The 1,153,433-nt window shown below is 40.8% G+C and overlaps 1 protein-coding gene, 1 non-coding gene and 1 pseudogene across 6 annotated transcripts; 1 reads left to right on the top strand and 2 right to left on the bottom strand.

The window, feature by feature from the left end:
• Positions 1-325,718: 325,718 nt before the first annotated feature.
• On the top strand, positions 325,719-955,884 carry LOC124555780 (fibulin-1-like). 5 transcript variants are annotated; one of them, XM_047129830.1, is made up of 26 exons: positions 325,719-325,799; positions 475,838-476,000; positions 504,222-504,309; positions 506,352-506,541; positions 509,722-509,869; positions 554,490-554,599; positions 564,082-564,213; positions 606,558-606,647; positions 636,154-636,303; positions 643,235-643,372; positions 653,166-653,303; positions 668,951-669,094; positions 685,482-685,671; positions 709,519-709,607; positions 756,278-756,445; positions 826,373-826,573; positions 863,521-863,652; positions 865,440-865,580; positions 874,634-874,828; positions 917,007-917,144; positions 921,583-921,737; positions 921,887-921,986; positions 927,917-928,028; positions 928,124-928,263; positions 938,093-938,222; positions 955,066-955,884. In XM_047129830.1, exons 1-26 carry the CDS (start codon positions 325,733-325,735, stop codon positions 955,466-955,468), a joined length of 3,852 nt encoding a protein of 1,283 aa, XP_046985786.1. In that variant the 5' UTR covers positions 325,719-325,732; the 3' UTR covers positions 955,469-955,884. The 5 variants fall into 5 exon arrangements, with proteins under 5 accessions (XP_046985786.1, XP_046985788.1, XP_046985789.1 ...); XM_047129832.1 differs by lacking the exon at positions 653,166-653,303; XM_047129833.1 differs by lacking the exon at positions 668,951-669,094.
• Positions 762,428-762,502, bottom strand: Trnas-uga. Its single transcript has one exon. It is a non-coding gene; the product is annotated as a tRNA-Ser (tRNA).
• Positions 844,907-845,024, bottom strand: LOC124557273 (annotated as a pseudogene).
• Positions 955,885-1,153,433: the final 197,549 nt, after the last annotated feature.

Genomic DNA, 1,153,433 nt, shown 5'->3' with positions numbered 1-1,153,433 from the left:
CGCATACAGCAGAGACAATGAACCGTTTGAATAAAACTGAAATACAAGTTTGGAAGATAAAGGTAGAAGTCGGAGCACTTATTTTCAAGTAAAAACATGAAGTGACATTTTTACTTTAGAATATTAATAACCTTTATCTTTTCCTCCTACTTTTTACCCCTAACAGCCGGCCGGAGTGGCCGTGCGGTTCTGGGCGCTACAGTCTGGAGCCGAGCGACCGCTACGGTCGCAGGTTCGAATCCTGCCTCGGGCATGGATGTGTGTGTTGTCCTTAGGTTAGTTAGGTTTAATTAGTTCTAAGTTCTAGGCGACTGATGACCTCAGAAGTTAAGTCGCATAGTGCTCAGAGCCATTTGAACCAGCCATACCCCTAACACAAAAGAAGAGGCTACTAGCAATCTGCTTCGTCTGCATAGTCAGAAACGTTTGTTGAGTAAGCGAGGGCATCTAATTTCGTTCTTTTGTTGACCATAAGAATTTCTTTCGTTTTATTTGTTGTAAGTGAGCGCATGTCTTCATCCGATCTAGATGAAAGCTCGATATGTGCAGAAAGTACAATGGCGTTTTTAACCATGGCCTTAGAAACGTATCTTGAATTATGAGAGAAATCACTACTCCCTGAAGCAAAAAGGAAGAAAGAGGAAGCAACTCAGAAAAGAATACACATATCTGAAGGTAATTTCGCCACACAAACTGACAGAAAAAAATTGCTAAAGGAAGTCAGTAACATGAAAAACAGGCTAAAAAGGAAAACGGATAGGAGCAGAACAGGAAATAAACCAATTGCTTTAAATGTTTGGGAGAAAAAGCTTTACAACCTTCCACATGAAGATGGGCATTCCACAATGAACCAGATTCCAGAAAACTTAAAACAGAAACCGGCGTATTACTAATATTTATTTTGACGCAGGTTAAACAAACTACATGCATTCTGTATGTAAAAATAAAAGTATTTTATAGTTCCTTTCTTCCAAATCGTAATTTTGAGGGCCAGTGACACTGGGACATTCACCGTCCAGATTAACAACCTGGCCTGTAGAGCACACGAAGTCATGTGGTAAAATTCAGTTCCAGTTTTTATTACTATTCGCGGAAAAAAGAAAATTTTCTCTCAATATTACTGTATCATAGCCACTATCATTCTTACTACTATTAGCAGTAGTACTACTAGTAGTAGTAGTCTCTAAAATTAAACTATGCGAAAGTTCTATTGTTTATTGCACTAATCATGTTTTATTTCAGAAATATTGCAGTACAATGAGTTTATAAGACACACACATTTGCTTATATTTATAAACTTATTGTGTTATTTATGATGCTTCATTCGTTAAGAGAAAGTCCAATTGGGTAGCTTATTATGGTTCTTACATGAGCTTAATCTGGAATATAAAAGCCATCTTTATTATATAGTATTCTTAACTGCCATAGCCAGAGTTAACTTAGGCCGTCAACATTTTATAGCCCTTTGAAAATGGAAGCTTCCGCTGTTATCTTTATAAAACACATCTATTTAGAAATATAAACACGCGTGAAGTTCTGTCGCTGTATAAATCTTTGACAAACATGTATGTTTCAAGGAACAGATGTTACACCTCTTGCTACAACGTCATCATCCTCATGTAAAGCAATTTCATATGACAGGTCACCACACTTGAAGAAAGCAAAATGTTTGCCAGAAACAGATGAGCCAAAGGTGCTCAGTGCTACAGAAATACATAATGAACTTCCTTAATGCAAAGCTGAACAGTGAAAAGAATGCGCAAGAGGAGGAAAACTAAAATAGTTTTAACATATGTACTGTTCTTACAAAATGTTAACTGGATTGCGAATCATTTTCTTCCGGACACAGGGGAAACAGGAGGTGAAGCACTATTGTCATAACGGAGGATCAAGATTTCCCTTCATTATGTAGCTGATTCAGATTCTATCGTGGCATAGAAGAAGAAATGGGGATTCATCAAACTACAATGATCAAAACAGCGAGCAATGGTGAGACTGTGGCAAACAACGACTGGCTAGAAAAATGTAAATATCTAAGTGCTACTGGTGTAAGTGATTGTACGCACCTATGAAATCAGAAACCTATGCAGTATGGCGTCGAATATAAATTGGGTTACGCTACTATAAATGAGAGGGCTACATGCAACGTAAAGGAATAGTTGACTAGTTTTGAGGCTAGCTGGTCCGGGTTAAACATGACAATCGAATATGGAAAAAGTCAAGTGTCTGGAAAGTGCTATGTGAATTTAAAAGCAATGTACTTTTTGGTGATGAATTCTATGGTCTAGAGTCATGGTTGATGACCCCATATCGTAATCCAACAGAGGAGAGTCACATATCACTCAACAAGATTATAGAGGAAAGAGAGTGTCGTGATAGAGCGTTGTTTTGTTCAACCAAAGAAGCATAATGATGCGAAACATGTACAGGATAAAGATTTTGAAGACACTCCACAGAATTTCCATAACAATGGCGATAATGAAGAGGAGCCTTTAACTGAGAGGGAAATTCTTGGGAGGGACATGAAAAACAACAACAAACTGCTGCTCTAACACAAAATGCAGAATTCTGAATTACTTTATTAATGAAAAGATACAAAACGACTGATCGTCTACAACAGGCTACTGGTAAAACGATCTAAAGAACAGTATATATATATTGAGAATATTTTCATTTTCCTCCTCTCGCGTATTGCTTTCGTTGTTTATCTGTGCATTAAGGAAATTCTTTATCATAGCTTCCTTTTCAATTTGCGTCCTCGCCGATTTCAATTGTTCCAGCAGCACTAGCTTGTGTAATTCCGTGGTACTGAGCACCTTCATCTCGCCTGTTTTTAGCAAACATTTTTCTTTCTTGACGGGTGACGGACTGTCGTATAAAGTTGGTCTAGACGGGAAGGATGGGGGGCAGAAGTATTTCTGAAATAAAACATGATTTGTGCAATGAACAATAGAACGTTAGCCAACGTTAGATTACTACAGCTACTACTGTTACTACTAATACTACTACTACTACTAATAATAATAATAATAACAATAGTGATTGTGATAGAGTAATATGGAGAGAACATTTTCTTTTTCCTCCGCAAAACAAATTTCCGCTATAATCTTTGCGAGGTTGTCGTGATTAATGTTATTTACCTGTAAAAACTGGAGCTATACCTTAGCGCGAGACTTCCTGTGCTCCACAGGCGATGGTATTAGTGTGAACTGTGCAAGTCCCAGTGTCACTGCTCCTGAAAATCACGATTAAAAAAAAACTATAAAAGACTTTCATTTTAACGTTGCAAAATGTGTATAGTTTGTTTAACCTGCATAAAAATAAATGTTTCTGTTTTAACTTACTGGAATCTGGTTTATAGCATTGGTTTATTTCCTGTTTTGTCCCTGTCCTTTTCCCTTTTCAGCCTAGTTTTCATGATACTTTCTTCAGCAACTGTTTTCTGTCAAATTCGAATAAGCATGTTACTTTCTCAGTTTCTTTCTTTTTCTTTCTTTTTGCTTCCGGAAGTTTTGATTCCTCTGGTAATTTAGGATACGTTTGTAAATCCATGGTTAAAAACACTATTGTACTTTCTGCACATGCCGAGCTTTCTTCTGAACGGATGAGGACATCTTTAATAGACAGATCACATGTGCACATATACTGCAAATAAATCGAAAAGAAGTCTTATGGTCAACAAAACAGAGAAATCAGATGCCCGCGCTTACTCAGCAAAGGTCGCTGACAATGCAGACGGAGCAGATCACTAGAGGCATTTGCTTTTGTGTTAGAAGTAAAAGATTGGAGGAAAAGGTAAAGGTTATTCATGCAATCTGAAGCAGAAGTTTCGCTTCTTCCTTTTCTTTGCAAGTAAATGCTGTGACTCCTACCTTTATCTTCCAGTCTTGTATTTTAGGTTTGTTCATATAACCCATTGTATTCCTAAATTACGAATCTTAAGCTTCAAAATTCGCAGGAAACATATTTACTTCTCTTTATTCATAAGGCCAAATGAGTTATACAGGAGAGTATGGCATTGACAATGTTTCGGGTGCTAGTCGTCGGCTATCAGGACACCCCCCAAAACATACGTTTTTCATATTAGGTGCATTGTGCTGCCACCTACTGCCAGGTACTCCATATCAGCGATCTCATAGTCAATAGACATCGTGAGAGAGTAGAATGGGGTGCTCAGAGGAACTAACGGACCTCGAACGTTGTCAGGTGATTGGGTGTCACTTGCGTCATACGTCTGTATGCAAGATTTCCACACTCCTAAACATTCCTACATCCACTGTTTCCGATGTGATAGTGAAATGGAAACGTGAAGGGACGCGTACAGAACAAAACCGTACAGGCTGACCTCGCCTGTTGACTGACAGAGACCACCGACAGTTGAAGAGGGTCGTAATGGGTAATACACAGACATCTATCCAGACAATCACACAGGATTTCCAAACTGCATCAGGATTCACTGCAAGTACTATGACAGTTAGGCGGCAGGTGAGAAAACTTGGATTTCATAGTCGAGCGGCTGCTCATAAGCCACACATCACGCCGGTAAATGCCGAATGACGCCTCGCTTGGTGTAAGGAGGGTAAACATTGGACGACTGAACAGTGAAAAATCGTTGTGTGGAGTGACGAATCGTGGCACACAACGTGGTGATCCGCTGGCAGGGTGTGGGTATGGCGAATGCCCGGTGAACGTCATCTGCCAGCGTGTGTAGCAAAATTCGAAGGAGGTGGTGTTAGGGTGTGGTCGTGTTTTTCATTAAGGGGCTTGCAACCCTTGTTTTGCATGGCACTATCACAGCACAGGCCTGCATTCATATTTTAAGCACCTTCTTGCTTCCTACTGTTGAAGAGCAATTCGGAGGTGGCGATTGCACTTTTCAACACGATCGAGCACCTCTTCATAATGCACGGCCTGTGGCGGAGCGGTAACACGACTGTAACATCCCTGTAATGGACTGGCCTGCACAGAGTCCTGACCTGAATCCTATAGAACACCTGTGGGATATTTTGGAACGCCGGCTTCGTGTCAGGCCTCGCCGACCGACATCGATACCTCTCCTCAGTGCAGCAATACATGAAGAATGGGCTGCCTTTCCCCAAGAAAGTTTCCAGCACCCGATTGAACGTATGCCTGCGAGAGTGGAAGCTGTCATCAAGGCTAAGGGTGGGCCAACACCATATTGAATTCCAGCATTACAGATGGAAGGCGCCACGAACTTGTAAGTCGTTTTCAGGCAGATGTCCGCATACTTTTGATCACATAGTATATCTGTGAACGTAGCAGTTGTTCACATCCATTGTTGTAGTCGTACGAAAACGGTATGTGACGTCATCATTACAAAAGGGACTGACGACGGGACCTTCTTCTCAGTTTGTGAGCGCGCCATGAAGCGGGAGATTTGAAAGTGATACGATCTTCAAACGGACACTGACAGAAATAATCGCTATGCCAAGAAGGAGTTGTACGACGTAAACTAAATTTGGTAGGCGTGACGGTCGAGAGCATTAGTTACCTTCGAGACTGGACGTGGTGAGTTGATGTTAGTCAAGACTGCCTGTAAGACAACAAAGACATCTTTATCAACACCTCACTGAGTTTGAACAAGGTCGTGTAATATGGCTACGAGAAGCTTGATATTCCTTCTGCGGAACTGCAGAAAGACTTGGCAGAAATGTAGACACAGTACATGATTGTTGGAGGCGGTGGTCACGAGAATGTACAGTTGCAAAAAGACGGGAATCCGAATGGCCAAATGTCGCTACTGAGAGGGAAGACGATCGTGTTCGGCGTACGGCTCTGTCACAGCAGCAACTTGAGAAGCAGTTGGCATCACAGTGACACAACAAACTGTTACAAACTGGTTACTCCAAGGGCAGCTCCGAGCCAGATATCCCGTCGCGTGCATTCCACTAACCCCAAACCACCGTAATTTGAGACTTCAGTGGTGTCAAGCGAAAGCTCATTCGAGGGTAGGGTGAGGTGCTATACCACCTACTGCACTCCCCTGACTTAAGCCCTCGTAAGTCCAACTCGATTTCTAAACTGAAGGAAACACTTCACGACATTCGCTTCGGAACTGCTACAAATTCGACGGGCAATAGACCGCGCCGCTCGAACTGTCAACGTAACTGGCACTGCTAAGAGTATCCTACGACTTCCACGTCGCTGGCGACGGGTTATACACAATGCTGGTGACTACCTTGAAGGTCAGTAAACCTTTGAAGCACGTATCTATTTTGTACGAGCTGCAAAGAAATAGTTGCCACTATCAAAGTTCCACTCTCGAATTCACTCTTCAAAAGCTATAGAGTACTTCCCGTTCACCTAGCGTCATGAAATTTGGCAGGCAGCAAGGTTTCACAGTACAAGTAAAGGAATAAACCCGAAATTTGTTAATTTGTAGTTACATGCCACGAAAAAAATATTTTGTTTGTCATTTGTTATCCAATCGTCTGGCAATATGTCTGTTAAGACCAGTTTTTCTCAGGAACGGGAAGACGTATCAAGTTAAAATTTGTAAAAGTTACTAAGGTCTATGGGCTCTTGGCGGTGTAAAAACCTTCAGCTTCTAGGTCACTGAAATCAAAAGATACGGCCATTTATGTCTTATATTTTAATACTCCTGAACCAAGAGTGGGATTAAAATTCAAGGTGAAATGTTATCAGCGTCAAGGGTGGCTGATGACATTGCTATGCTCAGTGAAAGTGAAGAAGAATTACAGCACTTTTGAATGACCAGTTTAATGAGTACAGAATATGGACTGAGAGCAAATCGAAGAAAGACGAAAGTAATGAAAAGTAGCAGACATGAGAACAACGAGAAAGTTAACATCATAACTGGTGATTACGAAGTAGATAAAGTTAAGAAATTCTGCTATCTAGTCAGTAAAATAACCAGCGACGGGCGGAGCAAAGGGACACAAAAAGCTGACTAGCACTGCCAATAAGGGCATTCCTGGCCAAGAGAAGCCTACTAGTTTCAAATATAGGTCTTAATGTGAGGAAGAAAGTTCTGAGAATGTACTTCTGGGGCACAGCATTGTATGACAATGAGACATGGACTGTAGGAAAAGCGGAACAGAAGATAACAGAAGCATGTGGTGCTACTGAATAATGTTGAAAATTAGGTGAACTGACAAGGTTAAGAAATGAGGAGGTTCTCCATAAAATCGGCGAGGAAAGGAATATATGAAAAACACTGACAAGAATAAGGGACAGGATGATAAGACATACGTCAAAACATCAAGGAATAACTTCCACGGAAGTAGAGGGAGCTGTAGAGGGTAAGAACTGTAGGGGAAGACAGAGATTTGGATACATCCAGCAAATAATTAAGGATGTAGGTTGCAAGTGCTACTCTCGGATGAAAAGGTTGGCACAGGAGAGGATTTCGTGGCGGGATGCATCAAACCAGTCAGAAGATTTATGATTCAAAAAAAACTTTTTTATGCTCACAAGCTTACTCATCAAAACCTATAGGGTAATTCTCGTTGACTTAGGATCATAAAATTTGGCAAGAAGCAAGGTCTCACAGCACAAGTAAGGAAAAAATTAAACAATTGTTAGTTTATAGCTATATCACACGAAAAAATACTTTTTTATCATTTGTTATCCGACTGTCTGTCTGTTAAGACCCCTTTTCTTAGGAATCACAATAACAATGCGAAATTACACAAAAAATTTAAACGTAAAACTTAAAAATTAAAACATTCTCGAAAGTTCTGGATTTCCTGGGCCCAATATCTTCCCGGTAACGATGTCGACAACAGGTAAAAATCGTCGAGATTCTTGATTACTGAGATGGATGTACTATAAATATACATCATTAAGTTTGTACAGAACCCTCAGTGCGCGTGTCTTACTCGCACTTACCAAATTTTTTGTTTTCTTGTTCACATCTGGTGTGTATTGTAATTTTAGTGGTGTGTATTTATGCTGCCTACAATTCTATAGTGGGTAGTTTGAAATACTGTTGCGGTCTGTTTGTAGATTCTTAGTTAATCTGTGACTTCTTCTTTTAGTACATATTTCTCGTAAGTATGTATGGTTTTACGTAGTAGTAAATAGATGTGAACTGGTCTTGGTGTGTATAGATACAAGGTGAAATGGCCACTGAACGGAAAGAGCTAGAAGGTGTGTTTTCCACGTTTGCCAGGCTTCAGGCAGCTGCTATATGTTGCGGCGACTTTGGAGCACCTATTGCTAAAAGTGCGACGCCTCTGGTGCCGCTAAAATCCGCTGAAAAGTCCATTTTCATCTGACTAGCATGTCCTAACTCAAGTATGAGCAGCAGATACTGGTAGGAACGCATATCTTTGGGTGGAAAGCTGCCCACTTTAAGCCTTAGCAGCAGTGTTTCCCAGTGTTCATAACGCATCTGAATATCTTGGCCGATGTCCATTTTCCCTCCAAGTTCGGACAGGCACAGAAGTGGGGTATATTAGTCACTGGGAGCTTTAGCGTTGGTGGGTAATGGAGCTCCTCTGGGAAATACACTCTAAGACAAAAAAAAAAAAAAATGACGCACCACGAAGGAATTATCCGAATGAGGCGGAAATCATTAGATGTGATTTACATGTACAGACAAACAAATGACTACATTTTCAGAAAAATTGGATCATTTATTCAAGAGAAAGAGCTTCACAAATTGAGCAAATCAATAATGCAGCAGTTATTCGGCTTGGAATTGATTCATACAGTTATTGGATCTCCTCCTGAGGAATATCATGCCAAATTCTGTTGAATTCGAGCGTTAGATCGTCAAAATACCGAGGTGGTTGAGGCCACTGCCCATAATGCTCCAAATGTTCTCCGTTGGGAAGAGATCCGGCGATCTTTCTGGGGATGGTAGAGTTTGGGAAGCACGAAGACAAGCAAAAGAAACTCTCGCCATGTGCGGGCGGGCATTATCTTGATGAAATATAAGCCCAGGATGGTTTACCATGAAGGGCAACAAATCGGAGAATAGAATATCGTTGGCGTAGTGCTGTACTGTAAGGGTACTGCGGATAACAACCAAAAGAATCCTGCTATGACGTGAAATGGCACCGCAGACCATCTCTCCTGGTTGTCGGGCCTTATAGCATTTGACAAGCCAGGTTGATAGCCCACCGCTGTCCGGGGCGTCTCCAGACATCACTGAAGACAATTCTACTCCAGTCAAAGAGATTGGAGGCCGAATGTGCTCGACCCTAGTGTAAACTGGCTTGTTGGTTACAGAGGTCAATGGTAGTCGGCGCAAGGGGCGCTTTGAGTTCAGCCCCTTTCTGCCAGTCGCCTGTTAATGGTCGTTGTGGTCCCTGAAGCACCAGTTGCACGTCAGATCAATGACAATGATGAACCCGGGGCTCTGAGTGCCTCTCTGACAATTGCTCGATCCCCACGTTCTGTCGTCTCTGTAGGTTAACCACTTGCTTCTTCACGATGTGTACGCGCCAACCTGCGAGGCATAGTTACTGTCCAACTAAGCACACCGAATGAAATGCCTAAAGACTTTATGCCCTGATGTCGACAAGTTCGCTGTCTGCTGTCCTTGCCAGATACGCGGTGAAATTGCTCTCCAGCGTCATCCATTCATCCATCGGCCACCAAAGTTTATAATTTTGCGTTTTACGTCGATACCTGTACGAATATCAATTAAGGGTGTTTTTTCCTTTTGAGAGAGTGCTATGGGTGCAACCGGCTGCCAATTCTAGCAAGAATGAGTATTGCTGGCTGTGTTGTGAGGCCTTTCTCGGTTAGATGCATGCAGCAGTTTACCCAGAATGGATCGCAATTCTCTGGCTTGGAGCTGACTGGCAGTTCTAAACCAGAGAGTCAGACGCTTCTGCGACGATCTCGGACGCGGATTTCTTGATATCCGCTCTCAGGTCGAAAATTGTAGGACCTACTGGAATGGGAGAATGATCTATCAAGTTACTCTCAAAAGAAATGGTCGTCGTTGCAGCTCAGGTAGAGAAAATGTTTGCGTGGTATTACTAAACTGCAGAAATATCCTGGTAAAAGGTCCCATAATTGTTCTCACTTGTTAAAGATAATAATATCTAAAAAGCATCAGGAACGGGAAGTGAGTAGAAGTGAAATCCGGAATTCGGATTGGAATATGTATCATACTGGCAAGCTAGTGCCAATGATGGCGGCGCATTTATTGCCATAAAGAACGCTATAGTCTCTATAGAATGCTTTGCGTTGGAAGGCGCCTCTGTGCAGAGGCCTTCCATGCTGCCAAGCTTAACGAAGTGTTGTTATGGACATCACTGAATAAAACTGCGTCACCACTGGAGTATCGCTGTGTGGCAGTCTGGAGGAGAGCGTCTTTCGTCGAAATGCGCTGCTCACAGCAAGAAGTTACCAGTAGGACCAAACTTCATTGGCCGCTAGGTGTTAGTAGACGGGCATGCGCAGAACGGTTCAAAACTGGGCCACATTGTGGTGTGACGTATACTGTAGTAACGTTCCTGGACTCGCATTGGAGAGGACGACGGTTCAAACCCGTGTCCGGCCATTCTGACTTAGGTTTTCCGTGATCTCCGTAAATCGCTTCAGGAAAGGGCACGGCTGACTTCCACATCCTTCCCTAACCCGGTAGAACCGATGACCTCGCTGTCCCCTCCCCCAAACTCAACCAACCAACAGATTACGGATGTGGAATTACCTGGCTGAGGGTAAGCAGGTAATCGGGTGCTTTTATAGAGCACTTCAGAGAAAACTTGGCGTAAGATTCCTATTAATACTATTGTATCTGAGGGAGACTCCAGTTTCCTAGCCATATAATTGGAGCCTCGTGCCAGAAACATGAATTTGTGTGAGATTAGTCTGAAAGTTTTTTTCCGAGAAATACTTCGAGCAGTTAATTACAGAATCAACTCGTGACGACAACGCCTTACAACGCCCAGTAACTAATAGAACGTATCTTTGCGAATCAGTTAACTAACAGGAGGAACTCTCTGACTTCAAGCACTTACAGAATAGTTGTTAACAACCAAAATCTGAACGAATTCAAAATGAGCGTAAGGAGAGCAGTTCTAGGCACGTCCAATGAGTTCTGAAGCAAAATTCTGCCAACAGATCGGACCAAAAATCCTAAGACGATTTAGACTTACGCAAAACCAATAAGCGGATATACAGACTGAGTCGCGTAAGACGTAACATCCCCTTTATTCCGTGGGCGATTGCACGTATCGGCATGCGGTTTTCGGCGAATCATAGCAGACTATGAGGCACATACGTTGGTACATGCACAATAATCACAACGTTTATATTGACCGAGATAATGAGGAGAGTACATGTTTTTTTAATGGGACGCTATACTTTTTTTTACCATCATTCGAACGCCCTGGAAAAGACGCGTATTGTGATGTGACGCATGTTGCTATTGTGATTCAAACTTTGCTTAAAAGAGGGTGGATGAGGATTTACCTACGTAGCGCAGGCCGTGCATGCTGCATAGAGCACGGCAACTCGGCCTGCGAGTCGCGCGAGGCTTGTTTACAGTCTGCAGTCGCTTCCGACCGCCTCCACCTTCAACCGTACAATATTTCCCAGTGTCTTTTAAGCGAAGTTTGAATCACAATAGCAACATGCGTTACATCGCTATACGCGTCTTTTCCAGAGCGTTCGAATGATGGCAAAAAAAGTACAGCGTCCCATTTAAAAAACATGTACTTGCCTCATTATCTCGGTCAATATAAGCGTTGTGATTATTGTGCATGTAACAACGTATGTGCCCCATAGTCCGCTGATTCGCAGAACACCGCTCGTCGATACGAGCAATCTCCCCCGGAATAATTGGGGGGGGGGGGGTGTTATGTCCAACGCGACTCAGCCTGTATATCTATTCAGTCGTCATGTGACCTTACTGGTACCGTAACGAAAAATGAATAAGAGGAGACCGAAATACTGAATTCGGTCCTGTTTTAATGCAGAAGCTCGCAATAACAATATCTCCTTTCAGTCACGACACGAACGCCGAGATAACATATTTTGAGATAAAAGATTTCGGAATATAAAAATCTACTTAAATCGCTGAACTGTAGAAAGTTGTTTGGACTGCATAAGATTCCTACAAGATTCTACAAAGACTGTGAGAAAGAAGTTGCTTCCTTTCTAGCAGCAGTTTATCGAAGTTTGCTGAAGTAACGAAGAGTACCAAGCAATTGGAAAAAGCGCAGAGCATCCCCGATTACAAGGAGGATTGTCAGATGGACGTACATAATTAAGGTTTACTGGCGTCAGTCTGTTATATAATAATGGAACATATTTTGTGCTCATCCGTGATGACCTTTTCTGGATACGAAAATGTCCCCTATGAGAACCACATACGTTCTGCAAAGAAAGATCTTGCAGAACTCAGGTCTCTATTCGTCCACGAGATCAAGAACGCTTTAGACAACGGTGCCCGAGTGGATATCGTGTTCTCCGGCTTTCGAAAGGCATATGGCACAATTCCGTACAGGAAATTAGTGAACAAAGTACGAGCTTATCCAGTATCAGCAAATTGATGTGATTAGACTGACTCGCCCGCAAACAAAACTCATCATTTCGCTCTTAACAGATCGAAAGTAACAGATGTAAACGTAATTTTGGTGCTACCCTTATGAAGATTTATGGGGCTGTTATTGTGTAAGATACATATAAATGATGTAGTGGATAACGTCGGAAGTTCTATGAGAATTTTCACGGATGATGTTGTTGTCAATAGGGAGGTCTGAAGTGCAAGTGTAAGAAGACAGTAGTGAAATGCCCAGAGGATTGACATCTGGTACGCGGACTAGCAGCTGACACTGAAAATCCTATTCATATTACATAAAAATAGGTGAAGGAAGTCATTACTCTTCGACAACGAGACAAATCACTAGAAAGAGTAACAACCGTAAAATACCCAGGAGTAACTGTCCAGAGTAACCTGAAGTTGTATGATCAGTTACAAATAGATGCAGGAATGGCAGATGCAAGGATGACATTCACTGGAAGATTATTGAACTAATTTAATTCATTTATCAGGAAGTGAATGACAAAACAGTCGTTGGAACAATTCTTGAGTTCTGCTCATCAGCCTGGGACCCTTATCAGGTTGGCTTAATAGAGAAAAGAGAAAATCCAACTAACAAAGTGACCACGCCGACTGGTCATTGCAGATTTCGTCCAGATTTGTGGAATATGCAGGGCTTGAGCAGAAGTGAAAGTGAGAGAAGTTGAAGCTCCAGATAGCCAAGCGTTAAGAAAAAAATCCCGTTTTTCTCGCGGGTCGGGCGAGGCATGGGCCATTTACGTCACCGGAATTCCCAGGCAGTCGCTGGCGCAGCGGAAAGAGTACAGAATGATAACCCGAGGATGGTGAGGTCGAGCCTTTATACGGAAACTTAATTTATTTTAAACTCCTATGTTACTTACACTGCAAATAAATCGAAGCTCAGTATTTATTAACATTTTCATATGAGGCACGAATAGGAAAAGCAAAGAAATATTGGGGTTGGAAATAAATGTACGAGAAAGAGTTGTACTTATAGCGACCACGAGGTCTCTGCAAGTAACTTTCCGAGAGAAGATTGTAATCGAAGCGTACTGGACTTGGTATTCTGTATCCGTTTGTTTTTATTTTGACCTTCGAGTACACTGCATCAAAGTACATTCCACCGTACATAACCAACTATCCTCACCAATATTTGGCGAAATGAAGCGTTACACGTGGTTTTCTGCCAAATTGTACCATGAGACATAACCTTTTATAATGTAAACCACGTTTGATTTTCTATAGAAACTTTACAACTGGAAAAATACGGTGTTTATAACGTGTACTAGATGTCTTGAAAATTATTGCTTCCCCTGTTTTTACCATGAATATCACCGCAGAACGTGCAAATCATCAACTGAAAAATAGTAAAAGTATGTAATTTTATTTACGATTTTTTCGTGTCCACCTTATAATTCCTGCCTAGAAATTTATTTGTGATATCTAAATTTTCTTTGTCTTTCCTTTTCATTCCCTTTATGAAAACATTAATAAATACATTATATTGGGAATTATTTCGGTTTATTTGTAGTGGAAGTAACGTAAAAATTGAAAATGATAAAAATCGTCCTTAGGGACTCGAACCCACGACCTTCGGATTACCGTTATTTGCTCTTTCCTCTGCGTCATGCGCAGTCTGCTATTTACGTTATCATAAATGGCTAATGCCACTCCCCATCCGCACCAAAAATACATTTTTTTTCTAAACGGTCGACCATCTGGAATTCCCACTACTACCATTGGAATTTCTGACCAAGTCTTGCGTATAACATAAATTTGGACGAAATTAGTGATGACGAGTAGGTCAACTTGTAAGACAAGCGTGTATCGTCACTGGGTCATTTAGTAAGCGTCACGGCGTTTCGGAAATGTTCAATAAACTCCAGTAACAGACCCTTCGCCATACACTTTACGGTAATTTGTGCACTATACATGTTGATTTAGATTATAACGAAGAGAAATTATTAAATAGGTTAAAGAAACCGAAAAAAACTGGTGGTACTGCTACTACACTGCACAACAGACTGAAGGATCACTTTTTCAATTTCCGTAACTGTCTCTGATTGCGAAGCATAAGTTTGAAATTTGGATCAAAGGGGTCTGCAACCTTCCTCCGTAATGGTGCAGAAACGTGGCTCCCTGCAACGTTACCCTTGGGCTCGGCGACACTTCAAATAGCAAGGTGTCGACACATCCGGAAAAAACGCCACAGCTCAGAAGTTTATGAGAGCTCTAAGGTGGGTTAATGACGTTACGTTGGCACCAGATTCCATCACAATTCTGCCGGATGCCACAGTCGACGTGTCACAAGATGAAAGGGTCGTCACAACACCTCTTATGATCATTCCACCCCTTCTTCTCATGTTTCTGCGAAGGAGGTCAGGACCACGAGAAAGCAGGCAAACCGCACCTAAGGGTTGTCGAAGGTTTGCCTAACCCTGTGTCGAAATTTGTGAAGGTCCATTTCTAATGTGCTCAACAAAGGTGCGTGGGTGGAACCGACAGTATTGGCGAGGGTTTTGCTGTTTTACTGATGCACGTGTTAACGTTGCACTCCCGTGTGATGAAGCCTCAGGAGAGCGCAAACAAGATTGCTGAAAAAACATAATTACCCTTTATTGTTTCGGATCACTTTCAAATGTCGTTGGATGGTTTTTAACGTCCCCTAATGGCTCAACCTGCACACGAGAGCGGAATTTGCGGTCGCACTGCACTGTAGAAGGGAGGGATCATGTTCAGTGGGGATGCAGCCGCACAGTCTCCTTAGAGTAGGTTTGAAACGTCTGACGTTGTCAGCAGAGTTAAAAGTTGTCAAGAACATCCTCCTGTTGCTCACCGAACTGCGAAATGTCGTTTCCGACGGCGAAATGCGTGGGAATCAACGCACCCGGGAAAGGGGTCGTTTCACTGACGCCGTTTATGACACACCCTGAGGCCTTTCCATGTCAGTTCTCAGCGGCGGTGTGTCTGAAATGGTCTCCTCTTCAGCTCATAAGAAAACCATGTGATTTCAACCCAGGGTTTCGTGTCATGACCTCCACTGCAGAGAAGTCAAAAGAAGGGGTGAAACGTGGGTAAGAGGGGCTGTGACGACCTTCTCATCGAGTGACACGTCCATGGTGGCTTTGGGCAGAAATGTGGTGAAATCTGGTGCCAATGTGACATCAGTAACCCACATTACAGCTCACGTCATATTCTGAGCTGTGGCCTTTTTTCCGCATGTGTCGACATCTTACTGTTTGAAGCGTCACCGAGCCCGAGGGAGACGCAGATCGCCACGCTTTTGCACCGCTACAGAGAAAGGTTGTAGGCACCTTTGAACCAAATTTCAAACTTTGCGTCGCATTGGCAGACAGGTGCGGGGATTCAAAAAAGTGATCCTTTAATTTTGTTGCACATTGTTCTAAACGACCACCAGCCTTCCCGTGTTTTATTATAAAAGAAAAAGCAAAGTCTTTTCCGTCTTTTCTTCTTCCTCAGTTACGCCCTACCCTGCCGGTTGTGTTCATCTCTGGCACACGTGAAGTGGAATCCCGGAGACAGACAGACTGTGTGCAAATGGGCTAATGTCCTTCATCTTGTAAGTAGCCTGTTTGTATGTTGGCAGCGCTATAGACAGTGTTAATATCGCTGTCAGCGCTCTGCGGCCTCGGCAACAGTTTCTGTGGTTGGACGGACTAACAGTTAGCGAGTGGATAGGGAAGTGTATGGACGTGGCATTTTTAGTGGCGACTCTGTGTTGGTAGGACATGCATTGTGAAGTGAGATGATATGATGTGTTTATAAGAAAATACGCAAGGAAATTTGTGATGATGGATGTTTCGTCGATAATGTTTGGGCAGTGGGATTATTGACAACTATATCATTTTTGGAACTGGGTGCCACATGAATAAGGTTAAATTTTCTAAATACATTGTTTGCTCTTCAATAAAATCTTTCTTTGGCTAACCATATGCCTCTTAGTAGTTAGAGTCTATAGTAGTTAGAATTTTTTTATTCAGCTGGCTGTAGTTGCCTCTTGCTGTAATTGCTGTAGTTCGTGTTATGAAAATTTTCTGTGGGGTAAGTGACTTATGAAAAAGAATGGGATTTGCACTGCTGGGATTCGTGATTGAAATGAGTTCAGGCAGTTAACAGAGTTGGAGGTAGTTTCAATCTTAACAATTATGTGGATGGTGTAAGATTCTGCTTATGTTACTCTCTCGACTGCCCCTAAGACTGCAGATCCACGACAGACCATTCAGGAGATGTATATCGCTGTAAGTCATCATCGTCACGCAGCGATATTTTCCTGCTCGTATTCTTCTTCTCCATTCTTACGTCACTTTAGTTACTTTTTGATTTTCTGTTTCATCTCGTCACGTTACTGTTCGTGTTGTTGTAACCAGTCCCTGCGAGATGGTGTCACAGCCTTTCTTTTCTTATTATTATAGAGACTTTTTGATTCCAGTAGAAATTCTTGTGATCTGTCTATACCGACTACATATTGCACTCCATCCCAAATGATACGTAGTTCCTTCATAGCCCCACTCGCATGATTAGATCTGTTTTGGGATGAAACCGTAAACAAGCCTTTCTGTTTATTCTGAGTCGCAGTAACATTGCTATTCTTGCAGGAGCAGTAATTTAATTTCTTATTTAGCTGTCACAGGTTGTCCTACGACTTCCTTCGACCTCTGGACGTCTTCCTTCTTCAGCCATTACTCTGTGATTTTCCTCCAAATTTGCCACATATGGTAGCCGTGCGGTCTTAGGCGCCTTGCCACGGTTCGCGCGGCTCCCCCCGTCGGAGGTTCGAGTCCTCCCTCGAACATGGGTGTGTGCGTTATCCTTAGCGTAAGTTAGTTTAAGTTAGATTAAGTAGTGTGTAAGCCTATTGACCAGTCTGGTCCCATAGGAACTTACCACAAATCTCCAAAATTTCCTCCAAATTTTATATTCTTATACTTTTTAACGAATCTCCGCACCTATTCTGTGGTGGTAGTATTAAGTTCCTATGGGACCGAACTGCTGAGGTCGTCAGTCCCTAGGCTTACACACCAGTTAATCTAACATACACTAACTTACGCTAGGGACAACACACACACCCATGCCCGAAGGCGTGAGCGCTGGAGGACTCGAACCTCAGACAGGGGGAGCCGCGCGAACCGTGAGAAGGGGCCCTAGACCACGCGGCTACTCCGTGCGGCACCACCTATTCTGTCCTATACTGATTTTTTCATTATGTAGAGTCTTTTTCAGCATACTTAAGGGAGGTAGGAAAATAAATTTTGTCTCTCGTCTAACATCAATTCCAATTATCTGGTTACCTCTTGGCTTTTTCGTGGTTCATTCTTTATTTTTATTATAGAGTCTCTCCTTCTTTCGAGCTTTGCTTTAAACACTAGCCAAACTGTCTTGCTTGCCGCCATCTGTAGTTTATTCCCTGTATTTGTAGAATGAGTTTGCTGTTGCCTTCTCATTGCACATTGGACTCCTGTTACCACCAATAGTATATCGTATCCCATTAGCCTCTTGCTTCTTTTATAGATCCTAGCTCTTACAAAATCAGGTAAAGGGCAACATCACCAAAAACAGTACTTCAAACGGACCACTCTGGGCACACTTTACGTAATGATGAGAAGTTCTTGGGTCTCCCGTAATGAGTATGACACTCTTCCAAAGGTCGTGGTATCTTAGCACTGCCACCCGACTAGAGACCCTAGAGCGTTTCACAGCATTATACACCAGGAAAATCTACAATCACTCATCCTTTGTTCAATTCTTTCTCATAAACTGTGTATCGGGTAAGTCTGGATTTTCTCCCACAGCAGTAAGGCATTAGAGGTACTGACGATGGTTAAAGCGTCAAAGCGGAAACTTCATTAGATTTTCCCTTTCTAAACCAGAACTGATTGGAGTTTATACTTGCAAGAATGTTATGAGTTTCTAATCACCCACAGAAGAGTTTTTCTTGAATCTTTCCCATTACGTTTAACATGAATACTGGCCGGTACGCCTTCGTCATTGATGGATCCTTAAACTCTCGATTTCTCATCATGGTGATCTCTCCTGTTCCCAAGTATTTTGTATTCTTTCTTGAAGTAGGCATTCGTTGTATACATGCGTGGAACTCTTCTATGTCTTAGTGCCTGTATAACATCGACTTTTATTCCGTCAGGCCCTCTTCTTCGATGTTATAATAGCGGTAGTTACTTGTTGTTCAACAAAAGGCATAACTACAAAGTTTAATTCATCTCTTGTCTCAGCTACTTCTGTCGTCCTGTCTTATTTTCACAGTTGTCGTCTAGAAGCAGCGTTCACATTAAAATCCCTGCTGAACCTAACCCCCCCCCCCCTCCTCCATCAAGATCAAAAAATGGCTCTGAGCACTATGGGACTTAACTTCTAAGGTCATCAGTCCCCTAGAACTTAGAACTACTTAAACCTAATTAATCTAAGGACATCACACACATCCATGTCCGAGGCAGGATTCGAACCTGCGACCGTAGCGGTCTCGCGGTTCCAGACTGTAGCGCCTAGAACCGCTCGGCCACTCCTGCCGACCTCCATCAAGTCCTTGTAACGGTACCCTCTCCTATTCTCTTATGTTTGTATGTTTAAGTAATTCCTTGTTTTCCAGTCTGTTGGTCCTGTAAATTAATAATCCTCTCTCTCGCTCTCTGGCACCTATTGTGTTCGAATAAAATTTTCTCTGTGGTCTTGATTTTCTATTCAGTTTTTGTATATCGCTTACACATCAGCTCGTATCAGTCGAATCCACGGCTGTCTCAACAGGACCCAGAAACATCCTTCCACGGACTGCTCTGCTCTGGTCTCCCATTGGGTTTGAAAGGAGTGTTCGGCCTTGTTATGCCACATCCTTCCTTCACATTACTTTTGGATCTCCAGCACCGTCTGAGGACAACTACCACCTTTTGTATTTTCTGAATCGCTGCTGTGATTTTTTGTACCATCTCATCAATGTAAAATCTCCCGTTCTTGTACGACGAAGGTCTAAATGAGGTCCTCGCCCTTTTTAAGTTGGGAACTCTGTTTATTGATAACCGGTGTACACAGTTTCCGAGTGCGACTTTATCTGTCAGAACAAAGTATAGAAAGTTATGGTCACTGATCGTAAGACCTTCTTCACCTGTCCATGACACTCTCTTTCTGCTGTTATCTCAATTGACTGGGGTTACGTCAAATCTTGAGAACGCACCAAGTCTGTTGTCATATGTGGGAGGTTTTAGAGTTGTAATGACTTATGTAGTAAGTTAATGGCATGTAAGCATAATTGATATGTTACGGTGGGCGTTCAATAAGTAATGCAACACATTTTTTTCCTGAAAGCAGATTGGTTTTATTCAGGGTTCAAATACACCAAGGTATTCCCCTCACTTTGGGCCACAAAGCCCTATTTTTCAACATAATCTCCGTTCAATGCGAGGGCCTTGCGCCATCTTATTGCGAGGGCCTGTGTGCTAGCATGGTAACACTCTACTGCTCGACGTCGGAGACAACTTCTTACTGCATCAGTAACCTCCCAATCATCTACATACTGCTTACCTCGGAGTGCATCCTTCTTTGAACCAAGCAGATGGAAGTCGGATGGTGCGAGATCTGGGCTGTAAGGTGGATGAGGAAGAACAGTTCAATGAAATTTTCTCAGCTCACATCGGGTGCGCAGACTTGTGCGAGCCCTTGCGTTGTCAAGGAGAAGGAGAAGTTCGTTTGCATCTGTGTGCCGCCGGCTGGCACGCGGGAGATCGGACAGGTTTGCACGACCTTTTTGCGATGATGACAGATGCCTCGCCCAACAACTTACCTCCTTTTATTCATTGCCAGGTCTCCGTAGACATTCTGCAAGCGTCTATGAATATCTACAACTCTCTGGTTTTCTGCCAAAACAATTTCAATGTCAGCTCTCTGCCTAGAACGCACCTCCGTTACGGACGCCATTTTCAAGGCTACGTACAGTGCCGTCACCTACCGGAACTTAACGAAACTATAAATGCTGAAGCGGGAGTATCCCACGATGTACAGCAACAAATTCTGAATTTTTTTCAATAGAAATTGGTCGAGAAAAAATGTATTGCATTACTTAAAGAACGCCCTCGTAAATCTCGCATCCCTAAACCTATGTCTCCTGTTTCCTTGCTGAACAGAAGTGATAATTTTGTGTTCGCATCTGTTGTTATACACTGATGGAAATGGAAAGTGTTACATCAAGATGCACCGGTCCGATATTTATCAACCTTTGTGGAGATGTTCAACACCTAACAGTATTAAGTTATTAACTTTTCATTCCATATGGATCTGAAGGCGGGGACGGGGGGGGGGGGGGGGGGGGCGACCCGCAGATAGCAATACTCTCTTGTATTCGTTATGGCATGAAGCAAACAGGCTTCAAATTTGATTTCAGTTTCCATCCATATATCTTCTGTCCCCACTGGATTTGTTCTGGTTTTATGTAACCATTCTGTTAAAATTTCCATTGCCTCTGCAACAGGGACATGCTCTCAATGAATGTCATTCATACGGTGTGAAATGTGATGTTATCCATAAGGGAGAAAACTAACGTTACTTGATATTCTGGACATTAGTAAACACCAATCAAAGAATCCGGGCCTGGTCCTTAATGACCAAACATAGTTCCGCTACTCGCCCTTATTAAAGTAGCATCATTAGCTAATAAGCTTGTTATAACTTTTCCACACCCATATACCCCTCCCTTTATTCGGACTGTTCATAACATTCATCAGTTTTCCATACGATATAGTAGCCTGTGCCATTGCTCACTTCTAGAACGTTTCTGTTTTATACACTCAAATAGTTTTAATACTTGAATATACGGTAATATTAGATCTATTTGCTCGTTCATAAAATGTCGCATATCTTTGTAGAACATTCTTTGTGTATCTATGAATTTTCGCTGAAGTTGTGTTGACTATCTATTTAGCATTAACTTATCAGACGTTGGCCCAAGAAGCCAAAAGCCTGTTCACAACTAACTAAGAAATATCGTTGTGGAACATTAATACTTTGTATTCAAGTTATTAATAAGTCTATGTCCCTCTAAGAACCGACGGAATATTTCGAAAATATCATCAAATGTTCTAACGTTGCTCAATTACCCGACATACTCAACAGGTTAGTGAAACCGAAGTCCAAAGTCACGCAACAAGTATTGTGCACATTAAAGAAAAAACTGTGTTCTCAGGATGTGATTGCCACCAAGGGCGACAAGGGGAACAGTTTAGTGTTACTTAATAAGGCAGAATGTAGTAAAAAAGTGTTTAAATTCCTCAACCCAGTAGAGTTCCCTGAGTTAGCTTATGATCTCACAGTGATATATGATGTAGAAGTGAAGTACCTTATTAAAACCTGCAAGTTCACATTTACTGATAGTGATACTAAATACCTCACAAACATGAGTGCAATAGCAATCGGGTTATATGGGTTACCTAAGCTTCACAAAGAAGGTTGCCATTAAGACCTGTATTGTCTTTAGTTTCAGCACCTGTTCATAAGTTAGCAAAAAAGTTATGTTCACTAAATAAAACAAAAACTAAATTTCAACCATTTTTTTGGAATGCCTGATTCACTTGCATTAACGAAAAAACTAAAAATGTGCCCATTCCACCCAGTGCAAAACTAGTCTCATCTGATGTTGGCAGCCTGTTTTCTAATATCCCTGTTGCAGATGCAATGGAAATATTAGCAGAATGGTTACATAAAACCAGAACAAATCTAGTGAAGACAGGAGAAATAGGAATCCAAACTGAAACATGTTTAAGGCAATTCCTACAGCCTCTGTAGAGTCAGTCGGATGGGTTAGCAAGCGGGTCCGCACTGAGTCCCTTATTAGTGATGATTATTTATGGATAATGTTTAGATAAGGAGCCCCTAAGTTCTAAAATACAATGTTATACTAGGTATGTTGATGATGTTTTGTGCTTGTCGACAGGTACCACCAGACGGTTAAATAAATTTCATCAACATTTGAATTCACACCACAGTAAAATCAAGTTTACCATAGAGTTGGGAGGAGACTCTATCAAAGTTGCAGACCTCACCATTGACATCAGTAGCCAACAACACTCATTTAAGATATAGAGGAAAGTAACCTCAACAGACACAGTAATACCAGCCAATTCCGAGCATCCCATAACACATAAACATGCGGTCTTCCACTCCATGGTGCACCACCTACTTCCTGTACCTCAAACTAAACAAGATTTCGAAAACTGACTGAAAATAAATAAGGAAATGGTATACAGTAACTGTTGTAGTCCTACACTGATTGACAATATACTCAGCAAAAGCAAGAGACAGAAGATAACAGGTCTCCTTTATCCACCTCAGTCAGCACAAAACCACACTGCTAACAAATGGCCTCCCATCGTGGTTAGGAGTTCACAGGTTATTTCCAGGAAACAAAAATCCAGAAAATATAATCCAGCTTTTTACACTATGAATACTGCTGTTCATCTTCTGTTGAACAGTAAAGATAAGATTCCACCTTTAGAACAGAGTAGAATTTATAAAATTTCCTGCAATCAAAAAATGGCTCTGAGCACTATGGGACTCAACTGCTGAGGTCATTAGTCCCCTAGAACTTAGAACTAATTGAACCTAACTAACCTAAGGACATCACACACATCCATGCCCGAGGCAGGATTCGAACCTGCGACCGTAGCGGTCTCGCGGTTCCAGACTGCAGCGCCAGAACCGCGCGGCCACTTCGGCCGGCTCCTGCAATCAGTGTGACATATTGTATGTAGGTCAGACACAGTAATACCAGCCAGTTCCCAGCATCCCGTAACACATAAACATGCAGTCTTCCACTCCATGATGCACCACCTACTACCTGTACCTCAAACCAAACCAGATTTCGAAAACTGATTGAAAATAAATAAAGAAATGGCATGCAGTAACTGTTGTAGTCCTACACTGATTGACAATATACTCAGCAAAAACCCCTACAAAAACCCTACTAGGTTGGCTGCACGTGAAAGGAGTTGGAGGTTGAAAAAGAAAGGTTCCACCTTTGCTGAGGATGCTCTGAATGAATTTCATTCATATGATGTGAAATGTGATGTTCTCCATAAAGGAATTAAAGGGAAACGACTAACATTACTTGAAATTCTGGCTATTAACAAGCACCAATCAAAGAATCCTGACCTGGTCCTTAATGACCAAACACAGTTCCATTTTTTTTTTTTTGGGGGGGGGGGGGGGTCATCAGTCTTCTGACTGGTTTTATGCGGCCCACCACGAATTCCTCCCCTATGCCAATCTCTTCATCTCAGAGTAGCACTTGCAACCTTCGTCCTCAGTTTTTGGGTGGATGTATTCCATTCTCTGTCTCCCTCTACAGTTTTTGCCTTCTACAGTTCCCTCTAATACCATGGAAGTCATTCTCTCATGTCTTAACAGATGTCCTATCATCCTATCCCTTCTCCTTATCAGTGTTTTCCACATATTCCTTTCCTCTCCAATTCTGCGCAGAGCTTCCTCATTCCTTACCTTATCAGTCCACCTAATTTTCAAAATTCGTGTGTAGTACCACATCTCAAATGCTTCGATTCTCTTCTGATCCGGTTTCCCCAAAGTTTATGTTTGACTACCATACAATGTTGTACTCCAGACTTACGTTCTCAGAAATTTCTTCGTCAAATTCAGGTCTATGTTTGATACTAGTAGACTTCTTTTGGACAGGACTGCCCTTTTTGTCATTGTTAGTCTGCTTTTGATGTCCTCCTTGCTCCGTCCGTCATTGGTTATTTTACTACCTAGGTAGCAGAATTCCTTAACTTCATCTGCTTCGTGACCATCAGACCTGGTGTTAAGTTTCTCGTTGTTCTCATTTCTGCTGCTTGTCATTCTGCTACTTCTCGTCCCCCCCCCCCCCCCCCCGCCCTATGAACCATCTTGCCGTTGGTGGGGAGGCTTGCGTGCCTCAGCGATACAGGTGGCCGTACCGTAGGTGCAACCACAACGGAGGGGTAAAACGTGTGATTCCTGAAGAGGGGCAGCAGCCTTTTTAGTAGTTGCAGGGGCATCAGTCTGGATGATTGACTGATCTGGCCTTGTAACACTAACCAAAACGGCCTTACTGTGCTGGTACTGAGAACGGCTGAAAGCAAGGAGAAACTACAGCTGTAATTTTTCGCGAGGGCATGCAGCTTTACTGTATGGTTAAATGGTGATGGCGTCCTCTTGGGTAAAATATTCCGGAGGTAAAATAGTCCCCCATTCGGATCTCCGGGCGGGGACTACTCAAGAGGACGTCGTTATCAGGAGAAAGAAAACTGGCGTTCTACGGATCGGAGCGTGGAATGTCAGATCCCTTAATCGGGCAGGTAGGTTAGAAAATTTAAAAAGGGAAATGGATAGGTTAAAGTTATATATAGTGGGAATTAGTGAAGTTCGGTGGCAGGAGGAACAAGACTTTTGGTCAGGTGAATACAGGGTTATAAATACAAAATCAAATAGGGGTAATGCAGGAGTAGGTTTAATAATGAATAAAAAAATAGGAGTGCGGGTAAGCTACTACAAACAGCATAGTGAATGAAGAAATTGATGAAATGTATGATGAGATAAAAGAAATTATTCAGGTAGTGAAGGGAGACGAAAATTTAATAGTCATGGGTGACTGGAATTAAAGAGTAGGAAAAGGGAGAGAAGGAAACATAGTAGGTGAATATGGATTGGGAGTAAGAAATGAAAGAGGAAGCCGTCTGGTAGAATTGTGCACAGAGCATAACTTAATCATAGCTAACACTTGGTTCAAGAATCATGAAAGAAGGTTGTATACATGGAAGAATCCTGGAGATACTAGAAGGTATCAGATAGATTATATAATGGTAAGACAGAGATTTAGGAACCAGGTTTTTAAACTGTAAGACATTTCCAGGGCAGATGTGGACTCTGACCACAATCTATTGGTTATGAACTGTAGATTAAAACTGAAGAAACTGCAAAAAGGTGGGAATTTAAGGAGATGGGACCCGGATAAACTGACTAAACCAGAGGTTGCACAGAGCTTCAGGGAGAGCATAAGGGAACAATTGACAGGAATGGGGGAAAGAAATACAGTAGAAGAAGAATGGGTAGCTCTGAGGGATTAAGTAGTGAAGGCAGCAGAGGATCAAGTAGGTAAAAAGACGAAGGCTAGTAGGAATCCTTGGGTAACAGAAGAAATATTGAATTTAATTGATGAAAAGAGAAAATATAAAAATGCAGTAAATGAAGCAGGCAAAAAGGAATACAAACGTCTCAAAAATGAGATCGAAAGGAAGTGCAAAATGGCTAAGCAGGGATGGCTAGAGGACAAATGTAAGGATGTAGAGGCTTATCTCACTAGGGGTAAGATAGATACTGCCTACAGGAAAATTAAAGAGACCTTTGGAGAAAAGAGAACCACTTGTATGAATATCAAGAGCTCAGATGGAAACCCAGTTCTAAGCAAAGAAGGGAAAGCAGAAAGGTGGAAGGAGTATACAGAGGGTCTCTACAAAGGCGATGTACTTGAGGACAATGTTATGGAAATGGAAGAGGATGTAGATGAAGATGAAATGGGAGATACGATACTGCGCGAAGAGTTTGACTGAGCACTGAAAGACCTGAGTCGAAACAAGGCCCCGGAGTAGACAACATTCCATTAGAACTACTGATAGCCTTGGAGTGCCAGTCATGACAAAACTCTACCATCTGGTGAGCAAGATGTATGAGACAGGCGAAATACCCTCAGATTTCAAGAAGAATATAATACTTCCAATCCCAAGGAAAGCAGGTGTTGACAGAAGTGAAAATTACCCAACTATCAGTTTAATAAGTCACAGCTACAAAATACTAACACGAATTCTTTACAGACGAATGGAAAAACTGGTAGAAGCCGACTTCGGGGAAGATCAGTTTGGATTCCGTAGAAATGTTGGAACACGTGAGGAAATACTGACCTTACGACTTATCTTAGAAGAAAGATTAAGGAAAGGCAAACCTACGTTTCTAGCATTTGTAGACTTAGAGAAAGCTTTTGAAAATGTTGACTGGAATACTCTCTTTCAAATTCTGAAGGTGGCAGGGGTAAAATACAGGGGGCGAAAGGCTATTTACGATTTGTGCAGAAACCAGATGGCAGTTATAAGAGTCGAGGGACATGAAAGGGAAGCAGTGGTTGGGAAGGGAGTGAGACAGGGTTGTAGCCAATCACCGATGTTTTTCAATCTGCATATTGAGCAAGCAGTAAAGGAAACAAAAGAAAAATTCGGAGTAGGAATTAAAATCCATGAAGAACAAATAAAAACTTTGAGGTTCGCCGTTGACATTGTATGTAATTCTGTCAGAAACAGCAAAGGACCTGGAAGAGCAGCTGAACGGAGTGGACAGTGTCTTGAAAGGAGGATATAAGATGAACATCAACAAAAGCAAAAAGAGAATAATGGAATGTAGTCTAATTAAATCGGGTGATGCTGAGGGTATTAGATTAGGAAATGAGTTGCTTAAAGTAGTAAATAGGTTTTGTTGTTTGGGGAGCAAAATAACTGATGATGATCGAAGTAGAGAGGATATAAAATGTAGACTGGTAATGGCAAGGAAAGCGTTTCGTAAGAAGAGAAATTTGTTAACATTGTGTATAGATTTAAGTGTCAGGAAGTCGTTTCTGAAAGTATTTGTATGGAGTGTAGCCATAAATGGAAGTGAAACATGGACGATAAATACTTTGGACAAGAAGAGAATAGAAGGTTTTGAAATGTGGTGCTACAGAAGAATGCTGAAGATTAGATGGGTAGATCACATAACTAACGAGGAGGTATTGAACAGAATTGGGGAAAAGAGGAGTTTGTGACACAACTTGACAAGAAGAAGGGACCGGTTGGTAGGACTTGTTCTGAGGCATCAAGGGATCACCAATTTAGCATTGGAGGGCAGCGTGGAGTGTAAAATTCGTAGAGGGAGACCAAGAGATGAATACACTAAGCAGATTCAGAAGGATGTAAGTTGCACTAAGTACTGGGAGATGAAGAAACTTGCACGGGATAGAGTAGCATGGAGAGCTGCATCAAACCAGCCTCAGGACTGAAGACCACAACAACAACAACAACAACTTGTCATTACTTTCGTCTTTCTTCGATTTACTCTCAACCCATATTTGTACTCATTAGATTGTTCATTCCGTTCAGCAGATCATCTAATTCTTCTTCACTTTCACTCAGGATAGCAATGTCAGCAGCGAATCGTATCATTGATATCCTTTCTCCCTGAATTTTAATTCCACTCCTAAATCTTTCTTTTATTTTCATCATTGCTTCTTCGATGTACAGAATGTATAGTAGAGGGGAAAGATACATCCCTGTCTTACACTCTTCTTAAGCCGAGCACTTCGTTCTTGGTCGTCCAATCTTATTATTTCCCCTTGGCTCTTTTACATGTTGCCAACGGCCTTGCCGCGGTGGTAGGACTTGTTCTGTGGCATCATGGGATCACCAATTTAGCATTGGAGGGCAGCGTGCCCGTGAGATCACCGAAGTTAAGCGCTGTTGGACTGGGATAGCACTTGGATGGGTGACCCACCGTCCTGCCGAGCGCTGTTGGCAAGCGGGGTGCATTCAGCCCTTGTGAGGCAATCTGAGGAGCTACTTGATTGAGAATTAGCGGCTCCGGTCTCGTACACTGACATACGGCCGGGAGAGCGGTGTGCTGACCACCTGCCCCTCCATATCCGCATCCGGTGACGCCTGTGGGCTGAGGATGACACGGCGGCGGTCGGTACAGTTGGGCCTTCCAATGCCTGTTCGGACGAAGTTTTTCTTATACATATTGTATATTACCCGTCTCTCCCTACTGCTGACCCATATTTTTTTCAGAATTTCGAACATCCTGCACCATTTTACATTGTCAAAGGCTTTTTCCAGATCGACAAGTGCTTTGAAGGTGTCTTCGTATTTCTTTAGTCTTGCTTCCATTATCAACCGCCTCTCTCATACCTTTACCTTTCCATAACCAAACTGATCGTCAACTAGCACATCCTCAGTTTTTTCCCCCTTCTCGGTATATTACTCTTGTCAGCAACTTACCACATGTGCAGGAGCTGTTAAGCTCTTGTCAGCTCTTGCGGTCTTCGGAATTGTGTGGATGATATTTTTTCGAAAGGCAGATGGTATGTCGCCAGACTCATACATTCTACACATCAACTAGAATAGGCGGATTATTGCCAATGATTTTAGAAATTATGATGGAATGTTGTCAATCCTTTCTGACATATTTGATCTTAAGTCTTCCAGAGCACTCTTAAATTCTGATTCTAATAATCGACCCCTATCTCTTCTAAATCAACTCCTGTTTCTTCTTATATCACATCAGACAAATCTTCCCCTCATAGAGGCTTTCAGTGTATTCTTTCCACCTGCATTTAGCAGTGTAATTCCCGTTGCACTCTTAATGTTACCACCCTTGCTTTTAACGTCACCGAAGGTTCTTTTGAATTTCGTATATGCTGGGACTGTCCTTCCGGTAATCATTTCTTTTTCGATTTCTTCACATTTTTCATGCAGCTATTTCGTCTTAGATTCCTTGCACTTCCTATTTATTTCATTCCTCAGCAACTTGTATTTCTGTATTCCTGAGTTTCCCAGAACATTAGTGTACCTCCTCCTTTTCTTCGACCAGATAAAGTATTTCTTCTGTTACCCATGGTTTCTACACAGTTACCTCCTTTCTACCTACGCTCTCCTTTCCAACTTCTGTGATAGCTCGATTTAGACATGTCCATTCCTCTTCAACTTCACTGCCTACTGAGCTATTCCTTATTACTGCATCTATAGCCTTAGAGAGCTTCAAAAGTATCTCGTCATTACTTGGTATTTCTGTATCCCACTTCTATGCGTATTGATTCTCTGTAACTAATGTCTTAAACTTCAGCCTTCACTTCATCACTACTATGTTGCGATCTGAGTCTGTATCTGCTCCAGTGTACGCCTTAAAATCCAGTATCTGATTTTGAAATCTCTGTCTGACCATGATGTAATCTAACTGAAATCTTCCCGTGTCACCCGGTCTTTTCCAAGTATATGTCCTCCTCTTGTGATTTTTGAACAGAGTATTCGCTATTACTAGCAGAAACTTGTTACAGAACTCAATTAGTCTTCCTCCTCTCTCAATCCTTGTCCCAATCCCATATTCTCCTGTAGCCTTTTCTTCTACTCCACCCCCTACAACTGCATTCCGGTCTCCCATGACTATTAAATTTTTGTCTTCCTTTACATACTATATTAGCCTTTCAATATCCTCGTGTAGCTTCTCTATCTCTTCATCTTCAACTTGCGACGTCGGCATATATACCTGAACTATCGTTGTCGGCGTTGGTTTGCTGTCGATTGTGATAAGAACAACTAAACTGTTCACAGTAACACACTCACTGCCCTACCTTCCTATTCATAACGAATCCTACTCCCGTCATACCATTTTCTGCTGCTGTTGATATTACCCTACACTCATCTGACCAGAAATCCTTCTCTTATTTACACTTCACTTCAATGACCTCTACTATATCTAGATTGAGCCTTTGCATTTCCGTTTTCAGATTTTCTAGTTTCCCTACCACGTCCAAGCTTCTGACAGTCCACGCCCCGATACGAAGAACGTTATCCTTTCGTGATTATTCAATATTTTTCTCATGGTCACCTCACACTTGTCAGTCCCCTCCCGGATATCTGAATGGTGTTCCAGAATCTTCTGCCAATGGAGAGATCATCATGACACTTTTCAATTACAGACCACATGTCTTGCAGATAAACGTTACGTGTCTTTCTTTAATTCAGTCGTTTCCATTGCTTTGTGCACCCTCATGCAGTTGATCACTGCTGATTCTTCCGCCTTTAGGGGCAGTTTCCCACCCCTAGGACAAGAGAGTGCCCTGAACCTCTGTCCGCTCCTCCGCCCTCTTTGACAAGGCCGTTGGCAGAACGAGGGTGACTTCTTATGTCGGAAGTCTTCGGCCGCCAATGCTGATTATAAATCAGAATTTAAGCAGAGGCCGTTTTGATTAGTAATCAAACATGCTACCCCTAGATCACGGGTGTACAAGTGCAACATTTCCATTACTCACCCTTATTAAAGTAGCAGTCAGCTGTTATTCCTCTCACCATTAGCTAATAATCTTGCTGTAACTGTTTCATACCTATAGTCCCCTCCCTCTATTTGGTCGGTCCATCACATACATCAGTTTTCCATATGATATAGTATCCTGGGCCATTACTCACTTGTAGAACATTTCTGTTTTATACACTCACATAATTTTAATGCTTGAATATACTGTGATAGAAGATGTATTTACTCGGTCATAAAATGTCACATATCATTGTAGCGCATTCTTTGTAGAGCTATGAATTTTCGTTTAAGTTGTGTGGATTATCAGTTTAGCATTAAGTTATCAGACAACTGCCTAAGAAGCCTAAAACCTATTCCTAACTAACTAATAGGTATTGTTGTGGAACATAAATACTTTGTACTCATTTTATTAATATGGATACATCAGTTCGCAAACGCAATAGATAATACGGAAATGTGTTAGTCTTCTGCTTATAGCGTCCAACTGTGTAATGGAGTTGTCGCTCCATTTGTGTGAACAAAAATTCAGTAAACAAGACCGTTAATCATCAAGTGAAACAAGCCTGATTCTCCTTTGTATGTAACACGATACTTGAAAGTGGGTTCATGTAGCCCACTACCAAACGGAATAGGACAGACGGAACGGCAGAAGCCCTTCAAAGAAGGAAGCCCATGAGGGTAGCAGCCCACCGCCGAATTCTATTGGACGGGAGCAAACCGACGTACCAGACTTAAAACTGTGTCGGTGACCATGCAATGAATTTGCTACAGAACTTGCATAGATTGATCAAAAGTAGTCGGAGCATATTCGCACAGAGCATACAAATATGAGTATTGCAAAAAAATGGCTCTGAGCACTATGGGACTCAACTGCTGAGGTCATTAGTCCCCTAGAACTTAGAACTAGTTAAACCTAACGAACCTAAGGACATCACAAACATCCATGCCCAAGGCAGGATTCGAACCTGCGACCGTAGCGGTCTTGCGGTTCCAGACTGCAGCGCCTTTAACCGCACGGCACTTCGGCCGGCCTATGAGTATTGCAACCAACAGAAAACAAGATATGATGTGAGAGAAGTGAAAGTGCTGAATAAACAGGCATATTTCAGTTTTGTATTAGCTGGTCTTAATTCTTAAATTGGTATCAGTTGCGTGTGTAGCACTGAGGAAGCTGCAACCTAACATCGGAACCTGTTTCTGCAGTGTATTATACCATATTCTACCCAGAAGAGTCAAAGAAACCAGTATACCTGCCTAATACCGTGTAGGGCCCCCGCAAACACACAGAAGTGCCACAACACAACGTAGCATGGACTACACAAATGTCTGAAGTAGTGCTGTAGGGAACAGACGCCACGAATCTTGCAGGGCTGTCCATAAACCCGAAAGAGTACGAGAGGGTGGAGGTCTCTTCTGAACAGCACGTTGCAAGGCATCCCAGATATGCTCAATAATGTTCATGTCTGGGGTGTTTGGTGGCCAGCGAAGGTGTTTCAACTCAGAAGAGTGTTCCTGGAGCCACTTTGTAGCAATTCGGGACGTGTGGGGTGTCGCATTGTCCTGCCAGAATTGCCCAAGTCCGTCGTAGTGCACAATGGAAATGAATGATGCATATGATCAAACAGGATGCTTACATACGTGTCACCTGTCACAGTCGTATCTAGATGTGTGAGGGGTTCCATATCAATTCCAACTGCACACGCCCCACACCATTACAGAGCCTCCACCAGCTTGAACAATCCCCTCCAGACATGGAGGTTCCGTGGATTCGTGAGGTTGTCTCCATCCACTCGCTACCGTTTGAAACGAGACTCGTCCGACCAGGCAACGTGTTTCCAGTCATCAACAGTTTAACGTCGGTGTTGACTGTCGCAGACGAGGCATAAAGCTTTGTGTCGTGCAGTCATCAAGGGTACACGAGTGGTGCTTAGGCTCCGAGCCGGCCGGGGTGGACGAGCGGTTCTAGGCGCTAAAGTCTGAATCCTGCCTCGGGCATGGGTGTGTATGATGTCCTTACGTTAGTTAGGTTTAAGTAGTTCTAAGTTATAGGGGACTGATGACCTCAGCACTTAAGTCCCATAGTGCTCAGAGTAATTTGAACCATTTTTAGGCTCCGAAAGCCAATATCGATGATATTTCGTAGAATTGTTCAAACGCTGACACTTCTTGATGGCCCCGCATTGAAATCTGCAGTAATTTGCGGAACAGTTGCACTTGTGTCACGTTGAACGGTTGTCGCTGGTCCCGTTCTTGCAGAATCTTTTACCGGCCGCTGCGATGTCGGAGATTTGATGTTTCACGGGATTCCTGATATTCACGGTACACTCGTGAAATGGTCGTACGGGAAAGCGCCCACTTCGTAACTACCTTGGAGATGCTGTGTCCAATTGTTCGTGCGCCGGCAATTACACCACTTTCAAACTCACTTAAATCTTCATAAACTGCGAGTGTAGCAACAGTGACTGATCTAACAACTGCGTGAGACACTTGTTGTCTCATATAGGTGCCGTCGATCACAGCGCCATATTCTGCCTCTTTACATATCTCTGTATTTGAATACGCATGCCCAGACCAGTTTCTTTGGTGCTACAGTGTAGACAAAATTGAGCACCAATTGAGCTACCAATTCTATCACAATATTTCATCAGCAGATTCCACCGGTCCCTTATATCTGTTGGCAAATATATTTCTTTTAGCTGAAATCTGTTTATTATCCTGGAGACAGTTTGGATGGGACATACTCTGGATATGCTTGAGAGCTATCATTAGATTATCTCACTCTTCTATTTTCTACTGCCTGATTACGTTTTCTCAATCGTTATTTATACTGACTAACACGAAAAGTGAAGCACTCAGAAGGGAACAAGGAACGACATGTAATCTCACTGTTTTCGAGGGTATGTCATGTTATCGCAGTGACTTTAAAATCGAGTCAAATTTACAGGAAACTTGCCAGTAGGAGGCCACTTATCACATGATGTTGCACTCCCCGTGGCATGGATGTATTCACTAATTCTGTTGGGAAAGGTTTCATTAAGTTGCTGTATCCTCACTTGAGGCAAGATGTTGAACTGGTCCTTGATATCCTTGATACTGGCAGTGAGACAGAATTGACATCCGACCTGGCCTTTCACATGTTGTATCACTGACACATGTGGGAATCTTCCTGGCTGCAGGAATACTTCAACATCAGCCAGACATATCTTAGACACATATGCCATGTGTGCACGAGCATTGTCCTGTTGAAAAATGACATCATGATTTTGTCACATGAGAGAATGTAGCATTTCCATGATGTACACTTCTGCCATCAGAATTCACTCAGTCAGTACTTGCAGTGGGCCAAACTCATATCCGAGGTCTCCCCACACAAACACACCCGATCATTGGAAGAGTGAGACTTCTCCCGAGGTCACTACAACATTCTCCTACGATCGTCGTCTGCAGTAGTATAGATCCATATTTCGTTGCTGAACACAATACGACGCCATTCATCAACACCCAATGCTTCCCAGTCATGGAGCTGTTCCAAATGCAGGTCTTTTTGTTGTTGTGTTAAAGGCAGCCTACATACGGTATGGTATTTTCCTAGGGAGGCTGCTGCTAGTGTCCAACCAAAGGTGTGGAATGTCACAGTAAGTTGCAGGGAATCTCATTATTTGTTCTTGGATGGCAGGTCTAGATGTGAAGAGGTTACAGTGTGCCTGGTGCACAATACTGCGATCTTCACTTGTGGCCAGACACTGTCAGTAGATTATAAATGTGTGTTCTAGCTCACTTTTCCCAAATCTTCCTCCGAATTCCCTTAGAACACCAGGATTTTTTACAATTTTGGAAAAATTCTCCAGAGCATACATTTACATTTTTGTATTCTACTGTAGGATCACAAATGGGTTTTACATCAGTTTTCGAGCATTTTCAGCAATAGTTTCGAGCACTCACATCATTAGCTCAAAGATTTTTCAAATATATATCAAATATTCCAAAGAAAACTCGTGAAAATTCAGGCATAAAATCTAGATATAAGAGTTTCATGTCATCTCCTCATTCTTAGTTCAAAAATTTTATATCATGAAAATCACTATAATCTCACTTCTTTCCTTTCTTTACATCTGAGCTTAATATTTCAATCTTCAAAAAACTGCAAATCCCGATTATTCATCAGATTCAAGTATCTTTTTGGTAAAACAGTTTTAAATTCATTATTTAGCTCCACACAATTTTTTCTCCATATTTAGTGTACATTCATTAATGTTATATAGAACATCAACTTGTAGCATATTAATTTTCATAAACAATTTATAATTGTTTAAACTGTAGTGTTTTTCAAGTAGAGGCGCCATTTATATAGAAAAAATTTAAAATTATTCACTATAAAAATAAAGGATTTGTTTAATATAAAAATGTAAATTTATTCATCACAGGAAATTAAAAAATTGCCTATTTATTTAAATTTTATTCTAATAAATTCAGGCAAAAAATAGACAACTTTTCTAAGACATCGAGTATGACTAATGTTTGGGATAATTTTAAATATGAGAATAATATTCTTGTTGAGATAAATAATAAACCGATAAAGAAACAAGTCAAGGTAATATTTGAAAGTATTATTTTAAATCATATTTAATTATAGAAGATTTGAGAAGTCTATACCATAATATTGGTATTGATTGTACTAAAAAATCTTATGGAGGTGATGTATATGAATTTGTATTATTTTAGTTACAACAAAAGATCTTTGGAAAGAAACAGAAAAGTGAAATACTCTCTTTTTCATGACTGTAAAGCGATATCAGATTATAATCATAGTTTACCTTTAAATAATTTACCAAAAATGTTGAAATATTTTATTTTTGTTTATATATTATTTCAAAAACTTTCTCACCCAGTAACTATTTTTTACGATTGAATATCTTTTGCTAGAAATGGACTCAAAAAATAACAATGAAAAATCAAAAACATAAATTTATACACTTGAAGAAATATGTAGTACATCTGTTTAATAATCTCGTTATTGATCAGTTTACAATAAATGCTGATAAATGAAAAAAAATCAGTTTTTGGTGATGAAGGTGAAGAATGCAATACAAGCTTAAAAAATATACTTTTAAAAAATTTAAAAATTAAGGAAAAATTAAAAATTCTGAGATAGTTTTCTATATCGAGCATCATATGTTAAAATCAGTTTTCCATATAAAATTATACACAAATGTGAATCAGCTGGTATTTTTTCATTAAAAGTCGTTTTTCTTGTTGCTACAGTATTTTTCCTACCTGTTATTTTTGTGACATAAATAGCAAAATTTGTAATAAAATTGTATGCATTTAAATCAGAATCTCATTTTAATTTTATAACTCATTTAAAATCAAGAAATGAATCATAAGCTTTCAGAATTATCAGGTGTATCTAAAGTCCACTTTTCTTGCAGTTATATTTCATTTCTTCCATTTTTCAAATAAAACATACGTAGTTTAACGTGGTGATACATTAATGAATCAGTTAACTGAGTACTGATTGCGATTAGTTGGAAACCCAGCAAAAATATAATGAGGCAAAACAAACTCAATTAAATTATATATAATTTGACATCTACCTCAAAATTTTTCTGTAGTTTGTTATTCATAAAAAAAATTGGTATCAGTGGATTTTTCAATATATTTTCTCATTGTTCAAACTCATAATTAGTGTCATATCTAACAATTATTCTCAGACACAATTTTTCCTTCTTCTGAGGAAGTATCTTAAGTTTCAACTCCAGAATGATCTAAAACAGGTACCTCTAAAAATAATAGCATTTGAACTCAAGCTCCAAGTAAAAATTGGAGTTAAGGCTCCTTCACATATTAATTGTTTATAATCTTTAAAAATTCACCAAAAATCTCAAGTGGACATAATATGTCCTCCATACCAATTTTATCAGGAGAGATGTAGTTAAGTGTGATAAAACTGATGGTAAAATAAATTTGTGTTGGATTCTAGAAAAAATTATTTTTTCCTTTCTTTAACTTTATAAACTCAAACAGCTTATGTACATACTTATCAATTAACTTTCTTTAGATTTTCCATCATATGTTGGATAAACATCAACATAAACATTAAACATAAATGTTGAACATAAATGAGGATGGAATCTATCGTTCTTAAACATAATCACAAATACTAAATAAATAATTATGAATGTTTTTATCCTAATTAAAAATTGTCAAAAGATGATGTGAAATTTATTTTGTTCATTCCAAAATCTGTTAAACAAGCTAAATGAACTAGAAAAAAGTTGAAGAATTAAAACAAGAATTTAAAACTGTAAGAAAAATTGAGAACAGAATTGTGAAATTGAAAAAGAAGATCAACTTCTTATTCCTGCAATTGAAAATATTTTCACCTTAATTGAAAATGATTTCTTTTTTGGTCATCAGTCTACTGACTGTTTTGATGTGGCCCGCCACGAATTCCTTTCCTGTGCTAACCTCTTCATCTCAGAGTAGCACTTGCAAACTACATCCTCAATTATTTGCTTGATGTATTCCAATCTCTGTCTTCCTCTACCGTTTTTGCCCTCTACAGCTCCCTCTAGTACCACGGAAGTCATTCCCTCATGTCTTAGCAGATGTCCTATCATCCTGTCCCTTCTCCTTATCAGTGTTTTCCACATATTCCTTTCCCCTCCGATTCTGCATAGAACCTCCTCATTCCTTACCTTATCAGTCCACCTAATCTTCAACATTCGTCTATAGCACCACATCTCAAATGCTTCGATTCTCTTCTGCTCCGATTTTCCCACAGTCCATGTTTCACTACCATACAATGCTGTACTCCAGACGTACATCCTCAGAAATTTCTTCCTCAAATTAAGGTCGGTATTTGATATTAGTAGGCTTCTCTTGGCCAGAAATGCCTTTTTTGCCATAGCGAGTCTGCTTTTGATGTCCTCCTTGCTCCGTCCGTCATTGGTTATTTTACTGCCTAGGTAGCAGAATTCCTTACCTTCATTGACTTCGTGACCATCAATCCTGATGTTAAGTTTCTCGCTGTTCTCATTTCCACTACTTCTCGTTACCTTCGTCTTTCTCTGATTTGCTCTTAAACCATACTGTGTTCTCTTTAGACTGTTCATTCCGTTCAGCAGATCATTTAATTCTTCTTCACTTTCACTCAGGATAGCAATGTCATCAGTGAATCGTATTATTGATATCCTTTCACCTTGTGTTTTAATTCCACTCCTGAACCTTTCTTTTCTTTCCATCATTGCTTCCTCGATGTACAGATTGAAGAGTAGGGGAGAAAGGCTACAGCCTTCTCTTACACCCTTCTTAATACGAGCACTTCATTCTTGATCGTCCACTCTTATTATTCCCTCTTGGTCGTTGTACATATTGTATATGACCCGTCTCTCCCTATATCTTACCCCTACTTTTTTCAGAATCTCGAACAGCTTGCACCATTTTATATTGTCAAACGCTTTTTCCAATTCGACAAATCCTATGAAAGTGTCTTGACTTTTCTTTAGCCTTGCTTCCATTATTAGCCGTAACGTCAGAATTGCCTCTCTCGTCCCTTTACTTTTCCTAAAGCCAAACTGATCGTCACCTAGCGCATTCTCAATTTTCTTTTCCATTCTTCTGTATATTATTCTTGTAAGCAGCTTCGATGCATGAGCTGTTAAGCTGATTGTGCGGTAATTCTCGCACTTGTCATCTCTTGCCGTCTTCGGAATTCTGTGGATGATGCTTTTCCGAAAGTCAGATGGTATATCGCCAGACTCATATATTCTACACACCAACGTGAATAGTCGTTTTGTTTGCCACTTCCCACAGTGATTTTAGAAATTCTGATGGAATGTTATCTATCCCTTCTGCCTTATTTGGCTGTAAGTCCTGCAAACCTCTTTAAATTCCGGTTCTAATACTGGATCCCCTATCTCTTCTAAATCGACTCCTGTTTCTTCTTCTTCTATCACATCAGACAAATCTTCACCCTCATAGAGGCTTTCAATGTATTCTTTCCACCTATCTACTCTCTCCTCTGCATTTAACAGTGGAATTTCCGTTGCACTCTTAATGTTACCACTGTTGCTTTTAATGTCACCAAAGGTTGTTTTGACTTTCCTGTATGCTGAGTCTGTCCTTCCGACAATCATATCTTTTTCGATGTCTTCACATTTTTCCTGCAGCCATTTCGTCTTAGCTTCCCTGTACTTCCTCAGCGACTCGTGTTTCTGTATTCCTGATTTTCCTGGAACATGTTTGTACTTCCTCCTTTCATTAATCAACTGAAGTATTTCTTCTGTTACCCACGGTTTCTTCGCAGCTACCTTCTTTGTACCTATGTTTTCCTTCCCAACTTCTGTGATGGCCCTTTTTAGAGATGTCCATTCCTCTTCAACTGTACTGCCTACTGCGCTATTCCTTATTGCCGTATCTATAGTGTTAGAGAACTTCAAATGTATCTCGTCATTCCTTAGTACTTCCGTATCCCACTTCTTTGCATATTGATTCTTCCTGACTAATGTCTTGAACTTCAGCCTACTCTTCATCACTACTATATTGTGATCTGAGTCTATATCTGCTCCTGGGTACGCCTTACAATCCAGTATCTGATTTCGGAATCTCTGTCTGACCATGATGTAATCTAATTGAAATCTTCCCGTATCTCCCGGCCTTTACCAAGTATACCTCCTCCTCTTGTGATTCTTGAACAGGGTATTCGCTATTACTAGCTGAAACTTGTTACAGAACTCAATTAGTCTTTCTCTTCTTTCATTCCTTGTCCCAAGTCCATATTCTCCTGTAACCTTTTCTTCTACTGCTTCCCCTACAACTGCATTCCAGTCGCCCATGACTATTAGATTTTCGTCCCCCTTTACATACTGCATTACCCTTTCAATATCCTCACGCACTTTCTCTATCTGTTCATCTTCAGCTTGCGACGTCAGCATGTATACCTGAACTATCGTTGTCGGCGTTGGTCTGCTGTCGATTCTGATTAGAACAACCCGGTCACTGAACTGTTCACAGTAACACACCCTCTGCCCTACCTTCCTATTCATAACGAATCCTACACCTGTTATACCATTTTCTGCTGCTGTTGATATTACCTGATACTCACCTGACCAGAAATCCTTGTATTCCTTCCACTTCACTTCACTGACCCCTACTATATCTAGATTGAGCCTTTGCATTTCCCTTTTCAGATTTTCTAGTTTCCCTACCACGCTCAAGCTTCTGAAATTCCACGCCCCGACTCGTAGAACATTATCCTCTCGTAGATTATTCAATCTTTTTCTCATGGTAACCTCCCCCTTGGCAGTCCCCTCCTGGAGATCCGAATGGGGGACTATTCCAGAATCTTTTGCAAATGGAGAGATCATCATGACATTTCTTCAATTACAGGCCACATGCCCTGTGGATACATGTTACGTGTCTTTAATGCAATGGTTTCCATTGCCTTCTGCATTCTCATATCGTTGATCGTTGCTGATTCTTCCGCCTTTAGGGGCAATTTCCCACCCCTAGGACAAGAGAGTGCCCTGAACCTCTATCTGCTCCTCCGCCCTCTTTGACAAGGCCGTTGGCAGAATGAGGCTGACTTCTTATGCTGGAAGTCTTCGGCCACCAATGCTGATTATTTATAAAAATTTAGGCAGTGGCAGGGACCAAAGGCGTTTTGATTATGAATCAAAGACGGTACCTCTAGACCATGGGTAGATAATACAGAAGTTGAAAACCAAAGTTATAGTTATCACTGCGAAGCATACACTCATCATTTACAAACATTCAAAGTTATACAACCAATTGATTATACATTAACCGAATCATAAATACCAATTGTATTATTTTAATATGAAGAAGATAATAAAAATCGGGAAGAATGCTAGTCAAAGACTAGATCTAATGTTAAAATAATGAATATAAATAACAGAATGATGTGACATGTAATATACGTCATATAGTACTGAAGATACAGAATTTTGATTAAAATCCGCTGGAATGTTTAAATATATTGGTAAATTACCAGTAAATTTTGATGGAGATAAGTTAACTATTGGAGAATTGGAGTATAAAGGTACAGCTGGCTTAGTTAATCATTTTCAAAAAAATAAATCTATAAATGAATTAAATATAAAATTTGAATCTTTTGCTTTACCAGGTTATGCAAATTTATTGTTTGATTATGAGCAATACATTCTGAAAAATTACAAATAAAATAAAATCAAGTAAGGGTATTAAATATAGCAATTTGGTAAAAGAAATTGTTGAAGATTATTTTCCAAAATTAAGGCACTCAAGTAGAGATTATTGAGAAAGTGAGGAAACAGGTGAAGGATCAATGAAAAATATACAGAAAAAATAGCTGAATAATTTGGATGATTGACATTAAAGATTTCATCAACAGATCAATTCTAATTCAAATAGAAGAATCAACTATAAATAAAAATTATCATATAATTATCATAAAAGTTTACCATATACATTCTTGTAAAAATGAAAAATATGATATGAGATTAGTTTATTCATTAATTAAGAATTGAAATACATCTAGCTGAGTATGATTATTGTGGTCTGACTACAAAATCAGGGTAAAGATTAACTCGTGATGATCAAGAAATAAATAAATTGGTTTATGCTTGTAAAAAACATCATGCTGGATTTTCAGATAATAAAAATTTAGAACCTGGGCATGAAGCTAATGAACAACTTAAAAAATCCAAAAAGATTGAAAGTTTGCTGAAGATGATTCAATTCCAGAAAATTTACTTGCAATGGCAGAGAAATAATGTGTGGAAAAAGAAAATTGGGACTAGAAATTAGAAACTGTTGATAATGATTGAAGGATTAAAAATTTTTAATCGAATTTCAAGCAGGTGATTTGTGGCAGCTACAGCAGTTTGACTGCATTTTACAAAATAATTGTTAAAATTTATACTATATAAATTAATAATTGAAGCATCAACCAATCTTTGCTGCTGAATGACAAAACTAAAGCTAAATCAATTAAAATTAATCTCAAGAATAAACAATCCCATAGTACTGATAATTTTTTTACTGATGCCCAAAGAAAAAAAAATTGGTGGAAATTTGCTCATAACATTTGGTATACAATTATGCAAAAAATTATTGAATATTTAAAAAGATATGAAAGACGGATCAAGTTTCAATAAACATGATAGAGGTTTTTACTGTTTTTATTACCAGCATTAGAGCAACTGTTTCATTAAATGACAGGGCAGCACCCATCGCTAAATAAGTTCATGATAAACAAAATAAGATGAAGATTTAGCAGAACAGGAAACATATAATTTAGCAGTAGAGAAGAAAGGTAAAGGAGTCATACAAATTCGAAGAAGTGATTAAGAAATATAAAAGACCATTGTCAAATTTGATACAGGAAAATGGTTAAAAACTGGTTCTTGAATATAATAGTACAATACATTCAACAATAATGGTGGAAGCTAAAGTTGTATATAACTCTCATTTAAATACAACTAAAATTTGGGACAACAATTATGAACCAAAATTTATAATAAGAAATAACGTAAGAAAATGTAAATTGAAAGGCATTTTTGGAAAGCTGCATTAGACAACAGAAATCCTTCAAACTGAATCTGGATCCTTTTGGATAGAGTCATACAAATTTAAAGCTATAAAAGAAAATTTTTGTGAGTAAGAACTACAAAAAAACGAAAAATTCTAGATGAATAACTTGTTACGTAAGTTTTGAGAAAAAAAAATTGATAAAGTGTATATTAAATGATTAGGATTTGATCATTCACATAATAGTGGGGTAGATATAGATAAAATTATTTGTGAGAGCTAAAACAGTCTTGAGAAAATTTTATAAAAAGTTTTATATATGAAAGCACAGTCTCTCAACAAAGAAATTTGCACTCTCATGATTTCTGTCTATGTTTTATTCTAATGATGATTTATTTTTCTTCATAAGCCAATTGACTGATGTTTGGGTCAGCTATTTATTTAATATGAAAGGTCATGAAATTTCTATTCTTTATGATCATTTTAAGTGAAAGCTATAGCAGTCTTGACTGTGTAGTTACAGACTAACGTACAAACTTAATTTTACCCAAAAATATTACAACAGTTGAACTAAATACAGCTATCTTTTTGTGCATCAGTACATTGTAAAATATCTTATCTCTAACTTCATCATTATTCATTTTTATTTCATTTAACAAGTCACTCTCTATGTCATAAATATGTTATACAGGGTGTATCAAAAAGAATCATCTGATTTGGCATGTCTGTATTTCTGAAACTAATGAACATAGAGAAATTAATTTTGTTTTTTGATAAACAGAAAACTCAAAAAGTTTTTTTCTTACCCTTTCATTGGTGTTCAGTATGCCCCCTTGAGATGCATGACATACGTGAATGTGGTATTTGAACTGTTCTCACACTTCAGTGAGCATGTCGTTAGTTGCAACTTCCACAGCTGCTGTTATGTGATATCCCACTTCATTCATTTTTGTTCATAATGCAGGCACATAAACAGAGTCTTTTATAAACCCCCACCAGCAACAATCATATACACTCAGGTCTGGTGACCTTGGAGGCCAGCAGTGTTAAGCTGAATCATTTGGTCCAATGTGACTGATCCTTCGTTCAGCAATCCTTTGATTTAAAAATTTTCGCTTTTCTTGATGGCTGCTGGAAAATGAAATTGTTCGAATCAGTTTTCAACTGTGGTAAAAGAAAGTTCTAAAACATATCTAGATATGTGATTCCTGTAACAATGTTCCCAGCAAAGAAAAATGGAACATACAACTTTTCTTGTGAAACTGCACAAAACACATCACATTTTGCACACCTTTATGTGGTTGTTCCATGCCCAATATTTTCACATTATGACGGTTCACATGCCAACTGAAATGGAATTTTACCTTTTCACTAAACACTAAGCATGGAAGAAAACTGTCATCCTCCAATTTGCCAAGAACAATATTGCAGGACTCCGCAAATTGTTGTTTGTCACCTTCACAAAGAGCTTGCTGTAGCTGAATTTTGTATGGCTTCATGTGTAAACACAGATGCAACATACGCCAGACGAAGATCACGGGCATGTTCACCAGTCAAGCTGCATGGCGAATGGATGTCTGTGAACTCTCGTGAAACTATGGCGAATGCATTTGATGTCTGTGTCAGACACTCAGGGACAGCTTGGCGATTTGCTTTTACACAGACAACATGTTTCTCAGAATTGGTCATGCCATCGCCTAATGTTCTGTCCTGTAGGAGGATTCACACCATACATAGTACGAAAGTCATGCAAAACAGTTATAACTGGCCCGCACCGTGCAAGACATAAAACACAAAAAGCTTTCTGCTATCTCGACACCATTTTTATTAAACTGAAAGTGGAACACTCAGCTGCTACCTTGTGGGAACCATGTAAAACTCGAGAAATGCTCTTTCCAACAGTATGTAATTCACATGCATATCTCAAATAACATAATAGTTATGATTGATACACCCTATGGAAATCTTTATCTTCTTCTCTTAACACCTGAATTAAATCATTCTTCAGTAACATGATAATAAAATAGCTTTGTACTAGTAGCATATGCTATATCATACTGCAGTATTTTCGATATTTTTATTACTCTTACATAATATTATGTTTTTTGTTTATTTCTTCCCATTCTCTTAGCAAGTTGTTTTTCTCCTTCTTCTAATTTTAATTTATTTTTAAGATTCATTGTAAGCTGTTGAGATTTATATTCTGGTGTATATTTTATAAAATCTTTCAATATTTTTTCTATATGCAAATAATATTTTATAACTTGTTTGCATTGTTTTGTATTATATGTCATTACTGTTTTCTTAAAATTACCAACTGTTATCAAAATGCAGTTCATTTGGATAAGATTATGTGGTTAATTTCATGTAGAGTATAATCATATCCTAGAGCTAATGAAAAATATTTTTTTATTTTGGTGAATGTAATTTCATTCTTTTTAAGAAACTGTGCATAATTTCTTTTATTTTATAAGTAATTTCTGGGGCTACGAACTTAGCACCTATACTTGCATAGCAAATACATATATCATTAGTACTGAAAATAATTTTTGTTCAAATAATGGACCCCAAATATCTTTGTACCAAGTTCCTATGTTTTTTACTGATAACATTATGGTTGATAGAATCAAATATATGTAGCATTGCTGTTTATTCAGATTTATTTGCAGTTCAGATACAATTCATTTGTTAAAAAATGGCTTCTTTAGAAAATTTCATGTGATAATATTAATTTTTAGACTCCATTCTTGGCATAAAATTAAACTATGTAAATAAGATTCATTAAAAAACATAGATAACATTTTAATTGTTATTAAATCTTTTACATTTTCTAAAATAGTTTTTGAGTAAATTTCTAGATTTTATTACTTCACTGTCATTAATTTTTTACACAATAAATATAAATGAAGATACTTCAACGCTTGTTGCTGATGAAATTAACACTAGCAGATGATAAGAGAAAAGCAACAAACCATGTAAATAATTTCAGTTACTTAGACATGCCAGATAACTCAAATAGTCAAGTGTGTGCCGATGTATTGAGAAAGCATTAATATTATTTCAATTAACAATTACTCTTGTATAAATGGTGCATTAAGGGAAGATGCTTTAAATTTTATGAATTTTCCTTGAAATGGTGTAAAAGACTCATTTCATAATTTGGGACAATTATGTATAAAAGGAACAAAAGAATTAGAAAATGTTGTTATAAAGATGCAAATTAAAAAGTATTAAAATTATTGGAATCAGGTTTAATTTATTACAAAATATTCTTTATTCTGTTTGATCATGATAGTAAAAACCATGATATTTTAATTGTAAACAAAAGAAATGTACTTAAACTTCAAATTGATAAATACACTCAGTGTCCAACAAAATTTGATGGAAAAGGTAATGTATTTAGGTCAAGTATTTTTTCCAGGTATTATTAATAATCCAGTGATTGACATTAATACACCAAAAATTAAACACATCTATCAGAAATATTAGTAAATGAAACTGATCACACCTTAGGGTTACAGCATGCAGATCTTTTTGGAGCAGTAATGTATCCTTATGATAATGGAACAAATTTAAATTTATCTCAAAATGACTTTGAAACATTTGAAATTTATTAAACACTACATTACAAAAAGGAGAAAATTTTACTACTGTATAAATTTTCTTTATCTTATACAACTTTATTTTATTAAATGTAAACAATCAAGCAGTCTTCAGACTGTGTCAAAAGAAGAAATTGTAAAATGTGCAAAATTGAGAAGTCAATTGATAATTTTTGTTTATATAATGAACAAAAAATAATTAACATAGATGCAGTACGTCTCTGCAGCGAGTAAGGCTGCACAATGCTTGCATATCAGTTTTATAAATCGAGCAGTTGGCTATTCTGCAAAGTATGAGATAACCTCTTTTCCTCATCCTTTATGCTATAGTTTTGTTGTTGTCCTGGTGTTAGTACTGCGTAATGCGGCAAGAGCTGTTTTACACTTTCTTTACATAAAATGTCATGTTGCGGATATAAACTATAACCAGGGAGTAATTAACGCATTTCCACATGCAAACGAAAGCTGCTGACTTGCAGTGCAGAGCAAAATCTGTGCAACTAGAATAGATCAACAGAAAATCACCTAACTTTTAACTCTCTTTGCTGTACTAAAAAATACAATAATCCACCAACACAATATTGGATTCAATGTCTTTGGTACGAGAGGTTGTGGCATTAGTACTGCTCTTGTTATGAAAGTTCTGAACACCAATTAGTAATATCTGTTAATCAGTTTTCTCTCCAATTGGAATATTTTTGCAGGTGTTTGCTCAAAGGCCCCAGAATTGTTCATCACATCAAACCTTATATCAACAATACCTGTTATACACTGAGTTTATGTACACTATCAATTTAATAAAGAAAAGGAACTGAATGGCACATATGTTTTTCTCATTCAATAATAATGAACCAATTTACCCCACTAAAAAGCACTCTTACCACATAGTCAGGCAAGGCTGCACATCTGCATTCCTTTTTTTACTATGCATGAATTCTAGTTTATATTGAACCATGGACCTTGCCGTTGGTGGGGAGGCTTGCGTGCCTCAGCGATACAGATAGCCGTACCGTAGGTGCAACCACAACGGAGGGGTATCTGTTGAGAGGCCAGACAAACGTGTGGTTCCTGAAGAGGGGCAGCAGCCTTTTCAGTAGTTGCAAGGGCAACAGTCTGGATGATTGACTGATCTGGCCTTGTAACAATAACCAAAACGGCCTTGCTGTGCTGGTACTGCGAACGGCTGGAAGCAAGGGGAAACTACAGCCGTAATTTTTCCCGAGGGCATGCAGCTTTACTGTATGATTACATGATGATGGCGTCCTCTTGGGTAAAATATTCCGGAGGTAAAATAGTCCCCCATTCGGATCTCCGGGCGGGGACTACTCAAGAGGATGTCGTTATCAGGAGAAAGAAAACTGGCGTTCTACGGATCGGAGCGTGGAATGTCAGATCCCTTAATCGGGCAGGTAGGTTAGAAAATTTAAAAAGGGAAATGGATAGGTTGAAGTTAGATATAGTGGGAATTAGTGAAGTTCGGTGGCAGGAGGATCAAGACTTCTGGTCAGGTGACTACAGGGTTATAAACACAAAATCAAATAGGGGTAATGCAGGAGTAGGTTTAATAATGAATAGGAAAATAGGAATGCGGGTAAGCTACTACAAACAGCATAGTGAACGCACTATTGTGGCCAAGATAGATACGAAGCCCACACCTACTACAGTAGTACAAGTTTATATGCCAACTAGCTCTGCAGATGACGAAGAAATTGAAGGAATGTATGATGAAATAAAAGAAATTATTCAGATTGTGAAGGGAGACGAAAATTTAATAGTCATGGGTGACTGGAATTAAAGAGTAGGAAAAGGGAGAGAAGGAAACATAGTAGGTGAATATGGATTGGGAGTAAGAAATGAAAGAGGAAGCCGTCTGGTAGAATTTTGCACAGAGCATAACTTAATCATAACTAACACTTGGTTTAAGAATCATGAAAGAAGGTTGTATACATGGAAGAACCCTGGAGATACTAAAAGGTATCAGATAGATTATATAATGGTAAGACAGAGATTTAGGAACCAGGTTTTAAATTGTAAGACATTTCCAGGGGCAGATGTGGACTCTGACCACAATCTATTGGTTATGACCTGTAGATTAAAACTGAAGAAACTGCAAAAAGGTGGGAATTTAAGGAGATGGGACCTGGATAAACTGAAAGAACCAGAGCTTGTACAGAGATTCAGGGAGAGCATAAGGGAGCAATTGACAGGAATGGGGGAAATAAATGCAGTAGAAGAAGAATGGGTAGCTTTGAGGGATGAAGTAGTGAAGGCAGCAGAGGATCAAGTAGGTAAAAAGACGAGGGCTAGTAGAAATCCTTGGGTAACAGAAGAAATATTGAATTTAATTGATGAAAGGAGAAAATATAAAAATGCAGTAAGTGAAACAGGCAAAAAGGAATACAAACGTCTCAAAAATGAGATCGCCAGGAAGTGCAAAATGGCTAAGCAGGGATGGCTAGAGGACAAATGTAAGGATGTAGAGGCCTATCTCACTAGGGGTAAGATAGATACCGCCTACAGGAAAATTAAAGAGACCTTTGGAGATCAGAGAACGACTTGTATGAATATCAAGAGCTCAGATGGAAACCCAGTTCTAAGCAAAGAAGGGAAAGCAGAAAGGTGGAAGGAGTATATAGAGGGTCTATACAAGGGCGATGTACTTGAGGACAATATTATGGAAATGGAAGAGGATGTAGATGAAGATGAAATGGGAGATACGATACTGCGTGAAGAGTTTGACAGAGCACTGAAAGACCTGAGTCGAAACAAGGCCCCCGGAGTAGACAATATTCCATTGGAACTACTGACGGCCGTGGGAGAGCCAGTCCTGACAAAACTCTACCATCTGGTGAGCAAGATGTATGAAGCAGGCGAAATACCCTCAGACTTCAAGAAGAATATAATAATTCCAATCCCGAAGAAAGCAGGTGTTGACAGATGTGAAAATTACCGAACTATCAGCTTAATAAGTCACAGCTGCAAAATACTAACACGAATTCTTTACAGACGAATGGAAAAACTAGTAGAAGCCAACCTCGGGGAAGATCAGTTTGGATTCCGTAGAAACACTGGAACACGTGAGGCAATACTGACCTTACGACTTATCTTAGAAGAAAGATTAAGGAAAGGCAAACCTACGTTTCTAGCATTTGTAGACTTAGAGAAAGCTTTTGACAATGTTGACTGGAATACTCTCTTTCAAATTCTAAAGGTGGCAGGGGTAAAATACAGGGAGCGAAAGTCTATTTACAATTTGTACAGAAACCAGATGGCAGTTATAAGAGTCGAGGGACATGAAAGGGAAGCAGTGGTTGGGAAGGGAGTAAGACAGGGTTGTAGCCTCTCCCCGATGTTGTTCAATCTGTATATTGAGCAAGCAGTACAGGAAACAAAAGAAAAATTCGGGGTAGGTATTAAAATTCATGGAGAAGAAATAAAAACTTTGAGGTTCGCCGATGACATTGTAATTCTGTCAGAGACAGCAAAGGACTTGGAAGAGCAGTTGAATGGAATGGACAGTGTCTTGAAAGGAGGATATAAGATGAACATCAACAAAAGCAAAACAAGGATAATGGAATGTAGTCTAATTAAGTCGGGTGATGCTGAGGGAATTAGATTAGGAAATGAGGCACTTAAAGTAGTAAAGGAGTTTTGCTATTTGGGGAGCAAAATAACTGATGATGGTCGAAGTAGAGAGGATATAAAATGTAGGCTGGCAATGGCAAGGAAATCGTTTCTGAAGAAGAGAAATTTGTTAACATCCAGTATTGATTTAAGTGTCAGGAAGTCATTTCTGAAAGTATTCGTATGGAGTGTAGCCATGTATGGAAGTGAAACATGGACGATAAATAGTTTGGACAAGAAGAGAATAGAAGCTTTCGAAATGTGGTGCTACAGAAGAATGCTGAAGATTAGATGGGTAGATCACATAACTAATGAGGAAGTATTGAATAGGATTGGGGAGAAGAGAAGTTTGTGGCACAACTTGACCAGAAGAAGGGATCGGTTGGTAGGACATGTTCTGAGGCATCAAGGGATCACCAATTTAGTATTGGAGGGCAGCGTGGAGGGTAAAAATCGTAGAGGGAGACCAAGAGATGAATACACTAAGCAGATTCAGAAGGATGTAGGTTGCAGTAGGTACTGGGAGATGAAAAAGCTTGCACAGGATAGAGTAGCATGGAGAGCTGCATCAAACCAGTCTCAGGACTGAAGACCACAACAACAACATTGGACATATGTCTTTCGGATTTTGTTATATTACAGGCAAAATTCACATTAAATGTCGATTAAAATTTAATTGCAATTTGTAACATTCCTTCTGAATATCGCTAATTAAACTTTAAGTGTGCTATCTTACCCGACTTTACTCTATAGGACAGTATGTATACAAAGTTTTGATAAATTTCACAAAAAATGTATAACAGTAAACAAAAATATTCATGTGAATGTAAAAATTGTGTTTAGAACATATAAAAAATAAAAATCTGACCGTAAAAATCCGATTGAACTGAATTCACTTTATTTTTATCTAACAGTTAATTAATTTTTAATAAATTTTTAAATCTCATTTTTTATTTTCCTCATTAATTTTTTTCTGTTATGAGTAATAAAGAAATCAGGTAATAAAAAATTGCTTAAGCCCAATTAAGTCAATTTAATTTTATCTTATAATTAAATTCGATAAACTAAAGTTTTAAAATAAAGAATTTAAATTTTAAAATTGAAAATAATTATTACTGTATTCACTAAGTTTAAATTAGTTTTTCAATTTGTGAGTTTTCTTCTTCTAACAAATGTTTTTCTTATAAATAGCAACCAAATATTATTTTAAAGGAAGGAATTTAGCGTGATATAGTTAATTAATTGTAGGTAGTTTAATTGCTTTTATAATTATCATAATATTAAGAGAAAAATTTGAAAGTAGTTAACCTACTTTATAGTTGAAATGATGATGAAATTTTTAAAAATAATGAAACTAAACAACTGAAAGAAATATTTCTATTTTCTGGTAATGCATTTGAGAGATAAAAAACTGAAAAGCTCATAATCAACATCTACTTAATGAAGCAATTGAAAAAATATTACAAACTATAAATTTAGGGAACAGTCTTAACTTGTTTGATCCAAAATTCTTTTTGAATCCATCAGAACCACAAATTTTAGAAATACAGAAAGAAATTTTATAGTTACATAAGGAATTAAACGTAAATTTTATACTTTATCTGATTATAACATGAAATCATCTCATTCTGAAAAAACAATGGAGAACTCATCTATGATCGATTTTAAACTCTTGGCATTTAACTATACAACCATGAATGAATGAAATTTATTGAAATGTTATAAAAATATGAAAACTAAATTATAATGCAATGTGAGCATTTCAATCTTGAGGATATGGTTAAGTTTTATATTGAATTACTGGATTAGAGTTACCACTTAATAACTATAATCTATTCAGAGTTTCATCTTGTGACGAATTAAGAGAAAAAATTAAAAAAGCTTGTTTTAAGTTGATAAATAGTGGTCAAAAGTTTTTCTCTGGTCTATGAATCCCATATTATATCCTGCAAATAAAAATACAGAGAGAGTAACAAAATATAAAAAAATTGTACTTTACATTGATCAGTAGCTTGACAGATTTAAATTTTCCACTGCACCTAAATATATTTCAAAAATCGAGATTAAAATTAACATATTTATCAATGTTTACTCACTTGATCAAAATTATCTAGTATATTTATTTAAAATAACTAAATGTAAACACGATAATCATATTAATCTATTATATGTTAAATATGAAAGTAAGTCACATTGTTCTCAGATTAAAACCTGTCACTATTAGTTTCAGCTCAGTTAACATGATGATACAGAAGTGAAATTTATTTACGATATGTGTTTATTCTAATAATTTTGACAATATAAAAATTTGATGATCACATTCCAATTTGTTTGGTTAATCATAAAAAGTTGAACTACCAGATAAAAATATATACGTAAGATTCAAAATTTTGCACTGTAGAATGAAAGTTCCATTTGTTATTTATGACGATTTGGAATATTTAATAAAAAAAAGCAATAATTGTAGACCTGATCTAGAGAAATCGTATATAGTGATATATTAAGAATGGGAATAAAGTGGTTTTTGTTATAACATTTAATATGTGTTGGACATTATAAAAATCCAGATGTGTATCCAGAAGCAAATTGGCATAACAAATTTATCGAATCTACGAAGAAAGAAGTTGAACAATGGGTAATTTATGTACTGTAACTGAAGAAATGACACTTTTAACATCTGAAGAACACTCAAAACATAATAAATCATGAACCTGTTCATTATGTAAATGTATAATTCACAAAAGAAACAAAAAGTTCGTCATCATGAAGGTTGAATTACAATTATTTGTTCATTGTGTTTGATTTTAATGTTGGGAAACGAATTGGAAGCGTTATTTGGCATTGATGTGAAAGGCATGTTATAGTTTGTTTCAAAGATTATGATTCAAGTCAGAAATCAAATTATTTAAGATATTTGGTTGCAAATAATTTATATGACTGTGACTTTTTGCCATTTGATTGTAAAAAATACATTAAATAAAAATATATGTGAATTTAGATATGCTTTTGAAGGCAATCTAAAATATAATATCCCAGAGATTTACATGATGAATATAAAGATTTACCATTAGCTCCTGAAAATAAAATTATGCCTGGAATTAAGAAAAAAATTACTAACAACTCTGAATGATAAACAACATTATGTAATCCTCTACAGCAATCTCCAGCAATATTTATCTTTTGGAATGAAGATGGCAAAAATATATAAAATTGTCTCATGAATAATTCAGTAACTGGCCAAGCTATGGAAAATATCAGAAACAGATAAAATATAAAGTTGGTTTCAGGTGGAAAAAAGTGTGAGAAGCTTATAGCAAAATCAAAGTTCAAAGAAAGAATGATCTTCATTGAAAATCGTGCCCCAATTCACACGAGAAAGACAAAAATTCTGTTCAACAAACGAATTTATATTGGAAGGAGCATACTCAATTGATCTAAGAAAGTAATGTTATCACTGCAATGTTATTAAATCAGAATATGGAGAAAAATTAAACTTCGTCATCAACATACTGTTAGTTGAATTTATAGTGTATAAACAGAAGATTTTTGTGAAGATATGAAGTAAATTCTTGATAAATTTGATACTGATGGTAACCTTAAGATAATAAATATTATATTTCATGAATAAATGAAAAAGTATTAAATAAAATAATAGATGAATGTCATGGAAAAATGATGAAAGAATTTATGGTTTGAGATCAAAAATGTGTGCTTATAATGTTGGTAATCTTGAGGAGTAAAAGTGAACAATCTGGAAAATAAAACAACTGCATTACCATATGGTCATATAAGTTTGAATTTATGTAATTAAATAATTGGTTTATGTTTTTTGTATTTATTTATTTTTTATAAAATTCATATTAAATATGTTCATTGTTACATTGAAAAATAAGTCAGTTATATGTTCTTTGACTGCTAAGCTATTGTCCCATCATAATCATCTATTAAATTTGTATTGCCTTTAACATTAACATTAATTTGAGTCACAAACATGTTTTAAATTCACAACAAAAATAAATGTATAATGTTATGACCTGGCAATGCAAATGCAAGACTATAAACAATTACTTCAAATTATGAATGACTGACCAAAATTTCAAGGTAAAATTTTTGATGTTGTTGAGGAGTATATTGCAAGATCTTCTTGCGGTCAGCATGTTAAGCTTGAGTGACTGACATCTGTCTGTTGTACATATGTTCTTGTTTGTAGTATACACACATTTCGCTTCCCAGTACCCTGCAGGATGAATACAGAGTCCACCAGAAAAATCTTTACACTCTTTGTCAGGCTCTATCAAGATATCGATATTGTCGTTTGATTTGAGTTACTAGTGTGTTGTAGTATGGTCTTTGGCTCAACAGATGTTAGTACTTTCATCTTGATATTGAAACAAGATGGCTGGAGCATGCTTGACATTTGATCAACTAAAATGTATTACGAAGTGATTTTTCAAGTTTGATAATGCTGTTGAAGTGCAACATCAGTGGAGGTGGGACTTTGAAACAGAACCATCAATCCACCTAATAATTAAATGCATCATTGACAAATTTGAATTGCATGGAACAATTTGTGATATTCACAAAGTAAGATCAGGAAACAGTGTACAGCTACAAGTTGTGCTTCACTGGCTCTCATGTTGGAAACATTTATTAATTCTCCATCTAAGTCTGCTACACACGTGAAGAGGGGTTTAGCAGTACAAGTGTATGAAGAATTTTGAAAGCTGCAAAGTGGAAAGTTTACATTCCATTATTACTGCACATGGTTAATAATGACAATCCTGATCGCTGAATTCAATTTTGCGAATGGTATCAGCAAATGGTAACATGATGAACAATTTGTGATGAAGGTAGTGTGGTGTGACGGGGCAGTATTTAAGCTGAAGGGAACTGTGAATTGGCATAACAGTGTGAACTGGACACCAGAAAATCCTCACATTTATGTGGATAAAGTGGTCCATCTACCAGGGGTTCATGTGTGGTGTGGACTATCATCTATGGGCTTAGCAGGACCCTTTTTCTTTGATACTACTGTCATTTGAGTAGTGTACCTGGAAATGTTACACACATCAATTTTGCCAGGTATACGTGCACTTTATGGAGCTGATGAAGAGGTTTACTACCAACAGGATGGGGCGCAACCACACTACCACCTAACTGTATGAGCTTTCTGCCAAGACAATTTTCCAGGGCACTGGATTGGACGAAGGGGCCCCATTGAGTTCCCTCCATGGTCGCCAGATCCAACACCTATGTAATTTTACTCGTGGGAAGTTGTGAAAGATAACTTCTATCGACGTAAACCACGCATGCTGGAGGAAATTCGCCGGGAGATTACAGAGACGTGTGTAGCGATCTCCACTCTAACATTGACTGACGTAGTTGCTGCGACTGCTCGTCGTTCTGTTACGAATTTAGCCGCCAATGGTGAACATTTAAGGTACCCATGGCTAAACTGAAGGTTGTAGAAACATGTGTGATCAATTATTAAATGTAATATGAACACGAGTAATACTTTCCATTCCTTAAACTGTGTATACATTTTTCTAGCAGACTTTGTACACTCCTGGAAACGGAAAAAAGAACACATTGACACCGGTGTGTCAGACCCACCATACTTGCTCCGGACACTGCGAGAGGGCTGTACAAGCAATGATCACACACACGGCACAGCGGACACACCAGGAACCGCGGTGTTGGCCGTCGAATGGCGCTAGCTGCGCAGCATTTGTGCACCGCCGCCGTCAGTGTCAGCCAGTTTGCCGTGGCATACGGAGCTCCATAGCAGTCTTTAACACTGGTAGCATGCCGCGACAGCGTGGACGTGAACCGTATGTGCAGTTGACGGACTTTGAGCGAGGGCGTATAGTGGGCATGCGGGAGGCCGGGTGGACGTACCGCCGAATTGCTCAACACGTGGGGCGTGAGGTCTCCACAGTACATCGATGTTGTCGCCAGTGGTCGGCGGAAGGTGCACGTGCCCGTCGACCTGGGACCGGACCGCAGCGACGCACGGATGCACGCCAAGACCGTAGGATCCTACGCAGTGCCGTAGGGGACCGCACCGCCACTTCCCAGCAAATTAGGGACACTGTTGCTCCTGGGGTATCGGCGAGGACCATTCGCAATCGTCTCCATGAAGCTGGGCTACGGTCCCGCACACCGTTAGGCCGTCTTCCACTCACGCCCCAACATCGTGCAGCCCACCTCCAGTGGTGTCGCGACAGGCGTGAATGGAGGGACGAATGGAGACGTGTCGTCTTCAGCGATGAGAGTCGCTTCTGCCTTGGTGCCAATGATGGTCGTATGCGTGTTTGGCGCCGTACAGGTGAGCGCCACAATCAGGACTACATACGACCGAGGCACACAGGGCCAACACCCGGCATCATGGTGTGGGGAGCGATCTCCTACACTGGCCGTACACCGCTGGTGATCGTCGAGGGGACACTGAATAGTGCACGGTACATCCAAACCGTCATCGAACCCATCGTTCTACCATTCCTAGACCGGCAAGGGAACTTGCTGTTCCAACAGGACAATGCACGTCCGCATGTATCCCGTGCCACCCAACGTGCTCTAGAAGGTGTAAGTCAACTACCCTGGCCAGCAAGATCTCCGGATCTGTCCCCCATTGAGCATGTTTGGGACTGGATGAAGCGTCGTCTCACGCGGTCTGCACGTCCAGCACGAACGCTGGTCCAACTGAGGCGCCAGGTGGAAATGGCATGGCAAGCCGTTCCACAGGACTACATCCAGCATCTCTACGATCGTCTCCATGGGAGAATAGCAGCCTGCATTGCTGCGAAAGGTGGATATACACTGTACTAGTGCCGACATTGTGCATGCTCTGTTGCCTGTGTCTATGTGCCTGTGGTTCTGTCAGTGTGATCATGTGATGTATCTGACCCCAGGAATGTGTCAATAAAGTTTCCCCTTCCTGGGACAATGAATTCACGGTGTTCTTATTTCAATTTCCAGGAGTGTATATGTTCCACAACTGCATAGATGAGTGGTGATACAACTTCTGCGCCTGACCGCCGACATAAATACTTGAAATGCCTTAATTTTCATATTTGGAATGCAGTACATTTGTCTTTTGAAAGATGTTCGCTTTCCAGTGAATGTACTATCTTTTTATATAGAGGAAGCCACCCATTCTTGAAGTTAATTACATCTTTAATGAATGCCATAGTAACCATGAATTAAACCAGGGAGCGTTGACTTTATTATTATCTCTTCCACAACACAAAATCGCGGTCATTTTGGAGAAAGGAATGTCCTCTCGGGGAAAAGAAGCGCTGAATTGTATCAAAACACTCTGTTTCTACAAGAAACATTCAAAACCTTATTATGATGCGATTTCTGGTTTGACCAGAGGTGCAGTTCCTTCACATCCTTCAGAATGCAATTCTGTATGTAATTTGATTTTTTTGTTGTGCTAGGTTTCATCATAGATGTAAAAACGACCTTCCCCTGATTTGGTATTACATGGAGTTTGTTGTTTCTAAAATGACCAATTCACTTATATATTCTACTTCTGTCGACCGGAATCTTGACAATGAGTATGCTTGCCCTCATGTTCCCATGGAATCTAACATAGGGGCCACATATGAGTTCCCCACAAATCTGGATATTGTACTACTCAGCCAACCAGCCAAATGGAGACCCAGAATGAGACCACTTTCGAACTCTGACAGGTGCTGATACATTGGCTCACATAAGTATGCAACAACTCTGTGCACTTCATAGTGATCACTCAACATCTGATGTTGTTCACTCCTCTTACATACCATATCAAACCTGGTAACACCACTAAATATGAAGGACACTAATGCTCTCTGGTGGTCTTTCTGCTTGTACATATAATTGATTTACAACCCATCAATGATATGTGCCTATACGAAGTTATATGGACATCTGACCATGTCTTTTGGGTACTTCAGACTTGTCAGGCAGGGTATTTGCGATAGAGTGAGGTGTTCGTCTTACTAATGTTGATTATTCCTGTTCATCTCAGCTGTATTTGCTGTTGCTGATTCGAATGTTATTTATTTTGATATACTGTACTCATTACTACACCTATCCATAAAGGAAAGATGATATTCTCATTCATTCTAAAGCTCTATGTATGTGATGCTTCAGTTTAGGTTAACAGTGAGATTTGTTTCTACATAGGTTTGCTTTGTACTTAAAGTAAAAAATAAGAAACATGAAACACAAGATTCATAATTAAATAAACACTTGTTCATCACAGTAAATGCCTTTTTTATAGCCTCTAACATTTGCTGAAATAAGAGGTGGACCATTAATCTGAATTTGTTCATTTAAGTTACGTGCATAACGTTTTTAGTATTAAGAACATTGGTATGAAAGTTATCTAGCGAAACTTGTATGAAATATTGTGTAATGGAGCTAACTAAAGTTTAGGAAACGGATAACAGTCGATTAAATTTGAATGATGACCTCTTCTGTCAAATTTAATAAAATATGCGAAATTAAATTACATTTTTTTCTTAATCCAGTTCAAATAGAGCAATCACCAAAATCACCATCATCAACTAATTCTGCATCACTAGAATCATTACATCTGTTGTATTTAGTTCCAGCTTTATGAGATTACCAAGAATATTACTTTGTTTCAGAGTATCTAAGACCGTCAGGCACATTAGCTTTTTATAAACACTAACATTTTTTTCTCTTGTAAGAGAAGTTTAGAACTTGTAGTACGGACACATTTAATGCAGAAAATTCACGAACCTATCAATGCGTGGAGATACCACCTTTGAAGAAAGTTTGTCTTGGACAATTTCTCGATCGTATTGACTGAAGAAAATGCTAGTAGTTTACCGAAAATTTCATAAGTAATATAAAACGTTTGTTGCACCTATAATTCCTAAACATATGAAAAATTTGTTTTAGTGTTATGTTAACACAAAAATAAACAAGAATGTTTTCTCCTTTTCATTCTTATCTGTAATGTATGAGTTTTCCATGTAAACATAAAATGAATTTTTAAATGAACATTTACAGGCAATATAGCAAGTAATTCATGTTCAGATAAAAAAAACAGAAATAAAAAATCTTCAAGAAAATATCCAAGAATTGTATAGTCACTGTTTTGTATTTTTATACACATATTTTGTGTTGCTCTTTCCTGCTTTCAATAGTCCTTTACTGTTCCCTCTATCTTTCAGAAAACTGAGGAATTCACTACAGCTTTCCAAAAAATTCGCTTTTGTTTCAATTTCTTGTTTACAAGATATGCACATATACAGATAGCGGTATTATCACTTATGCAAGGTATAAAAAGGCACTGCATAGGCAGAGCTGTCATTCATACTCAGGTGATTCACGTGAAAAGGTTTTTGATGTGATAGTGGCCACACAATGGGAATTAATAGACTGTGAATGCGGAAAGTTAGTTGGAGCTAGATGCATGGGACATTCCATTTAGGAAATACACTCCTGGAAATGGAAAAAAGAACACATTGACACCGGTGTGTCAGACCCACCATACTTGCTCCGGACACTGCGAGAGGGCTGTACAAGCAATGATCACACGCACGGCACAGCGGACACATCAGGAACCGCGGTGTTGGCCCTCGAATGGCGCTAGCTGCGCAGCATTTGTGCACCGCCGCCGTCAGTGTCAGCCAGTTTGCCGTGGCATACGGAGCTCCATCGCAGTCTTTAACACTGGTAGCATGCCGCGACAGCGTGGACGTGAACCGTATGTGCAGTTGACGGACTTTGAGCGATGGCGTATAGTGGGCATGCGGGAGGCTGGGTGGACGTACCGCCGAATTGCTCAACACGTGGGGCGTGAGGTCTCCACAGTACATCGATGTTGTCGCCAGTGGTCGGCGGAAGGTGCACGTGCCCGTCGACCTGGGACCGGACCGCAGCGACGCACGGATGCACGCCAAGAAGGTAGGATCCTACGCAGTGCCGTATGGGACCGCACCGCCACTTCCCAGCAAATTAGGGACACTGTTGCTCCTGGGGTATCGGCGAGGACCATTCGCAACCGTCTCCATGAAGCTGGGCTACGGTCCCGCACACCGTTAGGCCGTCTTCCGCTCACGCCCCAACATCGTGCAGCCCGCCTCCAGTGGTGTCGCGACAGGCGTGAATGGAGGGACGAATGGAGACGTGTCGTCTTCAGCGATGAGAGTCGCTTCTGCCTTGGTGCCAATGATGGTCGTATGCGTGTTTGGCGCCGTGCAGGTGAGCGCCACAATCAGGACTGCATACGACCGAGGCACACAGGGCCAACACCCGGCATCATGGTGTGGGGAGCGATCTCCTACACTGGCCGTACACCACTGGTGATCGTCGAGGGGACACTGAATAGTGCACGGTACATCCAAACCGTCATCGAACCCATCGTTCTACCATTCCTAGACCGGCAAGGGAACTTGCTGTTCCAACAGGACAATGCACGTCCGCATGTATCCCGTGCCACCCAACGTGCTCTAGAAGGTTTAAGTCAACTACCCTGGCCAGCAAGATCTCCGGATCTGTCCCCCATTGAGCATGTTTGGGACTGGATGAAGCGTCGTCTCACGCGGTCTGCACGTCCAGCACGAACGCTGGTCAAACTGAGGCGCCAGGTGGAAATGGCATGGCACGCCGTTCCACAGGACTACATCCAGCATCTCTACGATCGTCTCCATGGGAGAATAGCAGCCTGCATTGCTGCGAAAGGTGGATGTACACTGTACTAGTGCCGACATTGTGCATGCTCTGTTGCCTGTGTCTATGTGCCTGTGGTTCTGTCAGTGTGATCATGTGATGTATCTGACCCCAGGAATGTGTCAATAAAGTTTCCCCTTCCTGGGACAATGAATTCACGGTGTTCTTATTTCAATTTCCAGGAGTGTAGTTATGGAATTCAATTCTCCGAGATCCACAGTGTCACGAGTGGGCTAAGATACCATATTTAAGGCATTACCTCTCACAAAGGACAATGCAGTGGCCGATGGCCCTCACTTAACGACCGTGAGCATCCAGCTTTGCGTAGAGTTGTCAGTGCTAATAGACAAGCAACAATGTGTGAAATAACCACATAAATCAATGTGGGATGTGCGACGAAGGTATCCGTTAGGACAAGGCAGCGAAATTTGCCATTAATGGCCTATGGCTGCAGAGGACCTACTTGATTGCCTTTGCTAATAGCACATCGCCTTCAGCGCCTGTCCTTGGCTCGTGACCATATCGGCTTGAGACTAGACAACCGGAAAACCGTGGCCTGGTAATATGAGCCCCGATTTAAGCTGGTAAGAGCTGATGGTACAGCTCATGAGTGGCGCAGACCTCACGGTGCCACGGACCAAGTCGTCAGCAAGGTACTGCGAAAGCTGGTGGTGGCTCCATAATGACATGGACTGTGTCTACATGAAATGGACTGGGTCGTCTGGTCCAACTGAACCGATCACTGGCTGGAAATGGTTATGTTCAGCTATTCAGAGATAATTCGCAGCTATTCATGGACTTCATGTGCCCAACCAGCAGCTAGCCGTATCATCAGCCGACAACTGTTCGCAATTGGCTTGAAGAACATTCTGGACAATTCGAACGAATGTTCTGGCCACCCAGATCACCCTACGTGAATCCCAAGAAACAATTATCGGACATTATCGAAACGTCAGTTCGTGCAGAAAATTCCTGCACAGGCAACACTTTCGCAATTATGTACAGTTATAGAGGCAGTATGGTTCAATATATCTGCAGCGGACTTCCAAGGTCTTGTTGAGCCCATGCCACGTTGAGTTGCTGCACTACGCCGTGCAAAAGGAGGTTTGAGACGATATTAGAAGGTATCCCATGATTGTTGTCACCTCAGTGTATAACTGATCTTCAACCAGATTGAGATTCAGTTTGTTGGTAACCTTCAAAACAAGCTGCCATTGCAGATTAAAATATTCTTTTTCTTTAAGTCTAAGACTTGTAAGCAGGTTCAATACATTGTTCTTAGAAAAGTCCATTTTGGGACAACTGATTCATAAAATACGACAAGAAAGATCGTGCATCATTCGCAAAACTCATCCTCTGTGATTTTGTTATTTCTTCTAAGATTTCACGAACTTTCTTTCCTAAGAATTTATATTGTTCTCCGCTCTCTAGCCTGCGCTTAAGGGAGCTGATGGTTCTGTCCAACTCAATTGAAGTCACTGAGCTGTTTTCCAGTTTTCTAAAATCAGTTTCATACATGGGCAATATATACTTCAGGAAACTTAGACAGCATTCAGGAGGTGAATTTTCGGTTTCTTCATCATCGTGCTCCTCGTTTGATGTCACAAACTGCCAAATCAATCTTAAATAACATTCTTCGCACTCTGAAAAAAATATGATTTGATGGTGGATAAATAGTATACAATTATGTCAACTACAGCAGGTAGCGAGAGCCATCTTGTACTATCGTGTCGTAATATTTCCTTAACCTCTATCTCCACAAACTGAAAATTCTCTCTGCGTCTGAACATCTGACGCAGAGGAACCAAATTCACTGTAGATTTTGAGAACTAATGCCTCTACATGACAGTAAAATGTTGTAAAACCACGTTGTACTGTACTATTTATGACATGGCAGTTGCAGTTAGTTCTCAAAATTAATAGGCTTTTGTTTTTTGGTAAGACAAAAGCCGAATTTTTTCTGCTATAGTCAACTGGAGCATTGTCAGCAATGTATGCACTTACGAGATTCAGATGAAAGCCATTAGATTCTGTAATGTTCTTTACTGCATGAGAAATTTCTTTGCAGGTTTCTTTGGAGTCGTCGCAAAAACCTCGAGTCTTTGACGTATCTCGTGGCTAATGTCAAAGTACTGAACTGCATAAGAAAAAGTTTTTGTGTTCCCCACGGTTTCAAAGGCTGTTTCGAAATACATGGACATCTCATTTAAAATCCAGAAAACAGGTGTATTTTACTTCTGATGAAGCTATATTTAGATATACCGAAACCGTGGTCAAGAATTTTAATAAATATTTATCCTGTAACTGTTTGGCTGCTATCATTTACCGTGAAGAATTTCAACAGTTGCTGTTTCAGCCATGTTTATAATCTTGAAATTTGTACCTGCCCGGGTTTCAAAGGCTGTTTCGAAATACATGGACATCTCATTTAAAATCCTGAAAACAGGTGTATTTCACTTCTGATGAAGGTATATTTAGATATACCGAATCCGTGGTCTAGAATTCTAATAAATCTTTATCCTGCAACTGTTTGGCTGCTGTCATTTACTGTGAAGAATTTCAACAGTTGCTGTTTCAGCCATGTTGATAATGTTGAACGATAGTGATTCAACACTTGATTTTCCTTTCTTATCTAGGTTAGAGGTTCTTGCAGAAGCACAATTCTGGTTTGAAATACAGGAAGAGGGTAGACCTAGGAAACATCGGCATTATAGTTGTTAATTGTCGTAACTTTGTTGAGAAGGAACAAGAGTTCCAAGTGTTCATAGAAAGCACTGAAGCAAAATCGTTATATCTACTGATAGATAAGTTCACCTGAAATATTTAGCAAGGACGGATAAAACTGGCCGCCCCTTAAATTTCTATGTCCGGCCTTATGCACGATTTGCAAACATTGGAGATTGAAAAAGTGTCTGGAGGAAGTGTTGTCTCCTTCTGGAGCTAGGACAGTGCTGTATGAGCTCGAGGTCAGGGGATCCCCCTCTCCATGTCGCTTTTCGTCTTGTCCCTACAACCTATGTTTCGCCGTATTGCTGCTCAGTTATGTGGCTGGAAGATACGGGGAGAAACCCTCTAGGTGCAAGCACGCGTGCATGACTTTATGGTGGTGCTAAGTCATATCAATGACATTTCCTCGTTCAAGGACACATAGGATTCCTTTTGTTCCTTCTCTGGGGGCCACATTAATGAACTGAAATGCACCTTGTTACGATTGCAGGATTTTCGTCAAGTTGTCATTCCATGAGCAACGGAGTTTGCTTTCCACAAATCGTTTGGGCTTACCGTAGATCACAGTCTGATGAATATGGCTGCACTCAGTTGGTTAGAGGTGACGGATCCAATTCAAGGGGCCATTCGTGAACACGAACGCCACTTCGGATCTTAGATTCCTACATTTTCAATCAAATGTATGATGCTGCACAAATATTCCTGCACTCTGCTATGATGGCCCTCAAATTGATGGAATTATCTGTTATTTTCCTACGGAAAAGTCATATTTTTCGACTTCGGTATGAAGTGGCGGCGACGCGTCTTCCTCTTGGAGCGCTGGGACTTCCCGATATGAAAGAAAATGCTTCAATATGTTTTATACGGCGTAACGCCTGAACACGTACTCGACCTACTCATTCCATTAACATCTCGCTTATTTATATGTCTGCAACCGGCCAGACTGACTCCCCCTGCAAATGTTGGCCAGATCAGCTATAAATTGCATGAATTTTATAGTATAATAAGTTTCTGGGTGCCGTCAGTTTATCAGTGGAACACACATTACTTTTCCGTTAGGATGTACAATCATCCCCCTTCCTTTTGAAATTGCCACGCCACTGGTATCTTGGAAAACAGTGCGGTTTCACACTAGTCTTCCTGTCCTTCCAATGGAAACCGTCTCATCGTAGTGTAGGGTCATTTATAATCTGATCCCGACCAACGAATGCTTTCATTGCATTAATTTTCGTCCGACTGTTTTTTGCGACATTTCATATATTACTACATAGGCTTGTCTCTTACGGACGAGAACAGTGGCACTGGATTCGCCGACAACAGGCTTTCTTTACCCGATCATCTGAAGCTGCTGTCTCTGTTGGATTTCTTCTCTGTCCGCATTTCCCGGTTTCCTCGGACGAAGACTAATACGATCTATTCCTCCTCGGACACTACGGCCACTACGTAGTCGGGTACGACAACGATCCCTACTCCCGTATTTTTCTTCAATATAAGTTCAACGTTCACTGGAAAGGCAGAAGCCTCTACGTCGGGTACGACAATCCCGACCCCTGTGTTTTTTCTACAATAATGGTTCAACGTTCATTGGAAAGGCAGAGGCTTCCACGCTATGGTGCTTTATTTGAGAGTATATTGCACCTTGTCTTTAATTTCTAGGTATTTGATTGTTTTTGTTTTTTTTTCCCTTATTCTGGAGTCTTTCCCCATTGCATTTTTCTCACAGAAATTTTTTTTTGCTTTTGAGTCCCGGAATTTTCGAATATGTGTCTATACTGTATTATTTTCTTAGAAAAAACGGCCAGTACCATGTGAGGGACTAACATAGTGACAGGTAGGGGCTTTTTTTTGGGGGGGGGGAGGGGGAGGATGGCATGTCTCGTCTCGGGATTTGACCCCAGCCCACCTTGTCTCCATGCAGCCTAAAGACTGTGTCTGTTCTTTCCTGCCGGTACAAGTACAATCCATTTAGAAAAAAGTGGTAACTTTTGCGAAAGATAGATACAAAGTCGCTACTTCGAGTCCACACATTCCTTTATTTTTTGAAGCGCATTTCGGTTGGCTGCTAAAGCTATGAGTCTGATGGACCTCAAAGATAATTCGCTTCACTTTGAGACCCGCCAGTAACAGCAGAAACTTCTGGAAACAATTCCGGAAAACAGCTGGTGGCACCATCCGTCGAGACCAGAACAGACCAGCAACCGGCAGCCGGCCTCAAGCCACCACCAGCCTCACGTCACGTGACGTCCGACCAGGTGACTGTGGAGCGGCGCTATGAGTTTATTTATCAAGAGTCATTTTCCTGTCTTGCATCTACGTCTTTGATTTTGCATACTTGAATTTATGAATGTTGTATAAGCATTGTAAAACAGAGTAGCAAATAAAAGAGTGTAACATTTCTTAATATTGTTTTCTTTGGGTTTAGTTGAGAGGTGAAGGCCATGATGGCAGCTCGAATTCCTTGTCTTATGTGCGGGTCGAGTGCCTTCGGGTAAAACACATCAGAAAATGATTTTCTTGTTTCAAAAAAGATCTCTCTGGTATGAACGATTTTCAACGCTCAGGAAGTCTCGATAATTGGCATATGTTTGAACTGGAGCCATTTAATCGTCATACGACATTTGCGCTCAGTAGGCAAGTTCAGATGTCGGGTTTAGGAGTACTGCAGGCTCTAATTCAAAGCAACAAAAACCACACGGGTGAATATTACTGCATATTTGCTTGAATGTCATCAGTTCGCTCACTGAAGGTTCCTGGGCAATTTTGATACTGGTGACGAGTTACGATACGTTTATGTGAATTCCTTAAGAACAAATTTACGGCTAAGCCTTGCCAAAAGACACATACTCTAGCAAAGGAGAATGTCACCTGGTGACTCAAAGAGAGTATTTGCGATTCGAACATCTCTCCAGGGGTGTGTCCACTGCAACTGGTATTAGTTGCCAACAGCTGTGACACCTTTCGTTTGCAGTGTAAGAAAAACGACCGATAAAACTGCATCAAATGTTGCTACTACATTATAATGCACTTTGCTGACGTCACAAACAAACAGCCATTGCCCACGCACTTACAAAAAAAAAATGGTTCAAATGGCTCTGAGCACTATGGGACTCAACTGCTGAGGTCATTAGTCCCCTAGAACTTAGAACTAGTTAAACCTAACTAACCTAAGGACATCACAAACATCCATGCCCGAGGCAGGATTCGAACCTGCGACCGTAGCGGTCTTGCGGTTCCAGACTGCAGCGCCTTTAACCGCACGGCCACTTCGGCCGGCTACGCACTTACATGTTGTTCTGATGTTATACTCACAAATGTTTACCTTCCCCCTACCTATCGAACAACGACCAAGAAAATAACTTCCGGGACGAAAATGCAGATCAGACTTGGTTTGAAGACATCTTCAACTCATAACTAGTAGGTTTCTCCAAGTGTGCAATCGGTAAACTACCTTAACATTGTCTGACCCTCTTAGTTAGTGTGAAAGAACGTACAGGGCGTCCCAGGAGGGTTGACAAATATTCAAGGATATGATAGGAATTATCATTCGAAGCAAAAACGCCTAGTAAACATGGGCTCTAAGATGCATACATTAAGGGCTATGAGCCCTTGTTCAGCAGAAGAGATGTGCTCCACAGTAGAGAAGGTGAATAAGGGCTCATAGCACTTAACATACATTGAAGTGCTAAAGAAACTGGTATAGGCATGCATAATGAAATACGGAGATGCATGAACAGGCAGAATACGGCGCTGCGGTCAGCAACGCCTATACAGGGTGAAGCGAAATTCGCGCTCTCGGACTTCGCAGCGCGACTCCTCACATGCCAGATATATATATATATATATAAAAATGTGTCTCACAAAATTTCGTCAGGTGAGTACATCTGGCAGAAAAAGGACGTTAAAGAGTGGCAATCTGGAAACACTGTAACCACATGTAAGGTGACTACCTCTGTTAGCACATTCCAGTTTTGCTGTACAGTTGGTGCAGTGGATAGAGTTTCGGGTTAGCATACAGGAGGTCGAGGGTTCGATCTTGTGTTGGGGCGCACTGTTTTCTATTTGCTAATTTCATTCTAACATTTCATACTTTAATAAACAATGTTTCTTAGGTCAAATGTATCCTAAATTTATAACATTTTGTAATGCTGAACATAACAAATACGTTGTTAGACAAATAAGAAATAGATAGTTGAAACAAGTGATCTGTCATAGGACAGAAAAACTACAAAAACAATGTCAATTTCTCCGTGTCCGAGCCATTTCCTTGGAAATGTTCTATCCAAATACTGTCGCACATAAATTCCAGAGCGTGGAGGTGCACCATCATGTTGGAACCATGTCCTCTGCCGAACATGTAGTGGCACATCTTCCAGCGCATCAGCCAGACAGTTTGAGAGGGATGCACTCAGGCAACATGTAGGAGCCCAAAAACCAGTCGCCAAATATTTCGGCTCAGACGTTGACACCAAAGCGAACTTGATATCCACGGTCGTGAGTAACGTGCAGGTTAATCTCACACCAATGGTGGGCACTGTGCGTATTGAGGACACCCTCAAGAGTGAATGCTGCTGCATCTGACCATATTACGGTGTTTACGAAGTCATCGTTGGCTTCCTGTTGTTGTTGGAACCATTCACAGAATTGCATCCGCTGATGGTGATCTGCAGGATGCAGGTGTTGCGTGAAAGCATAATGATAGGGGTGCAGCCCATGCTAGTGCAGCACGTTAACCCTCTAACGGTAAGGTTGGGGTTGGATCCGACCCCAGCGAGTCTGTTTTGTTTATAACTCCCCACTCCCTTTTCTGAGAGCGCTGTGGTTCCAGCTACCCTACCAGTCAGTCGTCCCGAGAACGCCGAGGAGGCCACGTTATTCTGATGAGTGACCTGCAGCTACCCTCTCTATCCGAAACCTACATTACCCGCGCTCGGGTTGGATCCGACCCCACCTTACTGTTTACGTCACACTTATTAGTTTCTTTTGTGGGTAGGATTCAACCCCATATTGATGTTTATATTACATCTAAGTTTTGTTTTCTCTTCTAGTATCTTACTAAAATGGCGCATCAACTCCTTAGAACTCCTGAGGAGATATACAACGAGTTTCTCCGAAGGAGGCTGAGTCAGAGGATGGCGACAATATCGATGCAGAAAACTGCTCAGTAACCGAGGATGATGTATTATCTAATACTGATGACGAGGATGATGTATTTCATTGTGCGCCAGGAGCAGTTTGAATCTAAGAGTGAAAAAAATTATAGTCCATCTGAATATGTCACAGTAGATGAGACTCTACTGAGCTTTCGGGGTGCCTATCCATTCAAAACGTATATCCCATCGAAACCCGACAAATATGGGTTGAAAATAATGTCACTATGCGACACAATGACATTCTACTTTTTGCGTGGCATTCCATACAATGGCAAGGACAACAGAATAAAGAGGAGTCCTGGAGATTTGCCTTTACCTGCCCTGTATGTTTTGCGCCTGACGGAATCTATCAGGGGTTCTAATAGAAACATTGCAGCGGACAATTGGTTCTCCTCGCTAGAAGTGACTGGCGCCCTCCTCCAAAAGAAACTCACATTTGTAGGTGCATTGAGGAGGAACAAACCGCAAATACCACTATCAATGCTGCTTTCCGCTCCAGTAGGCTCTTCAACATTTATGTATCAGGACGACAAAACTTTGGTATCATTTACCCCAAAGAAAAAGAAAAAAGTTTTACTGATATCGTCTATGCACTTCTCTGGAGAGATAAATGAAAAATCAAATAAGCCTGAAATTGTGGAGTTCTACAATCTAACTAAAGGAGGGGTCGATGTATTAGGTATGCTTTGCCACAGCAGGACCACAAAAAGAAAATCGAGAAGATGGTCCATGCGGTACTTTTATGCTATTTTAGACATCGCTGCTATAAATAGTTTTATCATTTACAAAAGCAATAGCAAAACGGACAGCTTTTCAAATGACGCGAGAATATCATTTCTCAAAGATCTTGCGCTCTCTTTGACAGAACCTCTTATGGAAAAGAAGTTGATAACACACATCTTCCCCGTGAGCTCAGTTCGTCTATTGGAGAACTTTTAGAAAAAGAACCAATCGAATTAGACAAGCCTATCCAAGCACAGTCACTAAAGAAAATAAGATGTGATTTTTGTGACAGATCAAAAGATAGGAAGGGGAATGGTTTTTGTAGTAAGTGTAATCGTTCTATATGTGGGGAGCATAAAGTTACTATATGCCCTGGCTGTAAAGAAACTGAGATGTGATAAATTGTGCCAAATATGTATTTTCAGGGCTGTATGTGATCGTTTCCAGGATAACATTATACATCTATTATTTGTTCCTATTACACTATGTGTACAAAGACATTTTTATTGAGAACTTTATATTTCGAAACTGCTGACACTATAATTATTTTCTGCAATTAGTAAGAGATGTTTCTCATTTAGTTCCTATCTTTAGAATTTCTAAAGCACTCAAGTTCCTAGTTGATGACTGAATCTATTGATTTTTACTATGTTTTCAATAATTTTATAGAGAATATTTCTATTAAGGTATTTTTTGTGATCAAGTTCCTATTTTCTTCCATAGTACTTTATATTCTTACTTATTGACTAAAAATTTAAAAAAACTTGTTGTTATAACAAATATTATATGTGTTTAATTGATAATAAAACTTTTACGCATTATTCAATTTTTATTTTATCCAAAAAAAACCATATTTGGAGGGTGGGGTCTGATCCAACCCCAACTTACCGTTCATGTCCGGAAACTTCACCTTACCGTTAGAGGGTTAATTACCGTGCGTTGCGGGACACGCGGCTGACTTGCTATGCTACGTGTACAGGGTGATCTAAAAGTCAGTATAAATTTGAAAACTTAATAAACCACGGAATAATGTACATAGAGAGGTAAGAATTGACACACATGCTTGGAATGACATGGGGTTTTACTAGAAGCAAAAAAAAAAAAAAAAACAAAGTTCACAAACTGTCCGACAGACGGCGCGTGAAAGATTTCTTGCGCGCGTCGTTTGGTGATGACCGTGTGCTCAGCTGCCACTTTCGTCATGCTTTGCCTCCCCGGTCCCCAGACCTCAGTCCGTGCGATTATTGGATTTGGGGTTACCAGAAGTCGCAAGTGTATCGTGTTCGACTGACATCTCTGGGGATGCTGAAAGACAACATCCGACGCCAATGCCTCACCGTAACTCCAGGCATGCTTTACAGTGCCGTTCACAACATTATTCCTCGACTACAGCTATTGTTGAGAAATGAAGGTGGACATATTGAGAATTTCCTGTAAAGAACATCATCTTTGCTTTGTCTTAACTTTGTTATGCTAATTATTGCTATTCTGATCAGATGAAGTGCCATCTGTCGGACATTTTTTGAAGTTTTGTATTTTTTGGTTCTAATAAAACCCCATGTCATTCCAAACATGTGTGTCAATTTGTACCTCTCTATCTATACTATTCCGTGATTTATTCAGTTTTCAAATTTATACTGATTTTTTGATAACCCGGTACTTCACTGAGGTTCTTGGTGTGTGGCCTCCAGAATAGCTTCCTCAATAGCTGGAGTATGGCCAGTCCATGGAGGACCTCTGTCACGCGATGGTGGAAGGAGAGAACCTGACTCCCGAAGGCGCAGTTCCAGATGACAAAACACATTTTTATCTGATGGCTTCGACGAGGATATCTATCAGCATATTCACGAGCGGCAACACCAGCCCTGTTATCAGATGCACCAAGGACAGAGGCATATCCACATATTCATCGTTTGTTTATACGTCTGCCACACTGGATTAGAGGTTTACAATGAGAAAATTTTATACGTGTACGCATTGACATTGGAGTCTGCCACAGGCACATTACTCATTTCCCAATTAGTCACTGTCCGGGGCACAGCGCATACAGTATAAACGCGCCGTAAGTCCTGCGCGCTGTTCCACATACCGCTCATTGCCCCTCTGACAGATATTGTTCTGCATGATACATCCCGACACCACTAACTGTGAAACTGTGAAATTTTCGGTTTCGAATTACATTGTTTTCCTAATGGTAATAGACGTGATGTTGCCATAATCCCATACATAGAATAATAATAATAATAATAATACATTGAGATACATACTAAACATCATGTGGTTACCAGACTCATTGTTGAAAGGCATAATTAGTAGGACCATGGTGATAACACATACAAATAGTAACGGAGTTTGGACATTATTCGCAAAGCACGTTGTTAGTTCAAAATGGATCTGAGTACTATGGGACTCAACATCTGAGGTCATCAGTCCCCTAGAACTTAGAACTACTTAAACTTAACTAACCTACGGACATCGCACACATCCACGCCAGAGGCAAGATTCGAACCTGCGACCGTAGCAGTCACGCGGTTCCGGACTGAAGTGCCTAGAACCGCATGGCCACCGAGGCCGGCCACGTTGTTAGTCCTGCTGGTAACGTAAGCCAATAACGAAATGTAATGGATCTGAACGAAGCAAGAATAATAGTTGGTACTAATCTATGGGACCATTGGAGGAGAGTACAAAGAAAACTGGTTCCGCATCTAGTAGATGAAATGGTGCGAATGAATTCACGCCCATGACGTGAAAAGGGCTTCTATCAAAGTTGACCAATCTCCCATTTCTATGGTTGTAGTATGTAAGTGTAAATGTTTTCTGGAGGACCCGCTGCAATCGCTGTTGACGTTCAAGTTGCCAGGTACCGTACCACATGGACTACATTCACCAAATAAAAAACATGTGCCTCAACCAAAGATCGAACCATCGACCGCCTGTACGTTAACCCAAAACTCCATCCACTGCACTAACCGTACAGCACGACGGATATGTGCCGATAGATACAATACATGTGGTGACAGTGTTGCCAGATTGCCACTCTTTAATGTCCTTTGCTGGATGTACTCGCCGGACGAAATTTTGTAAGTGACGTTTTTTTATCGCTGGCATGTGAGGAGTGCGCGAAATTCGCTTCACCCTGTATAAGACAAGAAGAGTCTGGCGCAGTTGTTAGATCGGTTAAGTGCTGTACAATGGCAGGTTATCAAGATTTAAGTGAGTTTGAACGTGGTGCTATACTCGGCGCACGAGCGATGGGACACAGCATCTCCGCGGTAGCGATGAAGTGGGGATTTTCCCGCACGACCATTTGAAGAGTGTACCGTGAATATCAGGAATCCGGTAAAACATCAAACCTCCGACATCGCTGCGGCCGGAAGAAGATCCTGCAAGAACGGGACCAACGACGACTGAAGAGAATCGTTTAACGTGACAGAAGTGCAACCCTTACACAAGTTGCTGCAGTTTTCAATGCTGGGCCATCAACAAGTGTCAGCGTGTTAATCATTCAACGCAACAAAATCGACGCGGGCTTTCGGAGTCGAAGACCCACTCGTGTACCCTTGATCACTGCACGACACAAAGCTTTACGCCTCGCCTGGGCCCATCAACACCGATATTGGACTGTTGGTGACTGGAAACATGTTGCCTGGTCGGACGAGTCTCGTTTCAAATTGTTTCGAGCGGATGGATGTGTACGGGTATGAAGACAACCTCATGAATCCATGGACCCTGCATCTCAGCAGGAGATTGTTTAAGCTAGTGGAGGCTCTGTAATTGTGGGGGCGTGTGCAGTTGGAGTGATGTGGGACCCCTGATACGTGTAGATACGACTGTGGCCGGTGACACGTAACGTACGTCAGCATCCTGTGTGATCACCTGCATCGATTCAGGTCCATTCTGCATTCCGACGAACTTGGGCAATTCCAGCAGGACAATGCGACACCCCACACGTCCAGTATTACTACAGAGTGGCTTCAGGAACACTCTACTGAGTTTAAACACTTCTTCTGGCCATCAAACTCCCCAGACATGGACATTACTGGGCACATCTGGGATGTCTTGCAACGTGCTGTTCAGAGGAGATCTCCACCCTCTCGTACCCCTACGGATTTATGGACAACCCTGCAGGATTCATGGGGTCAATTCCCTCCAGCACTACTTCAGACATTATTCAAGTCCGTGCCACGTCGTCTTCCGGCAGTTTTGCGTTATCGTAGGGGCCTACACGATATTAGGCAGGTGCACCAGTTTCTTTGGCTCTTCAGTGTATGTGTGCTGTGTGGTCTGTGGGCCGGATTTCCAAACGAAGAGGCCTGGGTTCGATTGCTGGCCAGGTTGGAGATTTCACCTGCTCGGGGAGTGGATGTAGTGTTGTCCTTAAGTTCGTATAGTCACAGTTGATATTTCACTATTCAGATGGCTGAATAGCTATGTCCCAAAAGGCAATATATTGAATAAAAGAAAAATGTATGTGCTTTATAGCCCATGGTTAACGCACATTTTTACTTGGGTTTGGCCATGCTACCACATCCCAAAATATGGAAAACAAAGAGCTTGCAGTAGAAGAGATTTCATCCACAGTATCTAAGACATAGACATGCTCATTGCTCTTGAGGTATGCATTTTACAGCCCATGTTTACTGGACATCTTTGCTTCATGTCATATCCGTGAAAGCTCACCATTGACTGATGACCTTGCTGTTTGGTCCCTTCAACCCAAACCAACCAAAGCTCACCATTTCTCGTGAGACACCCTGTATTGTTGATAATTTCTCTGTGGTGATTACTGTTGTGTTCAATAAACTAATGGAAAACACTGTCAAAATATTCACTATACTAACACACATGAAATAGATAAACTTATTTAAAAAAAAACATAAATTATTTGAAACACGACCTGCCTATATCAGCACAAATTAGTGTGATATTACACACTTTGGGCTTCGAAACGGTCTATGTTTACGTGCTGTCATGTTCATATTCAAGAAGAATGGAATGTGGTTTTCGCAAGAAAATTGTATACTCACAGTTACCAAAAACCATGTAGGTGTAAGTGAAAGAGACATTATCAGTTGTTCAGTACTATGGAGTACTGGAAGTAGTGAGATGAAATTTGATGGAGCAGATTTCTTGGGGCTACAAATTGATTTTCGATTTCGCTGCTTGTAGCTTCGTCACAGAAGGATTAAAAATCTAGCCTATGGCGAGACTGGAACTACGAACCAAAGCAGCTTTCACTGAACAGGTGATCACATTACCGCAGAGCTAACGAACAGCTGCTGTAGTCGTCTCTGCCTTATTGATTCAGTTGTGGCTAAAACAGATAAATCGCAATGCAAGAGACGAGTTTAGTTACAATTTCCATGTGAAACAACTTTCCTGGTCTAAAATCATAAACAGGTAATGCTACATCACCCCTTAAATGAAATTCACTCTTACTGTTCAATGGAAATGTCACGAAAAATTAAGTGAATTTAACAAGATAATTCTGTGCTAAACAGAAGTAGCTCTTTGCTCACAGAGTTGCCAAACGTATTATGCCGTGTTGCCAAGATTCAATTATACTACTTACTACTGTTACTCGGCAAAGCAAACTGTTAATCTCGCCATGGTGGCAGCACTGTCGTGTTTACACCCAAGAAACAGGGGGGGGGGGGGGAGTAATATTGGCGTACACTCAAGTATTCTTACAAGTGGAGTACTGTTGCAAAATACCCATTTATCGCCACATTCACACATAAATAAATTTGCAGAAGGCGAAAATCAAATCTCAAAAATCGAATGCAATGTCTGTTGTCATGTTTACATGTTAGGTCTGAATTTACTTTGCTAACATGATCAAATATCTGTTTTTCAGTGTCACTTACGTGACATGAATGCATACGTATGTAAATCTGCTGTTCTGATTTAGTCAAATATATGAAGTCAGATTATTACCACCTTCATAGCTTTTTTTAAATAGAGAGTGGAGGATGTTCAAGAAGAGATATTTAAAAATCTTATCTATGTGAGACTGTTTTATTACTCCTGACAGATCACGTGAATTATGGAAAATAATTGCAAACTGATCGCTGGTGGAACATCATTGTAATAAAATCATTTTGGATGCTTACAATGGCTGCAAATATTCCGGCCAGGTAAAGAAAATGTGAGTAATCACTAATAAGCATTTTGCACAATGCTCTGCATACTTAAAATTAATACTGCTGTTCAAAGCAGTGGCGTAGACTGCAGGTTACGATATAATCTTGACAAGTAAAAGCCAATGGCGTTGCCATAATGGTAACAGGTTCGCATCAGATCACCAAAGTTAAGCATTGGATGGGTCACCATACGGGTCTGCCGAGTACTGTTGGCAAGCGGGGTACACACAGTCCTTGTGAGGCCAGTTGAGGTGCGATTTGATTGCGACATAGCGGCACCGGTCACGAAAACTGACAACGGCCTGGAGAGCGGTCTGCTGACCATATACACCTCTTCATCTGTGTCCGGTGACCCCTAAGGGCTGAAGAACAACATGGCAACCGGCTGGTACCGTTTGGCCTTCAAGGCCTATTTGGATGGTGTTTGCTGTTTCTTTTGACGATTAAAAGGTTGTGGGTTCGCATCGCTTCAGGTGCTTTGAAATTGTCATTTTTAAATCTTTATTAAAACGACTTGATTCATTATTTTTAAGCAGTTAATTGTATTTATTTTATTTTCAATAATTTGTTGCATCATTTAATCATTGTACTAATTTTTTATTTGTCCACCTCCTTATACATCGTTTCAAAAAGTCGATCCCACTGGCCCCCTTCTTAGTTACCTCATGATTTGTCATCAGGAAATGATTCTGGACGGGAGCGTTTGCCAGTAAGAAAAAGTGGGTACAATAAATTACAAATTAGCCTACTGCGAAGGGTAATACTGCTGCCGCCAATTTGTTTTGTTTTGTTAGTTTAGAATGTATGGCTCTGAGCACTATGGGACTTAACTTCTGAGGTCATCAGTCCCCTAGAACTTAGAACTAATTAAACCTAACCAACCTAAGGACTTCACACACATCCATGCCCGAGGCAGGATTCGAACCTGCGACCGTAGCGGTCGCGCGGTTCCAGACTGTAGCGCCTAGAACCGCTCGGCCACCACGGCCGGCGTTTAGAATGCATTTCAGCATATGCGTATCTTATTTTGCGAGATAAAGATAAAATGTGATTATTCTAAAATAAATTAAGACTTCATGATCAGCACAATCATTTTTTACTTCACTCCACCCAAAATCACTTCATCAAAATAAAGAAGAGTTTAAAAGGCAAGTAGAAACCTCGTAACTTTCGCTTTGCTGGCATTTTGATTTTTTGAGTCATCTGTATATGAGAAGCGAGTCTGGAATGAAACCCAAGTCACCGTATGCATGCACAACAATTAAACGCTGCCGACTGATGACCGTAGATGTTAAGTCCCATAGTGCTCAGAGCCATTTGAACCATTTGAAAACGCTGCCGGCACTTATATTCGACAATACTTCTCTCACAGTGTCACTTCGCCAGCATTTATTTACAGCGTAATGTGTGTGAGTCCATGTCTCCTCTCAATAAATAACCGGCAGCTTTGATACTGATACTTCATTTTTCCGTAAAAACCTACAAAAGTTTGTCCTTTTTGCAACTACAGTATGCTCTCGTTCGAACATAACAACACGCTTATTTTGGCACCTTTTAAAACCAAATCCCACAGACAAAACAATTTATCTAACAGTTTTCTTGCAAGCTTTGAGGTTCAGTTCTTTGCGACAAAATCTGTGTAATTTTTGCAAAGTTGATATTGCTTTATATTGTTCGTAATAGCGTATAAATTTCTGTCTCATAATACATGTACCCATATCGGCAATGGAATTATTTATTATGAGCAGCCCGCTTCTCCTTCTATGGCGTAGAAACTTGAATTCCAGTCTGATCGGCTTTGTGAACCTCCTTCCGTAATTTGCAGATCATCCAGTTAATCTTTGTAACATTTTAGATGCACGTTCCGCCGCCTTTCCCGCCAGCACGATGAACGCCTTCTCTTTTTCATCCTCAACGAATTTTATCACGTTAGCCACAAACCGTCGCACCTGCCCGCAAAGACTTTTCCCGCTTTCATCTTCCACGCTTGCACTGTGGTGTAACAGTAGGTACTTCTTTAACTGGAACGTGGTGGTACGTAGTCATGGGGCCACGTCAGTTTCTGATACGGCCGCATTGCCACTTCGCCTTGCCGGACAATAGCAGGGAGAACGTCTGCCTCGCTAGCTGCGCAGTCACTGCTACGGACTGCTAAGCGAAGAGGCCTGGGTTTGATTCCCGGTCGGATCAGAGATCTTCTCCGTTCGGGGACTGGATGTTGTGTTGTCCCTACTTTCGTATCGTCTTAATTGACATTCCACTACGGAGATGGCTTAATGGGTACGGCCCGTCTAACATTCTGCGTGGTGTCTGTTTTTTCTAAGTCGTGTCTCCCTACCACTTTCGCGCAACGACGCTCTGAGCGTGCTTTTTAGGGAATTGACTAGTTTGAACCTGGGACCTGTTGCTGGTAAGGAGACGACAGACCACACATGACATGTAGAGTTCAGAAGAGTTCAGTGAGACTAGCGATGATATAACCAAATACTTAATGATTTCAGCGTCAGCTCCACTGCACTCCCTGTAAAAGAATCTTAATACTAACTAAATTTAGTGGAAGGGGTTCAAGGCTTTCCTATTTTTAGTTAGCTGGTAAAATAACGTGGAAAAAGTAGTTAAGTTTACCATTGGAAATTTTATTCTACTCACAAAACATTGTTTATAAATTGCACTGTTGATAAAAGGAAATGTTTTAAAACAGGATGGAAAAAACCAACTGCGTTCAACAAAAATGTGAGCGAATATTCCCTGAATGGGTTTCCAAGTTCTACAATGGATCGAAGGATGACCTATGCCATATCACATCTATAATCTAGGTTTAAATTAAGTTTCACAAAAGAGAAAACTATCAAAATGGTCTACAGTGACCGTCAATTATCTTTAATTACTTATCTAACTTGTCGTAAATTACAGTGGCTGATGTGGCTTCTCAATAACTATATAACAGAAAAATCGTCGCGTTTCAGATTTTTACTTCAAGTGGCAAATGTGAACACCATGAGCTTTAATTGACGATCGACACTAGTATTACGCAAAAAGGGGTGTAACAGATGAGACTTCTGCAGTTCTGAGTGAAGCTTTATGCGCTGTTATGCGGCATCGCGTGCGTTCATTACCTTGTCGTTGGTTAGGCAGTGTCAGCGGGCGGCGGGTGGCGCAGCTCCATACAGAATATTTTTATGCTATTATAATTACTATTAATTTTTAATTATTTTCTTTCTTTATTTAAGTGTGAAGTTTGTTTTTTAAGAAGTTTGTTTTTTAAGGAGTTTGTTATTGAAAGTGAGGAGTCTTTCACATCGATTTTCTTAGAAATATTTTTTTTATAAATGTAGTAATAACTAAAATCTATTCCTAACACATTTTCTAAATATCATGTACAAGTAAATTTTTTTTGTTTCTAGACATTTATTTCAACATTGTTACATTAACAAATAAGAATTATTTCCAAGAATTGCTTTGACAAAAAATATACATACACAAGTATTGAGATATTATCCTAACACATGGTACAAATGCTAAAAAAAGGGAAAACATCCAACAAGATAATTTTTTATTCTTTGTTGTTATAAGGAGAAAATAAGTAAAACATAGCTACTCTTTTATTTTTATGAGGAGAAAATAAGTGGCATATAATTTTAGTGTTTATTATGCCTTACTTTTGTTCTTTATATACTGTCCATTTCAGAACTAATGACTTATTTTTATCGATAGTCTATTTTTTACTTAAGTCCATAGTCAATGACTGTTATTTTGCAGTTTATTAGCTGTCTGGTGTGCTTAACTTATTTAGTTTTTCACACGTTTCTTTTGCACAATTCCTACATCACATAATTTGATTTCACACATTCACACAATCCTATGAATGTTTAAGCACGAGGTTGGCGAATGTTTTTGCACGAAGGTGATGGACTTGAGCGAGATGGATGTGGGCAAGTATTTGATGTACAGCTTCGTTCCTTGTTGGCTTTGCAACGGTGTGTTGCTGTTGTGGAGGTCCCATAATGGAATGGCGCTGTGAGTGCAGAATCTCGTGGTTTACTGGCTTTGTATGCGTGAAAGTCATCGTTATGTGTCGCTGAAAGCGGTCGTTTTTCGTTGTGATACTTCACAGACGACTAGATTACAATAGGATAGGGATTTGGGAAGGTATGTTGTCTATTCTTCACCCATCTTCTTTCTTGGTCTCAATCTTGCGAATCTTCAACTTATGTTCTTCCTGCTTTTTCTCTGCTTCTTACTTGATTCTTGGTTCTTCTCTGGGCAGGATATGGGAATATTTATTGATAACTAGTCGCTTTGAAGTTCTCCTCTTAGTAACAGTTTGATGAATTGTTTGGACGTGTCATTTTTACTTTGTGGAAGTTTTCTTCAGTTTCGTGCATGAGTGTGCTGTTTAATAGCAGTAGTGTGACTTTTACACATATTTTTTTGCCAGTGGTGGCTTGCCCAAGCAGTCTTCTCGTCGGGCCGTTTTTTGCTCGCTCTGCTGAGTCGGGGCGTCCCGGGGTTTACGAGCAGTGAAAGTCTGGTGTTTGCTTGTCTGTCCCTTCAACAGTAGATTTACAAGTGCCCTTTGTTGGTCTCACTGTCCATTCCCTTCTCTCGACGCTTCTGCCTTGTAGGAATCATGTCTTGCTAATTACGTCCTTTCCTTTCTTGATACTTCTCTGGTTGCAACTTGTGGGTCATTGCATCTGGTTTTTTGCTGGAGTTTTTGCAATGGTTCTTACAAAAAGTTTTACTTATATTCATCTAACATATGTCTAGTACCTACATTGTTTTACGCCTTTTTCAAAAGCTTTACAAATTTCGGCACCCTTTCCATGTTACAATTCTAAGATATTTTGAGTCTTAACTTCTACAAGAATCCTCAAATTCGTTTTTATTTTATTTTTGTGTAGTGTCATGGTGTATAGCATTTTAGTATTTCATGCTGTTAGACTATCTACGCTTTATCCATTCACCTTAATCTATGGTACTATTGGTGTTATTTTTGTTTATGTTTTTATTGAAACTACTTTCTTTTTCCCACCTTCCTCTCTCTTCATTCTTCTTTCTCCTGACGATCTTATCTGCAACATAATCTTGAAATATTATGCTGATTATTTACCAGTAATAAAATTAATCTTCAAACCTTTTGATATGGTTCACATGGTGAAGTCCTAAGGTTTTGCCTGTTTTTGGGTTCATTAGTTCCACAGCATTATCATGAGCAATTCGGCTAATTATGACAGGTCCTTTGTATGCAGTGTAAAACTGATGTATTTTGTGTTTCTGTTTGCTGGAGAGATGGTGTATTTTTACAAACACTCTCTGGCCTGCTAAGAATGTTCTTTTAATTGCTGTTCTATCTCCTCTTTCTTTTCTTTTAATGGCTGCCTTTCTGATGTTGGTGAGTCCTGTTGCTATGACTTGTTTGTGTTGTCTACGTGGTACAATAGGAAATCTAACATTTTCTCTGGTTATGTTTGGGGGTTCAATATTTTTAAGTACAGTAACTGGAGGTAATAGTGTAGTGCTATGTGGCATTTCATTTATTACTTCTTGAAAATCTTTAAGGTGTATATACCGAGTGTTGTGTCTTTTGCCTGCATATAATTGGCATAAAGTGCCTATGTCCTTCATAGATCGTTGTGCTGGATTTACGCTGGATTTACGCTAGGTTTGTACTTAGATATGTAGATAGGTTTTATTTTGTGTTGTTTTAACGTGTTCTGCCATTGCACTGATTTGTATTGTGGGCCATTATCCGAAATTACTCGTTCCACTCGACCTACTTGTCTGAGAAAATCTTGTCTAAATGCTTTACTTATAGTAAGACCTGTTGCCCGTTTTAATGGTGTCAAGGTAACATATTTAGAAGTAAGTTCTCAAACGACAAATATGAAAATATATCCATTTTTTGTGTGTGGGAGGGGCCCCATCAAATCTGTTGCAGCTATTTGTTTTAATTTTTTAGGGATTATTTGAAACATAGGTGGTTTGGTTTTGAAAGTGACGTGTTTAGCCCTCATACATTTTTTGCATTCGACTAATACTGTTCTAATTCGTCTTTCCATATTAGGAAAATGGCTTGTTTGTTTTATTTTTAAAAAGCATTTCTATGGTCCAAAGTGGCCATTGCTTAAATGTGTATACCATATGTACTTATTAATTAGTTCATCTGGGATATAAATTAACCATTCATTCGTTGCAACATTTCGTCTAAAAAATAAAACATTGTTTTTTACGAGATAGTGCTGTCGAATGTCTGGAAAATCCTTACTTCTCCACTTGTGTTTGATTCCTAGTATTTCGGGATCCTTGTCCTGTAATTTGCCTATGGTTTTCAATGCTGTCGTAATGTAGTTTTCGAAAGGTACTTGTTTCATATAGTACATTGTAAACTGGTCTTCTGCTGCTCCCAAACCTATCTTACTGGATGAACCCTGTGGACATCGTGATAAAGCATCTGCTAATACAGTCGCTGGTCCTGGTATGTGTGTAATGCTGAAGTCAAATTCTTGTAGTATTAACATCCATCTGGTTAACCTCACATGAGTTAGTTTGGCGGATAACAGAAATTCTAATGCTTTGTGGTCAGTGTATACTTTTGTTTTTCTTCCGAATAGGAAGTATCGAAAACGTTGGAAGCCCCATACAATGGCCAATGCTTCCAGCTTCGTGACTGAATTGTTTTTCTCACTTTTTGTGAGTACACGACTGGCAAATGCAATTGTTCTATATGGTCTTAGCCCTGCCTGTTCGTATTCTTGGAATAAAATAACTCCTAAACCTGTTATCAGTGGCCATACAAAAATTTTGTGTTAGATCAGGATGTGCTAAAATCGGTGCTGTTGTTAGTGCGTTTTTCACTTTTAAAAATTCTTCATTGGCTTGTTGATCTCATACCCATGGCGTGTTTTTTCCAGTCAATGCACATAGGCGTGGTGTTGCGAGAGAGTCGATCCAAATGAATTTTTTATAGAATGCGGTGAGACCTAGAAATCCTCTGAGAGTTTTCTTATTATATGGAGTACAGAATTCTTTGATTGCCGTTAGTTTTTCTGGGTTGGGCGTTACCCCTTTCTCTGAAATGATGTGTCCTAGAAATCTGACCTCTCGCCTTCCAAATTTGGATTTTGTTATATTTACTGTGACCCCATTTCTCTTTCATGATCTGTAAAAACTGATTTAATGTGTCGTTGTGATGTTCCCAAGAGGGTACTGCTATAATCACATCATCAACATAACAAGTAATTTTTTGTAAAATTTCAGGACTGAGTATGGTATTAAATCCCCTAATAATCGCTGCTGATGATATGTTTAAACCAAATAGCAATCGTTTAAATTGGTAACATCTACCGAATACGATAAATGCTGTAAATTTTCTACATTCCTGGGGCCAATTCTATTTGCCAGAAACTACTCCGTACATCAATTGATGAAAGTATCTTAGCACCGTGGAAGTTTTGAATCAATTCCTCTAATTATTCTGGGCGATCTGTCTCAGTGATTATGATTGTGTTGATCTGTCTGGAATCAAGCACTAACCTGATGTTCCCATCTCGTTTTTGTACAATATGGAGCGGGCTGTTATATGTGGAGGTAGCTGGTTCAATAATATCATCATCTAACATTTTAGATATCTCCTGGAATACTTTATTCCTGTAGCTTAATGGGATTGTATAGGGTGGCACTCTAAATGGTTTGTGCTGTTTTATTTCAAACTTGTACTGAAAGTGTTTAATACTGCCAGACTTAGGTAAAAATACCTCTGCTTTATCTCGTAAAATACCCTCTAATTCTCTTTTACTGTGTTCCGAAATACCTTGAACTTCTTGCAATTTTTCGTCGATTTCTTTATGGACTTCTAACATGAGTTGAGGCGATTCCCCCTTTTGTGCATACCATTCTAATTCTTCATCCTCTTTATCTCGCATCATTCTTAATTGTTTGTTTATAACTGGTATTTCTTCTAATTTTAGCTTTTGCTCAAAGAGAAGTGTGACATTCCCGAATGTTACGCTACCTTTCCCCATATCTATTATCACTCGTCTCTCATTTAAAAAATCTGCACCTATAATCAAATCTACAGTTAGTTAGGTATAACCACGAAGTTGGCTTCGATCTTTTGACCTTGACACGAAAGAGTTAACCTTGTTTGTCTCGTAACTTCCGCAGCGTTGTTTCTAATAGGACCTCTTACTTTAATCTTACGTGTTTTCAGAACTGACAATTCCTCATTGACATTACACTGCATGAATAAATTTTCTGACATCGCGGTCAGTTCACTTCCTCTATCAGTTACAATATTGACTGGGATATGCTTTACCATAGCCTTCAAAATTGGTTGAATTTGAAAGGGTTGGTTCTGTTCTTCTTTTTCTTGCATCAACGAATCCTCCATTGAATCATACATGAGTCTTTTCAGGACTTTCCCCTGTGAATTCGAACTTTCTGTAGGATAAGCTTCGACTGCTACTTCTCTCTCTTTTATTTCCTCTTCTCTGTTTCTTCCTTCATTTACACTTTCTTCAACATCCTCTACTTTTTCCTCATCCTAGTCTATCTTCTCCTTCTTCGTCGCTACTTCCACATAATCGCATCTAAATGCTCTAATTATCGCTTCATAACTTCCTTCATTATATACGTTGAGTTGTGTGCCCACTAGTAACTTATTTTCAACTTCTGTCGACTGCGCATTATCCTCATTGAATTCGCTTTCCCTGATTTCCATCTCAAATAGCTCTGCAATGCTCATTACCTTGTCCTTTCCTCCTTCATTCGTTGTGCATGCCTCTGGTAATTCATCTTCCTCGTCAGTATTCTCCCAATTAATTTCGTCCCAACACGATATTGCTATTTTCCTGTCTTCGTTTTCATCTGGTCCCTGCGGGTTTGTTTCTTCCTTCTTCTATTCTTGTGATAAGGTATTTACTTCTCTGTTCAAGGTGCTGCAATTGTCCTGGATCGGTGCATCATTCTCTTTGGCATGGGTGCTTAGCTGTCAATTCGAACGTTTATCGGGGTTTGGTGGTCTTACCTCCACCTCTTCTATCTGTATTCTCTTTTCTTGTTCAGCTTGTTGATATTGGTTTCTTTGTTGATAATTTGTCGGTCTATTGGTTCTCCAATACCCGTTCCGGTTGTCGTTATTCCCTCTGTAATAGTTGTTGCCGTTCCTGGGTGAATTATAGTTATTGCCATATTCTCTTCTAAATCCATAACCGGTTCTTCGTTGAAATCTATTGTCGTTTCTTGGTGCGAAGTTATCACGTGGTTCGTAATTATTGTTTCTTCGTAATGTGTCTTGTGGATTTCACTGCTTTTTGCTTTCGTTTTCACGTGCGCTTCGTCTTTTTCTTGCGTCATCTTCCGAAAATATGAACTCTAGTTCCCTTAGAATACCTTTAAATGCTTCGACGTCATTGCCTCCGCGACCTATTAATGATTGCTGGTATTTCAATGGTAACTTCATCTCGCATAATTTAATCAACTCTCCGTCACTGTATGGTACATCTAAGCATTGATTTTTCTTTGCCATTACTTCGAAAAATTTTACGGGACTCTTCTCTCCTGAATTTTCAAAATATGGGTTCTGTAATAATTCGTACTTCACTCTGTTCTGTGCTTCGCTGGACGAATATCGTCAGAGAAACTTCTCTCTGAAATCTTCGTACGATCGGCATGTCGCTGCAACATTCTGGATGGTTTCTGCGACTGTTCCTGACATGTGTGCACATATAAAGTCTAATTTGTATGCTAGCGTCCAGTGTTCTAGTAATCCTACTCGGAATTGATCAATAAAAGTTCGTGGATGTAATGAGTTTCCTTCTCGAAACTGTTGAAATTTTCTGACTGTGAGGAAATGATCGTTGTCGTACTTCGTCATAGATCCATATGAAATTCGCGATTCTTCACCACTTTTGTTTCTGATCATTCCACCCGTCGTTCTTTCCGGTTGTGGTAGATCCATTGGATATTGTCCACTGTAACTTTCGCGTACCCTTGCGTAGTATCGTTGGAGTGGTACGCAATAATTTTCTTCCATCGGTTGTGAACGTGTAGCTGAATGCATTGCACTGTACTCTTCGCGACCTGGCTTTCCATTGTCACGTATTGATTCGGTATCTTGTCTGGCTAACCTTGTCGTTTCATTGCACGATCCAGACTGTCTTGAAACATACATTTGTGGTTCAGCATATGTTTGTGATGCCGTTTGTTCATCAAGAATTTTGAAACGTGTTTGTTGCGGTGCAGGCTGTCTGATTTCACGTATGTTATTTTCCGCCTGTGATTGGTGATGTGTTGGCAGAAGAGCCAACACCGTGTTGCTAGAGGAGGCCGAAATGCACGCTTTTAAGCTCACGCAGATTGGCGTGAGGTCTGGAACATTACAAGGAAATGAGAACTTAGAAAAACGGACGCAGTTGCTGTAATACTTAACTTTAATCCATAAGTGGTGTACATCGCTCTTGACGGTACATTAATATGCTCAATATAAACTGGTAATGGCGCCTTGCTGGGTTGTAGCAAATGACGTAGCTGAAGGCTATGCTAACTATCGTCTCGGCAAATGAGAGCGTATTTGTCAGTGTAGCATCGCTAGCAAAGTCGGCTGTACAACTGGGGCGAGTGCTAGTAAGTCTCTCTAGACCTGCCGTGTGGCGGCGCTCGGTCTGCAATCACTGGCAGTGGCGACACGCGGGTCCGGCGTATACTAACGGACCGCGGCCGATTTAAAGGCTACCACCTAGCAAGTGTGGTGTCTGGCGGTGACACCACAATTGGAATCGAAAATGCATGATATCTTCGTTAATTGCTTGTTTTCCGGTGCTGTTACAGATACGGATGTGGTTGGAGACTCAGTGCTTGTTCGATCCTGTTCACTGCGCTCTTCAATGGCTTGCAACAACTCTATTCGCAATTTCTGAAATTGTTGCTTCGTTTGCGCTTCTATTTTGACTATGCGGTTATCATATATTTTCAGCGCTGCTTTTGTGATACGTTTGTGTAACACACTGTTTTCAACAATTTCACGCGCTGTACCTGCTGCTTGTCTAGTAATTACGTTTATCTGTTTCTCTAGTTCCTTGTTGCTTCGTTTGCGCTTCTATTTTGACTATGCGGTTATCATATATTTTCAGCGCTGCTTTTGTGATACGTTTGTGTAACACACTGTTTTCAACAATTTCACGCGCTGTACCTGCTGCTTGTCTAGTAATTACGTTTATCTGTTTCTCTAGTTCCTTGACTTCTCCCTAGGTGTTGTTACGTAATGTTTTGATCTCGTCCTGAGTGTCATTACGCAATGTTTGTACGTGCGCTTGTACCTTGTCAATGTCTGTTCTCAATTGATTGTGACCTGTTACTAAGTTTCCTATCACTTCTCGAGATTCTTTTGCCTTGTCTTCAATATGACTTAAGTGTAACTGAATTATTTTGTTTTGTTCTTTAATCTCACGCATTTGTCTCGTGGTTTCTGCAATTTGTTTCGTGGTTTCTGAATTCTGAATTTTAATTTGGTTCGCAATGTCTTTATTTTGTCTTGTCATGGTTTCCGTCATTAATTGTAATAATTCTGGCAGACTGGTGGGTCCTATAGCGTTTTTTTCCGACGTCCTACACTCTGTGTTTACGCCCAAGTGTTGGTTTGCAACCGATTGCATTGAACTGTGCGGTGACACGTTTCTGCTCGAATTCCTTGTACTCTGTGGTGAGGGAGCTCTGATTACTTGTACTATAGGTTATATGTATTCAAGACGCAACTTAGAATCCTCATCGGCTGTCTCTACTTTCCTGCTCCTCTGTCGTATGCTGGCCTAGGTTTTCTGTGCCTTGGCGTACATTATCCTCGTTATGGTGCGTTATCTGTCCTATTTCTCGCGATACTGCATCGTCTGTTGTACTGTTCTCTATTCTCTGTCCATCTTCATGTTGGGTCTCTACCTCAATTCGGTCAAGGTCTCGATCTGCCATTGCTAATCTTTCCTAATCCCTTATTTTCTGTTTTAAAAGCAATTCACGCGCCCTACTTCGCGTCAACATGCGCTCATACGATCTCACGCGTTTCATAAACTTTTTCTTCACACGACTTGACACTTATTATACCCAAGACTGACAATCCATTCACTTACTTGTTGGGTCAGAACCAAGTTGTCAGCGATGTATCCGCCACCTGTGCGCTTGCGTTGGAGAGAAAACTTAATTCTAACAATATTAAAATTCATAACGTAATTATGCTATTGTCTCTGCTAGAATGTCTCACGTTCTATTTAATACTTTCTTACTATCTATCGCTGTAGCTACTGTTTTCGCCTGTTTATAACTTTCAAAAAAAATTTTTTTATTACGAAAATTTTTCAACAGGATATTTTTCTGACCTAGTTAGGCATGTGGTCGACCTTCAATCATGGTATTTTACCATACTGGCAGGGTCGCCATTCTCTAACATTCTGCGTGGTGTCTGTTTGTTCTAAGTCGTGTCTCCCTACCACTTTCGTGCAACGACACTCTGAGCGTGCTTTTTAGGGAATTGACTAGTTTGAACCTGGGACTCGTTGCTGGTAAGAGACGACAGACCACACATGACATGTAGAGTTGAGAAGAGTTCAGTGAGACTAGCGATGATATAACCAAATACTCAATGATTTCAGTGTCAGCTCCACTGCACTCCCTCTAAAAGAACCTTAATACTAACTAAATTTAGTGGAAGGGGTTCAAGGCTTTCCTATTTTTAGTTAGCTGGTAAAATAACATCGAAAAAGCAGTTAAGCCATTGGAAATTTTATTCTAATCACTCTACTTGGGTTTCCAAGTTCTACAATGGATCGAAGGATGACCTATGCCATATCACATCTATAATCTAGGTTTAAATTAAGTTTCACAAAAGAGAAAACTATCAAAATGGTCTACAGTGACCCTCAATTATCTTTAATTACTTATCTAACTTGTCGTAAATTACAGTGGCTGATGTGGCTTCTCAATAACTATATAACAGAAAAATCATCGCGCTTCAGATTTTAATTTACATAGCAAATATGAATACCATGAGCTTTAATTGACGATCGACACTAGTATTACACAAAAAGGGGGTGTAACAGATGAGACTTTTGCAGTTCTGAGTGAAGCTTTATGCGCTGTTATGCGGCATTGCGTGTGTTCATTACTTTGTCGTTGGTTAGGCAGTGTCAGTGGGCGGCGGGCGGCGCAGCTCCATACAGCTTGCCGTCTCGGAAGCAACTCTCTCCTAACTTCTCCTTACTACAATTTACCGACGTTGGTTTAAAAAGAACTATCTGGCTGTGTTTTCATCTGACCAATCAGGGTCTCAATGTTAACCTTAAGCTCCGCCTACAAAAATTCTGTCTATCCAATGAGAAACGTTATACTTTTCGTGGTGGGGCAATGTTTTTAACGTTTGCAACGTAACAGAGACGCGAAAAAGTCTCACGCTAAAACTTGCAGCTGGTGTGGCCCTTTTAGTGTTATTGTAAGATCTATACTGTTCTTCTGGAGCGCTCTATCTTTTAACATGGGCTGGGGGGTGGTCCTGGCGGTTGGCTGGCGACGTGGGTGTCTGTCCCTTCTCGTAGGGCCTTCTAGCTTAACACGGTTCTGCTCTCGGCTTCTGTTCGCGTTTCTCCCCTCGGAACTGCGTCTGTCTCACGGTGGGAAGGTATGAAATGCATTTAGGCATTCTTGTGTTAGTCTGTGGTATTCCATTTGCTCACTCGTTACTCGTATTACTTTGGTTAATTTAATGTAACGATTTACTCGGAGCTGTGTGACATACTGCTGGATTTGCTTATCATGTCAGGGTTTTCATGGAAGGTGTAGGATTTGCCTGACACCTTACACCCGAAAACCAATAAATTGAAACTGGAGTAGCAGAGAATACCAACCGATGAGTACCTTGCGCAGGCTAGGAAGTGCCTACACTTTACTTTGGCAAGAGGCGGTTGTTGAGGGCTGCGCTACCCAAAGTACATGGTTGTGAGTCTTACTCACATTTATGCAACTAAGTTTGGGTACAAGAGCGTTGTTGCTAATAATACTCAGATCCACCGATTGCAAAATAAACATAACAAATCAATAATTGACATCATTATTTGTGTTTTTCTGTCTTAAGCGAACTGAAAACTGAGAAGCTCATTCATCAGATGGAGTTCACAGTTTTTGAGCATTCCCGTGGTTATATTGTAAACATGATGAGTAGGGCACATTTATTTTGATCATTGCCTCGAGCATGGATGTGTGTGATGTCGTTAAGTTAGTTAGGTTTAAGTAGTTCTAAGTTCTAGGGGACTGATGACCTCAGAAGTTAAGCCCCATAAAGCTCAGAGCCATTTGAACTATTTCTAAATTCACGCATTGGCGTCGTAGCTCTGCTAATTCTCAACAGGAGGAAATACCTTATCGCCAAGACCATGTTCATTTCAGACAGAGTGATCTACGTGAAATTGGAAATTTGTGGTAAGTTCTTATGGGACCAAAGTTCTAGTCTTACACACTGCTTAATCTAACTTAAACTAACTTACGCTAAGGACAACACCCACATCCATACCCGAGGGAGAACTCGAACCTCCGACGGGACACGGGGCGGGGGGTGGAGGGGGGGGGGGGGAGGGGGAAGACGAGAAGCGCGAACCGTGGCAAGGCGCCCAAGACGGCGCGGCTGCCCCGCGCGGCAGATCTACGCGATCCTCGAGCTGAATGCTAAGATTAACCTTCAAATCATTTGTGCCTACGCATCTATTTGCACTTCAACCGATGAAGAACTAGATCTATGCAGATCTGAGAACAGCAAAAAATCAGGAGCTACATATTTTTTCTTAACATTTGACGATATTAATATGAGTGAGGACTTTCAACTCGAAACCAGAGAGGACAAATGATGATGTATATTCATATCAAGTAACTGAAAACGAACTCTCGACAGAAATTACATCAGTATTCAAACAGCTATAAAGGATTTATGTGCACTCCAGAAACAGAAGTATCCGACCTTCACTCTCGAAACACAACCGTTTACAGAAGAAAGGCGAATCACTGACAGAGAAAGGCACCCGAATACACATCCCACAACAAAAACGTAAAGAAAGTGATCGGAAGATATCAGTTGATGCAAAATATAAGACTGATGGAGGAGATCATCAAAATCAATGTGTTGATGTCAGTCAAAAGGCAAGCTTATCATCCACATCATTCGGAACGGCCAAGGAGAAGTTATTACTGAGAGGGACAAAATTATAAAAACTGTAGAGGACTTTCATAGGAAGCTCTGCGGTCAATCACTATCAAGCCAAAGCCTGCATGACGAATGACGAAGATTTGTAATGAATGTGGGATCGGAAGAACTGGGGTAGAGATGAAGAAGCACTAGTAATTATATTATTAAATGTCTCGACGAAGGGAAGATCCCAGTGTCAAGAAGAAATGCAAAACGTAACAACGCGAACATCGAAAATTACAGGCCTATTAATCTTTTATCTAGATTTAACAAATGGTTCAAATGGCTCTGAGTACTATGCGACTTAACTTCTGAGGTCATCAGTCGCCTAGAACTTAGAAATACTTAAACCTAACTAACCTAAGGACATCACACACATCCATGCCCGAGGCAGGATTCGAACCTGCGACCGTAGCGGTCGCTCGGCTCCAGACTGTAGCGCCTAGAACCGCACGGCCACTCCGGCCGGCTAGATTTAACAAGCTGCTGACAAAAATCAGTTCGAACTGCCTTAGTCAGAAATTTGATTTTTACTATCAAGTCGACCAGGCGTGATTCAGAAAAGGCTCAGTAATGTTAAGCACATCCAAGCAGTATGCGCACTAATAGAAGAATATTTATGGTATAACGTTCCTCTTTACATAGCCCTTGTAGACGCTAGAAGGCGTTCAACACCATCGAAACCTGGGCACTACTGAGGACGATGAACAGGGTCCGAATGGTCTACGGTTATACCAAATTAATTCGCTACGTTTAAGAGAATGTCACTCTACTTCTGGAAATAAAGGAGCTCATCGGTTCGTGTTCTCCCTGCCAGTAGTATAACTGAATCTTGACAACGCTGCAGAATATGTTTGGTAGTTCAGTGATCGACGAATTAATTCCTGTATTATTCTGCTAAATTCAGTTTTTATGACACTAACGTTGAATATTCTAAGCGATTTCCACTTAGGGTGTGACCTAAAGTTATCATTTTATCGTTTTGAGTCCTAGAAAGCCATTCCACGCAGAAATTTCAACTAATCTAGTCTTTTACATTGTGGTTTATGTGTCCTAGCCACCACTGCACCACTGGGACCATAAGAGAGAAACAAATAGCGCAGCTATTGGCTGACTCCGAGGTAATGGTTCAAATGGCTCTGAGCACTATGGGATTTAACATCTGGTATCATCAGTCCCCTAGAACCTAGAACTACTTAAACCTAACTAACGTAAGGACATCACACACATCCATGCCCGAAGCAGGATTCGAACCTGAGACCGTAGCGGTCGCGCGGTTCCAGACTGAAGCGCCTAGAACCGCTCGGCTACACTGGCCGGCTCCGAGGTAATGCGGTTGTCTGTAAAGTGAAGGCTGCTTTGGCTCGCGGTTCCAGTCGCGCTGAAGACAAGTTTTTTAATCGTCGTGTTAGAGAGTTACAAGCAGCCACATAGAAAATCTGTAGGGAAATCTTAAGAAAATTTCTCCATAAAAAATCGTCTCGCTACTTTGGTATCCCACAGTGTAAGGGCTTGTGATACTACACAACTCATAATAGCTCTTTCTGCTTCTGCGGACATAATGTTTGGTAACTGTGAGTAGACGATTTTATTTATGAAACACCAGGGGTCGGCCTTTGTGGCCGAGCGGTTCTAGACGCTTCAGTCTGGAACCGCGCGACCGCTACGGTCGTAGGTTCGAATCCTGCTTCGGGCATGGATGTGTGTAATGTCCTTAGGTTAGTTGGGTTTAAATGGTTCTAAGTTCTAGGGGACTAATGGCCTCAGATGTTAAGTCCCATAGGTCTCAGGGCCTTTTTTTTAAATACCAGCCGGCCGAAGTGGCCGTGCGGTTCTAGGCGCTGCAGTCTGGAACCGCGAGACCGCTACGGTCGCAGGTTCGAATGCTGTCTCGGGCATGGATGTGTGTGATGTCCTTAGGTTAGTTAGGTTTAACTAGTTCTAACTTCTAGGGGACTAATGACCTCAGAAGTTGAGTCTCATAGTGCTCAGAGCCATTTGAACCATTTTTTTAAATACCACGTTTCCATTCTACATGTGTGTGACACATGACTGCAAGTAAACAAAGACGCTTTAGAAGTCCAAAGTAAATAATATCTTACTAAGTAGTGCAGATATAGGCACACTCGGGTTAAAGATGTGTTATTAAAGTAGACGTTTCGTTTAGGGTTATACTGGAAAGCTGTATTTCATTTTTATTAGTATAGTGCATATTTTAATAGCGTTGTCCATTCGTTTATTGAACACATAAGTAAACATAATAGAGTAGTTAATGAACAATATATTCTTTCACACTACCTAAACTGGTCTAATTGGTCGTTTACCGATTCCACACCTGTATAAACCTACTGGTTCTGAGTTAAAGATGTTACCAAGCCAGGTCTTAACTGCATTTTCGTCCGGAAAGGAATTTTATTGACAGTTGTTCGATAAGGAGGATGATAGGTAAACATTTGAGTGCGTAGGATCAGAAGAATAAGTGCATGGGGGATGACTTCCCAAAGAAACTTCTGGATAATTTTCTTTGTGAAATAGGCAGAGTGAGTTCGTGTTGTAGCAATGCATGACGGAGTTTTGTCGATCGTTTATCTTACACTGCAACCGAAAGGTGCCTCAGTTGTTGGCAACAAATACCAGCTGCGATGAACATAGCCCTTTTGGAAGAGATAGAGACTCGTAACACCCTTTTTGAGCTACCACATGAAAAATATTATGTTCACAGTGTCCTTCGCTCGAATATATGTCTTTTGTCAGAGTGCAGCAGTAAATTTCTTCTTAAGAAGTTAACATAGAGGCATCGTCACCAGTAACAATATTGCATAAAGAGGAGAGGAGGGGTATGTTCAGTGAGGGAACTGATGACGTTCAAGTAAATATGCTGTAATATTCACAACTTTAGTTTTTATTTCTTTGAATTAGAGCATACAGTACTCCTAAACGCAAATTCTGAACCTTTCCTGTTGAATAGAAATGTTGCACGATGGTTAAATTGTCGCAGTTCATCACTTTTGTCAGTTACCGAGACTTTCAAAATGTTGGAAGGTCATTCAAGATAGAATGATCTTTCTTGAAACAAGGAACTCCATTTCTGACGTGTTTTCCCTGAAAGCACTCGCCCCGTATTCAATAAAAAGTATTAGAGATGCCACCGCTGCCGTCACCTCTCTATGGAACCAAAAGCGAACAATATGTTGCAAATGTTACACTTTTTCCACTTGCGGCTCTGGTTTACAACACTTACACAACGTCCATTGCAGTGACGCGTGCGCTTACTTTCAAAAGGCTGTGAGAGCAGCAATGCTATGTCGTCCACACAGGGCATTTCAGACTTGTGTGTGTGTGTGCGTGTGTGTGTGTGTATGTGAGAGAGAGAGAGAGAGAGAGAGAGAGAGAGAGAGATCTCCGTCAGAGCCCGCCTCAGTTGTGTGTGTGTGTGTGTGTGTGTGTGTGTGTGCATGTGTGTGTGGGTGAATTCCTAAGGCAACCAACTGTTGAGATCATCGGTGTCTAGACTTACACACTACTTAAACTAACTTATGCTGAGAACAACACGTACAAAAAATGGTTCAAATGGCTCTGAGCACTATGGGACTTAACAGCTGTGGTCATCAGTCCCCTAGAACTTAGAACTATTTAAACCTAACTAACCTAAGGACATCACACACATCCATGCCCGGGGCAGGATTCGAACCTACGACCGTAGCAGTCGCGCGGCTCCGGACTGCGCGCCTAGAACCGCGAGACCACCGCGGCCGGCAACAACACGCACACCCATACCCGAGGGAGGACTCGAGTCTTCGGCAGGAGGGGCCGCGCAATCCGTGACATGCCGACTCTAACCATGCTGTGACTGAACGGTTCTAGGCCCTTCAGTCTGGAACCGCGCGACCGTTACGGTCGCAGGTTCGAATCCTGCCTCGGGCATGGATGTGTGTGATGTCCTTAGGTTAGTTAGGTTTAAGTAGTTCTAGGTTCTAGGGGACTGGTGACCTCAGATGTTAAGTCCCATTGTGCTCAGAGCCATTTGGACCATTTTCATCCGAGCTGATAGACGTACAGTGTAGCACTTGGCTCAGTGACCTGTTTGTCGAATACACTAACTAACAAGACTCTTATAAAATGTTACTCAAGACCAATAATTCTGACTGCACAGACAAACTGCTAAAGCTATGTTAGCGTTTGGTTCAGCGTATGTGTGAAAGGTTTTTTTCACTTGTGAAATTGGCAAAGTCAGTGCCTGAATGTAAAACTTTTTGCAGTTCCGGTCACTGTATCACGACCCTCTATGTACTTGTTAACTTAAGTAGTAAAGTTATTGCTTTGGAGAAAAATAAAAAGGTGAAAATATACACTAGTGATAAAATCCTACTTATAAAAGTATGCTGCAATACTCGTCTCTTGGATGTAGTCGCACTGTGTTCCAAACACATCCTCCTAAGTTCTAGCATATGTCTTGTCTCACTCTCCCACCTGCTCGGAATAGCGCTGTGGTGGGGAACACGGAGCGCTGAGCAGACACGGATGCACTCGGGAAACGTGAGCGCGCTCCGGGGGAGCAGATCTTGGCCAGGCCTAATCTACGTAGGTCCGTCTGCGTAGGTGAATGGTCAGCGTAGACAGCTACCATCCAGATAACCCGATTTCGATTCCGTCAACTGCCAAGGATTTTTCCTTCGTGGGAGGACTGTTAAGGGGTACACTCAGCCTCGTGAAGCTAGTTAAGGAGCTACTCGCCGGAGCAATAGTGGCTCCACGGTCTAAAAAGTATGCAAAACGACCGGGAGAGCTGTGAGCTGACAACATGCACCTCGATACTGCATCCACATGAATATGTCAGGCAGAGGATGACAACGGCGGCCGGTAGGCACTCCTTGGGCCTTCACGGCTTGGACGAGGAGCTTGTTTTTGTTGTACGTAAACGTTTTAGGAGACGATTTGACCAGTCCTCTTTCGACTGTTAGCAGTTAACGCTATCGTTTATCCTCCAGTAAAATCATCAGGATATGAAGACGAATCGCAAAATCGTTCAGTTAAGAAATGCGTAGGGTGCGTAAAGTGGCATTTGACCACGAGCAATAAAAAGTGTGAGATCCTCCATATAGGTACTTAAAAAACCGTTAAATTTCGTTTACACGATAAATCACACAAATTTAGAGGTTGTCGATTCAACTAAATACCCAGTTATTTGAAAATGTTTCGGAAAGGCGACGCAAGGCTGCGTTTTATTGGCAAAAAACTTGTAAGATGCAACAAATCTACTAAAGAGACTGCTTATACTACTCTTGTCCGTTCTCTTCTAGTTACGCTGCACGGTCTGGAATACTTACCAGATAACACTGATCGAGGCCACCGAAAAAGTTCGAAGAAGGGCAGCTCGTTTTGTATTATCACTAAGCGGGAGAGAAAGCGCCACAGATATGGCACGCAATTTGGGCGTGCAATGATGAAAACAAAAATATTTTTACTTGCGGCGAGATTTCCTCACAAAATTTCAGTCCCCATTTTTCTCCAATGAATGCCAAACTATTTTATTGACTCCCACTTACATAGGAAGAAATGACCGCCATAATAAAATAAGAGAAATCAGAGCTCGCACAGAAAGATTTAGGCGTTTATTTTTCCCACGTGCTACTGAACAGTGGAATGGTCTAAAGATAGGCTGAAAGTGGTTGTATGAAGCCTGTGACAAGCACACTTAAGTGTGAATTGCATTGTAGCCACGTAGATATAGATGTAAATGTAGATCCAAACAGTGACTTGAAGACAGTATAGATTTCACATTTTAATGCGGAATGTTTTGGAACGAAATAGATAGAAAATTGTCTGCTAATATTTAAACTAATTTAAATCACCCATAAGTCTGAAACTTCCTGGCAGATTAAAACTGTGTGCCGGACCGAGACTCGAACTCGGGAACTTTGGCTTTCGCGAGCAAGTGCTCTACCGTCGGAGCAACCCAAGCACGACTAACGCACCGTCCTCACACCTTTACTTCCGCCCGTACCTCGTCTCCTGCCTTCCAAACTTTACAGAAGCTCTGCTGCGTTCCCATCCTCACAGCTTTACTTCCGCCAGTACCTCGTCCTGCGAACGCAGGAGAGCTTCTGTGGAAGGTAGGAGACGAGGTACTGGCGGAAGTAAAGCTGTGAGGAGGGTGTGAGAGACGTGTGTGGGTAGCTCAGATGGAGCCGGCACGGTAGCTCAGCGTGTTTGGTCAGAGGGTTAGCTGCCCTCTGTAATAAAAAAACTGACTGAATGGATCAATAACGAACTTCAACTGGCGTCAGGGGACGTCCGCCACGAACAATTGCAACGAACTATAACGAACAAAATTATATTAAAAAAGGAAGATGGTAGAGCACTTGCCCGCGAAAGGCAAAGGTCCCGAGTTCGAGTCACAGTCCGGCACACAGTTTTAACCTGCCAGGAAATTTCAAATCAGCGCACACTCCACTGCAGAGTGAAAATCTCATTCTGGAAATACTCACAAGTCTGTTTCATTCGTTCCACAGATTGTCCGGGATCCAGTGGAAATACAAGTTCTATTTTACTGAAAAGCCAAAATTACCTAACTGGCAAGCTAATGAGTTGCCTTTAAAACAAAGTATTCTTTGGGACACTGGATTCGTCGTACCATTTCACAGGGAGAGGTTAAGTATTTCCACTCAGGTGTTTATGAGATAACGTGTGATACCTGCCAGAAAAACTTCATTGGGCAGACGAATCAAACATTTATAACTTGTTGCAATGAACATACTCTTACACAAAGTAAAACTACACTAGGTACACAATTATAAACACAAAACCATGAAAGCACTGGTATCGAGAATAACATGAAAATTCTTCGTAGAGCTAACATCGGGGCGGTATCTCGATGTTCTTCAAGAGCTGGAAATTTATACCACCAATAGTAAAGCGCTTGACTAGAATCTTAATCAACAAAATAAATTTTTACGCAAAGTTTTCTTTTATTATTTATCATGACGGTCTCCAGTAAATATACAGTGACGCAGTGCCTGACGAGTTCCATCGTTGCAGCTCGAACGTGTTTACCTGTAGATCAGTGATTCCGGAACTGGGAGTACTTACTCCCTGAGGGATAAAATTAAACTATCTGGTAGGTAAAAACAAAAGGGTTTAATTTTGTTTCAGTCACGAAACTAAATTATTTTTAAGGGATCATTAATGTTATCACTATTTTATTGATATTTTGGTAATGTTTTCATAAGTTACCCATAATTACACTTTTTCCAAATAGTAGCAATAACGCATGACACAAAGCTGTAGAGATTACAGCTTGTGAAACGAATGTATGAACGTCGTCTTCCTCACATAATCCACCCGCTACACGGATAGTTTGTATTTCCAACCAAGCGTCTACGACAATAAAATTGAGACATCACACCACATATACTTAAATATATCATGAAGATGCGTTCTCTGCGTTATAGGTAGTTCCCACAATTGACCAAAAATTACTCCATTATTCACTTCGCCACAATATATGCACTATTCTCCGTGAAGAAATAATATACAGCCAGTCAGCCGCAAAATGGAAAGTTTATTTAAACCCCTCGATCATTATTTCAACGTTTATAAAAACGTCTTCTTTTAGAAGGAAACAGTGACAACCTAAACATGCTAACAGTGAAACCACGTTAATATACACGTACAATAATATCTCGTTACGAATAGAACAACAACAAAAATTCCAACTTACTGGGTTATATGTTGTGGCCGAGGAACATTGAAGTGTAGCCGAAAGGCCTCAGTAAGATAAAAAAATTCACTTCCATTATAATTAAAACATGTACAACATGGTGGTTGTCACTTAGTACTACCTCACCATTGTACATCTAGTGCACTAGCGTCGCATACGCAACACTTGGTCAAGCAAAGCTTCCGGCAAGAGATGGCACAAATAGTATACGCGATGGCGTTGCGCGATAATGAATGAGCATTATTATGCTAAACTTGTTTAGAACATGAAAATTATGACGTTAAAGACCAGATCATACTTAGCTGCGTACACATTTAAAATTAACAAAATGAAAACAAATAATACGCTACTATATGGTAAAAACAAATTACGTAAACTGTGAGATAGTGTAAAGAGAAAACTATAGCACTAAGACCACGAAAGGGAGAAGGGTGGTGGGATGCGGGGTGGATAGGGGGGAGGGGAAGATGGTTGAAACATGTATAATTTATAAATATTGTATTTCTAAAAAACTGTTAACATCAAAACCTCTAGAAATACATTTACATCGTAACACAGAAGAAGACAAGTACCATTAGCATTAACACACGAGGAAAAATGACATATCCAACTGTCATCTGGAAGATCGAGCCACTTGTCTGTTACGTTAATGAAAGTAGGCATCTGAAACTATCTTGGAAATTTCTAGTTTTAGTCGCACCTGTTCACTCGAAACGGATCCATCTTTGTAAGAAAAATGTTTAAAAATTTCTAATTCTTCTACCAGGTCAAGCCTGTACTTTCCTTATGAAAAAGTTCTAAGTCTTCTAGTCTCTGTAGTGTGTTTTGGAGAAAAAGCAGATATTCAGCAAAAGTGGAGTTGTACACATTTCCCCATCTTTACTTATCAGGTGCTCATTATATCTTACTTCGAAAGGTATCCCTGTCTGTCACGTAATAGTTACGGCAGTCATTACATGTAATTTTATAAACACCAGACTTAGTGAAACGATCTTCATGTGTTCTGATAGGACGAATTAATTTTTTTAGACCCAACAGAGAATGTAGCTCTGCAGCTATATTTCTCGTTTAACAATCTTCTTATCCTGCGTGATACATTTCCTAGAAGCGGTATAGAAATGAACTTATTACTCTCACTTCTTGTCTTCAAGTTGAACACATAACAGCTATATAAACCAACTTAGGGTCATATCCGTTGTTAATTGCAATGCGTATAATTAAGGATGTTCCTTTTTTAAGACAATCCTGCTCTAAAGCAGCGCGCACCGTGCGATATGCTGTAGAGTGGAAAAAAAGCGGTTTTGTGGATTTGTGGATGATATAAATCGGATGGGATTATGTTGCCTGCAAAAGCAGGTTTACGGAAACTATCAAAGCTGATTTTGTTCTTGCGTAACCTTAGTTTCAAATCTAAGAAATTATGTTCTCTGTTATCGTTTCATATTTCTTCTGTGAAATTAATTTTCTCATAATAGTTGTTACAAGCATGGAACTTTTGTTGTTGACCTTGTCACTATCATTAAACACCATGAGTATGTCGTCTACGTAACGAGCATAGAAAGGAATCATACTCTTTAAAAAGGGATCACTATTGAAAAAAATTTCTTCTAAGGAATTTACAAAAATATCTGTTAGAATTCCAGCTAACGGATATCCCATAGCTAAACCGAATGGTTGCTCATACAGGTTCCCATTGAACTGAAAGTAATTGTTATTCAGTATTGTCTGACTAAAGTCAATAGTTCAGATACTTGTAGCTCTGTTAATTTTTTACTACGGTTGCTGCTCCAGCCACAAACAGAATTTTAAAATAAATGAAGTAATTGACAGCGCAACATGGCGGTAACTATTTAATGGCCACTACACTGCTGTAGGGCCTACTCGTTACTACCGATACGACTATTATTTGTATTGCCGGCCGCGGTGGTCTAGCGGTTCTGGCGCTACAGTCCGGAACCGCGGGACTGCTACGGTCGCAGGTTCGAATCCTGCCTCGGGCGTGGGTGTGTGTGATGTCCTTATGTTAGTTAGGTTTAAGTAGTTCTAAATTCTAGGGGACTTATGACCTAAGATGTTGAGTCCCATGGTGCTCAGAGCCATTTGAACCATTTTTTTATTATTATTATTATTAATGTCTGTGGCCAGACAACAATGCACTGGCAGCCTCTAATCTCCCAATTTCTGTCACTTCAGAGAAAAGGAGTCTAGCAATCAAGTAAATATAGCGCACACCTCTTAAGTTAGTTAGTTATAAATGGGGGTAAAGCCTGTGGGTGTAGAAAGTGTCGCTAGAGATATGGGTGCTGCGGAGGAAATTGTTCTGTAACAAGTGTCTACCCTCAGTGTGGGTAGCTATTTTCCGTTTCTGTGCAGCAGTTGTAGGTAGCGCTCGTGATACTCTGAGAAATAAGCAGTACCAATTTGTCTTTGATTCATTAGTTCATGGTTTAAAAAAACACGTGCTAAAACTAAATATCTTTTATGTTTCGTCATTTTAAAAATGAAAGAATGCCAAGAAAATTCTTTCCCTTTATACATTTTGTTAGGTGCCAGTGTTGATGATGGTGAGAAGGGGGTTGGGGACGTGGGGTGCTGTCTAGTACCTGACTGCACTCAGGGCTCATGGTCTCACATAGGTGGCAAACCATTGCCGTAGATGTACGATGGTTAGCGCAAACTGCGGCCTGTGACGTGCATAAACACACTGGTGCCTCTCTCGTCACTCAGTATGTTATTGTATGTGGTGCACCTAGAGTCTACGCTGTGATCCCCCCGCATTGTTATGTTGCAACTCCTTTGTTAAATATTGATTTCTAAAAGTTACGACTGTTTTTGTACTCATATTACTTTTCCATTTTTGTCTTAGATTAAATTAATGGCCTTGAGCATCTTTGTTTTTCAAATGACCGAAAGTTAATCAAGCAGTGTTTTAACAAATGAAGGACTGACCAACTGCCTGTTTGCTACCGTCTCGGGTTCTTCGGCTGACGTTAGTCTGATGATTTCTCTGACGTTTTACCAGCACGAGTGGCTGGCATTGCCAAAGTTTCACCCTGCGCTGATGGTGGTGGACTGGAGCCGAACGTGCGGCAGCAGACTTTATTATGTACAGTCGTGCTCAAAAGTATCCGAACGACCTGAATTACGTTTCGCCTGAATTGCATGCAACCGACAGAACGCAGCTGTCTAGAAGGTCCTCTAATCGCTCCTTGGTACAGTCGTTTGACTATTGAAAATGGTTCCAACAAGTCACCACTAGAAAACACTTCTCTGTATCGCTATAACTCAAGATGTAAAGTAATACCACGATACTAGAAATATAAGGGATCACCTTATCACAGATAAGACTGTCCTTAAGGCTTGTAAGTTCACATTTATTGCAATAAATGACATACCTGAAATGTTACCACACTCATTATTACGTCAGATAGGTAATGCACGTAGTAAGTTCGTCGTATTCATGATTTCCTTTCAAAGTAACATACCGTACTTGTTATTTAACACAAAATAACGTTAAAAATTTAAGTTATTCACGAGCAGCTAGTTGAGAATATGTATGAACTTCAAATGACACAACGAACCGTCTCGTTCTGCATATGGTTCAAACCCAGGTCATGCAGAATAGGATTTCGTGACTGACAGAAACTAATACTCATTCCTGCTAGGCATACAGAGAGTGATATACCTTGATTTTAGACAGTATCAGTTAGCAAATATCAACTTTTAACGGACGCGAATTCCTACCCAGCATCTATTGTACCTGTTAACGAACTACGAGAGACGTTAAATATTGCTTCTTCACAAGTAACTTACTTGAAATGCCTTGAGGTAGGGCTTTGTGTTGGACAGGGATTCGAACCCAGAACCGAATCGGATTGTTATCGAAGCACAATCAACTGTGACATATCGGATTTTCTCGGCAATAACTAGATGTTTTAACTGAAATGACGAGACGAAACATTAATTTTTTCCTTCCAAGGCCTCCAACCCGGCACCTATCGCTGTTATATTCTAGGGAAAACGAACGTTAAATGTGGGTTTGTTACACCAGCAGCGACATTTGAGCATGTTTGAACTAAAAATAATATGACAAGAGTCCAGTGCTGACTGGGAATCGAACCCCACACATATCGTTGTTGACTACACACAAACAGACGTCAGCTGCCGAATTTTTCTCCACCAGCACCTCGGAATAACATCCTTGAACTTACAGTAATCTCGCAAATAATTATATGTCTCACTGGGAGTCCAAAACGTCAGATATCGTTAGTGTTGACAACGAATGAAAATGCATAAGAAAATTAAAATTATTATCCACCAACAGATAGGTGTTCTCATGCTAGAGCTTGATAATTCATAATGAAAACCTTAGTGCCGGGCCAGGATTCGAACCCATTCACGCGCAATATGTGGAGATGTTGAGGAATCTGCAGTTTTGAACAAACAACAAATTGTAGTCGAGCTGTATTGTCACGAAGGGATCAAATTCCGCGTTAAGGGCAGTCTGAGTTGCATCCCCAGTTCAGAACCAATTTTATCGGCATACAGAAGCTCAAATAAAAGATGGAATAAGTGTCCTGCGACCCTACATAGCGTTTGTTTCGTCACTAGAAATAAATAACTAGTATAAGAATGGATACTGCTGATAGTGTTTCTACATGTCGCCACTCCTGACTTTATTGTGGTTCAACCTAACGTCTACTTGGTAGAGAAGGAATATCATGTTTAATGTGAATTTCAGACCACAGTGACATTATACCTTCTTCACTTGGCGTAGCCAGAAGCAAATGGAATCTGTCTCTCCCTATCAGAAAGCTTCGGCGGAAGTTGGAATCGAACCTTCACCAACAGTATACGAGCCTATCGTCAATCCAACAGACCACCAAAGCCACTTATATGTGACCCATTTTTCTATCATAACACCGATACGGCACACTCGATGAGAATTCTGACGCACAGACTCCCTGTAGTGATTATAAGCATGTTCAGTACATTTACTTACTTGGTTGACCGAACTATGAACTAGCTGCCTCGGCTATCCAGTGCATATATTCGACTCTATTTTGTAATCACCGTAATGAAATAACGTAACTGTCACTTAGACAGAGCTGCCAACAGTGTAGGATGCAAAAATTTAAATAGGAAGTGTTCCTTTCCATTTGAGCTACTCTATTGCGCTATCTGTTTGTTGAAACCGTCGTGCAATGCAAAAGAAAAGCTTCAACTGTCTGTCTCTCAGCAGTCTAGATCCGGCCATATGCATTATCTCACAGCACTGAGGAATGCGGAAGTTCTGGAGGAACTGTTGTCAACTTCTGGAGGAGCTATATCTATGCGACACCTTGTAGCGTAACGGTAAGCGTGGCGCACTGTAGACAAGACGTCGCAAGTTCTATTACATTCGCTGCTGCATTTTTTAAAACGCAATTATGTTGTCTGCTGAAGCTATCAATTTAATGAAACTTTGAACATAATTCCCTTCACTTCTCAACCCAAAATAGTTGCATGTGGAAAAAGTGCTAACTTCTGTGACATTTTGTTCTTTTCATGTTTAATAGACGGCCAGGCAGCAGATGCATGTCGAAGTTTTTCTATTATGTATGGGGAGAGTGCATCGTGCCAAAATACGTCAGAAAAGTATTTTCTACATTAGCTGTCGTGTGGTAGTGGCATTTCCACATCTATATCTATATCTACATCTACATCTACATCTATACTCCGCAAGCCACCTGACGGTGTATGGCGGAGGGTACCTTGAGCAACTCTATCGGTTCTCCCTTCTATTCCAGTCTCGTATTGCTCGTGGAAAGAAGGATTGTCGGTATGCCTCTGTGTGGGCTCTAATCTCTTTGATTTTATACTCATGGTCTCTTCGCGAGATATACGTAGGAGGGAGCAATATACTGCTTGACTCTTCGGTGAAAGTATGTTCTCGAAACTCCAACAAAAACCCGTACCGAGCTACTGAGCGTCTCTCCTGCAGAGTCTCCACTGGAGTTTATCCATCATCTCCGTAATACTTTCACGATTACTAAATGACCCTGTAACGAAGTGCGCTGCTCTCTGTTGGATCTTCTCTATCTCTTCTATCAACCCTATCTGGTACGGATCCCACACTGCTGAGCAGTATTCAAGCAGCGGGCGAACAAGGGTACTGTAACCTACTTCCTTTGTTTTCGGATTGCATTTCCTTAGGATTCTTCCAATGAATCTCAGTCTGGCATCTGCTTTACCGACGATCAACTTTTTTATATGATCATTCCATTTTAAATCACTCCTAATGCGTACTACCAGATAATTTATGGCATTAACTGCTTCCAGTTGCTGACCTGCTATATTGTAGCTAAATGATAAGGGATCTTTCTTTCTATGTATTTGCAGCACATTACACTTGTCTACATTGAGATTCAATTGCCATTCCCTGCACCATGTGTCAATTCGCTGCAGATTCTCCTGCATTTCAGTACAATTTTCCATTGTTACAACCTCTCGATATACCACAGCATCACCCGCAAAAAGTCTCAGTGAACTTCCGATGTCATCCACAAGGTCATTTATGTATATTGTGAATAGCAACAGTCCTACGACACTCCCCTGCGGCACACCTGAAATCACTCTTACTTCGAAAGACTTAATCCATTGAGAATGACATGCAGCGTTCTGTTATCTAGGAGCTCTTCAATCCAGTCACACAATTGGTCTGATAATCCATATGCTCTTACTTTGTTCATTAAACGACTGTGGGGAACTGTATCGAATGCCTTGCGGAAGTCAAGAAACGTGGCATCTACCTGTGAACCCGTGTCTATGGCTCTCTGAGTCTCGTGGACGAATAGCGCGAGCTGGGTTTCACACGACCGTCTTTTTCGAAAACCATGCTGATTCCTACAGAGCAGATTTCTAGTCTCCAGAAATGTCATTATACTCGAACATAATACGTGTTCCAAAATTCTACAACTGATCGACCTTAGAGATATAGGTCTATAGTTCTGCACATCTGTTCGACGTCCCCTCTTGAAAACGGGGATGACCTGGGCCCTTTTCCAATCCATTGGAACGCTACGCTCTTCTAGAGACCTACGGTACACCGCTGGAAGAAGGGGGGGGGGGGGCAAGTTCCTTCGCGTACTCTGTGTAAAATCGAACTGGTATCCCATCAGGTCCAGCGGCCTCTCCTCTTTTGAGCGATTTTGATTGTTTCTCTATTCCTCTGTCGTCTATTTCGATATCTACCATTTTGTCATCTGTACGACAATCTAGAGAAGGAACTACAGTGCAGTCTTCCTTTGTGAAACAGCTTTGGAAAAAGACATTTAGTATTTCGGCGTTTAGTCTGTCATCCTCTGTTTCAGTACCATTTTGGTCTCAGAGTGTCTGGACATTTTGTTTTGATCCACCTACCGCTTTGACAGAAGACCAAAATTTCTTAGGATTTTCTGCCAAGTCAGTACATGGAACTTTACTTTCGAATTCATTGAACGCCTCTCGCATAGCCCTCCTCACACTACATTTCGCTTCGCGTAATTTTTGTTTGTCTGCAAGGCTTTGGCTATGTTTATGTTTGCTGTGAAGTTCCCTTTGCTTCATCAAACCTTGTTTGACAGAACAAGTTTTCTACATGTATGTAATCAATAAACTGCATGTGCATTGTCAGACTGTTATAGATAACATCAGAGAATTCGCATATATCGTTGATGATTAATTTCTCTCTCATGTTTAGTATTGTTTTAACAACACCATAAGAAACCTTACGAAAACTGTGCACTGTATTATAAGAAATGAAATAAAACTACCCACGATAACCTTACGACGAAAGTCTGTTTTAATAAAACTGAGTATCTGTTCAAAAGGCTCTGAGCACTATGGGACTAGTTGTGATTTCCACGTGCAACGGCTTACCTGGGCTGAAAACCGTAAATTTACAATCCTCTGTTACTCCTCAAGCGATAATACCTCAGATTATTCAATGGAAATGACAGGAAAAATCAAGTGAACTTTGACACTTAATTCCGTGCACACCAGGAAGTAACTCGTTGATCACAGTGTTGCCAAACATACCTTGCCTTGTTGCCAAATCTCTGTTACAGTACTTCTAAGGTCATCAGTCCCCTAGAACTTAGAACTACTTAAACCTAATTAACCTAAGGACATCACACACATCCATGCCTGAGGCAGGATTCGAACCTGCGACCGTAGCAGTCGCGCGGTTCCAGACTGTAGCGCCTTTAACCGCTTGGCCACTCCGGCCAGCTGAGTATCTGTACACAAGTGTGCCTCTATTGGCACGAATTACTAAAACACTACTCACTTAAATTTTGATTGGGTCTGTGTTTAGTTGGTATGCTGTGTCATACTCAACAGGTATGCAAATGTGGCATTTCATAAATAAAGCTATGTATTCCTAGAAACCCTAAAATTTCCTTGTCGACAGCGGAAAGAGGCTTTACCTGTTGTACAGCATTGTAAGTTTTTCACCATTGCACTATGAGCTGAAAGTATTTTCTTCCGATTTGCTTATCAATGTTTGATCTGACTGCTTGCAACTGTTTCACAGAAGGGATAAAAAGTTTACGGTCAGCGAGACTTGAACGGCGAATCATACAAGACGCTTTTTCACAGGTCACCACGTTAACACAGAGCTGGCGAAGCGGTATGTGTCTCAGTTTCCTATTACGAGGCCGATAGTGCGTAGAACTCGTAAACCGCTATTTAAAGGACGAGATTAGTTGTGATTTCCACGTGCAACGGCTTACCTGGGCTGAAAACCGTAAATTTACGATCCTCTGTTACTCCTCAAGCGATAATACCTCAGATTATTCAATGGAAATGACAGAAAAAATCAAGTGAACTTTGAGACTTAATTCCGTGCACACCAGGAAGTAACTCGTTGATCACAGTGTTGCCAAACATACCTTGGCTTGTTGCCAAATCTCAGTTACAGTACCAGCAGGAAGAAGACAAACCGATATGATCCTACAGCGGGCTGGGAAGTGACAATAGCTGGCGTCTCAAAGACGCGGCTGCTACGGCCTGGAATACCTAATGCGTCTGATTCGCATTTCTGTAACTAGGTTTAGGGACTGGAGCGTGGTTACTAATAATACTCAGAACTGACTGCTAACTAAGTATCAGAAATCAGTAACTCTCATAGTTGTTATTATATTTCTTACGTAAGTGTACTCAATACTAAGAAACTCGTTCACGGACGTTTTTTTGCCTCGCCGATAGTCGAGCACATCAAACAAATAAAAATAAAAAGAGAATGTGTGTGTGTGTGTGTGAGAGAGAGAGAGAGCGAGAGAAAGAGAGAGAGAAGAGAGCGAGAGAGAGTGAGATAAAAATAAAAAAGAATGAGAGAGAGGGTAAAAAATTGATGTAAGGAAATTGAATACTGGCATGTAAAGAAATCTTCATTAAAGTGACACGTTCTACATCATAACGAAATGTATTCATGATGTATGGAACAAGTATTAATCTAATCTAATCTAATCATATCATATTGCTGACTAGCCATGAAGAGTCATGAATTACCGAAATTTTCACAAATATCAGTAACCAAATCTAAACTTGAAAATAAAAGACGACAGTTTTTGTAATAAACCGGGAGTCCTATCAAGACCTTTTAATCCCTTGTTAACAAACCATGAAAGATGTCTGATACACCTCAATTCAGAAGTAACAAAGTGTGTATGCATTTAAAGATGAAGCGCATGATGTGAAGTTCTGTGACGGAGATACGAACCCAACACATAGTCGGATTGTTAACTAAGTAAAATCAAATGTTACGTATCGGTTTTTCTTACCAGCTGCTAGGTGTTTGAATATAAAGTAAGGATACAAATTTTTGTGCCTGAGTGACAATCAAACCGCACTCCCGTCGTTCTTCTTTATCGTCCACGAATATAGCTTAAGTATCAATTGCTTACTCACCAACAGTAAGATGTGTGCATGTGTGACCAGAAATTGTTGGCAACACATGAAAAGACGTTAAAAATGCACGCTAATTTTCACTAGCAGGCCGTTGTGCACGTGATAGGGCTTGAAATTAAATTATGAATATTTTTGTACTGGATCAAGTTTCGGATCCACATACTTACCCTTAGAGGAGGCCTAGAGAAGATTGCAGTCTTGGGAAAAGGAACGAAATGATTTAACTATACTGTTCCGAGAGATTCAGATTCTCGAAACAGGAGATACGAGTTCAAATCACAGTCCAGCACCAAATTATTCAACGTCTCTAGTTCAATCAAGTACTAGTAAAATAAGAGCCCTGTTCCTTTAAATGGCTATCAGTTCATCAAATAAAATAAAATTTTCTAATATAAGTAAGTTTACTGGCGACAGTATTTCTGTTTACCGTGGCTTCTGCTATGTCATTTTCCACCGTAAACCGGCTCTGCCCAGTTCAGAATGAAGGAACGTGATGTTTAATGCCGATTCTGGATTATAACATATTTCTCTTGAGGTTACCAGAGGTAAAGTAGATCTGTTTGTGCCTCTTAAAAGTAAATGCCTGAACCCACGCATTGCACTTGTGATAGTGCGTTCCACCAGACCATTGTGGCCATATTTCCCAGCCCCAGGAGTGTGCTGTAACGGATGATGCGCTTAGCTTATAAAATTAGTAACGGTGGGAAAAATGTGAGTCTTTTAAATGATTAAGTAGAAGTAAGGTTCTGACGTGGAGATTTTGCTATTCTCATGTCAGCAGGATGTAAAGACTCTTCTAGGCATCATAGCCTCGATGTGAAGCCATTTTGAAATTTTCACTAATTCAGGAAATTTCTCAGTTCGAGAAAATCCGCTGTGAAGTGTGAAGTTACCGGATAATTCGATTATTACCGTCATTATTACTAACATTTTCTTCATACCACTGCTGGAACGCATGTGCTTCATGATCATTTAAGGCCTTTTGGTCATTATGGAAGTAGTTGCCCAAGAACAGGTTCTTTCCCTGTCTACGGAGTCCTTTTCATGTTAATATCAAACATCAGAAATTACTCGTAGATCACATTAAAACTAAAGTAATTGATGAAGACTTTACCTGATAACAAAAACGCGCTGCCTTTCTTCATTTACTTGCGCCTAGAAATGGCTGTCGAATACTGGCAAACCAAAAGCCAAGGGATCTTACTGCCTTACGATATACGTCGCTGTCAGTTCTTCCATATGATTTGGTCGACGTGACCTGTTTCAAGTTGTGTATGACAGAGAATGTTTTAGACAATCAATTGTTTTCCTTTGCAATAAACAGAAAGATTTTCATTCTAAGCTATGCAAGTCCAAAATTTTCGTAATATTAGTTCAAATTTAATATTCGCTTCTATAATGTAGGAAAGTATTTCACAGTTGCAAAACCAACATCCAACTCATTGTCCTTACACTTAGTCGCTGACCATAAATTCTCGCTCAGAGTGACACCAGTTTAAGTAACCTAAAGTAGCGAAAACCGTTTGCCAGTGCTCTTTCTCACCGGAAAGTATGCAATTCACTCATTGGGCTCCGTAAGTACACTGTAACAGTAATTTCTGTGTGTATGCAATGCGTACGGATTGTAGAATTTAGTGGTGCTCTCTCTTCCACTTCTGTATACAATATGGCTGACCTAAACGGGCCCTCTATCATTACAGGCCCTGGGCGGTGCAGCATCATATTGACAACAGTAATGTGCTTATTCTGACAACCTCACTATTCGTTTTACCTTATTTTGTAATCATTTAAATAAAACAACAGGACCTTGCAATGGGAGACATTTCGCCTCCCTTTTCCTTCAGTGAAATTTGTCAGTAAGCTTTTTGCCTTCCAACCAGCGAAATGCGGCAGAGTACGGCCGGTAAACGATTCACAAACCATGATTTAGTGCCGTTAAGACGATTTATTTAAACATTGTCGTAGCTGAAGGAATTTAGTTTCTTCTTAAATCGTCTTATGCAGCAACGTTCGCAGGTATCTGAAATAGGAAAAGCTCTTTATCCAGGTACGAAGGTTGTAAAACAAACTTCCCACAGTTTGTGTCAGGTTGATCTTTTCTTCTGATAGCACTGCGTAAGTATTTTGTCTAAGAGGTATCACAAGTAGTGTTCCTGTAGCTGTGGGAATCATTGGTTGGTAACGAGTTTAACACCAATGGGTACAGTACTGCTCAATATTCAAAATGATTATCAACCTAAGTCTGCGTTCATCCACAAACTGAGGCATATTTGTAATATTGAAGCTAGACTGTGTATCTTTGTCTTCCTTGAGTGGGCATTGGAAGGCGTTTACACACACGTATGCGAGGGTAATCCCAAAGGTAATGTCTCTTAAGGGACACGCAAGTGCCAACGCAGGCACAAACGAGAGGTCCTAACTTAAATGCCAAGCAGAAACCACAGTGTTGGCTGCATGGTGACAAGATGATAAAGAGCAAGACTACGAATACGAAGGTCTCAGATTCGATCCCTCGTCAGTCCCACGATTTTTATGTGCCATTTTACACTTATTTTCCCTCGGGCAGTGTTTGTTGATGTGAAAAATGCCGAGTTGCTCTGTGGTCCGAAAGCCTCGTTAAACTGTAGGTTCCCCTATTAACTGGGTAGGTAAGTCAACACAAAGGTCGGAGGAAAGCAACGGCATACCTCCTCCAACAAGACCATGCCTATTAAAGCACTGTGGTGTTCAAACCACTCATCCGACTGATGACTGCTTTACTTTCTATGGGTTCCAAAATTAATGATCTTCGGGTTATTAACATTTTTGTGTTTTCATGCTGTAGCTTTGATACCAGTAAACGTAAGTAACTGGCCGAGCACTGTCACCGTTCGAGTTCTCAAGGTGGTAGACGACGATGCTGTCCCCCAGTTACGATCTTGGTCATGGTTATGTTTCAGTCGAATACCTCTATGTGCCTTTCTGCGTATTACAGGATATACTTTTTACACTTCGTACGCATCCAAATTGATATCTGATAGAGCTGTATTTAGCAACGTGAATCAGATATGTTTTCCGTGCAATATATCGGACAACACGTCAGTGCACCGAGATTGCGTTTGGGTATTGTGCATGGTGTAAGAAATATTTGCTTGCTTCTGAATGCGAGCTAGCTCACGAATAGACTGTCAATAACTGGAATTACGCAATAACACACTTAAAAGTTGTATTTTTGCATTATGTATCCCTATGAAAATAACTGCAAACAGGTTATATGCCTACTTGATTATTATTCGCGCATCTCGATGCTTTTCTCAAAAAATAAAAAGAAAAAGAAAGAGAGAGAGAGAGAGAGAGAGAGAGAGAGAGATAACAGAAATGTATTTCAAATATCAGCTCAGTGACGCCATGTGCGTCACGTGATGTAAAGCAAGGATAGTTGATAGGTAGTATCTCGTGGTACTAGCGCTATGTATGGCTACAGTGTTATTTCTTTTCTCTCTGCAAACAACCAGAACAGAATTCAGTAACAAAGTGGTAAGAACACCTACGCAGTGCGCCAATTAAACACTCAGCCTTTCTTGGTTATTTTGTTAATCGTCTGTAATGCAGTAAACGTCCTTGATTATCGATTTGTTATTAACACCATTGTTATTGTTATTCGTCACCTCACAACAGCTTTCCTATCACTCATTGCCGCCGATGCACGTAACGAATGGATCAGGATGAATGGAATATGGGATGTTTCGTCACGGAGAATATACACATTTATCTCGGCGTCTTGTGTTCAGGGTAACATGAAAAGCTCAATAAGAGAGGAAGACAACGGGATGCCGGTGATGCAGGCAATAACACCCGACTATTTCTGTCGACTTAACACCATGATGACAGACAAATTGGCGTCTCACTGTATTTTGATTATAATTCGTTAGCCTTCTTGCGACCTCGTTTTAATACCTCGTGGGAGCAGGCACAATATTTTGCTTTTTGAGCACTGAACAATAACACACAAAGATAGTAGATGGAAGGATACAAAGAAACAATCAGACTCGTGGATGTGGATGCAGTTCATCATTAGATGACTAAGCAAGAGGGAAACATTACAAAAGCAATGAATACGGTGGTTAGTATACATCATTTGTATAGATCTGAAGATGAAAAAGCGCAGATCTGCACAGTGCCCGCATCTACACTTTAGTTTCTGTCTTAATGGGCATAATTTTTAGTTTCTACTCTTCTGAATTTTCAAATGAATTGATAATTACGTGGTACAGAATAATAAGTTCAGCGTGTTTCTTACAGCTTCCATTCACACCAACATTTTTCTGCATTCTCTTGCAGTTCATGAAATTCTACTTGTATGATCACAAGACTGCACATAGATCCAATCGATTTCGAGGTGCAAAGTGTTTGTTATCTTACTTTTCGTGTCAGGTGGGTAAAGTTGATTTCCTAAAACTTTTTATTGTACTGAAATAATCTTTTGTCACAAAGCAACAAGGTCAGTGTTTTATTCGTATATATTTTGTGGGAAACTGTAATCGTGATGGAACATTACACACCTGAATGTTTGACACAACTGGTAGGAGAAAACGCTGCATATTAACCAAACCCCGCGCCTCCTCTCCGTATCCTCCTATGACACGAGCACGGGATTCTCCTCCTATAACGCTACAGAGCGGTTCCTAGCACAGCTAAGAATTGGCAACATCGTCACAAACATTATGCAACACTGTGATAGTGCAATCACTTCCGCGTATGGTACTGAATTGACTCGCTAAATTCACTTGATATTTCCTCTTCATTTGAATGACTCGTGCTACATAATCCTCACGTAAACTAAGACACTGAGAAAGAAAATTCAATTTCTTTGCTAAAGAAATGCTATTCTTCACATTAGTGACAACTTTTATTATCTTTCACGATGCGTTATGAGGATGAGCGACTAATACCATGATGAGAGTTGCGCACCGGCATACAGTGTGCGCGTAGCCCCGTGGTACCGCCTGTCTCTTGTGTTGCAGGGGTTTACGGATTAGTCAGTTGTAACCGGGGTAGGTGCCAGTGTATACGAGCTTTTTTTTGTGATTTATTTTGTGGAGCTGCGAATTTAAAGAAAAGTTTCTGTAACGAAATCAGACGAAAACATTCACACATCATATCCTCTTGGCAGCTCGACTCAGAAAGTTGTGTTAATGGAGATAGATCTCGGCTTTCTGACTGCCAACCTGCTTCACAAACAAGCGTCTCTGAAGAAATTCGAATCGACCGTCAACGATATGAAATTCAGTATTGTTCTTCACTTAAGAATCACATGCCAGGGTGATAAGTATGAAGGAACTGAATTGATAAGCTAACCGCAAGAAAATACTTTCAGCTCATAGTGCAATGGTGAAAAACTTACAATACTGCACAACAGGTAAAGCCTCATTCCGCTGCTGACAAGCAAATTTTGGGTTTCTAGGAATACGTAGCTTTATTTATGAAATGCCACATTTGCATACCTGTTGAGTATGGCACAGTATACCAATTAAACACAGACCCAATCGAAATTAAAGTGAGTAGTATTTTAGTATTTCGTGCCGATAGAGGCACGCTTGTGTACAGATACTCAGTTTTATTAAAACAGACTTTCGTCGTAAGGTTATCGTGGGTAGTTTTATTTCATTTCTTATAATACACTGCACAATTTTCGTAAGGTTTCTTTTGGTGTTGTTAAAACAATACTAAACATGAGAGAGAAATTAATCATCAACGATATATGCGAATTCTCTGATATTATCTATAACAGTCTGACAATGCACATGCAGTTTATTGATTACATACATGTAGAAAACTTGTTCTGAGTTAAAGCTGTCAAACAAGGTTTGATGAAGAATAAAATGCCACTACCACACGACAGCTAATGTAAAAAATACTTTTCTGACGTATTTTGGCACGATGCGCTCTCCCCATACTTAATACAGAAGCTTCGACATGCATCAGCTGCCTGGCCGTCTATTAAACATGAAAAGAACAAAATGTCACAGAAGTTAGCACTTTTTCCACATGCAACTATTTTGGGTTGAGAAGTGAAGGGAATTATGTTCAAAGTTTCATTAAATTGATAGCTTCAGCAGACAACATAATTGCGTTTTAAAAAATGCAGCAGCGAATGTAATAGAACTTGCGACGTCTTGTCTACAGTGCGCCACGCTTGCCGTTACGCTACAAGATGTCACATAGATATAACCCCTCCAGAAGTTGACAACAGTTCCTCCAGAACTTCCGCATTCCTCAGTGCTGTGAGATAATGCATATGGCCGGATCTAGACTGCTGAGAGACGGACAGTTGAAGCTTTTCTTTTGCATTGCACGACGGTTTCAACAAACAGATAGCGCAATAGAGTAGCTCAAATGGAAAGGAACACTTCCTATTTAAATTTTTGCATCCTACACTGTTGGCAGCTCTGTCTAAGTGACAGTTACGTTATTTCATTACGGTGATTACAAAATAGAGTCGAATATATGCACTGGATAGCCGAGGCAGCTAGTTCATAGTTCGGTCAACCAAGTAAGTAAATGTACTGAACATGCTTATAATCACTACAGGGAGTCTGTGCGTCAGAATTCTCATCGAGTGTGCCGTATCGGTGTTATGATAGAAAAATGGGTCACATATAAGTGGCTTTGGTGGTCTGTTGGATTGACGATAGGCTCATATACTGATGATGAACGTTCGATTCCAACTTCCGCCGAAGCTTTCCGTTAGGGAGAGACAGATTCCATTTGCTTCTGGCTACGCCAAGTGAAGAAGGTATAATGTCACTGTGGTCTGAAATTCACATTAAACATGATATTCCTTCTCTACCAAGTAGACGTTAGGTTGAACCACAATAAAGTCAGGAGTGGCGACAAGTAGAAACTCTATCAGTAGTATCCTATCTTATACTAGTTATTTATTTCTAGTGACGAAACAAACGCTATGTAGGGTCGCAGGACACCTATTCCATCTTTTATTTGAGCTTCTGTATGCCGATAAAATTGGTTCTGAACTGGGAATGCAGCTCAGACTGCCCTTAACGCGGAATTTGATCCCTTCGTGACAATACAGCTCGACTACAATATGTTGTTTGTTCAAAACTGCAGATGCCTAAACATCTCCACATATTGCGCGTGAATGGGTTCGAATCCTGGCCCGGCACTAAGGTTTTCATTATGAATTATCAAGCTCTAGCATGAGAACACCTATCTGTTGGTGGATAATAATTTTAATTTTTTTATGCATTTTCATTCGTTGTCAACACTAACGATATCTGACGTTTTGGACTCCCAGTGAGACATATAATTATTTGCGAGATTACTGTAAGTTCAAGAATGTTATTCCGAGGTGCTGGTGGAGAAAAATTCGGTAGCTGACGTCTGTTTGTGTGTAGTCAACAACGATATGTGTGGGGTTCGATTCCCAGTCAGCACTGGACTCTTGTCATATTATTTCTAGTTCAAACATGCTCAAATGTCGCTGCTGGTGTAACAAACCCACATTTAACGTTCGCTTTCTCTAGAATATAACAGTGATAGGTGCCGGGTTGGAGGCTTTGGAAGGAAAAAATTAATGTTTCGTCTCGTCATTTCAGTTAAAACATCTACTTACTGCCGAGAAAATCCGATATGTCACAGTTGATTGTGCTTCGATAACAATCCGATTCGGTTCTGGGTTCGAATCCCTGTCCAACACAGAGCTTTACCTCAAGACATTTCAAGTAAGTTCCTTGTGAAGAAGCAATATTTAACATCTCTCGATGTTCGTTAAAAGCTACAGTAGATGCTGGGTAGGAATTCGCGTCCGTTAAAAGTTGATATTTGCTAACTGATACTGTCTAAAATCGAGGTATATCACTCTCTGTATGCCTAGCAGGAATGAGTGTTAGTTTCCGTCAGTCACGAAATCTTAGTCTGCATGACCTGGGTTTGAACCATATGCAGAACGAGACGGTTCTTTGTGTCATTTGAAGTTCATACATATTCTCAACTAGCTGCTCGTGAATAACTTAAATTTTTAACGTCATTTTGTGTTAAATAACAAGTACGCTATGTTACTTTAAAGAGAAAATCATGAATACGACGAACTTACTACGTGCATTACCTATCTGACGTAATAATGAGTGTGGTAACATTTCAGGTATGTCATTTATTGCAATAAATGTGAACTTACAAGCCTTAAGGACAGTTTTATCTGTGATAAGGTGTTCCCTTATATTTCTAGTATCGTGGTACTACTTTACATCTTGAGTTATAGCGATACAGAGAAGTGTTTTCTAGTGGTGACTTGTTGGAACCATTTTCAATAGTCAAACGACTGTACCAAGGAGCGATTAGAGGACCTTCTAGACAGCTGCATTATGTGGGTTGCATGCGAATCAGGTGAAATGCAATTCAGGTCGTTCGGATACTTTTGAGCACGACTGTACATGGCGCGCCAACATCCGAGGGCTTCTCCGCGGTCATTGCCGGTGCGGTTCCTTCCTACGACAGTCGTTCGTTGGTGCACAGGAAGCCGGGATCCGTATACCTTGAGGCTTTCCTATTTCTTGCTGAAGCTATCCTCGTGTTGGTGTATTTGTACAGCTTCACTGAACAAGTGGGTGTGGCAGTTCTTCTCTACAGCCAGAATTTCCGTGTCGGTGCATTTTACTACATGGTAGATCTCACACAACGCGTGCTCTGCCACAGCCGATTTCTCCATCTGCCCCAACCCGCACTATAGTTTGTGTTCTGTAATCCTGGTGTTGATCGATCGTCCAGTCATTCCAACAGAAACTTTTCCTCATGTGGATGGCATACGGTATATTCCAGGTATTGCAAGAAGATCAAAGATTGTAGGTTTGGCGGCTTCCGTTGCAAATTATACACGTTTGAATTCCACAGAGCGGAATACAGTGACGTGCGATTGAAGAATGCTGTTTGGAGACGCATGGAACTCGACTTTGGCTCATTTAAGACCAAATAACATGTCTTACATTTACTCGAACATATATGTTTTATATATCAAACTCTTCAGAAAGCTGTGGGCTACAAAATGAACATATTTTTGAAAAGCAGATTTTTTTTATTTTTTGACGTCCTTTCTCAAACACTCGAAGGAGAGGGGGTCATCACTATTAACTTTTTGCCCGGTTCGGAAACATCGTAGATCCGGGGCTGTCCGCAAGCCACCATACGGTGTGTGGCGAAGGGTACCTTTTACCATTACTAGCCGCGTCCTTTCCTGTTCCACTCGCAAATAGAGCTAGGAAAAAAAGACTGTCTATAAGCCTCAGTTCGAGACCTAATTATCTCATCTTATCTCCGAAATGTGCGTTGGCGGCAGTAGAACCGATCAGCAATTTGCCTCACCGCCGGTTCTCGAAATTTCCGCAACAATGCGTCGTGGAGAGAGTGTCGTCTTCCCTCCAGGGATTCACATTTGAGTTCACGAAGCATCTCCGTAATACTTGCGTGCTTATCGAATCTGCCGGTAACACATCTAGCAGCACGCCTTTGAGTTGCATCGTTGTTTTCCTTTAATCCCAACTGGTGTGTCAAACACTCGAGTAGTACTGAAGAATGGGTCACAGTAGCGTTCGATATGCTATCTCCTTTGTAGAGGAACTATACTTTCCCAAAATTCTCACAATAAAACGAAGTCGAGCATTCATTTTCCCTACTACCAACCTGAAGTGTTCATTCCATCTCATATCGCTTTGCACCATTTGGCCTACATATTAAATAGATGTGACTGCGTCAAGCAGCTCACTACTAATGATGTATTCGAACATTACAGGATTGTTTTTCCTGCTCATCCACACTAACATACATTTTTCTACATTTAGAGCAAGTTCCGATTCTTCACACCAAGAGCGGTACTACCGCACTTCCTTGGTGCAGTCCCGGCGATACCCTTGTCTCTGATGAACAGTCGTCGTCTAGGACAACGAAGTGGGTTCTATTATTTAAAAAGTCTGAAGCTATTCACATACTCAGGAAGGTGATCCATATACTCGGACCTTCGTCAACAGTCTGCACTGGGCACCGTGACCAACGCCTGTTGTTGTCTGTCCATGGTTTATAGGATATTATGTGAGGAAAGGGCTACCTGAGTTTTGCACGAATGCTGCTTTCTAAATCCGTGCTGATTTTTGGACAGAAGCTTTTCTGTCACAAGGCAGTTTATTATATTATAACTCAAAATGTGTTCAAAAATCCTGCAGCCCACCGATGTGAAGGATATTGGCCTGTAATTTTGCGGGTCCGTTCTGTTACCTTTTTACGAGTATATACAGGAGTTATCTGTGCTTTCTTCCAGTCGCTTGGGATCTTGCTCACGGAGAGAGAGTCGCGATAAATGCGAGCTAAGTAAGTGGTCAATGTCAAAGAGTACTCTCTGTAAAACCGAACTCCGAACTGGGATCCATCTGGATGTTGCGAGGTGTTTGTTTTCAACTCTTAAAGTTGCTTCTCTACGCCAGGTTGCCTATATTTATGTCGTCCACGCGGGAGCCTGTGCGACGTCGGACGACGGTGAGTTTGTAAGATCTTCCTGCGTTAATTCATAAACGTGAAATTTAAAAAATCAGCTTTCCTTTTGCTGTCTTCTGTTGGCACCTAGATTAGTCGACGAGTGACCACCATTACCGACAAACTGCGTTTACCTGCAATACTAGCTACGAATAAGTTAATGCTGTTTTAATATTATTTGTAGTAGCATTGTTCGTATTATTTATAGTATTGCACTTATGAAAGCTTTTATGTTGGCACACTTCAGTCTTCTTTTTCCCAAGTTTTATCTGAAGATAATCTGTTCGTCAGACCGAAAATTAGTTCAAATGGCTCTGAGCACTATGGGACTTAACATCTGAGGTCATCAGTCCCCTAGAACTTAGAACTACTTAAACCTAACCAACCTAAGGATATCACACACATCCATGCCCGAGGCAGGATTCGAACCTGGGACCGTAGCGGTAGCGCGGTTCCACACTGACACGCCTAGAACCGCTCGGCCACACTGGCCGGCCCGAAAATTAGTGATCAAGATCGTGCTTTCGCTCATTAAACGCACCTAAATGTGGTTCACACCAGATGCCTTTAGCGAGTGGGCTTATGTAGCTGAATATCATGAAGAGCACTCTGGTGGTGACGGAAAAGCGGTGGACAGCCTGCGGAAGAAAATTGTCCACATGAACGACCCACCAAATACGGCTGGATTCCGCTGTTCGCACCCAGAGTCAATTGCCGGACACACAAACTCAACGTCAGTGATCAAAATACGAACAATTCGTATACTGTCTCAAATATTAGTCAACTCTGCTCGCAGTATATGGTGACAATCGAGGTTCACCGTGGAAGTAAAGTTGGACTGCGTGCTCTATTTACGCTAGATATTCCGACGATATTGAGCCATACTCCTGAAGAAGAGAGCAACATTAAACTAGTTAACTGATGCAGAATAAAAGAAATTATAGTGACCTCTCTGCTCGAGTGAGTGGAAAGAACCATACCCTATCTAGTGTGTCAACTAAACAACTCCAGAGGCCACAATGAGAAGTCGCCGCTACTATGCATCAGAATCATCACTCTCAGTCGCTATGGACGTAGGGCTAACGTTTCTATGGAGGAGTATAAGAATTTTAAGACGCTTATGTCAGAACACAGTGTCTGCACAATTCGCATCCTTCCGTTGCACTGCTACCGCGGACAGAACGCTGCCTTTAAAGCACACTCATTCTGGGCACGACTGGAACAGTGCAATAAGTGCAACCTTCAGCCGGGAAGGATTAAAACACTGATGAATTGGTTCATGCTTACACGGGACGATGGAAGTATCTCAGCGATGTAGATAAACAGCAGAATTTCTTCAAACAAAGCTCATAGGTGATGATATAAGAGGGGCTATTCAGAAAGTAACGTACGATCGGTCACGAAATGGAAACCGCAGTGAAAATCCAATGAAGCTGTGCATAGATGTGTTGGACAATGTCTCTAGTATGTCCGTCGATGGCATCACGTCGCTCTTTTCAGTTCTGAGGGAGCAGTGAGCACGTAAAGATGCCTAGAAAATAGTGTCTCCCACCAATCATGAGTGCCTGTGAGTGATTTCGCCTGATTTCATGCATCCCACAAAACATGCATTTCCTTCTTCATTGCAATTCTCGGCCGCACACTGCAGGGGCAATTTTGATCACGCATCATACAGCCCGGACTTGGCTCCCTCTGATTTTCATCTCTGCTCACATGAAGCGCTGGCTATGAAGACAACATTTTATCACAGAAAACAAGCTGCAGATAAGCGTAGACAATTGGCAGAAAGCAGAGGCGTGTGATTTTGACGATGAGGGTATTGGAAAGCTGGTACAATGCTATGACACATGTTTCAATCTGAGCGGTGACGTTTTTGATTTTCACTGTGGTTCCATTTCGCGACCGATCGGACTTTCCGAATAACCCTCGTACAATGCATAGAGAAATGAGAGTATTGTAGACTAAGAGGAAATCTAGAAAATACTCACACGTCAAAAGCAAACACATCACCATTACCGTACCTGGAGGTTGTGGAGGCGCTGCCAAAGCTTAAGAAGGCAGTTTGTCCTGGCGATATGCACGCCAAAATTTTGCATGATGTAAGAGAAGAGTGCTGCGTACGTCGTACAAGACAGCAACCTGCAAATCTGTAACACACTCACACCCTGCGGGTGGCCACGCTTCAGGCATTGTCCGCCACGACAGGCACACATGCTTGCAAGCCATGAAACGATCCAAACTAATTTTGCACGTTGTTAAATGTTCGAGGGAACAACATCAACAACAACATCAACACTTTTTTTGTTGTCCCAAGAGTCTCTGGCAGCCGCCGCAAGAGGCGCCAAGTTCGCTGCCAGCAGAGTGCGCCTGTTCGACACCGCTCCTACCGCGGACACTATTTTACAACGGCACTTCACATGGTCGCCAGCAGCTCGTGCCGTACCCGTGCGCCGCGACGCATCCGGCCGGCCGGCGCTCAACCACGGTTCGGTCATCCTTCGGTCAGTACCAATTGGCTAGTGCTCGAGGCTTATTCTGTGGGTGTGCTTGTTCATCAGCTCTCTGTTCTGTGCATCATCATCTCGTCGCCGTCTCCATCTCGCCGCCGTTTTGTCGCTGTTCCACACCGCCACCGTCGCCGCCGCAGTCGCTGTCGCTGCGGCTGCTGCTGCTGCCTCTGCCGTCGCCGCCGACTGCGTCACCCATCCATCAACTGCTAACTTCGCCGCCATCATGCCTTCTCCAACCACTATCATTGCTTACACCTGCCCCTCCAGTCCCCTACAACCATCACTTGGAGCACTTCCACCTTCCATCAGGCCTATCCCCCTCTCTCCCACTCCCCTCCTCTCCAGGCACACAATCCTCAGTAACACCCTCTTCAGATTCAGCACAAAGACCAGCATCATTCAGGACAAGACCAACACCTTAGCTGCCACCGCCGTACGTCGATCCTCCTGCATCTTCACCATCGACTCAGCCAGATGCTTCTGCAACAGGTTCCTGGACTGTGGTAGCTTCTTCATCCAAACCCACTTCCAAAAAGTCTCAAAACCTGTTACCCCTTGTTGTGCCCACCACTCCCTCCTCACCTAGACCCACCGGGAAGACCGCTAAACGCCTCAGCCCAGATTTCATGGAGTGCCAGGTCACCCTATCTACAACTATGACTACAGAACTTCTTACCTTCCTCCTCTCCCATCCTGACTCCAACTTTCTCAAATGCAAAACCCTCCTTCTCCCGCTACAGTCGCAGGTTCGAATCCTGCCTCGGGCATGGATGTGTGTGATGTCCTTAGGTTAGTCAGGTATAAGTAGTTCTAAGTTCTAGGGGACTGATGACCTCAGAAGTTGAGTCCCATAAAGCTCATAGCCATTTGAACCATTTTGAATCTCCTTCTCCAACTCAGAAAATATATCCCTTTCTTACCCATCACTCAGCCGGCCGCGGTGGCCGAGCGGTTCTAGGCGCTTCAGTCCGGAACCGCGCGACTGCTACTGTCGCAGGTTCGAATCCTGCCTCAGGCATGGATGTGTGTGATGTTCTTAGGTTAGTTAGGTTTAAATAGTTCTAAGTTCTAGGGGACTGATGACCTCAGATGTTAAGTCCCATAGTGCTCAGAGCCAATTTACCCATCACTCAATTTGGCCCTATAAAAGACTTTGTCCTCATCAAATCCCCTGATCCAGAACTGCACACCAAACTCCTCCAGAAGACCCGCCATGTCACTTTCGATCCCCATGCAAACCTTGCACCCTTTCCCACAACCACCCAGTCAATAATTAAATCACTGAAGACTAAGAACTCTCATGGATATGATGGAGTGCCTAGCAGAATATTAAAGTTCTGTGCTGTACAAGTTAGCCCTGTGCTTAGCCATATTTGTAATTTTTCCTTTAAGAATGGTCAGTTTCCTGAACGATTAAAGTACTCTGTAGTACAGCCGCTTTATAAAAGGGGGGAAAGGGATAATGTAGACAATTTAGACCTATTTCTATGCCATTAGTGTTTGCTAAAGTTATTGAAGAGGCTGTGTATGTAAGGATAATTGAACATTTCATATCACATACTTTGCTATCAAACGTACAGTTCGATTTTAGAAGTCGTTTAACAGCTGAAAATGCTATATCCTCCTTACTCTGTGAGTTACTGGATGGATTGAACAAATGTTTTCTAACGCTAGGCATATTTTTTGATTTAACTGTCGCGTTCGATTGTATTGATCACAAAATACTGCTCCATAATTTGGACCATTACGGAATACGAAGAGTAGCTCACAATTGGTCCACCTCTTACTTTAAGAGACAGCAAAAGGTCATTATTCATATTTACATCTACATCATACTCCGCAAGCCACCTTATGGAGGGCCGGCCGCGGTGGCCAAGCGGTTAAAGGCGCTACAGTCTGGAACCGCGCGGCCGCTACGGTCGGAGGTTCGAATCCTGCCTCGGGCATGGATGTGTGTGATGTCCTTAGGTTAGTTAGGTTTAAGTAGTTCTAAGTTCTAGGGGACTGATGACCTTAGAAGTTAAGTCCCATAGTGCTCAGAGCCATTTGAACCATTTGAACCTTATGGTGTGTAGCGGGGGGTGCTTTCGGTACTACTATCTGATCCCTCCAAACCCGTTCCACTCGCGAATAGTGTGTTGGAAGAACAATTGTCGGTAAGCCTCTGTGTTGGCTCTAATTTCTCGAATTTTCTCCGCGTAGGTCAATACGCGAGATGTATGTGATGTATAATATGTTGTCCGACTCCTCCTGAAAAGTACTGTCCCGAAATTTCAATAGTAAATCTCTCCGCCGGCCGGAGTGGCCGAGTGGTTCTAGGCGCTACAGTCTGGAACCGCGCGACCGCTACGGTCGCAGGTTCGAATCCTGCCTCAGGCATGGATGTGTGTGGTGTCCTTAGGTTAGTTAGATTTAAGTAGTTCTAAGTTCTAGGGGATTGATGACCTCAGAAGTGAAGTCCCATAGTGCTCAGAGCCATTTGAACCATTTTTGAACTTAAATTTGATAGACGTGTCGCAAGCAAAGGGCGACATACAAAATAATCAGTGTGCGATTGGCTTACCTCTTCTCACAGCCGTTTCTTCTCTGTCGTTCGCGACTGGCGTGCCGGCACTGAATTTATGCCGGAATATTCCTGGCCCCCCTCCCCTCCCCCCAAATCGGCGGGCCGTCGTCGTGTATGGAGCACGACAACGGGTGGAGGGCGGGGGGTTCCGTTTGACCGTGGATTGAACGGTACACTAATTAGGTGCTGTATGCTATTAAGTCCACCGAGTGTTCCAGATTCATTTGACGTGAACTGAGGGCCGTTGTCTGACACTATGACTTCAGGCAAAAAATAGAGGACTACGCCTGAACTGTGTAAACAGTTCTCTATGTGTCTATATCAGTGAATAGAATTAGCCGGCCGAAGTGGCCGCGCGGTTCTGGCGCTGCAGTCTGGAACCGCGAGACCACTACGGTCGCAGGTTCGAATCCTGCCTCGGGCATGGAAGTGTGTGATGTCCTTAGGTTAGTTAGGTTAAACTAGTTCTAAGTTCTAGGGGACTAATGACCTCAGCAGTTGAGTCCCATAGTGCTCAGAGCCATTTGAACAGAATTAATTCGTGCCCTCAGGTGCGTATTAGTTTTAGACGGGCGTGGGGAGCCTAACAGTTTATATGCGTTACGATTCAGGAATGTAACAGAGGCACCCATGTCCAACTGAAATTTTTCACACGCTTCCCGCTAAGATGCAAATGAACAAAGCATTTGTTGGAGTTGCGTAGCACTGAAGAAGTTGTTTTCTTGTTATTTTTTCTAATGCTTGCAGCAGGCTTTGAATACACTGCATTGATTACATGGGCTTTGGGACTAGATTTTTGTGAGTTGGCAGACTTGTAATGTTTGTTACGTTGCAAACATATGGATTGTAGGTGACCTTTCTTGCCACAAGCTTAACACTGTGCTCGTCTGAATGGGCAGTCTTGGCATTTTCGCCGTGAATAGCACCGAGGGCATGACTTAATTCTATTTGTCTGTTTAGAGAACTGTTTACGCGGCTTGGCTCATGCGGTCTGTCACTGTCTACTGGGTTGGTCATAAGCAAGAGAAGACTCTACCCAACAAATTGGTGGCTGCTCAGCCGCTACAGCACCTGAATCGTACTGATCTAGCATTTGCACTACGTGCTGAAATAATGGATCTGACTGTTTCAGAATCTGTTCTCTAAGTTTGAAATCAGTTACATTGTACACAATCGCGCCACGTAACATAACATCTGAATATAAAGCACCGCAAGCACATCTGAATTTCCATTTCCTCGTCATACTCTGGAAATCTGTTACCCACTCGCGATAAGTTTGTTCTGAGCTTTTCTAGCAACGAAAGAATTGGTACCTAGCTGCCACCGCATTTACTTATTGGTCAGAACAGTCAGTTAGAGAACCGAAAACCTGATCGTAGGAAAGTTCACTCAGAGTGGCGTTAGGGAACAATTTATGATTGAGGTGGAAGACTGCACTTCCTACCATTGACAAAAAGTAATGTAGTTTCACAGCACCTGATACTTTGTGAGCAATGATTTGGGCTTCAAACTGTTGCAAACACTCGAGCCATTCCTCTTCTTTTGCGTTAAATTGGCGAAAAGGGGATATGGCACTTGGAGTTACAGTTGTTGCATGTTGGTCGGTTGGGCGCACTGCATTTGTTGCTTGATTGATGGGTAACTGCTGGGCAGTGTTTAGAAGGGCTGCAATCTGCTGCATCTGAAACTGAAAAATCTGTCTTAGCTGCATTGTATCTATCACTAGCACTTGAGGCACCTGAGCAGGGGCTGGGAGAGGTGGGTTGCTCGTTTTGGAATAGGCAAATGCAATAAATAGATAATGCAAGCAATAAAAAGAAGCACACGACCAAAGAAAATGTCTGCAATGCCCACCTGAAAACATTGAATAGAAATAACATTATAAGAGACACTGCTAAACATGTAAACACATCACTGCAAAGAAAAGACAAGGTAGAATGAGAGCGCTACCAAAACACAAAAGCCCACGGCAAAACGAAGCAGAGACAATCTGTGGCGCCTGGTGGCTCTGGTTTCGAGGCGATAACAGGGTGTCGGTATGTTATTGGTCCTATATCGTTGGCACCATGTTATTCTTACGTCTCGTCAACATGTTGTTGGGTCTAGGAATCCAGCATACTTGGTTCGGTAGACGAACAATCAAACAACTCTTATATCCCCTTCACCTAGGGGCCGCTGAGTTGGTCAGCATGCGATTGGCTGACCTCTTCTCACGGCCATCTCTTGTCTGTCATTCCCGACTGGCGTACCAGTGCTGACTTTACATCCTAACATAGACACCAGCCCAAATCGTTTGCGCTATGGACTATCTCACACGTAAAATTCGGAAGGCTCAGTAGCTATCCTCCTTCACTGCAGTGGAGGGCCGTCGGACTTAAGATCCACTGTCTCCTTTGCTTGAAGGACTTCGCTTACAGAAGAATCACTCGCCAAAACTGGCAATGAACGAGAAACCTGGCTGACTGCCGACAGTTACATAGACTGGAAAGACAGCTCTTACGTCAGTTTCTGGAATGGCGTATGGAGACGTGAGAGGACAAGATCTTCTCCTTCTTCCTACAGACCATGAAAGAACAGAATTTGATCAAGAATTTACAGGCTGACCCCATTCATAAGCAACCGCTCCAGGGTCCCAAGGGCTTACAGACGACCCTCTCAATATGGCGGAAACGCCTGATACATCTTTTGAACAAGAGACTGCGATCTTTGAAGAATCTCTGACTGTTTCACAGAGGGAACGGGAACTTAGTATCTTCCAACTTATCGACAAAATCATCACGGTGGACGACCGCCTTCGACCGCGTTTAACGACGTCCAATGAAGTGAGGGCTATTATCAGAAAACATAATGGGAATAAGGCACCCGCTGTGGACAGGGTTATCAACCTACATCTGAAGCACTTGCCTCGTAAACCCTTGCCATTGCTCACGAGAATTTATGATGCTTGTCTCCTTACGGGAAGAGAAACCCAACCTTCCTTCTTTTCCTTTGAACGGAACCAAAGTATGGTTTCTGCAGAGAAATCGTGACATGGAACTTAAAGGTGACTAAAGCCACTTTTGCTATCTTTTTAGATGACGCTAACACCTACGAAAAAGTTTGGAAGGAGCAACTCATCCGCAGACTGCATCAGAATACATCATTTTCTGACTGTTATGGGAAGGTTGTTGCAGGTTTTCTTTTGGTTATCACTGTAGAGGATCAATTGTCTGCTTCTGGATGGTGAGTGTGGGGATTCCTCAGGGCTCAGCGTTGTTGCTGATCCTACTTAACACCTACGTTAATAGCATGCCGGCTGTTAAAGGGACCCAGATAGCACAATTTGCTGATGACACAGCCTTTGTCACCATCGGACGGCGTTTACAGGCCAATATCAGACGCCCCCAGACCAACCTGGACGCCACGGCTGCTTGCTGTACTACTAACACGACTAAGACGACCGCTATCTACTTTAGTAGAAACGCCCTTTACTTCCAGCCAGTTTGAGGTTGCATGGACAAAATGTCACTTGGAGACCGACAGTAAGGTACCTGAAGATCACCTTGGATAAACAGTTTTTCCTCCATAAACACAATGAGAAAATAACTCGTAACATTTTTTACGAGTGCTGAATGGGGCACCACAGCGAAACTTCGGCTATACAAAGCGACGGTGCTCTTCACGATCCTATATGGCAGTTCGTTCTGGTGGTTAGTCAGCGTAATTCAAATTGGCTACCCGCAGGATCTCAAAAATAAAGTCCTTAGTGGATACTGGGTGCTAGTCGATACGCTCGCACCGTCGACCTACATGCAGAACTCCGTATGGACTAGATCAAGGATGCAGTACGTAAACTGAAGATGAAATTGCACCACAAGATTGATGCTGCGCGAGACTCGATACAGAACATGCAAACACTAGGTTGGACTGATCCTCGCCCCTGGCACAGATGTAAGGTGCCACGTTCGTTGGTACAATAGCAATATGACACCATTCCACTGGCTGGAGGAATCTTACGGGCTAACATACAGGCCCTGATGAGTTGACCCAAAAGTGTATTAATAAAGTGATTCCCTGAATCTCCTCACCTTACATTTTGAAGTGGAAAGCAAAACCGGATCGGTCGTTCCGTCTCTGCTATTGAACCAGTTATTCCTTAGAGCTCTCTGAGCCATTTGTCGGCTGCATCCCTAGCCTATCAATCAGAAGCTTGCTAAGGGCAGTGACTTTACTTCTTCAGACTTTGGCCTTATGCCAGTTAAGTACTGATCGTGTAGTTAACTTCTAAACATTTCTAAGTGATAATCTGCATTGAATTTATAAACCTCCAACTTAGTGAATCGCCGGCCGAAGTGGCCGAGCGGTTCTAGGCGCTACAGTCTGGCACCGCGTGACCGCTACGGTCGCAGGTTCGAATCCTGCTTCGAGCATGGATGTGTGTGATGTCCGTAGGTTAGTTAGGTTAAAGAAGTTCTAAGTGCTAGGGGACTTATGACCTCAGCAGTTGAGTCCCATAGTGCTCAGAGCCATTTGAACCATTTGAACTTAGTGAATCTAGACTAGCACCTTTGTTACTCATCTTGTCCTTCAGTCTCTTAATCATTATTTGCTTTCCTTGTAAATAAATTGCTCCACGGAAGAACTTTTGTTTATGTTATTTTTTATTCTAATGAAACTATCCTTCACCGTTTTCCTGTACAGTGTTCTCATTGCACCCCATCTGGTGCACAAGACTTTATAAATAGATCGTCCCCTTTCTGACGGAACTGTTCAACTATTGTTAATGACTGAAAAGGGTTCTGGAATGTTGGAAAACTTCAAGATCTATCGAGATTAAGACATCCAAAGACAGGGACTCAGCGGGTTGTAGGACTATTTGCCCCATCAGTGCATTGTCTAATGCTTATGAGAGTCTCCTGTGAGATCCATTACAGAGAGATTCGGGGCCTTCACCCGAGTCATTTATTCATTTGGGAATGAAGTTCCTGTGTTAACACAATCAATCAAGAACTCCACTTACACGGCAATGGTCCAATCCGACATGTCGAAACCCACCCTGAATTCTTTTGTGTATGAAGAACACAGCAGAGGAAATACAGTGTCAAAATTTTAGCTGCTAAGACGCACTGCAAGTATTTCTTAGAAGTAGTTGTTGACGTTATTCGTTTTTGTCGCACGAAGAACAGCTAATGACAGCGCTTTGTACGGCCCTTCCTGCCAAGCGCGTGATCGGCCGTGACAAATGAGGGTAGCGCCGCGTAGTAAAAACATTCGCGGTGACAAACGCGAATCTGAAGCACCTAAACCAGACAAAAAAATGTATCATTAATGTTTTGAATAAGAGGCAGTTCATATCGACTACTAAACTGTTACATATGTACTTCTTAAAAGGTGATTAGCAGAGGAAAATAAATCAAGGCAGTGTCTGATGTTACGTTACAAACGACTTGCATCAGTTCTGACGTTAATTTATCGATATGAAATATTTCTTACACATACATCATTTTATAACAATTCCTGCAGTACAGTTCTTATGATGATTTTTGATTTATATATATTTCACTGTAGTAACAATGAGTTCCTTGTTTATTCCTCATAGTCTTCACAGCAAAGTAAAACGTCGTTTGAATGGCGAAAATAAACATTTTCCTTAAACCAGGCACTTCTGACAGAAGATAAATTAGTGCTTGCGGGCACTTCACAGTAATTACTAGCTTTATTTAAACAGAATTGTGGTGGAGTAAGAAATGGTCTTGGCCGTTGCTCTGCTCATTGTACTGCATGCTGGGCATTGAAAGCAATTCGTAACACGTGCTGATGCAAACTGATAATCCACAAATGATTCAAATTTAAGAATACTATTCTCCTGATAAATCTCAAATGATACGGAGCTGTCGAAAATTATATTGTCCGACAATTTCCTTAAAAATATTTTCCACAGTCTAAAACATTCTTTAACGAGAGTCACATTGGCTGTTCCATGAGGAATCTGAATTATATCAACAGTGTGATTTTATATATACAGAGTGAAGCAGCGCGTGAAAATTTGTACCTAGGCTGGAATTGAACCTGGGTCTTCTGCTTAGAAGACAGGTGAGTTGACCACTATGCTACCATAGCACAGAAGTGCACATAACTGCACGGATTGTCCTGCCACGCCTTCCTTCTCGATCCAAGTTCTCACTGCCATCTACTTTAAATTCCCCCTAACACAAGAGCGGAATTGCCGAGGCTCTCTACGTTCTGGAATAGCACCTCAGTATCGAACGTAAATGGGGGGTCCAGCCTGAAACCCAAGTGCAGATACATAGACAAATGAAATGACTAGTCTCCGACCGATGGTCTGGGATTATAATGAATGTCGCAAGAAGCTCATTATTTGTTCTCGGAAGGCAGGTGCAGATGTGAAGAGGTTATGATGTGGTGGGTGCACAGTATGCTGTTCCTCCCTTGTTGTTCTTAGACGTGGTCGACCTGAACCTTGACGACGAGTATGCCTGCCCTCATGTTCCCATGCACTGCCACACTCGGCCACTGTCACATCTGAATGCCACACAGAGCTGGATACTGCGCGATTCGACCATCCAGCCGAATGGAGACCCACAATGAGGTCGCTTTCGAACTCTGTCAGTTGCTGATAATACTATTTTACATGTGTACATGGCATCTCTGTGTCCTTCACAGTGATTCCTCAACTTTTGACACTGTTCACGCCCCTTGTATACCCTATCAGGCCTTGTGACGACACTACACGTGGATAAAGTTAATGCACTCTGGTAGCTGATCTACCTGTCACATAAGACTGCTAGTTTAATTACACTGGTGTCCAGAATTAAAGCAAGAAATCGCTATTTCCCCGTCCAGTGTCTAATTTACGATATAGTCATACAAACTGTCAACAGATGTTCATGCTCCCGTGTTCTGCACGGAAGATGGCAATCCGGTCAACGGACAGTCACGCCAACGATAATGTCATGGCACCTATCAAACAGGCTAGGGTTTGCCTGGTAGACCCACATCCATAATCGCTGTGTACAAAGTCACAGACACTGCAGTGTGGCACAGAGAAGACGGCTACCAGACTCTCTGAGGTGGAGGGCCGCAGGAAGAACGGAAGCAGGACAGTAGCAAACTGATGATGCCAGATGGCTTAATGTGAATCGTTCTGTTGTTTCTCGAATGTGGCGGCAGTCTGTAGAAACCGAAACTACATCCCGAAGAGCAGTGCAGGGCTGACCATGTGTGACATCAGAAACAGGGGGCCGTTATTTGGCACGACAGTACCGCTATAGCACTACACAGCAACTGGCATCGACCTTGCAGCATCCACTGGACGTGTTGTATCGAGACAAACGGCGTACAGAAGGCTTCGACAAAGTGGCCTTTATTGTCGGAAACCTGCCGTATGTGTAGCTCTGACGAGTTGAAAGGTGGATTTCATTTGTGATATTCATTTCGCAGATTATTCTGCATATTTGGAGTAGATAAACCCATATAATGGTTAATTAGTCTTATTAGGTGGATTAGAAAGAGAGATACGTGATGATTAGACACATGTCTGAAATAATACGGGCTTTGGTAATGATAATATTTAGTTGCATGCTGTAGGTGTAAGCAAAGTGGATTTGCCAGTGGAGGCGGGGAGGCGAAGGCCGGTGAGCGCCGGAAGAGCATTGTGCAGGGGCCGCGGGTCCTAGGGGGTGCGGCCGCTGACCTGCAAGCATCAAAAGGAACGCCGCCGAGTGCCAGGTGAGAGAGAGAGGGGAAATGTCGGACAGAGAGCGTCCAACGTACGCGCTGGCGCCGCCCGGTCGCGGGCTGTTTTAGCGGCAAATGGGCTGAGCTCTGATTGGGCAGTTAATAAGAAAGTGCGGGAAACGCTGAGGGTCAACGCCCGCTGTTTAAACAGAGAAATTTTTGGATAGGTGGAGAAATTGTATCACTCCACGAGGGAGATGTGGGAGGCCTTTGCAGCGTCGGGATTGGCTGATTAGAGTTTGGCGGCAAGATTGTCGCAAGAGCATCGCGCAGAGCGAGGCAGGGGAGAGCGTCTTGTGCCGTGAAAACGGACAGTCGCAAAGTTCGGTAGCTCTGAGATAGGGACTTAGATTCTGAATACTGTGCTGTGTATGATCTAGAGTCTGCAGCTACAGTAGGACATCAGCGTCCACAATAGGCATTGCATTGACTACTAGTATAATTGCAGTTGATTGCGCCTTATAGGCTGGCAGTCACCATTGAACGTAGTCAACCAGTGCACAGAGCTATCATACTGGTATTACACGTTAGTACAAGACACACTGGGCTGCGCCTTAAAGGTTGTTGAGCCAGTCTTGAAAGCGTTGTATACCATTTAGGGGAAATATAGGGCTTGTGGTATTAGCAGTTTCTGAGTAGTTTATTCTGCTCAAGATATTTGAGAGACTTATCTTAATTCAGCGACTTCGCATCTGCAGTCGTCGCCCCAGCAGTATCGACGGAGCCAGCACGCTGGTAGACGGTATCGTAAAACTTGCAGCAGCAGCAGTAAAGTTCAGAAATAGTTGTTGGATCGTGTTCTTGCCATCCACTGAGCATCCGTGCAGTTTTGCTTACGATTCGTTATTGGTTATTTGTCTTTTTGCATGTCGTTTTGTTTGTTTCTTGATGGTGGTGTCCGAAGTGCGTATTATTTCAGACACAAAAGAGATTATAGGAACGCAGTCAGATCGCATTTACCATTTGCTTATCCAGCAGCATAATTAAATCTAACTTCGCATCAACTTAACATTAAGAGCTTAGAGCCAATCTTACCAGTGTAGTATATCTAAGAACAGCGTAAAATTTGTTTAATTTGTTTTCATTCATGATTTGTTCAATATGATCTAATTTCTATCGTGAGATAATTTACAATAAACACAAGTTATTTACAATATCGCTTTTGATTCAGTAGTAGGTGGTAGTTAGCCGTCACCGTCACAATAACATACATTATTCGTGTTTAATATCGGCCACTACCCCAGTAGTGCCCCTACAGAGTCTTCACAGAAGGTAACGTCTAGAGAAGAGTCATCAACATGCCACCTGTGCGGTCGAACAGTGGGCCAATATTCTTCCCACAGATTAGTCCCGATTTTGTCTGGAGGGTGATCCTCGGCGAATTCGCATCTGGAGGGAACGTGGAACACGATTTTGGGACCAAAACACTGTTGAAAGAGATCGACATCGAGGAGGATCCATAACGGTATGGGCAGGGATTCCGTTGAACACTCGAACACCTCTTCATGAAATTGTACGGATGAACTGGCAAGGTTTAAGTGCTGTCAGGTATCGTGAGAGATCTTGGGACCTTAAGTGCCGTTGTTGTGGGATGCTGTGGGCCCAGACTTCGTACTGATGGACGATGATGCTCGAACTCATAGAGCACCGATGATTGGATTGATTTAGGGGAAGAGACCAAACAGTGAGGTCATCGATCTCATCGGATTAGGGAAGGATGTGGGCCGTGCCCTGTCAAAGGATCCATCTCGGCATTTGCCTGAAGCGAGTTAGTGAAACACAGAAAACCTAAATCAGGATGGCCGGACGCGGGATTGAGCCGTCGTCCTCCCGAATGCGAGTCCAGTGTGCTAACCACTGCGCCACCTCGCTCGGTGAGAGCACGGATGGTTGATGTTGATATTTTCTTGGAAACGAAGGATATTGTACACATGGCGTTGAATCCCATAGAGCACATCTGGGATGCTCTAGGGAGACGGATTGCATCACGTCAGCATTCATCCACCACTTTCCTAGATTTACAAGCAGCTCTGAGGAAGAATAGACATTATTGCCTCAACACGAGATTGATGAAATCATTCACGGCATGCCCCGTAGTTGTCAGGCAGGTATTGCCCGCAGTGGGCACATTAACCAGTTGTCGGAATTTGTGTGCATATCCGAAGAACATTTTTGCGCGTTGTTTCTACCTTACTATCATCTGTTTATGCAGTTTCGAGGCAAAATAAACGTAACTTTGCAAAATTTCCGTTTGTTGCTTTTGTTTTGGACACCAGTGTATTTAGATACCCACAATAGTGTGTACATGTATGAAGTCACACTGATATCTGTCCATGTTTTCTGGGCGCTTCACTTTTAATGACAGACAGTGTTTCTTTCCGGACAAGTTTTATTTTGCCCACTGCGTATAACATCATAGAAGTTAAATAATGAAAGTATGCGCGGTAAATTAGTATTCATGTTTCAGTGTAAGTGACAGTGAAGGTTATTCTTATAGTGGAGGTAATGTCATCCAGTTTCTCCACATGTTCTTGAACGTGATACCATCGAGAAAGCTTTCCGTCTACCTTTTGTCCCATGAGTTTAAAAAGGTCGATTTCACTGTCTAACCATCTTGAGACACTAAAATTCGCTTTTTCAAGAGTTTCATGTCAGAAACTGTACGTATTACGTTATGTTGCAGTTAAGCATTAATCTGTTCTCTATTCTTCCGTTACAGAATACCCTGTTAATTACAACATTTCTATTACATTCCACATCCTTCACAACACCACTTGCGTCAACTGCAAAGAGACTAGTGTTTGAGTGATCTTTTTTGTAACAGATAGTATATAGGCCTATACATCAATAAAAACAATGAACTCAGAACAAAAGCCTGTGGCACAACCCACTTTACATGTCTTTCAAACTTCTTCACTCTTGACAAAGGAGTTCACAGGTGAATAGCTGGGTCAGTGTTCAACGGGCACGATATTTCGGCAAGCAACCACGTTGCCGTCATAAGGTGCGCTGATGAACTGAAGCCTGTGGAGCCGGCGCAGTGCCCTTATGTCCCTTTCCGTCCTTCCAGTCTGTCGCTCTATTCGTGGCCAGCACGCAGCATCTCCTCCTCCACTGCTCCCGGCACCTTGTTGCTCCGTCCTAGGTTCACATCCAGGTACGCGTGCTGGCGGCACCTCTGCTATTTCTCTACCTGTCCTTAAAGTAATGTCGTTTTGGGATATCTCCTTCTTCTTAATCAGAGTAATTTCGGGTTCTCAGGTTTTACTAAGGATGTAGCCACTTGTGCTTACTCCAATTTCATATGGTTCTTTAACGATACATTCTCAGAAGTTACACGTCTGTGTCAGAACCTTAGTATAGTGGCAGACCATTCCGTGTAACTCCGATAGGAAATGTTCCGCGACTGCCAGCTTGTTAGGCTGCTGCAGTCTGTCGTGCCTTTGGTGTTCTCGTCAACGATCTTCGACAGTACGAGCCGTCTGACCTATTTATGTCTTGCCACTTTGGCAGGATATCTGACAGACCTCGGACGTCTGTAGCCCGTGGCCTTCTTTGATACTACCAAGCAGTGTCCGTGTTTTAGCTGGTGGGTAGAAGACTGTCTTCATTTGGTGTTTCTCTCCGTCCATCCCAGAGGAAATAAGGCAGCGAAAAACTTCGAAATGAAATTACAGTACCAAACTGTGACAAGGAAAGAGGTGGTTGTGGATTTCGAAGACAGCTAATACAACACCAGATAAAAAAAGAATAAACAAGAAAATAATTGTAGGCTGTGTTGTCTACATGGTCACGATGGCATTACAATGTGTGACCCGTCTAAACGCATTTTAACCATTTTAAAATACTGTGTATTATTTCAATTTGTTATTAATTCCATTTCTCCTCACAATGAAATTAATTCTAAAATTTAGCATAATTCTAATTAACCTATCACTGAAATATACTAATTAATAAACGACGTTGACACGCGTTTCACGTGTCGATTTCACTTCAGGTCGGTGTTACTTCGTCGGACGTTCTCAGTACTGATGCAGGCTGTTTAACTTCCCTATTCCTTTTGCAGCATGATTGCTTCGGTCTATCTATAATACTGCAACCTTCGTTGCTGTACTTGTAATTAATTTTGGTCAGCTAGTAATTTTATAGTCATTACGTTTGTCTTGCGTACAACTCTTCTTGATACCGATTATTTATTTTAAAATTAAAATATTAAAACGCCACAAATTAGCTGACACGTTCATTTGTTTTGGTGCATGTACACTATGTGATCAAAAGTATCCAGACACCTGGCTGAAAATGACTTACAAGTTCGTGGCATCTTCCATCTGTAATGCTGGAATTCAGTATGGTGTTGATCCACCCTTAGTCTTGATGACAGCTTCCACTCTCGCAGGCATACGATCAACCAGGTGCTGGAAGGTTTCTTGGGGAATGGCAGCCCATTGTTCACGGAGTGCTGCACTGAGGGGAGGTGAGGCCTGGTACGAAGTCGGCGTTCCATAACATTCCTAAGGTGTTCTGTGGGATTCAGGTCAAGATTCTGTGCAGGCCAGTGCATTACATGGATGTTATTGTCATGTAACCTCTCCGCCACAGGCTGTGCATTATGAACAGGTGATCGATAGTGTCGAAAGATGCAATCACCATCCCCGAATTGCTCTTCAACCGTGTGCGACGGGGCGGGGTCGGTCGTCTGCTTTCTCTCTTTCACTTATCGAAAGTCCACCTACCTCGATATGCTTCTTTCCGATGTTCCTTCACTCTGTAGTAGCAGATACGTGCTAGGCAGTGTAAAGCAGCGTTGATGAAACCACTTACCTAATACCTACCACACAGAGGCCGCGTAACTCGAGTGGAAAGTCAGTTCCTGAAAGTTCATATTTAAAAAATAGGGCGTTCGGAGGATTGCAGTCTACTTGCAGAAAGCATTTAAAATTTAGATTGAATCTGCTTTTTGTTCATAAGGAAACACATGAAATGGCTATAAAGTCCGAATTTAATATGGTAAACTTAAAAATTCACTGCCTGTACAGCAGTTTTCACTCGAAAAGCAGCCAGAGGTTGGGTTGGGTTGTTTGGGGGAGGAATCCAAACAGTGAGGTCATCGGTCTCATTGGATTAGGGAAGGAGTGGGAAGGAAGTCGGCTGTGCCCTTTCAAAGGAACCATCCCAGCATTTACCTGAAGCGCTTTAGGGAAAGGGAAATCACGGGAAACGTAAATCTGTATGGCCAGACGCGGGATTGAACCGCCGTTCTTCCGAATGCGAGTCCATTGTGCTAGCCACTGCGCCAGCGCGCTCGGTCGAAAAGCAGCCAGAATTTCTGCAAGTCCGACCCGACTAATTTTCACGATCTAACAGTCACAGCTCCACCACTCTTCGCGAGTTAAACATTCGGTCGTTTCAGTGATCTTCTTAGTAAGATGGTTCATATGGCTCGTAGCACTATGGGACTTAACTTCTGAGGTCATCAGTCCCCTAGAACTTAGAACTACTTAAACCTAACTAACCTAAGGACATCACACACATCCATGCCCGAGGCAGGATTCGAACCTGCGACCGTAGCGGTCGCGCGGTTCCAGATTGAAGCGCCTAGAGCCGCTCGGCCACTCCGGCCGGCTCTTAGTAAGAAGTGTTCGCCAAAGTATTCCGTACAGAGCACGAAATATGCCACACGGGATAGTTACTAGCCACACGGGATAGTTACTACGACCAGAAAGTTCACACGCTCATAAATCTCCAACTATTTAATTTAGAAACTCCAAACTTTCATTAAAATGTTCCTAACTCCAGTCGCTTCAGTCACGATACGTTCTAACCAAGATGAACTCACTAGTTCTTCATCTTACAGACTATTTTTACAGAACTATCTAACATGGTGTTAATCCTAGGCCGGTTAGCAAGCGACTATCTCCAGCTCCTCTACTCTCTGCCCACCTCACTATATTCGCGTGGGAACAGCTTAATTCTGATACTTGCAGTGGAGCCTCAAAAATGGTTCAAAAGGCTCTGAGCACTATGGGACAACATCTGAGGTCATCAGTCCCCTAGAACGTAAACCTAACTAACCTAAGGACATCACACACATCCATGCCCGAGGCAGGATTCGAACCTGCGACCATAGCAGCAGCGCTGTTCCAGACTGAAGTGCCTAGAACTGCTCGGCCACCGCGGCCGGCGCAGTGGATTGTGATGCAGTTTGGAATACCTGTGTGATGGTCTGGATAGATGTTTGCCTATTACACATTACGACCCTCTTCAACTGTCGGCGGTCTCTGGCAATCAACAGACGAGGTCGGCCTGTACGCTTTTGGGCCGGCTGAGGTGGCCGAGCGGTTCTAGGCGCTACAGTCTGCAACCGCGTGATGTGTGATGTTCTTAGGTTAGTTAGGTTTAAGTAGTTCTAAGTATAGGGCACTGATGACCTTAGAAGTTAAGTCTCATAGTGCTCAGAGCCATTTGAACCATTTTTTGTGCGCTTTTGTGCTGTAGGTGTCCCTTCATGTTTCCATTTCACTATAACATCGGAAACAGTGGACCTAGGGATGTTTAGGAGTGTGGAAATCTCGCGCACACACGTATGACACAAGTGACACTCAATCACTTGACCACGTTCGAAGTCCGTGAGTTCCGCGGAGCGCCCCATTCTGCTCTTTCACCATGTCTAATGACTACTGAGGTCTCTGATATGGAGTACCTGGCAGTATGTGGCAACAGAATGCACCTAATATGAAAAACGTATGTTTTTGAGGGTGTCCGGATACTTTTGATCACATAGTATATGTGACCTAGTCACTTGTTCTTGCGTCCGTTCGTACGCCTCCTCTCACAGGCAGGGTTACCGATATTGTGTAGCACGTTACAGCATGTATCGCTTATAGCGTGCCGGAAATAGCCGTTGATATACGGGGAAACTTTCGTAGGCAAACTTCTGACACATGCGCGCCTTGGAATAGGACATCCTCACTTTAAAAATTAAAATTATAACAAACGAATTATTTCTTACTAATAATTTTTAACTAGTTCGTGCTCTCGTGTATCCAGTTACCGGGCTTGCCACTGTGCAGAAAACTAGTTTATAACACACCGCCGTACAATTATTCGGCGATCAATAATTAAAGAAACGTGTCTTTAATGTTAGCTAAGTTTGCTTTATTCGCTTGTCTTAGATGTAAAATAATTTTGCAGGTAAGTCCATCAACGCGGTCTTTATCACCCTTCGTATCACCGGCTGCTTCTTTTTTAAATAAATCCGGTTGCAGAAATACGAGTTGAGTGTTATTTAGTAGCGATTTCTCTATAATATTCTAACCTGATAGCAAGAAGTACGTCTACGTTTTGTGTTTAATTGTCTCACCCGATATCCAGTAGTGTGCTTAAGGTGTGCTTCAACACAACTCAGTCTCTGCTGACAGCTCTGAGATAACATCGCTGTCCGTGTCGTGTCTGTAGACATGTCTGAGGTCTAGATCAATGTCAAAGTTCGACTAGTACCCAGTACTCGGAAAAAAATAGATATTTGCTCTCCTTGCCATTCTTTCACACTCACACTTGCTCTGTCTCTCTTTAGGTGGGCTATATACTGAACAGCCTAATGGCGAAGTTCGTTACTTTTTAAACGCGCCACCTTTTACTAGTATAGGCATTAAAATTCACGAACAGGATCCCAGCATCGTCTAAGGTCATGAATTACAGATATGTAAGACTGGCTCGTAGTTGTTTATGATGGCGGCATCGTTTCAGTCTTGACGTATTTCTGATTCCCGAAGACTTTCTCTCGTTCTAGAAGATATTGACCTGTGTGTGTGGGCGCGCGCGCTCGCGCGCGTGTGTGTGTGTGTGCGTGCGCGTGCGTACTTGTGCTAGAAAAATGGTTAAAATGGCTCTGAGCACTTAACATCTGAGGTCATCAGTCCCCTAGAACTTAGAACTACTGAAACCTAACTAACCTAAGGACATCACACACATCCATGCCCGAGGCAGGATTCGAACCTGCGACCGTAGCAGCAGCACAGTTCCGCACTAAAGCGCCTAGAACCGCTCGGCCACAGCGGCATGCACATGAACTATAAGGTGGCTTAGATTATTTAGGAACTAGTGAAATCAAGTCACGAAATCTCCTTTAATTCATTTTTGAATGTGTACAGATTGTCATGTATTTGACCCCGGTTTGCTGGCAGCTAGATAAAGCTTCTAAATTAAATACCCGCAGATTGTCGTGGACAAGTAATTTATTTGGAACGTACTCTAGCCCCTTATGTCAGACAATTTTAATTCGCCTAAAACTAATTTCGTATGGCGTACGACATCATAAAATCGAAAAAGCAGAATCTTCTTTTCGTAAAAGGTCTATGCCACATGAATACGATTATGCCCAATGCTCTGTACCAATCTTTGCGAGCAATCTCATGGCACACAACTGCAGAAAAAAGTACTTGAATCAATTTAAGTGCATTATCTAAGAAACCCTGCGATTAGTAATTGGCAGGTATTGACGAAGTGACATGATACACAAATACAGTCGATAACGACAATGAAACTTTGAATAGATGCACCTGAGATTTGCTACTGGATTTGCTTTGGCCTGTGTCATGAGAAGTACGATGACGGAGCTCGTCTTGAATGCAGCACTGACCACAAGGTACTTAAGTACGTCTAATAAACAGGGTCCGCAGAGGTCGCAAGCGCCCACTTGCAAGTGCCATCTGAGAAGAGCCTCTTCGTTCCATCTGGTTCTAACTGCTGTAATAACAACTTTATGCTTCCACCTACAAGTATTCCTCCGTTAAACTATGCAGCTGATAACGTTACGTACAAACGGTGAGGTTTTTAACACGGAGAAACTTCGTGCCTTCTATAAACTTCCGCTACAGCTTCAGTAGCGTCTCAGCTGTGCATATTACGTATAGCCGCTTGTTAATTTTCTGTAAACATCCATTTCGGAAAATGAACTGAAGCCCAGTGAATTCCCCTAACCGTCTCTGTTGCTGTTGTGGGAAATAGATAAGTATCTAACAGTGTGATAGCACGAAAATGGCACAGTGCTCACCGTATGTAGTCACCATGTAATTAATTACCGTTGTACAACGTATTTCGAAGCATAACATGTCGCCTTCAAGTACCTGCCGCCAATGACATTTGCGTTGGAATCCGTATAAGCGATGTTGTCATACTGTGTTGATATGAAGCGATTAAAATTACGAAAAGTGAGCTGTAGATTATTTGTACTTGAAGCTGAAGCAGTAACTCTGAAAAGCATGTCACAAAATTAGTAAATTACGTCATGACAGGTTATCATGTTCATTCATTTTATTCCATATTCTTATCCTACATAGTAACGGTAGAATTAATATTAAAGTGTTTATTTTCTAAGTGACCCTCCAGTGATATAACACTAAATACAAATGTTGGAACGCACGACCTTAAGAGAGATGAAAGTTACATTTTAGCATCATGTCGATGCCGACGTGATCAGAGACGGAGAAATAGGTTAGACGGAGCAGACTGAGGAGGGAAAGTAGTGCTCGTGGCCCACTTGAGGAACAGTTTCAATACTAGAGAAACAAAACAAAAAAAAATCAGAAATAATTATCTCCGGGCGGGAGATGCGCCTAGTTCAACAACTTACCCATCGATCCACATATCTCGCTCTCTGCCGTAAACAGTTATTTTACGTGTACAATCTGCCGCTCACTGTTGGAATAAATTGCTTTGTAAGAACAACGTACAAATGAAATAATAATTAAGCACACAAATACTTATTCTCATGCCATCGCAGTGATGCAATTAAAACGCAGAGTAAGAGCATTATCCATGAACAGAAATGTCTGTGCTATGCGTGAGTGTGGTGAAAACTTCAGTCATAATCACACTTGTGTTTCAAATACAAACTAATTGTGAAAACCTTTATCACAAGACAGCAGATTCGGCTATCTCTGTGGCACTATAATACGTAAGGCATAATTACTGCAGTCCTTGGTGAACATAGCTCGATTATTCTTATCCTTAGCGTTAATACCGCGCAGTACGGGGTCAACTGTACTCAAGATTGGGCAGATTTATTTTATTCAACTTAGCTGTCGGATGCTTTACTGTCGTCGCATCGTCAATTACCTAACTGAAGGAAATCATGTGCAGCGCCTATCTGTGAATTATGTAATCTTTATTCTGTGTGTGATCGTATTTTAGGCGTTCCTGTATTATATATTCTGAGGCAGAAGCTGAGGACCAGCCCAGCGTATGCCTAAACGAGCGTGGGATACCGCCTAAGAGGTGGAGTCAGGCTGGCCGATGCACCAACCAACGTCGTTAATCTGCCAAACAGAATCAATATGGGTCTGGCTCAAATTCCTACCCCTCAAGCGAGCACGTTGTTAGTTGCACCGCTATACGAGCATGCGAATCTAGTGTGCTTGTTGAGAGGGCATATTTGCAAACAGAAGTGAGCGCCCCAATTTTCAGGTACACCCTTGCGTTCCACTGTGACCTTAGGGCGGAAAAAGAACAACATTGTCTGCCAAGCTATTAAGTAAAATAATGATGTTCTGACAACGCTTCGTTGTGCATCTTCTGTCAGCAGGGATTTTAGCACTCTTAAGAAAACAAAATCAATTAAAAACTGCGTCATACAACAAAGAAACCTAACCAGGAATGTTACTCAAACAAAAGAAGAATCAAGAAACCTTTCCTTTGGTCATTCTCTTCTTTACTTTCGTACCACAAACAAAAACAGTTGTATACTCAGTGACAAATTTCACTTAAAAGTAAAACACTCATCAGCTGAAGTTTGGTTTGTATCCTGGAGGACTGAATTGAGGTTGGTCGTATTGAAGCTGGAATTTCCTTATGCCTCGACCCGCCTTGATAACCATGACATCCAAGAGAAACAGTACACCCGTAACATCGACATCCTGTGCCTAGACAAAATACTGCATGGACAAAATCATTCCATTACCAACACAGAGTATCATCTTGAACTATCTGATTAACAACGCTACATTTGAACAATCATGCTACCGAGACGAAAAGCTTAGGGCCCCCTCCCTTACACCAACAAAACAGAAAAAAAGAAAGCTAGGGAACTTCGAAGGCTTCGTTTTATTTCTTCATAGATGTAATTCACATCCCATTTCATGCTCCCCATTTAGGCTTGCATGTCTGGCGTCTTACGTGTAGCTCATTAGGGTAAGTAAATATGCTGTTCTGCTTTGCAACACGGAAATGAGACAGGCACGAAATAAACCACTATAGACCAATCACCCTCCTTTCTATAAGGTAAGAGAAACTCAGTGAAATTATCAGCAGCTGCGTAGAAAAAACCATCGATTTGAATCAAGTAAAAGAACAAGCTGCCTCTAGGATGATCATTTTCAAGTAGTGGCCTAGATTTTAAAGGGGCCCAATGACTATGCATTACCACTTTCCTTTGGATTTATCGATTTTCAGAGAGCTGTTACTGAGGGTCAACTAAATCTTGTAAACCTACTGCCGTCTTGAAAATAAGGTTAAATATGCAATCAAAATTTTGAAACAAGTTTTACCCTTATTTTCAGCCAATTTTCAGGCAAGATTCCCTGATAATGCAATCTGACTCGGAAATTTTAATGAAGACGCTGGTGCACTAGGAATTATTTGAAAAGTTTCTGAAGGGACCGGCTTAGTAAGTTTTAACCAGGAATTCTGTTGCACTAATGAATATATGTGTAATGAGCCTCTCTTGTATACGAAGCTCGTGCAAGACAATGTATTTACCTCTCTACGTTCGGAAACTAAGCATCTAGGACAAGAACTTTCAAATCCTACGAAACCATGACGAAATTTATATTGAAGCTACATAGCTCATTGAGGCACCAGCGTCCATTGGTGACACATCAGCAGGTAGCAAGTAGCCTATCTAGTATTCTGTCTGCTTTTATAGTTCACTTCTTCAGTTAGCATTGCTGGGATGGGTACGATGTGTGCATGCTGTGTGCGGACGCAGGAGGACCTGGCTGCAGTTCAGCTAACAGCTGAATGCGCTTTTGGCTACAGTCAGTCACTTTAAGGCTGCTATCTCGGAGTGTAACGGTGGCGGAGAATCTGGCGTGTCGCATGGGACACCTCAGGTGTCGTTTGTTACGTCCATAGGCTCTGCTCCCTAGGCACCTCCTAGTATATTCGACGCGGGAGCCCTAGCGTTCGGTATGTTATGGAGCCCCTTAGGCAGATAGCGTTCACGGTCGGAAAGAAAACCTATCGCATGGGTTCTGAGGTCATCCTCAATTCATATAGGAGGCTGGAGGAATTGGTGAAGGCGGCAGGCCTCATCCACGGGATGCCTCAAAAATATCACGTGATTGCCAGTGGATTGAAACACGTGAATGTGGGCTTAGTGCCTGACATAAACTTTGAAGTTATCGTGAAAGAAGACAATGTCCAACGTGATGCTGAAGTGCAGCATACATGGTTTCAGTGGGACTATTCGAAGTTATAGTAGACGTGGGCAATGTTCCACTTGGTGCTGATGTACAGCATACATGGTTTGAGTGGGACTATCTATGTGGCATGATAGTTCATCAAGAGTAAGATGATAAATGAGTAAGGCCCCTCCCATACTCCTGTCGATGCACATATGTTTGATAGGAAGACACCCTTTATCGACGTGTATGGAACTTTACATGTGAGGACTCGTGCGTTCATTTACATTATTGTAGTGCTGTGAACTTGTGTGGCATACGGTACATTACTGATCATGGCAGACAGATCGAGTCACTGGCACTCGTATGTCAGAGTGCTTTTCCATTACTTTGTAACCTATCTGCGTGATCATAGTGTACATGTGAATGCATAAGAACAGTGTATAAATTCATGTGTCCATGCAGTACCAAAATATGCTACTATCGTTCCCATAAGTATTAAATACTCAGAAGCAGAATTTAAAGAGAGAATACCTAAGCATTTTGTTGCTTCTACGAGTTTGAATGTGATAAAATGTGAATTTAATGCATGTAGAAAACAAGTATTTGCGAAAAATGGCAAATCAGAATGACTATAATTTTTAACTAGTATGATTGACGATACAGGGTTATTACAAATGATTGAAGCGATTTCACAGCTCTACAATAACTTTATTATTTGAGATATTTTCACAATGCTTTGCACACACATACAAAAACTCAAAAAGTTTTTTTAGGCATTCACAAATGTTCGATATGTGCCCCTTTAGTGATTCGGCAGACGTCAAGCCGATAATCAAGTTCCTCCCACACTCGGCGCAGCATGTCCCCATCAATGAGTTCGAAAGCATCGTTGATCCGAGCTCGCAGTTCTGGCACGTTTCTTGGTAGAGGAGGTTTAAACACTGAGTCTTTCACATAACCTCACAGAAAGAAATCGCATGGGGTTAAGTCGGGAGAGCGTGGAGGCCATGACATGAATTGCTGATCATGATCTCCACCACGACCGATCCATCGGTTTTCCAATCTCCTGTTTAAGAAATGCCGAACATCATGATGGAAGTGCGGTGGAGCACCATCCTGTTGAAAGATGAAGTCGGCGCTGTCGGTCTCCAGTTCTGGCATGAGCCAGTGAAACTTGCCCGCACGCGTTCAACCGTTTCTTCGCTCACTGCAGGCCGACCCGTTGATTTCCCCTTACAGAGGCATCCAGAAGCTTTAAACTGCGCATACCATCGCCGAATGGAGTTAGCAGTTGGTGGATCTTTGTTGAACTTCGTCCTGAAGTGTCGTTGCACTGTTATGACTGGCTGATGTGAGTGCATTTCAAGCACGACATACGCTTTCTCGGCTCCTGTCGCCATTTTGTCTCACTGCGCTCTCGAGCGCTCTGACAGCAGAAACCTGAAGTGCGGCTTCAGCCGAACAAAACTTTATGAGTTTTTCTACGTTTCTGTAGTGTGTCGTGACCACATGTCAATGAATGGAGCTACAGTGAATTTATGAAATCGCTTCAAACATTTGTAATAGCCCTGTATATACGAATATCTTTTATTATTTATTATTGGTTAAAATTTTGACACTGACCATCTGGAATCCAATGTGAGTCATACTGCACATAGCTACAGAAAGTTGTATGCAACTATTATAAACATTCACTTCAAGATCTGTAATTTAAGGAAAGGAAATAGACAATTTAACGGATATTAAAGGAAAATTCAAAACCTCAGAACCCTTAAACCGTGATACTATACTCATTAATCATCTACACTAACATCACCAACATATATTCCTCAGGAAGCCATTATTGCGGAATTCTACATCCATGACTCATGCTACCATTATTTATCTATATGTGGGTGGATCCTCCATTGCCAGAGACAGCACGCCAGGTCTCTAGGAGCGAATTTCCAGGAATTTCATACCATTCCCAAGCAGTTGTGAACCCACCACGTGTCAGCCCTGTGATGACGCCATGGTGAGCCAACGCTGTCGTCTGCTGTCCAAGTGGAGTCAGTCAGTGGAATCTGACAGATTCACCACACCAATCCCCTGCAGCCTACTCCTGCTGGAAGACCCATGTAAGTCACCAATAGCTTCGCGTTTCACGTTTCTGGTCATATATTGTCTGCTTGTGGTCGTCCTCTGCTGTAGAAATTAATTCTGACGTCGGTGAATCCTAGATATATTTATTTCTTTGCCCACTTCAGTATTATCACTTCCTACTGGGTTTCTCTTAAACTCTAAGTATTTTCTAAGTTCCCGTCCAGATATCTTATTTACCACCACATTCACCAAATGCCATTTGTCTTTACCTCTAAAACTGTTACTTTGAGTGCCAATGCCAGTTATTTGAGTCCACAAACATCATATGTAGACAGGCTGGAGACTCTAGTACAATATGCCCTGGTGTACCAGTGTCGCCAAATGCACACTTATTCGCCTGACATTTCTTTATCGTGTATAAATAATCAAGGTATAGTCAGTGACCTGTCAGGAAGTAATCCATGGATCATAAGCATTCTCTCCTTGCTGTTTGGAAATATCCCATATACGCTGCGATATGATGTGACAGTGTCCTGTGTCTCTGCCACTCAAACGCTTTCCATAATTTTAAGTCTTGTTTGGTTGTTATTTGCTGACCCATTGTTGCTCTCAACTTTGTAAGATTCCCTTTTCGAAGCCAGGAGAGAGAACCTCTATACCTGACAGAAATATCCACTGGGCACATGCCTAACACGAGTAATGGAGCCTCCACTATTGTTGTCGCATAGGCCCCTGTGAGCCTCGCAGCACGCTCCTTAGTCTTAGAACTGATCTGTATCGACTGCATCGCAGCTTATATGGCCAGAACCTGTAGGAAAATCTTACGATAGCATTGTGTATTGCGTGATGAGGGAGCCTAAGACGTTGCATAGGAATCTTAAAGTCCAAGATGCTCAGTCTTGGCAAACTGTCTGTAACTTTGGTAGCTTTCTGACATATCTGATATATATATATATATATATATATATATATATATATATATATATATGTGTCTCAAAGTTACGCTTATCGTCCAAGTGTATTCCCAAACACTTACATACCTCACTGCATCACACTGGAATTCCCCTAATTCTGAGAGAAGAATTCAGCGAGCTGAGAGGCTGCCTTTGAGCAGCAGGTAGTTAATTTTATTTGCTGCGATTTCTAATTTATTATCTGAGGACCACTTTTGCATCTGAACAAGCACATCACACCCTTTTCTTTCCAGCCTGGCCCTTGAGGTCTCTGCCACTAAAACCAGTTTGTAGCCAGCATAGACCATCGCTCCTAACACCCAAGCATTTTCAATCAGATTTCTTCGCAATGTCTCAAGGGTAAAGTCCCAGAAAAATGGTCCACATATAGATTCATGTGGACAACTCTCAATTATTCGCCTGAGTACTGCACTGGATGTTGTGCCTCAGCCCACAGTGGGCCCTTCACAGTAGTCTGGAAACCCGCTCTACACACATTTTGGGGACTGTAATTGGCTCAGGCAGCCACAAATTGTGGGTCATTACAGGCTGTCAAATGCGCCTGAAATTCATTTGATTCTCCAAACGAATCAGCGGAACACTATACTCTGCTTCCTAGACTTGTTTGGCCGGCCGGAGTGGCCGTGCGGTTCTAGGCGCTGCAGTCTGGAGCCGAGCGACCTCTACGGTCGCAGGTTCGAATCCTGCCTCTGACATGGATGAGTGTGATGTCCTTAGGTTAGTTAGGTTTAATTAGTTCTACGTTCTAGGCGACTGATGAGCTCAGAAGTTAAGTCGCATAGTGCTCAGAGCCATTTGAACCAACCTACATTTGTTTCAGTTTACGCAAGCACCACTTTAGAAACTTGCTGAGACAGTGCACCAAGAGACCATGTAAATCCCTCGAGGTGCATATCCCGATGATGTAAAGTTTCCATCCTGATCAAGAAGGGAGCCTTCCCATACAAAAATTTGGGTGTGATGGAGAGACTCAGTGAAATCACACTGCCTGTTAAAACCACATTCACACGTAGTCTTACAGGCCGTGAATTACACATTCAGAGTATGTACATGCGGTGAATATTTGGCAGGAATTCAACATCCCTAATTTAGGTGTGAATGCAAGACTTTACACAGACACATTTTTGATGAATTCCAGAGTGTATGGATGTCCACATACACGCTGGATCCTGCCTTCTATTATACCATGCCAGGGCTTTCGTGGGATGCTTTGTCAAAAAGGACATGAGTCAACATCGAACTATTGACCAATGTCGACAAATTGCTCTTTTTCAAATGCAAAATTCGTGGTGGAACTTTGCCAATGTGTCCATAGGCGTTCAAAGAAAAATAACTCATGATTGAGCAAGGAGGACGACATAGCATCCAACGATTTGAGTTACATTTTATACTTGGATGTAAACAACTTATACAAGCACACATGCAACAACCTCTGTTGATTGTAGGGTTTTGATAGCTGTTTGTTGATGAAATCACTGGAACGGGTAGATTTAAAGTTGTGGCTGCAGATTCTTTAGTACAATATGTCATGAAGACATGATGTGAACAGCAACTTGACACTTAGTCCAGAGCGACTGGTTCCATGCAGTAGTTCCATCTATAAGCTGACGACGATGCTGGGGAATAAACTGAGATGTCTAACGCACTACAGAAACATCCAGCAGTGTCTCAGTTTGGGAATGGAATTTGTTAAAGTAGCCTATGCTATTTTCTTCAGTCAGTCGTGCTGGCTGAAGGAGTATTCTGATGTTAACAGCGAAAAGAGGGCTTCCATGACGTGTGATTTCGAAAACGTTCTTTAAATTAGTGAACAAAGCAATATTCTATAGAACCATGAAGAATTTGAGAAACCATAATAATTCACGTAATAAAAAAGTGGGAGGAGGCTATGGGGCAACACATTATATCGTCAGGCCAAATTTTAAATGGGCACAATTTCCAATAAAGATTTTGTCACTCTGGAATGGCTAGGTTTTTGACGGAAATCAAAAAAGCTGTTGATGTCCGTACATGTATACTGGAACTATCTAAACTTCACATGCATCACTTTAATTATGAGTTTGTGAAGACTCAGCTTACAGAGCCAAAGTTATTTTGTGTGGATACGGATAACTTCATCTATGGGATTAAGGAGTGTGGTCCATCTGAAGCAATAAGGTGTCATCCCAACAGATGAGACATGTCTGCATTTGGGACCGATATCCCTTATGGCCTAACCCCTAAAAATGGAAAGGTTACTGATTTAATGAAAGGCGAGACGAATTGTCACAGACTGTGGAGTTTATTGGCCTCATATCAAAACTGTATCCATTATTTTTTTATGTAGAGACCAGGTTCTACAATGTTCACATGCATGTATGTTGATGAAGAATGTGAGTATTACCTTGATACTGTGTTTGACAACTGGGTTATCGTCAATAAGGTATTTAATTGGGAATATCATACATCACCTGTTAAAGCATTTAGGATGTATGGGAGTATGATCAATAGATTAAGAACTTGTATAGACATGAAAGCTGAAAAATTTGATTGCACACTCCGTAGGAGAGGGATGGTAAAAGAATACTGAACATACACATGCAAATACTGCATGTCTTGCAATGACGTGTATCACTGAATAAGTGGCAATATTAATTAGCCTTGCATGTAAATTTTAGTTTCCATCATATTTGCACACTATGTAAATTAAATATCACTTTAGTTTTGTTATTATTATTCACTTATCTCTACTTGTACTATTAAATTTATGTTTCTTTTCCAGCGTGCATAATAAAAGCCTCTGTATTGAAACAGTGGTATAAAAGAATGTTAACTGTATCAAAAATGTCTCTGTTACGTGACAATCATATCAATGGAGAATCATTTTGGAAACTTTTTAAAAAGACAGCCATGGGGAACGCGGTAATACATTCTTCTTTTTAGTATTTCAGTTTTTTTCATAGACTTAGTGTAATAAAGTATGTCTGAGTTTATATTCATTTTAAAGTACTCTTTACAAAAAAATTGTTACCAACTAGAGATGTCTTACAAAAACCCTTTAAGCAAAAGAAATACAATATGTACGTGCTGAAAGTAAACCAAAAATTAATATTTTATCATTTATATCTATATTATTATATACAAACGAAAACAGACCAGATCACATTGGCAGTTCAACTGCAGCTAATCTCTGTGGCAGGCACTTGTTGGTGATTCTTTCACTATGGTGTACAGAGTTCAAATTGTGAGACTCACACAACGTGCCTAGAGAGAGAGGGTGGAGGGCAGAGAGGACGAACACTTGATTTTCCCAGCATATTAAGTGATCCTACTGGTCTGGCTCGATGGGGAATGACAATCTTCATTTTGATCTTAGGACCAGTCTAGTGCATAGATGATTTTCATTTTACCGCCATTTTTATGTCATACAATTGGCCTAGAACAGGTGTGGGTGAAGGGCATTATCTTGACATGTGATAGGTATTAGGTGACATCGTTTCCTTGAATTTACCACACACAACTGCCCTAGACGCATGTGTGGCGACCTCGACTTAGATCGTCATCTGGGCTAGAACTGGCCTTGACACACTATTTCTGACAACAGCACTGCTCTGAACTGCGTGCATCAGCAAACTGCATCACATCGACTTACCTGACAGCCATGAATGCTACAAAGCATATCGGAAGAACGTGTGCCTAAGTGAACCAAATTCACTTATTACTGCAGCAAAACAGTTAAAAGGGACAACATACGAAGAGGAAAACCAGTATAAGTCCAAGAACATAAAGTCACATGGTTCTAAGTTCAAACAAAGGAAGCCGGCCGCTGTGGCCGAGTGGTTCTACGCGTTTCAGTCCGGAACCGAGCTGCTGCTACGGTCGCAGGTTCGAATCCTGCCTCGGGCATGGATGTGTGTGATGTCCTTAAGTTAGTTAGGTTTAAGTAGTTCTAAGTCTCGGGGACTGATGACCTCAGATGTTCTACATCTACATCTACATTTATACTCCGCAAGTCACCCAACGGTGTGTGGCGGAGGGCACTTTACGTGCCACTGTCATTACCTCCCTTTTCTGTTCCAGTCGCGTATGGTTCGCGGGAAGAACGACTGTCTGAAAGCCTCCGTGCGCGCTCGAATCTCTCTAATTTTACATTCGTGATCTCCTCGGGAGGTATAAGTAGGGGGAAGCAATATATTCGATACCTCATCCAGAAACGCACCCTTTCGAAACCTGGCGAGCAAGCTACACCGCGATGCAGAACGCCTCTCTTGCAGAGTCTGTCACTTGAGTTTGTTAAACATCTCCGTAACGCTATCACGGTTACCAAATAACCCTGTGACGAAACGCGCCGCTCTTCTTTGGGTCTTCTCTATCTCCTCCGTCAACCCGATCTGGTACGGATCCCACACTGATGAGCAATACTCAAGTATAGGTCGAACGAGTGTTTTGTAAGCCACCTCCTTTGTTGATGGACTACATTTTCTACGGATTCTCCCAATGAATCTCAACCTGGTACCCGCCTTACCAACAATTAATTTTATGTGATCATTCCACTTCAAATCATTCCGCACGCATACTCCCAGATATTTTACAGAAGTAACTGCTACCAGTGTTTGTTCCGCTATCATATAATCATACAATAAAGGATCCTTCTTTCTATGTATTCGCAATACATTACATTTGTCTATGTTAAGGGTCAGTTGCCACTCCCTGCACCAAGTGCCTATCCGCTGCAGATCTTCCTGCATTTCGCTACAATTTTCTAATGCTGCAACTTCTCTGTATACTACAGCATCATCCGCGAAAAGCCGCATGGAACTTCCGACACTATTTACTAGGTCATTTATATATATTATGAAAAGCAATGGTCCCATAACACTCCCCTGTGGCACGTCAGAGGTTACTTTAAGGTCTGTAGACGTCTCTCCATTGATAACAACATGCTGTGTTCTGTTTGCTGAAAACTCTTCAATCCAGCCACACAGCTGGTCTGATATTCCGTAGGCTCTTACTTTATTTATCAGGCGACAGTGCGGAACTGTATCGAACGCCTTCCGGAAGTCAAGGAAAATAGCATCTACCTGGGAGCCTGTATCTAATATTTTCTGGGTCTCATGAACAAATAAAGCGAGTTGGGTCTCACACGATCGCTGTTTCCGGAATCCATGTTGATTCCTACAGAGTAGATTCTGGGTTTCCAAAAACGACATGATATAAATGGCTCAAATGGCTCTGAGCACTATGGGACTTAACATCTGAGGTCATAAGTCCCCTAGAACTTAGAACTACTTAAACCTAACTAACCTAAGGACATCACACACATCCATGCCTGAGGCAGGATTCGAACCTGCGACCGTAGTGGTCCCGCGGTTCCAGGCTGAAGCGCCTAGAACCGCTCGGCGACTCCGGCAGGCAAACGACATGATACTCGAGCAAAAACATGTTCTAGAATTCTACAACAGATCGACGTCAGCGTTATAGGTCTATAGTTTTGCGCATCTGCTCGTCGGCCCTTCTTGAAGACTGGGACTACCTGTGCTTTTTTCCAATCATTTGGAACCTTCCGTTCCTCTAGAGACTTGCGGTACACGGCTGTTAGAAGGGGGGCAAGTTGTTTCGCGTACTCTGTGTAGAATCGAATTGGTATCCCGTCAGGTCCAGTGGACTTTCCTCTGTTGAGTGATTCCAGTTGCTTTTCTATTCCTTGGACACTTATTTCGATGTCAACCATTTTTTCGTTTGTACGAGGATTTAGAGAAGGAACTGCAGTGCGGTCTTCCTCTGTGAAACAGCTTTGGAAAAAGGTGTTTAGTATTTCAGCTTTACGCGTATCATCCCCTGTTTCAATACCACCATCATCCCGGAGTGTCTGGATATGCTGTTTCGAGCCACTTACTGATTTAACGTAAGACCAGAACTTCCTAGGATTTTCTGTCAAGTCGGTAAATAGAATTTTACTTTCGAATTCACTGAACGCTTCACGCATAGCCTTCTTACGCTAACTTTGACTTCGTTTAGCTTCTGTTTGTCTGAGAGGTTTTGGCTGCGTTTAAACTTGGAGTGAAGCTCTCTTTGCTTTCGCAGTAGTTTCCTAACTTTGTTGTTGAACCACGGTGGGTTTTTTCCCCACCCTCACAGTTTTACTCGGCACGTACCTGTCTAAAACGCATTTTACAATTGCCTTGAACTTTTTCCATAAACACTCAACATTGTCAGTGTCGGAACAGAAATTTTCGTTTTGATCTGTTAGGTAGTCTGAAATCTGCCTTCTATTACTCTTGCTAAACAGATAAACCTTCCTCCCTTTTTTATATTCATATTAACTTCCATATTCAGGGATGCTGCAACGGCCTTATGATCACTGATTCCCTGTTCTGCACTTGCAGAGTCGAAAAGTTCGGGTCTGTTTGTTATCAGTAGGTCCAAGATGTTATCTCCACGAGTCGGTTCTCTGTTTAATTGCTCGAGGTAATTTTCGGATAGTGCACTCAGTATAATGTCACTCGATGCTCTGTCCCTACCACCCGTCCTAAACATCTGAGTGTCCCAGTCTATACCTGGTAAATTGAAATCTCCACCTAAGACTATAACATGTTGAGAAATTTAAGTGAAATGTATTCCAAATTTTCTCTCAGTTGTTCGGCCACTAATGCTGCTGAGTCGGGAGGTCGGTAAAAGGAGCCAATTATTAACCTAGCTCGGTTGTTGAGTGTAACCTCCACCCATAATAATTCACAGGAACTATCCACTTCTACTTCACTACAGGATAAACTACTACTAACAGCGACGAACACTCCACCACCGGTTGCATGCAATCTATCCTTTCTAAACACCGTCTGTACCTTTGTAAAAATTTCGGCAGAATTTATCTCTGGCTTCAGCCATCTTTCTGTACCTATAACGATTTCAGCTTCGGTGCTTTCTATCAGCGTTGAAGTTGCGGTACTTTACCAACGCAGCTTGGACAGTTTACAATTACAATACCGATTGCTGCTTGGTCCCCGCATGTCCTGACTTTGCCCCGCACCCGTTGAGGCTGTTGCCCTTTCTGTACTTGCCCAAGGCCATCTAAACTAAAAAACCGCCCAGCCCACGCCACACAACCCCTGCTACCCATGTAGCCGCTTGTTGCGTGTGGTAGACTCCTGACCTATTCAGCGGAACCCGAAACCCCACCACCCTATGGCGCAAGTCGAGGAATCTGCAGCCCACACGGTCGCAGAACCGTCTCAGCCTCTGATTCAGACCCTCCACTCGGCTCTGTACCAAAGGTCTGCAGTCAGTCCTGTCGACGATGCTGCAGGTGGTGAGCTCTGCTTTCATCCCGCTAGCGAGACTGGCAGTCTTCACCAAATCAGATAGCCGCCGGAAGCCAGCGAGGATTTCCTCCGATCCATAGCGACACACATCATTGGTGCCGACATGAGCGACCACCTGCAGATGGGTTCACCCTGTACCCTTCATGGCATCCAGAAGGACCCTTTCCACATCTGGAATGACTCCCCCCGGTATGCACACGGAGTGCACATTGGTTTTCCTCCCCTCCCTTGCAGCCATATCCCTAAGGGGCCCCATTACGCTCCTGACGTTGGAGCTCCCAACTACCAGTAAGCCCACCCTCTGCGACCGCCCGCATCTTGCAGACTGAGGGGCAACCTCTGGAACAGGACAAGCAGCCATGTCCGGCCGAAGATCAGTATCAGCCTGAGACAGAGCCTGAAACCGGTTCGTCAGACAAACTGGAGAGGCCTTCCGTTCAGCCCTCCGGAATGTCTTTCGCCCTCTGCCACACCTCGAGATGACCTCCCACTCTACCACAGGTGAGGGATCAGCCTCAATGTGGGCAGTATACCGGGCAGCCACAGTCGTAGTCCGATTGGGGGATGCGTGGGACGAGCTGGTCGTCCCCGACAAACCCCCATCCGGACCCCCACAGTGATGCCCATTGGCAACAGCCTCAAGCTGTGTGACAGAAGCCAACACTGCCTGAAGCTGGGAGCGAAGGGATGGCAACTCAGCCTGCATCAGAACACAGCAGTTGCAGTCCCTATCCATGCTAAAAACTGTTGTGCAAAGAACGTCTGAACTAATCTACAGAGAGCACAAACAAATCGACACAAAATTTAAACGGTTATTAAAATACAAGATTGCCTAGTAAATGCAGTAATGCTGCTACTTGCGCACTGCTGACACACTGCTCGGCGGCGGAAGGAAACTACGCGATTTTACAGTATTCAAGTACTAAAACGCGTTGCTACAACTCTCAAATACTATAATACGCCCGAAATTTATGAATTAAACAATGCAAGTACCAAAAAGACGCAAAGAAATTAAGAATTAAACTATGTAACAAATAAGTGAGCTAGGAGTATACGACTTTCTGCTGCAGCTGCTTGTCCAACGGCGGCAGGGAGCACGTCCCATAGTCCTTAGAGCCATTTGAACCAAAGGGAAACCTTTAATGCAATGAAAAGACGAACTCAAATTGTGGTGGAAAGATATTCTAATATTCCAAAAGATTATTTACAGGAGACACTACCTCATTTGAAAGATTACAGTTCTTCTCAAATACTGCACACTAATCATCAATGGTGTATTTATTTAACAAGACCTAAAAAATAATAGAACGAAAGCGTTATTCCTATGTTTAGTTGACAGAGAGAGTTGAATGTCGTCACTGCTAATGAATGTATTAATTACGATTGGATATCATTATCTATTTGGACGCAGGGTTCCAAACTGATCACAAAATAATGCTCATTTTCACTACAATATTAACAAATATGCAACACGAGAATTTATTCTGTATAAATACGACTCACAACTAATACCACCTGCAAAAAACGTAAATAAAAGGCGTGAAATACAAATATTAAGCAAAACCCATGAATTTATTTCATCCAAATATATGATACAGGATGTTGAAACCGCAGATCTGCGTCACCCGTCCGAGAACTGGCTCCAGATTGTCTCCACAACACAAACACAATAGAAATTTTCACGGTGAGCACTCTGACTGGTTCCGGCAGTCATAAGTCTCTGTACTCCAAGAGATATCCCATACGTGACCACCCAGAGATAAATTCCGCACATAGCCAGGCAGTGCAGCCTGTCACAACTACTATACTTTGCACTATACTTGCCCGGAAAAGCAGAGGATAATGTAACTATTCTTGCTTCTTAAGGACTGTCAGTGAAGACTGAAACACGTTGGCTATTTACGCGAACCTTTTTTCATTCTGTACTGACTGTCCTTTAGAAGCAACGTCAATGAGAGTACAGTCAAGAACATGTACGTCAATGCTACAACTTCCTCTCAAGTTTCTCAGTGTAGTAAAATACTAAAACTGGAAAGAGGTGTACTGTTGTCAGTGGGTCTCAGTCAGGATGAAATGGAATATGGGCGTCTGAAGGGAGTTAAGGTAGCGCAGTTAAAGAAAACGCTTACATTTATTGCAGATTTGGTCTACAATGGGACCTTCCTGCGAGGATGTAGTTTCTCCATACGCCAATCACACAGGCAACAGGGTGGGTGGTCAAAAATCAATAGATGTAAAAAAGGAACACAGATCTTACAGGGGGAATGCAGAACAATATAAAGTCACTGAGGCAGGCGTGTGTTAGAATATAGACAGAGGCAGAGACAATCTACAAGAAGGAAGAACTGACAGCATGAAGGCGTCTGTCCTGGGGCAGGTCTAAATCACAAAAGAGCATAATTCAGAATTGTCTCTCTGCAGGCAGATGTGGGAGACAACAATGCCTCTCTCCCATACCTCTTGATTTGTTATTTAAGGAATACTGGGCTATGCTGCCGCTTTGTGCAAACATTGCGCTCCCCTTTGACTTTGATTCATCGATTCAGTATGCATATAGCGGTATGTTTAGTTGGCTAGTACGACAGGGTAATGACCATAAAAACTTAACAGGGTAGAAAGACAATAAAAATCAGTAAATTCTTTGACTCCATGTTGTCACTGACAACTGGGATTGTATAACCATTCTCCCTTTCGGACATCCTATGATATACGGACGAAAGAATCCTGTGGGAGACTTATAGCCAGAGTTCGATAATATTTCAATTTGCTTCACATTTAAAGCATACGAAATATAACAAATAGTTAATATAAAATAATTTTTTCTGGCCTTCACAGTACTGAGGTCTGTCAATGTGGTCTTGCAGATCTGATGACCGCTCATAAGGCATGCCTGTTGTGTGAGCTGCTAAGGACAGCAATGTCTGAAGCATTGGGTCAACTAACATGAGACAATACCTTAGCGAACATATTACAAATTAATATTGTATTTGTATACTGAGGGACAACCATAACCAATGTTTTAATTTAATTGATTTAATTAACATTAAACAAAGTGCTAAGTAATAAGGGTATAACAGAATGGAATAACATAAATGGAATAACATAAATAAAACATAAAACGTAAATAAACGTAATAACGTAAATGCCAATGCATTCAGCATGTGCATTACATAGTTATAATGTTATACATAGCTATAACGTTGTAAAAAGTGTGCTGAATTTCAAACTTCAGTTATCGAATGTTAAGTCCATAACACTTTCATATAAAAACAGAAATTCTCAGTAAAAATGCACTAATATAGTAAATCAGTTGTTCACATCATTAATATTCTGACTCCTAAAACGTAAAGATTAAATGAATAATTCTATGAAAATGTAAAAAAGTAACTGAAATGTAATTTATTTTCTCATAACATTTGCAGAAAGAAAAGCTAAGATCCATTGCAGTCAATTCCTAAAAACCTATTTCAATAAAGCTAAATACTCAAAATGAAATTAGCATGAAGTAACATAACTATTATGTTCAAGGTACCAACTCATAAGTTTAAATGAATGAAAAAAACATGTAGCCTAAATATACTCATAAAGTCTGTCAGCATCCCTTAACCACATTTACACAACTATAAATGACTGAACCGACAGTGGTAGTTACAGTAGGCATCATAAATATTCATTAATCATTCAGCTAAGAACAAAAAATTCAACTACCACTTTCAGCATTGGCTCAAAAATATGTTAATCACTCTTAACTTTCATCAGAGTTCTTGCTATAGCTGCGTAGAGAGTCCAGTTAGTGAACAGACTCATAAGTGTCAGCTGAATCCTGAATAGAACTTATGAACTTGAAAAAAACTTTTAATGCATTTCTGTCAAGTCGGAAATCAAAGTAGAAATTTCTAAAATACACATTAATAAGGGAAATGTAACATGCAAGTTAAACTTAAGTGTCAACTTAAGCGCTGATTGAAAAATAAACAATATAAGAATAGTCATTACTTATAATCCTGGGGAAAGTTTGGAAAGTTATAAAATTGTTAAATTATACATTTATACTACTATATAAAGACAAGTTAATGTTTAATATTGTTACAAAAATCTCGATAAGTAGTTGACCGATTTACTTCAGATTTTTACGCAATACTCTAATAAATGTTTGGACGGAGAAAGGCTACATGTTTTTTTTAAATATGTATTGTACATAAGAATACATATGCCATATAAAGAGGCAATGTTATCAGCACAATTCCCGATGAGTTCTTGACCAACTTACTTCAAATTTTTACATGGTATTCTAATAAACATAACTTGCATATTCTTTAAAATATATGGTATTTAAGTATATATTTACAGTCTATACTACTATATCAAGACAAGATGATGACTAATCATGTTACCAAAAATCTCGAAACACTCTTGAGCAATTTACTTTCAGCTTTCACATGGTACTCTAATAAACGTGGAGACGGACATAGGCTACATATTTTTCTAATATATTTATTTATTTTATTTATTTGTCGATTTATTTTACCTGGCAATAATATACATGGTATATAACTATATATGGGTACTGTAAAATTAAAATGATTGGTAAATTCTAGATTTTACTAGCAAAATATAACATTTACTATCAGTGTGGTAATAGTCCAAAATTTCGTATTGTATGCAAAGACTTCGAACTTTTACCAAGAGACATTTGTGAATGTTGGGATTTTCCTATGTGAATTGGTAAAACCGTATTCATTAAAAAAAGTCACTTTATTAATTATTGAAACAGTTTTCATTGATTTAAAAATTACGTTATTTAAATATTCTTGCATTCCAATATGATTATAATGAACAATATTCCATATAAAAATTAGTGAAAAATGTTATAATTGTGCATGAAAGTTATAAAAAATGTTAACTTGTGCATGTTAATTTTTGTTACAGTTAGGTAGTCTGTTGTGCCATTTACATCGAGGTGACAAAAGTCATGGTATAGCCATGTGGACATATATAGATGGCATTAGTATTGTGTACACAAGGTATAAAAGGGCAGTGGATAGGGGAGCTGCCATTTTAACTCAGGTGATTCACGTGAAAAAGTTTTTGACGTGATTCTGGCCACACGAAGGGAATTACACTGTTCGACATGGGTTCTATTTCTGATATTAAAGTATGTGCTTCTAGACCATTTTACCGTGGGAAATTCAAATATGTAAACAAAATATTGTTGCCAGGGATACTTTTTATGTAATATGCATATATATGTATATTCACAATTCATGGCAAACACAGAGATGTTATAGAGAAATACGGGTATGGTGCCGCATCCAGTAGTGATAGAACGTGATAATTTCTTGTGCAACAGCAGGTGGGAAGAATCAGACATCATTAGGTTATCCCCCGCCACACCTATGTCATTAAGACCACCTGAAACATCTCATTAACTTGAACGGCGACAGCCGGTCGCTGCCTCGGCAGTAAACCTTCATGCCTCCTAGGGGCAGGTGCATCGAGTCTACAACAGTGGTGTTAGCCGCAATTTGTGTCAGTCTTAACGAGTGGGTGTTTGGCTGACAAGTAACTGTCTGTCATATTTCCGAGCACGGTTGAATTTTTTAGTTCCTGTGTGTAAACTGATTGAGCCTGGTGCTGAAGGTAAAATGACTGCTTGTTTTTACACATCAGCGTTCCTCTAGTACCCTTCTATTAATTTAATACAGGTGTATTACCAAAGTGGTATTTTTAAATTTGCAGAAATGCCACGTCGTCGTGGATGTCGATATAAGCCGGACAACTTCTGCTACATCTGTGGGAAGTTCACTTTTGCCAGAAATAGGAAGAAAATTTCTTCAGTCATAAAGAAAGCATACAAACATTACTTTGGAGTAGAGGTAGGAGACCAAGATAAAGAATGGGCACCACATTTCTGTTGTGCTACATGTTACTGCAAACTAACTCAGTGGTGGAAAGGTAAAGAGAATGTGGCGTTGTTTGCTGTTCCCATGGTGTGGAGGGAACCTAAGGACCATGTTACTGATTGTTATTTCTGTCTACCAAAAATTCAGGGTTTTACAAACAAAAAGTCGAAGAGGCACATTGTTTACCCAGATCTGCTTTCAGCGAGAATGCCAGTGCAGCATTCCGACAACCTTCCAGTACCTTCAAGAGCACGAGGTCAAATTCCGAGTGACAGTGAAATAAGTAGTACTGAAGAAATCACAGATGATGATTCTTTATATTACTGCACAAGTGAGTCATCACCACATTTGTTAACACAGGCAAATTTAAATGATTTAGTACGTGATCTAGGACTAAGTAAACAAAAGGTGCAGCTGCTTGGTTCAAGATTACAAGAGTGTAATCTGCTGCACCAACGTACTAAAATCAGTGTGTTCAGGCACAGAGAACATTCCTTTATTTCTTATTTTTCAACTGACAAAGCACTGACATTTTGCAATGACATTGCTGGCCTGATGAAAATGCTGAACTTCACTTATATTTCACAGGCGTAGAGACTTTTCATAGATGCATCGAAAACAAGTCTGAAGGGTGTTTCGCTCCATAACAGAAATAAAGTACCCTCTGTTCCAGTAGCTTTAATTACGAATTCGTACAAAGGATGCTAAATTCATTAAAAGACAATGAACACAAATGGAAAATATGTGCAGATTTTAAGGTAATTGCTATGGCACTGGGAACTCAACAAGGCTACACAAAGTATGCCTGTTTTCTTTGCGAGTGGGATAGTTGAGACCGAAATTCTCACTACGTGAAAAAGATATGGCCTAGGTGAAGATGGAAAGTTGGCGAAAAGAATGTACAACGTGAAAGTCTGGTAGCTCCTGAATATATACTACTTCCACCGCTTCACATCAAACTTGGCCTGATGAAACAATTCGTGAAGGCCATGGATCCAACAGGCTGTGGGTTTGCATATCTAGCTACCAAATTCCCCCGTCTTTCAGCTGCAAAAATAAAGGAAGGTGTATTTGTGGGCCCACAAATCAGGGAGCTGCAGAAAGGTGCAAATTTTGAAGCATGTTTAACTGATAAAGAAAAAACTGCATGGGACTGTTTCAAGATGGTGTCAGAAAACTTCCTCGGAAGAAGAAGAGCTACTAACTACAAAGCAATGGTGAAGGATATGATCAAAGCATATCAGGATTTGGGATGCAATATGTCTTTGAAGGTACATATGATGGACTCTCATCTGGACTACTTCACAGAGAGTTGTAGTGACGTATCGGATGAACATGGGGAAAGATTCCATAAAGACATTTCTACCATAGAAAGGCGCTATGAAGGGAAGTGGGTACCTTCTATGTTAGCAGATTATTGCTGGAATATCATTCGAGAGAAGAAAGATTCACAATACAAGAGAAAAAAGTGATGTGCATTACAAGGCAGTGGCTCATTGTTTTTCAATTTTCTGTAATTTCTCATGTCAAATAAATGCTTCAAAGTGTATACATAAAGGATACTGTGTTATATGTTAGATCCCACCCTCCATTAACGTGATGAACTTATAACATCATAAAGATGTGCATTTGTTTGTTGAATTTCACCTCACGTTTGCTGCACTATATCAGAAACTGAAAAGAGAAATAAAATTGCGATTACTCATAAACTATCCCTGACAGAAAAAAACCAAAAACAGTTTTCAATTCAGCACTCAAAATACAACTAGGATCACAATATTTTTTATCAGAAATAGAAAAAAAGTTTTTTTTTGTAGAACAGTGTTATCAGACTGAACGCAGAGTAGTAGTTGGTGCTAGTCGCATGGGACATACCATTTCAGAAATCGTTAGGGAATTTAGTATTCTGAAATCCACAGTGTCATGAGTGTGCCGAGAATACCAGATTTCATGCATTACCTCTCACCATGGACAATGCACTGGCCGACGGCCTTCACTTAACGACCGAGAACAGTGGCGCTTGCATAGAGTTGTCAGTGCTAACAAACATGTAGTGCTGCGTGAAATAACCGCAGAAATCAATGTGTGAGGCACGATAAATGTATCCGTTAACACAGTGCGGCGAAATTTGGCGTTAATGGCCTATAGCAGCAGGCGACGGGTGCAAATGCCTTTGCTAACAGCACGACATCGACTGCTGCGTCTCTCCTGGGCTCGTGACCATATCGGTTGGACCATTGACGACTGGAAAATCATGGCCTGGTCAGCTGAGTTCCGACTTCAGTTGGTAAGAGCTCATGGTAGGGTTCGAGTGTGATAACACGAAGCCATGGACCCAAGTTCTTAACAAGGCACAGTGAAAGCTGGTGGGTCCATAATGGTGTGGGCTCTGTTTACATGAAACTGAAAAAGGTTATGTTCGGTTACTTGGAGACTATCTGCAGCCATTCATCGACTTCATGTTCCCAAACAACGATGGAATTTATTTGGACGACAATGTGTCATGTCACCAGGCCACAATTGTTAGCGATCGGTTTGAAGGACATTCTGGACAATTCTGGATGATTTGGCCACCCAGATCACCCAACATCAATCCCATCGAACAATTGTGGGACATAATCGAGAGCTCAGTTCATGCACAAAATCCTGCTCCGGCAACACTTTCCCAATTATGGACGGCTTTAGAGGTAGCATGGCTCAATATTTCTGCAGGTGACTTCAACGACTTGTCGAATCCATACCACACCGAGTTGCTGCACTACCTTGGGCACAAGGAGATCTGACATGATATTATGAGGTATCCCATGACTCTTGTCACCTCAGTGTAGAAGTACATACCAACGAAGCCGATTCGCACGAGTATTTTTAGTTGAACACTTTTTTCAACAATTCCAATTTTTGAACCTTTGTCCTCCAATGAAAGACGGTTTGGAAAATATTTTCTGTACACTAACTTCTTCTGCTCCTACTTCTTCGATGCTGATAAAATTTTTCTTGAAGAACTGAAATTGATTCATAGTGTACAATTACTTCAGTTAGTCAGCTTTGGTACCAAGATGATAAAATTTATCATCCTGAATATTTTATCGCCATTGCTATTACTGATTTTGCATCAGTTTTTTTTCCTGATCTGTATGTGGTACTTTAATTCTCACATTCTATCCAACTAAAGGTTTTGAAATTTTGTTACATGAGGTTGCTTTCATTTCCTTTGCTACCAATTGAAGACCTTCTTTGACAGCCTCTCAGATCAGATTCACTTCATTAACTGGAAGTTGTCAGTGTCTCGTTACAACCGCTGGCGTCTCGGTGTTAACTGTCATGAAATCCTGCATCTCTGGTGCTTCTTCACATACTACAACCGCACTTTTTACCTGTTTTCCTTCGGTTTCAGTATTTGATTCACTGGAATCTTCCCTTTCTTGTGAGTCAGACGTTGTGGTGTTTAACATTGTATCCAATTCTTCTTCAGTGTTTACATTTTTTATTACATCACGTGGAATAACAGAACAGGCATTGAACATTTTCAGTGGAATACCAAACAATACTCCACTAAACATTCAGATGGACATAGGTTATATACTTTTTTTAAACAAAAATGTACAGATTTTCCGTTAAAACCAACTGCGAGAAAGAATACTGTGTGCTGTGCAATTATGCGCTTGCGTTTTCTTTCACGCAGTCTGTTTTAACTTACGTGGCAGCCCATTTACACCGTTAGACCGGCGGTTCCAACCCTTGGGCTGCGGCCCACTACAAGCTGGTCGAGAGTCGAAGACAAGATAAAATCTCTCGGGAGCTTCAGGGATTTCACCCTCAATCGTCAAGATTAGTGAGTACAGAATGAAATAAGAGCTGAACTCTCCTGTCGCTACCCCCTACACCACTCACAAGGGAAACCTTCTCTGTTTCTTTTTTTACACAGAAAGAACACATCACAAGAAGCTGCTAAGTCGTTCCTCCAGTATTTTTTTTTTATGTTAAAAATTACTGATGTCGTGTGCCACCAGGTGGCTGGATATCTGTTCTCCTACAGATTGCACTACAGAGCTGGCGCGTTGACTTGGCTGGTTGCTATTGGCGTAAACGCGTAACATATCACAATACGATCGTAACTTGTCGAGATGTACTTTCTCGGAGACAGTTGTTCACAAGAACGACTAGCTTCAATCTGCCCATTTAATTTTAGAGACAACAAGAAGGAAGGAAGGACCGAGCGAGATGGCGCAGTGGTTAGCACACTGGACTCACATTCGGGAAGGCGACGGTTCAAACTCGCGTCCGGCTATCCAGATTTAGATTTTAGTGATCTAAGTGACAACAGGAAACCGATGTCTGAGTCGAGAACTGAGCTCGAGTCTCTCTTGAATGCGATTTGAGAGCGTTAGCCGCGATCCCATCTCCCTCAATGCCCGTGGAGATATTGCTGCACTAGTATTCACTGAGTTTTCTTCACAACTGGCTGCTAATAGTATTTGTATTTGTGCAGGTTTTTAGAACTGATATTGAGATACTGTCATTTTGCCATGTACAATAATTTTTATAACTAAGTCGTTGCAAAATAAAGACAGAGAGAAAAGAGAAAGTTGTTACTGAATATTGCGTGTAATTTTCATAGGTAAAATTTCAGAATTCATCGAAAATTCAAAAAAAATGTGTGTGACATCGTATGGGACTTAACTGCTAAGGTCATCAGTCCCTAAGCTTACACACTACTTAACCTAAATTATCCTAAGGGCAAACACACACACCCATGCCCGAGGGAGGACTCGAACCTCCGCCGGGACCAGCAGCACAGTCCATGACTGGAGCACCTTAGACCGCTCGGCTTATTTCAGTTTATATATTACTTATACACCAAAAATGAACATCAACAGTCACAACCACAAGAAACTCATTTTTTTTATGAGGTTACCTGTTTCGATCTGTTTTAGACCATCTTCAGACCAACCACCGTGATGGTAGACAGTGGTAGTGAACGGTGCAGGCGCTACGACTCCACAAGCGTTAACTGCTAACTGCTAAGTTAACGTTTGTGGAGCCGTTACGCCTGCTCCGTTCACCATCACCGTCTACCATCACGGTGGTAGGTCTGAAAACAGACCGAAACCGGTAACCTCATAAAAAAAAAAGAAGTTTCTTGAGGTTGTGAATGTTGACGTTTATTTTTAAGTAAAAGAAAGCGGTGTTCTCCAGTGAGAAATGTTCTCAAAAATTATTTATTCACTGTTACAGTTGACGTCCGGCAGCTTTGTGTATCGTTCACTGTCTTCGATAGTCTTACGCAAAACTGCAACAGAGGAAGCATTAACAGCGGTGTACTTCGCGTGCAGATACGGATTTAATGAGACTTGAAAGCTACAAAGAATGAATGGAAACTTCGTGAATGACCGTAATGACTGACGTTTTAGTGATTTTTAAATACTATTTTCTTTGTTAATTTACCTATAAAATGGCAGTCACGGCCCTGTTGCATCACTTATGTGCGTAAAACAACTTTTAGTCAGTGACTGTGTGTTGTATCTTAGCGTTGTGTCTGCTGTTAGTTATTGCTATTTCGCGTCACTATGGATGCTTGACTTCTGATGGGCTCTTGCCGTAAGACGAAGCAGCCATGTGATGAACGTACTTCTACATCAGATTCTGTAAGTAGTGAGATTGTTGGTAAGTCAATGTCGAGTCTAAGTAGTAGCAAAATAGCAAAGAAGAGTAAAACATATTTTAATAAGTACAAACCCGATTTTTTAAAACTCAGGCTTGTGTACCCCGGTGCCGAGGAAGAGCCTGTCCTGCAGTGAGTGTTTTATTTCGGAACATTATCCAACAAATGTATGAAGCTATCAAAACTTGAAACACACCTATTAACTAAACATCCTGAATGTATAACAAAGTTTCGCGATTTCTTTCAAATCAAGAAAAGAAATTTTTCTATGAGTAAGTCCATCATGCAAAAGTCTTGAGAACACAACATACTAAGTACCAGAGTTTCTTAGAGCTATCGCACTTAACTGCAAAGAAGGGTTAAATTCACCCTGTGGAAAACGAATTTACTACGCCCGCAGCAAAAGTAATAAGTGATGCTTTGTTTGATGAAGACTGTACTTACTTAATTCTTCGAAAAGTAAGTGCAGGTATAGATTGAATGTAGGTAGTGATTTGATGCAAAATTCCCCGGTTTCAATCAAAATATTGCTTGTCTTCTGCAGGACAAACTATGGAAAAACCCCATTGATTCTTTTGTAACACTGACCACTCGATTTTCAGTTTCATATAGTTGTGGCTGCTAACTGATTAGGCCTACTGTATAATTTGTTATTGGGCCTATAAGCTTTTTTTACAAAATAGGTGGTCCGCACAGCTAAAATGGTTGGGAATGGTTGCGTTAAACAAGTTGTTTCGTCCACAAATATTCTTTCTCCTTATATATAATTTTAAACAAAACTTGTATACACAACATTGGGTTGTTTTTTCCATCCTCGCAGTTTTAAGACGAAAGATGAAAGTTATATTTATGGCTTATCGACTTATGATTAGAATATTACTATGGAATCTAAACGTTCTTAAACTTTGTAATTCTACCCGTTTGCAGATTGAAACTATGCGAAATTCTGTAATTGTAGCTACTAGCCTCACAGATCCAGCAGCTGGAGAGGTCTCTCCCATATCCCTTACACCAACGTTCCAAACCGATTTACCGTTCATTTTAAGCGAATTCATTTCCCAATCAAGAGTCGTTTTCAACAACAGTAAGCTAGGCCATAGGTCACTGAGCGAGGAGAAGAGGAGAAGGAGAAGGCAGAGATGGACTGAGAGAGGGGTGAGAAGGAAGTGGAGAGAGATTGGAGGGGGAGGAGGAGATGGACAGTGAGAGGGGGAGGAAGGAGATTATGACGTTTATACAATTCCCATACATATTCAGCAACTGCGAAGCATATCCGGGTTTGTTAGTGTATATACACACATCTAAAAAAGTTTTGCATTACCTCGGTTCCGAGAGTTACGGAACCTGTACAGAAAACTGGAATAGAGATCAACATAAGCATCATTTCGGCCCTTTTTATTACTCATGAAAAACCGCACATTGCATGTTGTACCACCATACAGCGAGACCTTCATAGATGGTGGTTCAGACTGCTGTGCACACCGGTGCCTCTAATACCCAGTAGCACGTCCTCTTGCATTGATGCTCGCCTGTCTTCGTCGTGGCGTACTATCCACAAGTTCATCAAGGCACTGTTGCTCCAGATTGTCCCACTCCTCAACGGCGATTCGGCGTAGAGCCCTCAGAGTGGTTGGTGGGTCACGTTGTCCATAAACAGCCCTTTTCAATCTATCCCATGCACGTTCGATATCGTTCATGTCTGGAGAACATGCTGGTCGCTCTATTAAGGTGATGTCGTTATCCTGAAGGAAGTCATTCACAAGATGTGCACGATGGGGGCACGAATTGTTGTCCATGAAGACGAATACCTCACCAATATGTTGCCCATATGGTTCCACTATCGGTCGGAGGATGGCACTCACGTATCGTACAGCCGTTACGGCGCCTTCCATGACCACTAGCGGCGTACCTCGGCCCCACATAATGCCACCCCAAAACAGCAGGAAACCTCCACCTTGCTGTACTCGCTGGACAGTGCGTCTAAGGCGTTCAGCTTGACCGGGCTGCCTCCAAACATGTCTCCAACGATTGTCTGGTTGAAGGCATATGTGACACTCGTCGGTGAAGAGAAATATTTGTACAAGCCTATATTTATTTTTACCCTGATCAGGAGACCTCACTACCCGTGAGGCCATTTTCTAGGATGGCCTTCGGCTGTGCGTCTGAGGTATGACTTGTGAGGATCTCTTATTGAGGCTCTAATAATTATACCACAAAGCCCTATAACGACCCTGTCTAAAATCAAAGTACCTATTGGCACACCTAATACCGTTAGGCATAAAAACAAATTTTCTGTATGCCTCCCTAAACTGCCGAATTTTCAGGCGAATCGGTTGGTTGTCAGGTCTTTGAGCGAGTGTCATCTCAATTACAATGGCTGGGCGGGGCATGTTGTACGCTGGTATAACAAGACCTTTCGGTCCACGGAGGTTCGCAAGAAACAGTTGTACCTTTATGGCGATACAAATATTGGCAAGTCCACCTTAATAGAAAAAATTATTTCACGAAAGCAGCATGTTTATCTGCCGTTTTGTTCTGAATTCGGATTTGGCGGATATGATGCACGTGTTCATAATGTTATTGTTTTTGAGGAATTAGAATGGTCTAGGTGGAGGCAGTATGCTTCTATTTTGAAGCGTATTGTTGAAGAAAGACCTGTTACTGTCAATGTAAAAAAATAAACCCGGTATGGTTATAAAGCATCGCGGTCTCGTCATATTTGTATCAAACGAATTTAATATCGGTGACGAAGCTCTTATTTCACGGTTGAATGTTATTCACGCTGACTGTCACATTTTGCATTGTCGTTCTTTGAAGGCGGATCTCGATGCGTCGGACTCGTCGGATGTGGAAACCCCGGAGGAGGTCGTATGCATATCGTCGGATGAGAATGATCCGCAAGTTTCGCGCTGCACGCCCGAGGCGTTGGATACGCCGACGGACGAATCTGAGTAGACCGTATTTTGGTCGTATGTGTAGATGGCGCGCACTCGCTGTGTTGTTGAGCCCATCTGAACCGGGCTGCTTGGTGCCGTGGTTGCAAAGTTGGACCTCGCCATGGACGTCAGGAGTGAAGTTGCGCATCATGTAGCCTATTGCGCACAATTTGAGTCGTAACATGACGTTCTGTGGCTGCACGAAAAGCATTATTTAACATGGTGGCGTTGCTGTCAGGGTTCCTCCAAACCCGATCGAACCGCGGTATTAAACGTCTAGGCATGGTTGAACTACAGACAACACGACCAGTGTACCACCTTCCTGGTGTAATGACTGGAATAATCGGCTGTCGGACCCCCTCCGTCTTATAGGTGCTGCTCCTTTGGACAGATTTAGTGACATCTCTGAACAGTCAAAGGGACCGTGTCTGTGATACAATATCCACAGTCAACGCCTATCTTCAGGAGGTCTGGGAACCGGGGTGATGTGTATATATTATCCAGTTTAAACGTTGGACACAAAATATTAAAAAGTGCACAGTCCAATGAGAGAACTGGCATGCGCCATTCAGATGCATATTTCAACAAAAAACCACTTGTCGGTGAGGTGGTAGAGAGTGGATATCACGTTCGTTACACGTCACTAAGGCATGAGGGCTGCCAAAGAGAGGCTGGAGTAGGAGAAGGTACCAAATGCAATAAGCTATGGCCTATGGATCTCTGCATGACGTGAGGGGTTAAGCTGAGAGATCAGCGTTTCCAGACTGACTTTTCGAAATTCCTCCATAGCAGACATAAAAATTCCCAAAAATGATACCATTTCGGCAACTTTTCCCCAAATACCTTCAACATACCTGTTCTTTTCAACTATTATTTATAATCATCTTTTCCAGCTTGAGTGGGTGGGATTATGTGTCCAGGGTCGTAAAATTGTCGTACATATCAAGGGAATTGTAGTACATAAACTGAAATGTTTAATTTGTAAATAAAACCACGTAGCCTGACCACAAAAATAGAAATCTCCCCTAGGGCGCCACATTTGTTTTCTTCCTGATTTTTTCATTGTTCTACTCATTTACTATTAGAAATAGATATGAGAAATAGATAAGAGATCTATAACATAGCTTAATGAGGTATAATTATGGTGGCATAATTTTTCTTCTTAGGTATATACCAACACAAAACACAAATTTTCTCTGCTATGAAAATTATAGTACAGTGATCTACTATTGAAAAGGCATTGTCTTACACAGTACAACGAACGAAGTTATGTGACTTCTGCGATGGCGTAAGCTGGCGCCAGCACTCCGATCGGCAAATAGGCTGCGAGTAGATCGATAGTAGGCACCGGAGCAAGCGAGGCTATCAGGAGAGAGGCCAAAAACTGACTCGCAAACAACGCACAGCTAACGCCCTCTCGACCGCCAGTATTTAGATCGCCGCCGCGGACCAGAGGGCCCAGTATGTCATCCAGTCAGTCATCCAGTGCATCAACGAGGCGAGTTATTAGTCGCAGCCCAGTGGGAGTCACAGTCGCAGTTAGCTCAGCCTCTAGCTCAGTCAGTCAGTACCTAGCGACCACAGTAGTGTGCAATAGCGGCACTTGTACTTCACCAGCAATGAGGCTAACGTGGACTATTAAGGAAGAGCTTGTACCTCAACACCTGGACTATCTTCAGTTAAGTAGCTTCGTGGATAAGTTAATAAAGAACCATGTTAATACATTCGTGCAGTTGTGTTGTAGAAAGAGGATACCGGCCACCAAGCAATATCCTCTCCTTGCTTCCCCTGGTACAAGCCTACAGTGACAACGAGATGACACAAAAACTTCTGTTATAATTGTCGTAGTAATGCCAACACTGCTTATTATGAGATATAACGACATAAAGCAACAGTACAATCAGTATAACCATATTTATTATACCACAAGCGACATGACATCGACATCATAATGATTACTGTATACATCTTCTGATTTAAATTTGGTAAGCATTTTAGTGTTTGGCCCGAATTTATCACATTCTTCATTTTTCAAACTGTACTGCAGTCTAATTATGTGAGCATTCTGTTTCACAATTTCTTTTTTACCACCTTCATTATGGAAAACGCTCTCTCTGCACTAGCAGCGCGCGGGGTAGCCGCGCGATCTCAGGCGCCTTGCCACGGTTGCCGTTGCTCACATCGTCGGATGCTCGAGTCCTTCCTCGGGCGTGAGTGTGTGTGTTGTCCTTAGCGTAAGTTAGTTAAAATTTTAATTAAATAATGTGTAAGCCTAGGGGCCGATGACATCAGCAGTTTGGTCCCATAGGAACTTAACACAAACTTCCAAATTTCTACACTAGCATTCGAGAATGGCAGGTTCGACACTCCCATCACCCGTTTGCTCTTAGTCGAGTAATTCGTCTCTCCAGCAAAATCTTCAAAGGCCTCCATTTTGGGCCAAAATATCTCTGATGTTGAGATAACTTGGTTTCATTGCTGGAATGAGAGGACACACCATTCATGCAAAGAGCTGTCAACATTGTAAGCTCAAGAAATTCTTTAAAATATCCCGCACTTCGGGCCAGATTTTTTAGAATTGAGTTCTGAATTTCTTGAGATAGACGACAAAGAAAGAATACACACCATTCTTTTACAAACTTTAAATCGTTTTGATCCATGTCACATGTCACTTCACTGAAAATTAATCCAAAATTGATACTTTCAATATTCAACACATAATCCTTCGAACGTTGTACCTGATCTGATAACGTTTAAGCATTTTTCCAGTCGTTCCTCTGCAAAATCGTTGTCCTTAGTTTCAAACGTATTTTGTATTAGATACAAATGGAAAATAATTTGTCTCAATCGGTAACCAGGGTTTTATTTTGATGCAAATCTAAGTGATGCTTGGACCACGCCACTCGTTTTGGGTTCAGGTAACACCACAGGGTTCAAGTAACCCTGACTTACTGTACTCTCATCTGTTGTCACTGAAGAAGGACTGTCGCCGATGCCTTCAAGGAAACATAGCGAAATCACATTAATAATTAGCACTGCACATTTACTGTGATGTAGCTTCATTCCACTAAGTACCATAGATGACTTGTCCAAAGTTGGCAACAGATCTTCTAGATGGTCTACTGCTGATACTGAACGTTGCTGCGCAATGAATACCACCACTTTCAGCTCTGCTATTTATCTTTCTCTAGATACATTTGCACTATAAAATGTTGTTGATTCTGAGTTGTTGCAACCAACTTGTAAGAAGCATTTACAGGCCCAGATATTTTCAGACTTTCATGGCTACACAAGAATTTAATATGCGGTTGTTGCGTGCATTTACACAATTTGCAAAACGCTTTGGTTCCATTGCTTTTTGAGCATATGAGGCACCATGTAATAAACATTGAAATAGACGTTATTCCCCACTAACGGGCAGTTTTTACTTTATCGCCACACCAAGCAAACGGAAAGGATACACAGACGATAATACCGAAGTCCGAACCACAGACTAAACGAAGGACCACTCTGCGCCTCTCATTTCTCACCGAGAGTGAAAGAGATTTATGTGTACTTCTTTGGTCGCTCCGTGGTGCATGGTTTGCTCCGTCGGTCGGATTCATCTGGTCCTATCGTCTACAGGCACTTTAGCGATTTAGTCAAATAAATCCGTCAAAACTAAAACGAGCCCACAACGACAATGGCACACAAACCAACCGGAAGCCCAGTAATGCCAATTCAACACAAATAAAAACACAAATCGGCAACCAAACCCAACCTTGCATATTTCATCAGCCTACTCAATGACTCACTCATTATGTAGGTATCGCGATTGTATGGTTTCGTACGGTGTGATTTCGCCATACTTGAAACTGTTTATTCTAGAAATAAAATGCATCAGATCAAGAACCCGTAGAAATTTAGAAACTTAACAGAAAATTGTATTTCGGACTCCCACATAGGCTGACATTTTCGCATAATAAATAGTTTTGTTACTAGATATCTATTTTTTCACTTTCAGTTAATATACTCTAAAAATGTCAAAAACACGCAGACACAATAGCAAGCAAAACACTTACAAAACACCCACTACAAAACGTACATTCAAACCCGCAACTGTCGACAGCTGTTTCGGAACAGTGTTACCAGATGCAACACTTTCGAAATCAGGAGACAGAAATTCTAAAAAGGAGGAGATAGCAGTAAATACCAAATAGTCCATTCTCCATACTGATACTCCACTACAAAGGGTACTAGGAAAGTTTTGCAATACAGCTTTATTTATTTAATTTTTTCGATACAATTTCCGCCACATTGAAAACATCTCTCCATCCTCCGTAATCAATCCCTAAACCAGTTATCTCAAGTTTCTGTAGCAAGTAAGGCGCACATGGAAAGACGTCGTCGTGTAAACGTAACAGGGGGTGCAAATCAAAACTAGATGACAGAGACGCTAACACAAATTGTGTCAAAGCAACACAAAACTACGCGGAATAAAGTGACTGTAGAGCTAAATAGTCATCTTCGAAACCCCGTATTTACGGACACTGTTCGGCGAGAACTTCATAAAGCGAATATTCATGGACGAGCTGCTAAACCGAAACCACTAGTGACGACTACCAACGCAAAGAAGCGTAAAACATGGTGTCAGGAGCATAGATCCTGGACGGCTGATCAGTGGAAACACATCATATGGTCCAACGAGTCAACATTCGTTTACGTCTGGTGAACGCCAAAAGAAGCCTATAATCCTGACTGCTTGATTCCAACGGTTAAGCATGGAGGTGGAAGTGTGATGGTGTGGGCAGTCATATCATGGTATTCTGCTGGTCCCATCATTACTATCAAAGGCCGTGTTACAGTCAACGATTATGTGAACATTTTAAGTGATCAGGTGCACCCCCTGATCCAAATGTTGTTCCCCAACATACTTCAGGACGATAATGCACTCATTCACACAGCCAGGACAGTACAATCGTAGTATGAGGGACATGAAACTTAACTACAGCTTCTTCCTTGTGTGAGAGTGTATGTGTGTGTGTGTGTGTGTGTGTGTGTGTGTGTGTGTGTAAAATTTCATTTCACCTTCTAACTAACACTGTCTTCTCTGTTCTTCCTATCTGCCCGAAACTTCTCATTCTTTCACTTTGAGCCAGCCTATTTTCTTACGTCTACACGTTTTAAGTTTCAAATTTCTTGCTGTCGGGGTCTTGGGCATGAAGTAATGTACATTGACTTTCTGCTTGTGTGTAGTCCACATGGTCGCCAGTGGGTCAATACCGATTTCTGTGAGGTGCCTTTGGGCGTCCACCAGCCACCATATTTTGAATTGTGGGATTCCGCTGGTGATGTGGAAGATTTTCCTGGTCACGCGAGTATCAGCCATTCGAGCTGTATGGGGTAGAATTTCATACATCTTTTCCGTGTAAGTGAGGTGACCTGCACAGTCAGTGAAAACTGTTTTTCTGAGCTTTTGGGCATCTAGAGACTATCTTTAATTTTAGGTCCAAATATTTTTCTCATTACTTGTCTTTTAATTTTGTTTCTGTCTTTGACGTTGGTAATTAATGATGACGTCTCAGGAGCGTAGAGTTCTTTTGTAAGACTGTGTATTAATGACAAAGTTTGGCTTAGATGTACAGAGATTTCTTGTTGCACATATTCCAGGTAATTGTGTAGGCTTCATGCAATTTTTCTGCACATGTCTTGTTAATGAATCCTTCGTTGCTAGTGTTTCCAATAATTTCCACTACATGTTTGAAGTGTTTAACTTGTACAATTTTGTTATATTTTGTTGCAAGGGATTCCAGATTTGCAGTCTTGGAGTCTATGTATCTATGTATTGTGTTTTTTCGTAAGCAATTTGGAGTCCGGTCTTGATGGCAGTCTCATGAAGCTTCTCGATGGCGTGTCTGGCTTCCTCGGGAGTCTGGGTACTTATTGCTAGGTTATCACCAAAAACGAGGCACATAATGTTGACTCGTTTATCCTTTGTTCCCATACATACTCCACATATATTATTATTGTTATTGTTATTATTATTATTATTATTCGTACAATAAAATAGAAGTGCACACAAGAGCAATATGATGTAATAACTTGGCTTACATAGGTGCTAATGCACATGGTTTTCATTGTTCTGCTTTATGAGCAATTTCAGATACAGTTTGTCGAAATTGTTATGACAGCCACATTTTACTTATTCACATAACAGCACTATTGACAGTGAAGTTCGTAATAATGCTTATTACCTGTAGAATAGCAACAATATAAGATTATAGATAAAAATCACTCATAATTTACATGTGTCACGAATTTTTTTCCACTGAAGATTGTAAAGTGTGTTTATTATTACTCGCTGTCGGTATAAATAGCACTGTTATTTCTCTTTTTCACTGAATTTGTAATTTCAAAGGAAAAAAACCCTTGCAATTGTTTGCCATACTTCCTGTGTGCAATATTCCTCATAATGTTTTGGTAGATAACTTATTTCTTCTTTGCGGGAAATATTCTTTCTGCAGCAGCAGTAGAGAGGGGAAGACGTAGAAGGCACCAAATAATTTTGATGACTTCAGGACATACAGGTTTTGAGTCTGCATAAACTTTATTGTTCAAAGATTTCCAAAATTCCTGTACCCCAACTGCTGGGTTGTATGCGACTACGGTGCACCAGAGAAGTCGCCATTCAGTATAAAATTTCTGAAGTTCGTTGCTAGTCACAGTACTTGGAAATTGCAGCAACTTGGGCCACTGACTGGAAGCTACAATTTTTTGTAGGATCCGTACCTACAGCAACTTAACTGCGGGGTCTGCAAAGGAGTAACAGGACCAAAATTATTGGACTGCCTCAGAATAAAAATCCAAGCAACGTACCTTGGCCACATGAAAGTCTTCATTCATAACTTTCATTTCTCCAGAAGATATTTTCACTTTTGCACTGAAATACATGTCTTCTGGAGGAAGACAGATATGCATTTTCTCCAAATTTGACGACTGCAGGTGTTCAGGTTTGACATAGCAGTCAAGTGGGGTGAGCAGTGAAGAAGAAACGTTGTCTCTAAATATAAGCATCTGAGGGTCTACATTTTGCATTTCTCATTTGTTTGTTCTGTTGACAGAGAATTTGTAGAACAAATTCTAAGAACTCTAAATATAGCTTATTATAAGGCCAGTTCAGGTTTTGAATAACCATAACCGATTTCTGGAAGCAGAATGTGTGTTGAAAAGGAAATGGCCATCATATTGCTCTAACACTAGAGGAACTATCGCCTCTAAGGACAACCATTCCCACTGATTTGGATATAGCAATTTGTGCTGCTTCACCCTCATAAAATTTTGAAACTCCTGTAATATATCTATGTGCTTAGCGCATGTGTGAATGTAGTTGAATGTATCTAGAACTAGATCTTCAGGTGCCCTTGGCAGTTTTGCATACGCATAGGAGGAGCACACACTGAAAGCATAATAAATGTGTTGCTTTATGAACAAATGAGGGATATCTCTTTTCAGAAGGGTAGACAGAAAGTTGTACTTGCTCATCATGACACCAGCTCAATCGACACCGAAACATATAAAGTTTTGCTAATAGTTACAGTGCGCAATCGCTGTAACAAATAAGTATGAGAAGGCTGCTTACAGAATCACGGTTTGGTAGGATTTTGGTGCTTGGTTCCTATTTGAGCTAGGAATATGCGGTAAAAAGTTTTTGGTTTAGCCTAAACTCTATAGCCATTTGTATAGCAATTCGAACATCTGTCTTACTGTAACTATGCGAATCGATTAATTCTAATGAAACAGATTATAACTGGGATGAAATTATCTGCTGATGGCACCATTTATATGTGGTCTGTTCAGATTTTATGTCCAAAAACAATCACCTTTAAATAATTCAAGACTGGAGCGAGACTAATGGTTCAAATGTGGTCTACCCGTGCATCGGACCTTTGTCTAAGGCAAGTTTGAATCGTTTGGAAAAATCTTTGCTTGATTCGGATTTTACGTCCAAAAACAAATGATTTCTGAAAGGTTTTTCAAGCACGCCACTGCTATTCATTACACGTGAATGAATCGAATCAATCTTTGCATTATTGTAGATGACTGGATGAAGTCAAAGGAAATTTTTTCATGCTGTAAGCTATATCCGTTGTTGAGAGTTTTTTTACATGCATCATGCCTATGTTTCAAACTAGTGCGAATCTGTTCACATCTGTGGACAGATACTTGTAGCTAATGGTCGTCTTGCTGTTTTGTGATAGCTTTAACTGTTGACATGACATAAACAACATGGTTCTAAAGACAATAAAAAACCTATACCGGATCAGTTGTCGCCTGAATCAACAAAATTACATCGGTTGCCAAGCCTGGTGTTCAAATGTAAAAAACGTGATAGAGTAAAAGTTGGGAACCAAAATGAAAAATGCTCCTGTCATAAAACAAAAAAGGAGAATAGGTCCTGGGCAGAGTTAGGGATGCAAAAAAAGGTAACTAGCTCTTCGACTTATCTGACAGCTTCAAGGACATTTAAATAAATCATCTTGACACATTCACACTTTCTTACGATTTAACACTATTTCCCAAGTGCAGTGACATCTCTTAAACCCAACCCCTGTAACATGTATGATGAGGGGTGTAAGAAGAAATTCACACGAAATTATGAGATTCTAAAAATAATATTCCACATACATTTTGGAAAAGCAATTAATATGGAAAACATTAGTAAATACCTTAATTAACAAATTACCATTTGAAATGCATCTTCCAGGTTATAAATTTTGTAGTCCGGGTACAAAATTAGAAGAATGATTAGCTTAAGGTGATAAAGGTATAAATCCATTAGATGAAGCTACCTAGTAGTAAAACTAAACCAAAATCAATTAAATTGAAGTTAAATAATGAACAATTAAATGCAATTGAACCATTTTTAACTGAACAAGAAAAATGCAAAAAAGAGAAAAAATCTGGTGGAAATTTACTTATAACATTAGGTATTCCTGTTGTTAAAAAAACATTGAATATTTAGCAAAAAAGAAAGATGGTAAAGGATTAACACAACATGAAGGTGGATATCTTCCATTACTATTAGCTGCATTACCATATTTAGCAACGATTGGTTCATTAGCTGGAGGATCTGCAGCAATTGCAAAGGCAGTATTAAACAAAGATAAAAGAACTAGAAGAACAAGAAGGACATAACTTAGAAATGGAAAAAAGTTGGTAAGGATTAAAGAAAAAAATTTCTAAAAGTAATTGATAAAAGTTCTAATGCATTGAGTAATTTTGATATAGAAAAACTTACTAAGCAATTAAAAATTTAACACTTTGGTGGTGTACACATGATTGATGAATTAGTAAATAAACCATTTAAAATTGAATATGGTATAGAAAATCCTAGTTTCATTGGATTTGTTATTATAAAAATAATGATAAAAAATTTGTTTTTAACTCATTTGGTGGTAATATGCCAAAACAGCTAGTTAACTATTTAGGATCAAATGAACTATACTACAATACAGAAAAAAATACAATACTTCAATACAGAAACAAATACAAAATTTTGATTAATTAATATATGGTGCTTTATATTTATTTGTTTTACAATTACTTTGTGAGAATTATAATTTTAATGATATTTTAGATTTAATAAATGCACATTTTAGAAATAAGATACATCTAACTAAACAAACTGAACAAGTAGTAAATACACATACATTCAATTTAGAAGAAATTGAAAAAATTGAAAATAATATTAACGAACTACAATCATCAATACATCCAAAGATAACTAATGCAATTAAACCATTTCAAAAAGAATTTAATGCAATTCTTAAAGAAACTAAAATGTATACAAGACTTCTTAACGTAAATGATCCAATTGATGTAAAAGATGTAATTAACAAACAATATTTAGAAGAAGAATATGTTACAAAACCAGAATGCACAACACAATAAAGAATTATGTTACTACAAAAGACTTCGATGAACAAATAAAACAGAATAATGAAAGTCTTAAACAAAATTTAACAAGAATTGCGACACAATTCAATAATTACTTTAACAAAAAAGAAATAGAAACACTTTTCACAGGAAAAACAGATTATATAGCTAAAAACATTAAAGAGGGATATAATCTTAAAGAAAAAGTATATGATATACAAATAATTGAATTTACTTTTACAAGAGAAGATGAAGTAAAAAATTGAGATGTCGAATATAATTTCATCCTTAAAAGGATTATTGTTGTTGGTAAAAATAATAATAGATATTTAATCTTAGATAATTTTGATATAATAGTAAGTGTTGGTAATGAGGTATATGAAGTAAATGAAGACAGTCAATCAATAATAGTACTAAAATCAAATTTTATAATTGTATCATTGAAAGATTACGTTAAAACTGATCCTGTAGATGTAAATAATTTGGATTTGGTGAAATAATTTAATATCCCATAAATTTTTTATCTATACAATTGAATAATCACAATTCACATTGGTTCTTAAAGATTATCATATTTATTGTTTGAATTGTAAATAATTTACAGAAACTCATAATCCACATAGGATAACAACTACAAATGGAAGACAAAGAATGCATGGAATTCCTATAACTAGCAAACCAGAAAAAATCATTAAAAAAACTTTGTATGTGGTGAACGTTTAAATAATATTAACGAAAATAATATTCGTTAAAATATAATTAATAAATTACATAAACCAATTAGAAAGAATTTTAAAAGAAAAAACAAATAAATTTAAAAAATAAATAAAGTTTATAAATATTTATTAACAGTAATTGTTGGTTTTTTCAAAATATGCATTTGCTGGTCCTATTAAAGATAAAAATCTAAAAGTGTCATTGATGCTTTACAAAAAAATTTTATAGTTACAAAGCCAAATAATTTACAAACAGATAATAGTTAAGAATTTTACAACAAAGATATTTAAGATTTAACGAAAAAATATAACATTAATCATTATTCAACTTTTTCAAAATTAAAAGCAACTGTTTTTGAAAGATTTAACAAAACAATTTAAAAAATGTGGAAAAAATTTGCTTTACAAGGAAATTATAAATTGTTAAATTTAGTTAAAAATCTCAGTGATGAATACAATAATACAAAACATTCTACAATAAAAATGAAACAAATAGAAGTTAGTGAAAAAAATTAAAAATAAGTAACATTATATCTAATGAAAATGATAAATTTAAAAAAGTTGATAAAGTTATAATTCATAAACTTAAAAATCTTTTTGAAAAAAGATATACAGCTAATTGCTCAACGGAAACATTCGAAATTGAAGATGTTATTTATTCTAATCCAATTACATATAAATTAAAAGATATAAAAACGGAAATTTTTATGAACATGAAGTACAGAAAAAAATATCCAGATGTATATTTACTTCAAAAAGTTTAAAGAAAGGAAGGTAATAATGTTTATGGTAAATGGTTAAGTTTTAATAATAGACACAACAGCTGGATAAATAAAGGTAAAGGAATTTTAGAAAGAATTATTTTACTATTTAGTTTAACAATCTATATCTTTCTATTTTGTGTAGCTTGCTTAACAACTTTTTCATCATACTTTGCAAACATTTATTAATGAAGAAAAAACATTTATTATGTTTATGTTTATCTTTAATGTGTTTAGTAAATCTTAAAGTTAATGTTTTTTAAATGTTGATGTTTAATGTTTATGTTGTTAAGAATTTTTGCATTTTTAAACTTACTTTCATTTGGTTTTCTAGACATACCTATTGCTAAAAAACCAAATTCATCAATCAAACATTTACTACACATTTCTTTAAAATTATTGAACTTTAAATCTTCACCAACAAACTAATGGTAAATATGATTTAAATTTGTATCATCTTGTCTAAAAATATTTAAATTGTCTCTAAGTGTTATGTTGTTTTTGAATAAGATTGAACTAAGTAAAAGCAATCTCTGTCTTTGCATCTACCTCTAGTAAAATATTCTCTTACAATGTCTTGATTTTCTTGAATAACGTCATCAAATACAAGACCTCAATTATTATCACATTCATCTAATCGATTTATTTTCAATAAAACTAAAAATTTTTTCATTAATTTTGTGTTCATTTTTTTACATTGTTTTATAAATTCTTGATATTTCGGTTGTACTAAACTTTTTGAATAAACATACAAATGGTAAATTTTATTCCAGTTTAATGATTCTGCAGCTAAAATATAATTATCAATCGTTAATGTTTTTTTCCACAATCACTTGACTGATATTATTACACATCTTATCGAATTTGGTAAAAGTTTACCATGTTTGTTTTTAACTTATTTTCTGCAATTCTTACTTGTGGTTCCCAATGTGTTTTGTCCATTTATTAATAATTTTTTCATTTATTAATATTTTTTATTTATTAATAATGTTTTTCATTTATTAATAATTTTATCATTTTTTAAGAATTTTTTCTGTAGTTAATGAGTAGATTATTTCAAGTTAGTGATAAATGTTCTATATTTAGAAAGTGATTAACTGTTCCAATATGTGATAATAAAACAAATGTTTCATTAGTTTTTTTTATAGAACTTTTTTTAACACCAAATATTACAACAAAAAATAATAATCTTAATTGTGATGGAGAAACAATAGAGATACACATAGGTGAATTTAGTTTAAAAAATATAAAAAAACTAATACATTTGAAAAAACCTAATATACACATTACAGAAGACAAAATTTTAAACAGAATTGTTATTCAAAATTGATGGAAAATTGTATATGGATATAGAAGATAGTACTGGAAGTTTACTTGGTTTTAATAACCCGGTTGTCAAGCTAATGAAAAAGCTGTAGCTAAAATGATCCTAAAATAATTCCTTTTGAATTAACGAATATAAATTTTAATCTTGTTGATGGAATGTATATAAAATATAATGATCATTTCCATAAAGAAACTAACATTACTGCTGCATTTAAACAGAATGCACAGTTTGGTACACCAATAATTTATGAATCAAATTATCCTGTAAATGTTCCTATTTTTAATACAGTTCAAGTTACTATAACTGATGAAAACGATAATTTAATTGAATTTAGTGGTGCTACTGTAACAGTTATTTTAGAAATATCTTAAAAAATTTTCCTTAATAATGCATGAATAAAATTGAAAGTTGTTAGTTGTGTCCATTTCCTGTTAGTGAAAAAACTAATAATAATTTAAATGTTCCTAACAAAGATACAGAAATTGAAATATACATTGGTGATGTTTGGCTTCATCCAAATCATGCACATTTATACATGAATTTTAGTATTATTGGAAATGATGGTACAGATTACCCAACTTATGGAAAATCAAACAAAAAATTAATTGATAATTATGTAACTACATTGTTTGTCTGTATAACAATAAAAAAGGAAATAATGTGTTACCTAGAACTGAATACCCTTTTATTTCATCAACAGTTTTTCTACATCTAACTTCAACTGTTACTGACAAAATAAGTTAATAAGAACTATTCTTAATACATGAAAAATAACTAGTAAAAAAAGAAGTACTTTATCCACTGTCAGTAATTGGTGGATTTTTTAAAGATTATAAAGAAATTATGTTTGAAGGAAACTTAACTGTAGTTTTTACACATAGTTCATCTTCTGGAGAGGCAATTCTACATTGGTTTGATAAAGATGATGCTGATGTTGAAATAAAAGATACACTTCCTAAAGAAGGAAAAATTATTATAGAATCTGTGGAAATTCGTGTACCAGTTGTTAAATATGAACGAAATTACGAACTTGAACAATGTGAAAATATTTTAAAAAATCATAAAATTCCTATTTCTTTTTAATGAACTTCAAACAGAAGAAGTTGTGGGATTATCTGGTAGCAACAATTTTGAACTAGATATAACAAATTACTATAACTCTACAGAATTTGATATGCCATATTTTATTTTGATGTGTTTCAAACAAATCGTAAACATAATCAATTAGTTGAGTCATCATTATTTGATCATGTTAAACTACAGAATATATATTTACAAAATAGTAAAAATGAAGTTTACCCTCAAGAAATGTGGAATATTAATCCACCAAATGATTTTCTAAAAGCATATGATGCATTTCTAGATTTTAAAATAATTACTTTACTATAATCAGATATTGATATTAATCCATTTAGTTTTATAACTAGTTATACAATTTATGTACTAAATACGACAAATACAAAAAATATTATAACTGCACAAAGAAGAAATATGAAACTTTGTGCAACATTTAAAGATAAAATTCCAAATGATACACTTGTTTATGTAATTATGTATGGTGAAAAGAATCTTACATATGATGTACAACATAGATTACTCACTGAAAATTTTTATTAACAACATTTGCTACTAAATAAATGAATGGAAAACTTTAAAAATTTATATATAAGTGTTAACTTAATGCTTATATACACTTGTGAAACATTTTAAGAAAGATAGAAAGATACAAACTGAAAATTTAAAATTATATACTTTTTTACTAATACATTTTAATTAATTTACCTACATTCACAATCTAAAATTTTTAAAATAATGTACTTTTGTTTTAACTAATACATTTTATTATCTTAGAATCATGTAGCTAATTTTTATTATTTACTTTTGTTAACTAACATTTTTTATTTATTTACTTATGTTTACAGTGTAAATGTTTTAAAAATAACTCACTTTTGTTAAATAATATATGTTATTATTGTACAAATCGTGTTGTAAATGAAGTTATACATGAGTTGTTTATTTTAGTTAGTTGTTTTGTGTTAAAAAATAGGTATTTTAGTTAACTTTATAAAATCAGTTTACTTAATTAATATACTGATTTTTTTACTGTTTTTTTTAAATTAGTTGCCTTATTTATAAAATAAAGTATATAGTTTAAAATAGAGTTAGTGAGCCAGAACATGAAAAATTATTCTACTATTGTTTCACACGACATGGGTACTAATACTACCGCCCAAATATGTCAAGATGTTTTGATTTAAATGTCTTTGTACCTGCCAGATTTGTTGAAAAACTAGTTCCCTTCTTTTACGTCCGCAACTCTGCCCACAACATACTCATATTCACCTTTTTGTGCTAAGATATGAGCATTTTTCATTGTGGTATGATACACTGAGGTGACAGAAGTCATGGGATAGCGTCATGCACATATACAGATAGTGGTAGTATCGTGTACATAAGGCATAAGACCAGTGCAGAGGCGGAGCTGTCATTTGTACTCAGGTGTTTAAAAGTTTCGAACATGATTACGACCGCACGACGGGAATTAACGGACTTTGAATGCTGAATGGCAGTTGGAGCTATATGCATGGGACATTTCATTTCGGAAATCGTTAGGGAATTCAATATTCTGAGATCCTCAGTATGAAGAGTGTGGCGAGAATGCCAAATTTCAGGCATTACCTCCCACCATGTGTTTATGTAGCTTTGTAAGTGCTAACAATAAATAACTAAATAAACAAGTAACATTGAGTGAAATAACTGCAGAAATTTGTGTGGGACATATGATGAACGTATCCCTGAGAGCAGTGTGTCGAAATTTGGTGTCAGTTGGTTATGGCAGGAGACAACCGACGCCAGTGCCTTTGCTAACATTACGACATCACCTGCAGCGCCTCTTCTGGGTTCATGACTATATCGATTGGAGCCTAGATGACTGGAAAACTGTAGCCTGGTCAGATGAGCCCCGACTTCAGTTGGTAAGAGCTGCTGGTCGGGCTCAAGTGTGGTGCAGATCCCACAAATCCATGGACTGAGCTTGTCAACAAGGTCCTCTGTAAGCTGTTGGTGTCTCCATAATGGTGTGGGCTGTGTTTACATGGAATGGACTGGGTACTCTGGGTATCAGCTACTTGGAGACCATTTGCAGTCATTCATGGACCTCATGTTTGCAGACAACTGTGGGATTTATGGATGACAATGTGCCATGTAACTGGGCCACAAATGTTTGTTACTATTGAGACCAATTTATTCATTGAAAGAAATGAAAAATTAGTTTTGTGAATTAAATTACATAGCGTATCTTTACTTTCACCACCTGGAACATGTTTCACAATAGCAGTGGCCTTCGCTGTACTACATCTAACCTTTTTGTCAATTTGGAATCGGAAGATACTGACTTCAGTAGTGCAGGCAAATGTTCCATAATACTGGAGGATACGTTGTGCTCAGCTACAGAGGTACAGAGTCTTATTTCCGCCTCCTTAACTTTGTTGTAAACATTTGAGTCCTGGAATGAAAATGAAGTTAAAGTTTTCCGCCCCACCAGTCTTGCAGCACATTCATTAGTTTCTTCATTTCTACATCTCTATAAAGAGTAGTTTTCTATCTCGAAGAACTATGTACTTCACTTTCAAACACATTGCAATACGCAAAATTACCGCCCTTTTTACTGCATTGTAGTCAACATTTAAACTTAGTTTCGCTTTCCCACTCATTTTAGTAGTTTTGAGTGTCCTTTTACTGTTTTCCGAGCTAAGAGTGCACTTACTTCCGTGTTTAACTTTCACGAAAACAGACTATTTCATACCTTTGCACAATTAACAGCGGACTGAGGCATCTTAAGTTCAATAGTGAAACGCAGTACACCAGTAACTGTTAGCAGTATGCATCGCGATAACTGATTAAATTAGTTACATTTTCAAACTCTTCATTCATACCGTTGCAATAACTGAAGATAATTGACACCATAAGATACATCTTACCATCGCCATTACTCTATAATGCTTTGACACCCAGCTTTGCAAGCATGTCAGTCATTGTTACACAGGTTTAGGGCATAGTTTTAGCTACAAAAATACGGATACCATGTGAACAGCTTTGCTTTCTTGGAACGAATAACGAAGGGGCTACTGCAGACTTACTTTGACAACTTTAGGGGAAAATAAATGACAGACGTTTTACTTTGAGCTTAGACTGTTAAGAGTCATTATACTGTACTGCATCCGCTTCCTTAGCCGAGTGGTCAGCATATCTGACCATGCAGGGGATCCAGGTTCCATTCCTGGCCTGGTTGGAGACTTTCTCTGCTTGGGGGTTGAGTGTTGTGTTGTGCTCGTCATCATTCCACCATCAACACGTAAGTTGGCCAATGTGGTGACAACTGAAAAGATTTGCATCTCGGCGGCCGAAATTTCCCAGGAGGGGACTTCCGGCCACCAATGCCACATGATCATTTCATTTCTTCTTTTCACTCTACTTTAAGTATCTGTTTAGCTCTTGCAGTCAGCAATAGAGTGGCTTGTCGTAGACTAGGAATATATTATAAACAGACAGACAGGTGTGTTAAGTAACATCCATGGGAGGAAGAAATTTAAAGCGACCTGATTCAGCACTTGAAGCTGATAAAAGTCCCTGGGGTGAGGAATTCACAGAAGGGATGTCAAAAATTTTCTTAGTATTTCCATAAGTAAAAAATTAGTCAATTGATGTATCAGTATTCGCCAAAATAAGAATTACTTTGAAGGAACAGACACGAATGTGATTAAAAAACTGACGATCTGCCCTTTTATTTGCTTTTTAGCAGCAGAGCAGTAGAATTTTATAAAACATATAAGGAAATCTCCTGCAAAAACAGTAGATCTGACAACAAAGGTTCGGAATAAGTTACTTCTTTGTTGAATGCGAGAGAAGAGCCAGGAATGGACGTAATGCGCAACAATGAAGCCCCTACATTGTTGTAGTTAAGGTTGGAGAAATGACAACCTCTTGTCAAATGTTGGTAGAAATCACTGCTTATAATCTTTCGCGCCTACAGAATTATGAATCACGTGAACACACAACTCTTCTTAGCTCCGTAAAGGAGAATTAACATAGTTTATTGCATGGACCGACGGCACCGGCTAGCAAAGCTAAAACCCGCCGTAAATCGATATGTGCGACACCTCTATCGATATCTTGCAGCCATCGATATGAAGCTAACACCAGAGCGATAAAAGGAAAGGTTTATCTATTGATCTGAAGAGAAGGAGAGTGGCATCTAGTGAATATCTAGAAAACTAAGTTGGTGTTTTTTGAACTAAAATATCAGAGACAGCACTAGTAGTAATGTTAGGTAGCTGAAATACTTCCCTAACTTCCCTAGTACCGAACTTTCCTTCCCAAAAGTTTCCCAAAGGTTTTCATTCCACCAAAAATTCCCAAAAAATATTTTTTCTCAAAATTGCAAAAACAAGAACAATGTAGTGTCGCTGAGGGGAATGCTATAGGTCTGGAGGAAGTGGCCACGCCACCTTGTAATTCTCGTGGAACGCTGTGTTCGGGCCGGCACAGAAGTGACCTTCAAGATCTGCGCGCAGTTAGCACGTGTGTGTGGCTGAGGGACCCAGTCCTCGCTCGGGACAGTGAAACACAATCTGTTCATGTGCAGTTACAGTGCTTTCACCGTCCAATAGCATTTTCGGATATCAGTTTTGTACCTGAACTGAAAACTATTTCCTGTGAATAAATCCAGTTTGTCTTAGGGACTTACTGAGTTTCTGTGTGAAGTCGCAGCAAATACGAAATTCAAAAGGAGTTGGCCATCATCTTCAGAACTTAATATGTGCATTGGAAACACAGCAGAGACGCACAAATGTGAACAAATTTGTTAAACAAGAAAGTACTGGATGTGCTAAAGAATACTACGATTTGGATTTCAGATAAAATTTACTTGAAAACCAGGAATGGGAAAATATACAAGTAACGTTTCGAAGAAAGAGCAGAAATAATGTTTCAGAATAGGAGAGTTTGTATTTAACTGCAGAACAATGCAACAACAACTACACGAATCATTGGGAATTTCAGGTACAATTACCCATGTGCAGTACTGGAAATGTTATACAGATTCTGCGGAAAGATGGGTGTCACGTTTAATACTTTGCAACAAAGCCAAATATTCAACAATTCTGAGAGGTAGCTCGGCAGGCATAATTATGTTTTAAAACAAATAATTATCGTTTATGGCAACTCTCAGATAAGCAGCAGATTGGAAGCATGCGAAAGCAAACTTGATACAATCTTTCCAGCGACGAGAAACCATAACACGTAAAATACACTGACTGACAAACAAAATGAAGCACCCAAAGACGTGCTCGAAAGTCAATGCAAGTTTGTACACTACACACCACCACCAGGTATGTAAATGATGAGGGTTGCAACTTTCTGTGATAAGCAGCACTACCAGCAGAGTGCATTAGTATTGTTTGGGTTTAGTGTTGTTACTGGGCCTGGTACGGTATTTAAGAGCGTGAACAGCATCGGATGTTCAGTGATTACTGTGAACGACTGTGATGCCGCGTGCTTGTGTGGGACAGCATTATCAGCATGGTTCTAAGTTTTAAAGTGGCCTCATTGTGGGTATCCATTTTTCTGGCTGGTCTAATCATGCAATATCAAGGTACGTGAGGTATTCAGATAGAACAGTAGCCCACTGTTGGACTGCATGGGAATGTCAGGGCAGACATACTCGTCATCAAAGTTCGGTCGATCAAATGAGACCAACACCAGGAGGCATCGCCGTATTCTGCGCCAAGTACATCATAATCCCTTCACATCTGCACCTGACATTCGAGAACAAATAATGAACTAACTGCAACATTCTGTATCATCCCGCACCTTTCGTAGGAGACAGTCAGCAGCAGGACTGACAGTTTAATGTCACATTCCTAGGCTGCCGTTAACATGACAACACAAACGGCTGCGTTTGGAGGGAAAGACAGTTAATGGATGGCAACGCATTGTATTCAATGATGATCGCGGTTCTGCAGTACCCTGGATGATCATCATGGGAAGTATGGCGGCGATCAAGGGAGAGGTCACATTCTTCCAGTGCTTTGGAGAGGCACAGCGATGTTACTCCTTGCATAATGGAACGAATATGACTTCAGGTCACGTTTGGTAGTAACTGTGAAAAATCTGACGCCACAATGGCACGTCACGGACGTCCTGTGTCCTCGTTTGTTACCTCTTACGTGACAGTATCATTGTGACATTTTCAACAGAACCATGCTCTTCCACACATGGCATGTGTCTCTATGAACCGTCTGTGTGATTCTAAGGTACTCCGCTGGTCAGCAGAATCCCCAGATCTGTTCACGATAGAACGTGTGTGGGGCCAGCCCGGACGTCAACGCCGCCCCAGTGCGAGTATCTAATAGGGTTGTTGATAAATTATCGATATAGCGACACATCGATACTTGTACCAATAAATACCGATATATGTATATATATTTCACAAACTTCGGTAAATTCTTGATGTTGTTCTTTTGAATCTGTAGTAGATTAGAATTTTACTTTCACCGTGTAAAGAGGTCTTACGGGCAACGGCCTTGGCACAGTGGATCTACATCTACATCTACATTTATACTCCGCAAGTCACCCAACGGTGTGTGGCGGAGGGCACTTTACGTGCCACTGTCATTACCTCCAGCCGGCCACTGGTGGCCGAGCGGTTCTGGCGCTACAGTCTGGAACCGCACGACCGCTACGGTCGCAGGTTCGAATCCTGCCTCGGGCATGGGTGTGTGTGTTGTCCTTAGGTTAGTTAGGTTTAAGTAGTTTAAAGTTCTAGGGGACTTATGACCTCAGCAGTTGAGTCCCATAGTGCTCAGAGCCATTTTTTTTGTCATTACCTCCCTTTCCTGTTCCAGTCGCGTATGGTTCGCGGGAAGAACGACTGTCTGAAAGCCTCCGTGCGCGCTCTAATCTCTCTAATTTTACATTCGTGATCTCCTCGGGAGGTATAAGTAGGGGGAAGCAATATATTCGATACCTCATCCAGAAACGCACCCTCTCGAAACCCGGTTCCCGTGAGATCACCGAAGTTAATCGCTGTCGGGCTATTTCTTAGCATCGAGATTCTTCAAAAACAGATGCTCAAAATGATGAGCAAAAATCTAAATGACAAGACTGATCTTTGCGGTGGGCGGAGACGTGTGAGGGTAGATGCTGATGTAACTGGCGCTCGGCGCTACCAACAGAAACTGCAACCTTTAACTTCACCACGCAATTTTGAAATCGTTGGCTTTAGCAGAAATGAAAAAACAGGGAAATCGACATGAAGTATTCCGGACAAATCCTACATATAACGAAACCGAACGACGGACCCATCGAACGGCTTTTATTGTGCCACTTACATGCAGTTATCATTGTCAGCAGAGTGGTTATCACCCAGCGTGAACGTGCATCATTTTCCTTTCAATTCTTGCTCTAAAGAGGATAGGCAGGCTGCTAGCTTGTTGATGTACAGAATATGTAATTATAATTCAATACTTAAACTACAGCCCTAAAACCGGCAGTATATTTACAATGCCCAGCCGATATTTTTTTAGGCAGGTACATCGATAATTTTTCAGTCAATATGTCAATATATCGAACCATTTTTCCATATATCCGGAGCGTTAGTCACTTTTTTTTTAATATCGGTATATCGCACTCCCAGTATTTTTAAAAATATCAACAGTCTTAGTATCCGGCATGTCGAACCTCGCACCCATCCGTGGATTATTCGCCTTGGAGTGCCTATGGACACATTGGCAAAGTTCTCCACGAATCCCGCGCTCAAAGAAACGAAGCATATCAACATTGGCCATTAGTTCGATAATACGCATCATTTTCTTGAGCATAGTGTCCCAAGACAACCCAGGTGCTGTGTAATTAACAGGCGGGATCCAGAGCATAGGTGGTCACGCATATTCTCCGGAACTTTTCGAACACATCAGCAAGCAATCGCATATCAGTGTCCATGTAAAGTTTTGCATACTCACCGAAATTTGGGATGTTGAATTCACGCCAGACATTCACAGCATGCTCACATTCAGCACTCGTAGTGGCATCGTCTGTGAGGTTACTGAAGAATGCAGTTATGTAGGATACCTTGGTTTCGATTCAGATACTCCTACGTGAAAACACCCTCCCTGGTTACAAATTGAAACCCTGCGTCATCGGGGTATGCACCTCAAGTGATGTGCATGTCCTCTTGAGGCAAAGTTTCAACAAGTTTCTGGAATAGCGCGTGCATAAACTTAGCGAGTCCGGGAGGCAGTGCGTAATACTAGACGTCATTCGTTTGGAGATGTATTTTCGATGCTATCAGGCTCCATACCGAATTTCGCCAAGTGCTCAACTAGAAAGTGAGCGTCATACCTGCTTAAATTATGGTTGATGCGGTCATGGAAACGTTGCAGCTGTAAAGCCCATCAACCCCCCATGAGAGTTTTTCGAGCTCAGTGAGCAGCCAAATTGCATGATTATCCCTGACTAATGGTCTATGGCCGTTAAGACTCGAATCAGACAACGACACTACCTAGTAAGCAACTGCATACGGTATGTATTTCTCTGTGAAAGTTGTATGTGTGGCAGTGGGGTCGCCTTCACAGCGAGTCACAGGAACGAGGAGGTCCTCGAAGTCAGCGTACACTACAAAGAGTACCGCTCCTGGGGGTGGGGGCTCTTAAACTTGTAGAATTTATTCTTCTCAGTGGGCATCTCGACACATACCGCGTCCTGGGCTGAGCAATCTACAAGATGCTTTGCTAATAGCTTGTTAGTGGAGAAGGCATTCAGACATCTGAAGCAAAAATGCTGTTTATGTCCATGTTTACTCTCTTGGGGTGAAAGGAGTCGGGAGAAATCTTTGCCCCATACATAATGAAAATTGTGTCCATTGCAGAATAACAGCATATTCACATGTAAAATACGCTGACCTGCAGGTTTTGAAAAATGGAGGGGTCCGGCAACTTTACGTGTGAACTTACAATAGTCATCATCTTCATCATCCGGCTTGTTCTTCTTCAGTCCGCGAACGTTAACCAAAATACCCTCATTCTGCCTCTCAAATTTTGGTCTGACGTGAAGTTTCACAGAGAACTCGATACTGTCAAGGTTATAAATCCCACGAACATCAACACCCCTGCCGTATCGAGATGGGCGCTGCGGATGTTTCTTGTAATTTCTTTCACAAGCCAGGATAGACCACACAAAACAAAAGGTATCGATTTCATTTCTGACATTAATACATGCATGCTTAGCAGCTATATCGTCAGGAAGCTTGATATAGCTATATCCTCCGTTTACAGGACCGCATACATGTGTGGAGATCCAGGTGTAGTACATGGCTTAGTGCATTTCCTGAGCCTCTAATATCCATTTAAGAAAACTGACCCAGTATAACACTCAAAGTGGATTTATTGAACCATTCAACTATTGAGGTGCTCCATGATATCATGCCATTATCCCCCCACATATAGACAACACTTGTCTCCACAACACCACCGTCCTGTTTGCAGGAATTAGTGATCTCGCAACAGAGTACTGTGCTGCACTTAATGGCGGGATACCAGGGATTATGATTTTGAGGAGCTCTGTCTCTATACAATGGGAAGGCAGGCTTTAAGGAACCTAATTGGGTTCCGATACTCTCCCGTCGCGTTGTCTATTCGAGAAAAGTCCTCAGCTCGTGGTCTAATGGCTAGCGTTGCTGCCTCTGGTTCACGGGGTCCCAGATTCGATTCACAGCCGGGTTGGGGTTCTCCCTGACTGGGGAGTGGGTGCTTGTGTTGTCCTCATCATTCGTGACAGTGGCTACATTAGACTGTGTAAAAATTGGACTGCGTAAAAATTGGGACTTTGTACAGGCGCTGATGAACGCGCAGTTGAGCGCCCCACAAATCAAACATCATCATCAATTCGAGAAAACGAAATACGCTCATCAAAGGCATCCTCAATCACTGTGTAGTTTAGTTGTGGCAGGACCTGATGTCCATCACTAATAGGATGGGGGAGGGAACTGCAACTTGTCACAGATTCTTCACTATTACTAACACTACTACTACAAGTAGCTCGAAGTGTCTATCCAGTCTATGATGGTGTCAGGGATGATGGGAGGCAGGGGTGTGCACAGACCTACATTTACCTTGCATCGGCAAGGATGATCCGCATGAGGAGGCAGAGGAGAAGGCCAGTGCAAGCAGCATGGCTCTTGATCAGGAACGGCCAAGAACGTGGCACGTGTGCCCGCACGCGTGCCGAGCTTTAACACGCGTGCGGATCGCTCCCTTCTGTCGTCACACGTCCCCCACTACCACACCAGCTGACTGCGCGCGCATGCGCGGAACTACGAACACGTCGCACGCGACAGTGCATGCGCGTAAGGAACACCGCCCTGCTAGCATGTGGCTTAGTTTCATATTACGACATTTGATAATATTAAGCTCTGTACAACACATCATGTTGAGCAATACTGAATCTTTGTTGGCTGTTCGTACACCTACAGAAAAATAACAATAACGCTGGGTTTGAAACTGCATTACACCAACAATATCGTGCTTCTCACATCGTCACTCGTAAAATTCTTACAACATTTAAGCTGAGATATAGAAACAGACTTGAAAGCAGTCTACAGCATGCAGTATGATGTGGAATAAGTGATTCCAACTACATGTGAAACAAGCAAATTTTATATTCTGGAACTACTGTACAAAATTTGCAATAACTACAATTCTCAACAAACATATGACAAATACAACAAAATTATCACCATTAATTTAATTATTTTTGGTTCACTGTAGACATAATAAAGTACATATCCGGCACAAACTGACGGTACACGGACAAATGCAGACAGTTTCTCATATTTTCGTCACTCAGATTTCCACATAGTCCTGACTTATTCAGTTTCATAATCGAAATAAACCTTTCGCACACGTATGTCGATCCAAACACTGATATAACTTTTGCAACCTCATTGTGGAGACGGGGAAACTCTTCCCGAGGAAAACGTTCATAAAATTCCTGGACAGTTTTTACGTAAAAAAAATTGTCCTTTACATCTACATCTACATCTACATCTATACTCCGCGAGCCACCTTACGGTGTGTGGCGGAGGGTACTTATTGTACCACTATCTGATCCCCCCTTCCCTGTTCCATTCACGAATTGTGCGTGGGAAGAACGACTGCTTGTAAGTCTCCGTATTTGCTCTAATTTCTCGGATCTTTTCGTTGTGATCATTACGCGAGATGTATGTGGGCGTTAGTAATATGTTGCCCATCTCTTCCCGGAATGTGCTCTCTCGTAATTTCGATAATAAACCTCTCCGTATTGCGTAACGCCTTTCTTGAAGTGTCCGCCACTGGAGCTTGTTCAGCATCTCCGTAACGCTCTCGCGCTGACTAAATGTCCCCATGACGAATCGCGCTGCTTTTCGCTGGATCATGTCTATCTCTTCTATTAATCCAACCTGGTAAGGGTCCCATACTGATGAGCAATACTCAAGAATCGGACGAACAAGCGTTTTGTAAGCTACTTCTTTCGTCGATGAGTCACATTTTCTTAGAATTCTTCCTATGAATCTCAACCTGGCGCCTGCTTTTCCCACTATTTGTTTTATGTGATCATTCCACTTCAGATCGCTCCCGATAGTAACTCCTAAGTATTTTACGGTCGTTACCGCTTCCAATGATTTACCACCTATGGCATAATCGTACTGGAATGGATTTCTGCCCCTATGTATGCGCATTATATTACATTTATCTACGTTTAGGGAAAGCTGCCAGCTGTCGCACCATGCATTAATCCTCTGCAGGTCCTCCTGGAGTACGTACGAGTCTTCTGATGTTGCTACTTTCTTGTAGACAACCGTGTCATCTGCAAATAGCCTCACGGAGCTACCGATGTTGTCAACTAAGTCATTTATGTATATTGTAAACAATAAAGGTCCTATCACGCTTCCCTGCGGTACTCCCGAAATTACCTCTACATCTGCAGATTTTGAACCGTTAAGAATGACATGTTGTGTTCTTTCTTCTAGGAAATCCTGAATCCAATCACAAACCTGGTCCGATATTCCGTAAGCTCGTATTTTTTTCACTAAACGTAAGTGCGGAACCGTATCAAATGCCTTCCTGAAGTCCAGGAATACGGCATCAATCTGCTCGCCAGTGTCTACGGCACTGTGAATTTCTTGGGCAAATAGGGCGAGCTGAGTTTCACATGATCTCTGTTTGCGGAATCCATGTTGGTTATGATGAAGGAGATTTGTATTATCTAAGAACGTCATAATACGAGAACACAAAACATGTTCCATTATTCTACAACAGTTTGACGTAAGCGAAATAGGCCTATAATTATTCGCATCTGATTTATGACCCTTCTTGAAAATGGGAACGACCTGCGCTTTCTTCCAGTCGCTAGGTACTTTACGTTCTTCCAGCGATCTACGATAAATTGGTGATAGAAAGGGGGCAAGTTCTTTAGCATAATCACTGTAGAATCTTAAGGGTATCTCGTCTGGTCCGGATGCTTTTCCGCTACTAAGTGATAGCAGTTGTTTTTCAATTCCGATATCGTTTATTTCAATATTTTCCATTTTGGCGTCCGTGCGACGGCTGAAGTCAGGGACCGTGTTACGATTTTCCGCAGTGAAACAGTTTCGGAACACTGAATTCAGTATTTCTGCCTTTCTTCGGTCGTCCTCTGTTTCGGTGCCATCGTGGTCAACGAGTGACTGAATAGGGGATTTAGATCCGCTTACCGATTTTACATATGACCAAAACTTTTTAGGGTTCTTGTTTAGATTGTTTGCCAATGTTTTATGTTCGAATTCGTTGAATGCTTCTCTCATTGCTCTCTTTACGCTCTTTTTCGCTTCGTTCAGCTTTTCCTTATCAGCTATGATTCGACTACTCTTAAACCTATGATGAAGCTTTCTTTGTTTCCGTAGTACCTTTCGTACATGATTGTTATACCACGGTGGATCTTTCCCCTCGCTTTGGACCTTAGTCGGTACGAACTTATCTAAGGCGTACTGGACGATGTTTCTGAATTTTTTCCATTTTTGTTCCACATCCTCTTCCTCAGAAATGAACGTTTGATGGTGGTCACTCAGATATTCTGCGATTTGTGCCCTATCACTCTTGTTAAGCAAATATATTTTCCTTCCTTTCTTGGCATTTCTTATTACACTTGTAGTCATTGATGCAACCACTGACTTATGATCACTGATACCCTCTTCTACATTCACGGAGTCGAAAAGTTCCGGTCTATTTGTTGCTATGAGGTCTAAAACGTTAGCTTCACGAGTTGGTTCTCTAACTATCTGCTCGAAGTAATTCTCGGACAAGGCAGTCAGGATAATGTCACAAGAGTCTCTGTCCCTGGCTCCAGTTCTGATTGTGTGACTATCCCATTCTATACCTGGTAGATTGAAGTCTCCCCCTATTACAACAGTATGATCACGAAACTTCTTCACGACGTTCTGCAGGTTCTCTCTGAGGCGCTCAACTACTACGGTTGCTGATGCAGGTGGTCTATAGAAGCATCCGACTATCATATCTGACCCACCTTTGATACTTAACCCAGATTATTTCACATTCGCATTCGCTAATAACTTCACTGGATATTATTGAATTCTTTACTGCTATAAATACTCCTCCACCATTGGCGTTTATCCTATCCTTGCGGTATATATTCCATTCTGTGTCTAGGATTTCGTTACTGTTCACTTCCGGTTTTAACCAACTTTCCGTTCCTAATACTATATGCGCACTATTTCCTTCAATAAGAGATACTAATTCAGGAACCTTGCCCTGGATACTCCTGCAGTTTACCAATATTACGTTAACTTTTCCTGTTTTTGGTCTCTGAGGACGGACGTTCTTTATCAACGATGATAATGTCCTCTCTGGTAAGCCGTCAGGTATTTTATCGTTTCGCCCAAGGGGGGGTCCCTCTAACCTAAAAAACCCCCGTGTGCACGCCACACGTACTCTGCTACCCTAGTAGCTGCTTCCGGTGTGTAGTGCACGCCTGACCTGTCTAGGGGGCCCTACAGTTCTCCACCCAATAACGGAGGTCCATGAATTTGCAACCATTATAGTCGCAGAGTCGTCTGAGCCTCTGGTTTAGACCCTCCACACGGCTCCAAACCAGAGGACCGCGATCGACACTGGGCACTATGCTGCAGATATTAAGCTCAGCCTGCACTCCGCGTGCGATGCTGGTTGTCTTCACCAAATCAGCCAGCCGCCGGAAGGAACCAAGGATGGCCTCAGAACCCAAGCGGCAGGCGTCATTCGTTCCGACATGTGCTACTATCTGCAGCCGGTCACACCCAGTGCGTTCAATAGCTGCCGGAAGGGCCTCCTCCACATTACGGACGAGACCCCCCGGCAAGCACACCGAGTGCACACTGGCATTCTTCCCCGACCTACCCGCTATTTTCCTGAGGGGCTCCATAACCTGCCTAACGTTGGAGCTCCCTATAGCTATAACTTCTTGAGAAACATTATTAGGAACAAAACTGAAAGTGTCCACTGTCTTGTACACTGGCAATCTGCTCCTCCTGTATCTTCTACGACGGTACGGCATGGCTGTGTGCTTCGTGCGGCTGCCTCGAGTCGACTGAGCATGCTGCTGCCTCAGAACAGGATGTACTTCCTGCCCCCACCAGGCGCGCACAGCGCCAGCGCGCCTTATCAGTCCCGATTGCGCAATGCCTAGTTGTCCCTGGGACAAGATCAATGTGTAGTTTTCTTTAATAAGAATAAACAAGATAACAATTACTGATAAGAAATTAAATAAGATAAGAAAAGTACCATAACACGAGAAGAATAATAACAAGTATAAAAGGCTAAGAACAGAAAATACCCACCCACCATCCCCACGCCTATTACCACCCTATACACAATAGTTATTATTTAAAAAAGAAATTGTTTATTTAATTATGGACATTAATAATAAAACAAAATTGAAGTTTTTAAATTAATAAAGTTGTAATATAACGTAATAACCTAAAATGAATTTCGGACAACACGGGCTTAGTAAATCTAAAGCCCGTGTTGTTGCCCGGTCCCCTTTTTTAAGCTATAATCAACTTAGCCTTTTATACTTGTTATTATTCTTCTCGTGTTATGGTACTTTTCTTATCTTATTTAATTTCTTATCAGTAATTGTTATCTTGTTTATTCTTATTAAAGAAGACTACACATTGATCTTGCCAAAAGCCGAGAAGCGATTCTTCTTAGTGTTGTAGCTCTCTGTGGCACTCTGGGATGCACCTCTGGGGCACTCTGGGATGTTCCCTGGGACATCACACTAGTTAAATAAACTTCTGTCTGATCACTGGACTTAGAGTATTCAGCGCTGGCTGAGCGCCTCCGGCACCGCTATATATATTTACTTAGCCCATGTTGCTGGAAAATCAAACTTATCTTTAAACGGGAATTACACTGCAGATCGATCAATTCCATTTGGAAATGCACTGGAGTATTTTCAACTGAAACGGCAAAGGATCTAGAAAATAGTTCAAAAACAGATGTCAGACTGGCAGTGTCCTGAAAACGTTTAGAAAATTGTGCCTGTAGTTCTTCCAACACAGAAACGAATTCGTCAGAAGTTGCGTTCTCTCTGACTTTAGAGAGCGTAGGGCAATGGCGGTATTCACTTCCATGAGTCGTTCCTTCCACAATGCGAGTTTCTTATTAAATGCATCTACTTTTTTCATCAGATCAGAAATAAGCTGCTACTCACCTTGCAAAGTCTTATTGAGAGCGTTCAAGTGTGCAGTCAGATCAACTAAAAAGGTGAGGTCTGCAATCCATTTTGGATCTTCTAATTTTAGCTCTGCCTTTCCTTTCTCCTCCAGGAACTCAGCAATAGCGAGTCTTAAATTGAAAAATCTTTCGAGGCATGATTCTCGACTTAACCAACTTATTTCCCAGTGGTAAATAACATCTCCGTACTCTTCGTTCAGTTCCATGAGAGACTGTTGCAACTGACGGTGTACTAAGGCATGCGACTTCAAAAAATGTACTATGGTGACTACCAACTTCATCACGTACTCCAAATTTGCATACTTAGCACAAAGAGCTTCTTGGTGTACAAAACAATGAATTCCGTACAAATCTTCTGTCGATCCTGCTATTTTTTTTTACGCAACAATGCTACAAGCCCATTTTGGGCACCTCGAATTTCTGGCGCTCCAACCGTGGTGACTGAAACTAACATTTTCCAATTCAGGCCAACGGCTTCAACTGCCTCTTCAACTGCTTTTAGCAAGTCGGTACCCCTCGTTGTGTGTTTCATTGGTACTAAATCTAACCGTTCTTCCGTCACGTGCAAATTTGTGTCGACTCCACCAACATAAATCGCTAGTTGTGCTGTGTCCGAAATGTCGGTCGACTCGTCCAAAGAAATCTAGAATGCAATAAACTTGCAGACGCTATCAATTAACTGCCTGTAGACATCCGCTGTCATACCAGCTATGCGGCGAGCTATTGTCTGCTGGAAAGACTAATTTCACAAAACTTTTTTACTTCCAGGGGCGTCAAGGGTTCCGCCGCCTCAACAATACACTCCTTGATGAAATCATCATCACTGAAAGGCTTATTCGCACTTGCAGTTTTAGCGCTATTTTGTAGCTTGCTCTTAAAGACAGATCGCTACGTTCGGTTGCAGGCTAAAAAAAAGAAACAAAAATTGAGTGAACTCTAAATTCTAATTCTAACGACAAATATGTACAAATACAAACATCAGAAACACAAAGATTTGTAAGTGGTACTCGCGTTCGGTCCGTCTCGCTGCATTGCACTACGTCTTCTTAATTCCGCCAACTTGTTTCATCTATCAACCCAACTAAATCATTAAGTCCTTTGTGTGTGGTGTTACAATGCCGTTCTATTGCAAATTTGCGGTGCCCGGCGAGTATGCGACTGCATAATAGACATTGAGAATTTTCATCCTTCTCTTCGAAAAACTATTGCGATTCCCATTCAGCTCTGAAGGCTCGTGACGTTGTCACTACCCAGCCTCTTTGTGAGCGTGTGTTCCATTGCAAAAATTGGCTCTGAGCACTATGGGACTTAACATCTTAGGTCATCAGTCCCCTAGAACTTAGAACTACTTAAACCTAACTAACCTAAGGACATCACACAACACCCAGCCATCACGAGGCAGAGAAAATCCCTGACCCCGCCGGGAATCGAACCCGGGATCCCGGGCGTGGGAAGCGAGAACTGTTCCATTGCAACAACCCCTGTACAGTACTTATAAACTTACTACGAATCGCTAACAAATAGCGAGGAATAAACATGGCTGCCACTACGAATCAACTAATGCACCCTGTTGTTGTTGTTGTTGTGGTCTTCAGTCCTGAGCCTGGTTTGATGCAGCTCTCCATGCTACTCTATCCTGTGCAAGCTTCTTCATCTCCCAGTACCTACTGCAGCCTACATCCTTCTGAATCTGCTTAGTGCATTCATCTCTTGGTCTCCCTCTACGATTTTTACCCACCACGCTGCCCTCCAATGCTAAATCGGTGATCCCTCGATGTCTCAGAACATGTCCTACCAACCGATCCCTTCTTCTAGTCAAGTTGTGCCACCAGCTCCTCTTCTCCCCAATTCTATTAAATACCTCCTCATTAGTTATGTGATCTACCCATCTAATCTTCAGCATTCCTCTGTAGCACCACATTTCGATAGCTTCTATTCTCTTCTTGTCTAAACTATTTATCGCCCACGTTTCACTTCCATACATGGCTACACTCCATACAAATACTTTCAGAAACGACTTCCTGACATTTAAATCTATACTCAATGTTAACAAATTTTTCTTCTTCAGAAACTCTTTCCTTGCCATTGCCAGTCTACATTTTATATCCTCTCTACTTCGACCATCATCAGTTATTTTGCTCCCCAAATAGCAAAACTCCTTTACTACTTTAAGTGTCTCATTTCCTAATCTAATTCCCTCAGCATCACCCGACTTAATTCGACTACATTCCATTATCCTCGTTTTGCTTTTGTTGATGTTCATCTTATACCCTCCTTCCAAGACACTGTCCATTCCGTTCAACTGCTCTTCCAAGTCCTTTTCTGTCTCTGACAGAATTACAATGTCATCGGCGAATCTCAAAGTTTTTATTTCTTCTCCATGGATTTTAATACCTACTCTGAACTTTTCTTTTGTTTCCTTTATTGCTTGCTCAATATACAGATTGAATAACATCGGGGATAGGCTACAACCCAGTCTCACTCCCTTCCCAACCACTGCTTCCCTTTCATGTCCCTCAACTCTTATAACTGCCATCTGGTTGCTGTACAAATTGTAAATAACCTTTCGATCCCTGTATTTTACCCCTGCCGCCTTCAGAATTTGAAAGCGAGTATTCCAGTCAACATTGTCAAAAGCTTTCTCTAAGTCTACAAATGCTAGAAACGTAGGTTTGCCTTTCCTTAATCTTTCTTCTAAGATAAATGCACCCTATGCCGGATGATAAGATGTCGCATCGCACAGCTAGTCTAATGTCGCGCCGTGCCGAGCAGTGCCGCGAAAGGCCGAGGAAAGCCGAGTAGTGGCGAGGCGGACCGAGCCCTGGACGGCACGCGTGCAGCACATCTGTACACGCGTGCGGTTTGGCACGCCGTGGCCGTCCCTGCTCTTGATGCTCCAGCCCTGAACCGTTTTCCTGAGGGATGGGAATTCATTGCTCCTGCTGACTGATCCACGGATGCCAAAGCGGTTGTGCTGGGGCAGGACGGGAGGCGGCGGCTGCAGCCGCTGTTTCCCGTGCATCCGCCAGCGGGGCCTTACATGGTGGTGCGTGCCGCTGTGGCGGGTGCTTCACGCCCACCACAGCCCTCGGCAGTCGTGCCACAGCAAGCTCTCTGAAAGAATAACAACAATTAGACACAACATTCCAGACGCAGATCGATAATTGCAGCATTATAATCAGAGTTAGTATAAACAAGAAATAATTAGATTTCACGCTATGGGTCCACAGCGTTAGCATTTCATAAACATTATCAGGAATACGCCACACCCACTTAGGTAAGTCCTCCTCATCTAAAAGGACCAAGTCAGAATGCCTTTGTGCCTCTTCCCCAGAGGTTAATTCCTTGGCCCACTTAGGCGTTTCACACAAAATTGCCATAGACCCATCGATCTATCTCACTGAAGAAACACCAAAAAGTCGTTACTGAAATTGTCTACAACGAGATATTGATTATACATAACTACAAAGAAAAGTTCATACCAGATGGAAGTGATGACGTCTGGTCATCATCCTCGACACATACCCCTGTTAAATTATCCTCTTGCTCCATAGCAACATCTACAACAACGAAGAATATATATCTCACACAACTGCATACAATAAAAAGAATTGTCTAACAGTGATATATTACAAATGTACTTACCTTCTTGCTGCCGCTGCGTTTCAGCCTCCAGCAGCGACTCAAGCTTAGTCAGCTGCCACTGTAATGAGATCAAAACCTTTATAAACACTTGTTGTAGTTTGAATACATGAAGGGCTGTTTTCTGAACACGTCAACTATTACACACACAGAATTTGGAGCTGTACTTACGTGATGGTACACTAATCTCCTCTGCTTGCTTCTGCTGTTGACTTTCAGCATCCAGCTGCCGATCTAATGCAAGAAAATAACAATAATGTTATAAGCACTTGTTACGATATGAATACTTTAAGAGATGTTTTCTGAACATGTAAAATATCAAGCACAGAATTTGAAGATATACACTACTGGCCGTTAAATTTGCTACACCAAGAAGAAATGCAGATGATAAACGGATTTCATTGGACAAATATATTATACTAGAACTGACATGTGATTACATTTTCACACAATTTGGGTGCATAGATCTTGAGAAATCAGTACCCAGAACAACCACCTCTGCCCGAAATAACGGCCTTCATACGCCTGGGCATTGACTAAACAGAACTTGGATGGGGTCCACCGGTACAGCTGCCCATGCAGCTTCAACACGATACCACAGTTCATCAAGAGTAGTGACTGCAGTATTGTGACGAGCCAGTTGCTCGGCCACCATTGACCAGGCGTTTTCAATTGGTGAGAGATCTGGAGAATGTGCTCGCCAGGACAGCAGTCGAACATTTCCTATATCAAGAATGGCCCATAAAGGACCTGCAACATGCGGTCGTGCATTATCCTGCTGAAATGTAGGGTTTCGCAGGGATCGAATGAAGGGTAGAACCACGGGTCGTAACACATCTGAAATTTAACGTCTACTGTTCAAAGTGCCGTCAATGCGAACAAGAGGTGACCGAGACGTGTAACCAATGGCACCCCATACCATCACGCCGGGTGATACGCCAGTACGGCGATGACGAATGCACGCTTCCAACGTGCGTTCACCGCGATGTGGCCAAACACGGATGCGACCATCATGATGCTGTAAACAGAACCTGGATTCATCCGAAAAAATGACGTTTTTCCATTCGTGCACCCGGTTCGTCGTTGAGTACCGCAGCCATGGTATCCGAGCTGCTGCAAACGTCGTCGAACTGTTCGTGCAGATGGTTGTTGTCTTGAAAACGTCCCCATCTGTTCACTCAGGGATCGAGAAGTGGCTGCACGATCCTTTACAAAATGGCTCTGAGTACTATGGGACTTAACTTCTGAGGTCATCAGTCCCCTAGACTTAGAACTACTTAAACCTAACTAACCTAAGGACATCACACACATCCATGCCCGAAGCAGGATTCGAACCTGCGACCGTAGCGGTCGCGCGGCTCCAGACTGAAGCGCCTAGAACCGCTCGGCCACTACGGCCGGCGATCCTTTACAGCCATGCGGATAAGATGCCTGTCATCTCGACTGCTAGCGATACGAGGCCGTTGGGATCCAGCACGGCGTTTCGTATTACCCTCCTGAACCCAGCGATTCCATATTCTGCTAACAGTTATTGGATCTCGACCAACGCGAGCAGCAATGTCGCGATACGATAAACTGCAATCGTAATGGGCTACAATCAGACCTTTATCAAAATCGGAAACGCTATGGTACGCATTTCTCCTCGTTACACAACAACGTTTCACCAGGCAACGCCGGTCAACTGCTGTTTGTGTATGAGAAATCGGTTGGAAACTTTCGTCATGTCAGCACGTTGTAGGTGTCGCCACCGGCGCCAACCTTGTGTGAATGCTCTGAAAAGCTAATCATTTGCATATCAGAGCATCTTCTTCCTGTCGGTTAAATTTCGCGTCTGTAGCACGTCATCTTCGTGGTGTAGCAATTTTAATGGCCAGTAGTGTACTTACACGGCTGCTTCTCAACTCCCAGCTGATGCTCTAGGTCGGCCAGCATTTTGAGAATGAATGCTGCAACATCAAGAAACAGAACTTTTATAACCACTTGTTATGAAAATGTAGCACGATCTCGAAAAAATTTAATACTTTGCTGAGAAATTTTATAGCTGTCGCAATTTTTTTATAAACACTTTTAGGGTAATTGCTCCAGGTCTGGTCATTTCCCATCACCCACTAGCGTTGCTGCAGGCCGCAACAATTCTGAGACAAGCAGATAGATGGAACGTTCGGAAAGATCCTCTGTTTGCTGGCAAGTGAGTGCATGTGGTTGTAAAATAGTATACAGTTGCTATCTTTCGAAAAACACCCATTGTTCATGCTGAGACAAACAGATAGCGTGGACTTCCTTTGATCCTGCTACAGGTAGCTGGGAACCTCATCTTTTGTTCTTAGGAAGTTTATTTTCTTCGAAATCAGGCTTTGGCGTCTGACTTCCAGCAGCTGCATCCCTTGAGATACATGTTGTTGTTTTTCAGGGTACAGCTGTAGGATGAAGACGTTCACTTTCGAAAATGATTCTATTGTTCGTCTAGAGGGTGCTTGCTGCACGAGTGGGCAGAGCCCACAAGGTCGCGTGAGGCATCTGCGGCCTGGCCTAGGGCTGATCCCATGATTCCGCTGCCTCCCATCAGATACTGCGCCAAGCGGCGCGCGTGGTTACTCGTCCTGTCACTACACGAGCAACACCCCTACCTGGGCAGTTACGGAGCGCACGATGCGCTGTGCGTTCGACAGTCCATGGCCATGTGCAATGCCGTGCTGAACGTGAAATACGTAATTACGAGCGCCGTGTGTGGCAGCTTTAACCGCCACTGGGCTAGAACCAGCAGCGCAGTGAGGAGTGTCTTAACAGCAGTGTGGCCACAGTATACAACGTGATCAGATGTTAAACAAGAGTATCCCTGGCCTACGAAATGCAAATTATGTCCTCTGTAGTGCATAATTTCCCGATTTTCGATCTCTGAATTCTCTTCGATTTATACTACCTATTCTCATTTTATAAACAATTTCTACCAACAAATTCCGTTTTATAAACAATCTCCACCAGTAATTTCCATTAATATTACGTCCTCTGAATTGACAATTCAATTTCACCGCGAAACTTCGAAATCTCTGCGAAATTCGGTTTTACTGCGAAAATTCAGAATTCCCTCGAGAATTCGAAATATCCACCAATAGGTCAGATGGGGCAAGGGAATGTGGAGGGGAGGGGAGGGGAGGGGAGGGAAGGGGGAGAGGGCCGGGGCGGCAAGCAAATTTGCATAATTAAACTGATTAATTCGCATAATTAAATTGCAACGTTGCCCTATCTGCCGCTACAGCCTTGGTTGGGGGAGAGGGAGCAAATTTGGCAAGAATGCAAACAATGCTTGTATCATCTTTACCCTCCTACGAACTATGTGTGCAAGAAATCTTTCACACATGCAGAAATACAGGGCGGAGTACCATCCTACATAAAAGTTTTATCTTACAGTAGATGTTTAACAGCCAGTGTAGGGATGATGTGATTCTGTAGCATACTGACACACCTAGCACCCTCATGCAGCGTCACTGTCATGTTACAGCCGAGAGCCATCAGTTGACTTGTTTTTGTACTTGTTTTTGGTTTCAATAAAACCCTATGTCATTTCAGGCATGTGTGTCAAGTTTTACGGCTCTACCCACATTATTCCTTTGATTAGTGCATTTCCAAATATTAACAGACTTTTGGGCCACCCTGTATGTGATACTGGGCTAGAACGTAACGTAAAAGCTAAAAAGTAACGCTGAAAATCAGTTATAGTAAGACTACGATTATACAATCAACATTTCAAAAGTAAAATATTTCTAATTAGCAATGAACTCTTAGAAACTGGTAACTGAAGAAACCTTCACAACACAAGAAGTTTTCTTCAGTTATCACACACTTCAGATCGCCCCCAGACACCATGTAAGGAATATGCCAAAACTGGTTGCTGAAGTTTTGTTTTTACAGGACTGTGAGAGACGATGGCTGGAAAGAACCAAAAGAAATAAACATAAGAGGAAAAATGACCTCAAATGCTCTTGCTGCACCAGACAGAATGTCTAAAACTATGTTTCCGATGTGTCTGAAAGAGTCTGAGAGGCTTCAGCCTCAGCCCACAAGGATCACGGGCTAGCCCGCCGGGCCCACCGGCTTACTGGGCTGAATACAGCCAGCCACACCACAGATAACGGGTTATCAGGCCAGACCGCCACACCACCGAAAGACGGCTAGCAGGCCGGCCCACCAGCCTGTCTGCACACCCGCCAGCTGTGCTTATGGTATTTACCAACCCAGCCTCTCCAATGTACTGCAGATAAGGAATGATTCGAGTGCTACACGATTCCTACTACACGCAAGTGAATTCTCACATTACGGTTATCAGTGACTCCTTCCTACAAGAATGCAATAGCTTTAATTCCACCAGTCTATGTTCTGTTCGCGCTTTTGGGAAATTAAGAAATCTGATTACAAGAATCCACATAAATTAGAAAAATCTTTATTTGTTATTGTTACCACATCCACTCTTCTGATCGAATAGGTATGGATACAGTAACTAGACGTAAGTAAATAAGAACAGGTACTGCATGGAATCGTCCAATTTATTTTGTTTCATCTTTGATAACTTGCTTGGAAGAAAATCATCTTTTTTCTCAGCTTTCGCTCGTTAAAAATGAATAGGCCTCTTCAACATGGTGTAATCTAAGACATTAGCTAATTAAATAGGGTCCAAATGAGAAATTTATTACCAGTACCCAGTGGTGTAACAAGAAGCAAATAGAATTGATGATTTAGAGCCATTTTTAAGTTCAGAGGATCATCAGATTTTTTGCAGTGAAACAAAGGATATAGTTTGCGTGCAGATACTATGGATACAGAGTAGAATGTAACTACTAATAACAGTAGAATTTGAAATTGTTACCTCCCTTCTCCTATATTTTTTATTCAGGCTTCATTTCAATGTTTCATTATGTGGTAATTAGGCATGGACAATTAACATTGAGAACACCCTTTGTTGCGAAATCTAACCGTGTTGCCTAAAACGCGTCTCTTTACCTTATATGTGTCTAAGATCCTCGGAATGTAGGTGGAAAAACATTGCTTTGAAAGGATAAGAATACCTTTTATTTTACTTTCTTTTTTGGTTTTGTAAGTAACATGCGCGCCTACTCGTGGGTGCGCCAGGGCATACATACATGATCTTGCGGATGCGCCCCACCCACCAAATTTTTAGTCTGATGAGAACAAAATAAAACAAATATTTCTCATTTGCCTTTATCAAAAATTAATGAATTATTAAAACACTGAGATGGGAGTTAAAATTTCTGACCTCTAAAGCATATCTGTTTGTTTCAGATGTCTTTGTGCAAAGGCAACCAAGCAACACAATATCCCGCTGCTTGCCTATTCTCAGAATAACAGTCACACTATACTATGAATGGAGTCCCGTCTTTTCAGCTTGCTTTCATGTTTCAGTGACACGCTACAATACGTCCACTCCATTCTTCAAAACTGTTTAAAAAATCTACTTGCCAATATTGAACAATAATAAAGAATAATGCAAGATACAAGAAAGTCTGCTGTTACAGACTACGTCAATAGTTTTTTTTTTTTTTTTTTTTTTTTTTTTTTTTTTTTTTTTTTTTTACACAACAGCAGTGTGGTTTTAAGATTTCAGTGAAATTGTCTTCTCGCAGCCTGGATTGTTATCGTTTTGTTTGTTGAGGCAATGGCTTTGAAAGAGGACAAAGAGGACGCGGGAGCTTTTATTGTAGACTGGAATAAATTGAAAGGAGCGTTTGGCGTCATTGGGCGGGAGGCCCCTTACGGTGCAGGTCTTATTACATTCGACGCCACACTGGGTGACCTGCGCGCCGGCTGGGGATGAAATGATAATGAAGACAACACAACACCCAGTCCCTGAGCGGAGAAAATCCACCACCCAGCCTGGAATTAAACCAGGGCCCTTAGGACGACAATCCGTGACGCTGACCACTCAGCTATCGGGGCGGACTTACTGTAGCCCGAAGTGGTGTTACGGCAATAAGAGCTAGTACAAAGAAGATGACCTACTGACGGGATGCGTGGAGCAAAAGCTCTTCGCCGGGCAAAAATTTTCGCAGTTTTCAGATGTTGCGCGATTACTGGACGCGTGTGGAAATCTGAAACACAATATTGAGTATTATTTCTGTAAATACTCTGGAATTCGAACAGTTTCTTAGTCGCTATGGATTAATTCGTCATATGGTGTCGTCATCGTCATAGGTGGATACTACTAACACCGACAATAGTGAAAAGCATGTCCAGCCAAAAAATAAGGAACCCGAGAATGTGTCTTCTGCCCCTTTCTGCAGCACAACAGCATATCGGCAAGAAGTGTCAGCAGACCAGGGAGAGGGGGGGGGGGGGCCTTCGTGTAATGCATTTGTTCGAAGCGCATTTAGTCAGTGGCAAAAGGCACTTGAACGTTTCAGAGTTCATGAGAAATGTGCACTTCACCGTTCTTCCATGACTCTTCTGGCAACTAAAAAGCAACGTGCCAATGTGTCATCCCTTATCTCAACACGTAAATTAGCAGATATGAAGAATGCATACAAGCTATTTTAAAGATAATAACATCCCTGCAGTTTTTAAGTTTGCAACGTATAGCAGTTCGTGGTTACGCAAATGAAGCATCAAATTGTCAATAGTTTCTGCTGCTTAGAGACGAAGATGCTCCTGATTTGAAATCTTGGCTGCAGCGAACTACATATAAGTGGGTTTCTCACGATATATTGAATGAAATTGTCTAGTTATTATCAAGCGATGCACAGCAGAACATTGTGAAATCTATTGAGGTGGCACTATATTTTTCTATTATGAGACTCTCTTATGAGACTTCCAAAATATCAGGAAGGGACAACTATCCATATGTTTCAGATATGTCGATAAAAATCCTCAAGTTGAAGAAGTTTTTATTGGCTACTATGAAATAGCTTCAACAAGTTGTAGGACATTGTCTGAAGACGTCCAGGATATCGAGACATTTATCCCTGGGCGTAAAATACTGTGGTCAATGTTATAACGGCGCGAGGAATGTCAGTGGACATTTAACGGGATCGCAAAGTAGGATTACTCAGTTGGAACCGAGAGCTATATTTGTTCATTGTTCGGCTCATAATTTGAATTTGATGGTACAAGATGCGATGCAAGGTACTAGTTATGTGCAAGACTTTCTGGTGATCCTTCGCGAATTAATATCATTTGTAAGACATTCGCCAAAGAGGCTAACGGTGTTTCAATTGTTACAAGATAACAACGTAGATAGTGTTTTAAAAAACGTTCACAGACTGACTTTGCGACCATTTCGTCCTACGAGGAGCTGTGTGAGGGTACAACCACTAAGATCCTTGGAAAATAATTATGACGTTCTCTTGAAACTATTGGAAGATATGTCAGAACAAACAAGGGAAGTCGGTGAGAATTCTAGTGAAGGGGGATATATTTTTTAGCTGTGGAATGAAACATTAATGGAAGCGGAGGAATTTATCGTTGATGAATCAGTTTTGCCTAGAAAAAGGAAGACGCCAAAACGCTACGACGAAGTTAGTGATTCTCATATGTATCAAACGCCAGAGGATATGTACAGGCAAATATTTTTTGAAATAACTGATGTGGCTGTGGATTCATTAAATCGTAGATTTCACTCAAAGGTTCTGGAACTTACAGTATTTCACAACTTAAAGTTTTTGCTATTGGACAGATTGGTGCTGACCGAATCCTGCAGTTCTATGGTGCAGAGTTTGATAAAGGCAAGCTAACATTGCATAGCGACATGTTTCTAGATGTGCACAGCAGGAAGAAAGAAGAAATGAGTGGCCAACTTGTCAGACACAACAAATATTTTAAATAGAGAAAACTGTGGTCCCATGAGTGAAACGCTCACAGAATTTGTGAAGTTTGGTGGGATGATTTTAACTATAACTGTTACTTCTTGTACCTCTGAGCCGTCGTTTTGAGCTTAGACGATTGAAAACGTTTTTGCGCTCAACAGTGACACAAAAAGGATTGAATGATTTGGCAATTTTACGTGTTCATACAGAAATTACTAAACATGTTGATATTACCAAAATTGCAAACAAATTCATATGAGCAAATGACCTAAGAGGGAAAGTGTTTTATATTGAAAGTTAATATGTCAAGAGTATTGTTTGGTATGTAAAGTGAGTTATTTCGCAGTCTGTTCACAAATAAATCTTTGCATACATCTTTCTCCGGTAAATTAAAACTACCTGATTTATGAAGATTTTTCATTTTAGTTTGTATGAATTTGTTATTTTCTTTTAGTAATGTATTGATAACATCGTTGGCTCTTGCAATCACTGTACATCGCTCCAAAATCTCCGCTATGCTGCCCATGCCCGACCAGTGACTGTACATATACAGGAAGAGGTTGTCTCTAATTGGCCATCCCCCCCCCCCCCCCCCCCCCCACCAACGGAACAAATAGTATCCTTCCGAAACTTTTTATAAGTGGGCATACGCAAAGATCAGAGACAAGGCACGACGAACGTTGGAATACTGCCAGCGACGCCTGTGCTACAGTCATTAATCACTAGAAGTTCCTTTTATTGGCTTCTTCTGACATTGTTCACTCAGCCAGCCTTCAGTGCATGATTTGCTACAAATTAAAAGATACATCCAATCCCATTCATCACACACACATACATACACTTATCAGCCAGAACATTATCACCACCGATCTTCTATCGATATAAACACGTCCAGGCGTTAGCAGCGTCACCTGGTGAGAAATGACTGCTATTCACACACACACGGTGCGTGCAGCATCAGTAGGCGTGCTGTCCGTGTGTGGAACGGGAAAGGTGGGCGATCTATCTGAGTTTGACTGAGAGCAGATTATGATGGCCCAAAGGCTCGGCAAGAGCGTTTCGGAAACTGTGAGACTTGTCAGGTGTTCGAGGAGTGCTGTGGTGATTGTCTTCGACATGTGGCGAAACCAAGGTGAAACGACGTCCAGACATCGTGAGATTGGACGGCCACCTCTCATTACAGATGTCGGACGTCGAAGGCTGGGCAGACTGGTGAAACAGGACAGGTCGCGAACTGTGGCGGAAGTAACAGACTTTAATGCTGAGCGGAGAACATCTGTGTCTGAATACACAGTGCACCAAATACTACAACTACGACTGAATTAAGCACGTGACCATCGGATCTGGACGTTGGCACAGTGACAGAGTGTTGCATGGTCTGGTGAATCCTGATACTTTCATCATCATGTCGATGGGAGGGCGTGAATCCGTCGTCTCCCAGGGGAATAGCTCCTTGACAGTACTCCGGGACGGAGACAAGCTGGCGGTGGCTCCATCATGCTCTGGGAAACATTCACGTGAGCATTCATCGATCCAGTGGAGCTCGTGATACGTACCATGACGACCAAGAAGTATCGTACACTGGTTGCAGACTACGTACACCTCCTAATGACAGTTATGTTTCCCGACGGCAGAGGCATTTTTCGACAAGATAATGCGCCATGTCACATGACCAGGAGTGTGATGCGGTGATTCGAGGAACGCACTGGCGAGTTCCAATTGATATGCTGGCCCCCCAGAACGCCAGACCTTAACCGGATCGAACACATATGGGACGTGATTGGACGTGGCGTCAGAGATCATCGCCCCCTTCCCGAAATTTACTGGGAGACTTTTGTGTGTGTAGATGTGGTGTGAACTCCCTCGAGCGACTTATCAAGGCCTCATTGCTTCCATACCACGACGCGTCGCCGCTGTTATTCGTGCCAAAGGTGGACGTACCGACTATTAGGTAGGTGGTCAATGTTCTTGCTGATCAGTGTACACCAAGACGCACGTAGAATATTTACATTGGTTTATACAGAACAATTAAATCACGATGGGTTCAGCTGCCAAAAAATGATAATGTAGCTATAAAATGACACATGTGCTGCGAGTAGTGTCTTCACACTAAGCACGAAGCACTACAGCAGTACGGTTGTCGAGTGTTATCTCAGTGGCAGCTGAGAATGATGTGGTCGATGTCCTGCTCCATGCCATAATCACAAAGGGATCAGCCATTCATTTACAGCCGATAGAGGTGCAGTCGAAACCGTATGTGGTTAAAGCGAAGGCGGAGCAAGTTGACCAGGAATTTTGACTGGTACATGCCAAGGGAGCTACATAATACCTTCCCGACAGTATGCTGTTAGACGAGTAACTCTAACTGCAACGAAGAAAGTATTTGCCCTTGCTAGCTTGGCTATGTGTAATTATTGCAAATAAAACATTGTGAATTCTACACACGCAACTGTGAATCGTTGTGTTTGTTGTATAAAGATCTACCTCGTACCCACCTACTACAACTGCAGACACAACTGACATCTCTCGCCAGGACCGGATTGAGATATCCATAGCACTGAGTCATCAATGGAACTGAGAGGTACTTGACTGCAACCGAATTAATCCGTACTGAAACCAATAGGATACGAGTCCTGCATTCTTTTTCAGAACTCTATCGACAGCAGCAATTGTTATTTTTCTTCTCTTTCAGAAGGTGGAAGAAGCGCATATTAGACTTTTCTTTTCAGATTGGTGCGCCATATTTGAAAGAGTGAATTTTTTTTCTTTCGTCCTTGTTCTGTGACGCATTAGATGATCAAATACTTCAGCTACAGTGCACATTCTGTTTTTTAAATTTACTGAATACTTGCGCAAAAATGGCACTGAATGAAGAGCAATCACTCACGACGCTTATTCAGCTCCAGAGTCGTCAAATTAATGAGCAGTTAACGTGCTTTACACAACTGTTTCAAGCACAATAGAACCAGAAATTAGCACAGAAAGCGTCTAATAACGCTCAGAATTACGGAGGTCCAGTGCCACCTCCACGATTTCACCCATTCGGCGCCAAAGTAGAAAAATAGCCTGAATATAAGACGCAGCTTGAGCAGCACTTCTCTGCATACAACACTCAGGGTAAGACTCGTCTTTCACTTTTATTATCTTAAGTTGGAATTGAAACCCATAGAGTCCGTAGAAAATTATTTTCTCAAGTAGAACTACAGACTTCATCCTCTGCTGATCTAGTGAATAAAGTAGACGAATATTATGAATACCAGATACACGTGGCTGCTTTTCATTACAGTTTTTACAGAATGCGTAGAGATCGTTACTATTCCTACAAGGGTGGATAGCAGAACTTAAAGGTACCAGTAGAAACTGCAAATTTAATTGCACTTGTGAAGCATCATTTCACGACGAAATGCTTCGCGATGCCATTGTCCAAAATATAGCAGACAAAAGAAAGAAATCAACGCATCGTAATCTCTGTCTTCTTACAAGTGGCCAATGTTCAGAAAGTACAGTACTTCGCCGAGTTTGATTTTCACGCTGCAGTAGTTGCAGCTGAGAATGCTAAGTGTTCTACATGGACCCACATGTCGCAAACATTTCATGTTGCTCAGCGCCGCGAGCACAAACAATTCGCAGCACAACCGAGCGGGTGTAAAAGATCCCGCGCACCCATCATGTGTTCAGTGTATCATAACGCACAGCCCTAAACACTGCTTTTTCTGCCATTGCCATGCCGACATTGTCATAAAATCGGATACACACAGCATGTATCCTTACAGAAGAACCGTAAAGCGAATCCAATTCCATGCAGACAGCAACTGCAAAAAAATGGAAATAAACACGATTTCACAATCGGAATTTAATGGCGCTCCTTTCTGTTTTGTTTCGACTGAGTTCTGCTTCCTAGCAGAACTTAGTACAAACAGAAAGTAAATCGCACGAAACGTGACACTAAAAATGCGAAGCAAAACGTCAGTGTTGGAAAGTCAAACCAGCTCTACCCAAACATATCAAAGTCCCTTCGTGCAGTCGACCAAGATTTAAACCATGCCTGATTTTCAAGAAAGAGTACTGACACCCAAATTCCATGGCACGTCAGAAAAATTTTCATTACTTTACAAATTCTCAATCAAAACGTGAAATTTCAGCTGGATATTGGTGTTTCAGTTATTTAATTCATCAGTAAACGCACAACTTACAATGTCGAAAGAAGAGCAAAATACAAAAATACGACCAATATTTCAGTCTTGCTCTAGTTCCTACATATGGCGAATAGCCGCACTCGATTCGTTAGGTCTGAAAATTGAAGTTAATGTTCGATGGCGCCTTGGGTTATGCAAAGAATTTCAAAGCGCATATTCAGCTTACACAAGATAATGCCAAACCTAAATTTTACAGAACGCGTCCTGTACCGCACGATCTTCGAAGTAAGTATACACTGAAATGACAGGAAAGAACTGGCGGCCTGAATCCCGTTTCAGTAAGCCAATGGGCATCTCTTCTGGAGTGCAGATTTCAAAGCAGCTGCAAATGCTGAAACGCTGACAGATTCATTTCCATTCCCATTTACCAGAAATTAATGGATGCATTCAGAGGAGAAAGATATTTCTTTAAAATATATCTAGCAGATGCTTACCTGCAAATTCCTCTTGATGACGGAACCCAGAAATTCGTGATAATTAATATACATGAAACATACGTTTGTTAGACGAAGTGACGACGAATGTCCCGGCATTTCCTAATTAGCTGGGTGACATAATAATATCCCCAAAGTCACCGGAAGTACATCTCAGTAATTTGGGAGGCCTTTTCCAGGTCCTAACAAACACAGGATTGAAATGCAATCACCAAACATGCTCATTCTTAATGCAGAAACTGACTATTTCTGACATATCATTGATGTTCAGGGCGCACATCTCACCACCAAACATTTAGAGTGCACTCGGATATTACCTTCTCATAACAATGTTGAGGATTACAAGCAGTTCTTGGGAAGATTAATTATTATATAACATATATCCTAAACGCAGCTCAAATTGCGGCACCATTCCATTGCCTCAGATGTAAAATGTTCCTGTCAAATGGACTCAGGAGTGTGGCCAATCATTTTAGAAACTGAAGTATGCTTTGCTTAGTCAAGCGTGTATTATGCACTTCAATCCGAGCAATCCAGTAGTACTGGCAGTAGCTGCATCTTCATATAACAACGGTACAGTTTTATCGCACATGGTTGGCAGCACCAAGCACGCATTCACATCGAATATTTTGAACACAGCTTGCGTAAATTACTGTGAGATAGAAATTATTTATGGACTTAAAAAGTTTCATTGGTATCGTCGTGGCAGAAGCTGTTTTCTTGTCACTGATCACAAACCACTGAGTACACTATTCCATCCAGCAAAAGATGTACCAGATCGAACAACTCGAAAGCTACAGCATTGATCACTATGATACATCAGAAACAGCATGTCTTCCAATAGATCAGTCTGAATCAGAAGTCTACAGGCCTTACCCACTGATCGTTGGCGCATGGCTCAAGCAACAGAAAATTATCATTCAAAGAATTACATTCGGAAGAGTTGGACTCATAACAAGAATTCAATCTCAGATTCATTACTTCGACAATACCATGTGCAACGCGACAGTTTTACTGCGAAACACGTTGTAATTTTGTTACACTTGTCGAGTGAAGAAGCTGGAGCCCAGAGTCCCACAGTAGTACAGCATAATATTTCACATCTTTTACATAGATGACGCTGAAGTGTGGTCTATGCAAAACAACTAGCGTACCAACATTGCACCTAGCAAGGGATGAACAAACCAACTGAAGTGATGACTTCGCACTGCTACACTTGCGAGGAAAACCAAGCAGCGCCACGCGCTGACGCTACCAAGGTTGTAGAGGACACATTCACATAGATTTAGCTGGTACCTTTTCGAACACACCATGACTAATCACTGTCGACACTTACAGTAAATATGCTTTTGTCATCCCCATGACCTCTACAACCTGCGCTAACACTATCTGTCTCAAAGGAGTGCCTCAAGCTATCGTTTCAGACAATGGTCCACAGCTATAATCATTGGAGTTCCAAATATTCCTTCAACGAAACGGAACGATTCCATTCTCTCCTCAGTCGAACGGCGAAGCAGGGCGCTTTGTACGCCCTTTTGAGGCATAGATGTCTAAACTTCGTGCTTCGTACAAAAGAGGAAAATGTTCTGTTACAATGCCTATTTCGGAGAAATCTCTCGCAGAACTGTTGGATGGTCGTCCTCGTCGTACTTCAGCGCATTTGCTACACCTTAGAATGGTACTTGGGAGGCACAACGAAGTTTCACAAAAATGACAAAATCTTCTATGGAGTTTACATCAAACCACAAAACTGGGATTCAGGAATTCTCATTCACACGACCATCAAGGAAAACTACACAATTCGGAGCAAAACAGGCACTCATAGGTAGCACCAAAATCATCTTCGGTTGCGTGAGCATTTTGATCCTGTCGTAGATTTTCAGAGCCACTGAAGTTAAAAGAACATTCCACTGCTTGTAGACGACCGTTGTCGATGCCAGAAGTCCCGTCGCACGTGTTAACCAAGGACGCAACGCCACGGAAGTCGACCACTGTCCGCCCACGCCGCCGCCACCTACGCAGCAGCCGCCTCATTCGCCGCCTCAGGATCTGCCTCCGCTATTAGACTCTGCCTTCGTGGAACATCGAGATATCAAGAACGTTATCGTCGTCACCATGAACGCCAACGCTGCAGTCTCCTGTAACTGTGGGTGTGCTTCCCATTTCCTGTTTTTCAGTAGATGTTTCGGAAATTCTCAAGGCGAATGGCCGATGGTATCGTCCTGGGTAAGATATTCCGCAGGTATTCGGATATCCGGGCATGAGGAGAAACAAAACTAGCGGTCTATCGGTGGGAACGTGGAATGTTAGATCCCTTAATCGGATAGGTAGGCTAGAGAATTTAATAAGGGAAATCAAAAGATTGAAATTAGATAAAGGGGTAGTTAGTCAAGTGCGTTGGCGAGAGGAATAGGATATCTTGTATAGTAGTAGAGTATTAACAACGCAAAATCAAATAGGACCAAAACAGGAGTAAGTCCAGTAATGAATAAGAACACAGGAATGCGAGTAGCCTACGATGAACAGTCTAGCGAAGCAAGCCAAGATAGATACAAAGTCAACACCTGTAACAGTAGTGCAAGTTTAGATGCCTACTACAGAGTGTTTCACAATGTTTTGAGTGTTTCAAATTTGATTAACTCGCGGTAAAAGCAAGATACAGCGACGGTTGCGCCGTCTGTTAGTAGTGCAGAGTGAAGTTTCGTCTCATATTCAGGTATGTAATCTGTCGTACTGGTCGAAGCAACATCCTGCGTTCGCGATGGAGTGCTGTTTTCTCTACAGCGAATCTGTCGTCCTCGTGCAACGTGTCTTTACTAAGTATTTCAAGATTCAATCGCGATATCCAATTCCTGCTCGTGGAACAATATTGAATTGCGTAAGAAGCTTCCGTGCCAGTGCATCGAATTGAAAGTCAACCGGCCCTCGGAAAACCGTCCGAATTCCCGAGAACATTGAACATGTGTGTAGCAGTTATAGGGGAGCGCTCGTAGTTCATTACGAAAGCGTTTCAACAAGTCTGCGCGACATGTCACACATCCAACAAGGCCTTGCATGTTCTCCATGAAGCATTTGGTAACCGCATAATTTCCAAACTCGAGTGTCGAATGGCTACCATGCTAGCCTGATTTAAAGATGCCACACTTTTACCTATGTAGTTATTTGAAAGCGAGACTGAACCCAGAACGGCCGAGAAGCTTGCAGCAATGAAAAGATCGAAGTCACTATGAAATTTCCATAATTCCTCCAGCAGTTACGAAAGATATTTTCAAGTACTAGGTGAAACGCGTCGAGTATCACGTAGGCCGATGTAGTATTTCATAAGTAAACTTCAATAAATGTTGTAAAATGTTCAACGTTGTTTCGCGATTAGTTTGTGTTTTATTCAAATTTGAAATCGTCAGAACATTGTGAAACACCCTGTAGTTTCACAAATGAATAAGAAACTGAAAGAAAAAAGAATTTATGATAAGATGAAAGAAATTATTCAGATAGTTAAGGGAGATGAAAACTTGGTCGTGAAAGGGGGACTGAAATTTGACGGTAGCAAAAGCACGGGAATGAAAAGTACTAGGACAACATGCACTGGGTGAGCGGAATGAAAGGAAATATTGACTGCTAGTATTTTGCACTGAGCACAATTAAATAATTGCTGACTTTTGGTTTAAAAATCATAAAAGAAGATTGTATAGGTGGAAGAGACCTGGAAATAGGTTTGAAACAGATTAAATGACACTGGTCCCTGACTTTCACCTTTTATTTTTTAGAGAAACGAAAGTAGCCATGCGTTATAGAGTTAGGTGAGCTGAACACGAATACCAAGGTTAAAATTGTCTCCTTGCTCATGGTTACAATTAAACAAGGTGTTTACGTTTAATAGTCACACTTACGGGATATTGTAAGAGGCACATGAGAAGGCGTTGTGATAATAGGTCTCTGCAGTTAGTGAGTGAGTTGGACGCTTCCAGTGCAATTTGGCAAGTCTGTTCTGCACGATGACTCATGTGCACATCATCCAGTCGCTTGAGCTTTGTCGATGGTAGAAATCAGACGTGATTTTACCGGTTGTTATTCCTCTTATGTTGGTATCGTTTTTGGGGTCTACAAAATGTGAAACTTTATACTAGGAGAAGCTTTGAGAGGATATTATACCGTTATTTTTTTAGATTTTCTGTTTTCGATATAACTATTGTGAGTAGTACGTGCTGAAATATACACACATCAAAAAAGTTTTGCATCACCTCGGTTCCGAGAGTTCCGGAACCTCTACAGAAAATTGGAATAGAGATCAACATAAACATAATTTCCGCCCTTTTAATTGATCATGAAAACTACACATTGCGTGTTGTACCACCATACAGCGAGACCTTCAGAGGTGGCAGTCCAGATTGCTGTACACACCGGTACCTCCAATACTTAATTAGCACGTCCTCTTGCATTGATGCATGCCTGTATTCGTAATGGCATACTATCCACTGTTGCTCCAGATTGTCCCACTCCTCGGCGTAGATCCCTCAGAGTGCATGGTGGGGCACGTCGCCCATAAAAAGCCCTTTTCAATCTATCTCAGCCACGTTCAATAGGGTTCATGTCTGTAGCACATGCTGGCCACTCTAATCGAGAGATGTCATTATCCTGAAGGAAGTCATTCACAAGGTGTGCACAATGGGGGCGCGAATTGTCGTCCATGAAGACGAATGCCTCGCTAATATGTTGCCGATATGGATGCAATATCGGTTGGAGGATGGCGTTCACGTATCACACAGCCGTTACGGCAACTTCCATGACCACCATCGGCGTACGTCGGCCCCACATAATGCCACCCAAAAACAGCAGGAAATCTCCATCTTGCTGCACTCGCTTGTTAGTGTGTCTAAGGCGTTCAGCCTTACCGGGTTGCCTCCAAACACGTCTTTAACGATTGTCTGGTTGAAGGCATATGCGACACTCATCGGAGAAGAGAACGTGATGCCAAGCCTGAGCGGTCCACTCGGCATTTCCTGCTTGTATCTCCTCCATGTCCGAACAACATCGCTTTGGTTCACTCCGAGACGCCTGGACACTTCCCTAGTTGAGAGCGCTTTCTGGCACAAAATAACATGCGGTCCGTATCGAACCGCGGTATTGACCTCTAGGCATTCTTGAACTACAGACAACACGAGCCGTGTACCTCCTTCCTGGTGGAATGACTGGAACTTGTCGGCTGTCGGACCCCGTCCGTCTAATAGGTGCTGCTCATGCATAGTTGTTTACATCTTTGGGCGGGTTTAGTGACATCTCTGAACAGTCAAAGGGACTGTGTCTGTGATACAAGATCCACAGTCAACGTCTATCTTCAGGAGTTCTGGGAACCGGGATGATACCAAACTTTTTTTGATGTGTGTATGTGTGTGGACCTTGTGGGTGTCGTCAACTGACCGCAGCACAATGCTCTAGTTGGCTTTATTTCGTATTTTACTGTTTCATCAGAAAGTAATTGAAGTTAAAGCCACTTCTACGACTAAATCAACAACCTTTATTTTGTTTGTTAGCAGAATTACTATATTTGAAAGTGAATCTTAGGTACCAGTGAGCTAAATGTAAAACAGTCTGGTTATTTGATGTACAGTATATTAAAGTTTGTGCCATTAAGTCGTTGTATTCCAAGTAAAACGTACTGAATTTTGATGAAAGAGTTTTCTGCGATGTGGGGCACCATCTGTTATTCCAAATAATATTCAAGGAACGATTAATACAAAACACGAAATTTGATCACCTGTCGTTTTTTAAAGATTTCTCAGGAAAGGTACTCTCCACCAAACACAATTTTGAAAATGCTCATTATTGTCTTTATTACCACAGTCTACCAGAACCAGTGCTCCGACGTCGGACTTGGAGATGTAGCTGTAAAGCACGTGCCTGGAAACGGAAAGTTTGCGGGATCGAATCTTGGTCGGAACACGGATTTTTTTCGGTCTCTTTTAATATACCATTAATCTCTCAGTGATGTGAAGATTCGCTAGAAACACAAGAAGTTCAGATTCCACGTTAAATTGTAGGCCCCTTACCGCTGTTAGATAACTGGGGTAGGGTAGGGACACGCAATTCGCCGAACTGGCGCCCTATTGAAGGACTTTCTCTAGGCCATGGAGAAACATTAAATTATTATTATTATTAGCCGGCCGCTGGTGGCCGAGCGGTTCTGGCGCTACAGTCTGGAACCGCGCGACCGCTACGGTCGCAGGTTCGAATCCTGCCTCGGGCATGGATGTGTGTGTTGTCCTTAGGTTAGTTAGGTTTAAGTAGTTCTAAGTTCTAGGGGACTTATGACCTCAGCAGTTGAGTCCCATAGTGCTCAGAGCCATTTGAACCATTTTATTATTATTAACAGTAATCCGATCCAAGACTTGTTATGTCGATTCATTAGAGCTTGTTACTCTCACTGCCAGCATTCCCAGAAAACATTTTTTCCTGCACATCGCTAGTACGAAGATTCAGCAGAGTGGCCAGCGCTACAATTAATCGCTCAGTTACCTATGTGACCGTTGGAGTGGTCTGTGAGAACGGCCTGCAGTTTAGCGTGGGAGAAACAGAGGCGAAACCAGAAGTGCTAACTGATACGGATAAACAAACAGTAGAAACACAAACGTTCTGTTGGGATCTCACCGACTACAGTTCCATTCCTGGAACTCCCTCGGCCGGGTGACGCGGCCGGAGCCGCTGACTACAGCTGTTACCTTATACGATGGGTTTCTGTTCGTCACATCAAGAGTTCCAGTGAGACAGTCGTGTTACACCTGCCGTAAGCAATTCGTTGCTAGCTTCCACTAGCGCAAATTCATTGTTGTGCCTACAGCTGTAGGAGGTGGATACGAGGGAGATCTTCATACTACAAACACAGACATACAGCTGAATGTTAAAATTCACACTATGATTTCCAGTATTTACACATTGCCAGTGTGCAAAGGCAAGTACTTAATTTCTTTTGTTGCAATTAAAATTGTTCGTCTAACCGTTCACTATCGCTTCTAGTAACTAGTGATTGTAGCACAGGCGTCGCTGGCAGTCTTCCAAGGTTCGTCTTCCGTCAGATCTCTGCGAGCGTCGACATATAAAGAGTCGCAGAAGGTTACAGTATCCTCCGCTGAGGGCCTGCCCATTTGTGGCGACCTCTTTCTGCATATCTAGCGCCACCCGTCGTCTTGCGGCGAGTGACGGAGATTGCGGAATGAGCGAAGCGGCCACTTGAGACCAGCCCGGAATTTCCATGCTGGGCTGATTTAGGAGCGGCTCGACGTCAGCGTAGTATGCGGTCAGCGTAAACATTGCCGATCCTACATCTTCGCGCTTCCTCTTCAAACTTTCACACCGTTGTCTTGTAGTGTGGGTGCGGGCGACGACGCGGGGAAGGCCTGTGCTTTGTCAAAAGTGGTGGCGTTCAATGGGTGACTATGACAGATGACGCTCTCCAACCTGCGTTTGTGTTTCCTTGGAATACGTCTAGAATGCAGGCAGGATCATTGCTGGGTAAAATTTTATGTAATTATTCCTCTTCCGCGTGATTGTCAATATAATCTGGAAAAATAGCCTGTTACATTTCATTAGCGTTAGTGTTGTACTGGACTCTTTGACTCTGACAGTAATTTTCCGCCGTCACTTGGTGTGCTGTCAAATGTGCAGTTGAGTGGCAGGGACGGATCTGTCTTCTACTCCACTTAAATTTCCGTCAGTTTTGTTATTATCATTAGCTTTCTGCAACTCGGCCACACAGCCAGCACATGAGTGATGAATCTCAACCATCTTTTGGACATACTTATCATACATTGTGCTTACTTCTTGCAACCGGAAACATTTCCGAGATTGTATATTCGTTACTCGTGTGTATTCCCTTCTGCCTTTCAATTATTTACCTGAAAACGCACATCCTGCAACTGACGGCCTCCGCTTTACGAGTCGCAACGCTATCAGGAGTCAGGCCTTTTGATAACTGAACAATTTTCGGCCTCTTCGCTATGAACCCCAATTTTTTCAGCCTATCAAACGAAATGAGGCAGTCATTCTCACACCTTCTGACACGAACATGATATAACTACTCGTTCAGCTGTATTCATTAAGGTTTTCCGTGCTTTGTCTACATCATTCAAGCTATTGCAAAGGATGGTTCCTTTGATGAGACCATTGTCGATAAAAGAAAACTGATGAAGTTCCTTAATCGCAGAAAACATTCCAATTAGATTTAAACTCACTGGAGTATTTTATTGACTGAAAATTCCATATCCAAACATGTTAATAAATTTGTCTTGACCTTCATAAGTTTTACAATTGAAATCAACACAGGACAGTTAAAACTTCTACCCAAACAAGAGGAATTAGATCAGTGGTTGAGCACCATCTTCACTGAGAAAGAACTCCGAGCATCAAATTAACAACTCAAAATTTAGCCTTCGATACTAATCAACACTGTGACTCTCTCACACCCTGTCTACACATCATCGTTTAACAAAGTCTACACTAAAATTCCAATAGATGACCTGAATGAAAGAAGGAATGCTAGAGTTCACAGTCCTGTCCATGGGCACTAGAAAAGGAGCACTACGTCTTTTGGTTAAGAATAAGGAAGATATTCAACTGTGAACTGTTCAAAAGGTCCATCCTGACATTAACCTGGTGTGTCTGGGACGCCAGAGTAGCCACCGTATATCTGGTTGGTCGGATGATACCGGCACCGCCTCTGCTCATAACAGAGCTCGTCATGAGATATATAAGTCCCATACGTCCTCTCAACCCAAAATTTAGTTTTTACAACCTAATAGAAAACATTTTTCTGAGTGTGACCATTGACTAGAGTGCTCTTATAGTCAGTGTGACCACAGCAGTTTCTGTTAATACACAGGATTTAGAGTCTTTTTTTTGTGTCACGTGCCTCTACAAAGACGTGAATTATATCGGTGTATTTTACTATGTTGACAAGTATATATAGCCTTACTCTAAGTTATTGTGTAAATTTTATTGCATTTGTATTGTGTGAGCTGACATTGGGCTGTAATTTAAAGAAAAAGAAGAGAAAAAGAAAGCGTAGCAGCAGAACTTAGATTTCACCCAACGACCCATTGCGTTAGTGCTATATAGTAATTAGCCAGTAGGCATATGAGCCAACATAACCATCTTATCTCAAAGTCACTAATAAGGACTTCCGGTGTCAGGTTGCACACTTGTGCTAGTTATATTCAAGGACACCCCTCACTCTCTTCCCCTTGGGGAATCCCCAGGAATTGATCAAGATCACACAGGGGAACCCCTGTTCTACTCAGACATCTTAGGCAATTGGACTAGGTACAGGAGGGAAGTGATACTTGTCATGTCATCCTGCGTGACATAAAATTCGTGGGAAACCCCTCGCATTTCTCAGCCAATGGGAACACATTAAAATTGTAGGAAAGCCCTCCACCTCCCTCTACTACCCATACACCCCCCTCCCCTTGGACCAATAAGATTCAAACAGCCCTCCCTCTGGCTTTTGTAGCTAGAGCATTTGAGTGAGTGGCTTCATTCTTGGGCTGTGCATCATAGAAGAGAACTGGTGTGTGACTGTTTGTTAATAACAAACTAATTTTATTGCAGTTAAATTAAGTCATATCACTAAAGGTCTAGGGTATTTGTTAATAAAGAATTAAATTTTGTATTACGCGATTTTCATTATTCAAGGCACTAGCAGGAATCAAATGGGGGCAGATACGTAAGCTCCCTCATTTTCCATATTTTTCGTAAATTTCAACATTTTTTGTAATTTGCACAGTTTTACAAGTTTTGTATTATTCTTAATTTAACCATTTTTTACGTATTTTTTCCATATTTCCCACGTAAATGTGCAAAAATACATACGCTCTTATTGCAACGAATTATGTTACAACAAATACCCTGTCGCTGGGACTTTACATGTTAAACAAATACTACAATAAACACTTAAACCCCTAGTAAGTCATATATAACACTAGATTGTGCGTCATCACTCTCAATGTGTGTAAAAATGTGCGCATTATTAAAAATAAAGATGTCACTACATATTGTGCTAAATATCGGTTAATTTTACTTCGTCATAGGAAAATTCTGAGGGTTGCCGATTTCCAAATATTTACTAAATGTTAAAGAAACATCACAGCGCAATAGACAAACTCTTGATAAGCCATCACTACATTACTAGATTGTGTGACGTCATAGTGCATGTGTTAAAACGAGAGTGTTGTTAGAAATGATGACGTCACGGCAAAATCTCGGTAAATTTGTCATAGCGGAATTCTGAGGTTTACCGATTTCCAAGGTTGTCAACAAAAGATACGGTACGTGTATAAAGATCAGCACAGCGCTACAAAATTCGCACCTAGAGAGGTGTCCAATATCTCCAACCACTGCGTGTCACTCGAGGTAGATAGAACTAAGCAAGGGTATAACTCTGCAACGGAAGAATATTGTGGCGTCTGTGGGGTAGGCCACACTTCAAATGCCGACATGTAGGGAGCTTATAGTATGACCGCTACCGCGAACACTACAATTGCTGACAACCCAGCAATAGTCCAGAAATCTGCATTATTTCATCAATGTATCTTAGAGGTGAATTTCCTAGCTGCTCACAGAAAAATCACTGTTACGTAATTGAGAATTCAGGGAGGACCACCCCGCGATGGTCGTAACCTGTCGGCGGAAATATTTGTGATGATACTATAAGACTCGTAAATAACTGCTACTGCAGATAAGCCCCAAGCAATCCCCTCCTACCCCTCTTGACCAATCAAGCTCCCCAACCATCCTGCTTTCAAAACTAATGCTTATGCGTCGGTAACCCTATTTTCAGCCAAACAGCACTCCTACGTCGAATGAAGAAACTTAATTACAATTATGACATATAAACAAATATGCGCTCCAATACTATTAATATATACGACGTTGCTGTAAGACTTGTATATTAAGTACAGAAAAAATCCTAGTATTCACATTTCTATTAACACTATTTCAGCCAACCTACAGATTCCAAAAGACAAGCGCTGGACAGCTAGGACACTGCAGTATTTAAAAAAGCTATTGCTATGTAAAACTTATCTACGTATTAATAATATATGTATGCTGTAATAGTGGAAAGCCGATGTATTGCTACTAACTTGCCACAACATGATATTTATACAGATATACCCTGCAATATTATTAGTTTGTGATGATACTATAAGACTCGTAAATAACTGCTACTGCAACTCATTATGTTAAGATAATATGGCAACTGATTTCTGAAATACCTATTTTCCCACCAAATACCCACATGATAACATCAAGGCTATGTTAGCCCAGCATTACTAATATTCATCGTCTTAGTAATAAAAAAACGATGACCTAAACAGTCCAAACACAATGGGGCAAATAAAACCAATTCCACACACTAAGCGTCGATGCTCAAGCGCAGGCCCACCACCACTGCACGATCCATGCAAATCCCAGTGGCAGGTGGTGTACGGAGGACCCCCTTGGAGGAAGTGCTGATTAATGAAATGAGCGCTCCCATGTCTCTGAGAATCACAGTGTGTCTTCACTTTGACCACATACGAGCCATATAGCAGGGGGAAGTACCAGCATGTTTACAACTGCCCACTCATTGGCTCCAAGCAACCACAGGAAATCTTCCTATGTTTCAAAGATTTCCCGCCCTGTTTGTCGCTCATGGTAACTGTGGAATTCTTCATGCTGCCTCAAAGGGCATACATGCATCCCCCAGATATTCATTTCGCCACTTCTTAAAGACGCTACTCAATAGCATTACTCACGCTTCAGATAATAGACCGAGTTATGGTCTCTGGGTGTGTGACTGCCTACCATGCTATGGAGCAAAGAGGTCGCAGTACCAGGAGAGGTGATTAGAATTTAATGTCCCGTCGACAGCTAGGTCATTAGAGATGGAACAGAAGCTCGGAGTATGGAAGGACTTGGAAGGAAATCGGCTGTGGCCTGTTCAAAGGAACCATCTCGGCATTTGCCTGGAGTGATTTAGGGAAATCACAGAAAACCTAAGTCTGGAGGGTCGGTTGGTCAGTTGGTTGATTTGGGGGCCTGGACCAAACAGCCAGGTCATCGGTCCCTGGATGGACGGTCGGGGATTTGAATTGTTTCCTCCCGAATGAGAGTCAAGTGTGCTATCCACTGTGCCACCTCGCTCGGTGTCATGATACGAGCGGCATGCACTGTAGTCAGATATCTAAAACTTAGTTTTTACACGTCATCCAAGTATAAAGAATAATTCGAGTAATGACATACTACTAATGGTAGCAGAGTTTTCTCGTACACCATGAATTTAACACTATTGTACTAAAATAAAAAAATTCTGAGACATTAACGATGGCAAATCCACAGTAATTTGTGTAATGCTGAATTCCTGACTGCCATGATGGGATCACTAAATATGCGTTTTGTTTACACATGGACTAGTTAAGCTACAATTGCTGTATTACGAGGCAGGTCCATACACTAGTTCCTATGAAGAAAAACGAAGACTGAAATAAAAAAGTTGTGGTCAACCCATGCGATTTTTAACATTTCTGTCCACACTTGTTAGTGGTAAATCTTTTTTCGCTTGCAGAAATGCTATAATACACTCCTTACTAACTTAGTAAAAGGCTTTCCCAAAACCAGTAACATAATGTTAGACTTATTACCAGTAAGTTCGTTCAACACGCGAGTCGTATGTGAACCCAAAAGCGGACAATGTTCTTTTGGGGAAAACACTATTGAGTACTGACGTTTATAGCCAGTATACATTAAGGGTAAGATAAGAGAGATTATTACCCATACATAGGCATATAGATAGTAGTTTTCTTCTTCTCTCGCTCTGTTTTTGCATGTAGCACAGGGTACCATATGGTGGTTTGAGGAGTATGTATGTTCTAAAAAAAAAATTCAGACAGTCCACCCAGGTAGATAAAAACAGTAATCTACCACAGCACTTTATTTTAAACATATAAACCATATGTTATTAGTTTTTGATGTCACAATAAACCCAAGAATAGCTAGTGAAGTGGTAGGGTTCACACGGGTTCATGTTTGCCTCACTGAGAATATCTACATCATGCAGAGATCTGTCACCCTGATGCTGCTCGTAATATTGTTTATCTTCAACATCTTCTTATGGTCGCCTAGTCGCCGATTCTTGATGCTGTGGCCCCTCTATGCAGTCCACTACTGTGAAACTTCATTTCCAACTGCAGGGAGATGAGGGCTGTAAGAAGAAGCTCATATTCTCTGGCAACTAGCTACGAAATCACATTTTAAAGAACTCTTCTGTATTTAACGTTTCTCATAAACCATAATAACATCGAGTGCACAGTCCTCTCATTTATAATATGCTAATAGCCAGTCTAGACATAATAAGTCATCAAATGACAGATAACAAGTAAGAAAGAGATTATATAATATGCCTTCATTTGTTCTGGGATTTGACCCTTGCCATCAGGCCCCTTCTTCTCTGGAGTCCACAGCATTCCCAAACGGTGACTACAAAGTGTAAACGACTTCTCCTGAAAGGGTACAGTTCTAACATTCTGCGTGGTGTCTGTTTGTTCTATATAGTGTCTCCCTACCACTTTCACGCAACGACGCTCTGAGCGTGTTTTTTAGGGAATTGACTAGTTTGAACCTGGGACCTGTTGCTGGTAAGGAGACGCCAGACCACACATGACATGTAGAGTTCAGAAGAGTTCAGTGAGACTAGCGATGATATAACCAAATACTTAATGATTTCAGCGTCAGCTCCACTGTACTCCCTGTAAAAGAATCTTAATACTAACTAAATTTAGTGGAAGGGGTTCAAGGCTTTCCTACTTTTAGTTAGCTGGTAAGATAACGTCGAAAAAGCAGTTAAGTTTACCATCGGAAATTTTATTCTACTCACAAAACATTGTTTATAAATTGCACTGTTGATAAAAGGAAATGTTTTAAAACAGGATGGAAAAAACCAACTGCGTTCAACAAAAATGTGAACGAATATTCCCTGAATGGGTTTCCAAGTTCTACAATGGATCGAAGGATGACCTATGCCATATCACATCTATAATCTAGGTTTAAATTAAGTTTCACAAAAGAGAAAACTATCAAAATGGTCTACAGTGACCCTCAATTATCTTTAATTACTTATCTAACTTGTCGTAAATTACAGTGGCTGATGTGGCTTCTCAATAACTATATAACAGAAAAATCATCGCGTTTCAGATTTTTACTTCAAATGGCAAATGTGAACACCATGAGCTTTAATCGACGATCGACACTAGTATTACACAAAAAGGGGGTGAAACAGATGAGACTTCTGCAGTTCTAAGTGAAGCTTTATGCGCTGTTATGCGGCATCGCGTGCATTCATTACCTTGTCGGTGTTCGTCAGGGGGCGGCGGACAGCACAGCTCCGCTCACCTCTCCGTCTCGGAAGCAACTCTCACCTAACTTTTCCTTACTACAATTTACCGAAGTTGGTTTAAAAAAACTATCTGGCTCTGTTTTCATCTGACCAATCAGGGTCTCAATGTTAACCTTAAGCTCCGCCTACAAAAATTCTGTCTATCCAATGAGAAACGTTATACTTTTCGTGGTGGGGCAATGTTTTTAAAGTTTGCAACGTAACAGAGACGCGAAAAAGTCTCACGCTAAAACTTGCAGCTGGTGTGGTCCTTTTAGTGTTACAATAAGATCTATACTGTTCTTCTGGAGGGCTCTATCTTTTAACATGGGCTGGGGGGTGGTCCTGACGTAACAAAGACGCGAAAAAGTCTCACGCTAAAACTTGCGGCTTGAGTGGTCCTGGCGGTTAGCTGGCGAAGTGGGAGTCCGTCCCTTATCGTAGGGCCTTCCAGCTTAACACGGTTCTGCTCTCGGCTTCTGTTCTCGTTTCTCCCCTCGGAACTGCGTCTATCTCACGGTGGGAAGGTATGACATGCATTTAGGCATTCTTGTGTTAATCTGTGGTATTCCATTTGCTCACTCGTTACTCGTATTACTTTGGTTAATTTAATGTCACGATTTATTCGGAGCTATGTGACATACTACTGGATTTGCTTATCATGTCTGGGTTTTCATGGAAGGTGTTGGATTTGTCTGACACCTTACACAGTACCACCCAACATTGAAAATAGGTACAACATTCTTCGTTATTCTTGTCAGAACAACATATTTTTTCGTAATAATAACTCAATTTCACTTAATACACCGAAGCCGGATACCAGTGTAGGAAAGAATGACAATTTATTTATTTAATTGATCACATGTGCACTCATACAAAATAAATCCCTACACCCAATTTGGTGAGATCTGTGAAATGAATGAATGTATGGTCGTCTGCTAACTGCAGATAGTGAATGTGCAATATATGATCATCTTTGAGACGGTCTTTTGGTCAACTATGGTGGAACCAAAGAGATGAAATTTACCTGAGCTTTAAGCTGCCTGGAATATGGCTGACCAATACGGTAGCATGGTGCTCCCCCACCTTGGCGGAGGTGCGAGATCGGCCATGTTTCAGCACTCTGCCGCTGGATCTAGTGTTGGTAAGACCTGTCTTAGGTGTGCTCCGTAAGGACAAAAGAGTGGAGACATGGTATGCATGTGAAATACTTAAGAGTAGTTTGGAATAATAATTTCTCTATTTCAGGAACATTTGTGGGGAGAATTAAATGTCAGGCAGGTAATATTAAGGGGATCGTAGTAATCTTCGGAAGTGACCAACGGTCACAATGAAACCACGTGTAGCAATAAGTTGAAATACTTCCGAGTGCTTAAGTTAAGCTGAATTACTAGCGTGTGTACTATAAGTTGGATATATTTAAGAAATGGCGTGTGCAGGACTTGAAATTAGAGACGAGTACTTCCACGTGGTGAGTACTGTGTGAGTCTCAATCTGTGTATGAGACAAAGGATAAAGAGAAGTACTCGTCCATGGTATCAGTTGAGGACTCGCATGTGTGATGAATATGTTCTTAATATTACTTTGCGTGTTATGTTTCCGTGTGACGCTTGATTCAAACTATAATACTCTGAGAGTGAAGCAAGGTGAGTCAGCCGTCTATCCAGCAACGCCACTTGGCTTGCATTGCACAGGAAGACGTGCATATATCCTCCAGAGTTCGTAGTAGGAAAGAAAAGTTACGAAGTGGGGCAATGTCGTGTGAAACTGGGATGAATTTTAATTGAAGTGGGAAAGCTGAAAGTGATGTGATTATAACGCTGTGACTATTACTTGTTTTGTATTGTATGTTGCGAGTGTGATGTATTTCATGAAATTTAAGTATGTGTGGTTTGCATGGGAGAGTAACAAGATAGTTTCAGAGGCAGTGGGTTCTGCATGTTCCTTTTTGTACCACTCGGTCTGGAGGAAAGTTTCGTGATGATGGGTGTGAGAGTCGAAGTGTGAGATATAGCAAAAGATCCACCATCCTATCCAGAAAGTGCACTGCGGCGTTAAATAATTACGAGACCATAAGATAGAGAATCACCAATGTAAAGCCATGCCAACTGGGCGGAATTTCTCATGTGTTATTGTTGTAGGTTATAGAATTTGTGTGTTTAGGTTATAGAATTTATAGGAATAAATAAGATAGTGAAAAGAAAAAGATTGGTGGCCTTTTCCTTCGAATAGTATGTTGTCATGATACCCAGAATTTATAATGTGTGCGCCATTCATATTCAGTGCGATGGCCACGTGTTGATCAAAGCCGTTCAATAAGAAAGAAAATGTGGTACTGCCAGTGCATAGTGAACAATCAGAGTTGTGTAAATTTTTAATAGTCAGATGTGCGTTATCCGTTTCCGTTGGTTAATATTCAAACAGGAGAATAATTTGTAACTTAATTGTGAGTACTAGAGCTCATGTTACTTGATAAATAAAAAATTAATCCACTCGCTTGGCAGACCACTCATCTTGCAGGCCTGACTGCTCGATGCCACAGTATGAGCAAGGCATGTGGGTGCCTCTCACTCCATCGCAAATAAAAGCACACTGTCGTCGTCGTATTTTGTGGATGCACTGTGCTCACGTTTTGTTCTTCATACCTGCACATAAATCCAAAAAACGTGTGGACAGTGAGCCGTTCTTCCTACACAGCTAATTAAGATCATATTTCTCCATGAACATCTTTCATTGGCGTAGTAAGGTTCAAATGGCTCCGAGCACTATGGGACTTAACTTCTGAGGTCATCAGTCCCCTAGAACTTAGAACTACTTAAACCTAACTAACCTAAGGACATCACAAACATCCATGCACGAGGCAGGATTCGAACCTGCGACCTTAGCGGTCGCGCGGTTCCAGACTGCAGCGCCTAGAACCGCTCGGCCACCCCGGCCGGCGGCGTAGTAAGAAGAAGTGAGACATGTTGCTGTATTACATATCAACATGTACCACTACATATAACCCCACTAAAATGAAAGATGTCGTGTAAAACGTCTTATGTAACTAATTATAGTATTTGATAGGTTGGACCATTTAATAAGTTATTGTTGTTGCTACATCCACATGTAACGCCCTAGACTATTCTGGGTCACTACGCGTCAGGATGGGCGAGAGAAATGGTGAGGGAGCAGGCATAATCACGCCGGGGTGTACAGTGAAACAGTGATTGTATTTACGAACTTTCACCATGCTGGAGTAGCTGTGTGTCATCAGCTTCTGTTAATCAGCAGAACGAAAAAACATTTCTAAGTTGCAAAATTTTACTTTTTTTTCACTCGATGGATGAGTAGTTTCAGGTTCGATACTCATCTTCAATAATGATCGTAACACAGTTGAAAATTGCATTTCGAAAAACGTGAAAACCATATCAAAAATGTTACAGCACATACAGATAACTTCTACCAGTGAGTATATTGACAGATGTTTACTCTTGCAGCCTTATACAGCACTTCAGCCTGACTCAGGGCCGCACTATGTGCATACGAACACAACCGATCGCGGAATGCGCTGATGCCTCGATTACGCCTTGTGACAGCTTTTGTCCTGGGTAACAGTGGAACAGTGGCAGCTGCTGCAGCGCCCATGGGCTGCCAGCTGCACTCGTTATCCCCGCATCGCGCGCTTGGGTAGGTTAGCCAACGCTAGTTGTCCTGATACCGAGCAGAAATGCCCCAGTCCTTACCCCCCCCCCTCCCCCGCCCCATGGGGTAGACAGGGACGGGGGTCAAAGATATCTAGATGGCTCCAAGGGCGCAAGGGTGCGCCTCTCCAGCCAGATGAGAGACAGATAGAAGTCCAATGGGCAAAGTCGCGCAGAGGGCGGAGGCTGGCTGGACTCCCAACTCCCCGCATCAGCAAAACTTTCCACAAGTCCCATAGCCACCATGCCACAGGTATGGTGCATCTTGTGCTGGAAGTCGATGAGTTAATCAGTTGCCAATTGACTTCCATCACCAAGAGCGGCGTGGTTTCTCTGCATCTCAAAAGTCCGTCATTCTCTCTCGTTTAAGAAGCAGACAGAATGGTGACACGACTGAATGCTTTGAGTCCTTAAGCTCGATTATTTATACCCTTATAGCTATGCGTATGTTATAGTCCTGCTGGAGGGGGATAAGTAAATTTTCTTCATTGTACTTGTTCTTTTGGCTTTTCCTAGCTCGCTCTGCCCTGAGTACGGGTTGCTATGACCAGTTAAATTTGCAATGTGTGAGTTTCTTAGTAGCACTAAAGTGTTCAAGTTACAAAATACTATTTCATTCGTGATCACACTGAGTTAGCTGTTCCACGCACTCGACCACTGACCAGTATCGAAAACTCCCGTCTTCCCGAAATGTTTGGTCATAATGTCAACAATACCGTCATGCAGCTTACTCTATTAGCATTCAGTTGGGCTGGCCTTTCCTGCCTGGACGCGTGTAGGAATAAAACGTTAAAAAAATAATAATTTGGGCGCTGTAAAATTTTGGGGGACAGCAGGACTCTCCTCTTTTGCAAGATTCGTCCTGCATCTTCCAAGACGAATCTTTAATTAAAATTACTCTTAACCCTTTGTGGCCCAAGGAACCAAATTGAGTTTTGAAAATAAATAATTTTGTTTAATTACATTACAAATTATACCTAAAAATAATATGTAAAGTGAGAAAGGTACTCGAGTGTTTGCACATTTTTTTATAAGACATGGTCCAGTACAAAAAGTTCTGATGTACGGTATTCAATACGTTTTGTGGTACAAAGCAAAACAGTTTTTCACATAATTGATGCAAAGACCTACTCCACATATTTCACAACTCCATTTTGTGTGATGAGGATAAGCTGCTGTGCTACAAAGTGCACATCTATGGGATGCGTCTCTCACAGGTAAGTGTTTTGCATTATCGAAACGTTTCTCTGGTGCTGCATAGGGCTTGAAAGAGTTTTGTTTTGTTGAAAGTCTCTTTCCTCCACTGGGAGACAACTTTGTAGCTCCTATCAGACCTGTAATGACTGCAAAGCAAAACTCTTTGAGTGCCGTGGATCTGCTCTCTTGACATCTGTCGTTGAAGATCAGGTATGAGTTGACAACAGTTACATCTACGAAGTCCCACAATATACGATGCCACCACTTTTTACTTTTTCTGTCAATTTCATACATGGATTTCAACATATCCGCTTTATCCACATAACCCATATCGTTGGTGTAATTCTTGACTAATTGTGGACATGAAATTACAGCGACTGTACCATCATTGTTTTGCCGGCCGCGGTGGTCTAGCGGTTCTAGGCGCTCAGTCCGGAACCGCGCGACTGCTACGGTCGCAGGTTCGAATCCTGATTCGGGCATGGATGTGTGTGATGTCCTTAGGTTAGTTAGGTTTAAGTAGTTCTAAGTTCTAGGAGACTGATGACCACAGATGTTAAGTCCCATAGTGCTCAGAGCCATTTGAACCATCATTATTTTTCCTTGTGGCTGTTGACACGTCCTCTACACTGTGATAATTGGAGAGAAACAAGTTTTCTTGTTTATCCTTCCACAACATAGCAACAATTCCTGTCTCAGAACACTTGAACTGTAAGTCTTCCCTACCCATTGTCTTTTCACTGGTGAAATCTTTAGACATCCCAGCTCGCCCTTGTCAAACAGGTCCACATGCATACACTTCATGTTGCAGGAGGTGTTTCAACAGAGGTAAAGAAGTAAAATAATTATCGACACATACCTTGTGACCCAATCCATGTAGACTTTCAGTCATAGTTTTGACAACTATAGCACCTAATGTTTTTCTACAATATTTCCCACATTTCCAGTATATATCTCAAACTGTGAGATGAAGCCATTTTCATTTGCTTGAACCCATACTTTATACCCTCTTTTTATTGGCTTCTGGGGTAAATATTGCTTCAAACTGGAACGTCCTTTGAATCTAATCATCGATTCATCCACACTCTGGTTCTCTGTTGGTTTATAAGAATTGTGAAAAGTGGAGGAGAGGAAACTTAGAAGAGGGCGTACCTCATATAATTTGTCATAGCCTTCTTCTCCTTTCTTTGGTTGCTTGTCACCGTCATTTAGGTGAATGTTACATAGCAACCAAGAAAATCTGTTGCGTGAAAATGTTGCCGAAATGTACGTATCTCGCATTGCATAATCAGAAGACCAGTAACTGGGTCATTTCTTTATGCCCATTAGTAAATTTATTGCAAGAAATCTACGTATTTCGTCTTCATTTGTATGCACAAAATTTGGTGAGCCCCCCCTTTTTTTGCATTGCATATATATTTGTTTCATATGCTATCATTTGTAACTGCTCTGGGGCGAATAGTGTTACAAAAATGTCTGTTGGTGTTTCTTTGTCCTCTTCAATATTACAGCCTGTAGCGCCACTAAACTGTTTTGAACTTTTGGAAATTGGAAACTGTTCCCATACAACAGCAGCAACAGCTGTTTCCAGGACAGCTTGCTCAACATTTGTAGGGTCTCATTCAGTTACAGAAGATGGTACAGCTTGATCATCAAAACGAAGTCGGTTTGGTGCTTCAGAAATTTGTATTTTGCTGTCGTCACTTTCACTATCTGATATGCAAGACTCAGTATCAGTTGGTATGTCATCAAATATTTGCATCACTATTTCGGTATTCAATTCGCTTGCTTTGAATCTTCCTCTAGAAGCTATGGTCAAACACACTACACCTACAACAAAGAGCTGCCCTCACTAACCGATGTGTCACAGTGGTTTCGTAGTGAAACCACACATATTTTTTGTGTTTACGTAAAAACTATGCAAGAAATAGATCAAGCTCAAAATATTACTCTACTCTACATTGCATAACCTTTCTTAACTTACCAGAACTACGCCGGCTCAGATGATAATACAGCGGAAAACCCAATATATGTCACCTCACGATCCACAGCAGCAGCCATATCCAGCACATACTGCACAGCTGAATGCCTTTGTTGCCTTCGCCCATTGCCTGAGCCGGCAGCAAGTTGTTTGTCTTGACAACAGAGGGTAGCACACTCCAGTGCCATGGTGATTTCACGGAGCAGCCACTGACCCGCTTTTGAGACATTAAATTAAAGGTGGTCTCACTGTGAAACAAGTTTTACGCAAAGGGTTAACAAAAAAAAAAGGAAAACTCTGTGTTGTGCTGATAGCAACACCCAGCTCCAACCATGAGCTTTCCAAAATGGATTTCGACCATATCCACTATCAACATGAGCTAACCCTCAAAGTGCGGTTGGATTTTACTCCGACATGTGGAAGATTTCCCATGTCCTGCTGTTCCCTAAACCCAACAAACCCCATCTGATACCACTTCCTATTGTCCCATCTGCCTTGACTCCGTGTTCAGTAAGATCTTAGAGACCATCCTCTCCCACCATATTCACCGCCACCTTAACCAGCACCACCTCCTTCCCCCTTACCCAGTGTGGCTTCCGGCCTTACTTCTCAGCCAACGAACAGTTCCTTAACCTTACCAATCTTCTTTCTCTCCAATACAGCTCCCGTCGCTCCACGAACTTTGTTTCCCTTGACCTCCAGAACGCCTACGACCGTGTCTGGCATCCTGGGCTCCTCTCCAAACTCCAGACCTATGCTCTCCCTATCAATTTCGTCCATCTCGTAGCTTCCTTCCTCTCCTGTCGTTCCTTCTATGTCACTATCCACAGTTTCAACTCCCGTACTTTCTATCCCTCTGTCGGCGTGCCCCAAGGCTCCGTCTTTCCGCCTCTCCTCTATCTCCTGTACACTGCTGATATGCCCCAACCTCCCCTACCTGTTCATCTCCTCCAATTTGCTGATGACACCGCCTTCCTAGACCTTTATCCTACCCTTCAACGGGCCCAATGTACCTCCCAAACCCACCTTGGCCAGTTCATCCCTTGGTGCAACTAGTGGTTCCTCCATACCAACGCCTCCGAGACCTATGTGACCATCATAGGCCACACCACCTGCTCCTTCCATCTCCATGATTTCTACCTCACCATTTATGGCTGTCCTATTCACCTCATTCCTACCCTGAAATACCTTGGCCTCACCCTCAACTGCCACCTCACCAGGACCCCCATCTCCTTACCATCCAACTCAAAGACCACAACAGACTCCGCCTCCTAAAACTCCTGTCAGGCCGGACATTGGGTCTGCATCTTTCCACCATCCTTCACACCTACAAATCCCTGATCTGTTCCATCCTTTGTTATGCCAGTGTTGCCTGGATTTCCGCCCCTCCTAGGTTCTATAAAGCCCTCCTAATCCTTGAACACCAGGCACTTTGCCTCGCCTCCTGCATCCGCCTTCCAGCCCCCACGTGAATCCTCTACAAACTCATCTCTTTCTCCCACCTTCTCCTTTTCCTTGAACACATCCGCACCCTGTATATTGTCCACTGTCTCGATCCCCCTCACCGCCTGGTGTCTCCCTTGCTCTCCAGCCCCAGCCCATTTCCACACCTGTACCAATGTGTCCCGCCCTCTCTCCATCTCCACACCACACCTCCAATGCAATTTCCGGCATCCACCCCTCCTGGATGGTGAGCTTCACCCTGATGTCTACCCTTCCTACCAACTCTAACCCCTCCTTCCTCCTGCCTCCTCCTCAGGGCTTCCTCTCCTCCCCTCCCCTCTCCTGAGTGGCTTTCCCCCTTCTATGCCCCTTCCATCTCCTGTGCTCCCCTTCAGTGTCTCTGCACTCCCTCCTGCCTTGTCTTCCTTTTTCATCTCCCACCCCACCCATCTCCAGCCTCTTGGTGCATCCCCTGACGCCCCTCCTCCTTTCCTCCCGCCCCCTCCCCTGCTGCACCTTGCTCTTCCCTCCTTTTCCATCCTCTCTGGCCTCTCCCTCGGCAGGTCCCTCCTGGCAGTTTTACTCTTCGTCATGTGTGCTTCATCTCTTCATGTGGTTATAAAATGTCTTGTTGTGGAGTGTTTTTAATACTGTGGCCAACTTTTAATCAGTATGTGTGACTTCAGTGCCCTTCTGTGCTCTATGAATCGCCAACTGTGTTTTTTAACTTTATGTCTAATTTTGTGATTGTCCCCCCATTAACGTCAGTGTATTTTTACCTTCATTACCTCCCATAGCTCTGATTTTATGCCCCCCTTTCTCTCACCTTTATATGTATCATTTTCTTCTTGTTTTAGCTGTCATGTCACTCAGCTGAAGAGCGGTGGATTGTGCCACTGACTGCCCATGTGGGGCAGGGGAATGAAATCACACTAAAGAAAAATAAAAGTGCAGTCTCCAAGACCGTATTACACAATCCTTAATATAACGTTTATATAATTAATACAGAGATTCTGCTTCCATCAATCGTTCTCACGGCCTATGCTGGATAACCACTCGACTGTCAACTAATTCGTCAGTTAATTGTAGACTGTGCCTGTCTGCGTTTATTACAGAAGTAAATTATGCATATACCTGCATGCCAAAACTGGTAGCTGAAATACTTCTCGATATAACCTTGTGCTGAGTATTTTCTTGCAAATTCTGGACATGTTGTAACATTTGTTCAATTGAAATTTCCACCTAGTGTGATTCGAGAAATTTGTCTAATGAACGCAAAAGTTCATGGTTGAGGGTGGCATTAATGAAAGTTAAATACTGGGTGAGTAATATCCTTAGTGACCCTTCTGGCCAATACAACGTATTCCATGTCAATGTCATGACAGTCATACCAGTGAGTGTAGCCCGATGGCGGAAATCCTTTCCGACTATTTCACAAGCCGTACCATTGATGGTAATACCACTTCACTGCAACTCTAACTTTCTCAATCTCTCGGGTTTCCCTTTTCCTTAGCAATTTTCAACATAGCTTCTGGCGAGAAGACCGAGTACAGTCAATGCTTCCACACCTTCTGGAAGTAAGACCACGTGATTTGCTCAGTTCCTTTTTGTAACGCGTCTCATTGGTTTTCCCGAGAAACCTGCTCCCCTCAAATGTCCGCATATCAGTCTATACCGGTCTGTATGGACAGACACCAATACTCCCTTGAGTTCGCTTCTCCAAATTCGCTAAGGACATACTGATATGAGATTCTGTGTTACCTGAAGTGAACAATACCTCCTGCTTCCTTATTCGTATCCATTTCCCTTGTAAGTGTGTGGTTTGTTTTATTTTTGCTTATTCTAGAATTGAGAACAACTGTGTGAGGTAAAATGACAAGTTTACTGTCGCAATGTTTCTCACCAAATTACGGCTTTTACACAGTATTCAACTCGATAACAAAAAACAGCGCAATGGATAATACATCTTGCCAAAATCAAAAAGGGAAATAATTTTATGCACAACAATGTTAAATATTAACTCTCTGAAAGAACATTAATCCTAAGCACAATATTATGAAAGTTTAATTGGACGTTTTTTTTACAAAATTGCTCCTACACATACGTTATGATGTTGGTTAGTACTACGAAAATCGTCCGATTCCGGTCCAAAGTTCGGTACTATTTAGGCTGACAATCAAGTCTACGGTGGATGGTTGGTCAAGTGAAAAATTTGAGCGCAAGATTACTCAAGGCCGCTCGAGTTTACAGTGGACGCAAGCTGGTGAACCAATAAAGTTTACGCCTCTGCACATGGTATTTACAATAAGCTGCGACATGCTGCTGTCTGCAAGGACGCTCTCTCCCACTGAAATTCCTACAAAACTAATCTGGCCTTTGCTAAACTTTCCAGTGGAAACTTTCTCGATTCTCGTTATGCGAGAAAACATGTAATCAGCCCTAGTCTCATTATGTGCAATGTACACGCACATGGTTGGAGCAGCATGCATATTATGGTGCTCTCTCAGTTCTCGCAAGAACAGTTAACTAATTTGGCTGGTTCGTTTCTCCACAGTTGGAGCTAAACGTTGCTACAGCTAAATTTTAGCTGGAGTGCAGCCGCTGTGAACGCAGTGTCCACACAAATTTCTTCTCTGCATCGTGCTGAGCGTTAATCGTTCCGTTCTGCACTTGGGTCCAGTTCACAGAAAAAGTCCTCTCAAAAATTTCTCTCTTCTCCTACTCATGGCAGAACTGCCTCCCTCCATTTGGGTTCCTTTTTCATGTCATGGCTTCTTTTCGACCAACAGGAGCATTCCTCTTATTTTGTAGAAACTCTCTCTACCAATTGCAATGTCCCTTCTACCAAACTGCATCGAAACTTCAGCATTTTTCTCCATCCTAGTGTGTTTCCGCCTATCAGACGTTTTGTGCCCATTCTAGATACCTAAAGTATATTGACCTTTCTGTGTATCGCACACACTGGACGAAAATACGTCACTCTTTTGCTCGTATCCCACTGGAATTCCGAAATGCAGTTTACTAAAGCTTCTTCTCTGCCCTTGTGCAGTTGCTCCGCTACAGGCAGTCCTCCGGTTTGAGTCACCTGGCCCGGGGTCGCTGTCCTCATTCCTGCCACCCCTTTAAGTGGTATCAGCTTCGCTACGCCATTGTGGAGCTGGCTTTTCAAAACTAAAAGCAACTCGACTCGTGTTCCCTGTTCTACCTTCTGCTCAAAGACAGACCTTGTATAGGAATGGTGCGTTATTACCGTCGATTGACTGTCATCCCCTTTTGCATTACATATTGATAGGCAAATGTTCTCATAACTGTCGATTTACGTTAGGTGTCATCTTCACCTTATCTTTTCGATTTGTAAAGGTCTCATGTAAGGTGTAAATCTGACCATTTATTCTGCCACCTTACACCCTGTTGTCCATGGATTCGTCACCTGACGAGAAGAACCATCGATCATCCCCTCCCTCCTTCCGAAACGTGTAACTAACGACAAATGGAAGCAGAAACAACAGCAACAAAAGCTTGATAGTAACACTACAATAACAAGAGAAAAATACACATGGTAATGACATGAAAACAATAAATACTCGAACACCACACAATGCAAAACGTAGCCATAACATAAATATCAATAATAAACCTAACATGAACATAACACTGCAGGGATTCTAACAACATTACCAATTACATGTCCTCAAAGCATAAGGTATATCTTGTGCCTTGCACTGTCTAACTACTATAGGCTTCTTCTCCCTACATACTGCACCTTTGCATAGTGGGTCGCTCGCAGCTGAATGTGGTAACGTATCCACCATACCCCTAAATGGTTTTACCCGACTGACGTGAACAATAGATGTATTAATAGGAAACTGTACCTTTACGTTAACTGGTGAGATCATCTCCATGACCTGATATGGTCTGTGATATCTGGTAAAGAACTTCTTCATCTTTCTGTTTGGTGTATAGTGATTAGTGGCCAATCCCGACTGCCCTGTAAGGTACTGTGGTAGTTTGCCCATGTGCCTGTTCCGCTGTTCCTGGTGTTCCAGACCCTTCGTTATCGCATCTTGCGCGTTTCTCCATATCACCTGTATTCTTCTCGCAAACTTCTTCAGTCATTCTCAATTCGTTCCTATTTGTGTCCTTAAAACGTTAGAGGCCAGTGGAATATTTGTCCCGTACACTAACTCAAATGATGACATGATTGTTCGCGGAACGCGGAAACCACATGTACAAGATAGGTATCCCAGTAGTCGCGTCTATCATTCACGTAAAAAGCTTAGCATTTGCGAAATAATTTTATGAATTCACTTAGTCCTACCGTTAGATTCAGGGTGGAACGGACTCGTTCGTAACTTCCGAATTTGTAACACATGGCATAGCTGTTTCAAAAGCTCTGAAACGAAGTTCACACCTGGATCATCGACTAAGGCATCAGAAACTCAAAATTTCAATACCCAACTGCTAAGTAATGCCTGTGCCACAGAACCGGCCTGTTGGTCTGGAATTGCTACAGTTACTAGAAACCGTGAAAAATGTTGGATTATCGTAAGCCATAACTATTCCCTGCAGGTGTTCTGTTATATGGTTTGCAAATGTCAAGCCCAAGCATTTCAAACTGCTTCGACCCCTCTGGTAACCTGAGCAACGGAGTTTTATGCTGCGAAATATCCACTCCCTGCGTGCGTGGTACATGGTCTCTGACATGCTGATTCACGTTGCGCTTCCTATTCCTCCACCAAGCCGGCCGGGGTGGCCGAGCGGTTCTAGGCGCTACAGTCTGTAACCGCGCGACCGCTGCGGTCGTAGGTTCGAATCCTGCCCCGGGCATGGATATGTGTGATGTCCTTAGGTTAGTCAGGTTTAAGAAGTTCTAAGTTCTAGGGGACTGATGACCTCAGAAGTTAAGTTCCATAGTGCTCAGAGCTATATGAACCATTTCCTCCACCAAACCCGATCCACAACATTCCTACCTGTTGCTCGCCGGCCACCGTGACCTGACAACACATGGTCATGAGCCGTGGTAACAATTCCTTTTGAACAACTAAACGTGGTCTGAATTTCGCGACTACACAATTCCTCATGCATGATAAAGTGCGGCTGACTTAAAAGCTTGACAATCTTTATCCTCTGCCTGTGCATGCTGCCATTCGAACACACTCTTCCCAATGTATTCAACATGGGTACTTGGCGGGATAATGTGCCCGTGTTTGTGTGTTTTCTACCTGGCTTACACGCTCGTAATCAGACTCACTAAACTTGAGAGCCCAAGATGTTAGACGACTAGATGGGTCTTTTACACCAAGCAACCATTTCAATGACGCATCATCGGCCACAATTTTTAATCTTCTGACAAACAAGTAAGACCAGAAATATGTAATACCATATATGACCGCTAATATTTCCTTTTCAATTGTCGGGTAGTTACATTCCGGCTTATTTAACTGCCTCAAAGCATATGCTACTGGATGCTCCTGTCCATCAGTCATGTGGTCCAAAATATTTGCCAACTGCCTCGTTAGAAGAGTCACAAGAAATGGCGAACTCTTTTTCAAAATCTGGAAAAACCAATATGGATCCGAAACAATACCTCCTTCAATTTCTCGAATGTTAACTGACAGTCTTGTTTCCACTATTACTTTTGGCGTAACCTGTTCAAAGGTTCTGCTATTTTTGCGAAATTTTCATGTCACATATATGATCATATTGCTGTCTCTCAAATAGAATTTCAATTTTAATGTTAACGTAAGTTTGTTTGACGTTTGTGGTGACTTTCTTTTTAGGAATTTTTGCAAAGCCTCGAAGGAATAATGGCTCTCGTAATTAAAAGAATTAAAGTGTTATTTTGTAACTTACGGTCGACGCACAAGGAAACATCAGACTTCGATACTTAAAAGATACAGGTTACTGGTCTGAGAGGCCACATAATACGAGACGACGGCGCAGGCTATACCATAGACGTCGGCCCCCATCAAAGACTCTGATGTAGCTTCATTCATCCTTCTAAACAGATTTTTATTATTTCTACGTTTTGTGTAGTTACTGTGATGTTCTGTAACACACATTGATCATTTCCGTCGTCTACAACACTGTCCATGTCGGAATCTGTATTTTCAATATTATGCTCCATTTTTGCTAATTGTCTACGTGTTTTAGCCATCCCTGTACAAAAATTCTATTAATAAAATTTTATTTTGATAGCAAACGTCTAATTTTTAAACATCCTCTGCAAAGAAAATTCATTAATTGAAATTTTAAAAAAATTCTGTCCCAATATTGTTTTCATAATGGCGGCCCGCCATTTTATGAATGCTGTGGACAAATGAAGCCACCCTGTTAGAACAATGTTCTACGTTCTATTCTTATACTCTGTTGTAGTGTGAGTCTATGTTACGTGAACTTTGAAATGAAAAGTGCTGAATCAACTTCAAAATAAACTACATTTCATATAATAAAATCTACGACACATGTGCGCTCTTGCTAATGTGGTGTCGCTAAGCATTGCTGGACGTTACTTTTTCGGTTCTTCTCCTTTTAATTTTCTCATCAGATAAATTTTACTTTTCGGTTCTAGTGGTTCTACGCACATCAAGAGTTTTGTAGCATGAAACAACAAATAAAATAAACATTAGTACACAATTACAATAGTCCGGCCGCGCAAGTCGCCAATTAAAGACTGGCTTATTCGTGAAATGAGATAAATATTCGTATCATAGGTTTCAGAAGCGGTCTCTCAAATAGAATTTCAATTTCAACATTAATGTAAGTTTTCTTGACTTTTATGGTGACTTTCGTTTTAGTGATTTTTGCAGTCTCGAAGGAATAATGGCTCTTGTAATTTAAACAAGTAAAATCTTATTTTGTAACTTACGGTAGACGGACAAGGAAACATCAGACTTCAATATTTAAAAGATACAGGTTGCTGATCTGGAAGGACGCGTATTATAATATAAGACTGCCAGTAAAATGTTACTTAACGACCATTATTCCTCGTCAATTATCTTCGCACTGTTTGCTGCGAAATATTACTACACAAATACAAGTTGTTTATGACAGAAGCAATTAAGTTCGGCATACTGTCATTTTAAATGAAACACCCATACTTTTGATGACTTACTCTAGCAACTAAATAATTGTACAGCGCTTGGTAGATTACGCTAAGACGTTCCTCTGAAAAGTCTAACAGACAGAACAGAAAAATAATAATTGGAAGTCTATCTATTTTGTTTTAGAAATAAAAATTATCTGAGATATTATTTCTTACGCCTATTACACTTATATAAATTAATTCTTTGCCGCTACTCGGAGTATATATTCCATACAGAGTTTTTTTCCCTTATAAGGTCTATTAACAGTATTTACATTCCGCCTTATTTAACTGCCCCAAAGCATACATAACTGAATTCGCCTGTCCATCAATCATCTGATCCAAAATATTGCCGGCTGCCTCTTAGGAAGAATCACAAGAGAGCGTGAACTCTTTTTCAATTTCTGGAGAAACGAATATTGGATCCGAAAGCAATACCTCCTTCAATTTCTCGAACGTTGGCTGACAATCTTGTTTCTATTGAAACTTTACGTACTTTTTGAGTAACCTGTTCAGAGGTTTGGCTATTTTTGCGAAACCTTCTACGAATTTACAGAGTAGTTGCACAAAACGACGACGACACTATCTGGTTTTCCGCAGTGCTGGAAATTGTTGAATTGCTTCTGTAAGACGGGGATCTGTCTGCACACCATACTCACTAATTACATGTCCCAGATAGTTAACTCGAGATTAAGCAAAATGGCACTTGTCCAAGCTGAGCGGCAAACGTGCTGACCGTAATCTGCTAAAAACAACCGCCAGTCGTCTCACATGTCTTGGTATATCCTTTGAATAGGCAGTTACGTCATCTAAATAGACCATACAGGCCTTAGGCTTTAAGCACCTTCAAACTTCATCTAAGAACTGCTAAAAAGTAGCAGGTGCATTTTTTAAACCGAATGGAATCCGCTTGTACTGATCATGTTCGCTTGGAACAGTAAATCTGTCTTTGTCCTATCCTCAAGTGCTGCTTCTAACTGATGATAACCACCTTTTGAGGTCCATTGTAGTAAAGTAACAACATTGATCTAAGTTATCCAAAGTCCGTAATATTAGGAACTGGATAAGCATCTGAACGGCCCGTGCATTCAGAAACCTATAATCACAGGGAAACCTATATTTCTTCAACCCTTCAATGGTTTTTTTAGGAACAACAACAATATTTGTGCTCATGGACTGTCACTAAGCTCTATGACCCCATCTCGTAGTTGCTGTTCAATGAACTCCTCTATTAACAGCTGTAAATATCTCGCAATATGATACGGTTTCCTATAAAGTGGAACGCTAGAAAATTATCCTGAAGGTGGTTCGATGAACCCTCTGGCAGGCACTTAATTGTGAATTACAGAGTAATGATGTAGATGTAGATTAAACTAGTAGTTCGGTAATATTCTCAACCGTCAGCACTTGCTTTCATTGGAGTTGGAATTATTATATTCTTCGTGAAGTCTAAGCTTATATCGCCTGTCTCATACATCTTGCACATCAGATGGGATAGTTTTAACATGGATGGCTCTCCCAAGGCTGTCAGTAGTTCAGACGGAATATCGTCTACTCCCAGCCCTTGTTTCGACCTAAGTCTTTCAGCACTCTGTCAAATTCTTCTCGCAGTATCATATCTCCCATCTCATCTTCACCTACTTCTTCTTCCATTTCTAAAAACTGTCCTCACGTACATCTCCCTTGTGTGGACATTCTGTATATTCCTTCCACCTTTCGGCTTTAGCTTCTTTGCTTAGGAGTGGTTTTTCATCTGAGTTTTGATATTCAGGCAGCTGCTTCTCTTTTCTCCAAAGGCCTGCTTAATTTTCCTGTAGGCAGTATTTATCTTTTCCCTAGTGATATGTGCTTCTAAATCCTTACATTTCTCCTATAACTATTCCTGCTTAGTCATTTAGCACTTCCTGTGACTTCAGTTATTAGACGTTTTTATTACCCTTTCGCCTGATTCTTTTGCTGGATTTTTTATGTTTTCTCCTTTCATCAGTTAAATTCAATATTTCTTGTGTTAGTCAAGGATTTCTAATACGCATTGTCTTTTTACCTATTTGATCTTCTGCTGTCTTCACTATTTTATCTTTTAAAACTTCCCATTAGTCTTCCACTGTATTTCTTTCCCCTGTTCTTGTCAATCGTTTCCTAACGCTCCCTCTGAATCTCTCAACAACCTCTGGTTGTTTCAAATTATCCAGATACCACCTCCTTAATTTCCTACCTATTTGCAATTTCTTCAGTTTTAATCTGCTGATTATGACCAATAAATCATGGTCAGAGGACACATCTTCCACTGGAAATGTCTTACAATTTAAAATCTGGTTCTGAAATCTCTGTCTTACCGTTATATGATCAATCTGAAACCTCCCTGAGTCCCCAGGTCTCTTCCACATACACAACCTTCTTTCATGATTCTTAAACCAAGTGTTAGGGTTGATTAAGTTATGCTCTGTGCAAAATTCTAGCAAGCGGCTTCCTCTGCCGTTCCTTTCCTTCAGTCCATATTCTCCTAAAACTTTTCCTTATCTTGCTTTTCCTACTATCGAATGCTAGCCCCCGTCAATATTGAATTTTCGTCTTCCTTAACTATCAGAATAATTTATTTTATCTCATCGTACATTTCTTCTATCTCTTCATCATCTGCGAAGCTAGTTGCCATATAGACTTGTATTACTGTGTTGGGCATGGGCTTCGTGTCTATCTTGGCTACAATAATGCGTTCACGATGCTGTTCTTAGTAGCTTACCCTCGTTGCTATTTTCTTGGTAATTATTAAACCAACACCTGCTTTACCCGCACGTAATTTTGTATTTATAACCCTTTATTCACCTGACCATAAGTCTAGCTCCTCCTGCCACCGAATTTCACTCATTCCGAATGTGTCTAACTTAAACCTATCCATTTCCATTTTAAATTTTCTAACCTACCTGCCCGACTAAGGAATCTGGCAGTCCGCGCTCCGAACCGTTGAACGCCAGTTTTGCTTCTGCTGAAGACGACATCTTCCTGAGTGGTCATAGCCCGGAGATCCGAATGGAGAACTATTTCACCTCCAGAATATTTAACCATACAGCAGAGCTGGAGGCCCTCGGGAAAAATTACGGCTGTAGTTTCCCCTTGCTTTCACTTGTTCGCAGTACCAACAGAGCGCCGGCCGAAGTGGCCGTGCGGTTAAAGGCGCTGCAGTCTGGAACCGCAAGACCGCGACGGTCGCAGGTTCGAATCCTGCCTCGGGCATGGATGTTTGTGATGTCCTTAGGTTAGTTAGGTTTAACTAGTTCTAAGTTCTAGGGGACTAATGACCTCAGCAGTTGAGTCCCATAGTGCTCAGAGCCATTTTTTTTGAACCAACAGAGCAAGGCTGTTTTGATTGATGTTACAAGGCCAGACAAGTTATCATCCGGACTGTTGCCCCTACAACTGCTGAAAGGCTGCTGCCCCTCTTCAGGAACACCTTTGATTGACCTCTCAACAAACACCCCTCCGTCGTGGTTCACCTACGGTACGGCTGTCTGTACTGCTGAGGTACGGAAGCCTGGGAGGAGGGAGGGTGCGGGGGGGGGGGGGGGGGAGGAAATACGTATGTACGTGATTACACAACATATTCCATATATGTAATAAGTACTTCTGTACCCACTTTAGTACCTGACTTCCCATATAAAAGATATACGAAACCAAACCTTCACTTATTTGAGAGAAAAAAAATCCCACATACAAAACATACAAAAGCACTTCTTTTATAAACAGGGTGATTGAGCTGCCCTTACCGATGTCGTTTTATGCAACCCATACTGTTTTAGCTGGCCTTCAAAAATTATGCTCGAGATTTTCATATTCTCTTGCTCGGTACGCGCAAACTATTAGTTCTACAGAAAAAATGAACAGAACGTTTCTGTACGAAATTTAATTTAGTTATATTTTGTACTGGGAAACGTTTTCGCTAAAGGCCACAGTTTCTCGAGTTATTGGACAAAAATGTACAAAAGTGATCTTCAGATGAACCTGAACCCCAAACAATCACCCCTCACCAGTCAGTATGTCTAGTATGTAATTCGTGGCACTCCCTCCTACCACGGTACAAACATTTCCAACTACACGAACTATTCCCGGTAATCCATCTTTTCTGGTCTCTACTGACTGGGCTATTACGTCATCACGATAGTCGGCTATTTCGTTAACATTATTAACGTGCCAGTGATGGGAATGAAAGAAACCGACTTTTGTAAACGTTATGCTACAACTAATTACGTTGAAAATTCGATCAAAACTTAATCCCTTACGAGCACGGCAGTTCCTTTGTCGGTAGGCCTGAAAAATACAACGATTTAACTGTTTATTTTATGCATTTAAAATTCACAAAACTGTTAGGTGAAATTTACAATTTGTAAGTTCCCGACAAAGTTGGTTGTGAAATAATGCCAGTCAATGAAAACCAAACAAGGTCATATGTGGAAATAATTCATGCAACAGCAGATTTGTGATCAGTGGCAGGAGGGAGTGCCATGGACAACATACTAGAAATCATGACCGGTAGGGACTGAGTGTGGGAGTGGGAGAGCGTTTGAAGATCACTTTTTTATTTTATTTCTTTTTTTTAATAACTCGAAAATTATGGCCTCCAGCGAAAACGTATACCAGTACAAAACTGAACTGAATTAAATTTCCTGCAAAAAGATCATGTACATTTTTTCTGTAGGAGCAAGAGAAGATGCAAACCTGGCGCGTGACTTTTGAAGGCCACATTGCAGAGAGTATAAAACGACATAGGTAGCGGCAGCTGAATCGCCTTGTATAAGTGAAAGTTATACAAATACAGGTCCCTGTCTCATAATTTTGCATCATGTAGTATTTCACTTCGATCCCTGCCATAAATCTTTGCTCTGTAGAAAAGACTTATATTGTTAAACTATAATATCAAACGACGAATAAATATATTTCTTTATTTCCCAGAGGACCATATAATTTATTCTGTTATTCTTTCGAGAGAACAATTCAAATCTCTCTGAGAAAACGTAATTTATGACTGTTATTAAACTCAATTTAATATTGGATAGTGAAAGATATCAGTAGCTGAAAAGCAACAGAATAGTCGAAGAGGAAGAAGTTGCCTCATAGAAAACTAAAGAGTAAGTAACAAAGCAATTGACTCCCACCCTAGTGGTCATCACCCCACCTAATCTGCAAAATTCAGCTTCGGCCTCTCAGAACCATCATCGAGATGGCACACGCCAACCTAGTGCGTTTTGGAGCCACGTTGTAAAACGATCCCGTTGGGCCTCTTCCAAGTCATAGTCCACTGGGGTGCTGATAGCAGTCGCACATCAAACTTGCTAATATGCTGACAAGGGAACCTCCCCATCGCAGCCCCCTCAGATTTAGTTATAAGCTGGAACAGTGGATAGGCCTTGAAAAACTGAACACAGATCAATCGATAAAACAGGAAGAAGTTGTGTGGAACTACGAAAAAAAAGCAAAATATACAAACGGGGTGGTCCATGCGCAGATAGGCAACATCAAGGAGAGTATGAGCTCAGGAGTGCCGTGGTCTCGTCGTTAGCGTGAGAAGCTGCGGAACGAGAGGTTCTTGGTTCAAGTCTTCACTCGAGTGAAAAGTTTATTTTCGCAAAGTTATGATCTGTCCGTTCGTTCATTGACGTCTCTGTTCACTGTAATAAGTTTAGTGTCTGTGTTTTGCGACCGCAACGCAAAACCGTGCGATTAGTAGACGAAAGGACGTGCCTCTCCAATGGGAACCGAAAACATTTGATCGCAAGGTCATAGGTCAGCCGATTCCTCCCCAGGAAAACACGTCTGATATATTCTATACGACAGTGGTGACGGCATGTGCGTCACACAGGGCCGGCGCAAGGCACGTGCGAAACGTGCGGGCGCACGGGGCGGCACTTTCCGAGGGGTGGCAAATCTGCCTCCCCCCCTTTTTTTAGGACAAACTCAACATTCATGCCCGAGATTCGAAACCAAAACTCGGAAGGAGCGGCTTCGCGAACTGTGGCATGGCGCCTCGACTCCCTCCCGGCCGCCCCTGTTGAACAAGGGGAGGGAGGAGGACTAATTTCTTCCTCGCTACTGTGGCAGCACCGTCGTGTTTACACCTGAGGAACAGAGAGGGGGAAGCAGTCTGGCTTACGCGCCAGTATTCTTATGGGCCAGCCTGTTACGCGTCGTGCGTTTACTCCCAACTAATTTTGCAGAAGACGAAATCTTCATGACGGTTTAGATGTAAGCACATATTAAAAGCTTTGAGACTGGCCCCTCAGTGGCCGAAACCTAGGTAGACCTGAAAAGTAAAAACAAAAATTGCGAATGATGGCTGACATTTCCTACAGATTTGTTTAAATCAAATTCCACAAACGTTTTGTAAAAGTAAAAAAAAAACAAAAACGGGGGGGGGGGGGCAGGGGGCAATTTAGCAGCTCGCACGGGGCGGCACTTGGGCTTGCGCCGCCCATGGCGTCACACGACAGGAATATGTTGCCGACCCACCTAACTTGTACACTTGGCGAATGGGTAAAAAGATTCTTCTGCCATTCCGATTTAGGTTTTCCTGTGGATGTGATAATCACTCCCAAAAAAGTGGTGAAAACATAAGAGTTTGTCACATAAACTGCAACAAATGAATGCAACAGTTTCGCAGTCGCACAGTTTTCCCTGTGCTCTGTCAAAACATATGTTTTTAACGTTTTCAAATTTTTCCGTGTGTAGACCGTCAAATCCTGCATATGTCCAAGCAAATCTGAACATGTCCTGGAATTTTGGAGAGTGAAGTTGATTATGTGTGAGTGCCTGAACTTTGATAATTGTCTGAAAATAAAAAATTAAACTTTTCACTCGAGGGAAGACTTGAACCTCTCGTTTCGCAGCTGCTCGCACTAACCACGGGTCCCCGGCGCTCCTGAGCTCATACTATCATTGATGTTGCCTATCAAGCGCATGGACTACTCAGTTTGTATATTTTGCTTATTTTTTTTCATAGTTCCACACAACTTCTTCCTGTTTTCTCAATTGATCTGTGTTCAGTTTTTCAAGGCCTATCCACTGTGGCAACTTATAACTAAATCTGAGGTGGGTGCGATGGGGAGGTTCCCTTGTGAGTATGTAGAGGTCAGCCCGAGATGTGATGCCTGATACTTCCAAGGGAGAATACGGGTTGGCCTCAAGAACATTACGCAACCACGCGGTCTAAGGTGCCAAGCCATGGATTGCGCGGCCTCTCCCGCCGGAAGTTCGAGGCCTCTCTCGGGCATGGGTGTGTGTATTGTTCTTAGCATAAGTTAGTTTAAGTCAATTTGATTAGTGTGTAAGTCTAGGGACCAATGACCTCAGCAGTTTGGTCCCTTAGGAATTCACACACTTTTGAACATTACGTTCAGTATTCTTTCGCTCAGACCAGTCTGCCCAGTGTGAAAATGTTCCCGCTCGCTAAATATTGTGAAATCATCATTAATACCATGTGTATAATAATTCGTGCAGATAGATCGGTGGAGTCAAATATTATGATAACTTGTTGTTCAGCGAGTGGTGTACGAAATATGTATCATGTGGGAGACGTAGTGTCGTTTTAGTTAGTGTACACGTTGTGTAACGACTGTACTTTTATCACGGCCAATCACTAATAAGATGTATGTGTAACTATGATGAAGTGTTCATACAGTGCACTCACTAAATTACCATTGCTTCATGTCTAACTGGCTTTGTTCCTGTTGTACTGTGTATTTACTTTTTTCTGTTTTTTTGATTATATACGTATGTTTTTATTTGCAGTTATGCCTACGACTTCCATTTACACTGAGGAGACAGAAGCTATGAGATAGCGAAATGCACATATACAGATTACGGTAGTATCGCGTACACAAGATATAAAACAGTGCACTGGTGGAGGAGTCATTTGAACTCAGGTCATTCATAAGAAAAGATTTGCCACGTTATTATGGCCCACGACGTGAATTAACAGACTTAGAACGCAATTTGGTAGTTGGAGCTACACGCATGGGACAATCCGTTTGGGAAATCGTTAGGGAAGTGTCAGGAGTGTGCCGAGAAAATTAAATTTCAGGCATTATCTCTCACAATGGACAACGCACTGCCAGACGACCTTACTTAATGACCAAGATGATGATGACGATGTTTGACCTGTGGGGCACTCAACTTCGCGGTCATCAGCGCCCGTACAAAGTCCCAATTTTTACGCAGATCAATATCTACACAATCCAGTCTAGCCACTGCCACGATTGATGATGATGATGAAATGATGAGGATAATACAAACACCCATTCCCCAGGTAGAGAAAATCCCCAACACGGCCGGGAATCCAACCCGGGACCCCATGATCCAGAGACGCCAACGCTAGCCACTAGACCACGAGCTGCAGAGGTGTTTGCGTAGAGTGGTCAGTGCTAACAGACAAGCAACATCGCGTGAAGTAACTGTAGAATGTGGGACGTACGATGAATATATCCGATAGGACAGTGCGGCGAAATTTGGTGTTAATGGGCTATGTCAGCAGACCCTGGACGACTGAAAAACCGTGGCCTGGTTAGCTAAGCCCCGAATACAGTTGGTAACAGCTGATGGTAGGGTTCGAGTGAGGCGCAGGTCCCGCAACGCCATGGATCCAAGTTGCCGAGAAGGAACTGTGCAAGCTGGTTATGGCTCCATAATGGTGAGAGCCGTGTCTACGTGGAACAGACTGGTTTCTCTGGTCCAGTTAAACTGATCATTGACTAGAAGTGGCTCTGTTCGATTTCTTGGAGACAATTTGCAGCCGTTCATGCACTTCATGTTCCCAACCAACAACGTAATTTTATGGATGACAATGCGCCGTGTGACTGCGCCACAATTTTTCGCAACTGGTTTGAAGACCATTACGGACAATTCGAGCGAATGGGTTCGGCCACCCAGATCGCCCGACATGGAACCCATCGAACATTTATGGTGCACAATCGAGAGGTCAGTTCGTGCACAAAATCCTACACCGGCAACGCTTTCGCAGTTATGACGGCTATGGAGGCAGCATGGCTCAATATTTGCACGGGGGACTTGCAGCGACTTGTCACGTCGAGCTGCTGCACTACACGAGGCAAAAGGAGGTCCGACACGATATTAGCAGGTACCCCATGACTTTTGTCACATAAATGTATGTGTTCTTGCTTCTTCTTATTTCAGTTCGAAATTTGAGTATACTGTGTGTATTTACGTTCTTTTGGGATAAATACTGTGCACAGACTATTTTCAATAAGAAAGTCAACTGCATCTGCACTTGGGACAATTAATATACTTTCCGCTGCCCAATTATAAGGGCATTCCAGTAGGAGCATTAGCTATATTGTGCATTGTGTAAATGTCTTGATGGGTAACCTGGTAAATAGTAATATATTTCTAAGTTATTTTAATTTTTATACACTTTTAAAATAAATTATTGATTTTTTTTGTGTGTTTGTAAGCTAAACAGCTGACACAACTACTACTGTCTTTTCCCTCACAATGATCAAAAATGTGTTCATTTTTGTCAACTTTCATGTTTTGTGATGTATTATGACTCTTTGTGGTTTTTATGATCAACTGTATTTGGCCATGAGACTTATGTGTTATTTAAATAATAATTTTTACTGGTGTGCTTACTACATTTATAGAACTATAGAGGCAAATAGATCCATACTTTTATTTTATCTATTTTGTAATTATTGAATTATCCAAATTAAAACTAACCATGACATTTTAATGATGGATGTCTGTGCAGCTGTATTTAATCACTGTTTCGTATCTTGTTACATAGTTAAATGATTGTTGAAAGCGATTATTTCACAGATATATTTAGATCTCTTTATATGTTTACAGTGCTGGTTTGATTTCAATGAAGGGTTAGGATTCCCTTCTCAATGTGTAATAAGATAATGCAAAAAGAAATGTTTGAGCTTGCCCTTCTATTACAAGGACAACCTCTGCATATTTATTTCCCAAGGCAGAGTGTGATGAAACGGGTCAATACAATCTGTTTCATAGATGTTAAGTGCGTCTAGTACTTTAACATGCTGACAGTGTCTAGTTGCCCTCTGTCATCGCAACACGTAGCCTCTGTAGAAGGGATGAGCAACCGTGTTTACTTATTTCGATGAGCAACCGTGTTTTTTTATTTCCCCCTGCACAGTCGATTTTGATTTCCACTATACCCTTTGTGAGTGAGTAAATGTGAGATTGGGAGTATTTGGAAGTTTCCCAAGTGCGTCCAGAGTTTCATAGAGCGGTGCTATCACAGTGCCGACTTAACATGCAGATACGATATTGCAGTGAGGACGAGGAGATTAGTGTTTAACGTCCCGTCGACAACGAGGTCATTGGAGACGGAGCACAAGGTCGGATTAGGGAAGGATGGGGAAGGAAATCGGCCGTGCCCTTTCAAAGAAACCATCCCGGCATTTGTCTGGAGCAATTTAGAGAAATCACGGGAAACCTAAATCAGGATGGCCGGACGCAGGTTTGGAGCGTCGTCCTCCCGAATGAGTGTCCAGTGTACTAACCACTGCGCCACCTCGCTCGGTGATATTGCAGTGACTGTGTTGTTAGAAGTACGATGCAATCAATGTTCATTCGGACATGCATGCATGTCCGAAGGAACAGGCACTACGGATATCATGAACTGATATATATATATATATATATATATATATATATATATATATATATATATATATATAATGACTTTTGAACGCTATTAAGGTAAATACATTGTTTGTTCTCTATCAAAATCTAATATTTCATTTGCTAACTATGCCTGTCAGTAGTTAGTGCCTTCAGTAGTTAGAATCTTTTATTTAGCTGGCAGTATTGGCGCTCCCTGTACTGCAGTAGTTCGAGTAATGAAGATTTTTGTGAGGTAAGTGATTCATGAAAGGTATAGGTTATTGTTAGTCAGGGCCATTCTTTTGTAGGGATTATTAAAAGTCAGATGGCGTTGCGCTAAAAATATTGTGTGTCGGTTTAGTGTTGATCACAATAAGTAAAGAACGAAATGTCTGAGTACGTTCAGTTTTGCTCAGCTGTTTGAAAATCGAATAACGTAAGGGGTCTACCAGCACAGTAATTCAATAATTTTTCTAAGGGGACGTTTCATGTGTCGACCCTTAGGCGAGGATACCTCACTGGAATCTTCTCATTTTTTCTTGTAGTTTTTGTAATTAGTGTAGCTATTGTTTATTGCTAACTCGTAATTATAGACAGAATTTCCTTTGTAGTTGTAGTTTTTCGTTGTTGTACAGTAAAACAGTTGTGGCATGCATGTAGATTTGCACCAAGTATTTCGCAGCTGCGCTTGCAATTAACGAGATATTATTTTCAATGCTATGTTAATGTGTTTTCATATTTTGCTCTTCAAATTGTGCTTTTCTGTGTTATCGTGTGAAATATTGTGACAATAATGGCGTGTGAAAAACGTAATACTAGGCTCCAAAGTAAACTGAGAAATGACAGTTAAGACGAAAGCAGTGTGTTAGCGCCACCGTGTAATGAATTAACTAATGTTCAAAGTAGTAATTTGGTAATTGTGCACAGGGAAATGGAGCGGGCTGCAAATAATGGTGTAGACAGTGAAACAATTAGTGAACAGGGAAGCATTATCGATCGATCGGTCGGCAACAGCTCGCCTCAGGAATCCTAAATGACAGGACACAATCTCGCAAATACTGTAGATCCAGGTTTTGGGTCCTCGCCGTTTTCTCAAATAAGTCAAGACACAGTTTCTGCTTTTCAAAATGCGAATATTGCCGGTTCAAATACACTGCCGAATAGCACTGAGGAACGTGTTTCAGACACCAGTGCATTGTTATTTCAATTAATGCAACAAATGGGACAAAAGCTTCAAAAGTTAGACACAATGGAACAAAATCAGAGACAAACACAGCAAAAGTTAGACACAATGGAACAAAATCTTCAAAAGTTAGACGCAATGGAACAAAATCAAAAACAGTCACAGCAACAGCTTCAAAAGTTAGACACCACGCTTGAACAAACACGTGAAGGTCTAACTGCTGAGTTACTTAAAATCGAATCTAAATGTCAAAAAGACTGTAATGACGTAAAAACACAAATTTGTGAGCATTTTCAACCTATTTTTTCGCGTCATGCAAATGCATTACAGAATCACGAAACAGCCATAAAAGAACTGCAAACTATTGTTCATGAAAATCACAACACCTTGCAAGCTAAAATTGACTCAGTTGCATCTACTGATTCGGTTACGCAACTTGCAAAAACTCAGGAAAACTTAAAGGACACAGTAGACACGATTTCAACACAAATGGACGCTCTGAAACTTGGTTCAGAAAAACACACTGAGGAAATCAGCTCACTATCGGAGAAAGTAGCCGAACTTTCGGATCAGTTCACTAACTTATCTACAAAGGTAGATGATGATCTGAATGACACAAGACCCATAGCCTTCAATGACACAGAAGAATACGAACAAATTAGGAAATTCAAACAAAATCAGAATCAAATTAATACGCAACACAAAAGAGAAATCCGGGAAATGCAAGATCAGTTGGCACAAATAATACAAGAATTACATATTTCAGAGGAGACTCGCACTCCAACACTGGAAGAGGGACATAGAAATACGGAACAGCGACAAAATAATAACACAGGACACTTCGGAAATTATGAAAGAAATTGGCAAGGTACACCGAATTTTGAGATGGAACCGCCGAAAAGGAATAACAATGACTGATATGCGACTCGCCGATATGATTATTTTGACTATAAGCTGTTCATTACTACACGTAAATTCAAAACATTTAAGAATTCTGGCAATGACATTCATCCACAGGCATGGCTCCATCAATTCTCTCACTGTTTTCCTCCCAACTGGTCATTGGAGCACAGGTTAGAATTTATGTGTGCCTACTTAGAGAATGAACCAGCTGTAAGAATGCGATCAGTCATTCACAATTGTCACAGTGAAGGAGAATTTTATCATGCCTTCCTCTCAGCATATTGGTCTCAAGCTACACAAGACCGAGTAAAACATAGCATCATAATGATGAAACATTTCGAACAATCTGAATTTTCCAGTCTTGTCAAATATTTCGAAGACATGTTACATAAGAATCAGTACCTTTCAAATCCATACAGCCAATCAGGATTCATCCGCATTTGCTTAATCAAATTGCCTGAACATTTACGACATATAATTTTGGCGGGACGTTGCAAAGACGACATTGAAGCTTTTCAGGGACTGTTACAAGAATTGGAAATTGACACTGACAATCGCGGAACGCGAAAACAGGAGCACAACAATTACAGGTCACATCCGTCACAATTCCGCGATGGCAGAAATAATAACTGGACACGACAAGGCTATTCTTACAACGTAAATCGTAACCAAAACAGACACCACCCGTATGACAACCGTTGGCAGAGTAGTAATAATTACAGGGAAAGATCACCTCTCCGTGGGAATGACTATCACAGAGACAATCAGAGAAACAGACAATATGGGAACCAAAATAATTATTATCAAGGGAGACAGAATAACTTCAGACGCAACGGTCCACCGTGCAGTTACGACTCCGGGAGAAATTCTCCACCACATGACCGACAAAAAAGAAACTATGTAAACTACCGACTAAACGAGAGACCTGAATTTCATCAGAACTGGCGGGATTCAAACAGGGCAGGGCCCTATCGACAAGGTGAATTTATATAAGTTAGGTATCCTAATCCCAATAACGACGCGTGCCAACAAAGAGACAGACAATGACTCACTCTGCAGGCAGCCACGTGCGCCGGTTGGCTCAGAGAAAAATAACATAGACGCTAATCTTGAGAAAAATTCCAGTATTCTTTGCCGACATATACCACATGATAATTGCGGTGAAGTTGAAACTCTGTGTGCTAGGAAGAGTGAAGGATTGCACCACATTTCACATGTAAAACCGTTTATTGAGAGATAATCCGCTTTTTAACTTAGTCTTTGCTATCAAATTTTTCACTTCACGTTACTAGTATGCTTTGTCACACTTAGAAACTGTTAACATGCAGCAATGTTTTGAAGTAAACTATCCAGTCAAGAACCTAGGGAACTTATTTAGACAGTAATTACAAATGCATTGTTATAGTGAACAGACAACACAGTGTTATTGTGTGTGTACATTCTCGCTTGTTAGTTGCACGATTACGTAACGACTATAAGGCTGGCTCTGAGCACTATGGGACTCAGCATCTTAGGTCATAAGTCCCCTAGAACTTAGAACTACTTAAACCTAACTAACCTAAGGACATCACACACACCCATGCCCGAGGCAGGATTCGAACCTGCGACCGTAGCAGTCCCGCGGTTCCGGACTGCAGCGCCAGAACCGCTAGACCACCGCGGCCGGCGACTATAAGGCCTACATACTTAGAACATATACTGCTAATGAGATTTTATTGCAACATTTTGGTTTACTTGAAAAGACATTTTTCATTTGAAGTACTTTCTGTGAGATTAAAGATGACTTAGTATTTGGTTTCAGCTACACAATTACATCACGATGCTACTAAAGTGTGACACAATTTACATTGTTGCTTTTGTGCTGTATCTGTTTTATATCTGCACAGTTTTTCTGAATTCTTCTAGAAAGTAAAACATGTTTTAGTAGTATCTTTTGTGGTATAGCTACAATGAGACAGCCTGTTTCGTAGCACAACAATACATTACAGTATAGTACTTTCTTGATCACAGTAATGTACGTAATAACTACGATATCTATACGCATAGCATTTCACTTTTGTTTATGATGAGGTAAGTACATTGACTTCTGCAGAACTTAGCTTTCGGAGGATGATAATTACGACACTTCGACAGAATTATCTTACAGCAAGACGCACATTTAGCGCTAAAGGACAGGTATTTGAGTGATTAATTTTGTACTTAAAACATTTATTTTTAAAAATTTTTGAATTACAATGATACAAAGGTTTTAGGTATAATTACGTAAATCCCCAGGGGGGTACACGCTTACTTTGTGTACCATGTGTTTGGCAAGCACAAGGAGCCCTAGCTAATTTGGTATTTGCTTCTACAACTTTACACATTGGTACCATATTTCTCTAACACATAATTACACAGCTATCTGATCATTTAACTGAGAGAGACAAACATTTATTTTACTACATTAGTGACACATGTTTACACAATTACACAGTTGGCTAACTTCACACTTATGAAATTGTGTTTTGTCTGTACTTTGTGAACTGTTCATATTTTTCGGAACCATTGTGATACTATGAGAGCTTTGAATGTCGTATTTGGTATGGGATCATGATTTTAAAGTACGTTTGAGGTAGATGACACTATTGAAATGAGCAGAGAATTTTTTTTAGGTTTCGAAATTATTGCAGAGAGCTACGACGTTTTTGAGATTTGACTGAGGTGTTATGATGTTATTATTACGATGACACTGTGTATTATGCTGCTGAGGTATGTTTATGATCAATAAGCTGATGCTATATGAGGAATTTGATTATGCTATGTATTTATTATGATGAAATATTGAAGAAGTGCCGACGAATATGTTTGTGTGTAATAAAGTCAGGAATAATGAGTAGTGGTTAGGGATTCTGAATTGTGAGAACTGATGTTGGAAACCAATAAACGTACTTTAAGAGTTATGAAATGTGTGTACATGTTTGAATGTTTCACAATGCAGGCGAAAATTTTTTAGACACTGCTATATTTATAGGATTTTGTTTCTACACATTTGTAACGCATATTCTCTGTTGTTTTGGCAGAAGAGCCAACACCGTGTTACTAGAGGAGGTCGAAATGCACGAGTTTCTGCTCACGTAGGCTGTCATGAGGAGGGAAGAACTACACTGGCGTGAGGTCTGGAACATGATAAGGAATTAGAATTCAGAAAGCGGACATAATTAGTTTGATACTTAACTTTAATCCATTAATGATGAACGTCGCTCTTGACGGTACATGATTCACAATAGTATCTGTTCAGATATAGTAATTATAGTAACTGAATATGGCGCCTTGCTAGCTGGTAACAAATGACGTAGCTGAAGGCTATGCTAAACTGTCGTCTCGGCAAATGAGAGCGTATGTAGACAGTGAACTATCGCTAGCAAAGTCGGCTGTACAACTGGGGCGAGTGCTAGGGAGTCTCTGTAGGCCTGCCGTGTGGCGGCGCTCGGTCTGTAATCACTGATAGTGGCGACCCGCGGGTCCGACGTATACTAACGGACCACGGCCGATTTAAAGGCTACCACCTAGCAAGTGTGGTGTCTGGCGGTGACACCATATTCTCAACCTGCGAAATTTTTTTATATGAGACTGTCACTGCTGTCGTAAGTATTTCGGTAAGAAAGTTAAGTGACCTTCATGTAATGCGTTGTGGGCCCCCAGCTGTGCCACTGCCTGGAGAAAAAGCCATTAGATGGAGAAAAAAAGAGACCATTAACCTCGCTATTGACATTTCTTTGTAGAAAGCATCGCAAATACGAGACGCTCAAACTTGAAAACATAGGATTACACTGTGGAGCTCTTAATTTATGATATTTACTAAAGTGCCTAATGAAGTGATACGAAATATTCTTACATCTGCACACCTGATTATGACAAGTGTCTTTCTACGAGAATTGAGAGAATTTATACTGATTTATGAAATGCCACATGGCTATTGAATGATGTTTTTAGGGTTTGCTTTACATAGTTGCTTATTTCATTTGATATCTGTTTTCCAGCTGTGTTGCAGCATTGGTTTTATAAAATAAAATTAAATGAATTTGCTAATGTGAACACTTTCTGTCAACAGATCTATTAAATAATAATTTTATGATCCACATTCTTCGAAAAAGGAGCACTTGGAAAGGAAAGAACAACAAGAAGGGACTAATAACAGTAACTGCATACATAATTTTCTTTTCAAGTACTTGGTAATTTTTTTTGTAGTATAAGTTGTGGTGCACCACATTAATTACATAGACATTAAGATGTGAATAGACATTTCCATTATCTGCATTGTTGTCTTTAGTGTACTATTTTTTCTGCTTGAGCTATGTCATATTTAGGTATGAGTTATTGCATTTGCTGCTGCTGTTTGCCAGGCATAGTGCTACTGAATGTCACTTTGTATTACTCTGTTAAGCCAGTTTTACTACTGATTTATTTTTCTTGTTGCTGCACATTGGCTCATATCAGTTGTAATGTGGCATTTGCTTTGCTAATCTAGATATATTGCTGCTTGCTTTGCCAATTTCCATTTTTTTGTCATTGCTGTTTGTGTTAATTGTTTTGTGCTGCTGCATTGCCTCATCCCTTAGTATATATATCTGAACTCAGTAGATTTAAGTTAGCTTAAGAGGGGGTAGACTGTATAAGAAACTAACTGTGATGAATTGGAAGAAATGGTTTGAGAAGCTATAAGAAAATGGTTTGGCAAAAAAAAAGTAGTGTACAGAGGAGAATAACTATTTTGACAGAGGATATGAATAGAATACAGAAAGCATGCTTGGATAGGATTTTTTTGGTGGAAACAAATGTTGAAATAAGCGGAAAGATCTATGGAATGAAGTTTTGGGTTGGACTGCAGTACCAAATGTTACACTGAAAACAAACCCCGTCCTTTCCTTTTGTGTTCTTCCTGTCTTTATGTGTTTATCTGAAGAGAGTTATGTTGTAGAATTTTTCTAATACTATGTTATTTACTTTATAAAGATGTTTAGACATTATTTATTCTGTTTTGTTTTAATGCTCACGTGTGAAGTCGATGTTTCAAAAGTTATTCTGACCTTTTATGTATTTACTTATGTCATAATTCCTGTAACACTAATGTATACGTTATTTCGATTCTTTTGTAAAGCCCTTATTACCACAAATGTTATCTGTATTATTATGTTTTAATGATGTTTTCTGTACCTTTGTGATTGTATTCTCATGTTATAAAATTGTAATTGACACCAGTCCATCAAATTAAGTTACATTTCACTGCACACGTTTCTGTTGGTCATAGTATATGCACAATATATGAAAAAAAGGGACTGTTAGTGCTCGCAGGTGTGTTGATAATTCAGCAAGGGACTGGTTAACAGCACTGCTGGTTCTAAGAACGCACCAAAAAGTTTGTGAGTGCTCAAGTGGTGGTTTATATGGACTTGCTATATTGTCTGCAAGACTTCTAAGGACATACCAAAAAGTTTGTGAGTGCACAAGTGGTGGTTTATGGACTTGCTATATAGTACAAGACTCTTCGATGGTAATTGTGCACCTGCACAGTCGCAACAGATGGCTGCTCGCCGTCTCTACAAGGACTGAAGTGAGTCTGCACCTTTGATGATCCGCCAATACCATAATCTCTACCAGGACTACAGTGGGTCTGGTGTGTGATGACCTACCTACCAATATTCTTCAAAACTTCGACTGACTCTGCTGTGAGTTTGCTCTGTCTGCATGTCAAGAGTCAGCATTATCTTTCTGTTGGAAGGACAACACTACTTCTTCAAGACTGCATGGAAATCCACTACTTCCGTGTGCATTTTCTTTTACTGCTCAGACTTTGTGCATAAAATTGTAATTAATACTGTGATGAATGATCAGGACTGTCTTTATGGACTGTGAGAAAATTTTAGCTTTTGACCAACATTGTATCAATAAGTGTGTGCATTTGATTTCTTTGTTATTGTAATTATGAAACATTTTTTCAAATCTGTATTGGCCACTACCCAAAACAATTTGTAAAATTTTTTTGTGGGGAGCATGGGGGCTATGTAAGTAGGCTGTTTAGGTTTTTATGTTGGTAACGTCACCTAGCGCTCTGTATGAAAATCACTAGCTGTGCTGTATGCAGTCTGTGGCTTGTTTGCATTTTTGAAATTTGCTACTGTAGTGTTGGGCAGTTGGCTGTTAACAACGCGTAGCGTTGCGCAGTTGGAGGTGAGCTGCCAGCAGTAGTGGATGTGGGGAGAGAGATGTCGGAGTTTCGAGAGCAGATGATCTGGACGTGTGTCCATCAGAGACAGTAAATTTGTAAGACGGGACGTCATGAACTGGGATATATTGTAATGACTTTTGAACACTATTAAGGTAAATACATTGTTTGTTCTCTATAAAAATCTAATCTTTCATTTGCTAACTATGCCTGTTAGTAGTTAGTGCCTTCAGTAGTTAGAATCTTTTATTTAGCTGGCAGTATTGGCGCTCCCTGTACTGCAGTAGTTCGAGTAATGAAGATTTTTGTGAGGTAAGTGATTCATGAAAGGTATAGGTTATTGTTAGTCAGGGCCATTCTTTTGTAGGGATTATTAAAAGTCAGATGGCGTTGCGCTAAAAATATTGTGTGTCGGTTTAGTGTTGATCACAATAAGTAAAGAACGAAATGTCTGAGTACGTTCAGTTTTGCTCAGCTGTTTGAAAATCAAAAAACGTAAGGGGTCTACCGGCACAGTAATTCAATAATTTTTCTAAGGGGACGTTTCACATGTATAACTTGTAGAAAGGTACTGCTGCAACCAGAGAGGCTGGTCAGTGACATGGGGTAGAAGTCTGGTGCTGGCCGCCGTGGCCGAGCGGTTCTAGGCGCTTCAGTCCGGTACCGCGCTGCTGCTACGGTCGCAGGTTTGAATCCTGCCTCGGGCATGGATGTGTGTGATGTCCTTAGGTTAGTTAGGTTTAAGTAGTTCTAAGTCTAGGGGACTGATGACCTCAGATGTTAAGTCCCATAGTGCTTAGAGCCATTTGAACTATTTTTAGAAGTCTGGCTTTGCACGCCGCAGGTGCTCGGTTGGTAGTAGGTACCTTCCCTACTCCTTTTCCAACTGTTGACACTTTTCCATAGGGGCTTGTAAGTGTTGGACGATTTTGTTGAAGTGTCTTTTCTGGATTCGTGGACAAAGGCATTTGGTTAACTTAGTTTAAATTGAGATTATACGTAGTTAAGTCTTTTCATTTCTTGCAGAGATTAGGAAAATGTTCCGGGATCAATTATTATTCTTAATTTTCATGCATAAATTCGCATGCTAAACGTAACTTCGAGTGATTCACTTTGTGAGGTTAGGGTAGCTATTAAAGCTGTGATTTCGTGATTATAATGTTAGAGTATCATAAGCGATTCTACTTACGTTATGTTTCTATTCTTTTGTTTTTCGTGTAGTAAGTTCTAAGTGGTGTAATTTCGCGAGTTTTGGGGAAGTTTTCTTTGTAACTGATAATCTAAGTTCTGGCTGTCAACCGACCGTGTGCATAGAATTTGATCTGTTCTGGCGGCCAATTCAAGCGGTTTTATGGTCGAGTAATTTGTGAATGCGATGGCTACTTATATCTGTGGGAAATTACTGTTAGTTTCTTAGTTTTATATACTCGTCCCACTTTATGTGATGGTCTTGCGTACACCTCCCCAGAATAGACACATAGACTACCAGTCATTCTCTGAGTCTCAGTAAGTAGATATGCCGTACAACTGAAGTAGTTGGAATCCTGCATATGTCAGTACACAATCAAGTTGAATGCTTTCCACCTCCGTTCCCCCATATTGTTTCCTCAACCTTGAACATCAGATTCTGCTTGATTATATTTGTTGTTGTGTTCTTAGTATTTCGTAAAGGACTGTTCATTAAAGGATTATAGCACGATATTAATTCTTTGTTTGTGTGCATGTATTGTAGGATTGTGCCCTGTAATTATTTTCATGCTTATGTGACGATTAATAACTCACAAGTAAAATCATCTCATGCTTAATGAAGCTTCTGATAACTGACCGTACCCCTATAATTCATAACCTCTCTTCCCAAATCCAAGCTATATGAGACACCACAGTATAAATATAGGTCTTGCTCTGAGTTAAAGGGTCGTTGTGTGTTGAATAATTCGATAGGAAATCAGAATGTATCGCATGGCTCACGACGTCTTCTTCCCTCTGCCCCATACAGACTGCACATAAAGAAGAACAATAATAAGTTTGCTTATTGAGCCAGTTCTGGTTTTTGAACGTAAATTATCAGATGGGCATCCATGGCTGTGAAATGATGAGCATGAGCGAAATATGAATGACCTCAATTGGACTTAAACCTTGATATTCAAATACAACAAGTAGAAGTTGGTCATAATACACACATGTTTCATGTGGCGATCCTGGCAGGATACTTCTTACTGTGAGAACTTCCTAAGAAACAATTATATCGCAGGATGTATGATAATTTCTGTTTCGAAAATACATGTTGCTTTTAGCATGGAAGCCTACCAGCAATCAGTCTTCTCGCGAACCATTTGCAACTGCAACAGGAAAGGGGAGAAATGACAGTGGTGCACGACGTACCGCCACACACCATAAGGTGGCTTCTGGAGTATAGATGTAGATGTAGATGTAAAGTATATCCATCTCCCATCGCCATAAGAAGGAGTTTCCCATACAGTCCCAATCTTACACTGAAAATAACTAAATTGCTTAGAAGGTAATAGTACTATACTTTTCCCGTCTTCCCTCGGAACACTGACCTCTTTTGAAACATCCTCCCTACTATCCTCCTGTCTTCGAAAATCGTCATCTCGGGCTCTAGATTACAAAACTTCCCACTGAACTGCCGGGAAGACTAACATTCCGAACGAGTGACAAGCCCTATAGACAAAAATATCGTGGTTGTTGCAATATTTATATAAGCGAATTGATACTCGCCGATGCACTGTTATGTATACGTTCGGGAGTTCAGGAAGCAGCCATCACACCTAACACCTGCTTAAGGAAATTATTCTGTTAGTAGGTGAGAGTCCAATTCTTGGCTTCAAGTATCAAATAGCCTACGGAAGATCACCAAGATGATTTCTTCAAGCAAACGCAGCTATTGCTTAGTCTCCAGTGACCTCGAAGTCAACCACATTTTAAACTCTAACCATAATTCCTACAAAAACTTCTAAAGCTACTCAAAACTGCTGTGCGACCAAACTTCCTTAGAGCTGTGACAGGTGGGCTGGTACTCTGAAGGAGCGAGGTTCAAATCCTCACAAGAGCTTGATGATTTAGGTTTTCAGTAGATCTCGTGCACCGACTGAGGCAGGGATGCTTGCATTGTATAAGACAAGAACATTTTTCCTTGTCCATCATTTCCATCCGAGCTTATGCTCCGCCTCTAACGATCCATTCATCGACGGGGCGCTAAATCCCAATTATCCTTCTTTCCCCTTTTATTACGACTACAGTAAGCACTCTCACTTTTTTGGTTGATGAGTTACAGCTCAGACCGCACCATCGAAACGCAAAGACCTTTCAACAAATGTTAGTACACATACGACACAGACGCCAATTGTACAGTACCCCGCAAGCTGCCATCACTGGACATTGTGGCAGGCGGCTTGTCGATTTTAACAGGGAATAAACTAAAACAGGTTAGGATCAACTTCGGAAATAAGTACGAGGAAATCGTTGTTCCAATTATCACTTCAGACTAATGTGTCAGTAGCAGAATAAGCGACGTAGGACTTCCGAAAATCCGCAGTAGTCATTTCAAAAGCATTCGCAACATGTGAAAACAGGATTGCAATTAACAGAACGCTGATTACTGAACTCATCTTTTTCCAACATATCTTAACTACTGTCAGAAATTTGAAAAATATGTTGCAACCAATTTGGGAGAACTAGCAACTAACGAAAATACATGCGGCTATTTCGTGCAGGACAATGCTAGAGCACACACCACAAGTGCGTCATTGACGGCATTACTAGGTGTTTTTGATGGTAGGAACTATTCTATCACTATGATAGTAATACGAGGTATTTTTGATAACATGATGTGTGCTGGAGATATGCCGCCTGTGAAACTGTCGGAGCAACGCCCGGAGAGTCGTGCGGCGATGGCAGTATCAGCCCCAACCTGCCTACGTGGCCACTGCCTCCCGCGCCACATCGGAGACCGCCTGCGTCGACCTGTAGTACTGAATCACTTTCAGACGTCAAAAAAATACTGCGGCTATGTTTGCAAAATAATCTTATTACTAGGGAGTTCGACAATTCATGCAACACATTTTTTTCGCCGCCAATTCCGGTTGAAAAAATGAGGAATTCGTTGTGGGACATCGTCGAACATTCCCACGTCAGCCCCTATAGTTTCATGAATTTCCGATAGGTGGTGACACAATACGTAGCCTCTAGAATGGCGTATGTGACGGGGGTAGAGTTTCTTTTGGCGAAAAAACAGAGCGTCGCAGAAATTCTACGGAGACCTGGCAGTGAACAAAAGCAGGGTGAGTCGTTGGACGAAGCGTCTGTCACCATTGCAACAAGGCCGCGCAAACCTGTCCGATCTCCCGCGTGCCGACCGGCCGCACACAGCTGTGACTCCTGCAATGTTGGAACGTGCAGACACTCTCATTCGAGGTGATCGATGGATCACAGCCAAACACCTGGCTGCTCAGCTGAGTGTATCTATTGATAGTGCAGCAAGACGTTTCATTGAACGGAGATTACGATGAAAAATTGGATTTTGTAGTCAAAGGAGTGGCGAATAATATGGTGTATTGGAATCTTGTATAAAGCCAGCCTGCTTTCAGAAAAAAAGTTTCGCATTACTTATTGAATGCTCCTCGTTGTTTCACTTCATCACAGGTCTGTGAATTTTTTCAACTTCACGATCGTGGCTGCAGTCTTACAACTGCCTGGGGTTTTCATTTCAATACATCATCACTCACTGGTGCACGCTGTGTCTGAAATCTCGTGCCTTGCAAATGGATTGGGCGAATCTTTGAATATCAATAATATGAGTATCTAAGCTACACTCATCTCTCTCTGTACGTCTATTTCGACATATTGTAGGCCCATAACAAATTGAAAAGTATTTAGTATCATCGTTATTTCCTTTCAGGAATGCCTTCGTTGCAAATGCCAAGAAGGAGTAAACTGCTGTTGATTTATTGTTCCTTGTTGACGTTCATCAAATTACAGTATGCATCACTAGTATTCTTACAGCCTTGTACATAATATAAACAGACACACGCGTAACTACATTGAACAAAACGGAACGGGAACGAAGAAAGATTTGAGTTTAGCGTCCCAGCGACAGCCAAGTCAAAATCAAATGGTTCAAATGGCTCTGAGCACTATGGGACTTACCATCTGAGGTCATCAGTCCACTAGAACTTAGAACTACTTAAACCTAACTAACCTAAGGACATCGCACACATCCATGCCCGAGGCAGGATTCTAACCTGCGACCGTAGCGCTCGGCCATATCTGCCGGCAACCAAGTCATTAGAGATTGAGCGCAAGCTCGGATTGAGGAACAACCGTGTCCTTTTCAAAGGAACGACCGATAATTTTCCTTAGACGACTTAGTAAAACCACAGGAAATCTAAATCAGAATGAGCGGACGGGAATTTGAACCGCCATGCTCTTCAACGCCAGTTTAGCGTGTTAACCGCTGCGCCCTTTTGGTCTGTGTGAAGAAACGAGGAATATATTCTTTGTAACGTTACATGTCCTGTATGTGAAGTCTGTAAATAATAACCATTATCGCCTAACACTTATACGATAATCATCATGAGAATAGAAAAGAAGAATGAGCTCAGGCTCTTGTTCTCGCACTCTTCTGCTTAGTGTCCATGGTTCTAAAGTGTTCTGATAGCAGTCTGAGTCTTTGCGTGCTATTCTTCTGACGCACAAAGAATCATTACCCAGTAGTTAACGTATAGTACCCAAATCTGTATAGCACTTTGTGAATACTGAGCTTACAGAGCTGTGCGCCTGCTACTTTTTCCAGGACTTACTATTTATAAGTAAATAGCGGTCGCCTCCATGAAACATGTCTGGCTCTCCTTTCACTCTTCTTTTTGGCCCCGTTCTCTTTGCATTCCCGACGTGCAGAACTGCGGAATGGGTATTGCCTACTCTGTCTCCTGTTTTTACTAGGCAAGAAACCCTTCGTACTCTCTGATATACGTTCTTGCTGCCATCAATAGTCTGTTTGCTTTCTGGAATGTTCACTCGTTATCGTGTCCTCAATAAAACAGATGCATGTCTTTCACCACTGAACTTTTTCAGTAATGTGTATGTGATATCCCAGCGTAGGTCGTAAGAGATTGGGACTCGTGACCGACAAGTGTACGAATTAAAATGGTGAACAATTTTCCGACTTCCTGGTCAATATAATGTGATTTTTAAAATGGAAAATAATCAAATAGGCACTCGTGCGATTCAAATAAGCGGTATACAAACACAATTGAATTAATTACAGAATGACATAATGCTTGTTGCACAATGGACAGTCAAATGAAAACGAGACAGGAGGAGAAAAGTAAGTAAACTGTTTATTATTTGAAAATTAATCGTCACAATTGCTAATACATTTATTCCACTGTGGGACAAGACTGTCAACGCCTTCGTGGAAAAATGTTTTCGGAAACCTACGGAATCATGATTGTGTACAGGTTTTCATCTCCTCGTCCGAAGAAAATCACCGGCCACTAATGTCTTTCTTCGCGGCTTCAAAAATATGGAAATCGCATGGGGAGATATAGGGGTTGTATGGATTATGTGTAAGGAATTCCCAGTGAAAATTCTACAGCACACTCGAGACAACTTAGGCAACATGTGGGCCCCACGGGTTTTCCATATTCTTGGAACCCTGAAGAAAGACATTCATAGCCGTCCATTTGCTTCGGAAGATGTGATGCATGCCTGGGTACAATCACGGTTCCGTATGCAACCGTAACCATCTTACTATAAAGGCATTCACCGTTCTTTCCCAGAGTGAGAGAAATGTATTAACAGTTACTGTGATTACTTTTGAAATAATAAACACTTTACTTACTTTTTTCTGTCTGTTTCGTTTTAATTTTACTGCCCCTTATAGAACGATAAAAGACTAAAGACTAAAAAGGGAAATTGAAATGTTGGCAACGACATACCACTTCCCGTAGAACAATGCCTACAAAAGTACTGCTATGTGCAAATAATCCGTCGGGTTGAAAACAGATTACCTAATAGCGTGCTTCAGCCGCTATCGCCTTGATACCGGATTAGCGAGCATTCGCAGGACAGCTTATTCGTTTGGGAGCCATCCTGATCAATAAGTGCTTAAGGTCTCCCCTCAGTTTACGAATCTGGGTCCAAGACGAGCACACCTTGCTCGACGGTATCCCAAATGCGTTCAGTAGGACTTAGATCAAGTAGCCTGGCGACTATGCAGCCACCCTCATTTCGGCGGACTGCGTAGGTAAAGGAACAGGTTGCCAGAGGAATACAATACTCGAACAAACGAATGTACGTAATCGGACAGCAGGTTCCTATATCGTTCGCCGGTAGTACACCCTGGCAGATTTGTCACGATCTTCATCTCATCTCGTGTAAACATTCTCCACTGAAGAATACCCTGTTGGCAAGAGCGATACATTTCTGCATGTGATTATCGATGAAAAAGGCGTCCTATTAGAGCCATGTGATGTGCTGTGGATTCTACAGCCCCAAGCGAAAACGTTGTTCTGCACGGTATGGTTTCTCACTGGTCGTCGTGAACTGGTGAGTGAGTGCCACATTACGGCTAGTGTATGCACGAAGACTGTCATCATTACGTTTTCTGACAGCCCAACTTGTGACACGACGTCGCGGCGTCAGCCACTACAAGGCCTCACGACGTAACAGCCACGTGATAACGTGCAACTACTCTATTTCTGGTGGAAACAGAAAAACTCTTTCTCTTCGACAAACCATCTATCTGTAATTCAGTTGCTGAATGCAGAAATGTTTTAATTTATTACGTAAATCTGGATCCCATGTCCGATTTCTTTTCGAAAAGTATTGTACGGATAACTGACTGGAACAGTGCCCCTGTCATCAAATCATCAAATTTAAATTCCTTTCTTTTTTTGTTACGCCGTAACAGATCCCGCTAATGGGAAACAGAGTCTGCCCATGCGCCTGCCAAGTTTTATTTTAATTTTGCAACGAGACAATCTTCCTGTATCTGCAATCATCAGTCAGGGAAGTAACTCGTGTGCGTCACATATCGGTGGGTCGTGTAAACTTTATGGTGTGTGATTTAAATGTTTATGTGAAGGGTTTCTGATGCGCATTTAGAGAACCATCTCGACATATTCCTAGACGTATGTTAAGGTAGCCTAAAAACCACACTCAGGCTAGCGGTGTACTACACCAACTGTCGTTAAGCCGGAAAGCGCAGGTTCGATCCGGGTTTGATCACTTTCCAGTCTCTCAAGTTAGCGTGCTCTACAACAAGCTGTACGATTGGACTTCATAGAATGCTTAAATCTATTGACATTAATAATGTACAGATTGTTAACAACATTGCATAAATTCACATTCTTCTTGTGAAATGACGATTTCATAGTTCAGACGCATATTCCACGACAACATACAGTGAAGATCCAAAACATTATGACCACTGCCCACTGCGAGGTTGAGTGCTGCCTGGTAGCATTGCAGATACGTCTCGCGGTAAGGAAAGAACGTAAGCGTACAAAGACGAATGGGGACTCATTCTCACGATGATACGTACTGCAAATGAGGAATTCCACGGACGTAAGTAACTTTAACAAAGGGCAGATTCCGCGCCTGAAACGAGCATCTAGGCAACAGAGAAGCTTCAACTTTTGTGGTCCTGTCCTCCTCAGTTGCGCGTAATGCTACGGTATGTTGATGATTTTCACTTATGGACCGTCTGACAGCAACTGAATAAAACACAATTTTAGTGCCATACGCGTTTCGCCTTTATTTTCTGCAAGGCATCATCAGTGGGAGGTTGCGTAGACAGTTTCTTACATATTACGCTCCTGTTGCATTTTTGGTCTTGTTCTTCTTCCTATGAGCGCCAATTTGCTGTTTTTTCCGCATTCCACAGCACTATGCACTGAACGCTTGTTTTCATGCAATGTTTTGGTTTCATTGCATTAAAACAAGCGTTCAGTGCATAGTGCTGTGGAATGCGGAAAAAACAGCAAATTGGCGCTCATAGGAAGAAGAACAAGACCAAAAATGCAACAGGAGCGTAATATGTAAGAAACTGTCTACGCAACCTGCCACTGATGATGCCTTGCAGAAAATAAAGGCGAAACGCGTATGGCACTAAAAATTGTGTTTTATTCAGTTGCTGTCAGACGGTCCATAAGTGAAAATCATCAACATACCGTAGTAACAGAGAAGCTGCTTGGCTGTTCGTGTGCTACTAGCTTGAGTATCTATGGAAAGCGGTAGAAGGACGGCGAAACCAAGAATAGGTGACAAGCTGTTAGACGTCCACGCTCATCGCAGAACGTTGGAGGTTGGAGGCTTGTCTGCTCTGTGAAGCAGGATAGGTGCCGACGTGTGCCAGATTAGCCGATAGAGGACAATACTGGTATACGCCCAAGTGTTTCGGAGGCGACCGTTCAGCGCATATTGATGAATATGGGGCCCCGCAGCGACAGCCACACATTTCCTCGTGTTCACCCAACTACATTGTCAGTTACGATAGGAGTGAACACCGGATCGTCGAGATTGGACTATGGATCAATGGAAGTGTGTCGCTTGTCGATGGTCGTGCCTCGACACGTCATCGTCCAAGAGAAAGGCTGCTCGAAAAGTCCACCGCGCCGTACAAGTAGCCCATTGGGGTCAGTGTTATGCTGTGGGGGACATTCTCCTCTGCTTCCATGGGACCTGATGTAGAAATCGAAGGTACAATGTCACCTATGAATTACGTGAAGATTATTGCGCATACTTGCAATCCCATCTGACTGATATCTTCCCGGATGGCGATGAGATCTTCCAGCAGGAAAACTGGCGGTGTCACAAGGCTGTAACTGTGTTACAGTGGTTTGAGAAGAGTGAACTCAAATTTATATCCTGGCCACCAAATTCACCTGATCTGAATCCGCGGGAACACATCTGGGATGCTATCGTGCGCCAACTTCAAGCTCTCAATCCGCAGATCCGTAATTTACTGCAACTGTGTGACCTGTGAATATAGATCTGCTGCCACATATCTCTGGAAATCTGCCAAGGACTTGTCGAATACATGTCACGCAGAGTAGCCTGCGTATTATGTTCCCAAGGTGGACCAGTGCACTATTTAGCTGGTGATAATAGTGGTTTGGCCCATCAGTGTATATAAAGAACTATTCTATGTGGAAGTTTCTCCAGTACCCATATATTCGACAACGTATCGCACTTTTTGTGATCGATTTGTCTTGTGGCGATATGCTCTAAATTGGCATACTCGTTGTCAAAGAGGGGCTGAATCAAAAAGCATGCAGTAAATCTACATACGTTGTCTGACAAAACGTGACGCATGCAGAAGACGTGGGTGGAAGTCAATGTGACTTCTTAAACGCACCTACCATCAGCGGGTATGTAATGATTAGAGTTCAGTTCTCTGTGGCTGATGCAACGCCCACCAGAGAGCATTAGTGCTGCTCATGTTTAGTGTTGTTATCGTGCTTTGAAAGATACAAAATGGGCACTATCAGCGTCAGATGTTGAGTGACCACTGCAAAGCACACTCACATGCCGCGTACTAGTATGAGTCAGCGTTATCAGCACCTGACAAGGTTTGAAAGGGGCCTTACTGTGGGTCTCCTCTTGGCAGGCTGGTCGAAATATTCAATATCCAGATTTCCGGGGCATTCAGATGCGACAGTGGCCCGATGTTGGACTACATGGAAAACTGCGGGCAAGCGTAATCATCGTCAGAGTTCCCGGTCTACCACGATTGATCACCACAAGGGAGAATCGCTATATTGTGCACCAAGCACACCGTAATCCCTTACATCTGTGACTGCCATCCGACAGCAAGCAATGGACTCCCTGCAACGTTCTGTCGGAGATTAGCAGCAGCTGAACTAATGAATTCCTGTCCCATACGTATGCTCCCGTTAACAATACATCACAAACGGCTGCGTTTGGAGTGGGGACGCATGGATTGCTGATGAATGGCTGCGCATTGTGTTCAGTAGTGAAGCGCAGTTCTGGACTACCTCGGGCGACCATTGTCGGCAAGTATGATGGCAACCCAGAGAGAGGTTCCACTCTTCCGATGTTTTGCAGAGGCCCATTGGCGTTACTCCTGTCGTCGTGGTGACGTATGACTTCCGTTCACGACTGGCAATTATTGACGGAACGCTGACAGTACAAAGTTACGTCACGGACATCCTGCGTTGACATATGTTACCTCTCATGCGACATATCGTGGTGCCATTCCTCGACATGACAATGCTCATCCACACACGGCGCGTACCTCTGTGAACTGTCTGTGTGATGTTGACGTACTTCCGTGGTCCGCAATACCTCCAGATCTGTCCCCGCTAGATCATGTGTGGGACCACCTCGGACATCAAATCCGTCCCAGTGCCGTCATCCAGGATATCACGGACCAGTTACAACATTTGTTGGCCAGCTTACCTCAGGAAGAGGTACGATACCTTAATGATATCCTTCTCAGTCGAGTCAGTGCATGCATCAAAGTTAGAGATGGCGCATGTTACCCTGTCAAGTGGGTGTATACAGTCAAGTGCTTTGTAAATTTCGCTCGATTTTGAAATCACTTAAGGAGGAGGAGATTAGTGTTTAACGGACCGTCGACAACGAGATCATTAGAGACGGTGAAATCACTTAAATAAAATCATATACGCTCTCAGCACGTGAACTACACTGCGAACTCAATTGGTTACAGCACTGGCACGCGTAATCCACAATTTCGTACATAACTCACACGGAATCATCGCCAACTCGACCTCATGTTTTAAGGAGAAGAAAGAGCACTTGCAAGATATCGACACCAGCAATCGATCCCGCGCGAAAATTTGAGCCATAATTGTTATAGTGCACGGTTATGATCTTCTGAACGAACATGTTTTAAACTTCGCGCCCCGTTTGTTCCTCACTCGCTCCTCTCCGCTACAGCCACTGAATACCCGAACGCGTAGTGTACAGCGGAGATACAATCAGAGCCCTCCTATCCACGGAATGTTCATAGTAAGGGAAGAGTAGGGGAAGGGTCACTTCTGCCGAACTTGTTTCGAAATATTGTTCGTGAACACATTGTTTTACACGAAAACAGTACTTATATATACATATATATGCGTTAGGTAACACATGACAACGCAGGAGTTAAACTGTTCTTCACCGTGATTGGCATGATTAAATTATAGAACAGCTATGATGAAGTGGGCTTCATGATTTTCGATTTGCTATTTAAACAGTGTAGACTGGCAGTGGCAAGGAAAGCGTTTCTGAAGAAGAGAAATTTGTTGACATCGAATATAGATTTAAGTGTCAGGAAGTCATTTCTGAAAGTATTTGTATGGAGTGTGGCCATGTATGGAAGTGAAACATGGACGATGAATAGTTTGGACAAGAAGAGAATAGAAGCTTTCGAAATGTGGTGCTACAGAAGAATGCTGAAGATTAGATGGGTAGATCACATAACTAATGAGGAGGTATTGAATAGGATTGGGGAGAATAGAAGTTTGTGGCACAACTTGACTAGAAGAACGGATCGGTTGGTAGGACATGTTCTGAGGCATCAAGGGATCACGAATTTAGTATTGGAGGGCAGCGTGGAAGGTAAATATCGTAGAGGGAGACCAAGAGATGAATACACTAAGCAGTTTCAAAAGGATGTACGTTCCAGTAGGTACTGGGAGATGAAGAAGCTTGCACAGGATAGAGTAGCATGGAGAGCTGTATCAAACCAGTCTCAGAACTGAAGACCACAACCACAACATTTAATCAAGGAGAACAGCGCAACTCTTGCAAATATACTACACTTTAACAGTCTCAACTTTTCAATCCAAAGAAAATAACGCTCAACAGCGAAGTTAATAATTGGATAGCGCTACTGTACATCTATAATGACATACTCATTAATTTACACTGCATTTGTGAATAGCAACATTAAAGTGTTTAAAGCAAAGAGATCTCTGACACAGACTACAGGTCGAAACCGCACACTTTGACAGAGTGAGCAAAGCACTATCGCTTGTTTGTTCATCGACATTACGAACATGAATCTCTTAACCCACTCGGCTGCACAGTACTTGGCTCTGGGACATGGGCGTCTGCAGCAGGGCGGAGCGAGTGGCGAACAGCCGCAATGCGCCAAGTTTAAAAACTGTACCTACAGAGGGTCATAACTGCGCACTTTCATAATTAAGACGCAAATTTTCGGGCGGGACCGGCTGCTGGAGCTGATATCTTGCAAGTATGCTTTCTCTCCATAAAATATAAGGCCTTGTTGGTGATGTTTCTTTGTCAGTTAAGAAATTTTGTATTATCCATTCGATTACTAAATTTAGAGTGCCTGAATTACTCTGCTCAATAATTTTGACTGAACATTCTTAATTCCCTAAAACGTACTATGTACTATAACTCTGAAATGACCTTGAACACGAAGATTAATTGACGTCACAGCACACCAACACTTAACTTCACAAATTTAGTTTTTTAATGGATTATGAAGAACAGAAAAATGAAACTTTCACAGCACTGAAACTCATTATGAAAAATCAACTGTTGAAACAACGCCAAAATACTGCATCCCAAGCGTTGAACACACAATAACATGGAAGCAAAAGAAAATTTATTCTGATATTTAACTAATTTAGTGTCGGAATTTAAAGTAAGTTAAATAATTACTTTCAAATGAAAAAATACTAGGCAGAAGGCCTGTTACTATTCAAACGGACAGTGAGTTAGTTTAGGTTCACTTGCGAATTTTGCAAAGGAGCAATATTCTATATAATACATATTTATGATAATCAGGCATGCAAATAGGAATCTTGGAATCAGGAACCACAGCAGACAGTACCGATATAGGTCGATAATGTAGCTTACCAGACACAATATACACCACTGATGACGGATGGGCAGGGCGGGATGTGTCTTTCAATTCAAATCCCCCCCCCCCCCCTTTCACCCGTAAATACTAAATGCTGTAAGTAACAGCTAGATTCCCAGTTAGGGCAGGTATCTGCTTTACTCAACTTCGTATTTCATTTAATTGTTACCTAAACTTTGTAGTTTCCGAAATAGCAAATAAACTCAAAACAACCACATCCTTACTTGTCATAAGGATAGAAATAAGGGTTGTGTTTCTGGAATCCTTAAATCGGCAACTTCACAATAAGCGTTTGATGCCATTATGTGACTCACTGCGCGATTAAACAATGTGATTCACACGCACTTTCATCACTAATTATTAATTAATTTCAAGATTCATACATCAATCACTTGATGCAGTCACCACCTAACTCACTCTGATAGCAGAATAAATGAAAATGAGACTGTCAAATAACTAAAAATAACAATTACTGGCTAAAAATAGAAAACATTACTTAACTTACACTGTTAGGAACAAAATACTATCTAACTATCTACTTAGTGACAAAGTGCTTAGCTTAACTCATCCTCTGATTTATTTACAAAATCATATTAATGTGTCAGGACGTTGCTTCTAATAGTAACTTACAAAATTTAGGTTTTAGGTAAATTTGAATATCTCCATAATCATTGCAGGTATAGAGGTGAAACGCGTACAGAAATTAATTGTTATTCTGAGAGATTAAATAAGTCTCATCACGACTGATATACGGGAGACGACTTCATTAATTGATGGGCTGGTGTGTGATTTAAACTGATCTGCAAACCTCATACGCGAGTGACTAGGCTTGCAACGTGTAGCGTGGAAACGCGTTCTTTAGGGCATTGGGCCACTGATCTTACGAATCTTATAGACTTTTGATTGCCAGTACTTATCGCTACGTCACACGTCTTCAACGATAAATGTTGTAATTCATCTTATCAACAGTGAATGGCACGGAATAAAGAGTGAACTTCATCTAAACATGTGTACTGGATTTCCATAAATCTTCTAACTCGAACTTTTGGATGTGTGTAACATGTTTAATGCAATACGTTCACTGTTGTGATCAGGATAAAAATTAAGAAAATGGGAGAGAGACAGTTACCCATACTGAATTTAGTATGCAAAAAAGAACGCGTTCAACAAATTGAATACTCAAATTCAGCAGCTTATCACTGCCAGTTTCTCATCTCAAGGTCACTGATAAGCACTTCCAGTGTCATGTTACACAATCGGGCGACTTACATTCATGGTCATATGCCAATCCTCTGCCTCGGGGAACCACCATCAGCCCGCATCTCGTGGTCGTGCGGTAGCGTTCTCGCTTCCCACGCCCGGGTTCCCGGGTTCGATTCCCAGCGGGGTCAGGGATTTTCTCTGCCTCGTGATGGCTGGGTGTTGTGTGCTGTCCTTAGGTTAGTTAGGTTTAAGTAGTTCTAAGTTCTAGGGGACTGATGACCATAGATGTTAAGTCCCATAGTGCTCAGAGCCATTTTTTTGAACCACCATCAATTGATGAAGGGCAACCAGGACAATCCCCACATCTTTCTCGCTCTCCTCTCCTCCCCATGGAAAAACAGGATTGCTACACCAATAGAGATGCCCCACCCTCTGCCCTTTATTATTTTATGAATCCAGCTGTCCTCAGCCACCCTCATTGGAAGTCTCATCTTCATAGAGAGAGGATGACGAGGTGCCAGCAGCAGGTACCAGCCAGCGATCCAGGCACAAGAGGAATAAGACTTTTAGATTTGAAAGTAAGGATCTATTATTATTATTGTTATTAACAAATATATACAGTCGGTTACACTTCTGCTGATCGCACTGCCACAGCAGCCCACAGGTGGTCTTCCCGATTTATCGAACGTGATGTCGTTCACATATACTGCACCGCCATAGACGCAGCAGCAGTATCAGCAGCAGCCGCCGCCATCTCTGGAGTTATCACAGCTCACAGAACCCCAGGCAAGTCCCCCATAAAGAGGACTGCTGTTTGCCAGCATATATAAAGGACCGAGTAGGCGGTGCAGTGGTTAGCATACTGGACTCGGAATTCGGGAGGACAGCGGTTAAAACCTGTGTCCGGCCATCCTGGTTTAGGTTTTCCACGATTTCCCTAAATCGCTTCAGGCAAGCGCTGGAATGGTTCCTTTGAAAGGGCACAATCGACTTCCTTCCCTACTCCGATGGGATCCATGTCCTCGCTGTTTGGTCCCCTCCCCCAAATCAACCAACCATCCAACTTATATAAAGCGAATGTTTCTGGCTCTAAATGAGTGCCATCGTGAACGCTGTGGTGACTGAAGTTATTAAATGCGTGTTACGCGTCGGTGCCAGGGTTTAGAATTCATCATAGGAGCGGGAATATTTGTGTAATATGATCGGTTATATAAGTATAAAATAACGGACGAGTATGATCCACCCCATACTCCAACATCCGTTCATACGTTTGACGTCTCAACAGTTGAGGCCATGTTAGAATTAACTTAATGGGATGCAAGCATATACACCGAGGTGACAAAAATCATGATATAGCGATATGTACAGTCGTGCTCAAAAGTATCCGAACTACCTGAATTGCATTTCGCCTGATTCGCATGCAACCCACATAACGCAGCTGTCTAGCAGGTCGTCTAATCGCTCCTGGGTACAGTCGTTTGAATATTGCAAATTGTTCGAACAAGTCACCACTAGAAAACACTGCTCTGTATCGCAATAACTCAAGATGTAAAGTAATACCACGATACTAGAAATATCAGGGAACAACTTATCGCAGATAAGACTGTCCTGAAGGCTTGTAAGCTCACATTTCTTGCAATAAATGACATACCTGAAATGTTACCACTCCCTTTATTACGTCAGATAGGTAATGCACGTAGGAAGTTCGTCAAATTCACGATTTCCTCTTCAAAGTAACATACCGTACTTGCTATTTAACAATAAATGTTAAAAATTTAAGTTGTTCACGTGCAGCTAGTTGAGAATGTGTATGAACTTCAAATGACACGACGAACCGTCTCGTTCTGCATATGGATTCAAACCCAAGTTATTCAGAATAAGATTTCGTGACTGACGGAAACTAACAGACATTCCTGACTAGGCATACAGAGAGGGATATACCTCGATTTTAGACAGTATCAGTTAGAAATTATCAACTTTAATTACATAACGTAAATATTTTAACGGACGCGAATTCCTACCCAGCATCTATTGTCCCTGTTAAAGCACTACGAGAGATGTTAAATATTGCTTCTTCACAAGTAACTTACTTGAAATGCCGTGAGGTGAAGCTTTGTGTTGGACAGGGATTCGAACCCAGATCCTAATCGGATTGTTATCGAAGCACAATCAACTGTGACATATCGGATTTTCTCGGCAGTAGCTAGATGTTTTAACTGAAATGACGAGACGAAACATTAATTTTTTCCTTACCAGCACTCCAACCCGGCAACTATCGCTGTTATATTCTAGAGAAAACGAACGTTAAATACGGGTTTGTTACACTAGCAGCGACATGTGAGCATGTTTGAACTAGAAATAATATGACGAAGAGTTCAGTGCTGACTGGGAATCGAACCCCACACATATCGTTGTTGACTACACACAAACAGACGTCAGCTACCGAATTTTTCTCCACCAGCAGTTCGGAATAACATCTTTGAACTTACAGTGATCTCGCAAATAGTTATATCTACATCTACATCTACATTTATACTCCGCAAGCCACCCAACGGTGTGTGGCGGAGGGCACTTTACGTGCCACTGTCATTACCTCCCTTTCCTGTTCCTGCCGCGTATGGTTCGCGGGAAGAACGACTGTCTGAAAGCCTCCGTGCGCGCTCTAATCTCTCTAATTTTACATTCGTGATCTCCTCGGGAGGTATAAGTAGGGGGAAGCAATATATTCGATACCTCATCCAGAAACGCACCCTCTCGAAACCTGGCGAGCAAGCTACACCGCGATGCAGAGCGCCTCTCTTGCAGAGTCTGCCACTTGAGTTTGTTAAACATCTCCGTAGCGCTATCACGGTTACCAAATAACCCTGTGACGAAACGCGCCGCTCTTCTTTGGATCTTCTCTATCTCCTCCGTCAACCCGATCTGGTACGGATCCCACACTGATGAGCAATACTCAAGTATAGGTTGAACGAATGTTTTGTAAGCCACCTCCTTTGTTGAAGGACTACATATTCTAAAGACTCTCCCTATGAATCTCAACCTGGTACCCGCCTTACCAACAATTACTTTTATATGGTCGTTCCACTTCAAATTGTTCCGCACGCATATTTTACAGAAGTAACTGCTACCAGTGTTTGTTCCGCTATCTTATAATCATACAATAAAGGATCCTTCTTTCTATGTATTCGCAATACATTACATTTGTCTATGTTAAGGGTCAGTTGCCACTCCCTGCACCAAGTGCCTATCTGCTGCAGATCTTCCTGCATTTCGCTACAATTTTCTAATGCTGCAACTCCTCTGTATACTACAGCATCATCCGCGAAAAGCCGCATGGGACTTCCGACACTATCTACTAGGTCATTTATATATATTGTGAAAAGCAATGGTCCCATAACACTTCCCTGTGGCACGCCAGAGGCTACTTTAACGTCTGTAGACGTCTCTCCATTGATAACAAAATGCTGTGTTCTGTTTGCTAAAAACTCTTCAATCCAGCCACACAGCTGGTCTGATATTCCGTAGGCTCTTGCTTTGTTTATCAGGCGACAGTGCGGAACTGTATCGAACGCCTTCCGGAAGTCACAGGGAGTCAAAAACGTCAGATATCTTTAGTGTTGACAGCGAATGAAAATGCATTAAAAATCAAAATTATTATCCACCAGCAGATAGGTGTTCTCGTGCTAGAGCTTGATAATTCATAATGAAAACCATAGTGCCCGACCAAGATTGGAACCCATTCACGCACAATATGTGGAGATGTTGAGGAATTTGCAGTTTTGAACAAACAACAAATTGCAGTCGAGCTGTATTGTGACGAAGAGATCAAATTCCGCGTTAAGGGCGGTCTGAGTTGCATTCCCAGCTCAGAACTAATTTTATCGGCATACAGAAGCTCAAATAAAAGATGGAATAAGTGTCCTGTGACCCTAAATAGCATTTGTTTCGTCACTAGAAATGAATAACTAGTATAAGAAAGGATACTGGTGATAGAGTTTCTACATTTCGCCACCCCTGACTTTATTGTGGTCCTACCTAACGTCTAATTGATAGAGAAGGAATATCATGTTTAATGTGAATTTCAGACCACAATTCCATTATACCTTCTTCACTTGACGTAGCCAGAAGCGAATAGAATCTGTCTCTCCCTATCAAAAATCATTGTCGGAAGGTCGAATCGAACCGAGAGCGTCGGTACATTACCCTACCACCAATCCAACAGACCACCTAATCCTCTTCTCCGTTACTCTTTTTCCTATCTTAACACTTATGCGGCACACCCGATGAGAACTCTGACACACAGGCTCCCTGTAGTGGTTTGCAGCATGTTCAGTACAGTCATTTACTTGGTTGACCGAATCGCCATGAACTAGCTGCCTCGGCTATCCAGTGCATACATTCGACTCTCTTCTGTAATCACCGAAATAAAACAACGTAACTGCCACCTACACAGAACTGCCAACAGTGTAGGATGCAGAAATTTAAATAGGATGTGTTCCTTTCCATTTGAGCTACTCTATTGCGCTATCTGTTTGTTGAAACCGTCGTGCAGTGCAAAAGAAAAGCTGTAACTGTCTGCCCCTCAGAAGTCTAGATCCGGCCTTATGCATTCTCACATAGCACTCTGGAATGCGGCAGATCTGGAGGAAATGTTGTCCACTTCAGGAGCTGCTAACTACTAGCGTAACGGTAAGCTTCGCGCACTGTCGATAATGCGTCGCGAGTTGTATTACAGCCGCTGCTACATTTTTTAAAACGCAGTTCTGCTGTCTGCTGAAGTTATCAATTTAATGGAACTTCGAACATAATTCCCTTCACTTCTCAACCCAAAATACCCGCATGTGGAAAAAGGGCTAACTTCTGCGACATTTAGTTCTTTTCAGGTTTAATAGAGGACCAGGCAGCAGATGCATCTCGAAGCTTTTGTATTGTGTCTGGGGAGAGCGCGTCGTGCCAAAATAGTCAGAAAAGTGTTTTCTTCATTAGCTGTCGTCTGGTAGTGGCATTTTATTCTTCTCCAAACCTTGTTTGACAGCTTTAACTCAGAACAAGTTTTCTACATGCATGTAATCAATAAGCTGCATGTGCATTGACAGACTGTTATAGATAACATCAGAGAATTCGCATATATCGTTGATGATTAATTTCTCTCTCATTTTAGTATTGTTTTAACAACACTAAAAGAAACCTTACGAAAATTGTGCACTGTATTATAAGAAATGAAATAAAACTACCCACGATAACCTTACGACGAAAGTCTGTTTTAATAAAACTGAGTATCTGTACACAAGCGTGCCTCTATCCGCACGAATTAGTAAAATACTACTCACTTAGATTTCAATTGGGTCTGTGTTTAATTGGTATGCCGTGTCATACTCAACAGGTATGCAAATGTGGCATTTCATAAATAAAGTTATGTATTCCTAGAAACCCAAAAGTTGCTTGTCGGCAGCGGAAAGAGGCGTTACCCTGTTGTGCAGCATTGTAAGTTTTTCACCATGGCACTACATTCATACTTATCACCCTGGCATGTGAGTCTTAAGTGAAGAACAATACTGAATTCGTATCGTTGACGGTCGATTCGAATTTCTTCAGAGATGCTTGTATTGTGAAGCAGCTTGGCAGTCAGAAAGCCGTGATCTATGACCATTAACACAACTTACTGAGTCGAGCTGCCAAGAGGATTTGATGTGTGAAGGTTTTCTTCTGATTTCGTTACAGAATGTTTTCTGCAAATTCGCAGCTCCATAGAATAAACCACGGAAAAATGTTTGGACACGCTGGCCTTTGCCACGGTTAGAACTAGCGACTCCTTCAAGTGTTGCAACACTTTACATAGGAGGTACCACGGGGCTACGGACACACTTCTAGCAGTACGCCACTCTCATCATGGCATTGGTCTCTCAACCTCATAACGCATCGTGAACGATAATAAAAGTTGTCATTTATGTGAAGAATTGCATTCCATTATTCAAAAAATTGAATTTTCTGTCTCAGGGTCTTAATTTACATGAGGATTATACAGCACGAGTCATTCAAATGGAAAGGGAATATCAAGTAAATTAGCGAGTCAATTCAGTACCATACGCGGAAGTGATTGCACTGTCAAAGTGTTTGCCAAATGTTTGTGACGATGTTGCCAATTCTCAGCTGTGCTAGGAACAGCTCTGTAGCGTTATAGGAGGAGAGTCCCGTGCTGGTGTTATGGGAGGATACGGAGAGGAGGCACGGGGTTCGGTTAATATGCTGCGTTTTCTCCTACCAGTTGCGTTAAACATTCAGGTGTGTAATCTTCCATCACGATTACAGTTTCCCACAAAATATATACGAATAAAACACTTACCTTGTTACTTTGTTACAAAAGATTATTTCAGTACAATAAAATATCTTTGGAATCCAACTTTGCCCAGCTGTCACGAAAAGTAAGATAACAAATATTTTGTACCTCGAAATCGATTTCATCTATGTGCAGTCTTGTGATCATACAAGTAGAATTTCATGAAATGCACGAGAAAGTAGAAAAATGTTGTTGTGAATGGAAGCTGTAAGAAACACAGTTAACTGATTATTCTATACCACGTAATAATCAATTCATTTGAAAATTCAGAAGAGAAGAAACTTAAAATTATGCCCATTAAGACAGAAACTAAAGTGCAGATGCGGGCACTGTGCAGATCTGGGCTTATTCATCTTCAGATCTATTCAAATAATGTGTACTAACCAGCGTATTCATTGCTTTTGTAATGTTTCCCTCTTGTTTAGTCTTCTAATGATGAACTGGATCCACACCCATGAGTCTGATTGTTTCTTCGTATCCTTCCATCTACTATCTTTGTGTGTTATTGTTCGGTGTTCAAAAAGCAAAACATTACGCCTGCTCCCACGAGGTATTAAAACGAGGTCGCAAGAAGACTAATGAATTATAATCAAAATACAGTGAGACGCCAATTTGTCTGTCGTCATGGTGTAAGTCGACAGAAATAGTTGGGTATTATTGCCTGCATCAGCGGCGTCCCATTGTCGTCTTCTCTTATTGAGAGTTTCATGTTACCCTGAACACAAGACGCCGGGATAAATGTGTATATTCTCCGTGACGAAACATCCCACATTCCATTCATCCTGATCCATTCGTTACGTATATCTGCGGTATTGAGTGATAGGATAGCTGTTGTGAGGTGACGAATAACAATAACAATGGTAGTAATAACAAATCAATACTCAAGGATGTTTACTGCATTACAGACGATTAACAAAATAACCAAGAAAGGCTGAGTGTTTAATTGGCGCAATGCGTAGGTGTTCTTACCACTTTGTTACTGAATTCTGATCTGGTTGTTGTTTTTTTTTTTTTAAAATCTTTATTAACACAATACAATACAACTACATGAAAAATACAAAAACAACCCACCACCTCAATAATTAGTGGGTCTATGTATTATACTACTACTAAAAATACAGCAAGTTCTACTTTTTTATTGTAACTGGCTAACTTGTGGACAAGGTTAATCTATTGGACTATCCTACTATTCTGTTGTATTCTGCAGCGATTACAGGTGTGCCAGTTGGTGTTACAAACCTACTGTTTTAAGGGCTGCTCACTGAGCGAAACCCATGTGAGCGTGCCCTGGCACTGGGCTGGCCAAGTCTGTATTGTCGCTGCAGTCCCTACTTGTTAGTATTGTTAGTGTTCTAAGTCTACTACTACTACTACTAATGTAATTGGTTCTATGTCTAAGTTGAGTGCAGTTGTCGTAGCCTGGTGGGTGATGCACTCGCTGTCCTGGCCCAGTAGTGCGGCGGATTCGTCAGGGGAGACTGGGCTGCTCCGCACCCGGCGATATGGCGAGTACATCTCAGTCTATTCCGGTTCAATATCATCTTTCTTGGTTTCTTAAGAATTCTCGCAAGACTTTATGTGATACCTCGTTTGCCAATGTGTTGAGGATACTGAAGGTATCGGCACGTCGTATTAGGGCATAAGTGTCGTGATCGGGTAATTGCGCTCGCTGGTCATGCGCCACATCATCATATACCGGGCAGTCATAGATGATGTGGTCAGATGTTCCATCTTGAGCTCCACAGTCGCACGCCGGTGTAGCTCTTTTTCCAAACCGACATAGATATGTCGGATATGGTCCATGTCTCGTGAGAAAGTGCAATAGTCCCCTGCTTGGCTCGAAGTAGGTCATCCCAAGTCGCTCCTTGATATTTGGCAGCAGCTGAAAGACCCTTCTACCAGTTTCTTCATTCTCTCAAGATGTTTGCCATAACTCCTCCCCCCTTCTCTTTATAGCAGGTTTATTTCCTACTTGAACCCCCAATATGTCCCTTGTCTTATCTATCTTTCCCTTAGTGACCCAGTACCATGCGGCCTGTTCCCCTATCTTTATGTCTAACGGGCATAATCCCATTAGCACCAATAGAGCCCCCCCCCCCCCCCCCAGGTGTCGTTCTGTAGGCACCTACAGACCGCATTATCATGTTTCTTTGCACCCTTCTCACGGCCATGGCTGGCATCACCCTCGTGAGGCTGTGAGCCCAGACCCCACACGCATAACCTACTATTGATGATAGGATGCTGTTGTGATATAATTTGATGAGAGCAGGTGGCAGGTGAAATCTTTTATGACCAATGTTGATGAGGTTGTTCAGGGTTTCTATTGCGCGTAGTGTAATGGTTTCGATATGAGATGTATAGCTCCATTTTTCATCAATAATTACTCCAAGATATCGCGCTTCGCGACGCCGAAGAACTGGTGTTCCATCAATTCTTACTGTGGGATTCCTGACCAGACTGCCTTTTAAGAGAAGGTATGTTGACTTATTTGGTGCAATTTTCATTTTAGCTTGTTGACACCATTCAGCTAGTATGTTGCTTGCTCTTTCTACTTTTTGTTCGAGTTCTTCACGGCTACGGCCGCCGACCAACAGGAGGAGGTCGTCAGCGTAGCCTATCACGTCTACCACGTCCTCGCTGAGTTGTAGGTTTTCTAGCAGCGGTTCTACATTTACGTCCCAAAAGAGTGGCCCCAGTACGGAGCCCTGGGGACACCCCTTCGTAATGGTCTTGCTTATTTTGTCGCTAGGCGATGATAACCAGACCTCTCTGTCCATGCAATAGCTCCTGAGACAGCCATAGAGGGGCCCTGGGCACTCCTACTCACGCAAGCGGGAGAAGAGCGAGGGCCACCACAAGTTGTCAAAAACGCCACTGATGTCCACCATGATGCCGACCACATATTTGTACGGGGCAGAGCCACAGACCTCAGCCGCCAGGGCGATTGCGTCAGACGCCGATCGCCCCGGCCGAAAGCCGAATTGCCTGTCGCTCATCCCGCACAAAGTTCTGTGTGCGGTCAGTCTGTCAGCCAACAGCTTCTCTAACAGTTTCCCCATGATGTCTAGGAGACATATTGGTCTGTAGGACTTTGGCTCCATGGGATCTTTGTCCTTGCCCTTCTTGATAATGACCATATTTGCTCTTTTCCAGATCTTTGGGAATTTGCCAGTTCTAAGACATTCATTGTATAACCCTGTAAGAGGTGCTATTAGCTGTGGGGCGAGGAACTGTACCACCTCCGCTACTATACCATCTGGCCCTGGTGCTTTCCCCTTTTTTAGCGATTTTATTTGTGCAGCAATTTCTTCTTCAGAAAAAGGGTTCATCCACGTGTTGTTGGTGTACTCCTGCTGATCTGCCCTGCGGATTTGCTGCTGGGTCTCTGTTTCTCCATCTTCCTCATCATCTGGAAGTAGAGTCCTCAGGAGGACCTCAGCGGTCTCCCGCCAGGACTCTGTAGTTCTTCCAGCCTCTCTGAGAGTGGAGAGGACCGCTGGGGACCTTATCTTCTCCCTGACCAACTTGTAGGGTACTCCCCACGGGTCAGTTTGAAGTTGACTAAGTACATAGTCCTCCCAGCTCTTCATTCTTACCTGTTTTAGTTCTTTCTGGAATGCTTCCTTTGCTTCTCTATATTGCTGCAACCAATATTGTTTTTCCGGCCAGACGGCACATCGCTGGTAGTACCTCCTCGCCCGTCGGACAGACTGGCGCAGACGTTCGAGGTCAGCAGGCCATGGTGATGGAGAGGCCGCTACGGCCCTTCTCCTAGTCGGAACAGCGGCTTTTACCGCCCTAACCACTGATCCCACCAGTTCCTCGACGTACCTATCCACGTCCAGGTCACCCTCGGGCAATGGAGGAATACTACACTCTCGAGCCAGGCGTCCCCAGTTGGTTTTATTAAAGTTATACTGTGTTTCCCACCCCAGGTCCCAGCGGCACTCTTCCTGACTGAGTTGGAAAACGATTAGATTGTGGTCACTTGTGGTAACTTGATCTTTAACTATCCAACTTTGTATGTTGCTACTGATGTTTGATGTGGCCAGGGTGACATCAATGTTGGTCCCTAATCCGCCTCCACCTGTGTAGGTGGGGGGATTTTCTGGTTTGTTGCCCACAACAAGCTGCTGGGCCATGATAAACTCCTCAGCCTTTCCACCATTTGCATGTCTGGTGCCGCTGTGCTATAGGGGGGATTTCGCATTCATATCTGCCGTGATAATAACCTTCTTGCCTTGTAACGCCGTGGTCGTATCCGCAAGATGATCTAGGTGGTCCTCAAAATTCCTTTCGTACTGGAAATACATATTTACTATGAAAACCAGACCAAGAGGCGTCTGTAATTCCACGACGTTACAGTGGCTATTTGACAGCTGCGTTATTGTTGTTGCTCTCAGCCCTTTATTTGTGATGATTACTACTGCTTGGGGTTCTTCCCCGGTGGAAATGACTTGCCAGGAGGCTGACATGAAGGGGATTTGCCCTGCCCGAGAGTATGGTTCCTGTAGGCAGATTACGTCCAGTCTCAGCTCCTCAACTGTAGGATTGTTGGTTGCAGAGAGAAAAGAAAGGAGCCTGTAGCCATACATAGCGCTAGTACAATTGAGATATTACCTATCAACTATTTTTGCTTTACATCGCGAGACGAAAATGGCGTCACTGAGCTGATATTTGAAATACATTCCTGTTTTCTCTCTCTGCCTCTCTCTCTCTCTTTTTATTTTTACTTTTATTTTTTGAGGAAAGCATCGAGAAGCGCGGCTAATAAGCAAGTAGGCATATAACCTGTTTACAGTTATTTTCATAGGGATACATAATGCAAAAATACAACTTTTAAGTGTATTATTGCGAAATTCCAGTTATTGACAGTCTGATCGTGAGTTTGCTCGCATTCAGTGCGGTGAAACCTAACAGAGAAGCAAGCAAAGCTTAAATATTTCTTGCACCATGCGCAACACCCAAACGAAATCTCGCTGCACAGACGTGTTGTCCGATATATTGCACGGAAAACATATCTGATTCATGTTGCTGAATACAGCTCTAACAGATATCAATTTGGATGCGTACCAAGTGTATAAAAGTATATCTTGAAATACGCAGAAAGGCACATAGAGGTATTCGACTGAAACATAACCATGACCAAGATCGCAACTGGGGTCGACAGCATCGTCGTCTACCACCTTGACAACTCGAACGGTGACAATGCTCGGCCGGTTACTTACGTTTACTGGTATCAAAGCTACAGCATGAAAACACAAAAATGTTAATAACCCGAAGATCATTAATTTTGGAACCCATAGAAAGTAAAGCAGTCATCTGTCGGAAGAGTTGTTTGAACACCACAGTGCTTTAATAGGCACGGTCTTGTTGGAGGTGGTATGCCGTTGCTTTCCTCCGACCTGTGAGTTGACTTACCTAGCCAGTTAATAGGGGAACCTATAGTTTAACGTGGCTTTCGAACCACAGTGCAACTCGGGATTTATCACATCAAAAAACACTGCCCGAGGGGAAATAAGTATAAAATGGCACATAAAAAAAACGTGGGATTGACGAGGTATCAAACCTGAGACCTTTATATCCGTAGTCTTGTTCTTTATCACCTTGCCACCATGCAGCCAACACTGTGGTTTCTGCTTGCTATTAAAATTAGGATCTCCGTTTGTGCCTGCGTTGGCACTTGCGTGTCCCTTAGGAGACCTTATTTTTGGGATTACCCTCGTATACGTGTGTAAACGCCTTCCAATGCCCACTCAAGGAAGACAAGGATACACAGTCTAGCTTCAATATTACAAATACGCCTCAGTTTGTGGATGAATGAAGACTTAGGTTGATAATCATTCTGAATATTTAGCAGTACTGTACCCATTGGTGTTAAAATCGTTTACAACTAATGATTCCTACAGCTACAGGAACACTACTTGTGATACCTCTCAGACAAAATACTTACACAGTGCTGTCAGATGAAAAGATCAACCTGACACAAACTGTGGGAAGTTTGTTTTACAACCTTCTTACCTGGATAAAGAGCTTTTCCTATTTGAGATATCTGTGAACGTTGCTGCATAACACGATTTAAGAAGAAACTAAATTCCTTCAACTACGCCAATGTTTAAAGAAATCGTCTGGTTTGTGAATCGTTTACCGGTCGTACTCTGCCGCATTTCGCTGGTTGGAAGGCAAAAAGCTTACTGACAAATTTCATAGAAGGAAAAGGGGGACGAAACGTTTCCCACAGGAAGGTCATGTTGTTTTATTTAAATGATTACAAAATCAGGTAAAACGAACAGCGAAGTTGTCAGTATAAGCACATTACTGTTGTCATTATGATGTTGCACCGCCCAGGGCCTGTAATGATAAAGGTCCCGTTTAGGTCAGGCTTATTGTGTACAGAAGTGTAAGAAAGAGCACCACTAAATTCTACAATCCGTATACATTGCATACACACAGAAATTACTGTTACAGTGTACTTATGGAGCCCTATGAGTGAATTGCATATTTTTCGGTGAGAAAGAGCACTGGCAAACAGTCTTCGCTACTTTAGGTTACTTAAACTGGTGTCACTCTGAGCGAGAATTTATGGTCAGCGACTAAGTGTAAGGAGAATGAGTTGGATGTTGGTTTTGCAACTGTGAAATACTTTCCTACATTATAGAAGCGAATATTAAATTTCAACTAATATTGCGAACATTTTGGATTTGGATAGCTTAGAATGAAAATCTTTCTGTTTATTGCAAAGGAAAACAATGGATTTTCTAAAACATTCTCTGTCATACATAACATGAAACAGGCCACGTCGGCGAAATCATATCGAAGAACTGACAGCGACGTATATCGGAAGGCAGTAAGATCCCTTGGCTTTTGGTTGGGCAGTATTCGACAGCCATTTCTAGGCGCAAGTAAATGAAGAGAGGCAGCGCATCTTTGTTATCAAGTAACGTCTTCATCAATTACTTTAGTTTTAATGTGATCTACGAGTAATTGCTGATGTTTGATATTAACATGAAAAGGATTCAGTAGACAGGGAAAGAACATGTTCTTGGGCAACTACTTCTACAATGACCAAAAAGCATTAAATGATCTTCAAGCACATGGGTTAAAGCTGCGGTGTGAAGAAAATGGTAGTAATAATGACGGTAATAATCGAATTATCCGGTAACTTCACACTTCACAGTGGATTTTCTCTAACTAAGAAATTTACTGAACTAGTGAAAATTTCCAAATGGCTTCACATCGAGGCTATGATGCCTAGAAGAGTCTTTACATCCTGTTGACATGAGAATAGCGTAATCTCCACGTCAGAAGCTTGCTTCTACTTAACCATTTAATAGACTCGAATTTTTCCACCGTGACTAATTTTGTAATCTAAGCACATCATCCGTTTCAGCACACGCCTGGGGTTGGGAAATGTGACCACAATGGTCTGGTGGAACGAACTATCACAAGAACAATGCGTGGGTTCAGGCATTTACCTTTAAGAGGCACAAACAGATTTACTTTACCTCTGGTAACCTCAGGAGAAAGATGTTATAATCCAGAATACGCATTACACATAACGTTCCTTCACTACCAAATGGGCAGGGCCGGTTTCAATTGGGAAATGACATAGGTGGAGGTCATGGTCAACAGAAATACTGTCACCAGTAAACTTACTTGCATTTGAAAATTTTATTTTATTTGATGAACCGATAGCCATTTAAAGGAACAGGGCTCTTATTTTACTTGTACTTGATTGAACTAGAGACGTTGAAAAATTTGGTGCTGCACTGTGATTCGAATTCGTATCTCCTCTTTCGAGGGTCTGAATCTCTCGGAACAGTATAGTTCAATCATTTCGTTCCTTTTCCCAAGACTGCAGTATTTTCTGGGTCTCCTCCAAAGGTAACTATGTGGCTCCGGACCCTGATCCAGTACAAAATTATTCATAATTTCATTTCAAGCCCTATCACGTGCACACCCGCCTGCTAGTGAAAATTAACGTGTATTTTTAATGTCTGTTCATGTGTTGCCAACAACTTCTGGTCGAATACGCACACATCTTACTGTTGGTGAGTAAGCATTTCATACTTAAGCTATATTCGCGGACGATAAAGAAGAACGACAGCAGTGCGGTTCGATTGCGCTCAGGTACAAAAATTTGTATCCTTATTTTAGATTCAAACATCTAGCAGCTGGCAAGAAAAACCGATACGTAACATTTGATTTTACTTAGTTAACAGTCCGATTACGTGTTGGGTTCGTATCTCCGTCACAGAACTTCACATCATGCGCTTCATCTTTAAATGCATACACACTTTGTTACTTCTGAATTGAGGTGTATCAGACATCTTTCGTGGTTAGTTAACAGGGATGAAAGGGTCTTGATAGGAGTCCCGGTTTATTACAAAAACTGTCGTCTTTTATTTTCAAGTTTAGATTTAGTTACTGATATAGGCGAAAACTTCGGTAATTCATGACTGTTCATGGCTACTCATCAATATGATTAGATTAGATTAGATTAATACTTGTTCCATACATCAAGAATACGACATTTCGTAATTATGTGGAACGTGTCATTTTAATGAAAGATTTCTTTACATACCAGTATTCAATTTCTGTACAACAGTTTTTTATCCTCTCTCTCATTCGTTTTTATTTTTATCTCTCTATCTCTCTCCCTCTCTCTCTCTCTCTCTCACCCCCCCCCCCCCCCCCACACACACACTTTTTATTTTTGTTTCTTGTGCTCGACTATCGGCGAGGCACGAAAACGTCCGTGAATGAGTTTCTTAGTTTTGCGTACAGTTACGAAAGAAATATAAAAACAACAATTAGAGTTACTGATTTATGATACTTAGTTAGCGGTCAGTTGTGAGTATTATTAGAAACTACGCTCCATTCCCTAAACCTAGTTACAGAAATGCGAATCAGACGCATTACATATTCCAGGCCGTAGCAGACGCTTCTTTGAGACGCCAGATATGGTCACATCCCAGCCCGCTGTAGAATCACATCGGTTCGTCTTCTTCCTGCTGGTACTGTAACTGAGATTTGGCAACAAGCCAAGGTATGTTTGGCAACATTGTGATCGACGAGTTACTTCCTGGTGTGCACGGAATTAAGCCTCAAAGTTCACTTGATATTTCCTGTCGTTTCCATTGAATAATCAGATTTGTTATCGCTTGAGGGGTAACAAAAGATTGTAAATTTACCGTTTTCAGCACAGGAAAGCCGTTGCACGTGGAAATTGCAACCAATCTCGTCCTTTAAATAGCGGATTACGAGTACTTTAAGAGTTCTAGTCACTATTGGCCCTGTAAGAGGGAGGCACTACACATACTTCTTTGCTAGACTTGTGGTGGCGTGCTGACCCTGGGAAACGAGTCTGTTACGTTTCGCGGTTCCAGTCTCGCTAAGTGTAAGGTTTTACCCCATCTGTGAAAGAACTACAAGCAGTCAGACCAAACATCTATAAGCAAATTGCAAGAAATACTTTCAGGTCATAGTGCAATGGTGAAAAACTTACAATGCTGCACAACAGGTAACGCCTCTTTCCGCTGCTGACAAGCAACTTTTGGGTTTCTAGGAATACATAACCTTATTTATGAAATGCCACATTCTCTGATGCAACATTCTCTGATGTAATCTATAACTGTCTGACAATGCACATACAGTTTATTGATTACATACATGTAGAAAACTTGTTCTGAGTTAAAGCTGTCAAACAAGGTTTGAAGAAGAATAAAATGCCACTACCAGACGACAGCTAATGTAGAAAATACTTTTCTGACTATTTTGGCACGACGCGCTCTCCCCAGACACAATACAAAAGCTTCGAGATGCATCTGCTGCCTGGCCGTCTATTAAACCTGAAAAGAACTAAATGTCACAGAAGTTAGCCCTTTTTCCACATGCGACTATTTTGGGTTGAGAGGTGAAGGGAATTATGTTCGAAGTTCCATTAAATTGATAACTTCAGCAGACAGCAGAACTGCGTTTTAAAAAATGTAGCAGCGGCTGTAATACAACTCGCGACGCATTATCGACAGTGCGCGAAGCTTACCGTTACGCTAGTAGTTAGCAGCTTCAGAAGTCGACAACAGTTCCTCCAGATCTGCCGCATTTCACAGTGCTATGTGAGAATGCATAAGGCCGGATCTAGACTTCTGAGGGGCGGACAGTTACAGCTTTTCTTTTGCATTGCACGACGGTTTCAACAAACAGATAGCGCAATAGAGTAGCTCAAATGGAAAGGAACACATCCTATTTAAATTTCTGCATCCTACACTGTTGGCAGTTCTGTGTAGGTGGCAGTTACGTTGTTTTATTTCGGTGATTACAGAAGAGAGTCGAATGTATGCACTGGATAGCCGAGGCAGCTAGTTCATGGCGATTCGGTCAACCAAGTAAAAGACTGTACTGGACATGCTGCAAACCACTACAGGGAGCCTGTGTGTCAGAGTTCTCATCGGGTGTGCCGCATAAGTGTTAAGATAGGAAAAAGAGTAACGGAGAAGAGGATTAGGTGGTCTGTTGGATTGGTGGTAGGGTAATGTACCGACGCTCTCGGTTCGATTCGACCTTCCGACAATGATTTTTGATAGGGAGAGACAGATTCTATTCGCTTCTGGCTACGTCAAGTGAAGAAGGTATAATGGAATTGTGGTCTGAAATTCACATTAAACATGATATTCCTTCTCTATCAATTAGACGTTAGGTTGGACCACAATAAAGTCAGGGGTGGCGAAATGTAGAAACTCTATCACCAGTATCCTTTCTTATACTAGTTATTCATTTCTAGTGACGAAACAAACGCTATGTAGGGTCGCAGGACACTTATTCCATCTTTTATTTGAGCTTCTGTATGCCGATAAAGTTGATTCTGAACTGGGAATGCAACTCAGACCGCCCTTAACGCGGAATTTGATCTCTTCGTCACAATACAGCTCGACTACAATTTGTTGTTTGTTCAAAACTGCAGATTCCACAACATCTCCACATATTGTGCGTGCTTGGTCGGGCACTAACGTTTTCATTATGAATTATCAGGCTCTAGCATGAGAACACCTATCTGCTGGTGGATAATAACTTTGATTTTTAATACTTTTCATTCGTTGTCAACACTAACGATATCTGACGTTTTTGACTCCCTGTGAGATATATAACTATTTGCGAGATCACTGTAAGTTCAAAGATGTTATTCCGAGCTGCTGGAGGAGAAAAATTCGGTAGCTGACGTCTGTTTGTGTGTAGTCAACAACGATATGTGTGGGGTTCGATTCCCAGTCAGCACTGAACTCTTCGTCATATTATTTCTAGTTCAAACATGCTCACATGTCGCTGCTGGTGTAACAAACCCGTATTTAACGTTCGTTTTCTCTAGAATATAACAGCGATAGGTGCCGGGTTGGAGTGCTGGTAAGGGAAAAATTAATGTTTCGTCTCGTCATTTCAGTTAAAACATCTAGCTACTGCCGAGAAAATCCGATATGTCACAGTTGATTGTGCTTCGATAACAATCCGATTAGGTTCTGGGTTCGAATCCCTGTCCAACACAAAGCTTCAAAAAAATGGCTCTGAGCACTATGGAACTTAACATCTATGGTCATCAGTCCCCTAGAACTTAGAACTACTTAAACCTAACTAACGTAAGGACATCACACAACACCCAGCCATCACGAGGCAGAGAAAATCCCTGACCCCGCCGGGAATCGAACCCGGGAACGCGGGCGTGGGAAGCGAGAACGCTACCGCACGACCACGAGATGCGGGCCAACACAAAGCTTCACCTCACGGCATTTCAAGTAAGTTACTTGTGAAGAAGCAATATTTAACATCTCTCGTAGTGCTTTAATAGGGACAATAGATGCTGGGTAGGAATTCGCGCCCGTTCAAAATGTTTGCGTTATGTAATTTAAAGTTGATATTTGCTAACTGATACTGTCTAAAATCGAGGTATATCCCTCTCTGTATGCCTTGTCAGGGAAGACTGTTAGTTTCCGTCAGTCACGAAATCTTAGTCTGAATGACTTGGGTTTGAATCCATATGCAGAACGAGACGGTTCGTCATGTCATTTGAAGTTCATACATATTCTCAACTAGTTGCTGGTGAATAACTTCAATTTCTAATGCCATTTTGTGTTAAATAACAAGTACGGTATGTTACTTTCAAGAGGAAATCATGAATACGACGAACTTCCTACGTGCATTATCTATCTGTCGTAATAATGAGAGTGGTAACATTTCAGGTATGTCATTTATTGCAATATATGTGAGCTTACAAGCCGTCAGGACAGTCTTATCTGTGATAAGGTGTTCCCTGATATTTCTAGTATCGTGGTATTACTTTACATCTTGAGTTATTGCGATACAGAGCAGTGTTTTCTAGTGGTGACTTGTTGGAACCATTTTCAATAGTCAAATGACTGTACCAAGGAGCGATTAGAGGATCTGCTAGACAGCTGCGTTATGTGGGTTGCATGTGAATCAGGCGAAATGCAATGCAGGGCGTTTTTGAGCATGACTGTACATATACAGAGAAGTGCAGTGCATCTGTGGAGCTGTCATTTGTACTCAGGTGATTCTTGTGAAAGGGTTTCGACGTGATTACGGTCGCATGACGGAAATTAACGGACTTTGAATGTGGAATGGTAGCTGGAGCTAGACGCATGAGATATTCCATTTCGGAAATCGTTAGGGAATTCAACTGTCCGAGAAATACAGTGTCGACAGTGCGCCAAGAATAGATCAGTTCAAGCATTACCTCTCACCAAGGACAACAAAGTGGCCCATGAGATTTACTTACCGAACGAGAGCAGTGGCATTTACATAGAGTTCGCAGTGCTAACAGACAAGCAGCACTGCGAGAAATAACAACAGAAATCAATGTGCGATATACGACGAACATATCCTTTAGGACAGTGCGACGAAATTTGGCGCCAATGGGAGTAGTAGAACAAAGTATGTTTGGCTCCACTCACCATTGTTACCAAATTTATTCAAAATGGCGAATCCAAGATGGCGGCGATAGATGTGGCAACCTCGCAATGACGTCTTGGCGGGAAGTTCAAATTTTGACGGGAAGATAGGTCAATTGGGCTACCTCTACTAACCTAACCCCTTAACTCCTCCCCCTCCCCTCCCCCAGAAAATGGTTGGAAGTTTAAATTCCATCAGGACAATGCAACACACCACAGCTACCCCCACTAACCTAAGAAAATGGCGGTATGATAGCTCACTTGAGCTACCTCCCCAAAACTAAGTAATCCGAATGCCACCCCTTTCTATGAATTCGCGGGAAAAGGACTCAGCCTGTGCTGGATAAGATGGACGTAAGTCTTTATTTAAATGTTCTTTATTTAAACAATTTGAAACAGTACTGCCTGCAAGTGTGTTCACCATGAGGTCCAGAGTCCAAATGACCTAGTACATAGTACTGCCACCACAGGGCACCGTCAACTCTCATGTGAAGAAATCCAAGATGGCGGTCTGGGTTTGGGAAAATGTCGGAAAAAGGACTCAGCCTGTGTTGGATACGATGGACGTATATTTTCATTTTGCAGGCAATCCTTATTTAAACAGTTAGAGGCAGTAGCTCCATCCAGTGTTTTCACCATGAGGTCTGGAATCCAACTGACCTAGTACACAGTGCCGCCACCATAGGGCACTGTCGCCCATTCCGTGACATAATCCAAGAGGGGGTCTGGAGGGGAAAAATGGCAGGAAAAGGACTCAGCCTGTTCTGCGATGCTGGAGAGAGGAAGGAGTGTACTTTATTTATTTCGGAACAATATATTTAGGGATGGTTTTGACATAGTATATTTATTACACTGATACAAAACAAAAACCTGCAAACTAGTCGTAAATAATGCAGTACACCGATGTACAGAGATGCAAACAACTCGTAAATTACCGAAATAATGCAGTAAACAGCATATAGACATTCAAGCAACTCGTAAATTGTCAAAAAATAATGCGTTTGAAATGCTATGCAAACACGTTCACAATACTTAAACTGCCGGAAAAATGCAGTGCACAAACATTCACTGCACGTAAAAAGTGCTTTCGAACTATCATCAATCGTGACATATCAGTGGCTTCAACGCGCACACGCGTCGACGTTGCCACAAGCCACTGCCACCGCCAACAGCAGCTAGCAGGCGAAAGTCGTGTCTACAGTTAGAGTTCTCCGAGAGTTATACTGATGTCACAGAACTCCAATGTGTGCTTGCACTGCTTGCCGGCCCCTGTCCACTCGGCCAGATAGGACGCTATCACACATGCTCCCAGGAGTCGGGATGCACCAGTGAACCCCACAAAGGATGGATGCGCCCATCAGCTGCCGAGCTATGCACAGGTGTCCGTGTTGGTCCCGAAAATATCAGGCGGCGGCATCCCTTTCATACTTGATACCTGAGAAATTCCTGTCAAAATACGTGTTCACCTAGGCACCATTGCTGGCGCAATGATGCATAGCAGCAGTGCAGATCCATCACTGAGAGATGTTTGCATACCAACTAAAAGGTTCTCTTTGTTATACCCAGGTCACATATCTCTTTAAATAACAGCTAAGGCCCCCCTCTGCACACACTATAGAAATCTGTTCCAGAATAACATCGACTGCTTTCTCCCTAGCAATCCTAACAGGAGATGCGAGCTGCATCTAGCCATGCACGCATGCTTGCCTGCCTAGCACAGCTGACCCATCACTGTGAAATGTTCATCCTGCTGTCAACATACATCTCAGAAACGTTAAACGTTCTCACACCTAAAAGCCTTCATTATATCTGTGGACGCTTACAAAAACACCTTTAATCATAAAAGCGTTCTTGTTGTTTGGAAAGAGAGAACTGTCGAAGCACAGATGGGGGGGAGGGGGGTATCAGAACAACTGTGCAAACAGAATTCGAAGCACAGTCTTACAGAGAGAATAATGGCGGGAATTTTCGGTATCCTACAGCTATTAGTCTGTAGATGTCCTAATGCCACAGTGGCGGATGAGTGAAGTCATCCCCACCAGAGATGCATGGTTCGCTTCAACTTGTCTTTGAACACTTGCTCTCTCAGAACTTTCTGTAGATACCTTCCCTCCATCTTCTCCAAATTAGTTTGTAGATGCTCCTATGTCCCAGCGTGGAGGACGTCTTGTGAATGAGTGGAGCATTATGATTGGCTCTTATTGAGTTTACCCACCAAATTACCAATACCACCGGTGTCCGCCTTTTTTTCTTTTCTTTCTGGAGAAGAGACTTTCAGTGGCAAGAATTATTTTGTACAGATCACCACATTGCACTAACAATCAAACCTTGGAAAGTGCCCTAGAGATCGTCAAATATGGAAAGAGTCTTTCTCAATTACACTGCTCTACCACTGAAGATGGGAGATTGAATATTATAGCGTGAAACCGATCTCCAACCCGGCATTATATCATCATGTACTGTGTCGATGTAGTAAACATACAATTCGTATCCTGCACCATACAAAATCCACCCATTTACATAATTCGTATAGCTATCGACCGCCAGACACTCATACATATACTGCAAAGACAGACAGCATAAGCACTTGCGTCATAGGTATACTCCTCGCTGCACTAGATATTTCCTGTGAGGTCAGGCATCATCCACTCCCGATGTGTGACCAGAGCGCCCTCAGTGCATCGAAGTTACTCTCAGAACTGTTGTATAAACGCTGGGTCGGTTCCCTTCGGCACAAAGACGTTACTGTTTCTAGTTCTAACCTACTTGCTTGTTTCATTTTCTGCACCCATCTCCAGACTCTGGAATTACAAGAATATATTCAATTTCACATGTTTCGTCAGCTTATCATAACATTTTCGCTATACTTCTCGATATCAAACGCATAGCAATATCGCTTGCATACCAGTACCTCTTGCGCTACATAATTCCAGAAATATAGACTGGAAATTATTTCTCTAGCAACCCGAAACTTTAGCCAGGTGTAGTGTGCTGTAAACCATTGAGTAACTGGAATCGTATCCTGTCTTCGAAGACCTTTATGTGAAAACTCGAAAAAAATAGAGGAAACTGATATTTCCAATCACGAATACCAATGTCGGTGATATAACAGATTCCAAATCATCCCTATAATTTACAAAGTCAACTAAGGTGTTTCTCATGTCCAGAGAACTGGAAAACGTGCTTTCCACCTGTCTTTCACCTGCTAGACGCGCAAACCACAGTCGATGTTCTCCCAACTAAATAAAGGCGCAGAATGTGCAGCCTCATGTCCATATTGGATCATCTCAAATTTCATCGTTATCACAAAACCTGTCCAATACGTACTAAGCATTAGTTCGCTATTCAGCCGTCTAGCAGACGACACGGTTAAGTCAGCTACATTCCTGCATCCCAACAGGTCTCTCCATTTGGACAGCTCCTACTGTTATCCAGAAACGTGAATCATTCCCGCCACAGGCGACCGATGAAACACTGCACACACCACCGTTGAACGACATTCTACAATGAGCGAAGTATTGGAAATACACCCTGCTGACGGGTGTGGCTCTGGAAATAGAGATATCTGCACCATTCTTATGTCTTGAAGTACTCTTCCCTTTGCTATCACAGTATTCCACATCAAATCCATACCTTTCTTACGACTAGACATAGTAATTTCCTTTACACATGTTGGAACACAAACACATACTTTATAAGCCTTATGCTCAAGGTGAGCCTATCATGGATCCCCTACTACTAAGTATAATACTTCACCAATAACTGATTGCTGGTGATACGAAATAATACTGACCGAAAATCAACGCAGGGTGGACATGTCTCGTAAGATTTCTTGAGAGTGGTACCACTGTGTCTTAGAAAGAAGGACGTAATCGTCTTACAAACCGCCAGATGTTAAAAAACATGACCATATTACTATCACAAGCAGTCATGGTTTTACAGTTGCACACAAGTATCCATGTTAAAAGCTATACTGGCTTTATAAATCGAGGTATGGCATTACCTCCAAATGAAATGTTTTTTTCCAGACAAATACCGCGACACTGAATATAGATGGTGATTGTAGGAGTGTATATTATCAGACTAGCAGTGCGGTTACACGTAACCCACGATGCAACCTCGTGATAAAATTGCTGAATTTTGGAAGTGATTCAGCTAAGGAATGTGGAATGAAACCGCTATTTGCAGCTCCCTCATGCCGCCAGTAGATATTTCTCCAGTATTTGTAACGCAATTATGCAAAAGGTGCGATTTTGTTTGGCACAGGATACGAATTGTGTGTTTGCTACATTGACACGGTACGTAGTGATATATTGCCGGGTTGGAGATTGAGTTCATGTTTTAATATTCCATCCTCAGTGGCAGAGCAGTGTAACTGAGTAAGAGTCTTCCCATATTTGATGATCTGTAGGCCACTTTGCAGTGTTTGATTCTCGGTCGATATGGTGATCTGTACAAAATAGTTTTTGCCACTAAAAGTCTCTTCTCCAGAGGGAAAAGAAAAAAAAGGTGGACAGTGCTCCCACACCAGTGGTATCAGCAATTCGGCGGGTAAATTCAATAAGAGCCAGTCATAATGCCCCATTCATTCACAAGACGTCCTTCATGCTGGGGCATAGGAGCATCTACAAACTGATTTGGAGAAGATGGAGGCAAGGTATCTACAGAAAGTTCTCAGAGAGCAAGTGTTCAAAGACAAATTGAAGCAAACCATGCGTCTCTGGTGGGGATGACTTCACTCATCCGCCACTGTGGCATTAGGACATCTACAGACCAATAGCTATAGGATACCGAAAATTCCCGCCATTTTTCTCTTCTGTAAGACTGTGCTTCGAATTCTGTTTGCACAATTGTTCTGATTTCCCCCCCCCCCCCCCCCCCCCCAATCTGTGCTTTGACAGTTCTCTCTTTCCAAACAACAAGAATGCTTTTATGGTTAAAGTTGTTTTTGAGAGCGTGCACAGACATAATGAAGGCTTTTAGGTGTGAGAACGTTTAACGTTTCTGAGATGTATGTTGACAGCAGGATGAACATTTCACAGTGATGGGTCAGCTGTGCTGGGCAGGTAACTATGCGTGCATGGCTAGATGCATGTCGCATGTCCTTTTAGGATTGCGAGGGAGAAAGCACTCGATGTTATTGTGGAACAGATTTCTATAGTGTGTGCAGAGGGGGGCCTTGGCTGTTATTTACATACATATGTGACCTGGGAATAACAAAGAGAACCTTTTAGTTGGTATGCAAACATCTCTCAGTGATGGATCCACACTGCTGCTATGCATCATTGCGCCAGCAACAGTGCCTAGGTGAACACGTATTTTGACAGAAATTTCTCAGGTATCAAGTATGAAAGGGATGCCACTGCCTGATTCTTGCGGGACCCGAACGGACACCTGTACATGGCTTGGCAGCTGACGGCCGCATCCACATTTTGTGGGGGCCACTGGTGCATCCCAACTCCTGGGAGCATGTACGGTAGCGTTCTGTGCAGTCCAGTGGAGAGTGGACGAAGGGCTGTGTGTGTGCATGTGTTAGCTCTGTGATGTCAGTATTTCACTCGAAGAACTCTAACTGTAGACGCAACTTTCACCTGCTGGCTGCCATTGGCAGTGGCAATAGCTGGTGGCGGGTTCGACTCGTAAGGGAGTTGGAGCGTCTGATACATCATGCTTGATGATAGTTCAAAACCGTTTTTTTTACATACAGTGAGTGTTTGTGCACTGTATTATTTTCGGCTGTTTAAGCGTTGTGAGTGTGTTTGCATAGCGCTGCACATGCAATAGTTTTTGACAATTTATGAGTTGCTACATGTCTATACGCTGTGTACTGCACTATTTCGGTATTTTACGAGTTGTTTGTATGTCTGTACATCAGTGTACTGCATTATTTCGGTGATTTACGTGTAGTTTGCAGGTCTGTATGCTGTGTACTGTGTTATTTCGGTAATTTACGAGTTGGTTGCGTGCCTGTACATCAGTGTACTGCATTATTTACTTGTAGTCTTTAGGTCTGTAAACTATGTATTGTGACCCCAAGCAAGTCAGAGCGAGTGCATTGTATCAGTGTAATAAATATACTATGTCAAATTTGTCCTTAAATACCGAGCAAGGTGGCACAGTGTCTAGCACACTGGACTAACATTCAGGAGGAGAACGGTTCAATCCTGTGTCCGGCCATCCTGATTTAGCTTTTCTGTGATTTCCCTAAATTGCTCCAGGCAAATGCCAGGATGGTTCCTTTGAAAGGGTGTGGCTGACTTTCTTCCCTGTCCTTCCCTAATCCGATGAGACTGATTACCTCACAGTCTGGTCTCCTCCCCCAAACAACCCAACCTGTCCCTAATTAAATTGATCCTAAATAAATGAAGTACTCTCCTTCCTCTCTCCAGCAGCCTCGAAAAGGCTGAGTCCTTTTCCTGCCACTTTTCCCTCCAGACCGCCCTCTTGGATTACGTCATGGGATGGGCGACTGCGCCCTCTGGTGGCGATACTGTGTACTAGGTCAGTTGGACTCCGGACTTTGTGGTGAACACACTTGATGGCGATACTGCCTCAAATTGCTTAAATAAATACTGTTTAAATAAAGACTTATGTCCATCAATCCAGCACAGGCTGAGTCCTTTTCCCACCAGTTCCTAGGAAGAGGTGGCGGTCGGATGGAAGAAGATGCTGTGATATCAAATGATTAGCTTTTCAGAGCATTCACACGAGGTTGGCGCCGGTAGCGACACATACAACGTGCTGACATGAGAAAAGTTTCCAACCAATGCTCAGGCTTATCATCTGCATTTCTCCTTGTTGTAGCAATTTTAATGGCAAGTAGTGTATTTTCCAGCCATTTTCTTACGTTAGTGGAGGTAGCCAAGGTGTGTTGCATTGTCCTGATGGGATTTAATCTTCCCACTATTTTCTGGGGGTGGGGAGGGGGGGAAGGGATGGGATTAGGTTAGTGGAGGTAGCTGAATTGACCTATCTTCCTGCCAAAATTTGAACTTCCCATCATGACGTCATTGTACCTTGCCATATCTATCGTCACCATCTTGGATCCGCCATCCTGAATAAATTTGGCAACAGTGGAGAGTGGGGCCAAACATACTTTGTTCTATTAGTAATTGGCTATGACAGCAGACGATCGACGCGAGTGCCTTTGCTAACAAGATGACATCACCTGCAGCGCCTCTCCTGGGTTTGTGACCATATCGGTTGGACCCTAGACGTCTGCAAAAATGTGGCCTGGTCAGAAGGGTCCCGATTTTATCTGGTAAGAGCTGATCGTAGGGTTCGAGTGTAGCGCAGACTCCACGAAGGCATAGACCCAGGTTATCAAAAAGCAATGAGCAAACTGGTGGTGGTTCCATGGCTCCATAATGGTGTACAATGTGTTTCCATGGAATGGACTGAGTTCTCGGTTATGTACGGCAACTTGTAGACCATTTGTCGCCATTCATGGAGTGCATGTTCCCAAACAACGATGGAATTTTTATGGATGACTGTGCGCCATGTCACTGGGCCACAATTCTTCGCGATTGGTTTGAAGAACATTCTCGACAATTCGAGAAAATAATTTGGCCATCCAGATCGCCTGACGTGAATCCCATCGAACATTTATGGTACATGATCGAGAGGTCAGTTCGTGCACAATATCCTGCACAAGCAACACTTTAGCAATTATGGACGGTTATAGGGCATCATGGTTCAGTATTTCTGTAGGAGACTTCCAAGGGCTTGTTAAGCCAATGCCGTGTCGAGTTGCTGCACTACGCCGGGATGCCGCCAGCTATATATAAGAGTGGCTTACAACGAGGCTGTAGACTATTTGAGGAAAAATAATATTACTATTTATCAGTGCCCGTATACCCCCTACACCCAAGTGTGTGAGTGTAGAACCCGTAGAGAGTGAGTTAACTGAAGGAATTCCTATCTGGGGAATGCCACCCTATGGGTCTGTATGCCATAGTGGCCGAATTTAAGGCCTACAGGAGGCAGCTATTTTCAAAATTTTATTTTCAAAACACCACGCATAGAAACAGGATTCTTTCAGGGCTCATACCTCTGCTTCTGCTGGTGATAGAAAAGTAGGGTGAAATGTTTTGGATACCACTTGAGCTAGGCACCATTTATACACCCAACGGAATGATCGTCTTATTGCCTCTGTCCTACAGTACATGGTCAATGTATGCATATTAAACACTTCCCCCTGCTTAGACAAATGACGCAAGTAGGTTGGTTCCCTCTGCATTTGATGTTGTCTACGGTTGGCCTTTAGTGGTTTATGGAGGCACCAATAGTTCATGGATGCTTCCTTAGAAAATCCCAAAAAGTTTTTTTGCCATTTTTTCGTACCAAAAACGAGCTGCGGATTCCAAGACGAGTATGCACAGAAAATTGTCGGAATTTTACCACATATTCCTACGATCATGATCACGAACAGCCTTGAAACTTTTATGGGTGTCGTTATCCATTTCAGAGATAGAGAGGTTCAAAATTTACATTACATGTAGAAATAAAATATGTACGTAAAGTCTAGTGTGAGGTAAAACTAAAATAATAAAAACAGCAGAAAACTGCTCAAATTTTAACGTTACTTTCTCTAGGCATTTGCCTGGAATTGTCATCTACCCGTTTCCTAAAATATTTATCCGTTATCGAGAAACACTCCAAAAACGTGATTTTTTAGTACCAAAACCGAGCAGCAGATTCCAAGGCGGCTATACATACCAAATGGCTATAACAACCTTGAAAATTTTATTGATATCTTTATCCGTTTCCACGAGGCAGAGGTTCAAAATTACCCTACCTGTACACGTAAAATACCCACATGAAATCCGGTATGAAGCGAAAACGTAGTTTATAATGTGACGTAGCATGGAAATACACTCCTGGAAATTGAAATAAGAACACCGTGAATTCATTGTCCCAGGAAGGGGAAACTTTATTGACACATTCCTGGGGTCAGATACATCACATGATCACACTGACAGAACCACAGGCACATAGACACAGGCAACAGAGCATGCACAATGTCGGCACTAGTACAGTGTATATCCACATTTCGCAGCAATGCAGGCTGCTATTCTCCCATGGAGACGATCGTAGAGATGCTGGATGTAGTCCTGTGGAACGGCTTGCCATGCCATTTCCACCTGGCGCCTCAGTTGGACCAGCGTTCGTGCTGGACGTGCAGACCGCGTGAGACGACGCTTCATCCAGTCCCAAACATGCTCAATGGGGGACAAATCCGGAGATCTTGCTGGCCAGGATAGTTGACCTACACCTTCTAGAGCACGTTGGGTGGCACGGGATACATGCGGACGTGCATTGTCCTGTTGGAACAGCAAGTTCCCTTGCCGGTCTAGGAATGGTAGAACGATGGGTTCGATGACGGTTTGGATGTACCGTGCACTATTCAGTGTCCCCTCGACGATCACCAGTGGTGTACGGCCAGTGTAGGAGATCGCTCCCCACACCATGATGCCGGGTGTTGGCCCTGTGTGCCTCGGTCGTATGCAGTCCTGATTGTGGCGCTCACCTGCACGGCGCCAAACACGCATACGACCATCATTGGCACCAAGGCAGAAGCGACTCTCATCGCTGAAGACGACACGTCTCCATTCGTCCCTCCATTCACGCCTGTCGCGACACCACTGGAGGCGGGCTGCACGATGTTGGGGCGTGAGCGGAAGACGGCCTAACGGCGTTCGGGACCGTAGCCCAGCTTCATGGAGACGGTTGCGAATGGTCCTCGCCGATACTCCAGGAGCAACAGTGTCCCTAATTTGCTGGGAAGTGGCGGTGCGGTCCCCTACGGCACTGCGTAGGATCCTACGGTCTTGGCGTGCATCCGTGCGTCGCTGCGGTCCGGTCCCTGGTCGACGGGCACGTGCACCTTCCGCCGACCACTGGCGACAACATCGATGTACTGTGGAGACCTCACGCCCCACGTGTTGAGCAATTCGGCGGTACGTCCACCCGGCCTCCCGCATGCCCACTATACGCCCTCGCTCAAAGTCCGTCAACTGCACATACGGTTCACGTCCACGCTGTCGCGGCATGCTACCAGTGTTAAAGACTGCGATGGAGCTCCGTATGCCACGGCAAACTGGCTGACACTGACGGCGGCGGTGCACAAATGCTGCCCAGCTAGCGCCATTCGACGGCCAACATCGCGGTTCGTGGTGTGTCCGCTGTGCCGTGCGTGTGATCATTGCTTGTACAGCCCTCTCGCAGTGTCCGGAGCAAGTATGGTGGGTCTGACACACCGGTGTCAATGTGTTCTTTTTTTGCATTTCCAGGAGTGTATATGCTGTAAATGTTTTCCATTATCATCAAAGGGTTTTTTGGATAACCATTGGAAAAACGATACTATCGGTGCACAAAAAAGGCGAGTATTCTTCTGTTTAAGCCGGCCACGGTGGTCGTGCGGTTCTGGCGCTGCAGTCCGGAACCGCGGGACTGCTACGGTCGCAGGTTCGAATCCTGCCTCGGGCATGGGTGTGTGTGATGTCCTTAGGTTAGTTAGGTTTAAGTAGTTCTAAGTTCTAGGGGACTTATGACCTAAGATGTTGAGTCCCATAGTGCTCAGAGACATTTGAACCATCTTCTGTTTAAAAGACTCTGGCTGATAAGTGTGGTACCAGCTGCCTCTCCTTCTTTCCTCAGCACCCTTCAAAGTTTTCCCAAGAAATTTGGCAGGCGAGCATATTCACGCTTTTTTCTGCTGAGAGAGAAGCAGACAGTAAGAGTGGGAAAGAGACGGGAAAGTAATACACAGTGGAGTGGTAGAGAAATTGGCGTTATTTAAACAATACGTATGTGTAGGCCTAATCGTCTCCGACACGACCGACCTGGTGGCTGGTTCAAAAGGCACTGCTACAAAATCAGGCATTCAGGGAGTGGGCACCCCGTCCAGCCCTAACTCTCCGACGCCTGCAAGTTCACTTGCAGAAATCTGTGGGCGACTTTGCAGATAAACATTGCTAACAGTTTAAGCGCCAAGCATTCGCCTGTCCTCCCCCTTTCTCTCTGGACAATAAGAAACAAAGCTGCCCCTCCTCTTCCAACAATCACGTACTTAATATAAGACCCTACGCGTGAGCGGCATCTTTCTTCTTCTGCTCACCACAGGGAGTGGATCATTATGAAACACCAGCAACAGCAGGAATCAGCCAGAACTACCAGGTGTATTGAAGACACGTAAAACGATATAAACTATTCCACTACTATTAAAGAGTATGTGACAGTGCTAGAAAACACATAAAAAATTCGAGTAGGAGGGCAACCAATCCTTCCGTGTCCATCATATTGGTAAGGTCAGTCTGCAGGACTGACACAATGCGACGAAAGTGCTATATTCCCCCCAACATGTGGATCACAATGTGCATACCGGGAAAAATTTAGCGAAAAAATACAATCGTGCGAGCACACTGATAGTGGGCAAGATCTGGGAGTGCTGCCAGGCACAATAAAAAGACATGTAACACGAAACGAACTCTCGCAATATGAGAGTGTGACGTCACAATAAGATAGGGAGTATATAATTGCTACATACGTAGTCCTCGACTCACAGAGGTCACGGCACCTCTCTCGTGGCCTTACATCCCACTGATCTATTCTCGCGATGTCTCTCCGTAATGTACCTAAGTTCATCTTTATCACGATCATATAATTCATTGATTTTGGTTCATTATTCACCGATTGCAGCACAAAATTGACAGACTTCGACGTAAAAATTAATGGTGTCACCATAGATATCCCTGATTTCGACTCTGAATTGCTTCAGTGGCTACCTCCAATCTAACTGTATTGCTAGGGGGTCCATCGCGTTTTGTAATAAATGTAGAAACTGATAAAGAGGTGTAGCACACGTCTCAGGGAGGACGCAGACTAACGTGTATATGACGGAGCACACACGCTGTCCGATGGTATGGCATCTTTAGATCCAATGCCAAATGGAGCAGCTGTTTGCTGCAGTAGTGATGCATAACATACCCACGATGAATTTCCTTAAGGTCTCTGGCTGCGCTCTCGAATACAGCGTTCATATTCCGTGCAGCAGATGGGATAGTGCTTTGTAGTGAAACAGCCAGCCGCCTGCGGTAGGTGGGGGGCACCATAAAATAACTCTCATAACTACCTGGACATGGCACGTGCCTCCTGAATGTGCTTACGAATGGGCTGCACATTTTTTGTGTATTGAGTCGGATACTGTGGGAGTCAGCACCGATACAAACAAGGAAGGAGAGACGTTGGGAAGGCTGGTGCAGGAGTCCAAAATAAGCTGTACATTAAAGTTGAACATTAATTGAGCACTTTATTTCTAAAAAGAAAATGAAACACAACTTCTCTTTATGAAGTGACTTCCTGTGTCCCCTACTTGCAAATACTTTAGCCACTATTACTACTAGCAGAACACAGACTAAGTATCGTCTTCCTAATACTCGGTACTGATGCTCTCGAGGTCAGCGACCGAACTGGCCGACCAGCGATGGGCGGCTTGTTAAGTCAGGGTTGACAGGGGACGCTAACCTCTGTCTCCCTGGAGGTGTGGCGCTGCCCGCCCTTTCCACTGAGGGGGGAGGGAGGCAGGAAGCTGGGTGGCGTGAGGAGCTGGGAGCTACAACTGCGACCGACGCCGAGCCTCCGGCCGCGTCCCGACATCCGTCCTGCGCTCCGAGGGGAACGTCGCTCGGAAAACTTCCGGAAAGGCGCCCACCCTCTACCTGAGCTGGTCCGATGAAAAACGGAGACGAAGGCGATGACGACGACAAATGGGCCGGTTCCACGCGGGTGCCGGGACGAGCGGCGCCAAAGGGGATGGGTCAAACTCCATCGGTTCCACAGGTGGTGTCGGAGAGGCATTCAGGGGGCGGCCGCGCCGGTCGCAATATTCCGGTAAGATACGAATCTGGGGGGACAAAAAATTTGCGGAAGAATCTCGCAAACGACCAGCAGGAATCTGGTTCTGACGGCGGCACAGCAACCCAGCAGGAACCTGAATCAAGTGCCCCAATTTCGAAGAATCGTTCCTCTCTCCCAGCACCTGGTACGACCAGAAGCTCTAAAAAGAACAGAACCATTAGGCGCAAAGCGATACTTCCGGAGCGTGGGAGGCGCTGTGCGCTGCGGTGGGCGCACCAACTGGAGGAGCGTGCGGTGGCGCCTGCCACGCAGAAGCTTCGCTGGCGACAGACCGTCGTGGGGCTGGGAGGTGTACGTTGCGAGAAAGAGCAGCAGCGCCTCCTCCCGTGTGTGTGGGAGGACGTAGTTTGTTCATCTGTCGCTTGAACGTAAGCTCATATGGTTCAGCTTCTTCATTCGACTGGCGATGAAAAAGAGTACCGGCAAGGTGAGTAATACCATTGGCTGTAGTAAACTGTTCAAAGTCCTGAGCCATAAACTGTGGTCCCTTGTCTGTAACCACTACTTCAGGTAAACTTTCCAAGCAAAAAATAGATGACAAAGCCTGAATGGTACTACGCGACGCAGTCGAGTTCATGGGCACTGCAAAAGGATATTTGCTAAAAGAGTCCACAACAATAAGCCAACGAGTGTTCCAAAATGGACTAGCAATGTCAATATGCGCTCGTTGCTACGGCGATTGAGACTTTGCCCGAATTGAAAACGTTTGCGGCGGGGCCGATAGATTCTCAGCACAAACGCGATACTGTGACGTCATCTGTTCAATGTAGGCGTCCATGCCCGGGCACGTACAGTGCCGAAGCGCTGATTATTTCGTGCGTACAATTCTCCAGTGTCCCTGGTGGAGCACGTCTTTTTGAAGCACTTTAGGAATAAGTACACGCGATTGTCCAGAGTCCTTTTGCAATAAAATCACACTAGGCTGGAAGGAGAGACTATGTCGATGAGCAAAATATCGGAGCACAAAAGAATTCTGAATATTTTTCAGCGAAAGAGGCCAAGCAGTATGGATGTTGTGCACCTAGAGGTTCAAGTCAGGGTCTGCTTCTAGGGTCTGAGCAGTTTTCCTATAGTGCAGTGGAAAAGTCTGCAAAACTTCAGTGTCCTACGTACTGATACTGTGACAATAACAATGCCCAACGTTGCAGTTTCTAAGCCGTGCGCGGAGCAACAGGTTTGGACGGACGAAACAAAGACTGAAGTGGCTTATGATCCGTCACTAGATAAAACTACCGACCAAACAGATAATGGCGAAACTTTGTCACGCCATAGATAATAGCGAGCGCTTCCTTCGCTATTTGGGGATAGTTACATTGAGACTTGGTCAATAACTGGGAAGCGATAGCAATCGGCCTGTTCTGTGAACCAAATCTGTGCGAGAGCACAGCTCCGATTCCGTGCGAAGAAGCGTCCACTGCCAAAACCAAAGGATTAGCGGGATCGAAATGAACAACGAAACTGTCTCTCAATAAGGCCTTTTTAAGTTTCTGGAATGCATCTTGACATTCTTTGGTCCAAAGAAAAGGCACATTCTTCCGGCGTAAATGATGCAACGGAGCCACGATTTTGGACTCCGTTGGGTAGAAACCGGATATGATTTGTCAACTTCTCGAGTACTGACTGGAGTTGCGTCACGTTCTGCGGGGAAAATTATTTGCCGTGCAAAGTCCTTCAAAAAATAAATCAGAAAACTCCTCAATCAACTGAGCAACGCTGTCTTTTGGATTGATAACAGAAACAGAAAGTACATTGTGTTGAATACGAAGACCACACAAATCAAATCAATCTAACCCAAAAATATTTTCACAGTCTCATGAAAGCAAAATTGTAAATGTCACTGTTCTGGTGCGAGACAGCAGTAAGTTGTGTGCAGGATTTTGTCAATTGTGGCGAACCCAACTGTTCATAAGTGGCACAATTAAGCAATGTAACGGAAGCGCCAGTGTCTAACTGAAGTTGCACACAGCGTTCGGCAATGACTAAGGTCACAGTTTATTTAACGGTCGTTGTACAGCCCCTCGGTGGGGTTAAGACACTTCTTGGATTTGGTCATTACCAGCAGCGGTAGCCGGTTTGGAAAAAAGCTGCATTCGCTGAGTGAGGTGTTGCGCGCTTACGAGAGCAAACATGGGCAGAGTTCTTTTTCTGTTGCGAGCACACAGACTGTACGTAACTTGGCTTTCCACAAGCAAAGCAAGTCGCGTTCCACGAAGTGAAATATTGTCTTTTATGCGTGGAAAAGCAGCGGGGACGTGATTTCACAGCAGACACACGCGTTGACACTTATTTACACTGTCCACGGTGGGTTGGCCCATTTGCGCACTGTGGTCGGTCACAAGCCCACCACACCTATCTGTAACTTCGCATTGCACTGCAGACGGAAGCTGCATCACATGAGTCCTGATGTCCAATAATTTGTAACACTTGTTTCAAAGTAGGATCAGAATGTTTGAGAATTTGTTCATGAATCTGCCTGTGTGGCACATTGTACTCTCTGTATCATGAATCATTGCGTCACTACAATGCTGTCCACAGCTACATGAAAACGACACTGTGGTGTCAAACCTTGAAGTTCAGTGACCCACTGATAGTATGTCTGTTCTGGCTTTTTACACAATCGAAAGAACTTGGAACGAGCTGCAGCAACCTGTACCTGATCCTCGTAATACTTAGTGAGAGCAGAAACTAAATCTTCAGAAACTAGTAACTCCGGTGTACTAGTTGGTAATATCTTCTGAGCGAGGCAGTAAACTCCTGTGCCTGCCATTGACAAGAAATAAGAAAGTTTCACAGTATCTTACATTTGATGTGTAGCACAATGAGCGTTGAACTGAGCGTGGTACTCGTTGCATTTCTCTTGTTGGTAATCGAAAGCTCGGAACGGTGGAATGCACGCAGGCAGTGCCGTGGATATGGCTGGCTGTTGAGGCGGAGTCGATGCAGCAACGACTTGTCCATTAATGAGCTGCTGGACTACCATCATCAACTGCGGCATTTGATGGTTCTGAAACTGAATAACTGCATTAGACCAAAACCAGTAGCAACCAGGCGGCATACGATCAGATCGTATAGGAGGCGGGTTAGAGGCCAAACTAATGAGAGGAGCGCCGCAACAAAGTATAAGTACACTACTGGCCATTAAAATTCCTACACCACGATGATGACGTGCTACAGACGCGAAATTTAACCGACAGGAAGAAGATGCTGTGATATGCAAATGACTAGCTTTTCAGAGCATTCGCAAAACGTTGGCGCCGGTGGCGACACCTACAACGTGCTGATATGAGGAATGTTTCCAACCGATTTCTCATACACAAACAGCAGTTGACCGCCGTTGCCTGGAGAAAAGTTGTTGTGATGCCTCGTGAAAGGAGGAGAAATGCGTACCATCACGTTTCCGACTTTGATAAAGGCCGAATTGTAGCCCATCGCGACATTGCTGCTCGCGTTGGTCGAGATCCAATGACTGTTAGCAGAATATGGAATCGGTGGATTCAGGAGGGTAATACGAAACGCCGTGCTGGATCCCAACGGCCTCGTATCACTAGCAGTCAAGATGACAGGCATCTTATCCGCATGGCTGTAACGGATCGTGCAGCCACATTGGAAGCGTGTATTCATCATCGCCATACTGGCGTATCACCCGGCGTGATGGTATGGTGTGCCATTGGTTACACGTCTCGGTCACCTCTTGTTCGCATTGACAGCACTTTGAACAGTGGACGTTACATTTCAGAGGTGTTACGACCCGTGGCTCTACCCTTCATTCGATCCCTGCGAAACCCTACATTTCAGCAGGATATCCACGACCGCATGTTGTACGTCCTGTACATGCCTTTCTGGGTACAGAAAATGTTCGACTGCTGCGCTGGCCAGCCCATTCTCCACATCTCTCACCAATTGAAAATGTCTGGTCAATGGTGGCCGAGCAACTGGCTCGTCACAATACACCAGTCACTACTCTTGATGAACTGTGGTATCGTGTTGAAGCTGCACGGGCAGCTGTACTTGTACACGTCATACAAGCTCTGTTTGACTCAATGCCCAGGCGTATCAAGACCGTTATTACGGCCAGAAGTGGTTGTTATGGGTACTGATTTCTCAGGTTCTATGCACCCAAATTGCGTGAAAATGTAATCACATGTCTGTTCTAGTATAATATTGTAAGATGGCAAGAACTATGCCCCTCACATGAAGTCATTAAAGATTACCTAACTCACGTTGAGCGAACTGTAGGGCTGAACAAAAATGACTGACAAGGCACAATGCATCTTGTAGGGGGTATAGTATGGACGTATTGGAATAATTAATGTCAGGTGATGTTTTAAAGTAATTCACATGACATGAAAACTTTGTGGAAATGCATCGACTTACTGGAGGCTAGTTTACCCCAGGGAAGTGCTCAGAATTGACTGTGGCCGCCGGGGGAGTGGCTAAGGGAAGCGACAATAGGCAGCTTAGGGCGACTCAAGCTCTGAGAAAGCGGTAATGGGGCGCGGCCTCCAGCCACCTTAAGATGAGTGACAGTGAGTGGGTGGTTGACCCCGACTCCATGCTGGTGTACCGGGAAACAGACGGAGAACTTGTACGCCTGTTGATAAATGTCTGTCGTCCCGTTTTCTGTGAAACATGCAAGAAAGCCGCGCAAAGCTATGGTGGAGCGGTCAACAGAGGTCAAAATATGCGTGTCCGTGACTATAGCAACTTCATGCTGAAATCACTGTCCACAGAGTCTGAAGCAAATCAGGTGAAGAGCGACAGAATGAAATATGCCAGCCTCTGATGGGAATGTAGGACCAAGGAATTTGAAGTACTCTCCTGGGAGTCAGAATTCCGGAAAACTTGGTGTTGTGCTGACGCTAACCTTGATGGGTGGCCTGGCAGGAGCTAAATAACAGAAGTTGAGAGGAAGGGAAATTTTGTGGGAATTTGTTCACTTCCCAGAGCAGGGATTGGTTGGCGCTGGGAAGCGACGCATAATTAATGCGACTTGCGCTGCAATTGGCGTAAGTGATTTTGCTGGAGGGGAAACTGAGGTGAAGAGCGGACTGTGAGAAGTCCCCGTAGAGGTCTTCCATTCCCAGCTTGCCTAGAGTGCGGACGTGGCGTTCTTGACTCAGCTTGCCTGAGAAAGAGTGAGCATCTCTGCAGTTTAGGACTTAGCAAAGGGAACGATTGAGCTTGGAGATAGGAAGTTTTGGTTCACCTATGTACTGAGCAAGATAGCTAGGAGTGAATAGACGAGCGTAGCCTTGCAGCACCACGAGGTCGGCCAACGTCCACACAACGACGCCGCTCCGCCACACTGTATTCGGTGATATTGCGCCCGCTCCGGCCTCTGATTAATTTGTTGGATCACGTCCGGAAAGTTTCCACAAGGGTTTCACGGGCCGTGTATTGTAGAATTTTTCTCGCACTTCGCATTGCGCCTGGGTCAGTCGATAGGAATTACTTTTGAGTTATCGCCCTTTACTCCACGCAAACGCAATTTATTACCACTGCCTGATAGGAGAGTCTTGTAATGTGATGATTGAAGGTCGGGAGTTAAAATAAATTTGTGCTAATCGACTGCATCTGTTTTCAATCAAGTAGTTGAAATCCCAAGTCACTTTCTTAATTAATTTTATGTTAAAAATTTGCATCTGGTGTTCAATAGCTGAATATAACATCAATGTGCACCCCTTTTTAATTAAAAGTGATCAATTCTGAATAAATTAATGTCAACACTGCCACCGCAGTTCAATCAGGAGTCACAGGGCCATATTACTTTTTTGCGTTATCCGATATTGCGGCAGTTTTGCATTCTCTGTTGATCTGTTAGTCAATTAGTAGGGGTGAACACACACCAAAACCAGCTAAGTGACGGGTGGGGTGTTACAATATATTTGTCCAATGAATACCCGTTTATCATCTGTATTTCTTCCTGGTGTAGCAATTTTAATGGCCAATAGTGTAGTAGCAAGGCAAAAGAAACAACACAATTAGTAGTAATTTCCTCTGAAAGGAAAGAGACAAATATTAGTGACGCCGCACTGTGACGCCAGATGTTGTGTCGGCTACTGTGGGAGTCAACAGGCCATGGCACTGGAGTCGGCTTGGCTCCAACCCCTGTCGTTTTCTTTCAGAACCTCATTGACTCTGTTCGTTCACGTCTCGCAGCGTTCCGCGCCGCAAAAGGTGGTTACTCAGGACTTTGACAGGTGGTCACATTAATGTGACTGGGCTGTGCAGATATTTGTTTCAGTGGGATTGAGAAACAGCTGAAATAACTAACATTAAAAAAGACTCCATGGACCTATGGGATGCCTGTCAGGGTCTATACGGAATGTGAAGCTGACTTGGCTTCCATTTAAAGCATAAAATAGCGTAGATTCCTTGAACAAAAAACTGCCCAGTGACTGCAAAACAGCACAGGCCACAACTATCTGCAAGAGCGGAACATAAGTGATCCACAAAACTGTCGTCCAATTTTATTGATATCCATCTGTTGCAGAATCATAGAACGTATTCTGAACTCAAATACGTATAATGAGGTATTTTGCTCAGAATGTCCTCTTCCGTGGCCAAATAGCATGTGTTTCCAAAAAAATCTGGCCTCGCGCTTTTCTCATATGACATCCTGAAAGCCATAGATTAAGGCAGTTAGGTATATGCATTATTTCTTGACTTCCGAAAAGCATTTGACTCAGTACCATACCTACGCTTATAATCTAAAGTACGACCGTATGGGGAATCAAGAGAAATTTGTCGGCAGATTGACGATTCTTTGCTAGGGAGGACGCAACATGTCATGGATAGTCGTCGACAGATGTACAAGTAATTTCATACGTTCCCAAGAGAAGATACCTTTGCTGTTCATACTTCATATCATTGACCTGGCAGACAATGTTAACAGCAACCTGAGGCGTTTTGCAGATGATTCAGTTGTCTATAATGAAGTACTGTCTGAAAAAAGCTGCGCTTGATTAGATTTCAAAATGGTGCAAGGTTTGGCAATTTACTATAAATGTACAGAAATGTAAAATATAGTAACGCACGTCAAAAACGAAAACATGTAGTATCCTATTACTACAATTACTATTATTTACAACTAGTGTAAGTGAAGTCACACAAAAAGTCCCACAAAAACCTAGATGTAGCTCTTTGTATGGACAGGAAATGGAATGATCACATAGGCTCAATTGTAGGTAAGGCAGGTTGCAGACTTCAGTTCATTTGCAGGATACTAGGGAAATGTAGTGAGTTCACAAAGGAGATTACCTAAAAATCACGTGTGCACCTCATTTTAGAATACTGCTCAGATGTGTAGGTCCCATACCAGATAAAGTCCGTCCCCGGTAGCTGAGTGATCGACCGAGCGGGGTGGCGCAGTGGTTAGACACTGGACTCGCATTCGGGAGGACGACGGTTCAATCCCGCGTCCGGCCATCCTGATTTAGGTTTTCCGTGATTTCCCTAAATCGCTCCAGGCAAATGCCGGGATGGTTCCTTTCAAAGGGCACGGCCGACTTCCTTCCCCGTCCTTCCCTAATCCGATGAGACCGATGACCTCGCTGTCTGGTCTCCTTCCCCAAAACCAACCAACCAACCAACCAACCAACCAACCTAATACGGTGTAGGAAAACAGTTGGCATTCAAAACAGTCACCAGTCGTCTCGGAATGCATAAATAGAGGACTTGTATGGTTTGCAGTTCGCCGGCGGACGGCGTGGAGGTAGGACGTAGTGTGGGGTGCGCTGCGCCGTCTGTGCTTCCGCGTGGTAAGTCTTGCGCTTGCTGCGGCTTAAAACTCCTTTTATAGAACGCTTCGAGAAGTAATGAGTAGCATGCAGTGATGGCTCAACCAAGTCGAAAAGATACGTTGAAACTTACCTTTGATCCTCGATATGCCAGACCCAAGTCGTTTGAAGTAGAAAATTGGTTAGAAGAAGATGCGAAGCTCTCCTTTAATGATGTAATTGGGATCCACCTGTCGATTGTAACTTGTGTAGTGTTTGTTAAAATGCGTAGTTCCGAGTTGTGCGAGAAAATAGTTGAGTCTTCCGGAGGTGTCATGAAATTTAAGCACTCAGATGGAAACGTTGGTGAAGTCACCGTTGCACATGCTGGTTTTGGCATTCGCACAATTCGAATCTTCGAGTTACCTTTTGAGATTACAACAGACCAAATTAATGCTGTAATTTCACCCTTCGGGAAAGTGCTCAGCAACTTTGCCGAGAAATGGTCAAGCGCGCATAAATTCCCAGTACTAAATGGCGTACGTCAGCTTCGTGTAGAGTTACAAAAGCACATCCCGTCGTACATCAATGTCTGCGGATATAGAGGGATTGTAATTTATGACGACCAACCGCGAACCTGTGCCGCCTGTAACAAGCCTGGGCACGTTCGCGCAGAATGTATACAGCGGCGCGTTGCACAGCTGCCGGCCGGCGAGGCCGCCAGGCCACCGGCGATGACAACACTGCCAGGAACCTAAGCCGCCGTGGCACGCGAACGGCCGACCGTCTCCTCAGCCCCTGAATCGTGTGCAAATACAAATTCTCCAAACACTGAAATTCCAATGGACGTCAGTGCCGTCATAGCTGACGACCTACAAGAGTCCCGCCAATCTACGGAAACAGTTGAAGTTCCACCGACACAGGCACCTGCAATTGTAAAGGCAGCAGATCCGCCGGAAGCTGAAGACCGACACACCTTGCAGGAAAGCGACACTAACGTTGATACTGAAGAAAGTCCGTCGAGAGGCAATTCTCCGAAGAAAAATAAGAAACGCCGGCTGGCGCGCAAAGGTGCAGAGGAGACAGCTCCCACACTCCGACAAAAAGCGAAGGAAATAGGTAGTACCTTACGCCAACAGATCTGTAGCAACACGAAAGCGACACCAGTTTCTGTGGAGCGTTCCCCTTCTGCGCTGGAAAAACGAGACGTCCAAGGAAAGCCAACAAAGAAAGCATCCAACGACCCTCAAGAAACGAGTCACTCTCATGAAGCTTCACTCGTCCCACCCACGACGACAACCTCAACCAGCTGGGCAGACGAAAGCGACCATAACAATGCCGACGCTGAAATGACAGAAGTTTCAGAAACTCAGACAGACTGTAAGCTAGCCCCACAGGTGGCTGATTTCTTCAACGACGACGTCTCCGCGAACGAACATTCTAAAGAACAAGGACACACCGCTGAAACATTTGCTACCGGTGAATATTATTAAGATGCGTTTTAAAGCTGACGTTTGCGAGACAAAACAGAAGAATGTTTTTTAAAGTTAAATCAAGTAGAACGAAGAATGTCTGACATACAAGCATACAAAATCGCGACAGTAAACCTTAACAAGATTCACAGTTCCTTTAAACTACAGAACTTAAAAGATTTTATATATGCTTCTGACAGTGACATTGTCCTTTTACAAGAAGTGACAGACATTGAGCTTGGTAACATACCTGGCTTCAACGCCATTACAAACCCAGGGCATGGAGCGGAAATGGGCACGGCTCTGCTCACAAAGGAGGGCATAGTAGTCCAAGATGTAGTAAAACTACCAAACAGTAAAGGCATAGCGGCCACAATAAACAACATACGGCTCACTAACGTGTATGCCCCTTCAGGATCCAGTAACAGGCACCGCAGAACGGAGTTCTTTAAAGAAGAAATTGTCCCACTATTTGGAACTCGATATGATCACCTTATCCTAGGAGGAGATTTTAATTGTGTTTTGCATGCCAAAGACCAAACTCCCAATTTTAACAAGTGTACTGAACTGGAACGTATAGTTAATGACTTAAGACTAACAGACTCATGGGAACATATGCACGGTGCAGCCCCTGGCTTCACCCACGCCACAAGTCACTCGGCGAGCCGTCTCGACAGGATATATGTAACGCACAATTTGAGACACCTCATTTTGCAGTCCGAAGTATGGCCTACCGTTTTTTCAGATCATGCTGCTTACATATGCACAATCAATCTGATAAAACAAGGGACATTCAGAGGTCGAGGCACATGGAAGCTCAATGTGTCACATCTGGAAGACCATGCTTGTCAGGAGGCATTTCACAAGGTATGGAGAGAGTGTGAAAGCAAATTTAGCTCGTACAACTCTGGCACTGACTGGTGGCTGAAACATGCCAAGCCTAAAATACGGAGGTTTTTCATAAACTACTCCAAAGACAAAAACTTTTGGTACAAATCAACTATAGAATTTTACTTTCAGTGTCTAAGGGATTTGTACAAGTGAGATGCAACAGTTGTGGACAACTACGAAAGAATTAACAAAATTAAAGCAAAAATCTTAGCACTACGGCGTAAACAACTGGAAGGCTACCAAATAAGGTCGCGTGCCCAGAACATAGCCCAGCACGAGGTCACTTCCATTTATCATGTCATTCGTGAAAGCAAAAGGGCGGCTCGCAAGATACTATCTGAAATAACAACTGATGATGGAAGGAAGCTGACGAAGCAAAGAGAGATTAAAGAGGCAATCGTACAGCATTTTGAATCCTTAATGTCTAGTCAGCCGGTTGACGAACAGCTTCAAGACGAGTTAATGATTAACCTCCAGGGCAAAGTATGCCACGCGGAAGCACAAACTCTCATCTCGGAAGTGTCTGAAGAAGACGTCGAAGAAGCTATATATGGAAGCACGAAAAATAAGGCTCCAGGGGCAGATGGAATTCCGGCAGAATTTTATCGCAGATTCAGTGGCCTCATAAAAGGCAAGTTTACTCTCATCTGCAACGAACTGCTAAACCCTGAGAATGACATCCCGAAGGAATTTCGTGAGGGACTCGTAGTGCTAGTGCCAAAAACTACCAATACGAAATCTGTAAGCGCTCTGAGGCCAATTACGCTTTTAAACAGCGATTACAAAATCTTTGGCCGCATCCTCGCTCGCAGGCTGAAAACCACAATGACCAGCGTCACTGGCCCTTATCAAACAAGTGTGGGCAAAGACAGAAGAATTCTCCAGACCCTCTGTGATTACAGGGACCTAATCTCAACGGCCGACGTCTGCAAAATAAAATGTGCACTCATCTCACTCGACTTTGACAAAGCCTTCGACAGAGTTAATCATAGTTTTCTCCTTCGCACCATGGGCGCAATGGGCTTCCCACCTCTATTCATTGCGGTAGTAAGAAATACAGTAACAAACAACTCAGCCAGATTTGTCATCAATGGACACATTAGCCGCCCGATTGACGTCACCAGCTCCATTAGGCAAGGGTGTCCAGTGTCAATGGCACTCTTCGCCATCGCCATCGAGCCCCTGCTTGCCTCCCTTATGAAACATCTACAAGGACTACAAATACATGGAGAAAAGATCGTGTGCAAGGCATACGCTGATGATGTTGGCTTCCTAGTCGTGAATGGCGCTGAAGTACAGAGCGCACTACGAATAGTAACAAAATATGAACAGGCATCTGGTGCAAAACTTAATAGAACAAAGTCGGGGATTTTCAACATTGGCCGTGGAATTGGGACGCAAACGCAGGATCTGTTACGCGAGCTTGTAACCATGAAATGTCTCGGCATAGATTTTAAAAGAAATATCAAGCACACTATTGCTGCGAATTATCGAAAATTACTTAACAGCATACGCGCCTCTGTACAAGCACATAGTATTAGGAAACTCGATGAACTTCAAAAAGTAACAGTGGCAAATGTATACATCACATCCAAAGTTAATTATGTAGCACAAGTTCTGCCACCACCTGCGACTTTGTTGAAAAGCATCGCATCTGCACTAGGACACTTTGTGAGCCGCGGACGTATATTCAAAGTCAAATATGACATTCTGATGCTCCCTACGAAATGTGGTGGGTTAAATCTTACCGATGTCAACAAAAAAGCGCAAGCCTTATACCTTGCTACCACATACAAACAATGGAAAGAGCCAAGTGGTACCCTTGCTGCACATTTGTTAAACGAAATAGCTCCTGCTGACGTCAGTGCACCTATAAATGTCCAACACATACCCAACGGACTATACCACTTGAAATACTTTTTCGTAGAATACAGCTATATACAGGCAAGGATTCCTGGAAAAGACATCATGAAAGTAAAAGAACTTTATAATAACTTGCTGAAAGACAAACCCAGAAACGACGTAGAACAAAAGTATCCTTGTTATAACTGGGAAACAATATGGGAAAATATTCACTGCCGGAACTTGCCAACGTATGTCAAATCGACCTGGTACTTTGCTGTAAACAGAAAAATTACGACGAACTCTAAACTTCACTCTATTCGATTGGCCGAGTCCCCGCTCTGTGCATTATGCAAAATACCAGATACCGAAGAGCATAGATTGCTGTGTGACAGGGTAAAAGAAATATGGCTCTACATAAGACAAAAGATAGCGAGCGTCAGCAGAACTACGCCCAATGCCGTTACGACTGCTGAATTTTTAAACCCTGACGGTATACCTTACCCTAAAACAAAACGAAATGCAATTAACTGGTTGAAAGGCCAAACGATGCATTACGTCCTAACAAAAGAATCAAGCAATAGGGAGGACTTCTGGGTATACCTTACAACTGAGCACCACAAGTTGATGTGTACTAAAAAATACAAAGAAAATTACGCAAACTTTTTAACTAAAACAATCCTGTAACCATTAGAAATGCGTAATTTACATTGCACATTCAAGCATTTCGTATATTAGACGAACGATTTTTGGTTAAAGTTTGTTCTTCACGTAGCAGGAGGAGGATTTCCAACGGAAAGTAGTCAGAGAAGATCATCAGTATAGACCAATTATGCCTATGTGTATCTATTACTTTGGTTTCGGAGAAACACAGTGATGGAACTGGTATACGTCATTTATTTAGTTTCTGTTTTTCTTTCCTTTTCTTTTCACAAGAAGACACATTTATGTTAATTAAGTGTAAAATCAAGCAGAAGAAGCCTATTTTACTTCATTACCTTCTGAAAAAGGAAATTATACTTATCAGCAATAATGAGTTTGCTTCTATCCGTTTTTCCACGCACGGAGAACGAAATTTACAGATGCAGTTACATTTCCACAACAATTATGAGACTGCCTTCTCAATGGAATTTACATTTATTTTTATTCAAGCCATGTTGCAAACAAAGGCAACAGAAGGGGCATACTTCGTTCGTCGTTCAGAAGAAGCGCGTTTCCACATCATCAAGTTACATTCATTCTTAAAGGCGGAGAAGCCGGGCCGAGAAGGCAACACTTGGCGAGCGTAAAGGATGGGTTGAAGGGGAGGAAGGAGACCCAAAAAAACAAAAAAAAAAAAAAAAAAAAAAAAAAAAGTGATCAGCGCGACAGATTGTCAATCCTAACGGCCCGGGTTCGATTCACGGCTGGGTCGGAGATTTTCTCCGCTTAGGGACTGGCTGTTGTGTTGTCCTAACCATCATCATTTCATCCCCATCGACGCGCAAGTCGCCGAAGTGGCGTCAAATCGAAAGGCTTGCACTCGGCGAACGGTCTACCCGACGGGAGGCCCTAGTCACACGACATTATTATTATTATAATACCAGATAGAACTAAAATAGTATCCTGAACGTGTACAAAGAAGGTTGGCAAAAGCGATCACATGTTTGTCTCGCTGGAGATTGTCATGGAAGTTTCGAAAAATCTGAATTGGCAGACTCCTGAAGGTAGAAGCAAATTATACCACGAAAGCCTACTTACAAAATTTCAGTAAGCATTCCATATCCTGCTAAGTACCCTCTGCCACGCACATCTCAGTGATTTGTAGCATATGAATGTAAATGTAAACTGAGCATATAGCTTCTGAGGGAGTAGTAAGACTTTACAGAATTGTTCAGCTAATCCTCGACTGGTATCACAAGATTGAAAGGAAAGTGATATAAAATTGTTTGTCAGAGCTTTTTGCACTCAACAATTTGAACCATGCGGTTTCAAACGTATTTGCCGGCCGATGTGGTCGAGCGGTTCTAGGCGCTTCAGTCCGGAACCGCGCTGCTGCTACGGTCGCAGGTTCGAATCCTGCCTCGGGCATGGATGTGTGTGACGTCCTTAGGTTAGTTAGGTTTAAGTAGTTCTAAGTCTAGGTGACTGATGACCTCAGATGTTAAGTCCCATAGTGCTTAGAGCCATTTGAACCAAACATATCACAACATAACTCAGAGCAAGCGTAACAAACTAAGAAAGAAGTACTGAAGTTCCGTTCTGTAGAAATGGACCTTCCTGTAGTTCTCAAACATCTATCAGTAAAACATTTAATTATGATTCCTATGTAATGACTATCTTTCATAAAGGACATAAAATCAGGAACACAATCAAACTTAACGGAAAATTTAAAAGATAAATTCACGTTTTAATTTTCAATATTCTGTTTCGAAAGAATTCAAATGGCTCTGAGCACCATGGGACTTTACATCTGAGGTTATCAGTCCCCTAGAACTTAGAACTACTTAAACCTAACTAACCTAAAGACATCACACACATCCATGCCCGAGGCAGGATTCGAACCTGCGACCGTAGCAGTCGCGCGATTCCGGACTGAAGCGCCTAGAACCGCTCCGCTACCGAGGCCGGTTCGAAAGAATTCAGAGCTTTTTGGCATATAATATCTTAATGTTTTTTCTGTTAAATCCAAATGTTCAGTGTGAGGGATGTAGGTAAAATTTTCAAAATATCAAAGCGTACGATGCACATAAAAAGTGATAATACCTAGAATGTTCGTCTTACAACGGCAAAATACTCAGCCTGTTCTGAATGTTGAGATAGACCTGGTCGTGACTCCACTTTGTGCGAATTAATTACGAGACACTGTCACTAATAACAATAATATAGTAAACCACAATAATCACAAAAAAACCAAAACATTTATGAAAATGTCTTACGAAGAGTGCTCACAGATCTTGTGTTATACGTCATGCTATTTTGCTGCCTTTTTACTAGGGCCGCTTCGAGAATATTTTATCACTCAAGTGACTTATCATGTGGCGTCCACCCTCCCCTTTCTCTCGTACACTTTCACCAGTCTCAGTTTTCGATACTAATTACGATGCGCTCTGTATATAACTCTTGCACTTGGGCGCTCAGCCTGGCGCCCCAAGCGGCCGCTACTATGGTGATATACTCTGTATACAAATCTTACAGTTGTGATGCCTGTGGCGACCCTCTCAGCTTGGCGCCCCGAATCAACAGCTTGTGCCTGAAAGCTGCCCTGCCATTCACAGAAGGTCAAATAGAGCGGACGGCACTCCTCTTTCACTACATGGAGCCAGCAATTCAACTGAAAGGTAGACGAAGGAAAAGACAGAATGAACCCGGATGGTTAGGGATGGCCGCCAAAAACTGGTATCAAACGTCTGATATCAGTTAAGGGTTAATACAGTGGAGAACTACAGTCCAAATCCTCACCCGGGCTTAGGTTTTCTGTGGTTTCCCTAAAGCACCAAGGCAATTCCAGAATCGTTCGTTTGAAAATTACACAGCCAATGTCCTTATGCACCGTCTCTAATAACCTCGTACTAATCTTAAATCATTCGAAACGATCACCGCGAACTGAAACCGGAACTTTCCCGTAAGTAGCTAACAATGTGTTGTGTTTGAGAGGAGACTTATATTAATAACACGACAGAATGCTTAATGACAGCTGCGAGAGGAACACGAGGCGAAGAAAAATCCACGACGTTATTGGGGATCGGATGTCCAGAGCAAGACGCTCTGCCGTTGCACTAGAGAGCATGCCCTTGTCCTCAGGAAGGGACGATAAGTGGCGGGACAAAGGTCGACTTGCCGTCCGAGTGGTTGCAAAGAAAGGAGGCGAGGGTGCGCGCGCCGCAGCCGGCGGTGAATCTGGAGGGGGGTCTCGTTGGCTGGCGGCAGTCGACTGTACACTGGGACAGTCCGCTGCGCCATGGGATCGCGCGCGCTACGCTTGGCTGTCGCGGTGCTAGCTGTCGTGGCCGCCGCCGCCGCTGCCGGTACGTACAGGCATTCCCTGCATGTGTTGGATATCTTTAATGTAATGACTCTGCGGCACTACCATCCTTAACGAAAGAAGTTGGTCTGAACCCAAGCTAGTACTATTCGAGACATGGTTTTACATGAACTGACTAACCGAGCCTGATAGAGGCGGACTTAACAGCCCGCGAGAAGTCCAAACCAGGGTGCAGCTATGTATTTTTACATATGTGTATACATATCACAGGAAAAATCCGAGGAATAACTTGGGACTGATTCCCAGAACTTTACCAACATTTGCCCATTTAACGACCGATCCATATCTGAATGGAAATTCGCAGACAAAACAGAATTTCTTTTCTCACTCCTATTAGGTGACAGTTGATTGTGATTTACCTAGATTTGCACAAAACGAGGTATCGTGAGGTGACCAAATTTCCATGCTGTGTTGGTTTTTAGGTCATATATGCCGTGGCTGAAGCTCTGTCAGAATTACTGTTCGCTTTTTTGACAGTAGTGTGTGAAAAATTCTCATTTAAACAGAAAGTACATTTGTATAATAACTTGAAAAACATCCTGTATCCATTAACTCCGAACTTTCACAAACCATTTAAATAGCACACTTTCAAGTGACTCAAATGCCAATGATAATCCAGCGGTTTAACATATTATGCAACTGAACTAAAATACACAAGTAAATATTAGGGTATATTGATAATTTTTACTTATGGACCGACTGACAGCAACTGAATAAAACACAATTTTAGTGCCATACGCGTTTCGCCTTTATTTTCTGCAAGGCATCATCAGTGGCCTGGAATATGTACTTATGTTAGCTATTTAATTTACATTTTTGTCACTGTGGCTATAAGTTACAAACAGTTCTGGTGGTTGGTTGGTTGGTTTTGGGGAAGGAGACCAGACAGCGTGGTCATCGGTCTCATCGGATTAGGGAAGGATGTCGGCCCTGCCCTTTCAGAGGAACCATCCCGGCATTTGCCTGGAGTGATTTTAGGGAAATCACGGAAAACCTAAATCAGGATGGCCGGACGTGGGATTGAACCGTCGTCCTCCCGAATGCGAGTCCAGTGTCTAACCACTGTGCCACCTCGCTCGGTGGTGGTTGGTATTTCCTATTAAGTAGTAATGTTTTGAACTGTACTTACAGGTTGCGTGGACAATTTCTTATATACTACGCTCCTGTTGCATTTTTGGTGTTGTTCTTCTTCTTATGAATGCCAATTTGCGGTTTTTTTCACATTCCACGGCACTATGAACAGAACGCTTGTTTTAATGCAATGTTTTGGTTTCTGTTGCCGACTATCAAATGTTTTTGCAAAGATCGAATATTATTGCCAAACTTATGAGTGTAATTATTGAAGTATCTGTGGTCTGTTGGTGTATGCATTTGTGTGTGTGTGTGTGTTTTGGTGTGATATATTTTTTTTCTGTGTGTGTGTGTAAATATATTTTGAATTTTTATTAATTGTAAATCCATACTATAGCTAACTTTTGTGTGAATGGCCTCAGAAATCCATGCATGCCCATCACCTGTTAAGAGATCGTTAGAATTTGCAGTGGTTACGTTGCACAAAAAGAAAGTGTAACTTGTACATCAAATATTTTCTCCTAGCCAGATATCCAATAGCTTTATCGCAAGTTTGAAGGAAATTATTGTTACAATGCAAGTGTAAGCATTTAAATACATAGAGAATTATATAAAGTGGGCTAGATTAATTTTGACGCAGCGTATTAATTCGCAAAGAAAGAACCATGACACAGTATGGTTGGTAATTATTTTTTTCTATCAGAATATTGACTGAACCATGCCTTTGATAAACTGAATAATAATCCAGTGCCATCAGCCCTGTAAATTCTTCGCCGAGCGGTTCTAGGCGCTTGGGCTTACATTTCAGCAAGACGGCGAGAGTTCCTACCCCCTGTCTTCATGCTTGCCGAACCCTGCCTTGGCCAACAAGGTCGTCGGATCTCTCCCCAGTTGACAATGCTAGGAGCATGTGGGCATGGCCGTCCAACCCACCTCGGGATTTTGACGATCTAACAAACCGACTGGACAGAATATGGCGCGATTTTCTTCAGGAGGACATCCAACAACGCTATCAATCTGTGCCAAGTAGAATAACTGCTTTCATAAGGACCAGAAGTGGACCAACGAATAATTACCTTGCACAATTTTTGAAGCTTTTTCTTTTGAATAAACCGTCCAATTTCCTAAAATTGTAATCATTTGTTTGTCTGCACATGTACGTCACATCAACCGATTTCCTTCTCATTGGGATATTTTCTTCGTGGAGCATCTCTTTTTTTCGTAGAGTGTAAACTGATTTTGATAGACCTGTAGGACCTCCGTGCAGTTCTCCATTCGTTTACCGGATTCCTTTTGATTGTGTCAACCCATCATGTTTTCTGATTGTGTTTTTCTCCGGAGGATGCATGCTATTAACTTGAGGATCTGACTTTCTGCCCATAGTGCTGGGTGTAGTTTTTCCAGCCGGTCGCTGTGGTCGAGGGTTCTAGGCACTTCAGTCCGGAACCGCGCTGCTGCTACGGTCGCAGGTTCGAATCCTGCCTCGGGCATGGGTGTGTGTGATGTCCTTAGGTTAGTTAGGTTTAAGTAGTTCTAATTTTAGGGGACTGATGACCTCAGATGTTAAGTCCCATAGTATTTAGAGCCATTCGAACCATTTTTTATAGTTTTTAGTCAACAAAGATTGCGTTTCGTGACCGTTGCGTTTAGACAGGACTTCTCTTGTGAACTGGAGAACGTGTCCCATGCTTGGGTAGGTGACCTTCCAGAAATAATGCAGTACCTAGGCACTGCAATATCGTATTTATCCGCTGTCACGGGGCAAGCGACTTTCAGTTTAAAATGTCTCCCCTGTACGGGAATATACATAATGGATATCCGAGTGCAGGTTGTAGACACGTGATTGACGACGTATGGGAGTTTGGGTCCGGCACAGATTTTTATTGTCGTCATTTCATTACACAGCTGATGATTGTTCATATTTGCAATTGCGAGTATATTTCATGTCTTCCAGGATTAAATCCGTGCCGTTCCCACGGTATCCAGTCGTTATGTTGTCATGGTCTTTTTAAGTATGATATTCATTGCCTTGTGCGGTTCACATTCCAAGGTGATCCTTCTATAGGAATCCGATGAGTTCTGCGATCCTTTTTCATTGTAGACCATTTTAACTGTCGATTCTGACCATATTCTGGGGATGTCTATGACTTCTAGGCATTTGCTGTATAGGCTGTCCAGAGTTCCACAGTGTATAGCATTGTTCCTTTGCTTTTTTCAGTTGCTTGTCAGAATTCATCTGCTGTTATTCCTTCATTTTCGGTTAAGAGGATGCATTCCTCAATGTGATAATACGAGCTCCTCTTCTGAAGTTGGTTTATGAAGGGTTTTTCCCCATACTGTCGGGGAGATATTTCGGGTCGTCTGTTTTCTCCGTGGTTCCAGGCTGTGTAGGTCTTTGCTTCTGCTTCCTGATGTAATGCCTCTTTATTCATCTGGGTATACTGTTTTTTTTTCTTTTAGGAGTGTTTTACATCTTGTTCTTGTTGTATGCATGTAGCTGCGTCTCAGATTTTCGTTGTTCGCGTTTGCCTTTTACAGCTCGTTCAGTTTTTCACCCCCACGTGTCTTCTTCATAGCATTCACTGTCAAACCAGTGTTTTCTTTTTTTCTTTATGATTGAGGGGACGCTGACTGCATCAGGGATTTAGTTAGGTTCCACAGAACATCGTTAATGTTGCCTCTTTCTATTGTGTTTAGTAGTTCTTCATCGTTTATGTTTTGCACTAGTAGGTCGGAGATGAATTTTTCTTGGATTCCATCGCTGCTCCGTTTGTTTGTCACTCTTTATTGACGTGATCTGAAATTTTGCCTTTACTGGTTGGTGATTCCTTATCGGACTCCTCGTAGAATCTGCGGTGGTTGTTCAGCTTTGGAGCTTTATCTGAAGTCCCGCGGAAAAACAGAAGGTCTATGGTACTAGAGCCTTTGTGTGAAATTTAGCTTTTATTCTGAGCTTCGTTGACTGAGGTTAAAGCTTTTCTCTTCCATGAGCTCTATAAGGACCAATGTTTTGCTATTCGGTGGGTCTATTCGGCAGTTGGTATCTCTTGCCAACGGGGTTGTGTGTCTCGTTCTGGTCCAGTGCAATCATTATGATTTCTATCAGTTCGTCTGCTGAACGTTAGGATCTTAAATAGAATCCTGTGATTTGCAGGTTGTTCAACTGGCTCGGTGTTTTCTCTTGTCCCTGCGGGCTTTGCTTGTCCTAGGGCTGGGTCGTAGTAACATGTCACTCCTGATTCTCTTCCATCTGTCCCATCTTTGGTCAGTGCATGTATTGCGTAGAAATCGTTCATGTTCCAAGCTTCTCGGAGAAAGGTTTCGCAGAAGATAAGAATATCGTTGCTGAGCATCGTTTCATCGGGCAAAATACTGAGTAGGAATTTTAAGTCTTCTACGTTCCACAGCGTGATTTCGATATCAGACATGCTTTTAAAGCTAGTGATACAATTGTTTAGTTTCTCATTGTTCAGTTACGTGCACGATGATACACATTTACAGAAGACACGTCACGAGAGACTGATATCAATACACCGGAGAAATGGAACCTTTACTCACTGGCAATACAATTCACTGCTGAACAGCTGAATGAGGCGTCTACCTGGCAGCGTGAATAGCCTTTCCAGCGCCTTAGTGACGTGTTATTAAATGAGCTTCACAAGGCAAAGACATTACTGTGGTAGTTATCTCGATTCGTGACCACCAACCGCCGTCCACATTCGAGGAGGGTTGTCGGAGATGATCCCAGGGGCGCACTTCTCATTTGATGGTATCCCAAATGCGCTCAGTAAGACTGAGGTCAGGTGAGCCTCAAACCAATGTCGTGCAGTACTGGTGGAAAGGGCTGGTGTACTGATTTACTACAGTTACAAGTGGCCCGTAATATGTTTCCGGCAAACCGATGGATGCACCTGAACGAGAAGTGTGTTCATGTGTCGTTCGCCGGCAAGAGACAAAGGTAGACATATCAAGATCTCCTTTTTAATCCACGTAACATCCTTCACATGAGAATACTCTCACCATCTCCCTGAACGGTGGTCTGTTAGCATCGCCTAATGTGGTCGACGTTCTCGTACTCGTGCACGCCAACGATTACCTCTACTTATGAGTCAAAGCGATCGCTGTCCATTCATGAACGGTGCGCCATTGATGTCTGCCCTGTGAAGTGCAGTGAGCGGAAGTAAACATGGCATCTGCACCTATAGCGAAGAGGTCATCACTTTATTATTCCAACGGCAATTGACTCTGGTGGAGACAGTTTTCATCGAATAGAGCTAATCGTGGCACCCCGATGTCACGGTGGGTTGGTGACAGCTTATTATCCGATGCGCGAACTGCTGTTACGTAAATCTTTTATTCACGAACTGTATAGGAGCATTATTAGAAGGAGCTGCATCACATTTCAACATTCCTTATTAAATTCTCGAAGTGGATTGCCTCGATATGATACTCACTCTTCTCAGCTTCTCTATAAGTCAAACATATCTGTCCTCAGTTGTGCGGTCCTTCTGTGTAAACGCCAAATGTATCGTACCTGTATCATTGACACGATTCTCATTAGATGTGAAGTATGTTTCCTGAATTCGGATATATTTATGGAGGGAACTGAACATGATTAAAAAAAAGGAACGATTTTAAGTTTCCTTTGGAGTAATCTGGTAACACCACTGATCATCACTTGTGACTGTTAGCATCTGTGGTTCCGCAGTCTTCATTTACAGGCTGAGAAAAACTTTACTATAAATACTGTTATTGTGGCTTGAAGCAGTTCTCCATGCTTGTTTATTCGGTGCAAGCCTCTTCATCTCTGCATAAATACTGCTGCCTTCATCCGTCTGATCCTACTTATTGTCGCCAAGCCTTCGTCTCCCTCTACACTTTTTCCCCCGCCCCTCCCCCCTCCCACATTTCTCTCCTTTACCACACCAACGAATACTTGATGATGCTTCAGGATGTACCAGATCAACTGATCCCTTCCTTTAGCGAAGTCGTGTCATAAACATCATTTCTCCTTAATTTGGTTAAGTACTAACTCACTAGGCCTATCTATCCATCTAGTCCTCAGCATTCTTCTGTAACGACATATTTCGAATCACTATATTCTCTTCCTGACCGAACTGTTTAGAATCCACGTTTCACTTCCGTTCAAGACTACAGTCCAGACCTCTAGAAACCTTCACAAAAGACTTCTAAACACTTACTCTAATACTTGATGTTCTCAAATTTCTCCATTTCAGAAAAGCTTTTCTTGCTTTTTATGTTCGGCCACAGCAAAACCCCTCAAATACTTCTAGTGTCTCATTTCCATATCCCTTGTCCTACTTCGGTTAAAATTAATCTTATAATCTGTTTTCAAGGCTCTATCCATTCCGTTCAACTGCTCCTGGAGTTCCTTTGCTGCCTCTAACTGAATAGCAAAGTCATCAGCAGACCTTAAAGTCTTATACTTCTCTGTGAACCTTCACCTCTCTCCAAATTTCTGATTAGTTTCCTTCATTGCTTGGTCAACGTACAGACTGAATAACGCTAGGGATAGGCTAAAACCGTGTTTAACTTCCTTCTCAATTACTCCTCTCTTTCAGTTTAATTCTACATCTACATTTATACTCCGCAAGCCACTCAACGGTGTGTGGCGGAGGGCACTTTACGTGCCTCTGTCATTACCTCCCTTTTCTGTTCCAGTCGCGTATGGTTCGCGGGAAGAACGACTGTCTGAAAGCCTCCATGCGCGCTCGAATCTTTCTAATTTTACATTAGTGATCTCCTCGGGAGGTATAAGTAGGGGGAAGCAATATATTCGATACCTCATCCAGAAACGCACCCTCTCGAAACCTGGCGAGCAAGCTACACCGCGATTCGACTAGTATATCTGCTGTCTGGTTTCTGTGCATGTTGTAGATAACCTTTCGCTCCTTGTATTTTAGCCCTGCTACCGTCAAAATTTCAAATGCTATATAGTAAACATAAGTAACTTATTATGATATATAACTGCCCCCTCAGCCTCATAGTGGTCAGAGGTCCTAGCAATGTGACTATAAGTGTTATAAAAGTACTATATCATAGTGACTGCATAAAACAAAACATGGCGACTGTGATTCATAACATGTTGTACTTGCTGGAGTAAAGGACTTCAGCCATTGCACCACGGAAAAATATTATAAAAATATATTCATATCGCATTGATTAGGAGTTTTTTATTATTATTATTATAATAAGAAGGACGTGATTTCCCCGTAATTTTCTTGTCAAAGTTTTGTAACCTCGTTACAAAACAATGCACTCCTAACGATTGCGATTTTTCTACTTGGTTGACGTTAAATATTAGCAGTTTTGTCGTTGATTAACTTCTTGGTAATAGCAAGGCGTAGAGATCCTGGAAACAGCCGCAGCTAATTTTCCCTCTATCGCAGCTTGTGTTCCGTCTCTAATGAGTTGAGATGTCACAGGATTTAATTCAATTCTGTACCGCTGTGACCTTTGGACGAATTTAGAGTCGCTGCATGACGTCTGTTTAAATCTACGTCCGTCATGTTCTAAATAATAATGCCAATACTTCTACGAAGTCTTGATGATCCGTTTTAGGATGTAGTTTCGTGAAAAAATTATGTTTTCGTCAAATGTCGCTCCCGAGCGGCCATGGAAAAAACAAACACCAGTTTTTAAATAGTCAGCCACCTAATCCGCAACCATGATATGTACATTTACTACCAGTAATATTCAAACTCGTGCAAGATAACCGTATCAGCAACAAAGAAAATGTCGCGCAGAAGCCACTTTCATGAAAAAGTAGTGGACACGTGATTTATTCCTATCCACGAGTTTTTTCTCGTAATCTCAACAGTGTCTGTACCTCAGTAATTGTTGTAATTTGTACTTATTCTGCGTTTAGCCATTATAACAGCAGGGGTATTGTGTATTAAAGTGATTGGCATTGCACATCCTATAAAGTAATTCACCATGTTTCTTGTGGTATTCATGCCGAAGACTGATTCGATAGAGCTTTTTGACGCAAGTCTCTTCATCTGTGCGTAACCTTTCAGTTTTTATTTCCTCTTCTCCAACCCTAGCTGATTGCTCCATATACAGAGAGAATAAATTAATGATACGCTGCAACCCTGTATCACTTCCTTCTCAGTTACTGCCGTCCTTTCAAACTGTCTTATTTCTGTAAAAGTTGTGGCTAATCTTTCGGTCGCTGTAGTTTAACGATGCTACCTTCAGAATTCCAAATAATGTACTCCTGTCCGCATTGCCAAAAGCTTTTGCTAAAAATGTAAGTTCGCCTTCCTTCAGTCTCTTCTATATTAAGCCGTGTTGTCAGTACTGCCTCGCATGTTCCTTCATTTCTGCGGAACCCACACTGATTCTCACCCACATAGGCTTATATCAGTCTTTGTCTTAGCATTCTTTTATAAATTTTATTTGTAATATTTTGCTACCATAACTTATTTAAGTGATGGTTCGGTAATATTCACACCTCTCAGAACCTGCCTTCTTTGGAACTGCGATTATTATATTGTTCTTGAATTGTGAAGACATTTCGCCTGGCCGCGCGGAGTGTCCACGCGGTTTGAGGCGACATGTCACAAACTGCGCGGCCCATCCCGAGGGAGGTTCGAGTCATCCCTGGGGCATGGGTGCGTGTGTTGTTCTTAGCATAAGTTAGTTTAAGTGGTGTATAAATCTAGGGACCGATGACCGCAGCAGTTTGGTCCCTTAGAAATTCACACAGATTTGAACATTTCGCCTGTCTTGAGCACCAGATGGAATAGTTTTGTCATAGTTAATTCTACGAAAGATCTTAATAATTCTGAGAGAATGTCGTCTACTCCAGGTGCCTTGTTTTGGCGTAGGTCTTTCAGTGCTCTGCCAGTATCTTCTCGCACTATCACATCTCCCATCTCATCTCATCTTCATCTAATTCCTATTCCCACGTCTTAATGTTGTCCTCAAGTTTAGTTCCTTTACAGTTCAGTCAAATAGCGAAAATTGGGGAAAAACTCGTGTAGTCGCAAATTTTTGTACAGGAGTACGGGGGAGAGTAATGAATAACGAACTAAAATTCATGACCCGTTGGTTTTGAGCGTGTTAGTAGTGTGTGTGTGTGTGTGTGTGTGTGTGTGTGTGTGTGTGTGTGTGTGTGTGTTGAGGGGGAGGGGGCGTGGTTAAAGATTACTTTTTTAGGTTTTTCTCCAATATCTCGAAAACAACGGCTTTTAGCGAGAATTTTTCCCGGTACAAAATTAAACCGTATTAAACTTCGTATAAAATATCTCCTGTTCATTTATTCCCCAAAACTAATAGTTTCCGTATTGCAAGGAATGGAACAATCGCAGATTATTAAAAATAGTGTTTTAACGATATAAAATTAATGTGTATTGCTAATAACGTAGGTTAAGAACAAATATTAAATGTTTGTGCCACATCTAAGTGTAGTGGTTCCGTATTGAGGAATAAATTATGTTCTGGGGGTGTAACAGGGCGAAAAGGCGGGGTTGGAGGTTAAAAGCGTGAGGGAAAAGAGTTCGCCGGATTCTGGTCATGCACTTCCCTCCTTCTGAGATCTGCAAAATGAGGAGCTAGCAGGCAATTCCCCATTATCTGTACCGCACTACGCCACAAAAAGCAAGTAGGTTTTTCACAAAGTTATACCGACCCTTCCGCAGCTCGCCTTGTGAATCACTGGCGACGCAGTGTGCAGATATGTCCGCATGTGTGTATTTTCCACAAAGCGCGTTAACACTACGTGGTATACAGATATGAATTAATAATAATACTAATGCAAGAAACGCCTATGAACGGATCTACGTAAATCTCTGCACACTGTTCAACAGTGCTATCTATAGGGACATTGATTCTCAGTCATCACGGCAACTGTAGCGTTCTTCTAGGAAAGGCAGTTTCCCCGAGCGCTGTTGGTTTTTCCGTTTACAGATTGTACCTCCACAGCCTTTCCTGTCCAGTTCTCGCACGTGAGTAAACGAAATAACCTCGCTCAGCTAGTGTTTAAATAGTGGATTATTTTCAGTTTATTGATTAAGTATTTATTTGCAGTTGTTAAGTGAGGTATTATATAAAAAAGATCAACAGCTGGAGCTGTCAACGGTCTGCCCGGAGTGTTACATACTGTCAGTATGTATTCGACAATGTCCATTTCATTGTCTCCACCACCAATGGCTTTCCGTGATTTCCAGCTTGAGAGTAGCAAATGCATCACCCCAGCCTCAAAACTCCCAACATCAGAAACGGCCCAGAGGATTAAATTGGATCCTTCTGTAACAGAAAGAGGTCGCCTAGGTGTTATGGAACTGCAGATACTTCAAATACAAGTCACGCGATGCATTACAGCAGATTACTGTTCTACACGACATTGCAATGCCTGTGTTTTTAAGAACAACGATGCAATGTTCTGGCACTGCAGCGACTACAGACATTATGGGACACATGAAATGTATTCGCAGTTGCGAACACGAACAACCATCTGTTGCATAAGGGAATGACGACAGTGAAAATATCGAGATTTCGTGCTTTATACGAGCCGTTACTTTAACCACGTTGGCTATCCGTGTACTAAGTAGTAACGACGACATATGAAGTTTGAGCCTGGCTCTGGGTCGTGTACGGTTAGCCAAAATGTTCAAGGTGAACGCTCGTGTAAAGTGGGAAATGCGGGTTCGAATCCTGGTCCGGCACAAATTTTCATTCTCGACATTCTCTTTGACTGATGAGGTTGTGTCTATTCGCAATTGCGAACACATCTGATGGATTATTGTCCTAGATTTAAACGTAATCAGTCCTGCTCCATCAGAAACATTGATAACCATCTTGGAAGAATGTGTGGTAAACACCTCCATTCAGTGCCGTCCACTGTAGAAGTGCCAGGAATTCATGAATAGAATAGATTTATACAGTCTACTAGTAACATAATGTTAATGGGGAGAGAAGTGCACTAACTTTCCAGCCATTTATTAATTTCCCACCAGGTGACTACAACACTCCTTTATAATATGCTGCCAGCACAGCAGCAATATGCGACATTTACCAATCCAATACTTTTCCCACCAGCACTACATAGGTCACTGACAAGATGATATTTACAAATTGCGTACTTCTCGGCCATTGTTTGTAGGAATGTATTTTACAAAAACAACTGCAAATAAAAACTCACTTTATAAACTGAAAATAACTATATAAACACGAGCTCAGTAAAGTTATTTTGTCTACTTACATAATAGAACAGGATTGAAAATCCTAGGGAGATATAGTCTGTAAACTGAAAAGCGAGCACATGGGCACATGATGGTAGAAGTCGCCTTTTCCGGAAGAACGCCACATCTGTCCTGCATGATGATTAAGAATCAATTCCCCTCTAGCATTGTAGAACCGGTTCTAGGCGCTGCAGTCTGGAGCCGGGCGACCGCTACGGCCGCAGGTTCGAATCCTGCCTCGGGCATGGATGTGTGTGATGTCCTTAGGTTACTTAGGTTTAATTAGTTCTAAGTTCTAGGCGACTGATGACCTCAGAAGTTAAGTCGCATAGTGCTCAGAGCCATTTGAACCATTGTAGAACAACATGCAGAGATATACATAGATTCTGCCCATATGCGTTTTTTACGTTAGTGTTATTAATCATTCATATCTGTATTCCATGTAGTGTTAACGCACTTTGCGGAAAATAAACACCTTCGGGCATACTTGCATACTGCGTCACAGGCGACCTGCGGAACGTTCAGTAATACCGTGCTTTGTGAAACACCCTGTATCTGCTTTTTGTGATGTAATGCGGTAGAGAGAAAGGGCAACTGCGTGCTCGTTCTTCATTTAGCAGATCTATGAAGGGGGGAAGTGCATGACCACAGTCCAGCGAACTACCTTCCCTCAAGCTTCTAACCTCCACTCCTCCCTTCCCAACATGTTACAACCCCCAGAACACAATTTATCCCTTAATACGGTTCTAATGCTCGTAGATGTGGTAAACACATTTAATTTTCTTGTTAACCCACTTTATTTAACAATGAACATATTTAACAATAAACCTCAATTTGATATCTTTGTCAACAGGAAATGCATCTGCTTTTTCAAGTACTGTGTGAAAGAAAATGCGAACTGCATGAGGAGGGTACTTATGCTATTTGTAAATACGATCATACCCTCGGCGTAAGCGTAGGGAACAATAATTGTACTTAACTATGATGGCGGAATGTTGACCGTGCCCAACACGTAGAGCAGAGACTAAAGCAGCTGCCTTGTGAGATGCCAGTGGGGTCATTCTTACGTATACATGCGCATAACTAAGTCAGGCGAGTCATACTCGCCCAATCGTCTGCTTGAAAACCATTTCCAGCATTTTCACGGTTCACCTTTAGAAGGCGAAGCTTGGTGTCCAACATCAACTTTCAGAATCCCAGTTATTCCTTTCATCACAATGCCTGTTTTAAAGGTCAAGCTGCTATTTACATTGGAGAGATTCACTTCCAGACTGAAGCCCGAACATCTGGAAGGTGTAGCCTTCACATCGTTGATTTAGCCTGTTGCTTTTGCTGGATGGGTGCGGGACGGTGATGTTAGTATACGGAGAGTTTGTACCATTTCCGTGCTGTCGGCCACTGTGGCCGAGCGATTCTAGGCGCTTCAGTCTGGAACCGCGCTGCTGGTGCGGCCTCAGGTTCGAATCCTGCCTCGGGCATGGATGTGTGTGATGTCCTTAGGGTAGTTAGATTTAAGTAGTTCTAAGTCTAGGGGACTGATGACCACAGATGTTAAGTCCCATAGTGCTCAGAGCTATTTGAACCATTTTTTTGAGTGATTAACTTTGTGGGATCACAGTTTAATGTAAGGGAGAGAAAAGACATTGCAAATGTGAAATGCTGGTACATTAGTAACCGGTATAAACGCCAGAATGTTGAATGCAAGCCTGCAAAAGTGGATGCATCGCGTTGTTCAGAAGTCGGATTCGGATGTCACTTTGCGGGATGGAGCTCCAAACCTGTTGCACTAAGTCGGTCAGTACAGGGACAGTTAATGCTGGTTATGGATGACACTGGAGTTGTCGTTTGATGATGTCCCATACATGCTCGACTGGAGACAAATCTGGTGATCGAGCAGGCCATGCAACCTGTCGACCCTCTGTAGAGCATGCTGAATTACAACAGCAGTATGTGGGTGAACGTTATCCTGTTGGAAAACACCCCCTGGAATGTTGATCATGAATGGCAGCACGACAGGTCGAATCACCAGTCTGACATACCGATTTGCAGTCAGGGTGCTTGGTATAACCACGAGAGCGCTCCTGTTGTCGTACGAAATCACGCCCCAGACTTTAACTGCAGGTGCAGGTCCTGTGTGTCTAGGCCACAGACAGGTTGGTTACAGGCGTTCACCTGGCCCCCTCCTGAGCAACACGCACCATCACTGGCACCGAGGCAGAACTGGTTTTCATCAGAAAACATAACAGATCTCCAATCAGCCCTCTCATGAGCTTTAGCTTGACGCAACTAAAGTCGCAAACGGCGGTGGTTTGGGGTCTGTGGAACGCGCATTACAAGGCGCCTGACTCGGAGGTGTCCTTGAAGTAACCGACTTGTAACAGTTGTATCACTGTGGCACCAAGTGCTGCTCGAATTGCTGCTGCAGACACAATACGATGCACCACAGCCATACGCCAAAAGCGACGTTCTTCAAAATGGTTCAAATGGCTCTGAGCACTATGGGACTTAACAGCTGTGGTCATCAGGTCCTCTTGCGACCATACCTTTCCGTGATCACCGCAGCTAGCAATCGTGTACAGTGGCTACAGTCCTGCCAAGTCTTTCTGCAATATCACGGAAGGAACATCCAGTTTCTCGTAGTTCCATTAAAGATCTCGTTTAAACTGAGTGAGCTGTTGATAATGGCGTCTTCGTCGTCTTATAGGCATTCTTGACTTACATCGACTCACAACGTACAATCTGGAAGGTGAATAACGCTCACAACCGTTACAGCACGTGTTTAGCAGACCTAATTTGCATCTTCATAGTGGCGATACTAGTGCCACTCTTGAGCTACTGGCGTGAAATTTTGAATAGACGTCATTTTTCAGATGCAGAAAGACGCCTATCAATTTTCGTTTATCTCGCACACCTCCTTCTTCGTCTTGCGTTTTTTTTTTTTTATCTGTGTTGATAGATTCATTCACGAGGAAGGTACGTGTATATAATTTATAAAGATTTCGTGGAAATTGGCTGAACTGTGATGAATTAAGGTCCGCCGCCGCTGTGAAAACGACGGGATTTGCAGCTAGCCATGCAGCTGCCGTAACTGCGTACAGCAGCGACGCTTGAGCAGGATTCGAGTAGGGCCTGGTGGTGTAGTGCGTGCCTGAAAACTGCAAGATTTCAGTATCGAATCCCGGTCGGACCACGGATTTTGTAACCAAGCGATCATCTCTCAGCGACGTGTACATTCACCAGAGGAGAAAACGTTTCGGATACCACTTTAATCAGTGGGTCTCATTTTCCTAGAGTGGACTCGAGGTTGGCTGTGGTGGTCTAGCGGTAAGTGTAGGCTTAGTATCGTAAAGGTCGTGTGATCGAATCTCGGTAGAGCTACATATTCTGATGCCTGTTGTTTGACCTAACAATCACCGGAAGGTTCGTGTATATAATTTATAAATATTTGGTGCAAATTGGCTGAACTATGATGAGCTACATTCCTTTACCCTGTTTTTTCTCACTGTATGTGAAGGCTACTCTAGGTGTTTTTGTGGTGTCACCGCCAGACACCACACTTGCCAGGTGGTAGCCTTTAAATCGGCCGCGGTCCGTTAGTATACGTCGGACTCGCGTGTCGCCACTATCAGTGATTGCAGACCGAGCGCCGCCACACGGCAGGTCTAGTCTAGAGAGACTCCCTAGCACTCGCCCCAGCTGTACAGCTGACTTTGCTAGCGATGGTTCACTGTCTGCATACGCTCTCATTTGCAGAGACGACAGTTTAGCATAGCCTTCAGCTACGTCATTTGCTACGACCTAGCGAGGCGCCATATTCAGTTACTATAAGTACTGTCTTCAAGAATGTATTCTGAACAGATAATATTGTGACTCATGTACCGTCAAGATCGACGTTCATCATTAATGGATTAAAGTTAAGTATCAAACTAATTATGTCCGCTTTCTGAATTCTCATTCCTTGCCAGACCTCAAGTCAGTATAGTTCTTCCCTCCTCACGCCAGCCTGCGTGAGCTAAAACCCGTGCATTTCGGACTCCACTCGTAACACGGTGTTGGCTCTTCTGCTAACACAAAAGTTTTGATACCAGAGGCGGAATGGCGCGACCGCCCCGCCGACAAATTAGCACGGCGCCTTTGATGCGCAGCTCTCAGCGTTAGCGGCTTCCTGTCAGCTGTCTGGCAGTCCCCTCAAGCCTTTTAGGCGCTGCAATAAGCCGGCAAGTGGTGCGTGCTGCTCAGATAGTTTAATTTACATTAAAGTTATGACATTCAGTTGGCCAACGTTGTTCCATGGGCGTAGGGCGTATACAGCGAGGGGCTGGGGTGGGTGGTGGTGGTGGGGGGGGGGGGGGGGGAGCGCAACAGCTCCTCCCTCACCGAGAAGATATTTGAACTCGTTCCCGCAGACCCGGCCGTTGTTTTTACGTCTTTGGCTCATGGTTGTCGGCAGGGAAGTTTATGGAAATAATAAATTTCGGCAATTCGATCTTCTATTGTCGGGCACTGTGCCGCCACCATGAACAACATCGTTCTTCCCAGCTCTTTTAAATATGAAGTGCTTTCTGCTGCAAAAATATTAATTTTAAAAAGTGTCATTTTCTATGATAGGGTCATGCCCCGTACATTTGTAATAGATCAAATTAATTATCTATCTTGTCACTGGCCCATCTTCTAATTCGGATTGTCCGGCCGAAGTGACCGTGCGGTTCTAGGCTCTACAGTCTGGAATGGAGCGACCGCTACGGTCGCAGGTTCGAATCCTGCCTCGGACATGGATGTGTGTGATGTCCTTAGGTTAGTTGGGTTTAATTAGTTCTAAGTTCTAGGCGATTGATGACCTCAGAAGTTAAGTCGCATAGTGCTCAGAGCCATTTGAACCAATCTAATTCGGATCGTTGACTCAAAAATTCAGAAACTTGAAACACAATCTATTGAAATAAGTTAACACAAGGAGTTAAGTGTTGAACACTACTATCTACAGAAAACAATGTGTGTTCGTATTCTTTTCAGTAACGGTAACATGCAGTGCGGTAAATATGCCAAACTGTGGAATTATGAGTCTTGTAATGCTGCGAAATAATTGTAGACATGTGGTAAGAAGAAAACATAGACCGGTTCCACTTAAACATTTATTTTGCTCTTGACCGGTTTCGGTTATTTCATATAACCGTCGTCAAACGACAGTACTGTTTACACAAGTGGATTAAATACCTGTCATAATCAAGAACTCTTAGTTGTAACATCAAGGTACAGCATGACCAGTGGAAGATGTTGTGGTATAAGGTTACATACAAGTTAGTAAAGGAGATACGCTGCCTGCATTACGGTTATGACGTAAATTGAAATTCTCTACAGCACTTTTATTTTCCCAAACTTTTATTCGGTTGTTCCCTATTACCAGGATAAAAATACTATATTCTTCTCTCTCGAGGTGAGATGCTTTTCTTTCTTGTTTTTTATGACAGCCTGGAGGATGAATGTTCGCATTCTGTAGGATTTTTTTTTTTAATTTCTGGACGAATAGTGGGAACCACTCTGAAGGTGTTGTACACAAATTTCTAAGGAAACTCCTTCCTCTGAATAAGTTGGCGCATATATGTGCAAAAGCAAACGTTAATTCAAAGTCACTTTTCTGAGGGCTCGAGCACTAATGCATGGCAAAGTACTTGATGGATTGTATCTCTTTTGAACACTTTCATACAATAACTTCATCGATTATGACTGAAGAAAGTTTCTTGCTTAACCAGATTCTTGAAAATAAGAGCAAATACGACTGTTTGATACATTCAGATCGTCTTTTCTACATAATTTCGACAAGAAAGCTCCTTCTAATCAGTTCATTTTGTGTCATAATCTTGCTACAACAGCACAGCCTAGCATTGCTGAAGACTCTACGATCACTTTTACGTGCAAATTATGCCCTGCATCGAAGTACCTGAAACGATGGAAAACAAAAACGACAACACTGGTAAACTCAGTATACCTTCCGACATACAAAAATTACACCAAGTATTCCACAACGACGTCATGCGAACAGCAATCAAAACACATTTTCCTCTGCACACACACACGGGTCAATGCGTCCCCTGACGCCAGCAAATATTCCGAACGCCGGCGCCAAGAAAGACGTGCGCACCGCAACGGCCTAAAAAGCAGAAGTCCAGGCAGACAATGAGTTTTGGGAGTCAGTCTTTTGAATTTATCAGTTACCAAGTTTTTGATTGTTCCGTGTAGTTATTGTAATCATCAAGTGAATACCAGGATTTTTTTAAAAAAAATGTGAGTTTAGTTACATTACCTACTTCTTTGATAATGTTTTTAAAAAGTAGGATATTTAATCAAGTTTTTTATGTGTAATTTAAACTAAGTCATTATTTTATTGTACTGTAATCTGTGAGTCACCAGTAGGACTATTAATATTTTGATGTGCTGTATATAAATTGACGTAGCATACGATAAAATGCATAAACAAATTCTACATCTACATGACTACTCTGCAAAGCACATTTACGTGTCTGGCAGAGGGTTCGTCGAACCACTTTTCACACTATTTCTCTACCGGTCATACTCAAACAGCGCTGGAAAAACAAACACTTAAATCTTTCCGTGAGAACTCTTATTTCTCTTATTGTATTACGATAATTATTTCTCCACATGTAGGTGGACGTCAAAAAAATATTTTCTCATTGAGGGGAGAAAGTTGGAGACAAAAATTTCGTGAAAAGGTCTCGCCGCAACAAAGAACGCCTCTGTTTTAATGATTGACACCCCAACTCAGTCGTGTGAATGAAAATTAAAGCATTATCTGGAGAAGATTCTCAAAGCAAAAATACATCCTCTGTGAAAGTTCTCAACTTGAAGCATATTGTCTGAGGACGGAGTTCCTCACTATCTCCCTCCTTGTTGAGAAGGTTCTCAGTGTGTGTCGCCTGCCGCGTCCGGCACACAACACGCACATAACCTTATATTTTATTAAACTCTGTCAAACAGGCCAACTATTCAATGTCCAAATATGTAACTGATATCAATGTCATAGAAGAGTACGTACTACGTTTCGATTTTAGTTTTATGTGCGGCAACAAATTATTAAGTCATATGCGGGCAGTTTATGAAAACGCATTTTCTGTCGATGTTACAGAATTTTCGACATGCAGGAAACTTTTTCGTTATTGTAAGTTAGGTGAACACATTATGCGAACGAAAGCTTAAAAATATATCATATTTTTGTCTGCTCCAAACAGGAACTCTGTTCAAAATGTTCAAATGTGTGTGAAATATTATGTGACTTAACTGCTAAGGCCATCAGTCCCTAAGCTTACACACTACTTAACCTAAATTATCCTAAGGACAAACACACACACCCATGCCCGAGGGAGGACTCGAACCTCCGCCGGGACCAGCCTCATAGTCCATGACTACAGCGCTTAAGACCGCTCGGCTAATCCCGCGCGGCCAGGAACTCTGTCACAGTTTCCTAAAATGAGATAATTTTGTTTAAATATGACGCATAATGGTCCATTCCAGCGTCAAGTACGTAAGCCGTCGTCCGCGCCAGAACTACCAAAATCAGTACGTGGCCATATGTGCTGTTCTGCTTGCTCGTCATCAATTGGCTCGTGAACAACACCGATCATTCCTATCCTCTATCGTTTCTGGTGACAAGAAATGGTATCTTTGTGTTAACATAAGGGAAAAAAAAGAGTGATTGAGCACAAACAAAAGTAGTAACTTCCCGTACAAAGATCTGCGCACATCCACAAAAACATAATGCTATGCGTCTCGTGGAACAACGACGTTGTGTTGTACTACGACCTGCTTCGCCGATGTGTAACCATCATTGCTGACATTTATTGTCAACAAGTGAGACGTCTTGTGGACGAAATCCTAGAACAACGACCAGGAAGACGTGCGTGAAGTGATGCTACCCCACGATAACGCCCGCCCGCATCTTGCTAGTAGTTGGGTTGCAAAGTCATTTCGCACCCACCTTATTCTTCTTATCTTGCGCCCTCAGATTTTCACCTTTCCCATTTTCTGTAGATCAGCCTTGAACTTCCTTTGAATGGTTCAAATGGCTCTGAGCACTATGGGACTCAACTGCTGAGGTCATTAGTCCCCTAAAACTTAGAACTAGTTAAACCTAACTAACCTAAGGACATCACAAACATCCATGCCCGAGGCAGGATTCGAACCTGCGACCGTAGCGGTCTTGCGGTTCCAGACTGCATCGCCTTTAACCGCACGGCCACTTCGGCCGGCGAACTTCCTTTGAACTTATTCACCAACCCAGTAACATTTCGCCTGTCCAAAAAACAACTACTTAAGGGGCTGTTAGTAGGAGAGCCTATTGTGTCAACACCAACTGAAGGAAATGCTCAATGAAGAAGGTACCGCATTCCAGAGCGCTAGCTGCCGTACCGGCCACTGCTTGTGTACAGAAACAGCATCAGTACTCACGGGATGTATGTGTGTGCAACGCGCATGTTAACCGCCACACGCTGTAGCATTATTGTTAGCAGTGAACGAAAAAGATACGAAACGCCTACTGGCACGCATCTGTCCGCATCTCATTAATGACTTTCAGGGCATAATCGAATATAAGAATATGTTTTTAAAAAACTCACTAAAGTAGTTGGGGCCTCCCTTCTCTGGGGGCCCTCTCCTCACGGGGACATGTCACTCCCCTTCCCCACATTGCCGGACCGTTATTTACGCCACTGAATCTGAGAATGTTATCTGAAATTTCGAGAATATAGTATATTCTCCTTTTTATTCACACGACCCACTGTCTTCCTATTTCGCGATAATACAAAACGAGCTGCGTTTCTTTGAACTTTTTGAATGCCCTGCGTCAGTCCAATGTGGTAAGGGTCCCACGCCGCACAGGAGTACTCTAGCGGAGGAGGGACAAGCGCAGTATAAGCAGTCTCTTTAGTAGACCTGTTATATCTTCTAATTGTTCTGCCAATAAATTGCAGTCTTTTGTAAGCTTTCTACCCAACATTATTTTTGCGGTTGTTCCAATTTAACTTGTTCGTAGTCGTAATTCCTAGGTATTTAGTGGAATTGGCAGCCTTTACATTTGTGCGATTTGTAGTGTAACTGAAATTTAACCGGTTCCTTTTAGTACTCACGATGACCTCACACTTTTCGTTGTTCAAGGCCAACTGCCCCTTTTCGCGCTATCATTTTGCAATTGGTTTTGATCTTCTGATGACTTTACTAGACGGTAAATGACAGCATCATGTACAAACAATCTAATAAGGCTGCTCAGATTGTCGCCCAAGTCATTTATATAGATTAGGAATAGCAGAGGGCTTGTAACACTTCCTTCAGAAACTGATACTGCGTATATTGGAACAGCTCTACTAAATTCTACAACACGTAATGAAATGTGCATGAAATGTATTGAGAGGCTTACAACAGGAAATTAAGTTTAGTTCCACACATAAAATCGATTGTTGCCTGAATTACAAATACTATCTGCTTTGAGCTGAATTTATCAAAAATCGTATTATGCCGGCCGGTGTGGACGAGCGGTTCTAGGCGCTTCAGTCTGGAAACGCACGACCGCTACAGTCGCAGGTTCGAATCCTGCCTCGGGCATGGATGTGTGTGATGTTCTTAGGTTGGTTAGGTTTAAGTAGTTCTAAGTTCTATGGGACTGATGACCTCAGATGTTAAGTCCCATAGTGCTCAGAGCCATTTGAACCAAAAATCGTATTAGTTTAAATGACATGTATATATTAATAAGTTCACAAACTACCGTAATAATTTCTTATGGCCCAGGGACCGGTGAAAGAAATAATGCAGGTACTTGGCACTTGAAAGTTACTATATTTCCGATAATCTATCTGTCTTCCATTTATATTAAATCTATTTTCATTCTGTGGCTAAATAGTAGGAAATGGATTACCTTTGACTATATTGTAGGGTGTACTGTTCGTGAAAGGAAAAGGAGACGATTTATTGGCAGTGGAAGCGATGACGATCATAACAAAAATTAAGTATCACAATTAACACCTAAGGCTGACACTGAACAACAATCAGATTCAACAGCAATACCTGTAACTGTTACAGACCCTGTTCATAATTCTCAGTCGGCACCCCAAGTAGCATGTATGTCCAAAGACGGTTCGGAAATTGGATTAAAAGTGGCTGCAATGAAAATGACCTGGATCGTTGCATTGGGCTATTTACCCAGATATCAATAGAAAAGAAAACGGAGCTGTTACTAAATCCTTACATCCGTTGAAGGAATTATGAATTTGAAAGTGATGCAAGGAAAATTTAATCATGCTTGGTTATATCACTATGCACCATGGGTAACATATTCCAAGCTACTACAATGTGCCCTATGCAAGCACTGTGTTTTGTTTACTCCTGTCACTGGCACAATTAGAGGCATTTTGAGATCATTTGTCACTAGACCATTCACAAAATTCAAGAATATGCATGAAGACTATCGGAAACATGTTAAAACCGAGTTTTACTTAACGGCGTCACATAACGTACATCAATAAGTGATCGACGAAAACCTGCAAATACTGTCATCAATTCTTTCTTGTACAGTTTTTTGAGGTACATGTGATATGTGTCCTAGTGGAAAACAGGCAGATGAAGGTGTTTTATTAGATTTATTAAATTTAAGAATCGATTCTTGCGACGGCGAATTAAGTGAGGTTCAAATGGCTCTGAGCACTATCGGAGTTAACATCTGAGGTCATGAGTTCCCTAGAACTTAAAACTACTTAAACCTAACTAACCTAAGGACATCACACACATCCATGCCCGAGGCAGGATTCGAACCTGCGACCATAGCGGTAGCGCGGTTCCAGACTGAAGCGCCTAGAACCGCTCGGCCACATTGGCCGTCACGGCGAATTAAGGAGTCAGATCTATAAAAGCGTCGCCGCAGTGTTGATTACATAGCGCCGAAAATACAAAATGAACTGATAAATTTGTGTGGTGATGATATAGCTCCTGACATTAAAAAAGCAATGTTTTACTGCGTCTTTACTGATGAAACAGCAGACATAGCCGGGGATCAGTAGGAGTGCGGTTCCACGATGAAAGCAAAGTGAACATCCGGGAATGATTTGTAGGTTTTTGTAACTAAAGCCACGAAATGCTTCATCAATCGCCTAAGCAACTGACAGTTTCTTGGTCAGTAATAATCTTTCAGCAGAAGATTGTGTAGGATTTGGCTTCGATGACTGTTCTACGATGGCAGGCAGAGAGCAGGAAAGAAATGTTATCGAGCCTCATACGTTCTTTGTTCAAGTCACAAACTCAACGTTGTGGTGAACGATGCAAATGCAGTGGCGGAAATTAGAAATACTCTTGCCATTGAAAGACACTGTGAACTTCTTAGAGAATAAAATATGCCCCCACTTTATCACAAATGGTCTGAAAAATACAAATCCATCAGACAATTTTCTCAACATTCCCCAAAGGTTGTGAGAGCTCTAGAAAACTTGTGCACGTAGGGAAGTTATACAACGAGAAAATATGCGTATCAGTTGCATTCAGCCATTACAAAACCAGTGTTCCTCTTTGCTTTATAAACAATAGCCAGATGCTCGGCAGTTTTGGAACCAGTAGCTAATGTCCTGCAATCTGTCTGCCTATAGAAATGGTCGCGGTGTGAGAACACATCACAGGAATCCTTGACGTTCTCAGTAATGACCGAAAGGAAGCAGGCGCAAAACTAGTGAATTATTTGGAAAAGCACAAGTCACTGCAGAGGAAATGGAAATAGAAATTACTGTTGCACGCTTTGCTTGTAGGCAAGAATTCAGAAGCAATCCGTCATTGGAAAGTGACAGCAAATACTGATAACGTTCATAGATGATACCAAATAACACTAGCCACATCTATCGAAATGGCTTCCTAACTTATCCGCTGGTAAACTTTATAGGGTCTTGAAGCGGGCTTTCAAATACACTGTCCAGCCACATTAATATGAGCACCTGTCAAAGCCTCAATAATCACCTTTTGCAGCGCAGACCGCTGCGAGACGTGCAGGAAGAGTGTCATTGAAATTCTGGAAGGTACCGACAGGGATGTGGAGCCATGCCGACTCCTGTGCTGTAGCCAGTTGCGCTTTCTTTATCGGTTGAGGATCCATGTCGTGAACAGCTCGAGCGAGATGGTCCCACAGATTGAATCCGGGGAGTCTGGTGGCCATGGGAATACAATTAAATTATCCTGGTGCTCTTCGAACCACGCACGTACACTTTGTCTTGTGTGACACGTTGCTTTCTCCTGCTGGTAGATGCAATCGTGCCAAGGAAAAATAAACGGCATGTGGGGGGTGGACATAGTCCCGAAGGATAGAGGCAAACATACGTTAATCCACTGTGTCTTCCAGAATGAGAAGATCACCCAGGGAATGCCACGAAAACATTCCCCAGACCATAACGCTCCCTCCTCTGGTTGGACCCTTCCGACGATTGTTGCTCCGTCCTTGTTTGTTTACAGACGTTTCATGCCGTACACGTCAAGGGCTATCTGTCCGACGGAGCACAAAACGCATAAAAGCCACCTGTCGGCACGCAGTGGACATCCAGTTGCGGTATTGGCGTGCAAATTCCAGCTTTCGTCGTCGATGAATAGCGGTCAGCATGGATGCGCGAACCAGGCGTCTTCTGCAGAGGCCCATACGCAGCAACGTTCGATGAACTATCGTTGAGGACGCACTGTTGGTAGCCGCTTGGTTCATCCGGGCGGTCTGTTCTCAACAGTTGCACGTGAATTCTCCCGAACACATTTCCCCAGCCATCTTTGACCCTTGTTATCTATGGCCCGTGGTGCACTAAATTCGCCTCGGCGCCTGTTTTGGATAGCGCCATTTTTCAGTGCGCGGTATACTTTAATCACAGCGGCACGCGAACAGTTTACAAACTAGCCGTTTCGGAAATGCTTCCACCATAAGCCGGGAAGCCGATGATCATGCCATTTTGGACGCTAGATAAGTAATACCGTTTCCGCCTTACGACGACAACAGCACAACCTTTATTTACCCTACACTGGTAGTGCTCCACCTGCCTTCTGTGAATGCTTATTCCGTGTTGACGCGGATCATAGGCCGTGGTCACATTTGTGTGAGTGGACCTTGTAATTTCGCTAGATCAAGACCTCTCTTTCGTTTTATGGTGTGGATTCCGCGGGGAGCAACATCGTTAGAATGCGGAAGAGTGCCGTATTTGGTTGGTTGGCTTGGAGGAAGGGGTCAAACAGCGAGGTCATCGGTCCCATCGGCTTAGGGGAGGATGGGGAAGGAAGCCGGCTGTGCCCTTTCAAAGAAACCATCCCGGCGTTTGCACTAAGCGATTTAGGGAAATCACGAAAAACCTGAATCAGGATGGCCGGACGCGGGTTTGAACCGTCGTCACCCCGAATTTTAGCCCAGTGTGCTAACCACTGCGCCACCTCGCTGGGTGGGTTTCACTCGAAAGAAGTAAATGAATAGTAATTCAACCAATGCGTAAAACTACAACGGAATGAGTCGTTTGTTTTCCAACAAGCGATCATATTCATTGTTTTCATTCAGTTGTTCCCATCGCTAATGACAGAGGCACCTTGCGGCAGGTACAGACAGAGCCGACCAGCCAGTTTTTTTTTCATTTTTTTTTTTCATACTCTGCCCATAGGGGACAGAGCGGGCTGTTTTAGGGCTTGCTATTTGCCCTTTTCAGCCATGTGACCAGCCAGTGCGCTAAACTGTCTGCTGTTGAATATCTGATTACAACCTGAAGATGTACATGAGAATCGACAATATCATCTATATACATATGTTCAGTTAGTATTTCACGTCGATAACAATGACTTTTAACGTCCACCTAAAGATAGCCCGCCATCACACAAACATTTCGTTATAGAAAGGCAACTCTTTCACGAATGTTTCGTGCAGCGGCTTCTCATCAAATAAAAGCTTGTCTGCAGTCACGCTGATAGCTGTCCGTGAAGAGAAGCGTTCTCCGTTAATCTCCAGTCCAAAGCGCATGATTACTGGCTGGTCTTCTCGCGCACACACCACCATTTTCACAAGCCCCCTCTGCAAATTACTCGATTGCCTGAATTTCTATCAGTATTTCCACACCTTCTCTTGTAATGTTACGGGAGTTTCAGATCGTGTTTTTGCGGGGTGACGCAATTGGTAAGTCATTGGACTCGAATCTGGTAGCAGGGATTTTTCTAGCCATGTTTGCCCATTGGGAACTAATCCTTATTTCTTATCAACGAATGTTAAGTACTAATGTTTGTTCACCCTTGGTCCCGATTAGGGTTACGTGCTACAGATTGCCAGGCGTATATCATAAAAAATAATAAAATAAGTTACTGTCTCTGGAATGTTTATAAAATGGTTCGTTCAAAACTATCAACAATTAGTTTCAGACTCCCGATGTATTGTCGTATCGATTTCTACGTAGAAAGATTGATTGATAGGTGATAAGTACATAACATTGAAGATAGAAGAAGAAACTGAAATATGTAGCGTGTATCATAATCAATAGCGTTAACAGACACGGAGAAAGTATGTTTTAATAGAAGCAAAATCGCTCCATTAAACATTATTCTGCAAAGTAGTCGTTGAAGAGATAAATGTGATTACATTACTACGAGACACCTCGGACTTCAGTATGAAATATTTTTCTAGTGAGAACATACAGGGATTGAAAAAATATGGAAACATCAAATGCACAACGCATTACCATGCCTGATACGGTGTAGGGAAACCGTTGGCATTCAAAACAGCTTCCAGGTGCCTCGCAATGGATAAATATAGGACCTGTATGGCTTTCAAGGGAATCTTGTACCATTCTTCCTGCAAAATAGTAAGTTCAGGTAACAATGATGGTGGTGAATGGCAATCACTCTCCCGTATCTCCTAAGTAGACCACAAAGGCTCAATAATATTGAGATCGGGTGACTGTGCTGGCCAGGAGAGATTCGAAAATTCCTCCTCTTGCTCAAAAAACCAGTCCTGGGCCATGCGAGCTGTGTGAACAGTGGCCCTGTCGCCCTGGGACACAGTATCACCTCTGGGGAACAAACATTGTACCGTGTGGTGGACCTGATCAGCCGGAATGGTCACATACTTCCTGGCAGTAATGCGACCTTGCAGAGTACACATGGCGCTCATCGCATACCACGATATGCCTGCCCAAATCATCGCCGAACACCCGCCACGCTTCACTCTTGGGACGTATACCCGGCCAGAAGTTGGAGAAAGTACGCAACAAGTTGTCGTCCGACTAAAAGGCTTTCTTCTATTGCCTGGCTTCGGCACCACATCTTCCTCTTACGGGCATTTGCATAACTGATGAGTAGTTTCGGAATTCCACTTCGCTATACAATTCCCAGTTGATGGAGCTCCTTTCGTGCTGTGTAGGCACTGTCAGGGTTCGCGAGTGCGACATCCAGTTCTGCAGTATCTTTTGCAGCTGTTGCCCTTGTATTTTTTGTCACAAATCTCTGCTATGACCGTCTGCCACGATCACTCTACACACACTTCCGTCTGCATTGTGACGTAGTGGGAGATTTTTCTTCACTTTCCCTGGTTAGGTTAGTGGTGTTTAACGTCCCGTCGACAACGAGGTCATTAGAGACGGAGCGCAAGCTCGGGTTAGGGAAGGATGGGGAAGGAAATCGGCCGTGCCCTTTCAAAGGAACCATCCCGGCATTTGCCTGAAACGATTTAGGGAAATCACGGAAAACCTAAATCAGGATGGCTGGAGACGGGATTGAACCGTCGTCCTCCCGAATGCGAGTCCAGTGTGCTAACCACTGCGCCACCTCGCTCGGTCACTTTCCCTGTATGCAGTGTAAATCTGATATACGGTATCTCTTTTAACACCGAACACTTCGCCTCACCTGGTTGCGGAAGTAATCGCCATACGGGCACCAACAATTTACTCAAGTTCGAATTCACTTAGCTCGGATGTAATGCGCTCACAACTACACAGAACACCATTCTAACCGTGACTGACACTTGCAACGCATTGAGGACATTGCACAGGCGCAGTTCGGGGTCACCGCAGCCTGCAGGGTTGGCCAACATCTGCATTATGTACAAACATGCATTTCTAGGGATGTTGCCATGTGTTTGTCCGACCCCTGAATTTATTTGAAATGTTTTCTTTTCGATTAAGTCTGCGTCTAATTGGGTACACAATTCGCCCGTTGCTAATGGATGGGGAATGTTGGTAGAGTTACACGTATGAAGGGGCGCCACTCCATTTTGCTGCAGACGTAAGACATCTAACGCGCCAATATGGACCCAGATACATACATACGTCAAGTAGAGCCTGTACCACGGCCTTCTAAGATCATCTGACCTACATCCTCTTTATAGTTCTGTTTGGGGTCGTGACAAAAGCGAAGTGTACGGCATTTCCGTTGATACGGTTGAAGAACTGTATCAACGAATTGTACAGTCTTGTGATGCTTTATGTGATGATCCGAGGATGTCGCAAATAATTGGTAATTCACTCCAGAGACGAGTGCAGCGTTGCATCTGAATGTAAGGACGGCACGTCGAACAAATCCTGAAACAGCTAAGAGTATACAGTATCATTTAACGTGCTTAAATAATAATGCATTTCTTGTTAATGTAGATCACGAGGGAAATTTGAGCCAAATTAGGTGGAAATTAATCGAAAAGTTAACATTTCAAATGCATTTGTGCTGACTAGGACAATATTTTATACTGAAATCAGTGACCACACTTTCGCAATTGTGTCGCAAACCCATGTTAACTAGAACGCTTCTGCTTGTATTATCGTATACTTTCCCTGTCAGTTTTCGCTATTAATTAACATGCAGAATGTATATCTGTTGTTACCATTAGTGATAAAAGTCCTGTTAGCGCCGAAGAAACGAGAGACAAGAAGACAGCATGCTCTCCGGCTCATTGATAAACGAAGGTCAGAAGGCCACATGGGTTCCGTGATCATGCAGTGTAGACTGCGAGGAGAACTTTATTTGTTTGATAAGCACTTACTGGACATACCGACTTTATTTGAATGACACTCGAAGAAATTATATGTTTGTTTTCTTCTAAAAATTTCCTGTCTTTTTCACTTTATAAATAAAAGATCGCTTGGCATCGTGGATCCAATGTGGGTTGTTACACCATCATTTGGCTTTCGTCGTCAATAAAAATTAAATACACTAGGCTCTATGAAAAGTACAACTACCATGAAATGGTATAAACGCATTTTAGAGTACAAATTATGTGAATAACAACGCACAAATTATACAGAGTACAGAACTGCAGAGCATCTCTTGATTTTGAGAAATCAGTATGGTGTGAAGCCTCCCTGTGATGCAGTCTAATAGTCTTTACGTTGCTGTTTAAAATAAAAGAGGACCTGAATATGCTGCTATGTCATCTGCTGTATGGTCGGCGTCTTCATCGACCGCACAAGGCGCGTTGCGCGCCGCTCGTGTTCCCGCAGAAGAAACAATTATCAGCCGCCGCGTCGTTTTTGGGGAGGGCTCTCCAAAAGCCGCCAGGTCTTGTTACACACATTACAAGAGGACGCCGAATTCATATCACCTCATTGCCTGTAATAGTGATTGTTACGTGCGCTTTTCTAGTTACCACATGCTGAGACCCGTCTCACCCCAAACCATCATGACAACCGTCAATGCCAAGAAGAAGAAGACGCAACGAAGCCGCTGGTAGGAAAAGCACCAAGTGCCGAGACTAACCAACAACGGGAGTTACGAAGAACCCGTCGAAGGGAGAGCGACAACGCGTCGCTTCAGATTGTTCTCAGATGACCATCAGACTACTGTCAGATCACGCCGGGCGTACTGACGACAGTACAGTGAGATCTTACGAACCTGGCACGACGGTAGCAAGACTTTTCGAGCCTAGCACAACGCTGTTACAACTGCTTCTGCTAGTAAATATTGCAAAAAAAGTAGTGGTGGAACAAAGAGAGAGACTGCAGAGAGGCTAAAGCATACAAAATTACGTATACTCGATACTATATATATTGTAAATAAATTATTATATCTTAATCATCCTATAGTGTTTGATGTGTTCTGGAGTGTTCGTCCACCACGTTGCACCAACGGACACAACATAATCTTCCTCCATTCGGCTTCTAGGCGAGCATTAACAACGTCGGCTGGAGAACAGCCACATCCGTGACGTGTGCGATGGGTGACACTCAGACAAGGAAACAGTGATATCTTTCGTTCTTCGAAGAACGCTGTTGCCCACATATGGCCAGAAATATGGCATGTGCAGTTGCCTGGAGAAGGGGTAGTACCTCTGGTTCTAAACCTTCCTCATGTAATGGTTCCTGTTCGCAATGCCATCAGTTCGTAGGAATCACCACGGCGCGCCATCGACTGTCACTGTAGCACAGGAATAGTCTGTAACACTCAGTACGCCAGCGATGAGGGCTTGTGGTTTGTGAGGCAGCACCCCAGCTAACAGACAGTGCCTTGGAATCGAGCCAACGCTGTGGACCAAGCTGCGGCTATACTGCACCAGTCACTGTCGCAGAGCCAAAGTTCCTGTTCCAGTCAGGGATGGAGCGAGGGAATAAGAACTGCTTGTGCGCCTCTATACCAGCCGTTATTTTCGTACTTTATCAGCGCTATCTCCACTGGCTGGCGAAGGGGGCTGATATATATGTATTATTTCTGCCCTGAATTTGAATTTTTCTATGCGAGATGTGCGGCGTATTTGTTTTTCTTTCCTCAGCATTCCTGTTGCTGTCTCTCGCAAGTCAAACAAGCCTGTGACCATTTGCACAATTCCCTTTAGCATACATTCAATGACGGTCTTACATATTATATTTATAGTTAATGTATGTTTGGTTAAGTTATTTCAGGTTTCCTAACACAACGTTGACCATCTGTGCATAAAGTCATAAATGATGCCCTAAGCTTTACACACCCAGTCAATCATCAATGCGTAGCAATGTGGTGCCATAACATAACAACGTTAGTCAAATTTCGCGTTAACAAAATGACGCATTACTCCATGTATATTGGAAATTATTTTATTTCCACCTTCTCCTAATCCTGAGAAGTTCTCGCGTTACGGACATATACCGTAACTTTGTTCATCCCTTCACGAGGTAGTGCAGAACCATACAATGTAGCGGTGATCATATGTGGTTTTTTAATCTAACAAGCTGAATTTAACGTCTAAGTAAATTTCTTATCAGTTAATAAGATCTCGTTTAACAGTTAATACTCATCGGGATTCTATCTACTTAGTGCCCTGTTCTCCCACAAATTACGGTTTAATATAATAGGTAATTTGCCAGTACATAACATATAGACAGCCAATGGCAGGCACCTCTGACTTTCTGTGCGCGCATGCGCATGATCCGCCGTCTTGCTCGGCACATATCCGCGTGCCACAGTCAGTTCCAACCTAGCGTACGCGGCTAACCGACCGCTTTCCACGAAGTGGGGCCGGGGCTGTTCCTCAGCTAAGGCCTTGTACACATGATAGCGTTGTAACGCGCTGCCCATAACGCGCGTTGCAACAAGTTGTAGTAAACGGGACGGTACGACTCTTGTAGACAAAAGTAAATTGCACACGGATTCACCGTAAAATTATCACAGTATTTTTTTTTTTTTTTTAATCTCATTTTGTTCGTTGTATCTGCTCTGGGCGGACGTCGAAAGACACCCGTTTCAGTTCGTTGTTGATCCATTAACTGAGTTTTTTTTATTACAGAGGGCACCTAGCCCTCTGACCGAACACGCTGAGCTACCGTGCCGGCTAGTATGTTGGCTATCCGAGCACGACTCGCGGCCAGACCCGAACTTCCATACGACGTCTATGTGTCTACAACCAGTGCATGTACATCCATTATGTGTACACACTGGACTCGCATTTGGGAGGACGATGGTTCAATCCCGCGTTCGGCCATCCTGATTTAGGTTTTCCGTGATTTCCCTAAATGCCGGGATGGTTCCTTTGAAAGGGCATGGCCGACTTCCTTTCCCATCCTTCCCTAATCCGATGAGACCGATGACCTCGCTGTTTGGTCTCTTCCCCCCAAACAACCCCATTATGTGCACTCCCGTACAGGGAAGACATTTTACTTGAAAGTCCATTTCCCGATATTGGCGGATAAATACAATATTGCTGGGCCGTGAGACGTGCTCGGATAGCCAAATGATAAGGCGACCGCCTGCGATAAACGGGAAATCCGGATTCGAGTCCCGGTATGGCACAAATTTTCATTGTTCTCAATCCATTATACAGCTGATGGTTGGCCATATTCGCAAATGCGAATATATTTCAATATTTCATAATAGCTGTAGTCGGCGCAGTATGCATGCCCGAAGGAACTTTGCATTGCAATTCGGAATAACACAGGCACTGCAATGTCGTATTTGTCCTCGGACACCGGGCAAGCGACTTTAAAGTGAAATGTCTCCTCTGTACAGGAATATGCATAATGGATGTACGAGTACAGCTTACAGACACATGCTTGACGACATATGGAAGTTTGCGTGTGAATCGTGATTGGATAGCAAAATGATAAGACAATCGCTCGAGATAAGTGGGAAATCCGGGTTCGAGTCCTGATCCGGCACAAGTTTCATTGCTGTCAATCTATTATTCAGCTGATGGTTGTCCATATTCGCAACTGCGAATACATTTCTTGTATACAGCCAATCGAGGATTTGATTTGCATCAGTCGCAGAAGTCGTTTGTACAGCTGTTCTCGAATGGCTCCGTGACCAGGAAGCGGATTTCTATCGTCGAGGAACTGAACGACTGGTAGAACTCTCCGACCGTTGTTTACAGAAACTTGATGTGACTTGGTTGGGTTGTTTGGGAAAGGAGACCAGACAGTGAGGTCATCGGTCTCATCGGATTAGGGAAGGACGGGGAAGGAAGTCGGCCGTGCCCTTTCAAAGGAACCATCCCGGCATTTGCCTGGAGCGATTTAGGGAAATCACGGAAAACCTAAATCAGGATGGCCGGACTCGGGATTGATGTGACTTGGCTTGCCACATTTCTTGACTGGCCACGGACCTTATCCCACGCACTTAAATCGCGTGAGTCTTAGAGACACATCAACGTGTACATGTGGAGGTATGGGAACCCCCGAACACACAATCCTATTCTGCGGGAAATATAGACAGCACAGGAACACACCTGGGATACAACACTTACAGACAGAGGAACACATATACGACGCGATCAGAACACCTGAACTTTGGGACATACTGAACGCACTAACAGACAAAATTTCTGACGAATGCCACAAAGAGTACAGGAACAGAAGACCACACAGACAATAAACCTATATGCAGCACCCAGACAGACACCATAGTGTGGAAGAACTAAACTAAGTCTCAATATAAAACAACTGACATGCAATAGACTTACATAAGTAGACCTAAAACTGACAATAGATTAATGTATAAAATTAGACATAAACAGTGTCGGCGCACCGTCGCAATTGTCATCAGCTACCACGGCACTCTAAACCTGTATACAAGTAACCAGATAGAACATAAATAGAGATATCAAACGCCATAAATAGAATAGAATAGAACTTCCTAGGCTAAGGTTAGGGGACTGAGGATCAGAGGCTTGAACATAAATGCCAAGGCGCTCATCCTCAGTCCCCTACGGTGGTGGGACTATCATCTCTTCCTTTCCTATCGTCTTTTCTCCTCTTCAGACTAAACTATTCCTTGTATTTCCTTCTTCCAATTCAAAATTAATTTTTGTAAAATTTTTGTTACATCGGTTTTGGGAAAGCTGCCAAAAAAAAAAAAAAAAAAAAAAAAAAAAAAAAAAAAAAAAAAAAAAAAAAAAAAAAAGCACAGACCCGCCTCCACGTGGCGGGACACGGGCAACGGTGCGACCGGATGCGGGAACTGGTGTGAGTTTCATCAACTACATCAGTGTCCGCACACCGGTCGTAGCGGCCAAGTGGTCAAAATAGACCCACCTTAAGCACTTAGGTGGTGGGTCGTAAAATCAGGGCGGCAAGTGAAAAAAAAAAAAAAAGTAAGGTATAACTTATTTTTTTGAAGTCCCCTCGTAGCTTCTGGCGGCGAACATTTTCAATTTTATCACTAATTTCATCGTTTCAACTGAGAAAAGGTATAGATACTCACTAGGAACTACGACAGCCACGCACGAGGCTGTAGCAATATTCTTCCTAGAGACCAACTCCGTGATGGTTCTATTGAGACAGTCTATCTGTAGAACGTAATTACTTGTTGCTCCTAGTGAACAGGAGAGTGCTGTATCTTGGAACACTCTTCTGACTTTCGCCTCGAGAGAACACGGCAATAGACGTTAAATGTACACTGCGCAAACACAATTAATGGGTCACTTTTTCGGAACCCTATAATTGTCTCTGACTGCAACGCATAGGTTTGAAATTTGGCTCAGAGGTGCCTACAAGCTTACTCTGTAATGGTGCAAAAGGAGGGCGACACTCCAAACAGCAAGCTGTCGACACATGAGAAAAGAAGGCCACAGTTCGAAGTTCATGTGAGGTGTAAGGTGTGTTAATAAGTTTATATTGGCACTAAATTTCACCAGAATTCTGCCCAACGTCACTGTATCTGTCACACGATGGGAAGGTTGTCACCTCTCGCTTTCCCATATGTCACCTCTTATTTTGACGCCTCTGCGATGGAGGTCAGAACCGCGGCACTCAGCGTTGAACTTGCGCGGTTTTCTTATTAGTCCAATCAAATAGCAGATATATCTTGCAAAAGGTGGGGTAGAAGAGTTTATTTTTTCAACTCGTTCATATGGTTGGAAAGATTAGAAAACCGAGTTTTGCCAACAAAATTTCGCTTGGGAAAACTTTCTGCAGTCAAAAAACTTGGAAAATTTCGGCCTTTTTTCAGTTTTTTCAAAATATCTCAGTTTTTTTGCTCCTAGCGTTTCAACGTACAATTTCTTTTTTAAAGAGCACAAAATTCTCTACAAATTTGGTTCTTGCCATTCTTTTCTACTCCCAATATCTAAGGCGCTACAGCGCCTCAAAACATACCAATTTTTTAAATTTTGAGCGTAGTGGCAAGATACCTTATTTTTGAACACTATTTTTTCCATTTCTGTTTGTGTGGTATAAATACATTATATGTTGGGATTTACCACCTCACTTTCAGGTATTCAATTTCTCTGTATGCAACATGAGGAATGCTGGGCACCCAACTATTGTGATTCTTACATCACTACCTGAAGTTCACTGTGGGCCACCTCAGCCCTGGTATTTGCAAAACTATAAATATAAAAATACATCATTAAGAGGCATACATACACACACACACACACACACACACACACACACACACACACACACACACACAGCCGGCCGGAGTGGCCGTGCGGTTCTAGGCGCTACAGTCTGGAACCGAGCGACCGCTACGGTCGCAGGTTCGAATCCTGCCTCGGCCATGGATGTGTGTGATGTCCTTAGGTTAGTTAGGTTTAATTAGTTCTAAGTTCTACGCGACTGATGACCTCAGAAGTTAAGTCGCATAGTGCTCAGAGCCATTTGAACACACACACACACACACACACACACAAATAGTCTCAGGAAACTGAACTATTATTAGCTGCAATAGGCAACCTAATTAGGTAGGTAATTATTCTTGTGTATAAAAGCCACACAGTTGACATTAAAAATAAGTAGCTTTATTACAGTTAAAATGCATTGTCAGTTACTAAAAAATGTTGACAGTTCTGGGTGTGTAATACCTGTAATATCGCACTTTAGCGCACTTGAGGCAGATATGAGCATCACTTTCAACGTTTTGATGGGCCAGGTTCCTCAGTGTCACCAGAAATACCTTGACTTCCGGATTCAGGGTCAGTACATAGAGTTGATCCCAGATTGACCTCTTCTTTAAATAGCGAGTCAGCCTCAGCAAGTTCGTTGACTTCGTCAGCGGTTTCCTCAACATCCTCCATGTCATCTTCTTCACTGTCTTCATATAAAAATTTTGGCACGTTTTCACAGTTGACCCCAATACATTTCTTGCAAACTGAAGAACATTTCAAACCCGCTTTTCTGCAGGATCACGCTCCGCCACAGTTCAACTTGCACGAGCATGAAACATGTGAAGAAGTGCTTCAGGTGCTGGATCTTGTCTCATTATAACGGGTATTGGACCGTGGTCACTGTAATTCCAGCCCCATTTCTCAGGAGGTTTCCAGTTTCCCATCCAAATTTGGACTTGTTGGTAAGTCCGCAACGAATGATTCTGTGCAGCATCTTGTGTAGGTGGCAACCGTGCAAGATTCAGGATTCAGTTTGCTTTTTGTGGCAGACTTGGCGAATAGCTGGTACCGCAACTGGTCTAGTGTGTGGGAACTGCTGACAACTCCACTATACAATGCGATAGTAACCTGTTCTCCTGCTGTTATTATTTCTTCACGGGTAGCACGTGGTTTCTTGAACGTGCAAAGCGCTGAGGTTAGGTGTTCATTTTTCGCAACAATATTGCAGCACTTAATTTTTCCTTGACCAAAAAAAGCGGATGTTGTATCATATCCGCTAAAGGCGTGAGTGAACAGAATATACTCACTGTCAAACTTGTAAGATGCGGTGGAAAACCACTTGTCTTCTGCATTTCCTCTTCCTGGCTTTAAGAAAAATAAGTTTTCAATGCCTCGCCCCAAACCGGTCATGAGCACAAGCAGGTCAACATCTTCACCTACAGTGACAACAGTTCCAAAATCTTTGGTTCTTGAAATGGCAGATGTTACAATCATAACGTCAGCATCTTCTTGTACCTGGTGTACTTCAATGCTACACTCCAGAAATTCCTTTTTAAGAAGTGTGATCAAACGCATCTTGTTTCGTCCGTTGTACAAGAACTAATCCTGAGGGACTTGGTTTACCATCTCTGATTCAACCACAACGTCAACAGAAGAATGTTTTTTGGACCTACGAATCCTCTCAGCACTCTTTGTGCTACATTTGTCTCCTTCACATGGATACCCATCATATAAAATAGCAAATTGAGATCCAAAATGACGTTGCAGGTATGAAACATAGCTTTGGGCTGTTGACTTCAAGCAAACATTTTGAGTCCAAGTCACTTTGTGGATAAGGTACCCTCCATCAATGACAAAAAATTTACTCGGTTTAACTGACTTCATATCTTCCACTGGAACGAAGGCATTGTAGAAAGAAGATTTTGTTCCTTTTTACATGCCTTTTTCTGAGAATAGGGACATTGGGTAAGGAGCAAGTTCATATTTCAGAAAGGCTTTTAACGCTTCTTCACTTTGTTTCATTAAACAAATCCTTTGGAAAAGAGTTAAAGGATCAACAGGATTAATTTTAGTGCTCCCAGCTTTTACAGAATTGAACGCAGAAAGGAGTGTCACAACTTTATCTTTTCTACGGAACTTTACATCGTGGAAATTGTCACCAACTATTCTTTTCATGCCTTTTTCCCCTCTTCGCGACACATATGACAATTAACATCCTCCGTTCCGACAACACCACTGCTGATAGACATTATAAAATCACTTTCAGGGAAGGGAGGGTGCACTGAAAACCAATCACGCAGCTTACGCAAGTCTATGCCATCTCGTTCGATGTGACAACTTCTTGCATCTACATGCTGTTCTGATGTTACTGCGCTCACTTCACAATACGACTCAATTTCTTCACAAATGTTCTGCATGTGAATCATACCCAATGTCCATCTGGTTAATATACTATCCGTAATTCCTCGGCCAGAAGTATGTCCTCCATAACTCTTCATGGTTCTCATCAATGTTTGTTCTATAGTCATGTCAGAAGGAACCCCTGACCAACACTTTTCTGATCGCCGGATTGTAAAATGTCCTTTCGTTGTGAACTTCTCATATTCTGATAAATCCATTTTTTTCCTCGAGTCTCAACATATCCCGTAAGTAGAGGTGGCCACTTTCAGCGTATGCAATAGAACGGCCCGAGGAAGCAACAATGGATGATGAGTTGCGTCAGGCAATAAACAGATCAGACACGGCCGATACTAACGTATCACACGGTTCGCTGTCTTCTCCCACTACCGGTGTGATGAATAACATGATGAGTAATATGTTTATACTACACAAATAGAAACTGAAATAACAGTGTTCAAAAATTAGGTAATTTGCCACTTTGCTCGAAATTTGAAAAATTTGTATTTTTTGACGCGCTGTAGCGCCTTAGATACTGGGAGTAGAAAAAAATGGTAAGAATCAAATTTGTGGGGAATTTTGTGCTCTTTAACAAAGAAAATAGACGTCAAAGCGATAGGAGCAAATGAGACTGATATTTTGAAAAAAACTGAAGAAAGTCCGAAATTTTCGAAGTTTTTTGACTGCAGAAAGTTTACCCAAGAGAAATTTGGTTGGCAAACTTTGGTTTTCTAACCTTTCCAACAATATGAACGAGTTAAAAAAATAAAATCTTCTACCCCACCTTTTGCAAGGTACAGGCTTTTTTTCTGACAGTTTCACGGGACTAACCAGCTCTTCCATTTGGGCGTTGGTTTACACATATTTCGCAGTCGGAAACGATACTTCACAGTGTGATGAGCAACAGGACGATTCTCTTGATTACATTTGACACTGCTGACATGGCCAGACGAATCAACCTTTCGCTAAGGATATCGTGTGTCAGCGACCCCACTGAACGTACACCAGAGCAAAAATTGCTGTCACATTGCACTGTGAAAGGGTGCGCTCACGTTCATTGGGGTTTCAAGCTCACAGTTTCCTTACAGAAGGGTTGACTCGCCCGAGGGATGTCAGCCGTGTCAAAGGTTGCCAAGAACGTCGTCCTGTTGTCATCGCACTGCGAACTGTCGTTTTAGACTGCTAAATGTGTGGGAATCAGCGTCCGAAGGAAAGGGGTGGTTTCATTGACGCCCTCTGAGCCACCCTCTCAGGCTTTTGCGTGTCGATTGTGAGTGGTGGTGTATCTGTAATGTTTTCATCGGCCACCAATAAGAAAACCGCGCTATTTCAACTGTGGGTGTCGCGGTTTTGACCCCCATCATAGAGGTGTCAAAAGAAGGGGTAAAATGTGGATAATAGGGGGTATGGCGACATTTCTATCGTGAGACACGTCCTCGGTGACGTGGGTAGGATTGTGATGAAACTTAGTGCCAAAGTGACATCATTAACCCACCTTGCACCTCGCATGAAACTCTGATCTTTGACCTTCTTTTCGCATGTGTTCACATCTTGCTGTTTGAAGCGTCGCCGAGCCTGGGGACGACTCTCAAGGCTCCAAGCTTTTGCACCACTACAAAGAAAGGCCGTAAGTACCTTTCAGCCAAATTTCAGATTTCTACGACGCAATGGGAGGCAATTATGGAATTTCGAAAAGTGACCGTTTAATTTTGTTGCGCAGTGTATTTTCTTACTCCATTTTGGTATAACAGCATTGACTTTGTATGGTGCAATTTTATTCTGAAGTTTCAAAATTTACACCGAAAAAGTGAGGTTTTTCAAAATGTGAAAGACTGATCCAAAGTACATGCACTTTGAAATATTTTATTCAAATTTGAAAGTGCTGCAGTCCAGAAGATCTTGTTAATATTGTATTGCACAGTCTATGTGTTACAGTATCACTCTACTCTTCACCAATAATCAGTAAATGAAATCAAATTAAGAAGATGTATTATCAAAAATCCAGTTACAAGTTAAAAGTTTTATTAAATAGAAGCTGTTGGCAACTAACACAAATTTCCATTTTCGAGGTAGGAAAAACTGTGAAGATGTTAAAGAAACTCATTCATTTGCAAATATCACGTTTCCACGGTAGAAGACCTCCTTCCGTTTCAAGTTACAAGGTGTTGCATGAGTGACTACGTGTGGCTTCACCGTCCACACGTTATGTAACTCGTTTAAAAAATGAACAACATTTTAATCACCGTTGCAGTCTGTAACTGAAGTATGTTCCAAACAGCACATTATTCAGCACTTACATACGGAGAATTCATAATACTTACGTCGGCCACCATAGCTGAGTGGTAAGTGCGGCTGAGTGCCATGTGGAGGATGCGTGTTATTTCGGGTACTGCCGGGATTTTTCCTTGGTGGGAGGACTAGAATGGGGTGCACAAAGCCTTCGTGATGCCAGTTGAGGAGTTACTTGGCCGAGTAATAGCGGCTCCAGGTGACGAAAACTGACAACTACCTGGAGAGCTGTTGCTGACACCCTGCCCTCCCCTCCATTCCGCACCCACTGATGTCATTGGCAGAGGTCGACCTGGCAGCCGTTCGGTATTGATAGGTCCGCCGAAGCCTGTATGCGGAGTTTCTTTTCACGTAAAATTTACAAACGCTACAGAAAGTATAGCCTCTTGTCTCACAAGAACAGAAACGGTAGAAAATGCCGGAATCTGCTTCTCACAGTTCCTAGTGTGCATGTCTTCATATGATTCTAAAATCGGTCACTAGATTGAAACACCGACTAGGAAACTTAATGCGCGCGTAGTTACACTACCCTCCACCCTCCATGTACAACACTCTCCCCTACTGTTTATTAGAGGAAATCTTTCAAATTTTTTGATGTATTTATAAAATTGGCTACTTTCAAGAAGATATAGCTGAATGACTATGAATTTGAAAGTGATGGCGCTACGAATTACACCGCTATTAGTTTAGCACGGTAGGATATCTATTCTAAGTGTAAAGTATGTGTTACATATAGGCAAGGATGTAACGATAAGCCTAATAGCAAAGCGGATGTCACACAGAAATGCCCCTGATTAATGTCTATCCCTTATATAAAGCGGGTAATTATCGCCCTGATCGATCGTCTTTTGCAATACGCTGAAACTCGTTTAGCGTTTGGAACATTACAACTAAATGTGTACATGAAGAAATCCAGCTACCAGCAACTTTTCGAACAGCTTTATTTACGCCAAGACGCATTTCGGCTATTTACCGATCTTCAGTTGGCGTAATATATTTATATCTTCACCCTTCCATTTATATGTTGCCACATGGCGAATGCTGCGCTACATTAGTGAACCTAAAAGTGTGCGTGGTATGCATATAAATGCAAAACAAGGAGATGCGCAAATTACAGGATAAAACACTGTTGTACTGTTCAAAATGCATTTGGAATAAACTATATTATAAATATAAATATATAAATACAAATGTATTCCGCCAGTTCAAGATGAGTGATAAACCTGAAGCCGGCCGGTGTGGCCGAGTGGTTCTAGGCGCTACGGTCGCAGGTTCGAATCCTGCCTCGGACATGGATGTGTGTGATGTCCTTAGGTTAATTAGGTTTAAGTAGTTCTAAGTTCTAGGGGACTGATGACCTCCGATGTTAAGTCCCATAGTGCTCAGAGCCATTTGATCCATTTTTTGATAAACCTGAAACCGGTCTTTTCATAATATAAAAAGCGGTTGGTTCCTGTATTTTTTCAAGTAATTTAATCCATAGCTACAGTCATCATGGATAAATGAATAACAAATACTTGGACAGTTTTCTACGGTACTATAATGAATGTCGGACCGTGGTGGTCTAGTGGGTAGAGCGCAAGACTCTGGGTAGAGACGGGGATGTTTCCTCGTTCTCGCCCCTTCAGGACCGACCTGGATTCACTCACAGACATCTGTCAGAATGAGTACCGGGGATATTTCCCGGGCAGGGGCGCTTAAAGGGCGGCCGCGGTTTAGGACTGCCCACCCCTCCTCCTTTTAATGCCGCGAGGGATAGAAGGGCGGCACTCTGCCTCCAGCCACGCCGGTAGTCCGCACTACAAACTTTACCTTAAGCTTACTGTGTTGAAAGCGGTGATATTATATGTGTACTCTGTTCCATGGAAAAAATAGAAAAATCACGCAGGAATGTTACTAAACAAGGAGGAAGCAGATTTGAAAATCGTTCCTGGTATCTGGAGCGAGTTACTGATAAGCAGACTTTGTACCAGTGTTTTGCATCATATCCGACATGTGTCATAAGAAACTGTTGGCTGTGAGTTGCGCATCAGATGCGGAAACTGACCACGAGCTTGCGGAAACTGACCACGAGCTTGCGGAAACTGACCACGAGCTTTTCGTGATAGTTGCGCTCCCTCCCTTTCACATTATTATGTACTAAAAACAACACAGAGCTGACTATGCCCTTCATATGCATCTGTTACCGACATCCCCTCCAAAGAGAGAGACATTAAAATTATTTACTCGGAGCGAGTAGGTTGCGCAGTGGGCAAAATAGTAGTTATATTCGGTAGAAGTGGGGTTCAGATTCTTGTCAGAGCATACTGATTTTATTTTTCAGTGGTATCCGTAAATTATAAACTCTTTTGAACAACCCTTGGCCGATTTCCTTCTACGTTCTTGTCCACCCAGCGCTAGTGAATTGTATGTTGCCGTAACATTGGTCCTCATACACTGGACGTTACTAAATGAACTACAGATATGGATACAATGTTATTTTAAGGGCTAGTCTTTTGAGTCAGATGATATTGAGTTATGGCTTAATTAACTTCCATTGTTTCGTAGAAACGTAGGGGCACGTATGACGCTGAAGAGGATGCCACGCATCGTTCCAGTTGTTCATTGTTTTGAGATGTTAGTCGTCTACAGACTCGATAGTGAACGAAAGAAGATTAAGATTTAATAACTCGTCGACGACGACAAGCGTTGATTTGGAAGGAAATGAGCGTGCGCCTTTCAAAGACAGCCCCCCCCCCCCCCTCCACGGCACTGGCCATAAGCGAATTATAGAAACCATTGAAAATCTAAATCTGAACCACCACTGTGCTTGGTGAATGTCAACAGCGCGTATACCCAGTTTTCTCTATAGACATATTAATTGTTACTGTGTGCTCTAACAAGTGTATACTCAGAGTGGGATGCCGGCGACAGCAGCGTATTTGCAAAGATGTTTACTTCAAACATCGTGGATAAAGACGCCTCCCATCTACTGCATATAAGCTTGTTGGCAAGTATTGTGCGCCCTACGTGGTTCCTCAAAAGTCTCTTACGTACGTTGAAACGGTACCAAACTGGAATTTCTTACTGTCGCATTCAACAACATCAGCGATATTACGAGTTTTAAAATCATCGTCTCTTACCAGCGCCGGCCGAAGTGGCCGTGCGGTTAAAGGCGCTGCAGTCTGGAACCGCAAGACCGCTACGGTCGCAGGTTCGAATCCTGCCTCGGGCATGGATATTTGTGATGTCCTTTAGGTTAGTTAGGTTTAACTAGTTCCAAGTTCTAGGGGACTAATGACCTCAGCAGTTGAGTCCCATAGTGCTCAGAGCCATTTGAACCATTTTTTTTCTCTTACCAGCCATTGGTCAGCAATAAGCCAGCGGCCTTCACCTTCAGCAAAACATTACAGAACCTCTTCGCTTCGGAATTGAATGTTTGGTTTGAGGAACTGTTCACGGATACTTGGCTTGAGGAACTGTTCTTGGATACGGCGGTCCAAGTGTAGCTACTTAGGTCGGAATACAAGCGGGCGCAACGGACCCTGCTTCAAAGACTTGCCATGAGCTGTGATTGAGGTTAGGCAGCAGCGCTTTACCAGAACGTAAAGGAGACCATTTCCAACTTGATTCCACGCAGAAACAGATGTGTTAATCAACTCTGTTTAGGTCTGCTAAAATAACCATCTTTTCTTTCTTGCTTTCTAGTGTGCAAGCGTAGACATCTTCACCAGTTTCCTCAACCTCTATATCGCATACAACTTAAATATGAAAGTATAAACGGAGTTGGATTGTTATATAAACTCCATTTTTCCTTTTAATCGTTGACGCATCATCTGTTGACATTTAATTAAAACTAGTATGCTTCTGTGGCGGGTTTTCTGTCAACCAACACGCAAGCTTATAATACAGAAACCACCAAATGCGACACTTTCGCTCGAGTATTGTATAATCAGAAATGACGTGAAAAGAAGTTCAGTGCTGTCATTGCCGCACATGCGATGCAGAGCCAGTTTACAGTCTTTCAGAGTGTATCAGACACTGCTACCCTAACAAACTCATTTAATAATGATCTTTATGGAACACAAGTGCGACGCCACTCTGAATACCGACAGTAGGCTAGAATATGAATTGCGCTATAGCTTGCAAGGGTGATAACACGATGTAGCATTTTTCAACTGATGATTTTAGCGACACTGTGTGAACTACTCTCAAGAGCTTTTTATAGTATCATACAGTTTACGACTTGTGATAAACAAAAAACTATAGCAAAGACAATTGTTTCTGTTATCAGCTGCTGTTCCTGAGTGTAGTCCTCTGTTTCTTTACTGAACCGGATGTCCTGTTAGCCGCAGCCGCTAGCATCGATACGGGGACGTTATCAGTACTGAATGAAGGGCCTTGTGCTCCTCCTCCTGCAACGAAGCCCTAAAAATATTTTCCATTAACCACGACTTATAGCTTTGTTTCTTCCACTAAATAAGTGCACTCCTATAAAGGTTAAGAACTTGTGAATGACAAGGTCCCGGTAACTATGCCATCGCCTTCTGTACAGTTAAGTCAGGTGAGTCGTCATGGAACCCAGTGATATGGCAGTTGGCCCTGAGTAATAAATTTGCACGAATCAGACAAAGATAAGAAAAGAAATATGCCTTCTCCACGCTTAAGGAACTATCGCGTCATTCGCCTAAAATGATTTAAGGAAATCACGGAAATGTTAAATCACGAGTGTTAGAACCTCCTTCCTCCCGGACACGAGTGAAGAGTCGCAAATCAGCCATTCTGTAAACTACCAATCTCAATACCAAGCTACATAAATTATCAAATTTGTACCCTCTAAAAGTACGTGATAAGTTTGATACGCTCCAGCAGAGATATGTACCGCACTAGCGAGTGCTTCTATCTTTGCACTGATTAGTTTGCCACGCAGTGGTTCTTGTGTAATGTTCAGACAAACCTACATTTCGTCATTTTGCCTAATCGACAAAAAATAAGCGGCGCTGTACGTTCATTGAACGTCACACGTTTCACAGGAAGAATTGGAAGCGCTTCTCATTTCCGTTTCATCGATTCTTTATGGTGACAGCGAACAAGCTGGCACAATGATAAGCACATTGGACTCCCAGCCATCCCCACTAAGGTTTCCCATGGCATTCCTAAATCAATTCAGGCGAATGCCGGAATGGCTGCCACGGAAAGTTCACGGCCGATTTGTTTCCATAACTCTGCTTTGCCTGCGATAAATTTGCCGTCAACGTGACGTGTAACTCTAACCCTGAGTCAGTCCTCTTTGCTGTGAGGGCCACACTTGATGTCTAGAGACTGTACACATATGTATGAGGAGCCCAGTCAACATTTATTTCCACGAAGAGCCTAAATCACTATTTAATCAAGGAGAGGAAATGCATGCATTTAGGATTAGTATCCGTCTGAGATAGAAGCATCACTTGAAGAGGTAGAATTTAGGAAACCGGAATCAAACCGAAAACAATGCCGTGCTATTGATCGTTTCTCCCCAATAGAAAACAACCTGTGCCTCGAGACTCCAGTTTCAGGAAAGGTTATAGTTAGAGAATTTATTCCCCAGGGTGATTATACATTGACGGGAGAAAAATCGCAACACCAAATAATAATTATTGTAGAGTAATGGCACTTCGGAAATACATTTGTCTAGGTAATATATTTGAGTGATTAACGTTGCAACATCACAGGATAATGTGCGCACGAGGAAAGCCATTACAAATGTGAAATGCTGCTAAATTAGTAATCGATGTAACCGCCAGAATGATGAATGCAAGCATGCAGACGTGCATCCATTATGTTGTATAGATGCCGGATGTGAGTGTGCGGGATGGAGTTTCGTGCCTGTTGCACTCGGTCAGTCAATGCAGGGACGGTTACCGAGGGAGGTGGCGCAGCGGTTAGCTCACTGGACTCGCACTCGGGAGGACGGCGGTTCAAACCTGTCCGGCCATCCTGATTTAGGTTTTCAGCGATTTCCCTAAATTGCTTCAGGCAAATGCAGGGATGATTACTTCGAAAGGGCACGGCCGACTTCCTTCCCCATCCTTCCCTAATCCGATGACCTCGCTGTTTGGTCCCCCCCCCCCCCCCCCCCCCACACCAAATCAGCAAACCAATCAACGGGAACGGTTAATGCTGGTTGTGTGGATGACGCAGGAGTTGTCGTCCGATGATGTCTCATACGCGCTCGATTGGAGACAGATATGGTGATTGGGCATGTTGACTTACGACACCGGTATGTGAGTGAGCGTTATCCTGCTGGAGAAAACCCCCTGGAATGCTATTCATGAATTGCAGCACAACAGGTCAGATCGCCAGATTGATATTCAAATTTTCAGCGAGGCTGCTTGGGATAACCATTAGAGTGCTCCTGCTGTCATACGAAAACGCACCGCGGACCATAACTCCAGGTACAGGTCTGCTGCGTCTAGCATGCAGACATGTTGGCTGCTGGCCCTCAATTGGCACCTAGGCAGAACGAGCTTTCGTCAGAAAACACAACAGACCTTCAGCCTGCTCAAAGAGCTCTCGTTGACACCATTGAAGTCTCAAATGACGGTGGTTTGTGGTCAGTGGAATGCACGCTAAGGGCGTCTGGCTCGGAGCTTCCCTTGAAGTAACCGATCTACAACAGTCCATTGTGTTACTGTGATGCCAACTGCTGCTCAAATTGCTGCTGCAGGTGCAGCGCGATGCGCCAGAGCCATACAGCGAACATGATGGTCTTCCCTCTCTGTAGTGCCACGTGGCCATCCGCAGCCTGGTCTTCTTGCAGTCGTACCTTCCTCTGACCACCGCTGCCAGGAGGCATATACAGTGGCTACACTCCTGCCAAGTCTTTCTGCTGTACCACGGAACGAATATCCAGCTTCTCGTAGCCCCATTACACGACCTCGGCCAAACTTTGTGAGCTATTGATAATGCCGTCTTCGTCGTCCTAAAGGCATTCTTGACTGATTGGCATCCTCATAATTTCTCCACTAGCGCCACTCTTAAGCAACTGACGCGAAATGTTAATGAACATCACCTTTCAGATGTAGAAACATGCTTACCAACTTTAGTTTATGTCGCACAACTCCTTGCCATTGCGATATTTTTTTTCGGGATTGTGTTTGTGTAATGACCGACACTAATACACATTTTTCGTTTGGTGATAATATTGAAGCACTGTTCATACGCGTAAGATAGTGATATAGAATAAAAAGACGAAATTCGATACTACTTCTGATGCAAATGCAACTGCAGCATTGACAGTGCTTAGTTCAAAGTTCTTATAGCGAAACAGGTCTTTCAGTACCACAGTACCATACAACGTAACTGAGAAACTTTTGTCAAAAATTAATTTTGTATGTTGTTCGCGTAACGACCGAACGCCGGGTCAGTGTCATGCTAAACTGCATTAAACTGAAACATCACGAGCTGTTGCCACCAAGAAAAATTGTGTCACGAAATTTTAACCCTGGATAGCTGATGCCAGTAGGAACCAAAATTACTTTGCCGTTAGTCGGTTGACGGGCAGCGCTATGGTTACGTAAAGTCCGGGAACACTTTCAATTGCCGCGCGGGGTAGCCGTGCGGTGTAGGACGCCTTGCCACGGATCGCGCGGCTGCTCCCGTTGGAGGTTCGAGTCCTCCCTAGGGCATGAACGTGTGTGTTGTCTTTAGCGTAACTTAGCTTAAGTTAGATTAAGTAGTGTGTAAGCTTAGCGACCGATAATCTCAGCAGTTTGGTCCCATAGGACTTACCACAAATTTCCACTTCCAACACTTTCAGTTATTTATTGTACAAGAACTAAACATTGTACAGCTATCATACATATTGCATTTTGAAGAGAAACTCTGAAAGTTTTTTTTATACAAACATTCGATATGCGAAGCAACACTGATCCGGCAGACGTCAATATGGTAATGGAATTCTTGCCATACGCGTCCCAGCGTGGAATTGACTGTGGCAGTCGCTTCCCGTATTCTCTCCCGGAGCTCTGTTACATCACGTGGTAGAAGCGGTACGTACACCATATCTTTAATGTGTCCCCACAGAAGAAAGTCGCGCAGAGTAAGATCTGGTGATTAGGGAAGCCATTTCATGAAACAGCTCGCTCCGCACCTGAACGCGCCATATTTGCGACTAGCGCTGACTGTCGGCAAATTACCAAACTACGCTCTGGCGGTATACATAAAAAAAAACTTTAGGGTTTCTCTTCAAAATGACATATGTGCGTTATCTGTACAATGTTTGGTTCTTGTGCAATAAATAATTAAAAGTGTTCCCAGATTTTATGTACACCCATATATACATATATATTCTTGGGGCCTTTGTCCCGCGTCACGCGGTATCGGCCGTGTTACTATTGGTTTGGCAGTGTTAGTTACAGAGGGTGGCCGGATGCCCTTCCTGCTGCCACCCCGAACCCCCCAGGACAGAATTAGTGTACCCCAGCTGTCTGCGTCTGGTGTTTAAGCCATGGATTAGTGCTAACGTTTTCAAATGTCTGCGAGTCGTGTAACGTAGGCGGCACATGGGGACCAGTTCGGTATTCTCCTAGCGGGATGTGGAAAACCGCCTAAAAACCACATCTAGGCTGGCCGGGTGTATAAAAAATCACCCTGGTGACGAATACATCTCTGTTAACGAGAGACTGGTCTGTTGATAGCGTCACTGTAGAATGTTTGGCTTCGTTGAGGGAGCCACAACTTCACATCTGTGTGCTTCGTGTCATCTCTATCAATGCAAAATCCTCGAATGTATTCTTAAAGTTCTAGAAACATATGAAAATCGGACGGGGCCAAGTCGAGACTGTATGGAGGATGGTCGATGATAGTGAACCGAAGACATCGGTTTGTTGCAGGTGTTGCAGCGCTCGTCTGTGAGTTGGCATTGTCATGCTGAAGGAGAGGGTGCTCCATGTTTGGACGAACTCTTCGAATTCGAAATTCGATTACAACACACCGTTTCTCACCCACTGACGTAGTTACGTTACTCGCCGCCATGCTGCACGCTACAATCCGGAGCCATCTAGCGGCAGAGGGCTGCAAATATGTAGACATGAAGAATAAAGCTGTAGAATGTTAATAACGTTTGTTTCATTTATAAAGCTTTGCAAAAGATACATAGCCATCAGGACAAAATTTAAAAACACATTCATTCATACCGTCAGCACAAATACACATCATTTACGTAATCAAAAGCATACAGCACTGAACACATTAAATGGTAGTCAGAATGAAGAACGTAATTTATGTATATGCAACGTCGTGACTTAAAATAAAACATAATTTCCAGTGCAAATGGTCATGTGTAATGCAACATGATTCTGATTAATACATTTGAGCCATCAACCATGAAACCAAGTTTCTGATATCTGATCCTTTAGATAAGCATTTTGACTATGAGAGTAATAATTGCCTCATGATTTTTACTAGTATTCAGAGCAGAAGGTCAAATTTCAGGCTGGGACAAAATAAAACACAAGGAACGACAAAATTAATGTTTACTGCAGTAACTATATTCTGAGTTTATGCGTGCACTGAGTGCACAATTTACACTGAGCAGGCCCTAGCGACCTAGCAGAACTACGGCAGTGCGCTGACGTTGAGTCGTAGGAAATGCTGCCGGTGCCACCGGTTTCTTAAATAATGGAACACACACTCGCTTCGTTGTCTTGGATAATGTCTAGTACTGCTATGAGCATCTTCCACGTTCACACAATCGTCTTAATATTGCTCATCAGTGAATTCCCATCGCTCGATTGTCGAACACGATCAACAGTTGCATCACTCACACGAGGCCTGACACTTCGAGGACGATCTTCAGCGCTGCCTGTTTCGTTAAACTTTGCATACCACCGCTTTATTGATTTAACGTCAGGAGAGCTGCGTCCATAAGAAGCCTGAAATTTACACTGAACACTGTGGGCGATTTCGTTTTGTGAAACCAAAGCACACATTGCGCTTTTTCCTGCTCCAACGCCATTTCGCCAGCAACTAACGTGATGTAATAGACCGCTTCGGTGTTGTGGAGCACTAGCGCCATCTATTGGTCACAACAACTAGTAACACTAACCTATGTAACGGCATCAAATGTAACTTATTATGTGAAACGGTTATTAATTTTTATAATCAGGGCAAGACTTTGTGCTCACCCTGTACTACGATTCGTGATTGACCACTCGCCAAAATGCGTGTTGTTCACAAATATTTTTATACAAAGTCTTACAAAGTGTTAAAATATTCTTGTGACAAGTAAGCTGCATGTATGTATACAACAAATAAGACTTAAATACATTAACTTACAAGAGTAATATTACATATTGTACATAGTTACACGAGCTGCCAACAGGTGGCACCGAAGAATTGTCACGTATCACACATCCACAGCTGATTAAAGCAAAAAGGATTGTTGAAGCATTAGCGTTTCGCACTTGTTCTGTTACTTTGTCAGAATAAGATAGCTGTCAATGATCCACAAACGAACTGGTATTGCCATACACACTGGCTATTTTTACTGTTCCATCTCAGCTGGCATCAAAACCTGTTCGTAGGTCCATTTTTCCAAAACACATTCAAATATTCTCAGAGGGGAAGGCACTTATTGTAAGTCCATAGGATTTCTTCTCTCGTAATTGCGCCACTTCACAACTTAGTGCAGTATTGACGAAGAAAAACAAAGTAAGATTAGAGCATAGCGTCGCGTTGAAGTAATAGAGAAGAATCTCATAGTTAAATAGGTTATCCACAGATTTATATCGTATTTTAAGCCGTGTTATGCATATACATAGAGGGTAAGGCAGCTAAGATAGGTCACCTCAGATATATCCAGAATGAGTAAATATATCGATGTGAGCTAGTGTGGACAATATGGCGAATTTCCTGACGATCACGAGTAATTTTTATCGTTTATAGTCGCCGAATTACGACATCGATTTTTTTCTCTCTAATGGAGCTATATACTTTTCTCTGCCGCATTTGAAAGAAGCTTCTAAGAGAACTTCAACGACATAACAAGCACTGAACTCGATCAAAGTAACAGCGCCACAAGCCACCGCATGCTGTCAGGAGGAGAGGTACCACAATCGCCTAGCCTATTACACCAAATGTAAGCAAATATGTAACACAGGAATGGTTCTTGAGTTTACCTGTGCGTTTGAAGCCTATTGGTCTGTATTCTGCTGTTGTAGCTGCCAGATAACTTGCTCGTAAGGTTATAGAAACATAACAATGTATACGACAGTCGAAAATGTGAGTATCGTTTATTACGAATGTTGCCAAACCATTAGAGCCGCGGTGTGGTTGTATGCTGATGTGTACCCAGACAGTGCCAAGCACTCACGATCTGTCTTTGTAAAAATTATAATAAAGTTTTAGAAACTATAGGTGTGGAGAATAAACTACGGCAAAGAACAAGAAGAGCAAGTGTTGAAAGAAATTAAACTAACATTTTAGCAGCGGTAACAAACAGTGCAAATGTCACTAAGAGGCATCTCGGAAATACGAGAGGGATCAACCAAACGAGTGTTCTCCGAACACCGCATTACATCCTTTTCACATTTCGCTGCATCTACAGCTTCATGACAATGATTACCAAAATTTTTTACCGTTCTCAGAGTGTTATCTACGAAAAGTGCAATGTGATGTACCATACCTGCGCAAAATTTTGTTTAAGGGATGAGTATCGTATTGGCAAGTCAGTCTTCGAAATATGCACTAATCGTCAGCTGAAAACCCACGCTCACTCAAAGAAGTGGTCTATCAACGTTTGGTGCGTGTTTTTCAAGACCCAGCATCATTGATCTCTGTTTTATTGATGGGAATGTAAATGCGCTCAAGTATATCGTGTTCCTAAGATACGCTGCTGCTGCAGTCAACGGAAGACGTCCCACTAGACATAAGGGAATCAGCGTGGTACCAACATGACGGATGTCCCATTCCTTACACGTAATGCTAGATCCTCTTAAGAGAAAATTTGGTGGACACTGCAATGGTCGTTGAGGAAGCGTAAAATCGTCTGCACACGAACCAGACCTGAGTTACGTGTTTGTTTACACTTGGTATGATAGGGCAGGCGTCTGTGGAACCTCCCCTCCTGACGGCGGGACAGTGGTTCGCGGTGCTGTTACCTTGATACTATTTGATCAAGTCCCATACATCTACATCTACATCTATACTCTGCAAAACACCGTGAGGTGCATGGCAGAGGGTGAGTTCCATTGTACCAGTTACTAGGGTTTGGTTCAAATGGCTCTGAGCACTATGGGACTTAACTTCTGAGGTCATCAGTCCCCTAGAATTTAGAACTACTTAAACCTAACTAACCTTGGGACATCACACACATCCATGCCCAAGGCAGGATTCGAACCTGCGACCTTAGCGGTCGCGCGGTTCCAGACTGTAGCGCCAAGAACCGCTCGATTACTTCGCCGGCTTACTAGGGATTCTTCCTGTTCCATTCACGTATGAAACGCGCGAAGAATGATTGTTTGAATGCCTCTGTGCCCTCTTATCTTATTATCACGATCCCTTTGTGGGCGATACGTAGAGGGTTGTAGTATATCCCTAGAGTAATCATTTAAAACCGGTTCTTGAAACGTTTTGATAGGTTTTCTGAGGACAGTTTACGTCTGTCTTCAAGAGTCTGCCGTTTCAGTTCCTTCAGTATCTCTGTGACACTCTCTCCTGGATTAAACAGTCCTGTGACCATTCGTGCTGCCCTTCTCTTTATACATTCAATATTCTCTGTTACTCCTGTCTTGTACAGGTCTCACGCACTTGAGCAATGCTCTAGAACCTGCTGCACAAGTGATCTGTAATCAGTCTCTTTAGTAGCACTTCCCTAGCATTCTACCAATAAACCGAAGTCTACCACCTGCTTTACCCACGACTGAACCTACCTGATTATTCCATTTCATATCCCTACGAAGTGTCACACCCAGCTATTTGTATGAGCTGGCCGATCCTAACAGTGACTCATTGATATTATATTCACAGGATACTACGTTTTTTTCGTTTTGTGAAGTGCACAGTTTAACATTTCTGAACATTTAGAGCAAGTTGCCCATCTCTGCACCATGTTGAAATGTTATAAAGATCTGACTGAATATTTATGCAGCTTTCCTCAGATACAACTTCATTATAGATAACTGCACCATCTGCAAAAAGCCGGATTTCACTAGTAATATTGTCTGCAAGGTCATTAATATTCAACATGTACATCAAGGGTCCCAATACACTTCCCTGGAGCACACTCAAAGTTACTTCTACATCTGACGATGACTCTCTATCCAAGATATCATGCTGTGTCCACCCTACCAAAAAGTTCTCAATCCTGTCACAAATTTCACTTGATACCCATATGATCGTACTTTTGACAATAAGCGTAGGCGTGGTACTGAGTCAAATGCTTTTCGGAAATCAAGAATCACTGTATCTACCTGGTTTCCCTGGTCCAAAGCTTTCAGTATGTCATGTGAGAGAATTGCGAATTGGGTTTCACATGATCAGTGTTGCCGAAAACGATACTGGCTGGCATTGAGGAGGTCATTCTGTTCAAGATACCTTATTATTTTTTAGCTCAGAATATGTTCTACAATTCTACAACAAATCGATGCCAAAGATACTGGACAGTAATTTAGTGGATAACTTCTACTACCTTTCTTGTAGATGGGTGTGACTTGTGCCTTTTTCCAAGAACTGGGTACGGTTTTTTTGTTTGATGGATCTACGATAGATTATAGTGAGAAGAGGGGCTAACTCAGCCGCAAATTCATTATAGAATCTGACAGGGACTTCATCGCGCCCTGCAGCTTTGTTCAATTTTAAGGATTTTAGCTGTTTCTCAACACCACTGACACTAATACTTAGTCATTCATCTTTTCAGTGGCACAAGGATTAAACTGGGGCAATTCTTCTAGGTTTTCCATTGCAAAGGAACATTTCAGCTTTTGCTTTGCTACCCTCAATTTCAGTTCTTGTCTCATTCGCTAGGGACTGGTCACTAACTTTGGTGCCGTTAACAGCCCTTACATACGACCAGAATTTCTTTGGATTTTGTGAAAGATCATTTGACAATATATTGCTACAGTAGTCACTGAAGGCATCACGCGTTGCTCTCTTGACAGCATCTCTGTATCTATAGCCCTACTCTTTGGTTTACACCTGTTATGCAGCAAACTCTGTTTCTTTAGAAGATTCTTTGCATTGGTTGTATACCATGGAGGCTCCCTTCCATTATGATCTTGTCTACTGGGTACATATCTGTCCAGTGCGTGATCAACTATTCTTTTAAACGTGAGCCAGAGTTCCTCTAAATGCTCCTGACCTGTGCTGAAAGTTTAAAGTTCCTCACTGAGATAAGACATTACTGTTTTTTTCTAGTTTAGACCTGTGCTGAAAGTGTCAAGTTCATCACTGAGATAAGACATTACTGATTTTTTTATCTTTTTTACAGAACATATATATCTTTCTGCTTGTTTTAGTTGTCCTTTGTACTGTCGTAATCATTGTTGCCACAACTGCTTCGTGATCACTGATAGCAGTTTCGATGTGGACACCCTCGAAGAGGTCAGGTCTATTCGTTGCCATTAGCTCCAATATATTTCCATCGTGAGTGGGATTCCTATCTATCTGTTCTAGGTAGTTTTCAGAGAAAGCATTTTGTAAAGTTTCACAAAATTTTAATTTTTCCGGTTAATTGTTGGATGATTAAAGTCTCCACCGGTGATTACAATATGATTGTGGAACTTACGTACAAGTGAACTGAGGTTTTCTCTGAAGTTTTCGGTTACATCAGGAGAAGAGTCTGGTGGAAGATAGAGTGATCCAATTATCGTTTTATACCCACTCCTGATACTGAGTCTTGCCCAAACACTTTCACATGCAGCTTCAGTTTCTGTCTCGGTGGATTTGAGTTTTTTGTCTACTGCGACAAATACCTCCATTTCCTAACCTGGGCAATTTGTGGGAGGAGCTATAGTTTAACGTTCATGCAGAACTTCGGTGCAACCGGCATTTTCATTGCTGGATGTGAATGAAGCGATACATGGTTGAGATAACCCTGGGACCTTCGTATACTACGCGTGGCTATAAAACAACGAAACTGATGCTGTTACTGATCGTTAGTTGAGTATTCGATCGATTGCTGAAACTGTAGGAATTGACAAAAAGTGCGTAAGGCAAATTTTAGATAACAATTTAACATGAGAAAAGTGTGTGCGAAACTGGTACCGAAAATTCTCACGACCGAACAAAAAGAAGCTCGTGAACATGTTTGTACTGACACTCTGAATACCATTGAAATGATCCAAACTTTTTGGATAGAGTGATAACGTGAAGAATCTTAGTTTTTCACATGTGCTCCAGAACTAAACGCCAGTCTATGCAGTGGAGCGGCCCAGCTTCACCGAGAGCGGAAAAAAGTTCGAATGAGCAAATCAAGATTCATGCCAATGATGAATGTTTTTTCCATGTCCATATGATTGTGTATCTTCACTGTGTTCTTGAGTGTCAAATCAATAATCAACGTTCCTAGCTTGAGGTTCTTCCTCAACTCCATAAGAAAAAAAAGACCCGAATTGTGGAAGAACAAGTCATGGATTCTGCATCCAGACAACGCTCTGCCCCCACCCCTCCCCACCCCCCAAGAGGGCTCACGGTTCTTTTTGTACATTTTTTTCGTGAGTTCGTGTATTGTGCAGGCTCCGTGCTATTGCAGCCCATCCTTCCTTGGCGGGCTGCATATTCTTCATTCTTCACTGTGCCCCTCACTCCCCTCGCCCCCTTCTTTCTTGGTGTTCTTATTGATATCGACCTGAGTATCTACCTGGTTTTGTTCCTCTTGTCTGTTCTTTCTTTCATCCTTTTCGGCGTTTTGGTCCCCCTCCCCCCCTTTTTGAGTTTGACCTCCACTTCTAAATGTTCTGCATTTAGTGTGAGCCATTTGGGGAAGAACTCCCTCACTACAGTCTATGGCGTGGATTCCTCTCCATCACTTCCTTCTGGTCTTCCTTTTCCGCCATAGCCCTCTCAGCCCCGCTAGGTCACTAGCACATATAGCCAGACCGTGTGGTGGGGCTGTTGTGTACCCATCTGGCTGAGCTCCCTGACAACACAGGGATCACACTACTGATAACTGAGCTGTCTCCTCCCCATGTGTGTCAGGAAGTGGTTGCTTGTCATCCTGGAGCATCAGAACTCCTGGTAACGGCCGCCGTGCCAGATGGCCCTTGCTGTATCTGGGTGGCACTCATGGGGGAGCCCCTGTAAGAGTGAGTGGTATCAGGGCGGATGCCCGGTATCAAGCTGCAAAAATCTGGCCATTATCAAATGGCCGTCTGTTGAAGTTGCAACGGACAATTGAATGCTGCTTCGTATGACACTGCAAACTTCCCTTCCCACGCTACACCCTGGGAGGAGGGCCAGGCTCGCTGTCTTGGGATGAAGTACTTTCCCTGCTACCCAGTCTGTACTAGGACTGCCACAAAGCCGTTCTGCTTGTGGAGAATATGGGGGACAAGTTTGGCGAATTGGAGTCTCTCAGTAAGATGCGGTCAGGCTCCCTGCTCTTCATGCTTGTGATCGTCTTGGCGACATACCAGTATCTGTTACCCCTCACCAGTCTCTGAATATGGTCCAGGGAATTATTTTTTATAGGGATCTCATCCTTCAAACTGATGAGGAACTCTGGGCTAATCTGGAGCGATGCAGTTTTCATTTTGTTCGACGTGTGCAGAAAGGTCGTAAAGACAACTACACCAATACTGGCGCTTTTATTCTGGCTTTCGAGGGAGATATCCTCCCAGAGAAGGTCAAGGTTATGTGTTAGCGATATGATGTGCAGCTGTACGTCCCATCCCCCATGAGGTGGTTTTGGTGACTGTGTTTTGGACATACGTCTCCCCACCGTACGGTGGACCCTCTCTGCGATTTCTGTGAACACACACTCCATGAGGGAAGCCCCTGTGTACCGCCACCTGTGTGTGTAAATTTTCATGACTGCCACTCTCCACACTCGCCAGAGTGCCCATTTTACGAGAAAGATAAGTTGATACAACTGTAAAAGTCCCTGGATCATCTCTCTTACACTGAGGCTCATTGAAAATATGACTAGCTCCAATTTCTTGTGGACCACAGCTTTTGCATTCTTAATGATGCTTCACCTACTCATTCTGGTGCTTTATACGGCACTTTCCCTGCCATTGATCTTTTGCTCTCTTCCCCTCTTCTCCTTCCTCCCTTACACTGGTCGCCACATGATGACGACCTCTGTGCTTGTGAACACTTCCTGTTGATTCTCTCATTCCCTTCCTGCTTTCAGATGGCCAGGTTACCCCGTTGGGCTTTCCATCGTGCTGATTGGTCTCTATGTGCCTTCCAGGTCGTGTTTCCACCTTCTTTGTCATGTTTCCAACTTCTTTGTCGGGTTGCGTTGATGAAGTCGTCCGTGATCTGCCAGACAAGATAACCTGCAGAGCCGGCATTGCTGTTCCTCGCTTGACAGGCCCCATTCGCCGCCGGCCGGTTCCATGGTGGGGCACGGCTATTGCTAGTCGTCTCACCTTGCAACATCTTGAGCAGCCTTCTTGGATATTAATAACCTCTTCAGCTGTATTTAGTGCTTTATTATTGGATCACTACCAGTTTCATGGCACTAAAAGCCACTTTTTCAGGTGAACATATGACAAGAAACTTAGAGGAGAAAAGCTCGAAATCTTTTTACCCAACATTCGTTGTCCGTCAGAACAAAACACCACTAAAAGACGGTATGTTATGGAATAAAGCAGCCGGATTCTAATATAGTGGATGGGTCCGCTATACGGAACCGCGTAGATCGGAAAAGTGGACCCATCCACTAAATGGTTCAAATGGCTCTGAGCACTATGGGACTCAACTTCTGAGGTCATTAGTCCCCTAGAACTTAGAACTAGTTAAACCTAACTAACCTAAGGACATCACACACATCCATGCCCGAGGCAGGATTCGAACCTGCGACCGTAGCGGTCTCGCGGTTCCAGACTGCAGCGCCTAGAACCGCACGGCCACTTCGGCCGGCCCCATCCACTAAAAACCACTATATTGGAATCTGGCTGTTTTATTCCACGACGTACCGCTTTGTAGCAGGGTTTTTCTCTGACGGACAATGAACGTCGGGTAAAAAGATTCCGAGCTTTTTCCACCACACCTTGGTCTCTGCCATTCACGACCTTCTCGCTTATGTTCGTGATGCTACTTGTTTGGTTGATTTCCTTTGGGTTCCTGGCCACTTAGGTATCCCAGGCAACGAACTTGTTGGTTATCTGGCTCGGGGGCAACCACCTACCCACCATTCTCCGTGATCCCTCCGGGGGCAGGTTTACGGCTTTACATCAAATCCCTTTTTGCTCAATCGTAGGCAGATTCTTGGGAGGCTAACCCCGCGTCCAGTAAACTTCGCGCCATCAAGGATACTCCCACCATGTGACGTTCTTACCTCTGCATCTCACAGCGGGAATCTACCATCCTCTGCCGTCTACGTATTGGCCATACCAGGTTGACCCATGGTTCTTTACTCCGCAATGAGCCGTCCCTCCTTTGTAGTTGTGGGGCTACACCGGCTGTCGAAGTTGCGTTGGTAAAGTACCGGAACTTCAAGCGCTGATAGAAAGCACCGAAGCTGAAATCGTTATAGGTACGGAAAGCTGGCTGAAGCCAGAGATAAATTCTTCCGAAATTTTTGCAAAGGCACACACGGTTTTAGAAAGGATAAATTGCATGCAACCTGTGGTGGCATGTTTGTCGCTGTTAGTAGTAGTTTATCCTGTAGTGAAATAGAAGTGGATAGTTCCTGTGAATTATTATGGGTGACGGTTATACTCAACAACCGAGCTAGGTTAATAATTGGCTCCTTTTACCGACCTCCCGACCCAGCAGCATTAGTGGCAGAACAACTGAGAGAAAATCTGGAATACATTTCACGTAAATTTCCTCAGCACTATCCGAAAATTACCTCGAGCAATTAAACAGAGAACCGACTCGTGGACATAACATCTTGGACCTACTGATAACAAACAGACCCGAACTTTTCGATCCAAAGAAGAGCGGCGCGTTTCATCACAGAGTTATGTGGTAAGCCTGATAGCGTTACGTAGATGTTTAGCAAACTCAAGTGGCAGACTCTGCAAGAGAGGCGATCTGCATCGTGGTGTAGCGTACTGTCCAGGTTTCGAGACGGTGCGTTTCTGGAAGAGGTATCTAGTATATTGCTTCCCCCTACTTATACCTCCCAAGGAGATCACGAATGTAAAATTAGAGAGATTCGAGCGTGCACGGAGGCTTTCCAGCAGTCGTTCTTCCCACGAACCATACGCGACTGGAACAGGAAAGGGAGGCAATGACAGTGGCACGTTAACTGCCCTCCGCCACACACCGTTGGGTGGCTTGCGGAGTATAAATGTAGAGTAGATGTAGAGCCATACTTTGCTGGACTGCCTCTGCCTTTTGGCCCTTTGCATTAAATATGGCCTCCCACCTGCCTTGTCTCGGGTGTTAGTGGACGACCCTTGTATGGTTACGACTGTTCTAGGTTTTCTTTGTGAAAGTAGGTTGACTCTCAGGTATAAGTCCTTCAATCTTCCTCTGGATTTAGACCCTCAGTTAGCATAGGCATTGGTAATGGAGGCCCTGACTTTGCCTGAACACTGACCAGGTTCTCCCCGCCTTTTCCTTACATTTTTTTCTGGTCTGTTGTGCTGTTTTGTTTCCCCTTTTCTTGTGAATTCTTCCCCCAGTGTTGTCCACGTTGCATCGTGATAATAGTATGGTGTGGGTGTAGGGACAGGTCGGTGGTGATGCTAGTGCCCCACTGCAGGTAGCGTTTCTGGGACATCCCTGCTCTTCCCATTTCCACACATCCCCCTCCTGTTTTTCCTCTTCTTGCTCCCCTGACTTCCCTTTTCCCTCTTTGTTTGCACGTTTACTGGACTACGCTGTTTGTGTTGTTCTTTCCATGCTCTCTACCATCCTCGCAGTTCGGTCCCTTCCCCCAAATCAACCAACCAACCAAGAACACACTGGCACGTACTTGATTTTTAAGAGGTTTGTAGTGAAGTACAGGATCCCAGCTTTAGATCATCCACCTTATTCGCTTGATCTAGCATGATGTGACTTTCATTTAGTCCCCAAGGTCAAATCTGCATTGAAGCAGTAAAGAAAGAGCGGCATGTGTTCTAAAGGAGCTCATAGAGGAAGACTTCCAGCACTGTTTCCATCAATGGAAAATTAGCATGGAACGTTGTAAGGATAGAGGAAGGGAATATATGGAGGGTGGCAGTAATTTAATATGTATTTTTTTTAATAAAATGTTTTATAGCAATAATCCGCATACTTCATTGCCAGACCACGTATGTATTTAGCCACAACTTCTAAATAAGGTTTATCCAGTGGTGTAAAATAAAAGTCTGTATCGACTTCAATCTCGTTATTTGATAAGAATCTTGAACCATTTAGACAATTCATAGGGCTTGGGTACAAAAAAAATCTTCGAGAGTGAAACACTACGAATGCGACTGAAGAAGGAGAACTTTAAAGGAAAGACTAAGAATTTTACAATAACGATTCGAGTTGTCGGTGTGGGCACATCATTGTGGTACAGTGGTGAACATATGTTTCATTCACGGCTATGAAGCGTCGGAGAAAGTAAACTGGAACTGCGCTTAAACCAATCTATACAATCCTTGAACACAATTTTATCTTTTTTATGCCTAAACACTTTCCTCTCCAGTTGTAGCATCGTCAGTAAGCGTTAATCTACTTCAGACATTTTGTAATGTCTGTAACTGTAAATCCCTTTCAGCTGTGGGTATTTTATAATACAACATGTCACTGTTGCTACAGCGGACTTACTGAGCCATTCTAGATAGTTTGTGTACTGTTTTTGGAGGTGCTGTTGCTACTGTTTTATTTCTGGCGACATTTCCTTCGTACTGCTATCAGTTTTGAGACCCATTTCGGTGCACTGTGTAAAAGTTGTTGATACTTTGGTAGCACTCTTCCACGGCACCTTTAATACACTGGGCTGACAAAAGTCATGGGATACCTCCTAATGTCATGTCGGACCTCCTTTTGTCCGACGTAGTGCAGGAACTCGACGTGGCACGGACTCAACAAGACGTCGGACGTCCCCTGCAGAAATATTGAGCCATGCTGCCTCTATAGCCGCACATAATTGCGAAATTGTTGCCGGTGCACGAAATGACCACTTGATAATGTCACATAAATATTCGATGGGATTGATGTCGGGTGATCTCCGTGGCCAAATCATTCGCTCCAATTTTCCAGAATGTTCTTCAGACCAATTGCGAATAGTTGTGGTCCGGTTACATGGCGCATAGTCATCCATAAAAATTCCATCGTTGTTTCGGAACATGAAATCCATGAATGGCTGAAAATGGTCTCCAAGTCACCGAACATAACCAAGGGCCCAGTCCATTCCATGTAAACACAACCTGCAGCATTATGCAGCCAGCACCAGCATGCAGCCGGCCGTTGTGGCCGAGCGGTTCTAGGCGCTTCAGTCTGGAACCGCGCGACCGCTATGGTCGCAGGTTCGAATCCTGCCACGGGCATGGATGTGTGTGATGTCCTTAGGTTAGTTAGGTTTAAGTAGTTCTAAGTTCTAGGGGACTGATGACCTCAGATGTTAAGTCCCATAGTGCTCAGAGCAATTTGCATCAGTTTTTAGCCAACCAGCTTGCACAGTGCCTTGTTGACAACCTGGATCCATGGCTTCGTGGGGTCTGTGCCACGCACGAACCCTACCGTCAGTTCTTACCAACTAAAATTAGGAATCACCTGACCAGGTCATGGTTTCCCTGTTGTCTAGGATCCAATAGATATGGTAACAAGCTCAGGAGCGGCGTTGCAGATGATGTCGTGCTGTTAGCAAAGGCACTATCGTCGGTCGTCTGCTGCCATAGCCCATTAACGCTAAATTTCGGCCCACTGTCCCAACGGATACGTTCGTCGTATGTGACACATTGATTTCTGCGGTTATTTCAAGCAGTATTGCATGTCTGTTAGCACCGACAGTTCTACGGAAATGCCACTGCTGTCGATCGTGAAGTGAAGGACGTCAGCCACTGTGTTGCCCATGGTGACAGGTAATGCCTGAAGTTTGGTATTCTCTTTACACTCTTGACACTGTGGATCTCGGAATATTCAGTTCCCTAGCGATTTCCGAAATGGAACGTCCTATGTGTCTAGTTCCAACTATGGCTCCGCGTTCAAAGTCTGGTAATTGTCGTCGTGCGGCTTCAATCACGTCGGAAACCTTTTCGCATGCATAACCTGAGTGCAAATAACAGCTCCTCCAATGCGCTGTCCTTTCATACCTTGTGTAGGCGATATTATCGCCATCTGTATATGTACATCTCGATATCCCATGACTTTTGTCCCCTCAATGTAGTATTGCCATTCTGAAAACTCCATGTTTTGTGTGCTGAACAAAGCCTGTCGAGATCCATGCACGCTCAAAAATCTCACATAGCTGAATTTGGCGATCATTGGGTATAATCTTGAAACTTTTTGCACAATCTCGACTGTCGTACATCCAGCTTAATTTTAGTATCCCACTTTGTAACTGTCGAAAACCAGGAGGAAGATTTCTTTAATGTCTAAAATAATTATTCTTTTATATTCGTCGGGATTAAATCCTTAAAAATGGCAAAATTAAATTTTGACATACTGGAACATAGTTCCCAGCAGTATGAAACCAAACACACGTGGTGCTATAAGTCTATCCACTGTTCCACACGTCTTGTAAACACAAAACATGTGGCTAGCACAATAACAGAAATCAGATATCCTAAAAGTAAAAACTACATCCACGACATACACCGAAATGTAACGGTCGTGTAATCAGTGTGGTTACTGGATTAGAAATTCTTGGCACCTCTGTTCCAGGAGGGTGCACATCTGAGTGCTTGGTTGGTTGCGAGAACATCGTTTTACTGCAGCGTGATTCCTTGTCGGCGGCGCCTGTTGTTTGTCGTTCCTAGATGTTCCTTTTTTTAAAATTTGTTCGTACTGCAGGGTTTCGACTCGAGGGTCCTTATGCCTAGTACATAAAAATTTCGAAAAACCCCGCAACATGACAAGTTAAAGGTGAATATATAAACAATTATTCAAGTTTTGTGTTACAAGGACTAGATCATAAATTGTAAGTATTGGTGGTTTTACAAGGATCCTTATACACAAGTAATGGACAACGTAGATTGTTATTATAAAATGAACAAAGCATTATTTACAATTTACATTATTACAGTATAACAATTTATAATATTACAGAACATTATTTACAATTATCTGTGACCTGTAACATTTGTGAACACGTGAGAACGATGGTTGTTGTGTTGTATGTCATATGTCAGCCTCAGTTCGTATTACTGACGTAACAGTACCAATTTAGGACGTTTATGTTTGTGCTGGTGACTGATATCATATGCGGATAACTGAAGAATGATTGATCTTCGTTGATCCATTATGGACCATGGGACAACGGCTGGCATGTATTTCTTGATGCAATAATTTACCAACAGCCGTATGTATTGTAGAAATTTATTTTATGAACTTCTTATGTGCTACCAGTTTCGGCATTACATTGATGCCGTCTTCAGGCCCAACACGTCAGAGCCGTAAAATCACTATAGACGGAAAGAGCCATATAACTGGATCCGTGAATCAAATCGTTATGCAACAGCTCTTTGTGGCCATGTTTGCTAACCGCCCCAGTCTGTGTCGCCTGGCCACCAAGAGCTGTTGCATAACGATTTGATTCACGGATCCAGTTATATAGCTACTTCCGTGTATAGCGATTTTACGACTATGACGTGTGGGGCCGGAAGATGGCATCAATGTAATGCTGAAACTGGTTGCACATAAGAAGTATATAAAATAAATTTCTACAATACATACGGCTGTTGGTAAATTATTGCATCAAGAAGAATGATTATGTTGGCTGAGGATGAGAAAGTTTAGTGTAAAAGCTTTCAGATATGGGGCGGTTTTCATCTGAACAGTTTTAATACGCAAGTCATTGTGAATTGTTGTGATTCTAATGAACCATTGGCTTTTAACATTATTTGCAGTATCTTATTTTGGATAACCTGGAGTTTGTTGATATGCATAGAAGCTGAATGTCCTCGTATGGGACAGGTGTGTAGCATGACTTATAAAGTAGGAGACTGTTTTTCCTATTTAGAGAAGACATCGTGTTATAGCTGGGCAGTTTCTAAGGCAGGTAGCAATCTTATCGCATGTGATGTCAGATTACATATCCGGTGTTAGGTTACGCGCCTGGACTCCGTGGTCACCCCCACTCCCTCCCTCCTGGGGAACACTGGGAATTGATTAAAGTCACCCAGGAGAATCGCCTCCCACATCTTAGGCAATTGTGTGTAGTGGTCATATGACATAAAATTGGCAGCAATCCCCTCTCAGCCTATGGGAGCACAATAAAATGTCAGGAAGCCCAGTGGACCAAAAGGAATCAAGGTCTCTGCTCTCACTCAGGTGTCCCAGTTATGAAAGATAAGGGGGAGGAGGAGGAGGAGGAGGAGGGGATGCCTGTCCTTCATCGGTCCATGGGTCCCCCGCCATTTTATTGTGCTCCCATTCGCTGAGAGGGAGATGTTTCCCACCAATTTCATATCAAGTGACCAAGTTATGTCATGACCTTGAATATAATTCGCACAATTTCCTAAGATGTGTTGAGGGTTCACCTGTGTGACCTTGGTCAATTCCCAGTTGTTGCCTAAGGGATGAGTGGGGGTCAACAAGGAGCCCATGTGTGTAACCTGACGCCAGATGTGATAAGATCGTTATGTGTTCCAGAAGCTGTCCTGCTTTACTACTGATGACTAATTGAACTGTAATTTTTGGGATTCGTATGGTCTTGGGATGTTTTGGCTGTAGCTCTTACCTTCTTCGCTGTATGAAGTGAAAACCTCCAAATATTTTTGCCGCTGTTCTTCACTTTCTTGCATTAATTCTAAACCTTGTGTGATTCTGAGCACTTTTTCCAGGGAAGAATCTAACGACTTTAGCGTTTGATTGCGAACATCTTTCTGTGGAGCATATGGAATAACCCAGTCCCTAATCACAGAATCTGCTTACGCTGTTAGTTAGCACACACAAAATTGCACTGATGACTCAAGCCTGTAGGATAAGCTACCTAGTCACGGTAAGACTCAGTTTACACTTTTTGATGGCGATAGGATTCTAACGTGGATCCACCGCAAGCGGTTTGTGTCCATAATATTCAGAGAGCAATTCACAAATCCTAGCGAACGACAAACTATTAACAACTTCAAGGGATCTAATTTCATGAGAGGTCACAATTTTTTCTGAGATGACCAAGACAGGAACAAGTATTTCTGCAGATAATGATAGTTGACTTTGAAATTGGTGAAATGATGAGATTTTCACTCTTTAGCGGAGTGATGCTGATGTAACCCCAGGTACATTTTCAAGTCATCAGTTCCAACTTGGAACGACGGGAACGGTGATACTGAAGGTTGCGTCACGATAGCCGCTGTCAACGGTGCAGTCTGCTATTGCTGCATGGCCATCTGCTTCTGATGTCATTCCACTTGAGCCGCTACCTGTTGTTGGAATTTCAAGTACCGCAGCGTCCATCTTGTAGCATTCTGGGTTTGTAGAGTCTCGTCGTCACTGTTGAGTGGAGGAACACGGCTCGCTTATTAAGCCCAAACTGCAGGTTACACAGAACACAAGTACAATACTCGACACCAAGCCCAGTCGTAGTCGTTTATGAACTGCAGGTGAGAATCCAGTCAGCACAATAAACCTCGCTAAGTCCAGTTCAGTCGCAGCAGTCGTCGTAGAAGTAGCAGTCGGATCGCAGTGCCTGACCACTGAGTGAGGACAATATGTAAGTGGTCCATCGCTATAGTTGTGTCTGGCCTACCTCGACTTGAAATTGCGACTGGAAGACAGAAAAATTACTTCTGACATCTGCCGACCGCGGTGGTCAAGCGGTTCTAGGCGCTTCAGTCCGGAACTACGCGACTGCTACGGTCGCAGGTTCGAATCCTGCCTCGGGCATGGATGTGTGTGATGTCCTTAGGTTAGTTAGGTTTAAGTAGTTCTAAGTTCTAGGGGACTGATGACCTTAGAAGTTAAGTCCCATAGTGCTCAGAGCCATTTTTGAACTTCTGACATCCATAGGAAATCTAATGCTTCTTCTTATAACGCGTTTAGGCGCAAAATGTCATTTTCACTTGCTGTGATTGACTGCATATTTGAAGTTCCTCTTAGTCCAACTGCTATTTCCACAGAGCTTAACAACCTTAAGTACATTGCTGTCAACAACGGGTATGCGGCTAGTCTTGTACAAAAACTATATAAGGCTAAAACTAGTAAGCACACCAATTCTGCTTTACTTTAATAAAGATGGTGTCACTGGGAAAAAATATTTCTCAATTCCTTCCCCAGGGGGCAAGTAAATTCGGATTGCCAAGCTGTTAAGAAAATGTGACCTCAATATGGCGTTTGCCACTAATAATTGCTTTTTATGCATAACGGGAGACCTGCAACCGATAAATGTCTCAAATCTGTGATATATAAAATTTAATTCAATGTGTGCTAGAGATTTTATGTAGGACAGACAAGGAGGGCTTTTAAAACCCGTTTTCTCGAGCACTTACTTAACAAACATCTTGAAAATACTTTTAACTGAACCTTAGCAAAACATCTTAAAACTGAAAAACACTTACTTTTGCATATAGTCGACAAAGGGTGCAAAATGAATTTTTTTAAAACAAGTTGACATTTATAAACATTCTCGCCTGAACGCTACGGGTCTGCTGAATGATCAACTGGCACAGTAAGACAGATTATTTTTTGATTGTATAACTTCTCTGTTAAATTATTTACAGTGGCCTACCTCATGTGCAGTTCTTGCTGTATCTGATTGCTGTATCTGATTACACAGTTGAAGCTGGTTTGCTCACTCATTTTAAAGTAATTTTATTATATTTTTTCTATCGAATATGTATTAATGGCATTTATGTAACGTAGATTTTTTTTACGTTCTGTCGATGTCTTCTAGGTATAGCCACGAACTACTATTTAAAGTGTAACTGTCACATGCCGACTGTTTAAACGCCTATCAAGGTTTATTAGTTCCCACACACCAAGTTTTACTTAGCAGCTAGATGTGCTAGAGATACGTTTCCACACAGTAAGTCAACTTTAAACACGTGCTGGGGTCCCTCGCACGCCTTCGACTAGGCGACGTCCACTTCCTGCTATCGAAGCCGAACTGCACCTCACTTACTCGCGTTTCCTATCAACGCGCGTACAGCGGCCGGACGCATCTCCCGGATACTGAACAGTTCAACCTATCGGCGCTTTTCCAGTGGCCCATGGCGCCACCATAAAATGATAATAAAATTTGAGTAGTTCACTTTCCTTCGCTTATCCCATTACATAGTAAAGATGTTATTTTTATATGTCTGTTTGCTTAACACTTGGTCCATGGTTGATTGTCTTTTGTCAATCATTTTAGATGGTTTTATAAGGTTTAATGCATACTTGTGCTTCAACTGTCGCAGAATTTATTACAGTATGCATGTACACTTTGTATATAAGCGTGTTCAACGCCCTTCATATTATCAATTTCGTGATTGACTTTTCTCGCACATGCTATGTGCGATGTGAAATTTGACAATCAATTGTTTGCCACTCATCACACGTATCATATTTTTTTTACAAATGTAACTCTGTTTTATTGACTCTGTAACAAAGAGATGTTGTGGCTCTTAAGCTTAAGCATTTCACATCTGTTATAAGAAAAACCTGTTTTCCTTCTACTGTTCAATCTTTGTACTTTTGTTTTTAACATACTTGCTTTATAGATGTATTTTTTGCCAATCCTTTGTAGGACACTACCGTCTCATTCTTATTTTGACGTTGGCTTGCTAATGATTTGACCCTATTTCACTTCTGAAGATTACAGTATAAACTGTCGAAATCGGTAAAGTGAATCAAATGTTAGTTCGATACTGTTCTGTGTTGCATACAGTTGTTACTAGATTGACTCAGACTTGTACTCATAGGTGTTTGTAGACAATAATTGGAAGCATCAAGATATATATAAATACTCTATTAAAGCAATAACGTTAAAATTTTATAATTTTCGTTAGTATCCTATGCTACATTTATAGCAATTACGCCCTAGGATGTAAAGTCAGTAAGTCATATGTAGAGAAAATGAAAGCTTGTGCTACTTTAAAATTTGAAAACGGGGACGATAAGAAAACCCAATGGCATTCGAAGGCCCAAGTCTAACACAAAACGGGGAGTGTATGAGAATGTAGGCAAATTTGGTTTAAATAATATTTCTGTTTATGTTAAATATATTTATTGATATTTAAAAAAAATGTGTGTGTCATTAGAACAGTAAACAACTCAAGGTTATAAGTTACATTGAAAAAAATGAACAGTGTTAATTAATCCAGTAGAAAATGATACTCCTCAAATACTCTTGTACTATCCGAAATCAATACTACTTTCTCTGAAAATCGTTTGGAGATATTTGCCAATCGATATTTCATGATATAAGATCTAACCTTGGAGAATCTGGTCCTCTAGTGTAATGGAAAACATTTGGAACTCTGGAGGACACAGGTAACAGTATTTGCAAGGTTGCAGCTAACAGTTTGATGCCAGGGTAGTGTTGAACGCTCGACAGTTGCACCATGTACACGTATAAATATGTGTATGTTTACTTTCAAGAGGCAAAAATAAAGTAAATGAATTGTTAATTTATTTGCAAGATCTTAGTATTTGGATAGACTGATGTCATTTATCTTTCTGAACACCATATAATCAGTGGGATAGAAAATCTAAAAATAAGTGGTTACAAAATTAGCTCCACATTCATACAGATCCAAAGAGGATAAGGAGTAGTTATCACATTCATAAAAAAGGAATATAAATAGAAAAGTATAGAAATAATCAAATTCACTTCTGGTGATCTTAATATGAATTTCTTGAGGGAACTGTCAGAAAAAGTGATTAAGAGGTAATGTTAGCTACTTATAATTTCTGATCGTCCTTAAATTACCCTACCAGACCCTCTCAAGATAGGAGCACACTTATAGATAATGTGTTATTCATACAGCACGCAGAAGTTAGATTTCCTATCCTATGGTAAACGGGTTGTTAGGTAAAAAATGCGCAGTCACATCACGTAAGTTACCTTCATGTGAAGTTCAGAAACACAACAACAAAACGGTGAGGTTGATTAATAGCAAAAGTAGAGAAAATTTTAGAGAAAGCTTAAAAATACGGAGTAGCACTAAATTTAACATATTTCTTAATACATTTATATTCAATTATAAAAGTAATTTTTTAATTGTAAATGTAATAAGAGGAAGTCATTAAATAAATCTGGATCACATTATGTATCAGAGTCTCTTCACAAAAAAAAAGACTTGGATAAAATTACTAGAACAAGTGATGATCCAGAAGTACTTGCATATTATAAACAATAAAGTATCGTATAAATAATTGCTGTAAAAAATTCAAGGCTTATGCACAACTTGTGTGGCAATAGCAGATCAGAAAATAAAATCAATATGCAATATTTTTAAAAGAGAGACAGGAAATGAAGCTATAGAAAATGACATTTCTGTTAAAGATAACAGGAACATTGTAAAAGACAGTTCCCGAGTAGCAGGTATTTTAATACCATGACATTGGGCTGCTTTGTTATACTTTTAGCACTTTTTGTAACGTACACAACTATATGCTGTGACATTTAATTTCCACATATATGGAATTTTGTAACTTTTATCCTTTGCTTTTGACAGAAATGAAGTTTTTATGTTCAGTGATGTATTCAGAACGTGGAATATTAATTCTAACAGATTTATCCCCACCCTCCCCTCAGGACAATATTGTGACTAGAAGACAGGGAAATTGCGAGTAAAATTCATCTGTCCTTAAGATGGACTCACCTAGAGTTTCTGTATGTCACACAATCATAAATTTGCTTCAGATTTGCTCGGTTTTGTTTTATCAGTACAGAGTACAACATTTTTTATAAAGTTTTACAGTTTGGTGAGATTAATTTTTCTAATTTTCTTAAGATTCAAATTATTATAGACCTATCCTCATTGAAACGTAATAAGAATGAAAAATTGAACTGTATTACAAAAGGTAATGAAACAATGCTCTTACACCAGTATTTACGTATCTTTTCAGTGGAATCGCGTGAAAAAAATTAACACAGTATCCCCTAGGCAAGGTAATTAATTCAAACTGTCAGACAATTACTCACATGTTTATTGGTATGAGAAAAAAAACGGTCATGTCACATTTAATACAGTATTATGAGCAAATGTATGGTGTATTTAGAAACAGAGTTACAACGTGAAATGTAACTCTGCCTTTTTTACTAAACCATTCACAAATGTCCCTAATTTCATTAATGAGGCTTACTTTCTACAGTTTGAATTATCACACTTGTTTCTGCAGCTGTGTTTGCTATCACAAAATTATAATCCACAGAAATAATTTTTTTGGCTTGCCAATGGTTGAAGAAAATTTTTGTACGAGGCGTGTTTTTTAAGTAAGGTCCATTTTAACGTAAGTACACAACGAAAGGTTATTTTAGAAAAGTAAATTTATTTTCAGAAAGTACATACTTCACTCTATTTTTCGAAATAGTTGCCAAGTTTGTTGAAACACGTATCACCCCTCTCAACCAATTTTAAAATACCCTCTTCATAAAAACTTGCCGCCTGCTCCGATAACCAAGAGTTCATTGCCGTTTTCACGTCGTCGTCATCATTGTAACGGTTGCCTCTGAGGTGTTGTTTGAGATGGAGGAACAGATGGTATTCGCTCGGCGCAAGATCAGGACTGTAGGATGGGCGGTCTAAAACTTCCCTGTCAAAACTGTCCAATAAATCGCAGGTCTGACCTGCAGTATGTGGTCTTGCATTGTCATGGAGAAGGACAATTCCCTTTGTCAGCATGCCGCATCTTTTGTTTTGAATCGCTCTGCGTAGCTTTCTCAAGGTTTGGCAGTATGCTTCTGCATTTATAGTGGTTCCTCGTTGTATGAAGTCGACCAACAAAACACCATGCCTATCCCAAAACACCGACGCCATGATTTTGCTCTGGGACAGAGTCTGTTTGGCTTTCACCTTTACAGGCGAGTGCGTGATGTGTGTGTGTGTGTGTGTGTGTGTGTGTGTGTGTGTGTGTGTGTCTATTTCATGCTCTGTTGCTTCGAGTCGGGCGTGATATACGAAACCCATGTTTCGTCTCCAGTTACGATCTGACCCAAGAAGCCATCACCTTCTTCGTGATAACGAGTCAAGAACTTCATCGCACAGTCAAATCTTTGGTTTTGTAGTCCTCTGTTAGGAATTTCGGGACCCAACGGGAGCACAGTTTCCTAAACTTTAGGTGTTCAGAAACATTGTTGTAAAGCACTGATCTCGACACGTCAGGAGACCTGTTATTGTGAAGTGCCTGTTCTAACGAATCCTCGCTTCAACTGAAGCCACCAAATTGTCTGTAAAAGAAGCTCGACCGGAGCGGTCCTCAACATTGACGTTGTCACGGCCATCTTTGAATTCTCGCACCCACTTAAGCACTTTGCTTTCACCCATAACAGTATCACCGTACACTTCGCAAATCCGTCGATGAATTTCTGCAGCAGACAGGTTCCTTGCTGACAAAAACCGTATCACTGAGCGAACCTCACAAGCGGCGGGCGAGTTGATAGTCTTAAACAGTTTGAAAGCACAGAACATAACCGTACAGGTTAGCTACAGAGTTGAAACGGAACACAGTTGTTCCTGAGGTATGCCGGTACACGACCCACGCTTTCGTTGCGGTATGCGCGCGATCTACTAGTGTCTACAACAAGACGGGCCTTACTTAAAAAATACGCCTCGTAAAATTGAATTCTTATACAGAAGGGTCTGCACTTATGGCTTATTTATAGCTATTTACCTTCCGTTCGTGAGTCCTTCAAATTTACCGGCAGTAGCAGAAAATTTCCAAGAAATCTACCGACACGTTTTCTCACCTACAAACAAAATGTCTTTGCGACCAGCTCATGTGTAATACACGTTATTTGTAGCTTCTATCACTAATAACAGAACTGTGCAAGAACTCGCTGCCACAGAGCTGTATGTTGAATGTTGGCTCGAGATACTGCATTTAGGAATTAAAGCTTGACCACGCAATTTTTAGAAAGTGCAGGTGCAACCCAGAGTCCACACACATGCATCACAATCTGCAGCAGCAGAAGAAGAAGAAGAAGAAGAAAAAGAAGAAGATGATGATGACGATGATTACAGCTAAAGCGAGCCCACACAAACATGGGAAAGAAAATATTCTTAACTACATACCTGTAGGATCACTAGAGTCAAATAGCGGTCGCTTATTAACCACTGATGAACCATCATTTCAGGTATGGCGTTTCATTACAGCCGAAAACCACGTTCCTTTGCTTATTTCAACCAACAGAAAATGAGTATGATTATCTGTAGGCATGTGGTTTCAGACATGATAGCACTGGCTTACAGCTGTATGTGGCAATGATACCTTCCATCGCTTCTGCTGGTGCTCTTAAATATGTGATGCATCCAACGATGTAAGAGAAAATCATTTCTTCAAGGCTTTGAAACTTTGGTGCGCCGTGACCTGTATCCTTGGATTATTAACCATGCATCATATGCTGCACGCAAGAAAAACAGTAATAGAAGGTAGTGAGAATAATTTTTTACTATCTCGATACGCACAGCTTCCGCAATAACAATAGTAACAGAAGGTAGTGAGAATGATTCTTTACTCTGCCAGCGAGACAACACCTTAGAGCTGCGCAGGTCATGTAGCGGGTGGTTATCTCACTGAGGATGCCCAGTCCTGCGGGCGCTATCTGAAGAAACAGCCACATGTCTGTATCAAGACGTTACTAACTTCTGTAGTGTGTGTAGAAAAATATTATAAAAACCAAAGTATTTCACCAGTAGCACTCTGTGAGGAGTGTTTATAAATTGTTCTGCGGTATTTTATGCAAGTACACAGCATAAGTTTGCGTAATGGACTCCCACTGTGGCGTCGCAACTAGTGCGCGATCGCCCATTTGTCTATTAAAAGCTTTACTTCAGAATGTATGTGGGCTGCAATGTAAGCCGGTAGAGTATTATACGGTCAGTAACGGACGAGTTGTGTCCTGCAGACTGACCCGGGTTCCCGGGTTCGATTCCCGGCGGAGTCAGGGATTTTCTCTGCCTCGTGATGGCCGGGTGTTGTGTGCTGTCCTTAGATTAGTTCGGTTTAAGTAGTTCTAAGTTCTAGGGGACTGATGACCATAGATGTTAAGTCCCATAGTGCTCAGAGCCATTTTGAATCCTGCAGACTGACGTCACGACCATCTGTTGCAGCTGCGCGTGCGAAAGCAGTGGAGTAGTGCTGGCAGGCCACTTACATTATACGAAACTAAAAATATTAATAACTAATACAGGAATAACCTGAGGAACGTCATATTTGATGTACAACCTTCTGTTAGGAAAACAAACAGTATTTGAAAGTCTGAGATCAAAAATAGTTGTATTTTGGAAGTTAGTAAAATTCCATAAAAAAACGTAATTTTCCGACAGTCAAGAATTTAAATAAGTACAGTGATGTAATAGTTCACCTTCAGTGACTATGTACGATGATCTGATAACACTTTCAGTGTTCATATATAAATTTGGAAAGTTTTTAGTTTCAGAAAACCGCTATGACTTTTCTATAATAATAATTTCAAGAATTCTAAGTAAATATGTGTATTGTGTGTTAGGGTGCGTGTGAATGAGAATGCGTGCGTGAGAGTATGTCGGACGTTCGGCATTATTAAAAATCATTCATGTAATTCTCTACAGGAACTGGCAAGTGTTCCAACTCTGTAACGTGGGAACGAATCCACTTGTGGTTCCCCTACTAGTGAATGTCGGATGTCCAAGTATGTATGCTTATGTATAAGACAGCCAGATCATTTGCGACTACATAATAAATTTCCAGATATAGAGTAAAGCTTAGAGTTCATTTTGTTTTGTTTATTTAATTAGAGAGTTTTGTGTTACTTAATTTGATGACGTCAATGAGCCTAGAGAAGTGGTTGGTGCTTGCTAGATTTTGGGGCGAGCCGCGCCCTAGAAGTGAGTTCTCATTGGTCGTAAGTGCTGACAGCCAATGAGAAGCGAGACGGTTGGCCGCCTAGCGAGGAGATATAGTTTTGAGGAGTGGGAGAGTGAGAGGAGAGTCGCGAGCTAGCTTTGATTGGAGGCGGTTATGCTGGATGTGACTTTGCGCATTATGTGTAAGAGGAAGTCTTGGGATGACTTCCGCGTTATGGTCCAGTGTTAATGGTTTCTGGTAGTGACCAGAAACTGTTTATGAAAACTTCAGAGTGTTGTGATAACTCGTTCCGACGAAAATCGCGAGTGAACTTTGAATTATATAGCGTGGCGGTACTGAGTACATTCTTACTGAGTATTTCATGGCGAGCATAAACTTTAACTAAAGACAACCACTGAATATCGTGTGCAGAAGTAATTGGCCGATCATTGACTGTGTTACAAGTGATTGGTTTCGGAATTTGGGAAGGTAAAAGTTCTAGCTATTTTAGGTATGGTGATAACTGTGAGCAGAAACTTTAGTAATTTTCGTAAATGTGGGCTGATGATCTTGCTTAGCGGCAATAAATATCTATTGAACGTTTAAATTTGAACTTCATGTTTAAAGTACGAGTGACATCCCCTTTCCGAATCATTTCTTTAAAGTACATAGACAATTTTCAGCAAATTTTACTTATAGCGGCCTCCGGCGTGTAGCTATTAGGTTACAGTTTCCTCAACACTGCTTTTCTGTGATCTCGTAAGTAGCTGCAGTCAGGAGTTTACGTGCGAAGATCTACCGCTGTAAAGAGGTAGGTGAACAAAAATCATAAAAGAAATTACATTGCATCAGCAACGTATAATCCGTCGCAATTGGTGCATCGCACGCACGCACGTAAAATCCGTCGCACAACGTTAAATAATTAAAGCTATAGAAAGACAGACAATATTCTTCATTAGACCCTTACCTATCAGAAAAATAGTTCAGTCAGTTATTTGGGTCGGTAGCAAAAACCTCAGAGTAAAGAACCAAGATGGCAGCACTTTCCGTCATACCCTCGAAGTGTGGATGTAATTACATTATTTTGTGTGGATACCCCAGGGCCAGGGTTAGGGTGGATGTGATTTTTTTTTGTATACACTTCGTTATGCAACGCACCAAAACATGCTAATGTAGGAAAATAATTTTAACTGTGCCCAGATACACTTTATAGCAAGAGTGTAATTGCTTTTTTTTAAAAAAAAGAGAGAATAATAATGCACGACGGTAAAAGTTAAAAATTAAGAACTATAGGACGATTACAGGAGCTCGCAGGCTAGCAGATAGGGATACTTAGCGACCCTGACGAATCAGCAGAGGCAGACTTAAACTTCCTTAAGGTAGCGATGAGATGTAAAACAGCAATGGAGCTGACAGTATCTCTGGACTCCTCACCCTTCAGTGTGTGGTAATTCTCCTACAAAACAGCCAATTGCATATGTGTCGAAATCAGTGTATATCCCACAACTGATACTCCTAGAGAGAACAGTCGAAAAAATGGTTAAAAGTAAAATAAATCATTTAAAGATTAGACAAACGCCTAACAATAACATTAGGAGTTAATATAACTAATGTAGACAAAATATTCATGCTACCTGTGATGAGCAAACATCTCGCGATTTCATCTGTAGTAGTGTCAATATGTGATCCACATGTATTTTCGTTTATGGAATAATGACACTTTACATTGCATCGAAATATAATTACGATTCCAAACAAATATGACTTGCAAACTCGTATGTATTTGGAGCGAATGCCACAGCATTACCGTTTCCTCACGCACACAGAGCTAGTTGGAGTATGAGGGTTTCGTCTTGCCACCATGTCGCTCTAGAATGCACCATCTTTCCATTATTAAAGCACGTTCGGAGTCAGTCAAACTGTTGTATCTAATCATTATGTTAAGGACCTAAAACCACACTCTATTACATATACCAGTTACTCCATCTGTGTAGTGGATTTTATTTGTGAGTGTATGTGTGGCAGGTGTCTCTCCAACCCTTTGTAAAAGTAACAAGCCCCATATATTTTTTTTTTCAAGAGACCTGTGAGCCCTATCAACCTTTAGTGCACATATTTGGCAGTTTTGGAGCAGATGGTGCTATGACTCTAATAGCTCCCTTCCTTGGTCAGTACTTGTAGCCTTCTAGGAAAGTATCAAAGAGATCTACAGGCACATAGTTCCATTGCAAATTTCTACTACTTTCTGTGTATGCATATAGATATCCTGTGTGATTACGTTGTACACATATTTTACCTTATTTTTGCATTTTTACCGTTTATTCCATATTTTCCACTTTTTCCACTTTTTCCATAATTTCATATTTTCCCCATTTTTACCATATTTTATATATAAGTGTACAAGTGTATGTATGTTCTCCTACAAACGGGTCTTGTGTGGAGTGGGACTCTCCCATACTCACACTATTCACTGAGTGACTGAATATGCGGCTTGATAATTTATTTGTAAATTGTGTGTGTGTGTGTGTGTGTGTGTGTGTGTGTGTGTGTGTGGAATTATTAGATGAACAGCTTGTAATATTTTTGTGTGTGTGAGAATGCAAGGCCGATTGCACACTATGTGAGTGTACATATTGTATGAACACTGTGCTTGTGTTTTAAATATTGTATATACGAGTATTTGTGTGTGTGTGTGTGTGTGTGTGTGTGTGTGTGTGCGTGTGTATTTGTGTGTGTGTGTGTGTGTGGGGGGGGGGAGGGTCCTTCTTCGCTTGCTGCTGCTAGTTCTCAAGACCTGTATGTATTGTATAAAGAAAAAAATGATCAGTATGATATGATTAAATAAATGTAAACAACATATATAGAATGGTTGGTTTGGTTCTTTGGGGAAGAAGACCAGACAGCGAGGTCATTGGTCTCATCGGGTTAGGGAAGTACGGGGAAGGAAGTCGGCCGTGCCCTTTCAAAGGAACCATCCCGGCATTTGCCTGGAGCGATTTAGGGGAATCACGGAAAACCTAAATCAGGATGGCCGGACGCGGGATTGAACCGTCGTCCTCCCGAATGCGGGTCCAGTGTCTAACCACTGCGCCACCTCGCTCGGTCATATATAGAATGAAAACAGAGTATATATATATATATATATATATATATATATATATATATATATATATATATATATATATATATATATATGTATATATAGTGTGTGTGCAAAAAGAAATAGTATTTTTTTTAAATAAAACCATTGTATGTATGTAAGAAAAATGGATGTGTAAATACAGAAAAATTGTAAAAAATTAGCTTAGAAAATTATTTTGTTTAAGAAAAAAACAGCTTTGTAAAAAATTACTGTGTGTATGTCATCAGAAACAAATAGCTTTGTAAATAAAGGAAAAATTGTTAATAAACAAAAAATAACTATAAAAAATTGAATGGCAAAATAAATTGTTAATAGTAAACAATTAGTCAATTTATTACATCATTGTTTTATTCCCAAACCCTGTGACTATAGAATTATTGTTAATAATAATTTGTTTATGACAAACCCGTACCTGTCTCCATGATGCACAGTCCTCAAATGAAGAGACATACACCATTGTGCTAGATATAGAGGATGATAAGGAGGAGCTGGAATCTTCTTTGTCCAGGGGGAGGGAAGGGGTTTCCCCCATTTGACTGAGCTTCCTTTCGTCCAGGGGTTTGCCACTAAGTTTATATCATGTGACCAGTGTCACAGTACATCCTGACCTAGTCCACTTGCCCAAGATGTGTCGGTAGAACACGGGTTGCCCTATATGACCTTGAATAATTGTGTGGGAGAAGGGAGTCATGGGTGACCTTGAATATAACAAAAGCGTGTAAACTGACAGCGGCAGCCCTTATCAGTGAACTATGGAGAAGATTGTTATCTTGCCTAGCACATACACTGATTATCTGCCACTTACCTGTTTCAGCGTTATCATATCACTAGATGTGCATGTTGCCTATCCCCGTTGCCACTGGTTCCAAACTGGTAAAATGCTATCGTACATACCTCATCTACCGAGTTATCAAGCCTGGGAAAGGGGAACTACAGTTTAACATGGAATTCGAACCACAGGTCGTTCCAGGCGATTCCTCATATCGGTGAGAGGTGAAGGCCAGATTAAAGGCGATTTGAAAATTTCCGACACGACCGGCATTCGATCCCACGACCTCTCAGTATCATGGCACACACATTTCCGCTGGCCCATCAGACCCGACAATTTGTCTTTCACAGAATTTCATACGAAAATTTAATGAATTTACGCCGTAAGGACATCAAACGTTTCGACTGTGATGATCGATCCACAAGACTATCAATATAGCATCGTATCTCCACGTATAAAATGGAGAGTGTGTTATACAGGTATTCCATTGCCTTCCTCATTTCTGGCGGCCGCCACTAACGTGGGATACAGACGTCTTTTGCAGCCGCTCGCTCGGAGTCAGAAATTAAAACGATGATCGCAGTGCCGAAAGAGGCATTTTACAAGAAAAGGATAAATGTCTGCAGCAATATGAACAAATAATAAAATGTTCTGTTTGGAGTGTCCTCCTTAATGGTGCTGAAACGTGGATACAAGAAGAAAGGCAGTTAGGCTTGGAGGCTTTTGAAATGTGGACATTGTGGAGGATGAAAAGAATAGGTTGGATGGGTAGAATGAAAAATGACGAGGTATTGAGAAGAATCAGAGAGCAAAGACAATTACTATATGTAATAGAAAGAAGGGAACGAAACTGGACCAGACATACATTAAGATACGAAGGGCTTATAGAAACAGTCTTAGAAGGATATGTGGAAGGAAAAGAGGAGGCGAGGGAGGAAGAGATTTCAGATCCTGGATGATGAGATGGACGGCAGCACATACACCAATAGTAAGGAGGAAGCAATGGATCACAGGAAATGGAGACGCAAAGGACCTGCGAATATAGCTGAAAACTGATGATTATGTTGATGATGATGACCACTTATAATGTATTGTACAGCAGTAATGTCTAACGAAAAGCTAATAATTCCACTACGTTCTCCACAGACATAGAAGAACCTAATTGCTTTATTATGTGAAAGCATCTACCTCACCTTCAAATTTGGCTGCCTCCATGCTCTGTCAATTTCAGATTTGTAAGACGCCTCACTTCATTATACCGACATAAAATGCCGTCTCGTCAGAAAAAGGATAGCCATTATCATCCACATAAGAAAGATTTACCTCATTTTAGAGTTATTGAGAAAGAAAGCATCAAAGATTTACTGTGTCCAACTGCTCCACTTTCCCTGTTGAGCTGATCGAACAGTTGTCGGTATGTCACCAACAAAAATATACAGCGTGAATCACCTAAAACGTGCACCGCAAATATTGCCGAAATGGAAAGTGATATTGATGTGCGATTTTCACAGAAAGAACTTGTAGTTAGGGGCTCGTACTGTTAGGCAACCAACAGAATGTAATAATACTTAGAAAGTGTATTTTTTGTGCAAACATACTCTTTTTAAATGGAAAAATGCCTATTGACGTTAACAAACTAAAAGCAGGTAATCGTAATATCAGTGTCGTTTGTTGCAGGATTCTAGTGCGAGTCGTTTACGAGATATCGTATTTTGAAAAGTTCCCACGCTGACGCTTGTTTGTGTCATTCAACCTGCGAAGTTGGTGTATGATGTTATGTTTGATCACACTGTGTTTGCATGTACCTTGAGTGCACTGCGGCTTGTTAGGTAGTTTGTGTGTAACATTTAAAGGAGTACTTCGTGAGTGGACGATGGGATTTACAACGCAAAAAAGCTGCCATGTTCATGGTGCATGGAGAATGTAGTGTAGGAAGAATGCAGTTCGTTATTGTACGGTGTATGCAGCATGATACCCCAAAAGACGTCATCCGTCTAGGCAGTTATTTATCAACCTCTTCAACCATTTACCTGAAAGTGGTAGTGTAACACCTAGACAATGTAACAGAAGGAAACAAGAGACGACAGAAGAGCGGGAAATTAATGTTCTTGTTGCTGTTACAGTTGAACGCGTACTGGCACGAGGATGTGGCATGAGTCAGGCAAGTGTCCTATGCATTCACCATAGACATATGTTCCATCCCTATCACATCTCTCTCCATCAAAAGCTACATGGAAACGATATGCGAATCGTGTTAACTTCTGTACATGGGCATGAGCATAGGATACCCCAGATGTATCATTTATCTTGTTCAGTGATGAAGCCATATTTACCAATCAGGTAAACTGCTAAAACATGCTCTATTTGTCTGTTGAAAATTGTCATTGGCTTCGTCAGGTGGAACGTCAGCGTCCGTGGAGTGCAAACGTGTGGTGTGGGATAGTGAACCATCAGCTCAAAGATCCGTTTCACGTAGACGGAACACTGAATGTGCACAGTTACCGCAGCGCCCTAACAGAGCACCTTCCACGAATGCTAGAAGACGTCCCTCTGCAGACTAGGAGAAACGTGTGGTACCAACATGATGACTGTCCAGCCCATAATGCGCGAAATACAACAGCATGTCTTCACGAATTGTTTCAAAACAGTTGGACTGGACGCAGAGGACCTGTACCTTGGCTGGCCCCTTCCCCAGATTTGACGGCAGTAGACTGTTTTCCGTGGGGAAAGCTGAAAGACGTTGTCTACAAAGATGTAACAACTACATATAATGATATACAACGACATACTGCTACAGTCTGCTCGGACATTTCCACTGAAATGCTACCACGTGTGCAGCAGTCGTTCCATACCAGACTGGAAGTGTGTATTTCCGCTGCCAGTGGTCATTTTGAACAGAACATTCGATGGTCAGTTGTCTCATTACTAGTCAGATCCACGTAACTAGTGTATGGTGGTGTTCTTTACTGTGTGCTATCACGGGTATTGTGCGTGTGTTGGATGGGAACTATTCAAAATACGATATCTTATGAATGACTCGCACTAGAATCCTGCAACAAATACCACTGACATTCTGATTTACCCTACTTTTAGTCTGTTACAATCAATAGGCATTTTTCCACTTCAAAAAGTGTATGTTTGCACAAAAAATACACTTTCTAAGTATTATTACGATACGCTGATTACCTAACAATGCGAGCCCCTAACTAACAGTTCATTCCGTGAAGACCGCACACCAGTAGCACTTTCCATTTCTGCAATATGTGCGGTGCAAGTTTTAGATGGTTTACCCTTTATATTGATATTTTCACACCATGACCATTGACATCGTGCTGCAACTTTACATACCCTTCCTGAAATTTCCTTTACATTGATATTACTGGCCAGGGCTCTTGTTACCAGAGGATATGTTAAGACATTTCCTGATTTGTAAACAGTCAGTATTTTTTCATATTCTATAGGATCATGTGTGCCAAAGCCACCTGGTCATTCAGTATGTCAGTAAATGATGCACAAAATGCTGATAAAAAGTAAGGAAAAACAAGAAATGCAGAAAGGGAACAAAATATTTCCTATAGTAAATACAAACGATTAGCAGTGGTAACGGAAGCCCCTAAACGATTGCGAGGTACTCGTATACTGAACAAATCGAATATGAGACACGAAAGTCAACTTATATTTTAAAATCTGAAGGTATCTATCAAATTTTTCAATTGTGATGGAAGGCTTTTGAACCACTGACAGGAATAAAACAGATTAGAAGTAGCAGTATACAATGTGATCAAAAAGTCTGAAAACCTTGTAAGGGTCTTGCAGGGTAGGCTGTACTGAGGAATATGTGTTAAGAAAAAATTTCAAGATGTTGCGCCATTTCCGAGTTAATTAGCTGACCAGGCCGTTGCACGCTGAAATTTAAGCGGCCCTCCGCAGACGGTGTCGCCAAACATGTTCTTCGTGTGGTGTCCCAAAACCAAACAAGAGAGCGGTACAAAAACTGGACATGGGGCGGTAGAAGTCTTCCCACAGACATGTCAAGTAATTTACTACTTGATGTTTTCTGTACAGTCGTAACTCCACAGCTAACAAGGGAACATTACCAAGTTTTCATAGACAATCTTGATGAAACTTGGTAGGTATGTAGAGAGGACAAAATAATGAATGTGCTTGTGCGCCCAGTTTCACTTTAGGGGATGAAACACATTCCAAAAGGTAATTTACCATATTAGGTTTGGAGGTAATATCTGCGAAATGATGATGTATAAAAAATGTTTCTGATGTAAACGTTCATTACATATTAACTTTCCTAACAACTGCATAATCGAATTTTGTAATAATTTGAAATTTAGCAAAATACTCCACCATAGTTAATTAATTTTTAAGTATGAGAACTTCTGTTACAACTAAATTGAAGAAGCTTTCAAGCTACATACATCCATGCGCAATAAATCCGGTTTCTGAAATACCATTTTTGGAAAATAAGCTGTACATAGTGTGCTGTCAAAGTATTTCCAACATACCTAATAAAATATCTTAATATTCATTATTAGTCTAGGTATTTAATTTTACTTATATTTGTTTTATTTACTGAGTTGTTCTACGTTTTACATTCATTTTTGTTTTTTAGCTTACTGTTTCACATACGTGTATTGCGTGTAATAATTGGAACTAATAACTAACTTACTATTTTGATACAAAACCACTACAATAATGATAATCTGTAAACAGATGCTCAAAACATAACGTTTTCGTACACTGTGCACACAAAATGAACGAAATTTCTTCACATAATATACACGATGGAGGACACAATATAAAACAAAATTCAGCAGGATTTCAAGTTTTTTCGGATGATCTTCTAAATATCCTCATTTATATAACGCATTTTTCAGTACACTGGTAAGTCTTGATGAAAATAATTGATTACGTATTGCTGACTGCAGCTTAATTATATTTGTTCTGAAACGGAGACTGACATCGAAATTATAATTGATTGTGTACTAGTGACTTCAGCTTAATTATATTGGTTCTCAAGTGGAGACTGACATCAAAATTATTCAACAGACCTAGATCTGAAAATCTTCTCACAACGTTCTTCCAAGATCGAAAGCCGTATACTTACCACGTCTGCACCTGTGTCGTCAAGTCCTTTGGGGTCACCAGATGAATAAGTTTCTTGTCCTCAGTTATGATGGCCAAAACGGTTTTTTCGCACTTACCACCCGTCTGTTCGTAGTTTTAAAAGAAACTAATGGTGAGTTTGGGCCGAAATTTCGAGGATCTCTTTTTGATGTCTTTGTGACAGCATAGAAACCTGTTAAAAATGTCTGATAAGATCAAAGGATATTTGAAAGATGTTTTCTTTCCCAGTGAGAAAGAAAAGTGTGTATTATTGCTAGATTCTTAGGGCTGTCAGTGCGAAAGAACCATATAAACCATCATACCTGAGGTGAAATAACTTGTTCATATGGTGATCCCAAAAAAGCTCGACGGCACAGGTACAGTAGTGACATGTATATGACTTTCGGTGTTGGGAGAACTTTGAGAGACGATATTGAGATTTAGTTCTATTGAATGATTTTGATGTCACCACTTGAAAAAGAATATAATTAAGCTTCAGTCACTAGTACATAATCAATTCTTTTCACCATGGCTTATCAGTGTACTGAAATATTCCTGATATACATAAGGATATTTAGAAGATCAGGTGCGACAATTCGAAATCTTGCTAAATTTTATTTTATGTGTTCTCCATCATATATATTACGTGAAGAAATTTCATTCATTTTATGTGCACAGTGTAAGAACACGTTATGTTTTAAGCATTTATTTACAGACTATCATCATTGTAACGGTTTTGTATCAAAATAGTGAGTTACTTATTATTTTCAATTATTAAAATACACACGGCGCCGGCCGGTGTGGCAGTGCGGTTCTAGGCGCTTCAGTCTGGAACCGCGTGACCACTACGGTCGCAGGTTCGAATCCTGCCTCGGGCATGGATGTGTGTGATGTCCTTAGGTTAGTTAGGTTTAAGTAGTTCTAAGTTCTAGGGGACTGATGACCACAGATGTTAAGTCCCATAGTGCTCAGAGCCATTTGAATCATTTTTGAAAATACACACATGTGAAACAATAAGCTAAAAAACAAAACACAAAAATGAACGTAAAACGTATAATTACAGTTTAAAATGTAAAAAATAAGTAAAATAAATAACTAGACTAATAATGAATGCTCTGATATTTTAATTAGGTATGATGAAAATATTCTGATAACATATTGTGTACAGCTTATTTTCCAAAATTGGTATTGTCGCAGAAAAAGCTGAGTAGCACCGTCACTGTGATGTAGTGGTTATGATACTAAACTGTTGCATGGAGGGTAATGAGTTCTAAACTCACCTGAACTGTAAAATTTTAATTTTTACATTCGGTTCGAGTACATTCTAGACGTATCCACAAATGTCAAGAATCATTGTCCTGGAATGTTCTGTAACTGTGTATATACTGTATGTGTTCTGGCCGGAGGCAATTCGCTCCGCGTTCTTGTATGTGCAAGTGCTGAATAAACCTTCGTTAAGTGCAGTTGGTGTTCGTCATTCATCTAATTGCACCTTCTTCTACGTGACATTATTCTGGCGGAGGTGCTGGGTATTGGAACTTGTGATAGCGCACATTATCGACGACACAGTGGCTCCCATCAGGCCACGACAGAACCGCCATTTACGTGGCGAGAAGCCCGAGTTCGACCCATATTCAACAGATCGCAATCTATCGGAGACAGAAGAAGAAGAGGACGTTACGATGACAGCAACTGTGTGCCACCACATGAGACATCCTTCCGGGTTCTCTGGTGACGATGCAAAGATCCGAACAAGTGGTTGAAGGTTTATGTGCGTATAGCCAAATTTAACAAATGGTATGGCACCGTGTGTTTGGCTAACGTATTTTTCTACTTGGAGGGCACTGCCAAGCAATGATATGAGAACAACGAGGAGAAGTTCACAAGCTGGGAAGTATTCCAGGCGGAATTGCGCAAGTATTTCGGCGACACAACGACAGAAGTGCAAGACTGAAGATAAATTAAAGTGCAGGGCACAGCGTCCAGGAGAAACTACAGCATCCTACATTCAAGACGTCTTGGAGCTGTGTAAAATACTGGATCCTAGAATGGAGGAAGAAGATAAGGTTGCACAGCTCATGAAGAGTGTTGCTGAGAACATGTATCAAGCCCTACTCCTGAAGGAGGTTTCGACAACAGACGACTTCATAAAATGGTGCCAATATATCGAGACAATGCATCAAAAAAGAATTACGCGCAAGAAGTTTGAACGGCTTCCAAACCTCGTATCGATGTCTGAGATGGAGGAAGCAACTGATTTCACAAGTGTTCTTCGTCAGATAGTGAGAGAGGAAGTTCAGAAGGCACTTGGATTGCACGGCGAACAAAAAACCGAGACGCTTCAAGAGATCATAAGGCAGGAAGTGGAACAGACCTTGAACCCAATCTCTCGTCCTTCATTTCTCTTTTAAACGGTGAAAAAGTCGAGACCCAGGCGAAGTTACGTACCTACAATGCCGTATGAAGTACCTGTTTGGGCACCAAGGAAGACTGACGTCTGGAGGACCCAGTATAACCAACCAGTATGTTTCCACTGCGGACTACCGTGACATGTGCTGCGCTATTGTCGAGAAAGGCGGTGGATATTTGATGACGCCCGCGCCAGAAGACAGCAGACCGATCTTAGCCGACGCCAACTCCGGGACGACGAAGATGAACAAGAAGATGTGGGTGCAGGACGACGTAGGTCACCATCGCCGCAAACTATCCGCTGGAGAGGACGCTCCCCAACACGCCGATCAAGATCTCCATCGTTGTTTAGAAGCTCCAGCCGATCACCTAGCCGCCGCAACCTGGAAAACTAAAGGGTGCGACCTTCCTTGGAGGTGAGGCCGCCGAAGAGAAAAATCCTCCGCCGTCGATCACTACAAAAATGATAGCAAACTACGTCGATATCCTCATGGATGGCCGACTGGCCCATGTTCTTGTGGACTCTGCAGCATCATATTCAGTCATTTCGGGGGAGTACCGGCGCCAGTTGCTGAATACCGTATTCGTCGACAGCAAAACATCTCTGCTGAAGGTGGCTAATGGAAATATGTAAAACCTACAGGAAGATGTGTCATTCGTGTGAGTGTAAGTGGCCACACACAGCCCTTAGAATTCATCGTCTTACAAGAGTGTAGTCATGACGTCATTCTCGGATGGGAATTTTTGAAAGCTTCTCAGGCAATTATAGATTGTGGTCGCTCGAAGATTATGTTAGACGAGATGAAATACAGTGGTCAGGAAGATGCGCATCCGAGTGTGTGGTGACTGTGTGTGCTGGATGAAGAGATCATTCCTGCAGTCAGCGCTAGAAAGGTAATTGTCATGTGTCATGACATGCATCAAACCATGGATCTTGCAGTGGAATGTAAGAGAAGCATACCAATGAAGAATAACTTGGTCATCCCAGCCTCTGCCGTCTCGTTTAAGAACAGATTCGATGAATTGTGGATAGTTAACTGTCGCCGAGAACCGCAGGTCCTTCCAAGACGCATGTACGTTGCTAACGCTGTGCCGTTAATTGCCGAACAGCTGAGCTTCGTAGAAACCTCCCATGTCGAGTCAGGGCGAAATTGGCGCTACAACTACGAGTCAAGATCTTTTAGCTCGACTATCACCGGACCTCACTAAGGAACAAGAGAAGAAGCTACTTGTCATTCATCAAGAGTTCTCTGAATGTTTCAATCCACAGGTGAAGAGCCAATTAGACAAATCGACGGTGAAGCACCGGATTAGCACTGGAGACCATCAACCAATACGCCAGAGAGCATACCATGTGTCAGCAACGGAGCGTCGAATAATTCGCGAAGAGGTAGAGAAAACGATGAAGAATGACATCATTCAGCCTTCGCAGAGCCCATGGTCGTTACCAGTGGTTCTCGTCAGGTAGAAGGATGGCAGTTGGCGCTTTTGTGTTGATTACAGGAAGCTTAATAAGGTAACTAAAAAGGACGTTTACCCTCTTCCACGAATTGACGATACACTATATTGTCTGAAGGGGGCTACGTTTTCTCAACAATGGACATGTGCTCTGGATACTAGCTAATCGAAGTAGATGAGGATGATCGTGAGAAAACTGCATTCAACACCCCTGAGGGCCTGTATGAGTTTAAGGTAATGGCGTTTGGTTAGTGTAATGCACCACAACTTTTGAACGAATGATGGATAATCTTCTAAGGCACCTGAAGTGGACGATGTGTCTTTGTTATTTAGATGACATTATAGTGTCCTCAGAGACATTTCATGAACACGTAAAAAGACTGAGGGCCGTTCATAAGTATCTCCAACAAGGAGGACTGAAACTTAATCCAAGAAAGTGTCTCTTTGGAGCAAAAGAAATCAACATACTTGGACACCTTGTGTCAAACGAAGGTGTGCGGCCAGACCCAGAAAAGGTGAGATCTATGACGGAATTTCCTGTTCCTAAATGTATTAGAGATGTGAGAAGCTTCCTCGGATTATGTTCTTATTACCGTCGTTTTATCAAAGACTTTGGTATCAAAGCCAGACCACTCCAAGAGTTGTTAAAAGCCGATGCTAAATTTATCTGGGGTGGTGCTCAACAAGATTCTTTCGATGTGCTGCGAAAAGCTCTGACGACTGACCCTGTACTTGGTCTGTATGATGAGAGAGCACCTACAGAACTACACGCAGATGCCAGTGGGTATGGGATCGGTGCTGTTCTGGTGCATATTTCGGATGGAAAAGAGAGGGTTATAGCCTATGCTTCTAGGACACTTACAGAAGCCGAGCGAAACTACTCAAGTACAGAAAGAAAAAAAATGTCTTGCTGTGATCTGGGCCATGTGCACATTTCGCCAGTATCTCTATGGAAGACCATTCACAGTTTTTACATACCATCATTCACTTTGTTGGTTGACAGGTCTTAAGGATCCAACAGGACGGCTTGCCAGGTGGGCACTACGACTTCAAGAGTATGACATCAGCATAGTGCATAAAAATGGAAGAAAACACCACGATGCCGACTGTCTCTCAAGAAACCATCGAGAGTTGATGAAGATAGTGACTGTCTCGCTGCACTCCAGGATCTTTCTGCTGAGCAGAGGAAGGACGTCAAGATATCTCAAATTATTCTTGCCTTGAAGTGATCAGAGGATGTGAAAGGACCATTTAAGGTAGTTAATGAATTACCTTACAAGAAAAACTTTGATCCATTTGGAAAGAGGTGGCTACCAGTGATTCCTAAACACATGCGCTTAGTTGTTCTACAGAAATTCCATGACACACTTGAGGCTGGACATTTAGGATTTATTAAGACATACGATAGAATCCGCAAGAGATTTTTCGGACCAGGTTTATTTAGGAGTGTCCGTCGCTATGTATCGTACTGTCGAGGGTGGCAGAGGAGAAACGCAGTTCCTCAGAAGCCACCTGGCGGACTCATACCAATTCCACCAGCCGAAACGCCTTTCCAGCGTGTTGGGATTGACCTCCTCGGACGATTCCCAACGCACGCTAGTGGCAATAGATGGATCATTGTTTGCACTGATTATTTGTCATCTTATGCCATTACAAAAGCCGAAGCATTCGAGATAGCCAAATTCATCGTATTCGAGGTAGCCAAATTCATCCTGGAAGACATTATATTAAAACACGGTCGTTAATTACGGATCGAGGGAAAGTTTTTCAATCGAATCTTGTGACAGAGAGAAAACGTTGGTGCAACATTACTCATCAGCTGCCGGCTGCCTACCATCCGCAAATTAACGGGCTTGCTGAACGCCTTCATAAGACCTTGGCCGACATGCTATCAATGTTCGTAATTGTTGAGCAGAGCAACTGGGATGAGGTGTTACCTTTCGTGACGTTTGCCTACAACACCGCCAAACAAGACACCACAGGCTTTACTCCATTTTTCCTGGTGCATGGGCGTTAGTCGACTACGACGATGGACACTGTGTTTCCGTTGCATCCTGATGATGTGGACGACGACTACATCGGCCAGGTATTAACCAGAGCTGAGGAAGCTCGGCAGTTAGCTTGACTCCACGCGCTGCAGGCTCAAGAAGACGATCGCCGAAGGTATGACGCGAGCCACCGCCCTGTTGTCTACCAGCCTGGTGACCTCGTCTGGATCTTCACTCCTGTTCGGAAGGTTGGTCTCTCTGCGAAGCTCCTCAGGCGCTACTTTGGACCTTGTAAGGTTGTAAGACAGTTGTTTGATGTTACTTATGAAGTTGAAGTTTTCAACCCCGGCACAAGACGATGAAAGATCAGAGATACGGTCCATGTGTTTCGAATGAAGCCCTACATCGATCCTGCAACCCAGGATAAATTCGAAGCTCCAGCGACAGGCAACAAGCGGAAACGTGACGAAGAGCGTAGCGGCAACGGAAGTTCTAAGATGACCGCCGCCAGGGCGAACATCAGTCATCGGGAGTCGGAGTATGCAGGACCGATGACTCAGTCCCGGACTAGGAGGACGTAACACCGAGACGCTGTCCTCTTAGGGAGGAGCTAATGTTGCAGAAGAAGCTGAGTAGCACCGTCACTGTGGTGTAGTGGTTATGATACTGGACTCTTGCATGGAGGGTCGTGAGTTCAAAACTCACCTGAACTGTACAATCTTAATTTCTATATTCGGTTCAAGTACATTCTAGAAGTATTCACAAATGTCAAGAATCATTGTACTGGAATGTTCTGTAACTTCATATATACCGTATGTGTTCTGGCCGGAGGCAGTTTGCTCCACGCTCTTGTATGTGGAAGTGCTGAATAAACCGTTAAGTGCAGTTGGTGTTCGTCGTTCATTTAATTACACCTTGTTCTATGTGACAGTATTTCAGAAACCAGCTTTATTACACATGGATGTATGTTGCTTGAAAGCTTCTTTAATTTATGGCATAACAAAATTTTTCATTTTTCAGAATTAATTAATGGGGATGGGGTATTTTGCAAAATTTCAAATTATTACAAAATTCTATTATACAGTTTTGAAGAACGTTAATTACACTACTGGCCATTAAAATTGCTACACCACGAAGATGACGTGCAACAGGCGCGAAATTTAACCGACAGGAAGAAGATGCTGTGATATGCAAATGATTAGCTTTTCAGAGCATTCACAAAAGGTTGGCGCCGGTGGCGACACCTACAACGTGCTGACATGAGGAAAGTTTCACACCGATTTCTCATACACAAACAGTAGTTGACCGCCGTTGCCTGGTGAAAAGTTATTGTGATGCCTTGTGAAAGGAGGTGAAATGCGTACCATCACGTTTCCGACTTTGATGAAGGTCGGATTGTAGCCCATCGCGATTGCGGTTTATCGTATCGCGACATTGCTGCTCGCGTTGGTCGAGATCCAATGACTGTTAGCAGAATATGGAATCGGTGGGTTCAGGAGGGTAATACGAAACGCCGTGCTGGAGCCCAACGGCCTCGTATCACTAGCAGTCAAGATGACAGGCATCTTATCCGCATGGCTGTAACGGATCGTGCAGCCACGTCTCGATCCCTGAGTGAACAAATGGGGACGTTTGCAAGACAACAACCATCTGCACGAACAGTTTGACGACGTTTGCAGCAGCATGGACTATCAGCTCGGAGACCATGGCAGAAGTTGAGTCCCATAGTGCTCGGAGCCATTTGAACAATTTTGTTCAAAAGATACAGTATTTGCTATTTGATCCAATGCATCGCAGACTCAGTACTGACTTCACAAAAAGAGTTCTGAGGAAGATTAACAACCTCCTATAGAAATAGTTCCTTATCACGAGAGACTATGAAGAACCCTAACTCCTACTGTGCTGTCGTTGCGTCGTCCGCTTCCCCCTGCCACAATTTATATGGCCTTCCGAAGATACAGAAGGAAGAGGTTTCTCTCACACCTATTGTCAGTAACATTGGTGCTCCATAATATCTTGTAGCAAATCACTGCCACTTTGTTGAGACCACTAATAGGTCGGCGTATGCAACACGGCTGATTCCATACATCGAATAGAGGGATTGCATTGAACGACCATATTTTAATAAGTTTTGATGAAGTCTCACTCTTTACATGTGTTCCTCTGTTTGATTCGTTATGATTAATTAAGGGTAGGTTTGGTGTTGAATTACCAAACCTATTTCGACATGGATTTAGATCTTACATTTTATTCAATGACCAGTTCTGTGAACAGACAGATGGAGGCGCGGTAAGGAGGACCTCGGTGAGGAGGACTATAATTCGATGGTAGTAAAAGAATTAGAAAAAAAAAATAGGAGGACGTGGGCTGGGGGGGGAGCAAATGAAAGCGAATGCCACCTGCTAGAATTTTGCACAGAGGACAATTTTATAACTGTCAATCCTTTGTTTAAATATAACGAAAGAAGGTTGTTGTCGTGGAAGAGACCTAAAACTTCTTGAGAGTTCCAGTCAGATTATACACTAAAAAGCCAAAAAAACTGGAACAGCTGCCTAACATCGAGTAGCGCCCCAGCGAGAAAGCACAAGTGTCGCGGCATGACGTGGCATGGACTAGATTATTGTCTGAAGTAGTACTGGAGGGAAATGGCACCATGAATCCTGCAGGGCTGTCCATAAATTCGTAAGAGTACGAGGGGTTGGAGATTTCTTCTGAACAGCACGTGGCAAGGCTTCCCAGGTATGCTCAATAATGTTCATGTTTGGGGAGTTTGGTTGCCAGCGGAAGTGTTTAAACTCAAAAGAGTGTTCCTGGAGCCACTCTGTAGCAATTCTGGACGTGTGTGGTGTCGCATTGTCATGCTGGAATTGCTCAAGTCCGTCGTAATGCACAATGGAGATGAATGGAGGCAGATGATCAGACAGGATGCTTACGTACTTGTCACCTGTCAGAGTCGTATGTAGACGTATGAGGGGTCCCATATACTACAACCGCAGATACCCCACACCTTTACAGAGCCTCCACCAGCTTGAACAGTCCTCTGATGACATGCACTGTCCATGGACTGGCTGGTTCAAATGGCTCTGAGCACTATGGGACTCAACTGCTGAGGTCATTAGTCCCCTAGAACTTAGAACTAGTTAAACCTAACTAACCTAAGGACATCACACACATCCATGCCCGAGGCAGGATTCGAACCTGCGACCGTAGCGGTCTCGCGGTTCCAGACTGCAGCGCCAGAACCGCGCGGCCACTTCGGCCGGCCGTCCATGGACTCATGAGGTTGTCTCCACACCAGTACACGTTCATCCGCTCGATAAAATTTGAAACGAGACTCGTGCGATCAGGCAACATGTTTCCAGGCATCAACAGTCCATCCATTGCTGGTGTTGACGGGCCCAGTCGGGGCGTAAAGCTTTGTGTCGTGCAGTCATCAAGGGTACACGAGCGGGCCTTCGGCTCCGAAAGCCCATATCGATGATGTTTCATTGAATGGTTCGCTCGCTGACGCTTTTTGATGGTCGAGCATTGAAATCTGCAGGAATTTGCGGAAAGGTTGCGCTTCTGTCGTCGTTGTTCCCGTTTTTGCAGGATCTCTTTCCAGCCGCAGCGATGTCGGAGATTTGATGTTCTGCCGGATTCCTGATATTCACGGTACACTCTTGAAATGGTCGTATGGGAGAATCCGCACTTCATCGCTACCTCGGAGATGCTGTGTCCCATCACTAGTGCGCCGATTATAACACCACGTTAAAACTCACTTAAATCTTGATAACCTGCCATTGTAGCTGCAGTAACCGATCTAACAACTGCGCCAGACTCTTGTTGTCTTATATGGGCGTTGCCGACCGCAGCGCCGTATTCTGGCTGTTTACATGTCTGTATTTGGAGACGCATGTCTATACCAGTTCCTTTGGCGCTTGAGTGTATAAGGGTATGACATAGTTTTAGAAACCAGATTTTAAGGTGCAAAACATTCGCTTGGAAAAATAATTTTTGGTTGTGAACTGCAAATGAAAACAACAAGGTGCGGGGCCAGAATAACTTGAAACAACCAGAGGTTTTGAGCGCTGCACTGAGTGTATTAGGTATCAATTCGGCTGAAAAAGAGGAAAGATGCACAATGCAGGGTGTCCCAGGTGGAATGGTCAACATTCAGTGATATGACAAGAACTGTAATTAGATGTAAAAATTGCCATTCAACATGGGCTTTAAAGTGCTTACATTAAGAGTTGCGAACACTTCGTCGTCTTTGATACTGTGAAATAAATCTCTTCTACTGCTAGGTCTTTCCTTTCCATATTTTGGGAGGAGGTAGTATGGCCAAAACAAGAAAATATTGTCTATTGAACTTGGGCTCTAAAGTGCATACCTCAAGAACCATGAGCACTAGTTCGGTAGAAGACAAGTGTTGCACAGTGTAGTAGCGAATGTCTACTGGACGTTTTTTCCTTCTTTTGGTCTGTACTACCTCCTTCCAAAATATGGACGGGAAAGAGCTTGCAGAAGAAGACATTTGTTTCACGGTATCGAAGATGAAGTGCTCTTAGCTCTTAAGGTATGCATTTTAGAGTCCATGTTTACTAGACTTCCTTGCTTCGAATGATCATTCTTGACATATCCTTGAATACTGACCATTCCTGAGACATCATGTAGAAGACGAATGGATAGCTTTGAGAGATAGAATAGTGAAGTCAACAGAGGGTCGACTAGACAAAAACCATTGGATTTAACGGAAGAAAGAAGAAATATAAAAACTAAAAAAAAATTGATTTAGGCAAAAGGCATCCAAACATCTAAACAAATTAGATATTTGGTGTCATTGATCTGTCTTTTGTAGGAGGAGCAGAGGCGAAGAAAGTCTTGTACCATAAGAGTACTTGTTGACTGACTGAAATAACTACTGGTTTGGCTCAGTCACTTCCTTTCCGTTTTTACATGTTTACATTGTCCTTTGAGAGATAGACTCATTACCTACATTTGACAGTATTTAGGGAGAGATTGGTCAATGTACCCATATTAAACCACCATTCATACATTTGTAAATAACACAAGAACTAAATAAGATACTCCAATCTATCGTTATTCGGAAACAGATTCTCAGCACTCTTTTGACCACAGGAAGTGTTTACGTATAACCACCTTTGTAAAGGTGTGGTTCAGTATGTGTGCTGTGTCTCCAATCGTGCGTGAATGGGCAGTGCGGCTTGTCTACACGTTTCAGTCTGTCTACTTGCCTGGAAGGGCCGTTTCCAACTTAGAAAGTGTTGTGTTGTCATTTTACAGCAACAAACGTTGTCAACATGAGAAGCTGCTCGCCGAATTGGAGTACACCACGGTGACATCATTCGAGCATTCATAGTGTACCGTGAGATACAAATAATTGAAGTTCGATTGTTAGTGATTGCCCGCAGTCAACACCACCAGCTGATGACCGATACCTACAAATTATGGCTCATAGATATCCTGAAGAGAGTGCAACATCACTGTCTGCTGCGTTTTTAAAGGCAACTGGAACGGCTGTATCAACACAGACTGTACGCAAATGTCTCCACACAGTCATTCAGGGGGTCTAGGCGTCTATTACGAAGAACAATGCAAAAGCTCCTACAGGGCGGTGCTCGAAAAAAGGTGGCCAAAGGAACAACTGGAATGGATCCGGGGTCAGTGAGGTCAGGTTCTCTTCATCGACGAGTGCAGAATTTGTTTGACGCCTAATGATCGTTGTGGAAGCGTGCTGAGACTGCCAGGAGTCAATAAGAACATGCACTCCTATAGGTTCAGCAGGGAGGTGGCTCATACAAGTTCTGTGCTGCTATCATGTATGGATGTAGGACGCCTCTTATCGCTATCGAAGGTAATTTGAAACCTGTGCAATATCGGACAGAATCCTCCAACCTACTGCCCATTCCTTCTCTCAACGTTTTGGCGATGGGTTCGTCTTTCAAGACGAAAATGCACTAACATTCAGAACTCCTGAACACCAGGAGCCAGAAACCAAGAATTAACGAAATGGAACCTCCTGAGCCATTTGCTGGCATGAACCCGGTTGAGTATGGTTGGAGCCAGTTGAAATTTTACGTGCCTTGTCGCAGGAACGCTCTTCACGCACTGGATCACCTCAAAGAGCGGAAAGGTTCGAGCAATGCCGTGCACGACGTGGAGTAATGCAGTGTTCAAAGTGGCCCAGCAATAGGCGTTGCCTTCGCATATGTGTAAAGATGTGCATTTTTCAACGGACTGCCTTTATTTTGGTTCTTTCTGTCGCTTATTCTTTCACTCCGTGCTCGCCTGCAAACCAAGCCCACACACGTCTGTGGATAGGCACGGGGTGGACGAAGTTTTTCTGAGTAGTTTAGTGTAACTTTGAAACTTATTTCTGCAGGAGAGTCTATACCTAATCGCTTGTTATCATTGGTATCTCTAGCATTTTTACCCTCACACATTGTCACTCCCAAAGTGGCCTGCTGACTTTCCGAATTGCTTGAGACTGGTTGAGCAGCAGCCTTGCGTCCGAGAGGAACGGTGTTCATGTCTCTGTCTGTCCATCCCGATTTAGGTTTTCCGTGGTTTCTCTTAATCGATTAAGGCAGATGCCACGACTGCGCCTCTAGAAAGGACACAGCGGATATTTTTCCCCATCATTGTCAATATGAGCTTGTGTTTCGTCTTTAACAACCTCTAATGACTTCAGCAGCCTTTATTATCAGCTTCGGATGATCTTCCACTGGTTGTAAACCACCCAAATTAAAGAAGCTATGACGGCTCGTCATTTGCTCATTCCACAGAAACACATGCAGAACGACCACTTTCAAAAGCCATATGAACAAACGTATTGCACATTGGAAGTTGATATTTCCCTCTACATTTCGAAATATATACCAACATAATATGAAAAAGATCTCATTGATACCAACGCCTCTCTGAACAAGGTGGAGGATATAACACCAATACTTCCTATTTATTCCAACCACTGGTATGTATGCCATAAACAGTAATTTCGTAATAGTTTCTTTCAACTTGTACAATCAGGTTGAGAAAAATCTTAGATTTCGAACTGAGCACCACTTCAAAGTGTCCATTTGATTTCTACAGGGGTTGGACAAAAATGTGAAAATACCGCGAGAAATGCACCGATGAACATAAATGCAGATCCTAGCCACGCCTGGATGCATTTTCTAGACTCACGAGACATTCATTTTCGGAAATCTTTAGGAAATTGAGTAATCCGAGATCCGCAGTGTCCAGAGTGTGCCGAGAATACCAAATTTCAGGCATTACCTCTCACCACGGACAGTACAGTGGCCGACGACCTTCACTTAACGATTGAAAGTAGCGGCATTTGCATAGAGTTGTCAGTGCTAACAGATAAGCAGCACCGCGTGAAATAACAGCAGAAATCAATGTGAAACGTACGACTAACGTATCCCTTAGAACAGTGCGGCGAAATTTGGCATTAATTGGATACAGCAGCAGACGACCGACGCGAGTGCCTTTGCTAGCAGCATGACATCGCCTGTGGCGCCTCTCCTGAGCTCGTTACCATATCGGTTCGACCCTAGGCAACTGGAAAACCTTGGCCTGGTCAGATGAGTCCCGATTTCAGTTCGTAAGAACCGGTGACAGGGATCAGGTCTGGCGCAGATCCCACGAAGCCATGGACTCAAGTTGGCAACGAGGCACTTTGCGAGCTGGTGGTGGTTCGATAATGGTATGGACTGTGTTGACATGGAATGGAATGGGTCCTCTGGTCCAATTGAACAGATCATTCAGTGAAAATAGCTATGTTCGGATACTTGCAGAACATTTGCAGCCATTCATGGACTTCATGTTCCCAAACAACAATCGAATTTTTATGGATGGCTATGCGCTATGTAACTGGGCCACAGTTGTTCGCGATTGGTTTGAAGAACGTGCTGTAGAATTCGAGCGAATATTTGGTCACGCAGATCGCCCGACATGAACCCCATCGAACATTTATGGAACGTTATCGAGTGGTCTTTCCGTGCACAAAATCCTGCACCGCGAACACACTCACAGTTATGGCCGACTATAGAAGCAGCATGGCTCAATATCTTTGCATGGGGCTTCCATCGGCCATGCCACGTCGAGTTGCTGCAGTAGGCCGGGCAAAAGGAGGTCCGACACGATATTAGCAGGTATCCCATGAGTTTCGTCAACTGAGTGTATGTCGGAGCTAACGAGGGGGCCGTACGAACTTCCCTCTTCTATTTGATTCATACTGACAGGGTGTGTAAGGCACAACTGAGATTTCGACTTGTAAACAGGAATACGCAACTCTCAACTGTTCTTAAGGAAATCTAGTTTAAGAATTTTAAGCGTGCTTATATACTTCGTATGTTCACTAGTATTTAAGCATTCCACAGCCGAGCGCATAAGCGCGAAGTTTCGAAAGTGCTAGGACTGTGGATCGAGGCTTGCTTCAGGTAATTTTTTTTTTTCTACCACGTAACTCTAACGACAGATATGCGTGATACGCCACGAACTTGTGTGACCATTAACATCCATTTATAAAGGTAACCCAAGTTCGCTTTACGGTAGACACACGGAAAAAACCATGTACGTACAAAAATTCAGCGTTCATCACAAGTGCTGTATGTCGCAAATAATTGTTGTCTCCAGTGTTTCTACGATCAGTTTTATTCTGATTCGTGTAGTACCACATCATGTTGTCACAAATGTGGATACAATAATATAAATAAAATGACTATACTGATTTGATTGAAAGTTCTCGTGCATTCGTTTATTTCTAATATCCTTACGAAAGCTTTTCCTCCTTTTTTCAGGAAATTGATTATGAAAATGATAAATGAACCATTAAAAATTGATAATTTGCACAATCATAATACATCTGTTGTTACAATTACGTGGGAACCAAAAAAAGTAGGTGCTAGCAGGGAATTTCGATCTAAAGACCTCCCGCTTTTGACAGTAAGCTCTTACTCGCTCGACTGTAGACGCCTTCAGTGCTAGTAACAATACCATGTACGTTACCATGCGTAAAATTTTCAAACTCGAATTTTTCTTAAGAGGAGTACGTACGTTCCATACCCACAGTGTTAAATTTGTAATATTGATGACCCATTATCTCAGAACCTGTGACAGATAGAGATCTGAAATTTTTGGGATGTATAGTATCACTCCTTTTCTGGTTACTGAACCAGAATCAAAATGTATAGAGAAATAATTAGCTAGTTATGATTTTTTTAAAATGTTGTTGAATATTTTCTTTTAAAAGTCCACTTTTTCTTCCGTAAGTAAAAAACCGTTAGAGATAGAGATGATTTGGAAGGTTCAGTAGCTGCAGTATACTAAGTGGTAACATAGTGTAAAATTAGAGATATGTATCTGTAATAGTTCCTGAGATAATGGTTCAAATAATTTTAAAAATGTCATTTCCGGCAAATCAAGTTCAAACATTTTATTTGATATTAACTTACACATGGAGGCATGCCAGCTTCCAGAAACAGCCAGGCCCATAATTAGCATTATCTGGATCCTGTTCTTGACTATCCTGCAAACCTAGAAGCTTCCTTCTTTTCCTGCCTCTTGCTTCTTTAGTCATTTCCTCTGCTGCACTCTGGGCTTTCATGATCCTAAGTCGATCCATTCGCTGAAAGGCTTGCAGTGTGTTGGCACCTGGAGTGATACCAAATAGAGTTTTCCTTCCTACAAAGACATTTTTTGGTATGCGCGTCCAAATTACATTATTGAAAGACTCATTCGTGTTTTGTGTTCGACCATGGAGACATTTGGAAAGAAGGTCAGGATGAGCTAATTCTCTATGTATTTGTTTAATACCTTCCATCACTGCAAATGGTATGCTGTTTTTGTGCCTAAATTGTTCCTCGCTACCCGCTGCCTGAACTTTGCGGTACTTGCACCATGAATCAGCACCAGGTGGACAAAGACCATGTATAGGTGTATTATCAGTGGAAGATTTGTGGAAGAATGTCGCCAACACTGCTCGTTTCACCCCCTTGTAGGTCATGTGTATTGTTTGTTATTGCCATTCCATAATAATGCTGGAGTCCATCAATGTTTTTGTCTGTAAGTCTTCCTTTACCATTTAGAGTCTTTCCATCTGATAACTTCTCTTTTCCTTTTGTCTGCTTCAATTTTCGGAGACGTGTTCCCATCCGTTTTTGAACGTGGCCCACACATTCAATCTTAACACTCTGCTTATTACCATAAGGTTGGCTTTCCACTACTGATTTGTTAGCTTTTGAATCACCATCCCCCAAGTACTCAGTGAACGTCTGAACATAGAAACAACTGCAGTAGCCTCCATACCCCCACTAGTTCCCTCATAGTTCTTAGCACAATTTGTTTTATGGCTTTCACTTGTTTCATCAACTGATTTACACTGATGACAGTATTTAGTTAGCACTTCAATATCTAAAACTTTACCTGTGTCAACACTAGTGACAATTGCAACTGCATTTTTTGATGTGTGACCTCTTTTCTGCCATGTACCATCAACTGCCACAGATAAGTCTGTTGTGTTATTTAATTCTACTGCTTCTTTAGCAGCAGCTTTCATAGAAGCAGCAGCAACAGATTTGACACATTCACCAATTACTTCTGTGTACTTACTTGATCTGGTTGGTGGGTTTGCCAAGTTCAGCGTTGCACATAATACTTCAGCTGCAGCCAATCCTTTCCCAGTGCACCTCATTCCATATAGGAATCTAACATTGATCTCAAACAAGTCATTCTTGCACTTTTCAGAAGTCCAAAATGATGTCAAGAGCCTGCAAACTTCGCACTGAACATCAAGTTTGTTAGCCAGTCCATTCCATGCAGATGAGTCCTTAGAGATGCTAATTTGCCCACCACAAACCTTACATGACACAGCATCTTGCAAAACTTGTCCTAACACACTCAAATCTATAAGAACATAACCTAAACTATTTTGATCTTTGCCAACAAATAAATCCTCATGGTCTCAAAGTTTTCTCTTCGAAGCACTAGTAGGCGTGTCCTTATCACGGGTCTGTGAAAAATCTATTTCAGAATCAACACTGGATTCAGATTTTGTGATATGCTGATTTCCATGGAAACGTCGCTTCTTAAAACAACCCTTTCTTTTCGTCATGTTGAAAAGAGGTATAAGAGCGTATAATAACACACCAAACCACTATGTTTCCAGTTCAAAACTTATGAAACACGACAACCACAAAGTAAATAAACAAAATGCATGTGCTATACTGCCATTTCTGTTTGCGCAGTGCATCTAACCTCTTAACACGAACATTAACATGATTTCAAGGAATAAATAGCTGAAAACCACAGACTTCTAGATTGAATAGTTCAAGAGAGAGAGATACTTAGGCAAGTCATTGCAGAATGACTGGATAAATTTACACACGCACTATTAACTTTGAAATGATAAAAACTACACTTCCAATTGGAATTTTTTGACAAATAATGCATCAAATTATTCAGGAGAGATCAAATATTAATAAGAGATAATAATCCGAAAATGTCACTTTTTGACCAGTTCCGCCATACGCACTCCCCTTAAACGGTTGAAGGTTGCGCCTTCTCTTTATTTATGTCGAACCCCTAGCCATGCCCTGCACATCCTGTCACTATGAATCAAGTTGGTGAAGGGAAATAGCCGGCCGGAGTGGCCGTGCGGTTCTAGGCGCTACAATCTGGAGCCGGGCGACTGCTACGGTCGCAGGTTCGAATCAAATGGTTCAAATGGCTCTGAGCACTATGGGACTCAACTGCTGAGGTCATTAGTCCCCTAGAACTTAGAACTAGTTAAACCTAACTAACCTAAGGACATCACAAACATCCATGCCCGAGGCAGGATTCGAACCTGCGACCGTAGCGGTCTTGCGGTTCCAGACTGCAGCGCCGTTAACCGCACGGCCACTACTGCCGGCTGCAGGTTCGAATCCTGCCTCGGGCATGGATGTGTGTGTGATGTCCTTAGGTTAGTAAGGTTTAATTAGTTCTAAGTTCTAGGCGACCTCAGCAGTTGAATCGCATAGTGCTCAGAGCCATTTGAGCCATTTTTGAGGTGAAGGGAAATACGTACGGTCCCGTAATATGTGTAGTCGAACGTGGACAAATTATTGTTTACGCGTATGGTGTATGCTGCCGTAACCAAGCTATCCAAAGTGTTTTGTGTTTCAAGAGACACCGTGTCGAAGATTTATGCGGCATACAGGAAAGCGTAAAAACTTCATCCGATAAGACACGACACGGATTAAAGTGTGTGTTGAGCGATACTGGCAGACTGTCATTGAAGATGATTGTGACAAAAACAAGACAGCAGGTGCAAAGTTCACACCAGCATTGAATGTCGCACTCGCGAACTCTGTCAGCGCCAAAACAACGCGAATGGAGCTCCATTAGCTGGGAATTGCAAAACGAGCTGGAATTCCAAAACCACCATCAATGATACAAATGCTCGTAATAGGAAGACATGGTGCTGAAGCCATGAAACCTAGTCTGTGGTGCAATGGTGGAATGTCATTCTGTTGAATGAGCCTCGTTGCACTCTGTTTCCAGCTTCGGGAAAACATGGCGGGTGTTCTGTGATAAGTTGGAAGCCATATCGCGGTATTCCGTGAGCACAATGGGTACTCTACAAGGTCGCAATATTGCTAAGAATAATGTACCCATTTTGGCTGATCGATCCATTCCATGGCCCGATGTTTATTCTGCAATAGTGATGCTGTGTTGCAAGACGACAGTCCCCCTGTTCACACAGCTAGCGTTGTCCAGGAATGGTTTTCTGAGCACGAGGATGAATTGTCGCATCTCTCGTGGACACCAAAGTCCCCAGATCTCAATATTATTGAGCCTCTGCCATCTAATTTGGAGAGAAGGGTGGATATTCGCTATCCAACTCCATAGTCATTATCTGAACTTGACACTGTTTTGCCGGAATAATGGTATAAGATTCTTCAGTGCATTAGAAATAACAGCCAAGCAGTAGCAAAACAGAGGATTATTAAACCTTGTATACGATACCCTTGAAAACTATACTGGACTAGTATTTATCCATTCCGAGACGACTGGAAACTGTTTCGAATGTCAACGGTTTACCTGCCCAGTATTAGGCATTATAATGTGTCGTGTTTTTGATTTTTCCATGTTTTTGTCCACTCAAAGACAAGTACTAACAGTTTGGGTTGCTTTGGGAATCACTATGATTTTACAGTGTGCCTTGATGTATGTACTAGCATACAGTCAATTATGTATTTATAGATTAGGTTCAAAAATGGCTCTGAGTACTATGGGACTCAACTGCTGTGGTCATAAGTCCCCTAGAACTTAGAACTACTTAAACCTAACTAACCTAAGGACAGCACACAACACCCAGCCATCACGAGGTAGAGAAAATCCCTGACCCCGCCGGGAATCGAACCCGGGAACCCGGGCGTGGGAAGCGAGAACGCTACCGCACGACCACGAGATGCGGGCATATAGATTAGGAAGTATGCTTTCTATCTCGGCAGGATAATTCTCACAAGGGAACCTCCCCATCGCACCCCCCTCAGATTTAGTTATAACTTGGCGTAGTGGATAGGCCTTGATAAACCGAACACAGATCAATTGAGAAAACAGGAAGAAGTTGTGTGGAACTGTGAAAAAATAAGCAAAATATACAAACTGAGTAGTCCATGGGTCACATATGCAACATCACGGAATGCGTGGGTTCAGGAGCACCGTGGTCTCGTGATAGCGTGAGCAGCTGCAGATGAAGAGGTCAGAGGTCCTTGGTTCAAGTCTTCCCACAAGTGAAAATTTACTTTCTTTATTTTTGCATAGTTATTATCTGTCCGTTCGTTCATTGACGTCTCTGTTCACTGTAATAAGTTTAGTGTCTGTGTTTTGCGACCGCATTGCAAAACCGTGCGATTAGTAGACGAAAGGACGTGCCTCTCCAATGGGAATGGAAAACATTTGATCGTAAGGTCATAGGTCAACCGATTCCTCCACAGGAAAACACATCTGATATATTCTATACGACACTGGTGACGGCATGTGCGTCACATGACAGGAATATGTTGTCGACCGACCTAACTTGTACACTTGGCGAATGGGTAAAAAGACTCTTCTACCTTGCCCGATTTAGGTTTTCGTGGTACTCCCAAAAAAGTGATGAAAACATAAGAGTTTGTCACATAAACTGGAAATAAAAAATTAAAATTTTCACTCGATTGAAGATTTGAACCAACGACCTTTCGTTTCGCAGCTGCTCACGTTACCACGAGACCACGGAGCTCCTGCTGACCGAGCGTCCTTGATGTTACCTATCTTCTCGTAAACTACTCAGTTTGTATATTTTGCTTATTTTTTCTCAGTTCCACACAACTTCTTCCTGTTTTCTCAATTGATCTGTGTTCAGTTTTTCAGGGCCTATCCACTGTGCCAACTTATAACTAAATCTGAGGGGGGTGCGATGGGGAGGTTCCCTTGTCAGACAATTATCTATCATAAGAGTCTAGAAGTTATTCTCGAATAGCTGCAGTCGGCAGCTGTCGTGTGATGCGACTACTATTAGAAACTACATTGCCGCTTGACATCACCACTCATCACAAGATACCTTCGAGTTCACAGTGAAGCAGCCGCTCAGCCTCTTCTTCATATATTTATCCACTTTTCTGTTTAATGAGTTAACTATCACATAGAGCTATTCACATTTCATGACTGTGAACATTTTATTTATTTATTTACTTGTATTACAGCATATTACCTAATATTCTATAGTAGGCTCTGTTTTCTGTCTACAGTTTTACAGTATTTCTACATTCACTTTGTGAAAGGTAGGAACGACTCAATCGTTAAAAGTACTGCAAAAATGATTATTGTTGTTATTACTGTTACCACTGTTGCCTCGCGATACAAACGTATTGTTAGTATTGGAATCTTATACTCACATCTACCCAAGCTTATTATTTTTTTGGTATCACTTTTCTTCCTCTCTTACCCACTTCTTATATACACTCCTGGAAATGGAAAAAAGAACACATTGACACCGGTGTGTCAGACCCACCATACTTGCTCCGGACACTGCGAGAGGGCTGTACAACCAATGATCACACGCACGGCACAGCGGACACACCAGGAACCGCGGTGTTGGCCGTCGAATGGCGCTAGCTGCGCAGCATTTGTGCACCGCCGCCGTCAGTGTCAGCCAGTTTGCCGTGGCATACGGAGCTCCATCGCAGTCTTTAACACTGGTAGCATGCCGCGACACCGTGGACGTGAACCGTATGTGCAGTTGACGGACTTTGAGCGAGGGCGTATAGTGGGCATGCGGGAGGCCGGGTGGACGTACCGCCGAATTGCTCAACACGTGGGGCGTGAGGTCTCCACAGTACATCGATGTTGTCGCCAGTGGTCGGCGGAAGGTGCACGTGCCCGTCGACCTGGGACCGGACCGCAGCGACGCACGGATGCACGCCAAGACCGTAGGATCCTACGCAGTGCCGTAGGGGACCGCACCGCCACTTCCCAGCAAATTAGGGACACTGTTGCTCCTGGGGTATCGGCGAGGACCATTCGCAACCGTCTCCATGAAGCTGGGCTACGGTCCCGCACACCGTTAGGCCGTCTTCCGCTCACGCCCCAACATCGTGCAGCCCGCCTCCAGTGGTGTCGCGACAGGCGTGAATGGAGGGACGAATGGAGACGTGTCGTCTTCAGCGATGAGAGTCGCTTCTGCCTTGGTGCCAATGATGGTCGTATGCGTGTTTGGCGCCGTGCAGGTGAGCGCCACAATCAGGACTGCATACGACCGAGGCACACAGGGCCAACACCCGGCATCATGGTGTGGGGAGCGATCTCCTACACTGGCCGTACACCACTGGTGATCGTCGAGGGGACACTGAATAGTGCACGGTACATCCAAACCGTCATCGAACCCATCGTTCTACCATTCCTAGACCGGCAAGGGAACTTGCTGTTCCAACAGGACAATGCACGTCCGCATGTATCCCGTGCCACCCAACGTGCTCTAGAAGGTGTAAGTCAACTACCCTGGCCAGCAAGATCTCCGGATCTGTCCCCCATTGAGCATGTTTGGGACTGGATGAAGCGTCGTCTCACGCGGTCTGCACGTCCAGCACGAACGCTGGTCCAACTGAGGCGCCAGGTGGAAATGGCATGGCAAGCCGTTCCACAGGACTACATCCAGCATCTCTACGATCGTCTCCATGGGAGAATAGCAGCCTGCATTGCTGCGAAAGGTGGATATACACTGTACTAGTGCCGACATTGTGCATGCTCTGTTGCCTGTGTCTATGTGCCTGTGGTTCTGTCAGTGTGATCATGTGATGTATCTGACCCCAGGAATGTGTCAATAAAGTTTCCCCTTCCTGGGACAATGAATTCACGGTGTTCTTATTTCAATTTCCAGGAGTTTATGATACCTAAGTATCTGGATGCTATTATTCTTTTTATGCACACGTTGTTATGTCGCATTAATGGATTTCTGAACAGGTGGCGCTTAAGGTAAAAGGGAATGTCGGTTTTTGGGGCGCCACTGCTAACTTTACCATCTGTCTCCAATCGCGAACCTGATGAAGAACTACATTGTTTCTCGAGCTACAACCAACGAGGATCATTACATTATCGGCATATGCTATCAGGCGCATAACTGACCGGTAGTCATATAGCTTTCCTAGCAGTGGATCGAGTATCAAAACCCAGGACCCTTGTAGGCAGCTTTCGGTTATTTTTCTTTTTATGATTTAGTCCAAAGTACTCACATGGTCAACATGTAAAATGTAATTATATGATTTTTCCACGTATTAGATTACACAGCATCAACTACTGTACTTTTGGGTGTTTAAATCGGAAAGCCCAATAGTCACAGATAAATTGGACAAACGAAAAACTTATTAGAACTGGAGAAAGACTCGATCCTTAATATGAAAGAAAGATTATTTTCATAAACTTTAGGGTACCACTGAATTGTAATACAAAATGAATGAAGAAAACTATACTTGAAATCTTTAACAAGAAGAGCGAGCAGTTGCCAAAAATATGCGAAGGCCTAGCTGAAAGAATTGCTACGTCACTGGCCATAATCGTCCAGGAAAAACAAGACTTGCAGCGTCCTGATACAACTTCTTGTCGGTGGTGAAGGAGTGTGACGGTAAACTGTAAAGGAAAGTGTTGGCGTTCGCTGCGAGTATCAGCCACCAGGAAAAATACGAAAGCTTCTCTGCAACATGGAAAAGAAACACGGCGATACAACGGCTGGTTGTGTTCCCGAGGCACGCCTGCTGAATGTCAGTGTCTATCACAAGCTGCGTCTGGAACCGACGTCCTAGGCCACTTACGCTAAGCGTACGGTAGTCCATTTGAAAAAAAAGACGCGGGGATGGCCTCACTGCAGTAATTGAATCCATAAAGAAGCTAAGAGCCGCGCCAAATGGCGCGTATCGCACAAGCGGCACGCTTGTTTTCTGACCTCGACACATCGAGGCGGCCGCTGATATTTTGACTCCGGGTACTCGGAGGCACTCTTGCGAAAGGAGCTGTATCAGCATTACTTACCATTACCAGTAAGCGCGTTGTGTGTGGTCGCTCTCCCACATGTGGTCCAGTTACACGGATCAACAACAAAGTACGAAAAGAATACATCATTGTGTTAACGTGTGTAAAACTTTCGCAATAAACACGAAGGTGTTATAAAATAAAATGCGTGTGCAGAAAGCCTTTAATTAGTTCGCGACCAGTCTTCTATGAAACTTGTAACTGTTTCTGTGGAATCATTGTTGTTTACAGCAAGCGTTTTCTCCCTAAAGATAATAATAATGATACGATTAAATACTGTCGGACAGGAGTATACGTATACTGCATAATAAAAACTTATTATAGTGTGGACATATCAGCTGGCGGTTATATGAGGAAAAATTCAAGCCTTAGGCACTGAGATATGTTGTGCCGTTCGTATTTTCCTTCCTAAAAAGGTAATAATGACGGTTGGAGCAAAGCGCGGATATTTACACATTATTGCAGGTAGTTTTGAATTTTAGATCGGAAACAACTGGATTCCCTGATCCATGTATTAACAGTCAGTTGATAGATTGATGATCACAACTTGCCCAAAACGAAATCACTCCTGTTTCGTTTCTTATGTTACGTATTTATTTGTTATTCACTTGTTGCTTACCATATTGTGCTGTTACCAATTCTTGGATTGCTGAATTTTTCCAGACTATCTAAGCGTGTGTTATAGTGTTTCTGTTGCGCCTTAAAAAAACTGACGAAGATTTTGATGGTTTTAATATGGGCTACTCCTTCCATTTCACTGCGAATTTTCACCTAACGTCATTTTGTATAGGATGAACAACCCGAGGTATATGTTCAGGAATGCTATTTGACTTTTATGTGCAAGCAGTCTATCATTTCCGTGTCTCTCTATCTGGTAATCTAGAGCCGATATGTTAAACTGCATATCTCGTCCAGCATTGTTTAATAGAATAAACACGTTGGCGTTCAGACACCCAATTCAGTAAGGATTTCCTTATTCGAACTCATTGGACATGTTTCTTTTGTGAAGCACGTGTGTCGTGTCATAAGCGTTTTAATGTACACTACTGGCCATTAAAATTGCTACACCACGAAGATGACGTGGTACAGACGCGAAATTTAACCGACAGGAAGAAGATGCTGTGATATGCAAATGATTAGCTTTTCAGAGCATTCACACAAGGTTGGCGCCGGTGGCGACACCTACAACGTGCCGACATGAGGAAAGTTTCACACCGATTTCTCATACACAAACAGTAGTTGACCGCCGTTGCCTGGTAAAACGTTGTTGTGATGCCTCGTGTAAGGGGGACAAATGCGTACCACCACGTTTACGACTTTGATAAAGGTCGGATTGTAGCCTATTGCGATTGCGGTTTATCCTATAGCGACATTGCTGCTCGCGTTTGTCGAGATCCAATGACTGTTAGCAGAATATGGAATCGGTGGGTTCAGGAGGGTAATACGGAACGCCGTGCTGGATCCCAACGGCCTCGTATCATTAGCAGTCAAGATGACAGGCATCTTATCCGCATGGCTGTAACGGATCGTGCAGCCACGTCTCGATCCCTGAGTGAACAAATGGGGACGTTTGCAAGACAACAACCATCTGCACGAACAGTTCGACAACGTTTGCAGCAGCATGGAGTATCAGCTCGGAGACCATGGCTGCGGCTATCCTTGACGCTGCATCACAGACAGGAGTGCCTGCGATGGTGTACTCAATGACGAACCTGGGAGCACGACTGGCAAAACGTCATTTTTTCGGATGAATCCAGGTTCTGTTTACAGCAACATGATGGTTGCATCCGTGTTTGGCGACATCGCGGTGAACGCACATTGGAAGCGTGCATTCGTCATCGCCATACTGGCGTATCACCCGGCATGATGGTATGGGGTGCTATTGGTTACACGTCTCGGTCACCTCTTGTTCGCATTGACGGCACTTTGAACAGTGGACATTACATTTCAGATGTGTACGACCCGTGGCTCCACCCTTCATTCGATCCCTGCGAAACCCTACATTTCAGCGGGATAATGCACGACCGCATGTTGCAGGTCCTGTGCGGGCCTTTCTTGGTGCAGAAAATGTTCGACTGCTGCTCTGACCAGCACATTCTCCAGATCTCTCACCAATTGAAAACGTCTGGTCAATGGTTGCCACCAACTGGCTTGTCACAATACGCCAGTCACTACTCTTGATGAACTGTGGTATCGTGTTGAAGCTGCATGGGTAGCTGTACCTGTACAAGCCATCCATGCTCTGTTTCACTCAATGCCCAGGCGTATCAAGGCCGTTATTATGGGCAGAGATGGTTGTTCTGGGTACTGATTTTTCAGGATCTATGCACCCAAATTGCGTGAAAATGTAATCACATGTCAGTTCTAGTATAATATATTTGTCCAATGAATACCCGTTTGTCATCTGCATTTCTTCTTGGTGTAGCAATTTTAGTGGGCAGTAGTGTATTTGTCAGTAATGAGAGCGTGTCGAGTTTAGAAGTCACCAGAAGGGCGAATGTGGGATGAACGCATGCTCCGCTTGCGAATACGCGTGAGCGAGCAAGGCTGCATGGTAGGGATAGGCAGCAGTATATACTGTACTAGCGACCCAACCCGGGTTCGCACGGCTAGCATTAAGTATCTACGGCCAGTTGACTTGTTTACTGACCACTGCGTAGAGTTATGATTGAAAATCAGAGAATTATGTTAAGTAAATGAATATCATCCCTGTCCGCATCTCGTGGTCGTGCGGTAGCGTTCTCGCTTCCCACGCCCGGGTTCGATTCCCGGCGGGGTCAGGGATTTTCTCTGCCTCGTGATGGCTGGGTGTTGTGTAATGTCCTTAGGTTATTAAGGTTTAAGTAGTTCTAAGTTCTAGGGGACTGATGACCTAAGATGTTAAGTCCCATAGTGCTCAGAGCCATTTGAACCATTTTTTTTTTTTTTTTTTTGAATATCATCACTATCCTATAGCTTAGGCGATGTAAGCAGTGCATGCCGGGAAAGTTGCCTGGTGGCTTCAATGTCATGTGTTCCTTATTGATTGGCGTTTGGAGTGACATTTGACAACAATGACGGGAGCACAACGTGATTCAAGTAATATGTTCACGACCAACATGAGTATTGTATGCGAATCATGTGTGTGCATGAGTGATTCAATATGTATTGAATGTTGTTTGAGGTGGCACAAATAAAAGAAAAAAGAAGAAAAAACTTGTAAATATTTAGCTCGTGTTACAGCACTTCTCTTGTGAAGCTTAGTATACACTGTGATGCATTGTTGAGACTCACTGCCGCAATTCTTCGTCGTGAACATTTTATGGAAGACTTCTTGGCCGTGCCACGCAATGAATCGTGTCCACATCTAGGTTTGATTCAAAGAAAGAAGAAAGCGGAAAGTTGAGTAATTTGCTGCGCTGCTGGAAGGAAGTATTGTATGCAAAAAAAAAAAATTGGAAATTTCTAATAAGGTCTTACAGAACCAAACTGCTGAGGTCAACGGTCCCTAAGCTAACACACTACTTAATCTAACTTAAACTAACTTACGCTAAGGACTAAACATAACCACACTCATGCCCGAGGGAGGACTCCAACTTCCGACGGGGCGAGCCGCGCGAACCGGGACGAGGCGCCTTAGACCGCTGTATGCAAAAGAAGCAAAGTTGCTGAAGAAGGTTTTCGGAAAACGATTTAATTGTAGAAAAAACAATATATTTTGGATTCGCATGTTTTTTCGCTACGCTGTTGTTCGCAAACGATTGTAGGGTAACTATTAATAAAAAAAATTGATTATTTCAAACTGTAAGTATCACTTCACAGCCTGAGGACGAAGAGGTTATCCTTTCGTCGTTGATCATATTCATTACAATACTTCAACGTTGAGCGTCTTACTGCTCGTTGTTCGAAGAACTTGCAGTGAATTACGAGTGCGAACTGCAATTGCTACTGCCGGCCGGTGTGGCCGTGCGGTTAACGGCGCTTCAGTCTGGAACCGCGTGACGGTCGCAGGTTCCAATCCTGCCTCGGGCATGGATGTGTGTGATGTCCTTAGGTTAGTTAGGTTTAATTAGTTCTAAGTTCTAGGCGACTGATGACCTCAGAAGTTAAGTCGCATAGTGCTCAGAGCCATTTTTGCAATTGCTACTCTAAGGGAAGCAGAAATTGGCACTCTGAAATTGTCATCATGTTTCTAAATTCGTCCCTCAGCCATCTGTAGAAGTATTTCACAATCTTGTGAATTCATTCGCAAGAAGTTCTGGATCCCATTCAGAAAGATCGATCCCATGTCTTTATGATCTTTAAAAGGCCTGAATCTCTCTTCCACCATTGTAGATTCGTCTACCACTCTTCTGTATAATTTGAAAGTATTATATCTTGCGCCCTATCACGCAAAGAATTGTGTTTGTGTCTGTGTTCAACTCAAGCTAACTCTAGGAAAACAGAAAGCTGAAAGCTGAGTCATCTGCTTCGCTACTGCAAAACTTTTTTTTATATAAACGAAGCAAAACTGATTCCCATGCTGAAATAAATTATGGGAAAACGTTTTACTTTACACATAAGGAACTGAAAACCACACGTTTTGGATTCTCATGTTTTTTCGCTATGTAGCTGTTTCAAGCGATTGCAGTCAAGTGGATCTCACTTAAGTGATTTGTATGTCCCAAACCAATTATCCAAACGGGGAAAGGGAAGCAACAGTGTAACGTTTTGGTTTCTGGCGAATCTCCACATCGTTGAGAGGTGAGTGCTAGGTTAAAAGGCAGAGTGAAATAGGTAACCCATGCGAGTTTCGATCCTAGAACCTCCCGATTTCCAGCCACATGCTCTACCGCCAGTTCACCAGACCAGACGCGAACTTAATCAGACTCACCGCTCTCTCGCGTTACTGCGGCTCTCTCGAGTTATGTCAGCTTTTCACTAGACGGAAATGGTCTCGTTTTCACTACGTAACTTTAATTCATCGTAATTTAGAGAGTTTGTGCGAAATATTTATAAATTATACACAAAAACCTTCCTCGTAAATCAGTGTATCTATTGTGATTCTTGAGTTTCTCCCGGCGTATTTGATAATCAAAATATCCACGGGTGTACTGCCGGTCTACAGTGTCCAACGGGCACAATATTTCGGCGATCATACATGTCGCCATCATCAGGTGAACTGACGGACTGAGCGCCTGTGAACGTGCCGGCACGGAGATCCGTACGCTATGGCTGCTCAGGGGGAACTGGGTTCGGCCGAGACGTGGGGCAGGAAGGGTGGGAATGTGGTGAGATGGTAGAGGAGCCATGTGGAGGAAGCAGAAACGAGTGCATTACGTTCGAGGATTTGGAGGGACTTATACAACTTTAGTGGGATGGAGATCCATGCAACATTTTCATAGCAGAGGGGGTCAGATTAAGGTTTTCTAGGCACAGAGAACAATGGACGGGTGTAATCCCCAAGTTCAGCCTGTTAGTAGTTTCAATTGTTTAAGTCTATTGTGGGATTTCTGCTGGATGGTTAGTGGGTGTGGTTTCTATGTTAGATGCCGTTTGAGGATTAGTCCAAGATATTTTAGTGTGTTATTTAATTTTATAGAACAGTCGTAAATGGTAAGGTAGAAGTCATGAAGGTGGAAAGTGCACACAGTTTCTCTTATAATTATTGCCTGAATTTTGGAGGAGTTTATGTTGAGGAGCCATTGGTTACACCAGGAAGTAAACTGTTTGAGGTGGATTTGGGGGAATCGTTGGGATTTCTGTGTGTAGCGTAGACGGCGAGGAAAGTGGATTCGTCAGGACACTGAAGGAGGCTTGACTGATGAGAGTGATGTAGGCATATTAGCAGTGTAGAGCAGGTAAAGGAGGGGAGAGAGGATAAGGCCTTGGGGCACTCCTGCTGAGGGATGGAAGGTTCGTAGTAACTGTTGTTAATAGCTACTATTGTTAATAGTAACAAAAGAATGCCTGATTAGATAGGAAGGATGAAACAAGGTGGACACAGCTAACCAGAAGTGCGTATTTATGGAGCTTGAAAAGGAGACGGGAACACCATACACAACAGTAAGCTTTCTCTAGATCGAGGGAGAAAAAATTGTATATTTACGGGAGTTTGTGGAGTAGGACATGAGCGAAGTGCAGGAGCTGGTCATTGAAGGAGAAATTGGGACAGAACCCACAATGGTTAAGGGAAAGGAGGTGGCGTTGTTTCAGGTCTTGATGGAGGCATCAGGAGAGGATCGATTCGAAAACCTTGCCGAATGGAGTGATAGGAGGAGATATCTGTAGGGGTTTTGTGCAGTTTGAGGAAAAGTAGGGTTATGGAGGTTTTCCACAGCTCAGGACAGTTACTTGTGGAGAGGACAGTCGTATAAAGGGTTGCAAGGGTGACTATGAAGGAGAAGGGGCGTTATTTAAGGTGTTGATAGGTGATGGAGTTGTGACCAGGGTATGTGTTGGTTTTTTGTAAAGTGCTTGCTGTATGTCATGTACTGTGACTGGTGTGTTTAATTCTGTTTGTGGTATGGTCTCCAAGTACTGGAAGCCGGGAGCTGGGGAAAGGACAGCAGTGCTTGTACATTCATTGATGGTGGGGAACAGAAAATAATCAGTGAGGGTAATTAGAGACAGAGAATATCTTGGAGAGATAGGATGCAAAGTGGACAGCTTTGCTTAGGTAGTCAGGTAACGAATGATTGTTGTAAAGGAGTTGGTAGTGAGACATGGGGTTATTGCCAATTGAATCGATAGAATGCTGTCCAGTACCTGAAAGTTAATAGGGAGTGTAGTCTTGAGTCTGGCACATGTCTGGCGCTAGTCCTGGCGTTTGTTTCCATTTATTACAGTAATGATATGTCTCTGTATTTGCCTCAGGCATGCAACTGTATCCCAGTCATGAGTTCTCAGGAAGAAGCAGTACATGCGATGGGATTCTCGAAGGGGGAGTAGCACTTCTGGGGAGAGAATGGAATGGTGAGGGTATATGGCCATGGTAGGAATGTGGGTGGCTATAGTATCTGACAAGGTCTGCTGCAGGAAATATTTGGCATGAGGGATGTTGTCAGGTTCTACATTAGACGTTGATAAGTCACAGAGTGGCTTCCAGTCAGTTGTCTATGGAGTCCTGCTAGGTATTCCAGATGGTGCAGGAGTAGTCCTGGATAACTTATGGATAGAGATTCATGTGGGATGCACAGGGATGAGATTGTGTGTAGGAGATGGTGAGGAGTATAGGTGGGTGGTCACTTCCAATTGGATTGCGGACTTCTGCAGTTGGGACTCCTGCAATTGGGAAATGCTGGGACGACATGTGGGGTGATGTTGCCTTCAGGATGGGTGTGGTATGGGATTGGAACACTGCCATCTTGCAGAAAATCAGTAAACTGATGCCACTGCAGGAGTTCTATTGGCGATGCGATATGGATGTTGAGGTCAATGGCAATAATATAGGTGATAAAGGTACAGTATATGTGGGTGATAAAGTCATAGAGGACGAGCTGATTATGTCAAATGTGGATGGTGGCATAGGCTTGGAAAGAGAGGGAATGATAAGGTGTTCAGTGAGAGTATTGTATAAGGGCTGTGGCCGAACAGAGATGTTCTTGTGTTGGCGAATCTAAACCTCGTCTGGCCAAGGGAAGGGGGTTGTCTATGCAATGAGGATATAGGGAGAGGTGTGATAGGGTTGGAAGAATGTTTCATGTAGGATAAAGGTATGGACATTGTTTAGGGACAGGGTATGCATTAAAACATGTTTATTGGTAGGTAGGGGGCGGATGTTGTGGTACACGATTTGGTAGAGCTGTCATGCCATTGTGAAGAATACGTGTGGTTTGTGTGAGTGAGAACTAAAGAAGGGTTATAGAAAAGTGTAGAGGCGAGTAAAGACGAAGTGTACCTGGTTGTGGGAGTAGTTAGTTTTAGTGCTAAGACGGAAAATGGAGCAGGAAGCAAGGGAAATTTGTTGGAGGGTGTGTGGACATCGGAATGTTGGATGTTTTGGAGGACGACCATCATGAACTGGATAATGTCTTCAGCTAGGGAAATTTGTTGGAGGGTGTGTGGACATTGGAATGTTGGATGTTGTGGAGTATGGTCGTGATGAATTAGATAATGTCTTGAGCAGTGGAATTGGACTGAGGAAATTTTTGCGGTAAATGGGGGTAGCAACAGAATTAGTTCAGATTTGGTAGGTTGTGGCTTAGCTTACATTGCAGAAGAGGTGGTGTGAAAATCGTTGCATATAGGAGGGTAGCTTGGTTAGGTCACTGATTAAGAAAATGGGAGGTTTTGCAATGTGGACAGGTAGGTGGATTTTTACAATCTGCAGTAAGGTGATCATTGTAAGGGAGACATTTTTGGCAACAGTGGAAGTGGAAGTGGGAATGGGACTTGAAAAGTTCTATCCTGTTGCCCTGGTGGTATATCACGGTTCCCTCTTTAAGAAGGAGATATATGGTGGTGGCAGATTAAGAAAAACAAGGACAAGGCTTACTTTAGAGTTAAAAATGATGTTTTAGGAACTAATTCGCAGAACATGTGTGTATGTGGAAAATAACATTCAGGTACTTGACGTAAATATTGCATTGTTTCGCGTTGCTGGTGTGTTTTCTCCGACATTTTAGACTTGGAAAAAACATTGTCACACTTGACAAGTATTGTTGCTGTGGAAAAGAATTATTTAAAGCTCTGTTGTCTCTTAAACCAAGCTTGCTACTAACAAGGGAACCTTCCCATCGCACCCACCTCAGATTTAGATATAAGTTGGCACACTGGATAGGCCTTGAAAAACTGAACACAGATCAATCGAGAAAACAGGAAGAAGTTGTGTGGAACTATGAAAAAATAAGCAAAATATACAAACTGAGTAGTCCATGAGTAAGATAGGCAACATCAAGGCTACCTTGAGTTCACGAGCGCCGTGGTCCCGTGGTTAGCGTGACCAGCTGCAGAGCGTAAGGTCCTTCGTTCAAGTCTTCCCTCCACTAAAAAGTTTAATTTCTTTATTTTCGCAAAATTATGATCTGTCTGTTCGTTCATTGACGTCTCTGTTCACTTTCATAAGTTTAGTGTCTGTGTTTTGCGACCGCACCGGCAAACCTTGCGATTAGTAGACGAAAGGACGTGCCTCTCCAATGGGAACCGAAAACATTTGATCGCAAGGTCAAAGCTCAACCGATTCCTCCACAGGAAAACGCCTCTGATATATTCTATACGGCGCTGGTGACGGCATGTGCGTCACATGACAGGAATATGTTGTCGACCCACCTAACTTGTACACTTGGCGAATGGGTAAAAAGATTCTTCTACCTTACCCGATTTCGGTTTTCTTGTGGATGTGATAATCACTCCCAAAAAAGTGATGAAAACATAAGAGTGTGTCACATAAACTGAAAAAAAAATTAAACTTTTTACTGGAGGGAGGACTTGAATCAAGACCCTGTTCATGATAACCACGGTACCACGGCGCTCCTGAGCTAATATCAGACTTGATGTTGCATATCTTACGCATAGACTACTCAGTTTGGGTATTTTGCTTATTTTTTCGTAGTTCCACACAACTTCTTCCTCTTTTCTCGATTGATCTGTGTTCAGTTTTTCAAGGCCTATCCACTGTGCCGACTTATAACTAAATCTGAGGGGGGTGCGATGGGGAGGTTCCCTTGTAAGATCCGCACAGTCGACATTTTACCTGTGCAGCCATCTGTTGATGAAGAAGAGCAATAGGAGTTTACACCATTAGTTGATTTCATTTCGCTTTTTTGAAGTTTTGCAGAAGAGTATTTGAAGTAAAACTCATGTTCAACAACCACATATTATCAATTTGTTACTTACATTGCACAAGGAAACGTTGATTTTCAACTGTTTATAGTGAGTGTGTTTTATATGCGTTCTCGTATTATATAGTGAGTGATATGTAGATTCAAATTAAATTTACCGATGCGGCTGGGGAGCCTGTCCATAAACGGTGTACTTAAGTCAGCAATAAAAATACAATGGGCAAAATTTTCGTTATTTTAAGTGTGTGACGCATTTTTTGATTAAAAATTCAGGTCACTCAGATGCACAGCCCAGATGGGGCTACGTTGTAATAGGCTCTTTCATATTAATGGTGGCTAAAATATTAGGCTCTGATTGAAGGAGAGGAGGGAGGGGTGTGTGACGTATTTTTTGATACATAATTCTGATCATTTGGGTACTTTTGAATACAGCCCAGATGAGCCTACATTAAAATTGGTGCTCTCATTTAAATGGTGGCTAAAATACCAGGCTCTTACTGGAGGAGAGGAGATAGGTGTCGTACATTATGCATTGTGTGTGTGTGTGTGTGTGTGTGTGTGTGTGTGTGTGTGTGTGTGCATGTGTGTGTGTGTGTGTGTGTGTGGGCGCTAGTGCGCGTGTACAGTCGCGCGAGCGCGATCGTGCATGCATGCATGCATTGGCAAATATGAGAGGAGGTTGAAAAGTAATGCCTCCAAATTTCTTATGTGAAAACTCTTAAAGCTTTTTATATAAAACAAACGTTATTAACTTTTTACGTCTTTATTCGTCATGTCTACATATTTGCAGCCCTCTTCCGCTAGAGAGCTCCATATTGTAGCATGTAACAAGGCAGTGTGTAACGTAACTACGTCAGTGTGTCAGAAACAGCGTGCTGTGATTGAGTTTCGGATTTGGAGAGTTCAACCATGCCTGGAGCACTCTCTCCTTCAGCATAACAATGCCAGACCACACACGAGTTCTGCGACATCTGCAACAATCCAGTGATTTGGGTTCACTATGATCAATCATCCTCCACGCAGTCCTGACGTGATTCGATCCGATTTTCATCTGTTTCCGAAATTTAAAGGACACCTTTAAGGACTTCACTTTGATAGCGATGAAGTAGTGCAAGCAGAGGGGAGGTTGTGGCTCCATCAAAAAAGTCAAACATTCTACAGTGACGGTATCAATAAACTGGTTTCTCATTGGGAGAAATGTGTTCTTTGTCAAGGTGACTATGTTGAGAAATAAATATCTAGACATGAAAAATAAAGATGTAGAATTTTAATAACGTTTGTTTTATTTAAAAAGCCTTAACAGTCTTCACATAAAAAATCTGGAGGCATTGCTTTCCAGCTCACCCCTGTGTCTTTGCCATTTTATATGAACTTGTTATTTTTACACATTATTTCAGTGCTATGTCGTGACTGACTGGAAGGGAGAGGGGAGGGGGTCTGCTTCTTTCTTTTTTTTTTAATTTAATTTTCACACTAGCATAAACAGGCTAGTTACACCATTTTGGATATTTGATTGATTGTTTCATTTTGTTCCATTGCTGTGATTGGTGGCAGGAGATTGGGGAGAGGGAGGAGGAAGAGAGGGGGAAGGAAGGAGTGGGGGACGGGAGAGGGAAAGGGAGGGTGTGTGGCTTGACGATGACAACATATATAAGAGGATGTGGCTCATGACATGCATTCAAGGTCATTGCCCCCGAGTTTGTGTGTAGGTAACCCCAATGCAAAAGTCAACTGTGCCATGACTCCCATAGCCATATTACTACTACTAATAATGATAACATAAGATAATATTTTACCACTAATACTACTGCTAATAATAATAATAATAATGTGCTTGTATTAGTGCTTACTCTCACGTTGCCCATAACAGATGTGGTACTGTACAAAATACGTTACAAGATATGTGCTGATTTCGTAATACATTATGTTCATCAGCACAGAACAAGCTCTTACATCTCATAAAAGAGGGTAGACTGTAACATTTACAGTTACTTTAGATTTGTGAACCCATATCATACAAGTCGACATGATGTTCTTGAAGCTGTGGTAATGCGCTGTTTCGGTTTGGGAACGATGCTAGACCTAGAGGAATGTAAACTTTTCTCGGATGAAACTTCCATAGGAAAAGTACACTCCTGGAAATTGAAATAAGAACACCGTGAATTCATTGTCCCAGGAAGGGGAAACTTTATTGACACATTCCTGGGGTAGGATACATCACATGATCACACTGACAGAACCACAGGCACATAGACACAGGCAACAGAGCATGCACAATGTCGGCACTAGTACAGTGTATATCCACCTTTCGCAGCAATGCAGACTGCTATTCTCCCATGGAGACGATCGTAGAGATGCTGGATGTAGTCCTGTGGAACGGCTTGCCATGCCATTTCCACCTGGCGCCTCAGTTGGACCAGCGTTCGTGCTGGACGTGCAGACCGCGTGAGACGACGCTTCATCCAGTCCCAAACATGCTCAATGGGGGACAGATCCGGAGATCTTGCTGGCCAGGGTAGTTGACTTACACCTTCTAGAGCACGTTGGGTGGCACGGGATACATGCGGACGTGCATTGTCGTGTTGGAACAGCAAGTTCCCTTGCCGGTCTAGGAATGGTAGAACGATGGGTTCGATGACGGTTTGGATGTACCGTGCACTATTCAGTGTCCCCTCGACGATCACCAGTGGTGTACGGCCAGTGTAGGAGATCGCTCCCCACACCATGATGCCAGGTGTTGGCCCTGTGTGCCTCGGTGGTATGCAGTCCTGATTGTGGCGCTCACCTGCACGGCGCCAAACACGCATACGACCATCATTGGCACCAAGGCAGAAGCGACTCTCATCGCTGAAGACGACACGTCTCCATTCGTCCCTCCATTCACGCCTGTCGCGACACCACTGGAGGCGGGCTGCACGATGTTGGGGCGTGAGCGGAAGACGGCCTAACGGTGTGCGGGACCGTAGCCCAGCTTCATGGAGACCGTTGCGAATGGTCCTCGCCGATACCCCAGGAGCAACAGTGTCCCTAATTTGCTGGGAAGTGGCTGTGCGGTCCCCTACGGCACTGCGTAGGATCCTACGGTCTTGGCGTGCATCCGTGCGTCGCTGCGGTCCGGTCCCAGGTCGACGGGCACGTGCACCTTCCGCCGACCACTGGCGACAACATCGATGTACTGTGGAGACCTCACGCCCCACGTGTTGAGCAATTCGGCGGTACGTCCACCTGGCCTTCCGCATGCCCACTATACGCCCTCGCTCAAAGTCCGTCAACTGCACGTACGGTTCACGTCCACGCTGTCGCGGCATGCTACCAGTGTTAAAGACTGCGATGGAGCTCCGTATGCCACGGCAAACTGGCTGACACTGACGGCGGCGGTGCACAAATGCTGCACAGTTAGCGCCATTCGACGGCCAACACCGCGGTTCCTGGTGTGTCCGCTGTGCCGTGCGTGTGATCATTGCTTGTACATCCCTCTCGCAGTGTCCGGAGCAAGTATGGTGGGTCTGACACACCGGTGTCAATGTGTTCTTTTTTCCATTTCCAGGAGTGTAGTTAACTGCGGGTTCTAGCGAGCGAGCTGGCAATAAGCAGCAGGTGTTTTCCGCGATATCCTGTTGCAATGTCAGAGGTCAAATAAAGTTGGAATGGAGTTGCTTGAAACTGATTGAAAGAATTTTTGACTGAAAAAAAATCCAGTGCACTGTGCTGGACAATATATAATCTGGTGAATACATGAAGTCCGTTTTTGGGAGGGAGTGTCAAAGATATAAGTTCGTTAGGAGGATTCTAGTAAAACGTGATGCGTGTACAATAAAAAGCGCGTGCAAGCTGCTAGAGTGATGTATGCTAGAAAACTGCTCAGTGTTTGGAGTACTTGCCAAAAATGCATGACAACAGACGTTGATCAGATTGAGAGACATATTCCTGGATTTGAAACAGGTTCATATAGCCTGTCGAAAGGTGTATTGGTGATAGTGAAATGAGAAGTTTTGAAAGGGGCTGATGTTGCTACAATGAAACGCTGCAGGGTAAATTTAGATACACGCTGTACGGGGAAGACTGTGCAAGAATTTCCTTGCCTCCATAATGTATCTCTTGGATGCATAGCTTGGGCAATCATCTTTTTCTGACCCTATGCCGCAATGGAATTGGACTAAAGGCCACTAATAGTGTTATTACGTGCCCTTCCACCATGTGGAGAACAAAGACTTGTGGTGTACATATGAAGATGCAGATATACACTATCTGACGAAAAGTATCCAGACAGCTTTTAGTTAGTGACCATTAATATGAGGTTTGTCCACTTTTCGCCGTCACTGAGTTAGCTGCACTGCTGGTGGCGCTTTGGAGCTCATAGGTGATTCCTTCTGCAGATTTCGTGCGATTTTTTACAAGACCATCTGAATTGTTCGACGGATCCTGTCCGTCAGTACCTGAGGCCTCCCAGATCTTGGTTTAGCTGTGGTTGTTTCTTCGCATTTCTGCTTCACAGTCACATCAGCAACGGTAGACTAGGACAGCTTTAGAGGAACTGAAATGGCTGCAAGTGACATCCACTGACAAGCCACCGTTCGAAGTCACTGAACCGCCTGCCGACCCATTCTGCTATTAGTGCTGATCCATTGACAACACAACGCTCCCCACTCTTTGTACGCTGGCGGGTTTGCTTCTTATGACATATAGCAGTCAGTTCCATTTACATAGGGGTGCCCGTATGCTTTTGACCTGATACTGATGTTCATATGTCAGTGTGCTGAACCTTGTTTTTTGTTTTTGAAAATGCATCCCTTGTTTCTCCTTCTCCGCCGTTTTTGAAAATGCATTTCTTGTTTCTCCTCCTCGGCCGTTAATTGCGGCATTGGCCAAAGTTCCAAGATGTATGTGTACACGTGGCCTGTAATAGCTCTCAAGGCGAAGAAATATAGGCTAAAACCATATTTGATTTAGCTTTCATTATGTCAGTCGACAATTAGAAAAGTGGGGACATCAAAATAATGCAAGAAATCTATTAATATGATCAGATTTGAGGCTTTGTAAGCAAACAATGTTATATATGGCATCAGAGTTGAATAAGGTATTTTGTAAGTTTATTTCCTGTCTTCTCTTTGAGAAGTATTGCTCAGTCGTATTTTTTGTTCGTTTTCTTGATATCCAACAGGAACTTCTCACCTCAGTTTTTTCGAACTTAAGATTTTTAATTTTCAGTGTAAACATAACGTTATAGGGATATGAATAAAGAGATATTTTGTGAGTATTTTGTAGCCTTATGTCGTGAATTCTAAGATACTTTGAATAATTAACTCAAAAAGTGGCATCTGCAATCTATTATTAATACAGTGTACTCTGCACCCTAATGAAATACACGAATGACATTATTTATAGATACATACACGAAGCTGCTTGCTTTATTTTTGTTTTGGCCGGACCTTTATCGGGCTACGAGACCATCTTCACGTCGTATAATTTAGTATTGTGCCCTCACAGAACTTCTGGTGATAATTTTGGAAGTTTTACTTTAGTTTTCGATTGGTTTTCTGGACGTCTTCTTTGTGTTAAAGACGAGGTAGTATGCTTTATATGTCATATAATACGTCATCTTAATTAAGGCAGTAGGAAACTGTAACTACAAAAGGTAATGAAATCTGCTTAGCTCTTAGCCACCTAAGGGATCGACCTTCAAAAAAATGTCGAGTTAACACTTAAACCAACGTAATTACTCTGACACGTTACGCACATCTACCACAGCTTTATATTTTTTTGTCGAACTTTTTTTCATATGTCTAATACCGTTTACTGTATTTATCGACTCTATATGACTGTAGTAATTATATTGTTTTCGTACTTAAAATTGCTTCATTAGAAATGTGTAGTAATTACGCCAGAGAAATACTAATTGCCAAAGAGTGTAATCTCGCCCTGATTAGCCGATAATTTGCAAATGTTCGGATGTATCCGGCCACAAGTTGGGGAACCCCACCCCCGCGAGGCAGTGGCGCGCTGCATATATGCGCTCAGTACGTAACAGTTCTTAGTGGTGTGTACCCCTGGAAAGACAGAGCTGTTCTGTGCTACGTGTGAGGCAAGATTAAAGCTTAAAACAGACTAAATGAGGCTGCGTTCTGCTCAAGATAATGATTATCGGCTTCTGATCATTGCCCTCTAATAAGTACTGCTGTTGAGATAGCAATTGCACGTAAAATAGTACGAGGGAAAGAAGAACGTGGAAATGGTTCATGAGCTGTCAATACGATGCAGCATGTTTGAACGTAAATCTCACCAACATCACCTAAAAGAGGCAAGAGCTGGTATTTGTTTCAACTTACTTTTGTAACAGGGGGAGGGTTGACGTTTTTCAAAAATTTGATAATATAACACGAACCAAGTTCAACATGGTCAATTGACTGCAAACTACCCTGTTATCCAAGTTGTAATTTTTATCCCATTGTGTATTAACAAATTTTATCAAGCATTTGTTTCATTAACAGTACAGAGAAGTACACAATTATCAGTTTTGCTTGCAGCTGCGAAATTAAGTGTGCATTGTGTTTTTATTTTTGACTGCATAAAACAGTAGGAGCCTTCAGCAATGCATTGTTCCACATTGTAACTAAATTCAGTAAAGTGTAAGGAATCTGCTCCAATAGGTATGCAATCAAAACTGGTAGTAAATGGAGTGTTTCTTCTTTCTCGAGGTTCAGTCAGTAGAAGACAACATTGTCATTGAAAACAGCTTTAACTTTTCAATACAGAGTTTCTATAGCTTTTTTAAAAATATAAAAGATTCAGGTGGATTGTCTGGCCGTAAATGCTGGCTTCTGTCTCAGCCTGTGTGTTCTGCACTGCCACACACCTGTTGATGTTACTAAGTAGGAAGGAAGTGTAGGAAGGGATATAAAAATTAAACGGCCATTTTTCAGTGTATCTTCTGATTTCAATTGCCTTACTAATGATTTACGAGTGTTGAATAGATCACGCTTTAGATACACTCTAGGTTTTTTCATTAGTTAGCTTGTTAGATTCTGTGATAAAGTGACAATAGATTGCACACTGACGGAAAACAATCCGATCACCAAGAAATAATTAACGTAGTTTACTGATGTTTCAGGAATACATTTGTCTAGGTAACATATTTAAGTGATTAACATTGTAAGAGCAAAGGTTAATGCAAGCGTAAGATAAGCTATTGCAAATGTGAAATGATAGTACATTAATAACCGGCGTAACCGCCAGAATGTTGCATGCAAGGATGCAAACTTGCATGCATGCATTGTGCTGTACAGGTGCCGGATGTTAGTTTGTGAGATGGAGTTCCATGCCTGTTGCTCTTGGCCGATCAATTCAGTGACGGTTAACGCTGTTTGTGGCTGACGCTAGAGTTGTCGCCCGATGATGTCCCATACGCACTCGATTGGAGACAGATCTGGCAATCGAGCAGGCCAAGGCAACATGTCGACACTCTGTATAACATGTTCGCTCGCGACAACGGTATGTGGGTGAGCGTTATCCTGTTGGAGAAAAGACCCTGGAATGCTGTTCGTGAATGGCTGCACAACCATTCAAATCACCTGACTGACGTACAGATTTGCAGTCAGAATGCGTGAGATAACCACGAGAGTGCTGCTGCTGTCATTCGAGAACACACCCTAGACCGTAACTCCATGTGGTAGATCCAATGCGTCTAGGCCAGAGACAGGTTGCTTGCAGGCCCTCACTTGGCCCACTCCTAACCAACGCACGGCCCTCGCTTGCACCGAGGGAGAACCAGCTTTCGTCAGAAATCGCAACAGATATACCTCCACCCTGTTCTCCAGAGAGCTCCCGCATGACACCCCCGAAGTCGCAAATGGCGGTTGGTTGGAGTCAGTGGTATGTACGCTACAGGGCATCTGGCTCAGAGCTGTCGTTGAACTAACCGATCTGTAACAATTCGTCGTGTGACTGAGATGCGAACTGCTGCTCAGATTGCTACTGCAGACGCAGTACGATGCACCAGAGCCGTACGCCGAACACGATGGTCTCCCCTCTCGGTAATGTCGCATAGCCGTTCGTTGTCATCTTGCGACCGTACATTCTCATGACCACTGTTGCCAGCGGTCATGTACAGTGGCTACATTCCTGCCAAATCTTTCCGCAGTATCGCGGAACGAACATCCAGCTTCTCGCAGCTCTGTTATACGATCCCGTTCAAACTCTGTGAGCTGTTAATTGGCCTCTTCGTCGTATCAAAGGCATTCTTGACTAACATCAACTGACTGCGTCCAGTCTCAAACGTAACTAACGCTCACAACCGTTACAGTGCGTATTTAAAGCAAACCTGATTTGCATCCTCAGAGTGGCCCTACTAGCGCCACTCTTATGCGACTGGCGCGAAATTTGAATAGACATCATCTCTCAGACGTAGAAACATGTCAAACAATTTTCGTTTATCTCGCGCAACTCCTTATTGGTGTTGGGATTTTCTTCCGTCATTGCACGTGTTTTGCTAGCTAATGTAAATGATTATAAAAATATTGTTAGATGAGTGTACGAATAAAATAAAACCACAAAATTAGATAAAAATAATAGCATAGTTCTAACAGCATAGACAGACTGGATAATAATCACAACTCATTTGACGTAAAACAGAGAATAAAAGGGTATAAAGGCTAATACGGGCCGTGACAATATCCTCTCTTTGTGTAGAATACGTTTTGTGCAGCTCCTGTAATATTTAGTTTTTGGGACATGACACGTCTTCAGAATCACCATATCAACAGTAGCAGTTTTATAAACTTCTACCCTCTTCAATAAAATTCTGCGGACCCCCATGTTTTCAACTGCTTGCATTTGCGCTAAACAGTTGATATTAAAGCTCTTCCAAAACTTTTATGTTATTATCTAGGCGTGCTAGTACCCCAACTTCAAACGTAACAACGCACAGCTGTAGCAGCAAGCATTGCTCAAGCAATTTCTGATAACACTGTTTAGATAAAACTTTGCTATATCATTAAATCCCGGTATCAACGATGCACGGCGTGCAATGTCCTTCAAACCGTATAGTATTTGTCCTCTGCACGTACTAAAATATGACGAATGAACACTGATAGGAAGCACAGCAAGCCCCGATCTGAGTCCTTACATTCCGCCACCACTGTCGCTAGAAAAAGGGCGACTGCGCTGCTATTAACAGCGAGATAAAGATAAAAAGTAGTTCACTTTAGCTACTATCTCACTGGCGATTACTTCGACCACTGTAGTGAGCCTCACATAAGTAACTTGGAATAGTCCAGATCGCTCTCTACTCTGCTGAAAACAAAAAAGGCTATAAAACAAAGGAGCCACTGGTACACAGCTGAGATTGACATTGTTGGTATGTTACATCAGGTCCCATGCCAGATTCGTTAACTGAAGTAAGGACTGGACGAGAAAGCCTACATTGTATGATACTTAACTGACTATTCCTAGTAATTTCCGATATACTTCCTAGCATAATACAGCCTCACCTCCAGAGATTTTGTTGAAAGGTTTTTTATTTTCCTGTTAATCGTTGGCACCAACGGTCAACAGAGCAATTCTTGACTGTTGTTCTCTCAAATCAGCTTTGAAATTTGAACTAAACGCCAACACCATATTCCTCCAGGGAATTCTTCTCAACTTACACGCCATCGAATTACACCGCACCGAAACCACAGCTACATGTCGTTTAATAGTATGACTTATCATCTCTCTAATATCTCTCTACTGTCATAATTAACTTCCAGTCGTTCATAAAACAGTAATACCAGAAATAATTGGTTCTGCTCCAGCTTGCATCTGTGCCCTTTCAAGGCAAGATAACGATCTTATCTCCCAAGGTCAGCAAGACTTCAGTGTCAGGTTACACACATTGTCTAGATGTATCCATGTTCAAACCCCACTCACCTCTCCCAAGGAAACCACGGACAGTTGATCATGGTCATCCACAATGTTTATTATTTCCGGCGCGAGGCGACTGACGGCACAAGCTGCTAAGCTCTGCTTCAGCTTGTGCAGTATATACACTCCTGGAAATTGAAATAAGAACACCGTGAATTCATTGTCCCAGGAAGGGGAAACTTTATTGACACATTCCTGGGGTCAGATACATCACATGATCACACTGACAGAACCACAGGCACATAGACACAGGCAACAGAGCATGCACAATGTCGGCACTAGTACAGTGTATATCCATCTTTCGCAGCAATGCAGGCTGCTATTCTCCCATGGAGACGATCGTAGAGATGCTGGATGTAGTCCTGTGGAACGGCTTGCCATGCCATTTCCACCTGGCGCCTCAGTTGGACCAGCGTTCGTGCTGGACGTGCAGACCGCGTGAGACGACGCTTCATCCAGTCCCAAACATGCGCCAATGGGGGACAGATCCGGAGATCTTGCTGGCCAGGGTAGTTGACTTACACCTTCTAGAGCACGTTGGGTGGCACGGGATACATGCGGACGTGCATTGTCCTGTTGGAACAGCAAGTTCCCTTGCCGGTCTAGGAATGGTAGAACGATGGGTTCGATGACGGTTTGGATGTACCGTGCACTATTCAGTGTCCCCTCGACGATCACCAGTGGTGTACGGCCAGTGTAGGAGATCGCTCCCCACACCATGATGCCGGGTGTTGGCCCTGTGTGCCTCGGTCGTATGCAGTCCTGATTGTGGCGCTCACCTGCACGGCGCCAAACACGCATACGACCATCATTGGCACCAAGGCAGAAGCGACTCTCATCGCTGAAGACGACACGTCTCCATTCGTCCCTCCATTCACGCCTGTCGCGACACCACTGGAGGCGGGCTGCACGATGTTGGGGCGTGAGCGGAAGACGGCCTAACGGTGTGCGGGACCGTAGCCCAGCTTCATGGAGACCGTTGCGAATGGTCCTCGCCGATACCCCAGGAGCAACAGTGTCCCTAATTTGCTGGGAAGTGGCGGTGCGGTCCTCTACGGCACTGCGTAGGATCCTACGTTCTTGGCGTGCATCCGTGCGTCGCTGCGGTCCGGTCCCAGGTCGACGGGCACGTGCACCTTCCGCCGACCACTGGCGACAACATCGATGTACTGTGGAGACCTCACGCCCCACGTGTTGAGCAATTCGGCGGTACGTCCACCCGGCCTCCCGCATGCCCACTATACGCCCTCGCTCAGAGTCCGTCAACTGCACATACGGTTCACGTCCACGCTGTCGCGGCATGCTACCAGTGTTAAAGACTGCGATGGAGCTCCGTATGCCACGGCAAACTGGCTGACACTGACGGCGGCGGTGCACAAATGCTGCGCAGCTAGCGCAATTCGACGGCCAACACCGCGGTTCCTGGTGTGTCCGCTGTGCCGTGCGTGTGATGATTGCTTGCACAGCCCTCTCGCAGTGTCCGGAGCAAGTATGGTGGGTCTGACACACCGGTGTCAATGTGTTCTTTTTTCAATTTTCCAGGAGTGTATATCAGACGCTTCCTGTATGCCTTTATCGGAAGTATCACTGCACAAACTTTCTTTTCTTTTCTTTTCGTCAAAGAAATAGTTCTTTCACGTTTCACAATCAGTGAGGATAAATTACAAGTATTGTCAATCTACATGCAAGGTTACCTGGTCCATCTACATCTACATATTCCATCTATTTTCATACATCTGTAACAATAGAGAACTAAAGAGCCACGTTTTTACACCATTTTATTATTAGTCATATCAAAACGGTGGCATTAAAATAGAAACAACTTAAACACAGTAACAGAGAAAAACATGAAAAATTTGGAAAAATCAGGGCAGGTGTTCGATCGAAAAGTAGGTTCATTTAGCCTTGGTTTCTCAAAAGCTATGTTAATTCAAAGAACTATGCACAGTTCCTTGTCAATGGAAAGAGAACCAGTGAGCCAAATGGCATTACTTCAAGAATTTTCTCCTATGAACCGGTGTCACAAGACAAAGATCAGTCAGAGATGTCGTCATTGGTTCTAGTCAATGAACCATCGCCACTGCCGACTACTGCATCATTAGGAGAAAAGAAAACACTAGTGGCAAAAACACTGAATTTTTGCAACTCGAAATGAACAAAATACTTTTGGTGAAGGGACACAAAGATATTAATGAAGATGATGACGCTAATTACTTCTCTGTTGTGCCTCCGGTCTTGAATGTTTTGCAGCACATACTGAAATATGATTTAGCCTGAAATATGAACAAAATTTTTCAAGGAAGTGTTTTCTTCCTTATGTAAAGTAAAAAACGCTGCTAAATTTCTGTCGCTGTGCATTGGATGAGTCCATAACCTCTTATTTCTTCTTTGCATAAAAGCTCGACGACTCACTAAACTGTCAAAACAATACCAAGAATAAAATCATTGTTCTAGACTAAGCATAGATTGGATGGCGGTAAAAAACTGATGGTTGCACCTATGTCATTTACGACGTCAGCTGTTGTCGAGGAGTGGGGATTCCCTTACCACTTACCAGTGCAGCTTGGCGCGTCAAGGGCAATAAAGGCAATAATAATAAAAAAAAAAAGATCGACGAGACGCACAACATCATCGATCGTCGATCGGCAGCAATGTGTGATGACCCTACTGTGCTTGAAGGTACGCTGAACCTACCCATTATTCTTTTTGTTAACCCTCTCCAATTACTTAGATATCGACAGACATGAAATCCTAACTCCCACTTCCTGTTAAAATAGAAAAATTTAAGTCAGTGCTCTTTAGGGATATAAATGAGATGTAATTATTTACAACTTGTAGTACACTGCTCTCACAGAAATACAAATGTGAAAATTTCAAAACGGAACTTCTTGTTGTGCATTATTCACCCTATAGTTGGAAACATCTATAATTGTCATTCTATTTTTGGGCCTCTGTCGTTTTTCATCTCCCACTACAAAGCAATTATGTACAATATCGCAAGCTTTTGATACAATCCATCCACAGCAAAGTTTCAGATTAATTTCTTCTTATCTTATAGTTCCAAATACTAAATGTACATTCTACTAATTGCTGGATATTGACAATAAACAATTGCTTGCCTTTTATAATGTTCAGTGTGGCTTACTGTAATCACCGAGGGAAAAAATCGTATATAGTTGGAGTTTTCTGGACAAGGATCATAAAAAGAACGCGAGAGACCGACACTAGACCTGCAGTGACCGCTAGTAACTCGTTTTTTCTGTCCTGCAAAGTTTGACACTACGGTAACTACGCACGAACTCATAGGCTTATGATCGTGGCAATGACGCCATTCAATAACTCATATTTACTTGTGAACGGAGAAAGATACCACTACCATTTCAAAAACTTTTTTGTAGTATTATCTGTATTTTTCTCGCAATGATATTTGGTCTAAAACGTATCTAACAGTAAATTACCCGCTATCAAACTTTTTCACAAGAAGATTTGTAAATCAAGTGCACATGTTTGACAAGTATGCTGTCATTTCACACTGACTGTTACATATTGCGAAAAGGTAAATGTTTTATTGAGAAGATAAGATGCTACAATATCACGTATACAAAAATCAGACTTTTTAACCGCATACTTTCTTGAAATCGATTGAGAAACATTACAGAACTAAAAAAACATGCGAAACCAAAAGTAGGTGTTTTTCCTCTCGAGGAAAGTAAAGTTTTGAAGAAAAAAGTAAGTTCATAAAACGATGTGGTGTAGTCTGATATAAGGTCAAGAGTTTTTACAGCATGAAAATCGGAGAACAGTGTGTATACTCTAAGACGGTGGATTGTGCCGCCTAGACGTCGCGTGGACCAGTACATCCCATCCCAACCCATTCTGGCATGCAACGTGAATGCCGCCTTAGTCCCGGTTCCCATTAGGGTCTACGGCGCGGCAAATGGTGTGGTAGCGGCAAGGTTGCCATGGAAATGCCCTCGGTGCCGTTTCATAGCAGGCTCTGTATCGCAGTTTGCACATTCGAACCACTGCCGCTACCGCTGATGCGTGCTGCACCTGCAGGTCAGCAGCGCCAATCACAGAATGCGTTGAGCGTGACGTCAGGTTACAGAACCCCTGGTCATGTAAACGTGACACATTCTATTTCTACCAAAATGCTGTGTCGAGCAGACTTAGATTATTACCTATTCAAATTCCCGTATATCTAGTCTTAATTACATTTTACAGCTTTGTTTGCTAGGACATAATACGAGTTTATATGTTGATTACGTGATCATGACATCTTTTCTTGTTAAGATTCCTAAAATTAGAAGTTAGGTGAGAAACCACATGTATATGTTGAAGAGAAAAGTCGGCACTCGTATGTAGGCATGCAGTTCCACATTCAGATTCAAGACAAATGTGTATCTAGCAAAATGAGAGCGGATACATTTTGAAAAATATACAAAACGACGAACTGGCACCACTGTCTTACTGTCCAGCACATCAGAATGTATAGAGGTACATGTACCAGCCTGCACTAGCTTGCCAGTTGTCGTAGCTCACTGAGTACACTGCTTGAACATCAAATCCACATCCACCATGGAACTAGGGTTCGAATTCTCGTTCGGTTCCTTTTTTTCTATTTTTGAGACGTCCGTTTCCTAGTTCTCGTCGTTTATAAGCAGTGCACAGCCGTAACTGGTCCTGGCAGGTTCATGTAGGGCGGCTCCCCCATGAAGTACACAGTTGATGAATACGTTGATATGGTTTTGGTGCTGGATGCACCCAATAACAAGCTGCTGCCCCTCGTGCGTATGCTGCACAGTAGCTTCAAAGGAGCCATCCTAATAAGAATGTTTTTCGTCGCGTGGAGTAACACATTCAGGAAACCGTTAATCTTCGTCCGCATGTAATGGACTGAGCTCGTCCAAGGACTAGACGTGCTCCTCAGAGGACACGATTCTTGCAACCGTTCACCAATCACCCCGTCGAAGTACCTGTGATATTGTAGGGCTGTTCCAGATATCTCAAAGACTGGTTGTTGAAGTGTTGCACGATGAACTGCATCCACAACCTTACACGTTAATTCAACACCAGCGGCAAGAAGACCATATCCGAAAAGTACAGTTTTGTGAACAGCTTTTGCACCAAGTGGAAGACAACGATCATTTTGTAAATAATGTGATATGGACTGACGAATCGAGTTTCATTCGTGAAGGTATTTTCAACTTCCACAACAGCCATTATTAGTCTGAACACAACCCACAGGTCACCGATGAACCCGACTTTCAGGTACGCTTTGATATAAACCTATTTGCTGGAATCGCGGGAGTGCTGTTAGGTTCTTACCTAATGCTGGACAAGTAGAATGCGCCACTGTATCGTATGTTTCTTTGCAGTGTTTTGCCTGACGCATTAGCAAAGGTTGCGCTTGGCGTTTGGTGACGACTATGGTTTCAGCATGATGGTGCACCGCCATAGTTTGAATTGAATGTGCGTAATGCTGTATCAGCTACTGTGGGAGTCAGCACTGACACAAAGAAGGAAGGAGAGAAGTAACGATGGCCGGTGGCAGGAATCCTAAATGATCTGTACATAATACTTTCAAATTAATGGGGCACTCTAGTTCTAAAAAGGAAAGAAACATAACTCCTCGTTATGAAGTGGCTTCCTATGCCTCCTACATGGAATTACTTTACCCACAATCACTACTCGCAGAACGCTGGGCGCAGGGTAAGTATTGTCTTCCCGTTACTCTGTACTGATGTTCTCGAGGTCTGCATCCAAAATGGGGCCGACCAACGATGGGCAGCTGGTTAAATCAGCGTTGAAAGGGAGCGCTGAACCCTGTCTTCCTGGGGGTGTGGCCCTGCCCGCTGTTTCCATTGGCGGACGGGTCAGCGCGTTCTTGATGCGTTTCGCGGCGCTGCATTAGTCGGTATGCAGTAGATGTTTTAGGACTGCACACTCCTCCCTCCTCCCCCTGCCCCCCCTCAAATAAAAAATGCCCCACTGTTGTCGTGTATGGGGGTCATCTTACGACAACGGGGCAGGGGAGACAGGAAGGAGGGTAGCGTGAGGAGCCGGGAGGCGAACGGAGACACCGAACCCCAGTCCGCTCCCCATCTGTTCTGCGCTCCGAGGGGAACGTCGGTCAGAAAATTCCGAAAAGACGCCCAAATTTCGAAGAATTGTTCCTCTCTCCCAGCACCTGGTGTGACCAAAAACTCTGAAAAGAATAGAAATGGTTCAAATGGCTCTGAGCACTATGGGATTTAACATCTGAGGTCATCAGTCCCCTAGACTTAGAACTACTTAAAACTAACTAACCTGAGGATATCACACGCATCCATGCCCGAGGCAGGATTCGAACCTGTGACCGTAGCAGCAGCGCGGTTCCGGACTGAAGCGCCTGGCACCGCTCGGTCACAGCGGCCGGCAAAGAATAGAATTATTAGGCACAAAGCGATACTTCCAGACTTGGAATGTACCATGTGCTGTGGTGGATGTAGCAACTGGAGCAGTGTTATGTGGCGCCGACCAAGCAGAAGCTCCGTCACAGGGCTGGGAGCGGTACGTTGAGAGCAAGAGCAGCAGCGCTTGCTTCCGTATGTGGGAGGCATGCAGTTTGTTCATCTGTTGCTTGAACGTACACATAGATCGTTCAGCGTCTCCATTCAGCCGAGAATGAAACAGAGCACTGGTAAGGTGAGTGATACCATCGGCTGTGCCATAAACTGTGGTCCGTTATTTGTAACCAACAGTTCAGGTGAACCTTACAAACAAAAAATAGATGACAAATCCTGAATGGTACTACCCAACGTAGTCGAGTTCATGGGCACCGGAAATGGATATTCGGTAAAAGAGTCCACAACAATAAGCCAAGTGTTCCGAAAGGGACCAGCAAAGTCAATATTTACTCGTTGCCATGGGACTGGGGCCAAACTGAGAACGTTTGGGGAGGAACCGCGCAAGTGCGCACTGTGATGTCATCTGTTCAATGTGGCGTCGATGCCTGGCCAAGTGCAGTGTTGACGAGCTGTTTTGTGCGGACAATTCCCCAATGTCCACGGTGGAGCAGTTTCAACACATCTTTTTGCAACACTTGAGAAACAGGCAAACACGATTGTCCAGAGTCATTCTGTAATCATACTGTGCTGGACGGAGAAGTTATGTCGACGAGCATAACATCGGCGCGAAAAAGAATTCTGAATAGTTTACACGGAATGGGGTCAAACAGTATGGATGTAACACAAGAATAGGTTCAAGTCAATGTCTGCTTCTGTGGCTTGTGCAATTTTCTTATAGCGCAGTGGAAAAAGTCTGTAAAACTTCAGTGTTGTGCGCGTCAATTTGACAAGATGCGGCAGTAGCATCGAATTCAGAATCAGGACCAACAGGAAGCAGAAAGTGCATTGGCCTGAATACGAATACCAAACAAATCGAATGAACCTAACCTAAAAATATTTTCAAAGTCTCGTGAACGCAGAGTTGTAAATGTCAGTGTTCTGGTGTGATACCGTAAGGTGGCAGGCAAACTACATGTACCAAGCACTCGAATGTCCTGACCGTTATATGAACTAAGTTTCGAGCAAGATTTTGTCAAATGTGGAACGTGGGTAGAGGTATTTTTCTGTTGCAAACACACAAACAGTACATGACCTGGCTTTCCACAGGTAAAGCAAGTCGCATTCCGCGAAGGGCAATTTTGTCTTTTATGTGTGGGAAAGCAGCGGCACAGAGTAGATATCTTTGTCTGTGGCAGCGGGTCCTGCCAGGTTAGCCGAGAGCGCTAATGCGCTGCTTCCTGGACTCAGGTGCACCGGCCCCGGATCCAATCCGCCCAGCGGATTGACGGCGAGGGCCGGAGTGCTGGCCAACCTGGATGTGGTTTTTAGGCGGTTTTCCGCATCCTACTAGGTGAATACCAGGCTGGTCCCCACGTCCCCACCTCAGTTGAACGACTCGCAGACATTTGCACCGCCGGCCAGAGCGGCCGAGCGGTTCTAGCCGCTACAGTCCGGAACCGCGCGACTGCTACGGTCGCAGGTTCGAATCCTGCCTCGGGCATGGATGTGTGTGATGTCCTTAGGTTAGTTAGGTTTAAGTAGTTCTAAGTTCTAGGGGACTGATGACCTCAGCAGTTAAGTCCCATAGTGCTCAGAGCCATTTGAACCATTTGAACATTTGCACCACGTTTGCACTATTTCATGATTACTCTATACGCAGACAGCTGGGGTACACTGATTCCATCCCGGGGGGTACGGGGTGGTGGCAGGAAGGGCATCTAGCCACCCTTTCAATTAACTGTGGCAAATCCGATCACAACTAGGCCGACCCTGCGAAAACGGCGGGACAAAGACACAAGCAAATGAAAGGAGAAAGAAAGGGTGTAAAAGCAGCAGGGACATGTTTTCACAGTAGACACACGCATTGATACTTTTTTACACCGTCCACGGTGTGGTGGACTGTTTATGCGTGGTGGCCGGTTGCAAGGCGTACCTGTTCGTTACTTTGCACTTCACTGCAAATGAGAGCGATCTAAAAGTTTTCTGTAGCACTATCTAATGGATCTTGATGTTCAGTACCTGTTCGTTACTTTGCATTACACTGGAAATGAGAGCGATACAAAAGTTTTCTGTAGCACTATCTAATGGATCTTGATGTTCAATAATTGTAACACTTGTTTAAAGTAGGATCAGAATGTTTGAGAATTTGTTCATGAATGCTACTCTCTAGTACAGTGTACTTAATCGCGTTACTAATCATGGCGTCACTATATTACTATCCACAGCTACATTGACAACAACACTTGCGTGTCAAACCCTGAAATTCTGGGACCCACTAATGGGATGTCTGATCCTAGTAATACTTATTGAGGACGGAAACTTAATCTTCAAAAACTAGCAGCTCCGACCTACTAGTCGGGAATAACTTCCGAGCGACACGTGGCGGCCGTTGGCAAGAAACCAGAAAGTTTCACAGTACCTTGCACTTGATGTGTAGCACAATGAGCGCCGAACTGAGCGTACCACTCGTTCCATTCCTCTTGTTGTTCATTGAAAGCACAGAATGATGGAATGCACGGAGCCGGTGCTATGGTTGGGGCTGGCTGTTGTGACGGAGTTGATGAAGTAGCAGCTTGTGCTTTAATGAGCTGCTGGACTGCCATGATCAACTCCGACATTTTGTGGTTCTGAAACTGAATAAACTGCATTAGATCGAAGTCAGCAGCAGCCGGAGGTGTAGGTGCAGGTGGTGTAGGAGGCAGGCTAGAGGCCATTTTAACGAGACGAGCGCCGCAACAAATTATAAGTAATGCAAATATACAAGTAGCGGTATCGTTGCGGCTAGTCTGCAAGAAAGAACACAACTAGTAGCAATGCTCCTCTGAAAGAAAAGGGAGAAGTATTAGTGACGCACTATGACGGAGCGGCGAAGAGCGAAGGCAGCGTTGGTTCTGTAATCTGCGGCGTTATATGTGTCGACTACTGTGGGAGTCAGCAGGGAAACAAACAAAGGAGGAGAGAAGTTGCGATGGCCGGCGGCAGGAATCCAAAATGATCTGTACGTAACGCTTCCAAATTAATGCAAAACTTTGTGTAAAAAGGAAAGAAACATAACTTCTCGTTATGAAGTGGCTTCCTGTGTTTCCTACATGCAGTTACTTTAGTCCCTATTACTCGCTGAACGCAGGGTAAGTATCGCCTTCCTATTACTCACTTGTCAGTAATGATGCTGAGCTCTGTCTTCCTTGGGGTGAGCCCGCATCTCGTGGTCGTGCGGTAGCGTTCTCGCTTCCCACGCCCGGGTTCCCGGGTTCGATTCCCGGCGGGGTCAGGGATTTTCTCTGCCTCGTGATGGCTGGGTGTTGTGTGCTGTCCTTAGGTTAGTTAGGTTTAAGTAGTTCTAAGTTCTAGGGGACTTATGACCACAGCAGTTGAGTCCCATAGTGCTCAGAGCCATTCCTTGGGGTGTGACGTTGCCCGCTCTTTCCATTGGCGCGAGTCAGTGCCTTCTTGATGCCGTTTCGCGGCCGGTGTGCAGTCGATGCCTCAGGACCGCACACGTAACTATTTAAATGGAGCATTGCCAGGGAAATGGATTGGTTGTGGAGGTTCAATGTTCTGAGAGAATGGAATTATTGTACATAGCATAGTGCGCGATCTAGTGGAGCCTACCTATTGTAATTTTTTGTACCCCATTGCAAAAATGGTTCAAATGGCTCTGAGCACTATGGGACTTAACATCTATGGTCATCAGTTCCCTAGAACTTAGAACTACTTAAACCTAACTAACCTAAGGACATCACACAACACCCAGCCATCACGAGGCAGAGAAAATCCCTGACCCCGCCGGGAATCGAACCCGGGAACCCGGGCGTGGGAAGCGAGAACGCTACCGCACGACCACGAGATGCGGGTTACCCCATTACATACAGACGATATTATGATATCAACTGTAACACTTCGGTGACAAAAATCATGGGATAGTGATACGCACATACACAGATGACGGTAGTACCGCGTACGCGAAGTATAAAAGGGCAGTGCCTTTATCTAGCTGTCATTTGTACTCAGGTGATTCATGTGGAAAGGTTTCCGACGTGACTATGGCCGCATGACGGGAATTTCCAGACTTTGACCGCGGAATGGTAGTTGGAGATAGTCGCAAGAGACATTCCGTTTCGGAAATCGTTAGGAAATTTAATATTCCGATATCCACAGTGTAGAGAGTGTGCCGAGAATACCAAGTTTTAGTCATTATCTCTCACCACAGACAACGCAGTGGCCGACGGTCTTCACTTAACGACCAAAAGCAGAGGCGTTTGGGTAGAGTTGTCAGTGCTAATAGATAAGCAACACTGCGTAAAGTAACCGCAGAAATCAATGTGGAACGTACGTCGAATGTATCTCTTAGGCCAGTGCTGCGTAATTTGGCATTAATGGGCTATCGCAGCAGACAACCTATGCGAGTGCCTTTGCTAAAAGCACAGCTTCTCCTGCAGCGCCTCTCTTGAGCTCGTGACCACATTGGTTGGAAACTAGGTGAACGGAAGACAGTGAGTCGCTCAGATGAGTCCAGACTTCAGTTGGTAAGAGCTGATGATAGGGTTCGGGTGTCGCACAGACGCCACAGAGCCCCGAACCCAAGTTAACAAGACACTGTGCGAGCTGGTGGTGTCTCCATAATGGTGCAGGCGGTGTTTAAATGGAATGGACTGGGTCCTTTGGTGCAACTGAACCCATCATTGATTGGAAATGGTCATGTCCGGCTTCTTGGAGACCACTTGCAGACATTCTTCCCAAACAACAGTGGAATTTTTATGGAGGACAGTACGCCATGTCACCGGGCCACAATTGTTCGCTATTGGTTTGAAGAACATTCTGGGCAATTCGAGCAAATGGTTTGGCCACCCATCAAACATTTATGGGACATAATTGAGGTGTCAGTTCGTGCAAAAAATCGTACATTAACAACGCTTTTGAAATTATGGACGGTTATAAAGGCGACATGGCTCAGTATTTCTGTAGGGGTTTCCAACGACGTATTGAGTCCATGCCAAGTCGATGTGCTGCACTACACCAGGAAATAGGAGGTCCGACGTGATATTAGAAGGTATCCTATGACTTTTGTCAGCTCAGTGTATGTTATAGAGGCTTTATTTGTGCCATGGACAAAGCAAAGTGGTCATTTACGTCTGTAAGACGTTCATGTTATGTCTTAATGTTTAAATAAAGGTAAGAGTAACATGAAGATGTATACAAGATACAGCATATGGCGGTGTGAATTGGATACAATTTTTTAGTTTCACTGGAAAAAAGGTTTGGGACGAACGTGACTCGTACATCGATGAGTGTGTATATCCATTCCCTATGGTATTGCGTCGCCTCAGTGAGCTAATAAGATACCTCTGGCACAACGCTGAGTTCATGCTACGTGTTGTTGGCCATGCTGCACGCACTCTGTTGCCGGGACCTCGTTTTTCAAATCGCATTTACTTTAAACCTGTTAGTGGGACTAGGTTTTGCCAGATATACTTTTGTCTTCAGTTGGAATGAGGACTCACATGTCGACCTCCAAGTGCGGCATTGTTTCTTACCCTGTACAAGAAATACCCAAATGTGCAATTAAATATTTCTTTATTTGGCAGTATAACTTCACTCCATTAAAATTATCATGTCATGTATTGCTTCTTTGCTAACAAAAGGCAACTCTCTCTTCTAACATAATGTTCTCTGTCGCATATTGAAAGAATCATAACGTTGGGTTCAATATCTTACAAAGTTAAAAGGGTTCAAATCTCATTTGAAAATAGCTATTTTCTCGTACAACAATCTTATATTTAAACTTACAACATTCCTGAAACCAAGTCAGAATTTCTTCAGCACGTCATAGCATCCCAAGTTTCTCAATTCAGTCTCAATTGCCGTAAGTGATCGAGTAGTTCTTTTTAAAAAAAATATTATTTTAGCAGTCAATCTGAAACTATAGTAACCAAATTTATTCATAAAAGAAAATGTAATACACAAGAACCATGAGTTACAGTTTTGGGATCTTCTCATGGGGTCACGCATTAATTTCAGGTAGACCTCTAATATATGCGACCTCATAAATGAGTTAGTATTTATCCATGACAATAAGGTTATACAGTCTACGATGCTAATAAAATCTTATACGATGAACAACATACTTTGTCGCTTATGTGACGTTTATTGATGAATGCATTAGCATTATGACTGTTGGACTCACTGTTCCATGTTATTACGAATAAGACATTTCACACTAGAACGTCGTTCTTGCAGTAAAGCTTGAACACATGATAGCACCGTTCCCCAGGTGAGCCATCTGTATGCACAGATACGTACTACAAAATGACGATCGCTAGCCACCTTCCAGTATAACTACGGGTTTTAGTACCATGAGTCTCTGAGGAGATGATCCACCTGCATTCGATGAAGCTCTTTTCATTTAAGCAGAGAGACTACATCTTTAACGGGATGGAAACTTTCAAGGAATGAAAGGGATTCGGAAGAAATTGGCTGTGGCCTATAGTAAGGGAAAAACCCTGGCATTTGTCTAAGTAAAAAGTGGGAAACCATAGAAAACCATTTTCAAGATTTCCAGCGGATGGATTCGAACCCCCTCTCCCCACAATTCAGGCATTGCTAGCTCAGCGCGCCATGGCCCAGAGCTACCCCAGTTGGTGGAGAATTTACGAAAACTGGTTGTTGTACATTCTTTTCAAACAGAACAAAATGCATCACAACAAAAGACGGAATTCTCGTGTTTGATGTTTTCATTGTAATTGTGAATGTTTCGTCATTTGTTAGTGCATTAATGCGAGCATATTTTAAGATTTAGTTATGCAGAGAATTCGTGGCTTCAGTTATTATAGTATTCCAAAAGCGTAAATAGATTTTGTACGAATGGGGGGGTGGGGTGTGTGTGTGGGGGGGGGGGGGGGGGGGGAGGAACGAAGGTGCAGTCGGCTCGGTCGAATTCAAGTTGTAAGCTGAAAAAAATTATCTTAGAAACGAACGATCTACGCATCGAATGTGCTGTCATCACATACTCTTTCAACTCTCCACAAACCCCTCCACATCGTTCCGCATCCCAACGGGTTATCATAATTGAGTACCGCCTGGGTGACCAGATTGGCCTATATTTTGTCATTTGGGTTGATAATGACGGATTTTGAGTAATTTTGTACAAAATGCAACCACCGTCGTTTGGACGATATTTTTGTTGATCAACGCGGGTTTTGGACGACACAGGCAAATCCAAGTGTATTTTTATGCACTGACTGTTCTTGAATGTTATTTGTAATTCTATGTACCGCTTCGCTACCTTGTGAAATACTGAAGAACTGCAAGCCCAATGTTCTACCAGTCTCCAAACAACGATTCAAATCCTAACATTAAACTGCTGTAGATAGTTTACAGTTTTAAACATGCCTGTCTCTTAGCCACCATATATAAGTTTCAGTATGGGAATCACACAGCCAGCCGGTTGCAAATAACTGTTACATTGACCTAGGTTTTGACACCACTAAGGATGTCTTCATCAGAATAAAATTTTAAGAAACCCTATAAAATAATACATAGAAAAATAAGTTTGACAAAATTATTAACCAACATGACAACTGTCGTGGCATACAAAGGTTACTTATGTAAAATTACATTGCGAGAAAGCAGTGGTCTAAGTTTCTAGCAGATATGCTCCATTCAAGAATCAAAATGAAATACGTTCAAGCCTTTGGCACGTATGCCTTGATAGCAACAACATCAGACTGAGCAGTTCAATGGCTTACATTGATGCCATGAACGCAATAAAAATTGCGCCTCCTATCGGGCGCGGAAAGTGACATGTGCCAATTTGAGACATTATAACAGAAATAACTGAATTACACAACGCTTAATTATAAAAACAAAATACAAAGGAAGTGAGCTTAATGTACTGGTGAAAATATAGAAAAGTCGAGCAAATGATGTGTAACAGAGCCATCTATTAGGCTGTCCAGAAATTACCACTTCGTAAAACACAGGATATTAAGGAATATTTATACAAACGGCTGCACAATCCTGAAAATATCTACATGAAGGCAACTTTAGTACTGTACATCCATGAGATTCGAAGAAAAAGATGTTTCGGAACTAGAGGAAGGGAAACATAGTAAAAAAAATTAAGGAATCAAAACTCCACGAGTAGCGGATTAAAGCCACTGAATAGATTTTTGTTACGTAATTGTAACCGTTCATTGAGGATGAAGCCATCGCACTTACAAGGGAACCTCCCCATCGCACCCCCCTCAGATTTAGTTATAAGTTGGCACAGTGGATATGCCTTGAAAAACTGAACACAGATCAATCGAGAAAACAGGAAGAAGTTGTGTGGAACTATGAAAAAAATAAGCAAAATATACAAACTGAGTAGTCCATGCGGAAGATATGTCACATCAAGGATGGTGTGAGCTCAGGAGTGCCGTGGTCCCGTCGTTAGCGTGAGCTGCTGCGGAACGAGAGGTTCTTGGTTCAAGTCTTCCCTCGAGTGAAAAGTTTATTTTCACAAAGTTTTGTTCTGTCCGTTCGTTCATTGACGTCTCTGTTCACTGTAATAAGTTTAGTGTCTGTGTTTTGCGACCGCACCACAAAACGGTGCTATTAGTTGACGAAAGGACGTGCCTCTCCAATGGGAGCCGAAAACATTTGATCGCAAGGTCATAGGTCAACCGATTCCTCCACAGGAAAACACGTCTGTTATATTCTATACGACACTGGTGACGGCATGTGCGTCACATTTCAGGAATATGTTGTCGACCCACCTAACTTGTACATTTGGCGAATGGGTAAAAAGATTCTTCTACCTTGCCTGACTTAGGTTTTCTTGTGGATGTGATAATCACTCACAAAAAAGTTATGAAAACATAAGAGTTTGTCACATAAACTACAACAAATGAATGCAAGTTTCACAGTAGCATAGTTTTCCCTGTGCTCTGTCAAAACATATGTTTTTAACGTTTTCAAATTTTTCCGTGTGTGGACCGTCAAATCCTGCATATGTCCAAGCAAATCTGAACATGTGCTCAAAATAAAAAATTAAATATTTCACTCGAGGGCAGACTCGAACATAGGACATCATGTTCAACAGCTGCTCACGCTAACCACGGGACCACGGCGCTCCTAAGTTTGCATTCTCATTGATGCTGCTTATCTTCAGCATGGACTACTCAGTTTGTATATTTTGCTTATTTTTTCATAGTTCCACACAACTTCTTCCTGTTTTCTTGATTGATCTGTGGTCAGTTTTTCAAGGCCTATCCACTGTGCCAACTTATAACTAAATCTGAGGGGGGTGCGATGGGGAGGTTCCCTTGTTAGAAATATACTTGAAAATCTCCAGCTCTTCGAGTACGTCGAGCCTACGACCTTTCTTTTCCCTATGCATAATGGAAATTTCATCAACACTTTTCGGTTTGCGACCAGAAATTAAAAGATAATATTCAAAAATGGAATTATGTGCATTAATGCCTCTTTTTCCCAATAAATATTCCTTGTACTTCTCACTGAAAGAGCTTCCAGTTTGTACTATATAATAAACGGGACACGTATCACATGTGATTTTATTAACTCCTGAATTGTGTATAAGAGCAACTGTGGTCTTGAGATTGTGAATAAGATTTTTTTGCGTTATTGTCAGAGGGAAAGTTAACTTTCCATCCATATTTTTTAACTAGAAGACGACGAATTTTATAGGAAATAGGGCCCAAAAATGGAACAGAAGAACTTTCTGTAGCTACTTGTTATTGTCAGAAACAGCACTGATGCCTAAAGTACCGTAGTCACTTTAGCGTCTGTTTTGACTTTGAAGATCTTTTCAATTAACGAGGGATCATAGCCATTATTAACTGCAATAGCTTTTTTAATAAATTCATCTCTTTATTAAGCTTGTCAGGTGAAAAACTTATAGAACCTGCATGATGAATAGCTGAATGTAAAAATGCCCTTTTATAGGATTGAGGATGCAGTGAACTACTGGGCACAATCTGATTAGTATTAGTGGCTTTTCAAAGAATACCGAACGAAAGTCTGTCGTTGCCAATAGCTGTATAAATGTCCAAGTAATCAAGCTGACCATCGTTATTTTCTAATTCACAAGTGAAGCTGATTATTTTCATGAAGACTACTAAAAATTTCAAACAGCTGTTCATTTCATTCCAGGGAACCGCTGTATATGATCAAAATGTCTTCTACGTACCGAGAATACGACAAAATGCGCAGATCAGCAGCTGAAAAACTATTGTAGGATTTTTCTTCCAGCGAATTAATGAAAATATCGGCCAAGGTGCCTGCCAGTAGATTACCCATTGTTAGGCCCTCAGGGTGATGGTATAGTTTGCCATTGAAAACAAAATAGTTGTATTTTACCACTATTCTTAGCAAACAAATTAGGTCAGTTATCTCCTGATCAGAAATATCTTTTTTAAAAGTACGTAGATTTTTTTGAATGATGCCAACAGGTGTCTGAACAGGTACATTTGTATATAGGTTTGTAATATCTAGTGAAAACAATTTAGTATCTTGAACAAACTGCGGATTTGATTTTACTGCCTAGATTTTGACTGTTGAGGACAGAATAATTATTTCGAAAAGCAAGAGACTTTTTCAATTTTTTTTTTTTCATGAAGAAACCTTGCTAACTTACGATATGCACTGTTCATACTCTGTATGATTAGACATATTGGTGGTAAATTTTATGTGCTTCAAACTGGGAATGCAATTTTGAGGCGTGTGGATTCATATTAATAAACTGTTTCTTATGAAGTGGTTTAAACAAATACATAGCGCCATTAATGGCAAGTCTAATTTCTTTTTGTATCATGTAAGTCGGATCCTTATCTAGATCTCAAACATTATTCCCTTCAAAAAATTGTAAAGTCTTATACACATATTCGTTCTGAGTATCAACGATTACAGCATTCCCTTTGCAGTTTTTATTATAAGGGCATTGCTTTCTTTTACCTTGACATTAACATTTTTAATCAATTTTTTATGACAATCTTATTGACAGGAGTTTTTAACTGCATGTTTCTCAAAAATACTACATACATCAACGAAGTTGTCTTCACTATGGTTAATATATTTCAACATGCTTTCACTTACATATGTTTTTGTCAATATTTTCATTTTTGTCTTCGTATTTGTTTAATGTATCTTGTATTTCTGATCCTCTTAATGTGTAATGAATTGGTGGTACATCTTCAAATTTTTCTAAATATTGATAAGTGTCAGAAACAATTTATTTCTCAACTTCTTTATTTTCTTTGATAGCTCTTAGAACATCATATATGAAGACAGTAACTGTTCTCAAAAGAACAGAATACTCTTGATGACCATGCAGCTTTTCCCTGGAATAAATGATGACTAACTTAAACCCTCAGCTGCTGACAGGTGTTGTTGATATACATTGATGTGGACAGCTGAAAATGTGTGTCCCGGTCGGGGCACACATTTTCAGCTGTCCACATCAATGTATATCAACCACACCTGTCAGCAGCTGAGGGTTTAAGTTAGTCATCATTTATTCGTAGAACATTGTCGTCTACAGCCTTCAATTCCTTGTTTAACTTGTTTGGCTGCATGAATCACAGGTCGATTTTTTTTAAAAATTGCTCATATTCTATACATGATCTTTTCTTCTATTTTTAAAATTTTCTTTTAATTCCTTATCTTTCCTTTTATTTGATTCAGCTCATTTAATAACTTCTGGATCATATTTTCCCAACATTAGTTTGGATGCAAAACGTTAGCAATTTATTTAATGTTCTTGTTCTTGTTTATGATGGTTATGTTTCTGTTTAATATTTATGTTTATATGCCATGTTTAATGTTTATGTATGTGTATGTTATTTTTAAAGTATGTTTAATGAATAAATAATTTATAACAATGATTGGTTTATATTTTTAGGTCATTTAATTAAGATAAAAACATATTAGTTGTTTATATGGTTCGAAAATATTTACTTTTAGTTCGATTTTTCCATTATTAAACTTTCTTGTCATAAATCTAAAACGATTCTCATTCGAACATTTACTACATATTTCTTTGAAATCATCAAATTTTTAATCTCCATCAACAAACTTGTGGTAAATATAATTTAAACTTCTATCATCTTATCTTTAGATATGTTAAGAATTTAGAGTATCTCTTACTAATTGATTAGTTATCTTTGATCTAAGTAAAACCATTCTATTCCTTTATCTCTGCTACTAGTAAAATATTCTCTAACTACGTCCTGCTTTTCAAGAATAAAACCATCAAATAAAACAACAGAATTACTTTCACATTCATCCTATATTATAATTTCATCATTATTTCAATAAAATAGTGATATCCTTCTTAAATTTTTACATATTTTCCTAACTTCTTGATATTTTTATTGATCTAAACTTGTAGAATAAACATATAAATGATTGATTTTATTCCAATTTAACTATCTTGGAGCTAAGAAATAATTATTGTTCATTAATGTTGTTTTTCCAGATCCATTTGTACCGACCATAACATGTCAGATTGACTTAGGTTAAAAATTCTCAGTTTTGGATCCCAGTCTGCTTTGCTCATTTAAGTACTAAAAATTTATTAGTAGTGAATGACTCACTTATTTCAATTAAGTGGTAATTTATCAGTAATCAAACAAAAATTAACTCTGCTGATAAGCCATAGTTCTAGCAAAGTTACACTAGTTGGCCTTCATTTAACATTTTTAACTCTAGATATTTCATCAAAAAATAATATACTGTATTGTGATGGAGAAACAACTTGAAATTCCTGTTGGTCTCATAGTTTAAAAGTTTAGAAAAATTTATTCAAACACAATCTTAAGTTGAAATTTTAAACAGAATTAATATTGAAAGTAATGTTAAATTGTATATGGATATAAAAGATAATATTGAAAGTATGTTGGGCCTTAATAATCAAACTATTCTGGGTAGTGAAAAAATTATTGGTAATAATATTCCGCAAATTATACCACTTGAATTTATTTAAATTACTGCTCATAATATTCCAAAAAATATACAATTTGAATTAATTAATGTTACTTTGAATTTAACTTATATTTGTAAAAATCATTATTTTCATTGTTAAACTAATATTATTGCTTAATTGAAGCCTAATGTTGAATTTGGTGCACCAATAATTTATGAACCAAATTATGTTATTTATTCCAATTCATGATAAAACTGAGCAATTAGAAATAAATGTTACTGATGAAGGTAATAATTAGATTTACTTTACAGTAGCAGTTATTTTAGAAATGAATTAATAAAATCTATTCTATATAAATCTAAAAGATTGATAGCTGTCAGTTTTATTCTTTTCCAGTGAATGAGAGAAGTAGAAAGAATCTAAATATTCCTAATGATGCTGTAGAAATTAACATAAATGTTGATGATCCAAATCTTGCTCAATTCTACATATATTTTAAAATTGTTACAGCTGATGGATCAGATTATCCTCCATATGATAGAAAACTAATAAAAATTAATTGATTCTGTAACTGTAAAGAAGGAAACATATTTTATCTAGCAAAAGACATGCATTTATTTCATTTGTGACATTTAACTTGTATAGAAGAACATGTAATTAATGATGGTAAAATGATGAGGAAGAAAACAGAAGTATTATATCCACTGGAGACTTTTCACGACTTTTTTTAAGATTATAGAAAAGTAATGTGGAAGGTGATTTAGCTATAATTTTTACTTTAAACTCGAGTTCAAATGACATTAAATTTCGTTGAGCTGTTTTTAAGTAAGTTGGAGTTAAAATAAAAGCTACGTTACCAAACTGATATAAAATTTTAGTGAAGAATATGGAACTCATGTGCCAGTTGTTAAATATGAGCCAAATTATAAACTTGAAAAATAAAGAATTATATTGAAAAGTCTAAAAATAACGATTTCTTTTTATGAATTAGGGACTACAGAAAAAGCAGGATTAAGTGGTAATAAAAACTTTGTGATAAATATAACAAATTATTTTGATTCAGTAGAGTCTGGAGTACGGCATTGTATGGTAGTGAAACATGGACTGTGGGAAAACCGGAACAGAATAGAATCGAAGCATTTGAGATGTGGTGCTATAGACGAATGTTGAAAATTAGGTGGACTGATAAGTTAAGGAATGAGGAGGTTCTACGCAGAATCAGAGAGGAAAGGAATATGTGGAAAACACTGATAAGGAGAAGGGACAGGGTGATAGAACATCTGCTAAGACATGAGGGAATGACTTTCATGGTACTAGAGGAAGCTGTAGAGGGCAAAAACTGTAGAGGAAGACAGAGATTGGAATACATCAAGCAAATAATTGAGGACGTAGGTTGCAAGTGCTACTCTGAGATGAAAAGGTTAGCACAGGAAAGGAATTCGTGGCGGGCCGCATCAAACCAGTCAGTAGACTGATGACCAAAAAAAAAAAAAAAAAAAAGATTTTGATATGCGTTATTTTATTTTTGTTATGTTTCAGATTAATCGTAAAAATAAGCAGTTGATTGATTCACCATTATAGGTCATGTCAAATCATGCACATTATATTTGAAAAATGAAAGAAATGAAATATTTCCGCAATAAATGTGAATTGTTGAGCCACCAGATTATTACTTAGAATATTATGGTTCATTTTGTGATTTTAAATGCTTTACACAATTAAAAGAAGATGCTGATCTTAATCCACATAATTTTATTACAACTTAACCTATTTATGTCATAAACATGACATACAGAAAAAATATTCCAACAGTACAAAAAAGACAATGAAATTACGAGCTACTATTAATGATAAAATACTGGAGTTACACTTTTGTATATAATTATGCACACAAAAAAGAATTTAATGTATGATGTCTAACATAGAATATTATCTGAGAATTTTTAATTTTCGAATATTTTGGATAATGAGTGTGAAACTTTTAAAAATAATATGTAAACATATATGTAATATTTTAATATGTTGTAATATGTTGGTAATTTGTTTATTGGTAAATTGTACTAATAATTTGGAATTTTTATAGTCATAAAAAAGAGAGAATTTGAGTTTTCAATTTTTTTCCAAATTATTGTAAAATTTTCATTACAACCAGGGGAGGTGGAATTGGGGGGGGGGGACTATGGGGGCTATAGCCCCCCCTCCATGGAGTATCATATTACACTGGATAAAATGACTTCAGAAATCAGTGATTGTACTACTCCAACAGATTCAATCTTTTTTTATAATTATGTACAGTATAGGTTACAATGTTTTCCAAACACATTTTAACAAAAGAATAAGAGTGGCAAATGTCTTACTACCTAAACCAATAAAAATCATTTAACTTAAAATAGATGTCTTATTATTAATTAATACACATTTTTTACCTTGGACTCCAAAATATTTACCAAAAACTACTTTAAGCAACACCAAATTTTACCATTTTGTCGGTTAGGACCCAAACTCTCCTTATGTTAAGCCATATCCCATTTCCCCAAACCCATTCCCCCCCCCCCCCCCCCCTCCCAACCGACTTCTAGAATCGCCCCTGGTTACAACTATAATTTTCAAATTCATCTACATAATTTCTGTAAGTATCTGTAATATAATCAACCACATTATTATGTTTTATATTTCTGAAATGTTCTATAATTAAATATGATTTGAAATAATATTTGAGATTGTTACACTGAATTGTTTCTCTTGTACATGATATGTATTCAGAGTTGCAAATTTGGCTTACCATCAGCTGTATAATGGAACAGCGACTATGAAAACTTGTGCTGCACTGGGACTCGAACCCAGATTTCCTGCTTATCGCGAGCAGTGCCTTATCATTAGGTTATCTGTCCATGACTTGCATGGTTGATGACATATGATTTGAGTCAGGCTGTGGTCGTGCTCAGATAGCCAAATGGTAAGGCACAGCTCGCAATAATCGGAAAATTTGGGGTTGAGTCTGGGTCCGGCACAAATTTTGACTTTTACCATTCCAGTATACAACTGATGGTAAGCCATATTCGCAACTGCAAATGCATGTAATGTATTTCATAACAGTTGTAAACACTGCAGTGCATGTTGCTTCGGCCATGCATGCATGTCTAAAGGAACATTACATCATAATAAAGAATAATACATACACTTTACTATCGTATGTTTCTCTTGTGGTTCATTATTTCTCTCACCAAAAATATTTTTATCAAATTTCAATTCATCCCATACATTACTCATATTCGATGTCTTAGAAAAATTGTCAATTGTTTATCTTAATGTATTAGAAAAATTTTTATCAGGGAAAATATTTTTTTTATTTTTCCATAATGAATAAATTTAGATTTATATATTAAATATTTTTTCTATAAGAATGGAGTCCCCACTTATGCTCTAATGTAAACAATAATAAATTCTTTAAGAAACTTAACTACATAAAAATAGATGATTTGTACAACTTTACTGGATGTCGTTATTAGAAGACTAAATATGGAAAAAAATTGGTTATAACAAAATAACGTGTTTAAAACTATTTTTCCAAACAAATATCGAAAACTAGTAAGGAGATGGATTTTCAGCTTTTTAATATGAAAATATTAAACCGAGATATAAAGGGAGGGAAAACAAACAAGTAGATTATAATGAATAACATGACAAAATTTTTAAACTAAATATGAGGAAATGATTTGAAACTTTTATATCTACATTTTATGCTTGAAAATTAACGATGTTTTTCTTTGAAATTTATAAAAAGGCTTTGAACAAAGGATGTGACTGTTCAAAATCATTGGTAAAAATGCTCAAAAAGTGATGATAATGTTTGAGGAAAACACAAAAGACGTTGAAATGACTGAAAAGATGACGATCGTTTCCTGTGTGTTGATTTGATTTTTTTATTATTAAAATCTGACTTTTTGACGAATGGTGTGTACTGCTTGAAATTTCGTGATTTTTTAATTGTGGTCCCTTGATTTCTTTGTAAAAGTTACATTTTGCGTAATATATCTACTCTTAACAACACTGAAATCATTGTAGACAAAAATATTTTTACATAGTGCACTTAAATGTGAATTGTTTTATGGACACAATAGATATAAAATTCTCCATGTTTTTAGTTAACAAGTATGTCGCAGGAAATTATCTTCATAGTCTCCTTTCAGTTTAAATGAAATGAATGAATACCATTCTTTTCCTTTGACAAACAAAGATGTACATTACAATTTTCACATTTTTACTCCACGACATCCCTTGCATTATGGAAATTTGCACATAGTAGGCACTGCACCATTTTCGTGAAGAGGCGAGTGTTGTGCTTCATCATACTGAATCTTTACAGGAGGCCTAGTTTCTCCTCGTTGCCTTTGAAGAGGAGTATCTGAAGGTGTGGCAGATGGCCGCACTTCTCCCCCCTTTATTGTTATTATTATTATACTTATCGTTATTGGAGATATCCTTCCCACTTAACACCAGAACATCAGTCACATTCATCCTGATATTTAGGAGATATACATATTATTTTCTTCATTTTTGTGATCAATTACTTTGGCACTTGTCCTGTATTCCGGTCAACTCTGTACCACAGCAGAATCAACAGCATGGAAAATTACTCTGTCTCTCCATTTCTTGGATTTTATAAAAATTTTGTAATATGACAGCAACACGTCAAAAAGATCAACTCCACCTATGCTAGGGTTGTAGAGTTTTACAGTCTTGGTTCGACAAGTAGTATCATTTATATGTTTCCTTGTATCAGCGTTCATCATCAGTTTCTCCTTTACCAAAAAACTTAAATCTACTACAACTGTTTTGTTGTCAACCCATTTTACCAGTGTTATGTCATCTGTCGTTCAATTATTTTGTGAAAATCCTCTTCCCTTCTACAGTGCCTTCTTGTCTTTCATTGGATGAGGATTAGCAGACTGGATGGCCCTGATAATTCCAGCATTACACGTTTTCTTATTTTGGTACTTTGAAAAATCTTGTATGAGGAATTTATTGGAATACCTACTGTAGCAAGTAAATTGATATAGACTGTTTATTTTACAGGTGACATGGAGATGGTTTTATCCATGTGTTGTTCACTGGGAGAAAGCTGGGCTGGAAACTCATTTCTCTGCAGTGAATATCCCAGTCCTGTTGCTGGAATACCAAGAGAGCAGCAGAGTGTTTGTTTATCAGCCATTGAAATTTGTTGTACTCGAACTAAAAGGTAATGTGCATAACATGGATTCCTTCATTGTTCATCATTTGTTTCAGATGATTGTTTTGAATACCTAAGTCACTCTTTGACTTCATCAAATTGTTCAAAAAGAAGAAAAAATTAAACGAGCACCAATGTGCTATTGTCTAACAGAGCTGTTGTTCTCTAAATCTTCGTTCATACACTGCATAGCACTGTGATTTTCATCGCAAATGTTATTTCCCATTGTATCATGTATTACGGTTTCATCTCATACCATTCATGTCTGGAGTGTACAAAGAATGACTACTTAAATGCACCTAGGCATACTGCTGTTAGTATGATCTTGTCTTTACTGGTAATAGAGTGATGTCTATGGGGCTTAGTATATTTGTAGTTTTCTCATTTAATACTGCTTCTTGAAACTAAGTAGGGTTTTGTAGGATGGCTGACAGCTATCTTCAGGCATCTAACAGTTCAGTTTTTTCAACATTTCCATGATGCTCTTACATAAATCAAATGACACTGAGACTATTCATGCTGCTCGTCTTTGTTTACATTTAGTATCCCCTGTTAATCCTATTAGGTGTGTTGGGCGGGTGTTCCGTAAGCATTTCATTTATAGACTAAGTGTGTTTTCCCAGTACTTTATAAATGAACCGAAGTCTACCACATGTCTTACCGAGGACTGATCATTCCATCCTGTATTCCCGCAAACTGCTACATCCAGGTAGTTATATGAGTTGACAGATGCTAATTGTGAATCATTGCTATTGTTGCCATACTATGTTTCTGAGTTTTGTGAAGTGTACAGTTTCATAATTCTGAACATTTAAAGCAAGCTGCCAATCTTTACGCCGATTTTAAATCACATCAACATCTGATTTAAAACTTGTGCAATTGTATTAAGGTGTAGTATCATTATAGACTAATACATCATCAGCTAAATGTCTTAATTCGCTATTAATATACCACACCAGGTTATTAATACACTTGATTAATTACATTACTTGTACAGCAAGACTCCCAAAACACTACCCTGCGATACAGCTGAAGTTACTTCTACATCTGCTGATGCCTTTCTATCCAAGGTAACATGCTACATCCTCCCTATCAATAAATCCTCAGTCCACTCACACCTTTCGTTTGATATCTCACATGGTGGTACTTTCGTTAATAAACATTTGTGTTGTACTGAGCCAAATACTTTTTGAAAGTGAACAAATACTGCATCTATCTAATTGCCTTATTCAGTCACTTTCAAGGTGTCGTATGAGAAACATTGGGTCTCTCATTACTGATGTTCTTGGAATCCATGCTGATTGGCATTCTGTTAAAGATACCTCAATATGTTTGAACTTATTAAAGGTACCTCAATATATTCGAACTCTGAACATGTTCCAATATTCTACAACTGATAGATGTCAATGATATTGGACAGTAGTTTTGTGGATTACATCTGATATCCTGCTTGTAGATGGGTGTAACCTGTGTCGTATTGCAGTCACTGGGCATAGTTTATTTTTTGAAGGCTCTGTGGTAGGCCTATACTAAGAGGGGGTCAGACTCAGTCTCTACAGAATCTGACTGGCATTCCTATCACTCATCTTCACTGGTGCAAGACTTATACTGGGGCAGTACCCTTGGCTCTACCTTTGTGAAGGTAAATTTGAAAATGGAGTTCAGTGGTTCTGCTTTTGCTTTGTAAGTGTGCAGACACTAACTTTGTTGCTGCTAACAGCCTGCACATAAGCCCAGAATTTATTTGGGTTTCATGAGCTTTCAATAAGATACGTCTCAGATAGTCACTGTAGGCTTCAAACATTACTCTATTGACATCCATACATACACTCCTGGAAATTGAAATAAGAACACCGTGAATTCATTGTCCCAGGAAGGGGAAACTTTATTGACACATTCCTGGGGTCAGATACATCACATGATCACACTGACAGAACCACAGGCACATAGACACAGGCAACAGAGCATGCACAATGTCGGCACTAGTACAGTGTATATCCACCTTTCGCAGCAATGCAGGCTGCTATTCTCCCATGGAGACGATCATAGAGATGCTGGATGTAGTCCTGTGGAACGGCTTGCCATGCCATTTCCACCTGGTGCCTCAGTTGGACCAGCGTTCGTGCTGGACGTGCAGACCGCGTGAGACGACGCTTCATCCAGTCCCAAACATGCTCAATGGGGGACAGATCCGGAGATCTTGCTGGCCGGGGTAGTTGACTTACACCTTCTAGAGCACGTTGGGTGGCACGGGATACATGCGGACGTGCATTGTCCTGTTGGAACAGCAAGTTCCCTTGCCGGTCTAGGAATGGTAGAACGATGGGTTCGATGACGGTTTGGATGTACCGTGCACTATTCAGTGTCCCCTCGACGATCACCAGTGGTATACGGCCAGTGTAGGAGATCGCTCCCCACACCATGATGCCGGGTGTTGGCCCTGTGTGCCTCGGTCGTATGCAGTCCTGATTGTGGCGCTCACCTGCACGGCGCCAAACACGCATATGACCATCATTGGCACCAAGGCAGAAGCGACTCTCATCGCTGAAGACGACACGTCTCCATTCGTCCCTCCATTCACGCCTGTCGCGACACCACTGGAGGCGGGCTGCACGATGTTGGGGCGTGAGCGGAAGACGGCCTAACGGTGTGCGGGACCGTAGCCCAGCTTCATGGAGACGGTTGCGAATGGTCCTCGCCGATACCCCAGGAGCAACAGTGTCCCTAATTTGCTGGGAAGTGGCGGTGCGGTCCCCTACGGCACTGCGTAGGATCCTACGGTCTTGGCGTGCATCCGTGCGTCGCTGCGGTCCGGTCCCAGGTCGACGGGCACGTGCACCTTCCGCCGACCACTGGCGACAACATCGATGTACTGTGGAGACCTCACGCCCCACGTGTTGAGCAATTCGGCGGTACGTCCACCCGGCCTCCCGCATGCCCACTATACGCCCTCGCTCAAAGTCCGTCAACTGCACATACGGTTCACGTCCACGCTGTCGCGGCATGCTACCAGTGTTAAAGACTGCGATGGAGCTCCGTATGCCACGGCAAACTGGCTGACACTGACGGCGGCGGTGCACAAATGCTGCGCAGCTAGCGCCATTCGACGGCCAACACCGTGGTTCCTGGTGTCTCCGCTGTGCCGTGCGTGTGATCATTGCTTGTACAGCCCTCTCGCAGTGCCCGGAGCAAGTATGGTGGGTCTGACACACCGGTGTCAATGTGTTCTTTTTTCCATTTCCAGGAGTGTATTTCATTTGTCATATATCCTCAGTTTCATTATGATTTGTATTAAACCTATTTTGCAGTTGTTGTTTCTGTAGATGTTTTTCACAGAGACTGTACACCAAGGAGAGTCCCTCCTGATCTGAACTGTACTATGTAATCTTACCCTTGTACACACCACTATTAAAATTCTCTGTCTCTGCACAAGTTTTGAAAGCTTTCAGAGGCATTAGAAAAAAGAAACTTTTTACTTATCTTCATTTCCTCTTGTTGGTGCAGTCCTTGAGTCTAGGGGTACATCCATGCAGCTGAAATTTTGACTTATAGTGTTCCAGATGGCTAAATAACTGATGAAGTACTATCTGTTGCTATGATTTTCTTTTATTTTATCCCATTCTTCTATGTCACATCAACTTCATGATTTTCACTTCAGAATGCAAATTACATTGTTGTTGACAAGATTAGAAACATGCATTTCCATCAGAGGCATGCCCACTACTACTTACATTCTGCAGTACTAACTGTATTCCAAAGACTTTACAAAGCGAAATGAGTTTACATACTTTCTTGACAACACAGGAATCATCATCAAGATATAACATTACTTTATAAATGAATCCAGAAATAAATTTAATAATTAGCATTAGATTGTGTAATTAATAATATGAATTTTAAGTATGCCAGATATTTTGTAATTTGAAATAATTCTAAAATAAGAGTAACTTTAACTGTATGTACAGAGTAGTAACAAATTAATTTCTTTTTATAAATTTTAGCCTGAAATATAATACATCATATACAAAATCCAATGAAATCCATTTAGTTGAACAGCAGGTATAATGTTCAATTATACAAGAATCGATAGTATACATGGTACCGGTTTTCTGTAACGAAAGATAATGTTAGAGGAGGGTGTCCTGTTACAACTACTACATACATATATATCCAGGACTTGGTCACCTGTTCTTCTGAACTTGAACTGCAGTTCCACTACATGCTCATGCCCAGTTTCAAGTTCCTCATTGAGATATGACACTGGTGCAACTTTCTGTAGTTTACTGAACACATCCACATTGACCACAAACATATATTTTTCATATTAGGTGCATTGCACTGCCACCTACTGCCAGGTACATTGTGAGAGAGCAGAATGGGGAACTCTGTGGAATTCAAGGACTTTGAACGCGGTCAGGTGATTGAGTGTCACTTGTGTCATATGTTTGAGCATGAGATTTCCACGCTCCTAAACATCCTTAGGTCCACTGTTTCTGATGTGATAGTGAAGTGGAAATATGAAGGGGCACGTACAGCACAAAAGGATACAGGCCGACCTCGTCTGTTGACTGACAGACCGCTGACAGTTGAAGAGGGTCGTAATGTGTAATAGGCATCTATCCAGACCATAACACAGGAATTCCAAACTGCATCAGGATCCACTGCAAGTACTATGACAGTTAGGCTGGAGGTGAGAAAACTTGGATTTCATGGTTGAGCAGCTGCTCATGAGCCACACATCACACCAGTAAATACCAAACGACACCTCACTTCGTGTAAGGACCCTAAACATTGGATGATTGAACAATGTAAAAACATTGTGTAGTGACAAATCACAGTACACAATGTGGCAATCCAATGGCAGGGTGTGGGTATGGCGAATGCCCGGTGAACACCATCTGTCAGCATGTGTAGTGCCAACAGTAAAATTCAGAGGCAGTGGTGTTATGGTGTGGGTATGTTTTTCATGGAGGGGGCTTGCACCCATTGTTGTTTTGTGTGGCACTATCACAGCACAGGCCTACATTGATGTTTTAAGTACCTTCTTGCTTCCCACTGTTAAAGAGCAATTCGATGATGGTGACTGCATCTTTCAACACAATCGAGCGCCTGTTCATAATGCACAGCCTGTGGCAGAGTGGTTACATGACAACAACATCCCTGTAATGGACTGGCCTGCACAGAGTCCTGACCCGAATCCTATAAAACACCTTTGGGATGTTTTGGGACACCGACTTCATGCCAGGCCTCACCAACTGGCATTGATACCTCTCCTCAGTGCAGCACTCTGTGAAGAATAGGCTGCCATTCTCCAAGAAACCTTCAAGCATCTGATTGAACGTATGCCTGCAAGAGTGGAAGCTGTCATCAAGGCTAAGGGTGTGCCAACACCATATTGAATTCCAGCATTACCAATGGAGGGTGCAACAAACTTGTAAGTCATTTTCAGCCAGGCGTCTGGATACTTTTGATCACATAGTGTATACTCTGTGAACCACTGCGAAGTTTATGGCAAAGGGTGTGCCCCACAGTACCAGTTGTTAGGGCTTTTTCCTGTTCTATTAACATATGGAGTACTGGAAAAAGATTGTTTAAATTCCTCTCTGCATGGAGTAATTGTCTAATCTTATCTTCATGATCCCTATGGGAGCCGTATGTGGAGAGTTGTAGTATGTTCCTAGAGTCATCATTCAAAGAGTTGGTTCTTGAAGCTTTGTTAGTAGACTTTCTTGGATTTTAACAGAATAAAAAAACTGCTTCAATTGTCAGAATTTATTGTTTTAAGCATGACCAATTTCAAAGCCTAAAGCTTCATTTCAGGTGCCACCAACTGCGAATGAAAGGAGGAGCTACTGGCATAGAAGAACTATGGGATGAATACACCAAAACAAAAGGCAAAGCCATGAAAAGTGATGTGCTCACTTAATTATTGAATTATACATGCATGGCTGTTGGGTCAGTCAGTCAGGGGGGGTCTCACCCACATCAGACATACATACATACATACATGCATACATCAATATTTGTTCCGTAGATCATGAATACGACTATTCATAATGATATGGAATATGTCACTTTAACATAAGTTCCCTTTACGCAAACTATTTTTGTTTGTGCAGTTACTACTCAGGAATGCTGTTCATGAATGGCATCACAACAGGTCAGATCACAAGATTAACATACAAATTTGCAGTCAAGGTGTGTGGAAGAACCATGAGAGTGCTCCTGCTTTCATATGAAGTCTCACCATAGACCATAACTCCTGGTTTATGACCAGTGTGTCTAGCATGCAGGCAGGTTGCTTGCGGGCTCTCAACTGATCCCCCTTCTAACCAACACATGACCATCACTGGCACCAAAGCAGAATCGGCTTTCACCAGAGAGCACAACAGACTTCCACCTTGCTCTCAGTGAGCTCTAGCTTGATACCACTGAAGTCACAAATGTTGGTGGTTTGTGGTTAGTGCAATGCACATTACAGGGCCTCTAGCTCGGAGATGTCCTTGAAGTAACTGATTTATAACAGTTCGTTGTGTCACTGTGGTGCCAACTACTGCTCAGATTGGTGCCAGACCCATACACAGCACATGATGGTCTTCCCTCTGGGTAGTGCCATGCGGGCTTCAGGAGCCTGGTCTTCAAGAGACTGTACATTACAATCTTACCAAGTCTTGCTGCAATATTGCACAATGAACATCCTGCTTCTCATAGCCCTACTACACAACCTTGTTCACACCCAGTGAGGTGTTGACAATGGTGTCTAACATCAATTCATCACATCCAATCTCAGAGGTAACTAACACTTACCGTCGTTACAGCATGTATTTAACTCATCGACTTAATAATGTTTTTCCCCATAGTCAACCCTCTACTTACTATTTAAATTTCCAAAAATCAGCATGTTGTCTTACACACTTTTCTCAGAATTATATAATCTTTTGATAAGAATTCTTTATAAATCTATCCTTACTAGTTATTGAAGTGATGAGGAGTGAATGTAATACTGTTTTAGAAGTTTTTGTTGGCATGGTATGCCTGAAAAACTACAGGCATGTGCAACGCCACCAGACATTTCTTACATTTGTTTGCACAATGTACAATTTCTGGAGATGTTTTCTTTCTGGGACTGGAGGGGGGGGGGGGGGGGTCTGGCAGATAAACATAACAAAACCTGAAAAACAATTGCTTATACCTCTCAAAATATTGAAAGAAGTCCAATGTGTCATACAACACTAAATAGATGAATTTCTCAACTTTCCATTGTTATGTGACATGTCATGCCATGTATTAACAGAGAAGAAGAAACTCTAGCTGCTCAACCTGTCTCACAACTGGCAATGTAAGAGTATACTTGAAGCCTGTGACCAACTGTGAGCCGGCTGTATAAGCTAATGGGTTAAAGAAAACCTAATTTGCAATTTGCATCCTCTTAGTGATGCTAATAGCTCCACTCAAACATATCTGGTGCAAAATTTGAATAGACATCATCTTTCAGATGTAGAAACATGTGTACCAACTTCCGTTTATGTCGCACAACTTCTCCTTGATGATGTGATTTTTTTCTGTCACTGTATGTTTACAACATTTCAAGGAGGAATTCCTGGAATCAAAGTTTTGGAAACCTGCTTGTTTTTTTGTGTATGTAGGTGACACTTTTGTCATATGACCACATGGAAGAACCAAGATGAAGGACTTCCTCATAGGTCTTAGTTCCATACACCAGGACATCCCCTTTCAGGCTGTCCTGATAAAAAGAAGAGCAAACAGCATGTTGGCCCATAGCGTGTACTGGAAGAAGACCTATGCTCATTTGCAGATAGCTACCACCACCCAGCAAAGAGGGGTGACATGCTCACAACATAGGTAGATAGGGATCACATCCTATTTTACAATGAAATTTTCAATGAAGAACTTGACCATCTGAGGACAGTGTTCCAGAAGAACAACTACAAGAAGTAGAAAACTTGGACAGCCCTACATCCTACATCCACTGTACAGATGGCAGAAACAGAAGAGACACCTCAGGAGTATGCGGCCATTGTTTTTTATCCTTTTTATGGCTCATTATCTGGAAAGATAGGACAAATTGCCCAGTATCAGTGAACAAAGACATTTTTTCTGCCCACCAGTGAAAACACAGTCACTGCTGGGTTATATCAAAGAAGACCTCAGACTATTGAAATTATTGGTCTATCAGATACCATACCAATGTGACAAGGCATATATGTAGGTCAGATGGTGCATACTGTTGCTGAGAACATGAATGGCATACCACACTGCAGCAGCCTAACAAGTACACAATCATGGATCATGGCCTGTCACAATTACAGGGGCTGGGTTACAACCTTACTAAGGTTCTGACACAGCATGTAACTTCCGCTCATCAAAGAATCCATCAAGATTCATTTCAGAGAACCACTGATCAACCATGAATGTGGGTACATCCTTAAAAGTAGTAGTAGTAGTAGTTGTCATTGTTGTTATTGTCTTTGTCATGGTCTTCAGTTTGAAGACTGGCCTGAAGCAGCTCTCCACACTACTCTGTCCTGTACAGCCCTCTTGATCTCAGGGTAACTACTACAACTGACGTCCTTTTGAGCCTGCTAACTGTATTCATTTCTTGGTCTTGCTCTACAATATAACTGCCCCTCCCCCCAACTCCCACCAATACTAAACTGGCAATCCCTTGATGTCTCAGAATGTGTCCTACCAACCGGTCTCTTCCTTTAGTCAAGCTGTGTCACAATTTGCTTTTCTCCTCAGATTTTATTCTGTACCTCATTGTTGGTTACATGTCTATCCATCTAATCAGTACTCATCTGTAGCACCACATTTCGAAAGCTTCTATTCTCTTCCTGTCTGAACTGTTTAATCTCCGTGTTTCTCTTCTGTACAAGGCTATACTTCAGTCAAATACTTTCAGACAAGACTTCCTAATGCTTAAATCTATATTCAATGTTAACAAATTTCTTTTCTTCATAAACACTTTTCTTGCCATTGCCAGTCAGAATTTTGTATCCTCTCTATTTTGGCCATCATCAGTTAGTTTACTACACTATATGATCAAAAGCATCTGGATACCCCCAAAAACATATGTTTTTCATATCAGGTGCCACCTATTGCTAGGTGCTCCATATCAGCAACCTCCTAGTCATTAGACATCGTGAGAGGGCAGAATAGGGCACACTGCAGAACTCACGGACTTGGAATGTGGTCAGGTGATTGGATGTTACTTGTGTCATACGTCTGTACACAAGATTTCCACACTCCTAAACATCCCTTTGTCCACTGTTTCCAATGTGATAGTGAAGTGGAGATGTGAAGGGACATGTACAGCACAAAATTGTACAGGTCAACTTTGTCAGTTGACTGACAGGGACTGCTGACCGTTGAAGAGGGTCCTAATGTGTAATAGCCAGACAAGCTGCTCATAAGCCACACATCACAATGGTAAATACCTAATGACACCTCACTTGGTGTAAGGAGCATAAATATTGGGCAATTGAACAGTGGAAAAATGTTGTGTGGAGTGACGAATCATTGTACACAATGTGGCGATCTGATGGCAGGGTGTGAGTATGACGAATGCCCAGTGAACATCATCTACCAGCATGTGTAGTGCCAACAGTAAAATGGTGTGGTTGTGTTTTTCATGTTTTTCACATTACAGACCTACATTGATGTTTTAAGCACCTTCTTGCTTCCCACTGTTGAAGAGCAAATCAGGGATGGCAATTTCATATTTTAACATGATCAAGCATCTGTTCATAATGCACGGCCTGTGATGGAGTGGTTACACAAGAATAACATCCCTGTACTGGGCTGGCTTGCACAGAGTCCTGACCTAAATCCTATAAAAAACCCTTTCGGATGTTTTGGAATACTGACTTTGTGCCAGGCCTCACCGACCAACATCGATGCCTCTCCTCAGTGCAGCACTCCATGAAGAATGGGCTGCCATTCCCCAAGAAACCTTCCAGCACCTGATTGAATTTATGCCTGTGAGAATATAAGCTGTCATCAAAGCTAAGGGTTGGCCAACACCACAAAATTCCAGCATTATCGATGGAGGGCGCCACGAACTTGTAACTCATTTTCAGCCAGGTGTCTGGATAATTTTGACCACATAGTGTACATAAATAGCAAAACTCATCTACTACTATTATATTCTGATTTCCTAACCTAATTCCTTCAGAATCATCTTATTTAATTCAACTCTGTTCCATTGCCATTGTTACTGTCCGTTCTGATCACCTGCTCTACAGTGTCCTTTGCATTCTCTCACAGAAATACAATATCATCATCAACTCTCAAACTTCTTATTTCTTCTCTCTGAACTCTTAATTCCTTCCCCAAATTTACTTTTGTTTGCTTTACTGCTTGCTCAATGTAAAGATTGAATGACAATGGGAATATGTTACAACCCTGTCTCACTACCTACTCAATTACCACTTCCATTTTATAACCTTTGACTCTTTAACTGCAATTATTTTTTTGTACAAGTTGTAATGAATATCTTGCTCCATTCATTTTGTCCCTGCTACCTTCTGAATTTGAAAGAGTATAATCTTATAAACATTGTCAAAAGCTTTCTCTAAATCAACAAATTCTATAAATGTAGGTTTGTCTCTTTTTACTTTATCTTCTAAGTTGAAGAATCAGCATTGTGTCACTTATTCCTACATTTATCAGGAACCCATATTTATCATCCCTGAGATCAACTTCAAGCAGTTTGTCAATTCTTCTGTAAAGAACTCATCTTAGTATTTTGCAACCATGACTTATTAAACTAATAGTTTGGTAATATGCATACTTGTCAGCTACTGCTTTTTTTGGAACTGGAATTATGTTGTTACATTCTTCTTGAAGTCTGAGGGCATTTTACCTGTGTCATACATCTTGCACTCCAGATGGAATTGTTTTGTAATTGCTTATTCTTCCAAAGATATCAGTTGTTCAGACAATGTCATCTGCTCCAGGGGCCTTACTTCAACTTAGCTCTTTCAATGCTCTGTCAAATTCTTCTCTCAGAATTATATTTCTCATATCATCTGCATCTACATTCTCTTCCCTTTCTATAATATTGCCTTTAATTTCATTTCCCTTGTATCCCCCCCAACATATACTCCTTCCACCTGTCAGCTTTCTCTTCTCTGCTTAGTACTGATTTTCCACCTGAACTCTTGGTATTCAAAAAGCTGCTTCTCTTTACTCCAAAGGCCTCTTTAATTTTCCTATTGACAGTTTCTTCTTTCCCTAGTTATATATACTTATATATCCATACTTTTGTTCTCTAATGATTGGTGTTAAGCCATTGTGCTCTTACTGTTAATCTCATTTTTAGACTTTGTATTCCCTTTTACCTTCTTCAGTTGCTGAATTTTTAATTTTCTATCATCAAGTAAACTCAGTATCTTCAGTGATATCCAAGGCTTTCTATTCAGCCTTGTCTTTTTATCCATTTGAATATCTTCTGCCCTCACTGTCTCGTCTCTTAAATCTACCTCTTCATCTTCTGTTGTATTCCTTTCCACTATTTCTGTGAATCATTGCCTGATACTCCCTCTGAAACTCTCAGCAACATCGACAATATGGGAAAAGATAGATTGTTACTTACTGTAAAGAAGACACGTTAAGTTATAGATAGGTACAATTAAAAGACACTTACACAAAGCTTTCGGCCACAGTCTTCACCAGCAATAGAGAAATATAGAAACACACACAGTTTATACACAGAAGCAAGCACACCTCATGCATACGTGACTGCCAACTCCAGCAGCTCAGGCCAGAATGCAGCTATCACATGGAATTACAGCAGTGATCTGGATGGGGTGGGGAAGGGATGGTAGTGTATGGTTGGGAGGACAGCCGAACACTGGCTGGGGGAGTGTGTAGGGGCTAAAATGCCAACAGTTACAGCATCAGGTGGTTGTGGGACAGGGAGGTGGGGAAAAAAGGAGTGAAAAGGAGAGAAGCAGGAAAAGATGGGCAGGTGTGTTGGCAGAGGGCAGCAAACAAAGAGGCTGGTAGACAAGAATGGGGAGGAGATGATAGGACGGGGGATGGGGGGATGGAGACTGTTGGGTGAAGGGTGTGGGGACAGTGTGTTCCCATAGGTTGAGACCGGAATAATTATGGGAGTGGGTAATGTGTTGTAAGGATAACTCCCATCTGCACAGTTAAGAAAAGCTGATGGTGGAGGGGAGGATCCAGATGGTTCAGGTAGTGAAGCAGCCATTGTGCATCTGGGTCTTCCATGGGATCTAGAAAGGTGGCACACTGGGTTGAGAAGGACCAGGTGAAGTGGATGGCAGAGATGGTGTTGAGGTTATGAAGAAATGAAGACAGATGTTGACCTCCTCCTCTCTGACGGCCCCATTTGCACCTCTGTCCACATTAAACCCACCAAGCACTGACAGTACCTGCATTTTGACAGCTGTAATTCCTTTCACACCAAAAAATCCTTCCCATACAGCCTAGCCACCTGGGAATGGCATATCTGCCGTTAAAAAAACTCTCTTGTTCACAATGCTGAGGGTCTACATCTACATCTACATTTATACTCCGCAAGCCACCCAACGGTGTGTGGCGAAGGGCACTTTACGTGCCACTGTCATTACCTCCCTTTCCTGTTCCAGTCGCGTATGGTTCGCAGGAAGAATGACTGTCTGAAAGCCTCCGTGCGCGCTCTAATCTCTTTAATTTTACATTCGTGATCTCCTCGGGAGGTATAAGTAGGGGGAAGCAATATATTCGATACCTCATCCAGAAACGCACCCTCTCGAAACCTGGCGAGCAAGCTACACCGCGATGCAGAGCGCCTCTCTTGCAGAGTCTGCCACTTGAGTTTGTTAAACATCTCCGTAACGCTATCGCGGTTACCAAATAACCCTGTGACGAAACGTGCCACTCTTCTTTGGATCTTCTCTATCTCCTCCGTCAACCCGATCTGGTACGGATCCCACACTGATGAGCAATACTCAAGTATAGGTCGAACGAGTGTTTTGTAAGCCATCTCCTTTGTTGATGGACTACATTTTCTAAGGACTCTCCCAATGAATCTCAACCTGGTACCCGCCTTACCAACAATTAATTTTATATGATCATTCCACTTCAAATCGTTCCGCACGCATACTCCCAGATATTTTACAGAAGTAACTGCTACCAGTGTTTGTTCCGCTAGCATATAATCATACAGTAAAGGATCCTTCTTTCTATGTATTCGCAATACATTACATTTGTCTGTGTTAAGGGTCAGTTGCCACTCCCTGCACCAACTGCCTATCCACTGCAGATCTTCCTGCATTTCTCACCAGGGCTTTCACAGACAGGCACTATCCCCCAGACCTAGTCCACAAACAGACCTCTGTGCCATTTCTCCTCACACCGCCAATCCTCCCACTCCCCCAAGAACTGGCCACAAAGGAGTGCCTTCCCCATCACTTAGTACTATCCTGGACTGGAGCAACTGAACCACATCCTTTGCTAGGGCTTTGATTAGCTATCATCATGTCCTGAAATAGGGACATTATAGCTGAGATCCTTGCCACACCCCCTAAAGTGGTGTTTGATTGCCCACTCAACCTCCACAACATCCCAGTCCATCCCTATGCCACTCCAGTCCCACTCCATTGCCACAAGTATCATAGCCATGTGGAAGACTCAGATGCAAGACCTGCGCAATCCACCCGCCCAGCACTTCCGATTTGAGTTCTGTCACAGATTTATCCTGCCCCATCAGGGGCTGGGCCACCTGCGAAAGCAGGCATGCTCTACTGCAACCACTGTATAGCTTTTTATATTGGTATGACTACCAACCAGCTGTCCACCAGGATGACTGGCCACCGCCAAACTGTGGCTGAGAACACCTTTGGTATAACATGGAGCTGAGCATAACATGCTGCATCACTACCCAATCCATCTGGATCCTCCCCTCCACCAACAGCTTTTCTGAACTGCACAGATGGGAATTATTGTTACAACACATTCTATGCTCCCATAATAATCCCGGCCCCACCCTCCACCTAACAGTTTCCACCCCCTCTGTCCTATCATCTCCTCCCCATTTTTGTCCCCCAGTCTCGTTTTTTGCTGTCCTCTGCCAACACTTCCTGCATCTCTCCTTTCTGCTCCTTTTTTTCCCCCACCTCCACACCCCACAGTCTCCTGATGCTGTGCCTGTTGGCATTCTAGTCCCTGCCCATTCTGCCAGATGGTCATTCCTCTGCCCCCTCACCCATACACAACTGTCCATTCCCCAACTGTCCCCTTCCCCACCACCTCCAGATTGCTACTGCCTTCCCACATTATAGTTGCATTCTGGCCTGAGCTGCTGGAGTTGGCGGTCATGTGTGCATGAGGTGTGCTTGCTTCTATGTATGAATGGTGTATGTATTTCTGTTTCTCTTTTGCTGATGAAGGCTGTGGCTGAAAGCTTTGTGTAAATGTCTTTTAATCATGCCTATCTGCAACCTAAAGTGTCTTCTTTACAGTAAGTAGCAATCTATCTGTTTTCCTACATTGTTGATATTCTTACGCAAAGTTTCCATTGCCTCAACAACCTCGGGTTCTCTCAAATTATCCAGGTCCCATCTCCTTAAGTTCCTACTTTTTTTGCAGTTTCTTGGGTTATAATCTACATTTCAAAACCAATAAATTGTGCTCAGAGCCCACATCTGCCCCTGGAAATATCTTCCAGTTTAAAATCAGGTTTCAAAATCTCTGTCCTAGCATAACATAGTCAATTTGAATCCTTCTGGTGTCTCCAGGTCTCTTCCACGTATACAGCTTACTTTCAGATTCTTAAATCAAGTTTTAACTGTGATTAAATTATGCTCTGTGCAAAATTTTGCCAGGCAGCTTCCTCTTTCATTCCTTTCTGCAAGTTCATATTCACATGCTATTTTGTCTTCTCTTCTTTTTCCTACTATAAAATCTCATTCATCTGCCTCAGTTAAATTTTCCTCTCCTTTAACTCTCTGAATAGTTTCTTTTATCTTATCATACATTCTTTCAAGCTCTGTATCATCTGTGGAGCTAGGTGGCATATAAATGTGCACTATCACGGTGGGCATTGGCTTAGCATCTGTCTTGTCTATGATAATGCATTCACTATGCTGTTCATAGTAGCTACCCACATTCCTATTTTCTTATTCATTATTAGACATATTCCTGCGTAACCCCTATTTGTTTTTGCATTTATATCACTGCACTCACCTGACCAGAAGTCCTTTTCCTCCTGCTGCAACCAAACTTCACTGATTCTTACTGCCTCTCACTTCAACCTATCCATTTCCCTTTTTAAATTTTCTAATCTACCTCTGTGATTAAGGGATCTAACAATCTATGCTCCAACTCATAGAATACCAGTTTTATTTTTCCTGATGACAATATCCTCCTGAGTAGTTCCTGCCCAGAGATCTGAATGGAGGACTATTTTACCTCCATAATATTTTACCCAAAAGGATGCTATCATCATTTAATCATATGGTGTAGCGATATGCCCTCAGGGAAAAATAATGGCTGCAGTTTCCCCTGGGTTTCAGTTATTCACAGTACCAACACAGCAAGGCCATATTGGTTGATGTTACGAGGCCAGATCAGTCAGTCATCCAGACTGTTGCCCCTGCAACTACTGAAAAGGCTGCTGTCCCTCTTCATGGACCACATGTTTGCTGGCCCCTCAACAGATACTCCTCCACTGCAGTTGCACCTGGCATTGCACCTGTATCATTGAGGCTTGCAAGTCACCCCACCACAGCAGAGTCCATGGTTCATGGGAAGCATCCTTAGTAAGGCCTGGTAACCTACATTAATCTGATTAAGAAGAGGAAGGATATATCCCTCAATAAACTGACCTTAGTGGCAGGTGGAGGAACAGCAGAAGTTCCACCTGCTTGTGTACCTGGGTGAGAATGGAGGATGGAGCAGTGTGTCAGCAGGAAGAGTGGGGGAGGAGATGCTCAGCGCAGACAGCAGACAGAGTAGCAAGTCAGAGGGAGGGGAGGAAGAGACAGAAGTGCCGCACTGACCTCTAAGCAGTCAGTTCATCAGTGCCACTAATGACAGCAACATGGTCACATATTGAAATATGGTGCCTGTTGGATACTGACATCTAGCCAGTCACCTGTGAACTATTTCACTAAGAAGCACAGCAGGAGCAGCTGGAGAAACACACTACCTATCTGTGGCCAGAAAACTTGTCTGGCGTAGGGGTAATTTTGTCTACAGGCCACTAGATAGAGTTGTGATTGAAATTCAGAGAACAATGTAAGGTGACTGAATATTATCATTTATGTATAATTGAAATGATTTAAGCCACACGTGCCAGGGAATTCTCAGGAGGCATAAATGTTACCTGTTTCACATTTAACTGGTGTTTGGAGTGACTACCTTGTAAGAGTGAAAGGAGCTGTGAGCTACCACACATCCCATTGCAGTACCAGTCGGGCATGAGCTACAGCCATTTACTGGCTGCCAAACTGCAATGCCAGTACAGTATGGTGCACTCAGATGCTACAGAGTTCAGCATGAGCTATGCCTACTTGTTGGCTCCCTGGCTCCCATGCCAGTCCAAAGCGAGTGTCATTTACTGTGTGACTTTATTCCACATTTCCCAGTGTAACATCACTGCGAAGGTACCTCTGCCATATAACATGATGAAGTTGCACCCTCTGCCATAAACATCGGTAAAAAGTACCCCCTGCTAAGCATCATCGGTACAAAGGACCCTCCACATCAGTAAAAACACCCTCTGCCAAACAACATCTGTGTAACACACCCTCTACCATGCAACATTAGTATGAAGCATCCTTTACCAAGCAACATTGGTACGAAGCATTCTTGGCCATGCAAAGTTGGTATGGAGCACACTCTTCCATGTGACATCGGTCTTTAGCCTGCCATGAAACAATGTTATGAAGCACCTTCAGCCATGTAACATTGATATGAAGCAGCCTTTGTCATGCAACACTGGTGCAAAGCATCCTCTGCCAAGCAACATTGGTATGAAGCCCTCACGGCCATGCAACACTGCTGTGGAGCATCCTGTGTCATACAAAATCAATATGCAGCTTGTTATGGAACTTCGTTATGAGGCACCCTGTGGTATATAACATCTATACAAAACAAACTCCACCACACAATGTCTGTACAAAGCACTTTCCACCATGTAACATTGTTACAGAGCACACTCTCCCACACAGCATTGATATGAAACACCCTCTGCCATGCAACACTGGTATGAAGTACCCTCTGCCATGAAACATCACTAAAAAGCACCCTCTGCCATATAACATTGCCACGCATTGTCACTGTGAAGTACTTTCAGCCACAAACCGTGATTATAAAGCCACTCTGCCACATAACATTGATAAGAAGCACCCTCCACCATGGAACATGGGTAAGAAGCATCCTTGACCATACAAAATTGACACAAAGCACTCTGAACAATGTAACACCCCTATGAAGCACCTTGTGCCACACAACATCAGTACAAAGCATCCTCTGTCACATAACATTGGTACAAAACACCCTCTACCACATAGCATTAGTATTGAGCACCCTCTGCCATGCAACACACAACACCGATACGAAGCATCTCTGCTATGAAACATCATTACCAAGCAGTCTCTGCCATGGAACATCGGTACAAAGCACTCTCGCCCACCTATTATTGGTATGGTTACCCTCAGCCGAGTAACATTGATAAAAATTAATCTCCACTGCCCAACATTGGTACAGAGTACCATGTGCCACACAACATTAGTTTGGAGTACTGTCTGCCATACAACATCGATACGAAGTACCTAATGACATAACACATTAATACAAAGTACCATCTGCTGCACAGCATTGGAACGAAGTATGTTCTGCCATGCAACGCTGTTATGAAGTACCCGGCACAATGTAAAATTTGTAGGTAGCATCACTGCAGCACCAGGCTGCTGAAGACAGTGTGATTCCATTGCATTCTGCCACTCACCACTAGATGGCAATACTGTTGTTTTCTCAGTAGTGTGGGACTTTAATTAATCATAGTTCTGACAATTTGCACGAAATATTTATCAATTGTATACATAAACTTTCCTCACATATCAGTCTGTCTATTAGTGACAATCATATCCTGGCAGGTCTGATCTGAATCAAGCTGTGTGTCTGTGAAAACCATATGAAAATCCCTGCAGAAGTTCCTAAGATGAGCGTGAACATGCTGACAGAAACCTAGGTGGGGAACGTTAAATGATAATATGTATAGAAGAAGTAGATATGTATAGATTATGGCAATAATTATTCAGTGTGACTCAGTGGCCTTCACTTCATTCCTGTACTGGACAACACTGACTTGTTCCATCAGGATGCACAGATAGCACAAAATGTACAAACTCCAGAATGGAAAATGACAATGGGCCACACACCCACGACAATGGTGTCTTTGAGTCGAGAAACATCACTGCCACAGGGAGTGGTAAAGATGGAGCAAACTCTCTTGATTGTGTATCACAGAGATGTCACCATAATAATGAAAATGAAGATAACCATCAAGACAAAAGCCACTTATATTGCTCTGTGAGTAGACAGTGACAGCAGTTGCATGAAAACAACTATGAGCCAAGCTACTGAAATAATGAACACTGGCATGAGCAATGGTGACAGAGCCTTGAACCAAGAATGACAATATGTGAATCAGTCTGTTACTGACCACTGTATTAGAATCTCTACAATAGTTACTGAGAGTAGCTTTCACATACAGACAGGAAAACACAGTGAGAAAATTTAATGTATAAAATGTATGGATGCTTTTAAATAGTTGTGCAATTCAACACGAGATGGCAGTGACAGATGCCTCCACTTCATGTGCTGTCATCCGTGTTGTGATTAGTAGTAAAGATTAGATAGGAGAGAAGAAAATGCTGCAGCCATCCATAAGGCTAGTCTTGTTATGCAAGTGTTGCATTTTTCTGTGTGATGCTTCAGTAAGTATTTTAGGGGACATCAGAAACTCATCCCAAACAATCAGAGTGCAATACTGCCTAAATGTAACATTATTTCTTTGCACTGAAGCATTACAGATGCTGCAACTGTCACCAGCATAAAATTTCAGGGGAAGTTTAAATTTAGAATGAGCAATTCACAAACAAGTTGTGATGCTCGCACTGGTATGGGGCAGCAGTCAGGCAGCCTTTCACCTATCACCACTGAATGACAAAGGAATGTGAGAGTGGACTCTAATTCATCATAATCCAGCCAATTAGCACTAAATATTTATGAATTATATACACAAGCCTTCCTTGCAAATCAATCTAACTATCAGTAAAACTGTAACAAAATTCCTACAGCTGTTCCTGAGACTAGCATGAATCTGGCCTCCACTTCATGTGCGTACTGGGCAACAAAAGTGGGCAAAGGGCTTTCTTTGATTTATGTACGCAGAAAAGAAGAGGAAGGAGAACAAGATGATGACAGATAGAAAAAGAAGATATGACTACATATTCCTGGCACAGACATTACTTTTCCTTCTATTTAACTCACAATTTACTATTTTTATTCCAGTCTGAAGAGTATGCCTCTTGTTCAGCATTTCCTTTATCTCTCTATTATAGACTGTAGTTCTGTGGCTGGGCCACAGTGAATTTCTTGTTTACTTACGCACAACAATAACCACAGGAAATGGCTGGGGAACACAAACCTGTAACACTGATATCCCCTTCAAAAACTGACTGTATGTGTTTTTGTGATGAAGTCATCTTGCTTTCAGCTGTCAGTGTTTTATTTGACAATAGCAATTGTGGCATTATGTTGTTGTCAAGTATAAGATTTTGAAATGTAGGTTTACATTATCTTGTGGCATTATGCTGTTATCAAGTACAAGATTTTGACATATAGGTTTACATTATTTTTACCTAATACAAACCTGTATGTCAAAATCTTATGCTTGAAAATGGCGTAATGGTGAAATTGCTATCGTGAAATAAAACACTGACAGCTGAAAGCAACATGACATCATTTAAAAAGTTCATAGAAGCTGTGGAGCCCTGTTACGATAAGTTAATGGACTATATGTGTGTCACATAACTCATTACAAATCTGATATCTTTTTTAAAAAAGAAAAAAGAACAACAGTAAGCCAATGAGGAAAATTCATAGTACAAAATTTTGCTCTTCATGATCTGCAAAGCTGAGCCAACCTTGAAGTGGTTAGCTGAAGCAGGTTCATATAAAATTACGAAATGCTGCTCAAAAACTGAACATCATAATAATATAACTGAAATTGTATTAATCAACAAACAAACAATGAAAAATAGCAATTCACGTTCGTAATGCCTAGTAATGAATACTTTCCCAGGTTTACTGGGAAAAAATAGTGTACGTCCTGTAAAAGTGAAAATTGATGCTCCACAAGATCAAAATTCTGGATGTGCATTCTGTATGCATGTCAAGTAATTATCAACACTCATACACTTTAACTGGAATAATATTTTTTATAATTGTGGTTTGCTAAAATCTAAAACGATAAACTGACATGACCTCACTGTTCAGGTCAGGGAGGTTGTGAGAATGAAGGATATGTTGCAGTTAAGAAAATCTTGTGTTGATGGGGACAGTATCCATGTAGTACAGACAATGAAGAAGTCAACAGAACAACATTATGTTGCACTGAATTCTCTACAATAGACCAAGTGAGATGGTGTAGTGATTTAGATACTACACTTGCACTTGGGAGGCAGTTCAAATCCCTGTCTGGGCATCTAGGTTTAGGTTGTCTGTAGTTTCCCTAAATCACTTAAGACAAAAGCAGGGATGATTCCTTTAGTAAATACATAGCCAATATTCTTCCCTCTCCTCTTGCAACCTGAGCTTGAACTCCATCTCTAATGCCCCCATCATTGTTGAGGCATTAAGCCTTAATTTTACTTTCTTCCTTTTTCTTTGCAAATGTACTATGGACTTTCTTAGTTTGCCTCTGCCCATTCATCCAGTTGGATAGTTGTTTTGTAGTCATGTAGAATGCTGTGCAGTGATTTCAGTGGAGTTCGTACATGATGTAGCTGCTGTCTCTAATTTGATAGGAAATGCCAGTGGCAGGGATAGGATAGATTGTGAACCGATGTACGAAACAGATCCTGCACCTGGGCCTTCTACAGGGATATGACCCACATAACTAGGGCCAGAAGGAGAACAGTGATGGAGTGATTTTAAATTTGCTGTAAAATACTTTAACTCCATGACGATCTTTATTTGTGTTGGGAGATGGTTGTACATTTTGTTCCCATATATTTAATATCTTTGCTGTACATTTTTGTTGAATCAGGAACCAACCTTTGTAAATGTTTTGATCTTGTATTGTGGTGGTAACTATCTGCACTCTTATCCAATTTACTGATGTTTTTCTTCGCTTAATGTAACAGGTCTAGTATATGTTGGCATGAGAGGGGTAATATACACAGTTTCTTAAAGAATGGTTTGCATATTTCTTTTTGCTGTTTGAACAACATTGTTCTGATTGATTTCTTTTGGAATTTAAGCAACTTCATTGTCTCTGCACATTTATGAAAACTAACAGTAGTGAAACCAACCCAGAATTTTTTGGCACTCCATACTTAACTTTCTGGCATGTTGAGTAATACAGTCTACCATCATGAGATATTTCAGCTCTTTGCTACTTAGCACATAGCTACAACTTAAACCAACTGTGGGCTGCTCCACAGACACAACAATACAGTTTCTTGTGCAGCAGCACAGGATGAGTAAGACAAAACACCTACAACAGATATAAAACTAACTCACAGTTTATTTCCTCCTCATCTGATGCAGTTAGAGCCTGTTTCAAGAAGTGATACACAGCTGTTTCAATATTGATCTGTTCTTTCTGAAACCATTCTGTACATTGGTGACTATTTTGTATTTATTCACAATGTTTAACTGTCTTGTAAATAATATTCTTTCAATTACTTTAGAAAAAGCCATATGGTTGAGATACTGGTCTGTAATTTTGTTTGTTAAATGTATAGTCCTTTTTACAAAGTGGCTTCATTGTTGATTGTTTAAGTGTAAATGGGAATAGAATAGAAAAGGAAGTATTCATTATATCAGCTTGTTGGGTATTTATATTTTCTGACCTATGTTTAATCACCCTCTGAGGAATGACATCAAATGAAAAAGATTTTTTTCCCCCATTCACTATCTCTGGATATGAGTCTGCATAAAAACACAATCTTTCCATTTATGGTAACTTTTATGTTTTTATTATTTGTTTTTCATCAGTTCTTAATTTCGTTTTGTACTGCAGTTGTCTAGTCATCATTAAATATATTATCAACATATTCACAGTCTTTAATAATTTTTCCTTCTTCATTTATGATTAGCTTACTGTTTTCCACTTTACATTTAGCCAAGTTGCCATTTACTGCCATCCAAACTGATTGTTTTTTTGCTACAATTTCTAGTAAAAAAGTCATCATTCAACTTTTATGCAGCATATATAGGCTTCTGACAGACATTTCCCTAACATCTAAGGTATGGCTGTATGTCATTATGCTTCTCCTACCTTCCCAGATTCCTAAGTGTGATTGCCAACTTTTTTATATCTGGAGTTAACCATGAATTTGATTTTTAGTTCTATGATTTTATTGTTTGTAATGGAGGAAAAAGGTAGGAATTTAAGGAGATGGGACCTGGATAAACTGAGAGAACCAGAGGTTGTAGAGAGTTTCAGGGAGAACATTAGGGAATGATTGGCAGGAATGGGGGAAAGAAATACAGTAGAAGAAGATTGGGTAGCTTTGAGGGATGAAATAGTGAAGGCAGCAGAGGATCAAATAGGTAAAAAGACGAGGGTTAGTAGAAATCCTTGGGTAACACAATATATATTGAATTTAATTGATGAAAGGAGAAAATATAAAAATGCAGTAAATGAAGCAGGCAAAAAGGAATACAAACATCTCAAAAATGAGATCGACCGGAAGTGCAAAATGGCTAAGCAGGGATGGCTAGAGGACAAATGTAATGATATAGAGGCATATCTCACAAGGGGTAAGATAGATACTGCCTACAGGAAAATTAAAGAGACTTTGGGAGAAAAGAGAACCACTTGTATGAATATCAAGAGCTCAGATGGAAACCCAGTTCTAAGCAAAGAAGACAAAGCAGAAAGGTGGAAGGAGTATATAGAGGATCTGTACAAGGGTGATGTACTTGAGGACAATATTATGGAAATGGAAGAGGATGTAGATGAAGATGAAATGGGAGATATGATACTCCATGAAGAGTTTGACAGAGCACTAAAAGACCTAAGCTGAAGAGCACTAAAAGACCTAAGCTGAAACAAGGCCCCGGGAGTAGACAACATTCCATTAGAACTACTGATAGCCTTGGGAGAGCCAGCCCTGACAAAACTCTTCCATTTAATGAGTAAGGTGTATGAGACAGGCGAAATATCCTCAGACTTCAAGAAGTATATAATAATTCCAATTCCAAAGAAAGCAGGTGTTGACAGATGTGAAAATTACCGAACTATCAGTTGAATAAGCCATGGCTGCAAAATACTAACACAAATTCTTTACAGACGAATGGAAAAACTGGTAAAAGCCAACCTCGGGGAAGATCAGTTTGGATTCCGTAGAAATGTTGGAACATGTGAGGCAATACTGACCCTATGACTCATCTTAGAAAATAGATTAAGGAAAGGCAAACCTATGTTTCTAGCATTTATAGACTTAGAGAAAGCTTTTGACAATGTTGACTGGAATACTCTCTTTCAAATTCTGAAGGTGGCAGGGGTAAAATACAGGGAGTAAAATGCTATTTACAATTTGTACAGAAACCAGATGGCAATTATAAGAGCCGAGGGGCATGAAAGGGAAGGAGTGGTTGGAAAGGGAGTGAGACAGGGTTGTAGCCTATCCCCAATGTTATTCAATCTGTATATTGAGCAAGCAGTAAAGGAAACAAAAGAAAATTTCAGAGTAGGAATTAAAATCCATGGAGAAGAAGTAAAAACTTTGAGGTTCACAGATGACATTGTAATTCTGTCAGAGACAGCAAAGGACCTAGAAGATCAGCTGAATGGAATGGACAGTGTCTTGAAAGGAGGATATAACATGAGCATCAACAAAAGCAAAACAAGGATAGTGGAATGTTGTCGAATTATATCGGGTGATGCTGAGGGTATTAGATTAGAAAATGAGACACTTAAAGTAGTAAATGAGTTCTGCCATTTGGGGAGCAAAATAGCTGATGATGGTTGAAGTAGAGAGGATATAAAATGTAGACTGGCAGTGGCAAGGAAAGCGTTTCTGAAGAAGCAAAATTTGTTAACATCAAGTATAGATTTAAGTGTCAGGAAGTCATTTCTGAAAGCATTTGTATGGAGTGTGTCCATGTATGGAAGTGAAATGTGGATGATAAATAGTTTGGACAAGAAGAGAATAGAAGCTTTGAAAATGTGGTGCTACAGGAGAATGCTTGATATTAGATGGGTAGATCACATAACTAATGAGGAGGTATTGACTTGAATTAGGGAGAAAAGAAATGTGTGGCACACCTTGACAAAAAGAAGGGATTAGTTGGTAGGACATGTTCTGAGGTATCAAAGAGTCACCAATTTAGTATTGGAGGGCATTGTGGAGAGTAAAAATCATAGCAGGAGACCAAGAGATGAATAGAGTAAGCAGATTCAGAAGGATGTAGGTTACAATAGGTACTGGGAGATGAAGAAGCTTGCACAGGATAGAGTAGCATGGAGAGCTGCATCAAACCAGTCTCTGTACTGAAGACCACAACAAAACAACAACAACAACAATGTTGAATGCCACATCATACCAATATTTAGAATTAGAGAAACATTACTCAAATTTTTTATCTGCATTTTGCAGTGGGTCTTTGTCCCATTTAACTCTCTGCAGCATATTGTTAACAACACTTATGTTGCTATCAGTAATGAATTTTCTTTGTATATATCTGTCATTGACCACAGAATTCTACTTAATTATTATCCTTAGTTCCAAATTAACTGTCAAGTTCTTGCAGAAACCAGTCTCTGTTGCTTTAGTATCATTATAACAAGGCTGTTTATAAACACTTTGTCCATTCCTCCAAAGATAAAAAGTCAGTAGTCAGCTGCACAAGAAAACCTATACTTGGTTCACTTAAATGGTTTTGACAGTTTAAACTGTCATTTTCAGAACTTAAATAGGCTCAAATCATTAGTTAACAAATGTCAAAAATAAGAATCAGATGGCTGTGTCCTTTACTACAGAGTCAATGAAACAGACTCTGTAGCAAAGAGCATGAATGTCCGATTCTTATTGTTGACATTGGTTTGTTAACGATTTGCGCCACTTCTGAAGACAACAGTTTAAACTGTTGAAACTGGTTAGGTGAACCAAATAAAGGTTTTCTTGTGCAACTGATCACTGACTTTTTTATCTGTGATGTAATATTCTGCAGCTGCTGAACTACAGCTATCCACAAAATTATAAATGTGGTCAATTACTGTGTTAGATCTACCTAGTAATTTCAGGTACCATTGCTTCCAGGCTATATGAAGTTAAGAGATTTATCAAATGCTCCTTTTGTTTATCATTATTACTGGTTTAGAACTTATTCATTGTGCATTTTCTTCTGTGTCTCACAAGGAACTCCGCGAGTGTGAGGTCACAAGCTCAAGTAAAGCACATTTGAAAGTGTTGGGTTAACAGTTATGACAAGAAAGATATTAGCTGCTAATGACTCACCATGTGAATCAGGAGAATATCAGGAAGGTGACATAAAATGTGGGTCCAGGAGGTTCAAAGATAAACTTTCTGTGGGATGTATTAGACTTCACAAAATGGATATTGTCGACATTTCTTAAATGTTCAGAACAAATCATTAACTTTCACCATGAACACCAAATGAAAAATGGCGTGCCACAGTGATCACAAAGGTTTGCAACATCAAGATCAAAGGCAAACTCCTTGGGAGCTACATACCATGCAGGATGTTCAGTTGGATATCCACCCTTAACCCTCAAATGGAGTGGTGACTTCTTTGTATCATAAATGGTCTTGTGGGGTCCAAAAGGATACCACATTGTTTTAGCCATGAAGATTAATTTATTTTAGTTTCATCACAAGTATTTATTCATAAATTTCATATTATCATATATTACAATGCAAACACCAGTTTAACACAAAAAACTCAACATAAATCAAAATAGGAAAAAAAGTTTACATAATCCTGCGTAACAGTGAACTGAACTGAAATGAAATGAAATGAAACATAAAAATTTAAACTAGTTTATTGTGTTAGAAATAACAGGAAGCAGTAATAGATTGCTGTGAGATGAACATATAGAGTATGGAAAATTAGCAGCATATAATGAACATCAAATATAAATTCATACAAAGTCTTTCACAAATGGTCAGTATTTGCCCAAAATTCTCTCCACACACCACCAAATGATCAATCTGGCAAACTGGATGATTGCAGCAAGTACAGTAATGATTGATCTTTTTATTGCTGGCACAGGGACACGGAGCACATCATTTCCTCTTTGAATACAGAATGGGTCTTTATGATTTTGGGAAAGATTTCTTCAAAACTTCTGAGATTAAAATCACTCCACTCCATGATTACCACAGTGGCATTGGTGCAACAACTGTAATAGATACTTAGAACAGAAAAAACCATCTTGGTTGCACAAGATAGGTTTATTTAATCTTCATATGATGTATTTCACCTTTTCTATGCATCATCAATTAGGGACAATTAGAAACTAGTTTAAGTATAAACTGCATTAAAGGCAATAATAAATGAATAAATCAAAAACAACAAGCCGAAGACTTACATTTATTGGACTATGCAATGCAGTGCCATATTTGTGTTTCAAGAGGAGGTGAGGGGTATAAAATTTCAACTCATAAAATATTTCACTATAACTGAGCCTAGCTATAAAAACTTCTGTTAATCATAACTGAGGTGAGGTGTCAAACGCAATTAACAGTTCCCTAGAACTGGGAGGTAAGAGCCAGCTAGCTACTTTCAGTGCTTCATTGTCCCAAAACTGCAACCAACAAGAACATTCATAATGTGAAATTTAATGATTAGCAATCAAAAGTGTTTGAAATAACAGGTGGCATTATGCATAAACAGCTTTAAAATAAAGTACATTCAAGATGATAAGGATTTTTGCAAGCTCAGTGCCATATTTATTGAATACTGACCAAAAACAAAACCAAAATTGTATATCCAGATCATCTTAGAAAGAAGCCAACTGATTTTGAGGATAAGAATATCACTATGGATGAGACATGATCCACGATTCAGGCATAAATGAAACAGTAGTCAAAGACTGGATAGGTGCCCATAGCTGTGAACTAAGAATGACGAAAATCCTTGTATTAGGATGAAGAAAAGTGCTTTGGTATTGGGAAAGTCATGATATCCGAAGTATTACTGCAACAATCATCATATTTTGACATGATATCCCAGAGGACATCAATCAATGCCAAGCTGAATAACTGCTTGCATAAGGGCCATAGGTGGCTCAATACTTATTGACTTGCTCAATTTGTGAAGCTCTTTCTCTCTCTTTGTCTTGAATAACCATCTTATTTCTGTGAAATTGTAATCATTTGTTTGTCTCTAAATGTACATTAAATCTATTGATTTCTATCCTATTTGCATAGTTCCTTTGTGGTTTTTTGTGTATTTCTTCAGGCAATAAACAGACCAAAACAAAACAAATAATTTTCTGGTTATGCTGTATTTCATTTTATCCATTTTAACAAAACACACACAGCATGGTGGCAGAAGCAGTCTGAGTGGTGGAGTTAAAGAGGAGGCTGTGGTGGGGAGAGGGAGGGATAGTAGGGTAGTGGTGGGGGATGGTAAAGTGCTGCTTATGAGAGCATAGAGAGGGATGAAGTGAGGAGAGGTTAGAGTAACTATGTGCAGTTGGGTGGTTTGTCAGAGATTGGGGGGGGGGGGGGGGCAGGAGGGGGGGAGGAGCAGAAAAGGAGAGAAATAAAAAGACTATGGGTGTGTTGGTGAAATAGACATTGCAGATTGATTACAATTTGTATATGGTTGTGGATCATACTTGGTAATATGTATGAGAGCTGATTTCCTATTCTTACGTGACTGAATGTCAAATACACCTACAATAAGTCCAAATAACCACTCCAATTTTGTCCTCTTATCAGACAATAAATGTAAATGACTGTAATGTTGTGTACATACTATTTTCAGAGACGAACAGTGTGAAAGTGGAAAAACTGCAGCAAGATCAGGGAAAGACTGTACTCCAGAAGATAAATGTGGAGGACAGTTTCACAAGGTAACAATGTATAACACAGTTTATTACATTAGATTAAATGACAGATACTTTTTGTTCCAATTGATCCATAGTGAGCAGATCCTCAAAACCACCCAATAAATATTTACAATTAAAAACAAATAAGCTTATGTAGCTTCCACATGTCCCAAGTGAAATGATTGTCATGGATGTGGAATGACTCAAAAAATGTTAAACGTATCTGAATTTAAAATGCAATAAATACTAAATTGAAAAATCACTTTACAACACTAATTTACAAAGATCAAATCAATGCATTGAATTTGTAGAGAATACAGATTGTACTAATACTCACATTATTTGAAACTATTAGTAACAAGTGCACACTAGTTGGTTCTCTCTTAAACTCATCAATGGAATAGAAGGAATTGGGCACCAATATAGACTTTTTGGTGCTTTATTGATAGTTAAACTTTTAATGGCTGCTGGCAAGTTATTGTAAATGTGTGTTCCTGAATAATGAACCCCTGTGGACCAAAGTAAAAGACTTTAAATCTTTGTGAAGATTATTCTTACTATAATAATGAGTCCTTGAACTGAGCTGTTAGTCTGAACAATAGATATATTTTTAATGAAAAATTTTGATAAGGAATAAAAGTATTGGGAAGCAATTGTTAATCTCCCTAGTTCTCTAAACAGGCCTTTGCAGGATATTACTGAGTTCACCCCACAAATAATTATTGTGACACATTTTTGGACCTAAAACACTTCAGTTTGACTTGATGAGTTACCCCAAGAAATAGTATGGCATTATAAATCAAAGTAATCATAATATGCAAACTTTTTCATTTTTTTATTCCCTATGTCTGACAACATTTACATTGCAAATAGAGATTTGTGTAGGGCTTCAGCAGTTATGTGTTGTGCTCCTCATTGTTGAATTTATTATCAAGTTGTAATATCAAGAATTTGACTTTGTCCACTTTTATTGTCTTTTTTAGACCTCTTACAAGTTCTGAACTGAATATAGTGCATTTTTTTCAAAGTTTAGTGACAAAAAATTAGCTAGGAACCATATGTTGATGTCCATGAAAACTTCATTAACTGATCTTTCTAAGATTACACTTGATTTGCTATTTACTGCAATGTTTGTATCCTTTGCAAATGAAACAAACTTGGCAGCTGAAATGTTGCTAATGAGAGATCATCAAGATAAAGGAGAAAAAGTAAGGACCCTGAGATGGAACCTTGTATTGTACCACATGTAATTAATTAGTTCCCAGTTGAATGATGCCTGATGCCTCATTGCATGTCTCTTCCCAAGTGACATCCTTTTTTTCCTGTCAGAGGTATGGATTTGAAACATTTTGCAGCATTTCCTGCATTGTAAAGAACAATTAGAAAGTCCAGCATTTCAGTTAGAAAGGTCCTATAAGAAAACACAAAACAAAATGCTCCATTCATCAATTGTTGTTGAAAGTACACTTGCTCATCTACATGCCTGTACTGAGCACTTATAATTATGGGGCTAATGACTGTCGTACACAAAAGAAAGATTGTGTTATATTGGATAAGAAATACTTTTTGTTCCATAGGCCAATGGTGAGGGTTTCCCCAAGGATGTTGGACATCTAATAAAAAATGAATAAATACATATTTACAAAAAAAAGAGATCTGCTAATGTCCCTTCCACAGATCCTAAGTCAAATGTTCATCAAGGATGTGGAATAAATAAAACATCTTAAGCATATTTTCATTTTGCAGGTAATAACAAACTTCTCATGAAACATGTAATTGTACAATACATTGACATGTATATTATATTTCTTAAACTGTTTGTAGCCACATATCATTACATCAGGAAATCATTTTACAACACACATTGATCACATTACTGCACTGAAGATGTGGAGCAGTAACACCATATTATTTTATATTATTAATAAGACACAAATCAAACAGTCTACTAAGAAATTTTGTCAGTGGAATAGAAACAAACAGTAATTTTTCATTGAAGCTAATAATCATATATATTTATCTCTGGTCTATTTGTTATTTAATTTTTATTAAAAATTTCTGTACAGGACTGCTGTGAAGCATGCAAATTAGGACTGTTTTCGGGATCAATGGCAATGGGATGCACCTTTCAGTCATTTTCCTTGGGTCATCCATGGGATCAAGCATACAAGACTTGCTGTGCTGAAGTATCCTCCAGTACAAAGTTTTCAGAACCTGCAGACAATCCTGGGATAATATCAACACCACCATTACCAGGTGAGCACTAATCATGTCTTTGAAAAAACTATTTATTTACTTTTTGTGATGGATACCTGCATAAGAAACAAGAGGAAATGTGAGATCAATTTTTGTGATAGTAATTTTTTTGTCTGTAAATTCCGCTCTGGTGGCAGCTGGTAGTAGAGGTTCCTTTGCTGTCTCAGAGTTTGTTAATGTCCATTTGTGACTTACTAGTGTAACACAGCTTATTAACATTTCATCACAAGTTACTGCACACATTGCACTTACATTAGATTAGCTTAGATGTACTTTTCATTCCAATAGATCCATGGTGAGGAGAACATGTCAGAAAATTGGAATACACAATAAATATTTACAAAGAAAAATACTAGTAAATATGGTAAAGTACCTTCCACAGATCCCAAGTGGTCCTCATGGATGTGGAATAAATCCAGAAATCCTAAATACATTTTCATTTGAAAGGTGATAGCAGCCTTGTTCAATACAATGAGCTGCATATGATAATTCTTAGGCTATTGTAACCATGCATCATCAAATAGAAAAATCATTTTACAACACTTATTTACGATGATCACATTACTGCACTTAATTTGTATAGAAGTCACAGAGTTCTAACACCCACATTATTTGATATTATTAGCAATATACACACATCAGTACTACGAAAAACCAGCCAAAGTTGCAGATTTCACTTTTTTTTTATTTACTCAGTGACTAATTTTGGGCTGGGATGCATTTTCAAATCATCATGCCAATAGTCAAAATGGTATTTCCAAAAATACAAAAACCATGTTAAAAATATATATGTATTATGAACTGCAGATGAACAGTTACATAACACACATATATTTTTGACACAGTTTTTGTATTTTTGGACATACCATTTTGACTTTCTGGCACAATGATTTGAAAATGGGTCCCAGCCCAAAACTAGTCATTGAGTAAATAAAAATAGTGAAATTTTCATCTTTGCCTGGTTTGTCACTGTATTGATTGCTGACCTGCAATTATTCCAGCATGCTACAAGTTTGTACGTACACATCAGCTGGTTATACTGAGAAATTCATCAGTGAGGTAGAAGGAGTTGCCCACCAATAAATCCTTTAGGCTCATCTTAGACTGAATTTTATTAGTAATTGAACTTTTTATGGCTGCTGGTAAGCTACTGAAAATGTGCATTCCTGAATAATGGACACCCTTCTGGAGCAACTTAAGCACCTTTAAGTCTTAATGATGATTATTCTTATTTTAGTAAGGGGCAATCAGAGAGTTTCCACTTCAGGGCATTGCTGCAGTGTATATGCAATGTTGCGTGACTCCTATCTGGTTATACAAGAACTGACATGTAGCAAGAGGTTAGTGTACCATTCACGTCTTTCTGATGTGCATGCGGTGAGTGCAGAAATGTTAACTATGATGATGTTATTACCAAATGGATCCAAACAGAACCAAATTGCTGTTATTCTTTTCTTGGCTGCTGAAGGACAAACACCAGTAGATATCCATCATAAAATGAAGAGTGTGTATGGGGCAACATGTCCATCAAAAATCATCATTGTGGAATGGTACACCAAGTTCTGTGGTATAAATGATAATTAACTGAAACCCTCAGCTGCCGACAGGTGTTGTTGGTATACTTCGATGGGGGCAGCTGGAAATGTGTGCTCCGACCGGGATTCGAACCTGGGATCTCCTGCTTACTTGGCAGATGCTCTATCCATCTGAGCCACCTAGGACACAGATGAATAGTGTGACTGCAGGGACTTATCTTTTGCACGCTTCCTGTGAGACAGGAATCGTCACCTTAGTTGGCGCAAGTAATGAGTGGATGGGCAAATATCTGTTAGGAACATTATGTATGTAGATTGTGGACAGTTGGAAATGTGGGTCTCATAGGAAGTGTGCAAGGGATAAGTCCCTGCAGTCACACTATTCATCTGTGTCCTCAGTGGCTCAGAGCGTCTGCCATGTAAGCGGGAGATCCCGGGTTCGAATCCCGGTCGGGGCACACATTTTCAGCTGCCCCCATCGAGGTATACCAACAACACCTGTCGGCAGCTGAGGGTTTTAATTAATTATCATTTATTCTAGAGAAGCTGCATGGTCATCAATGGTATCTGTTCTTTTGAGAACAGTTACTATCTTCATATAAAGTTCTGTGGTGGCTGAGATTTGACACAAGGTGCTGGTCAATCTCATCCAAATGGGAGGCTTTTGAGTACCCCATCTATAGTCCTGGTCTCTTTCCCATGCAATTACCATGCCTTCAGTCCCTCAAAAAAGGACTTGAATGGTCAGTAATTCCTGAAGGTCGAGGAATGCAGAAGACAGGTACGGACTTCTTCACACAGCAGGACATGGTGTTTACCAAATGGATATCTTCAACCTGGTGCATCATGGGATGATTGTCTCAGTATTCATGGTGAATTTGCCTGATTGGCACACTGATTCTGGACTGTACAGCCTTTGAATGGAAGCTTTTTGATCACTCCTTTAGTATTTGCTCCATGAACTGAGCTTTTGCTTTGAAAAAGGAATATATTTTTAATGCCAAATTTCATTCAGGAATGATAGCACTGCACACACATCCTTTCAGTTGACATCAGGACCATGTTGATACACCTGCCTCTCCATTACATTATTTGTACATCTTCATTTGTCTCTCTGTAAAATCTGAATGAGCATCCCTCCACAATAAATGAGATGTTGAGCTCAGGGGTGTGAAACGAGGTTAGCGTTTTCCATCACAAATCTTTGTTTTGTAGTAACATGCATTATTCTCTGAAAATATATTGTGGAATGACAGAGATGTTTTATTTTGTAAATTTTTGTCAGCTGCAACATTTTTTATTAAACCTTACTTTGCTTATTTAAGTAATGCTCACTGTATTATTAAAAAGGTATTTCTTAAAAATTTTGGTTTTAGCTATACCTTTCATTTGCTTGGGCAGTTTGTTGTATGGTTTGATTCCCTGGCAGAAAACACTGTTCATTATTTTCTTTTTAATTTTTCTTAGTACATTTAAGTTATGTCTGATTCTTTTCCCATTTTAATAACTAGAGCTGTTAGTGTAATAACTATTAATGTTTATCTTGTCATGCATAATACATTTGAAGTCAATGCATACATTAAAATTCACTTTCCTTGCTACTGTAAGAATAATTCATATTGTATGCCATGACTGGTTGTTTCAGCTTTGGAGAGCCTTTGTGACACATTGCCTGGAGAACTTTGTGCTCACATCTGTATACCAGTTCCAGGATCGTACCGGTGTGAATGTAGAGAAGGCTTCTCTTTAATGGCTGATGGAAAATCATGCCAGCAAGATAATTTACCTAACAGGTATGACTAAAATTCAGGCAAGAGTACAGCTTTAGCATTGGTGATAAGGGTTCAAAATTGATTTGAATCATCCATGATCCACAAAAAATAACTTTCTGTCCATTAACTGTTTGGAACTTTTCATTTGGAGCTTTGCTTGCTTTGCTCTGCTCTTGTCTGTTGATTGATTCATTTAAGTATCTGCTGCAAGTCTATTTAGAAATGTATTGCTAACTTTTTGTACATGCTTTCTTTGTTTGATTCTTCACTTGGCAACTGAATTTACAAGTTGCATTAGGCTACTTGATTATCCTTTGGGATACTATACTTCATTTCATTTGTTAATAATTCTAATTTAATATATTTGAAAACATGTGCTTAATTCTATAAAATTCCACTGAGTGTTGTACAAAGTCACATTGATGTTTAATTATTTGGGCCAAAAGGCAGCATTACAGAACCGACCCTAAGATATAGTTGAGCCAGAATTATTGAAGGTTGTGTTCTTGCTCAAACACTACAGTTTGCTACTGAAAGAACCTCAGTGAACACATAGTTGGTTTGTTCATCCAAATGTAGCCAGTGAGCTCACATGTAGGCTGCATTAAAATTTCTAGACAGAACTTTTCACTGAGCAACAAGATTGATTTTGTTATGAAACACACAGACAAATCAGTACTGTACATCAGATGGGGACTCGAACTTAGGACATAGTTTTTTATTGGTGATGTCTTACTGAACTATCTATCCATGACTCATATCCTTTCTCTTACACTATGTGATCAAAAGTATCCGGACACCCCCAGAAATGTACATTTGTCATATTAGGTTCATTGCACTACCACCTACTGCCAGGTACTCCAAATCAATGACCACAGTAGTCATTAGACATTGTGAGAGAGCAGAATGGGGTGCTCCTCGGAACTCAGGGACTTCGAACATGGTCATGTGATTGGCTGTCACTTGTGTCACTTGTGTCATACGTCTATATGCAAGATGTCCACTCTCCTAAACACCCCTAGGTCCACTGATTATGATGTGATAGTGAAGTGGAAACATGAAGGGACACATACAGCACAAAAGTGTACAGGCTGACCTCATCTGTTGGCTGACAGACTGCCAACAGTTGAAGAGGGTCGTAATTCGTAATGTGTAACAGGCAGACATCTATCCAGACCATCACACAGGAATTCAAGACTGCATCAGGATACACTGCAAGTACTATGACAGTTAGGCAGGAGGTGAGAATACTTGGATTTCGTGGTTGAGTGGCTGCTCATAAACTCCAAATCACACCAGTAAATGCCAAACGATGCCTTGCTTGTTGTAAGGAGTGTAAACATTGGACGATTGAACAGTGGAAAAATTCCCTTGTTGTTTTGCATGGTACGATCACAGCACAGGCATACATTGATGTTTTAAGCACCTTCTTGCTTCTCACTGTTAAAGAGCGATTTGGGGATGGTGATCGCATCTTTCAACACAATCAAGCACCTGTTAATAATGCATGGCCTGTGGCAGAGTGGTTACATGACAATAATATCCCTGTAAGGGACTGTCCTGCACAGAGTCCTGACCTGAATCCTATAGAACACCTTTGGGATGTTTTGGAACGCTGACTTTGTGCCAGGCCTCACTGATCGACATCAACACCTCTTCTTAGTGCAGCACTCTGTGAAGAATGGGCTGCTATTCCCCAAGAAACCTTCCAGCACCTGATTGAATGTATGCCTGTGAGAGTGGAAGCTGCCATCAAGGCTAAGGGTGGGCGAACACCATATTGAATTCCTGCATTACCGACGGAGGGCATCACGAACTTGTAAGTCATTTTCAGTCGGGTGTCCAGATACTTTTGATCACATAGTGTGTCAACTGATTAAAAATGTGACACAATTTTTGCATGAATATCTCAGGTGGTAAGGGCATTTTCCATGAAAGATAAATGTACAAGTAAACTCACAGTCCACTACAATGATTTAATTTGTCAGCAAGTTTTCTCATATTAAAAATTAACAGCCATCAAAGATTACTTGCTATAATCTGTTGGTGCCTAAAAAAGAGTAGAAGTACCATTTATACTGTGGAGCTATTGTTTAACCAGTAGTCCTTGTTTAACTTTTATGCGAACAGTTAGGCTGTAAGCAGTACTGTAACAAATAATGTTAGTAACAGTGATTTTTTATCCCTGAATCTAGGAACCCCGATTATTTACAGAAGATATTATTCTGCAATGTGCTTTTAATTTACTTTTTCTTTAAATCTGTAGTGATACCCACTTTCTTGTTTCACATCTGTAGGCATGCTGTTAAGACTTCTGTACCAGAACATGAAGAACCAATTCTGAATTCCAGATAAGGAATTGAGGAACAAATCTCAAGAAAGAGTAAATTTTCTGGGGATTGATTAAGTTGGTCTCTGTAGTAGTTCTCTCAAATTGCTCACTCATCTGCATTGCTTAGTTTTCTTAATGATAGCTTTTGCATGAAAAAAATTGCTTCAGTTACAGCTGTATTATCTTAAAAATTAGGAGAACTGTAACTAAAATTAAGAAATCTATTCATAAACACAAAATATTCTGCCCTGTGGTTTTGGTCTGTTGGATCAGCACTAGGTGATAGAGATGTCAATACCTACTGCTACATTTCATACTGACATAATTTTCAAACACGTTTGAGCAGTTAGTGTATTCTATAATATAGGGGCAACCAGGATCTCTGCATATGTGCGGCCCTTTGGCACACTGGCCACTCTCTCTCATTTCAGTGCCCATTTCCCCAACCATCCTGCTATGCTGTCTGAGTGGGAACTGCAGATGCGCTGTTTAGCTTAGACAGCAGAAGAGTTGTGCCCAGAACACAGACTGGCTCGCATGTGACTTGGTTTCATATTATGCCATATTAGAAAATTCAAGAAACTTAAGCTATGTATCATGGACAGCAGTGTTACACTCTTACAGACTTTTGGTACAAGTGCATATGTCTACAAAAATAAAAATAAAAATTAAATTGAAGTTGAGTTTGCAACTACATTACATCACTAATATTGTGTGAGCCACATAGTCCCATGTAAAATTCTTACAACATTTCAACTTACATATAGAAAAAGATGCAAAAACAAGTAGTCTCTATAGAATCCCATTAAGGATTTAATCTACATGTTAAGGGGAAAAATTATTACCTATCACTTCTCTAGTCATGGAATCATGGCTACAATTCTCAATAAAATATATCAGGAAAAAAAGACAATTCTCATCATTATTTAATTACTTCTGATTCACTGAAGACAAAATAAAATTGATATCTGGTATAAACTGTCAGCACATTGACAGGTACAGGTAATTTATCTGATTGTCATCAATCAGGCTGCCATGTAATCATGACTTATTTAGTTCCCTTATCGAAAAAATCTTTCACACACATATGTTGATCGAAACAGTATATCACTTTTATAGTCTCAGTATAGAGATGTGGAAACTCTTCCTGAGGAAAACCTTCACAGAATTCCTGGACAGATGTAACATAATAGAATTGGTCTTTAATCAGAAATTACACTCCTGATTAATCAAATTGATTTGCAAATGAGCAGGGGCAGTATCAGCTGATACAAAAAACGGTCCTGAAATGTCTCAAAAACAGATGTGAGGTTGGCAGTGTCCCACAAATGATTTGAAAAATGTTCCTGTATTTCTTCCAGCACCAAAATGAGTTGTTGAAAATTCACATTTTCTTTAACACCAGAGAACTTAGAGAAATGGAAGATTTTCTTTTTCAGAAGTTGTTTCTTTCACAATGTGATTTTGATTGTAAATACATTCACCTTTCCCATTAAATCAGATATTAAATGCAGTCAAGTCAACTAAAAATGTGAGGTTTGTAATCCATTCTGAATCTTCTAATGTTAGTTCATGCTTTCCTTTGTGCTTCACGAATTGAACAATAGTAGATCTTAACTCAAAAAATCATTCCATGTGTGCCCCTCAACTTAACCACAGCAGAAAATCTCTATACTGTTCTGTAGTTCCATCAAAAACTGCTTAAAGTGACATTGTAAGAGTCCATCTGACTTTAGAAAATTTACTATTCAGACCATCAGTTTCATATGACATGCTCTATCCCCGAAAACTTAGCACAAAATGCTTCTTGGTGTGCAAAACAATGGCTTAAACACAAATGGTTTGTTGATCATTGTAATTTTTTGTGCAACAATGCTAAGAGCCCATTTTGTGCCACTCACATCACTAGCACTCCACTGGCGGTAACTAAGACCATCATGTTCTAATTCAGGCCAAGGGCTTCAATTGCTTCTTCAATGATTTTTGGCAAGTCTATGCCTCTGATTATGTCTTGCATTGGCACCATATCTAATAGTTCTTCTGTCATATGCATATTGCTGTTGACTCCCTGAACATAAACTGCAAGTTGTACTGTGTCCAAAATGTCGATCGACATGTAGAGCAATTGAGAATGCAATGAACTTGCTGTGATTGTCAGTTAACTGCCTGTAGACATAGACACCCATTGCCGTAACAGCTATCTGGTGAGTTATCGTTTGTCATGAAAGACTGATTTTGAAGAACTTCTGTACCTCCAATAGCACCATGAGTTCCACTGTCCCAACACTGTGCACTTTAATGAACTCATCATCACTGAAAGGTTTATTAGATCTGGCAATTTTGAGCTTTATTTTGTAGCTAGCATTTAATGATGGGCTGCTACAGTTTTTTGCTGGCTAAAACTAAAGAAATAGTACAGCAGATTGTAAACACATTGGATTTCTACGGGGAAATGCAAAGAACACAAACACAATGATTTTCATATTGAGATCAAGTTACCGTGCAGTACTGCCAACTAGATTTTCTCTTTCATTATAACTAAATCTTTAAATTCCTTATGCATTGTGGTGTAATGCCATTGTATAGTATATTTGTGGTGCTACTGCATAATAGACACACAGAATTTTTGTCATTCTCTTTGAAAAAGAGCTACAATTCCCATTCATATTTCAGTGATCGTGACAGTATGTTGCTAGGTGCCTCTTTTTGATTGTATATGCCACTGCAACAACCATTGTTCTTTTACATTTCCTTTAAACCACAAGCAAATAGTGACGAATACAAAGTGATGGCACTTTGAAAAATACCACACCATATATCAGATGAAACAGTGCCATGTTGCTCTACTACATGAAATGTTGTGCCATACTGAGTACTTCCATGAAGGATTGAGAGAAGTTGAGACAGACCGAGCCCTGGCCCGCACATGGCCTGCACATTGTGCACACCTACAGTTTTGCATGTTATGGCCAGTGCTGCTATAATAGAATCCAACCTGAGCAACAATAATATTTTCAATTAATCACAGTTTGAATTTCAGACGAGTTGATCAACTGAGAATGAGACCAAATTTTACAGGCATTAAATAGCAAAATAGCACCAGATGGTATTTTCTGTGACCTGGGTAAGGCACCTGACTGTGTGAATTACAATATTCCAGATAAACTGAGGCTTTGTTGAGTTGGTGGTATAGCCAACCAATCAATAATATCATATCTAACTAGAAGAATTAAGAAAATTGTACTCAATAATTTTACCAAATGTAAGGAGGGGATATTCTTCTGTGTGGGGATAAACCAGTTAAGGGCTTCCATAAGCCTCCATCTGATGTTCACTACTGTTTCTCACATATGCAAACAACTTTTCATCCAATATGCAACATGCAGACCTAGTTCTTTTTGAAGATGAAACTAGTATTGTAATCATTCCAAACCTACATACGGCAAAAGGACTTACTCTCAATTTCAAAAAGTCACAACAGAATCAGTTCTGCACATCTAGATGTACTACACCAATGATAAGTGTAATTCACAATGAGGAAATAATAACTAGGGTGTAAACATCAAATATTTTAGATGTCCATATTGATGAAACTTTAAAGTAGAAAAAACACACTTTTGAACTCCAAAAAAGACTCACTTCAGTCATATTTGCACTTCGAGTCATTACAAATATTTGGAGAGACATGTCAAATGGAATAATGTTCTGGCACAATTCATCTCTAAGAAAGTCTTCATTGCTTAAAAACCTGCTGTAAGCATAATGTGTGGAGCTCACCCACAATCATCTGGCAGACAACTGTTTAGGGAGTTAATCATTTTAACTACTACTTCATAATATAATTATTCCTTCATGAAGATTGTTGTAAATAATCCACTGCAGCTCAGAACAGCGATATACATAATTGTTTCAATACCCGAAGAAAAAAATTACATTCATTATTCCACAGTAACGTTATCTTTAGCAAAAAAGGGACACAATGCTGCCACTAAAATTTTTGGTCACTTCCCCAGTGATATAAAGTGTCTTGCAGGCAGCAAAGTTAAATATGAAAAAAAAAAACTGAAAAAGATTCCCCTTGACAACTCCTTTTATTCTGTAAAAAGAATTTCTATTTTTGTAATGTGTAAAAAGTTGTGGGTAGGAATTAATAATTCACATATTTATTAAAAAAAATAAAATTAAAGAAAGCACTTGTAAATAGTCAGGACGTAGCCATACTTACACATGAATGTTTGGTGTGAATGTAAAATGACTCATTCCCCCACAACTATGATTAACTTTACTAATGATCAGTGGAACTTGAAACTAACTATACTGTCACAGAAGAAGCTGAGTAACACCATGGTGTAGTGGCTGTGATACCAAACTGTTGTATGTAGGGTCGCGAGTTTAAAACTCACCTGAACTGTACAATTTTAATTTCTGTATTTGGTTCAAGTACATTCTAGAAGTATCCAATAATGTCAAGAATCATTGTACTGGAATGTTCTGTAACTGTATATATACTGTATGCGTTCTGGCCGGAGGCAGTTCACTGCACGCTCTTGTATGTGCAAGTGGTGAATAAACCTTTGTTAAGTGAAGTTAGTGTTCATCATTCATTTACTTACACCTACTTCCACATGACATTATTCTGGTGGAGGCGCTGGGTATTTTACCTTGTGATAGTGCACATTATTGACGACATTGTGGCTCCTATCAGGCCACGACAGAGCCACCGTTTATGTGGTGAGTAACCCAAGTTCGAGCCATATTCAACAGATCTCAATCAAGACATTACGATGACAGCAACTGTGTGCCACCACATGAGATATCCTTCCGGATTCTCTGGTGATGATGGCCAAGACCAAACAAATGGCTGGAGGTATATGAGTGTATAGCCAAATTTAACATATGAGATGACACCGTGTGTTCAGAAGGCACTTGGATTGCACGCGAGCAAGAAACCGAGACACTTCAAGGGATCATAAGGGAGGAAGTGGAACAGACATTGAACTCAATCTCTTGTCTTTCATTTCCCTTTAAAACAGTGAAAAAGTTGAGACCCAGGTGGAGTTATGTTCCTACAATGCTGCATGAGTAACCTGTTTGGGCACCGAGGAAGACTAACCCCTGGAGGACCCAGGATAACCAACCAGTATGTTTCCTCTGTGGACAACTGGGACATGTGGTGTTATATTGTAGAGAAAGGCAGCAGATATTTGATGATGCCTGTGCCAGAAGACAGCAGACCGATCTTAGCCAACGCCAACTTCTGGACGATGAAGATGAACAAAAAGATGGGGGTGCAGGATGATGTAGGTCACCATCATCACAAGCTAGCCACTGGAGACGACGCTCCCCAACATGTTGATCAAGGTCTACACCGCCATTTAGAAGCTCCAGCCAATCAGCTAGCCACCGCAACCTGGAAAACTAAAGGGTGTGACCTTACTTGGAGGTGAGGCTACCGAAGAGAAAAATCCTCCTCCACTGATCACTATAAAAATGATAGGAAACTACATTGATATCCTCATGGATGGCTGACCAGCCCAAGCTCTTGAGGACTCCGGAGCATCACATTCAGTCATTTCGGAGAAGTACCATTACCAGTTGCAGAAAACCCTGTTCATTGACAACAAAACATCTCTGCTGAAGATGGCTAATGGGAAATATGTAAAACCTACAGGAAGATGTACCATTCATGTGGGTATAAGTGGCCATACACAGCCCTTAGAAGAGTTTAGGCATGATGTCATTCACGGATGGGACTTTTTGAAAGCTTCTCAGACAATTATAGATTGTGATTGCTTGAAGATTATGCTAGATGAGATGAGAAACTGTGGACAGGAAGATGCGCATCCGAATGGGAGGAGACTATGTGTGCTGGGTGAAGTGATCATTCTTGCAGTTGGCACTAGAAAGGTAACTGTCATGTGTCATGCCATGTGTCAACCCATGGATCTTGTAGTGGAATGTAAGAGAAGCATACCACTGAAGAATAACTTGGTCATCCCAACCTCTGTCATCTCATTTAAGAATGGATTCGATGAATTATTGGATAGTTAACTGTCACCGAGAACCGCAGATCCATGTGCTTGTGCATAGCAAACAATGAGCCGTTAATTGCAGAACAGCTGGGCATCATAGAAGCCTCCCATACCAAGTCTGTGGGCGAAATTAGCACTACCACAACGAGACAAGATCTTCTAGCTCGACTATCACCAGATCTCACTTAGGAACAACAGAAGAAGCTACTTGCCATTCTTCAAGAGTTCTCTGAATGCATCAATCCACAGGTAAAGAGCAAATTAGACAAATCAATGGTGAAGCACTGGATTAGAACTGGAGACCATCAACCAATAAGCCAGAGACCATACCGTGTGTCAGCAATGAAACGTTGAATGATTCGTGACGAGGTAGAGAAAATGATGAAGAATGACATCGTGCAGCCTCGCAGAGCCCATGGTCATCACTAGTGGTTCTCGTCAGGAAGAAGGATGGCAGTTGGTGCTTTTGTGTTGTTTACAGGAAGCTTAATAAGATAACTAAAAAGGACATTTACCCTCTTCCACAAATTGTCTGAAAGGGGCTAAGTTTTTCTACACCATAAACATGTACTTGGGATACTGACATATCCAAGTAGATGAGGATGATCATGAGAAAACTGCATTCATCACCCCTGAGGCCTCTATGAGTTTATGGTAATGCCGTTTGGTTAGTGTAATGCACCAGCAACTTTTGAACGAATAATGGATAATCTTCTAAGGCACCTGAAGTGGACAATGTGTCTTTGTTATTTAGATGACATTTGAGTGTTCTCAGAGACATTTGATGAACACATAAAAAGACTGAGAGCTGTTCTTAAGTGTCTCCAACAAGGCAGACTGAAACTTAATCCAAGAAAGTGTCTCTTTGGAGCAAAAGAAATCAAAATACTTGGACAACTTGTGTCAAACGGAGGTGTGTGGCCAGACCCAGAAAAGGTGAGAACTATAACGGAATTTCCTGTTCCTAAAAGTATTAGAAATGTGAGAAGCTTCCTCGGATGGAAAAGAGAAGGTTATAGCCTACACTTCTAGGACACTTACAAAACTGAGAGTAACTACTCAACTACAGAAAGAGAATGTCTTGCTGTGATCTGGGCCATGTGCAAATTTTGACAGTATCTCTATGGAAGGCCATTCATAGTTGTTACATACCATCATTTACTTTGTTGGTTGACAGGTCTTAAGGATCCAACTCGCCAGGTGGGCACTACGCCTTCAAGAGTATGACATTACCATAGTGTACAAAAGTGGAAGAAAACACCAAGATGCCGACTGTCTCTCAAGAAACCCTGTGCAAGACCATCAAGACTTTGATGAAGATAGTGACTGTCTCACTGCACTCCAGGATCTCTCTGCTGAGCAGAAGAAGGACGTCAAACTATCTCAAATTATGCTTGCCTAAAATTGGTCAGAGGATGTGAAAGGACAATTTAAGGTAGTTAATGGATTACTCTGCAAGAAAAACTTTGATCCGTTCGGAAAGAGGTGGCTACCACTGATTCCTAAACATGTGCGCTTAGATGTTCTACAGAAATTCCATGACACACCTGAGGCTGGACGTTTATGATTTATTATGACATGCAATAGAAATCACAAGAGATTTTTCTGGCCAGGTTTATTTAGGAATGTCCGTCACTGTGTGCTGCACTGTCAGTAGAGGCAGAGGAGAAAGGCAGTTCCTCGGAAACCACCTGGCCAACTCATACCAATTCCACCAGCCGAAACGCTTTTTCCAGCGTGTTGGATTGACCTCATCCGACGATTTCAAATGTCTGGTAGTGGCAATAGATGGATTATTGTTTGCACTGATTACATGACATGCTATGCCATTACAAAATCCGTGAAAACAGCTGAAGCATCCAAGGTAGCCTAATTCATCATGGAAGACATAATATTAAAACACAGTGCCCCAAAGTCATTTATTACAGATGGAGGGAAAGCTTTTCAATTGAATCTTGTGACAGAGATAAACGGCTGGTGCAACATTACTCATCACATGACGACTGCCTACGATCCGCAAACTAACGAGCTTACTGATTGCCTTAATAAGACCTTGGCCGACATGCTCTCAATGTTCATCAATGTTGAGCAGAGCATCTGGGATGAGGTGCTACATTTTGTGACGTTTGCCTACAACATGGCCAATCAAGACACCACAGGATTTACACCAATTTTCCTGGTGCATGGGCGTGAGGCGACGATGATGATGGACACTGTGTTTGAGTTACACCCTGATGATGTGGACAATGGCTACATCAGCCAGGTATTAGCCAGAGCTGAGGAAACTCGGCAGTTAGCTCAACTCCACACGCTGCAGGCTCAAGAAAACGTTCGCTGAAGGTATGATGTGAGCCACCGCCCTGTTGTCTACCAGCCTGGTGACCTCGTCTGGATCTTCACTCCTGTTCGGAAGGTTGGTCTCTCTGAGAAGCTCCTGAGGCACTACTTTGGACTTTATAAGGTCGTAAGACAATTGTCTGATGTTACTTATAAAGTTGAACATTTTAACCCCGACACAAGACGATGAAAGGTCAGACATACGGTCCATGTCCATCGAATGAAGGATCCTGCAACCCAGGGTAAATTCGAAGCTCCAGCAACAGGCAACTAGCAGAAAGGTGGTGAACAGCGTAGTGGCAAAAGAGGTTCTGAGATCACCGCCAGGGCGAGAATCAGTCATTGTTAGTCGGAGTATGCTGGACCAATGACTCGTTCCCGCTATATTCTTAATGAGGGAGCAATGTTGCAGAAGTAGCTCAGTAGCACCGTGGTGTAGTGGTTGTGATCCTAAACTGTTGCGTGGAGGGTCATGAATTCAAAACTCACCTAGACTGTACTATTTTAATTTCTATATTCAGTTCAAGTACCTTCTAGAAGTATCCACAAATGTCAAGAATCATTGTACTGGAATGTTCTGTAGCTGTATATATGCTGTATGAGTTTTGGTCAGAGGCAGTTCACTCCACGCTCTTGTATGTGCAAGTGGTGAATAAACCTTCATTAAGTAAAGTTAGTGTTCGTCATTTATCTATTTACAGCTTCTTCTACGTGACAGTATGATTAACATTTTAATTTATCTGAAGTGCTTTTCATGTGCTATCTGAGGGAAAGTCACTAATGGGTGGTAGCATAGTTCTCTTGATCTGGAAGTAACCATTTAAAATTCTGGTGTATGTACAAATTCTTATCACAGTTAATTGGTAAGCAATGAGAGGAAAGATCTTGTCATAATGTTCCTGGTCACCATGGTGACAGCCAGCCGCGGTGGCCGAGCGGTTCTAGGTGCTTCAGTCTGGAACTGTGCGACTGCTACGGTCACAGGTTTTAATCCTGCCTCGGGCATGAATGTGTGTGATGTCCTTAGGTTAGTTAGATTTAAGTAGTTCTAAGTTCTAGGGGACTGATGACCTCAGATGTTAAGTCCCATAGTCCTCAGAGCCATTTGAACCATTTTTAACCATAGTGACAAACATTGCCCTGGGTTGAACTGAAAACTTCCTCACAGTGTCTCACTGTGTGAATGCATGTTACATTGTTGATTATGTTCTAGTTATATGTATTGCTCTTGGGTGTCCAGCCAAGCGCAGTTATTTATGAAAATCAATATTTCAACAGCATATCATACTGTCATCTTCAAGTGATACCTGTACAGTGAGCACCTTTGTTGCATCTCACCTCCTTTATGCTATTATCGCTCCCCACCCTTTTCCTCACTGCCCAGCTGCTCACCGCATGGGGTGGAGTGTTGGGGAAACATGACTGCCGAATGCTACATATAAATTCCAGTGCTTCTGCTGATCCTGTTGGATGTGGAAGTTGTTCTCAGCCCATAATGTGACTTCAGTTGGCTGAACACTGGGTGCCACACTTTACTGAGAGTAAAGCCACTCTCTGTATTGTTTAGCCCATCAGCCACTCATAGTTCAGCAGCCTCCTGTAGAACAAAATGCCAAAAGGTGAGGTCTGTCTTATCACTTCTGTTTGCTCATATTTCTTTGAATAGTTAAGCAATGTTGTGCAACTTTAGCTTTTGTGGATATCTTGAGTTTGGTGTGTGTTCTGTGCTTCTGGCATCTTTCCTCGACTGGCCGTAAAGTCTGCCTGATGTATGCACCGAATAAGATAGACCGCAGTTTATACATCCGCCAGTCACCTTTCACCATACCTGATAGCACATGTGTTTTCAAAGGCAGGTGAAAAATGCATTTAATGTTGTGTCAAGCCAAGGTTCTGCTGATTTTGTTTGATACTTTTCCAGCATATGGCAGTTACACAATCATCTTATCCCCCTCATTGTGTTCTATTTTCTGGCCCTGTAACTTCTGCTTGAAAGCATACTACACTTATTTATCATCTTATCCTTTCTTTAATATGTCCTTAGGATGGTTGAGTTAAAGTAGCGGGCTTTCTTCACCCAGTATTAAACAGGCCTTGTTGACCAGTATATGTAGCACATACTCACGCTATGAAGAATGATAGCAGACTGAGGCCTGCAGGTATCAGTCAATGTGGGTGGCTTTCCTGGACTCAATGTGTCCTATAGCTCTGACTACTTTGCATTTAAGTAGGACATCAAAAAAGGTGATTTTGCCATTCTCTTCCATGCTGGGATGCAGAGAGTTCAGATGTTGGAGGAACTCGAGAAACCCTTTACATCTATGTGACCACACTACAAATGTGTCATGAACATAACTGAAGAAGCATGTAAACTTTAATGCAGCTTTTTGTAGAGTCTACAGAAGCTATGGTTTTGGGAGACTGCGTAACTACAGGGGCTCAATGAAATATGAACAAATGGAAGTGCTACGACAGACATCATATTTTCAGCAATGTGCTCTAAAAGAGGCTGTTGAAATAAGAGTAGTCAATGGTCTGATCAGTGGAGACAGTGGCTTCACTCTCAGTAAAGTGGGGCCCCCAGCACTTGAACAGCTGAAGTCACAATGTTGACTGAAAACAACTTTCATAACCAATAGGATCAGCAGAAACAATGGAGGACCGGAGCTCATGCCAATCATTTAGCTGTCACATCCCCCAGCACTCAAACTGATGTAGCATGTAGCTAGATAGTGAGAGAAGGGATGCAGAGTGATTATTCTAAGAGAGGTGTGATGTAGCAAAGTCGTTCATTTTACAGGTATCACCTGAAGATGATAGTAAGATATGCTGTCGAAATATAACATTAATGTTCTAATTTTGCAGCTAATAAAAGTAGAAATACCATTCACATAGTGAATGACCATGATGAAAGGTATGTTTGAAATGATTATGGCACAAAAATTAAAAATAAAATAAAATGACTTTTACTAATAAATAAAATAAGTGGTCTGTGTGTGTGTGTGTGTGTGTGTGTGTGTGTGTGTGTGTGTGTGTGTGTGTGTGGTGGGGGGGGGGGGCTACTGAAAAACATTCAGGGTCACTCCAGAGGCATACTCCTAGACATTTTATGACTATTTCTGATTCCAACCATAGAGTGCTAATTGTGAAATCCAACAATAATGGTTCATTTCAGCTATTATGCATAATATGGCACATTTATTTATTCTCATGATAAACTGGCATCTGCAACAGCATCATTTGTGAACAGCCTCATGGAGCTTCCAATGACCTATTCCAGCACTTTATGGTCCTTGTCATCATCATTTTCATTAAGCACATTCTGCTGCTTGAGGTTCAGATTAAACTTCCTGTCTTCTCATTCACGAAATCTGATAGTTTTGTTAAACCTTTGTGTTGATATCTGCCTTGCATCTACGTATTTTGGCACTAGATTTTGCAAGGTGTCTCCAAACTGTGGGAAAATGAAAAACTGTGATCTCCCTCAATGTGACTTGCAGAAAATGAGGGCTTCATAAGACTAATGAAGAATATGTTACTTTAAAAACATCAAGTTACCTTTCATTAGGGATGTGGGCGCACTCAATGGCTCTTATTTGCCTTTCAAATGATAGAGCACAACAATCAGTCATCCTTTTCCTTCAGGTTTTATTAGGCAAATCTAGATTTTGGCTAGTGTTTAGCCATTATCAATGCATTATTTCATAGTATGAATGCATCTCCTTGTACATTAGTCCCCTGTTGTTCAGGTTTCTGTCACAGTTTGTTCAAGACTCAAGTCTTTAACAAACTGTGACAGAAACCTGAACAACAGTGGTCTAACATACTGAGGATTTCAGAATCTTTAAAAGTAGTTAGTGACCTTAGGTCCAAACTGAAAGTTTATGTACCAAAAGTTTACATCTCAAAAACTTCACAATAACGATTTTTTCAGCCGGTAGCCAGGAACTGTTTTTAAAGTTTCAAGTGATAGAGCACAGCAATCAGCCGTCCTTTTCTTTCAGGTTTTATTAGGCCAATCTAGATTTTGGCTAGTGCCTAGCCATTACCAATGCACTATTTCATAGTATCAGTGCCCTGTTGTTCAGTCCCTTGTTGTTCAGGTTTCTGTCACAGTTTGTTCAAGATTTGAGTCTTGAATGAACTGTGACAGAAACCTGAACAACAGGGGACTGACATACTAGGACATGTACACATACACACAATCAGCAATTTTATATATAGTAATAGTTGCAATTCCCTGTGACACTTAGAATGGTCAGTGTCACCATAGAGCATTATTGTGGTTCGTGTTGAGTGCTCTTGCTGCTCTGGTAGGACATACAAGAGACATGAAGAGTGTCAAATACTGGGTGAGGACTGCGAAGCATACAGTGGTCCTCTGTACTCATGTGAGACAGTGTTATCAGCACCTGACATTTTGAAAGGGGCTTCATTTTGGGTCTCCATTTGGCTGGTTGGTTTAATTGTGCAGTATCCAGATTTTCAGGGCATTCGGGTGTGCAATGGCCTGATGTTAGACTGCATGGTCTGACACAACCACTCCCTATGTTCACTTCAAAAATCTGTCTTATATAACTTGGTTGGAATAAACTGCATTTCTTCAGCTAGATAAAACAGCTATTAAAATGCAAAATTGTAGTTGTTGGAAACAGTAGTGTTGAAAGACAGTTCTCAAATGGTTATTGCAATGAGTAGAAAAGTTTTGATACTCATCTTGTTTTGTGATATATTCATGGCTCTGAACATCATCGTGTCTATCATAATGATATATTACAGTTTGGAGCAGTTTGGAGTTCTGGATTGTTGCAGAGTGGTTATTAATCAAATTGGCTTGCACATATTTTCCTGTATGTATGAGTGAAATGGTGCAAAGGAAACACAACTCTCAAGGTTAACATGGTGCAATTTTTCAACAGAACAATGCTCATCCACACACTATGAACTGTTGGTGTGAAATTGAGGTACTCCTGTGGCCAGGAAGCGTGTCATATGTTTCCCCAATATGTGTGAGCCCAGTTTGGACATCAACTGTGCCCAGTGTCAGCATCCAGGCTATGAAGGACCAGTTACAACAGTTGTGGACCAATTTTCTTCAGGAGAGGATAAAAACTGATTTATGACACATTTCCCAACCAAATCAGTGTATGCATCCAGTGCAGAGGGGGTGCAACATCATACTGATAGGTGGACTCATACTGCCAGGTTCCCTGTAAATTTGACTTGATTTTGTAGTCACTCAACATCATATATCCTCTCAACCCTTGAAGTTTCTCTTTGTTTCCTGTTCCTGGGTGCTTCACTGTCGTTGTCGTTGTCATTGTTGTTGTTTTGTGTGTGTGTGTGTGTGTGTGTGTGTGTGTGTGTGTGTGTTTTTGACACATGAGATCCAAAAGACAATAGATATGAGTATGTTATGAAAGTCAATAAACATGACATCAGTCTGGATGCCAGTATGTTACTGCCCTTCAGATCTTATGGTCAAACATAGTGAAGTGAGTTACATATGTTTGCTGTTTTGCAGAATCCATATTGATTTCTTCTGACGGAATATTCAGTCTCCAAAAATGTGTTAAAAAGCAAATGTGAAACATGTTCCATACTTCTACAACAGAATGATATTGGTGATATAGACCTGTAGCTATACACATATGCTTGATTACACTTTTGAAAATGTCAGTGACTTGAACCTTTTTCTAATTTCTTGGAGAGCTTCATTACTCCATAAAGTTAACAATAAACTGTTTCCAGAAGGGAAACAGATTCTTTGGTTGGGTTGGGTTGGGGTGTTTGGGGGGAAGAGACCGAACAGTGAGGTCATCGGTCTCATCATATTAGCGAAGGAAGTCGGCCATGCCCTTTCAGAGGAACCATCCCAGCATTTGCCTGGAGCGATTTCTAGAAATTTGAGCTTGGCACAAAAGGGTGTCCACTACACTGGAGCAAAACTCTTCAACGCTCTTCCTCCCGAAATAAAGACAAAGATTCATAACAAGAGTGAGTTTAAGAAAGCACTAAAAATATTTCTGCTAGAAAAAGCTTTTTACAGTCTAGATGAATTTTTAACTAAATTAAGTGTAATATTTTAATATTATATAATACAAGTTGACATAATGCCACTAAGAATTTTATTTAGCCTGAGCTCTGTATCTGTGTGTGCTCTGTATCTGTTTTCTGTAGTGTTTTAATGATTCTAAGAAAATATGTATTTTTTTTTCTGTATTGCTGCCCAAAGAATTTACTGTATAAATTTTTATATAATTATTTACTCAAATTTCTGTATATGCTATAAGATTATCAGATTGTATTTGTAAAAAACTGACTCGTTCCACGTCCTTGTGTATCCAACACAGTTGGACCTATGGAACACGAAATAAATCAAATCAGATCATCAAATCAGGGAAATCATGGAAAACCTAAATCAAGATGGCTGAACAGATTCTTTGTCATAATGTATGAACCACAGAACTTGCCAAGGTTGGAGGTCTTGAGTGCCTATACAATACAGAGAGCTGTGTCATAGGTGCAACTAGAGCAGAAGAATATTTGTAGAGAGGCCAGACTAACCCAAGGTTCCTGAAAAGGGGCTGCAGCCTTCTCAGTAGTTCAAGGGGCCATAGTCTGGATGATTATCTGATCTGACCATGTAACATAGCCATCATAGCCTTGCTGTGATGGCACTTTGAATGGCTGAAAGCAAGGGGTAACTAACCCATTATTATTATTATTTATTTATTTATTTATTTATTTATTTATTTATTTTTATTTTTTTATAATGCGGCACTACTGTATGGCTTAATGAAAAAGGCATCCTCTTGGCTAAAATGCTCTGGAGATAAAATAGTCCCCTTTTCAGATATAGAAGTGGGGAATACTCAGGAGTTTGTTGTCATTAGGAAAAATAAAACTGGCATCCTCCAGGTCAGAACATCCAATATTAGATCCTTTTACTTAGTAGTAGGTTATTAGAGAATTTAAAAAGAGAAACAGATGGGTTGAAGTTAGACATAGTGAGAACTGGTGATATGTGGTAGCAGGAAGAATGTGTCTTACACTGATCAGCCAGAAAATTAGGACCACCAACCTGCTATTGATATAAACCCATCCAGACAATAGCAGCACCACCTGGCGAGGAATGACTGCTAGTTAGACACATGCATGGTGCAAGTAGTATCAGTGAGCGTGTTGTCCATGATTATAATGGGGAAGGCATGTGCTCTATCTGAGTTTTGACTGAGGGAGGATTGCAATGGGCTGGGGGCTTGGCACGAGCATTTTGGAAACTGCATAAATTGTCAGGAATTTGAGGAGTGCTGTGTTGAATGCTTACAACACATGTTTAAATCAAGGTGAAACCGCATCCAGACATCGTGGGGTTGGGCAACCACCACTCATTACAGATGTCATATGTTGTAGGCAGGGCAGACTGATAAAACAGGACAGGCACTGGACTGTTTTAGAACTAACATCTGACTTTAATGCTGGGCAGAGTGCAAATGTGTCTGAACACACAGTGCACCTAACACCTGATGACCCATGCATGTGCCAGTGTTAACACTATAACATCAGTAGCAATGACTGAAATGGGCACGTGATCATCATCACTGGATATTGGTACAGTGGCAGAGCATTGGGTGGTCTGATGAATCTTCATCATGCTGATGGGAGGGCACAAATTTGTGATCTTCCAGGGGAACAGGTCCTTGACATCTGTACTGTGGAACGGAGAAAAGCTGACAGTGACTAGTATGCTCTGGGGAACATTCATATGGGCATCCATGGGTCCAGCGGAGCTCGTACAAGGCACCATGATGACCAGAGAGCATTGTATGCTGGTTTGCAGACCACATACACCCCTTTATGACTGTCATGTGTTTCCATATGACAGTAACATTTTTCAACAAGATAATGTGCCATGTCGCAAGGCCAGGAGTGTGATAGTGATTTGAGGTACACAGTGGCTAGTTCCAATTGATGTGCTGGCCCCCACAGCTTGCCAGACCCTGAACCTGATTGATCACACCTGGGATATGATTAAACATGGAGTCAGAGCTCATCAACTCCCTCCCCAGAATTTATGGGAAGTAGTTGGCTTGTGTGTGCAGTTGCAGTGCCACCTCCATCCAGCACCTTTTCAAAGCCTCATTGCTTCCATGCCATGCCATGCCATGTCACTGTTGTTACCCGTGCCAAATTTGTACATACTGGCTATTAGGTAGGTGGTCATAATATTCTGGCTGATCAGTGTATGGTCAGGACAGTACAGTGTTATCAACACAAAATCAAATTTGGGTGATGCAGGAGTATGTGTAAAAATGAATAAGAAAATAGACATGCATGTAAGGTACTTTTCATGTGCCACCTTATATGCTAAGAGGCCAGTGCTATCATGTGCTGCTGAATTACGCGCAGCGACAACATATGGTAGGTAAACATCCCTGTCATTATGGTGACTACTGACATATTAGCTCAGCATCTCGTTGATGATTGTTTGGAGAACACATTATATCTGTGTCCTTACATTAGCCTGCAGGTGCAATGGAATAGCTCTTAGGTTTTATATACATAATATATGACAGTTATTTTATTAGCTCTGACATTAAATTGGTGCCCCAACCCATGATTATCATTTCAGGGATGTCAGATTTCAGTAACCAGTTGTTTACTTCTGCCTACACTAGTACACTTATCTGCTGATTTGGAATGGTGATCACTGCAACATACTGTGAACAATGGTCTGTAATAGTATTGGTTTCCCACTGGCATTGGCTAAATGGATCTAACATGCCCATTCCAATCATCTCTAATGGTTAGGCTGCCTTTGGTAACCTCTGAAGCAGTATCTCCTGATGGCTTAAGTCTGCACATTGTGCACATACTGTTTCTGCGTCCACAATCAACAACATTAAGCAACTCTATGATTCGTATCCTGTGTTCTGATCACCCAAATAACATGTGGTCATGCACATCTTTTAATACTTCCCCTCATACTGCATCAAGCACCGTCACCTGTGGCCCAAGCCTCGTGGTCCTAGATAAGAAGCCATCATGAATGGGACACTGAAGCTGCGTTTTGAATAGTTTGTGGTCTCCATCAGCAGTCTGTGCTTTCTGCCGTTCTGGGATGCTACAACCAAGTGCTCATATTACACCAATTTTCCTGCTCAGTCCATCTGTGTTACCATGTAACTATCCAGTTTGTGATTCACTTCAAAGTCAAATTCACTCAATTTCAATGCCCACAAATCAGGCTGCTTGAAGAGTCTTGTGATGCTGCATGGTTCATCAATGCTTTGAATCTCTTGCCGTCCATATAACACCTGAAATACGTGACACCGTATATGAAACTTGACATTTCCTTTTCCTTGTTTGAGTAATTCTTCTCACCATTATTAAACTTCTGTGATGTGTAAGCCACTAAGTGTTCTTTATTCTGCTCTTCTTCATTTAGAGTACACCCTATCAGCTGGTTGGTGTGTCACATGACAGGATAAAATCCTTCTCATATTCTGGGAATATCAATAAAGGGCTAGCTTTTATTGCCTCCATCAACTCCTCAAATGTGACTTGACATTCAGTCATCCACTGGAATTTTACATCCTCCTACAACAACTGCATCAGTGGTTTTGCTATACTTGCAAATCCCATCATAAAATTTCTACAGTAATTAGGTAATCTTAAAAATAGTTGTAGCTTTTTAGTCGGTTGTAGCTTTTTAGTCGTTTGTGGTGCTGGGAAAGTGTGCACTGCTAGTATCAGTCTTGGATTGGTTTTAATGCTGTCTTCACTAATCATGTACCTTAACACAAAATGGCACTTCATCTGTACTCAACATCAGTCATGTGGAATGCAACCAACCTCTTAATAACTTCTTTCAATCGTGGTGCACATTCCTTCGTAACCTTTGGAAACACGGTAATGTCATCCAAGTATACCATGTGTTGATGAAGCTTTAAACTTCTTTGGCCAGTTCTCTGCCAGTACTTCCAGTTGATGATAACCACCCTTCAGGTCTGTTGTGGAAAAGTCTGTGCAGTGGCCCAAGTTATCTAGGAGGTTGGTAATATTTGCTATTGGAGATGCATTTGTAACTGTTCTAGCATTCAAATAATGATAGCTGCAAGCAAACACATAATTCTTTGTACTGCCTGACACCGTTTTGGTTGATTAATGACTGGTGTTGTCCAGGGACTATCACTTTTTATATTATTTCTTTGTTTAATTGCTGATTAATAAACTCCTCCATTATTGGCTATAAATGATTAGATTCCCTGTACACTTTTTGATACATAGGAGATTTTTCTCCAGCCCGAATTAGAGATGAGTCCTTCACAAACTAACGGATCCAAATGAATGGTTCACCAAGATGAATGAAAGAAGCAAGAACAAATTCTAAGGAATGGTCTTTCATAGTTCACTTTGGTCACAGCTTTCTACTTATAGTTCCCAGGAATGAGACATGGTTGGTCTTGTTCCTGCAACGCATGTCAGCTGGTCTCATTCCAGCCTCAGTCGTGTTCCCTTCTCTGTCATGGTCTCCCTCAGCTGGACTCGTCCCCTTTGCAGGCCCACTCATTGCAGTTCCACTGCTGACTGCTCCTAGTTACTTCAGTTTCGAGTTGTTGTTTGTTTAATTTGCTGCGCACACCAATTCTAGGTCTGTTTCAATCCTTTCTTGAACTCTGGACTTCTGGTTCTTTTCATTTCCTAAACAGCGTCCAAGGCCAGTAATTAAAGTGTATTTTATAATTGTGTAAATTACATGAAAATTATGTTGCATGTAATACATAAATCTTTCCAGGTAACAAAAGGGCACATCAGCTTACTTCATTATTTTGATGAACAGCAGAAGACATAAAGAGGCAAGTTTTTTTTTGTTATTACGCGTGCAAAGGAGGTCGGGACAGCATACACGAGTGCCCATTTTTTGTCTTTTTTTTTATCTAGGGTAAAACAGCATGTTCATTGTTATGGAAGGCAGGCCAACTTACAACCGAATGAAGCCTGTGCTCCATAATTGAGTGTCTGGTCTCATATTTTGTAAAAAGAATATGATAACTTCCACAATATTATGTCTGTGGTACAGGGTGGCACACAAAAATCAGCCTGAGTACTAGACTGCTCACTGTCACCCACCAATTGTCATCTATTGTTTAGAAGTTGTTGTTTGCTTTAGCTTATTTGTTATTTCTTTACTGCCTAATTATTACATGTTTATCTATTCTGCTTGTGGGCAGCGGCCTTGCCACAGTGGATACACTAGTTCCCATCATATCACCAAAGTTAAGTGCTGTCTGGCATGACTGGCACTTGGATGGGTGACCATCTGGGCTGCCATGTGCACTGTTGCCATTTTTCAGGATGCACTCAGCCTTGTGATGCCAATTGAGGAGCTACTTGACTGATCAGTAGCGGCTCTGGTCAAAGAAAACCATCATACTAACGGGGAGAGCAGTGTGCTGACCACAAGCCCCTCCTATCCGCATCCTCAGCTGAGGATGACACAGTGGTTGGATGGTCCCAATGGCCCACTTGTGGCCTGAAGATGGAGTGCTTTATTCTGTTAATAGCAATCAACACATCATACATAATTGGTGAGCAGTCTGTACTTGGGGCCAGTTTTTCGCGCGCCACCTTATATTATTTCACTGTGATCAGCCACATAACACTACAGTTGGCTAAAGGAGAGGTTTTGCAGAATCACGTAACATACTTCTACAAGTGCATGAAAATTCTGTAATGAATAAAAAAACTCAGTACTCCTGGGGGGAGGCAAGGGGCCTCCTCTTGTCCTCTTCCATCCTTCAGTCACCTACGCTACTAATTTTAAATTTCTCATAGGAACCATATACCATGCACAAATGAACAGTGATCATTTAATAATGAATGGTTCCCAAAAAAGAATGATCACCAGTGAACTAGTTCCCAAGGATGAACAAGTTTGTCCATTTCTAGTTTGAATCCTATGCTGTGTTACAGATGTTGTCAGCAACGGCTCACAAGGACTGAATAATTAACTTTTGCATGTAATGCGGGTGTATTGGTGATTTGCTTATGTCTGACGTTCACACTTGACCTGTCTAATACATTCTCATCCAGAACATCCAAATTGGCAAACAACAATCCTTTTTTCCAAGTCACTTCATTGGCACCACAGATCTCCACAGTGATAGGAATCACATGTTCCTCATCTACTTCTTGTAAGTGTACACTACTCCTGCATATAAAACATGAAAGTGTATCTAGTTCTTCATTGTCTACCAATGTCTGTATCACACGAAAGATAATAACCAGTAGGTCTGTACCTATACTCATCCAAACCAGCTTCCATGTGCCCTGTATCACTTCATCATGCAAATCAAGTCTCAAAACATTCTCTGCAGAGGAAGATTTGATTTCTTGCATGTACTGTGTATTGTCCCAACAGTGGCCTGACAAAAAGTTTGCTGAAATGTGGTGCAGGTCATCAATGTTCCGAACGCCACATATTACACCTTCTGGTGACAAACAGACCTGAACTATTTGAAACAGTTAATGCAGAACAGGGAATCAGTGATCATAAAGCGGTTACAGCATTGGTGATTTCAGCCGTAAATAGAAATACTGAAAATGGTAAGAAGATTTTTCTGTTTAACAAATATGACAAAAAGCAGATTTCAGAGTACTTGACAGCTCAACACAAAAGTTTTATCTCATGTACAGATAGTGCTGAGGATCAACGGACAAAGTTCAAAACCATCGTACAATATGCATTAGATGAGTACGTGCCAAGCAAGATCATAAGAGATGGAAAAGAGCCACTGTGGTACAACAACCAAGTTAGAAAACTGCTACGGAAGCAAAGGGAACTTCACAGAAAAATAAACATAGCCAAAGCCTTGCAGACAAACAAAAATTACACAAAGTGAAATTTAGTGTTAGGAGGGCTATGCAAGAGGCATTCAATGAATTCAAAATTAAAGTTCTATGTACTGACTTGGCAGAAAATCCTAAGAAATTTTGGTCTTATGTCAAAGCGGTAGGTGGATCAAAACAAAATGTCCAGACACTCTGTGACCAAAATGGTACTGAAACAGAGGATGACAGACTAAAGGCCAAAATATTAAAAGTCTTTTTCCAAAGCTGTTTCACAGAGGGAGACTGCACTGTAGTTCTTTCTCTAGATTGTAGCACAGATGACAAAATGGTAGATATCAAAATAGAAGACAGAGGGATAGACAAACAATTAAAATCACTCAAAAGAGGAAAGGCCACTGGACCTGATGGGATACCAGTACAGTTTTACACAGAGTATGCAAAGGAACTTGCCCCCCTTCTCACAGTGGTGTACCGTAGGTCTCTAGAAGAGCCTAGTGTTCCAAAAAATTGGAAAAGGGCACAGGTCATCACCATTTTCAAGAAGGGATGTCGAACAGATGTGCAGAGCTATTGAACTATATCTCTAACCTGGATCAGTTGTAGAATTTTGGAACACCTATTACCTTTGAGTATAATGATTTTTCTGGAGACTAGAAATCTACTCTGTAGGAATCAGCATGGGTTTCGAAAAAGATGATCATGTGAAACCCAGCTTGCACTATTCGTCCACGAGACTCAGACACGGGTTCCCAGGTAGATGCTGTATTTCTTGACTTCCACAAAGCATTTGATACAGTTCCCCACAGTCATTTAATGAACAAAGTAAGAGCATATGGACTATCAGACCAATTGTGTGATTGAATTGAAGAGTTCCTAGATAACAGAATGCAGCACGTCATTCTCAATGGAGAGAAGTCTTCCGAAGGAAGAGTGATTTCAGGTGTGCTGCAGAGGAGTGTTGTAGGACCATTGCTACTCACAATATATATAAATGACCTTGTGGATAACACTGGAAGTTCACTGAGGCTTTTTGTGGATGATGCTGTAGTATATCGAGAGGTTGTAACAATGGAAAATTGTACTGAAATGCAGCAGGATCTGCAACGAATTGACGCATGGTGCAGGGAATGGCAATTGAATCTCAATGTAGACAAGTGTAATGTGCTGCGAATACATAGAAAGAAAGATCCTTTATCATTTAGCTACAATATAGCAGGTCATCAACTGGAAGCAGGTAATTCTATAAATTATCTGGGAGTATGTACTAGGAGTGATTTAAAATGGAATGACCAAATAAAATTAATTGTTGGTAAAGCAGATGCCAGACTGAGATTCATTGGAAGAATCCTAAGGAAATGCAGTCTGAAAACAAAGGAAGTAGGTTACAGTGCATTTGTTTGCCCATTGCTTGAATAGAACTTGTGGGATCTGTACCAGATAAGGTTGATAGAAGAGATACAGAAGATCCAACGGAGAGCAGCGTGCTTCTTTACAGGAACATTTAGTAATTGTGAAAGCATTACAGAGATGATAGATAAACTCCAGTGCAAGACTCTGCAAGAGAGATGCTCAATAGCTCGGTACAGGCTTTTGTTGAAGTTTCGAGAACATACCTCCACTGAGGAGTCAAGCAGTATATTGGTCCCTCCTATGTATATCTCACGAAGAGACCATGAGGATAAAATCAACAAGATTAGAGCACACACAGAGGCATACTGACAATCTTTCGTTCCACGAACAATACGAGACTGGAATAGAAGGGAGAACCGATACAGGTACTCGAGGTACCCCCTGCCACACACCATAAGGTGGCTTGCGGAGTGTGGATGAAGATGCAGATGTAGATGTAGATGTACTACATCTTTGATGCCTTGTTATAGGCAGCTCAGAAGTAGATGGATCCATTTATAGCTAAACATGTGATGAAACATGATCAGAGCTAGTGCCCAACCATAATTACTATATTTTGCTATGTACCTTAAAAAAACTAACCTGCCACTGACAAATGATAGTTTGTGTATTTTAATGTCCAACAAGTGATCTGTTTTCCACAGCAAAGAATGCAGCACAACGATCGGGACACAGGTTGAATCAAATAATTGAAAAACAGCGTGAAAAGGTGTTATCAGGTCACTGGTAGGCCGAGAAGCAATAACATATTTTAGTTCTTTATCTTAAGCTGAATAAATATATACTTTTCAGCCAAATTTCATTCTTATAGGAAAGAAAGAATTGCATTGGGATACATGGTGGGCAGGGGGAATTAGTTAATGACACTGGACACAGTTTAATTGGTTCTACCCTCATGACAGGAGAACCTTGCAACAATACACCACTGGCGGCAGTATTCCACAACCAGAAAATTTTTTGCAGAGTTCCAGGATGCACTGCAAAAGATTAATTTTTGCAATGTGTATTTAAGAAATCTAAATCTAAGATTGTGCAGTTTACTTCATGTTCATGGGTCAAAGCCTCAGTATGCTCTCAGAATTGTTTTGTTCTGATGCAAAAACCTAGTCACTGAACCTTGCAATGCCACATCATTATTTTCTACCCCATGTAACCTGCAATGTGGAGGGTTCAGTCTCCTCTTACCCAACGGGTCCAAACTTGCCACAGACACATGAGACTCAGTCTTCAACAACAACGTATGCTTCTTACCATTTATTATGCTAATTAAGCAACATTCTCTCTCTGCATTCATCTTCTTCATGACACTGAAACTTATTGAAAATGCTCTCTGGTAGATTTGGATTTCCCCTTGTCATTTAATGCCCTGTTATTACATAATTGCCAATTCCATTTTTTATTCCTACTATCTTGCTCAGCTTGTCTGATCACTCCATACTGATTATGTTGTAGTTGGCAAAACTGCTTCTAAATGTGGTCCACCTCTACAACACCTTATGCCCGTAGAGAATACACCGCTTTTCTCTTATATCCCTGTTGCTATGTACACTTTTTCTGACTTCATGGCTACACTAATGGTTGTGGCCAGGTCCTTAGGTTTTCTGTAGCCACCATCCTCTTTGACATATTGTGTGGGAGCCCCTTTAGAAAAGCATCCAATGCAATATGCTGTGCTTCCTGAATAATAAATCTGTTTGCCTCACTATTCTCCCTCAACTGATATAACTTAGTATTTACTTTACCTATCCTGTCCAGAAAATTTTTCACCAATTCGTTCACCTTGTGAGACACTCCACTCAGCTGCTCACAAAACAGCCTCATGCTACTGTGTTTCCTATAGTGCTATAACAGCCCTTCCTTAGACTGCTAGAATGTACACACATTTTTCAACTCCTTGTGATACATATTGTACACCTTTGCTTCATATAATTTGACCATCTGCAATAGCCATTCATTTCTCCAAAGATCCAGGCTTATGTCAGCTTCATAGTCATCTATGAATCCCAACATATTTTCCATAGTTTTGCCCAAATGAAGAATATATACTAGTAAACATGTGCTCACACTAGAAGGAAGATTACCTTCCCTCCCTTCAGTTAACACCTTATGCATTTATATGTTCCTTACCTTTAGAGGTTCTTTTTGATCTACCAAAGCCTGAAATGCCTCTTGTGAGGAAAAACCCTATGGCTCTGACTGTAACATTGTGGAACCTTTTTCCACCAAATTAAAAAAAAAATAATACAAGGACAGAGAACAAACAAAGACAATAATAATGCAGTGTGAGCATTGACTCCATGTTGAGAACTACAACTCTCCCTATGTAGGGGAACATTATTACATACAAGTACATTTACTCTAAATTTTTGCTCCTTGATGTTTTGGTCTAGGGGCAATTTTATATCAGTGCAAAATAGTTCCCTTTATCATGCCCTCAAGTTTATAACATCCTAGGAGACCTGCTAGATGTATTGTGATTAAATTTATGTAGCTAGGGTTCGATTTCTCTAACGAAACTAGGTGGCACAACAAACTCATTTAAATTGTTCTGTTTATTTAATACCAAAATTTTATCAGTGTCACTAATTATTTCTATCACTTCAGCAGCAGTCAGTTTACCAGACAGACTTCAAGTCTCAGTAACAATTTGCAAATAACATCTCTAATAGTTCCTGAGTATGACCACACTTCCCAAAACAACTTTAATGCTCACATGTAATTCCACTGGCATAAGTATGCCAAGCCAAGACAAATGCATTGAGTGCTCAAAATTCTAACAGTTCAACCACATGTATACCTTCTAAATCAAGATATGCTTTGAATAAAAGCAAAGTTTGGACCCAATACAGTTCAGGAAACACTGCTCCTTCTAAAACTGATAGTTTCGATCTTCTCATGTCTATGACCCAAATTCACTTTTACTAGAACCAAAACGTCCTGAGTCTTCAGACTTGCAGACAGAAATCTGAATGTAAGAGACTCAGCTCCTCTGGAAACAGAAATATGATTAGATTAGATTAGATTAATACTTGTTCCATAGATCATGTATATGACACTTCATAATGATGTGGAATGTGTCAGGTTAATAAAAGATGTCTGCACGAGATATTACATTACACAAAAATGTTAGTTGGCTATCTGTCAGGCTTTTGATGCTGTTTGGTAGGTGACCAAAGACTATTGTGGCAGCATAATTTACCCCTTTCTGTGCCAAAGTCAGATTTAACCCTGCATAGTGAAGATCATTCTTTCTCCTGGTGTTATAGCTATGCACACTGCTGTTACTTTTGAACTGGGTTGGATTATTAACAACAAATTTCATAAGTGAATATATATACTGTGAGGTTACTGTGAGACTCCCTAGATCCTTAAATAGATGTCTGCAGGATGACCGTGGGTGGGCTCCAGCAATTATTCTGATTACACGTTTTTGAGCAATGAATACTTTTCTACTCAACGATGATTTACCCCAGAATATGATGCCATATGAAAGCAGTGAATGAAAGTAGGCATAGTAAGCTAATTTACTGAGATTCTTATCACCAAAATTTGCAATAACCCTAATAGCATACGTAGCTGAACTCAGTGGTTTCAGCAGACCATCAATGTGTTGCTTCCAGTTTAGCCTCTCATCAATGGACACACCGAAAAATTTTGAAAATTCTACCTTAGCTACAGACTTCTGTTCAAAGTCTATATTTATTACTGGAGTTGTGCCGTTTACTGTAGGGAACTGTATATACTGTGTTTTATCAAAATTTAAAGAGAGTACATTTGCTGAGAACCACTTAATAATTTTGTGAAAAACATCATTTACAATTACATCACTTAGTTCTTGGTTTTTGGATGTTATTACTATACTTGTATCATCAGCAAAAACAACTAACTTTGCATCATCATCAATGTGGAATGGTAAGTCATTAATGTATATCAAGAACAGTAAAGGACCTAAGACCGAACCCTGTGGGACCCCGTGATTGATAGCCCCCCAGTTTGAGGAATCAGCTGTTGTTTTAACATTACATGAACCACTTATTTCAACTTATGTGGACCCTCTGGAGTCTCCCAACCAAGTCCCCATTTCATTAAAACAGCAACCTACATGAAGCAACATCTGGCCTCTCTAGAGTCCTCAACCAATGTACCCTTCTCTCTTAGTATCAGTGTCCAACTAAACATTCAATATTTTCTGCATAACCTTCAGTTCATCTGCTATAAGCTGGCTGCCTCTGTGCCTCTCCCATCATTCTATTACATCTTTGGGCCGTGCAATTAGATACAAATTTATACAACTGTAAACCAATTGGTCACCATTAAAACTATAATTAAACAAAATTTATATTCTAACTCACACTTAAAATTGATTAATTACAGCAAACACTACATAGTTGTTATATCTAACCTCTCTCAACTAGTATGTCATCTTGAACTCTCACAACCCTATGTTAATTCTGTCATTGAATTAACTACACAATTGTTCTTCACAGTCCACTGATAGACACTGCCATTCATCTTTTGATATAACAATACATTAGATGAAAAACAAAAAAGTGAACAGTGAGTCTAATGCTAAAATTACTTAGCTATATGTGGAAGTCGCTCTTGACCAGAGCCAACGTAACATACATTGGTCTTTTGAAAGCAAAATAAGACAGTATGACGTACTTGTGACCATCATTTCTGCGGCATTTAACAAATATGCTAACAGTAGCCCAGATAACTAATACACAATGCCAGCTTTTCCCTTTTGTAGGGCAAAATTGTGTGACCATCTGGAGCATTTGAGGAGAAAATTTCCCTATGAAAACCCTTTTAAAACCACTTGTTGTGGAGATGCATAGACCTCAAGAAGCATCTAACAGATACTATCAGTTTCAGTCACAATGCAACCCAAACTGGTAACTAATTGAATCTGCTGGTTTCCAATTGATTTGCCTTTGAAAGAGTGCAGCAAGCACCTACATTTGAGGAGAGAGAATGACTTTTCTGTCACCATTTAAGACAAGCATTCCCTTGGTGTCAGTGTAGTGTTTAGAATGTAGGGAGTAAACAATAGGACCAGCAGTTTAGCTAAGGGCACTCCTAAAGAGTGTGACCTGCTTGGTCGTAAGCAAGGGAACAATATTGTCTTTAGTTGTGTGCTTCAAACATATCTCATTGGTGCCGGTGATGCCTCCAGATCACTCCTCTCAAGGGCACTCCACTCTTAGCAGTATGTGTGAAAGACACCAACACTTTCTCACCCCAGCTGGTCTTTTCTTTCCTGCTGTGCCATTGCTATGTAGCACAATAAGCCACATACAGTGTTCAGCCCAGAACTCCCGTCGGCCAGCCCATGTGCAGAATGTAACACAGCTGGGGCCTCATTTATTGGCCCTCAACTGGCCCTTGCAGTGGTCACACTGCATGTAGTCGTTTTACCTTTACTGTTTGGTTAAGTGACCATTAGACCAGTATGTGACACTTAACGGTTGCTGACTATGCATGTGGTATGCTGCAACCCAGCAGACTGCACTGCATGCATTTCACTGGCCACATGACAGTGTAATCTTCCTTCACCACATTGTATCATCAAAATCACAAGCTGAATCTGTCAATGATGCTCCCAATCCAGTCTTTCATCTACATCTACATTTATACTCCACAGGCCACCCAACGGTGTGTGGCAGAGGGCACTTTACATGCCACTGTCATTACCTCCCTTTCCTGTTCCAGTCACGTATGGTTTGCGGGAAGAACGACTGCCGGAAAGCCTCCTTGCACACCCGAATCTCTCTTATTTTACATTTGTGATCTCCTTGGGAGGTATAAGTAGGGGGAAGCAATACCTCATCCAGAAACGCACCCTCTCAAAACCTGGACAGCAAGCTACACCACAATGCAGAGTGCCTCTCTTGCAGTCTGCCACTTGAGTTTTCTAAACATCTCCGTAACACCATCACGCTTACCAAATAACCCTGTGATGAAATTCGCCACTCTTCTTTGGATCTTCTCTATCTCCTCTGTCAACTCAACCTGCTACCGATCCCACACTGATGAGCAATACTCAAGTATAGGTCGAACGAGTGTTTTGTAAGCCACCTCCTTTGATGATGGACTAAATTTCCTAAGGACTCTCCCAATGAATCTCAACCTGGCACCCGCCTTACCAACAATAATTTTATGTGATCATTCCACTTCAAATCATTCTGTATGCATACTTCCAGATATTTTACAGAAGTAACTGCTGCCAGTGTTTGTTCCGCTATCATATAATCATACAATAAAGGATCCTTCTTTCTATGTATTCGCAATACATTACATTTGTCTATGTTAAGGGTTAGTTGCCACTCCCTGCACCAAGTGCCTATCTGCTGCAGATCTTCCTGCATTTCGCTGCAATTTTCTAATGCTGCAACTTCTCTGTATTCTACAGCACCATCCGTGAAAAGCCACATGGAACTTCCAACACTATCTACTAGGTCATTTATATATATTGTGAAAAGCAATTATCCCATAGCACTTCCCCGTGGCGTGCCAGAGGTTACTTTAATGTCTGTAGATGTCTCTCCATTGATAACAACATGCTGTGTTCTGTTTGCTAAAAACTCTTCAATCCAGTCACACAGCTGGTCTGATATCCTGTAGGTTCTTACTTTGTTTATCAGGCGACAGTGAGGAACTGTATCGAACGCCTTCCGGAAGTCAAGGAAAATGGCATCCACCTGGGAGCCTGTATCTAATATTTTCTGGGTCTCATGAACAAATAAAACAAGTTGGGTCTCACATGATTGCTGTTTCTGGAATCCATGTTGATTCCTACAGGGTAGATTCTGAGTTTCCAGAAATGACATGATACGCGAGAAAAAAAACATGTTCTAAAATTCTACAACAGATTGATGTTAGAGATATAGGCCTATAGTTTTGCGCATCTGCTTGACGACCCTTCTTGAAAACTGGAAGTACATGTGCTCTTTTCCAATCATTTGGAACCTTCCATTCCTTTAGAGACTAGCAGTACATGGCTGTTAGAAGGGGGGCAAGTTCTTTCGCATGCTCTGTGTAGAATCGAATTGGTATCGCTTCAGGTCCAGTGGACTTTCCTCTGTTGAGTGATTTCAGTTGGTATTCCTTGGACACTTATTTTGATGTCAGCCACTTTTTCATTCATGCAAGGATTTAGAGAAGGAATTGCGGTGCGGTCTTCCTCTGTGAAACAGCTTTGGAAAAAGGTCTTTAGTATTTCAGCTTTACGCGTGTCATCCTCAGTTTCAATGCCATTATCATCCCAGAGTGTCAAGATATGCTGTTTTGATCCACTTACAGATTTAATGTAAGACCAGAACTTCCCAGGATTTTCTGTCAAGTCAGTACATAGAATTTTACTTTTGAATTCACTGAAAGCTTCACGCATAGCCCTCCATATGCTAACTTTGATGTCATTTAGCTTCTGTTTGTCTGTGATGTTTTGGCTGCATTTAAATTTGCAGTGAAGCTCTTTTTGCTTTCGCAGTATTTTCCTAACTTTGTTATTGAACCACGGTGGGTTTTTCCCGTCCTGCACAGTTTTACTCAGCACATACCTGTCTAAAACACGTTTTACGATTGCCTTGAACTTTTTCCATAAATACTAAACATTGTCAGTGTCTGAACAGAAATTTTTGTTTTGATCTGTTAGGTAGTCTGAAATCTGCCTTCTATTACTCTTGCTAAACAGATAAACCTTCCTCCCTTTTTTTATATTCCTATTTACTTCCATATTCAGGGATGCTGCAATGGCCTTATGATCACTGATTCCCTGTTCTGCGCTTACAGAGTCGAAAAGTTCGGTCTGTTTGTTATCAGTAGGTCCAAGATGTTATCTCCGCAAGTCGGTTCTCTGTTGAATTGCTTGTGGTAATTTTCAGATAGTGCCCTCAGTATATTGTCACTTGATGCTCTGTCCCTACCACCTGTCCTAAACATCTGTGTATCCCAGTCTATATCAGGTAAATTGAAATCTCCACCTAAGACTATAACATGCTGAGAAAATTTATGTGAAATGTGTTCCAGATTTTCTCTCAGTTGTTCTGCCACTAATGCTGCTAAGTCGGGAGGTCAGTAAAAGGAGCTAATTATTAACCTAGCTTGGTTGTTGAGTATAACCTCCACCCATAATAATTCACAGGAATTATCCATTTCTATTTCACTACAGGATAAACTACTACTAACAGCGACAAACAAGCCACCACTGGTTGCATGCAATCTATCCTTTCTAAACACTGTCTGTGCCTTTATAAAAATTTTGGCAGAATTTATCTTTGGCTTCAGCCAGCTTTATGTACCTATAATGATTTCAGCTTTGGTGCTTTCTATCAGTGCTTGAACTTCCGGTACTTTACCAACACAGCTTTGACAGTTTACAATTACAATACTAATTGCTGCTTGGTCCCCGCATGTCCTGACTTTGCCCCACACCCTTTGAAGCTGTTGCCCTTTCTGTACTTGCCTGAGGCTATCTAACCTAAAAAAACCACCCAGTCCATGCCACACAACCTCTGCTACCCGTGTTGCCACCTGCTGTGTGTAGTGGACTCCTGACCTATTCAGCAGAACTCGAAACCCCACCACACTATGGCACAAGTTGAGGAATCTGCAGCCCACATGGTCACAGAACCATCTCAGCCTCTGATTCAGACCCTCCACTCGGCTCTGTACTGTCAACAATGCTGCAGATGGTGAGCTCTGCTTTCATCCCACTAGTGAGACTGGCAGTCTTCACCAGCTAGCTGCCGGAAGCCAGCGAGGATTTCCTCCAATCCATAGCGACACATATCATTGGTGCTGACATGAGCAACCACCTGCAGGTGGGTGCACCCTGTACCCTTCATGGCATGCGGAAGGACCCTTTCCACATCTGGAATGACTCCCCCCAGTATGCACATGGAGTGCACATTGGTTTTCTTCCCCTCCCTTGCAGCCATATCCCTAAGGGGCCCTATTACGTGCTTGACATTGGAGCTTCCAACTACCAGTAAGCCCACCCTCTGTGACCGCCTGGATCTTGCAGACTGAGGGTCAACCTCTGGAACAGGACTAGCAGCCATGTCCGGCCGAAGATCAGTATCAGCCGGAGACAGAGCCTGAAACCAGTTTGTCAGACAAAATGAAGAGGCCTTCCGTTCAGCCCTCCGGAATGTCTTTCGCCCCCTGCCACACCTTGAGATGACATCCCACTCTACCACAGGTGAGGGGTCAGCCTCAATGTGGGCAGTATCCTGGGCAACCACAGCCGTAGTCCGATCGGGGTATGCGTGGGACGAGCTGGCCGTCCCCGACAAACCCCCGTCCGGACCCCCACAGTGATGCCCATTGGCAACAGCCTCAAGCTGTGTGACTGAAGCCAACATAGCCTGAAGCTGTGAGCGAAGGGATGCCAACTCAGCCCACAGCAGTCACAGTCCCTATCCGTGCTAAATACTGTTGTGCAAAGAATGTCTGAACTAATCTACTGAGAGCACAAACAATTCAACACAAAATTTAAATGGTTATTAAAATACAAGACTACCTAGTAAATGCAGTAATGCTGCTAGTTGCACACTGCTGACACACTGCTCGGCAGCAGAGAACTGTTGACTCCACCTGTTGACGTCTGGGTTTACAGTTTCTGCTGGTGGCAGGTAAAGGTGTCTGTGAGAGGTCAGGATGTATGTAGTTCACCTCCCAGGGCATGGCTGCTGTGGAACTGGTGGAGTGTGTCAGTGGCAGACTGTCATGGAAACAATGTTGGTTGAATTATTCCTTTACTGCATAATAATTACAGCAGTGGATGCAGTACTGTATAGCTGACCAGTGCCTCCGTGAAGTAGGCAGCCATGGCCTGTGAAGTGTGCCCATGTCAGTAGTAGCCTGCCAGAAGGACACACACTGCATGTTCCCTCAGGTGATGGAGGCATCCGGCAAGGTGCTGCTATCAGCACAGTGGCATCGACACTGACTCATAAGCATCACTGTGTGGCACATGGTGGACAGACAGCATGTGGGCTGAAGTAGTTGGCTTGGCCCATGTTGCTCAACGTGGTATGTACTGGTTGAGGCAGGATCAAACCATGGCCTCCAGCATGAATTATGATGGTGGTTTGTGCCCATACTGGTCAGTGTACACTTAGGTGACAAAAGTCATTAGATACCTCCTAATATTGTGTCAGACCTTGTTATGCCTGGCGTAGTGCAGCCACTCGATGTGCCATGGAATCAACAAGTCATTGGAAGTCCCCTTCAGAAATATTGAGCCATGCTGCCTGTACAGCCTTCCATAATTGCAAAAGTGTTGCCAGTACAGAATTCTGTTGTGCATGAACTGACCTCTCAGTTATGTCCCATATATGTCTGATGAGATTCATGTTGGGCAATCTGGGTGGCCAAATCATTCACCTGAATTGTCGAGAATGTTCTTCAAACCAGTTTTGAACAATTGTGGCCCAGTGACATGATGCACTGTCATTCATAAAATTTCCTCATTGTTTGGGAACATGAGGTCCATGAATGGCTGAAATGATTTTGAAGTAGCCAAACATAACAATTTTCAGTCAATGATCAGTTCAATTGGAACCAGAGGACCCAGTCCATTCCATGTAAATACAGCCCACACTGTTATGGAGCCACCACCAGCTTGGACATGTTCTTGTTGACATCTTGGGTCCACGGCTTCATAGGATCTGCTGCCATAGCCCATTAACACCAGATTTCACCGCATTGTCCTGATGGATAAGTTCATGGTACATTCCACATTGAATTCTGTGGGTATTTCACACTATGTGAAACCTTACCTTGGTCCTTAAGTGAAGGCCATCAGCCATTGCATTGTCCAAAAGTAATGCATGCCATTTGATATTATCAGCACACTCTTGACACTGTGGATCTCAAAATATTGAATTACCTAAAAATTTCGAAAATGGAATGGCCCATGCATCTATCTCCAACAACCATTCTGTATTCAAAATCTGCTAATTCCCATCATGCAGCCATAATCACATTGGAAACCTTTTCACAAGAATCACCTGAGTATGAATGACAGCTCCACTAATGCACTGCCCTTTTATACCTTGTGTACCTGATACTACCACCATCTGTATATGTGCGTATCAGTATCCCATAATTTTTGTCACCTAAGTGTACAGCAATAATGTTTGCCCACTTCGATCATTATGACTGGGTTCCTAGATGGCCCATACTTGAAGCCACAGCCCACCAGGAGGTTGGCCATCACTAGATTGTAGTCACCCGGTAGTTGGCCCAGTGGTGTGAAGGTGCCAAGTCTGCAGGATTCAGACTTGGTGCAGGCACTGGTCAGCAGCCATTGAGGCAGAGTCTGATGGTAACAGCTTGTGATGGTTCATCTCAGATGGCAGACAGGTATACTTGTTACTAACAGCTGGCTATCACTGCTTAACTGAGAATGTCATACTGAATTTGGCAGTGTATGTACAAGCTAGCTAATGTAATGCTTCTGAAACTCTGGTATCAGGCCGCATGGAAATTGAATGCCTGCCAAAACAAATGGATCTCCATAGCCAATAGAGGACAGTGTTGCCACAGTGCTGCACTCACTTAGTGAGTGTGCCATCGTCTTGCCACGTGAATATGCTGGCCAGTAATGCCCCTCATGGCTCGCATAAATACCGCCGCACCCTATCCATTCAATCAGTCATGTAATTTGCTGAATAGTAACGAACACTATCTCCACCATACTACTGGCTAGCCACCAATGACTTTGCTTTGATATTGGTTTTCCTGTCTGGTCTCCATTTGGATAGTGGCTCATAGTTGATCTGTTGACAGTATTGCGTTGAAAGTTCATTGCACTTAGTTGTAGCCTAGATAGCTATTGCCTTGTTCTTGTTGTGTTGGGTCCATCGTTGTCTGCACTGTTGCTCAACTCTGACATGGATTTGAGTTCTGACTGCAGGAGGTCTGCCAGCCGGAGTAGCCGTGCAGTTCTAGGCGCTACAGTCTGGAACCGAGCGACCGCTACGGTCGCAGGTTTGAATCCTACCTCGGGCATGGATGTGTGTGATGTCCTTAGGTTAGTTAGGTTTAATTAGTTCTAAGTTCTAGGCAACTGATGACCTCAAAAGTTAAGTCGCATAGTACTCAGAGCCATTTTTTTGCAGGAGGTCTTCCCACCTTGGGTCATCATCTTTTCTTGCCTGTTCTCTGATGTTAACACCAGTATCTGGTACTTGCAGATATAGCAATTGGTGATGAGGAAAAAGGAAGTTGTTTTGTAGCATGGATGCTAAATTGGTTAGTCTGCTCGAGCAAAAGCAGCAGCTGATGCACCAGCAGCAGATACAGACAGACTTGTTACAGAAGTTTTTTCAATGTCAATAAACTTCACCAACAGCTGTATATTTTAAGATATTTTATTTTATTCTGAAAGCAACCAGTTTCAGCAATTCATCTTGCCATCTTCAGGCCCAATACGCTTTTATCCAAATAAACAAACTTATTGTATAGCACCATAAACCACTGGATATCGTGAATTCCAGTCATATAAATGCTTCATACAAAGACATGAGGGCAAAATGAATTGCTGAAATTGGTTGCTTTCAGAATAAAATAAAATATCATAAAATATGTGACTGTTGGTGAAGTTTATTGACATTGAAAAGTACTTACCAGCCAATGTCCGCTGGCTGTGATGGACCAACAGAGATTAGTGGTAGTGGTAGTAGTAGCTTTATTCATCTGTAGATCTCTTTTTACAAGGATATAGGACATGTCAAAGTATTTCCAAATTTAGATCAATTTAAACTAAGCTAATTTGTATACACGTATATTTACAGACTTCTAGTTAGAGACAATCATTGATTTACTCCTGGTATACAATACTTTTTTTACAAATAACTTGTTAAATAATGTAATGCCACATTGCTCACTCATATCTCACTATCAGTCACTGCACACACTATACACACATTGTTTCGTAACACTTCACACATACACACACACACACACACACACACACACACACACACACACACCCACACACACACACACTTGTGATCCCTGGGCCATTTTCTGTATCACAACTCCCCGTTTGCTATCCTGAAAACTGAGTCAGCATCCCTCCATAATGAGGGAGATGTTGAGCTCAGAAAGAGGAAGAGGTGTTAGTATTGTGCTATGCATAGCTTGGGGGCAAGACTTTCTAGAAAGGAAAAAAGAAGGAGAAATCATAAAGTGAAGGTGTTATGTGGAATTTTGGATATTTTATAATCAGTACTATTGTTATTTATTTATTTGTATAACATTTTTTATCAAACCCCTACTCTGTTTTATCTAAGTAATCCTTCAATGTATAAAATGTATTGCATAACAGGTGCTTTTTAGCTGCTTTTTAAATAAGTGTATTTTTGCAATTTCTTTAATCTCTTTTGGTAATTTATTGTACAGTTTTATTCCTTGGTAGAAAATGCTGTTTTGAGTTTTATGTTTTTTTTCTTGGTAGTTGTAAGTTGAGTCTATCTCTTGTTGCATGCTCATGGACAGAGATGTTTGTGCTGTAATTACCAGTGTTATTTTTGATGTGTACAACTGACTGATAAATGTATTCACATGGAGCAGTTAAAATCCCCAGTGTTCTGAACAGATCTTTACAATGAGCTCGACTAGTATTTTTGGTTATTATTCGTATGGCTCTTTTCTGGAGTTTGAAAATTGGTTCATATTTTGTGCATTTGTTCCCCAAAAAAGAATGCCATATCTAAGAATTGAGTGTACATAAGAATAATATGTAACTAAAAGACACTGCGTATTAAACACTGATGATAGGATTCTAAGGGCATAACGTGCTGCTGACATTCTGTTTGCAAGTAACTTTGTGTGTTCACACCACTTCAACAGAGAATCAGTATTCATTTCTAGAAATTTTGCATTTGTTACACAGTCTATAGAGCTGCCATCTACATTTCATTTAACATTGTCATTTTTCCTCTTCAAACTGAAATCCATGGCATTAGTTTGCTTTGTGTGCAATGTCACTTTATTACTTATTGACCAGTCATAAACTTCCTTGGTAGTTTCATTTGCTTTCTCGGCAAGGGGTTCTCTTGTTTTCTCAGTGACTAAAATATTGCTGTCATCAGTGAAGAGGACTTTTTCACCATGAGTAACCCTACTGGGAAAGTCATTGATATATATCAGTAACAGTATTGGTCCTAATATGCTACCTTGCAGAACCCCTATATTAATGTATTTTGGTTCTAATAAGTGTTTTACTAAATGTTTGGATCTATTTGAAGTATGTGTTATCTCTACTCTTTGTACCCTATCTGTTAGGTATGGTCAAAACCAGTCATTAGCTACCCCTCTTATTCCTAATGCTTCTAATTTATTTAATAGAATCTTGTGATTGACTGTATCAAATGCCTTAGAAAGATCCAAAAATATGCCTGTGACACACTCATCTTTATCAAGAGCATCAAATACAACTTTTGTGAATTCTGTTATGGCTGACTCCATATTTTTGCCACTTCGGAAACCAAACTGATTCACTTAAAATATTGTATTTATTCAGGTAATTCATTGATCTGTATTTCATAATTGCTTCTATTATTTTTGAGAATGCTGACAGCAGGGAAATGGGCCAGTAATTTTCTATGTCTTCTGCATTACCTTTCTTAAGCAAAGGTAAAACTCTTGCCTGTTTTAACTGCTCTGGAAATGTCCCTGATGTGAAGGATTCATTTATTATATTTGTTAAGGGGCTTTCCTGTAACTGAGGGTCTACACCTCACCCATGGCTACTACCAAGCAGCAGCACTTTCTTCTTCCTAACAGTTTGTACATTCCTATGCTTCTTGGCCTCAGTTGAAGTGTGCTCTACATTTCCTGCTCCTCGTTCTCCCTGAGGCTCTTTGCCACTTAACTCTGGCAGTGGTAGATACCTGTTTTTGGTGTTGATGATAAAACTGTCAGATTTTGTTCTCTTTCTTCCTATCCTCGTACCAGCTGCCAGTTCCCAACGACCCTCCTCCCCTCTATCTCCCTTGATCCTTATGAGTTCCTTCCTTGCTTCCTCCAGCTGTGCCTGAAGGGTACAGATTTTCCTTTCCTGTTCCCCAAACAACATGTTCGTACTGCATACTCTGCAGTTCTAGGAGAGAGCCTGTTCTGTTCTCCCAACATTCGCCTGACTGCATCCCCCACCCCAGTGAAAATATTTCCTACAAGATTGGCAACAAATCTCTCTACTCACTACCCTATAACAGCTCCCACAGTTCTCACTCATGGTCAGTTTCAAAATAATAATTAAGTTTAAAGAATGTTTTAAATTTGTCAAGGATGCGAGATTGGCTGTGTGTAAACAAAAAAAAAAAAAAAACAACACAAAGGTCTTATGTGCGGTGATTGTTTTTTTTTGTACTGATTTAGAGATACAATAACAGAAGAATGAATTTGTAATTAATTTGCTTTTAGAGAATTTACATTATCAGGCATGTTTGATCAGGTTTTTAAACTTTTATAACTGTAACATTTTAGGCCTAGATCGAGTGTATCTAACTAGTAAACAATACGAATACTATTTAGAAACATTTAATTACACTTTTACTGCACAATAGACACTGATGAAACTAGTATCAGACTCTTTGAAATGAATTTTGCACTATCAAGAAGACTTGAATAGAATTTTTTGTGTTTATGTCATGCAAAATTTTGCGTTATATCACGATTATCAGGACTTTAGCTAAAGAACAAGTTTTTTCAAGAACAAGTGCTGCTGGAATGCTAATATTCAGTTGTGTGATGAAGGAAACAAACAGCAAGTATACAAAACAAAGGAGATTTAAATTTGACACTATTCCCTCTTAAATAAGTTTTTTTAGCAGACGAAGAAAATACCTGTGATCTCACTCGGCAGCCATCTTGCTAATCCATCCTGATGTTACAAAAGTCTCTTGAACTCTAAGCGGACAAACTTCATGTGCAAAAGCCTGCTGTGCCCCATGGACTGGCACCCCTTGCAATTGACACCACATCGTGTCCTCCATCATTTCCCCCTTTAAGTGACACTGTGGAGGAGTGGCACACAGTTCTCTCTAATTACGGCTCACAAGCCATTGGTGGCATTATTCAGGCTGCATTCCAATCTCCAATGATGAACAGCACAATGCCTCTAGCACTGGGCATTGTTCCTCAGTGCTTACAATTATACTATCTGGTACTAGCCAACAGCCCAGCATCCTAATGCTGATGCATTGTACCATATACCACCTGGCTCAGACCTGGATTTCACTCACAGGAGGTCCTCTGCTTCCACATCTATGTCTAACATCAACATCCATTGGACAGTTTTCCCCTTATGGCTATATGTGTTTCTGCTGCAACACACCAGGATCCCTCCCTACCTTTGCTATGTAATCCATGGTTGGCCCTATTACCTCACTCGTCATTTCACAACAGAAATCTGCCAATGAAAACAGCTTTTTTACCACTTCTCAGTTGCAGATGGTGTCATCCTTTCGGTTACTGAGATGGATGCACATCGAGTGGTTATTCTGGCGGAACTGCATTGTTGGGTATTGAGTTTGCATCACTGGGGTCATTGGAGCATGTCCTGCATGAAGACACTGGCACAGCCCCCTGTGTACTGGCCAGGGATCAACACTAACATTGAGAAGATTGTCCCTAGATGCACAGCATCCACCCACCGCCAGATGGTGCCCCTCAATCCTTTGCCCCCTGGCCTACTCCTTGCCTCCCTTGGGACCACATTCATATCGATTTTGCAAGCACATTTTTGAGTTCTATGTGACTGCTCATTGTGGATGCTTATTCAAAGTACCCCTATGTCATACACATGGCATCCACCATGACCCAGACTACTCTTACTGCCTTGGCCTAAGTTTTGGCCATTGGAGGGTTGCCCCACACATTAGTCTCCGACAGTGTCCCACAATTCATGACTTCTGCCTTCGAGGACTTCTGTGCCACTAATGGCATCGAACAGATCTGTATTCCTCCTTTCCATCCTTCCTCCAATGGGAAGCTGAATGTCTGGTCCAGACTTGTAAGCAGCAGATGAAGAAGGCTATCAAATCCTCAACCACTATGGCAGCCCTTACTTTGTTATTGAGCACTTATGCCCATCTCCAGTGATGTACTCCATCACCTTTACCATTCAGGCAGTCGTGTTCTTTGTCTGATAGCATTCATCATTATCTCCATCATACTACTGACTACTTGCCAACAACTTCACTTTGATATTGGTTTTCCTCTCTGGTCTTGATTTGGATTGTGGCCCATGCATGATCTGTTGACATCGTTGTGTCAAAAGTTTGTCGTACTTTGTTGTAGCCTAGATAACTACTGCCTTGCTCTTGCGGTGTCCGGTCTGCCATTCATCTGCCCTGTTGCTCAACTGCGGCATGGGTTAGAGGCATGACTGCAGACGGTCTTCTCTCCTTGCATCATCATTGTTTCTCACCAGTTTCTCTGACATGTGCACCATATCTGGCATCTCGAAGATGTAGCAGAAACAGAAGTGGTCCTGGGCACTAAGTCATAAGAGGTTTGAAGTGCCAGGTGTAATCATTACAGATTCAGCCATAGCTTTACCATCATGTCAGTGCCTCTAGTAGGCCTGTCAGTGATGTAATGTGTAGCAACTCATTGTTTCAGAGATCCTGAACAGTGTCTTCTGCATTGTCAGCATACTGAATGCATGCTCTTACACCACTGCACCTAGTTATTGAGGTATCTTGTAGTACCCTTCATATGGCATAATTTGGTGAGTCGCTCTGTGAGAACTATATATTGACGGAATCATGTGCACTTCACATAGCACCAGTTTTCAACACACATTTCAACAATTGTGAAGGGGCCATTTGCAGAATAGAACAACATATCTCTTCCTAAATGGCTTCAAATTATGTAACTTATGTTTGAAAACTCACTGTATCTGGCTAAGAGGAGCAGGCAGAAAGTTGGTACTTGTTTCCCAAAACCCTTCCTATTTGAGTGCAGACCATTATTGAAATTTAAGACCATTTAAAAATGTGCTGTACTGCATGAAAACCACATGAGGTGTTCTTTTGAGGTCACAAAACGTCTTAATAAGAACTATGGTTTCTTCATTCCATTAATTTCTTTTTTCATTCTACTTGCTCACAAGTCAAAATTTTTCTAGTGCCATATTATGGTTCCATTCATAATTTACAACTTGCCAATAATGTATAATGATTGGAACAAAAAGTTCACACTGGAGGGATGTCATATCAGACGTCCCATGAGGATCAGTATTGGGCCCATTGCCCTTCTCATTATATGTTCATGATGTGTCAACATTCTCAGAAACTGCCATTCATTGAAACTGGCAATGAATGCTTGTGTAACATATATTTGTGGCTTGCACTTTTTCGATCATATCACACTGGCAAATTATCATGGCCATGTGCTGATAAGCAGAGAGACTATCATACTTTATGTTTGCTGTGTTATCTTCTCAATCACTGCTTCCCTCTTATTTGTCCTCAACTGTTACACTACTACATGAGCAGCACAGCAGAAATAGTGATTCTCAACAAAGTAGAATTCTCTGTGTACCATAACATAATACTGCCATGTTCTCTAAATTATTTTCTAATCAGGAACCAGACTTTGGAGCCATATTCCTCAACATACAAGAGAAATTAATTCCTTGCAAAGTTCAAAAGACAGTTAATGGTCCACCGTCTAGCACAATAGCCATTCCTCCCACATTCTCTCCAGCTCACTCTCTTCAGCACCACTCTGCCACAACTTTTCCTTACCACTTGTCAACAGAATTCTCTGTTCATATTCTGTTCTTTTGTAACAGCCATTGTCACTGTCATTTCAGTCTTCACCTCCTCCTTCTTCCATTTCACTTCTGATGACACTAAACAGGACTTCCAATGTGCTAAGCTAATCTATGTCATTCTAAATTCCCTTTACTATTGTTGTTAGTGTCAGTTGTTATTCTAGTAGTAGTAGCAGCTGTTGTTGGAAAGATTTTGTAGTATCTTTAGTGTGCATTGTTCCTGCTCAAATGTATGAGAGGGCCTTAGGATCCTACTGTGGTCAGGCTAAATCATTAGTGAGTAAATAAATAAGGAAATCAATATTTTCCAGATGTTTCAAATTAACACAGTAACAAACACAGTTTACCTAAATTGAGAGCTGAAGACAACACCAATTCACACAGCCTTGCTCCAGCTTTTCAACTAGAACTATTGGTAAATCAGGCTGCCCATACCAACATCCGAGTATTTCTTGCAAGTGTTCCATGGTTCAAATGGCTCTGAGCACTATGCGACTTAACTTCTTAGGTCATCAGTCGCCTAGAACTTAGAACTAATTAAACCTAACTAACCTAAGGACATCACACACATCAATGCCCGAGGCAGGATTCGAACCTGTGACCGTAGTGGTTGCTCGGCTCCAGACTGTAGTGCCCCCAGAACCGCACAGCCACTCCGGCCGGCTGCAAGTGTTCCATCTTTGACTCCACCACACATCATCAGGTTGCAAGTCTGTAATCCTAGACATGAGATGACACAGAATTTCTTGTATGATTTTAAAGGACGCATCTTCCGTGCTGAAAATCGTTCAATGTAACATAGTGGACAACACAAATATTTCACTTCACCAATAATTTTCTGATTTTAAACTCTTTATTGTGACTTCACAGATGTAAGCAGAATAACCCATGTGCTCACAAGTGCTTGGATACAGGAGTAGCTGTTGAATGTACCTGCTATCCTGGATACCAGCTGGATGCTGATGGGAAATCCTGCAATGGTAAGAACTGATGACACTTATTTTGAACTGTATATCTGGATGTGTACTTTTTAATGAGCACCATGGTTAAAAAATAAGATACAGAGGCACAAAAGCTACAGAATTAATTATGGCTATGCACTGTAAGAATATTTAGACAGGTAGCTGACCTAGAATGATGGTTCAGTTAAGTGTAGGGTTGATACAAGAAAGACTTCTGATTTATTCTACATCTGCCACAGTATGGTATATGACAGAAGGTACCCTATACCACTACTAGTCATTCTGCATTTCCTTTTCTGTTCCACTTATGAATAGAGCGAGGGAAAAATATCTGCCTGTATGCCTCCACATGAGCCCTTATTTCTTGTTTCTTATCTTCGTGGTCCTTACGCAAAATATATATATATATATATATATATATATATATATATATATATATATATATATATGCAATAGCAGAATCATCCTGCAGTCAGCTCCAAATGCCACTTAGCTAAATTTTCACAATAGTGCTTCTCAAAAAGAACGCCACCTTCCCATCAGGGATTCTCATTTGAGTTCCCAAACCATTTCTGTAACACTATCATGTTGCTCAAACCTACCAGTAACAGACCTGGCAGCCCACCTTTGAATTGCTTCTATGTCTTCCTTTAATCTGACTTGGTACGGATCTGGAACACTGGAGCAGTACTCATGAATAGGTCACAGTAGCATCATATATGAGGTATCTGTTACAGATGAGCCATACTTTCTCAAAATTCTCCCAGTAAAACGAAGTTGACTATTTGCCTTCCCTAGCAAAATCTTCAGATGCTTGTTCCATTTCATATCACTTTGCAAGATTATGCCCAGATACTTAAACAATATGACTGCGGGAAGCAAGATATTACTAATGCTGTATCTAACCCTTAAGGATTTATTTTTTATACTCATCTGCTTTAACTTACATTTTTCTATGTTTAGAGCTAGTTGCCATTCATCACACCAACTAGGAATTCTGTCTAACCAGGAACCCTTTGAGTGTGAGGTTGCAGGTTCAACCTTTAGTAAGGCTCATGTGAAAGTCTGTGTTAACAATTATGACATAAAAATATTAACTGCCATTTACTCACCATGTGCATCATGAGGGCACTAGGAAATGAGTGTCTGGCAGGTACAGAGATCAACTTTCTGTGGGAAGTATGTATTACACATCACAAAATGGACATTGTTGACATTTAAGAAATCTTCAAAACCAACCATTAACTTGTACCATGAACACTGACTGAAAAATGGCATGCCACCATGATCCTGAATCTTCGCACCATCAATACTGAAGGCAAACTCCTTGGGAGTTACAAACCATGCAAGACATTGAGTTAGGCATCCACTCTTAAAGAATGCGTATAGAGACTGGTGTGACAAGGTGATGAGAACTGATGGAATATGATGGCATGCAACCAAATGAAAATCTGTATGGCACTTGTCATGAAACTGGAAATCCTTTAAGGCATAGCTGTAGATACTGTGATAATATGCTTAATAGGCATGGAAAAAAACACTTTTCAAATAATAGTTTTCTCTAAAGGAGGATGATTTTTAAATGCAGACCAGAAATCAATCAAAAGCAAATTATTTTGACCAACTATTGGAAAAGCAAGTTATTTTGACCAACTATTGGTCAAAAGCAGTGCTAATGCCATAGTTGTAGTTATCTTCCAACCATTTTCCCACTCTTGCTTACCGTGGCGTAAATATTCCCTACTGCCCTTGCAGTCATGCACATGAGACAGAATCACAGGGGGCAGAGCACCTTCAACTTCATGCAGCACAATAAATAACTTTCCAGAAAATTTACTTCCAAGATAAACAGTCAGCGTAATTGTATATGAATGTGTTAAAGTGATGATGTTAGCTGATCTTGATACAGCTCTCTTGTTCTTGTTACCTCTAATTTCGAGTGTTCCTTCCATATGTGTTTTCTCTTCAAATCCCAATTTGTTGGTGCTGAAAAAAAATTCCTTATTGAGTGATGGGATAAGTTTGTTTATCTCATCTACAAATTTTTGTGCCGATTCTGGAGTTTGCCATGTGTCATCAAGTTGATCCATTGTTTGAAATTTCTTTATCTTATATCTACCAATTCTGTAGTGCTGTTTGAAGTTATGCAACCATCTACTGCTTCCATTTAAATCATTATAATTTATCTTGTGCACAATTTGAAGTGCATAACATAGTAGGTCACTATCACGCACATCCTCTAAATTGTATCGAGCATCCTTGAAATGTGCAAACACCAGTTTTTGTAGCAAGTGCACCATGCTCTCCCTTAGTTTTTCTGATGGATTACACACTCATATTGCTGCACACTTATTCAAAACCAGTTCATAATATTTTTTACTATACTGTGGATGGGTTTCCATATACGTAATTATGTTTAGTACCTGCTCCTTGAACAACAGTTGTCGTTTACTACATTTCCATGGAGGCAGGATTTGTGGCTCCCTGTCGGACAAGGACAATGAACTAAATGGCTTGACACCTATTTCAATATCACTTTTACTTGTTGAGTGTGTATTGTCATCATTGTACTCCACATGTACATTGTCCGCACAGTTGAGTGTATACAACACCACACATTCCACTGACTCATCCTGTAGAAACACTAATATTTCATCTGCCACTTTTTTCTCACTCTGTGAAATTGTTTGGGTTCCTTTCTGATGAAATGTCAACTTTGGCGACTGTTGTTGTAGATATAATAGAATGTTTGCTTTGTTTATCATTGCCATTGCACTGCTTTGCATCAACACTGCAAGCACTGTACCATGTTGAGAGTTACTCATAGATTAAGCAGTTCAGCTAGGCACTGTAGCCTCATACTGTGCTCACCATTGGATACCTCCAGTCCTGTCCCCTGTTGCCATTAGCAGCCAATATTGTGGTTTCATGGTAGACAATATGTGGTGCTTCGAATGCTGTGAACATAATTGGCCTTTTGTGACCTTGCACTCGAGGGGTTCCTCATAAGTCGTCTTGTACCCTCCTGCAATAACTCAACTTTGCACCTTGCTGCACACCACAACATCATCAGCAAACAACTGCAGATTGCTGCCCACTGTGCCAGTTCATTTATGTATATAGAAAATAAGAGCTTTCCTTTGACACTTCCCTCAGATACTCGTGATGATATCCTTGTCTCTGATGAACACTTGCCATCCAGGACACCATACTGGTTTCTATCAGTGAAGAAGTCTTTAAGCCACTTGCATATCTAGAAACCTATTCCATATGCTTGTAGCATTGTTAACAGCCTGCAGTGAGGCACCATGTCATATGCTTAACAGAAGTCTAGAAATATGAAATCTGCTTATTGCCCCTCATTCATAGTTGTTAGTACACTCCTGGAAATTGAAATAAGAACACCGTGAATTCATTGTCCCAGGAAGGGGAAACTTTATTGACACATTCCTGGGGTCAGATACATCACATGATCACACTGACAGAACCACAGGCACATAGACACAGGCAACAGAGCATGCACAATGTCGGCACTAGTACAGTGTATATCCACCTTTCGCAGCAATGCAGGCTGCTATTCTCCCATGGAGACGATCGTAGAGATGCTGGATGTAGTCCTGTGGAACGGCTTGCCATGCCATTTCCACCTGGCGCCTCAGTTGGACCAGCGTTCGTGCTGGACGTGCAGACCGCGTGAGACGACGCTTCATCCAGTCCCAAACATGCTCAATGGGGGACAGATCCGGAGATCTTGCTGGCCAGGGTAGTTGACTTACACCTTCTAGAGCACGTTGGGTGGCACGGGATACATGCGGACGTGCATTGTCCTGTTGGAACAGCAAGTTCCCTTGCCGGTCTAGGAATGGTAGAACGATGGGTTCAATGACGGTTTGGATGTACCGTGCACTATTCAGTGTCCCCTCGACGATCACCAGTGGTGTACGTCCAGTGTAGGAGATCGCTCCCCACACCATGATGCCGGGTGTTGGCCCTGTGTGCCTCGGTCGTATGCAGTCCTGATTGTGGCGCTCACCTGCACGGCGCCAAACACGCATACGACCATCATTGGCACCAAGGCAGAAGCGACTCTCATCGCTGAAGACGACACGTCTCCATTCTTCCCTCCATTCACGCCTGTCGCGACACCACTGGAGGCGGGCTGCACGATGTTGGGGCGTGAGCGGAAGACGGCCTAACGGTGTGCGGGACCGTAGCCCAGCTTCATGGAGACGGTTGCGAATGGTCCTCGCCGATACCCCAGGAGCGACAGTGTCCCTAATTTGCTGGGAAGTGGCGCTGCGGTCCCCTACGGCACTGCGTAGGATCCTACGGTCTTGGCGTGCATCCGTGCGTCGCTGCGGTCCGGTCCCAGGTCGACGGGCACGTGCACCTTCCGCCGACCACTGGCGACAACATCGATGTACTGTGGAGACCTCACGCCCCACGTGTTGAGCAATTCGGCGGTACGTCCACCCGGCCTCCCGCATGCCCACTATACGCCCTCGCTCAAAGTCCGTCAACTGCACATACGGTTCACGTCCACGGTGTCGCGGCATGCTACCAGTGTTAAAGACTGCGATGGAGCTCCGTATGCCACGGCAAACTGGCTGACACTGACGGCGGCGGTGCACAAATGCTGCGCAGCTAGCGCCATTCGACGGCCAACACCGCGGTTCCTGGTGTGTCCGCTGTGCCGTGCGTGTGATCATTGCTTGTACAGCCCTCTCGCAGTGTCCGGAGCAAGTATGGTGGGTCTGACACACCGGTGTCAATGTGTTCTTTTTTCCATTTCCAGGAGTGTATATCATGTGACAAAAGGGCAAGCTGAGTTTCACACAATGATGCTTTCTAAAACCATGCTGATTCTTGGACATAAGCTTCTTGGTCTTAATGAAAATTACTATATTCAAACTGAGAATATGTTCAAGGATTCTGCAGCAAACCAACATGAGGAATATTGGTCTGTAATTTTTCAAGTCCAATCTTTCACCATTTTTGTAAACATTAGTCACCTACACATTTTTCCAGTCACTTGAGACTTTGCACTGGGTGAAAGATTCATGATAAATGCAAGCTATGTAAGGGACCAATGCTGCATATACTCTTTGTATAACGAAATTAGGATTCCATTGGGACCTTGTGATTTATTTGTCTTCACTTTGGACAGTTGTTTCTTTACACCAGGAATGCTTATTATCATGTCATCCATATGGAAGTCTGTCCAGTGTTCAAACAGTGTCCACACCATGTTCCTTCGCTGGTGTGGCTTAGGATGCGGCGCCGACAAGTGGTCGCAATGCACAGCCGAGTCTGCGACCCTCGGCCCGGTTGTCACTGGCATGTGTTGGAAGCCAGGATGACTGCCTGCAGTAGTGAGCCGTGGAGTGTCCTGCTGCTGGCTGGCTGGCTGGCTGGCTACAGACCCTGTGTTGGCCTTAGGGGGTCAAACCAATGACCCACCATGGACTGGAACATTGGTGCCTCATCTGCTGCTGTGTGAAGCTGGTGGTGCGACACGCCTCACTATCCAAGAGAGCTGTCACACTTCAATGAATTTTTATTTATACTCGGCTGTGCACCCCTGTTTTGCTAACATGCCACTCCAAGTCACGTACGCACCAGTCCTAAATTGCTCCAGTGGGCCCCTTCTGACTGTAGCTTGCACTGTGCAAACTGCTGTGTGTGCCTTCTCTGGCAGTTCTGCGCCCCTGTGGCCTCTATTTGCCTTCACAACTGCTGGTATGTGTAACTCACTGCAATCCGGCCTGCACTTGGCTGTAACTTGTGCCCAAAATATCGCACAAAACTAACTTTTGCTATCCTAAACAGTGGTGCCGCTACATCACAAACAGAATCTTAATGTAAACCACTGACTACACTGAAAGGTGGAGCTTCATCCCACCTCCCCCTCTAGCACTGCATCCCCCTTCAACATTCACATTCGAGGATAATATGCATGAAGGTCTTAGCCAAGTGGCACATAGAATGGCATGGTGGCCTTTATTCATGCTGAAATTGAATGTGTATGCCACTCTTGTAGTGTGTGCTCCCTTAACCAGATGGCCCCAGCACCAGGTTTTTCTCCATGGCAGCACTCAGATCAACCATGGGAGAGAGTGCATACCATTGTTACATAGATGTTGTCACTGACCACCCATGCTATGATCCATGCCCTCTCTTAAGCCTATAGCCAACCCCGGCTGACTACATTGTCAGAATGTCAAATGGCTGATGTTTGAAACTGGGTGGCAGGCCGATGAAGGCCCAAAGGGAAGTGGCTGACAAAATCAGTAATTTATTTTCTATGTTACATCAGCACTGTGTCAATACGGGGAGGTTACCGTAACTCCAACCCACGAAAAAAGGGATGGTAGCTGGCCAGATGGCTCTCAGCAGCCGGCCAGTTGGTTGCAATGCATGCTCGCACTTCATTTTACTGGAACCTACACTTGGTGTCTTGCATGCACCCACTGTTGTTTGATCCTCAGCACTTTCATCACTGGCATATGGAGATAGGAATCCTGCAGATGTAGCCAACTCCAGAGGCAGTCAAAGAATACAGCAAGGAGGTGCACCCACCACTCCGTTGTCAGAAGGTGGCTACTGTGCCTGGGATGTGACCCACTGCAGATGGGCAAAAGTACAGCTGCAGCTGGAGTGAGCTGGGAAGGCCTACTGTGTTGTGGCAGCCAGTTCAGAGGGTACACTCAGTGCAGGAAGCTGGTACCACCACAGAGACCCAAACTGGTGGCTGCTTATGGCAGCTTCGTGCCACTTCCTCATCTGGTGTAGTACCTTCATTTTTGTAGACTGCTGGGCTGTGAATTAATCTACTACAAAATCTGCAGCTATTTATTCCAGATATCAGGCTAGTCATTATGCCACTGCACCACTTCCAATCACATACTCAACAATACCACAGAAATACTGATGATGGAGAAATTGTCTTGCCTGTGCCATGCATTACTGCTGTGTTGGCAGGTTACACCATGCGAGCCTAGCCCATATCACAATAAATCAACGTCACTGCTCAAATGATGACACTGCATGCTCACCAGCTACTGCTAGCTAATGCAGTATTCCACTGTATCTTCTCATAGATTTTACCATTAAAATGGTAGCAATTCTATAAATTTTTGTGATCAAGGAAGCATCACACACACTTGTGTCTGACAACATTTCCCTTTTCACATCCTCACAGTTTGAGGCTTTCCATTTCTGCAATGGCACTGAGCATCTGACCAACACCCCCTCTCACCCAGACACCAATGCTGAGGTGGAGCAGATGGTGTGGACATTTCAGCCCATGAAGCGATCCACAGCTTCTTCACCATGTACCGGTCCACCCCTATCAAAGGTACCAATGTAGCCAAAATCTTGCACAGCTGCATTCATTGAACCCTGCTAGGCCTCCTGCACCCCTTGTAGTATGCCTAGATGAAGTGCAGGTCATCTACATGTAGGGCACCTGTGTCTGGGCATGTACATTTGGCCAGCATCCATGGCGACACAGGAGTTCATTGTAGGCTACAAGGGGCATAAGCTGTTTGACAATGTGGTCAGTCACGAGCTCCTGCCCTGTCACCAAAACCAGTTCTGGCAATGATTGCTGTTGCAAATGGCACATCCACATTTGACCCAGGTGCCTGACACCTCCATTAGCTGCAACCTGTACTGCCAACCCACTGCTATGGTCTGCACCCTCCTTACCCCACTCAAAAGCATGCAAATTAGTGGGCCAGTGTGTGGAAGCACATGGATGTGGAACCACTTGCACCAGCTATGCCTCTCCTAGCCCCAGTAGTACTCTGCCTCTGACATGCTGCCAGCTCCATCTCCCCATAGTACCAATCTGGGACGTCTGAGTTGGACAGTCCGGATGAGGATGTTTTGCTCAATCCCTTGGCAAGAAGCCAAGAAACTACCATGCCACCCCACCTTCCTCCACCTTTTTCTGCCAGCAACAGAACAAACACTACCATTATTGGCCCTACATGCTGATTTTTAGAGGAGAAGGGTTTAGTATCCCTGTCTACAGTCGATATCGATAGTGACACTGGGATAAATACCTTGATATTGTGGCAGCTTCTGCTGCCAGCTGGCAGGGGGAGAGCTGGCATGTCACATGCCACCTGCACAGTGGCAAGTATCATTTTGTTCTGTGGTATATGAAGTGCTTCTCACCTCATCATATTGCTACACATGCTATGACCTGTACCTGTTACTTGATGTACTGGTTTTGAGTATTGGTACTCATTTAGTATGTAGCATATGACAACCTTCGCTTTATTTCCAGCTTACAGTTTTGTAACGGGACTGGATAGAAAACTTTCACCACCTTATTCCACCCTCATTTTCCCAACATCAGGCTCGCATTTCCCCTTTTACTTTATTACTCATCATTCCATCCAACTCACACATAGTAGCCTTTTCTTACCACTCTCTTTTCCTCCTACCTTGTATTCTCTAAATTTGCCCTGTACTTTGTCCTTTTCCTCTTGTCATTTCTCCTCCTAATGTGCCCTTGCTTGCACCTGTACCTGAGCACCATCATTAATAGCTCCTCTCAACCTTACTCCACACCTCTTCCATTTCCACAGTATCTAAACAAGGCTAGATTTGTAATTCCTCCAATGAGTTAGTAGTATCTGCAGACAAGATTGGCTGTGTGAGTTGTGTGTGTTTCTTAACTGTGAAGAAGATTTTGTTTTGTTGGAAAACAAACTTCTTCCATTTTTCTATTTGCCTACATGCTGCTCAGAATCTAGTCTATTTTGTGAGTAGCAGTCTATCTTCATTTACATAATGTATTCCATCTTTGATTATTTGTCAATACATAAAAGCTACTGAGCTTAGGAACTGATTTACATAGCTCATTTACCAATGCCACAAATATTTGAACTCTGCAGTTCATAATTAGTGAATTGTAGGAGACAAAATTGGTACAGTATATTGCAGACCATAGTTGACTTGCTACCAAAAGTTCAAGATGTTAGTGAACGTATGTAGTGTAGAACTACTTTTTAAATGACAAGAAATATAAAGCATTTATGAGGCAAATTATCAATTCTTGGTAGTTACAGTACCACCTAAAGAAGAGGAAAAGTACATAATACCTTAAAATGTAATTCTCCATACCATAATGATATCTGTTACATTTAATGGAGCATTCTGGGATAGTGTACAGCAAGTGAATCATATTTTTCTTTATAAATACTTCAAAAATTGTCAGCTGTGTTCAGTTTAGTCAATAAATATAACACTAATTGGAGTAATGTTTTCCCATTTAATGCAATTTCTGTTAGTAATTTTGTTAATGGTTTTTGCTTATACTTCTATGTTATATGAATTTAAACCACAAAAAGACCTTCATTACACCTGTTTGCTCTGGCATTTCTCACTTCTAGTTCATTTGTTATTCTATACAACTTGTGTAGCAGACAAGAATGATGGTAAAATTTTGTTAATCATCCAATTAATATTCTTTTTTACTTTTGTAGACATTGATGAATGTGCACTAGAAGTTCATTCTTGTGATATCCAGACACAGGAATGTCGTAATCAGCCTGGAGGATATGTCTGTGTGAATAGAGATGGAACAATCAGCAAGCCCCACCAGCCAACACATCATGGTAAGGCAGCTATTGTTTATTTGCAATAAACAGTCAAGGCATGTATTTCAAAATATAGTTTTATTAGCATCATATCTATTTGTTTAGGTTGTATTTTTCTAGTATCACATGATATTAGCTGATAGTGAATGGAAGAAAAAGAATTTCCAGAAGTTTCCCCATGATGATGGTGTAGTGTCATAGTTTGTGACAAATGCATCTAAAATTAATTAATTTTCTGCATTATATTGATATTTGGATAGGAACTTGAAGCAATTTGCAGTACTTTCTCTTGAGTGTATATTTTCTTTCTTGTAGATTTATAATTTGTCTTTAAATATTTTTGCTTGTGAGGCAAAATGAGGATCTGCTTCAATGAAGAAGTAGCAGCATCAACACAATTTATCTACTGGCAATAATGGCTGGAAGGATTGGTGACATGCTGATCACATGTTCCATGATCATAGCCTGTCATACTGCCTTGTGGACAGCAGTCACACAGTCAGAACAGGCATAATTTCTAATCCATGAATGGTGTTTATTTTACCACAAATAATGGTATGAGAATGAACCATAAACACCATACAAAGGAATGGTTGTGTGTTAGATTGACATCTACACACATATTCCACAAGCCACAACATAGTGCAAGGATGAGGGTACTTTGTACCATTATTAGTCATTTCCTGTCCTGTTCCATTCACAAATAAAGAATGGGAAACCAACTGTCCTTATGGTATTGTAATGTATTGCGAATACATAGAAAGAAGGATCCTTTATTGTATGATTATATGATAGCGGAACAAACACTGGTAGCAGTTACTTCTGTAAAATATCTGGGAGTATGCGTGCGGAACGATTTGAAGTGAAATGATCATATAAAATTAATTGTTGGTAAGGCGGGTACCAGGTTGAGATTCATTGGGAGAGTGCTTAGAAAATGTAGTCCATCATCAAAGGAGGTGGCTTTCAAAACACTCGTTCGACCTATACTTGAGTATTGCTCATCAGTGTGGGATCCGTACCAGATCAGTCTGACGGAGGAGATAGAGAAGATCCAAAGAAGAGCGGCGCGTTTCGTCACAGGGTTATTTGGTAAGCGTGATAGCGTTACGGAGATGTTTAATAAACTCAAGTGGCAGACTCTGCAAGAGAGGCGCTCTGCATCGCGGTGTAGCTTGCTCGCCAGGTTTCGAGAGGGTGCGTTTCTGGATGAGGTATCGAATATATTGCTTCCCCCTACTTATACCTCCCGAGCAGATCACGAATGTAAAATTAGAGAGATTAGAGCGCGCACGGAGGCTTTCAGACAGTCGTTCTTCCCGCGAACCATATGCGGCTGGAGCAGGAAAGGGAGGTAATGACAGTGGCATGTAAAGTGCCCTCCGCCACACACCGTTGGGTGGCTTGCGGAGTATCAATGTAGATGTAGATGTAGATGTAGATGGCTCCTCATGGTCCTTAACAAAGTCTACAGTGACAGCAATAGTATTGTTCTACAGTCAGCCATGTCTAAATTTTCTCAGTAGGGTTCCATGACAAGAACATTGCTTTCCCTCCAGCAGTTCCAATTTGAGTTCATGCAGTATCTCTGTAGCACTTGCATAAGGATCAAATCTACTGGCAACAAATCTAGCAGCACATTTATGAAATGCTTGGATGCTGTCCTTTAATGAGAGGATCCCAAACACTAAAGCTATACTCAAGAATGTGCTGCATATGTGCTCTATATACCGTCTCCCCTACTGATGAACCACACTTGGGTTAACAGTTTGAGCCTAGCATGCAAACTTCATAAGAACACAGGCTGGGAAATTTCAGCAGGTCTTGTGAGACAAAGCACTCAGCGTGTGGCAAGTCTCAGAAACTCACCTTAAGCCTGGTGTTTTCATGTGAGTGGGCAAGTATAAGTGCCACTATGCAAATAGGCTGACTGCAGGAGGAAGTATGGCTATTTACATAAAGACCTCCTTCAAGCACGCTGTAGTGCAGCTGCCACAATTCAGAACGGTTGAAGCCACTGTCATTGCAGTATCAACATTGTCAGGCTAAATTACCTTTGTGCCTGCATAGCAGCCACCATGAGGTTCCTAGATCCAGCAGACTTTGAGGCATTTATGTCTCTATGTTTCAAACTTTTTGACCCAGGGGACTTCAAAGCCAAACACTCTGAATGGAATTCTAGCATCACAAATATCAGTGGATGCCACCTGCTGTGTGTGGTTAGGCAGCATAATGCAGCAATCCTGGGGGCATATGGCCATGGCTCTGAGCACTATGGGACTTAACGGCTGTGGTCATCAGTCCCCTAGAACTTAGAACTACTTAAACCTAACTAACCTAAGGACATCACACACATCCATGCCCGAGGCAGGATTCGAACCTGCGACCGTAGCAGTCGCACGGTTCCGGACTGCGCGCCTAGAACCGCGAGACCACCGTGGCCGGCCTGGGGTCATATGACTCCACTATCTGTCCCAACAATAATGGCCATGAGATATGCTGGATGTAGTGGTGCTGAGGGGTGTTAGACACCTCATTATCGCAATGATGATGCGTGCTCTGCCAGCAGACCATCTCCCAGTCATCTTCAGTGTGGAAATCAATGATGTAGAGCCACCAAAACAGTGCAGTGAGCTAGGCAAGGTGGACTGGGAGAGCCTGCAAGACTGGCTCGATGCTGTGCCAGATCCAAATGTTGTCAGTGCTGATGCAACTATAAGGCAGCTAACTGACTTAAAGCTGAAGCAGTAGATGCTGCTATTTCCAGGGGCTACACAGGGTAAGTAATCGATGGTGCCAGCTGCCCTCTGAGGTACCAAAAGCAATAAAACACAACAAATAGAATTTTCTGTGAATGCAGTTAATGAGGTACCCTATCACAAAACACCACTTCAATCAGCTGCAGCATGAGCTGAAGGTGGCAATGGAAAACCACAGCAACAGAGACAGGGCAGGCAAGGTGGCCAAGCTGTGGCATGAGATAAAGTTGCCAGTGGAAAACCACAGAAACAGACACTGGGCAGGCAAGGTGGCCACACTTTGACATGACAGTGGCATTACCTGGATAACTACAAAACAGTTCCTAAGGAAATGGCAGTGCATTTCCTCCCCTCCAAGTCGACAAACAAGTTGTCTGTTAACCTGACACCAAGATTAGTGTTTTGGCTGACACATCTGTAGATGACTTCAGGCCAGTAGAGGATGTGATTGACGTGGAGCACACTCATAAATGCAGCAAAGATTAGCTTTATTTATTGTGGACAAGGCAGCAGGTTATGCCATAGACACCATTACTGGGGAGGAAGTGGATATCCAAGTTCATAATCTAAACCCTAAGAAGGCTGCAGGTTACGACAAGGTGCTGTATCCTACGCTTAAGCAGCTGCCACCTGGCACCCTCTGACCCATTTCTGTACCCATTTAATCATTAGGACTGGTGACTGCCCCACTACTTGAAATCATGCAGAGGTAGTTGCCATTCCTGAACATGGAAAAGATGCTACACTGCTGCAAAACTGTTGACTGTTCCCTGCCATTTTGAAAGTCTTTGAGAATCTGTACAATGGGAGTGTTGGAGCATCAGAAGTACTCAGGGGTGGTGCTTCTGGACATCTTCAAGGCCTTTGAATATATATGGCATGAGGGACTCTTCTACAAATTCTTTCTATTGGGGGTATCAACATCACACATCTTACCTGTGTAATCGCACACTCAGTGTCATGTCAGAGATGATGTATCGGCAGCAAGGCCTGTACTAGTGGGAGTGCCATGAGGGTCTGTCCTTGCCCCCTGCTGTACTTTCTGTATACCTCAGATGTCCAAAAGATGGAGAGAACGACAATCAAACTTTACGCGTATGATACAGCACTCAACATTAACTACCTAGAAGTTTATATCTTGTGCCATCATCTGTAGAGGACACGCAACATGACCTGGGACACTAAGTGGTGTCTGAAATTCAATGCTGCAAAAAGCCAGGTCATAATAATTATGAGGCACAGAATGCCTTTGGACCTTCAGTCAGTGCAGATTAAGGGAAGCCCCATTCCATGGTATCGCACTGCAAAGTATTTTGGGTAACCCTAGACAGTTGTCTCACCTGGGGAACACATATTAGTGAGGTTAGGGGCAGATCGCTTGACTGTCTACAAGCACTTTCCCCTTTACTAAACTCTTGAGTCAACATTGCCACCTCACTGTGACATCATGCTATATCTAGCGATGACCCAACCAGCAATTGAATACATGGTCATAATGTGTGGGATGCAGGTGATAGTCATCTCTGTTATCTAAGGCCTGCAAGGCAGAGTTCTAAAGCTTGCCATGCATCTCCTGCAGGATTTCATGACACGGGAATTGGACAAGGTCGCTGGTGCCCCACTGTTGTGAGACCGGTTTACACTGACTGTTTGGCAGTTTCATGAAATTTTGCAGCACTCAGGGAACCTGGGCAACCAGTGACATAGGAAGAAGACCATTCAATGACCCTGCCTGCCTCAGCAGTAAATCATCTGCTGTAACAAACATAGGTTAAATAAATATATGTAAACTGCTCTAGAACAGGTAGAACAAACACCAAAAGGAAAAACAAACAAGCAAAACAATTAGAGAATGTGGGAGTAATGCTATTACTTAGACTATACAGTGATGTGACAGTTAGGACTGTACACTGAGCTTCGAGCGTGGTCGTCATCATCATGTCTTCAATTTCACTATGGCTTGTTTCAGCCAGGTGTACCATCATAGGTTTCACTAAACCATCTCTTATACCCTGGCTCAAAAAATCAGCTGCTTGCAGTACTTCAGCATGTTTTACAGACCTCATCCAGTCATACTGAGTAACTTTATATGGAGCATCATGTCTTAGCTGCTCAATATAATCAAGTTTGAAAGTGGCGTTCTTTTCACCACTTCTCATTTAACCTTGGCCCAGATCAGCACAGAAGAGTTATACTGGCAGTGATATGCTGGTAGGCATACCACTTTGTGTCCAGTTTTGTTTGTCATCTGATTTAATTCATATATGTTTTTGGCATGTAGGATTTCTGCTTTAGACAGAAGTTCAGCTTTCATTTCATTGACTGAACTTAAACATTCTTCCTATGCAGCCTCTCCATAATGTTTACCTTGTGACAATTTGAACGTGACAGCCTCTCTATTTAAATGGAATGATAGATGGCATTATTCATCACAGTAATAGAGCCTTTTTCCAGCACAGACAATAGTCAAATGAACCTATTCTTAAAAATTTCTCCTTTCATTTCTGAATGATAGTTGGATTGACAAGAATTTTTACAACCACAAAATGCAAGTTTGGCCTCTGGTACAGAGCCTGTGTTCAATGAACCTGTAGGGGCAATGGTTAGTTTGCCACATGTACCAATATACACTTTCAAACAACCATTTCCTTTGGAATCATGCCATGTATACTTATTGGTATGGTTTTGTGAAACCAAAGTTTCATCCAACAAGTAACCCCCTGAGTGCAAGGTGACAAAAGGCTAATGATATTTATGGCATTTGGTGCCCCACACATTGTCTACCATGCAACCACACTGTTGGCTGCTAATGGCAACAGGGGGTGGCACTGAAGGTATACAATGGGGAGCGTAACAGCACAAGGCTATAGAGTGTAGTCAAACTGCTTTTCAGTGAGTAACTCACCACAGTGGTAGTGGTGTTGATACAAAGCAGAGAAATGACAACAACCAACAAAGCAAATATTGCATTATATATACAACAACAGTTGCCAAAGATGACATTTCCTGAGAAAGGAACCTAAGGTTTTTTGCAGAGTGAGAAAAAACTGGCAGATGAAATATTAGTATTTCTGCAAGATGAATCAGTGGAATGTGTGTTGTCATGTATGCTCGACTATGCAGACAATGTAGATGAGGATCCAGTGCTTAACAAGTGAAAGTGATATTGAAATAGGTGTCAAGCCATGTAGTTCATCATCTTTATCCAACAGGGAACCACAAATTCAGTTGATCAAAGTAAAGTATAGTTGTTGTCCAAGGGTGGGTGCTAAACATAATTACATACATGGAAGATCATCTGCAGCAGAGTAAAAAAACAATTGTGAACATATTTGAATAAATACACAGCAATATGACCATGTAGCACATCAGAAAAACTAAGGGGGGACAAGGTGCACTTGTTACAAAAACTAGTGTTTGCACATTTCAAGAATGCTTGATACAGTTTACATGATGTGTGTGATAGTGCTGTACTATGTTATGCACATCAAATTGTGCACAACACAGATTATAATGATTTCAAGAGAAGCAGTAGCTGGTTGCATATCTTCTATTAGTGCTATGGAATTGGAAGACATAAGATAAAAAATTTCAAACAAAGTGTCAACTTGATGATGCACAGCAAACTGCAAAATTGGCCCAAAAATGTGTAGATGAGATAAACAAACTTACCCCATGATTCTTTCTCTTGTGCATGATTTTGCAAGGGCAGCAGGGAATATTTATGTCACAGCAAGTAAGAGTGGGAAAATTGGTGTAAGAGAACTACAGTTGTGCTATGAGTACTGTTTTTGACCAATAACTGGTCAAAATAATTTGCTTTTGCTTGATTCCTGGTCTGTGTTTAAAAATTGTGCTCCTTTAGAGCAAACTATCATCTGAAAGGTGTGTGACATTGCAGTTCATACCAGCTGGAACTACTGGACAAATTTAGCTTCTGGGAATTTGTTTTTTCCATGCCTATAAAGCATATTATCACAGTATCTGCAGCTACATCTTAAAGGATAGCCAGTTTCATGATAAGCACCAAACAGATTTGTGTTTGGTTGAATGCCATCACATTCCATCAGTTCTCATCACCTCATTACACCAGTCTGATTCTATATGCATTCTTTAAGAGTGGATGCCTAGCTGAATGTCGTGCATGGTTTGTAACTCCCAACAAGTTTGCCTTTGATCTTGATGGTGTGAAACTTTGTGATCACTGTGGCATACCATGTGAAGGGTAATATGCACTTCCCATAGAAGGTTGATCTCTGCACCTCCCAGACACTCATTTTCTAGTGCCCTCATGATGCAAATGGCGACTCATTAGCAGCTAACATTTTCCCTGTCATAATTGTTAACACAACACTTTCAAGTGAGTCTTATTAAAGATTGAACTTGTGACGTTGCACTCAAGGGATTCATTGTAAGTACAGCAAAGGCCTATTGTTCTTAGCATGCAATAAATGTATTCTATTCAAAAACTTTGCTCTTGCTGCTGCAATGTTTCTGTGTTCCATTAAAAATTTTTGTCCATCATTACACTTTCTGAAGCAGGGACTAAATGAATGGAGAAGATGAAAGATGGAAGCTTCTGAGCCATAATAATTAATTTTTCCACAGAGATCATCCAAGTACATTTCTCTGCATGAGCTCTTTGTTAAAATTGTCAAATTCTGTAAATTTCAATTTTTTTATATCTTTTTCTTGGATAATCACAATGTGTTCACATCAGGAGGTTCTGCCAGTGTTACTGCTGTGTTAATATGGCCTACAGAAAACTCAAAAATACCACAGGCTTTTGCTGTCAGTTTATGAATTTGCATAAAATTTATATTATTCGGGACTTCTTCACTGTTGGCCAAATCAGTAAAAGACTTCAGTACATTCTGTACAACAATTTTTGATTGCTTCCAATTGTCTTTTTGCATTTTATACACACCAACCAGAGTAGCACTATACGTAGGCCAATGCTCTGCATTTCACTCACTAAAAAACATGTTAGTGTACCTATCCACAGAAGACTGACACCACACGTGAACACATGCTACTGCAAAGGAACACTGAACATTCAGCTGGTGCTGACCTACTTCACTGTTACAGTGGATAAGTGTCAACAAAGCTACGAAGCTGCAGAAACATGGTGCTTCATGCCTGCAGACTACAAGTGTGACTTGGAGTTATTTTCATGACAGCCACTATAGTCTGTCATTGCCATGAAGATTCCACATTTCAGACTACATCATTAATAACATTTCATCATAAAATACTATGTATACCAATAACAGAACACCATTATACTGCAATAGCCAAAAATTAAGGAAAGGCCACCAAAACAATGCAAGAAACTCTTGTGCATCCATCACTTCAAGCAAAATTCTGTATTTAGCATGAATTAATTAGTATCAGCCACCCGTGATTACAAATATTTCATACTTTGAAAGCATTTATTGAGATCCATTTCAATACAAAATCATAAAATTCCTGTACACAGTTAACTACAGAACCACCCAGAATGAATCTTTTATATACAGGTTGGTCAGAAACAGTCTGAAAAGCTCAAGAGGGTGTTGCAGAGGAAATTGTGCTGAGAAATAACAATTAAGAAAAAGTTCAATACGTTGCACCATTTCTGAGCTATTTGGCATTAAAGTTAGCCAGTGAGGTTGTCATGCACACAAATTAAAGTGGCCTGCCTGTGATGGAGTCACCAAACATATTCCTCATTTGGTTTCCTCAGACTGAACAGATGTAGCTTTTGCTCACATAGCTTAAATTTATCACTTCTGAAAAAGGCACATTTTAACTGGTAATGAGCTTTTGAACAAATGATAATTAACAGACTCACGGATGTCTGTGTGTTACTGCATTTTAGCGTCATGCAAGTGCTTGAATCTGTGCATGCAATGACTTGATTGGCTAACTTCAATTCTAAATAACTTGGAAACATTACAATGTATTGAATTATTTTTTTTTTTTTTGGTTAAAAATTATTTCTCAGCATAACCTCCCTGGCAAAACCTTTACAAGCTTTTCAGACTGTTATTGTCCTGTATATCATATATCTCAGTTGCAGGGAAAGCATTATGTAAAGAAGTAGCTTGAGTGATTCGTAGTTTCTGGCTAATAGCTCATCATTGGCAACTATGTACTATCCTCCAATTGACTACCACCAACCTGACAAGTGATTGTACACTATGCTACAAACAAAAGCAGAGCATGGAAGGCCTACAGTAAAGTTTAGTCAATTCTTCTGTATTTTTAAAAATGGCAAAAATTTGATCAAGACATCCTTGAGTCTTGTGGGCCTGTTGTTGATAGAGTGTAAATTGTAGTGTCTTAGTAGGTTTTTCAGTTAAATAACTCCACATTTATGTGTTGCTTCATTAAAACCTGCTTTCAGACCACTATCAATTGCAATATCATTATTTATCCAACTAGTCTCTCTCTAAGTACATTCAACAGCATGTCAAATTTTTCAAAAATATGTTGATGATAACCTGTGGTGATCTTTACAAGGATATTACTACTAACTTAAAACTGTCAGTAACTATACTAGCAGTTTAAAAGTTCTCTTCTCCACACAAAAAATCTAGATCCAGTCTGGTGACTAAGTAACTGAGTTATTGTTTAACACAGATTACCACATCACTTTTCATGTGCAATGATCTGTACTAACTATTTGCTATATTACTGTTATCAAATTCAATAACTGTTAAGTGTAGTCAAACCAAATCAGGTGATGCTGAGGGAATTACATTAGGAAATGAGACACTAAAAGTGGTTAATGAGTTTTGCTATTTGGGCAGTAAAACAACTGATGGTGGCCTTAGTAGAGAGGACATAAGATGTAGACTGGTAATGGCAAGAAAAGCATATCTGAAGAAGAGAAATTGTTAACATCAAATATAGATTGAGGTCTCAGGAAGCCGTTCTGGAAGGTATTTTTCTGAAGTGTAGCTGTTGTGACAGTGCCACGAGATTTAAAAGTGCCGCTACGTCAGTACGCGAACACGGCGATAGAGGCACTCCGCAGCTCGGCCGAGCGCGGGAGCGCCACCTGGCTATGAACGGCGCTGGCCGCATGTCACGGCACGGCGGTCGAATGACAGATACGGAGTTAATAGTATGTAACCCGCTATTGTTTCTACTTTTGTATATCCATGCAATTTATTAGTGATTAAAGGTTATAACACTTTTTGGCTACGAGGTCGGATATTTTTTTTTCCTGCGTTGTGGAATTGTGTGTTCGTGTCGGGGCAGACATGGAACAGTTTATGCAAGCACTCATTGAACAACAAACACAGCTGACGGCCGCTATTCAGGCACAACAAACACAGCTGACGGCTGCTATTCAGGTGTTGTCGACGTCGCTTACTCATCGTCTGTCTTCCTCTTCTCCGCCTCCGTTCCCTCCTTACGACGAGGCCACTGAAGACTGGGAGGATTATGAGAAGCGTTTACAGCAACACTTCTTGGCTTTCGGCGTTGTCAATGCTCCTATGTGTAAGTCGTTATTTCTATCTTGGATTTCCCCACGGATCTATCAGCTGCTATCTCAGTTAGCCCTCTGTGGGAACCTGCCTCTCTGTCCTTCCAAGAAATGTGTGACTTATTGTCTAACTATTACCGAAAAAACACCCACGTCGTTGCCGCCCGCGTGGCGTTCTACCGGTGTTGTAAACAGCCCCATCAATCTTACCGGGCTTGGGCGGCGGAACTACACAGTCTGAGTAGGAAATGTCAGTTTATCACGGACACTCATCATGAGTCTTATGCTGATTGAATGGTTAGGGATGCTATTCTACGGCTTGCTCCTCATAAAGAAGTTCGGCAACGTGCCCTACAACTGCCAAACCTGTCGTTGTCGGAAGTTCTAAGCATCGCTCAATCCTTTGAAGTGTCTCACGCTGCTGGCACGCAAATAGATGCGTGGTGTGATGTAGACGCTGTACAGTCAACTTTTGACACGGACAATTTGCCTGTTTCACAGGAGAACCAAGATGTGGTGGCGGTTCACTCGCGTAAACAACGTCGCGTTGGGCCGCAACGCTCGCAGCGAAAACAGCAACAACAGAAGCAGGTTCGTTCCGCACTTCCTTCTTGTCCATGTTGTTTCGTACAGCGTGACAGGGCAGCGTGTCCAAAACATTGGGCCACGTGTAATTCATGTAGGAAAAAAGGCCACATTGCTTCTGTGTTATCAGTCCCCTAAAGTCCTTGTCAACAAGGACAAGGCATCGGACATGGATGTTAACTGTGTGCTTTCTCAAACAAATAAGTTGTTTGTTACTGTTCGTGTTCTGGATAAAGACATTCACATGCAAGTGGACACTGGCTCTGCAGTAACTCTCATTAATTCTCGCATGTATTTGGAGTTGGGCTCCCCTCCCTTGTCTCCAGTTACGCGAAATCTGAGAACTTACAATAAACAGAAAATTCCTATCATTGGCCAGTTTGATGCTTCCACTGCCTACAAGTCTGTTGTTAGGCCCCTAACGTTTTATGTGGTGGATCATGCGGGCACTGAAAACCTGTTCGGTTATGATGCTTTCCAGTTGATCGGGTTCTCCATTGATGATGATGTGCACCTCATATCTGAGGATATTCCGTATCAACAGCTGGATGGACTGTGTTCTGAATTTTCGTCCGTGTTCTCTGCTGGTCTGGGTCGTGCCAAGGATTTTGAAGCCCACATTACTCTTAAACCTACAGCTCGCCTTAAGTTTTTCCGGGAACGCCCTATTCCGGTGGCGTTGTGTGCACCTGTCAAGGCTGAGATAGACAGGTTAACAGCTTCTGGGATTCTCCTTCCTGTTACCTCCAGCAAATGGGCATCGCCAATCGTGGTGGTTTCTAAACTAAACGGGAGTCTGCGATTGTGTGGTGATTTTAAAGCCACTGTCAATGCTTAGAGCCTCATTGACACTTATCCTCTTCCCCGTCCTGAGGAGTTATTTACCAAGCTCGCTGGGGGCCAGTTCTTTTCCAAACTTGACTTATCGGAGGCATACCATCAGTTGCCGTTGGATGCTTCTTCCAGGGAATTTCTCGTCATCAACACTCCTTGTGGGTTGTATCAGTACCAGCAGTTACCATTTGGCGTCGCTAGCGCGCCGGCCATTTTTCAGCGGTTTTTGGAACAGCTCACAGCTTCCGTTCCCGGCTGCATAAACTATCTGGATGACGTTGTTGTGACGGGGGCCTCCACTGAGGAGCACCTTCGCAATTTGCGTTCACTATTTCGAGTTTTGCATTTGGCTGGGTTGAGGTGCAATCTGGACAAGTCACAGTTCTTCCAACCCTCCATTGTGTATCTTGGTTTCCACTTGTCCCGTGAGGGTATACGTCCTCTACGTCAGCACGTTGCAGCCATTAACGCTCTACCCCGGCCGTCTACGGTCAAAGAACTTCAGGCGCTTCTAGGCAAGATTGCTTATTATCACAAATTCATTCCATCTGCGGCAGCGGTAGCTCATCCTCAGCATCAGCTGTTATGCGAAAACGTCCCTTTCTGTTGGTCCGAGGAGTGTGAGCAGGCTTTTGTCCGCCTGAAGGCTCATTTGCAGTCGGCGCCTTGTCTTGCCACATTCTGTCCGGGTCAGCACTTGGTTCTGGCGACTGACGCATCACAATATGGCCTAGGGGCTGTTCTTGCCCATCGGTATGAGGATGGGTCGGAACGGCCCATCGCCTATGCTTCCAACACTCTCAACGATGCGCAGCGGCGTTACTCTCAAATCGAAAAGGAGGCGCTCGCTATCATTTATGCTCTAAAAAAGTTCAGCGTTTTTTTGTGTGGTTCTAAGTTTCACCTCATCACCAACCACAAGCCGCTGGTCTCTCTGTTCAGCCCATCGGCGTCGCTTCCGGATAAGGCAGCTCACCGCCTGCAACGTTGGGCCTTATACTTGTCTCGTTTTCACTATGAGATTCACTATCGCCCCACGGCCCAGCACGCCAACGCTGATGCATTGTCGCGTTTGCCGATGGGCCCCGACCCGGTTTTCAATCTAGATGAACTACTCTGTTTCCACATTGATGAGGAAGAATGTCATGCGGTCGAGGGTTTTCCTCTTACAGGTTCGCAGGTCACATCGGCTACTGCGCGGGACCCGGTCCTGCGTCAGGTGATCGGTTTTGTTCAACGGGGTTGGCCGGACAGGACAAAGGGCCAGGCATCGGATCCCCTTCGCATCTACCATGCCTTGCGCCTTCGTCTGTCTGTTCGTGATGGTGTTGTTCTTCTGGCCATGAATGGCGCATCTCCACAGTTCGTGGTGCCAGCCTCTCTTCGCAGGCCTTCCGTGATTTTTGTACTGGACAAGGGATTCATCATGTTACAGCACCGCCCTTCCATCCGCAATCGAATGGGGACGTCGAGCGCCTTGTCCACATTTTCAAAAGCCAGATGAAAAAATTCCTTAGTGATTTTTCCACAGATGACGCTCTGTTGCAATTTCTGAGTTCTTATCGCTTCACGCCTCTGGGTGATCGCAGCCCTGCTGAACTCTTGCATGGCTGCCAACCGCGCACTCTACTGCACCTGCTTCACCCTGTCAGGCCTTGTACTGTGTCCCCTAGTGCGGGAAAATACTCGGTGGGCGCCGACGTGTGGGCACGAGGGTATGGATCTCGCCCTAAATGGATTCCAGGGGTGGTCCAGGCTCTTCGCGGCCGCCGGCTTTGTGAAATACATACGGACGACGGCATGGTTGTTCGCCATTACGACCAGATGCGCCCACGAGTGGTGGCCATGCCGGTCCCACCGCCCCTTCTTCCATCTCCAGCAGCCCGAGAAGCCAGTCCTGTCGCTGCTGCCGATCTTCCGGGCGTGTTGCTGCAGCCGACGTCGCTACCACTTCCGAGTACGCCGGAACCGGCCCCAGTCGCGACGCCACCTTCTCCGGGACCCATCTCGCTGGGGCACACCCCCACGTCCGCGACACCTATGGATGCTGCTCCGGAGTTTTCACCCATCATCTCGTCCAGGAGGCGCGTTCCACGCGCCAGCTTCCGTCCTGGACATTTTCGACCATACTCTCGTGTTTCTCCACGGGATCTTCTCGGGGCCTCCCAAGAGGCCATGGATGTCTCCGCACTGTCGGTGTCTCCAAGGAAGTGAATGTTTTTTTTCAAGGGGGGAAAAGTGTTGTGATAGTGCCACGAGATTTAAAAGTGCCGCTACGTCAGTACGCGAACATGGCGATAGAGGCGCTCCGCAGCTCGGCCGAGCGCGGGAGCGCCACCTGGCTATGAACGGCGCCAGCCGCATGTCACGGCACGGCAGTCGAATGACAGATACGGAGTTAATAGCATGTAACCCGCTATTGTTTCTACTTTTGTATATCCACGCAATTTATTAGTGATTAAAGGTTATAACAGAAGCCTTTTATGAAAGTGAAACATGGATGATTAACACTTCAGACAAGAAGAGAATTGTGGTTGTAACCCATTCCCTGTAATTGTGGCAGGCCATTTTCACTTTCAGTAGCCCAGTGTTCATTCAGATAAAAAACATCAAACTCACTATCTAGTCCATAATTATTTACAATAATTTTTGATCAGTTACTCCTTAAATGATAAAGTAGCTAATTTTAAGATCAAAATTGTTTTTCCTTTTGGATTGAACAGTTTGATGAGAGGCTATTAAAGCTTTTACACATTATTTATCTTATGGACTTCTTCCTCTTCCTGTGTTGTTGGACTAAAGTCATTCGTATGAAGAGGAGGCACTGTTTTACGTCTACTCACAACACTTCACACTGCTTCTTCTATTGTATCTCTTTTCCTTCCTTTTGATGGCACTGTTGTTACTGCTGGTGCCACTGCTGTTGATGGTGAAACTTTTGTTACAGTTTGTGGTGGTACTGCTGTAACTGCTGCTGGTGATACTGCTTCTGTTACTGATGTTTGTGCTGCAGATGATGTTGATGGTGTAGATGTTACTAGTTTTGTTGGTACTGCAGTTGTTGTTGGTACTGATGGTGGTACTACAGCCATTGGTCATTCTGCTGCTGTTGCTGCATTCGAGAAAGATATATTTCCTGTGTGGTTGCCCTCAGAAATGTATTGGAAGTTCATTGCTGTGGTTGGCAGTGACTCATTGCTACTCTGCTTTCCATGTGTTTTCAACATTTCACACATTTTTTTACATGCAGTGACTTGCCTCTTCTATTGAGGTGCAAGCCATGTTTTGTGGAGCTGTATCTCTCACAGAAAGCGACGCCAAAAATTTTGGGTGTGGATAAACGTTGCATACTGTTTGGATCTGATTCTTTATTACTTTAGTTTTTGCATTTACAATGAAGTAGATATGAGAACACACCTATGTTGTATTCCAATAACAGTTACGCTTTGGTTCTCCACTGAACTGTTTGTACTTTTTAGACAGAGAACAGCATTCCTAATTCATTACAATACACATCATTCATGTCAACAATTAAAACAATGTGACAATTTTTGTTTTTTGATTTGTTCATTAAAACGTTTTTGATGATTTCTCACTCTGGTTCACCTAATTTTGCATGTCTAGATGCTTTTAGATCATAACAATTCCAAAGTACTTCTGTAAATCTGCATCCATGGCTGAGTAGATATTTACCATGGTTATTCTGTATTTTACAGACTATAAGACACTAAAGCCTTCCTCATTTTTTTTTCTTCAACCTCTCCTCTTCATTGTTGTTCTTTTCATATGTAAGATGATCTTCACTGCCATCGAGAGTGTTACTTATTCTGCACTTCTTGAAAGATTTATGGTATTTGAATCATTTTTGTATTAATTCCAGTGCCATTTTGACAGTGTCCTTGAATCCATTTCAATATTGTCACAGAAGAAGCAGAGTAGCGCAGTCACCGTAGTGTAGTGGTTATGATACTAGATTGTTGCACAGAGGGTCATGAGTTCAGAACTGAAACTGAAACATTTTAATTTCTATCTTTGGTTTGAGTACATTCTAGAAGTATCCAGAATTGGCAAGAATCATTGTACTGGAATCAGGGGCAGATCCAAGGAGGGGGGCTTTTGGCTGAGGCAGGTTACAGGACTCCCTGTTGTATTGCGCCCTGTGTCTACGAACACGCATCGTTCCGCGTGAATGCAGTAGTCTGGCCGCACTCCGCAGTTGGAAGACGTCTGCAGTTGCTAACCTTCGCCGATTCTGTTATTTGTGGAAATTGTTAGAAATACCGTGGTGAGTTTTCATAGACTTTATTAATTTTTTGTAATGAAGTTTGGAGAGGGAGCGAGTTATCCCATTTCATTAGATTACTGTTTGTTTGTATTTGTGACCCAGTTGATTTTAAGTGCAGTGCAAATTTGCTATTGTTAACCCGTAGTTTTCAGTGGGGCATTATTTTTATAGAAACATCTTGAAGGTGTGGGAGTACAAGCAAACACCCCCATACTTCTGGAAGTACAGGAATAGGAAGTTATCTAGTTGCTCTAAAAGACGTACAGTACGCTTTATCATCACTTGACCTCTCCTGTGCAAATGATAGTCTCATTACTTTATTGATTATATGAACTGGTATATTTTTTGCTGCTGGAAAGGATGTCATACATAACTTATGGATTTGATAGTGCACTACAGATAAAGGTGACAACTGACATTCAGCTCGGTCGTTTGAACTATTTGCCATACAGTAGGTGGCCTCAGGTAACGGGGCGATTGCTATGCAAAAACAATCATTTTATTTATTTTTTTTTTTCATCTCCAATTTATTCTGGCGGTATAAAACATCGAACTCGAACAAAAATTTTAAAAAAATTAATAACCCTCTCCTTATTTTGAAAATTTACAATAGCAAAAATTCTGAACATTTTCCAGTTTCTAACAGCCCTAAATGTGCTGAATATGGTTGTATCAAAAAGCATAATCCAAAGTTTAGGTAAAGTGCCCAGACATCCTGTATTGATAGGGACAATCCCGTTTTTCAACCTGTTGTCCCAACAGATTTTGTTATGAAGAAGCATTTGCACTTTATTCTCTACTATGTGATAGCCGCGACTTCGTTTGTATAGCAGATCATAATGTCAACAAATGCTACATTCACAGAAAAAGATTACTTCTGTGTGACATATTTAGCACTGCAGATAATGATCACTTATAATATGTAACAATCTTTCACTAAAGCGCATTATAGACCATCATGATATGGCCGCTATGTGGGAGCTTGCTAAACATTTTGGCATTGTTCTTCAGGTTTCCAACTGTATGAACTAAGGTGTTTTGTACTCCTGGATCTGACTGATTTGCAAGTAGTATGCTGGTTTCAAATCGTGCTAAAGGACTATCTAATAGAGAAAGCTGTGGTATGGTGTGTTTGTACATCTGCATCTGATACAGTGATAGCAAACCACGAATAATTAGTAATGGAGCACATTTTTTTCTAAGTTTCTTTTCTGTTTCTGAGAACTCAATTTTATGTCCAAAATTTGGCAAGGACCCAGTTGTTTGCATGTTATATACAGTGTTTTGAGTCTGAAATAAGACCCTCACATAATTCAAATGTTTCATTCTTGACATATCAAAGCTTGGTGCAAAACACGTAATGAAGCGTTTGGAGCCCGTGTTCAGTCCTCAGTCGGGCCATCAAGATGTGGATATCTGTGGCTTCGCTTATTGCACCAGGCAACTTTTGGTATGTTGCCTTGAAAAGTTCCTTCCTCTCCAATAATCTAAAACCTCAGATCGAAAGTTCTTTCTCCAGTAACCACAGCTTTTGACAAGACGTAAAACATCAAGCTTTACTTAGTTTGCTTTTCAGAGAACGTGTTCGGCTTTCTGCATATTGATAGCGTAATGTCAGCATGTTCTAGATTGAAAACTCCTGTTTCACTCAGCATTCACAAAACTTTTACCGTATGTAAATTAGAAGTCAAAATCTGTACAACAAATGGTGGGTGCCTCACGAGTCCTTCTTCAAACATTCAAGCCAAATAAACATGGCAACACGTCCTGTAGTGTGATAAGAACAGACAAAGAAACAAATAAACAAATGGTCTTAGAGTCCTCCCAGAATCATCATGTCTTCGGAAATGGTTTATCGGTCACATAAACGCAACAAATTTTAAGAAAAGGCCATTCTGCTACAAGCAAATTTTTGTATCAGTCACATCAACAGACTTTTGTCTTTAGATTTCAATACAAACACAACAAATTTTAAGTAAAAGCAAATAAACTTCATGCCTTATCTTTAACATATGCCACACATGTCACTGGTAACTCGTTGCGTTGCATTTACATTTTCAATTAGCTTAAATAAAAATCAATTTTATGTTACTGCTAGTGGTTTACTTCATTTATTATGGTCTAGGAAATTATTGTTACTGTAATAGCTTCAATGAGAAAAAAAGGGTAGCCTACATTTCCCCCTTATATCCCTGAAATCAGTTAGTAGCACATTGTACTAGAATTGGTAACTCATTGACTCAGATTTTTGTTTTATTTAATTGGTCATTACAAAACTAAAATTTAATGATATGAATTAAGAAATCGTCCACTTCAATTGCTGCGAGTTCCATTCTGCTTATGCCCCCTGTGTGTCTTTCCTTTCTTCTTCTTGAATATGGAACTACTTACCGCTTTTAACACTACTTTCCTTCATCCCACAGGCAAATCAACAACAACCGTTGTCAGTGAAATGAACCCGAAACATCGACTCATTTTTTCAGCCTGTCCATAAGTGGGCAGTTTTGGCTTGTACTCCACCTTCTGGACCTTGGCTTGATGTTGAGGAAAGTACTGAAGTTGTGATTCCTGTTGCTTCAGCTTCTTCCCAACCCATTGAGTCTACTGTGTGTGACAGTTTTAGTAATGTGCCGGGGTCGCTTACTTCTTCTGAGTCTAATTCATATACTGGGTCTAGTGTCCCCTATGACATTGGAAGTTTCTTAGATAAACATGTTGGTGACTTCACAAAATATCAACTCTTATCGAAACCTTGGCAATCGAAAGATGACTATGAGTTCCCATTTTCCTTACACATGATCAAAGGTAAAGAGGTGAAGCAATATTTTGGGAATAAATACCTCAGCAGATCCCCTTGACTTGTCTTTTCAATGCAAGAAGAGCTTTATTTTGTTAATACTGTCCGTTTTTTGCTACTGGTTGCATTGGCAGAGGTCAAAAAACTGTGCCGTTGCGAAAGCTTGTGACCAAACTGCTGACAAACTTCAAGGATATTGCAGGGCAGAATGGCGATTTGGAAGCACATGCCAGTCACATTTATCACAGAAGAGCTGTAGAATGGGGGAATGCAATATGTTCAATAAACCTCACTTGGAGGTAATCAACCGTGTACACCAGGGGTCTCCAAACTTTTTAGTCTGCGGGCCACATTGACTCCTCCACGAAGTTGTAAGGGCCAAGATCTACCTAGTGCGATTAAAGCACCCTAGCACTCCATGATCACCATAATGTAAGGCTAAAGGAAAGATGAAATCGCAAAAATGTAGGGTTGTGGGAATAGCTAGCACTGAAATGAACTACGATTTTTATTTAATTACATAATTTTGATTGGTGGACATACCTGACCGAAATTCTGGCGTATTTTATTCTGGCAAATTTTACTGACAAAAAAGTATGTCACTGTACATTCTTCGTGAAAGCGTCCTGCAAAGTTAATGAAATCTCTAAATCATTGTTAGCAACACTACTACTGCAAGATGTAACAGAGGTAGAGTATGTCAACGCATTGTTATTTCAAGCGGTGCAACAATAAGTGTAGTTATGTAGTCTTGTAGCAGGTAGCAGAGCGAATGTCTGGGTGTATTGGTCACGATAGGCCTCGAAACTCAATTGTTGGCAGTATAGGTACCACCTCAAATATTTGGCAGGCCGGATACCGGGGGTGTCCGGCCAACTAATGCGGGCCGGTTTGCCGGCCCTTGCGGGCCGGTTTTGGCCTGCAGGCCATAGTTTGGAGACCCCTGGTGTACACCAACAGTGCAGCAAAGAGGTGGAAGGAAACAGGGAACGACTTCGTCCTATAGTCAAAACGGTTATTTTCCTTTGGCGGCAAAATCTACCATTCCGTGGACAGAGATGATGGACAGATATTTCATAAACAGGCAAATTCCGAGAGCCCCATTGTTGCTGTGAACGAAGGAAATTTTAGAGAACTGCTAAGATTTAGAGTGTCTCCTGGTGATACAAAACTGTAGAGACACCTGCAGTCAGCCGGCCGGTGTGGCCAAGCGGTTAAAGGTGCTACAGTCTGGAACCGTGTGACCGCTACGGTCGCAGGTTCGAATCCTGCCTTGGGCATGGATATGTGTGATGTCCTTAGGTTAGTTAGGTTTAAGTAGTTCTAAGTTCTAGGGGACTGATGACCTTAGAAGTTAAGTCCCATAGTGCTCAGAGCCAACACCTGCAGTCAGCTTCGTCAAATTCTTCTTCTTCTTCTTCTTCTTCAGTAGCTCTACAGCCCTTGGTGAGCCTTGGCTTCTTCAACAATCTCCCTCCACACTTCTCGGTTATTTGCTGCTCTTTTCCACCCCCGGACTCCCATATTGCTGATATCCATTATTACCTCATTGATCCATCTTCTTCTAGGTCTCCCTTTTCGCCTAACTGAATGGATCATACCTTTCATCATTTTCTTTGGAATTCTATCCTCTGCCATTCTCTCCAAGTGTCCTAGCCATCGTATTCGCTGAGATTTCACAAATTTTACTATGTCCCTGCCTTGTATTAACTCTTGTAATTCGGCATTGTAGCGTATTCTCCAGCCTTCTTCCTCCCTTATTGGCCCACAGATTTTGCGTAGTATTTTCCGCTCAATGCTTCTTAGAGCATTTTTATCGTGTTCTGTCAACGTCCATACCTCTGAGCCATATGTGATAACTGGGCAGACTAGGGAATTATATATTAGCAGTTTAGTTTTTCTTGTAACAAGGCTATTTTTGAAAAGCTGCATATTTGCAAAGTAAGCTCTGTTTCCTGCTTGTATTCTTTCCCTTATAGCCTTTCCAATACTGTTATCATTTGTTATTAGGGCTCCCAAGTAGTTAAAAGAGGACACTCCATTGAAGCATTTCCCATTGATGTTTAGGTTTTTAGGGGTTCTTCTGGCCTCAGATTGTGACATTACCATATATTTTGTTTTGTTTTCATTTACTATGAGGCCAATTTTTAAGGCTTCTGTTTCCATTGCCCGGTATGTTTCTAGGAGTGTATTGGTATTTCTCCCTACTATAGCAATGTCATCAGCGTATGCACATATCTGGCTAGTTTTCATAAATATGGTGCCTCTTTTGTTGATTTTATTTACTGCACTATGCAGGGCTATGTTGAATAGGACAGTGGAGAGACTATCCCCTTATTTCACATCTTTATTAAAGTCGAAGCTATCACTTGTTCTGCTAAGGACCTTTACTTTTGCTCTTGTCTCTGTCATTGTCATTCTGATTAGTCTTATTAATTTAGCACATATACCAACTTCTTTCAGTACTCTGTATAGTTCTTGCCGATTTATGCTGTCAAAGGCTTGTTTGAAATCGATGAATAAGAAATGCAGATCTATATCATATTCATAGAACTTTTCCATCATTTGCCTTATCACAAATATTTGATCCGTTGTTCCTCTGCCTGGTCGAAAGCCACACTGATATTCCCCTAGTATGCCTTCTGCACACTTCTGTATCCTTTCGTTTAATATACTTGTGAAGATCTTATAAGCTGTACTTAGGAGTGTTACACCTCTATAGTTTTCACATGCTGTTCTGTCCCCTTTCTTATAAATGGGGACTATTATTCCAATTTTCCAATTATCCGGCATAGTTTCTGTTTCCCATATATCTGATATTAATGTGTGCAGTTCCTTTATTACAGCCTCACCACCAGTTTTTATTAATTGAGCAATTATGCTGTCTTCCCCAGGGGCTCGATTGTTTTTTGACTTGTGCACAGCCTGGGAGACCTCTTGTAGTGTTGGTTTTCTTGCCTCATTGGTTTCATTGTCTACTTCCAGCTCCACTCTTCCCGCCTGTGCAGCTGTCTCTTCATCTTCTAGGCTGGTGCTTAGTGTATCTTTGAAATACTCTGCCCATCTTCCCACTATCTGTTCTTCCTCCCTTATCATTTTCCCATCTTTACTGGAACAGACCATTGTTTTTGGTTGGAATCTATTCTTCATTTTGCCTATGGCATGATAGAACTTTCTTATTTCACTCTGTTCCTTTAGTTCTTCTAGTTCTTGAAATTTCTTCTTATTCCTTTCTCTTTTCTTTCTCTTGCACAGTCTGTTAGCTCTTCTCTTTAATTCTCTATATTGTTCCACATTATTTCTGGTTTCTCTCTGTAGCACTTTTGTTCTTGCCCTGTTCTTTTCCTCTATTGCTGACCTGCAATCTTCATCAAACCACTCCTGGGTTCTTCTGTTCCTTCTTATGCCTATTATTTCCTCTGCAGCATCCTTAATGGCTTTTTCAAACCTGTTCCACCTTTCATCTACTCCTACTGTGGTCTCTTCATTGCTCAACTTTCTGCTTAGTGTTACTTGGTATTATTTTACTTCATCAGGGATGTTCAGTTTGTCTGTATTCCATTTCATCATCTTTCCCATTCTGTTGCCCTTTGTTAGTGACAGTTTCTCTCTCAAGACTGATTTTATCAAAAAGTGGTCTGAATCACAGTTTGGTCCTCTGCAGCTCCATACATCCATAACTGACGTGGAGTGGCGTGCAATCACTAAAATATGGTCAATCTGATTGACCACTCCATTGGCTGCAGACTTCCAAGTACCCAGATGGATCCTTTTATGTGGAAAGCAGGTACTTTTAATAATCATATTATTCCTTGCTGCGAATTGGCATAGTAAGTCTCCATTCTCATTGTTTTCTTCATGTAGTGAATATTTTCCAGGAACTCCATACGGATGTTCATTCCTCCCTATTTTTGCATTAAAATCTCCTATTACTAGCATCAGGTCATATTTAGATACTGCACAGCATACTTTTTCCAAGTCTTCGTAGAACTGTTCTTTAATTATATCCTCTTTTTCCTCTGTTGGTGCATGTGCATTAACTATTGATATACTCCTAAATTTACCTTTTAGTCTGAGTCTGCACATCCTTTCATTTATGGGTTCAAATTCTAGAAGGCTTTTCCTAACTTCCCTAGTTATTATAAACCCTGTTCCAAGTTGGCCTGTTCTTTCTTCTGGTCCACTATATACCAATGAGTACTCAGGTTTATCTATCTGCCCATTCCCCTGCCATCTTATTTCCTGTAGCCCTACAATATCATATTTCAATTTTAAAATTTCATTGGCTATTTCTTTCATTTTTCCAGGTTGAAGCATTGTCCTCACATTCCATGATGCTACTGTTAGATCCTTTATCCGTTTCCTTTGCCGGGGTCGTGATACATGCTTTCCATCCAGTTTCCGAGGCTTCTGTTCAGTTTCCGTAATATTCTTTTTTTACAGTATGGGGTTATTAGCCCCAAGCCCAACCCCCAACCTGGAGGACCAGGATTTGTATGAGGTTTACTCCTCTAGGGAAGCTGGCTTCACTACGCCTATAGAGCCCTCCCTGCCCTATGTTGTGGGACACACTTTGTCTGGCTCCTCTGTCGAGACCAGTCCGGCTTGGGAGACCCTGCCAGTAGCTATGCTACCGCCGGCATAGCTCTCGACTTCACCGAAGCACGCAAACCCTCCTGCCCGCCACTGAAGGTGCCTACTATAAGGCGGTGTCCCCTGGGAGGGAGCTTCGTCAAATGCTACATAGATTAGTAAGACAACTCAAAATGCTCTCAGTTCATGCTGTGGGAAAGAGATTTCAGAGCAAATTTTGAGTAGCATACGCTCAACACAATATTATTCATTACTTTTTGACGAGACAAGAGATACTTCTCACTCATCTCAGCTGAACCTTACGTTATGATATGTACTTAATGGTAATATCCATGAGGATGATTTCCTGAACAGTCAAATACCCTATTATAACTTTTCGCAGTCGTATCGTCATTGGTGCGTATAAACACATACGTGAATTTGATGGCAACGTTCTGTCAAATGAAAGCAAATGATGAACTAATTTCGAAGATTTAAGAATGGAAACAAATGAACATTAGCACTTTTATAGATTATTTTACATTAGCAGACAAACATAGAGTTTTTCAAGTGCACGTGTCATATTTGAAGAATATTTTTCAGGTAATGCAGTAAGTTATTTCATTAAACACACTTAACACACAGTAATACACAATTAAACTAAAAACAGAAAATGTGTGTGTGTGGGGGGGGGGGGGGCGTGCGCTATTTGGAATAAATTGATGATATGCTAGATTGTCTGAAGGGGGCTAAGTTTTTCTACACCATAAACATGTACTCGGGATACTGACATATCAAAGTAGATGAGGACGATCATGAGAAAACTTCATTCATCACCCCTGAGGCCTCTATGAGTTTAAGGTAATGCCGTTTGGTTAGTGTAATGCACCAGCAACTTTTGGACTAATGATGGATAATCTTCTAGGGCACCTGAAGTGGACAATGTGTCTTTGTTATTTAGATGACATTAGAGTGTTCTGAGAGACATTTGATGAACACATAAAAAGACTGAGAGCTGTTCTTAAGTGTCTCCAACAAGGCAGACTGAAACTTAATCCAAGAAAGTGTCTCTTTGGAGCAAAAGAAATCAAAATACTTGGACAACTTGTGTCAAACGAAGGTGTGTGGCCAGATCCAGAAAAGGTGAGAGCTATAACAGAATTTCCTATTCCTAAAAGTATTAGAAATGTGAGAAGCTTCCTTGGATGGAAAAGAGGTTATAGCCTACACTTCTAGGACACTTACAAAATCTGAGAGTAACTACTCAACTACAGAAAGAGAATGTCTTGCTGTGATCTGGGCCATGTGCAAATTTTGACAGTATCTCTGTGGAAGGCCATTCATAGTTGTTACATACCATCATTTACTTTATTGGTTGACAGGTCTTAAGGATCCAACTCGCCAGGTGGGCACTACGCCTTCAAGAGTATGACATTACCATAGTGTACAAAAGTGAAAGAAAACACCAAGATGCCGACTGTCTCTCAATAAACCCTGTGCAATACTATCAATACTTTGATGAAGATAGTGACTGTCTCACTGCACTCCAGGATCTCTCTGCTGAGGAGAAGAAGGATGTCAAGCTATCTCAAATTATGCTTGCCTAAAATTGGTCAGAGGATGTGAAAGGACAATTTAAGGTAGTTAATGGATTACTCTGCAAGAAAAACTTTGATCCATTTGGAAAGAGGTGGCTACCAGTGATTCCTAAACACGTGCGCTTAGATGTTCTACAGAAATTCCATGACACACCTGAGGCTGGACATTTATGATTTATTATGACATGCGATAAAATTCACAAGAGATTTTTCTGGCCAGGTTTATTTAGGAATGTCCGTCACTGTGTGTTGCACTGTCAGTAGAGGCAGAGGAGAAAGGCAGTTCCTCAGAAACCACCTGGCCAACTTATACTAATTCCACCAACCGAAACGCTTTTTCCAGCGTGTTGGATTGACCTCATCGGACGATTTCAAATGTCTGGTAGTGGCAATAGATGGATTATTGTTTGCACTGATTATATGACATGCTATGCCATTACAAAATCCATGAAAACAGTTGAAGCATCCAAGGTAGCCTAATTCATCATGGAAGACATAGTATTAAAACACAGTGCCCCAAGGTCATTTATTACAGATGGAGGGAAAGCTTTTCAATTGAATCTTGTGACAGAGATAAACGGCTGGTGCAACATTACTCATCACATGACGACTGCCTACCATCCGCAAACTAACGAGCTTACTGAATGCCTTAATAAGACCTTGGCTGACATGCTCTCAATGTTCATCAATGTTGAGCAGAGCATCTGGGATGAGGTGCTACATTTTGTGACGTTTGCCTACAACATGGCCAAACAAGACACCACAGGAGTTACACCAATTTTCCTGGTGCATGGGCGTGAGGCGACAATGACGATGGACACTGTGTTTCCGTTACACCCTGATGATGTGGACAATGACTACATCAGGCAGGTATTAGCCAGAGCTGAGGAAGCTTGGCAGTTAGCTCAACTCCGCACGCTGCAGGCTCAAGAAAACGTTCGCTGAAGGTATGATGTGAGCCACCGCCCTGTTGTCTACCAGCCTGGTGACCTCGTCTGGATCTTCACCCCTGTTCAGAAGGTTGGTCTCTCTGAAAAGCTCCTGAGGCACTACTTTGGACTTTATAAGGTTGTAAGACAATTGTCTGATGTTACTTATAAAGTTGAAGATTTTGACCCCGACACAAGACGATGAAAGATCAGACATACTGTCCACGTCCATCAAATGAAGGATCCTGGAACCCAGGGTAAATTCGAAGCTCCAGCAACAGGCAACTAGCAGAAAGGTGGTGAAGAGTGTAACGGCAAAAGAGGTTCTGAGATCACCGCCAGGGCGAGAATCAGTCATTGGTAGTCGGAGTATGCTGGAGGCAATGATGACAATGGACACTGTGTTTCCATTACTTCTGGATGACGTGGACGATGACTCCATCAGCCAGTTTTTAACCAGAGCTGAGAAAGCTTGATCGTTAGCTCGACTCTGCACACTGCATGCTCAAGAAAATGATTACTGAAGGAATGATGTGAGTAACTGCCCTGTTGTCTATCAGCCTGGTGACCTCGTCTGGCTCTGAGCACTATGCGACTCAACTGCTGAGGTCATCAGTCGCCTAGAACTTAGAACTAATTAAACCTAACTAACCTAAGGACAGCACACAACACCCAGCCATCACGAGGCAGAGAAAATCCCTGACCCCGCCGGGAATTGACCTCGTCTGGATCTTCACTCTTGTGTGGAAGGTTGGTTTCTCCGAGAAGCTCATCAGGCACTACTTAGGACCTTATAAGTTTGTAAGACACTTATCTGATGTTACTTATGAAGTTCAGGATTTTGACCCCGACACAAGACGATAAAAGATCAGAGATATGATCCACATCCTAAGAATGAAGCCCTATAAGGATCCTGCAACCCAGGGTAAATTCAAACCTCCAGTGAGAGGCAACAAGTGGAAAGGTGGTGAAGAATGTAGCGGCAAGGGAAGTTCTAAGACGATCACCGCTGGGGCGAACATCAGTCATCGGGAGTCGGAGTATGCAGGACCAATTACTCGTTCGTGGACTAGGAGGACATAACACCGGGATGCTGTTCTCTTAAGGAGGGAGCAACGTCACAGAAGAAGCTGAGTAGTGCAGTCACCACAGTGTAGTGGTTATGATACTAGATTGTCACATGGAGGTTCGTGAGTTCACAACTTATCTGAACTGAAATGTTTTAATTTCTATCTTTGGTTCTAGTATGTTCTAGAAGTATCCACAAATGGCAAGAATCATTGTACTGGAATGTTCTGTAGCTGTATATATACTGCATGTGTTCTGGCTGGAGGCAGTTTGCTCTGCACGCTTGTATGTGCAAGTGCTGAATAAACCTTTGTGAAGTGAAGTCAGTGTTCATCATTCATCTACTTACACCTTCCTCTATGTGACAATATGTCATCTTCTAGTTTTGGCCACTTTGCATTCAGTCCTGTATTTGCACATTTAGTCTTCCTCATGTTCCTCAAATTTCCTTACTAGCTTGTCAATCGTTAATGGTTTTTTCTGTTGGTGGAGGGTCAGAATGCCACTCAGGTGCTCTGTTTCCATGTCTTTCTGCGTATTCAATTGTTTTCAATTTATAGCCTGCATCATATGAATACCTTTTATTTTTTCCATTACAAAACTAGCTGCTAACAAAAATATTGTATTGTTTCCAATAGCACAAATCACTTTCAATTCAAGTTCACTGACACCATAGACTGCAGCAATGCATCATAGGCTAGACAGTATTCTGGGTTTGTGTTGGCGGGGTGGGAGGGAGACAATGTTAGCTGCTGCCAGTTGAATCCCTTGTAACTAGATACATCGACATCTACATAGATACTTTGCAAATCACATTCAAGTGCATGGCATAGGATTAATTGTACCGTCTTCACAATAATTCACTGTTATTCCTTTCTCATACAGCATGCGGAAAAAACAAACACCTATATCTTTCCGTGCAAGCTCTGATTTCCCTTATTTTATTGCAATGATCATTTCTCCCTGTTTAGGTCAGCATCAACAAAATATTTTCGCATTATGAGGAGAAAATTGGTGATTGAAATCATGTGAGAAGATTCCACCGCAATGAAGAAGTCTTTGTTTTAATATGTCCACCCCAAATCCTGTATCATTTCAGTCACACTCTCTCTCCTATTTTGTATTAATATAAAATATGCTGCCCTTCTTTGAACTTTCTTGATGTACTCCGTCAATCCTATCTGGTAAGGATTCCACACTGCACAGCGGTATTTTAAAAGAAGACAGACAAGTGTAGTGTAGGCAGTGTCTTTAGTAATACGTTACATTTTCTGTGTCCTGCCAATAAAATGTAGTCTTTGGTTAGCCTTCCCCACAGCATTTTCTATGTATTCCTTCCACTTTAAGTTGTTCATAATTGTAATTCCTAGGTATTTAGTTGAATTTACAGCCCTTAGCTGTGGCTGATTTATCATATAACTGAAGTTTAATGGATTCCATTTAGCACTCATGTGGATGACCTCACACTTTTCATTATTTAGGGTCAATTGCCAATTTTTGCACCATACAGATACCTTCTCTAAATCGTTTTGCAGTTTGTTTTTATGTTCTGATGACTTTACTAGTTGATAAATGACAGCATCATCTACAAATAAACCAAGACAGCTGCTCAGATTGTCTCCTAAATCATTTATACAGCAAAGGACCTGTAACACTACCTTTGGGAATGCCAGAAATCACATCTGTTTTACTCAATGACTTTCCATCAATTACTACAAACTGTGACCTCTCTGAGAGGAAATCACAAATCCAGTCACATAACTGAGACAGCATTCTATAAGCACATAATTTCACTACAAGTCACTTGTGTGGTACTGTCTCAAAAGCCTTCTGGAAATGTAGAAATATGGAATAAATTTGAAATCCATTGTCAATAGCACTCAACTCTTCATGTGAGTAAAGAGCTAGTTGTGTTTCACAAGAACAGATGTTTTTTAAATCTGTGTTGACTGTGTGGCAATAGAATGTTCTCATCAAGATAATTCGTAATGTTTGAACACAATATATGTTCCAGAATCCTGCTGCATATCAATGTTAATGATATTGGGCTATAATTTAATGGATTACACCTACTACCTTTCTTGAAAACTGGTGTGACCTGTGCAGCTTTCCAGTCTTTGGGGATGGATCTTTCTTTGAGTGAATGGTTATATGTGATTGTTTAGTATGGACCTATTCTATCAGCATACTCGGAAAGGAACCTAATTGGTATACAGTCAGGACCAGAATATTTGCTTTTTTTAAGTGAGTTAAGTTGCTTCACTACTCAGATATAGAGATAGGTTTTCCATGGCATCAAATATATGGCCATTTTTAAGACTGATGGGAATTTTAAATCAAACACTGATCTTTTTTATATTAATTTTAAGTATAAGACACACCTGAATTTTGGAGGCAATTTTTCAAAGGAAAAAGTGTGTCTTATAGTTCGTACAATATGGTATTCCCTAAAATTTTCTTACTTTTCTGTGAGGACAAACACTTCACTAGGGGCATATTTTTTCACATCGCTGAATTCACTGACTAGCATATTTATGTCAGGACATATGTGGTTCAAACCAGTTTTTCATCAATACCCGGTATGCACTTTTTTATCTTGGCTGCTAGAAGCTTCTACATTTAACAGAGCCTTCAGTTGAGGCAAATGTTTAATTCATTAGCAAACTGTCTTTATGAGAGATAACCACTGTTGCTGGCTGTCCTGAACTGGGTACACCATTCCTAATATCATACATCCTTCCACCTATCAATAAATCATAATACAGGTATGAATTTTCCAGTGAACATCGTCATTCTCAGTGTGTTTGCTAAGTGTGTCCTGTCTTTGTATTTCATTAGTTAACACCTATTGTTGTTTTTGCATTTTCAGTTTGCATTTATATTTTAAGACATAAGACTACAGGTTTTCTTCTTTCAAGATGTCATATTTTCATATTAATTTTATGTTCTCATTTAATAGCTTTGTTGTAACTTCACTTTCACATTTTGCGCTGATCACTTTTTGATCTCTAGTCTTCTTCAAAACACTTGCAACAAATCCAAAGTTTTTATTTCAGTGGCACTTGCACATCTTTAGGGGTGTAAAATTTTTCATTTAACATACATAATATCTTTTATGGCACACTTATTGCAATAGCAATTTTCAGAATGCATATGATTTGAACAGCATGAGGTTGATCACATTGCGATGTGGACACAATATTCATGATTACATTAGCAAAATTTCCCATTTTTTTCATTCTTTCATCTGATATTTTTACAATAATACAATAACGTAACATGCATTGCACTTCTTTTCATTATAAATGTTCAACTTTTCACATTTTGCACACTCTTCACTGCTGCTTTTATTAATGTTATCAGAGCTATTTCACACTAGGTATACATTATCAGCAATCTTCTTGATCATTCTGGTCGGGTCCAGACAAGTATGAAGGATGGGTTTCCTGGTCATTGGTGGTCCAACATTGTGTAGGTGATGGAACTATTCAGCACTTAGGAAAATTGTGGCCAGGTGTGGCAAGGAAAGCCAGTGTCCACTCTGTTTGGATGCAGAGTACCTCATTTGAGATGTGCAAAAGGGCAGCAATGATTGAGCACACTGAGTGTCTCCAGCTGCAAATTGTGGCTCATGGCACATGAATGACATCTGCTACCTAGCTTCAGAGGTCATCCTCTATTCTTATGGGCTACTGGCTTCTCTGTTGAAGCCAGCCAGCCTTATGCACAGGGTGCATAAGACTGGCTCATTCCTAGGATTGATTGTGGTCCTCTGGTTGGAACCAAGTTGAATGTATGAATCAGAGGCTAAGACAATTCTTTTAGTGTTGTATGCGGATTTCATGATCTCTGATATTGGCTGGAGAATTGTAGGACTTCTCTTAATAGGTCAGGCATGCACGACATGTACTGATGTACTGTAAAATGTGGCTATTGTGGTAGCAGATTACATGATGTGTCTCAGGAGGACACAGGATTGGTAGTGGTGTAACATTTGAGGGAAAATAAGGAGAAGTTTCCCAGTCATGCAATAGTAGACCAGACTGGAAGATTTGAGTTAGTAGGACAGGTATTAGGGACAGGGAAGTGTATGACATTATTCTAAATGCCTTATCTGAAAATAATCTTGAACAGTTAACTGTCTTATGAAGGTAACATCTTGTATCTCTTGCATATAGACAGCTTTTTAATTTTCAACTCAGTTAACATAGAACAGAGAATTAGTGATCAGAAGGTCATTGTGGCATCACTGAATGTTGCTGTTAATAGGAATTTAAAGATAGGTAGGAAGATACTTCTGCAATACAAATGTGACAAGAAATAGGTTGCAGGTTATCTTAGTGGTCAACACGAAATAGTCATCTCCGAGACTGAAAATACTGAATATAAATGGACAAAATATGAGAGTATATGATGGTTGAATGAAAGTAATGTCTCCACCTTCATTAATTGGGTTTGGATGGGAATATTTTAATAAATTAAATGCAGAAATTAACCTTAGAATGTGATCTTCTATTACCAATATTCACTTTTCCACATAATCACCAGCCAATTGGATACATATCTGCCAATGATGAACAACTTTTCTGAAGCTGTCATGAAAGAAGTTGACACTCTGTTTCTGCAACCGCAGTCTCGTAGTTCTCTCAACGTCTTCATCAGAAGCATAATGATGTCCCTGCAGATTGTCTTTCAGTATTGGGAACAGATGGAAGTCAGACGGTCCTAAATCCGGACTGTATGGAGGATGCCATATGGTGGTGACATTCAGTCTCTGAAGTTCTGCATCTGGGGTACCCGTCGTGCACAGATCTTCCAATAGCCAAGCAAAGCAATAATGTGACCCACACATTCTTGTGAAATGCTGATTGTGCTCGCAGTTTCTCTCTGGATGATAAGACAATTGTGCTGAATCAATCTTGTCAACATTTTGCTTGTGAAACACGGTGGTCGCTGTCACAGGATGTCCAACTCTTTCTTTGTCACGCAGGTCAGATGTTCCCACCTCAACATCTTTAAACTTACTTGTCAAATAATGCACAGTACTCACATCAACACAATCACTATAAACTGCTTTCATCCTCTGATGAATCTACTTTGGGGTGACACCTTCTGCTGTCAAGAATTCAATGACTGCACGTTGCTTAAATTGCTTTGACCGCAGGGTTCCATATTTTACATTGTACCAACACAACCATTCAATGCCAAGGCTTCCCACCAACTGGAACTGTAGAGAAGAAGCTATATGGTACAAGCCAGTACCTGCCGCATACCAATGCTGCCAACTGTTGAAGAGTTACGGAGGTGGAGGCATTACTTTTCAGTCAATCCTTGTAGTACAATACACATTAGACAGGTATGTGCTAAGTGAAGTTGGGGATGGTAAATACTTGCTGTGGTTTGACGTCTGTGTTAGAAAGTTGATCCAAGAGCAAAGAGAGCTTCACTTCAAATTGTCTCATAGACAAACAAAAACTGAACGAAGCCAGGATTAGTGTACAGAGAACCATAATGAAGTTTTCAACAACTTTGAAAGTGCAAGTCAGTCTGCCAACCAGACTGAAGATCCTAAGAACTTTTGGGCTAAATATTAAATCAGTAATCGATCAAAGCTGTCTTTGTAGATATTCTGTAAACATAGTGGCAATGACAGACAAAGCAAAAATCCAAAACTCCTCCACTGTGGCCACAGAAAGACGAATCAGGACTGACTGACTGCCATGTCATCCTCAGCCAGTGCTGGATGCATTATGGAGGGGTGTGGGGTCAGCAGACTAGTCTGCCCAAGGTTGTCTGCTCTGCAGACCTTGGAGTCACTACTTGTCATTCAAGTAGCTCCTCAGTTGACATCACAAGGCTGAGTGCACCGGTTCCAGTCCTCCTACCAAGGAAAAAACCCTGGCAGTACTAGGACTTGAATCTAGGTCCCCTGCATGGGAGTCATCTACATTATCTGATCACCTATAAAGGCAGACATGATGACATACAGAAGACCCAATTCTTAAATCCCTTTTTCCAAAATTGGTTCCCCTACAAAAATGTTGCTGTGTTTTCTCCTTCCTAATTTCATGAATGTTGCCTCACTATAGATGGGTTTCTGTCATCCTGGCCCCCAAGGCGGCCCACAGCTCTTTTGTGGGTACATGTGTGGCATGCACAAGTCTCCAGGCTATTACAGCCTTTCTTCTTTTCTGAGCTGCTTTACCTTCCTCTTCCTTCTCCCTACCTGTCCTTATTCCTTTCCCTTTGCTCCTTCCTTTCCCTCTCTTGGTGTTCTTATTTATGTCAGCCTGGCTATCTTCCTAACTTCGCTTTGTCTTGCAGTTTTGGTTTGTTTGCTTTTCCTCCATTTTTTGGCCTCTCTTTCTTGGTGTCCTCGTGGGTTTGACATCCATCTCCAAATCTGAAATCTGTAGTGTGAGCCAGATGGGGAGGAACTCCCTCTCTGTTGTCTTTGCCATGGGTCCCTCTCCCACTCTATCTATTCTCCTTCTCCATATCCCTCTCCCTTTTCCCTCTCCCTTTTCCCTCTCCCTTTTCCCCCTTCCCTTCCCTCCCTGCCACAGCCCTTTCACCTCCTTGCTAGGTCATCAGCTCAGTAGCCAGTCTGTGTGGTGGGGCTGTTATGTACCATCTGGCTGAGCCCCTGACACAACAGGAATCACACTGCTAGTACCTGCATTGAGAACATCTCTTTTGAGCCTAGGAGTGGATGCCCATCTTTTTGGGGCATCAGAACTCCCAGCAACAGTTGTCCTGCCAGGTGGCCTTGCTGTGGCTGTGTGACACCCACAAGATGAGCCTCTTTTCAGAGCAGGTGGTACCAGGTCAGACGTTTAGTACATTAAACATGTTAAACCCTATGGCCGGTCTTCCACGGCCGTGTCTCTTCCTAGGAACAATTTTGTCTCAGTTCCTGTTTCTATCTACCTGGCATTTCCCCCCTTGGCTAGCCCCTGAGAGGAGAGCCAGGCCTGCTGGCATGAGGCAAAACCCTTTCTGCAGTTCCTGGTCTGTACCAGGACAGACAGGGAGACTTTTGCCATCACCAAACCCCTTTTCTTTGTGGAACACGTTGAAAACAAGTTTGATGAAGTTGAGACAGGGAGACTTTTGCCATCACCAAACCCCTTTTCTTTGTGGAACACGTTGAAAACAAGTTTGATGAAGTTGAGTCCTTAAGCAAGGTGACATCTGGCTTCCTCCTTATAAAGACAATTTGTGCCAATCAGTCAGCATTGCTTCATGCCTGTGACCATTTAGGAGACTTCCCAGTGAATATCACTCCTCAAAAGTCACTCAATATGACAAAGGGTGTAAATTTTCATAGGGACCTTCTCCTCCAGTATGATGATGGACTTGGGGCTAATCTAGAATGACATGGCATTAATTTCATCCAGTGTGTCCAGAGAGGCCCAAAGGATCATTGTTTAGACACTGGTGCTTTTAGTCTGGCATTTGAGGGGGTACCCTGCCCAAGAAGGTCAAGGTAATGGTATACAGGTGCAATGTCAAACCATACATTCAAGACATCATCTTCTCTGGCTCCTGCTAAGGATGGGGCTCCCTCTTGGAACATCTTCCCTGGCATTCTCAAGATCGGAAGCCTGCAGCCTCAGGTCAGACGAGGGACCAAAGCTGCTTGCTCTCTGTCCAATCTGGACATTACTGCTCCTCCCACCCTCCGAGAGAGAATAAGAAGCAGCGCAAATCTAATGACGAGGCTTCCTGGGCATCCCAGGGGGAGGGGGGGGGGGGGGGGGGTGGCGGCGTTTCCCCCTCCTCTTAATTCCAAATCTGACACAGTTTTTATGGATGTCACCCCATTTTCATTGGTGATGACCGTTGACAAGGTGAATGACCCCCCTTTACTTCTTTATGTCTAATCTGGACTCTCACTACATGATAATAAGTTGGAATTGCAATGAATATTACCGTCACCTATCGGAAATACAACAACTTGTTTCCTCTTATTCTGCATTCTGTCTTGCTCTTCGTGAAGTGCACTTCTGCAATGACCACTCTCCAAAGTTTCATTGCTAATGTTCTGTCAGAACTGTGCTGGCTGTGGGATAGCATCTGAAGGGCTTTGCAGTTTGGTTTGTACCAATGTCATTATTGACTGGATCCCACTTCATACCAACCTGGAAGCAATAGCAGTACAAGTGCAAACAACCCCAGCAGTCACCATTTAATATAGCTACTCCCACTCCTGTACCTTCTCCTTGAGCATTTCAGTGCACACCATCCCCTGTGGGGGAGTGCCACTTTGACAGATAGGGGTCTTCTAATCGACCAACTTATTACAGACTATGATTTGTGTATCCTCAGTGATGGTTCCCCTACCCACTTCAGCACTGCTCACAGCACCTTTTTTGCTATCAATCTCATGATCATCTTCCCTGCTCTTCTGGCTTTCCTATGTTGGTCTCCCCATGAGGATCATTGTGATTCTATCATTCCTCTGCTGCCACCAGGCAGACAAGCCCACATGGTTGGCATTCTGCAGAGTCAATTGTCCTTTATATACTTCAAATGTGCACTTTGACACCTCTCTCTTGGATTTCATTGATACAGTTGTGCAAGACATCTCAGCCATTTTTCTTCATGCCACTGGCACTGCTATCCCCCTACCCACAGGTCCCCCTCATTGTCAGCTGGTACTGTGGTGGACCCAGGATGTAGCAGTCACTATCCAGGACCACCGATGGGCACTGTTATGATTAAAATGACACCATTCCCAGACCAACCTGATCACATTTAAGCATCTCAGTGCTAAGGATCACTACCTTCTTAAGCAGAGTAAAAGGGAATGCTGGGAGTGCTGTGTTTCCTCCCTGGGGATGTATGCCGCTTCATCACAGGTTTGATCCAAGCCCTATAGCCTTCTGAGCCACCAGCAACAATCAACTGTCCAGGGTTTTATCCTACAGGGTGCTCTGTGTACTGATCCATCGGTCCTTGCAGAACGCTTTGCGACATACTTTGCAACAGTATGGGCATCCCCTTCCTATAGTGCTATCTTTCTCTGGCAGAAATACTAAGTTGAACAAACCCCCCTCTGTTTCATCTCTCATGAAGCTGAACCCTTTAATGAACGCTTCACTGAATGGGAATTCTTGCAGGCTCTTACCTTTTCACATGACATGGCCCCAGGCCTAGATTCCATCTTCAACCAAATGATCCAACAGTTGGACACTACCCAGAGGCAACATCTCCTCAGGGTCTTCAATCACATCTGACTCACAGGTGTCTTCCCCTCACAATGGCGAGACAGCATAGTTATCCCGACCTTAAGCTTGGGAAGAACCCAACATCTCTGGACAGCTATCACTCGATTAGCCTGACCGACATACTTTGTAAACTGCTCGAGAGGATGGTTAGCTTCTGATTATGTTGGGCACTCTAATCTCAGGGCCATTGGCCCCATATCAGTGTGGCTTCCAGGAAGGACGATCTACAACTGACCATTTATTCAGATTGGAAACAGCAATCTTACAGGCTTTTACTAACTGCTGACACATTGTCGCAGTCTTCTTTGACCTAAATAAGGCATATGACACAGCTTGGTGCCATCACATTTTAGTTACCCTCCATAACTGAGGCTTTTCAGCCCCTTTCTTATTTTTATCCATGAGTTCTTATCCTGCTGGCTCTTCTGGGTTTGAGTTGGCACTTCACTTAGCACCCGTTAGATCCAGCAGAACAATCTCTCGGTGGGTTCTGTGTTAAATGTAATACTCTTCCTCATTGACATCAATGGGCTTGTAACCTCTGTTGGGCCTCTGATTTCCCCAGTATTGTATGTTGATGATTTTTCCATCTGGTGCAGATCCCATTCAGTAACATATGCCAAACACCAGCTCCAAGACACCATCCGATGGGCCTCTGCATAGTCCCTCTCCCATGGCTTCCAGCTTTCTTCCTCCAAAACGCTGGCTATGGTTTTTTTGCTATCAACTCACAGTACACCCTGATCCAGAACTTTATTTAGGCAACCAGTGCCTAGATGTTGTAGTACAGCCCTGTTTCTTGGGCCTTAGTTTTGGTAAAAAGCTGACATGGCTTGAAGACTATTTGCACGTGGAAACGTAATGCTGTCCACCTCCCGGCTCACACATTTTGGGGTGCAGAACATGGTACTCTTCTCCATATTTAGCATGCTCTGGTTTCTACCAGATTAGACTATGGTTGTCAGGCTTATGGCTCAGCAGCTACATCCACTCTGAAACTACTTGACCCTTTTCATCATTGTAGGGTGTGTATGGCTATCGGTGCCTTTCACTCTAGTCCTGTCGACAGTCTCCTCGCAGAAGCAGGGATTCCCACTTTACAAATATGATGCAGCCAACTCCTGGTTTCTTACACAATCATTATTCGATGATTCCCTGACTATACTGTGTACCCTGTCCTCTTTGCAAACATGGGATTTTTCCCTCCTAATAACTGCTCTTGGATGGGATTGCTAGTTGGAATGCATCTCACTCACTTTCCTCTGTCAGGATCTCCATCCCCACCCACTGGAATGCGCCCTTGTGTATTTCTTCATGCACCCCCCCCCCCCCCTCCAACACACACACACACACACACACACACACACACACACACACACACACACACAAACCCGTAGATGGTGCCTTGACCACAGATTAGGACCCACCTATTCCAGGGTCCTAAAGTCTATGTTACCCCTATCATATTCTGAAACCTAATATGTTCCATGCCTGAAGAGTGCCAGGGTGCTACGATCTTCTTCACTGATGGTTCTAAAACAGTAAATAAGGTATGATACACTTTTCTGTCTCCTACTGGAATGGAACACCATTTACTACCAGGATCATGTAATGTGTTCATAGCAGAGCTGCTAGCCATTAACAGAGCCTTCCATTTTGTTTCTCAGGCCTCCTTCCACACTGTTTTAATATGTATCAATCCAATTAGTAGCTTCAAGGCTATAGACCGATGCTACTCTCATCACCCTTTTTGTCTTTGCTATCCATGAACTCCTCTCTGCTCCTGGCTGTGCTGCCTGCTCCATTGTCTTCCTTACAGTCCCAAGTCATGTGGGCATCCCAGGGAATGAACTGGTTGACCATTTGGCTAGAGAGGCAGATACTTACCCCCCCTCCCCATTCCCTCTCATGATCCCAGGTGCAGATATGTGGATGCACATCAAATCTGTCTTTGCCAAAAAGTGGAATGACAACTGGTGTGCTACTGCTTTCAGTAATAAGCTCCACACAATTGAGGAGACTACTGCGGTTTGGTGCTCTTCCTTCCACTCGTATTGGAGGGAGTCCACTATCTTATTCTGTCCATGCATTGGTCATCCTAGGCTCACACATTGTTTTTTCTTGTGTAATGAGCCAACCCCCTTAATGTAACTGTGGAGCCAGACTGACGGTATCCCATATATTGGTGGAATGTCCCCTTCTTTTGACTCTTCATACTAAGTATAGCCTTCCAGATCCCTTGTCTTTAATTTTAGGAGACAATTCATGGATGGTAGAACTGGTTGTCAGTTTCCTACATGAAAGTTGTTTTTATTTTGAGTTATAAGGTTTTGCTTTGCTCCTGTAGTGGGGACAGGGTTGTTGTTGTTGGGGTGTCTCTTCATCTTTTCTGGGTCTGGGACCCATGGCCACTCCCCCATGCAAATACTGCTCTTTTATTCCTCTGTTGCTCAAGGTTTTAGATTTGGCCTGCCCTTTCTGCCTTCTGCTGTGTGTGCTTTAACTTTCTCGCTTTATAGCTTGACCCGTAACTTTTGAATCGCAGGACTGATGATGTCACTATTTAGTCCCATAACCCCCTCAGTCAATCAGTCTCATCCTGGTGTACAGCTACCATGTCATCTTCTGACAGTGATGACATTCAGATGCAGTATGGAGGTGAAAGTAAGCACATGGATCTCCCGATGAGTGTCTGCTTCCCAGGCTTTTCAGTCAACACTATTAACTATCATTACAAGGCTGTGTGCACCCCTTTCTTGTACTTCAATGAAGAAAAAAATTCCTGAACTAGAGAACACTTCACAGCAGTGGGCACACTTAATACTCAGCTGTTGATTGATGCTGTTAACTATTAATTACAAAAATATCAGATCCTAAACATAAAACACAAACAAAGATTTTAAAAGTTGTACATTGTGATAGCTTTGTAATCAATCTGTGAAAGTGCTGGCATCTAACTTATTGAAGTACAAGGATGTGCTGAAAATTAGTGCCTCTGAAATTTTTTAATGTGAACACTCTTAAAGCTTTTTTGGTTAAAACAAATTTTATTAACACTCTCCATCTTTAGTCTTCAAGTCTACATGTTTATTTCTCAACACAGGCATTCTAATTGCTGGGAGACCTCATTGTTGATACCAGCACTGGAGCATGTTTGACATTGTTGACGGAGCCACAATCACACCTCTCCTTGCACTGCTTCATTACTATCAAAGTGAGGTGCTCAAAGGGATGCTTCAAGTTGTGCAAACAGATGAAAATTGGATGAGGCCACGTTGATGCTGTATGGAGAATGATTGATGATAGTGAACCCAAAGCGTCTGACTGTCGCAGATGTTGCAGTGCTTTTGTGTGGTCTGGCACTGACATTACAACGTGTTGTTTCACACGCACCAAAATAGCTACATTACACACCATCATGTTACGTGCTACAGTTCAGAGTTGTCTAGTGGCAGATGGCTGCAGATGAGTAGATATGGAGAGTGAAGATGTAGAATGTTAATAAAATTTATTTTATGTAAAAAGCTTTAAGAATATTCACATAAAAAATTTGAAGACATTACTTTTCAACATGCCTTCATATTATTCACTCATTATAGCAATATCTAAAAGAAATATCACAAAATCAATGAGAAAATATCTTGGCCTGGCAGTGGTTTTTGTACCAAAAGTGCACTTTTATGCAGCCCTGTGGTGACTCCTTCCATCATCTCCAGCTGTAGCAATAGACGACGGGCTAGACAGACTGAAAAACAGTGATCAACCAAGCTCTTGCCAGCCCAGGTATCACCACAGCTCCCAACATTCTCGCTGGTCACTTCTGCTAGAGGTAGAGCTTAGATGGCCACACTTTCTAGATGTCCCACTTGTTGTACCGTCACTCGAGCAGCCTCTTCTTCCACTTCGGTAAGGCAGCAACTCCCAGCCATGCTCTCAGCAGCTCATCCCACAGAACACCACTTGGCTCACGTCGTCATCTGGCACACTTTGCCGGAGTATGCATGAACAGCAGTCAGTGTTTTGTCATGGTTTGTTTAACAAGAAGAGTGCTGCTGTGTTTTCCATGCCACCTTCCCAAGCTGTATTTCCTCAAAGTGCTTCCATTGACTGCGGCTGTACAAAGCCTGATACAGATACCTACTACCCTTCTCCAAAGGATAACTGTATCTGTTGATAATTACTGACAGATTTATGTGCTTGCTGGAGGCCACCCCTATCCCTGCCATTTCAGCTGAAACTGTGGCTGCAGCCTTTGTTCGGACTTGGGTGTCCTGCTTTGGATGCCCACACATCACTACAGATTGTGGGCACCTGTTCCCTCAACTCTCTTCAGATCTCTGACAGCCACCTGTGGCTCCAGTTTCAACCATACCACCAGCTACCACCTTGCAGCTAACGGCATGGTGGAACATTTCTACCATACACATAAAGCCACCCTCACGTGTTATTCTTCTGAATGTTCCACTGCTGTACCCAGATCACACACAGAACTGACCTAGGAACTTCTGCCACCAAGCTAGTATACAGATAGCCACTCGCCATTCCTAGATTGCACCACCCATTTACCACCAAGTGACAAGGAACAAAGGCCATAAGCCATTCGTAGTCTGCCCTGTCCAAAGACTCCACCATGAGTGAGGGCCTTCCTGATTAAGCGGTAGTAACTTATTAAATTTTACTGTAGTTGTTAGCCTTTACGAATAATGTATTCGAACCAGCTTCCATGGCTTTTCTAGCATACCCCACTATTTATTGTTATTTTTCTTGATTAGCACCCCCAATATAGGCATGTATGTTCCTTAGGAGCATGGCAGGGGACCTAAATCATTCCTTTAGCCCCAGTTTAGATCAGTGTACTTTGTCCTACATGTCTTTGATGAGTAGATAATATTTACACTTCATTTTATGTGTCATTTGTTCAGAGGGTGTTGGTTAGTCCCAAGCAGTATGTCAAATCTAAATAACTTGGACAAAAGTTGCTTTTCTCTTACATTGCCTGGAAGTGAATTATCAAAAACAGCCTATTGACAGATCAGACCCTCCAAAGAAGATCACCTTTAGCTGCTAGTCATTATTAATAAAACTTCTGACTATTTCCCATGGGAAATCATTTATTACAGTTTCTTGCAAAGTATTTGTATAGTTAGTATCCACCCAGGTTCAGAGATAGCAATGTCTGTCCTTTGTTGACCCCATTATGGTATTTACCAGTTATTCTAAATGTTGTGATGCAATAGACATAACAACTCATTTTATATTCCAGTAAATATTAGTCATAGGCAGTCCACTTGATGGAATCAGCTTTTTTAAATGCAACATCAGTGGCTTCTATCCTCTGTTTTTATAAGTGTTTAATTTCTGGCATGCTGTGTTGAACCCATGTGTCATCTGCAGTAGTCAATCATTGTATAAAGTCAGTTGGGTTCATTTCAAACCAGTTAAAACTGTTGACTAGCATCAACAAATACGATACTCATCTTGTGGGAAGTCTTTGCATGGCCTATTCTTCTACAAAAGTGTACTGCATTATTTCTTCCAATTTGCCTGAGGTGGTAGCTATTTTATATGCTTTTATTCCTTGGTCATCCATTTTCTTAGTACTGACATTCTTGGTGTTATCACCTGTGATTGCAGTTTTGTGACTGACACCATATGGGTCATATTCAAGAAAGCATGTCAATGATATAGTTCATTTGCCCATATTTTAACTATTGAAGTTTGGGGAAGACTTCTTATACATCTTATAAATCTTCAGTAACTGAGGCTTCAGCTGACGGAGATTGCAGTCGTGTGTGTGAGTTGCATTTACGTGTGTGTGTGTGTGTGTGTGTGTGTGTGTGTGTGTGTGTCATCTATTTTTGACAAAGGCCTTGTTGGCCAAAAGCTTTTATTGTGACAGTCTTTTGTTGTGCCTATCTGCGACTCAGTGTCTCTGCTATTTGGTGAGTAGCAACTATACTTTTTATAATATTGTTCAGTATCTTTACATGCTTTTTCGTTTGCAATAAATGCTTCAAGAGAAAAAATAAATCTTGTTTTCAGATATGAATGAACACAAATTTAATAGTTTTAAAAAATTGTGATAATTGAAAAATATTTTCCTTGTCTTTATATGTTACTTGTTTGGAACCAAACTTTTCTAGCAGGATTAATTAATACTTGTGAACTATCTCATTTTAGGATTTTCTTGAAATTTCTCTTCATTTATGATGATCTCATTTACAGGGGATGGTATAGGTGATGATGGTAGTGATATGAATTTGGGAAGATGCCCTGTTGGTTACAAATATAACATATCTTCGCAACTATGTGATGGTAAGTACAAGCTCAGTTCAAGATACTCCAAACATGTGTTAGTTTAATACATAAAGTATAAAAAGTAAATCATAGGTTAACAAGTTTTGGTGCCATGAAAACCGTAAGAAGCTTAATATGAATGGTCCTGCACTACATTTCATCATTATTTGTTGTGTAGTTATATTGCCTTTGCTTATTTTTCACTTGAATTAATTACACATGATGTATGCTAGGTGGAACCAGATAAGACAGTTCTAAAACATATAATTTTGATTTGTTAATATATGGTCATTTTGTATGTAATATGTGCTCCAAAAAAGGCATAAGAGTTGGTTTATGCTCCATCTGCAAACACCGGTATTGTGGTAAATAAGATAAGGTAAATCTCAAGTGTAGAAATAACACAGAACTGTTGAAATGTTACACACGCATAAAATGCATACTAGAACACAATCTAACAAATTCTCTGACAACAAAATAAGAGGTAATGAATATATTATCAAAGAAATCTGAAGTAGTACAGGAAAAATTGTCTGTCTCAGAAGGTTATCAACTGGTGTACTGTTTTTGTGTACCTCATATAGGGTTAGAAATGTGAAATAGAAAACATTCAAAATTTTAAACAATTAACAAAATCCAAGTGCTGCTAATGACAGGACATTATAGTGAAGAGACAAATGAGACACCTATTGCCCACGAAGTAGGATGCCTGTTGTACAGGGACAGAGGGAGAAAGCTTTGTCGTCCCACAGTACTATCCCAGGCACAGCTCACCTTAGCTGCTGATAGCTGTTAGGAGTCTGGAGATGTTCAATGAAAGCCACAGACAGAGAAGATGAGAAAGTTACCACACCACAGGAGGGACTCAAAGAGTCATTGGCAGATGGGACTGAGATGTGCCAGTACGTGTTATAGCTAGCTGTAGGATCACATACAGTTCGGAGGCAAAAGGCAGTTCTCAAAGACCAAGCTGTCAAAATGACATATTCGCTGGTCACAGAATTTTTAGGTATCTGAAAAAATACTACTTGGCACAAGAAAAGAATGCTTTCACAGTAAAACTTTCCTGGCAAGTGTATGAGTGATCTTAGTGCACAAAAAGAGGACATTATGAAATATCTGTGAAAACCATTGCAAAATGAAACAGTTTACCAGAAGCAGATCCTGAGATGACTCATCAGATGTATGAACACACCTGCGAGTGCAAGGGGAGAGATTCACTTTGTGTGATAGATTTCACTGCAAAATTTGAGGGTAGACTCTTCAATGCGAGCCTTCATGGAAGGGACTTTACGACAGTTCACACAACATTCAAGAATTTGATTTGCTGCACAGTGACAGTCAGAGGGAGACATTTGCACTAATGCCAGAAATCTGTCTCTGCCAAGGCTATAGACACTGTGGACCACGTCATGCAGCCACTGAGAAAATCCCAGCTGACTCCTGCACACAAGCTGTGGTGCTGAGAGATGGCTAAACAACACGCACTCCAGCATTCCACATCCCAGTGTTCTGTTTGTCTCAGAGTAACAATAACTAATGATCCTGGAAGCAGTTCGAAGAGTTTTCACTAATATAATAAACATATTATTATTGTTTTATCATTTTAATCATAGGGGTGGAGATATATTAACTTTTTCATAAAGGGTACCTGAAATTCATAGCCGTGGCCCAAACATAACATACTGTGAAAATAAACTCTAATTTCATTTCGGGACTTGATATCCCTAATCCCTTTATTTATTATTACCTTGCAAAATCCACACTCGGGTCTGCCTCTATAGCCAAGAGGTCAGGGTGTCTGCCTGCCACATGAAGGTAGTTTTCCTTGGTGGTAGGACAGGAACAGATGCATTCAGCCTCTGTTCCTTGAATGAGAAGTAGCAGCTTCAAGCTCTGGAAAGCTGACAACAGCTGTGGGAGCATTGTGCCTTCCCCAAACCCTCCTTACCATATCCAAATGACATCATATTGCAGAAGATGATGTGGATGCCAATGGAAATGATTGTGGAGTTACTTTCTTTTAATGTCTCCCTTAAGTGGAATTATAACTTAAAGTCATTCACTAAAAATGAGTCTTGGCTTGAGCAAACTCCATTACTTCATAAATAGTGCCCAACATGGAGTCTAACTAAATCCTTGGCTACATCATATACTAATAAATGTGCAATAAGCAGTTCTAAAGCTTGGAGTCATGTCTGTTTCTGGTTAAACCCAGACTGTCCCATAACAATGCAACCAAATTCCACAGACTCAAACTGCTTTATCAACTAATCCTAAAACAATGTAAAAGAGGGTAAGAAATTTTTTGGAAACTAAAGTCATATGTGCAGTGCAAGCAAGCTTTTTCTAAACTTGCATACAATTTTTCCCATGACTGCATAGATATAAGTTTTTGGGCTAAAACAGTCCTAAAACTGGATTCTCATACCAAATTATTTACCATTACTCACACCAACCATAATACTACTGGCATTTCAACTTTATCATGCTACCAATGGGGAAATCATAGCACGCTAAGTTTATGGAAAAAATGAGAATACATTTATTGCCACAGAAATGCTTATTATTGCATATTAATACACTGCTCATATTAGGATTGTTTGGGTTTCAGGGAAAATGGTTTCAGCTTGTACATCTACATGTATTCAGTAACCTAAATTGAAGTGCATGGTATGACATGTTAGGGTTTTTCACATTTCAGTCACAATATGGACTGCAGGAAGAATGACTGGTTAAAAGCCTCCATATGTCCAGTTATTTGACTAATGTCACTATCCTAAGTTTTACCAAAGACAATATATTCCATAGCAGCTGATAAACAGTTTATTACAGGCATGTTCAAATGCCCCACTGGATGGTAAAAACACTAAAGCTGCTGCACAATGTCAAAGACTGAAGACAGATATATGGATTCAGATGTGTCGTTGATTGAAAGCCATCACCACTCTGTAGAAATTAAAGGGCATAGTCACAGATGATGTAAAGTACAAAACTGTACAACATACTCTGCAATACAAGAGTGTTATTCTACTTTCCTACACCAGAATGTCAAAACTGTTAAGATTTCTACTTTATTTACATTGAATCTCTGGACTATACTTGCATTGATCTGCTGTTACTTGAAACTTGAAAATATTTGCAGGAGCAGGACTCAAATCCAGAACCTTGCCTTTTGTAAGCAATACTATTATCAACTGAGTGATCCAAACTTGTCCAGTAAGATATACAGCAGCCATGCCTTGATGGTTCAGAATTATCTGAAAAAGCTCAGGTCCCAGGTTTGAGCCCTGGCCCAATACACAGTTTTAATCTGGGAATATGTTCGAAACAGTGTAGTAGGTTTGATCCCTGGCCCAAGACACAGTTTTAATCTGAGAATAAGTTCAAAACACTGTACACTCCACTGCAGAGAGAAAGAGTACTTATTTTATACCTTTATTTACAAGGTGAACAACTTTGCTTCTGCCATTTTTTCCCCAACATTTGAGGCTCTAATAAAACAAATTGGTTACACATGTATCATTCAAAGTATTTTCCATCACTGGCCATTACTTTCTCCCATCTTTCTGGCAGTGTATAAATCCCATGTCGAAAAAAAATGTTCATCTTTTGAAGTGATCCACAAATCGATCCAATTTGTGACTTCTTCATGAGATTGGAAGTGTTGGTCAGTCAGGCCATGGGCCATTGATTTAAACAGGTGATAGTCAGAGGGAGCAATGTCTGGAGAATACAGCGGGTGGGGTAGGACTTCATATTTTAATGTTTCCAAGTACATTTTGACCAGTTTTGCAACATGGGGTCGAGCGTTGTCATGCTGCAAAATCACTTTATCGTGCCTCTTGCTGTATTGCGGCCATTTGTCTTTTAATGCTCTGCTCAAACACATTAATTGCATTCAATAATGAGCACCTGTGATTGTTTCACTTGGTTTTAACACCTCATTGTACACAACGCTGAGCTGGTCCCACCAAATGCAGAGCAGGATCTGGGAGCCAGGAATATTTGGTTTGGCCATCGACGTGGAAGCATGGGTGGGATATCCCCACGTTTTTTTGCATTTAGGGTTATCATAATGAACCCATTTTTTGTCCCTGGTCACAATGCGATTAAGAAATCCCTTCTGTTTTTGCCTCTGAAACAACTGTTCACAAACACCGTTCAACGTCTCTTGGTTTCAGCTCACACGGGACCCAAGTTCCTTCTTTCTGAATCATGCCCATAGCCTTGAGAGATTTTGAAATGGCTTGCTGTGTCACTCCCACTAATCATGTCATTTCTTCTTGAGTTTGACACAAGTCTTCACTCAGCTATGTCTCCAATTCTGCATCTTTGAAAACATTCTCTCTTCCACCACTATGCCGGTCTACAACATTAAAATCACCATTCTTGAAGCATTGAAACCACTTACGACACATTCTTTCACTAATAGCATCCTTACCATACATACTTGAGAGCATTAGATGAGAGTCAGCCGCTGTTTTATTCATATTGAAAAAAACAGTAACACCTCCCACAAATGACGAGAATTAGACTCGTAAACTGACATTTTCAGTCGAGAACAACTTTATGATGCAGACACAAATTGACTAATGTTTGAATGAGATTATGTTGACCAAGGTCCAAGCTAACTGCCTGACATCTGTGATCTGTTTCTTTCGACTGCTACTTACCTGGCATCTGTTGGCAAATGGCGGAAGCAAAGCTGTACACCTTGTACTTCTGTCATTTTCTATTTTTCTCATTTGATTTTCCTTTTTTCTATTATTTGTTCTTTTTCTGCATTTACTCATATTCTGTATGTGGCCCTCTTCTTTTCTTACTGTTTTTCTTAATTCTGTAGTTTATTCTGTAGTTTCGTAATGGCTCTTTTTCATTACTCCATATATTTGCCTTTTCTTAAATACACTTATACTTGAAAAAGGATTTACTCATAGTTTTACATCTAAATTAGACTATACTTGTCAAAGCCTTCCCTTTGCTACTTCTGTGTTACAGCCTTTCATCTTGCCGTGTACCATGATGTGTAGTGGCACAGTGGTTTTGGGATATTGGTCTCCCATTTGCAAGAAGCAAGATTCAGATCCCCATCTGATCATCCAGATTTAAGTTTTCAAGTGAGGTGACACAGTAGTGAGACACTGGGTTTGCATTTGGAATTATAGCAGTTCAAATTCATGCCTGAAAATTGAGATTTAAGTTTTTGTGGTTCCCCTAAATCATTTAAGGAAAATGCTGATAAAATTCCTTTGAAAAGGACAGAACTGATTTCCATTCCTGTCCAAGCATGTGCTCAGTTTCTAATGACCCCATGATCAACAGGATGATAAACTGTGATTTTTCTTTCTTCCTTATATGTAAGAGAGAGTAACAGACTCACTGCTGATTGTTTATGGGATTCCTACCACAGCAACAGCCCATCATAGGGTGATCCTAGTAATGCCTTTTATTCTTTTCATCTTTGTCATATTGTTTTCTTATTTCAGATTCCTGATGAATCAGGCAACTGAGTATGATTCTTGAAGCCAATAACATAACTCTTGTAATTGATTTTTAAAATGGTCTTTGTTTCCCTGTGTGACATATTTACTCAACATAACAATATTTAGTCAACAGTTGTGTGTGTGAGTATGTGTGTCTATTGTTGAAGAAGGCCTTAATGGTTGTGAAAGTCTTTTTGTTGTGCCTATCTGTGACTCAGCATCTATGCTATATGGTGAGTTGCAACTTTCCTTCTCATAATATTGTTACATACCATCATGGATTTTCCACTGTTTTACTCAGCGTAAGCTAGCAGGGAAAGTGCACTGAAAATGATGTGACTATCACAGTCCTGCAAATCACATTCATTCTTATATATTAAGAGTAACAACACAACTGTTGCTGTCACAGCATTATCATGTCCATTGATTAAAGAAAATATACAGTATCACCCCATCACACACCTGGATGCTCAGTTTTGTTCATGTTACTACTCTGTAATTTTGAAAATGTCAGTCACTTTGTTATTCTGATTTAAGTAAAAATAACTTTATGGAAATGTTGAGATTGTCCCTTTGAAAAAAACAATGTCTACGTCATGTGCAATTCACACACCACTTGTGGTCTGATTGTAATGGGTCTATAAGTGATGGGATATCAAACTTATATATTTCTTCATTTTTTCTTCCGTGCATGTGCCAAGTATGAGGAATAGTTAAAAGATTTAACTATCACCTTGAAAAAAGGGAATAATAAAATAAAGTAAAAAAGGAAGTTTCTTCCCCCCCCCCCTCTCTCTCTCTCTCTCTCCCTGGCCCCCTCAATGTTTCTTTTTCTCCCTTCCTCCCTCCCTCCCTCCCCCCCCCCCCCTCTCTGTCTCTCTCTGCCACTAGAGGATCCAAAGCAAAATGCCACAGCACATTAATAATTAAGTCTTCTGGATTCCTGCATCATTTTCACTGCTGCTGATATTGAATTACTGTAACAATATTCCACTTCATCAATATGCTGTGCTATTTTCTGTTGGCACCTCTATGGTGTGCAGTGGTACTGTGGCATTGGCATGGTAGATTCATTGTGTTCCAGAACTATACAGACATGTACCTGCTAACAAACTGAAAAATTATCATGTAACCTTTTTTTTAGGTTGTTATTAAAAATTCGTGACTACCACTTGTATATAGCCTGCCAGTTGCTAAACACTTCCTTTGGTCAGAGCCACCTGTCTGTGAATAGATAACTGAATTTTTAATGAATTTTTTAGTTGCTAACCATTCTCATTTGAAGGCCAGACAAAAAGAGGTAAGATTGCAGTTACAGGAAACAAACTGGCAACTCATTGTGTTAACTTTTTCATATAACACTTTGAAACAATTAAATTAGAATCACCAGATCAATAGTCTATGGTTTGTTCAAGTTGTATGGCCCATTTTTTTGGTATTCAGTCAAAAATAAATTTATTTTTCCCACTGCAAGGGCTCTATATGTTGTTTGTCACTTTAAATCTATAAAAAAACACATTATATCCCTTTTATTATTTGCCGCAGATTTCATTTCAAAGATCTTCCTCCCTGCAGTGTTATTGTCCACTTTGCACACATTGTCATTCTAAGTGTTGTAGCCAACAGAATAATGGTATTAGAATTCCTTTGACATTTTAGGATCCATTTAGTCTAACCAAAAAAATTTTTGCTTGGTGTGGTAAGCTAAATGGGTTATATTGATTGTCTACTTAAATGCTAAGAGATTCCATCCTTTCACATAGTACTGCACTGGCCAGTCAGTTACAAAACATAATCTTAATGAAGACTGCATTTTTCATGAACAACAATGTATATCCCTTATTGTGAAACCAAATTGTGATTTTGCAATTAATGTAATGCCCTTGTATCCCCTAACTTGAAAAGACACTTTTGTGTAGTAACCTCCTATGGACATGAGTAGATAAATAAAATAAAAAAAAATAAAAACAATAATCGACTTTCAAACATAAGGCACAAATGTTAGAAGCCACAATCCCAGGCACTGTGCCACCATTTCAGCTGAGATTATTGTGTCCTTAAGGGCATCTAAATTTCATCAAAAGCTTTGACCATTATTTTCTCATGAACAGTTGAGTATCTATGGATAAGCCAGGATATGTGTTCACGTATTGTGACTCCTCTTCCAATGAGCAAACTTTCTGTGAAATTGGGTTATACCACTTGTCGTGTTCTCTTTTTGAGCCTTAAAGCAATGTGGTTAGTATGGAGTCAAATGAAGTCCAGGTAGCATTGTCCCTGCATGAGGGCTACCCTAATTGTCACATGTAAACATGAGATATAGGAATAGAAAGTAAATGAAAAGAAGTATGGGTGGGAAATCATGACGGCTAGCTGCACATGGCATTGTGCTATGCAGTGGTGAAAATTTGCGCTGTACCAGAACTCAAACCTGGATGTACCACTTCTCATGAGCAGCTGCTTAAATGCTTTGGCCATCTAGACATGATCCCTGACTGAATCAAATTTCTAACTTATCACATGCTACAATGCAGCATCTCTCATCCATTAAACTCTCTGCTCACAAATTCTGATTCCCTCAGGATTTCGGACAATGTTCATGCATCTGCACTGCAACAAACATCGAGGAGCTGTTATCTCCTTTTCTAAATATGTGTAGATTCATGTGATGTCTGTTGTGTTGGAAATATCTGACAAAACAGACACCACTCAGATACATACTAATTGTCACCCATTGTTGAGGCTGGACACAATAAAAAATCATTTGTTCACACGGCAGCAGCTCAGAACTACTGTCTTTGTTATGGTTCCTTGAAACTGCAGAAATTATTGTTATTACAATGGTGAGTGTCTTTTATATGTGTATATTAATTATTATTATGCAAGAGAGAGAAATGGCTGGTGTGTGAAATATTACAATCCATCTTTATTATTATTATTATTTCTATTTTTCTCAGATATTAGGTCTGGTTAAAAATGGAAAGTGACGCGGACCTTCATCAAGCGTGACTTCCTTTTAACTGTACGGTATATGTTACATTGTATTTAGGAACTTTCGGGATTTTGAACATGTATCAATAATTACAGATTTCTGTAGTTGTTTATATAAGTTTGGATGTAGCTGTATTGTGTTGATGTACTGGTGGATATTGTGTGGTATGACTCCTGTAGTTGACAGTATAATTGGTATAATGTCAACTTTATCCTGATGCCACATGTCCTTTACTTCCTCAGCCAGTTGGATGTATTTTTCAATTTTTTCTCCTGTTTTCTTCTGTATGTTTGTTGTATTGGGTATGGATATTTCGATTAGTTGTGTTAATTTCTTCTTTTTATTGGTGAGTATGATGTCAGGTTTGTTATGTGGTGTTGTTTTATCTGTTATAATGGTTCTGTTCCAGTATAATTTGTATTCATCATTCTCCAGGACATTTTGTGGTGCATACTTGTATGTGGGAACGTGTTGTTTTATTAGTTTATGTTTTATGGCAAGTTGTTGATGTATTATTTTTGCTACATTGTCATGTCTTCTGGGGTATTCTGTATTTGCTAGTATTGTACATCCACTTGTGATGTGATCTACTGTTTCTATTTGTTGTTTGCAAAGTCTGCATTTATCTGTTATGGTATTGGGATCTTTAATAATATGCTTGCTGTAATATCTGGTGTTTATTGTTTGATCCTGTATTGCAATCATGAATCCTTCCATCTCACTGTATATATTGCCTTTTCTTAGCCACGTGTTGGATGCGTCTTGATCGATGTGTGGCTGTGTTAGATGATACGGGTGCTTGCCATGTAGTGTTTTCTTTTTCCAATTTACTTTCTTCATATCTGTTGATGTTATGTGATCTAAAGGGTTGTAGAAGTGGTTATGAAATTGTAGTGGTGTAGCCGATGCATTTATATGAGTGATTGCTTTGTGTATTTTGCCAGTTTCTGCTCGTTCTAGAAAGAATTTTCTTAAATTGTCTACCTGTCCATAATGTAGGTTTTTTATGTCGATGAATCCCCTTCCTCCTTCCTTTCTGCTTATTATTATTATTATTTCTACAGTTATATGAAGGGCTTATTTCAATAGTGGTACAAGTCCATTACCTCCACTTTTCTGTCTTTGATGCTTTTCTGAAATGAATATTTGAAACAAACAGAAAGAAAGGTTCATCTCTAGCAAGAAGCCATATGCTTGAATATTTCTGGTATCTGAACTGCAGAATTTTCAGTGCTCATTTAACTTTAGGACCCTGTATCTCAGAATGAACAAAAATGTACTTGTACCACTATTGAAATAAGCCCATCGTATAATACATGCCATATGAGATACATGACTAGCTTGATGCAAAATTTTATAAGAGAAAGTAGTAAAGCATCAAAGGGGTTTTCAAAACATCTAAGAAAGAGAAATGTAACTGTAAAATAAGTATTGCCATTTATTTTTTTAATCGATATCACATGCATCAATATAACAATTTTGGAAACAATAAAATTAACAGAATAACATTAAACAAAGGACAAAAATTTGTTTACATGTCTTTTGGTATGTTTATTATTAATTTTGTCAAATGGATGTCCAAATTGTTGAACAAAAACTGGATAAAGGAATTGTGTAGAGTGTGTCTACTGTTTTTAGCATACTGGTTACATCAAACTGTCTGTTGTCATTATGTAGTTAATTCAAAAGCTGATAGCATATCTACACGATCTGTTAATCCATTCTTGCGGGTATTTTTGTTCTGTCATTGCAATTACAAAAATGCATGATTTTTTTCACCAAGCGCATTTCAATTTATTAAGGTAAAGCACACTCAGTGGTCTGTATTTAAGTTATTTACATTTTGATTTGCTTTTTGATAAAAAAAAGCAGTTCATTAAGAATATGTTGATTTGTACTTACAGTGATTTTCTCTTGATTTCTTGCTTACATTGGAAAATGCCTTCTGCTAGCTCATCATTGTGTTAGACACTGATAATTTTGGTCTAATTTTACGTTGTTTTGCAGCACTACGCATTTCTTATGTTTTTCACAACACACTTTTATGCACCACACTGTATTCTGTTTGTTTTTTTACTCCTAGGTATTTGTTGTGGTTTGTGTTTTGTAATGTTGCCAACATAACCTTTCCTCTTCTTTGTCTTTGACCTACAACTTTTTTTTTATTAGATTATAGTATGTGTGTAGTTATATTTAATTATGTTTCTGTTTATTTATATACTACGTAAGAGTAGGGAAGGAATAGTGATTGTGGGATTTTTTTCTAGTGTAGGGGAGGGAAAAACCTTGATGAGCAGATGTAAGTTTATAGCAGTGTGATGGAGTGTGAGTTAGAGGAGTTGGTGAGGAGCAAGAAATGAAATGAAATTGTGAGTGGGGTGGGGGGTTATGGGAGAATGGGAGGGGGTGAAGAATGGAAAAGGCTCTTTTCTTTTTCATGCAATTTCATCAATTATTTTATATAGAGTCTGATTTCCAATGTTTATTTGGTCATTGAGCAACTGTTTATTTTGTGTTAATGCTTTTTGTATGTGGAAATTTTCTTGGAAAGGGAGGAGGTGTCTGTCTTTACTGATTTTTATAATATTCATAACTTTTACAATATTGCTTGCTTTATGGTGTTCTCATTTTAGATGATCTGCTAATGTTGAATGGTTTGTACCATATTTAAATGCTGTGCTATGTTCTTTATATTTTGTGTGGAATGTCCTGCCAGTCATTCCAATGTATATCTTTTCACAGTCTCTGCAACTGAGCTGATAGATACCAGATTGTTCGTATCTGTCTGGCTTTGATTTCAAATTTGGGATGTGCTTTTGTATTGAGTTGTTTGTTTTGTAAGCAATGTTTATGCCTTATTTTTTTGAATATTTTACCTATTTTATGTGTGAATTTGTTGTGGTAGGTCATTGTATGCCCTTTTTTATTGTGGTGCAAGTAGTATGAGTTAGTGTGGTTTAGTTAGTTTTTCCATTATTTATCTCTTTACTTTTTTGTTTAGTTTATCTATCATTGTTTCTTTGTGTCCATTTTAGTGCTATTTGTTTTATAATGGCTAGCTCTTTCTGATAATCAGAAATGATTAGGGGATTCCTGTTCAGCCTGTTTAACATGTATTTGACTGCTGCTTATTTGTGGTTCTGCAGGTAGTTTGAGGTTGCATTTAAGATAATGTCAGTTGTTGTTGTGGGTTTTCTGTAAATGTAAAATATTTTTTATGTACCATTTTCTCAAGACCTAGTTGTGTATTAACAACAAAGTATCTCAGTCTTGCAGCTGAAATAACAGAGTGTGCCTGCAGTTGGCTGTGATCTTTAGATTTGAATGGTCTTCTTTCTTTTTTGGACAAATGATCACCCAAAAAAATTATTTCAGTGACTTTGGATGCCACTTTCAACTTTATCTAAGAACATGTCTGAAGGGAGATACATCTCCACTCCATAAACTCATGATCTAATGCCCTCAATAATTACAGCAGTGGTTTCAACCATTCAGTTCTGTTCCTTTTTTTTGTGTTTCGCTTCTGGCCTCATACTGCATGTTCATTAAGGTGGAATAGCCTGTCTTTCGAAAGCACATATGATTTTCTTAAGATGATTTACTTTTCCAATGAATAACAAATCTTCATAGAACTTTTAGAACAGTCATTTTTGTTTCATCTTCATCTTTAGGAAGTATCCAATATAATTTTCAGAATATTGTAGAGTGTGAACTGTCATTCTCCTTCATTTGCTTCCAAACGCTCAAAAATGAAATTTTCCCAGGCAGATGCCTCATGTGCTTTTGGTTGTCCAGTGCTACTGTGAACTGCAACATCATATTTGAAAAATCCTTCTGCACAATTACCATTGTATTTATCTTCAGCAACAAGATCTTCAATTGGTCCTACACGAAATTTTACTTGAGACACTCATTCCTGGAAGCCCACTCTGTTGTTACTTCTTACTATTTACTTATGAATTTTTTTTATACAGGCTGTCTAGCGAAGGAGCTCCTGATTTCAAAATTAAATATCTCAAAAACCAAGATCGATAGATGAGTGCAAAAAAGTTATGTTTAATGTTTTTCATGTGCTTATAATCCTATCTGTGTGCATCTTCAAGATAAAGTTTTTGAAAAGATGATTGATAAATGTGGGACTCATTTTCCACCATACCCTTTTTAGCATAATGATCCTTCTGCACTTCTCATGAACAACAACAGCAGTAAGCCTTAAGTTCACCGAAGCAACATGTTACTGTCCCTTCTTATCTTAATTGTCTCAATAAATATTTGTATGCCTTTTTCCTTCGCTATGTCAGATCTTCTCAGTCCACTTTCACCACAAATAAAACAGTCAGATATCGCATAGGCTTCCACGATGAACATAAATAAAAAATGTTCAGTATACACTTAGTGTCTCCTCCACTGCCAAATTCAGCAGCGGTCAATAAAATACCTGGCAGAAAGCATGTTTTTGAGTGGAGCAACAAAATCCAGAGACATAATGTACTGGTAAATGAATGAAACCACTAGAGTGAATACTGAAAAAACATGTTGGATGGAAGGCAAAAAATTGAGAGTCATTAAGAATGCGATATCCATAAAACTGATTAATGGTGATATTTACTAACCGTTAAGTTTTTTGACACTTTATTTTACTTATTGAAAACTCATTTTAATGCTCTAGAACTATCCTTCTAGAAATTGGCAAATTCTCAGATATAGCATGTTTTGTAGTGATGAAACAAGTGTTTATCAAAAGATAAACAACTAGCATTTTTTGATGTAGTATGGAAGATGTGGAAGTATCAATGTTTCATGAAGATACATTGTAGATACATTCAACTGTGACACTTATTTTTAGTAATAAGGATGAAATTGTATTAATCCTGTTCTAACACACTTAGTAAGTTGATTGTTACAGTTGACAGGGACCTTAGACAGAACATACACAGCACAATGACTTCTGACTTCTGCTGACAAGCACCAATTAGAAAAAGGGGGCAGACCTGCCAAGAAAACTTCTACAAGCCGTAGTTGAAATCAGTCAGCCCAAGGGTCAGCAAAAGAATGTCAACTTCATGCAGTAGCTGGCCATTGCCAATCTTAGTAATCTAACATTGTTACAACATAGTTAACTAAATTTCATATCCATTACTATCAGTAAGTACCCCATTACTATCAATAAGTACCACATTCAAACATAGATGTTCCTATTCTGCACTTTCGTGAAGGCTTGCAATCTTCATCTGTCATTTCTACCATAGCTCTGAGAGGGGTAACGTATTGCCTAATGTACTAGACTCACATTCAGGAGATCTGGGTTCAACACAGAGCCAGCCATCCAGATATAAGTTTTCAGTAGTTTCCCAGTGTACACTAGGTGAGGTGAATGCCAGAATAGTTCCTTGCAAAGGCCATGCTGCTTCCTTCCTGTCCAGTAATGACAAATCTGAGCAAATGTCCATGTCAGTTGACTTTAACTGTCAAAGATGCATAAAACACAAAACTTACTTCCTTACTTATACCATCGCATATGCCCTATGATCAGTGGACCTACTAAGTGGAAGTTGTGTGTGTGTGTATGTTGTCAGCATTGAGCAAGATGTGAAATCTTTTCCATGTACTTCTCTCTTCATGATGGTCATTGTGATGCTTCCCCCACTCACTAATTCATTATTTGATAAAATTAAAAAAAATACAAAAATCTATTAATGCTTGGATCACATTCACACAAGAAAAATAAGCTAGTTAGTTGTAGCTGCAAGAAACAACCATCTTCAGATCATAATCACATAGAATGGTGAACACAAACTGGATGCACCAATAATACTCATCATGCAGTGACATGCATTTGTGCAGAAAACAACATGAGTAAAATATTTGGTGCTAACAGTAACAACAGAACAGAGCCTGCCATACACCATACTAGTATGAGACACAGATTGAACAAACTGGTTGTACCATACAAATCATATCAATCAATAACCTGTATGAATTGCTAACTGAGGGAAAAAATGTCATACAACTGCAAGTTAATGATTGATGTGATTTGCACTGGTACAAGCAATTTGTTCAACCCGAGTCTCATAAGAGTATGGTGTACAACCAGACTCAGTTATGTTATTACACTTAGTACCAAATTTCTTATTCATGTCACTTACACGAATGCATGTCACTGCATGATGTTTATTACCAGTGCATACAGTTAGTGTTGAACCTGCATTTATGAAGGCATGCTGAAAAGTAATACCTCTGAATATTTTATGTGAAAACTCACAATTTTTTAAATAAAACAAAATTACTCACATTCTAAATCTTTCTTCTTTGTGTCTACATATTTGCAGCCCTCTGCCACCAGAGAGCTCTGAATTGTAGCATGTAACATGGTGTGTAATGTAACTATGCAGGAGTATGAAAAACAGTGTGCCGTAATCGAGTTTCAATTTTGAAGAGTTCATCCACACATGAAGCATCTACACCTTCAGCATGACAATGCCAGACCCCACATGAGTGCTGTGATGTTTGCAACAATCTGATGCCCTGAGTTCATTGCCATGGATCATCCTCCATATAGTCCCAGCTTGGCCCCATCTAATTTTCATCTGTTTCTAAAACTTTCAGAACACCTTAACAGAGATGAAGCAGCACAAGCATTCTATGGTGCTGGTATCAATGAACTGGTCTCTTGTTGGGCGACATGTGTTCTTTGCCAGGGTGACTATGTTGACAAATAAATATGTAGATATGACAAACAAATGTGTAGAATGTTAATAACACCAGTTTTATTTAAAAAGCTTTAGGAGTTTACACACACAAAATTTGGAGGGATTACTTTTCAGCATGCCCTCATAATATGATCATTATCTGAAGATAGTTGTTAGTTACAATCAAAACTAGTCAATCATCATATTCCAGTTTCCTTATGTAACTGTGATTTATGTATTAAAAGATTTTTGTTGTGTTCTATTACAAGTCCATGTAATTACAATATCTGTTTTGTTGAATCCTCCCTGAAGTGAAATCCTGGCTATGCCCATGCTGCGAACTAATTGTTTTTGGAGGTGGTAATTTGAATTAATTCAAATCATTATGTTTACAAAGGGCTTCCAAAACCTGAACATCTGATGCAAGATAGTATGCTCAAGTTTGGAAGGTAAATTGTATAACTTAACAGTCCTCAGCCCAAAACCAGCATAGCTCAAGTGCATAGTACTCACATCATTGTTGCTGTGCATGAAGGTGGAAGTTCCACCCCTCGAGTCCAGGATGCTTGCTCACTTCTCTTTGCTGATAACTGTGATGTAGGAGGTGGTGGTAACTGCTGAAGTCCTCTCCAAGACCAATTTTACTGAAACCCCAGGTGTCAAAGTCAAGAATTCTAGGCAAAGTTTGTTGGTTCCAAACACAATCTTCAAATACCTGCACACCATACACGGTCATTCGACTTCATAAAGCCACTCATTCAGCAGCAGCGGAGAGAAATACACAATACTTCTGCTCACAACAGCTACCAAAGATTGATTTGTGTTGATGAAGCACATGAAACTGATCACTTCTGAAAATTATTGACTGCACTATCTGAAGGAAAAACCCAAAATAATGTCTCAAAATAAGTTGAATCCTGTAGAGCCAGTTTTAGTTGCCTTTTTTGGAACAGTCATTGCTAGGTAATTATTAAACTGCCGCATTTTACATTAAATAGAAAAACTTTGTTAACAGTGTTAGCAACTCTCTAAGCTTATTTGCAGATTAAACTGTATCATTGGAAGGTAGGCTTGATGAGAACTGTTGTAGTACTCAAGATGACTGAGATAGATTAGTTCATTGTCCCAAAAAATGGTAAAGAATTCAAAATACGTGTGCATTAATAATGGGATTAATGACTACAAAATCTTGTGCTATTTCACTGTACAGTTAGAAATGACACAGTCAGTAAGTGAGTGTAATATTCATTGACATTATTCTGAACTATAGTGGCTTTCCCAAATCTGACATTATCACTTTTACACAACTTTGCATAGCAGGATTTCATGTTGTTCCTATTTGCATTGTCTTTTGTGCCCAAAATGTTAGTGTTCACAGAATATTCTAATCATCTCATATATAATTTCCTGCTTGCAGATAGGATTTGATATGGATCCATCCCAAAGCCATGAGGAAATCTATGTTTTTAGCTATCACTTAATAATTTTATTCAGTGGATTATAGACTGATTTGTATTGTGTTTACAAACATACAGACAGTTATATCTTTTACTGCAAGAAAATTTGGAAGCAAAGTGTAGTGCAAAAGATGCCTCACCTCTCAGTCTCCATTTAATCTGTCCTGCTGAGCATAATGTTTGACTAAAAAATAGCTGGATTAAACAATGGAAAATGCAGGATGGACTGTAACAACATTTTGAAAAGGATAGTTGCTACTCAGCATATAGCAGAGATGCTGAGTTGCAGATAGGCACATCTATCTGTGACTCAGCACGTCTGCTACATGGTGAGTAGCAACTATCCTTTTCATAAATAGCAGGATTAGGTATAAGACATTCTGTATTTTTTCTTCTTCACAACTTGACATTATCCCTTACAATATACTGCCCTCCATTATCCTTATGTCACTCCATGCATATTTTCCACTCCTCAAAGCAGTGAGTGCAGTTAACTTCTAAAGGCATATTCTTGGTCTCTGGTTTCCCGGCCATTCACGGTGAGTGGAACCTGCTGTCATCTGCTCACCACTTGGTTGCACTGGCCAGAGAAGGCCGGGCAGCCATGCCAGTTTGTGATTTGTGGCCCATCTTGATGCACGTCAGGGCACTGTGGCAAAACTTAGCCACATGTCCCTGTCCTGGACACATAATGCACTGGGGCTTAGGGGCCAGGCCTGGAGGTAGAGCTTCAGCTTGCTCGGGGAAGCATTGGAACTTCTGCAGCATGAAGATGTGACATGTTATTTGCATGGTGGTGGCAAACAATGGCAGCCTCTTCTAGTTCATATGGTTACTTAGTTTGACCGCTGTATCACCAAAACCACAGCACGTAGAAGCCTTTCTTTGACTGTTGTCTTGTTGTAGATCCAAGGTAGCTCACGGAGGAGCACCTTGGTCATTATCTCACACTTTTTTGGTGGCATCTTCTTCTTCTTCTTCTTCTTCTTCTTCTTCTTCTTCTTCTTCTTCGGTACTATGGCACTGTAGGCAACCACAGCACCTTTTAGTGCCATGAAATCAGCAATGTTCACTATCTGAATCTCTACCACAGCATCTGTGTCAGCAGACTCAATGCTAAGACTGAGATCGCAGCAGCTCGATATCTTGCCATGTAGCTTGGTCCATCCTATGCCTCTCCATTCAGTGTAGAGAGGGGGACCAGCCTACGATTATGTTCTTTCTCCTTGGAGCAATCAACAAGTTCACTCAGCAACACCACTGATGGTCCCTTCACTGAGTAGACTTTTCATCACCCTTTTTCCGTGCTGCTGTATGTAACAATGACAAATTTTGCTTAAGTCATAAAACAATGTCAGTGTCAGCTGCTGCTCAAGATCAACTCTACTGGTGCTGGCTGCTGAGGGGTTGGCAGGTGAACGGGTAGCAGGAATGTTATGGGAGAGCAGCCACGTGACTCGACATTGTCGTGTTTGACCATGAGGATTGTAGTGTTTGGCTGTAAAATATCAGTCTGGTTGTTTTTTAGCCTAATCTCGTATATATTTTTTCTTTAATAACTGTGTTTGGAATCCTGCACCTCATTTTTAAAGTCTTGATGGTGTTATAAATATTTAGCATATGTTACAATCATGCTTATAATACTGTTTTTAAGTGGGACTGTTGATATGAGTACATGTATATTGGCTTGCTGTGTAGCATGAGGGCTATGTATTCTTCATTTCTTGTAACTAGAATCCCAATTAAGGCTAACTGACAAACTTTCTCACTTTCCATAGTACACTGGGTGTTAGATACTGAAAGAAATGGGATAGTATAGTCACTTAGTTGCCATCATCATTTCTCCATAAAATGAACACATTGTCATTATTTGAACACCACATTCTGTTTTCTCAATGTGAAAAATGTAATAAGTTTGTTTGAAGTATGTATAATGAATTTTTCACTCTGCAGCAGAGTGTTGTGCTAAAATGAAAAGTCATGGCAGATTAAAACTGTGTATCAGACTGGGACTGAGATTTATTCTTTGAAGTAGTTTTCGTTCCTCTTTTCCTATATAATTCATATAAAATCAAGTTTCCTAAAAACTTTTGATAATTCACTTTTCTATAAGTGTTATTGATACGACTGTAACTGTAATGATATGAATGTTTTCATTTATTACTGTGTTGCTAGACTTGTGCGAATATATTTATAACTATTGTTTTGAGACAGTCAGTGACGTAAGTGAGGGAGATAACATAGGAACATCACAGTACACATTTGACTGCTGCTTGCGTGTCATGCAAAGCTATTAAATTCAAATGCGACAAAGAAGACATGGGGTTAATAACATGCAAAATTAACCTTCTCATCCTTACCGGGAAACTTAATAGAAACTTATCCTTCTGTTGTTCCTGAAAAAGGAGCATGCATGCATGACCAGTTAGATTGGCAATGTGGGATGAGTAAATGTGGAAGATTTCCTAAAGTCTATTGCAAAAGGGAGGCCAATGGTATTCATAGTGAAACAAGAAGTCTCTTTGTAACAAATCTGGGTTATATTTCCAGATTTACCAAAAAAATCCAATTTGTCCTTGACTAAAAGACTAAGCAGCTTTTTAAGAATAGTAGTCAATATAAGCTTTGCATTTCCTTTAATTTAACTGAATTTCCATAGTAGTCCATTGTTGGTGGTGGTAATTCATTAGTCATAAGTTGCTGGAGGAGTAACTTTTCTAGCTGAGAATGTTCCTCACACGTTGTAATATGAAAGTAGCACTGTAACTAAAAATTGATGTACCCAAGGTGTTTATTTTGATTTCCAGTATCCTTATGAAAGTTAAAATTACATCAGATTTCACAAACATTGTACAGATTTAAAATCACAACTGAACTTGACAAAGACTGAACTCCACTTCACTGACTCTACAAAGACTGGGCTTAACTAAGGTGGTCACTGCCACATCATCTTAAAAAACTTCACAGTAATTACAAGTATTATTTTACACTGTTGAAAACTGTGCAGTTGTTAATTTAGAGTAATAGGTACTAGTTCTGCAAACAGTTACACACATCATGGAGCACTGGACATTACAGAAAATATATTGTCATAATCATAGTCTGGAATATATTACAGTTTTTATGTGAAATTGCATTATTTTACATGTCTTAACAATGTTTTCAACTAAAGTTTTAGTTACAGCTTAATTATGTCAGACAGTTTATTACTAATATGATTTCAGTGTTTGTGCGTAGATTGTGTTCTATTGCACATTTAACTTTTGATGTGAGAAAATGTTAAAGCTCATTTTCCAGAACTATTGACTACACAACAATTACAAAAATATTTCTTGACCTACTAATTTTTGTAATAAAATTGAATAATTAGCTGAAGAATGTATAAACATGAAATAAAATTCTTACAGTAGAAGACATATGAATAAAGAAACCACTCAATACACACAATGTGTGATTAGAATCTACAACTGTGGTGCTGAATACACCAGTTAATGTGGTATAGGTTAGTTTCGTAGGTGTTATCACATTGTACCATGTGCCAACTTCTAGACGGGCAATGTTAGGGAGACTGTTGCTAAAATGATGAGACTCTCCTTCCAGCACTGAGTTCATGTACCACTGAGGTTGTTGCTGTCACAGCAAACCATAGGTAGTGGAATCTTGTCACATTGTTCTTCTGTTCTACCTCACACTTGATGAAATTCTCTATTTTTTCATCATCATACATTGTGCTGTGACATTCATTAAGAATAAAATTATGTTTTTAGTAGGCTTTCTGTGTTCATAAATTGATTTGCATGACCAGCCCAAAGAGTATATTTGTATTGCTGTTCCTACACACCTTATATTGGTGATCCTACTCACTCAAAGGATTTTCTCTATTTTGGTAAATCTAACGTAATGCTTTTCAAAATTGTGGCAGAGGTAACAGTGAAGAGGCAGAGTAGATAGGAGTATATGTATGACGGAAAGCTGTAGAAAGATAATACTACAAAAAACTCTGACTATATTCTAATTAAAATTACTTTGTGACTGACAGTTCTGTGAGACAAGTGGTAGGGGACCAACTGCCATCCAATTGCAGCTCTTTCTCGAGCTCCGTGTGCTTCCTGTGTTACCTGTTGTGTAGGTTACATGCAGCACCTTTGTGAAGCATGGCTGGCTGAAATTACACCATGTGCTAGAACATCACAAAGAATTTATATCTCTTCCTCAGAACTCTCAACAGTTGTCGCCAAAGTGCAGCATGATCACATGAAGCAAAAATGGTGACTCCACATGAGTCTGTGTAAGCAGTGATGTGGTTTTCAGAAACAAATCACTGATTACTGTGCAAAGAAAAGATTGTAGGTTGTACAGATGTGATTCACTGGATGTCTAAACAGTCAGGCAATGGTATCATAAGTTTCTGGCAACTAGAAGTGTTCTGAAACATTCTGATGGTGAATGTCATATTGTTTCGGAAGAGGCAGTGGAGGACTTAAGATAAGCATTTTTTAGAAGCCCACATAAGTGAATTTGGTAGGTATCTGGGCAACTTAAATGTACGACGATCAACACTCCATCATGTAGTGCACAAGTATCATCATTTGTATGCTTACTAAGTGCAAATTCTGCATCTGATGCAGAACAGCAAACCATGCCAACAATAATTTGCTCCACCTATGCTATAGCATATTGACATGAATCCCAGCTTCCTGAGAGGATGTTTATTCTGAGATCATGCAACCTTCATGTATCAGGAAAGTTAATCAGCATAATATTTGTGTCTGGAGGCTCTTAACATCTGCACGCTATTCTCAACAACTGCTTCTCTTATGTGCCCCTCAGCTCTTATAAATGCCTTCTGGTTTCTGTACAAATTGTAAATAGCCTTTCACTCCCCGTGTTTTACCCCTGCCACCTTCAGAATTCGAAAGAGAGTATTCCAGTCAACATTTTAAAAAGCTTTCTCTAAGTCTATAAATGCTAGAAATGTAGGTTTGTCTTCCCTTAACCTATCTTCTAAGGTAAGTCATAGGGTCAGTATTGCCTAACGTGTTCCAACATTTCTACAGAATCCAAACTGATCTTTCTTGGCTTCTTCCAGTTTTTCCATTCATCTGTAAAGAATTCATGTTAGTATTTTGCAACTGTGACTTATTGAACTGGTAGTTTGGTAATTTTCACACCTGTCTGCACCTGCTGTCTTTGGGATTGCAATTATTATATTCTTCTTGAAGTCTGGTGGTATTTCGCCTTTCTCATACATCTTGCTCACCAGATGGAAGAGTTTTGACATGGCTGGCTCTCCCAAGGCTATCAGTAGTTCTAACGGAATGTTATCTACTCCCGGTTCCTTGTATCAACTTAGGTTTTTCAGTGCTCTGTCAAATTCTTCATGCAGTATCATATCTCCCATTTCATCTTCATCTATGTCCTCTTCCATTTCCATAATATTGCCCTCAAGTACATTGCCCTTCTATAGACCCTCTATGTACTCCTTCCACCTTTCTGCTTTCTCTTCTTTCCTTAGGACTGGTTTTCCATCTGAGCTCTTGATATTCATACAAGTGATTCTCTTTTCTCCAAAGGTCTCTTCAGTTTTCCTGTGGACGGTATCTATCTTACTCCTAGTGATACATGCTTCAACATCCTTACATTTCTTCTCTAACCATCGCTGCTTAGCCATTATTCACTTCCTGACAATCTCATTTTTGAGATGTTTGTATTCCTTTTTGCCTGCTTCATTTACAACACTTTTATATTTTATCCTTTCCTCAATTAAATTCAGTATCTCTTCTGTTAGCCATGGATTTCTACTAGCCCTCATCTTTTTACCTACTTGATCCTTTGCTGCCATCACTATTTCATCTCTCATAGCTACCCATTCTTCTTCTACTGTGCATCTTTCCCCTGTTCTTGTCAATCGTTCTCTCTCAGAAACTGTCTAAAGCCTCTGGTTGTTTCAGTTTATCCAGGTCCCATCTACTTAAATTCATACCTTTTTGCAGTTTCTTCAGTTTTAGTCTGCAGTTCATAACCAATAAATTGTGGCCAGAGTCCACATCTACCCCTGGAAATGTCTTACAATTTAAAACCTGGTTTCTAAATCTCTGTCTTACATTACTTAATCTATCTGAAACATTCTTGTGTCTCCAGGCCTCATCCACACATACAACCTTCTTTCATGATTCTCGAACCAAGTGTTAGGTCTGATTAAGTTATGCTCTGTGCAAAATTCTACCGTGCAGCTACCTCTTTCATTCCTTACCCCCAGTCCATATTCACCTACTACTTTTCCTTCTCTTCCATTTCCTGCTATCGAATTCCAGTCCCCCATGACTATTAAATTTTTGTCTCCCTTAATTCTCTGAATAATTTCTTTTATAGTATCATACATTACTTCAATCTCTTCATCATCTGCAGAGCTAGTTGGCATATAAACTTTTACTACTGTGGTAGGCTTGGGCTTCGTGTCTGTCTTGGCAACAATAATGTGTTCACTATGCTGTTTGTAGTAGCTTATCCATGTTCCTATTTTTTTATTCATTATTAAACCTACTCCTGCATTACCCGTATTTGATTTTGTATTTATAACCCTGTATTCACCTGTTCAGAAGTCTTGTTCTTTCTGCCACTAAATTTCACTAATTCCCGCTATATCTAACTGTAACCTATCCATTTCCATTTTTAAATTTTCTAACCTACCTGCCTGATTAAGGGATCTGACATTCCACACTCCAATCTGTAGAATTCAAGTTTTGTTTCTACTGATAAGTGTCCTTGTGAGCAGTCCCCACCCAGGGGTCCGAATGAGGGACTATTTTACTTCCAGAATATATTACCCACAAGGACACCATCATCATTTAACCATACAGTAAAGCTGCATGTCATCAGTAAAAATTACAGCTGTAGTTTCCCCTTGCTTTCGGCTGTTCTCAGTACCAGCACACCAAGGCCATTTTGGTTTATATTACAAGGCCAGATCAGTCAAGACTTTTTTCCCCTGAAACTACTGAAGAGGCTGCTGCTGCCCCTCTTCAGGAACCACACATTTGTCTGGCCTCTCAACAGATACTCCTCCATTGTGGTTACAGCTATGGTACGGTTATCTGTATTGCTGGGGTACGTGAACCACCCCCACCATTTCTGTTGGATAATGCGATGTTTTACTTATTGTTTTACATAAATCAGTTCTGGTTCTGTGATTTCCTTGTATTTTAGCACTGAAAACAGCTGTTTATAGCTGAAATCTGGATATGCAAGAATAATAAAATACCAATAGAACTGCGACTGATTGCTGTATTCCTATCCTTCTGTACACCATTAGCTCCCTCCCCCTCCAAATCTGGACAGTGCTCTTCTCCTCACCAGCCTCACTTCCCTCTTTGAGGGCTGGTGTGGAGGCAAGGTGATGGGGTTGAGTTCACAGTATTGAACTGCTTTTCACTTAATGGTAGGATACATGAGTCAATGTATCTGGGCAGCTCCCTGTCCAGGACACTTTGGCAAGCATTAAGGGAAGAGGTAAGGTCTCAGCAGCCACATTCAAGTTACCAAAACAGGGGAGTGAGATCCTGTCCTCACATGCGCCAGCAACCATGGATTAGTCGACTGTAGCCAGCCGCTGGACATATCCCACAGCAAATGGGCCACAGCTGTGATGCTGTGCTGTAGGAACATTGCAGATGATGGGATGAGCCATGAGTACATCACAGACGACAAGCCAGGCTGATAAACATTTGGCCATGCGTACAGTGTAGATGATGTACCAGGCTGCTGCATCTCTGGCCATGGGTACATCATTGATGACAGGCTGGGCTGCAGGTACATCATCACTGATGATGCTCTGGGCTGCTGCACATCCAGATATAGGTGCACCATCTTTGTTATTCTGCTGCAGGTGCAGGCCTGCCTCCCATTCATTGTATCCTCCATACCACCTGCAAATAAAGAATGAAAAATACATGGAAATGCTGAGAAGTATGCTTCTGAAATTTTTTAGATGACAATTCTTAAAGCTTTTTAAACAAAACAAATGTTATTAACATTCTAAATCATTATTCTTCATTTCTAAACATTTATTTTTCAACATAGTTACCATGGCGACACATACATTTCTCCTGCCAAGAGACCAGTTTGTTGATACCATCACTGTAGAATGTTTGATTTTGTTGACTGAGCCACGGTCTCACCTCTGCTTGCACCTTTGTCACAATGAATGTGACGTTCTTGAAGATGTTGTTTAAGTTTTGGAAACAGATGAAAACCTGATGGGGCCAGGTTGGGACTGTGTGGATGATGGTCAATGACAGTGAACCAAATGTATCGAATTGTTGAATATGTTGCAGTGCTTGTGTGTGGTCTTGCATTATTCTGCTGAAGGATTGTGTGCTCCGTATGTGGATAAACTCTTTGAATTCAAAACTGAATTACAGTGCGCTATTTCTCTTGCACTGACATAGTTATGTTACACATCACAATGTTAACATGCCATAAATGGAAATGAGTGTATGGTATTGTTGGCCGAGAGACCCCATCGAGGAAGTTCAGCCGCCAAGTGCAAGTCTTATTTCAGTCGACGCCACGTTGGGTGACTTGTGTGCTGTCAATGAGGTGAAATGATGATGAGGACAACACAACACCCAGTCCATGAGTGGAGAAAATCCCCAACCTGGCCGGGAATCGAACCTGGCCCTGCTACATAACTCACACATAACCACCCAGCTAAGCAGATAGACAACATACTAGAATTCAGAATCCTCTACTGGCCAAGAACTGCAATTATGTAGACATGAAGAATAACATTTGCTTTATTTAAAAAGCTTAAGAATATTCACATAAAATATTCGGAGGCTCCACTTTTCAGCATGCTCATGTAATAAAAGCAATAATAAGAAAATGATTTATATTATTTTCACTAGACATTCAGAGTACAGAGTGTTCAAAAAAAGTGTTGAATGCTTTGAGAAGTGGTAGTACTCATCAAAACAAGAAAAATAAGTCACAAACATGGGTCTGTAAATGCATACTTTCTGAGATAAGTACAATAAACATGGGTCTAGAAACGCATTTTTTTGTGCAATAAACATGTGTTTAGAGGAGGTGTTCAATGTGGCATCCGTTCATGACAGTGCACCCCTCTGGCCTCCTGTGTAAGGAATGATGCACCATTTGAAGTACACCTGATTGATGTTGTACCTGCTGGCACACATTGAATATGTGACCCTATAGTGTTTGCACATCATTGATTGGTGTGGTATAGACCAAATAATTCAAGTGGCCCTATAACCAAAAGTCTAAGGGATTGAGTTCTGTGGAACAAGCAGGCCGATGTGTGAGCAACGCCCCCCCCCCTCCCCCCCTCCGACCAATCCAGCAGTCATGAAATGTCTGCATCAAATGTCAAATGTTTGTGCACATTGTGATGAAAGTGTGCTGGTGCACCATCATGCATGAACCACATTTATATTTGTTGCTGCAATGCACAGCCTCAAATGAGGTAGGCAATAAATTAATGAGAAAGTCCACATAATGCGCCTCTGTTAACCTTTGTGGTAGCACGTGTGGCTCTATTAATCTATCGCCAAGTGCGCCTGCCCTATATGTTGATAGAAAATCAGTGTTAATGCCTCTTTCCTGAATTTCTTGGGGATTTACATCTGCCCATACATGCTATTTCTGGATATTCACAACACCATCTCCTGTGAATCCTGCCTCATCAGTAAATCAAATCTTGAATGTGGACAGTGGATCCGTGGCCCACTTCTGCAACAGCCATTGACAGAACTAGGGCCTGAATGTGGTGTATATGATGTAAGTACAGCAATTGTTCATGAAGTGCCCACAGAGAAGAGAGTGAGTCATGCCTTCCACAGCTACTAATTGTCACACACTGGTCTCAGGGGTTTTTTCTCCAATGTAGCACATGATCCTCCATGTCAGGCATGCAGACTGTGTGGAGCCTTCCACTGTCTGTCTTCTGAGGTGTAAGGGTATCTGTGTTTCTGAGATGGTGGAGAAGTCTGCTGAACAGCTTATCCAAGCTGTTGATATACTTTCCAGGATGTGAGGTCGTGGTCCCAGAACTTTTCTGCTCCTTACGTTTCGTCCAGAACTGCGCTGGACTTCCTCGGAGGCGCTGCTCCACTGAGTCTTGCCGGCAAGACTCAGCGGAGCAGCGCCTCTGGACTCAGCGGAGCAGCGCCTCTGAGGAAGTCCAGCGCAATTCTGGACGAAACGTAAGGAGCAGAAAAGTTCTTGGACCACGACCTCACATCCCGGAAAGTATAACAACAGCCATGTCACCCAGTCGTGGAAGCCTTCATTCTGCAGCTTATCCAAGGACACTCTGCACTGTGGATATTTTTCAGTGTAGAAGACATGATCTTGCAGGCTACTTGCATTTGCTAAGCCATAGCAGAGTATCATATCCACAATTTCACTTGTTGAGTAGAAGCTTCCATTGTTAACAAGATGTGGAAGAGAGAAAATGTAAATATACTACACCATTTGTATGCATAAACAGCACAAAAACACACATAAGTGAATCCATTTATTGAAGAAGGTAAAACACCATGATACATACCCAGCGTTGACAGTACTGTACAATATGGCACACAAACGTGATGAAAACTAATGCAGCCCATAACACAACTGAAACCACACAACTGACTGCAGACCACCTAATGACAAGTACAGCACTGTGAGTAAGATGCCATAATACCCTGCCAACACATTTGGTGGAGCGCCAAAGCAACAATTGTGCTAATATCTGCAACCAAGTGTTACACAGCCATCTCGGAAACTATTCATTTTTGTACCCATGTTTATTGGACTTATTTTTACTGTTTTGATGAGTACTACCACCTCACAAAGTAGATGGGCAAATTAGCTTATATTATCTGTCCTTTTCACTTGAGTTGCTTTTATTAAATATTTTTCTTCATGATAGCATAGATGCTTTGATGAATCTTTTCATTTGGCTTCTTTGGGAAACTCTCACAAGCTACTAAACTGAGAGTGTATTGTACTGTTTCTGAAGAGGAGAAATTTGTTAACATCGAGTATAGATTTAAGTGTCAGGAAGTCATTTCTGAAAGTATTTGTATGGAGTGTAGCCATGTATGGAAGTGAAACATGGATGATAAGTAGTTTGGACAAGAAGAGAATAGAAGCTTTCAAAATGTGGTGCTACAGAAGAATGCTGAAGATTAGATGGGTAGATCACATAACTAATGAGGAGGTATTGAATAGAATTGGGGATTTTGTGGCACAACTTGACAAGAAGGAGGGACCGGTTGGTAGGACATGTTCTGAGGCATCAAGGGATCACCAATTTAGTATTTGAGGGCAGAGTGGATGGTAAACATCGTAGAGGGAGACCAAGAGATGAATACACTAAGCAGATTCAGAAGGATTTAGGTTGCAGTAGTTATTCAGAGATGAAGAAGCTTACACAGGATAGAGTAGCATGGAGAGCTGCATCAAACCAGTCTTAGGACTGAAGACCACAACAACAACAACAACAACAACATACTGTATTTTAATTGGTGCTCTTGTCTACAAAAACTGCCTGTGCATAAGACATCAGTTTACATGTATACAGGTAAAAGCGATTTTTGTGAGTAGATATTTAATTAAAAAATAATGCACTTTACATATCAAATATTTGTATAATACACTTCGTAAATTTAAAAATTCTTCAATGAAGTAAAAGCAATGATACTGTACATATGGCTTTAAGCATATTGCAAACGTTTTGGCCCCATTATTTGCTTATATCTCTTTGGGAAATTCTTTATAAAGTTGAACTCCCATCTAAAAAGGACCTTTTTGGCACAAGGATGTGTTTATTTGGGTCAAAAGTAAGTTTTTGTTTTGTTTAAATATTTTGGAAAGTTCTGGTAGGGTGTAAATACTTTTCAGTAAAGGAGACCACTCACTGAAAAGCAGAAGCATTGAGCTGTCAGTAGGCACACACAAGAAGAAATAAAAAGTGTTAGCTTTCAGAGTAATCCTGTTACAAGCTATAGGAAAATATACACAGAAAACACATACACATACGCATGCATGCATACACATGCCTGTGCCCCTAAATGGTGCCGGCTGGACTGTCAGTGCCAGTGCTGCATTTCAACAGGTCGACTGGCTGCGATAGGGTTGTGTAGTGTGGGGTGAATAAAGGCGGGAGGAGATGAGAGGCAAGGAGAGGGATTGGAGATGGGTAGCTAGCAGCTCAGAGGGAGGCAGCCATTTTGTTTTCTTTTGTTTGGTATAGTGATGATTAATATCACAGTTCCTTTTGCAACCTACTATTGTTAGATATTACATTTATTTTAAATAGTAGAAATGCAACCATGTAATGTAAATGTATCTATGTACTCCACTGACAATTCAATAGAATGAACTTTAATACATGAGGAGATGATATAAATTCGGTGCAATCAAACAATTACAATATGAGTACATGGCAGATGTGAAACCATTTCCTTCTCTTCTTTTTGTACCCAGTGATGCTTTATATATAGAAGTTTTATTGTAAATGAAAATATTTTAATACAACTGAATAATTTACAGAAACAAAATATACCACTCTTATGCTTTCATAAGATGACATTCTCTGCTGTTCTACATTATTTTCAATAGACATCTGTATTGTATTGTGTGCCTTTTGGTGTCTCGAATGACATCTCAAATGAAAATTGCATAATCCCAAAGTAAATAATATAATATGAATGTCTTAAATGAAAGATAGTTGACTGGAAATATACCGAGTATACAATTCAACGTTTTTATGTGACTCACAGGAGTTAACCCTATGTCAAATAATTGTCATAAAGCACCATTCACTAACTAATGATAATTCTGTAAGATTGTATGGATTATGTACATGTCAGATGTTTGTTCTTATTAAAGATATAGATGAATGTGACCTGAACTGGGGCATCTGTGGAAACTTCAGTATATGTCAAAATACAATTGGATCATTTGTGTGCTTTGGACAAGTGCTGGCTGAAGATTGCAGACCAGGATACACATTCAATGAAGCAGACCAAATCTGTGAAGGTAAAGTTGTTGACATAGTTTCATAAATTTATTTGTGTAAAGGTTATAATATAAATGCACAGCTAAACAACTGTTTTTCTGATTTCTTTCCCTTCAGTCTGTTCATCTGAAGATTGTTTCAATATTCTCCTCACATTAAGTGAATGAAAAGAAAAATTGTCTTTAAGGGACTCATTGTGTTCTGAAGTTCTTAGTGCCATGCATTATATAAGTAAAAATGTGCATAGAATAGTGAAAGGATGTGAAGTCATTTCTGAATTCAGGAAGTACACGGTCTTATAGTCAGACTGTGTGCATTGGCAGAATGGATGTGTATCCAATGAGTCGTTCATCAAACACATTGAGATACTACAAATGGAATTTTATACACAAATATCAAGGGTGGGAGTAGTTCAGAATAGACTGTGTGTTTATGCTGCAGGGTAAACATACTGGCTGAAGGAAAATAGGAATAGGAAGCAGACTGCTGGGGAGGAGGTGTTGTACAGAGGCACACAGCATATAGGGCAGAGATCAATGAAGACTGAGTTCAGGGGACAATGGGATTAAAGGATGTGTTCAAGGGCCCTTTCCCATCTGCACAGTTGTGAGAATTTGGTGCTTGAGGTGATGATTTGGATGGTATCTGTTAAGAAGCAGCCTTTAGGGTCAACCACACTGAGTAACAGGGTTTGTCACTGTGTCGTCAACTGTGCCCATAGCCACAGTTCATCTGTTCCTATTCATGAGTGTGAATACCTGGTTGGTACTAATGCCCACATAAACAGCTGTGCACTGGTTGCAGCATAGCTGGTTGATACAATGCTACTTCACAGATGACCCAGTCTCTAATGGAGTAGGATGTAAGTATGACAGGTCTAGAATATGATGCACTGGCTGGGTATGTGGGATGTGTCATTCAAATTAAAATTATTCATTTGGTGTGGGGACTGAAAGCAGGACTTGATTAGAGACAGGGAGCAGTGCAGTATCACTTTGTGATATAACTTTGGGGAGAGTACGGAGTCTGCCAGAAAAATGTATACACACTTTAAGGAATGAAAATATTACTTTCGTGTTTATTTTACATTTAATAATTGATCTTATATGTTGTACAACCTTCAGTTCATGGTTACTTTAAATGTTCAAAATGTTCACCATTGGTGGTTATATACACAACAGGATGACAAGCGGTCGCGCAACTATGGCAGTCACTGTTACAGTGGAGATTGCTGCACATGTTCCTGTAATCTCCTGGTGAAGTTCCTCCAGCATGCATGGCTTACGTTGATAGATGTTATCTTTCACAGTTCCCCACAAGTAAAAGTCCATAGGTGTTAGATCTGGCGACCATGGAGGGATCTCAATGGACCCTCTTCGTCCAATCTAGTGCTCCAGAAAACTGTCATCCAGGAAAGCTCATATATCTAGATGGTAGTGTGGTGGCGCCCCATTCTGTTGGTAGAAGACCCGTTCATCAGCTCGATAATGTATGTGTACCTGGCAAAATTGATGTGCATAACATTTCCAGGTACATTTCTCCAGTGACGGTAGCATCAAAGAAAAAGGATCCTAGTAGAGCCCCTAGATGATAGTCCACACCTCACATGAACCCGTGGTAGATTGACCACTTTATCCACATAAACATGTGGATTTTCCAATGCCCAGTACACACTGTTATGCTGATTCATGGTTCCATTAATTTTAAATTGTGCCTCGTCACTCCACATTACCTTCATAACAGATTGCTCGTCATCAGTTACCATTTGCTGATACTGCTCACAAAATTGCATTTGGCAGTCAGTATCTCCACTAATCACATGCAGTAACCATGAATGTAAACTTTCCACTTTTCATCTTTCAGAATTCTTCGTACACTTGTACTGCTAACACCCACTTCATGTGCACATTGCATAGCAGAATTCTGTGGAGAATTATATAATGCTTCCAACACAAGAGCCAACAAAGCAGGACTTGTAGCTGTACACTATCTTCCTGATCTTCCTTTGTGAATATCAAAAATTGTTCCATGCAGTTCAAACTTGTCAATGATGCATTTAATGTTAGGTGGATTGGTGGTTCTGTTTCAAATTCCAACCTCTACTGACTCTGCACTTCAATGACATTATCAAACTTGAAAAACCACTTCACAATACATTTTCATTGCTCAAATGTCAAGCATGCTCAAGCCATCTTGTTTTCTCAATACTGAGATGAAAGTAATAACATCTGTTGAGCCAAGGGCCATACTACAACACACTCGTAACGCAAATTGAATGACAGTATTGATATCTCAATAGAGCCTGACAAAGAGTGTGTACATTTTTCTGGTGGACTCTATATTTCACATTTGGGTGCTCAATGAACATAATCAAAGCTTCCAGAATGAGATTTTTTGACTCTGCAGCGGAGTGTGCGCTGATATGAAACTTTCTGGCAGATTAAAACTGTGTGCATGACCGAGACTCGAACTCGGGACCTTTGCCTTTCGCGGGCAAGTGCACTACCATCTGAGCTACTGAAGCACAACTCACGCCCGGTCCTCACAGCTTTGCTTCTGCCAGTATCTCGTCTCCTACCTTCCAAACTTTACAGAAGCTCTCCTGCAAACCACACAGAACTAGCACTCCTGAAAGAAAGGATCCTGCGGAGACATGGCTTAGCCACAGCCTGGGGGATGTTTCCTGAATGAGATTTTCACTCTGCAGCGGAATGTGCACTGATATGAAACTTCCTGGCATATTAAAACTGTGTGCCCGACTGAGACTCGAACTCGGGACCTTTGCCTTTCGCAAGCAAGTGCTCTACCATCTGAGCTACTGAAGCACGACTCACGCCCGGTCCTCACAGCTTTACTTCTGCCAGTATCTCGTCTCCTACCTTCCAAACTTTACAGAAGCTCTCCTGCGAGCCGTGCAGAACTAGCACTCCTGAAAGAAAGGATACTGCGGAAACATGGCTTAGCCACAGCCTGGGGGATGTTTCCAGAATGAGATTTTCACTATGCAGCGGAGTGTGCACTGATATGAAACTTCCTGGCACATTAAAACTGTATGCCCGACCGAGACTCGAACTCGGGACCTTTGCCTTTTGCGGGCAAGTGCTCTACCATCTGAGCTACCGAAGCACGACTCACGCCTGGTCCTCACAGCTTTACTTCTGCCAGTATCTCATCTCCTACCTTCCAAACTTTACAGAAGCTCTCCTGCAAACCACACAGAACTAGCACTCCTGAAAGAAAGGATACTGCGGAAACATGGCTTAGCCACAGCCTGGGGGATGTTTCCAGAATGAGATTTTCACTATGCAGCGGAGTGTGCACTGATATGAAACTTCCTGGCAGATTAAAACTGTATGCCCGACCGAGACTCGAACTCGGGACCTTTGCCTTTTGCGGGCAAGTGCTCTACCATCTGAGCTACCGAAGCACGACTCACGCCTGGTCCTCACAGCTTTACTTCTGCCAGTATCTCATCTCCTACCTTCCAAACTTTACAGAAGCTCTCCTGCAAACCACACAGAACTAGCACTCCTGAAAGAAAGGATACTGCAGAGACATGGCTCAGCCAAAGCCTGGGGGATGTTTCCAGAATGTGATTTTCACTCTGCAGCGGAGTGTGCACTGATATGAAACTTCCTGGCAGATTAAAACTGTGTGCCCGACCGATACTCGAACTCAGGACCTTTGTCTTTCGCGGGAAAGTGCTCTACCATCTGAGCTACCAAAGCACGACTCACGCCTGGTCCTCACAGCTTTACCTCTGCCAGTATCTCATCTCCTACCTTCCAAACTTAACAGAAGCTCTCCTGCAAACCTTGCAGAACTAGCACTCCTGAAAGAAAGGATACTGTGGAGACATGGCTTAGACACAGCCTGGGGGATGTTTCCAGAATGAGATTTTCACTCTGCAGTGGAGTGTGCGCTGATATGAAACTTCCTGGCAGATTAAAACTGTGTGCCCGACGGAGACTTGAACTCAGGACCTTTGCTTTTCGCGGGCAAGTGCTCTACCATCTGAGCTACTGAACCACGACTCATGCCCGGTCCTCACAGCTTTACTTCTGCCAGTATCTCATCTCCTACCTTCTGTAAAGTTTGGAAGGTAGGAGATGAGATACTGGCAGAAGTAAAGCTGTGAGGACCGGGCGTGAGTCGTGCTTCGGTAGCTCAGATGATAGAGCACTTGCCCGTGAAAAGCAAAGGTCCCGAGTTCGAGTCTTGGTCAGGCACACAGTTTTAATCTGCCAGTAAGTTTCATAATCAAAGCTCTTCAGAAGTTGCGGTTTATCTGCCATGAAGGCTATCTCGAAAGTAACTCCCATTAGGCAATAAATAAAATACTGGAATTGTTAAAGAAAATGTATTAGAAAATCTTAAAAGTACACTACTTTTCTACACAATTATCATTCAGATTTAAGCATGTATTGCATATAACATAAAATTCTGTTGTCTGAAATTAATGTTTCGTTTGAACTGATGCAACAGTTTTTGTCTTTGCTGGCGAGAATGTAGCTAAACATTATAGTGTTGAATGGCTCCTATAAGTTTTACTCATGTCTAACAGTAGGCTTCAGTAATGATTACCCTTACAAAATTCATGAAATACACTAAGAAGATTCCTTTTACTTCCCATAATGATAGTTATAACCTTTCTGGGTGACAGAGTTTGCATACTGCTTTGATTTGTTGGGTGAGACAGTATGACCCACATCCTTGACTCCTCTTTTGTCTCTGTGTTAGCATGAGAAACATTTCAGTTTCATCTCCAATCAAGTTTCCATTCAACAGAACTTCACCTTTTGCATCATAACAAAAAAGTTGGTTCAGAGAAACAGTTGTACTGTGAGTCTTGTGGTTCTCAGAAGGAAATTCTGGGAACTTTTGCTATCATAATTGGTTGGTCACCACATCATACAAATCATCTTGAGAAATCTGCAAAAATTGAGATAACATAAAATGCTGTCTTTTATGAATCATTTGTCAGTTTTCTGTTCCAGCTCATTGTTGACTATAGATGGCCATAGCTGTTATTGCTATGAACATTTGTCCTTCCACTTGTACACAGATTACACCATTGATGCTCTACACCTTCACTCTTTAAATCTGCTCTCTGTACAGCATAAATTTCTTGATGATTGTCAACAATTTCAAGATTTTTAACTCTAAAAATGTGTTGCAGAATGAATTTCTCATTCTATGGAATTTTCAGTTGCAACACGCATTTTGGAAAGCTGCAGTTTGGAAACAAGAAGCAGTGCAACTTTTTAACTATTGTAGCTTGAAGCACACTGGCCAACATCCACATAGAGACTCCACTAGCTACTTTACAGTGCATAGAGAAAAGGACTTCATTCCAGTATTATTGGCTTTCTCTCCTATTTCAGTTGCATATTTAGTGAGAGAAAAATTACTGTCGGTATGGTTCTGTGTATGCCCTAATCTCTCTCATCTTATTCTCATGATCCCTACGTCAGGTATAAGATGGTGGTCTTTTTCAAATAAATGTTCTCTAAATTTACCCAACAATTTTCTGTGAGATCTATGCCATCATATTCTCATGTATGTTCCACGATAATATCTCTTACACATTCGGATGGGCTATTCTGACCTGTTACAATCCTAGCAACTTGGAATATTTCTGCAGTGATATGTACCAGATAATAACTTCAAACATTGTAACAATGCTCTAGAATTGATCACACTAGTGTCTTTGCATTTATGGATGCACTGCACTTTCCCAAATGCCTTCAACAAATCCAAATCTTTTATTCATACCCTAATACTAATTGTATGTGTTAATCCTTTCATATTGCTTCTTAGTATTAAAACTAATTACTTATACAACTTTACATGCTGAAAATGTTCATATATAATCTTGTAAGTGGGTACTACTGAGTTCTCTTATCTTCATAATAGGTATTATGTGACATTTATCCACATTTAAAGAGGGCAACTGTTATTAAACCAAGAGGGAATTTCATCTAAGTCTATCTTCTTCCTTACAATCATCCAATTATGGTAATTTCCTGCAGACAACTGCATTGTCAGTGAACAATCCCATAGGTCTGCTGATTCCATCTGGTAAATTGTTTCTGTGTGCTGAGATCATTAGATGTCCTATTATGCTTCCATGGAGCACACCTGATGTTACTTTCATTTCTGAAAAATGTTTTCCATCCATTATAATGAACTGTGTGCTATTAACTACATATTAACTGAACCAGTCAGACATCTATGAAGATGCTCAGTATGATCTTATATTGCAGCCAGTGATGTGGTACAGTGGCAAACACATTTCAGAAATGTATAAGACAGAATCTACCTGTTTGCCTACATCTATTACTAGCATGATGCCATGTATATGAAAAGGGTGAACTGTGTTACACCCTAAGAGAAGGTTTGTTAACCCTACAGTAGTATCATTTTATATTCTATCCAATATAAGAAGGCAATAATTCACATCCATCTTAAAAGAAAAAGAAAAAAATTAACAGGGTGCTTTCAATATAAAGCATGCTAGCTAAACAAATATCTCTATACAAGTTAAGGTGATCAATATTATTTCTTTCCATTGAAGCATATTCAGCACTGTAGGCTGTACAGGTTCTGATACAAAGTCTCTGTCATGTCCCTGTGTGTACAAATATTGTAGTTTAATGGTAGCAGATTGACATAGAAAAGTACCATCTTACTGCAAGTAACAGGCCTTGTATATTCTAATGATCTGTGTTTATATGTACTGTTACATGGCTCTGTGTAGGAACACATGCTTATTGATCTTAGTGTATTCTATACCCAAAGCAGATGCACAATGAAAATATATGAATTCTTGCTGGAATATGTTTCAAGAACACTTTCATCAGAGGGTAATAATAAAGAAGAAAATAGCAGTTTAAACAGCACTTTGTTGCAACAAATGTCATCAATGTTAAATATTCCAAAAATTTCCAGACATAAATGAATGTGAGAGAGGACTTCATAATTGCCAAGGGGATAAACCAGTATGTCAAAATACAGAAGGAAATTTCACTTGCTCTGCTTCATGTCCAGCTGGATACAAGTTCAATAAGAAGTTGGCAGTATGTGAAGGTAAGACCTCTAAAATTATCTGTTGCTTAAGTTAATCCTGAAAAAGACTGATATTATTTTTTTCCAAAAATAAAAATAAAGAAAGATTTTCACCTCTTCCAAACAATTTTAGTGTGATGAGACATAGTTAAGATTTGAGAGGCTCTCGATAAACCACAAAAAGAAATCATCCCAAAACCCACTGGTGATACTGGTGACATCAATTCCTCTTGCTTTGTGGGCAGTACGTACATTCTGTCATTTTTCTGTTCTGCTGCTGTCATTAAGCTCTGCTTCCTACAATCACTGGAGATCAAGGTGATGGAAGCAATATACTCCTATCTTGGCAGAGACTTGCTACTCTGAATGTTCTTAAGCATAGTCGATAGCACACATTTTAAAAGTTTTCAGTTCTGCATGACTTATCTCTGCCACTAATGTCATCAGTAAAGTGTATTTGGACCATTCCCTTGCAAACAGCCTCAGAAAGTTGTAACTGGAACAGTGACATTTGTGAAGTTTTGCTGTCTATTTATAGGTTGATTGATGTTTAATGTCGTGTGGCTGATGAGATAATTATAGATGAATCATACTGGATAGAATGAAGGTAGGTAAGGAAATTCACGTGTTCTTTTCAAGGAACCTTTCTAGCAATTGCCTGTTTTGACAATTTATGACACCTCTCCTAAATGCAAATCCAGTGTTCTTACTGACACAAATACATGTTAATGCAGCCTTCAGTGACAACTGATCTGGTAAACATTAAAAGCTTTTGTCTTTTACATTGGTCTTATACCATGTTAATAACGGTGGCAGTGTATGTTTTGCCACAGCACTTGGTAGATCCTCATTTCAAAGGTCACTTTCGCTGTCCACTAATAAGAAGATAAAAAAGACTCCTGAGATTCTTCTTTTTTGGATATATAGCAGTTTTTGAAAGTACACAACTTTAATGAGTTTGATGATGATGGTGATGATGATGATGATGATGTCTGGGTTGGGGGGTGCTCAAATGTGCGGTTATCAGTGCCCGTACAAATTCCCAACATTTTCTCAGTCCAATCTCGCCACTTTCATGAATGATGAGCATGAGTTTGAGTCACAGATCTTCAGCAACAGATTATCCCATTGTTTGACATATGAAGGCAGTATTTCTTCAATTTTTGGTGGAGTTCAAATTTAAAATAAGTGTGAATATCTAAAATGATTTACGTACTTATACTACTTACATGTACAGACTATATTTCAACAAAATCATTACCATGTTGATTGAGACTTTTTTTTGTAATGGCATACGGTTTACCCTAGTCCCAACAGTAAATAAATAAACGGGGAAACTGCTGCTAATTTTGAGTCATGCTATTACAGTGTTCCAGTTTCTCATTTGAGGTGAAATGCCATACACCCAACTACTGTTTTACCTCCAGGAAGAGGTAGAAGTCTAGTGGTTCTGTCTGTGGCCTGTAGGAAATGTGATCCATCACTTCTATTTGACTGGTTGAATTTGTTCAGTTGATGAAGCTGGAACTGATCAACCATTGTCTTGCAGCAAAATACTGCCTGAAGACAGCATGCCACATTTGTTTTAATGGGCCTGTATAGCTTTTGCAAGGCCTCATAAAATGAGGCATATACACTCCTGGAAATTGAAATAAGAACACCGTGAATTCATTGTCCCAGGAAGGGGAAACTTTATTGACACATTCCTGGGGTCAGATACATCACATGATCACACTGACAGAACCACAGGCACATAGACACAGGCAACAGAGCATGCACAATGTCGGCACTAGTACAGTGTATATCCACCTTTCGCAGCAATGCAGGCTGCTATTCTCCCATGGAGACGATCGTAGAGATGCTGGATGTAGTCCTGTGGAACGGCTTGCCATGCCATTTCCACCTGGCGCCTCAGTTGGACCAGCGTTCGTGCTGGACGTGCAGACCGCGTGAGACGACGCTTCATCCAGTCCCAAACATGCTCAATGGGGGACAGATCCGGAGATCTTGCTGGCCAGGGTAGTTGACTTACACCTTCTAGAGCACGTTGGGTGGCACGGGATACATGCGGACGTGCATTGTCCTGTTGGAACAGCAAGTTCCCTTGCCGGTCTAGGAATGGTAGAACGATGGGTTCGATGACGGTTTGGATGTACCGTGCACTATTCAGTGTCCCCTCGATGATCACCAGTGGTGTACGGCCAGTGTAGGAGATCGCTCCCCACACCATGATGCCGGGTGTTGGCCCTGTGTGCCTCGGTCATATGCTGTCCTGATTGCGGCGCTCACCTGCACGGCGCCAAACACGCATACGACCATCATTGGCACCAAGGCAGAAGCGACTCTCATCGCTGAAGACGACACGTCTTCATTCATCCCTCCATTCACGCCTGTCGCGACACCACTGGAGGCGGGCTGCACGATGTTGGGGCGTGAGCGGAAGACGGCCTAACGGTGTGCGGGACCGTAGCCCAGCTTCATGGAGACGGTTGCGAATGGTCCTCGCCGATACCCCAGGAGCAACAGTGTCCCTAATTTGCTGGGAAGTGGCGGTGCGGTCCCCTACGGCATTGCGTAGGATCCTACGGTCTTGGCGTGCATCCGTGCGTCGCTGCGGTCCGGTCCCAGGTCGACGGGCACGTGCACCTTCCGCCGACCACTGGCGACAACATCGATGTACTGTGGAGAAATCACGCCCCACGTGTTGAGCAATTCGGCGGTACGTCCACCCGGCCTCCCGCATGCCCACTATACGCCCTCGCTCAAAGTCCGTCAACTGCACATACGGTTCACGTCCACGGTGTCGCGGCATGCTACCAGTGTTAAAGACTGCGATGGAGCTCCGTATGCCACGGCAAACTGGCTGACACTGACGGCGGCGGTGCACAAATGCTGCGCAGCTAGCGCCATTCGACGGCCAACACCGCGGTTCCTGGTGTGTCCGCTGTGCCGTGCGTGTGATCATTGCTTGTACAGCCCTCTCGCAGTGTCCGGAGCAAGTATGGTGGGTCTGACACACCGGTGTCAATGTGTTCTTTTTTCCATTTCCAGGAGTGTATCTTTTTTCCTGGTCTCATAAAGTATTATGGTTAAATGAGGAACAGCAGGGCCACGTTAAAAAAATGCCCAGATAGTAAGGTTGAAAACATTGTTGCAGAGAGAGAGAGAGAGAGAGAGAGAGAGAGAGAGAGAGAGAGAGAGAGAGAGACAGAAGGAAAAATGATACACAGGTAGGGAGCCACTGTTTGTTGGTTGGGGTAAGGGGGTCACAGTTGGTTTGTTCCTCCCTTAAATGTAATCTTTTGTCACTATCACTTTCCAATGCGACAGACAATAGGATTTTCACAACACTAAGATATAAAAGTGGTGTTAATGTAATAATAATTTGTTTACATTAGTGCTTAATACAACACTGCAGCATAAATTCCAAAAAATACAGTTTGTAAAAATAAATCATTTTAAAAGTTGTCATACAAAAGTTTGAGAAGTTGATGTGTCATATAATTGTGTTGAGAGCTATAGCAGCACTGTTCCTCACAATATGATAGTTTGTATAGCATAAAATCAAAGTGTGCACTCACCATTAACAGCAATTTACTTAGCACTACCATTGCAAATAAAGGTCTGCAGATTATGGCTATGCAAGTGTGTAAATCACGGGGAGTGCTTTTTGTTTCAGTTATTCCCACCTCCATTTGGTGATGGCAATCTCACCATCATTTTTCATTTGTTGGATGAGTTTTACCTTTCTGTCTTGCTGCACTCACCTTCCTGTGTTTTGTCGGCTCTACTTGTGTACTCACAAACCATGTGGAATTTCTCATTGGCAACAGGTACAGTTAGCATGTGAATGCTCTACTTTACCTGACTGGAAAGTTTTCTCCAAGGCAATCTACATGCACAAGCCTACAGGCAAACAACTGAAAAGTACCCTGCATTAAGAAATAGTTCAGTTTTCTTGAATTTCTGCAATTATTAAGACTCTTAGTTTTTATGTTCTTTGTTCATCAAAAGTTAGCTGATAAATTTGCAAACTGAAATATATAAAATATAAATGTGTAATTTTTTGGAAGGGGTGGAGATGGTGTTCCTGGAGCCCTCCCTCTTCCCCCCCCCCCCCCTTCCCCCCCCCCCCCCATTTGATCCGCACCTGCTCCTCTAGCACCATTGTGACCATGTTAAAAAATAGTCAATACATATATGTAAAATATAGCCTTTGTAGCTGACCACTTACTTATTATTTTGATGGATTACATGTGCAAAACTAAATATAATGGTTCTCAGCTTGTGTGATGGTGATGAGGATACTGCAGAGTTTGAGAGAGGCAGTATTTCTAAATAAAATACACTCATATGTGCAAACTACTGTGTAAATAATGCATTGAATTATGATAACACACACTTTGTATCCAAGACACTGGACAGTGGCTAAAAACATAAAAATAAACCTTATAATCACAGCTCAATTTTTCCAATTTACACACACACACTTACAAAGTCCTACAGTTAAAGTTGGCCTTCCTTGCCATGCAACTGGCTGAATGTCCCTTGTCGTAGTAACAGATTTCAGTGATTCTCATCAAGGGCAGAGAGGAAATTAATATCACCAAAGGTATGTTTGACAAGCACAAGTGTCACCTTAAATCCAGCACGGAAAACTCTGAAAATCACACATCAAACAAAAATTAGAAAAGGCAACAGCACACACATTTCTTTTTTTTTTTATTTCTTTATTGTTTTTAAAATTGGTTTATGCATTCCATAGATTCATAAGTATGAACTAGTTATCTGGATGTGCAACAAATCAATACATAAAATATAATCTTAGTACATGTAAAAAAGAGACATATACATATGCAATCAATATGTAGAATATAGATACATTTACAGTATATTAATAGTTCCAATACAAGAGTGCAGTAGTAGTAATCAGGAGAAAATTACAAAAAGTAGCAGATTCACCATGATTCTGTAAGTCTCTCGCACAAAAATATTGTTGGCAATATTAGCTTAGAAGGTTAGAAAATAAATGAATAATTAAGTGAAGTTCTCAAGTTAGACATTTTAATATTAACTTAATAAACTCTTCTCTTAAATGCTATTAGCACATGAGGGATACAGTTAACAGGTTTTAAACAAAAGTAATTTTGGGTACAGATAAGAATTTACAGAACAGCATAGATGTTGTGTTGTTGATGGGCACACAAACAAGACTGAAAACTTCAGTAGTTTTTTGACTAATTATTTGTCAAACTAGAGTAACACATGCACACAAATGTGCACACACACACACACACACACACACACACACACACACACACACACACAAACTGTCTGATACAACCCCACACCCTAGTCTATCTGCCAAGCTGCACAATGTAGCTGTACAATACGGGAGGAGTGGAGGGGTGCATGTACACACACACACACACACACAGACACACACACACACACACACACACACACACACACACACACACACTTTAGCTTGAATAAGGATTAGGCCAAAAAACTAGCAAAGTTTTCAGTCTTATTCATGTCTCTACTAATCCAGAAGTTGTTGACTTCACTCCTAAATTACTTACATTTGACAAGAATTTTCAGTACCATACTCTCAACAGATTTTATTTGTTTCTGCAGAAAAGTCTTCTACAAAAACATATTACCTCTCGGGCATTTAATATCACTATACAATGTGTTGAAGATTTTAGTGCTAGCATACTTTACCCCCTTCTGTACAAGAAACAAATACTTCAGTTTGTGAGCCAATAATCAGTGGGTGATTGGTTGCCTTTACTCATTTTTGTTGTTGATTCCATCCTGAAATTTCCATCATCAAAATAAGAGTTTGTACATTTATGAATCATGGTCCACCCAACATGTGAAACAACAACAAATTTGTACTCAGAAAGCATTTTGTTTATAATATCAGCAAGTTATGGTGCTAACGAAGCAGTCACTGATGGAAGTGAAGAAGAATGACTAGTACATTAATAGCAAATTTGCAGCATGATTTTGTTGGCATCACCTGATAATGGTAGCACAAATATTCACTGAATGCTTCAGTGAGAATGATAGCTCCTTAACTATGAACTGTTTGACAGTATATGCTCACACAGTGATTAACTGCTTGAATCAGAATATTTTTTCAGGAATAATGCTGAGTGAAAATGGCTGCTATTATTTTTACATGTACTAAATTTTGATTATATTGGCATAAGAGAGTATATGTTGCCATAGGAGAGTACAAGTGATCCATTGAGGAATAATTATTGGAAACAGTTGTTTTGTTTCCCAGTATTTTTTTCTTTAATCCTTGACTAATGCATGTCGGGGGAAAGTCTAATTATGAGTTTGTGTTAGTTCAAGGTATGTGCATGTAAATGTTCAGTATTAGGCATGGTGTGTGTAAAATTACTTGATTGATTTTTGAATATTTCTTTAAAAATCATAACTTCTTTCTGTTTTGCTGCACTTCTATTGCATGTAACTAACATATTTATATCATAAATGCAAATTAATGAAGAATTTTACTTTTCTGCAAGTAAAGTAATTATTTAACATCTAGCATAATATTTTTTTTTAATTATTACTGAACATTAAACCAAAGTATTGGAAGCTTTGTAACTCTTTTGAAGAATATGTACTTTTTTATTTACATCTACTGCCTTCAGTCTGCAGCAATTACTCCTTATCTGCCTCCTATCATGGACAAAGCTGCTCTGCTTTACTAACACACCACCTACAGGAAGGGTAAGTTAATTTATAATTGGAATAAGTCTTTCCCTGTAATAAATGCTATAATGGAAAGTGCAGTACCTTGTTTAACCATAACTGAGTGTGAGAAAAATTTTCACAAATGCTATATAGTCATTGCATTCATGCATAAAGAATTTTTACATGTTGTTATTCTTAATAGTGCTGTCACTGATTTATGTTTACAGAGATGAATTACTAAATTTGCATGGTGTCACAATATTACACATATATAGTAAAGAAATTTGCCATCATCCCACCCATATACATCTATTTTTTACAATAATTTCAGCCAGTGTTTTCATCTACATTAGATTCCCCCGGTCCAATTGATATTTAGAGTGACTTTAAATTGCACTGTTGCTTCACAAGTTAAACCATTGCAATGATACTCATATCTTTCAATCAGTCTATCTGTTATCCTATAGTTTCGTGCTCATTTGTGGAATTCATTATTAATTGTGAGAAAGACAGATGATACCCTCTTGGAATAAACTGTTTCTTTTTGGTTTCTAATAGTCAAACACAAAAGCACTATTGGGGAAAAGAAGAACTAAAATGTTTGCCACTGGTAACAAAATGAGGCCCAAACAATGTGATGGAAATGATAATGAAATAACTAATTGACGTCAAAGTAATGGTACTGTGATACATTTTGTAGAGATGACTAATAGTTGATATCCCTTAAAGTGATTATATCCCTTAAAGTGATTTTATTATACCAATGAGATTTAATTGTTCTAAAGAGGGACATTTGATTGCTAGTTCATTGTGCATCTATTTATACTTTTTTGTAACACTTGTAGATTTAGATTACACACATTACCAATATGTTTCTATCTCCCTTAGATTCACTACACTGAATCAAGATTACTATAGCCATTGTTTTATAGTGTGTCATAATTACTTACAACCATATTTCAATTTGTCTCATATTTATAGATGAACTCATCATAATGTTAAATATACCCCTGTTGTATTATTAAATCATTCTCTGTGTGTGTGTGTGTGTGTGTGTGTGTGTGAGAGAGAGAGAGAGAGAGAGAGAGAGAGAGAGAGAGAGAGAGAGAGACCATCAACCTCAAATATTCTCCATTGTAATTTAAAGAGTAGTATCCACACTCCCCATCAACAGAACACAGTATTGCTGTGAAACTGTTGAGAAATCTGGGCAAACTAATTTGCAGATTAATTCAGTCTGTTGGTAGCCATCTGATACTCCTGCTAAATATAACACAGAGAAACAATGAAAAAAGCCAAATATAAAGAACAATAGAGACAAATAGGCTCACAGAAAATTAACACTGTATCATCAAAAAATTCCACAAAAATATGTAAATACTTATGCAGAAATTTTCCATACAAATAAATGATTTTTTCCTGTCTACATATATAGATTTTGTGTGCCCGTTGAGTCAGAGCTGACGTACTTTTTAATTCTTCAGGTATTTTTTGGTTATGCCAGTTTTCTGAAGCATAAATACCTCACAAAAACCATCATTTCTGAAGAGTAATTATTTATTAAATGTTTGTGGTTAAAATTTACACTTTCAGCATCACATAGATATCCAAACAGTATTACAGTTCTTGACACTTAGTGGCCAAAGTTAATTACAGAGAATTTCAGTCAATTCTTGTGGGACATCTAGGCTCATGTTTCCAGTGGCTTCATGTCACTTGAAGGTAAATGGAAAATGATCTTATAATGGTAACACAGTAAGGAATATCTTGTCTCTTTCCATTGTATATTACTCCATCAACATGAAAAGATACAGTGCTTGGTCATGACTTGTAGCTATACACAAAGGTTGCAAAAGTCATGGTATAGCAATATTCACATATACAAATCATGGTAGTATTGAATAGGTATAAAAGGACAGTGCATTGGCAGAGCTGTCATTTGTACTCAAGTGATTCATATGAAAAGGTTACAGCTGGCCGCAGTGGCCGAGCGGCTGTAAGTGCTTCAGTCCGGAACCGCACGACTTCTACGGCCGCAGGTACGAAGCCTGCCTCAGGCGTGGACGTGTGTGATATCCTTAGGTTAGTTAGGTTTAAATAGTTCTAAGTTCTAGGGGACTGATGACCTCAGATGTTAAGTCCCATAGTGCTCAGAGCCATTTGAACCATTTTGAAAAGGTTACCAGTGTGATTATGGTGACCCACTGTGAATTAACAGACTCTGAATGAGGAATAGTAGTCAGAGCTAGGGACATGGGACATTCCATTTTGGAAGTCGTTAGGGAACTCAGTATTCTGATATCCAATGTGTCAAGAGTGTGCCAAGTACACCAAATCCACACATTACCTCTCACCATGGACAACACAGCGGCTGATGGTCTTCACTTGACAACCAAGAGCAGTGGTGTTTGTGTGGAGTAGTCACTGCTAATAGACAAGCAAGACTCCATACAATAACCATAGAAATTAGTCTGGGATGTATGAAGAATATATCTGTTAGGACAGTGTGGTGAAATCTGACTTTAATGAGCCACATCAGTTGGACCATAGATGATTGGAAAACCATGGCATGGTCAGATGAGTTCTGGTTACAGATGGTAAGAGCTGATAGTAGGGCTTGAGTGTGGTGCGCCATGTCACTGGACCCCAGTTTTTCACAACTGGTTCAAAGAAAATTCAAGTTAAAGCAATTGATTTGTCCACCCTGACTACCTGATATGAATCCCATTCAACATTTATGGGTTATATTTGAGAGGTCAGCTCATGCACAAAATCCTGCACTGGCAACACTTTCGCAGTTATAAACGGCTATAGAGGAAGACTGGCTCAATATTTCTGCAGTGGACTTCCAACAATTTGTTGAGTCCCTGCCACATTGAGTTGCTGCACTACATTGGGCAAAAGGCGATCCAACACAATATTAGGTGGTATTCCATGACTTTTCTCACCTCAGTGTATGGTAAACAACTTTACACAGTATACCCATGTACAAATTGATTTATTGAGCATGGAGTTAATTTCCACAGTACCAGTATATTGGAACAGTGGAGCAAATGTTGATCTTGCTATTTCAAAGTATTCATGTCATTCTGTGCAGATGTTGATGAGTGTATGGAAAACATCCATGGATGCAAACAAGGTGAAGAAGTGTGTCGGAATGTAATTGGAGCTTATGAATGTGAAATAAAATGTATGCCGGGCTTCCAGTATGATGAATTTCTTAGGCAGTGTACTGGTAAGTTAGCTGAATTCATCTTTCACCAGTATTTTTTTTTTACTTATTTCTTATTAATATAATTTTAAATAAAATTTTTTTCTTAAGTATCTGTTGTCTTTAAAAAAATTTTTTTGGATACATCTAATGCACCAGTGATCATCCCAGTTAGCTATTAAACTCCTTCAGACTCCACTCCTATCTTATTTCCCTACTGTTAGTATTGAATTAAGTCAGCATCATTTTTATGATACTGCAATTTGGGGGGGGGGGGGGGGGGGGAATGAAACGGAAAAACGCAAAGTTTGTGGATGTGCAGAGGAATTAAGAGGGTTAGGTTGGGATGGGGGGGGGGGGGGGGGGTTGGCTAGCTGAAGATACTCTTTATCTAAAAGCTTATTACATTATCATCCCTTGTATATTATGCTTGTCTGCTGATAGGTGGCTTGTCTATTCTATTAGTAATGATCAATCCTCCAACATTTAATTTTATTGCATCTTGGTATTTCCATTAATATCAATTTATGGTATGACATTTTAATATGTAATATTATCTACCAACTCAGTAATATTGTATATTTAATTCTGTTATTGATTTAGACAAACAAGGTGAAGAAGTGTGTCGGAAGGTAATTGGAGCTTATGAATGTGAAATAAAGACAAACTCGTGAATATTATTTAAGAGGTGCACCCAATAAATGCTTATGCCATATCAATCAAGAAAATTTCCATTTCCACTCACAAGATGCAGTATGGGACCCAAAAGGAGTAAACGAGTACTTTCTAACTTCAGTTAGCGTGATGGAAAACAAAATCAAGGAAAATGGCAGATGTGCATTAGATCTGCTTTGTACTGAGCCACACAGAAGGTTTGCCTTCCACTGGAATGTTGTCACCCCCAAAGGTATTATAAAAGCTATGTCAGGGTTCTCCAACTCCAGAAGAACATGTTTAGAATCAGGAGTTGTCCCTGATGAACCCAAAACTGTTAGTTATATCAACCTTTAAAAAGGGAGATAAGAATCTGTTCAAAAACTAATGACCAATTACTGCTGCTCCTATTTTCTCCAAAGTTTTTGGGTTACTTATGTACAACCCACTAAATAACTTCTTTGATCTCCTCTCCAACAGATAGTTTTAATTCCAACATGGTAAAAATACCATTATTGCTGTCTACATGTACATCTACATCCATACTCCACAAGCCACCCGACGATGTGTGGCGGAGGGTACTTTGAGTACCTCTATCAGTTCTCCCTTCTGTCACTGCTATTGTTAACCAGATGGTACCTGCATATGAAAATAAAGCTTTGGTATCTGTTGTACTGTATAATCTCAGCAAAGCCTTTGACTGTATATCCTTTGACACCCTACTTCCAGAACTGGAATTTTATGCCATGCAAAACCCACCTTTAGCTATAATCAAGACCTATTTAAACAACAAGAGACAGTTCATCTCATTAAAAAATTTATGTTCTTCTCTGAAGGAAATGTGTGATCTTTTTCTGTTCATCATTGACGTTAATAATTGACCTTAACATGTAGGAGCTAATTCAGTAGTGTGTTATGCAGATTTTCTTTGAATCTTTGTAGTTCTGGTAAAACATTTGAACCATTTCTGGGTTTAACTAAAACTCTAGAAAGTAAATCAGTAAAATTGTTATGGTTTTACATTGATTCCAGATGAAACAGGGAGGAACATGTTAGCCATGTCTGCAAGATAATAACAAGTGTGTGCCATCTCATGCAGGAACTGACAGATGCAGTCACACAAAAGAATATCTGAAAATAGCATAGCTTGGCCTTTTCCTGTCAAAAATTTCCTATGTCATACTGATATGGTGACATTCTTGTTATGTCAGTGAAAATCTGAACATTGAAAAGAAAGTAATCAGAGTAATGAGTAAAATAAAACCTAACCCCTCTTTATCAAGCCCTGTATAGTGACAGTTGTAAACCTATACATCTGTACAGCATTGCTTAATGTCAAAAGTGGCTTTAAGTGAGAGCAATACCAGAGAGAATATATGCCTTCACAACAGTAAACTCAAACAAGATTTCAATATGCCAAGAAACAGGCTGACATAAACTGCAAATGGTTCAAATGGCTCTGAGCACTATGGGACTCAACATCTTAGGTCATAAGTCCCCTAGAACTTAGAACTACTTAAACCGAACTAACCTAAGGACATCACACACACCCATGCCCGAGGCAGGATTCGAACCTGCGACCGTAGCAGTCCCGCGGTTCCGGACTGCAGCGCCAGAACCGCATGGCCACCGCGGCCGGCACATAAACTGCAAACTAACATAAAATAACAGATTTAAAATGTTTCATTAAACTTCTGATATATGCACAGTCCCTGTTTTATAATATTTTCAAAGTTAAGATTTATGACTGCTTACCAAAACATGTATTTTACAGGATATCATAGCCATTTGAAATCAAAACTATTGACATTAGTATTTAAGAATGTTTCTTCTATGTAAAAATTGTTATTAATGTCCAAACCTATTACACTATAAGTGGTTAATAAAGAAACGAACTGAATCCTTCTTCCTAGCCTACCTGAATCTTATGATTTCTTCATGGTTGCCTGCTAAATGGCATCTACTTCTCTCTTGCCTTAGTCCCAGTGTCATTCTCTATATAATCACTTTTATAAAGTACTAAGAAGAACCTATCCCATAGCTGTGAAATAATTTTAATATTTTCTGCAAATTATATTGTGTCCAGGGGAAGCCATTCAAATGCAAAACTAAGTTCAAAATTTTCAATGTATCTTCTGACACCCAAGTCTTACTAATTTTTGTGTAAATTCTCTTCACCAGTCATGCACTATAAATTTTCATTAAATTACTATATCTGCTAAGTTTGCCCACAGTGTAAACAGATTTTAACTACTTTACGACTGTGGTTTTAATATTCGGTTCAGGATACTATAACGTCCATTTTACCCAAGTTAAGTTTTATCTCGTGTATAAAACTAAACATAAATTATCTGACTCCTTTTACGCACAAAATGCCTATTTACAGCATGAAAATATACATTTTGAATATTCACATTTTTCGGATTTTAATTTTTAAATGCCATAGCATCCTACCAAGGGATGACAAAGTTATCATGTCTTAAATGGCTCAAAAAGCATGATACATTAATAATTAATATAAAATAAACTGATGTGTGAGAAATAAAGTGGGAACCCTGGTTTAAGGGGCTCCGGAAAGGCTCAAAATCATGAAAAGTTCAATTTTTACTTTTTTGCGTTTTCTGAATCTGCAGACCTATAGATATATAATTTATTCAATTCCGAAGACTACAACTATTTTTAAATTTTTTTTGAAATGTGTTCTACATGGGCGTGACCCACTGTGGCGCTGTTAAGCTGCTGTCAAATGGTGTTATTATTAACGTCCGTGTTCATCAGGTACATTTTAGTGATGTGAGATAAAGTATGTGTTGTGGCTAACCTGTGATGGTTCAATATATATCGCTGGTGTGATTGTCGATTGTTTTGTGTTTATTTACTCTGTCGTTATCTCGAAAATATTCGTAATTAATTCTGTTTCTTGAGTCTCTGTTTTGTTGAAGTATAATAATGAGTAAAAGTAAAGTTATTAGAAATCCTCTGAAGGCTTTTAAGAAAAGGAGAAATGTTGGAAAGCCAAAGGTATGTGTTATTACTCTAAACAATAAAGACGATAACCAAGGGAGTGAACCTAACCTCTCAAGTACACCTGCCCATAGCAGTCAAAGTGGGAAAGATACTTCACAGAAGAAGCTTGGTTCAATGAGTGAAAACTATGAATGTTTTATGGGCGAATCGGATGTGAATGAAATATTTGATATGTCGGTTCTCAAAGGAATTTTTTCAAACTGTGTAAGATGTATTCATTGTAGTGAAGTTGGTCTGGAACTCTCCATAATAAAGCACGTAGGACTTGCTAGTGAAATACAACTGAAATGTCATAAGTGTTCATACATGACCACCGTTTAGAACAGTGTTGCAGTAACTGCAACTGAAGAAAATGGTAGCAAAATCTACGAACACAACAACAAGCGATGCTTGCTTTAGACAAGGAACGCCTTCGGGCTGCAGACAGGGCTGTAAAGAGTCTAGAAATACAAGAAAGAGTAAACAGGAGGAGGAACAAGAGGAAGCTGGAGGAGGAGTTTGCAGAGGATGAAGATAATCCATCCTATGGACCTGGAATGCACTAAAAAGTTAATCCAATCTTTGTCGCTCGATTCCCAAAACTTTTATTTTCTCATACTAATTACATGTTTTCTAAGGATCTTCCAAACATATTTGTTTCAGACTTTCAGTAAATGTTACACAGTACCTTCTGCATAATTTAACACAGCCTTTTTCCAAAAAACTGTATATTTTTGAATATATAAATAAAAAATTGCAAAAAAATGTTGTGAATTTTCATTACAATTGAAAAAAAATCATCTTTAATAACTGAACTAAAATTTTGTAAAATCCCTGTGTTAAGTTGTAGCCCATATTCCAATAAATAATCTGTAAAAAGTTCAATTTCCTACCTCAAATACTTTGTGAGGAAAGATGTAATTTATAAGCGTTATTTTAACATTGCAAGTATAGGGCGTTCCGGAGCCCCTTAAGAAAGAAACGAGTTATGCAAAATGCATTGCAAAGAATAATAGAATATAATAGCGCAAATTTTAGTGCACATCTCTAATGAACTGCAGGGAGACAAAAGGACAAAGATAATTTTACATGCACAGTGATTTAGGCAAATGAATGAACTCATTTCATTATTTTTATACGAGAGCTGTTCAAAAAATTCCAGAACATTCGTAATTTTGAGGCAATGGCACATTGGAGCTAAATGCATTTGGCATCCATACACATGCATGTGTTTAATGTGTAACTGCTGAAAGTTTCATTGTTATATGTCTGTTAGTTACGGTTCAATGCTGTACTGAGTGGAATGCTATGTCACACAGTTTGTGAATTTTTAGATGGCAGAGTTAGAGGAGCAAAGTGTCTGCATTAAATTTTGCATGAAACTTATGAGACACACCAAATGATGCAGGAAGTCTACAGTGATGAGTGCTTAAGCTTTACTCAGTGTTACAAATGGTACATATGGTTTAAAAATGGCCAGATGGAAGTTAAAGGTGATCCTTGTTCAGGACACCCTTCGACATCTACCGATGTCGCTCATGTCACGAATGCTAATGAAAGTTTGTATGACAATTGAAGACTGACTGTCTGAGAGACTGCAGAAGACCATAACATTTCAGTTGGATCATGTCATGAAATCCTGACACAGCATCTTGTAATGCATCATGTTGCCGCCAAGTTTGTCCCTTGGCTCATGAGTGAAGCTTTTGGATTCACAAATGAGAATGAGATGTTCCTTGAGAGATCATAGTTAGTGATGAGACGTAAACCTATGGTTGTGATGTTGACACCAATGTTCAATCTTCACAATAGGTCGGGAAAGATTCTCCACGACAAAAGAAACCTCATGATGTCAGGTCAAATGTCAGAGTCATGCTGATAGCGTCTTTGACTTTGAAGGATTAGTTCATCATGAATTTGTAGCACAAGGGCACACAGTTAATTGATGGTACTATTGGGATGTATTGTGACACCTGTGAGAAAATGTGAGAAGGAAACGGCCTGAAATGTGGTGAGACAATCCATGTCCCATGCACCACAATAGTGCACCCACACATTCATACCTTCTGGCCACAACTATTGCACAGAAAATGAAATAGCTGTGCTGTCTCATCCTCTGTACTCTCCAGACCTGGCCCATGTGGACCTTTTTTTTTTATTTCCAAAGTTGAAAACCCTGCAGAAAGGATGAAGATTTGCAACAATAGACAAGATAAAAAAAATTCGCAGACTGTGCTTCACATGAACCAGCAAGAGGCATACCAAGGCTGCATCTGGCAGTGGAAATGACATTGGGACTGGTGTATCAACTGTGGAGTAGAATATTTCAAAGGAGATCAGGCACAAAAAGTAAAAGTTAAGCATAGAAAATTCTTGTGGACAAAGTTCTGGAATTTTTTAACAGTCCTCAAATTTAATGAGGTAGCCTGAATCATGATAGATCCACCTGCTATAAAGCCCAAAGTTGTGATGCAAAGGGCATTTAACAAGGAAAGTAGGGTAGATATGAAAACTAATGTGTTTTATTTGATGGATGCAAACTATCTTGCTATTAAGTATTTTTACAACACTTTTTTTTACTAGTCCTTCATTTTTTCTGTCTGCTGTTATCATATAGCCATCAGTTAACACAAAGGGCTTCATTGCCAATAGATTCTAAACACAGAAAAGAAGTGGATGGCTCAGGCATGATGTGTTTTTTGTTCTTGTTTTATTAGAGGTGTCTTTTAATAATATTATCTGTGTGCTATTTAATAGTATTTTTCATTTTTGTTGTGGAAACATTGATCCCTCAGTGAAGGGATTCATGGAGATAGTGGCACATACATTTCATGGTGCAGAAAAATGTTAAGTAAACAACGAAAGTGAAAAACTTGAACTATCACTATTATGTGTAAGCATAACTGGTGAAAATTATTTTCTCAGTACAGAAATTGACTAATTAACAAAAGAAGTGGGTAATGTACAGACACAGTCACCATGTTGTCTACTCTGAATATTAACAGTGGGAGTCTTAGTTTTAAAAATATTATCAGCAATAGTTTGGAAGTGTGCTGTATTTGTAAAATTATGATTGTGAATTATTATCAAAAAACACATTTCATATCAAAATGCCTATAATTAACAAAGTGACTAAAAAAATATAAGTTTGAATCTGAAAAGGAAGTATAGCATCAACATTGTCTGTAGATAATGTTCAAACAGAAGGATACAAATAATGCTACTACAAAAAATGAACCTCTAAAGGAACCATTTGTGTGAAACATAAATCTGTGTATCTCATAATCTCTGCAAAATCAGATCCAAAGGGAAAAAAATGTGGCTTCACATGCAATGTTGTGGATTGAAATTAAATCTGCAATTTAACATGGACAGCGAAAAATAAATTATTACTATATTAAATGAAGATATGTGAGCGTAGAAATACAAATACAAAAAGTTGTAAAAGTCTTATATGCACACTACAGGGCTATTACAAATGATTGAAGCGATTTCATAAATTCACTGTAGCTCCATTCATTGACATATGGTCACGACACACTACAGATACGTACAGATACGTAGAAAAACTCATAAAGTTTTGTTCGGCTGAAGCCGCACTTCAGGTTTCTGCCGCCAGAGCGCTCGAGAGCGCAGTGAGACAAAATGGCGACAGGAGCCGAGAAAGTGTATGTCGTGCTTGAAATGCACTCACATCAGTCAGTCATAACTGTGCAACGACACTTCAGGGCGAAGGTCAACAAAGATCCACCAACTGCTAACTCCATTCGGCGATGGTATGCGCAGTTTAAAGCTTCTGGATGCCTCTGTAAGGGGAAATCAACGGGTCGGCCTGCAGTGAGGGAAGAAACTGTTGAACGCGTGCGGGCAAGTTTCACGCGTAGCCCGCTGAAGTCGACGAATAAAAGCAAGCAGGGAGCTAAACGTACCACAGCCGATGGTTTGGAAAATCTTACGAAAAAGGCTAAAGCAGAAGCCTTACTGTTTACAATTGCTACAAGCCCTGACGCCCGATGACAAAGTCAAACGCTTTGAATTTTCGGCACGGTGGAGATCATGATCAGCAATTTATGTCATGGCCTCCACGCACTCCCGACTTAACCCTATGCGATTTCTTTCTGTGGGGTTATGTGAAAGATTCAGTGTTTAAACCTCCTCTACCAAGAAAGGTGTCAGAACTGCGAGCTCGCATCAACGATGCTTTCGAACTCATTGATGGGGACATGCTGCGCCGAGTGTGGGAGGAACTTGATTATCGGCTTGATGTCTGCCGAATCACTAAAGGGGCACATATCGAACATTTGTGAATGCCTAAAAAACTTTTTGAGTTTTTGTATGTGTGTACAAAGCATTGTGAAAATATCTCAAATAATAAAGTTATCGTAGAGCTGTGAAATCGCTTCAATCATTTGTAATAACCCTGTATTTACCAGACAAGTCTAATAAACTGCAACATAAATTCAGCAGACACAGTGAACTACACCTGTAACAATCTCAAAAGTAGCTCTGATAAGACAACAAGATTGGATAAATACCAGGGGCTATTTTAGTAACTTTTGATGTTGACTCTCTCTTCATGTGCATTCCTCTGCCTGATTCATTACAGTTAATTGAGGTTGGGTTTGGTGTTGAATTAATGAACCTGTTACAACTTGCACTGACATCTGCTTACTTTCATTCAATAACCAGTACATGAACAGACAAATGGAGTTACAATGGGGAACCCATTGTCATCTATTGAAGTTACGATGGGGAACCTGTTGTCACCTGTTATTGATGCTTCATTATGAAAGATTGTGAGGAATGTGCCATGGAATCAGTGGCATTGAAAGTTGTGGTTTCTCTCTCTCTCTCTCTCTCTCTCTCTCTCTCTCTCTCTTTCTGATAGTTGTATAGTTCCACAGTCCAGATATGTGTGAAGGCTTTGTGAGCATCGGCTGATCCCCAGTGCCCTTTAATCTGAGATTCCAGTAGCTCTCTTCTACATCTACGTATCTAGATGTATACTCCGCAGGCCACCTAGCAGTGTGTGGCAGAGGGCACTATTTGTGCCAAAGTCATATCCCCCCCCCTTCCCCCTCTGTTCCACTCTCGGATCATGCAAGGAAAAAATGACGGTCTGAATGCCTCAGTACAAGCTCTGGTTTCCCTTATCATTGTGCAATATGAAAGTTGTTGGTAATAATATATGCTCTACGTCCTCGTCGAAGATTGGATTTTGGAATTTAGTGAGCAGCCCCTTCCTTTTAGCATGTCGTATATCTGCAAGTGTGTCCCACTTCAAACTCTCTGTGAGATTTGTAATGCTCTTATGATGGCTAAATGTAACTGTCACAAATCTTGCCACTCTTCTTTGGACCTTCTCAATCACTTGAATCAGACTCAACTTGTAAGGGTCCCATACAGACAAACAATATTGTAAGACTGGACGAACTAAAGTATTGTAAGCAATATCCTTTGTTGAAGGACTGCATTGCTTCAGGATTCTACCAATAAACCACAATCTAGGGTTCACCTTATCTGTTAGTTGTGTAATCTCATTGTTCCATTTGAGATCATTTCCAATAGTCACACCCAGATACTTGATAGAAGTTACAACTTCCAAAGACTGGGCATTTATTTTGTACTTGTACGTTAATGGGGATTTTTGCTTTGTTATACACAGTAGGTTACACTTACTAATATTGAGAGATAACTGCCAGTCGTTACACCAAGCATTTGTTTTCTGGAAAACCTCATTGATTTGTTCACAACTTTCATGTGATACTACTTTCCTGTATACTACAGCATCATCAGCAAACATTCTAATGCTGCTGTCAATACCATCATCTAGATTGCTTAAGTAAATGATAAAAAGCTGTAGATCTATTATGCTGCCGTGGGGCACAACTGATGTTCTGCTTGTTTCTGTTGAAGTCTCCCCATTCAGGACAACATACTGCTCTCTGTCTGTTAAAAATCTTTCTATCCAACTGCATATGTCATCAGATAGACCATAAGCACACACTTTTTGGAGCAAGTGACAGTGTGGAACTGAGTCGAATGCCTTTCGAAAGTCGAGGGATATGGCATCAACCTGGGAGCCGGTATCTAGAGCTTGTTGTATATCATGCACAAAGAGAGCCAGCTGTGTCTCGCATGACTGCTGTTTCCTAAAACTGTGCTGGTTTCTACAGATGAGCTTCTCAGAGTCTAGCATCCCTGACAATGAAAAATTAAAATTTGAAAGTGAAATGATAGTGAACAAGTGGTAAGGATTTTAGTGCATCCAAAAAAATGGAGGGGAAGGGGGGGGGGGGGAGAGAGAGAGAGTGAGAGAGAGAGAGAGAGAGAGAGATGAAGAGAGGGAGGAGGGGGGGGGGGGGGGAGAAAGAGAGAGAGAGAGAGAAGCAACACTGATATAATGCTGTACATTGTATGCAATGTATGTTTCTCTTTCAGCATATTTCTTCACTAAGTTTCAACAGTATCTTAAAAGTAATTTTAATCAAACAAGGCTTAAACTGTAACACTACAGATAACTATTACTTCAACAGAAACAAGCAGAACATCAGTTGTGCCCCACGGCAGCATAATAGGTCTACAGCTTTTTATCATTTACTTATTATTACTCTCTACAGATTACTCTCAATTCAAAAAGCAACTTTTTGCTAACACTTGTTGAAGTCAGTGATTCTCGATTAGTTTGATGTATTTGAATCTTTATCTTTCCCTACAGTTTTTACCCTCTACTTCTCCATCTAGTACTATGGACATTACTTCCTGATGTCTAATCCATGTCGTATCAATCTTTCCCTGCTTCTTGTCAGTGGTCTCCACATATTTCTATTCTCTTCAGTTCTGTGGACCTTCTCCTTTGGTATCTTGTCAGTCCACCAAATTTTCAGCATTCTTTTTTTTTTTTTTTTATATATTAGTCATGAGTCTTCTGACTGGTTTGATGAAACTCACCATGAATTCCTCTCCTGTGCAAACCTTTTCATCTTAGAGCAGCAGTTGTGACCTATGTCCTCAGTTATTTGTTGGATGTATTCCAGTCTCTGTCTTTCTCTACAGCTTTTACACTCTACAGCTCCCTCTAGTACCATGGTAGTTATTCCTTGATGTCTTAACCAACCCTTCTTTTGTCCATGTTTTCCTCACTGATTCTGCAGAGAACCTCCTCATTCCTTACCTTATCAGTCCACTTAATTTTCAAAAATTGTCTGTAGCACCACTTCTCAAATGCTTAAATTGTGTTCTGTATTGGTGTCACCACAGTACATGTTTCATTACCATAGAATGCTGTGCTCCAAACGTATATTCTGAGAAATTGCTTCCTCTGTTTGATGCTAGCAGACTTCTCTTGGCCAGGAATATAACACCACATATAAAATGCTTCAGTTCTCTTCTCTGTTTCCAGCACAGTCCATGCTTCACTTCTACATAATGCTATGCCCCTGACATACATACAAAGAATTTCTCCCTCAGATTAAGGCCAATGTTTGATACTAGCAGACATCCTTTGCCAGGAATGCCCTCTTTTCCTTTGCTAGTTTGCTTTTTATGCCCTGCTTGCTTCATCTGTCATACATTATTTTGCTTTGTAGTTAGCAGAATTCCTGTATTTTGCTTTGTAGTTAGCAGATTTCCTTACTAAATGAAAAGCCAATTTAGTTGCTAATAAAAATGTTATTATGTCCACAACCATTTTTGGCCTTTACATCAGGCCATTTACAAGTGCATCTGAAAATTTTGCTCTAGAGAATCAATGTCAAAAGACATTCATTCCCTACAGCATAATTTTCAGATCCTCTTAAAAATGGCCTGATGTGAAGGCTGAAACTGGTTGTGGACTTACTACAGGTTGTATTACAAATTGGAGTGGCTTTTCATTAATTGAATATAAAGGTGTGGAATCACCAACCTCTGAACACGGAAAAACTTGGAATTCCTTAACTTTGGATACTTCGGGGTCATGAACTTTGATGTCAACTTCATCAGTAAGCTTATTTTTGCCATTCCTCATTTCTTTTATTTTTCTTCAGATTACTGTTAATCCATACTCTCTGATTGTTAGACTTTTTATTCCATTCAGTGTGACCAGAAATTCTGCTTCACTTTCACTGAGGATAGCAGTGTCATGAGCGAATTTTATCATTGATATCCTTCCATCTTGAACTTTAATCCCACCCCTGAGCATATGTTTTATTCTGCCACTGTTTTTTTGAAGTACAGAATGAACAGTAGGGGAGAAAGGCTACATCCTTGTCTTACACCCTTTGTAATCCAAGTGCTTCATTCTTGGTCTTCCATTCTTACTGCTCCTTCTGGGTTCATATATTTATTGTATACTAACAGACTTTTCTACAGCTTATAACTATTTTTCTGAGAAATTCAGACTTTTGCACCATTTTGCATTGTCTAATGCTTTTTCTTAAATCATGCTTCCATTATCAAGCACAATGTCAGAACTACCTCTCAGTTACCTTTATCTTTCCTAAAGCCGAGTCTGCAATTAACAATCAGTGCCTCTAAATCATGGTGTTCCAGGTTCAATTGCTGGTTGGGTCAGAAATTTTCTTCACTTGGGGACTGGGTGTTCATTGCATGATAATTTTGTCAGTTTTCTGCCCTTGCTATCTTTAGAATTGTGTGGTTGGTGTGTTTTAAAAAATCTGATGGTATGTCTCCAGTCTCATAGGTTCTACACACCAGCTTGAATAGTCATTTGGTGCCACTTTCCCTAATGAATCCATAAATTCTGTAAAAAGTGTTATATGTATGTCTTTTGGCTTATTTGAGTGCAAGTCTTTCAAAGCTCGAGTCTTAGTGATTGTGAAACCTAATTTGTTTTCCTTCCATGCTACTTGCTGCCCATTCAGAATGTTTAAAGAACTGTGACAGTAAGAAGATTCGGTAACATGACATGCAAATATTGTATTCCCTATTGTCAAAAGAGAGATGAGAAGAAGTTCCAGAAATATTAGACACCAATAAAAATTTTGAGAAATTCTCTAGTACTTTCAACTATTATTTTGCAGTTCTTCTCACTTAAAACACAAGTAATAAGAGGCAAAAGTCCAAGAGTAAAGGGATGCTTAACAAAACATATCAAAATTGGGGAAAAAAGAATTTTTCAAATGCAATAAAATACAGTAAAATGCCCCCTTATCTGAACAGTTAGATTCAGAAATACATTCATGCATACAGGAAAGCTATACACCATGTAAAATAGGAAAAGGGTCACTGATAAGTGTATATCAGATTCAGCAAGTAAAAGGCACGCAACTTTGAATGTAATAAAGAAGGAAGAATGTAAAATATCCCTTAAAATGTCAATCTGAATCATGACAACATGAGAGTTACTGACCCCTAACACATGGCATATCTTTTCCATCATTGTTATGCAGATATCACAAACAGTTTAATAGCCCATGCCTCAAGAGGTAGAACAAACAAACAGAAAAACAAATCACACTCTTGTGTCTCTCCAGTCTATCTTTCTGAAGTAAATGTACTTGAAAGTTGGCTGCAACTTTAAGAAAATGTCATCGGTAATTGGTAGTATTCCAGAGTAACATAATAAAGCGACACATTACAAACATTTTATCGTGCAGATGCAGTCAACTCATCTTTTCTGGTAGGCACATTTTCAGACTGTCTAAAAACTGCCAAATTGGTGCCTATTCATAATAAAGGAAACAAAACAGATGTACAAAGTTATGGAGCACCTGCCTTATTCTCATGTTCTAGTAAGCTCATAGGAAAAACAATGTATAAACATGCTCCTTGCAATCCACAAACCAACTTCGATGGACCATCCATGCAATCAGGTAGATGTGGTAGGTCTTTGCCAGGTCACCAGCAGTTATATATAATAACCACAGTTGCTCCAGCCTGAAAGGATGCTAATTGCCTCCACTGCCACTTGCATGTTCCTGCCAAAGTGTCAATGCTGAAGTTATTTTGAAAGGACTATAGTTCTGTCATTTTCTTAACTCAGAAAAGAACTGTAAGAGCAATCTAACATACTCAACCAACAGATACTTGCAAGCCAATTTTTCTAGTCGCCATCATGTCACTCCACTGTATGAATATGCTAGAACCTTGTAATACCCATGAGCATGATACAGAGCCAAAAGTAAAAGTCTCATGTCCAGTCAGTAAAAATATCTGCTTTTAAAACTTCCATTACAAATTGTTTGTTACAAATTTACAATAGTCTTCCACACAAGATAATCATTATTTCATTATTTTCTCTTTTCAGTAAATCCTTAAGGATAGTTTTATTAGATCACTGCTTCTATTCAGTAGCAAATTTTTAGAAAATGTGAAATGCAAAAGACTTGAAGCTGGCCAGTGCAAAATCTCCTGATGCAAGTAGTTCAAGTTCTTTTGTAGATATATCAAAGAAATTGTTTCTTTACTGCAATATTACTATCAAATTTTCTGTACTTCTTGTAAGTGTGTGTGTGTGTGTGTGTGTGTGTGTGTGTGTGTGTGTGTGTGTGTGTGTGTGTGTTGCGTGTACACACTTGTGTACGCAGATATTTTTGGATAAATAAATGAAATGAATTTATATGTGTGTAATTCTGTTTGATTTAATATTTTGATATCATCACTGTCAACAGCAACAGCAGTTTGATCTCCACTACTAAATAAAGACCAAAGGCCTACTCTATACTTTTCTATACATTCCAGCCTCAGCTGCACAGTGTGGTCAGAAACAGTCTGGAAAGCTTGTAAGAGTGACTTAAGGTAGATTGTGCTGAGAAATAATTGTTAAGAAAAAAATTGGTATGTTTCACTGTTTCCAAGTTAGTTAGATTGCAGTTATCCAGTCAGGTCACTGCACATGCAAATTCAAGAGGCACGCTAGGGATGGCATTCTTCATATGGTTTCCCAAAACCAAACAAGAAAGTAATACAAAATTTGGTTGTGAGATGGTAGTAAGGACTGAATAAAACCAAAGGATGAGCAGCCTTGTGTGCTATCATCTACACTATGAGAACAATTGACACTAATTGTATCTAGTGGGCCACTTCAATTTGCATGCACAATACCCTTATTGGCTAGCTTCAGTCTTAATTAACTCAGAAATTCCACAATGTATTAGTTTTTTAACAATTATTACTCAGCACAACCTTCCCTGCAACACCCTTACAAGCTTTACAGACTGTTTCCAACATTCCTCTATACAGTCCATGTTGTTCCTGTATGTTTTATAATGTCATATATCCACCATTCATTATGTCATCACTTTGGTCTTTCGTTATTTCCCTTATCCATCTACCATCCATTCACCTGGCTACATCTCCTGACCAGCTCCATTTCATTTTTAATTATGGTCATGATTTCATTTTCTTCTTCTGTCTATTCACTGGTTAAGTTGTTTTTCCCACCTCTCATAGCACTACCAACATGCATCTCTGCACTTCTCACTGACAAACACTTACTTTTGAATGGTGAATTAAAAATCCATATCTCTCTGCCATAAGTAAAAACTGGTAATTAAAACTAACTGTAAAGTTTGTACATTGGAAGCTTAGTTTTGCAAACTCCATTTAATTTACCAAAAGCACTACAGCCTCTTTTAACTGCTCTTTCTATTTCTTTTGCTGTCCATCTGTTCATTGTCATCAGTTGTCCTAAACATTAAAAACTCAGTGTATTAGTCTCTGTTTTAATTGTGAATTATTTTTGTGTTGATATCTCCTTCTTTCCCCTAGAAGTGTTCGATATATTTTCCCTCAGTTCTCAACAGTCAAGGCCTCATAGATATTGAGACCATCTTGAGACAGTAAACTAGATCTCAAAAACAAGGATTTTCGGTTTTGCACAAATGTAGGTAATTCCATAATATACAGTGGATTAAAATTAAATATATATTTTTTTCTTTCCAATATCCAGCCCCATCATGCTTCAGTTTATCATGTGAGTCAATTAAAGAGTTGATTTTCTTTCTCAATAAGACATTATTTAAAGATCTTCAGTTGAAAATAACAGTAACAATATTTATGATTTGCAGATATAAATGAGTGTATAAGTGACTTACATAACTGTTCATTGGAAACTGGAGACATTTGCGTGAATACACCTGGAAGCTTTGTCTGCAGACCACCCACCTGTCCAGATGGTTATCAGATAAATGCAAATACACGTCAGTGTGAAGGTAAATAGTAGTGTGATATATATTTATCATTTACGCAAATTTTAACTGATTCTCTTACTCATCAATAAGAGAGATACCAGCTGTAGATGCAGTTTGAAATCATGCTCTGTAAAAATACCTGAAACAATGAAGAATGTGTCAGTTTTGTTTGAATATATCAAAAATCACAAGTATGGGGCTCCAGCAACAAGAAATTTTGCAGTTACACTCCTGGAAATGGAAAAAAGAACACATTGACACCGGTGTGTCAGACCCACCATACTTGCTCCGGACACTGCGAGAGGGCTGTACAAGCAATGATCACACGCACGGCACAGCGGACACACCAGGAACCGCGGTGTTGGCCGTCGAATGGGGCTAGCTGTGCAGCATTTGTGCACCGCCGCTGTCAGTGTCAGCCAGTTTGCCGTGGCATACGGAGCTCCATCGCAGTCTTTAACACTGGTAGCATGCCGCGACACCGTGGACGTGAACCATATGTGCAGTTGACGGACTTTGAGCGAGGGCGTATAGTGGGCATGCGGGAGGCCGGGTGGACGTACCGCCGAATTGCTCAACACGTGGGGCGTGAGGTCTCCACAGTACATCGATGTTGTCGCCAGTGGTCGGCGGAAGGTGCACATGCCCGTCGACCTGGGACCGGACCGCAGCGACGCACGGATGCACGCCAAGACCGTAGGATCCTACGCAGTGCCGTAGGGGACCGCACCGCCACTTCCCAGCAAATTAGGGACACTGTTGCTCCTGGGGTATCGGCGAGGACCATTCGCAACCGTCTCCATGAAGCTGGGCTACGGTCCCGCACACCATTAGGCCGTCTTCCGCTCACGCCCCAACATCGTGCAGCCCGCCTCCAGTGGTGTGGCGACAGGCGTGAATGGAGGGACGAATGGAGACGTGTCGTCTTCAGCGATGAGAGTCGCTTCTGCCTTGGTGCCAATGATGGTCGTATGCGTGTTTGGCGCCGTGCAGGTGAGCGCCACAATCAGGACTGCATACGACCGAGGCACACAGGGCCAACACCCGGCATCATGGTGTGGGGAGCGATCTCCTACACTGGCCGTACACCACTGGTGATCGTCGAGCGGACACTGAATAGTGCACGGTACATCCAAATCGTCATCGAACCCATCGTTCTACCATTCCTAGACCGGCAAGGGAACTTGCTGTTCCAACAGGACAATGCACGTCCGCATGTATCCCGTGCCACCCAACGTGCTCTAGAAGGTGTAATTCAACTACCCTGGCCAGCAAGATCTCCGGATCTGTCCCCCATTGAGCATGTTTGGGACTGGATGAAGCGTCGTCTCACGCGGTCTGCACGTCCAGCACGAACGCTGGTCCAACTGAGGCGCCAGGTGGAAATGGCATGGCAAGCCGTTCCACAGGACTACATCCAGCATCTCTACGATCGTCTCCATGGGAGAATAGCAGCCTGCATTGCTGCGAAAGGTGGATATACACTGTACTAGTGCCGACATTGTGCATGCTCTGTTGCCTGTGTCTATGTGCCTGTGGTTCTGTCAGTGTGATCATGTGATGTATCTGACCCCAGAAATGTGTCAATAAAGTTTCCCCTTCCTGGGACAATGAATTCACGGTGTTCTTATTTCAATTTCCAGGAGTGTATCTTTTAGTATAATCAATGAGTTGATTTTTTAATGGAGTTGTTAAACTGATTAAATGAGCAAGGCATTATTAACAAAATGGGTTCCATATAAAATATGCTCTCATAATCCTTATGGATTCAACCTCTAGCAGTTCGTTTCCTCCACCTGACTTAATCCTTTTTCTAGTTTCCTGTTCTGTCTTCACCCTTGGCATTTTTTCTGTCCCATCCCTACCCTTTGTTCTCTGTTTCATCTTGATTAACATTTCTGCCTTCTGTTTGCTTCATTTGCAACTTAACATGCTGTTCATCCCTTGCCATTTCTGTCTCATTGTGTCATATTTCCTCCTTTTATCTTGCTTTTGCCATCTTCCTCCCACCAGCATATGAGTCTGCCAGTACCTTAGTTTGCATCTTCAAGTGTCATACATGTGTTCATACTCCTATGCCCATGCTGTTCTGCTTCACCAACCATAACCACCTACCCCAGCTCCTCAGTATTTGGGATCAGAAGAAGAACTGTTCTCAGGAATTCTCAGTGTGACATGTTGTTTTCCACAGTGCTCAATGCTTCATCTGTGTGGTGAGAAATGTCCTGATCTTGTAATCTAAATCTTTGTATTTCATTCATATGAAATCAGTCTGTACCTTTTCCACAACCCAATTTACACTTTCTAACGTGAACCAATACTGCTTGTAATCAAAATATTGTTAAAATCCGTCAAAATAAAGTCCATATGAAATTCTGTTGGAGGAAGTTTACCAGACTTAGAATTGTTTAAATTAGTTGCAGGACAAGAAACCTAGAGCAGTTTTTGTTAACTCTGTTTTTTTGTGGAATTTTCATAATTATAACAATACTCCCCTTTTTGTTCAATGCTGCAGTTTTTGTTGTTGTTTTAGCTCATCATTCTGTAATTTGATCAGGGTGTATCTCACCATGAGGGACCTGGGTCTTATAAGTGTTTAATGACAATATGTTAAATTTCTTCCTTAACCTGAGGCATACCTGTTTACAATCGTGAGCCCATACCTATTCCTTCATTATTGCTTCTGTCAATGCATTGATAAGTTCTACTGTCATATGTCCAAGTGAGCCAGCAATAGTATAAAACAAACAGTGAGCTAGGTGAGAAAAATATTTACGATCTGTGGAAGAAAATGACTCAGATTCTAAGCTAGCAGCACAATTGTACAATGAGACAGCTGTCTAAGAGACAATTAGCAACTGAATAAGTGGTTGACTGGGATCTGATGCAATTGCATTGTTCAGTGATTTGAGTGGGTCATTACTGTGGGATAACACTTATATGTGGCAACAGTGATATGAAGAATTTTTATTTGATTACTGTTTAATGAAATGGTGACTTAGCTCATATAATGTAAGTTTGTTGTTTAATGAAACTAAGATCAACTTGCGATGTATGTTTGTTGTTTAATGAAACTAAGATCAACTTGTGATTTTGCTCATTCAAGTACACTTTTGTATCATAAAGACAGTTATTCTTTACATGTGTACAAAGTATGCCATGCATCTGCTCTTGTTATAAAAAAACAGCATGCCTTCTTGAGGGTTAAACAAAGTCACTATTAATGTTGATAATCTGTGCTCTCAAAATTACGTACCACATATTAAATTAACAGCACAAAAATTCTAGGTTACAACATGAATATTAATCAATATTCTCAATATGCATCACCAAAGCTATGAAATATGCACTGAAGAGCCAAAGAAACTGGTACAACTTCCTGATATCGTGTAGAGCCCCTACAAGATGCTACGAGGCATCTCAGAATGCTCAATAATGTTCATGTCTGGTGAGTTTGGTGCCCAGCGGAAGTGTTTAAATTCAGAAGAGTGTTCCTGGAGCCACTCTGTAGCAATTCTGGATGTGTAGAGTGTCGCATTGTTCTGCTGGAATTGCTCAAGTCCATTGGAATGCACAATGGACATAAATGGATGCAGGTGATCAGAAAGGACACTTACACACATATAACCTGTCAGAGTCATATCTTGAGATATCAGGGGCCCCATATCACTCCAACTGCACATGCCCCACACCATTACAGAGCCTCCACCAGCTTGAACAGTCCCCTGCTGACAGGCATGGAGCCTGGATTCACGAGGTTGTCTCCATACCGTACATGTCCATCCACTCGTTTCAATTTGAAATGAGACTTATCCAACCAAGCAACATTTTTCCAGTCATCAGCAGTCCAATGTTGGTGTTGAATGGGCCCAGGCAAGGTGTAAATCTTTGTGTCATGCAGCCATCAGGGGTACATGAGTGGTCCTTTGGCTCCGAAAGCCCATATCAATGATGTTTTGTTGAATGGTTTGCAAGCTGACACTTGTTGATGGCCCAGCATTGAAATCTGCAGCAATTTATGGAAGGGCTGCACTTCTGTTATGTTGAACGATTCTCTTCAGTCGTCATTGGTCTGGTTCTTGCAGGATCTTTCCCCATCCACAGCAGTGTCAGAGATATGATGTTTTACCAGATTCTTGATATTCACGACACACTCATGAAATGTTCGTAGGGGACAATCCCCAATTCATCATTATTTCAGAGATACTGTGACCCATTACTCGTGTGCAGACTATTACACCATATTCAAACTCACTTAAATCTTGATAACCTGCCATTCTAGCAGCAGTAACCAATCTAACGGCTGCGCCAGCCACTTGTTGTCCATTGTCTGTCATAGGCACTGCCAACCACAGTGTTGTATTCTGCCTGTTTATATATCTCTGTATTTGAATGCACATGCCTATACCGGTTTCTTTGGTGCTTCAGTGTAAAGAGAATAGATGATGTATCATAATATATGATTGATTTGTGGCTGTATCATCAATTCAATTCAACTACAATTCTCTATGATTGCCTGAGCAAAGACCCATTGTAACCCCCCCCCCACTTTTACACACCACACACACACACACAAATATCATGCACAAAGCTGCATCAAATTGTGTAATTCTATGAATTTCACTGTTTCTGTGTGGATAATGACATAGTAACACATTTACATAGTTATTACAAAAATATTTTAAAGTTATTTCTTACTTTTCCCCAACACGTCACTTCACACCCTGGTCTTAAGTTCAGATCGATTTCAAGAACATTTCCTTTACAACTGTTTTCAGTAAACATTATTGTTTTTGTCACTCACAAATACTCATTTTAGTCCACTGTAAATTTAAAGTACAGTCATCTTACTCCACATTGGGTCTCAGTTCCATTCTACATATTCCTTACTTGTATCATGACTTTGGCTATACTTGTCATGGTCTGTATACCAGTTTCATAATCTAGGTACAGTCAAACATAAGTCTCTGAAAATATATCTATTCTAAGATTCATTTTGTTGAAGGTATGACATAACAAATGTGAAAGTTTGATCACAAAAGAGAAAAGGCATAAAGTAAAGTATGAATTCCAGTAAGCACTAAAATTAAAAAAAAAAAAATTTGGGTTCCGTAGAAACACTGGAACACGTGAGGCAATACTGACCTTACGACTTATCTTAGAAGAAAGATTAAGGAAAGGCAAACCTACGTTTCTAGCATTTGTAGACTTAGAGAAAGCTTTTGACAATGTTGACTGGAATACTCTCTTTCAAATTCTAAAGGTGGCAGGGGTAAAATACAGGGAGCGAAAGGCTATTTACAATTTGTACAGAAATCAGATGGCAGCTATAAGAGTCGAGGGACATGAAAGGGAAGCAGTGGTTGGGAAGGGAGTAAGACAGGGTTGTAGCCTCTCCCCGATGTTGTTCAATCTGTATATTGAGCAAGCAGTAAAGGAAACAAAAGAAAAATTCGGAGTAGGTATTAAAATTCATGGAGAAGAAATAAAAACTTTGAGATTCGCCGATGACATTGTAATTCTGTCAGAGACAGCAAAGGACTTGGAAGAGCAGTTGAATGGAATGGACAGTGTCTTGAAAGGAGGATATAAGATGAACATCAACAAAAGCAAAACAAGGATAATGGAATGTAGTCTAATTAAGTCGGGTGATGCTGAGGGAATTAGATTAGGAAATGAGGCACTTAAAGTAGTAAAGGAGTTTTGCTATTTGGGGAGCAAAATAACTGATGATGGTCAAAGTAGAGAGGATATAAAATGTAGGCTGGCAATGGCAAGGAAAGCGTTTCTGAAGAAGAGAAATTTGTTAACATCCAGTATTGATTTAAGTGTCAGGAAGTCATTTCTGAAAGTATTTGTATGGAGTGTAGCCATGTATGGAAGTGAAACATGGACGATAAATAGTTTGGACAAGAAGAGAATAGAAGCTTTCGAAATGTGGTGCTACAGAAGAATGCTGAAGATTAGATGGGTAGATCACATAACTAATGAGGAAGTATTGAATAGGATTGGGGAGAAAAGAAGTTTGTGGCACAACTTGACCAGAAGAAGGGATCGGTTGGTAGGACATGTTCTGAGGCATCAAGGGATCACCAATTTAGTATTGGAGGGCAGCGTGGAGGGTAAAAATCGTAGAGGGAGACCAAGAGATGAATACACTAAGCAGATTCAGAAGGATGTAGGTTGCAGTAGGTACTGGGAGATGAAAAAGCTTGCACAGGATAGAGTAGCATGGAGAGCTGCATCAAACCAGTCTCAGGACTGAAGACCACAACAACAACAACTAAAATTAAACACCATTGCATAATAAAAAAACTTGTTGATATCTTCCCATCATATATGCATAGGTTATAAATACAGCAAGTAATCGTAAATCTAATTTCAAGACAAAGCAAATGTATATTTCATTGCCTAAAGGACATGCATCATATAATAAGGTACCAAGCTCTTTTTTTATAAATTCTACCTCCCTCCCCAGTCTTATGCATATTACCATACAGTTTTATCAGAAGAGGATGTGGTATAATCAAAGAGGTATAATCAGAAGAGGGTGTGACATAATCAAAGAAACTTTCTCCAATCCTTTCCATCCTGACTATTAACAACTAAGTTAGGAGCTCCGGGGGAGGAGGGGGGGGGGGGGGGGGGGGAGACAGGGAAAGAAAAACAAAAAAACAGTAAAGCAGAATCTGCAATGATTCTCAGCAGTAAGATAGTTACTCACTCTAAGTCTCAAATTGTAAGTAGTTAGTCTCAATGTCTAACCTATGTCAAATGAAAATATTGTACAGAATTGCAGAGTATTTAATTCTAAACTAGAAATTATTTTAAGTTGGTCTCACAGGAAGAAACTGTTTCATATTCTCACTTAATCTCAATTTTGCAAGTACTAAGTCAGACAGTTTACTAGATGTATATTTTGTTGTCAACTTTGTATAGTAAGCTATATTCTTGTGATCATCACTTCATGTTTTCACTTTAGTTGCTTCATTCAGATAATTCCTTTGTCAATTCTGTAATGTTTCTAATCTAGATGAACATACCACAGATATGTTCGACCATCAACAAGTGCTTCAGAAACTTAACTGCTACAGCAACATTAATTTCACCATGTCATCTTTCATAACTACACACAGCATCTTATCATTAGTATCAAACAACCTTTTACTTAAATCATCATAACATCAAATATCTCCATAGTGCCATAATCTTCATCCTTATAACACCCTAAATGAATAATGCTATACATGTGATTTACTTATTTTACACATGACAACATCATATATTTTTACTCAAGAAATACATTACCTTGCAGTTTTCAAACATCACATAATACACCCTTGGATCTGACAATACTTCTGCTAAACTTATTCTTCCAACAATATCAAAACTTGACAATTGACATAGACTGCAAAAATTAACCTTATATTTTTATGTCATGTTATTACTCTTCCCTGCATTGCAAAAATAATTGCTGACTATTCTCATATTGACAGTTAAGTTTATTTTCAGTCTGACTCCCGTATTTAATTGTACTAATAAGGCATAGCTATTTCGATTACAATGAAAAAGTTCGTGATCTTGAAATGAGGTTATTAGTATATAGTAGTTGGATAAATCATATACAGGGTGTCTGGATACACCCCTACACAAGTTGAATGGTGGGAGGAATCATAATGATGTTTGGTATGGAGTGCCTGCAGGTGAGGCTGCAACTTACAGGAGCTATGGCGGCAGCAGTGGCAATCGTGAAATCCACTATCTTGGATTTGGGTGGTGTGTTACAAACCCTAAGAATGTCATGTGGTGCATCATTTTGAATAACTCTTTCTCAGGTATCCACATATGAAATCTGTTTTAAGGTAACTTTATTTGTGTAGTGACCTGTTAAAGTTTGAAATTACATAGTGATCAAATCTGTCCATTGTTAGGATGATCCACAGTGGTACTTACACAGCAGAAACGCATTGAGATTGGGTTAATGAGTGGTGGACATAGTACCAGAGTGATTGCTGCTAACTCCAGTGCCCGGCATCCTGAAAGTAATGACAATGTGCATATGACAGTATCCAAGTTATTGGATAAATTTCGGGCAACAGGTTCTGTGGTGGACAAGTCACACAATGGACATCCAGGAACAGCCACTGATGAGCAGACTGCTGCAGTGATTGTTGCATCATTTGTGAAAGGTCCACATTGCAGTAAGCGGTGGTTAACAGCAATGTCCAGTCAGCATTCAATCCAGCATGTGTTGCACACACTTCAGTGGCACCTGTACAAGTTACAGTTGCACAGATGATCCTGATCATCGGAAGCAATTTGTAGAATGGGCTCTTCAACAACAGGTGTTGTTCACTGATGAAGATAATTTTTATGTGCAAGAAGTAAACAATCAGAATCATCATCACTGGTCAGCTGCAAACCCCTTGGGGTTGGATCCCTGTATGGTGTTGAAAAAGTGATGGTTTGGTGTGGAAATTTTGTGTCTGTTGTTTATTCATGGAGTCTTGAATGGGGACAGATATCTTAACATGCTACATGATTGGGTGCTTTCAGTGCTGTTGAATCCACAGGGTGATTTCTCAACCTTCTTCCAACAAGATGGTTGCTACTGAAGTCAGAAAATTTCTGGATGAACAGTTTGGACATCACTGGATAGGTAGGAGGGGTCTTATTGAATGGCCACCGTGGTCCCCTGATCTTGCACCTCTTGACTTTCATCTGTGGGAATATTTGAAATCAATTGTGTATAAGTTAAAAATCAATAATGTAGCCCATCTTTGCTGGTGTATTGAGGATGCGTGTGTCTCCTGTTTACCCACAGATCCTGTGACATGTGCAGCAGGACCTGCCAGCTGTGTGTCCAGCACAATGGAGGTCATATTGAGCATATGCTGCAATGCCAACTCTGACAAGTATCCTGAACTTTAACAGGTCATAACTCCTACACAATTGAAGATATTTTAAAACAGATTTCATATGTGTATTCCTGAGAAAGAGGCAGTTCAAAACTATGTGCCACACGATCCCTTTTGCATATGAAACACATAACCAAAATCCAATATGGTGGACTTCAAAATGACCAACACTGTTGCCATAGATCTTATAAGTTGCGCTCCCATTTACAGACACCCCATACCAGAGCCCATTATGATTCCTTCCACTGTTCGACTTTTATAGAGGCGTATCCAGATTTTTATCTCACCATATGGATTGTTCCAGTTACATCATACATGGCAAATTTCTCTGCAGCAAATTTAGATTTCATTCTCTGGCATAAGTATGAACAGTGACTACATAATAACCACCTACAACATTCATGGCTTTTCTCAATTTCTTAATTATTGTACTGTAATAAAGTTGGTGTCACCACTGTGACATCAACGTATGAGCTTATGACATTGTCCACTTAATACATAACTGCTTATACAAAATATAAGGAGACATAATGACAGTAAAAGATGTTTTATGAAACATTTTTCCATTTGCTTCAGATTTTGGTACTGGTGTATTGATTAGCCCTAGTTGTTCTTACTAGTAACACTGCCAACATATGCACATTCCCACTATCCTGCTTTTAAGTTTGTCAAAACATTCTTAGAACTATAATTTTCACAATAACATGCAATGGAAATGTTTACATGTTAGCTGGTCGTCATAGGGTCACAGATGTTGATTTTCCTTTAAATGTTCTCTGTTTATAGTTCTGTCTTTAATTCAACCCTGCTCTTAAAAATACTTCTTTTTCTAAAGAATTTGCAAGCACTTTTTAAGGATTTGTTACAGTTTATTGCAGCTAACTTCACAGATGGTAAAGTGTTCACACTTGTTTCCTGTAAAATAAGATTGCTATTGTCTGACACAATTGTACTGTCTGAAATTTGATTAAGTTTTATAATGGGCAAGTTCACGAATAGTAAAGTTGATTCTACACTGTTTTATTTACAACAGGAATATTACTGTCTGTTTCAATTGTGTGTTCTTCTCTGACCACAGGTTTGACCTTAACAGAAGTTTCTTTTAGAATATTACCTAATGCAGGTTTTATTTCTGTCTTTTATTTCTAATTGTTTCTCTCAAACAGTTGTAACTGGAATTTATTGTTTTTCTAACTTGGAGTTAACCTGTTCACTGTTAGTTTTCATGAGTTTTTCTAGCCCTCCTGTTCTTGAGACCATATTTTCTAATTTGGAATTGACTTTATCACTGTTGATTTCCATTCCACTTCATGATCCACTGTTTGCTTTTATAGCAGATTCTACACTTTCTAATATAAAGTTGTCCTTATCACTGTTTGTTTTCATTAATGATTGCATCTCTCCCATTGTTGCCAAAAGTACTGAGAATATGTCCTCCTGTTCTGGCTTCTTATCTATTTCTGAATCATATAATTTTACACTCACATTGTATTGATTTGGCTGATCCCTCTCCCCATCACCACCTGCCCCCCCACACACACTTAATATTCTCTGTTATTGTCATGATTGTTGACGTTGTTATACAGTATACTGAAACTGAAAGATGTTAACTTAAATCCTGTACTTAGCATCAGTGCTGCAAGGCCACACTGTTAAAAAAAGGACAAGGAACCTAGATAAGTTTTTGTTAACACTGTTTATTATGGCTTTTTCATAATTATAACAATACTCATATTTTTGTCTGATGCTTCAGTTGCTGATGGTACTGTTGTTGTTGTTGTAGTTTTTGTTGTAGCAACCTGTTGTTCTGTAATTTAATTGTATATGATTTTGCCAACAGATTACCTGGGTCTTGTAAATGTTTAATGACAATATGTTAATCTTTTTCTGTAAATGAAGTCACCAATAATGTTGATTAGCTGTGCCCTTAAAATAACATAAACAGGTATTAAATGTTACTTCTTGAAAATGTAACACCAGATTAAAATAACTTCCCTTTCTGTTCTTCACTTTTGAGTAATCACAAAATAACTTTTCCACATTTCTTGATACATTAACAATATATCCCACTTGGGTGCTATGGAGACAGGTTACATTTCAGCTACTTTCTTCCACAGCACAACGCTGACTTTCTACTACAGCTTGCAGCAACGTAAACATGCATCAAAGATAGATTTATATTGACAGTTTACAGACTGTGATTCACCTCAATAAATGCATTGAGCTACAATTACATTCTCTTAAGTTTGAATAATCTGATGGTTTTGAAAGATTTTTAAAATAAAAGACAGTAAACAGCATGACAGAAAAATTGAAGGTTTCCAGTCATGAATATTAATCAACATCAAAAAAATATGAATTGCCAAAGCTATGAAATATAATAGGAACAGATAATGTATCACAATATATGATTAATTTGTGGCTTTATTACCAACTATAATACTCCAAGATTGCCTGGGTAAAGTCACACTATAACATGATGCCATTGCTTATGAGTACTTCCTGAACTGGACATAATAAAAAAATAAGTTCACCTGACATAAACTGTAGAACTGTCTAGGATATTATTAATTAATTTACATAAAATATTATCAGCATGAATAATTGTATAAAACAGTTGTTTAGAGCTTTAATTCTAATTTCCTATTAATTTAGAAATAAGTGCAAGCAGTGAACTACAACACCTGATTTTTGTCAATATTGAAGGTGTGCAGAATGATGTCTGATTTTGGTTGACATAGAATATGTTGAAGGTCTTCCACAGTTGTGTTTTCGAGAGTTGGACATTTATATGATTTTCTTCCACATTTCATGATTCAGATTTTCATTGCTGTAATCTGATTCTCTGTAACATAATACTAATAGGAATTCATATTGCCTGGATATAAGCAATAATTAACAAATCACAAAACTAGTTACATTAAAGATAATTCTTAAATTTTGTGGTCTAATGGAAACAGCACTGGGGATAAAAGAAAGGTTGTCAAAGAATGAAAATAAACTGAATGTTAATCATCTTTTTGTAATGTTAACGGAACCTTTTCTTGTAATTTGGTGGGTTTAACTCAGTATCATCAGACTAATAATTAATGTCATCAACTATTCTTGTTCTTGATGCTCTATTGCAGGTGCAGTCTCCTGGACATTTGTTAAGTGAAAACAGGCCGGAGAAATGCATGATTCTCAATAATTGCCTAAAGACAGTTGTTGTTGTTCCAGGTGTACTATTTATTATGTCACAGAGTCCTCACTGAAATGTTGCATCAGCCTACCCCCCCCCCCCCCCCCCCGCCCCCACTCTACTCCCCCACTTACACTCTTTGTATACCTTTCATAAAAATCAGTACCTTGTTACATACAGCAAACTGCCAGTTACAATTACAATTGCATAAATTATCTATAGTTACAAAAAATAATATCATCCGGTAGTTACAAATGAAATTCATGAAATGTGATACAAACTCAACCACAGTTCTTCTGTTTTTAGGAAACATCATTGAGATACTTTGAACAAACAATGCAGATTACATTTTTGTTGCAAATACACTTCTCAGTTTGCTGCCAGTTCATACTGTGTAAACCACACAATATTTCATCGATACAACTGTTCAGCATCTTCAGGTAATGGTAGTTGCTGCTGCCACTGCTGCAAGACTCGACCAATGATAAGTGCACGGCGGCACTGAAATTTATCAGACCAGGAGTAGGCAATATGCATGTGTGGGAAGATGCCCACAGTTCGAGGAAAGCAGCACTCATAGTGCCCCCTACTGGGAGCTGCAGTTAAATAACTTTGCTGCTGGACACTCCACAGATTAAAAGCTGAATTAAACCTCAGCAGTGCATTGCGTCAAGAGATGATTCAGAAGTCCTTTATTTCCCTGTTTAGATTTAATGGCAGCCAGTGCTGGAATTCAGGTGGTGTGTAATTGAAAACACACAGCCCTGTTGATAAGATTGTCTGCTGTACAGATATGAATGGGCCCCTTAACAAAACATTCCCAGGAAGATGATGCTGGGGATAAAAATTACATCTTTTCATAAAATATGCAATGCCCTGTGTCCAGGCAATGCTGCATCACTGTTGATTTATCAGGTTGCCCCAGTTGTATGTAACGATTGTGTTCAACTTGACATTCTTGTGTGCTTCAACATGTCTGCCCAGTATAAGATTTTCCACATTGGCATGGGGTCTGATACATGTCACATTTCCTAAGCCCAAGGTCATCTTTGACTGAGCACAGTAAATTCCTTCATTTTGCTGGTGGTCAAAAAACACACTTAATGTCATGCCTTTTGAAGGTTCTTTCTATTCTTGAAGACATGTTGCCAACGAAGGGCAAGAACGGCATTCCAGTGGGTGCCTCCACACCTTCATCTACATCCCTATTTTGAATTCACTTAGAACAAAATGCATGGCGTATCTGTCTATTGGAATAGCCATTCTGCTGGAATACTGTAATTAGGTGTTGCAGCTTACCAGGTAGACTGTCTGCATCTGAGACTACATGTGCTCTATGTACCAAAGAGTGTCCACATTAGGCAGTTCCACAACGTCTTTCTCAAACTGGCTGCTGATAAACTCTAATGAGTCCTGCAGAGGTACTTTTGTAAATAAAGATACAGCTTCAAAGCCAACCGAAAGATGACAACTTGTAGCCTGTGGACTGGTTTGCAGTGGACACCATGTCCCAGCGTACCATTAACTTTTCTTCTGATCATAAGATCCAGGAATGATAAAATGTTGTATTTTTTCACTTCCTTTGTGAACTATATATTCAGATGGAGCGAGTTAAAATGCCAGAGAAACACAGGTTATGTGTCTATTCCATGGGACCATATCACAAATGTATCATGTACAAACTGCTAGAAGCAGGAAAGTTGAGACTTGCCGACTGCAGTGCTTTTCCGTCAAAGTCTTCCAAAACATAGTTGGCCACCGTGGGAGACAGAGGTCTTCCCATGGTGAGACCATCCACTTGCTCAAAATACTGGTCACTGAATAAGAAATAAGTTGATGTAAGCACATGTTTAGACAGTTCCACAACGTCTTTCTCAAACTTGCTGCTGATAAACTCTAATGAGTCCTGCAGAGGTACTTTTGTAAATAAAGATACAGCTTCAAAGCCAAACAAAAGATTTGATGGTTGTAGCTTAAGTGTCTTCAGGCATCCAATGAAGTCCTCTGAATTTTGGATATGGTGGTCACACTTGCAGGCCACAAGCTGTCATCATCCTGGACAACGCAGTAGTGTCGTACACTCTTTGGTGCATAGAGCACATGTGGTCAGATATGCCGATGGTCTACCTGGTGAGCTACAACAGCTAAGAATGGTATTCCAACAGAATGACTACTCTGATATGCCAAGCATTCCATTCTAAGCAAATTCAAATCAGGGATGTCCATGAAAATGTGAAGGCACCCATTGCAACTGTATTGTTGTCCTGTATTGGTGGCATGTATTCAAGAATAGAAAGAATGCTCAAAAGGCATGACATTAAGTGTGTTTTTCAGCCAGCAACAAAACTGAGGAATTTATTGCCCTTAGTCAAAGATGACCTTGGCCTTAGGAAATGTAGTATGTATAAGATCCCATGCCAATATGGAAAATCTTATATTGGGCAGACATTCCAAACTGTCCACGAACTTTGTGTCAAACACCATTGTCATACATGTCTGCGGCGGCATGATAAATTGGCAGTGGCAGAACATTGCCTGGACATGGGGCATTGCTTGTTTTATGAAAAGACTGGAATTTTATCTCCAGTATCATATTTCTGGGACTTTGTTGTTAAGGAGGCCATACACATCCATACAGTGGATAGTCTTATCAACAGGGATGCAGGTTTTCACTTGAGCACTGCCTAATATCCAGCACTGGTTGCCATTAAATCAAAACAGGGAAAACAAGAACTTCCAATTTGTGAGTCGACGCAATGTGCTGCTGAGATTTAATTCAGCTTTTAACCATAGGAGTGGCTGGCAGCACAGTTGTTGCCCACAGTGCATGCAAAGGAGGCCTTCCTGCGGCTCCCAGCAGGAGGCACTAGGAGCATTACTCTCCTCCAACAGTGAGTATTTTCTGTGCATGCATATTGCCTGCTCCTGGCTAGATAAATATTGATGCCACCACGCGATTATCGTCAGTTGCTTCTTCCAGCAGTGAAAGCAGAAACTAACATCACCTGAAGATATCAAGCAGATGTATCGATGGAATGTTATGGGATTTACACAATACAATCCAGTGGAAAACCTGAGAAGTGTGTTTGCAACAGATTCATCAGAAAAGCCTGAAAAACTACAGTTTTGTTAATTACACAGAAACTACTCCATCCCAAATCTTCCTAACATGTTTCTGGTTTCAAATATGCGTAAATTATTTTTTGTGTGAGCAGAATTTGAATAAGTATTACTGTAGTCCAAATAACCACTTTGTTCATATTGTCAATAAGATTTCATTTTGTGAGTTTCAGTAATTACTAAGTAATTAGATGCTGTTATGATTAGCAGTTGCATAGTAAGTGGACAACATCTTAATCAGAGTTGTTACAGGTTTCAGACATTACAAAAACAGTATTTTTGCAGTATCTTTCATTATTTTATTGTTCATAACTGAACGGTTCTACTGTAACCAAGGAAATTGATTATATATGTTCCTAGTGATGGATGGATGTAATATCAATGACTTATTTGACATGATGTTATTGAAAATTACATTTCAATGTTCAAAAGGTGAAATTACCTATATTGGTCCTACCTGATGATATATTAGTTACTTCAGCAACCTGAATTAGCTTCAGTGTTGTGTAAAAGATAAGCTAAATTAGTTCATGGAATAATATGAAGAATGAGCTGTTAAGTTTCAGTTTCCACTAATACATTTTGCACTTGTTTGTTAAGTAAAATTGCTTTTCAGGAAGATCTTTTTTTAAATTCTCACTTGAGAAACTTGTGGTATACTGAATTAATTGTTGCTAGCTATGTCAGATGTTAGCTCCCACATTCAGATAGGCGGGTGGAATTGAATTTCTTTCCAATAAGTCAGAAGCTTTGCTGCTGTTGCTAAAACCATTCTAAAAGTGTTCAGTTCATCTTTGGCATGAAGTTCACTCCTCTGCCTCTAGTATTTTTTGGTAATACATTCTTGGCATGCAGGGTTATAGACAGTGTTTATGTGAAAGGCAAAGTTTGAAGGTTCGAATCAGAGCCCAGCACACAGTTTTCATATGCCAGGAAATTTCAGACTAATGCTTCTGGGAATGTCAATTCTGATGGCTAGTACAAGGACTGGCAATATCTAATTTTCATGATATGTCTACTTTCCCATTCACATTGATGTCACAAGGGTGCTCATCTCCAATGCTCTCTGTCTCAAAAGCTCATGCATGTATACCAGTTAGCTGACAAGTACAATTGTTTCAAGCAGTTATGTAGGAAGAGAATTATTTATTTAACAATGAAAAATATAAAAATACTCCATTGTTGGCAGATATTGATGAATGTGTAATGGGTAAACATACATGCAGCCCTGGAGAACGATGTGTAAACACATTAGGAGGATTCTGGTGCAATCCTTCCTGTACTGAAGGCTACAGAACTGATGCAGAAAACCCTCAGAACTGTGTTGACATTGATGAGTGCCAAGAAGGACTTGATAACTGTAACAAACCAGCAGAGAGGTACAAACCCTTTAATACATGATTTTTTTTATTTTTATGTGAAAGTTACCCCATGTGATTTATAATGCCAATATACTGAGAAAAATATTGAAAAAGTTTTCCTTAAAATTAGTAAGCACTATTAGTGATTAAAATATATTCTCATTATTGTGTACATAAGTCTCTCTTAAGCTTAATTTGACATTTGTTAGGAAGAATAGAACTTAATGATTACTTAATTCATAAAAATAGTTTAGGTCCTTGACAATAAAGTTTATGGTTCCTTTTAGCCGCCGATTTCAATTCCTCAGAAACTATTCATTCTCATACTTTTTCTACAAAAATTCTTTTGTTTTTATTTGATAAGGAATATTTAATTACTAATGGCATATAAGTATTGACTGTCCAAATTTCTACTTGATCTCAAATAATTACCACTTCATTTTTCAATCTCATTTAGCTACACCAAAATTTGTTTGCTGTCTTATGTAACCTCTCATAACAGAATCTTCAGAGACTGAATGCTTTAGCCATTGGTATTTTTCTTGATCTTAAAGGAGAAATAGTAGGTCAAGGCACTAAGCAAGTGAGCTGATCTCACACATTAGTTTTTGATTGAGACACAAGAGTGAAGAGTCCAAATTCCAACACATTTTTGGCTTAAATCGTCTTTAGTTCACCTCAAACTCATTGCATAGAACTCTATTACATATTTCAGATAATCTTGGTGTGACTTTCTTATCATTAAACTAGTCATCATGTAAAACATTAATCAGTCACTATGCAAAAGAAACTGTGCTATCAGTTTTAATGCAGCACATTTTCTTGAAATAATGTCTTTCATTTGGTGTATCTCTCATCACTCCTTACACACTCCATGCAAGTGCCAGCATGTTCCCTTTCAAAAGCAATCGTTAATTGCCTGTCACAACCTTTTCTAGTTTGAGTTTGTGCTGCATCTCTAATGATATACCATCTTTGTAATTTACTTTATTTACAGCAAAGAAATTCTTTTTACTACTGAATCCTATGATCTCTGATATGAGGAGCAATATCTCTACATCTACATCTGCATCTACATACATACTCCACAAGCCACTACACGGTGCATGGTGGGGGGTACATTGTACCACAACTAGTCGTTTCCTTTCCTCTTCTACTCGCAGATAGAGCAAGGAAAAAACACTATCTATATGCCTCCATATGAACCGTGATTTCTCATATCTTATTGTCATGGTCGCTATGCAAAATTTATGTTGGTGGCAGTAAGATTGCTCAGCAGTCAGCTTCAAATGCCAATTCTCTAAACTTTCTTAGTAGTGTTCTTTGAAATGAGTGTCTTCTTCCCTCCATGGGTTCCCATTTGAGCTCCTGAAGCTTATCTGTAACACTTACATGCTGATCAAACCTATTGGTAACATTAGTTTGATGTCTTCTTTCTATCCGACATGGTGAAAATCCCAAACACTCAAACAGTTCTCAAGAATGGGTCATACCAGTGTCCTTAATGCAGTCTCCTTTACAACTGAACTACGCTTTCCTAAAATTTCCCAATAAACCAAAGTCGACCATTTGCCTTCCCTACCACAATCCTCGCATGCTCTTTCCTTTTCATATCGCTTCGCAATGCTACGCCCACATATTTAAAATACATGACTGTCATGCAGGATACTAGTAATGCTGTATCCGAACATTACAGGTTTGTTTTTCCTACTCAACCACAGTAACTTATATTTTTATACAGTAAGAGTGAGCTGCCATTCATCACACCAACTAGAAATTTAGTCTAGGCCAGCCATCTTGTATCAACATATAGGTACTTATCTTTAACCTTCAGATACATTAGAGCATCATCAGTAAACATCCACAGATTACTGTCCACCCTGTTTGCCAGATCATTTATGCATATAGAAAATAGCAACGGTTCTATCACACCTCCCTGGGGCACTCCTAATGTTACCCCTGTCTCCAATAAACACTCACCATTGAGAACAACATACTGAGCTCTATTACTTAAGAAGTCTTTGAGCCAGTCACATATCTGGGAGCCTATTCCATATACATGTACCTTTGTTAACAGTTTGCAGTGGGGTTCTGAATCGAATGCTTTTTGGAGGAATGGAATGCCCTATCACAAGAGCTCCTTATCAACCTTGTGGCTAGCATGGGAGCACATTCAGAGCATCCAGTGTTGTTGGTGGTGATCACACATCATATTAAGAATGATGTCCACCTTTTTTAATGTTCAGGAGACTGTCATAAATTAAGGTGACTTTAGTGTAATTATTATATTTGAATGAAAATGCCATTTCTGAATTCTCATTGTGTTTCTTTCAGTTACCTTTTGTACTATACTGTAGCATTTCTTTCCATTGATGTTCCAAGTTTCATTGAGCTATGTTATTGCAAAATGGCACATAGAGTGAAAATTATGTTTGTCCTTACGTTTTGCACACTGGTATATTTCAGTTACTGTACTCTTGATCATAGTGTGCTATCATGGTCTAGGGATATTATCTTTGAATGGTATTCTGAAAGTCCTGGGACCTGTGTTTGATCCCAGCCACTAGTTTGATATAGAATAAAAGTCATCAGCTATAGTGGCTGAAGATTTCTGGTATAAGGAGTCAAGTTGACCTTATTCTGCCAATGGCCTTGTCGGAATGGTACAGAGGAATGGACAACTGTTCAGGCCATGCTCTGGCTTTGGGATGGGAAACTTTCATAAAAGGCAGATGAATTTGCAGTGATCAATGATATAAGGATGCAGAAAGCAATGGAAACCCATGTGTTAAAGACATAGTAATATTTACCCAAAGGAAATGTGGCCTGTAATTGTGGTGATCTTTCCCTTGACAAAATATTCTGGATTAGTCCCCCGTTTGGATCTCCATAAGAGGTAGCCATGAGGAAAATATTTATATTCATTCAGTGAAATCTAAGACATAGCTTGTGATATGAAACAGTAACAAGGCGCAAAGTAATAAATGTATAACATAGATGTAAGATGCAACATCTGAAATACGTAACACAATTTCTGTCATATTGTTATGTCCGACATTTGCATAAGCCATCATTGTGCTGGCTTGATGCTCAGAAATTGTAATTAAATAAATAACAGACTGAAAAATGAATGAAATGATGATATTGTAAGAGTTGGATCTTGGAATATGGGAAATGTGGTTACGATAGGAAAACTAGAAAATCTGAAAAGGGAAAAGCAAAGGCTGAATCTATATGTAACAGTGGTCACATTGAAGTTAAATGGAAAGAGAATAAAGATATCTTGTGTGACAAATGTACAGCATTACAAATAAGAATAGAAAACGATCTAACTAGAATAGGATTAGTACTGAATAGGAAGATGAGGTGAAGAGTGAGTTACTATTAACAGTGAAGTGATAAGATTATTCTCATCAGAATCAAAACCAAATCAACAGTTGCACAGCTAAATAGTATTAGAGCAAAGAATAAAATTTTTGAGCTGCTTGGAATGAACTACCCGATATGCAGTGGCTGCATAACAAGTGTAAACACTTGATGGTGCTGGAACACAAACAAGGAAGGAGCACATTGCCACAGACTGTGCAAGAGAGAGCATCAGGAACACCTGAATCCACACCGTAACTTCTTTGCAAAGGAGGCATAACAATATTCCGTTAATGGGGCTGTGAATAGTAACTACACCTAAAGACTATACAAGAATGCTTTTCAGGCTGCAAACCTTGCATAAAAGAATGCTCTGAACTGTAACATTAGTTCAGCAGTGAATGCTAACAGGCTCAGAAAACTGGAACACATTCATTCAGCCTTACAGGGAAATCCTGTCAAAAACCACCTTATATCCTTCCCCTTCCTTGCTCTCAAGGCACAGAGTCTGGTCTTTCCATCTGCATCACAGATACTGATGGAAGGCCAGCTCCATTTGTTGCAAGGCCACCTGTTGACATAAAACATTGCCAGCTATCATCGAGTCTACTTCTGTGGATGAAGAACTTATCTGTCCAGCTGTAAGCTGTTCATCTTGGGAGCAGGGCACCTGGTGCCACCACTCCTTTTTAGTGCCTGTAGCACCTTACCTACTCACCATCATGAGAACTGTTATCAGGGTTATGGCACTTTCTGGAGGCAAACCTAAGTGCAGCTACACTCTATGAGAGTGATGAGGCTTCGCCAGACGTCCACAGTCACACTAGATTGTGGGGACACACTGTCCACCACTCCACCCTGCACAAAGCCACAGAACTGACTAAAGGCAACACCAAGGGCTGGAACCACAGATTCCATGACTGGTGCTGATGCGCCATGCGGCACCCTCCTGAGACTGAGTCACTGTAAAACTCTCAACAATAAATTGATATTTATTTTTATGTTGTCTCGTGACACAATGGGTGTGATACAGGTCCTCACCACCACCTCTCCACTTGACTGTCCTGAACCCTCTGGGGGGGGGGGGGGGGGGGGGTATCCAGTGTACCCCTACACAACAACATCAACTACAGCTCTAGTGTTCATGCCAGAGATTCTGAAATCAGATACTGGATTCTAAGGCATTCCAAGGAGTAGATGTAGGCTGAGATCATGGGCAGAAGGTACTGAGATTAAAGAAGTCTTGAGGATAACTAACTATGCAAAGGGAGATAAAAATCATGATACTTGGAAAACAAAAGTGAGAAATGCAACAGAAGAGAGATATATAGGAGAAAATGAGCTCAATAATACAAATGAGATAGGAAAAAATTATCTTTGAGACCTGCAATCAGTTTCAGCTAGTAACAGCAAGTACACTGTTCAAAAATCACAAAGGATTCCACTTGAGAAAGACTAGAAGGCAGTGAAAGATACAGGCTGGATTATTTCATTGTGTGATAGAGATTCTGAAATCAGATATTGGATTGTAAGGCATTCCCAGGAGCAGATATAGGCTCAGATCACAATTTAGCAATGATGAAGAGTAGGCTGAAGTTTAAGACAATCATCACAAAGAATCAACACACAAGGGGGTGGGTACTGAAATACTGATGAATGATGATGCATGTTGGAACAGGTGGAGCCTGTTGGTATTGCAATACTGAATACCACAGTAGGCACCTTGGGTGCGTGTGCATGTCTATAAAAAGAGTGATCACAGACATTGGGCCATCAAATACAGGTGTAAGAAAGGTGAAGAAATCATGGGCAAGAGATGAAATATGTCAATTGATTGTCAAAACAAGGAAATACTAAAATGTTCAAGAGATGAAAGGAATACAGATATGTAAGTCCCTCAGAAATGAAATGAGTTGGCAGTTCAAGGGCTAAAGCAAAGTGGATACAGGAAAAATGCAAAGGAATCAAGAAGAAAATATTCATCAGATACACAGATTCAGCATATAGAAAAGGCAAAATAAATTTTGGAGGTCATAGGAACAAAGTATTTGAGTAGAAGTTTGGCAGAGCTTTAGGGGACTTTTGCAATCAAACAAAGCAGAGAAGGTGTACAACATTCCTACAGAATTTTTAAAATCATTGGGGTGAAATGGCAACCAAATGGGTACTCCTTTTAGTGTGTATATTCTATAAGACAGGAGACATGTAACTGGAGTTTTGGAAAAGTGTCATACACACTGTACTGAAGACAGCAAGGGCAGATAAATGTGAGAACTAACACAGAATCAGCTTGACAGCTAATGCATCCAAGCTGCTGAGCAGGATAATTTAAGGAAGAATAGAAAAGAGAATTGAACCTTAAGAATAAAGGAGACCACTCACTAAATAGCAGAAGCATTGTGCCATTGAGAGGCAGGTACCATTAACAACCCCTGACCATGTAGCTCTATTCACTGTATGCCACTTTTTGACCTTGTGTGTAACAAATAAAGATACAACTTTTTGGTTTGCTACAGAATATAACTAATGTAGACCTGCTCTTTGGAAAAACTCTGTTTTGCCAGACATTGCTACTTTCAGACATTCTATAGCATAATTTTGGGAGTGCAACAAGGAAAACTTACATGATCCCAGAATGGTATCACATGTTTTGCAGTGCAGTTGGTGACTGGTAAGCTCAGCAGTGTTGTTATTCACAAAGAGGAGGGCATGAGTTTGTCTGTTTGGTGGCACCAGTAGTATTCTGAGCACTTTCAACTACACAAATTTTTGTACAGTTTTCCACGCCATGCTATCTGAGTATGACTTTCCAAATTCGTGTCCATTTGTTTTCTCATAATGGTGGTCAGGTATAGTGATAGAAATTCTTCCTTACTCCTATTAGTAATTATAATAGTACAAGTAATATGGCTTGGATTTTATTGGTATTAATGCCCAAGAAAAATGTGTAACATGGCTTCCTGTTGTTCCACGTATGCATCAGTGATACTGTCGTCAATGTTGCAGACTATTTTTGCAATCGTTAACTGTCTAAGTTATCTGGACAGTCACTGAATATGTCTCAGTCATGATTAGTTGCATCAGCTGCTGCCTGAATGTGGTCCATTAGTGCTGCGGCCAAAATGCACAGTTGTCTTTTTCCAGACTGGCGAGCTGGGTAGTGTGCAAGCCAGCTGTTTCCCCACTGCCTTTTTATTGTAATGACCTGTTAATATTTTCTAGATCCACTGTGTTGGCTGTTTTGAAAACAATTGTCAAAATATAACTGACTGTGTCCAACAACCCCATTTTTCATCACACTCGCTGGACTAACTACATCATCTGATGTAGTAATGCCTGTAGCTGTGCAAAAGCTGACCACAGTATGTGATACTCTCCCTGTATATCACTGTTTGATTATTTACTGTGAGCTGCAATGTGCCAGATGTGTCTTCCAACCTCCAAATTTCATTCTCTTGTGCCCAAATATTACAATCTAATCTTAAGGTTCACTGGTGATTTGACATTGTTAGAGGATGTATCTTGAGGGCTTCTGTTACCCAGCAACAGCATAGTAGGCCAATTGTGACGAACTTCTCACGTTCCTTTTCCTTTTTGTCCCAAGCCCAAGTTTGATGCTGAAACTGCTTCTTTCTGCCCTAGGGTAGAGCCATGTTCCCAAAAGGAAGAGGAAATCCTGTTGTTAGTTTATTACTCTGGCTCACGACTGAAGTATGTAGAGATGTGAGACAGTAATGACAGAATTACCTCATTCTTCTTGCCTAACTCCTAATTTTTTCCTTCTTTCCTTTTTCCCACATTCTTCCCTCCCCTCTTTCAAAGATGTGACTGACAGTTGAGGCAGCATATTTATGGTTCTCTTAAAAGGATGAATTCAACTGACATGAACTGTCACAGAGGGTAGGGCGACTCTGTTCAACCATTTGTCTGTGGTTGTAAAGCACTAGTCCAAAGTTGCTTAATGTGCAATAATTGTTGTAAGTGCAACATTAATTCAGACTTAAAATTTGATCCTTCACCAGTTATTATTTGTTTCAGGCATTCCAAACTATGTTATCCACTGGTTCTTCACTGCATGTGCTACTGATTCAGCCTGCTAGTTTGATGTTACTGTCTTCAAAATAAAACATGAAAAATGATCAGTTATTGTCAAAACATAATGGTTTTCTGCTGGTTTTTGCATGAATGGCCCAAAAATATCCATCCCAATCATCTGATATGGTTTATCTGCCTTGGGTAATCTTTCTAAGATAATCCTTTGTTGACTGAGTTTCAGCCTTTGTGCACAAGGAATACAGTTCCTGACACACCATTCAACATCATGTCTGCGTTTTACCCACCAGCAATTTTGTGCTGCTGTGCATTCTGTTATCCCGTGACCAGCATGTCTCACTAAAAATATTAGCTGCTAATGACTCACCGTGAGTTGCAGAAATTAACCTTCTATAGGATGTATTTATTACACTTCACAAAATGGACATCACTGACATTCAAGAAATGTTCAAAACAAACCAGCAGTAGTCTCAACAGAAATGATATGCTTTGCTTTTGTTTTGAACGGCCAGTGTGAGTTGGTCACAGCCAGTGTGCTCCCTGCTGCCGTTGGATAAGCAGCTGCTAGCAGCAAGTCGTATACTCTTAGCTCACTTATTTGTTACATAGTTTAATTTTTAATTTCTTTGCGTGTCTTTTGGTACTTGCATTGTTTAATTTATAAATTTCGGGTGTATTATAACATTTGAGAGTTGTAGCATCGCGTTTTAGTACTTGAATAGTGTAAATTCGTGTAGTTGTTTGTCTTCTGTTTTTGTTTTGAACGGCCAGTGTCGGTTGGTCACAGCCAGTGTGTTCCCTGCCGCCGTTGGATAAGCAGCTGCCAGCATCAAGTCTTATACTCCTAGCTCACTTATTTGTTACATAGTTTAATTCTTAATTTCTTTGCGTGTTTTTGGGTACTTGTATTGTTTAATTCATAAATTTCGGGCATATTATAGTATTTGAGAGTTGTAGCAAAGCGTTTTAGTACCTGAATAGTGTAAATTCGTGTAGTTGTTTGTCTTCTGTTTTTGTTTTGAACGGCCAGTGTCGGTTGGTCACAGCCAGTGTGCTCCCTGCCACCGTTGGATAAGCAGCTGCCAGCAGCAAGTCATATACTCCTAGCTCACGTATTTGCTACATAGTTTCATATAGGAGGTGTAATTTTGAGTTTTAGTTACTGTAATCGTAAATTCAGGCAGATTGTAGCGCAGTCATTAGGCATTTGTACAGGTTAGTTCATACATTCTTTGCGTGTTTCCCTTGCGTTATCTAGGCACGGACTCGTGTTTCAGTAACTGTTGTTCAACATCGATTAGAATGGACAGGGACTGTGATTGCTGTGTTCAGATGAGGGCTGAGTTGACATCCCTTCACTCACAGCTGCAGGCAGTGCTGACTTCGGTCACGCAGCTTGAGGCTGTTGCCAATGGGCACCACTGTGGGGAGCCAGACTTGGGTATCACGGGGATGTCAACCTGGTTCCGTCTGTCCCCAGATCGGTCTGCCGCTGTGGTTGGCCCAGTTGCTGTTCACAGTGGGGCTGAGCCCTTGCCTGTGGTTGATTGGGAGGTCATTCCAAGGCATGCCAGGCAGCGAAAGACGTCCCCAGAGGCTGATCAGAAAGCGTCCCCGGTGCGTCTGACAAACAGGTTTCAGGTTCTGTCTCTGGCTGAGCCAGATGCAGCTGCCTGCCCTGTTTCAGAGGATGATTCTCAGCCTTCAAGGTCCAGGCAATCGTAGAGGGTGGGCTTATTGGTAGTTGGGAGCTCCAATGTTAGGCGCGTAATGGGGCCCCTTAGGGATATGGCGGCTAAGGAGGGGAAGAAATCCAGTGTGCACTCCATGTGCATTCCAGGTGGAGTCATTCCTGATGTGGAAAGGGTCCTTCCAGATGCCATGAAGGGCACAGGGTGCAGCCAGCTGCAGGTGGTGGTACATGTCGGCACTAATGACGTGTGTCACTTTGGATCTGAGGAAATTCTCTCTGGATTCGAGCGGCTATCTGATTTGGTGAAGGCTGCCGGTCTTGCTTACGAGTTGAAAGCAGAGCTCACCATCTGCAGCATCATTGACAGAACTGACTGCGGACCTTTGGTGCAGAGCCGGGTGGAGGGTCTGAATCAGAGGCTCAGACGGTTTTGCGACCGTGTTGGCTGCAGATTCCTTGACTTACGCCATAGGGTGGTGGGGTTTCGGGTTCCGCTGAATAGGTCAGGAGTTCACTACACTCAGCTGGCAGCTACATGGGTAGTGGAGGCTGTGTGGCGTGGACTGGGCGGTTTTTTAGGTTAGAAGGCCTTGGGAAAGTTTGGGGTGGGCTGCAATCTCAAAGGGTGCATGGCAAATACAGGACGTGCTTGGATCAAGGAACAGTCGGAATTGTAGTTGTAAATTGTTGTAGTTGTGCTGGGGAAGTCCCTGAGCTTCAAGTGCTAATAGAAAGCACAGAAGCTGAAATCATTATAGGTACAGAAAGCTGGCTAAAGCCTGAAATAAGTTCTGCAGAAATTTTTATGAAGTCTCAGACGGTGTTCAGGAAAGATAGATTAGTCAGAATTGGTGGTGGAGTGTTTGTGTCTGTAAGTAGCGGTTTATCTTGTAGTGAAGTCGAAGTAGATACTCTGTGCGAATTGGTATGGGTGGAGGTTATACTTAACAGCCGAACTAAGTTAATAATTGGCTCCTTCTACCGACCCCCAGACTCCGATGATATAGTTGCTGAACAGTTCAGAGAAAATTTGAGTCTCGTAACAAATAAATACCCCACTCCTATGGCTATAGTTGGTGGGGACTTCAACCTTCCCTTGATATGTTGGCAAAAATACGTGTTCAAAACCGGTGGTAGGCAGAAAACATCTTCCGAGATTGTCCTAAATGCTTTCTCCGAAAATTATTTTGAGCAGTTAGTCCATGAACCCACCCGAATTGTAAATGGTTGCGAAAACACAATTGACCTCTTGGCCACAAACAATCCAGAGCTAATAGAGAGCATCATGACTGATACAGGGATTAGTGGCCACAAGGTCGTTGTAGCTAGGCTCAATACCGTTTCTTCCAAATCCACCAGAAACAAACGCAAAATAATTTTATTTAAAAAAGCGGAAAAAGTCTCACTAGAAGCCTTCCTAAGAGACAATCTCCATTCCTTCCAAACTGACTATGCAAATATAGACGAGATGTGGCTCAAATTCAAAGATATAGTGGCAACAGCAATTGAGATATTGATACCTTATAAATTGGTAAGAGATGGAATTGATCCTCCATGGTACACAAAACAGGTCCGAACGCTGTTGCAGAGGCAACAGAAAAAGCATGCGAAGTTCAGAAGAACGCGAAATCCCGAAGATTGGCTAAAATTTAGAGACGCGCGAAATTTGGCATGGACTTCAATGCGAGATGCCTTTAATAGGTTCCACAATGAAACATTGTCTCGAAATTTGGTAGACAATCTGAAGAAATTCTGGTCATATGTAAAGTACACAAGCGGCAAGACGCAGTCAATACCTTCGCTGCGCAGTGCCAATGGTACTGTTACCAATGACTGTGCCGCTAAAGCGGAGTTATTGAACGCAGTTTTCCAAAATTCCTTCACCAGGGAAGACAAATGGAATATTCCAGAATTTGAAATGCGAACAGCTGCTAGCATGAGTTTCTTAGACGTAGATACCTTAGGGGTTGCGAAGCAACTCAAATTGCTTGATACGGGCAAGTCTTCAGGTCCAGATTGTATACCGATTAGGTCCCTTTCAGATTATGCTGATACGATAGCTCCCTACTTAGCAATCATATACAACTGTTCGCTCACTGATAGATCTGTACCTACAGATTGGAAAATGGTGCAGGTCGCACCGGTGTTTAAGAAGGGTAGTAGGAGTAATCCATCGAACTACAGACCTATGTCATTGACGTCGGTTTGCAGTAGGGTTTTGGAGCATATACTGTATTCAAACATTATGAATCACCTTGACGGGAACGATCTATTGATATGTAATCAGCATGGTTTCAGAGAATATCATTCTTGTGCAATGCAGCTAGCTTTTTATTTGCACGAAGTAATGGCCGCTATCAACAGGGGATCTCAAGTTGATTCCGTATTTCTAGGTTTCCAGAAAGCTTTTGACACCGTTCCTCACAAGCGACTTCTAATCAAGCTGCGGGCCTATGGGGTATCGTCTCAGTTGTGCAACTGGATTCGTGATTTCCTGTCAGGAAGGTCGCAGTTCGTAATAATAGACAGCAAATCATCGAGTAAAACTGAAGTGATATCAGGTGTTCCCCAGGGAAGCGTCCTGGGACCTCTGCTGTTCCTGATCTATATAAATGACCTGGGTGACAATCTCAGCAGTTCTCTTTGGTTGTTCGCAGATGATGCTGTAATTTACCATCTAGTAAAGTCATCCGAAGACCAGTATCAGTTGCAAAGCGATTTAGAAAAGGTTGCTGTATGGTGTGGCAGGTGGCAGTTGACACTAAATAATGAAAAGTGTGAGGTGATCCACATGAGCTCCAAAAGAAATCCGTTGGAATTCGATTACTCATTGAATAGTACAATTCTCAAGGCTGTCAATTCAACTAAGTACCTGGGTGTTAAAATTACGAACAACTTCAGTTGGAAAGACCACGTAGATAATATTGTGGGGAAGGGGAGCCAAAGGTTGCGTTTCATTGGCAGGACACTTAGAAGATGCAACAAGTCCACTAAAGAGACAGCTTTCACTACACTCGTCCGTCCTCTGTTAGAATATTGCTGTGCGGTGTGGGATCCTTACCAGGTGGGATTGATGGAGGACATCGAAAGGGTGCAAAAAACGGCAGCTCATTTTGTATTATCACGTAATAGGGGAGAGAGTGTGGCAGATATGATACGCGAGTTGGGATGGAAGTCATTAAAGCAAAGACGTTTTTCGTCACGGCGAGATCTATTTACGAAATTTCAGTCACCAACTTTCTCTTCCGAATGCAAAAATATTTTGTTGAGCCCAACCTACATAGGTAGGAATGATCATAAAAAAATAAGAGAAATCAGAGCTCAAACAGAAAGGTTTAGGTGTTCGTTTTTCCCGCGCGCTGTTTGGGAGTGGAATGGTAGGGAGATAGTATGATTGTGGTTCGATGAACCCTCTGCCAAGCACTTAAATGTGAATTGCAGAGTAATCATGTAGATGTAGATGTAGATGCTGCTATCTGCTGAGTTTTTGGGTACAATGACAATAGGTGATGACCAGGGGCTATTACTTGATTCTGTGATCCCGTCTTTAAGTTACTGACTTATAAAGTCCTCCGTGACACACTGTAGGTATTGAGCAACATGATATGGTTTCTCATAAACAGGAACTTTATTTACAGTATGAATATAATGTTGAGCTAGTGATGTGGCAGGCAGTGGGCCACGAGGATCAAACAGCTCTATGTATTTCTCAAAATGTTTCCATCTCCTCCTTGTTCTGTCCCTCTAAATATGCTACCCACATGATGTCTGTACGTCCTCAGGGCTGAAGTTATCAATACTGACAGGCACTATTTTGCATCTTTCAATTTCTCTGATGTAGGATAAACTATTCCTTGCAAAACATTTCACCATATCAAAGTCTTCATATTCAGACAAAGGCTCAACAATACACCTAGATTTCACCAGCAAATCAGCTTTTGCATCAATCCAGATTATCTTTACAGTACCTGTCAGTATGATATCCTGTAAGTTGGCTTTAAGGGACCTTTTACATAGTTTAGCTAGCCACCCCTGCCCTAGGGGTGATCCTTGTGACAGTAATGTTTTTTCAGCTGTAAAACAAAGATGAAATCGTGCTCCATGCATTTCTACTATATGCTGTTCCAAGTCAAATGGTTCAAATGGCTCTGAGCACTCTGGGGCTTAACATCTGAGGTCACCATTCCCTTAGAACTTAGAACTACTTAAACCTAACTAACCTAAAGACATCACTCACGCCCATGCCAGAGGCAGGATTCGAACCTGTGACCGTAGCAGTAGCTCGGTTCCGGACTGAAGCGCCTAGAACCGCTCAGCCACTGCGGCCGGCATTCCAAGCCAACTTTGGTGTAATGTGCAACAAGGAAATGTAACCCAAGAATGATTTCATAACCATTTCCAACCATGGGAATCACTTCTACATCAACCCAGAAGTTACTTCCCCCACTTGGAAACTTGTTATCATTGAACTATGAACTGTTGAACTCTTCATGTCATTTCTTGCTGTAACCCCCATAAAAATGTGTCAAGTGCTGTCTGCTCAGCTTCTTGTAAAATTACTTTCTTGGATTATCATCTTCCTTGAACTCAGCTGTATTTACATTAATCTTGTGAAAATGGGCTACAAAACTCTGTATTGAGTCCCCTTGCTTTTGAAGCATACTATTAAGTTGTTCATGGTAGTAACTCAATGCATTCTTTCTCCTATATCTGTCCACCAACTCTCCTCTGAAGTTATCGAATGACTGTGCTTCATGCAAATTTTTGTGCCTCGTAATGTACATCCTAGCATTCCCTGCTAGTTTTAGGTAGACTACACTCAGCAGCTGCCCAATTTTGCAACCTGGTATCTGTTTCTAAATTATTGAAAAATACAAAGACATCCTCCTGTGGTTTGTTTTGAAATGGGGTGAACAATTCAGCAATTTTAGTGTCCAGTAGTTGCCCTAGCTCTGCTTATAACTGAGTTACTTCATGTACTAACTGCTTAATAACTTCATGAGCTGAATGTTGCTTTTTTCATATTGTCTTCTTGCTACCAACCCAAAACAAATATGAAAAGGAAGAAGAAAGGATAGGTAAATAACTATACACTATACAGGCCCAAAAACTTTGAATTCAACCCTTACACATCTTTCTGCGTAGGGCATCCCTGCTGCAAGAGTTCCATGTCTCTGGCTGCTGCCTTGTGGCTGACCGTCTTCATTTTCAGCAGTCATTCTGACAAAAATTGTAACCACAGTAGAGGTAAAGGGCACACTTCTGAAGCTAATTCCAACAATATGTCTAGGATGGGATAGTGTGAGCTAGGACTCCCTGCCGAGGAAGAATGTGTTCCTGAAAGAGGACTGATGATGGTTACAATGGGTTTTTTCCTGAGGCTTGCTTACAATTTGTTTGGCAGCATTGAAAATATCATGGTATTTCAATAGTGTGTGCTCACTGTGTATTCTACTGCTGCAGCTGCTGCCATGTCACCAGATTCCTGTATTTACTGGCAGTAGCAAGTGTGGCTGTTGGTGGCGGCTCTGAGGATGCTGTGCTGCAGGGCCCAGAATATACCCTGGTGAGGACAGGAATGACTGAACCTTCATGTCATACTCTCAGGATGATGACAAAGTATGTTGCTACAGGTGGCACCTGCATGCTTAGGTGGCAGGCAGCAGTTCATGTTCCACAGCAAAGGTAGGGGTGCCTGCATCATCGGCACAGTACTGAGCAGCTCAGGCTCAACATCACATAACTGCCCATCTGTTTGATGGTGACAAGCTGGCTCACATGTCATTAAATACTGCCGCCCCCTGCTGATTTCATGGTAATGATGGTGTTAGTGAGTCTTGCCAAATTGTCAGGAATGGGGTGGAGACTCAGTTCTCATAATCAGGATGCAATACTTCCTGCATGCTGGCTCAGTGTCAGCACATGCAGCCTGTCATCACAGAGGCATTGTAAAGGTGCTGACTACACAATCCACTAGCAATTACCAAATGACTTTGCAGGTGGCCTGGTTTTCTCCTGGTTCTGCACTGCCAGTACTAACTCTCATGTATAATTCTTTAAAATCTGATTTCCAAGAACATATTTTGTGTTTATTGTATATTTTGGTAGAAAACATGTACTGTTGGGTCAGTTGTCTCATTTGGGCATCACATCTACTAATTTCTGTTCCATTAGGGTAATAGGGTACAAAAACAACTAGGGTCACACACATCCATGTCAGAATAATTTGTTTGAGGTGGTGTTTCTCTCTCTCTCTCTCCCCCCCCCCCCTCTCTCTCTCTCTCTCGCTCTCTCTCTCTCCCTCTCCCTCTCCCTCCCTCTCCTCAAGTGTACATGGTCATGTGAGGTGAGTTGTCACAAAGTCACAGCTGGCTACAGAGTAGAAATTTCATTGAAGTATCATTGTCCACTTTGCTGACACTTCAGAATGACAGCTACCAGTACCTTGTACTGCCTGTTGTCCACCAACACTATATAATCATAATCCTAAGCAACTGCTGTTCCACATAGCGAAGGAGGAGTGACACTCCACATCATACAACATATCTACTCACTTGGCATTATTAGTATAAGCCTTGGAATGCTTTGTGGAAATCTGTATTAGAGGTACTTCTTGGATACAGTCTTCGGTAGTTTATTGTAGTATTATGTTAATTCCAACAATCAAAATATGTTGTACTTTAAAAATAAATGTTCACCAAAATTTGCTGCCTATGAAGAACAAATGTTCACTTATACATCATTTCTGAAAACCACAGAGTCAAAACCCTTGTTTCCATGTAAGTCCCTGTTTGTTGTGTATCAGTATTATTTTGCTAGAATATTAATGTTGTCTATACTTGTACATGGTGCCGTACAAAGTGAAATGTACTTGGTGCAGTTGCATTTTTGTTAATGTCTAATCAGAATGTGAGATAATTTATACAAGTTACTCAGGTTTGGAACATATGTAGGCTGCAATAACGCACTGTGCACAGTGCAATACCCTGCACCTATCTCCAAACAATCACTCAATGTGGGTTCAGATATATTTTACCATACTCATTATGCTTTAACTATATACAGCAGTGCATATGTATATCATTACCCATGCAAATGTTTTTTTTCAGCAAAATAACACTCTAAGAATAACTAAGAATACACTGTTCTGAAAAAACATAACGTACACTATGCACACACTGAAAAATTACAACATGGTTCTCGTCCCCTAAAATTGCCACCCCTTGGATCTTGGGGTGGAAATACATCTCTTTTAACTCAGTGTTATCCTGGTCAGCTACTTAGACAAGGCTATGACTCTGTAAAATATTCTTCTGAAATTAGGTCCATTCTGCCTGATATTTTGCCCATCACACATAGAAAAGATTTTCGTTGCCCTCCCAATCTCCGCAGTATCCTTGTCAGACCCTATGCTCCTTCTGCACCCATTTCCCTACCCTGTGGCTCCTCTCCCTGTGGCTTTACCAGCCCTGTAACTGGCCAAACATATGCTATCAAAGAAAGAGCCATCTCAGGAATGACACACGTTGTGTACCAACTGTTATGTCAACACTGTTTGGCATTTTACATTGACATGACTACCACCAGATTATCAGTTAGGATGAATAGGCATAGTCAGAGGGTGTATAATGGCAACACACAATATCCTGTTGCAGAACATGTTCTACAACATCACAGTTGTGACCCCAGTGCATGTTTCACTACATGTGCCATCTGGGTTCTTCCCCAAGGCACCAGTTTCTCAGAATTCTGCAGATGGGAATTGGCATTACAATATATCCTTGGTGCTCACCACCCATCTGGCCTTAATTTTGGTTAATTTCTTCAGTCTCAGCATTTCTCTCAGTAACTTTTCCTTTATTCATTCCCTATCAGTTTTCTATATCTTGTATTATCTGACCTATGTATTTTTTTCCCACCAACACATCTACCACATACAATGCACTTAGGTTTCTGCTCTTATTAACTTGTGCACAATGTTTTGTCAGTAATCTTGGTCTTGCATATTACCTATCCTCCATCTTTCAGCTCCCAGCTTTGAATATCTCATCTGGTGGAGTCCCAAACAATTGGTCTTTCCTTCTCATCCTCTCCTGGAAGTCTCCCCTGACCCGATGTACTGGGCAGCTTTTCAGGCACTCTCCCCCTTTTCTAAACCTCACTAGTCCTTCTCCTTCACCCACCTTCCTCCCCCTTCTGCTTTTCTACCAGAAGAAGTCACTGGCTCCAAAAGTTTGCAAATTTCGATATCTTTAGACATGTTCTCTCCTTCTGCCACTTGGTGAATGGGCTTTTCCATCTATCCATTTTCATTATATTTTCAAAATTTATAATTTTCTTTGGTAAATTAGAACATAAATACATCATAAGTACCATACCAGGAAACTGGTTCTAAGTCACAACAAGAAAGTTTTTACAGCTGCAAAGAAAGTCGCAACAAGAAAGTTTTTACAACTGCAAAGAAGAAAACAGCAATCAGCCACGGTTAATAATGCTGTTTATTGACACAAGTGGTGCTGTTATTGGTTCTGAATTGACAGGTGCATCTTCACATTTATGTTAAAATTGTTATGTACATTTTTTGCTGGCTGCTTTTTAGCAACTAATGTAAACAAAAGCAAATGTAATGTAACTGTGTGCAACCATCTGAAGATGAACATGTTGATTTGAAACATAATGGTGCTAAATGTGTAATAAAAAGCATTATTAATTGTGGCTGGTTGGTGTTTTCTTCTTTGCAAGAATCATCGTGTATTCTGTACTCAACTACAGTCTCAAAAATGTCAGTTTGCGACAAAATAATGGAAGAAAATATTTGTTCCAAGTTGCATCAGTGCTGAGGCTCTACATTTAATTTGTGGTATTACAAGTACAGAAATACAGCTTTAGGTGTTTTACCTATTTGGACTGTACTTAGCAAAAACCACAATCATGGAATCACAAAACAAGCACAGCTTGGCACAAAGACCATGTGCTATCCACTAACCGATGTGTGAAAGACCTCCTCCACAATTAAGCACCTGCATCAAGTCTAAGGACATGCAACAGAGTACTGAGAACACAATTGCACTGAAAATGTGTTTTGTGAAAAAATGGCTCTTACAATATTTTTTGTTATTGTAGTAACACGACTCACATTTCCGTCGCACTTCACCTAGTGTTGACTGGGAACTGTCTGCTAGACCTGCCTGATGTGAACTGACTGGGCATGGCCTGTGCTGCTTGAGTTGTTGTGCCGCTGGCAGAGGGCGTGGCCGAATTCTCGCGTGCCCTCTGGTGGACGGGACTTTACTTGCGGCAATTACTGTCCGTGATGCGCCGTGCTGATGTGCGCCTCCCGCGATCTTTCTGGTGGCTACTGCACTCCTCCTCCTTCAGGGGGTCAAGCCACTGTAATCCACTGCATCGGAAGGTGGAACGTCGTGCAGTAGCGATGACCTCCACGTCCATTGGAAGGCTGGAGGCAAGGGGATCCGCCAATCCTCGAGCTGGAACCTTCGAATACGGTTGGAAGTGACCCACAGGAAGAGGGCCCCCATCATCCCACCACCGGACTCCGGATCCTGGTCCACCTCGGGAGCAGCAAGACCCAGTGGCGGGGACGATGGGGAAGGGATGACCACAGGTGAACCAGCCTCCTGAGAAACCGGGCCTGCGAGGGGGGCCAGCTCTCGCCGGGGCATCTCTAACGATGGCGAGGCCAGTGCTGGAACTACTGGAGGCCACCGAGGCTGAGAACCATCGCAGTGTGGCGGAGTCACAGGTGGGAGTGGCAGTAGCGTCCCCTGAGAAAACAACACGGGTGCTGGCAATGGGGAAGCCGGCGCCCGAGGGGTTGGAGGGTGGGTGCCCAAACGTGGACGTAGCTGATTTTGGTGACGACGTACCTCCTGGTCCCCCACCTGCAAGGTATAGAGCCGGCGGCCATTGCAGCGCAGGACCACCGCCGGTATCCAACGCGGATTGCGACCAAACCCACGTGCCCAGACCAACATACCTGGTGGAAAGCCGGGTATCCTGTTTTGCGAAGACTGGCGAGCACCAGGCTGGAGGAGGTGCAGCAGAGTCCAAGGTTGGCACCCATGGAGGAGCTCTGCGGGGCTGCGTTCTCCCATCGGTGTGGTCTGGTATGCCGTCAGGAAAAACGTCAGCACCTCCTCCGCAGGAAATTCGTGCAAATACTTTTTCATCTGTGTCTTAAATGTACGCACCATGCACTTGGCTTCCCCATTCAATTGTGGATGAAAGGGGGGAGAGCAAACGTGCCAAATACCGAAGCGCCTACAAAATCCTGGAAGGTCTGCGAAATAAACTGAGGTCCATTGTCCGATACCAGGGTGACTGGCAGACCTTCCACAGAAAAGATTTTTGCTAGTGCCTGGATTGCAACTTCTGAAGTGGTTGAGGAGCAGCAAATCACCTATGGGAATCGGGAATAAGCATCAATGACAATGAGCCAGAAGCCATTGAGAAACGGGCTGGCAAAATCTATGTGAACACGTTCCCATGCCTGGGTTGCAGGGGGCCATGAAGAGAACGCTGACCTGGAAAACGCCTGTTGGCTCGCACACTGGGAACAGGCGGCCACCAAGTGCTCAATTTCTCTGCCAATACCGGGCCAGTACACATGTCTGCGAGCCAAGGTTTTAGTACGGGAAACAACCCAGTGCCCCTCATGTAATAACGTGAGGACCTACCTTCACAAACTTGCAGGAACAACCATGCGAGGAGCTGTATCATCAGTAGCCAGAAGGAGAACTCCTTCCAAGACTGAGAGGCGGTCTCGTAGAACAAAATAATTACGAAGAGGGTCCGAGGCCCGACCTGGAGGTTGGGACGACCACCCCTGCTGTGCTGAACGAGGCGAACTACTTGCCGGAGAACTGGGTCAGCTGCCGTTTCACTTATGACTCTATAACTAGTGATCGGGAAGCCATCAATCACTTCGGGGCATGCCACATCCAAATGGAAACACATAATCTCCTCCCGATTGAACTTAGGATCCAGACCCACCGGAAAACGGGAAAGAGCGTCAGCGTTGGCATGCTGTCCAGTAGGGTGAAAATGAATGTCATAATGGTACTTAGAGAGGAAAAAGGCCCAGTGCTGTAGTCTGTGGGCCACACTATCCGGAATCTGAGAGGCGGGGCCAAATAACGATATTAATGGCTTATGGTCAGTGATTAACTGAAACTTCGTGCCATACAAGAAAGGGTGAAACTTGGTAACAGCATAGACAATGGCCAAAGCCTCTTTTTCCACCTGGGAGTAATGGGCCTGCGTGGGACTAAGAGTTTTAGATGCAAATGTCAGTGGCTGTTTGGAGCCATCCGCATTGCAATGGGCCAGGACCGTCCTCACCCCATACTGCGAAGCATCTGTAGCCAGGACCAACGGTTTATTGGGGTCAAAAGTAGCCAAACAAGGCGCTGACGTGAGGAGGCCCTTCAACGAGGTGAACGCCCGCTTACACGCAGGCGACCAATCAAAAGGAACACCCTTGCGCAGAAGGCAGTACAGGGGGCGGGCTATGGTGGAAGCCCTGAGAATGAACCGGTGGTAATAGGCAATCTTGCCTAAGAAGGCTTGTAACTCCTTCAGCGAAGCGGGCCGCGGAAGGTCGATGATACCTTGGACCAAACTTACTAGCGGCTGATGCCATGCCAAGAGATGGTGTAGCCCACATACTCAATGGACGGTTGGAAGAAGTTCGACATACGCAGGTTGCAACGCAGGCCTATGACCCTGAATTTGAGAAAGAAGGTTCAAAGGTTGTGCAAGTGTTCCTTCGTGCTGCGGCCTGTGACAGTTATGTCGTCCAGGTAATTAATACAACGAGGGATTGTCAATGTGACATGCTCAAGATAACGCTGAAATATTGCCGGGGCGCTGGATATTCCGCAGGCCAACCGCTGGTATTGGTAAAGGCCAAACAGGGACATTGACGACCGCCAGCCGTTTGGAGTCCTCATCAAGTAGTATCTGATGATAAGCCTCCGAAAGATTGATTTTCGAAAAATATTGGCCTCCCGCCACGGCGGAGAACAATTCATCAGAACGAGGCAAGGGATAGGTGTCCACCACCAATTGGGAATTAATGGTAGCCTCGAAATCGCCACAAAGACATAATTTTCCGAGGGTTTCCTGACAATAATGAGGGGTGAAGCCCACTCACTAGACGAAATGGGAAGAATGACCCCGAGGACTGTCAGCCAGTCTAGCTCTGCTTTTACCTAAGGGCAGAGAGCCAAGGGGATCTACCTTGCTCGTAGAAAATGCAGGTGAGCCGACGCCTTCAACGTCAAGTGAGCTTCAAAGTCTGAAACACGCCCCAGGCCCTCCTCAAAGATATCCTTAAAGTCAGAGATCAAAGATTCCAATGATTGATAGGGAACGTCTTCGGAGACCAACTGTATGGTGTCTGCGATAGAAAAACTGAAAACTTGAAAGGCATCCAACCCAAAAAGGTTAGCGGAGCTCGCATCACTGACAACAATAAAAGTAAGAGGCCGAGTGACTGATTTGTAAGTAACGTCGGTAGTGAATTGACCCAGTAGGGGAATGAACTGGTTACCATAACCGTATAGACGCCGGTAAACTGGCGCCAACGTGGGCGACCCAAGGTCGGAGTAAATTTGTGCATTCAACAAGGAAACTGCTGCACCCGTATCTACTTGCAGCTGTAATTGGCATGACCGAACCGACACCTCGATAAAGAGTTTGTGTGCCGATGTGTCAGGAGCCTGGCCCAATGAAACTTCCTGGATGTCAACGTCCATGTCCTCTGTACCTGCTTCCTTCGATTCTTTTGAGGCTGAGCGGCAGACTTTAGCAATGTGTCCTTTTTTATTACATTTGCGACAAACAGCCCAACACTGGGGGCACTCTGACCAATCATGATGTATATAGCACGACACACAGGACAGTAACCGGGGCCGGCAGCCGGATTGTACTGCTCACACGTCATCCACCCCGGACGCCCTGAACCGCCGCGACGTCGCACCATGCTTCCAACTGTTGACCTGCACCATGAGAGACTTCATACGATTGAGCAATGGACAGGACTTCCTCAAGAGAAGGGTCTTCCAACTGCAGGGCCCATTGCCGGACCTCCCTATCAGGGGCCAAACGAACAATGACGTCGCGCACCATAACGTGGGCATACGACTCTCGCGACTGCTCTGTGACAAAATTACACTCGCCACTAAGACCAAGCAGGATAGCGGCCCATGCCCGGTAAGACTGATGGAGCTGTTTCTTGCATTGATAGAACTCGACCCTAGCCACCACAACATGCATGTGATGGCGATAATATGAAGACAGCAATGAACACAATGCATCAGAAGACAAGGACGAGGGTTCCTGCAACATCGCTAGCTGCCGCAAAACTTGATACAGCAAGGGAGATATCCAAGACAAAAAAAGAGCATGACATACCTCCACATCGGCAACATGAAACGCCTGGAAATGCTGCTGAAGGCGATGTTCATATGCATCCCAATCCTCCGCCGTCTTGTCTTATGGGGGAAAGGGAGGAGGGAACAGCGCTGGAGTAGACTGCGTGGAGAGCAACGCCGGAAGCACTTGTTTCATGGTAGCCATGAGCTCCATCTGCTGCTCAACCAAAACCCGCACTAAATCCTCCATGCTGTGGATAAGCTGCGAAACCGGAACGATGATGCAACATGCGGAAGAATGATCCTACTCGTCGCCAATTGTGTAGTAACACGATTCACGTTTCCGTCACACTTCACCTAGTGTAGACCGGGAACTGTCTGCTTGACCTGCCTGATGTGAGCTGACTGGGCACAGCCAATGCTGCCTGAGTTGTTGTTGTTCCACCGGCAGAGGGCGCGGCCGAATTCTCGCATGCCCTCTGGTGGACGGGACTTTACTTGCGGCAATTACTGTCTGTGACACACCCTGCCGATGTGCACCTCCCACGGTCCTTCTGGTAGCTACTGCAGTTATCACTCTTCCTTTGTTGAAAAATGAAATCATAATCATACTTCATAATTAAATACAGTAATCCTTTGAGATGTATACTATTGCAAGAAAGACTGCATTCCATTTTTGCATGGGAGAGTTATTAATATTCTTAATGCGTTTGAAGTTCTTTTACCTCATGATTTTTGCCCATTCCCTTTCATCCTGGGTGGCCAGCATATATCTCAGTTCTGCTTAGCACCTTACAGCTTTCCAGCACAGTTTCTCGAAAGTAGAACCTCAAAGACAAAAAAATCAGATCTGAAATTAGTAACGTGAATGAGTAACATATCAATATAAAGTCTAATGTCATTGATTGTTTATATCATCCCACATTTGGCTAGATTATGAATTTAAAGTAGATCATTTTCGAAGCTTGATAATGTTATATTCCCTTACACTATGGGCAGTATTGATTTCAAGCTAACTGAAGTAATCTGATTGTAAATCATTCACCACTTGACCATTAACATGTATTGCAAAACGAAGCTCATCTGTCTACAAACTGCCCCAGACTACAGTGTTGGTAGGTTGTGTAGATTGCCATATAGAATTCTGAGGCTGTACGTAATTATTGTTGCATTAACAATCATGTCTGTCTGAGTTTTTGCAGTGCCCGGCCAACTACAAGTGGTTTTTGTCCTTTGCAGAGAATGTAAACAGTATTTCTGCAATTAATTCAACACCTCTCTTCAGCTACAATAATCATTATTTAGTAATGATAATGTGATGATTATTATTAGAAAGAAATTAATTGTTTCTTACAGATGCAGAAATACCAATGGCAGCTTCATCTGTGAAACAAATGTCAACTGTCCTCAAGGATATAAGAAATCACTTTCTGGGGAGTGTGAAGGTGAAGCACATTTAAGAAAAACACTGCCTGACAAAAAACAGGAAAGCACCCAGAAGAAATGGTTGGATGTCAATGTAACTTTGTACATGTACACACCATTGGTCGCATATGTAAATGATTAGAGACGCAATTCTCTCTGACTGGTAGAACAGGCACCAGAGTGAATTGTGTTTGTTAATATATAGTGTTGTTACCAGGCCTGGTAGGATATATAAGCATCAGAAGTTGAGTTATCACTGTGAAGGACACGGACATACTGGATACTCATGTCAGACAGTGTTATCAGCACCTGACAGACTTTGAAAGGGGCCTCATTGTACGTCTCCATTTGCCTAGCTTGTCGAATTGTGCAGTTTCCAGAATTGTGGGGCATTTGGACAGGACAGTGGCAGGATGTTGGAGTGCATGGGAACATGAAAGCAGACATACTTATTGCCAAGATTCTGTTCAGCCACATCTAACTACCACAAGGAAGCAGCACCACATTATGCACCTGCCATCCTAGAACAAGTAACGGACTACTTGATATGTTCTGTGTCATCCCACACCATTTGCTGGAGATTATCAGCAGCCCAACTAGAGAATTACTCCCAAGCATAGGCTGTCATTAACATTACAACACAGGTGAATACATTTGAAGTGGTGCCATGATCAGGAAACATGGACAGCTGATAAATGGCTTTGCATTGTGTTCATTGATGAATCACAGTTCTGCACTACCTCGTGTGTCTGTTGTCGGCAAGCACGGCAGCGACCTGGGGTAAGGTCCCATTCCTGTTGTGTTTTGGAGAGCCGCAGTGGTGTCACTCCTAGTGTCACGATATGAGTAGTGACTTCAGGTTACAACTGACAGTGACTGAGGGAACTCTGATGGCACAAAAATGGTACATCACAGACATCCCATGTCCTCAAGTGTTCTCTCTCATGTGACAGTTTTGTGTTTCACCTCTCAACAGGACGATGCTTGCCTACACATCGCAAGTGTCTGTGTGAACTGTCTCAATGATGTTCAGGTACTTCCATGGCCAGCAAACCCCAGGTCTGTCCCTGATAGAATCTGTGTGGGACCAGCTTGACTATGAACTCTGTCCCAGTCCCACTACCCAGGATATCGAGGACCAGTATCAACAGTTGTGGGCTAGCTTGCCTCAGGAGAGGATACAATGGCTTTATAGCTCCCTTCCCAACCAAGTCAGTGCCTACATCCAGGCCAGGGTGATTTTAACATCATACTGATAATTGGTTCATACTACTAAATTCTATGTAAATTTGACTCAGTTTTGTAATCATTGAACTAACGTCACACACCCCCTGAACACAACAAGTTTCATTTTGTTTTCTCATCATCTTCTGGATGCTTTACTGTTTTTTAATGCTGTAATAACATAATGATATATCAGAATATATATGGCTTTTTATTGGTTTTCTTTAGGTTAAATGTGTTGCTTCAATCATTTATGTTAATGTGTGATCATATACAACAGTTTTAGCTTCTGCTAGCCATAAGTGGCAACTAGTTGCTTCACTTAAAATGAATTTTAGCCAGGTGATGTAAGTGACAATAATATTAAATGCTTTAAATATAGTGCAGTTAAATAGGTGTGAACACTTAAATCAAATTTTAACCAGCTTACATAAGTAAAAATAACTGCAACTGGTTTAAAAAGATTTCAGTCAGAAATAAATGTGAAATTTTAGGAGCTCTATCTATATTTTCATTCATGAGGCATTACATGTTGCAAAAATGTAGTTTTTTCTTAGTGTTAATAAAAAATTACAGACACTAATAATGATAACAATGAATGAGGAAACCATATTTCCATCTGTTTTTGTCATTTGTGCAACATGTGGCATCCTGCTTTGTTTCCTGGCATTATTTTGACTGGCAAAGCTGATCCAAAGTCTTTCCTGGGCCCAAGTTTATGAAACACCTTCATAGGCCCGTGGTCATGAATGAAGATAGAGTGAGGGAGATACTGATGGCTTCCTCAGAGGATGCCATTACCATCACTTTCAACATTAAGCAACTTGACTTCTGTGCAGACACTGGTTGGAATGGAATAGTGGTCAGGTGCTAAATTCCAGCAAAAATTGTGGTAGCAAACTGAAGGCCTCTGACTGATACTGTGGTATTTGAAGACCCACTGAATTTATTTACCAGAGTCAAGACTGTGGTGTCTGATGTGACCATCATCCATTTGATGTACAGAAAGTTGAAAGGGTCACCACTTGGTTGTGGACACAAGTGATACCAATCCCAGAGTACTCAATCAATATCAGCATTGATGCCAGAAAAAGAAATGTGCCACCTGGCCAGAGTTTTCATTTTTTCTATCCCCCAGTGAGATAGGTGGTGCAGGTGTAATCACCAGCTGAAGGGCATTTGGAATGTCACCTTACATTCTGTATCTTCTGTTTACAGCAGAATGAAGCTATAGTTCTCATTTAGGTGATAGTGGAATGAAAAATATGTTGTGGTAGGTGATCTGAATATCAATGCCAGACATACTTGACCACTGTTCAAAGTACTCACTATGAGAATTTCACCACTTTGAATACTGAACAGTAAAATTAGCTAATGTGTGCTGAAGACTGTCATCCAATAATTCTTCATACAAGACTAACTATTTATGAGGGCACACATAAAAGGTGTCACTGCTGTTGTGCTGAGCTGTGTGGTGGCACTGTAATGCAGTGAATGATTGTAAGTAATAAGAAACAGAGTACACCTACAGAGGCACTATGTTTTTTATCGAGGGAGTGTTGGCTTTAAAAGTGTGATCAGCAGTTTTTGGTCTGTTATCAAATGTGATTGTGTTTCAAAAATAGTACATGAAATTTCTTAACTTAAAATTGATAGCTACTGTCTTCTTCATTATCTGTAAGCAATTTAGTCATGTTTTAGAAGCATAAGCTATGGGCTGTTCCAATCCATCTGGAGTTTTATGCAGCAGAGCACTTTTAGCAACTAGAAAGCTTTGTTGCATGGTACATTCCAGGTACATTTTGTATCTTTACATCAAAACTGATTCCAAGAGTAGTAAATTTTGTGTGTTAATACTCTTTAATCTTATGAAAAGGAAAGTTGCTACTCACCATATAGTGGAGATGCTGAGTTGCAGATAGGCACAACAAAATGACTGGCGCAATATAAGCTTTCCACACACATACACACACACGCATATGCAACTCACACACTCATGACTGCAGCCTCTGGCAGCTGAGGCCACACTGGCTTCAGCTGGCAGAGGCTTCAGTCATGTGTGTGTGAGTTGCATAAGCTTGTGTGTGTATGTGTGTGTGTGTGTGTGTGTCATATATTTCTGACAAAGGCCTCATTGGCCGAAGCTTATATAGGGTGAGTCACTAACTATTGCCACCTAGAATAACTCTGAAAGTATGATAGTAGATGAAATGCTTGTGGGACAAATGTTGCATGGGATAACGGCGGCCATAATATGACATTGGGATTTTTGTTGCTAGGTGGGGTCGCTTCAGAGATATGAAGGTCAACTTTGTTTTTTTAAATGAGATGCTATAGTTTAGTACTTATTTTCTGATAGCGGCCATCGAGACAAATCTAGTCGTGTGTAACAGTAAGGTCTTTGAAGGTCACAAAGGTGGCATGAACATCGGTTTACAGAAGGTGTTTGAAGTTATGACCATTGGTGTCAATGCAGTGCTGCAATCTTCTTATATTGGATTGAGTGGTATTCTTTATCACTTCAGCACTTATCGAAGCACGTGCTCTGACAATTCTCTCTTATGTATCGTGCAAATAGTAAATATTTGCCAAATACAGCATATCCCTCTAACATGCCATTGACAAGTAAACACTGTTCAACGGGTTTGGAATACAACACTAATAGGAATGGTAAGACGAGTATCTTCGAATCAAGTGAATGTGAATGATATATTCCTTCGAAGAACAAGTCGATATGCTTCTTATTTACGAAGAATGCCAACGAAATTCAGTGAGAGCTAGACTTATATGCTGAAAGATAGCCTCAATGTGCTCACCCTACATATCGTACATTTAAATAAGTGTATGATAAATTGAGAGAAACTGGATTTTTAACTCATCGGAAACATATCCGGCAAAGGAAAGTTACTAACGAGGAAATGGAAATTGGTACTCTCGGCACTGTGGTTCAAGAACCTTGTGTTAATTCATGTCACATCACAAGGGAGTCTGGCTTGAGCCAGAGTAGTGTTGTTTGTGTTCTGCATCGCCATAAATATCATCCTTACCATATCAGTCTCCACCAAGAATTAACTGGTATGGATTATATGCGTCGCATTGAATTCTGCTGATCTGCTCAACTTGAGATACAAAGGGATGATAAATTTATTAATTTGATTTTATTTTCTGATGAGCCTACATTCATGAACCACAGAAATGTTAATTTTCATAACATGCATTATTGGGCAACTGAAAATCCACGTTGGCTGTGGCAAGTTGCACACCAAAAACCGTGGTCAGTGAATGTATGGTGTGGGATTCTGGAGAACAGAATTATAGGCCTCTATTTCATTGAAGGAAATCTTAATGGTAGGATGCACACCACATTCCTGCAAGAAACATTAGGTCTGTTATTGGAAGAAATAACTGTAGGAACAAGGAACGGAATGTGGTATCACAACGATGGGTGTCTGGCACATTTTTCACTGATGGCTACAAATGAGCTGCAGAGACAATTCCCAAATCATTGGATTGGATGCAGAGGAGATGTGTTGTGGCTGGCTTGTTCACCTGACTTGATGCCTCTGGATGTTTTCTTGTGGGGATTTATAAAAAACATTGTTTATTATAAAGACGTTCCAACTACACCTTAAGATATGTGAGAGAGAATTGTCAGAGCATGTACTTTGAAAAGTGCTGATGTGATAAGGAATACCACTCAATCCATGATAAGAAGATTGCAGCACTGTGTTGATACCAATGGTCATCACTTCAAACACCTTCTGTAAATAGACGTTCATGCCACCTTTGTGACCATCGTTGACCTTCAAAGACCTTACTCTTACACATCACTGGATTCGTCTCAATGGCCCCTGTCAGAAAATAAGGACCAAACTATAGCATCACATATATATATATATATATATGGAATGTAAGAATATTATGGAAAGGAAAGAAGTTGCTACTCACCATATAGCAGAGATGCTGAGTCACAGATAGGCACAAGAAGACTGTTACAATACAGGGTGAGTCACTAACTACTGCCATCAAGAATAACTCTGAAAGTATGATAGCAGCTGAAAAGTCTGTGGGACAAAAGTTGCACACTCTATATATATATATATATATATATATATATATATATATATATATATATATATATATATATATAAAAAAAACAAAGATGATGTGACTTACCAAATGAAAGTGCTGGCAGGTTGACAGACACACAAACAAACACAAACATACACACAAAATTCAAGCTTTCGCAACAAACTGTTGCCTCATCAGGAAAGAGGGAAGGAGAGGGAAAGACGAAAGGATGTGGGTTTTAAGGGAGAGGGTAAGGAGTCATTCCAATCCCGGGAGCGGAAAGACTTACCTTAGGGGGGAAAAAAGGAAAAAAGGACGGGTATACACTCGCACACACACACATATCCATCCACACATATACAGACACAAGCAGACGTATTTAAAGACCTTTAAATACGTCGTTAAATACGTCTGCTTGTGTCTGTATATGTGTGGATGGATATGTGTGTGTGAGCGAGTGTATACCCGTCCTTTTTTCCTTTTTTGCCCCCCAAGGTAAGTCTTTCCGCTCCCGGGATTGGAATGACTCCTTACCCTCTCCCTTAAAACCCACATCCTTTCGTCTTTCCCTCTCCTTCCCTCTTTCCTGATGAGGCAACAGTTTGTTGCGAAAGCTTGAATTTTGTGTGTATGTTTGTGTTTGTTTGTGTGTCTGTCGACCTGCCAGCACTTTCATTTGGTAAGTCAAAATGGCTCTGAGCACTATGGGACTCAACATCTTAGGTCATAAGTCCCCTAGAACTTAGAACTACTTAAACCTAACTAACCTAAGGACATCACACACACCCATGCCCGAGGCAGGATTCGAACCTGCGACCGTAGCAGTCCCGCGGTTGCGGACTGCAGCGCCAGAACCGCTAGACCGCCGCGGCCAGCATTTGGTAAGTCACATCATCTTTGTTTTTAGATATATTTTTCCTACGTGGAATGTTTCCCTTTATTATAACCATATCATTAATTTGAACCCAACAATTATATATATATATATATATATATATATATATATATATATATATATATATATATATATATATATATATATAGTTGATTTTCATATCTCGGAAGTGACCCCACCTAGCAATAAAAACACCAATGTCATATTATGGCCGCCGTTGTCCTATGCAACTTAACTTTTGTCCCACAAACTTCTCAGCTTCTATCATACTTTCGGAGTTATTCTTGATGGCAGTAGTTAGTGACTCACCCTGTATTGTGACAGTCTTCTTGTTTTGCCGATCTGTGACTCAGCATCTCTGCTATATGGTGAGTAGCAACTTTCCATTTCATAATATTCTTACATTCCATCTTGGATTTTCCATTGGTTGATTGTTCCTTAATAATTTACTTTTTGTAGAAAAGATGGCAGGTAATCTGCATCTGACTGAAATACTTCCATTGTGGCACCTGTAAATATTATTTTGTGTAAATTATTCACTTGTTATGAGCATCATAATCATAATCGTCATCATCATCATAATCTATTTATCATCATCAGCCATATGACTTCTACAATTGTCTGAAGGGTTCATGTAGACATTTCCACACATTATAACCTTCAATTTTGTGGGAAAGTTCTCATAGAATGTTGATACTTTTGGAGAAAAATGACCACTCATCGAAACGCACACACACACACACACACACACACACACACACACACACACACACACACACAGCTATACATGTCCATGTTGATGCTTCATGTTTTCTAATTTTATCTATCCACCTTCCATAAAGTTATCATCTTGCTCTTTTCTTATCTCTTGGAATCCATCAAGGAACATCCTTGGTCTATCTCCCATCTCTTTGCCTTGCCTCATATGCCATCCACCTCCTCCTCATTGTTACTGTGGTCATAATTATATATACCACTCCTGTCAAGATCCATCTGTTTATTTTCATGTCTGTTCTAGTAATTCTCAACATGCAGTATTTCCATTACTCACTGAGCACCCCTTAGTTCTTGAATGGATTTCACATTGGAAGTCTATTTCTTACTGTGATAAATCTAATGTGGCAATGAACATTTATTGTGATCTTTCTGTTCTGGGTTCATTGGAAGTTTAATTTTGAAAACTATTTAAGTTACCAAAAACACCCCAGGCCACTGTTCAGTTCACATTTTTTACTCAACATCCACTCACCATCAGCAGCCCTATATACAAAAACTCATGAACTGGTTTCATGACCTTATATATAATTTGTACTATTTTGTCAATAGGGTGGCCGTGCGGTTCTAGGCGCTACAGTCTGGAACCGCGTGACCGCTACGGTCACAGGTTCGAATCCTGCCTCGGGCATGGATGTGTGTGATGTCGTTAGGTTAGTTAGGTTTCAGTAGTTCTAAGTTCTAGGGGACTGATGACCTCAGAAGTTAAGTCCCATAGTGCTCAGAGCCATTTGAACCATTTGTCAATATGTTGGTTATACGTTAATTTAGTTTATGATAACGTCCCTTGCTTGTTGTTGAAGTTTATCTACACTAGAGGAAAACAGTACAGTGTCATCAGCAGAACTAGATGATTCAAACATGTTCTGTTAACATACAAGGTGAGGTGAAATTCGTGCACTCAGGCTTCACAGTGCCACTCCTCACATGCTAATGATAAAAAAACGTCTGTCACAAAATTTCATCAGGTGAGTACATCCAGCAGATAAAGGATGTTAAAGAGTGGCAGTCTGGCAACACTGTAACCACATATATGGTAACTACCTCCATTAGCACATATTTGTTGTGCTGTAGAGTTAGTGCAGTGGATAGAGTTTTGAGTTAGCGTGCAGTAGGTTGATGGTTCAATCCTTGGTTGAGGCACATGGTAAATGTAGTCCCTGTGGTACGGTATCTGGCATATTACTAGTCAACAGTGATTGCAGCTTGTCCTCCAGAAAACATTTTCACTTACATACTACAGTCATAGGAATGGAAGATTGGTCAGCTTTGAAAGAAGCCCTTTTCACATCATGGGCATCAATTTATTTGCACCACTTCATCTATTAGATGCGGAACCAGTTTTCTTTGTACTCTTCTCCAATGGTCCCATAGATTAGTACCAACTATTATTCTTGCTTCATTCAGATCCATTACATTTCATTAGGGACTTATGTTACCGGTAGGACTAACAATGTGCTTTGTGAATAATGTCCAAACTCGGTTACTATTTGTATGTTTTATCACCGTGTTCCCACTAATTATGCCTTTCAACATTGAGTCTGGTAACCACATGATGTTTAGTATGTATCTCAATGCATTGTTATTATTATTATTATTATTATTATTATTATTATTATTATTATTCTATTTATGAAATTATGGAAAAATCATGTCTATTAACATTAGGGAAACAGTGTAATTCAAAACCGAAAATTTCACAGTTTCACAATTAGCAATGTCGGGATGAATCAGTCAGAACAGTATCTGTCAGAGGGGCAATGCACATTAGGTGGAACAGTGCGCAGGACTGATGGTGTGTTTATATTGTATGTGCTGTGCACCTGACGGGAACTAGTTGTGAAAGGAGTAACGTGTCTTTGGCAGACTCCAATGTACACGCGTGCGTGTATCAAATTTTTTTCATTGTAAACCTCTAAACCAGTGTGGCAGACATATACACAAACAATGAATATGTGGATATGCCTCATGTCCTTGGTGCATCTGATAACAGGGCTGGTGTTGGCGCTCATGAATATGCTGTTAGATATCCTCATGAAAGCCATCAGATAAAAATGTGTTTTGTCATCTGGAGTTGCGCCTTTGGGAGTCAGGTTCTCTCCTTCCACCATCGCATGACAGAGGTCATCCATGGACTCATCATACTCCAGCTACTGATGAAGCTATTCTGGAGGTCATACACCAAGAACCTCAGTGAAGTACACGTAGCGTAGCAAGTCAGCTGCGTGTCCCGCAATGCACGGTCATTAACATGCTGCACAAGTATGGGCTGCACCCCTATCATTATACTTTCACACAACACCTGCATCCTGCAGATCACCATCAGCAGATGCAGTTCTGTGAATGGTTCCAACAACAACAAGAAGCCAACGATGATTTTGTAAACATTGTTATATGGTCAGATGCTGCAGCATTCATTCATGAGGGTGTCCTCAATATGCACAGTGCCCACCATTGGTATGAAATTAGCCTGCACGTCACTCATGACCGTGGATATCAAGTTCACTTTGGTATCAATGTCTGGGCCGAAATAATGGGCAACAGGTGTTTGGGCCCCTGCATGTTGCCTGACTGCATTCCTCTCAAACTATCTGCCTGATGCGCTGGAGGATGTTCCACTACATGTTTGGCAGAGGATATGGTTCCAACATGATAGTGCACCTCCACACTCTGGAATCAATGTGCGAAAGTATTTGGACAGAACATTTCCAGGGAAATGGCTCGGACATTGAGGTCCAATTGTATGGCCACCTTGTTCACCTAACCTAAATCCCCTGGATTTCTTCCTGTGGGGACACCTGAAGGAGCACTTGTTTTCTACCCTGCCAATGAATGTGGAAGAATTGGTAGTGTGTGTTCATGCTGCTCTTGTTACTGTGGATGCAGCTTTGCTGCAAAGGATCTCGAGCCCTATGATCCAGCGAGTTGCGCAATGTTTGGATGAACAGGAAGGTCGCTTTGAGCATTTGTTGCTCTGAGGACAATGTATTTGATTGTGAAGATAATGCGGTCATTAATATGGACATTATTATTGTCACTGGATGCTAATGTGTACATCTGAGAGCTCATATTTCATATAGTATATATGACAAGTAGATGTTGTGTTATTTTACTGTGCTATCATCTTTAGCATCTCGAAATTGACATTGGTTTCATAGTTATTCTGTCCTATGACAGGTCACTTGTTTCAACTATTTCTTATTTGTCTAACCACGTATTTGTTATGTTCAGTGTTACAAAATGTTATAAATTTAGGATACATGTAAATAAAAAAAAAAAGAATAAAATGCACCTCAACACAAGACCGAAACCTTGACCTCCTGCATGCCAACCCAAAACTCTATCCACTACACCAACTGTACAGCACAACTGAGATGTGCTGACAGAGGTAGTTACCATACATGTAGTTACAGTGTTGCCAAATTGCCACTCTTTAGCATTCTTTTTCTTCCAGATACACTCGCCTGACGAAATTTTGTGAGAGACATTTTTTTATAGCTGGCATGTGAGGAGTCGAACTGCGAAGCCTGAGTACGCGAATTTTGCTTCACCCTGTATATTCCTTATATTGTGTATGTTTGGTGCTCTGCAGCTTGTAGAAATTGTAATTACATCATCTTATGAATTAACTGTTCAACAAAACTGCTTTCTGATAGTGTTTTAGTAATTAGTTTGATGTTCGATGGATCACTATGCACAATAAATCATAATGAATTGGAATGAGTCATTTTACATTGACTTTGCAAATTGATTTGTAAATATGTCTACAAACTGAACATTTGTAAGTTGGACATTTAAAAAAAAAAGAACTGCAGATGTGAGTTATTAATTCTTTCCCACCACCTTTTAGATATTACAAGAATAGAAATTCTTTTTCTTTAGCTTGCCGGACTAGTTTTGGGTGTTGCCCATGATCAGCGGTATAAATATTACATGAAAGATGGATGTAAGTTACTTATTACAAGAAATACGTGTTGTTTGTGCAATGACGATTCTGCTGGTGATGGGTAATGCCTGAAACTTCATGGATCTGAAAACTTCTTCTCAGGCTTCTGGGAATAGTTTTGGAGATATGGAGTCTCATTGCCAGCATCATCTTTCTATTATGAGTGTACTGCAACCCAAATGAAGTCCAACATTTAGATATGTACTCATCTGCGTACTAGCACAAGTTGAATTAGTGCCTTATTTTAGTACAGATTTTGTTGGAACTGAACCAAAAGCCTTCTCAAAATTTATGAGAACCGTGCAAAGTGGTAACTCTCACACTTTTCTCTTTTGTACAAATTCATTTTTTACTTTAAAAAGTGATTTCAGTTATATAAACATTTTTCATTATGTCATGTCTTGCAGCTCTCAGATATTGAAGAAAATATGTTTTTAAATGTTAAACGTCAAAGCTACTATTTATTTATTGGCTGACTAGCTTCAGGCTTTGTCCATTTTGACAAGTCACATATTACAGAGAAGAAAATTTGTGATGGGTGAATGTGTCAAATAGGGGTAATAAAGGTGATTAAATGCTTCATTTTGTAACTACTGTTAGGCACTGATATAGTATGGGAATGAGAGAGTAAAAAGTTGTTGAAGTCCCCAAGCCCATCACAGCACAGGGATATGTCAACACAAATCAGACACAAGGCATAAACGTTTCAACACAGTTCATTACCAAGAGTGCGACATCAGCAGTTCCATATGCGATTGTGAGTGAGCTGAGCAGAAGAGTGTAAGACAAGCACATGCCAATCTGCCTTTGTTGCCCCCATAACATTAAGTAAGATACACTACATGTATGCAATAATGTGTATCAGGGAACTGATGGAGCAGATACAGTACTAAAATATAGCCATTAAGCAAATGTAGCAGGTAGAGACTGCTGACCACTCATAATATATGGGACCAATTCAGTGACTATGAATGATATCTCACAGCAAAGCCTCTCCTCAGTTCAATATAAGTACCCTGACCAGTTAGTTTAGAGACAGTTGATCAGTAGAATTGATGGCATCCATGTCATTCACACTCAATTCTCTGTTTATTGTATTGTAACATCTTGTGTAAGATTGTTCCAATATTATCACACTGTGCCAGTCATATTCTTGATGTCTGACATAATGACAGCAGTTTTGAAACTACAGATAACTGACACCAGCGTCCAGCTGCCACTGATGAGTCATCCATGAGTCTACTACCACCAGTTCAGAGCAACAGCTGCTCTTATATTTCACCTTTGTATGAGCCAGAGAACCTATCTGACTGACGGTCCAAGATCAGCGTACATCACATTAGATTTCACAGTATCAGACACTGTAGTCCATCCAATGGGATAATGCAGGCAGTGACCACAGCGGGATTGATCACTCTCAGGGTCACATGTGAACCAATTACACATGCACCATGGTCACACCTTATTTGCAGTGATCTGCCACACAGAAAGTGTATATAGATGAGCAGGCAGACAACCTGCCAGATCACGAGGGCCAGCCTACAGTTTGTCTGACACACTGACCTCCAGTAGTCTTGAGTTTGCCACTGCAGACAGCAGATTCCACTACAGCCTATGTAGCAACTGGCCATTGCTGAGTCCACAGCTACAAGATGTATATTGAACACTAAATTGAGTAATAATTAATGGTGTTTTTTTGGCAGTTAACAGTGCTCCATATGTCCTCAGGCCACATATCCTGACAAAATAGTAGGAGTTCCAGCCTAGAGTGGGCAACCCTCTACATTTGTTACATATTTTTATTTAGGATATGTTTGATGTGGACTGTTCTGTTTATGCCATCACACTAAAATGTATCTCAGACCTGCATTAAAAGCTGTCACAGTTGTAGTTACATCTTACTGGATTATGTTAATGTACATAGTATACATATTTTTTAGTGTAATACCTCCAGTATCCAGAATGATGTGATCCATATGACAAAGATATTTTATATACAATAGAGAATTTATTCTTATTAGATTACACTGTGTGTCACACTGGCTTATTTATCATAGGTGTTATCGGAAATTTTGACAGATGTTAATGCAAATAATTTTATTATAATGTCTTATATAATTACAGATATATCAGTTAACTTCAAAACTATATTGATATCACTGACTATATCCAATGATAGACACAGTGTTCCATCACATCTCAGATGTACAATAAATTTTCATTTCCTTTTCAGCACTATTTAGGAGGAAAAATATCATTTTATTTGTATTTTAATGGAATCCACGTATGACAGTATTGTCATGTTGTTATAATTTTCAGTGTATAATTTGTAGTCTTGTATTTGGTGGATGGTTAAGCTAGGATGGTAGGTAATTCATATGTTGATTAAGGCACTATTTAAGAATCCTATGAATCATTTGTAGTCATGAGTTATGGACGTTTCCTAAGAACGTTTTACTGTAGATTTCTATTTGTTCATTTAGCATTTATTCTGGGTGCTTAGTTATTGAAATGTAGATGATTGTGTATTTCTTCTAAAATGTCAATTTACTGGCTTTTGAAGACATGTAAAATAGTGAGATTTCTCTCATTATTTTCAGTGTGTGTTGAAACTGAATTGTGATTTTTGTTAGTGTTTATGTGTTCTCTACATCTAGTTTTTGATGTTCTGCCTGTCTGTCCAATATAGGCTTTATTACATTTACAGCATTCAGTTTTGTGAATGCCAGAATTGTTATTTTGTTGTGTTTTTACCATTTTATGGGTGATGTTAGTTGTTAATATATTGCTGATATAGAACCCTATTTCAGATTTGTTTTCTTTAGTGTACAGTTTATTCTATCTGATACATGGCCCCAGTATGGAAGTACTACAAATTTATCTTTCTTTTTTGCTTCAGTCTTTGTCAGCATGATTTCATGTTAGATAATGCTTTTCTGTTTTCTATTTAATTTCTTTTTTTATGCTTTGTTGACTAACTCTGCATTATAGCAACTACTGATTGCAGTGTTGTAGGTGGATTCCATTGAAATATAAATGAAACAGTATGTTTCCTGTTAAATAGCTCTGAAAAGGAAACAAAAATCTATTGTACTGCTCTGACATGATGGAATACTATGTCTCACACTGAATATAGCCAGTGATATTAATACAATCACGAAATAAATTGAATATATCAGAGATTATATAAAACCTTACAATAAAATTCTTTGCATCAACGTCTGTCAAAGTTCACCCTAAAACCTCCAATAAATAAGCCAGTGTGATTCACAGTGTTACCCAACAAGAACAAATTCACCATTTTATATTAAATATTGTGTCAAATGGATCACATCATAAGGAAAATATATATGTGTACAATAACACAAAGCAGTAAGGTCTAACGACAATTCTGATCTCTTTCACTGTGTATCTGAGATACATTTAACAATGAAAGTAATCAGTTATTGACAATATAATGTAAATGGAAAGATAAAAAATCTACTCACCAAGCAGCATCAGGGGAACACACATACACAAGGATATAACTTTCACAAGCTTTTGGAGACAGTGGCTGCTTCTGCTGGTGGAAGAGTTGAAGGGGAAGAAAGAGTGGTGAACGAAAAGGACTGGAGAGGTTTAGGGAAAGGGGTACAGTTTAGAAAAGTCACCCAGAACCCTGAGTCAGAGGAGACTTACCAGATGGGATGAGAAGGAATGACACTCTTATCCCATCCAGTAAGTCTCGCATGACCTGGAGTTCTGGGTGACTTTTATAAACTGTACACCTTTCTCTAAACCTCTCCAGTCCATTTCCTTCACTTCTTTCCCCTTTATCTCTTCCGCCAGAAGATGGAGCCACTGGTTCCGAAAGCTTGTGAAACATATTTACTTTTGACTTGTGTTTGTGTGTGTGTGTGTGTGTGTGTGTGTGTGTGTGTGTGTATCCCCCTGCCGCCACTTGGTGAGTAGACATTTTATCTGTCCATTTACATTATGACTAAAAACAAAGATGATGTAACTTACCAAACAAAAGTGTTGGTATGTTGATAGACATGTGTGTGTGTGTGTGTGTGTTTGTGTGTCTATCAACATACCAACACTTTTGTTTGGTAAGTTACATCATCTTTGTTTTTAGATATATTTTTCCCACGTGGAATGTTTCCCTCTATTATATTCATTTACATTATGAGATACATTTAAGTATGATGACATAAACAGAACAGTCCACATTAAATGTATCCTAAATATAAATATATAAGCAGTTACTATATGTATGATTTTGTCACTGATACCTTTATTATCCAAATTCAGTGCATCCAATCATAACAAATTTTCTTCTCTGTGATAGGTGGCTTGTGAAAATGGGCAAAGCTCAAAGTAGTCAGTCAGCAAATAAATAGCAGCTGTGGTGTTAAACATTTAAAAATGTCTTTTCTTCAATATTGTTAGTTACTAACTTGCACTTTATCGAAAGGGGGATGGTAGGTATATACTTAATGTTTTGTGTGTGTCCTTTCTTGTGAAGTAGAATAAGTATCTCTATACACTGCAATTGGATGTCTAAGAAATTATTCAATATGACCATTGACTCCTTAAAGCTGTAGTACACAAAATGAAAGAGTACTTAAGGTACTGATTTTGAATGCAGGAGGAACAAGCTCCAAATTCAGTTCCAGCAATGCTGATGTAGATTTTTAATTGTTCCTGTAAATCAATTGAAACAAATGCCCTGATGGCTCCTTCAACCAGGACTGAGATACTTAATGTTCCTCCTGACCAGATGAGTTAGTATGCTGAATCTAATGTATTCAGGAATGCTACATTTAGGACTATCCTCCTTTCCTTCTCTTGAGATATGGAAAGTATTCTCACCTTATTAAAATAGAAATACAGTGATAAAAGTGTAACATCATCACAATTTAGGCAGTCAGAAACTTTGTCACAGATTGTTGCAGTTTAACTGTTGCAGTGCATCACCTGTCCATGTAAAAGTAAGGCATAAATAATTAAAATTTGGCAATTCCAGAACACACAGTAAGTTGCTAGCAATTTAGTGTTCTCTAATGGGGGGTCTTGTGATTTTATGTTGATCGGTACTGATAATCTGCTTTGTATATACTCCTTGATAGAACTGTGTCTCAATGACACACCTAAGTGCTATATCAGTGAATAATCAGAAATCAGCCCACGCATCAGAAACCAGGAGAGAAATGGGTGAAGTCACAAGATGAAAGGGCCTCCTGCAGAAGAGAACATGATGCCTAGAGATAGATGAGCTAAACGCAGCTGAATGATGGTGGATTAGACACAAATCAAGACAATGCCAAAGCATCCTAACAACAACCAAGTGCAAAGCAGAAACCTTTGTAAAAATGATCTCAACAGGCCAAGAGCAAAGAAAGTGACAATCTGAATCACAACCAGAGAGAAGAACCAAAAGTCAAGTGAGGTTGTTATCGAATAGTCTGTAGTACAGTGATGACAGCAACCGACAATGTTGGATGTGAGTGCAGAAATGACTGACCATTCACTGGGTGGTCATATTTATACTGATATCAAGGAACTGGTCATATTTGTACTGATCACAAGAAACACTATTGGCTGACATATCCACGTGGCAAGATTGGTGGCATGCTTGCTATGAGAGCACAGTGCTATGGTAGTACAATGCTCTCTAATGGGCATCAAGGTCCATTTCCTCTGGCAGACATTCACCTTCTGTGGAGCCTGAAATAAAATTTCCCCCTCCCCCCCTCTCTGAAACAGCTGCATATGGCAGGAAATGGTCCAGGCAGTGCCATGTTCTTTTGACTGCTGTCTGCAGAAAGTGAGGATGTTTGACAGCATCCATCAAAACATCGCTGACAATGGGCATTCCTGGGGTTCCATCGACCACTGTTGCAACAGTGGGGAGTCATAGAAAGCCTTCAGGGTTTTGAGCTGTCTCACCACATTGTCATTATTAGGCGGTGGAGGAGACACTGAATGTTCTTGAGGCTGGAACTGGTTGTGGTGGTGGCACTTGACCTCATTTTGTGTTTGGACCAACATAACCTGCTGCCTGTGGTTCGCCACTACTGTTGCCAGCATCCAAGCCTCAGTACTCTCATAGGAGTGGGCCCACACAGCCATGATTGGCACAAAAAACTAGGAGGGGAGACTCTAAAGGAGGTGGAGTCAGAAGATGAAGCAGGGTCCACAGTTGCCACCAGTGGAGGAACTCAGTGGGGCTACAATTCTTAATCACCATAGTTCGATAAGTGCTCAAAAACAAGTTGAGGGCCAGTGTAGTGGCAGAGAATTTAGCAGCTTTTTTTCATTTGCTGCTTAATTGTCTGAATGAGATGTTCTGCTTCACTATTTTGGGAATGAAGGAAGAGAGGGCTACAAAAATGTTTTGTGCATTGACCTTACAGAAATCTTTGAAGGTGAATGCTGTGGGTTGTGGCCCATTTTTGGAGATTAATGTGCGAGGCAACCCTTCAGTGGTCAAAATCTGGGCCAGGGCAGTGATGGTAGCATCGGTCGTGGTGGACACCCTAGCAACAACATATGGGTACTTAGAGAGGGATATGGTTCCAGATGTGTGTGTGTGTGTGTGTGTGATGGGATGGAGGGCTGGGGGTAGGCCATGGAGTGAAAGATTGTGAGGATACCGCCTGTGCTGTGTGCGCACTGTGCAGAAGCTGAACTCATTTGCCAACTGTCACGTGAGGTAAGTTGTCCTGCCATGGCTCACTTTGCGGAGAACTTGCCGCTAGGTGGTGTCCCAGCATGTGGCAGTGGCAACATGAGCAGCCATAATAGGGGAAGATGTCAATGTGTGTAGCCACTCAGCATTGACGCAGGAGCAGAGAACTTCCTGTTGGTCAAAATCACAGTCTGAGCCACCGGGTAGACATGACAGTGTGTTGGCATAGGAGTGTTGTGCCGTGGACTAGTAATGGGTAGTATAATTGAGTGCACTCAGGAACAATGCCCATCACTGTCCATTCCAGGAGGCTGGCATGTGGCACTAATAATGGCACCAACAGCCTGTGATCTGTTATTAAAGAAGACTGCAGCTCATAAAGGTTGACATGAAATTTTGGAATGGGAACCACTATTGCCAATGCCTTTTTTTCGATCTGGAAATAGTTTTGCTATGCAGGGTTGAATGTTTTGGACATGTATGCTATAGGCTGTTAGGGGTCGTCCCTATTTCTGTGTCCAAAGACTGCACTGATAACATAAGTGGATGCTTTGGCCACCAGAGCTAACAGGTGACCAGTAGGTAATGGTGTGAGGTGCATGATTTTCAATTGGGTAAAATCCCAGTTGTAAGCAGGAATCCAGTTGTAAGGCACACCCTGTTTATGTGGCTGATTGGGGGATTGTGCAATGTGAGCTGTGTGGGGTAAGAACTTGGAATAACTTTTGATTTTGTCCAAAAACCCCTGCAGTTCATGTAAGTTGTCTGGCAGGGTAAGGAGTCTGTTTCAGTGATATTTTGATCAGTGGGTCTAATTCCCTCTTTAGTTATCCAATGCCCTAAACACTCAACTTCTGGCTGAAATAACCTGCACCTCTCCAAATGTGAATGCAAGCCTGCATCTTGCAAGCTCATAAAAGGATGTGGAGGTTTCACAAAGGCACTTGGGAGGAGGGTCCCACAACAGTGTGATTGTCCAGGTAATTGATGCAAGGCATAGGATATTGTGTCAGCTGTTCCAGAAACCTTTGGAAAGTTGCTGGGCCGAGGCAATGCTAAGTGGGAGCTGCTTGCACTTACATCATCCAAAAGGCATATTAATGAAAACAATGTTCTGTGATGCCTCATCTATGGGTAACCTGAGATATGCATCGACATGGTCGAACATGGAGTAGTATCCCCTCCAGCATGTTTGGTAGGGAGTTCTTCTGGCCAGAGGATAAATTTCCACCTGTGTTTGAGCATTGACTGAAGTCTTGAAATCTTCAAACAATCGGTGGGAACAACTGGGCTCAGTAGTAAACATCTCCATGATGCACAACATCCTCTTGTTATGTCTATCACTGGAGTTTGATTAGCATTTCTGTAATAATGCTCTCATGCCAATTAAATGATCGCATGACAAAATGTGCTGCTCTTTGTTGGATCTTCTCTCTCTCTCTCTCTCTCTCTCTCTCTCTCTCTCTCTCTTCTATCAGTCCTACTTGGTAAGTATCCCAGATTGGTGAACAATACTCAAGAATCAGTCAAACAAGCACCTTGTAAGCTATTTACTTTGTGTGTGAGTTACATTTCCTCATGATACTTCCTATGAATCTCGGCCTCTGTTATCTGCTTTTTCTACTATTTGTTTTTTGTGGTCATTGCACTTTTATGGTAGATACTGTTTCCAGCAATTTTTCGTCATTAGTTTAGTTGTACAGTAGTAGAGTTCTTCCCCTATGTATGCACAACATGCTACATTTATTTATGTTCAGTGTCAACTGCCAGAACCTACACCAGTCACCAATCCTCTGCAAGTCATTCTGCACAGTTAACTGTCTTCTGGCATTACTACTTTCTTATAGACCTCCATATCATCTGTAAACAGTCTGAAAGAGCCTCTGATGATTTCTGCTATATACACTGTAAGAGATGAAAGTCGTATCACACTTTTTTGTGGTACTCTGCAAATTACCTTTACATCTGTCAATTTTCTTCGATTAAAAGTGACATGCTGAGTTCTATCTGCAAGGAAGCCTTGAATCCATTTGAAAATCTGGTCCAATACTTGGTAAGCTCATATTTTTTCACCAAAGTCCAGTCTGGGACAGCATCAAATGCCTTCCCAAAGAAAGGGACACAACATCAATCACTGTAGACTATTGTCCACAGCTCTATGGATCTCATGGAGGAACAGAGCAAGCTGAGTTTTGGAAGACCTCTGTTTGCAAAATCCATGTTGATTTTTATAGAGGAAATCTTCATTCTCCAAAAGCATCATAATTCTTGAGCATAAAACATGTTCCATAATTCTGCACAGATGAAGGTCAACAATATAAGCCTATAATTATGTGTATCTGTCCTGCAACCCTTGTTGAAAATGGGAATGACCAACACTTTTTCCAGTTTCTAGGTACCGGTACCCTTTGTTGCTCCAACGATTACAACAAACTGCAGTCAGAATGGGAGCAAATTGTTTCAGATAATCTTTGTAGAATCTTATAGGTATCTCATCTAGTCCAAATGCCTTTCCACTACTAAGTGATTGTAGTTCCTTTGCTATTTTGCGATCAGTTATTTCTATATCTGCCATTTTGATATTTGTACACTGATTGAATGGAGGGAGCATGTTACAATCTTCCATTATCTTCTGTTTTGGTGCCACTATGGTCATTCAGTGAATGGATAGAGGATTTTGAACCATTTACTGATTTTACATATGACCAAAACCTCTTAGGGCTTTTACCCAGATTGCTTGATAAACTTTACTTTCTGAGTCATTGAACACTTCTCTCATTCCTCTCCTAATATTCATTTTCGCTTTGCTCAGCTTGTGTTTGTCAGCTAGGTTATGACTTATCTTGAATCTGTGATGGAGCTCTCTTTGTTTATGTAGGAGTTTTCTAACATGGTGGGTCTTTTGCATCCCTTAAGACCTGGCTTGGAACATACTTGTCTAAGGCAAATTGATCAATGCTTTTGAATTTTTTCCATTTGTGTTCTACATCTTCATCCGCAGCACTGGATATTTAATTTTAATGTCAACTACTCAGACACTCTGCAATTTGTATTCTGTCAAGCTTGCTAAGCAAAAATATTTTCCCACCTTTCTTAACATTCATCGTAAAATATTTAGTCATAGTTGCCATCACAGACTTTTAATCACTGATATCGTACTCTATGTTAATTGATTCAATGATTTCAGGTCTATCTGTTGATAGGAGATCTTCACAAGTTGGTTCTCTAATTATTAGTGTGAAGTATGGCTCTGAGCACTATGGAACTGAACTTCTGAGGTCATCAGTCCCCTAGAACTTAGAACTACTTAAACCTAACTAACCTAAGGACATCACACACATCCAAGCCCGAGGCAGGATTCGAACCTGCGACCGCAGCGGTCGCGCGGTTCCAGACTGTAGTGCCTAGAACCGCTCGGCCACCCCGGCCGGCTGTGTGAAGTAATTTTCAGACAAACATTCAGAATAGTGTCACATGAATCCCTGCCTCTGGCACCAGTTTTGTTAGCATGACTCTCCCAATCTATACCTCACAAGTTGAAGTCACACCCTATTACAATGGCATGATCAGGAAAATTATTAACAATATTCTAAAAGTTATCTCTGAAGCTCTTTAACACTACAGCTCCTTACCCAGGCAGTCTATAAAAGCACCTGAATACCATTTTTGACTGACCTGTACTGCTAACCTTCACCCAGATTAATTCACATTTTGAAACCATGATAACCTCACTACATATTATCAGATTACTAACTGCACTAACTATGCTGCCACCATTGCTGACTACACTATCCTAATGGTAAATATTCTGATTTGAACTGTTAAGCATCTAGAGAGTTAAATTTTCAAAGTCAGAACAGAATGGCATTTCTCAAGCACACAAAAGTAACAATACAAGCCAACCACTAGGCATAACATTACGATTCAATTACTCAGTCAACACTCCTGTGTGTGAGTACAAAAAAGCTCAGCAGAAATTCATTTGATGAGTGTAGACCAGCCTACCCCTATTGCTCAAAAACAGTGTGAGGACCAACATGGTTGAAGATTTGTCGACTGCCCTAGTCAACTGGTGTTTAAAAGTGCGGACAAGTCTCTCCGGCACGCCATTGGACGAAGGGTGGAAAGGGGGGCTATGGATATGCTTGATACTGTTGGCCTGACAGAAGTCGTGGAAGGAGGATGCTGTGAATTGGGGACCATTATCACAGACCAATGTGTGGGGCAGGCCCTCAATGGCGAGAACCTGGGCCAGGGCCTGGGCTGGTGGTGGATGCCATTCAGACAACATAGGCATATTTGGAGTAGGCATCAACGATGAATAACCAAATGGATCCCAAAAACTGGCCCGCAAAATCGATATGGATATGATCCCAGGGCCGGTTAGGCACAGGCCAGGGTGCAAACAAGTGAGGGGGGCTTGCCTGGTGACGCGCACAGACAGTACACCCATGGACCAAGCGCTCAATATCACCATCAATGCCGGGCCAATACACATGCCGGCAAGCCAAAACTTTCATACGGGACATACCCTAGTGCCCGCAGTGTAACAAACTGAGCACCCAAAGCCGCAATTCCGGATGGATGGCTACCCGGTGGGCATCTGACTGTGGCCAACAGAAGGACATCATTGACCACGGAGAGCCTGTGGGACAGGTGGCGCCAGGGGCTGAAACCCAACTGCATCCGATGAGTAACATAGGATGGCCACCTTTGGACCACGTAGTTGAGAACCTGCCGCAAGACAGGGTCACGGCGGGTAGCCGCAGCAACATCAGCAGCCATAAGAGAAAGACCATCCAGCACATCCCGGCGGGCGTAATCAATGTGAAAGCAGAGGACCTTCTGTTGGTCAAAGGCAGGATCGGGGCCTGCTGGGAGACGTGACAAAGCATCCGCATTAGCATGATGGGTGGTGGGCTTATACCGGATGGTGTAAGCATAATTATGTAAAAACAATGCCCAGTGCTGGAGACGTTGAGCCGTCCACTCGGGAAGGTGAGAGTGGGGTCTGAAAAGTGTAACCAAGGGTTTATGGTCCATCAGGATGGTGAACTTTGCCCCAAAGAGATAGGTGTGAAATTTTTGGATGGCGAACACGATTGCCAGGGCCTCCCTTACAATCTGGGAGTAGTTCCGTTGTGCTGGGGTCAACGTCTTAGAGGCATAAGCGATGGGCTGTTCGGAGCCATCAGCATCCCGGTGCGCGAGGACGGCCCCAATGCCATATGCCGACGCATCAGTGGCCACAACCAAGGAGCTGTCCAGAGAGAAGGGAGTAAGGCAAGGGGCAGACTTCAACATTGCCTTTAAACGGAGAAAAGCCTGGTCACAGGCAGGGGTCCAAAAAAAGGTACCCCTTTGTGATGCAAGTGATTGAGGGGTTGAGCAATGGAGGCTGCCTGGGACAAGAACTATAAAGTAACCTTCCCCAGAAACTCTGCAGTTCCAATTAGCCCTTGGGATGAGGAAGGGCCCCAACAGCTGTGACATTACAACCTGATGGGTGAATGCCATCTTTGCTAAGCCAGTGGCCTAAGTATTCCACTTCCGGTTGAAAAAAACAACACTTGTCCAGCCGACAGCATAGACCAGCAGACTGCAGAGCGTGAAATAAGGCACTGAGGTTTTGCAAATGTTCCTGGCGGGAATGCCCGGTGACCAAGATGTCATCCAGATAATTCACACATGCAGGGATAGGCTGTGTAAGCTGCTCCAGGAATCGCTGGAAAATGGCCGGCGCCGAAGAGACACCAAAGGGAAGGCGCTTGTACTTATACAATCCAAAAGGCGTGTTGATAACCATGATGTTCTGAGATTTGGCATCCAAGGGAAACTGGTGGTATGCCTCACCCAGGTCGATCTTGGAAAAATACTCTCCCCCGGCAAGCTTGGCAAGAAGGCCTTCCTCTCGGGAATGGGGTAAGTGTCATTGAGGGACTGAGCATTGACTGTAGCGCCAAAGTCCCCACACAGCCGAAGGGACCCATTGGGTTTCCGTATCACCACCAGTAGTGTCACCCATGCACTGTAAGTTACAGGTTCCAGCATGCCAGTGACCTGGAGCCGATCAAGTTCCTGCTTGACCACTGGACGTGAGGTCACCGGAAGGGGCCGGGCCTAGAAAAAGCAAGGCTGTGCATCCGGCTGGAGGGTGATGTGCGCCTGAAAGCTGGAAGCACATCTGAGATCCAGTGCAAACACTGACGCAAAAGCAGGGCACAGATTGTAAAAAGTCCTGAAAGGGAACAGCCGTGGAAATGATCTTAATTTCATCGGAAATTAAAAAGCCAAACAGTTGAAATGCATCCAGGACAAAAATATTCAAAGCCAACGGATGGTCGATGACAAAGAGGGTAAGGAGCCGCGGAACACACTTGTATGTCGCCTGGATGACAAACTGCCCACGAAGGGGAATGGAACCGTCTCCATAGGCGACCAAACAGCGAGAGGGAGGTGACAACACAGGAGAGCCCAGCCATGTATATGTCGCCATATTAATGAGGGAGACGGTGGCCTCAGTGTCGACCTGAAAACTGACATCCTCTGTGAAAATGCGGAGCATTAGGAAAAGCTTCCGCGCTGATGGGTCATCCTGTGGGATGACCGATTGCAGAGCATGGACGGTATCGTGAGGCCCAGGAGGGGCAGGACTGGATCGAGTTGAGCGACTACGACATATCGATCAGATGTGGCCCTCCTTGTTACACAGCGTGCACGTTTTCCAGTGGTGGGGACAAACAGCCCACGAATGGCCAGTAAAGTAGTGTGGGCAAAACGGAAGTGGGCTGCATGACTGGCGACGAGGGGCAACCGAAGGCGCCGACGCCATAGATACGTCGGAACACGTGGAGTCCCGATGGCGCTGTCCCCTGTCGGCCAGGCCATGTTGACGTTGCGAAGGTGGAACCTGCTGTGACGCCACTATCGCTGCCACCTGCGGTCGCGCAATAAGACGCTCGTTAGCCGCTTGAGCAATTTCAAAGGAGTGGGCAATGCGGAGAATCTCTTCCAAGGAGGGGTTGTCGAGTTTCAATGCCGCAGTACGGACCTCAGGGTCAGGAGCCAGCTGAACCACCACATCCCAGATCAGGGAGTCCGCATACGAAGCCTTACACTGCTGATTGGTGCATGTACAATCGCATCGACGGCTAAGACCCTGCAAGTCCAGGAACGATACGATTGACCAGGCTGTTTATGGTACTGGTGGAACTCCAGCCGAGAGGCAACTACATGGTAGTGTCAGGAATAATAGTTTGTCAGCAAAAGGCAGATCTCCTGGAAAGAGAGAGCCACAGGATCAGACAACAGTGCCAACTTGCGGAGAAGAAAGAACGTGTCCAGAGAGGCCCAAGACAAAAACAACGACCACTGCAAGGAGTCGTCCGTGACTTGAAAAGCCATGAAATGTTGTTTCAGCCTATGTAAGTATGTTTCCCAGTCCTCTTTAGCGTCTTTAAAGGGCGGAAATGACGGCAGATGCGGGAAAGCATCGAACACCCAAGGACTCGGAAGCTGGTGCAGTAACGCGTCCCGGGCATCGACTTTGCCCGTTAGCAACTGCAGCGACTTTCGTAAGATGTCTCACTGGAGCTGCTGCTGCTGCATGAGCTGCTGCTGTTGCTCCAGCAGACAGACCAACTTTCCTCCATACCAACAATGACCACCGTTGATCTCGTTGCGAAAATTTGTAACTGCGACCAGGACGGTCGCGGGGTTGCAATGACGGAAAGCACGGCGGGACCCGCGGAGAGGCCCACAAACAACAACACAATGGAAGAGGATCGACATGACCAATGAAAGACAGAACGAATACAACAAGACTGAACAACAGAGTCACAAGGAAACAAACACGTCCACTCGTACACGAACCAGGAAGTAAGCAGTCTAGCGCAAAGTGAGGTGTAAACTGACGTAGGTGTAAACTGACGTAGGTGTAAACTGACGTAAGCAAGATTAGACTGACTGGCTGAGTGAGAGGCCAGTGCTTAAGTATGCTATTGGGGGCACTGCTATTGGCTGCTGGGACCGCGTGTTCAACTGTGGCGCCCTCACACTAAAAGTGGGCCAGGAGGCACGTGCCGCGACAGCTTACGACGCGATGGTGCAGAGACCTCTACTGGTCTTCGACGTCCATGACGTCTGGCGCCGATTCTAATTCCACGGTGCGTGGTACCAGATCCAGTTGGCCTGAATGAAAACTATTAGCAAGTGGACTGCACTGTCTGATGTGGTTTTAAGTGTACTTTAATGCTGCTGTCAGTATGTACTGACATATTGCAACTTGTCAATCTGACAATGAGTAACTTTTTTGAGTAACTTTTTTTATATGCTTTGAGCATCTAATGGCAGTGACCATACAATCCTGTTAATTGTGCATTTTGACGTGCAGAGAAGTGGGGTACATCAGTGGAATGATGGCATCTGTACCCTGTAGAAAGGAGGTGGTTCTCAGTGGTATGGCTACTCACTGGTTGTTGTTGCCCACTGTTGAACTGACCAGTGATTTTCTGCACTGTGGCCTATCTATTTCCTGTTACAATACATAATACTTCACGTAGTCCACCCATTATCAACACAATGTTGTCTGTGGCAGATGACTCTGGTAGCAGCAATTTTCACCAAACTGTGCTGCTCCTGGCTCATCTTTGATGTAACAGTGTGTGAAGAACTCAACATCTGGCAGTAATCAAATGTGCTGATATCACATGTCTTACCACTCCCACATTCATATGTCATGTCAGTATTTAGTGTAAAGTCTGATAATGTCACATTTGAATTATATGTAGAACTTCTCCATTCACTGTGGCAACAAGAACACCCTCTCTCCAATGCACCAGTTGCCTATAATTCAATTTGTCATGACTGTTAGACATGTTATTGATGAAGATTCTGGTCATACATTGCTACTTTCAACAGTTAGTGCCTACTTCCTTGGAAACATAATTAAAACTTAGACCATGATCTTAGGCAAAATTTGTGGAATAACATTTTGTCGCTTGTTAGGTTGGATATTGTCAAAGGCTACTATTGGTTTTGACTGTATTACAATGTGGTGGCATTGCATAAATACAATTAAACAATGCAACTGTTCTTTTCATGATACAAAACCTATGCATAAGTTTATAGTCAAGGTCTCAGAAATCATATTTTATTGAAAAAATATTTGGGTCCTCTTTGTGCATGTTGCCACAGCCCAGTACCAGTTATCATGGTTCTTTTTAGGTTAGATACACTCTTCACTCTATAGACCCACAATGGTCAAATCTTCAAGAATCTGAAACATGTTAGAAAAAGTGTGATACATAATGCAGATTAACAGAATAACTAATACACTGATGTTTCTTCAACGGATCATATGTGAGATATGCCTCAAGCATGTGGAAAAATTCAAAATCTCATAAACTTTTCTCTAATGTATTAATAAAATGTCAGGCACAAACATTTAAACATGTACATACTAAACTATGTAGGTTAATACCAAGGCTATTGCAGCCAAGCATCATCAAAAACAAAATAGTTGTGAGGCTTACTTCCACAAGTTACATTACTTCACTGATTCCATGCTGAAATCAGATATTACATAGCATTTAAATGATAAGAGATGGTTACTAATAAGTTCCTCAAATGATTTACTGAGAAATTCATCAGAGAAGTAGAATGAGTTGGCCCCCTATTAATCTCTCAGGCTCCTCTTAAACTGTGATTTATTATTAGCTTAATTTTTATGGTTGCTGGTAAGATACTAAAAATGTGTTCCCGGATAATGGACCATTTTCTGGACCAAAGTGAATGAGTTTAAGTCATTATAAAGATTGTTCTTATACTCTGTATTCATTTGATGAACTGAGCTTTTGGTATGAAAGAAGAATGCATTACTTATGAGAAATTTCATTAAGAAATGAATATACTGAAGAAAAGGATAATATTTGATATACCTTTGTGACAAATTTAAATTGTGTGCCAGATTGAGACTAAGAGGGTGGATCATGCCAAGATAGTTCAGATGGGTTCCTAGTTTGAGTACCACAGTTATATTCTGCCAGGAAGTTTCACAACAGTGCAAAAGTCATTTCAGAGTCAAAGGTTCATTCAGACTACATTCTCTGGGATGTGGCTAAGCCATCTTTTTTTCCAGGAGTGCTAGTCTGACAAGTTATCCAGAAGAGCCCCTTTTAAACTTGGATAGTAGGAGGAAGGTACTGGCAGGAAGTATAGCTGTGAAGGCAGGTTGTGAGCTGTGCCCAGATACCTCAGTCAGGAGGAGCAGTGCCCACAAAAGTTTATATTCCAGTATATGATTTTTAATCTTCTGGGAAATTTCAAAATAGCAGACACTCCCACGTGGAAAAAATTATTTGTTCTGGAATATTTGAGAGAGTCTTCAAAAACATGTAGTAAACAAACTAGATATAATGATAGGCAGTTCCCACAATTCCTAACATGTAAACAATATTAGGAGAATGCATTGCCTTTATGCATTTGGGTATTTCTGTTGATGGCCATTTGTTTGACAATCTGATATTTTGCCAGAATGAGTGGCTGGGATTCTCAAAGAATTGTTCTGTGTTGCTTACAGTGGACAGAATTGGACCTAATGGGGAAAGATAAAATGTACTTGTGGAGGCATTGTCTAAGGGCCTATCCATAGTCATTATTGGAGTGCCATCCCACTTTGAAACTTGTACACTCTGAGGAGGACCCATTTGTCTTTAGCCAAATTGAGGCGCTTACTGATTTTCTTACACCATCTAGCTTCTGCCATGTTTTTCCTCGACAAACTATCTTTTGCCATGCTTTCAAAATATATGGATGACTCAGTCCACCAACCTGTGTATGAATGCCAGAGAGGATCATACCTGGAGTATGTATAGTAGAAAAGACCAAATTTTTTTTTAAAGGTATCATTTTGACTGATGATTGGATTTGTCATACTTTAATTATTCTTTCTTGGAATATCCAGTAATCCCCAGAAAGAATGGCATGGGTTTTATCTCACAACTGAGATGCCAAGGCTGAAATATTATTCTTGCATTTGTTACAAAGCTGTTCTTTGTGTTCCTCTTCTAGTTTCAAAGATTTTTTTGGATGGTTTATGTAAATATCATTCTGTGTGCTTAGGTTGTGGTACAGGGTGTGGAACAGGTTTCTACCTTTCCTCATGCTTAAAACATTGATCTGTTTATGCTTTTTTTTCTTTTGTGATAAACTGAATGTTGGTTGCAGAATCTTTGAATACATTCTCAGGTTCAAATATAAAAAACTTTCTTGAGGCTAAGCAGCTTATGTCCACAAATCAGCATGGTTTTAGGAAGCATCACTTGTGTGAAACTCAGCTTGCCCTTTTCTCAGTGAGAACTATGGATGAAGAGCAACAGGCAGATTCCATATTTCTAGAGTTCCAGAAAGCTTTTAACATGGTGAGCCAATGCAGGCTGTTGACAAAGGCCTGAGCATATGGAATAAGTTCAATGATATGTGAGTGACTCAAAGATTTCTTAAATAATAGAGCCCAGTATTTAAATATTTGGGCATAACCTTTCAAACCAATATGAGGTGGAACAAGCATGTGGGAACTGTGGTAGGGGAGGTTTATTGGGAGAATTTGAGGAAAGAGTGGTTCACCTGTAAAGGAGACTGCTTGTAGGATGCTGGTGTGACCTATTCTTGAGTACTGCTCGAGTGGTTGGAATCCATATCAGGCTGGATTGAAGGAAGACATAAGCAATTCATAGGAGGGCTGCTAGATTTGTTACCAGTAAGTTCAAACAAGAGATGCTTCAGGTGCTCAAAGCTCCAGTAACAAATCTAGCAGCCCTCCTATGAATTGCTTATGTCTTTCTTCAATCGACCATTTCCCTGTCTGTATGCCTCTGTATCAGCCCTAATTTCTCATATCTTATCTTCATGGTCATTATGCACGATGTATGATGGTGAGAGCAGAACCGTTTGGCAGTCTGCTTCAAATATCAGTTCTCTAAATTTTCTCAATAGTGTTTCCCGAAAAGAACACTGCCTTCCCTACAGGTATACCTTTCCATTTTTAGTTTTCTGTAAGTTGTCAGACCTAGTAACCGATGTATCTTCCAGGCATAGTCTTCAGTCTTCATGACAACAATTGAATTCCCTTTGTCAGCAGACTGAACCAATATGTTTATGTCAACATTAAGCCTCTTAATAGTTCATCGCTTCTTTCCTTCTAGATTGCAATCAGTTTGATCTCTCCCAATTAGATGTCTGGCAATCTTGGTGTGTGTATTTCTTCATATTTTTCACAGGAAAGTGTCTTGACAACAGTTTATGTGTTGGCAGTAATGCCCTTGTGGACACAACACAGCATATTATGTGAGAGCCAAATCATTCTATTGAGTCATCTTCTCTCCCTGTGGAGAAACATAAGAACATATCCATCTGTCTAGCCTTGCCACCTCGGTTATATCAGTTACTAAAAGTACATTATAACTACGTACATTACCCTTACCACACACCACGCCATACAGCATCAGCTTGCTTGTGGAGTATTGATGTAGATATATACCATCTGGGTAAGTGCTCATAGGTCACTGAGATACTAAATGGCAAAACATTTGACATTACTGCTACAGCTACATGGAGGAGCGACTGGCATTTTCATCAAGCACTTCATTGAAAGAATCAAGAAATCAATTTTTTCACTGAATGACATGCTAGTCACTTTTAATGCAATTTTGTTGTTTATGTATGTATTGCTTAAGAGCTAACCAGAGTGCATCCCACTTCCTCGTACTTCACATAGATCAGAAATTTCTCTGAACAGTTGAAAGATACTGTCATGAGAAGTGCTTTAACTCTGGTGGTGGCCAGTTTCTGTATGAATTAATTTCAAGAAATAATCTCTGGACTCAGAATATGGAAGTCTACAGAGTGATACAGACACATGGATGATATCTTCATCCAGTGGAGACTTGGTAAGGATTGGCTTGGTGACATCCTGAAACATAAACAATCTTCATGCCAGCATTCAGTTTACCATATAATTTTACTTTGGAAATGGAGATGCTTCCTTGACATATTAGTTATGAGGGATGGTGCAGACTTTGGATGCACCATGAACAAAAAACCTATGAATGCATATCAGTATTTACTTAAGCTGTTGACTCATCACCTGATCCAAAATAGGTGTATAATCAATAATCTTGTAACAGGTGGGGGAATAAGCTGTGGCCATGTGGTTTCAAAACACAACACTTGGAATTTATTCTGAGGGACAAGGATCTTCCATGGAGGACATTTAAAGTATGACAAAACCTAGTATATGGCAAAGTGACACTTTTAAAAGAGAAATTCTGGATACAGCCCACCTGCCATATATCCCGCGGATAATGTTCAGTCTGTGAAAACATGGCAGAAAACATGACACACCAATGAAGAAAATCAGTGAATATCTCTGATTTTTCCTCAGGTGTTTACTGAATTCTGTACACACGTGACATGCTATGTATAAGAATGATGGGATGATTCAGATTATGGAACATGGAACATAAGTTAAACTGAAGTCTTGGACAGATGAAGGAATCAGCTGTGGCTGAGTACACACTGAGTGATGCAGAATATTGTACAAAATTCACCAAAACACATGTTCTACATGTAAAAAGGAGTTACCATACCTATTTGTTCCAAGAAGCCAAGGAGATCAATAAACACAATAACAATTTCAAAAAACAAGTAGGAAATTTCATGCTTAAGTTATATAGGACTTCTGACCACAGCTAAAAGTGGGAAGAAATGTAACTTCTGCCCATGAGACAGACTTCAGTTCACCACAAATTATGGAAGATAATTCTTAAGAATTCCAGCACTTTGTGCTGGTGTACGTTATCTCTATCAAACAGCCTTTGACAGACAACTCAAAAACAGATGCATCCATGCAATATGTAAAGAAATCACCGGAAATTATCTGTGATAATGATAGGAAACTGAAACATACGTTATTTTTCTACACAACCTTGCTACACTTTAATGCACTCTGTCCAATGTTTCACAAGTTTTTTGATTCTGTCAGAAAAAAGGTTTTTGGTTGCACCTGTAACCGTTTTTGCACCACATCATTGACTTCTTTATTGTTTCGGCTGTCCATTTGGCAGAATGGTTCCAAGCATTATCTTGCTAAAGATGACACCATTTCACAGTTTTCTGCAACATTTGGATCTGACTGCAGGCTTCAGTTTAGTTCGTAACATGCCACAGTAGTTCTCACTGTTCACAGTTTCACCTCTTGAGGTGAAATGAATGGCTACCACTTCTACCATGTCCCAGAATAGTTTTAGCATAATCTTGCCAGGTGATGGTTTACATTTAAATTTCTCAACTTCTGGTGATAATGGGTGTCTCCAAAGCAAGCTCACAGCCCAACTTTCCAGTTCATGATAGTGCACCCACGTTTTGTGTGCAGTAATGATTTGCTGCAAAAATCCATCTCCCTCGTGATGATAATGGGCGAAATGCTTACATCAGATGTCCATGCTTTGGATCTTAGGCTGCACTGCCATTTCTTTGAGTACCACTTTCCAAAAATTTTGCCTGTTGTGTAAGATGGAATACATTGTACAATGAATGATATATGTAATGTATTGACGATTTTGTCCACTGTGATTCAGCTATTTTTCCTCCCCACACCCACAATGACCTCCAAATTGTCCTCAATTGTTGACATCAGTGGCCTGCCAATCTTTCCTCATAACATAGAGAACTTCTTCCCTGGTTGAAATGCTCAATCCATTTGTAGATATTGCTTTGCGATAAAGGGTTGCCACTATACAACACTTGCATTCGACAAATATTTTTTACAGGTTTAACACCATCCACAAACAAAAAGTGAGTCACTGCTCTTATTTCCTGCTTGGTGCAAATTGAAAATGGAGTTGCTATGTTCCATGGTTTGCTACAATACAATGACTAACACAGGAATAAGAGTTACAAGTTCTGTAAGATTGTTGTAGATGACAATATTTCATTCCTGGATGCTAGCAGTGTTACCAAGCCCTACAGTGAGAAATTGCAAAAGCCCCTTTATTTTTTGACTTCCCATCATACAAAGCTTGATGCACAGAAGGCCAGTGCATGTAATGTTATATGACTACTGCAGTATACATCTTCCATGGATGTTACATATCAACTGTCACAGTGACTGAAAGTATCACATGCTCTATGCTATCAGCAGTGCTCCTGCATTGATGATTATTAAGGTATGGTAAAGGCTGCTGTGAACAACCATGGTTTGCAACTAGTTACTCAAATACTTAGGTAGACTTCTCTACATTCACTGTAGTATCAGTCACCAGTCAAATGGTGGCTTGTTATTCATTGCACTTTGGGGTGTGTCATCACATTTTAGAGTAGCAGGTGGTTGAGGCTGACATTTTTCCTCATTATTTCAACTTCAAACTAGGAAGCCATCTTATGATTAATTTGACATCTGGAGGATACTTACATGCATCACTATGTTTGTCCCAAAAAAAAAAAAAAAAAAAAAAAAAAAAAAAAAAAAAAAAAAAAAAAAAAAAAAAAGGCACAATGGCAAATGCACTATCAAAAAAGACCTCAGTTGTTCTCAAGGAAGTGAAGGATGATGTCAGTTTGTGTAATATATCTAGAATACCAAGCCATTGTGGAAAAGCCTACAATGGACAGACCAAATTTGAAATACAGGAACACTGAGGGGAACAAGATTGTCACACTCTCCATTCATTGCCCTGTAAGCCAACCATAGGTGACAACTGTAACTTCATGGGACACGTGGAAGTTTGGATCAGTCATGGAGATGTGCTCATGTAGCTGAAGTGGTTCAGGTGACCACTTACAATAAGCAGGAAATCTGGGTTCAAGTCATGGTCTGGCACATATTTTCATGTGTCACTAACAGCTGACATCATTCCAGATTTGTAAAATGTGAATCTGTTTCAAAGACATTATTTGGTTTATTCTAGCACAAAAACCTTTCAACAATGAGATACTTTTGAGATTCGATTGAAGTACTTTTGGTGGATGACCTTATTTTCAGGCTAGTGATTTTCATCTTGGTAAATTTCAGGACCCAGTCATTTCTTGAATTTTTTCACAGAGACAAAATTACACACCTGGTACCACATCCAGGGATAATTACTCAGTATGACTACCAAATTTGAATGCCATAGGTGTGCAGTTCAAAAGGGGGTGTGCATTTAATAACACCATTACAAGTGTGCCAGCACATCTCCGATGCAGCACAATACAATAGAGGGCACTAAATTTAACAGAGGATGGTAGTGAAGCTAAGACCCATATGCATGCACTGCCACCCCAGTCGTTTTGTATAAACATAGCATTAGTGATTTCTAGTACTAAAATTCACCAGAAAATGGCTGTCTGGTTATCAGCTGAAAAATCAGTGCAAGAACTCAATATCATCTAATTGCGATGCTGAAATCTCAAGGAACACTCATTGTGCTGTGCTGAGATTTTTCCAGTGTGTTCACAGTCTTTAGTTTCTCAATATTTTAAGCAAACTGAAGCCAAAAGCTATTTATATTGATAGTTTCTCTTGTATTTGTTGACTACATTGAATTTCTCTTGTTAGACTCGTTTGGACGTACCTGAAATGAATAAAATATGTTAGCTACTCCCAAATTATGTCAGTTTTGCGTGCTTACAAGTTACTGTAGCAGGAGGTCACAAAGGCTAAAAAATCACAACAATTAGTTTAGTGATCAAAACAAAATTATGTCACAATCCTTGACTCTACTGTTCCAACAAAAATGTAAGAAAATGATGTGAAGAGCCTGAGTAACAATAACTGATGTCTGAATGTACATCTACATCCACATTCAGTGAACCTCTGTGATGTGCATGGTAGAAAGTACTTCCCATTGTACCAGTTATTAGGGCTTCTTCTGATTCTGTTCATGTATGTAGCACGGGAAGAATGACTATTTAAATGTCTGTGAGCATGCTGTAACTAATCTGATCTTGTCCTCATGTTCTCTATGAGAGTGATATGTAGGGGGTTGTAGTATATTCATAGATTCATATTTTAATGCTGGCTCCTGATTTTTCTAAGTGGGCTTTCTCTGGATTGTTTGCATCTATCTACAAGTTTCTTGCAAGTTCAGTTTCTTCAGCATCTCCATGATACTTTCTCATGGGTCAAACAAACCCATGACATGCACCTCTCTGCATACATTCATTATCCCTTGTTACTCCTACTTGGTACAGGTTGCACACACTTCATCAATACGCTAAGATGTGTTGCACGAGTGATTTGCAAGCAGTCTCATTTGTGAACTGATTGCATTTCTTTACTATTTTATACCAATAAACCACAGTCTGCCATCTGCTTATCTATGACCAAACTTATATGACCATACCACTTCATACCCCTATAATAGCAGAATTAGTTATTTTTGCAGATGACACTAGAACTGTAATCAATCAATCCATACATGCATACGTAAACAGAAGCAGTGGTGAGCAATGTTTTTAAAAGTATCAGTGACTGATTTTCTGCAAATGGTCTCAAACTCAATTTAAAAAAGACACAACATATTCAGTTCTGCACATCTAGTGTTGCAACACCAATGATAAATGCAACACATGGTTAGGAAATAATAAATAGGGTGTGAAGTTTCTAAAACGTTTGATTACTTGGCTAGTGATAGAAAACGTTTGACAGACAGAAAAGTAAGATTTGAAAACAAACTGAAAAAAGTTCTTGACAGCTCCTTCTGTTCTGTAGAAGCATTTCTATTATTTTAATGTGTAAAAAGTGGTGGGTAGAATTTAATAACTCACATCTGTGTATTTAAAAAGTCTTATAAATGTTCAGCATGTAGCAATATTTACAAATTAATTTGCAATTTGAATAAAAATGACTTTTCCCCCATAATTATGAGTAATTGTAGAAGTGATTCTCTGAACTTGTAAATAACTCACTAACTAACTCAAAAAGTGCTACACCCGAGTATTTGTATGAGTTAACATTGAGTTGTAATGTGTTGCTACTGTAGTCATAGGATACTATGGTTTTTTCAGTTTGTGAAATGCCCAGTTTTACATTTTTGGACATTTACAGCAAGTTCCCAATCTTTGCACCACTTTGAAATCTTATCAAGGTCTGACTTAATATTTAGGTAGCTTTTCCTAGGCATTACTTCATTATAGATGACTGCATCATCTGCAGAAACTCTGAGGTTGTTATTACTGTTGCCTGAATGGTCTTTAATATAAAATATTAACAGCAAGGGTCCCAACACACTTCCCTGGGACATACCCGAGGTTGATGTGATTTCATTTCAACAGGGAAGCTAAAACATCTTTGGTCTAACCCACCAGTGCCCACACCGAAACCAAGTTTATTGTGTGGTATCTCTCCCTGTATATCTAGTAAAGCTAACCAATGCCCTTAAATATTGTAAGGAGCCCCTTTACCAGATTTTTGTTAGAAGCAATTTCTTCAGGTCTAGTTGTCCCAAAAATTCTGTATCTCTTGCTCTCCAATGACATGCATTTGAAGATTAGGCGTTATGCAGTTTCTTCGCCCTCGTCACAGATTCTACATTTAGGGTCTTCTTCTGTTATACTCATTGTATGTAGGTGCTTTTTGAAATTCCCATGGCCAGTCATCAATCCAGTCATGAGTTTAATCTCTTTCCTGTTCAATCCGAGGATTACATAGCTCCTTTTAAAACACAGCTTAGGCAACCTTACCTTACACTGTTTTTGTTTATAGACCTTGGTCTAGTATTCTATGTGCTGTTTCCTAAGCCAGTTCTGTAGTTCTAGTTTGATCATAGTCTTTGTGATTGTCAGGACAGGTTCTGGTCCAACAAATTGTGTTGTTGCCCCCATTCTGGCCAATCTGTTGACTTGTTCATTGTCACAGATGCCTGAGTGGCCAGGGATCCACACTAGGTTTACCCTATTGCTTCCCCCAAGCTCCACCAGAGCCCTGTAGCATTCTGCAGCAATCTTAGATCTTGTTACAGGAGCTGCCAGTGATTTCAGGGCTGCCTGGCTGTCTGAATAGATGTAAATGCTATGGTCCTTGTAGCACCTATTCAATATTATCCTCCACACATGCCCTGATTGCAGTAATTTCAGCTTGGAATACTGAGGCCTGTTTTCCTAGACATATGAGGCCCTCCAGTCTTGGCTGAACACCATACACCCCTGCCCCAGAACCTTGGTCTGATTTCAACCCATCGGTGAACCAAACAGTGTCCCCCGTATGGTCTCGAACTGTTTTTCCCACTGCTTCCTGCTTCCAATTATTATATTATAAGGCCTGTTGAATCAGCTGGGAGTTATTATATAGTTGGCTGGCATTTCCCCAGCCATTCCTATATTTACCTCACTCACTATCCTAGGGTGTGATTCTGGATATCCCAATGAGATCCAATTTTTACCAGTTTTAAGCCTGTATGCACCAGCTGCTGCCCTCATCTTGACCCAAAGGTGTAGTGGAGGCATGTCCAGCATGGCTTTCATCCCAGGGGTTGGTGTGGTGCCTGTTATGGCTAAGCAGGCTAGTCTCTGTGCCTTAGCAAGCTCCTAAGCTGCAACCCAGTTTTGCGACAAGCCCTTCTGGTGCTCACTAGAGTACCTTTCACCTTGGAACAGATGCTCTTAATGTGAGGGGTCCATGTTAGTTTCTCATCTAAGGTTACCCTTAGATATTTCACTATCCCCTTCACAAGTAGAGTTTCATTGAAGAGCTTTAGATTCCAATTTGAGTGTTGGATATGCCTCTTCGTGAATGGCACCACAACCGTCTTCTTAGGATTAAACCTTAGACCCTGTTTAATGCACCATTCTTGCACAATGTCTAATGCACCTTATGACATATTTCTAACTGTGTCGGCAAATTTGCCAAATATTACTATGACAAGGTCATCTGTGTATCCTTGGCAAAAGCATTGTCTGGAATTTAGTTCCTCAATGAGTTCATTCACCTCTAGATTCCACAAGAGAGGGGACAGAACTCCTCTTTGTGGACGACCTCAAGTGGTGTTAATTACCATCTTTTCACTCATCATGGTAGCCTCTACCTTCCTTCCACTAAGCATGGCTCTAGTCCACTTACATATAGTGGTCCCTAGGCCATGCACCTTTGCTGCCCTTACCCTGGAATTGAAGGTCATGTTATTGAAGGCCCCCTCCATGTCAAGGATGATGCAGAGGGCTATTTCTTGAAAGTGAAGTGCTTTCTCCACCCTCCCAATGAGTTGTTGGAGAGCTGTCTCACATGATCTACCTGGTTGATATGCATGCTGGTTTGAATGTAGAGGGGCCCCAATTAGCCTCCTCTCCCAAATATATACATTAACCAGTTTTTCCAATGTTTTAAGAATGAAGGAGAACAGACTGACTGGTCTCATATCCTTGGCCTTGGTATGATCAGTTGGCTTTGGAATGAAGACAACTTTCAATGCCCTCCAAGCATTGGGAATGATTCCTACTGCTAGGCTAATCCTGAATAACCTGCATAGGACTCTTCTGAGATTCTCTGCTGCCTGTTGCAGGAGAGCTGGAAAGATTCCATCTGGGTGACTTGAACAGTTGGAATGTTCCCACTGCCCATTGGATTTTCTTGAAGTCCACACACTCCTTGGCCGATTCCCAGTTATCTCTTCAAGTGCCTGAGAACCATTGTCTCTCAGGGATCACATTCCAGTCTGTGTTATCCACCAGAGCATATTGAAGAAAGTGAGTTTTGAGGAGGAGTTCCAGTGTCTCGTGTGCTGTCTTTGTATATTCCCCATCTTCCTTCCTTGATGTTCCTCCTGGATTGGTTGGTACTCTAGTGAGGATTCTGTGAAGTCTGGCTTGAGCAGCTGTACTCTCCACTTCCTCACAGAATGCCTTCCAGGATGCCTCCTTTGTTTGTCTAATTGCAAGTTTGGAATTGACAAGATCCTCATGATAGTTTGTCCATTGTCCTTTATGTCTTGCAAGGTTAAACAGTCGTTGTACCTGTTTTCCTTGTGTTTCAGAGATACTGTTCCACCAGGCACACTCCTATTTATGCACTTCTTGGTGATTGTGCACTTGTCCTGGTATGAGGTCACTATGGCAGAGGTAACAGTCTCTGCTACTTCCTCAAACTCTACTGGATTCCTTATTGGGGTTTTAATTTCCAATAAGCTTAGGTCAAGGTCCCTCCTGTATGTCTCGTAGCCTGTTTTCCTGAGATTCGTATAGGCCATGGTCTGTCTAATTCCCATTGCAACCCTGAATTTAATGTACATGTGGTCTGATGAGGATGGCTCCAACGCCACATGCCATTGTGTGACAAGGCTGCCCATCATCATGGAACCAAAGATTATGTCAATTACTTCTTCCCTTCTGCTATTCCTGAATGTAGGTTCATTGCCCCTATTCAGGACCTAAAAAATGTTAGACAATAGAAATTCAAGAAGATACCCACCCCTACTGTTGGTTCCTTGCTGCCCCACACTAGGTTGTGGGCACTGGCATCGCATCCAACCAAGAGTAGGTCACCTTGCTGATGGCAAGCTTCTATCAGTCTCCTCACCTTCAACAGAGGAGGAGAGCTGCCTTTATAAGGAAGGTATGCTGACACCAAAACAATTTCCCTTGTGATACCTTCGTCACATTGCAGCATCCTGATGGTCATGGTCCCTGGACCAGAAATCCATCACTGGCATGAAAGAAATTCCATTTCTTACATAGATGCATGTTTTGGAGTTTCTTAGATTTCTAGCATAAATCAACTTACTACCAGTGCCACTGAGGCCTGATACACCCCCTTTATATAAGGATGTTTCTTGTATCAGGGCCCCGTCCACTTCCTGTCTCCCCAGGCAGCATCTCAGGGCAGCAGTAGCCCCTTTACTGTGCCCCACCTCCAGTCTCCATCTTGCTGCCATCATTGGTCTTTGATTACCCTGACAGTGACCTGTGTGAACCCTAAAAACAATTTCAGGTCTTGTCTCACAGGACTTCCCTCCGACCTCCACCACCATGGTTCATCCTTCCAGTACAGCCTTCTTGTTAATTACTCTCCAGTCCTCTGTTGAGACTTTTGGGTTCTGGATCCTTGTTTTCTCAAACAGAGTCTTTAGAGAGACATCCTTAAGGATCTTTGGCACCCATGTTGATACCTTTGTAGTATTAAGAAGCTCTGCTGCCATCTTGACCACCAGCTTCACATCCTCTCCCAGGGATATCATGGGCACTTTGTCCTTAAGTCCTTAAGCCATTCCACTGTGTGCACCCCCTCACAGACAAAAATGATGGCACCACAATCTAGATAGATCTTCATGAAGTTGGGTCCTGGACCAGTGTCACCCCCCAATCTTTCCAAATAGGGCCATCTGTACAAGTTCCTCCTGCTGCGAGATGATGGCTACCAGCGGATAGCTTCCTAGCTTCCTGGATAACTGCCACCTTAAAAACCAGGACTGCAGTACTGTAGGTCTGTTTCCCTCTTTCTTGCCTCAACTATTTCTGGGCTTGCTTATCCAGGGAGGAGGGAGTCCTGGATTCCTTCCTTATCCTCTTGCTACCTGTCTTTGATGTTGTGGTGGTCTGCATATCCCCTTCAACTTGAGACAGTTTTTTCTTGGGGGTCTTGGGCTCAAGCCCTTTTAATTCTCTCCACTTGTGTTTGGGAAGCCATTCTTTCCCTTCCTTTTGTCTCTGTTCACTGAGGAATTTCCTCTTCTAGGCCCCAGACAAGGCTTTAATCTTGATCTGGTCCAACTTCTCAATTACAGTTCCCACTACTGGCTCAGGTCTAGACCCTGATTCAGTAGTGGGAGTGCATTCCATTGTTTTTGACCCCAATGTTTGAGTGTCTGAGGTCTCAGTTTGCCCCTCAGTTTGTTTTAAATTATTATTATTATTAATTTTTTTTTTTTTTCGTGTCCATCTTGGACCCACGAGATTTTGGGATCTACATGGTCCACACCACGAAAACCCCATGCAGTGTAGGGCTACTTACTCAGGGAGGTCGCCTGGTACCCCTGAGGCTCCGCTTGCAACACATCTTCCTATGTGTCATGCACCCCTTGGCATGGAACACATCACACCTTGGGTTGGAAAAGGAAATTGGGTAAGGACTAGGAGTGGATAAGGAAGACAGGATGTTGTGGGACACTCTTCACCTGATCTATCAGTTACAGCCTTTACGGCAGTTGGTCTTCTACCTTCGGCATAGCCTTCAGCTTCTCACAGACACACAAACCTCTCCACCCACATGGACAGTGCTTCATCCAGGTAGTGTCTCCTGGAGAGGCACCAGAGGTTACTTCTGCATCTGTTATCAATGCTCCATCCAAGATAACATGGTTTGTCCTTACTTCCAAGATATCTTCAACCAAGTCCCAAATTTCACTTGATATGCCATACAATCATACATTTGGTAATAAGTGCAAGTGTAGTACTGAGTCAAATGAATGCTTTTCAGAAATCAAGAATTACTGCAACTACCCTACTTCCCTGATCCATGGCTTTCAGGACATCATGAAAGAAAAGTGTGAGCTGTGTTTAACATGATTTATGTTTTCAGAATCATGCTGGTTGTTCTGGAGGACATCATTCTGTTTGAGATACATAATTATGTTTCAGTGCGGAATATGTTATGAAATTTGACAAGTGATTGTCAAGGATATTCAACAACAGTTCTTTGGGTCATTTCTGTTATCCTTCTTGTAGACATGTGTGATCTTCACTTTCTTCCAACTACTGAGCACTTTCTTCTATTTGGGGATGGATGGTAGATTATAATTAAAAGGGGATAACTGAGTTGCAATTTCAGTATCAACTCTCAGAGACATTCCATCTGGCCCTGGAGCTTTGTTCTGTTTTAACAGCTTCATCTGTTTCTCAATGCCAGTGACACTAATATCTGTTTCGCTCATCTGTTCATTGGTATGAGAATTAAACAGCGGCATTTGTATGAGAATTAACCTGAGGCAATACTCATGGATTTTCCTTTGTAAAGGAACATTAGACAGTGGAATTAAGCATTTCTGCTTTTTATTTGATACCCACAGTTTCAATTACCATTAACTTCCATGAGTGTCTGGACACTAGCTTTGGTACCACTAACGACCTTTACCTATGACTAGAATTTCTTTAAGTTTTGTGAGAGATTATTGAATAATTTTCTGCTATGGTAGTTGTTGAAGGCTTCATGCATTGCCCTCTTGCAATTTAAACACATTTCATTTAGCATTTTCCTATCTATAACTCTATGCTTTGTTTTGAGCCTATGATTCAGGAGTCTTTGTTTCCTTAGAAGTTTCTTTACAGTGACTGTATACCATGAAGGAACCCTCCTATCATAAACCATTGTATTGGATACGTATCTATCCAGTGCATAATCAACTATTCTTTTAAGCCAGAACCACAGTTCTGCTACATCATTCTACCCAGAGCTGGATGTTTTGAGTTCCTTATTGAAATATGCACTGCTGCCTGTATCTACATTGCTGAAAATGTAAATCATTCTATTTGGTTTAGTTGACAATTGTACTTCAGTAATCATTCTTGCTACAACTGCCTCATTGTCACTGATAACAGTTTCTATGAGGACATGGGCCTATTTGTTGCCACTAGGTGCAATATATTCCCCTCATGACTGAACTTTTGGACAATATGTTCTAGGTAGTTCTATGAGAATGCATTAGTAATGTTTTGTAGGATGTCTTGTCATGCCCAACAGTTACAAAACAGTAGTTTTCCCAATTGATTTTTGGATGATTTAAGTCTCCTCCAATAATTACAGTATTATCAGGGAAAATTACTTACCAGTGAACTTGAGTCTGATGATGGATAGATGGATCCAGTAATAAATTCATTCCCGCACTTGATACTGCATCATACCCAGATAATCTTGCATGCAATTTTGGTATCTATCTCAGTGGGTTTGAATTTGTTGTGTACTGCAACAAATACACCACCTTCATTTACCATTTGTTTATCCTTTGAATGTATGTTTAAATTTTCCCTGAATGTTGCACTGCCATCGGTTTTGATTTTACCCAGTCTTCTGTACATAATATATTATGTGAGCTCCACAGCTTTTTGCAAGTGCTTCAAACTCTGTTACATTGTTGCAAATGTGTCTGTAGTTAATCATTAGGATTTTAACATTCTTACCTTTAGCGGACATTTCTTTCGATTTTATACTGACTTTTCCACGACCCCTACTGCTATCATTATCTGGATGGAGAGTCGCTTATTCTCAAAAAAAATTTTTTTAGTGTATGGTGGCTGTTCCTTTGAAAGAATAGACACCACACAGATCCACCAGCTGGGAAACACTATTTGTAAATTGAAGGGGGATCACTGCTATCAGCAGCAGCAGGACATTAAGTGGAATCAGTATTGAGTAGTGAAAATGTGTACTGGACTAGGATTCAAACCCAGGATGTCATGCTTACTAGGTAGGTGTGGTAACCACTGCACCATATGGGACACAGCATTATCGCAACTTTGCGCAGTATCTCGGTGTGCCTCATGACTGGTCCACAGTCCCATCGACCACCACCTATCTGCAGTCCCTGTCCATTATACTCCTGTTCACTACTTAAAGATTGCCACAGGAATTCCCACTGAAGAAAGTGGATCCATTGCCTAGCCAGGCTTATCAATTATTTGAATGCACAGTGTCTGTTTCTTAGAAAGAACAGACACCATGCAGATCCAGCAGCTGTGAAACATTATGTGTAATTGAAGGGGGATCACTGCTATCAGCTGCAGTAGGACATTAAGTGGAATGAGCTACAACAAGCAAAAATGTGTACCAGACCGAGATTCGAATCTGGGATCTCCTGCTCTCTGCTTAATGTCTCGCTGCAGCTGATAGCAGTGATCACCCTTCAATTGACATATAGTGTTTTACAGCTGCTATATCTGCATGGCATCTGTTTGTTATAAGAAACAGACACTGTGCATTCAAATAATTGATAAGCCTGGTTAGGCAATGGATCCACTTTCTTCAGCTCAAATGCGCAAATATGTCCGAGCTCCTGTGAAAACCTCTAAGTAGCGAACAAGAGTATAATGGACAGGAACTGTGGATAGGTGATGCTCGATGAGTATGTGATTCAGTCATGTGGTGTTCCGAGATAGCCCACGCACTTTCAATAACACAGTGTCCTGGATGGCAAATTGGTTACCACACCTGCCTAGTAAGCAAGAGATTCTGGGTTTGAATCCGGTACCCATTTTCAATCATTGCCACTGATTTTGCTTAATGTTCTGATGCAGATGATAGCAGTGATCCCCCTTCAATTTATGTATAGTGTTTCACAGCTGCTGGATCTGCATGGTGTCTGTTCTTTCTAAGGAACAGACACCATGCATTCAAATAGTTGATAAGCCTGGCTGGGTGATGGATCCTTTTTCTTCAGTGTGAATGCACAAATATGTCTGACCTCCTGTGGGAATCTGTAAGTACCGAACAGGAGTATAGTGGACAGGGACTGTGGATAGGTTGCACTCGATGGGGGTGTGGATCAGCCATGAGGCATACTGAGATAGTCTGTGCAGTTGTGATATTGCTGTGTCCCAGATGGCACAATGGTTACTGCACCTTCCTAGTAAGCATGAGATCCCGTGATCGAATCCCGGTCCAGTACACATTTTCGCTCAGCTCAGCTGATTCCACTTAATATTCCTCTGCAGATGATAGCAGAGATGCCCTTCAATATTCTGAAAAACCATTATGTGCTCCCCACACATAGTCAGTTACCTGGGTAGCAGCCTCTGATGTGGAGTGTACATATGGACTCATGTAGGAGGACTCTTCGGTTCCCAACCATATGGTACAAGCACAGGAAGTCACAGCCAAGCTTGTCACAGAACCTGCAAAGTCCCTGATTGAATCTTTCCACTCAACTGAGAACCAGGGACCATGATCTGTTCTGGGTACAATGCTGCAAATTGTGAGCTTCATTGAAATCTGTGAACAAAGCTAGTCTTCTCACCCTCCTGATCCGAGTATCACTTGGGAGTCCAGATGACAGACATTTTTGTTACAACATGCACCACAAGCTTCAGTTGCTTTCACATTCTTCCCTGAGAGACTAGACACATTGCAGTGGTATGGTTACGTGTTGCCTACAGGAAATGTTGATTCACCTTTCATTGAATTTTTCTTCTTCAACAGTTCAGTTCACACCTAACAAATTAAAAAACAATGTTCCATCACTGGTTCAGCTGTAGTATAACCAGTCATAGTAACTGCCTTTAAAGATTACATCAAAAGTTTTTCTAGTTTCAGGATAGCTGAGCTGTGGATTGAGAGATAGTTTGTGAGTGAAAACTTCAATATATTGTTACTTCTTTGATACAAAACATGGCCAAACCAGTGCTAATCTGACAGTTTCATCATACACACACATTTACAGTTACTCATAATACCCAAATTATGGTATTTAACCAAACTTTTGCTGGAATCTTTATAAATGTATGATCGATGTTTTTCCAATGCTCACTCTGTATTATCCAAATCTGTTTCTTCATATGTTCAGTTCTCAGTTGTGACTTGTATAACTTGCCATGGGATTTTTAGTTATTCAAAAAGTTAAAGTTGAAGCATAAAATCATAAACTTTGCGGGTTTGTCTTTATCAACCATCTGTGATCAACTTACAGCACTCTAGGGTCAAGTTCAACTAACAATACCTCAAAATTATTACACACATTCAGAGCTACTATTACATTATTATGATGGCTATGCCTGCACATAGCACTTTTCTAGACCACAAAATGTGCATGAATGTACTCTCTTCTGATTGGGTAAGAAGCATCAAAGCCAGTGATCTACCAGTATTAAATTACATTATTCCGCATCATCACCAAGTGAGGTGGTGCATTGGTTAGCACTAGACTCACATTCTGGAGGATGACAGTTCAAACCCATGTCCAGGCATCTTGATTTAGGTTTTCTGTGATTTCCCTAAATTGCTTCAAGCAAATTGTGGGATGGTTCCTTTGAGAGGCCACAGCTGACTTCCTTCCCCATCCATCCCTAATGGGATGGGACCAATGACCTCACTGTTTGGTCCTTTCCCCCGAATCAACCAACCTATCCCACATCATCGACTACAAACTAATCACAACATAATATCTTCTTATGACAATTTATTAAACATAGAAATCTAGGAAACCTGCAAATATCAAAATACTCATCTCTTTATCTAACTGAATAATCTGATTTTCATGTCTCCAGTTCCATAAACTGGTGAATTATACATTACAAATTTTTCCTGAGTGTATGTCTCATTTACTCAGTTAATAGTTGCAATAATTATTTGTTTATCATATTACTTCACCTTCACACTTTCATCCATACTAATAATTAAACATATTAAATTGAGAGGAAAAGGAAAGTATGTAAAATAAAGGGAAGGTAACCACTCACTTATGGCTCACATGTGTGGAAAAAAAAGAAAACTATTTATATAGCTTTCGAACTCTTGCTTGGATGGGTGTATGCATTTGGTTGTCTGTGTGGTTGTGCATGAGTATTCACTTCCACGAAAGAAAACGCAAGAGCTTGAAAGCTAATATGAATAGTGAGTGGTTATTTATTTTACATATTGTTCCATCCACAAAAAAAGTTCCTTTTTTCATGATCAAAAATTGCATACGGCCCACAGATGTAAGACAGGGAATGAGGATTCTCCATAAATTCGAAACTAAATGCAAAATGTTATGTTAGTTACTCCTCCTATAAATTAAAGGAATGTTTGGATGTCATGTTTAGAAAGCTTTGATCTTTGTGAGAAACAATGTTCACTGTAAATAAGTCTCTGTTCATAAAGTACATGAAAACTTTACCCCTTCAGCACTTTTTGTAGCTGTTTAGTTATAAATGGAATATAAAAACTGTCATTAAAAAATAACATGAGCTGCCGCTTTGTGACGATGATAGTTACTGAATCCAGCGGTAGCATGTTATCATGGTTGCATCTCCATGGTAATCTATATTTTGATTTATTACACATTCCTTAGGGTTCTCCCCGATGATGGGCTCTACTGCATAGTATACACAAATAAATTTACAAGAATACTTTCAAGTTCAATAGTTTATTATATTTGTTATAACATTTTTCCAGATGTGGATGAATGTGCTGTAAGCCCAAATATTTGTGACAGAAGGTATTCAGTCTGTGTCAACACAGAAGGTGCTTACTATTGCCAGAATTTACCAAACAAACCAAGTCCCCGTTACAACCAATGCATTCCAGGATACAGATGGGATGTTAAGCTGCACATGTGTGTAGGTAAGCAAAGTTATAAACGTGAGGTATACACTAATGAAAGAGCTGAATGTAAACTTACATTTTACAGCTAGTTCTTGTGGGTATATGAAATAATCGGTAAACATTATTGGTAAGAAGTATTATTGAAATTCATTTTGCTAGAGAGAAGTATGTATTTCATTTTGAGTTTATTACCAACATTCATTTTAAAAAACTGTTATACATTTTCAGTATTGGTGCCCCACAGCTTGCAGATGTTTATTGAAAATGATGTTGTATTACTATCAGCTACAATGAAAATCTTTGTTATTGCTTTATAGCCATTGTGGATGATGAACTGAAACTGTGATTTAAATTGGTGGTTATGTTTGTGGAATTGCAACCAGTCACATTTTGAAATTGAAATGTATTTTACCCTTAACCAGTTTCCTTGGGCCTGCGGACTTGTTAATTTCATAAACATTTTCTTAACTAAATTTCCATTATTTCTGCTGGCTCCATAGCTTCCATAGCTCTAGCATCTAGCTGCACTTGATCCAAGATATAATGTTCTTGTAATACCTGCATCAGATTATGAACCTGCAGTGGCTGAAAAACTAGTTAATGGGGCAATAAATTGTATCAGATTCAAAAACAATGGTTGGTTTCATGCTATATGTACATAACCACCAGTTAATTATTTCTATCAATTTTTATTTTTACTAATCATCATCAGGCACAAGCTCTTTTTCTGTGACAGTATTTGTCTGAGAACACACACACACACATACACACACACACACATGCACAATATGATTGACTTCACTCTACATAATGTTGAAACATACTCGTTACAGCATTATTCAATAGATAGAACTTACATGTTGTTCAGAAGACCCATGTATCAATAATATAGTAGTACAACACATCCAACCTCTGGAGTCTTATTAACTTTGGAACAGCATCAGTATTAGATGTCTTAATGACAACTTCATGCACCATTATATTACTGGCATGTTGGATCTTCTGAACAATGATTCAATGCTGTGTCTTGAGTTTTGTTGCCCAGTTCATATTGTTCATGTTATGAAGAGCACATCATGTATGTATCAACACAAAGGACTAAGTCTAATCAAGACTTAAAACTGAGCTATAAGCAATATCACAGAATTCTTCAGCATGTCTTCAAAAAGGAAAAAACTATATACTATACACACAAAAAATTCAAAATTTCAATATGAAATGAATAAATTTGGCAAGGTAAATGGTACTGAACTCCCAAATGACATTAGTAGTGTGACAGATGATAAAAAATTAAAGCCATTGGATACTAAATTCAATTAATTTTTCCTTAAAGTAACTGAAAACACAGAGACAAAGAACTGTCCACTTAAAGCAGATCCAATAAACTACTTAGACACATAATGTATACTCCACCATTAGATATCTGTTTTGGCAAGCCATGAATTAGAGGGACCACAAAAATCAATAGATCACCAGAAACTAGTAACTTAACTGTCTATGATGGTATCTCAGCTAAAGTAATGAAATCTAAAGCTGACTTGACAGCACCACTCTTGAATTATGTTTGTAATCAGTAGAAGGGTCAGAATGTATTTCCTGAAAGACTGAAATATGCCACAGTAACAGCAATATACAAAAGAGCAACTAACCTTTAATTACAGGTAAATCTCACTCCTTCTCAGAAATTGTGCGAAAGTAACTTACAACAGAATACTGAACCATTTGTCTGAAATTAATCTTTCAGCAACTGCTCAGTATGGATTACATAAAGGCTTCTCTTCTTAGAATGCAATATAAGTTACTGTTTGTGGAAGTTGCAACATCTACAAGGAATGGTCTGAATCATTCCACACATGGAGGATGTGTAGAACAGTGGAACCATAAAAGTTATTTAGCTTCCAGAGAACTGGCCTGGATATAAGCGTAAGAGCTTTTCATGATTTGGCAGGTCAGTGCTATGCCATGCTCAGTTGGGGACATGAAGTGGAAACATGCAAGCAAATGCCAGTATGTCTTAGTGATGACAGAATATGCAATATCAGCATGTGAGTGAGTTCAAAGAGGAGAGAATGATTGATCCCTAGGAAATGTGCTTGTCATACATTAACAGTGAGGCTCATACAGGGTGAGTTGCTACAATCTCGATTCATGTGTGGGACCAGTGGATTGAAGAGGATAGTATACAGTGACAAGCAAGCACCGGACCACACAAAGTGCCCTCAGTACAGGATGACCATCATCTTGTCCCCATGGCCAAGAAAACAGTGTTGGCTAAACATTAGAGCACTTCAACGGGTGTGGACATGTCTGCGTCAACAGTTTGATGTCATGTACTGTGGGCTGGCTGTTGGTATGCATTAGAGTGCTGCAACATTCAATGTTTGACTGGTTGCAGCTCGTCTGTTGACGGGGAGACTGAGCCACTCGTTTCTGGCCCCACACGACTTGGCTCGGTCATGTACCTGCCCCATGTCTATTGTCCGGATTTCGGACATGCGGATAACCGAGCATGACCGATCACCGCTCGCCTCACCCCGGCTTGCTGCACTGTACTGTACAAATCCAATGCCCCTCTGTCTGTCTGTCTCTCTCTCTCTCTCTCTCTCTCTCTCTCTCTCTCTCTCTCTCTCTCACTCTCTCACACACACACACACACACACACACACACGCATGCACACAATGTATTTATCTCTGTCACTCTCTCTTTTAATACAAAAGTAACGTTTCCAAGAATGAGTACGTGACACAGCTAAATTCATAAAGCACTTGGAAAGTAAAATGATATTTCAATACGATCACGGATAGAAGATGTAGCAGTTTTATGTCTGGAAGCGATCACAGTCTTCTCACAAACGGAAGTCTAGGCTCAATTTTTAATCCTTTGTACCTCCTGTTAAAAAATACATATCTGTTAGTACACATCAATTACGCTAGTTAATTATAAATCTATTGGGTATCGTAAGAAACCAGTGCTTTTAACTGCAGTAATTGCTCACCTGACAGTCAGTGTCATTGACACTGCAAATTTGTTGCAGTTTGTGAAACCAAAGAACTAACTGGACTGTCAGTTCTTTTTCGCCTTCTAATTCATCTGTGGCCTTTTTAAATGGTCTCAGAAAATGTGCAATTTTTCGTGCAAACTCATTACCATATCCTTGCAATCTGTGAGCAAAGTCCTTTTCCATCAGCAAAGCAGCAACTTTGTTATACTGAGTGTGTAAGGATTCCAGCACAGTGTACAATCTGTTCCAGCATGTGCAGACCTCTTGTTTCAATGATTATTTCAAAGATGAGCAGAGGCCACTTTTTTAATGTACCTTACAATGCATTTTGCAGTATTTATTGTTGATGCGATGTTCGTAGCATGATTTAACAAGAAGTTATCTTCATGAAAAGTATGGCTAAGTGCTGTGTTTATACAATGAGCAACACAAGGAATCCTTTCGTGATTTTCCAAAGCTTTTATTACATTGGCAACCTGGTTGGAGACAAAAACAAAACTGTGCAACATGTGTGGCAAAATGTCCCAATCAGCCATCCTCTTTTCAATTTATCTCATAATATTTATTCCTGTCTTCTTAAGGTCAGGGAATTTTGTTGTAAATAAAACATTGTTCACAAGACACCAATCTGTGTTAATGCAATGTGTTGTAAGCATCAAATAGTGCTCCTGATTATGCGAATCAGTCCACATATCAACTGTCGCAGCACTTGTTTTATTAATAACTTCCGCAATAACAGAAGGCATTATGCTGTTTCGGATTGGATCTGCTTGTTCTTTGACATGTCTGCGTATAGTAGAGGGATGTGGCATGACATCTGCCATGTCAACTTCTCCAAAATGCTCACCTAGATGTATTAATTATTGGCCTAGTTCTCTGAAACCTTCACCAGAAACAGCATTAAAAGGTCTCATGTCTTTAGTACACATTGCAACACACTTTGCTGTAACACTATTTTTTATTACTGGCAGTATCCCTGAAGGAGCTGTATCTTTGTGAGGTTTCCTGCAACTATGTTTCTTTAAATGAGTAGTTCCCAACTGGAAACACAATAATATGGAGCAGTTTATGCACAATATGTACCCAGTAGATGCACTGTTTTTGTCCACAACCAGCAGAAATGTACTCCATACTTGGCTTTTTAGACATTCCCGTTCTTTCAGTGTGTAAACACTGGCTTCAATCTTAGGTCTTACTGCACTGACTCCCTCACGCTGCATGATTACAGAGAGAGACACACCCCAAATGAGAAGCTGGCTGCAGTCTCACACGGATGATGACACGTGTAATGTGTTTGAAGTTACGTGCTATGTATTCAGTCACAGCTTCTATGCTAGGTCACTAGAACTAGTGCAAGCAGCCTATCCATTTAGGGTGTGCTCGTCCCATCTCGTATTTTGTGCTCGCGTACTCGGTCATGCAGGACTCTAGTATGCATGCCATTGAATCTGCGTATAGTAGAGGGATGTGGCATGACATCTGCCATGTTCACAAGACACCAATCTGCGTTAATGCAATGTGTTGTAAGTGTCAACTTCAATGGCCAGTTATAACTTTTCCTACAGTGATAGCTGCATAGGTGTTAGATGCTGCCATGGTGAATGCAATCTGACAGATTGCATCATTAAGTGGCATAGGAAAAACTCTTTAAGTTCAATAGCTTATGGAACAACTAGCTGCAACATGTCATCTCACCTCATACCTACTGAGGGCAATCTGAACAGCAACTGCAGCATCAGAGAGGTTTTAGAGCCTTAAGCACCGAGATGGATGCATGCAGCTTGAAATGCCATATTTCAGCAGGACAGTGCCCAGCCACATGGGGCAAGGAATATGCAAGCCTTTTTCAAAGAGCTTCTGACCCAATGTTGATGCTTTGTGGATGTGCCTACAAATGTACCCCTGCAGTATATCCAGGCCCTCTTCATTCCATGCTGTTATGTCAAGAGGCTCTGATTGCAGTACATGGTGGCTTCATACCATATTGAATTCTCACTGTTAGTGAAGTTCTGTTCTGCTAATCATTTGTGTATTGTCATATCCCTAATCTGTGAAATAAATTTAATTGGAAACATGTCTTCTTCTTGGTGTTGTGGCTTTCACAAACATTTGTGGTATTTTCTGTGATTTTGCTGTGGCTATGACTATAGATCATAAAATTTTGCTGGGGAAACTAAAATGATGTGGCATTGAAGGCTTTCCCCCTTGCACTGATGGAGTCATATCTTAACAACTGAAAACAAAGGGTCAAATTAGCAAATATTCCAACAAGCATAACATTAAATTCAGAGTGGGGAAACACTAAAAATTGTGTGGCACAAAGTTTAGTGCTTGTCCTGCTCCCGTTCTTGGGCTACATAAATGATTTACCAGAGGGCTTGGAAGACTCTTCAAAACTTGTAATGTTTGCTGATTACACAAGTATGTTGCTAAAGGTGCAAACAGACCCATAGCACACACAGGCAGGAGAATAATGGAACAGGCTTACAAATGCTTCACAGCCAGCACTGTAACCCTTAATATGGCAAAAACTTGTATTATGAAATTCCAACCAAAGAAACATTACTTATATGTACTAGATGTAGGTATCAGGAGCACACACTTTATGAGTCTCCATGTGTGAAGTTCCTGATTGGTTAATAAACTAAGGTGCCACCAGCTTGTGGATATGTTAACCAAAAAACACAGTTCTACCTTAAGAAATCTCACTGACTTTGTTGACTTGCAAACAACATTGCAAGCATACTTCACACACTTTCACTGAATTTTGTCTGATGGCATACTCAGGGACCTGAAAATGTTGCATCTGTTTTTTGCAAAACTAGCATATGTTTCTTGGCAAAATTAATTTTTAAGCAAATGATTAGAGATACCAGTTTAGAAGGTTACCATGCTACATGCCTGAAGATGAATCCTTATGTTATGAAATGGATCACTGGAGAAAAAAATACTAATAAAAGAGAATAAGTAATGAAACATCCTGGCAGATCAAAACTGTGTGCCCGACCGAGACTCGAACTCGGGACCTTTGCCTTTCACGGGCAAGTGCTCTACCAACTGAGCTACCGAAGCACAACTCACGCCCGGTACTCACAGCTTTACTTCTGCCAGTATCTCGTCTCCCACCTTCCAAACTTTACAGAAGCTCTCCTGCGAAACTTGCAGAACTAGCACTCCTGAAAGAAAGGATACTGCGGAGACATGGCTTAGCCACAGCCTGGGGGATGTTTCCAGAATGAGATTTTCACTCTGCAGCGGAGTGTGCACTGATATGAAACATCTTGGCAGATTAAAACTGTGTGCCTGACCGAGACTCGAACTCGGGACCTTTGCCTTTCACGGGCAAGTGCTCTACCAACTGAGCTACCGAAGCAAAACTCACGCCCGGTACTCACAGCTTTACTTCTGCCAGTATCTCATCTCTCACCTTCCAAACTTTACAGAAACTCTCCTGCGAAACTTGCAGAACTAGCACTCCTGAAAGAAAGGATACTGCGGAGACATGGCTTAGCCACAGCCTGGGGGATGGTTCCGGAATGAGATTTTCACTCTGCAGCAGAGCGTGCACTGATATGAAACATCCTGGCAGATGTGGGGGTGGGGGGGGGGGGGGGGGACTTGCTGAGTTTGATAGCATAGTAAATGAAGTAGTTAAAGCCTGCCTTCTACCAGTATATTACACAATCATACTTTAAATCATTCCACATCTAAAACTGGTACATTAAAGTGTCTGCATTACACCAGCATTACCAAACATACCTGTTCCTTTATTGTAAAATGCTAAGTCGCACAGCTGGGTCCTATGTTGCTGTACTAGACATCTACACTGAGGTGATGAAAGTCATGGGACAGCAGTATGCACATATGCAGATAGCAATAGTATCGGATACATAAGTTATAAAAGGTCAGTGCATTGGTGGAGCTGTCTTTTTGCTCTCAGGTGATTCATGTGAAAAGGTTTACAACATGATTATGGACATATGACATGAATTAACAGACTTTGAACATGAAATGGTAGTTGGAGCTAGATGCATGGAACATTCCATTTCAGAAATCATTAGGGAATTCAATATTCAGAGATCCACAGTGTCAAGAGTGTGCCGAGAATACCAGACTTCAGGCATTACCTCTCACTACAGACAACGCAGTGGCCAGCAGCCTTCACTTAACGGGTTTGCATAGAGTTACCCATGCCGACAGACAGTTAACACTATGTAAAGTAACCACAGAAACCAATGTCAGACGTACAGCGAACACGTCCTTTAGGACAAAGTGACAAAATTCGGCATTAGTGGTCTATGGCACCAGACAACTAATGCGAGTGCCTTTACTAGCAGCATGACACCACCAGCAGCATCTCTCCTGGACTTGTGATCATATTGGTTAGACCATAGGTGACTGGAAAACTGTGACCTAGTTGGTTGAGTTCCAATTTCAGTCGGTAATAGGTGATGGTAGGGTTTGAGCATGCTGTATACCCTGTGAAACCATGGACCCAAGTTGTCAACAGGACACTGTGTGAGCTGTTAGTGTCTCCATAATGGTATGGACTGTGCACATGGACTGGATTGGGTCTTCTGGTCCAACTGAACCAATGATTGACTCAAAATGGTTATAATCGGCTACTTGGGGACCATTTGAAGCCATTCTTGGACTTTATGTTCCCAAACAATGATGGAATTTTTATGGATGACAATGTGCCATGTCACAATTGTTTGTAGTTGGTTTGAAGAACATTCTGGACAGTTCAGGCGAATGATTTGGCCACCTAGATTGCCTGTCATGAATTCCATTGAACATTTATGTCACATAATAGAGAAGTCAGCCATGCACAAAATCCTCCACCAGAAACATTTTTGCTGTTGTGGATGGCTGTAGAGGCAGCATGGCTGAATATTTCTGCAGGAGACTTCCAGTGACTTGTTGAGTCCGTGCCACATTGATTTGCTGCACTATGCTGGGCTAAAGGAGGCCCAAAACAATATTAGAAGATATCCATGACTTTTGTCACCTCATTGTATCTTATAGAGACTGTCAACAATTGATGTGACACCAGTGCATAACTTACAATCAGACTGATATGTCGTTGTGTTCATGCACAGGGGTGCTCTTTACTTTGCAGTGCACTCTTATGCACATACTCTATCCAAACTGGGCTTCACAAGAAGTTGTGCTGTAGCAGGAACTGTTAATTTATTACTTTTTTGATAGTGATATGCAGAAAATTAACCTATTTTGAACTATCTCTTACAAAACAGATCATCTGGATACAATTCAATATAAAATAGTATTTGTCAGGTAGTTTTTCATTTAGTCATGTTTATCACAAATGAGAATGTTTCATATTCTGAGACATAAACTTCTGGAGCTTTGCAGCTAAGGTGAGACAAGTGCAATAAGAATATTTTGTTAAGTTGATAACTGAACGTTTTGAAGAATCCACCTCAGGAACCTAGAGATTCTTGCTCTTAAAATGCCAATAAATATACTCTCCAATGGCATTTGTGGCTATCGAAAAGAGTGAATTTAGGATGAACTCAGTAATTCACAATACTAGAAGTTGAAATACTAGAACTATAAATAATTTCCATACAGACCATGCATCCCTGTCTGAGGTTCAGAATGGAGTTCTTTTTTAAATCTTTTATTTATTTATTTTATTGTGGTGTGAAAACCCATATCAGGTTGCCAGGAGATAAGGCAAGAAATTGAAAATCCCCAATTACTTAAACAAAGATTAAAATAATTGCTCATCAGCCATTCCTTCTACAATATATTTGAATATTTAGACTCAGGAATGTAAATTCTATGATCTTAAATATCTTTATCACATAGATCCTCAGTATATATTGGTCTGTGTAAAGTTAAAATGCTTTGTTTCAAGTATTAGATGATAACATCAGCTGAGTAGTACTTTTTCCAATGTAGCATTTTTTTTACATATATGAAATAATGTAAAAGTAATTACCATAATCATAATTTTGACTAGATTAGTGCTTGTCATAATTTGTTGTTAGTATCCTTTACAGAAGTACCCAGCAGTGATTGATTCTGTATGTTAATATATAACTTGACTTGTTTCGCATCCTTGAAGGCTCTCTTTAACGATGGGATTCATGAAACATGATGTATGAATGAAAATGAATCACTGAAAGAGTGAACACAGCCTCTGTAATTGAAAAATGTCATATGCCTGGTGGTGGTTAGGATGTAGGAACAATCGAAATTCGTAACCATAATAAAAGATTTCAATATCAGGTGTCAGTGGTACAACATGGCATTTAATGCAGGGTTTATACATCCAGTATTGTGAAAAGGATAAATTGCTACTCATCATATGGAAGAGATGTTGAGTTGCAGACAGGCACAACAAAAAGGCAGCTAAGCATGCCTCAGTGGCCAGTGGCTGTGATCATATGTGTGTGAGTCATGCTTGCATGAGTTTGTGTGTGTGTTGTCTACTGTAGAAGAAGGCCTTCTGGCTGAATGTTCACCTGTTAGCAGTCTTTTTGTTGTGCCTGACTGCAGCTCAACACCTCCGCTATATGGTGAGTAACAATCTATCCTTTTTATAATATTGTTATTATTCCAGCCTGGATTTTCCATTGTTAGAGCTTACAAATTTGATTTATAGTTTATACATTCATCATCCAGCTATATCTTCACAGCACTGTGGTTCTTAACTTGCTGATTTTATAACTGTTTATTTCCAAATTATATTTTTTGATTGTGTGGCAGCAATATTTATTGTCAGAGGTTATCCATAGTTTTGACCTAAGAAGAATGTGTGATTGGAGGCTTAACCAACCACTCTTTGCAAAACTTCAGGTCATGAAAGTGATTGGCTTCATGAGTATAACTCAAAGTGGGTTTGCCAGTTATGAAAATTAAAAAATTAAGTTATGAGAAATTAATGCAAAGCCACATGCCCTGGTCTCATGAAGAAATACTGTCCCAGTTTTTATTACATTTCATGTGCAGTATTATTTTCATTAATGTCATGCATGATAAAATTAAAGAGAAAAAGTGTAAATGGGATATGAAACAGGAAGTTACTGAATCCACAGGAAACTGTACATGAACTCAACATACACACAGATTTTGTGTGTACCTGTGCTGTGTACATCATTCCTACTAACTCATCCTCAGTGTTGTCTCACATCAGTATACATATGTGTATACACATTTTCTTCTGGTACATTCCTCCATCCTTTTCTCATCTTCTTCCATCTCAGTTCCACATAGTTGCCTTATATCTTCTGATTTCATGTACTCCACTGTAGCCTCATACCTTGTCTCTACTCCTATTGCCTGCTTTTTATGACTAACTTTGTCCGCAGCTTCATCTTCTGTCATTATCAGCCTCCCATTTCTCATATTTCATGGTTACTCATGGGACTTTCAGGGACGTTTCTATAGCACCCACTTCAAAGCTGATAAATACCTGCTCTACTGACAATCATTATGCTGTAACAGAATGGTTCATTTTTTATTTCAATTTTTCCTTGCTATTATTTATTTGCTTTCACATAAGCTCTATATAGCTTGGGATGATTTCTGAATTACTTATGCACTCATACTTTTTCTCTTACATTACAAGACTCCCCCATCTTAATTTGCATTACTTCTCCTACAGGAAAGGAGCCAAAAGTTAAGATAAGTAAACCTAGAGGAGACAGAAAATAAAATTGAGAGATTAAGTGCTAATAACAAAAGTGGTAATGGCAGAAAATGGCAAGACCTAGGATTTTTACTGTAATCAACTGTAGACAGTAGGATCTATAAGTGCATATTGCAGTATGGTCAGGAATAGATGAGGAATTAAGCCAGGAGGACATATACATTGAAGACAATGGTTGTGTCATACTTTCCACTAACATGAAGCCCTAGCTAAAATGACGATTACTACTCATGGTTATCCACTGAGGCTACTAAAGTTAGCCTCACAGTATGAATGACTACAATAGACATGTGTGAAATGAAAATGAATTTCATGAAATTCAAGGAAATGAGACAAAATGTATAACCTGTCAGATCTAAGCCTAATTTTCTTTTCATGCCTCATTTATGTACCTACTTCCATTTTATCTGGCTGTCAGTTTTTTTGTTTGTTTCATCTTCCTGTTCCCTAATTAATTTCATTCATTTGTAAAGATTTCACCAGCTGCTTTCTTATCTATGCATCTCCCCACTTCTAGCTAAACATCTTTCACTGTCACTTCAAATTTGTTTGCCTTTCAATCATGAGTGATGCATGTTCTGTGGTATTTCTAAAATTTATATTTTATCCAATTACAGGTTATGCCACCCCCTACCCCTAAGCCCCATCCCACTATCTTCTTCAGCATATTCTTGCAACCAGCTCTTACCATTATATCAACAAAGATTATACTCCATATACTATTAGTTGCAAATTTCCTGTTTTGTTGGCTTTTTGGTACACAAATTTTTAAAAATATACAATGCAAAATGAAAAGTAGTTATAATTCAGAGGTAGTAAGCCAGTCTCTTATTTTGCATTCTAGCACTAGACCTCTAACAGCCTACCTGTAGATATACAGGGAGAATTAACTAAAACATGCACCCACAAATACTGCAGAAAAGGAAAGTGCTATTGATGTGTGGTTTTCACAGAATGGATTAGTAGTCAGGGGCTCATATTGTTAGCAAATAAATGGATTGTAATAATACTTAAAAAGTGTATTTTTGTGCAATTGTATACTTTTTTAAATGGAAGAGTGTCTACTGACATTAACAATCTAAAAGTAGGGTGAGTTAAGATGTCAGTGGTGTTTGTCATAGGAGTGTGATGTGAACTGTTTACAATTTTTCAGGTTGTGAAAAGTTTCCAAAGTTACACTTGTTTATGCCATTCAAACTGTGTAGTTGATAGGTATGACGATGTTATGTTTGCTTACAGTGTGCTTGTATTCCTTGAGTGCAATGCAACTTGCTAGTCAGTCTGTGTGTGACAGTTCAAGTAGTAGGTCATGAGTGGACAATGCGATTTACCAATACAGAAAAAGTTGACATCCTCATAGTGTGTGGAGGGTGTAGGAAGAATGCAGTTCATTCTTGTCTGATTTATGCATCAATATATCCCAATAGATGTCAATCATCTTGGGAATTTTTATCAACCTCTTCAAACAATCACACAAATATTTTAGTGTAACACCAAGGCAACATAAGAGAAGGAAACAAGTGATGACAGAAGAGGGGGAAATTAATGTTCTTGCTGCTGTTGCAGTTGATCCACATGTTAGCTCTTGTGCAATTGCACGAGGAAGTTGTAGTGTAAGGCAAGTGTCCTAAGCATTCTCCATGGACATAGATTCCACCCCTATCACATCTCTCTCCATCAAGAGCTGAATAGAAATGATTATGATAATCGTGTTAACTTCTGTACATAGACATTAAGACAGGATACTCCAGGTGCATCATGTATCTTGTTTAGTGGTGAAGCTACATTTACCAATCATGGCCAGGTAAACTGCCAAAACATGCACTATTGGTCTGCTGACAATCCCCATTGTCTTCATCAGGTGGAACATCAGTATCCATGGAGTGCAAACATGTGGTGTGGGATAGTGAACTATCAGCTCATAAACCCACGTTTCATAGACAGAACACTGAATGTGCACAACTATCACAACTTCCTTCCACAGATGCTAGAAGACATTCCTCTGCAGTCCAAGAGGAACCTGTGGTACCAATATGATAGCTGTCCAGCCCATAGAACGCGAAGCACGGCAGCATGTTTTCACAAATTTTTTCCAAATTGTTGGATTGGATGCAGAGAACTTGTACCTTATCCAGCCTGTTCCCAGATTTGATGCCTGTAGACTTTTTCTGTGGGGAATGCTGAAGGACACTGTCTACAAGGACATACCAACTGCACGCTATGATGTGGAATGACGTATTACAACAGCCTGCTTGGACATCTCTGGTGAAATGATAGGACGTATGAAGCAGTAGTTCTATACCAGACTGGAAGCATGTATTGCCACTGCCAGTAGTGACCAAGGTGGTGCAGTGTTTGGCGCACTGGACTCACATTAGAGAGGATGACAGTTCAAACCCACATTTGGCCATCCTGATTTAGGTTTTCCATGATTTCCCTAAATTGCATCAGGCATATGCCAGGAAGGTTCCTTTGAAAGGGCACGGCCAACTTCCTTCCCTATCCTTTCCTAATGCTATGGGACCAGTGACCTCGCTGTTTGGTCCCCTACCCCAAATGAACCAAACAACCACTGCCGGTCATTTTTAACACAGACTGTCATGGTCAGTTGTCTCGCTACTGGTCAGAATCTACATAATTAGTGTATACACTCATGTTGTTCTTTAGAGCAGGCTACCACAGGTATTGTATAAATCACAGGTATTGTTCAAGTGTAATTTGGGAACTTTTCAAAATATGATATCTCACAAACAACTCATAGTGGAATCCTGCTACAAACACCACTCACATTCGAATTTGTCCTACTTTTAGTATGTTAATGTCAAGAGGCATTGTTCCACTTAAAATAGTAAATGTTTGCACCAAAAAAAATACTTTCAAAGTATTATTACAGTCTGTTTATTGGCTAACAGTACAAGCCCCCGACTACCAATCCATTCTGTGAAAACTGCAGATCAGTAGCATTTTCCATTTCTACAGTAAATTCGGTGGCAGGAGGAACAAGACTTTTGGTCAGGTGAATACAGGGTTATAAATACAAAATCAAATAGGGGTAATACAGGAGTAGGTTTAATAATGAATAAAAAATAGGAGTGCGGGTAAGCTATGACAAACTGCATAGTGAACGCATCATTGTGGCCAAGATAGACATGAAGCCCATGCCTACTACAGTAGTACAAGTTTATATGCCAACTAGCTCTGCAGATGATGAAGAAATTGATGAAATGTATGATGAGATAAAAGAAATTTTTCAAGTAGAGAAGGGAGACGAAAATTTAATAGTCATGGGTGACTGGAATTCGAGAGTAGGAAAAGGGAGAGAAGGAAACATAGTAGGTGAATATGGATTGGGGGTAAGAAATGAAAGGGGAAGCCATCTGGTAGAATTTTGCACAGAGCATAACTTAATCATAGCCAACACTTGGTGCAAGAATCATAAAAGAAGGTTGAATACATGGAAGAATCCTGGAGATACTAGAAGGTATCAGATATATTATATAATGGTAAGACAGATATTTAGGAACCAGGTTTTAAATTGTAAGACCTTTCCAGGGGCAGGTGTGGACTCTGACCACAATCTATTGGTTATTAACTGTAGATTAAAACTGAAGAAACTGCGAAAAGGTGGAAATTTAAGGAGATGGGACCTGGATAAACTGACTAAACCAGAGGTTGTACAGAGTTTCAGGGAGAGTATAAGGGAACAACTGACAGGAATGGGGGAAAGAAATACAGTAGAAGAAGAATGGGTAGCTCTGAGGGATGAAGTAGTGAAGGCAGCAGAGGATCAAGTAGGAAAAAGACGAGGGCTAGTAGAAATCCTTGGGTAACAGAAGAAATATTGAATTCAATTGATGAAAGGAGAAAATATAAAAATGCAGTAAATGAAGCAGGCAAAAAGAAATACAAACGTCTCAAAAATGAGATGGACAGGAAGTGCAAAATGGCTAAGCAGGGACGGCTAGAGAACAAATGTAAGGATATAGAGGCTTATCTCACTAGGGGTAAGATAGATGCAGCCTACAGGAAAATTAAAGAGACCTTTGGAGACAAGAGAGCCACTTGTATGAATATCAAGAGCTCAGATGGAAACCCAGTTCTAAGCAAAGAAGGGAAAGCAGAAAGGTGGAAGGAGTATATAGAGGGTCTATAAAAGGGCATTGTACTTGAGGACAATATTATGGAAATGGAAGAGGATGTAGATGAAGATGAAATGGGAGATATGATACTGCGTGAAGAGTTTGACAGTGCACTGAAAGACCTAAGCTGATACAAGGCCCCAGGAGTAGACAACATTGCATTAGAACTACTGACGGCCTTGGGAGAGCCAGTCCTGACAAAACTCTACCATCTGGTGAGCAAGGTGTATGAGACAGGCGAAATACCCTCAGACTTCAAGAAGAATATAATAATTCCATCCCAAAGAAAGCAGGTGTTGACAGGTGTGAAAATTACAGAACTATTAGTTTAATAAGTCACAGCTGCAAAATACTAACGCGAATTCTTTACAGATAAATGGAAAAACTGGTAGTAGCCAACCTCAGCGAAGATCAGTTTGGATTCCATAGAAATGTTGGAACACGTGAGGCAATACTGACCTTACAACTTATCTTAGAAGGCAAACCAACATTTCTAGCATTTGTAGATTTAGAGAAAGCTTTTGACAATGTTGACTGGAATACTCTCTTTCAAATTCTAAAGGTGGCAGGGGTAAAATACAGGGAGCAAAAGGCTATTTACAATTTGTACATAAACCAGATGGCAGTTATAAGAGTAGAGGGGCATGAAAGGGAAGCGGTGGTTGGGAAAGGAGTGAGATAGGGTTGTAGCCTCTCCCCGATGTTATTCAGTCTGTATATTGAGGAAGCAGTAAAGGAAACAAAAGAAAAATTTGGAGTAGGTATTAAAATCCATAGAGGAGAAATAAAAACTTTGAGGTTCGCCAATGACATTGTAATTCTGTCAGAGACAGCAAAGGACTTGGAAGAGCAGTTGAACAGAATGGACAGTGTCTTGAAAGGAGGATATAAGATGAACATCAACAAAAGCAAAACGAGGATAACGGAATGTAGTCGAATTAAGTTGGGCGATGCTGAGGGAATTAGATTAGGAAATGAAACACTTAAAGTATTAAAGGAGTTTTGCTATTTGGGGAGCAAAATAACTGATGATGGTTGAAGTAGAGAGGATATAAAATGTAGACTGGCAATGGGAAGGAAAGCGTTTCTGAAGAAGAGAAATTTGTGAACATCGGGTATAGATTTAAGTGTCAGGAAGTCGTTTCTGAAAGTATTTGTATGGAGTGTAGCCATGTATGGAAGTGAAACATGGACGATAAACAGTTTGGACAAGAAGAGAATAGAAGCTTTCAAAATGTGGTGCTACAGAAGAATGCTGAAGATCAGATGGGTAGATCACATAAATAATGAGGAGGTATTGAATAGAATTGGGGAGAAGAGGAGTTTGTGGCACAACTTGACAAGAAGAAGGGACCGGTTGGTAGGACATGTTCTGAGGCATCAAGGGATCACAAATTTAGCATTGGACGGCAGCGTGGAGGGTAAAAATCATAGAGGGAGACCAAGAGATGAATACACTAAGCAGATTCAGAGGGATGTAGGTTGCAGTAAGTACTGGGTGATGAAGAAGCTTGCACAGGACAGAGTTGCATGGAGAGCTGCATCAAACCAGTCTCAGGACTGAAGACCTCAACAACAAACACAGTATTTGTGGTGTATGTTTTAGGTGATTCAGTCTGTATATGGCAAGATACAAATGATTTAAAGGTACTCAAAATCAACATAAAGGTGAGTGTTACTAATGAGATCATTGTCACCTGAGGTTCTTAAATGGAAAATTCTTGTTAATGTTGTGTGGTGTACTGTGCATAATCAAATAAAATTTCATTAACACATAAATTAGTATTTAAATGTTTTCAAGTAGACACTGTATGTACATGTGACAGCAAAAAGATTGGGCCTATGTAGACAAAATGACAGAAAATTCAGACCATTTGCCAATAACAGGAGAACAGCTGGTCCATGGCATGATCTCTGACAGCCTAACAGATATCTGTGGCAGGAAACAAAGGACTCATAGGTACTCAAAATCTAGATAAAGGTGAATGTTACTAATGACTTTTATGTCAGTTGAAAGTTTTAATGGGAAAATTCCTGTTAATGTCATATGGCATAGTCTACAAAAGCAAATACAATTCTTTTACAACATAAATTAATATTTAAATGCCTTCAACTTTAAACTTTATGTACATGTGACCCAAAAAAGATTGGGCCTCTGTAGACAAAATGGCAGAAAATTTGGTCCGTTTGGCAGTAGCATCAAGAAACCTGGTACGTGAAATTATGTTAAGCAGAGAAATCAGGTCATTGATATGGGGAACGTGAGATATCTGATGCTCACTGTCTATTTACCTTTACTAGATATGCTAAGAATTGCTTACTTGACTGCCATGCTGCTGGCTACGAACCAGATTACGTATATGACTGAATGTTCCTATCTCAGCAACAGCAACACATATGAGGCATCAAATTTATAAGACTTTTAAGTTTTGTGTTAGGAACATCAAAACTATAAAACTCAATAATGTGTTTATTAGGGCTCAGGGCCTACCATTCAAACTAGGCTAAACTGTTTAACTAAAATTAAATAAGAATGAAAGTCCCTATGTACCTTATAACTTAAAACCACTACTCTGTCGTAAACATGTTCTTAGGTTAAACCCAAGCACTTTATAGAAAATGTAACTGTTAATGTAGTGCAGTAATAATATTTGCAGGGTGACATGTGATAAAAAATTGAAATGTATTTAGCTTGTATAGTGGATCGTTATTTTTCCTTTGGATCTCTTTCTGCTTCACTTCAGATGTGACACTAACTATGGGAAACTCATCAAAGCACTGAAATTTGAATTATTCATATAACACCAAACAAAAATCAATCCAAAACATAGAAGAGTGTAACAATAATGAGCAAAAACTAAGATGTAACTGAGCTATAACTGAGTCTTCAGTAATAATGAGCCACAAATCAACCACATGGTCACAGCTCTTATCCTATTTATAATCTTTTAACAATCAGTATATTTCATACTTGGTTAAATTTTAATGTGTGTGTTTGTGTGTGTGTGTGTGTGTGTGTAGAGCTTATGGTGTTGAACACTGAGCTTATCAGTGCTCTTAAATTTTAATCATACACTTATAATTATATTCTTTCTTGCTTTAAAATGTATTAAATGTATTTATGTATACAGTAATTATTAATTACATACAATTGTTCAAAGTCTGTTTGATATTATCATTCTTCTTTCTTTGTTTGGGTCATTTAAGGACCATGCACCAATTTCAATGCTTCCTTCTTTGTTGTTCTTTCTTTTTCCTCCAGTATTCTTTCATCTTTTCACTATGTATCCTTTTTCTCTCCTCAGACCATTTTGACCCTGTCTTCTTATCCATCTTGCCTTGAAATCCTTCCATTTTTAACACTTTCCTCTTGAAACTCTCTCTTTCTGTTGCATCTTTTTCACTTATATTGTTTCTTTCTAAATCTTTCCTAACTTCTTGTACCCAGGCTATTGTTGACTTCTTGTCCTGAAGATATTTAAAAATCTGTTTGGTTAACCTGTTGCTGTTCATTCTGTATAAGTGTCCAAAAAATGGCAGAAGCCTCTTTTGTAGTGTCTCATTTATGTTTTCTATGTTGCGATGAACTTCTTCACTGCTTCTTAATTTTCATACCTCTGTATTTTTTGATGGTCCAAGTATTTTCCAAAAGATTTTTCTTTCTAAGACTTCAAGTTTGTGTAATTTGTAGTTCAGTACTAAACACTCACTTGCATAAAGACATTCTGGTTTTATTATTGTGTTGTAGTGCTGTATCTTCAAATTTTTAGACAGACACCTTTTGTTGTAGACATTCCCAGTTATTCCATAAGCTCTTTCCATTTTATGTACTCTTTCTTCTATAGCGAATTTTTCTAAGCCATTTTCTTGGATAAATTATCCCAAAAATTTAAATTTATTTACCCTCTTTATCTGGCCAATATCTGTTGCTAGGGATTCCAGAGCATTTTTTATATTTGTCATAAATTTTGTTTTTTCTACAGATATTCTTAAACCTGCTTTGTTGGCTATTTCTTCTAAGAGATTGATTTGTATTCCAACATTTGTTAGGTTTTCAGGAAGAATGGCAAAATGATCTGCAAATGCTAAACAGTGAATTTGAATACCTTTGTTTTTAGTTCCCAGTCTGATTGGTGATAGCTTCTCTTCTTTTAGTTTTTCTTTCCATTCTCTTACTATTTTCTTTAGTATGCAGTTAAAGAAGAGTGGAGATAAGCCATCACCTTGCCTTACACCTGTTTTTATGTTGAATGCCTTTGATATTTCACCCTGAAACTTTACTTTTGATTTGGTGTCTGTGAGCCTTTCACGAATAACGTTTGCCAATTTAGATTTGATGCCAAATTCTCTGATCACATTATCTAATGTTTCCTTATCAACTGAATCAAATGCATTTTTAAAATCTATAAATGTTACATCTATATCTTTGAAGTTTGTAAGTCTGTGATGAATTATGCACTTTAGGTTGAAAATCTGTTCTGAGTAAGATCTGCCCTTTCTAAAATCCACTCTGATACTCTCCCAATTGGCTATCAAGTGTTGCTTCTACCTTGTTTAGTAGTAGTGTTGAAAATATTTTATAACTCACTGGCAACAAAGATATACCTCTGTAATTATTTACATTTTGCTTGTCACCTTTCTTGTGCAAGGGATGGATGAGAGCCTCTTTCCAGTCTTCTGGTATCTTTTCAGTTTCCCGTATTTCTTCAAACATGAGCTGAAGGTTATAAGTTTTGATTGAGACCATTTAATAAATTCAGCTGTAATTGAGTCTTCTCCACTGGCTTTGTTGTTTTTCAGGGTACTTATTGCTTTTTTTAATTTCTTCAGCTGTAGGTGGTGGATTTGTTTCTGTATTTGCATGGAGATCTGGGAATTCTAGCTTACAGTTTGGTTCTTCACAGTTTAATAAGTTTTCAAAGTACTTTCTTAGTATTTCACAATTCTGGCTGTTGCTTAGGCATACTTTACCACTTTCATCTGTGAAGCAAATACCTGGAGCTTGGTAGCCTTTTAAATGACTTTTAAACATCTGATAGAAATTCTGGGAGTTATTTTTTACAAAGTTGTTTTGTATGTCAAGAAGTTGTGATTTCTCAAAAGATCTTTTAGCACTCTTTATTATTCTTGCTGTTTCTTTCCTTTGCATCCTAAATGCATCAATGTGTTCAGACTTCCCAGAACATTTCCATTTCTTCCACTGCTTTGTTCTTTCTGTAACTGCTTCTTCACAGATTTCATTCCATCAGATTTCTTCTTCATTTTATGCTGCCCTGTTGATTTCTTTCAATATTTCTCTCCATTTCCCTGATTTAGTTCCTTTAATTTCATCCTGAAAATTTTTTATTACCTCTTTGGTGATGTTGAGCCTGTCCGTATTATACACTACTGCCCATTAAAATTGCTATACCATGAAGCTGACGTGCTACAGATGCGAAATTTAACCAACAAGAACAATATGCTGTGATATGCAAATGATTAGCTTTTCAGAGCATTCACACAAGGTTGGCGCTGGTGGCGACCCCTACAACATGCTGACATGAGGAAAGTTTCCAACTGATTTCTCATACACAAACAGCAGTTGACCAGCGTTGCCTGGTGAAACATTGTTGTGATGCCTTGTGTAAGAAAGAGAAATGTGTACCATCACATTTCCAATGTTGGTAAAGGTCGGATTGTACCCTATCATGATTGCAGTTTATCGTATCGCGACATTGCTGCCCGTCTTGGTCGAGATCCAATGACTGTTAGCAGAATATGGAATTGGTGGGTTCAGGAGTGTAATACAGAATGCTGTGCTGGATCGCAATGGCCTCATATCACTAGCAGTCAAGATGACAGGCATCTTATCTGCATGGCTGTAACAGATTGTGCAGCCATGTCTCGATCCCTGAGCCAACAGATGGGGACGTTTGCAAGACAACAACCATCTGCACGAACAGTTTGACAACATTTGCAGCAGCATGGACTATCAGCTCGGAGACCATGGCTACGGTTACCCTTGACACTGCATCACAGACAGGAGTGCCTGCGATGGTGTACTCAATGACGAACCTGGGTGCACGAATGGCAAAACATCATTTTTTTGGATGAATCCAGGTTCTGTTTACAGCATCATGATGGTCGCATACATGTTTGGCGACATCGTGGTGAACGCACATTGGAAGCATGTATTTGCCATCGCCATACTGGCATATCACCCGGCATGATGGTATGAGGTGCCATTGTTTACACATCTCGGTCACCTCTTGTTCGCATTGACGGCACTTTGAACAGTGGACGTTACATTTCAGATGTGTTACGACCCATGGCTCTACCCTTCATTCAATCCCTGCAAAACCCTGCATTTCAGTAAGATAATGCATGACTGCATGTTGCAGGTCCTGTATGGGCCTTTCTGGATACAGAAAATGTTTGACTGCTGCCCTGGCCAGCACATTCTCCAGATCTCTCACCAATTGAAAATGTCTGGTCAATGGTGGCTGAGCAACGGGGTCATCACAATATACCAGTCACTACTCTTGATGAAGTGTGGTATCATGTTGAATCTGCATGGGCAGCTGTACCTGTATACACCATTCAAGCTCTGTTTAACTCAATGCCCAGGCATATCAAGGCCGTTATTATGGCCAGAGATGGTTGTTCTGGGTACTGATTTCTCAGGATCTATGCACCCAAATTGCGTGAAAATGTAATCACACGTCAGTTCTAGTAAAGTATATTTGTCCAATGAATACCCGTTTACCATCTGCATTTCTTCTTGGTGTAGCAATTTTAATGGCCAGTAGTGTATTTAATTAATTTTTGCTGTCTCTTTTGGTTTTTTTGGGGAGAAGTTTCAGTTTAAGCTTAGTCAGGTAATGATCAGAATCAAATACCCTGTTTCTTGCTACTTTTACATTCATGATATCTTTAAAATTGCATTTAGAAATAGCCACTTGATCTAACTGCAACTCCCCTAACATTGGATTTGGAGAGATCCATGTTTTTGCCTTTTTTGGTAATTTTTTGAAGAATTTTTGAAATGTTCTACAAATACTGATTAGTCTTATGCCATTTTTGTTTGTTCTTTTATGACCTGGATAATATCCTACTATTTTTCGAAATGATTTTTCCCTCCCTATTTTTGCATTAAAATCCCCCATTAGTATAACAACATTTGATTTTGGAATTTTTGATATTTCTTCTTCTAGAAGTTCCCAGAATGCTTCTGCATTACTTAGATTTTTCTTATTGTCATCATTGATTGGTGCATGACAATTAACAAAGGTATACTGTTTATTTTTGCATTTAACTGTGAGAAGAGGTAGTCTTTCTGAACCGGATTTGAATTCTGTAAATTTATCTACTAAATTTTTATGAACATAGAAAGCGGAACCAAGTATTGGCATGGCTTTCATCATTTTTATTACTGGTTCACCCTTAAAAATTCTATGGTTTTTGGTTTCTGTAACATTTTCATCCAAAAATCTTGTTTCTTGAACTGCTAAAATTTGTATTTCGTGCTTATCAAAAATGGCTCTGAGCACTATGGGACTTAACAGCTGAGGTTATCAGTCCCCTAGAACATAGAACTACTTAAACCAACTTAAGGACATCGCACACATCCATGCCCGAGGCAGGATTCGAACCTGCAACCGTAGTGGTCTCGCGGTTCCAGACTGAAGCGCCTAGAACTGCTCGGCCACCATGGCCGGCTCATGCTTATCTAAGAGAATTTCATGTTCTTTTTGTTTACCAAATTTTAGTAATTACAGGGAGAAAGTGAACAATGTGTTACAAAATAGGAAGCAGGAGCCATAGGAACAGCGACAGCATTGGAAGAAATATATATCGGATCTGTTAAATGCCTTTAAGGAGACATGTATGTAGATATAAAACATTATAAAATCTGGTGAGGTTGGTACAGATTCCATATGGGAAATGATCTGGGTGAAGGTAAACGTTGAATGTGGATCAAACAAGGTCACTATATGCTTTCATAGAATTGTGGATTGTGTTTTATTCATCGCATGACATACATTTGCAGTCCATTTGGTTTGCATACAGGAGACCCATTTCCTCAGGAGCAGTAGTGGTGGAACATTTGAGGGGAAAATTATAGAATATTTGTGTAAATTTCCTACTTATGTTTTAATATTAGGTGCAGATTTCAACTTACCAGCTGTAGACAGGGAGGCTTAAGTGATTAGGATGGATTTTATGCACAAAGACTTGTGTCAAATTGTTCTAAGTACCATATCCAAAAATTACCATGAGCAGTTAACCAGAGAACCAACTGGTGATAGTAACATCTTAGCTCTGCTTGTGACAAGCAAACTTTTTGACTCAGTTAGCATAGAAAAGTGAATTACTGATCAGAAGGCCATTACAGCATTGCTTGAACATGGCAGCAAGTAAGAATACAAAGAAACATGTGAAGATCTTTCTGCTTAGCAAAAGCAACAAGAAACAGGTTTCAGATTACCTAAAGGGTCTCCAGTGCTAAAAATGTTGAGTACCAATGAAGAAAGTTCAAGAAAACTGTGAAACATCCTTTAGGAATGTATGTGCGAAGCAAAGTTGTGAGGGATGAAAAGACTGGCCATGGTTCAATAGGCATGTTAGAAAGCTCCTTCAACAGCAGAGAGAGCTTCACAGCAAATTTAAAAATAGCCAAATCCTCACAGACAAGGAAGAACTGAACAAAGCTGAAATTAGTTTAAGGGGAGTCAAGTGCAAAGCACTAACAAATTTGAAAGTAAAATTCTATCTACCACCTTGATGGTAAATCCTAAAACATTTTTGGCTTAAATCAGCAAACAGATTAGATCCATTTGTCCAGACACTCTGACACCTTATTGGTATCAAAATGGAGGATAACACAAAGGCCGAAAAACTAAAAATATTTTTCCAACTCTGTTTGACTGAGGCAGATCACCCTGTAGTTCTTTAAGCAGTTGCACAAAATGACAGATATCAAAATAAGTGACCATGGGATAGAAAACAACTGAAATCACTCAATGAAGGGAAGAACACGGGACCCTATGGGTTACCAATATGATTCTACATGGAGTATGCAAAAGGACTTGTTCTTCTTTTAACAGCAAATTACCATAGGTTTCTAGAGGAATGAAGTGTTCCTAATGATTGTAAAAGAGCACAGGTCATTCCAATCTTCAAGAAGGGTCATGAAACAGAAGCAAAAAGCTAAAGGTCTATATTTCTGACTTTGATCTGTTGTAGAATTTTGGAAATGTTTTATGCTTGCATATTGTGGTATTTCTGGAGACGAAAAGTCTTCTCTCTTCAAATCAACATGGGTTTAAAAAAAATAATTGTGTGTAATTCAGCTCATGTAATCTGTCCATGAGGCCCAGAAGGCAGTGGATTCATTCACAAAAGTTGATGTCATGTTCCTTGACTGCAGGAAGGAGTTTGATACAGTTCAGCACTGTCACATAATGAACAAAATATGAGCATATGGATTATCAGATGTGTGATTGGATTGAAAAGTTTATAGCAAACAGAAAATAACATATAATTATAAGTTGAGAGAAATCTTCACATAAAAGTAACTTCAGTTCTACCTCAAGGAAGTTTTATAGGATCATTACTTTTCACAATATATATAAATGACCTTGTGTATAATGTCAGAGGTTTCATGAGGCTTTTTGCAGATGATACTGTTGTATGCAGAGAAACTGCAATCTTGGAAAATTGTAGTGAAATGCCACAAGACCTACATAGGATTGACAGTTACCTCAGGGACTGACAATTGACCATCAGTATAAACAAATGTAATGTTACTGTGTATAAAAAAGCAGAAAGACTGATAGTTATATGATTAACACATTACAAAAAAAATTGAGGTAACAGTTACATCCATAAAATATCTGGGAGTATGTATTCAGAATGACTGGAAATGAAACAACCACATAAAATGAACCATGGATTAGTCAGATGCCAAACTGAGATTCATTGAAAGAATCACCAGGAAATGTAGTCCACGCACAAATTTGTTAGCTTACAAAACCCTTGTTCTACCAGTACTTGAATATTACTCATCAGTCTGGAATTCATACCAGACAGTACTGATAGAGGAAATAGAGGATATAGAAAGAAGAGCAGTATATTCCTTTACACAAAATAGCATCATGGAAATGTTCCACAAAATCCAGTGGCAAACACTGCAAGAGATGGTGTGGTTTACTATTTAAGCTCCAAGAGCATACATTCCTAGTAGAGTCAACCAATATATTGCTTCCTCCTCTGTAAATTTCACAAAAAAGGCCATGAAGGTAAAATGAGAGAGATTTGAGCCCACACAGCATTTCCAGCAGTTGTTTTTCCCGTGAACCATTTGGGACTGGATCAGGAAAACTGGAAACTGACTGACAGTGGTACACAAAGTATCCTCTGTCACACACTGTAAGGTGGCTTGCAGAGTACAGATGTAATTATATTTTTCTTCAATAAATTACTCAAGCATAGGCTATTAAAAGAGTGACCAGCAATAAATTTCCTATAAAATCCAAATAGTCGAAACATTGCTGCAAACTGACTTTTATTATGAGTTGGATAAAAATCTTCAGTTGCTTTTAATTTCCCAGGATCTGGTGGCATTCCCTTATCACTAATGATACTACTTAAAAAAGTGGAATGTACTTTTTTACAGATTTGACTCCCTTAGTTTTGGTCTGATTCCACCCCTTTCAATTGTCCTTAGTACTTCAGTCTCAGTTTTTCAATCACATGCTAGTTAGAAGTAGCTAGTAAAGTGTTATCCATAGACACTGTACTTTGTTAAGTAATTCTGTTCTTAATGTTTGTCAATAGCCCCCATAGACAAACACACACACACACACACACACACACACACACATCTTTTCGGGTGCAGTTCTGGCTTGATGTATGCTTTTTCTCCTATGTGATTGACTCAACATTGTCCACAGTCCTCATGCTTACTCCAGAGAAGCAATGCTGTTGAGTGGTCATCCCCCAGCATTGCATCCTTGCATAGAGCAACTGGAGTATGCATTATACTGGGATGTGATTCATATGGAGGTATTGGCCCAACATTGCGTTTACTGCCTGATGATCAGTCGGGACATTGAACACCTGGTGCAGACTTTTGGGGCCTATACACAGAACCAAGCTGTACACCATACCAGGTTTCCCCTTGGTTGCTCCTGGAGCACCCTTGGGACAGGATGCACATTGATTTTGTGGGTTCATTTTTGGGTAGCATAAGGTTGTTGCTTGTCGATGGCCTGTTACATTTTATATACATAGCCAAGCTGTCCTCCACATCACTGTCTGCCACTGATCATGCATTAAAACAAATACTAACAAAGAGATAGAGGGGCTGGCCAGTACTTACCTCAGCTTAGTACAGCCAATAGATACACAAAAAACAGAACCGAAAATTTACGTTCCTAGCTTTCGGAACAAATGTTCCTTCATCAGGAAGGAGAGAGGGGAAAGAAAGGGAAGAAGGGAAAGTGGATTCAGTTACTCACAACCCAGGTTATGAAGCAACAGGGAAAGGAAAACAGGGAGGGTAGCAAGGATGGAGGCATGGTTGTCAGGGGGAAGCCAAAGATATTCTACCTGATCATGCATTGTCAGTCATATTTGCCATAAAGAGATCCCCCGGACCCTAGTGTGCAATAATGGTCAGCAATTTATCTTGCAGGAGGTTGAAGATTTTTGTGTCACAAGGGTGTCCACCCTCTAATCACTGCCCCTTTTCACCTGGTTCATGTACATGTTCAAGTCCAGAATGAAGAGGTCTGTGACTGTCTCTTCCTGCAATGATTCATTGTTGATTTTCTGGTTCTCTAAATCCCAGTCAACACGTACTGTCTGGCAGAATGTTTGCATGGATGCCAGCCGTGTGGTCACCAGGATTTGTTGCTTCCTGGCTTGCATGCCCTGGGTCACAGTGGCCAACAATGCTTTATATCTGAGAATGTTGATAGCCACATTGTTTCAGGTGTTGGCTCCCACTTACAGCCCACTTCCCCTCCTGATCCTCCATCACTTACTGTCCCCCATCACTGGTGGATATGGACTTGACTTCCAGTGGACTGGCCATTGCCTCTCCCTCCACACCATTTTGGCATTAGCATTGTTTCCATTAATGGTCAGTCCACTGAATGAGTTTCTGGCACTCTCGATGGTTCTGCACTGGAGGTTGTGGCCCAAGCCTGGTCATCTATGGCCATACATGGCCTTTTCAGGGGAAGGGATTTAGTAACCCCACCAGTGAACACTACAATGGAGGCAGATGAGCTGGTGTGGTCATTGTGGTGGAATAGTGCGGACAGCTGCTGCAGGGGGGCACACATGATACATGGAACTGTTTAATTGTCAGCCGCAGTAAGCTGGGCAGGGCAGTTCTATTGCTAAGTTCGACCATCACGGCCCTTGCCTTGTGCCTCGTGCCATGTGTCATGTCCGTGTTCTCAGTTTTCAACCCCCCTCACATGCTGTGTATTGTGTTCATCCTCATGCACATCACTGTGCAATTTTGGGCTTTCTGCTTCCCCATAGATTGGCTTGCATGATGAGTTTTCATTTCTTCCTGCAGGGTGCTGTTCCCCAGCTTGTTGTTGCACAAATGTCAGTCCATACGGACCCTTGTGCAAATGCTGTTGCTTAGTGGTATTTTTGCATTTGTGCAGGTACTAAAGCAGCTGTGACCCTTCAAACAAGTCTGAGTCATCAGTCTCAAAGTTATCTGTTCTGATGGGCACTACCTGCTCAGTATCCAGTGCCTGTACACATACCATACTCCTGCGTGCAAAATATTGTACCTTATCTAACTTCTTATGTTGCTTTAGTTTCTCAGCCACATACAGTTGTTTTACTGGCATATCAGCTTCTACACTCACCTATAGCAGTTTTCCCATATCTTGCAGTACTTCATCAGACAAATTAATCATTAGTGGTGTTGCACAGTCTACTTGGTTTCTGTTTTGCAATAACCAAACCCTGTAGCATTGCGGCATTGATAGCAGTTTCCCCCAAATCAAACAATGAACCGTTGAATTCCAGTACATGCTGTCCAAGATTCCAATGAGATTGCACAGAAACTATCATCTATATGAGGTAAGCTATCCATGCGTCCCTGAAAATGCTTTACCCCCACCCAAAAGTCCAGTATAGCTGATGCTATTGAACATACATCACTTCCACTCTCTCCACATAATTTATGTCACAGTGGATGAAACCTCATTTGTTCCTGTGATGTCAAAACTTGCAACAGATGCCAGGAAACCAGTATCCAGTAAAAAATTATGTTCTCTTCCATCCACTAAGCCAGTTAAGCTGAATTCCACTTCCACACTCATTTTAGTTGTGCTGAATTTTACTGGGAGCACTGCTTGGCAGCCCTATAGGTTATTATTCCCATCTTTTGATGCTCTATAAAGCCCCATGCTTCTGTCTGCTATCTTCTTTCTGATGCCCTACTCGTCCACATTTCCTACATTGTGACAAACAGCATCCTGCCATAAGTTGCTTACAATGATAACACTTGACATCCACAGAAAAAATTAAATCACTGATTGAGCTCCTTTCAGCAGTTGAACCTTTCACCAGCCCTCCTTTCTGGTCAATTAGACATTGTGTGATCAATCTAATCACATGGGAAAAAATAAAAATGAGTTCATTTCCACTTACCACATCAAAATGGTACTGCCAGTTACTGTTCTGTAATGTTTCTTGTTGTAACTGACTCTTCTTCTGAGACAAAATATTATACCGTCAGTGATGTGGGGACTGCTATTAGCCAAGGAGGTCGCTTTTTCCCCAGATTGACACATACAGGAACTGTGGGTTGCATTCTACCAGTACCACTGCAAGTGCAGAGTCAGGAAATCTCATTCAGTATATAGATTCTTCATTTGGCGGTACTTCCTTACTAGAGTATTCTAGAAGAGTTTGTGGTCATCCAGACTATTGAGTGTTACCTCAGCATAGCTCCCAGTGGCATGCTTGGCCGTGTAGCAGCACCAACGATGAAGCAACTGCACTGACGCAAAGAAGACATCACACTGCAACTGCTTTGAATGGGAGGTCAGGTGTGCAGATGGCTTTTGCTGAACCCAGGATCCTTGGATTTGCCTGGAGTGCCTGATGAACTCAATGAATTGAGAATATATGTAGACAACATAATTTCTTCTGAAGCAAACTTAGACCTCATTGTGGAAGCAATAAACAAGAGTTTCTGATGATCATGTCACCATCAACCCCAAAGTTAGCAGATGGTGTGTAAATTATATCACTTGATGTAGTACATTATGTTATGTGAATATTTTTCTCAGTTTTAGTTACACCCTTGATTCGAGAGAGGTATCAGAATTGTTTAGCAGTGACACCAGTATTAGCAGTTGACAAACAGAATCATTTAATTACAGCCCTTAAAGCAATTGACATGTCAGAAACTAGTCAAAACTATTGGAGTCTGTTGTAAAGATAGAATAATGCCTTCAAGATAGCTCATGGAAAAATCAGCCTGTCTTCTGGTCCTACTGCATATCAGCCCTGGCTTAACTGAAAAATTGAGGGTTGCGTAAATATAATGTAATACAGTGACAAACAGATATCAAGACTATTGATCCCATAATTGGTATCAGCATGGAAGAATTCAACAATGCTATTAAGAAGTCAAAAATGCTAAAGCAACAGTTTTAGATGCTATAGTAGTGGAACAGATTAAACATTTAGGCATCAAAGCAAGTTCATTGTGTCTGATAGTTTTACTAAGCTTGTCTGTCCCTAAATGATTAACAAACCCCTAATACCAGTTATAAATTATTTCCTTACTTTTGCAGTGCATTGTTGTGGTGACGAGTGTCAATACTAGTGGGGTGTGATAATGTGTGCAGTATCATTGAATGAGACAGTTATGACATATGTGTAAAATTTATCAACAGATTCAGATCAACTCAACAACACTTGACTACAACAAAATAGTCTAGTAGCAGGCGGTTTGACCTCCTCTACTGTGGTGAAGGAAATGGCTATTTGAAAGTCAGGAAGCAATACTGCCTTCTTCGCCAGACATGGGTTGAGAGTGCTTGTGGTAACTGGAAGTGAGCGGCGGACTACCAGTAAGACATCTCTGATTGAATTAGATTTTTATTCATGTTTGGTACAGAGGTGTGGCCACTGCTGGAGGAGAGTCTGTCAACTGCAGGATGACATAATGAGACACAGCGATCAGCAAGCCATCATCAGCAGGAACATCTAGTCAGTGGCAAGTGTAAGTTGCATCACCCACTGTTGTCAATAGGATGGTCATAGCTGCCTGGTACCATGCGCCGTGGCTGGTATATGACAATGCTGACCTGTCTCAGGATGTGGAATACTGCACAGGAGAAAACAGTACTCAAACCATAGAGCCCAGCACAGTTAATGTTGAAGATGTGTGCTAGTCTGGGCAATGATCAATGTTGATGGAAGCCTTCAGGAACTGGTGCCCAGTGACAGAGAGACAGAGCGGCCCCCCAGCCCCGGCTCAGAAAGGGTCCAACTAGAAAGGTGGTTGCTAGCAAGAATTGGTCACCCAGAGGGAGACCCAGTAGTGCAAAAGTGCTAAGTTGTAAGCATACGATCCCAACATAGGCAATTGCCTCTTGCTACTGGAAGAAAGTCCATGGTTGATGGCTAGATACCCCATCAGGCATTGCAGTAGTCTATGTTTCCAAGTCAGGAGATGGGTGTGGTGATCATTGGCATCACATAGATACCCCAGTACAGTTGTGTACAGAGAACACTGGAAAGCATGTGAGAGTACCTGAGTACATCTGAGAGTGGGTCTAATTTGGGGGGATATTTATGAGAGTTTGGTGGCCAGTACTTCTCCAACAGTAGCACTCGCAGCCAGGGAGACTACAGTTCATAGTAGCCAGGTGTTGCCTATGAGTGGTGATGACTTCACTCATTCTGTATTGTTAAACTTCACTCTTCAGATGCACTGGCTAGGTTTTGGTGCTTTATTAGCTTCCTGAATGAGTTGCCTTGCACTCTGAATACATCTTCTCACTCCATAGTGCGCGTTCACCACAATGATTGCACCTCTCTCTCTAAGACTTCATTTTGCTACACTGGCACCACACAGTTCAATGTCCAAGACTAGAGTATGATGGATCACTTCTCCCTTCTGTGAAGAACATGTGGACACATTGTACAAGTTAATGTAATAATATAAAATGAATACAGATTTCCTCCTCTCCCTCCTACTCAGTGTAGCTTAAACCACATGGTTCGTTGGCTATTCCTTAACCTACATTATTCTGCATAACATATTAGCACAATGAAATTACCAAAACTCTACCTTTAAAACATCATTTAATGAGAAATAGTTCCACTCAGTTTTCAGTTTTTTTCTTGAGCTTGATTTCCCTCCTTGTTTATCAGGCAGTTTTCTACTTAATTAATCCTCATTTGTTACAGGTTATCTACTAACTGCTATATACAATTAATAAAGTGAGACTACAAACTCTGCCTTTTCAGCATATTCCATTAGCAAATTATGCCTCAGCAAATGATTCCACTTAGTTATTTCTTATTCTCAGCATCTTCTTTCATTTATCAGGTGTTGTTCTTTAACTCACTGTTTTGGTACATCATCTGAAACTATGTCTTTCACATAAAAGTGCACCTTTTGTTTCCTCAGAAAATACATCCTTGTAACTATGCTTATACATAAACTACATTTAGTACTACCACTCATGATATACTGGTCAGCAGTTCCAATTTTTTTATTTTACTTTACAAGTAAATGCAGATTGACTACATCCTGCAAAGCCATACTTTCTTGTACCTTATCTCACTGAAACAAACTACCTTTTATTGTTTTTGTTCCATCTTAACGTATATGTCTGCAGTTTTAGTGCCACATTCATGGTTGGTGAACCTTGCAATAAAGTAACATTTGGAGCTGCCCTCTTCCACTGGAACAATGCTCCCCAAGATCTACAGAGTTCTGTCGGTGAACAATAACACTTCATTTTTTGTTACATTCAGTACCCATAACATTGCAGGTATCGTTAACTGCAATCTGATACTGAGGCACACATTCTGCAAAGGATTTGGTCTTGTCAGCCCAGTTATTAGCCTTAAGCACACATGCTTGCTCCTTCTTCTCTTCCTTTCTCTCCCATTCTGTGGATGTAGCATTACCACTGGTGTAGGTGAATCTGCATCTTTCAGAAATAAGTGTGTCTGCGCTATTACGTAATCCACAACATTTGCAACAGATAATGAAGCTGATAATTCTGCACTACTCTCCTTAACTTCAGCAACATAACTATTTCATGAACTGAGTTAAGTGACAGTAATCTCTTTTAATCTCCTAAGAATCTCATTCATACATGTTATGAAACTGCCCCAACAGTTTTCTCGTTTCCCTTCATTCCTCAAAGTGCCAGCAGGTTTAATGAGTACAAAAGAAGTTGGCCATATTGTGGTGGCTGGTAAAATAAACACAGGCCTGTTTCCTTCCACAGCTCTTAAATCCTGGCATTTGTTTCTACTGTCTGCTCCCACACAAGCACCCCTGTTTCTGAATTCCTCATGCTTCCTGAAAGTCCTAACACTCTATGGTGCCGGAAAAACATAATTGATGGTTTCCTCCCACTAAGCATCTCATTCTTTCTCTGTATTTTCCATTGCCTCAGGAGTATCTAACCACCAGCGTTTTTTTCTTTCCTTTCTGCCTTTTTCTCCCACTGCTAAAGCTACAGTGTCTTCTTTCTAAGCCTTTACTTCCATAAACATACTCACATTGCTTGCAACCAACTGAAACATTTCAGCTCATGAAATATGCAATGTTTTCTCCATGGTAGCCCCCTGTGCTATTGAAATTAGCATGACTGGCTCTCTAATAATTAAAAAGAATCAAACAATGGAAACTCCAGGTAGGAATATCAACAATGTAGGAACAGATAGTTTGCTTTTTGTGACACAATTATAAGACACTCACATATACCTTTCAGCCATAGCCTTTGTCAGTAAAGACGCACACACACACACACACACACACACACACACACACACATGCAAGCAAGCACACCTCACACACACATGACCGCCAACTCCAGCTTCTCAGGTCAGAATGCAACATCAAGTGGGATGAAGCAGCAATCTGGAGGGGATGGTGAAGGTGAAGGGGAAGAGATAGTAGTGTATGGGTGGGGAGAGAGATGAACACTGTCTGGTGGAGTGTACAGAGACCAGACTGCCAACGGGGGCACCATCATGAGGTTGTGGGGCAGGGAGATGGGGAAAAAAGGAACGATAAAGGAGAGGAGTGGGAAAGATGGGCAGATACATTGGCAGAGGGCTGCAAATAAACAGGGTGGGAGATGAGAATGGGGAGGAGATGATAGGACAGTTGCGGTGGAAAATGTTGAGTGGAGAGTGTGAGGACAGTATGTTACCATAAGTTGAGGCCAGGCTAATTAAGGGAGCAAAGAATGTGTTGTAAGGATAACTCCTGTCTGCGCAGTTCAGAAGAGTTGGTGGTGGAGGGAAGGATCCAGATGGCTTGTGTAGTGAAGCAACCATTCAAGTGAAGTGTGTTATCACATGCCATAGGGTGCTCTACTTTTCTCTTGGCCACAGTTTGGTATGGCCATTCATCCTGGTGGACAACTTGTTGGTAGTCATACCAATATAAAAAGCTGGGCAATGTTTTCAGCAGGGCTGATAAATGACATGGCTGCTTTCGCAGGTGGCCTGGCACATGACGGGGTAGGATAAACCTGCAACAGGACTGGAATAGGAAGTGTTACAGAAATGTTTTGGCTCTGGATTTGGTGGAGGGTTGGTGGGGAGTTGGATGAGGAGGAACACTGTGGGTACGATAGGGGTTGAATAGTGGCGCCCTGAGGAGGCAGTAGGATGTCAGCAGGTTGGATAATTTATGGAGGTGTAATCTGGAATGCTCTTCCGGGTGCTGGAGAGCAAGGGATTAAATTTTCACATATGTGATGCATAGAGTACTAATTGCAGAGTAGTAGTATTTTTTGGAGGGAGCAGAGGTGGTTCTGTGATTCCTGTGCCATGGAGATGTTGTTTTTGCATTACCAAGTTTGTGAGAGCTGGAGTTTGGCGGAATCCAAAAAGATGTAGGTCATTTTGAAAAGAGTGGTGGAATCCAGAGAAAGGAATCTTTATAGTAAGGCCATTTGGGAGGATTCCATGGTTTAGGAAGCATTTGAGGAACAGGATGTGGGACTAGGTTTTAGCCAGGGAAATTATAGTTTTCTGAACTGGCACAGAAAAATGGAGCAAGGGTCCACTGTGCAGGAATGGTGCAAAGCAAATGGGACCAATGCAGAAATGGGCAAAATTGCTGTTGATGGTTGTGAGAGGAGCTGGATAGGTGAAAAGACACATAAAGATGTGTAAAATATACATAAAGACACTCAGAAACGTGTGTGTGTGTGTGTGTGTGTGTGTGTGTGTGTGTGTGTGTGATCAAAGAGGGAGGGGGATGGGTTAGGTTGAGGATCGAAAGTTAATGGGGCATGGGCAGGTGAGGGAAACAAAACTGTAAAGTATGTCAGGATGAGGAATGAAATGTGATCAATAGGAATAAATGTAATTGACTATCAGAGGAAAGAATCTGGGGCATTAGATGCTGCATCAATAATCTGTGCAGTCATGAAGAGTGTGTTGTGCATGGACAGTCATTGATACAGTGTGGCTCAGAAGTAGATGCAGTTGGGAATGTGGTGAATAAACACAGGAAATTATAGAAGGAATGGATACTGAGAAGAGTAATGCTATAAAGTAGAGTAACAAAGGAACACATCACAGGGTTTTAGGCTGGAAGAAAGAAATTCAGCAAAAATCAAATAACAGAAAGTCCAGGTAGGAAAATCAACAATGTAGGAAAATATAGATTGCTACTTACCATAAAGAAGATACATCAGTTACAGACAGGCACAATTAAGAGACTCTCACATTCACATATTGTGCCCCTACTGAAAGAATTTCATCACTCATTGACCAACACCTCCAACCAATTGCCTGTAATCTAGCCTTCCAAGTCAAAGACACCAACCACTTCCTTCACTGACTCTCCACAATCCCCACTCCGTTCTCTCCTGGATCCCTCCTTGTCATTGTTGACACCATCTCCCTATACATGAACATCCCTCATGCCCATAGTCTTACTACTATTGAACACTACCTTTCCAAATGTTCTTCAGACTACAAACCCACTACCTCATTCCTCATACACCTTACCCACTTTATCCTAACCCAAAACTACTTCTCATTTCAAGGGAAGATCTATAAACAAACTCATGACATAGCCATGGGCACCCGCATGGCACCCTCCTCTGCCAACCTTTTTATGCACCATCTAGAGGAGATCTTTCTAGCCTCCCAAAACACCAAACCTCTTGTATGGTTCAGGTTTGTTGATGATATATCAGGATCCAGGGCCAAGACACCCTATCTGACTGTGCGGGGTAGCCGCGCAGTCTGAGGCATCTTGTCACGGGCAGCGCGGCTCTCCCCGTCGGAGATTCGAGCCCTCTCTCTGGCATGGCTGTGTGTGTGTCATCCATAGCATAAGTTAGTTTAAGTTAGATGAAGTAGTGTGTAAGCTTAGGGACCAACGACCTCAGCAGTTTGGTCCCATAAGACCTTACCACAAATTTCCAATTTTCACCCTATCTGTGTTTCTTCAAAACCTAAACACCTTCTCTCCCATCTGCTTCATGTGGTCCTCCTCAACCCAGTGGGCTACTTTCCTGGATATTGACCTCCTCCTCTTTAATGGCTCCATCTGCACCTCTGTCCACATTAAACCCACCAACCACCAACAGTACCTGCATTTTGACAGCTGTCATCCCTTTCACACCAAAAAATCCCTCCCAAATTGCCTGACTATCTGAAGATGTTGTATCTTCAATGACAAAAACTACCTTGCTCAGTATGCTGAGGGTCTGACCCAGACCTTCACAGACAGGCACTATCCCCCAGACCTAGTCTGTAAACAGATCTCCCATGCCATTTTCCCTCACCATGTCAATCCTACCACCATCCCCAAAAACCAGCCACAAAGGAGTGTCCCCTTCAACAAAAGAGTGTCCCCTTCATCACTCAGTACCACCCCAGACTGGAACAACTACACCACATCCTTTTCCAGAGCTTTGATTACCTGTCATTGTGTCCTGAAATGAGAGACATCCATCCTGAGGTACTTCCCACCTCTCCCAAAGTGGTGTTCTGTCACCCACCCAACCTCCATAATATCTAAGTTCATCCCTATGCCACCCCGAATCCCAGCCTCTCGCCACGAGGATCATATTCTTGTGGAAGGTACAGGTGCAATCCCTGCCCAATCCACCCACCCAGCACTTCCTGTTCCACTCCTGGCACAGGTTTATTCTACCCCATCAGGGGCCAGGCCACCTGTGAATGCAGCCATGTCATTTACCATCTGTGCTGCAATCATTGGCATGACTACCAACCAGCTGTCCATCAGGATGAACAGCCACTGCCAAACGGTGGCCAAGAGCAAAGTAGAGTATCCTGTGGCAGAACATGCAGCTGAACATAACACACTTCAGTTCAATGGCTGCTTCACTACCTGCACCATCTGGATCGTTCCATCCACCACCAGCTTCTCTGAACTGTGCAGATGGGAGTTAGCTGTACAACATACTCTCCACCCAACAGTTTCCACTCCCTCTGTCCTATCATCTCCTCCCCATTCTTGTCTCCCACGCTGTTTATTTACAGCCCTCTGCCAATGCATCTGCCCATTTTTCCTTTCTCCTCTCCTTTATTGTTCCTTTTTTCCCCACCTCCCTGCCCCACAACCTCAGATTTCTGCTTGCACCCCACATGATTTTGCAGATTTTGCATTCTGGCCCGAGTGCTGGAGTTGGTGGCCATGTATGTGTGAGGTGTGCTTGCTTGCTTTTGTGTGTGTGTGTGTGTGTGTGTGTGTGTGTGTGTGTGTGCGCACGCGTGTGTGTGTGTGTGTCTTTACTGATAAAGGCTGTGGACAGAAGCTATATGTGAGTGTCTTTTAATCATGTCTGTCTGCAACTTGATGTGCCTTCTTTAAGGTAGCTAGCAATCTATCTTTTCCTACATTGTTAAAAAAACAAAAAAAGATTATATGGACACTTAAATACACTACTAGCATAGTGCTTATTACAACATAACATTCTGACTGACTGGCTACACATGACTGCCACTGCCACATATTTTAACACAATTTGCCATAACCCCTGCTCTTACCAAAATACATTGCCCATTCCAAACTGTACAAACTAACACACATAATCTCAGAAAATCATACAACTACAATTACACCTTTCATTTGTGCAACCTCTGCCTAAAAGGAGAATATAAATGAAGGATAACAACCATAAACACACAAACAGGGATATAAGAACAGATTACACTAAACTTTATGGTGCATCATAACCCAACACATCCGAGAACACTGATGTGCTTTTCATGCTCATACCTTCAACATGTGTTACACATAGCAGGCACTGCCTGCACACTTGATAACACATGCCCTTACAATACTCTTACCACATTGGACATAATTAATATTCCTTACAGTTGCCACTAAATTGCTGTAGATCTGCTGGATCCTCCAGCTTTCCTCCAGTTTTACAGATTCTACATTGAGATCCCTATCAGTATCTCATCTATGCCTCATGGCCAAAAACCAAAGAAAAGGCCAAAACAAAAAGTCACTCACCAAACTCATACTGGTGGACTGCATGCTGCTGCTGGAGAAGCAGTCCTGTAGCCAGCACCAGATACCAGTGTCAAATCCTGACACCAGATGTAGCAGTGCCAGACTTATACACTTCTGATGCCAGACATAGAGGCCAGGGTTGGGACCTCAAATGTGATTGTGATGGAAGAAACAGCTATGTGGAGGTCAGGAAGTAAGGTCACTTCTTTGCAGGGGTCTTGGTTGAGAGTGGTGCTGATGATAACTGGAAGCGAGGAGTAGACCAATAGTAAAACATCCTTGGTCAAATCAAATTTCTTTTTGTATGGTGTACAGAGGTGTGGTAGCTGCTGGATGAGAGGCAGCTAAGCCTGGGATGACATATTGAGCCACAGAGCTCAGTGAGCAGTAGCCAGTAGGTGGACATGTGCAGTGGCATTTGTGAGCTGCATCATCCACTGGAGTCAATAAAATTGGCATAGCTGGCAGGGGCTGTGCACCATGGCTGACACATGAGAATGCCATCCATATTGCTGTCTCACCTCATTCCGCAAAATACAGTACAGAGGAGACTCATCACAGGCCCCAGCATGGTTGACATCAATGATATACATCTGCACTGGGTGATCATTGGCATCGGTGGAAGCTTTCAGAAATTGGTGTATAGCAACAGTGAGACTGGGCTAACCATAGCCCAGGCTGGAAAGGCCTTCTACTAGACAAGTAGCCACCAGCATGAAGGGGTCACCCAGAGGGAGACCCAGCAGTGCTAAGGTGCTAAGTCATCTGCATTTGAGCCCCAGCTCACGCAGTTGCCTGCTGCTGTAGATAAAGTCTGTTAGACGATGACTGGATATCCAATCAGGTGCTACAGTAGTCTCTTTATGGAATCAGCATCATTTGGAGACTCAACTCGCCAGTTTCTGCCACTGTCCGTGTAACCAACAACACTTAACTCAAGTCAGTTGGGAAGTACAAGTGTGGAAAGGAGAGTGAGTACAAGTTCACCAGTATAACTGAAGATTCGCAGCAATGCCTTTAGATGCAAAATGGTTGAGCATGATAATTATCTATGTTTATTATAACTTTTAAGTCCCCTGCCATGGTTTCCCTGTCTGAACTCCGTATGTGAAGGGTAAGCTGAGGAACCACTGCAGGGATTTTCGATACAGTTTTCACTAAGAGATAAGACTGATCCATAAGGAATATTTGTATATATAATTTATTGTCACTTTGCAAAACAAGTCATCCTTTCATCAATACTTAATGCCACCTGTATGAATCCGGAAGGGATCGCTTGTTATTTACTAATACTGATTGGTTTATATCTACATGTGTATTTATATTTGTGTGTGTGGGGGGGGGGGGGTAGTGGGAGTGGGAGAAAGTGTTTCCAAAATCTGTCAAAAATTTATTTTAATATATGCTTTCTGTCCAGAGAAAATCTAACAGTTACATTGACCTACAGACTTTCCACAAGTTAACAAATCTGTGAGACAGTACAAGAAAACAGGATATGAGTATGAGGTGGTTTATCTGAGTAGTGATTAAATATTAAAACAAATTTGCAATATTCTTCAAAACATTGCTGAAATGACTGATGTGCTACACATCTCACTACTAGCTACCATGGCAAAAAACATATGCAAACTGATGAAATTGACTTATTGGTATTTGTTAGTAGTCTCAATCTGTTAATATTGTACATGGCATTCTACCTCTTGCAACAACAGAGACTGGTTTAAAATGTCTGTTCTCAGCTACCTGGATTAGAAACCAGCCCAGCATCATTTAACAATGCCTATGAGAAATGCAACTATATCAACTATATCTGTTGTTTGTTATCAAGGTCTGTCAGCTAGGTACTTTTAGGAGACCTTTGGAAAGGGTCAATAAGTTTAAGTAACATATTGCCATAAAATTACTGAATATCTGCACATACCAGAGAAGGTACTGTCTTTCCATGTTCCTTCCACCATCCAAGAATATCAGTTTCCACCATTGCATCTTTTTTGGTAGCAGCAGTTAAGTGACACAACAATGATTCTTCGTGGTGTTCATCTGCATGATCCAGTCTTCTGGCATATGTCTGGAATGGATGCTGCAGTTTTGGTGTAATTCAGAAGAAAGGGGATTGCCATTTGTAGCAGCATTCATTAGTAATCATGTTTCAAGACATAGAATAATAGGCATATATAGTTGCCCACTCACCTGAAATGTTTTCTACACAGATTTCCACCTCTTTGTAAACATTACCTCTATCATCAGCATTAAAAAATCACAATATGAAGGACACAAAAATCTCGTGTTCTTGTGATACAAGTGCGGTTTAATCTTATCATTCCTTTCATCCATATAACTTATGCATCTTAATTTAAGTACTGCCATGGCATCACTATCTAATTTAATAGGACTCAAGTGCTTATCCAGAAGTTTACACCACCAGAGAAGTGCTAAATGGAGAGTTGTATAGTTGTCTCATTCAATATCATTACTAGCTTCTTTGAGTGACTTGAGAAAAATGACAAGCTCATTTAGGCACTGCTCAACTATATTCTGGAATCTACTTAACTCTTTTTGTGGGAGGTACTACTTAACTATGATCAGAGTATCACATAATGAAACCAGCATGTCTAACAAAGTGTTCCATCAGACTTCAGTTTCTTGTTTGAGTGCTTTTGTGAGTCTCTTCGAAATGGCAACCCTCGTAAAAATATGACACTAGTTCAGTATACAAATTTGTTGTTTCTCCTACATGAGTTTGTTCTTGCTGAAATGTTAAAATCCCCAACTTAAAGGTATGTTTGAACAAAGTACTAAGACAATGACAAGTGCAAGAAAGTCTAGTGAAGGCTTCCAGAGCTGCCACTTTGTTAGAACCTTGATTTGTTGGGATAGGTGCTGACTTCATTAAGTCCTCAGAAATTTGCAAGGACTCAGAATTGTGAACAGTCTCTAGTAAAATGTTAAATACTGTTTTTTTTTTTTTTTCCTTAACAGGAAATGGGTTGGTAAAGAGTACTCTATTCTCCAAACCACACATTTCTCTAAGAGTGGAGGCAGTCACTGTAGTATATGTTGATTTATGTGCATCATCTGTCCTCATAATCAGTTTGAAAAGAGGCCATTTAATCAGTAATAGCAGCGGTAATTGTGGGAGCAGTACGTTTTATAGTATTGTGTGCAATGGAAATTACACAATTCTTAACAGTAGTCAGATAAGGTAGTATAGCCTCCATAGCAACTTAACAACCCATTTCAGCTTCTACAGATCTGATTGCTTGGGCTACCTTTTTGAAACCAGACATACAGACCATATTGAATGATCTAAGATCCTTGCAGCACATGAGTGCTAATGAATCACAAATAGTGGACGTTTTGTTTGTAGGGATGTAACAAAGGTTCTGTTCCCATTTTTTTGACAGTATTCTTATGTTTTTCATGGTGGAGGTAGAATATACAAAAATACAACCATATTGCTTGCACTATACAAACTTTGTATGTTTACCATTTGCAGCACAGACTGCAGCCTCAAACTTTCTCCAGATATCACTCTCTCTGTTCTGGAGCACATTTGTAATAATGTACACTCCATTACTTAACATTTTTTTTACATCCTCTAAAGTCTCACAAAACATAGCTTCATTAGAGGCCACCTGGTTCAGAGAGATGACCATTTTTGCCTTGTCAGTGCTACATGACAACAACAAGATTGTGCACTCAACCTCTTTATTATGTCATGGCTAGTTTTACACTCCCTAATGCTTCAGTAAGAGGTAAAGAGTCAATGAGTAGGAACTGACCATGGTGCCACTATTTTCAGGCTTGTCTTACTTGCAGTGCTGTAGTGAGAAGGAGAGAAGTGAATTTACACTACCTTAACAGTTCTGATCTCTAAAACACTCGCTGATATGGTTGTGTACAGAGAATGTTGGTGAGCATCTGAGATCAAGTGGATATATCTTAGAGGGAGAGTCTGATTTGGTAGATATTTATGAGAGTCTGCTGGCCAGTAATTCTACAAGAGCAGCATAATAGCAGGACATCACCATTTGGTGTTGATGACTTCATTCATTCTGCTTTTCTTGTTTAGTCAGCTGCTGTGGGAGCCTAGCCAGAGCAGAAGTATAGCCCAACATCACAGTACAGAGGTGCTGGCTATTGCACCCATTTGTTAGCTTCCTGAATTAATGCTCCTGTACACTGAATATGTCTTCTCACATTGTAGTGTGTAGTCACCACACATCTCTCCCTATGAGGTTGTTTTGCTGCACTTGTGCCAGATGGTGCAATGCCCCAGTCTAGGGCACGTTGCAACAATAGTGTAGTGGTTGTGTTTGCCTATGAGTGTTCCTGAGTGAAAAATTATGAACAGATTCTTAAGAAATGTGATTGAATTTGACAAAATCATTGATGGCTGTACTGTAAAGTTGTTAAATTCCAAAAGTTAGTGAAAGGAATTGGTGGCTATAATAAGTCTGTGTCCATGGTTGATTGCCTTAAATATATACACTGTGTGTTTCCTAAGAGTCATCCGGCACACTTTCTCTGGTGTTTTGGCAGATATTTGAAATTTTGTTTTTGCATTGCATAGCTGGAGTCGGCCCAAGCAACTACCGCTCGTCACATGTTTCATGTGACACACAGTGTGAACAGAAAGCCTCCGTTTGTTTCCCATTACAGACAAAATTATTTTTAAATCAGAATTATATGTGCCCATTCAATAGAGCTCTCCCAAATTAGTCTGCTCCAATATTTATTTTATCATTTTGTATTAACAGTGACAGTAAAACAAGAAGAATAAACAACAATCCACTAATGACTCAGTAGTACTGCATCCTTCACAGTAGCAGTCAGAGTGGGAAAGGGTAATGGTGTCACTGCTGGAGTGCTGGTTATTGTTCAATTTTTTACTGTCTCTGCTAATACATATCGATAAAACAATCACAGTAGACTAACCTGGGACTGCTCTACTGAATGGGCATGTAAAATTTCACTTTAAAAATCATTTTTTATGTAACAGGAACAAAATGATGCTTTATGTCCACACTGGGCGCAGCATGAAAGACATGATGAGCACCTTTTGTTTGGTCTGACTCCGGTCACTCTTCACCTCTTAGGAGAGAAACCCTGTATATATCTAAATGAACAGAAAAAAACCTTGTCTGTTCAACCTTCTGCTGTAGATGGAGGTTCTCAACTTGAATACGGCCGAAGGTACCATAATTTTCTTGTAGCGGATGTGTTGGTTTTTGCATGTTTAGTGAGTAATAACAATAACAATAAAACATAGTGAATGGCTATTTGGCCTAATTTTCAAATGATAATATCAAGAATATGGGCCACTGTAATGGGTATGTGTCCAATTTCAAATTCTTAAACAAAAGTAAAAAAAAAAACTGATGCTTCAGTTTGTCTCCAGATAATAATTGATTGAAAAGTTTGCAGGTATACTGCTGATCTGTAGAGTCCATCAGACACATCGCCATTGTCAGGTGTGTTGACTAATATATCTTATGGGTGCACTGTCAACACATATCCCCTGCCCCCGTTGTGACACTCTGTAGGCAGTCCACACTCAAGAGCACACATTGTCAGTCAAAGAGGTGATTGTGTTACTGGCTGTGGCATCTAACCCTTATACATCTCAGCATCAAATTTACAATGGAGCTTGAGGCAGAGGGAAGACTACCTTCCTGGTTGTTGTCAAGTGAAAACTGATGACACTCCAGGCCACAATGTGTATTGTAAGGAAACATACACTGATCTGCACCCAACACAGACAGCTTTCACCAGTCTGCATGGAGGAATGGGCTCCTCAAAACACTAGTACATAGAGTGTGCCCTTTGTTTGATGCAGAGAGTCTTTCTCAGGAACTGGGACACCTCAGAACAGCATTCTGGAATAATAGTTCCTCATGATGGCAAACTAGGTGTGATCTGTACCCTATCATTACAGATGGCATTATGGAGGAAGAGGCAGCCACAGCCTTTATGTTGTACACCGGTGCTCTATCAGGAAACATCAGATGCCTACTTCTGTCTTCTGCATAGCCAATAAAACTCTGGTGCAACAGATGACCTCAGTTTATGGAAGGCTGGGATACACTGCATTCCATGGCAATGTAGCAAGGCATATATTGGACAAACAGTGTGCACCACCAAAGATCTCTGTCGAGAACATGAGTCGCATGCTCCAATGGTTTATGCTAAGAAGTCAGTAGTCAAATAGAACCATTTTTCTGAAACACGTGCGATGGCGTACAAATGTACCAGGAATTTAACACAAACATCAAAATACTGGGGCAGCATTGTTAGAGATGCCTTTGAAATAAACACCTGGGGTAATATTATCAGCCAGGCCTTCTGCCATAGTATCAGAAATGCTTGGGAATCAGGAACCACAATATTCGTTTCGAGGAGACGCAAGTACTAGCGGCCACAAGCGGATACTACGAAAGGCTCTACAGGGAGGCAATCGAAATTGCTAAACACCCAAATAATTTCAACCGAAAGGAGGAGGGCATGAAATTAAACGGTATATGGATGCCGGTGTTAAAGAAGATGTGTACCACCCGTCCACTACTGGGAGATGGCAACGACGATCGAGGGCGACGGACAGCGACCAATTGCACTGACGTTTTCGAAACACGTGACATCACACCGCGGCACGGGAGTGCGCGGACACGGAATTTAGCGGCAGTCAGTAGCGAGCCAGTGGATGTGTTGGACCTTCCATCGACCTATGGACCCCCTTGAAGATGTCTCCCGCAGTCGGAGATGAAATGTTGGGAATTGAGACAAAATTCATCAACCGACCACGGCATAACAGCCCGGATAATTATAATCGATATGAAAGGGTTTTTAACTTATGTCAGCTATGGCATCCAGTGTTGACATGTCTCCCTTGTCATGATTATGATGATGACTATGACAAACAATTTTATTCAACTACAAACCTGTCCTCCATTGTGGTCCTAGTTGTAGTTGTACAGGAGTCTGTAAGCATCTGCAGTACACAGCAAAGTGACTCTCTTCATGTGCAAAAGCGACCCTCTCTCCATGTGTGTTACATCAGTGGCACATGTTCTTGTTTTATTTATCCTAAATTTCCACAACATTGATTAAGCAGCAGTCACACTTACTGGAAAAGCTATATAAATTCGTCTTAAGTATTACTACGAGAACTGAAAAAGAACCCATGTACTGGAAACTGCAGATAAAAATCACTTAGTGTGATGGTGGGAACCTTGGTATACATAGGGTCTACACCTAGACTTGAGCTCTGGATGCAGATAGTTCTAGTGCACGAGATTCTTTTTTACTTTTGACTAAGCAGTCCACAGTTGTATTGCTGGTTCATGGTGTCCAGTGGGCATTAAGCAAAAGCTTCATTGAAAGTGGCAGGTGCTCTGCTATGTATTAATTTTGCTGTCAAACCCAAGTATATACAGATAAATTTAAAAGGGTTTATCTGCCTGTCCATAAGAAACATTATTTAAAGGAGCAAGTGGGAGCAGTTTCCGTTAGCTGCTATGATCTATGAATATATTTATTTGAGTTGTTTCACATTACTGAATGATTCTTTTAAATTGTGAATGTGGCAAACACATGCACTTATCTCCTGTGTGTGTGTCTGTGTGTGCGTGTGTGTGTGTGTGTGTGTGTGTGTGTGTGTGTGTGTGTGTGTGTGTGTGTGTGTGTGCGCGCGCGCGTGTGTGTGTGTGTGTGTGAGAGAGAGAGAGAGAGAGAGAGAGAGAGAGAGAGAGAGAATCCACACTTACATAAGGAGTGAATGAAATATGTCAGAGAGAAATTTTGAATTGTAAAAAAAGATATATTTGGTATGTTTCAGAGATGAAGAGATTTAGTTTTCCAAAGTGAACTGGCACATACATCATCTTCAAAAAGTATGGAAACCAATTTTTATTTGGTTTGGAATGGAAAATTATTTATGTTTTCCTGAAATGGGATTTTTTGCATGTGGATATTTACAAAGCTAACATTTTTATAGTGATAGCATGCTGGGATATGGTTTCTGGTTATTTAAAGTTGTAACTGTGGTGATAACTTTCCCTGAAGTAAGACATAATTTGGTTGAAATTTCTATTTGTACTCACCACTTTTAGCTAATCCCATTTGCTTGCTTTGTTGTTCTCTCAGTAGCTGGTGTCTCTTCATTCATTAGTTGCAGCTGGCTGAAAACTGTCAGTGACAAAAGGGTAATCCCAATAATAAAGCCCATACAGAATTTAAAGTTAGAGATCAGTCACATTTACCTCTACTTTTGTCATATTCACATTTGGTGGGCAGCTCCTGTTTCACAATTCCCTTTCATAATCAGGTAAAGGAAAATTACATACTGCACTTTGTAACAATTCTTACTCAAAAGCTTTTGGGCAGTAAACCTACTCTTGACAAAATACCTAGCAATAGTTCATTGTGCCAAAGGACAATCAACTTAAATCTCAGAAACTCTGTCACAACATTGAGTGGCTGAATAACTTCACCAGAGTAACACATTCACAGTGAAAACTAAACATAATAGCAACATCTCCTCATTACAAATGCAGTGCACACGCTAATAATTAAATTATGCCTTGAAGAACATTTTTAGAATGCTGACACTTTGATGTGACATGTTTAGTTATTCATGGGAGGAGAAACATAACAGGTGGTGTAGTTTCCAACTTCCTGTGTTTCACAATCATCAGTCAAAGCCATTTTGTATTGGCAGAAAATGAATCACTGCACACAATGTCTTTATTTCTTCCATTTTTTAAAAGAGGTTTTGGTTTCTTACTATAGTCTATGTTTGACAGTGCAGGTGCATCCATTATAAAGTATGTTTCATTGTGAATCTGGAGAGCTGTACTGTAATCAGTCTTTTTAGTTATATGTTTAACACTTTCATACTTCATCCTTAGTTCATGTATATGCAATGAGTAGCAGATTATTATCCCATGTTATATGATATATAGAATTTCAGTGTTGTGTGTGTGTAATCAACATAAATAAATTACTCCCTGCCAAAAATGTGGCCATTGTTTCATGGTTGTAATACATTTATATGTATTGTTGAGTGACATTACTTATATCAGTTGGCACAATAGTACTGACAAAATCACTGACAGCTTTTTCATGTTGTGTGGCACTTCATAGCATTTTTAGAGTCAAAGAATATGAATTTTAATGTTTAATTCCCACTGTTACTACTGCCTCAAGAGAATGGATAGTGATAGTGATTCATTAGTAAATGAAAGCAAGAATGAAAGTCACATATGAAGTGAGTTATCAGAGTTTTGTTTGAAGATTTTTATCTTCAACTCTGAAAGATCATTGGATTTGTCAAAGGTCTGACAGTGCCATGAGTTTAACAAATCCACATCTTACTGAATATTGACTTACTTCTTGTTTGCTCTTAATGCATTTCCTGTGTGATTGGTGTGTCTTTGAATTGAAGTACTTAACAGATATGCAGACCAATGCAGCTCCAGTGATGACCAAAAATTATATTGACTTTACCCAGAGTACTGAAAAAGTAAGCAACTGTCTATTACTTCAAAAGTAATTACCAAAACTGTTAATACATTTATCCCTCTGCGAGACAAGATGGTCAATGCCTTCATGGAAAAATGTTTGCAATTGCCTACAGACTGAAGATTGTACCCAGGTGTGCACCTCTTCATCTGAAGCAAATCTACGGCCACAAATTCCTTTCTTCAGGTCTCCAAAATTTTGTAAGTTGCAGGGGGAGAAATGTGTACTGTATGGAGAATGTGTAAGGGCTTCCCAGAGAAACTTCTGCAACATACTCTAAAAAATCTTGGCAAAATGTGGGCAGAGAAGAATTGCTGAAAAGCCCTTACACAACCTATAATACAGTCCTGATCTCTCCCCATGTGATTTCTTTACATCTGAAGCCCTGAGGAAAGACACTCATGGCCATTAATTTCATATGGATAAAGAGGTGCACACCTGGGTACAATCATGGTTCCGTAGGCAACTGCAAACATTTTTCCGTAAAGACATTGACTATCTTGTCTCGCAGAGGGATAAATATATTAACTATTATGGCAATTACTTTTGAAATAATAAACAGTTTACTTACTGAACATGGTCCTTCTGGGGATGGCATGCTCTTGTCTTCCTCAGAACAGACTAATCCATATGGATATATGGGAACTTAGATTGTAATGTTGACTCCAATCTACAATGCAGCACATAATTTTGCACATTAACAAACTTTGCCAGATGTAAAAAAAATCTTAAGAGCTGATCTTTATTTGAACTACAGACCTTCAGAATCTAGGTCTATCATGTAAACTCTGTGCCATAGAGGAAAACTTCATTTTGGTACTGGTCAAAAATTTGAATTTGGTAACTGACTTTACATGTGTTAATATTTCTGTTTGTCAATGTGAGTGCAGTTGTCACAGCAGTTTCAGCATACATTCAGTAATAAAAAATTTAACATGAATTATTTAGCTGCTGCTATTCAAACCTTGATGCATTTTTGTAAGAGATGTTCAGTCATTATTAGTAGTTGTTCTCTGCAAAAGCTTCAAATTTCCCTTTCTTACTCTGCTGTTAATTGTTCATGAGAGACTTTTAAAAGTTTTTTTACATTAATTAGAGGACATCTTCAAGGGTTCTTATCAGGCAAATTATGATCTGCACTCATTTGTTTTCATTGCTAGTATTCTCCTTTGTCTAACATTTCAGCTTTTTTTTTCCATCACTGTGGGAATGTTACCACCTGCTTCCTTAATACTTACTTTACTCAAGTTGTATTTGCATTGAGTGAACTCTATTCTTTCGTAGTGTCACTAGATTGTAACTGCTCTGGCTGACAGAGAAATAACATTTAAACAATGTAGAGTGCTGAGTTCAGCTGAACCATAGTTCATTTTTTGTACTAATCAAAACTCAACCACCCAATACAATTGTCCAATAATAAAGTGCAGAAGTGCACTGGAAGGTGGAGACAGAACAGGGGATGAGGGAAATTATAGAGAGAAGAGTGTAATTGTGGAATTAATGAAGTGGGTGCATGGGATGGAGATGGAGGTAGGTATGGAGATTGAAGCCAGGAGTATTGTAGGATCAAATTATGCATCCTTACAACTTTGTGGTTTTTGGAAATACTATTGTTGAACTCAGTTTTTTTTTATTGTAAATATTATGATGAAGCGAAGTCTTTGGACCACAGACTGAAGCTAACAGATGCATGTGTGGAAAATTACCTTGGAAGTTTACAGTTTCCAAAAGTTGGAAATTCACGAAAAGTATAAGCAACTATTTGCCTCTCATTAGCAGTGCCTAATGGGCAACACTGTGCATGTTGTAAATGGGAAAAGAAGTTATCAAGCCAGTGATTATTATTGTTAGTTAGTTTCATGTTCAGTGGATCGATTGTACAGTTAGTCATAATTATGTGGAATGAGTAGTTTTACATTCACATTATACATTCATATGTAAATATGGCTACATGCTGATCCTCTACAACACACATGCATGCACACACACATGTACACGCACTCACAATATGTATTACTGTTGTGAGTTGATAATTCCTATCCACCACATTTTACACATTACATACTTAGAAATTCTTTGCTGTCTGACAGACATTTTATATCATTGGGTGAGTAGTCAAAAATTTTTGTGGTAGCATTGTGCACTCTTTTTGTGCTAAAGACAGCCCTAATGTGGAGTAATGAATATTATTGTTTTCTTCTGGTATTGTAATTATATAAATCACTGTACCTTTTGAATTGCAGTGGATTGTTTACAACAGACTTCATGAGGGAATAATTATACTGTGACACAGTAGTCAAAATGCCTAACTCATTAAACAGGTGTCTACCAGATGATCATGGATAAGCACTACATATTATTCTTGCACCCCATTTTGGAGCAATGAGGACTTCCTTTCTTAAAGATGAGTTACCCCAGAACATTATCCCATGTGGCATTTTTGAAAGAAAACATGTTAAATATGTTGATTTGTCTCTCCCAAAGTTGCAATGATTCAAAGTGCAAATGTGACTGAACTAACTTGTTTTAGAGTTCAAAAATGTGTCTTTCCAGTTTAAATTCTCATCAGTGTGAACACCAAAAAAATTTGATGATTCCATCCTAGTTATTATTTCCTCACCAACCCCAGTGATTCTTTCCTCATCATGTGTTACACTTATCATTAGTGTAGTAGCTCTAGATGTGCAGAACTGAATATGTCATGTCTTTTTGAAGCTGAGAACAAGACCATTAGCAGAAAAACCACTCATTAATACTTTTAAGACCATTATTTACTATTTCTTCTGTTCCTGTATATATGTTTGCCTTGAATACAGTACTAATGTCATCCACAGAAAGAACTAAGTCTGTTGGTTGAATGCTAGATCGAAGATCATTTACAGATTTGGGAAGTGGACCTAAGATTGAATCTTGCAGAACCTCATAAGTGATTTCTTCCCAGTCAGTAGACTCTTTCCTGCCTACTTGGTTGAATTATTAAGTATAACTTTATGAACTTTTTAGTTACATATGATATTATCCATTGCTTTGTTATACCATTACTTCAATAAAACCTCTGTTTATCTGGAAGAGTATTGTGGTTCACACAGTCAAATTCCTTAGATAGGTCACAAAAAATAACAACTGGTGCTATTCTGTTATTTAGTGCTTGTAAGATTTGGTGAGTGAATGTGTAAATGGCATTCTCAGTTGTGCAACTCTTCTGTGATTACTTATGTTTTTTCATGTGCCTTTTTGTTGGCATGGTAATTAACCACTGTAGCATGGTTAATTTAAGGGGTGGCTGGATGCCCCCTTGTCACCACCCACTTACTCCCTGGGACAGACTGAGTGTACCCCAACCATCTGCATGTAGTGCTATTCATGTGGAAATGCACAAAAATTTCCTAAATATTTGCAAATCATGTAACAGAGGTTGGACTTGAGTACCAGTTCCATCTCCACCTAGTTGCACTTGACTACCAGCCTCATCTCCATCCAGTTGGATGTGGAGAACCAGCTAAAAACCGCATCCAGGTTGGCTAGCACACTGATCCTCATTGTTAATCTGCTGGGCAGATTATCTGGGGCTTGCACTTATTTCTGTCATGGAAGTGAGGCTTTAACACACATGGGTATCTGAGAAGATTAATCCAAATAGTTCATTACTGGAGACATTAGTGTTGCTTAAGTAGGGTACCACACCAGAATAAATAAGTTCAAAATTTTTGTGAAATGATGTCAATAGTGAAATGGGTTGATAGTTATTAACATCTCTCCTATCACCTTTCTTATAGAAGGGTTTAAGAACGGCATATTTTAATCTCTCTGTAAAAATGGCCTGAGTTAGTGATGCATTATATATTTCAGAAAAAAACAGAGCTCATTGTATGGGAACAAGTCTTTAGTATTCTGTTACAAACCCCTGTCAAATCAAGATGAGATTTTATTTTTGAGAGAATGTATAATTTTCACGATTTCAGAAGGACAAGTGAGTGAAACATCCACCATATGATTGAATTTTATGTAAGTTGCTTGTTCAAGACACCCTTTTGATATTTCCCTTGAACTGTTTGTCCCTATTTTCTACTACATTTAAGAAATGATTATTAAATATATCTGCTTCCTGTGACTTATCATTGATAGCCCTTCTGTTTAAATTGCTAGTGATTTTATTCTCTTTTGTGGCTTGTTGTCCTGCCTTTCATTTTACTACACTACATAAAGCCTTACATCTGTTGTTGGAATTATGGATTTGAGACATAGTGTGCATGTTCCTTGATTTTCTTTGTAATTTTGATTAGCTTTTGTAACCTTTGCATACTGCAGGATTTTTACCTGTTCTTGCTTACAAATGCAATTTCCCTTTCCTTTCACAACATATGTACTTTAATTCCTCTAGGGATCCATGGTATTCTACATGGCTGCTTAATGTCCTTTCTGATCAGATTATGTGGAAAGCTATTTTCAAATAATGATATGAATTTAAAATGGAATGGATTAAATTTTGTGTCAAGATTAGGTTCATTACAAATTTCATCCCGTGTAATCTCCAGTAAAGTATTTTTTTAAAATGTTTGTCCTGGAATCATTAATTATTCTAACTGAAGTCCCCTGAGGAGTATATATGCTGTGTTGACTGCAATGTGCTCCTCTGTGTTTTTATGTTTATCACACAACCACACTCATTTAACTAAATAGTCTTCACATATATAGTGACAACATGTATGCTTAGAAAAATATTTTTATCAAGAAATGTGATTTTTGACATTTAATAAATTTATTAACTCTTCCTTACACTCTCTTATTTGAAAAAGAGTGGCCAAGTTAATGCAAGAAAATATTTTGCACCATTCTTGGCAGATGTTGAGAATTCTGTTAGGAAAATACTCCATATTATGTACTAGTATCAATGCCTTATCCTTGATCAATTCCTCTTGTTGATGGTGAGTGACAGGCATTCATTATTCGGTCTGCTCTTACTTTCATCGTCATTTATATCTCAGTGATTCCCAGAGAAGAGTGATGAATAAACTGGACCATTTTGCCACTGTGGTGGAAAACATACTGTAAAAGCACATTAGTTCTTAGTTTAAGCACCAGGAGAGGGAATACTACAGCAGTTTGCCCATCAAATCTGTATATATGTTTTAAAAAAATGCTCAGAATAATATGACAATGGAAAATTCTGATGATCAGAATAACACCTTGAATTCAAATAATACAGACAGCTCTGTTGTTTTTGTTGTCATTGTGGTGGTCTTCAGTCCAAAGACTGGTTTAATACAGCTCTCCACCTTAGTCTATCCTGTACAAGTGTCTTCACTTCTGTAAAACTGTTGCAACCTATGTACATTTGAACCTCCATGCTGTATTTAAGCCTTGGTCTCCCTCTAAAAATTTTAACAAAACACTCTCTCTCTCTCTCTCTCTCCCCCCCCCCCCCCCCTCTCTCTCTCTCTCTCTCTCTCTCTCTCTCTCTCTCTCTCTCTCTCTCTCTCTCTCCCCCCCTCTCTCTCTCTCTCTCTCTCTCCCTCTCTCTCTCTCTCTCTTCCCTCCATTTCTAAATTAACAGTACCTTGATGCCTCAGGATCTGTCATATCAACTGATCCCTTTGTTTGGTCCCGTTGTGCCACATATTTCTTTTTTCCCCAGTCTGACTTATTACTGCCTGCCTAACATACTACCTCATCAAAAGTATCTGGACACCTATTAGTGAACATCAAATTAGTAAACACCATTTGCCTTTATTATGGCTTGAACTCTGTTGAGGTCACCTTCAATTAGGTGTCTGAATGTTTAGATAGTTTAGTTGGATGCAGGGGTCTGGAGGAAAGTCAACATTCTAATTCATCAAAAAGCATTTTCAATTTGGGACTCTGGACAGGCCAGTCCATTTCAGGAATGTTATTCTCCACAAACCATTGCCTCACAGCAGCTGCATGATAAGAGGCTTCAGTGTCAGATCGAAACAATGACTATCACCTCCAAACCATTCCTCTGCTGTACACAGTGCACAGTGCTGTAACTTGTGTTCATATCCTTCCATATTTTGCGTTTTTGTAAGCATAATTAGGGGACCAAACTCTAACAATTAAAAACACCACCATGCCACATCCTCCATACTTTACTCTTGGCACAACACACGATGGCAGGTAATTTTCCGCAAGCATTTGCCACACCCAAACCCTTCCATCAAATTGCCACAAGGTATAGCATGATTCATCACTCATATCCATTCATCCCATGTCCAGTGGCATGAACTTATATACCACATCAGTTGTCACTTAGCATTAACTACAATAACGTGTGGATTATGAGTGTCTTTTTAACTCCCTACACGTAGTCATTGAGTGAACTGGACTGCTGGTAACACTTTGGAACTCAAAAGTGACTCCTTCTGCTGATTTCATGTGGTTTTTGACAACAGTCCAATTCTGCCAATACATGATGTCTGCCTGGTCTTTGTTTAGCCGTGATTGTCCCTTGACATTTTCACTTCATATGCACATCACCAACAGTCAAATTGAGCAGTTTTAAAAGGGCTGAAATATCAATGATGGACTGGTTATTCAGGTACACACAATCACTGGTCCATGTATGAAGTCATGGAGCACTCATGGCCACTCATTTTGCTGTTACCACTTCTATACTGACTACACAATACTCTCTACCTTCAAAAAAGTCTTCCCATCATTTAAATTTGTATTCAATGTTAATACATTTCTCTTTTTCAGAAACACTATTCATGCTGTTACCAGTCTGGTTTTCATATCCTCTCCACTTCACCCATCATTAGTTATTCTGCTCTCCAAATAACAAAATTCATCTGCTACTTTTAGTTTCTCATTGCCTAATCTAATTCTATCAACACTGCCTGCCATAATTTGACTACATTCCATTCAACTTCTCTTCCAAGTCCTTTGCATCTTCAACAGAATTACAATGTCATTGGCGAATCTCTAATTTTTACATCTATTCCCTGAATTTTAATTCCATGTTGAAATTTCTCTTTGGTTTCCTTTACTGCTTGCTCAGTTTACAAGTTGAATAACATCAGGGAGAGGCTACAAAACTGTCTTGCTCCTTCCTCAACTAATGCGTCCCTTTCAAGTCTTTCAACTCTTTAACTGCAATTTGTTTTCTGTACAAGTTGGAGACAACTTTTCATTCCTTGTGTTTTATCCTTGATACCTTCAGAATTGCAAAGAGTCTGTTCCAATCAACATTGAAGGAGGCCTCCTCTAAATCTGCAAATGCTATAAAAGCAGATTTTCTATGCGTAAGCTATCCTTCATTTTTCTGGAACCCAAACTGATCTTCCCCTGGTGGATTATTATAGGTGTTTCCCACACCGAAGCTGAGTTTGTTGTGTGGCTTCACTCACTGTGATTCCAGTAAAGCCGACCAGTACCCTTAAGAATTAATAGAAGATGTTTCACTAGTTTCTAATTAGACAAGATTCCTTCAGGCTCTACAAAACCATATATGCTGTGTCTTTTGTCTTCTAGAGCTTCACATTGGAAGATTACGTGTGGTGTGGTTTCACTCTCCTCACCATATAGGCTACATTTAGGGGCTTCTTCCTCTACACACATTGTGTGTAGGTGTTTCTTTAAGTTCCCATGGCCAGTGATGGGTCCATCCATGAGTTTAATTTGTTTCCTGTTCAAGTTAAGGACTGCAGAACTTCTCTTGAAACATGGCTTCACCATCATTAACTTGCCACATTTTTGTTTTTGGATCACAGTCCAATATTCTGGGTGCTGCCTCCTTATCCAGTTATGTAGTTTTGATTTTACCATTACCTTAGCGTCAGTTAGTACATGTTCCAGGCTGTATCTCCTTAACAGTGTTGTGATTCATTTTTCCACGGCTCTCTTCTTCCAGTTGTTAAATTGAAAGGTTTATTGAAGCAGCTGTAGGTTAATAAACAGCATTTCCATAACCATTCCTATATTCACCACTCTCACAATAACGGTGTGAGATTCTGGATATCCCAAAGGAATCCTGTTATTGTAATCCCGTTATTTCCAGTTTTTAACCTGTATACCCCTGTAGCTGCCTCCATTGTAACCCAAAGGTGTAATGGGGACATGTCCAACATTATGTCCGTCCCAGCAGTGGGTCTGCTGTCAGTTCTGCCTGTAGTGGCTAGACAGGTCACCCTCTGCACTTTGCCACTTTAGCAACCACCTTCTAATTTATTCACCATACTATAGCCCCATAAATTACCATAGATCTTATTACAGTGTTGTATAACCAGTACACACGCCTCAGGTTTGGATCCTAGGTTTTACAACAGGCTGTTCTAGTGTTCATAAGAGTACTTCTTGTTTTGGAACATATATTGTTTATATGAGGGGTCCCTGATAGTTTCACATTCTGGGTTACCCCTAAATACTTTACTATTCCCTCCACTGAGGGAGCTTCATTGAAGAGATTGAGATTTCAATATTTGTTCTAGATTTGCATCCTCAGTTTTTTGGGGCTTACCTGTAGATCCTGTTTTCTCCACCAGTCTTCCACAGTGTCTAGTGCACATTGTGCCAGTGTTCTAACAGTACTACCAATTTTGCCAAGCATTTCTGTGGCTAAATCATCTGCATATCCTTGGCAAAAGAAGCCTCTAGTATTTATCTCATCAGTGAGTACATTCACCATTAGGTTCCACAGTACTTGGGACAAAATCGCTCCTTGTAGACACCCCCAAGTGGTGTTGACTGCCATTTTCTCATTCACCGTGGTGTTTTCTACCTTTTTTCTATTTAGAATGGCCTTAATCCACCTGCATATGGTGGTCTCAGTGTCATGCTCTTCTGCAACTCTAACCATGCAGTCAAAGGTCGGATTGCTAAAAGCTCCCTAGATATCCAGGAAGATGCAGAGAGCTATTTCCTGAATGTGTAGAGCTTTTTCAATGTTCCCAACAACTTGTTGAAGTGCTGTTTTACATTATTTATCTGGTTGATATGCATGTTGGTTTATATGTAGAGGAACCCCAGTTACCTCTTCCCCATAAGATGCACATTAACCAGCTTTTCTAATGTCTTTAGATGAAAGGAGGTCAGACTAATTGGTCTCATATCCTTAGCCTTGGTATGATCAGTTCTTCCCGGCTTCAGAATGGAAATAACCCTCACTGTCCTCCAAGCATTATAAATTATTCCTGCTACTTGGATGACCCTAAACAATCTACATGGAATCTAATGAAAGCCTCCCCTGCTTGTTGCAGTAGAGTTGGCAAGAGACTGTTGAGGCTGGTGATGTGAATGGTTGAAATATTCCCACTGCCCATTGTATTTTTATTTTTTGTTTTATTTTATTTTTGTAAATAAACACATTCTCTGTTAAATAACCAGTCTTCCCTTTTGATTACCTGTAAACTAGTGCCTCTCAGAGACTGACTCCTGGTCTGTGTTATCTGCCAGAGTGCACTGAGGGAAGTAAGTCTTGAGGAGCATATCCAGTGTCTCACTTACTGTTCTTGTATACCCACCACCCTCCTTTCTTAGACTACACGCTGGATTAGTTGGTATTCTGGTTTTCCCACTAGATTGTAAAAATTTATGTCAGTATTTTGCAAACATGACTTATTAAATTGATGGTTCAGTAATAGTCGCACCTGTTCAGCACCTACCTTGTCTGGAATAGCAATTATATGTTTTTCTTGGAGTCTTTCTTTTTAATTTTGTCAATAAGCTGTATACATCCTTCCTACATCCATGCACACTTCTACAGTTTTGCATTTCTCCTCTAGCCATTCCTGCTTTGCCAATATGCACTTTTTGTGAATCTCATATTACATGTCTGTGTTCCTTTTCCCTATACAATAATTTATAAATCTTTTCAGGTTCTTGTTCTTGTGTTGAAGGGGATATTCTATCACATTATGCTGGGTGCTGCCTCTGTGCTCTTTGAAGCACTAATAGTACAAGAATATTCAACACAATACCAACGAAAAACCTTCTCAGATCCTTTTATACCACACAGTATCATAGAAACCACATGGATAATGGACACTGTTCTCCCTGATAATTTACCATGCCATCTTCAAACTCAGCTAATGAAATGTGGTGTGCAGGGGTGCCCTTAGGTCTTCATGACAATAGGGACAAAATATTTTCTATCATGTTTCATCTCTGGCAATGTTTGGTGATGTGAAAAATGCTGAGTTGCACCATAGTTCAGCATCCACATTAAACTGTAGCTCATATAATAGATGGTAAGTCAGTTCATAGGTCAGAGAAATATAGTGGCATACAATCTCCAACAGGACCATGTGTAGTAAAGCACTGTGGTGTTCAAAACAATCTTTGGATTGATGACAGCTTTACTTCATTTAAGGCCAAACATTTTCCATATACATGTGATTTCAAAATTTTGAGAACATTGTTATCTGCTCATCATTTTCTCTTATAGGTTCTGACAGTGCCCTTTTAGTACCTGGTCAGTGTTATAAACATAAACAAGCTAACAGTGTCATTATAGTAAAGCTTTACATTCTCAGATTTTAAGTTTCCCCACCACTTATGTTATTTTCCATTGGTCCTGTCATAAGCCCTATTCTGTCAATTATCTATTTTACTGCCATTAATATTTTTGTATGGATATATTTACCACATTTGTACTTTAGAACCAGCACCACAAGCTTCAACATCAGTTTACAAATCAATGTAGGATAATGCATAACTTAAAAACATATAGTTTGTTTCAGAATATAAATCTTTTCGGTTACATGAAAATATGGGCAACATTTTTATGGGCACTTTCAAAATGTTTCCACAATGTTTGTCATCACTTGATTGCATACTAAACTGTGATCAGTCATCAAATGCAGCATTTGAATATGCTTTTCCTCTAAAAGGCAAGTCATGTAATGCACAGGACAATGTGCTACAAGCAACTGATTTCAGTTTAGCAAGATTCATTGCTACTAATTTCTCATTGACTAGTTCTTCTATACCCTTAGTTTTATTTGTCATAAAATTAACAAAAATTACTTTACTTTTCAACTGCATCTTTATCTCATTCTGAATTCACATTCATTTTTGCAGATTCATGTAGCTTTTTGCAATTGTTGAATGAATGGCTTATGGATGTGCCGTGATGACTGCTGTGTATTATATGTGCCCAGAAAAGTGCACACAACTTGCAAAGCGCACCTCTAAGCTTTAAAATAAACCAGTCATTGAAATAATGACAGCCATTTTAATCTAAATGTTTATGCCACCAAAGTCATTCTTGAAATTATAGTTTTTGTCAAGTAGCATGGATACAATAAAATCTTATACTTTAGTGAATTGTAGGTATCCTCTTTCTCAATTAAATTTCTGGTATCAGAAATACAGGCCAGGAGGTACTGGCAAGGTCTGTATTTTCTCCAGCAGTATAATTACTGAGATTTGTAATAGAGATATTGAGTTTGAGTTGCTATTTTCTTGTGATATATCATCACAGAGAGTATATTTTTAAGTTCTCTCACTTTCATTTTTGGTTTTCGTTTGTTTATGAGGTACAAAATACTTCCAAATATTGGTAATTTTTTCACTCTATTACACCTCATATTGCACAATGTTCTAAGTAAACCACATACATGTGCCACTGTTTGTTTATAGTTCTTTGTTGACAATAGAAGCAGTGAGAGATAACTTGATTTCATTCTCCACCAACAACACTGTCACACTGTACCAATCAGCTGAGTTTCATGACAGCTCAATGTAGAGATTTTCAAGCTCTGTTGTGGTGTTTATCTGCAGTAGTGACTATGAAACTAATTAAAGAAGGCTGTTTTACAACAATTGCTCTACAAGCGTCATCCATTGTTAGATCACATAGGTAAGCAGTGGTTCTATGACAAAGACCCTGTATTTCTGTACCACCAAGTGTCGATCAGTATGAAACAACAATCCTTCAGCAAACAAAAAGAAATATAGCACAATATGCTACTTTAAATTAGTGCCTGACAATTGTTAACCATTATTTGAATGTTCAAGAAGTTAGCTTTGTCTAGTGTGGTTTGTTATGCAGCTGTTGCATTACCACTTGAGGTTTATGAAGATATGCACACATAGCGACTTGGTATCGCATCTGGTGACTTTCTTCGTTTTCCCAGGAAAGCAACAGTTCTGAGATGGAACTCTCGCCATGGATATCCTAATGGGACCATGTACACATTTAGTAGTTTCATCACTGTCAGTCAGCAGATTCATTTCATTTTATTATATCTTATTAGTAATGCCTGAATTTCATTCTCATAAAATCTTTCTGCTCTCATGAGCTATGCATTTGTCACAACTACTAAAATCCCAGATATTCTGGGGTAAGTTGTTCTTGTTGCCATTGTGGTGGTGGTGGTGGTGGTGTAAAGACTGGTCTCATGCACCGCTCCATGCTAGTCTATCCTGTGCAAGCATCTTCATCGCTGCATAACCAACACAACCTACACCCATTTGAACTTGCATACTGTATTCAACTTTGACCTCTCTCTACAATTTTTAAGCCACCGCACTTTCTTGCATTACCATACTAACAAATCCTTGATGCCTCAGGGTGTGTACTATCAACTGATCCCTTCTTTTAGTCAAGTCATGCCATAAATTTTTCTCCTCAATTCCATTCAGTACCTCCTCATTTGTTATTCAATCTAGCGAGCTAATCTTTAACATTCTTCTGGAACACCACATTTCAGAAGCTTCAGTATGTACTGCTTATTGTCCAGATTTCACTTCTGTACATAGTTACACTCGAAACAAATACCTTCAGAAAAGACTTCACATCTAATTTACATTAGATGATAACAAAATTCCTCTTTTTCAGAAGTGGTTTTCTTGTCATTATGATCCCTACTTTTTCCATCATTAGTTATTTCACTGCCCAAATATAAAAACTCATCTACTGCTTTTAGCATCTCATTTCCCAACCTAATTCCATCATCACCTGACTTAATTTGACTACATTTCATTACATTCTGACTTTTCGTCTTATAGGCACTGTACCATATTTTATTTTTAAGGATGCTGTCATTTTTAAGATTTTTACTTCAATTTTTACATATTTGTGTTCAACATCCATTTAAGACACAACATTTCCAGAGTTTCAAGGTTAGCGTGAATGAACTATGCATGTGCCTCTTGGAAAAATGCAACAATGTTGATCAAGAATGAATTCGTACATGCTGAAAATAAACTGATAGATCATCTGCTCATTGTCATGCTCATGTGACTTAATATGTACCAGGCAGGGTTGTCGAAACAAAAATATCAATATTTTGTAGCAATATTGTACCAAACATAATATCCATTTGTGAAGTATCAATATTCATGTATCAGTTTTGCAGATTTGCTTTTGCAACAAAAGGAAAATATAAAAGTGCACACTCCGGTTTACAACAAATGATGAAATATTTTGTAACTGCAATCGTGTATTGTCCAACAACAGACATTCCCTCTCCTTCAAGAACCTCTGAGTGTGTACTATCTTAAACTGCAGTAGCTCTAAGGTGGTGATACAACAGTATCTGTTCATCTCCATATGATGATATTTCTTCAAGAAAAATATGATCTTAAATTAATTATCCATTTTGTAATTTCAGTTACAGCCTTCTGTCAAGTTTCCATTACTCTATTTCATTTTATAACTCTTCTCACATATGTTTTTTATCATTTTATGCCATTTTATCAATATATTCAGGTCATTTTGGTCATAATTTTCCAGGTAATTTAGGGTATAAAAATTGGGGCCCTAAGCAAATTCTCACTAGGGCAGCTGCCCCCACTGACCTCCCTTAGGGGCACCCATGGTGGCTTGTAGTCATATATGTTTCTGTCTTGTTCTCAGTAGCCTCCCTTATTAAACTTTCACTGTATACATTCACATCCTGTTAAAGACATTTCCAAATAGCTGTGTTCAATACTGTACATTCTACCATGTACATACTATTATTTGCTTCAAACTGTTCCCTTTTCTTTAGAACTGTCTTGTTTCATTTGAAATCTTCTGTTCTTTTGCTTTGTTCATGATTGCAACATTTTTTGCTGTCTACATAAGTATCTTTGTTAAACAATTTCTTCTTTTGTCTATTTGTGTACAACTTTCATTTTGTAACATGTTGAACGTCATTTAATCTGATAAACCTCTAATCATGAATGTGATAATGTGAAGTTTTTGTCAGAATACAGGCAGTGGAAGGAGTCAAGGAAACAACTCAACATGTAGTTGACACATAAACACAACTGAGAAAGTTGCTAATCCGTCAGATAAATCTTTCTTCAGAGTTACAGTATGTAATTACACTGCATATAGCTGCATAGCTTCATTGTGGTGACACTGCAGCTTGACTGGAGTAAGGGGTTGTGTCCGGTGAAGTGTACAAGAGGAAAAAGCAGACAGGGAGTGGGAGAGAAATTAGAGTTTATGGAAGGATGGCTGAAAGCTGGGAGGGTGTGGCAGCAGGTGCATTGGATAGGTATGTGACACAAGTGTACTTATTCTGGCCACGGGCAGGAGGAGTTGTGTGGAGGACTGAGCTGAAAGGAGGAGTATACTACAGAGGAATAGGGAGACTGTAGCAAAGAGGGTGTGAGTGATAGATGAGTGAATTAGGTTACATTAGGGTTATGGTGCAGGGGTGGAATTGGGAATGGATGTGGGAGAGGGACTAGTAGATACTGTGAGCAGGAAGCTTGGAAGATCAAAGAATGTGTTGCAAGGAATGTTCCAATCTACCTAATTTAGACAAGCTGGTGTTAGAACAACAATCCAGATGGTATGGGTTGTGAAGCAGCCATTGAAATCAAGCATCTAGTATTTGGCATCATGTTCCGTTACTGCTTGCTTAACTCTACTCTTGGCCACAGCTTGGTTGTGGCTATTCATTTGGGTGGACAGCTGGTTAATGATCATGACCAGAAAAAATACTGTGCAGAAGTTGCAGCAGAGTTTATGTACCAAGTGTCTCTCCTAAGTGTCATCAGACGCATTTTCTCTGGTGTTTCAGCAGATATGTGCAATTTCATTTTTTCATTGTGTAGCAGGTGTCAGTCCAAACAATTACTGCTCATCATGTCTTTCATGCAATGCCCAGTGACAACAGAAGGTGTCAGTTTGTTTCCCATTACAAACAAAATTATTTTTAAATTAAAATTTTACATGACCATTTGATAAAACATTCCCAGATTAGTCTAGTCCAATATTCATTAACATGGACAGTAAAAAACAAAGAATATATGGCAATCTACACTCCTGGAAATGGAAAAAAGAACACATTGACACCGGTGTGTCAGACCCACCATACTTGTTCCGGACACTGCGAGAGGGCTGTACAAGCAATGATCACACGCACGGCACAGCGGACACACCAGGAACCGCGGTGTTGGCCGTCGAATGGCGCTAGCTGCGCAGCATTTGTGCACCGCCGCCGTCAGTGTCAGCCAGTTTGCCGTGGAATACAGAGCTCCATCGCAGTCTTTAACATTGGTAGCATGCCGCGACAGTGTGGACGTGAACCGTATGTGCAGTTGACGGACTTTGAGCGAGGGCGTATAGTGGGCATGCGGGAGGCCGGGTGGACGTACCGCCGAATTGCTCAACACGTGGGGCGTGAGGTCTCCACAGTACATCGATGTTGTCGCCAGTGGTCGGCGGAAGGTGCACGTGCCCGTCGACCTGGGACCGGACCGCAGCGACGCACGGATGCACGCCAAGACCGTAGGATCCTACGCAGTGCCGTAGGGGACCGCACCGCCATTTCCCAGCAAATTAGGGACACTGTTGCTCCTGGGGTATTGGCGAGGACCATTCGCAACCGTCTCCATGAAGCTGGGCTACGGTCCCGCACACTGTTAGGCCGTCTTCCGCTCACGCCCCAACATCGTGCAGCCCGCCTCCAGTGGTGTCGCGACAGGCGTGAATGGAGGGACGAATGGAGACGTGTCGTCTTCAGCGATGAGAGTCGCTTCTGCCTTGGTGCCAATGATGGTCGTATGCGTGTTTGGCGCCGTGCAGGTGAGCGCCACAATCAGGACTGCATACGACCGAGGCACACAGGGCCAACACCCGGCATCATGGTGTGGGGAGCGATCTCCTACACTGGACGTACACCACTGGTGATCGTCGAGAGGACACTGAATAGTGCACGGTACATCCAAACCGTCATCGAACCCATCGTTCTACCATTCCTAGACTGGCAAGGGAACTTGCTGTTCCAACAGGACACTGCACGTCCGCATGTATCCCGTGCCACCCAACGTGCTCTAGAAGGTGTAAGTCAACTACCCTGGCCAGCAAGATCTCCGGATCTGTCCCCCATTGAGCATGTTTGGGACTGGATGAAGCGTCGTCTCACGCGGTCTGCACGTCCAGCACGAACGCTGGTCCAACTGAGGCGCCAGGTGGAAATGGCATGGCAAGCCGTTCCACAGGACTACATCCAGCATCTCTACGATCGTCTCCATGGGAGAATAGCAGCCTGCATTGCTGCGAAAGGTGGATATACACTGTACTAGTGCCGACATTGTGCATGCTCTGTTGCCTGTGTCTATGTGCCTGTGGTTCTGTCAGTGTGATCATGTGATGTATCTGACCCCAGGAATGTGTCAATTAAGTTTCCCCTTCCTCGAACAATGAATTCACGGTGTTCTTATTTCAATTTCCAGGAGTGTAGCAGTGACTTAGTAGCACTGGATGCTTGGCAGTAGCAGCGAGCATGGGTTAGGGCAGTTCTATCACTGCTCAAGTACTGGTTATTGTTTGTGTTTTACTATCCATGTAAACATATATTGATAAAATGAATATCAGACTAGACTAATATGGGATCACTCTATCAAATGGGTTCCAAAAATTCTACTTTAAAAAACATATTTTTTGTGACAGGAAACAAACTGACACTTTCCATCAATGCTGGGCATTGCATAAAAGATATGATGAGCACTAGTTGCTTGGGCCTATTCCAGCTACACAATGTGAAAATGGTGTTGCAAATATCTGCTGAAACACCAGAGAAAATATGCCTGATTACTCTTACACCTTGTATGATATGACTGTTTTCACATGTGGTCCTGCCTCTGATAGGCCAGCAAATGTCTGTGACAGAGCAGGAGTATAGATGTGCTAGTTGGTTGTGTTGGGCCAGGCTTGTACTTGCATTCTCCTCATTGGTACGATTCATATGGCAAGGAGTTGAGAGTAGATGTTGCATAATCATGGAATAGGACATTTCAAGTACTGTGTGGACAGAGTAGCAGAGTACCATTTTGGGATGCGTGGGTGGGATTGTGGGTATGATACTTGATAAAATACAATAAATTTAATTTTTATTTCAACTATTTGTTTCCTTTTGGAAGATTGTGCTAAGAAAAATCGAGTTGGGCTTCTCAGCTAATTCTGGCTGCATTCAACATCTCTCATTTCTGGTATCATATTGAGTTAAAAACAGACAAAAAATTTAATTGTGATGGGAAACTAGGATTCAATAGCAAGGAAAGGAAGAGAAGGAAAAATAGTAAGGGAGCATGGATTTTATATATATATATATATTTTTTTTTTATTTTGGAGGGGGGGTGAATGGAAAGTGAAACCAACCAAAGACATAGTCAAAGGGGGGTCCAGGTGGTCCATCACCTAAATGAAATTACACGCTCTACTTCCTATGTTCATTTTCAGTCATACAACAAAAAAAGGATTAGCTCTACCTTCTAGTTTCATTGCTGGAAAGCATCTGTCTAGATTTTGAAATAGCTACATCCACATTTTCTACTGAAATTTATGCTCTTTAAGTGTAGTGAACTGGACTGCTTATGATAAACAGCTGTAGGAGGAGCTTGTGTATTGTGAGTAGTTTAATTAGTATTAATAATGACTGTGTTTGGAAATCACAGTGTCTGACCGAGATAATAAGAGAGCGAGAGAGTGTAAGTGGAGAACAGAGGATTACTTTCAGTAGGCATCATTTGAGTCCCACCTACTTATACATCAACATGTATATGCATGTATATATATACTCTGCAAACCACTCTCAGGTGAATGGCAGAGGGTGTGCCCCATTGTACAGTTATTAGGGCTTTCTTCCATTCCATTCACATATAGATCAAGATAAGAATGATTGCTTAAATGCCTATGTATGTGCTGTAATTAGTCTGATCTTCTCTTTGTGATCCCTATGAGAGCTATACAGAGGAGTTTGCTAATAAATTCCTAGATTCTCACTTACAGTTGCTTCACAAGATAGTTTGCATCTAACTTCAAGTGTCTGCCAGTTCAGTTCTTTCAGCATCATCATGACATTCTCCCATGGGTCGAACAAACTTGTGGATCATTCATGCTGCCTTTACTTAGATCCATTCAATATCCCCTGTTAGTCCTATCTGGTGTGAGCCCCACACACATGAGCAGCATTCTAGGATGGATCACATGAGTGTTTTGTATGCAGTCTCCTTTCTATATTGATTGCATTTCTGTAGTATTTAGCCAAAGAACTGCAGTCTGCCACCTGCTTTATCTCTGAGTGAGACTATGTCATTGTTCTATTTCATATCCCAACAAAGTGTTACAACCAGGTATTTTATATGTGTTTACCAATTCCAACTACGATTAATTTATATTGTTGTCACAGATTACTATGTTTTTTGGTTTTGTGAAATACACAATTTCTGAGCATTTAAAGCAAGCTACCAATCTTTTGTACACATTTAAGTCTTATCAAAATCTGACTGAATATTTGTGCTGCTGCTTTCAGACAGTACTTCATTACAGGTAACTGCATCATCTGCAAGAAGTCTGAGGTTGTCACGAAAATTGTGTGCAAGGTCATATAAATAAATGTGAATGATATTCCCAAAGGACTTTGTCAATTTGGTTTGAGAGTGGAACGTGGTTTAGTTGGTAAATTAATTTAATAATAGAAGATAGTTTATTCAGCAACCAAGGAAATTTTCACAACATTGATATTGGTTTGCAATTCAGTGAAACCAATTTTCATATATCAATAGTAATCAGAATAACCTCTTCAAAATGTTGAATGATGCCTCCAGACATACATACAGACTGTACAAGATGACCCCTCCCATCTCTTACTGCCATTTAACCAATAGATACTGTAATTCACCACTCATCACTCATTCAAACTGCCAATGAATAACAGACCCTTACCCTTTAGTATTTGCTCTCCCTCGCCCCCCCCCCCCCCCTCCCTCCCACCCCTCCTCAAACCTATTGGTTAGTGGGATGAGAGTAGTACCTTGAGTTTTCTCTGGTCCCCTGTCTCTCCTGTACATCGGCCCTAGACCCATCAGTTACATGTTATTCACAGTCAAGTGGATGAGTTGTGATAGGCCCTGCACTTCCTGGAAAGGAGACAGTAATTAGTAGGAGAGCTTAATATTTGATGTACATTCAAATATACACAGTGTATCACAGGCACACAAGTTTTCATACAGTAATAGAAAGATAATGGGGAAACAATGCTCAAGTTCTACATAAAATTTTAAGATGTAGATTTCCAAAGCAAATTTGTCTGACACTTGTGATCTCACTTGTGCACAAAGGAAATATCATAAGTCATTTTGTATATGTAAATAAATGTCAAAAATGCCTGAAGTTTGCTCTGTGTGGGTTCATGACATCTTCTACAATATTGTACCGATGATGAACACTTCAGTATTAGTTTATCCCACTAAAAACAGTGAAAATATGGAGCCAAACAAAATACATCTTCCAGATGAAGCTGTTAACAGTCCTTACTAAGAAATACAAAATATTATTTTCAGTTAGATGAACAGCTGTCTATTTCTGATAGGGTGTACTGATGAAATACTAGTTAAACAGTACAGAAACTTAATCCTGTTCTCTTAAAAGACTGTAGACTGTTGGCAAAAACACATCATAAACATATCAAGTATTTTGTCATCCAGTGAAAAGTAATATAATGACATCCAGTGAAAAGTATTATAATGAAAGTCTTTCTTCATTTTGGGAGGAAGATGAACTTCACATAATACATGTACTTTTTGCTCAAGTATTTCCCAGCCCTAAGTGGGTCTCTCATTATATTAAAAATATGTAGTGGTTGTGGCTAGCCTACAGACATTTGTCATAAAGCATTAAGTAACTACTTTTAGAAAAATAAATATTCTGTTACACTCTGTGACAACTGACATTATTTCAGTTAATTGGCCCTAGTAAGGCTCTTGCAGTTTTCCATTATCAAAGAAACAAAACAAAAAAGTGTAGAAACTCATGACAGACATACCTCAAAAATATAATTTTCTTCTATAAAATTATGGCTCCAGAGCATAATTAAAAATACAATTCATTCAATATCTACTGAATTCTTTGGACTAGGTGTCTCTCTTGAAAGTATTTATTGTTTAAATTATTTTTTTTTCAAAGACAATAATCTCAGGGAAAATTAGTTTGGCTATATTGTCAGAGTTTTGAGTAAGAGCACACACACACACACACACACACACACACACACACACACACACACACACACACACACACACACAAAGAGAGAGAGAGAGAGAGAGAGAGAGAGAGAGAGAGAGAGAGAGAGAGAGAACAATATAACATGTGTGGGTGGGTGGGGGGAGGGTGACGGCATACATGTGTGTTTGACTTTTTAAGTTCTTTAACATTGCACATACACAGAATGAACTATCATGTAGATAGTTATAATTCAGATACAAACTTGGGCTTCAAAAGTGTATGTAACACTAACTGTTTCTTGTGTTGAAAAACCATTAGATCACTGTACATTAAAAAAAAATTGCTCAAACCAGTATCTTACTTCAGTAGATTCCATAATGTTATAGTACACATTTTTGTGTCTTATATCATGGAAATATTACAGATTTGTAATCTTAAATAAAAAACCTGAAGCCAAATAAATGTAGACTATCTTCAAGTCTCCAGGCAACAGAAAACTGACAGATGCAATAAAAAACCTGGCAAAAAAGTAACATTTGGAGCCAGGAATTTTGTAAGAGGACAGAGGAGACAGTAGATGAGGTAATGGAAGAGACAAAGTAAAAGAGTAAGAAAGACATGGCTTAAAATACAAAATATAAAACAAATCAAAGGAGGAAACAAATAATATAAAATGATTGTGGGTAAAACTGTCATTAATATGGTGGGAAATGATGAGTGGAAGGAGAGAGGATAATGAGATAGACAACAATAAGAGGGATTAGTCTAAGTTGATACTAGGTGTGTAATAGAAATCAAGCAGATTCCGTAGAACAGCTTCCCTTTTACGATGTATCCTGAGACTTTGAAGCTGGGAAGAAGAATTTAATTCTTCCACATTATTGATTAGCCATCATAATTACTGCCTTTGTGTTGCAGAGAATGCACTCTATCTCTTTTCCAGTAGACACTACCCACGCCTATTTGTTTCTTCTGATCTCTTCATAATCGAAAAGTCCAGAAAGAGAAATGAATAACATATGCACATGAACTGAAATATAACATGAAGTACTCCATAGGTGTCTCTCCTTAGATAAATTTGACTTCACCATTCATGGGGCTTGATAATATAGTGATACATGGCAGCATAGGCAAGTTTTTCAGCAAACAAAATCATAGTAGTATTAGCAGTATATCAAGGTAATGGGTTAATACCGGGCATAACATTTGTGCAGGAAATAGCAGATGTTTTGTAGAACAGTGGAAAGTGGGGAAAGAGTAAATTGGTGGAGCCTCAATCTGTGATTGTCCTCAGAAAAACATTGCCTGATAGACTATGATTCTCTGAAATTAATGATTCTGGGCTAGGGTAGTACTATGTACTAACAGTCACACTCCTTCCAAGTGTTAAGATGAATGATTAACTCTAGAGGTCTTGAAATGAAATGGAAAATGTGCTTGTGTAGAAAGCTGGCCACACAGATGGAAATTGTTGATAAGACTGGCAAGTATTTTTGTTGTGAAGAACAGATACATTTCCCATGAATGCCAAGTCTAGACAGAGTAAGTGTTTTACATGGGAACAATGGCGAAGTGCTGTTATTTGTTGATAGGTGTACAATAAGTAATGCTGGTCATCAAAGAGATCATAATGAACTGGAACCTTGTAAGAAAATTAGCAGTTAAATTGCACCATCATTTGGGCGGACTAAAATATTGTTGCCGCATTTGAAAGAAAGGGCTGTCAGTGTGTGGACTCAAATCTTCTATTGAAAAGCCAATGCAGAAGTGTGCTGTAAAGGTTTCCCTGATCTCTAAGGTAAAAATAGTTATTGATGACTATTAAACTGTCTCAACTGAGGAGGAAGTAGCTCATGTGAGACTGCAACAGTGGATTAGTACTGTATGTAAAATCTGTAGAATGAAGGTAAGCTGAATGGACAGTAGTGTTTTCCCCTCATCTGATTGTATTAAATGTTAGCACATTTTTTAGGAAGTTGCCTGTTTGGAAATCAATAAATACTGTTAAAACTTCAGAAGTTATTTTTCATTGAGAATTTGCAGCTTCCAACACCCTAGTCATGCAATGTTTACCATTAATATAATAGATTAATTATACTATATAGAATATCATAAAATAGTGCCCTCCCCATATAATTTGCATTCAAAATTTAAGATTTACAAGGCTTGTAGATATTTGAACAGGAGATCTTGTTTATTAATCTCAGACACTCTTCTGTCAATTGTTTCAGTAATAGGATTGATTGAATGAGATCTTTTTTATTAATCTCAGAAACTCCTCTGTCAATTGTTTCTGTATTAGAATTGATTGAATAAGATATTGTTATTTAATTGCACAGAAGAGGGAAAAATAATCAGTGAAGCATATATTTCTTCTGAGGTGATACACAGTGTAAATGTAAGTTCCTCATCACTTCATAATTTAAAAAAAAAATATTAACACTTGTTTATCATTTTTCCAGATATAAATGAATGTGAAGAAGGCTTACAGATTTGCAGTCTAGAGTCAGAAGAGTGTGTTAATGAACTTGGTGGCTATCGATGCATCCTTAAACAGACTCAGTTTCCACCTGTTGATGCACACAGTTCTGGAAATACATCTTCAAGTACACGAACATGTGAAACTGGGTACACATTCGACACATTCACTAAAAATTGTGTTGGTAAGTATGTCATATTTATGTTATCTGACATTAATGTATCATGAATATATAAGCATAGGTAGGAAGTGTTGGGGAGTGAGTACCAGGTCACCAGCATTGTGAAGCCTAGTGCAGGGTTGGCTCAGGTGACTGAAAGCATAGGGGAGTTATGTAAGAATTTTATGAAAGAGGATCAGGTAGTGATAGTGGGTGGAGCAGGGAACAGTCTCGATAGGGATGGGGAATATGATGTCAGTGGTGACTTGGTTAAGGTAGCTACTCAAACTGGTGGTATTAATGTGCATTTCGTGCAACTGTTTCAGCGTCATGATCGGCCTCACCTTAATGCGGCTGTTAGGCGCGTTAATGTGGGGCTGGCGAGGGCACTGATGGCGGAGGGCATGGATCACATCTCAGTGGTGCCAGTTTGGTCTATCAGTAGATGGGGTTTCACTAGGCATGGCCTGCACCTAAATAGGTATGGGAAGGGGAGGCTGGCTAAGCTTATAGGTGACAGTGTAGTGGGTGGTGGTGGAGGTAGTGGTATCACTCATGGAAAAATTCCTATAGTAGTTGGTGTTAGAGCTGCACCTTTTTTAGACTGAAGTCAGCTGATAGGTATACCTGCTTAAAGGAAATGCCTCTAACTAAGGGCTCACCTCCAGAGGATGTAATGTTTCCAAGTAGAGAAGGAATTAGCATATTTCATCAAAATATAAGAGGTATTAGAGATAAAGTTAGTGAGCTGCTAATAGATGTTAAATCTGAAATTATTGGTATACCAGAGCACCACTTAAATAATTTGATAATTCGGAGGCTTCCTTTACCAGGCTACAGATTAGCTGGCTGTTTCTCAAGGAGTTCCTTGTGGGGTGGGGGAGTGGCTCTGTACATAAAAAACAGTATTTCATTTGAGTCCATAGACGTATCACGACACTGCACTGAACAGATATTTGAAAGTTTTGCAGCATTAGTTGAATTTAGTGACTAAACTTCTAATTGCTGTTGTTTATAGGTCCCCTAACTCCGACTTCAGAGCATTTTTGCTTAAGCTAGAGAGGGTTCTTGATTCACTTTGTAGGAAGTACCAGAAAGTAGTTCTATGTGGTGACTTCAATATTAATTTTGTACATGATTGTGCAAGAAAAAGGATGTTGGTAGATCTCCTAAATTCATATGATCTGATGCAAACTGTTTTTTTCCCAACTAGGGTGCAGGGGAACAGTAGCACAGTCATAGACAATACTTTTATTCGTTCTTCATTACTAGATGGGCATTCTGTTAGTAAAAGGGTGAATGGCCTTTCAGACCATGATGCACAAATTTTAACACTAAAAGGTTTTTGTACTCTAACCAATGCCGTATTTAATTACAAACTACGTAGGAAAGGTAATCCAACAGCAATAGAGAGTTTTTCAAAACTTGTCAAGGAACAAGAGTGGCAAGATGTTTATAGTGCCGATAATATAGATGATAAATACAATGCTTTCCATAACGCATTTCTCATGCTCTTTGAGAGTTGCTTTCCATTAGAACATTCTAAACAGGGTACTAGCAGTAATGGACAGCCCGGTTGGCTGACTAGTGGGATAAGGATATCATGTAGAACAAAGCAGGAATTATATCAAAATGTTAGAAGTAGTCACAATCAAGCTACAGTAGCCCATTACAAACAGTATTGTAAGGTGCTTAAAAATGTTATTAGCAAGGCAAAAAGTATGTGGTATGCAAATAGAATAGCTAATTCACAGGATAAAATTAAAGCCATATGGTCAGTTGTGAAGGAAGTGTCTGGTCAGCAGCACAAGGTTGACGATATAAAGTCGGTTTGCAGTAATAATATTTCTGTTACTGATAAATCAGATATATGTACAGTATTTAACAACCATTTTCTGAGCATTGCTGGTGAGTTAAATAAAAATGTAGTATCTACAGGAAATCATATAAATTTCTTAGCAAATGCCTTTCTGAGATTGACTTCTGAAATACTCCTCTGTGATACAGACAAGAGGGAGATTGAGACAATAATCAAATCACTGAAGACTAAGGACTCTCATGGTTATGATGGAGTGTCTAGTAGAATATTAAAGTACTGTGCTGCACATGTTAGCCCTGTATTTAGCCATATTTGTAATTTTTCCTTTAGGAATGGTCAGTTTCCTGAGCGATTAAAGTACTCAGTAGTAAAGTCGCTTTATAAAAAGGGAGAAAGGGATAATGTAGATAATTTTAGACCTATTCCTATGCCATCAGTGTTTGCAAAAGTTATCAAAAAGGCTGTGTATGTAAGGTTAATTGATCATTTTATATCACACGATTTCCTATCAAATGTACAGTTCGGCTTTAGAAGTCATTTGACAACTGAAAATGCTATATTCTCTTTTCTCTGTGAGGTACTGGATGGGCTAAACAAAACATTTCGAACGCTTGGCGTATTTTTTGATTTAGCAAAGGCATTTGATTGTGTTGATCACACAATATTGCTCCAGAAGTTGGACCATTACGAATAAGGGGAGTAGCTCACAATTGGTTCACCTCTTACTTTAGCAACAGGCAGCAAAAGGTCATTATTCACAATGCTTATTTTCATTCACTTATGTCATATGGTGTTATGTTTTGGGGTAACTCTTCCCATTCTAGAAGGATATTTTTGGCTCAGAAACGGGCGGTTTGGGCAATAAGTGGTGTGAGTTCACGAACCTCTTGTCAACCTCTTTTCACAAGTCTGGGTATTTTGACATTGGCCTCTCAATAGGTATATTCCTTATTGTCGTTTCTTGTTACCAATATTAGTTTATTTCCAACAATAAGCAGTTTTCACTTGGTTAATACTCGGCAGAAATCAAACCTCCATTTGGATCGGACTTCCTTAACTCTTGTGCAAAAAGGTGTGCAGTATACTGCTGCATCCATTTTCGATAAGCTGCCACTCGAATTAAAAAATCTTATCAGTAATCCACGCACTTTCAAATCGAAACTGAAGAGTTTCCTCATGGGTCATTCCTTCTATTCTGTCGAGGAGTTCCTTGAAAAATTAAGATGATTCTCATTGTATTGCTGATAGCGTTTGCTTAAACTTATGGACTGATTTTCTTTCAGGTTCATGAACATTTATTTTTATCTGTTATTACTTTTTATGTTGTAAGTTCATGTACTGACATGTTCCATGACCTTGGAGATTTGCTCCTCAATTTGGTCCTACGGAACTTGACATTTAAATAAATAAAAAATAAAAAAAGGACAAGAGTTATCATTTGGAAGATTTTGTGCCTGTGGTGTTATTTTTAAGTTCAGTGAATTCACACATCAGAACACTACCAAAGGTATATGGAACTGTTGATGGTGTTGTGATCTATGAAACTGCACACTGCAACAATTTGCTCATTAACCAAACAAACTAATATTGTCAACTGGTGATTATGGGAAGGAGCCCAGCACTAATCAGACCTTTAAAATGTGCACCACACTCATCCCAGAGATACATTCTCAAATAATGGAGAGCTGGTCTCAGTGATATGCCATAAGCAGTGTATATTTGTAGCTGCCATAAGCAGTGTATATTTGTAGCTGCTTAGATTTGTGAGTAAGCTATACACCACTATATGGTGTCACATTCAAAGGCAGAGTCAACTGAACAACATCTTGCCTTTGTGGTAACATATAACAAGGCACAGTGCTTTTTTCATTGAGAACTTTTGGCAGTTTGCTTAATACTGACTTCTACACTGCTTGTGACAACTTAGGCAAGGTGGGATACAAAGGAAGTACATGATTTTGTACTGGATCCATCCTCCCAATCTCTTTGGCTGCTGTATTTGATATGCAGTTTACTGGTAACCCACTAAATGATACAGTTTATTCTTGTTTTGTTGTTGATGAAGTGTGTTTTGGATGTTTTGTGTAATTTTAATTTTGGATGTTTATCTGGAAACTTTAAAATGAAAACAGTGTGGACTTTATGGGCCACTGGGATTTGGCACCTTTGGGAATAAATGAGACTTTTTCTTGGACACATATAGGAGGTAAAAGCTGAAAATCATTGTTAATTAACAGATAACCAGCTATATTTAAAAAAATGTATAATGAGTTACTTCAAATTTATTTTTAAATACACAAATAATGTAGTTACAAACTTAGTGTAAAATATATTTTTACTAGACTTGGATAAAAAGTAGTGACAACAGTGCCATAACATGAAGGATATGCATCCAATGGCATGTGCACTGTATGTAGCTGATAGCAGAAGGTCAGTTGAGGTAGTGCAGTTAGTGGTGATGGCCGTTGTTTGAGTTGGTTGCAGTGTGTATTGTCTGAAAGTGTGGATGGCCAGTTCAGGCACCCAAACAGTATATTAAGGAAACATGAAAAAAATGCATGGGCCAGGACTGAACTGGCATATGGTCTGAGTGCACAACAATGTTTTCAGGGCATTTGGCGATGCAGTATTGATGTACTATATGGCAACGGAATGAGTGAAGGTGTTTCAGAATGGCAGGGATATCATTCAAAACTGACCCAATGAATGGAAATGTCCTCATTCTCCTTACCCACAGAAAATGCTCTGTGAACTAGCTGGTGCCAAAGTGATAGTTATTGTGGCTTAAGTTATATATGGCTTAATCCTGCGTCATGTTGTACCATAGGGGCAGATGGTCACTGCACAATGTGTGACATAACCTTCATTCCACCATGAGAACAAGTGAAGGCACTTTCTGGCACTGCATCCCATCATCCTTCATGACAATGCACAATTCTGCATGGTGAACCCCATGCAGCAGCTCCTGCGTATGTTTGAGGGAGTGGGGGCTGATACTGTATCATCACTGTATTCACCCGCTATGAGCCTATGTGATTACGACTTGGTATGTGCTACAACACAAGAGGATACCACAGTGGCATAGAGAAGTCCTTGTGAGACTTCAGCACAGTTGGATGCACTGACAGTGTATGATGCCTTCCATGTGTGTGGGCGACGGTGATCGAGATGAGTGGTGATTATCTTGAGGTCATGTAATACAGCAAATGTCTGACAATAAAGTCTGGCATGAATTATAATAGTGTTGCCATTACATTTTATCCATCCTACGTATGAAGAAGTGACTACAAAAAGAGGTGGGACACAATCTTAACCAACAGTTTTAATAATCTCGTACTTTTAGGCTAGGATGAGACTTAAATATGTACTTCTCCCTGCTGCACAATTTCAAAGTTACCATGAATCACAAATGACTTAACTGATTTTGTTTAAGTGATAAAAGCTGATTCTGTGAGTTGTTGAGCAGCTTTTAATCATTTATTCATATGCAGAATATTTTCACTGCGTGAATTTTAATACATACATAATCACATACATACTCATAAGTGTAATCTTTACACCATCAATAACACAAAAGGTACACGGGGTAGCCACACAGTCTGAGGTGCCTTGTCACGGTCCACACGGCTCCCCTGGTCAGAGGTTCGAGTCCTCCCTCAGGCACAAGTGTGTGTGTTGTCCTTAGCATAAGTTAGTTTTACTGGTGTGTAAGCCTAGGGACCAATGACCTCAGCAGTTTGGTCCCATAGAACCTTGCCACAAATTGCCAAAAATAGCACAAATTTATATGATCAAAACTAAAAAGAAAATCACAATCACAAAAAAATCAGAAATGTCATAAAAGACTTTGAAAATTTTTATGTAACATGAGATAATTTACAAGCTATACATGTACCATCACACACACACACACACACACACACACACACACAGTGTGCACCTACCAAACAATGTAGTGTGTGTGTGTGTGTGTGTGTGTGTGTGTGTGTGTGTGTGTGTGTGTGTTTCTTTTTGTATGTATATTTGTACTCTATCATGTTAAAGCATTTCTTCCGAAAGATGGCAAAGTTTTTATTCTCTTTGTGGGTCTGTCAACATCTCAGTGCTTCTGCTATTCAGTGAGTGGCCTCCTTTACTCTTAAATTATTTACTTTCTGTCAAAGTTTTCCTTACTATACTTATTTAGAAGAAATATTCAAATGAATTTCAACTCACATCTTTATATCTTCATTATCTTTTGACAGTTTATTATATAATTTGATAAACAATTTGGTTTGAATTCCAACTTTAGATTTTCTGTCCAGTTCTAAAAGATACTATATCTCTATGAAGCTGTACCCAGTATTCTGTAGGAAGGTGTTTGCTGCATAGTGCTCAATATTTTTCATAATGAAATCTGCAGCTTGGAAGATATTCACTCAAACTTCAAAATATTTTGCTTTATGAACAGATCTATTCAATTGGCTCTATAGTGCCTTTTCATCACCCTGATGGCCTTTTCTTGCAGTTTGAGCACTGCAGCTGTGAGTGAGGTGGGCAGCTAGACACAGAGATTCTGATACGTAATTTCACGAGCAAGCCTGTTTTTACATGGTAGTTGAGCGGTCAAGACATTAGACAACCAATATTTTGCATTCAACACTTTCTTTTGTGTATCTGATTATATTCTGATATTCGGAATACTTGTCTTCGTCTGTTTTGTGAAATAAAACATCGGCAGCTGTGATATAATAATCAAATAAGCATATATAACATACTTACAGTTAATCCCATCATGATTCACAAAACAAAAATACATTTAAACGATATTAATCCATAGTTATAACTTATCGTCTATTCGCAGGTGTTCTCGCAACCAGTGGGGTGGAACTTACCATAGAAACAGGCAAAACATAAATACACTGACCAAAAAAAAATCACAACTCCAAAAAATAAGTAACGTAGAGTAATGAAATTTTGGGAATAAATTAGTCTAGGCAACATATTTAAGTGACTATCACTGCAGGATGACAGGTTTATGTAAGCACAAGATAAGGTACTGCACCTGCAAAATGCTGGTACATTAATAACTGGTGTAACTGCGAGAATGTTGGATAAAATCATGCTAATGTGTGTGCATTGTGATGTACAGGTGCAGAATGACAGTGTGTGGGAGGGAGTTCCATGCCTGTTGCACTTGATCAGTCAATACAGGGATAGTTAATTCTGTTTGTGTGTGACGCTGGCGTTGTTGTCTGATGACATCCCATATGTGTACAACTGGAGACAGATCTGGTGACTGACAGGCCAAGACAACATGTTGACACTTCATAGAGCATGTTGGATTACAACAGAGGTATGTGGGTGAACATTATCCTGTTGGAAAACACCCCCAGGTATGCCATTCATGAGTGGCAGCACAACAGATCGAATCACCAGACTAAGATACAATTTTGCAGTCAGGGTGTACGAGGTAACCATGAGAGTGCTCCTGGTGTCATACAAAATGGCACCCCAGACCATAACTATAGGTGTAGGTCCAGTGGGTGTAGCACGCAGACAGGTTGGTTGCAGACCCTCAACTGGCCTTCTCCTAACCAGTACAAAGCCATCACTGCCACTGAGACAGAACCAGCAGTAATCAGATAAAAAAATAGACCTCCACCTTACCCTCTAATGAGCTCTTGCTTGACACCACTGAAGTTGAAAATGGCAGTGGTTTGGGGTCAGTGGAATTCATACTACAGAGCATCTGGCTTGCAGCTGTCCTTGAAGTAGCTGATTTGTAACAGTTCGTTGTGTCACTGTGATGTCAAGCGCTGCTCAAATTTCTGCTACAGATGCAGTCTAATGCACCAGAGCCATATCCTTAACATGACAGTCTACTCTCTTGGTAGTGCCACATGCTCATCCAGAGCCTAGTCTTGTGACTGTACATTCTCATGACCACTGCTGCAAACAATCGCATACAGTGGCTACATTCCTTCTGCATTCTTTCTGCAATATCACAGAAGGAATATCCAGCTTCTTGTAGCCCTATTACATGACTTCATTAAAATGTGTTGATAATGGCATCTTTGTTACCTAAAGCCATTTTTCACTAACATCATCTCACCACATCCTATCCCAAAGGTAACTAACAATCATCACCATTTCAGGGTGTAGTTAAAGCAAACATGATTTGTATCCTCTTAGTGGCTCTATTAGCACCACTCTTATGTGACTGATGTGAAATGTGAATAGACATTATCTTCCAGATGTAGAAATATGACTACCAACTTTCGTTTATGTCGCCTAACTCCTTCTTGCTGCTGGGATTTTCTTTTTCTCTGTCAACGTATTTCTTGCACTATGCCAAACAAATAAACAAAATCTCACTGCATTGACATATTTTCTGGTACACTGTTCATGGAAAAAAATATCTTATTCATGATGCTGACAAAGATCTATTAGATATCAGTTTGGATGTGTGCCAAGTGTATAAAAGCATATCTTCAAAGACAGGCATGGATTGTTATTGACCAACACATGAATTTTGATAGCATCTGCCCTATATTGTAATTCTCTGCCCTGGTGCTATGTCACACGATTCTGAAGTCATGTGACGAAATTCTTCCCCTGTCACAAAAGCTTTACGTGACTGACAAAGAGCAGTACATTTCAAAAAATATTCAAATGTGTGTGAAATCTTATGGGACTTAACTGCGAAGGTCAGCAGTCCCTAAGCTTACACACTACTTAACCTAAATTATCCTAAAGACAAACACACATACCCATGCCCGAGGGAAGACTCAAACCTCTGCCAGGACCAGCTGCATAGTCCATGACTGCAGCGCCTTAGACCGCTTGGCTAATCCTGTGCGGCACAGTACATTTCTGTGATATCACTTTCACAGTGCAGATTGGTTGAGCATCATTATCTGTGAAAGACTGTAATGTCAGTTTGGCCACCCTATGGATCAAGTATCAGCCAAAATTTATTTTGCTGCACATAAGGTTTCACAACATGATCCATATATGAGTGATACAATTGGGAGGTCAGCTTTCCAGATTTGGAGCATGTACAAAAATGTTAACAAATTCCCTTTGGAGAGCTTCGCCTTCTTGAGAGACCCATGCACTGAATTTTCCACTGGGATCTTGCAAACACAAGAATGCTATTGGTAGCAGTTTTCCAGATGCATGAAAGAGCTTAGCAACTTCATGGACTATTGCAGTTCATGTCACTTCTTTCTTGGAAATGTATTTGATGACATAATGTTGGTATGTCCTGTGTTAGGCTTTGAACTCTTTGCCCACGATAATGATGCCACAAAATGAAAATCACTCTCCTCTGATTTACACTGAGGTGACAAACATCATGGGATACCTCCTAGTATCATGTCTGACCTTCTTCTGTCAGGCATAGTGCAGCAACTCAATGTGGCATGGGCTCACCAAGTCACTAGGCGCATTGGAAGTTGCCTGCATAAATATTAAGAAATACTGAACCATGCTGCCTCTACAGCCATCCATAATTGTGGAAGTGTTGCTGGTGCAAGATTTGTGCACTCATTGATCTCTTGAGTATGTCCCATAAATATTCAATGGGATTCGTGTCTGGCAATCTGGGTGGCCACATCATTCACATGAATTGTCCACAGTTGTGAACAAATGTGGCCTGGTGACACAATGCAATGTCATCCATAAAAATTCCATCATTGTTTGGGAACATGAAGACCATGAATGGCTGTAAATGGTGTCCAAGTAGCCAACATAACCATTTCCAGTCAATGATTGGTTCAGTTGAACCAGAGGACCCAGTCCAGTCCATGTAAACACAGCCCACACCATTACGGAGCCACCACCAGATTGCACAGTGCCTTGTTTTCTGGTTATCTATGGTCCAACAGATATGGTCACAAGTCCAGGAGAGATGCTGTAGGCAATGCTGTATTGTTAGCAAAGGCACTTGCATTGGTTGTTTGGTGCCTTAGCTCATTAACTCCAAATTTAGTCTTACTGTTGTAACAGATACATTCATCATACATCTGACATTGATTTCTGTGATTATTTCATGCAGTGTTCCTTGTCTGTTAGCACTCTTAACTCAATGCAATTGCTGCTTCTCTCAGTCATTAAGTGAAGGCCGTTGGCTTCGGTGTTGTCTGTGATGAGAGGTAATGCCTGAGGTTTATTAAGTTACGAGTCATTATGGCACTAGGTATTACAGTTACTCATCATTGCCCTTCCTGATATAGTTTAACATGCTGCATTAGCTGCTCCACAGAGATTCACCTTACTTGAGTGGCTATTAATTGCGCCAGGGAATGGATCAGGCCTGGTTTCCACATATGGTTCAGAAATGCTGAGGTTCTGCTTATGAGTATCTCCAGTGGCTCATTCAGACAGTACTGCTGTGGCTGTGTTATGTTCTAGTGAGTAACTCTGATCATCATGGTTTGCAGATGGAAAGTTGGCTCTTTTATGTTACACACTGACCCATTAATCAACAGCCTACTATCTTCCAGTTCCCACTATCTCACCCCCATGAACCTTTCTTGCTCATAACAACTTGCTACTGCAACCACACTGTCATACATGGGACAAATCAAGTACAGACCTGCCTGCTAGAAATACAGCCTGGTTTCCACGATATCCCTCAGACAATGCCGACCTCCTCCTCTCCCCATGAATAACAGCACTATGCATCATTCGTACCCTTCTGAATCACATTAGCTGTAAATACTGTAACTTTCCCCCTCTGGCATTGTCACAGCTCTTCAGCTGTCACCACTGGATGGCTGTGTCCTTCAGACATCAGCAACACACCTCATGTCCTCACCTCCACAAATTTCCCTATTGTTCCCAATGTCAACTGATAATAGTGTATGATGTAGCACTTAAAATGCACATGTCTGTCTGACATGAGGATCCCAATCAAAAGGTACAATCATGCCTGATCTGTCCTCACTTCCACAGACACCATATGATAATAGAAATGCAGATTCTGCTCACTAGGCTCTGCTTTCAATCCTGGCTCTGAAGTAAGTTCTCTCTGCACTCTTTTCAATTCTGGCAGATACAACAAGATGGGACTCAACTGTGCATGTAACATGTGATGCATAGCCTTTTTGAAGCTGATCATTTTCACTCTTGCATCCTAGATGCTGTCCGCTAGCAATTGCAGTAGTCTTGTATGGTGACTGTTGTGTGCAGTACTTCTACTCATGCTTGCATGACTGCAGACCCTGGTTCACAGTGGTCTCTGATGCCTTTGCATAGTCCTTCACCCTGTTTTTCAGCTTTCAGAGCGTATGTATGTTGTTTAACACTCTGATCTCCCATCTCGCTATTTGCATGATTTGCCACTGCACCACTGACTTATTATCCTTGGGCAGCTCCTTCACTGCATTCATTGTCCTGTTCAGTTCCTTTATGTCACCAGCATCTGCTGTTCTAAACACAGTCTTCAAAATCCTTCCCCCAGCTTCCATCCAACCTCTCTTCTGCCTTTGTAGGGAAGACAGCGTTGCCTCACAACTGCTCATATGCTTTAAGCAATTTCTCGCATTCCCCTGAAACTTTGTGAAGTACTCCCCTGTTCTTGGCTACTCATCACAAATTAGGAAACACCTCCTCCAGCCTGCTTATTTCATTCTGGAATTCCCATGCATTAAACTCTAAACACAATATCCATTGATGACTAGTAATCACCATATACGCTTGTCTGGCAAACAGAACTCCTCCCTCCAGATGTTGGTTCTGAAGCACCCCAGATGAAGAGGTACACCACCACCACAAATAATCACAACTAGCATCCTTCCCATCCTAATTATCAGTGTACAGGAACCTGAGAACAGGGACTTCCATCTCCTCCCTCCACTCTAAAAATTCTGCTGTCACTGGTCAGTATCTTTCATATAATTAAAGCTAAATAACCCTTGTTCTAGTACAAAATTCACATGCTTTCCCTTAACATACTACTCAGGGTACCCCACACATAATATCCTAAATATTCATCAATAAAATCAATAAAAACACATCTGCTACTTCCTTGACCTCAATGCATATAGCACTTCTTGCACAGGTTCATTTACACTTTCCCATGTACTCCTCCATTTCCTCCTTCTTACTTTTTATATTTGTTCCACTTGTACTATCCTCGGCATGGGCTACAGAGGTCTGAATGGTCGAATCCCACATACACTATCATCAACCTCGCAGGCCTGATGTTGATAGGTGATATGGTTCCCATTACCTGATAAACATTTGGTACCTCGTCATAAATTTCTTTGTCTTGCCTTTCAGTGTATAATGACTAGACTACATCATCCACTGTCCTGTTCTATACTGCAGCAAGCTTCCAATAAATTTGAGAGCTTCCTCTTGTCTCTCCAATGTCTTGATGTTCACCCTCTGTTCTTGCTTCCACACCTCTGTTGCTGTTTTTGTGAACTCATGGACTGACTCCCCACTGTTGCTTCTTTTTGAATTAATCATATCAAATTGTGATGGAATTTTTCTGTCTGTGAGTGACAAACGTGTACTGGTGTGGTCCTTTCACTTGTATGCACACATTGAAAATGAAAGATATGTGTCTCAGTCATTGTTTTTATAGTTCACATAGCGGTTCAGCATCCTTCTCATCATCCAGTGCACCCATTCTGTTCTTCCAGTTGAATGAAGGTGAAATGGACTGGTTCTTAATTGCTTCACATGCAACAAATGACATAATTCCTTCATCAAATCTGACATTAAATTCACCCTCTGACCCATAATCATCATTTCTGGTACTGTGAACTTTGGTATCCATCTGTTGACCATTGCCTTTGTGACTGCAACCATTTGCTGGTTCACCATTGATATCATCTCAACATACCGAGAGAAATGATCAGTTATCATCAACGCAAAACAGTTCCCCGCTGGAAGCCAGATAAATGGTCCTTACACATCAATCTCAGTCATCTCAAATGGTTTTGAAGCTTCTGGCAGTCTGTGGTACTTGCTTACAGCTCAAGTCTGAATACTGCACAAATTCTTAACATACTGATCCACATCTCTTTTCCTTACTTTCCACCAGTATCTGTCCGTTACCCTTCAGTTTGTTTCTCTGAATTCGCCAGCACATGTTCATGCACTTCCTTTAGAATTTCTTCCTTCAACTTAGCTGGTACAACAGTCATGGCCCTCACTTAGTACCTTGCCCAAAAGACCATCACACATACTGAGCTGTGGTTGTGTCCTGTATTGTTCACAGTTGCTGTCAGCTTTCTGTGTTGCTTTCATGCAGCAAGGTCATGACTCAGTGCTTGCACTACTGCTACCTTCCTGCTTAGTGAGACTCCATTTTGAGGTTTCTCTCCTGGCTTGTGAATCAGTTCATAGTCAAACTCACTGAGTCTTAACGCTCATCTTGTCAGACTGCTGAATGGGTCCTTCAGCACTAATAACCATTTCAGTACAACATAATTGTTCACTATTTTAAACTGCTTCCTATAAAGGTAACTTTGAAAATATGCCACTCCATATAAACTGAAGTGCCAAAGAAACTGGCATAGGCATGAAATACAGAGAGATGTAAACAGGCAGAATATGGGGCTGCCGTTGGCATCACCTATACAAGACAACAAGTGTTTGGCGCAATTGTTAGATTGGTTACTGCTGCTACAATGGCAGGTTATCAAGATTTAAATGAATATGAATGTGGTGTTACAGTCAGTGCATGAGTGATGGGACACAGTATCTTCGAGGTAGCGATGAAGTGTGTATTTTCCCTTATGACAATTTCACAAGTGTACCGTGAATATCAAGAATCAGGTAAAACATCAAATCTCTGGCATTGCTGCAGCCAGAAAAAGATCCTGCAAGAACAGTAACAATGAGGACTGAAGTGCAATCCTTCCACAAATTGCTGCAGATTTCAATGCTGGGACATTAATAAGTGTCAGCGTGCAAACCATTCAATGGAACATCATTGATATGGGCATTCGAAACTGAAGGCCCACTTGTGTACCCTTGATGACTGGGCCTGTCAACACCGACAATGGACTGTTGATGAACAGAAACATGTTGGCTGGTCAGATGAGTCTCATTTCAAATTATATCGAGCAGATGGACGTGTACGGGTATGGAGGCAACCTCATGAATCCATGGACCCTGCATGTCAGTAGAGGACTGCTCAAGCTGGCGGAGGCTGTGTAATGGTGTGGGGCACATGCAGTTGGAGTGATTACGACCCCTGATACATTTATATATGACTCTGACAGTTGAAACGTACATAAGCATAATGTCTAATCACCTGCATCAATTCATACACATTGTACATTCCGACATACTTGGACAATTCCAGCAGGACAATGTGACACTCCAAACATCCAGAATTTCTACAGAGTGTCTCCAGGAACACTCTTCTGAGTTTAACCACTTCTGCTGGCCACCAAACTCCTGACACACAAACTTTATTGAGCATATCTTGGATGCCTTGTAACATGCTGTTCAGAAGAGATCTCGACCCCCTCATACCCTCATACCCTTATGGACTTATGGACAGCCGTGCAGGATTCATGGTGTCAGTTCCCTCCAGCACTACTTCAGACATTAGTCAAGTCCATGCCACATCATGTTGTGGCACTTCAGAATGCTCGTGGGGGGCCTACATGATATTAGGAAGGTGTACCAGTTTCTTTAGCTCTTAAGGGTATGAGGCTAAGCATTTCTCTCCCCATGGTCAAATAGTTCCTCTTGGCCCTGCTAAGTTGTCTCGATGCAAAAGCAATAGAATATTCCTCATCACTGATATAGTGATGAAGAACACACCCATGAGTATGATTAGATGCTTTCCAGGGATTATACTCATAAACTCTCTTTGGGAATCAAGAAATATCAACATTGGACTCGATATGAAAACTCTCTTCAGCTCTTCAAATGCTCCTGACTTTCCTTGATCCACACAAATTTCAAACCCTTTTTCAATAGTTGTGTGAGTGGTCACCTGTATCAGTGAACTGCCTTATGAATTACCTGTAATAATTAGTGTGTCCCATGAATGACTGTAGTTCCTTACTTGTCTTCAGGACAGGAAAATCCCACTGCTGCATCAGCCTTGGATCCATTCTCAACGCCACCTTTTCTAATTATGTGCCCTTAATTTACTTCCTCCAACACAAAATGACACTTCTCTGTACTCTACATCTGATGTGCAGCCCACAACCTCTTAAAAACTCCTCTCAAACATCATCTATGTCCTTCCATGTCCCCTGAAAATGCAATTAAATCATCCATGTAAACTAGAGACTGATGAGGCTTCACCCCCTTCCACACTCTGTCCAACAAATGCTTAACATCACACGAGCATTCTTCAGCTCTAATGGTCATCTGATACTGGTAATGGCCCCAGGGTAACAAAAAAGCTGTCGTCAGGTAATCCTCCAGAACCAGAAGATGGTATCAACTTCTTAAATGCACGGTAGAGAAATACTGGTGTAGCCTCAAGTTATCAATGGTCTCTGTGATGTTGAATTATGGTGTTATGGATCTGTTACAGTCTTACTATTATGATGACGTAAACAAAACAAAACTTGTATTTCTTGGAACAGTCTGTAGATTTTTTTCAGCACAACCATGATTCCTGATCGCAATGGACTATCACCATATTTTACAGCATATATGACACACCTTAATTTTTAAGCAATTTTTTTAAAAAAATAACATTTTTACCATTTTTCTTATTACATTGCAAAGTCAGACTAAAGAAATTCTTAGTTTACAAAACTAAGCCGACCTTCAAATCTCTGAAAATTGTCACTTGAACTTTCTTCTTCTTGTTCTTCTTCTTCTTCTTCTTGCACTTTGTCATCATTGTTGTCCTTTTCATATATAAGTGGTTCTTCACTGCCATTGAGAGCATTACTTATGCCACACTTCTTGAAAAATTTAACGATAATGTATTCTCTCACTCTAGACCATGACTGTTTTATCCACTGACACACTTGTTTGATTGTAGGTTGTCTTAAAGCTCCCTTCAGTGTGAATTCATTTTGGGTTTCATCCATCATCCATTTTTCAATTCTTCTTTCATATACACTTTATACAGTTTATTTATCAGGACATCAAGAGGTTGCAATTGTGAATTAAGTCCTCCTGGAATAACAGCAAGGTCTGTATACCCCTGTCTCAGTTTCTCTTTCACAGAATTTTTCAAATGACTACTAAATTGATCTAGCACAAGAAGATGTGAAGTAAGCCCTCCTGGAATAACAGCAAGCTCTCTATTTCCCTGTCTCAGTTTTTCTTCCACAGAATTTTTTAAGTGATTTCTAAACTGATCTAGAACAAGAAGAGAACTCTTTTTCCATAAAGCACCTTTCCTTCTCTCCCACACTCTGTAAATCCATAATTTTGTATCAGTTTCATTCATCCAACCCTGTTTATGTATGTGAACAACAACACCTGGTGGTATTTGGGAAGGTTTTGACATTGTTTTGTGTTTGAAAAAAATCATTGGGCTAAGTGTAGCATTGCAAGCACAACATGACAGGACAACAGTGCAGTGCATTTTTTCATGTCCACTTGTTTTTATAATTAATATTTTAGCACTTTTCATGGCAACAGTTCTTGTACTCAGAACTTACAAATGTCAGAGGAGTTTGTCCATATTTGCTATTTGGCTTAGTTTCACACTAGTTTTCTTTTGATGTTGAACAATAAAGTGATGAAAAGATAATATTTTCTCTTCATACTCTTGTGGAATTATTTGAGATATTTTAGTTCTGGGTCGCATCCTAAGTCCATGATGCTTCGTAAACCTGCAGCGCCAACTAACTCCACCCTTAAAATCTGTTAAGTTCCACCGTAGCACTAGCTTATGAGCATGTATTTGAATAATTTTTGTATTAATTCCAGTGCCATTTTGACGATGTCCTGAAAACCATTTCAATGTGTCATCTTCTAGTTTTGGTCATTTTGCATTCAGTTGTCTATTTGCACATTTAGTCTTCCTAATTTTTTTCAGTTTTTCTTTACTAGCCCGCCAATTGCAAATGGTTTTTTTCTGTTGGAGGAGGGCCAAAATGTAGCTCAGCTGTTCTGTTTCCACATTATTCAGCATATGCTATTACTTTCAATTTATAGCCCACATCATACAAATACATTTTAATTTTTTTCCATTATGAAACTAGCTGATATCAAAAATATTGTACTATTACCAATAATACAAATCACTTTCGGTTCAAGTTCACTGCTACTGTGGACTGCAATGATGCATAATGGCTATACAATGTTCTTACATAATGCAGTCTTACAAGGAACCACTTGAATGCCAGTTCTCAAAAAGCAAATGATGTTTGTGGCATTCAATACCCCACATATTGTGTACCATGCAACCACAGTATTGGCAATTAATGGCAGCATGGGGTGGGACTAGAGTTATCCGGTGATGAGCACAGCAATGAGGCCATGGAGCATAGCTGAATTGCTTAGTTGATGGGTAACTCGCATACAGTGTTAGTGGTGTTGATACAAAGCACAGCAATGAAATGATAAACAAAGGAAATGTTGCATTATATTTACAACAACAGTCACCTAACTTGACATTTTGTCAAAAATGAACCCAAGGACTTTCACAGATTGAGAAAAAAATGGCAGCTGAGATATTAGCTTTTCAACAAGATGATGATGATGATGATGTTTGGTTTATAGGGTGCATAACTGCACAGTCATCAGCACCCGTACACATTCCCAATCTGTACATAGCCCAATCTAGCCAGTTACATGGATGATGATGGGATGATGAGGACAACACAAACACCCAGTCCCTGGGCAGAGGAAATCCCCAACCTGGTCGGGAATCAAACCCAGGACTCAGTGATCCAGAGGTAGCAACACTAGCCACTAGACCACGAGCTGCGGACTCAACAAGATGAGTCACTAGAATGTGTGGTATCATATATGCTCGAGTGTGCAGAGAATATACATCAGGTGTTGAGCCCATGTAGTTCATCATCCTTATCAGACAGGATGCCACAAATCCCATCTCCAGTGAAACATAGTAAAGGACAAATGTCGTGCAAGGAGCACACACTAAACATAGTTACATACATGGAAGATCATCTGTAGCATAGTAAAAAGACTGTTATGAACAGATTTCGAATAAGTACTGAGCAATATGACCATAAGAAAAACTATGGATATTCAAGGGAGGACAAGGTGCACTTGTTACAAAAACTGATGTTTGTGCACTTCAAGGTTGCTTGATATAATTTACAGAATGTGTATTATAGTAACCTACTACATTATGCTCACCATATTGCCTGTGACATAGATTACAGTGATTTCAAAGAAAGCTGTGCATGGTTGCATAACTTCAAATAAAAAAAAAGCACTCCGTCTACAGGCCACAAGTGGCCCATCAGGGCCATCTGACCGCTGTGTCATCCTCATGGGAGAATGCGGATAGGAGGGGCGTGTGGTCAGCACACCACTCTCCCGGTTGTTTTTATGGTTTTCTTTGGCTGGAGCCACTACTATTCAGTCGAGTAGCTCCTCAGTTGGCATCACGAGGCTGAGTGCACCCCAAAAAATGGCAACAGCTCATGGTGGCCCGTATGGTCACCCATCGAAGTGCCGGCCACGACCGACAGCGCTTAACTTTGGTGATCTGACAGGAACCGGTGTATCCACTGTGGCAAGGCCGTTGCCCTAACTTCAAATACGACTACAGAATTTGGAGACGTAAGATAACAAAAAAGAGTCAACTTGACAATGCACAACAAACTGTGGATTTGGAACCCTGGAAATTAGAGGTGCCAAGAAAGTTTTATTGAGATTTGCTAACATCAATGTCTTAACACATTCATAAAGAATTATACTGACTTTTAATCTGGATGGTAAATTAGCTCAAAAGTCATTTATTGTACTGAGAGATGTTGGAGGTGCTCTGCCTCTGTGATTCTTTCCCATGTGCATGATCTTGCAAGAGCATTAGGGGATATTTGCATCACTGCAAGTAAGCATGGAAAAATGGCATAAGAGAACTACAACTATGGTATGAGCACTGCTTTTGGCCAATATCTGATCAAAATAACTTGCTTTTGCTCAATTCCTGGTTTGTGTGTAAAAATCATGTATTGCTTTAGAGCAAACTATCCCTCCCGAAAAGTGTGTGATGTTGCAGTTCATACCACCTGGAACCACTATACAAATTCAGCTTCTGGATGTGTGTTTTTTTCCGTGCCTATAAAACATATTACTGCACTATCTGCACTTATGCCTTAAAGGATAGCCAATTTCACGATAAGCTCCATGACAGACTGTTTCGCATTTGGTTGCATGACATCACATTCCATTAGTTCTCGTCACCCCATTACACCAGTTTGATTCTATATGTGTTCTTTAATAGTGGATACCTAGCTAAACGTCCTGCATGATTTGTAATTCCCAAGGAGTTCACTTTTGATCTTGATGCTGCGAACCTTTGTGATCACTGTGGCATCCAATTTTTCATTTTGTGTTCATGGTGTAAGTTAATGGTTTGTTCTGAACGTATCTTCAATGTCCATTTTATGAAATGTAATATGTACAACCCATAGAAGGTTGACCTTGGCACCTCTTGGACACTCACTTTCTGCCACCCTCCTAATGCATATGGTGAGTCTTTTGCAGCTAATATTCTTCCTGTCATAAATGTTAATGCAACACTTTAAAATGAGCCTTACCAAAGACTGAACTTGTGACTTCGCACTGAAGGGGTTCCTTGTTGTGGGTGTCCCATGGCTACTCGTGGCTTCACCTTCTGTGCACCAATCCTCCTTCCTCAGAACTTCTTTGGGTCCAAAATTGTCAATCTTGACAGGTACTACCTTCTGGCTGTCCTTCTCCTGTACATATATGATACTCCTTTTAACCAAACAACTTGCTGGATTGTATTAATACATCATTCTCTTCCAGCTGTTCTATTATGCATAACATATCGACTGGTAAGTCTGGCTCCACACTCACTCAAAGCAATGTTTGGTGCCACTTTGTACTTAGTTATGTGAATAAAGACTTAATGTATTTATACATGGTTTAATTAAATTACGCACTATGATGGATGGACTTTGCTACAGATCTACATTGGTGATGGTCTCCTCTAACTGGAATATCTTCCCACTAAGATGGATGCACTTTGCTACAGATCTACATTGGTGATGGTCTCCTCTAACTGGAATATCTTCCCACTAAGATGGATGCACTTTGCTACAGATCTACATTGGTGATGGTCTCCTCTAACTGGAATATCTTCCCACTAAGTTCCATCACACCTTGCCAAAGGCCAATCATTGCATGATGTTCATGCAAAAAGTCTAACTCCAGGATCATGCTGTAACACTTGCTTACATGAGGCACCACTTCCACATACTGCCTCCACCAAAAAATATATTTCCATTGATCCCAGTGGCCTTGTATCATAGTCCCCCACACCACACAATCTGTAGCATGTTGAGTTCCATCATCCACTTGGTTCCTACTGACTACTGACATATGCACTCCTGTGTCTAATAAGAATGTATATTTCCATCCCTTCAGCAGACCCACTATTGCACATTCCGCCTCTGCATAAGTACTTGTTGCTGCTAATTTTAATGACAATGCCTTTCAGTGGGCTTTTGGCTACCTCTTTGTTTAATGGCTGCTTACTTCTTCCCTGTCCATCCCTACTACCATTACCATAATGTGTTGATGAACCGTACCACCCCAATTACACTGAGGCTTGTGGCACTAATTCTGCATGTGCCCTGTACATCCACAATTGTAACACTTCAAATTTGCAGACAATGTACCATGAGTATCCCTCACCTCCATCAACACATGAATCTCTGCACACTTCGTCGCTAATTTCTCAGTTGAATGGAGATCCTTATATGTCCCTGTGTGCACACTCCTTGACATATCTGGTGGCAAACCCCTTAGGAAAGGGGTACAGAGTCATATATTGGAATTCTTGGATAGCTCAAGAGGTTTTGATTGCTATTGCCTAAATGATAAGCCTAGTAGGTATAATGCACATTTAGACAATATAATAAGTAATGTCCACTAAAATAATGTTGAAATTGGAGTAGTCAAGTTAGGCCTAGCTGACCATGATGGCCTATGGATTACAGTCCCAGTCAGCATTTCAGATGAACAACACAAAACTGTTAGATGTATGAATGAATGCAACATGAGAGAGTTTAGAACTAGATTAAGGTCAGTTAACTGGAATGACATCTTATACAAAGATATGTGTGTGAATAACACAAGCAAATTATTTGTAGAGGAAATTGCAAGAATATTTGATGAGTGTTGTCCCAGATTAGTAAAACAACAGAATAATAACCAAGCTCATAAACCACAGAGACTAAATAATTGGTTCACACCATACCTCAACAGCATCAGGATTATGCTTCTTATGTTTAAGGACAGATCTCATAACAGCAGTGAGTACATTAGAATAAGAAAAATTTATAGATCTGAAATAAGCTTGGCAAAATGTAGGGCAAATGATAACCATATTCTTAAATCTAGAAACAGCTGTAAAGCTGTCTGGGAAGTAATTAAAAGTGAAATAAATAGACCAACAACTCAACTAACTATACCCATAGCCCAAGATATCTTAAACTCACACTTTGTTAACTTCAGTTTAAAACAAGATTTGTCTCCCCCCAAAGCCATGCTCGATTAAAAAACCCTTTTCGGTTTAAATAAGAACGTAGTTCATAAATTCTGCTGGGCAACAGTAACTGAAAACGATGTTAGCAAAGCAATAGACAAACTAAGTAGTTCCAGAGCAGAGGACTTCTATGGTCTGTCAAACTTTGTCATAAATAAGATATCAAGTGATCTTCTGTCCCCTCTAACCACTCTCATTAACTGCATGTTACAGCAAGGAATTTTTCCTGATTGTTTGAAAATAGCAGTAACTATTCCCATATTTAAGAGAGGAAATAAATCAAATCCAAGTAACTATCACCCTATGTCATTAATCCCAATAATATCTAAAATAATCGAAGACTGTGTTCACCAACAAATGAATCACTATTTTGAGAGGAATAACCTGTTAAGTAACTCACAGTATGAATTCAGGTCTAAACTATCCACAGTTAAAGTGGTTGAAAATATTGTTAGTGATGTATAAGATGGCTTTGAAAACAAATTAATCTCTTATGCTACTCTCCTAGACCTGAGTAAAGCATTTGACACTGTATCTCATAGTACTTTGATCATGAAATTAAGACACTATGGCATGGAACAGGACACCCTGAAATTATTAGAATCCTACTTAAGCAATAGAGTACAATTTGTTAGTGTAAATGGGCAGCTGGCAAACCCACAAACAATAAAAAGAGGTGTGCCACAGGGCTCCATAGTTGGGCCCTTCCTGTTTGTAGTGTATGTTAATGATACGCCACAGTATTTACCCTGTAAAACAGTCCTCTATGTGGACGATACAACTTTTATCGATTCAGGACAGACTCTTGAATCTGTACGAGAAAAAAATAATATAGTATTTGAAAAATCAGTTCATTGGTTTAATGCAAACTCCCTATACATAAATGAAACAAAAACTGAGGAAATATTCCAGAATTAGATTTTCACTCTGCAGCGGAGTGTGCGCTGATATGAAACTTCCTGGCAGATTAAAACTGTGTGCCCGACCGAGACTCGAACTCGGGACCTTTGCCTTTCGCGGGCAAGTGCTCTACCAACTGAGCTACCGAAGCACGACTCACGCCCGGTACTCACAGCTCTACTTCTGCCAGTACCTCGTAGGTAAAGCTGTGAGTACTGGGCGTGAGTCGTGCTTCGGTAGCTCAGTTGGTAGAGCACTTGCCCGCGAAAGGCAAAGGTCCCGAGTTCGAGTCTCGGTCGGGCACACAGTTTTAATCTGCCAGGAAGTTTCATATGAGGAAATATTCTTTAATTTGAAGGTATCAGACAAAGAAAATAAGTCTGTTAAACTGTTAGGAATGATGATTGACCAGAAACTTAGCTGGGATAAACGTATCACATACGCCTGTTCTAAACTTGCACATGCTATGTTCCTACTTTATAAGCTTAGGAATAATGACAGCCAAAATTTACAGCTGCATTCATATTTTGCTTATATCCATCCCCATCTTTCATATGGTATTCTGCTCTGGGGAAATTCTCCCAATTCAGTATCAATTTTTAGATGGCAAAAAAATGCTCTTTGATGTATAGCGGGTTTATCTCCTCGGGATACATGCAGGAAACATTTCAAAAAACTTAACATCATGACAGTTCCTTGTTTGTACATGTAATATTGCTTATTACACGTAAAAGAAAACATAGCTCAATATCCCCTTAGGTCATCTGTCCACACCCATAATTCAAGACGAAACAATACAATTGATCTGCCTTACCCTAGATTGTCCAAGATACATAATAGTTATAAATATGTAGGCCTCGAACTGTTTAATATGCTCCCTAAAATTGTACAAACAGTATCTAAAAATAAATTTAAGACAACATTGGGTCAATGGCTCAAAGGTAAAGCATCTTACTCAGTTGAAGAATATAAAGACTGTAATATGGCAGATTTGCTGTTTTAACATAGAGAAAGGTACCTCTGCCTGTAGTAGGACCTAAATTTGGAAAAACAATATCCAACATATAGGCATAGACCTATTTCGAGCGCTCTATATTTGTATCAGTATCTTACGATAATGACATAGCGTTATCAACATGTATATGATAATGGCACAGTGTCATCAACATGAATAATCCCCACTTAATATAAATTTGTATAATGTTTTCTTTTTTATTGTGAAATTAACACTATATAAAATTCCAAATGTTTGCTATTGTACTACCCTAACATTCATATGATTTATATATACATTGTTATGAGAATATAACCATCTTTATACTGTAATTGAACTTATTGACAAAGCCCATTGTATAAGAAAGTACTGAATGGCTAATAAAGATTCTTATTCTTACTCTTGGGAAAGCATCAAGTGCCCTCTCCTCAGCATTCTGCAGCAAAACTTCATTTGCTTCATCACTCTGAGACAGTTCATTCATTTAATTTTCATATTGTTGGCAAAATCTTCCATGGATTCCCCTCGCCTCTTCATAATAGTGCTCAATTGTGCTTGAAAGACCCTCATGCTATTCTGCTTATTACATCTCTGCAGAAGCCTCTGTTTCAAGTGCTCAACATCTCCACCTTATTCAACACTTCAGCTCATCATCTCCACCTTATTCAACACTTCAGTGCATCTCAAAAATGTTTTTGCCTCTCCCATTAAATACAACTTTGCTACCTGCAACAACTGGTTATTGGACTAACCCCAAATACTTGACAACATTGTCAGGTCCTCCACAAATAAACATAACATCCTCAGATGACCTTTCATAAGAGGGACTGACTAGGCTAGTGGCAGCTGGATCTATTACTAGGCTAGGTGCCCTGAATAACACTAACTCCTCATTTCTGACTGTGAGCTTATTATTCAAGGCTGTATTTTCTGCTCTTCATCACGGTGCCTCATTAACTAATGCTTGAATTGCTTCCAACCCAGTGACAATGCCTTCATCCTTCATTCATACACAATAGAAATAAACATCAATTACCAAATGACAAAAAGAAAACAATTACACCAAGTGCATCACCATCAACCATCTAGAATCTCTTCACTGCTTTGTAACATGACAAAAACAATTGCCCCTAAAACAAGTTACAGATACAGATTCAGCACAGGATGCAGAATTGCCAAACAGATTACACAGGCCCTAAATAATGCTCTTTACTGTTGCCACAAAATTCAGACACATCAGCTGGTTCTTCTACTCTAAACAGAGTAACCTTCATGTTACAGTGACACTCCATCTGTGATCCCAAGCCTTTCACACACATAAAAAGTAATTAACAGTTTCTCCTCTTGCCCCACCATGTTGACACTGCGGATCATGTTCCAGGCATCACACTGTGTGGACAACATAACCCCTACTGCCCACTGAAGGTAATGTTGGTATTTCTGACGCCCCTTTACACTGAGGTGACAAAAGTCATGAGATACAACCTAATACTGTGTCAGACCTTTAGTGTGGCATAGTGCAGTAACTCAATGTGGTATGGACTCAACAAGTCATTGGAAGTCCCATGCAGAAATACTGAGCCATGCTGCCTCTATAGCCATCCATAATTACGAAAGTCTTGCTGGTGCAGGATTTTGAGTACGAACTGAACTCTCAGTTATGTCCCATAAATGTCTGATGGGATTCATGTTGGGTGATCTGGGTGGGCAAATCATTGATTTGAATTGTCCAGAATGCTCTTCAAACCAAACATGAAAAATAGTGGCCCAATGATGTGATGCATTGTCATCCATAAAAGTTCCATTGTTGTTTGGGAACATGAGATCAATGAATGGCTGCGAATGACCTCCAAGTAGATGAACCTAACCATTTCCATTGAATGATCAGTTCAGTTGGACCAAATGTCCCAGTCCATTGCATATAAACACAAACCACTCCATTGTGGAGCCACCACCAGCTTGCACAATGCCTTGTTGACAACTTGGGTTTATGTCTTCATGGGGTCTGCACCACACTTAAACCCTACCATCAGCTCGTATCAACTGCAATCAGGACTTATCTGACAAGATCACAGTTTTCAAGTCATCTAGTGTCCAATTGATATGGTCATGAGCCCATGAGAGGCACTGCATCACAATGTCGTGCTGTTAGCAAAAGCCCTCATGTCAGTCGTCAGGTGACATAGCCCATTATCGCCAGATTTTGCAGGATTATCCTAATGGATACATTCATTGTATATGCCAAATTCATTTCTGTGATTATTTCATGCAGTGTTACTTGCCTGTTAACACTGACAACTCTACCCAAAGGCTGCTGCTCTTGGTCATCAGGTGAAGGCCGTTGGCCACTGTGTTGTCTTTGGTAAGAGGTAATGACACTGTGGATGTCAAAATATTGAATTCCCCAACTATTTCTGAAGTGGAATATCCCTTGCATCTAGCTCCAACTACCATTACACGTTCAAAGCCTGTTAATTCCTGTCGTGCTCCCTTAAACACGTCGGACACCATTTCACGTCGGACACCATTTCACGTCGGATACCCATCATTGCCTGCCCTTTTATGCCTTGTGTACACAATACTGCCACCATCTGTAAATGTGTGTCTTGCTGTCCCATGACTTTTATTGCCTGAGAGTATAGCTGACCCTGCATTTGATATGAGGTGGCTACATTATTAGGAGGCCGGGTGGCTTACGAATGAGGCTGGAAAGGAGGGTGATAAGGCTCAGGAAGAAGTGGCTGTCAGAATTAACACTTTATTTCCCAGTTATCATTGATTGTGTGGCTCGGTGGGGAGGCAATCATGCCCCTTCCTCACAGGAGTGGGCTGGTAATCTATCAGTCGGCTGCTAGCATCCGTCCAGCTAGCTGCAACACATGCTGGCACCCCTCTTTGTTGACATCTGCACTTGGCAATGGACTTGGAACTGTCTTGCATGAGCCACAGCAGTGACATCAGTGGTATGCAGTGGAATCTTGCTGAGGTAGCCCCTCTTTGATAAATGACCACACCCGGGCAGCTAAGATGAGCAGAGTGAGGCATGTCCAGTGGATTGTTGGAGAGCAGCTTCTGTGCCCAGTGTGCAACCCGCTGCCTCCTGGCTGAAGTGTGGCAGCTGCTGGAGCAGACTGGCAGTCCTGGTGCACTGTGGAACCAAGTCTGATGGCGGACTTTGTGGATTGTACCCTGGTGAGGACTCAAACCTGTGCCTGCGGCTGTCAGCTCTGTGTCATCTCCTCATCTGGCATAACTCCAGCATCCTGGTGGTACTGCTGGATTGAGACAGCCTCTGGTAGAAAATCAACAGTTATTAATACCAGATAGGAGTACCCTTATTGTGTCAATATGCTGCTCCGAGTCATGCACTTGGCAACACCACAAAAACACAAATGATGAAGACACCATCTTGCCCATGCTGGAAAGTTACACTGAGCTAGACAAACCCATCTCACAATAATTTCACATGCTTGTTATCTTAACCCAAATATCTATATGCCACGCTCACAGCATCTGGTGGCTACTGCAGTGTTCCAGTGCCCCTCCTCAAAATTTTACTTTTAACCTGTTAGTGGCCCTACAGGATGAAACTCACTGACCTAGAAGAAATTCACTACAGCTAGGTGTGAAATATATCCTGCCTGAGTCAATAGTTGATCCCAATAAGGTATTACATCCACATTTACACATAAAGTTAGGTCGAATGAAATTTTTTGTAGAGAATGAACCATGAAGAGATTCCCATAATTTAGTGAATCAAAAGTCAAAGAGGATATACACACCAAAATCAAGAGCAAATTGAAGGAATGCATGTCACAAAAATCATGGTTGACTTTGTTTAGTATAAATGAATGTGTCCATTTATCTACACCTACATCTGGTCTCTGTAAACTACTGTGAAGTGCATAGCGAATGGTACCTCCCATGGCAACAGTTATTACAACTTCTTCCTGTTCCATTCACATGTGGGACACACGAAGAATGACTGTTTAAATCTCTATGGGAGTGATACATATGAGATTGTATTATATTCCTAGATTCATGATTTAAAGCTGGTTCTTGAAAGCAGACTTTCTTGGAATAGTTTGCATCATCTTCCTGTTCAGTTTCTCCAGCATCTCTCCCAAGTGTCAAATATACATGTGACCATTCATGCTGCTCTTCACTGTGTACAATTAATATCCCCTATTAGTCCTATTTGGTACAGGGCTCACACACCTGAGCAATATTCTGGGATGGGTCACACAAGTGCTTTGTAAGCAATCTCCTGTGTAAACTGATTCCTTTTTTATGCCAATGAACTGAAGTCTGCCACATGCTATGACAGAGCTTATGTGATCCTTCCACTTCATATCCCTATAAACTGTTACACTCAGGAATTTGTGTGAGTTGAACGATTCCAGTTGTATCTCATTGACATTGTTGTTGAAGAGATACTGTGTTTTTCATTTTTTTGAAGTGGATAATTTTACATTCTTGAACATTTAAAGAAAATTGCCAATCTTTGCACCACTTTGAAATCTTATTGAGAGCTGACTAAAGATTTGTGCAGTTTTTTTTTTTCAGATAGTTCTTCGTTCTAGATGAGTGTATGAACTGCAAAAAGTTTCAGGTTTCCAATGAAAATTGTCTGCAAGATCATTAATATACAACATGAATGGCAAGGGTCTCAGCACACTTCCCTGGGGAATACCTGAAGTTACTTTTACATCTGTCAATGACACTCCATCAAAAATAACATGCAGCACCCTTCCTATCAAGTCATTCACAGTCCAGTCACAAATTTTGGTTGATAAACTATAAAACTGTACTTTCAATAATAAGTGTAGGTATTGTACTGATTCAAACACTTTTCAGAAATCAAGAAATATTGTGACTCTCTGACTGCCATGATCCATGACATTCAGGATATAACGTGAGGAAAGTGCAAGTTTGGTTTCACATGATCAATGTCTCTGGAATCTTGCTGATTGTCATGAATGAGAACATTCTGTTCAAGGTACCTCATTGTGTTTGAGCTCAGAATATCTCATAAATTTCTACATCAGATGAATGTCATTGGACAGAAGTTTTGTGTACCAGTTCTGCTACCATTCTTGTATACTGGTATGACCTGGGCTTTCTTCCAAATAATGGGTGTGATTTTTTGTTTGAGGGATCTACAGTAGATTACATTAGGTTGGTGCATAAGTTCATAATATTTTTCCATAAGTTTAATAAACACAACAGATACACATAACAGAGATTTTAGTCCTCAATAATATATGGTCTGCCACTGCTGGGGTATCTTTTTGAGTCAGTGACTGTAGAAATCATATGGTTTTGAGGCAAAGAGCTCGTTGAGCCATGTTCAAAGTGATTTTTGTCCAAAAAGCGAGTTGTTTGAAGGTTGTTCAATAGAGAATGGAAAACTTTAAAATCTGAGGGCACAAGATCAGGTGAGTAAGATGGGTGTGAAATGACTTCCCAACCCAACTCCTGTATACTGTTCTTTCTCAGTCTAGCAGAATGCAGGCAGGTGTTATGGTGGAGTAGCATCACTTCACACTTTGTGGTCATTGTTCATGGGTTGCATCTGCAAGATGTCTCAGCTGTTGACAATAAGTATCAGTAGTGATGGATATACTTCAGGAAAGCAATTTGTAGTACACCACACCATCGTTGTTCCATCAGATGCATACCACTATCTTTTTAGATTTGCTTTTTGGCATCAACCATTCCTGTCTTTACATTATGTTAGCATAAAAACATTATTTCTCATCACCAGTAACAATACAAGATTGGAATTGTCAGTGTTGTTAATGAGCCAATTGATGATGAGCAAGCAGAGATGCACATATGACCACCCACTGATTTTTGTGATTTTGGCTTAGAGCAATGGGTACCTGTACACCCAGTTCTTGAGCCTTTCACACTGTATGCAAATGTCGCATGATGGTGGAATGATCACAGTTCATCAAATCTGCCAGTTCTGGATCATTGTGCATTAACACATTTAAACAATCTTCATCAAACCCCAATGGTCTTCCTGAACATGGAAAGTCACTAATGTGAAAACAATCCTTCTTGAAATAGCAAACCATTTTCTTGCCATGCTTGTTCAATGGCATTACCCCCATACAGAGCACAAATGTTTCTGGCTGCCTCTGCATCCATCACCCCACTATTGAACTCAAACAGACGAATATGTCAGAATGGTGTCCACTTGGCACTCCATTTTCTAGAGTATTCAAGGCTACACTCACTATCTCCAAATAACAGTATGTAAACTCTTATAGCAACAGTGAACTACAAATGAGAAAATGATGATCTACAAATAATCTTATAGCAATTGGGATACCAAGTACGATGAAGTCAGACCTCTGTTCAAGAAAGGGTCAAGGGAAGACATGGGAAACTATCACTCTATTTCTATTCTTCCAATCCTGTCAAAAATGTTAGAGAAAGTAGCTGCCAACTAGATCAAAAATTTTATTGTAGAAAATGATATTATTGTAAGTAACCAGTTTGGATTTGAACCAGGAAAAAGCACTCTGTATGCAATGAATAACTTTATCAAAAAGGTCTGCAAATCATTGTATCAGAAGAGTAAAGCTTCAGGTGTCTTCTGTGATCTCACAAAAGCTTTTGACTCTGTGAACCATGATTTGCTTATCTATAAATTAGACAAATACAAGATTAAGGCCAATGCTTTAAATTGGCTCACATCATACTTACTCAACATAAAACAAATGGCAACTGTCACTTCAAATGCAGTGAATTATATTCTAAATGGAGTACAGTATCACAAGGTGTGCCTGAAGGCTCCATTTTGGGACTAGTCCTGTTCCTATTCTACATAAATGACTTACTCATAAATATAAATTCCCCATCAGTTCTGTTTGCAGATGATACTTCTGTTTTAATTAAAGGTGACTATGCAGAAATAATTCCGATCTCCATTGTAAGCATACTGGATATCTCAGAAAACTAGTTCCAGTTAAAAGGTTTGAAACTGAACATTGCAAAACTGAACATTTCAAAACCAAACATTCAAAATGTGTGGAACTTAAAATTCAACTTAACAGTCAACTTATGGAAGAAGTTGGCATGGTCTGATTCCTAGGACATGGTCTAATTCCTAGGACCAAGAATTTAAGCTGGAATACACATATTGACTTCCTATCAAATAAACTATGCAGTTTTGCATTTGCAATGCAAATACTAGCAAATTCCATTGACTTGGTTACAGAAAAAAATTTAAATCTGTTATTAGATGTGGTGTAATTTTCTGGGAAAGTTCAAGTAGTGTATCTCGAATACTGAAATTGGAAAAGAAAATTGTCAGCTACATGTGCATTGCACAGCAAACTGAATCTTGTTGCCCATTATTTTGGAAACAAATCCTAACTGTCCCCTCCATATAAGCATATGAAATTATAATCCTCCTACACAGCAGACAAAAATTGTTTGAGAAGGATCAATTTAATCACAGGTATAACATGAGAAATAAAAACAATTTTATGCCAGCCTCGCATGAGTTGAAATTATTTGCACAGACTCCACAGTATAATGGGATGACAATATATAACAAGTACATGCCCAAAAACATATTTAATATTAAGCCAGAATTTGAGCAAGGAGTAATTAAGTGTTAGATTTTATTGTATGTATATACAATGAAATTATATTTGTTAACATCAGCTGTTCTGGGTTTATGGTGAAATTTTACCACAATTTTGACACCTCTCCTGTACCTGAATCAAATGATTTTGACTATGTACTTTATAAGACAAATAAACCACAATTCAGAATTCAAACTGCAGGACAAAAACGCTACAAACTTATGCACCAATCTAGTAGTTAAAAGAAGGGATAACTCAACTGCAAATTTGGTATAAAATCTGATGGCAATTGCATCGGCCCCTTTAGCTTTGTTCAGTTTTAGCAATTTCAGCTGTTTGTCTGCACTGCCAACACTAATGTCTATATCACTCATCTTTGCAATGGGTTGAGAATTAAATTGGGGCCATATCCCCGGATTTTCCTTTATAAAGGAACATTTGAAAATGGAGTTCAGCATTTTCCACTTTTGTTTTGTAGAGCACTTGCCTGCAAAAGGCAAAGGACCCGAGATCGAGTCTCGGTCCGGCACACAGTTTTAATCTGCCAGGAAATTTCATATCAGCGCACACTTCACTGCAGAGTGAAAATCTCATTCTGGAAACATCCCAAAGGCTGTGGCTAAGCCATGTCTCTGCAATATCCTTTCTTTCAGGATATAAAGGACCTGGGTGATAATCTGAGCAGTTCTCTTAGGCTGTTCGCAGATGATGCTGTAATTTACCATCTAGTAAGGTCGTCCGAAGACCAGTATCAGTTGCAAAGCGATTTAGAAAAGATTGCTGTATGGTGTGGCAGGTGGCAGTTGACGCTAAATAATGAAAAGTGTGAGGTGATCCACATGAGTTCCAAAAGAAATCCTTTGGAATTCGATTACTCGATAAATAGTACAATTCTCAAGGCTGTCAATTCAACTAAGTACCTGGGTGTTAAAATTATGAACAACTTCAGTTAGAAAGACCACATAGATAATATTGTGGGGAAGGCGAGCCAAAGGTTGCATTTCATTGGCAGGACACTTAGAAGATGCAACAAGTCCACTAAAGAGACAGCTTACACTACACTCATTTGTCCTCTGTTAGAATATTGCTGCACGGTGTGGGATCCTTACCAGGTGGGATTGACGGAGGACATCGAAAGGGTGCGAAAAAGGGCAGCTCGTTTTGTATTATCACGTAATAGGGGAGAGAGTGTGGCAGATATGATACGGGAGTTGGGGTGGAAGTAATTAAAGCAAAGACATTTTTCGTCGCGGCAAGATCTATTTACGAAATTTCAGTCACCAACTTTCTCTTCCCAATGCGAAAATATTTTGTTGAGCCCAACCTACATAGGTAGGAATGTTCATCAAAATAAAATAAGAGAAATCAGAGCTCGAACAGAAAGGTTTAGGTGTTTGTTTTTCCCGCGCACTGTTCGGGAGTGGAATGGTAGAGAGATAGTATGATTGTGGTTCAATGAACCCTCTGCCAAGCACTTAAATGTGAATTGCAGAGTAATCATGTAGATGTGGATGTAGAGTGCTAGTTCTGCAAGTTTCGCAGGAGAGCTTCTGTAAAGTCTGGAAGGTAGGAGGCGAGGTACTGGTGGAAGTAAAGCTGTGAGGACGGGGCACGAGTCGAGCTTGGGTACCTCAGTTCGTAGAGCACTTGCCCGCAAAAGGCAAAGGTCCCGAGTTCGAGTCTCGGTCAAGCACACAGTTTTAATCTACCAGGAAGTTTCACGTTTCATTCAGTATCTCCTTACCAATAGCCCTATGCTCTGTTTTACACCTATTATGCAATAGTCTCTTTCTTTAGCAGCTACATTACAGTGACTGTTACCACGTATGGTCCCTCCAATAATCAACTGTTCTCTACTAGATACAAATTTATCAAGTGCATGGTCAACTATTCTTCTAATCCTGAGCCACAGTTCTTCTACATGCTCCTCTCCAGATCTAAATGTTTTGAGTTCCTTATTGCTACAAAAGAATGTTGAATATTAGATGGGTAGATAACATAACTAATGAGGAGGTATTGAATAGAATTGGAGAGAAGTGAAATTTGTGGCAGAGCTTGACTAGAAGAAGGGACCGGTTGGCAGGGCGTATTCTGAGGCATCAAGGGATCACCAATTTAGTATTGGAGGGCAGTGTGGAGGGTAAAAATTGTAGAGGGAGACCAAGAGATGAATACACTAAGCAGATTCAGAAGGATGTAGGTTTCAGTAGGTACTGGGAGATGAAGAGGCTTGCACAGGATAGAGTAGCATGGAGAGCTGCATCAAACCAGTCTCTGGACTGGAAGATCACAACAACAACAACTCCACAACAACAACAACAACAACACTGCCCTCCAATACTAAATTGGTGATCCCTTGATGCCTCAGAATATGGCCTGCCAACCGGTCCCTTCTTCTAGTCAAGCTCTGCCACAAATTTCACTTCTCTCCAATTCTATTCAATACCTCCTCATTAGTTATGTTGCCGCTTTATTCATTTTGCTCAACATATAAAACCTTCTGCTTTTTAGCTGCCCTTTGTACTTTGGTAACCATTGTTGTGACAATGTCTAATACAGAATCCTAAAAGAGGTCAGGTCTGTTTTTGATACAGGATTTTATAAAAAGGTATTCCATATTATGAGAGGTGATAGTATGGAACAAAATAAGAATAAGCATCCTGTAAACATAGGCTCTAAACTGCTATGAGAACTTATTCATTATTCATTTATTATAGTGTGAGAATCTTTGCTAATGTGCAACATATCTCCTCTATTGCAAGCTCTTTCTTATTATGAACAACCTGCTTAATGGAGTAAATAAATGAGAATGCATTATTCTGTTTGTGTGAAATAGCAGACATCCTAATGTACCAAAGTGTATTTAATATGGTACAAACATAAACATCACTCTACACTACGTATCAGTATATCACCACAACTTTATTTTGCATTCACATTTATTGGTTTTGCTAATTCACAATAACAGAATGGTGTGTCCTCATTTATTTACTAAATTCTGCAGGTCATTTGTAACAGCAAAAAACATACTGTAGAAGAGATGTGTTCCACAGTAGTGAAGATGAACTAGTACTCATAGGACTTAAGGTAGACATTTTGGAGCCCATGTTTTCTGGTCATTTTTGTCTTGTTTTGGTCCATACTATCACCTCTCAGAATATGAAATACTTTTTTTTTTTTAATACCCTGCATTTCCATCATGAGTGGGCTTCCCAATAATGTTCCCTATGAAGTTCTCAGAGAAGGCTATAATGTTTTTCAGGATGTCTTGTCATGCCCAACACTCATAAAACTGTAGTTTTCCCAATTGGTTATTGGATGATTAAAGTCTCCTCCAGTGAAGACAGTAAGAGTGGGAAACTTATATACTAGTGAACTTAAGTTTTGCTACAAAGGTTTCAGTTACATCTGAAGATGAGTCTGCTGGTCAGTAGAAGGATCCAGTTATGAATGTATGCCCACCATTGATACAGAGAATTGCACAGACAATCTCACATAGAGTTGCAATTTCTACACCTACTGTTATGTGAGCTCCACAGCTTTTTAGGTGAGATTCAAGCTCTGAAAATTTGCTGTGAATCCTTCAGCAGTTAATCACTAGGATTTTATTGCTCTCTTCTGTAGTGAGAATTTCTTTGTATCTTATACTGACACTTGTGGGTCCCCTGCAGCTATTATTATATGAGCTTGATGGACAGTCATCTAATATTTAAAAAAATATAGAGTTTTATTATAGGTATGTCTCATTCTTTGTATACGTAAGTACAAATTCTTATATTTTATTCTAAAGTATGCCATTTTTATTTTCAACTATTTGACATATTCTGGGATATCTCATTTTATGCATGAGTACAGACTCTTACATTCTGTTGTAAGGACCGAGCGAGGTGGCGCAGTGGTTAACACACTGGACTCGCATTCGGGAGGACGACGGTTCAATCCCGTCTCTGGCCATCCTGATTTAGGTTTTCCGTGATTTCCCTAAATCGCTTCAGGCAAATGCCGGGATGGTTCCTTTGAAAGGGCACGGCCGATTTCCTTCCCCATCCTTCCCTCACCCGAGCTTGCGCTCCGTCTCTCATGACCTCGTTGTCGACGGGACGTTAAACACTAATATCCTCCTCCTCCTGTTGTAAGGTATGTACTGTGTTCATTTTCATATATCAAGATGTTACATCAGTCGATCTGAGTACCAACATGAATGTCTCAGGGAAGGCGTGAATGTGAGTACTTGTTTTGTTGTATAACATACTATATTTGTTTGCATGTATTAGGATGTCTTTTGATGTGAGCTAGAGCTTGACTCTTCCATGTTTACTCATCTGAATTTATTATTGTAAATTTTGTAAGAAAAGAATTGACTCATACCATATCCTAGCATCTATAATGATACTGTTATGAACAGAAGTCATTATAAAATAAATAAATAAAAACATGCAAATTATCTGCAGAACATGTAATAAACTAACTAATGAACCTTGCATGTTTTTAATGTATTATCACAGAAAGGTAGGGGTGCCATGGGCACATCTTCTTGACATTATTGAACAAGTACATCTTTCTGCTCGGGGCAGAAGAGACCTAGCCTGCTGAAACATATTTGAGAATGCATTGACTTGCAATGTGAAGAGTAGCCAAGTTGCCCATCTGATTTACAATAGAATAACACACTATAAAAATTACAACTTTCAATCTCTTTCACTTCAACTCTATTAGTTAATATTAAGGCACAAACTATTAATCTGATTTACTGACTGCTGAGGATCTTTGAAGTCATGTGGCATGGTCACAAATACATTGTCAACTTAATGAAAGAAGTTGGGCAGATGCATTTAAGACATGCTTATTGAAATATTTCATAAAGAACTTGATTACTGCTGGAGACAAAGGAAAACTATGATCATTTTACCAGTCATCTCATATAATTTATCACGAGATAAAAATTAAAATTTGTCAAAATATTTCCAGATTCAATTCTTGGTTCTGCACACTCTTTCAGTCTGCCAGGACATTTTTCAAATCAGCACACACACTGCTGCAGAGAGCAAATCCATTTTGGGAAGAAGCCCATTTCTCTGCAATTTCCTTTCCTCCAAGAGTGTTAGTCCTGCATGGTATTCAGGAGATCATGTGTGAAGTTTGGGACGTAGGAAAAATTTACTGGCGAACATATAGCTGTGAGGGCACGTCAGTCAGTAAAGCATCTATCTGCAAAAGGCAAACATTCTAGATTTGAGGCCAGTCTGCCACCCAGAGGCAAGTCTAGCACCCAGTTTTAATATGATAGGAAATTCCAGAGGTCAGCTCTGTTTGAAACAGTGATTATGGGTGGATTTGTTGTGGTAAGGATCCTTGGTTTCTGTAACAGTTGAGTATTTTCTATTGAAATGAAATTTCATATGGCCGGGGCCTCCTGTAAGTTAGACTGCATGACTTGCTTGTTGATGAGGATGAAGATTACACAACACCCAGTCCTTGATTGAAGAAAACCTCCAACTGAGCTGGGAGTTGAACCCAGGACCCTAGCATGGCATTCTGCTGCACTGACCCTTCAGCTATGGAGGCGGACACTATTTTCTATTGAGGCATCACATAAATGAGAAGAAATACTCAGTTATTGGGTAACAGAGGTGTACTTAAAAAGGAGTGAGTCACAGAAGTTTATGAATACATTTAGAAAGTGTTGCAAGTCCATATTGGTTCATATTCCAATACTTCTGAGCTTTACAGGCAGTAGTAAGAATATGTAGTGTGAATGATTAATTTGAGCCCATAAGCAATTGAAAGGGCAGTTTGATAGCCTTAATGAAGTGAGAGAGAGGAAAGGGAGAAATATCCTCTAATTATTTGTAGCTTGCAGTTTCACTCTATAGTTTAGTTATCATACCATGTTCAGAACTCACTTCTCACACAAGTTTTTTCTGTTAAAATACTAACAATGCAAAAGGACTGTAGAAAGAACATTTCTAAACACACACAACCTAAATCACCTTTGTTTTATTTTAGATGTGGATGAATGTCATGAAGAGGGTGAATCCCCTTGTGACAGCACACAGAACTGTGAAAATACCCCTGGGAGCTTTTTGTGTGTCTGTAAGTCTGGCTTTCAGTTGGATCCAGTACTTCAGGCTTGTGTTGGTAAGCACTGTGTGAAAATTATATGTTTATTTCTGTTAGCTTCTCCTCATAGAAGACTTTAAGTTCTATAACTCTGCTACTCATAGGCTTAGTGAGCTTTGTATTGCAGGCATTAAGAAAACTTTTTTTTTAATGAAATGGACTCCTGAATCACAGTGTTGTCTGTGTACAGACCTACACAATGTGATCAAAAGTATCCTGACACCCCCAAAAACATACGTTTTTCATATTAGGTACATTTTGCTGCCACCTACTGCCAGGTGCTCCATATCAGTGACCTCAGTAGTCATTAGACATTGTGAGACAGCAGAATGGGGCACTCCGTGGAACTCATGGGCTTCGAATGTGGTCAGGTGATTGGGTGTCACTTGTGTCATATGCCTGTATGTGAGATTTCCATGCTCCTAAACATCCCTAGGTCCACTGTTTCCTACGTGATAGTGAAGTGGAAACATGAAGGAACATGTACAGCACAAAAGCATACAGGCCAACCTCATCTGTTGACTGACAGAGACCGCCAAAAGTTGAAAAGGGCCGTAATGTGTAATAGGCAGACATCTATCCAGACCATCAAACAGGAATTCCAAATTGCATCAGGATCCACTGCAAATACTATGACAGTTAGGTAGGGTTGAGTTGTTTAGGGGAGAAGACCAGACAGTGAGGTCATCAGTCTCATTGGATTAGGGAAGGATGGGGAAGGAAGTCGGCCATGCCCTTTCAAAGGAACCATCCTGGCATTTGCCTGGACCAATTCTGGGAAATCATGGGAAACCTAAATCAGGATGGCCGGACGCGAGATTGAACCATTGTCATCGCAAATGCAAGTCCAGTGCGCTAGCCACTGTGCCACCTTGCTTGGTGACAGTTACGCAGGAGGTGAGAAAACTTGGATTTCATGGTCGAGCGGCAGCTCATAAGCAGCATATCATGCCGGTAAATGCAGCCACATGATGCCACGCTTGGTGTAAGGAGCATAAACATTGGACAATTTAACAGTGGAAAAACATTGTTTGGAGTGACAAATCATGGTACACAATGTGGTGATCCAACAGCAGGGTGCGGGTATGGTGAATGTCCAGTGAACGTCATCTGACAGCGTGTGTAGTGCCAACAGTAAAATTCAGAGGTGGTGGTGTTATGGTGTGGTTGTGTATTTCATTGAAGAGGCTTGCATCCCTTGGTTTTTTGTGTTGCAATATCACAGCACATGCCTACATTCATGTTTTAAGCACCTTCTTGCTTCCTACTGTTGAAGGGCAATTCAGGGATGGCGATTGTATCTTTCAACATGATCAAGCACCTGTTCATAATACATAGCCTCTGGCAGAGTGGTTACACGACAATAACATCCCTTTAATGGACTGGCCTTCACAGAGTCCTCACCTGAATCCTACAGAACACCTTTGGAATGTTTTGGAATGCCTACTTCGTGCCAGGCTCACCAACCAACATCAGTACCTCTGCTCAGTGCAGCACTCCATGAAGAATGGGCTGCCATTCCCCAAGAAACCTTCCAGTACCTGACTGAACATATGCCTGCAAGATTGGAAGCTGTCATCAAGGCTAAGGGTGAGCCAACACCACATTGAGTTCCAGCATTACCAATGGAGGGCGCCACGAACTTGTAAGTCATTTTCAGCCAGTTGTCCGGATACTTTTGATCACATAGTGTATCTGTCTTACTGGGTAACTAATTGTATTTTCAGGAATGTTGTGCTGTTTGCACTTTTGGTACCAGAAAGAAGATATATCCATGTATATTTACGTATGTAAATATATTTCAGATATTAATGAATGTCAGCTTAACAAACACGACTGCCTGCCAACTCAAAGGTGTGATAACACTATTGGATCATTTCACTGCATTCGTGTAACAAGCTGTGGTACAGGATACACACTTAATGCACAAACAGGACAATGTGAAGGTATGTTTGCTTTTTTATCATTTTTATACTCTGTGGTCTTATCATTAACTGCAGTTACCTGTTTTCTTCCCATATGAGCATTGAATGTTTGGTTTCCAATACTATAATGAAGGGTATTTATGTTAAAATGAGTTTTATTAATTTAATGATCCATAACTTTTATACATGAGGCACTCATAGAAATATGAATGTATGTTGTAGACATTGTTGAAAGAAACACATGTTTGCTCTGAACTAATTTTGAGACTTCTCAGACAGTTTGCATAAAAATGCTAGAGGCAGGCCTCGTAATTCATAAAATTTCTTCTCTGATATTTTATTCAAATAAATAGAACTTTTGATGATTAGTTGTGCATGATCATATAAGGTAATAAGTGTTTTATCTTTAAAAAGTCAGTATTACAAATCAGTAATATCACCAAAAATATTTCATGGGTTTCCCATTGTATTACTGTCAAAAAAAAAAAATCCAAATATCATCAGCTAGGTGCTATATCAGATATGAATTACACGAGCTGACACAGTCAGCAGACAACAGTCACTTAAGCAAGGCTGAAAATGTTTCTCAGTTATTGGATATTGTCTTTCCTTGGTGATAACTGAAATAAAACACACACACACACAAATTAGCTTACAAGGGGAAGAGTATCAGTTATGAGCATTTTCAAGCTGAGTGCTGGACTGGTTCAGGTGACTGAGGGTTTATGGCCTTCGTGTAAGGATTTCATGAAAGATGTTCAGGTAGTGATAGGGGTGGGGCAGGTAACAGCCTAAACAGGAGCAGAGCATACAACATAGGTGGCAACCTGAATAAGATAGCTTCCCTAGCTAGTGGCACCAGTGTGAGTATGGTAGGGCTGTTCCAATAGCATGTTTGCCCTCATCTTGGTAGTGTAAAGTATGTCAGTACAGAGTTGGAGATGGAGCTGATGACTGCCAGCTGGGCACACATTGCAGTGGAAACTGTCAGGAGATGGAGCTACACTAAACATGGTCTGCACTTCAACAGGTTTGGGAAAGAGAAATTGGTAGTGTTGATTAGTGAGAGTATAGTCAGTGGGTCAAGTACTTGTTGTCATGGGTAGGAGAACTCGGCCTTTTTAGGATAAACCCTGACAAGAGGCTACCTTGTGTTAAAAGTATCTCAACCAGCTTAGAGACTTCTGCACTGTGTATGCAGGAAATAGAATGTACTCCCACTGGAGTGTGCAAGCACCATGGAAGTTTGTTCAGAATTCTGTTTTATTCATCAGAATGTAGCAGTCCAGTAAAACTAAAGTACGCCAGCTTAAAGTTGAATTACAGTCTTTGAGCAGCCTATTAGTATGCATTACAGAGCACTGGTGTAGAGATGATGAATTGCAGCATATAGTGCTAACATCACATGAATGTGCAAGTTGCTACTGTAGGTCTAGCTTAAAGAGTGGGGATTATGTTTTTACGAGGGTGGTTTGAAAAGTTCTCAGAACAGAATAGAAAAAAGTACTTACATCACTTAAAGTTTTCTATTTTTCAATGTCATCTCCTTGTAGATTAATGCACTTGGTCCAACAATGTTCCAGGGCCTTGATCCCATCTCAAAAATGAGTTTGCTCCAGGCCAGGAGTTGTCAACTCCGGCTATCAATTCTTTGTTTGAAGTGAATCTTCATCCATGCAGAAAATTTTCAGATTTTGAAAGAGATGGAAGTCTTAATGGAGCCATATCAGGTGAATAAAGTGGGTGTGGCAACAATTAATACCTTTTTCCGTGTCATTTTGCCATGGTAATGGCACATGTGTGCAGGCGCGCATTGTCTTGATGGAAGTTGACTTTCTTCCTTGCTAAACCTGGCCTTTTTTTCATGTATCTTTTGTTGCAATTTGTCCAGGAGGTTAGCATAGTATTCTCCAGTAATTGTTTGCCCAGTGGGGAGATAGTCTACGAACAGAATTCCCTTCAAATCCCAGAACACTGATACCATGACCTTTCTCACCAAAGTAACTGTCTTTGCTTTCTTTTGCGGTGGAGAATCAGCACGTTTCCAATGCTTTGACTGTTGTTTTGTCTCTGGGGTATAGTACCGCACCCATGTTTCAGCTGTGGTCACAAACCAGTGTAAAAAATCTTGTTCGTTTCACCTAAAATGGCCCAACAATTGTTCCAATATGTCAGTTCTCATGCATTTTTGATCCAGTGTCAAGAGTCACAGCACCAGTCTCGTACTTTCAGTCGTCAATCCTCCGTGACCATTTTATGCACTTTCGCAATGATTTGTGGAGTTTTGATTCAAATGGTTCAAATGGCTCTGAGCACTATGGGACTCAACATCTTAGGTCATAAGTCCCTTAGAACTTAGAACTACTTAAACCTAACCAACCTAAGGACATCACACACACCCATGCCCGAGGCAGGATTCGAACCTGCGACCATAGCAGTCCCGCGGTTCCGGACTGCAGCGCCAGAACCGCACGGCCATGGAGTTTTGACACCTCTTGGCTGACCACTGCGCAGATCATCAGCTAAGCTCTCCCAACCAAACTGAAATTCATTTGTCCACTTGGCAAAAGTTGAATATGAAGGAGCAGAGTCCCCCAGTGTATCCTGGAAATCGGCATGAATGTCTTTTGCTTTCATACCTTTCTTTACGAAGTACTTAATCACTGCTCGAATCTCAATTTTTTCCATCTTAGCAAATCACTATGCAGAAACAACAACAGAGCCACATCACTGTCACAGCCCTCTTCCAAGAGCACTGACGTGGCATGTGTTTACAGGCAACAGTCCAATGAATATCACATGAACAACTCATTGCACTAGTGCTGACCTCTCATTGTGATTCTGAGAACTTTTCAAACCACCCTCGTATATCAGGGGTAGCACACATCTTAACATTTTGAATTGTCACCAATTGAAATAATGAAGCAAGTTGCCTATAAGAAGCTAATTGTTCTGTGTGTTTACTGATCACCTAGTGGTAATGTGGACACTTTCTTCGACAAATTAACTGAAGTCCTGTAAAGGTTCTCAGCCCCCAAAACCAGTGTAATAATATATGGAGACATGAATATCAACACAGGTGCTGAGGGTGAAATTAGTAATAACCTCCTAAATATTTTGAACATTATTGGTTTGACACAAATGGTAAACACAGCTATGAGGATTTCAGAAAGTTCAACTTCAACTTTAGACCATGTTAATATTTATAAGAGATCTCAAGTGGCATTTTGGATCATTTCTGTTAGATAATGAAGCTAAATACAGGCTCAGTGAAACCTACAAAAATGCAGGTGTACAAAAGGATTTTGTTAGATCATAAGATACTTTACATACATTTTGTAGGACATTTTCAAATCAAACCTGGGATGAAGTTTTAATGGAAAGCAATATAGATGACATATTCTCTAAATTTTGCAAATTGTTTAAATTGATTTTTGATGATTTCTAAAAGTAGCAATTTCTACAGCAGTAGCTAAGGAAAATAGGTGAATAACTGCAGGTATTAGAAGGTCTTCACAGAGACTTAAATTTCTCAGTTCTTTGCAAAAGAACTGCACTGATACATAGTTCCTTGGGTACTATCACATGTATTAAAAATATACAGGAGAGTACTGCTTGTGGGGAAAAAATCATTAAATGATAAATTAATGTACAATGCAGAAAATAATAACAAAGTGGTGTTGGATGTTATAAAACAAGAAGCTAGAAAAGACACACACAAGGATAAAAACATATGAATCAGAGATGGGGAGAGATTAATAGAAAGTCCTCAGGGATTAGCAAATTTTGTAAATGATTATTTCTCTGGTATTGTGAAGAACCTGCAGTGAAATCTTCCTAAAACACATGTAGCACCCACAATGACTTACACATGAAGCACAATGATGTTGTTTCCCACAACAGAGGTTGAATTTAGGAAGACAGTATAATGATTAAAAAAATAAGAAGCCAGCAGGTATAGATGAGGTACCTGTCTCTGTTCTGAAGACATGAATAGATAGCATACAAGTTGTATTAACAAAATTAATAAGTGAACCCTATACTTGAGGTGTTTCCCAGAGTACATCAAGTATGTATGAGTGGCGCCCTTACTAAAGAAAGGTAATGCTGAAAGCATTGAAAACTAAAGCAATTTTCACGGCTGTATTCATTCTCAAAAATAACTGAAGCAATAAATTACCATTGAACATAAAGGAAACAAACAGTATGCAGTTCAGCATAAAGAGAGGAAGCAATTATATCACTTTAAGCACTGATGATAAATCTATAGATTGTGTGGCAAGCACAATGTTTTTAGCGATGAGCATTGATTGTCAGTTAACATGGCATCAACATACAAAGATACTGGCAAAAATAATGTCATCAGTACACTATGATGTTAGGGTGTCAGCATCAGTTCGCAACAACCAGTGTCTTGTGGTGGCATACTATGCCTACATACACTCAGTTCTTAGCTATAGGATTCTTTACTGTGGATCAAAGACACAAGACATAGACACAGTTTTTAAACTGCAGAAAAGTGCCTTAAGAATAATAACTGGAAGTTAGTAGTCGGGCTCATTGTAAAGAGGTATTTAAAAAATGGATATCCTTACTGAAACTTCCTGGCAGATTAAAACTGTGTGCTGGACTGAGACTCGAACTCAGGACCTTTGCCTTTCACGAGCAAGGGCTCTACCAACTGAGCTACCCAAGCACGACTCATGCCCCGTCCTCACAGCTTTACTTCTGCCAGTACCTCGTCTCCTGCCAAGTTCGAGTCTCGGTCCGGCACAGTTTTAATCTGCCAGGAAGTTTCATATCAGCACACACTCCACTGCAGAGTGAAAATTATCATTCTGGAAACATCCCCAAGGCTGTGGCTAAGCCATATCTCTGCAATATCCTTTCTTTCAGGATTGCTATTTCTGCTATGTTCGCAGGAGAACTTCTATAAAGTTTGGAAGGCAGGAGACGAGGTACTGGCAGAAGTAAAGCTGTGATGATGGGGTGTGAGTTGTGCTTGGGTAGTTCAGTTGGTAGAGCACTTGCCTGTGAAAGGCAAAGGTCCCGAGTTCGAGTCTCGGTCCGGCACACAGTTTCAATCTGCCAGGAAGTTTCATATCAGCACCCACTCCGCTGCAGAGTGAAAATCTCATTCTGGATATCCTTACTGCACCAAGTGTGTACATATGCCTATCTGTGGTGCATATCAGAGAAAATATTACTAAATACTGCACTAATAGTCCTATACACTATGATGGAACAAGAGCAAGTTTGGAATTACATTTACTCAAAACAGCATTTTATATCATGGGATGAAACTGTATAATAAATTGCCAAAGGAAGTGAAAAAGATTACCAAAACATATTTGTTTGATACGGCAGCTGAAATGTTCTTCACAAGTAATCCATATCACACAATTAAAAATTACTTAGGGGACTCAGACTAGTGGGTAGTAGTGAAAGGGGATAACTACAGCAGCTTGTCATACTTCAGTACATAATATGGTTTACTGCTTTCACAAGGATCATGTATGAAGATGTATAATGCATGACAGTAATATCCATTGACATAGTTTTTTGGGTGGACAGTAGCACATAGTTGAATATGGAGTCCGGAATTGAGGCAAGGTGCACAGCTGCATCATCTTAGTCTAGGAGTCATCAGTGGGTGCCTTAGTATGAATGGTAATGAAGAGCAGAACTATGTTTTACGTTGACAGTGACTGTAAATTCTCCAGGAGTCATCAGCAGGTGTTCTCAGTGGGTGGCCAGTGAAAAAGGAAATTATATCTTGTATTACAAGTTGCCTGAAACAATTTGTGTGTAAATGAAGCAACATTATACAATAGAGAATTACCAAGTGAGGCAGTGCAGTTGTTAGAACACTGATCTCATATTTGGGAGGATGGAACTGCTCTGTTTGGCCATTCCAATTTGGACTGTCCATGGTTTTCCTGGATTGCTAAGGGAAATTCCGGTGTGATTCCTGAATCAAGGCCATGGCTGACCACCTGTTCTATCCCCATAGGCTACCTGTCCTGTCATCTTAAGGCATGTTATGTATGCTGTGTGTTATAGTTTGGCCTACTGATTGGCACTACATTACAATGGCAAATCCTGTATCATTTTGAGATGATCCTTGGACAAATAAAGATAAATAAATAAGGCTTGATTTTATTGTAGACACAATCTCCAAAGTAAGTGTAGCAATCCCTACAGAATAATGCAGTTTCTGTACAGAACAATGCAATTTCTGTGCATGTCATTGTGTTGCAATCTCCAACACACTATTGAAGGGCTCTTAAAAGTAGTCTGTCCCAATATGGAAGAATAACATGAGAAGAGACAATGTGTCGCCACCATTGCATTTGCATCAAGAGTGGCAAAAAATTGTGACCTCATGATGTAAAAGACCAGCTGTTATTAGAGAAATAGCTGGATATCTGTGCTACAGAGTATGGAGAACTTGTTGGTCAGACTGGCAGATAACTTGTGTGGGGGGAAAGGAACTAGTCCACTAGTCTCACTAATACTATATGGTAGTCATATGTCTCATAGATCTATTTCATGATGGCTGAACACTGTTTGTCTTTATGCTCAAAAGATGGTTAAGTTCATTACATTGGCTCCCATCCACCACCATGTCATATTATTATGGCTGATTAAAAGTCATTACTGTACCAGATTGGACATTTCCATGTAAATTCTAGCATGGTGCAAAACAAGGCACAAGTGGTCCTTATGATATTTTCATGCAAGACAGTTCCTACCCCTGCAGAATTGCTTACACTTCTGGGAATTGGATTTACGACATCACACAAATGAGATAGCATGCAAATTCCCACAGAGCATGATTATTGGAGGTGTATTGCATAGACAATAACACCAGTTTTGACTCCTTCATACATGAAAAATCACAAGACAGAAACAGTATTACATATCTTGAGAACTTGCAAACAATCTATTTAAGAAACCTGCAGGAAAATTCACTGCTGCTTCCTGATCTTCCAAAATGTGTAAGCTAATGACAGTGGGTGACACTACTTCAGGTGTAACATTCTATTTTTGGTCTACATGTGGCGTGAACAAATGACATTGGCATGTTCACTAGATGTTCATATGGTCTTATGACACCTGGCTACCTATGTTAACACTAAGTACAACAATGTACAGAATGCTGAGTTATAAATGTTGTAGAGGATCCTTCAGTTACTGTTCAAAGTGATTACTACCAGTGCCCATAAAATTTTCTACAGTTTCTTCACTGTCCCTGTTGTCTATTGTACAATCAGACAGGCAGTTAGAAATCTACACATCAGTTACCCTTCAGTTTCTTCTGGGATTTCATACAATGGCAACTCATGTAGCCATACAGGAAACATCTGCAAGATTCAGAAATCATGCTGGCCATGACATGAGACCTCCCATTCTAACCCACTGACAAGGGTTTCTGTTGCTCAGATGCTCATAGTATTAATATCTGAGCATGCTGGTGCATCAGCATGATGAAACTGCATCCCCTCATGAATGGTGGGAGGTTGTCTTAAACAACTGTTGAAGTGCATCTTGGAAAAAAAACTAGGTTGTATATATGACTCAAATGGGGTAGCAGCAGATGTCCTATTATTGAACTTAGGTGACTCTAGTCAACAAGTTGACAGAAGGCTGTTCCAGGAGATCTGAGATAAGTGTGGCATATGGATTTTAATTGCTCCAAGCATAGATACTGCAACAGTTAAAGATATCAGCACATTGCTAGATGCCTTATCCTTGAGCAATACTAACTTTAGTAGGTTTTGCACTGTGTTAATCCACTAGGCGATCAATTAACTGAAGAAACCTGTGTTTGAAAATTATTTGCTCACATTGCTTGCACATGTTTATGAGGGGGTGTAACTGCTGTTACACCACTGCTCCTTTTCTACAAATTATTCTTTAATATGTTTATTTCATGGGTAAGCTAACAGGTGCTTACCGATTAATCTTTTCCCATTTGATCCAACACCATACTCTTAAATTCTACTATGTGAACAATTATTTGTTGAGAACTTTGACAACTTCTCTGTTCATAATAAATGCTACTCATTTCTTCCAGATAGAATGAGCCTACTGTGAAATTTTTCTCCGTACGTGTGTTTTTCTTTCTAGACTCTACGTCTTGCTACACCTTAAATTATATGTATGTCTGCAAATCCCTGTAATAAAAAAGTTCCATCTTAAAATACCAGCCATGAACAGATGATAGTGTGTTATTTTTCATGATAATGCCAGAAACTGCAATGCAGTAGACAGTTGTTATAAATCTTAAGCAGTTTACAAACATGTAACTTAAATGCATTGGTCATTAAAGACTTTGTACCACCTGAAACACTAATTTCAGGTCATTGTTTCCTTACTCAAAATACTCATTTTAGGGTCCTGTACCATCTGTATAAGGTGTTGTGACATCCTGTGATTGTTGTTTAGCCATTTCAAAGAATAATGTAGATCATCTTGTTTGCAATAATGTAAATAAGAGGTTTGGAGTTTGAAGGATATTGAGTTAAAGTGTTAAGTGTCATTAAAGCCATGTGCAGGGTGCATATTGTTGTACAAAGAGAGAGTGTCCATAATAATGAGCTAAAAACTGGGTGATAATGTGAGAACAAATGAGGTGTTTAGGCTGCTACTTGTGTAAAATAATTCTGTGGGACTGTTGAAATACTGCTTTCGTGGTGTTTCAAATTATGTCCAATGAGTAAATAATAGCAGCCGATTGCTGCATTATTGTTAGTACCAAATTACCTGTATTTACAAACATTGTAGTCTCATGAGTCAATTTTCAATAAAATAGACTTAACCTGAGCTATTACATTATCTCTTCGTATTCACTTATTGCTGCTTGAAGGACTATAAAGAGATGATTACTACCAAAGATATAGTCATGCTCAAGCATTACTGATTGTTGCATTTTGTATAGGTGTTTGTAGTATTTGTTAGCCATGCAGTGTACTTGCAGTGGAATGCTCAAGTTGCAGATGCACGTCAGGCAACCATTCTGCCATTTTAATTTGTCCATTACTTTTTTCTGTAAGATGCCTGTGTTTCAGATGATGATGAATGCCTGTTAGGAACAGACACTTGCCGTAACCTGGGTCCAATGTGGCAGTGCCGCAATACCCTTGGCTCATTTCGCTGTGAGAAAAAACGCTGTGGAGACAAAGAAATACTACTAAAAACTGGTGAATGCAGAAGTGTGGTCTGTAATCCAGGATATGAAATTGGATCTCAAGGCAGATGTGTTGGTAAGATGTTCATACAGTTGACCCAACAAACAGATGTCACATATTGTTCAAATATGCTGTATCATCTTCAGATTAAGTTTATCATAACCAATAAATTGTAACTTAATAACAACACTTACAAGCAGAAGCATTACCCAATCTTCGTGCACTAATTCAGTGTTAATCTCTTGACTACCGAAGATGTTGCCACTTGCCACATTGATCACTGCATCATCATAAGTAATTAGGCATAGCAATCACAATGCTACCTGACGTTGAGTTACTTGCATGGCTTGGCTTGCTGTGTGCTCAGTATTTCATGGAACACATAGTGGCAATTCCATGTGTTGCTCTGTGTTTAGTCAGCTCTGATACAACATAAATACAGTAAATGTATAAGTTATTTAGACTATTGCAGTTTCAGAGTGTGAAGCTTTTCTCCTGATGAATTGCTACACCTTTCTCTCTCTCTCTCTCTCTCTCTCTCTCTCTCTCTCTCTCTCTCTCTCTACAAATTTTACACCCCACACTTATACCCATTACCAAACTGATGATTTCTTCATACCATAGGATGTGTCCTATCAAGAAACAAAAGAAAGAAACCTGTTTAAGGATTAACTGGGAGAGGTATGTGAATTCTCTTGCCCCTTGTGTTTCATTCTTCTGTGTACAAGAAGAAGCCTTTCATTCGGCCTGCAAATGTAAACATAGTGTCATTTTGTCCAAGTAGCTTCATAAAGAACTGAAGCTGACTACTACTGAACAGACATCTATCACTAACATGGTTTATGTAGTGACAATGTGCTTGGTTCACAAAGTTGCCCCATCACAGTTCACTGAGGTTCAACTATGGAGTTCTTGCCAGAGTTGCCTTAACACATTAACTACTGCGGTAGCCACCAGAAAGATCGCAGGAGGCGCACATCGGCATGGCGCGTCACGGACGGTAGTTGCCGCAAAACTTGATACAGTGACGGAGATATCCAAGACAAGAAAAGAGCATGACATACCTCCACATCGGCAACATGAAACGCCTGTAAATGCTGCTGAAGGCAATGTTCATACGCGTCCCAATCCTCCTCTGTCTCGTCATACAGGGGAAAGGGAGGAGGGAAAGGCGCTGGAGCAGATGGCGTGGAGAGCAACGCCGGAAGCACTTGTTTCATGGTGGCCATGAGCTCCGTCTGCTGCTCAACCAAAACCCGCACTAAATCCTCCATGCCGCGGATAAGCCGCGAAACAGGAACAACAACGCAACATGCAAAAGAACAATCCCATCCTCTTTGCCAATTGTGTAATAACATGGTTCACGTTTTCCGTCGCACTTCAGAGTAGACCGGGAACTGTCTCATTGGCGTGCCCGATGTGAACTGACTGGGCTCAGCCCGTGCTGCCTGAGTTGTTGTTGTTGTTCCCCTGGCAGAGGTCGCGGCCGAATTCTCGCGTGCCCTCTGGTGGACGGGACTCTATTTGCGGCAACTACCGTCCATGACGCGCCGTGCCGATGTGCGCCTCCCGCGATCTTTCTGGTGGCTACTGCAACTACCACTGGTGGACACAACAGAGTCTCAGCCACACAGCCAGACCAGGTCAGTTCATGTTAGAAAAAAATTTGGAAATCATTTATTTAAAGTTATTTTCTTCATCCTTATTTCTGTATGTCCCTTATACGATGAAGCTGTGAAAAACACATCTAGGATGCGACCAGATATGACGTCTCACTGTAACTTGTTGCACCATGAGAATACTAGCTGCAGCAGGTTACTTATCTTTCAATAAGAATTATGAACAAAAATGAATTGTAAACAACAGGTAAACTATAAACAAAAACATAGGAAATGATCATGTATACAATGTACAATTTATTGAGTAGGTGAAGAGAACTGAGGTACACAGCAATCAGTGTGTCTGTGAATAATAACATGGGCAAAGGTGTTAGATTGTGACTACCTGCTTCACTCATTTCAAAGCTTCAGGTCTTTCATAAGTTTCAGAAATCTTCACATAACACTCTTGGCATCTCTTTCACACTTTTATATTCTGTTATTATTTTCCTGTGTAATTGTCAGGCAGTGGTATTTTGTATTTCCTGATATTGGACCATGAGACTGTGGTAGTCTTCGTTTGCTCCTGGAGAGCACTGAATGAGATATTGTACCCAACTTCCTGTAAACCAGCATCAGCTGAAGTAAGAATGATAAATTAATGCACATTACCACAAGAAATCTACAGCAGATAGAACTGTAAGAAGCCACAACTGTGACCAAGGCAAAACTGATAAGTTGTCTCCAACCAAAGATCACTTTGACATTACCATGTTCATCCACAGCATGCATTTCATTAATAAGCCACATGTGACTCTGTATTACATATGCACCATCCAAAGATGTACTGTACTAAACAGAGTGGAAATTGCAGGTATCTGCAGACACATGGTGCCAAGTGCTGATCTCTATTGTGTCCACTCTTGGCCCTGTGGCAGTCAACATATCAAAGCCCAAGTGACACATGTGGCCGCTTGTGATGCAAAGCTAAGGGTGGTGTCAGAAGTGCCGAAGTGCAAAATTTTTTTATGGAATATATCATAATTAGTATCAACAATTGATACAGGTGAAATACAATAACATAAGCTGGAACTTTCTAGTAAACATGAGTACACAAATGATCCATTTGCAAGATAATTGTAAATGTGTCCTTACAAGGTGCCACTGGCTTGAGTATGACATACTGCCTACTTAGTGCAAATCTGTATTAAATAATTAACATTTCAATTAAGTCTTCATCTAACATGGGTTCAAATTTCACCCAAGGGCTGCCTTAACAAAAAATAAAATACTTCTTCATTGAGTTACATGTTACAATTTACTGTATGGTCATGCCTTTCAAAAGGAGGTGCTCCACATTTCGTCTTCTCATTTGGTTATAATACTGCAGTGAATTACAAATTCTTTGAAAGCTTTCTGGATCATATCATAAATTTTGTACAATTCACTGCTCTTCAACAGTGTCAGTGAGAGTGCTGTACACTTGATTTTTGAGATGATCCAAGGCAGAAAAATCCATAGCACTGATCTCATGTGGTCTTAGAGACCACGATACACACAGGCTGTGCTCTACCTATCTATCTCAGACCATATTGGTGCATTACATGTCATCTCGCATCATCAGAAAAATGTGCCTGTGTCCTGTTATACATGTTCCACATTCCTTGACCTTGCACAAGGCAAAGTTGACCATATGGGAAATTTGAACCAATGTAGGTGGATACTTAATCTAAGGTTTACTTTTCAAATTCATTTGTATTAACTAGGATGATATTTCATGTCAGTGGTGGCTCATAACTGTACATCCACAGTTGTCTTGTAAATGACTTGTTTGTAGGCTCACATTTATGTGTACTTTCAGAAGTGTTAGTTTTTGCTGTAATTGTGATCCACCTTGTATGTAATAACAAAATGTTATTATAATATTTACAGATAAATAAGTAATAAATCTCATGTGGCTCACAGCTTGGTGGATATGTTTTTGTCTAATACCATTTCAGTGATAGGTGTGTCAGTTTGAAGTGTTGCTGTCACTACTAATCAAACCCAGGTACACTACATGCAGAGCATCAGTGTTGCCATTCAGCTACAGAAGGGGATTAGTACATTTATGAAATGAGTGAAAGCTCTAGGAAAGACAACTAATGTCTTAAGGAGGGGAGGGGCAGGTACCAAATGACATGTTACTTGTGCAGAAAATTGTTCTAAAGCTGGCCCTGGGTCTTGCTACCTCTTTGCTGCAGTAATGTAAAATCTCAACAGTCAGCAATCAGGTCCTGAAACAAATAATTATGCTGTTTGACCAGTGGCTTCAAACTTTTGCCAATATATGCCAACTAAGGACCCAAGTAATGTGCCATGGTGGAGGAAGTGAGTGCTAAATGTGTAGGGGATATGTAATTTACTTGCCCCTCCAGCCAGTAATTTTGCTGGTACCAAATTTTGGTTGGTAGTTTGCTGTGTAAACAAATAAAGCATTCAATAATAAATGTTCTGTGGCTGTTTAATAACATTATGGGAATTGTTAGTTGTGCTTATAGACAGCTATAATTTGTTCATCTAACAATAAGTTGAGCCCTCAGGCAAATAAACATGTGTTCTGTCATTGATCATCAGCTGCAATACCAAAGCCAAATTCAGATGATCCATAGCTAGAATCCAAACAAATATGTCTTGAACCACAAAAGGAATTTTTCACTCTACAGTGGAGTGTGTGCTGATATGCATCTTCCTGGCAGATTAAAACTGTGTGCCACACTGAGACTCAAACTTGGGACCTTTGCCTTTCACAAGCAAGTGTTTTATCAACCGAGCTACTGACAAATGAGTCACAACCTGTCCTCACAGCTTTACTTAGACCACTATCTCATCAACTACCTTTCAAACTTCACATAAGTTCTCCTGCAAAAGTTTGAAAACTAGCACTCCCAGAAAAAGGGATATTGCAGAGACACGGTTCAGTCACAACTTGGGGGATGTTTCCAGAAAGAATTTTTCAATCTGCAGCACAGTGTGTGCTGATTTGAAACTTTCTAGCAGATCAAAGCTGTGCCAAACTGAGACTCGAACTTGGGATCTTTGTCTTTTGTGGGCAAGTTCTTTACTGACTGAGCTATCCAAGAATGACTCACAACCTGTCTTCACAGCTTTACATCTGCCAGTATCTCATCTCCTACCTGGTGAAACATGTCTTGGGTTGAATACCAGTTGTCAACATAAAGACTGTGCCCCCATTCTGAATGTTAATTAATGAGTGTTGCCACTATATTGCCACATTTCCCAAAACTCTGGAAACCAGCTTCCATCATAGCACCTGTAAATACAATGAAATCCAGAATATAATCAGTCTGAGAATCATAGAATACAAATATTTTTATTCCACACCTACTTTGTCTGGGTAGAATATACTGTTTGAAAGGTAAGTGCTCTTTGAACAACAATAGGCATTTCATCAATGCAGAGTTTGTGATATGGATTAAGTGTGCTTTGGAATATGATACATACTTTATCAATGATAATCATGTTGTGGTTGAAGCTCTTTCTTGTTGTCTGCATTTGATTCCTAATACATAATGAAGAAAATGTGGTTCTGTCATGAGCAAATGCAATTCTTATTGTTTTAATACTAAAACATGTTTCAGAGAAGTTACTCTACCTTCAGTGGGTTCATTTACTCTCTATCAAATAACACACAAAGAATTTTGGCATCATAATAAATAACAATTTCCTAGATTATGGTATTTATATTAATAAAATTATTAGTAGTAAATATTAACAAGAAAGACATATTCCTTAGTGTTACATACTTATGTGAATGTGGCTATCTGACATTTTCAGTACAGCTGTTATTTTGCCCCACTTTGTCATCTGCAGTTAATCAAGGTTTTTCATGTTATGTTATATAATTTGCCAAATTTTCGTCCTAGAATGAAATTATCACTCTTTCCTTCTCCTAATCTTACATCATTGTCTGTTCTAGGTAGAATCTCAAAGATTTATTCCTCTGTCCTCAACAAAGATTCACTGTTTTATTGTTTAACTATGTTGAAGTACTAGTTTCTGAAAATTATTAATGATATAATTAGCATATCTTTAACACACTATTATGATGCAAAAAAATTCTTTCTGTGTCATTTGAGAGAGAATAAATGAACCCACTTAATTTGGAGAAAATTCTCCAGTGCTTGTTTGGGCATTAAAACAGAATAATAGTGTTTGCTCAAGGCAGAACCACATTTTCCATAATATTTATCTATGATGTTTCTGATTTTGAACAACCTGTCTCCTTCATTATTGGTGAGGGTGTCGTTAATGTGAAGCATTCTAAAAATTAATAGCAAACAATGCCTGGACATAATTTTACTATAAAATTGATTGTTCAAGAGTATTTCCCTAGACCAGTAATCACTACTTTTAATTTTTTCATAGAAGCCATAAGCAAACAAATAGCAATGAAGGAATACAGTTCCTCAAATCCAGTTTCTTTTCACCTTGATGCCTGAGAATTTGCTGATTCTGGTGTAGTTGCCTTGGTGTGTAAACAAAATCTGTTGGTTCTGTCTACTATAGATTTAATCATATCTTCTGTTACAAATATCAGGAAAAATATTGGAATGCTGGAATCTTGCTCTGATCAAAATGTGAGTCCTGAAAATCAAAGATCAGACACACACAAAATGGGCAAAATCAACTTGTTGTTGAATCAAATATATCTCTAATGTAACATCTTTTGCTACACATTTTGCCCTCAGTTTCAAACATTTCAGATTCTGAACAATTCTCATCTCTTTTAGAAACAGATGGATGTGTTGTACCATCTGATATATACAGCTCAGGACTGTTACTTTGATACTTTGTCAAAGAGTCATCACTAGCATTGCAATCAAAGGGTTCATTCTCACTGTCTCTTCTAGTTGCAATCTCCAAGATTTATTCCTCTGTACAACCATGAAAACATACCATTTTCTTCGCAGAAAATCAAGATGAAAATGTGCCATTTTCTTTACAGAAATTAAGATAAAAATGGCAGCATAGGATCACAACAGCAAACACACACTCTCAACTGTGCCCACCAGATGTCAAAAAGCTACTAAGTGCTCAGGACAGAAACATAATTCAGCACTTTAATACATCCAGAGCACCTAAATACCTGAGCAACAGCATATTTATAGCATCTGTAGCACACAGAGGTCAGCAAGATGACACATGTAAAACATCTGGCAGAAGGATTAGTGGCACATTTAAACATATATCGAACACACGGAGATAGGAGCAGCAGCACCAACAAACATGTCTAGAGCAGTAAAAGAGTTAGTAAAATAAATGCAGATCATGCGAACTCAGTTCACTAGAAAAGAGCACAATGTCCCATTATTTATCACCTAACCACTAAATCACTGTATAAAAACTCCTATTTCATAAGTTATATCAGTGCTATGATCTATTTTGTCGAGACTGCTGTCATTAGTATTGAAATAGGCTGCAGTTTCTTAGCAAAAATCATGTTTTAATTAATAATGCATAAATAGCATGTCTTCTTCATAACAAATCAAGACCATCTTAAGTCATTACCTCAGTCAAAATAAACTTTATCAACAGCTGAAGCTCAATGAAAAGAGTAAGTGGAAGATGCATAAATCTCACCTGGTGAGATGTATTGTCAACATCAACATGTATGTTTTTCATTCAGCTTTGAAATAAATACATTCCCTAGTGCTAACATCTTCCACATCATCTTTGCTATTGAATATGAACAACAGAATACACACAGTTTTTTTCATCCCTTTGACAATCATTAATATATAAGGACCTCTCGGAAAGAAACAAGCTGGAGGCTGTAAAATGAAAAGTACTGAATGCACTGCAATTAAGTTGTCTACGGCAGAAGGTGTGGTTCCTATTATAGTACTGAAGCCCCAAAGTCACTGCTAGAGGGACATGGGCATACACCAACATGATGACAGAGTGAGCAAATGCACACTCTGATCATCCACTGGACTCAGTATCTACATCTACATCTGTACTCTGCAAGCCACCTGGTAATGTGAGGTGTAGCATCCTCCCCAGTCCCCCCCCCCTCCCCCACCTCCCCTCCCCACCTCAGCCACCACTGTCTGTTCCCCTGTCCCTGTTCCATTCGCAAATGGTGTGTGGGGAGAATGATCGTGGGCAAACCTCTGTATTAGCTCAAATTCCTCAATTATTTTTATGTGGTCATATTGTGAGACCTGTGTGGGAGGAAGTAATATGTTGTCCAGTTCTTCCCAGAATGTTCTCTCTCAAAATTTCAGTAGTTAATCATTCCTCTCTTGTAGTGTTTGCCACTCTAGTTTGTTGAGCATTTCTGTAATTCTCTTGACTAAACAATCCTGTGATGAAGCACACTGCTATTCAGTCTATCTTCTCTATTTCCTCCATTAATCCTACCTGGTAAGGGTCCCAGGGTGATGACCAGTTCTCGAGAATCTGTCAAACAAGTGTTTTGTAAGCCACTTCTTTCATGAATGAGTTACATATCCATAAGATTCTTCCTATGTATCTCAGTCTAGCATCTGTTTTTCCTAGTATTATTCTATGTGATCATTCCACTTAAGGTCCCTCAGGCTGATTACTTCTAGATATTGTAGGCTAGATACTGTTACCAACAGTTTCTCATCAATGGTGTAATTGTACAGTAATGTATTTCTTCTCCTTTGTATGCACAGTATGTTACATTTATTTACATTCAGGATAAATGCCAATCCCCACACCATTCATCAATCCTCTGCAGGTCCTTTTGCAAATCACTACAGTCTTTTAGCAGTGTTACCTTCTTGTAGACAATGACATCATCTGCAAATAGCCTTATGGGGCTTCTAACATTTTCTACTAGATCACTTATCTGAAGACTTTGAAATATCTCAAAAACTACACATTGGATCCAAACAATTTACAGTTAAAATTTGTTCATCTCAGCGGGGGACATCAGTGATACCAAAGTCAGTCCCCCACCCCACCCATGTGTGGGGGAGACAACTTTGAAATTTTAAAATGATAATCACCACTTTTATTGCAGATTCATATTCTGTTGAAACAGTACAGAAGTTTTGTCTGAATCAAACAACGGAAACCTCAGGTTGGAATATCAACAAGATAGATTGCTACTTACTGTAAATATGCAAGCGTTCTGGTCTGAGTTACCAGAGATGATGGTAATGTGTGTGTGTGTGTGTGTGTGTGTGTGTGTGTGTGTGTGTGTGTAAGTGTAAGTGTATTTTAATTGTGTCTGTCCGCAACTTAATGTGTCATCTTTACAATAAGTAGCAATCTATCTTTTCCTTACAGCATTAAAATTTTGTCTGAAACATTTTTTTCATTTCACAACAGGTGATGTAGTAATTGGAAAAATCAAAATGGGTAGAAAATTGTATATTTTGGAATGCTATCCAGTGACACTTACATTAACCCCTGCCTTCATGCTGTGAGGGTAGGACAGGCAATTATTTCATACCCTTCAATTCAAAACCCAATTGTCAATGTTGTATTCCTCTGACAAAATAAAAAAGGACTGCTCAATGCACCATCTTAAAAGGCAGTGCATTGTGACCTGAAAAATGTTCACCGATTTCATTTAATACTAAGTCAAAAACTATGTTTAGCATTACCCTGAACCATAATGTGGGTTTACTAATTTTCTTTTCACTTTGGGGTGCTTCATTAATGTGAGTTCCCTTGCCTTTCACAAATTGGAGTGTTTTTTCCAGTTATAGTAAGTGTTCAAATGTTTGACCTTCAACTTCAATACACTTATTGATCCTTTCTTCAAATGACTGTGCACAGGACAGAAGCCTACCTGCAGGAATTTCAGCACAAGTATTTATTATGCGTTCTGCCATGTTTTCATGGTCTGTTGGCACTTGTTGATAAACCTTGTCTTTTAGATAACCCCTCAGAAAGAAATGCATTGAAGTCAAATCAGGCAACTTAGCAGGCCAATTAAAAGGAACCCCTCTGCCAGTCCACCGATCATTGTAAATACAGTCTAGTACTGCCTGTGCTTGCATTGAGTAATGCGATGGGCAACTGTCATGCTGAAACCACATACTTTGTTGAACATCCAAGACAGCATCCTCAAGTAGTATTGGTATTTCCTGGTCCAAAAGATTTTGGTACTGTACTTGATTCCATTCAAAGTGCCGTCAATAAAATAGGGACCAATGAGTTTGTTCCCTATGATTCCACACCAAATGTTAACTAACCAAGGACACTGCTGTCAACTTGTTGTAACTAGTGGGGATTTTCTACCCTCCGGTAATTTATGTTAAGCCAGTTAATGTTACCACGATTTGTGAATGTAGACTCATCTGAAAATAGTACATTAGCAAAGTAATTGGAGTTAATTTGAATTTGCTGAAGTGCCCATTCCCAAAATGCTACTCAATTATGAAAATCATTCCCATGAAGTTCTTGATGCAGTGAAATATGATATGGATGGTACTCATAACAATGCAATATGTTAACAACACTACCTAGCAAAATTCCGGAATGTTATTTTGATTGCTGAGTACTTATCTGGGGGTTTTGGTGAACAGCTGCTAGTACAGGTATGTCATTACCTTCTCCTGTAACAGTTTTTCTCCATTTTCCTTTTTTGGTGTTTACAGTGCCATAAGACATGAAGGCATTTACAACTTTGTAAATAAAAAAAGGATGAGAGTGAACATTATCTGCAAAGCACTCAGCATACAAGGCAACAGTATCAACAACAATTCTCCTACATTCACCATAAATGAGAATCCTTCCAGTTTTTTGTTCTACAGTTGCAATAGTCATTGTGCACTTACAATTCTGTTCTAGGAATGAATTGTAGATATGCAGGCAGTAAAAACTACTTATGTAATGAAATGTTTAGAGATACTTTTAGTTCTACTTCTGAAAGAAAAGCAATCTCTGATTGCACTGTACTGCCTGTTATGATAAGTTGTAGTTTGCTCCATGGCCACATTGGCACATTGAGCAGTCCCCATTTCATTTTGTAGGAGGAATGCAATGTTGAGAATGGGATTCCTCATTAAAAAGTATAAAATAATTGCCTGTCCTGCCCTCACAGCATGGAGTTGGGGCATTAATTCAGGTGGCATTGAATAGAATTTTGAAACAGACAATTTTCTACTCATTTCAATTTTTCTAATTACCATATCATCCTGTCACAGAAAAAAAAGTCTCAGACAAAACTTACATATGTTTTAAAATTTAGAATCTGAATATGAAATAAAAAATGTGGGTTCGCATTTCATATTTTAAAGCTTTTCCCCCCCCCCTCCCCTCCCAACATACAGGACGAACAAATTTTAATTATAGATTGTTTGGATCCAATGTGTATTTTTTGAGATATTTCAGTGTCTTTGAATAACCTGAACACCATGTATATTGTAAACTGTAACGGTCCTGTCACACTTCCTTGTGGTACTCTTGAAATTATCTTTACATCTATCAATTTTGTTCCATTAAGACTGACATGTTGAGTTTTATGTGCAAGAAAGTTTTGAATCCAGTTGCAAATCTGATCAAATACTTAGTAAGCTCATAATTTTTTTCGCTGAACTAGTTTTTTGGATGGTGTCAAATGCCTTCCTGAAATCTAAGAACATGGCATCAGCCTGAATACTGATGTCTACAGCACTGTGGATCTCATGGAAGAACAGTACAAGCTGAATTTCACAAGATTTTGTTTGTTATAATCCATGTTGAATTTTATGGAGAAGATTTTTATTCTCGAACAATGTCACAATACCTGGGCATAAAAAATGTTTCATAAACAGAGTGATGTCAGCAATATAGGGCTATAATTATGCACATCAGTCCTACCACCCTTTTTGAAAATGAAAATTAACTGTGCTTTTTTCCAGTTGCTAGGTACCCTTTGTTTCTCCAGCAGCGTACAGTAATCTGCTGCTAGTTCTTTCATATAATCATTGTAGATTCTTACAGGTATCTCCTCTGGTTCCAACACCTTTCCACTACTAAGTGATTGTAGTTGCTTGTAGTGCTGAAAACAGAGAAATGGAGGTTTCTGTAGGAGAGCAAAGGAGTATAGTGTGTTACCTTACAGCAGGAGTGCAGGGAATGGAACTTCATTAAAGAATGGCATAAGTGTATGAAGGACACTGCATGTCCATGGCGAGGGGCAAGGCATGGCCCAAGTGATTCAAGGAAGCGCAGTTTTCATTGTCTGATGATGTACAATCTCGAATGCCATACTGTATTACTGATACCATTCCCAGCAGGCAGTTGCCCTCATAATTGAAGACCAGTAAGTTACAGTGGCAGCCATTGCCCCAGAGGTCAGATTGATGGTCAGAATTGCAATGAACGCGTAGTGCTCTCTGTACACTTGCACCATTCTTCAATGAATTTCTGTTCCCAACACTCCTTCTGTTGTAAGGAAATGCAGTACACCCCATTGTTCTTCTTGTGAAGCTTTCATTTGTCTGTTTTTAGCATGAGTGAGTGCAGTTGATGGTTACCACATGCACGTCATCACATGTGGTGCACATGTCCTCGTCCCACTAGTGGTGAATATAGTATGCCAGCACTGTTATAGGGACCACACCTTCTTCCATAGACAATTGCATCACTATCCCTTCAGCAGTTTACATTTTACAGCCTTTAGCTCATTTCTTTGTGAATGTTTCATATAACTATACTTAGCATGAACAGAGCTTGCTATTTCATGCCAATACTAGTTCCATTATGGCATTTGACACTTTAAAATTATGTTTCAGTATCATTTTATCATAAATATTCATATTAAATAATAATCATAAAGGATATTTGATTCATCACAGCTCACAGATCAGTGATCACATGAATCATGCCATTGTACCACAACACAATTTGTATTATTTTGTGAATATTATGTTGCATATATGTGAAAACATCTCAGCCTCCATGGTGTGTAGTTTTCTAATTATTTATGCACTACAAAATCTCTTTTCTAATGTATTATATTCTTATTTCCATTTTCTTATTGAGGTTGATTTTGTTGCACACTGCACACTTGGCTGCTCCTATAAAGTTTATCTTTCACTTATATTTCCCAAAATGGAGAACTACCAAAACAGGCTACTGTTTGGTGAGATCAAGGAAAAGGTGAACTGATGGTACATAACAGACATCCATGCCTAACCTGTGAAGTAGGTGATCATGACTTACTCCTGTCATCATATGCAGCAGCAGCAACTAATTAACATTCACTTCTAGATAAATGTCTCATCATAATTTCTTCGCACATTGCTCTTGTATGTTTCAGATTTTATCTGCCTACCTCCAGTTAGGTCTCAGTCCTTTTACATCTCTTGGAATCATAAAAAGAGACATTTTCATTTCAGTCATAATACTTTCATCCACTCCTGTGTGTTCCATGATCTATTTGTTTATTTTCCTGCCTCTCCAGCAATTTCCAACATGCACCTCTCTACTGCCCAGTACAAAAACATCCATTTTATAATGATTTTTTACATTAACTGTTCATATCTCACTGTTATAAGTCAAAATGTATAATACACATTGATTATTAGCTTTCCATTTCAGGGATGTTTAAAGTATAGTTTTGAAAAGTATGTTTAGTTTATCAAAAGCACTCTATGCTAGTTTTACTCTTCTGTTTATGTATTTTCCTATCCATCCAGCTGTTATCTCCAACTGCTATAAATAAAAAAAAGTCCTTCGTTAATGTGTATAACTTTCTATCCAATGCGTCACTTGAACGTTAAGTTAATCTTATAATAATTGATTTTCACGTCTACTTTTGATCTTCCATTATTATCTTTCATTAGTTGTTGCACTGAATACCAACAGTAAAGTGTCTTCAGCAAAACAGAGGTGGTTTAAATACACCAACAAGCCAAAAACTTGTGGGCTCAAGAGTACATCGGTTCACTTTCAGAATGCAATACAGCAACACTGACTCAACAAATCAGTTTAGATTTATGGAGGTATAAAGAACCAGATGTCTGTTCACACATCACACAATTTCAGTAAATTACAGGCCAGTGGTTATGCATGTAGAGCAGGCCCTTTGATAGCATCCCAGATGCGTTCCATTGAGTTCATATCATGATAATTTGGTGATGAAGACAACAATGTGAATTCATAACTGTGCTCCTCAATCCACAGTACCATGATTTTGGCCTTTTTAACATGTCAGTCATCCTGCCGGAAGATTCAACCATTTTTGGGAAAGACATTAAGCATGAAGGGATGCAGGTAAAAAACAAAAAAGCCCTAATTGGCCAATCATGACTAACTAACTACAGTGTCATCCTCTGCCAGTGGTGTCACTGGATGCAGTATGGAGTGACATTGGGTCAGCACACTGCTCTCCTGCCCATTGTGGGCTTTCTTGACCTTCGAGACACTTCCTCTCAATCAACTGTCTCCTCTACTGGCTTCATTAGGCTGATTGCACCATGTGCCAATCCTCCCACCAAGGAGGTCCCCTTTCACCTATGTCCACATAATCCTCACTTTATGAGATGTTGAAGTAGTTGCTTAGTTTAATCTAGTGAATCTTTATATTCCTAAAACAAATTCTCATAAGCCAAATTTCTATTCTCTCACTTGAAAAGTTACTTTATGTCTTTAACTCTGAAGATGGATGTTGTCCAAAACTTAGCAACTTTGTCAGTGTTGTTTATGCGCCTATTAACCACTCAGTGCAACACTATAAGGAATTCTTTCCTGTACTCTTTCTGTAGTTTATATTCAACCATGTACTTTCCACTATGTAAGTTGTTCAGTCAATTGCTGTCATATCAATTCAACATCGGACAGTTCACAGACAGCATTTGTGAATAACTTACTCCTGCCACATCATTGTAATAACATCCATAATCATGTCCCTATGTGACATGTGTCTTCTCTGACTGCTGTGGCTTTTTTCAATATGACTGACTCAGTGAACATACTGTGTGATGAAAAGGGATCTTGAAATTAAAGAGCTTATGATTAAGAACAGTTTTATTAAGTTCTGAGTTCATGAAAAGATCCCTTTATTGATATAAAATCCGCTCGGTGTACATGAACACACAGAACATTCAGATTTTCACTTTAGGTACCTGTTGCCCTTTTTTTATTCCCTTCATTAGCTGTAAAGAAAAATGTAATGTTCCATTTTGCGCAATACTAATCATAGATAACTACTCATGCCCTTGTTCTCACCATCGTTTATACATCCTGACTCATATATTTTCTCTCTATGAGTCAATCTGGCAGATTAACTTCCTATGTGCCATTTCTGCAGGTGCCAAAAGCTCACCTCAATCTCTTGCCACTGGGGCATCCCCATGCCACTTATGATCTAGGGTCCAGTAGAGATGCATAATGGTGAGGTATGATTCAGTGTAACAGTATCAATATCCATAGGCTTATGTCCCCCACTAAAAGTTTTCCCAGAATGGTATGAAATGAAACTATGGAAAAATATATAAAAGAGAATCTCCATTAAATAAAAGAAAATCCCTATAGCCACTATGGCAAATTCAAAACTGAACATAAAAAATCCTACCAAGCCAAAAATCCTAGGAGATCCTGGGAATGACTAAATGGAAAACAGCAAATACACATTCTTATTTCAATCATTTGACAACAGTCTTACAAAGTTTTTATAACACAAAAGTATTATAAAAAAGCAAAATGTTAAAGTTTAATGTGTCACACCTCCTTTAGCAAAAATTTCCTTTTTCATTCTGAAATGTCTGTGTGTTAGAAAACTTCCAAAATTTCAAATGTGAAAATATAGCAATATTGTTTAGTTATCAAAATTCACCTCATAATGAGACACTAAATGTTATGACTTGTTGATGCAGCCATCTTTCTCTGTCCTGCATCATCTGTACCAATTTCTTGTAGTTGCTGCAGTTCATTCCACAGATAAAACTTTGTACCATGGATGTTCTGGATTGCCTCTTGATTTTTTTTTCCTCCCAAGATTTTTTTTTTTTTTTTTTTTTTTGCCAAAATATGTGTTAAGTTCATTTATTTTTTTCTCCTCTGTATCATGTTAACCAATGCCATTTTCTCTCTTGTTTCTTGTATTATTTATTCATTAGATTTCATTTCTGTCCAAGATGTGTCCATGGCTCTTCTCCATATCATATCTCTACTGCTTCTATTTTTTTTTTTTTTTTTTTTTTTTTTTTCCTTTCTCACTTCCCCAGAGTCCATCCTTCACAACCATAGCTTCAAATGTCCCAAATAAATGTTTTTATGAATTTATTTTTTGTTTGTTTATTAATGTGGTTATTTGTTTGTAAATTATGAATTTGTGAATGCTTGTTTAGTCATTGCAATTCTTCTTTAGTATGCATTATACTTCTGCTGTAGTCTGTTATTGTACTTCCCAAGTAGCAAAAACTATTTACTTACATCGGCATTTTATTTCCTATCTTTATATTTGCCTTCATTTGCTGTTATTTGTCCATTATTTTAGTGTTGCTGGCATTTATTTTAAGTTTGTGGTCGACCGAGTCATCAGAAAAATTTTTTAACATTCAGTTCAAATCCTATTGAGAATTTGCTAACACTAATATAGGATCACCAATTGAATACAATGTGTTTGTTTACCATTAATTTTGATACCTTTTGTGCTGCTTTTCATTGTTTGTATAGTACTTTCTATAAATAAATTAAACAAATGAGAGGAAGGGGACAGCCTTGTTGAACACCTCTTTTACACTGGCCTCTTTCACAGTGACACTGATGTCTATTTCTGTGCTCTGGTGTTTTTATAGAATAAGAATCAGTTTCTTATCTTTCCAGTCCACTCTATCAAAAGCCTTCTTTATGTCTATGAATGTGGCACAGATTTTTCTGTTCATCTTAATTCTTTCTGAGACCATTCATAGTGCCATTATAACTTTGTTGTATCTTTTTCCTTTCCTAAATATTAATTGGTATTCTCCTATATGTTGGTTAATTTTAGCTTTTAGGTCTTTCCTTAACAATACTGAGTAGACTTTGTAAAGCATGGATTAGTACTGCCAAGATTCTATAATTTGAACACTCATGGCATTTTCTGTCTTAGCTACAGTATTGTTTACTTTTTATTTATTCTATTGGTAGTGTTCCATCTTCATGGCAGACACACATAAATATGTACAGATGTTCTTTCACTTTATTTCCAGCATTCATCAGTAACTTAGCAGTGATGTAATCTGTTTGTCACTTTGTTCTTCAACCTGTTTAAAGAATTGTTGAGTTCTGTGCCGGTAATTGGTGGTCCTAGTAGTTTGTTTCTCACTTCTTCAATTACACTTATGTAATGTGAACTACTTTTGACATTTTCACTATCATACAGTTCTTCAAGGTATTATTTCCACCCATCAGCTCTTTTTCATGTCCTAATAGAATGTTACTTTTCATCTTCTGTTATGTTCCTATGGTTTGTATGTTTCAAGAGTACTGATGTAATTTTTGAGTACATCTTATCTGTATTTGCTTTAGCTAGGTCTTCTCCTATTTCCCTTCTTATTTGTCACATCCATGTATCTCTTCCTATATGGCAAATACGTTATTTTATTTTTGATTTTTATGTATTGGTCAAAATCTATTTTTCCCAACCTATTTTGTTCTTACATGACCTTCAGTATTTTCTGTATAATCCATGGTTTCCTTGCCTTCTGTTTATTCTTCTCTTGTACATTTTGCACTCCTTCCAATAATACTTCTTCGTATTTCCTTCCAGTTTACAGTTTCCTCAGATATATTATCCACTTCCACTCTAAATTCCTCCACTATATATTTATTCTTTGGTCTCTTAATAGATCAGTTTCTCTCAGTTCTACTTTGTTTCTTTTTAAATATAATATTGTGCTTAGCTATAGCTATTACATGGTCATTATCAATACTAAAACCAAAGTATGAATGACCAGATTTGATTTGATTCCATATCTTTGTCTCACGACAATATAATTGATTTGGCATCTAACACTACCAACTGGTGCTTTGCATGTTCTGTTACGAACTTCAAACCATGTGTTTGTCAGGAGATATCCTTAAGGATCTATAATGTGGTGGTTTCTCCTGCCTTCTGCAGCCTCCCGTCATTGATTTTTAGTGATATTCATCCACCTTCAAGTTCAATTTCTTGATTCCACAATGATAAATTGCCCTGACTTCCTCATGGTTAAACCAGCAGTCATCCAATCCCCACTTACATTAAACTCCTGTGGAATTCGCCACCTTAGCACAGCGACGTATAAGTCAGGAAGGTCACTTCATTGGAATAGGACCTATCGACATTTCCTATTTTATCCATTCATTGAGGGGGAGAACTGATCTAAAGGCACATCCACACCATGCCTTTTTTCTGTTCAACTTTGCACATGTGCTTACATTTCCAATAGCACAACTATACATGCAGATTTGTGTCTCCATCATTCCCTTGCAGTGGAGGCCATGCATAATTGTGTATAGCATGTTAGATGAGAATCTCTTGCACTGTTTAGCAGATGACAGGCATCTGGGGCCCATGTGTGTTTGTTATATAGTATGTTGAGGTTATGCTTTAAGGTGATTTATGTGCAGTAAGTCTGTTGACTCCAAGGACAGCATGCTGAAGTTTATGGATGATTACAGACAAAGTGAAGACATATGGAATGCCACTTTGGAAGTCTACTTGAATAAAAATTTGAGATGTGATGTCCTGAGTGTCAAGTATTACATAAAACATCTCCAATCATATTACTGTAAAGAATTAGATAAGTCTCAAAGCAGGAAAACAGAGAAGAAGTAGCCTACAAATATATGAAAAGTGTATAGATTAGATTTACTTTCATTCCAACTGATCTGTAGTGAGGAGGTCCTCCAGGATGTAGAACATGTCAGAAAAATAATTTTTTTAACACTATAGGAAAGGATCATTTTACAACATTCATTTACTAAGATCGCATTAATGCAATGAATTTAAAATTTAAAAAATCTTTTTTATTTATAAGGTAATAAACATATAATAGAACTACTACAACACTTATTTACAATGAACATTTAACTTAATTGAAATGGTGCAGAAGTTAGATTGTACTAGATATAATGAGCCTTTTATGGCTGCTGGCAGGTTATTGAAAATGTGTGTTCCTGAGTAATGCACACCTTTTTGTGCAAGAGTAAGTGACTTTAAACCCTTGTGAAGATTATTCTTATTTCTAGTATTGATCCCATGAACTGAGCTGTTGGTTTGAAAGAGTGATATATTTTTAATGACAAATTTCATTAAGGAATAAATATATTGGGATGCATTAGTTAGTATCCCTAGTTCCTTAAACAGGCCTCTGCAGGATGTTCTTGAGTTCATACCACATATAACTCTTATTGCACGTTTTTGTGCCTGGTAAACTAGGCTTGATGAATTACCCCAAAAAATAATCCCATATGTTATTATGTAGTGCAAGTGTAATATGCCACCTTTTTCATTTTTATATCCCCTGTGTCTGACAGAATTCACATTGCAAATAGAGATCAGTTTAGATGCTTCAGCAGTTCTGTGGTGTGCTCCTCCCAGCTGAATTTATTATCAAGCTGTAATCCCAAGAATTTAACAAACAAAATAAATTTGGAATCTGGTAATGTTAGTGATGAAAGGTCATTGATATACACAAGAAAAAGTAAGGACCCTAAGATGGAACCTTGTGGGACCCCACATGTAATTAGTTCCCAGTTAGATGATGCCTGATAGCTTAATACATGTCTTTTTCCTAATAACACCTCCTTTGTTTCCTGCTAGAGATATAAGATTTGAAACACTTTGCAGCATTTCCTGTTACACCATAATATTGTAACTTACTTAAAAGGTTATTGTGATTTACACAGTCAAATACCTTTGAGAGAACACAAAATATACCAGTTGCCTGCAATTTTTTGTCTAATGAATTAAGTACATTTTCACTGTAAGTGTAGATAGCCTTCTCAATATCAGAACCCTTTAGAAATCCAAACTGTGATTCTGACAGTATGTTATTTGTGATAAGATGGTTATAGTCAGTTGTACATTACCTTTTCTACAATTTTTGCGAATGCTGGCAAAAGTTAAATTGGGCGGAAATTTGACACTATTTCTTTATCTCTGTTCTTAAGCAGTAGCTTAACTTCAGCATATTTCAACTATTCAGGAAATATTCCACTCATAAATGACTGGCTACACAGATAGATTAATGTGTTACTTAACTCAGAATCACATTCTTTAATTAACTTTGTTGATATTTCATCATACCCACTAGATGTTTTTGTTTTTAAAGATTTTATGATGGACATTACTTCTGCTGGGGTAGTGAGGGTCAAATTCATATTATGAAAGTTACTTGAAATGTCTGGTCTGAGGTATCCCATGGCAGCATCTACAGAACTTGACAACCCCATCTTTTCAGTAACAGTTATAAAATGTTTGTTAAAAAGGTCTGCAACACTATACACATCTGTCACTAATGTACCATTTAGTCTTAATGCTATTTGCCCCTCTTCATGTCTGGTTGTACTGGTCTAGTTCTTCACTATATCCCATATTGTCTTTATTTTGTTATCTGATATGACTATCTTTTCCGTGTAATATATTTGCTTTGATGTCCGTATTACAGTCTTTAATATTTTGCAGTATATCTTGTAATGTGCTATAGAATCAACATCAGAACTATTTCGTATTGACAGATACAGTTTTCTTTTTGTTTTACAATATACCTCTATTTCTTGAGTAATCCATGGCTTCTTTGTAGACTTTGCTCTAACCTCGGTTAGTTTTGGGGAAAACAGTGTTCAAATAAGGTAAGCACTTTATTAGCAAAAGTGTTATGTTTTTCATTCATGCCAAGAGCACTATAAATATCACTCCAGTGAATGTCTCTGAGGAGTGTCTTAAAATAATCAATTTTTGTCTTATTGAATACCCTCTTGATTTTAGATTTTATATCCTGTTCAGTACTAACATTTAACAGAAGGAACTGCATGTCATGGTCTGAGAGGCCACTGACTATTGTTTTTGTAATATAATTTTGTTCATTGGACTTTTCTATGAAGATATTATCAATGGCTGTTTGTGAGCAATTGGCTACCCTAGTTGAGAACTTTACAGTGGGAATTAAGTTGAATGATAGTGTTACTAACTCAAATAAGTTCTTATTGGGAGAGTCTTTAAGGAAATCTACATTGAAGTCACTATCAACCACTATTTCTTTGCTTTTGGTTGTTAAATGGCTCAGTACAGCTTCAAGGTGGTTTATGAACAGATTAAAGTTATCTGCAGGTGCTCGATATACACTTAATATTATGAAGGATTTTTTATGAAATTCAATTTCTGTTGCTCATGCTTCCATATGCTGTTCTAGGCAAAATTTATGAGTGTCTATGTTCTTAAATTTATGACAGTTCCTGATGAATGTGGCAACTCCTCCTATCTCCATTTCTGCTCTGTAGAAGTGAGATGCTAACCTAAATCCTGTAACACTTAAAGGTTCTATACCAGTGGTCACATGATGTTCAGAGAGGCAGATTATGTCAGCTGGGTTTGACGGCTCTAATTCTAATTAATAAATTTATTTCCCAGTCCTTGAATATTTTGATGCAATAAAGATAGCTGACATTTCACATTGACTGGGTTAAAATTGGGTAGAGTTGAAATTTCTGCTGTATGTTGAAAGTTCTTAACTAACAGCTGTTTGTGCTGATGTAATAAGCTAGAATTATGTTTTTTGGTTTCTTTCTCAAACTGAAGATTTGTCTCAGTCCTAACCTCTCTTAAAACGTGGTTTCTTTCTGTCCTCCCTACCCTAAAGAAGGATCTTTTGTGAACCCTATAACCACTGGTATTTTATCATTCATGACAGTGCCTCCCCCCTTTAACTTTCCTGCTATTTTTCCAGCCAGTTTACCCTTCCCTTTCCTGCTAAGATGAAGACCATACCTAGTATAATCCCACATATTAAGAGAATCAACAGGAACCACACCAATGTGTGACCCTGCACCCGACATAAGCAGCCGTTCCAACTCCAAATTAACTCTCCTGACAGAAAAGTTCAAATGAGGTCAGTCATGGCGCCCAAGAACAGATACAAACTCAACACTAGTATGCTTCGATGCTGAAGCTAACTTTGACAGGTCACACTCTATACTGTACCCAGGATCTCTGTCAATATTATTACCTGGCCCACCCACTATAATCACAGTGTATTCCTTAATGAAATCTTTGCAAAGTGATCCTAAGTCGTCTGTCACCTGTTCCAGACCAGCACTAATTTTAAAAAAATTGGTGACCTGGTATTCTGATCCTAGTTCATCCTGCAAAAGTTGGCCAACACCTCTTCCATGGGAACTACGTAACAACACTTTCTTTCTCTTTGGTGATTTCCCTACATTCTTACTTTTCAATTTGCTACCGAAAGTTTGTTGTGCCCTATCTACACCTACAAGTGCTTGAGGCTCACCAGCTTCTAACTGAAGCAACAGATCAAATCTATTTTCTACATTCACCACTGTGAATGCCAATTGTGGACAAATATTGCAGTGATTCGAGAATTTCCATGTAAATTCTGAAACCACTCGACCTTCTGCCGCCTCGAACACGTGATGTTTTAAAGATAAATGTGTGAGAGAGAGAGTCTATTTACTGTGCAAAACACGTCTGTGTGTGCAGGATGGACGTTTATTGTGGGAAGATAAGAGTTGCATCAGATGAGCGACACCAGCAAGTTTTATATGATCACTCTAAGCTTGTTGATACCAGTGCCTACCAATTTTAATTGTATATTACAGCACTGAGGATGGTCACTAAGTGACCAAAAATCGATTTTGCAGATAATAAAACAAAAAAATACAACCAATGCTGTTTCTCCTTCCAATTATATCCATTATCTGGTCGTGGTGCACAGAACACCGACAGTCGCCAATTGACACCGACAAGTGTTTGCCGCTTGCACCATAGAACCTGTATGGAGGATGCAAGGAGTAACTACATATTATTCCTTGTCGGTAGAATAACTGTAATTGTTATAGCCAATTGGAACATGATGTGTCTAGAGACTCTTACTTAATCTTGGTGTTACACTTGCTAGAAGCAAGACCTGTTTTTTAATTTCCGAGTGGTTCTATAACCAAACTCGTTTGTAAATGTTAATGTAATGTGTTTCTAAAGTTCGAAGTACAAGTGAAATGCAACAAGGTGGACACATTTACATCTAAGAAGAGAATTTTATGAGGCGTAAACACATTGTGAATTGCCTACTTATTTAACAGGGACGGCAGTCCAACTTTACACATTCTGTCACCGAAACCATTAGAATGTGGTGACTGATGGGATCAGGACTCAAAGAAAGAGGAATTTTCAAACAAAATCAAGATAAAAAGATATTGTGAGTTGCCATAGCAACCAATGGTAACAAGACAGGGAAATTGTTTCGCAGAGTTGGATTCTCGATAAATGGTAAAAAGGGGTGAAAATTAATAAATACCATACAAGAAAAGACACAAGGAAAATCTCAACAGTTTAGACTACGAAGAGTTACGATGAGATGATGAAGATCGAGTATGGACCTTACACGCTTTTCGGGGGCGTGGACCCTGTAACCAGCAACCGACGCCGATGACGCCAGCTGATGCTCACCAGTGCTGACCACAAATCCGTTCACTGTCACCAATGCTGAAACCAACCTTCGATGCTGCCAGCGCCCATGCTGTTCACTGGCGCCGATTGCACACATGCTTGCCGACGCAGACTAAAACTCTACGGCGGGTGAGCGAAAGACAATTAATTGAGTGTGAAGTTAAGGACACTGTTCAATAATAGACTGTTAGTATAGTTGTTATAGTCAGAGTTGATTTTTTTTTTAATGATAACTCGATCTAAAAGTAAGGGGAATTTGGATATTACTAAAAAAAACTTGAGAAATATCAGAACCAGCCATGGCCATGACAGTGAGTAGGGAAATTCCAGACTGGTCTGAAGTAGTGAATTTAATCAAAGCTCATAATGCCCAAATTACTACTTTAAGTAAAAATCTAGGAGCTCAGAGTTTACAATTAAATTCTAGATTAGATGCACAAAGTAAAGAATTTAATGCTCAAAATATTTCTTTAAGAAAGGAACTAAATACAACTCTAAATGCTCAAAGTCTTCAATTAGATGCTATGAATACTCAATTAAATAATAAAATAGATGACCAGGGGGCTTCTTTAAGTAAGGAACTAAATGAAACCCTAAGAAAAGAAATGAGTGTGGTATATTCTAGTTTAAATAAACAAAATGAAGTCCTAAATCAGCAAGCTACAAATATAGGTTTACTAAGGAATGAATTTGACACTCTAAACCATAAAGTAGCAAATCTGAAAGTAGATTTAGAGAAAGAATTAACAAGTTCTCTGAACATTCATGTAGACCAACTGTTCACTGACTTTAGTGACACACAGAGTAACTATTTGACAAAGAAACTAGAATTTGATATTTTAGACAAATGTAATAATAAAGAACTCAATGTAAATAAAAAATTAAAATTTTGTGAAAATGTATGTAAAGTTAAATTTAATTCTGTAAGTGAGGAAATGAATACTTTGAAAGAGAGCACAGATTGACCTAAGGAAGTAATGTTGACTATTCAATCGAAGATCCCAGGTGTTACTACACGCGTTTTTAGTTTGTGAGTAGATAATATAGGACAAAGTTTTAAAGGAAAAATAGCCAACTTTGGCATTATAAATTTAAGTAGTTTGGCAGAACAATTTGAACTAATTAAAGATTGAGAAGTTACCGAGAGTATAATCTCCGGAAACATTTCGATGGTTGCTTTTTCCAAACTTACTGATGCTACTAAGGTTATGGACAACTTGTTGGAAGAGTTCAAATTTATCCAGGACAGAGTAGAAAATAGAATAACTTTACTTCATGTTGTGTTTCCTAATAAAGTGGTAATTGTTTTGTTGTGGGGAAGCATTCACACAAAATTTAATGAGAATTATTGGTCTGTAAGTAATCAAGTGAGGTTAATGTCAGATCCATGGGATCGGGCAGGGTCACATCTGTCCCCCAGGAACATTAACATTCTTAGTTAATGGGCAGAGTGATCCCTAGTTGTTTTTGGTGTTTCTTCTGTACTATTTTTCCTGCACCAAATTCCCTTCAAATCTTAAACTATTCTGTAATCTGTTCTTAAATTCTTAACCTATCCTATAAGGTTAGTACCTAGGAAACTAAATATAACTAAAAGATAATAGACTTAAGAGAATCATGGATAAACAGTGATCTCTAAACATGAAATGCAATGAATGGAAAACAGAATAGGATGGTACTATTCAAACAGAATGATATCTAGATGGCATCAACTGAACATAATCTCTTATGTGTGTATAAAAATGTAGTATAAGCTTAATGACTAAACAACTATTTTATCGTAGTGTATAATTTTCTATTTAGTATAGAATATTTTATACCTTTTATGAAATGTGATGTAGATGGGAGGGTTTCTATCGTTTTTGGAAGGGGTGGGTATTATATATTAAGGCATGATTTACACTAACAAATAAATCATGGCTAACACAGAACATACACCACACCTTTCAAATGACCCTCGCAGTGTGACTGATTCTTCACCATTTGCCATTCCATAGGGGTTGCTAAAATTTTCTTCAGGGACTTCAAAGATGAAGGTGAGAATGTCGATTATGTAGGAGACGTTTAACACCATACCTCCTCTGGCATCTCACTCAAGTACTGGCGAAGTAGGGATCCTAGGGAATGGGGGTGGGAAGGGTTTCCTGTCTTTGGGTACCTATCTATCTTTCCCTCTTTCTATATTCAGCTACTTTTATCGCAGAAGTCCTTCTCGTTTTCCGTGTTTTCCAATAACCTACAACTTATTGTATATAAGTAGGCCGAAGAATCAGGCTACACAAACATACTTATACATACACACAAAAAATACAATTACACAAACAATTATCTGACACATCGAAAGGGGAGAACTGTCAAGCGTTGTAGAGGGAAAGAATATATAAGAACAATGATCATTCCAAATGGCCTATGTGCATAAGTATAGAAGAAATATGCTTATTTTACATCGAGTATACCTAAATAGGAAGCGTGAGTAAACCAAAGCCAGAGAGGAAGGGTTTGTGATAATTGTTAAGGAAGGTCAGTTTGACAAATATTTTGATGACTTGTAGGATAGTGGGACTCTTATAACACAAGTAAACACATTTGTATACATAGTGTATAGAGATAGAGTATATACCAAGAGTATAAAAGTTGAAAAGTAGAGGACGACTCTAGGGTACTAAATGAAGTATTAAAAAGTGAGTGTGAAGTGTGAAATAGATTTTGCAATTTTACCAGAGGCCATTTAATTATAGTGTACATAAAGATGTATAGTCTGGTAATGAACCTAGAGACCAACTCATAAAGGATAAGGAGGGCACACCCAGCATTTATTGAAATGATAGGGCAGATAGGCAGACCTAAGAAAGGCTGACCTACACTGTGTGGACAGGGGCACTAAGAAGGGGATTATCCTGTACCATAGGAGAATAGGAATTTAAAGGGGCATACCTACCGAAACAGAGTGAGGAAGGGCACTCATAGGGTCAACCCACGTGTAAGGTATAAATGCTGATCCGAAGGGAAAAGGACAGTATCGTGCCAGAAGTCACACATTTTGTAGGTATCATTCTGGTAAGTTTGAATTCTATATTTCACTATCATTATTATGTTTTCTGAGTGTCAATAGGAACACTTTTATTTTGCCCAGAGTTCCTCCAGACTACAGATTGCTATAAGTAATGAGGCCATTATGTACTAAAGAGGTAGTACAGAGAATTAGAATAAAGGATGAAATATTCAAGGGTCCATGACACCTGGAATTTATGATTGGAAAAAGAGCAGAAAACAAAAAATTTGGTCCTCTTGAATTTTAGATATTGAAAGAGCTAACTCCAACATGGATTGAAAGGTTCACATTTTATAATTGTAGTTGACTGGATAAAAGGAATGACCAAGCAATATGAACAAGAGTATTTATGATTATTAATAGAAAAAGATGTATTGTTGTAAAATGAAGTGTTATCCTATGTGATATTAATGTACATGGTAATTATGTATAAAATATTGCTTGTTCAATCTAAGGAGGGGGATATGTAGTGATTCAAGAATTTCCACATAAATTCTGCAACCACTCGACCTTCTGCCGCCTCGAACACGCGAAGTTTTAAACATAAGTGTGAGAGAGAGAGAGCCTATTTACTGTGCAACACATGTCTGTGTGTGCAGGATGGACATTTATCGTGGGAAGACAAGAAGTGCGTCAGACGAGCAACACCAACAAGTGTTTGCCGCTTGCGCCATAGAGCCTGTATTCCTTGTTTGTCAAATAACTGTAATTGTTATAGACAATTGAAACATGATGTGTCTAGAGACTCTTACTTAATCTTTGTGTTAGACTTGCTAGAAGCAAGACCTGTTTTTGAATTTCTGTTGGTTATTAAACCCACCATATTTTAGTTATACTTAATAGTATCTGATGGTTATTGGCGTAGTTGAGTTGCAAGAGGTTGTATGCTTATATGAAACTCGTGGAAATTAAAATATATGTGAACTGAACTGAAAGTATGAGGGTACTGAGTTATTTCTAGTGAGAGAGAGAGCATTTTTTTAGTTCCTCTAACCAGCATTATTTCTGCAGAGAAGAAGTTCTGGAGATTTATGCAGCCTCATATCCATAAAAGAGGATTGGCCAAACGTTTCAAGTAAGTCAGCTATAGTAAGAGAAGTGTGAAGTTCACAATCCAGTTTTGCACCGCTTCTCTTGTCACTGAAACCATTAGAATATTCATGCTTAGGCAGTTGATAGCACAACAATTGATGAGCCTGATAAGTGAACAAAAAAAAGGCAAGGTATTTGTAGCTCCTCAACTTCTATAAATTGAAATGAAGAATGATGATGCAAAAAACACAAAACTGGAAAATGCAACCTCCATTGTAGTGTATTCTGGGATCTACATCTACAGGGCTATTAAAAATGATTGAAGCGATTTCATAAATTCACTGTAGCTCCATTCATTGACATATGGTCACGACACACTACAGATACGTAGAAAAACTCATAAAGTTTTGTTCAGCTGAAGCCGCACTTCAGGTTTCTGCCGCCAGAGCGCTCGAGAGCATAGTGAGACAAAATGGCGACAGGAGCCGAGAAAGCGTATGTCGCGCTTGAAATGCACTCACATCAGTCAGTCATAACAGTGCAATGACACTTCAGGACGAAGTTCAACAAAGATCCACCAACTGCTAACTCCATTCGGCGATGGTATGCGCAGTTTAAAGCTTCTGGATGCCTCTGTAAGGGGAAATCAACGGGTCGGCCTGCAGTGAGCGAAGAAACGGTTGAACGCGGGCGGGCAAGTTTCACGCGTAGCCCGCGGGAGTGGACGAATAAAGCAAGCAGGGAGCTAAACGTACCACAGCCGACGGTTTGGAAAATCTTACAGAAAAGGCTAAAGCAGAAGCCTTACCGTTTACAATTGCTGCAAGCCCTGACACCTGATGACAAAGTCAAACGCTTTGAATTTTCAGCGTGGTTGCAACAGCTCATGGAAGAGGATGCGTTCAGTGCAAAACTTGTTTTCAGTGATGAAGCAACATTTTTTCTTAATGGTGAAGTGAACAGACACAATGTGCGAATCTGGGTGGTAGAGAATCCTCACGCATTCGTGCAGCAAATTCGCAATTCACCAGAAGTTAACGTGTTTTGTGCACTCTCACGGTTTAAAGTTTACGGCCCCTTTTTCTTCTGCGAAAAAAACGTTACAGGACACGTGTATCTGGACATGCTGGAAAATTGGCTCATGCCACAACTGGAGACCGACAGCGCCGACTTCATCTTTCAACAGGATGGTGCTCCACCGCACTTCCATCATGATGTTTGGCATTTCTTAAACAGGAGATTGGAAAACCGATGGATCGGTCATGGTGGAGATCATGATCAGCAATTCATGTCATGGCCTCCACGCTCTCCCGACTTAACCCCATGCGATTTCTTTCTGTGGGGTTATGTGAAAGATTCAGTGTTTAAACCTCCTCTACCAAGAAACGTGCCAGAACTGCGAGCTCGCATCAACAATGCTTTCGAACTCATTGATGGGGAAATGCTGCACCGAGTATGGGAGGAACTTGATTATCGGCTTGATGTCTGCCGAATCACTAAAGGGGCACATATCAAACATTTGTGAATGCCTAAAAAAAACTTTTTGAGTTTTTGTATGTGTGTGCAAAGCATTGTGAAAATATCTCAAATAATAAAGTTATTGTAGAGCTGTGAAATCGCTTCAATCATTTGTAATAACCCTGTACATCTACATCCATACTCCACAAACCACCTGACGGTGTGTGGCGGAGGGTACCCTGAGTACCTCTATTGGTTCTCCCTTCTATTCCAGTCTCGTATTGTTCGTGGAAAGAAGGATTGTCAGTATGCTTCCGTGTGGGCTCTAATCCCTCTGATTTTATCCTCATGGTCTCTTCGCGGGATATACGTAGGAGGGAGCAATATACTGCTTGACTCTTCGGTGAAGGTATGTTCTTGAAACTTTAACAAAAGCGCGTACCGAGCTACTGAGCATCTCTCCTGCAGAGTCTTCCACTGGAGTTTATCTATCATCTCCATAACGCTTTCGCGATTACAACATTCCCAAATTTGTCAAGTCCAGGGAAGTTAATATATATAATATTTTATGAGTAAAGTTGTGTGAACAACTTTTTTATAAAATGAAATACAAATGATGAACAGAAAGTCTATTAACCTTCGTGTAATGATTAAGAACCTCCATTACATGTTTTTCAGTTTCAGGAGTAATCACAGAAATTCTTTGTTTTGAAATGCAAAATAAATAGTTGAAATTGTCGTATAAGTCACTGTTTACCAGCTAGCAAAATGTTATTGCCATCCTTCATCACCTCAGTTTCCCAGGTAGAAAATCTGAAATATTCCAGTGACCTCCAGAAATTTGCAAACAAAACATCACAATCACTTTGTATTTCTCATACTTGTGTTATTTAGACACCTTTTTATGCACAGTTGACTTTGTGTTTTCTTTTTCTGTCACCTTTTCATCACAATAAATACAGGACAAACTCCTGAGCAAAGAAGTGATGTATACCAGACTGTTTGCACAATGAGGCAACTTATGGACACAAGAACATACCTGTGTATGTGCGTTCTTTCATTTGATTTTCGTGCATTTGCTTTTATTTCTGTGTGTCTGCAATTGCACATGAGGAAAGAGGCATTGTGTGTAGACATGCTTTAAGATTCAGAAAAACACACTGCATCACAGAATTATAGAAGATGAATAAATGCTATCATATAGACTCAAATTCAAAAACACATTGATAGTTTACTACACCACCAGACAAAAAGTAAAGCACCCAGGAGAGGAGGAGGGAGCAAAGTGAAACTTTTTCGGTTGGGAGGGTAAAATCAAACAATGGAAGATCCAGGACAGAATGTAACAATATTATGAAAGGGATAGTTGCTACTCACCATACAGCAAAGATGCTGAGTTGCAGATAGGAACAACAAAAAGACCTTCAGAAAGTGAGTTTTTGGTCCACAAGGCCTTTGTCAAAAATAGACATGTGGTGTTATTTGAGTGATTACAAAACTGAGGCAAATTTGCAAAGTACAAGGCAGTATGAGCCCACTTATTGGTATGATGTTGCACCCTGTCTGGCCTGGAGGCATGCACTAATTCAGTTGGGAAGGGTGTCTTAAAGCAATTTTATCTACCCCTGAGGAAAGCTGGTGCGCAACAGTAGACTGGAACTGAGGCATCTGGATTGGTCCCACACATGTTCTATCAGAGACAGATGTGGGATCTTGCTAGCCACAGGAGTACCTCAGCATACCGCAGACAGTTAATAGATACATGTGCCATATGCAGCCGAACATTATCTTGTTGAAAAATGGCACCATGATACAGTCTCATGAGAGGTAACACATGAGGATGCAGAATCTCTGGAACGTGTAGTTGTGTTATCAGAGTTCCCTCAATTACTACCAACTGTGATCTGAAGCCATATACAATGGCTCACCAGGAGTAATACTGCCATACCTCTCCCAAACATTGAAAGAATGGGAACTCTCCCCTGGTCACTGCCATACTTGCTGATGACGATGTTCATCCGGGATAGTGCACAACTGAGATAGCTGAACAAAAAGTGATGCTATTCACAACAGTCCATGCTTCCCAATTACTGCACCATTGCAAACATAGCTGTTTATGTTGTGGTGTTAACAGCAGCCTATGCATGGGATGGTAATTCCCTAGTGTGGCCACTGACACAGAATGTTTCACAGAGTCCATTAATTTTTCCCAGATGGCAGGTGCAGATGTGAATTGTTGCACAATATGATGATTCACCATTATAGTGGTCAGATTTGGTCAACCAGATCTTTGGCAGAGTATGTCTGCCTGTGTATTCCATTGCAGCCCAATATTGTGCAACTATCTCATACAAATGCCCCACAGCTTTGGATATTGCCTGATTTGACCAATCATCCAAATGGAGACCTACAGTGAGGCCCCTTTCATTCTTTTCTGAGGTTCTGATAATGCTGTCTCCCATGAGTATGCAGCATCCTTATGCATCTCACTGGGATCACCCAACATCTGACTCTGCTCATGCCCCTTATATACTCCACCAGGCCTGTTAACAACACTAAACACAAACACTAGCATTCTATTAGCTGTTGTCAGAGAGTAGTGCAACTCTAATCATTTACATTCCTGTTGGCGGTGTGTATGTGTATGAAGTTACATTGACTTCCGACCATGTTCTCTTTATGCTTCACTTTTTTTCAGGCAGTGTGTAGCAGATCATACACAGTGCTGTTAATTAATCTGTTACATACATAGAAAATACACAGAAAATCTCATCACACTGGATAGTTGAAAAAGATGCACTTAAGCAACAGTTGACAAATACTGTGAGAAATTTTCAAATCAAGTTACATATTCTTCTTGTACCAATATGTATTTTTTGAAATGTCTAAGGCAACTGTTTGTTTATATAAGAGAAAGATTTTATTTAATGTTCAGTTTGCAATTCTGAGAAAGGTGTAATAAATAACAAAAAAGAAAAAATTACTACTCATATATGCCCCTTGCTATTGTTCTTCTTCTGGTCAAGTCTCTTTCACATAATTTTTTTTCCATGTTTTCATGACTATATAGCCTAAGTTTATTTTTTTATTTTACAGGATCTCAGATTCTTTTATTTGACTTTGGATTTGCTGGGTAAAGATATTTGGAAATGGTGCTTTAAATATGTGATAAAATTTTATATTTGTGAGTTAATCTCTTTTGATTTTTTTGGATTTTTATTAAGTCACCAATATTTATCCTGGTTACTTTTATTTTCTTGTTATATTTTTCCTTTCTCTCTGCAGTTCTCTTTTTCCATTTATTTGTTTACTCTTGAGTATACCACTTCTTTTCCCTCTTCATCATAATCATCATCTTCCTTCTTTACCAGAAACAATATGATCTCATCCTCCTTTTCCTCAAATTCTTCAGCTAACTCCTTCTCATTTAAAGACTTTGTACTGTTGATGGACACTCCCATTATTTATAATGAGTTATCTGCAGTCTTATATTTCCTGTTTCCACAATCATTTTGCATTTCTGATTTAGCTCCTTCCTTAATTATTTCTATATTGCAGCTGTCCTCATGATTATTCTCTCCACTTTCCCCACTACCAATTTCTACTTTTTCCTCCACATTTACTTCTATTTTCCACATCTTAAATGTTTTCTCAAAAGCTCATCCTTTGTTTTTCCTGATTATTCCTTATGCTTGAATTTCTGATTTCAAATCTGATCTCAGGTCTTCCAGATTCCTCTCCTGCCTGTTGTTTGCAAGTTTTATTTCTGTTTCAGTTTTTTTCTGTTACTTTGTCTGGCAATTTTTGCTTTCAATTGATTTTTGTTCCTTTCTATAAGCTCTGCTATCCTACGGATGCAATCTGTATTTTTTTGTAATCCAGTCTTTGGAGTTCTATGTATTTGTTCTCGCCCTCATCTTTCCTTGTCCCAGTGTCATCCCACCTTATCAGCTGGGATGCAGTTACATTTTCAGTGCCTCACCATCTACTAGGATAGATTCCATGTGACTTAAATTTCCTGTTTGATAATCCTCCAAATATGATATATCCTCTTGTTTATTGCCTCTTAGTGACTCTATTTTAGTATTCTACACTCACAAATACTGGTCCAGAAGTATTACTCAGCACAGAGAAGTTTAGCATATTAAATTTCATCACATGCAGTTTTTATCATCTATTGCAGCAGTTCTAATTACTCTCCTACAGCCTGTGCAATACTCACATTTATTACTGTCTGCTGTTGTGTGCTGTGATGTTGCATCTGCCCCTCCAGGATGTACTCATCAATCTTCACTCTTCTGTCCTCTTTCTTTGTTCTTTCCATAGTGTATCCACTTGTTTTCAGTCCAATTTTAGGCAAGAAAATTCATGTATTATTGTTGTCTTCCTCTTCATTGTAGCAGTCATATCTGAAGATTTAATCACTTCTGCCTGTCTCATTTGGCTCATTAACATATTTGAGGTGGTGTTTGCTGTCTAGTTGATTCAGCATCCGACTATTTTAGACAACATTATTGGAAAAGTTACTGTTGAGATACAGATATCACTGCAATAACTTCCATAACAGTGTGCCTATGTGACATGTATCTTCTCAACCTGATACTGCCACTCTTCAATATGACTGACTCAGTGAACAACTGTGATGGAAAGGGGTCATGAAATGAAACAGTTTATAATTAACAACAGGTTTATTATATCTTGAATTCATGAAAATATTCCTACATTGATCTAACGTGTACTCAGAGTATGTGAACACTCAGAATATTCATATTTTCTCTTGAATTAGCCATTCCTCTTTTTGATTCAGTTTTGCCACCATAGAAGAAAAAAAACATTGTTCCATTGTGCACAGTACTAAAAATCAAACTCTACAAGCTTCTAACATTACCATGGAATTATAGATCAAACTTGAGTTTTAGCAAAATATTAAATTTGTTATTTGCAGGTAATCTGATTGGAACTAACTGATGTACATCATTGAGAGTTAATAGCATCAGATGGTGGTGCAGGAATAAAATTGTTTATAAATGATACTTTTTTTTAGTCTGAGTTGATTGTTGCCTGGATTCAATCATCATAAATAATAATCTGAAACACTGTGTACAATTGCACTTCTATTTAGTAACCCTTTAACTGCTCTGGACATGTTAACACACACACCTTTGTACCTGTCCCTGTGTGCTCTGAACGTGTTCACACGTGCCACCAGTCCTTCTACCTGGTACTCTGAACGTGTCTACGTGTAGACATGTTCAGAGTACCAGGTAGAAGGACTGGTGGCACGTGTAAACACGTTCAGAGCGCACAGGGACAGGTACAAAGGCGTCATGTTAACACGTCCAGAACAGTTAAAGGGTTAACTGCATTAGCACTATGTTTTTATAACACTGTTTTTTCACTTTCCGAGAAACTTTCCATATTTTCAGAAAATTAAAATTATACATTGTGTACTGATGAGTACAAAAATACAAAACCACTTTATGACTCACTCAAAACTACACCTTCAGCTTATGCCCTGCAACTACTGCCACAGTGATGCCACCATGGTATAAATAACGTACAGAAATTGCAATATTACAATCCATTATTTGAACATGTACTTAATTTGACTTATAATAAAAAAGTCTTCACAAAAAGTCTGATACCCCAACACTTCAGCAAACAGAGGGAAATGTTGGATAAGTTTACTAATTTAACTGACGAACATTTTCGACATGAATTTTTGCAAGTTATGTGCAATAACAATTACTTGTAATAAATTCTCAGTTATCATTAATTATGTAATGATTATGACTCCTAAATTTTCACAGAATATAGAATAAATGCTGTACAAATTATTATAGTCAGTTATTTTGTCAGAACACTGTAAATATTTTTAAGGCTGTCATGTTATCTTCCAGAATGTTCCAAAACAGTTTTACATCGAACAATAATATTTTGACATCTCAATAGTATACTTTGTTTATAACAATATTCATGAACCCATGGAATATGTAAAGTACAGAAATAAATTATTAACAGTGATGATGTAAGATTACTATATTCAAAAGTTTTGGATCAGGTTTTGTATCAAGTGATATAGTAATCTGCTGTATTACTAGCCAATCTGGCAGACTGATTGCCTTTGTGCCATTTCTACACATGCCAAAAGCTCATCTCTCTGCCATGTCACCTTTGATCTTGCGTCCAGCCCTGAAAAACGTTTGAAAACCAATCACCATAGTGTTCAGTGTGTTAGCAATAAGAGCATGGATCTTAAAATATGTTACCTTAACGTTCAAGGACTGAAAGATAAAGAACTTATCATAAATGAGTTTGGACTTGATAACCAGTTTGATATTTTTTGTCTGAGTGAACACTGGGCTAATGAGAATGAACTTGCAGTTGCCAAATTTGACAATTTTAGTATAGTAAATAGCTACTGTAGGAAAAAGCACATTAGAGGTGGTGTGGCAATTTATTCCAACCAGTCACTCAATTGTACAATAACCAAACTAGACCTAAATTCCTTGTGTGATGAACAGCACTTTGAAGTTACGGGTATAATCATTAATAGTCATAAGCTAATAGTAGTATCCATGTACAGATCACCAAAGGGAAGCATTAACATATTTTTAGAAAAAATGGACATGCTATTGAGTGAATTAAGTAATATTAAATGGCTACATTATGATATTGCAATAGGAGGTGATTTGAATGCTGATTTTGATGTTACTAAATGTAAGGGTAGTGTTGCAGATCTGGAAAACTTGCTAAGACAATACAATTTACATCATGTTAATAACAGGCCCACAAGAAACAAAGCATGTTTAGATAACATCTTTGTAAACTTCAAGACCACTGAAAACACGTGCGAAGTTGTAGTGTTCCCATTCTCTGACCATGACTCCGTATCTCTAAATTATGCAAGTAAAATTCCCCTCAATAGGTGCAATGCAAACAGACCTGTCCCAACAGTTGTGATTACCAGACCCATAACTGAGGATAAAATTAAAACATTTCGTAATTCCCTTGCTGACAGAGACTGGTTTGGTCATTGTAGTGTTGATGGACATTACACATCAAGTAATGATCTGCCAGCCAAAATAATATTTGATAGATTTTTTAATGCATTCTTGACCCTATTTAACCATAGTATTCCCATAAAGAAAATAAAAATAATGGACAGCAGCCACAAATCCAGATCTCAAAACAGACAAAATATATGGTACACTAAACAGCTGACAGATCTAAAGAAACAAGTTTTGTTACTGTACAATATATACAATAGTATGAAGTCTGACTGTGCCAAATCAGCCTATGTGGAATGCAGGAATGAATACAAAAAAGCCATCCTGAAAGCCAAAAAAACCTACAATGCCAACAGCATACATAATTCCACCAATAAATGCAAAACTGCGTGGAAAGTAATTAACAGTGCTGCCAGAGATACTAAAAAAGACAAAATTAATATCCCACCACAAACACTCAATGAGTTTTTTATTAATTCAGTCAAAGAAATAGGAGACACAATTATCAAACCAGACATTAGTCCATCAGAGTTACTCTCCCAAAATTGGGGTAGACAGTCACTAAATACAAGCATGGTAACCTTCTCCGAAGTATCGCCTAGATATGTACAAGGGGTCATAAAACAACTGAAATCATCTGATAGCTTAGATATATATGGCATATCATCCAACCTGCTAAAAAAAGTGTGTGACTGCATTCTCTACCCCTTAACCCATTGTATAAACAAGTGCTTACTTGAGGGATATTTTCCTGATGAGTTAAAACTGTCTAGGATCGTCCCAATATACAAAAAGGGAGATAAAGACTCTCCATCTAGCTACAGGCCTATTTCAGTAGTACCCACATTCTCCAAGGTAATAGAATGCATCATGTACCAACAATTATCGTCTCACTTTGAGAATCTAGGAATAATTAATGCTACACAATACGGGTTTAGGAAGAATCTGTCGACCATTGATGCAATCAACACGGTAGTCAGTTACATCCTCAAAGTTTTTGAGAACAAAGGCTTTGCTCAGGTCTCATTCTGTGACCTAAGCAAAGCCTTCGACTGTGTTGAGCACATGCCACTACTAGAGAAACTAGAATTCTACGGCATCAAAGAAAACAGTCTCAGACTATTAAAAGCTTATCTCAACAACCGTAAACAGGTAGTTTGTGTTGGTAAGGAAATGTCAAACATAGAAAATGTTAGAGTAGGTGTGCCTCAGGGATCTGTACTGGGGCCCTTCCTGTTTCTGATAATGATCAATGACCTCCCCTCGTTTATTAGATCCACCACTGTATTGTATGCAGATGATACGACTTTTCTCCATAGCAGTAACAGTCTTAATGATCTTAAAACCTGTGCTGAAAATACACTCACTCATGCAGCATATTGGTTCAGAGCAAATAGTTTCCTGCTAAATGAAAATAAAACTCAGCAGATAATCTTCACTCTAAGAGACAAGCCACTATCTGATGACCCTAGTTCTGTTAAATTCCTGGGAGTTTATTTAGACGAAAAGTTATCCTGGGGCCAACATGTAAACTATATTAGTAGTAAACTATCTAGAGTAATTTATTTATTGAGACAACTCAGAAATTGTGTACCTGAAACATACATCAGATCATCTTATTTTGCATTTTTCCAGTGTATAATATCCTATGGCATTATCTTGTGGGGTAACTGTAGTCATATACATGACATCCTATTATTGCAGAAGAAAGCCATTAGGATAATTACAAATTCTTCACATAAGGCTCACTGCAAACCCTTATTTACTAAACAAAAAATTATGACTGTAATAAACCTCTATATATACAATGTCTTAATCTTTACGAAGAAGAACCTACAAGATGTGAAACGTAGAGAAAATGTACATTGTTACAACACAAGAAGCATCAAACACATATACACGCCTTACCACAGACTATCAAAATCAATAAATAGCTATGAAGTCACAGGGCACAAGCTATTTAATAAGCTGCCACATGCCATACAGGATCTTCCTGAACATACATTCAAAGAAAGACTGCATGAATGGTTTATTGCCCACCCATTCTATGATATCAATGAATTCTTCAACTGTAAAATGCAGTAATCTAACAGATGACCCACTGTACATTGATTGTAATATAAGCTAAAATATTTAAGTAGTCAATACCTTATCACACTGTATTATAAATTGTAACTTCATTTGACGTTGTCAATTGCTGTAATGGCCTAAAGACAATAAAATCTTTATTATTATTATTATTATTATTATTATTATCATGGGTAAGGGTAATATTTGATATGTCATAGCAGTATACAAGCACCACAACTTATTACCTCTGTCATTTCTGGTGTCATAGCCCTTTTTTCTTATTGCTTATGTATTAATACTCTTCATTATCATCTTGTAGTGGGTATTTCTGTCATTTGTGAGTTGCTTTATTGTGGAGGCTTTCTACCTCTGCATCAGAATGTGGGTATGCTGGTGCATAGACTTGAATAATGTTTATGGAGTATATTTTGTTTGGTTTTAAAACAAGGCTTGTTATTCCATCTGTGATAGCTTCAATATCTATAATATTGTTTTTAATTTTCTTTTTCCTGCAGCTGAATTTTCTTCTTACTCTGAACCTCTGCAGTGAAACATATTCCCTGATTTTTAATTATGTTTGCTATTCACATTTTTCCACTCTTCTGGTATCCTAACTGCATTCCATTTCATGTTATTTAATTTCTCTTCCACCTCCATCAACCTATCTTAGGAAGCTGTATAGCTTTGCGCCGGCCGGAGTGGTCAAGCTGTTCTAGGCACTAAAGTCTGGAACAACGCGACCACTGCAGTCGCAGGTTCGAATCCTGCCTCAGGCATGGATGTGTGTGATGTCCTTAGGTTAGTTAGGTTTAAGTAGTACTAAGTTCTAGGGGACTGATGACCTCAAAAGTTAAGTCCCATAGTGCTCAGAGCCATTTTTTGTATAGCTCTGCAATTTTAAAAAGAAAACCAGCCTTTAGTAGTGATTCGATGCTGGTGTGGAGGCGTGCTCTCCTGGCCATTGTCAATTTTCGTGACTGGAGCCACCACTTCTCAGTCAAGTAGCTCCTAAATTTACCTCAAAAGGGCTGAGTGCAACCCACTTGCCAACAGTGATCGGCAGACCAGACAGTCACCTATACAAGTGCTAGCCAAGCCTAACTGTGCCTAACCTTGGTGATCTGACAAGAACTGGTGTTACCCCTGTGGTGAGGCCATTGGCCCCTACAGCTTAAGGAGAGGTGGTGGCAGTCATGCACTTATATATTTGTAAATCCATATCTCTGTCATTTTTTATTCAGTCTCACTGAAATTTGTACATGTATGTATAGGGATCCAATATGCTTTAAATAATTTTTATGGAATTGTTAATAACATTTTAAAACTGTGAGAGAATTTTGAATTTTTTAAGGTACACTTTTCAATTTTTTCTACGGTAAAGTAATCTAGACTATAAATATGCAATTAACTGCAGTAACTATTTGGTAGATTATTTCTATTGTTTTCTGCAATATTTTGGATTTGAACATTTTTTACAGACAAATTTTCCGTATATTATCAACCATAAAACTGTCAACATCTAGATTAAATTTTTCCCATTTAAATATTGCTTCCATGTAAAAGAATAGATGTGTCAAATTTCATCAAGATCCTTCCAATAGTTTCTGATATATGTGTTCCTGAAAGAAGCAAACCTTAAGTTGCAGAAAAATCATTTTAAGGTTTGGATGTAATGTTTGAAAATTTTTTAAATCGTGCCTTAGTTAAAACTGCCCATATCAATATTCCAGTTCTTCCTCATCATCTGTTGCAGCTCTTTTAGCTCCTCTCCTCCTTTGCCTAGCAGTTTTTTTTATATTCTGTACTGAAGTCTCTGCCGTTGTGATTCATTGCCTATCGATGATCTGCTCAGTGAAAACTCCAGGTGTAAAGCCCACCTTGCTGAGGATGTGAAGTCTTGCCACATTCCCATAACTGAATACTGCTACAGCTTCCAAAGCAGAAATCTTCACTACCAAATTGGAAACAAACACAGTCTTTGGACACATCTTCCAAATAAGACATTGAAAATTTCTTTTAGCTTCTGCGTATTGCCATCAGACAGCAGTTCTGGTGAATCCAGTGTATGAAAAGTTGGTTTAATGGCCATTGCAACCTCATAAGGAAGATTATTTTTATGGCTGTAACTTCCCCACTTTCCTTGCTTTTCATAAATTTGCACCATTCATTAGAATATAGGCCATGTTGAGGGTAGTGTCTGTCAGCAAGTAATGAAACCAAATGGCCCATAATGCCTTCCTCATACTGTCCAAATCTGTGAGGTTATTTCTAATTGCAGCACCATAATAGACGTGCAGGCTGTCAGTTCTTTTCTTTGGTAGTCTGCTTTTACCTCCCAGTTGCTTTCCATCCTCTAGTAGCTTGCCTTTATTCTCTGCAACAAGTCTTCTGAGTCATCCACCCATAACCTTCTGAATATGGCCTAAGCACTCTGGTTTTTTAGTAGTGCAGTCTTTTCCACAGGACTGACTTAACTTTGTGAGTTTCTTACCATTCTGTTTCTTTACCTACATCATTATATTTCTTGTGCAAGGCACTTGTGTTGACACTAATGACTGTTGAATCTCCATGCATTTTAGTATGCTCCCTTTTCATGCAGGACTGTCACAGGAAACTGCTATATCTTTGATATTAACTGCCACACAATTTTCTTGAATTGCCCCCTGGACTGCCATTTTCATGCTCTCTTCAGTTACTTCTGCAACTATGTTGAGGAGAATAGTGTTCATTGCTGTAAATTGTAGGGGAGGACCAGGCATGTTGATAATACCACATAACAGGTTTCCACCATATCTTCCAATCCCTATACATCTTAGTCCATAAAAAAATCCCATATTGGCTTCATATATTCTATTACTGGCCTTTGATGTCTTCAATGGTGTGCCAGCATCACATTTTTGACATAAAATGTGCAATGTGCAAAACCAAACCCTCCCTCTTTCCATCGTCCACAAAATTCATATTTAATCCACAAAAAGAGCACTTGCAGGCTTTTCTAAGTGCTTCTGCCACCAATTACAGATCCACAATTCTGAAACCTGTATTTCTGCTATGATTTGTTTCTTCTGATACAATACCTTTTCTAAGTTTTAGTTTAGATGCACTTGGAGACAAGCTAATGTCTGCATCTGCAGGCCTTACCATAACCTTAATGTAAGTTTTTCGCTTCATATTGGAAATATGGAACTTACTATATTTTTGAATACTTTACCAGGCCTAGGCAGTGTAAAAAACGATCAATTTATTCAACCATGCCCAAAGAATAAGGCAATAAATCCATCTTCACTCAGATTCCACCAAACAGCACAAAACTTGTTTACAATGCTCCACAGCCTTCTACAACACATTGCTTGTACCACAAAATGGCTCCACAGCACTCTGATGTTATATACAAAAAAACCACAGCCTTCTAAAGCTATATTTTCCAGGTTCACAGGCAAAACTGAACAAGAAAATTTTTCCTCCACAGGGTACCTTGAAAAGTGGGCATTGAACATTACACTGCTTATGATTTTAATTTTTTATACCATTTGTAGTTTGAATATCAAAAAAAATTTTGGGATAATAATCTATCTCGATTATATTTAGTTTCAAATAAGAAAATAAAAAGATCTGTGATTTTTTTCATGATTTCTGTCACCATCTCCCCTTAAGGTCTCTAAACAAAATGTATTTTAAGCAGCTGTGTTTATTAATCCATATTACATTTCATTTTGTGATACTTCTTGTTGAAAAATGTGGGTGCAGAGGACACAGTCTCCATGCAGTAAAGCAATTCCTGTAGTTCCTTACTTCACTTCCCTCAAATTTCTTTCACTTGGACCAGAATATCAACATCAGGTACTTTCACATGGCAGTAGGGTCTTAGACAACACTAACCAGGGTACATTATCCTGCCAGAACCTTAAAAGTTGCTCAGACTCGTGAACAGTTCTAAATTTCGAAATATTTTAGTTTGCATGCTAATTACAAATCAGCAGAGCCCTCATGCCTCCAGTCAGTAGTTCTATTTAGCAATTATTTGCTGTCTGTGTGAATTTTAAAGTATTCCAAACAAGAAGGTTGCAGACATTGATTCACCACACTGTGTGCATTGGCGAGCAGCCAATCAACATTTGTTCCATTCAGAGCATTTGTGCTCATAACTTTGTGTCATATATCAATGTATTTCATGAATGATTGTAGAGAAAGTTTTTGATGTATTGTGTTGTGTCTATAAAATTGAGAGATGCTTAATGTACTCACTATGTGTAAAATTATTGCATACGTAGAAATTTAAAAATGGCATAATTATACTGAAGTTGATCATAGGACAGCTTCAAATCCAGTAACAAAATATGTTTCTACTAACCTTACTATATTAGTACAAAGAAAATTAATAATATTTGAGATCACATACTGGACTTTTCAGACATAAATGAATGTGAGAATCCTGGTGCTTGCAAAAGAAATCAGCGCTGTGTGAACGAGATGGGCTCCTATAGGTGTGTCAATCTTCTCCACTGTGCTGAAGGATATGAGCTTAATCCAGAGGGAACACAGTGTTTCGGTAAGATACATTACAAAATAAAATTTAATTGTGGAAGTCATCAGTTAACACTCTTTGTGTTTATTTAATAATAGTTTACATTTGTTTGACCAGGACTGCCAAAATACCATTTTCTTTTAACATTAAAAAATTGTTCTTTTGTATCCAAAGCAAAATTTTTATGCCTTAACTACTACTTGCTTACTGCGTCCTATCCACTGGTGCATATAAATTCTATGACAAAAAAAAAAAGACACATCACAAAGGAATTATCTGGATGGGATGGAAATCAGGGATGTGATGTACATTTACAGACAAACAAATGATTACAATTTAAGAAAAATAGATTTATTCAAGAGAAAGAACTTCAAAAATTGAGCAAGTCGGTAACACATTGGTCCACTTCTGGCTCTTATGCAGGCAGCTGTTTGGCTTGGCATTGATTGGCAGAGTTGTTGCATATACCCTTAGGGATATCATGCCAAATTCTGTCCAATTGGTGCATTAGATTGTCAAATTCCCTACCCGGTTGGAGGTCTCTGCCCGTAATGCTCCAAACAGTGTCAATTGCAGAGAGATATGATGACTTTTCTGCACAAGGTAGGGTTTGGCAAGCACAAAGACAAGCAGTAAAAACCCTCATTGTGTGTGGGTGGTCATTACCTTGCAGAAATGTAAGCCCAGAATGGCTTACCATGAAGGGCAACAAAATAGGGTGTACAGTGTTGCTGTGCTGTAAGGCTACCATGGATGAAAACCAAATGGATCCTGCTAAGAAAAGGAATGACTCCCCAGACCATCACTCATGGTTGTCAGGCCATATGGGGAGCAATAGTCAGGTTGGTATCCTACCACTATCTGGGGCATCTGCAGACACATCTTTGCTGGTCATTGGGGCTCAGTTTGAAGCGGAACTCATCAATGAAAACAAGTTTAGTCCAGTCAGTGAGATACCAGGTCAAAGACATGTTTGGACAAGCCCCTGACAGCAGTGGGATGCCAACCTGACTGTTGCCCGCCATACAGCCTGGCAGCCAGGTGCAATGGTTTGTTGTGTCATTTCTTTTCACAGCTGGAGCCCTTTGTTTGTCATCTGAGCACCCTTACAACACAGTGGCATGTTGGTGATATTCTGTGACCTGTTTTGTTGCCCTTTGTGGCAAGCCATCCTGGGCTTACAATTCAGTAAGACAATGCCCGCTCGCACACGGCAAGAGTTTCTACTGCTTTTCTTCATGTTTGCCAAATCCAACCTTGGCCTGGAAGGTCACCAGATCGCTCCCCAACTAAGAACATTTGTAGCATTATGGACAGAGTCTTTCAACCAGCTTGGGACTCTGATGATCTAATGCACCAATTGGACAGAAATTGGAACACTACCCCCCAGGAGGACATCCACCAACATGATCAATCAATGCCAAGCTGAACAACTGCTTGCATAAAGGGCAGAGGTGGACCAACACATTATTGACTTGGTCAATTTGTTAAGCGCTTTCTCTTGAGTAAATCATCCCATTTTTCTGAAATTTTAATCATTTATTTGTCTGTATTTGTACATCACATCCATCTACTTCCATCAAATTCTGATAATTCCTTCATAGTGCGTCATTTTTTTTGTCTTAGTGCGTGTTTTACAGTATTTCATTGTAAGTTAAAGTACTATGAAATTTATAATGTGGAAGACACATTTGATGTCACATGTTTGTTGATTAAGTTTGTTTTGTTCCTCTTTTTCACCAAAGGAATTCAGCTTAACATATGAGTAAATGTTTGTACAGTAGCACTACTCAGGCTTGTCACTATGTAGAACCTACCAAAAGTTCTTCTGACAGATCAAGTTTACTTCATCGTGTAGATAAAGGAGTCATAGTTCATTGTAATTCTTTTGATATAGTATAACCTCTCCACACATACAGCTAGGTTTATCAACACTGTCAAATGAGACCTAATTGTAAGATGTGAAGACCCATCACAGTTGATAAATTACATCCCAAGGTAGTTTTATAATTACTCAAGTGCCAAATTTCAACTCATTGTATTTTTATAAAACTTGACATTATCAAACTTGTGGTGTATGTCATCTTAACTTTCAATATAAAATTTATTTGATCTGCAGATCTCAAGATCATTGACAGATCAGTAGAACCCATTCAGCTGTAATAAATTTTGGATCACTGTATTTTATTTGCTGAGAAGAATGCTGGTGTCATACTATCTAGGGCTCTGTCAGGCTGTCTAGGGCTTGCAGTCAGTTTCCAATCTAGCAATGATACACATTATGGGCAGTATATCAAGGTCTAATGTGACATCTGAAATTGTTAGGAAATGGCCTAGAACAATACACGATATTCTCAGTGAGAGGACCATATATTTGTAAATGGTCAGGTAAACAATTTTTTTGGTATATTAGTTTACACAATTGTTTATACTTTATGACTAAGGTTAAATGTTCTGATGACCTTAACCACTGAATGAAAAATAATTTCTATTTTGTGCAAAATTACAAAAATTGATCAAGTAACAAAACAGTTTGCTGGCAATTGGGAAAGAGCAAGGGTGCTGCTGACCACACATCCTCTCACCCATCATCAAACAGCTTGCAGTCAGTGGTATAGGGAAAGACAAAGTTGAAAGGGTTAATGGCACAATATCTTGTTTATACGACTGACGCCAAAAAAGCTCTTGACGATGATGAACCTTGTCATTAAATTACTTCAGATGATGTTACATAATGATTAATGTGTGTGAGAAAAACAAAAATAATCATAGATATATGTCAACATAACAAAAATTACTATGTATCATGCACATCACCAGAATTGTGTACCATCTACTCCTATTTTTTCTTTTCCATGCCCTCTGTAGTATATTACAATGACAAAGATGAAATTTCCTTATAATTAGGCAGTACAGTATCTTACATAAAGAGAGATGCATGAACTGTACTGATGATAAGGTACAACATATTTTCACATAAACATTAGTGGAGTAGCAAAACAGACAAAGGGATGAGATTTGCTGCCAAGGCAGTATAGTATTTGAAATAAACATTGGCCAGTTACATCTTACCCTCCATCACTAATGTAAATCATGGCAATGAATTTCAGTGTACTTACCAGTTGGTTGTATGGGATCAGCAGAGGAATATGGCTCAAGGAGGAGAAGTGAGAAAATTAAAAAATGGATGTATTGTGTTTGGATGTGTCCTTGAGAAAACCATTAATGAAATCAACTGATTTTGTGGTGTATGACCACTGACTGTCAAACATGTCCACAAATAATGGTGTACAATTTGCAACCATGTAACACTGCGTAAAAAAAAAAATCATAAAAAGATCCTAACTGATAGGGACCAGGAACAAGTGTCATGCCTTGTCAGTGACAGTTGATTTCTAACTCAGTCACAATTTCTGGTACTGATGAACGCAGTTGATCTCAACCAGTTTCTGAGCAACCACTGTGAAGGGAACTGCATGCAATGGTCATTTTGAGTTGGACATCTTGCAAAAAATTGTAGCTCTCAGTGTCAAATAAAGTTACTCATTTTCAATGGGCCAAACAACAAAGAAAATGGAAAGTAGCTAATTGGAAGTGTGTAATGTGGCCCATCAAGTCATGATTTTTTTTCCTTGTTTTCAAATGATGGAAATCACTGAGACGGCACTGACAGCCCAATGAGGCATTTAATCTGCAGTGTGTGGAGAGTGTCATTCAGGCCAGAAGTAGCTATGTGATGTTTTGGTATTTATTGTGGCATGATGTGAGCATGCTGATTTAGGTCACTGTGATCATGAACCAGGATGTTTATTTCAACATTTTCAGTGGCCAAGTATTGCCATTTCATCTCCATCTTTATGGTGAGTATCCTTTATTTCAGGATTACAACAGCCATGTTCATAGATCTGCACATGAAATGTAGCAGTGAACATGGCTGCAATTTAATGACTCTACAGTATATAATCATCAGTTGGTTGCTTCAGCTGGATAAGGAAGAAACTGGTGGATTCTATTTCTTGCTGAACTGGATTTTGTTCAAATGCATGTGAATTCCTAAGGGACCAAACTGCTGAGGTCATCAGCCCTAGACTTACACACTACTTAAACTAACTTATACTAAGAACAACACACACGCACGCGCGCGCGCGCACACACACACACACACACACACACACACACACACACACACACACACACATACACACACACGCCCGAGGGAGGACTCGAACCTCCGGCGGGAGGGGCCGCGCAGTCTGTGCAGGGCGCCTGTAACGCAGCCACTCTGCACGGCTTGCTGAAATGAGGTCATTATCAAGGCTAAAGGTGACGTTACCTGGTATTAGCATGATGTCTTCTGGGGTGACTAATTTTTGGTCTGGTTTGCATAGAAACTACTTTTTTATAGTAATTTACTAAATCTTCTATAATTATGAACATTACAAATTATCACATTGCTTTACAGACATTGATGAGTGTCTCCTCAACAAGCATGACTGTGGACCTACTCAAATATGTCAAAATACAGCTGGAGGATATGCATGCAAGTGCCCAAGTGGCTACACCATCTGGAGAAAGGAATGCCATGATATTGACGAGTGTAATCGCTATTCGGGACAGGTAATTTTTTTTTTTTTTTTTTAATTGTTATATGTAATTTTCTCACTTGATTTGTTTTGTTTTATAAGTCACAAATATCATATTTCAGAAGTATGTTAGTCATGTGAATTCAAAATGTTTTTAATTTTGATTGAATTTCCTGTGAGCAGGTATGTGCCAGAAATTCAGAATGTCGCAACACCCCAGGTTCTTACGATTGTATATGCAAGGAAGGATTTAGACAGGAACCAGGAGGAAGAACATGTTTAGGTAATTTTAACTGTTGTATAGTATGTGTCTTAGTACAAATTTTCTTTATGGCTTGTTAAATATCAGCATTTTATCAGTTTGTGTTATTTACAAATGAAGCCATGCAATTTTAGTGTGCAGAACTTAAGGATGAAAGTAAACTTTCACATGATGTGTCACTATGATAACATGGCTTGATGAAACTTGGACCATATGTGGAAATAACTTCTACAGTATAGTACAGAAGTTAGCTGAAAGAAATATGCAATGAGACAAACAGAAATTACACTTTTACTCAAAGACAATAATTTCACTAAAATCACTGCAATTTATGATGGTCCCAAGGACATTACAGAAGATGGGACATACATTCTTCTTAATAGGGTGTTTGATCACCACAGATGGAAATGCATGCTTTGCAACATGCTCCCATGGTGGCCAAAGGTTTGGTAAGGAGTTCTTGTGGTACGGCAGTCATTGCTCCACCAGTGTGGTTGACTCTGCTGGAAGGTCGTTGGTGCATGTGTCTTGCCAATGCATCACACACATTATTTATGAGATGTAAATTAGGGGAACAGGTAGGCCAGGCTGTTCACCAAATATACTCTCACTCCAAGAGCACCTCCACTTGTGCAGTTCGATACAGTCATGCACTGTCATCCATAAAAATGAAGTTAAGGTCAAATGAACCTATGAAGAGATACACATGAGGATGGAGTAAAGTATGACAACAACATTGTATGGTGAGTGTCACATGTTCAAAGATTTGTAGGTCAGTATGCCAATGCAGCATTATGCCTACCCACACCATAAAACATGGCCACCAAAGTGATCATGTTGGACAGTGTTCCTGGGTGCATTACATACCTGCATATGGTAAGAGGTAGGAACAGGTAGTACACAGAGGTGTGTTATCACACATGATCATTTTGGTGGCCCAGGTGTTGTGGTGTGGGGAGGCATAATGTTGCATAGGTGTACTGATATCTAAATCTTTGAGTATAATACAGTCACCAGTCCGTGTTATTGTAACACTGTAGTCTTTCCCCCAAGTTCATCTTTTCAGGGGTGCATTCAGCCCTCACTGCTTTTTATGGATGACAATGCAGGACCACATTGATCAGTGCAGGTGGAGAGCCTCTGGAACAAGAGGATATGCAGCAAATTGATAGGGCTGCCCATTCCCCTGACTTGAATCCCATAAAACACATGTGGAATGCATTTTGAAGACATATTGCAACAAGTTTCAAGCACCAATGACCACCCAGCAGTTGTCAGCTGCTCTCATGGAGGAATGGAATGCCCAATGACAATAACTCCTTACCAACCATGTGGCTAGCAAGGGAGCAGTTTGCAGAGCATGCATTGCTGTCCATGGTGGTCATTCACCTTATTAAAAACCATGTCCCATCTTTTTTAATGTCCAGGGGACCATCATGCAGTGACTGCACTGCAATTATTGACTTTGAGCAAAAGTGTCATCCCTGCTCCTCTGATTGTGTATTTCTTTCAGTTACCTTCTGTATTATAATGCAGCAGTCCTGTCTATATATGGACTAAGTGCCATCAAGCTACATTACTTTGCTGTGGGATATTATGCAAAAGTTACTTCCTTCCTTAAATTTTGCATGCCAGTGTATCTTAGTGTTGTGTATACTTGGTTATATCACGTTTGTGATGGTCATTGTAGAGGTATCTAATTTTACATACAATGAAATTAATTTAATATGCGTAAAAGTTAGCAAATTTTACAATAAGAAAATTTGTCATCTTTTTTCTATACAGAAATGTACATGTTAAATATTTTTTGTGTTTTGATTCCAAGATGCCCTGTGGTTTATGTTTTTGACTGATTCATCATACAATTGTTGTTCATAGAAAAAGGGAACTCACGAATAAAGAAAGAAACTTATGACATGAACATCTTATTGGCAACTTTTAAGCTGTTTGCAATGCTAACAGTAATTTCTTTAATGAAATGTTTGAGAATATTTTGATTCCAGGAGTAGTGAAGTGCTCTTGGAAAACCTTATCCAACAGTTACTGAATATGTAGGTCAATAGTGACATACTTAAAACTGATTTAAGTTTTATCACTTTGAGATTTCTTTCATATCTTAGTTGAGTACTTGAATGACAGTAAGCATGGGATTCAGGTGAATCATACCAAAAGAGGGAAGGGCACTTCATAGTAGTTCAAGCAAAACTGCTTGAATACTGCTCAGCAGTGTGGGGTCCGTACCAGATAGGGTTGATAGAAAAGATAGAGAAGATCCAACGGAGAGCAGCGTGCTTCATTACAGGATCATTTAGTAATCGCGAAAGCGTTACGTAGATGATAGATAAACTCCAGTGGAAGACTCTGCAGGAGAGACACTGAGTAGCTCGGTACGGGCTTTTGTTAAAGTTTCGAGAACATACCTTCACCGAAGAGTCAAGCAGCATATTGCTCCCTCCTATGTATATCTCGTGAGGAGACCATGAGGATAAGGTCAGAGAGATTAGAGCCCACACAGGGGCATACCAACAATCCTTCTTTCCACAAACAATATGAGACTGGAATAGAAGGGAGAACTGACAGAGGTACTCAGGGTACCCCCGCCACACACCATCAGGTGGCTTGTGGAGTATGGATGTAAATGTAGATGTAGATGTAGATGTACAAGACACACAAAGAGAAATTGGGAGCCTGACACTCTGGTAGTGGTCATGATATTGGTTGTAGTAATGTCTCACTGTTTGGTGTGTTTGGTGACTGCCAACACACTTCATATAACACACAGAACTAAATGCCAATTATAGAAAAAGTATTTGTGTAAAACATCTACTAGAAGAGTCATTTGTATAATGAAGAAATGTTTGAGAAACTGTAATTCATTTTTTTCTTTTATGTAGCAACTTTACTCTTTCATAAATGACAACTAAAAACTAAAGATGAATGACTATATAAACTCTGTTGCATTTATGTAGTTATTACTCATGGTGATACAAATAGTAGTTTTCAAAGACTATGGGTGAAGACATGCAAATCTTTATTACAATCAAATTACCATAACAAATTATATTTTCATGACCCTGAATGTGATAATTTAATGCCAGTACCTGTGTTAAATGTTGCCATTGTATAGTGTAATTATTGTATTCTTTTGACTGAAAGAGAGTAAATGTTTATCAAAAACTGTCAAGGGAATTCTTGGACTTAAAACCCCCTTGCCCCAATTTTTTCTATCTTATATTTGAGCAACTATTACAGTGCCATGAATCTGGTGCGACTGCAGAGAGAAAGTGATGTAGGAGCAATGTTAGTACTTCCCTTGAGTACAGTTTATAACTAAATCAGGATAGGCAGATTATGCCATGACTGAAATATCACCTTTTTGCAAAGCAAGATCATTAACAGGTGCTAGTGTGATGATACATGTCACAGGACAACTGGTACGAATCCTAGCAATGTGAGTTATGTGCAGCTAAAGACTCTTTTTATGAACAGCTTGAAGACACATATAGCTGAAAATAATGTGTCAGTGATTCTAGGAGATATGAATGCCAAGGTGGGAAACCCTGTTGAGACTGAATATGTTACAATCTACATGAAGAGTGTGAGGACAATGGATTGAGTTGGTTTATTTCACTATAAGTAAAAACGTTTCCATAAACAACACCATATTCCCGTGAAAGAACATCCATAAAGGGACATGGAAATCTTTGGATGGGGACAACCAAATAGATCATGAACTTGTCCAAATAAGGCACAGCTCAGACATTAAGAATGTTAAAGTGAGAAGGAAGGCAGATATTGATTCAGACCAAGGTGGTGGCAAGGTGTAAGCAGAGATACTGACAACAACTTATAACCGTGTAGAAAGGGAAAGGAATTCTAATGTGAAACCAGTCATTACCAATGAGAGGGGAAGGACAGAATTCCAAAGAGAAATGGATGAAGGGAGGAGAATGATTATCATTGAGGAGAAAGCTAGCTCTGAAGTGCAGTGGCAACTAATGGAAAGAACAATATCACGGACAATGGAATCCAAGCTAGAACTGGAAAACAAAAGTAGAAGAAGTGAGTGGTCTGATGATGACTGTGAGAAGGTGATTGACAGATGGAACAGTGCAGGGAATAAGATGCTCTAGGGAGAAACTCTGGCTGCCAGACAAATGTATAAAGAGAAAAGATTTAAAGCAAAACTATTTGCTGAAGGAAAAAGAGAGAATTTGAAAAAAAAAAATAGATTCAAAGACACTGAGAAACATAGAAATGAAAAGGATATTAGAAGATTATTTAAGGGAATAAAAGAGATAAAATAAGGATGGCATTCTTGCACAGTGATATGTAGGGATAAATAAGGAAAGCAGATCAGAGGAAGAGCCAGAATTATAGAAAGCTGGGAAGAATATTTTAAAGAACTATTGAAATCTGGAGAAATCTAGGAATATGCAGAAGAACTGGTGGAACAAGTTGATAGCAATAATTATGGAGAGGAACCAACATTGGAAGAAGTGACTCTAGCTGGAGATGAGGAACTGTAGATCTGTGGGGGAGATAAGATCCCAACCGGGACTTGCACCCAGGATCTCCTGCTTACATTGCAGATGCTCTATCCATCTGAGCCACTGAGGACACAGAGGATAGTGCGACTGCAGGGACTTAGCTCTGGCACGCCTCCCGTGAGACCCACATTCTCAACTTATTGTCTAACCATGATTACTGGGAAACTATTTAGTTTTGGAATGTGAAACAAGTGCACCTGTCTTGGTCATAAGTAAGGGAAAAACAAAGTATATGATCATCTCCAGAAATAAAACAAGGTGAAGAAATGTTGAGCAGTTTGAAGGGTTTGAAAGAGTAAATTATTTTATGTATTTGGGAGGAATTGTTATGGAAGATAATATTTTACCAACAAAGATAAAGGCAAGAATAGCTGCAGGCAACAGGTGATATTACAATGTCCTTAACCTGCTACAATCGTGCAACATCTTAAGACAGTTGAAGATGGCAGTTTACAAAATGATTATAAAATCTGTTATTACATATGGATCTGAAACATGGACAATAACACAAGCCAGAAATACCGTGGATACATGGAACACAAAGTACTGAAGAAGATATATGGAGCAGTCTGTGATAACAGTGCTTGAGAAATTAGGACCAATCCAGAACTTCATGAACTAGGGATGAATGTTAAAGTGTTTGGGACATATGCAGAGAATGGAAGAACAGTGAATAACAAAGAAGGTGCTATTTGCAAAGCCAGAGTGTAACCGCTCAAGTCCAAGGTTGTGATTGCTGTATAATGTGGAAATGGATCTGAAAAGATTAGGAGTGCAGAACAGAAGAAGGCTGGTGAAGTCAAGAGATGAATGGAGGAGACAGGTGTTTGATGAGGCCCTTGTGATTCACAGGTGGCACTGGGAAAAAAGAAGAAGAAGAACAAGAAGAATAAGTTATTTTCAACCTTGAGATTTGAATTGAAGAGAAGTGGGCTCTATGCCAGCACTGAATTTCACCTTCTCACACTCTTATTTATCAACCTCATCATAATTATCATCAACCAACAACAACAGAGTCCTATGCTCTACAGGCAGTATTCACAGCAATCTTCACTTAGCAGTTACATATATGACAAAATGCTCACACTCCATGAAATAATCCTGTCATCACATGTGAACTAATATAAAATTTTCAGTTAGGTTGTCAAACATACTCTTCAGGCTTGCTAAGTGGCAATAACTCACAACTGCAATTTACTACCACAACTTTCTCACATCTCTATTGAAGATGGTGTAATTACAGTTTCCCAGTCTGTTAACAGATGAAAAAGGCTGGAAATTCAGTTAATTCCATATTGTGTGATAGTAATTATAAATATAAATCATCTTGTACTCTGTCTCTCAATAACTAGCAAATGCTCACTCTTTGTAAGTACTTGTATCAGTCTTTATTCTTTACAGATATTGATGAATGTTCAGAGACAGCAGGAGTTTGTCAGCAAAATTGTATAAACGTATGGGGATCATATCGATGTACATGTGATGCTGGATATGTGCGTAGTATTGATAATCGGTAAGCATCATGCATACCTAAATCTGCCTGCAGAAGAGATTGTTTCATATTCAAAATGTGTATTTTGGAATTAAAGTCTGTTTAATTTTCCACAGATCATGTGATGATATAGATGAATGTGAAAAATTCAAAGACCGTAAGCTGTGTGTTGGTTTCTGTACAAATGAACCAGGAAGTTACCGATGCAGCTGTCCAAGTGGTTATCGTCTTGGTGCTGATGGCAGAACATGCCATGGTATGTATTCTTGAGATTCAGTTACATCTTAAAGAAATAATGTCTGCCTTTGTGTGTGTGTGTGTGTGTGTGTGTGTGTCTGTGTGTGTGTGTGTGTGTGTGTGTGTGTGTGTCCTATCACATTTTATCCTACAGTAACCTTTTTTTTTCTTTTTTTTCTTTTTCCAATGAAAATCCATCAGAATGAATCGCTTGTGTATTTTACAGTCTTTAGAGTTTTAATTCACAGAATACATACAAAGTAATTAAGTTTAAGTCCTTTGCAGTTTTATAATTAGTGTTCAACTTGTAAAATGTTTTAGTATTTTATGGTTACTGATTTTCTTCTGTGTATCTTTTCTATCTTCCTAAGAATTTTATTGATTTTGTAATTTATTAGGAAGCCTATAAAAATAGAATAAATTAGGTTATTAGTAAACAAAATGATATGGAAAGGGGCAGATGTGAGAAATCAATAGCTTGAAAGGGAAAAAGAAGACTTAACTTCTTGAGTGGATCCTAAGATAGTGCAACGCACCAATAAAGAATACTGCATACAGTATACTTGTGTGGTGTATCCTAGAGTATTGTTTCAGTGGAGGCACCTACAACCAAGTCGACATTACAAAAGAAATTGAATGAATTAAAAAATGTGCTACTAGGTGTTGGTACACACCTTAAAAGTATAATAGAGCTATTCAGGCAAGCTAAATGTAAACTTTTGGAAGAAAAATAACACTACTTTTGTAAAAACCTTGTGGGTGAATTTAAAGAAGAGCTATTCACGAGTTACTATACAACAGTTCTCCTATTTCATGTAGACACTATAAGAATAAGTTAAGAAAAATTAGGATATGTATTGAGTGACAGTCATTTTTTTCCGTGATCCATATGCAAATGGAATAGGAAAGGAAATGGATAATATTGGTAGAAACTATCTCTGCCATGCATTATACAATGTTGATTTGATGCATTTTCTTTGCACTGGAATATTCGTATATTGAGAAAGAACTTAAATCTCAAGCATGTTATTGATCCATAACATGTCCCAAATTTGAAGTTGCAGACATTTTAAATGATAAATAAGGATTATAAATAAGTGCCAAGGATCTTGGAAAGATGGAAAACTTCAACAGCTGATTAAACATTTACTTCTAGTTACTATCTCTCAAAAACATATATAACCCATGGTACCGATACAAAAATGTTCAGTATATTTCATTTTATTAGCTGCCAAGCTGACCATATAGTTGTTTCAGAAATGGCATAAAACTACACAACAAGACTCTTAGTTAGTGTGTTATATCATAATACATACACTGCAATATCTCAGTGTAATACATACAATGCAATATCTCAGTGCTATCTCACTTATATTTTACCTATTTATTTATTTACACTTCAGTCAGTTTGTACAGCGATATTGAACACATCAAGTCATCGTGTATATTATATGCTGTCTGTACAAATGTGACTAGTAAAGTCAAACTAAACCTAGAAACATTTTTGTGTAAAAACACCAATGTAGTTTAAACAGTACTCCCACTTCTTGTGTATGATGAACTTTGGAAGATTCTGCAAGGCAACTATAAATATCTTTATTTTAGCTGTGAATTTATTTTTCTCATTGACCTAACTAATTGATGTAAGCTGACAACATACTATTTCATATGATTTCTCCCACATCTTGGAGTGTAAGGCCCCTTTACGCATTCTACATAGAGGTCCCTACAGTTCTGTGTATTGTAGCTATTACTGCAGATATAATAGTCTGAGTTAGATGTGTTACCTTTCCTCGTCTTCCTTCCTTAATTTTGTAGCAAAATCATTTTTGTCATAACTCTCATTGTTCTTTTTCCCTTCATTATTTGAACAGAAAAGGTTATTATTTATGTTTAGATGTAATTTTTCATGTTATTTATCTTGTCCTAATTTCATTTTTATTAATTTGAATTCCTCACTGTAATTATGATTAATAACTCTTCATCTTCTATTTGATATTTTATTCATTTCTGTACTATCAGTGAAGATAGTATCACTTGTATGCAGTAACTGCTTTGGGTTGCGAAGCTGCAAAAGTCATTCTCTATCTGATGAGAAGAGTGTAAATGAGATAACATACCCAAGTCAAATAATAGGTACTAACATTTCCATTACTAAGAGCTTCATTCAATGCACTGCATTGTCAGAGGGGGGGGGCTGCGACATCTGTTTGATGCACCTCCACAGAGATAATTACCCTCCAGTGCTGGCTCACAAGAGGCCACACCCACCACACACTCCAATGATGCACTGCGCATACAGGATCAGAAGACGACGCTGTTTTGGTTTTGGACATAGCTAATGTCACTGCTTTCACGTCTGAGTCATTATTGGCTTCGTAGGATACTACATCCTTTCCCCTTTAATAGGCATGTAGGCCTGAAAACGGCAGGGGCAGTGCTGGGAGCAATGTTATGGGGCAGGAGGGGGGGGGGGGGGGCGGCGAGTGGCAGGGCTGGTCTACAGGTTGTGAAGTTATGGACTTGCATCTGACAAAATGAGTGCCAGGAGAGAGACAGAGAGAGAGAGAGAGAGGAAGCCAGAGCTCTGTCTGTGTGTGCATCAACTGTTACTCTGTAATAGTTTTCTAAGGCTGTGCAGCTCACAGCAGGTGTACAGGTCATAATGCCGCTCTGGGAACGGTATTTGTGTGGGCAGTGGTGAGGATGATGTTGGCTTATGTCTGCCAGTGAAACTATGTGTCCTTCAGATGTCCTGCATGTCTCTGTCCTTGATCATCTAGAATGGGGCACAGTCTGTGACAAATAATGTGGCTGAAGCTGATCCCTGTGGTATATTGGCCACAACTTCAAACCGACATCATCCTGTGGCATCACAATGCCTTGAATCCACCAAGTTTGGAAGCCCACAGAAGTATCAGGTGTGTGTGAGGCTCAGAATGTCAAATAATGTCTTGAGTCTGTTACCAAGCAAAATTTTGATCAGGTTATGTCTATTGATAAGAGTGAATTGATATGTAGCAAGGGAGCTAGTGAGTGTTTCCTTGGATGATGTTAGTACTGTGACCTTTCACACTTGTATTTTTAAGTTGATGACTATTCTCTACACTTCTGATTTGGATGTTGAATGAAAGGGAACAGTGGTCACGTATTAGTTTTCGATGCAAGAATGGTAGTTGCAGTCCGTATTTTCTACTGCAGAATTGATTCTGGGTCACTAAACATAGTGATATACAAGCAACTTCATGCTGGATATCCTCAAGCAAGATGTGTGGAACAACTGAAGGATACATGTTTAGAAGAATGATGGGTTAATAATTCAACATTCTTCTTCTTCTGTATCTAAAAATATGATACTGTCAGTAGTGCTGAGATGGGGTGCAAAGAAAAGAGTGTCCTGTATGATGGACTGACACTTTTTTGCAGGTATTCTGGCCACTCCTAATTTACTGACAAGAGTACCCTATGGAGTAGCAGGTCCTGTCACTGACATGACTTAGAAGTAGATAAAAATATTTCATTCAATTTTTAAAAAAGTCAGTTTTGTGTGCTTACAAGTTACTGTAGCAGAAGCAGGAGCTCACAAAAGCTAAATAAAATTACAAAAATTAGTTTAGCTAGCAAAATAAAAATAGTCACCAATCCTTGACTCCCTACTTTTTCAACTAAAATGTAAGAAGTTGATGTGAAGAGAGAGACTGAATAGCAATAACTGATACCTTCATCTACATACATACTCTGCAAACACTGTGAAATATGTTGCAGATGGCACTTCCCATTGTACCAGTTATTAGGTCTTATTCCTGTTCCATTCACATGTGGAGTGCAGGGAGGGTGATTGTTTAAATTCCCATGTCTGTTCTGTAATTAATCTAATCTTATCTTCATAATCCCTATGGGAGCAATATACAGGGGGCTATAGTATATTCCAAGAGTCATCCAAATAAATCACTGTACAAGAAACATTCAAAATAATAACCAAAAAAGTAATGCAAAAGGTTTTAAAAATGTGAAACAGACAAAAAAGAACAAAAACATGATCAAAAAATATAGTCAGAATGTATGTTTTGATGAGCACTATTATCATGCTTTTCACTTGGCCACCACCTTGTGAAAGGTACCAAACAGATATAGATATGGATGTAGAATAACTTGTTGTTGTTGTTGTTGTTGTTGATGATGATGACGATGATGATGATGATGATGATGATGATAGACACTCTAGGCTCAACCTGTGTTGTGAGGCCTACCAAACAAAATTTTGTGATAACTGCTGCATCCTGCTACTAGTGCGTATGAGTGTGGCGAGTGTGATGTCGCCACACATGTGTGCATGAATCAGACGCCAACTATAACAGCCTGGGCTGGCCTAGGGAGGGCACTTGTGGTGGGAGACATGCGCACTGTGTGGTCTCCACCCACTGTCTGCCAGCGACTGGCGACTATATATGTGCGGGCAGTGCTGACTGATGCTCTCTGTTTTCTTTGAGTTTCCCACTCGCATCAGTTGTTCTGTGTCTTGTTACATGTGGATTCAGAAGAGGTTTATTTCCATTATTGTTCAGAGGTTTATGAATAAAGCCATATTTGTGTTATTTGGAACATTTTTGTGTATTACTTGGTTACTACACGATTGAGGATGAAGATGGAATGGTTTCTGTATGTGCAGTCTTTAAGAGCAGTTTCATCAAGTTAGTCAATGTGAACACCAAGGTACCGGCGCTGACTGAACATGATTGAACAGTTTACTTCAGCTGTGACCACTAAGTTTCCATTAACAGACAGAGTACCGTTCCACTGGTCCATCCATCCACTTTTCCTCTATATGCCCTGCAGTTCTTACTTTGATCACATGTGTAGTTTATTGTCCAACTACTATCACAAATGAATGTATGTCATAGCAGCATGAGTTGAATTCTACTAATGTCACAAAAAATCAAGCCAGTCACACAGGGACTGGGCAGCTGAACTTCAAGGCCTTAGCCACAAGTGTTGATTCGTTATTGATGCCCATAACGACTCTTAATGCGGACTCTGTGATGCACAATGCAATTATCTGTTTAGCTCTGGACAGGGAAATGCACCGGAAGGCTTTAGTTTGTGAAAAACCCCCGTTGGTAGAAGTTTTGCAAATAGCACAATCTTCTGAAGTTTCTCAGGCAGCAGGTGAGCAAACTGAAATGTGGGGCATGTGGCAGTAGGGTCACATGATGTTCCCACTGGGACGGCAGATATCTTGCACAAGGAACCGGCATTGCTGGCAGGAAACATGCAGACCCAGTGCTGAACAGTCCTAGGTAAGTCCCAGCAACCACGACCGCCACAGTGCTAGCATCAGCATTCCCTGTTTCTATCTTCTTCTTTCTGTTTTGTCCAGCATGAACATTTGGCATGCCCTAAGCACTGGGCTCATTGTAATGCTTTTTAGAAGAAAGGCCACAACGCCTCCGTGTGTCGTTCACCAAAGGCTGCTCAGGATACATACATGGGCATAAACTGTGTGACTCCAATGCTTGTGACCTCTCCCAAGTTGTTTATTGAGTTAAGCATTTTTTGCCAAGTGCACCAGCTATAGGTTGACATAGGTGCTGCAGTGACATTATTGAATTCTCAAACCTATGTGAGTTTAGGCTCACTGCTGTTGAGACAGGTCATGTGGGAGATGGTCGCTTATAACAAACAGAACATTGTGCTGTTGGGACAACTTATGGTATCTGCCTCTCACAAGTCAATGGTTCATTCCATTACAGTTTTGGTTGTTGCTGCTACCAGTGTTGAAAACTTGTTTGGAATGGATGCATTTAGGCATTTGGATTTTGTATCACCAGCACAGTTCACCTTGTGTCCAATCAGATACCATATTCTCAGTTGGAAACTCTGTGTGAGGAGTTTTTGGACTTGTTTTCAGAAGGTATAGAGTTTGTTACAAATTTTTCTGCTTTTATATTCCTTTGAAATCCCCAGCTTGACCTTGTTTTTGTCATGCACAAATATTGCTGCTCCCCTGAAAGATCAAGTGAAAGCAGTACTGGAAAGACTTCAATCTCTAGGGGGTGCAATCTGTTATGGCTAGTGAATGTTCATCTCAGCTGGTTGTAATTCAGAAGCTGTTCGACTCTGTGGCGAATTCAGTACTAATGTCAACATGCAGTTGATCATGGACATGTATTCTCTCCCATGTCAGAAGGAACTGTTGGCAAAAGTATCAGGTGGCCAGCACCTGTCTAAAATTGATTTGTCTGAAGCATATCTGCGGGTTCCTGTGGACTAAGAGTCTTGGCAAGTTCTGGTTTTGAATATTCTTTTTTTTTCTCTATCATTATTTGCACCTTCCTTTTGGTGTGGTTAGTGCCCTTGCTATTTTCCAACGATTTTTGGAGCAGTTGACAGTGCCTATCCTGGGTTTGCATTAATTATCTGGATGATATTGTTATCATAGGCTCCTCCATGGCTGATCACTTGAAAAATTTGCACACTTTGTTTTCTGTTTTTCAGTCTGCATGCTGATGGAGTGACCTCACAAAATCTCAGTTTTTTCAACCTTCTATTGTTTATTTTGGGTTTGAGGTCTCATGGGATGGGGTTCGTCCTCTGCCAGACCACATCTATGACTCACCCCTTGTCCACAAAGGAGCTTCAGGCCTTCCTAGGGAAGATAGCTTACTACCATAAATTCCTGCTAGGAGCAGCCAAATTGGCTAACCTGTTGCATGCCTAGATACACAAGATTGTATCTTTTTGCTGGAGACCAGATTGCAAACATGATTTTCAGATGTTGAAATCCAAACTACTCTCGGCCCCTAGTTTAATTACATTCTCTCCGGATAATAGTTTTGATGACTGACACCTGACAGTACAGCCTCAGTGTGGTTCTTGGGCATCAATATGCTGACGGCTCTGAACAACCTGTTGCTTTCACCACAAAATCTCTCACTCCACCACAGCAACATTACCCTCAGGTGGAAAGAAAAGGCTCTTGTCTTCGTATATGCTCTCCAGAAATTTCATGTTTTTTGTGTGGCTCCAAGTTTCACCTTATTACTGACCATAAGCTGTTTGTTTCCTTGTATAAACCTCACACTTCCTTGCTTGACAAGGCAGCACACCACGTACAATCCTGGGTGCTGTTCTTGTCTCACTAAAATTACAAAATCCATTTTTCACCTACGTCTAAACATGCCAATGCAGATGCCTTGTCCCACATTCTTGTGAGTCTTGCTCCTGACTTTGCTCATGAAGAATTGATTTGCTTCCATCTTGATACTGAAATGCAGGCTGTAGTCAAAGGTTTCCCAATTATGAGGTCGCGCAAAGCAGCTGCCATTGCTGTCGACCCAGTTCTCCACTAGGTCATTTGGTTTTTTCAACAGGGCTGACCAGATAAGTTGCCAGGTCAGATTTCAGACCCCCTGTGGAACTTTTTTCGCTAGTAACACACCAACAGACAATGAACAGTAATGCTAATAATAAATTAACTACTGATGGGCAGTCAGACAACAAGTTAACCCAAAATTAAGAATGCTTTATTTCAATAAAAATAACTTAGTAATTGGCATTGTATCCCTTCAAACCAAGTTCCTCCAATGAGATCATTCGACATCGTGTGCATACTGTCTACCATTGGCAATGTGCCCCAGGAAAGTGAGAACACAGTGTCATGCACAGCAGCTAATGTACTCATTAGCCTGTGACATGCTTGACTAGCTACAGTTGCAGGGGCATCAGCATGTTTTGCCCACACTGATAGCCAGCGTTATGTCTGACCAAGCCTTAATGTGCAGTTGACAGCTGCTGTGGCTTCAAAGTGGCATGTAACACACATCAATTAACAATGTTTGTGTAATCTTTTAGAATACACAAATACAAGAATCATATCATGTCAATTTGAGCCAAACATTGTTAAACCCAAGTAGCAGTGATGCATTCTTGTGCTTGTGTACCATGAGATTAGCTGTCCTTACATGTGACCTCTCTGATGTTCAATTTTTATCTTTGCCATCACTTATAAGTAATATGCTTTTAGTTATCTTCACCAAATGATATTGTATTTTTAACATTCATGAATAAAAGTTAATCTACTCTATGCCATCATTAACAAGATTAATGAGCTACACAGCAATACACAGATTTTGGAACTTACTCTCTCAGCAGTTCTGAACGTACCCTACGCAGTACAATAATGTGGCATTCACTATGCAGTGCTCACACATCATAAGATATTTACTTTGGTCATAAGCAATTTGGACCAATAAACCACAGCACTGGTGTTGGACATTATAGTGCACCCACCACCAGACAACTTACAACAAGAAAAATGAGTTAATTTCTTGCTATATAAAATCCACTGACCTCAGAGTTACACAAGTAATATATCAGGACAAACATGGCAACAATACTCATCAGAGTTCTAGCAACATCTACACAATCTAGTAGACAGCTCCAAAGTTTCTGACATTTTCTTACTTTAAATTTTGCAGCACCAACTACCAACACAAGTGCAAACAGCATTGGCAATATGCTCCATTAATCAGACGACAAATTGCTGTAGATAGGTCACCGATAAAGTCTATGTGACACTTGAGTTGCCACAACAATTGCCATGACAACACCAGCCCTCTGGTAGGCAGAAACTGACAGATGCCTTCTCAGCTCATGTGAGGAGACAACTCCATATTGTGCAGCTGTTATGACACAATACCCCCTGAGTGTTTCTGAGTAGATCCAAAGCTTGCAAACTACAGTGGAAGCCCTGGTAGTACAGATTTGCATTCAGCAGCAACTAAAGGGTGCCAGTATCGATCCCAAGACCAGTATGTTGGTATCACAAATGTTTTGGGCAACATGCTCCAAAGTGTAGTTCACCATACAATTTCTCAAACAGCCAGTGCACCCACAGTGTCAGTAGAATATCAGCGACCACAGTTTGTTCTATTTGTGAGGTATTACACAAAATCCACAATGTGTACACATCTGAGAAACACACCTGCACTTCTCTCAGACAACCTGTTTCACTGTACGAATGCAGAGTTGTTCCAAATCACACTTCCAGGACGTTGATGAACCCCAATTAACAGTCAGCAGATACACCTGTACCACAGACAGCAGCTTCAATGCTGCCAGGACATCCATCTCACATAAGAGCCAGTTGCCAATCAGTTTCAAACGTCATGACATACTGGGTGCTCTGCAATGTACGGCAGGGGTGCTGTGCGGCAGTGATGCATTTTTGTGCTTGTATGTCATGAGATTAATAGTCCTTACATATAACTGCTCTGATGTGCATTTTTTATCCTGCCATTACTTGTAAGTTCTTTGCTTTTAGTTATCTGTCTTCAGCAAATGCGCTCTTACTTTTAATGTCCACAAATCAAAGTTAATGTTGTACATTCAAATGTTATGTCCAATGTGGGTAGCTGGCCACTGTGGCCGAGCAGTTCTAGGCGCTTCAGTCCGGAACTGCGCTGCTGCTATGGTCGCAGGTTCGAATCCTGCCTTGGGCATGGATGTGTGTGATGTCCTTAGGTTAGTTAGGTTTAAGTAGTTCTAAGTCTAGGTGACTGATGACCTCAGATGTTAAGTCCCATAGTGCTTAGAGCCATTTGAACCATCTAATATGGGTAAACTAAGAGGCCACACCCTCTTACTGCAAAAGACAAATTATCAGCAGGCAAGCCATGTAGTTTGAGTGCTGCATCATGCCTCAAACCAAGATATTTGCTGAAAGTGTTGCCTAGAAAAGGCTATCATTAGGACTGAAAAACACACATTTTGAATTCTGAGAAAATCATAATTTAAATCTTGTTAGTGGTGTCTTCTTGATGAAACTTTTATTTTTTTTATTTTTACAGATATTGATGAATGTCTCATTGGAAATGTGTGCCACGGCCCAGATGACAACTGTCTGAATACCAGAGGAAGTTATCAGTGCAACAGAATAGTTTGTCCTCCTAATTTTGTAAGAGACACAGAGCATAAGAAGTAAGTATATTTGATAACAGAAATGAGAGAGTACATCTGGCTTATTACATTTCAAATTTTCCTGCTTGGAGTAGTATTCAGATATGATTCCATTCAACACTATGACTCATTGTGTTATGATGACCTATTTATTGCCTGTCAAGAAGCATTATTTGTGTCGAACAATTTATTGAGCACACTGAACCATGTAACATAATTTCAGTCTTTGTTAGCAATACAGTCACATACGTTCTTTTGTATATATAAAAGCTTTACAAGAACTATACAGGGGAATATAGGTATTATTTATTTCTTTTTCAAACATCAGTGTGGGAATATGTGAGCCATTTCCTGATTCCTAAGTAGAATTGTTTGTTCCAGCTGTTACAATAAGTTGAAGTTGTGATGAAGTATTGCACTACTACACTCCTGGAAATGGAAAAAAGAACACATTGACACCAGTGTGTCAGACCCACCATACTTGCTCCGGACACTGCGAGAGGGCTGTACAAGCAATGATCACACGCACGTCACAGCGGACACACCAGGAACCCCGGTGTTGGCCGTCGAATGGCGCTAGCTGCGTAGCATTTGTGCACCGCCGCCGTCAGTGTCAGCCAGTTTGCCGTGGCATACGGAGCTCCATCGCAGTCTTCAACACTGGTAGCATGCCGCGACAGCGTGGACGTGAACCGTATGTGCAGTTGACGGACTTTGAGCGAGGGCGTATAGTGGGCATGCGGGAGGCCGGGTGGACGTACCGCCGAATTGCTCAACACGTGGGGCGTGAGGTCTCCACAGTATATCGATGTTGTCGCCAGTGGTCGGCGGAAGGTGCACGTGCCCGTCGACCTGGGACCGGACCGCAGCGACGCACGGATGCACGCCAAGACCGTAGGATCCTACGCAGTGCCGTAGGGGACCGCACCGCCACTTCCCAGCAAATTAGGGACACTGTTGCTCTTGGGGTGTCGGTGAGGACCATTCGCAACCGTCTCCATGAAGCTGGGCTACGGTCCCGCACACCGTTAGGCCGTCTTCCGCTCATGCCCCAACATCGTGCAGCCCGCCTCCAGTGGTGTCGCGACAGGTGTGAATGGAGGGACGAATGGAGACGTGTCGTCTTCAGCGATGAGAGTCGCTTCTGCCTTGGTGCCAATGATGGTCGTATGCGTGTTTGGCGCCGTGCAGGTGAGCGCCACAATCAGGACTGCATACGACCGAGGCACACAGGGCCAACACCCGGCATCATGGTGTGGGGAGCGATCTCCTACACTGGCCGTACACCACTGGTGATCGTCGAGGGGACACTGAATAGTGCACGGTACATCCAAACCGTCATCGAGCCCATCGTTCTACCATTCCTAGACCGGCAAGGGAACTTGCTGTTCCAACAGGACAATGCACGTCCACATGTATCCCGTGCCACCCAACGTGCTCTGGAAGGTGTAAGTCAACTACCCTGGCCAGCAAGATCTCCGGATCTGTCCCCCATTGAGCATGTTTGGGACTGGATGAAGCGTCGTCTCACGCGGTCTGCACGTCCAGCACGAACGCTGGTCCAACTGAGGCACCAGGTGGAAATGGCATGGCAAGCCATTCCACAGGACTACATCCAGCATCTCTACGATCGTCTCCATGGGAGAATAGCAGCCTGCATTGCTGCGAAAGGTGGATATACACTGTACTAGTGCCGACATTGTGCATGCTCTGTTGCCTGTGTCTATGTGCCTGTGGTTCTGTCAGTGTGATCATGTGATGTATCTGACCCCAGGAATGTGTCAATAAAGTTTCCCCTTCCTGGGACAATGAATTCACGGTGTTCTTATTTCAATTTCCAGGAGTGTATGTAAAAATTTTAAAATGTTGATAAATTACTATATAGTGCTTTTTTCTCTCTTTTTGTAGAAAAATATCAGTGGGCATGAGAATGTATCAACTATAGAAATGAATGAACGCATTACATTACTTTAATATCAGATCCTTAAGATAAAACATGATGTGCTAGGTGCATTCCCTAGGTTTTGAAAATTTCACTATTGTCATTTTTTTTACATTATATGTTACCCTCTGTTTCCCTTATCACCTTTTTATTGTTATTCTCTTGAAGGCAATATCTTTCACCTACAGCCCTTCTCAATCTGAACATTACTTTCCTATAATTCTCTTACTGATGAAGTATCAGATTCTTCATGTTTCATGTTCATATAAGGTCATTTTGCAGAAAAATACTTACTGAAGAGGCATCCATTCAGTCTTAATATATTTCTCTTTTTCAGAAAAATTTCTTTTGCTATTGCCAGCCTACATTTTATATCCTCTTCACTTCTGCCATCTTCACTTATTTCATAGCACAAGTGGCGGACGGAGTGGCCGAGCGGTTCTAGGCGCTTCAGTCTGGAACCGCGCGACCGCTACGGTCGCAGGTTCGAATCCTGCCTCGGGCATGGATGTGTGTGATGTCCTTAGGTTAGTTAGGTTTAAGTAGGTTCAAATGGCTCTGAGCACTATGGGACTCAACTGCTGAGGTCATTAGTCCCCTAGAACTTAGAACTAGTTAAACCTAACTAACCTAAGGACATCACAAACATCCATGCCCGAGGCAGGATTCGAACCTGCGACCATAGCGGTCTTGCGGTTCCAGACTGCAGCGCCTTTAACCGCACGGCCACTTCGGCCGGCTAGGTTTAAGTAGTTCTAAGTTCTAGGGGACTGATGACCTTAGAAGTTAAGTCCCATAGTGCTCAGAGCCATTTGAACCATTTTTTTCATAGCACAAGTAGCAAAACAGTTCTACAGCTTTTCATGCCTCATTTCCTAATCTGATCCCACCACATCACCTGATTTAATTCAGCAGTGTCCCATTACCCTTGTTTTACTTTTATCTGTGTTCATATTACAGCTTCTTTTCAAGACACTATTAAAGTTACCATCTAAATCTTTTGCTTCTCTGGCACAGGTACTATGTCATCAGCATACCTTTATGTTTTGCTTTCTTCTCCTTGAATTTTAATTTATTTTTCAATGTTTTCCTAAGTTTTCTGCATTAATGATCTGTAAACAAATTTAATAGCAATGGGAATGGATTAGAACTCTCCCCCTCACATATCAACTGCTGCCTCCATTTCCTGTCCTTCAACACTTGTAACTTCAGTTGAGTTTTGGTACAAGTTGTAGATAACCTTCACTCTCTATATTTATCTCTGATAACTTTGTAAATTTGATAATGTGTTTCCAAATCATTTGTGTAAAGGTACAAATGCTGTAAATATCTACATCTACATCTATACTCTATAAACCACTGTGAAGTGGTTTGTTGGGGGTTGTGTGGGGAAGTGGTTTGTCTTTCTTCAGTCTATCTTCTAAAACAAATTCATAGAGTCAATATTGTCTCATCTGTTCTTACTTTTCTTTGGAAGACAAACTGATCTTCACCCAGGTCTACTTCTATGAGATATTCCAGTCTTCAGTCTTCTGTATATAATGTGAGTTAGCATTTTGCTGCCATGGCTTATTTTACTGATGGTTCAGTAATAAGCACACCTGTTAGCACCTGCAGCCTCTGGTATTGAGATTATTACACTCTTCTTGAAGTTTGAAAGTATTTTGCCAGTTTCATATATCCTGCATACTAGGTGGAACAGCTATGTCAATGTCGGTTCTCCCAAAGATCTTAACAATTCTGAGGAATCTTGTATACTCCAAGAACCTTGTTTTGATATATGTCTTTCAGTGCTCTGTCAAATTATTCTTGCAGTTTTGCTCTACCCATCTTGACTTCATCCATTTCTTCTTCCCTCTCTGTAATATTGTCATTAAGTTCCTTTCATTTTTATTGCACTTTTATAAATCCCTGCCACAATTCAGCCTCTTGTGGTTTTTGTACTGGTTTTCCATCTAAGCTCTGGTTATTTTTAAAGCTACTTCTCCTTTTTCTTCAATGGTTTCCTTAATTTTCCTGTTGAGGTACCTATCTTTTGTATAGCTCTGCATTTCTCCTGTAGAATATCTGTTCTGCTATTTTGTGATTTCTGAGTCTCACGTTTTAGACATCCGTAGCCTTTTTTGCATAGCAATGTGTTATGTAATTATGTCAGTGTGTATGATTTTGAAAAGCTTGTCCCTCACCTTCAGCATGGCAGTGCCAGACCACACATCAGTGCAGCGACATCTGCAACAATCTGACACCTTGGGTTCACTTCACTGTCATACAATCCTGACTTGGCTCCATGTGAGTTTCATCTGTTTACAGAACTTAAAGAACCCGCTTGAGGACTTCACTTTGATAGTTATGAAGCAGAGCAAGCAGAGGTGCGGTTGTGACTCCATCAACAAAGTCCAACATTCTGCGGTGATGGCATCAACAATATGCTCTCTAGTTGGGAGAAATTTGCCAGGGTGACTATGTTGAGAAATAAATATATAGACATGAAGAATAAAGTTGTAGGATGTTAATAAAGTTTGTTTTATTTAAAAGCTTCAAGAATTTTCACGTAACAAATTCAGAGGCATTAGTTTCCAGCATGCCCTCATACGTTTTCTTCTTTCATCAGCTAAATTTAATGTCTCCTGCCCTCCAGGAAAGTTGTAATGCTCAGATTATTGTCAGAACTAAGAGCTAAGTGAAACCTGAAGCAGAAAGCCCTGAAATATTTTAGTGATGCATTGAATGTATATTGAAAAGACAGATTGGACACCAAAGGAGGGGTAGTGTTTAGTAGAGTCAAATAAAATATTGTGTCTATTGAGGTCAAAACTGAGACTAACTGTGAATTATCTGGACACATGTACCAAACAGGTCTAGGCGAGCTCAGGTTGTTATCAGATGTTTCTAGCAGCCACCCAATTCCATCATGACAGTTCTAAAATTATTCAAAGAGAGTCTATGCCCAGTAGCATGATGGAAAAGACCCACCATGGTTTAATAACAAAATTCAGAAATTGCTGAGGAAGTAGAGACTGTTGCATTCTTGGCAAAAAAAGAATGTGCAAATGATGACAGGCAAAAGTTGATTGAAAATTGTATGTCTGTAGAGACATTGAGGCACAAAGCATAAAAAGATATTGCCAAGAACCCAAGAAAATTCTGGTCCTATGTAAAATTTCTAAGCAAGTCAATGGCTTCTCTCCAATCACTCATTGACTGGTCTAGTACAGCAGTAGAAGATGGCAAAAGGAAAGCCAAAAAATACAATGTTTAAGAAATCATCCATGCAGGAGGCTGTTTGCTGAAGAACCTTTGGTGTATGGAAAGGTGTTATTGTCAAGTGACTGTAGGAAGATACAAAGAATCCACAAATATGAGATGCTCTCTTTCATTGAAAGTGAAATTGAGCCACTGCAACTCACTTCACGTGTTGGGGAACCTGCTGAGTCCTGTGTAAAGAGGAGGCAAACACAAAAGTATAAGGGTCTATTAAACATCAGCAATTAAAACATACAGCAAGTAATGGTACCCCTTAGGAAAATGGCAGGAAGGAACACCACATGCACTCAGTGTGTATGCTGGCGGTCTCGTTCAGTATGTTGAAGAGACTATTCCAGTTAGTGTAAAGAAACTTCTAAAGAAATGGAGACTATTGCATAGTAGTTATAAAACAAAGCATCAGGCTGTAGACAGAGAGATGCTGAATGAAATGTGTTTAGCTGTCATGAGAGAAATGTGTGAAGCTTTCAGTAATTACCATAATAGAAACTGGTATCAGTGACCATGAGGCAGTTGTGGCAACAATGATTATCAAAGTACAAAGGACAACTTAAACAAGTAGAAAGATTTATATGTTCAATAAATGAGATAAAAAGCAGCAATGTCATATCTCAGTGTGGAAATAGAGACTTTTAGCATGGGACAGGAGCACATAGAGGAACTATGTAACTATAATGTAAAAAGATCCCTTGAACAAAAAACCGGGCCCAATAGTTGGAAGAAAGCTCTATCACACTCATCTACAAGACGGGTTGTTGGAGTAATACACAAAACTGCTGTCCAATATCCTTGACATCTATTTGTTGTAGAATCTTAGAACATATTATGAGCTCAAACATAATGAGGTATTTCAAACAGAATGATGCTCTCTATGCCAATGAACATGGATTCCGAAAACACTGATCATGTTAAATTCAACTCTCACTTTTCTCACATGACTTACTGAATGCCATGGAACAAGGCTAGACACAGTACTTCTCAGCCACAAAAAAAGCATTTGACTCAGTACTACATCAAAAGTATGATTGTAGGGGGTATCAAGCAATATTTGTGACTGGATCAAGGGTTTTTTGGTAGAAAGTAGCAAGTTATCTTGGATGGAGAGTCATCAACAGGTGTAGAGCTAACTTCAGATGTGCCCCAGGGTGTTGACACCCTAACTGTTCATGTTGTATATTAATGACCTCGCAAGTAATCTCAGACTTTTTCAGGTCATGCAGTAATCTGTAGTGAAGCACTACATGAAAGAACCTGCATACATATTCAGTCAGATATTGATAAGATTTCAAAGTGGTGCAAAGATTGACAACTTGCATTAAATGTTTAGAAATACATATCTTTTCACTTCACAAAATGAAAAAAATGTAGTATTCTATGACTATCAATGAGTCATCTACATTTACATCTACATCTACATGATTACTCTGCAATTCACATTTAAGTGCTTGGCAGAGGGTTCATCGAACCACAATCGTACTATCTCTCTACCATTCCACTCCTGAACAACGCGCGGGGAAAACGAACACCTAAACCTTTCTGTTCGAGCTCTGATTTCTCTTAGTTTATTTTGATGATTGTTTCTACCTATGTAGGTTGGGCTCAACAAAATATTTTTGCATTCGGAAGAGAAAGTTGGTGACAAAATTTCGTAAATAGATCTCGCCGCGACGAAAAACGTCTTTGCTTTAATGACTTCCATCCCAACTCACGTATCATATCTGCCACACTCTCTCCCCTATTACATGATAATACAAAATGAGCTGCCCTTTTTTGCACCCTTTCGATGTCCTCCGTCAATCCCACCTGGTAAGGATCCCACACCACGCAGCAATATTCTAACAGAGGACGGACGAGTGTAGTGTAAGCTGTCTCTTTAGTGGACTTGTTGCATCTTCTAAGTGCCCTGCCAATGAAACGCAACCTTTGGCTCACCTTCCCCACAGTATTTTCTATGTGGTCTTTCCAACTGAAGTTGTTCATAGTTTTAACACCCAGGTACTTAGTTGAATTGACAGCTTTGAGAACTGTACTATTTATCGAATAATCAAATTTCAATGGATTTCTTTTGGAACTCATGTGGATCACCTCATACTTTTCATTATTCAGGGTCAACTGCCACCTGCCACACCATACAGCAATCTTTTCTAAATCGCTTTGCAACTGATACTGGTCTTCGGATGACCTTACTAGACGGTAAATTACAGCATCATCTGCGAACAACCTAACAGAACTGCTCAGATTGTCACCCAGGTCATTTATATAGATCAGGAACAGCAGAGGTCGCAGGACGCTTCCCTGGGGAACACCTGATATCACTTCAGTTTTACTCGATGATTTGCCGTCTATTACTACGAACTGCGACATTCCTGACAGGAAATCACGAATCCAGTCGCACAACTGAGACGATACCCCATAGGCCTGCAGCTTGATTAGAAGTTGCTTGTGAGGAACAGTGTCAAAAGCTTTCCAGAAATCTAGAAATACGGAATCAACTTGAGATCCTCTGTCGATAGTGGCCCTTACTTCATGCGAATAAAGAGCTAGCTGCGTTGCACAAGAATGATGTTTTCAGAAACCATGCTGATTACGTATCAATAGATCGTTCCCTTCGAGGTGATTCATAATGTTTGAATACAGTATATGCTCCAAAACCCTACTGCAAACCGACGTCAATGATATAGGTCTGTAGTTCGATGGATTACTCCTACTACCCTTCTTAAACACTGGTGCGACCTGTGCAATTTTCCAGTCTGTAGGTACAGATATATCGGTGAGCGAGCGGTTGTATATGATTGCTAAGTAGGGAGCTATTGTATCAGCGTAATCTGAAAGGAACCTAATCGGTATACAATCTGGACCTGGAGACTTGCCCGTATCAAGCGATTTGAGTTACTTCGCAACCCCTAAGGTATCTACTTCTAAAATACTCATGCTAGCAGCTGTTCGTGTTTCAAATTCTGGAATATTCCATTCGTCTTCCCTGGTGAAGGAATTTCGGAAAACTGCGTTCAATAACTCCGCTCTAGCGGCGCAGTCGTCGGTAACAGTACCATCGGCACTGCGCAGTGAAGGTATTGACTGTGTCTTGCCGCTTGTGTACTTTACATACAACCAGAATTTCTTCAGATTTTCTACCAAATTTCGAGACAATGTTTCGTTGTGGAACCTATTAAAGGCATCTCGCATTGAAGTCTGTGCCAAATTTCGCGCGTCTGTAAATTTTAGCCAATCTTCGGGATTTCGCGTTCTTATGAACTTTGCATGCTTTTTCCGTTGCCTCTGCAACAGCGTTCAGACCTGTTTTGTGTACCATGGGGGATCAGTTCCATCTCTTACCAGTTTATGAGGTATGAACCTCTCAATTGCTGTTGTGACTATATCTTTGAATTCAAGCCACATCTCGCCTACATTTGCATAGTCAGTTCGGAAGGAATGGAGATTGTCTCTTAGGAAGGCTTCTAGTGACACTTTATCTGCTTTTTTAAATAAAATTATTTTGCGTTTGTTTCTGGTGGATTTGGAAGAAACGGTATTGAGCCTAGCTACAACGACCTTGTGATCACTAATCCCTGTATCAGTCATGATGCTCTCTGTTAGCTCTGGATTGTTTGTGGCTAAGAGGTCAAGTGTGTTTTCACAATCATTTACAATTCACGTGGGTTCGTGGACTAACTGCTCGAAATAATTTTCAGAGAAAGCATTTAGGACAATCTCGGAAGATGTTTTCTGCCTACCACCGGTTTTGAACAAGTATTTTTTCCAACATATCGAGGGAAGGAATCACAGTTGAAATTGGTTAACTGATACAAATATGTGGGTGTAACTCTGATATGAAATACAATGAGCAAATATGCTCAGTCTTGGGTAAAACAAATGGTAGACTTCGGTTTATTTGTTGAATACTGGTGAAATGCAGTCAGTCTAAAATGGAGACTGCTGACAAATTACTCATGTCTGAATTCTAGAATACTGTTCAAGTGTGTAGGACCCACACTTAATAGGTCTAACAGGAGGTATTTAATGAATACAGAGAAGGGCAGCATGAATGGTCCACATTTGTTTGTTCCATGGGAGAGTGCCACAGAGAAGCTGAAGAAACTGAACTGGCCGACTCTTGAAGATAGACGTAAACTACCCTGAGAAACCTACTTACAAAGTTTCAAGAACTGACTTTAAAGTATGACTCTAGGAATGTACTACAACCCCCTTTGATTAATAACAGCATGCATGGAGGCATTTAAACAATCATTCTTCCCAAACTCCATATATTAATGGAGTGGAGAAAAAAAACCTAATAACTGGTACGAAGGAACGTATCTGCTCTCATGCACTTCACAGTAGTTTGCAGAGCATAGATGTAGATCAGTGGTGTACTGCTTGACACAGTCATGTCAAATTAAATATCTAGGTGTAATTAATGATACAAAATGGTACAAGCACATAAGGATTGTACAAGGTAAGGTGAAAAGTCAACTTCAGATCATTGAGAGAATTTTAGTAAAGTGTGGTTTGTCTGTAAAGGATACCCTGTATAGAACACTAGTGTGACCCATTCTTGAGTACTGCTTGAGTCTTTGGGATCCCCAGCAGGTGTGATTAAAAGAAAACATTGAAGCAATTTAAAGGCAAGCTGCTAGATTTGTTGCCAGTAGGTTCGTTCAACACATGAGTAGTACAGAAATGCTTCATGAACTCAAGTAGGAATCCCTGGTGGGTAGATTATGTGCTTTTCATGGATCACTATTGAGAAAATTTATAGAACCAGCATTTGAAGCCAACTGCAGAATAACTGTACTATCACCAATGTACATTTCGCATAGGGGGTATAACGATGAGAGAAATTAGGGATCGTATGGAGGCATATAGACATACTTCGTTCCCTTACTCTATGTGTGAATGGAACAGGAAAACAAATGACTAGTACTGGTACAAGGTATCCTCTGCTATGCACCTAATGGTAGCTTGTGCAGTATGTATGTAGATGTAGATTAATTATTCAAAGGTTTCAATGGAACCTTGTCTTTTCATCACATTGTTCCTGTACTACCTTCACTATGTCATCTCTCATACTTACTCGTTCACCTTCTGTTGCATTGTTTTAACCTGTTTCACTTACTGTTGCCCAATGCTTGATTTAAAATTTCTAAAAACATGTTTTTCCTTTCAATTTATCCACATCCCATCTCTTCAGTATCCTGTATGTCTTCAGTTTTAAACTGAAGTTCATAACCAGTAAATTATGCTCAGAATTTTCCTGTAAACATTTAGCAGTTTTTAATTTGTTTCAGAATCCAAGTCTTACCATTTTATAACCTATCTGAAACTATTCAGTGTCTCCAGGAGTCCTTCATGTATACAGTCTTCTTTCATGTTTCTCAAACCAAATGTTATCAATGATTAAATTTGCTGTGTGCAAAATTTTACCAGGCAGCTCCTCCTTCATATCTTCCTTCCAAGTACATGTTCCTGTTTTTGTTACACTCCCTTCCCACAATCAAATTCCAGTTCCTTACTAAAATTATATATACTGGTGTGCAAAACTGGTGTGAAAGTAACTTTCGCATGGTGTGTAACTGCCAAGTAACATGATCAGTTAAACTTCAACCGTGGATAGAAAGAACTGCTACAGTATAGAACAGAAGGTAATTGAAAGAGATGCACCATGAGACAAATAGAAATGACACTTTTATTCCCACACATTGCAAAAGGCGGGACCTGGTTCTTAATAGGGTCCATGATCACCACAGACAGCAATGCCTGCTCTGCAACATGTTCCCATGCTGGCCACAAAACTGGCAAGGAGTTCTTGTGTTAGGGCATTCCATTCCTCCATCGGCACAGTTGACAACTGCTGGATGGTCATTAGTGCATGTGGACATGCTGCAATACATGTCCCCAATGCATCCCACACATGTTTGATGGTATTTAAGGCTTTCCATTCTCTGAATATCCTCTCATTCAAAGAGCTTCACCTGTGCTTTTCGATGCTGTCACACATTATCATCCATAAAAAAGAAGTAAGGATGGAATGCACCTCTGACGCACATGGGTAAGGAGTACAATGTTACACTAAATGTTGCCAGTGAGTGTATCATGTTCAAAGTTCGGAGATCAGTGCACTCATTCAACTATGCTTCCACACACAATAAGACCTAGACCACCAAAATGACCATGTTCGACAATGTCCCTGGGTGCACTCTGTGTTCCCACCTCTCGCAGTATGAGGGTACATCCAGAATCACTACTCAGGTTGAATCTCCTTTCATCTGCTCTCATCACGTTTGGTGCCTTCAATGTGTGTATGTCACAAGAACACAACATTCTGGTCATCAGACAAAGAGACCACCCTCATGCACTCTCCATGCCACTGTGGAGCATGAGATTGTATGCTTTGCAGTTCTGTTAAATGTATTGCACCCATTGTTTGATGTGCCTGTTGCAGAAGGTGCCATTCATCTGCTTGCTGTAGTTCATCATGATCGGCCAGCTCCTCTTTTTCAGGCAGCAGTGTCTGTGGTTGAGAATGTTCCCCATGCATGTGAAACAATGCTGTGAGCAAAACCAAACCCTTCTGCTACACTCGTCAGACTTACCCATCTTCCAGTTTCTCAGTTATCCTTGCCCGTATGAAGTCATCGATACGTTGTCTCCAGGCGATGCTGTAATGAAGAACAACACCGCAGTGCACTGTAACTGTTCACTGATTGAGACACACTGTATTTTCCTGTTCCTTCAACTGGCTCACTTTCGTGCAGACCTCACGCCATGTGATGTCCAACTTCCTGAGCATAAATGGAAGACCTCTGGAAACATGCTCCCACACTGTCATTCATTTCCACTGAGTTGTTAATATATTATGTTACTTTATCTATCTCATCCTTAAGTTTTACCATGAAGTGTATTTTCTTCTCCCTTAGCTATCTGATTAATTTCTTTTATCTCATCCTACATGTTTTCAATCTTCTTATAATCTGCAGATCTAGTCAGCATACACACCTGTTCTGCTGTGAAGGGTTGGGCTTTGTATCCATCTCATCTGTGATAATCTTTTCCCTCTGCTTTTTGTAGTATTTCATTCCCACTCCTTTTTGTTGTCTATTATCAGACCTTCTCCTGCATTATTCATACTTTATTATGTGTTGACATCCCTATAATCATCTGACCATAAATCCTGTTCGTCCAGACACCATACTTTATTGATTTTCTCAGTACCAAATTTCATTCTATTGATTTCTTTTCTCAGGTTCTCTAACCCACCCGTACAATTAAGGAATCTAACATTACATACCCTGATTTGTAGAAAGCCATTCTTCCGATGGTTACATCGTCCTGAGTAGTCGATGCTGGAGCGAGCTGCATGTCCTCAGACAATACAATGGATGTAGTATATCCTTTCATATTTAAGTAAATTAATTCATCAGAAATTAATTTAAATTTGTATTTAGTTTACCTCTTCTGATAGCAACCTATTATTTCAGTGCCACTTCCTCCTAAATCATTTAGTTACTTTTATTGAAGCCCTTCCCTCTACCAATTCTTGATCACTGCTTAAGAAAAATACAACCTCTTAGGGCAGTACGTATTATTTTGCATTGTCAGCAACTATTCCTGTCATTGACCAGTCTGCTCCTTTCAATTAGTCTGTCATTTGCTGAAACCTGCAGATGGCCATGGTAGGCAGCCTGGTTTACTGTGACTATGATCACCCTTAGGAAAGGCATGCCATGTGAAACAAGTCAATCATGGTGCCCTAGAAAAGCCAGTTGAGGTACCCAATGGTAGGATGTAAGCAATGAGTTGACATTACACTGTAAAGTCTGGGAATTCAGTCACAGGCATATAGCTCTTCATGACAAACATGCCCCTCAACACACAGTCAAAATAAAGAGAGCAAAGAGAGCTCCTGCTACACAACAGGCTGTGGAACTGTCAGATGATGAGTAGGTGAGACTGTATTAACAGAAGATTCAATAAAATTCAGTACTTGAGCTTTATGAAGTAGGCAGAAAAGTCAGGAACAAAGTGAAGCAAAATGTGTACAATGCCAAAAGCATTTATGCTTGTTCTGTTGTATGCAACAAGTGAAATCCTGTGCACCTTCAGCATAAAAAAGCAAAGTCTGATTTTTTAATCTTCCGCAGATGAAGTTGATTTTTTCTCTGCACTAGTCAGCACTCAAATATCAATAAATTTTCAACCACATAGTAGTACTTTGATAACATTTGCACTTTCTGTACAACATGTTTCTAGACATGCAGTATAGAAAGCAGTTGTCATGAGAATCTCTTATAAGGCCCTAGGTATTGATGGAGTGAGTATAAGAATCATCAAAACTTCACCAAAATTATTATTCTGCTTCTAACATACATATTCAGTTCTCTCTTATTAGTGGTACTTAACCTACTGAATGGAAACAATGCTTAATTAGACCAACATCCGAGGAATGATAATCCTAAAACACCAGGTAACTGTTGGCCAATCAGCATATTATCTACAATATCTAATGCCTTGGAGTATGTTGTTCATGAACGGCTGATGGACTGCCTTAAAATTTACAACATCCTTGATAAATATTAATGAGGCTTCTGGAAATATCATATCACAGCAACTGCATTAATCAAATTGACAGATGACTTAAAATATGCCATGGACTGACTTGAAGTGATAGTTTTAACACTGCTTGATGTCATCAAGGTTTTTGATATGTTTTACTTTGCTCTATTACTTATGAAAATAAAAACAGATGATTTTCTCAAACAGTTCAGTACTGTAGTTTGACAGCTAACTTAAAAGCAAATATCAACAAGTTGTCTGTGGGTTGGAGAAGTCTTCAAGCAGGAATTTGCATAGAGGAGTCTCATAAGGTTCAGTTTTTAGTCCACTGTTTCTCTCACTGTATATAAATGATATTTCTTCTGTGGCATATTCTTATAACTATCACTTACATGCTGATGATACACAGTTCTATGAAAGCAGCAACAATTTGAACGTTCTGCTGCTGTACCAGATAAGAACCTTTGATCAGTATCTTGATGGACATAAAACTTTTGTCTTAAACTAAACCCAAATAAGTCACACTGGAAGTTAACTAGTAAATGTTTTCATGAAACAGTTCTTTTATGAAACTTTCTGGTAGATTAAGTGGTGGTATTTGAACACGAAACCTTTGCCTTTAATGAATGAGGGATCCAGTCAGTATTCATGACCAACCTGCATAGCTTTACCTCCCCCAATAATTTGCCAGGTAAAGCCAAAGGTTCTGGATTCAAGCCCTGTCTGGCACACAGTTTCAATGTGCCAGGAAGTTTGAAATACGTGTGCACTCCACTGCAGAGTGAAAATTCATTCTTGTCTCTTTTGTGCTTTTTTGTGTATTCACTTTGCTTAGAAAAAAGATAAAGAGTTCATGTTAATATTTGATGCTAACTGGAAAGAAAAAAATGTTATACCATGCAGGAAATCTAGTTGGAGCACAAAATACAATATGTCCTGCACCCTGCCTCTGACTATGTATAGCACTAAATACATCTACTTCTTAGTTCCAACCATATGAGTCTTGAGCATAGTTCCCAATAACCTATGTTTGATCCAAAATCACACTGTATTCAAGAGGATTAATGCTTATCACGTTATCATCAGTATGGTTTCCCTCTCATCTATCCCTCTAACAGCAAACTAATATACCTCCCAAGTTGTAAACAGCATTCATGCTATCCTCCTGGCTTTCTATTTCTGTTTTCTTTCTTTCATTTAATCTGCTAAATTTACCCTATTACTTCTTAATCTCCTCCTGACAATTCACCTTCTCCATTTATACCTTCTGCACTGCTGCCATGCACTTCATATAAAAAATGAATGTAATTGGGGCAGTATTTATGACAATGTTAATAAGACTAACAACAGTGAAATGCCATATATTCATTACTATACTTATTATTATTATTTCTTTCTTGTCTCAGACGTTATGTCTGGTTAAAAATGGAAGGTGACGCGGACCTTGATCAAGTGTGACTTCCTTTTAACTGTACGGTATATGTTACATTGTATTTAGGAACTTTCGGGTAATTGAACAAGTGTCAATAATTACAGATTTCTGTAGTTGTATATATAACTTTGGATGTAGCTGTATTGCATTGATGTACTGGTGGATATTGTGTGGTATGACTCCTGTAGTTGATAGTATAATTGGTATAATGTCAACTTTATCCTGATGCCACATGTCCTTGACTTCCTGAGCCAGTTGGATGTATTTTTCAATTTTTTCTCCTGTTTTCTTTTGTATATTTGTTGTATTGGGTATGGATATTTCGATTAGTTGTGTTAATTTCTTCTTTTTATTGGTAAGTATGATGTCAGGTTTGTTATGTGGTGTTGTTTTATCTGTTATAATGGTTCTGTTCCAGTATAATTTGTATTCATCATTCTCCAGTACATTTTGTGGTGCATACTTGTATGTGGGAACGTGTTGCTTTATAAGTTTATGTTGTAAGGCAAGCTGTTGATGTATTATTTTTGCTACATTGTCATGTCTTCTGGGGTATTCTGTATTTGCTAGTATTGTACATCCACTTGTGATGTGATCTACTGTTTCTATTTGTTGTTTGCAAAGTCTGCATTTATCTGTTGTGGTATTGGGATCTTTAATAATATGCTTGCTGCAACATCTGGTGTTTATTGTTTGATCCTGTATTGCAATCATGAATCCTTCCGTCTCACTGGATATATATTGCCTTTTCTTAGCCATGTGTTGGATGCGTCTTGATCGATGTGTGGCTGTGTTAGATGATACGGGTGCTTGCCATGTAGTGTTTTCTTTTTCCTATTTACTTTCTTCATATCTGTTGATGTTATGTGATCTAAAGTGTTGTAGAAGTGGTTATGAAATTGCAGTGGTGTAGCCAATGCATTTATATGAGTGATTGCTTTGTGTATTTTGCTAGTTTCTGCTCATTCTATAAAGAAGTTTCTTAAATTGTCTACCTGTCCATAATGTAGGTTTTTTATGTCGGTAAATCCCCTTCCTCCTTCCTTTCTGCTTAATGTGAATCTTTCAGTTGCTGAATGTATGTGATGTATTCTATATTTGTGGCATTGTGATCGTGTAAGTGTATTGAGTGCTTCTAGGTCTGTGTTACTCCATTTCACTACTCCAAATGAGTAGGTCAATATTATTATTATTATTATCATGTATAGCATATGTATTATGCGTACTGTAATGTTAACTGATGAAGGAGATGTGGTTAGGTGTAAGAGAGAGCCTGAAGACCGTAAACATTACAAGTGAAATAAATGCATAAAAATTAATAACCCAATCATTTTTAAAATATACAGTTCACACTTCTGCATGACACCATTATTAAATTGGCTTAGCTTTGTGATATTTTACTGTACCTCTGTATGACCAGAGACAAATTTAGTGTTCAAACATTTGAAGAACCCATTACGATAAAATGAATTTTTTAAATACTTCTTAAAGGCACGACAAAAATAGTGTAAAACTGAAAATATTGTTAGTTAATGAAATATGTTAGGAATTGGGAAGTTCATATGTATGAAGCACAAAAATTGAATATATTTTTTGTCAATACTAGAAGTTCTTTATTTATAATCAATGAAAACTATGTTGATATTATATGAAAACTTTTTTTTGTTTTACAGCCGATGCAAGCGATCCCAATTTCTGTGTCATGAATCCGATATAGAATGCATTCGCTTGCCAATGACATACTCTTTCAACTTCATAACATTTGTATCAAACATTCCAATACCACAAGGGCATCTAGATTTATTTACAATGCGAGGAATATATTCTACTGCGACAGTCAGTTTTAAAATGGAACTACTAGATGCAAGAGCACCTGAAGGAATTCCAAAAGCTACAAAGGATTACTTCCGTCTACGGCGAACTGCAGTTAACCAAGCTGTAATCTCCTTGATACGCTCAGTGGCAGGTCCTCAAGAAATTGAACTCCAACTTACAATGGAGCTGTATCACAATGGACTCTTCTCTGCATCTGCAGTTGCAAGGTTATTTATAGTAGTTTCTCAGTATGAATTTTAATTTTAGCACTGTGAACTTGACAAATATTTGCTGCGACTAGTGCTACCTTCATTTGAATTACATTGGGCAATTATTTTATCAATTGTGAAAGGTGTAGTACTATAAAAACTTTAAATTTTACGTGAATAACATGGCTTGAATCACAAATGTACTCTACTCTGAATAATAAAAAAATAGTTTGGAAGAAGATGACTTAGAACCAGGTGGAGAGATTAGTATTCAAGTGTTGTATGAGTAACTAAGTATTTAAATTTATTTCTGTAAAGATCATCACTTCATGATTTTATTACATTGGTGTAAATAACAATAATTTGTATAGCAACATTTTCATAAGAATTTCCTCAATGTGAACATCTGTAATTTTAATTATACACTGTAAAAATTAAACAAGAAAAAAAGAAAAAACGAATACTGTATTGAGTGGTATATTGTTTTTCTCGGTTTTTGCTGTTTTCCACTAACATTTTCATGCTGGCACTATAATAATAATAATATTAATTATTATTATTATTATTTCTATTTTCTCAGACCTTAGGTCTGGTTAAAAATGGAAAGTGACGTGGACCTTCATCAAGCATGGCTTCCTTTTAACTGTACGGTATATGTTACATTGTGTTTAGGAACTTTCGGGTAATTGAACATGAATCAATAATTACGGATTTCTGTAGTTGTATATATAAGTTTGGATGTAGCTGTATTGCGTTGATGTACTGGTGGATATTGTGTGGTATGACTCCTGTAGTTGATAGTATAATCGGTATAATGTCAACTTTATCCTGATGCCACATGTCCTTGACTTCCTGAGCCAGTTGGATGTATTTTTCAATTTTTTCTCCTGTTTTCTTTTGTATATTTGTTGTATTGGGTATGGATATTTCGATTAGTTGTGTTAATTTCTTCTTTTTATTGGTGAGTATGATGTCAGGTTTGTTATGTGGTGTTGTTTTATCTGTTATAATGGTTCTGTTCCAGTATAATTTGTATTCATCATTCTCCAGTACATTTTGTGGTGCATACTTGTATGTGGGAACGTGTTGCTTTATAAGTTTATGTTGTAAGGCAAGCTGTTGATGTATTATTTTTGCTACATTGTCATGTCTTCTGGGGTATTCTGTATTTGCTAGTATTGTACATCCACTGGTGATGTGATCTACTGTTTCTGTTTGTTGTTTGCAAAGTCTGCATTTATCTGTTGTGGTATTGGGATCTTTAATAATATGCTTGCTGCAACATCTGGTGTTTATTGTTTGATCCTGTATTGCAATCATGAATCCTTCCGTCTCACTGGATATATATTGCCTTTTCTTAGCCATGTGTTGGATGCGTCTTGATCGATGTGTGGCTGTGTTAGATGATACGGGTGCTTGCCATGTAGTGTTTTCTTTTTCCTATTTACTTTCTTCATATCTGTTGATGTTATGTGATCTAAAGGGTTGTAGAAGTGGTTATGAAATTGCAGTGGTGTAGCCGATGTATTTATATGAGTGATTGCTCTGTGTATTTTGCTAGTTTCTGCTCATTCTATAAAGAAGTTTCTTAAATTGTCTACCTGTCCATAATGTAGGTTTTTTATGTCGATAAATCCCCTTCCTCCTTCCTTTCTGCTTAATGTGAATCTTTCTGTTGCTGAATGTATGTGATGTATGCTATATTTGTGGCATTGTGATCGTGTAAGTGTATTGAGTGCTTCTAGGTCTGTGTTACTCCATTTCACTACTCCAAATGAGTAGGTCAATATTGGTATAGCATAAGTATTTATAGCTTTTGTCTTCTTTCTTGCTGTCAATTCTGTTTTCAGTATTTTTGTTAGTCTTTGTCTATATTTTTCTTTTAGTTCTTCTTTAATATTTGTATTATCTATTCCTATTTTTTGTCTGTATCCTAGATATTTATAGGCATCTGTTTTTTCCATCGCTTCTATGCAGTCGCTGTGGTTATCCAATATGTAATCTTCTTGTTTAGTGTGTTCTCCCTTGACTATGCTATTTTTCTTACATTTGTCTGTTCCAAAAGCCATATTTATATCATTGCTGAATACTTCTGTTATCTTTAGTAATTGGTTGAGTTGTTGATTTGTTGCTGCCAGTAGTTTTAGATCATCCATGTATAGCAAATGTGTGATTTTGTGTGGGTATGTTCCAGTAATATTGTATCCATAATTTGTATTATTTAGCATGTTGGATAGTGGGTTCAGAGCAAGGCAGAACCAGAAAGGACTTAATGAGTCTCCTTGGTATGTTCCACGCTTAATCTGTATTGGCTGTGATGTGATATTATTTGAATTTGTTTGGATATTAAGTGTGGTTTTCCAATTTTTCATTACTATGTTTAGTAACTGTATCAATTTAGGATCTGCTTGGTATATTTCCAATATTTGTAGTAACCATGAGTGGGGTACACTATCAAATGCTTTTTGGTAATCAATGTATGCATAGTGTAGCGATCTTTGTTTAGTTTTAGCTTGATATGTCACCTCTGCATCTATTATCAGTTGCTCTTTACATCCTCGTGCTCCTTTGCAACAACCTTTTTGTTCTTCATTTATAATTTTGTTCTGTGTTGTATGTGTCATTAATTTCTGTGTAATGACTGAAGTTAATGTTTTGTACATTGTTGGTAGGCATGTTATGGGGCGATATTTACCTGGGTTTGCTGTGTCTGCTTGATCTTTAGGTTTCAGATAAGTTATTCCATGTGTAAGTGTATCAGGGAATGTGTATGGGTCTGCAATGTAACTGTTAAATAATTTAGTTAGATGTGAATGTGTTGAGGTGAATTTCTTTAGCCAGAAATTTGCTATTTTATCTTTTCCAGGGGCTTTCCAATTGTGAGTAGAATTAATTGCTTGGGTGACTTCATGTTGCAAAATTATCACTTCAGGCATTTGTGGTATCACCTTGTATGTATCTGTTTCTGCTTGTATCCACCGTGCATGCCTGTTATGTTGTACCGGGTTTGACCATATGTTGCTCTAGAAGTGTGTGTTATCTATTGTCTGGTAAAATTTCTTTTGGTTTGTGTTGAATGTTTGGTTTTGTTTCCTTCTATTTTCACTTTTTTTGTATCTTCTAAGTCATTTGGCCAATGCTTGTAATTTCTGCTTCTTTTCATCTAATTGCTCTATCGCTTCTTGTTGTGAGATTTTACCTAACCTTTTTCGTTTTTTTTCTGACATTTCATTTCTTATAAATTGTGTTAGCTGTCCGATGTCTTTTCTCAGTTTTTCTATTCTGATCTGTAGCCTGTGTTGCCATGCTGGTTTTGTGGGTTTCTTCTGTGTGTTGGTTGGTTCTGATCTCTGCCTAGTGTGTATATTTAGTGTAGTTCCATAGTTGTGTTTTCATTTATTTTGTTGTGTATGATTGTGTTGATAGTTTTTATTGTTGTTTCGACTTGTGGGTTATTTGGCGGTCTATGCAAGAATGGTCTAATGTCTGTATTTGTGTCTTTGTATTCTATATATGTCAGCTGAAATTTTTCTTCTATATCTAACATGTGTGTCACTTCATGTTCTATTTGTGCTTGTTCTGGTGGCTGTCTTAAGATTTCATTTTCCTCTGACTGTTTAATTGATGCGTGTTGTTCTTTGTTTGTTTGCTCTGGGATGTTTGAGTCCATTACTGTATTTTCTTCTTCTTCTGATTGCACATTATTTTGTTCCAGTATTTGTTGTACTTGTTGTTTGATGTTTTCTAATTCTGACTGGGGTATCCTGTTATTTTTGATTATTACACGGATCTGATCAGCTAGTCGTTGTTCTGTTAAAAAAATTTTAATTCTGGGTATCTGGTAATAAATGTTGTGTATACTTGTGATCTTTATCCAGTTGTGTTGGTTCCTAGGTTTGTTGCTTGGTAATAACAGAACATGATTATTATTATTATTATTATTATTATTATTATTATTATTATTATTATTATGGACATGTGATTTGACTGGAATAACCCAGTAATTACCTCACCTTATAATTTGTGCATTGCATTTTTTCTCCCATTGTTCTATTTATTAATGATACAGTTCATATTTTTCCTTTTGTCAGGGTTTTGTTACTGATCTCAGTAGCAGTGATAACAAGCAAAACATTTTTTACTTTGTTTTTAACGTGTTCTTACTCTACATTATTACCTTAAATTCTTTAGAATGGTGGGTGACTATTTTTATGGCTGCATAATTTGCTCCCATCTTGGCAGCAACAGTAGATTTTAATAGCAGTTGTATCTCATGACGCTTAGAATTTGCCAAAGAAGATGATATTGAACATAGAAGAATATCGTAGAAGTTGATCACCCCCTCATTTATTTAACAGAACTTCATTGATCTTCCGTAAATATTTGGTTACAACAATCCGATAAGCTGACATTTTACCTTGCTGAAGATCATTATAATTTGCTGTGAACTGTTAATTAGAGGTACAAGTGACCACTCAAAACAGCCCTCACACTCTCACATATCTGAAATTTACACACATTTAGCAGCATGTGATTACTGTCTTTAGTTAAATGAATTGCTACTACTTAAGTTCACTTGAAAGATCAACATGAAACCAATGTATGAAATGTTCACTTTAACCAGTGAGCATGCTCTTAAATATCAATTTCATAATCCTCTGTACCAGCTGCTAAGTCATTGATTAATATTAACTAGAAAAGTACGATCTGCAAAAAACATCCTGGCAAAATCAGCCACTTACCATTACAAGCAAATTAATTATGGGTTGGGGCTTATATAACCTTCTTCAGCTTTTTTCAGTCCACTACTCTTTAATTTTATTTATTTTTTATTTACACGTCAAGTTCCATAGGACCAAATTGAGGAGCAAATCTCCAAGGTCATGGAACATGTCAATACATGAAATTACAATATAAAAGTAATAACAGATCAAAACGAAATGTTTATGGATCCATAAAAGATGAGCCATAAGTTTCAGTAAATTCAGTCAACAATATAACATAAGAATCAGCTTAATTTTTCAAGGAACTCCTTAACAGAATAGAAGAAGTGACCCATGAAGAAAATCTTCTGTTTAGATTTGAAAGTGCATGGATTACTGCTAAGATTTTGGAATTCTTGTGGTAGCTTATTGAAAATAGATGCAGCAGTATACTGCATACCTCTCTGTACAAGAGTCATGGAAGTCTGATCCAAATGTAGGTTGGATTTCTTCCAAGTATTCACTGAGTGAAAGCTGCTTATTCTTGGGAATAAGCTGATGTTAACAAGAAATGACAGTATATATATATATATATATATATATATATATATATATATATATATATATATATATAAAAAACAAAGATGATGTGACTTACCATACGAAAGCGCTGGCAGGTCGATAGAAACACAGACACATACATACACACAAAATTCAAGCTTTCGCAACAAACTGTTGCCTCATCAGGAAAGAGGGAAGGAGAGGGAAAGACGAAAGGAAGTGGGTTTTAAGGGAGAGGGTAAGGAGTCATTCCAATCCCGGGAGCGGAAAGACTTACCTTAGGGGGAAAAAAGCACGGGTATACACTCGCGCACACACACACATATCCATCCACACACACACACACACACATATATATATATATATATATATATATATATATATATATATATATATATATATAGAGAGAGAGAGAGAGAGAGAGAGAGAGAGAGAGAGGCCAATGTCAAAATACCCAGACTAGAGAACAGGGGTTGTCAAGAGGTTGACGAACTTATACCACTTATTGCCCAAATCGCCAATCGCCAGTTTCTGAGCCAAAAATATCCTTCTAGAATGGGGAGAGTTACCCTAAAATATAATATAATATCATATGACATAAGTGAAAGAAAATAAGCAAAGCAGACTGATTTTCATGTCAAACAATCACTTACTTCACATACCTTTCGAATAGTAAAAATGGCAGCATTAAGTCTTTGAACAAGATCCTGAACATGGGCTTTCCACAACAGTTTACTATCTATCTGAACTCCTAGAAATTTGAGCTTTTCAGTTTCACCAATCATATGCCCATTCTGTTAAATTAAAGCCTTGGGTTTTGTTGAACAGTGTGTTAAAAACTGGAGTCTTACTGTGATTTAGTGTTAGTTTATTTTCTACAAGCCATGTACTTATGTCATGAACTACACTATTTGAAACCGAACCCATGTTGCACACAACATCCTTTACTACAAAGCTAGTGTCATCAGCAAACAGAATTATTTTAGAGTTACCCATAGTACTAGATGGTATATCATTTATATAAATAAGAAATAGGAGTGGCCCCAACACTGACCCCTGGGACACCCCTCATTTGACTGCACCCTGCTCAGATCCCACATCACAGCCATTCTCAACACTGTGAATAATGACCTTTTGCTGCCTGTTGTTAAAGTAAGAGGTGAACCAATTGTGAGCTACTCCCCATTCCATAATGGTCCAACTTCTGGAGCAATATTTTGTGATCAGCACAATCAAATGCCTTAGTTAAATCAAAAAATATGCCTAGCATTGAAACCTTTTGTTTAATTCATCCAGTACCTCACAGAGAAAAGAGAATATAGTATTTTCAGTTGTTAAACGACTTCTCAAGCCAAACTGTACAGTTGATAGCAGATTATGTGATACAAAATAATCAATTATCCTTACATACACAGCCTTTTCAATAAATAGATCTAAAATAGTCTACATTATCCCTTTATCCCTTTTTATATGTGACTTTACTACTGTGATTAGGAAACTGATAATTCCTAAAGGAAAAATTACAAATATGGCTAAGTATAGGGCTAACATGTGCAGCACAGTGCTTTAATATTCTGTTAGGCACTCCATCATATTCATGAGAGTCCAAAGTCTTCAGTGATTTAATTTTTGACTCAATCTCCCCTGTGTCTGAATCTTATAGGAGTATTTCAGACATCAGTTTTGGCATTTATCAAGAGAGTTATATGATTCCCTGTAGAAACTAAATTTTATTTAAATCACCAACAATGCTGTGCAGAATTAGTATTTAATTTAGGAGCGACTAGGCACTTCAACAAGAAGAACAAACAACAGGATTAGCGTTGCCACAGCTCAACAAATAGCCTCCAGTCCCCTAATGTTACATCAATGCCCGTTCCCAATTGGCCATGGTTGATTGGCTAATGAAGATGGGTGCCTTCAATAACTGCTTACACAACATTACTGATTTACGTAATTTATTAATAATAGTTCACTGAAAAACAAGTCTTAAAACACTTCATAGAAATGCTGGTTAAATTATTGTTCCTTTGATTAATCAGGTAATAAATTCTCAACCAATAACAGTAGCAAACAACATCACTTCCTAATAAAAACTTACAGAATTATAATGGTAGAAAGGTACCTTACAAACTTCAGAATTAACTTTCATTTAACATGCAGATATAAAAACATATCCAAAACTCAAAGTTAGCATATTTGTCAAATTACAGTATTTATAACCCGGTGAACTACAGTGCAGAACTGACAATTTCAAATCTGTTCAATGACTAATCCTGATAACAGAAAATTATGTTCACAGATAAGAAATATAATAACTTCATCAACAACACCCATCCAGCATTGGCCACACTTTTTAAATTGTAAAATTTGTTGAAAAGTGACAGTTACTGCTCAGTCTCCACACAGTTAAGTAAACTGTAATAACTTCAAGTTGAACAAATATATTTCAAGGAAGACGCAATACATGAAAGTCACAGATAAAGTAAACAGAGTAAGATGTGTGTACACTTTAACAGTCAAATTATAACCGAGTCCAAGTCTAGCAGCCGCTGTCTGGCTAACCGCTTAGGTGGCGCTGCTGCTGCATGGCTGGCAGACAGCGCCGCATGTAGAGGACGCATGTAACTGCATGCCGGCACTTTGAAAGATCGGCGACTCACAGCACTTTTCCCCCCTTTGAATTTTTTCCACAGGTCTTGATGGAGGCGGCCTGTAGATTGCTAATGTCCATAGGTGTTGTTTGACTGGCCGTCAAGTCTCGAGGAGGAGGCTTCCCATACGGACGGAAGTGTCCCTGATGATAACGGGTCGAGATGACAGGAGACGTGGGAGTCGAATCTGCTGGGGCCCCATGCACCAATCTGCCCATTGCAGCAAGTCCGGTATTTATAACAGGAGACTTGGGCGATGTGTCCGCATCCGTAGGAGGAGGAGGCGGCGAGTAGAGTTGCTCTGACAGATGATGGTCATCTGGTTCCTGCATGGGCACGTCTCCTGGTGGTGGCCACGGTGTTGTAAGATGCGGCCAGGACTCCATTTTGGCCACCTGCCATATCCCCGTACCCATACAAGGTCGTCGGCAGTGAACCGGTCAAGCAAAGGCACCTGCGGCCATGAGGTGGAAGGCCGCAGAAGATGAAGTAGGGTGCAGGGCTGTCGGCCATGTAAGAGCTCAACCAGGCTGTGGTCGCCCATGGGGGTGAAACGGTAAGAAGCCAGAAATTGGGGAAGTGCATCATCAGCAGAAGAAGAAGTCAGGAGTTTCCTCATCTGAGCCTTAAATGTGCGGACCAGTCATTCAGCCTCACCGTTTGACTGTGGATGGAACGGAGGGGCCGTGACATGCATGACGCCGTGACGGGCACAAAAATCCACAAAATCAGAAGAGGCAAATTGCGGACCATTATCAGTAACAGGAGTAGAGGGAAGGCCTTCCAAAGAAAAAATGCGAGCTAAAGCATTGGTGGTTGCCGTAGTGGTAGGCGACGTGCAACGGACAATGAAAGGACAATTAGAGTAGGCGTCAATAACGAGAAGCCAGTAAGTACCTAAAAAAGGTCCCATGAAGTCAGCATGAATACGCTCCCAGTGCTTCTCAGGTGCATGAATACGCTCCCAGGGCTTCTCAGGCAAAGGCCACGGTGACAAAGATGACTTCGGGTCTGCGGCCTGTGACGCACAAGGGCCGCAGGCAGTGACCATGTGTGCGATTTCAGAGTCGATGCTGGGCCAGTACACATGACAGCGCACCAGAGATTTTGTGCGAGAGACACCCCAGTGCCCTTGGTGAAGGAGGCGCAAGACTGAAGCACGCAAAGACGCAGGTACCATAATACGCGGCGAAGCATTGTCGGTGGAAAAGAGGATAACACCATCCCTAGCCATGAGGCGGTAACGCAAAGCCTAGTAGTTCCACAATGGATCAGAAGTCTTAGTGGACGGACGATCTGGCCAACCCTTCTGAATACAGCGTAAAACCCGGGAGAGGGTAGGGTCAGAACCCGTAGCAGCCACCAGCCGGTCCCCCGTCCACAACCCGCTGCTCGGCATCATCCAGGTGGAAACACAAAAGTTCGTCCCTATCAAATGCCAGATCAGGACGCATGGGAAAGCGAGAAAGTGCTTCAGCATTTGCATGTTGAGCCGTCAGCCGGAAATGAATCTTACAATTGAAACGAGACAAGTAAAGAGTCAAACGCTGGAGGCTGTGTGCAGCCTTGTCGGGAAGTGACGTTGATGGATGAAACAAGTTGTTTGTGATCCGTAACAAGATGAAATTTGGAGCCATAGAGAAAAACACCAAACTTATCAAGAGCATAAATAATGGCCAAAGCTTCTTTTTCAATTTGAGAATACTTTTGTTGGGCATCCGTGAGCGTTTTGGAGGCATAAGCAATGGGTTGTTCAGAACCGTCAGAAAAACGGTACGCAAGGACTGCACCAACCCCGTATTGAGAGGCGTCCGTGGCAAGAACAAGATGTTGGCCATGTCAATAAGTAGCCAGGCATGGGACCTGTTTCAGCACAGTCTTCAATTTCTGGAAAGCCACATCGCATGACGCGGACCAGTGAAAAGGCACGTTTTTATACAACAGGCGATGCAACGGCTGAGCCACCGAAGCAGCAGACGGTAAAAACTTGTGATAGTATGCTATTTTTCCCAAGAAGGCCTGCAGTTCCTTAGCAGATGTAGGGCATGGAAGGGAATCGATCGAAGCGACAGTTTGCTGAAGCGGACAAATACCATCCCGAGAGAGTTGAAACCCCCAAGTACGTGATAGATGCCTGAAAAAATTTTGATTTCTGAAGATTACACTTAAGACCGGCAGTCTGTAAGACATAAAAAAGTGTGCAGAGATTTTGAAGATGTTCATCAGTGGTGGAGCCAGTGACAACAATGTCGTCCTGGTAATTTATACACCCAGGGACAGTGAGCAATAATTGTTCCAAGAAATCACTGAAAGAGAGCAGGGGCACTGGCAACTACGAATGGCAATCATTGGTATTGATAGAGGCCGAAAGGTGTGTTACGGACCAGAAACTGCCGGGAAGCAGCGTCGAGAGGAAGTTGATGATAAGCTTCTGACAGGTCAAGTTTAGAAAAATACTAGCCTCCAGCAAGTTTAGTGAACAGTTCTTCAGGTCGAGGCATAGGGTAAGTGTTGATAAGGCATTGAGCATTTACAGTGGCTTTGAAATTGCCGCAGAGACGAATACCACCATTTGGCTTAGCAACGACAACGACAGGAGAGGACCACTCACTGGAAGTGACAGGAAGCAAGACCCCGGAAGCAGTGAGACGATCCAGCTCCCGTTTGACCTGATCACGAAGGGCCACAGGAATGTGCCGAGCCCGAAACTTAGGCCAAGCAGTGGGTTTGAACGTGATATGAGCTTCAACGTCATTTGCACAGCTTAACCCAGGAGAAAAAGGGACAAAAATGTCGTTGACAATGAATCCAATTGATCATAAGGAATAGCATCAGAGACGATATTGACAGAGTCATCTATGGAGAACCCAAAAACGCAAAAGGCATCGAAACCGAAAAGATTCTCCGCGTTACTATGGTCGACCACAAGTATAGGAACAGTGCGAACAACAGATTTGTAAGATACCTCAGCATCAGATTGTCCCAAGAGAGAAATCTTCTGTTCATTGTAAGTCCATAATTGCCTAGTGACAGGTGACAGGATTGGAGAACCCAACAGAAGATACATCTGATAATTGATGATAGTGGCAGCAGAACCAGTTGGTCATCTCGACCAAGTATTTGGACAGTGAGGAATAACTTCCCAGAAAGGGAAGAAGTACAGTTGACAGACAACACAGAATCAGAATCAGCGTCATGTTCATAAACATCATGTATGTGGTCAGATTTGCAAACGGATGACACATGACCCTTTTTTTTGCATTTGTGACACACGGCCCAACGTTGTGGACAATCTTCTTGTGAATGTTTTGTAAAACACCACGGACATGAAGGAAGTTGCCGTGGGTTTTGCTGCAGTTTCTTAGAGGTTTGTTTACGGTTAGGTCGAGGCTGCACTTGGGAGCGCACTGCGGCCACGTCGGCTGGCGGGGACACGCCACATGCTTCATCAACATCGCACAGAGGTTGTATTTCCCGACGTCACCCCATGCCTCTATTTGCACTCCAGCGTCACAAGAAACTTCAAAAGACTGAACAACGGATAGGACTACATCTAGAGTCGGATGTGTCAACTGAAGGGCACGTTGCCTACCTTCTTTGTCAGGCGCCGATCGGATAATAGCATCCCGTACCATGGAATCGGCACAGGATTCTTTGTGAACTTCAGTAACAAATTGACACTTTCTACTGAGACCGTGAAGTTCAGCAGCCCAAGAGCGATAGGATTGATTCGGTTGTTTTTGACAACGATAAAAGGCAACACGAGAGGCTACCACATGCGTTTGCTTATGAAAATATACGGACAGAAGTGAGCACATTTCAGCAAAGGACAAAGATGCAGGATCTTTCAAAGGAGCCAATTGCGACAACAACCGATACATTTGAGGTGAAATCCATGAAAGGAACAGAGACTTACATGTTTGTTCGTCTGCGACATGAAATCCCAAGAAGTGCTATCGAAGACGTTTTTCGTAATCAGACCAGTCTTCCGCCGTCTCGTCGTAAGGAGGAAAAGTAGGTAGAGACAACAACGAGAGATGCCCCGCATTTGATGCCGCGATGAAATCATGAATCGCATTTGTGAGAAGCGTTTACTATTCTATGAGACCTTGCAATAGTCGCTCTAAAGTAGCCACGGAAACATGTGGGTCAACGATGGAAAAGAAAAATCACTACCTCGTCACCAATTGTAATAACTTCAAGTTGAACAAATACATTTCAAGGAAGACGCAATACATGAAAGTCACAGATCAAGTAAACAGAGTAAGATGTGTGTACACTTTAACAGTCAAATTATAACCGAGTCCAAGTCTAGCAGCCGCTGTCTGGCTAACCGCTTAGGTGGCGCTGCTGCTGCATGGCTGGCAGACAGCGCCGCATGTAGAGGACGCATGTAACTGCATGCCGGCACTTTGAAAGATCGGCGACTCACAGCACTTTTCCCCCCTTTGAATTTTTTCCACAGGTCTTGATGGAGGCGGCCTGTAGATTGCTAATGTCCATAGGTGTTGTTTGACTGGCCGTCAAGTCTCGAGGAGGAGGCTTCCCATACGGACGGAAGTGTCCCTGATGATAACGGGTCGAGATGACAGGAGACGTGGGAGTCGAATCTGCTGGGGCCCCATGCACCAATCTGCCCATTGCAGCAAGTCCGGTATTTATAACAGGAGACTTGGGCGATGTGTCCGCATCCGTAGGAGGAGGAGGCGGCGAGTAGAGTTGCTCTGACAGATGATGGTCATCTGGTTCCTGCATGGGCACGTCTCCTGGTGGTGGCCACGGTGTTGTAAGATGCGGCCAGGACTCCCATTTTGGCCACCTGCCATATCCCCGTACCCATACAAGGTCGTCGGCAGTGAACCGGTCAAGCAAAGGCACCTGCGGCCATGAGGTGGAAGGCCGCAGAAGATGAAGTAGGGTGCAGGGCTGTCGGCCATGTAAGAGCTCAACCAGGCTGTGGTCGCCCATGGGGGTGAAACGGTAAGAAGCCAGAAATTGGGGAAGTGCATCATCAGCAGAAGAAGAAGTCAGGAGTTTCCTCATCTGAGCCTTAAATGTGCGGACCAGTCATTCAGCCTCACCGTTTGACTGTGGATGGAACGGAGGGGCCGTGACATGCATGACGCCGTGACGGGCACAAAAATCCACAAAATCAGAAGAGGCAAATTGCGGACCATTATCAGTAACAGGAGTAGAGGGAAGGCCTTCCAAAGAAAAAATGCGAGCTAAAGCATTGGTGGTTGCCGTAGTGGTAGGCGACGTGCAACGGACAATGAAAGGACAATTAGAGTAGGCGTCAATAACGAGAAGCCAGTAAGTACCTAAAAAAGGTCCCATGAAGTCAGCATGAATACGCTCCCAGTGCTTCTCAGGTGCATGAATACGCTCCCAGGGCTTCTCAGGCAAAGGCCACGGTGACAAAGATGACTTCGGGTCTGCGGCCTGTGACGCACAAGGGCCGCAGGCAGTGACCATGTGTGCGATTTCAGAGTCGATGCTGGGCCAGTACACATGACAGCGCACCAGAGATTTTGTGCGAGAGACACCCCAGTGCCCTTGGTGAAGGAGGCGCAAGACTGAAGCACGCAAAGACGCAGGTACCTTAATACGTGGCGAAGCATTGTCGGTGGAAAAGAGGATAACACCATCCCTAGCCATGAGGCGGTAACGCAAAGCCTAGTAGTTCCACAATGGATCAGAAGTCTTAGTGGATGGACGATCTGGCCAACCCTTCTGAATACAGCGTAAAACCCGGGAGAGGGTAGGGTCAGAACCCGTAGCAGCCACCAGCCGGTCCCCCGTCCACAACCCGCTGCTCGGCATCATCCAGGTGGAAACACAAAAGTTCGTCCCTATCAAATGCCAGATCAGGACGCATGGGAAAGCGAGAAAGTGCTTCAGCATTTGCATGTTGAGCCGTCAGCCGGAAATGAATCTTACAATTGAAACGAGTCAAGTAAAGAGTCAAACGCTGGAGGCGGTGTGCAGCCTTGTCGGGAAGTGACGTTGATGGATGAAACAAGTTGTTTGTGATCCGTAACAAGATGAAATTTGGAGCCATAGAGAAAAACACCAAACTTATCAAGAGCATAAATAATGGCCAAAGCTTCTTTTTCAATTTGAGAATACTTTTGTTGGGCATCCGTGAGCGTTTTGGAGGCATAAGCAATGGGTTGTTCAGAACCGTCAGAAAAACGGTACGCAAGGACTGCACCAACCCCGTATTGAGAGGCGTCCGTGGCAAGAACAAGATGTTGGCCATGTCAATAAGTAGCCAGGCATGGGACCTGTTTCAGCACAGTCTTCAATTTCTGGAAAGCCACATCGCATGACGCGGACCAGTGAAAAGGCACGTTTTTATACAACAGGCGATGCAACGGCTGAGCCACCGAAGCAGCAGACGGTAAAAACTTGTGATAGTATGCTATTTTTCCCAAGAAGGCCTGCAGTTCCTTAGCAGATGTAGGGCATGGAAGGGAATCGATCGAAGCGACAGTTTGCTGAAGCGGACAAATACCATCCCGAGAGAGTTGAAACCCCCAAGTACGTGATAGATGCCTGAAAAAATTTTGATTTCTGAAGATTACACTTAAGACCGGCAGTCTGTAAGACATAAAAAAGTGTGCAGAGATTTTGAAGATGTTCATCAGTGGTGGAGCCAGTGACAACAATGTCGTCCTGGTAATTTATACACCCAGGGACAGTGAGCAATAATTGTTCCAAGAAATCACTGAAAGAGAGCAGGGGCGCTGGCAACCACGAATGGCAATCATTGGTATTAATAGAGGCCGAAAGGTGTGTTACGGACCAGAAACTGCCGGGAAGCAGCGTCGAGAGGAAGTTGATGATAAGCTTCTGACAGGTCAAGTTTAGAAAAATACTAGCCTCCAGCAAGTTTAGTGAACAGTTCTTCAGGTCGAGGCATAGGGTAAGTGTCGATAAGGCATTGAGCATTTACAGTGGCTTTGAAATTGCCGCAGAGACGAATACCACCATTTGGCTTAGCAACGACAACGACAGGAGAGGACCACTCACTGGAAGTGACAGGAAGCAAGACCCCGGAAGCAGTGAGACGATCCAGCTCCCGTTTGACCTGATCACGAAGGGCCACAGGAATGTGCCGAGCCCGAAACTTAGGCCAAGCAGTGGGTTTGAGCGTGATATGAGCTTCAAAGTCATATGCACAGCTTAACCCAGGAGAAAAAGGGACAAAAATGTCGTTGACAATGAATCCAATTGATCATAAGGAATAGCATCAGAGACGATATTGACAGAGTCATCTATGGAGAACCCAAAAACGCAAAAGGCATCGAAACCGAAAAGATTCTCCGCGTTACTATGGTCGACCACAAGTATAGGAACAGTGCGAACAACAGATTTGTAAGATAACTCAGCATCAGATTGTCCCAAGAGAGAAATCTTCTGTTCATTGTAAGTCCATAATTGCCTAGTGACAGGTGACAGGATTGGAGAACCCAACAGAAGATACATCTGATAATTGATGATAGTGGCAGCAGAACCAGTTGGTCATCTCGACCAAGTATTTGGACAGTGAGGAATAACTTCCCAGAAAGGGAAGAAGTACAGTTGACAGACAACACAGAATCAGAATCAGCGTCATGTTCATAAACATCATGTATGTGGTCAGATTTGCAAACGGATGACACATGACCCTTTTTTTTGCATTTGTGACACACGGCCCAACGTTGTGGACAATCTTCTTGTGAATGTTTTGTAAAACACCACGGACATGAAGGAAGTTGCCGTGGGTTTTGCTGCAGTTTCTTAGAGGTTTGTTTACGGTTAGGTCGAGGCTGCACTTGGGAGCGCACTGCGGCCACGTCGGCTGGCGGGGACACGCCACATGCTTCATCAACATCGCACAGAGGTTGTATTTCCCGACGTCACCCCATGCCTCTATTTGCACTCCAGCGTCACAAGAAACTTCAAAAGACTGAACAACGGATAGGACTACATCTAGAGTCGGATGTGTCAACTGAAGGGCACGTTGCCTACCTTCTTTGTCAGGCGCCGATCGGATAATAGCATCCCGTACCATGGAATCGGCACAGGATTCTTTGTGAACTTCAGTAACAAATTGACACTTTCTACTGAGACCGTGAAGTTCAGCAGCCCAAGAGCGATAGGATTGATTCGGTTGTTTTTGACAACGATAAAAGGCAATACGAGAGGCTACCACATGCGTTTGCTTATGAAAATATACGGACAGAAGTGAGCACATTTCAGCAAAGGACAAAGATGCAGGATCTTTCAAAGGAGCCAATTGCGACAACAACCGATACATTTGAGGTGAAATCCATGAAAGGAACAGAGACTTACATGTTTGTTCGTCTGCGACATGAAATCCCAAGAAGTGCTATCGAAGACGTTTTTCGTAATCAGACCAGTCTTCCGCCGTCTCGTCGTAAGGAGGAAAAGTAGGTAGAGACAACAACGAGAGATGCCCCGCATTTGATGCCGCGATGAAATCATGAATCGCATTTGTGAGAAGCGTTTACTATTCTATGAGACCTTGCAATAGTCGCTCTAAAGTAGCCACGGAAACATGTGGGTCAACGATGGAAAAGAAAAATCACTACCTCGTCACCAATTGTAATAACTTCAAGTTGAACAAATACATTTCAAGGAAGACGCAATACATGAAAGTCACAGATCAAGTAAACAGAGTAAGACGTGTGTACATTTTAACAGTCAAATCGTAACTGAGTCCGAGTCTAGCAGCCGCTGGCTGGCTGGCCGGTTAGGTGGCACTGCTGCTGCATGGCTGGCAGACAGCGCCGCATGTAGAGGACGCGCGTAACTGCGTGGCGGCACTTTGAAAGATCGGCGAGTCACAACATAAACTAACACTGCAGAAGTCACTGAAGGTTAATACACGTCTCGTATTCCACTATCTTCTTCTTCAATATCATGACGCCTTATTGTGGGCAAACATGCTAAAGCATAGTGTGTTCAGGTTGGGCCCACGATGTCTTGTTTATCTCCCGTGGTAAAACACCCACAAACGACATCGGCCGCAACTCGCCGTAAATTGCGTCCATACAATTGCATGGCAATCCATGGCTTATCATTCCACAGCAGCATTGAATTCCCAAGCGTCTCAGTTTCACCATCAGTTCATCACAGAGTGCCAAAATTATTAATGCACAATTCAGACCATCTGGATCCCAACACTCTGCCATTCTGTCCTTCTCGCTCGGTACTCTCCAAACCTCCTCTCATCATTGCCAGAGGGTCACTCGGCGCCCCAGTATCTCTGGCAAGGCCAATATCGACCTTAACACTCACGGCCGGAACACAATCGTGCCGAAAATCGGCAGATACTACCCTCCTTTAATTGCTGATCATGGCTCCCTTAAGTTCCCAGAATGAATAAGTAATGGACCCGGCTTTGTCTGAGAGAGATGAGCTGTATTGTCTTTGCTACCCCGACACACTTCACAACCTCCTTCACATTTCTAGGGATGGACAACTGCTTTATAGCTTACACCCATTCCTCAGCAATGGTTATCCTCTCCGGAGAGACCACATGACCAAGGAAGTGCACAGATGCACAAGCTCACTCTACCTTGGCTGGATTCACCGTAAGACCTGCCTTTGTTACCCTCACTAAACCTTCCCTTAAATGTTGATAATGCTCATTCATGGAACTACTATAAACTACTAAGTCATACAAGTAGTGGTATATAAACTTAAACTTTATATCTGAGAATATTTTGTCTAGGAGCTGAGACAGAACTGCAGCACCCATAGATAATCCGAATGGAACCCTATTGACTTTGTAAATATTCCAATCAGTCGTGAAGGCCGTAATCGGTTTGGAAGTTTCCGCGAGTGGAATTTGATTATAAGCCTGGTTTAAATCTTAGGTGGTAAATATCCTTGCACCGCAAAACCATCCAAAACAAGAATGCAGGTCAGGAAGAGGTACTGACCATAACACCACTTTTTTATTCAAATCCCTATAATCGACCACCAGGCAGTAATTCCCATCGGGTTTCTGGACTAGAAATATAGGCACAGCGTATGTTGAATTAGAGGGCCAAATTACTTCCTGATCTAACATCTTTTCAATCTTTCCTTGGACAATTTCATTCGAGGTGGAGCCAACCTATACAGTGATTTCTTATTAGGCACGTTCCAGATAATTCAATGTGATATTCCACAAGAGACGTCACCCCCAACCTCTCTGTCGAAACATCCGGGAATTCACTACATACTCTCAGTATTTCCTCTTTCTCTGCTAATTTCAAATGTTCCAACCACAACCCTTTCTCTTGTCACTTTTCGGTTTGTAATGCCTCTTCACTAGTCACAACTGCCACAGAATCTTCCCCTTGGTGCTTACAAAAATCAAAACTCTTCCCTGGTTTAAATTGGGAGCCAAATTGGCTTGCACCTCAAACAGTCACCAATCTGTTCTTTTTAATAACATCAGTTCCTAGAATGCATGTTGTGACAAGCCTGCTTACCACTTGCATCCTCACAGTCTACGTGAAATCCCTAATTCTCAGTTTAACCCATACGACATCCTTCACTCTTACACTGGACTGATTAACCACCTCGTATTTAACTGTACCTTTTTCTATTTTGCTCCACTTACAAATAGCACAGTTACGGTTAAACCAATTTTCTTTGATTGCTGTAATAGCACTACCACAGTCCAACAACTCACACACAGGTTCTTCATTCACAACACAGCATAGAAAAAGTAAACCCTGTTCCTCCCCTCTACTTATCACATAAGTCTCTTTCCATTCCAATTGTACCTCTTGTTGTAATTGTCCGGACATCTCTGGCTTACTCTTCCGACAATTCCTAGTGATGTGACCCAACTTCCCACAAATCCAACACCTTATCTTACTTTCCTTTTCCCGCTGCTGATTCGTAGAAGTAATTTCCTTCATATTCCTACTGTTCGCTTGAACATTCCCATTCCATTCCATCTCATCCAATTGGTTCTCCTGTCCACGCAACCTTTCATAATTAATGGCTTGCCCCACCGTCAATGAGTCTACATACATAATAGCCTGGATGTGCCTTACTAATTCATTCAGCTTGGCAAACATTTGTGGTGTCCTGCCAAATACTGCTCTCTGTCTATCAACTGGTTGTAATCCTTGAACAATATGCAACACAATTTCTCTATCGCAGTATGGCAGGCACAAGGCTAGCGCACTCTCTCTAACTCTCTCGACAAAGTCGACAATCGTTTCATTATCCCCTTGCTCTTGACTATACTCCCTCTAAATTAATTCTTGCAACGCATGGGGTGGAATCAAGGTGCAAATTTTTCCTCTAAATTGTTGCAACATTAGTCTCTCCTGAAATTTGTTCAACAGGTGTTGTACCAACTCTCCCTTTACCTATCCCACTAAGAGTTTTAAAATTTCCAAGTCCGCCATGTTAACAGCTTGTGCTTTTCACTGAAAACCAATGATGAAATACAAAAACTCCACAATATTCTCCACCGAATCTAAACACCATCCCTTACATCCTGTCAAATGATCGTACATGGGGTGAGGTAATTGCGAATACGGCCAATCTGAAAACGCCCCCCCCCCCCCCCCCCCACACACACACACACACGTCGTCGCTCAACCTGCCCCACTACACTTTCCGCTTCACCTTCCACTCCTCTGATGCAAGCCAGCACATCACTGATTCGCTTTAAATTATGCCTTATTACATTCTCTTCCTCCCTGTCCATACCTACTAAATCATCCACCAGATTTAGGTAATGGGCACGTCTTGCTTGTAACCTCCTAACCTGATTTGCAGTTAGTGAACCCATATCCAAACCATCAACACATTCCAACATGTCCTCAAGAGGCGCAACTATAGCAGCAGCGGCCAAACTTACTTCTCCTTTCTCAGTAACTTTTATCGTAACCGGGAGGTGCATATTACATTCAGTTACATTGCCTTGTGATTCCAAACCCCTCCTTTGAAGTTCGTACATCAACTCACTTCTCCTCAATAAATCCACGTCCTTTACCAGATTCAATGCCATTCTGGAATAATTACAGCAGTATCAGGTCCAAAATAGTAGCAAGCAATCTTATACTACAACCTAATTATTGACAGTTTGAAGACATTTTCCTCCAGCCAATCAACCATGCTCTGCTACCAATGTGCGGAATTAGTATTTAACTTAGGGGCAACTAGACACTTCAACAAGAACAACAAACAACAGGATTAGTGTTGCCACAACTTAACAAATAGCCTCTAGTCTCCTAATGTTACATCAAAGCCCATTCCCAGCTGGCCATAGTTGGTTGTCTAATGGAGATGGGTGCCTTCAATAACTGCTTACACAACATTACTGATTTACGTAATTTATTAATAATAGTTAACTGAAAAACAAGCCTTAAAACACTTCATAGAAAGGCTGGTTAAAAAACTGTTCCTTTGATTAATCAGGTAATAAATTCTCAACCAATAACAGTAGCAAACAACATCACTTCCAAATAAAAACTTACAGAATTGTAATGGTAGAAAGGTACTTTACAAATTTCAAAACTTACTTTCATTTAACACGCAGATATAAAAACATATCCAAAACTCACATTATTTATTTATTTAGCGTATGGCGCATAACATCACAGTAAAAATTACAGAAACAACACGATTTAAAAAAAAAAAAAAAACACATATGTATAAACAGAGCAATAAATAACAGTTTGTATATAAGGACACCGCCAATTGTAAATTTACACTCACAGAAGAGCAATCACAAGCAGACGTCCAGCTTAGATAATAAATAGTCGATTGCCTCTTGGGTCGCCATTAGGAAATCCTGTGGGTCACCCTTGTATGCCCTTAGTCGGCATTCCTGCACGATGTGTTTGACCGTCTGTCTCTCAGCGCCACAGTCGCAAGCAGCCGAAGGAAGTTTACCCCATCTGTGTAAAGAGTCGGCGCATCTCCCACAGTTGGTTCTGATGCGATTAAGAGTTGACCAAACTTTGCGAGGGCAATCAAATCCTTTTGGTTTACTAAAGATGCATGGCATACTGTGGCAGTTTACTGCTGTTCTGCTCTCCCATCCCTCTTTCCATCAGTCATTTATTTTAAAGTTGGTTTGGTGCAGAGCCTGTGCGGTCTTTAGTGGAGGATGCCTAGACTGGAGTCGGTTTCCGTGGATGTTGTGAGTATCTTCATGGATTTGTAATTGAGGGTTGGTCATGATTTTTTGAAATTCTCTAACCAGAGCGTGTTCACGGCGCAGGTTAGGAGGGGCTATCTTACTGAGAACGGGCAGCCACACTCACAGTTAGCATATTTGTCAAATTCCAGGATTTATAACTCACTGAACTACAGCGCAGCACTTACAATTTCAAATCTGTCCAATGAGTAATTTGATTACAGAAAATTATGTTCACAAATAAGAAATATAATAACTTTATGACAACGCCCATCCGGCATTGGCCACACTTTTACACCATCGTAAAATCCATTGAAAAGTGACAGTTACTGCTCAGTCTCCACACAGTTAAGTAAACTAACACCGCAGAATTCACTGAAGGTTAATAGATGTACCGTATTCCGCCGCTTTCTTCTCCAGTATCATGACATCTTTATTGTGCGCAAACATCCTAAAGCACAGTGTGTTCAGGTTGGGCCCATGATGTCTTGTTTATCTCCCATGGCAAAACACCCACAAACGACATCGGCCACAGCTCACCGTAAATTACATCCATAGAATTGCAGAGTCCACGGCTTATCATTCGACAGCAGCGTTGAATTCCCAAGCATCTCGGTTTCACCATCAATTCATTACCACAGAGTGCCAAAATTATTAATGCACAATTCGGACCATCCGGACCCCAACACTCTGCCGTTCTGTCCTTCTTGCTCAGTACTCTCTAACCCTCCTCTCCTCGGCCCCCCGTTGCCAACTTGCAGCCCAGTATCTCTGGCAAGGCCAATACTGACCTTAACACTCACGGCCGGAACACAATTGTGCCGAAAATCAGCACAATGCTCAAAAAATGATTGTTAAATATTGTACATATATCTGATTTATCAGTAACAGAAATATTTTTACTACGAACTGACTTTATATCATCAACCTTGTGCTGCTGACCAGACACTTCATTCACAACTGACCATATGAATTAGCTATTCTATTTGTGCACCACATACTCTTTGCCTTCCTAATAACATTGTTAAGCACCCTACAATACTGTTTATAATGGGTAACTGCAGCTTGATTGTGACTTCTTATAACATTTTGATATAATTCCCACTTTGTTCTACATGATATCCTTATCCCACTAGCCAGCCACCCAGGCTGTCTTTTACTGCTAGTACCCCATTTAGAACATTCTGATGGAAAGCAACACTCAAAGAGCATGAGAAATGTGTTAAGGAAAGCATTATATTTGTCAGCTACATTATCGGCACTATAAACATCCTGCCACTCTTGTTCCTTGACGAGTTTTAAAACACTCTCAATTGCCATTGGATTAACTTCCCTGCATAGTTTGTAGTTACATGTGACATTTGTTTGAGTACAAAAGCCTTTTAATGTTAAAATTTGTGAATCATGGTCTGAAAGGCCATTAACCCTTTTACCAACAGAATAGCCATCTAGTAATGAAGAATGAATAAAAATATTGTCGATGGCTTTGCTGCTGTTCCGCTGCATCCTAGTTGGAAAAAACACAATCTGCATCAGATCATATGAACCTAGGAGATCTACCAACATCCTTTTTCTTGCACAATCATATAAAAAAATTAATATTGAAGTCACCACATATAATTAATTTCTGGTACTTCCTATACAGTGAATCAAGAACTCTCTCTAGCTTGAGCAAAAATGCTCTGAAGTCGGAGGTAGAGGACCTATAAACAACAAAAATTAGAAGTTTAGTTTCATTAAATTCAACTGCCCTTGCACAACATTCAAATATCTGTTCAGTGCAGTGGTGTGATACGTCTATGGACTCAAACTGAATATTTTTTTTTTTTTACGTACATGGCCACTCCACCACCCCGCAAGGAACTTCTTGAAAAACAGCCAGCTAAGCTGTATCCTGGTAAAGGAAGCCTCTGAATTGTCAAATTATTTAAGTGGTACTCCAATATACCAATAATTTCAGAGTCAACATCTATAAGCAGTTCACTAACTCTATCTCTAATACCTCTGATATTTTGATGAAATATGCTAATTCCTTCTCTACTTGGAAACATGATGTCCTTTGAAGATGATTCCTTAGTTAGAGAGACTTCCTTTAAGCAGGTAAAACTATCAGGTGAAGCTCTAACACCAACTACTACAGGAATTTTTCCATGAGTGATACCACCACCCCGCACTACCCTGTCACATATAAGCTTTGCTAGCTTCCCCTTCCCATACCTATTGAGGTGCAGGCCATGCCTAGTGAAACCTGATCTACTGATACACTCAACTGACACCATTGCAATGTGACCTGTGCGCTCTGCCATCCAGCCCCATGTTAACGCACCTAACAGCCACATTAAGATGAGGCTGATCATGACGCTGAAACAGTTGCACAAAATGCACATTAGTGCCACCAGTTTGAGTAGCTATCTTTACCAGGTCACCACCTACATCACAGTCCCCGTCCCTATCAAGACTATTCCGTGCCACACCCACTATCACTACCTGGTCCTCCTCGATAAAATTTATACATAACTCCCCTATGCTGTCAGTCACCTTAGCCAACCCTGCACTATGCTTAACAATGCCGGTGACCTGGTACTCCCTCCCCAGCACTTGCTGCTACTGCAGGCCCACACCTCTATCATGTGAACTGCCTAGCAGCAGAACCTTCTTATTTCTGTTAGACTTTGCAACTGACTTAGGCCTCCTAACTGCTAAGGACTGCTGCCTGTTTCTTACACCTACAGCTACAAGAGACTCCTCTCCGCTCAACTCTGACAGTTGGTCAAATCGACTGCATATACGCAAAGTACAGCTATTTGAATACCTCCTCCTCCTCCTCCTCCTCCTCCTCCTAGATGCCTTCTTGCCAACTGCCAGCTCCCATTCTCCAGTTCCCTTCACCCTCCTCAACCTATCTAGTTCCTCCTTTGCATATTGTAACTGCACCTGAAGGACACAGATCATACGCTCCTGATCCTCTATCAACTTATTTTTACTACAAATTCTGTATCCCCAGTAGATCTCACTAGAATGCCTACTGGCTTCCCAGTTGCATATCCCCCCCCCAGTGAAAATACTTTGAACAAATTCCACACTGTAACCTACTACTCGCAAACCTATGACAGCCCACACTTCTCACTCATGGTAAAATTTTACAGTTAATGAAAAAAAAAACTAAACATCTACGTCACCTAAGTTCAGTCTGTACTTTTCTGTATGTAAATATACTTCAAAATCTACACTTTGGAACATTTTTTCATGGTTCAAACAATGCTAAAGTTTCCAATAGGATTGCGTGGCAATAAGAATAAATTGTAACCATGACTTCTGAACACAAGGTGGTTCCATTCTTTCTCGCAGATGTACTGACTGTGCAGCACTGCAGTTACATTCCTCTGCCTGCGGGCTATATAAAAAGGGCCCAGGTTGGTTCAATCATCATCATATCTTCATTTTGCCCTTTGTTCGCTCAGCATCCTCTGCAGCAGAACCTTCTTATTTCTTTTAGATTTTGCAACTGTTAGACAGTAGCTGTCGGCCTATTAATACACAGTATAAATGGCACACTGCCTACAAAACTGGTTCTCATTATGAGAATACCATTTGAAATTGACAAAAGACCTCAGACATAAGTTATTTATAAATTAACTGTTACCAAAGATTGTATTTAAAATATTCAGTAAAATTAATCCTGATATCAATGATAAGTTAGGAAGCAGAGAGCTAAATGAAAAAGAGTGTGGCCCAGGCTGTCATGACTGTTTCCATCTGTCTGGATTTTTCCAGGGCAGTCCCTCTTTTTAAGAAATTGTCCTGGTGTATCCAAACACTCTTTGGGGACAGCAAAATGTCCTGGGTTTCCATCTTCTGTAGTGTGCTTCTTATTTTTAAAGTAAACACCTGATGTAACAGGATACTTTCTTTTAGAATTTCCCTTGAATTATTTTCATTACTGCATGAATTTGAGGAATGTTGGAATTAAGCTTCATACTTCTGAAAAATTAAGTTGTGTGAAGACTCAGGTTCCATACAGAATATCAGCATTATCAAAAACTTGAAGGTTTTACAGTCCCATCAACAATATGACATGCAAGGACTTCACTGTTTACCTACTGAAGCAGTATTGTTGTTTGTGTATATTATGTCACACATTACAGTTTAATATGTAGTTTATTCTATGCACTTGCAGCTATGATTTTGATATATATTAGTGTACTGTTTCGTATGTCTGTCACAGGGAAATATAAGTGTAAAGTAAACCATAAATTAGTATTACAAGACTTCCCAGTCATAAAAGACAGAATGAGAATATTGACTACAGTTTTTAGCGCAGAATTATGGGCTGGTCTTGGAGGATGTACTGATATTATAACTCATGTGAAGTCAGATGGGAATCTGGTGTTCAAAATAATGTGTCAAGATGTAAAATTGGTTACTACCTATTGGTGAAAACAGTTACAAATATACAGAAATTTGCAAGGCAAATAGCTACATCTGCATATCCTGTGATGCACAAGGGGTTTTGGGTGATAGACTGTAGCACAGAAAAAATTAAAATGTTAATACCATAAGTTTTCTTGCTCTCAAAATGAAATAAAATCATTTATTATGGATAAAAATGGGTTATTTGCTGGTGAATAATGAGTCAAGGAAATGATTGATTCTTTCAGACATGCAAATTTCAGGGTAGTTGCTTTGCTAATTAGGCTTCACTATAACTTTCCTGTCAACACTAGTAACATTTTGATGGTTAATATCTTAGTTGTATCCACAATAACACTACTGAATACATTTTTTGAACAAAATAAATAATTAAAAAATCTATTTGACTGGAAATTCCTTTATATGCTGGAATCATAGCCTCTAAATTTTATAGTATGGAATCAAAGAGGGGCTGCATATTTTCCTGAAAAATCTCCTTCTACACTTTTATATGCAAGTACACAAACCATCAGCAATGGTTGACGGAGGCTAATGATGAACAAGATGTGAAATAATTAGATTGTAGACATATTCAGTGGTTCACATGTATGGCAAATACAGGCAATGTAAGCAAATGTATCCACCAATCTTTAAATAATGCCTGGCAAATGAAGTTGACAGACAGGAAGCAAAAATGTAATGTGGATAAACATGCAGTGTAGTGTTTATCATCAATATATTTCCCAATTTTCATCCAGAATACTAATGAATAAATAAAGAAATATGTACTGGATAGTATGTGGTTTGAATGCCTTCCGCAGCATCTCAAGGAAGGAACTGCAAAATCTTCAAATAACTTACATTAATGCAGTCAGTTAATGTCCACAAAAACAACTAATATTTCAACAGGTGAATACTCCATCATTTTCAAGGCACACATCAGACAAGAGATTTCCATACATGGTAACTTAAACTATCAGTGGGTAGGATTATGCCAGTCAATAATCAAAAGATTGTACGTGCTGAAATACAAAACACATTGGATATACTGGGATAAGCTCAAATTTCACATTATTTGCTTCTACAGGGATGGAATATATCATTGCTTGAAGAAGTTAGATATACTTAATAGCTGAAGAGTGACATTGCAATGAGAACTTTTTTTTTTTTTTTTTTTTTTTTTTTTTTTTTTTTTTTTTTTTTTTTGCAGTGTCGAGATCATAATTTTGTTCCTATATTTGCCAAAGTAGAGAATCACATTATTTCCCATGCTGCTAACATTACCAAGCAATGGGTCAGTTTAGCTCTTTATCTACATCTACATTTACACTCCGCAAGCCAGCCAACGGTGTGTGGCGGAGGGCACTTTACGTGCCACTGTCGTTACCTCCCTTTTCTGTTCCAGTCGCGTGTGGTTCACGGGTAGAACAACTGTCTGAAAGCCTCCATGCGCGCTCGAACCTCTCTAATTTTACATTCGTGATCTCCTTGAGAGGTATAAGTAGGGGGAAGCAATATATTCGATACCTCATCCAGAAACGCACCCTCTCGAAACCTGGCGAGTGAGCGAGCTACACCGCGATGCAGAGCGCCTCTCTTGCAGAGTCTGCCACTTGAGTTTGCTAAACATCTCCGTAACGCTATCACGGTTACCAAGTAACCCTGTGACGAAAGGCGCCGCTCTTCTTTGGATCTTCTCTATCTCCTCCGTCAACCCGATCCGGTACGGATTATCATGTGAGGATACATTATTTATTTGTTTATTTATTTAATTTTGGTCCTGTGACGTCTTGAACAGATATAGAGCAAGTCAGTAAAGAATACAAAGGAGATAAACACACACACACACACACACACACACACACACACACACACACACACACACACACACACACACACACAATATAGAATTTATCACAAGTTTGATACAAATGCAAATGACTATGTTAATACAATGTTATAATACAATTAATATGATTTATCACAGACATGACTGCTACATTACGTTTGATAATAACACATTATAAGATTCCACTACAATTGGTGAGGAATGCATTTACAGAGTAGGAGCTGTGATCCATCAGAAATGACTTAAGCTGCTGCTGCTTCTTCTTCTTCCTTTTTTTAACAAGCATTCTTCCTTTAATAATTTGTTGATTTTAAGAAGGAGATTATGTAATTGCATACCTCTATGAAGAACACTTTTGTGATAGGTAGATGTCCTGGCATAGGAGACATGGATGTTATTGCCATTTCTTGTTCCATGACTGTGCACAGACCTGATATGCATCGGAGGTTCCTAAATATACTGTTGTAAAGACTATCATTTCAAATATGTACAAGCATGGGATTGTTCAGTATCTGTAAAGTTGGGAAAAGAGGGCGACACAAGTCTTGTTTCTTTATGTTGCATATGACTCTGACAACTTGCTTTTGGGTTTTGAATATGGATTGAATGCAAGGTTCACTCCCACAGAATAGTATTCCGTATCTGATTCCTGACTGGAAGTGTGCATGATATGCCTGTTTACTGTTTCTCTGTTACACCCTGTGCCACATACCCATAGCAACTTTAATATGTGTGTTCCATTTTAGGTCACTCTGCAGCTGTATTCCAAGGAGTTTTACATTATTAACCAATTTGAAACTTCTGTTTTGTTTTGTGTGTGTGTTTATGATAAGTTTATTTCTTTCAAACTAGTGTGTTAGCTCCAACAACGATGTGTTTGTAGCTGTTTGAATGTCTGTTTGGTTTAACACTGTAATCAGTAACACTGGTGCGATCAGCATACAACGTTTTATGTTTGGCATGGACAGTTTCATTCAGGTCATCTATATACAAAACGAAGAGTATTGGACCTAATGTTAACCCTTTTCCCATACTATATTTCACTGTACCTTTTTTATGTGTATGTTGTTCTTATACTGTTTAAGAGTAACTTTTTTGTTGTCGGTTAGTGAGATATGAACTAACCTACTCATTCGGAATACCTCTAACTCCATTTATTTCCAATTTATATAATAGAATAGTGTGATTATAATATCAGATGCTTTGGATAGGTGCAAGAAGATTCCAGGAGCCATTTCCTTTACATTTATAGGTTTTAGGATAGCATACAGGAATTCATAGACTGCTGTGGTTGTGGATCTTGACTGCCTGAAACTATGCTCATGATTTGACAACAAAAAGTTTTTGTTGATAAACTCTAGCAATCTATTGTAAAAGAGCTTCTCTCAAAGATCTTTGAGAAACCACTAAGCTGAGCTATAGGCTTGTAATTGTTAACATTGTCTGATATAAATTTGCATCTCCAGTGATACAATATTTTGTTTTTGTATGAATGCAGAAATCTTTTCTTTACTCTAGAGATTTTTATTTCTGTAGTTATCCAACTTTTGTTTCTAGTAGGTTTTAATTTACGTTGCTTGAGTGGGAAGGCTATGCCAAAATAGTATTGACATGTTCCATGAAACTTCTTAAACATTCTGTTTACATCTGTTTCACTTAACACATCATCCCATGCTTCCCAGCTTAATAGGTGCCAAAAGTTTGCTTTATTACTGTCACTGATATCCCTGTACTCATATCATTTCGATGGATGATATTTTTTATATACATAACTCCAATGTTAGCAACAGAGACTTATGATCACTGTAGCCTATATTTACTATTTTATTATTGTGCGGAGAGTGGGTTTCTTGAATAAAAATTTGATCTAGTTCTGTTTTACAATCGTTAATGATTCTTGGTGGTGCATTTAAACTCAGGATTAAATTGAAACTCTTTGCCATGTTCAGTAATTCATGTATGCACTTTGTCAGTTTCAAAAATTCAATGTTAAATTCACCATAATTGATTTTTTTTTGTTGGATCTAGACTATTTAACATCATTTCAAATTTACTCAGGAAGTCCTCAGAGTCACTTTCAGATGACCTGTATACTGTTACAATGGTACAGTGGATGTTAGTAAGTTCAATAGCTGTCACTTCAAATACTTTTTCCTTAATGAAACCAGCATGTATTTAGATTTTTTTGAACATTATATTCTGCTTTGCAAATATAGCAGTCCCACGATTTGTATAATGAGATCAGCAGAATGAATTGCCTAAGAGCAACCAAGTATATTTAACAGTTTGTATTTGCTGTTTTTTTTAGCCAGTGCTCCATTATGCAGGTAACATCAACTTTTAGGTCAGAGTCTAGTATTATTTCTAGTTCTTATAATCTGTTGGTTAGAGATTGAACGTTATAATGCATTACATGAAATGGGAGAAAGCTAGTTTTGTTTTACTTATTAATAGTGCTTTTAGTCACTTCTGATGAACCACTTATCTCAGATAACACTCTGACTCTGTTTATCTTGTGTTTTTTCTTGGTCTGTTCCTACTAAAAAATCATTCAGGTGGGAAGAAGGCACTTTTTTTCTTTCTGCTCACCTCTGTGGACACTGCTGCTGCTGCTGTTTCCTGTGTATTCATTTCCATAGGAGAGGTTGTACCTGCTGTTGCTGTCTTCAAAATGCTTGCATAAATTTTCCTGGGACATATTCCTTGAGAGGTATTTGGTGTTGACACTGTCTGTGTAGTGTTAGCCTGAGGAGAATTCTCTGATGATGTCCCTGAGGTTTGGAACATTTCACTGCACTTTGTATGAACATGATTAGCATTGTCTGGAACTGTTATGATTGTCTGAGATATGGAAATGGCACCTGAACTAGATGTATGATAAGTACTCTTCATAATTTCCATGATTTTTTTTTTTTTTTTTTACCGATAACAGTTTTCCCCCTCCCATTAAGATGCATACCATGCCTGGTAAAGAGTTAACGGTCCATATTCTGTGTGTGTAGGAAGAATGTGTTCTGAAAGGCAGATTTTGTAATACAGTCTGTTTACTTTCTCAGTTTCTTTGTTTACACAGGAGAAATGTGGAAGATTGTATCTGTGTGGAATTCCTACAATGATTATTGCTTGCTTATCCAGTAGCATCAGTCATTTTGTATGTTCCCTTGAAATCATTTTTATAAACATCATTGGCGCCTGGTATTATTACTGTGTACCATTTGTTATTCGAGTGGTTCTTAATGATTTTTTACATAGGAGCTTCTGATTTAATGAACCTAGTGGTGTTTACTCGTTGATTTCCTTGCTTCATAAAATGTTTGTAGTTCTTCTGTCATGACTGTCAGAATACATACAGATTTCACAATCTTTCAGCAATTCATTACATAATTACACATTCTTGCTGACAGTTGGATTATATTTCTTAAGAATTATTTTAGCTTCATTTAAGGGTTGCTTTGACAATTTCAACATTTTCTTATGATTCTTTTCTTAAGGATTATTTTGAGCTTCAGTTGAGGATTGCTTTGACAGTTTCAGCAATTTCTTGGGATTGGCTAGATGGTGCTTCTTGGGCCTTGCATAACTGGGAATTTCATTCTGTCACTGCCCAGCATTCAGCTAAGTTTGAACATTTCTCTGGCTTGGAGTATGATATTATATCTTGAGAGGTTTATTTATGCTAGGGAAAGAACTAAATTTTACACCAGCATCTAAACATTTGTCAGCAGTTTATTTTACAAGTTCTGTTGAACAGTTTGTTTTTTATTAGCTTTGTATGCTTACGAGGAGGTTAAGAGAGAAGAATATCATGTGTTGTTGGGTGCATGTTTGCCCTAGAGTAATGTTATAGAAGCAGAGAGGATTGCTTTGCATTCTCGCAGGGTTGACCCTGATATTGTTGTTTTCCCTATGGACACGGGCAATGCTATGATTGTGTTGAACAAGTGGGGTTATGTGATTCTTGAGTTTCTCCCGGCGTATTTGATAGTCAAAATATCCACGGGTGTGCTGCCGGTCTATAGTGTCCAACGGGCACAATATTTCGGCGATCATACATGTCGCCATCATCAGGTGAACTGACGGACTGAGCTCCTGTGAACGTGCCGGCACGGAGATCCGTACGCTATGGCTGCTCAGAGGGAACTGGGTTCGGTCGCGGCGGCGGCCGATTTAAATACCCTCCGCCCGCGGCGCGCTCCCTCCGCCGTCCGCGCCCCGCGCCACGGTCGCGCGGTGGAACAGATTGCGATGGCGTCTGAGATGACGTCGGAGTGATGGCTCTGTCCGCCGTGGTCGTCACAACTATACGTTTGCTCGATTTACTCTTGATTAACCCGATCGCTGGTTCCCAAGCCTTGCTAAGATTATAGCCACAGTCTCGGTTTATGAGGTCGTCATTGGTGCGAATTTCGATGGCCTCTCTAACAACGCTGTCCCAGTATCTCGACGTCTGTACCAGAATCCTCGTGCGGTCATATTCCATGGCGTGATTTTCCGACAAACAATGTTCAGCGACCGCCGACTTGCTCGGATACATCAGGCGAGTGTGCCTCTGGTGTTCACGGCATCGATCCTCGACGGTACGCATCGTCTGACCAATATACGACTTGCCACATTGACACGGAATCTGGTACACGCCGGCCTTCCTCAAACCGAGGTCATCTTTGGCGCTCCCCACCAGTGCACGAGTTTTATTTGGAGGACAAAACACAGTTCCGACCCGGTGTTTCTTCAGAATGCGAGCGATTTTCCCCGAGAGTGCGCCTGTGTATGGAATAAATGCAGTGCCTACCTCCTCCCTCGTGACTTCATCCGTCTCAAGAGGTTGTGCCGCAGTGGTTGGGCGGAGAGCACGTTGAATCTGCCACTCTGAGTACCCATTTTTCCGAAATACAGTTCTCAGATGTTCCAATTCCTGGGGTAGACTCTCTGCGTCAGAGATAGTGCGCGCCCTATGTACTAGAGTTTTAAGTACCCCATTCCTCTGTGAAGGGTGGTGGCAGCTGTCTGCGTGCAAATACAGATCAGTGTGCGTAGTCTTCCGATACACCCCATGACCTAGGGTGCCGTCAGCCCTTCTCTTGACCAAGACGTCGAGGAAAGGTAATTTACCCTCCGTTTCAGTCTCCATAGTGAATTTGATGTTGGGGGGGGGGGGGGGGGGGGGGGGGAGACTGAAACGGAGGGTAAATTACCTTTCCTCGACGTCTTGGTCAAGAGAAGGGCTGACGGCACCCTAGGTCATGGGGTGTATCGGAAGACTACGCACACTGATCTGTATTTGCACGCAGACAGCTGCCACCACCCTTCACAGAGGAATGGGGTACTTAAAACTCTAGTACATAGGGCGCGCACTATCTCTGACGCAGAGAGTCTACCCCAGGAATTGGAACATCTGAGAACTGTATTTCGGAAAAATGGGTACTCAGAGTGGCAGATTCAACGTGCTCTCCGCCCAACCACTGCGGCACAACCTCTTGAGACGGATGAAGTCACGAGGGAGGAGGTAGGCACTGCATTTATTCCATACACAGGCGCACTCTCGGGGAAAATCGCTCGCATTCTGAAGAAACACCGGGTCGGAACTGTGTTTTGTCCTCCAAATAAAACTCGTGCACTGGTGGGGAGCGCCAAAGATGACCTCGGTTTGAGGCAGGCCGGCGTGTACCAGATTCCGTGTCAATGTGGCAAGTCGTATATTGGTCAGACGATGCGTACCGTCGAGGATCGATGCCGTGAACACCAGAGGCACACTCGCCTGATGTATCCGAGCAAGTCGGCGGTCGCTGAACATTGTTTGTCGGAAAATCACGCCATGGAATATGACCGCACGAGGATTCTGGTACAGACGTCGAGATACTGGGACAGCGTTGTTAGAGAGGCCATCGAAATTCGCACCAATGACGACCTCATAAACCGAGACTGTGGCTATAATCTTAGCAAGGCTTGGGAACCAGCGATCGGGTTAATCAAGAGTAAATCGAGCAAACGTATAGTTGTGACGACCACGGCGGACAGAGCCATCACTCCGACGTCATCTCAGACGCCATCGCAATCTGTTCCACCGCGCGACCGTGGCGCGGGGCACGGACGGCGGAGGGAGCGCGCCGCGGGCGGAGGGTATTTAAATCGGCCGCCGCCGCGACCGAACCCAGTTCCCTCTGAGCAGCCATAGCGTACGGATCTCCGTGCCGGCACGTTCACAGGAGCTCAGTCCGTCAGTTCACCTGATGATGGCGACATGTATGATCGCCGAAATATTGTGCCCGTTGGACACTATAGACCGGCAGCACACCCGTGGATATTTTGACTAAGTGGGGTTATGTTCATAAAATATATTTTTTTTACTATCTGTGTATAACAGACTCAGTACTGGCACAGCAAAAAGTTGAGAGCAAGACTGTCGCCCTCCAGAAGAATAGTTCCTTACCTCTAGCTACTATCAAGAGCCTTACCTCATATTCTGCTGTCTCTCCTAAATTATATGGCCTTCTGAAAATCCCTAAGGAAGTGTTTCCTCTCAGGCCTAATTCCAGTAATATAGGTGCTCTGACATACAGTGTAGCAAAACACCTTTCCTTGCTGCTTTGTTGAAGCCCACTAGTAAGTCAATATATATATTAGGAATTCAGTATATTTCACATATCAGTTATAGGGATTACATTTCAATGACTTATTTTAGTAAGTTTTGACATTGTTTCTATCTTTACTCACATTCCTGTGTCAAGTTTGTTATGGATAATTAAGGCTGTGTGTAGTGTTGAATTAACTAACTTTCTTTTCTATGCATTGACTTCAACCTACTTCCTTTCTCAATGACCAGTTCTGTGAGCAGACAGATGAAATTAGGATGAGGAACCCTATGTCAGCAATTGTTCCCAATCATTTTATGGAAGATTTTGAAGAATGTGTCCTGGTGTCAGTGGCGTTGATACCTATATGAGTTTTTTGATATGTAGACAATTCTTTTTGTTAATTAATTAGTTAGTTTCATGTTCCATGGATTGTATTGCATGATAAATCATGATGATGTGGAAAGAGTCATTTTACATTCACATCACAAAATTAATTTTTATAATGGCTACATGCTACATTTATAAGCTTTTATTAAAAAAGAAATACAGATGTGAGTTACTAATCCCATCCCACCATCTTTTACACATTCTAATAACAGAAATTCTTCTGCAAGATAGAAGGATTTGTCAAGGAGAACTTCTTCATTTTGTTTCCTCTTTTTACTTTACTGCCTGTCAGACATTTCATATCACTGGGTAAGTGATCAAAAATTTTATGTTGCAGCATTGTGCACCCTTTTTAGTGGGGTAATAAATTCCATTTTTCTTTCTGGTATTGTAATTATGTACACCATTGTTCCTTTTGAACTGTATTGGATTATTTACTACAAACCTCATGAGGGAATACATATACTGTGAAGCATTAGTCATCAGCATGCCCAACTCCTTAAATAGCTGTCCAAGATGATCTTGGGTGAGCACATTTTCGACCAATGAAGACTTTCTTCTTAAAGATGAGTTGCCCCAGAACACTATTCCATACGATATTATTGAATGAAAACATGTCAACTTACTGATTTGTCTCTCTCCAAGATTTCCAATGATTCTAAGTGCAAATGTGGCTGAAATAAGTTGCTTTACGAGTTCCAAAATGTGCTTTTTTCCTGTTTAAATTCTCATGAATAGGGACATCTAAAAATTTTGAAGTTTTCACCACATTTTTTGTTTCCCTTACATGTGTTACATTTATCATTGGTGTGTCTTTTTAAAACTGAGGGTAAGACCATTCACAGAAAACCAGTCAATGATACTTTTCAGAACATTGTTTACCATTTCTCCTGTTTCTGTTTGTATGCTTGGATTGATTACAATACTAGTGTCATCTGCAAAAAGAACTAATTATCCTTATTGTGTATTAGACAGAAGATTGTTCACATATATGAGGAACTATAGTGGACCTAACATTGAGCCTTGGGCTCCCATACACGATTTCTCCCCAGTCAGATGAATGTCCCTTGACCATACTGGCTAAATTACTAATTACAACTTTCTGCATTCATTTGCTTAGATATGACATTATCCATTGGTCGGGTATACCATCAATCCTATAAAGCATCTAAGATAATATTGTGATTAAAGTCAAGTGCCTTGAATAGGTCATAGAAAATAAAAACCTGCACCATTTTGTTATTTAATACTTGTTAATTTGGTGAGTGAACATGTAAATGCCATTCTCAGTACAGCAACTCTTCTGGAATCAAAATAGTGATTTACTGAGAATATAATTGTTGTTGTTCTCAAATACCCCATCTTTTCAAAGATTTTGGAAAATGCCAACAGTGAAACAGTTCAGTAGTTATTGACATCTCTCTTACCACATTTCATAAAGAGAGGTTTAACAATGGCATATTTCAATCTCTCTGGAAAAATTCCCTAAGTTAGTGATGCATTACATATTTCAGATAAGACTGGGCTTGTTATAAGTAAACAAATCTTAATTCATCTGTTAGAAACACCATAAAAACCATTGAGCTCTTATTTCTGAGACAATTTACTTAATTTCAGAAGGAGACGTTGGTGATACATGCATATGACTGAATTTTGTGTGAGTTACTTTTTCCACATAAAGCTGTTACTTTTCTCTTGAACTGCTTATACCTGTGCTTTCTACTTAATATTACATTCCATATAGCCTTAAGTCTGTTGTGAGAATTATTGATTTATCACCTTATAAGCATGTTGCTTGATTCTTGAATAACCTTTCTTAGTAATTTTGAGTAGTTTTTGTAGTGTGCAACTACTGCAGGATCTCTGCTTGATCATTCCAACAAATACATTTCCTTTTTCCTTTCACGAAATACTTTAAGCCCTACAGTTATTCATCATTTTTCACATGGTTGTTTAATGTCCTTTCTGATTAGCTTATGCTAAATGCTATTTTCAAATAATGAAACAAATTTATCATGGGATGGGTTAAATTTCATGGTTCATTACAAATTTCGTCCCAGGTCATCTCTTGTAAACTATAGAAGTGTATGCTTGTGAATTAATACTGCAAAACAGTTCACTTTCCATTGTAAATGTATATAGATTCCCGCTGAGAGATTTTGAACTGCTCATGAGGAATCTAGATTCCTTACTGTGCTATCTACAAAATTACTACAAACTCTATTTGTATTAATATTTTTGAATTTGTATTTTGTCTTAATATATGTAAAAACTCCTCCTTTTTCCATATTAGTGCTGCATGAGTAAGCTGCTGGAGTGTAATGTTTTATATGTAACTCATAACACTGTGGTTATGTGGTGCTCAAATAGGCACAGGATGTCTATCTTTTCAGAGCTCTTTAAATTTTACAAACTGACAAGAAGCCCTTCTACCTTATTACTCAATCCTCTAATACTTTGATGAAATAAGGTAACCTTACTTTTTCGTGCATACTTCAGTATTTTGTGGGGCTATTCTGTTATCTTGACTTCTTTTAAAGAATGTTGCCTGAATCCTGATTCTATACCAATAATAGTGTCTGACGCCAGTAACCACAGGGATCTTGCTTTTTGTGATGATGCACCCCCCCCCCCCCCCCCCCATGAGGGCACCTCAGACGTGCACATTTGTGAGAGAGAGAGAGAGAGAGAGAGAGAGAGAGAGAGAGAGAGAGAGATCGCCATCAGAGCCCACCATGCGTCCCAGTCTATCTACAGCTAGCCGAACTGTGCTCGGCCTTAGTTCTCTATGTGTGCTGCTACAGCTCTTTGTGTACATAATTGGTACCTGCTGAATGTCACTTAAATACTGTGTTCAAGTTGTTAATGCTTCTGTGGAATAAAGTGGTGTTCAGTCTATTGGTCGTGTTGTACTTATACCTAATTACTACATGATTGGGAACGAGAGTATGGTCCTGTTCTCTGCACGACTTTCTACTCTGGTTGGTTCTCTTGTTATTCTCATGATGGGTCATGGTGTTATGGAGGACACTTTGCATCGGTTGGTCGAACATCAAGAATCATTCACCACAGCATTGCACCACCAATCACAGGCACTGTACACTCAAACACAGGTACCTCAATCATTGGCTTCTGTTTTGTCTACTCGGCATGCTCTTCAGTCTGTGTTGCCTGCTGTTATGCTCTCAGTTGCCCCGTGGTTTATCCGCTTCCCTTTTCTACATATGATCAGACATGAGACTGTTGAGGAATTGGATGTATACATGAAATGTCTACAACAACACTTTCAAGTTTTTCAGGTTACTGATGCTGTTTTATGTCATGCCTTGTTCCTTTCATGGATATTGTCAAGAATGTATCAAGTCCTATGTTAGCTCACCTCCTTTCAGAATCTGTCTTCTTTAATGTTTGACCAAATGTGTGTTCTTCTTGCAAAATACTACTGTAAGTGCACACATATTATTGCATCTTGGGTTGAGTTTTGACACTGACAAGAAGCAACCACATCAATTCTATCAAGCATGGGCAGCTGAACTCCATGTGTTAAGTTGTCATTGTCATTTTGTGTCCAATGTGCATAAAAAGCCATATGCTGATCTGATGTTGAGAGATGCTATCGTTCATTTAGCTCCAGGTCATAAGGTGCGAGAGCTTGTCCTCCAGTGTGAAAATCCATCCCTTGCCAAAGTGTTATCTATTGCACAGTCGTTTGAGGTGTTGCGAGCTGCAGGTAACAAAATTAAGTCATGCTATCAGGTATCAGCAATCCAACTCTCTCCTCCACACCAAGCTTCAGATAGTTTGCAGGGAGAAGAAATGGTCATGGTGGTCTGCACACGATCACAGCACCAAGATGGCTGGCCTCAGTCCCAGCAGCAGCCACACCAACCAAGTACACAGGCCAGTAAACAACAATGTACACATTCCATGTTCCCATCCTGTCCTTATTGTTTCATTAATCATGAACGTTCAGACTGCCCAAAATGCTGGGCTACTGTTACAATTGCAACAAAAAAGGTTATACTGCTTCTGTTTGCAATGCCAAGATTCAGCTCAATGATCCTGGTATGGATATGGGTGCAAACTTTGTTTCAGCTATTTCCGTTGCATCAAACAAGCTTTTCGTTGATGTTATGGTCCTGTAACCACATGCAAGTGGATACAGGAGCTGCAGTAACCCTGTTAAACTTACAAACTTATATGAACTTGGGCTCCCCTACACTTCTCCCTGTATCATGAAAGTTAGTACATTACAATAAACAGAGTATTCCTATTCTGAGCCAATTCTCTACCCCAGTGACCCACAAATTAGAAATCCGGTAACTAGCATTTCTTGTCATAGGTGATGCATGTACGGAGAAGGTTTTTGGATTAGATGCTTTTAAGCTGTTTGGTTTTACCATTTCAGATGAAGTGAATTTAGTGTCTGAACAAGTGCTGTATATAGTTAGATGCTTTATGTTCTGAGTTGTCATCTTTGTTCTCTAGTAGATCGGAATACGCCAACAATTTTCAAGTGCACGTTACCATGAAACCTTCTGCTTGGTCTCATTTTTTCTGGGCCTGTCCAATTCCAGTGGCCCTTAGGGAACAAGTCAAAGATTAATTAGATCAAGCCATGGTATCCTGTACTGTTTGGCCTATTGCATTGAGTTAATTGTCTACCCCCTAACTTATAGTAAAGAAATAGTTGGGCCAGTTACACCTCTGTGGCGATTTTATAGTTTCTGTCAATCTACAATCTACAGTGGGTACATACCCGATACAATGCTTGGACTAACTCTTTGTAAAATTGTCAGGTGATCAATATTTCTCAAAAATTGACTTGTTGAATGCCTGTTTACAACTCCCTTTACATACAGAGCCACAACGTATGTTAATTATCAATACTCCTTTTGGATTGTACTAATACTTGTGGTTGCCTTTTGTAATTGCCAGCATTCCCACTATTTTTCAACATTGTTTGGAACAACTTACAGTGTCTGTGCTGGGTTATGCAAACTATTTGGATGACATTGTAGTTTCTGTCCTCCAAGCAGCTGAGATGAAGTGTAATTTAGAAAAATGTCAATTTTTTTCAATCTTATACCATTTGCTTGGGTTTGAAGTTTCTCATGATTGTCTCAAACCCTGCATCAACATGTTTCTGCTATTGTGTCACTTCCACACCCTATGTCACTCAAAGAACTCCAGGTTTTTCTAGGCAAAGTCACCTACTACCATAAATTTTTGCCTGGGCCAGTGATAACTGTGCAGCTGTTACATGCACTACTGCACAAAGGGGCTCAGTTTTGCTGGTCGCTGGTTTGTGAAAGCATGTTTTCCATTCTTAAGACCATGTTGCAGTCTGCACCCTGCTTAGTGATGTACCAACCAGGCCTCCACTCGGTCCTTGTGGTGGACGCTTCACAGTATGGGTTGGGGGCGGTGCTACCTCATAGATATCCCAATGGCTCCGAGTGGCCTATTGCGTATGCCTCAAAAATGCTGATTCCTGCTCAAACTAGGTACTCTCAGATAGAAAAGGAAACTTTGGCCATTGTATATGTTGTGAAGAAATTCCATGTTTTTCTCTATGGTACCAAATTCCACCTGGTCACCAATCATAAATGATTGGTTTTTTTATTCAGCCCTGTGTTATTACCAGATAGAGCAGCTCATCACATTCTATGTTTGGCTCTTTTCTTTTCATGTCAAAACTATGAGATCCGTTTATGCCCTACAAATCAACATGCAAATGGTGATGCTTTTTGCTGTCTGCGGGCCGGTCTGGACCTAGGATTTGATCAGGAGGAATTGCTTTGTTTGCACATTGATGTCAGTGCACAGCAGATGGGTGATGGTTTTCCCATAACTAGCACATGGATTGCAAAGACTGTAGCGTCAGATTCCATTTTGCACAAAGTCATAATATTTGTACCACCTTCTCATGCACCTGACCCCCTCCGTAATTATTATGTCTTTCAACATTGATTCTCTCTTATGGATGGTGTTCTGCTTTTAGAAACAGTTCGCATAGCCCCCTGGGTAGTGATCCCCTCAGTGCTTTGTTCAGAGGTTCTCCAATTATTACATGCAGATCACTGGGGTGTGTCTTGCACAAAAGTGTTGGCCTGTTGACAATGTGTTTTGGCCCAGATTCGACGGTGACATTACCCACTTGATTGCCTCCTGTTCACAGTGTGCGATGCAACGAGCACCTCCCTGGGCATCATTGACCCCTTGGCCAACGGCGTCGCATGCATGGGACTGTATACATGTGGATTTTGCTGGCCCCTTTCTCAACACTTATTGGCTGTTGGTCATCGATGCATATTCTCGTTTTCTATATGCCATTCATTGTGATTCCACATCCACAACTGCCACTGTCACAGCCTTGCCCAAAATGTTTTCCCTTGAACGCTTGCTCATGACGTTAGTGTTCGATAACAGTCCACAATTTTCATCGCAAGAGTTTGTGGCATTTTGCATTTCCCATGGTATCTGTTACATCCTTGCCCCAGCATTGCATCCACAATCTAACGGTGAGGCAAAATGCCTAGAGTAAACTGCATTGCTGCTATGGTCGCAGGTTCGAATCCTGCCTCGGGCATGGATGTGTGTGATGTCCTTAAGTTAGTTAGGTTTACGTAGCTCTAAGTCTAGGGGACTGAGAACCTCAGGTGTTAAGTCCCATAGTGCTCAGAGCCATATGAACCATTTTTCAGCCGAGAGTATGCATTCAAAACTCAGATGGAAAAGTATGTTGCCAGCTCTTCATCTGACGTTACCTTAGATTGGTTTCTCTCCTAATAATGTTTCTTGCCATTCATCGAGAAGAGCTCACCAGAGCTACTCCATGGGTGCCAGCGCAGTACACTGCTACACCTCCTGCATCCTCCACCTGGACGTCAACCCGTACGGCTGCCGCACCTCTTCTGGCTCAGTGTCGCTGTCTTGGCATGTGGTTTCAGACATCCCCTATGGATACCAGGTACCATCACCAGATGCCAGGGGTGGCATCTCTGCAACATCGACATGGAGGATGGCCTTTGCTCAAGGCACATGATTAACTTTGCCTTCACGCAGGTGGCTTGGCACCCCCTGATTTCACACCATCGCCTCCAAGCCTGTCCACATGGGGCATCCCGCCACTTGCTGCTGCCAGTTCTCCACTCCTGTCTGGGCAAGGGCATCCATCCAGCAGTTCCTCTATTGCCTCTGACACCATAATCACGGATTCTATCACCCGTTCCTGGGCAACTGCTGATACCGGTATCATCAGCACCATGAGCAGTGTCACCAGAGACATTGCCTAAGGTCGACGTGAAAACAGCCCTAGCATCGCATATGTTGCCATATTGTGTGATACGGGAAGATGGGCACAGAATGTATCAGCACCTGAAGCACTTCAGACCATAGACTCCCATAGCAGCACATCACCTTAGTCAGAGCCTAGTGGACAAGGAGGACAGCATGGATGTCTGAAGAATGCGTGATCTCCCTAAGAGAGAAGAAATGCAACAATGCATGTGAATACTTTCAAAAGGCGGCGCATGCAGCAGTGTTGTGTAATCTGCAGAGGGCTACTCATGCATACTCACACTTATGCGTGGTTTGTGTGTGTGTGTGTGTGTGTGTGTGTGTGTCTCAAAGCCCACCAGTCCCCAGGCTATTTAAGGGTAGCCAAGCTACCCTCAGCCTCAGTTCTCTATGTGTATTGCTACAGCTCTTCGTGTATGTTACTGGTTCCTGCTGAATACCATGTTCAAGATGATACTGATTCCGTGGAATAAAGTTGTGTTCAGTCTACCTGTTGTGTTGTACTTATACCTAATTACAACATCTTTCCCTCTGCTATCCAGGTGTAAGCCATTATGAGTATAACCCCATTTCTCAATTGTAACAACAGGCACTGAACTCATATGAGATTTCATTTCAGTCAGTAGCAGTCTGCTCAGTGTTCATACGGCTGACAGCAATGTTAACCCAGAACTGGCCCTGGTGCTACAGGATCTCCACAAAACTCACATTTGTGCTTGTATTTGCTACTCCTGTTTCATCCAGGCCACCCCTAATGCTGTAACTACTGTCAGCCAGGCTGTTCACTGCTTCACATACTACAATTATCCAATGCTCTTTGCCAAAATCTTTGTACAAATTCCCTGTGGGTTCTTCTCACCTGGCTAAAGCTAGCACTTGGCTTTATAATACTTGTGACCTGGTATCTTGTACCTATTTTATCCTATACCATCTGGACTACACCCCTGCCATGGCTACTACCTAGCAACAAGACTCTTTTCTTTCTACTCTCTTTTGTTTGACTTACACAAAGTTTCTTTACTAGAAGCCTGCTGCACCCAACTGTGACCTACAGCTGGATGAGGCTCTTCTCCTCCCACTTCAGGTAATAAGTCAAACTCATTCGATACTGTAAGCTCAAATGTAGATGAAGTTGAAGAGCTGTGCCCCTTTCGCCCATTGCTTGTTACCTTTACCTAGTTCTTACAGTCTTTTTCCACCTTCAATCTATCTAACTCAAATTCTGTGTGTTCCAGTTCAGTCTGAAAGGCAAAAATCCTTGCCTCCAGCTCAATGAATCTCTTTTCTTTCTTGCAGAGCCTACAGTTCTATGGGAGAGCATCGATGAGTTCCCCATTTCCATACTACAATCAAAAATGGTTCAAATGGCTCTGAGCACTATGGGACTCAACATCTTAGGTCATAAGTCCCCTAGAACTTAGAACTACTTAAACCTAACTAACCTAAGGACATCACACACACCCATGCCCGAGGCAGGATTCGAACCTGCGATCTTAGCAGTCCCGCGGTTCCGGACTGCAGCGCCAGAACCGCTAGACCACCGCGGCCGGCATACTACAGTCACCCCAGTGAAATTCCACCCCATAGTCTACACATATCACTCCCTACTTGATTATACGTCAACATCCAGACTTAACGCACATTGCAACACAGATTTCATGCTTAGAAATAGAATTAAATCGCTTAGTACTTAAAAATAGAATTAAATCGCTTAGTACACTTTACACTGCACAGATTTTCGTTATATACCAGCTGCAAAAATCAGGTTGGCGCTTCATTTGTATGATATTGCATAAAAAGTTAATTATTACCACCATAAAAGTTAATTATTTCTGCTTACAACAAAAACTCAGTACTCATTTAACTGCAGTGTCTGTTAATTAACTTCATCAGACAGGATGAAATTTTAATGTACGCTAACTGTGTGTAAGCAAACTACTAGTGCAAAAGTTTCTAAACCAAACAACTTAAGAGTGACGCTACTTTCTGGAAATATGAACTTAATGGGGAATGGAGATCTGTTCTTAAATTGTTGCAAAGGAAAACTGAAGAATTAAATGGGATTCTCTAAGTTAACTGTGCCAAAACGTAAGCAAATATACGACTGCAACCTAACCTTTATGATCTATTCACGTTTTTTGGACTAGTATGAAAGGAAAAGTTATAACTTTAATGGTAAGGTTGAAAAATGCACTAATACATGTATTTAATGAGTACTTTGCACTAAATTAACTGTTATTACAACCTAAATAACTTACCTTTAAGAGCACCTAGCCTGATGGAAGCGAGAATTTGTGCAGTATTTTACATCATCTCAATTCAATCTGCTTGAACAACTGAAACATGCTTCATAATGAGGATGGAAAAGGATGACTGCCTCCTGTTCATTGATGTGTTGGTCAGGAGACAGGATGATGGTACCTTGGGCCATGTATTTTGTAGGAAGCCAACGCAGTCTAAACCTTTACGCTAGTAGCTGCCACCATGTGACCCAGTGTGAGTCGGTACTTTGTATCTCGGTTCATATCATCTCAGACCCTGAGCTGTGTAACCCACCTTGAAGTTGAACATGTCGGAACACTGACCACAATAACTTTACTCTCCAGCACGTATAAATTTCCGACTATCGTTTATATGTGTACAGCGCCCAAAAAAAGGTACAAAATGCATCTATCACGTCTTACAGTCGGATATACCCGTCAATGCGCTGAAACCGGAATTCTCCAAGTCAAATCTATCCCCCCCTTACGGCTAGACATACACAATTTTTTACAGTAGTAGTAGTCTGATCACTTCCCACACACGTCTGGTGATATGTCGAAACACTGACAACAGTAACGTTACGTTCCAACAGCATAAGATTCTCAACAAGTAGTGTGATTATAATTTATTGGTATATAGCGTCAGAAAAATTATGGTATGTCCACACCAGCTGGGTGTCGTTTCACACAACCTACCATAGCTTCCCAGTATCAAAACCCTTCCGACACATCGTCATTATCTTGTATTTATCACGTAATTACAATTAAAAGGCCCTCATGTCTTTTATATACGTTATGTACCTTCTTGCACAATAGCCGGCGTATGCCTGAGCAGGAAGAACTAAGACACTTAATGCAGAAAGAGTAACTTAGGAGAGTCCAGCTAACTTCTACGAAAGCAATACCTGAATCTCCCAGACGTCTCAGTCCCTCGAGATGTCAAGATTTCGTCACTTCTACGAAGTTATTTAACATACAGGCCATCTGCTCAATCAGAATCGAGAACAGACTGTAGGTGTTCTGGTCTTTGGATGTCTTAAATAAATAGATCGGTCTCCAGATTTCACCATCAGTACAGTGTCATTATACATTGATTGATAGATAGTGTCTATTGGTAAATTCCCACCCACACTCCGTCCTTGGTATTGCTGAAATGATCCACGGATCAATGGATTGTTGATATGTTGGAGTCCAGTAGAACTATGAACTCTGTCTACGATTCTGTTGTTGATGACGGATGAGCAAACTGCCTAGGTCAGGCCTCTATAACTTTCATTTTTGTTGTATCAAAACTACTGTTCTCGACAACTTCTCTCATCAACAAATCATATTATCTGCAATATGTGTGTTGAGGTAATAAGAATACATGCAAGTTTCCCACTGTCTTGGATGCTTTCCTAGAAAAGATAACCATCTGCCTCTACACTGACATGGATCTGCATTAAAGGATGATAGTAAGTAGATGGAGTAATCAGTTGAGAAGGGTTGTAATGAGATATGATTTAATGGTGGACTGATGATGCATTCTAGAAAGAGGGAGATGTGGGACACATTTAACCATTTTTTCCATTGTTCTCTCAGGCTGTTTCAGTTGTATGGTATAACTTGTTTTCGACTCATGTACAGTTTCGTGTTTCTTGTGTGACCCTGAGCGATATCTGCCTGCAGTCGATAACAGGAAACCTCTCCGTACCACAAGTGGCAGACTGATACGAGCACAGCATAATTTACAAACTGTAATCGGATGTGAACATCTCCAAAACCTATATAGTGCATGTATGGCAAAGAATCTATGTTTTTCTTCTTCTCCTTTGGTGTAAAAGGTAGTAGTTTTATTGTCTTAAAGTTTCTCATGATAGTTAGTGGGAGAAATTGCAGGTTGAATGTATGTCAAGTGATGGAACTGCCTTCGAGTATTAACAGTGTTCCATTCCACGCAACTAATGTATCAGAAATCGCACTGCTTTAACATTATAGGATATTTAATTGCAGAGTTGTATAGCCTAAGGAGGGCGTGTTTATGTTCTAACTTAATTTCTCTCTTTCCAGTACCTTCTTGGTATGGAATCCAAACACTACAACAATGCTACAGAATTGATAGCACAACTGATTTACATAAAATGTTTCAAACTCCTTCCACCTGAAGCTCCATCATGTGTAAACCATATGTTTCTTCTTCTTCCTCTTCATCTTCTTGTTAAACATCAGCACCACACTCTCAAATGTATCAGCCTCTTATCTATAACATACCTATAGGGAGTGCTAACCACCTCAGCTTGCATGCATCTAAATAGATTGTGTGTAATTGGATGGGTGATGTGAGTAAGGTTGGTAAGGAACAGACTTCACAGAATGGCAGTTAAAGTACTGAAACGAGAATACTGGTCTATATCACTAGCGTCTGTCAGTTGTACAATATTGGATCACAAACTGTACTCTTTCTGAAAGCAAAATATCGAGGTGTATTGATTATGAAGAACTTAGATCAATGTTTTCCTTCATGAGATGTTGAACATATCAGGTATAGTACATAGTATCCTCCCACTTCTGGTCAGATCCAAATAAAAATGAAACAGTGTTGCAAGCAGCGTCGGTTAAAGACAGAGGAAGTGTTACGAGATGCATTGAGAGGGACCATCTAGAGTTGTCCTCAGGATGCTTCACTGATAGGTTCAATAAAGTGGTAGCTGGTTTTGAAATAGAGCTCAGAGTGTTGCTATGGATATGACTGGCTTGTTGGAGTGGTAATCATCAGAGGTAATGGTGATATCCTACGGGGCAAGGCGGGTGGGGGGTGGGGCGATGGATTTGAAGTGGAGATTTGTGGTTTCAGCACATTGATGAGTACCAACTGTAAGGCATCATAGATTCATTTCGTAATTTTTTCTATCACTATACACATATAAACCAATAATCAGAAATGTGTATGTGTTCAAGTGTTAAATTATTGTGCTCAGTGGTCCGACATGTGCAAGGAAAAAGATGGAGGTGGGACTACGCCCAGTCGTAAGGGAGGTATAGATTTGATGTGGAAAACTGCGATTTGAATGCTTTGATAACCGTAAGGGGTATAAAAGATTTTACTTGGAAAATGATGTCCAGCCATAAGGAGGATATTGATTTATGTGGGAAACTGATACTTCGCTCATTACTGAATGTCACCAGATTGGCGCTATGGTCGTAATTTTTAATTGTAATTGCACTGAGAAGTACGTGGCTGGTTTCCTAGGTTGATACAACTTGGCATACGGATACATGGATGAGGTAGCCAGAGCCTGGAAGGAATGGACACTTTAGGCCTAAGCTGCAAGCTGCTGCTCAAACTTCCAAAGAGGTCAGGTGATGTAGAAGCATGCAGTTGACCTAACTGTGTCGCCCCCTGGAAGAGTGATTAGCAAACTAATACTGAGTATGTGTTAGGCATTCGCAATCACGTGTGCTTGCAAGTATCCTCTGAATTTTATGTGGAAACTTGAGAAGATTCAGAATCACAAGTGTTTTTGTTAGACAATTATTCCCCTCATGTAAATTCATCAGTTGATGGTTGGGCAGTCACAGAGGCACTCTCTCTGACCTTTGAGCATCTGGAATGGCCACTGTGGGGATGCTGGCAGATATGCGTGGAGTAGAAAGCGTGGCCAACGCATGGCAGTGGCCTATGGAAATTTCGATGATACCCAACATCTTACTGTGACATCTACTGAGGAATGGATCGTGGTTTAAGTGTATGTGTTTACAAAGTGCCCAGTCCATTTTGTGCCAGCTGCTGTGTGCAGCATTGAGTGCTTCTCAGTACATCCCAGTGGACTCTGCCTTGCAGTGGTGGATTGATATTTGTTTAAATGTAGATGGATTTGTTGTTGTGATAAACACAGTAGGTGCTTTCCCCTCCTTTTTCTACCCGGTGTGGTAGAGGGAGCCAAGTTGAGAATTATATAGTGCTATAAAAATCCACTTAGTGTACCTTTAGGTGGTCGGAAATTACACAACCAAAACGGTATAAATTCCCATCGAAAGTTGAAATTGCAACTACCATTTTATACAGTACTGCTTCCAGCCATGACGTCAAATTTCCAGTTGACCAATTTATTGTTTATGATAGTGGTATTCCGAGCACACTCCAGTCAAACTCCTGTCCTGTCTCCTGCAACTTGTTTAAGGACATAGAGCAACTGAGCTGAAATCTGAAATTCTTACTATCATTTCCATCTACCTCCAACATAATGGATTTCCTGTCAGTCGACCTGGCTGTGCCAGTATTCACCAATAGGAGACAAGGAAAATCCAGAAGGGGAAACAGTTGGGTTTGGAAACTGGCCAGTTGCAGGATTGAATTCAGGATAGCCCAGAATTTTCTGACAAATATGCCAGTCCTAGTATCCACCAACAAGAAGTATAGAAAAACTGCCACACACATAGGGTATCGATTTAATAAATTTGTCAATCAGTTTGATTGAGTGGGAGTAGCGCAAATAGACTATTTTCAAGACATTCACAGCCTAGCATTTTGGTAAGAGCTGGGGATTTAACAGGTATCCCTTACTACATTCAGGACAAAAGAGGATAGTGTAGTTACCAGAGGAACATGACAAGCTCTCTGGTCAGGAAATAACCTCTTGAGAGAGAGAGAGAGAGAGAGAGAGAGAGAGAGAGAGAAGAAGAAGAAGAAGAAAAAGAAGAAGAAGAAGAGGGACAGAGAGCATGTGTTTCGAGAGGAATTTCCCAGGTATCAATATCACAGAGTTGCAACCACCTCATGTCTGACAGGAAGTATCTAGAAGAGTGAGGGGAGGAGGTTGGAGGAACAATGGCTGGGGAGCTTTCCTCTCTCTCAGCTTCCTCTGTTGGTGGTACTGTGAAATAGTTCAGTCAGTATCTGCACACCAGGGTGAGTGCATAGAGAAGCTGCTTCCACTGACCTGATTTGAATGATGCATGTTCGGGAACAAAATAGGAAGTGAGTCTGGTAGCAGATTTCAAAGGAAGCTGACATCCAGTATCACGCACTCCTCAGTGGCTGGCCAGTGCCTCCCAGTCCAGTGCTCAGAACTCAAAGGCTTGCTGGTGGTCTGGCATGTTGGTGCGGCGCACGAGGATGTGATTGAGTAGTTTTTTGCCAGATATGCTTAGTACAACCTGTATGAGTGTATTAAATGTGGTCGATTTCAATTTGAGTATTCCTTGTGTGATTGAAAAAAGCAAATTATTTATGTATTTAATTACTTCTTTTTGATGGGTATTTATAAGACCTGCATCTTCCAAAATTACATAAGCAGCAGAGAATGATCAGCTCTTCCTGCCAAATAAAGAGATCCATGAAAACTGAATTTTATAAATAAACAATATATTATTATGCTCTATGCAATGTGGTTGAATTTCCTGATTTGGGATCACTCCAGTCCACCAGCGCAGCACAGACTGAGCCATTTTTCCCCACCAATTTTTTTCTGGGAGGGGTGGGAATGGAGGGGACAAGGGGGTTGCGGGTTGGGACATCCTCTGGCAGTGGCATTGTGCACTACCTCAGGTGATCCCTGCACATCAAGGTGAGCACGCAAATGAAAAATCTCTAACAAGACAACACCTACAATCTACAGCATTATACATAATTAGGACATGTAGTTGTTGAACAAGGTAATACTTGGACCTTCCAGGTCAACAGCTCAGCATATACTGTGCATTTCCCACCATTTTTCCTGGTGGGGGCAGGGTGGGGAGGAGAGAGAACGAATGGGGAGGGGCTCAGTTTTTCGAACAAATTTCCGACAGAGTAGCACCCAAAATAAATAAAATAAACTACCCGATGTCCTTCCTCTCCAGGAGTTCATCACAGACAGTATTTTTTCCTCCAATTCCCAAGATGGGGGTGGGGAGAGGAGAAGTGGGGCAGGGAATGGGAGTGCTGTGGGATTTCTCAGATGAGGAGGTGTTAATTAATTTATCAGTTTAATTAAATAGTTTACTTGATATCAAAGTGTGCTTGTATTTGCAGGGTTTTCCTAGTTGGTTGATTTGGTGGAAGAGATCAAGTAGTGGGGTCATGAGTCTCATCAGTTTAGAGAAGGCTCGGGAAGGAAGTTGGCTGTGCCCTTTCAAAGGGACCATCCCAGAATTTGCCTGAAGCGATTTAGGGAAATCACCCAAAACCCAAATAAGGATGGCCGGATGCAGTATTGAACAATCGTCCTCCCAAATGTGAGTCCAGTTTGCTGAACACTGTGCCATCTCACTTGGTGGGTTTTTGTAAAGTATTGAAGAAAGAGAGGGGAGGGTGAGTGGTTGCGGGGTTTCTCAGAAGGATGGAATACCCCAGGGGGTCGTCAAAAGTGCGCTTTTATGGATGAGGGGGAGCGGGAGAAGGTTGGAGATTTCCCAAAGTGGTTGCAGGCACAAGGGAAGGGGAAGGGGAGGGGTTCTTCATAAGGACTGATTATCCTCAGAGGGTCATAAATCAGTTAATCCCTGGACGGTCATAAATCAATCAAATTTGCCTCTGGATGTATGCTTGCCCCTGAATGTATGCAACCAACACAAAAAAATTGTCTCAGAACTCACTTTGCCCTACTACTATCGTTGTCCACAGGAATAAAGCTAGATGCAAAACATGAACCTAATTGTCTTTGAAAGACAGTCAATTAGGTTTTTGGTAACATACATTGCTTCACAAGTTTCATGTTTTGTTTGAGAAAGTTATATAAAGATTTAATTTCACAAAACAGTGGATTACTGTTTCGTTGCAAATAGAATATTTATTCAAACGTATAACTCATTTGTTGTTTAAATTCCTTTTTAAGGACATCATATCTGAATGTAAGTGCAATAGTGATTGTAATGGTAAATTAAAAATCATAATTGATATTTATATTCCTGACTGCACAAAACTGTCAAACGAGTTTGTCAGTGTGCAGATTGACACAAACATGCTCATAAAGGGGAAGGGAGGGGAAATGTGTATGAAAGAGACAGTGGAGCTACCTGATATTAAGTGTACATTTTCCATTTTAACAGGATTACTTAAAATGCACCACTCCTCAGACAATTTTCATACAACATTGTCATGTTCTTTCAGTGCTGACATTCTGAAAATCATTCATTTTATTAGTGAAATGATTGGATGGCTCTTGTACTGTGAACTAATACTCCTAATAGAATTAAATTAAAACGATCGGCTATTTTGTCATGATTTAGTTTGCTCTAAAAGAATGAAAATTCACAACAAATTAGTTTCTCCATTCTCTAATTATCAGTATGGCTCAAATGGCTCTGAGCACTATGGGACTTAACATCTGTGGTCATCAGTCCCCTAGAACTTAGAACTACTTAAACCTAACTAACCTAAAGACATCACACACATCCATGCCCGAGGCAGGATTCGAACCTGCGACTGGAGCGGTCACGCGGTTCTAGACTGAAGCGCCTTTAACTGCACGGCTACACCGGCCGGAAATTATCAGTATTCCTCCAAAAAATAATGTCATATCTAAGTAATGCTCAGACGTGAGTGTGAATTCAGTGGCTTTAAGTAGAGAGGGCTAGTTTCATGCAGGGCTTTAATGGTGAAACCCAGGGCAGTGTATTTCAGATTCCCGCACGTGCGTTTCTCAGACGCCCGCGCTGGCGAGGCATGACATCACTAGGCAGCTACTGCGCCGTGTCTATGAGATGCGCACAGTTGTTGAGTTCTCACTTCTTAAGAGTTTAGTTCATGAGCTCTGGTGTATTCTGGTAGGAAGTGGTATCTTTTCTAATCTTGCGAGTTGTTCACAGTATAATCTGAGTAAAATGAGTAAAAACACATCATACTGTGCTATTGCTAAGTGCAGGAACTCTGGGCATAGAACAATGTACATTCTACCATCAGTTTCCGAAAGGTATAGAACTCCAACGTGAATCATGGTCTCTTAGTTCTGAACATTTTCGTCCACAGGATTACAAAAGGGACTAGCAAAATGAGTTGTTGTGTTTACCTACAAGAAAGACGCTGAAGTCAGGTGCATTACATTCGAGAAAATACCTATCTGACATGGAAATAAACCTGAGGGCTCTTAAACAATTGGAAGTTCCGTCTCCCAGTGGAAAAAAAACTGTACTAGTCAACACAGAAATTCCTTCTGATCCGATCGTTATAATCAAAGAGCCAGAAATTAAGGAATTGTGAAGAACACAAATGCTTTACTAGAGAAAAAAATTACAGCTATGAAGAAAAGTGAGAAACAGGGCGTATCCCGCAAAACATCTGTTCCTGCTAGTAAAAATACAGGGAAGAGTAAGTAAGGAGGTGAAAACTATACTGTATCAGTGTTTCACTACGGACAAATTCGGCGCCCCATGAAGAAAAAAAAAGTGTAAATTGGAGTTCGGAGAATAATGCATTACTTTGAGAGCTTTGTCTTGTAAAGCATATGCTTATCTAAGAAGAAAGAAGTATCCTTTGCCCTGTCAATCAACGTTCCAAAAATGGAAAAAGTACTTTAAGTGTCAGCCAGGCATTTTAAAGGCTATACTGGATTTCATTACAGCTAGGTCGGCAGATAATTATTACAGAACTTGAAGCAGTTGGGGTTCGTGTTGTAGCAGTTACATGTGATATGGGCACAAAAATGGCTCAAATGGCTCTAAGCACTATGGGACTTAGCATCTGAGGTTATCAGTCCCCTGGACTTAGAACTACTTAAACTTGACTAACCTAAGGTCATCACACACATCCATGCCTGAGGGAGGATTCGAACCTGCGACCGTAGCAGCAGCGCGTTTCCGGACTGAAGCGCCTAGAACCGCTCGGCCTCAGCAAAAAATTCATGAGTGTGGAAACAACACGGTGTGTCCTAGCAAATATTTTTCGCATCCTGCAGATAACATAAGGAAAATATGATTTCTTATGACATATTGTATTTGCTAAAATTGTTAAGAAACCACTTTGTTCATGACTGTATCATCCTGATTGACAATATGTTATTTACAAAGACAGTAATAGAGTATCTTCTGCAGCATCAGACGAGTGATCTTACGATCATTTATCACATATGGGAAGCTCACATGAATGTGGGTGGACAGCTATTTTCACGTCACACTGCCCAAGTTCTGAGATACATCCTCCATAAAGATCACGAAGGAAACTTCATCGAATTGATAAGTGACATTTTAGTTGTGTTGAATTCAAGATACACTCAAGATCACAAAGCAGCTCTTAGAAATGGCTATAGTTTCAACGTCAGAAGTCAAGAAAATTCGCTGAAGGGTTTTTTGGAAATTTGCTCGAATATGTGAGTAGGAAATAGTCTCCTTCCATTCCAAAAAGGATTTATTACATCAATAACTTCACTTTTTAGACTTTTAACAGATGTGAAAAATGCTGGGGAAACCCACATCTGACTGCTAGACTAAATCTAGACTGTACTGAAAATTTCTTTTCTAGAATTCGTGATCTTGGTACATTTTATAATAATCTGACACCCTTCAAGGTTAAAATTGGAATTTGCCTACTAATACTGACTGGCAATGCGACAAATGTACTTTTGTACCATGGTGCTTCCATTGCATAGGACAAAGATGAAACTTCGGCAGAAGAAACAATGGGTGAATTCGAGAATTTTATTTCTGCTGAGTTGTGCAACAAAGTAGCTCACACGTCACATCATGACACTTTACATGAAGAAGATTTGCTTAGAGACTGCAGTGTTAGTCGCTCTGTGATCTCCAATGTAGAGATTACTCATGATGCCTTAAAATACTTGCCAGGATACATTGCATTCAAGTGCAGAAATATTGACAGTTCATTAGGAATAACAACAGCAAAATACCATGTCGATGCAAAATTAACAGTTAAGCAAGACTGGAAAAGTGTACTTCCGAAAGATGGGCTTACTTCTCCATCACCTGAGTGGTTCTCTACAGTATCAGATTTCGAAATTATTTGTTCATCCTTTCATGGGGCAAATATTTCACGTTGCAAACGCGTGATGCAATCATTAGCATCACCAGGACAATCAAGGTTTCCAGCAATCGAATAGAAAATCATTGATTTGTATGTAAGAATGAGAACTATCATCTGCATCAGAATTTTGAATAAAACAGCCAAATGGAGTCAAATGAAGTGGGTTTCAGCAACTTCAAATTAAAGTTTCCGTGTCACCATCATCAGGTAAGTTTCCTTATCTGTATCGAAAGATTCTCTAAATACACTAATCAGCCAGAACATTACGACCCCCTACCTAATAGCCAGTGTGCCCACCACTGGCATAGAAAACAGTGGCAATGAGTCATAGCATGGAAGCAATGAAGTCTTGGTAGGTCGCTGAAGAGAGTGGCACCACATCTGCACTCACAAGTCACCTAATTTCCGTTAATTCTAGGGAGGGGAGCGTCGAACGCTGACGCTATGTTCAATCACATCCCTGATGTGTTCAGTCAGGTTAAGATCTAGCGAGTTGGGGGGCCAGCACATCAACTGGAATTCTCCACTATGTTCCTTCAACCACTCCATCACACTCCTGGTCTTCTGACATTATCTTGCTGAAAAATTTCACTGCCATTGGGAAACATGGCCATCACCATGTCAGGCTGTACATGATCTGCAACCAACGTACGATACTCCTTGGCCGTCATTGTGACTTGCATGAGCTCCACTGCACCCATGGATGCCCACATAAACGTTTCTTAGAGAATAATGAAGCCGTTGCCAGCTTGTGTCCATCCTGCAGAATGAGTATGAAGAAGCTGTTTCCCTAGAAGACGACGGATTTGTACCCTCTCATTGGCATGATGTAGAAGGTATTGAGATTCGTCAGACCATACAACGCTCTGCCATGCACCAATATTCAGTGCCGATGGTCACATGCCCGATTCAGTCATAGTTGCCAATGTCATGGTGTTAATTTTGGCACTTGCATGGGTCCTCGGCCATGGAGGAGCAGAAGTGTCTGGTGAACTGTGTGTTCAGACACATTTCCACTCTGTCCAGCATTTAAGTCTGATGTTAGTTTCGCCACAATTCGCTGCCTGTCCAATTTTACCAGTCTGCCCAGCCTACAACATCCGACATTTGTAATGAGGGGTGGCCACCAAACCCCCCTGATCACTGGATGTGGTTTCACCTTGTTTTCACCACACACTGAAGGCACTCACCACAGCACTCATCGAATATCCGACAAGTCATACTGTTTCTGAAATGCTTGTGCCAAGCCTCTGGGCCATCACAATCTACCCTCAGTGAAACTCAGATAGGTCACACACCTTCCCCATTCTACACACAGACAGCACGCTCACAAATACTACATGCACCATGCGTGTATCTGAGTAGCAGTCATTTCTCGCCAGAGGACACTGCTATCACCTGAATGGGTTTATATCGATAGTAGGTCAGTGGTCATAATGTTGTGGCTGAACTAAAGGAGCTCGTAAAACTGTAAAACATTCAGCATAGTCACGTTCTTAAGTGGTAAGTTTTTTTGACATTAATCTACAGCTAGCTTAGGATATTAACAAGTGTTGTCATTAGTGCTTTTACTGCTTAACATTTCCTTTCGAATATTCCAAAAACTAATTCTTTCAAATCATCTTGAACCCCATCAATGAGATGCTACAAAATCGAATGAGAAGAGATATGAAAAATAGTTTTACTATGTGAGATTCCCATTAGCGAGGGCATGATTAAACTGGCCTGGCTACGAAGTGACATAACATGTTGCTGTCCAGTCAGAGCATACTAGCTGGAATAGTCTACCTTTCTAGTCAATGTAGCTTGGATGAAACCCATGTTTTGATCTCTAATAGATGGTGCTCTTCCACACCCCTTGGTTTCAGCCAATGCGTCTTCTCAACATAGGTAATACTGTTTCCCTTTATTTTATCCTACTTGAATAGAAACTTTATACCTGTAGGTTTATCTTAGAAGAACATTCTATTAAAAGGAGTCAATGTTATCAGCAATGTGAAGACATAGGGCATTCATGGAAGGATGATGAAACTGCCATCCAAAGAATTTACTCGCAAGTAATTGGGTACTAACAGGTAAAGGGTAATACACTAACTTACAACCTATAAAGGCATAGGTCCAATCAACAAATCTCTAACATTTTGTAAATCATAAATGTCTGGACATGACCTTAGCAGACTATCAATTAGTAATTCCTAGCAGAGATATCACAATAAATAGATTATTTATATGTAACTGTCAACTATGAGGTTGTGTCAGCAATAAACAAAAAGAGCTTAGCCCACTCATACAGAACAAGATAATTTAATCATACGTTGGTGTAATAAAATATATAAAGGTACATGGACATGTATCAGTTAATTTCTGAAGGTGCATAATATTGACAGAGTGGCACGATTAAACTGTATTATTATAGAAATTAGAGCTCAAGTGCTAATCATCACTCGTATAACCTAGATCTTGGGAAGTAATCATTTGAATTGCAATCATCAACTAACTTACACCTCTGTATACAGGTGATATAAATAGTGGGTACTATAAAATTCAGAATAAATAGCATGTAGGAGCTGCTGTGTATGTTACCAAATACAGAAGCAACAGTCTCATATACATTATAGTATTATCTTACTAAACTGGCTCACTATAATCCTGGACAATGTCAGGAATACTACCTGATCTGTTAAGTAAACAATGGTACAATGAGAAATACCTGTATAAAAATATCACAACAAATGTTAATTCTAATGTTGAAAGCATAAACTACACAAAAAAGAAAAACACAGGCACTAATCAGTATCTTATACCTAGAACTCAGACACTGGTCAGCGAAATAACAAATTTCAACAGCCTAAAACTTGGTATATGTAAAAAGAGGACTTTTTAGGTATTAATACTGCAATAAAGTTACAAATTATTCCTAGAATGTTTTTGGTTAGTGAATTGCCATTCAGTACAAAAAACTGGTTGCACAATGGAAAATCCATGCTGTACTTTGTGTGTCATGAAATAAATGTATTTATCAAATCATTTAAATCTATTTTAACGGTAGTGCTGCAGTAAACATGCCAAATAGCGATAAGATTGTGTCGATCTTGCAACGTTGTTGGTCTTGAATAATTTTTTTACTGGTGTCAAAAAGAAATACTTCGTTTGTTACAAAATGAAAATCCAAAAATTTTAATATGCAAGTGAAGAAAACACAAACTCTGGGATTAGTTCCCTAGTCCATTCATTTTTTTAGAAAAACTGCTCGACTTCCTTCAAGTTCTTTGCATGTTCATTTCGTCTTTTGAAAAACTGCAAAAACATATCTCTGTTGCTTATGAATCTCTCTCCATCGAAATCGTTTTTCCAATATTTTACAATTTCATCAACTGCTTTAAGATATTCCAGAATAAATTTTTCCAACTATTTAAAAAAATTGTCCGTAATCATCTTGAGTGACGCAATCGGTTGGTCGAAAATTTTAAAATATGATTTTCGGTAAAATTCTTGAGGCGTTTTGAATTTGACTTTTCGTGTTTAGTGCTGATGTAGAAGTTTATTGTCATCAAGATAAAGATCAGCAACAACTTGGCAATTTTTATGTCAAATTTAAAAACAAGAGAAGTACTTAGAACATCATTGACTGCTTCTGTGTTTTCATACAGTTTGATGACACATAGATTCGACTTCTATAATTCTGTTTTTGAAACACCTGCTCAATGAAAAACTGCAATAAGAAATGCTGAATTAAAATAGTACTCAATCCTTCGCAAACAGCTGAGAATTTTGATGTTTGCCTAATACCATACTATCATATCCCTTGTTGATAGAACGGTCAAACTAAAACTGCATCAGCTGTTTAAAATTTTTTGTTGTAGCCTTCAGAGATTTTATTCATGCTACCTGTCTGTAAAATAAAAGTATATAAACATAAAACATCAACCAAAATTCAATAACAATTTTAAGCATGATATGTACATTGTTGGACAATAGGTTGATAAAGAAGATATACATTTTTCAGTTCCTTTCTCTGCTTCAGTCAATAGCTCTTTGAACTGAGTGCAGCACTTCTGTGAGCCTGAATAAATTTTATTAAATCTTTCATTATTCAAATACATTTTCTTGCTAGTAAAACTTTTTAAATTCCGCATTGTATAAGAAGATTAAGATTATGAGCATTACAATACATAAACAATGTTTGAGCCTCTTCTTTTCAAATTTGTGACTGCAGTCATGAGATCTTGCCAGAAACATTTGTTGCCCTGTTGTAAGACTGTCCTCTGAGTTTTCAGGTACATAATGTAGCTACTTCGAAAATTCAAAGTCGTCTTTATCGAACATAACAAACTGCTTATAAAAATTACTATAACAATTTTTGTAAACTGCAGAAATTTAAACTATGTGCTTTGAAAAGTAAAATTATATCACTTGAATTAACAGTGTAGTTCTTAACTTGGTGTAAATAAGAATAATATTTACAGTTTTCATAATTATTTTAAATCGATGGAACGCGAAAAACACAGGGATTTTGTAGTACAGTTACGAGTTTCACTTGCAATAACTTCAGCATGCTCATCACTAAGGACATCATGCGGTTCCAACGCGCACTGTTTTCAAAGGTGATGCTGGTGTCTCTTCTATAATCTGCTTCCTAATGGATTTGTCTATGCTCTCCTCAGTTTTACTTTTGCTTCTCACCATTAGTCTATACAACATCGGTTTAAGTGTTTCTACTGTGAGACTTGCTGTAATGAATACTTGTATCTTTTTTATTGTTGTGATATTATTGTAATCTAATTTATAACTTAAATATGTCTTGCTGTATTAAATTACTATCATAGTAGAGTTGTATCCATGTATTTTGATAATGTTGTATCTTGACACTGTCTGCCCAACTGTGGCTGGTGAATAACATAGCATTGGTAATAAAGGTAATAATAATAAACTTGAGATATGGCACTGTTCTATTATAGACAGTCTCTTACTTTCTTATAATATCCTTGACTGACTGGGATAAATTTCACTTAGTAATATGACAGCGGAAATATCAAAGAAAATAAAAGTGTTTATTGATGTCCTTATACTCTAAGTGTACCAGAAATCGACTAGCTGGTGCTAAAGTCAAACTGTCTGACTCAAAATAATTTTGTTAATTCTTTTTGTATTGTAAAGTTGGTGAGAGGTGTGCTAGCTAGTAAGCAAATTGCCTATATAGATAATAGCTGATAATATGGCCGAGAGTGTGTGACAACAATTGCAGCATACCCTGGTGGTTGGAAATGAATACTAACAGATCGGCATAGGAAAGCTTGCTTGAAAGAAAGGTTCTGTTTGTTTATGAGCTGAAAATGGCTGGTACAAGTGTTATTTGTGCCACATATGGTTGCAATAATTACCAGCAACAAAGCGATTGAAAGTCTGCAGATTCTCGAGAAATAAAGAAATGTAAATATTAATGTAAATTTGTGGTTAGTGTCTTTCAGTGAGTTAGTTGTACATCATATAATAGAGAAAGCTATTATTTCTAACTTTGCTTTTGTTATTTTTGAATGCAAACAGTAGTTATTCGTAGTAGGAGGGCAGATCTTGGCGAAATATTTGCATAAGAAGGGTCAGAGCATTTAAATAGGAGTCGTGTAGTATGCTCTGATCATTTTGTTGAGGACTTCAGGAACAAGAATTTACTAAGCCAAGGGTAAGAATTGTTTGTAAAGCAATGAAATGGCTAAAAATGATGAAATTTTGGGTTTTCAGTTTATTGTGAAATAAAATACTACAGATCTTCCTCTTTAAAATGACATATTAATCTTACCTGTAGCTCAACTCCAAGTATTGAAAATATTGTTTTCAATGCTGTAGAGGGCATGTCGCGACATCGAATTTCCATGGATACATGTTCACTGAAAACATCGTTTTTCAAAACTTCCGGTCTTTCGAAAGACTTTATATTATGTTGGCAACACGATTTGATAGGCAATTGTTTTCTCTGCATATTGTAGTCTTTGGATAGTATTGTTTACATTGAGCATTTGGTGGTTATTGCATGATTTGTGTTGTATTTCTATTGCGTAACTGGAATTTATCAAATATGCATCGATTTAGTAACAGATATTACAAGAGGAAGAAGCCTCCTCCGAGGTACACTAGTGGAACTGTGACAGTTTCTCCGACCTTGGAAAATGATTCTGAAAATAGTGATGTTATTCATGAAGCGAAATCTACCCCTGTCTCTAGCACAAGCAAGAAGTTGCATGGATCAACTGAAAAATACTGCAGTTTCTTGGAGAAGTGTAGTGAGGATAATATGAACGAAATAATTAACATTTCATTGCTTTCAAATGTGATTGAGAGTTCAGTACTGTGTAAGGAATGTAGCAAATTGAGTATGTCAATAAATGTCAAGTGACACATAGGACTTGCAGCAGAAATCTGTCTCCATTGTACTAGTTGTCATTACAGTGTTTCATTTTGGAACTCAGAATATGTCGAAATAGGCCAAGGTGAAACTGATAGTGGGAAAAGCAACTACTATGGTGTAAATATTAGATGTGTTTATGCTCTAAGGTCAATCAGTAAGGGATACTCTACTGGTCAAATGTTTTGTGGTGCAATGAATCTACCACCACCACCACCACCACCACCAACGAAATTCTCAAAATATAACTCGGTTGTTGGATCCTGTGTTGAAGATATTGCCCAAGAATCCATGAAAGAAGCAGTGGAGGAGGCTGTGGCGATGAATGAAGAAATTCCAGATGTGCAGAACCCTCGGGACCTGACTGTCGCACTAGATGGTACGTGGCCGAAGTGCGGGCACACTTCGCATAATGGGATAATAACGGCAACAAGTGCTGATACTACAAAAGTTATAGATGTTGTAATTAAATCCAAGCACTGTAGGTGTTCTAAAAGAGTGAAGGATGAGCATGCAGAAAACTGTCGAAGGAATTACAGTGGGTCTAGTGAGGCCATGGAAGTTTCCGGTGTGAAAGACATTTTCAGTCGCTCTCTTCTGTGGTTCTAGGTCAGATACCTACAGTTTCTGGGTGATGGTGATTCGAAGTCTTTTGCTGCTGTATCTGAGCTGAAACCTAATGGAAATGATGTTACCATTACTAAACAGAAGTGCATAGGTCATGTTCAGAAACGTACGGGAACAAGGCTGCGTCAACTGAAGACCACAATGAAAGGCCAAGTACTCATTGATGGAATTGACAGACGAGGTAATCAACAGATTGCAGAGAGGCTATGAACTGGCAATAAGACAAAATACTCACAGTGTTGATGCAATGGAAAAGGCTGTAATGGCACTTTAGTACCACACCTTATTGACAGGGACCCAATTCCTGGTGCAAGTACAACAAATACCAGGGATATGAACGTGTATACAAGCATCATCACAGTCTACCAGAAACTGTCATGAAGGCTATAAAACCAATTTTCAGAGATCTTTCTGCAACTGAACTTATGAAGAAATGTCTCCATGGACGTACACAAAATCAAAATGAGAGTGTGAATAATGTAATTTGGACCAGAATCCCAAAAAATGTGTTTGTGGAAATTCATACTCTTCATTTTGGAGTGTATGATGCCATTGCTACGTACAACAAAGGTAACATTATAAAGTGCGATGTGCTGCAGAAGTTGGTTGTGATGCCCTGAAAGTACATGGTGAGTGCAATGATGTCGATAGACAATGAGAGGAAACAGGATGCTGAAAGGAAAGAAATGGAGTGTGAGAAGCAAGCTAGACAAAGAATGAAAGGTGTGAAAAGAAGGCTAAATGGGGAGATGTCTAGTGACAGTGAAAACCCCTCTTATGGTGCTTGACTCCACTAAAATGCTAGTGAAACTTTGAAACTAGTTTTCCACAAGTTTACTTTTTTGCCATATAAGGAATATTTTCTGCTAAACTATTAGAGATAAAGACTTAAAATTTTCGAGGAATGTAAACAGTGCCAATATACACCTTGTATCATAGCCTTTTTGTGATACATAATTGATAACAGATTTTATTTCAAAGATACTATGCCAAGAAATGTGTCAATAATTTTCAGTAACAAAATAATTAATATCTTCCCAAAAAACACCAATAAATTAAAATCCATATGGTACATGGAATTAAATATATGTAATATTATACTGTAATAGTTTCATCATTCTGGTGTTAATAGTTCATAAGAAAATGTTCCTTACATTTAACATTGGAGATATAGGACGTTCCGGGTCCCCTTAACGCCAGTCCAATGACTTGTTACATTACTGCTGTTACATACATCACTTTTTCTCCTCGTTTCAGTATTTGGTCTGGTTCTGTTCCCTCAGTTTTGCCCAATAGAAAGAAAGAAGAGAAAGCGAGACGAGGAAGTGGAGCAACAAGAATCAGTCGCTGACATTCAGACAGAAGGGGACAATAGCTTCATATCCAAAGTGGAAAAAAAGTGTGAAAAATGTTTTCCATTAATTGCAAAGTGTAGAATGTCACAGAAAAGAGTATCGAGACAGAAAGGAGTGATTCGTGCTCTGAGATCTGAGTTGCGTGTTTTAAAATGCAAAGTAATGAAGTGCAGCACAGCTAAAAGGTATGTTTCTTATGATATGGCAGTCAAGTTTATCAACCTACAGGAGATTATGAAAAACAGGACCTATAAGGGAAGAAGGTATACAAAACAAGACAGGAGCTTTGCTTTGGTTCTTCATTTCTGTTCACCAAAATCGTACAGGTTTTTGCAGAAATATTTTTGTTTACCTACTCCAAGAACACTGGGGAGCTGGCTGCAAAATTCAGAGGTTAAGGCGGGTATTAATAGCTTAGTGCTTGATTTGTTACAACTAAAATCTGAAAAAATGAAACCAGAGGAGAAAATTGTGTCAGTAGTATTTGATGAAATGTCACTTGAGTTACTGTTGGCCTACAGTGCACCAAGTGAGTTATTTGTAGCTTTTGAGACACTGGTGTAGAAATTTGTAGTGATTCAAAGATAACTGATCGCCAGCTATGTAACCAAGCCATGGCAGTGATGGTCAAAGATCTGTACTTAAATTTTAAGTTTGCAATAGGTTATTACTTGTCCCAAGGAGTCATGTCAGGGGAGATAATAAAAGATATGTTGTTTAAAATTTTGGTTCAAATCCTAAAACTGTAGTTTGTGATCAAGGTTCAAATAATGTACAAATGAGAAAACTCCATGTATTGAAGTGAATGGAGAAAAAATATTTTTTTTCTAAAATGCTCCCCATTGACTCAAGTCACTGAGGAATAATCTCAAGAAATATGACTTTCAGTGGAAAGGAAAAGTCTATAGCTGGACTCACATTGAAGAATTTTATAAGAAAGACTCAGTAGTTGCAACTAGATTTGCCCCAAGCTCACAAAACTATGCATCACATTCCCTCCAGTCTCATCAATGAGGGTGTGTTTAGCAGTGAGAACCCTAAGTCACTATGTTGCTTGTGGTATTTGGTTCTTTGCCACCCTCAGCTGCTGTTACAGCTGATTTCATTGAAATGTGTGATAACCTATTTGACATTTTCAATTCATCAAAATGAAGTAATCCCAAACAGTATAGAAGACCACTTTGTAGTGATACTAAACATTTACAGAAACTGTTGGAAATTCAGGAAAATTTAAAGCAGCTATTTGTTCTTAATAATGGAAAAATCCACAGTGGATCCACAGTTCGCTTGATAATATCACTGCTCTAAAGTCCTTGTGGGCAGAATTAAATGAAAGGTTTCATATTAAATTTCTCTTTACCAAAAGACTGAAACAGGATTGTATAGAAAATGCATTTGCCATAGTGAGAAGTAAAGAAGGAACAACGTTACCCCAGATGCATCAAAATTTCGCTTAGGGCAGTTATGATAAACAGCTTGTTATCCCCATCACAAAGCAGTAGCTGTGAATTCAATGTTGGAGCATTTCTTATTACACGGAAAGATCTGCAGATCAGGAACCTCACAGTTGGTGTCAATAATAGGTCTATCTGCTATGCAACCACTGATGAAGTTAAAGATGCGGTAAATGCTGCACAAAGAAATGCAGATAATTACGTTATTTGATGGGCCATAAGCAGAATTGAGAACAATGAGGGTAAAATTGCTTTAATATGAACTGAACAAAATTATCAAGACCCAGACACCTTTAAATATCTGTAAAAAAGTGTGAAACAAGCAAAATGTTTTTCCGCAATGAGTGTGCAAAATTCTTGTCTTCTACAATGTCCAAAATTTTCAGGAGTTTTTTAGTAATTTTTTATTGGAAAACACTTGTGAAGTTACAAACAAATTGGTCCATACACTGATAAGTCATTGTGCTCCCGTAGAGGGTGTTTGCGAAAATTGTTTCCTCTTACTGGCCAACAAATACTTTACGGTGCTGATTAAAGCAAAAGTAAATAAAATAAACGACTCTTCTGCATCTCGGTCATCGTAAAAGAATGTCAAACTGCAGAAAATTATGAATGTGTGATGTAATAACTTTTGTAAGACGTCAATTGTAAGTAGTGATATAGTTTCACATTCAGTTCGCTGTCGAATAAAATTGTTTATTCACAGCAAAAATATTTCTTTTACGCCAAGATTCCCAACCTATACTTCATTAAATGCCTTCTTGTAGCCGTTGCTTTACGTATGAGAGCCAAATCCAAGACATTTCATACTTCATTTTATGCTTGTTTTACGTGCTAGCAGACTATCAAAATATAGTTATCATTTCGAGTTGCTAGATGTCACCGCTGTGAGCTGTCTCGTGCGGAACTAATGCATTCTTGCGTAAGTTTCTGCTGTTATATTGATAGGCTATTTGTAGTAAGTTAATAGCTTGAGAAGCTGCTTTTACTACTCGTCTACGGCAAGCACTCAGAATAACCATTCGAATTCCACTAAATTAAAAAAAATACAAAAAACAAAATATAGTGGTTAACTACCTTGATCATATGCTTTCATAACTGCAAGTGTCAGATCACAGAGGGAATATTGGCAGGCCTGCCTTCATAATCAGAACGGTTGCTACACCTCACTGATGATTAGCTGTGATGTCATGGCTTGGGTAAGCTGGTGCATCAATTTGGGACGGCAGTGTTCCCAAACAAGCGGGAACAGCTATAGACATCAGTATGTTAGGTTTGTAACGCCATCACATGTTTCGTGATGCTACTACCCCACTTTGGAACGGATACACTACCATTTGAGAAAGCAGTTATTCCAAAGAAGATACGGCTGCTCTCTGGCATGTTGGAGCAGACAGGTTACCTTTCGGGAGAGCAGCTCTCGCAAAAGTAGAAGAGAACTCACGATAAAACGTAAGTACGTCATTGCAACTGCAGATATCAAAGCTGCTCTATGAACATTCCCTCCTTGTATATATGTTCTATCCGTTGAAAAGGGGATATTTTATCTACTCTGAATTTCTAGAATGCGTACAACAATTAACTATATCCATACCATCCACTGGCCTTGCACTATGAACCATCACTGCTGGAATCACCCTGCATTGCAAGATCACAGGTTACTGCAAGCGCGAGACAAGCCACTGCAACAGTGAACTGCTGGTACATTAATAACCTATGTAACCGCCAGAATGTTGAATACAAGCATGCATTATTGCACAGGTACCGGATGTCATTTTGCGGGATGGAGTTCCACGCTTGTTGCACTTCGTCAGTCAATACAGGGACGGTTAATGTTGTTTGTGGATGAGGCTGGAGTTGTCGTCCGATGACGTCCCATGTATGCTTGATTGGAGACAGATATGGCGATCGAGCAGGCCAAGGCAACATGTCGACACTCTGTAGGTTCACAAAAGCAGTATGTGGGTGAGCGTTATCCTGTTGGAAAACAACCCCTGGAGTACTGCTCGATAATGGCAGCACAACAAGTCGAATAACAAAACTGATGTATAAATCTGCAGTCAGAGTGCATGGGACAACCACGTGAGTGCTCCTCCTGTCATACGAAATCTCACCCCAGCCAATAACTCTCACGCTCTCTCTCACAATCGTTAAAGCGTGTATTTAAAGCAAACACGACTTGCATCCTCAGCCTAGTGTATCTAGCATGCAGACAAGTTGGTTGCAGGCCCTCAGCTGGCCTCCTAACCAACACACGGGCCTCCTTGGCAACGAGGCAGAACCGTGCCACGTGGCCGTCCATAGCCTGGTCTTCTTGCGACCGTATGTTCTCGTGACCACCGCTGCCAGCAGTTATGTGTAGTGGCTACGTTCCTGCAAGTCTTTTTGCAGTATCGCAGAAGAAGCACAGCTTCTTGTAGCCGTATTACGCGATCTCGTTCACTCTTATGCGACTGACGTGAAATCTGAATAGACATCGTTTTTCATATGTAGAAACACGCCTACTAAGTTTCGCTTATGTTGCACAACTACTTCTTGGTGTTGCAATCTTTTTGCCAGCAGTGTACATTAATAACAAGCATTAAATACTGTAACTTGAGTTTTTGATATCAGTACTTCCATCCTACCTATAAAACTATTCCCACCAACAAAATAAGCTATTAAGCTATTAGGAACGCACACCTAGTTGCACTCCTCACTCTAATTAATCTTTTCGTTCTGTCAGCGAAAATTATTTCACCTTTTTCCAGATATTTGGCTGCACGTGACAGTCAACAAAACATCGTTTTTTTTTTTCTACTGGCACACTCAACAGTATCAGAAATAATAAATGGAGTATGTCATGCAATTTGGAGTATTCTACAGCCCAAGTATTTAACTACGCTTACAATAGAGATGTGGGTGAAATCTGAGGAAGAATTTTCAGAATATTGAGTTTCCTGAACTGCCTTGGAAGCCTAGACGCAAAGCATATAATGCCCAAAGAGCAGTTTTACTGATCACTTAGACAGAAAATAAGCTACATGACACAGACGTAAATCTACTATTTCCAATTTTATTTCCAAATTATGTTATATTATTATGAACTAAAATATGTTTGTTCTGATTGCTTTAGAATGCCTCACGAGTTTTTCGAGCAGTTACTCAATATTACATATTTGTGTAAAGTTACAATTACCTAGAGGGAAGCACCCGAGCGAGGTGGCGCAGTGGTTAAACACTCGACTCGCATTCGAGAGGACAACGGTTCAATCCCGCGTCCGCCCATCCCGATTCAGGTTTTCCATGATTTCCCTAAATCGCTCCAGGCAAATGCCGGGATGGTTCCTTTCAAAGGGCACGGCCGACTTCCTTCCCCGTCCTTCCCTAAACCGATGAGACCGATGACCTCGCTGTCTGGTCTCCTTCCCCAAAACAACCCAACCCAACTAGAGGAAGCCAATCTGTGTGAAGAAAAAGTTAACAGATTCTTTGAAACAAGTTCACTATATTGTGTATTCACAAGTACAAAACAGTGGCTTTACATAATATTATTCTTATTTCCAAACAACTACAGTTTTGCTTGATAGGTTCCCGGGATTTGCGCCGGATAATATTGTAGAAACCGCACAATATTTCAGCGAGACAACTGCCCGCCATCTTCAGGTGCTACTGTCGCGTCGCTGAGAAGCGCGCCAATTTATATGCTGGCTTTCTAGAACAGCGCAGGCGCCAGCGGGGCATAACGTCATCGAAGACCAATCGTAGACAGCGTCGAATACCAGAGCCCTCTGCTGGAGGAACGGGTCGCGGTCTGCGGAAGCGCGCCGTGGCGCGGGAAAATGCGGCCGGGAGCGACGGACCCCGTTCGCGCGCGCGCAAGGTGTTGGCGCGCGATTTAAGCATCTGCGCTAAGGCTTCCCATCTGCGTTGACTCGGTGCGGTTGCTAATCTGTGGCTGACGATTCCTTAGTGCCGCCAAGGCTGGCTCCCAGGCTTTGCTCAGGTGAAACCCCGTGTCTCTGTTTATTAGGTCACTGCTTATACGTATTTCGAGCGCCTCTCTGATGATGGAGTCCCAGTATGTGGAAGCATGCGAGAGGATCTTGGTTTCTTCATAATTCATGCTGTGTCCCGTGTCAAAGCAATGTTCAGCAACCGCAGATTTCTCTGGCTGACCCAACCTCGTGTGACGTTTATGTTCGTCGCATCTGTCTTTGACCGTACGACACGTCTGGCCAATATAAGATTTCCCACATTGGCACCGGATTTTGTATATTCCTGGTCTCCTCAGGCCGAGGTTGTCTTTAACAGAGCCCAGCATTGATTTCACTTTTGCTGGAGGCCGGAAAACACATTTAATCCGGTATTTCTTGAAAATTCTGCCCACCTTAAAAGACACGCCACCGACATACGGTATAAAAACCAATCCCGTGGTGTTATCTGCTTCTTCAGGTTGTTCTTGAGGTTTGGAGCGTGCTGGTCGAAACGCGTTCCGGATCTGCTTCTCGGAGTACCCGTTCTGGGCAAATACAGAGCGGAGATGGCTGAGCTCTGCCGATAAGCTATCCTGATCTGAGATGGCTCTAGCCCTATGCACTAGCGTCCGTAATACACCACTGCGCTGTGAGGGATGATGACAGCTCGTAGCTTGTAAATACAAGTCTGTGTGCGTAGGCTTCCGGAACACACTGTGACCCAAGGAGCCGTCTCCTTTTCTACGCACCAAAACATCCAGAAACGGGAGCTCACCATCTTTTTCTACCTCCATGGTAAAACAGATACTTGGATGGAGGGAGTTCAGATGTTCCAGGAAAGAAGGAAGCGTTGCTCTCCCATGCGGCCATACCACAAACGTATCATCTACATATCTCCAAAAACATTTGGGTTTCGGACCACCATCAGTTTTGGGGACAATGCTGCAAATTGTGAGCTTCATTACCACTCCATGCTCAAGGCCAGTCTTCTCAATCTTCTCCGCCAGTGACTGGAGTAATCGAAGTATGACCTCAGAGTAGCGATGAGAGGCTTCGTTTGTTACATTTTCCACTACAATCTGCAGTTAGTTGCACCCCATTCTCTTTGTGGCTGCCAGAATAGCCTCCACAGCATGTTAAATGACGTGTCCAGGCACACTCACTGAGTGTGGCTGGTGTTCCTTTCTGCAGCTTTCTACCATTTCGTTAAGGGGTACCATTATTCATCGTATATTTGAACTGCCAACGATTAATAGACCCTAGCCTTTTGCACTTGCACGTTTCCCAACAGGTGAAATGAATCCCATTGGCTCAATTTCAGTTTCATTGATGAACAGCACCTCAAACCTGTTTTTTTACAGTTGTAAGTAGGCTGTTTAGGTTTTTGTGTTGGTAACACCATATAGCGCTCTATATGAAAATCACTGACTGTGCTGTGTGCAATCTGTGGTTGGTTTGCATTGTTGGAATTTGCTATTGTAGTGTTGGGCAGTTGGCTGTCAACAGCGTATAGCATTGCGCAGTTGGAGGTGAGCCACCAGCAGTGGTGGATGCGGGGAGTGAGATGGCGGAGTTTTGAGAGCGGATGATCTGGACATGTGTCCATCAGAGAGAGTAAATTTGTAAGACTGGTTGTCATGGACTGATATATATATTATGACTTTTGAACACTATTGAGGTAAATACATTGTTTGTTCTCTATCAAAATCTTTCATTTGCTAAGTATGCCTATCAGTAGTTAGTGACTTCAGTAGTTAGAATCTTTTATTTATTTGCGCTCACTGTATTGCAGTAGTTCGAGTAATGAAGATTTTTGTGAGGTAAGTGATTCATGAAAGGTATAGGTTACTGTTAGTCAGGGCCATTCTTTTGTAGGGAATATTGAAAGTCAGATTGCGTTGCGCTAAAAATATTGTGTGTCAGTTTAGTGATGATCAGAATAAGTAAAGAGAGAAATGTCTGAGTACGTTCAGTTTTGCTCAGCTGTTTGAAAATCAAACACACACACAAACAAGCACAGTCATTCATAAATTTTTCTAACGGGACTTTCATATGGTGACCCTGCCAGGATACCTCACTGGAATCTTCTGATTTTTTCTTGTAGTTTGTGTAATTAGTGTAGCTATTGCTTATTGCTAGCACTTAATTATACAGAGAATTTCCTTTGTAGATGTAGTTTTTCATTGTTGTACAGTAAAACAGTTGTGGCATGCATGCAGATTTGCACCAAGTATTTCACTGCTGTGATTGCAATTAACTAGGTATTATTTTCAGTGCTATGTTAATGTGTTTTCTTATTTTTGCTCTTCAAATTGTGCTTTTCTTGTTATTGTGTGAAATATGTGATAATTATGGCGTGTGAAAAACGTAACACTAGGCTCCAAAGTAAATTTAGAAATGACAGTGACGACAAGCGTAGCTTATCAGCACCACCGTGTAATGAATTAACAGACATTCAAAGTAGTGGTTCAAATGGCTCTGAGCACTATGCGACTTAACTTCTGAGGTCATCAGTCGCCTAGAATTTAGAACTGATTAAACCTAACTAACCTAAGGACATCACACACATCCATGCCCGAGGCAGGATTCGAACCTGCGACCGTAGCGGTCGCTCGGTTCCAGACTGTAGCGCCTAGAACCACACGGCCACTCCAGCCGGGCATTCAAAGTAGTAATTTGGTAATTTTGCATAGGGAAATGGAGTGGGCGGCAAATAATGGTGTAGACAGTGAAACAATTAGTGAACAGGGAAGCATTATCGATCGATCGGTCGGCAACAGCTCGCCTCAGGAAACCAAAATGACAGGACACAATCTTGCAAGTACTGTAGATTCAGGTTTTGCGTCCTCACCGTTTTCTCAAATAAGTCAAGACACATTTTCTGCTTTTCAAAATGCGAATATTGCCGGTTCAAACGCACTGCCGAATAGCACTGAGGAACATGTTTCAGACACCAGTGCATTGTTATTACAATTAATGCAACAAATGAGACAAAATCTTCAAAAGTTAGGCACAATGGAACAAAATCAGAGACAAATACACAGCAACAGATTCAAAAGTTAGACTCAATGGAACAAATGCTTGAACAAACACGTGAAGGTTTAACTGCTGAGTTGCTTAAAATCGAATCTAAATGTCAAAAAGTCTGTAATGATGTAAAAACACAAATTTGTGAGCATTTCCAACGTATTTTTTCGCGTCATGAAAATGCATTACAGAATCACGAAGCAGCCATAGAAGAACTGCAAACTATCGTTCATGAAAATCACGACACCTTGCAAGCTAAAATTGACTCAGTGGCATCTACCGATTCAGTTATGCAACTTGCAAAAACTCAGGAAAACTTTAAGGACACAGTAGATACGATTTCAACACAAATGGACACTCTGAAACTTGGTTCAGAAGAACACACTGAGGAAATCAGTTCACTATTGGAGAAAGTAGCCGAACTTTTGGATCAGCTCACTAACTTATCTACAAAGGTAGATGATGATCTGAATGACACAAGACCGGTAGCCTTCACTGACACAGAAGAGTATGAACAAATTAGAAAATTCAAACAAAATCAAAATCAAATCAATACACAGTACAAAAGAGAAATCCGGGAAGTACAAGATCAGTTGACACAGGTAATACAAGAATTACATATTTCAGAGGACACTCGCGCTCCAATACTGGAAGAGGGACATAGAAATTCGGAACAGCCACAAAATAATAACACAGGGCACTTCGGAAATTATGAAAGAAATTGGCAAGGTACACCGAATTTTGAGATGGAACCGACGAAACGAAGTAATAATGAACGATATGCGACTCGCCGACATGATGATTTTGACTATAAGCTGTTCATTACTACACGTAAATTAAAAACATTTAAGAATTCTGGAAACGACATTCATCCACAAGCATTCTCTCATTGTTTTCCTCCCAACTGGTCATTGGAACACAGGTTAGAATTTATGTGTGGCTACTTAGAGAATGAACCAGCTTTAAGAGTGCGATCGGTCATTCACGATTGTCACAGTGAAGGAGAATTTTATCATGCCTTCCTCTCAGCATATTGGTCTCAAGCTACACAAGACCGAGTAAAACACAGCATCATAATGATGAAACATTTCGAACAATCTGAATTTTCCAGTCTTATCAAATATTTTGAAGACATATTGCACAAGAATCAGTACCTTTCAAACCCATACAGCCCCTCAGAACTCATCCGCATTTGCTTAATCAAATAGCCTGAACATTTACGACATATTATTTTGGCAGGACGTTGCAAAGACGACATTGGAGCTTTTCAGGGACTCTTTCAAGAGTTGGAAATTGACACTGACAATCGCGGAACGCGAAAACAGGAGCACAACAATTGCAGGTTACATCCGTCACAAATCCACGATGAAAGAAATAGTAACTGGACATGACAAGGCTATTCTTACAATGCAAATTGTGACCAAAACAGACACCACCCGTATGACAACCGTTGGCAGAGTTGTAATAGTTACAGAAAAAAATCGCATTTCCATAGTAATGACTATCACAGAGACAATCAGAGAAACAGACAGTATGGGAACCAAAATAATTATTATCAAGGGAGACAGAATAACTTCAGACACAACGGTCCACCGTGCAGTTACGATTCCGGGAGAAATTCTCCACCACATGACCAACAAAAAAGAAACAATGTAAACTACCGACAAAACAACAGACCTGAATTTCATCAAAACTGGCGGGATTCAAACAGGGCAGGGCGCTCTTGACAAGAAGAATTTGTAGAAGTTAGGTCTCCTAATCCTAACAACGATGCGTGCCAACAAAGAGACAGACAATGACTCGCACCGCAGGCAGCCACGTGCGCTGGCTGGCTCAGAGAAAAATAACATAGACGCTAGCCTTGACAAAATTTTTAGCATCCCTTACCAACGTATATAACATGATAATTGCTTTGAAGTTGAAACTCTTCGTACTAGGAAGAGTAAAGGATTGCGCCACATTTCACATGTAATACCACTTATTGAGAGCTCATCTGTTTTTTAACTTAATCTTTGCTATAAAATTTTTCACTTCACGTTACTAGTACTCTTTGTCACACTTAGAAGCTGTTACCATGCTTTTATGTTTTAAAGTTGACTATCCAGTCAAGAACCTAGGGAACTTATTTAGACAAGTAATTACAAATGCATTGTTATAGTGAACAGATGACACAGTGTTGCTGTGTGTGTACATTCTTACTTGTTAGTTGCACGATTACGTAACTACTATAAGGCTTACATACGTAGAACATATACAGCTAATGAGATTTTAATGCAACATTTTGGTTTACTTGAAAAGACATTCTTTATTTGAAGTACTTTCTGTGAGATTAAAGATGACTTAGTATTTGGTTTCTTTGACAGCTACACGATTATATCACAACGCTACTAATGTGTGACACAATTTACAGTGTTGCTTTTGTGCTGTATCTGTTTTATATCTGCACAGTTTTTCTGAGTTCTTCTGGAAAGTAAAACATGCTTTAGTAGTAACTTTTGTGGTATAGCTACAATGAGACAGCCTTTTTCGTAGCACAACAATACGTTACAGTATATTACTTTCTTGATCATGGTAATGTACGTAATAACTACGATATCTATATGCATAGCATTTCACTTTTGTTTATTACAAGATACATACACTGACTTCTACAGAACTTTGCTTACGGACGACGATAATTACTACACTTGGCACATTTTTTACCCTTGGGTAACGACAGAGTTTATCTTACAACAAGATGCACAGTTTAGCGCTACAGTACACGTATTTAAGTGATAAATTTTGTACTTAAAACATTTATTTTTAAAGATTTTGGGAATTACAAAGATACAAAGGTTCTCCGTGATACACTTCATTTCATTGCTGTAATCGGTAACAGCTGAGGGTATAATTACATTAATCCTAAGGGGGTACGCGCTTACTTTGTGTACCATGTGTTTGGCAAGCACAAGGAGCCCGAGCTAATATGGTATTTGCTTATACAACTTTACACACCGGTACCATATTTATCTAACACATAAAATACACAACTATCTGATCATTTAACTGAGAGAGACAACCATTTTTTTTACTACATCAGTGACAGATGTTTACGTAATTACACACTTATGAAATTGTATTTTGTCCGTACTTCGTGAACTGTTCATATTTTTTCAGAACCATTGTGATACTATGTGAGCTTTGAATGATGTATTTGGTATGGGATCATAATTTTTAAAGTACGTTTGAGGTAGATGACACTATTGAAATGAGCAGAGAATTTTTTTAGGTTTTGAAATTATTGCAGAAAGCCACGACGTTTTTGAGATTTGAGTGAGGTGTTATGATGATATTTTTACGACGACGCTGTTGAAGTATGTTTATGATCAATAAGCTGATGCTATATGAGGAATTTGATTAAGCTATGTATTTATTATGATGAAATATTGAAGAAGTGTTGACGACTATGTATATGTGTAATAAGGTAAGGAATAATGAGTAGTGGTTAGGGACTCTGGTTTGTGAAAAAGGATGTTGGAAACCAAGAATCGTACTTTAAGAGTTATGACTTGTGTGTCCATGCGTGAATGTATCACAACACTGCTATTCATGAGATTTCGTTTCTACACATTTCTACTGTAATTTTTCGACCTGTGAATTTTTATGGGTATCGAACTGTCACTGTAGCGGAGACATCTGTCGTAAATGTTTCGTTAAGGAAGGTATGTGATCTTGACACAATGCATAATGGGCGCCCAGCTGTGCCAGTTGCCTGGAGAAAAAGCCATTAGGTGAAAAAAAGGAGGCCATTAATCTCGCTATTGACATTCCTTTGTAGAAAGCATCGCAAATACGACACACTATTACTAGGAAACATATGATTATACTGTGGAGCACGTACTTTGTGCTACTTACTGAAATGCTTATGCATTGATGTGAAATATTCTTATATCTGCCACCTGATTATGACTACTGTCTTTCTAGTTGAGAGATATTTTACTGCCTTGTGAAATGCCATATGGCTACTGAATGACGTTTCACGTCTTGCTTGATGTATTTACTTGCTCATTTTGTTTAATATCTAGTCTCTAGCTGGACTGCAGCATTGGTTAAAATAAAATTTAATAGATGTACTAATGTAAATATTTTCTGTCTACAGATCCATTAAACAATAATTCTATGATTTACTTTCTTAAAAAAAAGAAAAGAAAAAAGGGGAACACAAATAGACATTTCCCTTCACAGGAATTGCATAAATAATTTTTTAACGATTTGGTAACTTGTTTCGTAGAGTAAGTCAAGGTGATGCATCACTCTAGTGTTAAGATGTGACATAGGTATTAGACATGGCCATCTTTAAGGTAATATTTTTTTCTGCTTGAGCGTTGTCATGTTTAGATATAAGTTATTGCATTTGCTGCTGCTGTTTGCCAGGCATAGTGCTACTCAATTTTAATTTGTGTTACTCTGCTAAGCCAGTTTACTACTGATTTATTTTTCTTGTTGCTGCACATTACCTCATATTAGTTGTAACGTTGCATTTGCTTTGTTAATTTAGATATACTGCTGCTTGCTTTGCCAATTTGCATTTTTTTGTCATTGCTGTTTGTGTTAATTGTTTTGTGCTGCTGCATTGCCTCATCCCTCAGTTTATGCATCTGAGCTCAGTAGATTTATGTTAGCTGTAGACTATATAAGAAACTAACTATGAAGAATAGGGAAAGAATGCATTAAGTAGTTATATGAAAAATATTTGGACAAAAATGAGTATTGTACAATGAGAAAAATTTATTTAGAAAGAGGATATGAACAAAACAGTAGGATTTAGGGACAACATGTATAGATAGGACTTTTTGGGAATAATGATGAATTAAGGGAGATCGCCAAGAAGTAAAGAAAGTTTTGTTTGCAAAATACTGCAGTAAAACAAACCCTCTCCTTTCCTTTTGTGTTATTCCGCTAGGTGTTTGTATACCCTTGTGTATTTGTGTTCTTCCTGTCTTTATATGTTTATCTAATAAGAGATATGTTGTAGAATTTTTCTAATGATGTGTTATTTTCTATGTAAATATGTTTAGACATTATTTATTCTGTTCTGTTTTAATGCTCATGTGTGAAATTAATGTTTCGAAAACTATTCTCATTATTTTATATATTTACTTATGTCATAATTCCTGTAACACTGATGTACATGTTTATTTCTATTCTTTTGTAAAGCCTGTACTACTACAAATGTTATCTATGTTGTTATGTTCTTTAATGATGTATTTTGTACCTTTGTAATTGTAATCTTATGCTGTAAATTTATAATTGTATAGACACCAGTTCTTCAAATTAAGTTTCATTTCACTGCACACGTTTTTGTTGGTCATAGTACACACAGAATATGTGAGAAAAAAAGGGGGACTGTTAGCATTTGCACGTGTGTTGATAATTCAGCAACGGACTGGTTAACAGCATTGCTGGTTCTAAGGTCAATTCCAAAAACTTTGTGAGTGCACAAGTGGTGGTTCATGGGCTTGGTATATTGTCCAAAAGACTCTTCGATGGTGATTGTGCACCTGCACAGTCGCAACAGATGGCTGCCGGCAATCTCTACAAGGATTGCAGTGGGCCTGCACCTCTGGTGGCCCACCAATAGCGTAATCTCTACCAGGACTACAGTGGGCCTGCTCTGTGATGACCTACCTACCAATATTCTTCAAAACGTCGATTGACTCTGCGGTGGGTTTGCTCTGTTGTGACCCATTACCTGTCTGCATGTCAAGAATCAGCACTGTCTTTCAGTTGGAAGGACAACACTACTTCTTCAAGACTGCATGGAAATCCACTACTTCCATGTGCACTTTCTTTTACTGCTCAGACTTTGAGAAAAAAAACACTGCAATTTTACTGTGTTGAATGACCAGGACTGTCTTTATGGACTGTGAGAAAATTTTAGCTTTTGACCAACATTGTATCAATAAGTGTGTCCATTTGATTTCTTTGTTATTGTAATTATGAATTTTTTTTTCAAATCTGTATTAGCCACTGCCCAAAACAATTTGTAACATTTTTTGTGGGGAGCATGGGGGCTATATAAATAGGCTGTTTAGGTTCTTATGTTGGTAACGCCATGTAGCGCTCTATATGAAAATCACTGACTGTGCTGTGTGCAGTCTGTGGCTGGTTTGCATTGTTGGAATTTGCTATTGTAGTGTTGGGCAGTTAGCTGTTAACAACACGTAGCGTTGCACAGTTGGAGGTGAGCCGGCAGCAGTGGTGGATGTGGGGAGTGAGATGGCAGAGTTTTGAGAGCGGATGATCTGGACGTGTGTCCATCAGAGAGAGTAAATTTGTAAGACTGGATGTCATGAACTGATATATATATTATGACATTTGAACACTATTGAGGTAAATACATTGTTTGTTCTCTATCAAAATCTTTCATTTACAAAGTATGCCTATCAGTAGTTAGTGACTTCAGTTGTTAGAATCTTTTATTTAGCTGGCAGTATTGACACTCGCTGTATTGCAGTAATTCGACTAACAAAGATTTTTGTGAGGTAAGTGATTCATGAAAGGTATAGGTTATTGTTAGTCAGGGCTATTCTTTTGTAGGGATTATTGATAGTCAGATTGCGTTGCGCTAAAAATATTGTGTGTCAGTTTAGTGATGATCAGAATAAGTAAAGAGAGAAATGTCTGAGTACATTCAGTTTTGCTCAGCTGTTTGAAAATCAAATAACGTAAGGGGTTTATCAGCACAGTCATTCATAAATTTATCTAACGTTTCACAGTGACCTCCTGAGTCCTCCATAGCCCTTGTCTACTCTGTACAGGAAGCCTAGACCAACACTGACACGAAACCAGCAGTCAAGTGGACAACTAACGACATGTCCAGTACTTTCTGTGGAGAGCCAGGATTCTCTGGAGACGATAGTACTTGAGATACTCTTTGTAATTCTCATATGTGATTCTTGGGAACTATCCCAAAACAATGATTAGCAGCAGCTGGCAATTATTTGACAGACAGTAGTCAGGGCGATATGCAGCTGGTTACGAACATCAAATATCACATCCCACATTTGACGTCAACTCACTCATTCCATGTTTGAGAACAGCATTCATATTGGGGTCGCGCTGCGGCTGGTGCAATGTTTTACAGGACAGTTGACAATTAACTTTAAAATATAGTAAACTTTCTGATTATCTTTTACTCTGTTGAACAAGAAATATTACTAAGTCCCTTTAACAGCTGAAGAATTTAATACACAAAACGAGATTTCCATTAAGGCATCAGAAAAATCCGAAGTAAAAATATTTAGTTTCCTAGCTTTTTGAGGTTATAGTCACTAACAAACTATATAATAGCGTTAACTTACTCTAAATGTGGATAACATACACACCTATTGAAAGGAAAACTAGGTGTAACACGAAGTGTTAGTTATAATATGTGCTACAGTAACTAAATCACAAATGCCAATTTCCTACAAAATAGGTTATGCACACGCCAATGGTAACTTCCAAAAAATTCTCAAAAAACGTTTGTTCATGTTGATATAATATGAAATTTGGAGTGAAATATTCTTTGACATTAACAGTAAATCACAAACGCTGATTTGCTACGAAATAAGTTAACCACAAACAGGGCCCTATTTAGGAGATGGGAGATGGGCAAACTGGACAACTGCCCACAGTGGCAGGTTTCAGGAGGTGGCAATATTTGTGATTATATAAAGAACATGGTTCTAGCCGGTGATGAAAACATCCAAGCACATTTTTCAGAGAAGACAACTTGACTGTTAAATTTCTCTCTACAACCTGATCGTCTGCTAGAGAAGAAGCTTGTGGAAACTTGAACAAAAATGGCGAGGCAATCGTCACAGCACTTTTATCAATCATTGGGAATGAAAGTGACAGGTTTTTGTTGAAATCTGAAGTTAGAGGCATAATGAAGAAAGAGGCATAATGAAGAAACTGTGTAGTTCTGAGACAGCTTTTATGACTGTAATTTGGGATTCAATTCTCGAAAGATTCAGTGTTACAAGTAAGCAGTTGCAAGCCACTGTTCTGAAGTTGTATAGTCTTTTAGTTGATTGCCTGGAAGAAATTAAAATGTGATATGGAGTCTCCAAGAATCTAGGATAGGAAAAAATTTAAATCTCTTTGCAACATTGCTAAAATTTAACAGAGTGAAGACCAGGATACGCAAAACAAAACAATTTTTCATAAATCTGATTCAGACATTGAGGAATCTAATGTATCAGATAAGATGCTGATTTCCTAGCTTGTGATTTGGGGTGAACTGAATGAAGAACTGAACGAGGAAGTTTCTTCCTGTAATGACTCCAGTGAACCATTCTTTTGTCAGACCCGAAGAACTAAACTCCTCTTGAAATCTAAGAAGTGTCGTCCAGGTTTCAGCATGTCTACAGTTCAGATATTAAAGATTCAGCATTTGTACTTGAATGTTCAAATTTCAAAAGCTATTTCTCTCATGCAAAAAATGAAAATGAGTCATACTTTCCTATAGAACTCTGCAAGAAGCTTGCACAACAGAAAGATTATTTCCTTCCGGAGATGCATAAATAATTATTTGTGGACGCCATGAAAACAGGAACGCCTTAGTTATATTGGTGTCCTTGCTACTGAATCAAACTTGACAGTGAATCTGGACTATGAAGAAACCATAAGCTTGTCTGCAAATGACAGGGCAAGGAAAATCGCTTTGTTATTTAAATACTCAGTGTTTTCTCCCCTGGTACCATTCTAAATGTAATATAAGTTGTTTGTATTGTTTCTATTCAATTTTTATAAAAGTACAATGATACTGTTTGTGTTTACTCATATATTTATTGTGTAATACTTGATTTTTTATTCATAATTTTTATTAAAGCACAGTTTTAAGTTTGGAATTCATAGCAGTCAAAAAACATGTCCACATATTATGAAAGCTTTAATAAATATCTATATTTCAAGTCTGCAGGGGGGCAGCAGAGAAATTTTTTCCCAACGACATCAGGATTTCGAAATATGGGCTTCACCGCAACACTTGTCGGTTACACAAACCTTCAAAAAATACTTTTGTAAACAACCGAAAATTCTTAAAAACAAACCTATTTCTCAAGTAATTGAGTAATGAAATTAGGGAGCTATTGCTTTTGAACGATGATAGGCCTACTATTGTTAAAAATTTCTAAAAGAGCATAATTTAAATTTATGCATAGAATTGACAATAATAGTATGAGATTATCACAGCGGTTGCAAATGTTCAGAATTTCGTAATACATCACGATACAAAAGAGAATTGACACTATCAGTGAAGGATTGTGCAAAAGTAATCTGAACCATAGAATACTAGAATCAAGAATACCGAATCGGTACACATATATGACACCGGTAATCTCACACAAAGGAAAATTCGTAAGTCTCCTTTTATACGTGAATAAACTTACAAATCGCATAGCTTTTTTTAATTACTTGCTTCTAGGGCAACGTTAACACTGGCATCCCGAAGATAAACACTGCAGCGATAGTTTATTTCAGTCAAAATTGCGAAAACTGTGCAGCATCAACAAAGCACATCTTCTGCTTGGAGCAGCTAACAATAACACTCCATGGCCATGATATTGACCTGTTTACACCCTGAAAAATTGTACCTTTAGCCAAGTTTTTGTGTTTTACTTGCACATCTCTTAAGTTCTTCTACTTCATTTTTATGTTTCCAACTGCATATAAAAACTGAAACAGTTATGTAGGCCTACGCTTTTCAAATCTCTAAGAAAAAATAGTAATAATGGCAGATGTCTCAAGTGGAAATTCAGTGAGATTTTAACAGCTAGTATCATACAGAAATGCCTCTTATGATATTCTGCTGTTCCTGCTGAAATATGGACTTCATTTGACTATTCACTTACATGACAAAGGTCATACAATACCTCCTAATTTCGTCTCAGACCTCATTTGGTCTGGTGTAGTGCAGCAACTCGATGTGGCATGTATTCAACAAGTTTGGAAGCCACCTGCAGAAATATTGAGCCACGCTCCCTCTATAGCCATCCATGTGAAAGTGTAGCCAGTGCAGGACTTTTTGCATGAACTGACCTCTCGACTATGGCCCATAAATGTTTGCTGTGATTCAGCTAGGATTGTCCAGAAAATTCTCGAAACCAATTGTGAAGAACTGTGGCTCAGTGACATAGGATAGTGTCATCCTTAAATATTCCATCTATGTTTGGGCACGTGTCCATGAATGGCTGCAAATGATCTCCAAGTCGCCGAACATAGCCATTTCCAGTCAATGATCGCTTCAGTTGGACCAGAGGACCCAGTCCCTTCCATGCAAACACAACCTACGCTGTTACGGAAATCTAGTGGCTAGCGTTAATGCCTCTGGACCACGTGGTCCCGGGTTTGATTCCAAGCCGTGTTGGGGATTTTCTCTGCCTGGGGACTGGGTGTTTGTGTTGTCCTCATCATTTTATCATCATCATCATCATCGCTCGTGACAGTGACTAGATTGGACTGTGTAAAAATTGGACTGTGTAAAATTTGGGACTTTGTATGGGCGCTGATGACCGCGAAGTTGAGCGCCCCACAAAACAAATATCACGTTAAACATTACGGGGTCACCACCAGCTTGCGTAGTGCCTTGTTGAAAACTTGCACTATGGTTTCGTGGAGTCTGCGCCACACATCGAAGCCTACCATCAGCTCTTATCTGACCAGACTATGGTATATCAGTCGTCCAACCGATTTGGTATCGTGGCCAAGCGAGGCGCTGCAGGCCATGTGCTGTTAGCAAAGGCACTTGCGCTGGTCAGTGCTGCCATAGCCCATTAACGTCAAATTTCGCCTCACTGTCCTAACGAATACGTTCGTTGCACGTCCCACATTGATTTCTGCTGTTATTTCACACTGTGCTGTTTGTCTGTTAGCACTGCCAACTTTATGCAAACGCTGCAGCTTTTAGTCGTTAAGTGAAGTCCGTTGGCCACTATGTTGTCTGTGATGAAAGGTAATGCCTGAAACGTGTATTCTTGGCACACTCTTGACACTGTGGATCTCGGAAAATTGAATTGCCTGGCGATTTTCAAAATGGAATGTCCCATGTGTCTAGCTCCAAATACCATTCCGCATTCAATTTCTGTTAATTCCGTTCGTGCGGGCATAACCACGTTGGAAATCTTTTCACATGAATCACTTGAGTAAAAACAAAAGTTCTGCCAATGCACTGGCATTTTACACCTCGTTTACTTGATACTACTGCCATCTGTAGCTGTACATATCGCTATCCCATGACTTTTGTCACCTAAGGGTACAGTCCTATAGTATTCAGCACTGATCCTGTGAAATTTATAACTTATTCTTGCCAGTTATTATTTGCATTATTACCAAATGTTGCTTTTCCTCACACCTGGCAACAACTAGCAAAAGCAGAATATCCGCATTTTCACTTCAGGTAGAATATTCTGCCAGTAAAGCAAGTGTGTATTAAAATTTGGAATGTTTAGCACGACTGTGCAAGAAATCTGTGTGAACACTTAACAAGCTGAATGTGTCATAACGACTGAGACATACACTCTAGTATATCATAACGCAACTAACTGCAGAGAAAACTATGTCGCATTTTCAGTAAGGGCAGTTTCTTGGACTATTACAATTTCACATTTGAACAAATGATACTTTTAAAGAAAAGAGAACCATTCGACACCTCTGCAAAAATGTATCCAAAATGTAACACCTATTTTTGGGTTATTTGTACGTAACTGTGTAGGTAAACTTTTTACGAACGTCAAATGTTAAGCAAACGGCAGTTTTTGGGAACATAGACGAAATTATGTCCAAGATATTCCCCATATGACTGGAGATAGTGCTGTAAATTGTATTACATAACAGCTGTATGGAATAGCACCGGTTTTTAGTGTTAGAAACAAGTAGGGAAATAATTTGTTCTGACGTCATAAGTACCATGTGGGGCTGGCCAATGAATTTTCATTTAAATGAGGCACATAATTGCCTAACATTAAGTCCAGTTTCAACAAAGGGGGTGGTTCTTTCGATTTTCTGTGTGTTACTTTCCGTTTTAGTTGCTAACATACCTGCAGTATACCTTTCAGATGTTTTAAGATATCATACGAAATAACTGATTTCCAGTACTTAATACTGTACTGCACTTCATTAAATTTTATGCAATATATTGCATGCATAAAAATTAAAATTTTTTCTATTTTGATCTAGTTTAGTAGCTATATCCCTCCACACTTAATACAAGAAGTTGTATTTTCTTACCTCCTTGATAAGTTCTTCTGCGTCAATGATTTACTCTGCATGAACTATGCACTTACCAATATGACAGACCAGCCTCCCACAGCTGCTGTCTCACTTTTCATTGTTAGAATACAGCAGTTAAATGGGCCAGTAGGTGCCCACAGCCGCCAGCCAAGACTGCAAACCTTAATTCTGTGACAACCTGGTGCCAGCCACTATGGTAGACTGGTGGCTGTAGAATCAAATGTGCCTTCTATGTGACTGGCACCATGCAACAACATGCATTTCAGTGACACGGGTCTGCTGTCATGGCTCACGGCAATAGGCCATTTCAGCATGCCACATTCTGTCTGGCCAGGCTTTTGGACTGGCATCCCAGCCTGTGGTCTTCAGCCACGACGACTGGGCATTGTCACTAAAACGCTTGTTGCAGTAGGTTCGTTAGAGCAATTGCTAGTGGGCTCACGCACATGTACAGAGCTGAAATCACAAAAGAAAAGCACCTTCTCCCGCTTCTGGCTACTTGAAAATTGGCTGTTAGCTGTCTGGGCAGTAGCAGCAAGCAGCCAGATGCTACCCCCTTTTTTTTTTTGGTGCATCTAGGCTGCCAAATTCGCACATGCACAAAGCATGGGGGTGAGTTTGCTGTTTTCATTTAGGACTCTAACATCAAATGAAAACAATATGGATTTCTATGGCTGAGAGCCATCAAGTAAATTAAAATACATTCACATAATTACAGAACACTAATATATATTATTAGTTTCAGTTTTCTAATTTTATTTTATTTTCACATCATTAGCAATCAAGCATTATCAAACTTGCACAACACTAAAGTTATTTTTGTTGGTTTGCTAATGAAATCTGTCTCTTATTAATCTGTTCTGGAGAGGCAGTCAATTGAATTGAAACAAAGTGTTTCATTCGACACTATTGCCTAGTTTGAACTGGTTGCTTAATTTCAAGTGTACATTTTCATCTTCAGGCATGTATGGCATTATGTCATAACAAAAACCGAACATGAGATAATACAGCACTGGTATTCCAAGAAAATTCGCTACCCGCAAAACCACACCAAGAAGCTTAATATTAGGTAGGGGCCTGCTTCAGTATGAATCTGAACATACGAATTTGCACTTCACCCCTTAGCTTCCCAGGTCATTTTCTTGTCACATATTGTCCCAGGTGCGGTCTGAGTGACCACTATATTTAAATTGCTGTAAAAATTACATTCAGTTGAACTGTTCACATTTTATGCTAAAGGTTGCATTAATACCACACAAAAATATAGTCAAATAAATTTGAAAGTTAATTTTTACGACAAAAACGCATTTAAACAAAAATACCTTGCACTTCAAATTTTACTTTTTGCTGTATTTTTATTGTTTATTGTTCATGTAATAACAAAATATAAAAACTACTTTTTAGGTGTTTAGTTTCCTTCTCAAAGGTTTGCTTTGTACTCGCTGGAAATTTTTGTATAGATTTCAAGTTAGATTTTCTTCTTGCAACAATGGCAACTGTGTCTTTCTCTTTCTTTTTTGGATCACAGGTGGAGAAAGTTTTGCGTTTCTTTTGCTATGCTGAGATTTTGTTAGAAAACGAATATTTGCATACTTGGAAATACACATGGCTTACTAGGTACTGGTTCAACACAAAGTACTACAACATACAGAGAAACACACACAGGTGCGTATTACCAACCACTGAACATAAAATACTGACTTTAGTTATTAAAGAACACCAAAGATGTAAAATACATTAACACTCTCCCTCATTTAATAACTTGCAAAGTACAATCTTATTACATAAATACTGATATCTAATGGAAAACAGTGGCTTTGTTAGTATATCAGCAAGCTGTTCTTCAGTGTCTACTTTTGTAACTGTGATTTCACCAGCACTAACTAGTTCACAAACAAAGAAATGCCTTATGCTAATATGCTTCATTCTTCAGTGAAGCTCGGGATTCTGGGCAAGCCAGATAGCAGCTTCATTGTCAACTTGCAGAACTGGTGTTGCCTCCAATTAGCCCAATTCTGTCAGAAGCTTTCTGATCCAGTCAATTTCCCGAGCAGCTCCACTGGCAGCCACAACCTCAGCTTCAGTTGTGGATATGGCAACAGAAGATTGCCTTTGACTAATCCAGGAGATAGGTGCCCCAGAATACAGACAAAGAACACCTGACATTGAGCGCCCAGAGCCAAGATCACCACCATGGTCAACATTACTATAACACTCTAAACCCTGCTTCTTGGAACTGTTGTTAAATAAAAGTCCTTAATTTGTTGTTTCTCTCAGGTCTTGTAAGACTCTTTCAACTTTCACTGCATCACAATCTGTTGGTTTTTCAAGAGTTGTTGATACAACACTGACAGCATATGCAATGTCAGGACGTGTCCCAGCCATCAAAAACATCAGTGCTCCAATAGCTTGCCTGTACAGAAATTCAGAGTTGCAAGTTATTTTCTTCCGTATCATTGTCCTTTATAATGAGTGTAGTTACAGCCTTGTAGTTCTTCGTGTTGAAACGCTCTAATATTTTCTCTGTGTGATGAGTTTTACTTACACATACAGTTCCATGTTCTTGTTGGTCAATTTCCAGACGTAAGAAAAATGAAGCAGGCACTGAAGTAACTTTAAACTCTTCTCTCAAATCACTGACAATGTCTTCAACTTCCTGTTCACTGTGAGCTGCAATAAGACCATCATCAACATAAAGCACAAGGAATATTTTCTTATAGCCTTTCTGTCTCATGGAAAGACAAGGATCAGCTTCACACCTCTGCAAGCCCAATTTAGTCAGATGATTACTGAACTTATTCCAGCAATACAGAGCCTGTTTGAGTCCATATAGACTTTTCTTCAAGCGACATACTCTCCCAGACCCATCATCACATCCTTCAGGTTGTCACATATATATAGTTTCTTTTAAATCACCATGAAGAAAAGCAGTTAGAACATCAATTTGTTAAAGTTTCATGCTCTCACTTGCAGAAACAGTAGTGCTCGAGTGGTAGACACTCTAGCTACAGGACTGAACGTTTGATCATAGTCAACTCCTCTCTGCTGCGAATAACCCTTAATCACCAATCTTGCCTTGAATTTATTGACTGAGCCATCAGCATTTGTTTTAACTTTATACACCAATTTATTAGGAATGGTCCTCTTTCCATATGGTAGGTCAACCAGATCCCACGTTTTATTTTCTTGAAGAGCTTTTATTTGAGAATCCATGGCTTCCTTCCAGAAATGGTTTTGAACAGACTTAATGGCATCGCTGTAAGTTTCTGGTTCCTGGAAAGATATCGAGAGGTGCATTACATAATCATTAAATTTTTGTGTAATTCTGAGGGTTAACCAATCATACAGATGTGATAAAGCTTCTCCACTTGTGTGTTCCTGACCTTCTTCCAGAGGGTATTAATCTACATCCAAGGAACTGCTATCCTCTTCACTCTCACTATCGATACCATACTGGTCTTCAGTCTGAGGTGCTGGATCCTGATGATTGAAAACATTCACTGGAAGAGTTGAACTTTCCTCACTCTTCAGTGGCCTCACCTAAAAGATGACATCTCGTGACCTAATGAGTTTTCACATGTCTCCACAATAAATTCTGTAACCCTCATTGTGATCATATCCAATAAGGACACCTTTCAGTGCTTTTTGGTCCATCTTCCTTCTCTGTTGTTTTGGAGTATGAGTATAGCAGGTGGAGCCTATCACCCGCAGATGTTTCAGTCTTGGCTTCTTTCCATACAACGGTACATATGGAGATGATCCTGGAAAACTGGAAGGCCCTGTACAGTTCAGAATGTAGGTTGCAGTGTTCACCATCTCTGCCCAAAGTGTCTGTGGAATGTTCCCGTGTGCATGCATTACAGCTCTGGCAGTTTCCATAACTGTGCGGTTCTCTCTTTCACTGCACCCACTTTGTTCTGGAGTGTGTGGTATTGTGAGGCGTTTAATTATACCCTCTTTGTGAAGAATCTCATTTTCTTGTTTGTTGTCAAATTATTTCCGATTATCATTCAGAAGTTCCTTGATGGTATCTCCAGCAGCTTTTGCTTCAGCTATGAACTGCCTTAACTTTTCTGCAGCTTCAGACTTTTCTTGTATGAAATATGTTGCCCTAAACTTTGTACAATCATTTTTGAAAGGGACAAAATACCGGTGCCCTGGCACAGAAGGTACTTGAAACAGACCACATACATCAGCGTGAATAAGCTCACCTGGTTCTGCTGTCCTCTTTCTGGTGCCAAATGGTGAACGATGTGCCTTGTCATAAGTACAGCCTTCACAAAGTTCACTGTCCATTTCCACCTCAATATTTAACTCACTATAAAGTACAGACTTCACAAGGCGCTTGTTCTGGTGTCCAAATCTTTCATGATAAAGCTGCAACGTATTGTCTCTGCTAGTGGTATTCACTTAATTGAGGGAGCCAGGTTTCACATTTCTTACAGCAACTTTAAAAAGGCCTCCAAAGCGATCACAGACAACTACCAATCTAGTGACATTATCAATCTTAAGATGACAAATTTCTACAGTTGATGTGAATTTACTTTCTGGATGTTTATCCTGTGCTGCAAGAACAGGGAATAGATTCTCATGAATCTGAGGTACATACCATACATCTGTCAAGGTAATTCTGTTCCATTTTCCTTCAACTGCTGCTTCAATGTCTATTGAAACTTGTCCAATTTCTCCAATTATGTCACCATTAGCTGTAGTAACTGAGTGTTGGGTTAGAAAAGGCTGAAATGTCTTGAAACAATTCCTATCATTTGTAATATGTCTTGTTGCACCATTGTCTATATTCCAGTCCTCATTTCTACATTTCTACACTCAGAGCGCTACGCTCGCAGGTTCGAATCCTGCCTCGGGCATGGATGTGTGTGGTGTCCTAAGGTTAGTTAGGTTTAAGTAGTTCTAAGTTCTAGGGGACTGATGACCTCAGATGTTGAGTCCCATAGTGCTCAGAGCCATTTTTTGAACCATACATTCAGAGTTCATCACAGAATGTCACAGAAAGAAGTAGCATATTTGTATCTGTGGTATCTGGTTTTGGAGGTTTGCCATCAGTTGCCCACTTTCTACACACTTTAATTGTATGGTTGGGTTTCTTTCAGTAATTACATATTAATTTCTTATTTCTTTTTCTTCTTTCTCTCCACTGGATTTACTTGCTGAAATGACAGCCTTGATGAGTCTGTAGTGAGGGCTTCTTGTTTACTAAAATCATCCTCCTTTGTACTCAAAGCTTTTTCATATGCAAACAGTTGATTTGTTAAATTATCACTTGTTCTGTCATCTCTAGGCATTAGTATCCGACTATATTTAAACGAAAAATAGTCTTTTGGTAGTGTACCCAATATTTTACAAATCAAAAACAAATCAGGCATTTCTGAATTATTTACGATATCTTTAACCACTTCCTGTTTCAATTCACTCCACAACTTTTTCAGTTTGGAAATATGTCTCGCAATATCGTCTTCAGGAGCCTTTTTGTAACTAAAGAACTGCAAACAAAGGTTGTAAACTTTTTCTTCAGAGACACCATCAAATATTTTGTGTAATTCTGTTCACACTTCACACCCCGTATTTATACGAATTATTTTCTGCAAAGTTTCTTCCGACATATTTGCAGTCAAAACAAGTAGAGCGTTGCTGTCTGCTTTGTTAAAAGCTTCTAATGCACCTTTGTAGATCACTCTTTGTTCAACGGTAACACTTTCTGAAAGAATACTAGGTGTCACTAACCTCCTTTCCACAACATCAAGTGCGCCAGGAGTTCCTCGCAGACAAATACTTATTTTGTATTTCCAGGTGTTCCAATTTGTTTTGCATTCCCGAAGTCCGATGTTGATAATTCTCGTTGAATCCATCGTTGGTTGCTTGGAATTAACAACTTCAAAAACGTTTTCTTCAAGATAAATTTAAAAACCTTTAGGACAGAGTTACGTAATTACTTTCGTACATGTGTCCTTTTAACACGCACCTGGGCCCATAAGCTGCTGAGATTTTGTTAAAAAACAAATATTTGAATACCGGTACTTGAAAATACACAAAGCACGTACAACAACAATAACATACAGAGCAACCACACACAGGTGTGTATTACGAACCACTAAACATAAAATACTGACTTTAGTTATTAAAGAACACCAAAGATGTAAAATAGCTTAACATGCTACACCGAAAACACAGTGGGGCATGCACGAAGTTCAGGGGATATGTGATACTAGTTGTCCCGATTTTTATCTGTGGTGTCACCAATGACTTGACAGACATCTTCAAAAAATTAATGCTTCACGTGAGATTTGTCCTTCTGTGAACTGTGAAGGACAAAGGCATTCACCCCACTTATGTCAAACATGTGAAAAAATAATGCCATTGACCATTGCTGGAGGAGGCATCGACGACCAGCAATATTTGCTCGACCTGATGTATTTCTAGCAGTACCTTCAGCTAAAGATTCAGTTTCTACACTTCTGTCTTCTTCGCTTTGATCAGTTGTTTCGTTCAACGAATACACAGGTGGTAAAACAAATTCGTCATCACTTTCGCACTGTTCCTGTATTGTATTATGTTCACATTCAATTTGGTTGTCACTATCTGATCCAACATCACTTCCTAAACTGTCTCCAAACCATTTTAAAACAGCATCCTCAAAATCAGGGTCTGTAACATGAACAGTAAACGTAGACCTGTCTACTGAATCCATAACGGAAAGTCCCAGGTGCGGTCCCAGAGACCGCTAGCATCAAAGAAGCAGTAATAGTACAGGTAGACGTCTTATTCAAATGGCTACTGACAAAGGAAACCACGGTAGCTTCGGGAAAGAGCAACTACACAACTTTGTAATCTCCCACCCCACCATCATGCATTAGCAACGAAGTAACAATAAATGCTAGCGGTCTGTGACACTTGGGACGTTAAGGGTTATGCCGAATTATGCATTCTTGTATGGTTTACAGGATTCTGATGCTCATGGAGTATTCTGTGATGTCCTGTTTTTATGACAATATAATATCTAATGCTATATACATACCAACATATGTATATGTTCGCTTGAAGATGACTAATCAGCCAAATTTGGTCAGTAGTATTGAATAATTTTTTTAAAAAATATATTACAGTTTTAGCACAATAAATGGTTCCTTTTACAAATCTGCCTTCCGTGAAACACAACGTTTTTCGATACCATGACGTGTTTCAACATCTGTCTGGTACCTTCTTTACATTAGTTCTCAACTTGTTTTGTTTACATCTTAAATTTACAGAATGTCATTCTTTGGTAAACTATAGGCTGCCAGCACACGTGTTTTATCATTTTAGGTGCCCAAATGGCTTTATATTTATTCTTAGAGTAGCATATAAACTGCCAGTTGTACAGTTTCTTGGTTTCAAAGACCAAACTGTTAATTTTTTATGCAGTTTGGGACAGTTATGAAAAACATTATATCTTATTGTCCTTAGTTCTGGCGTACACAAACAACTATTTTTATTTTTACAAGAAATTTGTATACCTTTGTACTAGCTACTAGCAGCGGCTGTATGCATTGCTGGCGCATTTGACTGCTCTGTGGCAGCAACAGCGGTAGGGGGCTCTGTCGACTGGTGGAACACATCCAAGCCGCTAAGAGATTTCAGCCGATTCCACAGTGTGACAGCTGATACAGCTACTGAAGCCAGTTGCTCATGCGCGTGTGGTGTCCCTTGCCATTGTATACCACAGCCATCTGCCAATTCCTGAGTCGCACCACCAGGCCACATTCTGTTTGGCCAGGCCTTAATTGAGATGTCTTACAATTGCAACTGTGTGATTGAAAATGCTACATAACAGTGTTGCAGATTGCGAATAGAGAAAAATCTGCGTTAAAGTCAGCACATAAGAAAATATTAGGGTACTTTGGGTTTAGAGTGAACATTATGCCAAGGACTGCTTTCTTATTTTGCACTTCTCATCTGGATAGGATATAATTATCCTAAGTACATAACTTAGTATGTCCCTTCTGAAAAACATGCCACATTGCTGCATATGTTCACTTGATCCCCAGTACACACGAAATTCCAAATAGAAATGCAACTAAAGGCATACGAGCAGAGCAAATCCTACATCACCGTACCTTAGCATGCTCAGTAACGTGTGTTTTCTGGCTCTCTCTGGCAATTGCACTAACGAAACTTGTGTCACATCAGTCAGTCATAGCCCGCTTTGACGGGGCGACCACCAGCCTGCTGCAGACCAGAATACAGATTCACCGCTGGCAGCAGTGGCTGTGTGCATTGGTGGCGCCTTGGACTGCTCTGTGGCAGCAGCAGCGGTAGGCGGCTCTGTCGACTGGTGGAACACATCCAAGCTGCTACGAGATTTCAGCCGATTCCACAGCGTGACAGCTGATAAAGCAACTGCAGCCAGTCGCTCATGCGCATGTGGTGTCACTTGCCATTGTATACCGCTGCCATCTGCCAATTCCTGAGCTGCACCACCAGGCCAAATTCTGTTTGGCCAGGCCTTAATTGAGATGTCTTACAATTGCAACTGTCAGTTGAAACACTAACAAATTAATGTTGCAATACAGATGGCGGGGCTATACACTAAATAGACACTAAAACACAAAACTGTGATTAGAAATCATAGAAACACAGAAGAAATTTGAGAATTTAAGCTGTGAAGCACAAACGTATGTAACTGTAGTATAGATGAATTTCTTAGTACAATGGATAATTTCGTAATACACCTGCAATTTTAACAATAATTATGATCACAAACAGTGATGTATAATGTCTATGAAACGTATGTTCGTTGTATGTATTTATTGTAAAATTATGTCATAACTTAAAACAACTGATGTATAGTGTTAGCAACTTTAAACTAAAGGAACTGAATGTATGTTATATAATTAGAACATATACTTTTAAGAAATGAATGGTGAGGAAAAATAAGTGTATATAGCTTTAAAAAAAATATTTTTGCCTATGGAGGTGGTGTATGTTGCATAAATTCACTTAATAATTTGAAGCTTATTTTAGCTCCTTAGTATGGTTAGACCCATATTTGTTTCTCATTTTCCAGAGTCACCGTTCTTTGTGTGTATATAGTGTAACATAAACGTAAATATATTACTTTTCTACATAGTCCAAAGTGCAGTATGGTATGGTAGCACATATGTTGACCTACAGCAAGTTCAATGTACTTAGGTATCAAACAGTAATTGGTAATATGGCTATGAAGGTTTTCACAACAGGGTCCTTGCACACAAATTTCTCTGTTTATTTGCTATGTCAAATTTGAATATAATTCCATACTTTCAATGATTACCTCCATCATTATTGTCAAGGGTTAAACAAACTGTTATGACCTTTCTCTTCTTCTTTTCCTTTGTAGTTATTTCATCCTCCTGCCCCATAAGGGTGGGGACTGGGCTGTCAGCAGACACAATTTTCCGCTGTTCAGCCGCATCAGAGTAAATATTTGAAAAACATAATATAAAAGCTGGACATGGCGGTTGACAAAATTAAATATTTTGTACAATAACAACACAGATGATCAGCTGCATAAGCTAAAATACACTCCTGGAAATTGAAATAAGAACACCGTGAATTCATTGTCAAAGGAAGGGGAAACTTTATTGACACATTCCTGGGGTCAGATACATCACATGATCACACTGACAGAACCACAGGCACATAGACACAGGCAACAGAGCATGCACAATGTCGGCACTAGTACAGTGTATATCCACCTTTCGCAGCAATGCAGGCTGCTATTCTCCCATGGAGACGATCGTAGAGATGCTGGATGTAGTCCTGTGGAACGGCTTGCCATGCCATTTCCACCTGGCGCCTCAGTTGGACCAGCGTTCGTGCTGGACGTGCAGACCGCGTGAGACGACGCTTCATCCAGTCCCAAACATGCTCAATGGGGGACAGATCCGGAGATCTTGCTGGCCAGAGTAGTTGACTTACACCTTCTAGAGCACGTTGGGTGGCACGGGATACATGCGGACGTGCATTGTCCTGTTGGAACAGCAAGTTCCCTTGCCGGTCTAGGAATGGTAGAACGATGGGTTCGATGACGGTTTGGATGTACCGTGCACTATTCAGTGTCCCCTCGACGATCACCAGTGGTGTACGGCCAGTGTAGGAGATCGCTCCCCACACCATGATGCCGGGTGTTGGCCCTGTGTGCCTCGGTCGTATGCAGTCCTGATTGTGGCGCTCACCTGCACGGCGCCAAACACGCATACGACCATCATTGGCACCAAGGCAGAAGCGACTCTCATCGCTGAAAACGACACGTCTCCATTCGTCCCTCCATTCACGCCTGTCGTGACACCACTGGAGGCGGGCTGCACGATGTTGGGGCGTGAGCGGAAGACGGCCTAACGGTGTGCGGGACCGTAGCCCAGCTTCATGGAGACGGTTGCGAATGGTCCTCGCCGATACCCCAGGAGCAACAGTGTCCCTAATTTGCTGGGAAGTGGCGGTGCGGTCCCCTACGGCACTGCATAGGATCCTACGGTCTTGGCGTGCATCTGTGCGTCGCTGCGGTCCGGTCCCAGGTCGACGGGCACGTGCACCTTCCGCCGACCACTGGCGACAACATCGATGTACTGTGGAGACCTCACTCCCCACGTGTTGAGCAATTCGGCGGTATGTCCACCCGGCCTCCCGCATGCCAACTATACGCCATCGCTCAAAGTCCGTCAACTGCACATACGGTTCACGTCCACGCTGTCGCGGCATGCTACCAGTATTAAAGACTGCGATGGAGCTCCGTATGCCACGGCAAACTGGCTGACACTGACGGCGGCGGTGCACAAATGCTGCGCAGCTAGCGCCATTCGACGGCCAACACCGCGGTTCCTGGTGTGTCCGCTGTGCCGTGCATGTGATCATTGCTTGTACAGCCCTCTCGCAGTGTCCGGAGCAAGTATGGTGGGTCTGACACACCGGTGTCAATGTGTTCTTTTTTCCATTTCCAGGAGTGTATAAAAGGTTGATTTGGTAATTAGCACAGATGAATGGAAAATGAGTGTTGCCCACAAATATATAAAAACAGATAGACAGTTGCATAAGGGAAAAATAGATACATAGATTAGTGAAAAGATGAGTGGCTGTAGACTGTCAGGGATAAGGATATGATGGAAATGTATCATTTAAATGTAGTACATAGAAGGGGGTTTGTGTGGATGAATGTTTTGAGGAGGGATTGATGAAGAAGGGAGAGGGATGCAGTTCCAAACCAAGACTTAGGAAGCAGGTGAAGAGGATTGGAGCAGAAGGGGAGGATGGTAGGGATATGCTAAATGTGCTAGGATGGGTATATATCAGGGCAGATTTCACAGTTGGGTAAGGGAAGGTGATTGAAGTTTCATTGGGAGGGGAAGTGGAGGGTGTGGAGGTGTAGTGTTGGGGGATGTGGTGGTAGAGGTGTAACAGAGTACCAGGATCAGTGAGCAAGGCAGAAACTTCAAAGTGGGTAGTATACAGTTTATGGACAACATAGAATATTTGGAGGTGTTCAAGATGGAAGAGTAGGCAGGAGAATTTTGTAAGTTGGTACAGGATGAGTGTGGAGGAGGGTAAGCAGATCCAAAAGGCACGATGGACTGCATGGTGTTCGATGATCTGTAGGGCATGATACAAGGAGAGAGGAGCGGAAGCCCATGCCACATTTGTATAGCACACGATGGTTAGAATCAGGACTTTATAAGTGTGGAGGATTGTGGAAGGCTGAAATCCAAATGTTTGGCCAGTTAGTAATTTTAGTCTGTTGTAGCATTTCTGTTGAATGGTTAGTAGATGGGGCTTCCATGTTAGTCAACAATCAAGTGTTATTCCAAGGTATTTTAGTATGTTAGTTAACTGGATAAGATGGTCGTAAATTGTAAAGTACAAGTCATGGAGGCGGAATTTGTGGGTGGTTTGAGCTATAATTATTTTGATAGGGTTGATTTTGAAGAGTCACTGGTTGCACCAGGAGGTGAACTGATTGAGATGGAGGTGGAGGGGTCATTGGGATTTCTGGATGGTACGGTAGAGACAAGAAAAGCAGTGTCATCAGCATACTGGAGGAGATGAGCAGGAGGGGGGGGGGTGGTGCCTTTGGAATATCAGCAGTGTAGAGGACATACAGAAGTGAGAGGATGGAACCTTAGGGCACACATGCGGTGGGACAGAAGATACAGTAGTTGGTGTTGATGGTGACATATGAAGGGTAGTTAGAGAAAAAGAATGTGATGAGGCAGATACAATTTATGGGAAATGTTCTGTACTTTCAACATTGCAGAACAGACAGCAATTGTGATAATCTAATATATAAGAAGCTATCGACCTCCATTGCGGCATTGAAACCAGCCTTTACCTAGGTTTCAGCACAAGTAATTGAACCTTCTTCAGAAGATATACCTGAATTTACAATATGTCTAAAAGGGCATGGTCTAGAAATAAAACTAAAACAGCCTGAAACGTGATTACGCCTATTCAGGCTGTTTTAATTTTATTTCTAGACCGTGCCCTTTTAGACATATTATAGATTCAGGTATATCTTCTGAAGAAGGCTCAATTACTTAGGCTGAAACCTAGGTAAAGGTTGGTTTCATTACCGCAATCGAGGCTGATAGTTTCTTATATATTATGGGAAGTGGATAGGTCTGGAGCTTAAACTGGCGCTCGGAATGCCATACATGGTCAAAATCTTTCTCAAAATCTTAGGAGACAAAAATGGCCGATTTGCAGTTGTTGATTTGGTGGGATAGGAGATGAGTAAGGTATAGGAGTTGGTCATTGGAGGAGAACCTGGGATGGGAGCCACAGTGATATGTGGGAATGGGTAGGTGTTGTTGTGGGTGTTTCTATATCAGGATAGGATGTACTCAAAACCTTGCTAAACATGGAGGTGAGGCTGATGAGGCGGTAGGATGAGGTGTCAGTGACAGGTTTATTAGGTTTGAAGTATAGAAGGATTCAACAGGTTTTCTGTGGCTCAGGATAGAAACCCATGTGCAGGATTCTATTGTAAATGGTGGATAGGATTTCCAGGAAGGAGAGGGGGCATTCATTCAGAAATCTGTAGGTTACACAGTCATGACAGGGAGTCATGTTGCATTGGTATTGGAATAATGAGTTCTGCATGTGGAATGTTGTCAAGGTACTGGGTGGCCAACAGTTTTAACCAATCTTCCACTGGTATCTTAGGTTTCCTACATACAGGCTGGCAAAGTACTTAACTAAATTACTGACACCTACAGTCAGCCACTGTAGATATTATACTAAAACCTCACAAATGTTTGTTGGCACCAAAAAGCAGATGAGGACAGGGCCGAATGGAGTCACAGTCAGCCTTGATGTGGTCCACCAATTTCTCCTCTGAAATTCTAAAATTATTTTGGCACACTGATATCCGCTTACTTCTCATACAGTGGAAAGTATTACAAAATGACTGATGGAATAGCCATGAGTTCACCATAATCACCAGCCACAGATAAATTTTTCATGGAGGATTTCGAAGAGCAGGCATTGACTATTGTTCCCTTTTTGCCTTCCTGCTTCTTGAGATATGTTGATGATACCTTCTTAATCTGTCCACATGGCAGTGAGGGGCTACAGCAGTTCATTGATTATTTGTATAGTATACATTGTATGTCTCAACAGGTGTAGCTTTGACCATCCAGCTCGGAAGAGAGCGAGGCTGAACATCTCAGTACATAGAGCCAGGACTATTTTAGACAAGGACCACATCGTCTCCGAGATTAATTATCTGATGGCGGTATTCAGAAGTAATGGGTATTCTGTATGTGGTATTAGATCAACGCTGTCAAGGAAACAAAGATGTGATACCATTCAAAGAAGCCAGGAGGATTAACATGGAGCAGGGCTTCCACTCTGTGGTGAAACAACTACCAAGATAAGTAGAGTACTAAACAGCCAAGAAATCGGACCAGTCTTCCCGCCACCTAGAAAAATTAAAGAAATGTTGCGACCACTCAAAGATAACCTCAGCCTGAGAGTACCATGAATGTATCAAATTGCTTGCAAGTGTGCCAACAGTTATGTGGGGAACTCTATACAGACTGTAGCAACAGTCTGTATAGAGTTCCCCACATAACTGTTGGCACACTTGCAAGCAATTTGATACATTCATGGTACTCTCAGGCTGAGGTTATCTTTGAGTGGTCGCAACATTTCTTTAATTTTTCTAGGTGGCGGGAAGACTGGTCCGATTTCTTGGCTGTTTAGTACTCTACTTATCTTGATCGTTTTGTTTTGTTTTGTTTTAGGGATAAATAACAACATTGGTCATGTGCACCCACCACAAAACTGTAGAACACAAAGACAAAGAGAGGATTTAAAATCGACTACACGTCAATCCCAATTGATGGTAGAGATGACAGCTAAAAACAGGGACATGGAGAGAGATCTATAAGACATGCCATAGAGAAATGGAGGTCAAGAACTAAAAATTAAATAGCCTTCGCCATATTGCTACAACGGATAAAGAGTAAAACGCGGTCGACAGCGCATCGTTCGCTAAAACAGATGAAAACTCAGGTGACAAACATAATTGATAACGTAAGTGTTTAAAAAAAAAGGACATTCCGTCAGGGAATGGTGGACTGTCAAAAGTTGAGCACAATGTGCACAAAGTGGTGGCGGAGCACCACTCACATTGTGAAGACTAACAAGACAGTGCCCAGTATGCAACCTAGTTAAAATGATCTACTCGCGGCGAGAGAACTGAGAGGAGGTCGTCCAAGTCACTGGGAGAGGCTTAATAATCCGGAGCTTGTTCGCATGTAAGGGGGGGGGGGGAGGGGGGGACGGGACCAGTGGTGATACCTAAGTGACACCACCTGCTGACAAACGGGCAATACAGAGATCGTCAGAGGCAATGTAAGAACTAACCTTATGAGGACAGAAGCGTCTCGCGGGCCCCGAGGATTCATGACGTCATATGCGGGCCCCGAGGAATCATGACGTCATATCATGGCATGACGTCGTCTCTCATGCAAGCCAATATCGCTGGTAGTTTTCGAAATGCGGATATTCTTTGAACATGGCATGCTGATCCTTTGTGGATTTGTGTATGATGGCGGGATTTGTGTGCGTTAAAGCTTTTCAATCGCGGAAAAAAATTGATAATACTTGCTGCAAAAGCACATGTTTGCAGAGGAGAAAGGATAGTTTATATTATAGACAATGGACGGTAAGTAACTTCCGTTAGTAATCTTATCATGCGCAAGAAAAGTAAAATGTATGGTAAATATACAGAAATTTCATTCTTTGTGCCTATAGTATTCTGATGCATTATGTTACTCAGTAAAGTTTCTTTCAATGCATCTATGTGGATTATTTGTGGTGACGGTGTATTCTCATAACAAATGGCTTCGGTATTTAAGTTGCAATCATTGTAACTTTTTCCTGACAAAAATTGTGTAGTAACTGTATTCTAGCAGTAACCTGCACATTTGAAAACTTTTGACTGTTCACAATTAATCATTGATCATAGTCAGTATTTTTGACAGTAAAATAGATATGACTTGCAGTGACTGAATCCAGATTTGTGAGTGGTGTAATGTGTTTTTGTAATGGATGTTTCAGAGTTTCTGAAGTGAAAGTCCAAGGAAGAGAAGACAACGAGAAGTAGCTTTTTTGTCTGTTTCATGGTTTATAGGCCTACTGGGGAAACTCGCCATGTAAAAAAATGAGTAACGCATCCAGCTTGGTACCTCTATGGTGATGTGGAAATCCGAGCATTGTTAATAAAGAAATTAATTCTGTGTGTGTCTTTCTTTTGATTCCTTTATCATGTTGCTTATAGTAGACCAAATTTAATTAAAATACCCAGGTGATAATTTCAACATAAATTGGACTATGTGCATAGCTGCTTCTCACAGGCAAAGTATAAATATTCACCATCCTCTGGCATGCGTGTTCACTAGTCAGTTATGGCAAAAGAAATCACTGACTCAAAGCATAATTTGCTTGGTAGACATAATTGGAAATGGCCTTTTTAGTTATAAGTTTACATTATTAGGTTATAGTACTCCCTGAGAGATTGTCTTCTGCATTTCTTGGCCCTGACATTATTAGGTCTGGAATACAGCATTAAGTGTGCTGCTCTGCTGTCAGCAGCATGGTAGTTAATGTGTTAAGCAGTCGTTTAGGAACTAGTGTGAAGTATATGCATCTGTACAGCCTTGGCTGAAAAGATACAGCTAGAATGCTAATTACTGTTTCAGGAATTATCCTTTACACAGTTAAATATACTCTGTTAAATATGTATCTAAAACTGAATTCATGAATAACTTTGTAGTCATTTAAATAAAAATACTGCAAACCTAAAAATCGTCTTTAAATGGTAAGTGATATCAAATATAAGTAAATATTTTTCCTCAGTAAGATTAAAGTGTAAAATTGCTGATACCTGGTTGTTACCATGAGATCACTACTGGCCCCAGCAGAGCAATCTGCTGTGACCACCAGCACCTTCATTCATGCCAGCCAGCGGGTTAATACACGAAACAGGGCAGTGCAAGACTTGGTCCGTAATTGTCATTGGTTGAAGCAACTAAAATTAAATTTCTGAGGTATGCTGGAACTGTGTTATTGGTATATTCCCCAGCATGATTTAAAATTTTTGCATTGAAATGGCACTGACAGTGTGTAATATATTTTGCAACTGAGAATAGATACTTAAAAATTTTTTTGGGAATTTATTTCAAGAAACCCTTTCAAACCAAACCTGACAATTATATTGACACACAAGTAAACCCACCTGAAGGGCACACTGGGTTACACAAGCATTAGCTGTAGGTGTAGAATAGGTAATTTACACAGAAAACTTTTCATACAAATTTTATTGTCAAGCACACTTAAGTTAAGGGAAAGATGCAATGCCTAGATGAGATAAACATGGACACACAATAACTCGTTTTGCTCAGATATATGAAAAATTAACTGTAGTATTATATGACGTATAACATATATATGACATATAACACATCTGAGGTGCAAATTTGTGGAGAGGAGAGATTGCATTGAACCTGTTGTGTATGGTGCACATTTTGTTGCAGTGCTGGGATGATGTCATCCAGATTTCAAAATTAGGGGTCTTGTAATGAAACTGTCATCAGTTTTAATATTTAAAATTAAAAAGCCTGAAAAAGGAAGCTGAATAGGACCTTAAATTAAATTGCATAAATTTTCTTGTTTTGCACATTCACTGCGGCTGACACTTAAAAGCTCGTGGCTAGTAGCTCTTATTGACCTTTGTGTCAGCCACAGTGAACATGTTGAAGATTTTAAAGTAACAAAGTAGTTGTTGACATTCTGGTATTAATGGATGGCAGCAGGAAACACAGCAATGAAATTATGTGAATTACTTAAACCAGGAATTAAACAAGTCTACATAACTTTGAACACAGTCAAAAAATGGTTGGTTCAAATGGCTCTGAGCACTATGGGATTTAACTTCTGAGGTCATCAGTCCCCTAGAACTTAGAACTACGTAAACCTAACTAACCTAAGGACATCACACACATACATGCCAAAGGCGGGATTCGAACCTGCGACCATAGTGGTAGCGCGGTTCCAGACTGTAGCGCCTAGAACCGCTTGGCCACCCCGGCCGGCGAACGCAGTCATTTCACACTTCTTACTCACTGCATATTTGTGTGCTATATCTAATACAGTAACCTTTTATTTTCTCATCTTTGATCTGGAACGCGTGTCACATCTTACTTGTTTTCCTAGAGCAACTCTAGGTTTACTAGATCCACATTTCAGAATTCTGGTAATTGCTAGTCCTACCTCATGCTGAAAGTGTGGGTTGATAGCTGTCTCTTCAGATATGGTCTCATCAACTGCCATTTCAGAAACTTGAAGCAAAAATGTGATTATTCAATTTTCTGTCAGTGATGAATATCTCACTAATATATAGGTATGTTCATGATGGTATAGAACAGTGCAGGGCCATCTTCTGGAACACCTGCTGGGTAGACTAAACTGTGCACTTCACATCCAGTGCATCAATTTCTTCGTAGATCTAACATTACTGATAGGTAATACAGGGTACCCAGGACTTTGTACTGCGATAATTTCTTTTGTTGATTTGTGTAAATGACAAAATACTGCTCCTCAAATTCAAGGATCGTTCTGTATGCTGATGCTACACCCATTGCATGCAAGTCTAAAGATCATGAGCAACTACAAAAACTATGAAACTGTATTACAAATGAAATAATTCAGTATTTCTATGAAAGTCATCTCATTGTCAGCACAAGATAGCAGCAGTAACAGATTTTCACCCCACAAGAGAGATTTTGAAATTCAGTTGTGCACTGGAACTGATATTGTCATCAAAGGAAACTACTGCTTGGTTACAGTTAAACTTTCTATATTTAACATGTTATAACATGGAAACTAATAACCATACAAGAACATAATTTGGTAGCATTAATGACAAGGACATGGGGAAGAGAAATAATGCAGAATCAATTCAATTGAAACACTTTTAATGGGCTGCTACAGTACACCGTACCATTACATACCAGTACCATTACTGGTGACGGTGATGGAGGCTGTTATGAAAAGCTAGCGATATCATTCAAATCTGATATGGCAAGTTAACAGAACTTTTGATCCATGTGAGTAAAATTATTGTGTAAAATCGATAGTGCAGCTTCTTACAGAAGTCTCTTCAGGGCCTTCGCAGTCTTTCATTTACATGTCAACATATTTACTCCCTAATAGTATTTGTTGTTCATAATAGCGGTAATTTTACTCTGTTCAGTGAAATGAACTGGCAAAATACTGGAAGGAAAAACAATGTCCATGTAGACTTTACATCCCTGCCTACGATTCAGAATGGGATTTCAAATTCTGATCAAAAGTCTTTAACAGGTTGCTGCTAGACTTCAGGCAGAAAACTGAAAATCTTAAGATATTAAAAAAATACAGAGTGAAATAATTATTTTATTAGCGTCTCCTCAAGGATGCATGTGCTAGTTAACACTAAGGTTTAAATTAACAGTGTTTTAATGTTACCATTACATGTCGGGATGTCAGTACTCATTGTAAAATTCTGAAATGCTTTTTACGAAGTATGAGAGAAAAACAGCACTTGAATAAAAAAACCATTTCTAGCTTTCATGGTCATTACTTCCTTCCTCTGGGAAGATGAATATGTTTTGTGACTGGATATGAGGGGAAGATCACTTAGACTACAAGTATAGAACACTTATGTGACACATTCATGAGTACTGCTCCAAAAATTTGAGATCCAGGTCAGATTTAAGCAACACATTGAAGCAACTCAGAGGCTGGATGCTAGATAGGTTACCAGTAGTTTCAAACTGTGTGCGAGTATTATTTTGTATAACACTATTGAGAAAATTTAGAAGGCATGAGAAATCAGGGCTCGGATGATAGACAGCCTTTCTTCCCTCTCTCTATTTGCGAGTGGAATGGGAAAGAAAATGATTTGTAGTGGTATAAGTTACTCTCCACCAGGTACCATTTGGTTGCTTGTGTAGTATGCATATACACAAAAATACGGAAGAAAATTGTGACTACCTACTACATTAAGAAGTAATAGTTGAACTAACCTAAAGCTTCGTGATTTACTTCAAATGTTTTGTCCCACTGACACATTCTGACAATCAGTGACTTGCATCTATAGCAGTCTTACAATTTGGAGATGTCAGTATTGCATCGATCTATTAATATTCCCTCATCGAGCTCTTTTTATCTTAAGATCACATAAACTGGATTTTTGAGAAACTACATACAGGAAGATGTGATTGGCATATAGCTGTTTGTTTACAGAAAAACAACGATCAAAATTTAAGCATACCAGTAACACACACAGGGCAAGAGCACATATCTGGGCAAGAGCACTATACTGGATTTCACCCCCTTTTACCTAGAAACCTTGACTGGAGTAATAACATTATTTGTAGCATAGTCTGAGGTCTACATTTGGTTGAAAAGCGATAATTTCGTTGACAGTTGTGGAACACAGCGAATGAGAAATAAAGGTTGTGGTAACAGACAGACGTGTGTCTTTGCCTAATATTTGTTTGCGGCATATTTAAATGCACTTTCCCACATTTAACGCATTTCTCATAATAAAAAAAAAATAAAACTACTAGGTCATCCCCAAAAAAACATATATTAGAAAATGAACAAGCATCCGACGTGTTTTGATGCATATTACGTACAGATATCGTACACAAACTGGAAAAATGCAATGGGCGTTCCACTACGCATCCTTTACCATATTTGATTCGTTTTTCCGCATTTGCTACTGCTGGTATGGGTTCAAAGACAAATTCGTGCTGCAAACGTCTCAGTGGTAGTTAGCCTACATTAGTAAGATGCAGTTAATGCGTTAAAAACATTTAGACACATTGTCTGCAATGCGTAATATGTGTTATGCTATAAATCACTCTGCCTTTTGACCAATAATTTGTAATCAGTTGGCTTCAATCAATCACGTACGACTCTAATATGTAACTTTGACTACGCTGCGGAATTATCGTCACCATATTCCAGATTATTCGCATTTAAACCTTCTTTCTACATTTTATTCTGTTAACGGAAGCTTCATTCAAACAATCTGGATTGATTTGACATTCCAAAACAACAGCTGAAGGCAAGTCTGTATAAACACTGAAGCCAACGTGTGACGTCACTTAAGTCAACAGAGTTGTTTACAGGTCTAGTCACCAGGCAGCGCTGTCACGCTTTCAGCCTTTCTGACGACGTCAAGCGGTTCCTCGGGGCCCGCGAGACGCACGTTATGAGGACTGCATCTTTGGCGGCAGCGTCAGCGGCCTAGTTTCGTGTCAGACCGACATGACCAGGAACCCACATGAACATCACAGTGGCTCCATCAAGAATGAGCAAGTGAAAGCTTTCCTGGACCCTTTGCACTAAGGGATGGACGGTGTACAGCACACAGAGGCTTTGAAGATCACTGAGAGAGTGAGCAGGTGACACAATTGAAAAGCCTGTGTCACCGGATGTACTGTGTGGCCTGATACAGAGTGAAGAGCTATGCTGTAAATACTGACAAGGGAACCTCCCCATCGCACCCCCCTCAGATTTAGTTATAAGTTGGCACAGTGGACAGGCCTTGATAAACTGAACACAGATCAATTGAGAAAACAGGAAGAAGCTGTGTGGAACTGTGAAAAAATAAGCAAAATATACAAACTGAGTAGCGCATGGGTGACATAGGCAATATCCTGGAGACAATTAGCACACGAGCGACGTGGTCTCGTGGTAGCGTGAGGAGCTGCAGAAGGAGAGGTCCTTGGTTCAAGTCTCCCTATCAAGTGAAAATTTTACTTTCTTTATTTTTGCATAGTTATTATCTGTCCGTTCGTTCATTGACGTCTCTGTTCACTGTAATAAGTTTAGTGTCTGTGTTTTGCGACCGCATCGCAAAACCGTGCGATTAGTAGACGAAAGGACGTGCCTCTCCAATGGGAACCGAAAACATTTGATTGCAAGGTCATAGGTCAACCGAATCCACCACAGGAAAACACATCTGATATATTCTATACGACACTGGTGACGGCATGTGCGTCACATGACAGGAATATGTTGTCGACCCACCTAACTTGTACACTTGGCGAATGGGTAAAAAGATTCTTCTACCTTGCCCGATTTAGGTTTTCTTGTGAATGTGATAATCACTCCCAAAAGTGATGAAAACATAAGAGTTTGTCACATAAACTGAAAATAAAAAATTAAACTTTTCACTCGATGGAAGATTTGAACCAAGGACCTTTCATTCCGCAGTTGCTCACGTTACCACGAGAACACGGCGCTCATTCGTTTCTGGCGTCCATGATGTTACCTATCTTCCCATGAACTACTCAGTTTGTATTTTTGGTTATTTTTTCACAGTTCCACACAACTTCTTCCTGTTTTGTCAGTTGATCTGTGTTCAGTTTTTCAAGGCCTATCCACTGTGTCAACTTATAACTAAATCTGAGGGGGGTGCGATGGGGAGGTTCCCTTGTGAGCAGTGTCCCGAAAGTAAATGCCGAAAAACATTGGCGCCAATGACAAAGGCACACCCAACACCACACTCAGTGCGAGAGCTATCAGTGTACACAAAGGTACCATCGCGAAGTTTGACGTGAAGGTCGCGAAACTGAAGGAAATAGAGCAAGGCTGGATTAGTGTCCTTAGGAACCGAATGAAGGCCAAAGTAAACATGCGCCGCCACATGAAGCCAAGGTGGTGAAAGGTTTACACCCACCGGGAAAGTTGCAGATAGCGTGAAGTTAAGCTGATGGAGCAAGGGCCGAAAACGAACTCCAGGAGGTAACAGAGAAGACGGATGCACTCCATACTGGCGATCAAAGGAGTCATCTAAGAAGGAGGCATAGGATGGGTGGCCATGCATGGCAGACAAACGGTATGCTTATCTTCTGAGGAGACAGTCACAGTGGTAGGACAGTGGAGTTCGGGAGCTTCAGCATACAGACTCTCAACAGGGTTAGTGTAAAAGGCGCCAGTGCCCAAACGGATCCCACAATGGTGGACAGTATTGAGACAGCGTACGAGGGATGGACGTGCAAATCCATAAACGAAACAACTATAATCTAGTTTTGCACAGACATTGGACTGGTACAAACGGAGGAGGGTAATTCGATCTGCTCCCCAGGAAGTACCACTGAGGTCATGTAGGATACTGAAGGACAGCGTACAGTGGGCTGTCAGGTAAGGATCAAGAAAGTTTACTATCGATTATGAGCCCCAGGAATTTCGTAGTTTCAACGAATCGAAGAACAGTAGACCCAAGCTGTAAAGACGGTGGAAGTAACCAATTGCGCCGCTAGAAATTCAGTGGAAAAACGAAAGCCATTGTCGATGCTCCATGAGTAAAGACGATCGAGACACGGCTAAAAATGCCGCTCAGTGTGACAGGTCTGTGGAGAACTGCAATAGATGGCAAAATTGTCAGCAAAATGGGAGCCGAAAATGCTCAGTGGGAGACAGGCTACTATAGGGTTAATGGCGATAGACAAGAGTATGGCACTCAGGACGGAACCCTGAGGCACACCGTTTTCCTGGATGAAGGTATCCGACGAGGCACAACCCTCATGTAGTTAGAAAACACAGTATTTTAAAAATTCGTGAAGGATACGGGGTGCCGGCCATGGGAGCCCCACGTGTAGACAGTACAGAGCATACCAGTCCTCGAACAGTTGTCATAGGCTTTCTCCAAGTCAAAAAACATGGCCACAATCTGGGATTTCCGCACGAAACCATTCGTGACATGGGTGGATCAACTGACGAGATGGTCAACTGCAGAATGGCCCACACGAAATCCACACTGTGCAATGGTTAGTAAATGCGAGACTCGAGCCACCATACCAACCGGGCATGAATCATATGTTCCACCACCTTGCAAACACAGCTGGTGATAAAAACGGCGCAGTAGCTAGAAGGAAGGTGTTTGTCCTTACTGGGCTTATGTATGGGTATGACAGTGGCTTCACGCCACTGTCTGGGAAACGTGCTCTCTGCCCAGATACAGTTGTACATATCAAGCAGAAAGTGCTTGCCTGCAAGAGAAAGGTGCTGCAACATCTGAATGTGAACATCCTCAGGCCCTGGGATGAAGGATCGGTATGAAGTGAGAGCGTGATCTACCTCCTTCACAATAAAGGCGGCATCGTAGCACTCACGATTCTGAGAAGAGAAGGGTATCGCCCAAGTCTCCTCCACTCGTTTCCGATGGAGGAGGAGAGGAAAGGTGATAGTGGGAGGAGCTCGAAATCTACGCAAAATGGCGGCCCAAAGTGTTGGAGATAGCAATATGGTCTAAGACGACATCGTCTGCTACCGTCAGGCCAGAAATTGGAGAAAGTATGTTGGTCCCAGAGAGCCGTTGGAGATTTTCCATACAACAGAAAAGGGAGTGGATGACCGTTAAAAACGCGGAGAGCACATCTCCACCTGCGAAATGCGTCGCAGCACGCCTCAGTTCACGAAGGAACTGGGACACGGCATGGTAAAGAGGGAGTGCGAGGAATGCCAACGTTCTACGATGGTAAACATAATACTTGTAAGATATTCTACCTGGTCATCACAACTGGGGAAATGTTGTTCGTCTAAGGTCACCAGGGAGGAGTAAAGCCGCCAGTTGGCCTTAGTAAGCTGCCATTTGGGTGTGCACATAAGTGGGGTAGGAGTCAGCAAACTGATAGCACATGAAAAATGGTCGCTCGAATATGTGTCAGAGAAGGGACCACGCGAGACGATGGGAAAACTGGACAGTGCAGAAGGATAGGTCCAAATGGGAATAGGTGTGCGTGGAGTTTGAAAGGAATGTGAGTTCTCCTGTGTTAAGGCAGAAGAGGTTAAGTTGACTGAAAAGGTCAGCCAAGTGAGTACCCCTTGGGCAGGTTCTGAGAGAACACCGAAGGGGATGGCGTGTGTTAAAGTCACCAAGCAGCAGGAAGGGATGAGGTCGCTGTCCAATAAGCTGGAGGAAGTCTGCCCTGGTGACATCATATGATGAAGGGATGTAAACGGTAGAAAGGGAAAAGATCAATTGAGGAAGGAAAAGGCTAAATGCAACAGCTTGAAGTCGCGTGGTCAGGGAGATGGGTTGACTATGAATGTCATCCTGTATGAGCAGCACGAGTCCTCCATGAGATGGAATGCCATCCTCGGGGGGAAGATCAAAACAGACTGGGAAGAAATGCAAGAGCTCAGAGCGGTCGTGAGGACTCGATTTTGTTTCCTGAAGGCAGAGAACAAGTGGACGCTACGATTCTAAGACCAGCCATAAATCCTCTTTGTAGGATAGCAGACCGTGAACGTTGCATTGGAAGAGAGTGATGACAAGGAAAAAATGAAGGGGTGCCACCTCGGTGGCTGCTGAGTGCCAGCCTTCGAAGACTCGCTGCTACAGGGCACAGAGGTAGTAGGATCCTGCTCCATGAGGTCTACAGGAGCATCGGCATTCTCCTTCTGTCAGACTGTGGAGTCGAGGGCAGAAAACTGGTTGGTTGTGTGCACTGGCGACATGGAGGTTGGCCAGGCGAGGGTATTATGTGGCGACACTGTCATAAGGGTATCATGTGGCGACACCGTCATAGAGGATCTCCGAGTTAGCAAAGGAGAAGACCGTTTGCCTTTGTCTGATTTCTTGGAGCCTTTTCGGTTGGCAAAGGAGGACTCAGACGTTGGTTGGGTGGAGAGACGTAGGACGTCTTCACATGATACTCCTTCTGTCCTTTCCAGCCTGCCAGTTGTGTAGCTGGTGACTTTGCCCCGTGAGGAAAAAGTCTGGTGGCGTGTTGCGTAGCTGGAGGAGGAGACGGGGCCACCACCATGATTCAGTGTGATTTCACAACCGCGGTCCTAAATCTGAGGTCACATGTCTGCAAGGCCATATCCTTCGTGGAGTGATATATAGCAAGAACAGTACTGTAGGTGCCAGATGGTAGAATGCAGTGTTTTTCTACTAGCCAACAACTTGCGAGCGACTGGGTAAGGCACTTTTCCTTCGCCCAGATATCCTGGATAGCCCACTCATCGAGATACATTAGACAATCGTGGGAGGAGGCGATAAGGTCGCCATTGAACTTGTTGCAGCAGGGGGAAGGAGGCGGACAATCGCCCTAGTGAGCACTCCTACCACAGGCTACACATTTGGTTGGGTATGGACAGGACTCTCGAGTATGGTTGTAATGATGACTCTGGTAAAGGCACATTGGGTTCGGAATATACTGTCCGACTGTGATAAATTCATAGCATGCTTTGACCTTTGACAGAAGAATCACTCTATCAAAAGTGAGAAAGAGAGTGCATGTCGGTACTAAGAAGGCACCTACTTTTTCATCACCCGATTGACTGCTATGACACACTGATCAGAGAGGTAAGTTTGGATTTCTGCCTCAGTCAGACCATCGATCAGCCAAGTGTAAATAAAACCATGGGAAGAATTCAGAGTCCAGTGGGTCTTGACATGAACAGGATAGCCATGGAGGAGTGAAACTGCAAGCTGTTGTTTTGCTTAAGAATTGGAAGTAGTCTCCAAAAGCAAAGTGCCATTGCGTAAATGAGAGCAGGATTTTACAGGGCCAGCAACTGTATAAACACCTTTCTGAATAATAAACGGATTTACTGTAGTAAAGGACTGACCATCTTCAGTACGTGAAAACATGAGGGAATGTGGTGCAGCTGGACAGGTCTATGAATTGTTAGCCTCATTCTGTTTATGTTTCGTAGCCATTGATAGTGAAGATGATTGGCTCATTGCGAGAAAATTCTCCATAATTGCCAGGGTCTCCTATGGTGCGCTCCTTCCAACTACGGGCCCCCTTCGGAAGGGGGTACACCTGCCTTAGGTGATTGTTCACCCCTCTGGTCACACCCCCGAAAACCTGACAGAGGGACCAATCGGCAGTTTGGGAACGTAGCAGCTCAGGCAATCACCTCTCCCTGGTCTTGGTCTGTATCAGAGGGTACGTGTGAACGCAACCTGTCGACCTGTGGCTGGGAATTACGTTTTACCCAGTCACCTGTTAAGCATCAGACACATTGGCCAGCCATCAGGAGCACACAGGGAGGAAGAAGAAAAAGAGGAACCTCAAACGCTGAAGTGGAGGAATGATAGGAGAAGATGAACAAAGAAAGAAAAAAGGAACGAAAAACAGTGGAGAATATTCTGATATTGACTACCAAAAATGCAGAATACATTTCCATAAACAGCCCAGACATGTTCCCCAAGGGAGGGGAAAAAGAACAGCAAGAGGACAGACATGCAGCATGGGAGGGAAAAGATGCTACAAAGGCAGGGGCTCCGTGGTAGCCAAGCAAAAACCCACCAAAGAGTGGCGAGCCCCCTGGGGGGCACTTCCACAGTAAAAGTGACCAGCAACTACAGGTTGAAGCTGAAATATGAGATTGTGATACATAAGCAATATCAGTCACATATGGTAACTACATGAACTGCTTATGTTTGTAACAGAAGCCTCTTTAAACAATGCAATAAATGCAGAAGAAAAACTTGAGGAAGGGTAAGAGAAGTAACAGTGTGCAAAATTACATGAAACACAATACCAAAAGGTTCCTTAATCTCGTGTGAAACACATATTTTGATGAATATAATTTGCGCGTGCTGAACTAGACTATTTAAAAAGCTCAAGGTTTCTGTATGCCTCACTGAGGCATCACCATTATGCAGTACTATTAAATGCAGCCTGTATTGCTGGCTTTGGTGAGTAATCTTTAGTATAAACCTTACTAATTTAGATACCTTTTCTACACAATTTGTGATCTGTTATTGCCCCATTCCCAATGAAATGGTAATACCTTATATACGAAACTCAAGTCACCAAGCTAAAGGATTATATATATATAGGGTGGTCCATCTGAAGTTTCTGATGAGATTATCTCGAAAACTATACAGTGGCTCAAAATAGTGGGTAAGACAAGTTTGTAAGCTCAAAGGAAGACATCAAATGATACTACACACGACCCCCAGCCCCCAGCCCCCACCCCCTTGGGCGGGGCGGGGGCCAACTGGCAACTTTAAACTCTTAAATGGAAACCCCCATTTTTTATTGCAGATTCGGATTCTCCATAAAAAAAAGTAATCAAGTTTTGTCTGAAACATTTTTCTAAACCATTGACAGATGGTGCTGAAATCGAGAAACATTGAAATTGGGGAAGAACTCCGATTTATTTAGAATGATCCCATAAGGAGGCATCAAATCGATACAAAATGTGCACCAATTTTTCCATTACGCCACATTAAGCTATTTTGTTACAAAATGTATCCTATCTGCCACAGTTTTTGATGGAGGGAGGTGGAATGGTATTAAAATCTCGTTAGGGAACTCTTCACAGTTGCATTACTCACCAGACTGTGGCGCTACCATGGCCAAACTGCGAACTATGGCTCAGTATAAAGATTGGTGCAATGCGATCAGACGTCACTTCATTTTCATTTTCAGATTGTGAACCGTAAACATCTCCTACAGAGATTGATGATATGATGTTAATTTTAGGTAAATGCCATAACAATTACGCTGCAGCTGCGCAACTGTATGCGAATCGTTTCCCAAGCAGCCGACATTCAAGTGAAAACATTATTCGACATTGCACGTTGAGCTCGAAATGAATACATGAACCGTCCACCTTATCATTGCGAATACAATGAAAATGATACTCGTACCCTTACCGTTCTAGCCTGTGTTCAACTGGATCCTGAAAGTAGTAGTCATGTGATTCAGAGACAAACTGAAATACCAAAATCAACTGTTTTCAGGATTTTGAAGACACATAAATATCATGCGTATCATATCACACTGACACAGGCATTAATGCCGAAAGATATGCAAATATGGGACTTGGAAATTATAAGAAGTGACAATGATTTTATTTTATATATGTTATATTCACTGATGAAACCTAATTAAAAAACAATGACGAATTAAGTCATCATGTTTGTCATTATTGGTTCCCTGTCAGTCCACACTGGCACAGACCCGTCGACAATCAACACAAATGGTCGTTAATGGTCTGGTGTGGAATTTTAAACAGTTACTTGATAGGACCGTATTTTTTTGACTGAAATGTTACTGGGGAATCTTATTTACAACTTCTCCGTGATGATTTGTTCGAGGTAATGGAAGATGTTGATTTAGAAACTAGGCAATGAATGTGGTTCCAACAGGACGGAGCAGCTCCCCATTATGCTAAAAATGTGTGGAACGTTTTAAATTTACGGTACCCTGGTTGGTGGATAGTATGCAGCGGATCAATTCAGTGGCCTCCGCGTTCACCAGACCTAACATCTCCTGATTTTTTCTTGTGGGGTTATTTTAAAAATATTGTTTACGAAATTGAGCCCACAACCTGAAACGATATGGAGCAATGCATTCGAAGAGCGTGTACAGCCATACCACGGGATGTGCTGCTCAAAACTGTGGCCAACTTTCGCAGACAATTGGCTTTGTGCATTGAAGTAAATGGGGATAATTTTGAACAATTTCTTCGTGGCAAATTTTATTAATTAAGCTCTCCAAATTGTGAGAGGCAAGGGGACTCACACTAATGAAGCACCCCGTGGGAACATCATTCTACTATGTCCATGTCGTTGTTCTTGGGTAAAGCTAAAAGTAGGATACAGTACATTTTGTACAAAAATAGCTCAATTTGGCGAAACGAAAGAAATGGTGCACATTCTTTATCGACTTGATGCGCCTTTTTCGGATAATTGTAAAAAAATCAGAGTTCTTCCCCAATTTTACTTTTTTCTCAACTTCAGCGCCATGTGTCAATGGTTTAAAAAAGGTTTCAGACACAACTTGATTACTTTTTTTATAGAGAATCCGAATCTGCAATAAAAAATGCGTGTTTCCATTTAAGATTTAAAAGTTGTCCCCCATCCCACCCAAGGAGGCGGAGGATGGAGTCCACGTGTAATATCATTTGATGTCCACCTTTGAGCTTACGAACGTGTCCTTCCGCTTCGATTCTCTTCTGTTCCGGTTTTCCCACAGTCCATGTTTCACTGCCATACAATGCTGTACTCCAGACGTACATCCTCAGAAATTTTTTCCTCAAATTAAGGCCGGTATTTGATATTAGTAGACTTCTCTTGGCCAGAAATGCCTTTTTTTCCATAGCGAGTCTGCTTTTGATGTCCTCCTTGCTCCGTCCGTCATTGGTTATTTTACTGCCTAGGTAGCAGAGTTCCTTAACTTCATTGACTTCGTGACCATCAATCCTGATGTTAAGTTTCTCGCTGTTCTCATTTCTACTACTTCTCATTACCTTCGTCTTTCTCTGATTTACTCTCAAACCATACTCTGTACTCATTAGACTGTCCATTCCATTCAGCAGATCATTTAATTCTTCTTCACTTTCACTCAAGATAGCAATGTCATCAGCAAATCGTATCATTGATATCCTTTCACCTTGTATTTTAATTCCACTCCTGAACCTTTCTTTTATTTCCATCATTGCTTCCTCGATGTACAGATTGAAGAGTAGGGGCGAAAGGCTACAGCCTTGTCTTACACCCTTCTTAATACAAGCACTTCGTTCTTGATCGTCCACTCTTATTATTCCCTCTTGGTTGTTGTACATATTGTATATGACCCGTCTCTTTCTATAGCTTACCCCTACTTTTTTCAGAATCTCGAACAGCTTGCACCATTTTATATTGTCGAACGCTTTTTCCAGGTCGACAAACCCTATGGAAATGTCGTGTGGCTAGGGCCTCCCGTCGGGTAGACCGTTCGCCTGGTGCAGGTCTTTCGATTTGACGTCACTTCGGCGACCTGCGCGTCGATGGGGATGAAATGATGATGATTAGGACAACACAACACCCAGTCCCTGAGCGGAGAAAATTTCCGACCCAGCCGGGAACGAAAGTGTCTTTATTTTTCTTTGGCCTTGCTTCCATTATTAGCTGTAACGTCAGAATTGCCTCTCTCGTCCCTTTGCTTTTCCTAAAGCCAAACTGATCGTCATTGGGGGAAGTGGCAACAAAACGACTATTCACGTTGGTGTGTAGAATATATGAGTCTGGCGACATACCATCTGACTTTCGGAAAAGCATCATCCACAGCGCATTCTCAATTTCCTTTTCCATTCTTCTGTATATTATTCTTGTAAGCAGCTTCGATGCATGAGCTGTTAAGCTGACTGTGCGATAATTCTCGCACGTGTCAGCTCTTGCCGTCTTCGGAATTGTGTGGATGATGCTTTTCCGAAAGTCAGATGGTATGTCGCCAGACTCATGTATTCTACACACCAACGTGAATAGTCGTTTTGTTGCCACTTCCCCCAATGATTTTAGAAATTCTGATGGAATGTTATCTATCCCTTCTGTCTTATTTGACCGTAAGTCCTCCAAAGCTCTTTTAAATTCCGAATCTAATACTGGATCCCTATCTCTTCTAAATCGACTCCTGTTTCTTCTTCTATCACATCAGACAAATTTTCACCCTCATAGAGGCTTTCAATGTATTCTTTCCACCTATCTGCTCTCTCCTCCGCATTTAACAGTGGAATTCTCATTGCACTCTTAATGTTACCACCATTGCTTTTAATGTCACCAAAGGATGTTTTGACTTTCCTGTATGCTGAGTCTGTCCTTCCGACAATCATATCTTTTTCGATGTCTTCACATTTTTCTTGCAGCCATTTCGTCTTAGCTTCCCTGCACTTCCTATTTATTTCATTCCTCAGCGACTTGTATTTCTGTATTCCTGATTTTCCCGGAAAATGTTTGTACTTCCTCCTTTCATCAATTAACTGAAGTATTTCTTCTGTTACCCATGGTTTCTTCATAGCTACCTTCTTTGTACCTATGTTTTCCTTCCCAACTTCTGTGATGGCCCTTTTTAGAGATGTCCATTCCTCTTCAACTGTACTGCCTGCTGCGCTATTCCTTATTGCTGTATCTACAGCGTTAGAGAACTTCAAACGTATCTCGTCATTCCTTAGTACTTCCGTATCCCACTTCTTTGCGTATTGATTCTTCCTGACTAATGTCTTGAACTTCAGCCTACTCTTCATCACTACTATATTGTGATCTGAGTCTATATTTGCTCCTGGGTACGCCTTACAATCCAGTATCTGATTTCGGAATCTCTGTCTGACCATGATGTAATCTAATTGAAATCTTCCCGTATCTTCCGGCCTTTTCCAAGTATACCTCCTCCTCTTGTGATTCTTGAACAGGGTATTCGCTGTTACTGGCTGAAACTTATTATAGAACTCAATTAGTCTTTCTCCTCTTTCATTCCTTGTCCCAAGCCCATATTCTCCTGTAACCTTTTCTTCTACTCCTTCCTCTACAACTGCATTCCAGTCGCACCCTTTCAATATCCTCATACACATTCTCCATCTGTTCATCTTCAGCTTGCGACGTCGGCATGTATACCTGAACTATCGTTGTCGGTGTTGGCCTGCTGTCGATTCTGGTTAGAACAACCCGGTCACTGAACTGTTCACAGTAACACACCCTCTGCCCTACCTTCCTATTCATAACGAATTCTACACCTGTTATACCATTTTCTGCTGCTGTTGATATTACCCGATACTCATCTGATCAGAAATCCTTGTCTTCCTTCCACTTCACTTCACTGACCCCTATTATATCTAGATTGAGCCTTTGCATTTCCCTTTTCAGATTTTCTAGTTTCCCTACGACGTTCAAGCTTCTGACATTCCACGCCCCGACTCGTAGAACGTTATCCTTTCGTAGATTATTCATTCTTTTTCTCATGGTAACCTCCCCCTTGGCAGTCCCCTCCCGGAGATCCGAATGGGGGACTATTCCGGAATGTTTTGCCAATGGAGAGATCATCATGACACTTCTTCAATTACAGGCCACATGTCCTGTGGATACACGTTACGTGTCTTTAATGCAGTGATTTACATTGCCTTCTGCATCCTCATGTCGTTGATCATTGCTGATTCTTCCACCTTTAGGGGCAATTTCCCACCCCTAGGACAAGAGAGTGCCCTGAACCTCTATCCACTCCTCCGCCCTCTTTGACAAGGCCGTTGGCAGAATGAGGCTGACTTCTTATGCCGAAATTTAGGCAGTGGCGGGGATCGAACCAGGGACCGAAGACGTTTTGATTATGAATCAAAGACGCTACCCCTAGACCACGGGTACCCTGCTTAGATGGATAGTTCACAATTTAGCTGATATCTAACACAATAGCCTTTAAAAATTGAAACTGTATCACGTGTTGGCAGTAAAGCACTAACATTTTTAAGTGTTGACACGTGGACTGAAATCCAACATAGCATTATATTGAAACCTTAACCACTTCTTTGGAGCAATTTGAGGTGAGGGACTTGTGAAAACAGGTTTATAACCTTACATACAACTGCTGCGAAACTGAAAGATTAAAAAAGTGCTTTAATTGGTCAACAACTCTGTGAAAGCATTACAATTAGCAAATCCTCAAGTTTACGGTCTCCCCAGAGCTGTGTCATCAAATTCCCAGCAATAACATGAAGTGAGGTGGCTTAGTTGTACAAGGTCTGGCATAAAGACCTCTCTTATTGTAATGTTTATACATTTGTGCCTTCGTGGAGAAGTAACTCCTAAGGAATACATCAAGGAAGGGTCAGAAAAGAAGAGCTGTATAAAATACAAATAAGGGAGATTTTTATGCCAGGTTCTGTGATTAAACTTTGTCACAGTTGTGAATTTTAAAGGAGCAGTAGTGAAAAATATATTTTTCTGCATAAAGTTAGTAAGGTAGTTGTTCTGAAGCTGATTTGTATTTCCTTTGCCCAAGTAACAATGTATACTTCTCATTACAGAAGTTTTTGGATTTCTGCCAAACTGTATGCACAAATTACAATCAAGCTGCAAACATTTATATGCCAATACAAATGAGGATTTGAGAAACATGTGAAACACTACATGGATGGTTTTTCTTCAGCAATACTATCCATCTTCCAAGCTATCTGTGGAATAGATGCAATTTGGTGTGAAGTTTCCCATGGACTGACTGCCCAGAACTACTCCATAACTGAAACTAATAAATCTTACTTAGCAGTGTCTGTTTATCTGTGGTATCTGCAATTTCTCTGCATTTCAGACTTGCATTAACCTTCAACAGTAGAACAGTATTAATTAAGAACATTATAACCAAGGAGGTAGATAGGCAATATGTAGGTAACTGATTTAATTATTTATTTATTTATTGAGTCCTTTGATCATATGTAGTACAGTGTACAGGATGATATTGGACTTATTACTAAGTTCAAAATGATACGTATTTAAATAATCATTTTTCAACATGCTACCAATTTCAATAGTTGTAGTTCTTACAATAATACAATGGTACAAATTATAGTAGCTTTATTTCTTAACAGTTATTCTGGTCCAAGTATTCCTTTACTGAGTAGAAACAGTGGTACTGTAGATATTCTCTGACAGATCTTTCAAAAGCACTAATATTTTGTAAGCATTCTATACTATTTGATAGTCTATTATAGAGTTTAATACCCAGATATCATGTACCTTTCTGATACAAACTGGTACTGGCTTGGGGTACATGCAACTTATATTTTATTCGAGTATTATAATTATGTATATCTTTGTTTTTTAAAGTGTTATCATCATTTCCAATCATGTACTTTTTTATGTACATTGGTGTGTCAACAATAAACATACATGGTAGAGGTAGTATATTTAGTGTTTTAAATATTGGTTTGCAGGACTGTCGAGCGCCACTCCCTGTCATAATCCTAACGGCTCTTTTTTGTATTCTGAATGTCCCTTGCACTGCTGGGGAATTTCCCTAGAATATGAGTCCATACTTGGGATGGGCATTGAAGTACACTTAATAGGCACACAATAGTGCCTGTTCATTTATGCATCGTTTGAGAACCCTAAGAAGATAACAGCCCGTGCTCAGCTTGGCATTAATTTGTTCTGTGTTTGTCCCATTTTAAGTCTCTTTCTACCCAGATGCCGAGAAATTTTGTAACCTCATCATTTGCAATACGGTGTTGATTGATTTTTATTTCTGGATATATCAATGTGGTGTTTTGGTGGTTATGGAAATTTAAGGCTACTGTTTTGTTGTAGTTTATTATCAACTGATTTTCTGCTGTCCTGTTACTTGGATGTTTTGTAACTGTGTTTACTTCTTCTTGTATATCTTAATTTTTTGCTGCTTTTACCAGTATTGTTGTGTCGTCAGCAAACAGTATTACTTTGTGGGAATCAATATGTATATCCAAATCATTGATATATGACAAGAAAAATAGGGGTCCCATTACCGACCCTTGCGGTACCCCGTAAGTGATTGGGCTTTCTGATGATACATATTCTGTGATTATTCGTGCTTTATCATCTATATGCCTGATGGATACTTTTTGTTTATGGTCGCTGAGAAATGAATGAATCCAATCATTTTCCAACCCCCTCATTCCATAGTGCTCTAGCTTCTTCAATAGGGTTTTGTGGTTTACCATATCTGAGGCTTTGGTTAGGTCCAAAAATATACCTGTTGGTTGTTGTTTTTCATCTATTGTTTTTAATACAGTGAATATGCATTCATAGATTGCTGTCTCCATTGATTTCTTGCTTCTAAAGCAATGCTGAGTATTAGATAGCACACTATTTTTGTTTATAAACTTTAACAACTTACTACACATAATTTTTTCTATTACTTTTGAGAAACGGGATGTTTATGTAATGGGATGATAGTTTATTACTTCATCTTTGTCACCAGTTTTGAAAATGGGGATGACTTTTGATGTTTTTAGTTGATCTGGAAAGATGCCTGACTCTAGGGAACAGTTGCAAAAGTGAGTAAGGGGGTCAGTTTTATTTTGGATACAGAGTTTTAGGATTCTGTTTGGTATACCATCAATTCCTGCTGAGTATGTTGTCTTTAGTTCTTTGACAGCCTTCAATGTCTCCTCCCTGCTTACTTGGTCCACAAACATTAAAAATTTATTACTGTTGCACTTGTTTACCACTTGATGCCGAGTTGAACCAAAATTAGTTTTTGTTAAATTTTCAGCTATCCCAGCGAAGTATTTGTTGAATATGTTTGCTGTTTCTCTAGGCTGTAAAATCTTTTTATTGTTGTGTATCAAGACAATGTTCTCCTCAGTTCTGTTATTTTTGCTAGTTTCTTTTTTAATGATGTCCCACATAGCTTTCACTTTATTTGTAGAATTATTTATGTAGTAATCATTGTACATTCTTACTGCCTGTTTAATGACCTTTTGTAAGATTTTAGTGTATGTTTTGTAGTGAGTACGCAATTCCTCAATGGCATTATTTACTTTGCAGATTCTGTGGAGCTCCCTTTTTTTCTGGCAACAAGTTCTGATTCCCTTAGTAATCCATCCCTTTCCTCTTGTCTTCTCTCTTATATTTACCATTTTTTGAGGGAAGGCTGTATCAAAATGCTATACCATTTTTTCTAGAAAAATATTGAATTTCGAATTCAGATTTTACTTTTCATAGACATCAGACCAGTCTTCAGTACGCAGTAGTGAGCTAAAGTGGTCAATGCTTTTCTGCCTGTAGATCCTTCTCTTGACCTTTAGTAAGTTATTCTTAACAGGCCTTCCTTCCTTTGTGGTGGCAAGTATTTGAGCTTTGTGATCACTGTATCCTGTGTTAAACTCTTTTACTGACCACTCCAATTTCTCTTTATCAATCAGGATTTGATCTAAACCTGTCTGACTGGTTGGTGTTATTCTTGTTGCAACTTTAACTGTGGCTGCAAGGTTATGTGTTTTAATGAGATTGCCAAGGGCAGTTTTCTGTTTGCATTTACTAAGAAAATATATGTTGAAGTTACCACATACTACAACATCATGCCTAGTGTTATGCAGCTTATTTAAGAAAATTTCCATTTTTTCAAAAAATACCTCAAACTTTCCCGTTGGAGAGTGGTACACTATAGCTATTATCAAACCTAATTTTGCAATTTTTATCACTGTCATGTCAAAGTCTTTTTCACAGCTTAGGGAGGTGGCATTATCTATTTTAGTAACCTCTATATTATCTTTTACATATATGGCTATACCTCCATAGTGACTACTAGGTCTACAATAGTACTCAGCCAGAGTGAAATTGTGTAGGCAGACAGATTTAATTAAGTTCTCGTCAAGCCAATGTTCTGAAAGACACATTGCGGAAATATCCTCTAGTTCATGCATTAATGAAATATTTAGTTCTTCTACTTTATTGCTTAGGGACTGAACATTTTGGTGAAAGATCTTTATTACAGAATTTATGGGAAAATCTACAGTGCCACTTACCTTCAGTTTAAATGTTTCTTGTTTGTGCAATTTGTAGCTACTGCTTTTGGCAGTAAAAAATCATTCAGATGAGGAGGCTGCTTGATGTTTCTTCTAGTTGGGCGAGGTGAGTCTTCCCTAGTGATCCATTTCTCCAAGGTACTCCGATCTGCAATCTTTTTGTGCTTCTTGTCACTCTTGTTTACAAGACGCCAGATTTCTTAAGCCAAGAACTGTTTACCATAGTAATTCAAATGTAGGACGTGACTGGTATGCATGTCTCTGTTTAATGTACTGACATCTTTTAGATTCACATAAGGATATTTTTTGCACAGTTCATTTATCTCAATGTTCACTCTTTCTATCAGTTTGTTTACACATGACCAGGGCGGTAAGTCATACCTATGTGGTTGATTTACCACAGTTACGTTTGTTTTGTTTAGTTTGGGCAGCACACTGTCGAGAACTGTGATGAGTATTTTACCTTTATCTCTGCCAACGTCGTTTGCGCCTGCACAAATTACGACACAGTCATTAAAGTCAAGGTTATCACATGATTTTGCAAGAGACTTCGTAACTTCTTCCATTCCTGCCCCTGGCTTTATAAAGGCTTGTACACTTAGGTTTGACTGTGTGTCTGTCACTTTTTCCGCCAGTCGACGACCGTGACTATCGGAAAAAATTTGTACTTTTTTGTCTTTTTTGCGTTGGTCATGTTTTGAAACACTAGTAGATTTCACGGAACGTGACTCCTGTTGTTTTTTAATAGTTTCTGGACTCACTTGTTTTTCAGCTACACTGTTTCCAGACTCGTTTGGAGTTTTGTTTGAAGCAGTTAGTTTGATAAGTCCAAGTTTTGTGCTTGTGGCTGCTGTACTGTTTTCGTTTACTTCACTGGTGTCCGATATTGTTTGGAGCTTGTGTTGATAATGTTCTTCTTGATTATTACAGTCCCGATTTTCCAACTGTTTCTCTAGTTGGATTACAGTCCTTTTTAGTACTTCTATTTCATTATTTCTTGCGGATATCACAACACGAAAGTCGTCACAATGTTTACACTTGTTGTGCACTGAACTTGCTTTGTCTTTACACTTGCTTTCGATCTTGTGATGGTTTCATGTACATTTTTTTACTTTTAACTTACAGCAATAACATTTCCCTGGTTGGATTAAACTAGTTTTTCTGCACTGGTTGCATAGAAACTCATTTTGTTTCATGATTTTCACGGAACTCGAATTTCGCGTACCTTTTTTCACCGCCATCTTACGAAATTGATATACATGAAGGTTTTAAAGCACATTTCAGATACATAAAACTCACTTCATTTGGTCCTCAATGACACTGCTGACCAGATACCATACCCAGGAAGTACTATGCACGTCTGTCAGTGTAATGTTGACCAATTTCACATGTTCAACAACAAGCTAACCTTTATCTTTTTCTTGGGTCCATATGAAACATTAGAAATGTATTGAAGCAAATGGTAGCAAGTACATTCTTACCAGACATAAGACATCTCAATGCCACTTTCTATGATATCTCTAATTCCTTTTTTCCTTATTTCCCATTCAACATTTTCCCATACCTGAATCAAGCTCTCTTTCAAGTTAAAATCTTTCACTCAAAATTTAAAAATTTCACAAGTTCAACACTACCAACTTGTCTCCACTCCTCAGAAACATATATTCTATCTGCAACTACTTCACAATTGAGAAGTGCAACAAAGTTTAAAATAAGAGCCCAACATAAACACCTCAAAGTATTCTATCTTATGGGTCACAAATGACAAAGAGCTCATTTGCATTTTACATAAAGAGCAGTTAAAAATACATATAATCTCTGTGTCATTGCTGACCCTTCAAATGAATGCTACGATGTCTTGCTCTATATTTGCTTTCTCAGCTGCTTTGTTATTGCTGCTGTTTTTCATGTGAAATTCCTGCAGAGTCACTTCTGAAGCCAACTCCATACCTCTCATCAAGACATTCTCACATTTTATCAAAACTCCACTCCGGGTGAAAAATAAATATTGTACAGGAATACTTGCATGGATGTTTATACCTCTGAAAATCTTCAGACATGCAATTTGGTGGAGCAAAGCTTACAATGTAATTACAGTCTTTGGACATTGCACTCCACACAAAACAAACTGTCCATTCACATTCATTGATCTTGCAGTGAATTAAACTTCTGCTGATGGAATTCGCTGCACGATATATTGTACAAAGTTGTTTGTTCTTCTATGCAAAAATAGTGGGATATCTTTGTCATACAATCTGATAGCAGAATTCTGCAGACAGTACTTTCTAATAAGGGTTGGAAGGAAGTAATTTATTGCACCCCTAGTAACCCCTGGCAATGTCTGTCTGAGTTGTGTTTTAGGAAAAAATCTTTTCAGTCTTGTTCACTGCTTCAGCTCCATTTGTAGTGTCAACTCCTAGAATAGAGTAAACAAAGAAGCCTATTTCACATTCCTACAGACCAGAGACTCACTGCTCTGAGTGCATTATGACCAACAAGTATTGACGAGCTGTCCAGACCTCACAGACATCTTCACGACCAACGTCAGACACAAAAACAAACCAAAATACAAATACACCTTCACACTATGAATAATCATACACAACACACCCAGACACAATACAGGATCACAATCAAGCAGCAAAAATATACATTCTGGCCCAAGACACGCCAACATCACCTCACCTTTTAGCATTGGATCTGGACCATGATCCAACATAAACCCAGAATAACTGCAGAGGAAACAAAAACACAGACTGTACAAGCTCCAAGCTCCAAAACTTTTTATTTTCATCTGATTATCATTGTTTAATTATTTAAACATTCATTTCCCCTTTTATTTATTTATACATTACAGAAATGTTTCATGCTGAACGAGTCCATGGAATCATCTTTACAAAACGCAAGATTAGCTTAAGTTTTAGGGTCTTTATGTTACTTTATAAGTTACACAACAAGAAAACAGATCTCAAATTCTTAATATGTCCACACTGTAACAAAAACTAGCCAAATGGACAGCATAAATAGTGATACAACCAAAGGTCAATGTATCCGAAGGAATCTCATAATGTAACGAAGAACTACATTTTAAGTTAAATTTCAATTTTAGACATAAGATCTTCTCAAATAAAGTCAATGAATAAAAATAATCCTGTTAAGCTAAGGTCCCAATAGAGCAGATGCTCTCCAGAGGACCGCCTGTGTCCCTTAGACATAGGAATGACAAGTATAAAAACATAAAAAGTTCACAACAGACCAGAACTGAAACCTGAAGATCGCTCTGTATCTTCTGAGGGAATATCCCACTCGTCTGCTACATGAAAACACTGGCATCTCGCTCCTGCAGGATAGATTCCTCATCGCCACGAGATCCTTCTATGAGAAGGCAGTCCAATCCTGCAACGGATTTGTCTAAGAGCTGACCCACCAACCACACCACAGGCCAACCACCTGTTCGTCTGAGATGCTGCGAGAATAATTTTTCTGGTACCAAACCCAGGAAATCATCACCAAAGATATGTAGATAAGATTTTGTTTTCTTTTTCCCCACTGGAACAGCATATTTATGCTTTCACCACTCAACATGCTGAGCAAGGAAGAGCTCGCCAATGGAGCGTCAGTTCACAACAGCCAGTTTTAGCCCTTGACGCTGATGATGCAGGCAGTCATGGAAAGCTTGGAATCTTAGCTGAATTTGACACGGCAAGTAAACTGAAAAGTCTTTATGAAAGTAATTTGTAATAAATGGTATGTTCTATAGCTAGTGATCTGTTCACATATGGATCTATGGTACTCGAACTAAATCAATAAATAAAAAATAAACAAGTAAATCAAAATAAGTCGCATCTAGTCAAAAATTCATAAAACATTCACAAATGAAATTTTGTGCTCTTCTTTGCTGGGCTGGGACGGAAGCCGCTGTCTAACTGAGATGCCTTAGAGCTATAACATCTTGTTCAATCAAAAATGACTTTTGTGATACAGACAGCAGAAATGTACACAGTTATTAAAATGCAAAACTGTACCTAGTAAATACACAAACACGCAAGGAATTAAAGAATTTAAGCTACAAAGTACACAAGTAAATCAAAATAAAGCACGTTAAACAGTTCATAAATGAAACGCTAGCTCTGTGTCTCTGCCACAGGGACGGAAGCTTCTGCCTACAAAACACAAGAAATATGTGCAATACACATCCCACGTTACAATAGGGAAACAAAGAATGACAGTAGCACTCCTAGTAGCCTGGCAGTAAACTTCGAATATGAGAAAACATGCGATAATGATCCATATTCTTGCTTTGCGAAATACGAATATTAGAGGAAAGAATTTTTCGTTTTCATTTCATGGATGGGCATGATAATCTAGTGGTAATGTGTGTGCTTGGAAACCTGGAAATGTTTCTATGACCTTGTACAGTAATACATTCGAGAAATCTTGATCTAAAACATAGATTAGTTTCTCATAGCTGGGGTTGATAGTAATTAATATAAAATTTTGTAAATGAGATTTGGATCACCTTTTGACTGTAAAATTACTTATTTTTAAAACTCAGTATTGCAATTTCGAGAGTACAGTCAGTATCAAATAGACATAATTGCACTTTAGCACATGTCAAAACCTAAAAATCATGCGACATTACTTGACACACAGAAACTAATTTCATCACATTGCGTTAGTGACTAAGACTTCTTCTTTGTGTTGCTCCCATTGAATTACATTGTAAGTGTGTCGCTCAATTATCCTTCATTGTTTCCTCGCATCTGTAAGACTGGGTGAAGTAAGTGATTCCATATTACTTTATGTTCCATATAAAATAGAATCCGGTTTCATCACATGGTGTTCTGTGAGCTCATGCTCCTGCTTATGAATCTGCGTGTGAACTGCTTGATTTAAATGCATTTTAAGTATATTGCTTTTATTCTACTTTATCTTTGTTCACATCCATTTTTTTGTGATTTCTTGCGTTTAATGAAGGACTATAAAATTCTCATTGGTGTGGTTGGATGATTTTGGTACATTTATTTCTGCAAAAATGATTGTTTGTAGCCCATGAACACATTTGCATTAACTACTGTTGCACTTTAGCATTCGCAAAAGTGAATGTGCTCATCTCAAAGATTACAGAGCATACTCAGTGGCAAGAAGCAACACCATTGAAAGCAGAATTACATTCCGTGACAAGATGTAATAAAGTTGAATACCAATTCTGTCAAAAGTTGCTGACATAGAGTTCTCCAATAAATGTGAGAAAGCACAGAAACAGGTTGTGAGCAAAAATAAAGCACAATGTGAGCAATGTAGTTACAACACGATTAAATCGAGCAGTTAATACATGGAGTCATTAGCAGAAGCAAAAATACATCAATCTAGAGAACAACAAATGATGAAAGCAGCTTCTGTCTTATATGAGACAAACACAAATATGGAATCATTTATAGAACTCAAAATTGTGGACATTGACAAAAAGAATACAAGCAACATATTTACAACGCAATTCAAAGAATGTAATACATACAATAAGTGATCACTAGGATCATATTGTGATGAAACCAGCTTTTGCTTCCTACAAAATGAAAAAAAGGTAGTACACTTAAAATCACCTAGTAAGAAAACGATGTGGGGAAGAACTGGGAAACTGGCAGCGCTCCAAGTGACCTGGCAGCAAACTAAGGTCATGACGCTGGAAGTTTCTTTATCAGTTTCAATGCCTCCCGCCCCCCACCCCCTCCCTGCCGCTGTATGATGGTGGAACTATATACTATGTAGCTATTAAAACGTGGGACTGTGCCTAGTAAACACGCAAACAAGCAAGAAATTTAAGAATTTAAGCCACAAAGGACACATGTAAATCGAAATAAGTTCCTTCTAGTTCGAAGCTAGTAAACAATTCATAAATGAAATACTGCACTCACCTGTGCAGCTGCTGTACAAATGGATGCTGCTGCCTAAATGACGTGTGGGGGCTCTAAGCTTAAACGAACAGGAATAGCTATAAATGAACAAAGCGTGGTGAATTTGACATGTGTGCTACAACAACAGGTTTAAGCATATTGAGAAGCTAAAATATATTTAAAATTATTAACTGAAGTTATGCAATATACACCTCCATGGGTAAAATTTTATTTTATTTTATTTATTTATTTATTTATTTATTTATTTTTGCTACATACACATATCTTTCCTCATAGCTCACCTTTTAAAATTACAGATAACCTACACACAATACTACACCGAATGCAGCAAATAAATTATGACACAAGACAATACACTGCAGGAAAATTCAGAGTTGGCTTGAATATAAGCTGCATAGTTAAACTAATTCTGCCCACTTACACGCACCATGAAATGTAGGAACACATCATATAGCTATCTCAGGTGTTTCAAGAACAAAAGAACAATTAAAGGGGAAGTGTAACACACAAATTTTAAAACCAGCACAAGCCTTTCTTAAGATGGGTCCTACAAATTATATTCATAAGTTGCAGTTCTGTTATTGTTATAGCCAAACAACACATTTGATAGTGGGTGTGGTAGTACAATGCCTTAAATACTATTTATCTTTTTGAATGTATGTGTAAAAAGTTAAGATGCCATAAATACCAAGTCGAAACGTTGGTGTATAATAGCTTCACAAGTTCGCTGCAGAGTAGCCCCTTTTTCTTCTACTGACTGTTCCATCTTAAACTCAATATTTCGCGTAATACCCTCTCATTATGTTGACGAGAGCGACACAACTCGAAAACGAAGCTACTGACTTGTGTCGCCACTGTGAGTAGTAACCAAGCGGAACCTGGCGGCCCTGTCTTGCTGTGTGCTTGTGGGGATACTATGAGTAATTTAGTATAATCTTATCAACACCTTAAGTTTTCCGTTCACGTCTTGAAAACACGCGCTATTGGCACCAGACGCTCTCTGCAATAGATACTTGGTAAAGGATTCATAATGTTCTAATTACGATTACTGGACCTCAGGTGAACCACATATCACTATTTTTCGTCACTACCCCCCTGGGCCATGTACAATTACGCGACACAGGATAAGAAAAAGAGGAAACAAATGTCAAACATAATAAAATTGTGGCATTTTGAGTGTGTGTTTGGCATATAACAGTATCATAATATTAAGGGTAGGGATCCATAGGCATACCTAGGTTAAGCGATCTCTTACTAACAAAGCAATGAAGAGGACAGAACAAACATTTGCGAACAGGACGTCTTCCCCTGATAACTGATGAAAGTTTCGTTTTATGTCCTCTACAATGATAGAATGGAAGTGTTCTGTGTTAGTAGTAAATTGGCAAATGGGACTGTTTTGGAAGTAAGTCAGAATTTACACGAGCTCACGTCATACCTGCACTCTGGGGAGAAAAGTGAAAATTTCACAGGCTGCAAAATTGTGCAAAGAGAACACTGCTGGCTACTAAATTTTTACTGAAATTCTCGCAGCTATCTGTATTTACTCAACTACCTCTTTTATTGTTAATGGGAAGAGATGCAGTCGATATGACATCTCCATACAATCGACAGCGAGTGAGGAAATATGTCTGCATTATGGAAGTATATTCAGAGACGTACGTGAGAGGTACTTAACTTCAGATAACAATCTGGAGATACGATTAATTAGGGTGGAGATGGCGCACATGATGAGCAGAGAAAATGAAGTGCACACATTATAATGATATATACTCACTGTTGAGCTCGTGGCCCATAGCCAAGAAGCAATTGCTGATGAGATCTCAAATGTTATTCAATGATTAGGGATTTGTTGGCTGGATTTACTACGTGATTTGAGTTTATAGTGTATATGTTCTAAGTATATTTTTTATTATTTATAAAACTGAAGTAATTCTGTCACTAATTTTCCCAAAATAGGCTACATAAATAAATTTGTTAGCATTGCTGCCATCAACTTAAGAACAACTTTCTACTTTGTGAGTGGCGTACAGTGCTGTAAGATAATGCTATGGTGCATCATTCTTTGTTGCTTTTAAACTTAATCTAGATATAAGCAATGTAAGTGAGAGTCGGAGTCAGTGTATAGTACTGACATAATAGAACACAGTTTTAACTCTTAACTCGTTTGAGTTCCCAACCAAACACAAAAAATAATCATAGCTGTCGCCGCAAAGAAGAGGACTGAGTTGGGAAGTAGAATCTTCTGATGGCTGGAGGATAATTCCAGCGTCGAGAGGCCAGACAGTGGCAAAGATACCGTGGAAAGAGTGCCACTGCGGAGCGAGGTGATAGAAATGCACGTTAGTCGTTCCTTTTTATCCTTTTCTTTTTTCAACACTGTTCCTCAAGATTAAGCCTGTATTATCCTGGTTAAGAATGCCATGGTCGTAGTATATTTTTCAAAAACTGAAGCAATTCTGACACTAATTTTCCCATAATAGGGTAGACAAATAAATTTATTGGCACTGCTGTCATCAGTGTGAGAAACACTTTCTACTTTTATTAATTATACTATTATAGATATTGTTGATATAACTGCATGTCTAGACTGTGACGCATGTTATGTGGGACAGACTGGCAGATGATTATAGGGTAGATTTGCTGAGAATGTTGCTCTAGAGCAGAGTGATGCGGCTGATAAAGTAAAATTTCGCCGCCCATCTGGTTTCAAGTGGCCATTGCGCAACTGTGATGTCCTCACACATTTAAGACTGGTAGGTGCGCAGATTTGCTGGAGGACATCGCGATTTTTTGGCATTGAGCGTCTCCTGGTGGGACTCGAATGAGCAGGTGACCATGAGAGATTCCCATTTATGGGATACATTTGAACATCTGTGGCAGCTGACAAAAAGAGGTGAGGGTTAAAAACGTATGGATTCAGTTTTTTTCGGTTATTGTTATTTCATCCCCCTTGCTCGTTATGGATGGGGGACGGGCTATCAGCAGTACAGTACTTCACTCTTCAGCCAAGAGCATTCTTAAAAATCTAACAAAGATGAAAGAAAGAAATATGAGGACTCTTTTTCTTTTTGAGTTAAAAAGATTAATGACAGATAGCTAAAAAGGATGAAAAATATATGCAATTTAAAAACCACAATTACAATGTGGTGATATTCATCTATGAAAAAGCACTGGAGCACCGCATGTTCACTTAAAATCTGAAGGACCTGCACTGGGTGAGAAATATTGTGGGAGGAGCGAATACATTCCACAGGACTGAAGAGTGAGGGTAAAAATATAAAATATAGAGGTCTGTTAGGTAGGAAAACTATGGAGATGATAGGTAGGAATTCAGATGGTTAGTGTGAACATAGACGATGGGAAAGACAGAGGGCAGGATTAGTGTGGTATGTGGGTAGGCCAGTGGTTACAAGAGGATGGGATGGGGATGGATGGAGAGGGAAAAGGAGAGAGGAGTCCTAATGTGAATTAGACTAGGTAGAGAAGTGTTGAAGTTGGTAGGACAGATAAATATTGGAGTGGAACTCATTGTGTGGGAGAAGGAGTTGGTTGAAGTGGAATTGGGATAGGATTGGAGAGTGTGTAGGTTTATGGATTGAGGGATGTGTTTGTGAAGCCATGGCAGCATACCAGCATTGGTGATCAGAGGGCAAATGATGGAGTTATTGGAATCTAGTTTTTGGACAGTATGGGAGATGTGGAGGTTTTTGATGTAGGTGATCAGGGATGGAAATTTGAAGAGATCATGGAGAATCCATGTGGGGGAATATAAATATATGCAGAAAGCAAGACAGAATGAATGGTGTTCAAGGATTTGAGGGACTTGTAAAACTTTGGTGGGGCAGAGATCCATGCTACATTCGCATAGCAAAGGATGGGTCAGATGACTGTTTTTTTAGGTGTGGAGAAAAGTGGATGGGTGTAAACACCAAGTTTGGCCTGTTAATAGTTTATCTATTGTGGGCACTGTGTTGGATGTTTAGTAGGTGAGGTTTCCACGTAAGTTTCAGGTCGAGGGTTAGTGCAAGATATTTTAGTGTGTTCCCTAACTGGATAGGAAGACCATACATGGCAAGGTAGAAGTCACAGAGGCAGAAGTTGTGGATATGGATGGTTGTTCCTGTAATTATTGTCTGGTTTTGGAGGGTCTGATTTTGAGGAGACATTGGCTACACCAGGTAAAGTGACTCAGGTGTATTTGAGGGATCATTGGGATATCTAGAGTGTAGTGTAGAGAGTGAGTAAAGTGGTCTCATCAGCATACTGAAGGAGGTGGGCCGGTGGGAGTGGTTTGGGCATATCAGCAGTGTAAAGGAGATAGAGGAGAGTGGCCAGATTCTTGGGACACTCCTGCAGTGGAATGGAAGGTATGGGAATTTGTATTGTTAATAGTGACAAAAGTTGGGCTGTTAGATAGAAAGAATGCAATAAGGCAGACATAGTTAATTGGAAGTGCCCATGTCTGGAGTTTGAATAGGAGACCAGAATTCGATGCATGGTCATAGGCTCTCTTTAGTTCGAGGGAGAGGAAAATAGTGGATTTACAGGAGTGGAGTTAGTGGAATAGGAGATGGGTGAAGTGCAGGAGCTGGTCAGCAGAGAAGAAATTGGGATAGAAGCTAAACTCGTTAATGGGAAGAAGGTGGTGTTGGGTCAGGTGTAAATGGATGTGTTGGGATAGGATCGATTTGAAGAACTTGCTGAACACTGACGTAAGGCAGATGGGGAGGTATTAGGAGGTAACAGTAGTGGGTTGTGCGGTTTGACAAAAAGTAGGATTTTAGAGGTTTTCCACAGCTCGAGATAGTAACCTGTAGTGAGGATAGTGGTATCAAGGGGTGTTGATACGCGACACGGTTATGACTGGGGGATGTGTTGCGTTTTTTGTGAAGTGCTCACGCAAGGGCGTGTGTGTGAATTCTTAAGAGACCAAACTGCTAAGGTCATCGGTCCATAGACTTACACACTACTTAAACTAATATATGCTAAGAACAACACACACACCCATGCCAGGGGGAGGACTCGAACCTCCGGCAGGAACAGCCGCGCAGTCCGTGACATAGCGCCTCTAACTGCGTGGCCACTCCATGTGGCTGCTCACTTTAGGTCATGCGCTGAGATTGACATATATAAATTATGTGTGTCCTTCGGAAGTCAGATCTGGAAGCTGCAGAGATCTGGAGAGATTGAATAAGAGTCCCTAAGTGTTCTTTCCACCAATCTGTCGTCTTCTAAAGTTGTGTCCCCAGCGCAGACGACTGATCGTCAGTCGTGAGATCTTCTTTGGTGGAGGCTGCTATGCTGTCATCTTGAACCTGTAATTCTGCTTTTTATGGGATGCCACCTGCCCAGGTTAGCCTCTGTATCTACAGAGGGCAAGATCTGTAGTACTGAAAATGATGGTAGGCGATACTTCTCATTAATGTATTCTGTTTCATTATTATTTGCATCTTCATACATTTTACACTGTCTTTTACAACACTTGACATAGCTTTCTTAACTGTACGGTAACTTTTCTGATAACTTCCTATATAAAGTACGAGATGTCCGCGCCGAAACAGATTTACATGTCTATCTCTGAAGAACGCCCGAAACAGAGTTACGCGTCTGGCCCTCCGGAATGACCGAAACGGAGTTGCGTGACCAGATCTTCAGAACGCACGAAACAGTCTGACTAGCACAGCTGAAGTACTTCGCTTCCCAGCGCCAAAGCGACCCGATAGTGCCCGAAGCACTTCGGTTGCACTATCGTTGCTCTTATGTTTCTCAAAACCGGTGAAATTTAATGAACAAAAACGATAAACTCGTAGGGTAACCGTAAGAGATTGTCATACTGAAAATTGGGTTAAATACAACGAACAGTATATAAACAACTAATAAGAGAAGTTAGGCATTTTGGCACATAGCACCCGAATGTGTCTACCAGTAAGAAGCAAGTTCAGTACAATTGGCGGACTCTCCCATAGGACTGGTACATACTGTACCATCTGTTGCTTGTACCTCACTCCACTTTTGTGCCATATGTTACTTCAAGTGTCTCAAGCTGTATCAAGGCGAGCTTCCACCAAAATAAAATCCTGGTGGCCACAGCCAGGAATATCACAACCATCTGTTGCTTGTACCTCACTCCACTTTTGTACCATATGTTACTTCAAGTATCTCAAGCTGTATCAAGGCGAGCTTCCAGCAAAATAAAATCCTGGTGGCCACAGCCAGGAATATCACACATATTTAATTCTGTTTGTTGTCCAAGTAGTGGAAGCTGCTAACCAGGGATGGGACAACAGTGTTAGCATGTTCATGGATGGTATGGAACAGAAAGTAGTCAAAATGAGGGTCGTCAGGGATAGAGAATTTGTTGAAGAAGCAGGATGCAAAGTGGTCAGATTTCCTCCAGTTGCCATAGTTTCCGATGTTGTGGTGTTGAAATTGGCACATGCATACGTCAACAGCTGCAGAGGCCCATCATTAGGAGTGTCTGGTGCACTGCACGTTCAGACACACTTGTAATCTGCCCAGTATTAAAGTCTGATGTTATTTCCATCACAGTTACCACTTGTCCTGTTTTACCAGGCTGCCCAACATGTGACATCCAACTTCTGTAAAGAGGGGTGACTGACCATCCCCATGACGTCTGGATGTTGTTTCACCTTGGTTTCGTCATGTGTTGAAGTCACTCACCACAGCATTACTCGAACACCCGACAAGTTGTGCAGTTTCCAAAATGTTTGTGCTGAACCTCCGGGCCATCATAATGTGCCCTCGGACAAACTCAGAAATATCTTGCACCTTCCCCATTCTACACATCGACAGCACGCTCACTGATACTACCTGCCCTTTGTGTGTGTATAACGAGCAGTCATTCCTCGCCAGATGACGCTGCTGTCAGTTTGGAAATTTGTGGTAAGGACTTACGGAACCAAACTGCTGAGGTCATCGGTCCTGCTGTCAGTTGGATGGTTTTATATTGATAGTAGGTCAGGGGTCATAATGTTCTGGCAGATCAGTATATTTGTCTAATGTTTGTTTTAGTACTAATAGCAATGTATTATTATGGAAATTATAATAATTAAGTGGGTGGCTAGTACACATAAGCTTCACTAGTAGTCGTAATAGTGTACCAAAAATTGTGATTTTAATGTCATCGTCTTTTATCTGCTGTTGCTAAAGTTTATAGGAATCAATTGATGTATAATATTTCTAGATACATTTATATACAATGTGCTTCTGTGAAAAACTATTGTCAGCAAATACACACAAATAAATAACCAGCTACATGAAGTAGTTCATATTAGTGCCACTTCGGTTGTAAAGAATTTTTGCTGCTTTAACCCTAGATTACTAAACCCTTGTAAATTTTACGATTGCAGTTGGCACCAACTCGCGATTCTTGCCAAGCTCATATTGTCATTACAAGGTGTGAAAGAGGATATTTTGTACTTATTTTGTATGTGACATACCACTGGAGGCCTTGTAATTATAATTAACTATGCATAAACTATAAATTATGTCTTTCTTTGAATAAAATATGGAGTAGTAAAATTTACAATGGTTTAGCAACAATGTAACACTTTTAGTCGCTTTATTTTCTCGGCTTTAGTCGCTTTGTATTTGCTTCTCTTGTATATAGATGAAAAAGGTATTTCCTTAAAACAGCTTTTTTGCGCTAATATAAATAAATATGTTTCTTTGCTCAGATGCAGGCTTGAATCCATCGTGACAAACCGTCAATGAGATCATCAAGCCAGTCCTATTTAAAACTGTCTGACTCTTCAATGGCGACTCTGTGTAAATCGTACAGTGTGTGTGGTCATTGTCGACGTCCAAAAACAGTTCGTTTCAGTCGATCCTACACATGTTTGATTGGGTTCTTTCTGGGGTACAGGTAGGCCACCCCAGTTGGGTGGTCCTAGCATAATGAAGGAACGTGTTCACAAGAAGCACAATGAGCACGCGATTTATCATCCATCAAGGCGAAGTTGTCACCAAAATGTTAGTGATATAGTCCTACTATTGGTTACAGAATCTCGTCCCTGTACCGTGCAGCAGTAATGTAAATTTTCTTCACCAACTGTGAGAGGTGTACAGAGGCCCCATGTAATGTCACCCCAGAATATCATTTCACCTCCACCTTGTTGCACATGTGAGACACAGTGTTGGAATCTTTTGATACTATAGGGTGGTCCCTAGACTCATTGTCTGCACTTATCAGCGTTCAAACTGATTCGAATTTCGTCCCTAATCAACACCCAACGCCAATCCTGGGGCATCCATTCAACATGATTTCTTGCCCATCTGTAACAGAGTCCATGGTATTGTGGTGTATGAGGTGGGGCTCGCCAAGATCGTCAGGAAAGATGATTCACATCATGCAATCGTCTCCCAACAGTTTGCAGCGATACACAATGTCGTGTAGCCTTTTCAAAGGCCAATTTCAGTTCTGAAGCAGTCAGCCCACGGTTGCTTTGACTCAAAAATCTTAGATATCGGTCATTGTAGGAACCTGTCGAACATGGATGGCCTGTGTGCTGTAAATTCTCAACACTACCCATCATTATAACTGATTTCATGTGCACACGACATCACTTTGACTCCAGTGCACACTTCGAGCAGCTTCCTGGTTGTAGGCCTTCTGCAACTAACATGATAATATGAGCACAGGGGCAAAGAGAGCATTAGCGCATTCTGTTAGTACATGTTGCCTACATCAGGGACAGGTATGCACACAGGGGGAAACTTATTGTTCTTCTTAACCTATTGTTCCCCCCTTCCCCTTCCCCTTCCCCTTCCCCTCATCCTCCTAACCCCTCAGGAAACCTCCAACCTGCCACCTCCCGCAACCTACCATATTGGTGGGAATTTCGAAGTTGGGGGAATTTCGAATTGTGGTGAGAATTTCTTTGTCCCAGGACTGTGTTGACATCCAACCCCACACCCCACCTGGGAACTGCTGGGAAATTTAAAATGATGTTGGCCTGTCTGGGATTCAAACACCAGTCCTCTTGGAAGGATAGCCCAAGTGCGACCCCCCCCCCCCCCTAACACAATTATACCACCAGGGGCACCTGAAATTGACAGTAGCCAATAGGAATGCAGCATCTAATCACATTGGGGATATAAGGCAGGCCTAGCAGCTCTGCTGCCTTGGAATCAGTGGGGCATTAAAAATGGTGGTGACCTTTCTGGGACTCAAACCCTGGTCCTTGGGGATGGAAAGCACAAGTGCACCCCAACACCTGGAAACTGCCCAGATGCAGGAGAGGAAGGTTAGGTTAGTGTACTTTTATTTATTTTGGTTGGGAAACTGATATAAAGATCGATCCTAATTACATAATTGATCATAAAGGTCAGATCTATTTACACAACTATATGCATAGTGCTTCACAAGGAATGCCTCAAATCGCAATACAGTTCAAAAATTTATGATATCAAACAAATGGGATTATCCTGCTGGGAAAAAATTTCACAATACCACTCAAAATTAGTGACAGACGCACTCAAACTCTGTCTTTCACCTACAAGCTGGTGGGAAAAAGGCTGGGGTGTAAGGTACTACCTTTAATTTTGTTCAACGACGAGATGCTGGTGCTGGACAGAGAGGAGTTTGAAAAGTGAATTACCTGTAAGTATACAGCTGAGGACAGTATCTATCACTCTGTGATGTCGAAGTTCACTACAGACGCCTGCTCAAAAATCATCCTGCAGCTCAGGTAATCGAAGTCAATACATACTGGCGAAACTAATGGAAAAAAATGAATCACTGTTCCAATTACACTTCGAAATTCTCATGAAAAAACCAGCACTCATAATGAACGGACCATAATGCAACACATGTACTGGGGAAATCATCGTCTCAAAAGACTGCAGAGGGGGCGGTAGTTGAGCAGCATTCTCCTCGACAGGCGCTCACAAACTGCCGAACTTCAAGGCCCTCTTACCTCCCTCATCCCTCCCATCCCTCCCTCCATCCACCTATGGGGGGACATAGGCTTTTCTATGGCCAACAGCTCTTCTGGCACACACTAGCTGGCTGCGGTCACTGATAGCCTTGAGACGACTGTCCTTTGCCAACACAAAAGCATCTATAGTCAACTAAACAATAAGAGATAAAACGACGGCCATCCAAAGTGCAACTTGTTCATCTAAAGTATAGAGACAAAGCCCCACCCCTACATGTCCCCCCCCCCCCCAAATGGTTAGGGGGCGCACCTGCAGTGGTGACTTCACACAGACTAGGCACGCCCCCAATGCCTCCAATAGGCCTGTCGTTCTGCAATGGAAAACACTTTCATTTAACGTCAACACAACTCTTTCTCGCAATCTGTTAATCGTATGTCTCAGAAAGACTGGACCCTCTGTCTAAAAGCCACAACCGCTTATTGAACTCGGCCACCACGCCGTTCTGAACACTGAACTGTAACAGTTGTATTTAACATCAGTGCATCTCCTATAATCAAGCATCTACTAAAAAAGGAAAACACAATTGTGACGATAATAAATGTTGTCATTTTATTTTAGTTTATGAGCAAAACAATTATAGTTTTACGTTCAACTGTAGAATACAATTAGCATCTCACTATTTTGCGACATCAAACGAAGTGCACTGACGCCGATTGCAGATGATCTGCAGAACTGTCCACCCTGCATAAAATCGGGAAAAACTTCAAAAGGCTCTGAGTACTTAGGGGCTTAATAGCAAAGGTCATCAGTCCCCTAGAACTACTTAAACCTAACTAATCTAAGGACGTCACACAACACGCAGTCATCACGACGCAGGGAAAATCCCTGACCCCGCCGGGAATCGAAACCGGGAACCCGGGCGCGGGAAGCGAGAACGCTACCGCACGACCACGAGCTGCGGACGGGAAAAACTTCCACTATTTTCATGTGAAAACTACTTATCACCGCAGAATGTCCTCGTTATTGCAGAACCGTCATCGGAATAAAGAGACAGGGAGAATTTAACCTCTGAAGAACAAACATTTATGTTAATCAATTTCTTTCATCTTTATGGACAAATTACACGACCTGAGAGCGTCTATCGCGTTAAAATCAGCATGTGTAAATAAAGTGTCATGCACATGTGTATTACAAACATTTAAGACACGTGAATTAACATAAGAGAGCACAACCTTTCACGTCATTGGCTCACATTCGGAAAAAAAACACAATCGTTTTGTGTTCGACAACAGGAAGCTATAATTCAACAGAATGTAGCTGTTTTGTATACTGTGGCAGGTCCTGTTTCGCCAATGCAATGCTATATCATACTAGCGCTTACAAAACAAATCGTGAGAGCCTGTCTCACCATATGTAGGTGAGATATGGAAGTTTCGTGAAAAGATGTCACTGCAGCGAAATAGAAAAAAGAAACGCCTGTCAAGAATCATTCCGTGGTGTCCAAGCCATCTCCTCCATCCACCAGGTGGCATATCACTGTTGCCAAATTGATCTAGCAGTCCTAACGGAACATACGAGCTGCATCCAGCCATGCATACCTGCCCTATGTGACTGACACCCCACCCAGAAACTTCCACATGGCGGCTCGCCATCTAAAAGGTCCTCAAAGTTATTCTGACATTACATGGCTTTGTAAAATAAAAGCCAAGTCGACCTTCGGAAATTGTATAGTGTTCTAGAAATAGTTAACGCTAGCTTTCTTGATGTCTCAGCTTGTATGTATGGAAATTCTTGCCCTAACAGGACCTGTTTACGAAAATAGAGCGGAATAACGACGAATGCATTACTCATGATAGCCCTAATGTGTCACCCCATCCATAACGTGTTACCCTTCATGTTTTTAACATACACAAACGTTCTCACCGCTTTGTAGAGACTCCTATATCCCAGCACAAAGGATGTGAATGAATCGAGCATTATGATGGCTCTTATCGAGTTTACCCGCCGAATTACTGTTGCCATTGGTATCGAAGCACCATCCACCTTTTCTTTCTTTCTGCAGACGAGACTTTCAGCGATAAAATTATTTTGCACAGATCGCTAAATTGTATTGACAGTTAAACCCCCAAAGTTGTCTACAGATCATTAAATACATACAAGACTCACAAGAATATTGGAAGCCAGGAACATGTATACCAGTGTAACTACAATTAAATATTACGATTGCTGCTACAGTCTGACACCGAGTGATGTACAGGTAATGTCTCCTCTTGATGGCTATGCTTCTGGAACGAATCTCAGTATCTGTAGCACACATAATTTTCCACGTAAAAAATCTCTCTCATACCCTTGTGTTTATCGATGTGCTGAATCTATATGTCCCTCACGATAGGACACACAGTCATCCTCTCTAGTCATGCCACAAAATAAACCACAGTATCTTTACAATGCAATATACAGTATACACTTTTTAAACAACATAAGGCCACAGTAACTTTACAATGCAATATAGACACATTTTACACAAACAGTGCCATTATCTTTTGTATCTGTACAGAACCCGAAAAAATTGTGGTATGTCTACATTCACACCAGCTATATGTCACGACGCTTCTCCATTCTAGGGAGGCACCATCTGCCTTTTCTTTCTTTCTACAAATGTGACATGCTATGGCAATAAACTATTTTACATTGATCACCATATTGCACCAACAACTAAACCTCACAAAGTGCCATATATATCGTCAAATACAGACAGGCTCTTACTCAATTCCACTACTCTCCCATGAAGGACACGAGGTTGAATATTAGAGCGTGAAACTGATCTCCAACCCAGCAATATATCACTGCATACCGTTTCGATGTACTAAACATACAATTCATATCCTCCGCATTACAAAAGCATCCCTTTTACATCAGAAAGCCTTCAGTGGATCGAAGTCACTCTCAGAACTGTCGTGCAAAGACTGGTTCTCCCCCCCCCCCCCCACCCTCGCGTTTCTGCACCCATCTCCAGACTCTGGGAATACAAGAACAAACCTAATTTCGCATGGTTTGCACACAGCAGTATCCTACTGATCGCTCACGCAACATAGTTCTGAAGATATAGCCTGGGAATTATTTCTATACAAACCAGAAACTTTGAGATTGGTGGAGCCTGCTCTAGACCACTGAGTAACTAGAAACTAACAGAGGAAACATGATATTTTCACCGGCAAATACCGATCTCGGTGAGGTAACAGATTCGAAATCATTCCTATAATTTCTAGGTCAAGTAAGGTGTTTCTCATGTCTAGAGATTTGGCAAACGTGTCTTCCACCTTCTAGATGTGTGCACCACAATCGATCTTCTCTCAACTAAGTAAAGATGGGAAATGTGAAGGAACAGTAAACCGAACAATTCAAATGGGAGGGAATAATGGCCCAGCGCAAACACATGTCCAAATTGAATTTTGTCAAATTTCCACACGATCACGAAGGCTATCCAACACGTACTAAGGCAGGCCGGTATGGCCATGTGGTTCTAGGCACTTCAGTCTGGAACCGCGTGGCCGCTATGGTCGCAGGTTCGAATCCTGCCTGAGGCATGGATATGTGTGATGTTCTTAGGTTAGTTAGGTTTAAGTGGTTATAAGTTCTAGGGGACTGATGATCATAGATGTTAAGTCCTATAGTGCTCAGAGCCATTTGAACCATTTTGAACCAACATATACTAAGTATGAGTTCGTTATTCGGTCGTCTAGAGGACAACACGGTTAATTCATCTACATTCATGCACTCCAAAAGGTCTTTCCATTCGGAGGGCTTCTACCATTAAAGGAAAAAGTGAATCATCCCCGCACAGGTCACCAGCACTGCACGTCAAGCACGCTCAGGTAGAATCATCACCCTAGGAAACCGGTCATATATATATTTTATTCCTATACTTACAACTAAATGTTACCATTGAGGTCTCTGGAGTGCTACCAATGTATCTTATAAAGAGAGACATAACCGGCCACATGTTAAAAAAGCCCGATCGCTTCAACTACTGTATGTTACTGTCCCAAGCGATCTTGGTTCTACAGTTGCACACAAGCATCAATGTTAAAAGCTATACTGGCTTTATATATCGAGGTACGTCATTACCTCTGAATGAGGTGGTTTTTTCCAGACAAATACCGAGACGGTGATCGTAGGAATGTGTATTATCAGAACAACACGTCGCTGACAGTGCAACATCGTTATAAATTACCGCATTTTGAAAGTGATTCGGCTAAAGAACGTGGTACGTAAGCGGTATTTGCGACTCCCTCACACCGCCCCAGCTAGATAATTCTATAGTATTTGTAACACATTCCGTCTCGATGCAATGTCAGAGGGTCCGTGATATATCCACTGGGCTATAGGCAACGGTTGATTGAGAAGGATCACAAACAGAATTAGATGGTGTGATGATTGAGGTCATAAGAAATGTACACTAGCTTTTCAGATCTCTAATGCCAAGCTATCCGCTAGAAATGCTGTCTGGGATTTGGAATCAAGTCTTTCCATTCACGCACATACCTGCAATGGATCCTTAAATGATTACAACCACTATTCAATCATATTTCTCGCATACTCATATCTCCAAACGATCCAGCTTTCTCGAATCTATCTGCTACAGTAAAATTACCGCGTCGTTTTAGGTAGCCCCTATGCATCCTGTAAACTCTACGCTACCACCCCTGCACCTTTGCACACGTGATCGTTCCAGTGTAAGTCGGAACTGAGTAGGGGTCAGAGGAAACTATATCTACCACCTCCTGCAATCCATGCAGAAACAGGCAAAGCTGAGTTACTACGACAGAACTGTGTTTTTACCATTCGAGGGAAACGAAGCCTGCTCCTGCAGCACGAAGTAGTATAAACGACAGTACGGGAACTGGGGGAAGGACGTGGACTTTGCTACTGCATTGTGGTGCTTCTCAAAACTACACACAAATGCTACAGATCCATCAGAGAAAAATTACGGCCTATAAAAGCTCAACTAACTTCACCCGATAGATAACTTGATAAGGTTTTTACTGCATCTCCCTCCTCCCATATATCGAAAACAAATACCGCATGCGTGCAGGCATCGAGCACATGTGAAGATCTTATTAAATATACAAGTATTGATCAACAGCACAGACAAGTTTAAAGTTCCATCACCTGCACCGTAGGAGGATGACCATATTCTCCACAGCCCATACTGTAAGCCGCAAGAGACGCTCCCTGTGACCCCGTCTCGTTGTTTGAAACATTATTTTTTTCTGCTCTAATACGTTTTGTACACTGCCAAACATTTTGTGTTTCTCCCACGACGTTGAGGTCTTTGTCAGGTTCTAAACTGACATTAAGACGTTCTGATCTACTGCTTCTCGCAGACAACAAGGACATAACCCCCCACCCCCCAAAGTACCGTTAAGATGACTGCCGTGACGTTATCTGATGATGCGAGTACCACTACTCAAGGTGGCTGGAAAGTGCCGCACACCCTCTTCCATGGCCCCCATAACGGGAAGTTTGAATTTTAGAGGGAAGATAGGTCAATTGGGCCACCTACAGACGTTGCAATGTGTAAACCATATTATTACTGCTGTTACCTAAACACTGGATGATTAAAAAAAAACAGTTACAACATAAGGAAACTAGAAGAGTTTGGGTGCACTGTGGAGAGTTTCCACACTGATGTCCAAAAGTGACTGACGACCTCTACATTTAAACTCATCTCTCACAGTGATGGAATAGATTATGGCTCTGCGCTGTCTTTCGACTGATTCCTCACATTGCACTGATTTATGTGGTCGCTGCTAGCAACCCCCAGAAGGTGTCACCCATTCACAAAACTCATTCCCCAACTCATACAAGCATGGCCAGTCAACCATTATGTAGTAACCAACAGCGCACCAGTGCACGAATGGGATGAAAAAAATGTGTGTGAAATCTTATGGGACTTAACCGCTAAGGTCATCAGTCCCTAAGCTTACACACTACTTAACCTAAATTATCCTAGGGACAAACACGCACACCCATGCTCGAGGGAGGACTCGAACCTCCGCCGAGACCAGCCGCACAGTCCATGACTGCAGCGCCTGAGATCGCTCGGCTAATCCTGTGCAGCACACGGATGGGATGGAAAAGACACTGTCGATGTACTGTAATAATAAACAGCACAGTTGATAGTCGGAACAATTTTAGCAATTTTACAGTAACTTCAACAGCGGCTAATGATGTGACAGCATGTTTCCCCAATTTCAGTATCATAGCTAAACCACCCCTTCTCTACTTTGCGAGTATCATTTCAAATGTAGATAGATGATTCCTCACCACGTCCATTCAGTGTTAATTCTCGAGCACATAAATCATCAAAGTATACCAGACAGGGCTCTACATATTTCTAACACCTCAAGCACAGGGGGGTTTAATTTACGATTTATATCTATGCATATGTGAGTCACAGAGCATTCTCGCTGTCTTAGGGTAAAATTACAGAGTGAAAGACCCTCTTCACACTGTCGTTGACCAACCCGCCCTGCAGCACCGTTAGCGAATTAATCTGCAACCGATCACAAGAAGACCGCTACACTCCACGACTCGTGAATGAGTGGAGCTTTCCGAGTCCTCACCCATCCAAGTGCATGATATTTATCGAGATGCGCCCATGGCGAGGAGCTTAGCACTCCTTATCGATGTATAGTAACAAATTTCAAAGTGTCGTGATGTAATAGCAGACGGTTAAGAAGAGCAAGAAACGAATGATTTTTATGCGCGAAGGAGCTCCAGACGGATGGAGTTCGAAGCATTTTTACGTAAAATCAACCAGGCTATCTACTCTAAAGTATTGTTCTAGAGTCTAGGATCGGTACCTGGAAGGTATTGGTAAGACAGAACATAAACACACGCACTCCTAAGGCTACAAAGTTCTACACTTAAAATGGGCTATAATGTTAGATCACTTCCGTTTCCAACCTATCAGTCGTATGGAATGTAGCACTGTTAAATTTTCCAATGTAAGAAATATATTTCAAGCGCAGGACAAACATCCTTCTTCCTGGTTTCTATACGATAAACTATGCTATCGAACTGTAAAACGAAAAAACTACTTCCTTAAAACAATGGCTCTGTGTGATACGAGTACAATATACCTTTCTGGAGATGAATAGCACCCACTGTTCACATCCGATCTCGGTTCGGAGATTATACTATGCCTGCATCAGCCCTGTATAAAATGATCGTTAGTAATGGCGAATACCTCTTACAAGAAATAGATAAATGCATAGCAGCAGCGTCCGACATGAAAATTACAAGTCATTCCATCACTAACTCTGTAAACAGCAAATGTGTACACGGGATTGCAGTGCCTCACAAGCACCTATTGCTAACTTAGTTATGACGCTGAAGTCTCAATTTTACACCCAAGATGTGACAGGGGGGATGGAGTACATCGCATAAATCGAAGTTCATCTAGAATGCACCATCAGTCAACCATCAAATCGTACCTCGTTACAGCTCCATCTCAGTCGATCACCGCATGCACCCTCTGTTATCCTTATTGCAGATGCAAGTAAGTTTAGAGCGAGATGGTTATCTGTCTTCCTGAAAAGCATCAGATACAGTAGCCAACTCGTGTGTATCACTGGTACCTCAATAGACATACAGTATAATGCTGCCTTGTGGGGAAAAAATTGACTGCCTCCCTGATTCCCTTCATTTCGATGTCGACGTTTTCTTGGATTCCTCTTGTTGCTGCACACTTGTTCACATGTACAAATTGTTCGGTGCGAACCAGAAGATACGCAAGTACTTCCTCAACTTCCCCACTCACATATATATTTTATTCTTGTACTTACAACTAAATGTTACAATTGAGGTCTCAGGACTGCTACCAATGTGTCTTAGAAAGAGAGACGTAATTGGCCACATGTTAAAAATACCCTAACTACTGTGCATGCTTGAGTGCAGTGCTGGTGACCTGTGCAGGGATGCTTCATGTTTCCCATTAACGGTAGAAGCCCTCTGAATGGGGAGACCTGTTGGAGTGTATGAATGTAGATGAATTAACCGTGTTGTCCTCTAGACGACTGAATAACGAACTAATACTTAGTATGTGTTGAATAGCTTATGTGTTCGCGTGGACATTTGACAAGATTCAATATGGACATGTGTTTGCGCTGGGCCATTGTTCCTTCCCATTTGAATTGTTTAGTTTAACGTTTCTTCACATTTCCCATGTTTACTTAGTTGAGAGAAGATCGACTGTGGTGTGCACGTCTAGAAGGCGGAAGACACGTTTGCCGGTTCTCTAGACATTAGAAACACCTTGTATGTTGTATGTTGTGTGTTAACCGGGGGTCTAGAAAGGACTGAGAGGCTCTGTCCCCGCCACAGCCGCAGTGGTCCAAAAGCCCACAACGACTGCTGCAGTCCATTTCACCCCTCCACCGCCTCACACCGAACCAAGGGTTATTGTGCGTTTCGGCCCCCAGTGGACCCCCCCCCCCCCCCCCCCCCACACCAGGGAACGTCTCACACCCAACGAGTGTAACCCCTATGTTTGCATGGTAGAGTAATGGTGGTGTACCCGTACGTGGAGAACTTGTTTGTGCAGCAATCGCCGAAATAGTGTAGCTGAGGCGGAATAAGGGGATCCAGCCCGCATTCGCTGAAGCAGATGGAAAACAGCCTAAAAACCACCCACAGACTGGCCGGCTCACCGGACCTCGACACAAGTCCACTGGGCGGATTCATGTCGGGGACGAGGCGCACCATCCCACTCCGGAAAGCCGTGCGTTAGACAGCTCAGCTAACCGGGTGGGCCTAGAAACACCTTAGTTGACCTTGTAAATTATAGGGATGATTTCGAATCTGTTACATCACTGAGATCGGTATTTGTGGGTGGAAATATTATTTTTCGTCTGTTTGTTTCTAGTTACTCAGTGGTCTAGAGCATGCTCCAACTAGCTAATTGTTTTGGGTTTGTATAGAAAAATTCCCAGTCTATATCTTCGTATTAAGTTGCGTGACCGATCGGTGGGATTCTGCTGTGTGCAAACCATGCGAAATTAGATATGTTCTTGTAATCCTAGAGTCTGGAGATGGGTGTAGAAATGAGAGCAAACAGGCAGGTCCGGACTAGAAACAGTAACACGGTTGTACTGAGGAGGGGAAACGAGACAGTCTTTGCACAACAGTTCTGAGAGTGGCTTCAATCCACTGTCGGCTTTCTGAAGCAAAAGGGATGCTTTTGCTGGCCAGTGTGGCCGTGCAGTTCTAGGCGCTTCACTCTGGAACCGCGTGACCGCTACGGTTACAGGTTCGAATCCTGCCTCGGGCATGGATGTGTGTGATGTCCTTAGGTTAGTTAGGTTTAAGTAGTTCTATGTTCTAGGGGACTGATGACCACAGATGTTAAGTCCCATAGTGCTCAGAGCCATTTGGGATGCTTTTGTACGGCGGAGGATATGAACTGTATGTCTACTACATTGACACGGTACACGGTTATATATTGCTGGGTTGGAGATCAGTTTCGCACCCTAATATTCAAGTTCGTGTCCTCTGTGGGAGAGCAGTGTAATTGAGTAAGAGTCTTTGTCTATTTGACGATATGTATGGCACTTTACGAGTTTTAGTTGTCAGTGCAATATGACGATCAGTGCAAAATAGTTTATTGCCGCTGAATGTAACGTCTGTAGAAAGAAAGAAAAGGCCCACGGTGCTTCCCAAGGACTGAGGAGCGTCATGACACATAGCCGGCGTGAATGTAGGCATTCCACAATTTTTTTGGGTGGTGTACAGATATAAAAGTTAACGGCACTGTTTGTGTAAAATGTGTCTATATCGTATTGTAAAGTTAGTGTGGCCTTATGTTGTTTAAAATGTGTATATATTGCATTGTAAAGTTACTGTGGTTTATGTTGTGGAATGACTAGGGAGGATGACCGTGTGTCCTATCGTGAGGGACGTATAGGTTCAGCACATCGATAACCACGAGGGTATGAGAGAGATTTTTTACATGGAAAATTATGTGCACTATAGATACTGAGATTCGTTCCCAAATCACAGCCGTCAAGAGGAGACATTACCTGTACATCACTCGGTGTCAGACTGTAGCAGCAATCGTAATATTTAATTGTAGTTACACTGGTAAACATGTTCCTGGCTTCCAATATTCTTGTGAGTCTTGTGTGTATTTGATGATCTGTAGACAACTTTGGGGGTTTAACTGGCAATGCAATTTAGCGATCTGTGCAAAATAATTTTATCGCTGAAAGTCTCGTCTGCAGAAAGAAAGAAAAGGTGGATGGTGCTTCGATACCGATGGCATCAGTAAACTCAATAAGAACCAGTCATAATGCTCAATTCATGCAGATCCTTTGTGCTAGGATATAGTAGTCTCTACATAGCGGTAAGAACGTTTGTGTGTGTTGAAAACATGAAGGGTAACACGTTATGGATGGGGTGACACATTAAAGCTATCGTGAGGAATATATTCGGCGTTATTCCGCTCTATTTTCGTAAACAGGTCCTGTTAGGGCAAGAATTTCCGTGCATACAAGCTGAGACATCAAGAAAGCGAGAGTTAACTATTCCTAGAACCCTATACAATTTCCGAAGGTCGACTTGGCTCTTATTTTACAAAGCCATGTGACGTCAGAATAACATAGAGAACCTTTTAGATGGCGAGTCAAAAAAAAATGGTTCAAATGGTTCTGAGCACTATGGGACTCAACTGCTGAGGTCATTAGTCCCCTAGAACTTAGAACTAGTTAAACCTAACTAACCTAAGGACATCACAAACATCCATGCCCGAGGCAGGATTCGAACCTGCGACCGTAGCGGTCTTGCGGTTCCAGACTGCAGCACCTTTAACCGCACGACCACTTCGGCCGGCGATGGCGAGTCGCCTTGCGGATGTTTCTTGGCAGGGTGTCAGTCATGCTGTGGCAGGTATGCATGGCTGGATCGTCCATTAGGATCACTAGGGGGAAAGCAGCCTGTGCTATTCTGGAACTGGTTTCTATTGTGGGGTCTGTGATGTCAGTATACATAGGTATAGCGGCAGCAATGGTAAATACACGTGCAGCCCAGAGGCATTTCGCATATTGGATTGGTGTGAGTGCACCCTGGAGCTCTGTGGTGAGGTGGACATGGGTGTGGGCTGTACCTCACGTGATCAGCAAGGACGTGACAGTAGAGTAGGTGTGAGCGGCTACTTACTGGGAGTGTGGCGGCAGGTGTGATTGCTGCAGCCCTAACCCTCTAGACTGAGGGAGGGCGACCCATGGACGCCAGAGCGATGCTGTGGCAGTCGCGGTTGGGGAGGAGTCGGGGCCGGGTTAGCGCTGTCCACGTGTTCCATTTGAATTGTGGGCAGATTTCTATTGCTCGATCTGTGACGTTTCTATATGTATGCGGGCTGTACGCTGTGACATCACTATGCACACGCTGGCTATACACGTCCCACGAGTACCATTACAATCACGAGCAGATTTCTGTTGCATAATCTGAGACATCAGTAGGCACATCACACACACATGTCACGAGCGGTGGAACAGTTTCTCTATAGCGTCTGTGAGGGTGAGTTGCTTTGCAAATAGGTCTTCGCTGGAGTGCAGGTACAGAAGGGAATGAAGTCAGCAGCGGTGAACACGCAGCCGCATGGCTCAGAGGACGACTTGGCGCTTATTTAGATAGAGATGCGACGTCCGTATGCACTTGTGGGCTATACGCTATGACGCCACTATGTGCACATGCAGGCTAGGCACATCAGACGTGTCCCATTAGAATCGCAGGAGAGAGAGAAAGCTGTTGAACTGATGAGAGGGATGATAGTGCTCTTTGGTGGTGGCACTGTGTACTAGGTCAGTTGGAGTGCAGACCTCCTGGCGAATCCACTGGATGGTGGTGCTGTCTCCAATTGTTTCAATAAAGACTGGTGCATGATTTCGACATTTGACGATAAGCAAGCATGTTCGCAGAGTCTTTTCGATGGATTATTATTTTGACAAATTACGACTTGTTTGGCTCTCTGGACGTAAATGTATTGCATTATTTAAGAGTGGTTTGCATGTCTGTAGGCTGTGCAGTGCGTTATTTTGACAATTTACAATTAGAAAGCACATGTGTAGGGGATTATACATGAGTTATTTAGGAGTAGTTTGCAGGTCTGTATGCTGTGTAGCATGCCAGAGCGTGTGATCTGTATCACTGTGATAAATACACCGCATCCCAAAACAATTTGTTCCAAAATAAGTAAACTTACGCTCCTTCCTCTCTCCAGCACCCAGTGCAGGCTGAGTCCTTTTCCCACGAATCCCTAGGAGGAGGTGGTGTGTCAGGTGACTGAGGTTAGTCGAAGTGTCCTTTCTTTTCCGCCAATTTTTCTTAGGTTAGTAGTAGAGATACTCCAAAATTCAAACTTCCCCCTGCTCCTAGGGCGATGTGACTTAGGTTAGTGGGGGGTAGCCCAATTGCCCCTTCTTTCCCGCCATTTTCTTAGGTGTGCTGTATTGTCTTCATGTAATTTGAACTTCCTTCCATTTTCTGGGGTGGGGGTTAGGTTAATGGAGGTAGCCCAATTGTACTATCTTCCCGCCAAAATTCAAACTTCTCACCAGGGGTTAGTGGCAGGGGAGGTCTGGCACTTGCTTCATCATCTGTCATCATGGCCGCCATCTTAGATGACGTCATCAACTGACTTCATGGCCGCCTTCTCGGATGACGCCATTGGGGTGACACGAAGGTTGTCCTACTGCTTGTGTCAGGTGCTAACCTGACATTAACACGTCTCAATCCATTGGCTCTCACAGAAAACTGTGCATCGCATGGTGTAAATTATGCTGCTGTTTCTTCCACAATACACATAGGATGATTGAAATGAAAGACAGAGGCATTGCTTCTTATTGACAAAAATATGCAGAAGACAAGATGACATATGGAAACTGGTAGAGTTTTGTGGCTTTGAGGGGCATTTCCAAACAGCTGTTCAAATGGCTCTGAGCACTATGGGACTTAACTTCTGAGGTCATCAGTCCCCTAGAACTTAGAACTACTTAAACCTAACTAACCTAAGGACATCACATAAATCCATGCCCGAGGCAGGATTCGAACCTGCGACCGTAGCGGTCGCGCGGTTCCACACTGTAGCGCCTAGAACCGCTCGGCCACCCCGGCCGGCAAACAACTCTCCGAGGGTGATTGATGACAACTACATTTAAAGTCATCTGCTACAATGATGTGGGAGCAGTGTCTAGGTGTCCTGTTTTGATTGATCCATCATATTGCAGTCATGTGTGCAATCACTGTTTTCGTGTAGGCCATCCTATGAGGGTGTTGCTCTCACTAACACTCTCTCTCCATCTCAAACAAGTGATGTCAGTCGATCATCATGTGGTAATGAACAGTGTACCAGTGGGCTCATGGGAATGAACAGACGCTGTGTATTTACTGTAATAAGAACCACAGTTGACAATGTGAACAATTTTAACAAATTTACAAGTTTTTCTGTAATTTCAACACGGACCAATGAGGCTGCTGCGTGCTTCCCAGTTTCTGTATCATCAATAAACCACCCCTCCACTACTTTGCGAGTACCATATACGAGACAGCGAATGTAGATAGATGACTGTGTAGTACGTCCATTCATTGATATTTCTCGAACATATATATATGCCTAACTATACCAGACAGAATCCTATAATGAGCTACATATTTCTAGTACCACGAACAGTGCGTTATTTACGATTACGATTGCCCATCTTCCCCTATGCGGCTGGGGGTCACAGAGCACTCTCACATTCTTAGGATAAAGTTGAAGATTGAGAGATCTCCCCGCATTGGCTTTGACCAAACCTCCCTGAAACTCTGTCACCAATCTAATTTGCAGCTGGCCATAAGTAGGAGGCTACTATATGCACACTATGCACACCGAACGGAGTCCAGAACTGCTGCTTAGTGAAGATTGTTCTGCACAAATCTTACCCACAGCACCCATCCAAGTGTACAAGATCTCTCCAGATACGCGCATGTCGAGGAAGTGAACACCCCTTGTCGGTGTATAGCAGATATGAGAGAGTTGTGATGATATAACATACGGTTATGAAGAAGGAACGTGTGGTTTATGTATGCTGGAGCTCCAGAAGGACGCAGTTTGAAGCATTTTACGTAAATCAACTGTGCTGTCATTTCAGAAGTAGTGTTCTAGTGTCTGGGGTCAGTACCAAGAAGGATTGGTAAGAAATAAATGATCGTGGAACATAAACACATACAGTCCTAAGGCTCCACGGTTCTGCATTTAAAAAACGATGTGTTGCTACAGCGGCGCAGCTTCCGACCTATAAGTATTGTGGAATACAACGCTGTTAATGTTCCAGTGTGAAAAATATATTCCCAGCGCTTGACATACTTTCTCCCTGCAAGTTTCTCCATGATAAACTATGGTGACAAACTGTAAAGTATAAAGCTGCTACCTTGAACAACGAAGAAAACATCGATTCTTTGTAATAAAAACACTACATAGGTTTCCAGTGATGTATGGCGCCTGTCGTTTACAAAGTTCAAGCCCCATTTCGGTTCGGAAATTATGATACGCTCACAACAGCCCTATAAAATGATCGTAGACAGCTGAAAATGCATACGAAGGAAGAAAAACGTCGATTAGTAGTCAGAGGAGATGTAACAGTCTTACCGAAGTTTACCACCGCCCCTGGTAACCTTCCTCTGGCACACAGAAGTTATGGCCGATGTTGGGTTGTATTGCTCATGTGCAGGATAATATTGCCGTTTCGCCTTCACGCCACGTCTCTAGAATGCCTCCACTCTCGACTATTAAGGTGTGTATATGTAACATCAGTTTACTCTCCTCCTCCGGAAAAAGCAATTTTATTGATTTTGCTCAGTGCTCTTTTCATAGTATTTGGCTCCAGTTTTATGTATTCTCAGTCAGTTTCCATAATCTTCTAGGTTTTCGTTATTTTACATATTTCATGCTATTTCCCTCCATTTATACGTATTTCACGTCAATTTCTTTTATTATACCAGGTTTTCCTCGAATTTTTCTGATTTTATGTCACTTCCCATATTTTTTCCCACAGTTTTCCGTATGTATATGATCGTATTGCTGAGATACCCATGTACTTTTGGTTTTCTACGAGAATATTTGCGCGTGTTATACACCAACCTACTAAAAAGACCTGACCCCTCTCCAACGATCCAATTGATGCATTTTGGATAGGACAAACATGAAAAGTATAGTAACAGCCGCTTCCTAGCTATATGAAACTGAAGACCCGATTTATGTCCAAGATGTGAGAAAAATGGAGTACGGCATCTTCATTCTTCTGAGGGCAACGAAACAGGTTTTACATTGACGGATATGTTTCATCATCTCACATTCGTTGGAAGCCCTCTGATGACTGTGGCATGGAGACGTTTGCTGTTAACGATCGCAGATAGATTATTCTCCAACTCACACACACACAAAACACGCAATTGTATACTATACCACACGACTAATACACCCCGAGAGAACAAAGGAAAAAGTGGTTAAATGCGTGATAAATGGCATGGAGCAACACCTCCCTCTACCTAGAATGCATCATCAGTGTAAAATTAAGTCATACCTCGCTACAACCCCACTCAACCGATCACTCCATCCAATTTGTATCATCCTTTAACGCAGATCCATGACAGCTTAGAGGCAGATGGCTCTTTTTTTCGAGGGAAACATCAAACACAGCAGTAAACTCCCATGTACCACTATTAACTCAATAGACATACAGCAGAACTTTGCTAAAAAAATAAGAAGAAGAATCCACGCAGCTACTGTTTGTAATGTTTTTGTTAGTTCACATCGTATGACTATGGTTAGTGGAGAACACAGATAAACACATTGTAAATACAGTTTGTTAGAGTTTAAAACACGTAAACAGGCCTGCACAGGGTCAAACACGCGATTCATTCTGTAGTTGTATATCGCAGTCACCCCAGCTGGTAATACAAGGCTCTTTAGCTAAGAACACTTTATAAAAATTTATAAGGAGGCTGCCGATAACTTTGGGTTCACACCTGGGCTTGTGACCCGACATATAAACACATAAAATTTTTTTTGCATCACCTCAGTTCCGAGAGTTCCAAAAAATGTACTGAAAATTGGAATAGAGATCAACATAAACATCATTTCCACCCTTTTTATTGCTCATGAAAACCATACACTGCAGATTGTACCACTATACAGATTGCTGTACACACCAGTAACCCTAATTCCCAGTAGCACGTCCTCTTGCATTATCTGTATTTGTCGTGGCATATTATCCACAAGTTCATCAAGGCACTGTTGGTGCAGATTGTCTCATTCCTCAATGGCGATTCGGCGTAGGTCCCTCAGAGTGGTTGGTGGGTCACGTCGTCCATAAACAGCCCTTTTTAATCTATCCCAGGCATGTTTGGTATGATTAATGTCTGGATAACATGCTGGCCACTCTAGTCGAGCGATGTCGTTAACCTGAAGGAAGTCATTCACAAGATGTGTACGATGGGGGCGCGAACTGTCGTCCATGAAGACAAATGCCTCGCCACTACGCTACAGATACGGTTGCTCTGTCAGTCAGAGGATGACATTCACGTATCGTGCAGCCATTACAGCGCCTTCCTTGACCACCAGCGGCGTATTTCAGCCCCACATAATGCCAACACAAAACAGCAGGGAACCTCCACCTTGCTGCACTAGCTGAACAGAGTGTCTAAGGCGTTCAGCCTGACTGGGTTGCCTCCAAACACGCCTCCGACGATTGTCTGGTTGAAGGCATTAGCGATACTCATCGGTGAAGAGAACGTGATGCCAATCCTGAGCAGTCCATTCTGCACGTTGTTGGGCCCATCTGTACGGAGCTGCATGGTGTCGTGATTGCAATGATGAACCTCGCCATGGACGTCAGGAGTAAAGATGCGCATTATGCAGCCTATTGCCCACAGTTTTAGTCGTAACACAACATCCTGTGGTTGCATGAAAAGCATTATTGCGTTGCTGTCATGTATCCTCCGAGTCATAATCCGTAGGTAGCGGTCATCCACTGGAGTAGTAGGCCTTGGGTGGCCTGAGTGAGGCATATTCTCGACAGTTCCTGTCTCTCTGTTTCTCTTCCATGTCCGAACAATATCGATTTGGTTCACTCCAAGACTCCGGGACACTTCCCTTGGTGCGAGCCCTTCCTGACACAAAGTAACAATGCGGACGCGATCGAACAGCGGTATTGACCGTCTAGGCATAGTTGAAGTACAGACAACACGAGCCGTGTACCTCCTTCCTGGAACTGATCGGCTGTCGGACCCCCTCCATCTAATAGGTGCTGCTAATGCATGGTTATTTACATCTTTGTGCGGGTTTAGTGACATCTCTGAACAGTCAGAGGGACTGTGTCTATTATACAATAGTCAAAGTCAATGTCTACCTTGAGGAGTTCTGGGAACCGAGGTGATGCAGAACTTTTTTTATGTCTGTTTTATTTCATTCCGTTTGCGAAGTATGACCCCTGCCCATACTCACTTGCAGCAACTATCTACTTCAATTTCGCTACAAGATAAACTACTTCTAACAGCAACAAAGACGCCACCGCCAACTGTGTTTAGCCTATTTTTTTCTGAACACTGTTAGGTTCTTTGCAAAAATTTCGGCTAAACTTTTCTCCAGCTTTAGCCAACTTTCAGTTCCTATAACGATTTGAGCATCAGTGCTTTCTGTTAGCGCTTGGAGTTCTTTTACTTTCCCAACACAGATACAACAATTTACAACTGTTATATCGATGGGTCCTGGATCTACGTACTTCCTGTGATCAACCTGTACCCTTTGAGACTGAGGCCCTTTTTGTGTTACCCCGAGACCCTCTAACCTAAAAGACAGCCCAGCCCACGACACACAGCCCATACTACCTGTGTAGCCGTCTCCTGCGTGTAGTGGACTCCTGACCTATCCAGCGGAACCGGAAACCCAACCATCTTATGGCGTAAGTTGAGCAAGCTGCGGCCTAAACGATCGCAGAACTGTCTGAGCATTTGATTCAGACCCTCCGCTCGCCTCTGTGCTAGAGAGCTGCAGTCGGTCCTGCCGACTATGCTGCAAATGGTGACTCTGCTTTCGTCTCGCATGCAAGACTGCCAGCCATTAGCCCTTCTGTTAGCTACTCGAAACTAGAGAGAATCTCTTTCGATCCAAAGCGAAACACATCATTGACACCGACGTGAGCCACCACCTGCAGCTGGCTGCACCCTTTGCTCTTCATGGCTTCTGGAAGGACCCTTTCCGAAGGACCCTTTCCACATCTGGAATGACCCAAACTGGTATGCACATGGAGCGAACATTGGCTTTCTCCCTGGCAGCCTCATAACAAGCCCAACACTGGAGCTCCCAAGTACCAACAATCCCACCCTCTGTGATTGACCAGATCTTGCAGGCTGAGAGGTTTCCTCTCAAACAGGACAAACGACTGCATCTGGCTGACGGACAGTGTCAGCCACAGACAGCACCTGGAAACTGTTGTTCACACTAACAGGGCGGCCTTACATGCGGCCTCCTGGGAAATTATTTATCTCCAGGCACACACCGAGGCGACCTTCTACTCGACCACTAAGGCCAGCAAAAAGTTTCTAACATTCGTATTCTGACTCGTTGCTTAGGTTAAAATACACTTCTGGAAATTGAAATAAGAACACTGTGAATTCAGTGTCCCAGGAAGGGGAAACTTTATTGACACATTCCTGGGGTCAGATACATCACATGATCACACTGACAGAACCACAGGCACATAGACAAAGGCAACAGAGCATGCACAATGACGGCACTAGTACAGTGTATATCCACCTGTCGCAGCAATGCAGGCTGCTATTCTCCCATGGAGACGATCGTAGAGATGCTGGATGTAGTCCTGTGGAACGGCTTGCCACGCCATTTCCACCTGGCGCCTCAGTTGGACCAGCGTTCGTGCTGGACGTGCAGACCGCGTGAGACGACGCTTCATCCAGTCCCAAACATGCTCAATGGGGGACAGATCCGGAGATCTTGCTGGCCAGGGTAGTTGACTTACACCTTCTAGAGCACGTTGGGTGGCACGGGATACATGCGGACGTGCATTGTCCTGTTGGAACAGCAAGTTCCCTTGCCGGTCTAGGAATGGTAGAACGATGGGTTCGATGACGGTTTGGATGTACCGTGCACTATTCAGTGTCCCCTCGACGATCACCAGTGGTGTACGGCCAGTGTAGGAGATCGCTCCCCACACCATGATGCTGGGTGTTGGCCCTGTGTGCCTCGGTCGTATGCAGTCCTGATTGTGGCGCTCACCTGCACGGCGCCAAACACGCATACGACCATCACTGGCACCAAGGCAGAAGCGACTCTCATCGCTGAAGACGACACGTCTCCATTCGTCCCTCCATTCACGCCTGTCGCGACACCACTGGAGGCGGGCTGCACGATGTTGGGGCATGAGCGGAAGACGGCCTAACGGTGTGCGGGACCGTAGCCCAGCTTCATGGAGACGGTTGCGAATGGTCCTCGCCGATACCCCAGGAGCAACAGTGTCCCTAATTTGCTGGGAAGTGGCGGTGCGGTCCCCTACGGCACTGCGTAGGATCCTACGGTCTTGGCGTGCATCTGTGCGTCGCTGCGGTCCGGTCCCAGGTCGACGGGCACGTGCACCTTCCGCCGACCACTGGCGACAACATCGATGTACTGTGGAGACCTCACGCCCCACGTGTTGAGCAATTCGGCGGTACGTCCACACGGCCTCCCGCATGCCCACTATACGCCCTCGCTCAAAGTCCGTCAACTGCACATACGGTTCACGTCCACGCTGTCGCGGCATGCTACCAGTGTTAAAGACTGCGATGGAGCTCCGTATGCCACGGCAAACTGGCTGACACTGACGGCGGCGGTGCACAAATGCTGCGCAGCTAGCGCCATTCGACGGCCAACACCGCGGTTCCTGGTGTGTCCGCTGTGCCGTGCGTGTGATCATTGCTTGTACAGCCCTCTCGCAGTGTCCGGAGCAAGTATGGTGGGTCTGACACACCGGTGTCAATGTGTTCTTTTTTCCATTTCCAGGAGTGTATATTCAACTTATGAGCATAACAATGAACGAAATAGGTATGTTTAAAATGTTCTTTGAGAAGAGTCTGTAGACCTGAACAACGGCCGCTCACAACAGCTGCACCATCGTAGTTCTGGGAAATCACTTTACTTGTGTTATCCACAATATACAGCAAAGTTTCTCAGAGCGATTTTGCTAACGTTTTTGGATAATGTTCAGGACGAGTGAGGAAAGTCTAAAACTTTTCTATAGGTTTATCCTGATAACTGTGAAAACAAACAGTAGAATTGCTGAAATAACATTGTCTTATTTGTGATAACTGCTAGAAAATCAGTGGCAGCAGTTTTCTTTCTTACTTGGTCATGGTAAACATCCACCATTCAGGAAAGGAAATTATTCTGATTATCTTTACATGTGCCTTTAAAAACTGTAGCCTTCGAAAGATGATCGCTAAGTGCAGCATCAAATCCAGCAGTGAAATCTAGAAGACCGTGGAAAATTCCTACATTTGATGAGCCACTGAATTCATAATGTCCTGAAGGGCGAGTTCAGAAACAATGCAAACTTTAATCCAATACACAATTTTAGGGAATGTGTAACGATATTTGCGAATATAATCATTGTGTCTTTCAGCTAATTGCCAATAAGCACTGCCCAGTTGTTGTATCATATCATGTTTCCTTAAAATATTGTGCTTTAGCTACGTATGTGTTCGTATGTGACCTGAACTGCTTCCGTTTTTTAACTTCTATGTTAAATGCCCAAGATTGTCTACGCCTCTTAGCATCCATATTTTTTCACACCCCCATTTTCTTTTGCAAACAAACACCACAGAAAACAGAACAGTTTTTTGTGATATCGCAATCGCACATCCATCTACTTCTTCGTACATGCATGGTCTGAATACTTTTTTTTTTGGTCTGCTTCGCTAATTTGATCTCGGGCATCAGTCTTCTAAGTCGTTGATCCAGACATCTGCACTGAAGTATCACACATATTAACTTATTGCTGTAGATATTGCACATCTGGAAACTCACGTTTTCAAACGCGCAACTGTGTATCGAATCTACCCATGTAGCAAACAGTAAAAGCTGTTCACAGTATTGATAACAAACAAGAGAAAACGCCTACCTGTCGTCACTGACTAGACTTCTGTCGATATTTCAATTTCAGAAATATAACTGCTCACAGCGATCAGTAACACAACAGATATGATAATTTGCAGAATAGTGTAGATTTGAATTAGATTCGAAGTCTGCCACTTGCGAGTCATGTTGGCGGGCCGACTGGGGAGTAAGAGGAACAGCATCACGGCAAGGTTCTACAGCAGGGGAGTAAGTGGAGACTCCTGGTGGATACACGGCTGAAAGTTGCTGCAGTGCTCAGGATAGGAGACACCTGCTGCCTCCCTCCCTTCTCCTTCCCTCGCTAACAAACACAGCTGCTGGAATGTTGTCTTCCGGGGTGCGTCGAGCAGAACACTTGAGAGATGACCGCCAGTTTCAAACATAACTGAACACGTTGGTGGGGAAGATCATATATATATATATATATATATATACATATATATATATATATTGCTAAATAATTTTACGTGTCATAAAGGCAAGAGAATGGATGATTTTAAATTTTAAATTTTCATGCGTTGTAAAATTGTCTCAGGAGCGAATAATTCTATGCGTGTTCACTGCTCCATTGTGCCACAAGACGAACCGCCACTGTGTCACAGTATAGGTAAGTGCAACTTCTTTCAAAATTTTCTGTGATGTAAACTGGTCTTGGTCGTAAGCTGACGCCCCGTGGGACAATGTGAGTTACGTCATTGTCATGATAAAGCTCCACACAGATAAGTTTTGATTTCTTTCTGTTTTGTGAAGTTTTGTCATATATTAAACTATTACTCTAATTTGAAAAATCATGAGATAAAAAGAATGACAAGTATTATATTTACATGCAAGAAAAACGGCGAAATATACCAGCAACCGTAAAAAAATTGTTTTTTAGTCATTTACTAATCAAAACTCGGACCAACGTTCTGAAAAGTTTCAATAAATGAATTTAACAAACTGCTGCTACATGGGCAGCAAGTTATTTCACACAATGTTTGTAGAAACTTATAGGTGTCTCAGAGTGAGGCAGCGCAGGGGTTAGCACACTGGACTCACATTCGGGAGAATAGTGGTTCAAATCCGCATCCGTTCATGCTGGTTTAGGTTTCTGTGTTTTCCCTAAACCACTTCAGACAAACGCCGGGATGGTTCCTTTGAAAGAGCACGCCGGACTTCCTACCCGATCCTTCCATAATCCGATGGGACTGATGACCTCACTATTTGGTCCCCTCCCCCAAACCAACCAACCACCCAACCTTATAAGTTTCTCATCTGATGCATTTCCGTTACTAAGCGATTGTAGTTCCTTTTCTATCATATTCATGTGGTTTCTACTAATGAATAACTTACAGAACAGCTGGTGTGTGGTGTTTAACAGCGTCCTGCAGTTTGTCTGCTGTGATAATAATAATATCTGGAAACTGACTTGTGTGCAAGTAAATCTTCTAGACAATCATGAACGTGAAGAGCTTCTGACTGGATACAGTTTTAACTACTTGCTTAACCTATGTGGAGATTCATAAAATAGATTCGAATGAAGACAATATAACTATTACACAAAAGTGCTATATTAAGGCAGGGGCTCATACTTCTCATAATCCAGGACATTTTTCTACACGATACTATCAGCTAATGATATTTCTAAATTTTGTTTGATTTCCACGAATAATGTCATCCTACAAATACTAAGAGAAATAATCTATGTATCTAAGACTTTTATCCATTGTGGATGTGGAACACTGCGACTGTGGTGTGAAAAGGTTTTCAGAAATTACTGCAACCAGTCGCCTTTTATGTAGATGTATTTTATTTAACCATGACCGGTTTCGAGCTGCCTAGCAACTCATCATCAGATGGTATATACATTTAGTGCTTTTTTGTACCCATTGTGTGGGTGGTTGAGTATCTGTGGCTAGACAGAAACGAGAACAAATAATCGCTACATGTGGTACAGTAACACGAAATATTTACAGCATAATTTATGTTTAACGTATAAGAACAAATAATCACTACATGTGGTACAGTTACACGAAATATTTACAGTTTAATTTACGTTTTGAGGTGTTACTTACAGATAAATCTTTCTGCAGGTATATATATATCTCTTTTAGGACGTATTTTTGAAACCATTGTGTCTTGTTTTTCACAATTTCACAAGTTAAAACTTTCACTAGATGTATATTACTTTTATGAGGCACTGTTGGAAACATATATCTTGTTTTTCGTAAACATCGCTGAACACACTTAGCCACAGATACGAACACAGGATTTACGCATTATAAACAAGCCAAAGATTGCAATATAACTACAGTATCAAAGATTTCAAGTTGACCAGAGGCATTATTAGTCATCACACACACTGACAAGAGATTTGTCTTTATTACATAGAAAATAAATGTAAATTAGCTTAAACTAGTAAAATGTTTATTTATAAATTAACTGTGCAATTTTAACAGGTATATAAAAAAAAACTAGATTTTTTACATTATATTTCAGTTACATTTAAGATAATTGGTATTGAGAGTATTATGACAGCTAATTTCTTGCTCCTTCCATTGGCTGATCTTGGCATATGATGTCTGGGATGAGAGGTTGATGGTTAACTTGAAATAATAAGTGATGCTGATACTTGAAAGGGTGTGGAAAAGGAGTTGGCGGTGGGGGGGGGGGTGTATAGGAAAGAGGAGAGGGGGGGGGGTTGAGAGGGTGATGTGGAGAGAGAAGAGAAGAGGGGGGGGGGGCATTTTGTTTCTGAATGACTGTTTAGTTTTTTAAGTTCAAAGAATCCTTAAAGTTCTGAAAGAAGGAGTTATTCGCCAATTCTGTCTGCTCATTTAAAATGGTATGTGGGGAATTATGTTTGTGGGTAAAAATCTCTAATTGTTCGAGAAGATCCATCTTGAATCCCTTGTCTACAGTGTGTAGGATTTGAAGGTTAGTTTTAATGTCTGTTATGGAATGTTTATTATCTGCTAGATGAGTAGCAAAAGTGGATCTATTTAAGTTGTTTAGGCGAAGTGCATCAGTGTGCTCTTTGTATCGGATCTCAAAATTTCTACCTGTTTGCCCTATGTAGTAGCAGGAGCAGCTGTCACATCTTAATTTATATATACCAGATTTTTGGTAGGGTGTGCTGGCTCTTTTGGTGTTGTGGACTATTTTGTTCTGTATTTTGTTGTTAGTGTGAAAACTTATTTTGACATTATGTGGTTTGAATAGCTTAGCAAGTTTGTATGAGATATTGCCGAGAAACGGCATACAAACGTATTTGGTTTCTTCTGCTACTGAGGTCTGGCTTACTGGTTTTGCTTTGTTAGATATAATGTTTTTATCTAATTTTTCAATTATGCTTGGGTCATAAGCATTGTTTGATGCTATTGTTTTTAATATATTGATTTCATTAATTTTTGCAGTAGGATCAGCTTGAATCTTGTTGATACGGTTAAGTGCTGATTTGAAAAAAGCTAGTTTATGCTGATTTGGGTGGCATGATGTATTGTTTATTATGACATCTGAAGTGGTGGGTTTCCTATATTTCTGAAATTTATGTTTGTTGTTGTGATGTGTTATGTTTAGGTCAAGAAAATAGATACCTTTTTGGGTTTGGTGTTCTACTGTGAACTGTATTTTGGGGTGAACATTATTAAGTTTACCAGCTAAGGCCTCAATTTCAGTGGCTGTCCCATCATATAATATCAGGGTGTCATCAACATATCGTTTATAATAAATGATTTTGTCTGTTTCTATTGGGTTTGCTTTAAAGAATTTAATTTCGAGATCATTAATGTAGATGTCAGCAAGAAGGCCAGCTAGACTACTGCCCATTGCTAGACCATCATGTTGAATATATATTTTGTTGTTGAAGGTGAAGTAATTGTGGGACAGCACTAATTCAAGTAAATCCATCAGCTCACAGATTTCCATGTCACTTAACTTTTTATGTTGTAATAAGTTATTTTTTATTATTCGAAGTGTGTCTATTATAGGTATGTTTGTGTACAGGTTGATAATATCAAGGGATGCAAAGTTAGCTGCATTGGGAATGGAAATTTCTCTGATACTGTCAATCAAATCATAGGTGTTTTTTATGGAATAATTGGTTGGGAATGTATAATATTTCTTGAGTATTTCATGCAGTTTTTTAGTCACTTTGTACCCTGGGCTATTTATGGAATTCACAATCGGGCGTATCGGGTGTCCATCTTTATGAATTTTAGGTTGTGATCTAAGCTTTGGTGCTGTAGGGTTCATTATAACACATTGTTTGGCTTCAATGGATGTCAGCAGAAAGTTACAATTTTTTAACATGTCTTTTATTTTAGCTTGGTATTTGGGAGTGGGGTCAGATTTCAACTCAGTTATGTTATTATTCTTGAAAAATTCTAGGGTTTTCTTAATGTAATCAGACTCGTACATTATCACGGCTGTGCTGCCTTTGTCAGATTTAACAACAAGGGCACTACTGTTTGTTAGCTTTTTGTTAATTTGTTTCAGTGTTGCAGATTCATCATGTTTATTACTGTGGAGCCTTTGTGCATCTATGGTTTTCTTTATTATTTTGTTTGCATCATGGGCTAGAGCATTTTGATCATTCCGATCTAGTTTTGATGCTATACATGCTATTTTGGTGTTAGTTATTAGGTCTTTAACACTGTTGTAATCAAGTTTTGTGGCAATATTATGTTTAAGTCCCTTATTTAACAAATTTAATTCTGTGCTAATGAAATTAATGCTTGTTGTGTTAACTAATCTCTCAAAGAATTTATGTTGCACGGGAGGGCATTCATTTGGTGGAATGGGGGATTTTTTGGCAATCAGGAGTGAAAGCTTTTCTTTTTGTTTATGTGCAATTTTCAACATCTCTTTATTCACATTTAGTTGGGTTAGATCTAAGAAATTCGTGATTTGGCTTAGAGTGAGATAGTTGCTTAACTCTAAGTGCAGCATGTAGATGTCCCTGTTTAACAAGTCTTTTCGTTTGTAATGTAATGTAATGAAAGTGAAACTAATGAAAACTATTCTTGCCATCAAATTTAATAAGCAATGTATCTTAGAGAATGTAACTCCTAATTACATAAGAGTTGTAGTTAAAGACCAGAGTGAATCTGCACAAGCAGCCAAGAGAAAATGTGAAATTGTATGGATCAAAAATGAAATTAGATCACATTACAAACGAAAAGACTTGTTAAACAGGGACATCTACATGCTGCACTTAGAGTTAAGCAACTATCTCACTCTAAGCCAAATCACGAATTTCTTAGATCTAACCCAACTAAATGTGAATAAAGAGATGTTGAAAATTGCACATAAACAAAAAGAAAAGCTTTCACTCCTGATTGCCAAAAAATCCCCCATTCCACCAAATGAATGCCCTCCCGTGCAACATAAATTCTTTGAGAGATTAGTTAACACAACAAGCATTAATTTCATTAGCACAGAATTAAATTTGTTAAATAAGGGACTTAAACATAATATTGCCACAAAACTTGATTACAACAGTGTTAAAGACCTAATAACTAACACCAAAATAGCATGTATAGCATCAAAACTAGATCGGAATGATCAAAATGCTCTAGCCCATGATGCAAACAAAATAATAAAGAAAACCATAGATGCACAAAGGCTCCACAGTAATAAACATGATGAATCTGCAACACTGAAACAAATTAACAAAAAGCTAACAAACAGTAGTGCCCTTGTTGTTAAATCTGACAAAGGCAGCACAGCCGTGATAATGTACGAGTCTGATTACATTAAGAAAACCCTAGAATTTTTCAAGAATAATAACATAACTGAGTTGAAATCTGACCCCACTCCCAAATACCAAGCTAAAATAAAAGACATGTTAAAAAATTGTAACTTTCTGCTGACATCCATTGAAGCCAAACAATGTGTTATAATGAACCCTACAGCACCAAAGCTTAGATCACAACCTAAAATTCATAAAGATGGACACCCGATACGCCCGATTGTGAATTCCATAAATAGCCCAGGGTACAAAGTGACTAAAAAACTGCATGAAATACTCAAGAAATATTATACATTCCCAACCAATTATTCCATAAAAAACACCTATGATTTGATTGACAGTATCAGAGAAATTTCCATTCCCAATGCAGCTAACTTTGCATCCCTTGATATTATCAACCTGTACACAAACATACCTATAATAGACACACTTCGAATAATAAAAAATAACTTATTACAACATAAAAAGTTAAGTGACATGGAAATCTGTGAGCTGATGGATTTACTTGAATTAGTGCTGTCCCACAATTACTTCACCTTCAACAACAAAATATATATTCAACATGATGGTCTAGCAATGGGCAGTAGTCTAGCTGGCCTTCTTGCTGACATCTACATTAATGATCTCGAAATTAAATTCTTTAAAGCAAACCCAATAGAAACAGACAAAATCATTTATTATAAACGATATGTTGATGACACCCTGATATTATATGATGGGACAGCCACTGAAATTGAGGCCTTAGCTGGTAAACTTAATAATGTTCACCCCAAAATACAGTTCACAGTAGAACACCAAACCCAAAAAGGTATCTATTTTCTTGACCTAAACATAACACATCACAACAACAAACATAAATTTCAGAAATATAGGAAACCCACCACTTCAGATGTCATAATAAACAATACATCATGCCACCCAAATCAGCATAAACTAGCTTTTTTCAAATCAGCACTTAACCGTATCAACAAGATTCAAGCTGATCCTACTGCAAAAATTAATGAAATCAATATATTAAAAACAATAGCATCAAACAATGCTTATGACCCAAGCATAATTGAAAAATTAGATAAAAACATTATATCTAACAAAGCAAAACCAGTAAGCCAGACCTCAGTAGCAGAAGAAACCAAATACGTTTGTATGCCGTTTCTCGGCAATATCTCATACAAACTTGCTAAGCTATTCAAACCACATAATGTCAAAATAAGTTTTCACACTAACAACAAAATACAGAACAAAATAGTCCACAACACCAAAAGAGCCAGCACACCCTACCAAAAATCTGGTATATATAAATTAAGATGTGACAGCTGCTCCTGCTACTACATAGGGCAAACAGGTAGAAATTTTGAGATCCGATACAAAGAGCACACTGATGCACTTCGCCTAAACAACTTAAATAGATCCACTTTTGCTACTCATCTAGCAGATAATAAACATTCCATAACAGACATTAAAACTAACCTTCAAATCCTACACACTGTAGACAAGGGATTCAAGATGGATCTTCTCGAACAATTAGAGATTTTTACCCACAAACATAATTCCCCACATACCATTTTAAATGAGCAGACAGAATTGGCGAATAACTCCTTCTTTCAGAACTTTAAGGATTCTTTGAACTTAAAAAACTAAACAGTCATTCAGAAACAAAATGCCCCCCCCCTCTTCTCTTCTCTCTCCACATCACCCTCTCAACCCCCCCCCCTCTCCTCTTTCCTATACACCCCCCCCCCCCCACCGCCAACTCCTTTTCCACACCCTTTCAAGTATCAGCATCACTTATTATTTCAAGTTAACCATCAACCTCTCATCCCAGACATCATATGCCAAGATCAGCCAATGGAAGGAGCAAGAAATTAGCTGTCATAATACTCTCAATACCAATTATCTTAAATGTAACTGAAATATAATGTAAAAAATCTAGTTTTTTTTTATATACCTGTTAAAATTGCACAGTTAATTTATAAATAAACATTTTACTAGTTTAAGCTAATTTACATTTATTTTCTATGTAATAAAGACAAATCTCTTGTCAGTGTGTGTGATGACTAATAATGCCTCTGGTCAACTTGAAATCTTTGATACTGTAGTTATATTGCAATCTTTGGCTTGTTTATAATGCGTAAATCCTGTATTCGTATCTGTGGCTAAGTGTGTTCAGCGATGTTTACGAAAAACAAGATATATGTTTCCAACAGTGCCTCATAAAAGTAATATACATCTAGTGAAAGTTTTAACTTGTGAAATTGTGAAAAACAAGACACAATGGTTTCAAAAATACGTCCTAAAAGAGATATATATATACCTGCAGAAAGATTTATCTGTAAGTAACACCTCAAAACGTAAATTAAACTGTAAATATTTCGTGTAACTGTACCACATGTAGTGATTATTTGTTCTTATACGTTAAACATAAATTATGCTGTAAATATTTCGTGTTACTGTACCACATGTAGCGATTATTTGTTCTCGTTTCTGTCTAGCCACAGATACTCAACCACCCACACAATGGGTACAAAAAAGCACTAAATGTATATACCATCTGATGATGAGTTGCTAGGCAGCTCGAAACCGGTCATGGTTAAATAAAATACATCTACATAAAAGGCGACTGGTTGCAGTAATTTCTGAAAACCTTAATCTATGTATCTCACAGACTTAAACCATTCCCCATTAAGGAAATTACTGCTTTAACTGCAGTTAATGTGTTATGTGCACGAAAAAGGAACCAGGTAAGGGATCAGATCGAAGCTAAAAAATAAAATAAACAAAAAACTGGAGTATATGACAGAAATAGCTGCCACAAAGGATGAATGTAATCTGCACTGGAAAAAGGAAAAGTCATTGTAGACGTACAGGCAAGGCCGCAAATCACTTTCAACATGGTGTATGGATAAATCTGCATACAAATGGAAAATATAATATATTAACATTTACAGTTAATAGCAATGGTATTAAGTCATATATTTGAGTACTCACATAATGACGGATTCGAGCTTGTTTACTACATTGAAAGAAACACGAAAAATCTGGTTATAAAGCTCCATTCCCATTTGGCTCCGCTTAAAAAGGGTGGTTACATTGCATCTAGATCTGATAGACTGGGTGTTATGCACTTAGCAACAGAACAGCCATTTTCAGAATTTACAACCAATGAGATGACAACATTTAATGGGGGAATGCGTTTGCAAAGTTCGTAAATTTAAAGTTCTACTTGGATATACCGTAAGAATGTGCAAATGCAGGAACAGAGCTAACTGTTAAAGCCATAAAAGAGATAGTTTAAAGGAAAAAAATAGATATGCATTAGAATTCGAGAACACACCTTCTCTGCACTTGTCAAATTACTGGCTGGAGAAAGAATTACATGATTCAGATGCATATTTAAGTTAAGTTAAAAAGTAAGCTGCATATTACTGAAATTATGCTAAACAAAAATAAACAAAAAATTGTTTTCGTGTGTAAATGTGTATGCCGAAACTAATGAAGATTTTTTTGCAAGAATATTTGTTTTCGTATCCTGCACCATACCAAATATTCTAAAAAGTCTCCTATGCATGTAATGTGATCTATATGTATTGGGAGTGGGTAGTTGGGCCACCATGAAAAGTCGTTGAAACTTATGTAGTTGAAAGCAAGACAATGCTCATTTTGTATCGATATCATATCATCTGTTTATGAAGAATTTGCTATGGCATCATGAGTTTTCCAATTGGAGAACAAGCTCGTTTTAACACATACAGACACAAGTAGTATAGTCAATGGTGTAGCAAGAGTAATTTTTTTATCTATAACATTGTGGTTATTCGTTTATTTTTAAGGTCTCCATAACAACATATTTGTTGTTATAGATCCTGTTGTGGTAATTTGTATTTATTGTAATTTCCCTATAAATTGCTCTGTGGCCTTATTTAACATTTAAAGTCTCTACAACAGCATATTTGTTGTTTAATAATTCTTTGCGATAATTTTCAGTAAAATCATGGTTTGAGTTGCAGTCTCTTTTGTTGCTTTTTGCTACTCGAGGTCAAAGAATGGGACAAACTTTAAAATAGCATTTGCAAAAATGCGATAACATTCTGCCAGAGAAATAAACGATTTTTTTATCTCCCCTTTCATTTCTCTTCAAGATGAGAGAATGGGTGTGCGTAGAACTTTGTTCTTTTGGGCCTAGCGAAAAACAGTCTGTCAAAAACGAACGAAATGTTGACTTTCCTTCCAGAATGCGGCAACGGTCTGCCACAGAACCGAGCAATAGAGGTTACAAACATAACCTTTCAGGTTTCAACAGGCTGTAACACTATGTCACTCAAACAAACGATATGTTGCCCCGTATTGGTTGGTTGGGTTAAAGATTAAAGGGACCAAACTACAAAGGTCATCGGTCCCTACCCCATATTGTATGTAGTTCTTGTGAGAACCCAAAAAAAGAAGACCTGTTTGGCGATCACCAAGTAAGCTGTGTATTAATCAACGTTCACAACAAATGGGAGAACATACCAGGTTAAAACAGTTATAGACAGTAATGCTAATGCTGATTATAAAATGATTTCTTGTATCTAACTCAAACTAGGTTCCCCTGAAAAAGATGCTCATGGTTCAAATTATAAATGCCAAACTAATCAATTTGTCAATTCAGTTCACAGTTATTCTTGTGTTAATCTTTAAATTGAATTACATATGTTACAAGTACATCGTACTTCTCATTCTAACTTCTAAGCTAGATATAAGTAGATCTGTGACACCTAAAAGGTCTTTATTTTTCTTTACATTCAGGATTTTGTATTGTCAATCCAATACATTCAGGAGGCATGGAATCATGGTGAGCCCTAAAAATTCAGTTCAAGAGGGGTTAGAGGCACCAAATATTGTCAAAGCCTTGGCTGCATCCTGTGAAAACTTGAGGAAAGTGTAGTAGCCCCTATGAAAATCATCTATGCGATAATGAAGGTAAATATTGCTACAAGAAGGTATCTGTGTTAAAGGAACTGCATATAAACTTTCTTTGACCAAATTAATTTTTAGTAGCAATGTATTTTATGAAAGTTATGATAGCATTCATGATATGGAGGATGCAATGCGTAAAATAATTACTGATGATATTCATCCATAATTATGATAGACAAGTCTACTAATATTACTCAAAAAGAAACTCTAATTATGTGTGTAAAAATAGTGCAGAACGAGAAGATGCACATGCACTACTTAACACTGTGTCCGCTAACAGGATGTACTGTGAGAAATATATATCATTTGTTGTAGGAATTTTACATTGGCATGGCATTGATAAGAGAAAATGCTCCTCAATTGCTGCTGATGGTGGGCCTGTTACAACATGGATTCGATCTAGGATGGCAACTTTTTTTAAAAACAATTAACCCCATATATTATCTGTGCACTGTGTGGCCCATCAGCTAGCTGTAGCTGTGAGTCAAGCAACTGAATACACTTCAGAGCTTGTAAAGTGCCTAGATATTCTAAACAGAATTTATAACTACCTTGAAGAGTCGCCAAAGAATTCCAAAGTGTTAAAAGATAGCCAAGAAATACTCACTGAACCAAGGAAAAAAATTGCTGCAAGAAGCAATAAATTCACAATATATACACCGGAATTCTTTGGTATCCATGCTGGAAAAAGATAAATGACCAGTAGCGGCTACCTCATTAAGATATCTAAAGTGTGTGAAATTTTTGTGAATATTGTCTTTTTTTCTTTACATTCAGGATTTTGTATTGTCAATCCAATACATTCAGGAGGCATGGAATCATGGTGGGCCATAACAATTCAGTTCAAGAGGGGTTAGAAGCACAAAATATTGTCAAGGACTAGGCTGCATTCTGCAAAAACTTGAGGAAAGTGTAGTAGTCCCTATGACAATTTGTTAACAAATTGTTTTTGACTTCTCAAAAGATAAATTTAGATAATGGGTGCACATAAATTTGCGTGAACTCATGCATACGTGGGCTATGAACCTTAAATTGAAACATGGTCCAAATTACAGTTATTTTCTTGGCAAAATACCTCCAGAACTTAGATAATACAGGAGTATTTAATGTACTATATCCTAAAAACTACAAAAAATATGATGAGTATGGCAAAAAGCGGATCACAGAAATAAATGTACAAAGCAACTCTACCATGTATATAAATTTAAATGATCTATTACTGGAATGAGCATTATTTAAGACCGAACAAGGTGGCGTAGTGGTTAGCACACTGGACTTACATTCGAGAGGATGATAGTTTAAATCCGCATCCGACCATCCTCACTTAGGTTTTCCGCGATTTCCCTAAATTTCTTTGGGCAAATGCTGGGATGGTTCCTTTGAAAGAGCACGACTGACTTCCGTCCCAATCCTTCCCTAATTTGATGACACTGATGACCTCACTGTTTGGTTCCCTCCCCCAAACCTACCAACCAACCAACCATTATTTAAGAAGGCATTGAGAACTAGATGCAATGGAATGAATTTCAACGAGCTGGTAGAATTAATTAATGTTAGTGAGATGAGTGAACAATTCCCTCTTATAGATTTAGTTATAGAATATGCCACTAGCATTAACCTATACACAGTTGACTGTGGGTGATGATTTAGTTGCATGAACAATTCAAAAATCAGGAATTGCCTTCTGCATAAAGAATTAGTAAACTTCTAATGACTAATACTGAATGGCCATTTCGAAAGTACTTTAATTTTGAAAAGGCTTTCAGTGTGTGGAGTATACACAAAAACTGATGTATTTTAATGTGACATTATGTAATGTAACGTAATGCAAAATATACAAGTCAATACATTATAGTTTACTGTAGTGTAGATATATGGAATGTGTGGATTTATATGTGCAAAAGTCAATAAAAATAATAAAATTTTATTCAGGGGATAATTTTTAGCTTCATTTCTATATACATATATTTCAGTTTTAAAACCTTCACTAATTGTGCAATTTATAAAATTTTCTACTAGTAGAATTTTGCAAAAACATTTCATATTTTGCATAAATGTAAATTTTAATTTGTGAATTTTTGCGACATTATTTTATTTTCTAGCTTAGCCACTGAGTAAGAGTATATATAATCTCGTACACTTACGTCTAGTCCATGGAAAATATTGGCTAAATTCTTAAACTGTGAAAAATATGGAAAATAAGAAAAATACATAAAACTGTGGAAAATATGGAAAAGGAGAGTATGTACATATCTGCCTAGGTGTAGTCTGTTCTTATGCCTTGAAAGGCGAAATTCATGTATTTGTAAGAGAGCTGGCTGAAAAGTAACGTCTCTGTGTTTTTAATGTGAAAATTCTCAAAGATTTTTAAATAAAACAAACTTTATTGATGCTCTACATCTTTATTCCTCATATCTACATACTTGTTTATCAACATAGTCACTTTGGCGATGAGCACATTTTCCTAACAAGAGACTACTTTGTTGATATTGGCACTATAGAACGTTTGACTTTGTTGACAGAGCGAGAACCTCACCTCTGATGACACCTCTTAATCGCTCTCAAAGTAAAGTCTCGAAGGTGGTCTTTAAGTTCTGGAGACAGAAGAAAATCGGATGGAATCAAGTAGGCACTATATGCAGAATGATCGATGGCAGTGAACCCAAGATGTTGGACTGTTGCCGATGTCGCAATACAGCTCTCACCATTCATAGAGTTCATTGTCCTATGGATTTCAATTGGAGGCACGTTTTCTGCAGTTAGAAACTCGATGGCAGCATGCAGTTTCACATACACCGATATATTAGGGGCAATCAAAAAGTTTCCATTTGAGGGCGATACTGCAACATATATGCAACATGTCGCGACTCTGATGCAGGTATATAAGCCCTGACATGTAGGCAAACGATTGGTGTGACATCGGTATCTTTCTGATATATGTGTGGTAAATACGAAAATGTGGACTATGGCATTGTTATTACCAAATGCGTTCAAACAGGACCAAAGTGCTGTCATTCTTTCCTTGGCTGTAGAAGGACAAACACTGGTAGACATCTATTGGCAAATGAAGGCAGCATGTCCACTGAAAATCACTTTTGTGGACTATTGGTGTTCCATGATACTGTATGGCCTGATGTCATAAATTTAATGCAGAAGTTACGTCAACTCAAGTTGGAGACACTCAAGCACCTGCCCTATGGTCCTGCTCTCCCCCCCTGCGATTATCTCACTTTCAGACCAGTAAAAACGGCCTTAAGGGGTCGATGATTCCTGTCAGACAAAAACGTGCAGCAAGTAGTGACGGAATTCTTCACACAAGAAGACACAGTGTTTTACCAAATGGGTATCTTTAACCTGTTGCTGCGGTGGGATGATTGCCTCAATGTTCATGGTGATTTTGTATGTTTGGAATAACGATTCTGGACTGTACTGCCTTCAAACGGAACCTTTTTTATCGCCCATTATAGTTATGATACACACCGTCATGCTGCACATTACATTTCAAAGCCCCCTAGTCGCAGATGGTTGCAACTTGCTTCAGCGAAGCAGGAAAGTTGATGTAGTAATATGTATGATATGTAATACCTCAACCAGTATTCAGACCAGACAGAAACTTTAGAGGTATTATTTTTTAGCTAACCCTCATAATAATATTAAATTTAATTTGTTATTAAAACATACTCACCCACTGATCCTTTCTCTAGACCTCAAATGATCGAATTTATGTAAGTGTAATAACTTGCTTTTGTTACTATTTACAACAAATACCAACACCTAGACGGCGAAAAAAATCCGATCGTGCTCTCCCTGTGATGAACACAGCCCAAATGGAGCATCCCGCAATACTACTCTAGCCATAAAGGTGGGTAGGGAGTGGGAAGATTTAATCATATTTTTCCAGGTGGTGGTGGGGAGGGGGGCGGAAAGCGTCTGGATGCCTGGGCAGAGTGTGTAACATAATATACCCTGTCAAGGCCATTTGTATCCAGTGCACCCAATGTCGAGTGTAACCTGACACCAGAAGTGACCTCGAATCTACAGCTGTATTCCATGTTCTTGGGCAGGTCTGGGGGTAGGGGAGGGGGGATCCTTGTCTAATTGCCTCATACACTATGTGATCAAAAGTATCCGAACACCTGACTGAAAATGACTTATAAGTTCGTGGCGCTCTCCATTGGTAATGCTGGAATGCAACATGGTGTTGACTCACCCTTAGCCTTGATGACAGCCCCCACTCTCGCAGGTATACATTTAATCAGATGCTGGAAGGCATCTTGGAGAATGGAAGCCCATTTTTCACGGAGTGCTGCACTGAAGAGAGGTATCGATATCGCTCGGTGAGGCCTGGCACAAAGTTGGCATTCCAAAACATTCCAAAAGTGTTCTGTAGGATTCAGGTCTGGACTCTGTGCAGGCTAGTCCATTACAGGGATGCTATTGTCGTGTAACCTTTCCGCCACAGGCTGTGCTTTATGAACAGGTGCTCGATCGTGTTGAAAGATGCAATCGCCAACCCTGAATCGCTCTTCAACAGTAGGAAGCAAAAAGGTTCTTAAAACATCAATGTAGGCCTGTGCTATGATAGTGCCACCCTGAACAACAAGGGGTACAAGCCCCCTCCATGGAAAACACGACCACACCATAACGCCACCGCCCTCGACTATTACTGTTGGCACTACACACGCTCTCAGATGACGTTCACCAGGCATTCGCCATACGCACACCATGCCATCGGATTGCCACATTGTGTGCTGTGATTCGTCACTCCACACAACGTTTTTCCACTGTTCAGTCGTCGAATGTTTACGCTCCTGACACCAAGCAAGGCGTCATTTGGCATTTACTGGCGTGATGTGTGGCTTATGAGCAGCCACTCGGCTATGAAATCGAAGTTTTCTCACATCCCGCCTAACTGTCGTACTACTTGCTGTGGATCCTGATGCAGTTTGGAATTACTGTGTGATGGATTGGATAGATATCTGCCTATGACACATTACGTCCCTCTTCAACCGTCGGCGGTCTCTGTCAGTCAACAGGCGAGGTCGGCCTGTACACTTTTGTGCTGTACACGCCCCTTCACGTTTCCACTTCACTATTACATCAGAAACAGTGGACCTAGGGATGTTTAAGAGCGTGGATATCTCGCGTACAGACACCCAATCACCTGACCACGTTTCATTTCTGTGAGTTCCGTGAAGCGCTCCATTCTCGCTGATATGGAGTACCTGGCCGTAGGTGGCAGCACAATGCACCTAATATGAAAAACGTATGTTTTTGGGGGTGTCAGGATACTTTTGACCACATAGTGTATGTAACCTAATACCCCCTCTTAAGAACATGTGTAGCCTGACACCAGAATGATATCAGTGACCTATGATCTGCACTCATATGCCCTATTGTGTAACATGACTCTGGTAGTTCTTATCAGGGGTCTGCATTGGCCTGGAGAGGCAGGGGGAGGGGATTGCTGGTATCCTTTGTTCCCAAAGTTGCACAGTTATGTAACATGATACCAGAAGTCCTTACCTGTTGCACAAGTATGATGAGGGCTCCCATGGGTGTCCTTGAATATATCTCACCCTATTACACAACATCAGAAGTGACGTCATCTGTGACCTTGAACGGGAGCTCATACCCACCCTGCGTAACCACCTCTGTAAGAGCATAAGAGGGTTCATTTCGTTAACACAGTTTCAAACATAGTCACTATTTCTTGATACATAACTGTTATATACTAAGTTCACAGCTGGGGTTTTGTCAATAATTTTTTATGCCTATGCAACAGGACTGTATTGGTGAAGAGCATGTATTTGGCATGCTAGCAACTTAATCACGTTTTTCTACTCACAACCTGTTTGCAAGCAGAAAAAAAATATCGGCTAAACCTTGACTAAGGAAGTCAGCATTTTGTAATTTCTTTTCACACGTAGTAGCATACACATCACGTGATGCTGCTGTCCTGCAGCTCACCATCCCATATGACAAATCAGTCTGTAACACCAAATGTTTGACAAATGCTTTTGCCACTGTTTCTGTTTTTGTCTATACTTTCCTTGACAGCAGCCCCACACTCTTACTTCTCACTCCCACAGTTTTGTAACAGTTTCTCCCTAGGTAGAAAACACGTTGACACTAACCAGATACTTGACCTGATTTTGGGTTCTGGGATAAGGAATTTCTATGACACATGTGTGAAACTGGTATACCGGCGCTGCTGCTTGTGGCTGGTTTGTTGAGAATGTCTCACTTGCACATATGAATGTGTGCTAACGAGAAAACTATTTTCAACATATGTGTGACACGAGAAACAAAGAAAATTCCGTGCAGTCATCTCATAGGTTAAAACTCAACTTCCAGACTCCTCAATATACGGATAAGAAAATTTATAATAAATTAAAAACGAAAATCGTTTCCTATAAGGAACTAGGTCTCCTGGAGGTAAAATTACGCGTCATTCTAGTGCAAAAATATTACTATTCAGTCGGGAATTTTTAAATGATGATTAAGATTTCTTTGTAGAGTAAGAAATAAATCTGTAATGATTTTTGTAAATTACGATTATTTTTGTTCTTTGTTTTATGCACTGTGTGTATCTCTGGTACATTATCTATACTGACGAGTCTCCTGTATTTTGAATCAATGATTTATGTATTATGTCATGGGACAATAAAAGTCTGATTCTCTTCATACAGACTATTGTACCTACAGTTCACCAAAAGAATCTTCTCAAGCAGTGATTCAAGTGGTATTCAAGTTATTCTGTACTCTTTTTTTGTATTTCATTAACTTATTACAAAGAACTGCAAGCTCATGGTAAAATACCTCCAATTACGTAGGTTTGTTCTCTACATATTTCCGTCAATTCATGGTTCTAGCCTGTCACAGGCGTCACTGTCAATGTTGCCATTGTCATTGTAGTGCCCTTCAAACACTTCCCATAGATAGAGAATGCATACCTTGTTCATTCCTTACGACACAAGTAGTGGCCTCTGCAAGCGAGGTTGTGACTGGGACAGCTCTTTCCTATAGCTACATGAAGTGCAAAGATGCAGGACACTCTTTCTGCCTCGCCTCTCCTCTGTCCTTGGTGGCCAGGACATTCTACTGAGTGCTGACTCTGGTACTTGGTGAATGGCCTTGCCCTAGTGTGAGTTTTTTGGAGCCTCGTATTCATTATAAATATGCATATCTTCTCATTATACCAAGAACACAGAAGACTTCATTGACAAACATCACAGTAACTCAATACATGAAGACACTTGATTCTCCTCTTATCCTTTCTCTAATTATACATTTTTCTATTTGGGAACTGATGACTACATCCTCTTTCCTTTGGGATGTTTATCAATTAAGATCCATACGCTTTTTACACATATTTTTCAAATACACACACCAACAAAAGTTTTACATCACTATGATTTGTCATGAAGGTTTGTTGTTGATATGACTGATCCTCTGCCTATCAGAAGGTCACCATTGACGTTGTTTCTAAACATACAAATAACCATGAGCGCTTCCTAAGGATACAATGCCGCACTCGAATGGACTGTTGAATTTCAGCTGACAGTAAAGCTCCAGTAAGGATGCATTAGATATGTCTGTGGAACAGTAGAGCTAACATCCATCATGCCATGAAGGACAATTGGAACTAATGATCAGGTTCATATCAGTAGGGGAACAAAGAGAACATGAGTGCATTTTGTTAGTGCAGAGTGCCTACATCAGAGACAAGTATGCACTCAAAGGCAAACATATTGTTCTCCTTTGCTTGACACATCATTATCCTATTGTTCTCCACCTCTCCCCCTCCCCCTCCTCCTCCCAACCCCTTAGGAAACCACCAACACACACCCCTCACTCTCTTCCAACCTACCCTATCGGCAGGAATTGCGAATTTTGGCGGGAATTCAAAACGTTGGTGGTAATTTCTTTGTCTCAGGGCTGTGCGGACATCCCGCCCCCCCCCCCCCCCCCCAAGGAACTGGTGGGAACCACATATTCTACAGATGCAGTGCATTAGCTCTATTTTATGGATGTCTGTGCATGTGTTGCAAATGGTTCCCATGACTCAGAGTAGACCCGAGTTAGTGTTCGAGTGTGGATCCACCACGAGTTATATCTGGAGTGATGTTCAGATGTGAATCCACAATATGCCATGTCCGGGATAGGGTTTGAAAGTGGATCTGCCACGTGCTATATCCAGAGCGATGTTCAAAGATGCATACATAATACAACACACGTGGTATAGGGTTAGAAGGTGGATCCATCATGCTTTACGTCCGGAGATCTGATCTATGTTCGAAGTTGGATCCACCAGCCAGGGGAATGGTGATCGGACATCCAGAAAATAGTGCAAATGCACTGGAACTGTAGAATACGTGGTTGGCGGTGACTGGAGTCATTTGAGGACAGTGCTATACTATGCTGCCCGATTAGAAAAATAGTGCATTTGAACTAGGTATTGACAACTGTACCACATTTACAAGCAATTTTAGAATATGTGGCAAGAAGTGATGTCATGATCCTATGGGCAGAAGTGACATAAAATAGATAAAATTACGAAAAAAGAGGATACATACTTATAAATTGATGCAAAACATGTCACAAATTCGGGCGATTTGAGAGGAATGAGTGGGTACATGCATGTCTTCCGCTTGGTGTAGAAGATTCTTGTGCGTGGGAACGAGTATGAGACAGCAAGAGTAATACGTAAAAAATTGATATGAAAGCATCCGGAACCAGGGAAACAGTCATTTTTTTGTCAACAGACGATTGGTACAGAATGTTTAAAGTGGGTAACCATCAAATGTATACTAATAAATTTATACACACAATAAAAAAAGTTTTCCATCACCCCATTTCCCCGAACTCCTGAAGATAGATTTGGACTGGCGATGTTGTATCACAGACACAGTCCCTTTGGATGTTCAGAGATGTCACTAAACCCACCCAAAGATGTAAACAACCATGCATGAGCAATGCCTATTACACGGAGGGGGTCAGACAGCCGATCAGTTCCATTCATACCTCCAGGAAGGAGGTACACGGCTCATGTTGTCTGCAATTCAACCATGCCTAGACGGTCAATACCGCGGTTAGATCGCGTTTGCATTCTTACTCTGTGCCAGGAAGGGCTCTCAACAAGGGGAGTGTCCAGGTGTCTTGGAGTGCACCAAATCGATGTTGTTCAGACTTGGAGGAGATACGAAGAGACAGGAACTGTCGATGACATGCCTCGCTCAGCCTGCTCCAGCGCTGATACTGCAGTGGGCGACCTCTACCTACGGATTATGGCTTGGAGGAAACCTGACAGCAACGCCACCATGTTGAGTAATGCTTTTTGTGCAGCTATAGAACGTCGTGTTACGACTCAAACTGTCCGCAATAGGCTGCATGATGTGCAACTTCACTTCCAACGTCCATGGCGAGGTCCATCTTTGCATCCATGACATAATGCAGCACAGTACTGATGGGGCCAACAACATGCCAAATGGACCACTCAGGATTGGCATCACGTTCTCTTCACCGATGAGTGTCGCATACGCCTTCAACCAGACAATCGTCGGAGACGTGTTTGGAGACAACGTGGTCAGGCTGAACGCCTTAGACACACTATCCAGCTTGTGCAGAAAGGTGAAGGTTCCCTGCTGTTTTCGGGTGGCGTATGTATGATACACGAAGCCACCCTCTGACTGATAGTCAGCAGCATATTGGTGAGGCAATCGTCTTCATGGACGACAATTCGCGCCCCCATCATACACATCTTGTGAATGACTTCTTTCAGGTTAACGACATCGCTCGACTGGAGTGGCCAGCATGTTCTCCAGATATGAACCCTATCGAACATGCCTGGGATGGATTGGAAACGGCTATTTATGGACTATGTGACCCCCCAACCACTCTGAGGGATCTACGCCGAATCGCCGCCGTTGAGGAGTGGCACAATCTGGACCAACAGTGCCTTGATGAACTTGTGGATAGTATGCCACGACGTATACAGGCATGCATCAGCGCAAGAGGACGTGCTACTGGGTATTAGAGGTACCGGTGTGTACAGCAATCTGGACCACAACCTTTGAAGGTCTCGCTTATGGTGGTACACCACGCAATGTGTGGTTTTCATGAGCTATAAAAAGGGCAGAAATGATATTTATGTTGATCTCTATTCCAATTTTCTGTACAGGTTCCGTAACTCTCGGAACCGAGGTGATGCAAATTTTTTTTTGATGTGTGTAATTGGATCACTTTGGCGACCTCCGAACTCAGATGATACAATTGTTGAAAGGTCCAAAGAAAACTTGAGTCGAATTTCAAAAATTTACCCGACTCATACAATTAAAGTTGGTGGCGACCTTAATTACCCTCGATATGTTGGCGAAAATACATGTTTAAATCTGGAGGTACGCATAAAATATCATCCGAAATTGTGCTAAACGCATTATCTGAAAATTATTTCTAGCAGTTTGCGAAAACCTTTTAGCAACAAATAATCCTGAGCTAAAAGCGAACATCAAAACTGATACAGGGATTAGTGAATACAGGGTTATCATATCGAGAGTGAATATTGTAACCGCCAAATCCTCCAAAAATAAACGAAAAATAAACTTATTGAAAAAGCAAATAAAAATTCACTTGACGTCTTTCCGAGAGACAGTCTGCACTCCTTGCGAATTAACAATGTAATTTAGACCAGATGTGGCTTGAACTCAAAGAAATGGTATCGACAGCAATCGAGAGATTTATACCAAATAAATTAACAAATTGATCCCCTTTGGTACACGAAACAGGTCTAATACTGTTGCAGAAACAACGAAAAAAGCATGTCAAATTTAAACGAATGTATAATCTCGAAAGCTGGCGCTCATTTACAGAAGCTCAAAACGTAGCGCGGACTTCAATGCGAGATTTTTATAATACACTGAAAAGCCAATGAAACTGGTACACCTGCATAATATCGTGTAGGCCCCCGCGAGCGCGCAGAAGTGCTGCTACACGATTTAGCATCGATACGACTAATGTATGAAGTAGCGCCGGAGGAAATTGACGCAATGGATTCTGAATATCCATCCATAAATCCGTAAGAGTACTAGGGGGTGGAGATCTCTTCTGAACAGCACACTGCAAGGCATCGCAGATATGCTCAATAATGTCCGTGTCTTGGGAGTTTGGCGGCCAGCGGAAGTGTTTAAACTCAGAAGAGTGTTTCTCGGGCCACTCTATAGCAATTCTGGACGTGTGGGGTGTCGCATTGTGCTAGTGGAATTGCCGAAGTCCGTCGGAATGCGCAATGGACATGAGTGGATGCAGGTGATCAGAGGGGATTATTACGTGTGTGTCGCCTATCAGAGTCGTATCAAGACTATCAGCGGCCCCATATCACTCCAACCGCACACACCCCACACCATAACGGAGCCTCCACCAGCTTGAACAGTCCCCTGCTAACATGCAGGGTCCATGGATTCAAGAGGTGGTCTCCATACCGGTACACGTCCGTCCGCTCGATACAATTTGAAACGAGACTCGTCTGACCAGTCCACTGTCGGTGCTGACGGGATCAGGCAAAGCGTAAAGCTTTGTGTCATGCAGTCATCAAGGGTACATGAGGGGGTCTCCTGCTCCGGAAGCCCATATTGATGATGTTTCGTTGAATGGTTCGCACGCTGACACTTGTTGATGATTCAGCATTGAAATCAGCAGTAATTTGCGGAAGGTTGCACCTCTGTCACGTTCAACGATTCTCTTCAGTCGTCGTTGGTCCCATTCTTGCAGGATCTTTTGCCAGCCCCAGCGGTGTCCGAGATTTGATGTTTTACCGGATTCCTGATATTCACTGTATACTAGTGAAATGGTCGGGCGAGAAAATCCCCACCACTTCATCGCTACCTCGGAGATGCTGAGCCCCATCGCCCGTGCGCCGACTATAGCACCACGTTTAACTCACTTAAATCCCGATAACCTGCCCCTGTAGCAGCAGTAACCGATCTAGCAACTGCGCCAGACTCTAGTTGTCTTGTATAGGCGTTGCCGCCCGCAGAACCGTATTCTGCCTGTTTACATCTCTCTGTATTTAAATACGCATGCATACACCAATTTCTTTGGCGCTTCAGTGTAGTTTCCAGACCGAAGCTTTGTCTCGAAGCCTGGCAGAAAATCCAAAGAGATTCTGGTCGTATGTGAAGTACGTTAGTGGCAAGACATACTCGATGCCTTCTCAGCGTGATAGTAATGGAAATACTGTCAACGACAGTGCTGCTAAATCAGAATTACTAAACACAGCCTTCCGAAATTCGTTCACCAAAGAAGACGAAGTAAATATCCAGCGAATCAAGAACAGCTGCCACCATGAGTAAGTTAGAAGTTGATATCTTCGGAGTAGGGAAGCATCTTAAATCAGTTAATAAAAGAAAGTCTTTCGATCCAGGCTATATACCAACTAGGTTCCTTTCAAAATATGCTGATACAATAACTCCATACTTAACAATCATATGCAACCACTCATTAGGCGAAAATTCGTACCCAAAGGCTGGAAAGTTGCACAGGTCACACCAATATTCAAGAAAAGTAGTAGGAATAATCCGCTAAATTACAGGCCCACACCATTAACGTCAATATGCGGCAGGATTTTGGAACGTATGTTGTGTCCAAACACAATGAGTTACCCGAAGAAAAAGGTCTGTTGACACACAGTCAACACTGATTTAGGAAACATCGTTCTTGTGGAACACAACTAGCTCTTTACTCACACTAAGTGTTGCATGCTATTGACAATGGATTTCAAAGTGATTCGGTATTTCTAGATTTCCAGAAGGCTTTTGACACTGTGCCACACAAGCGGTTTGTAGTGAAATTGCGTGGTTATGAAATATCATCTCAGTTATGTGACTGGTATTCGTGATTTCCTGTCAGAGAGGTCGCGGTTAATAGCGCATATTGTGCCAGCCAGAACATTATGACCACCAACTCACTATCGATATAAATCAATCCAGGTGATAGCAGCGTCACCTGCCGAGGAATGGCTGATAGTCAGACACATACATGGCGCATGTAGCCTTAGTGAGCGTGCTGCCCATATGCAGAATGTTGAAGGTGTTGGATATATCTGAGTTTGATCGAGGGCACATTGTGATGACCCAGAGACTCGACACAAGCATCTGCACGTACTGTTGGGTGTTCGGGGAATGTTGTGATGAGTGACTTCAACACGTGGCGTAACCAAGGTAAAATCACATCCAGGCGTCGTGGGGTTGGGCGGCCTTCCCTCTTTACAGATGTCAGACGTTGTAGGCTGGGCAGGCAGCGAACTGTGGCAGGACTAACACCAGACTTTAATGCTGGGCAGAGTACAAGGGTGTCTGAACACACACCACCAAACACTCTTAACGATGGGTCCCCACGGCCATCGTCTCGTGCATGTGCCAATGTTAACACCACATCAGCAACTATGACTGAAATGGGCACCTGACTATCATCACTAGACGTCGACGCAGTAACAGAGTGTTGCATAATCTGATGAATCCTGATACCTTCTTCATCATGTTGATGGTAAAGCGCGAAGCTGTCATCTTCCAGAAGAACAGTTCCTTGACACCTGTACTGCAGGGCGGAGACAAGCTGGCAGTGGCTCCATTATGGTTTGGGGAACATTCGCGTGGGCATCCATGGGTCCAGTGGACATCGCGTAAGGCACTATGAGGCCATGAAGAACCATACACCAGCTGCAGACCACTTACACCCCTTCATAATTATCATGTTTCCCGAAGGCAGTGGCATTTTTCAACAAGATAATACGCCATGTCACGAGGCCAGAAGTGTGATGGAGTGGTTCACGGAACACAGTACCGGGTTCCAGTTGATGTGCTGGCCCTCCAACTCACTGGATCGGAACACAATCGAACACATCTGGGGCGTAATTGAAGCTCATCGACCCCCTCCTTGGAATTTACACGAATTAGGTGAGTTGTGTGTGTTGACGGGGTGCCAACTGCCTTCTGTGACTGATCATGACCTCATTGCTTCCACGTCACGATGCATCGCCACTATTATCCGCGCCAAAGGTGAACGTACTGGCTACTAGATAGGTGGTCATAATGTAATGGCCTCTGTATGAGACCTAATTTCTCATATGTTACGTGACAAGTATGTAGTCAGCTGTGAATGTCTGTAACGTTACGAGTATGAGGGCGAGTTATTCGTCCAGCAAGGGCCGGTACTAGGGAGAGCTGAAGTTGCTTTCTTGGCTGTGTACAAGGCGGCGGGACGACGGAACGCGACTGCCCCAGGTGGGTGAATCTGCAGAGACAAGAAACGCATGGCTGAAAACGGGGAAAATCCCAAGGATGGGAATTTGGGCCGGAAGGTGTTCTAGGCGCTACAGTCTGGAACCGCGCGACCGCTATGGTCGCAGGTTCGAATCCTGCCTCGGGCATGGATGTGTGTGATGTCCTTAGGTTAGTTAAGTTTAAATAGTTCTAAGTTCTAGGGGACTGATGATCTCAGATGTTAAGTCCCATAGTGCTCAGAGCCATTTTTTTGGGAATTTGGACAGTCGTTATCCGCATGGTCTTTGTTCAGGAGATGCGCCAAGAAATGGCAGAGTTACAGCTCTTTGAGATTCAGCAATAACTCGCAGACAAATGTTAATGCAAATCTGTATACATCGGCGACCTGAGATAAACGAGGCACATCCAGTGACACAGCAACATTTCAGTATCTTTAAAACATCAAAAGTTAATATTTCACGGTGAATAAACATTTTCACAACGAACTTCTGAATTAACAACTTTAAAATGCTTCGTGTGATTTCAACAAACAATTTCTGAGATGATAGCATTGAACGATAGCTGTAATCCTAGAAAGCCACTCATTTGCGTCTATTTTATTTATTGACTTATGGTCCCTTTATCTTTTTTATTTCGTAAATGTTTGTCAGAACATCGTTTTCAAAAAATGGTTCAAATGGCTCTGAGCACTATGGGACTTAACATCTGTGGTCATCAGTCCCCTATAACTTAGAACTACTTAAACCTAACTAACCTAAGGACATCACACACATCCATGCCCGAGGCAGGATTCGAACCTGCGACCGTAGCGGTCACGCGGTTCCAGACTGAAGCGCCTAGAACCGCAAGGCCACACCGGCCGGCGAACATCGTTCTCTCCACACTTACACAGCAAATGAATACAGTACGAATACCTCATATATTGTTATACTTGTGCAGTTATTTAATGAATAGTTTACTATTTTGCCAGTAACTTTACTTAAACGTTGATTGTATGTGCTATTAATAAACTGTTATAATTTAAAAGTGGTCAGTCACATGTGTTATAATATGTTCATCATAAGAATAAACCTGATGTAAACAAACATAAATGCGATGATTGGTCAGAAGCTGTACCACATGTACACTGGTGTCGTTGCGCTCTTGGAAGTAGGTCCTACTTATGTATTAGATATCTTACTACTAAATTACGTTAAATGAAACTTTAAGATATTCTAATGTACTAACAGCCACCAAAGTTTTTCATAATCACTCTTCAGCTCTGTAGTTTCTACTTCAAAAATCGTGTACAGTCACAGCCTCTGCAGCTTTGTGCTCTGATTGTCGCTCTGTCAATGCGCAGTATGAAAATGGCTGAGGCTGCTTTCTGTTCCGCAGTGAAACACGCGCTTGGAACATGGTTAAAAAGTGCCTAGAAATAGTCTGCGTACGGTTGGTACAGTCGATAGAGTAGTGGGATATGAACCAAATCCACGTAATGGTTTGTAAGTTCAACGCTCCCAATAATAATTTCTTTTTTTTTGTCGTTTGGTTTGTAATACCTACATCCCGTAATTATAAAACTCATCATCTTTTTTATGAATAATGTACGTCTTCTTGTTCCTAATTACATATTGGACGGAAATTCCTGTTTCCATTTCAAATACAAATTCTTAATTATCGATGTTTTATGAAAGACTGTTCACAAAAGTTGCTTAAATTAAGAAAACATAACAATTTAATTTTTAAGGCAAAAATGAAAAACCAAATCCTCTTTATCTGGACTAGGTCCGTCGTTTTAACATGAAAAACAATAATTTTTACAGCATCGATCACATCATACAAATGCTGCATTTTTACATTTGCTACTGTACCATTACAATATGAACCCAACAGAACTGATCTGGAGCCAAGATACAGGATTTGGCACTGGAAGTAACAAGACTGTGAAGCTGCCAGACGTACTGGAACTAACGCACGCAGCTTTTTCACATGTCACTGCCGAACGATGGCGGGATGTGGAACAGCTCGTCATAAAAGAAGAGAAAATGCCTAGTTGGCTTCGTAGATTCTGTTATTGATAGACTCGTTATCAACGTAGCAGATGACACTTCAAGAACGGAAATATTTTTTCTCGGGTTCGGATAAGGAAGGAACTAAGAGATTACCAGATGGCTGACTGTGAGTAATATCTTCAGTGCCTTCAATGTTTAACTATACGGTGAAATGCTTCAATACTCTCTTAAGTTACACATAGTTTATGCAGAAAAATTACCCCGTGGTTAAGCCAGGAATTTCATCATTCTTGTTTTTAATTGCAATAGTACGTTAGCTAAAAACGGTAACGTGTTGCGGTTTTCGTCTAGTCGTTTAAGGAGCGTATTGTGGGAGATTTGCAGTGTAGTATTTCATTTTGCTTAAAAATTAAATGACATTCGAAAGCAGGCCGATGTGACCGAGCGGTTCTAGGCTCTACAGTCTGGAACCGCGCGACCGCTACGGTCGCAGGTTCGAATCCTGCCTCGGGCATGGATGTGTGTGATGTCCTTAGGTTAGTTAGGTTTAAGTAGTTATAAGTTCTAGGGGACTGATGACCTTAGAAGCTAAGTCCCATAGTGCTCAGAGCCATTTGAGCCATTTTTTGGCTATCGTATTTGACAATATTCGAGACACCTTGGGCGCAGTTCCACGTGAAACGTAAATCCAGTGAGGTTCCAGCAAACGCGGAAGAATACATAGTGCAATGCTTACATCACGTTTATTCTCATGATGAACGAATCATAGCAGATACCACAGTTGAAGAGAGAATCAAAAGACGCTGACGTCAAGAAGGCATAAATAATTGTTTATACAATATTTAACGACAATTCGTTGTCATTTAATGTGAGCGCACTTGCACAAGGATACTAGCTTATTTATTTGTGAACAGTCCTTTATTTGTAATTATTGCGACTGATCTGAGCATGGGCGTACCCAGCGAGAGGCAGTTTTTCACTAGTTTACTGTTTTATTTAATAAGAAATGCTGCATGTTTTCTCGGATTGTACAAGTGCATTCTTGTATTTAAAATGTTTATTAAAAGCAGTTTTTCACTAGTTTACTGTTTTATTTAATGAGAAGTGCTGTATTTTGTCTCGAGTCCTTTTTTTCTGAGACTAGTATGACCTGCTCCCCCACGTCCCAGTTCAGATCCTGGGTACGCCCTTGGATCTGAGTGTGATCGAATATTTATAGCATTCCTTTATTTAAATATTGCTACAGTATATTACTTTATTCGAGGAAGTGGTTGTGTTGAGTGAAATAACGAATGTGGAACGTAATAACGACGTGTTTTTGTTGGGGATGGGCTTCCGCCAATGAGAATTGGACAGTTGCGAAACACTCACTGCTGGAGTCAAGAGGACAGGGACACTTTTCGAGTGAAGAGCTCAAGGGAGCGATTAAGGACACTTTATGTCGAGTTCTTGAAGAATTCAGAGATGCTTGTGGTAACATGCGTGATGAAGACATAAGGGTGATAGATTCTGGGTGGTGAACAGTCGCTATGAGACTTTAACTTTTGAGGATACTTTTCGGTTGGATCTTGAAAGGAACAACTGGATGTTCACTCTGGAAGAGGTCAAACATGCCTGTGGTATTGTGTGGACTGGGTGATAGATCCGGGACGGTGAACGGCCTTTATCATATTTTAATTTCTCAAGGAATTCTATATTTCGAGAGGTCTGAATGTGCTCCGTAGTAGGACATTAACTTTTGCCACTAGAATTACGCAACTGAGGATAGACTGAGTATGAGTTACTATTATTTGTATCGTGTGTCTGCTTGTGAATCACCATGTTGAACTTTAAATTATTTTGAGCTGGTAAATATTTCGTTTATTGTGATTACGAAATTGACTTAGTTTTCGCATACCTTTTATGATTATTTAGTTTGGGGATCTTGCTACCATTCTCGTACCACTCTCAATATAACTTAACTGCATTTGGTAAAGGTATTTTCTGTCTGCATTTTAAATGAATATTGTGGAATCACTTCCCGTTTATTTGAGACGGCCCTTTTTGAGTAAACATCATTCAACGTTTTCTCTATCGTCTAGACCAATTACAGACATTAGAATAGAACCACCGTCATTAAATTATTCATTTAACTTTTATTTTGTATTTCTGTAAATATATTAACGCGTAATTCTAGTCATTGCATAGACTATTTGAGAGCAGGATCACAGCTACAGGCTATTATTTGCAACGACTTAGCTGCGGGGCATGAAAGCAGCCGTGCGTGGCTCGACCCTATGACTTCATCGAGCTATTCTTTTTAAACAGAGCCGTGCATACCCCAAGTACGTAAGGTACGAGTAACTGCAACTGAAGACGCAACTCATTTTGTCGTATGGACTGCTGTTTAGAAGAGCAACCACTCAGCAGTGACAGGTACTGTCGCATGTCGATTCTATAAATTTTTGCGAAAAAGCGACGTCTTCTCTCTTGGGATCATGAAGCATCTCAAAAACATCCGTGTGTTGATGAGGTCTACCGCTAACAAATCTAATTTTAAGAGATTGGTTCAGAGAAGGCCTTCTACAATGTTAGTAAGGAGCTTGTTACAGAGTTCTGCAGGTGACGAGGGACTTTTACTGCTAACTTACAAACTGCAAAGTATCATAAAGTTTGCATCCAACGAAATAGACACCGAGGAAACAAACGTTTGCAGCCTCGTTTGGACAATTCTCCAAGAATTAGAGAATATGTCAGGAAGAATATTAAAGTGTGTTTAACACAGCGCTGCTGTAGTACGCTTTTGGTCGGTGTCGCCTTCTGCCTGCGAGTCATAATAAGTAGGCATGGGCGTTACTGGTATTTCCAGCCGTTTGATGTGCACACAGAGCGGACAGATCGTGGAGGGGGAGACTTCTGCGAGTTACCGTTCGATCGTGTCCTGGTCGTTACTGACAGCTAATGAGCGCGCGGTGTCCGCAATTTGAATACCGTCGGCTACCTATATGTGCCTGTCGGTAGCTACCTAGGCTAGTGCGTTCCTAAAGAGATGTGTTCGGCCCGTTGCAACTTTGGTGTTATTTTCTAGGCTGAGTGGAGGCGGCGGCGCGTGGCAGCGGTGGTGGCGGCCGGAGGTGACGTCAGAGGCGGGCGGGGGCGGCGTCAGAAGCAGGTGGGGGCGGCATCGGCAGCGCTGGCTGTAGCTCCTGCAGACACATGCTGCTCCTTGTACGCACATGTTCGGTTCCATATTGTTCACGCGTGCGTCTTTTGAATGTCGTCGAGCGATAATCGACGAAATTGTTATTCATCCCGGCTTATCGACAGACGGCACGCGAATGCTGCTGCTCCCTACGGCTGCATTCGCTTAGTGGAAGATGTGTCGCTGGCCTCGGAAAGTCAACGACTTGGTAAGTAGAAGTAGTTTACTTTCGCTGCACTACAGTCATTGCTCAGTCTCATTCGGGTGGCGAGAGAAGTACAAATACTTCGAATTTTTCCATAATTATCTAGGAGACCTTTAGTGGCGTCACACATTAATAACGCATGGTTTATCCGTTTTAACATATTGTGTGTGGTACGTTAATTGTCATCTTACTCTTTTTTATTCCGACTTGGAGTGCTGGCTGACGAAGACTAGTGCCATCCACGCAGTTTCTCTAGTATTAAAAGCAGGATGGTTAGGGGCGCTTGCTTCTTACTGGTCCAGAGTGAAAGGGGTCGGACGGCATGTCATTTATCTGCAAAGCCGCCCATTCTTTTCCGCCGACGTGTCGGGACCCGTCTGTCGACATTCGTGTGTGCGGGATGGCCCTCACTGAGTGGATGCTTTCGTACAAGTGTCTTTTCCGCCATCAACCAGGTCTGTTGCGTTATAAAATATTACAGATTCCTTGGGGAAATGGGTAGGCGCAATGTTGAGCGGACAGGGTGTGCTCTCCCGTTCGCGGCTTGGGGTAGACGGCGGTAATGGCCGCAGCTGCAGCCGCTCGAAGTCTTGCCTGCCGCACTGGCAACTCGCTGGTCACGTTCGACCCATATTTACCCAAAAAGTTTCTCGTGATCTAGCTGTGTATTTATTATACTAGCTGTATTTATGAGCGTCTTGGAAATCGGTAAACCTCATAATTTTTAGTATGACATCATAAAATGTTTGTGGGACCAAACTGCTGAGGTCATCGGTCCCTAGGTTCACACATTGGTTAATTTAACAAACTAAAATACGCTATGGACAATACACACACCGATGCCTGATGGAGGACTCGAGCCTCCAACGGGGGGAGCCGCGCGAACCGTGGCGCAAGGCGCCTGCTACCCCCTGCGGCCTATGACGTCATAAACTTAGTTTATATTTACTGGGATTTCCCTGTGACATCATTATTTTTACCAGTTGTGAGAACAAACTCGTTTTAACACATTCACAAGCAACTGAAGTAGTGATGATGTAGCAAGAGTTTATTATGTTTATCTATCGTGCTATGGTATTTGTTTATCTCTAAGGCCTCTGCAACATCGTATTTGCCGTTAAATAATGCATATTTTGTTTATAAATCGTTCTGTGCTCTTTGTTTACCATTTAAAGTCTCTGTAACAGCGGTTTAGTTGTTAAATAATTCGGTGCAATGCAAACATGTATTCTTGTACATTTATACATAGACTATCGAAAACATGTAAAAATGTGGAAAAAGTTAAATCGTGGAAAAAAACGTAAAAGAATGGAAAATATAGAGTAATACGAAACATGTGGAAAATGAGAGCACATACGTTTCTGCCTGGTGGTGGTCTCTGCTGACACCTCGAATGATGAAATTCGCGTAACTGTAATAATATTAAATTTTATTTGTTTTTAACAAATACTCACACATTGGTCCTCACTGTAAAACTCGAATTTTGTAACTTACGTAGTTTTAATAATAATGATAAAAATAATAATAATAATACTTTATAACAAATACCCTTACCCTGACCACAAACAAACATAATGGTTCCCCCTCACTATGGAGTGTAGCTAAAGAATGGAGCCATGCACTCAAGTGCTCTAGTAATAAAAGGGGTAGAGGGAGGTGAGCTTTAATTTTATTGGTCCATGGGGGAGAGGGGGGCAAGGGGGGAGGAATGGTGTACAGGCAGGATGCGAAACCTGAGGCTCATGGTCAGGGTCACTTGTTTCCACTATACCCAAGGTCAAGTGTACATTAACGTCAGTCAAAGCCATTTTTATCCAGGACGCATGTAAGTCAATAATACAGAACAAGAAACTGTTGCACCATCAAGTGTCACGTCTTGTAGTTTCCACTTGTACTTCGTATATCCTATGTGCTCTACATCGTGTTCCATATTTTATGTCTGGTGTAAAAATCCATAGTAGGTGTACATTTTGTTTACAAGAAATGTTGCATAAAAGACTTTTAAGCGTAGAAATACTGATACAATTACTCCTGTATGACATACTACTGACTATGTTAAGGTGACATGCTCGTGAAAATACCAAAAATTTGAAAAAAATTCTGGTCTATACAAAAGAGCGTTTCATGCTGATTTCAAAAATGTATAGTTTATCGGCATTATCATTTCCTGTTCGTTCTAAGATTGAGGTTGAACATAATGCTGCACAGGGGCCACACCCATCTGTCAGTCTGAAATGTGTCAGAACACATGATGCATTATTTTGTTCTTCCGTTTTTTCCATCGTTAGTTACGGATCGTTAACATAGGTGTAGTCTAGAAGGCACTGACTCCCAGAACCAAAGTATAGGCGTGTCTAGAAGGCTATGGTTCGAATGTAAACAAAGATATTTTGGAATTTCATACACGTGTGGTTTTGCAGTTATTGTGTGTTGTCTTGTTTCTGTGTGTGTGTTTCATGTGCTACAAATGCCAAGACTAAAAAAATTTAGCCGCAAACGAAAGTTTCACGGCAACAAGTTCCAAACACAACCTTATAATGTGTTATATCCTAGCCAGTAATGCCACCCGAGCCCGCTGCCAAAAGGTTGGCAGCATCAAAGTCCGGACGCCGTCCGCATAAGCAGCGCCAGCGAGACAGGAAATCGCCGCAAGTCTGCGCGCGCCACCGCTGGCTTCTGGGTTCTTAAGCGCTGGAGTCGCGAGCGCTAGGACAGTTCTGTATTCGCCGCTCAGTTGTATACTCGCCACCGAAGTGTGTACTTGCTAGTCAGTTGTGTGTTCATCGCAGCAGAGTTGTTGTTTGTCGTCAGCCGACGCTGACCTAGCCGCTCCGATTCGAACTAGACAGATTTCTGTAGACACGGAGTTCACTACTGTGTTTCTGTATCTTCGTTAATAAAGATAAGTACCGACTTTTATTTAATCAGAGTGTTTGGGTTTTCATCTTTCTGTTCACTGTTTCAGCGGACCGGTCGGCCCGCTATTAAAAGTGTGGCGGTGACTTCGTAAGCCGTTTCTACAGCGAATTGCTTGTCGCTACGAACGCCGCCACAAAACTGGCGACGAGGGCTTCCGAACTCGTGTGCAGGGCTGGTTCAACTTGTTTCTGGTTATACTAATTATAGCGATAAAATTTTGGGGGCTGGTTTAATTTGTGTTCACTATGTCTGCCGAATTACAACAGTTGATCTTGTTACAGAGTCAGCAAATACAAAGTCTGGTGGACGCAATCGCCAAACAAGCGGCTAATCCTCCAACACAAAAGGAACAAGCACAGGCAGCACCACCTTTCCGTGCTTTTGATGCATCAAGAGAAGAATGGCGAGAATATTTCGCGCTGTTGCAGGCGCACATGACAGTCTACAAAATCACGGGTACTGAGCGGCAGCTTTATTTAATTTCCACTGCAGGAGTGGAAGTCTATAGACTACTTTGTAAGTTGTTCCCGGAATCCAAGCCAGAAGCTTTAGACTATGACGTTGTTGTTAACAAGCTTGCTGAGTATTTCGAGTCGCGAGTTCATGTGGCAGCAGCCAGATTCAAGTTCTTCAGATTAAAGAAACTGTCACATCAATCTAATAAACAGTGGTTAACAGATTTACGGGGCCTCACCCGTCAGTGCCGATTTAATTGTGTGTGTGGAGCTTCCTACAGTGATGTCATGTTACGAGACGCTATTACTCAAAACATTGCAGATTCTCGTATTCGTGCTGCTATCTTAAAGTTGCCTGACCCGTCATTAGAGACTGTGATGAACATCATTGAAGCCCAAGATACTTTTGACTATGCTGAGTGTGAGTCAGATCAGCCATGTATTTCTCAAATTGCCTGTGCTAAGCAAGTTATGTCACGCCCGCGGCCCCACCGGCAGAGTCAGACTGTAAACACTAGCCGGCCGCGTCATGTTAAACACATTCGTCAGCCGCGTGTGCAAAATGATAGTTAAGTCTTGCCCTAAGTGTGTTCTTGCTCATCATCGTGAACGTTGCCCGTTGAGAAACGCGGTTTGTCACTTTTGTCAAAGGAAAGGACACATCCTGACTGTTTGTTTGCGTAAACGCAAGAACAATTCTAGTGCTGCCCAGCCCATGGATATTCATGTTCTTCAAAGCCAGCCCGCCCAGAAGGTCGCGTTTAAAGACTCATCCACGGTTCGTGTGGGTAATAAACTTGTTCGCAATAAGCCACCCACCCAGCCCTCTGCTATGCGACCCCAGCGTAATTCAAACGCTGTAAAAAGTAATGTACAGACTGCAAGTGAAGCGGGAGTTGTTGTTCCACCCGCCCAACCCACGAGTTGTCGTAAGCAGCGAACACGCGCTAAACGCGCTGATTTTGTGTCTTCCGCCTCCACTGCACCGATCCAGAGACAGTGTAATAAACTATTTGTGAAGCTACGCATCCGGGATAAGACCTTCAATTTTCAATTAGACACTGGTGCGTCTGTGACTCTCATAAATAGTGCTACGTATGCGGCTATCGGCCGCCCTAAACTTTCAGCGGCAAAACATTCTTTGGCTACTTATAGTGGAGAACAAATTCCTGTGTTAGGTGTATGTAGCGTGCCAGCCACATTCCGTGGCAAAACAAAAACAGTTTCATTCACAGTGCTCCGCGCTACAGACAGTGTAAACATTTTCGGATTAGACTGTTTTGACTTGTTTGGCCTGTCTATCCAAGACAATGTGTTGCAAATTAATTCTGTTGTTGTTCCTCAAGACAGCATAACCGATTTGTGTAAACGATACAGTGACATATTTAAAGACGAACTAGGTTGTGCTGCGAACTTTGCCGCTCATATTACGTTAAAAGATAATGCTCAGCCTCGATTTTTTTCGTGCTCGTCCAGTGCCTCACGCCCTCCGGGCACCTGTAGCAGATGAACTCCGTCGTTGGCAAAACAACGGTGTTATTCAACCCGTTTCAGCGAGCCAGTGGGCTTCTCCCTTAGTTATTATAAAGAAACCGTCTGGCAAGTTACGCTTGTGTGCTGATTTTAAGTCGACAGTTAATCCTCCGACTGTCATTGATTCTTTTCCTTTGCTAGACCGGACGAGCTGATGGATAAGTTAGGGGAAGCTCGTTTCTTTTCCAAAATTGATCTCCGTGAAGCATATTTGCAATTGCCCCTCGACGAGCAATCACAACAGTATTTTATCATAAACACGTCGTTGGGGTTGTTCCGTTTTCTGCGTTTGCCTTTTGGTTGTGCGTCAGCTCCAGCTGTTTTTCAGCGTTTTTTGTCACAACTTCTGGCTAATGTGCCATCGTGTTGCAACTATTTAGACGATATTGTTGTGTCCGGTCGGGCGCCTGCTGAACATTTCCGTAATTTGGAGTGTTTGTTTACAGTATTGTCTCAGGCAGGCCTACGTTGCAACATCGATAAATGTTCATTTTTCCTTACGGAGATGGAGTATCTGGGACATGTTATTAATGCTCAAGGCATTCATCCCTCCCAGTCACATTTAGCAGCTATTCGTGATTTGCCCGCCCCTCGCAATCTGCATGAATTGCAAGCAGTTCTTGGCAAATTGACATATTATATTAGGTTTATACCTAATGCATCACAGATTGCTGCACCGTTGCATCGTCTCCGCCGTAAGAATGTTCCGTTTGTGTGGTCAGCTGATTGCCAATCAGCCTTTCAGCAGCTTAAAGAGGCTTTATTGAATGATCGTTGTCTGGTCCATTACGACCCTAACAAGCCTCTGGTGTTAGCTTGTGATGCCTCTTCTTTCGGCCTCGGTGCTGTGTTGTCTCACCGAGTCGGTAACACCGAACGTCCTATTGCGTTCGCATCTAAATTGCTAAACAAAGCTCAGTGTAATTATAGCCAATTGGACAAGGAAGCGTTGGCTATTGTGTTCGGTGTCACAAAATTCCATCACTACCTCTATGGTAGACCATTCTATTTAGTAACAGATCACAAGCCCCTGACGTCACTGTTTCATCCGTCTAAACCAGTTCCTCAGCGGACAGCTCAGAGACTACAACGTTGGGCTCTTTTGTTATCACAATACCAGTATGAGATACTGTATCGCCCTACAGCTCAGCATGCAAACGCTGACGCGCTTTCTAGATTGCCGATTGCTGCGGATGATGTCTTCGATTCCTCTGACGACTCTTGCCATCAGATTGACGCCGATGAGCATCAATCCCTCCGGGATTTTCCGATTGATTATCGTCAGGTGGCACGTGAGACAGCTACGGATCCTCATCTGAGTTTACTATTACGTTTTGTTCAACGTGGTTGGCCGTCCAAGGCAAAGGACATATCGGATCCTGTGGTTCGTCGCTATTATCCGCAACGTCATCTGTTGTCTGTTTCGCATGGAGTTTTGCTGTTACGCACCGAGAATGACCAGCTTCGTGTAGTGGTTCCCCAAGTGCTCCAATCCAAGGTCCTCGACGTGTTGCATCAAGGTCATTGAGGAGTGGTCCGCACCAAGCAGCTTGCCCGCCGTCATTGTACATGGATCGGCATTGATAAGCAGATTACGCAGATGTCTACAGATTGTTCGACGTGTGCCGAACACCAAGCTGCTCCGCCTCAACGCTATTTTGAGTGGGCACGCCCTGCCGGTCCCTGGCAGCGAGTACATATTGATTTCGCTGGTCCATATTGGAATTCTCGTTGGCTCATCGTGATAGATGCATTTAGTAATTTTCCGTTTGTTGTGCCCATGCAGTCTACAACGTCTGCACAAACTATACAGGCGTTGACTTCAATTTTTTGTATTGAGGGTCTTCCAGAAGTTTTAGTGTCTGACAATGGTCCACAGTTTACCTCTGCTGAATTTGAAAGTTTTTGTTCTGCCAATAGCATTCGCCATGTTCTTACTCCGCCGTTCCACCCTCAATCGAATGGTGCAGCGGAACGTTTTGTACGCACATTCAAGGATCATATGGACCGCCTTCGTGCTACGCACTCTCGTCAGCAGGCCCTCATCACGTTCCTGTCGTCGTACCGGACCACGCCACGCGACGGCCCTTCGCCTGCGGAGCTTCTCCACGGCCGTCGTCATCGCACCCTACTACGGTTGTTGCACCCCCCGGATCGACCCGCCGCTTCTGAGCATCGCACGCGTTTTCAGCGCAACGACGCCGTTTATTTCAGAGTTTATCACGGTCGCCGTCGTTGGGAACGTGGTACCGTGATAAGTGTCCAGGGTCGCGGTTTTTATACTGTTCAAGGTGCTACTGGGGTGCACAGGAGGCATCAGAACCAGTTGCGCCGCGCTGGCCGCCCGGATTCTGCCGCTCGTTCTTTGTCCACAGATTTGGTCCGCGGCGGGTTCCAGCCGCGCCTTCCGACTTCGCTGCCGCCCCCAGGGCAGCAGCAGCAGCCGTCGCCGCTACCACGCCGACAGCCCGGCCCGTTGATGCCTCCCGCGCAGCTTCATCCGGGAGCGCCCCAGGTGGTCGCTCCGGCGCCTGCGGTCCCTCTTCAGTCGCCACCGCCTTCGGAGCTGATGGACGTCGACCCCTCAGCCGGGCCGCCTTCCCAAGCGGTGGCTGTGCAGCCTGTCCTGCAGCCGCTTTCCTTGGGCACCCCCAAGGAGTCTGACCCCGCAGCGCCTTGTCCGGCGCCCACTCAGCAGCCGTCGACGCAGCGTCAGGAGACGCTGCCTCTCTTCGTGGGTCCCGACGCCTCGTCGCGTCCAGTACCAGAAGCTGCGCCCGTGGTCACAGGCGTGCACCCTGACCTCGGTTTTCAGTCGGTGTTTCCCGAGGCCCCGCGCAGCCAATGCTGGGGTGCGGACCGGGGACTGCCACCGACAACAGTCTCCGCCCCGGCCTCTTCTGCTACGCCTGCGGCCAGAACCCTCCCCCGCCGTCGACGCTCGCCACGTCAGTATTCAACGACGGTGCGGCGATTTGGGGGGGAGGAGTGTTATATCCTAGCCAGTAATGCCACCCGAGCCCGCTGCCAAAAGGTTGGCAGCATCAAAGTCCGGACGCCGTCCGCATAAGCAGCGCCAGCGAGACAGGAAATCGCCGCAAGTCTGCGCGCGCCACCGCTGGCTTCTGGGTTCTTAAGCGCTGGAGTCGCGAGCGCTAGGACAGTTCTGTATTCGCCGCTCAGTTGTATACTCGCCACCGAAGTGTGTACTTGCTAGTCAGTTGTGTGTTCATCGCAGCAGAGTTGTTGTTTGTCGTCAGCCGACGCTGACCTAGCCGCTCCGATTCGAACTAGACAGATTTCTGTAGACACGGAGTTCACTACTGTGTTTCTGTATCTTCGTTAATAAAGATAAGTACCGACTTTTATTTAATCAGAGTGTTTGGGTTTTCATCTTTCTGTTCACTGTTCCAGCGGACCGGTCGGCCCGCTATTAAAAGTGTGGCGGTGACTTCGTAAGCCGTTTCTACAGCGAATTGCTTGTCGCTACGAACGCCGCCACAAAATAATGCACATCAGTTGCTTCAAAGGTCACCTGCCGAAACTGTGTTTACAGGCAGTGCTTCTAGATGTAAACTTTCGCTTTCTGAATGTAATAAGAACAAGCCTAGTAGTATTGTGAGCAGCAGTAACGACGGAAATGTTATTGTGCACGTAAATATGCTGTCAAGACTTTTGAAGAGTGCTGTGAAATGTAAGTACTGTAATTGTGAAGATAGTATTGACGTTTCTGAGGGCTTTCAGGAAGGAAGGGTCTTTCAGATCGGTTAGTGAATGCCTGTACCTCATGTAAGATGCACAGTGAATCTGTGACATCGACAGTAATTGATAGTCGACTTTACAGTGTAAATATTCAGCTTGCTTATGCAGTGTGATGTATTGGAAGGGGAAGGAGAGCTGCCCAGACTTTTTGTGCAGTGATGGGTTTGCCTCCACCTCCATTGAGGGCTGACAGATACAATAAATTAATACATAATGCTTTATGTGGTGTAAGTGAAGATTCAAGGACAATAACAGCAAAAGAAGCTGTAGCCTTGTCTGAGAATATAGACATTGTAGCAGCATTTGATGGATCTTGGCCTAAGAGAGGTCATACTTCTCTGAATGGGGTTGTTACTGCCACATTTATTGGAACTGGTACCGGTAATATGCTAGATTATGAATGTCTAACAAAGCACTGCCAGGGATGTTCAAGTAAATTTATTGGCACCCATGTTTGTGTAAAGAAATTTGATGACCCAAGTGGAAACATGGAAACAAAAGGAGTTCTAAACATTTTTTAGAAGATTAGAGGTCAGCTGTGGTGTGAGGTACGTAGGCTATCTTGAGGATGGAGACTGTAAAGGACACTCTACTGTTGTTAATAACAGACCATATGGGAATACTCTGATAGAAAAGCTTGAACGGTTTTGCATGTACAAAAAGGAATGGGAGTTCAGCTGAGAAAATTATGTAAAGACTTCAATGGAAAAAAACTGTCAGACAGAAATTACATAGGTGGTCCAGGTCGTTTTACAAAAAGTGTAACTGATTCTTTGACCCAATATTATGGATTAGCAATAAGAAGAAATGTAGGAGATTTGGAGAACATGAGACGAGGTGTTTGGGCAACATGGTTTCAGAGAGTGTCAACAAATGAAACCCCACAGTATGGTTTGTGTCCGAAAGGGGAAGATTTGTGGCGCAAATACTGCTTGAGCAATGCTACAGGCTTACAATATACCGCAGGCATTCCTTACCACTTGCTGTAATGGAGACAATTAGGCCTATATATAGGGATCTGGCAAATAAAAATCTACTTAGGAAATGTATGCATGGTCTCTCTCCGAATGCAGATGAAAGCTTCAACAGCTTATATGGGAGAGAATAACCAAAACTGTATTTGATGGGCTGACAGTGCCGAAGATTGGTGTAATGGATGCAATAATAACATTCAATGATGGTGCAATCTTCAGCTCTAACTGCTACTGATAAGTGGTAACTGAAGCAGAGACAGCTGCAGAAGGTGCTACCAAGGAGTTATGGATAAAGAAAAGAATGAAGAGATAGAGTATGAAGGATAAGGAAACAGGAGGGCAAAGAAAAGGATGAAGAAAAAGAGTATGAAGGATAAGGAAACAGGAGGACAACTGGAGTATGCAGCTGGAATGTTCTAAACGTTCGTAATGGTAAGTTAATAAATCTGTAAATCTTCTTTTGTGATTTAGCAAAAACTTGAATTTTCATCATTCAGGTACACGTTTCTCCTAAATAACTGAAGTTAAACTCACAAAAATTGCTACAGGTATTTAGAATGACCTCCTCTACCTCCCTTGCCTACTATTTGCTGAAAAATTTATAACATGATTATGATGTTGGTGATATTTGAGCTAGATTTTTAAGTATTTTTGTTGTAGTAAAATAAATTACTTGTCTTTTTCACAGATCAGCGTCAGGGAAGGAAATTGGGGGCATAAAACACTTATGTGATTGTTGTCTGTACTCTCTTTTCCCAAGCTGTGCAGTCAGTAGCCAGCCACTGTGGCCGAGCGGTTCTAGGCGCTTCAGTCTGGAACCGTGCTGCTACTATGTTCGCAGGTTCAAATCCTGCCTCCGGCATGGATGTGTGTGATGTCCTTAGGTTAGTTAGGTTTAAGTAGTTCTAAGTCTAGAGGACTGATGACCTCAGATGTGAAGTTCCATAGTGCTTAGAGCCATTTGAACCATTTTGTGCAGTCAGCGGTTCCAATGAAAATAGTACTGCAGTGAAATAGTGTTCCGTTTTTTATAAAATTATAAATATTGTTTTCAGTACCAAAATATAGTAAATATCTGATTTTTTTTGGGAAATGCTTTAACTAATGACCTTAATTGTGTGTAAGAATTTTGAGCTATCTCTCATTCATAGATCATTTGCATTGTTAGGCTGTGATTTTTGGGAATAAGACATTTTCTTTTCTAGAAACTATGTATAATAAATTTCTCCAACAGCTTTTTAAGCCTCATCTGGACAACCCAGCTATGTATAGAATAATATGGATCCACAAATTTGTAGCCACCTGTTCCACAGAAGGAGAGAG

This window comes from Schistocerca americana, chromosome X, assembly GCF_021461395.2.
Source record: "Schistocerca americana isolate TAMUIC-IGC-003095 chromosome X, iqSchAmer2.1, whole genome shotgun sequence".
Lineage (NCBI taxonomy): Eukaryota > Metazoa > Arthropoda > Insecta > Orthoptera > Acrididae > Schistocerca > Schistocerca americana.
This window is presented reverse-complemented; position numbering and strand designations above follow the sequence as displayed.

Coding starts and splice junctions, on each gene's coding strand:
- LOC124555780 (XM_047129830.1), top strand. CDS start 325,733: ATGGGATCGCGCGCGCTACGCTTGGCTGTCGCGGTGCTAGCTGTCGTG. Junction 325,800..475,837: donor GGCCGCCGCCGCCGCTGCCG/GTACGTACAGGC, acceptor TTTATTTTACAG/GTGACATGGAGATGGTTTTA. Junction 685,672..709,518: donor TGTAACAAACCAGCAGAGAG/GTACAAACCCTT, acceptor TGTTTCTTACAG/ATGCAGAAATACCAATGGCA.